We start from the raw sequence: 1,153,433 nt of genomic DNA, 5'->3' as shown, positions 1-1,153,433 counted from the left end.
GCAAATTCCATATACTATACCAGTAATTTTCAGATAATGAGATTTATCTGATTGAACAAAAAGGCAATTTTCAAAAATCTAAAGGAACAAAAGACCAAATCCTTATTAATAAAATGATTCTCTAATAATAAATTTAGTTTAATCCTTTATCCAAGTGTGAGCAAACAAAGGTTGCGCCTGAAAATATCTTCAGACTGGGGTAAGGTAGTACAACACCGGGAAACTCGTAGCAAAACTGGACCAAGCTAATATCACTCCTATCTCAGTATCTCCCATAATGCAAAACACATCTCCTTGCGGATATATATAATGCTATACATTAAGGGAAGGGCCACTACACAGACTAGTTTAGACCTTTATTTATGTCTCTTCAGTGGGAGCCAGGTCCAGAAGTGGAGATACCAGGCAGAAGCAATGGCAAGGTAATTTTTACCTATAGGAGTTGCCGAACGGTGTGCTACTTTTTTTTTTTTAATGATTCTCAAAAACTCAAAAAGACGAAAAACTAACTTAAACTTGGCACGGATAGACTACAAGAAAGCGTTCGATTTCCTCCCACACTCCTGGATCCTAAAATCACTAAACATATTTGGAATTGGCAAAAAGATATGTTCCTTTCTGGCTGCTGCTGTGAAATCATGGAAAACAACATTAATAGTGAATAATGAACGATTTGGCGATATCAGCATTAAACGTGGAATTTTCCAAGGTGATTCCTTGTCACAATTGCTCTTCAACATTTCTTTGATACTTTTGTATATGATTCTGAAGAAAACAAAACTTGGATATGAAATTCCTGAATGTAATATTAACATTTCCCATCTGTTGTATATGGGTGACTTGAATTTACATGGAAAATCGGCCCAGCAAATAGATTCTTTATTGAACACAGTTCGTATTTTCAGTCAGGACATCAAAATGAAATTTGGTTTAGATAAATGCGCAATTTTATCTATTAAACGAGGAAAGATTAATGACACTAGTAGTTTTAATTTTGATCAAGAGAAATATATAAAATCAATTTCAGATGACGAACACTATAAATACCTAGGAATATTGAAAGCCGATGATATTCTCCACTCGAAAGTTAAACCAACAGGCAGCATCACAGCGTCAAAAAAGTTAGAAATATTCTGAAAACAAAACTAAATGGATTACACACAATTATAGCAATGAATTCTTGGGGTATACCAATGATCCGATACACAGCTGGCATAATAGATTGGATAAAAGAAGACCTGGACAAACAGGACCGCAAAACTAGAAAACTAATGACTGTGCATCATGCATTACATCCACGAAATGATATTGACCGGTTGTACTACCTACCGAGGAGAATAGATGCACAGAGTCTGCTGCAATTGAGAAAGACTGTGGAAGAAGAAGAAATTGGTTTAAGAAATTACATCGAAAAAAGCTCTGAGCCAATGCTTTAAGCAAGTACACAAGAGGGCCTTCTAGAAGCAACAGGAAACAAATCCGATTACAAAAAGGAACAACAAAATATCCGATATGTGCGCTGGAAAAATAAACCCTTGCATAGCCACTTTCTTCGAGATACTGAGAACAAAATTGACGTGAACAAGACATGGCAATGGCTACAACACAGATACATTAAAAAAGAAACAGAAGGATTTATTCTAAGAGCTCAAGAACAGGCATTACAAACTAATGCAATCAAAGCAAAATTTTGAACATCAATAATAACAGCAAATGCAGATTTTGCGATCAGAAAGATGAAACTGTAGAACATCTAATCAGTGCGTGCAGCAAAATAGCTCAAACTGACTATAAATACCGCCATGATCAAGTGGCCAAAATAGTTCATTGGCATGTCTGCAAAAAATATGGCTTTCCTACTTTTGATAACTGGTGGCAGCATAAAATAGAGACTGTACTGGAAAACGAAACAGCCAAAATTCTCTGGGACTTTAGAATACAAACTGATTGGCATTTGGAACACAATAGACCTGACATCACAATTATCGAACATCGATAAGTTTGGATTATTGGTATCGCAGTACCCAGTGATAACAACATTAACAACAAAGAACTGGAAAAAATTACTAACTGTCGAGATCTGGTAATGATCTGGCAAATGTCGACTGTGGCTTAAACACACCAAAGTCATCCCAATAGTTATTGGTGCACTTGGTGCAACTTCAAAGAAGCTATCCAACTATTTACAGCAATTAAAAATCAATGAAGTGACCCCATATGACCTACAAAAAACAGCATTACTTGGAACAGTCCATATTTTACGCTTCCTGACGGACTATTCTTAGATTCTTGGGTAAAATTTGAATTGTTCTGTATCACTCACCAGTCAAATTTTTATTTATATGATATCTTGTTTTGACTGTGTATCAATTATGTGAATTAATAATAATAATAATAATAATAATAATAATAATAATAATAATAATAATAATAATAAGCTCGTTTTGACTGTGTATCAATTATGTGAATAAAATAATAATAATAATTAGTATTATTTATTTATTTATTTGTTTATGTAAATTAGAAACATATTTATCATTTTGTTACCTTACAATAGCTATTGTGGCGCTTTTTAAAATCTTTCTGTCGATTGAACGTTATGCTGTTCCATTATTGCAATGAAAATGACTTTGACACACATAAGCGAAAATTCTACCTTTGAAGATAATTATTCAGCGTAAGTCATTTCTTTCTTTCATATCTAATATTCATATTCTGGTTACTAAAATTATTCTATTCTAGTTTTAAAAGAGATAAATTGCTGGTCTTTTTTGATAGTCAGGTCCAAAGCCCTATTTTAACTCCGATCTAGTTCAGTTATCCCTGGTGTTGTTGGGCTAGTGAACCTTCAGTCTCATTTCTCAGTAACAGAACTCTGGGTAGATATGCATTTCCCTCTTCTATACTATACTATACACGTTATCCACATCTAATACCTGGTGCTTTGGTATAATATAATATGAATATCCTTCTGTATCACTTGTTGCATCTGTGATGTATAGAGGTGTACAATTGCCTGATATGCTAGGTTCATTGATGTGTTGGGACCGGCATGCGTGAGCCGGTTGAAAAAATTTTTCAAATTTAGCGAGCCGGTTGTTAATATTTTTAAGTCGACCGAGCCGGTTATTAAAATTCTTTATGAAAGGATAGATGATGAATGATAGAAAAATTGCTTGACAAAATTATTTATTTTTTGAATTTGCGACATTTACCGAGCGAAGCTAATAAAGATATCTTAGAACTATTCGATTTACTAGATGAATCCACATGGCCCTATGAAAAATTAACTTCACCTTGGATGGAAGGTGAAAGAAAATTAGATCAATTAATTGAAGTTTTAAAATACCAGATAAATAAAAATGATTTTCGAGATTTTGTGGATGACAACATAAAGGGAATAACTGAATCAGTTCTTGTAACAATTAACACAGCTAGAAAATTAATTAACAATATAGCAGTCAGTAGCGCAGAGACTGAAAGAGGTTTTAGTTTAATGAACGTGATATGTTCAAAACTTTCAGTTTAACGGTTGAACATATTTCTGATTTCGTGACGATTAATTTATTGGGCAAAGAATTAAAAGAATGGGACGCTACACCTTTCGTAAATTCGTGGATATGTAAAAATCACAGATTGGCCACAGATACGAGGGTGTGACAGAAAAAGGATAAAAGTTTTAGTGAAAATCAAATTTCTGTTTGGAAATTATTATAAAAATTTTGGAAAAATATTTTTCAATAAAAAGAAATATTGAATTATTGTTATTTATTTATATATGTTATATATAAATATTGAATTATTTAGTAAGTTGTGCTTTACATTATGGGAAAATACTAAGAATAGTGATCAGAGCTTTACCCACCTTTACAAGGAGTTGCTCTGGTGTTGTACCATCTTTAGACTTGAACTATGTTTCAGGTGCAAACTTAATTGTTTGCATACTTGGGATTAGGAGTTAAATAACCAAGCTTATAAAATTACTTGGTAACCCTAATATACAGTATCCCCAACTTAAAAATTAATTACATCTATATCTCCTCCAGAAATTCTTATTAAAAATAAAAACACCTTGCAGCAACTTCTATAGGTAAAGTTGATAAGGCTCTGTATTACTAAAACCTTGGTATTTAGAGTCTAGCTACTCACTGAGGAGACCTCAAAAAAGGTTGAAACCGGTCTGGGTAGTGACCCCACCCATAATATATTGCAGTATACATCTTTTAGTGAGACGTGCTTTACATTATTGGAAAATACTAAGAATAGTGATCAGATCTTTACCCACCTTTACAAGGAGTTGCCTGGGTGTTGTACCATCTTTAGGCTTGAACTATGTTTCAGGTGCAAACTTAATTGTTTGCATACTTGGGATTAGGAGTTAAATAACCAAGCTTATAAAATTACTTGGTAACCCTAATATACTAATATACATTCTATCAAGTACTTTATAACTAATATTTAAGGAATTGACAGCGTATACTAGAAATATAGATTAAATAAACTTTAATATATACCTTCCGATATTTTGGCGAACGTCACGTTGCCATCTTCTTGGGAACTTAATACACAGACGCCACTGTGGTACTCAATCTTAAAGATTACACAGGTAAGCTCAAGGCTTTATTATTAGATCGTTCCACTTACCTCCCCATTAATTACAATCCCACCAACTCACTAATTAGAAAACTCCATAGGCTCCTTAAGAAGGTCACTTCTTGGCCTGAGGAGATTACCAACAGACTAAAACCCTATAACTCTAGACCCCCCCCGCATATATGGGCTCCCTAAAATACACAAAGAAAATGTGCCATTACATCCCATAGTGGATGGCATTGATTCCCCCACTTACAAACTAGCCAAGCATTTAGCCAAAGCGCTCTCACATTATACTGGCAATACACCATCACACATAAAAAACTCAGCCCACTTCAAAGCCAGTATAGAAAACCTTACACTCCAACATAATGACATAATGGTCAGTTTTGATGTCTCCTCCCTATTCACGAATGTCCCCCTCAAAGAAACCTTAGAGCTAATCCAAGCTAAATTTCCTCCCGATATCTCAGCCCTATTTCAGTTTACAATGAACTCAGGCTATTTCGTTTGGCAGGAAAAATTCTACAAACAGATAGAGGGGACAGCCATGGGTTCACCACTTTCCCCACCCTTGGCCAACTTCTTCATGGAGATGTTTGAAGAGAAAGCCTTAAACTCAGCCCCACAAAAACCTACCATATGGCTTCGCTACGTTGATGATGTTTTCGCTATTTGGCCACATGGCCCGGATTCACTCCTCTCCTTCCTAACACACTTGAACAACCAACACCCTAGAATCAAATTCACCCTGGAAAAAGAGGAAAACAATAACCTCCCCTTCCTAGACACACTAGTCACCCGCCAACCTGATGGAACCTTGGTTTTCTCAGTTTATAGAAAACCCACCCATACAGGCAGATACATTCACCAACAATCCCACCCCCCCCTCACAACAATATGGAGTGATTAAAACATTATTCAACAGGGCAAAAATAATCTGTTCTAATGATCAAGCCCTAACCACTGAACTAAATCACATCCGTGACACTTTCTCAGCCAACGGCTACCCCCTCCAAAAAATCCAAAAAATACTTAACCCAGTTATCCACAACCCACCACCCCCTCCCCTTCACAAAAAAGATTACTCTAAATCTATCACTATTCCCTACATCAGAGGCACCTCGGAAAAAATCAATAAAATCCTAAAAAAACACGACTTGACCACCTGTTACAGACCACATAGAAAACTGGCAACCCTTATCCGCTCCACCAAAGACCAACCACTTCCCCTAGACCTACCTGGTGTATACCAGGTCCCTTGCAGCTGTAAACTGTCCTACTTTGGCCAAACAGGCAGGACAGCAAATATCAGAATCTCAGAACACAAGGATTACATCCGATTTTACCAGTACAGCCACTCTGGGCTTGCAGACCACGCTCTGGATACTCGCCACAGAATAAGATGGAAGAAAGCCACAGTAATACACCGCAGCAAGTTCAAGTATGAAAGACTATTCATGGAATCAGCCTCGGCCCTTAGGAACATGCCAAACCTCAACAAATTTGGATGCATGAAACTGCCCCAAATTTGGGAAACTGTTATCAGAAGAACTTCCGCCCAAAGGCCAAGAACTACCAATATAGCCCACCAGGGGAACCATCAGGACTTTAGGAAACGCTAGCTTCCTAGCTTCAGTCTCATTTGCTGTTATTAGTACTTGTGTGCACGTGTCTGTGTATTAAGTTCCCAAGAAGATGGCAACGTGACGTTCGCCGAAATATCGGAAGGTATATATTAAAGTTTATTTAATCTATATTTCTAGTATACGCTGTCAATTCCTTAAATATTAGTTATCATGTTTAACCAGCGTATAAGCCTCTCAACAAGAATATCAAGTACTTTGTATATACAGGGTGTTCGGGATAAATTTGACAGTTTCGTAAGGAAAAAGAAAATCTTCTTTGTATCTATTAAATTTAATGAATTGACAAAAAAACATTACAGGCAGAGTTAATTACAATACTATCAACAAGATTTACTCAAAATAACCACCATTAGCATCGATCACAGCTTCAATTCTGCTTCGGAACCTCGAACAAGCTGATGCTACAGTCTCCCTGGGAAGGGCCGCAAAATCTGTTTTAATTTTATCCATTAACTGGGCTTTTGTATTACTGGAAGTGCGATTGGTGTCTTTTTCAACTGCGCCCCATACAAAATAATCCATGGGGTTAAGGTCTGGGGAGTTTGGAGGCCAAACATTTGGACTGGTGAAGTCGTAGAAATTTTCAGACAACCATTTTTGACTTTTCCCAGAGGTGTGGCAAGGGGCCGAATCCTGCTGCCATACATACGGCCTACCATTGGCTACCCTTGTTATCCAGGGCTTGACTACAGTTAGCAACTCCACGAACAAAGCCCGAATTCCAATGCCAGGGTTCTTCAACACCTGTTCCTGCAGATTTGCGAGGAATTCTGCTGTACGAACGCAATCAGATCGTCTGCTAGGGATCTTTCTTCTTGCTACATCCTCGTAGTCACCATTGCAAGTCTCTAGTTCATGCCTGATTGTTTTTACTGTATTCAGGGAGCATTGGGCAGCAGTCGTAATATCCTTATTTTGATGGCGGGCACGAATCATCATGATACAAGTTATTCTCTTCCATGATTCAGGTGGGTTCCAGCTATCCATCCTTTCTGACATCTTGTATATGAATGAAGAAGGGTCCAAACTTTTAAATGAAGAGAAGTGTGTGTTAATACATGTAACTTACGGAAAAATATAATTAATTATAAATATGTCAAATTTATCCCGAACACCCTGTATATATATATATATATATATATATATATATATATATATATATATATATATATATATATATATATCGGCAACACTATCGGCAAAATTTTTTTTCTAAGTTGATACATCTGTCATAAGCATCCACATTTGAAATTGCAAGTCATTCTATCAAGTACTTTGTTTTATACTGCTGTCTCTGAGCAAAAGTGTTGTCTGTATCCCTTGAAATGGATAAAATTCAGTTTCGTGCGGTTATAAAATTCTTTGTAAAAGAAGGTTTAACGCCAAAAGAAATTCATTTGAAGTTCATAAAAGTTTATGGGCACTCTTTCCCTTCGTTTTCGACAATTAAGAAATGGGTGCCGTGTTTAAACGTGGCCGTACCAGCCTCGAAGATGATCCACGAGAAGGACGTCCAAAAAGTGTAACACTACCAGAAATCATTGATTAAGCGCACGATATGGTACTGGATGACCGGCAAATCAATGTAAGCGAAATTGCTGAGACTACAGGCATTTCAAAAAAACATGTGGGATATATTTTGCATGAAGAATTGCAAATGAAAAACCTTTGCGCAAGATGAGTGCTACGCTCGCTCACAGCAGATCAAAAACGCACTCGCATGAAAATCTCTGAGCAGTGCTTGGAGCGTTTTAACAAGAATAAAACTGATTTTGTGCGTCGATTTATTACTATGAATGAGACTTGGATTCACCTTTGCACATCAAGATCCAAACAGCAGTCTAAACAGTAGACAGAAACCGGTTGTTCAGGGCCAATCACAAAGTCGGTTCCATCAGCAAGAAAGGTCATGGCATCAGTGTTTTGGAATGCTAAAGACATTTTGTTTATTAATATCTTGATAAGGGTAAAACAATAACCGCTGTTGCATTCTTACCCATGAATCTCTCTCTCTCTCTCTCACGCACATATGCATTCCAGTAAGCATCAAGTGAGAAGTTTAGTTACGGCATGGTTGGTGCGAAATGAAAACATCTTACGACGAGCTGGTGTACAGTTAACGTATTTCATAAACTAAATGATAACTATTGAAATTATTACAAATATCAGATGTCTGGTGAGTATACAATTGACTCTAAAATATATTTTCCTTTTTAAACATAAATATCATATGGCATTGCTTATGGTATGAATTTATGGAAGCGAAACTAATTATAACATCGAGTTTTATTCATAAACAACCGTAAAAATACTCAGAATGTATAGTTATAACTATTTTTACACATACTTCACATCGAAATAGCAGTTCCATGATAATACAGTATGGCGAAAAAAAAAAAAAAAAAAAAAAAAACTACTGAATAACTTCAATGATATGCAGTCGGTGATCGGTTAACGAACAGTTCAAACTGCGAACAAATCGGACAATGAACACTTTCGCGAAAGATTTCTATGTTCGGACAACAAACACATGTTCGGATAACGAACATTTCACAGAACAAACACAATAAGAAGCGATGCTGTGTATACGATTTGTAGAACTGTATTTTACTGCCATCTATGAACAGTTTCTGGAACGAGACTTTGACAGTTGTATACATAATCTTTTTGTGCGTTAGTTGATTTCTGAATTTTTGTAAGTGCTTTTCTGAACTTTTTATTAAAAAAAAAAAACCGATAACATTATGGGGCCTAAAAAGAGTGGAGTGTCAAGAACTGTGCTCACCATAGAAACCAAGCAAGAGATAATAGCCAAGGTAGAGAGTGGGCAGAAGATGTCTGATGTTGCTAGGCAGTATGGCTTGAACAGGTCTACAGTAGGCACAATCTTAGCTAAGAAAGATATAATCAAGAAGACTCAAGCAGCTAAAGGAGTAACGAAAATCACATCTGAGAAACAAAGATGTGCCATCCATGAAAAAATGGAGAGATTGCTTTTAGTTTGGATAAAAGAAAGGGAAATGATAAGAGATGTAACTAGTATGACTATCATTCAAGAGAAGGCTAGAGAAATTTTTGAAGAACTGAAGAAACAAACTCGCCATTCGTCACATAAGGAGATAGAATTCAAGGCTACCACTGGATGGTTTGCCAAGTTTAGAAGGAGATCTGGCATTAAACATGTGGTAATGCACGGTGAGTCTGCTAGTGCAGATAAAAAAGAAGCTGAGAAGTTCTGTCTCAAATTTCAAGAATTCATTAAAAAAGAAGGATATTGTCCAATGCCAACATCTGCTATTATAGATCTTCTGAAGAAGTGGGAGGATGTCAGAACAATGGTCTTAGAATGGCACCCAAACCAGGTTGAGGTCAATAGGCTTGGGGATCTCTACAACGACAATGCTATTAATCACTTCCGAAAAATCCTGAAGAAGAGAGAAAAGCAATTGACAACATCTGCTATTAAAGATCTTCTGAAGAAGTGGGAGGATGTCAGAACAACGGTCTTAGAATGGCACCCAAACCAGGTTGAAGTCAATAGGCTTGGGGATCTCTACAACGACAATGCTATTAATCACTTCCGAAAAATCCTGAAGAAGAGAGAAAAAGCAATTGACATTGGACAGATTCTTTAATGCCCCACAAATGGGAAAAAAAACATGACTGATGAAAATGCAAGACTGTGTATGTATGTATTATTGTTATTATAAATAAATGTACTAAGAAATTATATAATTATTTATTTTTTTTTTTGGGTCCCTAGAACCGATGCAGATTTATATAAATCTGCATCGGTTCTAGGGACCTTATGGAAATACTTAGAGAGCTTACGGAAATACTCTCGCCGGAATTCACGAGTTGCCCTAGTGCGGACCACTTAGAAGACATGAGCACTTGCCCAAGCGTCCATATATTCGCCTTCTATTTTGATAAGGTTTCACTGGCCTGACAGCTGTTTCGAACTTGTTGGTTCTTCTCTAAGACCAGGCACTGTTTAAGTAAAGCACCTCTCTAAAATTAGATGATCACCCAGACCACTCCCAGTGATTGACCGAAGGATCATCCAACTCAGTGGTGGTTCCACTCACTGACAGGCTTGCCCTACCACTGAGCAGAACTGCTCATATTCCAGGGGAAAAGCATTCACCGACACGGTCCTGACAGAGGTCCAGAAACCTGCCCCCCCCCCAGAGACTCGAATCACTCTCTCAAGGCAAAATCGTGATCTTAAGCCTCTCCCCCCCTTCCTCAGTGAGAGCCGATTTATAAATGAAGGCCTCTCAAAAAATTAGGTAATCCCCCAGGCCACTTCCTCTGAGTGACTGAAGGAAGTGGCCTGTCACTGAGTGTGGTTTCACTCAGTGACTGGCTCACCCTTTCACCAAGCAGAACTGCTCATATTCAAGGGGAAAAGCATTCACTGACATAGCCCCAACAGAGGTCATGGCAGAGAAAACCTACCCCTGGAGGCTGAAATTGCTTTCTCAAGGCAAAACCTCTCGAAATCTTAAGCTCCTCTCAGCAGGAGCCTATTTAAGTAAGGGTCCTCTCTAAAAATTAGGCAAACTCCCCTTCCCCCACATCACTCTAAACGAGTGACCGAAGGATCGTCCATCTCAGCATTGGTTCCACTCAGTGACAGGCCCATCCTACCACTGGGCAGAACCGCTCATATTCCAGGGAAAAGCAACCCCACCACCAACAAGGACCCCACATGGACTATGCTGGAAAACACTTTCCCTGGAGACTCAAATTGCTCTCTCAAGACAAAACTTCCTTGAAAACTTAAGCCCCCTCAGTGGTAGCCAGATCTGGAAAAAACTTAAGGGAGCAAAAACTTTCATTCAGTACTAAGGAACTTGAAATGTCGGAGAGGTGTATTCGTAAGCAAACTCTTGATTGGTGCATAAAGTATTTATTAAAATAAAGAGCCAGAAGGCATCATTTTGGCAATGCAAATGTATATAAATCAGGTGGCTATTAAATCCAACATTATTTCAAAACCATTTCATGTAGAAACCATGAAAATTTCATAAAAAAGTTGACCAGAGAGCTTATAGGCATATACTCACTGGCATTCACACTAGAACAACTTATGAAAGCCGGTGAGTGTATTCCCTTAAACTCTATGATGAACTTTTTTTTTTTACGAAACTTTCAAAATTTCTACATTTGGCTTTGAAATAATGTTGGATTTAATATCCACTTGATTTATATAAATTCAACGATATATGTTATGGAGTAAATGGGTTTATTAACAAAGAAATGCATGTTTACACATGATATGTACATCCATAACTATCGATGGAATCTTGGTCAAATAAAGCATTAATGATGGTAGATTATGTGCTCAAAATGGGCACCTTGTTTTTCAAGACAAGTTCTGTAGCTCACGCGAAAGTTATCTGGCATCTTGGAGAACGAGTTGGGACAACTGCTGGACATATCATGTAATTTTATCCATTCAGGTTTGAAGGCGAGTCATGGTGGAATATCCATTCTTTCAACTTTTCCCAAATGAAGGCATCAAGTGAGGTGCGATCAGGAGAACCTGAAGGGTATGGGAAAGTGGAAGATAAATAGGCTCTAGAACCATGTGATGTGTGATAGGTTGCTCTGTCCTATTGGAATACCTGTGCATGAAATGGAAATTTTTTTGTTGTTGTTGTTGTAGGCTTGACCATTTGCTCTACCAACTCCTTATGAACAAAAATAATGCTCAACAATAAATGTATTTTCTTCCGACGTCAACACCATTGCTCTGTACATGCTCTTCTGTTAATGTGCATAAAGTAAAGCACATGTACTGAATGGGGGGGGGTCGAGGTTCAGTACTTTTTTTTTTCTGCTCGATATCCCAGCGGACAAATATTTACAAAACTGACTAGGTATTGTACAAAGTGGAGGTTAAAATTCGCTTCATGGAAAATGTGGAGCATGCAGTTAATTCCGTATGTTCGAGGTAAATGCAGCTAGAGAATGCAGTCCCTCCATTTTTTTTTTTTTTTTACAAGGATGTAAGGGTAGGAATTTTGAGGTGAATGTAACTTATAAGCCTCCCAGAGAACTATTATGATTACATAGGAAGAAGTGAATGTCTCTCAAGAGCATTTGGAAGGAATAATCTGATTGTAAGGCAAAGGAAACAGTGTTGGAATTTCATAATTCATAGGTTTTGGTCTCCATTCCATTGACTAGATTGAGGCAAAGTACATAGAGAACTATACTAGCTCTCATCTATTTATTGACATCTGGCCACACTATTTAATCTTCATTATTTGGGGAGAAAATGGAAGAAAGGAGTCAGACTTTATAAGGACTGAGTTGCAGACAGTGAATGGAGAAATTAGGAGACTTGGGAGAGGTTGGCTGATGGAAAAAAAAAAAAAAAAAAAAAAAAAAACGAGAGTAGGAGTGTGAGAACATAAGGAAAATGAGGGAGCAAGGGAAAGACTGACAGGTAGTCAAGAGTATGAAAGTGTGGGGGATTTGAAAAATCAGGTAAGGAGAGGTTTCAGAGGAGATTCAGGAGAGTATGAAAAAGTGTGAAAGGCATAGTGGAGGATCATTATTATACGGTAATTCCATGATTAGGAATGATCATGATAAAAAGATGATGATACTTGTTTTGTTGGAGTGGTATTATTAGAATGCAAAGGAGAAATGTGATTGTGTTAATGGTTTTAGCAGGTATAGATGATTTGAAAGGTGTAAAATATGGAATGAGAGAAATAGAGAATATAAAGGTATTTCTGGAAGAAGTGAAAAATGACAGAATGAGAGATTGAAGATTGTAAGTTTATTCCTATGTGATAGGAACACATCTTAAAGAAGGGCCTTGACAGCATAATCAGTTCATATGTTGTGAAGAAGGAATGGTATGCAGTTAATGGATCTATGAGGTGGATATGATAGATGAAAAACATTATAAATGATTGATATATATATATATATATATATATATATATATACATTTAAATATACTACAAAAGGGATTTCTTCCTGGTTGGAGGAAATGTCATATAGATTCACCAGGTAGTAGATGATGTTCATAGCCCAGTGAAATACCACCACCACCAGGTTTATTGGATGCCTGAAGTGGTGAATATGTGTTTGGTCTTCAGAGCAGGGGGTTCTGATTTCTGTCTACTCCCTTCTCTTCTCCATGCTGTGGGAGGAAGGAAGATGCCCTTCAAGGGCATGCCAGACATAACATTAGAGATACATAACCTCCTCCATTTCGAAGTTACTTCACTGAGAAGCCTTCTGACTCAGTGCTGACAGGCCCATGTGCTGTTTGGTGGCCAATCTACAGCACCACCATTTTTAATGATGTAACCTCGAAATCGAAGAGGTTATGTATCTCTAATGTCATGTCTGGCATGCCCTTGAAGGGCATCAGGCCCACAGCATGGAGAAGAGAAGTGTGTGATAATGGAATTATGTGTTATCTCCTTTTGTTGCATGTCCCCATTTTGTCCTTCATATAACCATAAATGAACAATAATAAAAGACAGAACATTGATAGTGACATTGCAACTAAAATAAATCTTCCTCTAGTGACATTGCAACTAAAATAAATCTTCCTCTAAAACCAATCCCAACAAAAAAGATAGGTCAAGCACAATATACAAATCATTCCAGAATCAAAATCACTTTCAAATCCATCTACCAACATACATGGGATAAACACCAGTATAAATGATGTTCATCATCAGTTATAGTCATCCAGACCAGACCCCCTACTCTTGACAGAAACCTAAATTGCAGATACATCAACTACTGTCCACCTTCAATTTCCAAATTACGTTTCATTATTGCTTTTATCACGAGGATGGCATGTATGCCTTTGTGAGGTCATCTGACATTGCTTACCAGAGAATGGCTAATTTAGAATCCCTTGCTTTTGACCTCCTCTAGCTCAGAGTTTCCTTGCCCCATTTAGTAATATTCATCTGCTGCATTTACTGGTTTCCAAACTCCAAAAAACCACTCCCTCTCTCTTCCTCTCCACAAAGACCATCTGCAATTCAGCAATCCAAATAGGGTGGTCATCTTCCTAGGTAAAGTGATCTTAATATCTACAAGTCCAGCTGACTTCCCTTTTCCAACATCATTGACTTTCCAATAATCTTGATCTCTTTTTAACTAGTTCTCCTTCCAGCTACACTGTAAAGGTCACCTCCCTCTTGGTTACTCAGATCACAATCTTGTGCAGGTCTCCTCTGTCACAGAACTTTTCTCCAGTCACTCCCAACCCCTTGTCCTTTTGCACTATAGAAATATCAAGTGGGATGACCTCCTGAATTTTTATTCTACATTTCTGTGGTTTGACTAGTTTGACTATTGCTTCCACTCTTCTGACTCAAACACCTGTCTCGAGTGAGTCACAGAAATAATCCTCATTAGTATGAAGGTCTTCATGTCTTTATTCTCTATTCTACCCCAAATTCTTTTCCACTTTACAAGTAAAGTGGAAAACTTTTTTTGTTTCAACAGAAAGTGTACCGAAGCAGTTTGAAGAAAAAACTCAGCTTATTGCAGGTGACACTAAGCTTAGTGAAGAACCCAAGCTTCATACTTATCCTATGCTGAAGCACCAAATGAATGCAAAACAGTCATCAGGAAATCTAAATATGACTTAATAACAATAATAGGAATCTTTCCTCCTACCCAAATGGGAAGCTGTAATCTTCTGGTCCCTTGCTAAGACCACCAGATGCAACTTCTGCTCACCACTGCTTCCACCTCCTCCAGGTGTCACCAGTTACAATAGTGACCCTGGCATCACTCTTTTCCTCTAACTTCTTCATAGATGATCAAGACAAATCACCTCTCTCCATACCAGAATCTGAGCATGTGGTGTTTTTTTGACAAAAAGAGAGAAGAATACTAAACAATTTGGATCCTAAAAAAAAAGTCTTCTGGTCCTGATGGCATCTCCCCAGTTATACTCAAACATTATGTTCCACTCTAACACCTGTCATGTATTACCTCTGCAGTCTTCTATGCTTAGCTGGCACTTATCCCAACATGCAGAAGAATTACACATCCAGCCTATTACATGGCACTGATGTACTTAAAGGGAAACAGACATTACAGACATTATTACCTTCAAGCTGCTGACCAATCACCATCACCTCTCCAAAATAATAGAGAATATCATTAATAGTCAACTTCTCCACTACCTAGAGGTCCACTAGATAATCAGAGACCATCAGTATCGATTTAGTCTTGGTCCGTGACTGACCTTTTAGCCTGCATCACCAACTACTAGACACATGTCTTGGAAAGATTTGTAGTATTTTGTGCTGCTGTCTTGACATCCCCCCAGAGATTTTGATTACATGTGACACTGAGGACTTCTAAGAAGATTGTCATTCTTTGCCTACCTGACACCCTCTGTAATTGGCAGCATAACTGAAAATATCAGCAATATGAATGTGTCATTTACATGGGATAAAATCAAGTAGCATGGTCTAAATTGCTAGTCTTAATGATGCTTTATATATATATATATATATATATATATATATATATATATATATATATATATATATATATATATATATATATATATATATATATATATACACAGTATATATACACTGCTGTCCAAAAAATTCAGACCAAGGGATCATGTGGTAGCACTCAACAGGATAAATGGCAAAAGGCTGTGCTTAGTGAATTGTGTTTGAAGGAAACTCTTTTCCTGAAGGAATAAAGCTCCAAACTTGGATGTCCTGTAATGTCTCAAAGACAACATCTAGATGATTTCATGCTAGGAACAATTATTGGAAAACTTGAAGATGGCTACAGAATTACTGATATTGACTCTCACATAGTGTTTTATCCAGGCTCTGGGAAGCATTTCAGACCAGTGGAATGTGTTCCAAATGTTTGCTAAGAGGTTGCCCCTCACTCTATATATAACAGCAAAATGTAATTGATGCACCAAGGCAGGTCAGCTTTCAAGTTGGCTCCATTGCCAACTTGCAAGCTACTACTTGGATAGCTTAACAAACTGTGGCAACATGTCTGCGACAAGTAGGCGTATACACCTGATGGGTTGTAGTCTGTGTCCCTTTATCCACAGCTCATCATAGACCACTGGAAACGTGCTCTAAATGTGTCATCTAAAAATTTGACAACACATCATTGGGCTAATGTACTCTTTACAGATGAGAGGAGTTGTTTTAGTCTTTCCTCCAATTCTAGATGACACTTGATCTGGCATGTGAGTGATACTGCTTATCATTGCAAGAATGTTCTCGAATGAGACAGATATGATGGTGCTGTGGTCATGGTGTGGGGGAAGCATTATGCTTAATGGATGCACTGAGCTAGCTACAAGTGCTGGGGAAAAAAAAAAAATGACTGGTTGGTGAACAATATTGCCACAAACTTCAATGTCATGTTTGATTGTTCTGTGGTGCTGTAGGCGAAGAATTCGTTTTTATGAAGAACAGTGGCACACCACATCATACACGAGCTGTAGAGATACTTCTGGAGACAGAGGATATTAATCAAATCGAGTAACCAGTGCACTTCCCAGATCTCAACCCCATAGAACATGTTTGAGACTTAATAGTGAGATACATTGCTACTCTAAATTATCCCCCAGAAAACAAACAAGGCTGGTTGTAGCCAATCACACAAGAACTTCTGCAGAGAAAGGAAATGTGTGGAACTACTGGTGATTATGAAAATCTTTCACAACAACTGTTAGTTATAGCTTGGAAAGAGGAGTTAAGTGGAAATAGACAGATCCTGCTTGGGCATTGATCAAGAGCTATTTAACAGCAGAAATGTCTGAGTGTATCCCAAAGGTGAAAACACCAAATTAGTTGGAGTAAAATGGATGAATGAAGAGATTAAGTGTGGAATCTGGAAGAAGGAACTGTGGAAGCAATACAAGATTAACGTTTGTAATAATAAATTATTAATAAGTTACAAATGTGATACAATTTTTTTTTTTCAATTATTACATACATTTTTAGCTATCTGGATGCAATATACTTACAGTAGATTTAGCAAGAGATTTAATGAAATTTTATGGTTTGAACAGCTGCATGGTTTGAACTGTTTGCTAAGAGACACAATTTGTTTTAAACTTCCTTGAGATTTTTTAGTTACTGAAAAATTAATTATAGTAAGACTCACATTTATTTGCTACAATATGGCAACAAAATTGTAAAAGTTAAAAAAAAAAAAAGTAATCAAAATTTAAAAAAAAAGTCTCATATATCCCTAGTGACCTATTCCATATCCCCTCCCCTAAGATATGGAATAGGGGAAACTTGAGGAAACACTGCCTAACGGTATCATATTACACTCATTCTTGAATTTTGACCTTAAACATCTTTTCCAATACCTTAACTTTCACCCTAGAGATACCGGCCAGTCTGTTATTTCCTACCTCTGCCTTGGATCCTCCTTATGTCACTGAGCTACCTTTTCCTCTTTCCATTTTCCTGGGACTTAGCCAGTTTTATGAATATCTTGCCCTTCTCCAGTTCATCTACTTCTGTTATCACATCCTTATCATACATTTGGAAAAAAAAAAAAAGATCATTAAGTAATTAAGCTACTTCTGCTACCATCAGCTTCTTATCATCTGCATTCATTGAATTTATTATTCCATGATCATTAATTTTTTTTTTCTTTTTACAAACTGAAGTTTCAGAAATTCTTTTGACTTGGTTCCTTCCTTATCATGCTGTTCATTCTTCTGACATGCTTTGTACTGTTGCTGAACTTGTCCATTACATTTCCCTTTATATTCTTTCTAAACATTTTCATTTTTATGCAGTAATTCCTGTAGTTCATTTATTTAACTCCTGTGCCCTCCTCTCTTTCATCCATCTAACCTTGGAAATGTAGTTTGTATTCCTTTCCTGAAATGCCTCTTTGACACTCATTTAAGCACTGCTGATGTTTTTCTTTGCAGTGTTTGATGCAGTGTACTACTGCCCCAATTTCTAACTCTGTCATAATTATTCTTCTGTAGTTTCACATAACATCATCATCAGACTACCATAAAGTCAAAGACTCATCATGAGCGGCATCTATGCAGTTGTTTGAAGATGTAAAGTTCAGAACTCTGAGGAGCAGAGAAGTTGTGGCCTTGCATAAGGATCTCAATAGACTGTGTGAGTGCACAAGTGATAGAGCTATCAGTTTAATGTTGCAAAGTGTGAGGTTTTGAAATTTGGTAGGCAAGGTTTTGATGCAGAGTATACAGCTAATGGGTAAATTTTGAACTGGGCAGAAGAGACAAGAGATATGGCAGTGATGGTGGATAGAGACTTGAAGTTTAGAGGTTACATTGGTAAAATTCTAACAACATCACAATGGATTATGGCAATACTGAGTAGGACCTTGATCAAATCTGCAAACAGTAGTCCACATATGGACTACTCTTTGTAGATTTGGTCCCCTGGTTTTCAAGTGAATGTGGATATATTGAGGAAGGTCCGGAGTGGATTCACTTATTCATTGTTAAGTTTGTGGGATGTGGGATATGTGTACATATTGAGAGAATGCAACTTGCAGAGGATTGTGAATAGAAGGAAGAAGGATTATGATTGAGACATTTAAGTTGGTGAGGGGTTACCAGATTAATGTGGAGGGAATTTTTCATACAGGAGATGGAGACAGAGCTAGAACAGGGCATAAAGAGTGGAATGCATTGCTAGAAAGTGTTGCAGATGCATAAACTGTGAGTGGGTTTAAGGCACAGTTCAGTGATCCTTTTGAATCAAGTGTGTGTGGAACTCCCTTGATGAGCCTTTTGACTCCATGGAAGTCTGATGGTAATAATAATAATAATAATAACCTTCCATAGTGGGTGTTTTGACTGTATGGAGGTTTGCTGACAATAATAAGGAAAATAGTATGAATAATAATGACATATAGTAGAATATTTTAAAATTCTTTGAAAGCGTATTATTATTTATTATCCTCTATCTGGCTATTCATTAAATAACTTTAAGAAATGAAGAAAATTGCACAATTTAGTAGTAGTAGTAGACAAGTATATCAGATTTAACTTTTGAGCCACTTGTAGCAGATTCATTAAGTGAAACCAGTTATAATAAATTTAGTTTAATCCTTTATCCAATTGTAAGCAAACAAAGTTTGCACCTGAAGTATCTTCAGGACTGATGCAACTCGTGGTAAAGGTGGACCAAGCTCTCATCACTGTTTGTCTTAGTATCTCCCATAATGCAAAGCACATCTCCTTGCGGACATGTATAATACTATGCATTAAGGGAAGGGCCACCACCCAGACCAGTTTTGACCTTTATTGAGGTCTTGTCAGTGGGTGCCAGATCCCAGAGTGGTGATACCAAGGTGGAAGCAATGGAGAAGTCATATTTACCTATACGAGTTGCCCTGAAGATACTTAAATCTGGTAACCCTCACCAACTTTTTCCAGAGTAATTTAATAATAAGGTGAGACACCTTTTGGCAACTCATATAGGTAAATATGACTTCTCCATTGCTTCCACCTTGGTATCATCACCTCTGGGTCTGGCTCCCACTGACGAGACCTCAATAAAGGGTGAAACCGGTCTGGGTAGTGGCCCTTCCCTTAATGTATAGCATTATACATGTCTGCAAGGAGATGTGCTTTGCATTATGGGAGATACTAAGACAAACAGTGATGAGAGCTTGGTCCATCTTTACCACGAGTTGCATCAGTCCTGAAGATACTTCAGGTGCAAACTTTGTTTGCTTACACTTGGATAAAGGATTAAACTAAATTTATTATAGTCTAACCAAGTGAGAAAAAACCTGAAACCAGTTAGTATGTATACTCTGGCTTTAATTAATGCCTTGTGGATAGTTTATTATTATTATTTTCCAATATGTTTTAAAAATTAAAAACACAATTAAAAATGAAATTTAGTCAAAATAGATGTAAATGAGATTTTTTTTTTTTTTTTACATGGGTGTCTACTTGTGTATGGCTGCAGACAGACAAATTCTTTTTGCAGAATAACACAGTAATAAAGGATAACAAAAAAATAATAATAATAAATATTATTATTACTACATTACATCTTCATGGAATCCAAGGAATCATCGTGGTAGGACACTCCACTCTGCTTTACGCAACTCATCATCTCCCATAGTTAATCTTCCAGCTACACACACAATGACAGTACCGTCACCACACAATGCTGTCTGCTGCCTATCACTACCACCAACAGTATTTTTTGTTTGTAAAATGCATGTATTCTCATGGTCATTCATTCCCTTGGCCATGCATTATCATGACCATGTTTCTAGGATGATGGCTACTAGCTGCCTCTGTATTGAAATTCTCAAATTGTGAATGTGAACAATTCCAGTGAGATTTTATGAGAACGTTTTTGTGTGCAGATTTTTCAAATTTGATTTGATATTTGGATAGTTTATTATTATTATTTTCCAATATGTTTTAAAAATTAAAAACACAATTAAAAATGAAATTTAGTCAAAATAGATGTAAATGAGATTTTTTTTTTTTTTTTACATGGGTGTCTACTTGTGTATGGCTGCAGACAGACAAATTCTTTTTGCAGAATAACACAGTAATAAAGGATAACAAAAAAATAATAATAATAAATATTATTATTACTACATTACATCTTCATGGAATCCAAGGAATCATCGTGGTAGGACACTCCACTCTGCTTTACGCAACTCATCATCTCCCATAGTTAATCTTCCAGCTACACACACAATGACAGTACCGTCACCACACAATGCTGTCTGCTGCCTATCACTACCACCAACAGTATTTTTTGTTTGTAAAATGCATGTATTCTCATGGTCATTCATTCCCTTGGCCATGCATTATCATGACCATGTTTCTAGGATGATGGCTACTAGCTGCCTCTGTATTGAAATTCTCAAATTGTGAATGTGAACAATTCCAGTGAGATTTTATGAGAACGTTTTTGTGTGCAGATTTTTCAAATTTGATTTGATAATGGCACTGTATTTAAGTACTTCTGTTGTGCATTGCTAGTGTTATTTTATTATGTTTTTTTATTTATTATTTTAACGTTTTAATGAAGCTTATCAATTTTTTAGTTTTAATTTCAGCATAACTAAACAGTAATGGAAAAGAGCCATCATAAAAAGAAAAATATTTATATTCGACATACTCATATGTTAGATATATCATTCATTGAAAATTTAATTACTCCTGAGATTGTCTGCACCTATGGATACACTGATATTCATCGTTTAATGTAAGTTATTGCATAATTATATTCATATATATTGTATATTTGTATATTTATGTTTGCTAATACTCTTGGACTTTGTGAAGGCATTTGATAGATTGCCACATGGTAAGTTAGGGATAAGCAGAGGGTAGATAGAGATGGATAATAGATTTGTCAGATAATTCAAAATTTAGTTGGGTAAATAATAATTAACCAGAAAGTTGCATATGCAGATTTTTGTGGAGCATTATCTCATAAAAAAAAAGAAAGTAACTAGTGGTATTCTTCAGAGTTATTCTTGCTTCACTACTGTTCAACTTATTTGTTAACTATATTTCATGTGGATTGACGGGGAGTATTCATTTATTTGTAATGATGCAGAATTGGGGGGAGCATTATAAGAAGTGTGTTTAGACTTAAGCACTAGTTAGAACTCATGTTAGATATTTAAAGAAATGAAAACAACATGTGATGCGAATTAAACAACAGTTTAATGCTTCCAATATTTTGTCTTATCACACAGACATCTTTTATACAATATAAAATGTAACAAACACATAAGTGACAAACTTCCCATATATTAGTATTACTATTATACGGTATCTCCATGGAGTCCAGAGACTCATCTTGGGAGACCCATTAAGGCTTAAATGCTCGGAGGACATCATGTTGGAGGTTTAATGGAGTATCAACAGCGCTAAGAAAGGATTAAAAACTATTTTAATTTTTCCGATATTTCATCTCAGTCATCAAGACATCTTCAGGGAGTACACACGAACATTTCTAACACATGTACACATAGAAAAGTAACATAATAATAAATGAAACACAAAGATTTGACCCTGAAGTCCTATCTAGGTGGGTTGCCCTCTGGGTGTTAGTAGGAGGTTTAGGTTGTAACTTGGGATCTCTTAGGATTAATGTTTCCCATATTTTGGGAAGTTGTTGCTTGCATTCCTATTTATTTAAATTCGGTTAATTTCTGAGTACAGTTGCAGATTCCAAAAACAGTCTTTCTTTTTTTTGAATTTTATACCACTCACAGGATCTTCTAAAAAAAACAACCTTACACTATGATACTACTGGCCATTACAAAATTCAGTAGTGTCATGGTGCAGCCATTTCCTTTATCCGTTTCCACTGTCACTTTATTATAAAATGTGAATAAATTACTAAGACAGTGCCTACCTTTATGAAACCATGCTGCTCATTATGCAGTATCATATCATATCTCTATCTATCCACTGTTCAATTTTATCTTTAACCAAAACTTTTCCAGTACTTTAACAATCACTCTTGATAGGTCTGTAGTCTGCTGCATCTTTCTTGGAGCTACATTTATGTAATGGAACTATCTTACTCTCTTTTCACTTCCTTAGAATCTTGCCAGAGCTGAGACTTAGATTGAACAACTTCATCAGAGGCAGTGCCATTTCTCTTGCACATTCACATAGTACATAAGCTAGCATGCCATCCAGTCCCACTGCTGTATTCACATTGATATTTTTCAGTATGCTGAACACCTCCTGTTAATCTGCCTCAATTTTGACATGCAACTCTGTCAGATCAGTAACTACAAAATCTCCACCGGGATGTCACATCTTTGCAAAATGATCACTCAGCAACTCAACTATTTCTTTTGCGTTTGTCAACTTCTTGTCATCAGAAATGATTCGAGTGTCATCCTACCATAGTTATTTTTCCTCTTACTTGCTATGGAAAAGATTCTTTTGGATTTACTTTGGCCATCTTAGCTAATTTTCTCTTATAATCTGATTTGGTCTTTGTTACCATATTAGTCACCCTTCTTGCTTGCACTTTGTATTGCTGATCGCTTTTCTTTATATTCCCTCCATAGTGTTTTTTTTTTTTTTTTTTTTGCAGATCTTGCTTTATATCTCTGTTCATCCACTTAATCTCAACTTGGTTTATCCTCCTGAAATTGGGCATGCAGTCTGATACTGCTTCTCTCAAACAATCTCTGACACTTTCCATGCACTACCAACATTCTTTCCTTGTAGCTCCTCCAAGATGCTTCCTAAGGCTGTCATAATTACCAGCTTTTATAGTTCAACATAAACCCTTTCTTGACAGAGAATTCCTCATGTTTAGGCAACTTCCCAGAGTATATATAAACTTTTCCATATCTTGGAGAGTTTATATATACTCTGGGAAGTTTAGATATCCTAAGTGACAACCTAGGTTTCCTACTAGTGTTTATAGAGGGGCTTCAAGTAAGACTAAGTTTCACTTTATGTTGTTTGTGTGGTTGTTAGATTTTATAGTATATTTTATGCCTAAAGATGTCTCTGTGGCAGAAATGAAAGGAAGCATTAAACTATTTCTTAATTCATTCTTGGTGCTATTTCATTACAGTAAACATGTAACATAGGTGATAAGGAGTGATGCTGATATAAAATCAATTCAGGAACTGAATGAACAAGTGGTGTTGCAGTTTTAATTTTAGTAAGTGGAAGATGTTACACTTTTATTATTATTATTATTATTATTAATATCAGATCTTCATATAGTCAAAGGACTCATGACAAGAGATCCATACTCTCTCATATGAAAAGATCATTGAACCATGCCTTAAACTCATTTACAGTTTCTGCATTCACCACACTTTCAAGCATCACATTTCACTCACAATTATTCTCCATGTAAAGAACCTGCTTCTCACTTCCTTGCTCACGCCCTCCTTATACAGCTTCCAGGGATGGCCTCTAGTTCTACCATTGCCTCTCTCTGCTCTGTGAAAATATTCCTCCACATTAATTGGTAACAACTTCTCACCAACTTATATGTCTCAATCATATCCTCTCTTCTACTTCTTACAGAGCCGTATGAATAGAATTGGGAGAATTCTATTCATAATGGTAGAATTGATGATAGAATTGAGAGATTGAGGGAATGCAATCTCTCCTATACTGACATTCCATAGACCTGACAATGACTTATTGAACTTTCTCTGGATCCTCTCCAATACATCATCATCCCCTTGAAAACCAGACAACCAAATCTGCACACAGTAGCCCATTTGTGGCCTGATCAAAGCCTTATTCAAGAGGACCAACCTCTTTGGTTCTGCATGTCAATGTCCTCTTCATTATTGCAATAATCCATTGTGATATTCTTACAATTTTAGCAATGTGTTCCCGCACTTCAACTCTCTGCCCACTGCTACTCTCAGATCTCTCATCTTTTCCCCCCATCCTTCTTCATTAATTGTATATTCTGCATTCCAAACTTTTCTTCCAAATTTAAAGACCTTTCGCTTTGCAACATTAACTGATAGTTCCACTCACATAGTCTCTTGAGATTCCTGTGCAAGGATACAACATCTGTTCTACTTCTCATAGTTCTTCCCATCTTTGCATCATTAACTACAAATGGCTGCACATCTCCAGTTAAGCCAGTACCAATGTCATTAACATACAAATTAAACAGTAACGATTCCAAAACATATCCCAGTAGCACTCAACTAGTGACCTTCCTCTTTTGGGAAGAAGTTTGTTATCTAGTCTCTTATCTAATCCTATCTGTTTCAGTTTAGCTATTAGCTTGTCATATGGCAGTCTATCTTCTTCTTTCTGGCATTTTAGTTCCAGACAGTACTGGAGTCTGCTGCTTGGACAATTTTCTTCCACATATTTCTATCTTGGGCATCCCTCCTTTCCATTCCAACTTCTTCCATATCCCTTTTGATGTTTTTCCACCATCTTTTCCTTGGTCTTCCTTTTCTTCTCTTACCTTTTACTTCCATTGTTGTAACTCTCTAAATTGGGCGGTCTACTGGTCTTCCCCATACATGGTCGGTCCACTTCAATCTACCTTCTCTCACTTTGTCTCTAATTTTTCTAACTACATCTCCTTCCTTATATCTTCATTCTTCCTATGCTCTTTCCTTGATGTCCCATTTTTCTATCTTAGCATCCTCATCCCTGTTCTTTCCAATTGTTCCTCCTGAATTCTCTTTGTTGCCCATTCCTCTGCTCTGTACAACAAGGCCAGTCTAATGACTGATTTATATATAATTGTTTTTACTTTTTTTCAGTCTATCAAAGTCTTTTAGATAAATCCAAGTACAACATTGTATATGCATCTTCTTTATTGAGTGAATTTGTCAGCTTGTTGTAATACATAAGCAGATATCTAAAACATGACCTACCCCTAACAAATCCGTGCTGACCATTGTAAAGAATTTGCTATTAACAACCCACTGAATCCTTAGCAACTTCTCTGTCACCTTAACAATGCCACACACACACACACACACACACACTGGCATATAATTTGTAGCTCCAATTATATCCCCTCCTCCTTTGTAAATTGGAACAATTTTTCCCACCTTCCATTCCTTTGTGCCTCACCATGCTGAAGACTCATATTAAACAGGCATGCCATTTAATTCCATAAAGCATTCCTTCAAGGCACATTGTGATATATTGTCAGGTCTTACTGCTTTATTAACATCAAATACACTTAATTCCTCATATACCTTCTACTCATTCACCATTGATCCCTCCTCCACTATATCCTCTCTACTCTCCAGCTTCTTATGATTTAGCTTTCACAAGGATGAAATACACTGTTAAACTGCTCTTTGAATACTTCAACTCTGCATCAATTACTAATCTGCCAGTGTCATCAACTAACCCTCATTCTCCCATAGTCATTCTTTCTTCTACTTGCCACATATTAAAAGAACTCACTAGCATTTTACTTAGTTTGATTGGATAATTTCTGCTCATACTGTCTTTTCCTATCTTTACCAACTGAGTCACTGTCCTGGCCTGCTCTTTATAATCTTCGTGCAGCTAACTACTAACATTCATCTTTTGTTGTCTCCACAATGTCTTCTTCCAAATTTCATGCTTAATCTCTTCATTCATCCATTTTACAAGGATTGTTTGATAAGTTTGGTAAAAAAAAATAAGTTAAACACCTTTTTTTGGAAAAAATTACCTTTATTTCGGTGGATGTGGAACCAATTTGAAACTCAATTCATGCAATTTTGCCATTGCAACGGCTGATGTGTGGGACGGTGCATTGGCTTGATGAAAGAGCATTTTTTTGGCCGTTTTTTCTTCAGTTCTTCTTTTAAACGGTCCAACAATGATGCAAAATAGACTCCTGTTATTGTCTTACCCTTTTCCAAATAGTCTATCATGATAATTCCTTGGGAATCCTAAAAAACGGTGGCTATCACCTTCCCAGTTGACAAAATGCTCTTCGTTTTTTTTTGGTACTTTTCACCGGGAATTGTCCACTATTTTGACTGCTGCTTGAATTCAGGTGTGTAATAGTGATCCAAGTTTCGTTTACAGTTACGAATCGGTGCAAAAAATCCTGCAAATTGCGATTAAACATCGCCAAACACTGCATTGAAATGTCTTTTTGTATGTGTTTTTGATCAACAGTCAATAATTGCGGCACACAGCTTTTTCATGTGCAATTTTTCGTGCAGGATATTATACACCCATTCAGTTGAGATGCCTATAATCTCAGGATGCACTTTCACTCACTGGGCTTCCATAATGATACCATGAATTTTGTCAATCATTTGCTTTGTAGTGACCTCAGTCGAGCATCTGGAGTATGCTTCATCTTCAATAGACTTATGACCACATTTAAACTCATTTATACAAAAATTAATAGTCTCTGATGCTGGTGCAGAGTCCCCATGAACTGCATCTAACTCGGCTTTGATCTGCACGGCCGTCCACTTCTTCAAATAAAAGTGTTTTATCACTTCACAAAACTTGTTTCTCTCCATTTTTATGAAAAATGCAAACACGCTCATTTTAAATGTTTGCCAAATGAGAACTACACGTTGCATGTGGCTAAAATTATGCCAGGGGTCATGAAAAAAAGATGATACATGCTGACACTGGTATGAATGATCATATTGTGTCGCCATCTATTGGAAATTTACCATACTTTTCAAACAACCCTCATACCTTGTTTAGCCTTTTCACTTTTGGAATTCACTGCAGAAACATTTCTGCAGTTCAGTAGTTCTTGAACAATGCCCTAGCACAGTGTTGGTGAACCTTTTTATGTGTACATGCCAAAAATTTACAAATCGAGTTGCTGACGTGCCGGGTAGTTTTTAATAGGGGAAAAATTAATAGAAAATTAATCTAACTTAATTAATTCATTTATATATTCATAATATATAACTTAATATATTCATTTATTTATAAATTTATAATATATATATATTTATTTATAATATTTTATAAATATTTATAATTTTATAAATAATATTTTATTTTATTTATATTTATTTATATATAAATTTATAATATACATATATTTATTTATAATATTTATAATATTATTCAGTGTAAAATTGATTATTGTATTATTACATTGATTTTAATAATGTTGGTTTGAGAAAAAAAACAGTAGTGAGAAAAATATTTATGCATTGTAACTCACCATAGAAGTCAGCTGAGCAGGGGAAGGATGTCAACTTGTCGGCAAAATGCTTACCGTATTTACTCGAATATAACTTGCCCTCATGTATAATTCGCACCACTGATTTTACTTTACAAATAAAGACATTAAAAAGTTTTGCATATACCTCGCACACAAAAAACGTTTGAACATATTCACGTCGAGGTGATAGTAACTCGCTCCCCGCTGTTAACAACATGGCCTCCCTGACAGCCATTATACTGCAGATGCAAGAAAAACAAGTAGTTTTATTGTATCCCCTGAATAAGGTACAGAGGCTTTTGCAGTTTGTGTAATATATTTCTCAACAACTAGTGCAATTACAGACAGCTGGAATAAAAACGGCACTAACTAATGAATCACATGTCCCCCCCTCTCACAGAAACTATGCTGTATGTATAGACTCGAGCAAAACCATATGTTGGACTGGAAACATAGTATCTAACTAAAAAGTATTGTACAATTTTTCAATTACATGAAATAAGTGTTTGTTCTATTGCATTTGAAATTCTCACTGTCATTATGACAGATCACAAAGGCTAACTTGAAATAAAATTCTACTACGAATTGAAACATGCCATATAATGCATGTGTGAGTTTCCCTGCCAGCTCAAACGCAAGCACGCAGCAATAAAATTCAACCAAGGGTTTAAACTTTGTGTGAGTTGAGCCCGCCGGTAATGAGAAGTTCCGTCAGAACGATAAACGACAGTCCGTCGTGAATGTGTTAAAACTAAGAAATATATAGTGAATGATGTTATGACAGTTTCAGATGTTATGGAATTCGGTTGAAGAGAATTAGCATTTCAACTCAATAATTGTCGGTTGCCTTTGGGTCGTGTGAGCTTTTGTTAATACTGCACCAATCATATGCACATCTTCATAACTGCTCTCTGGTGTAAAACAAAATATAACTTGTACATATTGTATCAATTAAAAAAAAAAGTTGAATAATTTATAAGCATATAAAAGGATGTCACCTGTAAAACTTTGACGTGCAGCAAAATTCTCGGACGTGCCACAGGTTTGCCATCCATGCCCTAGCAGCATCTCTCTCTCTCCTCCCACTCAACTCCTATTTTTGTGCTATAGTTGTCATTGTCACCTAAGGTTTTTGTAATTACCAGCCTTGTAATTATACATATTTTCCTTCTTTATAGTTTTTATATGATTGGCTTCATTCTAGGTGATGACTGCATGGTCCCTCTCACCAACTTGGGGGATGGTTAGATATTTCCTTTGCAATCACATCCTCTAATGATATAATCAGATCTATGGCTCTTAACCCTTATGTGCCCTCTGTTATGTATTACCTAAGGTTGTTGTTTCTTGAGAACTCAAGAAATTCATTCTTCTTATTTCCTGATACTATCTCTTCATTTTAATTAATATTGCCATAATTGAAATTCCTATAAGGATCACTCATCACTTGTTTACTGAGCCTAGTTGCCTGTACATTTCTTTGTCTCCACCCTCTACATTCTCTGGCCTGTAGCAACACCCAAACAAATATACTTCCTTCTGTCAATAACCACATCACAGCATACTGCTTCAAAGCCACTCCCACTTTTTTCTCCTTATATCTCAACCTTGAGCAGACATAATTCCCCTACTATCATCCACAGCACTGCCCCCCCCTTCTCATCTTGCTTTTCCTATCTACAGGAATAACATTATATCCCTCCATATTTCTATTCCTGTCAAGATGTCATTATCATTCGGCCGTGTTTCACTTATTCCTACTTTTTTTTTTTTGGCAAATTAACTCAATCAATTCAATAATTTCATCTCCCTTATTTCGGTTACTGCTATCATTTATAAATAAGCATTAATTTCTTTGTCTGTAACCAGTCCTACTCATGCTCTGCACTTGGTACTGTATGCTTCCTGTAGGACCTTTTGTCTCACATCCCCCACTCAGACTCAACCTCCAATGTATTCCAGGCCATTCCATTCCTATGCTGACTCCCCCCCCCCCTTGCATTCATTACTGCTTTTAGAATCCATTCTCCTTTGTGTTTTTTTTTATTCTGTTTTTTAACATTCTCATTTCCATTGATAGTCACATCATTCTCATCTGTTCCACTCTCCTGCTCATTTAGATCATCTCTGACTTCCACTGATACCTTGTGTCCATCACTCATTGCACTTCCGTCAAGTAGCAACCTTTCTAAATGATTCACTTCAAATCCATTCAGATGTAGTCCATCACTCTTATACAGTTCCATTTATCTCTGAAATTCATCCCACACATTCACAAAGTGCACTCTTTCTTTTCACACATTTCTGTTAACATTCCATTCACGATCTTTGCTCTCTGCTGCAACTCATCATCATCATACCCGGGCAAACAAACTAATCTTCCTACCACACTGTTGTATTTCACTCTCCTCAGTAATCTCCTGGTACTCATCCTCATATTCTGACTATGACTCCTAAATCCCTCATGCACTTACTTCTCATATCCAGTATCTCAATTATCATGTTCATTCTTCCTCCTGGAAAACATACCTTGTGCACCCTCCATATAGTACTACTCTTGAGTCACTTGCTATCACAACCCTGATTTTTCTTTGCTATTTCATTTTATTCTTTTGCACTCATCATCATCATAAAATTCCTGACATGCACTCTCAAGGGTTATTATTATTATTATTATTATTATTCAGGCCTCCAAGGAGTCAAAAGACTCATCGAGGGAGGTCCTTCCTAAGACATAAAGTCTGTCGAGACTCATCGAGGGGAGGTCCCCCCCTGAGAAACACAAAGTCTATCATACCACTCTTTAAACTCACTGACCATTCTCGCTCCCACCACTCCATCAGGCAATGCATTCCACGGCTCAACCACCCTCCACACAAAGAAACCACTCCTTACCCTCTTGCTCACAGTTTCCTTTTGTAACTTCCAGGGATGGCCTCTTGTCATCACTCCTTCCCGGTGTTCAACCAAGCGAAAGAACTCCCCAGTGTCAACCCTGTAACCACCTCTCAACAGCTTAAAAGTCTCAACCATATCACCTCTCCTTCTTCTATCCACCAAACTCTGCAGTCCACATTCTCTCAGCCGATCCTCATAACTATCCTTGTACAGTCCTGAAACCATCTTTGTCATCCGTCTTTGTATCCTTTCCACAGTTAATTTATCCCCTTCAAATCCTGGGGACCAAATCTGAGAACAGTAGTCCAAGTGTGGTCTGATCAGAGACTTATACAATGGAATGATAACCTTCTTATCTCTGCAGGTCAGTGTCCTTCTCATAATAGCAGCAATCCTCTGTGTTACCTTCAGGCCTCCAAGACCACCTTTGCAATATGTCCCCTAAACTTCAGGTTTCTATCAATCATCAACCCCAGATCTCTTGTCTCCCCTACTTCCTCCAGTATAACTCCTCCCATAGAGTATGCAGCATCCCATCGATGTATCCCAAACCTCAAGACCTTACATTTTGCTGCATTAAACTGACATCCCCATTCATTTGCCCATCTATCTAGCTTATTTAAATCTTCTTGCAGGGCTACCACATCTGCACTATTACTAATAATCCTTCCCAGATTTGCATCATCCGCAAACAACTGAATATCCCCCTGCAATCCACTGGCTATGTCATTGATATAAAGGTTAAACAATATAGGTCCTAGTACTGAGCCCTGTGGGACCCCACTTGTAACCCTCTGCTTCCTGGAAACTGCTCCACCATTCACAACTCTCTGATACCTATCAGACAGCCAATCCTGAATCCAGTTGACAAATCTGACATCCAGACCCATGCGCTGCAACTTAAATATCAGCTTATCATGTGGCACCCTGTCAAATGCCTTCGCCAAGTCTAAGAAAATTGCAGTATATGTTTTTCCCTCATCTAATGTTCTTGAAACTTTATTATAAAAGGCTAGCATATTGCTAAAACAAGAGCATCCTTTCAAAAATCCATGTTGATTCTCACAGATAACATTACCCTCATCTGCCCAATGCTGTATACGGTCCCTCACTACTTTCTCCAAGATCTTAACAACTACTGATGACACACAGACTGGCCTATAATTAGACACTTCCAGTCTTTTACCACCCTTATGCAATGGCACTATCTTACCTTCCTTCCATTCCCTGGGCACCTTTGCCGAAGCCAGACTTTCATTGAAAAGCCACGTTAAAGGCACTGTCAATTCCCTAGCACATTCTCTCAAAACTCGTGGTGAAATACCATCCAGTCCCACAGCTTTACTGACATCCAGAGTACTCAGTATCTGAAACACACTCTCCTCCTGTACCTCCAGACCTCGAACCAGTCCTATCCCTCTAGCATTAAAACTGACTCCTCTAGGATGAAATACTCCATTAAAGTGGTCATTGAACAATTCCACTATGTCCTCTGCATCAGTCACTCTATTCCCATTTTTATCCCACAATATCATTCTTCCACAGTCATTTCTCCTCCTACTGGCCACATAGCTAAAAAATTCCCTAGGATTTTCTTTGGATCTTAGGGCCAATCTCCTCTCATATTCCAGTTTCGCTTTCCTTACCACACTAGTCACTCTTCTGGCCTGTGTCTTATATTCCTCATGCATCTCTTCACCTCTCTCCTTATATCTCTTCCATAGCCTCTTTTTTGCATGCAATTCCTGTTTAATATTGTTTGTCATCCACATTACTCCAAATTGCGTCCTCTTCTTTACTCGTGGTATAGTTGACGTCTAAGACTATTATAATCACCTGCCTTATAATTCCACATAAGTTCCTGTCTCTTTGATACTCCTGCATGTCTATTCATTTTCCAAGTCAACACCATATGGTCACTCTCTCCAACTGGTGGGAGAGATGTCATCTCAGTTATTATCAACTCTTCTGATGCTATAACCAAATCCAAAACTCTTGAACCTCTTGTTCCCTCTATTACATGTTGCCTAAGACATTTGTCCCTCAAGAATTCTAGAAATTCCATTCCCCTATTGCTACATGCATCTTCCTCTCTCCAATTTATACTACTGAAGTTAAAATCTCCCATAACAATCATTCTTCTTGCACTTGCCAAACTTAGCTGTCTAAACATCTCCTGGTCCCCATCCTCTGTGCTCCTGGGTCTGTAGCAACACCCCACTAAATATCCTGTCTTGCCTACCTCTACCTCACACCATACGCTCTCAAAATCATTTGTCTCACTTCCTTCCAAATTCTCCACTCTTAGAGGACATAGGTCATCACTTATCATAAGCAGTACCCCACCACCACGCTTTCCCCCCCTATCCTGACGAAAAATGCTATACCCAGCGACTTCTATTCCTGTTGTTATATCCCCTTACAGGATATTATTATAGTACTACATGAAGAACTTACATCATTACTAACTTCTTATCAACAATTTTTCTTCAAATCAATCTGTTATCTGTCAAGACTCCAACATTATCAGAACTTATATTTCTGTCTTCTAAGGCACTTTTTACTATATTAATCCATCTATATCTTGGCCTTCCTCTGAGTCATTTCCTGCCAACCTAGAGAACACTCGTTTTGCTAATTTTCCCTCTCCCATTCTGTTTAAGTAACCATACCACCTGAGATTAGCTCTGCTAACATATTCCTGGATGCTAACAATTCTTTCCTAATATCCTCATTTTTAATACGATATTGCCATGATGCCATCTGTTCACAACCTTAATCTTTCTCAGGACTCTTATATATGTGCTCTCTAGTCTTTGGTCAAGTGTTTTATTTCTAATCCAGCTCTCAGATCCAAAAGTTAAAATTGGTTTTAACTTTTTTAACTAATTTAGTGTTTTGACTAATTTTGCTCTTATTCCATAGAAATTTATTCAGTTTGACTTCCTACCATACTTTTGTTGATTCTGTTGCCTGATACCACCTTCACTAAAAATCGTGCCTAAGTAGCTGAAATGTTTTACTTGTTCTATAGGTTCTCCATTCACGATGCAGTTGATATTTTCAATGTTTCTGCCTATTTTCATTGTCTTTGTCTTGTTATTGCTGACCTTCATACCATATCTATTACAACAGTTATTCAATTTATTATTATTATTATACGTAACACCTTCAGGGAGTCCAAAGAATCATCTAGGGAGGGCACCTACTCAACAACTCTTCACCAACTACAACTAACTGCAACTACACCAATTGTATCTACCTCCTACCACCACTACCAGTATTTCTACAGACAATCACAACCATCCATGCCCAAAGTGGGATTCGAACTTGCAGCCTTTTGGCTGGAGAGCGGATATGCTAACTACTCGGCCAGCCAGGCCGGCCATTTAGGCAGGGAATCTTGCAGACTTGTACTGGATTTATTTAGAAGTATAACATCATCTGCATAAAGTAAAGAGATTGAGCACTTTCTTTCATAATGTGATCCATAGATAATGAATAACAGAGGGGATAATGTACATCCTTATCTGACACCAGATTTAATATTAAACCATCTTTCTGTACTTCCTACAATTCTAACTGCTGACTTTCAACACTCTTGATATAATGCCCCAGTGATACCATATAACTGTAACATTTTGAATAGCTTTTCTCTTGGCACCTTGTTATGTGTCTTTTGCAGTTCTACAAATCATAAATACAGATCTTTGTTATATTCTCATGATTTCTGAACTATTTGTTGTAAAGTGAAAATCTAATCTTGACAGCTTCTATTTGGCCTGAATCCAGCTTGCTCTTCAAGCTTTCTTTCCACAATTCTTCTCAACTTTCTCAAGTATATTTGCATAAATTTTACCAGGAACACTCAGTAGGAAATACTTCTCTAATTCTCACATTCAGTTTTATTTCCCTTTTTATATATGGATACTATGAGAGCTCTATTCCAATCATCTGGAATTCATCACTCTGTTAAGGCCCTCTGAACTATACAGTGCAGCCACTGTAAGACGTTTATACCTCCATACTTGATCATTTCTGGTCGAATATCATCTACTCCATCTGCCTTTCCACATTTTAGACTTTTGATGGCTTTTTCTACTTCAAGTATGGATGTGTATTCCTTATTGCATCTTTGGTCAGTGTTTTTTACCACTGTACTGTCACTGATTGTTTAATTTAATAATTTTTTAAAGTAATTACTCTATACCCTTTCCTTTAGTGTTAAACAGTGACCATCATTCATTTTACACAAATTATGGACTCTACAACCATGTTATAAATGACTATTTTAATTTCCCAACATTTCAACTTTCATATTAAGGTCATCGTCTGGAGTATACACATACATATATAGAGAAAAGCTAAATTACATTTCACATAGTATGCTGAAGAGACAATGATTTGATCAACAGTTATTCTGTTCGCCTGACCTCCAGTGAAAATAAAATAAAATTACAATAAATAAATTAAATAAAATAAATTAACTACATCAAAGCTATATTTTATTTAAGACAACATCAGAGAAACATTCTTTCCTACAGATAGTTTTATTACAGTGAAAACGATGTCCTAATTTAACATGACAATTGTTATATTAAATTTAGAATCCTGGATTACCTATGGTTCTATTTAAAATTAACTCTTAGGAAGAAAGGTTAAGTGGGTGGAATATGTGCCTTCCATATGCTTGGGATTTTTAGACTGTCATTATTGTTAAGATTAGGGTGATTGTTAAGAATCTCACAGGCCTCCTTAAATTTACGTTCATATCATGTTTTGATGTGATGTAACAACAGGTGCTTCTCCAGTCAATTCTATGTAAAGTGCTCAGGGCATGATCAGAAAGATCAACTTGACCACAGTTATTATATTTAATGTGTCATTTATGTTTCTTTTTTCTGATAGGAATTGTGTGTCCTGTTTCTCATATATAGGGCAAATTACAGGCGCAATGAATGCAGTATACCCAGTGGTGAGCTATGGAAATTTTAACAAAGGGCTCGCATCGTCAAGCAAAAAAAAGCTGTATTTCACACAAAAACTTTTATTAATACAGCTTGTGTACTCAATCAAAAAGTCTGAGGGGACAATCAGCCTGTAAAGGCTATAATTTTTAAACAAATATTTCATGATCTAAACATGAAACATTTGCACACAATCATCTGTGTTAATTTATCTTACATAAGAAAAACATTTTTTAACTATCAAAATATAATAAGAATAAAATCTAAATTATACATATTTGGCCATAAAATACTTAAAAATTGAGACTTTTTTGAGGTTATGAGACCATAGGTTTTTTTAATTAATACATAGATTAGTATAATCCCACCTACTAGTTTCACTAGCAACTGTCTAGCTTTGTCAAGGCTCGAACTGTACATACAAAAAAATATGAGAGAATACAGAAATGTTGCTAACTGTTAGGCAGTTAAGTTTTAAACATATGCGTGACAATGCGTGGATGTGTTGAGAAGCTTCAGCCAGTATCATGGATATGTGTTGTATGCACATGCATTACATGATTTTTCACGTATTGTAGTTCCGTTAAACTGAGTGAGTTGATTAAGTTTTTCCATATATCTTTCAGTATGGCACCCTGATTTCTGTTGAGGTTGTGACCTGTTCTTAATACCACTGCCGCTTCTTTGAAGATTCTGTAACTGTAATCATAATCATCATCTAAATACATCATAGAGCTATTCCCAGTTAACTGCATGGTTTGAAGTAGAAAAGTGATGTGCTAAGCCTGAGGAGACTATCCTGTTGTGATTGATATCCCCAACATGCTACTTCTGTCTGATTTCCAGGCTTCTTGAAGTTTGCCCAATATATGAAAGACCACACGTACATGGAATTCTATAAACGCCTGGATATTTGAAATATGGTACACTGTCTTTAGGAGATCTTAATACTTGTCTGATGGTAGTAGTTGGCTTAAATACCACTCTGATGATGTGAGATTTTAACATTCTCGCTAATCTTGAAGAGACTGAATCAACATAAGGGATGACTACTGTTGAAGTGTACTGGGCGACTGTTCCTTGTTGTTGGAGGTTGTCTTTATAAAGGAATTTGTTGATAATGTTTGCAGGAAAACCATTCTGCGATAGTGTTATAGCAATTTGAGAAAGTTCTGTCTGTACCTCTTCTTCATCTGAAATAAACTTTTTGGCTCTGTTCCGTAACCTGTGAATGATGCTATGTTTTTGTGATCTATGATGGTTAGAAGAATAATGTAAATAATGTCCAGTATCTGCAGGTTTTCTGTATATGGAAAGTTTAAAATTATTCTCCTGCCTTTTCACCAGTATGTCTAGGAAGGGGAGTTGTCTGTTTTTTTCAACTTCTAGAGTAAATTTAATTTTGTTATGAAGTGAGTTTATTCTTTCTAAAAACACCTGTAGGTTATCCATGCTTTCATTCCAAATGATGAAAATATCATCAACGTATCTCCACCATATCGATGGTTTAGGTTTAATTTTGGTGAAAATTTCATTTTCCAACTTTTCCATGAATAGGTCTGCACAAGGTGGTGACAGTGGGCAACCCATTGCTAGGCCTTCTAATTGTTGGTAAACTGTGTTGTTTACTTTGAAGAATTTTGATTTCAGGTAGTGACTGAACAACTGTGTAATGATGACATTGATTGGAGGAAATGGCATAAAGACAGCCATTGCAGAATGTGTGGTGGAGATACTTAATGAGCAGTTCATAACGATCTTTCAATCTTGTAAATGTGACTTCATGGAGAGATTAAGAGCAGTTGATGATGGGGAGGAGAGACTGACTGTAAGTGAGCAAGAGGTGTTTGGGGAGTTGAGTAAACTAGATGTAAATAAGGCTGTGGGACTTGATAATATATCACCGCGTATTCTGAAGGAATGTGCCAGAGAGTTGACACCTGCCTTGACATATTTTTTTAATACGAGTCTTGCACTTGGTCAAGTTCCTAAAGAGTGGAAGGAGGGCAAGATTGTGCCACTTCATAAAGGAGGTGATCGAACTCAAGCATCAAACTATAGGCCTATCTGTGTGTCAGGTGTTGTGGTTAAGTTGTTGGAGAAGCTTGTGAGAACTAGGATCCAGAGTTGGGTTGACAACAATGGTATAATCTTTGATGGACAGCATGGATTTGCTAAAGGGAGGTCATGTTTTAGTAATCTACTTACTTATTACAATAAAGTGACTGCTTCCTTGGACAGAGGAGAAGGATACACAGTAATATACTTGGATTTCGCAAAAGCTTTTGATAGAGTACCTCATGATAAGTTGACAGTCAAACTAGAGCAGATGGGGTTGGATATTAGATTAGTGCATTGGATTGGAGACTGGCTATCTGATAGGTATCAACAAGTTGTGTATGGGGGGTGCAATATCCAGGAAAAGGAAAGTCACTAGTGGAGTGCCTCAGGGGTCTGTTTTAGGGCCATTACTATTTAACTTGTATATTAATGATATTGGCGAAGATTTGGATGGAGATATTCAGTTGTTTGCAGATGATGCAAAGTTGGGATGAACCATAAAGAGTAGTGAAGATATTGTGGCCTTGCAAGAAGACTTGAATAAATTGAGTGATTGGGCAAGCAAATGGGGATGTGAGTTCAATGTTGCAAAATGTAAGGTTTTAAAATTTGGAAAACAAAGATGGGATGCAGAATTTATGCTTGGTGAGAATATATTGTTGGAAGTAGAGGAAATAAGAGATCTGGGGGTGATAGTGGATAAGGATCTAAAATTTAGGGGACACATCGCCAAAATTGTGAAGACAACACAACGACTTCTGGGAATGATGCGGAGGACACTGACGTGTAGAAGTAGGGAGATTGTTGTTCCATTGTATAAGGCTTTGATTAGGCCATACATGGACTATTGTGCCCAGATTTGGTCACCTGGTTTTCAGAAGGATGAAGAGATGTTGGAAAGGGTCCAAAGGGACTGACTAAGGTAGTTTCTGACCTCTGGAATGTCGAGTGTGAGGAAAGATTGAAAAGATGTAATTTGCAGAGTCTCGTGGAGAGAAGGAAGAGGGGAGATATGATAGAGACCTACAAGTTGGTAAGGGGTTGTTATAGGATCAATGGTGGAGAAGTTCTACAGAGAATAGTGGGAGATCAGAGGAGAACCAGAGGTCATCCCTGGAAACTGTATAAAGAGGGTATGAGTAGGGGAGTGAGAGGCAGGTTTTTTTCATGCAGAGTTGTGAATGATTGGAATGCCTTGCCTGAGAGTGTGGTGACTACTCCTTCACTCTAAAACCTACAGTGTGGCTTAGATACATTGACGATGTTTTCGTTATCTGGCCACACAGGCGACAAACATTAGACACATTCCTTAGCCACCTGAACAAACAACATGAATGCATACAATTTACTATCGAAATTGAAAATCACAACTCACTCCCATTCCTTGATACACTGGTCACATGTCTTCCCTCACGCAATCTATCCTTCATGGTCTACTGCATACCGACACATACTGACCAATACATACATGCTAAATCATACCACCACCCATCACAAAAATATGGAGTCATTAAACACCATTAAAAACAGAGCTACAACAATTTGCTCTAATCAGCAAGCTCTTAAACAAGAATTAAAAATTATTATCAACACATTTATAAATAATGGCTACAACAAAAATACTATTAATAAAGTTCTTCATAAAACTTCATCAAAACAGAATTTAGATTACAGTAAAACCATAGCCGTCCCATACATTAAAGGGTTATCAGAAAAAATCAACAGAATCCTACACCATTATAATCTCAATGCCACCTTTAATCCACCTACAAAATTAAAAAACATATTCAACTCCTCTAAGGATCCTCTCCTCCCATTGGCACATCCTCGAGTTTACTGCATCTACTGCACCTGTAACTTACCTTATATTGGTGAAACTAGACATACAATCCCTATAAAGAAAAAAGAATACAAAAGACACATCATTAAATATAACAATTTTGGTGAAGCAGGCCTCTCAACCATGCTCTGAACACCTTACACCAAATTGATTGGAAAAGTACCTGCTCTCTCTATACCATACAAAAACCTGGTATGAAAGAAAATTTAAAGAAGCTTGCGAAATTCTGATTAACCACTCTAATATCAACAATAATGACGGAATGAAAATTCCAAGAATCTGGATGGCACATATTCCGCCTACTTAATACTTAGTACTTAGCATACTTTAGGGACCTTAAGCAACCTTCAGCTAGTATTGGAAACCATTCGATACCAACTGGTTGAAACTTATATGTATAATCATGTTTTTAAGATAGATAGATATATAAACATGTTGCTCTCCAGCCCAATGTAATTGTGTAACCAACAGATAATAATAGGACTCAAGTTAATTTTTTTTTTTCACCAGAGGCCAGGCCAACAATTGTTGTAACGGTTGGTCAGTAACTTTAGCAAACCATGTAGATTGTAGTGCAGCTTGTTTCATTGTATATAGTGTATATGTTCCAGAAGATGATCTTGATATAAAGATCGAAACGTTGATCTTTATATCAAGATCACAAGAGTGTTGATTTTGGTTTATATTAAACTGAAGTTTTACTCAAACACGGTAGTTGTCTTGATAATTTTCCAAAATGTATTCTGATCACCGTGTAAGCCTAAAAGAAAGTTTTCTTGAAAAATGTTTGTGTATTTTAGTCTTCGTGGACCAAAGGATGCAGCAATGGAGTGGCTAGCCGGCTGCATTATTCTGCCATTCATCCCTATGAATCAGGAGTCTCTGTGTCAAGAGAATATTACTGCGTCCAAGGAAACCGACGCGACTGATCCTAGATCGCAGGGAGCAGCTGAGAAGTTTAGTATGTGGTCAGCCAATAGAGTTTCGCATCTCTTAACCTTAAATATAAGGGCACTGTTAAAACCTGGGAAAATAAATTTGATGGAAAAAGAACTTGCTAGGATTACATGGGACTTGGCTGTAACCCATTGGACAGGAGAAGGAGTTATAAACCTAAATTCAGGAAAACTATTCTACTTGGGCAGAGAGGACAATATATATAGAGAAGGAGTCACCATTTTAGTGAACAATAGGCTAAAAAATGCAGTCATGGCCATAGAACCACATGGCCCAAAAATGATCACTATCAGATTAAAAGGTAAAGAAAAAAATGTTCACTTTACAATAATTCAAATCTACGCCCCTGACCAGTCACATGAAGATGAAGAAATCGATACCTTCTATGATAAGTTGTAAGATCTAATAGACAAGCCAATAAGAAAGATATATTAATAGTGATGGGTGATTTTAATGCCAAAATTGGGAAGTTTACCCCAGGCATGGAGGATGTGATGGGAAGGTTCGGAGTTGATAACAGAAAAGAAAGAGGAGAAAGAATCTTAGAATTTTGTAAAGCTTACAATCTATTTATCTGCAATACCCTTTTTTTCCATAGACCTTCCCACAAATATACATGGACTTCACCAGATAGTACAATAAAGAACTGTATTAATTACATTCTAATCAAACGCAATTGGAAATCATCAGTGCAGAATGTTAGAACTTTAAAAACTCCAGACTTCGACACTGACCATATTAGAATTTTGTAAAGCTTACAATCTATTTATCTGCAATACCCTTTTTTCCATAGACCTTCCCACAAATATACATGTACCTCACCAGATAGTACAATAAAGAACTGTATTAATTACATTCTAATCAAACGCAATTGGAAATCATCAGTGCAGAATGTTAGAACTTTAAAAACTCCAGACTTCGACACTGACCATGAACTGCTTGCAGCAAAAATTAAACTAAAATTCAAGTATCGTAAATCACGAGCTCCTATCAACAAAGTGGACCTGTCAAAACTGAAAGAGAAATCTATGCAAGATAACTATCAGACACTAATAGGAAATGAGTTTAGAAAATTTTTCTATGACAATATAGAAAATTCATGGAATCAAGGTAAAAAAATTGTTACAAGTACTGCAAGAAACTACTTGTTGTAATGTTGTAACTACTTGTTACAACATCAAGACCAAATCATGAATGGATAACCACTGAAATTCTAAATACTTTACAAGAAAAAAGAACAGCAAAGCATATATTAAATATAAAAAAAATACAGAAGAAAATAAACAACATTATAAGAATCTTAAAAACAAAATTGATAAAATGTGCACATCTGCCAAAAATAACTGGTTGGAGGAAAAAGCAAAACTGTGCAAAGAAGCTAATAAAAGAAATGATAATAAAACGGTATACAAAATTATCAAAGAATTAACTAAGATCTATAAAGATAAACCATTAACAATGAAAGATAAAAACAATCTAGAAACTGGGTCAATACAAAATATTAAAATAATTTGGAAGGACTACTATCAAACTTTATTCAAAAAGAACAGGAGGAGGAAAGTATAACAGAAAAGATGATATATGAAAAGGCACCACCCATAAATTATCGAAGAATTAACTAAGATCTATAAAGATAAACCATTAACAATGAAAGATAAAAACAATCTAGAAACTGGGTCAATACAAAATATTAAAATAATTTGGAAGGACTACTATCAAACTTTATTCAAAAAGAACAGGAGGAGGAAAGTATAACAGAAAAGATGATATATGAAAAGGCACCACCCATAACTCCAGCAGAAATTATAAATGCAATAAACCAAATGAAACTTTCAAAAGCTACAGGTAAAGATGAAATATCTATAGAATTATGGAAATATGGTGGCAAGGAAGCTATTAATTTCTTAATGAATTTATTTAATCAAATTCTCTATACTGGAGTAATCCCAACTGACTGGAAAACAGGAATTATTATACCAATTCACAAAAAAGGAGACAAAAGAATATGTGAAAATTATAGACTCTTAAGTCATAGTTATAAACTGTGTAAACAAGCCTCTACACACGAATAGTTATAAACTATTCATTTGAATCATACAAAAGGGAACATAGGTGCTTACAGAAAAAAACATAGAGGAAAACCAAGCAGGATTCAGGCCACATAGATCCACCATAGACCATATCTTCACCATTAATAATATAGCAGAAAAATATTGGGAATACAACTTGCCCATATACTCTTGTTTTATAGATTTTAAGCAAGCCTTTGATTCAGTTAATAGAAACAAATTGATCACTATCCTAAAAAAACATAAAAACGGATTCGGATATTTTAACATTTATTACAAATTATTATGGAGACACCAAAGCTTTTGTTAAAACAAACAACATTAAAACCAAGGATTTCAGAGTCAAGAAAGGTGTAATGCAGGGATGCCCTCTCTCACCTCAACTCTTTATCATCTTATTATTATTATTATTATTACCACGGGCTACTCCAGGAGTCCTTAGACTCATCGAGGGAGGCCCTAAACATCATGTTCACGCAGCTGTTCAACATTCTCACAGTATCCATCATACCTTGCCTTGAACTCGCTCACTGTCATAGCACCCACAACAGACTCTGGCAGCTTATTCCACTCATTTACCACTCTAAAAGTAAAGAACCCAGCTCTAACACCCCTGCTAACCACGCTCTTGCCCAGCTTCCATGGGTGTCCCCTAGTTCTCCCACCACCAGTCCTGATCTCAAAAATATCATCTGAATCAATCCTATAGAACCCTTTTAGCAATTTGAATGTCTCAATCATGTCTCCCCTTTTCCGCCTATCAACTAGTTTCTGCAACCCACAAATCTTCAACCTGTTCTCATATGGTTCATTCCATAGACCTGCTATCATCTTAGTCACTTGCCTCTGGATCCTCTCCACCTCCTCCCCATCGAGAAGGAACCGAGGTGACCAAATCTGGGCACAGTAGTCGAGATGAGGTCTTATCAGGGCTCGGTACAGAGGTACAATAACTTGTTTTTCTCTGCTCGTCAAGGTATTTTTCAACAACCAAGTGAGTTGATGAGCTGATTTAGCTACTTTCGCAATGTGCCCCCTAAACTTCATCTCCCTATCCACCAACACTCCCAAGTCCCTGGCCTCATCAATCTCTTGGAGTACAGTTCCACCAATGTGGTATACTGCTGCTAATCTTTTCACTCCGAAATGCATAACCTTACATTTTGTCACATTAAATTGACATCCATTCTCCTTAGTCCAGAACTCCAATCTATCTAAGTCATCTTGCAAGACTTTGACATCTTCTGCATTCACTATCGCCCTACCCAACTTTGCATCATCAGCAAACAAATGAACTGTCCCACTTAGACCATTCCCTATATCGTTAATGAACAGATTAAACAGCAGTGGTCCAAGAACAGAACCCTGTGGCACACCACTAGTCACAGGCCGTTTTTTGGACTCTACTCCTGAATAAACTACTCTTTGATATCTCTCCATCAACCACCCAGCTATCCATCTCACCAACCCTATATCCATTCCCATATGTTGTAGTTTACGGATTAGAATTCCATGTGGTATCCTGTCAAACGCCTTTGCCAGGTCCAGCAGTATCACTGTAAACCCATTTCCCTTATCCAGTTCAGCTGTCACCTTGTTATAAAACTTGAGCAAGTTACTGAGGCATGATCTACCCTTCACAAAGCCATGCTGTCCTCTGTACAGTATCTCATTTTCATCAATCCATTCCTGTATTTTTTCCTTGACTACTTTCTCCAAGACCTTGACAACGACTCCTGATATGCTGATCGGTCGGTAATTTGCAACCATAGTCTTGGATCCTCCTTTATGCAGTGAAACTATTTTCCCCTCTTTCCACACCTTCGGGACTAAGCCAGACCTGAGACTCAGATTAAACAACATGGTCAAGGGCACTGATAATTCATTAGCCGCTTCATGCAAGACCCGTGCCAGTATACCATCCAATCCCACAGATGTATTCACATTAAGGTTCTGTAATAAACTATTCACCTCCACTTCATTCATCACAATTCCCATATAAACTAATGGTTCCTTCATTTTTTCAACGTCACCACCTGGATGATATACTTTTGCAAAGTGCGCGCTCAGTAACTCCACTATATCGACTGGTTCAGTGAACTCTTTACCATCGTCATTCTTTAAAATCATTTTGCCATGTACAGTTTTTTTCTTGCTTGCAGCATATTGAAAGAACTGTTTGGGATTCTCTTTTGCTTGCATAGCTAGTTTCCTTTCATAATCGGCTTTTGCTGTTTTTACCACACTCGTTACCCTTCTGGCCTGTACTTTATACCGTTCGTGTGCCTGCAGGTCACCCCTTTCTTTAAATTCCCTCCATAGTTGTTTCTTTTTTTGCAGCTCAAGCTTAATGGTGTTATTCATCCATTTAACCCTTCCTTGTTTCACTATTCGGACCTTAGGTATACAATCAGCCATAACCTCCTGTAAATGCTCTTTGATCACTTCCCATGCTCTATCGACGTCCAGCCCTTGCAGTTGTACATGCCATGGCACTGATCCAAGCAATCTCCTAAGCTTGTCATACTTGCCAGCACGGTAATTCCACATATACCCTGTCTTAATCACAAATTTCACACCTTTAGCCACCTCCCAGGTCAAGACCTTATGATCACTCTCACCAATAGGTGGCAACATGGTCATATTCATTACAGTCAAATTCTCAGATACTATTACCAGGTCAAGCACTCTCACACCCCTAGTATTTTCAATTACATGCTGTTTCAGATAGTTATCCCTTAATAATTGAATAAAATCCATTTCCTTCCTCACATGTGTCCTCTCCTCCTTCCAATCAATGTTACCATAGTTGAAATCCCCCATAATAATTACCCTCCTTCCACTCATTTCATCAATTTGTTTATGCATACCATCTCCACCATCTATTCCATCACCTGGTCTATAGCAGCACCCAACTGTATATTTTTTTCTGCCAGTATCAATCTCACACCAAATAGCCTCAAATGAGCTCCTTTCACTATCCTGCAATACTTCAATTCTCCTTGGCTGCAGTTCATCAGCTATCATCAATAACACCCCTCCCCCAATTTTATTCTCTCTGTCCCTCCTAAACATACTATAACCTACACATTCTATCCCACTAACTATATCATCTTCCGTCAGCCATGTTTCACTAATGCCAATAACCTGTGGCCAGGAAGAGCCAATCAAGGCCAAAAATTCTTCCTTCTTGTTCCTAATACTCCTGGCATTAGTATACATGAATTGCAGTGTTCCCTTTGTCCCACCCCTATCTTGATGCGTTATTCTAAATATCCCATTCCCATTTTTTGTCCTTATTGCTGGCTCAGGTACATTATATACATTTTTACATTCAACTTCCTAGAAGAAGTCTGTAAAACCATAGCTGATGAACCAGGTGTAAAAATCAATGGTACCAACATTAATCACATAAAATACACGGATGATATCATTATTTTAGCAGATTCTAAACCACAGCTAGAAAAAACTATTAATATTTTAAATGACTCTTGTAAAACTTATGGTATGAAAATAAATCTTCATAAAACAAAAATAATGAAGTTAGGTAGAGAAGAAGAAAATATTTCTAGAAATCTCGAAAATCACCTGTTGGAACAAGTTAATAAATATGTTTATCTTGGCAGTCTTATATCTAGTAACCTCAACAATATGGAAACAGTAAAACACAGGCTAAACCTAGGTTGAACCGACATGAATAAACTAAACAAAATATTGAAAAATAAAAAAATCCCAATGAGTCTAAAATTAAAATTATATAAAACAATTATTATCCTAACAGCTACTTATGCTTCAGAAGCTTGGAGATTAACTCAACAACCAATCAAGAAACTTCAAGCATTTGAAATGAAATGCCTCAGAAAAATTAATAACACCCACTGGATGGAACACAAGACTAATGATCAAGTCAGAACAGATTTAAATTTCCCAGATAATATAATAGATACAATCATTAAGCATCAACTGAGATGGTTTGGTCATATTCAGAGAATGGCCCCTCATAGACTCCCATATTTAGCTCTGAATGGATATATAGGAAGAAAAAGACCTAGAGGCAGGCCAAGGAAGGAGAAGTACCTGAATAAAGTTGCTGAAAGAACATTCCCATCTACCCAGCTATAGAGTCATGATTGAGATGGCTAAAGATCGCGATAAGTGGAGAACCTTTCTTCTTAGTGGACTCAACCCATTATCAAGTGGATGAGATGATGATGATTTTAGTCTAAAGTTCACATCTGAGAGCTGCTTAACTTTTATTCGCTTTAAAACTTTCTTACATGTTATTCTTTTCAATATGAAATTCACTTGTATCCTGTTCAAGAATAAATGGTGATCACTTCCAGTTTCAAATCCTCTGTACACTCTGGTGTCCTGCCCCAGGGAGAAGACATCACCATCGACAATATCATAGTCAATGAGACTTTTCTTATTCCTTGCCTCTTCTCTCCACATGAATTTGTACACATTTTTATGTTGGAATATGGTGTTAGTAATAACTAATCCTTGTCCTGAGCAGAAATTCAACAAATACATGCCATATTATTAGCCTGGCTCTATTCTCCAAATTTTCCTCAATTTCTTTTTTATTTGCTTTCTCTAAAGCCTCAAAAAATTACTTCACTTCTACCTTAGTAGAACCTTCTGTGGGACCATATGCACAAATAAATCTTATTGTCCTATAATAAATTTAGTTTAATCCTTTATCCAAGTGTGTGCAAACAAAGTTTGCACCTGAAAGTATCTTCAGGACTGGAGTAAAGTGGTATAACACCAGGCAACTCCTTGCAAAGGTGGAGCAAGCTACCAACAATACTATCTCAGTATCTCCATTAATGCAAAACACATCTCCTTGCAGATATGTATAATGTTATGCATTAAGGGAAGGGCCACTACCCACTACTAGTTTCGACCTTTATTGAGGTCTCTTCAGTGGGAGCCAGGCCCAAATGGAGATACCAAGGCAGAAGCATTAGCAAGGTCATCTCCTCCTATAGGAGCTGCCAAACGGTGTGCCACCTTTTTATTAAATTACTCTGGATTTAGAGAAAGATGTTGAAAGTTTATTTTTCACTTGGTTAGACTATAATAAATTTAGTTTAATCCTTTATCCAAGTGTGTGTGCAAACAAAGTTTGCACCTGAAAGTATCTTCAGGACTGGGGTAAAGTGGTACAACACCGGGCATTAAGGGAAGGGCTCCCACTGCAGAGACCTCAATAAAGGTCAAAACTAGTAGTGGGTAGTGGCCCTTCCCTTAATGCATAACATTATACATATCCGCAAGGAGATGTGTTTTGCATGAATGGAGATACTGAGATAGGAGTGTTGGTATCTTGCTCCACCTTTGCAAGGAGTTGCCCGGTGTTATACCACTTTACCCCAGTCCTGAAGATACTTTCAAGTGCAAACTTTGTTTCCACACACTTGGATAAAGGATTAAACTAAATTTTTTATAATCTGATCAAGTGAAAAATAAACTTTCAAGTAACAGACTGATTTGGAGAAAAATTGTAGATAGGAAGTTAGCAATGATGTAAATTTTTCATGTAGTACTTTCATATCCTGTACACCCTTTGAGGGTACATGGCAGGAATTTGATGATGATGATGATGATTTATTGCTTAGAAAGATCTCACTAGTTTTTGTCTTTTTTGTTTCAGTCATCCCAGTTATATCAATCTAGTACTTATCCAGTTCCTTAGCCAACTCCATTTCTCTGCCACAGGATTCTTATGTTGATAGTACCGATCTTGATCTCTGGTGATGTTGAGTTGGCATGACTTTCAGGATTTGTTTTGATATACTTTCTTCTTTTCCTTCACTGCCTCTTTAACTTCTTGTGTCCACCATGGAGTTCTGATTTTTCTATCCCTGCAGAGAATTTCACCACATGCCTCACTGTCTAAACAAATCAGTGTTTTCTTCAGAGTTTGCCACTGAATCTCCAAGGTTTGGTTCCCGTAGTACCCTACTTTCCTATCCACCATATGTGTATTTTCATTTTGTACATATCTCATTTGTCATCCTAATTGTTTTAATCTTCAATTCTTACATTCTAGCACATTTTCTAGGCTCACATTTGCTACTGCAATTATGCTTGTGTTTCCTTTTTGCTGCCTTTATGTCTCTATGGACATAACTTTAAACAGTTATGTCCATGCAAGAGGGAAATAGTGCCAGTGGTTTTGAGGCAGTATGGTGTGAGATAGAGGTGAATGGAATGAAATACTTGGGTGGATGTTGTAATAGACCAGGAAATGTGGATGTAGTGAATATGAAATGTATATCAAATTAGCCAAGCAAGTAAGAAAAGAGTGATCATCATGGGCGATTTTAATTATGGCAATATAGACTGGAATTATGAGATAGCAACTGGAAGTAAAGAAAATGAGTTTCTTGTGTTTTTTGAGGGATAACTACCTCAGACAGTATGTAACAGAGGCACACGGGGATTAAGAGTCTTGGATTTGGTGATCACATCAGGGGATGTAATTATAAATGAAGTTTATTATGTTGGAGGTTTAATGGATTTTTTACAACACTCAAAAAGAATTAAATTAGAATTTAATACTCCTATATTTCGTCCTAGTCACTAGGACATCTACGGGGATTACAAAGACAATTAATGTATTTACTATTATTTTGACATTTGACATATCAATTTGACAATTAATATACTTTGTAATCCCCGTAGATGTCCTAGTGACTAGGACGAAATATAGGAGTATTAAATTCTAATTTAATTCTTTTTGAGTGTTGTAAAAAATCCATTAAACCTCCAACATAATGTCCTCACAGCACTTAAGCCTCTACACAAGAATATAAATGAAGTGTCAAATCACCCACCAATTGGTGAGAGTGACCATGAGGTGATTACCTGGGTGGTTGCCAGCAGTGTGAGGACCTCTGTAAGAAAAGGGTATATGTGGAACTACAGGGGGGGGGGGATGATTATGAAGAGCTCAGAAGACAGCCTGCAGGTGTAGCATGGAATGTGGAGTTAGCTGGAATAGAGGTAAATGCATCTTGGGGGATTTTCAAAAACTATCTTGTAGATGCAATATCTAAATGTATTCTAAGGGTGAGAAGGTTAAATAAGGTAGGTGTGAAATGGATGAATAAAGAGATTAAGTATGCGATACAGAGAAAAAAAGGTGTTATGGAGGAAGCATAAGAGAAGTGAAAATAAGCAATGTGAACCAGGCAAGGTGGGTGACTTGGTTGGTGAGGGTATCTAAAGAGAGGTATGAACAGTAGTTAGCTAATGAAGCCAAAAAGAATCCTAAGGAGTTCTTTCGATATGTAGCCAGCAAAAGAAAGAATTTATTTATTTATTTATTTGTATCGAGTTTTCTCCCTTTTTCTCCCCCATCCCTATTGGGGCTAATTGAGCCCTGGCTGTAGATCCATGTGTGTTCCAGGGCTGGTTTGCTTGCTTGCAGGATGAATAACACCAGATAAACTGGCAGAAAAAATCCTACTGCCTGTGCCCAAGACTGGCTAACTTGGCTATGGCTCAGGAAGATCCTCAAATTCCTCATGTCTTCAACGGGAATCGAACCTGGGACACTCCTTCCCCAGTTATATGGTTGTGAAGCACACAGCCACTAGGCTAACCATGCGGACAAAGAAAGAATGATTATGGAAGATGACATTCATTAAAGAAAATGGTATAGAGACAGCTGTTGCAGAAGGTGTGGTGGAGATACTTAATGAGCAGTTCATAAAAGTCTTTCAATCTTGTGACTGTGACTTCATGGAGAGATTGAGAGCAGTTGATGATGGGGAAGAGAGACTGACTGTAAGTGAGCAAGAGGTGTATGGGGGAGTTGAGAAAACTGGATGTTAATAAAGCTGTGGGACTTGATTATATATCACCACGTATTCTGAAGGAATGTTCCAGGGAGTTGATGCCGGCTTGACATATTTTTTTAATACGAGTCTTACACTGGGTCAAGTTCCTAAGGAGTGGAAGGAGAACAAGATTGTGCCACTACATAAAGGAGGTAATAGAACTCTAGTATCAAACTATAGGCCTACTGTGTGTCAGGTGTTGTAGTTAAGTTGTTGGAGAAGCTTGTGGGAACTAGGATCCAGAATTGGGTTGACAATAATTGTATTATCTTTCATGAACAGCATGGATTTACTAAAGGGAGGTCATGTTTTAGTAATGTATTTGCTTATTACAATAAGGTGACTGCTTCCATGGACAGAAGAGAAGGATACACAATAATATTTACTTAGATTTTGCGAAAGCTTTTAATAGATTACCACATGATAAGTTGATAGTCAAAATAGAGTGGATGGGGTTGGATATTAGATTGGTGCATTGGATTGGAGACTGGCTATCTGATAGGTATCAACAAAATGGAGGAGCGATATCCAGGAAAAGGAAAGTCAATAGTGGCGTGCCTCAGGGGGTCTGTTTTATTGTCATTGCTGTTTAACTTGTATATTAATGATATAGGTGAAGATTTGGATGGAGATATTCATTTGTTTGTAGATGATGAAAAGTTGGGACGAACCATGAAGAGTAGAGAAGATGTTGTGGCCTTACAAGAAGACTTGAATAAATTGAGTGATTGGGCACGGGAATGGGGATGTGAGGTTAAATGTTGCAAAATGTAAGGTTTTAAAATTTGGAAAACAAAAATGGGATGCACAATTTATGCTTGGTGAGGATATATTGTCAGAGGTGGAAGAAATGAGAGATCTGGGGGTGATAATGGAGAAGGATCTGAAAGCTAGGGGACACATAACCAAAAGTGTGAAGACAACACAAAGGCTAGTGGGAATGATTTGGAGGACACTGACTTGTAGAATTAGGAATGTTGGAAAGGTTCCAGAGGCGACTGATTAAGTTAGTTTCTAACCTCTATAATGTCTAGTATGCGGAAAGATTGAGAAGATGCAACTTGCAGAGTCTGGTGGACAGGAGGAAGAGGGGAGATATGATAGAGACCTACAAGTTATTAAGGGGTGTTATAGGATCAATGCTGGAGAGGTTCTACAGAAAATAATGGGAGATCAGGGAAGAACCAGAAGTCATCCATGGAAACTGTATAAAGAGGGTGTGAGTAGGGGAGTGAGAAGCAGGTTTGTTTTCATGCAGAGTTGTGAATGATTGGAATGCCTTGCCTGAGAATGTGGTGTCAGCAGAGAATTTGAGTGTGTTTAAAGCACAGTATGATGAGCTGTGTGTTTGATAAAAGGATCTCCTTGATGAGTCTTTGATTCCATGGTGTCTTGGGTAGTAATAATAACAATAATAATATCACACTTCCAACAGACACACTCTCTCTCCCTCTCTCACTTCTCTTGTTTAATCTCTCAGCAAACATATTGGTCTTATTTTGCTACTCATACATATGAACACTCCCAACAACAAAGCATCTTAGTAAAATCCACACTACTGATTACACTCTATTTTCATTCTGTATATCTGGTTGTCTTATGTTTTACCTCCATTTTGCCTGTGTTAAATGTTATACACAAAGTTAACTACAAACCTACTGACAACCTCAGTAATTAATACACATTCAGTCTCAGTATCACTAATTAAATAAATTTTCTGTGAAATGTAAAATTCTTTTAAAATACTCTATAAAAACAACTTATCTTTGCTACAGCCACTGACTTTTCTTGCACCATTTCACCTTTTAAGTGCACAGGTGTAGGACTTGGAAATGTATTGGTGGAAATGTTTGCCAAAAGGTAGATGAGATTCATGTGCTAATTAAAACAAAAGTAGATGTATTGAAAATTAATTGAAATGAATAACTTATATGAAAGATGTAATTATGATAATCAAATTCCTGACATGTACCCTCAGGAGGTATACAGGATATTATGATAGTACTGCATAAAAAAGTTAGATCTTTACTGACTTCCTATTGACAATTTTCCTCCAAATTAAATTCAGTTATTTTGGGAATTTATCAGACTTTATGCCATGTCTGTGCAATTCATCACAGGAAAATTCTTCGCAGACAATTCATCCTGGAGAAAACTCATCATGGGAAAATTCTTTACAAAAAAATTTGAAATCCTATTGTCATGTCATTCCCATATATGAAAAAAAGAAATATTTTATTATTATTATTAGTAGTAGTAGTAGTAGTACAGGCAACTCCAAGGAGTCCTTAGACTCATCGAGGGAGGCCCTAACATCATGTCAAGAACAACTATTCAACATTCACACAGTATCTATCATACTTCGCCTTGAACTCATTTACAGTCATGGCACCCACAACAGACTGGCAGCTTATTCCACTCATTTACCACTCTAAACCCGGCTCTAACACCCTTGCTAACCACACTCTTGCCCAGCTTCCATAGATGTCCCCTAGTTCTCCCACCACCTGTCCTGATCTCAGAAATATCCTCTGAATTAATCCTCTGAAGAAACCCTTCAGCAATTTGAATGTCTCAATCATATCTCCCCTCTTCCTCCTATCAACCAATTTCTGCAACCTACAAATCTTCAACCTGTTCTCATAAGGTTCATTCCATAGACCTGTTATCATCTTGGTCACTCGTCTCTGGATCCTCTCCACCTCCTCCCTATCAAGAAGAAACCATGGAGCCCAAATCTGGGCACAGTAGTCTAAGTGGGGTCTTATCAAGGCTCGATACAGAGGAACAATAACTTGTTTGTCTCTGCTTGTCAAAGTATTTTTTAGCAACCAAGTGATTTGATGAGCTGATTTAGCCACTTTTGCGATGTGCCCCCTAAACTTTAACTCCCTATCCACCAACACTCCCAAATCCCTTCCTGCGTCAATCTCCTGGGGTACGGTTCCACCAATGTGATATACTGCTGCTAATCTTTTCACTCCAAAATGCATAACCTTACATTTTGCTACATTAAATTGACATCCATTTTTGTTAAAAAAACGTTTAATTTTCTTGACCAAAAAGCTCAGGAATGACTTTTAATGGGATTATACTGATCAAGTGCATATAATAATCAACTATGTTATACCAACTAGTTTCACCAACTAAGGCTGTTGGCATCTTCAGGGTACATAACTGATGTAAGGCACTAGAAAGTAAAAAACTGTTACAAACTATAATCAACTGATTCCAATTATTTTAAACAAAGAACAGAGTGCGTACAATACATGCGTAGAGCATGTATGATCTCACTTGTTATTTAGGAATGTACTATAGTTGGCACTGTAATTCTGTTCTGGTGTGTTGAGAGATCTAATAAGGGTCTTCCAGATCACGGGTAAGATTAGTCCTTGGTTCCTGTTAAGGTTTTGTATACAGCAGGCAACTGTTGTGGCCTCTTTAAAAATTCGGGAGTGGAAATCCTCCTCTATGTAAGAAATTGTGCTTCTATCCCACTCTGTGGTATGGTTTGTTCTTGAGAAATGAAAAGCTAACCCCGATTTTTCTTCTCTGTTATTATTAATGTCACCTATGTGTTCTTTTTGCCTAATTTCAAGGCTCCTTGAAGTTTGGCCGATGTAATTCAAGCCGCACAAGCAGGGTATGTTATAAACTCCAGCATATTTGGAGAAAGAATGGCTGTCTTTTGGAGAAGAATTGTCTAATTGTTTCTGTAAGGTTAATGGCCATTCTTATTTTATGTGGTCTAAGAAGTCTTGCAATCTTATTGGAAACTGTTCCTAAGTATGGAATGATGATGGTAGAAATATAACGTATATCATCTCGTTGTCTTTGTTGAGGGTTCAGAGAAAAGTATCTTGTGGACAAGTCTTCGAGGAAATCCATTCATGGTAAGGATGGTAGATATCAGGGATAGTTCTTCCTGAAGGTTTTGTTGATCTGTTGTAAGGAGAGAGGCACGGTTCTTCAGCATGTGTACAATACTAAGTTTCTGAGAAATGTGGTGGCAGGAAGTGAAATGTAAATAACATCCTGTATTGGTAGGTTTGTGGTAAACTGAGAGGTTTATACCACCATTCGGAAGCTTCCTAATTAAAGTGTCCAGAAATGATAATTGGTTACCTTTTTCAAGTTCTAGAGTGAATTTGATTGTGTGGTGTAGAGAGTTGATTTTGTTAAGAAACTCGAACAGGTCCTTTTTTTGTGTGGTTCCAAACAATAAAGTTATCGTCTACGTATCTCCACCATACTGTGGGTTTAGGGTCGTCTGTTTGAGATAAGATTTTACTTTCAAAATCCTCCATAAAGAGATCAGCACAAGATGGAGAGTGGGGGCTACCCTTTGCAAGGCCAATCAATTGCTGATATATGGTTTTATTCCATAAGAAAAAGTTTGATGTTAAACAATGATGGAACAGAGAAGTAATGTCTTGTGGGAGCAAATTTCCTAAAATGTTGATGACTTCCTCCATAGGGATGTTATTGAATAGAGATGTAACATCCAGTTAATCCGTATTGGAGATAGAGATGTTGTTCAGTTTCTCAACGAAATGTTGCGAATTTCATATATAAGTAGCCGAATTATGGATGTGTGGTTTGAGGTCTGCCAGGTGTTTAGATAACAGATAAGTTGGCAAATTGATTCCATCTACAATCGGGCATAGTGGTATTCCATTTTTGTGTACCTTAGGAGCACCAACGTTTTAAGACCAGTTCACCATGTGACATATTAAATCGTTGATGTCATTGTGATTCTTTAGTGTTCGATCTGTGACTAGGACACGGTAGGTTGATGCATCCGACAGTAGGCTGTTAATCTTATCTTCGTAATCACTGGGATTTAAAATTTTGTTAGGATTTCTGGAAGATGAGAGGATGATACTACTTTTAATCTAACATCATTAGCTATGGGTTCAGGTAATGACGAGACTGCCTTTTCTATATTACAAATGATATCCACTTTTGGGACATGATCAGCTGTTATCCCAAAACTGAAATATTTTTTAAGTATATTGATCTTATGGAATAAAACCATATATATTTGGAACCACGCAAAAAAAGTCATTCCTGATATCCATTCTCCTTAGCCCAGCCCTCCAAACTATCCAAATCATCCTACAAAATTTTGACACCCTGTGCATTCACTATTGCTCCACCCAACTTTGCATCATTAGCAAACAAATGAACAGTTCCTCTCAGATTCTTTCCTATATCGTTAATGAACAAATTAAACAGTAGTGGTCCAAGCACAGAACCCTGCGGCATACCTCTAGTCACAGGACGTCCTTTGGACTCTACTCCTGAATAAACCGCTCTCTGATATCTCTCCATCAACCACCCTCCTATCCATCTCACCAACCCTATATCCATCCCCATATGCTGCAGTTTACTGATTACAATTCCATGTGGTATCCTGTCAAAGGCCTTAGCAAGGTCCAGTAGGATCACTGTAAACTCATGACCCTTATCCAGTTCAGCCGTCACCGTGTTATGAAACGTGAGCAAGTTACTGACGCATGATCTACCCTTCACAAAACCATGTTGTCCTCCATACAGTATCCCATTTTCATCTATCCATTCCTGTATTCTCCTCTTGACTATTTTCTCCAACAACAACAACAATGCTGTTGTAAATTACCGACTGATCAGCATATCAGTCGGTAATTTACAACAGCAGTCTTGGAACCTCCTTTATGCAGTGGAACTATTTTCCCCTCTTCCATCCCCTCGGGATTAACCCAGACCCGAGACTCAAATTAAACAAAATGGTCAAGGGCACTGACAATTCTTTAGCCGCTTCACGTATGACAAGAGCTGGTATACCATCCAATCCCACAGATGTATTGACATTGAGATTTTTGTAATAGACTATTCACCTCCACTTCATTCACCACCATTCCTGTATAAGCTGTTGGTTTGTTCATTCCTGCAAAGTCACCACCTGGATCATATACTCTTGCAAAGTGCTTGCTCAGTAATTCCACTATATCAACTGATTTGGTTACCTCCCTACCATCGGCATTCTTCTGCCGTATACATTTTTTCTTTTATTTGCAACATATTGAAAAAACTGTTTGGGATTCTCTTTAGCCTGCATGGCTAATTTTCTTTCATAATCCACTTTTGCTTTTCTTACCACACTCGTTACCCTTCTGGCCTGTGCTTTATACCGTTTATGTGCCTGCAGGTCACCTTTCTCCTTAAATTCCCTCCATAGTTGTTTCTTTTCTTGCAGCTCAAGCTTAATGGTGTTATTCAGTTATTCATCCATTTAACGCCTACTTGATTTACTATTCAGACTTTAGGTGTACAGTCAGCCATTGCCTCCTGCAAACACTCCTTAACCACCTCCCATGCACTATCAACATCCAGCCCTTTCAGTTTTTACATGCCATGGCACTGAACCAAACAAACTCCTAAACTTGTCATACTTACCAGCTCGGTAATTCCACATGTACCCTGATCTTGATTGAAAATTCCACACATTTAGCTATCTCCCAAATCAAGATCCTATGATCACTCTCACCAATTGGTGGCAACGTGGTCATATTCGTTACAGGTAAATTCTCAGATGCAATTACTAGGTCAAGCACTCTCTGACCCTAGTATTTTCCAATACATGCTGTTGCAGATAGTTATCCCTTAATAACTGCATAAAATCCAATTCCTTCCTCCCATGTGTCCTTTCCTCCTTCCAATCAATGTTACCATTGTTGAAATCCCCCATAATAATTACCCTCCTTCCACTCATTGCTTCTATTTCCTTATGCATACTATCTCCACCATATATTCCATCACCTGGTCTATAGCAGCACCCTATTGTATACTTTGTTCTGCTAGCCTCAAATGTGTTCTTTCTCTATCCTGCAGTTCAATTTCTATTCTCCTTGGCTGCAGTTCATCAGCTATCATTGATAACATTCCTCCCCTCCCCCCATTTTATTCTCTCTGTCCCTACTGAACACACTATACCCCTCACATTCAATCCCACTAGCTATATCATCTTCTGTCAGTCATGTTTCACTAATGCCAGTAACCTGTGGCCAGGAAGAGCCAACCAAGGCTAAAATTCTTCCTTCTTATTCCTAATACTCCTGGTATACATGAAATGCAGAAGCCCATTAGTCCCATCCCTATTGTGATGCCTTATACTAACTATCCCATTCTGATTTGTATTTTATGTATTATATATTATTTCGATTATATATATTCATCTGAAATTGTTTATTCCATATAAAGTTATTAATAAGAAAGAATACTAATAGCTTTATATGGAATATTTATCCTTCTAACCATTCACTATTTTTCTGTTTTGCACATTTAGACACCCATCCATGTGTGATATATTTTTTATTTAAAGTAATTCAAAAGGTGAGGTGTGTCAGTTATTGAATATATGTGTATTTTGAAAATCATTGCACTTTTTCTGCATAGTAAAGACATCTTGTACGCTGCTGTTCATTGCAGAGCTAGTTTAAGATCATAGGTGCACTTTTGAGTAATTATATTATTATTATTATTATTATTATTATTCAGGCCTCCAAGGAGTCAAAAGACTCATCGAGGGAGTTCCTTCCTAAGACATAGTCTGTCAAGACTCATCGGGGGAGGTCCTCCCCCTGAGAAACACAAAGTCTATCATACCACTCTTTAAACTCACTGACCGTTCTCGCTCCCACCACTCCATCAGGCAATGCATTCCACGGCTCAACCACCCTCCACACAAAGAAACCCCTCCTTACCCTCTTGCTCACAGTTTCCTTTCGTAATTCCAGGGATGGCCTCTTGTCATCACTCCTTCCCGCTGTTCAACCAAGCGAAAGAACTCCCCAGTGTCAACCCTGTAACCACCTCTCAACAGTTTAAAAGTCTCAATCATATCACCTCTCCTTCTTCTATCCACCAAACTCTGCAGTCCACATTCTCTCAGCCGATCCTCATAACTATCCTTGTACAGTCCTGAAACCATCTTTGTCATCCGTCTTTGTATCCTTTCCACAGTTAATTTATCCCCTTCAAATCCTGGGGACCAAATCTGTGAACAATAGTCCAAGTGTGGTCTGATCAGAGACTTATACAACGGAATAATAACCCTCTTATCTCTGCAGGTCAGTGTCCTTCTCATAATAGCAGCAATCCTCTGTGTTACCTTCACCACCTTTGCAATATGTCCCCTAAACTTCAGGTTTCTATCAATCATCAACCCCAGATCTCTTGTCTCCCCAACTTCCTCCAGTATAACTCCTCCCATAGAGTATGCAGCATCCCATCGATGTTTCCCAAACCTCAAGACATTACATTTTGCTGCATTAAACTGACATCCCCATTCATTTGCCCATCTATCTAGCTTATTCAAATCCTCTTGCAGGGCTACCACATTTGCACTATTACTAATAATCCTTCCCAGCTTCGCATCATCTGCAAACAACTGAATATCCCCTTGCAATCCACTGGCAATGTCATTGATATAAAGGTTAAACAATATAGGTCCTAGTACTGAGCCCTGTGGGACCCCACTTGTACTGAGCCCTGTGGGACCCCACTTTCAAGGAGACCTTGAAACTGCTCCACCATACACAACTCTCTGATACCTATCAGACAGCCAATCCTGAATCCAGTTGACCAATCTGACATCCAGACCCATGTGTTGCAACTTAAATATCAGCTTATCATGTGGCACCCTGTCAAATGTCTTTGCTAAGTCTAAGAAAATTGCAGTATATGCCTTTCCCTCATCTAATGTTCTTGTAACTTTATTATAAACGGCTAGCATATTGCTAAAACAAGAGCGCCCTTTCACAAATCCATGTTGACTCTCACAGATAACATTACCCTCATCTGCCCAGTGCTGTATACGGTCCCTCACTACTTTCTCCAAGATCTTAACAACTACTGATGACACACAGACTGGTCTATAATTAGACACTTCCAGTCTGTTACCACCCTTATGCAATGGCACTATCTTACTTTCCTTCCATTCCCTGGGCACCTTTGCCAAAGCTAGACTTTCATTGAAAAGCCATGGTAAAGGCACTGTCAATTCCCTAGCACATTCTCTCAAAACTCGTGGTGAAATACCATCCAGTCCCACAGCTTTACTGACATCCAGAGTACTCAGTATCTGAAACACACTCTCCTCCTGTACCTCCAGACCTCGAACCAATCCTATCCCTCTAGCATTAAAACTGACTCCTCTAGGATGAAATACTCCATTAAAGTGGTCATTGAACAATTCCACTATGTCCTCTGCATCAGTCACTCTATTCCCATTTTTATCCCACAATGTCATTCTTCCACAGTCATTTCTTCTCCTACTGGCCACATAGCTAAAAAATTCCCTAGGATTTTCTTTGGATCTTAGGGCCAATCTCCTCTCATATTCCAGTTTTGCTTTCCTTACCACACTAGTCACTCTTCTGGCCTGTGTCTTATATTCCTCATGCATCTCTTCACCTGTATCCTTATATCTCTTCCATAGCCTCTTTTTCGCATGCAATTCCTGTTTAATATTGTTTGTCATCCACTTTACTCCAAATTGCGTCCTCTTCTTCACTCGTGGTATACAACTTACCATTGCTGATAACAAATATTCTTTCACAATTTCCCACGCACTAGTGATATCCTGGCCTTCCAATTCCTGCCTCCATGAAACTTCCTGAAGTCGACGTCTAAGACTATTATAATCACCTGCCTTATAATTCCACATAAGTTCCCATCTCTTTGATACTCCTGCATGTCTATTCATTTTCCAAGTAAACACCATATGGTCACTCTCTCCAACTGGTGGGAAAGACGTCAACTTAGTTATTATCAACTCTTCTGATGCTATAACCAAATCCAAAACTTTTGAACCTCTTGTTCCCTCTGTTACATGTTGCCTAAGACATTTGTCCCTCAAGAATTCTAGAAATTCCATTCCCCTATTGCTACATGCATCTTCCTCTCTCCAATTTATACTACTGAAGTTAAAATCTCCCATAACAATCGTTCTTCTTGCACTTGCCAAACTTAACTGTCTAAACATCTCCTGGTCCCCATCCTCTGTTGTCCTGGGTTTGTAGCAACACCCCACTAAATATCCTGTCTTGCCTACCTCTACCTCACACCATACACTCTCAAAATCATTTGTCTCACTTCCTTCCAAATTCTCCACTCTTAGAGGACATAGGTCATCACTTATCATAAGCAGTACCCCACCACCACGCTTTCCCCTCCTATCCTGTCGAAAAATGCTATACCCAGCGACTTCTATTCCTGTTGTTATATCCCCTTCTGTCAACCACGTCTCAGTGATCGCAATAATTTTTGGCCAGGCTGATGCTATCTGCGCCACCAATTCCTCTCCCTTATTCCGGATACTCCTGGCATTAGTATAAAATTTCTCCAAGATCTTAACAACTACTGATGACACACAGACTGGTCTATAATTAGACACTTCCAGTCTGTTACCACCCTTATGCAATGGCACTATCTTACCTTCCTTCCAAAGTTACATAAATCCTATCATGATTATGTAAATCATCATAAGTTAAATTGCCATCTGCAGCTCAATACTAGTCTTTACCTTTTCCTCCAATACTAGTATTTTATGATACTAAGAAATTTAAAATTTTATATTTAATCTTCTTTACTGAAAAAAAAAATGTATATATATATAGATGCATGCTCTCAAAGTGAAATACATAATTAATGTGACCTGTTCTCTTGTGAACCATTCGAAAATAAACTGTAATCAGAAATATCATGTCATTACCAACCGACTAAATAGTATACCCTCTCCCACCAATGAGCTGTGGACTCAAAACTAGCAATGGGGATGGTTGTTTTGCAAAATTTATTTTGCACTGCATTTACTTTTCATATATCTGTATCAATGCAGTATCATTTCAATTTTCTAGAGAATGACATTTTCAGTTAATTTTTTTCATGATAGGTTTTCCTCACAAATAATTGTCAGTGAACCCTTATGCATCTGTGGTTTATCCTGCTTTGACTGCTGTGGAGGATGTGCTGCTGTTTGTATTGAAGAAATTATGTAAAGCACTTTAAACCAGGATGGTTCTGATTTTCAGACCATTCTATTTCTTTTGAGCAGAAAGCCTTTAAAAATCTATGCATTAGAACTTCCTTACTGAAAGATATTGTTAAAAAGAGAACTGTGAGGTGGTGGCTAAATTAGCCTAATGTTAATAGCTCTGATGAATAATGTTTATTCTTTTTATGGGAATTGTGATCCTTGATTTTACTCACCTTAATTAATTTTTCTTTTGCACTTACCAGCACATATGTATTATCTGCCACTGCTATATGGAATGTTACGATGTTTTACACCATTGTTGAATTTTTGTGTTGTTGTTTATGTATGTTTGCATTCCTATCATTTAATGGAGATGGCTACGATTCAAAATATTATTATTGTTTTCAACCTTCAAACAGGAGACATTAACTCCACAAATTACCCCATTGTATTTGTACCTGGATATTAATATAACTGCCACCAAATGTGTTCAGGGTTTGTTTTATGTTTGTAATAAGAAAACTACAGCATCCAGAGGGGGAACTTAATCTGCAGCCACATTCTGATCCCAGATAACTGAATTCTGGAATAGAAACACTGCACTAACAGAAGGCGAGCCATATATTGTTTAATCATCATTGTGGCCAAACCAATATGCCTACAATGAAATTCACCACTTGTGTATATTACTTAGCATATCTTCTCATTCATCTTATTATTATTATTACATAACACCTCCAGGAAGTCCAAAGACTCATCGAGGGAGGGCACCTACTATGCAACTCTCCATCTCCACCAACTACAACTACCTTCATCATCTACACCAATGCCATCTACCACCGACCACTACCACTTTCACAGACAATCACAAACATCCATGCCCATGGCGGGATTCGAACCCACAGCCTTTTGGTTGGAGAGCGTATACGCTAACCACTCGGCCAACCTTATCTTCTCACTTTTTTATTTTATTTTTTAAAATAAATAAAACAACATTGACAAATCAGCAATCATTATATATAAATTTAATTAACCTATCCTCTAGCCATCACAACTGTCTAATTCCATCTTAAAATTACATAATTCACCACTTCTATAATGTAAAGCACTTTAAATCAGAATGGTTGTGATTTTCAGAACCATTCTGGTACTTAATCATTCTGTGTGTCCATCTAAGCACCCCTGTTCCTGTTGTTGAAGGCTATTCCACATATTTTCTATTCAAATAAGAAAAAAAATAAACTTAATATATTTGTTCTGACTCTTCTCCTCATTAATCTTTTTATTATGCCCTCTGTTAGAGCTTAATTAAATCAAATAAACAAACTTGTTAGTGTAACTAAACTTGTAAACTTCAATTAAATCTCTATCTCCTGTGATCTCAATCATCTCCAAATGGCCTTGATTTTGTTATCCATTTAAAACCTTGACAAGTCAAACTGGGAGTCATAATTCCATTGGTCTGATTAAAGACTATCATAACTTCCTTTCCCTTACAAGTTATAGTTTAAATCTCACAACATGCTAAGTTACACTAGTTGTTTTACTAGTATGATTGATTAACTTAAATTCCCTATTAACCAAAATACTCCAGTATAAGCATAATTAACAGGCTTTTTCTAAAGCCTGTTCATTCTGTTTATATCCATCTAGGAGTATCTTCTTACCAAATGAAATGTACTTGCTTTTGTCCCAATTAAATTTTAAACCAGATTTTCTTGTCCATCCAGTATTTTAAGATCATTCTGTATACAGTATTTCACAATTTGCATATGCTAGTTAGTTACCAGAAACTCAAGAAATTCACTCTCATTATTTCCATACGCTATTTCCTCCTTCAGTCCATATTCCCATAATTAAAGTTGACTATTAAGATTAATCATCCTCTTTTTACTTACCCAACAAATGTTGAAGCATTTTTCAATCTTTGCTTTTCTACATTGCCAGATATATTACATCACACCAGACAGCCTTAAAGCCATCATATTATTATTATTTTGAGTATGCACACTTCCTGCTCTATTATTGAGAGTACTCCTCCTCTTTTATTCTTCTTATCATTCTCATCTTGCGAGATTCTCTATGTTTCCATTTGTACTTCTGCCCATTTGTTATCTCTAGTTAATCAAATTTTGTTTATATTCAGTTATTCTTGGAATACATTGATGCAGTCAATACTGCAAACTCCTTATTTGTGATACCTTTTGCATTGGCATAGAAACATAATAGTTCATGTTGTTAAATTGTGAATGAAGCTTAATTTGATTATGAATTTTGATTATGAAGCTTAATATTCTAATAATAACGACTTAATTTTGATAATGAAGCTTAATATTTGTCGTGACGTTCTATTTTCATGTTATGTTCTACATCCGCCATCTTGCTAAAAGTCACTTTCATAAAATTAAAGGAAAACTAATTGCAAATTAATCACTGATCTAAGGGTAGAGAAATTTCTATTATACTGCGCCACTCTATCCTTAGATAAGTCTATATGAATTAGTAAGATTAATTCAAAATTAGTTAGCAGTCTTTTCACTCATTCAGGCCGATGGTATTTATTTTCTTTCCTTCTGGGATTCCCGCTAGATCCGAATTTTTGTGAACGGTGCAGTAAAAAGAAATTCAGGCAAACACAATATTTAAATTAACAAACAAAACATTTAATATATGATTATATAACAAAATACATGTATTCCACTTTTAAATATGATAACTCAGTCAAGCTAGTACATCAGGTCAAGTCATTCACAATAAATCAATCTTTCAAACTTTCACATACAATTTCACAGTTTCAGAATCACAAAGTTCCTATACTCAACTTATTACAATAGAAATTCTTATTTAAACAGTTTCCTTGTGTCTCTCAGCTACACTCTACGATCAACTCATAACAGGCACTAACCACGGTAGATATCAATTCAATGTCTATAGTTTCAACTCTCAGCCTCGATGGTAAGCTACAGTTAAATTTTAGAAACAGTGCAACGGAACTAATACTTAAATCTGCATACACTGAAATAAACTAATAGGACTGTCCTTACCAGAAATAATCTTCAGTACTTCCAATTTTTTGTGAGCACACTTTCAAATTGTATTTATCACACTTGCGAAATACTAAATAACTAAAACATTACTAATCGCGCTTCAAAAACTCCAGATAGCAACTATAAGGTACATTAATTATTCTTATTTTTCATTCATCAACTAGTTTAACTCCGTACAATTCCCTTTTATGGTAGTACAGAAATAAGTCGTAATTGTAGACTGACTGGATTTTTTCAGTATTCTTCTTTGAATGTCCAGTTCTCTAATTATCCGATTACGGCAATAATTTCTTTTTATTACTACGGCTGGTTTTGCTTTCAGCCAACTATAAGATTCACTTATATAAAAAAATATCTACTCAACTCCTATCCTTAGGAATCTTCTAATTACTTCTACTTCTTTAGTTTACTTCCTTGCTACCTTATAGTTCCAAAGTTCCGTTCCGACTTTCACTTACAACTACCTATCTAATTTCTCCCTTCTCCACAAACGCCCCCTTCACACGCGCCCGTTTATTTTCACGCGTCTCCATGACAACCGATAGACGTAAACATTCTCGCGAATGTTACATTACGCTATACAACTACATTGAGTTATTACATAACATTAAGCTTTCACAAAAGGAATAAATAGAATGATCGCATTTCAATAAATGCGCAGTTAAACTACAAATCAATAAATAAAACAGCTTAATAACATTTAATACAGAATCTATTTACCATTAACACATTTCTTTGATTAAGCAATTAAATATTTGACATAATTAAGGTAGTTATATAATATCAATTATAATTTATGTTATTTACATTAAATAATATCTACAAATATAGTTCTTATGACGGAAAATCATGTTGGATTCTGAATCAAACAACATTTATTCTATTTTCTACATAATTAGAATCCAACAAAGGCTTACTCTTCCTCTGAAAAATTTTTCCTTAAAGAAAAATTTTTCACTCTAAACCTTTAGGTGGTGGAATCAGATTTCTACTACTCTCCTTTTTTTGGGGGGGGGGGGGTCTTAGGTTATACCTTGTTTGGATGAAACTCCGTCCTGTGTTTTCTACAACGCATGTACTATCTTCTACAACTTCTCGGTCTTTACTTAGATTCTTACTGTCATTACATTTGACTGTAGTATAACTTCTATTTTGGTGACTGATTCTTCTGGTTTTCCTTCTGTAATTATTTAAGTCCTTATAATTGTCTCCTCTTCTCATATTCTTAGTTCTGATATGCAAAGCTGATATCTCAGTAAAATTAATCTCAGCTGGTAATTGATTCTCAGTACAAATCTCTTGCTCAGAATCAGATACTTGAAGTTTTGATGTCAAGTCAGTGTCAAGTTGAATAACAGGCTGATCAAGTATAGTAGAGCTTAAATCAGTATTTTTCACAGCTTGTTTGTCTATAGATGATTGCATCTTATCAGGTTGTTCTTCTTGATTAGGCACACAAAATCTTCTTGTTAGTTGCCTTGTTCCTGTGCACTCAGAGTTATTGTTTTTTTTAACACGTATTCTTCTATTCAATATGGATATTTGACCTGTGGAAAAGTCACAAGAGAAGTGATGCTTCTCCATAAAATTTGTTCCTAATATTATGTGAGCATTTAAGCTAGGAGAGAAAGGGACTATCAATAGATCTTGATATACACAGAGGTTGATGTCAGGTATATAAATTTGTGCACGAACTTTTTCATATGCTGTAGATCTCGAATTAGAAAGAGTGGAAATTCTTACAGATCTCCATAAATTGGTGACATCCTTCCATAATCTATCTTTTAACTTTAGGAAATAATGCTTACTGATGATTGAGGCATTACAACCTGTGTCAAATAGAATGTTACAATTATGACCTTTGACACATCCTGTAACCTTCATCATTAACTCTCTTGATCTAGGGAAATTTTGAGCTTTATTATATGTTCTGTTAGAAATATGTCCAAAATTAGAGTTTCTTCTGCTGTTAGAGTAGTTTCTTTTATTAAAGTAGCAATTCCTAGCGATGTGACCAATCTTGTTGCAATTAAAACATTTGGGAGGATCTCCATCATCTCTGAGAAATTTTCTCCTTGTCTGAGCTTGAGGATCAATGAGAATTTGCTGTCGAACATTCTCCAGGGCTTCCACTACTCTATCCAATTTAGCCAATATTGGTTTATTTTGCTTCTCAACCTCCAGTTTGACAACTTTACTAATATGTTCTGCTGTGGGATTGAAATTTTCTTGAATTCCTACAGTCATTTCTGTCAATTTTTTCATTACTTCATCTAATTTATTCTTCATTGGCTGTTGCAATTTTTCTACTTCCTGGTGAACAATGTCTTTTACTTCCTTGAATAATTTCTTGTTGGTTTGTTCTTTTGTGTCGGACATACAGTTTTGATCAATAGGATTCTCTCTAATGATTTTCCTTTCATCTTCTTTCTTTCTGCTCTCTTTTGAGGATTTATTTACTCCTATGGAACAATCAGTTGTTTCTACTATGTTTACAAGGCCAATATTGGATGAAAGGCAAAGGTCTCCAATCATCTGTTCCTTTTCCTTGACAGCTATAAGACATTCCTCTAGTGAGGTTATCTTCTTCTTATAGGCTGTCTCCCTCAGTTCTTGTCTGACACCTTGTCTAAATTGTTGATAAACTGCCCAATCCAAATGAGGTTTGTCTTCATTGGATACATTTAAACCTTCAGAGAGAGTTAGTAATCGATTGTAGAAGTCACCAACACATTCTTTGTCCTTTTGTATAATCCTCTGTAGTTTCCACAAATTTGGTCCAACACTCCTCCGTTTACAAAATTGAGATAGCAAGACTTCCTTAAACTTCTTGTATTCAAATGTTTCCTTAAGTACAGGAGATGAAAAAAAATATGTTTTAGCTTTACCAATTAGTTTGTTTCTAAGTAATACCAACAATTGAAAGTCTGTCCAACCTGCTGTTTCTCTGAGTTTCTCAACATAAGTAAAAAAAGATAATACATCATCAGTCTTCTCCTGAAAATTGGGGAATTACTTGTTGGGGATTCATACTTCTAAAAAATTCACTGTTTTCCATCTCTGAATTGGAAGTAACAGCCATTGTGATAATTGGAGCGTCAATTCAAATAATATAATCCTTTAATTTCAAAAAAAAACTTTATCTTTGCCTGATTTCTGATTACAACCAGTTCATTGTGATCTATTCAATTTACCTTTTAAATTTTCAGGGAGCAATTTCACAATTATTATTACCAAGTTAAATTAAATCTGTTAATCTACAGCTGTTAAATTACTTTTTATCAATTAAATCACATCCTGTCGACTGCGCCATTTGTCGCGACGTTCTATTTTCACATTATGTTCTAAATCCGCCATCTTGGTTCAAGTCACTTTTATAAATAAAATAACTAATTACGAAATGATCACCGATCGAAAAGTAGGGAAATTTATATTTATACTGCGCCACCCTATTCTTAGATTAGTCTATATAAATAGTAGGATCAATTCTAAATTAAGTTAGCAGTCTTCTCATTAGTTTAGGCCGAATTATTTACTATTCCACTTGGGATTCCCGCAAGATTCGAATATTTATGAACGGTGCAATAATAAGGAATTCAGGCAAACACAATATTTAGATTAACAAAATAAAACATTTAATATATGATATATAACAAGTACAATAATTCTACTTTTAAATGAAACAATACAATAAACTCAATACAACTCGCTAAGTCTCTCATTCCAGTTCGATGTTCTAAATTCTCAAAAAACAATTTGCAACTTCAAAAACACATATTTTCTTAACTCAGATTAAAATAACAAACTTCACAATCAGTCAGTCTCTACAAATCTGTCAGTTCAATGCTTAAGTTTACAGCAGGCACTAATCTAGGTAGACAATATTCCAAGCAAGCTTATTCCGGACTTTGAGCATCGGAGATCTATTACAGTTAATGCTAGAATAGACAAACATATACAACTACTCTTACCAGACAAATTCTTCAATACATCAAATTATTGAGAGAGCACTTATGAATTAACTTAATTAACGTTAGCGGAACACACATAATAAAAATTCTCCACGGTTTAAACTGTATTACTGTAAGTCGCACTTCACCACTATTCCAAACAACAGTAATTAGGTACTAATATCTTTTCTTGTTCGCTTTTCTCCAAGTAATCAATATAACCTTTTCCTAGGGCAACATAGAATTAAAATCGTAATTCAGATTAACTGGAACTAATCAGAATTTTCGCATTGACTGTCCAGTTTCCTTTTTATCTGATTACGACATTAACCTTTCTTCATAACGACAGCTGATTTCACTTATAATATTAAACTTTATGATTCACTACTTATTGGTTCACTTCCGAACACTATTTTCATAAATTTCTGCCCTATGGATTCTATAATCTTGGTTCCGCAAAACCCTCTCCTCCCTCGCTTAATAATAATTCTTCTCTACCTCTCTGTCTTATCTCTGACTTTCCTTCTCTCTCTGCTCTATCTATGACCTTCACTCCCACCTTACTTTCGAACGCCACGCTCTCTTCACTCGTGGTTGTTTACGCGTGCGTCTCCATGACAACAGACTAAGCGTAAACATTTCGCTAATGTAATGTATGCTCTTTTACTACTACTACAGTGATTACATAACATTGAATATTTCACAAATAAGAACAACAAAATATTTAAGCTACTTCATCAACTTTTTGATTGCGTATACAGTTAAATATAAAATAACACTTTACGATACATCATATATATTTGGTTATACAAAATTCTATACATTTTATTATTTTATAAATTAATAATAGGTCAGGTTTTAAATAAATATTTAATTAGTAATTCTTAATTAAGGAATAATAAATAATTTTATATAAGCCATGATTAATATATAATAAACAATGTTAAATGTGAATGAAAAAAAATAAATTACATAACATAGCTTCATTCACAATTTAACAATGTGAAGTTCTCATAGTTGCAATATCTTTAAGCACCTCTGTTTCTGCCACAGCCTCATAATCATCATCAGTATTATTATTCTTCAGGACCTCTGTGGAGTCACAAAACTCATTGTGAGAAGCCCAACCTTGATAACAACAAAGTCTGTGATACCACTGCTTAAATTCATTCGCTGTTTATGCTCTTATGATCCCATCAGGCAGTGCATTCCACAATCCAACCACCCTCCATGCAAAAAAGCTGCTTGCACCCTTTTACTCACCACTGGAAGTTACTTACCAGTAGAACTTCCATCAATGGACCTTCTTCCTCACTCCTTCCCTTTGTTCTATCCTGTGAAAAGATCTCCTCATTGTCAACCCTGTCTACAGTTTAGATGTCTTAATCATATCACTTCTCTTTATCAAACTCTGCAGCTCACATGCCCTCAGTGTATCCTCATAGCTAACATTGTACAGTCCTGATACTGTATATATATCTGCTTATCGGCATCCTTCTCAGTATTGTAGCAGTTCACTGGGTTACACTCATGACCTTTGCAATATGTCCCCTAAACTTCAAATTTTCATCAGTCATCATTCCAAGGTCCCTTGTGTCTTCCACTTTCTCTAGTATAGGTACACCAACAGTGTCTCCCATCGATGTATCCAAACTTCATGACATAACATTTAGTTGCATTAAACTAATATCTCCATTCATTTTCCTGTGTGTCCATCTTATTCAAATACTCCTGAAGAGCTACCACATCAGTATTATTACTAATAACCCAGCTTCACGTCATCTTCAGGCAACTGAATATCCCCCCCCCCCCTGCAATTGGCAATGTCATTGATATAAACAATACAGGTCCCAGTACTGAGCATTGTGGAATCCCATTTGCAATCTTCTGCTCCCTTGTTATCGCTCCCTGCTATACAACTCTCTGATATCTGTGAGCCAATCCACTCACTAACCTAATATCTAAATCCATATACTGTAACTTGAATATCAGCATATCATGTGGCACCCTATCAGATTCCTTTATAAAATCAAAAAAAAAACAAAACAAAGGCAGCATATGCCTTTCCTTCACCAACCACTCCTCGTGTCTGCATGGTTAGCCTAGTGGCTATAAGCTTCGCAACCATATACCTGGGGAAGGAGTGTCCTAGGTTCAATTCCGCCGTTGACTTAAGGAGCTTAGGGATCTTCCTCAGCCATAGCCAGGTTAGCTGGTCTTGGCCGTGGACAGCAGGGTTTTTCCCCAGTTTATCTGGGGTTTTTCAACCCTGCAAACCGACCCCGTGAACACACACACACACACACACACGGATACAATCAGGAATACTTAAGACAATCCCTCCAGCTATAGGTCTGAATTGTCAGCTGTGCCAGTCCCGAGCCCAGATAAAAATAGGGGAGATTGAGGTGGTGCCGTACCTCCCCATAAAAGGGGTTCACGTCCGTTGAATCACCATACGAAATGAAATGAATGAACTGCTCCTTGTTACTTTTATTATAAAAGGCAATCAGATTATTAAAACAAGAGTGTCCCTTAAAAAATGCATGCTGACCCTCATAGATAACATTATTCTCATCTGCCCAATGTTGTATATATGATCTTGCACTAATATCTCCAAAATCTTAACATCTGCAGAAGAAATGCAAACTGGTCTATAATCTGACACTTCTATTCTACTATCACCATTATGTCATGTTATTTCTTCATGGTGTATCATGTGTGTCATATTATGTCATATTGCTGAATGATGATGATGATGTTCTATTATTTCTACATGGATGGTGTGCATTGGCAAAATGATCCCTAATTTATCTTTTGGCCTGCTCAGTTTGATTATACCTTCCTTACTAGTGTATTTCACGTGTGCTTGTTCAGTGTATGGATGCAGTTGATTCTCATAATAATGAATATGTAGACCCATTTAATTCAAAATCTATTATTTTATTTTGTATTTTAAATATCTATCTATAAAATGATGTCACACATGAAAGGTCATAAGACTGATAACAGTGCAGTGTGTGGGTAATGTACCTAATTTGGGCAATGCAGCCATATTATACTAACATCAAGTGGCTCTCAACTGTTTTTCCATACATCACTGACTTTTTTCCCTGCAGTTTCTCATATTAAGGCACTGTTTTGAACTTTCTCCTATACCATAATTTCCTTCTCTGGAATTCAACACATACCAATTCCCACTTCTTAATCAAAACTTATTTCCACATGTCCCTGGCCAAATCAGTAATTGTAATGCATTATAGTTAGATTTTACTTTTTTACCTTTATTGTTGCAGTCCTGTCTGCTTAAATTGGAGCCATACGGACTCTCTCCATTTAGGGACAAGTCGGCCACCTCATTCATGGATATGTTCTTTGATGCTAGCTAATAATCACATGCTCTCTAAAGCTCTCTTTCTAAGTACCCATCTTCTCTTAATTCCCTTTCTTTGTTTCCATGTGCTTTATATTTTAGTCTTTGTTCTCTCTGAACTTATTTCTCTAATGATTTCATAATCACATTCTTTTAATGGCATTAATGACTTTTATATTCCCACGTGCCTGTAACAATACATTTTTCTAAATGTATATTTCATTGTTTTCCTTTATCTCATAAGATCATCATAATTAAATCTCAATATGCATACGGGATACTAGTGGCACCTGAAAAGTTTATTTTATATGTAACTTCCTATAGACAACTTTTCCTCCAAATTAGTCTGTTATCTTGTAGTGACTCCAGTACAGTCATATATTATATTTTGGTCTTTTAAGGCACTTTTAACTGCATCATTCTACCTACATCATGGTATTTCTCTTAGTCTTTTTTTCTACCATCCTGGCATTAAGTATCTGTTTTGCTGATATTTCCTCTCCTATTTAATGGCCATACTACCTGAAATTAGCTCAGCTCATATTCCAAAATGCTAATAATGTCAAGTCAATTCATATCTCATTCAAACTAGATAGATGGGCAAATGAATGGGGTTATCAGTTTAATGCAGCAAATTGTAAGATCTTGAGGTTTGGGATACATCGATGGGACGCTGCATACTCTATGGGAGGAGTTAAACTGGAGGAAGAAGGGGAGACAAGAGATCTGGGGTTGATGATTGATAAAAACCTGAAATTTAGGGGCCATATTACCAAGGTAGTGAAGGTAACACAGAGGATTGCTGCAATAATGAGAAGGACACTGACCTGCAGAGATAAAAATGGTTATCATTCCATTGTATAAGACTCTGATCAGACCACACTTAGACTATTGTTCTCAGATTTGGTCCCCAGGATTTGAAGGGGATAAATTAACTGTCGAAAGGATACAAAGACGGATGACAAAGATGGTTTCAGGACTGTACAATTTTGGTTATGAGGATCAGCTGAGGGAATGTGACTGCAGAGTTTGGTAGATAGAAGAAGGAGAGGTGATATGATGAGTCTTTTAAACTGTTGAGAGGTGGTTACAGGGTTGACACTGGGGAGTTCTTTCGCTTGGTTGAATAGCGGGAAGGAGTGATGACAAGAGGCCATCCCTGGGAGTTATGAAAGGAAACTGTGAGCAAGAGAGCGAGGAGTGGTTTCTTTGCATGGAGGGTGGTTGAACCATGGAATGAATTGCCTGATGGAGTGGTGAGAGTGAGAACGGTCAATGCGTTTAAGGAGTGGTATAATAGACTTTGTGTCTCCTAGGAGGGACCTCCCTTGATGAGTCTTGATAGACTTGTGTTTCTTAGAAAGGACCTCTCGCGATGAGTCTTTTGACTCCACGGAGGCCTGAATAATAATAATAATAATCTTCATTTTTAATATTATCCTGCCATTAATGCCATCAATTCACTCCAGTAATTTTTCTCAGAATCCTCATCTGCAGTCTTTTGCCTTTAATGAACTGTTTTATTTCTAAACCAGATCTCAGATACCTAAGTTAAAATTAGTTTAAATTTAACTTTTGCTACACTGTCTTGTATACAGCTGGTTTAGTGTTTTCACTAACTTCTCTTTTCCATGTAAATTTATTCACTTACTCCCTACCATACAAGCTTTGCATATTCTGTTTGTCTATTTCCATATTTAATGTGCTATCTTTACTAAAAAAAAATTATAAAACTAGATGGTGGGACTTACACTCTTATCTTACACTCAAGATGCAAGAATTAGTGTGAGATAAAAGAAGAGAGAAGAAAGCTACTTATACACCAATGCAAGGAGTATTAGGAATAAGGATGCAGAATTTGTGGCCTTAACACAGTCAGTTTAAAAATCATTGGTGTCAGTGAGATGTAGTTAATGGAGGATGTTGTACTCACAGGAATAGAATGTGATGGTTAGCATTTTTCCAAAAGACAGAAAGGACATAGGAGAAGGTGGGGTATTATTGATGATGTTTTCAGAAGAGTTGTATCCTCTCAGTGTGGAAATAGAAGAAAACAGTAATGATAATGGTTTTGAGATCATTTGTTATGAGCATCAAATTTAGATATTTAATGGGTGTTGCTAAAGGTAAGGTAATGTATAGAGGGATGATTCTGAAATGTCCAGGTAGATGAGAGTGGTTAGTGACAGGAGGGTGATAATAATGGGTGACTAAGTATGGAAACACTGACTGAAAAGAAACTTCTTTTCAGTCAGTGTTTTTGCTTTTTAGTCAAATAACGTGCTAGTAAGGAGATTGAATTCCTTGTACTACTTAGGGACAACTGTCTAATTCAGACAGTTGTCCCTAAGTAGTGTGTCTCGATTAATAATATTGTCTTATACAGTGATCATAGAAGATGCTACCACAATGTCAACAACTGGGGCATGTGATCATGTGGTTTTGACTTTGAAGTAGCTAGGCAGGTACAAACTTCATGAAACAAGAGATGTGTGGAATTAAGAGCAGTGGACTATGATAAATTAAAGAAACAGATGAATAAGGAGCGGTGGCCTGGGAGGAGAAAAATCACCATTGTCTGGAATGTGATCCAGAATTAGTTATGGCAATATCAGATTATATTCCTAAGTTTAGGCAGAAAAATAATGTAGGGGTGAAATGGATGAAATAGCATGGATAGGGGTTGACTGACAAGACAGACACTAGAGGGTAGTTTATGGTGTAGTGGAATTTAGGATAATGAGGGTGATGAGTGGAGTACCTCAGGGTTCTGTACTAGGACCACTACTCTACTTTGTATATTAATGATATAAGGAAAGATTTAAGGGAAGTGATTTCAGTTATTTGCCGATAATACAAAACTGGGTAGGGCAATAGGTGATAAAGGTGATACAGATATCCTTGAGAATGACTTGAATAAATTATCATTGTGGAAAAAGGGTAATGGTTGTCAATTTAATGCAAAATGTAAAGTTATGCACTTTATGTTGAAAAGGTTACATACTGTGTGTCACATAGAGGGTACTGGATTTCTGGAAATTGATGAGACTAGAGACTTGGAGATAGTGGTGGACAGGGCAGAGAGTTGAAGTTCAGGGCATATTGTAAAAGTTGATGAAGTAGCTCAATGGATTACTTGGATGCTAAAAAACAAACTAACAAGCAAAGATAAGGAGGTTATTAACTCTCTTTATAAGGCTATGATTCACTGCATATTGACTACTATGCCACTGTGCCCAGATTTGGTCACCTGGGTTTTTTTGGGATTGGGTGTGGTGGAGAGGATTCAGAGATGAGTGATCAAATTGGTAATAGGTTTGTGGAATACTGTCTGCGAGAATAGATTGAGATGTGTAGTTGCAAAGTTGAGTTGATAGGCAGAAAATAGGGGGAAATAGAAACTTATAAGTTATTAAAGAGGTTCTGTAAGATTGACATAAAGGGAATTTTTCAGTACACAATGATTAGAGAGAGAACTAAGTGTCAACCTTGGAAGTTGTGTAAGAGTGTGGTTAGAGTTATGTATGAGTGTGTGTGTGTGTAGTGTGGACTAGATTTTTTGCTTGGAGAGTGGTGAACAAGGGGAATGGATTTGCCAGAATTGGTTGTGAATGCCCTGACAGTGAATGAGTTTATGGAGAGGTATGATAGGTATTGTATGTATGAAGGTTAGTGTGTGTGTGTCTCCTATGATGAGTCTGCTGACTACGTGGAGATACTTGTATAATAATAAGAATAATGTAATATGCTTGCCTACATTTGCAGAATGATCATGCAGTATTGGACAGTAAAGCCGTTGGCAATTGAACAATATCCCTCACATCCACATTCACTGAATTCGCAAGTAGAAAATTGCAAATTTCTCATTTCTTTTGTAACAGTTGAAATATTAGAATTAGAGTATTTGTAACGACCATTTTTCTAACTTTAGTTTTAAGAAACTGAAGTTTTCTAACTTCAGTTTCTTAAATTATGAAGTGTTAGCAATTAATTAATCTCTGTAATGAAGTAATTTTTTTTTCTCACTCAGAGAAATCTCTAACCTCAGTTTGAGTGTAATATCAGAAAATGAAGAGGTAATCGCTCATGCAGCCTTTCTGGATAATCCTAATTTGCCCTCTGATATTGTAGATAGTGAAGACTGGACTGAATGGTTGCAAGTTTATGATATTGATGATCCCTTTACTCCATTAAATACTCTATTTCTTCATTTGTATATATGCACTCAAGGTGAACAATACCTTGGAGAGATGTTACAAGAAGTATTTTACATTCTACCACACCTCCAGTTTATATTATTTTTTTCTCATAAAGATAAAATATTAGGTAAGGATATATTCATTTCAGTTACATAATAAAAAAATCCTTTTAATTATTTTATATATTTATTACTGTCATTATTATCATCAGTCCTCCATGAAGTCAAAAGACTTATTGCTGGAGATGCAACTTGTCATACACATATTTCATCAAGTTATGCTTTAAATACATTATATCATCATACAAAAAGCCTACTCCTCCCCACCCCTCCCATATCAACTTATACAGTTTACAGAGATGGCTTCATGTTGGAAGTTTAATGGAATATTGAAAGCACTAGGAAAGGATTAAAACCTAATTTTAATGCTTCCACTATTTCGTCTCAGTCACTGAGACTCATGTCCTCTCATGTCCTATCATATCACTCCTCTTTCTTTTGTTTGTTAGTGTATCCACAGTCCACAATCAAAATATCTTCATGATCTACATCCCACAGTATATTATTATTATTATTATTATTATTATTATTGTTCCGGGAAACTCCAAGGAGTCGACAGACTCATCGAGGGAGGCCCTAACATCATGTCAAGAACAACTATTCAACATTCACACAGTATCTATCATACCTTGCCTTGAACTCATTCACGGTCGTAGCACCCACAACAGACTCTGGAAGCTTATTCCACTCATTTACCACTCTCCAAGTAAAGAACCTAGCTCTAACACCCTTGTCAACCACGCTCTTGCCCAGCTTCCATGCATGGCCCCTAGTCCTCCCACCACCAGTCATATTTTCAAAAATATCTTCTGGATCAATCTTATAAAAACCCTTCAGTAATTTGAATGTCTCAATCATATCACCCCTCCTTCGCCTATCGTCCAATTTCTGCAACCCACAAATCTTCAACCTATTCTCATAAGGTTCATTCCACAGACCTGCTATCATCTTGGTCACTCGTCTCTGGACCCTCTCCACTTCCTCCCCATCACGAAGAAACCCTGGTGCCCATAGCTGGGCACAGAAGTCCAGATGGGGTCTTATCAAGGCTCGATACAGAGGAACAACAACTTGTTCGTCTCTGCATGTTAAAGTATTTTTCAGAAGCCAAGTGATTTGGTGAGCTGTTTTAGTTACTTTTGCAATGTGCCCCCTAAACTTCAACTCCCTATCCACCAACACTCCCAAATCCCTGGCCTCATCAATCTCCTGGAGTATGGTTCCACCAATGCGATATACTGCTGCTATTCTTTTCACACCAAAGTGCATAACCTTACACTTTGCCACATTAAATTGACATCCATTTTTCCTAGCCCAGTCCTCCAAACTATCCAAATCATCCTGTAAAATTTTGACATCCTGTGCACTCACAATTGCTCTACCCAACTTTGCATCATCAGCAAACAAGTGAACACTTCCTCTCAGATCCTTTCCTATATCATTGATGAACAAATTGAAAAGCAGTGGTCCAAGAACAGAGCCCTGTGGCACTCCACTAGTCACAAGACGTCTTTTAGACTCCACTCCTGAATAAACCACTCTTTGATATCTCTCCTTCAACCACCCTCTTATCCATCTCACCAACCCTATATCTATACCCATCTGCTCCAGTTTACTGATTAGGGTTCCATGTGGTATCCTATCAAAGGCCTTGGCAAGGTCCAGTAGTATCACTGTAAACCCATTACCCCTATCCAGTTCAGCCATCACTGTGTTATAAAACGTGAGCAAGTTACTGAGACATGATCTACCCTTCACAAAACCATGTTGTCCCCCATTCAATATCCCATTTTCATCTATCCAATCCTGTATTCTTTTCTTGACTAATTTCTCTAAGACCTTGACAATGATTCCTGATATGCTAATCGGTCGGTAATCTACAACAGCAGTCTTGGAACCACCTTTATGCAGTGGAACTATTTTCCCCTCTTTCCACGCGCTCGGGACTAACCCAGACCCGAGACTCAAATTAAACAAAATGGTCAAGGGTACTGACAATTCTTTAGCTGCTTCTCGTACAACACGAGCTGGTATACCATCCAATCCCACAGATGTATTGACATTGAGGTTATGCAATAGACTACTCACCTCCACTTCATTAACCACAATTCCCGTATAATCTACTGGTTTATTCGTTTCTGCAATGTTACCACCTGGATGATATACTTTTGCAAAGTGCTCACTCAGTAACTCAACTATCTCAACTGATTCAGTTACCTCCCTACCATTGGCATTCTTTAAAATCAATCTGCCATGTACATTTTTCCTTTTACTTGCTACATAAGTTTAGGATTCTGTTTAGCCTTCATGGCCAATGTTCTTTCCTAATCCTTTTTTGCTTTTCTTACCACACTCGTCACCCTTCTGGCCTGCGCTTTATACCGTTCATGTGCCTGCCGGTAACCCTTCTTCTTAAATTCCCTCCATAGTTGTTTCTTTTTTTGCAACTCAAGCTTAATGGTGTTATTCATCCATTTAACCCCTACTTGATTTATTATTCAGACTCTAGGTATACAGTCAACCATTGCTTCATGCAAGCACTTCTTAACTACCTCCCATGCACTATCAACTTCTAGTCCTTGCAGTTGTACATGCCATGGCACTGAACCAATCAAACTCCTAAGCTTGTCATACTTTCCAGCCCGATAATTCCACATGTACCCTGTCTTAATTGAAAATTCTACACCTTTAGCCACCTCCCAAGTTAAGACCCTATGATCACTCTCACCGATTGGTGGCAATGTGGTCATATTTGTTACAGCCAAATCCTCAGATGTAATTACTAGGTCAAGCACTCTCTGACCCCTAGTATTTTCCATTACATGCTGTCGCAGATAGTTATCCCTTAATAACCGCATAAAATCCAGTTCCTTCCTCCCGTGTGTCCTCTCCTCACTCCAATCAATGCGACCATAGTTGAAATCTCCCATAATAATCACCCTCCTTCCACCCATTTCTTCTATTTGCTTGTGCATACTGTCTCCACCATCTTTTCCATCACCTGGTCTATAGCAGCACCCAATTGTATATTTAGTTCTGCTAGCCACAATCTCACACCAAATGGCCTCAAATGTGCTCTTTTCTCTATCCTGCAATTCAACTTCTATTCTCCTTGGCTGGAGCTCATCAGCTATCATCAACAATACTCCTCCCCCCATTTTATTCTCTCTGTCATTCCTGAACACACTATACCCATCACATTCAATCCCACTAGTTATATCATCTACAGTAAGCCATGTTTCACTAATACCTATAACCTGTGGTCTGGAAGTGCCAACCATGGCCAAAAACTCTTCCTTCTTGTTCCTAATACTCCTAGTATTAGTGTACATGAATTTAAGACCTCCATTAGCCCCAACCCTACCTTGATGCCTTATATTAACTATCCCACTCAGATTTGTTGTCCTTATTTGCTCTGGCATATTATATTCATTCTTACATTCAACTGCCTCCATAAGGACTGTATCTCTACCCCCCCCCCTTAACAAATCTAGTTTCCCTGAATTTGCACATCCACTACATTCAGCAACACTTTCTCAAGTCTTCTTACACTGTAACCATTCAAATGCAAGCCATCCATCTTATATAGATCCTTTCGCCCATCAAACTCACTCCACACATCCACAAATTCCACACCACTCGTCATACATAACCCATGCATAAAGTCATTCGCAATTATAGCCCTCCTTTTAAACATTTCACTGTCATACCGTGGCAAAAGACTAATCATTCTAACTCTCTCACTCTTTTCTTTTGCTACCTCAAACAATTCATTCAGGTCTTCTATCATTTCCATTTTATCTCCTTTGAAATCATTCGTACCTGCCACAACAATCATTTCTTTCACCCTTTCCTTTTGCTCTCTAATAGACTCAGTTATGTCCTTTATGGTCGCACCAGGTTGGTACGATTTTGTCAAATTCTCTATTAACACACCTCGTACTAACGAGTCTCCATACAGCACTCTATCCTTCATTTTGTTCATGTTCACATTCATACGTCTATTTTTCCTGTCATACCTTTTATTATTGGTTGGTTCATTCAGTCTACTTTTGTTCATGCACTCTAGCTGCTGTTTTGCTCTTTCTATCGCACTATTCAACAACGCGATCTCACTCAATGCATCTATCTCATCTTTTTTGTTCTCTGAGAAACCATTTATACTATCATTTACACTCTCACAATTTTCATGTACAACCTTGCCGTTTCTTGTCATATCCCTATTTCCTTCATTCTGAAGGTTGACAAAAATATCACACTCACGATCCGAAATACACTTCAATTCCTCATTCTCCCTACATTTTCTACACACATTCAATCCTTTACTATCATCTAACCACACTCCGACCGCACTCTGCAAAGCGTACATTTCACAGCTAGTACACTGACTCATTTCTTTTATGCTACCGTTCTTTGATAACGATGGCGAACCTTCATTACTGGCCGCCATTTTCCTTCGCACAGGTGCCATACTTATTTGCAACGTGTTTTGTCAAATTATACGTTATAACACACCAAAAATAGAACCACTAAAATACGCAAGGCAAACAAAACAAAACTACACAATATTAAGTAATTTGTATCGATAACTGAAAATGATACTTATCTTATCTGGAGCTTGCACGAACACTACACATTACGAATTCATCTAGCGACGACTTCCCGACATAGATTATGTTATAAAACACTTTAGTACACTAACCACGCTAATAAAGCTCCAATAATATACCAAAATTACACACTTAAGTCCATTAAATTGAATCCAAAACATCAATAAATCAACAAAAAACACAAATCTCTCAGGAGCTCCCCGATAGCACGTCCGTTCACCAGCTAGCCTCGACACCGAAAAAAAAAATTAAAAAAAAATCATGTTTAAAAAAAAAAAATATATCATATTTAACACTCTCCTTTGTGTTATAGTGACACACCACTATATCTACATAACTTCCAAAACTAGGAGACCAGATCTGAGTACAGCAGTCCAAGTGAGATTGTATCAAGGCCTTGTAAAGAGGGAAAATTACTTCCTTATCATTATATGTAAATGTTTGTTTCAACATTGCAGTTATCTTGTGAGTTGTACTTGCAGTTCACTAAACTTCAACTGGTATCTACTAAAATTCCAGATCCCTAGATTGATCATTTTTTCTAGTATAATCCCACCAGTATAATATATTATTGGATACCTCATCATACTAAAGTGCATAACTTTACCTTTACTAACATTGAACTTATATCCATTTTCACATGCCCATAATTCCAGCCTATTTAAATCATTCCACAAATGTTGCATATAAGTCATATTCCTGATTACCATGCTTATCTTTGCATCAGCAAACATCTGTAAGTTGCCTGTCAAATGTTCCATTCTAATTAATGTAAAGAGTGAATAACAAAGGACCAAGAACTGATCCCTAAGGTACACATTGGTCACCTTAAATCTTTAGATTCCCCCCCCCCATACTACTTTTTGATATTTGTGAGTAAGCTCTCCTTTTATCCAAGCTAATAGTTTATAATCCAGTCCCAAATCCTGCAACAACCCTCCATACTGTAGCCTGTCAAAAGCTTTAGCAAAGTCAAAAAGTATCATGGTGTATTCATTCCCTTGTCTAACTCAACCATAATATGATTGAACATGAGCAACTATTATTATTATCATTAACAGAGACATCCAGGGAGTCAGGGACTCGTTGAGGGAAGAAACATGGTACATTCACCTACTATCATACTAGATCCCGAATTCATTCACGCTGCTTCTACACACACAACATCCATTGGCAATCCATTACAATCATGGACCACTCTATGAGAGAAAAATGTAGTCCTTAGCCTCTTCTTAGCAGCCTTCATTCTCAGCTTCCAAGGATGGCATCTTGTCCTTTCCCCACCCTTCATAAAATAAAAAATTCCATCAACTGAAATCCAGGATGATCTTTGCAGAAGTTTGTAAGTCTCAATCATATCACCCCTCTTTCATCTTTCATCTTTTTGCTAGTGTCTGCAGTTTACAAATTCTCAATTTGTCTTCATGTTCAGTATTCCACAATCCTCATATAATTTTTAACACTCTCCTTTGCACTCTATCCACTGTATCAGAAAGAAATATAGCAGAAACCAGGAAACCAGATCTGTGCAAAATATTCTAGGCAAAGTTAAAGAGGCAAAATGACATCCTTATTTTTATATGTCAAATTTCATTGCAGCATTGTAACTATCTCTTAAGTTGTGTTTGCAATCTTTGCCTCATGACCCCTGAACTTTGACTTCTTATCTACTAACACTCTAAGATCCCTAGCCTGATCAGTTTCTTTTAGCATAATCCCAATAATATAATATGACATTGGATATCTAATCACACCAAACCGCATGACTTTACATTGCACTGACATCCATTTTCCCATGCCCACAATTCCAGCCTATTCAAATCATTCTGCTAGTATTCAATATCAGTAGCATTCCTAATTATAGTCCGACCACATAAGTGAGAGCTGTCGTTGGCAGACTGCCAAGAAGAGTTAATTCATGTTGAAGGGAAGAAAGAAATAAGGCAATGTACGAATTGGTCACCAACACGTGAAATCACGTGCTTTATACGTAAAATTTTCCAACTGTTATACAAGCAAAATAGTTACCACTTTAAAACTACAATGAAGATAAAAGAGAAGTTAATTTTCCGATGTGATAATAAACACTCATCCCACAATGCAGATTGATTACCCTATTATCGGAATGGATTCTCCTTCTTTTGACATGCACAGGAGTGTCGAAGGATCTTGTATCTGTGGGCGTACTATACCCTATCTATCTTTGCATAATCAACAAATAGTTGTATGTCGCCTGTCAAATCCTTCCCAATGTCATTAATTTACAGATTGAAAAACAGTGGACCAAGGACTGATTCTTGTGGTACAATACTGGTTACCTTAAATCCAGCAGACTCACATCTCCTGCATACCACTTCTTGATATCTGTCAGTCAGCCATCCTCTTATGCACACTAATATTTTATAATCCAATCCGATATTCTCCAATTTATGCAGAAGTCTTCCATGTTATATTCTGTCAAAAGCCTTAGCAAAATCCAAAAGTATCATGGTGTATCCATTCCCCTTGTCGAGTTCAATGTTAACATTGTTATGGAATGTGAGCAAGTTGCTAAACCATGACCTTCCCTTAATAAACCAATGCTGTTCATTGCAAAATAGAGATTCACTGTCAATCCATTTCTGAATGCGAGCCCTAATCAATTTTTCCAAAATCTTCACCAATCCTGAGATACTGATTGGTCGATAGTTGGATACATCGATCTTTGCACCACCCTGTGCAATGGGATTACCATGCATTCTTTCCACTTCTACGGAATCTTCCCTGCTCTGAAACTCAAATTATATAGCCTTATCAAAGGAATAGCCAGTTCAGCTGAACACTTTTTTTTATCACCAGTGTTGATATCCCATCAGTCCGTGTTTGTTGCTAATTCTTATTCAGTTTGTGCAACAACTTTAATACCTCCCCTTCATACACCAGAGTTTTTCATCCACTGAAGTGGTAGCAGTGAACTCAATGTTTCATACAACAGGTTGATAGTTTTTAGCAAAATGGGCACTCATTAGTTGAACAACTGCTTCTGTATCTGTCACCCTCACACTATCTGAATTCAGTAGAGCTATCCTTTCATATTCATTCTTTCTTTTACTTGGAGCATAATGACAGAATTATTTTGTGTTGCCTTTAACTTGCAGAGTCAGTTTCTTTTCATACTCAGACTAAGTTTTCCGTAGAACAGTTGTGACTCTTCTGGCCTGCTGCTTATAATTTTCATAACAGACATCATCCTTATGCACACGGTATTCCTTCCACATCATCCTTTTCTTATGAATTCTCTTGCTTAATAAGATTACACATCCATTTGATTCTTACATTATTTATTCTTCGAACTCTCAGGACACATTCTGATATTGCATCATATGAGTATTTTTTGTTTCTCTGCACTGTTGATATTCTTCTCATCCAGCAGTTGATACTGTTGCACTGAACTCAGTATACTCCTCAGTTGATCATAATTTCCTGCTTTGTTGTTCAGTATTTAACCTTTTCTGAATGGAACATTCATAAAGGTAGCCACTTCTCAAGTGAGTACCGAATGATCACTGTCACCAACTGGAGGCAGAAAAAGAGTTACGTCTTTAATTGAAATGCCCTCTGATACTATAATCAATCTAACAATCTTTGATCCTGAGTTCCTTCTGTTACATGATTTTTGAAGAAATTGTTTTGCAGCAGCTCAATGAATTCATTTTCATTCTTTTCATGAGATTTTACTGCTACCTGATCAATGTTTGGATAATTAAAGTCTACCATTATGATTACTCTTTTTGTGCGCATTGTCTCTATTTTCTGATGCATTTCTTCATCACTAGCAACCTATCCACCAAGTCTGTAACAACACCTCTCTATCTATTTGATCTTGTTAGATTCCACCTCACACCAGATGGCTAACTCACTGCCACATGAATCAAAATCAGGGGACGCTAGTGGGTCAAGCGCTACGAACGTGTTTTGAAGAGCTCCTGATTCAGATAAGTTTTACTAGGAATAATTAAGTATATATGCGTAATTGTTTAAGTAAGAGCGGCTGTAAACGTTGTACGCTACCGATATTATTAGTGTGGGTTTTTTATTCTTGCTTAAACTAAATACGAAAACGTTAATATTAGACCTAGTAACCTGCAGAGAAAAAAAAAAAAAAAAAATGGCGGCGGCATTGTCATTCCATGATTTTAATTTGGATTTCAGTCGGTTCGTTAAGTGTGAGGTCTGTTATATGTATTCCTTCAATTACATAAATGATTTGTGGATGTTTAGTGCGGATGGAAGAAGGGTGTGTGCGAAATGTGACCTGAACGAAGAATTGATGAATGCGAATATGAAGTTGATGACAGAAAGTGCTAGTACCGATTGTGTCGCGAGTGCACGTTTGAAAGAGAAGGATGGCGAGAAAGACAGGCGAAAAAATGTTAAAAAATCAGGAAAAAAGAAAAAGAGTGATTTGACAACTGCAACGGATGTTAAAAGGGACGAAAGTGAGGCGGAAAGAAACGAAATTGAGAGAACGAATGAAAGTAGAAATGGCGTGGTGCAGAAATCGCAAGTAAAAAAAATCGAAAGAATGAATGATAGCGAAAAAAGAATGACTGATGGCGAAAGTTGGACGCATGTTGGAACGAAAGTACTGAACCAAAGAAAGATGAATGACAGTAAAAGTGAGAAGAATGATAGCGAAAGTTGGACACATGTTATTTCCGAAATTACGGAAACAAAGAAAGATATGTGAGAGTGAAAGTGAGAAGAATGATAGTGAAAGTTGGACGTATGTTGGACCGAAAGTACAGAAACAAAGAAGGATGAATGAGAGGGAAAGTGAGAAGAGGGGGTCGAGAGTTAGAAAGTTAGAAAGATTTAATGATAGAGTGAATGTGTTGCGAGGTTCAGAAGGTGAATTGGATTGGATGAAGCAAGAAATGAAATGGATGCGGAATGAAATTAAGAGAATTCAGGTCAAAACTATTAAAATAAATCATGATGGCATGAAAGAGTTAACAAAAGATGAGCGAGTGGCATTGTATGGCGACTCCATTATTAAAGGTGTGCTAGAGGATAAAATGCACAAGGTATGTTTTCCAGGCGGTAAAATGAGTAGAGTGATTGAGACATTGAATATGAGGCGGGAACGGGCAAAAGAGTTAATTGTATTAATTGGTACGAATGATTTAAGAGAGAACAAAGAGCATGTCAAAATGAATGTCAGGAGACTGCTTGGAAAGATAAAGGAGAATAGTGTGACAGGAAGGGTGGTCAGTGTGTTGCCTAGGTATGATTGTGGTGAAATGAGGCGGAGAGCAAGGATTATGAATGATATTCTGGCTGAAATGTGTGAGGAGATGGGAGTACAGTTTGTTAATGTGTGGAATGAGTTTGAGGGACGAACTGAGCTGTATGGGAGCGATGGACTGCATTTGAGTGGTTATGGTGTGAGTCGCTTGGAGAGACTGCTGCTGTAAGGTAGAGAAGTGAATAGAGAGAATGAATCAGATCGAAAGGGGAGTGATGTGGAAGAGCAGGAGAGTAAGACAGGAGAGATTGAAGGAGTGGAAATGAATGTGGAAGTGAGTGGTATGAGTATAGAAAATGAGAGAATGGGTGTGCAAGAGGAGCAGGGAAACAGGGTGGACAGGGATACACAGCGTGAGAAAGGTGGATGCTCCAAGAGGAGGTGAGAGAATGTGTAGGCAGGAAAGTAATGGGATGATCAGGTATCAAAAGGAAACAGATGGAATTGCAAAGGGTTCTAAAATGAAGAAGCAGAAAGGGAAATGGCCCCAGTCCAGCATGGGGAGATCACATCGAGTGAGTGGTATCAGTGGAACTAGCTCTAGATCCAGAAATGAGTTGTTGTGTTTGTATACCAATGCTAGAAGTATAAGAAACAAGGCGGATGAAATGGTTGCACTAATTGCGTCTGTGCACCCAGAGATTGTCGGAATAAGTGAGACATGGTTAGATGAGGATGACATCCTGACAGGAATAGAGATGGAAAGGTATGATGTGTTTCGTGAGGATAGAAGGGGTAAAAAGGGAGGGGGAGTGCTATTGATGATAGAGAAAGAGTTATGTCCATACAAGGTAGAGATGCAAGAGGGAAATGGGGCCAGTGGTTTTGAGGCAGTATGGTGTGAGATAGAGGTGAAAAGAATCAAATACTTGGTGGGATGTTGTTATAGACCTGGTAATGTGGATGGTGGTGATAGTGAAATGTATAGTCAAATAAGCCAAGCAAATAAGAAAAGGGTGATCATTATGGGTGATTTTAATTATGGCAGTATAGACTAGAATGAAGAAAGAGCAACTGGAAGTAAAGAAAATGAGTTTCTTGAGTTTTTCAGGGATAACTACCTCAGACAGTATGTAACAGAGGGCACAAGAGGATTAAGGGTCTTGGATTTGGTCATCTCATTGGAGGATGTAATTATCAATGAGGTATCAAATCATCCACCAATTGGTGAAAGTGACCATGAGGTGATTACTTGGGTGGTTGCCAGCAGTGCAAGGACCCCTGTGAAAAAAGGGTATGTGGAACTACAAGGGGGGTGATTATGAAGAGCTCAGGAGACAGCTTGCAGGTGTAGCATGGAATGAGGAGTTAGCTGGAAAAGAGATCAATGCAGCTTGGGGGATTTTCAAAAAATATTTAGTGGATGCAATGTCTAAATGTATACCACGGGTGAGAAGGTTAAATAAGTTAGGTGTGAGATGGATGAATAAAGAGATTAAGCATGCAATACAGAGAAAAAGGGCATTGTGGAGGCAGCATAAGAGAAGTGGAAGTAACCAATTTCATGAGTTCTACAAAGACCAGGCAAGGAGAGTGACTTGGTTGGTGAGAGTAGCTAAAGAGAGGTATGAACAGCAGTTAGCTAATGAAGCTAAAAAGAATCCTAGGGAGTTCTTTCGATATGTAGCCAGCAAAAGAAAGAATGATTATGGAAGGATGACATTGATTGGAGGAAATGGTATAAAGACAGCTGTTGCAGAATGTGTGGTGGAGATACTTAATGAGCAGTTCATAAAGATCTTTCAATCTTGTGAATGTGACTTCATGGAGAGATTAAGAGCAGTTGATGATGGGGAGGAGAGACTGACTGTAAGTGAGCAAGAGGTGTTTGGGGAGTTGAGTAAACTAGATGTAAATAAGGCTGTGGGACTTGATAATATATCACCGCGTATTCTGAAGGAATGTGCCAGAGAGTTGACACCTGCCTTGACATATTTTTTTAATACAAGTCTTGCACTTGGTCAAGTCCCTAAAGAGTGGAAGGAGGGCAAGATTGTGCCACTTCATAAAGGAGGTGATCGAACTCAAGCATCAAACTATAGGCCTATCTGTGTGTCAGGTGTTGTGGTTAAGTTGTTGGAGAAGCTTGTGAGAACTAGGATCCAGAGTTGGGTTGACAACAATGGTATAATCTTTGATGGACAGCATGGATTTGCTAAAGGGAGGTCGTGTTTTAGTAATCTACTTACTTATTACAATAAAGTGACTGCTTCCTTGGACAGAGGAGAAGGATACACAGTAATATACTTGGATTTTGCAAAAGCTTTTGATAGAGTACCTCATGATAAGTTGACAGTCAAACTAGAGCAGATGGGGTTGGATATTAGATTAGTGCATTGGATTGGAGACTGGCTCTCTGATAGGTATCAACAAGTTGTGTATGGGGGTGCAGTATCCAGGAAAAGGAAAGTCACTAGTGGAGTGCCTCAGGGATCTGTTTTAGGGCCATTACTATTTAACTTGTATATTAATGATATTGGCGAAGATTTGGATGGAGATATTCAGTTGTTTGCAGATGATGCAAAGTTGGGACGAACCATAAAGAGTAGTGAAGATGTTGTGGCCTTGCAAGAAGACTTGAATAAATTGAGTGATTGGGCAAGCAAATGGGGATGTGAGTTCAATGTTGCAAAATGTAAGGTTTTAAAATTTGGAAAACAAAGATGGGATGCAGAATTTATGCTTGGTGAGAATATATTGTTGGAAGTAGAGGAAATAAGAGATCTGGGAGTGATAGTGGATAAGGATCTAAAATTTAGGGGACACATCGCCAAAATTGTGAAGACAACACAAAGACTTCTGGGAATGATGAGGAGGACAATGACGTGTAGAAGTAGGGAGATTCTTGTTCCATTGTATAAGGCTTTGATTAGGCCACACATGGACTATTGTGCCCAGATTTGGTCACCTGGTTTTCAGAAGGATGAAGAGATGTTGGAAAGGGTCCAAAGGCAACTGACTAAGGTAGTTTCTGACCTCTGGAATGTCGAGTATGAGGAAAGATTGAAAAGATGTAATTTGCAGAGTCTAGTGGAGAGAAGGAAGAGGGGAGATATGATAGAGACCTACAAGTTGGTAAGGGGTTGTTATAGGATCAGTGGTGGAGAAGTTCTACAGCGAATAGTGGGAGATCAGGGGAGAACCAGAGGTCATCCCTGGAAACTGTATAAAGAGATTGTGAGTAGGGGAGTGAGAGGCAGGTTTTTTTCGTGCAGAGTTGTGAATGATTGGAATGCCTTGCCTGAGAGTGTGGTGTCTGCAAGGAGTTTGAATGTGTTTAAGACCCGGTATGATGAGATGTGTGTGAGATAAAAGGACCTCCTAGATGAGTCTTTGACTCCATGAGGTCTTGTTTAATAATAATAATAATGAAATACTGTTCCTATTACTGTAATTATGTCTCAACACTAAATGGATTCAAGTCATCTGATATCATTAGCAGCATGCCCCCCCCCCCCTTATAAAATACTGTACCTTTTACACTTAATACCAGTTAGTATGTCTATAATATGAAGTCCCAACATATTGACCAAAGCAACAAACTCTACCTCTTTGTTCTTTGTTTATGATACTGCTGGCGTTCATGTACAGACATAATAATCTCTACATGAATTGTTTCAAAAAGTTGATAAATATCAACTTTTTGAAAATATTCACCACTACCTCCAGGATACTGATTGATCTAAAGTTACCGCATCAGTCTTTGCACCATTGTTATATACTCATCTCTGTACACTCGATGCCATTTACTATGTTTGTCTGTCTCTGAAAGTTAGGTCTCACTAATGCCTATAATCTGAGGCCACAATATATTACCAAGGCAACAAACTCTATTCCTTTGTTCCTGATATTCCTGGTATTTGTGTACATACAAAAAAAAAAAAATAAACATAAATGGATGGAACGCGTTCAAAGAATGAAAATAGAAAGATTACCAAAACAAGCCTTAAAGTACAAGCCATTAGGAAAAAGAAAACCAGGATGTTCTCTTAAAAGATTCGATGATGACTTCTAAGGCTGGAACATGACCCATTTAGGAACATGACCCATTTAGGAAACTTACAGATCTCTATTCATATTTATTGCTTCATTTATGCAGATATCCTTTCACATACAAAATAAATCTGAACTGGATAAGCACATGGTCATTCTTTCACCATAATCAACTCTATTATTAAGCACATTCCTATCATATCTTAGTCACGCTTACACACAGCTTTTCATTGTTATCTAGTTTCTCTGAATCTCTGTATTAGGTCTCATACCAGTAAATAATTTCTCCAGACATTGAATTCATTTAGTATCAGGAGATACCAAATTCATTCCATTACATGCTGTCCCTTGTATATAAATACATTCTTTCTTCGTAGTCACTTGAACATTCAAAAACTCTCAAGAGGAGAGAATAGAAACAGTAGAAGAGAGGGGAATGAGAGAGAGAGAGAGAGAGAGAGGTATAGAAATGATAGAAGAGTAGAGAATAGAAGCAGTTGAAGAGAGGGAGTGAGAAAGAGGTATGGGAATGATAGAAGAGTAGAGAATAAAAACAGTAGAAGAGAGGGAATTAAAGAGAGTTATGGGAATGATAGAAGATGAGAGAATGGAAACAGTCAGAGAGAGAGAGAGAGAGAGATAGGGGTAGGAAACGAGGAGAATGCGAGGGAGTTCTGGAACCAGAGATAGAGTGATGCCAGGACAGCAGGTAAGTAGGGGAATACAGAGCGAAAGAGTTTGAGGAGAAAGAGAGAGGGATGCTGGTGAGCAAGCAAGAAACAGAATGGTAAGAGCTGTGGTGTATGGAGACTCGATGATCTGTAGCTTGCAAGATAGGATGCCAGAGGAGTGTTTGCCTGGAGGAACGATAGAGAGTGCGGCTATGGCAATTAAGTGGGGTAAAAGGATGGATGAGATGATTGTGAGCACAAATGACTTGAGAGGCAATGTAAATCGGGTGGTGAGAGATCTGAGATTCTTGCTTGAGGTTGTACAAAAGAAAACGCAGAGAGGAAAGATTGTGTGTGTGTGTGTGTGTTGGCCAGGTATGAAAGTGACGAGCTGAGCAGAAGAGCAGTAATAATGAATAGCATAATAGTCAGAAGAGAGAATTGGAATATGTGGATGCTTGGAAGGCATTTGAGGACAGAAAGGAATGTATGCAAGAGACAGCTTGCATTTGAATGAGGAGGGATATAGGCATCTGGAGAGATGGCTGTTTTCTGAACAAGTCGTTGTGTCAGTGCAAGGAAACTAGAATTCCCAGGGTGGATGATAGCAGGGGTGGTCTCTTGTGGGAATCGGTGCTTGGGGAGAAGAGGGACGACATCAGGTAACATTGAGTCCAGTGGGGGGGGGGGATCTGGAGAGATAATGATAGGTATAGAAGCAGTGCCATTTTTATACCACTGCTTCTATATATGAATTGGTGGTGCTGACAGCATCAGCTTGGCCAAAGATTATTGGAATATCTTAGATGTAGTTGACGGAAGATGATATAATAACAGGAATTGAAGTAGCAGAAGGGTACAGTATTTTTCGGCAGGATAGGAAGGGAAAACGTGGTGATTGAGTACTGCTTATGATAAGTCATGATTTATGTCCTTTAAGAGTGGAGGCTTTGGAAGGCAGTGACACTAATGGTTTTGAAAGCATATGGTGTGAGGTAGAGGTGGGCAAGAAGGGATATTTAGTGGGGGCAGAGGGTGGGGGAGCAGGAGATGTTTAGGCAGTTGAGCTTGGCAAGTGCAAGAAGAATGATTGTTATGGGAGATTTTAACTACAGCAGTATAGGCTGGGAAGAGGAAAATGCATATATTAATAAAGGAATGGAATTTCTAGAATTCTTGAGGGACATATGTCTTAGGCAACATGTAATAGAGGGAACAAGAGATTCAAGAGTTTTGGATTTGGTCATAGCATCAGATGAACTGATAATAACTGAGATAGCATCTCCCCCTTCCAGTTGGAGAGAGAGAGAGAGAGAGAGAGACCATGTGATTTTGACTTGAAAGATCAATAGACATGCAGGAGTATCAAAAAAAAAAAAAAAAGGGGAATGTATGTGGAATCATAAGGCAGCTGATTATAATAATCTTAGATATCAACTTGGGGAAGTTCCATGGAGGGCAGAATTGGAAGGCCAGGATATCATTAGCGCTTGGGAAATTGTGAAGGAATATTTGTTAGCAGCAAGAGTCAGCTGTATTCCATCAGTGAAGAAGAGGACACAATTTGGTGTAAAGTGGGTGACAAACAATATCAAACAGGAACTGCAGGTGAAAAAGAGATTATGGAAGAGATATAAGGAGAGGGGTGGAGAGCAGATACATGAAGAATATGACTCAGGCTAGGAGACTGACTAGTATGGTGAGGAAGGCAAAACTGGAATATAAGAAAAGATTGGCACTACAACCTAAAGAAAATCCTAGGAAATTTTTTAGCTATGTGGCCAGTAATAGGAGAAATGATTGTGGAAGAATGACATTGTGGGATAAAAATGGGAATAGAGTGACTAATGCAGAGGATATAGCACAGTTGTTCAGTCAACACTTTATTGGAGTATTTCATCCTGGAGAAGTAGGTTTTAATACTAGAGGGATAGGGCAGCTTCGAGGTTTAGAGGTGCAAGAGGAGAGAGAGTGTGTTCCAAATACTGAGTACTCTGGATGTCAGTAAAGCTGTTGGATGGTATTTCACCATGGCTTTTGAGAGAACGTGCTAAAGAACTGCCAGCTCTGTTGACCTGGCTTTTCAATAAAATTCTGACTGCAGGAAAGGTACCCAGGGAATGGAAGGAAGGTAAGATAGTGCCGCTGCATATGGGCGGTAGCAGACTGGAAGTGTCTAATTATAGGCCTGTTTGTGTGTCATCAGTAGTTGTTAAGGTCTTGGAGAAATTAGTGAGGGACCATATATACAGAGTTGGGCAGATGAGGGTAATGTTATATGTCAGAATCAACATGGATTTGTTAAGGGGGTGCTCTTGCTTTAGTAATATGATTGCCTTTTATAATAAAGTGACAAGAGCAGTTGATGAGGGAAAGGCATATACTGCCATTATTTTGGATTTTGCGAAAGCATTTGACAGGGTGCCACATGATAAGCTGATATTTAAGTTGCAACACATGGGTTTAGATGTCAGGTTAGTCAACTGGATTCAGGATTGGCTGTCTGATAAGTGTCGGATAGAGAGTTGTGTGTGTGTGTGTGTGTGGTGGGGCAATATCAAGGAGGCAGAAGGTTACAAGTGGGGTTCCACAGTGTTCAGTGCTGGGACCCGTATTGTTTATCCTTTATATCAATGAGATTGTCAATGGATTGCAAGGGGATATTCAGTTGTATGCAGATGATATGAAGCTGGGAAGGGTTATTAGTAATAGTGCAGATGTGGTAGCCCTGCAAGAGGATTTGAATAAACTAGACAGATGGGCAAACGAATGGGGGGTGTCGATTTAATGCAGCAAAATGTAAATAAAGTCTTGAAATTTTGGATACATCGATGGGAGGCTGCATACTCGATTGGAGGAGCTGTACTGCAGGAAGTAGGGGGAGACAAGATCTGGGGTGGTGATTGATAGAAAACTGAAATTCAGGGAGCATATTGCAAAGGTGGCGAATGTAACCCAGAGGGTTGCTGCAATACTGAGAAGAATGCTGACCTGCAGAGATAAGAGTTATCATTCTGCTATATAAGACCCTGGATTTGAAGGGGATAAATTAACTGTGGAAAGGGTACAGAGGTGGGCAACAAAGATAGTTTCAGGACTGTACAATGTCAGTTATGATGGTCAACTGAGGGAATGTGAACTGCAGAGTTTGGTGAATAGAAGGAGAGGTGATATCATTGAGACTTTTAAACTGTTGAGAGGCAGTTAATGGGTTGACACTAGTGAGTTTCACTTGGTGGAACAGCAGGAAGGAGCAATGCCGTGGGGCCATCCCTGGAAGTTACGAAAGGAAGCTGTGAGCAAGAGGGTGAGGGGCGGTTTTTTTGCGTGGAGGGTTGAACCGTGGAATGCATTGCCTTATAGAGTGGTGAAAGCAAGAATGGTCAATGAGTTTAAGCAGTGGTATGATAGACTTTGTTTTTCCCCATAAGTACCTCCCATGATGAGTCTCTTTACTCCACGGTGGCCTGAATAATAATAATAATAATAATAATTCCTTCTACACAGTCTGCACATCACATTTGCTTGGCATCATATCCCTTCTTTGTAATTCACTACTGTTCTAACTCAGTAACAGACTAACACTTTTTAGTCTTCACTCTCACTTCATCTGTCAATTCGTTTCATATTCTCTCTCATACTCTACTTATTGCTAGTTAAATCATTTGTACCTGTCAGAACTACCATCTCTTTTACTTTTCTTGTTTTGTTTTTCAGTTGCATTCATTATATTTTTAATTTTTTACTCTCAGAAAATTCAAAGTAGTAACTAAGCCATCAGCAGTATGTTTTATAAGTAAATCACCATAGCCTATTATATTTTTTTAATATGCTACTTTAATCATCATCATCATTATTATTATAGCACTTGAATGGATTTGGCATCATGTGCCTAGAGAATTTATTAGATTGAGACGTAATGTAGACAGTCTGGGAAACTAGATCATCTTGGGAGGAGCACCAAGGATGCATATGTAAGTTCATTTATGTCAATAAAGCATGATTATGAATCTGCTGAAGGGATGCACTGCACTTTAGGGTGTTTTGACATTTTAAGTAGGGAAAAGAGAAAGTTGCTCATCTGAGCCAAGCAGACGTGTAGATTTAAATATAAGAAAAAGCGAGTAGGTAACTTGTTATGCCTGTACATAAATGCCAGGAGCATGAGAAACAAATTGGTTGAGTTTGTTGCTTTGGTGAGTATGTCATGACCTAAAATTGTTGGCATTAGTGAAACCTGGCTCTCAGAATCAGATGTAGTAACTGGAATCGAGTATAAAAGATATAGTATTTTTAAAAATGATAGGAGAGGAGAGGGGAGTACAAGTACTGATATCAAATGACTTGAGTTCAGTTAGGCTAGAAATACATGAAAGCAATAATGATAAAAAAAATATCCCATGCAGCAGTGATTTGAGGCTATCTGATGTGGAGTGGAGGTTAACAGGGTGAAATATATGATTGATGATACTACAGACCTTGCAGTTCATTGAGATGCAGAAATGCATTGCCAAATTATCCTGATGGATACTAAAAAGTTATTATTTTGGGTGACTCAAGTTATCCAAATATTGATTGGGTCACAGAGAAATCTCATGATAAGAATGATGGAGAATTTATTGAGCTGTTACAAGACAATGTTCTTAAGCAGTACATGAAAGAAGCAACTCAGTGACAGAGTGTTAGATTTTTATCATAGCGACAGAAGATGATTCAGGTAAGAAGTCACTGTTTTGCCATCATTTGGGATGATCATGCCGTACTTGGCTTGGGAAGTAGCCAGCCATTTCAATTAGTTACATGCTGGACTACAAATTTGTAAATTATGACAAACTCAGGAGGATACTATCTTTGATTCAGTGGTGTCTATTACTGAATTGGAAGGATATCAGCAATGCATGGGAAGCTTTGAAAATATGCTTAGATGATGCAGTATGTGCCTCTAGAGTTCTAAGAATAAAGAGGATGATGCAGAAGCAATATCATAAGAATAAAGGTGAATATAAAGGTGAAAGCTAAGTCAGAACATGAAAAGAAATTAAATGTGTAGGCTGAAGACAACCAAAAAAATTTTATGTGCTGCAAATAAAAGAAAGAATGAATGCAGAAGAATAAGTTTAAACTTGACTGAGAAGACAGTAGGTGTATGCAACATAGGACATGGTGCTACCATTACATTGGATAAAGACATAGAGGTGTGTTGCACCTCTATGTCTTTAGCTGTTGCATAACCTGGATTAATTCAATAATAGGATAATTCAGTAATAGGATCAGATAGGATATCAGCACATATGTTGAAAGAATGTTCAGCCGAACTGGCTATGCCCTTGACATATTTGTATAATTTGAGTTTTAGCTCAGGAGAGATTCCACAGGAGTGGAAAGAATGCATGATAATACCATTGCATACGTGTAGTGCAAAGACTGATGTTTCTAACCATCGACCTATCACTATCTCTGTAGTGGTTGTGAAGATTTTAGAGAAGTTAGTGAGAACTTACATACAGAAATGGGTTGACAAACAAGCTATGCTTTGCCAGGAAAAGCATGGGTTTACTAAAGGGAGGCATGTCTAAGCAATTTTCTCGTATTTTATGATAATGTTACAGCTGCGTTGGATGAAGAGAATAGATACCCTATAGTATTGTTGCACTTTGCTAAGGCATTTGATAGGAGACTACATGAAAGGCTGTTGCACAAACTGGAGAACATGGGATTGGAATATAAACTATTGGCTTGGATAAGTGGATTGCTGACAGACAAGTATCAGAAAGTGGTATATGGGGTGTGTGAATCTGCCTGATTTAAGATGATAGTGGTGTGTCCCAGGGATCAGTCTTAGGGCCATTATTGTTTAATCTGAATATTACATGATATTGGAAAGGACTTGACTTGTTTGCTGATGATGCAAGGATAGGAAAGGCAATCAGAGTAGCTTCTTAGTGCAAAGTTATGCATTTTGGCTTGATGAGATATTCATTAGCATATTATATTGGTGGAATTATTCTTGGAGAAATGATGAGCTAGTGAGCTTGGAGTTATGGATAGGAATTTACAGTTCAAAGATCATATAACAAAAACTGGAAATAGAACTCAGAGCATAATTGTGCTGCTGAAATGAACATTGACATGTATGAATAACAAAGTCCTCTTCACAAGACATTGACATCACTTCATATGGGCTACTGTGCACATATTTGGTCTCCTGGGTTCCAATGAGATAAAGAAGTTATGGAAAGGCTGCAAAGATGATATCAGAATTATGAAATGTGGGTTATGAGGATAGATCTTTCTCCTGTCTGTGAAAGAGTGATATAGGATATCAACTGATGAAATTTTTCATTATACAGATGGTGGAGAGAGGACAAGGGGGCATCTGTGAAGGTTAAGTTTGCATGCAGTTAAGAAAAGAATGAGAGCTAGATTTTTCTCTCGCAGAACCATGAGTAAGTGATACCGTGATTCGTATGGCAACTTTTACCTTTATTTTCCTTCATATGCTTCTCAACTTTTTGTAATTCTTGCATCATCTGCATAATAATTTGTTTCCATCTTGAAACAAATCTGCTTTGTTTTAGTACCATCATGTTTTAATTCAGTGAAATAAACCTTCTTGTTCTCAAGTTCACTATTCAGGTTATTTCTTTTTTGTTCATTATTCTTGTGTGGCACTACTTTTGTATTGCAGTGTCTCAGTAAATAGATTATGATATATTATTATACAGGTATCTCCATGGAATCAAAAAACATTGTGGGAGACCCATACTAACCATTACCCACACAGCACCTATCATAACTCTCCTTAAATATACCAAATACAATAAAACACAAAAATCAGCAGTAATATATTATAAAAAAGTTATTATTTTATGAAAAAATACAATAAAATAGATACAAATCATCTATTTTATGAGAACATCAAACAAAGTGCAATAACATTTTATTTATTTATTTTGTGACACCTGCACCTTCTTAAAGTTAGAAACTGGATAGCATATGACTTCTCTGAGCGAGTCATGTTAGATAATTGGGTAATACTTCCATATAGACAAAAAAAAAAAAAATTAAAAATTTTGGTGTCATTTTATGCCTTTAATTAGCAGGTATAGTGCAGTGTCTGTGAAATTCTGTTCATTACATAGAGTTAGTCAACTTTGATTTGAAAGTGAGACTGGTGAGAAAGTGTGCAGGAGTGTTTGAAGGTGAGTGCTAGGAAGTGTGGGTCAAGTCTAAAGAATGAGAACAAAGCAGTAGAATGGTATTCCATATTACCCAAAGTTCCTCTACACTAATGCCAGAAGTATTTAGAATGGGGGGGGGGATTTTTGTCATTGTTAATGAGATATACAAAGCAAAAACTGGAACACATAAACACAAAACGTTTAATAACACTTTAGTGGGATAGAATGTGAAGGGCATAGTATTTTCAGCATGATAGAGAGAATAGGATGGGGGAAGGAAATTGCTGATGATAGCAGGTGAACTATAGCCAAAAAAGAATAGGATTTCACAGGAGGTCATTTGTTATGAGATGGAGAAAAATAGGACAAAATAAATAGCCCATTACTGCTGTAAGTGAAGGAATAGAAAGAATGATGTGGATGGTTTGCATCAGCAAATTAGTTCAGTGAGTGGAAGGCAAGTTATTATTATGGGGAGGGACTTCAACCGTGGGAACTTGAGTAAAGGAAATGTAATTCATAAAGCTAGTAAGGGATAATTGTCTCAGGTAGTATGTTATGAAAGTTAGTAGGGATTTGAGAGTGCTGCATCTAGTAATTGCATCTGAGAATTTATCTGTAAAAAATGTGACCACATTACCATTATCTGGTGAAAGTGATCTTGGAAGTATCTAACCTGTAGAATGTTCTGTTAGAAAAGGATACCTTTAAAATTACAGAGATGGTATGAGACACTCTGGAGACTGATGTGAATGCAGCTGTGGAATTAGATGGTATATCAACTCGTGTATTTTGAGATTGAACTAAGGAACTGACAATGCCTTTGACCTGATTGTTGAATTTAAGTTTGAGGATACTAGCAGAGGGGAAAATAGTTACATTGCATAAAGGAGGATCTGAGACAGGTAGAAAATTGCCTACCAGTCAGCATCACAGTACTGTTCACTGGCAAAGGTAGTGAAGGATAGTATGTCATGCCTCAGTAATTTCCTCACTTTTTATAATAAAGGGACTAAACAATGATGACGCTAGACTTTGCCAATGTGTTTGGTAAAATACTGCATGGAACTAACTCTGTTGCTTAAATTGGAGCAAATGAGGATGACCTTAATAAGGCCATTTGACCTTAATTAAAGTCAAACACCTTTTGTCTACTTGTATATATATATTTTTTTATTTTTATGTTGGGCCCATATATGAGAGGTTGGCTGGTCAGCCTATGGTACTTTAGTACCGTATATGGGTAGTGGGATGGAAAAGGAGAAACTTGTTGACATTTGATTTAAAAGCCTGTATATTGTATTCCTTGGGAAATACATCGGTGGGGGGAGACTGTTCCACAGGACAGCAGTAGCAGGGATGAAGGAGGAGAAAAAGAAACTTGTTCTGTGGGTTTCAAGGTGTACTGTGAAGGGATGTTGGACAGTGGCTGTATGTGTTCCAATTGGTTTAGTACAGAGTGGGGGAATTATTGATGCTGTTTCAGATGAGCATTTTCCATTAAAATATTTGTAGAATATACAAATTGCAGAGACTAAATGTCTATGTGAAAGTGGGGGGAGTGAGTTGGTAAGAGATGGATAATTTATCAGTCTAATTGCTCTCCTCTGTATTGAGTCAAGCATTTTGAGGGAGCTTTTAGGAGTCTCACTCCAAATGTGAGAACAGTATTCGATAACTGGGCAGATATGTAATTTGTATAAGGTTTGAAGTGAAGTAACATCTTGAGCGAAAGAGAAAGCTTAGTTTTTTGGCAGCTGAGGATGCAATGGTTGTGATGTGTTTATGCCAGGAGAGGCCTGATGTCATGGTAATTCTGAGAAAAGAAATTTCATCTTGTCTGGGAATTTGAGTGTTATCAAAAATAATACTGGGGGAAAATGGTTCTTTTTTGTGGGAAATAAGACAGAACTGGGTTTTACTAGCATTGAAGTTGACGAGGTTATCTGAGCCCCATCGGAGAATGTCTTGGAGGTCCGAATTAAGGGAAGTTGTGGTTGATGTTCTGTGGGTTGAAGTGAGTTGTGTAGGGTAAGGTTTATCAAATGAAAGGGAGGAGTGCAATGTGCTGTCATCTGCAAAACTGTGTATTGGGATGGCAATGCATCTGCAGACGTCCTGAGACAGTCCAAATGATAGAAGTTTGCTTAGTAAGCCTTTGTGCCAGACCTGGTCAAAGGCTTTAGAGATATCAAGTGTGCAACTACTTGGGTTTCACGAACTTTTTCCATGTCATATGTCCAGAGATGGGTGATATATAAGAGCAGGTCACTTCACCTATTGATCGACATCGACGGAATCTGTACCGGTGTTCGCTTAATAGCTGTGTACCTTCAAGATAGACTAGGAGTTGAGAATTGATGGTTTTCTCCATCACTTTAGAGAACCTTGGTATATCTCCCGGATCTGGCTCCCACTGATGAGACCTCAATAAAGGTTGAAACCGGTCTGGGTAGTGTGCTCCCATTATGCATTGCATTATACATGCCTGAAAGGGTGTGTGCTTTGCATTATGGGATATATACTAAAGCAAGTGATACGAAGTCATTAGCTTTTATATACAAGTAGCTTAGACGTGAATATATTTCACGAGCAAAACATTTGCTCATGAAATATATTCATGATTAATGATAAAACCATTAATCCCTAATGTCATGGTAATTCTTCTCGGAATTACCATGACGTCAGGCCTCTCCTGGCATAAACACATCACAACCATTGGTTTTATCATACATCCAGATTTGTATTTATTATTATTATTACATGGAGTTGGAAGGTTCATTGCAGGAGGGCTATCCATTATTCACACAATATGTATTCGCACACACACCTCTTCTAATCCACTGTCTGAGCACTCACAACTATCTTTGATAATCCAATCTAGTCATCCATTCAATTCCCCAAACAAAAAAAATCCACTCTTCACACCCTTACTAACTGCACTCTTACACATTTTTCACAGGTGACCCCTTGTTTTCTCCGTACTCATCATGTAAATTTCCTTTTGTATAAGTCATAGAACCCATTCTTATAACCTTATAAGAATTAGTTATATAACTTATTGACTTATGCAACTTAGAAACTTATAAGATTATAAGTTTCTACCATGTCCTCTATTTTCTATGTATCTATGTAATATGTTAGCTAAACTTTGTAACCTGCACATCTTCAGTCTGTCCCCAAATGGAGCATTCCACAAATCAGTTGCTATCTTGGTAATGCCTCAGTAATTTCCAGGTTTTACAGGTTTTTTTTAACTCGTATCTGGATCCTCTCCACTACACCCTTATCCTCAACAATCCTTGAGATTTAATATTTCTCTTTAGAGAGCTCTTAATAAATTTAAAGAACCTGTATATTAACAAACTACACTCATTTTTCCTCACATCCTTACCCACATGCTATTCACAAACTTTGTTCTTCATCTGAGTTCATCATTATTATTTCTGGACCATAATATGACCAATGTTATTTCTTTTCTATCTTCAGTTATCTCCTGATATCCATTCTCACAACATTCTCTTTCTGCCTAACAAAATCTTGTATTTCTATAACCAAGACTCAACAGATATGCTCACCCACTCGCCTGTGATGAGTAGATTTTGCTAACTGGAAAGTAGCTGCAGAATGATCAAAATATAATATTTTTTTATTTAATAAAATATACACAAATAAATGACTTCTCCACCATAATACAGCACTATTAATCATTTTGTGAAACTCCTATTGACTGATTAGGACATGTCATTAAAATACTGAGTGATCCTGATGAGTCAGTTGTTTGCATGATGAGTAGGGTTATGCATAATTTGTCGAACCCCTGCCTAGAACCATCACTCACTAGTGGTCCTGCTTGTTTACTCTTCATGTACAAAGTCAGTCATCCTCCTTATCCTTCCACATGTAAAACAACGCATTGTGTATTCTCTCATTCACCATACTTCTAATAATGAAATTTCCAAATGGCACCACTCTTGAATTATTCATTATCTCTTTCTTTCAATTCTTTCATACCCTTCCATTTATATTCACCAATCATCAGTCCACCCACTATGTTATTCTCTTCAAAACTTTTTTTATGTCATACCTATTCATTTATCTTTGAATTGTTAAGAACAGTGCTGGTTATATTGGTATTAGTTATTAGTAATTCATATAATTGTAATATAAATGATAATTAGGTGATTTCAAAATAAAGTGTAGAATGTGATTGTTAATCTGTTTCACCATCACTATGGAAATAAGAATTTGGCACATACTTATTCTTTCAAGAACAAGCCAAATATTGAGATTATATCATATCACCCCAGGAGAAAGAGGGGTGATATGATTGAGATGTACTAACTTCTGAAAGAATCATACAAATTTCAGTTGATGGAATTTTTCATTTTATGGAGAGTGGGGAAAGGACAAGAGGGCATCCTTGGAAGCTGAGATGAATTCTGCTAAGAAAGGGGGGGGGGATGAGGGCTAGATTTTTCTCTCATAGGATGGTGCATGATTGGAATGGATTGTTATTGGAAGTGGTATGTACAAGCAGTGTGAATAATTTAACAATAAGTATGATAGCTGGTGCGTGTAGTATGTGCCCCCCCCCCCCCCAATGAGTACCTAACTTCCTGGAGGTCTTTCTTAATAATAATAATAATATGAGAAATTTGTTGAGTTACAGCATTAATGTAAATAAATTAAAACAGATGAAAAAAATACAGCACAAAACAATTCTGTGCAGTTCTTTTATGACTAGAATACTGATGCCTAATACAGATTACTAATACAGTCTAGTATTAGTAATCACCAGGATTCTTGGATCTGTTTTTGGCTAAATACCAAACGAAGCATTGAGTATAATATAACCTGTTTAATGAGATGTTTGAGTACATTTTTTATTGCTGAGATTCAAAGAGATTTAAGATGTAGCTTTATTTTTAGATGAAAATAAAAGTGTTGAAAGGAGATTAAATTATACAAAAGTTGAACTAGTGGCCCTACCAAGAGATTAGATACATGAATATCATGTGGAAATGAGAACTAGTTGCGATACACCTCGTTCTTCTTATTTGTCAGAATAAGAAGAATTTGTTGCATACATTTGTTGAAAATTATGTTTAAAGTATAGAATATCAGAGTGCATGAATAATAGTACCATTTCTTTATTTTTATTTTTTATTTTATTCACTTATTTTTTTTTTAAATATCAGTCCTACATGAGAGGTTGTAAAACCAATAGTACATCAATGCTGTGTGTGTGTGTGGTGGGGAGGGGGGAACGAGTGGTCAAGGGAAAAAAATGAATCTGTTGATTTGTTTTTTTTGACCAACTGGAGACTTCATCCTTAAAGAAACTGTGTGTGTGTGTGGGGGGGGGGGAGACTATTCCAAAGTGCAGAGATAGAAGGATTGAAAGTGTATGAACAGTTGGTTTGGTATGTTTGGAGCTGGAGGTGAAAGAGTGTCAAGAAGCAATTGCTTGTATATTAATGAATTTGAGGGAAAGTGAAGGAATAGTGTTACTGAGTTCAGTGACAGAATATGCCATTAGATAGTGAAAGTGAGTTGTGAGAGTACAAGCATTGAACATTTTTACAGGAATTTTTGGTGCATTGCCTGGGGTATTTTAATACTTTGTGAAATGAAAATGAGTAACGGAGGATATTATCATCAGCAAAACAATGAATCTAATTTCAAATTATATTCATTGTTTTGCTGATGATAATATCCTCCGTTACTCATTTTCATTTCACAAAGTATTAAAATACCCCAGGCAATGCACCAAAAATTCCTGTTTTTGGTGCATTGCATTCCTGTTTAACAGAACATCTCTCAGAGTCCCCTGAGAGATACTCCAGCTTTGATTGAGAAATCTGAAAAAAAAAAGGATGCCATTCAGCATGATGCATAATTAATGACGAGAGAGGAAATGTGGTAATCCAGTTGCAAAGGATGGATGGTAGATGGATTAAAAGTTGTGTAAATTTTATAATTATTTCTGTGATGTATCAGGCCATGCATTAGGAAACGATTGGACAGTTATCTAACCAAGGAAAGGAAGAAAGAGAAAAAAGAAAATTCACTTTTGTTTACCATAATGCAAACACAATTCTGAGAATAATGGTGGGAGAAATTCACCATGTTAAGCAGTTCAGCACCAACTTGTTTTCCTAGTTATCTCAGGGAACTAACTTTGTAGGTTACTTAGGATTGTTGGAGAGACAGTATTATTATTATTATTATTAAACAAGACCTCATGGAGTCAAAGACTCATCTAGGAGGTCCTTTTATCTTACACACACATCTCATCATACCGTGTCTTAAACACATTCAAACTACTTGCAGACACCACGCTCTCAGGCAAGGCATTCCAATCACTCACAACTCTGCACGAAAAAAACCTGCCTCTCACTCCCTTACTCACACCCTCCTTATACAGTTTCCAGGGATGACCTCTGGTTCTCCCCTGATCTCCCACTATTCTCTGTAGAACTTCTCCACCATTGATCCTATAACAACCCCTTACCAACTTGTAGGTCTCTATCATATCTCCCCTCTTCCTTCTCTCCACGAGACTCTGCAAATTACATCTTTTCAATCTTTCCTCATACTCAACATTCCAGAGGTCAGAAACTACCTTAGTCAGTCACCTTTGGACCCTTTCCAACATCTCTTCATCCTTCTGAAAACCCGGTGACCAAATCTGGGCACAATAGTCCAAGTGTGGCCTAATCAAAGCCTTATACATTGGAACAAGTATCTCCCTACTTCTACATGTCAGTGTCCTCCGCATCATTCCCAGAAGTCTTTGTGTTGTCTTCACAATTTTGGCGATGTGTCTCCTAAATTTTAGATCCTTATCCACTATCACCCCCAGATCTCTTATTTCCTCTACTTCCAACAATATATTCTCACCAAGCATAAATTCTGCATCCCATCTTTGTTTTCCAAATTTTAAAACTTTACATTTTGCAACATTGAACTCACATCCCCATTTGCTTGCCCAATCACTCAATTTATTCAAGTCTTCTTGCAAGGCCACAACATCTTCACTACTCTTTATGGTTCATCCCAACTTTGCATCATCTGCAAACAACTGAATATCTCCATCCAAATCTTCGCCAATATCATTAATATACAAGTTAAATAGTAATGGCCCTAAAACCAACCCCTGAGGCACTCCAGTAGTGACTTTCCTTTTCCTGGATATTGCACCCCCATACACAACTTGTTGATACCTATCAGATAGCCAGTCTCCAATCCAATGCACTAATCTAATATGCAACCCCATCTGCTCTAGTTTGACTGTCAACTTATCATGAGGTACTCTATCAAAAGCCTTTGCGAAATCCATTATTATGGGTGTTCAAATATTTGATAAGGATTGTGTAATATTCTTACAGTTCAAGTGAGCAATTTATATTAGTTCCATAGTGATAAAGAAATGAAACATTTCAAATAAGGATATGAATGGTAATATTAACAGGGTGAACAGCAACATTTAATCCCGTTGAAGGTACTATTTTGTCAGTGGCAATGATATATATTAGTTTATTTTTATTATAGTTGTATACAGAAGATATGAAAGAGTTTCTGGTGATAGGATCACAGAGCTTATGAATAACAAAGATAGTTTCCTTTGGTTGAGGAGATTGATCATGTAGTCTTAACTTGAGAGATTATATTATCAGACATGCAGAATTTTCAGATAAGGGGTATGTGGAATTACAGATCATGAAATTACAAAGTAAGAGTAGTGCCTTTGCATAAAAATCTAGAAGGTAAAAATATTAGTGCCTAGAAGATTATTAAGGACTGAAGAAAGCAGTATCAAACTATAAATCGATGGTCAGGAGGATTAATCATATAGGAGTTGGGTGGATGAGTAGCAGAAAAAAAAAAGTTGAGCATTAAAAAGCATAAGCAAGATAGGTGAATAGGTGAGCAGCATGGTAAGGAAGACAGAATCAGATTATGAGAGAACCAAAGCAGACAAGATATCTGAATTATTGGAGGACACTGCAACTGGAAATGTTGCAGTGTCAGATGTGAACAGAAGGTAATGAACAGTGCTTGGAATGCTGCAGGACCTTAATGCAAATGAAGGGTGCAGGGGAAAAACAACTTCAGTCCATGATATTGACTTCCGAAATAAACGTAATTAAATTTTCTTTGTTGTCAAAATGCAAGTAAACATAGCCTAACAAAATAAAAAAATAATAGATGTGGTACATTCATGTATATTAAGCATAATTAATTTAAATAGTACTTAAAAATTAAAAAAAAAAAAAGTCAAATAATGGCCTTTTTGTCGAAATGGCCGGACTGAAGTGGTTTTTCCCCGGTAAATCCTATATAAAAAATGGTTGTTATGCACATTTTTTTTATTAATCGGATTGGTAATATCTGATTTTTTAATTAATTAATTATTTAATTTATAAATAATGATCAGATCGCATCCCTTGTTTTAAAGATAATAGGTACTAAGGGAATTATTATACTAACAAAGGTTGGTAAGTGCTTCTTTATTAAGTAAGCAATAATACACATATCATAATTTTTATCATAATGAAATATGATAAAAAGTAATAAAAATTTAAATAGTTAAAATATTGTAGTTTTAAAATAATCATTTATTTCAATCATCTATTGGATGGTCATCAACGTTGTCGTCATCACTTTTAATAAAACTTTTAACTTTGTTCTTAGTCTCTTCTGAAATTTTGTGGGGTCTGTTTAGGTGTTTACCACGCCCATCTTTAGGTGACTGACCAGTATTTATCAAACAGTTTTTAATCCTTTTCACTTGTTCTTCAGATATACCATGCAAAGAAATAAATGCTTTACGGCAAATTCTGACATCTTCGCTATTCCCTTCATCGCCGCCTTGCAGTAATCTGACACGAAAAGCAAATGAAGCCGTGTTCACCTTCGCATCAACTCCTTTTCTAGGACACTTTCTCATTACGGGAAAGATTGTAATTAGTCCACTTAAATAAGAGTTTTGGTCATTATAGTTCCCTAATAAGTTAAAATCATGAATAATTCTTTTTTTTCGGCATCAGGAATGGTTTCGAAACAACGATACCTTTTGCATAAACAGTCAGGACCAACTTCGTGCGTTGTTGCACAAAGAATTTTCATTACATCTCTAGTCCTACCTGTCTTTTTTCGTTTCTTTGTGAGTTTTTCTTTAGTATCAGCTTCACTTTCATTAGAACTATTAGAATAATCACTTATCATTTTCACACTACTTTTTATTATTAAAAAACAATTAACATACTCATAAAACCAAAACAGTAAAACTATAATCAAAACTAGTAGTGATTCAACAAACCACTGATAACAAAGTAATGGCTGATGCAATAGTGATAATAGTTGATGTGATTGGACCGAAATTGTTTTTCCATACAACTGCTTGGACTGAGGGTGTTCTTCCCGAGTTTAAGAAATATTCTCTGTTCATTTGTCTGGACCGAGGTTGTTTATGCAGAAAGTCGTATTTATGAGATGAAACCTTCCTTTAATCCCCAACAGATGGCAGCATTAGGTGGAATTCACAAAAATTGGACTGAAGTTGTTTTTCCCCTGTACTCTTCAAATATTGCTTGGACATGATGGGATATCAGACAATTAATTATAGTAATGTTCAAGGAATTGACAACTCCTCTAATTGAGTTGCTTAACTTACATCTCAGGTCTGGAATGTGCCAAGGGAGTAGAAAGAGGACAAAATAGTTTCAGAAGGAAATAGACCAGTTCAGAAATGTTGAGTAAGGTATTGTAGAAGTTGGTAAAAGGTAAAATTGAAGAATAGGTGGAGAGGAATATGCTATTCTGTTGGGTAGCATTTTTTTTTTGAATAGTAAATTACTCACTTTTTTATAATGAATACTTTGCTCTTATAAAAAGTGAGCGAATTATTTCTCTTAATAATTTACTTACCTTTTATAAAAAAGTGACAATTGAATTAGATGAAGGAAACTACTGTAATGATATATTGCTGAACTTTGCAAAGGCATTTGACAGGATATCACATGACTGTTACATAAACTGGAGCAAATGGGAGATGGATATGATGCTGGTGATATGGATAAGATAGTGACTGATGGATAGACATCAAAGAGTAGTATATGGGGGGGGGGGGGTTAATTCTGAAGGTAAGTGACTAGTGGCATATCCAAGGCTCTTTACTTGGGTACCCCACTGTGTTTGTACATAGGTGATATAGGAAATGGTTTAAGGGGAAATATCCATTTGTTTGCTGATGATGTAAAACTGTGTGGAGTGATGGTCGATTAAGATGATTTATAGATACTGCAAGATGATTTAAAAAGACTAGCAGTATAAGCAAAGGATAATGGGTGCCATTTTAATGAGAGAGAGAGGGTAAAGTTATACATTTTGGGAAGGCAAGATCACAAGCTGAATTTCGTAATTGGACTACTAGAAATTTATGAATCTAGGGATTAGGTGGTGATTGTTAATAAGTGACCAAGGTTGTTACAAGTTTATGAAATGCTTCCTATGCCTGTGAAGAGAGAGAGTGGTGTTATAAATGCTGCTTATTAGATAAGGAAAGGAAGGATATAATAGAACATGTAAGTTATTAAAACGATTCTATGCCACCTCTTAGCTGTGACATCTCCAAAAGTGACCTTGGTCACTTCTCTTTATTATTACTTTATAAAAAGCATTACACACACACAAATAGATGCGTGCTTTGCATTATGGGATACTAAGGCAATTGATATGAAGTTATTAGCCTCTATATACAAAATGTAGTCCAGTTGTGAAGATACTTAATGCAGAAACTTTGTTTGTTTATACTTGAATAAAGGATTAAACCAAGAATACAATTTCTTGTCATGTTTAATTTATCTTATCCCATAGTTTCTCCAGACTTAACTACTCCCTTTGCATTCCATGTAGTAAGAGTTTTTCAATACATGGCAAGAAGGGAGAGAAATTTTGTAAGGGGTTTTGTTAACTAACATGTGGGAAGACCAGTGGTGTGTTGGGACCGGCTCGTGCGAGCCGGTTGTTAAAATTTTTCAAATTTAGTTAGCCGGTTGTTAATGTTTTTAAGTTGGGTGAGCCGGTTATTAAAATTCTTTATGAAAGGATAGATGATGAATGGTGGCATATACTTTTTCTCGTAAATATTTTGAAATTGTATAATAAACACTTACATATATTATTATTATTATTATTATTATTATCAAAAATAAATGCATAAAGGAGAATTCACAAAACACAAACTCAATTTACGAACGGGAATTTGGAAACAATTTTATTTACTAAACAATGTCTGTATTCATTAAAACACAAACATGTTATCAAAACTCCTGAACTGGGTATTTGAATAAACAATAATGCCTTATTTTTTGGTGAATTTCCAAGAACTTGCAACATTAAGTTCTTGGAAATGCAACATTGTTGCACTATCGATAAATACAAAAATTTGTTGCAACAGCTACAGTCTCTGGTCATTTGATCGACTACGAGTGGTAATATTAGTGTTACATTTTTTTTGTTCAGGATTTCATTTGATAATAGGTAAGTTGTAGGTAATATAGGAAAATTTTCTTTAATATATGCTTTTATTTCGGTTTTTTTCTTTCTTTTTTTTTAATAATTAAAATAATTTTAATCAGGGTGAGAGTTTTGCGATCGAAAAAGCAGATAGCCATTAGTTGAAAAAATGAAATAGAACGAAACTTCTTAAACATTAAGAGGACAAAATTTGAAGAAGCAGAAACAAAGACATCTGAAGATACAATAGAACTTTGTGAAGAATCAAATTTTTCATAAAGCGAGCCGGTTGTTAAAAATTTACCAACACACCACTGGTGAAGACCATATTTTTACCTTTGTGAATAGGTGGAGTGGGTTGCCAGAAGTGGTCGTGAATGCTTCATTGATAAATGAGTTCAGGGAGAAGATGATAGGTACTGTGTGAATAATGGTGTGGACCTCCCATGATAAATTTTGACTCCATAGAGATTCTCAAAAAAAAAAAATAATAATAATATTGTTAATTGGTTGATTTGTTTTTATGGTAGAATGGTTTGTTTTAGTGAATAATTGAATGCATTTTTAGTAGTGAGTGGACTTTCTCATGTATGTAAATTTAAACATGTTACTAAATTTCTGGTTTTAACTATTTAAGCATTATTTTCATTGTTTTCAATTTTTTATTTATTTATTTTTTTTCAGATACTGTTATACAAAATGAAATGACAACAAAAATTAGTGAATTGGAGTCTTTGCAAAGCAACTTTATAATATGGATGGCAAATAGAGCAAAGTATGCTCCAAAACTTTCTGTGAGAACAGCAGAGTAAGCCTTGTAAAGTTTGCTGTTTACTTTGCTTTGTTATTCTTACTGAAAAGCATAAAAAAAGAACTCTTAATATATAATAATTATATTTTAACAGTGTGCTAAAAATGCTTATGTGTTTTGGGATAGTAAGTGCCTCAATGCATTTGGAAGAATGATAGGATAATGCATTTTGATTGTGAAAGATATGAGTTCAATTCTGTTATGACAAGAAGAATCTTAATGTGGATTTTATTTTATTTTATTTTTTTCAATGGAATGTGAGTTAAGCCAATCTCATACAGAGGTGGTAGTATTTTTTTTTTCCTCACAACAGGTTTTTTATTCTGCATATAGAGACATCAGCTAGAAAACACTCTCAGTTAAAAGAGAAAAATACTATTAGTGGGTAGTAAATGTAGTGTGAATGATGAATTTATTTGCATAGATGGTGCAATTAAATGTGGTTGGTGGATTAGGTGGTGTAGGATGCCCTCGTCACAATGAGTTGGATGCTATGGAGGTGTCACATTATAATTATTATTATTATTTTGTGACATCTCCAAGGAGTCCGAAGACTCATCAAGGGAGGACACCTACACTACAGCTGTCCATCTCCACCACTGCATCAAACCTCACTACCATCATCATCTACATCATGGGTGTCCAACCTTTTGGTTTGCCTGGGCCACATCGAGTGAAGAGGAATTGTCTTGGGCCACATATAAAATGTATAATATAGTTAATATATATATAAGTAACAAAACTTCATTTATTTTTCCAAATTTTTTATTATAACATTAAAAAAAAAGAGGGCAGCATAAACACAAAACTATTGAGATATTTGGCCTTGTTTATGTGAAACCAATACATCAATGTCTGGTCCGATGAAGGTGGTTGCAATTCGTAGTGAGCTCTCAAGGTTCTTGTCAGAAATTTTTGATCTAACTTTACTCTTCATATGCTTCATTCTTGAAAATAGTTGTTCACAAATGTACATACTAAAAAGTGATGACACGAATAAAGCGTGATTGTGAAGCGAAGGATATTTTTCTCTGGGAAGATAGGTCTTATAAAAATCTAGCAAAGAGACATGATCAAATTTTTCTTTGAATTGAATATCTGATTGCAACTCTATACATTCCATTTGAAATTTCGAACTTAATGTATTTATGTCGACTGAAAATGGAGTTGCAAATTTACAAAAAAAAAATTGATAATTTTTGCTGAAATCTTGAAACCTATTCTCAAATTCCTGTATCAAAATGGAAAGAAAGACCGCATATTTTTTGCATCACATAATGATGTTAAAGGTTTAAGATCTTATTTACGAATAGTCCAGGACCACTGGTTGGACACCCCTGATCTACATCAATGCCATCTACTGTCCACCACCACCACCACAACCAGTATTTTTGTCTGTAAATTGCTTGTTTTCTGAAGGATCGATTTGTCTGTATGTAGGATGAAAAACTCAAGTTTCCAGGAGAAAAAAACACTGCTACCTCCATATGAGATCGGCTAACTCACCTTTAGTTGAAAATATCCATTTAAAGATTCCTCCCATCACGATGAAAATCGAACCTAGGCCTTTTCCAATCGAAGGGTGCAACGTACCATCGTTCTTCCAATTGTGCTGTGGAGGCACTATGGTGATAACAGGATAAAACAGAACATTCTAACTTTAATAATACTTTTTACATTTTATCAGTGTGACATTGACATTTTTAAAGAGAAATTATTACACAAATGGAAACTAATGACGAAGCTTAGTAGAATACAAAAGTAAGATAGGGTTACTTTAATTTGATCTTGGCCATAACCTCTATTTAATCACCTTTACAAAGAAGAATTTTTCTTTTCCACTTATATTTGCTTTTAATTCTTGTAATAGCTCTTTCAGAAAAGAGAGAATTGTTTATATATACAATTATGGATAATTATTATTAGCATTAAATTTCCAAGAAGTCATAAATTATTACCATTAAGCTTCCAAGAAGAATAACATTAAGTAGTATGGGTCCACACTTCTTAATTTTACCTTTGTGAATTATTTGATGTGTTGAAGTGGTACAGAAAACAGAGACTTGATTTTCTGATTTTTCCAAATTTAATATAATAATAATAATTAATATGACTTCTTTGCCAGGAAATCTAAGAAGGTCCTTTAGTCACTCATGCTTAAATTTCTATCATATTTATCTTTGAGTACATTAACTATAAACATACTCATCCCATGACATGAGGAGGACTTGGACCAGACCTCACATGATTCATAACCACACCCTTGATGACTACACAGCTTCCAGGGATGACCCTAAATTCATCCCCCCTGTGATCCATAAGTTGCAAAATCTGATCTGTTAGCATTATATCTTACTTTAATGATTATGATACAAGATTACAAGTGAATATAATGTTTTCTTATTTTCAAGTTTGAGTAGAAGTAGAATCTTCTACCCAAAAGTAGAAGATTCTACTTCTACCCAAAAGTAGAATCTTAAAGTAGAATCTTAAAAACAAGGTGATAGTGATGCACTAAGAAATGAAGTTGTTTATTTTATTATTATTATCAGATATTCATGCAGTCATAGACTTATTATGGACATCTCTGTCAACATAGTATTCATCAACCTGTGTTGCAAAATGTTTCACTGGGGTTTGGGTCATGGACTGCATCTAAATACCAAAGTCTCATTGTCCATGTGAATGCACAACGGAGGTGTATGCCAAGGGATTAAAAAAAAAAAAAATTAAGGTATGAAGATTTTGCATTTTACTCACTAGCAACTCTTCATTCAGAAAACCTGGTTTCTTCATGAAGAGTTGTTAGAAACCCTTATACAGCTTCCTAGAATGGTCTCTGTATCTGCAAAATATGTTCCACATTAATCTAGTAAAACCTTCATCTTATTTTCAGGCTTATCCTCCTTCTCCTATTCACTAGGTCCTGCAAATGTTGTTTCCTTAATCTCTTCTAAATTCCTTGAAAAACAGGTGACCAAATATGCATATAGTAATAACCCATATATGTGGTTTTCATAAACAAGGTCTTATATAACGGAACCATAACCTCTTTACTTCTACATGTCAGTGTCTTTACTTCTACATTATTACTGTAAACTCCTATGTCTTCACATTTCTAGCATTGTATCCCTCCCACCCCAATTTCTGGTTGTTGTCTGCTATATAACTACCATAATCCCTTATTACCTCTACTCCTTTTTAAATATTCCTGCCATATACTCTGCATTTTGTCTGTGCCTACCAAATTTCAAACCTTACAGTTTGCAATATTGCTTCTGTGAATGTCTTATTCAGATCATTCTATAAAACCACAATATAGTCTGCCATAGTGAATGCATAGCATTATACCTATGGGCTTTGGTTTGTATTTCTATTAGTTTGTTATAGAGGTGTGTTACAGTGAAAGTTGAGTGTATCTACTTTAATCCTCATGGCTCTCTCCAACTTTGCATTATCTGCAGCCAACTGCAGATCCCCAGTTAACGATCTTTTCCGATATTGTTAAGATATAAGTTAAACAGTAACAGCCCCCAAAAAGACTCCTCCAGACTCTACCTGGTGACTCCTCTTCTGACACACCATTTCCACAATACACAACTTCCTGATACCTATCAGATTCACAGTCTCCTATCTAATTCACTAATTTATTTGATTTGATCTGTATTAATTTAAATACCAACCTGTCATGTAGCACTTTATCAAGGGCCAAATTTAAATACAGGAATTCCTCACTTGACATGGTTTCAGATTGGCACAGTTGATAACAAATTAACAAATTGATACCATGATTTATTTTACACGGGTTAAAACATTCACTTAACGCTGTTCTAGATTAAACTTCTCAGACCGTCCTTGACCCTGAGGCAAGGTGTAGCTTTATCATGTCACTAAATACAGTACAGAGACAATATTAGATTCTATGTACTATATTTAGATACAATTAATGTAATTAGACACAACCAAAATGAAATGACAAATTAAGGTCATATATAGAGGCTAATGACTTCACATCAATTGCCTTAGTATCTCATAATTCAACACACATATCCTTACAGACATGTATAATGCTATGCATTATGGGAAAGGCCACTACTCAAACCAGAGAGCCAGACCCAGAAGTGATACCAAGGTTGAAGTAATGCAGACATCATATTTCTATATACAAGTAGCCAAAAGGTGTCACACCTTCTTATTAAAATACTCTGGATTAGAGATAATATATTTAGTTAGATACTGTAGTATCTAACTAAATATATTATCCTAACATCCTTCAGATTTTCATTTTTGAAATTATAGATTCTACAACCGTGTTAGAATAACTCTTTTTATTATCCTGACGTTTCGATCTTCATATCAATATCATCATCTGGAGCATACGTAAATATACCAGACAAGCTGCGTTATATTTCAAACTGAAAGCTAGAGAAACAATGATTTGATCACATGCTACTCACTGGCATGACTTCTAGTGGGGAAAAAAAAAAATTACATCAAGCTAGATTTAATTTATGATTTCATGAATAAACAGTCTTGCTTACAGATAGTTTTCCTTCCAGTAATAGTGATGTCCTATTTCTATTATTACAATTGTTATTTTTGATTTAAAAAATTATTCATAAATTACAACATGAATAAACATTCTTTCTTACAGCTTTTTTCTTTAACAGTGATGTCCTATTTTTTAGTATTAACGTTGTTATTTTAGATTTAGGATCCTAGATTTTCTATGGTCCTATTTATAGTTATTCTTAGAGAGGAAGGATTCGTGGGACGAATATATGTCTTCCATATGTATGGGATTTTTAGACCATCATTATTGTTTAGATTGAGGTGGTTGATAATGATCTCACAGGCTTCCTTAAATTTACGTTCATACCATGTTTTGGTATGATGTAGACCAGTGCTTCCCAAACTTCTGGATGTCAGGGCCCCCTTTGCAAAAATTAAAATATTTCACGCCCTCCCCCCCTCGAAAAAAAATCGTAATAGTGAGATATATTATTATAATATTTATTGTATTTATATTCAATACAAAACATACACAGCGAATATTGCAAAAATCAAATGCATATATTACATTTTTTGCCTCTTACCGTTTGGTTCTGAACACGATGCAGGCTGTTCTGGTAAAATATGAAATACTGTCCTTTTTTTTGAGTCTGTTTCTGCTTCTTCTGATTGTTCACGGGAATTTTTTTTTATTTTTTATCAGCCACTTATCCATCTCAGGGTTAAATTTTTTAACGTAGAATAGATCAAATAATATCACCACTTACCGATACTGGCACACTGCAGACTGATAACATGAAATTAGTGAATATTACCTGAATAAGGGAATCCCAGGACCAGGAACATTTTTCTCTTTTGTGACTTTTCTCCCTTTAAGGTAATTAAGCCTAACACGAAACAGACAGCAAAGGCAGGTTATTAAAACGTGCGTATGATTGGTGCGGTATTAACAAAAGATTGCGCAACTGAAAGATAAAAGCATAGCTGACAATTGAGTTGAAATGCTAACTCTCTTCAACTGAATTCCATATGTGAAACTGCCATAACATTCATTATATATATATATATATATATATATATATATATATATATATATTACTTAGTTTTAACACTTTTACGAATTTTAACTCATTCGGTTGAGTTTTATTGCTGGCTTGGGAAATCGAACTCACACACATCTAATTAATAACAATAGCTTTTAGTTAGATACTGTGTTTGCCCATGCAACATATGGTTTTGTTTCAGTCTATACAGCATAGTTTCTGTATGAGGGGGGATATGTGATTCATTAATTAGTGTGTTTTTATCCCAGTCAAAGTACTTCTTGTTTTTATTGCCTCTGCAGTATAGTGTCTGTTAGGGAGGGCGTGTTGTTTACCACTGCAAGCGAGTCACTATCTCCCCACATGAACTTGTTTAAGCTTTTTTTCATGTGTGAAGTATATGCGAAACTTTTATTGGTAACAGAAAACTAGTTCGGATGACAGTGATAATATAAAACGAGTTTTGATATGTATATAAAGTCGATATCAACAGTCCCTGATTACGAACGCGTGATGAAAGGGACAGGAAGATTTGGAGCTTCCCTGGAGAGCATGCGAAGTAAATACCATTAACCACTGCTTTGAAATGAAACATATACGCAGGAAGGAAATTTGTTAACCAACACCAATGTGGGAATTTTTGCATTAAAATATAAAAAGTAACAAAAAAGAAATAATAAATAATAAAAGTTAAATACGTTTCTTTTAAAATAAAAAAAATCTACTTAGTCTTAAAACATTTTAAATTTGTTTTCATTATTTCACGCCCCCCCCCCCTTAACAAAACCTACGGCCCACAGTTTGGGAAGCGCTGATGTAGACAACTAGTGCTTTTCCAGTCAGTTCTATGTAAGGTGTTCAGGGCATGATCAGAAAGGCCAGCTTCATCATAATTATTATGTTTGATGTGTTGTTTATGTTCTTTTTGTCTGATCAGAATTGTGCGTCCTGTTTATCCTATGTATGGTAGGTTGCAGGTGCAGTAAATACGGTATACTCCAGGATGGGCCAGCGGAGGGAGTGGGTCTTTGGATGAGTTGAGTAAGCTTTTTAATTTTGCAGGAGGTTGTTTAAAGGTGGCTTTGAGATTGTATTTTTGTAGTACTCTGTTTATTTTGTCTGAGGTCCTTTTAATGTAGGGAATGGTTATAGTTTTATTGTAGTCTGGTTTGTCTTTGTTTTTTATTGAGGTCTTGTAGAGTATTTTGTTAATAGTGTTTTGGCTGTATCCATTTTTTTTTTAAAGTTTTCTAACACTAAAAGAAAGGATACTTTAGATTTTCAATTGCAGAAACTTCATAGTAACACATATCTATAAAGCAGTCATTAGGTGCAGAACGCAAACAATTTATTTAAAGCAAATTTTCAAAAACAAATTAAAATTTATTTGCATATAACTTGAAATCAGAATTGCATTTGAGACTTTGTGTATCATTAAGACAATTCATAAATAATAATTTTGCAAATAAAATGTTAACTGTGTTTCAGTTAACTATGTGGAATGGACATAATATACCAACAATCAAATTCCTGCTTAAAGCAAAGAATGCAGAGGTAACACCCATCATGAACTAATTCACTTAATTCACTGTGAATTAGTTCACAGCATTTTAGCTGAAAGTTGCTTTATACTTTCAGATGACACATGTGACATAAGACCGTCATCATGTGCCTCATATAAACATTTTTATATTAAAAAAATCATTTAATACTGGCTATGGATAAAAAGAAGAGTGAATTAGAGAATACTAATGATAAAATGAAGCAAAAAGTTATCACTTTAGAGGAAAAATTCTTGAATTAACTAGAAGATATGAGTGTGGTGATAAGAAAGCAAAAATCACATGTGATTTTGAACTGAATGAGGCAACAGTGCATACTAATTTGAAATAAGCCAACAAATATAGAAAAAAAAGGGACAAGTTACATCAATTTCAGTGTCTTTGCAAGCCAGTGATAACCGAAGATTGAAATGGAGTGACTTTTATCAATTTGGATAGAAGACTATAATCAAATAAAATAATTCTCCTTAGTATTTATACCATTACAATGAAAAACTTTAAGTCTATTTTCCACATTGAAAGGCAACGATAAAAATGAAAAAGATTTTGTTGATAGATCTTGTTAGGTTGAGCAATTTAAAGAAAACGAACTAGATTGCATAATGTTACATTTCAAGGTGAATCTGCAATTTCAGATCAAGATGTTGCGCTAAAGTTTCCAGAATTTTTTAAAAAAAATAATAGACATTATTTTGACAAGCCAATTTTCATTGTGTTAATTGGAGAAGATTTCAAACTAAAGTCCTTGCTTGTGTATCATATGCAAAACCCTATGATGCTTAGAAGCTACACCCAACAATCATTTCCTGGTATTTGGTGTGCTAATAAAAAAACTCTGGATGATCAGAATCTCTTTGAAGACTAGTTCAATAATTGAACTAGTTGAGAGGTATTGTGAAGGAAACAATCTTAGTTGTAAAGCTTTGTTGCTTTTATATCCTGTTTTGTTAAATGATTTAAATGAAAATGTGGAGGTGATATATATATATACACTATCTACCAATAATTATCTGGGCACTTTAGAAATTTACATTTGATACCAGCAGGCGAACCCTAATATAGATTATGTCCACTTTTGGCTTTGATCACTCCTGCACCCTTTGAGGTGGCTTTCCACCAATGTGCAGTAGACATTAGATGGAATTTGTCTCCATTTCTCCATCAAAGCAGCACTGAATTCAGTGACAGATTGAGGATGTGCTGCTCTGGACCTCAATCGCTGCTCAAATTCGTCCCACAGGTGTTCAATGGGGTTGAGCATAGGACTCTGTGCTGGCCAGGGCAGTTATTTAACACCATCTCTTCATACCATTCCATAACAGCTGCAACTTTGTGGCATGGGGCATTGACGTCTTGATAGTAACACAAGTCCATTCCATAAAAACTCCACAGTGTAGGCAGCACCTGATTATCCAGAATATCAAGGTACTGAGCTGCATTCATGGAACCACGGACAATGACCAGTGGTCCAACTCCAAACCAGTTGGATGCATCCCCACACCATTACTCCTCCACCACTAAACTTTACTGTAGGTGAAACGCACTATGGTAACAAGCGCTCACCAGGCTGCCTCCACATCCATACTCTGCCATCAGACTGGAAACAGGTGAACCTTGATTAATTGCTCCAGAATACCATTTTTCCACTGGTCATTTTTCCAGTTCATGTGCTCTTTGCACAAGGCCAGACAAGCTACCTTGTTCATTGTTGTGATGTTCAGCTTGTATGCTACTACTCTTCTTTGGAAACACAGTAAATGGAGTTCTTTTCATAGAGTATTAGTGCTCACCATACTGTTACTGGTGCTCTGGAACTCATCATGGATGCTCTGCTGATTGTTGCCAGTTTTTGCATGCCACCCATTTTAACACCCTGCTGTCCCTGTCAATTATTTTCAGTGGCCGTCCTGGGTGTTTTCCTGCACTAGTGATGCCAGAACATTTCCATTTGTTGATCACATTGCCAGCCACTGATTTTGAATGCTCTAGTTAAGCAGCAATGGCACTCTCAACTGGAGCATGCCATATGGACATACTGCCAATGTGACAGCCCATGATGACACCTTTCTTGAAGTCACCGAGTTCACATCGTGTTGCCATACCACCTGTATTCAATTGCTATGATGAAATACTGTTTGTACTTTCTGTACAGCAGTTTTTATGTTATTAACAAACCTGGAATGTTCCATAACTTCAAATAACAGGGGTGTCCAGACAATTATTGATAGATAGTGTGTATATATGAGGTGTGGCTATTAACTCAAGTCATCAGATAATACCTGATGACTTGCAGCACTGCTTCCAACAATGGAAAATTTGTATGCAACGGTGTATAGATAGCGGAGGGAGTATGTTGAAGGGGGATAACAATTAAGTTGTACAATTGTAATAATAAACCATATTTTTGCAACCAGTCTTGTTATTTTAATAGCCACACCTTGTACACCACCAAATGCAATGTCAATTTTAAAGCCTATAGATCAAGGAACAATTGCAACTTTTAAGGCTTATTACGTGAAAAAGAACTTTGAACAGGCATTTCAAACAGCATGCAGAAAGTTGATTACACTGGTGGAGTACTTGAAAAATTATAATATAAAAATGCTATTGAAAATATTGACAAAGTATGGCAACAAGTGGCATCAAGTAACATGAGAGGTGTATGACAAGAACTTCTGCCACACTTTGCAAATGATTTTATAGGTTTTACCAAACAGATAGACTCCATTGTTGTAGAAATAGCTAACATTAAGAAAGAACTAGACTTAAATGAAATGGAAACTGCAAAGGCTTGGGAATTATTGCCTTCATAGTATAATTAGAATAATAACGGGACATTGTGCCATTTGATTGGAAAAGACAAGAGTTTGATCCTCATCATGACAAGAGAGGAGAAACTCTATGGGCTTTCTCATTTGAAGGTGAGTTAGCCGATCTCATATGGAGGTAGTAGGTTTTTTTATCCAGGAAACTCAGATTTTTTATCCTGCACACATGCAAATTGGCCAACCGGACACATGAAATTTACAGACATAAAATGCTTTGGCAGTGGTGGTGGATGGTAGATAGCATTGTGTGTTAATGGTAGTGTGTAGTAGAAGGATTAAGTAGAGGAGACTGTGATTTATGTATTGGAATAGTGTGCCCTCTCATAATTAGTCTAAAGACTCCTTGGAGGTTATGTAATAGTAATTATTAAACTCACTTTCAGAAAAATTTAGTGATATGACCTCATTAACATTAATGAACAAGATGACTTCAATAAAGGACATAACTTTAAAAGAATTCGAGTCATCATTTCGAGTCATCCCTGGAAATTAAAGAAGAGTGTGGTTAACAAGGGTGTGAGAACAAGGTTTTTTGCCTGGAGGGTGGTGAATGAGTGGAATTCATTGCCTGACTTAGTTGTGAACTCTTCGTCTGTAAATGAATTCAAGAAGAGATATGACAGATATTGTTTTGCTAGTTTGGGTCTCCCGCGATGAGCCTACTGACTCCATGGAGATACCCGTAATAATAATAATAGCTATTTAAAATTTAAAACAACAATTTATGGATATTGACCTTAATCTTGATCACAAATGCCATGCAGATGAAGCTATGAACTGTTATCACACTATATATGTACAGAAAAAGAAACAAGACCCAGTGCAAACTACCTTGTTCAAATATTGCTTATAATTTTTCTTACATATAATTATCATTACATAGTATGCAGTGTTTAATAAACTACGTTTGATTATTTGAAATATTTTATTATCCTTTATAGTTACATTATCAGTAAAAACAAATATATTTGAAAAAAAATTTAGTAACAATTTTGAAGGCACATGTGCGAATTATGTTTTTTTTTTTAATTGCTTATTTTATGGCGTTTTTACAGGATATATTAACTGTGTAAAGTGAGAGATTCCTGTAAGCTACTTTATATGCATTATCTTATTCAACACATTTGTCTCCTTTTGTAAGATGTAGATTAATAAAACATGATCTCCCCCTTAACAAACCTATGCCAACACCATACAGAATTTTGCTGTTATCAATGTACTTCTATATCCTAGATCTCAACAACCTCTCTGAATATCCACCAATTGGTGAAAGTGACCATGAGGTGATTACGTGGGTGGTTGCCAGCAGTGTAAGGACCCCTGTGAAAAAAGGGTATATGTGGAACTACAAGGGGGGTGATTATGAAGAGCTCAGGAGACAGCTTGCAGGTGTAGCATGGAATGAGGAGTTAGCTGGAAAAGATATCAATGCAGCTTGGGGGATTTTCAAATAATATTTAGTGGATGCAATGTCTAAATGTATACCATGGGTGAGAAGGTTAAATAAGTTAGGTGTGAGATGGATGAATAAAGAGATTAAGCATGCAATACAGAGAAAAAGGGCATTGTGGAGGCAGCATAAGAGAAGTGGAAGTAACCAATTTCATGAGTTCTACAAAGACCAGGCAAGGAGAGTGACTTGGTTGGTGAGAGTAGCTAAAGAGAGGTATGAACAGCAGTTAGCTAATGAAGCTAAAAAGAATCCTAGGGAGTTCTTTCGATATGTAGCCAGCAAAAGAAAGAATGATTATGGAAGGATGACATTGATTGGAGGAAATGGTATAAAGACAGCTGTTGCAGAATGTGTGGTGGAGATACTTAATGAGCAGTTCATAAAGATCTTTCAATCTTGTGAATGTGACTTCATGGAGAGATTAAGAGCAGTTGATGATGGGGAGGAGAGACTGACTGTAAGTGAGCAAGAGGTGTTTGGGGAGTTGAGTAAACTAGATGTAAATAAGGCTGTGGGACTTGATAATATATCACCGCGTATTCTGAAGGAATGTGCCAGAGTGTTGACACCTGCCTTGACATATTTTTTTAATACGAGTCTTGCACTTGGTCAAGTCCCTAAAGAGTGGAAGGAGGGCAAGATTGTGCCACTTCATAAAGGAGGTGATCGAACTCAAGCATCAAACTATAGGCCTATCAGGGTGTTGTGGTTAAGTTGTTGGAGAAGCTTGTGAGAACTAGGATCCAGAGTTGGGTTGACAACAATGGTATAATCTTTGATGGACAGCATGGATTTGCTAAAGGGAGGTCGTGTTTTAGTAATCTACTTACTTATTACAATAAAGTGACTGCATCCTTGGACAGAGGAGAAGGATACACAGTAATATACTTGGATTTTGCAAAAGCTTTTGATAAAGTACCTCATAATAAGTTGACAGTCAGACTAGAGCAGATGGGGTTGGATATTAGATTAGTGCATTGGATTGGAGACTGGCTATCTGATAGGTATCAACAAGTTGTGTATAGGGGTGCAATATCCAGGAAAAGGAAAGTCACTAGTGGAGTGCCTCAGGGATCTGTTTTAGGGCCATTACTATTTAACTTGTATATTAATGATATTGGCGAAGATTTGGATGGAGATATTCAGTTGTTTGCAGATGATGCAAAGTTGGGACAAACCATAAAGAGTAGTGAAGATGTTGTGGCCTTGCAAGAAGACTTGAATAAATTGAGTGATTGGGCAAGCAAATGGGGATGCGAGTTCAATGTTGCAAAATGTAAGGTTTTAAAATTTGGAAAACAAAGATGGGATGCAGAATTTATGCTTGGTGAGAATATATTGTTGGAAGTAGAGGAAATAAGAGATCTGGGAGTGATAGTGGATAAGGATCTAAAATTTAGGGGACACATCGCCAAAATTGTGAAGACAACACAAAGACTTCTGGGAATGATGAGGAAGACACTGACGTGTAGAAGTAGGGAGATTCTTGTTCCATTGTATAAGGCTTTGATTAGGCCACACATGGACTATTGTGCCCAGATTTGGTCACCTGGTTTTCAGAAGGATGAAGAGATGTTGGAAAGGGTGCAAAGGCGACTGACTAAGGTAGTTTCTGACCTCTGGAATGTCGAGTATGAGGAAAGATTGAAAAGATGTAATTTGCAGAGTCTAGTGGAGAGAAGGAAGAGGGGAGATATGATAGAGACCTACAAGTTGGTAAGGGGTTGTTATAGGATCAATGGTGGAGAAGTTCTATAGAGAATAGTGGGAGATCAGGGGAGAACCAGAGGTCATACCTGGAAACTGTATAAAGAGGGTGTGAGTAGGGGAGTGAGAGGCAGGTTTTTTTCGTGCAGAGTTTGAATGTGTTTAAGACCCGGTATGATGAGATGTGTGTGAGATAAAAGGACCTCCTAGATGAGTCTTTGACTCCATGAGGTCTTGTTTTAATAATAATAATAATAATAATAATAATATATTCAGAAAAGTATTTCTTTCTTGTTAGGTTCAGTTTGGTTAGTTAACTGTTTAGTTAGTTTTCTACAATTTGGTTAGCTAAATATTCTGCAATGACAATGGTAGATTGGTATCCAATCTACCATTTTCATCATCAAACATGTGGAAAGATGTCTGCATATATAATGCACTAGAGAAGAACAGAGATCTGCAAGTTGTTCAGCTGTGTCATGTAGACTATTGACAAGAGTATACAAAAGAACATGCAGGTAGCTAATTATGTCTATGCATGGATGCTAGGAGTTTCAAAAACAAAGGGGTAGAGCTTGTTGTCTTGGTCAGTATAAGGATATTCAGTTGTTTACAAACAAAGTTTGGACAGAGTATGAAGAGTAGAGTTGTGGCCTTACAAGAAGACTTGAATAGATTGGGTGCGAATGGACATGAGAATGGGGTTGCCAGTTCAGTTTTGCAAAATGTAAGGTTTTAAAATTTGCGAAACAAAGATGGGATGTACAATTTATGTTTGGTGTGGATGTATTGTTGGAGGTGGAGAAAATAAGAGATAGTGGATAAGGATCTGAAATTTAGGAGATGCATTGCCAAAATTATGAGGACAACACAAAGACTTCTTGCAATGATGCAGAGGACACTGATTTGTAGAAGTAAGGAGATTCTTGTTCCATTGTATAAGGCTTTGATTAGGCCACACATGGACCGCTGTGCACAGATTTGGTTACCTGGTTTTATAAAGGACAAAGAGATGTTGGAAAGGGTCCAGAGGCACTGACTAAGGTAGTTTCTGATATCTGGAATGTTGAATATGAGGAAAGGTTGAGAAGATGCAATTTACAGAGTCTAGTGAATAGGAGGAAGAGGGGTGATATGATAGAGACTTACAAGTTAGTAAGGGGTTGTTATAGAATCAATGTTGTAGAGGTTTTACAGAAATGGTGGGAGATCAGGGGAGAACCAGAGGTCATCCCTAGAAGCTGTATAAAGAGGGTGTGAACAAGAAAGTGAGAAGCAGATTTTTTGCATGCAGAGTTGTGAATGCCTTACCTGAGAGGCTGGTGTCTGCAGAGAGTTTGAGTGTGTTTAAGGTGCAGTATAATTATTACTATTATTATTATTATTATTATTATTTAGAGCAACTCCAAGGAGTCAACAGACTCATCAAGGGAAGCCCTAACATCATGTCAAGAACAACTATTCGACATTCACACAGTATCTATCATACCTCGCCTTGAACTCATTCACGGTCATATCACCCACAACAGACTCTGGCAGCTTATTCCACTTATTTACCACTCTCCAAGTTAAAAATCTAGCTCTAACACCCCTGCTAACCACATTCTTGCCCAGCTTCCATGTATGGCCCCTAGTCCTCCCACCACCAGTCCTGTTATCAAAAATATATTCTGGATTAATCTTATAGAAACCCTTCAGTAATTTGAATGTCTCAATCATATCACCCCCTTCTCCGTCTATTGACCAAATTTTGCAACCCACAAATCTTCAACCTGTTCTCATTAGGTTCATTCCACAGACCTGCCACCATCTTGGTCACTCGCCTCTGGATCCTCTCCACCTCCTCCCATTAAGAAGAAACCCTGGTGCCCATATCTGGGCACAGTAGTCCAGATGGGGTCTTATCAGGGCTCGATATAGAGGAACAATAACTTGTTTGTCTCTGCTTGTTAAAGTATTTTTCAGTAACCAAGTGATTTGATGAGTTGATTTAGCCACTTTTGCAATGTGCCCCCTAAACTTCAACTCCCTATCCACCAACACTCCCAAATCCCTGGCCTCATCAATCTCCTGGAGTACGGTTCCACCAATGTGATATACTGCTGCTAATCTTTTCACTCCAAAATGCATAACCTTACACTTTGCCACATTAAATTGACATCCATTTTCCCAAGCCCAGTCCTCCAAACCATCCAAATCATCCTGCAAAATTTTGACATCCTGTGCACTCACAATTGCTCTACCTAACTTTGCATCACCATCAAACAGGTGAACACTTCCTCTCAGATCCTTTCCTATATCATTGATGAACAAATTGAAAAGTAGTGGTCCAAGAACAGAACCCTATGGCACACCACTAATCACAGGCCATCTTTGGGACTCTAATCCTGAATAAACTACTCTCTGATATCTCTTCATCAACCACCCTCCTATCCATCTCACCAACCATATATCCATCCCCATCTGCTCCAGTTTACTGATTAGAGTTCCATGTGGTATCCTGTCAAAGGCCTTGGCAAGGTCCAGTAGAATCACTGTAACCCATTACCCTTATCCAGTTCAGCCGTCACTGTCTTATAAAACGTGAGCAAGTTACTGAGGCATGATCTACCCTTCACAAAACCATGCTATCCCCCAAGAGTATCCCATTTTCATCTATCCAATCTTGTATTCTTCTCTAGACTAGTTTCTCCAAGACCTTGACAATGATTCCTGATATGCTAATCAGTTGGTAATTTACAACAGTAGTCTTGGAACCTCATTTATGCAGTGGAACTATTTTCCCTTCTTTCCACCCCCCTCGGGACTAACCCAGACCCGAGACTCAGATTAAACAAAATTGTCAAGGGTACTGACAATTCTTTAGCCCCTTCATGTACAACATGAGCTGGTATACCATCCAATCCCACAGATGTATTGACATTGAGATTTTGCAATAGACTACTCATCTCCACCTCATTCACCACAGTTCCTGTATAATCTATTGGTTCATTCATTTCTGCAATGTCACCACCTGGATGATATACTCTTGCAAAGTGCTCACTCAGTAATTCAACTATATCAACTGATTCAGTTACCTCCCTACCATTGGCATTCTTTAAAATCATTCTGCCATATACATTTTTTCTTTTACTTGCAACATATTGAAAAAACTGTTTAGGATTCTCTTTAGCCTGCATGGCCAATGTTCTTTCCTAATCCTTTTTTGCTTTTCTTACCACACTCGTTACCCTTCTGGCCTGGGCTTTATACTGTTCATGTACCTGCCGGTCATCTTTCTCCTTAAATTCTCTCCATAGTTGTTTCTTTTTTTGCAGCTCAAGCTTAATGGTGTTATTCATCCATTTAACTCCTACTTGATTTATTATTCAGACTCTAGGTATACAGTCAACCATTGCTTCATGCAAACACTTTTTAACCGCCTCCCATGCACTTTTTAACCGCCTCCAATCAATCTCCTAAGCTTGTCATACTTACCAGCCCAATAATTCCACGTGTACCCTGTCTTAATTGTAAATTCCAAACCTTTAGCCACCTCCCAAGTCAAGACCCCATGATCACTCTCACCAATTGGTGGCAATGTGGTCATATTCGTTACAGCCAAATTCTCAGATGCAGTTACCAGGTCAAGCACCCTCTGACCCCTAGTATTTTCCATTACATGCTGTCGCAGATAGTTATCCCTTAATAACCGCATAAAATCCAGTTCCTTCCTCCCGTGTGTCCTCTCCTCACTCCAATCAATGCGACCATAGTTGAAATATCCCATAATAATTACCTTCCTTCCACTCATTTCTTCTATTTGCTTATGCATACTATCACCACCATCTATTTCATCACCTGTTCTATAGCAGCATCCAACTGTATATTTTGTTCTGCTAGTTTCAATCTCACACCAAATAGTCTCAAATGTGCTCTTTTCTCTATCCTGCAGTTCCACTTCTATTCTCCTTGGCTGTAGCTCATCTGCTATCATCAATAACACACCTCCTCCCATTTTATTCTCCCTGTCTCTCCTGAACACACCATTCCCCTCACATTCAATCCCACTAGCTGTATCATCTTCTGTCAGCCATGTTTCACTAATGGCAATAACCTTTGGTCTGGAAGTGCCAACCAAGGCTAAAAATTCTTCCCACTTCTTCCTAATACTTCTGGCATTTGTATACATGAATTGCAGAAACCGACTTGTCCCATCCCTATTTTGATGCCTTATACTAACTATCCCATTCTGATTTTCATGGTCTTTCCTACTCGCTTGGGCATATTACACACATTCACTCACTCAACTGTCTCCCTAAAATCTGCATAACTACTCCCCCCCCCCCCAATAACTCTAGATTCCCTGGTTCTGTACATTCACTTCCACTACATTCGACAACACCTTTTCAAGTCTCCATACACCAAATCCATTCACATGTAAACCATCCATTTTATATAACTCCTTTCACCCATCGAACTCATTCCACATATCCACAAATTCCACACCACTCATCAAACATTATTTGCGCATAAAGTCATTGGCAATTATGGCCCCCCCCTTCTATACTCTTCACTGTCATGCCGCAGCAACAGACTCACCATCCTAACTCTCTCACTCTTTTCTTTTGCTACCTCAAGCAATTCCTTCACATCCTCACTCACAGCTTTTTTGTTTCCTTTCAAATCATTTGTACCCATTACCACTATCAATTCCTTCACCCGCTGTTTTTGCATTCTAATTGACTCGCTTACATTCTTTACATTCGCACCGGGTTGGTACGATTTTGTTAAACTCTCAACCAACACACCTCTTACTAAGAAATCCCCATACAACACATGCTCTTTCATTTGGTTTACACTCACTTTCATACTCTTATTTTTTTTATCATACTTTTGCCTGTTATTAGCCGTACGCTTGTTAAAGATTTTTTGCCAACTCTTTAGCTGCTGATTTACTCTATGTATCGCTCCGTGTAATAGTGCTATTTCACTCATTGCGTCAATGTCATCATTTTTATTCCCCGATGATTCATTCAATCGTTCTGTATGCTTAGCTTCATTCTCTCTTTCAATGCCACTCTTACAGCTATCAGGTACTATCTCGCAAATATCATCATTCATACCTCAAATATCGCTTTTATCTAGATTCTCACTTTCAACAATGATATTACTCACATGACCTGAAACACTCTTTAAATCCTCACATTCTTTACACTTTTTGCACACATTCACCCCACCTCATTGTTTAACCAGACTCCAACTGCTCTCTCCGCAATGCATACATTTCGCAAACGGTACACTGAGTCAAGTCTTTTAAGTTAAGATTTTCAGACAAATAGTGTGACTTGGACGCCATCTTTGTATTCCTCTTTATGGGAGCCATGTGCACAGATAATCGTATCTACCGATTTACTATTAAAATACTTGAAAAACGCACAAAAATCACCTAGACACGTTAAAATACTAAAAGTAAACAATACTATTGCAAATTCATCAATTTTTACTCAAAATATCACTTATCTGGTCAGGAGCTATCCTCAGACACCACATACCATATAGCCCTCTAATGGGATATAATGAGTCGTGTGTGTGTGACAAAAGGACCTCCTAGATGAGTCTTTGACTCCATAGGGTCTTTGAATAATCTTCTTCTTCTTCTCTTCCGTCTAAGACGGGTTGAGTCTTCTCTTGACTCTTGAGCAGGATCTTCCAGTCTTCTCTATTCCTTGCTGTTCGAAAAAAGTTCCTTGTATGTTCTGCATTCCCGAGATGTTCTTTATTAATTTCAGCCAGGTAATTCTTGGTCTTCCGGGTCTTCTTTTTTCAGTTGGAAAAGTATTGATTAGGATGTTAGGAAGTCTGTCTGCGTCCATGTGTACAGTGTGTCCAAACTATCTCAGTTGTTGTTTTCTAATTTTTTCTATTATTGTCTTTTTATACAATAGTTCTTGTCTGACTGTGATGTTTGTTTTCTTTTCTATCCAACTTGTTCTATTTATTTTTCTTAAGCATTTCATTTCCAATGTCAGCAGTTTTTTCTCCTCTCTTTTTTTAACTATCCACGCTTCTGCTCCATAGATGACTGTTGGTATAATTATTGCTTCATATAATTTGATTTTGGCTTGCTTAGATATCTTGTTTGTTTTCCAGATTTTCTGTAATTTTCCCATGGTGGTCCATCCTATCGCTATTCTGTGTTTGTTTTGATTCATCTATTGTTTCTGTTAGTTTTGATCTAAGGTAGTTCTGTTCCTCCCTATTTTTATCTCTTTTGTCTTTTGTATATTTATTGTCATGTCATATGTTTCACAGGTTTCGTTTAGCTTGTTGATCAACTTGTGTAGTTCATTTGGGGTTCTTGCAAGAAGGATGAGATCATCTGCATATTTGATATTATTTATGTTTAAACCATTGACATTGATTCCAGTCTCATTGTCTATTGCCTTCTTTACAATTTCTTCTAGATATATGTTGAATAGGCATGGGGATAATGGGCATATTTGCATTACTCCTTTTTTGATCTCTATGGATTCTGTTGTGAGTGTGTCCTTTTTAATTATTGCATTTGTCTTAGAGTAATATTTTATCAGAAACTGTATTATATATTTGTCTGTTTCTTTTTCTAGTAGAATTTTAAGAAGGATTTCTCTGTTGATGTTATCGAAAGCTTGTTTAAAGTCCACAAAACAACAATATAGTTCTTTATGGTCTTCCCAGCTGAGCTCTGCTAGTTGGTGCAATGTGAAAATTTGTTCTATTGTTGAATAGTTTCCTTGGAAACTAGCTTGTTCTATGCCTATCGTTTCTTCATAGGTGTTTTTTAATCTATTTTGTATAATTCTTATGAATATTTTATAGGTGTGAGGGATTGGTCTGTAATTTCTGCATTTGTAAATGGATTGGTCTGTAATTTCTGCAGTCTCTTTTGTCTCCTTTCTTGTATATTGGGATGATCTTTCCAGTTCTCCAGTCATCTGGGATCTCTCCTGTTTGTAGTATTTTATTGAATGGGGTTGTTAAATATTCTATTGATATGCTCCATATGACACCTCAGTTCAGTAGGGATAGTATCAATGCCTGGTGCTTTATTGTTTTTCATCTGTTTTATTGCGTATCTAACTTCTTCTTGTAAAATTTTTGGATGATCATTATTTTCTTCTATTGCAGGCATTGTAGTTTTGTTTCCTTGGTGGAAGATAGTCTTAAAATGGTTTGACCAGATTTTTCTTATATATTCAATATTCCCAGTTTCAGTCATCTTGTTGTTTATCATTGTTACTGCTTTTGCTGAGAATTCCTTTGTAATTTCTCTTACAATTCTCTTTGAATAATAATAATAATAATATTTTGCGACCTCAGAGATTGTAGGCATTAGTGAGCCTGGCTGTCAGATTCAGACATACTAACTAGTATGGAGTAAAGGGTACAGTATTTTTAGGAATAGAAGCGGGGGGGAGGGATGATACTAATGATATCGAATGACTTGAATTCCAGTTAATTTTGAGACCTATGATTGTAACACTATTAACAGTTTTTTTCATGTGGCAGTGAGTTTGAAGCCATCTAGTGTGAGGTGGAGTCTATCAAGACCAAATACATAGTGGGATGCTGTTACAGACCTGGTGAATTGGTTGCAGTGATGAAGAAATGCATCATCAAATAAAGACCAAGAAGTGAAAATATAGACCAAGAAGGAGAGACAGCTGTCTCTCTTTCTCAGTCTACCACAAACCTACACACACACACACACACACACACACACACACACACACACACACACACACAGGCCAGTACATACACAAAACTCTTATCACCACCAACACAAAAACTAGGGATAATAAGCTCCTTCTCAGTCTACCGCAAACCTACACACACACACACAGGCCAGTATATACACAAAACATCTTATCACTACCCAACACAAAAACTAGGGGTCATAAGCACCCTTAAACATAGAGCTCAAACTATCTGTTCAAATAAACAAGCTCTTAACCAGGAATATGAGATCATCAACCATACCTTTATATAAAATGGATACAGTAAAAAAACCATCCACAAGATCCTCCACAGAGACACCACTAAAAACAAAAAAGATTTCAAGAATGCTATTATCATACCATATGTTAGAGGCATTTCTGAAAAAATAGACAGAACACTACACAAATACAACATCAAAACCACCTTTAAACCCCCGACAAAATTAAGACACCTACTCAGTTCTTCCAAGGATCCGATGCCACACCTAGCCCACCCAGGGGTTTACAAAATACGATGCACATGTAACATACCATACCATACATAGGGGGAACAGGGCAGACCATTCCAATCAGGAAGGATGAACACAAACGACACATTAAATACTTCCATTTTGGAAAAACTGGCCTTTCTGACCACGCATTCCAAACACACCACAGAATTGGTATGTTTTGGTGTAAACTGATTGGAAAAATGCCAAGTCCCTACACCGAGCCAAAACCTGGTTCGAGAGGAAATTCAAAGAAGCATGTGAAATGCTCAAACATAACCCAAATCTGAACAAAAATGATGGCTTAACCATTCCAAGAATGTGGAGGACCCATCTGCAACATTTATAGCAACCAGAACAAGCCAAAGAAAAATCCAAATACAAGAAGACTTGGTGAAGTTTTTTTTCCCCCTTAACATTCCATAGCAACTTAAACTGTACAAGGCCTGAAGAAAAGTATACAATCTAAACTGTACAAATCCAGAAGAATCTTAGTACATGAAGACTTTAGCAGAGTTTATTGTAGTTTTTTATTTATTTTATTTATTAATTATACTTTTTTTTTATTTATTTCTAATTAAAAATTTTTTTTATATATATATATATATATTTTTATTTATTTATTATTTTATTTTATTTTTTTCAACTTTTATTTTATTTTATTTTATTTAATTATCGCCAGAGGTCAGGCTAAGAAAAAGATTAATTAACAGCATAGATTTAATTTACCAGTACAGAGTGCAAGTACATGTAGCTTGGTTCCCTATACACATGTGTCCTGATGATGATGACCTCAATACAGTGGTCGAAATGTCAAATTGTTATTTTATTAATAATAAGTAAAATAATCATTTCAACACATGTATTTTGTGTCTTCAGAAATATGAATGCAGATCACCGTGTAACCTTAAAAGAAAGGGAAGGTCATGTTTTCACAATTTCTCACATTCTATAATAATGTTGCCATTGAGCTAGATAAAGGGAATCTATATCCCATGATACTTTTGGGTTTTGCTAAGGCTTTTGACAGAATACAGCATGGAACACTGTTGCATAAATTGGAGAATATGGATTTGGATTATATATTAAATATTAGTGCGGATGTCTCATTGACAGATATCAAAGAGTGGTATACAGGGGATGTGAGCATGCAAGATTTATGGTAACCAGTGGTGTACCACAAGGATTAGTCCTTGGTCTACTGTTTTTCAATCTGTACATTATTATTATTATTAAGAGAGACCTCCAGGGAGTCAGAGACTCATTGAGGGAGGCCACATACTACACACACCAGCTATCATACTTATTCTTGAATTCATTCACAGTGCTTGCACTCACAACATCCAATGGCAATCCATTCCAATCATGCACCACCCTCTGAGAGAAAGATCTAGCCCTCACACCTTTCTTGGCGACCTTCATTCTCAGCTTCCAAGAATGCCCTCTCATACTTTCCCCACCCTTCATAAATTGAAAAATTCCATGAATTGAAATCCCGTATGACTCTTTCAGAAGTTTGTAAGTCTGAATCATATCACCTCTATTTCTCCTGTTTGCTAGTGTCTGCAGTCTACAAATTCTCAATCTTTCTTCATAATCAGTATTCCACAATCCTGATATCATTTTTAACACTCTTCATTGTACTCTCTCCAATATATCAGAATCACAATGGAAACCAGGAAACCAGAGCTGCACACAATAGTCCAAGTGAGGTCTTATCAAGGCCTTGTAAAGAGGCAAAATAACATTCATTTCAACATTGCAATTATTTTGAGTTGTATTTGCAATCTTTGCCGCATGGTCCCTAAACTTCAACTACCTATCTATTAACACTCCAAGATCCCTAGCCTCATCAGTTTCTTCTAGCCTAATCCCATCAATATAATACGACATTGGATATCTAATCATGCCGAAGTGATTGACTTTACATTTACTCACACTGAAGTGACACACACATTTTCCCATGCCCACAGTTTCAGCCTATTCAAATCATTCTGCAAGTACTGCATATCAGTAGCATTCTTGATTACCCTACCTATCTTTACATAATCAGCAAATAGCTGTTTGTCGCTTGTCAAATCCTTCCCAATATCATTAATGTACAGGTTGAATAACAGTTGACCAAGCACTGATTCTTGTGGTACACCACTTGTCACTTTAAACCTTGCAGACTCAGATCTCCCCATATGCCACTTTTTGATATCTGTTAGTCAGCCATCCTTTTATCCATGCTAATATTGTATAACCCAAACCCATTTTCTCCAATTTACACAAAAGTTTATCCTGCTGTATTCTGTCAAAAGCCTTAGCAAAATCCAAAAGTATCATGGTGTATCCATTCCCCTTGTCTAGTTTATTGGTATAGAATGTACTAAGTTGCTAAAACATTACCTTCCCTTAGTAAACCCATGTTGTTCATTGTAAAGTAGAGACTCACTGTCAACTCATTTCTGAATGTGAGCCCTAACGAATTTTTCCGAAATCTTCACCACCACTCCTGAGATACTAATCAGTCGATAGTTGGATACATCGGTCTTTGCACCACCCTTGTGCAATGGAATTACCATACATTCCTTCCATTCCTGTGGAATCTTTGCTGTTCTGAGACTCATATTAAACAGCCTAGTCAAAGGAATGGCCAGTTCAGCTGAACACTCTTTTAGCACACGTGCTGATATTCCATCAGTCCCTATTGTTGAGTTCTTATTCAGTTTGTGCAACAACTCTAAAACCTCGGCCTCACACACCAGCATTTCTTCATCTAGTGAAAAGGTAAGTAACAGTGAACTCTATGTTGATAGCTTTTAACAAAATGGGCACTCATTAACTGAACAACCTCTTCTGTATCTGTAACCCTCACGCCATCTGGATTTATAAGAGTTATTCTTTCATATTCATTCTTTCTTTTACTTGCAGCATATCGATAGAATTCTTGTGTATTGTCTTTAGTACACAGAGTCGATTTCTTTTCATAATCTGACTTTGCTTTACGTACAACAGTTGTGACTCTAGCCTGCTGCTTATAACGTTCATAACAGACATCATCCTTATGCAAACGGTATTCCTTCCACATCGTCCTTTTCTTACGAATCTCTTGCTTGATAAGATTACACATCCATTTGACTCCTACTCTATTTATTCTTAGAACTCTTGTGACACATTCTGATATTGCATCACTTAAGTATTGTTTAAATGCTTCCCATGCACTATTGATATTCTTTCCATTCAGTAACCGTCCCATTCCACTGAGCTCATTATACCCCTCAGTTGGTCATAATTTCATTATTTTATTAATGAAATATTTAACAGGCAACATACAGCTATTTGCTGATGATGCAAAGATAGGTAGTATAATCCAAAATGTGGCTGATATGCAGTACTTTGCAGATTGATTTGAATAGTCTGGGATTGCAGCCATGGGAAAATGGATGTAGTAAATGTAAAGTCATGCACCTTGGATTATTAGATATTCATTGTCGTATTATATTGGTGGGATTATGCTAGAAGAAACTGATCAGGCTAGGAATCTTAGAGTGTTAGTAGATAGAAAGTTGATGTTCAGGGACCATGTAGCAAAGATTGCAAATACAACTCAAAAGATAATTGCAATACTGCAATGTACTTTGACATGTAAAGAGAAGGATGTCATTTTGCCTCTGTACAAGGCCTTGATTAAACCTCACTTGCACTATTGTGTGTAGATTTGGTCTCCTGGTTTCCATTGATACAGCAAATAGAGTGCAAAGAAGAGTGTTAACAATTATATGAGGATTGTGGAATACTGATTATGAAGACAGATTGAGAATTTGTAATTTGCAGACCTAGCAAACAAGAGAAAGAGGGGATGATATGATTGAGACCTACAAAATTCTGCAAGGATCATCCTGGATTTCAGTTGATGGAATTTTTTATTTTATGGAGGATGGGGAAAGGACAAGATGGCATCCTTGGAAGCTGAGAATAAATGCCACTAAGAAGGGAGTTAGATCTAGAATTTTCTCTCATAGTTTGGTGTGTGTGATTGGAATGGATTGTCGTTGGATGCTATATGTACAAGCAGTGTGAATGAATTCAAGAATAAGTATAATAGCTGGTGCATGTAGTATGTGGTCTTCCTCGATGAGTTCCTGACTCCTTGGAAGCGTCTCTTAATAATAATAATAATAATATCATCCTCCCATAATCATCTTTCCTTTCATTGTCATCGGTTGTTGGATCTAATGTGGTTTTCACTATTTTCTGTCCACTGCCAGGTGGTATTTATACAGTCTAAAGGAGTTGCATTGTAATGAAATGGAAAGTTTTTCCACTTTATTATAATGTATGTTATACTTGAAAACAAATTATATTTTTGTTTTAATCCTAAAGCGAAGCGTAGTGTGAAGTAGCCTCACAACTAGTCTACTTGTATATAGAGGTTGTTGACTTCACATCAATTTCCTTAGTATTCCATTCCGAAAACATTATGAGAAGACTCGCTACCCAGTCATTCACTATCCATTCTGCTAGACACCAAATTTTGATCTTCTTGTTGTCAGTGAAAAAAAAATTTGTGCAAGGGAATGATGTGCAAGTGTATGGGTAATAACCCTTCCCTTAATGTTTTCTGCACTATGGGATACTAAGGCAATTGATGGGAAATCAACAGCCTCTATATTCAAATAGACAAGTGATAAAGTTACTTAACACTTATACTTAGGTATAGGATTAAAACAAGCATATAATTTCTTGTCAAGTATACTCTGCGGGAGTTGCACTATAACTATTCTATTCCAAGCCATCCATCCTACCAAACTCCAAGGTAATAATTATGAGAAAATTGTACAGAAGGAATGGTGTGTAGCTATAGATATATGGGGATTGTTTGATGGATGAAAGGACTTTACTTGTATTTGTTTGACAGAGTACATTTGAATCCTTTTGGAGGAAGTGTTGTTCTTTGAGAGGTTGGAAGTGCAAAACTGCGAAATTAAAGGTATCAAGCTGGGTGAGGGATGCAGTCAAGCTTGTCTAGCCACTCCATGGACAAATGAGTATGAGTGCAGAATCACGGAATTCTAAGCATAGTTTCTCAAGTTTTAAAAGCACAACAGATAAACTGGGCTCCCTCCTGAAACACAGAATCAGAACAGTATACAAACTGCTAAACAAAGTATCTACTTCCCAAGATAAAGCAGGGATCACTAGGACCTTCTTTCCTTCCCAGGTGTCTGCAGCATCCCCTGCCAGTGTGAAACTCAGTATTTTGGACAGACTACCTTGGTCAGGAAAAAAGAATATAAAAAATATATCCAGAACAGACAACCAAAAAGCAGACTCTCGCTATGCCTTGAAAGATCACTTCATCAGATGAAAGAAACCAGACTACTTCACAAATCTCAGTTTAAGTCAGAGAGACTGTTTCTGGAAATTGTACAAGTTCTATAGAATCCAGAATAGATATTGTGCATTGTCTTGCCTACCCATCATCATTAATAACAGGAATCACTACAAAGAGTGCTACTTTCACCCTCCATGCATGTGACTGTGTTTGTTATCCATTTTGTCATTTTGTTTTGTGTGTTCACTGTTTGTAATGTTAAAGGTGAGGCAAGAGAAGTAGTTGTGTGTAAAGAGAACTCTGGTTTCAGATAAGTTTTATGAAATAATTAATTGTGTATAAGTGTGTGTTCATGAGTAAGAGTTGATATAAAGGTTGTACGCTTGTAGTGTTATTAATGTGTGGATATTTTGTTTAAATTTATTTACAAATTTGTTGATATTAGAGCTTAGCATAGTAACTGGCAAAAGAAAGATGGTGGCTGCTTTGTTTAATTTAACTTTTACTTTAGTCGTTTCGTGAAATGTGAGGTGTGCTACATGTACTCATTTGATTACATTGATAAATTGTGGATATTTAAGGCAGATTGAAGGAGGGTGCGTGTGCGAAGTGTGAGCTGAATGAGGATTTGATGAGTGCAAATATGTTGATGACAGAAAGCATTAGTAGCAAGAATGCTGCAAGGAGAATGAGTGCTCTTCTTATAGAGAAGGATGGTGTGTGAAAGAACAGCGAAAAAATGTTAAAAAATTACTGAAAAAGAAAACGAGTGATCTAAAAAACTTAATGGATGGTAAGAAGGACGAAAGTGATGTGAATGTGGTGGAAGGCAACGAAATTGAGAGAATGAATAAAAGCGGAAATAGTGTGGCACAGGGCTTGAAAATTTTGAAGTATGAATGTTTCATGCAAGGATCAAAAGTACGACTTGAAAGGATGAATGAGAGTAAAAGTGTGACACAGGATTCGAGAGTTCGAAAATTCACAAGCATGATTGACAGAGACAATGTGATGCAAGATTCAAATGTTGAGTTGGTTAGGATGAGGCAAGAGATGAAATGGATGTGGAATGAAGTTAAGAAATTTCGTGAAATGTATGGGAGAGCAAAAATAATGGAAACAAATCATTTTGGTATAAAAGAGGTAACGAAAGACTCGCGAGTGGCGTTGTATGGTGACTCAATTATTAAAGGTGTGCTGGATGAGAGGATGCACTAGGCATGTTTTACTGGAGGTAGAACGAGTGGAGTGATTGAGGCATTGGATATGAGAAGGAAGCAAGCAAAAGAGTTGGTAGTTTTAATAGGCACAAATGATTTGACTGAGAACAAAGAGCTCGTCAGATTGGATATCAGAAGGTTGCTTAGACAGATAAAAGAGAATAGTGTGATAGGAAAGGTAGTAAGCGTGTTGCCTAGATATGACAGTGGTGAGGTGAGGGGGAGAGCAAGGATTATGAATGATACGTTAGCTGAAAATGTGTGAGGAGAAAGGAGTGCAGTTTGTTAATTTGTGGAATGAGTTTGAAGGACGAAGTGAACTATATAAGAGTGATGGACTGTGGGTTTTTTTGGTGTGATCACTTGGAGAGGCTGCTGCTGTAAGGTAGAGAAGTGAGTACAGAGAATGAATCAGATCAAGTGGGAAGCGATGTGCAAGAGCAGAAGAGATTGAAGAGGTGGTTATGAATGAGGAAGTGAGTGGCATGAGTATAGAAAATGAGAGAATGGGTGTGCAAGATGGACAGGGAAACGGGGAGGCTCAGGGTGGACAGAGAAACACAGCATGAGAAAGGTGGATGCTCCAAGAGGATGTGAATGCATGCGTAGACAGAAAAGGAATAGGATGACCTGAAATTAAGAGGAAACAGTTGGATTTGAAGAGGGTTGTAAAATGAATAAACGGAAAGGGAAATGGCTTCAATTGAGCAAGGAGAAATCACATCGAATAAGTGGTATCAGTGGAACTAGCTGTAGATCCAGGAATGAGCTGCTGTACTTGTATACAAATGCTAGAAACAAGGCAGGTGAAATTATTGCATTAATTGAGTCTGTTCACCCAAAAATTGTTGGAATAAGTGAGACATGGTTGGATGAGGATGACATCCTGACAGGAATAGAGATGGAAGGGTATGATGTTTCGTGAGGATAGAAAGGGTAAAAATAGAAGGGGGGGGGAGTGATATTGATGATAGAGAAAAAGTTATGTCCATACAAAGTAGAGATGCAAGAGGGGAAATAGTGCCAGTGGTTTTGAGGCAGCATGGTGTGAGATTGAGGTGAATAGAATGAAATACTTGGTTGGATGTTGATATAGACCTGGTAATGTGGACTGTAGGGACTATGAAATATATAATCAAATTACCCAAGCAAATAAGAAAAGGGTGATCATTATGTGCGATTTTAATTATGGCAATATAGACTGTGATGATAAGATAGTAACTGGAAGTAAAGAAAACGAGTTTCTTGAGTTTAACTACCTCAGACAGTATGTAGCATAGGGCACACAAGGATTGAGAGTCTTGGATTTGATCATCTCATCAGAGGATATAATTATAAATGGATTGTGAAATAAATGAGTGACCATGAAGGGGTTACCTGGGTGGTTGTCAGCAGTGTGAGGACCTCTGTGAGAAAAGGGTATATGTGAAACTATAAGGCGGGGGGGATTATGAAAAGCTCAGGAGACAGCTTGCAGGTGTAGCATGGAATGAGGAGTTAGCTGGAAAAGAGATCAGTGCAGCTTGGGGGATTTTCAAGAACTATCTTGTAGAAGCAGTGTCTAAATGTATTCCAAGGCTCAAGAAGGTTAAATAAGGTAAGTGTGAAATGGATGAATAAAGAGATTAAGCATGCAGTACAGAGAAAAAGGGCATTATTGAGGCAGCATAAGAGAAGTGGATTACCATGAGGATTACCATGACCAGGCAAGGCAGGTGACTTGGTCGGTAAGGGTAGCAAAAGTGAGGTATGAGCAGCAGTTAGCTAATGAAGACAAAAAGAATCCTATGGCCAGCAATAAATATGTAACCAGCAAAAAAAAGAATGATTATGGAAGGATGACATTGATGGGAGAAAATAGTATAAAGACAGCTGTTGCAGAAGATATAGTGGAGATACTTAATGAACAGTTCATAAAGATCTTTCAATCTTGTGAATGCGACTTCATGGAGAGATTGAGAGCAGTTGATGGGGATGAGAGACTGACTGCAAGTGAGCAAGAGGTGTATGGGGAGTTGAGCAAGCATGATGTTAATAAGGCTGTAGGACTTGATAATATATCACCACATATTCTGAAGGAATATGCCAGGAAGTTGACATCTGCCTTGACATAGTTTTTTAATATGAGTCTTGCAGTGGGTCAAGTTCCTAAGGAGTGGAAGGAGGGCAAGATTTTGCTGCTTCATAAGGGAGGTGATAGAACTTAATCATCAAATTATAGGCCTATCTGTGTGTGGCAGGTGTTGTGGTTAAGTTGTTGGAGAAACTTGTGAGAACTAGAATCCAGAAGGGTTGACAACAATGGTATTAACTTTGATGGACAGCATGGATTTATCTACTTACTTACTTATTACAATAAGGTGACGACTTCCTTGGACAGAGGAGAGGAATACACAGTAATATACTTAGATTTTGCAAAGGCTTTTTGATAGATTACCGCATGATAAGTTGACAAACTAGAGCGGATGGGGGTTAGATATTAGATTAGTGCAATGGATCAGAGACTGGCTATCTGATAGGTATCAGCAAGTTGTGTATGGGGAGCAATATCCTGGAAAAGGAAGGTCACTAGTGGTGTGCCTCAGGGGTCTGTTTTAGGTCTATTACTATTTAACCTGTATATTACTGATATTGGCAAAGATTTGGATGGAGATATTCATTTGTTTGCAGATGATGCAAAGTTGGGAAGAACTATGAAGAGTAGAGAAGATGTTGTGGCCTTACAAGAACACTTGAGTAAATTGAGTGATTGGACACAGGAATGGGGATGCAAGTTCAATGTTGCAAAATGTAAGGTTTTAAAATTTGGGAAACAAAGATGGGATGCAGAATTTATGCTTGGTGGGGATATATTTCAGAGGTAGAGGAAATAAGAGATCTTGGGGGTGATAGTGGATAAGGATCTGAAATTTAGGGGAATGTTGCCAAAATTGTGAAGACAACACAAAGACTTTTGGGAATGATGTGGAGAACACTGACTTGTAGAAGTAGGGAGATTCTTGTTCCATTGCATAATGCTTTGATTAGACCACACGTGGACTACTGTGCCCAGATTTGGTCATCTGGTTTTCAAAAGGATGAAGAGATGTTGGAAAGGGTCCAGAGGTGATTGACTAAGGTCATTTCTGACCTCTGTAATGTCGGACATAACTAAAGATTGAGAAGATGCAATTTACAGAGTCTAGTGGATAGGAGGAAGAAGGGAGATATGATAGAGACCTACAAGTTATTAAAGATTAAGAATCAATGTTGGAGAGGTTCTACAGAAAACATTGGGGATCATGGGAGAACCAGAGGTCATCCCTGGAAACTGTATAAAGAGGTTGTGAGCAGGGGAGTGAGAAGCAGGTTTTTTGAATGCAGAGTTTTAAGTGATTGGAATGCCTTGCCTGAGAGTGTGGTATCTGCAGAGAATTTGAGTGTGTTTAAAGCGTGGTATGATGAGATGTGTGTGTATATGATAAAAGACCTCCTAGATGAGTCTTTGACTCCATGGGATCTTGGGTGATGACAATAATAATAATAATAATAATAATAAAGTGCCTCAGATAATGCTAGTTTGAGTTAATGACATTTTGGTTTGTAAATAATTAATTTTTATGATTAAATTATTTATTTGCATTCCAGTGTCTATATAGTTTTCTGTTCTAGAAACTTTGCCATGAATCAGCTACAGAAATTTGAACATAGAAATAGCAGAGAGCAGTATATGGTGGAGTGGAATCTAGGTGAATCAGGGTGACTTGTTAAGTGCTCCAAGGCTCTGTACAGTGGCCACTACTATTTAATTTGTATATTAATAATATAGGAAATGATTTGGGGAGGGGTGTATTCAGTTGTTTACTGATAATTCCAATTGGGGAATAAGGAAATAGTTAATAATAGCATATAGACATCCTGCAGGATGATTTAAATATGGCAATATAGGAGAGCAATATTGGTTGTCAGTTTAATATGGCAAAATTGTAAGGTGGGACGAAAATATTACATATTGTGTATTGTTATATTGATGGTACTGTATTGCAGAAAATTGATGAGGCTGAGGTGATGATCGTGGATAGAAAATTTAAGTTCTGAGGGCATGTTGTAAGGGGTGACCAAGTTTCTTTAGCCCATATGCCACATAGGATGTTTTTCAGATGTTGCAAGCTGCAAGATATTTTCTTAAAAAAGTTATTTAAAATAATTAAATATAAATATAAAATCTACATTTATAAGACTATTACACTTTTTTATATAATGTTCGTTAAGTAGCTTTATTTTATTATCCTACATGTTTCGCCAATATTTTTCTATCGGCATCTTCAGGGAATACAAACTGGTAAGCTATATATGAAGGTAACAGACTAGGTTATAACTGATGATTCTAATTCATACAAAAAATTAGTATTGAACGAGGCAATGCGCATGTCTCGGGAACGTGATTTATTCGTTATGGTTCATGATGTAATTGTTATGAAAGTTCATTTCGTTGATGTTTAATGATCTGATTAAAGCTTTCCAAATTTCTGGTAAGGTTAGACCTTGATTCTTGTTTAGGTTTTCAGTTTTACGGATGACTGTAGCTGCTTCCTTGAAGGTTCTTGAATGGTAGTTATCTTCTATATAGGGCATAATGCTCTTATCCCACTCAGTGTGATGGTTAGTAGAGGCAAAGTGGCAAGAAAGGCCTGAAATGTCTTGTCTGTTGTTTCTGACATATCCTATGTGTTCTTTCTTTCTCATTTCAAAGCTTCTAGAGGTCTGACCTACATAACTAATACCACATGAGCAAGGTATATTATATACTCCAGAGTACTTGTAGACCGGATGAGGATCTTTCGCAGCATTTCCAAAAAATTAGCTAACCTTCTAAAACCACATAATATCAGAGTACCATTCAAGCCAATCAACACTATTCGGAAATTTTTAAGATCACCGAAAGATCCTCATCCATTCTACAAGTACTCTGGAGTATATAATATACCTTGCTCATGTGTTATTAGTTATGTAGGTCAGACCTCTAGAAGCTTTGAAATGAGAAAGAAAGAACACATAGGATATGTCAGAAACAACAGACAAGACATTTCAGGCCTTTCTTGCCACTTTACCTCTACTAACCATCACATTGAGTGGGATAAGAGCCTTATGCCCTATATAGAAGATAACTACCATTCAAGAACCTTCAAGGAAGCAGCTACAGTCGCCCGTAAAACTGAAAACCTAAACAAGAATGAAGGTCTAACCTTACCAGAAATTTGGAAAGCTTTAATCAGATCATTAAACATCAAAGAAACGAACTTTCATAGCAATTACATCATGAACCATAACGAATAAATCACATTCCCGAGACACGCGCATTGCCTCGTTCAAGACTAATTTTTTGTATGAATTAGAACCATCAGTTATAACCTAGTCTGTTACCTTCATATATAGCTTACTAGTTTGTATTTCCTGAAGATGCTGATAGAAAAATATTGGCGAAACATGTAGGATAATAAAATAAAGCTACTTGACGAACATTATATAAAAAAGTGTAATAGTCTTATAAATAATAGTCAAGAAAAAATTCAACACAATCTACATTTATATTTAAATATCAAATATAAATATAAAGATAATAATTTATAGAATAGAATAGTATAATATGCAGAATAATATAACATTAAATCTAAATATAAACATGTACAGTAAATACATGTAATATATATTACAAATGTTTATCTTTTATGATAAACACAGTAAAAACCAAAATTGCCTGAAGAGTCACAGCAAACAACTTATGTACTGCATGTGGCTCACTAACTCGGATTTTGCCACATCTGCCATATTGCAAATGTTAGCATAATAGTTCCAAGGATTACTTGAATGTTGAAGAACATATGAACAAGATGAAATAGGGAGGTTGTTACCCATTTTTATAAGGCTGTAATACAGCTCCATCTTGACTACTGAGTGGCATAGATTTGTCACCTATGTTTCTTGTGGATGAGGAGGAGGTAGAGAGAACCAGGAGACAAATGACCAAGTTAGTGAAGGTTGATTTGACTATGTGTGGGTTGCAAAGTTTAGTTGACAGGTGAAAGGAGGGAATGTGATAGAAATTTATAATTTAGTAATGAGGTTCTCTAAGATTGAGACAAAAGAAAATTTTCATACAAACAAGTAGAGAGAGAGAGAGAGAGAGAAAAAACTTAGGGGTCGTGCATGGAAGTTGTGTAAGAATGTTAGTTAGGGTGTGCAGATATTTTTCTTGGAGAGAATGGTGAATGACTGGAATGGATTTCCAGAGGTAGCTATGAGTGCCCTCACAATGAATGAGTTTAAGGAGAGCTGTGATAGTTATCGTCTGAATAATGTTAGTGCACATCTCCTGCGTTGAGTCTGACTCCATGGAGATATCCATATAATAATATGTCTAAATAACTATAATAAGTTTAGTTTAATCCTTTATCCAAGTGTGAGCAAACAAAGTTTGCACCTGAAAGTATCTTCAGGACTGGAGTAAGGTAGTACAACACCGGGCAACTCATTGCAAAGGTGGAGAAAGCTCTCATCACTCCTATCTCAGTATCTCCCATAATGCAAAGCAATGAGTTGCCCAGTGTTGTACTACCTTACCCCAGTCCTGAAGATACTTTTAGGCTCAGACTTTGTTTGCTCACACTTGGATAATGGATTCAACTAAACTTATTATAGTCTAACCAAGTGAAAAATAAAGTCTAAATAACTAGTTTCTGGTTGGAAAATTAAGTCTCCATTATTAGATAAGAAGTATTAAAAGTCAGGAATGATTTTCATTTAAATTTAAATGCATTAAAAATCTTTTTTGAAAATGGTAAAAATTATTTTCATATTTTTATATAAGGATCAGTATTCTCAAATAAGTTTTCTTTATTCATTGAGAGGAATTTCTTTTTAATTTAGTTAACATTTTACAGATTGGAGGATAATGATTCAATTCTTGATATGCATACTGGTGCATTATATGAAAATTATGGAGAATATCATATAGCTGACCTAATACAATCAAGAGATAAAGATGCTTATAATTTAGTAGCACAGGTGAGATATAAAAGGGCTTTTGATCTCAACTTTTTTTTTTTATTTATGATTTCTTACTACATTTATTTAGGCATGTTTTACTAGTGTAGCTGATATAGTGATACAGTCAACTCTCACTTACTTAATTATAATTATTTGTTGGAACCAAATACATGGATTGCTTTAGTGGAAAATACTTTAATGAATATCATTTGTAATGTACTAGTTTTGCTATGGTAGCAGAGTGGTTATTGACAAATCTTCAGTACCCAACATGTTGGGTTGGTTTAATTATTATTTTTTTTTTTTTGAGAATTAATAATACTTCAAAAGAAATCATAAAATAAAATAAGAATAAATAATATTAAAATGTATTATGTAGCTCTTAAATTTGTTTAACCTCCCAACCAGCCAAAGTGAACTAAATACTCAGACCACCTTAGGATTTTTCATGGATCAAAACACAGTCGGCATTCTGCCTTTTCTTATGTAATTACCCTCCTTCATCGTTAATTCCTTAATGGCAACTTTAGAGACATTGGCAGATTAACTGTAATGGAGCAGCTTTTGTGTCACTTGTGTCCTTCATCGTTAATTCCTTAATGGCAACTTTAGAGACATTGGCAGATTAACTGTAATGGAGCAACTTTTCTGTCGTATGATGTTTTCCTTGGAATTTCCTTCATCATCATTCAACATTTTAACTTTCTGTTTAATTTTTTTATTGTGTCTGTTCCCAAAGATAAAAAACCAATGTCACAATTGTGAAAATAAATAATATATTCTGAAATGTGACAAGAGTTTAGTCAGCCTCAGAAATCAATTTATTTAGTAATGGTAAATTTGGTGTCTTTTGTTTTTCAGATCATTGCAGTGGAAAAAGACAATTTATGTTCTTTCATTGTACTGACAATTTTGTTAAAATAATTATTTTTGCAATTTTATCAAATGCTTGTATTGAAAATCATCATGTTAAATATTTATAAATATCAACTCTTTTTTAAAACTGAAGCATGATGATCCCTTTCTTTGTAAAATACCATTATATTGACCATCATGCTTCAGTTTTAGAAATGAGTGATGATAATGCTGATTTGAAATTCAGCAAAATATAAGCAAGTTAATAAAACATCTTTTATAAAATAGTTTGTTTGGTGTTGTTATACTGCTTCTTTCTTCTTGCTGTCTCATTCTTTTGCTTTGCTCTTTCTTTCACTTTCTATCTCGCTCTTTAATTCCATTGATTTCTTCTCGCCACCATTTTCTTTGTTCCATGCAGAATTTCTTTTTCCTCCCACTATTGCTATTGTTTTCCTGACATCACCTAACCTTGTCTCAAGCTTCCTAATCTATTCATTTACATTCCTCAACTCAGTCCTCACATGTTACATTTCCACTCTCACAACCTCTCTTTCTCTTATCCTTTTTCAAGTATCCTTCTCTCATCTGATATTCATCTGCACAATCAAAGCTATTCATTACATCTACTGCATTTTATATAGCACACTGTCCATCATTAAATCCCTAGACAGTTTTTATATGTTCTTATCCCTCTCAACAGTGATGCCACTCATATATCTCTGCTTGCACTCACTCATTTCCAACATATCGCTTCCACTATTGCTAAAATCTGACTTACTAACATTGTTTCCTATTGCCTGTATTACACACACACACACACACACACACACACACACACACACACACACACACACACACACACACACACACACACACACACACACACACATCTGTGACATTTTTAATTAATGGAAAGCACTGCATTCTACAAATCTTTTACTATGTTATCCAGAATATAATCTTTAAATGATGGTAGTATACTGCACAACTGTGAGCTAATCATTGGACAAAGGGTACCTGCCATGATATGGAAAAGAAGGTACACCAATAATGAAAACACCATGAAACAGTCATCCTGTGCATTCAGCCTCAATCTTTAAAAGCTACATTTATTATTATTATTATTATTTTCTTGGGCATCTCTGTGGAGTCAAAGGCTCATTTATGGAGACCCACTATAGCCATTGTTTGCACAGTACCTATCATACCTCTCCATGAACTCATTCTGAAAGCATTCACAACTACCTCTGTCAACCCATTCACCAATCTCCAAGCAAAAAATCTAGTCTTAACACTTTTCCTAGCCATATTCTTACACAATTTCCAGGGATGGCATCTTGTTTCATCCCTTCAGGCTATGTATTGAAAAAAAAAGTCTTCATTGTCAATCCTATAAAAATCCCTTTAATAACCTATAATTTCTATCATGTCCCCTCTTTTTTTTCATCTCAGCTAGTTTTCGAAGTTGTTCAGTCTCTTCATACAGGAAGTATTCCATGGTCTTGCCATAATGTTAATCACTTGCCTCTGGATCCTCTCTACCGCTTCTTCATCCCTATGGAATCCAGGCAATCAGATCCATAGACAGTTGTCTGAATGTTGCCTTATTAAAGCCTTATAAAGAGAATAATAATGTTCCTATCCCTGCTCTTCAGCAACCATATAATCTAATGTGTTGTTTGGTAACTTTTGCAAATATCCTCTGAATTTCCACTCCCTGTCCACAGTAACTCCCAAATCCCCGACATTATCAATTTCTTACAATTTGTTTCCATCAATATAGTACACAGCTTGTGATCACTTCATCCCAGAGTGCAAGACCTTATACTTGGAAACATTAACCTGGCAGCCATTTATCTTTGCAAAAACACTGTCTATTTAAGTCATCCTACAGACCTCTACACCGTATTCAGTTTTTTAAGTTTTTCAGTTTTTGAAACAGGTGATCATCAATTCCATGAGCAGTTCAAGATGCATGCAAGAAGGGCCACCTGTATGGTAAAGAAGGTGAAAGCTAATTATGAAAGGAAGATTTTAGCATCATCGACTGGCTGATGAGGCTAAAAGAAATCCAAAAGGGTTATTTGGCTATGTGTTGAGTAAAAGGAAGAATAACCGTGGAGGGATAATTTTAATGAGTGCTGATGGTAGGGAGGTAACAGAAGTATGTGAAATAGTTGAGTTTCTGAGTAATTAATTTGAAGGGGGGGGTGTACTATTCAAGTGCAAGACACCACAATGTAAGATGTGACATTGACTGATGGGAGAATAGAAGTTGATGAGTTTCTGTAGCTCAGTTGGTATAGACGAAGCTGTTTGGTTGAAAAGACCTGGGTTCGATTCCTGTCTATGATGTGAGGAACCTTTATCTGGTCTTTTTTGACTAAAGGTGAGTTAGCTGTTCTTATTTGGAGGTAGAGGGGTTTTTCCCACCTAGAAAATTCGGGTTTTTAGTCCCGAATTTACCAGTTTGCCTGTTCTTTCAGAACAGGCAAACTGGCCCCGTGAAGTACAAATAAACAGCAGAATACCAAGTACTGAGCTCTGCAGTACACCACTAGTCACATGCATCCCCCTCAGGTTCAGCACCACAGTACACTGTTTGATACTTGTCCATCAGGCATGCTCTGTTGTCCAAATCACTAGCTTCATATCCATCCCCATTTCTTCAAACTTATGCAACACTTCCTTGTGGAATCCTGTCAAATGCCTTTTGCAAAGTCAAACAGTATCACTGAGTAGTCACTTGCTTTATCCAACTCAATTATCACTCTATTATTAAAAGTAAGCAGATTATCAAGGCAAGGTCTACCCTCCACAAAACTATGTTGTCCCTATTCTTTCCCAAATTCTTTCTTTTAGGAACTTCTCCAATACCCTAACCACCATTACAGAGATACCAGTTGCCTGTAATTTACTACAAAGTTTTTGAGCTTCCTTTATGCAGTGGAACTATTATGTGCTCTTTCCACTAGCTTGTCACCATACCAGAACTGAGGCCTCATTTAAACATGTTGGTCAAAGGAAGTGCCCCTTCCTTTGCACATTATCATAATACACAGGCTGATATTCCATCTAATTTCATGACTGTGTTTACATTAAGGTTCAGAAAATATTCCAAGCACCTCTAATTCATCAACTTCTATAATAATAATAATAATAATAATATTTGTATACAGTTACCCCTTTCTCCCCCATCCAAAGGGATGGGGGAGAAAGGGGTAGGTGAAAGCGCAGGGACAGGTGGAGCCATCCTGATGAGGAATTAAGTGTGTATATTTTTTATGACTGTAGATCCGTGTATAATGACAGGACCGGTTTGCCTGTTCTGAGGGATGAAAAACCCGAGTTTCTGGGAGGGGGGGGAATTCTCCACCTCTGAATGAGCTAACTCACCTTTAGTCGAAAGAGACCAGAAAAAGGTTCCTTCCTCACGTCATAGACTGGAATCGAATCCAGGTTTTTCCAACCAAAGGGCTTCTTCTATGCCAACTGAGCTACGGAGGCTCATCAACTTTTATTCTCCCATCAGTCAATGTCACATCTGACACTGCAGTGTCTTGCACCTGGATAGTATACCACTTCAAATTGATTACTCGGTAACTCAACTATTTCACATGCTTCTGTTACCTCCTTACCATCAGCACTCATTAAAGTCATCCTCCATAGTTATTCTTCCTTTTACTCACCACATAGTCAAAGAACCCTTTTGGATTTCTTCTAGCCTCATCAGCTATCTTCCTCTCATAATTAGCTTTCACCTACCTTACCATACAGGTGGCCTTTCTTGCATGTATCTTGTACTGCTCATAGAATTGATGATAACCTGTTTCTCTATATTCTTTCCACATGTTTTTATTTTTTATTTCTTCCATTCCACAACTCTTAGTGTTGTTGTTTTTTTTTTGTTGTTGTTGTTTCTACTTAATGATTCTATTCATCCATCTAACTCTAGCCTGATTTATACTTTGTACTCTGTGAGAATTTTCTTTGTAATTCCACATATATATCTCTTAAGAAAATTCTGTATGTCTGGCAGTCTCCCAGCTGAGGAGATATACCAGCACTTTTCAGAACTTGTGTCCCTTACATGTTGTCTCTGGTAATTTTTTTTTTTTTTTTTTTGGAGCTTTATAAATTCTACTTTCTTCTCTCCCTGTAACTGTTCCCTCTTTCAATCTGCATCTCCATAATTGAAGTCCCCAATAATAATTACTTGACTTGCACTGATGGTAATTTGCCAATACATGTCATTTATTATTATTATTATTATTATATTTTTATTATATAATATTATTATTATATTCTATATGATAAATATGTTGTCATTCAACTGACAACATATTTATCATATAGAATCTTAAAATCCTTAACACTCCTTGCATTAATAACAATACATTCTGCTAATGTGTTTTATTTACTGACAATTCTCCATATAAAAAATCTACTCCCCCCCCCTCATCTCCCTTTTACATAACTTCCAGGTTATGTAAAAGGTTCTTCTGGTTCTTCCCCTCTCAACTTCTTCTCTTTTTATAATCCCATCTGGATTAATCTGATAAAATCCTCTCACTAACTTAAATGTCTCTATCATATCACCTCTCTTCCTCCTATCCACCAAACTCTGCAATCCACATTTCTTCAACCTCTCTCTCTCTCTCTCTCTCCATAGCCAGCATTCCAAAGTAAGTCCTGACATTGTCTTAGTCACTCACTTTTGCACCCTCTCCAATGTTGCCGCATCACATTGAAAACCAGGTGACTCTGAGCACAATAATCCAAGTGTGGTCTGACCAGTGCCTTATACACTGGCACAACCACTTCCTTATCCTTACATGTTAGAGTACTTCTTATCATAGCGGCACTGCAATGTGTAGCCTTTGCAAGACTAGCAATATGCCATCTAAACTTCAGTCTACTGTCAACCACCACCACTCCCGAATCTCTAATTTCATCCACTTCCTGCAGTACGGCATCATCGATATATTACACAGCTTTATATTTCTGCACTCCAAAATGCAACACCTTGCACTTATTGATATTAAAACTACAATCCCACTCTTTTGTCAAGTAAAAGTCTATTCAAATCTTCCTGAAGGGAATTAGCATCAGCAGTGCTACTTATAATTCTTCCTAACCTCATCATCAGCAAATAACTGAAAATCCCCAGTCGGTCCATATGATATATCGTTTACAAACAAGTAAACAAAAGGGGCCCAAGAACAGAACCCTCGGGGCACGCCACTGGTTATCCTCCTTTTTGGAGACACTGCTCCATCATACACAACCTGCTGGTATTGTTCAGAGAGCCAATCTCTGATCCATCTCACCACATACTATCTATTCCCATCCTCTGCAGCTTGTACACCAACTTATCATGTGGTAATGGTTGGCTGAGTGGTTAGCGTATCCACTCCCCAGCGAAGAGGCTGTGGGTTCAAATTCTGCATAGGCATGGATGTTTGTAACTGTTCTCTCCCAATATGGACTGGGTTACCATGGGAGTAGTAGACCCAAAACCTCCTGCAATGGGAGAGGCCTTCACCCTGCAGCGGGTAGAAAAATAGGCTGTCAATCTTTCAAATGTTTTTGCAAAGTCTAAGAATATCACTGTATATGATTCTCCCTTATCTAACACACTTGTCACCTTATCATAAAATGCAAGTAAATTACTAAAACAGGACCTACCCTTTACAAATCCATGCTGACGATCATAAAGAATGCTATGTCCATCAACCCAATCCTGTATTCTATTTTTTACCAATCTCTCCAGTACCCTGACCACAACTTCAGTTATACAGACTGGTCTATAGTTGGAGATTTCTGTCTTAGAACCATGCTTATGGAGTGGTACTATTTTGCCTTCTTTCCACTCCTTAGGAACTCTGTTCACTGTAAGACTTTCATTAAATAACCGGGTCAAGGGCATTGCCAACTGTGGTGCACATTCCTTAAGAATACAGGGTGGTATATCATCCATTCTCACAGCCTTATTCACATTTAACCCAGCCAACATCTGATACATCTCTGTTTCTTTCACTTCCAATTCTCCTAATACTTGCCTCCCTCTCTTCTATATATTGTACCAGATCATTTACACCAGTATGATATACGCTAATAAAGTGCTTGTTCAGTAATTCCACTATATCCTTTGCAGCTGTTAGTCTGCCATGACTGTTCACCATTGTTAATCTGCCATAATTATTCTTCCTCTTGCTTTCCATGTTGCTGAAAAATTCCCTTGAGTTAACCTTGGCCTGACCAGCCAATCTCCTCTCATACTGCACATTTTCTTTCTTTACCATGCTTGTCACCTTTCTAGCCTGCACTTTATACTCTTCATGAAATGAAGAGTATAAAGTGTAGGCTAATCACCACTAACTCCTCCTTAACATATTTTCTTTTTCAGCACATCTTGCTTGATTTCACTGTTCATCCATTTCACTCCTACTCTATTTACTTGCTTAACCCTTGATATGCAGTCATATGTTGCTTTTGTCAGATACTTCTTTGTGAGTTTCCATGCATTGTCAACATCTTTTCCGCTCAGCTCATCTACCCAACGTACTGGTGCTAAATGACTACAGAGCTTCCTATAATCACCTGCTTTATACTACTACATGTATCCATTTTGGGCAGTGACCTTTTCTTGTTTCATCATTTTCCAAACAAGTACCTCATTCTCACTTTCACCAACCAGTGGCAGTGTGAACACTTCATTAACAACTACAACTTGTGAAGTTATTACCAAAACATTAAAGCATGTAGTTGCTTCATTCAAATGCTGTTTAAGATACTTATCTCTCAGAAATTCCACATACTCGCTCTCTTTGTTCCCACACACTATCTCCTCCTTCCAGTCTATATTCCTGTAATTAAAGCCTCCCATCAGGATCACCTTCTTTTTACATGCCCAACTAATTTGTCTAAACATTTCACAATCAGTATTCTCTGTATTCCCTGACCTATAACAGCATCCTATCAGATATACTAACCTGTTTAGTTCAACTTCACACCACACAGATTCAGAATCTGTGCATGCACTATCAACTTCCATACTTTGCATACACAATTCCTCTGCAATCATTAACAGCACTTCCCCCCCTCCTCTTTTTACATTTCTATTCTTCTGGAAAATTATATATCCTTCTAATTCTATTCCGGACATCACATTCCCTCAGGCAACCAAGTTTCACTTATTCCAATTATTTTGGGCCATACCGTCTCAATCAGTGCAACAAACTCAGCTCTCTTGTTTCGAATACCCCTTACATTTGTGTATAAACATAACAATCGTCGTGTGTTTGAAGCTGTTCTACTATGGTCCCGATGTTTGCTCCCATTTCTAATCGCTCTAATCTATCCAGACACTTTTCACATATGTTAATGCTTTCCTTCTTCTCGTTTACCCAAACATTCCACAGATCTTTCACATTTTTCGGTGCATACATATAGCAGTTTTCGCAGAGCATCCACTGCGAAAAATCCAAGACAGAGCCAGAGACTTTCATACAGAAGCCTTTTGTGTCACTGATGTACATTTCTTTATGGATGCCATCTTCAGAAGTTGAAGCAGTACAACAAACAAGTAGCATAACACAATATAAACAACAAAAAATTTCAACACCACCACCATTCAAGGACACCTGTATCCAAACTGTAAAAAATGCAGATAATTTGTGACAAAAAGCCATACTATCACTAATTAAAAACACTTTTTTTTTTTATTTTTAGCACAGTTCAAATCTACTGCTGCATTCACTCGTGCCATTATTTATTTATTTATATTGTCCGTTATACCCTCTGAACTATAGCAGAGGGTATAAAGGAGAATATAGAGAATAACAAATATCTTAGTTTCCCTGATTCTGTGCTTCCTAACTCTCACTGAAAAAGACTTTTTCAATAAACCTAGCTTCGAATCCATTCAAATTGAAACCATCTGCCTCATGTAAGTCCTATCCATCGAACTCACTCCACAAATTCACAAAATCTACACTATTCCTTTTGCAAAACATGCGCACTATCTCAATCACAATCATAGCTCTTTTTTGTCTCATACCCACCTCTATCATACAATGGCAGCAGTGTATACATTATCACTTTTCTTATTTGTATGTACCAGCAACTCTTTGATATTTTTTCATATACCTCACTTGGCACCAGCTAGATCATTAGTACCAGCCAAATTAATCATGTCTTTTACTTTCCCTCTGTGCATCCTTTCGGCATCACTAACATCCTTAATCTTTGACCCAATGAAACATGATTACATCATGCTCTCATCAAGCACTCCTTTATCATGTAATTGCCATACGTTCAATCCTTATTCTTCCTCTTTGCTACTTACATACTCTGCTTTCTCTCTCCCCCCCCTCACAGTTCTCCATTTCTTTTACTTCTCTATATCACATAAGCATTTCTCTGACCGTTCTATCTCAGCTAATATGCATATCTGCAGTATTTACTATTATATTTAAACACAGTAAAAACTTTTATTTTCTGAAGCTTTCATTATTCATTTATTTGGTTTTAATTTTAGACTGAAAATGAAGTTGTTGGCTTCATGCATATATCAAGAAATATGAATATTGAACTATTAAACCAATGCTTTGAATTAGAACCCTTTTATGGACTTAGAAAAGTTCATCCACAGGATGATTCTCCATATAGTGAGTTACTACTTTAATAATTTTCAAAGTTATTAATTAGAAGTTATAAGTTTATTCTGTAATTGCTTATGTTTTAAGTTTCATTTGTTTAAGTTGCATTGTGCTTATATTTGCATATATTTCACCTAAAGAAGACATGAAATTCAGTATAGTACAAATTATTGCAAGTATGTAAAGGTCAAGATAAAAAAGTCATTTTTGTTATCCTTTCCTGTCTTTATTTAGTTAAATAAGTTTAAATGCAAATGAAGCTTTTTTTTTTATTTATTATTTTTTAAACCCTGTCTTAATGATTTCAAACCATTTGATTGTTTGTATGAATATATAGTTCAATATGTGGAACTACAAGGGGATGATTATGAAGAGTTCAGGAGACAGCTTGCGGGTGTAGTGTGGAATGAGGAGTTAGCTGGAAAAGAGATCAATGCAGCTTGGGGGATTTTCAAAAACTATCTAGTAGATGCAGTGTCTAAATGTATTCCAAGGGTGAGAAGGTTAAATAAGGTAGGTGTGAGATGGATGAATAAAGAGATTAAGCATGTGATACAGAGAAAAAGGGCATTGTGGAGGCAGCATAAGAGAAGTGGAAATAACCAATTTCATGAAGTCTACAAAGACAGGCAAGGAGAGTGACTTGGTTGGTGAGAGTAGCTAAAGAGAGGTATGGCCAGCAATAAATATGTAATCAGCAAAAAAAAGAATGATTACAGAAGGATGACATTGATAGGAGAAAATGGTATAAAGACAGCTGTTGCAGAATGTGTGGTGGAGATACTTAATGAGCAGTTCATAAAGATCTTTTAATCTTGTGAATGTGACTTCATGGAGAGATTGAGAGCAGTTGATGATGGGGAGGAGAGAGACTGACTGTAAGTGAGCAAGAAGTGTTTGGGGAGTTGAGTAAACTAGATGTAAATAAGGCTGTGGGACTTGATAATATATCACCGCGTATTCTGAAGGAATGTGCCAGAGAGTTGACACCTGCCTTGACATATTTTTTTAATACTAGTCTTGCACTTGGTCAAGTTCCTAAAGAGTGGAAGGAGGGCAAGATTGTGCCACTTCATAAAGGAGGTGATCGAACTCAAGCATCAAACTATAGGCCTATCTCTGTGTCAGGTGTTGTGGTTAAGTTGTTGGAGAAGCTTGTGAGAACTAGGATCCAGAGTTGGATTGACAACAATGGTATAATCTTTGATGAACAGCATGGATTTGCTCAAGGGAGGTCATGTTTTAGTAATCTACTTACTTATTACAATAAAATGATTGCTTCCTTTGACAGAGTTGAAGGATACACAGTAATATACTTGGATTTCGCAGAAGATTTGATAGAGTACCTCATGATAAGTTGACAGTCAAACTAGAGCAGATGGGGGTGGATATTAGATTAGTGCATTGGATTGGAGACTGGCTATCTGATAGGTATCAACAAGTTGTGTATGGGGGTACGATATCCAGGAAAAGGAAAGTCACTAGTGGAGTGCCTCAGGGGTTGGTTTTAGGGCCATTACTATTTAACTTGTATATTAATGATATTGGCGAAGATTTGGATGGAGATATTCAGTTGTTTGCAGATGATGCAAAGTTGGGATGAACCATAAAACTAGTGAAGATGTTCTAGCCTTACAAGAAGACTTGAATAAATTGAGTGATTGGGCATGGAAATGGGGATGCGAGTTCAGTGTTGCAAAATGTAAGATTTTAAAATTTGGAAAATAAAGATGGGATGCAGAATTTATGCTTGGTGAGAATATATTGTTGGAAGTAGAGGAAATAAGAGATTTGGGGGTGATAGTGGATAAGGATCTAAAATTTAGGGGACACATCGCCAAAATTGTGAAGATAACACAAAAGCTTCTGGGAATGATGTGGAGGACACTGACGTGTAGAAGTAGGGAGATTCTTTTTTCGTTATATAAGGCTTTGATTAGGCCACATATGGACTATTGTGCCCAGATTTGGTCACCGGGTTATCAGAAGGATGAAGAGATGTTGGAAAGAAGCCAAAGGTGACTGACTAAGGTAGTTTCTGACCTCTGGAATGTTGAGTATGAGGAAAGATTGAGAAGATGTAATTTTCAGAGTCTGGTGGAGAGGAGGAAGAGGGGAGATATGATAGAGACCTACAAGTTGGTAAGGGGTTGTTATAAGATCAATGGTGGAAAAGTTCTACAGAGAATAGTGTGAGATCAGGGGAGAACCAGAGGTCATCCCTGGAAACTATATAAAGAGGGTGTGAGTAGGGGAGTGAGAGGTAGGTTTTTTTCGTGCAGAGTTGTGAATGATTGGAATGCCTTGCCTGAGGGTGTGGTGTCTGCAAGAAGTTTGAGTGTGTTTAAGACATGGTATGATGAGATGTGTGTGTGTGTGATAAAAGGACCTCCCATATGAGTCTTTGACTCCATGAGGTCTTGGGGTAATAATAATAATAACTTTCAGACAGTTAGCTTCCTTAGGTCTTCTGCTTCTATGCTGGTTCTTTGAGGAGTGCCTGTGTGCAGAAATGGAAATATCAAGTTTGTTAAACACTTCAAAGGAGCAATAAAATGCAAACAAAGCATACCAAAATTTGTTGTTTAGGAAGTTTAACAGATGGAAACAAAGTAATGAAAGAGTACCAGAAGTGTGTGTTAAATCTTGCCACAATCCATTATTTGTATTATTTGGTATTTTACTTCCATCTGTTAAACTTCCTAAACAACGACATCTTGGCTGGCATTACTGTGTTATTATGTTTTAAGAAAATCTTAGTTTCCAAACATAATTTTCAAGTTACTCACATCCACTTGAGTGAAAAACAAACTCTAATGACAAAATAAATAACAAAGAAAACTACATAAAACTAATTTTTAATTATCCCATGTAGTTTCTTACATATTTTCAAATTTTGTATGCTGGAAGGATTGTTTCTAGTAGCATAAAATTGAATGGATCAGAACTGAAAATAATGGAAATGGAATGTAAGTATTCATAATTATTAATGAATAAAAGATAGAGGACTATTATAGAGGAAAATAAAACCTATGTAAAATAAATTGATTATTTTAGTAATGATGATGCCTGTTATATCTATCTATCACAGGCATTGTCATTAAAAAAAAGACAAACAGCTTAATAGCAGAACTTCAACAAAGTGCTGCTGCAGATTTAGTAAGGTAAAAATAGTAAATAAATTTATAGAGTTAAAAAAAAAACTAGAAAAAATTAATAGATTGAAGAAGTTGTGTTTCCCACAAGGGAGATAAATGTAGGCCATTGGACCTATTCAAGTTAGAACGATGTAGTAATGTTTCACAGTTTTCTTTATAAAGCCCCTCCATGAGGAATATTTGTCCTCATATAGAATTTTTCTGTTTTTACAAAGGATCCTGTGTTATTTTGGATAATCTGGAAGATCTGCCTCCATTTTCTGCAAGAAACATAAAAATATACATCAAATATGAGGAGCCTGAACAATCTGACCTTGTGAAACATCCCTTCTCTACTATACACATAAGGTCATTTGAAAAAAACAAAAAATTCTGCATGAGAGTAGATTTCTTCTTCTTATTATTATTAAGACTGTATGTGGCCTCCCTCGATCAAGGGAGGCCATATACTACACACACACCAGCTATCATACATATTCTTGAATTCATTCACAGTGCTTGCACTCGCAACATCCAATGGCAATCCATTCCAAGCACGCACTGCCCTCTGAGAGAGAGAGAGAGAGAGATCTAGCCCTCACACCCTTCTTGGTGGCCTTCATTCTCAGCTTCCAAGGATGTCCTCTCATCCTTTCCCCGCCCTCCATAAATTGAAAAATTCCACAAATTTAAATCCTGTATGACCCTTTCAGAAGTTTGTAAGTCTCAATCATATCACATCTCTTTCTCCTGTTTGCTAGTGGCTGCATCTACAAATTCTCAATCTGTCTTCATAATCAGTATTCCACAATCCTGATATCATTTTTAACACTCTCCTTTGTACTCTCTCCAATATATCAGAATCACAACAGAAACCAGAAGACCAGAGCTGCGCACAATAGTCCAAGTGAGGTCTCAGCAAGGCCTTGTAAAGAGGCAAAATAACATCCTTATCTTTACATGTGAATGTTTGTTTCAGCATTGCAATCATCTTTTGAGTTGTATTTGCAGTCTTTGACACATGTCCCCTAAACGTCAACTTCCTATCTATTAACACTCCAAGATCCCTAGCCTCATCAGTTTCTTCTAGCCTAATCCCACCAATATAATACGACATTGGATATCTAATCATGACGAATTGAATGACTTTGGCAAAGATAGGTAGGGTAATCAAGTATGCTGCTGATATGCAGTCTTTGCAGAGTGATTTGAATAGGCTGGAATTGTGGGCATGGGAAAATGGGTGTCAGTACATTTAATGACATTGAACTGACACCCATTTTCTCATGCCCACAATTCCAGCCTATTCAAATCATTCTGCAAAGACTGCATATCAGCAGCATTCTTGATTACCCTACCTATCTTTGCATCATCAGCAAATAACTGTATGTCACTTGTCAAATCCTTCCCAATATCATTAATGTACAGATTGAATAACAGTGGACCAAGCACTGATCCTTGTGGTATACCACTTGTTACCTTAAACCTTGCAAACTCAGATCCTCCTTATACCACTTTTTGGTAGCTGTCAGTCAGCCATCCTTTTATCCATGCTAATATTGTATAACCCAAACCCATTTTTTCCAATTTATGCAGCAGTCTGCCATGCTGTATACTGTCAAAAGCCTTATCAAAATCCAAATCATGGTGTATCCATTCCCCTTGTCTAGTTCAATGGTAACATTGTTATAGAATGTGAGCAAGTTGCTAAAACATCACATTCCCTTAGTAAACCCATGTTGTTCATTGCAAATATTCACTGTCATCCCATTTCTGAATGGCTTTTTTGGAAAGGCTTTATTAAGAAAGCTGTGAAACATTATTACATCATCCTAAATTGAACTGGTTCTGTTAACCTATGTTTATCTCTTTTATGGAAACAGTACAGGCAACCCTCTGTTTACGCCGGTTCAATTTACGCTGATTCACAATAATGGCGGTTGCCTGTGCGTACTTTCTTACTGTAGCGTGGTTGACTGAGAACGATGCTAGTAGGCACTCTAATGTTTCAGTGTTTACCGAGCTACTATGACGTATATGTATCAAACCTAGTTTTAATGTTGAATCTACCTAATTGTTCTCTTTAATTTTTTTTATGTACATATGTATTTAAATTGATAAAGTATGTAATTACATACCATGTCTGATAATAGAAGTGCAGAAAAATTAGCAGAACTTGGTGTTAAGAAGGCGTGGAAATCAATCACACTTGAAAAGAAGACGGAGGTGATTCGAAGAATGGAAGATGGGCAGATACGTGCTAATGTCTGTAGAAGTATAAACTTACCTCCATTGACTGTTACTACAATTATGAAAAATGCAGATAGAATAAAACAGTCTGCACAACAATCTACGGCAGCACTAAATGCAAAACATGTACGTTATAGCAGGGGTAAACTTCATGAAAAAATGGAAAAATTATTATCATTATGGATGGATGACTTGAATTAGAAAAACATTCCTCTGATGCAAGCTGTTATAACTGAGAAAGCAAAAACAATTTTTGAGGATCTTAAAAAGACAGATGGAGGCGAAGAAACATTTTTAGGTAGCAAAGGTTGGTTTATGAGATTTAAGTCTCGAAGTAAGTGCCACAGTGTCAAATTATGTGGTGAGGCGGCAAGTGCAGATGTTGCGGCGGCAGCTGCTTTTCCTAAAGAATTTCAAGACTGTGTAGAACAAGGAAGTTATCCTCCTGATCTCATTTTTAATGTTGATGAGACTGGCTATACTGGAAAAAATTGCCATCACGCACCTTCATTTCCTGTGAAGAACGTTCCGCTCCAGGTTTTAAAGCTGCAAAAGATAGACACGCTTTTGTTGGGTGCAAATGTCTCCAGAACTTTGAAGCTTAAACATGTTGGTGTGCCATTCACAGACACCATGTGCCTTCAACAGTCTAAAAGCCATGCTGCCAGTCTATTGGAAATGGAACAAGAAAGCTTGGGTTACACAAGATGTTTTTATAGATTAGTACACAAATTATTTTTGTCCTACTGTGCTTCGCTTCTGTAAAGAAAATGATTTACCAGCCAAGGCATTGCTTCTCTTGAATAATGCCCCTGGACATCCTCAAAACTTTGCTGAAGTAAGAACACCATTGGATGTCACGGTTGGTTTACATGCCCGCAAACACAACATCGCTTTTGCAATCGATGGATCAGGGGATTATATCAATCTTCAAAGCCTATTACCTCCGTATAACATTTATGGAAATGGTAAGAGTTAGACACTTCAGGAAAATCTATTAAAGACGATTGGCGGTCATTCGGTATTTTGAAGGGCATTAACAACATCGAGGCAGCTTGGAACGATGTGTCATCAAAGTGTTTAAAAGGAGCATGGTGAAAACTTCTTCCAGTATGTATGCATGACTTCGAGGAATTAGAGCAAGAGGAGAATGTTATTGAAGATGTTACCAAGCTTGCACGAGAGGTGAGATTGTACGATATTACAGCTGAAGATATGACAGAAGTCTTAGCGAGCCATGATAAACTGCTTTCCCATGAAGACTTAAAAGAATTAGCCAAACAATTAAATCAACATCAAAAGGAGGAGAAAGAAAATGAAGAAGGTCCTCTGAAAGATATGAAAATGGCCGATTTACAGCGTATCCTTGCAAGCATAGAGACGTTGATTGATGAACTCTGCGAAATGGGCCGCGATTGGGAACGGAGTGCAAACGTAAAAAAGAATGTAATCGCATCTGTTCGACCTTACACTGAACTCCTTAAAGAAAGAAAAAGAAAATCTAGGTAGTTAACACTGTATACTTTTTTTTTTAAAAAATGCAGGTGATTCGAAACCAGGAATTTCAACATAGAAATATGTAATATCTTTTTGAAGTTTCATATTTTTTGTATATAATTTTATTTTGTTTTCGTTATTAATAATTTTATTTTAACAAATATATATGTATGTATTATACAAGCTTTAAATATAATAATGTTATACATACTTCATGTGCATATTTTTTGACTGCGTGGAACATAACTTCATACCTCCCATTAAAATTGGGTTGTTTTACGCTGATTCAGTTTATGCCCATTTTTTCAGGAATGGAACTGTGGCGTAAGCCGAGGGCTGCCTGTACTTGTTCATTCTCTTTTCTATTTCTTTTTTTTTTTTTTACCACTCTTTTTCTAACTCTAGGAATTTATTGACCATTTGTTACTTTGCTCAAACTATCATGGCAATTTTATATAGGCAAAAATTGAAACATTATTGAAACAAAAACAACAAAAAAAAAAAATTGAAACAATATTAAAACTGGAACAGTTCAAGATATTAAAAAAATTTATAAAGAATATTACCAGATACTTTTCTAGAGAGAAGAAGACTGGAAAAACACAAACGAAGAGACAGAAAGAGAAAAAGCACCATTCATAATAAAAGAAGAAATTATGAATGCAATAAACCAAATGAACTTATTTAAGTCACCTGGTTATGATGAACTTCCTACTGAACTGTAAATATAGTGGCATTGCAGCCATCAGTTTCCTGCTTGAACTTTTTAACCAAATACTATATACTGGCAAAATGCTATTTAACTAGAAGACAGCCATCATAATACCAGTTCTCATAAAGGGAGATAAACGAAGATGAGAAAATTATAGACCCCCCCCCATAACATTGCTAAGTGATAACTATAAAATCTTTGCACGCATTATTCAAAATAGAATCCAGACTTTAATGAATGAGACAATAGGAAAAGATCATGCAGGATTCAGACCTGGAAGGTGATGCTAGTGTCGAAAGTGAATGTAGTGATAGATTTGAGCAGTGCTACAAAAAGTGTTTTTAAATTAGTGTATAGTGTACCTTTTTTATTGCAAATTGTGCTGCATTTTTTCAGTTTGGATACAAGTGTCCTTCAGTAGTATTGTTGTTAGAATTTTTTGTTTATATTGTATTTTGCTACTTGTTTGTTCATCTGCCTCTGCTTCTGAAAATGGCGTCTGTAAAGAAATAGATGTCAGTGGCATGGAAGGCTTTGGTATGAAGATCTAGCTCTGCCTCGGATTTTTTGCAGTGGATGTGTCGTGAAAATTGCCATATATATGCATCGAAAAATGAAAGATTTGTGGACTGTTTGGGTAAACAAGAAAAAGGAAAGCATTAACATATATGAATAGTGTCTTGGTAGATTAGAGCGATTAGAAATGGGATCAAGAGTCAGGACCATAGTATAGAAGAGCTTAAACAAGAGTCAGTGAAAATGAAAAGTGAAATGAAACATCTAAAGAAGAGATTAGTTGATGAGAAGAAGGAAGTTAGAAGATAGTCTGAGCCAACTGCATGATTGTTGGCTCAGAGGATTTGTTATTGAATTTTTTTAAATCTTGCCCTGAATGGAACACAATAGTGGTAGGAACAAGATCTACACACCACTATGATGATCAAATGCTGTTAATGACATAGATTTGCAAAAATGGTTTAATGTCATGCGTGCAACATGTACACATGGCAAAATGTGAAAGATATGTTTGTGGGGAGACAGACCAGGAGATTAGAGAAGGTATGGATTTGTAGAAAGTGCAATATTTCACTGACTATGAATTATCAGTGAATGCTGGTAACTGATTAATGTCATGAGAGCAACATGTATGCCTGGCAAAATGTGAAAGATGTATTTGTGGAAAGACAAGAGGAGACAAGAGAAGGTTTGAATTTGTAGAAAGTGAGATATTTTGTTGGACTATGAATTATCAGTGAATTCTGATAACTTGCTAAAGACTGAAGGAATGAAAGTGTAAATAAAAGAAATGTAAACGCAATCACAGTTAGTGAGACTGATCGAGTGAAAGAATGCAAGAATGAAGAAATGAAAGTAAATGATATGGAAGTGAAAGGAAGTAGGAATGAGGAAACAGAAGAAATGTATGGTAGAACAAGAAGTAGCAAAACTGCGTGATTAATAGAGAGAGAAATTACCAGAATGCAAGATTTGAAGAAAGAGTTGTTTAAAATGAGAAATGATATGAGGAATTTGCAAAGTGATGTTGGACATTTAAAAATAAAAATTATTTTTATTTTTCAACATAATCTCCCTTAAGGCTAATACATTTATTCCAGCATTGCTCCAGTGCCATTATTCCGTCTCTGTAGTTGTTCTCAGTAAGATCTGCAAAATACCCCTCTACAGCTGCAATCACCTCTTGATTCGAAGAAAAACACTGACCAGCGAGGAAGAGTTTTAGTTTTGGGAAGAGATAGAAGTCAGAGGGAGCCAAATCTGAGGAATAGGGTGGATGTTCAACAATTCATAGTGCAAATCCCTTAATTTTCCCATTGCCAAAATACCTTTGTGGGCAGGTGCATTGTCCTGATGAAAGATGTTTTTTTTCTTCTGTAAACCGGGTCTTTTCTCACGAATTTTTTCATCTAGTCTGGTTAAAAGATCAGAATAATATTCCCCAGTTATTGTTTTACCCTTTTCAAAATAATTAATAAACAAAATGTCTTTAGCATCCCAAAACACTGATACCATGACCTTTCCTGCTGATGGAACCAACTTTGTCTTCTTTGGTGCTGAACAACCGGCTTCTGTCCACTGTTTAGACTGCTGTTTGGATTCTGATGTGTAATGGTGAATCCAAGTCTCATCTATAGTCATAAATTGACGCACGAAATCAGTTTTATTCTTGTTAAATGTTCCAAGCACTGTTCAGAGATATTCATGCGAGTGCATTTTTGATCTGGTGTGAGCAAGCATGGTACCCATTCTTATGCAAAGCTTTTTCATTTGCAATTCTTCATGCAAAATATATCCTGACTTGCTGGTCATCCAATACCATATCGTGCACTTGATCAATGATTTCTGGTGTTGTTACAATTTTTGGACATTATTCATGTGGATCATCTTCAAGGCTGTACGACCATGTTTAAACTCAGCAGCCCATTTCTTAATTGTTGAAAACGAAGGAGAAGAGTGCCCATAAACTTTTATGAACTTCGAATGAATTTCTTTGGGCGTTAAACCTTCTTTTACAAAGAATTTTATAATCGCGCGATACTCAATTTTATCCATTTCAAGAGATACAGACAACACTTTTGCTTCAGGCAGCTGTATAAAACAAACTACTTGATGGAATCACTTGCAATTTCACATGGATGCTTATGACAGATGTACCAACCAAACTTAGAAAAAACAAAATCGTGCCAATAGTGTTGCTATCTATGGTTGAGGCCGAGAACTTTTCAGACCCCCCCCCCCCCCTCATAGATGTATGGCATGCATTTGAGAGAAAAATAGATTTGTGCAAAAGCAATGGGCTGCATTTCAATGGCTTTGGAGTGAATGAACTGGAGAAACTGTTGTTAGGGAAAAAAGTGCATTGTGTGATCCAATCAAGACATGAGGAAAGTGGAATAGATGAGAGAGAGAGAGGAACTTGGTCATGGTAATAGTAGTAGTGTGAGAGATGAATAGAGAATGCAACAAGAGGAAAAGGGAAACAGAGGGGAGTTAGGGTGGACAGGAGGGCATGGCTTAGAGAGAGAGTGTGATATTTTGTTAGACTATGAATTATCAGTGAATTCTGATAACTTGAAGTAGTAGGGAATGTGTGTATGAGGATGATCAGCTTAGAAATGAAATGGACCAGGATATAAGGGAGTTAGTAGAGTATAGGGTAAGAGGTGATAAAGTTGGTTGAGCAAGAGGAGGTGTGGTGTGGAATTTGCAACCAACAGATGGCTTGGTTGCAAATTCCTGTGTAGAACCTAAAATTTCCGTGTTTATTTAATTTATAAGGGGGATGAAAATGTTTCCATGATGAAGTTTATTCACCCCAAAACATGGTAATTCATTTCATTCATTCACTGTTTTTTCATTATTGTTTTCAAGCAAAAGAAGAAGAAGAAGAAAAAAAACCTCATTCCCACTAACCACATTTGCAGACTTTTATGGTGTCTCCCCCCCCCCCCCCCCTTGTAATCACTCCTCTTCTCAAGTAGCAAAAAATTTTTCTACACCTGCCGATAAAACACTTTTAGACTTATCTGTTTCTGTATCTCTTATCTTGTATCCACAAGATTTTGTAACCCATAAATCTTTCATTTATCATTGTAACATTTTTCTCTCCATCTCGGTTGCCTGCCTTTGGATCCTCTTCAAAACATCCCCATCTCCAAGAAACTCAGGCTGTCAAATCTGTGCACAATCCAGATATGTGTATGTATGGTGCTGATGTGTTCATATCAAAGATTTATGAAGAGGGATAATAATTTCTTTATTTTGACTTTCAGTGTTCTTTTCACCAAACAAGTGATCCTATGAGCTGTTTTATTTACTTCTGCAATAAGTCCTCTAACTTAACCTCCTTGTTCAGTGATATCTCTAAGTCTCGGGTGTCATCACTTCCTTGCAGTCCAGTTACACAATGTAATATATAGCCACATTCAGCTGGTAACAGTTGTCTTCGCCCACACTACCAGTCATCCCTTTTATTAATTATTGCCCTGCCCAATTTAGTATCAGCAAACAACTGAATATTTTCCTGCAAATCATTTTCAGTATCATTAAAGTACAAATTAAACAATGGTAGCCCAAGTACAAATCCATGTGGCAATTATATCACCCCTCCACCTCTTCCTTACTTGTCTTCTTCCTTACTTGTCTCAATCATATACTATTTGATGTTTGTCCATCAGCCATCATTTCAGCAGATCACTATTTTCATATTTATTCCTTTGCTTCAGTTTGTATAATAGAGTTCTATTTCTTTGAAAACGACAGCAGTATCATGATGTAGCCGTTTCCTGTGTCTTTGTCAGCTGTCACTGTATTATAAAAGATGAATAAATTACTAAGACACATCCTTCATAAAGCTATGCTGTCTCCATAGACTATTCTCCCAATTTCTGAATCAATACTCATCTTCTGTTCCAAATGGACCACTTGGTCCATATGGAAAGATCCATTAGAGATTCATTTCTGAAACACAAACACTTAGTATTGATTTTCTTTGACATGGAAAAAGCTTATTTCACAGCCTAGAAATGGGAGATATTAAAAGACCTTCATAACATCAGTCTGAGAGGATACCTCACTCTTTTTATTAAAAATTCTCTCTCTCTCTCTCTCTCTCTGGCTGTCTGTCTGTCTCTTTCTCTTTGTAGCAAAACTTTCCAAGTCTTTGTTGGAACTACTAGTCTTGGATTTATTGCCAAGAGGGAGGGCCCCAAGTGTCTGTATTAAATGTAACACGTTTATGCTATCAAAGTTTAGTAATAATAGAACAACTTCCTCTCCTTGTTGCATTGCACTCTATGTTAATAACATACAATTTTCTGTCATTCTTGTAATGTGAGAGTTATTGAAAGGCAACTGCAGCTGTCAAATCACCTAAATTTCACACTTGGATACTTAATAATGAATTCAGGTTTTCAGCAGAAAAAAAAGTGCCTGTATATACTTTTTTTTCATACATGCCATCTTCACTGAGAGTTAGGGCTGAGAAAAACTATTATCCTAGTAGCAAGAGAAGCCAAGTTCCTTGGACTCATATTTGACAAGAAGCCCTTCTTTGCAATGTTTATCAACTAAGATAAAAATACAGGTGGTTGCCATCAGTCCCTGTCATAAGCCACATCTGCTTAAAGTATTCATCCAGCTGTCATAATTCTTTCATTACTACATCCATCCATTGTGTTTTGGGTCTTCTTGTGGATCTTTTCATGTCAAATTTATTTGTAAGTACTTGTTTGATTAACTGGTCATCTGATCTCCTAAAGGGGACAAGCCACTTAATTCTCTTACTTGTTATAAATGATAGGATGTTGGATCTTTAAAACAGGTTTTGCAGCTTCTCATTATGTCTTCATTCATACAGCCCAGTATTTGGATTGTAAGATGTTCCAAAAATTTCTCTCAATATCACCGACATTATATTTTTGCATTTATTCCTGTTATAAAGACTCCCATAATTGTTTCCTGGCTTCACGTGATTCTTAAAATGAAATGCAATATACTAATGCTTCATGAAGAGGACGCCTTTCGATGTGTAAACATTGCATCACATTCACGTTAATATCCTGGGTGTGCGGTCACAAATACATTTACATTTGAGCCCTTGGAACAGATGTGGAGATGACACAATGGATCAAATTCATAGCATTCCAGTGGTTTTAAACTACCCAGAAGGTGAGGCAGGGTGAGCGTTGAGACAATAGCACCTAGAAATCAGTGGCCATGATTAGTTATTCTATCAACCAATCCAATTGAACGTTGTCATTTGTCATGAGCTGCTGTTTTTGTTTTCTGAGTTTCATCTATTCTGTGTGCATGAAGTGTGAACTAACATGTTTAGGACACCGATATAGACAAGTATCGGTGTCTTAAACACTATTTTTTGCCATATTTACTATGTGAAACAGTGTTGACAATGTACTGAATGTCCCGATTTCTTCCAGAGCTTTTGTGGATTGTATGATTATAATTGAAAGGAATTAGAACTTGTGTATAAATAAACCTTCAAGGGAGGAATGGAAAAAAATGTGTTGAAAGTTCAGCCATGGTACAAATATGATAAAGATATGAATTGCTTCAAAGATGGTCATGTATTTGGCAAAGAGATGGAAAAATATGCATTGGGTTCAGACCTTTTGAGTATGTCTGGGGTGAGAAAAGAGAAAGTTCTACAACAAGAGATTGCCAAATAGATTGCATATCAAATTATAGGAATAGGCTAGGTGGTAATTTGTTATTTCTATACACAAATGCTAGGAGTATCAGAAACAAAGAGGTTGAGTTTGTTGCATTATTGAATATGATGTGGCCTAAAATTGTTAGCATTAGATATCGGATAACTTAAGTCTGGTTAGGACTTAAGTTAGGACTAATGATATCGGATAACTTAAGTCCGGTTAGGGTAAAAATGCTGGAAAACAGTGATGGTAATTAATAAAACAGTAATTGAGACTAACAAAATGAAATATATGATAGGTTGTTGCTACAGACCTGGCTGCTAAGTTGCAAGGGATGAAGAAATGCATTGTCAATTTAGCCTTATGGGTACTAAACGAGTGATCATTATGGGTGATTTTAATTATCCAAACATTGATTAAGTAGAAGAGAAATCTCATGATTAAAAAGAACAGAAGTTTATTGAATTGTCAGACAACTTTCTCAAGCAACATGTGAAAGAAGAAACTCAAGGTCACAGACTGTTAGACTTGTTCATAGCATCAGAAGGGGTCTCTGTTAAGAATATAACTGTTTTTACCACCAGTTGGTGGCAGTGATCATGCTGTGCTTTCTTGGGAAGTATCTAATTATATTGATGTTCCCCATCAGAACAGATTACATTGTGAACTACAGAATTTATAAGAGTTTATATTCTGGAATAAATAAGAGTTTAGATTTTGGAATGTAAACTCTTCACTTGGATCAGTGGATGGTTGACAGACAGATATCAAAAGTTCAGTTCTTGGGCCATTGTTGTTCAATCTATACATTAATGACATTGATAAGGTTCTAACAGGTTCAATTGTTTGCTGATGATACGAAGATAGGCAGGGCAATCAGGAATGGTACTGATATCCAGCACTTACAAATAATTTGAATAATCTAGAAATTTGGGCAAACGAAAATGGTTGTCAGTTTAATGTTAGTAAGTGTAAAGTTATGCGATGAGATTTCCAGTGGGATATTATATTAGTGGGGTTATACTACAAGAAACTGATGAGGCTAGAGTCTTGGAGTAATGGTGGATAGCAATTTGATGTTGAAAGGACATATAGCAAAAGTTTCAAATACAACTCAGAGGATAATTGCGATATTAATGTGAACCTTGACATGAAAGGATAAAGAAGTAATTTTGTCTCTTTATAAGGCCTTGATAAGACTACACCTGGATTATTGTGGACCAATTTGGTCTCCCAGATTCCAAGGGGATAAAGAATCTGTGGAAAGGGTACAAAGAAGACTTACAAATAGTATATTGGGATTATGGAATTCAGAATATGAAGACAGTATGTAGATTACAGACTCTGGTTAACAGGAGAAAGAGGGGTGATATGATAAAAGTCTGAAAACTTTTGAATGGGTGTTATAGGATATCGTCTGATGAAATTTTTTGTTATATGGAAGGGGAAGAGAACATGGGACATCCATGGAAGTTAAATTTGTTCATAGTCAAGAAAAAGGTAGGAGCTAGGTTTTTTTTCTCACAAAGCAGTGAGTAAGTGGAATACTTTGCCTTTAGGAGTGGTGAGTGCATCATATTCAGAATATGAAGACAGTATGTAGATTACAGACTCTGGTTAACAGGAGAAAGAGAGGTGATATGATAAAAGTCTGAAAACTTTTGAATGGGTGTTATAGGATATCGTCTGATGAAATTTTTTGTTATATGGAAGGTGGGGAAGAGAACATGGGACATCCATGGAAGTTAAATTTGTTCATAGTCAAGAAAAAGGTAGGAGCTAGGTTTTTTTTCTCACAAAGCAGTGAGTGAGTGGAATACTTTGCCTTTAGGAGTGGTGAGTGCATCTAGTGCAAATGAATTTAAGAGAAGGTATGACAGCTGGTTTTGATGATTTATAGTCTCCCTCAATGAGTTCTTGATTCCCTGAGGTCTCAGATAATAATAATGAATTCAGCCTTTCTTTGGTTTAATCCAAAAAAATAATAATTTCCCAAGTGGTAATTACTTTTTTCTGATTTCTGTGCGTATTATATGGCGGTATTTAAAAATCATATCGAAATTCAAATTATCTGTGTCTCACTCTAATAATTGGCAGTGATAAACTGATCTCACCACGCAGCGTAAACCCCCTTGTGCTTCAAAAATAAACGTTGTGTGTGAAGCATAGCTATTGTTCATTTGACCTTTATGCTTTATGATATTAATTATATCAATTAATATAATTTAAAATTATATTAATTGATAAATTAAAGCATTCAAAGTTATCCTACAATTAATTGCATTGAACCAATTAAGATGAGCGCTGATGTGCTATGCACTCTCAAAACTTTCATACATCAATAAAAATATAATCATACTGTGAAATTGAAATATTGATGTGAATGTTATACTGCAGGTTGCATAAGCCACATGACAACACACAACCGAAATGGGCATGTGATGCCACTGTTAAATTGAATTTTTCTTTGGATTTTCTTGATAATATTTTAGATATCAGGCGTTGTAAAATTGCAAACTATTTACAATTGGCCTTCTCAATTCTCTCTCTCTCTCTCTCTCTCCCCTCTCTCTCTTGATGCATATCATTGTAACTGTTAATGTTGATTCCTAGATAGTTAAAATTATCCACTTGCTCCAAGATATAATTATTAACAACCAATTTCAATCAGTCTTGATGGATCCTTGAAACACACATATATTTAGTCCTTTCCTGGTTTATGACAAGACTCATAGGCTTACTTGCCTAGATTAAATTAGATGCAATATGTATAACATTATCAAAGATAATAATGTCATTGGCATAAGCCAATAGGATGTTGTTCCCATTTGTTTCCATCCTTCTTTGTTCAAAAAGTCATTCATGATGACTTTTTTTCCCCAGTGCTAGATTGAACAGGGCTGGTGTGAGAACATCCCCTTGGCACAGTTCAGATTTCATTTCAAAACTTGACGAATGTTTCTGGAGGAACTTTGCAGAGCGGATAATGATTACAAAGTTTTATCATATTTATGTGCTTTTGTGGTATTCTAAAAAGTCTCATTTTATCCCATAGTGCATTTCAATGTATACTGTAATGAGCTTGTTTTTATAGTCCACAATTACTAGATGTAATTCTTTATCAAATTCATAATGTTTTTCTAGCAATTGTTGGAGAGTGAAATTATGGTGAGTCGTCGACCTTTTCAGCAGAAGCTATGCTGATGCTCTCCTATAATGTTTGAAGCATATATATTAATTGTTTCTAGATCAGTTTAGACAGTATTTTGTAGCAAGTGTCCAAGAGAGAGAGAGAGAGAGATACACACTTGCTGTAGTTATTAGGTATCATAGGGACTATTTTTTTTAAAAATATGACATGGTATATCTGTATTCCAATCAGCTGGAATTTCTTCTTTTTGCATATCAGCTTGATGAGTTCATAAATCTCAATTAAGGGTTCCTCTAATTTTTAGAAGTTCTGTTGTAATTTTATTTTCACCAGCTGCTTTATTATTTTTAGTGCTTTAATAACATTCTCAACTTTGACGGATGAAACAATTCGAAAAATTAAAAAAGAACCTCTACCGTCAATCCAAACCTTCCTACCAACACTGTAATCAACCTTTCTTCAGTCACCCTGAAGCACTTAACGTGCTTTCACCACAACTTTGCCATTGCTCCCAGAAAAATACCTAGTGAGGATATTATGATCCAGATCGAATGGAATCCGCCACCTTCCACATCAAATCGCCAACAGTGTAAGACTGGATGTAGCTTGTGTCCCCTCCAAAGCAAGACCACCAAAATCCAACATATCCAACAAGGAATATAAAGCTCTGCAGGAAATGAGGAATAATAAAGAATTAGTTATCACCAAAGCAGATAAGGGAAATGCAACTGTAGTACTTAACCAAAAGGACTACACAGGTAAGCTTAATGCTCTTCTATTAGATCGGGCTACTTACCTCCCTATTGAATACAATCCCACCAACTCACAAATTAGAAAACTTCACAGGCTCCTTAAGAAAGTTGCTTCTTGGCCTGTAGAAGTTACCAACAGATTAAGCCGTTTAACTCTATACCCCCCCCCCCCCCATATTTATGGACTCCCAAAAATACATAAAGAAAATGTGCCATTACGTCCCATAGTGGATGGCATTGATTCCCCCACATACAAATTAGCTAAACATTTGGCCAAAGAGCTCACACTATACTGGCAAACACACCATCACACATAAAAAAGCTCAGCCCACTTCAAAACCAACATAGAAACCTTACACTCCAACATGCTGACATAATGGTCAGCTTTGACGTCTCCTTATTCACAAATGTCCCACTCAAGGAAACTTTAGAGTTAATCCAAGCTAAATTTTCTCCTGATATCTCAGCCCTATTTCAGTTCACAATGAACTCAAGCTATTTTGTTTGGAAGGGAAAATTCTACAAACAAATAGAGGGGACAGCCATGGGTTCACCACTCTTCCCACCCTCGGCCAATTTCTTTATGGAGACCTTTGAAGAAAAAGCCTTAGCCTCTGCCACACAAAAACCAACCATATGGCTTCGCCTCGTTGATAATGTGTTCGCTATTTGGCCAAATGGCTCTGAAACACTCCTCTCCTTCTTAACACACTTAAACAACCAACACCCCAGAATCAAGTTCAGTTCACCCTGGAAAAAGAGAAAAACAATAGCCTCCCTTTCCTAGACACACTAGTCACCTGCCAGCCTGATGGAACCTTGGTTTTCTCAGTTTATAGAAAACCCAGCCATACAAGCAGATACATTCACCAACAATCTCCCCCCCCCCCCCACAAGAATATGGAGTGGTGAAAACACTATACAACAGGGCTAAACTAATCTGTTCTAATGACATGGCCCTACACACTGAAATAAATCACATCCTCAACACTTTCTCAGCCAATGGCAACCCCCCCCCCCCCCAAAAAAAAAAAATCCAAAAAAATATTAAAACCTACAAATCACAGTTCCCCCCCCCCTCCACAACAAGGATTACTCTAAATCCATCACCATTCCCTACATCCGAGGCACCTCGGAAAAAATTACCAAAATCTTAAAAAAACATGATCTGATCTCCTGTTACCATACAGAAAATTGGCATCCCTTATCCACTCCACTAAAGACCAACCACTTCCTCTAGCCCTACCTGGTGTATACCAGGTCCCTTGCAGCTGTAAACTGTCTTACTTTGGCCAAACAGGCAGGACAGCGAATATCAGAATTTCTGAACACAAGGACTACATCCGTTTTCACAAGTACAGCCATTCTGGTCTTATAGACCATGCTCTGGATACATGCCATAGAATATGGTGGAAGAAAGCTACAGTAATACATCATAGCAAATACAAATTTGAAAGACTATGTATGGAATCAGCCTCAGCCCTAAGAAACTCTCCAAACTTCAACAAATTTGGTTGTATGCGACTGCGCCAAATTTGGGAGGCTTACATTAGCAGCTCAATGGCCACGAACACCTACTTAGCTTGCTAGAGGGCACCATCAGGGCTTTTAGGAGAACAATAGCTTCATCTCTTCATTCTCAGTTACTGTGTTGTAGTGCCTACGTGCATGTGCCTGTTTTGTAAGTTCCTTTTGAAGATGGCAACATGATGTTGTCGAAATATCGGAAATATTTATTGAAGTGTAATTTAATTTATATTCTTATCTACATTGTTCAATTCCTTAAGTGATTTAATAATGCATAACCAATGTATAAACCTGTCTACGAGAATTCTCAACTTCAGTCAGACATAGCTCTTAAATTGTGGGTTCTTCAACATTATTCTGAACATCGTACCTGTAATGTAAGGTTTTCATTGGGTGGCAGTGATGACTTTTGTAGTATCTTAAAATATTGTCTGAATTCCTCAACAATTACTAAATTTCTTGAGTAATTAACTCTCCTTGGTTGTTAGTCAGTATTTGAGTTTGAGGCTTATAACCTCTTTTAAGTATCCCACTACATCTGAAGTGGGATACGTAACCTCTAACCTCTTTGAGTTTTTTGTATATTTTTTCAATTTCTTCATTTATTTTTTTCTCTGTCAGCCTTTTCTCAGTTAAAATATTTTGGACACATAGAAAGGATGGAAGGGGGACTTCTCAGAACAGTAATAGAAAGTAAAGTTCCTGGAAAAAGAGGAAGGGGTAGACCATCAATGAGATGGATGGATGGTGTGTGTGGAGTGATTGATCTTCAGAGAGTTGAGGTCGCCAGAAAAGCGCAACAGGACTACATGGCGAGGCCTGGTGTGGCACATCACTGAGCATCGGAGTGACCGTACAGCATTTGTAGATACCCAGTGAACTATAAATAAATAGCCTTTTCTCTGAACACATTATTTTACCAGTTAAATTTCTGCAGTTCCTATAATTCTCAGTATTTTGTGGTGATGGTTCCTTCAATGTTTTTAACGTCATCTTATTACATTTCCTTATAACTTCTTTATATACATTAATGAACCATTTGTTTTTCTTTCTGTTGTTCATGAATTTGAAGGATTTCTTCTGCACAATGAGCAATAATATTTTTAAGTTCATTTATTTTCTGTTTCTGTCAGGTAGGAGAGGGTTTGAATACTGTATTTCCTGCTTTATCTTTTCTGCATATTGTTCATACGTTTACATCCTCATGGTTTTCAATATTATATTGATTAGTATTTCTGTTTTGGTTAACATTTTTCCATATAACAGAGGGTTTATTTTAGCATAAAATGTGCTATTACCAGATCAGTATCTGCATCAGCTCCTCTGTAGGTATAGTCATTTTTTATGCATGTCCTTTCCCTATTGTTTATCAATACATGATCTATTTAGTTGCTTACTGTTCCATCTAGGAAGAGTCAAGTTTGTTTATAGATATTTCTTCTGGGAAAGTATGTGCTACTAACTGGATCAAATGTTGTTATTATTATTATTATTATTATTGTTCCGGGAAACTCCAAGGAGTCGACAGACTCATCGAGGGAGGCCCTAACATCATGTCTGGAAAAACTATTCAACATTCACACAGTATCTATCATATCTTGCCTTGAACTCATTCACAGTTGTAGCACCCACAACAGACTCTGGAAGCTTATTCCACTCATTCACCACTCTCCAAGTAAAAAACCCAGCACTAACACCCTTGTCAACCACGCTCTTGCCCAGCTTCCATGCATGGCCCCTAGTTCTCCCACCACCAGTCATATTTTCAAAAATATCTTCTGGATCAATCTTATAAAAACCCTTCAGTAATTTGAATGTCTCAATCATATCACCCCTCCTTCGCCTATCGTCCAATTTCTGCAACCCACAAATCTTCAACCTATTCTCATAAGGTTCATTCCATAGACCTGCTATCATCTTGGTCACTCGTCTCTGGACCCAAATGTTGGTTTGTATTGTGTTTCGTTTCTTATTTTAGCATTGAAATCATCTATTTTATACAGTGACCAGATAAAGACCATATATCCTTGCTAGTTCGCCATAAAATTTATCTTTGACATCATCATCCTTATTTTCTGATGGTGTATAAATGTTGATAATTGCAGCATCACACAGATACCCAGAAACATAGATATAACATACTTGATCATCTACTGGCATGAAAGTTTTTTACACATGGCAAGATGTTATTGAGTACCACAAAACTTTACACCATTTTTGTGTCTGTCATTAGGTGTTCTACTGTAGAATATTATTCTGTTATTTGTAGAATAATATTCTACAAATAATACAAATTATTCTACAAATTATCGAAGAGATCCATGTTTAAACAGAGTTTTTATATTCCATATTCTAACTCGAAATCTGTTAGTCACTTCCACTTTGCCATTTTGAACACTCTGGTTTTTAAACCTAGTGCCTGGTTTCATGACTTGTGGATTTTTTGCATTAGACGTGTAATCAGCCCATCATATTCTTGCATGTCCAGTTGTTGGACATGCAAGCCTTCCATCACAACAAGGTGGAGATGCCTTCAGAGGGCAATTTGGGACTCCAACCAAACTGTATTTCTGTATTATTGGCTTAAATCAAAAACAAATATGATGTTACAACACGATGGAATTTCATGCTCAAGAATCATCCAGAAAACAATGCCCCTGTTTACACCAGGATAAACATTGAAAAGACTACTGGAATAAACTCAGAAGAGTTCAAGATATACGCACCATCAACATAAGCAGCATCAATGGAAAAGAAGTTGAACAGGCAAAAGAACTAAAAGTAACATTATTATTATTATTATTATTATTCAGGCCTCCACGGAGTCAAAAGACTCATCCTGGGTGGTCCTTCCTAAGAACATAAAGTGTGTCAAGATTTATCGAGGGGGAGGCCCCCCCTTAAGAAACACAAAGTCTATCATACCATTCCTTAAACTCATGGACTGTTCTCGCTCTCACCACTCCATCAGGCAATGCATTCCACGGTTCAACCACCCTCCACGCAAAGAAACCACTCCTCACCCTCTTGCTCACATTTTCCTTTCATAACTTCCAGGAATGGCCTATTGTCATCACTCCTTCCCGGTGTTCAACTAAGCGAAAGAACTCCCCAGTGTCAACCCTGTAACCACCTCTCAACAGTTTAAAAGTCTCAATCATATCACCTCTCCTTCTTCTATCCACCAAACTCTGCAGTCCACATTCCCTCAGCCGATCCTCATAACTATCCTTGCACAGTCCTGATCCCATCTTTGTATTCTGTTTTCGTATCCTTTCCACAGTTAATTTATCCCCTTCAAATCCTGGTGGCCATATCTGAGAACAATAGTCTAAGTGTGGTCTGATCAGAGACTTATACAGCAGAATGATAACCCTTTTATCTCTGCAGGTCAGTGTCCCTTCTCATAATTGCAGCAATCCTCTGTGTTACCTTCACCACCTTTGCAATATGTCCCCTAAATTTCAGGTTTCTATCTGTCATCAACCCCAGATCTCTTGTCTCCCCTACTTCCTCCAGTATAACTCCTCCCATAGAGTATGCAGCTTCCCATCGATGTTTCCAAAACCTCAAGACCTTACATTTTGCTGCATTAAACTGACACCCTCATTCATTTGCCCATCTATCTAGCTTAGTCAAATCCTCTTGCAGGGCTACCACATCTGCACTATTACTAATAATCCTTCCCAGCTTCGCATCATCCACAAACAACTGAATATCCCCTTGCAATCCACTGGCAATGTCATTGATATAAAGGTTAAACAATATAGTTCCTAGTACTGAGCCCTGTGGGACCCCACTTGTAACCCTCTGCCTCCTTGAAACTGCTCCACCATACACAACTCTCTGATACCTGTCAGACAGCCAATCCTGAATCCAGTTGACCAATCTGACATCCAGACCCATGTGCTGCAACTTAAATATCAGCTTATCTTGTGGCACCCTGTCAAATGCCTTCGCTAAGTAGGAAAATTGCAGTATATGCCTTTCCCTCATCTAATGTTCTTGTAACTTTATTATAAAAGGCTAGCATATTACTAAAACAAGAGCACCCTTTCACAAATCCATGTTGATTCTCACAGATAACATTACCCTCATCTGCCCAATGCTGTATACGGTCCATCACTACTTTCTCCAAGATCTTAACAACTACTGATGACACACAGACTGGCCTATAATTAGACACTTCCAGTCTTTTACCACCCTTATGCAATGGCACTATCTTACCTTCCTTCCATTCCCTGAGCACCTTTTCCACAACCAGACTTTCATTGAAAAGGCAGGTTAAAGGCACTGTCAGTTCCCTAGCACATTCTCTCAAAACTCGTGGTGAAATACCATCCAGTCCCAAAGCTTTACTGACATCCAGAGTACTCAGTATCTGAAACACACTCTCCTCCTGTAACTCTAAACCTTGAACCAGCCCTATCCTTCTAGCATTAAAACTGACTCCTCCAGGATGAAATACTCCAATAAAGTGTTCATTGAACAATTCCGCTATATCCTCTGCATCAGTCACTCTATTCCTATTTTTATCCCACAATATCATTTTTTCACAGTCATTTCTCCTCCTACTGGCCACATAGCTAAAAAATTCTCTAGGATTTTCTTTGGATCTTAGGGCCAATCTCCTCTCATATTTCAGTTTCGCTTTCCTTACCACACTAGTCACCCTCCAGCCTGTGTCTTATATTCTTCATGCATCTTCTCTTTGCCTGTCTCCTTATATCTCTTCCATAGCCTATTTTTCGCATGCAATTGCTGTTTAATATTGTTTGTCATCCACTTTACTCCAGATTGTCCTGTTCTTCACTCGTGGTATACAACTTACCATTACTGCTAACAAATATTCTTTCACAATTTCCCACGCACTAATGATATCTCTGCCTTCCAATTCCTCCCTCCATGAAACTTCTCGAAGTTGACATCTAAGACTATTATAATCACCTGTTTTATAATTCCACATAAGTTCCCGTCTCTTTGATACTCCTGCATGTCTATTCATTTTCCAAGTCAAAACCATATGGTCACTCTCTCCAACTGGTGGGAGAGATGTCATCTCAGTTATTATCAACTCTTCTGATGCTATAACCAAATCCAAAACTCTTGAACCTCTTGTTCCCTCTGTTACATGTTGCATAAGACATTTGTCCTTCAAGAATTCTAGAAATTCCATTCCCCTATTGCTACATGCATCTTCCCCTCTCCAATTTATACTACTGTATTTAAAATCTCCCATAACAATCGTTCTTCTTGCACTTGCCAAACTTAACTGTCTAAACATCTCCTAGTCCCCATCCTCTGTTGTCCTGGGTTTGTAGCAACACCCCACTAAATATCCTGTCTTGCCTACCTCTACCTCACACCATATGCTCTCAAAATCATTTGTCTCACTTCCTTCCAAAGCCTCCACTCTTCGAGGACATAGGTCATCACTTATCATAAGCAGTACATAAGTACGTAAGCAGTAGCATAAGCAACATGTTGAACTTAATTGGTGTTACCAAGATGAAGGTACAAGAAATCCTACGGGAATAATAAATATAAGACATCATATATGAGAAATAGTGAACAAAGAGGGGGCAGAGATAGCATTCATCACCAAACAAGAAGATTATTTCTTGATTAGTAGGCAATTTCAAGTGGAGTTATGTGAACATATTTCAAAATAGGGGTTAGATAGTGAAACTTATTTGTGGTTGTTGTCCCACAGAAGATTTTCCTAAGGTGAAGAGAAAAAAGTGGAGAGATTTTTGAGTGGTTAGAAAAGCAGCTGGCAGAAGGAAAATGGATAAGCTGGTTTTCTTGTTGGAGATCTAAATAGTAGGATAGGAAATGTTGTGGAAAATTTTGGAGATAAGGCAAACTAATAGTAATGATTAATGCCTACTCAATAGATGTGCAGTATATGGACTAGTCATGACCTAACGTCATGTTTTAACATGAAGAGGAAGACACAAGAAAAAAGAAAAGTCTTCTTATGATTTCATTACCATTGATAGTCTATTGATAGTGATATTTTCACACTAGTTCAGAATATAACAATATACAGGGGATTTAAAATTGAAAGTGATCATCACTTAATTTTAAGCAGGATAAAAATAAACATCATATTAAAAAGGAAAATATGTAAAAACATTTTAAAAAGAATTAAAATGGAGCAGCATTTACATGGGAACTGTAGATTCAAATATCCAGATATTGTTCAAGAAAAAAAATGAAAGAATTCACAAACAAGACCCAAACCTTAGCATCTCACCTGAAAACTGAAGAAAACATTGATTGATTTAGCTAGGGGAGACATATGATTATGATGATAGAAAAATCAAAATTTCATGTTAGATAAAAGAAGTTAAAGATGCAGACCTGGAAAAAGCAGAAAGTATATTGAAAGTTCCTAGCAAGTAAGTCGGTAATGTCCTAAGAAAATTGTTATTATTATTGTATGGACACCTCCATGGAGTCCAAAGACTCATCGTGGGAGGCCCAGACTATTACATGATATCTGTCATAAATCATGTCTCTAATCATGGTAATTGATACCTAATTACAAAATCATGTAATATAGTTTGCTCACCGATTAGAGATCCTTCGACACTTCTGCTCATCTCAGAAAAAGAAGAATCCATTCCGATAATAGGGTAATCAGTTCTTATTGTGGGATGAGTTGTTTATTATTACCGGTCGGAAAATTAACTTCTCTTTTATGATTATTGTAGTTAACTATGTTGCTTGTATAACTTGAAAATTTTACCTCTAAAGCACGTGATTTCGTGTGTTGGCGACCAATTCGGACGTTCTTCATTTCTTTCTCCCCTTCAGCATGAATCGACTATTCTTGGAAAGACGCAAATCAGGGATCTACAAACGGTGGCCAAACTATACCTACTTCCTGTTACCCACTGTCTGCACTAGTCTCATTTGGACGGATTGCTAATCATTTGTTACTTTGTTAATAAATGTGATTCATGAAATTTTAAAAATATTTTGCATATCAAAATTCAGTTGTATGCTGAATTTCTATAAAGATAAATAAAAATGGATTTTTATTTATCTTTATAGAAAAAAATTACTTATTAAGAAGTGACATAAATGCCTATTAGTCATATTATTTCCTGCTAAGTTATAATTATTACAATGAAGACTTCTTTTATGACCCAAATCTTGCTGCCAACATGTTCTATGTAATTAATAACATGATAACTAAATACGTAAGGAATTGACAGCGTACATTAGAAATATAAATTAAATCAACTTTAATATATACTTTCCAATATTTCGGCCACGTCACGTTGCCATCTTCATGGGAACTTAAGATAAAGACACGTGCATGCAAGTACTACGTAATAGCAAATGAGAAACGAAGCGAGGAAGCAACCATTTTCCTAAAGTCCTGATGGTGCACCCTGGCGGGCTATATTAGGTGTTCTTGGCCTTTGAGCTGAAGGTTCTTCTGATATATGTTTCCCAAATTTGGGGCAGTCTCATGCATCCAAATTTGTTGAAGTTTGGCATGTTCCTAAGGGCTGAGGCTGATTCTATGAATAGTCTTTCATATTTGAACTTGCTGCGGTGTATTACTCTGGCTTTCTTCCACCTTATTCTATGGCGAGTATCCAGAACATAGGCTGCAAGCCCAGAGTGGCTGTACTGGTGAAATCGGATGTAATCCTTGTGTTCTGAGAGTCTGATATTTACTGTCCTGCCTGTTTGGCCAAAGTAAGACAATTTACAGCTGCAGGGGACTTGGTATACACTAGATAGGTCTAGGGGAAGTATTTGGTCTTTAGTGGAGCGGATAAAGGATGCCAATTTTCTATATGGTCTGTAACAAGAGGTTAAGTCATGTTTTCTTAGGATTCTGTTGATTTTTTCCGAGGTGACTCGGATATAGGGAATGGTTGATGGATTTAGAGTAATCTTTTTTGTGAAGGAAGAGAAGTGGGTTGTAGATAACTGGTTTTAGTATTTTTTTGGGAGGTAGCCATTGGCTGAGAAAGTGTTAAGGATGTGATTTAGTTCAGTAGTTAGGGCTTGGTCATTTGAACAGATTAGTTTTGCCCTGTTGAATAGTGTCTTAATAACTCCATATTGTCGTGAGGAGGCAGGGGATTGTTGGTGAATGTATCTGCCTGTATGGGTGGATTTTCTATAAACTGAGAAAACCAAGGTTTCATCAGGTTGGCAGGTGACTAGTGTGTCTAGGAAGGGGGAGGCTATTGTTTTTCTCTTTTTCCAGGGTGAACTTAATTCTAGGGTGTTGGTTGTTTAAGTGTGTTAAGAAGGAGAGGAGTGTATACAGGCCATGTGGCCAAATAGCGAACACATCATCAACGTAGCGAAGCCATATGGTAGGTTTTTGTGGGGCAGAGTTTAAGGCTTTCTCTTCAAAAGTCTCCATAAAATAGTTGGCCAAGGGTGGGGAAAGTGGTGAACCCATGGCTGTCCCCTCTATCTGTTTGTAGAATTTTTCCTGCCAAACGAAATAGCCTGAGTTCATTGTGAACTGAAGTAGGGCTGAGAATAAGGAGGAGACGTCAAAACTGACCATTATGTCATTATGTTGGAGTGTAAGGTTTTCTATACTGGCTTTGAAGTGGGCTGAGTTTTTTATGTGTGATGGTGTGTTGCCAATATAGTGTGAGAGTGCTTTGGCTAAATATTTAGCTAGTTTGTCCCACCAACTCACAAATTAGAAAACTCCATAGGCTCCTTAAGAAGGTCACTTCTTGGCCTGTTGAGATTACTAATAGACTAAAACCATATAACTCTAGACCCCCCCCCCCCCCGTATATATGGGCTCCCAAAAATACATAAAGAAAATATGCCGTTACGTCCCATAGTGAATGGCATTGATTCCCCCACTTGCAAACTAGCTAAATATTTAGCCAAAACGCACTCACACTATACTGGCAACACACCATCACACATAAAAAACTCAGCCCACTTCAAAGCCATATTAGAAAACCTTACACTCCAACATAATGACATAATGGTCAGTTTTGACATCTCCTCCTTATTCACAAATGTCCCCCTCAAAGAAACCTTAGAGCTAATTTAAGCCAAATTTCCTCCCGATATCTCACCCCTATTTCAGTTTACAATGAACTCAGGCTATTTCGTTTGGCAGGAAAAATTCTACAAACAGATAGAGGGGACAGCCATGGGGGTCACCACTTTCCCCACCCTTGGCCAACTATTTTATGGAGACTTTTGAAGAGAAAGCCTTAAACTCTGCCCCACAAAAACCTACCATATGACTTCGCTATGTTGATGATGTGTTCGCTATTTGGCCACATGGCCTGTATACACTCCTCTCCTTCTTAACACACTTAAACAACCAACACCCTAGAATTAAGTTCACCCTGGAAAAAGAGAAAAACAATAGCCTCCCCTTCCTAGACACACTAGTTACCTGCCAACCTGATGGAACCTTGGTTTTTCTCAGTTTATAGGAAATCCACCCATACAGGCAGATACATTCACCAACAATTCTCCGCCCCCCCCTCACAATAATATGGAGTTATTAAGACACTATTCAACAGGGCAAAACTAATCTGTTCAAATGACCAAGCCCTAACTACTGAACTAAATCACATCCTTAACACTTTTTCAGCCAATGGCTACCCCCCAAAAAAATACTAAAACCAGTTATCCACAACCCACTTCTCTTCCTTCACAAAAAAGATTACTCTGAATCCATCACCATTCCCTATATCCGAGGCACCTCGGAAAAAATCAACAGAATCCTAAAAAAACATGACTTAACCTCTTGTTACAGACCATATAGAAAATTGGCATCCCTTATCTGCTCCACTAAAGACCAACCACTTTCCCTAGACCTATCTGGTGTATACCAAGTCCCTCGCAGCTGTAAATTGTCCTACTTTGGCCAAACAGGCAAAGATAGCAAATATCAGAATCTCAGAACGCAAGGACTACATCTGATTTCACCAGTACAGCCACTCTGGGCTTGCAGACCATGTTCTGGATACTTGCCACAGAATAAGGTGGAAAAAAGCCACAGTAATACACTGCAGCAAGTTCAAATATGAAAGACTATTCATAGAATCAGCCCTCAGCCCTTAGGAACATGCCAAACTTCAACAGATTTGGATGCATGAGACTGCCCCAAATTTGGGAAACATATATTAGAAGAACTTCAGCCCAAATGCCAAGAACACCTAATATAGCCCGCCAGGGTGCACCATCAGGACTTTAGGAAAACGGTTGCTTCCTCGCTTCGTTTCTCATTTGCTGTTATGTAGTACTTGCGTGCACGTGTCTTTACCTTAAGTTCCTATGAAGGTGGCAACGTGATGCGGCCGAAATATCGGAAAGTATATATTAAAGTTGATTTAATTTATATGTCTAGTGTACGCTGTCAATTTCTTAGTTATCATGTCTAACCAGCATATAAGCCTCTCTACAAGAATATGTAATTAATGTATTGCAACAACAAAAAAAATTCATGTTTCTACTTGAGAAAAATCCCATATCTGTACATGTAGTATTATCATTTTGGGAACTTTACAAATTAACATGTAGGAGACCACTTATTATTGATAGTAGCAAGTAATTATCATTATTAGACCATGTCAACCACTCTGAAAAGTTTCCAGAGATTCAGGTATTGCATGTAGACCTTACCCACAAGCATTATATTTGGACCATACTTAGCCACAAATGCTATCAAGGTATATATATTCAGAGGCTTGAAAAATGTATTCATTTGTGATGAGTGAGAATTTTTAGTTTGATAAGAGGACAGAATATGGAAGCATTATAAAAATATATAACGAGTGCTCAGGCATAACACAAAGTAACCAGCTATTCGCAATGCCATAACATATTTTATTTAATTAAGATTAATACATTGTGCAGCTTTCTCAAAAAATATTCACTGAAAATCTGGGACATTATCCAACTCTTCTTATTCGCTTTCGAAACAACTGACAATCTTGTGTTTGCATATCTCTTTATTTTGAATTAACCTCCCAAACAGCTTGGACGTCTATAGACGTCCAACTTAATCTGGATATGTTTCAGCCCACCTGTTTAAAGAACCTGGATGAGAAGTGCAATTTGACTGTCATGTCCATTAGAAAGTGTGATAAACCCTCACGCTGAAGAGAACGGTTAATCGGATTATCTCGCTTTCGTAGCTGCCTCTCAGTTGCCTATAACGAGAAACGCACTTCCTTGTTCCATGCTGGTCAACTGGATTTTATTTATATAGGATAGACTAAAAATAGAGAAATTATTTATATTTTTGTTTTCTCTTTTTATTGTGCAATACAATTTTAATGTCTGGACAAAATAAAGATCTTGTATAATTTGTTCGCCTAAAAATATTTAAGTGAACAAAGCCTTACCTTAGAGAACCAATTTAATTTTTTATTTTTTTGTGCTAATTTTTTTCTAATCGCTTACTAGACAAAAGATTTTTCTTTGTTCTCGAAGAAATTAATTCACGATAATTATTTGAGAAATTCTTTTAAAAAAAGAAAAGAAAACCGTCTGCCGACGTTCCAGATTATATTATTTTTATTTTTGTACAAAACCATCGAAATCGAATAATATTTCAGAGATTTCCTTTAGGACCCGCTTAAGCAACTTTGCTTTATAGAGAATAACATGAAATTCTTTAATCATATTACTAAATTTTTTCTTCATGTTGTATAGTAATCTTCTGGTCTTTGTACTTTCGCTTTCTTGGTTTCCTTGTATAATTGGTCATTACAAAATGAAATTAACAGTAATGATTTAAATTTATATTTTCTGCATAATTCAGATATTTTATTCTCCAATTTTTAAAGTAAGCAATACATTTGCTTATTTTTATCATTCAAAATATGTATATCAAAATTTCATTTCCTATCACAATAGAATTGAACTTTATTTTGCCTCTGATAGTTTAACCCCCCCCCCCGTTGCATTACTATCACACACACCCGAAAACTGTTATGAAACATACGTACAGTTTTTATTTAATTCGTTATTTTTCTCTAGTAATTGTTCCACACAACTTTAATTCTTCGATACTGAAACTATGTGGTGATTATTATAAATCAGACAATATACATATTATTTATGTATATTGTCTGATATTGAGAGACCCTTTACTGGGGAAAGGTTACTGCATTACAATATGTGTCCTGAACTTGCTGATTTGCTTTTACAGCATTGTACAGATAGTTATGGTACTGTAAATGCAAAAAGGCGAGATATGCCTCCAGATCTGGCTTCAGGAAAGCTATCGAAGGGGGAAATCCGAGCTTATCAGCGAGGGAAAGTCTTTGCACTACTTTGGAAAGACAAAAAAGATGTTTTTCTGCTGTCTTCCTTGCACAATCCATCAACGGAATCCATGGAGAAGCATGATTTGAAGAAAGAAAAACCCATTGCTGTGTGTGCATACAACGACACTATGGGTGGAGTCGACAGGTGTGATCAGCAGCTATCATTCTACTCGGTAATGAGGAAACAGCATAAAAAATATTACAAAAAAGTGTTTGGACATGTATTAGATTTTGTTATTTGGAACAGTTTCCTCCTGCACAAGAAAAAATGTTTGTCTACCATAACATATCTAGAATACAGAATAGAAATTGCGAAAGCATTGCTGCATGCACATGTGCCTTCTTCAGCAAGCAGAAAAAACAGGAAATCCTGCCAGACATCTGAGGTTGAACGCTGCTAACTCCAACCATTTTCCCGAAAATCTACCACCAACGGCTAATAAAAAAAAACCTGCACGCAAATGTTATGTATGTAATAAAAAAAATATCAGAAAGGAAACAAAAGTCTGGTGCCCTGAGTATAAAACTGCTTTGTGTGTTTACCCTTGCTTCAAGGTGTTCCACACTGTTCAAGAATTTTAAATTCTGAACCGTATGAAATAAAAAATGTTTGTTTTCAAGGCCATCAAAACAGTCCTTTTTAGGACTACAAATATTGATAGACGGATACCTGAATGAACTGTTTCCTTTTCATCTTGAAGGCGAATTTTTAAGTTCTTTTTATGACACAGAATGATATTTTCGAAGGAATAAAATATAAGAAGAACTGGAATACTCTTTCCAGTGCCTCTGGAACTGGAAAGAGTATTCCAGGTAAAGTATTTCACCAAAACAATAAAAAATAATGAAATAAAATCTACCCTATATATATATAAAATGATAAGCCTTTTTATGTCATGGTTTTCAAAACGTTTTGAAACTCAGGGGCTCCCCTGAGTGTCGAGTCTTCAAAATTCGAGTCATCAGAATTCAGGGGCGGAACCCCCTTTCAAGTTATCATAATTGAAGGAGAACTGGCCTACCAGACCGGAACACTGGGGGTTGGGCATAGCCCCCCCCCCTAGTTAATAAATGAAATATATAAATAATAACGGGAATATTTTTACCTTGCCAACACTCAACATTGATGTGATATGGGTTCCAAATTTCTTGTTTCGGAGATATATATATATTACAAAGTTTGGTAATAAAAATTTCTGCTACAATGAAGTTTGACGTAATCAACAATATTATTACTACCTTATTTCTGTTTCTCGTGTGGGAGAAAAACGGTAAAATGTCATTCTTATAATTATATGAGATGTTATAATGGCAAAAATAGTAAGAAAAAAGTCATTTGCACTTTCTCTTCAAAACACAAAGAAAGAACATTGTAAATTCAGCCAGTGGAAAAGAAAATACTACATATTTTTCTTCTGTTATTGGATTTTTTTTTCTTGTAGTAAAAAGAAGAAATCACTGCATATAGCATGGAGTCTGCATGAGGGAAAAAATCTGGAAATTGGTTACATTATAACGAATAGAGAAATCATGTCAGAAAAATTATTCACGTAAGGTTTTAATCTCAGCAGACATAACATTTTCTTCTAGATTACATATCTAAAGTAACTGGACCTTTGTTACTATTTTACACTAAAATGAATGGGTATGTTCCCCAAGTGATTTACGTTTGTAACAGCTGTCTTGCGAATGATTTATGAAATAAATTATCTGAAATATCCACAGATTGATTAGGTCTATACCCTCCCCCCCCAAAAAAAGAAGATTATGAAATGCATATGCAGCTTTTCTTTGAAAATAATTCAAATCCTCTTTTTCAAGATAATTGTATGATTTAATTTCTAATTTTTGATAATAAAAGTGAAACTGATCATTATAAATTAAGCAGTTATTTTGGCATAAATAATGTATAAGCATGTAAACGAAATGTCAGTATTTCTGTTAGGATATAGGTAATCAACAATCGAAATGGAAACAAGACATTCTTGGCATATTCTGCACTACAGCCTGGGGCACTTTAGTGCGACTTTAGTGTTCTCCCCTTTCTTCTCAATAGCACTGAGTAAGCCTTCAACTTTTCCTCCAGCTAAGAGGATATTACCAAGTATTTATAAGACATAGATTTTTTTAAAGAAAAACAAACTAAAATAATACTACTGAACTTTTGTGTGGTCTGCATATAAACAATTTTGCACGGTGAAAATATAGCATATTATTTCTAAAATTTCACATAATTTCAGCAGACAGTAGAACAGCTGGTTTTAGATTGCAAATAAATAGAACAGAATTAGAAACTTCACGGTACAATCTGATTGCCGTATATCTTTTGTCAAAATGGTAAAATGAAGTAATTGATTTTGAATGATCTCTAGAAAAGCTTTCAAACCTGTATAGAAATTTAGAGTAGTTATGCAATTCAGTTCCAGGAGAGGATAAGGAGGTGGGGGGGGGGAGAGCATTAGAAAATTGAGTAATCTTCAAAATGAGCAAAAATTTGGAATCATTCCGTATATGATGTTTTTCACATATTTTCAACATATCTATATGAAGATATGCATTAGATATTATCGTAATATGCATAATACAAATAAATAAATAAATAAAAGACCAAGGCGAAGAATCACTGCTAAAATATCATTGGATATAAATTTTTGATACCAAAAAGACACAATCGGAAACCGAGTAATGCAATTTAGCATTTTAACATTTTTTTTTTATTTTGTCTTTATGAATAACAAAAAATTGTTTCTAAAACTGAAATGTGATGATCCATATAATGCTATTTGGCTAGAAACGAAAGCAAAATGACATATTTATTTCAATAAATATTATTTTAAAATATAAATATTTGACATAATATTTTCAAAGCAAACATTTGAAAATTCTGAAATTCGAAAAAAAATTATTCAATTATTCAGCTTTAACACTCCTACTGGCCGAGGTGGATAAATAGTGAGACTGAATTGCACTTCTTATCCATGTTATTCAATAGGTGTTACAGAATCATATCCAGATTTAGCTGGATGTCTATAGACGTCCTGGCCAGTTGGGGGTTAAATAGGTGCTATCTTCTCTTTGATGGATATCTAGGTACAACTTGGTATATTTTTTCCCAAAACAGGCCAGTTCCATCTAAGTTAAACACCTGCTTTGGTGTGTAACCTCCTTCTGCTGTCTTTGCTTTGAAGATATCATGAGATCATGATTTGCAGCTGGAGCCTCACCAGTCATGTTGAGATTGTGGAATACATAGCAACTCATAGTGGCCGAACAACACAACTTGCAACAAAGGTGTCAGCAGTTTTTCATCGTTCATCATGTCTTTATCTGTAAATATGAAGATATGATTCATATACCAATAAGGAAGTAGTAACACAAAATGGATGCTTAGCTACTAAGCACAGCAGATGGAAGTAGGAAACAAGGCATGTGTGCAGAAGTTTCCATTACCTTAGATAGGAAACAGTGATAGTCCATATGTACTGAAATGAAACTGCATATTTGCAAAAATACGTATAATGAAAGCACATATAACTAGAGTTACCTATAATAATAACATACTGCTACTTACCTCCCATTTGGTTTATCATCTTCCAATGTACTACTGACATTCTTTCCTTGTAGCATCTTATGCCATGGCATAAGATGCTCCTGGCTACCTCCTAACTTTGTCATAATCACCAGCTTTGCAGTTCCACATAACCTGTTCCTGATTGAGAATTCCATATTTTTAGTAACCTCCCAGAAGAAGACTGCATAGTCCCTTTCCCCTGATCAGAAGTGAAGTGGCTGGCTAACTTTGTTATGGATATATTTTCTGATGCTATTACCAGATCCAGTATTCTTAAATCCATTATTCCCTCTCTCTTGCATGCAGTTTCAGGTAATTGTCTCTTAATAACTGTATAAATTCCATTTCCTTGCCATGTGCCCTTTCCTCCCTTCAATCTATGTGTTCACAGTTGAAATCACCCATAATAATTGCTTGGCCTGCATTTATTGTGCTAATCTGCCAGTGCATGGAACCCACATCTTTCTGTGAACTCCATGGTAAATGTAGAATTCTTGGTCCTCTCTTGACTAAGAATTCCATGTTCTTAGCAACCTCCCAGAACAAGAACTGCATGGTCATTTTCCCCCAATCAGTGGTCGAGTGGCTACCATGGTTATGGATATATCTTCAAAGTCAAATAGAGTGGCAGTTGCTGGAAGAGAATAATGGGGAAGTGGGAAGAGAGCTGAAGAAGCAAAAATATGATGTGAAAGAAGAGGTAGAATAGCAAACATCAAGAAATGAGCAGACAGAGAGAGAGAGAGAGAGAGGGGGAGTGGGAGTGAAGAATGGAATGAAAGGTGAGAATGAATGAGTATTCTGAAGAGCATTTGTCATATGGTCATAAAGTGAAATTTGTTTTGTTTTTCTCCACAATTTTTCTTAGCCTCTTCTCAGATATGGTTGCGTAGATCTTACTTGGATAACTTAGTAGAAAAATTCCTCTGTTATTCTCATTCAGCTTTATGGTACCCTTTATTGATCACTGTCAGGTGGTGTATGGTGGTAGGACTGTCTTTGAAAAGCTCCAAAAGCTAAGTTGTTTACTCTTTACCATTTGTTTTACCAGTTGTTTACCATTACTCTTCCCAGTTTTGCATCATCTGCAAACAACTGATTACTTCCTATCAAATAATTTTCTATAACATTGATTTAAACAAAAGAGGACCAAGTATTGAACTCTGTGCTACACCACTAGTCATCTGTCTTCTGCTGGATTCATCTCCTCCATAAACCACTCTTTGATATCTCTCCATCAATACCCTCTAATCCAAATCATCAAATTCATATCTATCCCCCAAGCTCCAGTTTATTCATGAAATTTCAGTATGGAATAATGTCAAATGCCTTTGCAAAGTCCAGCACTGAGTAGCCATTTTCCTTATCCAGCTCCATTGTTACGTTATTATAAAACGTAAGCAGATTACTAAGGTAAGACCTGCCCTTCACAAAACCATGCCCCCCCCATAAACCTATCCCATTCCTATTCATCGAGTCTTGAATTATGTTTTTTTCCCAATTTTTCCAATCCCTTAACCACCACTCCTGAGATACTGTTGTCTTATAATTTGTCACTTCTTCTCTCTTGGAACTTCTTTTATGCAGAGGGACTATTTTGACCTCTTTCCTTGATGCCTTCCCAGTACTGAGTCTTAAATTAAACAGCTTGGTCAAAGGAACTGATAATTCCCTTGCATATTCTCATTAATATACAGGTGATATGCCATCTAATGCCTTGGCCATGTTCGCATTGAAATTCTGCAATATTCTAAGCACCTCCATTTCTTCAACTTCTGTTCTCCATCAGTCAATGTCACATCTGGCATTGCAAAATGACTACCTATGGCACACCCTTGCAAAATGATCACTCAGTAATTCACTGTTTGGTTTGCTTTTGTTACTTCTCTACAATCAGCACTTTTTAAAGTCTTTTTTTTTTTTTTTTTAATAGTTCACTAAGAGTAGATTTGCATGATTAATAATAATCAGGTTTTTAACTCATATGGAATTGTTTATTTATACTAGATGTATTTCCTCTACATGTTTTGCTTTCTCTATGACTAACAGCATCCACGGGAGTTACGTAACATAAATACAAAACAGCCAAAAATTAAATGTTTGCCAACAGCACTTAAGGTCTATAGTTGAAATGACTGGAATGTTAGTCTAATCATGAATATCATTAGGCATATTACATGCAGTCTCTCCATTGTTATGTCAACTCTGTATGTGATTGTTGACATAGGAAAGGTCTTTAATTTTATACATATTAATTAATGATTTCCAGATCTAATGAAGGATCATTCCTTGATTTTTTAAAGTCTTTTTTTTTTTGCAGTTCACTAAGAGTAGATTTGCATGATCGATAATAACCTGGTTATTGATAATAACTAGGTTTAGTGTGTCTTTTGAGTGAATGACCTTGTAGGTGAACAAGCTGTTGAATTAATTGTCTTCTAAGTATGGCATGGACAATCAGGAAAACGAAGGAGTAGCTATAGTATTCAACATAAAATATGTGAGGCTAATCTTATTCAATGACAGGCAATATCAAGTAGAGTAATGTGGGCAAATATCAGAATGAAAACTGGACAATGAGACTTACTTGTGCCTATGGTCCCACAGAAGGTTGTACAAAGGTAGAAGTAGAGGAATTTTTTGAGACTTTAGAGAAACCAACTGACACAATGAAAAATGAAAAGTTGGTCCTTGTTGACGATCTAAATAGCAGAGTAGGAAATGATTGTCAGACACCCAAAAAATATATTGGGAAATATGGAGAAAAGCGCAAAGCTAATAATAATGGCAAATACTTGTTGGATTTCTTTTCAGGACATGGAATGGTTGTTACTAATGCTATGTTCCAACATAAAAATGTGCACAAAATCACATAGAGTGAAGAGGCAAGGAATAAGAAAAGCCTCATTGACTATGTTATTGTTGATAGTGATGTTTACTCCCTGGTGCAGGACACTAGAGTGTACAGAGGATTTGAAATTGGAAGTGATCACCATTTAGTTTATCAGGATAAAATTGAATTTCATATTGAAGAGAAGTACATGTAAGAAAGTTTAAAGAGAATAAAAGTTCAGCAGCTCTGGGATGTGCTGCTCTGGGATAAGCAGCTTCAAGAGAAAATCAAAGAGTTTGAGAACAGGAACCAAGCCTTCGAGATTCAGTAGCAAGCCCTAAAGAAACAAGAAACACATTGGTTGATTCAGCCAGAGAGGCATGTGGTGAAGTTGTGTGCAAGGATATAAAAATTAGAACTCCATGGTGGACACAGGAAGTTAAAGAGACAGTGAAGGAAAAGAAGAAAGCATATCAAAAGTTCCTGGCAAATAAGTCAGCTTGTGCTCTTAGAGAATACAGAGACAAATGTAAGAAAGGCAAACACTGTGTGAAACTAGCTAAATAAAAGTCATGGGAAGACTGTCAAGAACATAGAAAATAAATATCAGGAAGGTGACAAAATATTCTGGAGGCTGTTGAAATAGCTCAGAAATGGAGGAAAGAGTACTGTAAAAGGAATTAGAGATGATAAAAGTGACATGAAAACTGGTGAAAAAGATATCCTTGATGTATGGAGTAATTACTTCAAAAAATTGCTAAACGAAACAATCAGTGACAAACACTCTACAGGCATGCAATCAGGAATATGTATCCATACTTGAAGTAGAAAAAGCCATCAAAAGCCTGAAATGTGGAAAGGCAGCAGGAGTAGATGATATTCGACCAGAAATGCTGAAGTACAGAAGTACAAAAGTCTTACAGTGGCTGCAATGCATTGTTCAGAAGGTCTGGACAGAAGGACGAATTCCTGATGATTGGAATAGAGCTCTCATAGTACCCATATATGAAAAGGGAAATAAAACTGAATGTGAGAATTACAGAGGTATTTCCCTACTGAGTGTTCCAGGTAAGATTTATACAAGTATACTTGAGAAATGGTTGAGAAGGATTGTAGAAGGGAAGCTTTGTGAAGAAAAAGCTGAATTCAGACCAAATAGATGCTGTCAGGATCACACTTTCATTTTACAACACATAGTTGAGAAATCATGGGAATATAACAAAGATATGTATTTAAGTTTTGTAGAATTGCAAAAGGCATATGACATGGTGCCAATAGAAAAGCTATTCAAAATGCTACAATTATATGATGTCACTGGGGCATTATATCAAGCAATATTTAATCTTTATTTGAGTTGTAAGTCAGCAGTTAGAATTGTAGGAAGTACAGGAAGATGGTTTGATATTACATCTGGTGTCTGATAAGGATGTACATTATTTCTGGTTTTTCCTTTCAGTTGTTTCCGACCATAGGTGACTTTGTAGGCATTGCCACAAAGTACTCCTGGTGAGATTTTTACAGGGTAGTTCAACGTTGCTCCCCCCCTCCAATTTTATCCAGGCTCTGGACCGGCATATGGCTGTGATGTATTCATGACTGTAATCCATGTGTGTTCACAGGACCGGTTTGCCTGTTCTGAGGGACAAAAACCCCTAGTTTCCAGGTGAAAAAAACTCTCTACAACTGTATGAGAATGGCTAACTCACCTTTAGTTGAAAGAGACCAAATAAAGGTTCCTCACATCACTGATGGGAATCGAACCCAGTTCTTTCCGACCGAAGGGCTTTGTCTATACTGACTGAGCTATGGAGGCTCTTTGTACATTATCCCCTCTGTTATTCGTTATCTATATGGATCACATTATGAAGGAAAGTGGTATTAAACCTGATATCAAAATTGGAGATATTAATCTCTGCTCTTTACTTTATGCAGATGTTATACTTCTAAATAAATCCAGTACAAATCTACAAGATTCCCTGACTAAATTGAATAACTGTTGTAATAGATACGGTATGAATGTCAGCAATAATATGACAAAGACAATGAAAATAAGCAGAAACATTGAAAATGTCAACTGCATTGTGAATGGAGAACCTATAGAACAAGTAAAACATTTCAACTATTTAGGCACGATTTCTAGTGAAGATGGTAAATTAAATATAGAAATAGACAACAGAATGAACAAAGCTGGTATGGTAGGAAGTCAAACTGAATAAATCTATATGGAATAAGAGAGAAATTAGTAAAAACACTAAATTAGTTCTATACAAGACAACGTTGAAATCAGTTTTAACTTATGGATCTGAGAGTTGGGTTAGAAATAAAATACTTGACCAAAGACTAGAGACCATAGATATGAGAATCCTGAGAAAGATTAGGGGAGTGAACAGATGGCATCAATGGCAATATCATATTAAAAATGAGGATATTAGGAAAGAACTTGATATTGTTAGCATCCAGGAATGTATTAGCAGTGCTAATCTAAGGTGGTATGATCACTTAAACAGAATGTGAGAGGAAAGATTAGCAAAACAAGTGTTCTCTGCTAGGTTGGCAGGAAACTACCCAGAGGAAGACCAAGATATAGGCAGACTAATACAGTAAAAAGTCCCTTCGAAGACAGAAATATAAGATCTGATAATGTTGGCAGATTACAGATTGATTTTGAGGAAAATTGTTGATAGGAAGTTAGTAGTGATGTAAGTTCTTCATGTACTATCATAATATCCTGTACACCTCAGGAGGATACATGTCAGGAATTTGATGATGTATGGCATGAAGGATGATTGTAATTTCCAGTGTGGTGTTCTTTGAGGATGTGTGCTATGAGTCTGCTTGTTTCTTCCCACTTATTTTCGATGATGCCTATATGTTCTTTATTGTGGATTTTGAAATTTCTCCCGGTCTGACCTATGCATATCTTCCCACAAGAGCACATAATTTTGTATACACCTGAATGTTTATAAATTGGAAATTTGTCTTTAGGGGAGCATAAAAAGATTCTTAATTTGAATGCTATTCTGATGTTGACTGCCTTTAATATTTTGACTGTTTTTCTTGATGCATTGACAACATATGGAACTGATACTGTGCCTTTATGATTAATTTCTGTGTTATCACAAGATGGTTTGTCAGAAAACAGAAGTTTCTTTAGTGCCTTTTTTTGTTTGGAGGAACTGAAATAGGATTTGAAGTTTCTGTTTTTGTTTGATGTCATCATTTTTTTAGTATGTTTATTATTATTATTATTATTATTATTATTATTATTATTATTATTAAAACAAGACCTCATGGAGTCAAAGACTCATCTATGAGGTCCTTTTATCTCACACACATCTCATCATACCGGGTCTTAAACACATTCAAACTCCTTGCAGACACCACACTCTCAGGCAAGGCATTCCAATCATTCACAACTCTGCACGAAAAAAACCTGCCTCTCACTCTCCTACTCACACCCTCTTTATACAGTTTCCAGGTATGACCTCTGGTTCTCCCCTGATCTCCCACTATTCTATGTAGAACTTCTCCACCATTGATCCTATAACAACCCCTCACCAACTTGTAGGTCTCTATCATATCTCCCCTCTTCCTTCTCTCCACTAGACTCTGCAAATTACATCTTTTCAATCTTTCCTCATACTCGACATTCCAGAGGTCAGAAACTACCTTAGTCAGTCGCCTTTGCACCCTTTCCAACATCTCTTCATCCTTCTGAAAACCAGGTGACCAAATCTGGGCATAATAGTCCATGTGTGGCCTAATCAAAGCCTTATACAATGGAACAAGAATCTCCCTACTTCTACACGTCAGTGTCTTCCTCATCATTCCCAGAAGTCTTTGTGTTGTCTTCACAATTTTGGCGATGTGTCCCCTAAATTTTAGATCCTTATCGACTATCACTCCCAGATCTCTTATTTCCTCTACTTCCAACAATATATTCTCACCAAGCATAAATTCTGCATCCCATCTTTGTTTTCCAAATTTTAAAACCTTACATTTTGCAACATTGAACTCGCATCCCCATTTTTTTGCCCAATCACTCAATTTATTCAAGTCTTCTTGCAAGGCCACAACATCTTCACTACTCTTTATGGTTCGTCCCAACTTTGCATCATCTGCAAACAACTGAATATCTCCATCCAAATCTTCGCCAATATCATTAACATACAAGTTAAATAGTAATGGCCCTAAAACAGATCCCTGAGACACTCCACTAGTGACTTTCCTTTTCCTGGATATTGCACCCCCATACACAACTTGTTGATACCTATCAGATAGCCAGTCTCCAATCCAATGCACTAATCTAATATCCAACCCCATCTGCTCTAGTTTGACTGTCAACTTATCATGAGGTACTCTATCAAAAGCTTTTGCAAAATCCAAGTATATTACAGTGTATCCTTCTCCTCTGTCCAAGGAAGCAGTCACTTTATTGTAATAAGTAAGTAGATTACTAAAACACGACCTCCCTTTAGCAAATCCATGCTGTCCATCAAAGATTATGCCATTGTTGTCAACCCAACTCTGGATCCTAGTTCTCACAAGCTTCTCCAACAACTTAACCACAACACCTGACACACAGATAGGCCTATAGTTTGATGCTTGAGTTCGATCACCTCCTTTATGAAGTGGCACAATCTTGCCCTCCTTCCACTCTTTAGGGACTTGACCAAGTGCAAGACTCGTATTAAAAAAATATGTCAAGGCAGGTGTCAACACTCTGGCACATTCCTTCAGAATACGCGGTGATATATTATCAAGTCCCACAGCCTTATTTACATCTAGTTTACTCAACTCCCCAAACACCTCTTGCTCACTTACAGTCAGTCTCTCCTCCCCATCATCAACTGCTCTTAATCTCTCCATGAAGTCACATTCACAAGATTGAAAGATCTTTATGAACTGCTCATTAAGTATCTCCACCACACATTCTGCAACAGCTGTCTTTATACCATTTCCTCCAATCAATGTCATCCTTCCATAATCATTCTTTCTTTTGCTGGCTACATATCGAAAGAACTCCCTAGGATTCTTTTTAGCTTCATTAGCTAACTGCTGTTCATACCTCTCTTTAGCTACTCTCACCAACCAAGTCACTCTCCTTGCCTGGTCTTTGTAGAACTCATGAAATTGGTTACTTCCATTTCTCTTATGCTGCCTCCACAATGCCCTTTTTCTCTGTATTGCATGCTTAATCTCTTTATTCATCCATCTCACACCTAACTTATTTAACCTTCTCACCCGTGGTATACATTTAGACATTGCATCCACTAAATATTTTTTGAAAATCCCCCAAGCTGCATTGATCTCTTTTCCAGCTAACTCCTCATTCCATGCTACACCTGCAAGCTGTCTCCTGAGCTCTTCATAATCACCCCCCTTGTAGTTCCACATATACCCTTTTTTCACAGGGGTCCTTGCACTGCTGGCAACCACCCAAGTAATCACCTCATGGTCACTTTCACCAATTGGTGGATGATTTGATACCTCATTGATAATTACATCCTCTGATGAGATGACCAAATCCAAGACCCTTAATCCTCTTGTGCCCTCTGTTACATACTGTCTGAGGTAGTTATCAATCAAAAACTCAAGAAACTCATTTTCTTTACTTCCAGTTGCTATCTCTTCATTCCAGTCTATATTGCCATAATTAAAATCACCCATAATGATCACCCTTTTCTTATTTGCTTGGCTTATTTAACTATACATTTCACTATCACCACCATCCACATTACCAGGTCTATAACAACATCCCACCAAGTATTTGATTCTATTCACATCTATCTCACACCATACTGCCTCAAAACCACTGGCCCCATTTCCCTCTTGCATTTCTACCTTGTATGGACATAACTCTTTCTCTATCATCAATAGCACTCCCCCTCCCTTTTTACCCCTTCTATCCTCACAAAACACATCATACCTTTCCATCTCTATTCCTGTCAGGATGTCATCCTCATCTAACCATGTCTCACTTATTCCGACAATCTCTGGGTGCACAGACGCAATTAGTGCAACCATTTCATCCGCCTTGTTTCTTATACTTCTAGCATTGGTATACAAACAAAACAACTCATTTCTGGATCTACAGCTAGTTCCACTGATACCACTCACTCGATGTGATCTCTCCATGCTGGACTGGGGCCATTTCCCTTTCTGCTTCTTCATTTTAGAACCCTTTGCAATTCCATCTGTTTCCTTTTGATCCCTGATCATCCCATTACTTTCCTGCCTACACATTCTCTCACCTCCTCTTGGAGCATCCACCTTTCTCACGCTGTGTATCCCTGTCTACCCTGAGCCTCGCCGTTTCCCTGCTCCTCTTGCACACCCATTCTCTCATTTTCTATACTCATACCACTCACTTCCACATTCATTTCCACTCCTTCAATCTCTCCTGTCTTACTCTCCTGCTTTTCCACATCACTCCCCTCTCGATCTGATTCATTCTCTCTATTCACTTCTCTACCTTCCAGCAGCAGTCTCTCCAAGCGACTCACACCATAACCACTCAAATGCAGTCCATCGCTCCCATACAGCTCACTTCGTCCCTCAAACTCATTCCACACATTAACAAACTGTACTCCCATCTCCTCACACATTTCAGCCAGAATATCATTCATAATCCTTGTTCTCCGCCTCATTTCACCACAATCATACCTAGCAACACACTGACCACCCTTCCTGTCACACTATTCTCCTTTATCTTTCGAAGCAGTCTCCTGACATTCATTTTGACATGCTCTTTGTTCTCTCTCAAATCATTCGTACCAATTAATACAATTAACTCTTTTGCTCGTTCCCGCCTCATATTCAATGCCTCAATCACTCTACTCATTTTACCGCCTGGAAAACATACCTTGTGCATTTTATCCTCTAGCACACCTTTAATAATGGAGTCGCCATACAATGCCACTCGCTCATCTTTTGTTATCTCTTTCATGCCATCATGATTTATTTTAATAGTTTTGACCTGAATTCTCTTAATTTCATTCCGCATCCATTTCATTTCTTGCTTCATCCAATCCAATTCACCTTCTGAACCTCGCGACACATTCACTCTATCATTAAATCTTTCTAACTTTCTAACTCTCGACCCCCTCTTCTCACTTTCCCTCTCATTCATCCTTCTTTGTTTCCGTACTTTCGGTCCAACATACGTCCAACTTTCACTATCATTCTTCTCACTTTCACTCTCACATATCTTTCTTTGTTTCCGTACTTTCGGACTAACATGCATCCAACTTTCGCTATAATTCTTCTCACTTTTACTGTCATTCATCATTCTTTGGTTCAGTACTTTCGTTCCAACATGCGTCCAACTTTCGCCATCAGTCATTCTTTTTTCACTATCATTCATTCTTTCGATTTTTTTTTACTTGTGATTTCTGCACCACGCCATTTCTACTTTCATTCGTTCTCTCAATTTCGTTTCTTTCTGCCTCACTTTCGTCCCTTTTAACATCCGTTACGGTTGTCAAATCGCTCTTTTTCTTTTCTCCTGATTTTTTAACATTTTTTCGCCTGTCTTTCTCGCCATCCTCTTTCAAACGTGCACTCGCGACACAATCCGTACTAGCACTTTCTGTCATCAACTTCATATTCGCATTCATCAATTCCTCGTTCAGGTCACATTTCGCACACACCCTTTTTCCATCCGCACTAAACATCCACAAATCATTTATGTAGTCGAAGGAATACATATAACAGACCTCACACTTAACGAACCGACTGAAATCCAAATTAAAATCCTGGAATGACAATGCCGCCGCCATTTTTTTTTTTTTTTTTTTCTCTGCAGGTTACTAGGTCTAATATTAACGTTTTCGTATTTAGTTTAAGCAAGAAAAAACCCCACACTAATAATATTGGTAGCGTACAACATTTACAGCCGCTCTTACTTAAACAATTACGCATATATACTTAATTATTCCTAGTAAAACTTATCTGAATCAGGAGCTCTTCAAAACACGTTCGTAGCGCTTGACCCACTAGCGCCCCCCTCCAATGTTTAAAGCTCTATTTTTCAAGATTTTAATTATACCTATTTTTTGTTAAGGATGATGGAATGAGCTTGCTTATAAGTACCGGCTTGTATGAGTTTCTTTCCTGTAGGCTTCTAATGATAACCTTCAACTTTTTATAGTCATTCCTCCATTTACTTGTAACATAGCAAAAGAACTGTTTACTATGATTTCTTCCGGGCTCATCGACTAGCTATCTCTCATAATTTGGCCTTCCTTATCATATTGATCAACCTTCTTGTATGTGGCTTGTACTACTCATGAGCATGCTGATCACCTTTTTCCTTATGCTCTCCTGATGACTTTTTCTTTGTCTGAAACTCCTGCTTAATGAGGCTCTTCATCTATTTACCTGATTTATCCTTCTGACTTTTGGTATACAGTCTGATATTTCTTTCTTCAAACACCCCTTGACCATTTTACATGTACTACCAACATGTTTCCCCCAATTACTTATTCCATGGGACTACTGAAAGGTGAATCCTCAGTTTTGATAAATACCTGCTTTGTAATTCCAAACAGGGTCGGCGGAAGCGGGCATGCAGAGCATGTGGGCGCTGCTACAAAGGGGGCATCGCCACCGGGTAACGGTTCACAAGTTCATTTTTAAGAAACAAAATTTTTATCATAAAAACAAAAAATTCTTAGAATGATCAATATTAAATTAAATAAGGCCAGATACACCGAATAAAAATTAAAAAAAAATTGTATATTGCCACCTCTTTGATCAGCCGGCTGTTTACAATTTTGCAGCGAGAGCATGCTAAACTTGCCTGCAGAATGGTGTGTCTACTGCAGTCTATCTAAAGTGAAACGGTGAATGGTTTTTATGCACAGAAACGAATTTTCGTACAAAATATTTGTTGCTGGTTAGCCAGTCATATGGTACACATCTCAGTAGGCTACTGACAGCAGCGCAGGCAGTGCGGACTATTATTTCGTCTCTGTGTCATGTTGTGTAATAATTTCTTGTGGGTATAAAATAGAAATGAAACCAAAAAATTAAAAAAAAGTTATCCGGTGCACAGAATCGTAAGCGTTATGCTGTGAAAGAAGCAGTTATTAAGAAACAAACTGGGGCTCTTAATAAATTTGTTAAAATATTAAAATATTGTGATGCAGATTGTAACCAACTCGATACATCAGAAATCAGAGTTGAAGAACCGTGATATCATCCAGTTCGCATGAAAGTACTATTGCAACTATTGAACAAGATAACAAGACGCATGATTTAAGTGAAAAACAGTTAGGAGAAGATTTAGTTGTAGTTGACCACGAAACTAACACATTAGTCTCTGTAAATTTAGAAGATCCAAGTGAATGGGGAATTGATGAAAAATTACGAGTTGTTTTAATTGAAATGGGGCCTGTTCAAAAGAAAAATATAATATATCCCAGAGATACATATGGTCGTAAATTTGGCAACACGTGTTATAATAGAAAAATGGAATACGGGGAGCTCATGCTGCCAAGAACATGGCTCATTTATTCCAAAACTTTAAATTCTGTTTTTTGCTTTTGTTGCAAACTTTTTGCACCTACTGAATCAAGTAGTCTTGTAGAAGGTTATAACGATTGGAGAAATGTCAGTACAACTTTTGCATAGACATGAGACTAGTTTAACTCACATGAAAAATTTCTTAAAATGAAAGGAACTTGATAAAAATTTAATAATCAAAACCACTATTGATTGCCAGACTCAAAGCATGTATGAAATGGAAAAGAAACATTGGACGAGTGTTTTAGAACGCTTGATTGAAATTATAAAATTTCTTGGTAGCCATAATTTTGCTTTTCGGGGATCATCTGATGAATTATATGAAAGGAATAATGACAATTTTTTAAAAATTAGTCGAACTGTTTGCGAAGTTTGATCCTGTTATGGAAAACTCATGTTGAAAGGTCCCTACATCGAAATAATAGAGTACACTATTTGAGTAAAGACAGACAAAATGAAATGTTGGTCCGAAAGTACTGAAACAAAGAAGGATAAATGAGAGTGAAAGTGAGAAGAATGATAGTGAAAGTTGGACGTATGTTGGACCGAAAGTACAGAAACAAAGAAGGATGAATGATAGTGAAAGTGAGAAGAATGATAGTGAAAGTTGGACGTATGTTGGACCGAAAGTACGGAAACAAAGAAGGATGAATGAGAGGGAAAGTGAGAAGAGGGGGTCGAGAGTTAGAAAGATTTAATGATAGAGAGAATGTGTCGCGAGGTTCGGAAGGCGAATTGGATTAGATGAAGCAAGAAATGAAATGGATGTGGAATGAAATTAAGAGAATTCAGATCTAAACTATTAAAATAAATCATGATGGCATGAAAGAGTTAACGAAAGATGAGCGAGTGGCATTGTATGGCGACTCCATTATTAAAGGTGTGCTAGAGGATAAAATGCACAAGGTATGTTTTCCAGGCGGTAAAATGAGTAGAGTGATTGAGGCATTGAATATGAGGCGGGAGGAGAGAGAAAGAGTTATGTCCATACAAGGTAGAGATGCAAGAGGGAAATAGGGCCAGTGGTTTTGAGGCAGTATGGTGTGAGATAGAGGTGAATAGAATCAATTAATTATGGAAATATAGTCTGGAATGAAGAGTGTGTTGCCCAGGTATGATTGTGGTGAAATGAGGCAGAGAGCAAGGATTATGAATGATATTCTGGCTGAAATGTGTGAGGAGATGGGAGTACAGTTTGTTAATGTGTGGAATGAGTTTGAGGGACGAAGTGAGCTGTATGGGAGCGATGGACTGCATTTGAGTGGTTATGGTGTGAGTCGCTTGGAGAGACTGCTGCTTGAAAGTAGAGAAGTGAATAGAGAGAATGAATCAGATCGAGAGGGGAGTGACGTGGAAGAGCAGGAGATTAAGACAGGAGAGATTGAAAAAGTGGAAATGAATGGTATGAGTATAGAAAATGAGAGAATGGGTGTGCAAGAGGAGCAGGGAAACGGGGAGGCTCAGGGTGGACAGGGGCACACAGCGTGAGAAAGGTGGATGCTCCAAGAGGAGGTGAGGGCATGTGTAGGCAGGAAAGTAATGGGATGACCAGGGATCAAGAGAAAACAGATGGAATTGCAAAGGGTTCTAAAATGAAGAAGCAGAAAAGGAAATGGCCCCAGTCCAGCATGGAGAGATCACATCGAGTGAGTGGTATCAGTGGAACTAGCTGTAGATCCAGAAATGAGTTGTTGTGTTTGTATACCAATGCTAGAAGTATAAGAAACAAGGCGGATGAAATGGTTGCACTAATTGCATCTGTGCACCCAGAGATTGTCAGAATAAGTGAGACATGGATAGATGTGGACGACATCCTGACAGGAATAGAGATGGAAAGGTATGATGTGTTTCGTGAGGATAGAAGGGGTAAAAAGGAAGGGGGAGTGCTATTGATGATAGAGAAAGAGTTATGTCCATACAAGGTAGAGATGCAAGAGGGAAATAGGGCCAGTGGTTTTGAGGCAGTATGGTGTGAGATAGAGGTGAATAGAATCAAATACTTGGTGGGATGTTGTTATAGACCTGGTAATGTGGATGGTGGTGATAGTGAAATGTATAGTCAAATAAGCCAAGCAAATAAGAAAAAGGTGATCATTATGGGTGATTTTAATTATGGAAATATAGTCTGGAATGAAGAGATAGCAACTGGAAGTAAAAAAAATGAGTATCTTGAGTTTTTGAGGGATAACTACCTCAGACAGTATGTAACAGAGGGCACACGAGGATTAAGGGTCTTGGATTTGATCATCTCATCAGAGGATGTAATTATAAATGAGGTGTCAAATCATCCACCAATTGGTGAAAATGACCATGAGGTGATTACCTGGGTGGTTGCTAGCAGTGCAAGGACCTCTGTGAAAAAAAGGTATATGTGGAACTACAAGGGGGGGGGGTGATTATGAAGAGCTCAGGAGACAGCTTGCGGGTGTAGCATGGAATGAGGAGTTAGCTGGAAAAGAGATCAATGCAGCTTGGGGGATTTTCAAAAACTATTTAGTAGATGCGATGTCTAAATGTATTCGAAGGGTGAGAAGGTTAAATAAGGTAGGTGTGAGATGGATGAATAAAGAGATTAACCATGCAATATAGAGAAAAAGGGCATTGTGGAGGCAGCATAAGAGAAGTGGAAGTAACCAATTTCATGAGGTGACTTGGTGGGTGAGAGTAGCTAAAGAGAGGTATGAACAACAGTTAGCTAATGAAGCCAAAAAGAATCCTAGGGAATTCTTTCGATATGTAGCCAGCAAAAGAAAGAATGATTATGGTAGGATGACATTGATTGGAGAAAATGGTATAAAGACAGCTGTTGCAGAATGTGTGGTGGAGATACTTAATGAGCAGTTCATAAAGTTCTTTCAATCTTGTGAATGTGACTTCATGGAGAGATTAAGAGCAGTTGATGATGGGGGGAGAGACAGACTGTAAGTGAGCAAGAGGTGTACGGAGAGTTGAGTAAACTAGATGTAAATAAGGCTGCGGGACTTGATAATATATCACCGCATATTCTTAAGGAATGTGCCAGGGAGTTGACACCTGCCTTGACATATTTTTCTAATACGAGTCTTGCACTTGATGAAGTTCCTAAGGAGTGGAAGGAGGGCAAGATTGTGCCACTTCATAAAGGAGGTGATCGAACTCAAGCATCAAACTATAGGATTATCTGTGTGTCAGGTGTTGTGTTTAAGTTGTTGGAGAAGCTTGTGAGAACTAGGATCCAGAGTTGGGTTGACAACAGTGGTATAATCTTTGATGGACAGCATGGATTTGCTAAAGGGAGGTCATGTTTTATTTAGTAATCTACTTACTTATTACAATAAAGTGACTGCTTCCTTGGACAGAGGAGAAGGACACACTGTAATATACTTGGATTTTGCAAAAGGTTTTGATAGAGTACCTCATGATAAGTTGACCGTCAAACTAGAGTGGATGGGTTTAGATGTTAGATTAGTGCATTGGATTGGAGACTGGCTATCTGATAGGTATCAACAAGTTGTATATGGGGGTGCAATATCCAGGAAAAGGAAAGTCACTAGTGGAGTGCCTCAGGGGTCTGTTTTAGGGCCATTACTATTTAACTTGTATATTAATGATATGGGCGAAGATTTGCATGGAGATATTCAGTTGTTTACAGATGATGCAAAGTTGGGACGAACCTAAAGAGTAGTGAAGATGTTGTGGCCTTGCAAGAAGACTTGAATAAATTGAGTGATTGGGCATGGAAATGGTGATGCGAGTTCAATCTTGCAAAATGTAAGGTTTTAAAATTTGGAAAACAAAGATGGGATGCAGAATTTATGCTTGGTGAGAATATATTGTTGGAAGTAGAGGAAATAAGAGATCTGGAGGTGATAGTTGATAAGGATCTAAAATTTAGGGGACACATTGCCAAAATTGTGAAGACAACACAAAGACTTCTGGGAATGATGCGGAGGACACTGACGTGTAGAAGTTGGGAGATTCTTGTTCCATTGTATAAGGCTTTGATTAAGCCTCACATGGACTATTGTGCCTAGATTTGGTCACCTGGTTTTCAGAAGGATGAAGAGATGTTGGAAAGAGGCCAAAGGCGACTGACTAAGGTAGTTTCTGACTTCTGGAATGTCGAGTGTGAGGAAAGCTTGAAAAGATGTAATTTGCAGAGTCTGGTGGACAGGAGGAAGAGGGGAGATATGATAGAGACCTACAAGTTGGTAAGGGATTGTTATAGGATCAATGCTGGAGAAGTTCTACAGAAAATAGTGGGAGAACCAGAGGTCATCCCTGGAAACTGTATAAAGAGGGTGTGAGTAGGGGAGTGAGAGGCAAGTTTTTTTTGTGCAGAGTTGTGAGTGATTGGAATGCCTTGCCTGAGAGTGTGGTGTCTGCAAGGAGTTTGAATGTGTTTATTACACGGTATGATGAGATGTGTGTGAGATAAAAGGACCTCCTAGATGAGTCTTTGACTCCATTAGGTCTAGTTTAATAATAATAATTATAATAATATCTTTAAGTAACGCAATCAGGGATACACGTTTATTATCATTTCGAAAATCTAAATATTCCATAGTTTTAGACTGCACACCTGATGCAAGTAAATCAGAACAATTGACCATTATTATTCGCTTTGTTTCCTGTGACAATGGAATTGTCAAGATCAGGGAAAACGTTTTTGGTTTTGCAGATATATCAGATTCAACAGGACGTGGTTTATGTGCAACAATAATGGAACAACTGGAAAAATGGAATATTCCCATTGAAGACATGCGAGGTCAAGGGTATGACAATGCAAATATGAAAGGGAAAAAAATATGGATTCCAAAATTTCCTTTTGAACAAAAATCCTCGAGCTTTCGTGTCATGTGCTGCTCATACTCTAAATTTAATCATTAACGATGCAGCCAAAGTGAATGCAGATACAATTAGTTTCTTTGCAATTATTCAAGAAATATACAATTTCCTTTCATTCTCTTACAAACATTGGGCAATCCTTTTAAAGTTCTTAAAATTTTTAACATTGAAACAGCCGTCAAAAACACTATGGTAAAGTAAAATTAATGTAATCCGCCCTCTACAGCAGATTGCATTAATTTTACTTTACCATAGTGTTTTTGATGGCTGTTTCAATGTTAAAAGTTTTACGAACTTTAAAAGGATGCAATCTGCCATAGAGGATTGCATTATTTTAAATTTAAATAATGGAAATTTTCATAAAGAAACTTAGCATAAAGCACAAACATAATGTGCTAAAATAAAGGACTACAAATTTATTTGCTCTCTTATAACTTGGCATGATTTACTTAACAGAATAAACCTGTGAGTAAAATGCTTCAAGACAAAAATATGAACATTACACTTGCTTTAAATCTATCGAAAACTTAAAAAAATATTCTTACAAGAGTATCGATCAGATACAAATTTTAAAGAAGTTCTAAAAACGGCAAAAGAACTGAGTGAAGAGATGGATGGAGAACAAAAATTTAAAACTGGTACGGAAGTTCGACTATGAAAGAAGACACGAAATTTGACTACGAGCATCATGACGAAATGCCACAATCGCCAGAAGATAAATTTAGAGTGAATGTGTTTTATACACTTCTAGAAGTTTGAAGTTGCAATGCGTTCATTAATAGAATGTTTTGAACAACTATAAACATATTATGATAATTTCGATTTCTTGTATAGCTTACTACAAATTAATAACGAAGATTTACGAAAAGATTGTGACGATTTAGAGATTCTCTTGAAGGACGGTGACAATAAAGAGGTAAATGCAATAGAACTATATGATGAGTTATGTGCTTTCCGGGATATTTTTTGGAAGGATAATTTAAATATTCAAAACCCTTTCGATATTCTTAATTTTATTGTGTCCAATAATATATCTTTCCCTACCTTTTCAATTGCTTTAAGAATACTATTAACCTTACCTGTTAGTGTAGCGAGCGGTGAACGTTCCTTTTCCAAGTTGACATTGATTAAAACCTACTTAAGAACAAGTATGTTACAAAAAAGGCCTGTTAGTTTGGCGTTAATAGCTATTGAAAATGATATATGTGCAGAATTAGATGTTAAGAACATTTTTTCTTAACATCTTTTTTTTTATCCTCATTATATCTTAACATTTTTGATTTAATATTTGTGAATATTAAATCAAAAACCCTAAAATTTTAATTAAAAAAAATTCAAGTATATTTATGTAATTTAATTTATTTTCTGTTATTCTGTAAAGATGTAATTTTTTGAATACTTATATTAAATGTTCTAATTATTTCTGAATTCTTTTCTTATTTTCTCATCTATCTTGAGTTTCTTTTATTTTCCTAAAAGATAGTTCCACTTATAAAAATTATTAAAAAATTTTTACAAGTTACTAAGAATTTACTAACTTGTAAAATGAAAGAATTTTTAAACTTTAGTTCATATAAATTTTAACTTTAATTAAAATTCATTTTAATTTTGTTAGCGATTCGGATCGGTGAGAAGGCTATAATCCCTGTATCATTATATTGAACGATTAAAGTGAAGTGGCGTTGTCAAAATTTGCTTTAACTTTTAAGAATTTTTTGAATATTCGGGTTTTTAACGATTATCCTGCCTAGTCAACACCCCCGGTTTGTTACATTTAGCGAACCAACGTGTGGCTGTTCTGTCAAAATTTATTTAAGAAATTTCAAATAATTTAAATTTTATTATCGTAAAAGAACCACACACGCCTGGATCGTTACAGGGGTGCTTAGATAGAAATTACATACGGGCGCCAAAGACCCTAGCGCCGGTTCTGATTCCAAATATATCCCTTATCAGAAACTCTGCATGTCTGACACTCTTCCAGGTCAATTATCACCAGACAAATCATTTATGCCTGTCAAGATCACCCCCTATTTTATTTTTCTTTTCTGCTTTTCAATTGTATTCATTAAATTTTTAATTTTAGTAGTTGGAAAACTAGAAGTAAACACTCGGTTATCAGTTGCATGTTTTATGATTGGTCTCAATCTCCATATCACATAATATCCTTCTTTTTATAATCAATTTTACCTACCTGACTCCGCATTGAGCCTTCAAACTCCATGAAAAAATACTGATACTTGGAAGTAATACTGTCCTTATGAGAAATTCTACTTGACTTAGATGATGTATACAATATTAACTGTACCTGAAATATACTATCTCTTTAATACTAATTTCCTGTTAGTTGTTTTTCAAATGAGTCTTCATTCAAAATAATAGTAATTTTTAACATGAGTTGCAAGTTTTATTATAACATAGCTTAATTTGCATTTCTCTATGCATTTTTTTGTTATATGCAATCTGTGGAGTATTTTTAATTGTATAAATTTGTTTACTTTTTTTTTCATTACCTAAGAACCTGGAAAATTACTAATAGAGAAGGATAAAAGGTAAGACAAAATATGTTTTATTTATTTGTTAGTTAAATTTCAGTATTTGAATGTATAATTAGGCAATATTCATTAATTTGCTGGCTTTTATATGCTGTACATTCAAAAAATGGAAGATCAGAAGAGTTATCCAGAGTTGTTATTATTACTATTATATAGTGAGAGACCTCCAAGGAGTCAGGGTCTCATTGAAGGAGGCCACATATTACATGCAACAACTGTCATACTTGTTCTTGAATTCATTCACACTACTTACAGACACAACATCCAATGGCAATCCATTCCAATCACACACACACTACTCTATGAGAAAAAAATCTAACTCTCACCCCCCCCCCCTTTCTTGACCGCATTCATTTCAGCTTCCAAGAATGCCATCTCATCACCCCCCCCTTCCCCATAAAATGAAAAATTCCATTAATGTAAATCCTGTATGACCCCTTCAGAAGTTTGTAAGTCTCAATCATATCACCCCTCTTACTCCTGTTTGCTAGAGTCTGCAGCCTACATAACAGCCAGGGATACATAATCAGTATCCCACAATCCTGATATCATTTGTAACACTTTCCTTTTCACTCTCTCTCTCTCTCCATGGTAACAGAAACAATATGGAAAACAAGGAGACCAGACCTCTGCACAATAGTTCAAATGAGGTCTTATCAAGGCCTTGTATAGAGGCAAAATGACATCCTTATCATAACATGTCAAAGTTCATTTCAGCATTGCAATTATCCTCTGAGTTGTGTTTGTGATCTTTGCTATATGGGCCATATAGCAAAGATCACAAACCCAACTCAGAGGATAATTGCAATGCTGAAATGAACTTTGACATGTTATGATAAGGATGTCATTTTGCCTCTATACAAGGCCTTGATAAGACCTCATTTGAACTATTGTGCAGAGGTCTGGTCTCCTTGTTTTCCATATTGTTTCTGTTACCATGGAGAGAGAGAGAGAGTGAAAAGGACTTCAACTTCAACTTTCTATCTACCAAAAGTCAAAGATACTGAGCCTGATCAGTTTCTTCTAACATAATCCCAACAATATAATATGACACTGGATATCTAATCTGACTGAAGCACACAACTTTACATTTACTAACATTGAACTGACAGTCATTTGCCCACAATTGCAGCATATTCAAAGTATTCTACAAGTATTGCATGTCAGCCACATTCCTGATTACCCTACCTATCAAATCCTTCTCAATGTCATTAATGTACAGATTGAATAACAGTGGACCAAGAACTAATCCTTGTGGTACAAAACTAGTTACCATAAATTTTGCAGACTCACATCCCCCCATATACCACTTTTTGATGTCTATCAATCAGTCCTCCTCCTATCCATACTAATATTTTATAATCCAAACCCATATTCTCCAATTTATGCAACCGTCTTCCATGCATTCTGTCAAAAGCTTAGCAAAATCCAAAGGTATCATAGTGTATCCATTTCTTTTGTCTAACTCAGTGATAACATTATTATAGAATATGAGCAAGTGTAGATAAAACATGGCCTTCCATAGTAAATCCATGCTGCTCATTGTAAAGTAGAGATTCTCTGTCAACCCATTTCTGAATGCAAACCCTAAACAACTTTTCAAAAATCTTCACAACCACTTCACAGATACTAATAAGCCAATAGTTGACATCAGACGTTGCACCACCCTCGATGCCGTGGGATTGCCATACATTCTTTCCACTCCTGTGGAATCTTCCTTGCTCTGAGACTCAAATTATATAACCTGGTCAAAGGAATAGCTGGTTCACCTGAACATTCTTTTAGCATCTATGCTGATATCCCAGTCCCTATTGCTGAATTCTTATTCAGTTTGGGTAATAGCTGTGATACCTCTTCCTCATACACCCAAGCTTCTTCATTCAGTGAAGAGGTAACAGCTCTGATACCTCTTCCTCATAGGTAGCAATGAGCACAATGTTGATAGGTTGATAGCTTTTAGCAAAATGGGCACTCTGTTGAACAGTCTCTTTTCCATCTGTCACCCTCGCACCATCTGCATTAGTAGAGTTATTCTTTCATATTCATTATTTCTTTTACTTCCAGCATAACGATGTAATTCTTTGGGATTGTCTTTAGCTAGCAGAGCCCAGTTTTTTTTCATACTCAGACTTAGCTTTCTGTAGAACAATTCTGACTCTTCTGACCTTCTGTTTATTATTTTCATAGCAGACATGCACACAGTATTCCTTCCAGATCATCCTTTTCTTATAAATCTCTTGATGAGATTACACATCCATTTCACTGTTATTCTATTTATTCTTTGAACTCTAGGGACGCATTCTGATATTGCATCATTTAAGTATTTTTTAAACACCACCATGCACTATCAATATCCTTCCAATCCGACAACTAATACCATGGTGCAGAATCCAGCATACTCCTCAGTTGGGGAGAAAAGGTTACATGTTAGTTTAGCATGTAACCGTTTCTGAATCCACTTGCAAAAGTGAGTATCACATGATCACCAACTAGAGACAGTTTAGTTACATCTTTAACTGAAATGCCCTCTGACACTATAATCAAATCTAATACTTTTGACCTTCTGAGCTCCTTTTATCACATGCTTCTCAAGGAAGTTGTCTTGCAACAGCTCAATAAATTCAGTTTTTTCATTCTTCTTATAAGATTTTACTGCTACCCAATCAGTTTTTGGATAATTAAAAGTTCCCATTTCTTTGTCTCTAGCAGCAATCCACTAGGTATGTAACAACATCACAATATATATTAGATATTGTTAGATTTTCATGTGGCATTGAGTTTGAAACTATCACACCAGATGGCTTCAAACTCACTGCCTCTTGAAAAACTGTTACTAGTTATTACAATCATAGATCTCAACATTAACTGGATTTAAATCATCCAATATCATTAGCATGCCCCCTCCTGTCCTATCCTGTCTATCCTTCCTAAAAATACTGTACCCCTGTACATTCGATGCCAGTTAGATTCAACCACACACTAGATGACTTCAAACTCATTCCTTAAATTAAAGAAAGTTATCCCTTAAATTATTTTTGGTCATCACAAACAAAACCGATTACCACAACAAAATAACAGCTATCTTAAACCACCAACACACAACTACCAAAAAATCCAAACTCAAACCACCCCCAACCTCATAAAACAAATCAACAACACCCTACATGCCTTAAAAAATCAAAACAAGATAGACAAAACCACAATGAAAAACACAACACCATGCACCACACGTACTCCTTGTATGTTCGGACAAATCAAAACCCACAAAGACGACTACCCGATACATCCAATAGTCTTCTACAAAAACACCACCACAGCAGCTTTATCAAAATTCATAGGCAAACTACTAAAACCATTAATTACAACGTCAAACTCGATGATAAAAAATACCAACGACCTTTTTCAAAAAATAAATAGCATAACCCTATCCCATGAAGACATCCTCACTTTGTTGGATGCTGCTTCATTATACACTAATGTGAACGTTCCCAGAACATTAGACATGGTACATACGCTACTCACAGAAGACCACACCATATACTCTCGAACAAAATTAACACCTAATGATATTATAAACGTAATCAAGCTAATAATCTCGGCAAACTTCTTCAAGTTCAACAACGACATGTATATTCAAATTTTCGGTCTCCCCATGGGCCAAAACATCAGCAGACAACTAGTGGAATTATTCCTAGCACACATAGAATCACTCCTACTCCCCCCCCCCCCCCCCATCACCTTTTATGGCAGATACGTGGACGATATTCTATGCATCGGAGACCAACACACATCACCACCCTACAAGCGTCTCTTAACAGTTACAGCAACAGACTAAAATTCACTATAGAAACCAAACTGAACAAATCCATCAATTCCATAAACTTGACATTAATCAGAAAAAACAACAAAATAGCCACGAAAATATACCACAAACCCACGCATATCAGAAACTACCTCCATTTCTACTGATACCATCCATATTCGGTTAAAAAATCAGTCATCCTATCGCAATTCATAAATGCTTACAAGTTTTCAGCTAATCATAATTATCTCAACACAGAAATGAAAAAACTAATACAGATTTTTAAAAAATACAACTATCCCACACAACTAATAAATTATGCAAACAGGACAGCAAAAACCCGTCAAAACAACCCAACAACCGAAACAAACTTCCCAACACAAAAAGTTATCAAAACTGCCATACATCCAGAACACATACAAAGCCTACAAATACATTTTCAAACATACAGACTACAAACTGCTATTCACCACAAACCAAAAATTGGCAAACCTTCTAAAACCCACTAAATCTCACACACACACACACATGCACACAAAGAAATATTAGAACACCACAATGTAGTCTACAAATTTCCCTACCAAAAAGACTGTGATATTACTTACCCAGGTTCTGCCATCAGGCTTTATGGGCAAGACTACAAGGACACTTCCGTGACTGTAGCATCCCTATTCCAGAACATTTAAACACTAAAAAACTCAACATCAATAAGAAAAATAGAATACAAAGTACAGGGAAAACAGAAATAACAGTTCACCCCCTTGAACAGAAACACACCCCGCAAATTGACAAGGCCATCATAACAGACAGACAAGACAATGAAATAATGCTTAGAATATTGGAAACGATAGGTATAAAATGTGACAATAACTCAATCAACGTCCACTGACCCTACATAATCTCCGTGTTGGAAGCTCCACAACATAAAAATTAGGTCACAACTCCGACCAATAGGCGATAACATGAACACTTCAAAGGCAGAAACACCAAGCCGACATGACATAGCATCCACAGCACCAAGAGTTCAGACGATGACCCACACTGTTGAAGCAGCTCACACCCCATCAACCCTATGTCTGGCCCCCTTTTCTGATAAACCCTTCCCCTTCCTCTAAAAAACAGTTTCTAATTTCATCCCCCTTTTTCATCTTTTCCCACCCTTAAATATAATATATGTATGTATGTATTATATATAAAAAAACTGGGTTTTTTTTCAAATTAATTCTTCCACATTGCCAACCCCCCCCCCCCCCCCAACTCCCTCCCCTTTCAACACCATAACAGCAGAAGTATGCACACCACAGAAAAAAGACAGGCAACAACATCCAAGCGAATGACATTAAAAAAAGAGGCACTCCTAAACAGATGCAGGCAAAATAGCTGTAAAAATAATAGTTTTTAAGAGGAGTAACAAGGGAGTTTTCCCAGAAAAAATACCTACCATTTTTGTGCTATTCTTCTTCATTCAAAATGGCATAAATGTTACGTGCTCTCTCTCTCTGTCTCTCTCTCCCTCCCTGATAGCCTTCAGCTGTTTGCAGAAAAAATTCTCTTTCTTATATTGCACATACTCTACTTTGAAAGAGTTATTCCTCTTATATTTTAGTTGGTGAATGTTTTCTTTCCAACCAGAGGTTCTTAAACTTTTTTTTTTGTACATAATTCTTATTCATCCGCATTGCATTGCCTTATTATTATTATTATTATCCAGGCCTCCATGGAGTCAAAAGACTCTTCGTGAGAGGTCGTTTTTAGGAAACACAAAGTTAATCATACCACTCCTTGAATCCATTGACTGTTCCCACTTCAACCACTCTCTCAGGCAATGCATTCCAAGGTTCAACCACCCTCCACGCAAAGAAACTACTCCTCACCCTCTTGCGCACAGCCTCCTTTCATAACTTCCAGGGATGCCCCCCCCCCCCCGTCATCGCTCCTTCCCACTGTTCCACCAAGTGAAAGAACTCTCCAATGTCTACCCTGTAACTCTCTCAACAGTTTAAAAGTCTCAATCATATCACCTCTCCTTCTTCTTTGGTCTATCCACCAAACCTCAGTCGATCCTCATAACTCATGTTGTACAGTCCTGAAACCATCTTTGTTATGTGCCTCTGTAACCTTTCCACTTTGTCAATTTATCCAACAAATCCTGAGTACCAAATCTGAGAACAATAGTCTTAGTGTGGTCTGATCAGAGTCTTATACAATGGAATGATAATGCTTTTATCTCTGCAGGTCAGCGTCCTCGTTAGTATTGCAGCAATCCTCTGAGTTACACTCACCACCTTTGCAATATGCTCCCTGAATTTCAGTTTTCTATCAATCATCACCTCCATATTTCTTGTCTCCCCTACCTCCTCCAGTACAGCTCCACGAAGCGAGTATGCAGCTTCCCATCGATGTGTCCCAAACATCAAGACCTTACATTTTGCTGCATTAAACTGAGACCCCCATTCGTTTGCCTATCTGTTTAGTTTATTCAAATCCTCTTGCAGGGCTGCCACATCTGTACTATTTCTGATAACCCTTCACAGCTTCACATCATCCCCAATCAACTGAGTGTCCCCTTGCAATCCATTGACAATATCATTGATATAAAGGTTGAACAATACAGGTCCCAGTACTGAGCCCTGTGGAACCCCACTTGTAACCTTCTGCTTCCTTGATATTGCCCCGCCATACACAACTCTCTGATACCTATCAGTCAGCCAATCTTGAATCTGTTTGACTAACCCGACATTTAACCCCATTTGCTGCAACTTAAATATTAGCTTATCATGTGGCTCCCTGTCAAACGGCTTCGCAAAATCCCAAAAAAAATGGCAGTATATGCCTTTCCCTCATTAACTGCTGTTGTCACTTTATTGTAAAAGGCAATCATATTACTAAAGCAAGAGTGTCCCTTAACAAATCCATGTTGATTCTCACAGATAACATTACTCTCATCTGTCCAGTGCTGTATATAGTCCCTCACTAATTTCTCCAAGACCTTAACAACTACTGATGACACACAAACAGGCCTATAATTAGACACTTCCAGTCTGCTACTGCCCTTATGCAGCAGCAGCAGCAGCTGCAGCACTATCTTGCCTTTCTTCCAATCCCTGGATACCTTTCCTGCAGCTAGACTTTTATTGAAATGCGAGGTCAACAGAGCTGTCAGTTCTTTAGCACATTCTCTCAAAACCTGTGGTGAAATACCATCCAGTCCAACAGCTTTACTGGTATCCAGAGTACTCAGTATTTGGAACACACTCTTCTCTTGTACCTCTAAACTCTGAACCTTCCCTATCCGTCTAGTATTAAAATCTCCTCCAGGATGAATTACTCCAATAAAATGCTCATTGAACAACTCCACTATGTCCTCTGCATCAATCACTCTATTCCCATTTTTATATCGCAATGTCATTCTTCCACAATCGTTTCTCCGCTTACTGGCCACATAGCTAAAAAATTCACTAGGATTTTCTTTGGATCTTAGTGCCAATCTCTTCTCATATTCCAGTTTTGCCTTCCTCAATATTCTGGTCACTCCAGGGCCTGCGTCTTATATTCTTCATGTATCTGTCCTCCACCCCTCTCCTTATATCTTTTCCATAATCTCTTTTTCAACTGCAGTCCCTGTTTGATATCGTTTGTCATCCACTTTACACCAAATTGATTTAGCTTTTTCACCCGTGGAATACAGCTTACTATTGCTGCTAACAAATATTCTTTCACAATTTCCAAAGCATTAATGATATCCTGGCCTTCCAATTCTTCCCGCCATGGAACTGCCCCTAGTTGATACCTAAGACTATTATAATCACCCGCCTTATAATTCCACATATGTTCCCTTTTCTTTGATACACCTGCTTGTTCATCTTCCAAGTCAAAACCAGATGGTCACTCTCTCCAACCGGTGGGAGAGATGTCATCTCACTTATTATCAGCTCTTCTGAATGCTATGACCAAATTTAAAACTCTCGAACCTCTTGTTCCCTCTATTACATGCTGCGAACGACATTTGTCCCTCAAGAATTCCAGAAATTGTATCCCCTTCTTACTACTAGCATTTTCCTCTTCCCAGCTTATGCTACTATAGTTAAAATCTCCCATAACAATCATTCTTCTTGCACTTGCCAAGCTCAACTGCCTAAACATCACCCTCTGTGCTCCCTGGTTTATAGCAACACCCCCACGAAATATCCTGTCTTGGCCACTTCTACTTCACACCATATGCTTTCAAAACCATTTTGTCACCACCCCTGTCATCACTACCTTCACAGGTCTCCACTCTTAGAGGACATGTCATCACTTATCATAAGCAGTACTCCACCACCACGTTTTCCTATCCTGCCGAAAAATGCTGTACCCTGCCACTTTATTTCTGGTTATTATATCATCTTCCGTCAACCACGTCTCAGAGATCCCAATAATCTTTGGCCAGGTCGATGCTATCAGCACCACCAATTCATCTCCTTTATTTTGGATACACCTGGCATTAGCATAGAGCATTAAAATGTCACTGCTTCTATACCTATCATTTTCCCCTCTCGACCCCCCTGGGCTCAATGTTACCTGATGTCGTCCCCCTTCCCCCAAGCACCCATTCCCACAAGAGACCACCCCCTGCTACCATCCACCCTGGGAATTCTAGTTTTCCCATTGACACACTGACTCGTTCAGAAAACAGCAATCCTTCCAGATGCCTTCATCCTTCCTCATTCAAATGCAAGTGGTCTCTAGCATACCATTCCCTTTTTTCCTCAAACACCCTCCAAGCATCCACGTATTCCAATCCTCTATTCTCACACATTCTTGCTATTATTCGATTCAGTATTGCTGCTCTTCTGCTCAGCTTGTCACTATCATACCTGGGGAATACAAACTTTTAAATAATCATGTAATCAGTGATATCATCAAGATGACCAATCAACATCATCATCATCATCATGCCTATCAAGGATTTAGGCCTAGGGTGGCCTGTTCCAGCCTTAGAATTCATTGTTGAATCTTTTAAGAGGACGTCCTAGTTTTCTTTTTCCTAATGGCTTGTTTTGGTAATCTTTCTGTTTTCATTCTTTGGACGTGTTCCATCCATTTGTTTATATTTTTAAATTTTTTCTATTATTGATTCCTGGTTTAATTCATGATTTATTCATTTTTTTTGTGATCAAATTGAGTATGCTTTGCAGTTTTTCTCATAAACTTCATTTCAGCTGTTATTTAATCTTTGTTTGTCTTTTTGTTTTATTGTCCAGAATTCACTTCAATACAATAGGACTGGTAGGGCTAATGTATTATATACTTTTAGTCTGGTTTGTTTTTGAACTAGGTTTGGGTTTAAATGTAGAGTTAATTACACCTGTTATTTTTAAATATTTTGCAATTTTTAGGTTTATATCTTTTTCATTTTCATTTTTCATTTAACTTTAATTTTCATTTATTCTAGGTAGTTAAATGAATTCACCTGTTCTAAAATCTTGTTATCTATTACAATTTTAGTTCTTATTGGATCTTGTCCTTTAAAGGCCATTGTTTTTGATTTTTCTGTTGATATTATCATTCCATAATCTTAGGCTATTTCATTTAAATTTAAAATATCTTTCTGTAAGAAAGGAGAGTGTTTATGTTCACAGTAGGGGAAAGTTTAATTCCTTGATGGAAATTTTTATTCCATTTTATTATTATTTCATTTAGGTAAATATTAAAAAGAGTTGCTCAGGGGGGGGGCATCCCTGTCAGACTCCTTGGTTTATCTCTCTCATATATGATAGCTCATGATTTAATCTTATTTGTATTTGATTATTTTCATATATACTTATGATAGCTTTTAGGATATTATTTGGTATTTGTCTTTCTTTTAATATGTTAAATAAAATGCTTCTTTTAACTTTGTTGAATTCTTTTCCAAAGTCAATAAATGTAATATGTGTTTCCAAATAGTATTCTCTTATTTTCTCTATTATTAATTTTAGGCAAAAGACCAGGTCTATACATAATCGTCCTCTGTACTTCCAAAATAAAGTTTTCAGAATATTTTATTAGTTTGTTATTTAAAAGTCTGCTATATATTTTGTAACAGGAATTTAGTATACTTATACCGCTATAGTTTTTAGGGTCATCTCTACTACCTTTTTTTTAAAATTAGGAATCACATATGTTTTTTTCCATTTTATTGGGAGTACCAGTTGAATAGATTTTATTTTAAAATAATAGGAGTCTTTCTTTGAACCTTGTTCCTGCATATTTATTTCGTTCTGAACCTAGCTTATCTTCTCCAGATGATTTTCTGTTTCTTGTTTCTTTCAGGCTGATTTCTAATTCTTGTTTTGTTATTTCCTTTTCATTTACATTAAGTGTTTTCCAGTTATCTTTTTTAAAATATTTATCTGTCCACAATTCTGTATAGAAATTTAGAAATTCTTCTAATTTCAATTCGGTGTTTAATTTTAAGTTTTCTTTAGTATCTGTATTTAAGTGTTTCAAAATCTTATATACATTGGGTCTTATTTTATATAAATCATGTTCTAAATTAGAAACAAACTTGTTCCATGATTCTCTGTCTTTTTCTGACTTCTCTTTTAGCTATGCACTTATTCTTTTATTTTTCTTCTTCTTCTTCTTATTATTATTTGACACCTCCAGGGAGTCTAAAGACTCATCAAAAGAGGGCACCTGCTCTACAGCTCTGTCTCCACCACTCATTCCACCAACTGACTGCAATGCCATCTACTGCTGATCACCACCACCACCACTAGTTTTTCCACAGACAATCAGAAACATCCATACCCATGGAAACATCCATTATTTGATGCCTCCAGGGAGTCCAAAGACTCATCAAGGGAGGGCACCTGCTCTACAGCTCTGTCTCCAGCACTCAATCCACCAACTGACTGCAACACCATCTACTGCTGACTACCACCACTAGTTTTTACCACAGGCAATCAGAAACATCGATGCCCATGGTGGAATTCGAACCTGCAGCCTTTTGGCTGGAGAGCGGATACGATAACCACTCAGCCAGTCAGGCTGACAAAGCCTGGAGCATGGAGGGTAGTTGAACCATGAAATGCATTGCCTGATCGAGTGGTGAGAGCAAGAACGGTCAATGCATTTAAGGAGTGGTATGATAGACTTTGTGTTTCCTAGGAGGGACCTCCCATGATGAGTCTTTTGACTCCATGGAGGCCTGAATAATATTAATAATAATAATACTTATGTTTATGTTGCTATCTTAAATTATGCTGGACCAGGAGATGTTGAGACAGTTGAGTGTGGCAAGTGCAAGAAGAACGATTGTTATGGGAGATTTTAACTGCAGCAGTATAGATCGAGGAAAGGAAGATGCATGTAGCAATAAGCAAATGGAATTCCTAGAATTCTTGAAGGACAAATGTCTTAGGCAACATGTAACAGAGGGAACGAGAGGTTCAAGAGTTTTGGATTTGGTTATAGCATCAGAAGGGCTGATAATAACTGAGATGACATCTCACCCACCAGTTGGAGAGAGTGACCATATGGTTTTGACTTGGAAAATGAATAGACATGCAGGAGTATCAAAGAGATGGGAACGTATGTGGAATTATAAGGCAGGTGATTATAATAGTCTTGACGTCAAATTGGGGAAGGTTCATGGAGGGAGGAATTGGAAGGCCGAGATATCATTAGTGCTTGGGAAATTGTGAAGGAATATTTGTTAGCAGTAATGGTAAGCTGTATTCCACGAGTGAAGAAGAGGACACAATTTGGAGTAAAGTGGATGACAAACAATATTAAACAGGCGCTACATGCGAAAAAGAGGCCATGGAAGAGATATAAGGAGACAGGTGAAGAGAAGATGCACGAAAAATATAAGACACAGGCCAGAAGAGTGACTAGTATGGTAAGGAAGGCGAAACTGGAATATGAGAAAAGATTGGCCCTTCGATCCAAGGAAAATCCTAGGGAATTTTTTAGCTATGCGGCCAGTAGGAGGAGAAATGACTGTGGAAGAATGACATTGTAGGTTAGAAATGGAAATAGAGTGACTGATGCAGAGGACATAGTGGAATTGTGAACACTTTATTGGAGTATTTCATCCTGGAGGAGTCAGTTTTAATGCTAGAAGGATAGGGCTGGTTCAAGGTTTAGAGGTACAGGAGGAGAGTGTGTTTCATATACTGAGTACTCTGGATATCAGTAAAGCTTTGGGACTGGATGGTATTTCACCACAAGTTTGAGAGAATGTGCTAGGGAACTGACAGTGCCTTTAACCTGCCTTTTCAATGAAAGTCTGGCTGTGGGAAAGGTGCTCAGGGAATGGAAGGAAGGTAAGATAGTGCCATTGCATAAGGGTGGTAACAGACTGGAGGTGTCTAATTATAGGCCAGTCTGTGTGTCATCAGTAGTTGTTAAGATCTTGGAGAAAGTAGTGATGGACTGTATACAGCATTGGGCAGATGAGGGTAATGTTATCAGTGAGAGTCAACATGGATTTGTGAAGAGGCACTCTTGTTTTAGCAATATGCCAGCCTTTTATGATAAAGTTACAAGAGCATTAGATGGGGGAAAGGCATATACTGCCATTTTCCTAGACTTAGCAAAGGCATTTTACAGTGTGCTATATGATAAGCTGATATGTAAGTTGCAGCACATGGGTCTGGATGTCAGATTGGTGAACTGCATTCAGGATTGGCTGTTTGATAGGTATCAGAGAGTTGTGTATGGTGGAGCAATATCAAAGAGGCAGAAGGTTACAAGTGGAGTTTCACAGGACTCAGTACTGAGACCTATATTATTTAGCCTTTATATCAATGACATTGTCCATGGATTGCAAGGGGATATTCAGTTGTTTGTGGATCATGTGAAGCTGGGAAGGATTATTAGTAATAGTGCAGATGTGGTAGCCCTGCAAGAGTATTTGAATAAGCTAGATAGATGGGCAAATGAATCGGGTTATCAGTTTAATGCAGCAAAATAAAAGGTCTTGTGGTTTGGGAAACATCGATGGGACGCTGCATACTCTATGGGAGGAGTTAAACTGGAGGAGTAGGAGAGACAAGAGATCTGGATAGAAACCTGAAATTTAGGGGACATATTGCAAAGGTAGTGAAGGTAACACAGAGGATTGCTGCAATAATGAGAAGGACACTGACCTGCAGAGATAAAATGGTTATCATTCCGTTGTATAAGACTCTGATCAGACCACACTTAGACTATTGTTCTCAGATCTGGTCCCCAGGATTTGAAGGGGATAAATTTAACTGTGAAAAGGTTACAAAGGCGGATAACAAAGATGGTGTCTGGACTGTACAATGTTAGTTATGAGGATCGGCTAAGGGAGTGTGGACTGCAGAGTTTGGAGGATAGAAGAAGGAGGGGGGTGATATGATTGAGACTTTTAAACTGTTGAGAAATGGTTACAGGGTTGACACTGTGGAGTCTTTCTCTTGGTTGAACAACGGGAAGGAGTGATGACAAGGGGGGCCATCCCTGGAAGTTACGAAAGGAAACTGTGAGAAAGAGGGTGAGGAGTGGTTTTGTTGCATGGAGGGTGGTTGAACCATGGAATGCATTGCCTAAGCTTTCATTTGCTGCTGCATTTAGTATCGTTTTTATATTAAGCCATTCTATTTCTATTTTTTCATTTTGTTTTATTTTATCTAAATATTGGTTAATTCTTTGTTCCTAGAATTAGCCATTGTATATTTGTGTCATTTAGTAATCTAGTTATATAAAGAAATGTTTTAAATTCTTTCTGTTCTTGTTATTTGTAGCCATTTAGGTGGTAATCTTAATTTTATTTTAACGAGGAAGTGGTCACTACTTATTTCATATCCTCTGTGAACTCTGACATCAAAAGAGAAATTTGTCTTTCCATTCAAGATAAAATAATCTAATATTGATTTCCATCCTCTTGCTGCCCAAGTATATTTATGTTTATAGAAAGAATCCATTATTTTTAGGTTATTATAAACCGTAAAGCCGATCAATTTTTTACCATTCCTGTTTAAAGTATGTTCTCCATATATTCCTATATTATTATTAATTTTCATCTTTCCAAGACATTATTCTACTTTTAAGCCAACAAAAAAAGATGACCAGCAAGCTAAACAAATATAGAATGAAAGGTTGTAGTGGATAACAATTTCAATAGTTCTGTAAGAATTATTTTATTTACTTACGTTTATCAATGTTTGTTGCTGCCTCCAGAATCTTTTTTTCACACTTACAGGAATTGTGATCCACAGTTTAAGAATTACTGCTTTAAAAACTTTTATTATGCCATCAATGTTTAATGAAATTATTTTAAAAAATATTTTATTGTTTATATTTCACAGTAAACTACTTTTATGTTATTAGTATTGTGAGTATTGCTGTTGCGTTACCTTTTGTTATAATGTTTTTAAATCCAGATATAAGAATAATTGTGTAGTGTTCTATGCTAATTTGTTGTAAGTTTAATATTTTTTCTATATAATTGTATTATTAGCTTTTAGAAGTTTTAAAAATGTAATCTGTAAGTCAGCATGAGTAAGCAGCTCAAAAAATTTCAGCTTAAAATAAAGTTTTATGTCATCTCATCTCACCTTATTAATCTCATCTTATTTTATCTCATCTCACATTATTAATTAAACATTCACACATGTGGTAATAAAAAAGAATACAGGTATCCCTCGATTAACGCAGTTAATTAATCCCTCGATGTTACCATGTATATCAAAATCGCGTTAATCAAATCTAATAATCAATGGTTAAAATTACAATTCGTCCATGATTGATTACTGTATTAATAATTCATTTTATATGGTACTCTTTTAGGAAAGATAAAAAATGAAGGCAAAGTAAATGTTTAATAAATACTTGTACCTACATTATTTACTGCAATTTTTTTATCAAAAGAAGTTATCAAGAGTCATTTGAACAGTTTTAGTTTTTTTCTTATCAGTATAAATTCTACGATAACAAGCAAAATGTCTCTCCAGACCTCGGCAAACAAGCAATAAAACATAAAGAAAAAAACACTGCAAATATAATACATGATGGTACAAATTAAGTGGATATTGAATCCAACATTATTTCATAGCTGAATAGAGAAACTACACGAGTTTCGTGCTGAATATATAGAAACCATAAAAGTTTCGGCAGATGCAGGTGTAAGTAAAGCTTTTGTAAAGGTGGAGTAAGCTCCAGATCGCTTTCCTTAGTATTTTCCATAATGTAAAGCACATCTCCTAGAGGACATGTATGATAAATAAGCCTTTGGCTCTCTATTTCAGTAATACATGATGGTTTATTTATTTTCAGTTACAATCTAGAAATGATTGAACAAAGAATTAAACCATACTATACTGACATCAGAAGTCATGGTATGTCTCTCAGAATTAATTTACTGTTCAAATATCACAAACCTTTACATAACACGTGTTAAACCAAACTGACAGCAAAAAACAGTGCGGAATGTCACTTGTAACATATGAATGCACAGCTAGTCATGACCTCCAAGCTATATACTGAATTGTGTAAGAATATTTATATTAAACCTTTTGCATGTATCTGTCAGATTACCGGTGAGCTCCGCAGGATTAAAGGTGCATTAATCAAAACACTTACCGCGTATATCAAGGGATTGCCACAATTAATTTTGGCTCGTTAATCAAATCCCATGTTAAGCAAAACCGCATTAAGCAAGGGATACCTGTATTTATTTTACAAATATTTCATCTTATATATTGTATGATATCATCACTGGGAATGAAGAACCACCGATAAGGAATTTGAGCAATAAAATAGTACAGTGCATGTACAAAATTTGAATCTCTCTCTGTACAAGTAGTTGTGCATTTGTTAAGTTAAAACTACTGGGCTGAAATGATAATTAATTAAATGAATTATTATAATACAATCTATTTAACACAATTGAGTATACCAATTTTCCAAACTTTTGGGATGTTAAGGCAGTCATTATAATTAAGGTTTGGTCTATGAAGTACAGCTTCAGTACTTTGTTTGAATAGCCTTTCATATCTGTACATTGATCTGTACAGATACGAAATTGGATTCTATGGTTTGCATTTTCAGTTCCATGCTGTGCTAGGCCTGATTTATATAGTTTGATGAGCTGGATGTGGACAGGACTTGGTATACTCTAGGTAGCAGCATTGTTGAGAGTGTGTCTTTTGGAGAAGGTAACATATTATGAATTTGGTTAATGGGTTTGAAAGTAGCAATAAGTTGGGTTTTTTTAATAATCTGCGCTACTTGTTCAGAGTTATTTAATCCAATAATTTTCTGATGCTATATTTTTCAGATGGGTAGTGTGCTGATGTATTGTGAATACACTGTCCTGTAAAGGTTGGTTTTTAGTAGGTGGAAATAGAAAGCGATCCATCAGGGTTACGTTGGATATGAAAGTCCAGAAAGGAAATTCCACTTGGGGCTACCCATGGATTCCATAGGCAGCTCTACCTACAAGGTCTCAAGATTCCTTTCAAACCTTTTCTGTCTGGTCATTGGCTACTCAGCTTCTGCAATAAAAAAAATTCCAAAGAATTTTGCACAAGAATGCAAGACAGATACGATGTTATCTGTGTTGCATTCACATTCTTATACTCCCCATGTGGTTTGCTCTTTCACCATGTTTTGCTGACCTTCATTCACTTCTCGAACTCAAAAAAATTATTAGCCACCCTCCAACATGGCAACCAAGACAAGAAGCAGCTCACAGGACTCCTATACCATATATTAAAGGCATCTCTGAACATTTATCAAAATTTTGAAGAAATACAAACTCGCTGCTACCTATAAACCAAATTCACAATTTGTTACCTTCTCCAAAAGACGAATTATCACCAGTGATGCTACCTGGTGTATACGAAGTGCCATGTTCTTGTAACTTGTCTTAATATGGACAAACAGGTAGATCTGTAAATAAACGCATCTCTGAACTTCAAGACCACATCCATCTTATTGAACCTCACAAATCTGGTCTCGCACAACATGGAATTGAAAATGCCTCTTTGTGAGCAGTTCTTGGGTTTTAAACAGTTATCATCCTCCCCTAAAATGAATGTGGATAGTAAAAAAAAAAGAAAATATGTAATTATCAGTCTGAATGGGAAGAAGATTACTGCTTTGTTAAATTAAAAGACAAATGTGTGTTTGGTAAGTAGCAATTCTGTTGCAGTTATGAAGAAACATAATGTGGAGCAGATTTTCAAACTAATCGCTCCTCATTTGACCTCAACTATCCTGTTAATTCTTAACTGAGCAAGAAAAAAGTATGTGAACTAAAGTCAAAACTTACATCTCAACAGCTAATTTTTATTAGACCAATATTAAAGCATAAAAATTCCACCATTACTTCTTATAAAATTACTCACTTAATAGCAAAAAGGAAAAAAAACCATATCAGGTGGTGAATTGATAAAAGAGCCATTTCTTGCAGGAGTAGATTCTTTATTTGAGGACTTTAAAAACAAACAAGAAATTATGACAGCAATATCAGATGTGCAGCTTTCAAATAAAACAATCACAAGGCGATTGAGCTTAATTTCCCTTGACATGCAAGCCTGACTGAAAAATGATTTAGGAAAATGTGATGTATCCGATAGAGCAGAATTGGCTGTTTTAGTTCATTCATTCATTTCATTTCATATGGTGATTCAATGGCCATGAGCTCCTTTTATGGGGAGGTATGGCACCACCTCAATCCCTCCCTATTTTTATCTGGGCTTGGGACTGGCATAACTGACAGTTCAGACCTATGGCTGGAGAGATTGTCTTGGCTGGAAGTATTCCTGACTGTATCCATGTGTATTCACGGGGCCGGTTTGCCTTTTTGGGGGAATGAAAAACCCCAGATAAACTGGAGGGAAAAACCCTGCTGTCCATGCCCAAGACCGGCTAACTTGGCTATGGATGAGGAAGATCCCTTAAGCTCCTCACGTCATCGACGGGAATCGAACCTAGGACACTCCTTCCCCGGGCATATGATTGCGAAGCGCATAGCCACTAGGCTAACCGCACAGACAGCTGTTTTAGTAAGAATGGTATTTGAAGAATTTTCTGTTAGGGAGGAGCTGTTAAAATTATTGCCATGTATGGTTAAATAACATAAATGGAAATTTACCATACATTTAAACAATACATTGAGACAATAGATTTCCCTCTAAGCAAGTTGGCAGCGATCACCACTGATGGAGCCCCAGCAATGGTGGGTACTTCCAAAGGATTTTTGCTCTTTGCAGGGAGGACAAATCATTTTTGATCTTCACGTCATGCCATTGCATTATTCATCAATAAGTATTGTGCGGTAGAGTTCTTTCCTTCAGTCACATTATGAAAACAGTTCTAAAAATAATAAACTTGATTAGAGCTCTCTTCTTCAGCACTGCCTCTTTTTGTCTTTCATTGAGAGTACTGATGATGTAACAAAAAAAATTATTATTCTTCATTCCAAAGTTCACTGGCTAAGCCAAGGAGAGGTTCTACTACTACTACTTATTATTAATAACATTTGACCTCCATGGAGTCACAGAGTCATCGTGTGAGGTACACACTATTGCACACAGTGCTCGTCCAACCATGCTTTAAACTGATTCAGTGTGTCTACACCCACAACACACTCAGGCAATGCATTCCACTCACCAACCACTCTCCATGCAAAGAACCTACGCCTTACTCCTCTGTTCATACCCTCCTTATACTAGAGGCCATTGCTGGAAACTATAAGGAGGGTGTGAACCTACTCCTCACTCCTCTGTTCACACCCTCCTTATACAGTTTCCAGCGGTGGCCTCTTGTTCTTCTCCCCTCTCTCGTTCTATGAAAAATCTCTTCCATGTCGACCTGATAACTCCTGACTAACTTATATGTTTCAATCATACCTCCTCCTATTCACGAGGCTCAGCAACTTACATTCTCTCAATCTGTCCTCATACTCCACATTCCAAAAACCACAGACTACCTGTGTGAATCTTCTCTGGACCATTTTCCTATCCTCATCACCATGAAAACCTGGCAACCAAATCTGTGCACAATAATCCATATAAGGCCTTATCAAGACTTAATACAATGGAATCATAACCTCTCTATTTCTGCATGTCAGGGTCCTCTACATCATTGCCATTATCCGATGTGATGTCTTCACAACTTGTGCAATGTAGCCCCTGAATTTCAGGTTCTTGTCCACCATCACTCCTAGATCTTTCATCTTCTCTACTTCCATGAAAGTTTCCCCCAGTGTATACTTTGCATCCCATCGTTGGTTACCAAATCTCAAAACCTTACACTTTGCAACATTGAACTGATAGTTCCACTTACCTGCCCATTCATGCAATCTATTCGGGTCCTCTTGTAAGGCAATAAAATCTGCTTGACTCTGCATTGCTCTCCCCAGTTTTGTATCATCTGCAAACAGTTGGATATCACTAGTTAAACCCAACCCAATATCATTAACATACAAATTGAACAACAATGGCCCCAAAACTGACCCCTGTGGCACACCGCTAGTGACCTTTCTCTTTCGAGATAACGCACTCCCATATACAACTTTCTGATACCTATATGACAGCCAGTCACTTATCCAACTCAGAAGTCTGTTACCCAATTTCATCTGTTTCAATTTATTTAAGAGCTTGTTTTGTGGCAGTTTATTAAAAGCCTTTGCAAAATCTAAGTACACGACTATTTAGGCATCTTCCCTGTCCAAGGTACTTGTCACCTTGTTATAGTACATAAGTAAATTAGTGAAACATGATCTCTCCTTAACAAACCCATGCTGATAACTACAGAGAATACTGCTATTATCAACCCATTTCTGTATCACTTCTCACTAATCTCTCCAGGAGCTTCACCATTACTATAGATAGACAGACTGGCCTATAATTTGAAGCTACAGCCTTATCACTACCTTTATGCAGTGAAACAATTTTACCCTCCTTCCACTCCCTTGCAACCTGTGCTGTTGTAAGACTCACTCTTGTTAAATAGGCATGCCAATGCTACTGCCAAATTCCCTGGAACATTCTGTTAAGATGTGTGGTGGTATGTCATCAAATCTTATTGGCATCAAGGTTATTTATTTACTTAAACACCTCCTGCTCACTCACAATTAAGCCATCCTCTCCTATCTCCTCTACACTTAATTTCTTCATGATTCCATCCTGATCAGGATGAAACACCCTCATAAATTGATCACTGAATACCTCAACAATATCTTCTGCAGCAGTTACCATTCTGCCACTTTCATCCCTTAACTTCGTCTTACCATCATCATTCTTCCTTCTACTTGCAATATATCTAAAAAACTCTCTAGGGTTGTTCTTTGCCTGATTTGGCAATTTCTGCTCATATTCTACCTTTGTTTTCTTTACTAACTGAGTCACTCTCATGCTTAAGCTCCACATTCATCCATTTTACACCTACTTTATTCAGCCTTTTGGCCTTTGGAATATATATGTACATTGATGGTGTTATGTATTTCTTTGTCAGTTCCCATGCAGCATTTATTTCCTTACCGCTCAACTCCTTGTACCATGTTATAGCTCCAAGCTGTCTCCTAAGCTTGTCATAATCACCAGCCTTATAATTCCACATATATATCCTTTCCTCACAAAAGTCTGCATATGAATAGCCACAACACAGATGATTACTTCATGATCACTTTTACCAACTGGAGGAAAGTGTGAAACTCCTCTCAATTACATCCTCTGATGGAATGATGGGATAGAACTCTTTATCCTCGTGCACCCTTCTTTCCGTGCTGCCTGAGGTAGTTATCTCTCAAGAACTTGAAATTCATTTTCCTTATTCCCAAATGCTATCTCTTCATTCCGATCTACCACCATAATTAAAATCACCCATTAAATTACCCTCCCTTTGTTCACTAATCCAAGTTGTTTATACATTTCTTTATCACCACCTTCCACATTCTCAGGCCTTTAGCAACATCCAACTAAATACGTCTTCCTCTCAACCTCCTCGTTACAACACACTGCATCATAACTAGTGCCACAATTTCCCTCTTTCATATCTACCTTATGTGGACTTAATTCCCCTGCTATCATCAGCAGCACTTCCCCCCTCCCTTCTTGCCCTTTCTATCTTCGTGAAAAATACCGTACTCGTCCATTTTTATTCCTGTTACAATATCATCTTCATTCAGCCGTGTTTCACTTATTCCAGTGATTTTGGGGTGAATAAACTCAATCACTGAAACCATTTCATCCCCCTTTATTTCTTATACTTCTGGCATTTGTAAACAAACACAGCAGTTTATTTTTAGGTCTGTAGCAAGTCCTATCCAAGCCATGTGTTGGTTGTGATTTCCCCACTACATCTGCCCAATCACCTTCATCACTTCTCGCCACATACATCTGCTTAGTCTCAACTTCTTCACCCACATCTCAATATACTCCATTTTCATACACACATTTGTTGCCACTTTCAACATCCACTCTACCCCCCCATGCCATGTCTCCCTGTTCACCCAAGCTCCCCCCCCCTTTCCCTGTTCCTCTTGTATTCCCATTCTCTCTTCATCTCTCACACTACTACTGTTTCCACTGCTAAACACTTCTGTCTCTTCAGTACCACTCTCCTGATTTTTCCCTTCATCTCTTTCTTCTAATCTCTGGCATGTGTCATCACACACTGTACTTCCACTCACTATACTTTCATCCAGCAACACTTTCTCCAAAGTCATTTGATTGCAACCCATCACAACTGTATAATTTCATTTTTCCCTCAAACACATGCCATACATCCATGCCATACATCCACAAACTCCACTCCCTTCGCCTCATACAGTTCCGCTAGCATACCATTCATAATTTAGGCTCCTGTCACAGGTCATCATTGTTATACCTGGGCAACACCCCGATAACCTTTCCTACTACGCTGTTATCTTTCACTCTTCTCAAAGTACTTTCAAGATTTGTGAGTTCGACTAAAGAAATAAAAGAATTTCTCAGTTCCAAAGGACAGAACTATGAGCAGTTAAGTGATCCTTTTTGGTTAATGGATTTGGTTTTTCTTATGGGATATCATAGAAAAATTAAATTCTCTAAACTTGGAACTCCAAGGAAAGGATAAACACATTGCAATGATAAGTTCAATCAGATCATTCAAAGAGAAGCTGACTTTGTGGATATATCATTTGGAGTGGAAATCTCTCAGTCATTTCCCAAATCTGAAGAAAATGATTGACATCAGAAAGTTTGTTCTGGAATTGTTTGTTAAATCACTTAAAGTGCTTCAGGAAGAATTTCACAAGAGGTTTCAGCAGTTCAACACCATTGAGCCAGTGTTATCATTTTTTTAAAGCCCTTTTACAGACTTAAGTGTAATCGAAATTGCTGAACTCATTACAAACTTTAACAATGCAACAACAGAAGAAGTAGAACTGAAAATTTTAGATCTCAGGATTGATATCATATTAAAGTCATATAAAGGTGATGAAAACGTTTGAAGATTAGTGGATAGAGAAAGATTTCCTGTTTTAAAAAGTTGTGCATACAAGATAACATCTTTTTTGGATCAACATACTTGTGTGAGTCATTTTTTTCCACCATGAACATAATAAAATCTAACTACAGATTGCAACTAAAGGATCAACATCTTGACGATTGTTTATGAGCTGCAACATCATCTTATATTCCCAACTACGAAGGATTTGTGAATGATATGCAACTCCAAGGATCCCATTTTTAAAATCCATTTTTCTTCACATTTATTTAATTTGTTTAAAATATTTTTGTTCCTTTCCACTAAGACAAAATTACAATGATCCTTTTGTTTATTTATCCACAACATAAATTTAACTTGATTGTTTGATTGCCTTAAGAAAGATGGTGGGGTAGGGGGGGGGGGGTACCTTCAGTACTGCATCCTCATTTGAAAGTGCTCCAGAGCTCAAAAAGGTTGCTAACCTCTGCATTAGATAATTACATTCAGTTTTAATTCTTTAATTTTCTCAAGATGAAGTGGAGTATTTTTTGTTGTACGAGGGGTGCTCAAAAAGCTTCAGGTCTTAATTTATTAAAAATAAATGCATCTATAGCAGATGTCGCCAACTTCATTCTATATGAGGGTCAATGTATGATGAGTGGTAGTGTCACGGGCCACACACTTTTAGACAGAACTTAAATAAAAATAAATTCTGAATTTTTTCAAGGCAATAGTTATATGTATTGAATTACTTTATTTGTTAAATCATTTTACTACTGGGAGAACAATATAAAATACTTGATTGATTTAAATATAAGTTGTTAAATTAAATTTAATTACATATTTCTGGTTTTTTACATGTTACACAACTTAACGAGAACACTCTGGGCATTCATGTGCGGCAACAAGCTCATCAAAGTCAATTTTCAACAATGATGGTGATATTCGTAACAAATCCTGAGGGTGGTCATCAGTCAGTCAGTCGGCTTCTTTGTGATAATTTAACCGCTCTCGTAGTTGAGAAAGTGCATTCCCACATGTATGTACTACCAAACATAGATGCAATTCTCAAGCTTTTTATATTATTATTATTATTATGTGACACCTCCAGTGAGTCCAAAGACTCATCGAGGGAGAATGTACCAACACCATCCAACGGTTATCCTCTTCTAACTACTAACCACGCTCAAACATGCTTAACTTTTTGCAAGCCATTAGTAGCAGAGGCTCTACCAATCGACCAACCTTCACTGGCAGAAATCACTCAATGCAGGATTTTTTCCCTTGGTACCAGTTTCCAAAAGTCAGTGCCTATCTCCACCCTTGACTGGAAAAATGGGTCACTTTTGAAGGTCACACAACTCCAATTGAATAGTGTCATGCTACTCTGAAATGTCGCATTTCATTGGATTGTTAAATAATGTCAGTTGTGGCTGCATGTCACCGAAGTCAGAAAATCGCTTACTGAATTGCCTCAAAGTTGGTCTAATATTGGCACAAAAAACTTGAAGTCAATGTCATGGCTCTCCTCCATCAACTCCCTGCAGAAAGGGAAATGTACCAAGTTTCCTCTGACTAGGGTGAATTTAAAAACCTTGAGTCAACTTATGAATCCATCTGGGTGTCCAACTAAATCTGAGATTGTTTGGTTACTATTATTATTATTACAGGTATCTCCATGGAGTCAGTAGACTCATCATGGGAGACCCAAACTAGCAAAACAATATCTGTCATATCTCTTCTTGAATTCATTTACAGACGAAGAGCTCACAACTAAGTCAGGCAATGAATTCCACTCATTCACCACCCTCCAGGCAAAAAACCTTGTTCTGACACCTTTGTTAACCACACTCTTCTTTAATTTCCAGAGATGACCTCTTGTTCTTCCATCACTATCACACAGCTGAAACATTTCCCCTGCATCAGTCCTATAAAAACGTTTCAGTAATTTAAATGTTTCTATCATATCCACCTCTTTTCCACCTATCAACCAACCTCTGCAATCCACAAGCTCTCAATCTATCGATGTAGGAAGTTTTTTACATCACTCACCAACTTAGTCACTCTTCTCTGAATCCTCTCCACAGCCTCCTCATCTCCAAGGAATCCAGGTGACGGGGCCTGAGCACGGTAATCCAAATGTGGAAGTATCAACACTTTATAAAGGGGGAATAATAACCTCTTTATCTCTGGATGTTAGTGTGTTCCTCAACAATCAAGTAATCCTATGTGCAATCTTGGACACCTTAGCAATGTGTCCCTTGAACTTCATCTCCCTATCTACCAACACCCCTAAGTCCCTAGCCTCATCAATCTCTTGGAGTACTGTTCCATCAATGTAGTACATAGCTGGTAATCTTTTAATCCCAAAATGCACCACTTTACACTTTTCCACATTGAACTGACATCCATTACCTTTTGCCCATTCTACCAGCTTATTTAAATTATGCTGCAAACTTTCAACATCAGCTTGATTTTTTATTGCACTACCCAACTTTGCATCATCAGCAAACAACTGAATATCTCCCTTTAAGCCATTTCCTATGTCATTTATATACAAATTAAACAACAATGGCCCAAGCATAGAGCCCTGAGGCACACCACTGGTCACCTGTCGCATCCTGGACTCGGCTCCTCCATACCCACCTTCAGGTATCTTTCCCTGAGCCATTCTCCTATCCATATCACCAATTTAGTATCCATTCCCATCTGCTCCAATTTGCATAACAGTGTTCCATGGGGTATCCTATCAAAAGCCTTAGCAAATCCAGAAGTACCACTGTGTAGTTCCTTTGGCCAACTCAGATGTCATTCTATTATGAAAAGTTAATAGATTGCTAAGGCAGGATCTACCTTTAACAAAACCATGTTGGCCTCTATAGAGTATCATATCCTGATCCACCCATTTTTGAATTTTGTCTTTAACCAACTTTTCCAATACTTTTATCACCACTCCTGAGATGGTGATTGGTCTGTAATTAACTACCACAGTTTTAGAGCCACCCTTATGCAAAAGAACCACTTTGTCTAACTTCCACTCCCTAAGGACCATACCAGAGTTCAAACTTAAGTTAAATATCCAAGTGAGAGGGGTTGACAATTCCTTTGCACATTCACGCAACACCCGAGCTGATATTCCATCTAAACCTACAGCAGTGTTTGCATTTTAATTTTGCAATATATTAAATACCTCTGATTTCTTAGCTTCAATTCTCACATTAGTTATTGCTACAGGTACAGAGATATCCTCACTTGGGTGATAGACTTTTGAAAAGTGATCACTCAGTACTCAACTATTACATCTGATTTTGTCACCTCAATACCATCAGCACCCACTAAAGTTATCTTTCTGAAATCATTCTTCCTTTTACTTGCCACATAGCAGAAGAACTGCTTGGGATTACCCTTGATCTCATTGGCTAAGGTCTTCTCATAATCTGATTTAGCTTTTCTTACTATGCTGGTAACCTTCCTAGCTTGAGTCTTGTACTGCTCATGCATGTACTGATCGCATTTCTCCATAACATTTTCTTTTTTTTGCAGATCAAGCTTGATACTACTGCTTATCTGTCTAATGTCTAACGCCTGCCTTGTTTGTCTTCCTGACCATGGGGGACACAATCTGATATTACTTTCCTCAGATACCCGCTGATTTTATCCCATTCACTGCTAACATCTTTCCCCTGCAATGTGTTCTGCCATGGGATGGCTGCAAGCTCACTCCGAAGCTTGTTATAATTGCCTAATCTGTAGTTCTGTATATACCCCTTCTTAACAGAAAAGTTGACAGATTTTGCAACCTCCGAAGTCAATACCACATGATCGCTTTCACCAATTGGAGGTAACGAGGACACCTTACTTATGCATATATCTTCTGAACCAATAACCAGGTCTAACACTCACACCATGTGTCCCTTCAGTTATGTGCTGTTTCAAGTAATTATCTCGTAGAAGATGTATGAACTCCATTTCCTTTTTGCTACATGATATTTCCTCCTTCCAATTGATATCACCATAATTAAAGTCCCCCATAATAATCACTAAACCTGCACTCATTGCATGAATTCAATATCTCCCCCTGTTCCCCCCCTGGCCTATAGCAGCATCCAACTGTATATTTGGTTGCATTGGTCACTATTTCACACCAGACCACCTCAAATGAACTCTCATTCACATGTCTATCATCTTGATATAACTTTCTTTGGCTGCAACACATCAACTATCATCAACAGTACTCCTCCCACTGTTCTATCTTCTCTATCCTCCCTGAAAATACTGTACCCATCACATTCAATTCCAGTCACTACATCTTCTACTGACAGCCAAGTCTCACTAATGGCTACAACTTTTGGTGAGATTGCACTGACTAATGCCAAAAATTCTTCTCTCTTATTTTGAATGCTTGCATTGGTATACAAAAATTGCAGATTCCCTCTAGTTCTTGTACCGGCTTTAGAACTGATATACAAGTCACTAATTTCAGTAGTCCCATGCTGATTTTTATCCCCTCTCTTCTTCACCAGCCAAGCACTCCTCAGGTATACCACTCTCCATACCCTTAATCATAGAATCACCATATATCTTACCACTCTTAACTTCATTAAAGTCCACACAAGCGTCACTCATGGACTCGTTTTCTACGCTATTCAGCATGACTCTCCCAGTTTCATTACTCAACGCTTTTTTACTTATGCCCCCACTCTCATGACATCTCGTTTCTTCTAGACCTCTTGTGGTTTTATTTTGTTGACTCCCTATCACTCCCATACTATTTATTACTGTATCATTCACCAAAGACTCACCCATACATAATCCTGTTCTAGTTACTTCAGCTAAAGTAATCTCTATAGTCCTAATTTCTCTGTTTAACACATTAAACTCAGTTTTAACTTCCAGTATCTCCTTACTGAGCACTTCCAATTCCTCATTCAGAAAATGAAGGTCATTTTTCATTTTCATGAACTCCTGCCGAAGTTCTTCTGCTACGGTCCCGATGTCAGCTTCCATTCCAAAATGCTCCAGCCTATCCCGACACTTCTCACATACGCCGACATTTTCGTTCTTCTCATTAGCCAGACCAACCACAGATCTTTCACATTTTTCAGTGCATACATGTAGCAGTTTCCTCAATGCATCCATTGCGAAAAATCTAACGCTGAGCCGGCCTTTCATGTAGCAGTAGAAGTCCTGTGTACCGCTGACGTACATCCTTGTAGTTCATTCAAGTGGTGTGTGATGTCTGTTAGAAAGGCGAGTAAGCTGTTAAAATGAGGATCACATAGTTTTGTGATTACTTCTTTGTCTTCTCGTGTTCCTCTAAAAACTGTTTTATTTCTTTTCTCAAAGCAAAAAATCGTTTCAAACAGTTCCCAATGCTTAGCCAACGTATTTCTGTGTACAACACTACCCTCCATTTCTGTTAGAAAAGAAAGAAAGTTGCGGTGTGTCAAGGCCTGCTTTCCGCCTTTAATTAGATTCACACACTTCATTACAGTTTTCATAACATCCTCTATCTCCAGAATTTTACCACACAAAGACTCCTGATGTATAATGCAGTGCAATACAGGGCAATCGATTCCAGCCTTCCTTAGTAAGCCAGCTAAGCCTGTTTGAGTACCATGCATTGATTTGGCACCATCTGTCACAATAGCTGTGGGATCGTTGATGTCACCAGTGCCATTTACAACCTTCATAACTGTGTCATCAATGTCTTGACCTTTGGCTGTGTTATGCAATGACTCTAATGCTAGTAGCTCTTCATTAAGAACAGTCTTTGGAAACAGTTCAAATGAAAATTAGAAGTTGAGCTGTATCTGTTATGTCAGTTGATTCATCCAGAGCCAATGAGAAGTAAGCTGAATCTGTATTAATACTTTTTAATTTATTTAATATGTGAGAACCTATTTCCTTGACTCTTTTTGTTACAGTTTGTTTTGATAGTGGGATGCTTTCAAACTCACTGGCAATTTTATCTTCACCAAATGCACGTTCCATTTTCACAGAACAGTGTTTTACAAATTCACCATCAGATAATGATTTTTTTGCTTTTGCTATCTCTGCACTTACAAAAAACGATGCCAAGAGTTAGCTTTTTTGTAATGATGTTGGTTTAGTAAAAATAGATTTCTGAGCACTAACCTCTTTCTCTTCAAATTACTTACAATTTTAGTACATACTTGTCCAACGTATTCTTGGTATTTAGTGGCATGGTGCTGTATGTAGTGGCATTTGAGGTTATATTCCTTGTGCACAGACAATACTTGCAAACACACAAGGCACTGTGGTTTGTTGTCGTTACTGTTTGTAAACTGAAATTCATTTTTCCATTTCTCCTGAAATGACCTGTTTTCTTTACAGATCTTACGTTTCTCACTCATAGTACACAAAGGTTGAAATAACTGACCAGCTGACACAAACTGCAACAATAACACTGTTAACTGTGAAACTCAGGCTCTGAAACTGATCACTGTAATCAGAGCAGAGCAAGTGACTTTCAATGATGCGTTACTCTGGAGTGCATAGAAATCTACCACTCCTACTACTACTACAACTTGCACAGAGAAGCAGTAGATTTTATAAATTGAGTAATCTTTTTAAAGCAAATTTGATTCCGTCTAAGAATATAAATTGTTTCCGTCATCAGAAATAATGAATATAACTAGTATATCAATCAGAAAATCTGCAGTTGAAGCTAATAGCTAAATTGATAATACGTATAATTTAATATAGTTTTTATCCTGCTGTGGGCCGCACAAAATCATGTTACGGGTTGCATGTGGCCTGTGGTTGGCCACCAATGATCTATAGGAATGGCATTGAATTGCTCTGTTCAATTTCATTTACATCTTGTAACCTTCATACTTTTAGTATAGATTTTAGCTTTGGGAATAAAAATAAGTCACAGTGAGCCAAATCTAATGAATAGGGTGGATGAGGTATGACTGTGATGTTCTTCTGAGACAGAAACTCACAAGCTGAAAGAGCTGAAGTCTTGGCACAAACTTTTCAGCAGTCCGCCTTATTTCCAAATCTTCCATCAGAATTTGGTGGCAGGATCCAGCTGAGAATCTTGTTCCACAGGCCAGCTAACACTAATTTTCCAATTGTTGAACCTTTTCAAGAACACGAGCTGCCAAATTGTGAGTGAGAGATATTAGTGGTCATCCAGAACAAGGATCATCTCCAATCAGTGTTCTACCATTTTAAAATTTTTTGAACCACTCAAATGTTTCTGAACAGTTTAAGGCACTTAAAGCCGTTTCTAGCTAAGTCATAGAAACTTTATTTAATAAGTTTCTATGACTTTTTTCAAGTTTAACGTAAAATTTCATGCACAAACATTGTTCGTTAATTCCTGACATTGGGACACTCAAAAAGAAAAAGAAAAAAACTTGCGTTCATTTATCAAAGCATTGCAGGTGACTGGAGTGATGCAATAACTCAAGGATTCTTTCATCATGTTACAACATGTCTATATCTATATATCGATATATGCTTAGAAAACAATGCACTAGTGGGCCCATTTTTTTTTTTTCATAATATTTTTCCTGGAACTTTTGGAACAGATCTAGTAAAAGAAAGGAATGGCCGAAAAGTCAAGTCAGAAGGCTGAAAAAAAATTTTACACTTAAATAAGTTTAATTTAAGTTGGTTGATAGGCAGAGAAGAGGGGATATGATAGAAACATTTAAATTACTGAAAGGTTTTTATAGGATTGATGCAGGGGAAATGTTTCAGCTGTGTGATAGTGATGGAAGAACAAGAGGTCATCCCTTGAAATTAAAGAAGAGTGTGGTTAACAAGGGTGTGAGAACAAGGTGTTTTGCCTGGAGGGTGGTGAATGAGTGGAATTCATTGCCTGACTTAGTTGTGAGTTCTTCGTCTGTAAATGAATTCAAGAAGAGATATGACGTATTGTTTTGCTAGTTTGAGTCTTCCACGATGAGTCACTGACTCCATGGAGATACCCGTAATAATAATAATTAAAGAAACTTTGATTAAATCTCTTTAATATGAATATGTGTTCTTACTCTGATAATCCAAATATTAGTTATATAGAGTGACCAATTATTAGATTTAGGCCAGGTTTTAAAAGTTTGAAAACTAGAAGATCTAATATTAGGAGGTGTCAGTTATCACGTAATTCACTGTACATTTGAAAATAACACAATAAAATTCAATGACATACTGTGTATCCAAGAAAGGCAGTGAGTTCTTGAACATAATTTTAACTCTGAATATGGTGCACATTCACAGTTAAAACATATCGAGTCCAGATTCATAAAAAGACTAACTCTCAAAAACATTATCAAAATATCTAAACCACTAACTGCGATACGGATTGATAGTAGAAGAGTGTTGTTCCAGGTTCTTCATATAAAAAGTAGCCAAGATTGACAGTTATTACCATACTTCTATGTTAGCTAACTAGTGGTTATAAAGCTAACTGTATAAGAATGTAGGATTTTATGTCAATTTTCAGTAATTAATAATGATGATAACATTATGACACACACACACACACACATACCTGGTAGGGCAACCCTAGAAAGTACAAAGGTAGTTGTTCCACTTTGTCCAGTTGAAACTTACAGACAAAGAAAGGAGAAGAGTTTGGTACCACACAATGATGAATTCAGAATTCAGGACCTCACAGAATGCCTTTGTGACTTGGCTGTCATCTAGCACAAGAACTGTGCCATCTCTTGAAGACACAAGAATAGGTGAAAACATTCTACTAGTGAGAGTGATTTATCAGAGAGTATAAAGATATTTAAATGTGAATTTAGGTTGAGAAAGAGGTTTATGATAAGAAAAAAGAATGTTAGATCATTATATGAAAGTGGCAACAGGAACTTCTAGAGCCTCTGTAGCTCAGTCGGTATAGACGAAGTCTTTGTGTGGAAAGACCTGGGCTCGATTCCCATGCATGATGTGAGGAACCTTTATTTAGTTTCTTTCAAACTAAAGGTGAGTTAACCAGTCTCATACAGAAGTAGAGGGTTTTCATCCCTCAGAACAGGAAAACTTGTCCATGAATACACATGGATCTACAGTCAAAAAATACATACTTCAAATCCCTCATTGGAAGGCTCAAGTAGTCCTAAGGGATGGATGAGGAAAATTGGGGGAATCCCGCATGACAACCACAGGAACTTCTTCACTATGAACTGATATATGTGAGACAAGGCCAGAATTTGTAATACTAACAACGGATGAAGGAAATATCTTTCTTTATCAAGTACCCCTCAAGGAGGGCAAGAAGAGGTTGGTTTCCTGATCCAGAAAAAAATTAACACTGTGCCACACACTTTAACCTGTGAAGAGTAGACTTGCAGTAATAAGACTATAGAATAAACCACTAAATATACAAGGGTTGTTTGAAAAGTTTGGTAAATTTCCAATAGACGGTGACAATTCATTCATTCATACCAATTTTGGCATGTATGATCTTTTTTTCATGACCCCTGGCAAAATTTTAGCCATGTGCAATGCATAGTTTTTGGCAAACATTTAAAATGACCGTGTTTGCATTTTTCATAAAAATGGAGAAAAACGAGTTTCGTGCAGTGATAAAACACTTTTATTTGAAGACGTGGAGGCTGCACAGAATAAAGCAAAGTTAGATGCAGTTCACGGAGACTCTGAACCAGCATTAAAGACTATTTATTTTTGGATAAATGAAAGTGTGGACAGACTTATGTGTTCGTCGAGCATGTTGTTTATTATTTTAACGGTATAATAGAACACAGAAACTAAGTAAATAATTAATTTATTAACTTGATGCTGATATTTCGCTGGTGTTATAACCAGCATCTTCAGAGCACAAAAACACTGTTTGTCACAATACGCGAGACTAAAACAACATGGTGTACTTAAACAAAATTGTAGCAGCAACACAAAGACTAGAGTCCTGATTTTGGCACCCTCTATCTGAAAAAAAAAAAAAAAAAAAGCTATCATATATTACTAGAGTCCTAGAAAAGTGCTAGTTTTTTCTTAATATGACTGTCTCCCAGATCTTCGGCAAGTTAATACAGCCATATTTGTTGAGATATCTCAACAAATATGGCTGTATTTTTTTTTTTTTTTTTTCAGATAGAGGGTGCCAAAATCAGGACTCTAGTCTTTGTGTTGCTGCTACAATTTTGTTTAAGTACACCATGTTGTTTTAGTCTCACGTATTGTGACAAACAGTGTTTTTGTGCTCTGAAGATGCTGGTTATAACACCAGCGAAATATTAGCATCAAGTTAATAAATTAATTATTTACTTAGTTTCTGTGTTCTATTATACCGTTAAAATAATAAACAACATTTGGATAAATGAGTTTAAACGTGGTTGTAAGTCCATCGAAGATTAAGCATGCTCCAGACACCTGACTGAGGTCACTACGAAGGAAATGATTGACAAAATCCATGATATTGTTATGGAAGACTGCGGAGTGCATGAGATTGCTGAGATTGTAGGCATCTCAACTGAAAAGGTGAAAAATGTTTTTAACTTATTTTTTAATTAATTAAATTTGGTAATTTTAATTAAATTACCAAAATCTTAAAAAAAACATGACTTGACTTCTTGTTACAGACCATATAGAAAATTGGCATCCCTTATCCACTCCACTAAAGACCAACCACTTCCCAAAGTAGGACAACGAATATCAGAATTTCAGAACAAGGACTACATCCGTTTTCACCAGTATAGCCACTCTGGTCTTGCAGACCATGCTCTGGATACATGCCACAGAATACAGTGGAAGAAAGCCACAGTAATACACTGTTGTAAGTTCTAATTTGAAAGACTTTTCATGAAATCAGCCTCAGCTATAAGAAACATGCCAAACCTCAACAAATTTGGCTGCATGAGACTGCCCCAAATTTGGGAGACGTACATCAGGAGACCTTCAGCCCAACAGCCAAGAATATCTACATAGCCTGGTAGGGGCACCATCAGGACTTTTAGGAGAAACAATAGCTTCCTTGCTTCATCCTCATTTACTGTGTTTAGTGCCTGCCTGCACATGTCTTTATTTTAAGTTCCTTTGAAGATGGCAACGTGACGTTGATGAAATATTGGAAATATATATTAAAGTTTAATTTAATTTATATTCTTGTGTATGTTGTGAATTCCTTAAGTTAATTAATAAACATGTATAACCAACGTATAAGCCTTTCTATGAGAATTATTGGTTTATAGGTAGCAGCGAGTTTGTATTCAAAATTTTGACAGATGATCAGAGATGTCTTTGATATATGGTATAGGAGTCCTGTGGGCTTCTTCTTGTCTAGGTTGCTGTTTTGGAGGGTGGCTAATAATTTTTTGAGTTGTTATTGGATAAAATATTAAAGATATAGCCTCACTAAATCCATTTAGTGTGGCTGAATCTTTAATAATTTTAAATTCTTGTTTTGAAGATTTTTCAGAGGAACAAAATTTGTGTGCTCTGGATGCTAAAGATTTTGTGATGCAGTATTTATATACATCAGCTATGTATTGTGGATATAACGACCTGAAAAAGTTGGTTTTCGATAGACCGAAGTGGAAATGGAACCATCTTGATTACATTGGATGTGTACATTGAGGAATTTAACAACTCAAAAAATTATTAACCACTCTCCAAAATAGCAATCTAGACAAGAAGGAACCCACAGGACTCCTATACCATATATCAAAGCCATCTCTGAACATTTGAAGAAAAACAAACTCGCTGCCACCTATAAACAAATTCTGAAAACAGTAATATACGCATGCATGTATGGAGACTGTCAGTATAGGAATGAGATGGCCATGGATGCATAGGGAGTAGTTGAGTTATAGAGATAAATTATTTACGAATGTTGGGTGTATCAGAATTAAGGGAGATGAAATTGTTGCATTAACTGAGTTTTTCATCTGCAAATGGGAATAGGACAGATATTTTTTCCTCTAAATATCTGAAAAAAAAACTTTTAATTAGAACATTTTATTTACAATAACTTCAACTCTGGCCAATGCTAGAGTTGGAGATGGTGGAGAGCCCATCAGAGCTCTCTCTGTTTGTCTAGAACAGCAGTTTCCAACCTTTTTTGACACATGGAGCCCTTTTTTAGAATCAGTTTCTATGGTAGAGCCCCCTTAGACCTGCCCTATGTCTTACAAGTTAATGGTGTTTAGGAGTAGTGTTATTCTATATATGTGAAACATATCTTTGTTCTGTCTGAGCGGTTGGCCTAGTGGCTATGCGCTTCGCAACCATATGCCTGGGGAAGGAGTGTCCTAGGTTTGATTCCTGTTACGCAAGGAGCTTAAGAATCTTCCTCAGCAATAGCCAAGTTAGCCGGTCTTGGGCATGGACAGCAGGGTTTTTTCCACCAGTTTGTCTGGGGTTTTTCATCCCACACGTAGGCAAACCGGTCCAGTGAACACACACGGATTACAGTCAGGAATACTGACCCAGCCATAGGTCTGATTCATCAGCTATGCCAGTTCCAGAGCCCGGATAAAATTTGGGGGTACTGAGATGGTGCCATACCTCTCCATAAAGGGGACTCACAGCCGTGTATTATCATACGATTATTATTATTATTATTATATCTTTGTTCCGGTGATCTTACTTACCTACTACTGGCATTGCTAGAGCTTTTGCTGCCCGGGGCAGTCCCTGAATTTGCTACCCCTCTCGTTACACATCAAAAATGCTACAAAAAGTCTAAACGACATATAGGGTAAGGTTCAAAGTGCCGCCCGGGGTGGACCCCCCCCCCCAGCTACGCCACTGTTACCTGCCTTTTACTGATGACACACAGCACCACTGTCCAATCTACACTGACATCAATGGTTGAATAAGTTCTGATTTGCAGAATATGTAATTGATAGCACTAGCCATATGATTGTTTGGGATAATGCTAAGCTTCTGCATAGGAGCACCTACAAATTTGAATATCTTTTCATAGACAGTTTTTAATGACATCAGATTGTCATTAAAAACTGTATTTCTTAATTTCATTTTAATATATGTATTTGTGTATAAGACTCTGATCAGACCACACTTAGACTATTGTTCTCAGATTTGGTCCCCAGGATTTGAAGGGGATAAATTACCTGTGGAAAGGGTACAAAGGCAGATAACAAAGATGGTTTCAGGACTGTACAATGATAGTTATGAGGATCGGCTGAGGTAATATGGACTGCAGAGTTTGGTGGATAGAAGAAGAAGGAGAGCTGATATGATTTGGACTTTTAAACTGTTGAGTGGTGGTTACAGGGTTGACACTGGGGAGTTCTTTTGCTTGGTTGAACAGCAGTAAGGAGTGATGACAAGAGGCCATCCCTGGAAGTTATGAAAGGAAACCATGAGCAAGAGGGTGAGGAGTGGTTTCTTTGCATGGAGGGTGGTTGAACCATGGAATGCATTGCCTGATGGAGTGGTGAGAGTGAGAATGGTCAATGAGTTTAAGGAGTGGTATGATAGACTTTGTGTTTCTTGGGGGGGGGTGGAACCTCCCCTCATTGAGTCTCAATAGACTTTGTGTTTTTTAGGAAGGACCTCCCACAATGTGTCTTTTGACTCCATGGAGGCCTAGATAATAATAATAATAATGTGTGTATACAGGATCCTAATAATGCAGTTGTTTTTAATCCTGCACTCTTGCAACTACACAGAAAAAAAGATCTTGGTGTATGTACACTAGTTGTTTTTGAATTTTCAGTTTTTCATTTGTTAACACTAGTGATGGTTTATGAAATTTAAACCAAAATATTTGTATCACTTCTTATTTTATTTTTTACTGTCAACATATGCTATTATTCTAATAGATTTAAACTCTGACCTAATACATAAAAGGTCCAAAAATCATCATCTGGTGTCAGTTATTTGGACATTTTATATATTATTCAAATATCAGACCCTTGACTAACATATAAAAAGTTACTTCAGGATTTGATACTGGGATAATAATTTTGCCTTATTTGAAGTTTTAGTTATTATCCAAATATCAGTTCTTCATTCTAAGAGCTGAAAATTCCAAACATTCAACCTCCCTCAGATATGTCTCTTTTTTTTTCAGTATATATTTTCACTAATGGCCCCATACTCTAATTATACAAAATAGTTATGTTAATTTAGACTCATATAAAACTGTTGTTTATTTAGTCTTTATGTGATTTTTGTAATATGCAAATAAAGCACTAATGTCTTATTTATATAGTGCAAGAATACTGAGAAATAGCATACTATTAGATCCCAAAGGAGTGCAAAGATGGTAAAATTTTTCTAGTTCACAAAGAGGAAGGGAGTGGGAACTGTGTGTTTGGGGTTGTGGTTAAGGTGTTAGACAGGTGTGAGAATTAGTATTCAGAATTGGGTTGATAATATTCTCTGTGATTTTCAGCATGGGTTTGTTAAGGACCGGTGGTAATGCTTTAGCAATCTGTTTACTACTACAAAAGTGAATTCACTAGATAAGGGAATGCATATGCAGTGGTATACTCAGACTTTTCAAAAGGCCTTTGATAGATTATCATGTGACAAGCTGGTAACTAAACTGAAATTTGTGGGATTGGTTAAAAGAACAATGATTTGGATAGCTGATTGGCTTTCAGATAGGTATCAGAAGGTTTGTGTATAGGGAGGAGGGTATCCCAAAAGCGAAAGTTCACTAGCAGAATACTGCAGGGGTCTGTTTTGCAGTCATCATTGCTTAACTTGTATGTTAATTATATTGATACAGATTTAACTGGATATATACAGCTGTTTGCATATAATACAAAGTTGGAAAGAACTATAACAAGCAAATATTGTGGCCTAAGTATTACAGTTTTGCAAACTGTAAGGTCTTTAAATTTGGCAGGCAAGGATGGGATGCAGAGTATACAATTAATGAGAAAATTTTGGAAGGAAGCGAAACAGATTAGAGATCTGTGAATGATGGTGTACAAAGACGAAGTTTAGGGATCACATTGCTAAAATTGTGAGAACATTACAATGGATTATGAATGATGAACATTAGCTTGACAACACAAGCAGAAGAGCAAAGAAGTTATAATTTTCTTGTGTAAGGTCTTGATCAGACCACAGATGGACTACTGTGTACAGATCTGGTCTCATGTTTTCAAGGGGGATATCATAAAGGTTCCACAGAAGATTCATTAAGTTAGCATTAGGTCTGTAGAGGTCGGAATAGGAAGACAAATTGAGGGAATGCAGTTTGCAGAGTTTATGAGTAGAAGAAGCAGAAGTTATATGATTAAGATGTACAAGTTGGTAAGTGATTGTTACCAGATAAATGTGAAGGAGGTTTTTTCCAAGAGCAGAGGAAGATAAGGGTAGAACAGTAAGGGTGTGAGGAGTAAGTTCTTTGTTTGGGGAGTGTTTGGTAAGTGAAATACATTGTGATAGATGTAAAATGCATAGAGTTTGATGAGTGCGGAAACTGTGAATGGGCATTTGTTGATTTTTTTTTTTTTTTTTTTCATGAAGGTGTGAACCTCCCATGATGAGTCTTTTGACTCATTTGAAGTCTGATGATAAAAATTGATTATTTTTTATTAATATTATTGTATTATTTTTACATATAGCAGGTCAATAGTTTGAAGGTTATCCAATAAAATATAACTTCGGAAATACATACTTGTATTTAATAACTATATTTACATAATTGTTTATGATAATCTAGCTGTTTCAAATTGAAATTACAACTGAAAAATGTTGCAAGCTGAAATGTTGGCAATTATGTAATACAGCTTTTACTGCATTTTCTTACATAAATGAGGTTATAAAATTTATAATATCTCATTTTAATGAAATATTATAAATTTTATAACCTCATTTATGTAAGAAAATGCAGTAAAAGCTGTATTACATAATTGCCAACATTTCAGCTTGCAACATTTTTATTTTTTATTTTTTGGATTACTTTTTTGTTCTAGGAAAGATTCACAAGATTTTAATGCAAGACGAGTATTAGGAAGATTGTCATCCAGAGGTAGAAGAATATAATATTAAAATTGTTTGGAATGTATGGTTATTTTTATTTTGCACATATACAAGGAGGGTGTGGAAAGTTCTGATAAACGCCTAGAACAAAAATGATATTAAAGCAACTGATATAACCAAAATATCTTAAAACCCTTTAACTCCCATCTTTCATCAAATTGTAATAATTTGTTCTTTTTCTTTTAGGATACATCATAAAATTGGTTAATTTTTGTTCTAGCTGTTTATCAGAACTTTCCCCCCCCCCCCTCCTCGTATAAGCTAGATGCTTAAAAGTATTCATGCATCAGTAATATTAAACAAGACTGTAATCAGTTAGCATAGCTCTGGTATATAGAATTTATTTCTTCTTCACTGTATGCTGATCAGGCCAATATCGATTGGATTGATTCCTGTCTTTCCCCTTCTGGGTGAACATGCGAAGACCAGAATCCTTGCCTACATATGTGGGTAGGCAAGGGAGCCCTTATTTTAATTATTAATTAAAATGAGGTTTAAGGTTCTTTATTCTCAAATTGCTTAGAGTACTAGAATATGGGATTGCTATAGACCTGGAATTGTAATTTTTGATCTGTTTGAAACAGAAGTTACATGGGTTAAATGTTTTCCATCCATATTGAGGTTTTTAAGCTATCATTAGGGCATTTTATCAGAAGAATTGGTGGTGAGAGTAGCTAAAGAGAGGTATGAACAGCAGTTGGCTAAAGAAGCCAAAAAGAATCCTAAGGAATTCTTTTGATATGTAGCCAGCAAAAGAAAGAATGAAAGGATGACATTGATTGGAGAAAATGGTATAAAGACAGCTGTTGCAGAATGTGTGGTGGAGATACTAAATGAATAGTTCATAAAGATCTTTCATTCTTGTGAATGTGACTTCATGGAAATATTGAGAGCAGTTGATGATGGAGAGGAGAGAGACTGACTGTAAGTGAGCAAGAGGTATTTGGGGAGTTGAGTAAACTAGATGTAAATAAGGCTGTGGGACTTGATAATATATCACCGCGTATTCTGAAGGAATGTGCCAGGGAGTTGACACCTGCCTTGACATATTTTTTTAATACGAGTCTTGCACTTGGTGAAGTTCCTAAGGAGTGGAAGGAGGGCAAGATTGTGCCACTTCATAAAGGAGGTGATCGAACTCAAGCATCAAACTGTAGGCCTATCAGGTGTTGTGGTTAAGTTGTTGGAGAAGCTTGTGAGAACTAGGATCCAGAGTTGGGTTGATAACAATGGTATTATCTTTGATGGACAGCATGGATTTGCTAAAGGGAGGTCATGTTTTAGTAATCTACTTACTTATTACAATAAAGTGACTACTTTCTTGGACAGAGGAAAATGATACACAGTAATATACTTGGATTTCACAAAGGCTTTTGATAGATACCTCATGATAGGTTGACAGTCAGACTAGAGCAGATGGGGTTGGATATTAAATTGGTGCATTGGATTGGAGACTAGCTATCTGATAGGTATCAACAAGTTGTGTATGGGGGAGCGATATCCAGGAAAAGGAAAGTCACTAGTGGTGTGCCTCAGGGGTCTGTTTTATTGCCATTGCTGATTAACTTTTATATTAATGATATAGGTGAAGATTTGGATGGAGATATTCAGTTGTTTGCAGATGATGCAAAGTTTGGACGAACCACGAAGAGTAGTGTAGATGTTGTGGCCTTACAGGAAGACTTAAATAGATTGAGTGATTGGGCACGGAAATGGGGATGTGAATTCAATGTTGCAAAATGTAAGGTTTTAAAATTTAGAAAATAAAGATGGGATGCAGAATTTATGCTTACTGAGAATATATGCTTAATGAGAATTGGAGGTAGAGGAAATAAGTGATCTGGGTGATAGTGGATAAGGATCTAAAATTTAGGGGACACATCGCCAAAATTGTGAAGACAACACAAAGGCTTCTGGGAATGATGCGGAGGACACTGACGTGTAGAAGTAGGGAGATTCTTCTTCCATTGTATAAGGCTTTGATTAGGCCACACATGGATTATTGTGCCCAGATTTGGTCACCGGGTTTTCAGAAGGATGAAGAGATGTTGGAAAGGTCCAAAGGAGACTGACTAAGGTAGTTTCTGACCTCTGGAATGTTGAGTATGAGGAAAGATTGAGAAGATGTAATTTGCAGAGTCTGGTGGACAGGAGGAATAGAGACCTACAAGTTGGTAAGGGGGTTGTTATAGTATCAGTGCTGGAGAAGTTTTACAGAGAATAGTGGGAGATCAGGGGAGAACCAGAGGTCATCCCTGGAAACTATATAAAGAGAGTGTGAGTAGGGGAGTGAGAGGCAGGTTTTTTCCGTGCAGAGTTGTGAATGATTGGAATGCCTTGCCTGAGAATGTGGTGTCTGGAAAGAGTTTGAATGTGTTTAAAACACGGTATGATGAGCTGTGTGTGTGTGTGTGATAAAAGGACCTCCCAGATGAGTCTTTGACTCCATGAGGTCTTGGGGTGGTAATAATAATAATTATTATTATTATTGATTAGGCTACCACATGCTACTAGCATTTACTATTATTTTCTAGTAAATGTCATCCTAGTACTAATAGATACTAGCACTAGGATGATATAACTGAAATTGGTCTTTAGCCATATAAAAACAGGACTTCATTAGTGGTAAACCATTAATATGAATACTTAAGCACACTATATGGATTGTAATTATTATTATTATTATTATCAGACTTGCATGGAGTCAGATCATGGGAAGTACACACTGTCACATACAAAGCTCACCCAACTCTGCTTGAATCTGACTCAATGTATCTACATTCACAGCATGCTCAAGCAATGCATTTCACTCATCAGCTGCACTCCATGCAAAAAAACCTTCTCCTCACTAATTTTCTCAAACTATCCATTGAAAAATATTTCCATGTTAACATGGTAACAACTCCTGACCGACATAGTAGATGAACTGCGGTCAACATTCTGAGTCAATCATGCAATGGCAGTTTTTTTTTTTGAGCCAATCTGGTGTGAGATTGAGGCCAGTAGGACAAAATATAAAATTGATTGATGCTATAGCCTGGATGCCAGGGATGATGTGGCAGACATGCATTAGCAGATTAGTATGAGTGCAACTTGAGTAATTATTATGGGGGATTTCAACTTTGGAGACATAGACTGGAAGGAGGAAAGATCATATCGAGAAGAAAATAAAATTTATACACTTACTGATAGATAATTACTTGAAGCAGAGGTGACTGCTTTGGATTGGTCTGGGAAACACTGCCATGTATATCTTTGTTGGCTTGTACGGTTGGATAGCCTGCATTAATCTTGAGCATCAATGTGGTGCAGGTGCCCACCTTTGGTCTGGCAGCTTCTTTTCTGCTTAGTATCCCTCCGCTGTTGGAACATCTTAACTGTACTCCTCAAACAACTTCCTGGATCCTGCCATCCTTTAACATGTTTGGTACCATTAACACTTTACAGTGTCAAACCAGTATTTGTGCAAGTGCCACTTGCTTCTAAGCATTGTATGACTCACATGTTTCTATGCTGCATAACTCAGTCTGGCCTGCACAGTTAAATCTTGTGGATGTGTGGGCGCTGCAGCATTTTATTATGTGTGGTTCAGGTTTTTTTTTTTTTTTTTTTTGCAATTAGCTGATTGAAAATGGCTGACAGTGAGCTTGTGGTTGGTCCCTATAAGCCACAAAAAAAAAAAAAAAAAAAAAAATTGGTATGTGAAAAATACTATACTACTGATGAATTATTAATCATATTAGAGAACTCTGACAGCAATTTAGACTTTGTGCCAGATTATGAGAACAATGGGTGGGCAAGTAGTGACTTAGAAGATGAATTTCAAAATGACACAGTTTTAGTAAAAGATACATTGAATATAAATGAAGATGACATTGAAATGCCAACTACAAAGGAAAATGAAGTTTATTGGCAAACTGATCCAGTTGGCATGCATTTTTTTCCATTGACTAAAAATGAAAGTCTGCTAATTCTACCAAATGGTAACAGTCTAGCCGACTATTTTCATCTTCTGTTGACAGATGAATTTCTACAGGAAGTTGTGGACAAAACAAGTTACAACACCACTCAAATATTTTTGTCTAAAGAAACAAAGAGCAGTTCCAAACTCGTCTAAGGAAAGATGTAACTGTAGAAGAATTGGTAGTATTTTTGGGCATGGTTTTGCACATCACATGAGCAGTGCAAAAATGAACACGACAAGATTACTGGAAGAAAGATACTTTGTTTTATAATAAAGGTGTTGCAATGAGTATGATTCAAAATGGGTTTCTTCTAATATTGTGCTCACTTCAATTTTCAAAATATCCTGATTGAGGTGAAACCGGTGGCGCACCCAGAGAGGGGGGGGGGCAAGGGGCCCGGGCACCCCCCCAAAGAAAAGGAAAAAAACACTAGAAAAATTTCCAAAAATCTTTTCCTAATTAAAATTCATTTTTTTTATTTATGTTGTGTGCTACTTATGAATTAGCGATCACTGCAGATGCTCAGTTATAGGTCATATGCGATGTGTAGTGTGTATTTGCAAAACGTCTACTCAACTCGGCCCCCCCCCCCCCCCTCAAAGGTTAAATCCTGAGCGCTCGGCCCCCTCCAAGATTAAATCCTGAGTGCTCCACTGGGTGAACCTAAACTGGCAGACCAGTTGTCAATTATTTCAATGAAAGGATGTCAAAGGTATACTATGCAGGTTGAGAACTTTTCTTAGATGAATCCACAGTTCTCTTGCAAGGTTGATTAGCATTTCAATACATCAAAGATAAAAAAAGCATGAATATGGAATTAAACTTTATATGTTGACAACTCCCAAAGAACTAACTGAAAATTTGCAGTTTATGCTAGTATGTTGGATGATTTTGGAGATAGAGAGCATATGCAAAAAGATGGTTTTACATTTATTAGATGGAAATCTAAATGCTGGTCACTATATTTACATGGGCAACTATTAGAATAGTTTTGATTTGGCTAAGACATTCTTGGAAAAAGAAACTCAATGTACCGGAACATCAAGAATGGATAGAAAAAATACTCCAAAAGAAGTTACAGATGAAAAACTTATGCTAATGGAGGATGATAGGCAAGTGGAAGGATAAAAGAGTTGTAATTTACATCTGAACAGAATTGGAAAATGGAATTGTAGACGTAGAAAACAAAAGAAAGGAAAAAAAATAAGTAGACTGCTACCACTTGTGAATTATAAAAAGTTTATGCCATGAATTGATTGACAAGACCAAATGTTATCATATTATCTGTCAGAAGGAAAATGATTCTCTTGAACAAACATTGTTTATCCAATAAATATTCTGGTGGTATTATGACACTATTTGATTATATAATTAGCATAATAATAAGTCTGCATGGTTAGCCTAGTGGCTGTGCTCTTCGCAACCATATGCCTGGGGAAGGAGTGTCCTAGGTTCGCTTCCCGTCGGAGACGTGAGGAGCTCAAGGATCTTCCTAAGCCATAGCCAAGTTAGTCGGTTTTGGGCGTGGACAGTAGGGTTTTTTTTTCCCCAGTTTATTCTGGGGTTTTTCATCCTGAAAAGCAGGCAAACCGGCCTTGAGAACTCAACACTACGGACATAGGATACACCGGGGCGTAGGGCTGACCAATTTATTCTGTCAACAGTTTGATGTCCGATGATTAATAAACCCTCGACACTGCAAGGTAAAAGAGGGTAAAAGGAAGATGAGATGAGATTAGCATAATAAAACACCTTCTACCTCCTATGAGTGAAGAATATCCTGGATGAAATCAAGTAACACAACAGCACATTCTTTTAAAACATGAAGCAACACTAAGAAATAAACAAATTATGAGAAAGAGATGTAAACTTTGCTAAAAAGGAAAGATGCATGGACACTATATGAATACCAAAGTTGTCTTTGGTATTCATATTGTGTCCATGATTCGTTGGCCAAATTATTATTATTTAGCCAACTATATGTGAATATTTTTTCTGCCAGTTTGTATCTAGGCTTTTGTTCGTTTGTTCAATAAAAGTGAGTCTTTGCAAGAACTTGTTTCTGAATTTATCCTTATAAAATTTAACATCAAAGTCACTAATACGAAGAAAAATATTGTTTAATGCTTGAAGCGTCAGGTGTTACTCTGTGTCACTGATGCTTTAAAGTGTCCATTAAGGAAAGGTGTTCCAGGTGAATAAAATTTATTTTATTAGCTCTATAGACTTGCTTAAAGTAATTTTAAAACACCAACTCTCAGATTTTCTTAAAAAAAAAAAAAAATATTGCCACCTGAGGATATTCTGTTATAAATTAGGTGAATCTGTTAACCATCGTCCTGCTACCATGCCTTTTTCACTGTACTTCTTCCATATGTCTACGGATATGACCTTTTCCACTCTGTTTGAGGCTGTCTCATTTATACCATCTCCCCATTCTGTGTTCTACCCATTCCTGTTTCCCTGTTTCTTCCTCCCATCCACTGTCTCCACTATAAACACACTCCCATCCTTCTCTCTACTTGTCAAAACCTGCTTTCATGTTTCTCACTCTCTTTTTCTCTTTCCAGCTGTTATTCATACTTGCTTTATGCTATCTGTTCTCTCTCTCTTTTCTCATTGAATAGCAGTTGCTCCAATTGTCTAACACTAGATCCATTATAATTCAACACATCTGTCTTGAACTTTTCTAACTACCTTTCACATTCACTCTGTGCATTGATGAATTGTATACCTTTGGTCTCCCACAACTCAATCAACATGTCATTCATTATGTTTGCCTTTCAACTCACTTATTCATACTTGGACAATTCACTACCACTAACTACTTTCTCAGCTACACTGTTATCATTCTCCTTTAAAGATCTTCTTCAGTTTGTCACGCTGGTTTTCCAGGTGAATAATGTGATAGGTCAGCTATGGATTCAAGTCCCACCATGAATATGGATGTTTGTGAATGTCTCTAGGGCAGTCGATGAATATTGCATATTCCTACTTGGAGGTCTTGAAAAATTTTCGCATTTGGTTTTCTAGTGCAGAAGTTTCCAGACAGTCTAATCATTAACACACAGTACTACTGATGTGCCTTAGGGCCACAACCTTACACAGGACGAGTCACATGAATTAAAAATCTCTTTTTCTTTTTCTCACATTGCAAGTATTATCACTCCCTATTATTATCAGATTTATAAGTACCACCAACTTGGAAGCCCACTTATTTCTTTCATGCAGAGTTGCATGAAAAAATGCTTTATACACTTTCTTATTACCACACCATCATACATCCTTTCAAGTGTTCACTCATTCTCTGCATGCTTCTTTCACTCTTTATTATCACCAACTTTCGGCTAAGATCGTAGGTGTTTCTTTGGTTTTTTTCACCATCGCATTTCTGTGTTTTAGTTATCTGGCATAGTTGATCTCAAATTCTTAATTATTCTAATTACACGAACTGACTGACTGCTGATTAATATACAGTCTGTGATAGCATTTTGCTGAAAAGCAGTTAAATCTAAACCATACTCCATTTCTGTATTGTACACAATTACAGTTATTTAGGATGCATTTCCTTTTCTTTATACCTTATTGGACCAGATGATTCAGATATACAAAATTCAAGAAGAATAAGAGTTTTCTTAATAATTTTTGCCACCTGGTATTTTTGGATGGTGTACACACATTATAGATTATCCTGTTGACATTTGGAGGTTTGATCTCTTAGGCTGTTTCCTAGATGGTATTATTATTATTATTATTATTATTACGTGACACCTCCAAGGGGGTACAAAGACTCATCGAGGGAGGGAACCTACTCTACAACTCTCCGTCTCTACCACTCGATCCACCAACTACAGCAAACTGCCACTACCATCATCTACACTGTCACCTACTGCCAACCACCACCAACAACGCTAGTGTTTTTTGCCTGTAAATTGCATGTGTTCTCAAGGCTGATTTATTTTATAGTTACTTTCTCTTTGTCAGCAGATTTAGCTTTCTTTACTTACACAATTTGATATTGCATTAACCCGTAATTCTCCAGTTAAAACAAACTATTTGAGTCTTTAGGTTCCAATAATTTGTTTTGATATTTAGTGACATATCACTGATATGGTCAATAGTAGTCAAAACTCTTTGCAACTCTGTAAATATGCTTTTTACTATATTAGCTGTTGCTGATATCTTTTTTATTTACTACACACCTTTTCTTCTTCTTTTTGTTATTATGATGGCTTTTTCAGAGAGTCAATCTTACTGAAAGAGGATCTTTTTTTAGTAATACATGCCTAAATACTATTGTATCTCTCTCTTGAATACTTTAACCTGTTGTCATGAGCTCTTAGCCAACTTTCTGGGATGACTTCTAATCCCACCTACCACACAGTAGTCCAGATGTGGTATTATAAAATGCCTTGCAAAAAAAAAGAAAGTGAGAGAATGACTTCCTTTTTTTAAAAAAAAATAACTTTGTATTTTCTTCAATGTTGCAGATATCTGATGTAATGCCACACCTACCTTAGTGATATGGCCACTAAACTTTAATTCACTGTCCATTATAACTTTCAAGTCTCCAGCTTCATTGACCACTTGCAGCAAATTATCATTAATATAATGCTCTGCCTATAATGTTCTTTATCATAATGCATAACCTTACATTTTGAAACATTAGACTTACACTTATTAATGTTTGCTTATTGAATTACTCTGTTCAAGTCAGCCTGTATACATTCTGTGTCAGCTATCTCCCTTATCACTCTCTCCAACTTACATCGACAAATTACTGGATATCATCCTCTAGGCCAGTGGTCGCCAAAGTGGTCGATATAACATTGTTAGGGGTCAATTCGGGCTCAGAGGTCGATAGAAAAATATAAGACCTCATTGTACGGGTAATATTTAATTCGGTTAACTTGGATTACCTCCATCCTGAACAACAATGCAATTAAGAGTGAATCGTGGGAACAGTGACATGAATAGGACCTGTAAGATGGAGCAAGGTCATGAAAATAGTTACGGAGGCCAATCAAGTAGGCCAAAATGACATATTTGCCAATAAACGGATGTCAGTGGTTCCCGCCCGACCGGCGCGTACATGGTTGAAGCTGGTTTCAGCCATGTTATTTCTATTTTAACAAAACAAAGAAATAAGCTAGATATAGAATTCTGTGGCGATTTAAGGCTGAAACTTACTAATTTTGAACCCAACATTGCTAATCTTGTCAAGAGTCACGAAGCACACCCTTCACATTAACAACATTAGTAAATTGTATACTAAGTTAATAAAAGTCTTATTTTCATTATTTAAATGAAGGGGATATTAAATCCCACATTATTTCAAAGCCGAATAAGAAACTTAAAGATTGGAATCAAAGAGTTTCATGCCGAATGTGGGATTTAATATCCCATTCATTTAAATAATGTTACATCGCCGAAGTGAAGACTATTGGCTCTTTTATTCAAGTCTTATTTTCATATATATAAGGAAGATTGTATTATTGTTATTTTGTTATCTAAATTAAATTTATATTTTATATATTATTTATCCCTCATATCAAATATGTAATGTTAAGAAGGACTTCAAAAACATATCCGTTTGACGTTAAGCCAATATAATAATATATACTATATTATACATACAATAAACACTGTAACTATAAAATAAATAATCTAAAAACTCACATGAGCATTATAATCCTATTATAATTACGTAATAGTAAAATAGAGGGGTCGATAAACAGTCAAGAAACTCTTGAAGGGGTCGATGGTCAAAGAAGTTTGGCGCCCCCTGCATTAATGTTTGTTTATTGAATTACTCTGTTCAAGTCAGCTTGTATACATTATGTGTCAGCTATCTCCCTTATCACTCTCTCCAACTTACATTGACAAATTACTGGATATCATCCTCTAGGCCATCCCCAGTATCATTCGTGCAGAAATAATACAACAGTAGCTCAAGTACAGGTCACCTTCCCTCTCTTAGACAGCACCTCTATACATCACTTTGTGATACCTGTCAGTCAGCCACTGTCTCAACACAATGTTACAAGTCTATTTTGCATACCCATACTTTTCATTTGTATCATAACCTCACATAGGAAATCCTGTAAATGGCTTGGAAACATCCAGGCATATTGTGGTATGTATCCTTATCTAGTTCTGCTGGCACTACATTATAGAATTTGAGCATATTTGCTAAAACAAGATCTACCCTTAACAAACCATGCTGCCTATATCATAATATATCATAATAACTGTCTACCCACCTTTGGATGTAATTCCTAACCAGCTTTTCTTTTGTCATCCAGTACCTTAATGATAACTGGAGATATTGATTGGTTCATAATTCTTTGTGTGGTTCTCTCTCTCTCCACCCTTGTGTAATGGAATTATCTTGCTCTTCTTTCATTCATTAGGACTCATGCATATGTTTACTCAAATTGAACAAACAGGTCGGGGACAGTGGTAATTCTCATTCACTTACCTTCAGCACCCAAGCTGATATCCATCCAGTCCCACTGTGGTGTTTAAATCAAACATATGGAATAGCTTTAATATATCTATTTCATCTATATTTTATGAAGTGGTGTTCATTTCAGATAAAGTGATATTCAGTTTATATCATCATTGTAAGGGTGTATCATCCAGGTTGAGATTTTGTAGTTACTGATGTGACAAAGGCTGATGTGAGAATTAAGGTAGACAAAGTGGAGGTGATCAGCATACTGATAAATATCAGTGTGAATATGGCAGTGGGACTGGATGGCATGTTGGTCTGTGTGTTACAAGAATGTACAAGAGAACTGGTAGTGCCTCTGACAAAATTGTTTAATCTAAGTCTTAGCTCTGGAAATGTTCCAAGGAAGCGGAAAGAGGGTAAGAAAGTTCCATTACATAAAGGTGGCTCCAAGACTGAAGTAGTAAATTACAGACAAATTAACATCCCATGAGTGGTGGTGGTGGTTAAAGTATCAGAAAAGTTACTTAAAGGCAAAATTCAGGATGGGTGAATATAATATAATATAATACTGTATGGTGGGAAGCACAGCTTTGTAAATTGTAGGTCCTGCCTTAGTAATTGATTCTTATTTTATAATAAAGTAATAGTGGAATTGGGCAAAGGAAATGTTTATACTATGATAATGCAAACTTTGCAAAGGTATTTCACAGAATACCACATGGAAAAACTATTACATAAGCTGGAGCAAATGGGAATAGATATAAATGTTGTAGCATGAATACTATGGTGTGGCTGACTGATTGACTTCAGAGAGTAGTGTATAGTGGAGTGGAATCAAGGCAAATGAGGATAACTAACAGAGTGCATCAGGGCCGTGTATAGGACCTACTCTATAATTTGTATATTAATGATTTAGTGAAGATCTAAGGAAGAGAGATATTCAGTTATTTGCTGAGGATGCAAAACTGGGAAGGACAATAATTGATAATGGTGATGTAGATATCCTGCAGGATGATTAAAATAAATTGGCAGTGTGGGCAAGGAACAACGGTTGTCAATTTAATGTTGCAAAAAGTAAAGTATGCACTTCAAGTTGAAAAGGTTATATACTGTGTATCACACCAATGGGGCTGGATGGTAGGAAATTGATTAGGCTAGCATTTTGGGAGTGATGGGGGATATGAATGTATATGAAATTCAGGAGGCATATTTGAAAAGTTGGCAAAATAACCCAAAGGATTATTTTGATGTTGAGGATACATTGAGAGGTAAATCAGAAAGGTTATTAACTCTCTTTATAAGGCTATGATTCGGCCACATCTTGATTTATAAATCTGTGGGTAGTAGTAGAATAGTAGTATCTCCCATAATGCAAAATTTATGGGAGATACTGAGATAGGAGTGTTGCTAGCTTGCTCCACCTTTGCAAGGAGTTGCCCGGTGTTGTACCACTTTACCCCATTCCTGAAGGTACTTTCAGGCGCAAACTTTGTTTGCACACACACTTGGATAAAGGATTAAACTAAATTTATTATAATATGTTTTTTTAGTTTTATAGATGGTTTAAAAGTGGCATTAAAATTATAATAGTGTAGAATTCTATTAATTTTTTCTGATAACCTTTAATGTATGGGATAGCTATAGTTTTACTGTAATTTATATTATTTTTTTGATGAAGTTTTATGAAGAATTTTATTAATAGTATTTTTGCTATAGCCATTATTTATAAATGTATTGCTAATAGTTAGTAATTCTTGTTTAAGAGCTTGTTCATTAGAGCAAATTGTTATAACTCTGTTTATGAGAGTGTTAATGACTTCAAGTTTTTGCAAAGGGTGGTGATATGAGTTAGCATGTATATTGGCCAGTAAACAGTAAAGAAAAGACTCCCTGAGGGAAGATTTCTGATTTTCAATTTCTGTAGTAAATTGTATGTGCTCATGTTGTCTGTTCAGGAGGGTAAGGAATGTGTTCGATGTTCGGCTGCTGTGTGGCCAGATAACGAAAACATCGTCAACGTATCTAAGCCAAACTGTAGGTTTTAAAGTAAATTAATCTAGAGCACATTGCTCAAAAGCTTCCATTTAAAAGTTAGCAGTTGGGGGGAATAGTGGTGAGCTGATGGGCATACCTTCTTTTTGTAGGTAAAAATTATTTTGCCATATGAAGTTACCAGAACGTAGTACTTGAGCAAAGAGAGCCATAATGTTGTGCAGAAATTTGTTCTGTAAGAGAAGAATTCTGTCACTGATTGGGACATTTGTGAAAAAGGCAGAAACATCAAAACTAACTAACTAATAAATCATATTTGGCAAGTGTTATGCTTTTAATTTTGTTATGAGGTGCTGTGTGTTCTTTATATAGGAGGGGGAAATGACCTACCAACTCCTTGAGTGCTGATGCTAATTTCTTGGCTACGTGATAATTAGGACTGTCTATACCCTCAGTTATCAGCTGAAGCAGAATGTTATGTTTGTGTATCTTGGGAACACCATATATTCTGGGAGAATGAGCCTAATGGGGTATTAGTTTTTTAACAGTGGCCAACAGTCAAAAAGTGACAGACTTAAGTAATTTCACAGTTGGTTTATTTCTTAATCCTGTTAGTCAAATGATAGTTTACAAGTTGATATGTGCTGGTATCGGAGACTAGTTGATTCATCTGATTGATGTAAGTTGATCTATCAAGGATGACTGTGGCATTTCCTTTGTCTGCTTTTGTTATGATTATATCTTGATTAGCTTTTAATGACTTGACTGCTGCTAGGTCTGTTTTTGTAAGATTGCTGCATATGGTTTTCTTTTGTATTAAAAACATTGTTGGTTTCTAAACAAATTTTATTAGCCATGTTTCTCGGAAGACTTCATGCCTCTTTCTGTGGTATATAACATCCAGTTTATTAACAGTTCTAGGTGCTACTGTGAAGTTTATGCCTTTATTAAGTAATATAAGTTCGCACTATTCGGGTATGGCTAGGTAGGTTGATCACATAAACGTTGCATGCATGTGGTTGGTTGCTCCTCGTCTCACTTGTTTGTTGTTCAATGTTAGAGTTATTTGCTGGGGAAGAGATATCCTGATTGGTTAGATTCATATGGTTGGCATTCAGATTTCACCATTGTTTTAAAATATGAAATTTAGCCTTAAGTTTTTCATTATTACTTTCCAGAATATATTTAGCTGAATTATCAGTGATTCTCTCAAGCACATTCACAATATCTGGATTCATATAAAATATTCATATAAGAGAGTTCAGATTGTAAATTTACAACTTGATTTTGGGTCATTGCTAGGTTATTATTATTATTATTATTTCGGGCGACTCCAGGAGTCCTTAGACTCATCGAGGGAGGCCCTAAACATCATGTCCACACAACTATGCGATTACATTCTCACAGTATCTATCATACCTTGTCTTGAACTCGTTCACCGTCATAGCACCCACAACAGACTCTGGCAGCTTATTCCACTCATTTACCACTCTAAAAGTAAAGAACCCAGCTCTAACACCCCTGCTAACCACACTCTTGCCCAGCTTCCATAGGTGTCCCCTAGTTCTCCCACCACCAGTCCTGATCTCAAAAATATCCTCTGAATTAATCCTATAGAATCCCTTTAGCAATTTGAATGTCTCAATCATATCTCCCCTCCTCTGCCTATCAACTAGTTTCTGCAACCCACAAATCTTCAACCTGTTCTCATATGGTTCATTCCATAGACCTGTTATCATCTTAGTCACTTGCCTCTGGATCCTCTCCACCTCCTCCCCATCAAGAAGGAACCGAGGTGACCAAATCTGGGCACAGTAGTCGAGATGAGGTCTTATCAAGGCTCAGTACAGAGGTACAATAACTTGCTTGTCTCTGCTCATCAAGGTATTTTTCAACAACCAAGTGAGTTGATGAGCTGATTTAGCTACTTTTGCAATGTGCCCCCTAAACTTCATCTCCCTATCCACCAACACTCCCAAGAGTCTGGCCTCATCAATCTCTTGGAGTACAGTTCCACCAATGTGGTATACTGCTGCTAATCTTTTCACCCCAAAATGCATAACCTTACATTTTGTCACATTAAATTGACATCCATTCTCCTTAGCCCAGAACTCCAATCTATCTAAGTCATCCTGCAAGACTTTGACATCTTCTGCATTCACTATTGCCCTACCCAACTTTGCATCATCAGCGAACAAATGAATTGTTCCACTTAGATCCTTCCCTATATCGTTAATGAACAGATTAAACAGCAGTGGTCCAAGAACAGAACCCTGCGGCACACCACTAGTCACAAGCCGTCTTTTGGACTCTACTCCTGAATAAACTACTCTTTGATATCTCTCTCCATCAACCAACCACCTATCCACCTCACCAACCCTATATCCATTCCCATATGTTGTAGTTTACGGATTAGTATTCCATGTGGTATCCTGTCAAACGCCTTTACCAGGTCCAGCAGTATCACTGTAAACCCATTTCCCTTATCCAGTTCAGCCGTCACCTTGTTATAAAACTTGAGCAAGTTACTGAAGCATGATCTACCCTTCACAAAGCCATGCTGTCCCCTGTACAGTATCTCGTTTTCATCAATCCATTCCTGTATTTTTCTCTTGACTACTTTCTCTAAGACCTTGACAACAACTCCTGATATGCTGATCGGTCGGTAATTTGCAACCATAGTCTTGGATCCTCCTTTACGCAGTGAAACTATTTTCCCCTCTTTCCACACCTTCGGGACTAAGCCAGACCTGAGACTCAGATTAAATAACATGGTCAAGGGCACTGATAATTCTTTAGCCGCTTCACGCAAGACCCGTGCCGGTATACCATCCAATCCCACAGATGTGTTCACATTAAGGTTCTGTAATAGACTAGTCACCTCCACTTCATTCATCACTATTCCCGTATAAACTAATGGTTCCTTCATTTTTTCAATGTCACCACCTTAATGATATGCTTTTGCAAAGTGCGTGCTCAGTAACTCCACTATATCGACTGATTCAGTGACCTCCTTACCATCGTCATTCCTTAAAATCATTTTACTGTGTACAGTTTTTTTCTTGCTTGCAGCGTATTGAAAGAACTGTTTTGGATTCTCTTTTGCTTGCAAAGCTAGTTTCCTTTCATAATCCGTTTTTGCTTTTTTTATCACACTCGTTACCTTTCTGGCCTGCACTTTATACCGTTCGTGTGCCTGCAGGTCACCCCTTTCTTTAAATTCCCTCCACAGTTGTTTCTTTTTTTGCAGCTCAAGCTTAATGGTGTTATTCATCCATTTAACCCCTACTTGTTTTACTATTCGGACCCTAGGTATACAATCAGCCATTACCTCCTGTAAATGCTCCTTGACCACTTCCCATGCTCTATCGACGTCCAGCCCTTGCAGTTGTACATGCCATGGCACTGATCCAAGCAATCTCCTAAGCTTGTCATACTTGCCAGCACGGTAATTCCACATATACCCTGTCTTAATCGAAAATTCCACACCTCAAGACCTTATGATCACTCTCACCAATAGGTGGCAACATGGTCATATTCATTACAGTCAAATTCTCAGATGCTATTACCAGGTCAAGCACTCTCACACCCCTAGTATTTTCAATTACATGCTGTCTCAGATAGTTATCCCTTAATAATTGAATAAAATCCTTTTCCTTCCTCACATGTGTCCTGTGTCCTCTCCTCCTTCCAATCAATGTTACCATAGTTGAAATCCCCCATAATAATTACCCTCCTTCCACTCATTTAATCAATTTCCCTATGCATACTATCTCCACCATCTATTCCATCACCTGGTCTATAGCAGCACCCAACTGTATATTTTTTTCTGCCAGTCTCAATCTCACACCAAATAGTCTCAAATGAGCTCCTTTCATTATCCTGCGATACAACTTCAATTCTCCTTGGCTGCAGTTCATCAGCTATCATCAATAATACCCCTCCCCCCATTTTATTCTCTCTGTCCCTCCTAAACACACTATAACCTACACATTCTATCCCACTAACTATATCTTCTTCCGTCAGCCATGTTTCACTAATGCCAATAACCTGTGGCCAGGAAGAGCCAATCAAGGCCAAAAATTCTTCCTTCTTGTTCCTAATACTCCTGGCATTAGTATACATGAAATGCAGTGATCCCTTAGTCCCACCCCTATATTGATACGTTATTCTAAATGACCCATTCCCATTTTTTGTCCTTAGTGCTGGCTTGGGTACATTATATACATTCTTACACTCATCTGTCTCACTGATGTCTGCATATCCATTCCCCCCCCCCCCTCCTTGGTAGTTCTAGTTTCCCTGGTTTTGCACATCCATTTTCACTTCATTCAGCAACGCTCTTTCTAGTGATGAGCAACCAATGGTCTGTGGGCAGCATACGGCCCTCTCAGATTTTTTGTGCAGTTCACGGTGTTTGTTTGGTATGGCAGAATTAGTATATTTTAATTAAAAATCTATTTTATGAATGTTGATATTTACATTGTGGATTTATTTGTGCAGGTTAAAAAATTAAAATATACCAAAATAATGGAAAATAAATTAATACTTTATCAAAGAAAAGAAAATATTCTTTATGCGGTTCGGACCGAGTATTTGATTTACTATTTAATTGCTCATCACTTCTTTAAATTTAGAAACTACGTTAAAAAAAAAATACGATTAAATTATTTATTCTTTTTTTTTTTATTCTTTTTTTTTTATTTTATTTTTTTACAGTAACACGTTATCATACTTGTAAAACACAGGGGTTTCAGTACAAAGAGCGCACGGAAACATCTAAGACTCTTCAAAGGACAAGACAACAACAACAAAACACAGGGGTGGCATGTCGCATGAAATTATATGATATTTTTAAATATTAAATAATAAAACGAACATCTCCTCCTTACAAAAACATATGTATAAAATCCAATAACATGCCTATTTCTTTAATATTTTTAAATTTAAAACATCTTCTTAGTGCGATTTTGCTGTTGAACTTCTTGGGATAGTTTCACGATATGCAGCAAATATACCGTAATTTTCATTTTCAAACATGACGAAAGACTCGCGTTGTTTAGTTGGTTTCTCAACTTACTTTTAACAAAATTCATATTAGAAAGTAATGTGCACACAGAAATATGTCGATCCAAAAATCGATTGAAGTCCAAATGCGTATGTTTGAAATCACTGAATGTAAGTGTCCTGTAAAAAATTCCAACTGTCAAATACAATGTGATCTTGCTTTTTAAGATCTTCTATTTCAGACCATTTGTGTTATATTGCAAGGGTAGATTTTTGTCTTTCCAACTCCTCCATGTCAGCTTTCTTCTTCTCTTTCGTCTAAGACGGGTTGAGTCTTCTCTTGACTCTTGAGCAGGATCTTCCAGTCTTCTCTATTCCTTGCTGTTTGAAAAAGTTCCTTATATGTTCTGCATCCCGAGATGTTCTTTATTAATTTCAGCCAGGTAATTCTTGGTCTTCCAGGTCTTCTTTTTTCAGTTGGAAAAGTATTGATTAGGATGTTAGGAAGTCTGTCTGCATCCATGCGTACAGTGTGTCCAAACCATCTCAGTTGTTGTTTTCTAATTTTTTCTATTATTGTCTTTTTATACAATAGTTCTTGTCTGACTGTGATATTTGTTTTCTTTTCTATCCAACTTGTTCTATTTATTTTTCTTAAGCATTTCATTTCAAATACCAGCAGTTTTTTCTCCTCTCCTTTTTTTAACTGTCCACGCTTCTGCTCCATAGATTACTGTTGGTATAATTATTGCTTCATATAATTTGATTTTGGCTTGTTTAGATATCTTGTTTGTTTTCCATATTTTCTGTAATTTTCCCATGGTGGTCCATCCTATCGCTATTCTGCGTTTGATTGTTTTGAGTTCATCTATTGTTTCTGTTAGTTTTGATCCAAGGCATATGAAGTTGTCTACTTGTTCTATTTGTTCTCCGTTTAGGGTGGCTGAGATGGTAGTTCTGTTCCTCCATATTTTCATCACTTTTGTCTTTTGTATATTTATTGTCATGTCATATGTTTTACAGGTTTTGTTTAGCTTGTTGATCAACTTGTGTAGTTCATTTGGGGTTCTTGCAAGAAGGACGAGATCATCTGCATATTTGATATTATTTATGTTTAAACCGTTGACATTGATTCCAGGCTCATTGTCTATTGCTTTCTTTACAACAACTTCTAGATATATGTTGAATAGCCATGGGGATAATGGGCATATTTGCATTACTCCTTTTTGGATCTCTATGGGTTCTGTTGTGAGTGTGTCCTTTTTAATTATTGCATTTGTCTTAGAGTAATATTTTATCAGAAACTGTATTATATATTTGTCTGTTGCTTTTTCTAGTAGAATTTTAAGGATTTCTCTGTTGATGTTATCGAAAGCTTGTTTAAAGTCCACAAAACAACAATATAGTTCTTTATGGTCTTCCCAGCTGAGCTCTGCTAGTTAGTGCATGTGAAAATTTGGTCTATTGTTGAATAGTTTCTTTGGAAACCAGCTTGTTCTATGCCTATCGTTTCTTCATAGGTGTTTTTAATCTATTTTGTATAATTCTTATGAATATTTTATAGGTGTGAGGGAGTAAATGGATTGGTCTGTAATTTCTGCAGTCTCTTTTGTCTCCTTTCTTGTATATTGGGATGATCTTTCCAGTTCTCCAGTCATCTGGGATCTCTCCTGTTTGTAGTATTTTATTGAATAGGATTGTTAAATATTCTATTGATATGCTGCCTCCATATGACCACAATTCAGTAGGGATAGTATCAATGCCTGGTGCTTTATTGTTTTTCATCTGTTTTATTGCGTATCTAACTTCTTTTTGTAAAATTTTTGGGTGATCATTATTTTCTTCTATTGTTGGCATTGTAGTTTTGTTTCTTTGGTGGAAGATAATCTTAAAATGGTTTGACCAGATTTTTCTTATATATTCAATATTCCCGGTTTCAGTCATCTTGTTGTTTATCATTGTTAATGCTTTTGCTGAGAATTCCTTTGTAATTTCTCTTACAGTATCATGGAAGACTTTTAGGTTGTTTTGTTGGTATGCTTCTTGGCATTTCTTAGATTTTTCTTCTAACCATTTTTCTTTGGCTTTTTTTTTGCATAAGTTATGAACTTTATTTTTTAGTGCTCTGTATTTTTCTCTATTCTCTTCATTGTTTTGTTGGTTTACAAGTATCTTGGCCTCTCTTTTCTCTTCTATGGTAGCTATGATTTCTTGGGTTATCCACTGTTTGTTTATTTTGAGTTTGGAACCTAGAGTGTCTTTTGCAATTGATAACACTGTTTCTTTTCCTTCTTCCCAGTATTTTCCGCTGTTCTGTAAGATGGAGGGTTTTAATTTCAAGCATATCTGTTCTAAAAATCGACTTCTGCTTGAGCTATCTTTTAGTTTTGATAGGTTGATGTTTTCTTCTTTTCTGATATTATTTTTCCTGTTGAATTTTATCTTCACTTTGGCAGTTAATATTTCGTGGTCAGTGTCAAAATCAAAACTTCTTAATGTTCATACATTATTTTCTGATCTTTTCCATTTTGTTTATGATGATATAGTCTATGCAGTTCTTTATATTACCATTTGGGGATGTCCATGTATATTTATTATTAGGGCGTTGATAGAACAATGTGTTTGTAATCATTAGATCGTTTGCTTTACAGAAGTGGAGTAATTGTTCTCCTCTGTCGTTAAGCTCTCCGTATTCAAATTTCCCCATCACATCTTTTTTGTCTGCTGTGAACTGTCCTCTTTAGCATTAAAATCTCCCATCACTATCATGAGTTCTCTATTTTTGGGATTATCTATTTCCTGTTGTAGTTCTTCATAGAAATTTTCTATTTCTTCCTCTGAATGGTTACTGTCTGGTGCATATATTTGGATTATTTTAATTGTTTGACCTTTTTCTTTTGCTTGAAGTTTGGCTGTTATTATTCTAGGAGACACTGGGTTTATTTCAATTACTGAGTGTGTAAGTTTCTTTTCAATTAGTAATGCAACTCCTTCTCTGTGTATGTTATTTTTTCTTCCTGAGAAGTACGGTCTTCCTTCTGGTAAATCCATGAATCCATCTCTGCACCAATGTGTCTCTGATAAACCTAAAACACTCCATTTCAGTCTTTTTAAATTTTCCTGGACTAATTGTAATTTTCCAGGTCGGTATAGTGATCTTATGTTGAGGGTGGCTACATGTTTCACATCCTTGGCTGATCACATTGCTGATTTCTCACCTACTCTATGTGGTCTTTGAGTAGGTCAGCTTTAAGATTTCTAAATTTTGAATTCCACAAATCCTGAGTTTTCAAGTCCTCTAACTCAAGTTGAAATGCAGCCTCATCAATTCCAGCAAAAGGTGAACAATTTAATTCGGCAGGATTAATTTTAAGTAGTCGCAATAAAAATGACATAGTTGCCTTGTTCTTACTAAATTCTTCAAATCTCCCTTTAAATTCAGATCGCATATTTACCACAGTTTCTTTGAAAAAGGTTAAACGTCCTTAATTTATGGAGTTATTATCAGCTTGTTCTTGTTGATATTTCTTCAACGTAGGAAAATGTAATAATGTGCCTTTCTCTAAGTCTGTCGCAAACAAATAATTTTTATTCAAACGAAATCATTTCTTCTAAAAGCAAAACTGCTTTTAGAAGAAAATGACTTCCCATTTAGTGTGTTTAAATGGGAAGTCATATCCACCATAAAGTAGAATTTTTGTAAAATGTAAATAGAATGTAAAGAAGGATTATCGTGTATGATTTCAAAGAGTTCAAACATGAAAGTATTAAATTTTTCAGCATCTCATGTACTATTTTCAATTGTAAAATATCCTTGACTTAATGCAAAATGTCCTGAATTTATTGCAAATGCTATATTTAGGGCCGCAATTATTCATTCAACGAGCCACAGGTTGCCGACCCCTGGTGTAGATGATGATGGTAGTGGCAGTTCGGTGTAGTTGGTGGATATGGAGAGTTGTAGTTAGGTGCTCTCCCTCGATGAGTCTTTGGACTCTTTGGAGGTGTCACAAAATGATAATAAAAATGATAATTACCTAGAGTCCTATTTATAACTAACTCTTAGTGAGAAAGGTTGTGTTGGTAGAATATGTGCCTTCCATATTCTTGGGATTTTTAGGCCATCATTATTGTTAAGATTAGGGTGGTTGATACGAATTTCACAGGCCTCCTTAAATTTACGTTCATACCATGTTTTGGTGTGATGTAAACAACGTGCTTTTCAAGTCAATCTATGTAAACTATTTAGGGCATGATCAGAAAGGCCAGCTTGACCATAGTTATTAAATTTAATGTGCCATTTATGTTCCTTTTTTCTTATAGGAATTGTTTTCATCCTGTTTCCCTTATATAGGGTAAATTACAGGTGCACTCAATATGGTATACCAGCGGGTGGGCCAGAGAGGAAGTGGATCCTTAAATGAGTTGAGTTCTTTAATTTTGCAGGAGGTTTAAAGGTGGCTTTAAGGTTGTATTTCTGTAGTATTCTGTTTATTTTGTCTGATATCCCTATAATGTATGGAATGGTTACAGTTTTATTATAGTCTAGTTTATTTTTGTTTTTAAGTGAGGGCTTGTGAAGAATTTTGGTGATAGTATTTTGGCTATAGCCATTTCTTAGGATGGCATTGCTGATAACTTTTAATTTATCCAAAAGTGCTTGTTCATTGGAGCAAATATTCAAAGCCCTGTTTTTAGTGTGATAATGACACCTAGTTTTTTGTGTTGGGTGGTGGTAGGAGTTTATGTGTATGTATTGGCCAGTATGTGTGTAGGTTTCTGGTAAGCAGTGAAGGAAAGACTGCCAGAAGGAAGACATGTGACTGACTAAGGTAGTTTCTGACCTCTGGAATGTCGAGTATGAGGAAAGATTGAAAAGATGTAATTTGCAGAGTCTAGTGGAGAGAAGGAGAAGTCTAGAGGGGAGATATGATAGAGACCTACAAGTTGGTAAGGGGTTGTTATAGGATCAATGGTGGAGAAGTTCTACAGAGAATAGTGGGAGATCAGGGAAGAACCAGAGGTCATCCCTGGAAACTGTATAAAGAGGGTGTGAGTAGGGGAGTGAGAGGCAGGTTTTTTTCGTGCAGAGTTGTGAATGATTGGAATGCCTTGCCTGAGAGTGTGGTGTCTGCAAGGAGTTTGAATGTGTTTAAGACGCGGTATGATGAGATGTGTGTGAGATGAAAGGACCTCCTAGATGAGTCTTTGACTCCATGAGGTCTTGTTTAATAATAATAATAATAATAATAATGTGACAAGTGTTTCTATAAAAGGAAGTGTGTTCTGCTTTTCAATCTCAAATGTGAATTGTTGGAAATTGTATGCATTTGTGTTTGTTTAGGTGGTTAAAGAAAATGTCTAATGTCTAATGTCTGGCAGCCATAAAGTTAGCAATTTGGATGTGTGTGGGGGGGATAATGGTGAGCCCATGGCTGTGACTTCTTTTTGTAGGTAGAAAGTGTTTTGCCACACAAAATAACCAGAGCATAATACATCTGCAAAGAATGCTGTGATATCTGGCAGAAATTTGTCCTGTAATAGGATTGTGCCTTTGATTGGGACATTTGTGAAGAGGACAGAGATGTCAAAACTGACTAATAAATCACCTTTATCCAGTGTGATGTCTTTGGTTTTGTTTACAAAGTGGTGTTACTCCATTCACTTGTTCTCTCACACATCTCTCTCTCCTTTTACATCAGCTGCAAACAATTGCATATCCTCAATATGTTCTGGAGCTGTTGCTATATAGCATTTAACTTATGTTGGTAACTAACTTAGTTGCTAACTTGGCATATTAATGATTTTCCTCTTCATGATATATGGCTCTCTGTTAGAGTTCAATCATATGACTAAAACCACCCATAAGACTGAATTCTCACAAGAAGAATATTTTGCAGATCATGTGGTTCAATATCAAATTCATCACAGGATCCAAGGCCTACAATATATAAAAAAGGAAGTAATAAATCTTCTGAAGGAGAGGGCAGAAGGCAAAGAGAGCAGAAAAGCAGAAACTGGGACATGCAAGAGCAATATAGGAGACAAGAGTATACATTAGAGCAGGGGTTCCCAACCCTATGCCCGCGGGCACCATGGCGCCTGTCGACCAATTTGTGTATTCCCGCCGCTGTTCAGCCGTGTGCCGTATAGTTTGAAATAATCACGCAACAATTCATGGCATGCTATATGATGCATGCATTAATGACACATGACAAGTATTAAATGCATACAATGTAAAGTAGACGCGCATTCGAAGTTGTTCACTCTAGTTTAAGAACTGGAATATCATCATATTCTCCTAATTATGAAGCACTGGCCAATGAAATGCAATGCCAAAGATCACACTAACTTACATATATATATTTAAATTTTTATATAATGTAATCTTTTAAGTAATAAAACATTTGATTATAATGTAAACTTTGTATGTATTCATTTAACAAAAGAATTCAAAAAATTTGCTTGGAAAAATTTATGGTGCCCGTCGCCCTATCGGTATTTTAGAATGTGCTCTAGGAAACAAAAAAGTTGGGAACCCCCTGCATTAGAGAGTACCAGTAAAATGAGTATATCTTAATGAAGCCTAGTCCTAGATGACTAGTCCAAGAAGTGACATGTTGTACAGCCATAATATGTCAAGAATACTTAGAAAAGGTCGTAAGCATTTCTTGTCTGAATTTGGAATTGAAAATTTGAAGACAGACAAGTAATCTAGGACAGCCAGCCAAAATATGATGAGTACATTGGAAAGATTATTAATTTCATTCTGTTATTTCTTGCATGTTATTTCTTAATTTCATTCTGTTATTTTTCACACTAGATATTTCTATTTGGTGTGAATCCTCCACTTCACACATATAGCCTGAAACTCACCACTACATGGTACATTGTTACCATCATTATTTTCTTGCATTTCTACCCTGACTGGATTTAAGTTGTCTATCGCTAGTAGTACTCCCTTTCCTCTAGTATCTCTTCTGTCATTGCTAAAAATAATATATCCATTACACTCGATCCCAGTTACCATATCGGATTCTAATGGCCAAGTTTCACTAATGCCACCAATCTTAGGCCACTTCATATTCAATAAAGCAACAAACTCAACCCCCTTTGTTTCTGAAGCTCCTGACATCTGTATATAGATATAACAAATTACCACCTAGCATATTCTTATGATTGGATATGGAATCTATTTGACCTTGTAGAATTTTCTTTTTTCCTTCCCCAGACATACTCAAAAGGTCCGAATGCAAAGGGTATATATCTCCACCCCTTCGCCATAAGCATAATCATGGTCAAAGCCATTCACATCTTTATCATGTTTTACAAAAATAGCTACTTTCACACACATCTTTCCCATTCCTCCCTCGATGATCTAGTTCCCCTGACTCTCTTGCATCTTGATGCCAAATGAATTCAAGTACAGGCCATCCCTCTTATACAAGACTTTTCTGCCATCAAACACACTCCAGACATCTAAAATTTGCAACAATTTCCTACTTAGTCTGCACGTGGAATCGTTTGCTAACATTATTATTCAGGCCTCCATGGAGTTAAAAGACTCATCGTGGGAGGTCCTTCCTAAGAAACACAAAGTCTATTAAGACTCATCGAGGGGAGGTCCCCTCTAAGAAACACAAAGTATATCATACCACTCCTTAAACTCATTGACCGTTCTCACTTTCTCACCACTCCATCAGGCAATGCATTCCGTGTTTGTTTCAACCACCCTCCATGCAAAGAAACCACTTCTCACCCTCTTGCTCACAGTTTCCTTTCGTAACTTCCAGGAATGGCCTCTTGTCATCACTCCTTCCTGCTGTTCAACCAAGTGAAAGAACTCCCCAATGTCAATCCTGTAACCACCTCTCAACAGTTTAAAAGTCTCAATCATATCATCTCTCCTTCTTCTATCCACCAAACTCTGCAGTCCAAATTCTCTCAACCGATCCTCATAACTATCATTGTACAATCCTGAAACCATCTTTCTTATCCACCCTTGTACCCTTTCCACAGTTAATTTATCCCCTTGAAATCCTTGGGACCAAATCTGAGAGCAATACTTCAAGTGTGGTCTGATCAAGGTCTTATACAATGGAATGATAACTGTTTTATCTCTGCAGGTTATCAAGGTCTTATACAATGGAATGATAACTGTTTTATCTCTGCAGGTCAGTGTCCTTCTCATAATTGCAGCAATCCTCTGTGTTACCTTCACCTCCTTTGCAATATGTCCCCTAAATTTCAGGTTTCTATAAATCATCAACCCCAGATCTCTTGTCTCCCCTACTTCCTCCAGTATAACTCCTCCCATAGAGTATGCAGTGTTCCATAGATGTTTCCCAAACCTCAAGACCTTACATTTTGCTGCATTAAACCGACACCCCCATTTATTTCCCCATATATCTAGCTTATTCAAATCCTCTTGCAAGGCTGCTGCATCTGCACTATTACTAATAATCCTTCCCAGCTTCGCATCATCTGCAAACAACTGAATATCCACTTGCAATCCATTGACAATGTCATTGATATGAAGGTCAAACAATATATGTCCCAGTACTGAACCCTGTTGGACCCCACTTGTAACCCTTGGCTTCCTTGAAACTGCCCCACCATACACAACTCACTGATACCTATCGCACAGCCAATCCTGAATTCAGTTGACCAATCTGACATCCAGACCCATGTGCTGCAACTTAAATATCAGCTTATCATGTGGCACCCTGTCAAATGCCTTCGCTAAGTCTTAGAAAATGGCAGTATATGCCTTTCTCTCATCTAATGCTCTTATAACTTCATCATAAAAGGCTAACATATTGCTAAAAAATGAGCACTCCTTCACAAATCCACGTTGACTCTCACAGATAACATTACCCTCATCTGCCCAATGCTGTATACTATACGGTCCTTCACTACTTTCTCCAAGATCTTACTAACTACTGATGAAACACAAACTGGCCTATAATTAGACACTTCCAGTCTGCTACCGCCCTTATGCACTATCACTATCTTACCTTCCTTCCATTCCGTGGGCACCTTTCCCGCAGCCAGACCTTCATTGAAAAGCCAGATCAAAAGACACTGTCAGTTCCCTAGCACTTTCTCTCAAAATTCATGGTGAAATACCATCCAGTCCCACAGTTTTACTGACACCCAGAGTACTCGGTATTTGAAACACACTCTCCTCCTGTATCTCTAAACCTCGAACCTGCCCAAGCCCTCTAGCATTAAAAGTGACTCCTCCAGGATAAAATACTCCAATAAAGTGTTCATTGAAGAATTCTACTGTGTCCTCTGCATCAGTCACTCTATTCCAATTTTTATCCCACAATATCATTCTTCCACAGTCGTTTTTCCTTCTACTGGTTACGTATCTAAAAAATTCCCTAAGATTTTCTTTTGATCTTAGGGCCAATCTCCTCTCATTTTCCAGTTTCATCTTCCTTACCATACTAGTCACTCTTCTGGCATGTGTTTTATACTCTTCATGCATCTTCTCTTCATTTGTCTCCTTATATCTCTTCCATAGCCTCTTTTTCGCATGCAATTCCTGTTTATTATTGTTTGTCATCCACTTTACTCTAAATCGTGTCCTCTTGTTCAGTCGTGGTATACAACTTACTATTGCTGCTAACAAATATTCTTTCATAATTTCCCATGCACTAATGATATCCTTGGGGAAGTTCCATGGAGTGAGGAATTTCCAATTCCTTCCTCCATGGAACTTCCCCAAGTTGATGTCTTAGACTATTATAATCACCTGCCTTATAATTTTACATACGTTCCCATCTCTTTGATACTACTGCATGTCTATTCATTTTCCAAGTCAAAACCATATGGTCACTCTCTCCAACTGGTGGGAGAGATGTCATCTCAGTTATTATCAACTCTTCTGATGCTATAACCAAATCCAAAACTCTTGAACCTCTTGTTCCCTCTATTACATGTTGTCTAAGACATTTGGCCCTTAAGAATTCTAGAAATTCCCTTCCCTTATTGCTACATGCATCTTCCTCTCCCCAATTTATGCTACTGTAGTTAAAATCTCCCATAACAATCATTCTTCTTGCACTTGCCAAACTCAACTGTCTAAACATTTCCTGGTCCCTACCCTCTGTGCTCCTAGGTCTGTAGCAACACCCCACTAAATATCCTGTCTTTCCCACCTCTACCTCACAACACATGCTTTCAAAATCATTAGCGCCTCTGCCTTCCAAAGTCTCCACTCTTAGAGGACATAGGTCATCACTTATCATAAGCAGTACTCCACCACCACGCTTTCCCTTCCTATCCTGCGGAAAAATGCTGTACCCAGCGACTTCTATTCCTGTTATTGTATCCTCTTCTGTCAACCATGTCTCAGTGATCCCAATAATTTTTGGCCAGGCTGATGCTATCTGCGCCACAAAAGAGACACACCAGCACTCTGGAGCTTTCTAATTATTCACAGCTCTGGTGCTCGGTTTTGCAACATCCATGCCTACATGAGATTTGAACTCGCAGCCTATCATGTTGTATTGAGAAACCAGGAGGCCATTGTTAGAATCATTCACTCTCGCAGATCATTTGTCCTACCAATTACACCACATAAGCTAGCAATTTCCTCCTTAACTGAGCACCATTATATCTTGATAGTCAACCTACCCAGATAATTTTGATTAGAGAAACATCTCAGATAATGAATTTAATCTAAATATTCTTGGCTAAGTGCTGTAAACACAAGAAATTAGTATTTGTTATTTAAAATTGAATCATTGTTTATCTTCCTTTTTAAGTGATCTGGCAAAAACTAGTCTATTATGTAATTTTGTGCAATTGCTTCTTGTTGTTATTAAATTGTTAATGTTACTTAAAACTGAATCATTTCTGAAATCTGCAGTTGCAGTACGTGTTATTTAGAGATGGAGAACCCCTCTTTCACTCTACTCAAGAGATGAACTTGTGTTTCCTACTCACTCAAGCCGCTGTGTTTGCTGATATCTGACAGCCAGTCTCCTATCCAATTTGCTAATCTGTTTTCTAATCCCATATTTGCTATTTAGTTTATCAAATCCATACTAATTATCAAAAAGAATGAGATAAAACTGTGGCCTCAGTTTTATTATCTGCTGTATGAAAAGGACCAATTTTGCTCTCCTTCTCTTCCTTTCAGGCTTTCTTTGTTGTCTTATTAACATCAAGTATACTTATATTTCATATACTTCATGCACACTCATCATCAGTCTTTTTTTCTCTATTCCTTCCACAATAAACTTTGCATAATGTCACACTTGCAATAAGAATGAAATGCCTTGAATTGTTTATTAAATTCCTGAAGAATATCCTCCATAGTGGCTACTAATTTACTAGTTTCATCAGTTATCATCATTCTGTAATATTTTTACTGTCCACATATCAAAAAAACTTGCTGTGATTTTTCTTGCCATGATTGGCTAATCTAATCCCCTTCCTATATACAGTAGACCCTTGAATGAAGCAGGAGTTAGGGGTGCTTACACCTTGCGTTGTTCGAAAATCTGCATATAACTTTTGATGACTCTCCAAAAACTTAACTATTGGTGACTGGAAGCCTTATCAATAACATAAACAGTCGATTAACACATATTTTTATGTACACACGTTAATATACACACATTTTGTATGTATGTATGTATGTATGTATTATATGCTGTATTCTTACAATACAGTAAAATCTCGATATAACGGACTAATTCGGGCGAGGGGGTGTCCATTAAATCTGAAAGTCCATTATATAATAAATTAGATTTTCCAAATGCGTATGTTAAAAAATTGACAATTTAGCTAATTTACATGTTTTTACTTATATAGAAACATTTATGCAATTAAAATTAAGTACTGTATCTATGAAAAGTTTAATTTCACAGAAACGTTTTCTATATGTATTATTGCTTTTTCCAACATATGATGGCCTATTCATCAAAATTTGTTAAAAATAACAGGAAATTAATAACAAAAAATAACCTGTTAATTTAATTATAAGCAAATCTTGGTTAAAAGCATTTTAAAATTAACAGGGTGTTAATTTTGATATGTAACATATGGACCGGAAATTTTGTCCTTTAAATCCAAAGTCCATTAAGTCGAGGTCCGTAAAATGGAGGGTTTATTGTAAAGTAAACTGGAGAAAAGAAGATGTTATTAAAGAAAATCATAAGGAAGTGAAAATACATTTACAGTACTGTACTGTATTTATCGATACCGTAAGTTTACGAAGTCTGTTTACAAGATGAATCATATCAGTACCTACATCAATAGTGTCTTATATAATTGCAAAATACTATAGATGTTATATATATTACTAACACTAGACATCAAGAGTCCTTGCAGTTAGCCGTGGCTATGCGCTTCGCAACCATATGCCCGGGAAAGGTGTGTCCTAGGTTCGATTCCCATCAACGATGTGAGGAGCTCAAGGATCTTCCTCAGTCATAGCTAAGTTAGCCAGTCTTGGGCATGGACAGCAGGGTTTTCCTCTCCAGTTTATCTGGGGTTTTTCATCCTGCAAGCAGGCAAACCAGCTTTGTGAACACACACGGATTTCAATTATGAATATCACCCTTAAGGGATGCAGCAGAGGAGTGGCGAAGCGGCTGTGTTAATACGCCAGTAATCTCTCATTAGGAGGGGACTCAACCCATCCTAGGATTGACGAGAGGGATAGGATAGAAAACATCAAAAATGAAAAGATAATCTGAAAAAGAAATTCATATTTATTTACAGGTATAATGATTCGTGCATTGATAACGAGGAAGCAGCAATATGATTGCATAATTGATTGCTTTGTGGTGGCTTGCCTACACTAATGAATGAATTGTTATAATTTTTATTAATTAATTAATAACAGTTAATTTTACGCAGTTATGATTTACTACTGCATATTTACGTTTGCTTACTTTTCTCTCGACAGCAAATGGCTATATACGGTCTGTAAGTGTGTGCATAAGTTTTGATAAATTTTAACTTTTTATGATTGACTTGTGTATACTTAATGGTAGTAAATGATAAAATAGACTAGTATCTACATATATTTTATGCATTCATGACATACCTAACTTTTTCTTAATTTTTTTGATATTTCTATAATACGCAGTTTGTTTGCGAGTTTTCTTAAATTGTTTCAAATCTCCAAAAAATTTTCCAATATATTTATTAATAAAAAAACCATGTATAAGTAAATCCATGCTATTTAAACTTGCGTTTTTCAAGGGTCAACTTATATATATATATGTATATATATATATATATATATATATATATATATGCGCGCGCGCGCGCGCACACACCCACCCACCCACACACACACACACACACACAGCCTACTTTATGTGGTAATAATTGTTTCATCATGGAACTGCTTGTTATCATTCACCATATACCATATAATGATATTACCATGTCATTCACCACAAAGGGGGGAGGGAAGTGCTATTGATGATAGAGAAATTAAGTTCCTACAAAGTAGAGATGCAAGAGGGAAATAGTGCCAGTGGTTTTGAGGCAGTATGGTGTGAGATAGAAGTGAATAGAATGAAATACTTAATTGGATGTTGTTATAGACCAGGTAATGTGGATGGTAGTGATAATGAAATGTATGATCAAATTAGTCAAGCAAATAAGAAAGAGTGATCATTATGCGTGATTTTATTTATGGCAATATAGACTGGAATGATAAGATAGCAACTGGAAGTAAAGAAAATGAGTTTTTGAGGGACAACTACCTCAGCTAGGTAGTTGTTCTTCAGTATGTAACAGAGGGCACACGAGGATTGAGAGTCTTGGATTTGATCTTCTCAATAGAAGATGTAATTATAAATGAGGCATCAAATTATCCTCCAGTTTGTGAGAGTGACCATGAAGTGATTACCTGGATGATTGCTGGCAGTGTGAGGACCTGTGTGAGAAAAGGGTATATGTGGAACTACAAGGCTGGTGATTATGAAGAGCTCAGGAGATAGCTTGCAGGTGTAGCATGGAATGAGGAGTTAGCTGGAAAAGAGATCAATGCAGCTTGTAGGATATTCAAGAACTATCTAGTAGAAGATAGGTGTGAAATAGAGAATAAAGAGATTAAGCACGCAATACAGAGAAAAAAGGCATTATGGAGACAGCTTATGAGAAGTGGTAATAATCAATTCCATGAGGTTTACAAAGATCAGGCAAGGAGGGTGACTTGGCTGGTAAGGGTAGCAAAAATAAAGTATGAGCAGCAGTTAACTAATGAAGTCAAAATGAATCCTAGGGAATTCTTTCGATATGCAGCCAGCAAAAAAAAAAAAAAAAAAGATTATGAAAAGATGGCATTGATTGGAGAAAAATGGTATAATGACAATTACTGCCCAGTGGAGATACTTAATGAGCAGTACATAAAGGTCTTTCATTCTTGTGAATGTGACTTCATGGAGAGATTGAGAGCAATTGATGATGGGGATGAGAGACTAACTGTAAGTGAGCAAGAAGTGTATGGGGAGTTGAGCAAACTTGATGTTAATAAGGCTGTAGGACTTGATAATATATCACCACGTGTTCTGAAGGAATGTGCTGAGCAGTTGACATCTGTCTTGACATATTTTTTTAAAAATATGTCAAGTTGTAAAGGAGTGGAAGGAGGGCAAAATTATGCTCTTCATAAGAGAAGTGATAGAACTCAGGCATCAAATTTTAGGCCTATCTGTGTGTCTGGTGTTGTTGTGGTTAAGTTATTGAAGAAGTTTGTGAGAACTAGGATCCATAATTGGGTTGACAACAATGGTATTATCTTTGATGGACAGCATGGGTTTGCTGAAGGGAGGTCATGTGATGGTTTCCTTGAACAGAAGAGTTGGATACACAGTAGTATACTTAGATTTCACAAAGGCTTTTGATAGATTAATCTTCTATTCATCTGCTTTCTACTTATTTAACCACTTGACCTGTGATTCATTCAGATATTGCTGCTGTTGCTGTTAAACAACCCTTTTAATCTAATTCTTCATTCCATACTATAGCTGAAAGCTGTCTCTTAAGCTTTTTTTTTTTTTATATAATCACTGGCCATATATGTCTGACATAATCCGACAGAGTGGATTATGGGAATGATGCAGAGAACACTGACATGAAGTAAGGTTGTTTTGATTCCATTGTCCAAGTCTCTGTCCAAGTCACAGATTTTATCGCCAGGGTTTTGAAAAGGATGATTAGATGTTGGAAAGGGTCCACAGATGATTGACAAAGTTGGTTTCTGGCTTCTGGAATGTGGAATATGGGAACATATTGAGAGAATGCTATTTACAGAGTCTAGTGGATAGAAAGAAGAGGGGAGACATGATCGAGATGTATAAGTTGGTCTTATACAAGGGGAATTTGACCTGTATATGAAAGGCCATGTGAGCAAGGGATTCTGTAAACTTTAGGATGTTTGTAGGAAGGGGTTGTGGTTTTTGGAGGGTAGAGCAGATTCCATGTAGTAAGGATAGATTTATGAGACAGCCTAATATCACAGTGTTTGAGGAAACTAGCAAAGGATATAAGGAATGGAAACCGAGTCTCTGTAGTAAATATCATGATTTTGCTGTGGAGTGGGATTGGAGAAAGTAATTTTTAACGAGGTTTTTTTTTTTTTTTTGATTACCCATTGTGAGTTAGTTGCTTTTGCTAGAATTTATAGTTATTATTATTATTATTATTACATAACACCTCCATGGAGTCCAAAGACTCGTCGAGGGAGGGCACCTGCTCTACAGCTCTCTGTCTCCACCACTGCAACTGCTTTCATCGTCTACACCAGTGCCATCTACTGCCAACCACCACCACTATTTTCACAGACACATAGTTCTTTATTAATTTTCTCCTCATTTCTTAAGTAACATGATTTTTAAATGTTTGAATGATGTCCAATTTCTGTGAAATGTGGTTTAGAGGAAATGAACAGAGATAATGACCATTATCGGTTCTCTTTTGCAGTATGCATCAAGTTTGAAACCATTATCAACAAAGTAAATAAAGCATCTAGAAGGGGTAGTTTTCCTTCACTTTATAGTTCCAAAGGGAATAATTTTCTGTTGGAAATAACTGATGGAGGTAAAAAAATTGTTTAAATCAGCAGTGTTATCCAGATAATGATGTTGTCCATTTATCTCCACCTGACTGAAGGTTTAAGGTTGGCTGACATTATAAATAATTTTCCATGGAAAGATCAGCATGTAGTGAAGACAGGGAACTTCCCATGGCTAGAACAAAAGGCTGTATGAAAATTTAGCCATTCCATTAAAAGTAATTTGAGTAGAGGCAGTGTTTGAATTTGTTAGAGATATCAGGAGGTAACAAATCATCAATAAGCCCTAGAACTTTATCTACAGGGACAATGTTGAACAAAGAAAGGATGTCTAGACTGAAAAGGATGTCTGATGGTGTAATGGAAATCTCATATAGTTTCTGGACAAAATGTGAGGTGTTCTTCGAGAAGAAGTCTGCTCTCCTAATGACCACAATCTTATTATGACGTGCAACTCCAAGAAGTCCTTAGACTCATCGAGGGAGGCAGGCCCAAAACATCATGCCAAGAACTATTCAGCATTCGCACAGTATCTATCATACTTTGCTTTGGGCTCATTCACAGTCATGGCACCCACAACAGACTCGGGCATCTTATTCCACTCATTCACCACTCTATTTTACCAAGTAAAATACCTAGTTCTCACACCCTTGCTAACTACACTCTTGCTCAGTTTCCATGGATGGCCCCTAGTTCTCCCACCACCAGACCTCTTCTGAAAAATTTCCTCTGAATTAATCTTGTAAAAATCCCTCAGTAATTTGAATGCTCAATCATACACCTCTTTTCCACATATCAACCAATTTCTGTAACCCACAGATCTTCAACCTGTTCTCATAAGGTTCATTCCATAGACCAGCTTCATTCCACAGATCTTGGTCACTTGCTTCTGGATCCTCTCTACCTCCTCCCCATCAAGAAGAAACCCTGGCACCCATATCTGGGCACAGTAGTCAAGATGGGGGTCTTATCAAAACTCGATAAAGAGGACCAATAACCTGCTTGTCTCTGCTCGTCAAAGTATTCTTCAGTAACCAAGTGATATGATGTGCTGATTTAGTCACTTTTGCTATGTGCCCCCTAAACTTCAACTCTCTATCCACCAACACTCCCAAATCTCTGGCTCTTCAATTTTCTGGAGTAAAAAGTTTTGAAAGAACATCTTGGAGACGTTGCTCCCAACTGAGAAGACAACTCTGGCATAACTTAATTTTTCCTACACATGAAAACACACACCATGACATTGTTTCTAATAAAATTCCAAACCCTACATAGAAGACAACTTCATCTCTTGTAAGATAAAGAATTCAATCATTGTCATCTTTACACATAGCATGCTTAATAAGAACGAAGGATCATTTCTAAATAAGAACCAATTCTAAATCTTAGTTCAGACTACTCTTTCTAACACTTTAACCACAACTCCAGACACACAGATTGGCTTGTAATTCAAAGCGTTAATCTTATCACCTCCCTTATGAAGGAAAACAATTTTGTCCTGTTTCCATTCCTTTGGAATTCGGCTGATCTAAATCCCCTGTTTAAAAAGGTATGTCAGTGCTGTCTTAAACTCCCTGGAACATTCCTCAAAAAAAAAAAAAGATTTATGTCATCAGTCCTAAATCCTTATTCACATCAAGTTCGCTACTCGTTTCATTATATTTTACTTGCCATTAGTACCACCTCTCCCCTTCCCTGTGCATTTAAGTTCTGCATGATTTCAAATTCACTAGGGGAAAATACCTTTGTGATTTGTCCATTTAATATCTCAGCTATATCTTCTGCAGTGGTTATCGTTCTACCATTTTCACCAATCACCATCATCCCTCACAATCATTCTTTCTTCTACTGCTGTGTATGGAAAGAACTCACTGGGGTTTCTTTTTATCTCGTTAGCTAACTGCTGATCATGCTACAGTTTTTGCTGATCTAGCTAAGCATAGCAAAGATAAAGTCACCTTTCTCACCTGCACTTTGTATTCTTTTTGCATCTAATACCAAACCTGCAATATCAACAGTTCAAAATGCATACCTTTGCACGTGTTATTATTTATTAAGAGAATCAGTCTTTCAAATCAACTTGCAGGTCCTTTATCACATATAGTCCTTATTACTTATAACTGAATATTACTCACCATTTCCGGTATCATTAATATACATATTTATATGTAAAAAGATATTACTGTAAGGATTAATGACACATTATCCCAGATGACAGTAGAATGGCATAAATTGATTAATTATATATATTCATGGTTAGCACTCTATACTTAAGTTAAAATTGTCATTAAAATGAGTAGAGTAATATTTTGATATTCTTTAATTAAATTTCCAGGCAGTATATTTTCAAGAAGAAAACTTAGTTCATTAACAGCTGAAGATCCTGCAAAGTATATTGATATATATTTAAAATATTTGAATTATCTTATTTATTTTTACCTCATTACTAAAATTCTAATTGATCAGTTAAATGTTTTTTTAGTTCTATTTGGAAGCGGAATGTAAAAAAAAAAAAAATTCATTGGAAATGAAAATGCCATTGTAAAAAATGTACTGGGATGTTTGTCCAAGTGGTTAGCATATCTGCTTTCTAACTATCAGGCTGTGGGATGTTTTTTTGATTGTCTTTAGTTGGGGGATGAATTTCATCTACCAGTCACAGAACAAAAGTGAGCAAGATAGTGGAAGTGAAAGAAAGCAGCTGATGAAATGAGTGCAAGTGACACTGTGGAAGCAAAGGAAAGTAGGAATGAGGAAACAAAAGAAATGAATGAGAGACCAACAGATAGTGTAATTGCAGGATACTTGACTTCAAAAATTAGTTGATCCAAATAATTGAGATAAAAAATATGTATGGTGAAATTAGAAGTTTTGTGCATAGGAATGAAAGAGTGTAAATGGATAGAGTACAAGAGGTGATGACTGACTCAAGAGTAGTAATATGTGGAGATTCCATTATTAGAGGTGTGAAAAATCAGAGGGTACATAAGGTCTGTTTCAGGAGGAAATATTAGCAGGTTAATTCGTGCATTAAATATGATAATTAGATGAGCAGGAGCTTTAGTCATGGTTATTGAAAAACAGATGGTCCGGTTGTACATAACGAGAATGTAAGGATGGATATCAGAAGATTATTGTGTGGTAGGAAAGAAGAACAATGTGGTAGGAAAGGTAGTCAATATGTTACCAAGGTATGACAATGATGAATTTAAACAGAGAGCAAGAATTATGAATAGCATGTTAGCAGAGCTGTGTGAGGAGAAGGGAGTGGAGTTTGTAAATGTGAGGAATGGATTTGAGTGGAAAATTCATAAACTTGGCCATTTCTCAGGTGAATGCTGCATAACCAGTGTCTCCAACTGGAGGCAGAATAGTTGCGTCTTTAACTATTCTGCTTCTGGTTGGAGACACTGGATGCAGAATAGTTGTGTCTTTAACGGAAACCTTCTCGGACACATAATCAGATCTAACACTCTTTGATCATCGGTTCCTTATGTCACATGGTGCTTGAGGAAGCTGTCTCAGAACAGCTGAGTAAATTCAGTTTCATTCTTCTCATGTGATTTCACAGCTACCCAATCAATGTTCGGATAATTATGGTAACCCATTATGATTATTCTTTTCACAACCATCATCTTTATTTGGTGGTGCATTTCTTCAGCACTAGCAACTGATCCACCAGGTCTATAACAATATCCCACTATGTATTTGATTTTGTTAGACTCCATATCACACTAGATGGCTTCAAATCCATTGCCAAATTAAAAACAGTTACTAGTATTTCTGTGATGGTTCTGAACTCGAACTGAATTCAAGTCATCTGATATCATTAGCAGCAACACCCTCCCCCTTCTCCTATCCTTTTTCTCCTTTCTAAAAAGGCTATACCTTGAACTCGATACCATTTAGTACATCTGCTTCTCATAGTCACGTCTCATTAATGCCTACAATATGAAGTCGCAATATATTAATCAAGGCAACAAACTATACTTCTTTGTTTCTGATACTCCTAGCACTGGTATACAGACATAATAAATTACCTGCATGTCTTATCTAGTTCCTTACTTATGAAGACATCTTTACACATGCTTGATAACTCTGAACTGGATGAATACAGAATTGTTCTCTCTTCATAATCATTTCCATAATAATAATCATTCCCATCATTAACACAATTACCTAACATTGTTTCTCTTAATCCCAGATTCTCACCATTCCTCCCATCATAATTCATTTTCCCTGACTCTGTGTTAGGACTCATTTCGGTTAACAATTTTTCAAGACTCCTGATGCATACGCATTCAAGTGTAGACTGTCCCTCTTATACAAATCCATTCTTCCCTGAAACTCACTCCACATATCCAAAAACTCACATCCATTCCTTCTACACAGCTGAGAAATCAAATCATTTGCCAAATTAGCCTTTTTTTTATTTCCATCATATCTAGGTAATATTCTAATAATTTTTACTTTGTCACTCTTCATCATCATCATCAAATTCCTGACATGTACCCTCAATGGGTGTACAGGATATGATAGTACTACATGAAAAATTTATATCATTACTAACTTCCTATCTACAATTTTCCTCCAAATCAGTCTGTTACTTGTCAAGACTCCAACATTATCAGATCTTATATTTCTATCGTCTAAGGTACTTTGTACCGTATCAATCCACCTATATCTTCGTCTTAATCTATGTCGTTTGCCTGACAACCTGGCAGAGAACACTTGTTTTGCTAATCTTTCTTCGCCCATTCTGTTTAATTGACCATACCGCCTGAGATTAGCTCTGCTGACACATTGCTGGATGCTGACAATGTCAAGTTCTTTCCGAATATCCTCGTTTTTAATATAATATTGCCATTGATGCCATCTGTTCATGCCTCTAATCTTTCTCGGGACTCTCATATCTGCGGTCTCTAGTCTTTGGTCAAGTGTTTTACTTCTGGCGCAGCTCTCAGATCCATAAGTTAAAACTGGTTTGAACACTGTCTTGTATACAACTAATATAGTTTTCTGACTAATTTCTCTCTTATTCCATATGAATTTATTCAATTGACTTCCTACCATACCAGCTATGTTGATTCTGTTGTCTATTTCCATATTTAATTTACCATCTTCATGAAAAATTGTGCCTAAGTAGTTGAAAAGTTTTACTTGTTCCACAGGTTTACCATTCACAACGCAGTTGACATTTTCAACAATTCTACCTATTTTCATTGTCTTTGTCTTTTCATTGCTGACCTTCATGCCATATCTATTACAACAGTTATTCAATTTAGTCAGGGAATCTTGCAAACTTGTAGCGGATTTGTTTAGAAGTATAACATTGTCTGCATAAAGCAAAGAACTGACATTAACATCTCCAATTTTGATATCATGTTTAATATCACTTTCCTTCATAATGTGATCCATATAGATAATGAATAACAGAGCAGATAATGTACATCCAGATTTAACATTAAACCATCTTCCTGTACTTCCTTCAATTCTAACTGCTGACTTACAACTCAAATAAAGACTAAGTATTGCTTGATATAATGCCCCATCAACACCATATAACTGTAGCATATTGAATAGCTTCTCTCTTGGCACCTTGTCATATGCCTTTTCCAGATCGACAAAACTTAAATACAGATCTTTGTTATATTTCCATGCTTTCTCAACTATTTTTTGTAAAGTGAAGATCTGATCCTGACAGCCTCTATTTGGCCTGAATCCAGCTTGTTCTTCACCAAGCTTTTCTTCCACAGTTCTTCTCAATCTTTTCTCAAGTATACTTGCATAGATCTTACCAGGAACACTCAGTAAGGAAATACCTCTGTAATTCTCACATTCAGTTTTATTTCCCTTTTTTATATTTGGGTACTATTAGAGCTCTACTCCAATCATCGGGAATTCGTCCCTCTGTCCAGGCTTTCTGAACTACGCAGTGCAGCCACTGTAAAACTTTTATACCACCATACTTCAGCATTTCTGGACGAATATCATCTACTCCTGCTGCCTTTCCACATTTCAAGCCTTTGATGGCTTTTTCTACTTCAAGTATGGATATGTATTCCTGACCGTATGCCTGTTGAGTGTTTTTCACCACTGTGCTATCACTGATTGTTTCATTTAGAAATTTTTCAAAGTAATTACTCCATACTTCAAGGATATCTTTTTCTTCCATTTTCATGTCACCTTTATCATCTCTAACTCCTTTTACAGCACTCTTTTCTCCATTTCTAAGCTTCTTCAATAACCTCCAGAATATCTTGCCACCTTCTTGATATTTATTTTCTATATTCTTGCCAAAGTCCTCCCATAACTTTTGTTTAGCTAGTTTAACACAGTGTTTTGCTTTCTTACATTTGTCTCTGTATGCATAAGGGTGGTAACAGACTGGAAGTGTCTAATTATAGGCCAGTCTGTGTGTCATCAGTAGTTGTTAAGATCTTGGAGAAAGTAGTGAGGGACCGTATACAGCATTGGGCAGATGAGGGTAATGTTATTTGTGAGAATCAACATGGATTTGTGAAAGGACGCTCTTGTTTTAGCAATATGTAGCCTTTTATAATAAAGTTACAAGAACATTAGATGAGGGAAAGGCATATACTGCAATTTTCTTAGACTTGGCAAAGGCATTTGACAGGGTGCCACATGATAAGCTGATATTTAAGTTGAATCACATGGGTCTGGATGTCAGATTGGTCAACTGGATTCAGGATTGGCTGTCTGATAGGTATCAGAGAGTTGTGTATGGTGGAGCAGTTTCCAGGAGGCAGAGGGTTACAAGTGGGGTCCCACAGGGCTCAGTACTAGGACCTATATTGTTTAACCTTTATATCAATGACATAGCCAGTGAATTGCAGGGGGATATTCAGTTGTTTGCAGATGATGTGAAGCTGGGAAGGATTATTAGTAATAATGCAGATGTGGTAGCCCTGCAAGAGGATTTAAATAAGCTAGATAGATGGGCAGATGAATGGGGGAGTCAGTTTAATGCAGCAAAATGTAAGGTCTTGAGGTTTGGGAAACATCGATGGGATGCTGCATACTCTATGGGAGGAGTGATACTGGAGGAAGTAGGGGAGACGAGATCTCGGGTTGATGATTGATAGAAACCTGAAGTTTAGGGAACATATTGCAAAGGTGGTGAAGGTAACACAGAGGATTGCTGCTATTATGAGAAGGACACTGACCTGCAGAGATAAGAGGATTATCATTCCGTTGTATAAGTCTCTGATCAGACCACACTTGGACTATTGTTCTCAGATTTGGTCCCCAGGATTTGAAGGGGATAAATTAACTGTGGAAAGGATTCAAAGACGGATGACAAAGATGGTTTCAGGACTGTACAAGGATAGTTATGAGGATCGGCTGAGAGAATGTGGACTGCAGAGTTTGGTGGATAGAAGAAGGAGAGGTGATATGATTGAGACTTTTAAACTGTTGAGAGGTGGTTACAGGGTTGACACTGGGGAGGTCTTTCGCTTGGTTGAACAGCGGGAAGGAGTGATGACAAGAAGTCATCCCTGGAAGTTACGAAAGGAAACTGTGAGCAAGAGGGTAAGGAGTGGTTTCTTTGTGTGGAGGGTGGTTGAGCCATGGAATGCATTGCCTGATGGAGTGGTGGGAGCGAGAACGGTCAGTGAGTTTAAAGAGTGGTATGATAGACTTTGTGTTTCTCAGGGGGGGGGACCTCCCCTCGATGAGTCTTGACAGACTTTATGTCTTAGGAAGGACCTCCCTCGATGAGTCTTTCGACTCCTTGGAGGCCTGAATAATAATAATAATAATAATAATAATAATAATTCTCTAAGAGCAAAAGCTGACTTATTTGCCAGGAACTTTTGATATGCTTTCTTCTTTTCCTTCACTGCCTCTTTAACTTCCTGTGTCCACCATGGAGTTCTGATTTTTCTATCCTTGCAGACAACCTCACCACATGCCTCTCTAGCTGAATCAATCAGGGTTTTCTTCAAGGATTGCCACTGAATCTCCAAGGTTTGAGTCCTGTTCTCAAACTCTTTCTTTTTTTTTTCAATAATCTTTGTGTATTTTAGTATACAGTTCACATCTGAGAGCTGCTCAACTTTTATTCGCTTTAAAACTTTCTTACATGTTATTCTTTTCAATATGAAATTCAATTTTATCCTGCGCAAGACTAAATAGTGATCACTTCCAATTTCAAATGCTCTGTACACTCTGGTGTCCTGCACCAGGGAGAAAACATGACTATCAACAATAACGTAGTCAATGAGACTTATTCCTTGCCTCTTCTCTGCATGTGAATTTGTGCACATTTTTATGTTAGAACATGGTGTTAGTAATAACCAGTCCATGTTCTGAGCAGAAATCCAACAGGTATTTGGCATTATTATTGGCAAATACTTGTAACTGTTTACTGTTGCTTATTCCAACAACCTTTTCATATCCTCTCTTATACTGAGTTTATTGTTAGTTATGTCATAGGTATATACCATAATTAGGACCTGTTTTGCTTTTCTTTTCTGTTTTTCAGTTACTTGCGCTATATTTTTAATTTTTGCTCTGGACAAACTTGATGTTATAACCTTCTCGCTAATGGCATGTTTTATTATAGAATCACCATACCAAATAACATCCTTAATTTTACAATCAACTTTACTATCTGATTTTTGTTATAATGCACTAACTTACCTGATTCCCTGTTTTGTTGTTTTCCATTTTGCTGCTGAACTTTTTTATTCTGCATGTGCTTCCCTAAATGCTGCCTTACTTTTTATAATTCCCTCATCGTCTGTCTAATAATCTGCTTTAACCTAGCAATTTTGGAGGTTAAAATATTTTCAATATTATGTGTAGTGCAGAAAACCTTTCTTGTTAACTACTTCGGTGCTCTTGTTAGCAATCCGATTCTTATGTGTTTTTGGCTCCATTTTAGTGCTATATTTAATATTACAATATCGCAATAAAAACATGTTATAAAGACACTAAAGATCTAAAAACACGGAAATCTACTCCAATATATATATATATGTGTATATATATATATATATATATATATATATACACTATAAAACACTAATTTTTCTAAAAAAAAGGAAACAGAATAAAGCAGTAAAAACCCATCAATTTTACATGAGTGCCCAGTCCACCAACCCCTCACAATATGGTAAGGGAATGTTAATTAATGTGGAAGAGGTTTTTCTTAGAATGGGTGGAGATAGAGGTAGTGTAAAAATATCGCGTAACTGTATACTTGTTATGTTTGTTTTTTAGTTTTGTATATATACACAGTGAAAAGTTTCATTACTGAGATATGTTTTTGTAATATGATTATATAATCTAAAAGTATATATGTAATCTGTTTGCATTTAGTATTGCAATTATATGCTTAGTATTATTGGTGCCACCATGTGGTTAAGTAGTAACAATATTAAAATAGACTTAAATGTAATTAAGTAGTAAGCTGGCTTACTATATATTATAATCCTTAGGAAATAATACAGCAATGTTTTATGTATATTATTTGTTGGTTTGTGTTACAGTAGTGTTTGTATGTCACTGTGGCTGTACAACATGCAAGTACTGTAGCACTGGCAGCCATTTTTTACTTGAATTTTGCTTTGAATCTTGGTAATGGGCATGCGTGTTAGTTGTTGTTTTAGAACATCTGACGTTGGGTAACAGGAATGCTAGGATGAAATGAGTGGTCAAGGAAGGAAAGCCCAAAGAGGTCTAATGAACTACTGAGTTAAGTTCACTAATCTTGGAGATTTCTTATGCATCATTAATTATTCTTCAAGGAAACGGAGGAACTCTGTTGATAAGTGAAGTACCATATAATACATCAAGTTTTTGTATGTGAGAATATTTTGTGCTTAATGAAAGGCAAGTAATATATGTTCCAAGGAGCATTATGGAATCTGCAGAAAAGTATTGGAAACTGCTCAATTAATGTATCCCTATAGTTTCACCGATTATTCTTCATGCCTACTTCAAAAAAATTGAAAGAACCATTAAGGAAACTAGAAGACATATTCAAGTAGATTGGTCAAGTGAGATCTTTAGCTATTGATTTGAGGAATTTAAGAGATAGACTGAATGAATGAATAACAAAAAAATTAAATAAAGGAAGATGTATTGAACAGCCTGGAGGAGACCTGACTCCTACCAGGCGTGTCCCTCGGGTGGCAGATGAGGGAAACCTCAACGGGTTGCTCCGAATAAAGAATAAGGAGTCGTGGACCACAGGATGTAGCAGAGGAGTGGCAAGCCGGCTGCATTATTCTGCCATTCACCCCTATGAATCGGGAGTCTCCACTGTGTCAAGAGAATGTTACTGCGTCCAAGGAAACTGATGCAAGATTCTAGATCACAGGGAGCAGTCGAGAAGTTTAGTATGTGGTCAGCCAATAGAGTTTCGTATCTCTTAACCTTAAATATAAGGACACTGTTAAAACCAGGGAAAATAAATTTGATGGAAAAAGAAATTGCTAGGATTAAATGGGACATTGTAGGTTTGGCTGAAATCCATTGGACAGGAGAAAGAGTTATAATTTAAATTCAGGAAAACTATTCTACTCGGGCAGAGGACAATATATATAGAGAAGGAGTCGCCATTTTAGTGAATAATAGTCTACAAAATGCAGTCATGGCCATAGAACCACATGGCCCAAGAATGATCGCTATCAGATTAAAAGGTAAAGAAAAAAATGTTCACTTTACAATAATTAAAATCTACGCTCCCGACCAGTCACATGAAGATGAAGAAATTGATACCTTTTATGATAAGTTGCAAGATCTAATAGACAAGACCAATAAGAAAGATATATTAATAGTGTAGGGAGATTTTAATGCCAAAATTGGGAAGTTCACCCCAGGCATGGAGGATGTAATGGGCAGGTTCGGAGTTGATAACAGAAATGAAAGAGGAGAAAGAATATTAGAATTTTGTAAAGCAAATAATCTATTTATCTGTAATACCCTTTTTTTCCATAGACCTTCCCACAAATATACATGGACCTCACCAGATGGTACAATAAAGAACTGTATATCCACTTGCAATCCACTGACAATGTCATTGATATAAAGGTTAAACAATATAGATCCCAGTACTGAACCCTGTGGAAACCTCCCCCCCCCCCACTTGTAACCCTCTGCTTCCTTGAAACTACCCCACCATGCACAACTCTCTGATACCTATCGGATAGCCAATCCTGAATCCAGTTGACCAATCTGACATCCAGACCCATGTGCTGCAACTTAAATATCAGTTTATCATGTGGTACCCTGTCAAATGCCTTCGCTAAGTCTAAGAAAATTGCAGTATATGCCTTTCCCTCATCTAATGTTCTTGTAACTTTATCATAAAAGGCTTGCATATTGCTAAAACAAGTGTGCCCGTTCACAGATCTATGTTGACTCTCACAGATAACGTTATCCTCATCTACCCAATGCTGTATAACATCCTTCACTACTTCACCAAGATCTTACTAACTACTGATGACACACAAACCGGCCTGTAATTAGACACTTCCAGTCTGCTACCGCCCTTATGCAATGCCACTATCTTACCTTCCTTCCATTTCATGGGCACCCCACAGCCAGACTTATTGAAAAGCCAGGTCAAAGGCACTGTCAGTTCCCTAGCACATTCTCTCAAAACTCGTCATGAAATACCATCCAGTCCCACAGCTTTACTGACATCCAGAGTACTCAGTATTTGAAACACACTCTCCTCGTGTACATTTAAGCCTCGAACATGCCCTATCCTTCTAGCATTAAAACTGACTCCTCCAGGATGAAATACTCCAGTAAAGTGTTCATTGAACAATTCTACTATGTCCTCTGCATCAGTCACTCTATTCCCATTTTTATCCCACAATATCATTCTCCCACAGTCATTTCTCCTCCTACCAGCCACATATCTAAAAAATTCCCTAGGATTTTCTTTAGATCTTAGGGCTAATCTCCTCTGATATTCCAGTTTCGTCTTCCTTACCATACTAGTTACTCTTCGGGCCTGTGTCTTATACTCTTCATGCATCTTATCTTCACCTGTCTCTTTATATCTCTTCACAGCCTCTTTTTCACATGCAATTCCTGTTTAACATTGTTTGTCATCCACTTTACTCCAAATTGTGTCCTCTTGTTCACTCGTGATATAAAACTTACCATTGCTGCTAACAAATATTCTTTCATAATTTCCCACACACTAATGATATCCCGGTCTTCCAATTCCTCCTTCCATGAAACTTCCCCAAGTTGATGTCTTAGACTATTATAATCACCTGCCTTATAATTCCACATATGTTCCCGTCTCTTTGATACTCCTGCATGTCTATTCGTTTTCCAACTCAAAACCATATGGTCACTCTCTCCAACTGGTGGGAGAGATGTCATCTCAGTTATTATCAACTCTTCTGATGCTATAACCAAATCCAAAACTCTTGAACCTCTTGTTCCCTCTATTACATGTTGCATAAGGCATTTGTCCCTCAAGAATTCTAGAAATTCCATTCTCTTATTGTTACATGCATCTTCCTCTCCCCAGTTGATAGTACTGTAGTTAAAATCTCCCATAACAATCATTCTTCTTGCACTTGCCAAACTCAACTGTCTAAACATTTCCTGGTCCCCACCCTCTGTACTCCTGGGTCTGTAGCAACACCCCACTAAATATCCTGTCTATCCCACCTCTACCTCACACCACATGCTTTCAAAATCATTAGCGCCCCTGCCTTCCAAAGTCTCCACTCTTAGAGGACATAGGTCGTCACTTATCATAAGCAGTACTCCACCACTACACTTTCCCTTCCTATCCTGCCGAAAAATGCTGTACCCAGCAACTTTTTTTCCTGTTATTATATCCTCTTCCTCTTCTGCCAACCACGTCTCAGTGATCCCAATAATTTTTGGGCAGGCTGATGCTATCTGCGCCACCAATTCCTCTCCCTTATTCCGGATACTCCTGGCATTAGTATATAGCATATGAATGCCGTTGTTTCTATACCCAGCATTATCCCCCTCTAGACTCCACTGCACTCAGTGTTACCTGATGTCGTCCCCCTTCTCCCAAGTACCCATTCCCACAAGAAGCCACCCCTGCTACCATCCTCCCTGGGACACACCAACTTTTTCAGAACAGCAGTCTCTCCAGATGCCTACTTCCTTCCTCATTCAAATGCATTTATACTGGAGTAATTCCAACTGATTAGAAAACAGGAATTATTATACCAATTCACAAAAAAGGAGACAAAAGAATATGTGAAAATTATATACCCATAACACTCTTAAGGCATAGTTATAAACTATTCATTCGAATTATTCAAAAGAGAACACAGGTGCTTACAGAAAAAATCATAGAGGAAAACCAAGCAGGATTCAGGCCACATAGATCCACTATAGACCATATCTTCACCATTAATAATATAGAGAAAAATATTGGGAATACAACCTGCCCATATACTGTTGTTTTATACATTTTAAGCAAGCCTTTGATTCAGTTAATAGAAACAAATTGATCACTATTCTAAAAAACATAAAATTGGATTCTGATATTTTAACTTTTATTACCAATTATTATGGAGACACCAAAGCTTTTGTTAAAACAAACAACATTAAAACCAAGAATTTCAGAGTCGAGAAAGGTGTAATGCAGGGATGCCCTCTCTCACCTCAACTCTTTATCATCTTCCTAGAAGTCTGTAAAACCATAGCTGATGAACCAGGTGTAAAAATCAATGGTACCAACATTAATCACATAAAATATGCGGATGATATCATTATTTTAGCAGATTCTAAACCACAGCTAGAAAAAACTATTAATATTTTAAATGATGCTTGTAAAACTTATGGTATGAAAATAAATCTTCATAAAACAAAAATAATGAAGATAGGTAGAGAAGAAGAAAATATTTCTATAAATCTCAAAAATCACCTGTTGGAACAAGTTAATAAATATGTTTATCTTGGCAGTCTTATATCTAGTAACCTCAACAATATGCAAACAGTAAAACACAGGCTAAACCCAAGTTGGACCAACATGGAACAAAATATGGAAAAATAAAAAATCTCAACAAGTCTAAAATTAAAATTATATAAAAATTATTATCTCAACGTCTACTTATGCTTCAGAATTTCATTTGAAATGAAATGCCTCAGAAAAATGAATAACACCCACTGGATGCGACACATGACTAATGATCAAGTCAGAACAGATTTAAACTTCCCAGATAATATAATAGACACAATCATTAAGTATCAGCTTAGGTGGTTTTGTCATATTCAGAGAATGGCCCCTCATAGACTCCCATATTTAGCTCTGAATGGATATATAGAAAGAAAAAGACCTAGAGGCAGACCAAGAAGTACTTGGATAAAGTTGCTGAAAGAACATTCACATTTACCCAGCTATAGAGTCATGATTGAGATGGCTAAAGATCACGATAAATGGAGAACCTTTCTTCTTAGTGGACTCAACCCATTACCAATCGGATGAGATGAGAAGAAGAATATTGAACAGTGATAAAATAGATGCTATAAAAAATTTCCATTGTCAAGAGAGACTACAGAACTTTTAGCTGAGTGCTATGTTCATTTTGTTTTGTGAAGTATTTTTTATTATCTCTCAGTATCGAATTTAACTGTGGAAGTCAGAGTTTCAGAGAATATTATTGGACTCAGTTATGTTATTCTTAAAATGGCCATTTAATTATTCTTTGTTTGTAATTATCTGTTCTATATGATTTTAAGTTTACAGTAAATATTTTGATTTTTTAATTATTGAGCTTCATTCTTTAGAATGCGACATGTTGATCCTGAAGTCAGTGTACCATCACAGACGAATCTGAAACATTCTAACCAACAAAAATAAATTTAAATATATTGTTATCTTACTCCATGACTGTCTTTAATATAACAAATTTGGATATAGGTGGGAGATAACATACTTGGAGCCAATCAAGCTCATTAAACTATAATAGCAGATTATAAGGCTATCCCCAGAAGTTATATAAGGAGGGTATAAGTGGGGAAGGGTTGCGAGCAAGATTTTTGCATGGAGTGTAATTCATTCCCTAAGACTGTAGTGAGCATAGAAATAGCAAAATGAATTAATCATGTTTTGATAAGTTATGTATGCATAGAAACGGTGAAATGATTTAGTCAGGGTTTGATAAGTTATGTGTGATGCTGGGCCTCTCACAGTGAGTCTTTTTAACAGCATTTCATGTTGATAATAATAAAATTATAGCCAAAGGGCTGCAGATGTGATCTTTTAGAGAAAAATGGGGGAGGGGGGGGGCAGCAAAGAGTTTAGCATCAATGATGGTATCATATGAAAATGGAAGTTATTATGAAGGAACTTGATATTGTTATCCTTCAAGAATGTGTCAGCAGAGCTAATCTAAGGTGGCATAGTCACTAAAACAGAAGAAGAGTGGAAAGGTTAGCAGAATGGGTGTTTTATGGTAGGAAAAAGATCCAGAAGAAGAAGAAGATTGATGTGTATTGATACAGTGATAAGTGTTTTAGATGGCCAAAATATAAGATCTGACAATCTCAGAGTCCTGCAAATAAAAACTGGCATGGAGAGTCACACTGGCTGTGGTCTCATCCATTAAACAAAGCCCCTGCCTTGTGCTGTTTTCAACTGAGAACTAGGGAGAACAGTGAAAAGTCAGCTACTGGAATAAACTCAACCTCAACATCAGCATAATTTAATATAGCAACATAAACATAAGAAGTATTATTATTATTATTTCGGGCAACTCCAAGGAGTCGAAAGACTCATCAAAGGAGGCCCTAACATCATGTCAAGAACAACTGTTCGACATTCACACAGTATCTATCATACCTCGTCTTGAGTTCATTCACAGTCATAACACCCAAAACAAACTCTGGCAGCTTATTCCCTCATTCACCACTTTCCAAGTAAAAAACCTAGCTCTAACACCCCTGCTAACCACATTTTTTGCCCAGCTTCCATATATATGGCCCCTAGTCCTCCCACCACCAGTCCTATTCTCAAAAATATCTTCTGGATTAATCTTATAGAAACCCTTCGGTAATTTGAATGTCTCAATTATATCACTCCTTTTCCACCTATCAACCAATTTTTGCAACCCACAAATCTTCAACCTGTTCTCATAAGGGTCATTCCACAGACCTGCTATCATCTTGGTCTCTTGTCTCTGGAACCTCTCCACCTCCTCCCCATCAAGAAGAAACTCTGGTGCCCATATCTGAGCACAGTAGTCTAGATGGGGTCTTATTAAGGCTCGATATAGAGGAACAAAAATTTGTTTGTCTCTGCTTGTTAAAGTATTTTTCAGCAACCAAGTGATTTGATGAGCTGATTTAGCCACTTTTGCAATGTTCCCCGTAAACTTCAACTCCCTATCTACCAACACTCCCAAATCCCTGGCCTCATCAATCTCCTGGAGTACTGTTCCACCAATGTGATATACTGCTGCTAATCTTTTCACTCCAAAATGCATAACCTTACACTTTGCTACATGAAATTGACATCCATTTTCCTTAGCCCAGTCCTCCAAACTATCCAAATCATCCTGCAAAATTTCGACATCCTGTGCACTCACAATTGCCCTACCCAACTTTGCATCATCAGCAAACCAGTGAACACTTCCTCTCAGATCCTTTCCTATATCGTTAATGAACAAATTGAAAAGTAGTGGTCCAAGAACAGAATCCTGCAGCACACCACTAGTTACAAGCCGTCTTTTGGACTCCACTCCTGAATAAATCACTCTCTGGTATCTCTCCCTCAAACACTCTCCTATCCATCTCACCAACCCAATATCCATCCCCATCTGCTCCAGTTTACTGATTAAAGTTCCATGTGGTATCCTGTCAAAGGCCTTGGTTCTAGTGATTCTACTGGACCTGCCTAGGTCCAGTAGAATCACTGTAAACCCATTACCCTTATCCAGTTCAGCCGTCTCTGTGTTATAAAATGTGAGCAAGTTACTGAGGCATGATCTACCCCTTCACAAAACCATGTTGTCCCCCATACAGTATCCCATTTTCATCTATCCGATCCTGTATTCTTCTCTTGATTAATTTCTCCAAGACCTTGACAACGATACCTGATATGCTAATCGGTCGGTAATTTACAACAGCAGTCTTGGGACCTCGGCCGCGCGGTTAGCCTAGTGGCTTTGCGCTTCCCAACCATATGCCTGGGGAAGGAGTGTCCTAGATTCAATTCCCGTCGGAGACGTGAGGAGCTGAAGGATCTTCCTCAGCCATAGCCAAGTTAGCCGGTCTTGGGCGCGGGCAGTAGGGTTTTTTCCGCCAGTTTATCTGGTGTTTTTCATCCCGCAAGCAGGCAAACCGGACCCTTGAACACACAGTGATACAGTCAAGAATACCTTGAGGCATAGGAGTGACCATTCTATCCTCGTATTTCGGTTACGAAATCCAAGCATGCTTGGAAGGTTGTGGGCCTTAAAGGCCTGTTAAAGCCATTGGGATAGATAGATAGTCTTGGGACCTCCTTTATGCAGTGGAACTATTTTCCCCTCTTTCCACCCCCTCGGGACTAACCCAGACCCCAGACTCAAATTAAACAAAATGGTCAAGGGTACTGACAATTCTTTAGCCACTTCACGTATGACACGAGTTGGTATACCATCCAATCCCACAGATGTATTGACATTGAGGTTTTGCAATAGACTACTCACCTCCACTTCATTCACCACAATTCCGGTATAATCTATTGGTTCATTCATTTCTCCAATGTCATCACCTGGAAGATATATTCTTGCAAAGTGCTCGCTCAGTAATTCAAGTATATCAACTGATTCAGTTACCTCCCTGCCATCGGCATTCTTTAAAATCATTCTGCCATATACATTTTTTCTTTTACTTGCAACATATTGAAAAAACTGTTTAGGATTCTCTTTAGCTTGCATGCCTAATGTTCTTTCATAATCCGCTTTTGCTTTTCTTACCACACTCGTTACCCTTCTGGCCTGTGCTTTATACCATTCATGTGCCTGCCGGTCACCTTTTTCCTTAAATTCCCTCCATAGTTGTTTCTTTTTTTGTGGCTCAAGCTTAATGGTGTTATTCATCCATTTAACTCCTACTTGATTTATTATTCAGACTCTAGGTATACAGTCAGCCATTGCTTCATGCAAACACTTTTTAACCGCCTCCCACGCACTGTCAACTTCTAGCCCTTGCAGTTGTACATGCCATGGCACTGAACCAATCAATCTCCTAAGCTTGTCATACTTACCAGCCCGATAATTCCACATGTACCCTGTCTTAATTGTAAATTCCACACCTTTAGCCATCTCCCAGGTCAAGACCCTATGATCACTCTCACCAATTGGTGGCAACGTGGTCATATTCGTTACAGCTAAATTCTCAGATGCAATTACTAGGTCAAGCACTCTCTGACCCCTAGTATTTTCCATTACATGCTGTCGCAGATAGTTATCCCTTAATAACTGCATAAAATCCAATTCCTTCCTCCCATGTGTCCTCTCCTCCTTCCAATCAATGTTACCATAGTTGAAATCTCCCATAATAATTACCCTCCTTCCACTCATTTCTTCTATTTGCTTATGCATACTATCACCACCATCTATTTCATCACCTGTTCTATAGCAGCAACCAACTGTATATTTTGTTCTGCTAGTTTCAATCTCACACCAAATAGCCTCATATGTGCTCTTTTCTCTATCCTGCAGTTCCACCTTTATTCTTCTTGGCTGTAGCTCATCAGCTATCATCAGTAACACTCCTCCCCCCATTTTATTCTCCCTGTCACTCCTGAACACACCATACCCCTCACATTCAATCCCAATAGCTGTGTCATCTTCTGTCAGCCATGTTTCACTAATACCTATAACCTGTGGTCTGGAAGTGCCAACCAAGGCCAAAAATTTCTTCCTTCTTGTTCTTAATACTTCTGGCATTTGTATACATGAATTGCAGAAGCCGATTTGTCCTATCTGTATTTTGATGCCTTATACTAACTATCCCATTCTGATTCGTGATCTTTCCTACTCGCTTGGGCATATTACACGCATTCACATACTCAACTATCTCCCTAAAATCTGCATATCTACTTCCCCCCCCCCCTTATTAACTCTAGTTTCCCTGATTCTGCACATTCACTTCCACTACATTCAACAACACCTTTTCAAGTCTCCGTACACCAAATCCATTCAAATGTAAAATGCCATTCAAATGCAAATTCCATTTTATATAAATCCTTTCGCCCATCGAACTCATTCCACACATTCACAAATTCCACACCACTTATCAAACATAATTCACGCTTAAAGGCATTAGCAATTATGGCCCTCCTTCTATACTCTTCACTGTAATACCGCGGCAACAGACTCACCATCCTAACTCTCTCACTCTTCTCTTTTGCTACGTCAAACAATTCCTTCACATCCTCACTCATAGCCTTTTTGTTTCCTTTGAAATCATTTGTACCTGCTATCACTATTAATTCTTTCACCCACTGCTTTTGCATTCTAATTGACTTGCTTACATTCTTAATGTTCTAACCGGGTTGGTACGATTTTGTTAAACTCTCAACTAACACACCTCTTACTAAGGAATCTCCATACAACACACGCTCTTTCATTTTGTTTACACTCACTATCATACCCTTATTTTTTTCTATCATTCTCACTCATTGCGTCAGTGTCATCATTTTTATTCTCCGATGATTCATTCAATCGTTATGTTTATCTTCATTCTCACTTTCAACCCCACTCTCACAGATATCAAGTACTACCATTCTCACTTTCAATGCCACTCTCACAGATATCAAGTACTACCTCGCAAATATCACCATTCATACCTCGAATATCACAGTTATCTAGATTCTCACTTTCATCAACGATATCACTCACATGACCTGAATCTTTACACTTTTTGCACACATTCACTCCACTATCGTTGTTTAACCAGACTCCAACTGCTCTCCTCAATGCATACATTTTTCAAATGGTACACTGAATCAAATTCTTTAAGTTAAGATTTTTAGACAAATATGGCGACCTGGACGCCATCTTTGTATTCCTCTTTATGGGAGCCATGTGCACAGATAATCGTATCTATCAATTTACTATTAAAATACTCATAAAACACACACAAATCACCCAGACTCGCTAAAATACTAAAAGTAAACAATACTTTGTAAATACTATACAAATTCATCAATTTTTACTCAAAATATCACTTATCTGTTCAGGAGCTATCCACAAACACAACATACCATATAGTGGCTATCAATATAAAAGAAGTAGAACTTGCTGAAGAATTATAGAAGTAGACATATTTGCTGTTACTGAAATAAAGAAAACAAAAACAGATTCTTCTAAATAGCAACTGCAAGATGTTATTATTATTATTATTATTATTATTATTATTATCCAGGCCTCCATGGAGTCAGAAGACTCATCATGGGAGGTCATTTTTAGGAAATACAAAGTCTATCATACCACTCCTTGATCCCATTAACCATCCCCACTCCAACCACTCTCTCAGGCAATGCATTCCAAGGTTCAGCCATCCTCCATGCAAAGAAACCACTACTCACCCTCTTTCGCACAGCCTTCTTTTGTAACTTCCAGGGATGGCCCCTTGTCATCACTCCTTCCCGCCGTTCCACCAAGTGAAAGAACTCTCCAATGTCTACCCTGTAACTGCCTCTCAACAGTTTAAAAGTCTCGATCATATCACCTCTCCTTCTTCTATCCACCAAACTCTGCAGTCCACTGCATATTCAGGTAGTGATGATCAAGGAAAGGAAGAAGTAGCTGTAGTCTGCATAAACAAATACAAAGATAGTTATTTTAAGTGGTAGGTGATATTGAGTGAAATGAAGTTGGCAAACATCAAAATAAAGAATTGGGCAATGAGTGTTATTTATGTCAATGGTCCAACAGAAGGTTCTGCTATGACAGAAGCAAGGGAACTTTTTGTCATCATTAGAGAAGGCAGCTAATATAAAGAAAAAAGAAAAGTTGGTCCTTGTCGGAGACTTCAACAGCAGAGTAGGAAGTGAATACTAGACATAGAGAAGTGTGTGTGGAATATTTGGAGAAAATGAAAAAAGCAAATAATAATAATGGAATAATAAGAATAAAGTATATGCTGGATTTCTGTTCAGGTCAATGGTCTAGTCATCACCAACACCATGTTCCAATATAGATGTGCACAATTTATTTTCATAGAGAGAAGATATAATCGATAAGAAAAGTCTCATTATTGCAGATAATAATATTTCCATATTAGTTCAGGCCACTATAATATAAAAGATTGAAATAGGAAGTGATCACCATTTAGTTATGAGCAGGATAATATTGAAAAGAAAAGTGTGTAAGAAAGTTTTAAAAAAGAATCCAAGTTGAGGTGAAACATAGAATTAGTGATCAGAAATATGTCCCACTCACCTTCTCACATCTCAAGCCATGCCATCATTAAATTGGAGCTCTCACTATTCTCCAAAACATTCAAACCACGAAGTACCTATTTGATCTTCAGTAATGCCCTTCTGCAAGATTGGGGATATATTGAAGATTGAAGCTTTTTTAAGCAATCTTACTCAATCGAAAGAAGCAACATAACCTATGAAAACATAGTTGCCCAACTTGCAATAACAACTCAGAACACTCATGCAAATTTGCATTCATCAGAAAAGTCAATAGAGGAACACAAGCATCATACAACTCAAAAGCAGCTCCAGCACCCTCCTGATGAAAGTCATCAGTCAGGCCCTCTAAGCCATACAAGCACAACAATTAGAATTGTTTGTTAAAGTTGCACTACTTAGATCATGGCTCACTGGCTAACAAATATTAAACTGTCAAATGAAATGCATCGGTGAAGTACTTCTTCTCTCTCTTTCTCTCTCAAAAAAAAAAAAAAAAACAGGTAGCAACTTGAATCTTAGCCATCAAACATGGCAGCATTATAGAAAATCCAAACAAAATTGCCTCAGAAATAGTGAAATACTAAAAGACAGCATATACTTCCATAAGAAGCCATCCATGAAAACCTCAGAAGAAGAAACAATTTCTTCCCCAGCAGTTCAGCTTTAGAGAAGCTATTACTTTGGAAGAACTAAAAACAGCATACAAATCTCTACCCAAGAACAAATCCTTAGGCTTAGACTCATGTCAGGATTCTTCCAAGTTTTCTTTAATCATTCTATGCCACTCCTCTTTAAAATGCTGCAAAAACTTACTTAAATGGGTTTCCACAATCCATCACAACTTCACTAATCCACTCGTTCCTAAGAAGGGAGACCATACGTACCTTCAAAACTGGCATCCAGGCCAATCTCACTAATTATCACAGACTGCAAAATCATTTCCAAAGTAATTGTTCCAAAGAAATATGTTTTTTTGACAGTTCGATTTGAAGAAAGTTCTGAGATGAATAAGGAGAAAAAGAAATGGCTCAAGGAAAGTATGGGGAAGTCGCATCTAATAAATGGTACATGGCTTCCACAACCTGAAGTGGGCCCCCAGGCCAGGATTTTTGGCAGGCCCCTACCTATCGCTCAGATTAAGGACAACGCATTGCTATACAATCTCCATGGTTTAGGATCAATTAGTTTAAATGATAACACAAAAGCAATGTTTATTTAAAAAACTACCAACATCTACATAATACAAACTAATAATAATATTCAAAATTACTTCAAAGTATATTTTCTAGCTTTTGTTGATGCAAATTTATCAATAGTCGTTTACATCAACTTGCTTAGCCAAATCCTTTTTGATGCACAACATTGCTTAGGTGATTAAGTCGTTCTTGGCTACTTGTGCTTCTTTGCCATGTTTTCAATGAATTGGCCAGTCTGCTGAATGATCTTTCAGCTGAAGAAACAATAACTGGTATTGTGCAAAATAGTTTAATGGCGAGGCAGATATTGGCAAATATGCCTTGCAGGTTTTTGTCATAAATTGTGTTCAGAAGTCTCACCAGATTTGTTTCTGGGCAGAACTATCTTATGAATACTTTTAAGGTGAAGAATTTTATTCAGTAACTCTTCTGACAGATATTTTTCACAAGTTTTGCTTCTTTTGCGATAAGTTGACCATTGTCCAAGTTGTGGAAATTTAAAATAGCTGAGAATAATTCTCATACATTATCTGCTGCTTCAAACCTTGTTTTTAAATCATTCATAATGAAATCCAATACTGAATAAATTACGAAAATTTTGAAATCTTGTTCGGGTTCTAGAGTAGTTTCTCGATTTTTGCGAAATTGAGGGGTTATACATCGATTGCTTCAGCAACTACTTTTGTTTCTTGGACAACACTTTCCCATGAGTCAGATAAGTGTTGTATCTCTTGCACTAATTCTCTTATAAGTGTGGACTCAACCTCAAGAGATATTCCTTTACTTTGTAATAATTAATTTCATGAGGAATACGAAGAACAAGCAAGGAGGGTGACTTGGATAATGGTAGAAAAAATGAAGTATGAGCAGCAGCAGTTAGATAATTAGATAAAGTTAGATAATGAAGCAAAAAAAAAAAAAAAAATCCTTGGTAGTTCTTTCAGTATGTAGCCAGCCAAAAAAAAAAAAGAACGATCATGGAAGAATGATCTTGATTGGAGAAAATGGTATAATACTCTGTGGAGGAAACAGTTGAGATATTTAATGAGCATTTCATAAAGATCTTTCATTCTTGTGAATGTGGCATCATAAAGAGTTTGAGCGCAATGGATGATGAGGAGGAGAGACTGACTGTAAGTGAACAAGAGGTATATATGGGGAATTGAGCAAACTCATCTCATCTCATCTTCATTATACCCTCTTTTACCTTGCGGTGTCAAGGGTTTATTAATCATTGGACCTCAAACCATTCACAGGATAAGGTGGTCAGCCCTACGCTCCAGTGTATCCTATGTCCTGTAGTGTTAATTTCTCAAGGCCGGTTTGCCTGCTTTGCAGGATGAAAAACCCCATGATAAACTGGGGGAAAAAACCCTACTGTCCACGCCCAAGACCGGCTAACTTGGCTATGGCTGAGGAAGATCCTTCAGCTCCTCACGTCACCGACGGGAATCGAATCTAGGACACTCCTTCCCCAGGCATATGGTTGCGAAGCGCACAACAACTAGGCTAACCTCGCGGACTAATTTGAGCAAACTTAATGTTAATAAAGACTGTGGGACTCGGCCGTTGACATCTGCCTTGACATATGTGTTTAATATGAGTCTTATATTGGATCAAGTTCCAAAGAAATTAGAGGAAGGTAAAATTGAGCTGGTTCATAAGAGAGGTGATAGCACTCAAGCATCAAATTATAGGCCTATCTGTGTGTCAATTGCATGGCTCCCTTTAGCAAATCCATGCTAATGGATTTGCTAAAGGGAGGTCATGTTTTAGTAATCTGCTTAGTTATTACAATAAGGTGATGGCTTTAGTGGACAAAGGAGATGGATACACAGGAGTATACTTAGAATTTTCAAAGGCTTTTGATAGATTACTGCATGATAAGTTGATTGTCAAACTAGAGCAGATGGGGTTGGATGTTAGACTAGTGCATTGGATTGGATATTGTCTATCTGATAGGTATGAGCAAGTTGTGTATGGGGGAGCAACATCCCAGAAGAGGACAGTCACTATTGGTGTGCCTCAGCCATCTGTTTTAGGGCCATTGCTGCTTAACCTGCATGTTAATGATATCGAGGAAGATTTGGATGGAGATATTCAGTTGTGTGCAGATGATGCGAAGTTGTGACAAACTATGAGTAGTAGAGCAGATGTTCTGGCCTTACAAGAAGACTTTAATAGATTGAATGGGCTAGGGAGTGGGGGTTGCCAGTTGAATATTGCAAAATGTAAGATTTTAAAATTTGAAACACAAAGGTGATATATATTGTTGGAGATGAAGGAAATGAAAGATCTTGGGGTGATGATGGATAAGGATCTAAAATTTAGAGGACACATTGCCAAAATTGTGAGGACAGCACAACGACTTCTGGAAATGATGTGGAGGACACTGGCTTGTAGATGTAAGGAGATTTCTGTTCCATTGTATAAGGCTTTGATTAGTCCACACATTGGACTGTGCCCAAATTTGGTCACCTGGTTTTCAGAAGGATGAAGAGATGTTGGAAAGGGTCCAGAGGCAACTGACTAAGATAGTTTCTGATCTCTGGAATGTTGAATATGAGAAAGGGAAAGTTTTATGGAAAACGGTGGGAGATCATGGGAGAACAAGAGTCATCCCTGGAAGCTGTATAAGGAGGGCTTAAAAATGGGAGTGAGAAGCAGGTTTTTTATATGCAGAGTTGTGAATGATTGGAATGCCTATCCTGAGAGTGTGGTGTGTGCAGAGAATTTGGATATGTTTAAGGTGCTGTATAATGAGTTGTGTGTATAACAAAGGGGCCTTCTAGATGAGTCTAAGACTCCATGGGGGGGGGACAAGGGGAGAACACTCACAACAGCTGTTTCAAACAGCTATTAGGGAAATAGAATAATATATGAGCAACTTCTTCACTGAAGAGAAGAGTTATCATATCTGGCATATCTGCAAAGTACTGACTTCTCCTCTGCCCTCCCAGTAGACATTTCTCCATCATGTGTATTCTCTCTTTGGAACAGTAATCACATAATTTCAGATTACTTTTTTCCTCAAGACAATTCCTATCACCCAGTCCTATAAAACAAAAACTGTTGCACATATCCTGAAAACATCCATCAGAGGATTCACACTATCCACGGTTCTCTATATGCTTAGTGCTCCATTACCTTCTGAACTAACTTCATTCCAGAGACTCTACAATGCTGGAAAAGTGCAGTAGTTCATTATGCAGTGACTGGATCGTCTTAAACAGCTATACTCATTGAGCTTCTGTTTTCAAACAGAAACATGATAATTCCAAAAACCAGCCAACTCTTTCTGTTTCCTATGTGGAACTCGGCAGGAATAAGAACCATAGAAAAACCTGATCAATGACCTGAAATAGAAAACATTCAGCAGCCTAACGATGAAAATCCTAATAGCAAGAATGCAATACAAACATCAATTATAAAAGCCCTTCCAGACATCACCTCACCTCAAGGAATCCAATTTACTACTAAAAATTCACACCAACCCACATTTCAGTTGATATCTTCTGAATCTTTCCGACTACTGCTTCTGCCCTCAAGGAAATATGCCATTTTTTTCAGTTCTCATCCAGCTTTATGCCTCTGCATATGCAAGAATATCTGCATTGACATCTGTAGACCTACCCAGTCTACCCAACTTTCAGTTAGATCTTCCTACATGACAAATTGACCAAACTAGATGCAGACACACAGTGCAGGCTTTGACATAACATTTTACCCAAAGCTTCATAAATTTTGACTCAGATAATCCAATCTTTGGCTCTTCTGCAACACCCTAGGCATACCTTGAAACACACATATCTGACCTCTCCTGCAAATAGTCATAATCTCATTTGCCATTAGATCTGCCTCTATACACAACCATGGAGACTACTGGCAACAATTCTATACAGACCAGAAAATGCATAGGGTATGTAACTTCCTCTTTATTGCTACTAACAATAATTGTTATCTACAATTTTTAATTAAAAAACACAAGGAAAAACAAGCACCCATCCATCACACAGTCCAAGTAGCACCTCAAGCAAAACTTAAGTAGGAATTGAAAACTTAAGTATTAATTGAATACTACTACAACACAGAACAATACACCACAGCCCAATTCTGCACAGAGCAGCTCTACAATGCTCTCCTCTAGATTGGAGGAGATAAAATGAACTTTTATAGACAAGAAACAGAACGCAGTTTCTCTATATCAAGAGAGACTTATCGTATCCCTTCTTACTTTTTGTTATCATATACATTACAAATGATCGTAATCCTTCTATATGTAAAATGTCAATAATTTGTTATTTTTACTGTTTAATAAATACTATATGCTCACAGATGCAAGACCTTCGACATTTGTGTGCATGTCAGAAGAAGGAGAATCCATTCCGATAATAAACTAATCAAATCCGTCTTGTGGGATGAGTTGTTTTTTATTATTATTACAATTTGGAAAATTAATTTCTATTTTATGAACATTGTAGTTTTTAAAGTGGTAACTATTTTGCTTATATAACAGTTCGAAAATTTTGCATTTAAAGCACATGATTTCACATGTTGGTGACCAATTTGTACATCCTTTATTTTTTTCTCCCCTTCAGCATGAATTGACTATTCTTGCCAATCTGCCATAGAGCCAGGCTCTATGAACTTGTGGAAGTACAATGTGTGTGTGTAAACAATTTTACTCAGTTTATAGCCTTCCTGCCTGCATCATCATTATATATATATATATATATATATAGAGAGAGAGAGAGAGAGAGAGAGAGATAAACAGTTCTACTCTGTTTATAGCCTTCCCAACTGCATCATTTCACTTCACTCTAGTTTCTTCATCACCTTCCTCCCTGATGTAATCACTCACCTTTCCATATTCCTTACTCTCATCCTTTTCCTTACTGTCATACATTCATTCATTCACTCTGCACTACCATAATCACTATCTTTACTTATATCCTTCCATACCTTGCCTCTCGGTCTCCGTCTCTCCAATATTTATGATATAATATGCTATGCTATGTTTATTTGCATATAGTTCCATCACTTCATTGCAGATTTGTCATATTCAGTATCAGGCATCATCTCATAGCAAGAATGCAATTCTTGCTATTAGGTGATGGTATATAAGTTTGTGTGTATGTATGGGGGGGGGGTTAGTATATAAGTTTGTGGGGGAGTAAAATGTTATGCCTTGATTGGTATATAAGTTTGTGGGGGGGGTTAGTCAGGTGGGGTTGTTAGAAATTCACTGTTATGCAAGTGTTGTTTGTCAGATATGGGTAAGAGCATTTCTAAATACCTCAACTAGATTATCACCAAGCGCTGTCTATTTTTAATGCAAATTATGGAACATTTGTGCTTTCTGCCAGCAGTGGAATGTCTTATTTAAATTGAACACTCAAGAACATTTGTAGGTTCTTTCATTATGTCATAATTTCAGTTTTTACATAACATATTTTTATGCAAATTATTTGAATTTTAGAAAAAAAACTGCTTCCCACTATCACTAGAAATGCATGCTTTAAAATGGATTGTGAAATACCACATTTTAATTTAGGTCATGATGTCCATCACCAGAACATTGTTTACAAAATCATATACGTAAATTTTTTACTCTGTTAATCTTCTTAAAATGATAAGATAATTTTCTATCTTGCTAAAAGTTTTATTTGAACTACTTTATTTTTCCTGTATAGAATTGAAACTTTAAAAAAAGGTTCAGAATCAATTTCTTCAGCTGAAACTTCAACCATTGAGGTTGGTTTAAATGATTATCTCTTAACCTTTAGTCTTTTCATAAGTCAGTAATTTATATATATATATATATATATATATATATATTTTTTGTTTGTTTGTTTGTTTTCATAGTGTCCACTGAGAAATTCATTTTTATTCCAGACTCCTTCAATATAAGAATCGCAACTTTCTATAGCTCAGTCGGTATAGACAAAGCCCTTTGGTCGGAAAGACCTGGGTTCGATTCCTGTCTATGATGTGAGGAACCTTTATTTGGTCTCGCTTTCAACTAAAAGTGAGTTAGCCGGTCTCATACAGAGATAGGGGGGTGTTTTCACCTAGAAACTCAGATTTTTCGTCCCTCAGAACAGGCAAACTGGCCCCCTGAATATACGCGGATTACAGTGATGAATACTTACGACCGTATGTGGAAGAGATAGGGTCCTCGCCACATGTCGTTATGCTCATAGTTAACCATGAGTCACATCATGGTTGTCAACCTCTTATTAAGAGAAAATTAAGAATTATATAGTCATAGGAATTACTATTATTATTATGTGACGCTTCCAAGGAGTCTGAGGATTATTCACGGGAAAGCACTCTACTCCACTCTACTACACACATCTAATCATCTTCCTTACTACACAGCTAATATCAAAACCATCTACTGCTTATCATCACCACCAACCGTATTTTTTTTTTGTCTGTAAATTGAGTGTTTCTGAAAGCCAATTTGCATGTACATGGGATGAAAAACTTGAGTTTCCAGGAGGAAAAAACTCTGCCTCCTCCATATGAGATTGACTAACTCGTGTTCAAATAAAAAAAGCCCATATAAAGATTCCTCTCATAATGATGTGAATCAAACTTAGGCCTTTTTCAATCGAAGAATGCAATATATATACCATCAGTCTTCCAATTCTGCTATCGATGCGCTTAGCAATAAGGTGCTTAATAATGCAAAGGATGTCGTATCTTCAGAGAGGAAAAAAGGAACAGGATAGGGGAGGAGTTTTTATAATGATACCAAAGGAGGTATTTGAAGAAATCAGTATCCGACTGTACTCAGAATCAGTAGGATGTACAGCATGATGTATCCAGAAAACTAACAAAAATCCTAAGAAAATATGACTTCACAACTAGTTACAAACCACATAAAAAATTGGCATATCTTATTTACTCCACCAAAGACCACCACTTTCAAAAACAATAGGTAGAACAATACTTAAATACAACATTAAGACTACCTTCAAGCTCCTGACAAAATTAAGAAATTTACCTAGCTCTTCCAAAGATCCTCTTCTATACCTGGCCCACCCAGGAGTTTACAAAATTCAGTGTACCCTATAACCTACCTTACATAGGGGAAACAGGATACACCATCCCAATCAGAAAATATGAACACAAACGACACATTAAATACCTCCACTGTGGCAAAACAGGCTTATCAGACCACACACACACTCAAAACATGCCACAGAATTGACTGGAAAGGCACCAAGTCCCTACACCGCACCACAACCTGGTTTGAAAAAAAATTCAAAGAAGCTGGTGGAATACAGAAACATTATCCAATCCTGAACAAAAATGATGGATTAATCATTCCAAGAATATGAAGGACTCATCTGCAATCTGTATAGCAACAAGAAAAAACCCAACCAGAAGAAGATCTCAATACAAGAGGACTTTAAGAAATGTTTAATGTATTATAGTTCCGTTTATATTTTGGTTTTAATTTATTTTATTTAATTTTTAATGTATTTTTATTTATTTTATTTAAAATTTTTATTTAATTATATATTTTTTAATTTTTTTTTCCACAAGAGGTCAGGCTAGGTTAAATAATTAACAAGCATTTAGATTCATCTTGCTTTTATATTAATTTGACTCTGTATTTCCTCGGACCATTTATATATTATTATTATTATTATTATTATTATTCCTGATACCTCCAAGGAGTCCGAAGACTCATCGTGGGAGGACATCTACAACTGTCTCTGCACCTAACCTCTACTACGAATCATCATCTCTATCAACGCCATCTGCCGCCCACCTCCAACACCACCACAACTAGTAATTTTTGTCTGTAAATTGCGTGTGTTCTGAAGGGCCGATTTGTATGTATGCGGGATGAAAAACCCGAGTTTCCGGGAGAAAAAACCCTGCTACCTCCGTATGAGATCGGCTAACTCACCTTCGATTGAAATCGACCAGATAAAGATTCCTCCCGTCGCGACGAGAATCGAACTTAGGCCTATTCCAATCGAAGGGCGCAATGTACCGTCGTTCTTCCAATTGCGCTACGGAGGCGCTAGTGCAGTGTCATGTAGCTTGTATCTTATATGTATGTTTTTTTTCCTGATGACCTCAATACGGGTTTAAAACATTGAATGTTACTTTTCTAAAGTTTAAGTAAAGTAATTATTCTAACATGTGTGTTGTTGTCTCCATAAATTCACTATGAATATAGTACACTAAATTTCTCATGTCTTACCTGTAAGTGATGATTTCATTACAAACTAAGCAGTATGAAATTAGGCAGCTGAGCTCTTGCATAACTAAGTTACTGGTATAAAAGTAAAATGTTGTACTTGTTTAATGTTTTATTCTACTTTTACATTAATGTTGGTGATACATAAAAACTCTCAACATGCAGTTTGCTTGCTTTCACAAGGAAGTGCCTTATAAAATTGTATCGATAAGTGGATGTACTAATATGCTGAAACGCGTGGATAGGCTTATGTGTTGGTCACCCATGTTGAATTGGATTTAAACGGTATTGAATCTGACACAGATTGATAAGAAAATAACTATTTATTAACTTAAAAGCTAATATTTCGCTGGTATTATATCCAGCATCTTCAGAGCACACAAACAAAATTTGTTACAAATGCGAGACAACCACAATTTGGTGTAACAGTGGGGATAGTATGCAACACAAGACTAAAGTCCTAATATGGTGCCATCTAAGTTAAAAAAAAAAAAAAAAAAAATAGTCCAAAGTTTTGAAAAAAATATAGTAGTCCAACTAGTAGTCCTTGAAAGTTTTGAAAAAAAAAAAATTAAAATAAATAAATATTAATTTGGTCTTAGGATGACAGTCTTCCAAATCTTTGGTAGATTTATACAATCATACTTGTTAAGGTTTGGAGTATGTTTTAAGGCTTCTGTTGATTCCAGGAACAACCTCTCTGACTTGTAGAAGCTTCTCTACAGTACTTTTGCTTTTTTCCAATTGATCCTGTGTGCCGGGGTATCCAAAGCATGGTCTGCCAGACCCAACTTGCCATAGTGAAAGTGCCAGATATATTTTTTGTGTTCACTGAGGTAGATGTCCAGAGTTCTTCCTGTTTGTCCATAGTAGGCTCAATGACAAGAACAGGGCACTTCATAGACTCCTGGATGTGATAAAGGAGCGAATCTGTCCTTAGGTGAATGGATGAGAGTTGCCAATTTCACATTTCCATTTTTAACAAAAGAGGGCGAATTGTTTGTGCAAGCGGCTAGTAGTTTGGCTAATAGCTATAGCCTAGATGAATGTTGATGTAGCTAAATACTAGCCACTTGCACAAACAGTTCTCCCTCTTTTGTTAAAAATTCTACCCACCTAAAAAGTATTTTAGAAAACCACACCTTAAATAGTTCAGACCTAATGGTGAGTTTTGATATCACCTCATTATTCACTAATGTACCATTGACTGAAACACTTAACTTACTAAATTCATAATTTCCCCCTGATATATTTTAGTTATTTAAATTCACAGTACAGGCAGGTTATTTTACATGGAAAGAGAAAATATACAAACAATTCGATGGGACAGCTATTGGACCCCCCCCCCCCCTTAGCCAACTTCTACATAGAACATGTGGAAAAGCTAGCTATCAACACAGCCACTCTCAAACCTAGTCTCTGGCTACACTATGTTGATGATGTGTTTGCTATTTGGCCACATGGCCCAGACACGTTGAATACATTTTTAGTGCATCTAAATAGCCAGCACCCTAAAATCCACTTTAAAATGGAACTAGAAGCCAATGACTGCCTGCCTTTCCTGGACACACTGATCACACGTCTTCCAGACGGTTCCTTGTCATTTTTGGTTTATAGAAAACCCACACGCACAGGGAGATATTTACACAAACAATCACACCATCACCCTTCTCAACAATATGGTATCTTAAAAAAACTAACCCATAGAGCTAGAGCAATCTGTTCCAATGACATTGCTCTCTCACTGCTGAACTTTCTCACCTGCATCACACCTTCCTAACCAATGGCTATAATCCCCATAAGATAGATAAAATACTAAATGCTACCCAGAAATCCCACCCACTATCTATCACAGAAGACTATAACAAAACTATCATTTATAACAATTATGGAATTATAACAAGTATGGATGTATAAATCTAGCAAAGATTTGGGAGACTGTCATCCTAAGACCAAATTAATATTTATTTATTTTAATTTTATTTTTTTTCAAAACTTTGTACTACTATTTTTCAAAACTTTCAAGGCTACTATTTGGACTACTATATTTTTTTCAAAACTTTGGACTATTTTTTTTTTAACTTAGATGGCGCCATATTAGGACTTTAGTCTTGTGTTGCACGTTGCAATTACTTATATTAGCCCCACTGTTACACCGAATTGTGGTTGTCTCGCATTTGTAACAAACTTTGTTGCTCTGAAGATGCTGGACAGGGCCTCATTTACCATGAGGTGCAAGATGGGCCTCACTCTCTAGGGGGGCCTCATTTTAAAACCTTATTCCTCACAAAGAACAATAAAAAAACAGCATAGTTATAGTTGCAAAATAAAATACTTATTTTTAAATATTAAATTCATAATATAAAAACTAGAGGCCTCTGAAAAATTTGTGATGCTTCCCATTTCCATTTGAAATACATTGTTCTTTCCTTAGAATATAAAACTAACAGGAACTCTGTATTTGATAAAATTCATGTATGTAAGCGTACCATTTCTTTGCTGGACATATATACACATCCAGCAAACCTGGATAATATTCTGTCCACCTGCTGAAAGAACATGGATAAGAAGTGTAGTTTGACCGTCATGTCCATTAGAAAGGTGCGATAATCCTTCATGCTGAAAAGAACACTTAACTACATTACATGGCATACGTAGTAGCTATTCTGTGGCCTACAGCAAGAAACGCAGTTGCTTGTCATTTGCTCGGTAACTGGAATCTAAGTTATATCACACTAAATACCTATGAGTTATATTCATTTTGCTGCTTGTTTTTATCGTATAATTATAGTTTTTAATGCCAGCATAAAATAAGAAATCCTTTCATACTTTCTTCACTTCATATTGTATCACTTTGGAAGATCAATGTCACTGTCAATTTTTTTGCTAATTATTTTAATCGTCAATACATTTAAAAATTTTCCAAGAACTTGATTGACGATAATTTTTTTGTCAAACAATTATTTTATAAATTCATGAAAATCCGAATCTGAAAATGAATACAGCCTCCATCTGTTCCAAATTAAGTTTCCTATTTTATTCATAATCTTAGTTGGAAGGCTAGTTATCATACGTAAATCTTATATCATATCATGTCATGCATAAATTTTATAACGTAATCTGTAAGTTTTTGTTTCAACTTTCTTGGTTCCCCCCTAATCACTCACTACAAATCAAAATAAACGGCAGTTATGAAGTCAACTGTTATGTACATATTTTCGGCTAATTTCGATATTATGAGGCAGTTTTGAAGTAGCGATATTTTCTCTACAGTTTATCTTTTGAAACATGTGTAGGTACATGCGTCAAAATGAAATTTTATTTCCAAAATTTTCATAACAGAATTAATTTGCCTTTAATGGCTAACTCCCCTCTCCCAAAATTATCACCACACACACACACACACACACACACACACACACACAAATACTGCTAGATAAGATGTGCACACTTTCTTTTTGTTTGAATTCGTTATTTTTCCTAAGTAATTGTATTGTTGCAGTTTTAAGCAAAAGACAAAGGCGTAGAATCTCTGATAAAATACCATTGGATATAAATTAAAAAGACAAACAAAATTAACCCTGAGTAATGCAGTTTAACACCATTTGTTGTTCATAAAAAAAAAATAAAAAAATCGTTCCTAAAATTGAAATGTGCGACCCATATAATCTTATTTTGCAAAGAAAGGAAGCAAAATGTCATATTTATTTCAATAAATGTTATTTAAAAAATATAAATATTTGACATAATATTTCCATTGCAAACAAACATTTTGATTATTTATTTTCGCACATGTGAAATTCGTTTTTATATGGGAAGAGACACGATAAGTAAATTGTGCAGCAAAAAGGGTCAATTCAAAAATACAGTGCACATAACTACAATAATCCGTTAATGGTGGTGTGGGGGGGGTAATTGCATTTTAATAGATAGAATGCTGATGAAGTTTCATCATCATTCTGCCTTTTTATTATATTTGCGAACAGATATATTCAACATAACTTAGCCAGTTTTGTTGTAAAAAGTGATGCATTTGAAGAAATAGGGGCATAATAATAAAATAGCAAAATTCATAATACTTCAGAATAACTTCATAATTTTGATAATACCAAAACAAGATGAGACACATCTGTAGAAATCTATTATTATTATTATTAGAGTCCTTTTAATTATGAACTCTATAAAGATATGCTTAATAAATTTGTATTTTTGTGTTTTTAGATAAATAAAATAGTTTTATTTCGTCACATATGGTTTTCGCTGGACTTGTAGACTATTGTTCTTATCAATATTGTAAAAACTCGATTGTAGCTTAAATATTCCAAAACACATTACATCGATTTTTTAGTTAGGTCAAGTCCCATAAGAATGTTGTAAAAAATAACCTTGTTTGTCTCTGTATATTTCGTATTAGATATTTTTGTAAATAGCCCTTTGGAAATTAACTGTATATACTTCTTTAATAAGAATATGTTAGAGTGTTAAAAACAAAGGCAGTGTTTTTTGCTGGAGTTGTATGTAATAGATCTACATGTTGGCATTAGAAAGGTTGTGTATTAAATTTTGTGTGTATGAGAAAGGCTTACAAGCTCTGCACGTAAACACCTCCAAAGTCAGTCAGAATGGTTCAAACACTTTCCGATGGTCGGCAACTTACAATCAAAAGAAGGCACAGAACAGAACAAAGAGCGGGCCAAACTTGAAACTTAAGATGAAAGAATCATGCCGAATTCTTCGGGGTTACAAACTTCGTGTGAGGTCTCAGAGAAGGCATAATAAAAGGGGACAGAGCCAAGCATATAGGGCTTCTCGGATCAAGAAGTCGCTAGAGAGAGAGGAGGGGCTTTCCGTTTCCCAGACGTTGCCAGAGAGGAACTTCCCAGTTCCAGTCTTAAGAGAAGACTTCGAGTTGCCGAAAGGAGATGTTCCAATTGCCAGAGAAAAGCTTCCAGCCCAGAGAGGAATCCTGGTTGGAAGTTGGTGGCAATTCAAGTTAGTGGAGGCGGCAGAAAAAGGAGGCAGTCGCATTTTTGGTGAGCCCAAGCAGAGGAGAAAAGACGAGACAAATTACCCGAAGCACCTTCGCGCGGAAATTTTTCTTTTTGCCATGAGAGAATAACCTTTTGCGGAGCTGTATATGAGTACCGCAGGGCACAGTTCACAGTCCACTATTTTCCCGCTTATATATTTCTGAAGCCAGATTTCCTGAAGGAAGCTCAAGATCTGAGATGAGAGAATTGCCTTAGAACTTTTTGTGCAAGACCTTTGACTGAATGAGTGATACAGAGCTTTTGTAAGTTATATACCTTTGTACAATTCCTCTTATAATGTGTTTTAGTTGGACAACAATTAAGATTTAGATTAACAGTAACAAGTTAAGAGAATCTATTGGCATATTCGAAGTTGATATACAGTTTGTAAAAGTAACTTAATAGAGAGTTAGCTAATCTCTTTGCAAGTATACTAGAAGTTTAATAAGTGGAAATTGTAAACAGAGTAAATAAATTTTTGAGTTAAAGAAAGTTTTTGCGATCATTTTGAAGCATGTTCCAGAGACAAGAGAAGTTTTTTGTGTGCTGCTGCTATTTGTATTAATTAGTTGGGTAAGAGCAGTCTCTATATCACATAAATAGAGCATTTGAATTTCAAGTTTATATATTATTATTTATAAATTAAATTGATTTTTGAGTTCATTTTTTGTGCATCAAGATTCTAGTCATTTTAGGGTAAAATGTCGAGTAAAAAAAGTGGATGTTAGCGAGCATAGCAAGTTATTGTTACTATTTATTGCCTCTACTTTTTAACTAAAGCTGGAATTCTTATGCTTATTACTGCAACTTAAAAAAATCAAAGCTGGAGTTGAATAAATCTTGTAATAAATAAATGTTGTAATTCCATAAATATGATGATTTTTGCTATAATTTTTATTACCGTAAATTCAAAATTTTTATTTTTAGTGAGAATGTCTGGACTTGACAGTTCATGAAGTTCCAATTTTTACCTTGAGTAGCAAGCTAATTTGAATGTATTTAAATTTTTTTTTTTTTTTTTTTTTAAAAAACTTTATCCTTATACTAAATTATTACCATACCTTTTAATATTTTTTCGATATTCAGAATTTTTGTAGCAACTATGATGCTTGTCAAATAAAATCAATGTTCTCAAAATCAATAATCAACACTGCAATTGAAATCTTTCACAGAAACAATTTAATTACATCTTTCTTTAAATTAATTATGATTCAATTACATGGAATATTTAAAAGTGTAAATAATATATATATATATTTAGAATTACATTAAAAGATTTTAAACTATTTAGAAAATTTAATATTAAATATAAAGTATTGTAGAAGTTGCATAATTATTTATAATCCATTGATATAAGTTAGTCATTTATTTATATAAAATGGCTTTACAAGGTTGCTAGTTTAATATTACCAAGATTTTTTTAATATTAATATTTATTGTATACATGTGAAATTCGTTTATATTTTTGGGAAGAGACACAATAAATAAATTGTGCACCAAAAATGGTCAAATATCGTAGAACAGTAAAGGAAATTCCAAAAAACGGTAATTAAACTGATAGTTTAGTTACCGTTATTTAGCTAGTACTTGTTAAGCAGTATACCGTATACAAGTGTGTATACCTAATTATATGGTTAAAGTAGTTATCGCAGTCAGTAAGAATATATTATTCAATTAATTATTATTCTTATTTTACTGTTACTCGTTTATTTTAACAAAACCAAGATACTGCATTTTCTATTTTTATATTTTTTAAGCTTTTAATGTAATTGTTTATTTTATTTATATGTTTATTTTGGATTTAATAAATATTTATTTCGCTTTTGATAGATTAATGCACATAATGATGCCAAGAAAATTTGAATCCGGAGCTAGTAAAAGGAAACGACTTAGCGAAAATGAAAAACAGCTAAATAGTCAAAAGGGGGCAATTTTGTCTTTCTTGCGTTCTGAAAATGAAGAATTTCGTAGAATTGAAGTTGTACTTCACAGTTCTCAGAATGAAAAACGATTGGTATCATTATCAGGAGGAGATGAAAGTGAAAATGAAGAACATCAAAATGAAATAAATCAAGGATTCTGAAGAAAATTTTCAATCAGTCTGTACTTACCAGCAAGCAAGCTATCTCTTATCCTACCAATATAGCACTGTGGGCACTTACTATTAATGAACAATTTATTGAGCATATTTTAATAAATATGCCTCAGAATGTTGGTAAAATCGAAAATTTAAAAAAAGAATACACAGAGCACAATAGAATATATGTCAGAAATGTAAATATATCACATTTTTACTGTAAAAAAGCGAATGGAACAATGGAGAAACGAGAGTGGCTAATTTTTTCAGAAATCGGCAAAACAATTTACTGCTTTGTTTGTAAGTTTGTTTCTAAGTCAAATAATAGCTTAATGAAGGATTTTAATGACTGGGGAAATATAACACGAACCTTATGTGATCACGAGCATTCTACTGAGCATATATGAGCGATGTGCACATATCGCAAAAGAAAATCAAGTTCTGTAAATAGTCGAATTGATTCTGAATTGATCAAACAAATACAATCTGAAGAAAATTATTGGAGAGAGTTCAAATAAAACCTAGGCAGAGTGATGACCACCCTTAACTTTGTAGTAGTGTGGAGCTCTGTTTTTGCCACTCCCGAAAGTTTGATCGGGCGGGCTAGTTCAGTGACTTGGTTGAGAATTAGATTCCTTATTTTAGAAAATAACAGCCAAGAGATATAACAGAGACATGGGCTCTTGTGTCTAGGAGAACCTCACAGGGCGTATCTCTTATTAGGCCATGCACGGTTGTTAATAACTCTTCCTGCCCCTGAGTCATTTTATTCACACTAAGTATTCTATGTTGCCTATGTTTTTCTGTGCAGGTTCTCCTTGTTTTATTATTGACATTTAAATTAGTAATTTTGCACTTTCCTTTTAAATTAGTACCAACTCCTTTTTTTATTTGGCTCCTTTGTTCCTCTCTTTTATATACCCTCAAGTTCTCTGCTGTCTGTTCCAAATTCTTTTTTATTTTCTCCTCATGGGGTTTCAGTTCCATTTTAATGAGGTCTTGTACCTGTTCTATGGTGAGTCGTTCTTGTGATTTTTGCACTGAATTTTGTGCAGTGAGGCGTGAAACTTCGAAACCTTCATATTTCCGGTTTCTGTTTGTGCATTTGCGTCTACCATCTTCAAGCCGTTGAATGAATTTTTAGTTGAATCAGGTCTTTCTTGTCTAAGGTTAAGGGAGTGACTAATTTCTCTTAGTTTATCTTCCCTTTCCTTTACTGTAATGTAGCATTCTTGTAAGTTGTTTATTCTTTTTTTGTATGCTGCTTTCCTGAACTCTCTTACTCCCATTCTAAACTGAATGAAGACTACCCATTCAAGATGGCTTTTTTCCTCTCTGGACATGCTGAGGCTATTAGCTAAAGCGAACAACCTGTTGTAATAATCAGTGATAGATTCTTTTTTCTGTTGTCTACATTTTTGCAGCCTCCACAGGTTCGGACCCATGCTTCTAACTTTGGAAAACTGAGATATCAGTGTATCCTTGAATTTATTGTATTCCAAAGCGTCTCTCGGTATGAGAGAGGAATATAAAAAATTCTTGGCCCTTCCAATCAGTTTATTCCTTAATGTTATTAGAAGCTGGAAATCCAACCAGTTTCTGACGTTCCTTAGCTCCTCTACAAACTTGAAGAAGGACAACACATCATCGTGGTCCTCTTCAGAGAATTGTGGGATTATGAGGTGAGGATTTACTGTCCTAAAGAATTCTACATCCCCCATTGTGTTAGTACTAGTGGCTTCCAAGTTACTGCTGTTCACATTCATGGTTCTAAAAATTTATTTCTATTTATTTGCTTGTTCTTTATTTACAAAACTGTTCCAATCCACTTTTTCTTATTTTAACTACTGTGGATTTTACCCTGTTGCCATTGTAAACTGTGTTACTATTACTTGTTATTTATAAAGCCTGCTTGGTTACTGCGTATTTTAAATACCGTTATTGTAATTAGCAATTAAAAGGCTTCCAAGTTACCGCTGTTCACATTCATGGTTCTAAAAATTTATTTCTATTTATTTGCTTGTTCTTTATTTACAACTGTTCCAATCCACTTTTTCTTATTTTAACTACTGTGGATTTTACCCTGTCGCCATTGTAAACTGTGTTGCTATTACTTGTTATTTATAAAGCCTGCTTGGTTACTGCGTATTTTAAATACCGTTATTGTAATTAGCAGTGTGTGTGTGTGCTTTCTCTCTTGTTACCTTTCCTGCTTGTATGCCGCTACTGTAGATAAACAGAGTAGTATTGCGTACTGTGTTTATCTACCTTTCACACTACGAGTTTTATGCCTATGGATATTAGAAAATTTATTTCATTGAGACTGCGCCACTAATATCTTTTAATTGGCATAAAACTCCATAATATGGCCGGTTCATTTCTCTCTCTCTTTCTCTAATGCAAATTCCTTTAGTAAAACTTTACACAAACAGTCGTGGTCTATTTGCACTTAACTATACGCTTCGGCTATCTCACTTGGTTTCCCGCTCACAAGTGAGATATTTTTTTAGGAATAGTGTATTGTAAAATAAACAATCAGGCAGCACTCTATAGACATGTAATTAAAACACATTTATTTACATTTAAAATAAAGTACATTAAATAAGCAATAGGGAGGTTACTTCTCTCTCTCTCTACCTATCCTTTTGGTATAAAGAAACAAACTTTCTCTTTTCAATATTAAATGATTATACAATATATATAATTACTCTGTTACTTCTCTGCTTAAAAAAATCAAATTGCTGAAACTAAATTAGTCATAAAGAGTTTAGCTAGCTATAACAAGTTATCTTACAATTTATATTCCAGTTAACAACAACTCAGAGGACTCTCTTATAGATATTTCTTATTACTATTTCTTATCAGTCCATCTAAGACATATCGCCTAAATTACAAGAAGAATGTACATTAAAGGAAGTAATACACTTACAAAGGCTCTTTGTCACGACACCTTCCAGAAGTCCTGCATCAAAGTCTCTCTATGGTTTTTCTCTCATCTCAGGCCTTAGGTTTCCGTCCAGAGAGTCTTGTTTCAGGGGGTGCTTTGTCGAAAAATCAGCGGGTCTTGGACTGCAATCTTCCTGGTGCTCAAAAGTTCAGGCAAGAAGTTTCAGCATTCAGGCTTGAAGATCATTCTGTGGCTTTTGGCTTCAGTTGACTTCTTGCAGCACTAGGACATTCAACCAGCACTTGGCATCGCATCGGCTGTTCTCCCAATTTAGTCCTGGTTCTGGTTCTCCGCCAACTGCCTATGGATCTCTTCAGTAACAGCGCTTCGCCTCTGCTCTCTCGGCAACTGGATCTCGGCTCTCCTCTTTCAACAACTGGACCTCGCCTGTTCTCTTTCGGTAATTGAACCTGGACTCTCCTCACGATGTTCTGCTCAGTCCACTTTTATTTTTGCCTTCTCGGGACCTTGCACCAAGGGTTGTAAACCCTGAAGAAATCTGCAGTTCTCCTTGATCTTTTTGTTAAGGCCGACCCGTTCTTTCTTCTCCTGCGTGTGCTCTTTTTTCTTTGTCTTGTCGGCCAGCGGAAACTTCTCTGAAACTAGCGGACCTCTTTGATACTAGCTTTGAAGGTGTTCATGTGCATAGCTCGCAAACAACTTTCTCACACACTTCATCGTAAACAACTTTCTTGTCCTTTTATACATAGCTATTATATAAAACTTCCGATGGCAAAGCATTGCCTTCGTTTTTGACATTCTATAAACTTTAGTTAAAACAGTAAATACAATCAATTCCCATAGGGTTATTTACATTAATCTTTAACATAAAAATACATAGAGATAAACAAGGTTATTTTTGTAACAGTTCTCATGAGACTTGACCTTAGTAAAAATCGATGTAAAACGCTCTAGTATTTCTAAGCTACATCGAGTTTTACAACAGGCCTTCTTTTGGATTCTACTCCTGAATAAACCACCCTCTGATATCTATCCATCAACCATCCTCCTATCCATCCCCATGTGGTATCTGTAATTTACAAAGGCCTGGCAAAGGTCTTTGCAGAGTCCAGTAGTATCATTGTAAACCCATTACCTTTATCCAACTCAGTTTTTACTGTATTATAAAATGTGAGCAAGTTACTGAGGCATGACCTACCCTTCACAAAACTATGCTGCTCCCCCATACAGTATCCCATTTCCATCTATCCATTCCTGTATTTTGCTCTTGACCAACTTCTAAAATACTTTGATAATAACTCCTGATATGCTGATAGGTCAGTAATTTGCTACATCGTCTTGGAGCCGCCTGTATGCAACAGAACTATTTTCCCCTCTTCCAAACCCACAGCTGTATTCACATTAAGGTTCTATAATATGCTATCCACCTCCATTTCATTTACCTCAGTTCCCCCCATTTAACTCCCACTTGATTTACTCTCCTGACTCTAGGTATGCAGTCTTTCTTTACCTCCCTCAAACACTCCTTTACCACTTTGCATGCATTATCAACATCCAGCCCTTGCAGTTTTACATGCCATGGCACCGATCCAAGCAATGTCCTACGCTTTCCATACTTACCTGCCCCATACTTCCACATACATCCCGTCTTAACTGAAAATTCCACACATTTAGCCACCTCCCAGGTCAAGACTATATGATCACTCTCATCAATTGGTGACACTGTATTCATATTCATTATAGACAAATTCTCAGATGCAATCTCAGGTAATTATCCCTTAGTAACAGTATAAATTCCATGCTTTCCTCTCATGTATGTCTTCTCCTCCTTTCAATCTATGTTCCCATAGTTGAAATCCCCCATCCTCCATTGTAATCATGTAAGAGTATCGTTAGATTCTTTTCCTTGAAAGATGAAACAGATCAAATCCTGACACTCTTGTTAACCATATCCTTTCTTTCTTTTTTTTTTTTAAATATTTTTTACCGTGAGCATTTTATCAATGAATAAGTTCAAGGAGATGTATGATATGATGTGTATCATTGAGTCTTTTTGCTGATGCATATCTCCATCATCTTTTCCATCCCCCAGTCTATAGCAGCATCCAACTGCATATTTTGTTCTGCTAGCCTCAATCTCACACCAGATATTCTCAAATGTGCTATTTTTACTGGCCTGTAGTTGAACTTCTACTCTCTTTGGTTGCAGTTCATCAGCTGTCATGAATAATACTCCTCCCCCATTCTTTTCTCTCTGTCCTCCCTGAACCATTCTATCCCACTAACTATATCATCTTCTATTAGGCGTCTCACTAATGCCAGTAACCTTTGGCCACGGTGAACCAACCAATGGCAAAAATTCCTCCTACTTGTTCTGAATGCTCCTAGCATTAGTGTACATCAAGTGCAAAAGCCCCTTAGTCCCACCACTATCCTGATGCTTTATACTAACTATCCCATTCTGGTTTGTTACCAGTGGTAATAACATAGGCATATTATACACATTCTTACACTCAGCTGTCTCATTGATGTTTGCATATCTACTCAGCAGCTTACCCCACTAAAAGCTCCCCCCCCCCCCCCGATTCTGCGCATCCACTTTCACTTCATTCAACAACACTTTTTGCTAGTCTCCAAACACCAAATCTATTCAGATGCAAATCATCCTTCTTGTATAAGTCCTTTCACCCATCAAACTCACTCCACACATCCACAAACTCTACACCACTCCTCCTGCATAACCTATGCATTGAGTCATTCACTATTATGGCCCTCCTTCTCACTCTACTCTGTCATACCACAGCAACAGACTCACTATCTTAACTCTCGCTCTTTTCTTCTTTTGCTACTTCCAATAATTCTTTCATGTCTATATGATTTATATATTTAGATATATATATATAAATGATGGATAGATAGATATATATGATAAATGTAGTATATAGTAGATAATTAAACAAGAATATAAATATAATTTCTTGTCAAATATAATTTCCTTTGTAATCAAGTGAAAAAATTTCCTATAACTTGTGACAGAGTGTAGTGTCATGCACTTTGGGATAAAGAGTTGGGAGTGATTGTGGACAGGGAGTTGAAGTTTAGAGGGCATATTACAAAGGTGGTCAAAACATCTAATCAGATTGCATGTATGCTTAAGAATGAATCAGGAATAGGGAAGTTATTATTCCTCTTTATAAGGCTTTAATAATGCCATATCTAGACTACTGTACGCAGTTCTGGTCTCCTGGATTCCTTGGGAATGAGAAAGTGGTGGAGAGTATACAGAAGTGCATTACCAAGATTGTGATACGCTTTCTTTTAAGCTTACACAGTCATCAACATTCATATTTATGAATTTAGGGACATAAAACACGTGTTGAAAAGATTATTTTACTAATTATTAATAAAATAAAAACTTGACATTTCGACCCTTGCATTGAGGTCATCATCAGAAGGATACATGTGTATAGGAACCAAGCTACATGCTGTTGCACTCTATAAAGTAAATTAAATCTACGTTGTTAACTAATCTTTTTCTTAGCCTGACCTCTAGTGATAAAAAAATAATAAAATAAAAATAAATAAATAAAAATTACAATAAACTCTGCTAAAGTCCTCGCATACTTTAGCAGATTTGTACAGTTCATATTGTTATATTACAATTATCTTCTGGATTTGTACAGTTCAGGTTGCTATTGAATGTTCAGGGAAAAAAACACTTCACCAAGTCTTCTTGTATTGAGATTTTTCTTTGTGGTTGCTATGAAGGTTGCAGATGGTTCCGCCACATTCTTGGAATGGTTAGAACATCATTTTTATTCAGATTTGTCGTGGTTATTTTTTAGGGATTCGAGGGCCAGTTTTTCTGCTTTGTTTAGGTTGCTGCTTAAATTTTTATTGAATTTAGTAAACAAGTAGTTTCCATCCGTATTTTGTCAGCTAAATTGACAGGGAGGGATCTTAAACCTCTCTTAATATGATAAATTATATCAAGTTTATTTACTGACCTCGGCACAATGCTGTAATTTGAACCGCATAATTTAAGATCCCTCGCCGCCAATTTAGCTGACAAAATATGAATGGAAACTGCTTGTTTACTAAATTCAAACAAAAAATTAAGCAGCAACCTAAACAAAACAGAAAAACTGGCCCCCAAATCCCTAAAAAAATAACCAGACATTATTATCACAAAAGCAGATAAAGGGAATTCCACTGTTGTTTTAGATTGGACAACCTGCATAGAAAAATAACCATTTGGTATCGGACCACAATATCTACCAAATGGTGAATTACAACCCCACACAACGCAACAAAAAGAAAACAACTGAATTACTTAAATCAGTTAACACATGGCTGGAAGAAACAATTAAAAAATTAATACCTCAGTATGCCCCCACGCCCAGAATTTATGGCCTGCCAAAAGTACACAAAACAGACACACCATTACGTCCAATTGTGGAAGGAATTGACAGCCCGAATTACCACTTAGCCAAAAAATTAGCGCCCACACTCAATGAATTGGTAGGTCATTCCCCTTCCTACATAAAAAATAAACAACATTTCATAAACAAAATTAAAAACATTACACTCAACGACCAAGATCTATTAGTCAGCTTTGACATAACTTCCATTTTCACCAATGTCCCAATCAATGATACTATCTTGCTCTTACAGAACATATTTCCACACGACATTACGGCCCTCTTTGTCCACGTACTCCGCTCCAGGTATTTCGTGTGGCAAAACAATTTTTACCTTCAAAAATAGGGTACAGCCGTGGGCTCACCACTCCCCCCCCCCTCCCAATGGCAAACTTTTATATGGAAGGCTTTGAGCAACGAGCTCTAGAGTTGGCGTGCCTAAAGCCCAAAATTTTGCTCAGACACATCAATGATATTTTCACCATTTGGCCCCATGGCTGCGAAGCACTGAATACATTCCTTAGCCACCTGAACAAACAACACAAACACATCCAATTCACCATTGAAATAGAAAAAAGATCTCTCTTCCATTCCTAGACACACTCGTCACATGTCTTCCTTCAGGCTGTCTCTCCTTCTCAGTCTACTGCAAACCTACACACACAGGCCAGCACATACACAAAACTTCTTATCACCACCCAACACAAAAACTAGGGGTCATAAGCACCCTTAAACACACATCTCAAACTATTTGTTCAAATGAACAAACTCTTAACCATGAATATGAGATCATCAAACATACATTTATAAAAAATGGATAGAGTATAAAAACCATTCACAAGATCCTCCACAGAGATACCACTAATAACAAAAAAGATTTCAAGAATGCTCTTGCCATACCATATGTTAGAGGCATTTCTGAAAAAATAGACAGAACACTTCACAAATACAACATCAAAACCACCTTTAAACCCCCGACAAAATTAAGACTCCTACTCAGTTCTTCCAAGGATCCTCTGCCACACTAGCCCACCCAGGGGTTTACAAAATACAATGCACATGTAACATACCAAACATAGGGAAAACAGGGTGAACCATCCCAATCAGGAAGGATGAACACAAATGACACATTAAATTCCTCCATTTTGGAAAAACCGGCCTTTCTGACCACGCACTCCAAACATACTACAGAATTGATTGGAAAGGTACCAAGTCCCTACACCGCACCAAAACCTGGTTCAAGCGGAAATTCAAAGAATCATGTGAAATGCTCAAACATAATCCGTATCTGAATAAAAATGATGGTCTAACCATTCCAAGAATGTGGAGGATCCATCTGCCAGCCTTCATAGCAACCACAAAAAAAAAAATCTCAATACAAGAAGACTTGATGGAGTGTTTTTTTTTTTTTTCCCTGAACATTCATTAGCAACCTGAACTGTACAAATCCAGAAGATAATCTTAATATATCAATATGAACTGTACAATTCCAGAAGAATCTTAGTACATGAGGACTTTAGCAGAGTTTATTGTAGTTTTTATTTATTTTATTTTATTTTATTCTTTTTTTTTATCACTAGAGGTCAGGCTAAGAAAAAGATTAGTTAACAACATAGATTTAATTTACCTTTATAGAGTGCAACAGCATGTAGCTTGGTTCCTATACACATGTATCCTTCTGATGATGACCTCAATACAGGATTCGAAACGTCAAGTTTTTATTTTATTAATAATTAGTAAAATAATCTTTTCAACACGTGTGTTTTGTGTCCCTAAATTCATAAATATGAAAGCAAGATTGTGATAGTTCTATGGAATGCTATGGGGATAGATAGTGGGTTGCAAAGTCTAGACAGAAAGGAGGATATATATGATAGAAACAGATAGATTATTAAAGGAATTTTATAGGATTTGCACAGAAGACTTTTTTTTTCAGTTCTTGGCAGGAATGGAGATAAAAAAGGTTTACTCCTGGTAATCATGTAAGAGTATGGTTAGATTCTTTTCCTTGAAAGATGAAACAGATCTAACACTCTTGCTAGCGTTATATTCTTTCTTTCTTTTTTTTTTATTTTTTACCATGAGCACTTTATCAACGATATCTTCAGTGCCTGTGTGCACCTGCCTTTTTGTAAGTTCCTTTAGAAAATGGCAATGTGACATTGCCGAAATATCTATTAAAGTATAATTTAATTTATATTCGGATCTACGTTGTTTCAATTCCCTAAGTGATTTAGAAATGCATAACCAACGTATAAGCCTGTCTACGAGAACTTTATCAATGAATAAGTTCAAGAAGATGTATGGCATGATATGTATTGTGTGAAGAGTGTTAATACAAGCCTCCCACAATGAGTTTGACTCCATAGGAATCGTTAAGAAAATAATAACAATTATATTCCTGTATTGTGAATAGAATGTAAAGAAATATGCTATTATTTTTGTTGATGATGCAAAGCTGAGTAGTTATTAGAAGTGATGCTCATGTAGTGGCTCTTTGGAAAAATTTTAATAGCCTTTAAGGTAAAAAAAAATGACTTGAAATTATTTAATGTCACAGCAATGTGTCAAGTATTGAATTCACTACCTTCAGGTTGACAGGACACATTTTCCACAGCATACAGCTGTGTTGGTGAGAAGAACAGTTGACCAATAGAGATAAGGATGCAATTGTTTGGCATAGTGCCTTGATCAGAATACATATGGATTAGTATGTAGAGATAAGGATACTTTGAAATAGCATTGATTTCTAGGAATCTTTTCAATTCAGGAAATTGGAAAGATTGCAAAAGAGGATAACAAAATTAATATCAGAATGTCAGAGTTTTTTGTTTATGAAGACCAACTAAAGAAGTGTAATTCTTTACACTTCTTTAGTTTGTACAGGATTTTATATAAAAAAAAAAAAAAAAAAAAGTAGGAATTGGAATGACATGACTGAGAATCTAAGTTGTTTAGTGGTATTTTCCAAATAGACACTGGCAAGATTTTCCAAAGATAAGGGGAAAGGATGAGGGACCATCTCTGAAGTTCTGCAAAAGGTAGGAATTAGGTTTTTGCATAGAGAGTGGCAGTAAGAGTATGGAATGTAGTGCCTGAGAGAGTAGGAAGTGATTGTTCAGATAATGAATGGGTTTATGCTGTACTGTAATTAACTTTATTGGACTTAAAGTGGAGCTTCTCAATCAATAAGTCTCTTGACACCATGGAAATCCATTAATGATGAAAATAATTAAAGACTAGAGTAAAGATTATTTTCATTATATTTGTTATTTCATTATTTTAATTAAATGAATTGCATAAATTAATCATAATATTTTTACATATCTCAGAACATAGCATTAGATATTACCCAGTATTCTATTTAGTTTTTTAGAAATATACAGAGTTTTTGTTTTTAATATGTTTCCTTTTTATTTTAGAAATTAGTCAAATATCCAATTCCATCATTACCTTCGTATGTTGAACCTGAAATACCACAGTATTATGGACAGCCAAATGCTTTTTGTATCCATTTGTTTTCCATCAAGAGTCAGTATGAAAGAAGGTAAAGCTATGACTAATTTCAAATAGTATTGTAATTGGCATTAGTGACTGATAGATTTTGAATCAATGAGCTAAAAACTGATACTTTGCATAAGATAAATATCTATATCTTTATCAAACTGCTTTTTTCATATGTTTAGATTACTAATATGTTTTTTACTTGATCACTTTTTGGAAGCAAATCATTATTAATATTTCATTTCATTCGTAATACTGGCTAATATACTATAGCATTACTTTTGTATTATTGTTGTTATCCTTTTTATGTAGCAATTAAGAGAGGGCACCTCAGAATCAAAAATTGGTTTTAGGTCACTCTGTTGGTAGTCAAAATAAAGTTAATAGCATAACAAGTCATCCACATAGAGCATTGCCCTCTGTGTGGATAATTTTACCATCTTTTTTCGTTCCTGCAATATGAGGTGTCATAGAAAAGCAACTGCAATCCGTTGGCTACTTTTCACCCAGATGCGTGCAAATGAATTCAGGTTTTCACTGCAGAAAACATGTTTATGTGCAAATATCATCTCCATCCTGACTCAAAGTTAAGACTAGGACAAACAGTAATCCCATTTGCAAGAATATTTTTGGACTCATAAGAATAAAGCTGACATTCATGTCTTATGTATTGTGTCTTGAAAGATAAATGCCAGAAAGCAACAAACATCCTTCACACCCTCCCTTCCATTTCTTTGGGTGCAGACCCATATTCTTTGTTCTGCTTTTATCACGCACTTATCATATCAAGACTCAGTTATGGGTTTCATGTCTATACTTCTGTCCAAAGTATGTTTTGGTTGTTGGATCCTATCCACTGTCAAGCCATTAGAACTTGAACTACAACACCCTAAAAATCATTTGTTCCTTGCCTTCATGTTGAAGTGATCAAACCATCACACTTATTCCCGTGGAACGGCTCTTGTACCTAAGTTCTCGAAAATGGCAGTGTGACGTTGCCGAAATATAGAAATATATTAAAATTTATTTTAATGTATATCCTAGTACGTTGTAATTTCCTGAAATAATATAGTGAAAAAAACATCACATTTATTGCAATGACATTACTGTCTTTGTAGTACATAATTAAAATCAAATCCCTTTCGGATCATTCCACACGAGCAAATATTTTTTGTCCATGCAGAGAACATTTATGTAACACCCATCAGCCTGTTATATGCCCTTTGGATTGCATATAAAATAATTGAATACAAGTTCTATAAACAATAAATTATATGATAACCACAGTAATTAACTTTAATGAAATGAAAGTACACATATTTCGTACTGAAAATAACAGTACATCATCAGTGTGTAGAAACAAGCAAATCAAAAGAACGGGAATACAAGGTACATACAGCAGTCGGTGGTAGTATACCAATTAAAAACTGTTGCCACATGCTAGAAATGAATATTAATAAATAATATTATTAAAATTATTATTAAAAACTATTTTTTGATGGTTACATAATGTAAGAGTCTCCAAAACTTTTTGAGAGAGAGAGAGAGAGAGACAATCATTCTGATTCAGATTTGGCCAATGTAAAAGGGCTTCTCAACTTTCTTTGAAAAGGCATTCATATTAAAATTGATATCAAAATTGGAGATGTTTATCTCAGCTCTTTACTTTATGCAGATGATGTTATACCTCTAAATAAATCTAGTACAAGTCTGCAATCCATGACTAATTGAATAACTGCTGTAATAAATGCTGTAATAAATTTGGTATGAAAATCAACAATAACAAGACAAAGACAATGAAAACAGGCAGAAACATTGAAAATATTAACTGTATCATGAATGGAGAATCTATAGAACAAGTAAAATATTTCAGCTACTTAGGCACAATTTTTAGTAAAGTTGGTAAATTAAATATGGAGGAAAACAGAATTAACAAAGCTGGTATAGTTGGAAGTCAACTGAATAAATTTATATGGAAGAGAGAAATTAGTCAGAACACTAAATTAGCTATGATAAATTTAGTTTAATCCTTTATCCCAGTGAGAGCAAACAAAGTTTGCACCTGAAAATATCTTCAGGACTGAATATAGTGTTGTACTATCTTACCTGGGTAAGTAGTAAACTTTCAACTAAATTATTATTATTATTAAACAAGACCTCATGGAGTCAAAGACTCATCTAGGAGGTCCTTTTATCTCACACACACATCTCATCATACCGGGTCTTAAACACATTCAAACTCCTTGCAGACACCACACTCTCAGGCAAGGCATTCCAATCATTCACAACTCTGCACGAATAAAACCTGCCTCTCACTCCCCTACTCACACCCTCTTTATACAGTTTCCAGGGATGACCTCTGGTTCTCCCCTGATCTCCCACTATTCTCTGTAGAACTTCTCCACCATTGATCCTATAACAACCCCTTACCAACTTGTAGGTCTCTATCATATCTCCCCTCTAGACTTCTCCTTCTCTCCACTAGACTCTGCAAATTACATCTTTTCAATCTTTTCTCATACTCGACATTCCAGAGGTCAGAAACTACCTTAGTCAGTCGCCTTTGGACCCTTTCCGACATCTCTTCATCCTTCTGAAAACCAGGTGACCAAATCTGGGCACAATAGTCCATGTGCGGCCTAATCAAAGCCTTATACAATGGAAGAAGAATCTCCCTACTTCTACACGTCAGTGTCCTCCTCATCATTCCCAGAAGTCTTTGTGTTGTCTTCACAATTTTGGCGATGTGTCTCCTAAATTTTAGATCCTTATCCATTTTATTAGCTGTGTACAAGACCATGTTCAAGCCAATTTTAACTTATGGATCTGAGAGCTGGGTTAGAAATAAAACACTTGACCAAAGACTAGAGACTTCAGATATCAGAGTCCTGAAGAAGATTAGGGGCATGAACAAACTGCATCATTGGTAATATCATATTAAAAAATGAGGATGTTAGGGAAAAAACTTGACATTGTTAGCATCCAGGAATGTGTTAGCATAGCTAATCTCTGGTGGTATGTTCACTTGAACAGAATGGGAGAGGAAAGATTAGCAAAACAAGTGTTCTCTGCCAGGTTGGCAGGAAAAAGACCCAGAGGAAGACCAACACATAGGTGGATTGATACGGTAAAAACTGCCTTAGAAGAAAGAAATATAAGATCTAACAATGTTGGAATCTTGACAGGTAACATATTGATTTGGAGGAAAATTATTGATAGAAAGTTAGTAATGATGTAAGTTTTTCATCTAGTGCTATCAAAATATCTTGTATACCCCCTTGAGGGTACATGTTCAGGAATTTGATGATTATGATGATAATAATTTCAGGTGCTAACAGTAATGATGTTAGTGAAGCTATTATGATGCAAAGAGGAAGTGATGTTCATTTTGGCAGGTAGAATAATTTGAAGGGGAGTGCTTAAGGGTCAAAGCTGTATAACTGAGAGGAGACCTCCACATAGCCTTTAAAGGAATATGGAGAACTGACCAGAGCTCCTGACCTAATGTCCAATCCTCACCTTCTAGTGGTGCACCCTGTTGGGTATCTACCTAGATACTGAACGAACAACATGACAAAATTTCATGCCGGCTGGGGCGTTGCCAGGTTAAACAAGGCCCCTGTTGTTTTCGCCAGGGAACCACGGCGAACAGCGAAAAGTCAGCTACTGGAACAAATCTGAAAGCACACACCCCAACTCAACATCACCAGAGTTAAAGATCGGTACTATCAACATAAGAAGCCTGAATGGCAAAGAAATGGAGCTAGCTGAAGAATTAGATAAGTACCAGATCGACATAATAAGGGTGACTGAAACAAAAAATACAAAAACTGGTGAGATCTTTCTGAGCAAAAAATACAAAATATTATATTCAGGAAATGACAATCAAGGAAAAGAAAGAGTAGCCACAGTATTCAACACAAAATACAAGGCTAATCTTCTTAAGTGGCGAGCAGTCTCAAGTAGAGTGATGTGGGCAAATATCGGAATGGGGAATTGGACAATGAGACTTATTGGTGCCTATGGTTCCACAGAAGGTTCTACTAAGGTAGAAGTGGAGGAATTTTTTGATGCTTTAGAAAAAGCAACTGACACAATGAAAAAGGAAAAGTTGGTCCTTATTGGGGATCTAAATAGCAGAGTAGGAAATGATTGTCAGACATACAAAAATATTTTAGGCAAATTTGGAGAAAAGAGCAAAGCTAATAATAATGGCAAATACCTGTTGGATTTCTGCTCAGGACATGGACTGGTTATTACTAACACCATGTTCCAACATAAAAATGTGCATAAACACACATGGAGAGAAGAGGCAAGGAATAAGAAAAGTGTCATTGACTATGTTATTGTTGATAGTGATGTTTTCTCCCTGGTGCAGGACACCAGAGTGTACAGAGAATTTGAAATTGGAAGCGATTACTATTTAGTCTTGAGCAGGATAAAATTGAATTTCATATTGAAAAGAATAACATGTAAGAAAGTTTTAAAGCGAATAAAAGTTGAGCAGCTCTCAGATGTGAACTGTAGACTAAACACAAAGATTATTGAAAAAAAAATTCCTTACAAAAAAAAGAATTTGAGAACAGGTACCAAACCTTGGAGATTCAGAGGCCTTGAAGAAAACCCTGATTGATTCAGCCCAGAGATGCATGTAGTGAGGTTGTCTGCAAGGATAGAAAAATCAGAACTCCATGGTGGTGTTGGATCCTACTTCGTCTTAATTTATACCTTGGATCCGACATGTTATTTACTATGATGTTCTTAAACAAAATAGAAGGTTGCTAGTTGATTTCTAATTCAAATATAAAGAAAATTTATATTTAAAGACTGCGCCACTTTATATCTGAATTAGTTCAAGAATTGAAGATAAACCAACTCACAACTACCCTTCCTTTATATATTTGTTATTATATATACTGGCCGAGTATATTTAACTTACTTATTTTACCTGCTTTGGTTCGAATATTTTATGAATGGTGCAGTAAAAGAGATTCAGGCAACATACAACTTTTGATTAACAAAACAAACATTTAATTTTAAAAATCACAAATTTTACACTTAAGATCAAATCACTAATTAAGATATTATAAACACTTCAGCCTTTCTGATAATACTGTCATACAAACTCAGACAATGGTAAATTTGTTATCTCTAACAAATTTACCATTGTCTTCTCACAGTTCCTTAAGTTCCAAATACAATAAAATCACAGTAACACCTCCTTACAAACAAACACTTTTAATTTTACACTTCAATTAATTCTCACCAATAGTTACTGTTAATATAAGGATATTCTAGGTTGAAACTCACACACTTCTCTGTATAGAAATATTAATGTTTGGAATATTCTTACCGATAATCTTCTATCTTCATCTACTTATACATATATACTTTTTATAACTGTTAACACTTTAAACAGTAAACGGCACTCATTAAAATAATTCTTCTAAGCAATAACTGATATTAATCATCGGTCACAATACACATAAACAAACGTTGTTGCATAAAGTACTACTGATCACTCATGAAATAGGGCAACACAATAATTCCTTAACTTTAGGTTTTATATGCACAGTTGTTCACTCTTCCGGCATTCAATTAATTCTTAGACACTACAATTCTAAACACAGCTATCAGTATACTTCAACTTTACAGCTCTACTATTCTTTAGTAACTTTGTGCTTTGCTTCAAGGTTCTGTGTGTCCTTGAAAGGTCGGCCCTGAAATTAAATCTCAATTCAAGTATTGCTAGTCTATTTAGTAGTCTTCCGTAGCTATAATTGTTATTCCGAAACTTATAAGCTAACCGCTTCTCGACTAGTAGACTTTATTTAGCTGCTTGAGTGACTTGCCGACTCGCTATTATCGCATTGTGATTTTCGAATGCTCGATTCCAACCTAATGCCAATCCTTCTCTAATAAATCTCTAATGCTCCCTCCTTTTTATCAGCGTTCCTCGCTTTTTATATCCGTTTTTCCTGCCTAAATTGTTCTCGAGATCTCTTTAACTCTTTTCAATAAACCATCTCCTCACGTTGTGTTCCAATTCTCGCGCTCGCTTACTTCATGCGTTTCCATGACAACAAAACAAAATATAATAAAATTGAGCTATTACATAACGTTGAACTTTACAAACAGGAATAAATAGAGAATATTTACATTTCAAATAATGCGCAGTTAAAATATTGAATACCGATTCTTATAACATCATCATAGTAATAATTAAAATAGCTTAATAATATTTAATACAGTCTTTTCATTATTAACACATATATCTTTGATTAAATAATTAAATATTAGACAAAATTAAAGTAGTTATATGAATATTAAATTATAAAATAAGTTATTTACATTAAAAAATTTTTACAAGTCTAGCCTTTGTGATGGAAGATCATGTTGGATTCTGAAGCAAATAATAATTACTCTAATCTCTACATAATCAGAATCCAACAGTGGACACAGGAAGTTAAAGAGGCGGTGAAGGAAAAGAAGAAAGCATATCAAAAGTTCCTGGCAAATAAGTCAGCTTTTGCTCTTAGAGAATACAGAGACAAATGTAAGAAAGCGAAACACTGTGTAAAACTAGCTAAACAAAAGTCATGGGAGGACTTTGGCAAGAACATAGAAAATAAATATCAAGAAGGTGGTAATATTCTGGAGGTTGTTGAAGAAGCTTAGAAATGGAGGAAAGAGTGCTGTAAAAGGAGTTAGAGATGATAAAGATGACATGAAAACAGGAGAAAAAGATATCCTTGGAGTATGGAGTAAATACTTCGAAAAATTGCTAAATGAAACAAGCAGTGATGACAGCACAGTGGTAAAAAACACTGACCAGGCATGCAGTCAGGAATACATATCCATACTTGAAGTATAAAAAGCCATCAAAAGCTTGAAATGTGGAAAGGCAACAGGAGTAGATGATATTCGTCCAGAAATGCTAAAGTATGGTGGTTTAACAGTCTTACAGTGGCTGCACTGCACAGTTCAGAAAGTCTAGACAGAAGGACGAATTCCCAATGATTAGAGTAGAGCTCTCATAGTATCCATATATAAAAAGGGAAATAAAACAATGTGAGAATTACAGTGGTATTTCCCTGCTGAGTGTTCCTGACAAGATCTATGCAAGTATACCTGAGAAAGGATTGAAAAGAATTGTGGAAGAAAAGCTTGGTGAAGAACAAGCTGGATTCAGGCCAAATAGAGGCTGTCAGGATCAGATTTTCACTTTATGACAAATAGTTGAGAAAGCATGGGAATATAACAAAGATCTGTATTTAAGTTTTGTCGATCTGGAAAAGGTATATGACAAGGTGCCAAGAGAGAAGCTATTCAATACGCTACAGTTTTATGGTGTTGATGGGGCATTATATCAAGCAATACTTAGTCTTTATTTGAGTTGTAAGTCAGCAGTTAGAATTGAAGGAAGTACAGGAAGATGGTTTAATGTTAAATCTGGTGTGAGACAAGAATGTACATTATCCCCTCTGTTTTTCATTATCTATATGGATCACATTATGAAGGAAAGTGGTATTAAACATGATATCAGAATTGGAGATGTTAATGTCAGCTCTTTGCTTTATGCAGACGATGTTATACTTCTAAATAAATCCGCTACAAGTTTGCAAGATTCTCTGATTAAATTGAATAACCGTTGTAATAGATATGGTATGAAGGTCAGCATTAAAAAGACAAAGACAATGAAAATAGGTAGAATTGTTGAAATTGTCAACTGTGTTGTGAACATGGAACCTGTGGAACAAGTAAAACATTTCAGCTACTTAGGCACGATTTTTAGTGAAGATGGTAAATTAAACATAGAAATAGACAACAGAATCAACAAAGATGGTATGGTAGGCAGTCAATTGAATAAATTCATATGGAATAAGAGAGAAATTAGTCGGAACACTAAATTAGCTGTATACAAGACGGTGTTCAAACCAGTTTTAACTTATGGATCTGAGAGCTGGTTCAGAAGTAAAACACTTGACCAAAGACTAGAGACCCCAGATGTGAGAGTCCTGAGAATAATTTGAAAAGTGACGTATGGTATCAAGGAAATTTATTTGCTACAGAAAATGCTACAAAAGAGCTACTGCAAAAATCAGAGTGTGTGTGTGTGTGTGTGTGTGCGCGCGCGGAGTGAGTTGGATGAGTAAAATGCTGAGAGTTTAAATTAGAAAAGATTTGGAGGCAGATGTGTGGAAAAAAGTACTTCTTTTGGTAGAGACTCTTCTACTAATGGCTCACGAAAAAAGTTAAGCAAGTTTGAGTGTGGTTAGTAGTTGGAAGGGATCAATCGTTCTATGCTGTTGGCACACTCTCCCTCGATGAGTCTTTGGACTCCCTGGAGGTGTCTAATAATAAATAAAATAAATAAGAATGTGAGGTTGGAAGTGCAAAATCGGGAAACTGACTGATGAGAGGTGGGGATGCATATGTGCAGGCAATTGAAGTGAGCAAATGTGAAAATGGACAAAATTGCTAAATATACATCTTCATGCAATGAATCTGATGGAATAATCATTACAAAACATAAGTAGTTATGGACCCAAGAGCTGCTGCACTTTATGTATACTAATGCCAGAACATATAGAACAAAGGGGAAGAGTCATGACTTATAGAAGATGATATAATTGATGGGATAGAATGTGATGACTGCAGTATTTTCAGGGAGGATAGAAGACGATGTGTGTTTGTGTGTGTGTGTGTGTGTGTGTGTGTGTGGTGTGTAAGGAGTGGGGGGTCTTGACAGTAATACTACTGTATTGCAGCCAAAATGAATAGGAGCTCAATAGGAGAAGCAGAAAGTAGTACTGCAGTTGAGGATATCTAGTGTGAGATAAATTCCAGTAGAACAAAATATTGTTAATTACTGTTATAGGCCAGACGATACAGTGGGAAATGTATAAGGTATGCATCAGCAAATAAGCTCAGTTGGAGAAGTGAGAGAAAGTATTATGGAGGACCTTAACTCAACAAATTGGAAGAAGGAAAGGAGACATGGACAGAAAAAGATAGAATTTATGCAGCTGCCAAGAGAAATGCACCGTGGACAGAATCTGATGGAAAGTATTAAGGGTTTACAAGTACTGGATGTGGTGATTTCATCACCACATCCAGTACTTTTAAACTCCTAGAAGATTTGTCTATTATTAAGGACACATTACTACCATTTGGGGTGAGGATAATTATCATGTCATATTGACTTAGAAATTAATTGTGTGGAATTTTCAGTTAAGGATATATGTTGAAGAAAAGATGTTGCAAGTTTATTTTTCACTTGGTTAGACTATAATAAATTTAGTTTAATCCTTTATCCAAGTGTGAGCAAACAAAGTTTGCACCTCAAAGTATCTTCAGGACTGGGGTAAGGTAGTACAACACCAGGAAACTCGTTGCAAAGGTGGAGCAAGTTAACATCACTCCTATCTCAGTATCTCCCATAATGCAAAACACATCTCCTTGCAGATATGTATAATGTTATGCATTAAGGGAAGGGCCACTACCCAGACTAGTTTCGACCTTTATTGGGGTCTCTTCAGTAGGAGCCAGGCCCAAGTGGAGATACCAGGCAGAAGCATTAGCAAGGTCATCTCTACCTATAGGAATTTCCAAAGGGTGTGCCACCTTTTTATTAAATTATTCTGGATTTAGAGAAAGATGTTGAAAGTTTATTTTTCACTTGGTTAGACTATAATAAATTTAGTTTAATCCTTTATCCAAGTGTGAGCAAACAAAGTTTGTGCCTGAAAGAATCTTCAGGAATGGGGTAAGGTAGTACAACCAGGCAACTCGTTGCAAAGGTGGAGCAAGCTAAAATCACTCCTATCTCAGTATCTCCCATAATGCAAAACACATCTCCTTGCAGATATGTATAATGTTATACATATCAGCAGTTTTTTTTTTCTTTTCTGCCAGTTTATCTGCTGTTTTTCATCCTGCAAGCAGGCAAACTGGTCCCGTGAACACACAGTGATATAGCCAGGAATACTTCGAGGCATAGAGGTGACCATTCTAATCTGCGTATTTTGGTTACGAAATCCATGCGTGCTTGGAGGGTTGTGGGCCTTAATGGCCTGTTAAAGCCATTGAAATAAATTGATAGAAGATAACTTAGATGAATTGCAATGGAGAAAGGTGACAATCAGACAAAATACTTGGATTACTGAGTTATCAGTTTGTAAGAATGCATCATCTAGTTGGAGATATTGCAGTTATAACTGTCACAGCAACTGATGTGGAAATGGAGGTAGGTGAATTCAAGGTGCTTAGAATATTACAGAATCTTGATATGAATACAGCTGCGGACAGAGTTAATGGGGTCAGAGGCTACATTGTAATTGGTTAATGAATTTCGTGCTCTTGTAAAATTGGTTACTTTTATCTATTTTATTGTGTTTTTCTCTTATAAAATTTATGTTTTATAGTACATTAGTATACATTTTAGTGTTTTATAACACATTTTTGGGAAGATATCAGAATATCTTCCTAAAATGGTGTCAAAAATGCTCAAGAAATGTAACACTATGAAGAGTAGCGAAGTTCAGAATAAGAAGGCTTACCCCATTAAGAAAGATATTGAAGATATTGAGGAGGTTATTGAAAATGAATTAACCTCCAAAATAGTGAAGTTAAAGCAGATTATTAGAGAGAGACAATGTAGGAATTACAGAAAGTCAAGTGGCATTTGAATAACTTATGGACTAAAAGAAAATTAAGCAAGAAGCAATAAGGCATGGAATCAGGTAAGTTAGTAAGTAACGAAAATCAGGTAAGTAATATTAATTGTAAAAAAAAAAGAATATTATTTGGTATGGTGACTCTATCATAAAACATGCTGTTGATGAGCAGGTAATAACTTCAAGTTTTCCCAGAACAAAAATTCAACACATAGCATATTCCATTGAAAAACAGACAAGAAAGGTGATCAAGATCATAATTGTAGTAGATACTAATAACTTAACTAGTGATAGGTTCAATATGAGAGAGGATATGAAAGGGTTGTTGGAAGAAGCAATAGTGAAGAGTGAGAAATTACCAAATAAAGACAATGGATGCAAAAACTGTAATCATAATTGGGAACTTTATTTATTCAAACACTGATTGGGTAGTAAAATCTTATGAGAAGAATGAAAAAAAAACTGAATTTATTGAGCTGTTGCAAGACAACTTCCTCAAGTCGGATGTGACAAAAGGAACTCAAGGTCAAAGAGTTTTAGATTTGATTAGAGCACCAGAGAGTGTTTCAGTTAAAGACATAACTATTCTGCCTCCGGTCAGTGACAGTGATCATGCAGTACTCACTTCGCAAGTGGCTATGTTTATGAATGTTCTATTCAGAAAAGGTTACGTGCTGAACTACAAAGCAGGAAATTATGACCAACTGAGGAGTATATTGAGTTCAGTACATTGTATCAGATGCTGGATGGGAAGCATATCAACAGTGCATGGGAAGCATTAAAAAATATTTACATGATATGATATCAGAATGTGTTCCGAGAGTTCTAAGAATAAATAGGGTAGGAGTCAAAGGGATGTTTAATCTTATCAAACAAGAGATTCATAAGAAAAGGATAATGTGAAAGGCATATCGTGTACATAAGGACGATATCCATTATGAAAATGATAAGCAGCAGGCCAGAAGAGTCTCAGCTATTGTATGGAAAGCTAAGTCTGAGTGTGAAAAGAAACTGGCTCTGCAAGCTAAAGATAACCCCCAAAGAATTCTATATGCAAATAAAAGAAAAAATGAATATGAAAGAATAACTCTACTGAATGAATGCAGATGGTGTGAAGAGGTGATTCATCTAATGAGTGCCCATTTTGCTAAAAGCTATCAATCTGATATATGCAACATTAAGTTCACTGCTACCTCTTCACTGGAGAAAGAAACTCAAGTGTATTAAGAGGTGGTATTAGAGCTATTGCACAAAATGAACAAGAATTCAGTAATAGGGACTGATGGGATATCAGCACAGGTGCTAAAAGAGTGTTCAGCTGAACTGGCTATTCCTTTGACAAGGCTGTATAATTTGAGTCTCAGAGCAGGGAAGATTCCATAGGAAAGGAAAGAATGCATGGTAATCCCATTGCATAGGGCTTTGCAAAGACTGATGTATCCAACTATTGACCAATCAGTATCTCAGGATTGGTGAAGATTTTGGAAAAATTGGTTAAGGCTCGTATTCAGAAATGGATTGACAGTGAATCTCTATTTTGAAATGAACAGCACATGGGTTTACTAAGGGAAGGTCATGGTTTAGCAACTTTCTCACATTCTATAATAATGTTACTATTGAGCTAGACAGCAGAGAATGAATACACCATGATACTTTTGGATTTTGCTAAGGCTTTTGACAGAATACAGCATGGAAGACTGTATAAATTGGAGAATATGGGCTTGGGTTATAAAATATTAGCATGGATAAGAAGATGGCTGACTGACAGATATGAAAAAGTGGTATACAGGGAGATGTGAATCTGTAAGATTTAAGGTAACCAGTGGTGTACTATGAGGCACAGTCTGGTTCACTGTTATTCAATCTGTACATTAATAACATTAGGAAGGATTTGACAGGAAATATGCAGCTATTTGCTGATGATGTAAAAATAGGTAGGATAATCAGAAACATGATTGATATGCAGTACTTGAAGAATGATATGAATATGATGAAATTGTGGGCACAGGAAAATGGATGTCAGTTCAATGTAAGGCAACGTAAAATCACTCACTTTAGTGTGATTAGATATTCTATGTCATATTATATTGGTAGGATAATGCTAGTAGATACTGATCAGACTCGGGTGCTTTGTTAGCAGCTTAAGATGAATAATGGTAATAATCACTTTCATAAAGAGTATAAAGAGCAGGCCAGGAATGTGACTCAGTTGATAAAGACAGCAGAAGTGCAGTATAAGCAGAAATTAGCAAATCAGGTGAAGAAAACCCTAGGGAGAATTTTTGATATGTACTAAGCAGATACAAGAATGATTATGGCAAGATGATGTTAATGGATGAAATTGCTAACTGCTGAAGAGGACTTAGTTGAGGTATTCAGTGAGCAGTTTAACAGGATGTTTCATCATTAGTGGGAAATCAGAAGCTTAAGTGTAGAGAATGAAATGAGAGAAGACTTACTGTTGAGCGAGCGAACAAGTTGAATATAAGGAGTTAAGTAAAATATCATTAAGACAATAGGACTTGATGATATATCATCTCATGTCTTAAGGGAATGTTTCAGGGAGTTAGCATCAACATTTGCTTAGCTGTTTAACAAGAGTCTTGCAACAGCACAAGTCTCCAAAAGAGTGGAAAGAAGCAAAAACTGTTGTACTTCACAAAGGTAGTGATTAGGTTAAGGCTAAATTATAGGCTTTATATCTAGAGCTGTTATTAAGGTAGTGGAGAGTTTGGTGAGAGGTAGGTTATAGAAGTGGGTCGATAAGAGTGGTATTAACTGTGCATGTCAGCATAGTTTGTTAAAGTGATTTTGTGTTTTACCAACATGCTTATGTACTATAACAAGGGGACAAATTCATTAGATTTAACAAAGGCTTTGATAGGTTGCCACATCACGAGTTAGTAACTAAAGTGGAACAGGTTTGATTGGATAGTAGATTGGTGAGTTACATAGGCCATTGACTGTCAAATAGGTATCAACAATTTGTGTATAAGAGAGGAAACTCACCAGTGGTGTGTCCACAGGGGGCATGTTTTGGGCCATTGTTATGTAACTTGTATATTAATGATATTGGGATGGGTTTAACTAGAGATATACAATTGTTTGCAGATGATGCCAAAATATGAAAGTGATGAGAAATCAAGCAGATGTTGCAGCCTTACAGGAGGATTTGAATAGGTTGTATGGGTAGGCGATAGTTTGGAACCATTTCATCATTTATACTTCCTTTCGCTCCCTTATCACTTACTTTCACTTCTACATTCTTGCATTTTTTCACTCTATGGTTTTGTCATTTATGTTATCTCACTAGTTTTCTTTCTATTTCCATTTCTCTCATTTATGCTATTTTCATTTCTTTAGTCTGTTTCACATTCATTAAATCATAGTCTAATAAAATATTGTACTTCCTACAAATCCATTCATTCTCTTCAAAAACACATCACTCACATTTTTCCATGCATACATAATACACTCATGATATCAAACCATTTTTGTCATTAATGGCACTTGATTGAGGTGCTTAAAGGTCAAAGCTATATAACTGAGAGGAGACTTCTACATAGCCTTCAAAGGAATGCGAAGAACCGACCAGAGCTTCTGACCTAATGTCTTATCCTCACCTCGTGTTGCACCCTGTTAGGTATCTACCTGGATGCTGAATGGGCGAGGATGGGCTAGCAATTTGGGATTTTGCTGACCTTTGTAAGATATATGCAAGTATACTTGAGAAACGGTTGAGAAGGATGATGGAACTTGGTGAAGAACAAGCTGGATTCAAGCCAAAAAGAGGCTGCCAGGATCAGATTTTCACTTTACGACAAATAGTTGAGAAAGCATGGGAATATAACAAAGATCTGTATTTAAGTTTTGTAGATCTGCAAAAGGCATATGACAAGGTGACAAGAGAGAAGCTATTCAAAACACTACAGTTATATGGTGTTAATGAGGCATTATATCAAGCAATACTTAGTCTTTATTTGAGTTGTAAGTCAGCAGTTAGAATTGAAGGAAGTACAGGAAGGTAGTTTAATGTTAAACCTGGTGTCAGACAAGGATGTATATTATCCTCTCTGTTATTCATTATCTATATGGATCACATTATGAAGGAAACTGGTATTAAACCTGATATCAAAATTGGAGATGTTAATATCAGCTCTTTGCTTTATGTGGATGATGTTATACTTCTAAATGAATCTGCTACAAGTCTGCAAGATTCCCTGACTAAATTGAATAACCATTGTAATAGATGTGGTATGTAGGTCAGCATTAAAAAGACAAAGACAATGAAAATAGGCAGAAACATTGGAAATATCAACTGCATTGTGAATGAAGAACCTATAGAACAAGTAAAAATTTCAGCTACTTAGGCACAATTTTTAGTGAAGATGGTAACTTAAATATGGAAATAGACAACAGAATCAACAAAGCTGATATAGTAGGAAGTCAACTGAATAAATTTATATGGAATAACAGAAAAATTAGCCAAAACATTATATTAGCTGTATACAAGACAGTGTTCAAACCAATTTTAACTTATGGATCTGAGAGCTGGGTTAGAAGTAAAACTTGACCAAAGACTAGAGACTGCAGATATGAGAGTCTTGAGAAAGATTAGGGGTATGAACAGATGGCATCAATGGCAGTATCATATTAAAAACAAGGATATTAGGAAAGAACTTTATATTGCCAGGAATGCATTAGTAGAGCTAATCTCAGGTGGTATGGTCACTTAAGCAGAATGGGAGAGGAAAGATTAGCAAAACAAGTGTTTTCTGCCAGGTTGGCAGGAAAAAGACCCAGAGGAACACCAAGATATAGGTGGATTGATACAGTAAAAAGTACCTTAGAAGGCAGAAATATAAGACCTGATAATATTGGAGTCTTGACAGGTAACAGACTGATTTTGAGGAAAGTTGTAGATAGGAAGTTAGTAATGGTGTAAATTTTTCATGTCGTACCATCGTATCCTGTATACCCCTTGACGGTATATATCAAGAATTTGATGATGATGATGGCACTTGATTTCGAGTCACTGGTTGGCCTCATGAGTACCATCATTATATTCTGTTCAAAATTATTCAAGATTCAAAATTTCTATTAATAAAGTCAGTAACAATTAATCAAAGCCAAAATCAAGCAAACACACTAAATTATCAAAAATAAACAATACTGTACTAAAAATCAAGCAATATCACCAATTATTATGCAAAATAGCACTTATCTTTTCCGTAGCTCTTTTTCTAACACTACCAATGTTTCAGCTCTGTAGTGGCCAAATTATTCTTTTCAGTCATTCTTCAGTTATGTTATCAATATCACTGATGCAATGTTTGTGCCCAGTGAGTCAAAGGTGCTTCTCACTGGCGACTATGCTTTAGATACTGCTTAGGATGAGTTTTTGGCTCCATTTTTAAGACTGTCAAAAAACTGTCAATGTTTGTATGGTTATGTTACTGAATACACTAATCTAAGAGAACACTATAAATAAATAAAAAAATAATAAAATAAAATAAATAATAATAAAATAACTGATCTTACAGTAGCTTTGTAACAGCATGTCTACACACTATTTATTACTGTATCTGTTGGCCTACACCAATTATTTTTGCTATAGGTTAGGAGATGCTAGTTATAGAAAACAGCAGTGTAATCAAACTAAATGCTATAATACAGATATTGCTTTTAGAAACACTTTTAAACTGCAGCTGATTCTGATTCAAGGTCTGAAGTGACTTGGAAAAAATGCCCCTTGCTTGATCTCTAGAGTAGGAGAACCAGGTTATCAAATCCTTAGTCCAATACACAATGCTAATACAAGTACTAGAGGCTAACACACACACACACACACACACACACACACACACACATACACTTGCACACTCCCTCCCTCCCTCCCTCTCTCTTTCTCTCTCTGTTCAGAAATAGTTCATCAGGATAATGGATATCTCAAAACATCACTGGTGCTAGCGATTACTGTTTGTGATTGTGGCTTTAAGGTTATAGTGTGACTTCTCTTGAGATTTGTGCTAAGTTGTTTTTCTGTAATACAAGTGTCCATTAGTGGTTGTTTTTGGAGTTAGTTGTTGTCGCTATATTGTATATTTTGCTTACCGAGAAGACAGGGTTGGAATCGGATGCATAACGGTGGAAGAGAAGACGAAGATAACATAAGTTTTCATTAAAATTTAAGATTTATTATTGTTTATATGACCATGGGTTTTTTAATTACTATATATGTTCATATAATAACGCCTACCAGTTTCGCTAAGCAATTGTCTAGCTTTCTCAAGGCTTGAACAATAAACACAAAAAAATGATAAATGCACAAAGTATAAAGAATACAAAATCGTTAGTAACTGTAAGGTAGCTAGGTTGATACGTTCGTGTGACAATGTCAGCGTGTATTGCGAATCTTTAGTCCGTGTCCTGAACATGCGTTGCATGAGCATGTGTTATATGATTATTGACATGCTGTAGTTCCGTCAAGCTGAGTGAATTGATTAAATTTTTCCAAGTCTCATTCAATATGGTACCTTGATTTCTGTTTAGGTTGCTGCCTGTTCGTAGGACTACTGTTGATTCTTTGAATAATCGAGATCTGAAATCATTGTCTATGTAGGTCATAGAACTATTTTCCCAGTCTATTGAATGGTTAGAAGTTGAAAAGTGATGCGCTAAACCAGAGGTGATTGTCCTGTTTATGATTGACATCTCCAAGATGTTCTTTCTGTCTGATTTCGAGGCTTCTTGAAGTTTGTCCAATGTAGGAGAGGCCACACGTACATGGAATATTATACATACCTGGATATTTGTAAAATGGAACAATATCCTTAGGAGATATCTTAACACCTGTCTAAAGCTAGCAGTTGGTTTAAATACACCTCTGATGTTATGAGCTTTTAACAATCTCGCTATATTGGTGGAAACCGAACCCATAATGGGAATGACGACCGTTGAAACCTGCTGGGAAAATGTTTCTTGTTGTCGGTGGTTATCTTTATACAGGAATTTGTTGATAATGTTTAGAGGATATCCATATTGAGATAGTGTTATAACAATTTGTGACAGTTTTGTCTGAACTTCGCCGAGACAAATTTGCGGACTCAATTTCCCAACATGTGGATGATGCTATATTTATGTGACCTATGATGGTTTGAAGAATAATGTAGATATCGTCCAGTATCTGTAGGCTTTTTGTAAATGGACAGTTTGAAATTGTTATCTTGTCTCTTGATCAGTATGTCTAAGAAGTGCAGTTGTTTGTTATTTTCCACTTCTAGGGTAAATTTGATTTTGTTGTGGAATGAGTTGATTCTATCAACAAACATATGTAGGTTTTCTATGCTTTCTTGCCATATGATGAAGATATCATCTACATATCTCCACCATATTGACGGTTTAGGAGTAATATTGGCGAAGATTTCATTTTCAAATTTCTCCATGAAAAGGTCTGCACATGTTGGTGACAGAGTGCTGCCCATGGCTAGGCCTTCTAATTGTTGGTACACCTTGTTCTTTACCTTAAAGAAATTTGATTTTAGGTAGTGCTTGAACATCTGTGTAATATCTACAGGAAAGAGATCTTTGATAATGTTGATGACTTCTTCTATTGGTACATTTGTAAATAAGGATACTACATCCAGACTGGCCATTATGTCTGTTTCTGTTGGTTTCACATTCTTCAGTTTTTCAACAAATTGTTGAGAATTTTTAATAGAGGATTCTGTTTGTCTGATTTTTCCTTTAAGTAAGTTTGTAAGATGTTTAGCTAAAAGGTATGTTGGGGAGGACCTACCATCAACAATCAGACGAAGTAGGACTTCTTTATGTACTTTAGGTGCACCATAAAGTCTAGGAGTAATGGGATGTAAGGATTTAATTTTTCTTTTCAATTCCTCAGGCCAAGTACTCATATTGCAGATCAGACGGTTTGTCTCATTATGATTCGTCATGGTAAGATCTTTGTTGAGAATTTTATACGTGGAACTGTCTGATAATAAATTGTTTATCTTCTTGAAATAGTCCTTTGAGTTGAGAATGACTGTGGAGTTCCCCTTATCAGCTTTAGTGATTATAATCTCTTTGTTATTTCTCAAGTTACGAATCGCTTTCCTGTCATAAGGAGTGGTGTTAAGTTTGGGTTGTTTAGCTGTGGCCAGGATGATTGAGCTTTGAAATCTAATATTGTTAGCTATAGCCTCTGGGAGAGGGTTAAGATCTTTTTCAATTCCACAAATAAAGTCCATTTTTGGGATGTGATTGGGAGTGATTGAAAAGTTGAAACTTTTCTTTAGGATATCGGATTCATGTTTTGAAAGGCAGTAATCCGACATGTTGAAAATCACTTTATCCTCTGGGATGCTGTTGTGTGTATGGTATTTTTTTTTAATAAGAAAAAATACCATACATACACATACAGACAACAACCTCCCAGAGGATAAAGTGAGTTTCAATTTGTCGTGTGTATAATATTCCATGTACGTGTGGCCTCTCCTACATTGGACAAACTTCAAGAAGCCTCGAAATCAGACAGAAAGAACATCTTGGAGATGCCAATCATAAACAGGATGATCACCTCTGGTTTAGCGCATCACTTTTCAACTTCTAACCATTCTATAGACTGGGAAAATAGTTCTATGCCCTACATAGACGATGATTTCAGACCCCGATTATTCAAAGAAGCAACAGTAGTCCTATGAACAGGCAGCAACTTAAACAGAAATCAAGGTACCATATTGAATGAGACTTGGAAAAATTTAATCAATTCAATCAGTTTGATGGAACTACAGTATGCCAACAATCATATAATGCGTGCTCATGCAACGCGTGTTCAGGACACAGACTAAAGATTCGCAATACATGCTGACATTGTCATGCAAATGTATCAACCTAGCTACCTTATAGTTACTAACGGTTTTGTATTCTTTATACTTTGTGCATTTATCATTTTTTTGTGTTTACCATTCAAGCCTTGAGAAAGCTAGACAGTTGCTAGCGAAACTGGTAGGCGTTATTATATGAACATATATAGTAATTAAAAAAACCTATGGTCACATAAACAATAATAAGTCTTATATTTTAACACTTCATGACCAAATATGAATGCTTTAAATAAGTTTTCATTATTTAGTTTTATTTTATTTATATTTAGTATACTTAAATGTTTTGTTTGTATTTTGTCTGTACTTTTACTTATATACCTTATACCTATAGTTATACTCCCTTATACTTATTTAGCGTTTAGTTGTAATAGTTCCTCGACACTATTTTGAATAATGGCGGCAGCTAAAATTTCAAATGGGGGAGAACTTGCGTATCAGCAAGTTCTCCCCCATTTAAGGGCTTCATTTTGCATGATATATGGGATTTAGTAGCATTCAGGACTTGTGGAATGCATGTGTCCTGGAGGTTGTATATGTTGCAGGTGAGAGAAGGGGAAATACGTATATTCGCAAAATGCAGGCAATGGGAGGAATTTGGGGTGTTAGAGATGACTATAACTGACCTCGTTGAGTCAGAGGGCTGGGAGATTCTCCACCTAGAGAGATGAGTGGTATGATTGAGGGCGAGAATAGCGAGAAAAATATGAATAAAATAATTCCCTAGATATTCCACCTGCTGAAAGAGCAGGTGGAATATCTAGGGAATGAGATGAGGTGTGAAAGATGAGATTAGGTGAATGGAAGAGGCGAATCAGAGTAGGAGTGTGGGAGAGAGAATTATGGGAATGGTAGAAGAGAGGGAATGATAGAGAGAGTTATGGGAATGATAGAAGAGGAGAGAATAGGAACAGTAGAAGAGAGGGAATGAGAGAGAGTTATGGGAGTGATAGAAGAGGAGAGAAACAGTAAGAGAGAGGGATTGAGAAGAATGCGAGTGAGCACCGGAACCAGGGATAGAATGATGTCAGGAAGGCAAGCAGGTAAGTAGGGGAACACAGAGAGAAAGTGGTAGAGGAGAGAGAGAGTGGTAGAGGAGAGAGAGAGTGAGGGATGCATGTGAGCAATCAAGGAACGGTGGTAAGAGGTGTAATGTATGTGTGCTCAATTATCTGTGGTGTGCAAGATAGGATGCATGAGGAGTGTCTGGAGGAATGATAGAAAGTGTGGCTATGGCAATTAAGAGGGGTGAAAGGGTGGATGAGATGATTGTGATGGTAGGAACAAATGACTTAAGAGGTAATGTAAATTGGGCAGCGAGAGATATGAGATTGAGGTTGTACGAAAGAAGACGCTGAGAGGAGGGTGTGCATGTTGCCTAGGTATGATAGTGACGAGCTGAGCAGAAGAGCAGTAATATTGAATAACATAAACGTGTGGACAGACTTATGTGTTCGTCGAACATGTTGTTTATTATTTTAACGGTATAATAGAACACAGAAACTAAGTAAATAATTAATTTATTAACTTGATGCTGATATTTCGTTGGTATTATAACCAGCATCTTCAGAGCACAAAAACACTGTTTGTCACAATACGCGAAACTAAAACAACATGGTGTACTTAAACAAAATTGTAGCAGCAACACAAAGACTAGAGTCCTGATTTTGGCACCCTCTATCTGAAAAAAAAAAAAAAAAAACGCTATCATATATTACTAGAGTCCTAGAAAAGTGCTAGTTTTTTCTTAATATGACTGTCTCCCAGATCTTCGGCAAGTTAATACAGCCATATTTGTTGAGATTTGGAGTGTGTTTTAGGGCTTCTGTTGCCTCTAAGAACAATCTCTCTGATTTATATGGGTTTCTGTGTAGTACTTTTGTGTTTTTCCAGTTGATCCTGTGTGCAGGGGTATCCAAGAGCATGGTCTGCTAGGCCCGACTTCCCATAATGATAATTCCGGACGTATCGTTTATGTTCGCTGATGCGGATATTCACAGTTCTTCCTGTTTGACCGTAGTAGGCTTGATTGCATGAGCAGCGTACTTGGTAGACTCCTGGATGTGATAAAGGAGGAATGCTGTCCTTGGGTGAGCGGATGAGGGTGGCTAATTTGCTACATGGTCTGAATGTAGTGCGTAGTTTATGTTTATTGAGAATTCTTGAGATCTTTTCGGATGTGCCTTTAATGTAAGGGATGGTGACTGTTTTGTTGTAGTTCTCTGTGGTGGATGGTGGGAGGGGTTTCTTAGGAGTGTTTAGTATTTTGTTTATTTTTTGTGGATTGTAGCCGTTGGCCAAGAAGGTGTGGCGTAAGTGAGTCAGTTCAGCAGTAAGAGCTTTGTCAGCAATCTGTTCAAATGACAAGGCTCTTACTGCTGAACTGACTCACTTACGCCACACCTTCTTGGCCAACGGCTACAATCCACAAAAAATAAACAAAATACTAAGCACTCCTAAGAAACCCCTCCCACCATCCACCACAGAGAACTACAACAAAACAGTCACCATCCCTTACATTAAAGGTACATCCGAAAAGATCTCAAGAATTCTCAATAAACATAAACTATGCACTACATTCAGACCATGCAGCAAATTAGCCACCCTCATCCGCTCACCCAGGACAGCATTCCTTCTTTATCACATCCAGGAGTCTACCAAGTACCCTGCTCATGCAATCAAGCCTACTACGGTCAAACAGGAAGAACTGTGAATATCCGCATCAGCGAACATAAACGATACTTCCGGAATTATCATTATGGGAAGTCGGGCCTAGCAGACCATGCTCTGGATACCCCTGCACACAGGATCAACTGGAAAAACAAAAGTACTACACAGAAACCCATATAAATCAGAGAGATTGTTCTTAGAGGCAACAGAAGCCCTAAAACACACTCCAAATCTCAACAAATATGGCTGTATTAACTTGCCGAAGATCTGGGAGACAGTCATATTAAGAAAAAACTAGCACTTTTCTAGGACTCTAGTAATATATGATAGCGTTTTTTTTTTTTTTTTTTTTTTCAGATAGAGGGCGCCAAAATCAGGACTCTAGTCTTTGTGTTGCTGCTACAATTTTGTTTAAGTACACCATGTTGTTTTAGTCTCGCGTATTGTGACAAACAGTGTTTTTGTGCTCTGAAGATGCTGGTTATAATACCAGCAAAATATCAGCATCAAGTTAATAAATTAATTGTTTACTTAGTTTCTGTGTTCTATTATACCATTAAAATAATAAACAACATTGAATAACATAATAGCTAGAATGTGTCAGAATAGAGGATTGGAATATGTAAATGTTTGGAGAGTGTTTGAGGACAGAGAGGAATTGTATGTGAGAGACCACTTGCATTTGAATGAGGAAGGATGTAGGCATCTGGAGAGAGATTGCTGTTCTGAACGAGTTAGTTTGTTAATGCAGGGAAACTAGAATGCCCAAGGTGGATGGTAGCAGGGGTGGCCTCTTGTGAGAAGTGGGACGACATCAGGTAATGCTGAGTCCAGTGGAATCTAGAGGGGGTAATGCTGGGTATAGAAACAGTGGCATTTTTATGCTTTATAATGCAAGGAGTATCATAAATAAAGGAGATGAATTGATGCTGCTGATATCATCAATCTGGCCAAAGATTATTGGGATCACTGAGACGTTGTTGACAGAAGTGGATATAATAACAGGAATAGAAGTAGCAGGGTACAGCATTTTTCTGCAGGATAGAAAGAGAAAGCGTGGTGGTGGAGTACTGCTTATGATAAGTCACGACTTATGTCCTCTAAGAGTGGAGGCTTTGGAAGGCATTGACACTAATGATTTTGAAAGCATATGGTGTGAGGTAGAGGTGGGCAAGACAGGATATTTAGTGGAGCTGTAGCTACAAACAAAAGAGCACAGAGGGTGGGGGACCAGTATATTTTAGACAGTTGAGATTGGCAAGTGCAAGAAGAATGATTGTTATGGCAGATTTTAACTACAGTAGTATAAATTGTGGAGAGGAAGATGCATGTAGCAATAAGGGAATGGAATTTCTAGAATTCTTGAGGGACAAATATCTTAGGCAACATGTAATAGAGGGAACAAGAGGTTCAAGAGTTTTGGATTTGGCCATAGCATCAGAAGAGTTGATAATAATTGAGATGACATCTCTCCCACCAGTTGGAGAGATTGACCATGTGGTTTTGACTTGGAAGATGAATAGACATGCAGGAGTGTCAAAGAGACGGGAAGGAATGTGGAATTATAAGGCAGGTAATTATAATAGTCTTAAACATCAGCTTGGGGAAATTGTGAAGGAATATTTGTTAGCAGCAATAGTAAGCTGTAAATAGGAACTGTATGTGAAAAAGAGGCTATGGAAGAGATATAAAGAGACAGGTGAAGAGCAGATGCATGAAGAATATAAGACGCAGGCCAGGAGAGTAAGGAAGGAAAGCGAAGGCGAGACTGGAATATGAGAAGAGTTGGCCCTAAGATCCAAAGAAAATCCTAGGGAATTTTTTAGCTGTGTGGCCAATAGGAGGAGAAATGATTGTGGAAGGATGACATTGTGGGATAAAAATGGTAATAGAGTGACTGATGCAGAGGACATAGTGGAATTGTTCAATGTAGTTCCTAGGAGTGACTTCACACGATGAGTCTTGATAGACTTTGTGTTTCGTAGAAGGATCTCCCGTGATGAGTCTTTTGACTCCATGGAGGCCTAAATAATAATAATAATAACATTTACTCTATTCTACTGATAATGATATTCATATGGGTTCCCCCCCCCCTTTGTCCTCCATCCCTTTAGAGAAAGATTGAGTCCTATGAGGTATTAAGTATATATATTTTTTATGACCATAAATCTGTGTGTGTGTGTGTGTGTGTGTGTGTGTGTGTGTGTGTGTGTGTGTGTGTGTGTGTGTGTGTGTGTGTGTGTGTGTGTTCACACAGCTGGCTTGCTTTTTCTGAGGGACAAAAAACCTGAGTTTCCAGGTGGAAGAACCCTCTACTTCCATATGAGACTGGCTAACTCACCTTTAGTCAAAAGAGACCAGATAAAGGTTCCTCACGTCATAGATGGAAATCGAACCTAGGTCCTTCCAACCAAAGGGCTTTGTCTATACTGACTGAGCTACAGAAGCTCTATTCAACCGATAATTCTCCATCATACTGTCAGCTGTTGATATCGCTTTTGCTGTAAAGAGTGTTTCTTACATGCAAAATACTGGCTTCATTTCAAGTAGGATCAGCATAAGCAACAACACTAGACTGAGTGTGCTGATATACTGAGGCACAATGCTGAAAAATAACAGATATCCATTCAGTTCACTGTAGTGCTTTATACTTAAGTTACAAACTTTTCATTCATTCCTCATAGCATATATGGTTACGTTTAAAAAGTAATATTGTGGAAAGCAGTTTTAAAGTACATTCACTATTTTTCAATTAAGAAATATAATAACAGAATGATAATTTTTTATCTTTACATTAATACACATTACAGAGGAATAGATTTTCTTCAGACAGCCTTTCAAAAGTTTCCTGATATGGAATACTGTGTAATTACCATTCCTTTTACAGCACCAGAATTTCCATTGCTGAAGAATTTTATGGTAAGTTCCACTGTTTATTTCTTTATTATTAGTATTGTTATTATCAGAATCCTTACTGGACAACCATGACTTCAAAAGATGCTCTAAATGCAGCAAGTTTATCACACTACATGTTAAATTCTTGTAAGTTACTAATCATGGGGAGAGTGAAAACTTACAAAAAAAGTAGTATTATTGTATTTCTTTTATATTTACATTCCCAATAAAGTTGACCACTAAGTATATATCCTGGTATGCAATTTGTTGTTAGTGGATTTGCATACACACCTACATTGTCACGTTTATACATCGCATCAGCCTACTGAAATGAATATCATGGTTATGAGAAATAAGTAATGCACTAGCAGTTACACTTGGAAAAATGGCTAAGTTTCATTTTTAAAGTATTCCACTGTTTTGTTGCCATCATGACAACATCTTCTATGAAAACATTAATGAGTAATTCATCATTTGAAGTACAATTAGATTTAGTAAAGAAAGAGAGAAGAGAAAGACACGCATGCATGCACGGACACACACTAAAGTCATTAGTGAAGTTTCCCTTGTAAGATGATCTTTGAAAATAAATGGATCAAAGAACTGGTCATAGAGGATACCATATATTGAAACTGAAACAGTATTGAAAATGACATTTTCAAAATTATGGAAACAACTACCATGTTAGAGTAAAACTTCAGTTTAATATAAACCAAAATAATCACTCAACGTATTTACCTTCCCATCAAAGTCATCATCTGGAGTATACACATACATACAAAGAAACAACTGCACTACAATCTACATGGCATGCTGAAGTTACATTGATGTAGTTAACCTTTAAAACTACTGGCCTGACCTCTGGTGCAAAAAAAAAACCTTACTACATCAAAGAAAGCTGTAGTCCTGTTATTATGTTAACATTTACTATGTTACAAAATTAAATTAAATCAAGCTAGAGAGCAACATGTTCACACAAAAAATTGTTACTTATATAACTATATGTATAAATTAGAACAAACCAGTATGGATGGTGGCCAATAAAAGCTGAAAAATTGCTTAGAGTCTGGTTTTGCTGGAAAACTTGAACTAAGTTGGCTGAATGTGTGCAATCCAAATTCTTGGGATTTTTAAGCCATCATTATTATTAAGATTAGGTTGGTTAATCAAAATTTTACAGGCTTCTTTAAATTTCCATTCATACCAGGTTTTGTATGATGTAAGGAACAAGTACTTTTCCAATTGATTTGGTGTAGGGTGTTAAAATCATGATCTGAGAGGCCTACTTCACCAAAATTATTAAATTTAATGTGTTGTTTGTGTACTTTTTTGCAGATAGGGATTGTACATAGAGTTTTCCCAACATAAGGTAAGTTACAAGTGCATTAGCTACAATAAACTCCAGGTTGAGCCAGTTGGGGGAAGAGGATCCTTAGAGGAATTGAATATGTTTTTTAGTTTTATAGATGGTTTAAAAGTAGCATTAAAATTATATAGTGTACAATTCTACTAATTTTTTTCTGATAACCCCTTAATACCATAGTGTCGTGACGTTCTATTTTCATGTTGTGTTCTAATTTACCATCTTGTTTCAAGTCATTCTTATAAATAAAACAACTAATTGCGAATTGATCACCGATCCAAAAGTAGGGAAATTTATAATTATACTGCACCACCCTATTTTTAGATTAGTCTATATAAAATAGTAGGATCAATTCTTAATTAAGTTAGCAGTCTTCTCATTAGGCCGAATCATTTATTATTATTCTACTTGGGGCACCCGCAAGATTCGAATTTTTTATGAACGGTGCAATAAAAGGGAGTTCAGGCAAACACAATATTTAGATTAACAAAATAAAACATTTAATATACGATATATAGCAAATACATGAATTCTACTTTTAAATGAAACAATACAAATAACTTAATACATCTTGCTAAGTCACTCATTCCAATTCAATGTTCTAAACCTTAACATACAATTCACAGCTTCAAAATTACAAGTTTTCTTAACTCAAGATAATAAAATAAAACTTCTCATTTGATCAGTCTGCACACATGTATCAGTTGTACTTAATGTTTAAATTCACAGCAGGCACTAATCAAGGTAGACAATATTCCAAGCAAACTTATTCCGGACCTTCAACTTCGAAGATACGCTATAGTTAATGTTAGAATAAATAAACATGTATGACTACTCTTACCAGATACAATCTTCAATACATCAATCTATTGCGAGCACACTTATAAATTAACTTATTTGAGCTAGCGGAACACATTAAATAAAAATTCTCCAACGATTTAACTGAACTACTGTCAATTGCGCTTCACTACTCAAAAAAAAAACACATCAATAAGGCACTGATATCTTTTCTTGTTTACTTTTCTCAAACTAGTTAATTTCAATATAATTCTTCTCAGGGCAACATAGAATTAAGACGTAATCCTAGACTAACTGGAACTAATCAGAATTTTTCATTGAATGTTCAGTTCTTTATTTATCCGGATATGGCATTAATTTTCTTATACAACACAGCTGACTTCACTTGCAGCTAAGTATATAATTCACTATGTTTTGGCTCACTTCTAAACACTATTTTCATGAATCTATGCCCTAGAGAACTTATAATTTTTTTCCACTTCCTTTGCTTGTATCCTACCTTCCTTCCTGCTCCACAAAAACATCCCCTCTCCACTCTAATTCAAAATCTTCTATCTAATTATTAAAATATCTTTCCTCTCCTTTCTGTCTGAAGGTCACGCACTCTTCGACTCGTGCTTGTTTATTTCATGCGTCTCCATGACAACGCATGAACGAAAACATTTCGCTAATGTAATACAACGCTCTCATAAGTGATTATATAACGTTAAATTTTCACAAATAAGAATAAACAGAATATTTGAGCTACTTAATCAGCTCTTTCATTACGTATACAATTATTTATAATAACACTTTTCGTTACTTTACATATATATTTCAGTTATCATAAATTTCTACACACATTATTATTTAATAAATTAATAGTAGGTTAAGTTTAGAATAAATATTTAAATAGTAATCCTTAATTAAGGAACAATAAATAATTTTTTATACAAATTATGATTAATATATAATAAGCAATGTTAAATGTGAATGAAAAAAATAAATGACACAACATAGTTTCATTCACAATTTAACATAGGCTCACCCTTCCTTTTAAAAAAAAAATGTTTGTTATAAGAAAATTTTTTTTTTTTTTTATACTAGGCTCCTTCACGGAAGGACTGGATTACATATTTCCTTTCTGATTCCTCAAGTAGTACCTAATTTGACTGAAACTTGGTTCCTTATTATGTTTAATGTATTTATTCTCTTTTACATTCTCATTAAATTTCTCATTACTATCATTATCAATTTTTTTGTGTCTCGTATGTCTGTAGTATGGGATTTTCTTTTCTGAATTAAATTCACGTTTTCTATCACCAGAATCAAGTTTTAGCTGTTTCACAACTTAGTGATTTGTTCCATTCTACAGATTGTTTATTTTACCAAAATTAACTTCAACTGTTATCTCACTATTAGTGGTAATTTCTGCTTTAGGCTTTGTCACTACCACTTGTTGTTCATCCATGACAAGTGGTGTGTCAGACTGAACGTGCACATGTGAGTTAGCATCACTATCTCTTTTAGATGATTGATTCACAGTCGATCTTTCTTTAGTAGATGGTCCTGATTCAAGTGGCAATCTAAACTGTTTTGTTTGATACTTAGTCTTATCACAATCATGAATTTCATTTCTTCTAGTATATCTCCTCTTGTTCATCAGGGATATTTCCTTCTTAGAAAAGTCACAAGAAAATTGATATCTTGTTAAGAAGTTTGTTCCCAAGATAATGTGAGAACTTAGATTGGAAGTAGTGGGGGACAACAAGTAGGTCTTGCCACACGTACAGTCCAAATTCTGGTAGGTATATTCTTGCTCGAAGCTTTTCATATGCCACAGAGTTTGAGTCTTAGATAGAAGTAATTCTTACAGGTTGTCTCAGCTTGGCAGTGCTCTTCCACAGTTTGTTCTTCAAGGTTAGGAAATAATCCATTCTGATTGTAGAGGCATTGCATCCTGTATCCAATAAGATGTCGCATTTAGAGCCCAGGATATCACCTCTAATTCTCATCATTCTCTCATTAGATGCTTGATATTTCTGAATTCTGTTATTTCTCCTGTGAGTCATATATCCAAATTTTGAGTTCCATCTGTTGTTATAGTACTTTTCTTTGTTATGAAAACAGTTCCTAGCATAATGTCCAACTTTGTTGCAATTATAACACTTAACAGGATTTCTTTGTTTTATGTCTGTCTTGGTTTGAGGAATAACAGACATTTGTTGTCTAACATCATTTAATCCTCGGATTACCTTATCTAGACTACTTAAAATAGGTTGACTTTGTTTTTCAACTTCATGTTTGATCATCTCATTAATTTTATTTGTAGTGGGGTATTGATTTTCTTGAGATTTCAAGGTAATAGTCGACAATTGCTTTATAACTTCATCAAGACTACTTAATATTCGCTGATTCAATTTATTCACCTCCTGGTGAATTAAAGTTTTTACTTCTGTCATCAGTTTCTTGTCCAATTGCTCTTTGTTTTCAGTCATGCAGTTCACACTACTTAAATTGTCTCCAATATTCTTTGCTTTTCCTTTTTCAACTTTACTTCTCTTTTCTATTTCTGATTGGTTGAAGGAAGTGTCAGTCTTATTCACAACATTAACAAGACTTACATTGGTTGAGGGATAAAGGTCTCCCAATATTTGTTCTCTTTCCTTGACAGTTTTGAGACACTCTTCTAAGGTGGAAATTTTCTTCTTATAGGCTGTTTCTCGCAATTCTTGCCTAAGACCTTGCCTAAATTGTTGGAATACTGCCCAATCTAAGTGAGGTTTATCTTCACCAGTAACATTCAAACTGTTGGCCAATGTTAATAAACGATTGTGGAAATCAGTAACAGTCTCCTTATCCTTTTGAATAATTTTCTGTAACTTCCATAAATTAGGACCTACACTTCTAAGTTTACAAAATTGGGACAAGAAAGTTTCCTTAAACTTAGAATACTCAAAGGTTTCCCGAAGTATTGGAGAAGAATATAAAAATGTTTTTGCTTTACCTATTAGTTTACTTCTAATCAAAACTAGCAATTGAAAATCAGTCCAACCTGCTATCTCTCTAAGTTTTTCAACATAGGTAAAGAAAAATAGTACATCATCTGATTCTTCACCTGAAAATTGGGGAAAAACTTGTTGCGGATTTACTGTATGAAAAAATTCAATATCATTCATTTCAGAGCTTGATGTAACAGCTATAGTGATTAATAAATTACTAATTCTAATAATACAATCTTTCTACTTTAAAATAAACTTTTATCTTTGCCTGACTCCAGATTATAACCAGTTCACTGTGATTTATTTATATCAATTTTTTTTTTTAATTTTCAGGGAGCATTTCTATGATTGTTATCACTAAAACTAAACTCAATTTCTTAACTTATAGTTGTTAAATTCAATTCCTATCGATTAAATCACATCCTGCCAACAGCGCCATTTGTCGTGACGTTCTATTTTCATGTTGTGTTCTAATTTACCATCTTGTTTCAAGTCACTCTTATAAATAAAACAACTAATTGCGAATTGATCACCGATCCAAAAGTAGGGAAATTTATAATTATACTGCGCCACCCTATTTTTAGATTAGTCTATATAAAATAGTAGGATCAATTCTTAATTAAATTAGCAGTCTTCTCATTAGGCCGAATCGTTTATTATTATTCTACTTGGGGCACCCGCAAGATTCGAATTTTTTATGAACGGTGCAATAAAAGGGAGTTCAGGCAAACACAATATTTAGATTAACAAAATAAAACATTTAATATACGATATATAGCAAATACATGAATTCTACTTTTAAATGAAACAATACAAATAACTTAATACATCTTGCTAAGTCACTCATTCCAATTCAATGTTCTAAACCTTAACATACAATTCACAGCTTCAAATTACAAGTTTTCTTAACTCAAGATAATAAAATAAAACTTCTCATTTGATCAGTCTGCACACATCTCTCAGTTGTACTTAATGTTTAAATTCACAGCAGACACTAATCAAGGTAGATAATATTCCAAGCAAACTTATTCCAGACCTTCAACTTCAAAGATACGCTATAGTTAATGTTAGAATAAACAAACAAGATGACTACTCTTACCAGATACAATCTTCAATACATCAATCTATTGCGAGCACACTTATAAATTAACTTATTTGAGCTAGCAGAACACATTAAATAAAAATTCTCCAACGATTTAACTGAACTACTGTCAATTGCGCTTCACTACTCAAAAAAAAAACACATCAATAAGGCACTGATATCTTTTCTTGTTTACTTTTCTCAAACTAGTTAATTTCAATATAATTCTTCTCAGGGCAACATAGAATTAAGACGTAATCCTAGACTAACTGGAACTAATCAGAATTTTTCATTGAATGTTCAGTTCTTTATTTATCCGGATACGGCATTAATTTTCTTATACAACACAGCTGACTTCACTTGCAGCTAAGTATTATCGTGACGTTCTATTTTCATGTAATGTTCTAAATCCGCCATCTTGGTTCAAGTCACTCTTATCAATATAACACTTAATCGCAAATTGATCACCGATCCAAAAAATAGAGAAATTTATAATTATACTGCGCCACCCTATTTTTAGATTAGTCTATATAAAATAGTAGGATCAATTCTTAATTAAGTTAGCAGTCTTCTCATTAGTTTAGGCCGAATTATTTACTATTCCACTTGGGGTTCCCGCAAGATTCGAATTTTTTATGAACGGTGCAATAAAAGGGAATTCAGGCAAACACAATATTTAGATTAACAAAATAAAACATTTAATATATGATATATAACAAATACAAGAATTCTACTTTTAAATGAAACAATACAAATAACTTAATACATCTTGCTAAGTCACTCATTCCAATTCAATGTTCTAAACTTTAATATACAATTCACTGCTTCAATAACACAAGCTTTCTTAACTCAAGTTAGTAAAACGAAACTTCTTATTTAAACAGTCTCCAAATATCTATCAGCTGTGTTTAATGTTTAAAATTCACAGGAAGCACTAATATTCCAAGGTAGACAATATTCCAAGCAATCTTATTTCGGACTTTAAACTTCGAAGATATGTTAATGTTAGAATAAACAAACAAGATGACTACTCTTACCAGATACAATCTTCAATACATCAATTAATTGTGAGCACACTTATGAATTAACTTATTTACGTTAGTGGAACACATTAATAAAGATTCTCCAACGATTTAACTGAACTATTGTTAATCGCGCTTCACTAATCTAAAAAAAGTACATCAATAAGGCACTGATATCTTTCCTTGTTTACTTTTCTGAAACTAGTTAAATTCATTATATTCTTCTCAGGGCAACACAGAATTAAGAGGTAATTCTAGACTAACTGGAACTAATCAGAATTTTTCATTGAATGTCCAGTTCTTTATTTATCCGATTACGACATCAATTTTCCTCTATAACAACAGCTGATTTCACTTGCAGCTAAGTATATGATTCACTATGTTTTGGCTCACTTCTAAACACTATTCTCATGAATTTCTGCCCTAGAGAACTTATAATTTTCTTCCACTTCTTTTGCTTGTATCCTACCTTCCTTTCCGCTCCGCAAAAACTTCCTCTCTTCTCTCTAATTAAAAATCTTCTCTTATTTCTTTTCCAACCCTTTCAGTCCGAAGGTCACGCTGTATTCGACTCGTGCTTGTTTATTTCATGCGTCTCCATGACAACGCATGAACGTAAACATTTCGCTAATGTAACACAACGCTTTACTCTTACATAAGTGATTACATAACGTTAAATTTTCACAAATAAGAATAAACAGAATATTTGAGCTACTTAATCAGCGCTCTTTCATTACGTATACAATTATTTATAATACACTTTTCGTTACTTTACATATATATTTAGTTATCATAAATTTCTACACATATTATTATTTAATAAATTAATAGTAGGTTAAGTTTAGAATAAATATTTAAATAGTAATCCTTAATTAAGGAACAATAAATAATCTTTATACAAATTATGATTAATACATAATATGCAATGTTAAATGTGAATGAAAAAAAAATAAATTACACAACATAGTTTCATTCACAATTTAACAGTATATAATTCACTATGTTTTGGCTCACTTCTAAACACTATTTTCATGAATCTATGCCCTAGAGAACTTATAATTTTCTTCCACTTCCTTTGCTTGTATCCTACCTTCCTTCCCGCTCCACAAAAACTTCCCCTCTCCACTCTAATTCAAAATCTTCTATCTAATTATAAAAATATCTTTCCTCTCCTTTCTGTCCGAAGGTCACGCACTCTTCGACTCGTGCTTGTTTATTTCATGCGTCTCCATGACAACACATGAACGAAAACATTTCGCTAATGTAATACAACGCTTTACTACTACATAAGTGATTATATAACGTTAAATTTTCACAAATAAGAATAAACAGAATATTTGAGCTACTTAATCAGCTCTTTCATTACGTATACAATTATTTATAATAACACTTTTCGTTACTTTACATATATATTTCAGTTATCAGAAATTTCTACATACATTATTATTTAATAAATTAATAGTAGGTTAAGTTTAGAATAAATATTTAAATAGTAATCCTTAACTAAGGAACAATAAATAATTTTTTATACAAATTATGATTAATATATAATAAGCAATGTTAAATGTGAATGAAAAAAAGAAATTACACAACATAGTTTCATTCACAATTTAACAATAGCATTAAAGGGTTATCAGAAAATAATAATGATGACTGTAATTTATATTATTTTTTGATGAAGTTTTATGAAGAATTTTATTAATAGTATTTTTGCTATAGCCATTATTTATAAATGTATTGCTAATAGTTAGTAATTCTTGTTTAAGAGAATATTCATTAGAACAAATTGTTATAGCTCTGTTTATGATGGTGTTAATGTTCCAAGTTTTTGCAAACGGTGGTGATATGAGTTAGCATGTATATATTGGCCAGTAAACAGTGAAGAAAAGACTGCCTGAGGGAAGATGTGTGACCAGTGTATCTAAGAAAGTAAGCAATTTCTGATTTTCATTTCTGTAGTAAACTTTATGCTCTCATGTTGTCTGTTCAGGTGGCTGAGGAACATGTTTGATGTTTGGCTGCTGTGTGGCCAGATAACGAAAACATTGTCAACGTATCTAAGCCAAACAGTAGGTTTTAAAGTAAATCAATCTAGAGCGCATTGCTCAAAAGCTTCCTCTAAAAATTAGCAGTTTGGGGGAATAGTGGTGAGCTGATGGGCGTACCTTCTTTTTGTAGGTAAAAATTATTTTGCCATATGAAGTAACCAGAACATGGTACTTGGGCAAAGAGAGCCATAATGTTGTGAGAAATTTGTTCTGTAAGAGAAGAATTGTGTCACTGATTGGGACATTCGTGAAAAAGGCAGAAACATCAAAACTAACTAACTAATAAATCATATTTGGTGAGTGTTATGCTTTTAATTTTGTTATGAGGTGCTGTGTGTTCTTTATATAGGAGAGGGAAATGACCTACCAACTCCTTGAGTGCTGATGCTAATTTCTTGGCTACATGATAAATAAGGCTGTCTATATCCTCAGTTATCAGCTAAAGCGGAATGTTATTTTTGTGTATCTTGGGAACACAATATATATTCTGGGAGAACGAGCCTAATGGGGTATTCGTTTTTTTTAACAGTGACCGACAGCCAAAATGTGACAGACTTAAGTAATTTCACAGTTTTTTCTTAATCCTGTTAGTCAAATTATAGTTTACAAGTTGATATGTGCTGGTATCGGGGACTAGTTGATTCATCTGATTGATTTAAGTTGATCTATCAAGGATGACTGTGGCATTTCCTTTGTCTCCTTTTGTTATAATTATATCTTGATTAGCTTTTAATGACTTGACTGCTGCTAGTTCTGTTTTTGTAAGATTGCTACATATGGTTTTCTTTTGTATTCATTACTGGTTTCTGAACAAATTTTATTAGCCATGTTACTTGGAAGACTTCATGCTTCTTTCTGTGGTATATAACATCCAGTTTATTAACAGTTCTAGGTGCTACTGTGAAGTTTAAGCCTTATTAAGTAATGTAAGTTCACCACTATTCGGGTATGGCTAGATAGGTTGATCACATAAACATTGCATGCATGTGGTTGGTTGGTTGCTCCTTGTCTCACTTGTTTGTTGTTCACTGTTAGAGTTATTTGCTAGGGAAGAGATATCCTGATTGGTTAGATTCATATGGTTGGCATTCAGATTTCACCATTGTTTTAAAATATGAAATTTAGCCTTAAGTTTTTCTTTATTACTTTCCAGAATATATTTAGCTGAATTATCAGTGATTCTCTCAAGCACATTCAAAATATCTGGATTCATATAAAATATTCATATAAGAGAGTTCAGATTGTAAACTTACAACTTGATTTTTGGTCATTGCTAGGTTAGGATCATCTTCCTTTTCTGAGACAGCTCCATCATACACAACTTGCTGGTATCGTTCAGAGAGGCAATCTCCGATCCATCTAACCAATACACTATCCATTCCTATCTTCTGCAGCTTGCACACCAACTTATCATGTGATAATCTGTTGAATGCCTTTGCAAAGTCCAAGAATATCACTGTATATGATTCTTCCTTATCCAACACATTTGTCACCTGATCTTAAAACATAAGCAGATTGCTAAAACAAGACCTTCACTTCGCAAATGCATGGTGATCATAGAGAATCTTATGTTCATCAACCCAATTCTGTATTCTATTTTTAACCAACTTTTCCAACACTTTGATCACAACTGCAGACACCCAAACCGGTCTATAATTGGAAACTTCTTTCCTTGAACCATGCTTGTGGAGAGGTATTATTTTGCCTGCTTTCCACACCTTAGGAACTTGATCCACTGCAAGACTCTTATTAAATAACCAGAGCAAGGGCATGGCTAACTCTTTTGCACATTCTTTAAAAATACATGGTGATATATCATCCATTCCCACAGCATCATTAATATCAATCCTGAGCAACACTTAATACACCTCCAATTCTTTCACCTTTAATTCTTCTAATTCTTGTCTTCCTTCTACATGTACAGCATCTTTCATGCCACTCTATGATATACACTGATGAAGTGTTCGTTAAATAATTCCGCTATGTCATTTGCTATGGTTACTTTGCTACCATAACTATTCAACAGCATCAATCTGCCATAATTATTTTTCCTCTTCCTTGCCACATAGCAGAAAAAATCCCTCGGATTAGCTTTGACCTGACTGGCCAATCTCCTCTCATATTCTACTTTTTATTTTCTAACCATGCTTGTCACTTTTCTGGCCTGCACTTTATATTCTTCATGCATCTGTTCACTGTGAACTGTCTTGTACTTCCCCCACGATAACTTCTTTTGTAACACAGCTTGTTTGATTTCACCATTCATCCATCTCACCCCTACTCTCTTTATTCACTTAACTCTTGGTATACAGTTATGCATTGCTTGTGTTAGATACTACCTTATCATTTCCCATGCACTGTTGGCATCTTTTCTACACAATTCATCAACCCAGTGTATTGATGCTAGTTGACTACAGAGCTTCTGATAATCACCAGCCTTATAGTTCCACATATAGACATTCTTGATAACAACTTTTCCTGTTTAGCTACCTTCCAAACCAATACCTCATGATCATTTTCACCAACAGGTCACAGTATTTATACTTTATTCACAGTCACATCCTGTGAGGATATCACTAAATCTAACACTGATAAACCTTGTGTTGTTTTCATCACACACACACACACACACACCAATCTACATTTCTATAATTAAAATATCTCATTAGGATCATCTTCCTCCTTTTACTTGCCCAACTAATTTGTTTAAACATTTCACAATCAGTACTCTCCACATTCCCTAGGCTATAACAGCATCCTATTAGATATACTATTCTATTGATCTCAACTTCAAACCAAACAGTCTTCAAAGTCTTCACACGTACTACTATTTTCCACTTTGACTCTTGAAAGACACAATTCCTCTGCTACCATTAACAATATTCCTCCCTCCTCTCTTCATCTTTCTATCCCTTCAGAAAATTCTGTATCCTACCATTTCAAGTCTCCTGACAGTCTATCATCCTCACTCAACCAAGTTTCGCTTATGCTAATTATTTTGGGGCATACTGATTCAATCACTGCAAAAACTCAGCCCTTGATTTTTGATATCCGATGTTGCACCCTTCAGTTGGAAAAGACTAAGTTCAATTCTCGTCATGTTGGAAGGAATCTTAATATGGGTTTTTTTTAGTAGAAGGCGAGTTAGCCAATATCATATGGAGGTAGCCAGGTTTTTTCTCCCAGAAACTCAGGTTTTTCATCCCACATACAGACAAATCGGCCATCAGAACACATGTAATTTACAGATAAAAAAATACTAGCAGTGGTGTTGGTGGGCAGTAGATGACATCGGTGTAGATGATGATGATGGTAGTGGCAGTTCGGTGTAGTTGGTGGATATGGAGAGTTGTTGTTAGGTGCTCTCCCTCAATTTGGACTCCTTGGAGGTGTCACAAAATGATAATAAAAATAATAATGATACTCCATACATCAGTATACAAGCATAACAGTTCTCTACTCTTTGAAGCCATCCCATCAACACAATTAACACTTTACTCTCTCTTGTATAGTGCACTTCTCTCTTCATTTTGATCATGTCTCTTCATTTCCCTGTCCTAACTCTGATTTTCATTTATATTATCATCTCCACCATTTTGCACTGCTAAAATTGCTTCCTCACCTTTGTATCATCCTCTTCCCATCCTTTGATATCCTGTTTCTCAACTTCTCAATGATTCTTAATTGTATACTGCTGAGCCTCCGTAGCTCACGGTATAGACGAAGCCCTTTGGGCAGAAAGATCTGGATTCAATTTCTGTCCATTATGTGAGGAACCATTATCTGGTTTCTTTTGACGAAAGGTGAGTTAGCCGGTCTCATATGGAGGTAGGGAGTTTTTTGTCCCCCAGAACAGGCAAACCGACCCCTCTACCGACAGTGCAAGACGTGCATTTGCACGGAGCGGCAAGTTTTTTTGGGGCTGCAAAGGTGGCATAAACTATACGAAAAATACGGGAGAAGGGGCGGCAAAATATGCTATTGCATGGGGAAACTATACGAAAAATAAGGGAGAGGGGTGGCAAAAAAAATATCCTCTAATATTTTGTGGCAAAATTCCCCTAGGAATTTTGCAGCCCCGTGCTACTGCACGGGGCGGCAAAATTCATAGGGGCGGCCCTGCACACACACACACACACACACACAGATTACAGTCAGGAATGCTTGATAACCAGACATAGGCCTGATTCGTCAGCGATGTTGGTCCCGAGCCCTGATAAAAATAAGGAGTAATTGGGATGGTTCTTTAACTTCCCATAAAGTGGGCTCATGGCCATTGTATCATCATGCAAAATAAAAAAGTCGTATTACCTCAGCTTCCTCATGTAATGTTCATATATTTGTTTGTGGAATACCAAGGTGACATGATGGCTCCCATTGTTGGCCATATGTTATTTAGCTGCATGCTCAGATGAAATACAAATGTTAGGAAATTTTTTACAGTTGCTGGAAAACTTTTCTAAGCACATTTTAATTTTGAATTCTTCAATATAGAATCTTCCAGAGGCATTCAGAATTAGTAACAGAACATCACAGAATACAAAGACATAAACCAGTTCAGCATATTTGGCATTCAAAATGTTGGAAGAATATTGAATTTAGTATATAAAACATCACCTGCATGTTGTGAGACATTAAAACCCCAACCGGCTATGACATCCATAGACGTCGAGCTAAATCTGGATATGAAGCTCTAAAACCCATTGAATAACATGGATAAAAAGTGCAATTTGGTGTCACTATTTCATTCACATTGGCTGGTAAGGAGGTTAATAAACTATATTTGCTGGTTGTATTGTATAGTGAAGTACTTTCAAGATTGGTGATACACATTACAGGTAATAGAAGTGATATGCATATGATTTATTACATTGTGTATATTACGATGCAGGTATGTTTGAAATCATTTGAAACATGAATTGTGAATTCTTGAATAAACAAATTACCAGGTATATGTCTGCTTGTTCTTATGTTTTGCCATTCTCATAGCCATCTCTGTCCTTTTGTGTTCTAAAATACATTGTTCACTGAAAATGTGGAAGTGTAAAGTCATTTGAACTAGAGCTTTTAGGGGAAATGTAAGTGAGTGTGTGTGTAGGCATTCATGAAGTGAGAAAGCATGAGAATAACCAAAAAATGACATTTGATATCTCTCTCTCTCTCTCTCTCTCAAGTGACAAAATTGAATAGAGTAGTAGTCAGTACAATGTGAAAAGGTAATCGTGGGCATGGGGATACTGCATTTTATGTATACTAAATGGCATTCGTATTGCAGAAATCCCTTCCCAAGAGTTATAGGCATTACTGAGATTTAAGACTTGGTTTACAGCAGATGATGTAATTACAAGGATAGCATGTCTATGTAGAATATATATTGAATGGCCACTTTATTAGGAACACCTCCACAATAATTATTAATTCCTAATAAAGTGACTACTCAAGTGATCACACTCATGACTGCTCAAAGTGATTTTGACTTGAGAAGTTGCAAAACATGTGGTGTATGTGGAGCTACAAGGCAGGTGATGATAACAAACTTATAAGAACGCTTGAGGTGCCATGGCATAAAAATCTGAAAAGAAAGGATGTTAGTAGTGCAAGGGAAATAGTCCAGGGGTATCTAGAGGAAGCAATTTTAGACAAATATGGAGTTAGATGGATGAGTAGTGTCATTAAGCAGGAGCTTAAAAAAATGTGTTAGGTATATAAGGAGAAAGGTGACTAGCAAGGTAAGAAAGGCAGAATCAGATTGTGAGAAGAAATTAGCTGAGTAGGCTAAAGGAAATTCCAAAGAATTCTTTCATTATGTGGTAATGAAAGAGGTAAAGTAAGAGGAAGAATAACTATGGAAGGATAACTTTAATGCGTGCTAAAGGTAGTAAGGTGACAGAAGCTGACAAAATAGTTGCGTTGCTGAGTGACCACATTGCAAGGGTATATCATCCAAGTGAGGTTACTGCTGTGACACATGTGAGAACAGAGGTTGATGAATTAAAGTACTTAGGAAATTTCAGAATCTCAGCGTAAATATGGCCATGGGTTTCAGCTTGAGTTTTATGAAAATGTCCAAGGGAATTGACAATGCCTCTGGTTGGGCTGTTAATTCAAGTTTCAGATCTGGACATATCACAAAGGAGTGGAAAGAGAGAAATATAATTCCTTTGCATGAAAGAGGCACTAAGACTGCAGTATCAAATTATATACCAACCATTATCTTTAGGAGTAATGGTAAAAGTATCAGAAAAGTTAGTCACAGAGAGAATATAGAAATGGATGGATAAGAATATGATACTCTGTAAGAAACAGCATGGTGCTTTGTGAACGGTCAGTCATGCCTTAGTAATTTACTAACTTTGTATAATAGTGACAGCTGAGATGGATAAAGAAATGGCTAAATGATGATACTGCTGGATTTTGCAAAGGCATTTGACAGGATATCACATGGAATGGGGATGGATATGAAACTGATGATATGTGTGTAATCTGTGTAAAATTTTTAGACCAAAAATTGGGGGTCATCTTATACACTGAGGAGGACCAGTGAAGACCCCCCATTTGCTGTGTCGCGAAACTGCCAGTACTTGTCTCCATGAACAGGCTTCCGCCAATCACTAGCCTTTGTTAACTCTGTCGATTGATGTCATTAATGGCTGATTCTGAATAAACCAATCAGAACTCTGAAAGCATTCATTCATTATGCAACTCGGTGGGGTAAGTTAATGCATTAACAATATTTTGAGCACTTGTCCATAAAAATGTTTGAAAATAAAAAACGATTGTTATAATTCTTCAAAATTTGAGTTAAAAGTCATCAATTACACAAAAGAACATGGAAATAAAGCTTCAGAGAGAGACATTTTGGATCTCCTCCTCCCACTGAGTGTATGATTAGACAGTGGAGAAAACAGGAAGAACAACTATTCAAGATACCAAAAAAGAAGAGGGTCTTAAGAGGAAAACTAGCAAAATGGCTAAACTTGGAGCAGAGGCTTAAAACTTGGATTATGGAGCAGTGCCAGAGTGGGATATGTGTGTCAACCAAGCTTATTCAATAAAAGGCAAAATGGTGCTTCAACTTCATGAGGAGAGAAGGGTTGGCCATGAGAACATGGACCAAGTTAGCCCAAAAAATGCATCTTAAATGCTTAGTATGTATCTTAAAAATATTACCTAATTACTAAATATATTTTGAATATTTAAAAAAATATCAAATATGTTCTGATTTATGTTTAAAATATTGATTTCTTACTTTTGGGTTTGAAAAAGTAGGGGACATCTTATACACGGAAAAATATGGTATGTTCATTAGAGTCAGTTCTTTATGGCCTTCCTCAAAATCTAAAACTTTTTAACTTCTATTGGACTGTGCGGTTTTTCCTTATTTAGCATATATTGTTCCAGTCATCCTCACTGTTACATTGAGTTTAAATATTCTTACCTCAGGTGCATAGTTACAAGACACACAAATCACCAATTCTTTACCAGAGAAAAAAGTTTCTTTTACTACTTTATAAACCACACTGTATCAAATAGAGCTTTTTCATTAAAGTCACTTGACAGTTTCAGATTTCACTAATTCTGCAACTTGTTCCAGAAATTATTTGATATCACCAGTGTCCTTGAGACAGAAGACAAAGCTTTCCATTTTGCATTTCTTTGAACAAGTGACATTGAAATAGAATGTCTGTTCAATATTTCCTTTTATTTGCTATTCACTTGTTGACAGTCTCACTTTTCCAGTCTAAGGATTTACCTCATTAAGATTCCCTTTTCGGTATCCTCTATTAATATATTCCAACTGTCAAGGTTTCCAAAAACTTCTTCAAATAAAATTCTCTGGTCTGCTTTCTCAAACTTCCATTCTCTCTCTCTCTCTCTCCTTGTTTACTCTATTACCCAGGTATTGAATGATCTTTGTCAGCTGTCAATCACCTATAAAAAATCTCCTTGGTAAGCATGTGCACTTGTTCAACTAAGCAGCAAGTGAGAAATTAGCAATGACTGACACTTTATCATCATTAACCAAAAGAGAATGTCTCTACGATGAATGACAGACATTACAATACACTTAACAATTGTGAATTACAATAAAGAACATTGAAATTACAGTTATCACACTTCAGTAAATGCAATGAATCTCACATACATTTTATTTTAACATAAATAGCAGACACATCGCAAGTGTCAATTATAAGTGTTTGCAAAACCAAAACTAATAAAATTCTAATATAGAGAAAAACAATTGTAAAAAGATTCCTTATTATAAATTATGGCAATTTTTACAACTTCCCATGCCAGAAATGCATTATCACCCATACCAAATGGTACCATTATAGTGATATAACATCTTTTTCACCATATTTCAGATATTTGGTGAGGATGTTTGTCGATGACTAATTAGCCATGGAAGCGTTAATTGAAGCAGGAAACATTTGAATAAGGAGAACGAATTCTTTGAAGTTCAACTTGGAGGAGATGCAACCTTTTCTGATATCATCAATAATATTTAACTGCTCTTTTTTATCTTTCTTTCTTCACCTAAAATGCTATACCCATTATTACTGTTATTATTATTAACATATCTTCATGGAATCACTGTGGGAGGTCTGCACTCTCACACAAAATAAATCATGTTTTCAAGCATACATTCAACCCATTCACCATCTCACTTTCCGTGCAAATAACCTGCTCCTCACTCAGTTCCTCGTTATTCTTCTTATACTTATAAAGCTTCCAGGAATGTCTTCTGCTGTCATCCACTTCACATTGCATTGGTAACAGTCCCTCACCAACACATGTCTCGATCTTATTCTCTCTCATTCTTCCATTCACAATCTGAAAACTACATTCCTTAATCTGTGTTTATATTCCACATCCAAAGACTTCACATTATTATCATAGTGAATTTTCACTGAACCTGCTCTAAGATATCCTAATTTCAAAACATGATAACCAAATCTGCTCATATGTTGTCTGCACATGTGGCCTGATCAAAGCCTTATTTAATAAACACTTTGCTTCTAGATGTTCTCCTCATCATTGCATTAACCCATTGTGCTGCCCTTACAGTTTTAGTGATGTGAACTCCAAGTCCTTGTACACCACTGCCACTCCCAGATCTCTTATCTCTTCCACCTCCAAAATTTCTCCATTAATTGTATGCTCTGCATCCTGAATGACAGACATTCAGGATGCAGAGTGTACAATAATTTGCAACATTAAACTCATAGGTTTGTTCATTTGCCCATTCACAGCGTCTTCAGATCTCATTGTAAAGCCATAATGTCTACTTTACTTCTGATGCTGCATACAACTTCACCTTATCTACAGACAGTGCTACACATCTTGAGTCGAGTCTGTTCCACAAACATACAAGTTGAATAATGATCCCAAAACACACCTTTCTTTTTTGGATTACTGCTTTCTCTTACTCAGTTAGTGGTTAACTGACAGCCATTCACCTATTATTATTGTTATTATTTTTTCTCTTAAACATCTCAAAAAGAGTCAAAGACTTGCAGTAGGCCCATACAAACCATTATTCACATAATACCTAGCATACTAAACTCACGAAATACTCCCAGTCTCCTCTGGCAACTCATTCCAACCATTCCTATCACACTAAGCTCACAAAATACTCCCAGCCTACTTTGGTAACTCATTCCACCCATTCCTATCCGCAAAGCAAAAAAATTCAGTTCTGACACCCTTGCTAACCAAATTTATGCCTAATTTCCAGCAGTGACCCCTTGTTCTCTTCTTCCCTGCAATGTATTAAAAAAAGTCTTCATTGTCAAATATAAAATCCCTTTAATAACTTCTATGTTTTTATCATGTCTCTTTTCTTGTTTGCCTATTACTTAATCTTTATAATCCATATCTTCATAGGAAGCATTCCATCACAATCTTGATCACTTGCCACTGGATTTTCTCTTACTCTGTCACTTCCTCAACCTCAAGGAATCTAGGTGACCACATCTGCACGGAGTAGTCCACATGATGCCTTATTATTATCTCCTCCCTTTTCCATTATTGTCAGTGTGTTGTTCAGTATCCAAGCAGTCTGATGACCTTACTTGTTTTAGATATAGCCAGCAGTGAGCTATGGAAATTTTAACAAAGGGCTCGCATCATCAAGAAAAAAAAAAAAAAAAAAAAAAAAGCCTAACTTAGCCCTTATAATACTTATATTGCACCTTTGTAGAACTTCTAACAGGTATGATAATTCCTGTAGGATATCAATCATTAATGCTAGATCTTTTAAAAATTCCAAATTGAGAAGTCAGTTTAAAAAACCCTTATATTTATCGCTCAATGTAAAATGCTTGCATAAAGCTGGGTAATTTCTCCACACAACAAGAGCCATTTGTAAACTGCAAGCTGCCCATCGTGGTTCAAACACACGGCCGATCTTTAAAATTTCAATACCGTTGCAATCGTATTTAATTTTCGTTATTTTGGTGATTGATGATAAAAAGCATATAATTTATCCATAAATATTTCAAAATGATTTATTTCTTTAATGTTTTTTATCGAATCGTCTAATGCTAAGGGTAAACGATGAGCACAATGCCAAATCACAACACTGGGAAATTTTTGTAGAAGTTTGATTGCAACACCTGATTTGTTTCCTAACATTACACTAACTCCATCAGAACAAAATGCAATGAAATGATTTTTTATATAGTTATCAGAAAATCCATATGAATTTAAATTAGCAATTATAGTAGCATGTATACATTCCACGGTGGTATTTTCTAGTTCTACAAGCTTATTAAACAAGAAGAATAAGGGGCTTGCAAATTTGAGAAAAATTTAACAAAGGGCTCGAGCCCCTTATAGCTCACCACTGGATATAGCTACTTCGTTACTGCCAAGATCTCTGATGCTGTCATTAGATCTAGCATTTTTGAGCTCTCAGGTCCCCTCCATTACACATATTGTTTCATATAGCTATTACTTAGGAGATTCATAAATCCATTTTGCTACCTCCCTCTGACCATTTCTAATTCCATTCTATTTCTCCATAATTGAGGTTCCCCATAATAATTCCTCTTCTTGACTCATTGTGCTAATCTGCCAATGCATACCATTCACATTGTTCTTGTATCCCCTGGCTAGTAGCAGAAACCAACTATATATTTCACACTATTGATCTTTATTTCACACCGATAGCCTCAAATGCAGTGCTGCATCTCTGTCTTCTTGATGCACTCCTGATATTTTTTAGCTTCAATTCTTTCAAAATCCCCTCCTGCCATGTTTCTATCCTCTCTCTGAAAATATTATACTTCTTGCATTCTGTCCCTATGACTGTATTATTCTCTGTCAATTATATCTCACTAATGCCTGTAACTTTTGGCCAAGTTGAACTAGCTAATGCCGAAAACTCTCCCCATTCCATTCTGAATACTTCCTGAAGTAGTATATATAAATTATAATACTACCCCCCCCCCTCCATCCCACAATCTCCATTACACCTTATTCACAATCCCATTCAGTTTCAGAACATGATGAGCTACCTTCAGCATCATATGATCATTCTCCCACTCAAAACTGCTAGGATGCCTCCATCCTCACCAATTATCTCATAAATTCTTTCATAACACACATATACACACACACACACTGGTTACCTAATGTACCTCTTCTTGCACAATAATGAAATGAGCTGTTGTGTTTGTATACAAGTGCTAGAAGTATAAGAAACAAGGCAGATGAAATGGTTGCACTAATTTGGCCGTTTACCCAAAGATTAACGGAATAAGTGAGACATGGTTGGAAGAGGATGACATCCTGACAAGAATGGAGATGGAAGGGTATGATGTGTTTCGTGAAGATAGAAGGGGTAAAAAGGGAGGGGGAGTGCTATTGATGATAGAGAAATTATGTCCATACAGGATAGAGATGCAAGAGGGAAATAGTGCCAGTGGTTTTGAGGCAGTATGGTGTGAGATAGAGGTGAATGGAATCAAATACTTGGTGGGATGTTGTTATATACCAGGTAATGTGGATGGTGGTAATAATGAAATGTATAATCAAATTGGCCAAGCAAACAAGAAAAGGGTGATCATTATGGCAATATAGATTGGAATGATGAGATAGCAACTGGAAGTAAAGAAAATGAGTTTCTTGAGTTTTTGAGGGATAACTACCTCAGACAGTATGTAACAGAGAGCACACAAGGATTAAGGGTCTTGGATTTGGTCATCTCATCAGAGGATGTAATTATAAATGAGGTGTCAAATCATCCACCAATTGGTGAGAGTGACCACGAGGTGATTACCTGGGTGGTTACCAGCAGTGTGAGGACCTCTGTGAGAAAAGGGTATATATGGAACTACAAGGGGGGGGGGGGATTATGAAGAGCTCAGGAGACAGCTTGCGGGTATAGCATGGAATGAGGAGTTAGCTGGAAAAGAGATCAAGGCAGCTTGGGGGATTTTCAAAAATTGTCTAGTAGATGCAATGTCTAAATGTATTCCAAGGGTGAGAAGGTTGAATAAGGTGGGTGTGAGATGGATGAATAAAGAGATTAAGCATGCAATACAGAGAAAAAGGGCATTGTGGAGGCAGCATAAGAGAAGTGGAAATAACCAATTCCATGAAGTCAAGGAGGGTGACTTGGTTGGTGAGGGTAGCTAAAGAGAGGTATGAAGAGCAGTTAGCTAATGAAGCTAAAAAGAATCCTAAGACGTTCTTTTGATATGTAGCCAGCAAAAGAAAGAATGATTATGGAAGAATGATATTGATTGGAGAAAATGGTATGAAGACAGCTGTTGCAGAAGGTGTGGTGGAGATACTTAATGAGCAGTTCATAAAGGTTGTGAATGTGTCTTCATGGAGAGATTGAGAGCAGTTGATGATGGGGAGGAGAGACTGACTGTAAGTGAGCAAGAGGTGTATGGGGAGTTGAGTAAACTAGATGTTAATAAGACTGTGGAACTAGATAATATATCAACATGTATTTTGAAGGAATGTGCCAGGGAGTTAACACCTGCCTTGACATATATTTTTAATACGAGTCTTGCACTCGGTCAAGTTCCTAAGGAGGGGAAGGAGGACAAGATTGTGCCACTTCATAAAGGTGGTGATTGAACTCAAGCATCAAACTATAGGCCTATCTATGTGTTAGGTGTTGTGGTTAAGTTCTTGTAGTAGCTTGTGAGAACTAGGATCAAGAGTTGGGCCTACAACAATGGTATTATCTTTGATGGACAGCATGGATTTGCTAAAGGGAGGTCATGTTTTAGTAATCTACTTACTTATTACAATAAAGTGACTGCTTCCTTGAACTGACCGCTTCCTTGAACAGCAATATACTTGGATTTCGTGAATGCTTTTGATAGAGTACCTCATGATAAGTTGACAGTCAAACTAGAGCAGATGGGGTTGGATATTAGATTAGTGCATTGGATTGGAGACTGGCTATCTGATAGGTATCAACAAGTTGTGTATGGGAGAGCGATATCCAGGAAAAGGAAAGTCACTAGTGGAGTGCCTCAGAGGTCTGTTTTAGGGCCTTTACTGTTTAACTTGTAAATTAATGATATTGGTATAGATTTGGATGGAGATATTCCGTTGTTTGCAGATGATGCAAAGTTGGGACGAACCATGAAGAGTAGTGAAGATGTTGTGGCCTTACAAGAAGACTTGAATAAATTGAGTGATTGTGCATGGAAATGGGGATGTGAGTTCACTGTTGCAAAATGTAAGGTTTTAAAATTTGTAAAACAAAGATGGGATGCAGAATTTATGCTTGGTGAAGATATATTGTTGGAGGTGGAGGAAATAAGAGATCTGGGGGGGGGGGGGGTGATAGTGGATAAAGATCTAAAATTTAGGGGATACATAGCCAAAATTGTGAAAACATCACAAAGGCTTCTGGGAATGATGTGGTGGACACTAACGTGTAGAAGTAGGGAGATTCTTGTTCCATTGTATAACACTTTGATTAGGCCACACATGGACCATTGTGCCTAGATTTGGTCACCTGGTTTTCAGAAGAATGAAGAGATGTTGGAAAGGGTCCAAAGGTGACTGACTAAGGTAGTTTGTGACCTCTGGAATGTCAAGTATGAGGAAAGATTGAGAAGATGTAATTTGCAGAGTCTGGTGGACAGGAGGAGGAAGAGGGGGAGATATGATAGAGACTTAAAAATTGGTAAGGGGTTGTTATAGGATCAATGATGGAGAAGTTCTGCAGAAAATAGTGGGAGATCAGGGGAGAACCAGAGGTCATCCCTGGAAACTGTATAAAGAGGATGTGAGTAGTGGAGTGAGAGGCAGGTTTTTTTCGTGTAGAGTTGTAAATGTTTGGAATGCCTTGCCTGAGAATGTGGTGTCTGCAAGTTGTTTGAGTGTGTTTAAGACATGGTATGATGAGTTGTGTGTGTGTGTGTGTGTGTGATAAAAGGACCTCCCAGATGAGTCTTTGACTCCATGAGATCTTGGGGTAGTAATAGTAATAATATCACTTGTTTGCTTTTTTTTTGCAACTTTCTTCTTACTATTTTACATTACTGCTTCTTCACATTAACATTAACTTTCTTGCCTAAAAGGTTTGTCCTTCTGAAATCTTTATTAACTGCATTTACAACTGCATTCTAACAACCTTTACCCTCAGTCATTTGCACATTGTCACCCCCTGTCAACTCATCATTGAAATAATATTTTGCCCACAGTCTCGTTCTATACAGTTTAAACAATAGTTATTTCACATAACCTAAAGAAAACATATAGCACACTTCATGAAATAGCTAAACTCAAACATATTCAATAAAGATAAAGTGGTAACTATTTTGATTGCCATGCTATTCAGAAATTGTTGTTCTAGTCTTGAATAATTTATAATGAAACTAAAATAAACATACATTTTCAGTACACAGTCCTCACAACAATTCTCTTCTGCAAATAAAGACATCATCATCATCATCATCATCATCAAATTCCTGCCATGTACCCTCAAGGGGTGTACAGGATATGACAGTACTACATGAAAAAATTACATCATCACTAACTTCCTATCTACAATTTTCCTCCAAATCAGTCTGTTACTTGTCAAGACTCCAACATTATCAGATCTTATATTTCTATCGTCTAAGGCACTTTGTACCGTATCAATCCACCTATATGTTGGTCTTCCTCTGGGTCGTTTTCCTGCCAACCTGGCAGAGAACACTTGTTTTGCTAATCTTTCCTCTCCCATTCTATTTAAGTGACCATACCATCTGAGATTAGCTCTGCTAACGCATTCCTGGATGCTGACAATGTCAAGTTCTTTCCTAATATCCTCATTTTTAATATGATATTGCCATTGATGCCATCTGTTCACGCCTCTAATCTTTCTCAGGACTCTCATATCTGCGGTCTCTAGTCTTTGGTCAAGTGTTTTACTTCTGACCCAGCTCTCAGATCCATAAGTTAAAATTGGTTTGAACACAGTCTTGTATACAGCTAATTTAGTGTTCCGACTAATTTCTTTCTTATTCCATATGAATTTATTCAATTGACTTCCTACCTACCAGCTTTGCTGATTCTGTTGTCTATTTCTATATTTAGTTTACCATCTTCAGTAAAAATTGTGCCTAAGTAGCTGAAATGTTTTACTTGTTCCACCGGTTCTCCATTCACAACACAGTTGACATTTTCAATGATTCTGCCTATTTTCATTGTCTTTGTCTTTTTATTGCTGACCTTCATACCATATCTATTACAACAGCTATTCAATTTAGTCAGAGAATCTTGCAGACTTGTAGCGGATTTATTTAGAAGTATAACATCATCCGCATAAAGCAAAGAGCTGACATTAACATCTCCAATTTTGATATCAGGTTTAATACCACATTCCTTCATAATGTGATCCATATAGATAATGAATAACAGAGGGGATAATGTACATCCTTGTCTCACACCAGATTTAACATTAAACCATCTTCCTGTACTTCCTTCAATTCTAACTGCTGACTCACAACTCAAATAAAGACTAAGTATTGCTTGATATAATGCCCCATTGACACCATATAACTGCAGCGTATTGAATAGCTTCTCTCTTGGCACCTTGTCATATGCCTTTTCCAAATCGACAAAACTTAAATACAGATCTTTGTTATATTCCCATGCTTTCTCGACTATTTGTCGTAAAGTGAAGATCTGATCCTGACAGCCTCTATTTGGCCTGAATCCAGCTTGTTCTTCACCAAGCTTTTCTTCCACAATTCTTCTCAACCGTTTCTCAAGTATACTTGCATAGATCTTGCCAGGAACACTCAGTAGGAAAATACCTCTGTAATTCTCACATTCAGTTTTATTTCCCTTTTTATATATGGGTACTATGAGAGCTCTACTCCAATCATCGGGAATTCGTCCCTCTGTCCAGGCTTTCTGAACTATGCAGTGCAGCCACTGTAAGACTCTTATACCACCATACTTCAGCATTTCTGGTCGAATATCATCTACTCCTGCTGCCTTTCCACATTTCAAGCCTTTGATGGCTTTTTCTACTTCAAGTATGGATATGTATTCCTGACTGCATGCCTGGTCAGTGTTTTTTATCACTGTGCTGTCATCACTACTTGTTTCATTTAGCAGTTTTTCAAAGTAATTACTCCATACTTCAAGGATATCTTTTTTTCCTGTTTTCATTTCACCTTTATCATCTCTAATTCCTTTTACAGCACTCTTTCCTCCATTCCTAAGCTTCTTCAACAACCTCCAGAATATTTTGCCACCTTCTTGATATTTATTTTCTATATTCTTGCCAAAGTCCTCCCATGACTTTTGTTTAGCTAGTTTTACACACTGTTTAGCTTTCTTACATTTGTCTCTGTATTCTGTAAGAGTAAAACTGACTTATTTGCCAGGAACTTTTGATATGCTTTCTTCTTTTCCTTCACTGCCTCTTTAACTTCCTGTGTCCACCAGGGAGTTCTGATTTTTTTATCCTTGCACACAACCTCACCACATGCCTCTCTGGCAGAATCAATCAATGTTTCCTTCAGAGTTTGCCACTGAATCTCCAAGGCTTGATTCCTGTTCTCAAACTCTTTCATTTTCTTTTCAATAATATTTCTGTATTTTAGTCTACAGTTTACATCTGAGAGCTGCTCAACTTTTATTCGCTTTAAAACTTTCTTACATGTTATTCTTTTCAATATGAAATTCAATTTTATCCTGCTCAAGACTAAATAGTGATCACTTCCAATTTCAAATCCTCTGTACACTCTGGTGTCCTTGCACACAACCTCACCACATGCCTCTCTGGCAGAATCAATCAATGTTTCCTTCAGAGTTTGCCACTGAATCTCCAAGGCTTGATTCCTGTTCTCAAACTCTTTCATTTTCTTTTCAATAATATTGAAATATAATATTGATATTGAAATAATATTGAAATAATGAAGACATCACATTTCACAAATAATTAACTAAAAACTTATGTGAATGAGCAGCCTTCTACAGTATGTGAGAAATATGTAATAGAAACATCTTTCTACAGGGTGGTTCAAAATTCCACGTACAAACTTTGAGGGGAGGTAGAGAACATCAAAATCAACCATATTCACATAGAAAAGCATGACTGGAAATGCCACCTGAAAGTGATAGGTGGCATTGTTTGCCAGCACTCCAGGTGAGCAATTGGAGCTTCCTCATTCAAATTTTCGACTTTGTGCGAAGAACATACGTCGTTTTATGAACGCTGAGATGGCAGACATGCACCTCGTTTAAAATATTATGTATCCAACTACTATTGAACTGTTCAGTTATGCCTGATAAATTTTTTTACACTACTTACTACCTGCCATGTATTATTTCTGTATCTTGTGTTAGTACCTTTCAGTGGCGTTTCCAGTCATGCTTTTCTATGTGAATGTGATTGATTTTGATGTTCTTTACCCCCCCCCCCCTCTTCTGTGCTTGATGGAATAGGACAGTGAGAGAGAGAACAAGGAGTCATCCCTTGAAGTCGTGTTGTGTATGAATGGTTAACAAGAATTTGAGGACTAGATTCTTAACATGGACAGAGAAAACAATTAGTCACCCCTTAAAATTGTGTAAGAATAGTTAACAAGAATTTGAGGACTGGATTCTTAACATGGAGAGAGAGAAAGAGAACAAGGAGTCACCCCTTAAAGTTGTGTAAGAATGGTTACCAAGAATTTGAGGACTGAATTTTAATATGGAGAGAGAGAGAGAGACTGGTGAATGAGTGGCATGGGTTGCCAATAGTAGTTGGGTCTTTTTTATAAGTAGAGAGATAAGTATTTTGTGAAGAATGGTTAGTACAGGCCTTCCTTGATGAGTCTTCAGACTTCATAGACGTTCTAAGAATAATAAAAATAAGTTTAATCATGAATACTACATTATTCAGTGAATGTTCTCTGTCCATGGTGGGTCGCTACGAATGTGCTTTGAAGAGCTCCTGATTCAGATAAGTTTTACTAGGAATAATTAAGTATATATGCGTAATTGTTTAAGTAAGAGCGGCTGTAAACGTTGTACGCTACCGATATTATTAGTGTGGGGTTTTTTTTCTTGCTTAAACTAAATACGAAAACGTTAATATTAGACCTAGTAACCTGCAGAGAGAAAAAAATGGCGGCTGCATTGTCATTCCATGATTTTAATTTGGATTTCAGTAGGTTCGTTAAGTGTGAGGTCTGTTATATGTATTCCTTCGATTACATAAATGATTTGTGGATGTTTAGTGCGGATGGAAGAAGGGTGTGTGCGAAATGTGACCTGAACGAGGAATTGATGAATGCGAATATGAAGTTGATAACAGAAAGTGCTAGTACCGATTGTGTCGTGAGTGCACGTTTGAAAGAGGATGGCGGGAAAGACAGGCGAAAAAATGTTAAAAAATCAGGAAAAAAGAAAAAGAGCGATTTGACAACCGTAACGGATGTTAAAAGGGACGAAAGTGAGGCGGAAAGAAACGAAATTGAGAGAACGAATGAAAGTAGAAATGGCGTGGTGCAGAAATCGCAAGTAAAAAAAATCGAAAGAATGAATGATTGCGAAAAAAGAATGACTGATGGCGAAAGTTGGACGCATGTTGGAACGAAAGTACTGAACCAAGGAAAGATGAATGACAGTAAAAGTGAGAAGAATGATAGCGAAAGTTGGACGCATGTTAGTCCGAAAGTACGGAAACAAAGAAAGATATGTGAGAGTGAAAGTGAGAAGAATGACAGTGAAAGTTGGACGTATGTTGGACCGAAAGTACGGAAACAAAGAAGGATGAATGAGAGGGAAAGTGAGAAGAGAGGGTCGAGAGTTAGAAAGTTAGAAAGATTTAATGATAGAGTGAATGTGTCGCGAGGTTCAGAAGGTGAATTGGATTGGATGAAGCAAGAAATGAAATGGATGCGGAATGAAATTAAGAGAATGCAGGTCAAAACTATTAAAATAAATCATGATGGCATGAAAGAGTTAACAAAAGATGAGCGAGTGGCATTGTATGGTGACTCCATTATTAAAGGTGTGCTAGAGGATAAAATGCACAAGGTATGTTTTCCAGGCGGTAAAATGAGTAGAGTGATTGAGGCATTGAATATGAGGCGGGAACGAGCAAAAGAGTTAATTGTATTAATTGGTACGAATGATTTGAGAGAGAACAAGGAGCATGTCAGAATGAATGTCAGGAGACTGCTTGGAAAGATAAAGGAGAATAGTGTGACAGGAAGGGTGGTCAGTGTGTTGCCTAGGTATGATTGTGGTGAAATGAGGCGGAGAGCAAGGATTATGAATGATATTCTGGCTGAAATGTGTGAGGAGATGGGAGTACAGTTTGTTAATGTGTGGAATGAGTTTGAGGGACGAAGTGAGCTGTATGGGAGCGATGGACTGCATTTGAGTGGTTATGGTGTGAGTCGCTTGGAGAGACTGCTGCTGGAAGGTAGAGAAGTGAATAGAGAGAATGAATCAGATCGAGAGGGGAGTGATGTGGAAGAGCAGGAGAGTAAGACAGGAGAGATTGAAGGAGTGGAAATGAATGTGGAAGTGAGTGGTATGAGTATAGATAATGAGAGAATGGGTGTGCAAGAGGAACAGGGAAACGGGGAGGCTCAGGGTGGACAGGGATACACAGTGTGAGAAAGGTGGATGCTCCAAGAGGAGGTGAGAGAATGTGTAGGCAGGAAAGTAATGGGATGATCAGGGATGAAAAGGAAACAGATGGAATTGCAAAGGGTTCTAAAATGAAGAAGCAGAAAGGGAAATGGCCCCAGTCCAGCATGGAGAGATCACATCGAGTGAGTGGTATCAGTGGAACTAGCTGTAGATCCAGAAATGAGTTGTTGTGTTTGTATACCAATGCTAGAAGTATAAGAAACAAGGCAGATGAAATGGTTGCACTAATTGCGTCTGTGCACCCAGAGATTGTCGGAATAAGTGAGACATGGTTAGATGAGGATGACATCCTGACAGGAATAGAGATGGAAAGGTATGGTGTGTTTCGTGAGGATAGAAGGGGTAAAAAGGGAGGGGGAGTGCTATTGATGATAGAGAAAGAGTTATGTCCATACAAGGTAGAGATGCAAGGGGGAAATGGGGCCAGTGGTTTTGAGGCAGTATGGTGTGATATAGAGGTGAATAGATTCAAATACTTGGTGGGATGTTGTTATAGACCTGGTAATGTGGATGGTGGTGATAGTGAAATGTATAGTCAAATAAGCCAAGCAAATAAGAAAAGGATGATCATTATGGGTGATTTTAATTATGGCAATATAGACTGGAATGAAGAGATAGCAACTGGAAGTAAAGAAAATGAGTTTCTTGAGTTTTTGAGGGATAACTACCTCAGACAGTATGTAACAGAGGGCACAAGAGGATTAATGGTCTTGGATTTGGTCATCTCATCGGAGGATGTAATTATCAATGAGGTATCAAATCATCCACCAATTGGTGAAAGTGACCATGAGGTGATTACTTGGGTGGTTGCCAGCAGTGCAAGGACCCCTGTGAAAAAAGGGTATATGTGGAACTACAAGGGGGGTGATTATGAAGAGCTCAGGAGACAGCTTGCAGGTGTAGCATGGAATGAGGAGTTAGCTGGAAAAGAGATCAATGCAGCTTGGGGGATTTTCAAAAAATATTTAGTGGATGCAATGTCTAAATGTATACCACGGGTGAGAAGGTTAAATAAGTTAGGTGTGAGATGGATGAATAAAGAGATTAAGCATGCAATACAGAGAAAAAGGGCATTGTGGAGGCAGCATAAGAGAAGTGGAAGTAACCAATTTCATGAGTTCTACAAAGACCAGGCAAGGAGAGTGACTTGGTTGGTGAGAGTAGCTAAAGAGAGGTATGAACAGCAGTTAGCTAATGAAGCTAAAAAGAATCCTAGGGAGTTCTTTCGATATGTAGCCAGCAAAAGAAAGAATGATTATGGAAGGATGACATTGATTGGAGGAAATGGTATAAAGACAGCTGTTGCAGAATGTGTGGTGGAGATACTTAATGAGCAGTTCATAAAGATCTTTCAATCTTGTGAATGTGACTTCATGGAGAGATTAAGAGCAGTTGATGATGGGGAGGAGAGACTGACTGTAAGTGAGCAAGAGGTGTTTGGGGAGTTGAGTAAACTAGATGTAAATAAGGCTGTGGGACTTGATAATATATCACCGCGTATTCTGAAGGAATGTGCCAGAGAGTTGACACCTGCCTTGACATATTTTTTTAATACGAGTCTTGCACTTGGTCAAGTCCCTAAAGAGTGGAAGGAGGGCAAGATTGTGCCACTTCATAAAGGAGGTGATCGAACTCAAGCATCAAACTATAGGCCTATCTGTGTGTCAGGTGTTGTGGTTAAGTTGTTGGAGAAGCTTGTGAGAACTAGGATCCAGAGTTGGGTTGACAACAATGGTATAATCTTTGATGGACAGCATGGATTTGCTAAAGGGAGGTCGTGTTTTAGTAATCTACTTACTTATTACAATAAAGTGACTGCTTCCTTGGACAGAGGAGAAGGATACACAGTAATATACTTGGATTTCGCAAAAGCTTTTGATAGAGTGCCTCATGATAAGTTGACAGTCAAACTAGAGCAGATGGGGTTGGATATTAGATTAGTGCATTGGATTGGAGACTGGCTATCTGATAGGTATCAACAAGTTGTGTATGGGGGTGCAATATCCAGGAAAAGGAAAGTCACTAGTGGAGTGCCTCAGGGATCTGTTTTAGGGCCAATACTATTTAACTTGTATATTAATGATATTGGCGAAGATTTGGATGGAGATATTCAGTTGTTTGCAGATGATGCAAAGTTGGGACGAACCATAAAGAGTAGTGAAGATGTTGTGGCCTTGCAAGAAGACTTGAATAAATTGAGTGATTGGGCAAGCAAATGGGGATGTGAGTTCAATGTTGCAAAATGTAAGGTTTTAAAATTTGGAAAACAAAGATGGGATGCAGAATTTATGCTTGGTGAAAATATATTGTTGGAAGTAGAGGAAATAAGAGATCTGGGAGTGATAGTGGATAAGGATCTAAAATTTAGGGGTCACATCGCCAAAATTGTGAAGACAACACAAAGACTTCTGGGAATGATGAGGAGGACACTGACATGTAGAAGTAGGGAGATTCTTGTTCCATTGTATAAGGCTTTGATTAGGCCACACATGGACTATTGTGCCCAGATTTGGTCACCTGGTTTTCAGAAGGATGAAGAGATGTTGGAAAGGGTCCAAAGGCGACTGACTAAGGTAGTTTCTGACCTCTGGAATGTCGAGTATGAGGAAAGATTGTAAAGATGTAATTTGCAGAGACTAGTGGAGAGAAGGAAGAGGGGAGATATGATAGAGACCTACAAGTTGGTAAGGGGTTGCTATAGGATCAGTGGTGGAGAAGTTCTACAGCGAATAGTGGGAGATCAGGGGAGAACCAGAGGTCATCCCTGGAAACTGTATAAAGAGGGTGTGAGTAGGGGAGTGAGAGGCAGGTTTTTTTCGTGCAGAGTTGTGAATGATTGGAATGCCTTGCCTGAGAGTGTGGTGTCTGCAGGGAGTTTGAATGTGTTTAAGACCCGGTATGATGAGATGTGTGTGAGATAAAAGGACCTCCTAGATGAGTCTTTGACTCCATGAGGTCTTGTTTAATAATAATAAATAATAATGACCAATTTATAATTGATCTAAAATAAATACACTTCCAGATCTTGTTGGTGATTTGTGTATTATTGAGAGTAAAGGTAGGTGAGTTGGGATCTATCTCTTTTATGCAAGAAAAGGCGAGACTGTATATTTGTGGCAGTGAAAATAAAAAGTTATCCATGCCTCATTGGATGATAGTATGTAGATCAATGTTTTAGGTACTGGTTGTAGATGAACCTGTAACGTGGGATGTCAGAGTACTGCATGGTTTGTCAAATGAGTGGAGAGTCATATTGTCTTCAAAGCTATGAATAGGATTGGTGATTATTGTAGGTGTTGGACAGAACCTTGAGGTACTCCAGCATTGTTATAGAAGCTTGAGTCTGCGCGGTTAGCCTAGTGGCTTTGCACTTCGCAACCATATGCCTGGGGAAGGAGTGTCCTAGGTTCAATTCCCGTCAACGACGTGAGGAGCTCAAGGATCTTCCTCAGCTATGGCTGAGGAAGATACTTGAGTTAGCTGGTGAACAGCACCACCTATCACTTTCGGGTGGCATTTCTGGTGTTTTTCATCCCACAAGCAGGCAAACCGATCCGAGGACACACACGGATTAAAGTCAGGAATACTGACCCAGCCATAGGTCTGATTCATCAGCCTGTTCCGGTGCCCGGATGAAATGTGAGGAGACTAGATGGTACCGTGAACTCCTGTATAAAGGGGAACGCTGTATCATCACATGGAATTTATTTATTTATAGAAGCTTGAAGAGGGGAAGTCATTTACCGTGAATCACAGGGAATAACCAGAGAGAAAGCTGGCTACACAGTTACAGAGGGTGACTAAACGATGGCTTTTTGTTTAGTAGGCCTCGATGCTACACACAGTTGAAAGCTTTTGAAATGTCAAGGATGACAGCACAAGTTTCTCTGAACTTTTACATGGTACGTGTACAGTGGTGGGTGATGTAAGCTACAAGGTCAGCTGTGGATATTGAATGGCTAATTTTGTATTGGTGGTTGCTGATTAATTGGTGAGCGTCTAAGTAGTGAAGGAGTTAGCTATTGATGACTTTCTTCATTATTTTGGAGAAGACAGAGGTGATAGCAATTGGTAGACTTCTGTCACCCTTTTTTGGAATAGGGTGGATATGAGATTGCTTCCATGCATTGGGATAAGTATTAGATATGTATAATAAATTATAGAGATGATGTATTGGTTTTATTATCTAAGTTATTTAGTAGTTTTCTGATATCTTTTTGTCAAAAAAATGATAGGAGGCATAGGATGCTTGGATTCTGGTATGGTACGAGGTGATTTCCCTTGATAATCTATGCAGGAGTTCAAGGAAAAGAGTGTTGCCAGGTTAGCTTTGTATTTGGATAAAGTAACAGTAGTGCCATCAGGATGAGAGAGATAGGTGAAAGTGTAGGAGAGCAGAAAACTTTCCTCCCATCCAAATGGAAGCCATGCCTTCTGATCCCTTATTAAGAGACCAGAAGGCATGGCTTCCATTTTTACAGGAGACAAGCTTTCTGCTGTTGGTCTTTACGAAGTCTGATTTGGATCTGTTGATGACTGATCAGCATATATTGCACACTTTGGTATAGGCAGAGTATGAACCTGGACTTCTTGATGTGAGCCACATGCAGTAAGATGAATTTTTTTCTTTGAAAGCTTTGATACATTTTCAGTTGAACTAGTACTTGGAATGTGGATTCCAAGGTTTAGGTTCAGGATTATGGATTGAATTGTGAATGAAGGCCTTCATACAAGTGAGAATAATTTCTGTGACTTATTTGCAGCAGATGTTAGGGTCAGGTGAGTGGAAGCAATAGTCAAACCAAGGAAATCTATCAATCTATATGTTCATTGGGCATCCACAGATGCTGTATGGTCACTCCGATGCTCGGTGATGTGCCACACCAGGCCTTGCCATGCAGTCCTGTTGTTTGCTTTTCTGGAGGCCTCAACTCTCTGAAGATCAGTCACTCTACACACACCATCCATCCATCTCAATGATGATCTACCCCTTCCTCTTTTTTTTTCTAGAACTTTGCCTTCTATTACTGTTCTTATCAGTTCCCCTTATATCCTTTCAATGTGTCCAAAATATTTTAACTTTCTTCTGTCAATATCCTTTAAAGAGCCTTAAAGTTCTACTGATCTTGCACCCATTCATTTGTACGCCTTTCAGTATATGATATCTAAAGTCTCTGACTGTTGTTTTAGCTATTCCTAACCTCCTTCTGACATCTTCTGAACAGCAATTCTTCACATTAATAATGGATCCCAGGTACTCAAACTTGCCAACTTCCTCAATTCTTTCTCCATTAAGGTATGCTTGTTTCTCAAGCGCTTCCGTGTTTGTATTTCCTTTGAGAACCATAATCTTTGTCTTGTTAGGATTGAGTTGAGGTCCTCCGTTATTACTGATCTTGTTAACTTTGTCAAGAATTAGTCCCAGTCATTACAAAAGAGTACTCTATCATCAGCATACCTCAGATTACTGATCAATCTACCTCCTATCCTAATTCCTGTCCTGAGCTCATCCAGTGCTTCACGTATGATGTCCTCTGCATATATACTAAACAAGTGAGGAGAAAGTAAACACCCTTGCCTAACTCCTTTTCAAACTTGAAGCCAGTCAGTCAATCCAACACCTGTTCTTACCATGGCTTCTTGCTCCTACAAGTTGGCTATCAACCTGATAGGGTGTTTAGGAAAACCCATTATTTTCATTACTTCCCACAGTTTCACATGCTCAACACAGTCCAAAGCTTTAGAGTAGTCTAATAAACACATTACCAGAGGGACCAAGGAAAGAAAGAATAGAAATTCTGGATGTCATCATCCCAATTGGCTACTTTGTAGTGCCAGAGAATGCGAGTCGGGAGTGATTGGAGGAGGGGTATTTCACGAGACATGAAACATACACAATTGTGTTCTGAGTTGCTGAGTGAAGAAGTGATTGCTAAGGTTTATCTGGAAGGAGAACTTGTCAAAAAGAGGTCCAGAGTATTTGGAGAGTGAAAAGAGTTATCAAGAATTTGTGTGGGTAGATGTATGATTTGTGTTAGATCATTGCTTATAGCAAAGACTTCTGCTTCTTGTCCTGCTTGTATGGTGATGTTGGAGTAGACAAGCCAGTTAGAATTGTGGATATTCAGGCTTCCCAGAAAGATGACCTCACTATTTGGATAGCTGGATTGCAGATAGTCAAGTTTCATGGAAAAGAATGTGGAAAGACTTGAATGCTTATCAGTGTTTGGAGACTGGTAAATGCAGCAAATGAATGTTACTAAATGGGACATGGAACTGTTGAGGCCAGAGAAAGTCAAAAGCAGGGGATTCTAAATTAGCCATTCTTTGGCAGGCTATGTCAGATATCACAAAGGCACAGATGCCACCCTTGTGGTGAAAAGAATCATGAAGTATGTAGTTTGGTCACTGGAGGTAGACAGTAGTAGCTGCAATCTGGGTTTCTGTCAGGAATAAGATGTCTGGTATGGAAGACTGCAAGTGATGGTGAACATCATTTATGTTTGTGTTAATGCGACAGATGTTAGTAAAGTGGATGTGAAATGTTTTTTAGTGAAGAGATTTGGGCATGTAAAAGGGGGGAGGGGGCTGAAAAGTTCTTCTAAATGCCTAGAACAAAAATGATATTCAAGCAACTGATATAACCACAAGAAAGAACATATCTTAAAATCCTTTAACCCCCCCATGTTTCATCAAATTGTATAATTGTTCTTTTTCTTTTAGGATATATAAGAAGACATACAATTAATTAATTTTTGTTCTAGGTGTTTATCAGAACTTTCCAGTCTTCCCCCCCCTCATATGTTGTGACTGGTTGTGATGTGACTTTTTTGAATGAATTACTAAATGAGGGAGATTTGCTTTTGTCATACTGTCACTGTTATTGTTTGTGAGAGTCTTCATAGGTTTGATGGAAGAATATATTGGGGATGTACAGTGAGTGAAAATAGACTCTCAGACATGACATCTATACAGAGAGAACCAGTCCGTGCCATGACATGGCCTCAACAGTACCCTCACACATCACAACTCAGACTTAGGCACAACCTAGCAAAGTATGTGGCAGTGAAATTATGCACCAGTTGATCAGGAAGCCTCCTGACTCATTACTGACAGATTCGGGCCCATACATTAACTGGCAGCTAGCCTGTGGTACTACTGTTTTAATTGGTGTACCCTTGAAATGGAGGAGGTTATGGGTCTCTAAGTAATGTCTGGCATGGCCTTCAAGGGTATTACTTACAATGCACAGAGAAGAGAAGGGGGGGGGGAATAGAAACCAGAATCCCTGCTCAGGAGCAAACGTGGCATTTGCCACTTTATACCTCTACTAAGTCAGGTGGTAGTATTTCACCGAGTGATGAAGAACATCTACCACTTCCTCCAACTAGGAAGGTATCCCTTTGTATTCTATAAGGATATAAGGAATACTCACTTATTTTGCCAGAATCCCTTTTGTGGAAGCAGCCATGCCATAGGAAGGCATGGTTGATTTGACAGGGAGAGGCTGTATATTATGCATCCCTACCCATTAGTGGCCCAGTGGAAAGTAGAAGAAAATTACTATGGAAGGATGATGTTAGTTGATGGCACTGACATATTGGTAACTGATGCAAAGGATGTAGTTGAAGTATTCACTGAGCAGTTTACCAGCTTATTTCATCCTCATGAAGGCAACTTTTTGAGAAGCTGGAGTGTAGACGATATGATGGAGGAAGGACAGGTGGTGAATGAGTAGGAAATATATGAGGAATTAAGTACACTTGATTTAATAGGGCAGTAGGACTTGAAAATATATTGCTGCATGTTTAAGGAATGCTCTGGGGAATCAAGGGCACCTGTTAACATGAGTCTTACAACAGGGCGAGTTCTAAAAGAGTTAGGAAAATTTGTTTCTACTTCACAAAGGAAGGGAAAGATAAGACTGAGACAAAAATGATATGTCAATCTGTGTGTCAGGAGTTGTTATTAAGGTGTTATAAAGGTTAGTGAGAATCAGGAGTCAGAAATGGGTTGATAATGGCAGTATACTCTATGATGTCATAGAGATGTCTATTCTCTATGATAGTCAGCATGGATTTGTTGGGGGGGGGAGGATTAATACTTTAGCAGCCTGCTTACATATTACAACAAGAAGACAAATTACTGGATAAGGGAATACAGTAATATATACTTGGATTTTTCAAAGGCCTTTGACAGACTGCCACATGACAAGCTGGTAGCTAAATTGAGATGGGAGTTGATACTAGTAAGTTGGATAGCTGATTGACTATTGGATAATAATTATCAGCAGGTTATGGAGAGTGTTATCCCAAAAGATGAAGCTCACTAGTGGAATACTGCAGCAGTCCGTCTTGGAACCATTGTAGTTTAACATTGTATGTTAATGATATTGAGACAGGCTTAAATGGAGATATGCAGTTTTCTAATGATGCAAAGTTGGAAAGAACTATGATTAGCAGAGGAGATGGTGTGTCTTTACAGGAGGATCTCAATAGACTATGTGAGTGGGCAAGTGAGTGAAGCTATCAGTTTAATGTTCCACATTGAAAGGTCTTGCAGGCATGGTTGGGATGAAGAGTATACAGTTGGTGGAGAAATTTGAAGGAGGTGGAAGTGACAAGATATCTGGGAGTGGTAGTGGATAGAGACTTCAAGTTTAGGCATCATATTTCTAAAATTGTAATAACATCAGAATGGATTAATGCAATGATGAGTAGGACATTGATATGTAGAAGCAAAGAGATTATGGTTGACTTATATCAGGCTGCATAGGGACTGCTGTGTGCAGATTTGGTTGCCTTGATTTCAAGGAGATGAAGATAGATTAGAGAGGGTTTAGAGTAAGTTCACTAGTCAGTTTCAGATCTATGAAATGTGGAATATGAGGACAGATTGAGAGAATGCAACTTGCAGAGCCTTGCTAATTGAAGGAGAGGAGAGGAGATATTTATTATTGATGTGGAGTCAGTACCAGATTAATGTAAAGGGGATTTTTTTGTAGAGCAGAGGGAGACAAGATAGAACTAGAGGCCATCCCTGGAAGCTCTATAAGAGAATGTAAGTAAGGGAGCAAAGAGGAAGTTCTTTGCATGGAAAGTAATTGTTGACTGAAATGCATTGTCTGAAAGTGTAGTGGGTTCAGAAGCTGTGAATAAGTTTATGCATGGCTCAATAATCTTTTTTGCATGAGAGAATATGAATCTCCCATGATAGTTCTTTGACTCCATAGAGGTCAGATGATAAAAAAATAATAATAATGATATACCTGTGAATACAGCAAAGTATTCTATCCATTTATTCATTGGGCATCATTAGATATCATATGGTCACTTCTGTTCCTCAATAATGTGTCACACTAGTCTTCGCTGGGTAGTCCTGTTATATGAGGGTTGTCTGAAAAGTTCTTGGCCTCAACCATAGATGGCAACACTATCAGCAAGATTTTTTTTTCAAAGTTGGTACATCTGTCATTAGCATCCATGTGAAATTACAAGTCATTCTATCAAGTAGTTTGTTTTCTACAGCTGTCTGAAGCAAAAGTGTTGTATAATAAGTGTTGTATCCCTTGAAATGGATAAAATTGAGTATCGTGCAGTTATAAAATTCTTTGTAGAAGAAGTTTAATGCCAAAAGAAATTCATTCAAAGTTCATAAAAGTTTATGGGCTCTCTTCTCCTTCATTTTCAACAATTAAGAAATGGGCTGCCGAGTTTAAATATGGCTGTACCAGCCTTGAAGATGATCCACGTGAAGAACGTCCAAAAAGTGTAACAACACCAGAAATCATTGATCAAGTGCATGATATGGTATTGGATGACCATCGTGTCAAAGTGCGTGAAATTGCTGAGACTATAAACATTTCAAAAGAACGTGTAGGATATATTTTGCATGAAGAATTGCGAATGAAAAAGCTTTATGCAAGATGGGTGCCATGCTTGCTCACAGCAGATCAAAAACACATCTCTGAACAGGGCTTGGAGCATTTTAACAAGAATAAAACTGATTTTGTGCATCAATTTATTACTATGGATGAGAATTGGATTCACCATTACACACCAGAATCCAAATAGCAGTCAAAACAGTGGACAGAAGCTGGTTGTTCAGTGCCAAAGAAGACAAATTATATATTTGGTTTAATCATTTATCTAAGTATAAGCAGACAAAGTTTGCACCTGAAGTAATTTCAGGACTGGGGAAACTCGTGGCAAAGGTGGTATGACTTCACATCACTTGCCATAGTATCCCATAATGCAAAGCACATCTCCTTGCAGACATGTATAATGCTATGCATTAAGGGAAGGGTCACTACCCAGACTGGTTTAGACCTTTATTGAGGTCTCATCAGTGGGAGCCAGACCCAGAAGTGGTGATACTGAGGTGGAAGTAATGCATAAGTCATATTTCCATATACGAGTTGCCAAAAGGTGCCACACCTTATTATTAAAATTCTCTGGATTAGAGATAGTTGATTGAAGTGTTTTCCACTTTGGTTAAACTTATACTTTAATAAAGGATTAAACCAAATATGTAATTCGTAGCATAACCAAGTGGAAAACAACTTCCATCAATATATATTTCGTTTAATCCTTTATCCAAGTGTATTCAGGCACAAACTTTGTTTGCTTACACTTGGATAAAGGATTAAATCAAATATATATTGATGGAAGTTGTTTTCCACTTGGTTATGCTACGAATTACATATTTGGTTTAATCCTTTATTAAAGTATAAGTTTAACCAAAGTGGAAAACACTTCAATCAACTATCTCTAATCCAGAGAATTTTAATGATAAGGTGTGACACCTTTTGGTAACTCTTATATGGAAATATTACCTCTGCATTACTTCCACCTTGGTATCACCACTTCTGGATCTGGCTCCCACTGATGAGACCTCAACAAAGATCGCAACTGGTCTGGATTTACTTTAATGCATAGCATTATACATGTCTGCAAGGAGATGTGCTTTGTATTATGGGATACTAAGGCAAATGATGTGAAGTCATATACTACCTTTGCCATGAGTTGCCCCAGTGCTGAAATTACTTCAGGCGCAAACTTTGTTTGCTTACACTTGGATAAAGGATTAAACCAAATATATAATTTTTAGCATAACCAACTAGAAAACCACTTCCATCAAAGAAGACAAAGTCGGTTCCATCAGCATGAAAGGTCATGGCATCGTTTTGGGATGCTGCATTTTGTTTATTAATTATCTATGAAAGAGTAAAACAATAACCGAGGAATATTATTCCAATCTTTTAACCAGACTAGATGAAAAAATTCCTGAGAAAATATCTGGTTTGCAGAAGAAAAAAATCATCTTTCATCAGGACCTGCTCAGAAAGGTTTTGGCAATGAGAAAAATAAGGGATCCGGATGATGATTTGCCTATTCCCCAGATTTGCCTCCCTCTGACTTCTCTCTCTTCCCAAAACTAAAACTCTTCCTCGATGGTCAGCGTTTTACTTTGAATCAAGAGGTGATTGCAGCTGTAGAGGGATATTTTTCAGATTTTACTGAGAACCACTACAGGGATGGGATAATGGCGCTGGAGCATCGCCATTTGAAATAGGAAGTGATCACTATCTCATTTTGAGCACGAGAAAATTGAATTTAATATTGAAAACAAGAGTATGTCAGAAAATTTTAAAACAAATCAAAGTTGAGCAGTTTTCTGATGTGAACTGTATATTCAAATACACAAACATCATTAAAGAAATAATGAAAGTGTTTAAAAATAAGAACCAAACTTTGGAGTTTCACTGGTAAACCCTGAAGAAAACATTGATTGATTCAACCAGAGGCATGGTAAGATTGTCTGTAAAGATAGAAAAATCATAACTTCATTTTGGACTCAGGAAGTTAGAGGCAGTTAAGGATAAAAGCATATGAAAAGTTCCTGGAAAGCAAGTCACCTTGTGCTCTTAGAAAATACAGAGAAAAATATAAGAAAGTGAAGCACTGTAAAAAAAAAAAAAACTGTAAAAACTTACCAGAGTATTCCCATGACTTTCATCATGGGAAGACTTTTTTGTAAGAGCATAAAAAATAAATATCAGGAAGGTGGCAAAATATTTTGAGGTTATTGATAAAGCTTAGAAATGGAAGAAAAGTGCTGTAAATAACTGAGAGGATAATGTACATCCTTGTCTCACACCAGATTTAACATTAAACCATCTCCCTGTATTTCCTTCAATTCTAACTGCTAACTTACAACTCAAATAAAGACTAAGTATTCTTTGATATAATACCACATTGACACCATATAACTGTAGCATTTTTAATAGCTTCTCTCTTGGTACCTTGTCATATGCTTTTCCCAGATCGACAAAACTTAAATACAGATCTTTGTTATATTCCCATGATTTCTCAACTGTTCGTAAAGTGAAGATCTGATACTGACAGCCTCTATTTGGCCCAAATCCAATTTGTTCTTCACCAAGCTTTTCTTCCACAATTCTTCTCAGCCAGTTCTCAAGTATACTTGCATATATCTTACCAGGAACACCCAGTAGAGAAATACTTCTGTAATTCTCACATTCAGTTTTTTTTATTTTCATTTTTATATATGGGTACTATGAGAGCTCTACTCCAATCATCGGGAATTCGTCCCTCTGTAAGACTTTTATACCACCATAGTTCATTTCTGGTTGAATATTATCTACTCCTTTTGCCTTTCCACATTTCAAGCCTCTGATGGCTTTTTCTACTTCAAGTATGGATATGTATTCCTGACACTATGCCTGTTGAGTGTTTTTTACTGCTGTGCTATCACTGCTAGTTTCATTTAGCAATTTTTCGAAGTATTACTCCATACTTCAAGGATATCTTTTTCCCCCAGTTTTCATGTCACCTGTATCATCTCTAACTCCTTTTACAGCACTCTTTCCTCCATTTCTAAGCTTCTTCAACAAGAAACTCCAGAATATCTTACCACCTTCTTGATATTTATTTTCTATGTTCTTGCCAAAGTCCTCCCATGACTTTTGTTTAGCTAGTTGTAAACAGCATTTTTCTTTTTTACATTTGTCTCTGTATTCTCTAAGAGCACAAGCTGACTTATTTGCCAGGAACTTTTGATATGCTTTCTTCTTTTCCTTCACTGTCTCTTTAACTTCCTGTGTCCACCAGGGAGTTCTGATTTTTCTATCCTTGCTGACAACCTCACTAGATGCCTCTCTGGCAGAATCAATCAGGATTTTCTTCAAGGCTTACCACTGAATCTTCAAGGTTTGGTTCCTGTTCTCGAACTGTTTCATTTTTTCTTCAATATTCTTTGTGTAATTTAGTCTACAGTTCACATCTGAGAGCTGCTCAACTTTTATTCGCTTTAAAACTTTCTTACATGTTATTCTTTTCAATATGAAATTCAATTTTATCCTGCTCAAGACTAAATAGTGATCACTTCCAATTTCAAATCCTCTGTACAGTCTGGTGTCCTACACCAGGGAGAAAACATCACTATCAACAATAACATAGTCAATGAGACTTTACTTATTCCTTGCCTCTTCTTTGCATGTGAGTTTGTGCACATTTTTATGTTGGAACATGGTGTTAGTAATAATCAGTCCATGTCCTGAGCAGAAATCCGACAGGTATTTGCCATTATTATTAGCTTTGCTCTTTTCTCCAAATTTTCCCAAAATATTTTTGTATGTCTGACAATCATTTCCTACTCTGCTATTTATATCCCCAACAAGGACCATATTTTACTTTTTCATTGTGTCAGTTGCTTTCTCTAAAGCCTCAAAAAATTTCTCCACTTCTACCTTAGTAGAACCTTCTGTGGGACCATAAGCACAAATAAGTCTCATTAATCAGTTCCCATTCTCATATTTATACACATCACTCTACTTGAGACTGCCTGTCATTCAAGATGATTAGCCTCGTATTTTGTGTTGAATACTATGGCTACTCCTTCTTTTCCTTGATTGTCATTGCCTGAATATAACATTTTGTATTTATTGCTCAGAAAGATTTCACCAGTTTTTGACTTTTCTGTTTCAGTCAACCCTATTATGTCGATCTGGTACTTATCTAATTCCTCAGCTAGCTTCATTTCTTTGCCATTCAGGCTTCTTATGTTGATAGTACCGATCTTTAACTCTGGTGATGTTGAATTGGGGTGTGTTTTCAGATTTGTTTCAGTAGCTGACTTTTTGCTGTTCACCCTGGTTCCCTGGCGAAAACAAAAACAAAGGGGGGGGGCCTTGTTTAACCGGTCTACACCCCAGCCAGCATGAAATTTTGTCATGTTGTACCATCATTTTGTATTTTGGTTTAAGCCAATAAGAATACAATTTGGTCATATAAATCCCAAATTGCCAGCCCATCCTCATTCGTTCAGTATCCAGGTAGATACCCAACAGGGTGCACCACGAGAAAGTAAGGATTGGACATTAGGTCAGAAGCCCTGGTCAGTTATCCGCATTCCTTTAAAGGCTATGTGGAGGTGTCCTCTCAGTTATATAGCTTTGACCCTTAAACACCCATTCTAGAATTCTTGAGGATCAAATATCTTAGGCAACATGTAATAGAGGGAACAAGAAATTCAAGAGTTTGTTATTTGGTTATTGCATCAGAAGAGTTGATAATAACTGAGATGACATTTCTCTCACCAGTTGGAAAGAGTGACCATGTGGTTTTGACTTGGAAGATGAATAGACATGCAAGAGTATCAAAGAGACCTGAACATATGTGGAATTATAAGGTAGGTTATTATAATAGTTTTAGACATCAACATGGGGAAATTTCATGGAGGGAGGAATTGGAAGGCCAGGATATCATTAGTGCTTGGGAAATTGTTAAGGAATATTCGTTAGCAGCAATAGTAAGCTGTATTCCACAGGTGAAGAAGAGGACACAATTTGGTGTAAAATGGATGACAAGCAAGGCTATGGAAGAGTTATAAGGAGACAGGTGAAGAGCAGATGCATGAAGAATATAAGACACAGGCCAGGAAAGTGTCTAGTATGGTAAGGAAGGTGAAACTGGAATTTGAGAATAGATTGGCTCTAAGATCCAAAGAAAATCCTGTGGAATATTGTAGCTATGTAGGCAGTAGGAGGAGAAATGATTGTGGAAGAATGGCATTGTGGGATAAAAATGGGAATAGAGTGACTGATGCAGAGGACATAGTGGAATTGTTCAATGAACACTTTATTGGTGTATTTCATCCTGGAGGTGCAGGAGGAGAACGTGTTCCAAATACTCAGCACTCTGGATGTCAGTAAATCTGTGGGACTGGATGATATTTCACCACACGTTTTGAGAGAATGTGCTGAGGAACTGACAGCTCCTTTGATCTAGCTTTTCAATGAAAGTCTAGCTACAGGAAAGCTGCCCAGGGAATGGAAGGTAGGTAAGATAGTGCCATTGCATAAGGGCAGTAGCAGACTGGAAGTGTCTAATTATAGGCCAGTTTGTGTGTCATCAGTAGTTGTTAAGATCTTGGAGAAATTAGTGTTAGGGACCATATACAACATTGGGAAGATGAGGGTAATGTTATCTGTGAGAGTCAACATGGATTTGTGAAAGGGTGCTCTTGTTTTAGCAATATGCTAGCCTTTTATAATAAAGTTACAAGAGCAGTAGATGAGGGAAAGGCATATACTGCCATTTTCTTGGATTCAGCAAAGGCATTTGATAGGGTGCCACATGATAAGCTGATATTTAAGTTGCAGCACATAGGTTTAAATGTCAGGTTGGTCAACTGGATTCAGGATTGGCTGACCGATAGGTATCAGAGAGTTGTATATCGTGGGGCAGTTGCAAGGAAGGAGAGGGTTACAAGTGGGGTCCCACAGGGCTTAGTACTGGGACCTATATTGTTTAACCTTTATATCAATGACATTGTCAGTGGATTGCAAGGGGATATTCAGTTGTTTGCGGATGATGTGAAGCTGGGAAGGGTTATTAGTAATAGTGCAGATGTAGCAGTCATGCAAGAGGATTTTAATAAGCTAGATAGATGGGCAAATGAATGGTGGAATCGGTTAAATGCAGCAAAATGTAAGGTGTTTTGATGTTTGGGACACATCAATGGGATGCTGCATACTTTATTGGAGGAGATATACTGGTGGAGGAAGTAGGCGGGAGACAAGAGATCTGGGGTTGATGATTGATAGGAACCTGAAATTCAAGGGACATATTGCAAAGGTGGTGAAGATAACACATAGGATTGCTACAATAATGAGAAGGACGCTGACCTGCAGAGATAAAAGAGTTATCATTCCATTGTATAAGACCCTGATCAGACCACACTTAGACTATTGTTCTCAGATTTTGGTCCTCAGGATTTGAAGGGGGATAAATTAACTGTGGAAAGGGTACAGAGGCAGATAACAAAGACAGTTTGAGGACTGTACAGTGTTAGTTATGTGGATCGGCTGAGGGAATGCGGACTGCAGAGTTTGGTGGATAGAAGAAGGATAGGTGATATGATTGATATTATTGAACTGTTGAGAGGCAGTTATGGGGTGGACACTGGAGAGTTCTTTTGCTTGGTGGAACAACAGGAAGGAGCGATGACAAGGGGCTATCCCTGGAAGTTTGAAGCTGTGAACAAGAGGATGAGGAGTGGTTTCTTTGCGTGGAGTGTGGTTGACTGCTGAATGCATTGCCTGATAGAGTGGTGAGAGCAGGAATGGTCAATGAGTTCAAGGAGTGTGGTATAATAGACTGTGTTTCCTAAGAGAAGATCTCCCAAAATGAGTCTCTTCTCCATGAAGGCCTGAATAATATGAAATTGTGCCTAAATAGCTGAAATATTTTATTTTTTTCTATAAGTTCTGTATTGAGAATGCAGCTGATATTTTTGTTGCTTCCTATTTTCTTATGTTTGGTATTTTTATTGCTGATTTTCATGTCAAATGTTTTACACCCGTTATGTAATTTAGTTATAAAACCCTGGAGACTTGCGCCGGATATGGTTATGAACACAACATCACCTCGGCATCAGCCTTAGGTCATACTACTTAAAAAGACATGATCACTGCCCAAACATCCATATATTTGTCTTTTATTAGTGTACAGGTTCCCCTCGCTTTATGCAATTAATTGTTTCTATTAAATAATCACGTAACACAAAATTGCATAAAGTGAGTTGAATTTAGCATGGGTGAGATAGGAATAGGAGTTTCTTCAGTAGGATAAAAAAGGAAACTTTACACCTGTGAGCAAAAGTAATTTTAATGAATGAATTATTTAAACTTATGAACAAAACACACAAATTTCGTTGTTTCGTTGAGATTGAATCCTTGCTGAGGCAAATAACCATGTTCCTGAATTGCACTTTGAAATTTTGCTGGAAAGTTCTCAGCAGCAACAATATCAGCTCCCCAGCCTCATCAGTCAGCTTGGGATTATGGAATCCATGTCGCACCTTGAAACGTTCAAACCACCCAGCACTTGCAGCAAAATATTGCGCTTTAGGATCAGGATCTATAGTATTCAAATCATCAAACAAACTTTTTGCTTTAGCCTAGATAATCAAGGTGGATAACAGAACAGCATGTTGATTTTCATGTTCAATCCTTTCCAATTTCTCCATAATTGGTGCCCTTATCTGTGTTATCTTAGTTGTCAACCTTCTCGTTGCACGTTTACAACTTTCTTTCATTTTCTCTGCTTGATTTCTTATTGTTCTTCAAGTTGATTCTGAAATTCCTGTAGTTCTGACTATGGCGACTGTGTGCTCATTACGTTCATACCTCTTTTATAACTTCTAATTTTTTCCTCCAGTGTTATAGTTTTTTTTTCTTTTTTTTAGTCTTGGAAGTATTTTGATCAAAATTACCTCTTTTTTCCATAATGTTTATGTTGCAGAAGACTCCAACAATGGAGCTTACTAGTTCTACACCTTCTGTGAGACTGACATGTAGCACGATGCCACCTTGTTAAAACGGTGTGGCACAAAGTCATGTGACCATGCACAAGGTGACTGCGAAATTGCTACCAGTTGCGATTTTTAAAATTGACTTTTTAAAATCACGTTAAAGCAAAAACATGTAAAGTGATATCATGTATAACGAGGGATACCTGTATTTGATTTGATGCTGAATATTGTATTCTCATAAGCTCTCTTTGTTAAAATTACAAAATTTTGCAGTTTCTATATACATTTGGCTTTGAAATGATGTTGGATCTTTAATATCCACAATTTTATATAATTTACATCATCGAAATGAAGTCATATGGCTATTTCTTTTGATAATTACTATTATGCACTGACTGAGAGTTCACTCCTGAAAAATACAACCTCTGACATCGATCAGATTTCTTTAGTACTGAATAGAGTTTATGCTCTCTTAAGGTTTCTGCCCATTCTCTGAAGAGAACAAACCAACCAACCAACCATCCAGTTCAAAACAGCTATCAGGCCAGTGCAATATTTATCAAATTCCCTAATAAAAGGCAAATATATGGATGTTTGGGCAGTGCTCATATCTTTTAAGTATTGCAGCTAAGGCAACTCCGGTGTTGAGGATTGTATTTGCATAAGCTCTCTGGTCAAAATTTTGAAACTTTTGGAGTTTTTATATACATTTAGCTTTGAAATAATGTTGGAACTTTAATTTCCACTATTTTTGTATAATTTACATCTCCAAAGTGAAGCCTTATGGCTGTTTCTTTTCATAATTGGCAAAGCTGTATAATATTATTTAAGAATACTGTGAATACATATCTGTTTACCACCAACAGCATCTTGATTTAAAAAACTTAGAAACTTGTGCAGTAAAACAGTAATAAATACTAGGTTTGATGATCCTGTGAAATAATTTACAATAATAACACAGGTCTGTGATGGAAAAGTTGTCTGAGAAGTAATAATTGATTCTTATAGATTTTTAGGTGCTGATTTCAGAAAAAATAGTAAAAAAATTCCATCACCCATAAATTTTATCCAATTTCTAATTTTATTGTTTTTATTAGTAGTATTTGGATTTAAATTTAGCGCATTGGTATTTATTTCCATTCTCCTTTATTTACAGCTAATTAGTTGCATAAGTGCTTTTTTTTTTTTTTTGAAGTGCCTTTTTATAGTAAATGAAGAAATTTCCATGAAACTTCCCATTCTTAAGATAGGAGATGGAGGGAGGAATGCAGATAAAAGTGCAAGTGGCTACTTTGAATCTGATTTGCCGAGATAACGGATGACTTTCTTGTTGTCACAGACACATTTCCTTGTGTGATTCTTTAGTTGAACAAATCCTGCCGTGGGCATCTCCAGGGAGTCCGAGGACTCATCGAGGGAGGGTACCTGCTCTACAACTGTCTCCACTGCCCAACCAACTGACTGCAACTATACCAGCGCCATCTACCGCTGACCGCCACCACCACTAGTATTTCCACAGACATTCATAAACATCCATGCCCACGGTGGGATTTGAACCCGCAGCATTTTGGCTGGAGAGCAGATACACTAACCACTCAGCCAGCCAGACTGGTTTTAAATACATCTGTGCAAAATTTCCGGGATTATCTAAATGAAGGATAAACTGTTTCAAGAAAAAGTGACAACTGTTGAAAAAGAAGTGTGGAAAGCCTTGAAAGAAGTGGTGACCAAATTTTTAGAAAATCACAAGGACCCCTATAAAATGATTGTGGAAGACATGCTACAGAAATTCAAGAATTTGGGATGCTCCATGAGCTTAAAAATGCACTTTCTCAACTCTCGTTTAGATTACTTTCCTGAGAATCTGGGAACTGTTAGCGAATAGCAAGGAGAGCGATTCCACCAAGACATCAAAGAGATAGAAAGAAGGTATCAGGGCAGGTGGAATGTCAACATGATGGCAGACTATTGCCGGATGTTGCACAGAGGCGACCCTGGAAGAGAATTTCACAGAAAAAGTTCAAAAACAAGCTTTGATGGAAAAAGAAAAAGACACACAACAAAATATAAAGTATGTACTAAAGATTAATCTTTAATTACTTTAATTTAAAATTTTTTTGCCAATACTTTCATTCCAAAAATGTTTACAAAAAATTTTAAATACTGTTATTTTACTGTAATATTGAGATCCTTTGTGAAAAATCCTTATGTGATAGAGAAAAATGGAAGAGATATTTTGAAATCAGTGGTCAAAAATAAATCAGAAACAGTTAATAGTTTCCAGACAACTTTTCATGACTCGAATTTTTCAGGCTTGTGTAATAGTAAAAGGAGGGAGTACATGCATTCATATATGTGTGTGTGTTTTGTATATGATAATTTGCATTTTTCAGAGAATTCCTCCAAGAATTGGTTCTGCCTTTCCACAGATGCTGTTTTTGTTTCATCGGAATGGTCTACTGAGGCAAGTTGTTCATATACATTATACTTTATACAATTATATACAAAATAACTGCAAAAAAAGTTCTTAGGATTATTTCATGATAATGTAAAGTAATAATTTCTCCACTATCTGGGTACATTTGCCATCAGCTGGAAACACTTCAAGATGCCAGTTTGTCTGAATTTGAGTAACTCATCTATGTTGCACTGCAACTGTACTAATAATTTGCATTGATAAAACCCATTTGAGCCACTTTTTGACCATGGGAGCAGATAAAATCTTGTGGCACCAAATCAAGAGAAGTTGGATGTTCCGGTGTTGTGGCATCGTATTTAGTGAGGTCCTGTTTTACTCAAAAGAATAACCATGTGTTGGTTCATTATTATGAAAGAGAATTTAGATACTATTTGTACATTTCACAGGACCACTTTAGTGTATGGTACCTTAGTTACTGTTCACCCTTTAAGAATGAAATGAAATTGCTCTGGATGACAATGCTCTGGATATTGAAAAATACCTCTAACCTCACTTTTTTCCCTCCTTCCTGTCTTGTTAAAAATTCTTTCCCCTAGATGATATTCATGTAGAAGACAGCTGCTTTGTTTGTAGGTCATACAAAATGTACCATTTTCTTATCTCATCCTTATTTGCTATATCAGTGAAGTCTTCCACCAAAAACTAGATTGTTTCTCTCTAGCTGCTGTCAGCTTCTTGCCGCTGGATGATGTTAGTGATTTACATGTAGAAGAATGCTGCTTTGTTTATGAATCATACAAAATGTATCACTTACTATTCCCCCCATGATTGTGCTGTCTATAAAATTGCCATCCTTATTTGCTATATCAATGAAGTCTCTTACCAAAAGCTTGGGCATTTCTCTCTCTGGCTACTGTCAGCATTTGAGGGGATCACATGTCAAACATATTGCATATTCAAGTGATTTTGCAGAATACTGTGGCAAATCCTATCTGAAATCCTAACTGGGACAATTTCTTCAACTGTAAATACATGCTCAGTGTTTACATTATCACCGACTCCTTCATTTACCTTCTCCCTGTGAGTCACCTGATTACGGTTGGGGACCTCCCAGTAATGGTACTGGTTCTTTTCATTCTTCCTCTTTTTCTTTGCTTTTCTTCTCATATTCTTTGCCCTACTTCTTCTAAGTCTTTTTTACTATCCTTTCTTCCAGATTACCATTACTGGGATCCAGTGCCCTGCTGCCATGTTTGTTGTGTGGTATGACCTGGGGACATCTGGAAGGGGGAGGTCTTGGTAGTCTTGCACTACTTTGGCAAGATGGGTGGTCCTGGATGGTCCAGGCCTGACAATGATCAATCAGCTAGTGGGCTTGCCTGCAAGGGTCAATGGTATTGCAGTGTTTCTCATCCCATGGTCCGGTGTCGAGATCAATGGACTGATGTGATTGCTGGTATAGTGTCCAGGATAGACCTGGTATTCCTCTCCTGAGCACATTCGTTGCTTGCCAGTGAGTGGGTGTTCACATATGACTCCATGGTGAATGGGGAGCTCTGGTGCTGAGCCAAAAACCCCCTTGAGCATGAATTCTTCATCCTCAAATGTTTCAGGGGACATTTGAGGATAAAGTCCCAACCAATACTGATACTGTTTGGGAACAGAAGTATTTTTTATCATCCACACGACAGATCAAAAGCCAATAGGGAAAATGTCACCCTTCTTTATTCAGAAAGATTTAGGACTGCAAGATCTTCCAAAACTGTTAAGAAATTAAGTTCTGGTTAAACAGAAATTAAGTCCTGATATTCTTGTGGAAACATCATGCAAGAAACATTCCAAGAAACCACTGAGTTCAACATTAATGGGTGAAATACCAATCACAGTAACATCTTGTAAACATTCAGTTCTTGTAGAGGAGTGATATCAAAATGGGATCTCCTTGATGTTCCTGATGAGGAGATATGTTAAGTTTAAAGATCAGGGAGTGAAAGGTGTGAGTTGCATCCTAATACATAAGGATAATCACCTGTTCCAACCGTGAACATCATCTTTACTTTTGATAGACTTAAGTCACCAATATCTATAAAAGCAGGTTATCTCCACTGCCCTGTTAGAATGTACATCTCTAATTCACTAAGATGTTTTAAATGTCAGAAATGTGGGCATGCCCAAACTGCCTGTCCAGGCTCTTCAACCTGTGCCTGATGTGGTAATAAAGAGCATAATAGTAAATCTTGCTCTGCAAAAAAAAGTTAAATGTGCCAACTGTCAGTGAGATCATTCAGCTTATTCTTGTGCATGTCAGAAGTGGAAAGATGAAAAGGAAATATAAAATATTAAAACAGAACAAAATATATCATATCAGGATGCAAAAAGGAAGTTAACCACCACTACACCTGTTCTGAGATCGTCTTATGCTGAGAAGGTGGCAACTAAGAAAATGTCAACAGCATCTCCATGTATGTATATTCAACCATCTGATAATTTTATCATACCTGAACTTTATTATCACAAGCACTTCTCTGTTGAGTGCATCAAGTGCATAACCTATGATTCTTTCTCCAGAGACAACTCCAAAAATGGTTCCATTCAATGTGAACCACTTCTCAAAAAAATTATAACAAATATATCTAGTGAGCCAAGCACTGTGGATGTACCTAAGAAGAGCTCCTGATTCAGATAAGTTGTTCTAGGAATAATTAATTATATATGCGTAATTGTTTGAGTAAGAGCGGCTGTAAACGTTGTGCGCTACTGGTATTATTAGTGTGGGGGATTTTTCTTGCCTAAACTTAATTACAAAATCATTATTATTAGACCTAGTAACTGCAAGGGAAAAAAAAAAAATGCCGACGCCATTGTCATTCCATGATTTTAATTTGGATTTCAGTCATTTCGTTAAGTGTGAGGTCTGTTATATGTATTCCTTTGATTACATAAATGATTTGTGGATGTTTAGTGCGGATGGAAGAAGGGTGTGTGCGAAGTGTGACCTAAATGAGGAACTGATGAATGCAAATATGAAATTGATGACGGAAAGTGTAACGATTGTGTCGCGAGTGCACGTTTGAAAGAGAAGGATGGTGAGAAAGAGAGGCGAAAAAAATGTTAACAAATCAGGAAAAAAGAAAAAGAGCGATTTGAAAACTGACGGATGTTAAAAGGGATGAAAGTGAGGCGAGAGTGGCAGAAAGAAACGAAATTGAAAGAACGAATGAAAGTAGAAATGGCGTGATCAGAAATCGCAAGTGAAAAAAATCGAAAGAATAAATGATGGCAAAAGTTGGACACATGATGGACTGAAAGTACTGAAACAAAAAAAGAGGAATGAGAGTAAAAGTGAGAAGAATGATAGCGAAAGTTGGATGCATGTTAGTCGAAAAGTACGGAAACAAAGAAAGATAAATGAGAGTGAAAGTGAGAAGAATGATAGTGAAAGTTGGACATATGTTGGACCGAAAGTACGGAAAAAAAGAAGGATGAATGAGAGGGAAAGTGAGAAGAGAGGGTCGAGAGTTAGAAAGATTTAATAATAGAGAGAATGTGTCGGGAGATTCGGAAAGTGAATTGGATTGGATAAGGCAAGAAATTAAATGGATGCGGAATGAAATTAAGAGAATTCAGGTCAAAACTATTAAAATAAATCAGGATGGCATGAAAGAGTTAACAAAAGATGAGCAAGTGGCATTGTATGGTCACTCCATTATTAAAGGTGTGCTAGAGGATAAAGTGCACAACGTATGTTTTCCAGGTGGTAAAATGAGTAGAGTGATTGAGGCATTGGATATGAGGCGGGAGTGAGCAAAAGAGTTAATTGTATTAATTGGTAGAAATGATTTGAGAGAGAACAAAGAGCATGTCAGAATGAATTTCAGGAGGCTGCTTGGTAAGATAAAAGAGAATAGTGTGACAAGAAGGGTATTCAGTGTGTTGCCTAGGTATGATTGTGGTGAAATGAGGCAGAGAGCAAGGATTATGAATGATATTCTGGCTGAAATGTGTGAGGAGATGGGAGTACAGTTTGTTAATGTGTCGAATGAGTTTGAGGGACGAAGTGAGCTGTATGGGAGCGATGGACTGCATTTGAGTGGTTATGGTGTGAGTCGCTTGGAGAGACTGCTGCTGAAAGGTAGAGAAGTGAATAGACAGAATGAATCAGATTGAGAGGGGGAGTGATGTGGAAGAGCAGGACAAAAAGACAGGAGAGATTGAAGAAGTGAAAATGAATGGGGAAGTCAGTGGTATGAGTATAGAAAAATGAGAGAATGGGTGTGCAAGAGGAGCAGTGAAACTGGGAGGCTCAGGGTGGACAGGGGTACACAACGTGAGAAAAGTGGATGCTCCAAGAGGAGGTGAGAGCATGTGTAGGCAGGAAAGAAATGAGATGACCAGGGATCAAGAGGAAACAGATGAAATTGAAAAGGGTTCTAAAATGAATAAGCAGAAAGGGAAATGGTCCCAGTCCAGGATGGAGAGATCACATCAAGTGAGTGTTATCAGTGGAACTAGCTGTAGATCCAGAAATGATCTGTCATGTTTGTATACCAATGCTAGAAGTATAAGAATCAAGGCGGATGAAATGGTTGCACTAATTGCGTCTGTTCACCCAAAGATTGACGGAATAAGTGAGACATGGTTATATGAGGACGACATCCTGACAGGAATACAGATGGAAGGGTATGATATGTTTCGTGAGGATAGAAGGGGTAAAAAGGGAGGGGGAGTGCTATTGATGATAGAGAAAGAGTTATGTCCATACAAAGTAGAGATGAAAGACTGAAATAGTGCAGTGGTTTTGAGGCAGTATGGTGTGAGATAGAGGTGAATAGAATCAAATGCATGGTGGGAAGTTGTTATAGACCAGGTAATGTGGTTGGTGGTGATAGTGAAATGTATAGTCAAATTAGCCAAGCAAATAAGAAAAGGGTGATTTTAATTATGACAATATAGACTGCAATGATCAGATAGCAACTGGAAGTAAAGAAAATGAGTTTCTTGAGTTTTTGAGGGATAACTACCTCAGACAGGATGTAACAGATGGCACACAAGGATTAAGGGTCTTGGATTTGGTCATCTCATCAGAGGATGTAATTATAAATGAAGTGTCAAATCATCTGCAAATTGGTGAGAGTGAGCATGAGGTGATTACCTGGGTGATTGCCAGCAGTGCGAGGACCCTGTAAAAAAAGGGTATATGTGGAACTACAAGGGGGGGGGGGATTATGAAGAGCTCAGGAGACAGCTTGCGGGTGTAGCATGGAATGTGGAGTTAGCTGGAAAAGAGATCAATGCAGCTTGGGGGATTTTCAAAAACTATTTAGTAGATGCAATGTCTAAATGTATTCCAAGGGTGAGAAGGTTAAATAAGGTAGGTGTGAGATGGATGAATAAAGAGATTAAGCATGCAATATAGAGAAAAGGGGCATTGTGGAGGCAGCATAAGAGAAGAGGAAGTAACCAATTTCATGAAGTCTACAAATTTCACCAATTTCATGAGGTGACTTGGTGGGTGAGAGTAGCTAAAGAGAGGTATGAACAACAGTTAGCTAATGAAGCCAAAAAGGAATCCTAGGGAATTCTTTCGATATGTAGCCAGCAAAAGAAAGAATGATTATGGAAGGATGACATTGATTGGAGAAAATGGTATAAAGACAGCTGTTGCAGAATGTGTGGTGGAGATACTTAATGAGCAGTTCATAAATATCTTTCAATCTTGTGAATGTGACTTCATGGAGAGATTGAGAGCAGTTGATGATGGGGAGAAGAAACTGACTGTAAGTGAGCAAGAGGTGTTTGGGGAGTTGAGTAAACTAGATGTAAATAAGGCTGTGGGACTTGATAACATATCACCGCGTATTCTGAAGGAATGTGCCAGAGAGATGACACCTGCCTTGACATATTTTTTTAATACGAGTCTTGTACTTGGTCAAGTTCCTAAAGAGTGGAAAGAGGGCAAGATTGTGCCACTTCATAAAGGAGGTGATCGAACTCAAGCATCAAACTATAGGCCTATCTCTGTGGCTATCTCTGTGTTAGGTGTTGTGGTTAAGTTGTTGGAGAAGCTAGTGAGAACTAGGATCCAGAGTTAGGCTGACAATAATGGTATAATCTTTGATGGTCAGCATCGATTTTTCTAAAGGGAGGTCATGTTTTAGTAATCTACTTGACAATAAAGTGACTGCTTCCTTCGACAGAGGAGAAAGATACACAGTAATATACTTGGATTTCGCAAAGGCTTTTGATAGAGTACCTCATGATAAGTTGACAGTCAAACTAGAGCAGATGGGGTTGGATATTAGATTAGTGCATTGGATTGGAGACTGACTATCTGATAGGTATCAACAAGTTGTGTATGGGGGTGCGATATCCAGGAAAAGGAAAGTCACTAGTGGAGTGCCTCAGGGGTCTGTTTTACGCCCATTACTATTTAACTTATATATTAATGATATTGGCGAAGATTTGGATGGAAATATTCAGTTGTTTGCAGATGATGCAAAGTTGGGACGAACCATAAAGAGTAGTTGAGATGTTGTGGCCTTGCAAGAAGACTTGAATAAATTGAGTGATTGGGCAAGCAAATGGGGATGTGAGTTCAATGTTGCAAAATGTAAGGTTTTAAAATTTGGAAAACAAAGCTGGGATGCAGAATTTATGCTTGGTGAGAATATATTGTTGGAGGTAGAGGAAATTAAGAGATCTGGGGGTGATAGTGGATAAGGATCTAAAATTTAGGGGACACATCGCCAAAATTGTGAAGATAACACAAAGACTTCTGGGAATGATGCAGAGGACACTGATGTATAGAAGTAGGGAAATTCTTGTTCCTTTGTATAAGGCTTTGATTAGGCCACACATGGACTATTGTGCCCAGATTTGGTCACCGGGTTTTCAGAAGGATGAAGAAATGTTGGAAAGGGTCTAAAGGCGACTGACTAAGGTAGTTTCTGACCTCTGGAATGTTGAGTATGACGAAAGATTGAGAAGATGTAATTTGCAGAGTCTGGTGGAGAGAGAAGGAAGAGGGGAGATATGATAGAGACCTATAAGTTGGTAATGGGTTGTTATAAGATCAGTGGTGGAGAAGTTTTACAGAGAATAGTAGGAGATCAGGGGAAAACCAGAGGTCATCCCTGGAAATTGTATAAAGAGGGTGTGAGAAGCATTTTTTTTTCGTGCAGAGTTGTGAATGATTGGGATGCCTTGCCTGAGAGTGCGGTGTTTGCAAGGAGTTTGAGTGTGTTTAAGACACGGTATGATGAGTTTTGTGTGTGATAAAAGGACCTCCCAGATGAGTCTTTGACTCCATGAGGTCTTGGGAAATAATAATAATAATATTATTATATCACTTAAAGATAAACCACCAGACACCCCCACAGAAAAAAAAAATACTTCAGTATCCACTGAAAATAAATTAAGCTTGCCAACTGACATTGACACATCAGGTGATGTATTGAATATTATTCTAGAAAAAGGGATGGACACTCACCCTCCATTCTTCCTAAAAAGAATTGATAAATATAAACAAGACAAATGTGAGCCCTCAATCTCCCAAAAAACCAAACAAGTCTATAAAGCCAAAACAATAGGAAATTATGCAATGGCACTATCTTGCTTTCCAGAAACCTATCCCATTGCAAGACTTTCATTAAACAGCCAAGTTAATGGCACAGTCAGTTCCATAGCACATTCCATTAAAACACATGGTAACATTCCCTCTTGTTCTTCTCCCGTATTAACATTTAGCATACTCAGTATTCGGAATACATTTTCTTCATTCACTTTTAACACTTCACCAGTTATTATTCTTCCAGGAATAAAGCCTGTAGTACCAGTATAGAATTTGATTCTTGTTAATGAAGTGATCATTAGATAGCTCAACTATGTCATCTTTGGTCACCCAGTGCCCATCTCACCCAGAAATGTAATCTGCCCACTATCATTTTTCCTCATACTTGCCACATAACAAAAAAAAAAAAAAAAACTCTTTGGGATTCTCCTTGGATTGCAGTTCCAGTTTCCTGTCATATTCTAATTTTTCTCTCCTTACAATACTAGTTACTTTCCTAGTGTGAATCTTATATTTCTCATGCAACTTTTCTCCACCCTCTCTCTCTCTCTCTCTCTCTCGCTCTTTATTTGCCTTTCATAATCTTTTTCTTCTGTAGTTCCCCTTTTATTCCTCTTCTCATCCATTTGACTCCAGCTTTATCATCATCATCTTCTTCTTCTTCATTCAAGGTGTACAATCTGTCATTGCTGTTAACAGTTTTTTCTTAAGTATCTCCTGTACTAATAACCCCCTTCTTTCAAATTTTTTCATAATTTGTACTGCTGCAAGCTGGTTATAAGTCTACATTAGTCACCGTCCTTATAATTGCACATATATTCTTTCTATTTTGATACCTCCGCATGCATATTCATTCTCCAAGTCAAAACTACATGATCACTCTCACCAGTGGGGAGAGAGTATGTCCAAATTCAAATCTCTTGATTCTTGTGTTCACTTCACCACATGCTGCCTAAGACAGTTTTTCCCTCTAGAAATTCTAAATTTTCATTTCCTTATTACTGCATGCTGTCTCCTCTGCCCATTTTATGTCACTATAGTTGAAGCCCCCTGCCCTATAATGATCGCTCGGTTTGCACTCACCAAACTAATTTGTCCACTTTAAAAAGTGGTAAATTTTATAGGTAGTTTCCTATATAGAAACTAAGGTAGTTTCCAGTCTGTAAACAGGAATAGGAGGCAAAGATGCGATGAAGACGTATAAATTGATAACAGAGTTGTTACGAGGTTAATATGGAGGAGATCCTTCACACAATAACGGATGACAGAATAGAACATGACACCATCTCTGGAAACTATAAAGATTGTGTGGACAGGGAAGGATGAGGAGCAAGGGCTTTGCACGAAGAGGGATTGTTGAGTGAAATGCATTGTTTGTGAGTAAGTGAATGCATACATGTTGAATGATGAGTTCATGGTGTGATTTGATGATATTGGGGACTTCCTGTGATGAGTCATTTAACTCCATTGGTGTTAATGATAATAATAATAATAATAATCATATGCATAATAATGAGAATTTCAGACAAACAACATACTGTGTTAGGGTTAGGGATCACAAGATGGGGCACTTCTCTGCCTCTTCATCAGATTTCACTTATAATTAGTGATAGTCTTGGGCCAGCTATCTCTGATTGGCTATTGGTAGACATTGAACTGCCCCATCAGTCTCCAAAAGTCGGATAGGGATTAAAAACATTGCCTACTATTATTTTTTTAAATAATAATAATAATTTATTTATATAAACTTTTAAATGTCATCACTCAAGTTCTTACCTCATTTATGAACTACTCTTCATCCCTACTTGTCTTGTGTAAGTGTTATTCATACTTTTTGAAGAAACTAAGAAAAATTGCACAAGAGGAACTTTAAAATTAATTTGAGAAGCTGGGGTCAGGCCAAATAGGAGTTGTCAGATATTTACTTTAAGAGAAATAGTTGAGAAATCATGGGAATATCACAAGGATATGTGTTTAAGTTTCTTAGATTTGAAAATGAGATATGACAAGGTGCAAAGAGAAAAGCTGTTCAGAGTTCAACAAATTATATGAAGTAAATTGGACATATTATCATCTGTATATATGGATTATTTTTTAGTTGTTAGTAGTTAGAATTGAAGGTAGTATTTCAATGATAGTTTGAAGTAAAATCAGGAGTATGAAGACAAATATGCATTACCTTCATTGTTATTCATTGTACATCAAGGAAAGTGGCATTAAAATATGATTTATAAACTTCAGATATTCATCACTGCCTTTTATTAATATTATTGCATGGAGTCAAAGACTCATCATGGGAGATCTCTGTGTCATGCCCCACAGCTCATCATACTGTGCCTTAAGTGTATTCAGATTTTCTGTAGACAACACACTCTCATGCAATGCATTCCAATCATTCACCACTTTCCATGCAAAAAAACCTACTTCTCACTCCTTTACTCACATCTTCCTTATACAACTTCCTGGGATGATCTCTTCTACCACTCCCATTTCCCACCTTTCTATGAAAAACCTATTCAACGTTAATCTATGCCAACTTGTATGTCTCTATCATATCACCTCTCTTCCTCTTATCCACTAGACTGTAAATTGCAACTTCTGAACTGTTCTTCACAATTAATATTCCTGACACCAGAAACTATGTTAGTCAATTGCCTCTTGACACCTTCCAATATCTCTTCATTATTTTGAAGACACGGAGTGTTGACATATGTGCACAGTAGTCCATATGTGGCCTAATCAAAATGTTATACAATGAAACCAGAATCCTCTCACTTCTACAAGTCATCTCCACTGCATCATTTACCAGAATGCATTGCACTATCCTCACAATTTTAGCAATGTGTCTTGTAAATTTTAGACCCATATCACCAACCATCACCCTCATATCTCTCATTTCCTTTCCCTCCTCCAGTACATCCCCACCAAGTGTAAACTCTACATCCCATCTCTTTATGGGAAGGGTTACTACCCAGACCAGTTTCAACCTTTATTGAGGTCTCATCGGTGGGAGCCAGACCCAGAAGTGATACCAAGGTTGAAGTAATGCAGAAGTCATATTTCCATATACAAGTAGCCTAAAGGTGTCACAACTTACTATTAAAATACTCTGAATTAGAGATATATGTTATAAGTTGTTCCACTTGATTATACTATAAATTAAAGATGCCAAGAAATTATATTCTTGGTTTAATCTTTTATCCAAGTGTAAGCAAACAAAGTTTGCACCTGAAGTAATTTCAGGACTGAACAACTCGTATATAGAAGCTAATGACTTCACATCACTTACCTTAGTATCTCATAATGCAAAGCATATATCCTTACAGACATGTATAATGCTATGCATTATGGGAAGGGTCACTACCCAGACTGGGTTCGACCTTTGTTGAGGTCTCATCAGCGGAAGCCAGACCCAGAAGTGATACCAAGTAAGGCAAGTGACGTGTAGTCATTTACTTCTATATACGAGTTGCCCAGTCCTGAAATTAATTCAGGTGCAAACTTTGTTTGCTTACACTATAAAGGATTAAACCAAGAATATAAATTCTTGGCATCTTTAATTTATAGTATAACCAAGTGGAAAAACTTTTACCATCTCTTTGTTTTTCAAATTTTAAAACCTTACACTTTGCAACACTGAACTGGCATTGCCATTCCTGTTCCCATTCACTCAATCTATTCAAGTCCTCTTGTAAGACCACAACTTCTGCTCTGCTGCTCATAGCTCCTCTCAACTTTACTTCTTCTGCAAACAACTGAATGTCCCCATTCAAATCTAACCTAATATCATTATAATACAGGTTAAACAGCAACGACCCTTAAACAGAGACCATTGAGGCATGTGACTTTTCTTTTCCAATATGTTGCTCCCCCATACACAAATTGTTGATACCTATCAGACAGCTAGTCTCCAATCCCATGCATTTATCTAATATAAAATCCCATCTATTCTAGTTTATCTATCAACTTATCATGTGGTAATTTAATCAGAAGCCTTTGTGAATCTAAGTATACTACTGTGTTGTATCCATTTCTCTTGTCCAATACTTGTCACCTTATTATAATATTTCAGTAGATTACTGAAACATGACCCACCTTTAGCAAATCTGTGCTGTCCATCAAAGATAATACCACTGTTGTCAATGCAATTCTGGATCCTGGTTCTCACTAATTTCTCCATCATTTCAGCTACAACACCTGACACACAGAGTGGCCAATAAAATATGAAGCTTGAGTTCTGTCACCTTTATGGAGTGGTACAATCTTTCTTCTACTCCTTTGGAACTTGGCCCAATGTAAGATATATCAAGGCAGATGTCAACTCCCAGGCACATTCTTTCAAATATGTGTCGATTTATCATCAAGTCCTACAACCTTATTAACACTAAGTTTACCCAGTTCCACCACATATACCTATTGTTCACACTCACAGTGAGTCTCTCCTCCTTTCCTTCCACTGCTATGAAACTCTACATGCTGTCACATTTACAAGGATGAAATACTTTTATGAACTGCCTATTTAATATCTCAATTATATTCTCTGCAGCAGTTATCCTTATACATTTTTTTTTTTTTTTTACAAAAACTGTTATCTTATGATAATCATTTTTTTTTCTGCTATGTACATATCAAAAGAACTCCTTCAAGTTTTTTTTTTCTTCATTAGTGCTAACTGCTACCCATACTGCACTTTTGATATCCCTGAATACTTGTTCTTTGTATTCCCCATGGAACTGATTATTACCCATCATATTATGCTGCCTCAAATTATTCTTCTGTATTGCATGCTTAATTCTCTTCATTCATCCATTCCACACCCTCCTTATTTAACCTTCTGATCCTTGGAATACATGTAAACATTGCTTCTACTAGATAGTTCTTGAATAGCACCAAATTAGGATTGATCTCATTTTCACACAACTCCTCATTGCATGCTACAGCTGCAAGTCTCCTGAGCTTCATAATGATTAGCCTTGTAGTTATGCATATATCATTGCCTCAAAAAAAAAGGTAATCACTTTATAGTCACTATCTACTTCACAGTCACTCTTTTTATGAAAATGATGTTATACTCTTAAAAAAATCCACTAAAAGTCTTCATTCTTTAACTAACTGAATAATTCCTGTGCAAGTGTGGTATGAAAATCAACAATAAACAATAAAACATCAACTTCATTCTCAGTGGGAAACTGTAGAATAATAAAATACTTCAGCTATTTAGACCAATTTTAGTGAAGGTGGAAAATGAAATTTGCAAATTGATAACAGAATGAGCAAATCTGGTATTTTGAGTAGTCAACTAAAAACTGAACTAACAGTGTATTGGTATAACAGAAGGCAGTTTCAAATTACTTTTAACTATAGGAGTGGATTAGAAGTATAACAATTGATCAGATTAGATAGTAGATATGAGAATTGTGAGAAAAATTGGTATATGATAAGATAGTATGGTCAGTTAAACAGAATGAGTGAGGATAGATTAGCAAAACAGGTGTTTGATGCCAGAACTGGCTGAAAAAGACAAGAAGACCAGAATCTGGATTGTTTGCTTTAGAAATCTCCTCAAAAGGCTGAAATATATAAGATCTGGGAAGATTGGTATCTTGAGAAATAACAAACTAATTTGAAGAAGAATAATTTAAAGGAAGGTAATAATAATATGAACTTCTGTGTACATTTTGTAGTACACAATAGTATATGATACTATTATAGTACTGTGCAGCCCTTTGGTGCATGTTAGAAATTTAATGATGAAGTCCCAAATTTCCCAGCTCATTCTTGTTGTTTTAACCCTTGGATACTTGATAACTTAGCAATCATGAGAAGATAAGGAATGGGAATAAATCAGAAGACCTGGTCAGTTTATTGCATTCTTTACAGGTTGCGTGGTCTCCTCCTAGTTATTCACTTTTAAGCGATACAGAAGGTTCTCTAAATATGTGTGCGTGCCCGTGCACGTGTTTATATTTATAGTATATTTATTTGCTTATCTTAATATTGTTAATGATTTATTAACACTGTATTATTAGCATAAACATTGGAGGCCATAGATAATGAAAAGCCTTGGTATTCTGCTGATGAGAGGTATGTTTAATATGTATTAATCATCATTCTAAAGTGATGTATCATAATTATAATAGTGTGCTATAGATTAAATATATAAAGTAGAACTAACAAAATTATAATAATTGTACAGCTTTTTTTTTCAGTGATTTTCATGTAAGACTCATTAAAGAAAATGATATTCCCAAGATAAAAAATATTGTGCAGGTGCCGTTTTGGCGTGATTCACTTATGATGGATGTGACACAATACTGGGCACTGATAAAACAAAAGGTTGTTATTTAGCAATTGAAAATTAATTAAAATACATTGTATTTATGGAGTTTTATTTAAGTATAGTACTGAGTTTAGGTAAATGATTGCAACCACCCAGGTAATCACCTCATGGTCACTCTCACCAATTTGCAGATCATTTGACACCTCATTTATAATTACATCCTCTGATGAGATGACTAAATCGAAGACCCTTAATCCTCATGTGCCCTCTGTTACATACTGTCTGAGGTATTTATCCCTCAAAAACTCAAGAAACTCATTTTTTTTACTTCCAGTTGCTATCTCATCATTCCAGTATATATTGCCTTAATTAAAATCACCCATAATGATCACCCTTTTCTTAATTGCTTGGCTAATTTGACTATACATTTCACTATCACCACCATCCACATTACCTGGTCTATAAAAACATCCCACCAAGTAATTGATTCCATTCACCTCTATCTCATGCCATAATGCCTCAAAACCATTGGCACTATTTCCCTCTTGCATCTCTGCTTTATATGGATATAACTCTTTCTCTATCATCAGTAGCACTCCCCCCTCCCTTTTTATCCCTTCTATTCTCACGAAACACATCATACCCTTCCATCTCTATTCCTGTCAGGATGACATCCTGACAAGAATTGACTCAATGATCCGTGGTGTGCAAGATAGGATGCATGAGGTGTGCTTGCCTGGAGGAACAATAGAAAGTGTGGCTATGGCAATTAAGAGGGGTGAAAGGGTGGATGAGATGATTGTGATGGTAGGAACAAATGACTTGAGAGGTAATGTTAATTGGGCAGTGAGAGATATGAGATTCTTACTAGAGGTAGTATGAAAAAAGATGCAGAGAGGAAAGATAGTATATGTGTTGCCTAGGTATGATTGTGACGAGTTGAGCAGAAGAGCAGTAATATTGAATAACATAATAGCTAGAATGTGTCAGAAGAGATGATTGGAGGAATATGTGGATACTTGGAGAGCATTTGAGGACAGAGAGGACTTGTATGCGAGAGACAGCTTGCATTTGAATGAGGAAGGCATCTAGGTGAGATTGCTGTTCTGAACGAGTCAGTGTGTCAATGCAGGGAATCTAGAATGCCCAAGGTGGATGGTAGCAGGGGGTGGCCTCTTGTGGGAAAGGGTACTTCGGAGAAGTGGGACATCAGGTAGCACTGAGCCCAGTGTAGTCTAGAGCAGCGCTTCCCAAACTGTGGGCCATGGCCCCCTTGGGGCAGAAGGTTTTTTGAGGGGGGGGGGTGAAACAATGAAAACAAATTGAATATGTTTTAAGACTAAGTAGATTTTATATCTTAAATGAAACGCATTTAAATTTTATTAGTTATTATTTCTTTTTTGTTATTTTTTTATATTTTAATGGGAAGAATCACACATTGGTGCAGGTTCACAAATTTTGCTTCCTGCGTATTTCGCTGTTAGTGAATATTAGTAAATATATGCTTATTCATATAAGTTTCATTTCAAAGCAGAAATCAAAGAATTACAATTTCAAATATTTCACCTGATACTAACTTTTTTGTGTAGCATAGAAACACATCCATCACACACATTAAATTGTTAATAAACTTCTTTTATGTTTTTAATTTTTTCTTTATTACTAATCATTTTATGTTTCATGTGCTTGTGCTGCAAACGTACCATAACAATATATCTATCTATATAAAAATATGAGGTAATGTGCCATGTCAAATGCGTATGTAAGATGCTCAAAATGTCATATTTGCATTTGATTTTTACAATATTCGCTGTGCATGTTTTGTATTGAATATAAATACAATAAATATTATAATAATATATGTCTATATTACGAGTTTTGTTTCGAGGGGTGCCGTGAAATATTTAAATTTTTCCAAAGGGGGCCCCTGACATCCAGAAGTTTGGGAAGCACTGGTCTAGAGGGGATAATTCTGGGTATAGAAATAGTCGCATTTTTATGCTAATGCCAGTGGGTATCCTGAATAAAGGAGAGGAATTGGTGGCGCTGATACTATCAGCCTTGCCAAAGATTATTGGGATCACTGAGATGTGGTTGACAGAAGAGGATATAATAACAGAAATAGAAGTAGCAGGGTAGAGCATTTTTCTGCAGGATAGAAAGGGAAAGCGTAGTGGTGGAGTACTGCTTATGATAAGTGATGACTTATCATAAGCAGTACTCCACCACCACCAAAGGTGCCCAGGGAATGGAAGGAAGGTAAGATAGTGCCATTGCATATAAGGGCGGTAGCAGACTGGAAGTGTCTAATTATAGGCCAGTTTGTGTGTCATCAGCATTTGTTAAGATCTTGGAGAAATTAGTTAGGGACCGTATACTACATTGGGAAGATGAGGGTAATGTTATCTGTGAGAGTCAGCATGGATTTGTGAGGGGGGGCACTCTTGTTTTAGTAATATGCTAGCCTTTTATAATAAAGTTACAAGAGCAGTAGATGAGAGAAAAGTATATACTGCCATTTTCTTGGATTTAGCAAAGGCATTTGATAGGGTGCCACATGATAAGCTGATATTTAAGTTGCAGCACATGGGTTTGGATGTCAGGTTGGTCAACTGGATTCAGGATTGGCTGACCGATAGGTATCAGAGAGTTGTATATCGTGGGGCAGTTGCAAGGAAGGAGAGGGTTACAAGTGGGGTCCCACAGGGCTTAGTACTGGGACCTATATTGTTTAACCTTTATATCAATGACATTGTCAGTGGATTGCAAGGGGATATTCAGTTGTTTGCGGATGATGTGAAGCTGGGAAGGGTTATTAGTAATAGTGCAGATGTAGCAGTCATGCAAGAGGATTTTAATAAGCTAGATAGATGGGCAAATGAATGGTGGAATCGGTTAAATGCAGCAAAATGTAAGGTGTCTTGATGTTTGGGACACATCAATGGGATGCTGCATACTTTATTGGAGGAGATATACTGGTGGAGGAAGTAGTCGGGAGACCAGAGATCTGGGGTTGATGATTGATAGGAACCTGAAATTCAAGGGACATATTGCAAAGGTGGTGAAGATAACACAGAGGATTGCTACAATAATGAGAAGGACGCTGACCTGCAGAGATGAAAGAGTTATCATTCCATTGTATAAGACCCTGATCAGACCACACTTAGACTATTGTTCTCAGATTTTGGTCCTCAGGATTTGAAGGGGGATAAATTAACTGTGGAAAGGGTAGAGGCAGATAACAAAGACAGTTTGAGGACTGTACAATGTTAGTTTTGAGGATCGTCTGAGGGAATGTGAACTACAGAGTTTGGTGGATAGAAGAAGGAGAGGTGATATGATTGAGACTTTTAAACTGTTGAGGGGTGGTTATAGGGCTGACACTAGAGAGTTTTTTCGCTTAGTTGAACAGCAGGAATCAGTGATGACAAGGGGGCCATCCCTGGAAGTTACGAAAGGAAACTGTGAGCAAGAGGGCGAGGAATGGTTTCTTTGCATGGAGGGTGGTTGAACCATGGAATGCATTGCCTGATACAGTGGTGAGAGCGAGAATGGTCAATGAGTTTAAGGAGTGGTATGATAGACTTTGTCTTTCCTAGGAAGGAACCTCCCATGATGAGTCTTGATAGACTTGTGTTTCCTAGGAAGGATCTCCCGCGATTAGTCTTTTGACTCCTTGGAGGCCTAAATAATAATAATAATAAAATTTTACTTACCATCTCCATAATGCTGGTATCCTTTCCATTCAGAAAAAGAGCTGTCGAAAACTTTCCTTAAAAATAAATCGTTAATAAGAAAGCTTTATAAGCCATTTTCAAACAAACATGTACATGTAGAGGAAAAGTTTTCTTCCAGGGGATATTTGGTTTGTTCTTCCACAAGACAGAATATATCCAGATATCATATACATTAATAAACAATATAGATATGATTAAACATCCTGTCGAGTAACAATCAGGTTTATAAAAGCCAAGGTTGTGATCTTAATAGATTTTGTACATAAATGAAGATTGGATATTTATTGAAATTTGTCAGGCCATTCCATTGTAGTTAAAATTCATTCCAAATGTAGTTGCAAAACTACTAGGAAAGATATATTATATATTCAGTATTAACCACATCACAAAGATGTTCAGATAGAACTGAAAGAAAAAAAAATGGTATTAAGTGTGACTATCAGTTTTACTTCTAACAGATATCCAAATTTATGGACATCCTGGCTTTGTTTGGAAGAAATTTTGTCTTGGTAGCCTATTTACATTATATAATAAAGTGGCAAGTTCAAGTTGGATTACATGCTAATATTTCTTGGGAGGGTAGCTCACTGACATATCTGTCTAGTCAAAGAGTATAAAGTGCACAAGTGGGAAGTACTACGATAAGGTATTGAAGATATTCTCATTGGTTTGAAAGCAGAATATCCAGTTGTTTAGGAAGAGCCATGGATTAAGAAATGCATCTGATAGTTTCACTTCAGGATAACTTCAGGATAACTCAGGCAAGGAGAATGGATGCTAGTTTAATGTTATCACTAGGAAGATTTTGAATTTTTGAAATGAACAGAAAAGTATCATTTTGGGATTACACAACAGATAATGTAGAGGGGATATATGCCTATATGTGAGCCGATACTGTAGTTGAAGTACAGGAAACATAATGTAAAGACAATACAAAGGATAACTCTGACCAGTTATCCCTTGTTTCCTGCACTTTATATTACTACCTAAATCTGATCTTATCTGTAGTAGTTACGTTCCAACACAGGACGTTCTCCATATTTTAAAAAACAAGATTTCAAATAAAATGTTCTCTCTGTTATCTCACTGTGTAAACTCTGGCTATTTTGAATTCGAAGGTAAACTATACAAACAGGTCAGAGGATTAGCTATGGGAAGCCCCTCTCTCCTGTGTTAGCCAACATTTTTTTCGAGGAATTTGAACAAAAAGCAATCTCCTCTTTTACTTTAAAACCGAAAATTTGGCTCAGATACGTGGATGATATATTCCTCATATGGGAGCATGGTACTGAGAATCTTCACAAGTTTCTCGACCACTTAAACAACCGCCATCAAGATATAAAATTGACTATGGAGATTGAAGAAAATAGTTCCATCTGTTTCCTAGATGTTAAACTCACCAAGACGCCTGAATCAATTAAAGTCTCTATATTTAGAAAGCCAACTCATACAGACAGATATTTGCATGCGTCATCCCATCACCATCCAGCGCAAAAGTTGGGTATTATATCAACTCTAGCGAATCGTGCAAGATCTGTACTGTCAGATGAAGAAGAACTGAAAAAGGAACTACGACATCTTAAACGGACCTTTAAAAACAATGGCTATTCTCTAAAAAATATTAACAACCAATTATCCCACCGTCAACGTAGCAACGTAGAGACACAGGATGACCCCAAAGGTCATATCGTCTTGCCATATATCCAAAGCTCACTCTAAAGAAGTTTAACATAAAAACGTGCTTCTCGACTATGCCAAAAATAAGATCACGCTTCAACAACTATAAACAACCTCACAACCTTCTACAATTCCCAGGTGTATACAAGGTCACTTGTGAATGCGGAAAGCCTTACTATGGGCAGACAGAGAAATCTATCTTACTACGTCTCGAAGAGCACCAGCGTGACATTGCGTATAAAAGAACCAGAGCAACTGCTCTGTCAAGCCATGTCCTGTTTTCAATAAACACGAACAATGAAAGCCACCAACATGAAATAAACTGGACATCAACTTCAAACCTACACATCTGCCATGATGAAGTAGAGCGCCGCATTGTCGAGTCAAAAGAAATCACCTTGGACCCTTTTCACATGAATAACAATCTTAGCTATAATTTGCCTGACTCTTTCAACTCTACTATTAGATACTGGAGATTGCGTGATTCCACACACGCACAGGTGTACAACAATAGAACTTTAACTCGGACTGTAGTTCAAGCTCATAATAACTGTAATTTACAGTCGAATATTATGGCTTTATAATTGTATAGCTTTAGAGTGTGTAAATGTTAATTTCATGTCTTTTAATATCTTTTTATGTTCTTATCGCCTGATGAAGTCATTCTTGACGAAACATGTTGCGTTTTTTTTTCAAATAAATGTCATTGTGTTATAATTCTCGGGTTTAAGTCAGTTAATTTAGAAAAATGAACATATCCCAACCCCGAGTTAATAGTACTAATCATATATATATATATATTGTGTGTGTACATATATTTATTTATTACTTATATTTATTTTTTACATAACCCAGAAAATCCACTCTAGAAACCAAACCTGGAACTTTTTCAAGCTACTTCAGGTCCAGCAAGTGGAACAGTGATTTCACACTGGGTGATGAAATTCATCTCCTACCTTAAAATCTAACTAAAATATGAAGATTATGGAATGAAGAATGTGATAGTAGATTAAAGAAACACGGATTGCAGAGTCTGGTGAAGAGGCCAAAAAAAAAAAAAAGTATTTATAAATTTCATAATGGATTTTTATCAAAATATATACAAAAGAAGATTTTTCATTATTCTGTGGAGAAGAAAGAACTAGTGTACAGGATCAGATTTCAAAGTTAGGTATGTGGTTAGCAAAAGGAATGGATTCTTCTGAATAAGTTAATCGGGTAGGAGTTAGATCGATGAATAATATCATTAAGCATGAGCTGCAGAAGAAAAAATGCTGTGAAGGGAAATGCTGTAAAGAGAAAGGTGACCAGCAAACTCATGAACAGTACAAGGCTCAGGCAAGGAAGGTGACCAGCATGGCAAGGAAGGAAAAATCAGATTATCAGAATAATCTAGCTGAGCAGGCCAAAGGAAATCCCAAAGAGTTCTTAGTTCTGTGGCAAGTAAGAGGAAGAATGACTATGGAAGATTAACCTTAATGAGTGATGATGGTCACGAGGAGACAAAAGCAGATAAAATAGTTGAGATAATGACTGATCATTTTGCAAGGATATATCATCCTAGTGAGGTTACTGCTTTAACCTATGTGACAGACACTAATGTGGGAACAGAGGTGGATGAATTGGAGGTTTTCAGGATATTGCAGAATCTCAATGTAAATACAGCTGTGGGATTAGATGGGATATCAGCTAGGGTTTTGTGAGAATGTGTAAGGGATGTGTAAGGCAATGCCTCTGACTAGGCTCTTTGATTTAAGTGTCAGCTCTGGTAGAAATCCAAGTGAGTGGATTTCTACCAGAGCCTTTTCACAGTATCTCAGGCATGGTGGTAAAAGTACTAGAAAATTGTTTAAAAAGGGAATTCAAGAAAGCACCTCCATAGCACAATTGGAAGAACAAATATATGTTGCATCCTTTGATTGGAAAAGGCCTGAGTTCAATTCTCGTTGTGATGAGAGGAATCTTTCTATGAGCTTTTTTTTCAATTGAAGGTGAGTTACTGATCTCATACAGAGGTAGCAGGGTTTTTCCTCCTGAAAACTTGGGTTTTTCATCCTGTATACAGACAAATCAGCCTTCAGGACACAAGCAAAAAACAACAACAAAAAAAAATACTAGTGGTGGTGGGCAGTAGATGGCAGTGGTGTAGATGATGGTGATGGATGGAAGTGGTGGAGAGGAAGTGTTGTAGAGTAAGTGCCCTCTCTCGATGAGTCTTTCGACTCTTGAAAGTGTCCCAAAATGATAATAAAAAATAATAATATACAGAAGGTAGGAAATTTTAATATTATATTTAGGAATTTCATATCCAAGTTTTGCTTTCTTCAAAATCATAGACAAAGGTATCAAGGAAATGTTAAAGAGTAATGATGACAAGAAATCACCTTGGAAAATTTCATGTTTAATGCTAATATCTCCAAATCGTTCATTATTATAATCTATTAAAGTTGTTTTCCATGATTTCATAGTAGCAGCAGCAGCAAGAAACAAACATATGTTTTTGCTAATTATAAGTATTTCTAGTGATTTTAGGATCTAGGAGTGTGGGAGGGAATCGAATAATGCTTTCTTATACTCTCTCCATTCCATGTTTAATCTCATTTTTTGTCTTTTTGAATTTCTGAGGATCATTTTATCAATAAGGATCTGGTCTTTTATTTGTCTAGATTTTTTAAAATTGCCTTTTTGTTCAATCAGATAAATCTGATTATCTAATAAGTAGTGGTACATGGAATTTGCTATGATTGCAGTGAAGAGCTTAAGCTTAGTTGATAGGCATGTTATTAGATGGTAGTTACTTGGGTCTGCACCCTTATCTTTCATAAAGAGAAAAGTACACCAAGATATCATCCAGTCTTCCACTGAGCCATGATTGCAACAAATTGTTCTACCATTTGACCATGTAGACTGGTTAGATGCTTTAACAAAAATCCATGTAGTTCGTCTTTGCCCTAGATTTTTAATTTAGCTTGAGCACTGACCATTTCTTTAGTAATAATGACATTTTGCATTTGTTTTTGTTTCATTTCTGATTCTATTTCTTTAATCCATGAGGCATCTTTATTATGTTCAATAGGATTATCCCTGATTGACTTCCAAATTCGAGTGTTTCTTCTTTTCTGGTAAACAATAGTTTGCATATGTATTTCTGCAGAGATTGTAAGAAGTGATGTTGGTTCAGTCAAAATTCAATATTTTGCACATATTGGTTGATTCTTGCTTCATATCTTTTAATTTTCTGGGCAATCACAATAATTCTTTGCTTTAGTTCTTCAGTAATCTCATCAATTGTTTTGCTTGCCAAATTATATGTATTTATGAGTTTGATTTTGATGGTGTTATTTTTCAGCCATCTTTCTTTAAGACTCTTTAAGTTACTCAGATCAGTTCAAAGTTTGTTGACTTTTCTTTCCAACTGGATTTTCCATGGTACAGATTGCTTCAGCTTTTGCCCTTGCAGTTGCAAACATGCTTCATTGTAATGATAAGTTGTGCTGTATAAGAACTGATTTGTTTCCTTTAAACTTTTGGTTGTGATTGTTTTTTATCACAGCATTTGCAACTAAGAGGAGGTTTTAGCTTAGATTTACAAAGGACTTTTAATGTTGTTAGTCTTATACAGTCATTTGTGGAGTTCATGTTCTAATATGACCAACTTCATTTTACACTGTACTTCTGTCCAAACATTTTGAGGTGTGTCTTCAGCATGATGATCACTGAGTTGAATTTCAAAGTTTAATATGGCTACCGTGTGATAATTTGTTGTTACCTGTAGCTGTTGGTTTATTATTTAACTCTTACAGCTATGTTCAGTAAATATTTTGTTACAGAAAATGAAGTTCTTTTGGTCTATAAGTGTTTGTTCTGTTATTGCAGATTCTGGGAATTTTTGTTTGTAAATCATATGTATACACGTTCTAAAATCTCATTTTTCTGGTGTTGATCTGTAAAAACATTTCATAATTTCCCTGATTTCTTTTACAGTTCATTTTTTTATGTTTGGTTTCTTCCAGTCACTTTTCAGCTTCCTACTCTGGTTACCTAGCAAGGAGAGCTGGGTCCTGTAGCCTGCTTATCACCTGATGCCCAGGATCCCCAACGTCTGACGCAGTTCTTGATTAGATATGCATTGACTGATCCAGTACGAATTATTATTATTATTATTATTGATCTATTATTTGTTTATTTAGAGGACAAATTTATTTTTAAAATGCTCTTTTTCAGGAAACTAGAAATCTTGATGTGTATGTTGTAGAGGTTCAGAAGCAGATAATTGGTGTGGCAGTTTTAAGACTGGAGAACAACTTGAAATACCTAAGATCTCATTATGATATTGATAATTTTATTATATATCATATTCACCATTCTGAAGAACATGGTCAACTTCTGCATTGTTTCCTGAATCCTGCTTTCAGTTATCATTCAAAGTACTTTTTGAAGGTTAATATCTATATTATTGTTTCATAGTGTGTGTGTGTATATATATATATATATATATATATATATATATACATACATACATACATAGTTTTATGAAGAATTAAATGACTAGAACCGAGATTTAAGTAAAAAGGTTTTAATATAAACACACTACTAGTTTCGGCCTGTAACAGCCTTCTTCAGGTGACATTATAAAAGAAAAAACACTAAACATTGAGGGTTAAAAGACTATGAACAACACAGACAGTCTTTATACATAATTAGCATGAAAACGTTGTAGTTGTATTTGAAGCTGTTCTTTCGTTTGTTGCATTGTTGGGAGAGTGCGTGTTTGCTGCATCGCGTGAACGCCAGTACATGATTACAGCTGAATGACTATCTGGGAGGTTGTAGCTTAAGTTGTTATTTAGATGAACAGGATTGAAGATGATTTCTCTAGATTCCACAATTTTTCTCTCTATTTCGTCACTGCAATGGAAGATGTTAGTAGATTTTTTCCAGCAGACTTTGTGACTTTGGTTATCATCATTAGGATTAGCCGAGAAAAGGATATGACTTAATAATGCACTCGCTCGCTGTCTCTTGTAAGTAATGTCTCTCATGTGTTCTTCCATACGCATTTCGACAGATTTGTCTGTCTGCCCGAAATAAGGAATATCGCAGTCACATAATATTTTATATACACCAGGGTATTTGAGTTGATGATGACAAGGTTTTGGGTGGCTAATTAAGGAATGGATCTTTGGAAGTGGAGTGAACAAGGTTCTGATATTGTATTTTCTTAGAACTTTTGCTAATTTGTGTGAAACTGCGATATTCCTTATTTCGGGCAGACAGACAAATCTGTCGAAATGCGTATGGAAGAACACATGACTTGGGATTAAATGGATGAATAACACCATTAAGCTTGAGCTGAAAAAAAAGAAACAACTGTCGAGAAAATTTAAGGATTTCGAAAGGTGACCTGCAGGCACATGAACAGTATAAAGGGCAGGCCAGAAGGGTAACAAGTGTGGTAAGAAAAGCAAAAGCGGATTATGAAAGAACATTAGCCATGCAGGCTAAAGAGAATCCTAAACAGTTTTTTCGATATGTTGCAAGTAAAAGAAAAACTTTATACGGCAGATTGATATTAAAGAATGTTGATGGTAGGGAGGTAATCGAATCAGTTGATATAGTAGTATTACCGAGTGAGCACTTTACAAGAGTATATCATCCATGTGGTGACATTGCAGAAATGGAAGAACAAACAGCTTATATGGGAATTGTAATGAATGAAGTACAGGTGAAGTCTATTACAAAACCTCAATGTCAATGCATCTGCAGGATTGGATGGTATACCAGCTCGTGTCGTACGAGAAGCGGCTAAAGAATTGTCAGTGCCTTTGACCATTTTGTTTAATTTGAGTCTTGGCTCTAGGTTAGTCCCAAGGGGATGGAAAGAGGGGAAAATAGTTCCACTGCATAAAGGAGGTTCCAAGACTGCTGTTGAAAATTACTGGGCGATCAGGAACTATTGTCAAGGTCTTGGAGAAAATATTCAAGAGGAAAATACAAGATTGGATAGATTAAAATGGGATACTCTATGGGGGACAGCATGGTTTTGTGAAGGGTAGATCATGCCTCAGTAATAACTTGCTCAAGTTCTATAACACAGTGACGGCTGAACTGGATAAGGGTAACAGGTTTACAGTGATTCTACTGGACCTTGCTAAAGCCTTTGATAGGATACCACATCAATTTCTAATAAGTAAACTGCAGCATATGAGAATGGATATAGGGTTGGTGAGATGGATAGAAGGGTGGTTGATGGAGAGATATCAGAGAGTGGTTTATTCAGGAATAGAGTCCAAAAGATGGCCTGTAACTAGCGGTGTGCCGCAGGGTTCTATTCTTGGACCTACTGTTTAATTTGTTCATTAACGATATAGGAAAGGATCTGAGAGGAACCGTGCATCTGTTTGTGGATGATGCAAAGTGAGGTAGAGCAATAGTGAATGCTCATGATGTCAAAATTTTGCAGGATGATTTGGATAGTTTGGAGGACTGGGCTAAGCGGAATGGATGTCAATTTAATGTGGAAAAATGTAAGGTTTTGCATTTTGGGGTGAAAAGATTAGCAGCAGTATATCACATCGGTGGAACTGTACTCCAGGAGATTGATAAGGCCAGGGATTTGGGAGTGTTGGTGGATAGGGAGATGGAGTTTAGGGGAAACATCGCAAAAGTGGCAAAATCAGCTCATCAAATCACTTGGTTGCTGAAAAACACTTTAACAAGCAGAGACAAACAGGTTATTGTTCCTCTGTATCGAGCCCTGATAAGACCCCATCTGGACTACTGGGCACCAGGGTTTCTTCTCGACGGGGAGGAGGTGGAGAGGATCCAGAGACAAGTGACCAAGATAATAGCAGGACTATGGAATGAACCTTATGAGAACAGGTTAAAGATTTGTAGACTCCAGAAATTGGTTGACAGATGGTTGATGGCTCCAGAAAAGAGGTGATATGATTGAGACATTCAAATTACTGAAGGGTTTCTATAAGATTAATTCAGAAGATATTTTTGAGAATAGGACTGGTAGTGGGAGGACTAGGGGCCATCCATGGAAGCTTGGTAAGAGTGTGGTTAGCAAGGGTGTTATAGCTAGGTTTTTTACTTGGAGAGTAGTAAATGATTGGAATAAGCTACCAGAGTCTGTTGTGAGTGCCATGACTGTAAATGAGTTCAAGGAGAAGTATGATAGATACTGTGTGAATGTTGAATAGTTGTTCTTGACATGATGTTGGGCCTCCCTCACTGAGTCTAAGGACTTCTTGGAGCTGCCCGTAATAATAATAATTAAGGATTTTGAAGCCAGAATGAAAATTTGTGAGCTAGCAAAGAAGTTCGATCTACAGGAATCCACAGTAAGAACAATCATAAAAGATAAAGAAAGAATTCTCGCTGCTGTGAAAATGCCCAATCATTGAATTCAAGCATAATTTGTAAAGGTCATGGGATTATTGGTGAGATGTAAACGATGCTTAAATTATCGTGTGATAATTAAGTGAGAGTAAAAAATTGTCCAGTTGATCAAACGACAATATGTAACCAAGCCAAGCTGATTTTTGAGAGGCTAAAAGTAGAAGCTGAAGAAGTGGCCAAAGAAGAAAATTTCGTGGCCAGTAACGGTTGGTTCAACCGATTTAAAAATCACTTTAACTGGCACAGCATCGCGGAGAGTGGAGAGGCGGCAAGCGCTAATAAAGAGGCTACGTCTTCTTTTCCTGAGACACTTAAGGCTATCATCAAGGAAGGTAGCTATAGCAGTCAAACCATATTTAATGTAGATGAGACTGGCTTGTTCTGGAAAAAGATGCCTAAGAGAACTTTCATCGCACGTGAAGAAAAATCGTTTCCTGGCTTCCAAAGACCGGTTGACAGTAATGCTTGGTGGAAATGCAGCTGGTGATTGCAAGTTAAAACCTCTCTTAATTTATCACTCTGAAAATTCAAGAGCTCTGAAAAATAAATCTAAAGCTGGCTTGCCAGTGATTTGGAATTCAAATTCTAAAGCTTGGGTGACAGCTTCTATATTTGAAGACTGGATTGGTCACCACTTCATATCTGAAGTTGAACGTTATTGCCAGTTTAAAAAAATTCCGTTTAAAGGTATGCTCATTATTGATAATGCACCTGGTAACCCTCCTGCAACTTTAATTGATTTTGTCCATATTTAAGAATTTAGGGACACAAAACACACATGTTGAAATGATTATTTTACTAATTATTAATAATAAAATAACACTTGGCATTTCGACTTATGTATCGAGGTTATCATCAGAAGGATACATGTGTATATGAACCAAACTACATGCTGTTGCACTCTATAAAGGTAAATTATTAAATCTACGTTGTTAACTAATCTTTTTCTTAGCCTGACCTCTAGTGATAAAAAAAATTCTTCTTCTTCTTCTTCCTGTCATGGAATATAGGCCATGTGGCCTGTTCCGGTCTCATGCCATCTCTTTCTTGGTCTTCCGATTCTTCTTTTTCCACTTATTTTGTATCTGTATAATATTTTTGGTAGTCTGCTGTTGTCCATTCGATTTAAATGTTCTAGCCATTTTTGTTTATACTGTCTTATGTAGTAATTAATTGGTTTGATTTTTAGTGATTGTAAGATTTCTTCATTTGTTTTGTGGTCCCACTTGGTATATCCAGCTGTTTTTCTGAGGAACTTCATTTCTGCTGTTTGAATTCGTTTTTCATCTTTCCTTTTCATGGTCCATGTTTTGCTTCCGTATAGTAGAGTTGGTTTTGACAAGACATTATATAGTCTGATTCTAGTGTGTTTTTGTACCAGGGATGGCTTAAATATACTATTTATTATGCCATTTACTTGGACAAAGTATGATATTTTAGTGTCTATGTCTTTTTCTTCTTCGTATGATAGATCACATCCCAAGTATCTGAAAGTGTTTACTTGTTCTAGTATTGTATTATCTATCACTATTTTACTTCTTATTGGATTTTCTCCTTTGAATGCCATTATTTTTGTTTTTTATTTGGATATTGTCATATTATATTGCTTTGAGATATCATTTAATGATTTTAATGATCTTTGTAAGTCATCTTCTGATGTAGCTAATACTATTTGATCATCTGCAAATAGTAGTGTATCTATCCTCATTTGTGGGATCATTTGTATACCAAATGGGTTATGCTGTTTCCAGATTGTTAATATTTCATTTATATATATATCGAAAAGCAGAGGTGAGAGGGTACATCCTTGTCGTACTCCTCTTGATATATCTTTCCATTCTGAGGTGTGTTCTAATTTAACTGCTATTTTATTTCCTGTATATATTTCTTGAATAGATTGTAAAAGTTGGTTTGGTATGTTTAAATTGATTAATATTTTAAACAATTTTTGTCGACTAATTTTGTCAAATGCTTTTTCATAATCAATAAATGCCACATGTGTTTCTTTTTGAAATTCTCTTCTCTTTTCTATTAATAATTTTAAAGTAAAAATTGGATCTATGCAGGATCGGCCTTTTCGGAAGCCATTTTGTTCTTCTAGTAATTTGTTTTCTACAATGCTGCTTAGTTTCTCTTTTAATATTCCTGCATATATTTTATATCCTGTATTCAGCAGGTTAATTCCCCTATAATTATTGCAATTGTCTTTATTTCCTTTTTTATAGATTGGGATGACCAGTGCTTTTTTCCAAGAGTTAGGGGTTTTTCCGGACATCCAAACCATATTAAAAAATTTCAAAAGTCTTTCATTAAATTTTTCACCTGCATTTTTGTATAGTTCTATATTTATATTGTCTTCTCCTGGCGTTTTCCTATTATTCATCTTCTTTATTATATTTTTCAGTTCTAACATTGTGATATTTTCTATTAGGTCATTCTTTGTCTTATAAAATTTTAATTCATTGTTCTCATCTGTCCAGAGATTTTGGAAATAGGTCACCCATTTTTCTAAATCTATTGTTTGTATTTTTATCTTTTCTTTTATTTCTTTATTCATGTATTTTATTACTTTATAGGTTTTGGGTTGTGGCTTAAATAAATCCTTTTCTAGTTCTGTTACGAAATGGTTCCATCTTTCTCTATGTTTTTTCCTTACTTCTCTTTTTGCAATTGCACTATTTCTTTTATACTCTATTTCTGCTTCTATTGTTTTGGAATTTAGCTATTTCTGGTAACTGTCCTTTTTGGTTTTTATTATATTTTCTATTTCTTTGTTCCAGTCTCGTAGTCCTCTTTTTCTAATCCATTTGTGCTTTATTCCTAAGGTTTCTGTTGCTGCTTTTGTGAGAATTTGTTTCAAATTTTCCCATTCATCTTCTATGTCACTTGATTCATGTGTGGTTTCTGTTTTTAAGTTTGTACATTTTTGATATTGTAGTCTAACTTGAGGATCCTGTAATGAAGAAATTTTGTAGCTCGGCTGGTAAGAATTTTCAATTCTTTGTGTTTTTAGCCACTTTGGTTTAAAACGAATTTTTGCTGATACCATATAATGATCAGAGTTTAATTCAAAGCCTCGATATGCTCTTACGTCTAATTTAAAATTTGTGATAACATAGTCAATTATTGATTTGTATCCTCTGGCTGACCAAGTATATTTATGTATTTCCTTGTGTTTAAACATTGAATTCATTATTCTCATATTATTATAAATGACAAAATCGCGCAATCTGCGACCATTTTGATTACATGTATCTTCGCCAAATTTACCTATGTTTGTTTTGTATTTTTTGTTTCCTATTCTGGCATTTAAATCTCCTGCTAGCAGTAAATAGTCAGTTTTGTTTGTTTTATCTATGGCATTCTGTAATTCTTTATAAAATTAATAATATAAATAAAAAAAATTAAAATAAATAAATGAAAACTACAATAAACTCTGCTAAAGTCCTTGTGTACTAAGATTCTTCTGGAATTGTATAGTTCATATTGTTATACTAAGATTTTCTTCTGGATTTTGTACAGTTCAGGTTGCTTTTGAATATTCCAAAAGAAAAATAAAAAAAAAAACCACTTCCCCAAGTCTTCTTGTATTGAGATTTTTCTTTGTGGTTGCTATGAAGGTTGCAGATTGGTCCTCCACCTTCTTGGAATGGTTAGACCATTATTTTTATTCAGATTTGGACTATGTTTGAGCATTTCACATGCCTCTTTGAATTTCCTCTCGAACCAGGTTTTGGTACGGTGTAGGGACTTGGTACCTTTCCAATCAATTCTGTGGTATGTTTGGAGTGCATGGTCAGAAAGGCCAGTTTTACCAAAATTGGAGGTACAATATTTAATAAGTCGTTTGAGTTCATCCTTCCTGGTTTGGATGGTTTGCCCTGTTTCCCCTATGTATGGTATGTTACATGTGCATTGTATTTTGTAAACTGCCTGGGTGGGCTAGGTGTGGCAGAGGATCCTTGGAAGAACTGAGTAGGTGTCTTAATTTTGTCGAGGATTTAAAGGTGGTTTTGATGTTGTATTTGTGTAGTGTTCTGTCTATTTTTTCGGAAATGCCTCTAACATATGGTATGGCAATAGCATTCTTGAAATCTTTTTTGTTTTTAGTGTTATCTCTGTGGAGGATCATGTGGATAGTTTTTTTACTGTATATTTTTTATAAAAGTATGGTCGATGATCTCTTGTTCCTGATTAAGAGCTTGTTTATTTGAACAGATAGTTTGAGCTCTGTGTTTAAGGGTGCTTATGACCACTAGTTTTTGTGTTGGGTGGTGATGAAAAGTTTTGTGTATGTACTAGCCTGTGTGTGTGTAGGTTTGTGGTAGACTGAGAAGGAGAGACAGCCTGAGCGAAGACGTGTGACGAATGTGTCTAGGAACAGAAGAGAGTTGTTTTTTTCACTTTTCAATGGTGAATTGGAGACGTTTGTGTTGTTTGTTCAGGTGGCTAAGGAATGATATTAGTAAAAACAAAAAAGATTTCAAGAATGCTATTACCATACCTTATGTTAGAGGCATTTCCAAAAAAATAGACATTCATCGAATGTATAACGAAGGTAATGTATAACCTTCCTTGATGAGTCCTGAATTAAATGGAGATCTACTACTATGACTACTACTACTACTAATAATAATAATATTTTCCCCCTTGTATATTTTATGTTGATGTGTGTTTCAAGTTCTTCTTCTTCTCCTTTTTTTTTTTTTTTTTTTTTGAAATGTTCATTTTAATCTGTATGTGTATACTGTATATTTTACATAATATTGAAAAAAATTATGTAAAAAATAATAATTACTCAAGACTAAACATGGAACTTTTTCTAGTTACTTACTTTACACCTAACCTCTATGACTATAGTCCATGGTACATTAATGAAATTACATGTACACTTGCAGAATAATATTCTAAAATAAAACAAAATAATTATTACAGATCTTGATGATCATATACATATGTTTCTGCATCTTATTATTATTATTACCCCAAGACCTCATGGAGTCAAAGACTCATCTGGGATGTCCTTTTATCACACACACACATCTCATCATACCATTTCTTAAACACACTCAAACTCCTTGCAGACACCACACTCTCCGGCAAGGCATTCCAATCATTCACAACTCTGCATGAAAAAAACCTGCCTCTCACTCCCCTACTCACACCCTCTTTATACAGTTTCCAGGGATGACCTCTGGTTCTCCCTTGATCTCCCACTATTCTCTGTAGAACTTCTCCACCATTGATCCTTTAACAACCCCTTACCAATTTTTAGGTCTCTATCATATCTCCCCTCTTCCTCCTGTCTACCAGACTCTGCAAATTACATCTTCTCAATCTTTCCTCATACTTGACATTCCAGAGGTCACAAACTACCTTAGTGAGTCACCTTTGGACCCTTTCCAACATCTCTTCATCCTTCTGAAAACCCGGTGACCAAATCTGGGCACAATAGTCCATGTGTGGCCTAATCAAAGCCTTATACAACGGAACAAGAATCTCCCTACTTCTACACGTCAGTATCCTCCGCATCATTCCCAGAAGCCTTTGTGTTGTCTTCACAATTTTGGCGATGTGTCCCCTAAATTTTAGATCCTTATCCACTATCACCCCCAAATCTCTTATTTCCTCTAACTCCAACAATATATTCTCACCAAGCATAAATTCTGCATCCCATCTTTGCTTTCCAAATTTTAAAACCTTACATTTTGCAACATTGCACTCATATCCCCATTTCTGTACCCAATCATTCAATTTATTCAAGTCGTATTGTACGGAAACAACATCTTACTACTCTTTATGGTTCATTCCAACTTTGCATCATCTGCAAACAACTGAATATCTCCATCCAAATCTTCACCAATATCATTAATATACAGGTTAAACAGTAATGTCCCTAAAACAAACCCCTGAGGCACTCCACTAGTGACTTTCCTTTCCTGGATATCGCACCCCCATACACAACTTGTTGATACCTATCAGATAGCCAGTCTCCAATCCAATGTACTAATCTAATGTCCAACCCCATCTGCTCTAGTTTGACTGTCAACTTATCATGAGGTACTGTATCAAAAGCCTTTGCGAAATCCAAGTATATTACTGTGTATCCTTCTCCTCTGTCCAAGGAAGCAGTCACTTTATTGTAATAAGTAAATAGATTACTAAACCATGACCTCCCTTTAGCAAATCCATGCTGTCCATCAAAGATAATACCATCGTTATCAACCCAACTCTGGATCCTAGTTCTAACAAGCTTCTCCAAGAACTTAACCACAACACCTGACACACAGATAGGCCTATAGTTTGATGCTTGAGTTCGATCACCTCCTTTATGAAGTGGCACAATCTTGTCTTCCTTCCACTCCTTAGGAACTTCACCAAGTGCAAGACTCGTATTAAAAAAAATATGTCAAGGCAGGTGTCAACTCTCTGCACATTCCTTCAAAATATGCGGTGATATATTATCAAGTCCCACAGCCTTATTTACATCTAGTTTACTCAACTCCCCAAACACCTCTTGCTCATTTACAGTCAGTCTCTCCTCCCCATCATCAACTGCTCTCAATCTCTCCATGAAGTCACATTCACAAGATTGAAAGATCTTTATGAACTACTCATTTAGTTTCTCCACCACACATTCTGCAACGGCTGTCTTTATACCATTTTCTCCAATCAATGTCATCCTTCCATAAGCATTCTTTCTTTTGTTGGCTACATATCGAAAGAACTCCCTATGATTCTTTTTGGCTTCATTAGCTAACTGTTGTTCATACCTCTCTTTAGCTACTCTGACCAACCAAGTCACCTCATGAAATTGGTGAAATTTGTAGACCTCATGAAATTGGATATTTCCACTTCTCTTATGCTGCCTCCACAGTGCCCTTTTTCTCTGTATCACATGCTTAATCTCTTTATTCATCCATCTCACACCTACCTTATTTAACCTTCTCACGCTTGGAATACATTTAGACATTGCATCTACTAGATAGTTTTTGAAAAATCCCTAAGCTGCATTGATCTCTTTTCCAGCTAACTCCTCATTCCATGCTACACCCGCAAGCTGTCTCCTGAGCTCTTCATAATACTCCCCCCCCCCCTTGTAGTTCCACATATACCCTTTTTTCACTGGGGTCCTCGCACTGCTGGCAATCACCCAGGTAATCACCTCATGCTCACTCTCACCAATTTGCAGATGATTTGACACTTCATTTATAATTACATCCTCTGATGAGATGACCAAATCCAAGACCCTTAATCCTTGTGTGCCATCTGTTACATCCTGTCTGAGGTAGTTATCCCTCAAAAACTCAAGAAACTCATTTTCTTTACTTCCAGTTGCTATCTGATCATTGCAGTCTATATTGTCATAATTAAAATCACCCTTTTCTTATTTGCTTGGCTAATTTGACTATACATTTCACTATCACCACCAACCACATTACCTGGTCTATAACAACTTCCCACCATGCATTTGATTCTATTCACCTCTATCTCACACCATACTGCCTCAAAACCACTGCACTATTTCAGTCTTTCATCTCTACTTTGTATGGACATAACTCTTTCTCTATCATCGATAGCACCACCCCCCTCCCTTTTTACCCATTCTATCCCCACAAAACACATCATACCCCCCCCCTCCATCTCCATTTCTGTAAGGATGTCATCCTCTTCCAACCATGTCTCACTTACTCCGACAATCTTTGGGTGAACAAACGCAATGCAATTAGTGCAACCATTTCATCTGCCTTATTTCTTATACTTCTAGCATTTGTATATAAACACAACAGATCATTTCTGGATCTGCAGCTAGTTCCACTGATACCACTCACTCGATGTGATCTCTCCATGCTGGACTGACGCCATTTCCCTTTCTGCTTCTTTATTTTAGAACCCTTTTCAATTCCAACTGTTTCTTCTTGATCCCAGGTAATCCCATTTCTTTCCTGTCTACACATGCTCTCACCACCTCTCGTAGCATCCACCTTTCTCATGCTGTGTACCCCTGTCCGCTCTGAGCCTCCCTGTTTCCCTGCTCCTCTTGCACAGCCATTCTCTCATTTTCTATACTCATACCACTCACTTCTCCATTCATATCCATCTGTTCAATCTCTCCTGTTTTACTCTCCCGCTCTTCCACGTCATTCCCCCTCTCGATCTGATTCATTCTCTGTATTCACTTCTCTACCTTCCAGCAGCAGTCTCTCCAAGCGAATCACACCATAACCACTCAAATGCAGTTAATCTCTCACATACAGCTCACTTCATCCCTCAAACTCATTCCACACATTAACAAACTGTATTCCCATCTCTTCACGCATTTCAGCCAGCATATCATTCATAATCCTTGCTCTCTGCCTCATTTCACCACAGTCATACCTAGGCAACACACTGACTACCCTTCCTGTTGCACTATTCTCTTTTATCCTTCCAAGTAGCCTCCTGATATCCATTCTGACATGCTCTTTGTCCTCTCTCAAATCATTTGTACCAATCAATACTATTAACTGTTTTGCTTGCTCCTGCCTCATATCCAATGCCTCAATCACTCTACTCATTTTACCACCTGGAAAAATACCTTGTGCATTCTATCCTCTAGCACACCTTTATTAATGTAGTCGCCATACAACGACACTCGCTCATCTTTTGTTAACTTTCTCATGCCATCATGATTTATTTTAATAGTTTTGACCTGAATTCTCTTAATTTCATTCCTCGTCCATTTCATTTCTTGCCTCATCCAATCCAATTCAACTTCCAAATCTCGCAACACATTCACTCTATCATTCAATCTTTCTAACTTTCTAACTCTCGACCTCCTCTTCTCACTTTCACTCTCATTCATCCTTCTTTGTTTCCGTACTTTCAATTCAACATACGTCCAACTTTTGCTATCATTCTTCTCACTTTCACTCTCATTCATCTTTGTTTGTTTCCATACTTTCAGTCCAACTTTTGCCATCGTTCATTCTTTTTTTTCATTATCCTTCATTCTTTTGATTTCTGTGTCACGCCATTTCTAGTTTCATTCGTTCTCTCAATTTCATTTCTTTCTGCCACTCTCGCCTCACTTTCGTCCCTTTTAACATCCGTTATGGTTTTCAAATCGCTCTTTTTCTTTTCGATATCACCCTTTTTCTTTCTTTCTGTGAAAGAAATGTTGATTTTTTTAACTTTTTTTCACCTCTCTTCCTCATCATCCTTCTCTTTCAAACGTGCACTCATTTTCCCCGCAACATACTTGCTACTAACACTTTCTGTCATCAATTTCATATTTGCATTCATCAGTTCCTCGTTCAGGTCACACTTTGCACACACCCTTCTTCCATCCGCTCTAAACATCCACAAATCATTTATGTAATCGAAAGAATACATATATTCTTGAGTAATGAATTATGAAAGGAATTCATTGAAAAATTATCAGTGAATTTGCCTTTGTGTTGAGTTGTCATACAATGAATTGGTGCTCTGTTAATTGCTTATTCATTTAAATGCCTTTTCAATTAATTGCCATCTGTTAACCTGTGGTTTGATTAATTGCTTTTTTCAGTGAATTACCATTTGACAAATGGCCATTTGGCAAACTCTCTTTTGATTAACTGTTTTCAATGAATTTTCATGGAACTATAGAAAAAACTTTAAAATCATAGCAAGAGAAAAGAGAACAAAGGTTCTCTTAAAGTTTTGGATTAAAAAAGTAAAAACTTTTCACTGGAAATATTTCTTTTGATTTCTTCCATAACTTAAACATATATGAATTATTTATTATCACAGGACTACATCCAGGGAGTTTAAGCATCAAGTGAGCGTGATCATCTAAATTCTTTTTATACCTTTTCTTAAATTCATTCATAGATGATACTTGCCAGTGGAAAAATGCAGCTCTCGTATCTTTTCTAACAACGCTCCCATTTAAATTCCAAGGATACTTCTACTTTTTGTATTGTTCATTGCCACCATATTCCAGAAGATTTAATTGATCTCTATTCTGAATTCCTTTTGGAATCCTGTATGTCTCTGCTTATTCTCAAAGGCTTCTAGCCCCCAAATTCTTTAATGTATTGCCATGCACAGTTTTAACTTTCCTAATATCATTTTGGTTGCTCACCACTGTTTCCTCATTCTCATTGAATACTGAAGTCCAGATCACTAAAATGCCTTCTAAACAGGAATAACGACTTTTTTATTTTATCATATTGGTCTTTAGCACTGCTGTTGTCTTCACTTATTTTGTCACCGAGTCTCCTGGATTTCATTGTCTCCCAGCATTCAGAATTTCTTTGCATCATTAATTTGTTATGTGGAGTAATGTCCCATCAATATAATGCACACTGTTTGATATTGCTTCATCTCAAGCTACATAACTTTGCATTTGGTAGCATAAAATGAGCTTTTGTTACTATAATGCTAGTCTATTCAGATCTTCTTGCAAACAATCCATGTCAGAATTATTCCTTATCATCATACTCAGCTTTCCATCATCACTAAACAACTATATCTCTTATCATATCATTTATATATATAACCAATGATCAAATAACAGCAGTCCAGGGACAGCACTAAGGGGAGCTCTGCATGTAGTGGTGATATTTTCGTACTATAAATTTTTGTACCAAATAAGCATTTATGGTGTTTTATATATATAGGGAGAGAGCAATTTGAAGTTATAATTTATTTAAAATTATGCTAGTTTAATTAGTATTTATTTTTTTAATCTCTTAATCTTACTATTCAAGACTATTTTCCATGCAGCTAGACCAAGCACCGATTACCAAATTTTAATTTTACTTTGAGTTTTGATGAATGAATTGGCTGATGACTTTGAATCACTATAAGCATTACAGAGGTAAAGAGTTTATTTGTAGTGAAAGAATATTGGTGAAAGAAATAAGTTGTTGATATTGTTATAACGAAGTATAGGCCGAGTTATGATAAAATGGAAAAAGAAGAGTTTTTTTTTTTTTATCTTGTGTTCTTTTCAGGTTATGCCAGAGATCGCAAGATGTTTGAAAAAATATATATTCATGAACTATTATTGTTGTATTAGCTTGAAGGGAGGATTAGATTTTGCAAAGCAGATTTTTAGTGTTCTATATGGCAGAAATGATATATAACTGCTTGTTATTTATAGACTGATCTTTATTTTAAAAATCTTTGAAGATTCTTGAAAGATGATATGAACCAGGTGGAACCTGTTTCCTACTACTTTCCTTCAACTCTGATACAGGCTATAAGGAATTTGTGATCAATAACTCTTTTATCTTTGATTTCACCCATGGTTTAATGAATCAAAAGAGTAACAAAGGAAATATTCCGCTTAAACTGTCCCTTCTTCCACAAAGCATTCTGCTTGATATTCCTCTCCTATATCTTCCTTTCTCATCTTTGTTACAATCTCAACTATGTCCAGTTTCTTTTCTTTATTCTTTGGGTACTGAGTTCTATGCAAGATTTAAATTCTATCATGCATCTCCTGTACCCTGTCAAAACCAAGGTAAGATACTTATTTCTTTACTATCACTTGCTAACCAAAGATTAGCATTTTCAGTATAATTTGACTTATATAAAGAATATCCGTCGAATGTAATTTCTTATACATTCCCTTTTTTGTAGGAAATATTACGACTAGCAAATAAAACTTCTCTGTGTTATTTAATGTACCCACTTTGGACAAGCTTTCAGGTATGTAACTTGTCTTAAAAAAGTTTTTTTTAAGCCAACAGGGCTAAATTTTTTGATGAGTATATTGATTTTTTTTTTTTTTACCGAAAAATGAATGTAACAAAAGATAGATATTTAATTAAACCAACTAGTTTCACTACATGTGCTGGCTTCTTCTGGGTTAGGAAGAACAAACCAATATACAATAAGTGGTAAACATGAACCATTCCATAACTAAAAACTGAATATGTAGGAACCATTACATAAAAATAAAAAACAGAAACATGTGAAGCATGAAAGCTAACACGGGTCATTGTTCAGTAGGTGTGCGTGATAGTTGGCAGGAAAGTTAAAGTCTGACATGTTGATATATCTAATAAGTGACTTCCAAATGTCACATAAAATCATTCCTTGGTTTCTGGTTGAAAGTGCCTTGTGAGTGGATAACCATCATAACCTCTTTAATGTTGCAAGTTCTGAAGTTGTCTTCTTTGTACTCCTGTCCCATTCAATATTGTGGTGAGTGTGAGCAAAATGTAATGCCAGGCCTGAGCTGTCTCTCTGTTGTTGTCGTTGACATCTCCAATATACTCTTTTTGCCTAATTTCCAAATGTCTAGGTGTTTGTCCTATGTAAGCAAGGCCAGAAGAACACATGGACTATTGTAAACTCCAGGATGTTTGTTAAAAGGATTGTGGTCTTTAGGTGAATGAACATAATAGAGCTCATATAGTTACATATAGTTATAATGGGCTTGAAAGCCACTCTTATGTCATGAGATTTCTGGAGATTGGTGATTTTGAGAAAAGGTTTGTCAATATAAGGGATGGAAGCCAAGGCTGTGTAGCAAATGTCATGGATCTGTTGTTGAGAAGGAGTAGAGAATAGTATTCTTTGTACCATTTTCTTAGAATATCCATTTCTCACCAAAGGTTGGAGAAGATACCATAATTCTTCTTTTACTTTCTTCACCTGTTGTAATAGAGATCACCCTTTCTTTCAGTGTATCTATAATACCTATAATACCACCCTGATGGATCCCCTGGCATTCTCTGTTTACAGAAAACCTCCAACACACCAGTTTGGAGGTTTTCTGTGGCTGTTTGTGAACGTATCAAATACGTTCACAAACAGCCACACCACCCCTGCTCCCAACAATATGGAATTGTTAAAAACTTTATAACAGGGCTAAATTAATTAGTTTAGACACAATGCCCTCTCAACTGAACTTGACCATCTTCGCAAAACCTTCTTAGCCAATGATTATAATTCCTGTCATATTCAAAAAAATATTAAAACCATAATCCCACACACCCTCTCCCCCTCTTCAGAACAGAGACTATATCAAAGCTATCACTATTCCATATATCCAAGACACATCAGAGAAACTAACAAAAATCTAAAAAAATACCTTTCAACCACTTATAGACTATATAAAAATTAACATCTCTTCTCTGTTCCACCAAAGTTCTTTCATATTTATATTTGCTGTGATGCAGTAGATTGGCTTTTTTTCCACAATGGCCAGACAGACAGGACAGCCAACATTAAAATTGCTGAACTATATCGATTTTCATCACTACAGCTACTCAGGACTTGCTGACCATGCTTAGACACCCACCATAGAAAATGCTGGAGAAAAAGCCACTCTACTCCATCACAGCAAATATAAATATGAAAGACTTTTCCATGAATCTGCTTCTGCTTTATGAAACTATCCTAACCTCAACAATTTGATTGCATGAAACTGCCTCAAATTTGGCAAGTTCTCATCCTCTGCACTTCAGCCTAACTGCCAAGGATGCCTGATTCATCTTCATTACTTGGTGTAGTGCCTTCATGCACGTATCACATGTTTCTTATTCCCTGATGATGACAGTTTGACTTTTCCAAAAGATTGGAATTATTAATTAAATTTATTTAGTTAATATAGTAGTTATGCTGCAATTTCCTTAAAAAAAATACAGCTATGCAATGTGACTATCAAGTTGGATAAAGGAAAGGGCTACACTGTGATACAGTATTCTACAAGGGCCTTTGACAAGATATCACTTGAAAGTCTTTTTCTTAAATTGGAACAAATTGGGATGGATAAGAAAATAGTTGATGGGACATGAAAGAGTAGTATATGGGGGAAAACTGAAGCCAGGAGAAGTTGGGTGACTTGTGGTATATCACAGAATTCAAGACTGTTCTTGGCCTGCTACTGTTTAATATATACATCATTGATATAGAAGATAATTTAAGGTGAAATATTCAATTGCTTGCTGATAATGTAGATCATGTAGGATGACTTAAATAAACTTGAGTATGCACAAAGGATAATGGCTGCTAATTTATCATGGCCCAAGTGTATGGCCATTCACTTTGGGATCAAGAGATCACAATCTGTGTACTTCATTGATTGAAATGGACTGCAGAAAACTGTTGAGGGACCAGGAAGGGATGATTACATAGAGAGAGAGAGAGTTGAGGTTTAGAGAGCATATTGCAAAGGTGGTCAGATTAGCACATCTGATTGATTGTTGAAGAATTCACTGACAAGCATGAATAGAGAAGCTATTCTCCTTTATATGGCTTTAATAAGGGTACATCTGGACTACTGCACACAGATCTTGTTGTGTGATTCTATGGAAATGAGGAGGTGATGGAGAGGATAATCAAGAGGCAAGTGATCAAGATTGTGGCTGGTCTATGGAATGCTCCATGTGAGGATAAATTGAAAATCTGTGAACTACAAGAATATTTGATAGAGAAAAAAAGGGAGCCATGATAGAAACATAATTTGTTGAAACGGTTTTATAGGATTCATGCCAAAGATTTTTTCAGTACATGCAGGAAGGGAAAGAATGAAGAGTCACCTCTGAAAATTATTTAAGAGTGTGGTTAGCAAGGGTGTTATGACTAGATTTTTTTCTTGACTGATAGTAAATAGCTGGAATTTGGTATCAAAGATTCTCTGTAGTTATTGTTATCAGGATTGATAAGAACTGTGAACTAATTTTAATAAATAAATATCCACTAAATAGCCTACTTAGCCAGAACCAATTCAGGTGCATTCCAGTTGAGCTGTATCAAATAATTTTATTGCTATTCTTCTTTTGCCAGAATTGGGGCCACAAGGAGTCTAATTAGTAGGATATTTCTGAAGAATGCTTTATAGAATGAGTAGAAAGGCTTATGTGTTGGCAGTGCATGTTAGTTTATTTTAATGATATTGATCACAACACAGAATGATAAGAAAATAATTAATATTTATTAACTTAATTAGCTGATATTTCACTTGTATAATATCCGTCATCTTCAGAGCACAAGAACAATTTGTCACAGTACACAAAACAACAACAATTTGGCATAATAGTGGACCAGTTTAAAAAAAATATGTAATGGACAACATAAGGAACTAAAGTCCTAATTGGCACCATCTATTGTTAGAAAAAAAGAGAGAAGACACGTATTAATTAGATCTTAAAATGACCATCTCCCAGCTTTATAGAATAAATTTTTTCTGTGTTATGGCTCCAGAAAAGAATTCATCATGACATAAGTTCTGTGCTCCTAATTTCATCTCAACTTAAACAACTATGAAAAAGTCAAACTAAGAAAAATATATTACATGTAAAAATAAGAAAAGAAAATAAGCAAAGCATGCTAAATTTTTCAGCTCCATTTTATAAATATAATTTCAACTTTCAGTCTTCTAACAGAAACTCAGCTATCTGTTTCTATTGAAACAAAGGATAATAAGTATCCAATATTGTTTTATAGCGAGATATCAAAACGTGTTTCATGTGAAATTTGAAGTTGCAAAAGAAGACTGAAAGATTATGAAAATACAACTTTAGCATGAGATATTATTTTTGCATTTAAAATTCAAATGAACTCTCTTCAGGTGCTTGTATATTCAACTTTTATTATTCACTTTTGTTAGTGTTTTTGACACTATTAAGTTTGTTGTCTCTAAACCTCAACAGTCTTCGAAAAAACTCTTTTGTGTTCATGTACCAAATGGTTTTTTTATTAACTAGTTTCTTCTTCATCTAGTTAATACAACTTAGTATCCACAGCATTTCTTTTCCTCAAAACATTATATATATATATATATATATATATTTTTTTTAAATCATAATTTTACTGACTAGGAACATCGAGATAAGGTAAAATAAAAGCGTTAATTAAACACAACTATCTTCAGGTGTATAAATTATCAAAAACAGGAAAAAATAGCAAGATAAAACATAGACTTCTCATAAAAACAAGTTAGGAACAACAACAGTTAAATTTTAACTGGCATCTGCATGGCAGGTCTAGCGTGAGGCGTTAGTGGGTGGCAACTAACTCGAGAGCACCAGAACTGAATCACTGTGCTGTGTGAGTTAGGTAAGCTATAGCTTAGATTACTGTTCATGTATGAGGGCTCCAGAATCTAAGGGAATATGAATATTTTATTAGTTTTCTGGGGTGCAATCCTAGCTTGCTTCCTCGTGGTGCACCCTGGATAACACTAAAAAACTAGAGCAACTTGGCAACCAGACTATCTTCTCGATCTCCTGGTTACAGCACACACACATGAACTCAAACACACGAATTAGCTCTCTTAAGGGCAAGACTAGGAATATTGGACCTGTTGTTCGAAGTTGCCAAATTAACATTGAGGGTATATGTGGAGCAAAATTTGAATACCTCTCAAAGATATGATAACAATGTCGACGTTGTTCTTATTCAAGAGACTCACTGTAAGGATGAGGATCAGCTCCACTGCAGAGGCCGAATTCCTGGTTATATTATCATTGGAGCCACTTACCATCATGCACATGGCCTTGCCACCAATGTACGTAGTACCCTAAAAGATTCCAACCTCATTACAACCAACATTGTCGGCAGCGTGTATCTGATAACAACTATGATAGGGAACATAACCATTACCAACGTGTATAAACCCTCTGCCCTCTTGTGGCTTCCACAAGTTCTACCAGTGCACAACTACCCTGCGATTCCTATAGGTGACTTTAACGGCTACCACACACTATGGAAATATGCTTCCAACAATGAATGCAGAGAGACTCTGACTGAATGGGCAGAAATTCACAACATGCACCTAATTTACCAAGCAAAAGATAGATCTTCCTTCAGGTCAGCAGCTTGGAACAGGTAGTACAACCACGACCTCTGCTTTGTCACTCAAAACAACAATGGATGACCATTACCTACATCGAGAAGAGTTCTCTCCAACTTTCCCCGAAGCCAACATAGACCGATTATATTAGAGGTAGGTCTGCAGGTACCCCTTGTCAGATCCATCCAACTTCCCCGCTGGAACTTCCAGAAAGCTGAATGGGATACATTTGCTGCCTGTATTGACAAATATGTCCGTTGGATCCCTCTAACAAGCAGTAATTACAAGAGATTCGTGGGAGCTGTCTTAGCTGTAGGTAAGAAGACTATACCAAGAGGCTTCCAGAAGGAGTGTATCCATGGATGGGACGATGATAGTAATAAACTGTATCAAGAATATCTAGAGTGTGGCGATCCTGACATTGCAGATGAACTCATTCACAGCCTTGACACCAGCCGACAGAAGAAATGGACTGAAACAGTAGAAATACTCGATTTTCGGCACTCCAGTAGAAAAGCATGAAGCCTTCTAAGAAAACTAGGTAGTGGCACCCTGACTGCCCGGGAACAATCAGCTATTTCTCCTAACCAATATGCATCACATATTGTCAACACGTCAAGATATACCACCAAGGACAAACAACACACTCTTCAAATAAAAAGAGAACTTACATATTTGAAAAATAACAGACCATCACACCCTCTATATTCATAACTCTTCATCCCACCCCTAGAAATAAACAGGCTAAAGTCAAGGGCCCTCCCCCTCCAATCTTAACAGCAAAAAATCTTGCAGAGACAAGTTTCAACATGAAGGAGAAGTGGAAAGATTCCTGGTGTAACATTTCAACAGCAATCTTCCATGAATTAGTGGACCCAACACAGATACCTTCAAGTTTTGACCTACCTCGGAAAACTTGGTCTGCCTTTAACTGAATCCGCACCCACCATGGCAGATGTGCAGACCACCTTTACAAATGGGGCATGATTGCCTCACCTAGGTGCGACTGTGGATCACCCCGCCAGACAATTAATCATATTACAGCAGGATGTGTTCAACATGCATACAGTGGAAACCTGTCAGACCAGGCTTCATCCATGCTACACCAAGTGCAGTTGACTGGATAATCAACCTAGACATTCAGTTGTAGCCTATTCTTGAGTGTCTCTTTTATGACTGTATCATGTCTTATTATTGTACATATGTCTATTACTATGTCCATATATATTAAGGATTAATGTAATGTAACTTTCATGTGTGAGCCATATGCTAAATAAATAAATAAATATCAGTTTTCTGAAACAATTTTCCATTGCCGTACACATCTTGAAAACCTTTCTTATGAAACTGGAATCCTAAATAATAAAAAGCAATAATTGGTTCAAAAATGTTATTATTTATTATTGTTGGTGGTAGTGCAGTAGTACAAACACAGGGAAACTAGAGATATTAGGTAGGATGAAATCAAAGATATGTCTGGCCACCCCTTTGATAAATGAGCATGGGTACTATAATGATTATGCAATGCTGAATGGGATGTCACAGGTCTCAATTTAAATGGATTGGTAATGACATTACACAAGGGTAACTATTGTACAAAAGGACATTGAAATCTATGTACATGAATGCAAGAAGTATCAGGAATGATGGTGAGAAGTTTTTGCCTATAATTTTTGGCCAAGTTGAGCATATTAATGTCAATAACTTCTCACCATTATTCTTGATACTTCTTGCATTCATGTACATACATTTCAATGTCCTTTTGTACAATAGTTACCCTTGTGTAATGTCATTACCAATCCATTTAAATTGGAGACCTGTGACATCCCATTCAGCATTGCATAATCATTATAGTATCCATGCTCATGGCAGTCGTGTTTAGCTAGTCTAGAAAACGTGTATTTAAAGTTAAATATAATGTGACTTTTTTGTCACAAATTGTGCTGCAGTTGTGCATCGGTTAGATACAAGTGTCCTTCAGTGGTGTTATTGTTTGGAACTGTATTGTACTATTGTGTTTTCACTGCCGTTTGTTTCACTATTTCAACGTGTAAAGATGGCGTCCAACAAGAAACGTACGTCAGTGGCGTGCAGGACTTCTACTTCTACACGAAAGGCTGGCTCAGTGTTAGATTTTTCGCAATGGATGCGTTGCGGAAACTGCTACATATGCGCCGAAGAATGTGAAGGATCTGTGGTCGGTCTGGCTAAATGAAAAAAACGAAAATGTCGACATATGTGAAAAGTGTCGGGATAGGCTGGAGCATTTAGGAATGGAAGTTGACATTGTGACCGTAGCGGAAGAACTTCGGCGGGAGTTTATGAAAATGAAAAATGACCTTCATCTTCTTCATGAGGAAGTGGAAGTGCTTGGTAAGGAGATACTGGAAGTTAAAGCTGAGTTTAATGTGTTAACCAGAGAAATTAGGACTATAGAGATTACTTTAGCTGAAGTAACTAGAACAGGATTACATATGGGTGAGTCTTTGGTGAATGATGCAGTAATAAATAGTATGGGAGTGATTGGGAGTCAACAAAATAAAACCACATGGCCTAGAAGAAATGAGATGTCATGAGAGTGGGGGGGCAAGTAATAGAGCGTTAAGTAATGAAGCTGGGAGAGTCATGCTGAATAGCGTAGAGAATGAGTCCATGAGTGTGGACTTGAATGAAGTTAAGAGCGGTAAGATATATGGTGATTCTATGATTAAGGGTATGGAGAGTGGTATGCATGATCAGTGCTTGGCTGATGTGACAATAGAAAGAGTGGCTTTAGCAATAAAGAGAGGGCATGAAGCAGAAAAGATGATAGTTATGGTGGGTACAAATGACCTGAGAGGTAGTATAAATCGGGTAGGAAAAGATTTAAGAACATTATTAGATATTGTGAAGAGGAAAAGTGTCAATGGGAGGATAGTGTGTATGCTGCCTCATTTTGACAATTACGAGTTAAGTAGACGAGCAATGATAATGAATGATATGATTGCAAGAATGTGCAAAAAAAAAAGGTCTGGAATTTGTTGATGTTTGGAGTGTGTTTGAAGGAAAAAAGCAGTTGTATGCTAGAGATGGACTGCATCTTAACATGGAAGGACATAAGCGATTGAAGAAGTTATTGTTTTCTGAACAAGTTGAAGTAATTGGGCAGGGAAACATATTGAAAAAGTTGAATGTAAGAGAGAGAAACTTTAGCACTGATTGTATATTTATTGATCCTTATATGCAGAATAAATTGCAGAAGAGAGGGGATAAAAATCGGCATGGGACTACGGAAGTTAGTGACTTATATATCAGTTCTAAAGCCAGTACAAGATCTAGAGGGAATCTGCAATTTTTGTATACCAATGCTAGAAGCATTCGCAATGAGAGAGAAGAATTTTTGGCATTAGTCAGTGCAATCTCACCAAAAGTTGTAGGCATTAGTGAAAACTTGGCTGTCAGCAGAAGATGTGGTCACCGGAATTGAATGTGATGGGTACAGTATTTTCAGGGAGGATAGAGAAGATAGAACAGGGGGAGGAGTACTGTTGATGATAGCTGATGTGTTACAACCAAAGAAAGTAGTATATCAAGATGATAGACATGTGAATGAGAGTTCATTTGAGGCAGTCTGGTGCGAAATAGTGACCAATGCAACCAAATATACAGTTGGATGCTGCTATAGGCCAGGGAGTACAGGGGGAGATATTGAATTCATGCATCAGCAAATTAGTGCAATGAGTGAAGGCTTAGTGATTATTATGGGGGATTTTAATTATGGTGATATCAATTGGAAGGAGGAAATATCATGTAGCAAAAAGGAAAATGAGTTCATACATCTTCTACAAGATAATTACTTGAAACAGCACATAACTGAAGGGACACGTGGTGTGAGAGTGTTGGACCTGGTTATTGGTTCAGAGGTTATATGCATAAGTAAGGTGTCCTCGTTACCTCCAATTGGTGAAAGCAATCATGTGGTATTGACTTGGGAGGTTGCAAAATCTGTGGATTTTTCTGTTAAGAAGGGGTATATACAGAACTACAGGTTAGGCAATTACAACAAGCTTCGGAGTGAGCTTGCAGCCATCCCATGGCAGAACATATTGCAAGGGAAAGATGTTAGCAGTGCATGGGATAAAATCAGCGGGTATCTGAGGAAAGCAATATCAGATTGTGTCCCCATGGTCAGGAGGTCAAACAAGGCAGGCGTTAGATGGATGAGCAGTAGTATCAAGCTTGATCTGCAAAAAAAGAAAATGTTATGGAGAATTTACAAGGAGAAAGGCGACCAGTACACCCATGAGCAGTACAAGGCTCAAGCTAGGAAGGTTACCAGCATAGTAAGAAAAGCTAAATCAGATTATGAGAAGACCTTAGCCAAAGAGATCAAGGGTAATCCCAAAGAGCGCTATGTGGCAAGTAAGAGGAAGAATGACTTCGGAAGGATAACTTTAGTGGGTGCTGATGGTATTGAGGTGACAAAATCAGATGTAATAGTTGAGTACTGAGTGATCACTTTTCAAAAGTCTATCACCCAAGCGAGGATATCTCTATACCTGTAACAATACCTAATGTGAGAATTGAAGCTAAGGAATCAGAGGTATTAAATATATTGCAAAATTTAAATGCAAACACTGCCGTAGGCTTAGATGGAATATCAGCTCGGGTGTTGCGTGAATGTGCAAATGAATTGTCAACCCCCTCTTACTTGGATATTTAATTTAAGTTTGAACTCTGGTATGGTCCCTAGGGAGTAGAAATTAGGCAAAGCCTTTGCATAAGGGTGGCTCTAAAACTCCGGTAGTTAATTACAGACCAATCACCATCTCAGGAGTAGTGGTAAAAGTATTGGAAAAGTTGGTTAAAGACAAAATTCAAAAATGGGTGGATCAGGATATGATACTCTATAGAGAGGCCAACATGGTTTTGTTGAAGGTAGATCCTGCCTTAGCAATCTGTTAACTATTCGTAATAGAATAACATCTGAGTTGGACAAAGAAACAGGCTACACAGTGGTACTTCTGGATTTTGCTAAGGCTTTTGACAGGATACCACATAGAACACTGTTACACAAATTGGAGCAGATGGGAATGGATATTAAATTGGTGATATGGATAGGAGAATGGCTCAGGGAGGGAGAGATACCATAAGGTGGTGTCTGGAGGAGCCGAGTCCAGAATGAGGCAGGTGACCAGTGGTGTGCCTCAGAGCTCTTTGCTTGGGCCAATGTTGTTTAATTTGTATATAAATGATATAGAAAATGGCTTAAAGGGAGATATTCAGTTGTTTACTGATGATGCAAAGTTGTGTAGCGCAATAAAAAATCAAGCTGGTGTTGAAAGTTTGCAGGATGATTTAAATAAGCTGGTAAAATGGGCAAAAGATAATGGATGTCAGTTCAATGTGGAAAAGTGTAAAGTCATGCATTTTGGGATTAAAAGATTGCCAGCTGTGTACTACATTGATGGAAAGGTACTCCAAGAGATTGATGAGGCTAGGGACTTAGGGGTATTGGTGGATAGGGAGATGAAGTTCAGAGGACACATTGCTGAGGTGTCCAAGATTGCACATAGGATTACTTGGTTGTTTAGGAACACACTGACATCCAGAGATAAAGAGGTTATTATTCCCCCTTTATAAAGCATTGATACTTCCACATTTGGATTACTGTGCTCAGGTCTGGTCACCTGGATTCCTTGGAGATGAGAAGGCTGTGGAGAGGGCTCAGAGAAAAGTGACCAAGTTGGTGAGTGATATAAAAAATGCCCCCTACATTGCTAGATTGAGAGCTTGTGGATTGCAGAGATTGGTTGATAGGTGAAGAAGAGGGGATATGATAGAAACATTTAAATTACTGAAAGGTTTTTATAGGATTGATGCAGGGGAAATGTTTCAGCTGTGTGATAGTGATGGAAGAACAAGAGGTCATCTCTGGAAATTAAAGAAGAGTGTGGTTAACAAAGGTGTCAGAACAAGGTTTTTTGCCTGGAGGGTGGTGAATGAGTGGAATTCATTGCCTGACTTAGTTGTGAGCTCTTCATCTGTAAATGAATTCAAGAAGAGATATGACAGATATTGTTTTGCTAGTTTGGGTCTCCCGCGATGAGTCTACTGACTCCATGGAGATACCCGTAATAATAATAATAATAATCATAGGGGTGGCCAGACACATCTTTGATTTCATCCTACCTAATATCTCTAGTTTCCCTGTGTTTGCACTACTGCACTACTACCAATAATAAACCAGTGAGACCTGGTTGACTAAAAATGATATAGTTATAGGGATAGAATGTAAAGGATATTGCATTTTCAGGGAGGATAGAAGGAACAGGACAGGAGGTGGGATATTGCTGATGATAGCTGCAGAATTACAACCAATGAAATTAGAAGTTAAAGAGGATATTAGGTCTGTTGGCGATGGTTCATTTGAGGTTGTCTGGTGTGAGATATGGAAATATGACAAAATATGTTCTTGGGTGCTGCTATAGACCAGGGGATCCACAGGAAGATGTAGGTGCCATGTATTGACAGATTAGCACAACGAGTGTAGGCTGAACAATCAGTATGGGAGACTTCAATTATGGAGACATTGATTGGAGGGAGGAAAGCAAGCACAGAAAAATGGAAGTGGGATTTATACAGTTGCTAAGGGATAATTATGTGAAACAACATGTTATAGAGGTGACAATGGGTTTAAGGGTGTTGGATCTGATAATAGCATCAGAAAATGTATTAATTACTATGGTAGACACTCTGCCTCCATTTGGGGAAGAGTGACCATGCAGTTTTGTTCTGGGAAGTTGCCAACCATGTGGAGTTTTCTGTCAAGAACGGGTTTATGTTCAACTATAAGGGATTATGAGAGACTCAGGAGTCATCTTGGAATAGTAACATGGCTTGAAAAGCTACAAGGAAAGAATGTTAGTAGTGCATGGCAAGTGGTCAGGGATTGCTAAGCCTTCTGCAATGAGTGTTTAGATTTCATGGATATGCCTTTATAATAAAATGAAATTGTCATAAATTATGTAACTAATCTAATAGCTGTAATTAAAAAAAAAAAAAAAAATTTTTTTTTTTTTTTTTTTTTTTTTTAATTTGATGGTTGGTAGACATGAAAGTGTTTTGTCTGTTTAATGATTAACATTCAGGGAATTATTTCACATAAATAAAGCAAAAAGAAATTTTAAAAATGATCATCTCTTTTACAGGAATCAGTATGGCAGTCTGTTATTACAGTGCTTGAAGATTTAGTTCCACTTCAACCTAGAAAGCAAATTGTTTATCCAGTTCATAATTTGCCCATGTTTTGTCCATCAGAAGATGTCCTTAAGAAAGATCAACCATTTAGTGTTTACCATATCAGTAGAAAACTTCTGTTCACTGAAAAGGTTTGATATCAGTTACAAATGACTGCTCTGTTGACTTGAGATTGCAAATTCATTTTGCTAATGTAATAATTATTCATTCACTTTACTCATTATAAATTATCTCCATAAATTAATTACTTCATATTAGTCATTTAAATGACAGTAATATATTTAGAAAGACTGTTTTTTCTTGTTGGTTTGCTCCGAAACTCGGATTTTAATAATACATACTTTTTTTGAATTCCTGATAAACTTTACTATGTACACCATGTTAGCGGGGGTGGCCTCTTGTGGGAATGGGTGCTTGGAGGAAGAGGGACAACAGTAGGTAACACTGAGTCCAGTGGAGTTGAGAGGAGACAACGATAAGTATGGAAGCAGTGACATTTTTATGCTCTATACTAATGCCAGGAGTATCCAAAATAAAGGAAATTAATTAGTGGTGCTGATAGTATCAGCCTGGCCAAAGATTATTGGGATCTCTGAGATGTGGCTGATGGAGCATGATATAATAACAGGAATTGAAGTGGCAGGGTACAGCATTTTTTCGGCAGGATAGGAAAGGAAAATGGTGGTGGAGTACTGCTTATGGTAAGTGATGACTTATGTTCTCTAAGAGTAGAGGCTTTGGAAGGCAGTGACACGAATGATTTTGAAAGCATATGGTATGAGGTAGAAGTGGCCAAGACAGGTTATTTAGTGGAGTGTTGTTACAAACCAGGGAGCACAGAGGGTGGGGGACCAGTATATTTTAGACAGTTGAGATTGGCAAGTGCAAGAAGAATGATTGTTATGGGAGATTTTAACTACAGCAGTATAAGCTGGGAAGAGGAAAATGCATGTAGTAATAAGGGGATGGAATTTCTAGAATTCTTGAGGGACAAATGTCTTATGCAACATGTAATAAACGGAACAAGAAGTTCAAGAGTTTTTGATTTGGTCATAGCATCAGAAGAGCTGATAATAAATAAGATGACATCTCTCCCACCAGTTGGAGAGAGAGTGACCATGTGATTTTGACTTGGAAGATGAATAGACATGCAGGTGTTGTATCAAAGAAAAGGGAACGTATGTGGAATTATAAGGCAGGTGATTATAATAGTCTTAGGTATCAACCAGAGACAATTCCATGGAGGGCAGAATTGGAAGGCCATTCCAATTCATTAGTGATTGGGAAATTGCGAAGGAATATTTGTTAGCAGTGATAGTAAGCTGTATTCTATGACTGAAGAAGCGGACACAATTTGGTGTAAAGTGGATGACAAACACCATCAAACAGGAACTGCAGTTGAAAATGGTTATGGAAGAGATATAAGGAGAGGAGTGGAGGGCAGCTACACAAAGAATATAAGATGGAAGCCAGGAGAGTGACGAGTATGGTGAGGAAGACAAAACTGGAATATGAGAAGAGATTGCCATTAAGATCCAAAGAAAATCCTAAGGAATTTTTTAGCTACGTGGCCAATAGGAGGAGAAATGATTGTGTAAGAATGACATTGTAGGATAAAAATCGCAATAGAGTGACTGATGCAGAGGACATAGTGGAGTTGTTCAATGAGCAATTCATCGAACTTCAATGAGCTTTATTGGAGTATTTCATCCTGGAGAAGAAGGTTTTAATACTAGAGGGATAAACCAGGTTCAGGGTTTAGAGGCGCAACAGAAGAGTGTGTTCCAAATACTGAGTACTCTGGATGTCAGTAAAGCTGTGGGACTGGTTGGTATTTCACCATGGGTTTTGAGAGAATGTGCTAAAGAACTGACAGTTTTGTTGACCTGGTTCTTCAATAAAAGTCTGGTTGGAGGGGAAAGGTACCCAAGGAATGGAAGGATGGTAAGATAGTGACGCTGCACAAGGGCAATTGCAGACTGCAAGTGTTTAATTATAGGCCGGTTTGTGTGTCATCAGTAGTTGTTAAGGTCTTGGAGAAATTAGTGAGGAAGTATATACACCGTTGGGCAGATGAGAGTAATGTTATCTGTGAGAATCAACATGGATTTGTTATGGGGCACTCTTGCTTTAGTAATATGATTGCCTTTTATAATAAAGTGAGGAAGAGCAGTTGATGAGGGGAAAGGCATATACTGACATTTTTTTGGATTTTGCAAAGGCGTTTGACAGGGTGCCACATGATATGCAGATATTTAAGTTGCAGGACATAGGTTTAAATGTCGGGTTAGTCAACTTGATTCAGGATTGGCTGTCTGATAGGTATCAGACAGTTGTGTGTATGGTGGGGCAATATCAAGGAAGCAAAAGGTTACAAGTGGGGTTCCACATGCCTCAGTACTGAGACCTGTATTATTCAACCTTTATATCAATCACATTGTCAGTGGATTGCAATAGGATATTCAGTTGTATGCAGATGATGTGAAGCTGGGAACAGTTATCGGTAATAGTGCAGATGTGGCTGCCCTGCCAGAGGATTTGAATAAACTGGACAGATGGGCAAATGAATGGGGTGTCGATTTAATGCAGCGAAATGTAAAGTCTTAAAGGTTGGGATCCATCGATGGGAGGATGCATACTCGATTGGAGGAGCTATACTGCAGGAAGTAGGGGAGACGAAATGTGGGGTAATGATTGATAGAAAACTGAAAATCAGGGAGCAGATTGCAAAGGTGGTGAAGGTAACCCAGAGGATTACCTTCACCACCTTTGCTGCAAACTGAGGAGGACACTGACCTGCAAAGATAAAAGAGTTATCATTCTGTTATATAAGATCCTGATCAGACCACACTTAGAGTATTGTTCTCAGATTTGGTCCCGGATTTGAAGGGGATAAATTAACTGTGAAAAGGTGTACAGAGGTGGATAACAAAAATGATTTCAGGACTGTACAATGTTAGTTATGAGGATCGACTGAGGGTATGTGAACTGCAGAGTTTGGTGAATAGAAGGAGAGGTGATATGATCGAGAATTTAAACTGTTGAGAATCAGCTACAGGGTAGACATTGGGGAATTCTTTCATTTGGTGGAATGGTGGGAAGGAGTGATGACAAGGGGGGCCATCCCTGGAAGTTTCGAAAGGAAGCTGTGAGCAAGAGGGGTGAGGAGTGGTTTCTTTGCATGGAGGGTGGTTGAGCCATGTGGAATGCATTGCCTGAGAGAGTGGTTAGAGCAAGAATGGTCAGTGAGTTCAAGGAGTGGTGTGATAAATTTTGTGTTTCCTAAAAGTGGCCTCAATGAGTCTTTTGATTCCATGGAGGCATGGATAATAATAATAATACACCATGTTAGTTTTCATGGTCATTGGTTATGGACTCTACAACCGTGTTATAAATAATTATTTTAATTTCCCAACATTTCGACCTTCATATTAAGGTCATCATCTGGAGTATACACATATATATACAAAGACAAGCTAAATTACATTTCACACAGTATGCTGAAGAAACAATGATTTGATCAACCGTTATTCCATTTGTCTGCCTCTAGTGAAAATCAAATAAAATGAAATAAAATAAATTAACTACATCAAAGCTATGTTCTATTTAAGACAACATCAGAGAAGCATTCTTTCATATAGATAGTTTTGTTACAGTAATGGTGAGCCCATGGCTGTGCCTTCTTTTAGTGAGCCCATTGCCTGCCCCCTATTGCTAACTTTTAGATGGAACATTTGTACAACGTGCTCTAGATTCCTCTCCTTTAAAACTCAAAGTCTGGCTTAGATATGTCGACGATGGTTTCACTATCTGTCCTCCATGACTGCCTGACATTAGATGCTTTCCTCAGCCACTTAAACATCTTCCTTCTGGCAGTCTTTCCTTCACTGTTTACCGAAAACTGACACATACTGGCCAATATATACACATAAACTCCTCCCACCACCCAACACAAAAACTAGGGGTCATTAATACACTAAAAAACAGGGATTTGAAGATTTTCTCCAATGAACAAGCACTTAAGATGAATTGAAAGTCAGCAATACCTTCATAAAAATGCTTACAGCCTAAATACTATCAACAAAATTCTGTACAAAACCTCACTTAAAAATAAAAATAAACAAGACTACAATAAAACTGTAACCATTCTATACATTAAAGGGGTATCAGACAAAATAAACAGAATACTACAAAAATACAACCTTAAAGCCACCTTTAAACCACTGCAAAATTAAAGAACTTACTCAACTCATCCAAGGATCCACACCCTTCGCTAGCTCACCCTGGAGTATACTGTATTCATTGCACCTGTAATTTGCCCTATATAGGAGAAATAGGACGCACAATTCCTATCAGAAAAAAGGAACATAAACGACACATTAAATATAATAACTATAGTAAAGCTGGTCTTTTCGATCATGCCCTGAACACTTTACATAGAATTGACTGGAAAAGCACCTGTTGTTTACATCCCACCAAAACACGGTATGAACATAAATTTAAGGAGGCCTGTGAGATTCTTATCAATCATCCTATTGATAACAATAAGAATCACCCTATTCTCAGCAATAATGATGATCTAAAAATTCCACGCATAGGGCCGGTGCATATTCTACCCACTTTATCTTTCTTCCTCAGAGTTAATTATAAATAGGACCATTGGTAATCCAGGATCCTAAATCTAATATATCAAGTGATGTTAAATTAGGACATCATTTTTACTGTAACAAAACTATCTATATGAAAGAATGTTTCTCTGATGTTGTCTTAAATAGAATATGGCTTTGATGTAGTTACTACATTTGTTGTAATTTTATTTTATTTTCACTAGAGGGCAGGCTAGTAGAATAACCATTGATCAAATCAATGTCTCTTCAGCATACTGTGTGAAACGTAATTTAGCTAGTCTCTCTCTGTATATATGTGTGTGTGTGTTTATACTCCAGTTGATGACCTTAATATGAAGATCGAAATGTTCAGGAAATTAAAATAAGTATTCATAATATGGTTGTAGAGTCCATAATTTGGGTAAAATGAATGCTGATCACCGTGTAACACTAAAGGAAAGGTCACTTGTATTGTCTTGCATTATGCAATGTTATTTAAATATCTTTTTTTTTTCTTTATGCTATAGTTTTCCATTTCAGAAGGTTTTCATATTCAAGAAAGTAATGTTGCTCTACTTTTAACATTTGTTAAAACTGTCAAAATTCCTATTACAGTTAATATATATATATATATATATATATATATATATATATATATATATATATATATATATATATATATATATATATATGTATATATAGTTTTATGATGAATTGAATGACTAGAACCGAGATTTAATATAAAAACACTACTAGTTTCGGCCTGTAACTGTAGTTGTATTTGAATTCAAATACAACTACAACGTTTTCATGCTAATTATGTATAGAGACTGTCTATGTTGTTCATAGTCTTTTAACTTTCAATGTTTAGTGTTTTTTTCTTTCTTTTATAATGTCACCTGAAGAAGGCTGTTACAGGCCGAAACTAGTAGTGTTTTTATATTAAAACCTTTTTACTTAAATCTCGGTTCTAGTCATTCAATTCTTCATAAAACTATGTATGTTAACCGAGTCGATGATCATTCTGTCATATATATATATATATATATATATATATATATATATATATATATATATATATATATATATATATATATATATATATGTATATCATGTGTGTGTGTGTGTATATTAACTGTATTAATTCACATTAAATTAATTCATATTAATATATTAATTAATTTTAAAATTAATATAAATTCATTATATGATTAATTAGTAGCATGCTGAAAATGGTTCACTATTGGTATTGGAGATATAGGTATCGGAAAGTTCATAGAAAAATAAAATGAAAAAATAGATGACATTGGTAACTGTATCAGTAATACTCAATATTTTTTATTATGCTGTTAATTTTTTTTTTTTCTCATTCAATGATAAATAACAAAATTTCTTACTGCAGAAAGCAGAACTGAATACAGTTGTCCATTGGCTGATCAATGTCTTAGTCTGTGTTCTCATCTATACCATTAATTTTAATGGTATAGATGAGAACACAGACTGATAAGAAAATAATCATTTATTAATTTATTGCTGATATTTTGCTGGTATTTCTATCCAGCATCTAAAGATGGGACTAGTTTGAACACAAACTAGTACATACAACACAAAGGCTAAAGTCCCTATTAGGCACCATATTTGTTGGAAAAAAAAGAAAACAGAGAAAAATAGGTATTAACTAGGTCTTAAGATGATTCTCTCCCAAATCTTTGGCAAATTTATGCAGCCATACTTGTTTGGAGTATGTTTCAAGGCTTCTGTTGATTCCAAGGACAATCTCTATCTCTCTGACTTATAACAACTTCTGTGCACTAATTATATTCCCAATTGATCCTGTGTGCAGGGGTATCCAATGGATGGTCTGCTAAACCTGACTTGCCATAGCAATAGTGCGAGATGTATTTTTCTATAATTTGCACACCTTATTCTTTTGCCAGTTGGTGGGTTCCTGATCTATAATTTTGTACGTTGAGTGATCTTGTAGAAGTGTGCATTTTGCTTTCATATTCTGTTGAATTCATCACCACAGTTGCGTTCCATTTGTCTGCTTTGGTTATAACAATATGGTTATTATTGTGTAGCTCTTTTAGAGCAATGATTTCCTTATGTGAGATATTATTTTTGGGAGGCTTAGAATGAATTAGGATGTTGGCCACATCTAAACGAATGTTATTGGCTCTTGCTGGAGGCAGGTCGTATATTCCCCATTCAGCAGAAGCCATTATTTTGGCTTTTGGAACTTGCTTGGAAGGAACAGCAAAATTGTGTCCTCGACTTAATGCACTAATGTACTTTTTTGGTTAAGGTTAATGATGATAAATTCACCACAACACAATCTTTTTATGGCCCAGACACATTGAATTCATTCTTAGCGCATTTAAGTAGCCAACACACAAGAAATAGTATAAAAAGTCTCACATACAAACTTTCTAGACATTTAGCTAAGCTACTAGCCATTCTCACAAACAATTCTCCGTCCTTTGTTAAAAATTCTGCCCACCTAAAAAGTATTTTAGAAAACCATACCTTAAAAAGTTCACAGATAATGGTGAGTTTTGATACCACCTCAATATTCACAAATGTACCGCTAATTGAAACCTTTGATTTACTAAAGTCGCACTTTCCCCCTGATATATTTGAACTTTTTAAATTCACAGCACATGCAGGTTAGTTTACATGGAAAGGGAAAATATACAAACAATTAGATGGGACAGCAACAGGCTCTCCCCATTAGCCAACTTCTACATAGAACACTTGGAAATGCTAGCTATCAACAATGAATATCTGCATTATTCACAGCTTCTCTCAAATCAGTGCTTTGGCTACACTATGTTGATGATGTGCTGGCCATCTGGCCACATGGCCCAGACACATTGAATACATTATTAGCGCATTTAAATAGTCAACACCCAAAAATTCACTTTACAATGGAACTGGAAGCTAATGATTGCTGTCCTTCCTGGATACACTTATCACGTCTTCCAGATGGTTCCTTATAATTTTTGGTTTATAGAAAACCCACATATACAGGGAGATATTTACACAAACAATTACACCATCACCCATCTCAACAATATGGTATCCTAAAAACACTAACCCACAGAGCTAGAGCAATTTGTTCCAATAACAATGCTCTCACTACTGAACTCACTCACTTATGTCACACCTTCTTAGGCAATGGCTATAATTCCCATAAAATAGATAAAATACTAAATGCTCCCCAGAAATCCCCCTCACTGTCTATCACAGAAGACTATGGCAAAACTGTCACCATCCCACACATTCAAGGCACATCTGAAAAGATATCTAGAGCTAAGAAACATCAGCTACGCACCATGTTTAAACTGTACATCAAATTGGCAACTCTCATCCATTCACCCACGGACAGAATCTCTTCTTTACCACATCCAGGAATCTATGGGTGGATATCCACAGTAGAAGTTGGCTAATGGGGAGAGCCTGTTGCTGTCCCATCTAATTGTTTGTATATTTTCCCTTTCCATGTAAACTAACCTGCATGTGCTGTGAATTTAAAAAGTTCAAATATATCAGGGGGAAAGTGTGACTTTAGTAAATCAAAGGTTTCAATTAGCAGTACATTTGTACAACCAATGATTGAGCCCACCTTAGACATCCGCCTCAGTGAACATAAAAAATATATCCGGCACTATCAGTATGGCAAGTCAGGTATAGCAGACCCTTGGATACCCTTGCATACAGGATCAATTGGAAAAAAATAAAGTACTGCACAGAAGTTGTTATAAGTCAGAGAGAGAGAGATTGTTCTTGGAATCAACAGAAGCGCTGAAACATACTCCAAACCTCAAAGAGTATGGCTGTATAAATTGCCAAAGATTTGGGAGATGGTCATCTTAAGACCTAATTAATACTTGCTTTCTCTCTCTGTTTTTTTTTTTTTTTTCTCAACATAGATGGTGCCTAATGAGAACGTCAGTCTTTGTGTTGTACATTACAATTGTTCAAAATAGTCCCATTGTTATACTGGATTGTTGTTGTTTTGCATACTGTAACAAACTGTTTCTGTGCTCTGAAGATGCTGGATAAAATACCAGCAATAGGTAATAATTAGTTATTTTATTATCAGTCTGTGTTCTCATCTATATCGTTAAAATTATTCAACATGTATGATGAACACATAAGCCTTTTTTTTTTGTGCTCTGAAGATGCTGGATAAAATACCAGCAAAATATCAGCAATAAGGTAATAATTAGTTATTTTATTATCAGTCTGTGTTCTCATCTATACTGTTAAAATTATTCAACATGTACGATGAACACATAAGCCTTTCTACACATCTGTCCTTAGTAGCCGTATATGTGCTAGGAACTGAAAGAGGGTGGGGGTTCATCCTTAGAGGAATGGATGAATCTTACTAATAGTGCCATGAAATACTTCAATAATAATAATAATAATAATAATAATAATTTTATTAATTTTCTAGCATCCATATTTACATAATCCATTTGAATTAAAAAATTAGCAAAACTAACCAGAATAAATATCGTTTGTGTCAATCATGACAAATGATTGACATAAGTAATAATCAGTCAGTCAGTCAGTCATTTCTCATGAGCAGCTTCTGAACAAGTGATGTAGCAAATTGTCTCACAGCAGAGGTTTGCAGCTATATTTTCAGCATATTAAAATCCCCCCCCCCCATTTTAAACTGGAAGAGGGGCTCTTCTTCAGCAACTATACTCTGTCTTCCTTGATCTTCTTTCTCCCTAACTCTTCCGGTTACTTATCAATACTGTGTGTCCATCTCGATCTTGGTCATTTGCAATATCATTTAGATTCAGTTTTGCCTTGTATCATTGAAATCATGACTGTGCCTATAGATGCATTTTTTTTTAGGTTCTTCATAGTGGATGTAGGCTGATCTTCCAATCTGCCCATAGTAGGCCAGCTTGAAAGAATGAGGAACCCTATGTGCACCAGTAACTGAGAGATGATAAGAATTGATCCTCAGGGGAAACGGATAACTCTTACTTATGTTAACTTACGGATAACATCTTTAATATAATTTATTACCAATTGAAAAAAAACTTTCAACAATTAAATCATGTACACTCTATATTCTTATCTAATGACTATGGATTCAACAGAATTAACAAAATACTTAATCTCACCTCTACTCCTTGGCCTCTTCATACAGATTATAGTAACATATAATATATCATTCCCTATCTTGTACATCTGAAAAAATAGCCAGAATTTTTTTGGGGAAAAATCCCTTGTTGCAGCTGGCTGCCCTTATCTGTTTGCCTAAGGACAAACCATATATTTTTTTCTCTGTTCCTGGTGTGTGTAAAGTTTCTTGTTCCTTCAAATTGGTGTAGTTTTGGCAGATTGGAAGATCAGCTAACATCCACTTGGAAAATCATAAAAAATGTGTTGCTCTGTTGTAATATCCCATTTACATTATATAATTGTAGTATTTTGAGCAACTTTTCTTGATCTGTAATCCTGCCCATTCCAGGTAAGGTCTAGAATACCATGCCTTGGATAATGCACATAGAATCAAATGGAAAAAAATTACTGTGCTTCATAGCAGCAAGTTCAGAAATGAGGGGGGAACTTCTTTAATGCAATCTGCAACTGCCCTTGAACACCAACCTAATTGAAATAAGCACAGATGTGTTCAACTTCCCAAAATATGGGAAACAGTAAATTTTAGACATTCTGAGTTAGAATCTAGCCCTCTTACTAGTAGCTAGGACTCTAGTTTTTAGTCTGTTAAGTTTCACTTTGTGTTAGAGACAAAATATTGGAATCATTAAACTTTTGTTTAATTCATTCCTCGGGTTGATTTTATTCTATTAAACATTCAGAATATGTTACTAAGGGCAGCAAAAAGGCATTATGAGAAGCAAATAGCAAATCACTCACTCACTCACTCTCTCTCTCTCTCTCTCTCTCTCTCACACACACACACACACACACACACACACACCAGAGCATTCTTTCAATATGTAGCTAGTAGAAGAAAGAATAATTATAGGAAAATGGTAGATAGATTGCCACAGCTGAGGAATATGGATGACACATTTAAAACTGTTCTTCAAGATATATCATTCCCATAAGTGTGACATCATGTGGTGCGTGAATGTAGAGGGAAATGTACAGGGGACTAGCCATGAGTGTGCTGAAAGCATATAAGGAATTAAGTAAGCTGCATGTTAATAGCAATTAATGACATGACACACTGTGATGTAAGGCAATATCCAGTGAGTTTCCACATTTTTTACATATTTGTTTAACATGAACTTGCTCTCTTTCCAAAGGAATAGACACAGGTTAAAATTGTTTTATTTCACAAGGGGAATGATAAGACTGGGACTTTGAAGTATATGTTTATCTCTGGAGTTGTGGATAAAGTGTGGGAGAGATTGATGAGAGCTAAGATTAGCATGATACTAACATGATTGTCTGAGATGGTAAGCATGTATTTGTTAAAGAGTGATCATTTGTTAGCAATCTCCTTTCATTTTACAAAGCGGATGCAGAATGATTGCAGATTATATACATGTTTGTGAAATAGATTACACAAGGGACATGCATATACACAGTATATTTTGATTTTACAAATTCTTTCTGATCAACATACACATGACTAGTCTATTTATGTTGACATAAATGAGGGTAGATAACAGATGAGTGATTGGATAGGGGTTTAGTTATCTGATACATACGAGGGTGGTCTTAAAAGTTCTCAGCCACGACCATAGATGGCAAAACTATTGGCATGATTTTTTTTCTAAGTTGGTACATCTGTCATAAGCATCCATGTGAAGTTGCAAGTCATTCTATCAAGTAGTTTGTTTTCTACAGCTATCTAAAGCAAAAATGTTGTCTGTATCCCTTGTAATGGATAAAATTGAGTATCATGCAGTTATTAAATTCTTTGTAAAAGAAGATTTAGCACCAAAAGAAATTCATTCAAAGTTCATAACAGTTTATGGGCTCTCTTCTCCTCCGTTTTTGACAATTAAGAAATGGGCTGCCGAGTTTAAACATGGCCGTACCAGCCTTGAAGATGATCCACGTGAAGGATGTCCAAAAAGTGTAACAACACCAGAAATCATTGATGAAGTGCATGATATGGTATTGGATGACTGGCGAGTCAAAGTGCGTGAAATTGCTGAGACTATAGGCATTTTAAAAGAATGTGTAGGATATATTTTGCATGAAGACTTGTAAATGAGAAAGCTCTGCACAAGATGGGTGCTGTGCTTGCTCAAAGCAGGTCAAAACTGCACTCACATGAAAATCTCTGAACAGTGCTTGGAGCGTTTTAACAAGGATAAAACTGATTTTGTGCGTTGATTTATTACTATGGATGAGACTTGGACCACCATTACACACCAGAATCCAAACAGCAGTCAAAACATTGGCGAAGCGAACAGCCGGCTTCAGTGGACAGAAGCCGGTTATTCAGTGCCAAAGAAGACAGAGTCGGTTCCATCAGCAGGAAAGGTCATAGGATTGGTGTTTGGGGATGCTAAAATCATTTTGCTTATTAATTATCTTGAAAAGGCTAAAACAATAACTGGGAAATATTATTCCGATCTTTTAACCAGACTAGACGAAAAAATTCGTGAGAAAAGACCCAGGTTTGCAGAAGGAAAAAAATCATTTTCATCAGGACAACTGCCCACAAAGGTGTTTTGGCAATGGAAAAATTAAGGAATCTGCACTATGAATTGTTGGAACATCCACCATATTCTCCAGATTTGGCTCCCTCTGAATTCTGTCTCTTCCTAAAACTAAAACTCTTCCTCGCTGGTCAGCGTTTTTCTTCAAATCAAGAGGTGATTGCAGCTGTAGAGGGGTATTTTGCAGATTTTACTGAGCACCAATACAGGGATGGGATAATGGCACTGCAGCATCACTGAAATAAATGTATTAGTCTTAAGGGAGATTATGTTGAAAAATAAAAATAATTTTGAAATTATAAATTTGTTTTTCATTGTTAGGCCGAGAACTTTTCAGTCCATCCTCATATCTACAATTTGTGTTTGGGGAAGTGGCATCCCCAACATGAAATTCACAAGATATTTATCATAGTGAATCTTAAAATCCTTAGTACTCCTTGCATTAACAACACATAATGCATTCCATTCACTGCCAATTAAATCACTGAATGTAAAAAATCTACTCTCACACCCCCTCTTCACCATACTTTTATATAACTTCCAGGGATGACCTCTGGTTTTTCCCCCTCTCACCTTCTGCTTGTTTTATAATCTTATGAATTAATATGATAAAATGCTCTCACTAATTTAAATGTCTATCATATCACCTTTTTTCCTCCTATCCAAAAAACTCTGCAAACCACATTTCTTCAACCATCCTTCATAGCTAGCATTCCAAAGTCCTGATATTGTCTTTGTCTGTCACTCATTTCTGGATCCTCTCCAGTGTTTCCATAACATTGAAAACCAGGGGTGCTTAAGGGTCAAAGCTGTATAACTGAGAGGAGACCTCCATATAACCTTTAAAAAATGCGGAGAACCGACCCGGACTTCTGACCTAATGTCCAATCCTTACCTTCTTGTGGTGCACCCTGTTGGGTATCTACCTGGATACTGAACGAATGATGATGGGTTGGCAATTTGGGATTTAGCCAACCAAATTGTATTCTTATTGGCTTAAACTAAAATACAAAATGATGGTACAACATGACAAAATTTCATGCTGGCTGGGGCGTCAGCCAATTAAACAAGGCCCCTGTTGTTTTTGCCAGAGAACCAGGGTGAACAGCAAAAAGTCAGCTACTGGAACAAATCTGAAAACACACCCAAACTCAGCATCACCAGAGTTAAAGATCGGTACTATCAACATAAGAAGCCTGAATGGCAAAGATATGGAACTAGCTGAGGAATTAGATAAGTACCAGATCGACATAATAGGGGTGACTGAAACAAAAAATACAAAAACTGGGATCTTTCTAAGCAATAAATACAAAATGTTATATTCAGACAATGACAATCAAGGAAAAGAAGGAGTAGTCATAGTATTCAACACAAAATATGGGGCTAATCTTCTTGAATGGCAGTCAGTCTCAAGTAGAGTAATGTGGGCAAATATGAGAATGGGGAACTGGACAATGAGACTTATTTGTGCTTATGGTCCCACAGAAGGTTCTACTAAGGTAGAAGTGGAGGAATTTTTTGATGCTTTAGAAAAAGCAACTGACACAACGAAAAAGGAAAAGTTGGTCCTTGTTGGGGATCTGAATAGCAGAGTAGGAAATGATTGTCGGACATACAAAAATATTTTGAGAAAATGTGTAGAAAAGAGCAAAGCTAATAATAATGGCAAATACCTGTTGGATTTCTGCTCAGGACGTGGACTGGTTATTACAACACCATGTTCTAACATAAAAATGTGCACAAATTCACATGGCGAGAAGAGGCAAGGAATAAGAAAAGTCTCATTGACTATGTTATTGTTGATGGTGATGTTTTCTCCCTGGTGCAGGACACCAGAGTGTATAGAGATTTGAAATTGGAAGTGGTCACTATTTAGTCTTGAGCAGCATAAAATTCAATTTCATTGTGAAAATGATAACATGTAAGAAAGTTTTAAAGCGAATAAAAGTTGAGCAGTTCTCAGATGTAAACTGCAGACTAAAATACACAAAGATTATTGAAGAAAAAGTGAAAGCGTTTGAGAACAGGAACCAAACCTTGGAGATTCAATGGCAAGCCTTGAAGAAAACCCTGATTGATTCAGCTAGAGAGGCATGTGGTGAAGTTGTCTGCAAGGATAGAAAAATTAGAACTATATGGTGGACACAGGAAATTAAAGAAGAAGTGAAGGAAAAGAAGAAAGCATATCAAAAGTTCCTGTCAAATAAGTCAGCTTGTGCTCTTAGAGAATGCAGAGACAAGTGTAAGAAAGCTAAACACTGTAAAATTAGCTAAACAAAAGTCATGGGAGGACTTTGGCAAGACCATAGAAAATAAATATCAAGAAGGTGGCAAAATATTCTGGAAGTTGTTGAAGAAGCTTAGAAATAGAGGAAAGAGTGCTGTAAAAGGAATTAGAGATGATAGATGATAGAGGTGACATGAAAATGGGAGAAAAAGATATCCTTTAAGTTTGGAATAATTACTTCAAAAAATTGCTAAATGAAACAATCAGTGCTAGCACAGTGGTACAAAACACTCAACAGGCATACAGTCAGGAATACATATCCATACTTGAAGTAGAAAAAGCCATCAAAGGCTTGAAATGTGGAAAGGCACCAGGAGTAGATGATATTCGACCAGAAATGTTGAAGTATGGTGGTATAAAAGTCTTACAGTGGCTGCACTGCATAGTTCAGAATGCCTGGACAGAGGGACCAATTCCCGATGATTGGAGTAGAGCTCTCATAGTACCCATATATAAAAAGTGAATTAAAACTGAATGTGAGAATTACAGAGGTATTTCCCTACTGAGTGTTCCTGGTAAGATTTATGCAAGTATACTTGAAAGGTTGAGAAGAATTGTGGAAGTAAAGCTTGATGAAGAACAAGCTGGATTCAGGTCAAATAGAGGCTATCAGGATCAGATTTTCACTTTATGACAAATAGTGGAGAAATCATGGGAATAAAGTAGAGATCTGTATTTAAGTTTTGTCAATTTGGAAAAGGCATGTGACAAGGTGCCAAGAGAGAAGCTATTCAATACGCAACAGTTATATGGTGTCAATGGGGCATTATATCAAGCAGGACTTAGTCTTTATTTGAGTTGTAAGTCAGCAGTTAGAAATGAAGGAAGTACAGGAAGATGGTTTAATGTTAAGTTTGGCTTGCAAGACAAAGATGTACATTATCTCCTCTGTTATTCATTATCTATATCAACATAATGTGATCTATATGGATCACATGTAGGGTATTTAAAAATGATCTTACATTTTTAAAAATGCCATCACCATACCCTACATCCGTGGCACATCCGAAAAAATAGCCAAGATACTAAAAAAGTACAACCTACACACAGCATATAAGCCCCACCGCAAACTTGCTACCTTTATCCGTTCTACGAAAATCAGCTCCCTCCTCTCTCTCTGCCTGGAGTTTACAAAGTACCCTGTTCCCTCTAAGCTGGCGTACTTTGGACAGACAGGCAGATCAGCATCCATCTGCCTGGAGGAACACAAGTCTTACATCTGTAAACACAACTATGGCCATTCAGGCTTGGCTGACCATGTTTTGGACACCACCCACAGGGTATCATGGAAGAAACCACCATGCTTCACCACAGAAAATTCAAGAAAGAGAGACTTTTCTTAGAAGCAGCAGCAGCTCTCAGAAACCAACCAAATCTTAATAAATACGGTTGCATTAAACTTCCAAAGATTTGGGAAACACTCATCACCAGAGGTCCCACCTTATATTCCAGGCCACCTACTACCGCCCTTAGATGGCGCTCCACCTAGATAGGACTTTAGTGTCACTCACATGGTTGGGCTTAGTATTGTATGATATTTGCGTGCATGTTACATTAATTGTTTTTGTAATCCCCGTAGATGTCCTAGTGACTAGGACAAAATATAGGAAGTATTAAATTCTATTTTAATTCTTTTTGAGTGTTGTAAAAAATCCATTAAGCCTCCAACATGATGTCCTCATAGCACTTAAGCCTCTACACACGTATACTAACTACTCTAAGCATATGATGCACAACCATTTACTTTTTCACCTCAATAAAGGTCAAAGCCAGTCTGAGTGGTAACCCTTCCCATAATGCACAGCCTTATACATGTCTGCAAGGAGATGTGCTTTGCATTAAAGGATACTAAGGCAAGTGATGTGAAGTCATTAGCTTCTTTGTATGAGTTGCCCCAGTCCTGAAAATAGTTCAGGTGCAAACTTGTTTGCTTACACTTGGATAAAAGATTAAACAAAGAATATAATTTCTTGGTATCTTTAATTTATAATTATCTGGGACAGCATGTGATGGAATATTCCAAGAGTATGATAGTGCTAGATTTAGTAACTGCACCACAGGATTAGTCTGCAACCAAGACTGGTGAGATGGAACATGTGGTCTTGATGTGGAAAGTGGCTAAATGCGTGGAATTTTCAATTATGAGAGGTATATGCGGAATTACAAAATTGCTGGTAAGTATGACAACTCAGGAGACTGCTTGGAACAATGCAGTGGCATGGGAAACTGCAAGGGTTGGATTATGATAGTGCATGGGAAGTGGTAAAGGAGTGTTTGAGGAAAGTGACAGCAAACTGCATACCTAGAGTCATGAGGATAAATCAAGTGGGAGTTAAATGATGAATAGCATCATTAAGTAGGAGCTATATAAAAAAAAAAAAATTGTGAAGGGTATTCAAATAGAAAGATAACTAGCAGGCACATGAAGAGCATGGACCAGAAAGGTGACAAGTATAGTAAAAACGGCAAAATCGGAGCATAAGAAGAAATTAGCAGTGCAGGCCAAAGGTAATCCCGAAGTGTTCTTTCAGTAAGTAGCCAAGTAAAAGGAAGTATGATTATGAAATATTAATTTTGATGAATGTCAGTGGACAGGAAGTAACTGAAGCAGATGAAAGAGTCGAATTTCGATGTGAACAGTTCATAAGGATATATCATCCAAGTGGAGATAGAGGCAAATATGGAACTAATATGGGGTAAATGAACTGGAAGCATAGCATATTACAGAACCTTGAATAGAGCTATGGATCTTGTGTTTTATCAGAAGGTGCTAGAGAATTGGCAGCACCTTTGACTGCGTTGTTTAATTTAATTATCAACACTGGGTTAGTCTAAAGGGATGGAAAGTGGGGAAAATAGTTCCATTGAATAAAGAAAGCTCCAAGAATGAGGAGAGCAAATTACTGACAGATCAGCATCTCAGGAGTTTGTGGCGAAGATATTGAAGAAGTTGGTAAAGGAAAAATCCAGGAATGGGATACAATATGGGAGCAATGAATACTGAATCATGCCTCGTTAACTCACCTTTTATAACACAGTGAGAGCTGGGTTGGATAAAAGTAATGGGTATACAGTGATACTGATGGACATTTCAAAGTCTTTTGATATGATACCACATGGAACTCTGATAAATAAATTGCAGTACATAGGAATGGATATGAAGATGGTGAAGTGGATAGGAGGGTGGTTGATGAAGAGGTACCAGACAGTAGTTTATTCAGGAGAAGAATCCAGTAGAAGACTTGTGATTGGTAGCATGCTGCAGGGCTCTTACCTGGGCTACTACTATTTAATTTGTACGTTAATAATATAGCAAATGATCTGGGAGAAAATTTTCAGTTGTTTGCTGATAATGCAAAACTGGGTAGAGCAATAGTCAAAAAGATTCTGCTAAATTTTTCCAGGATGATGTAAATAGACTGGTAGTATGGGCAAAGGAGAATAGATATTAATTTAAAGTGGCAAAGTGTAAGGTTATGAATTTTGGGTCAAAAAATTATTACCAGTTGTGTGTCATTATGGAACTGTACTCCAGGAAACTGATGAAGCAAGGGACTTAGGGGTATTAGTGGACAGAGTTGAAGTTTAGAGGGCATATTGCAAAAGAGCTAAAACAGCTCATCAGATTACTATGTTACTGAAGAACACTCTGGCAAGCAGAAATAAGCAGGTTGTTATTATACATGTTTATAGGGCTTTGATAAGACCCCATCCCGACCATTGTGTACAGATCTGGTTACCTGGGTTTCTTTGGGATGAGGAGGAGGTGGCGATGATCCAGAGGCAAATGATTAAAATGGTAGCAAGTCTACGGAATGCAAACATATAACTTACAAATCTTCTATTGAGGATTTGTGGGTTACAGAAAGTGATTAATAAGTGAAAAAGGAGTGATATTATTGAGACATACAAATTACTTTAAAGATTTTTTATTATTATTATGTGACACCTCCAGGGAGTCTAAAGACTCATCAAGGGAGAGTACCCACTCGAGAACTCTTCGTCTCCACCACTCAATCCACCAACTTCAACTAATTCATTCTGCAGCATCATATTTATAATTTCAGCATCTGATTTGATTCCGAATTCATTTTCAGTTCTACCTATAATCCATTCCGTAACATCTGTTTGTGAAATTTCAACATCTAGATTTATATTTTAACCAAATTATGTACGTTTTGAATTTCCACTTTTTGTGTATCACCGTAGTTATACTGTATTGTAATAATAATAGAATAAATATTAATAGTTAAAATAATAATTATTAAATAAAAATAATAGTACACAAATTAAGAAATAATACGTAACAAATAAAACTTTTTTCTTTCAAACCGCAATTCGGATTACTGGATGGTTCGGACTAAAGAGGTTCAGATTAGCGAGATACCACTGTATTTAAATTGCTTTAACAACTGTTTAAATTTTGTATACAAGTTACATTAAGAGATATCAGATTAAATAATTAGCTGTTTGCTGATTACGCAAATATACAATGCTTCTGTGTACTTATTACTAAAATAATCGTATGGGAACACATGAAGCAAAAGTAATTCTTCAAAGTTGTTGCTTTAATAATTGGCTAATTTGTCAGAAGAGGAAAGAGAAGCTAGGTCATCAACAACAAATTCTTCAAATTCAGTAATGGCAACAAAACATTCTGAGGATGGTTCACCAGATGCATAAACTGTGGAAAGTCTAGGCTTACCTTCAGAGGATGACATGACAACAGGAATTGGCTTCTTTAAAACCTTGCACATTAGGTCTTACTCAAATTGCAGAGGTTTCCTGTTCTTCCTTTCTGCATAAATTTCTTTGTAGCAAGCAACTGCTGCTTGCACCATTCTTCTACTTGGCTAAATCTCTTCATGTTAGAATCCATTTCCTCAAAACAACCAAAATATATTTATGCCTTTGGCAATTTTTTCACTGCAAACATTTTTTTGCAGTGAAAAAAAAAGGGGGGGAGACCTTGGCTTCTGTTTCTTGTTCTTCTGTTTTTGTTTTTTCTTAATCCCTTCTCTAATTCTTCTGCAACTTTCTGTGCTTCTGGCTCTAAAAGGTCTCTGTGAGGTTTTTCCTCCATAGATTTTTTTCCACACACACACCAGCCCCACTGAATTAGAAATCTTCTACATGAACATCACTTATGCAGTGTATATGCAGAATACTTAGTCATATGCAACAGCATGTGTTCTAGGCAATTATTTCTTAATGCTGCAGTTCAGTAGTCATCATTAAGTGTTAATCACAACTAGAAAAACAAAGGATTTTTAGGCATTCCATAAAGGGCTTCATTTTGGTCACCACATGATAAGTTGATTTACAAGCTGCAGAGGATGGGAACAAATAGTATATTGGTTAGATGGATTGGAGAGTGGCTCTCTGAATGACCAGCAAGATGTGTATGATAGAGCAGTGTCTCAAAAAAGGAGAATAACCAGTGGCATGCCTCAGGGTTCTGTTCTTGGGCCCTTGTTGTTTAACTTGTTTTTAAATGATATATCATGTGGACTGAGTGGGGATCTTCAGTTGTTTGCTGATGATGCAGAGTTGACGAGAATTATACATAGAATTGCTGATGCTAATTCCCTTGAGGAAGATTTGAATAAAGTTTTGACTTGGACAAAGGACTGAGGTTGTAGCTTTAATATTAATAAATGCAAGGTGTCACATTTTGGAATGCAGAAATATAAGGAAATATAAGAAAAATAAAATACTATACTGATGGTCCTGTACTGCAGGAAGTGGATGGGATTCGAGATGTGGGAGTATGGTTGAAAATAGGCTGGAGTACAGAGGGCACATATTGCAAGTGTTGCAAACACTGCACATCGTAGCACTGCTATGATAAGAAATACTCTGATATATATGGATAAAGAAGTGGTTGTGCCACAGTATAAAGCAGTGGTCAAACCACACTTGGACTATTGTGCTCATATTTGGACACATGGTTTTCATCATCATCATCAAATTCCTGCCATGTAGCCTCAAGGGGTGCAGGATATGATAGTACTACATGAAAAATTACATCATTACTAACTTCCTATCTACAATTTTCCTCCAAATCAGTCTGTTACTTGTCAAGACTCCAACATTATCAGATCTTATATTTCTATCGTCTAAAGCACTTTGTACCATATCAATCCACCTATATCTTGGTCTTCCTCTGGGTCGTTTTGCTACCAACCTGGCAGAGAACACTTGTTTTGCTAATCTTTCCTCTTCCATTCTGTTTAAGTGACCATACCACCTGAGATTAGCTCTGTTAACACATTCCTGGATGCTGACAACGTCAAGTTCTTTCCTAATATCCTCGTTTTTTAATATGATATTGCCATTGATGCCATCTGTTCACACCTATAATCTTTCTCAGGACTCTCAGAAGTTAGTAATGATGTAATTTTTTTCATGTAGTACTATCATATTCTGTACATCCCTTGAGGGTATATGTCAGGAATTTGATAATGATGTCTATATTACAATTTTTTTCAATGGGGGGGGTGAAATATTTTAATTTTTCCAAAGGGGGCCCTGAAATCCAGAAGTTTGGGAAGAACTGGTCTATACCATCTAGTCATAAATTTGATATCTCCTAGAATGCTTCTTTTTAAATACAAAAATCATCTGACTGAACAATAAAATTTCCACAATGCAATATTATAAAGCATTTGGATGTCATATTTTGCTGGTTTTCAAATCCATGTTTCTTTCAACCTTTATTGAAGTCTCATTCAGTGGAAGTCAAATCCATGTTTCTTTCAACCTTTAATGAAGTTTCATTCAGTGGAAGCCAGACCCAGAAGTGATACTAAAGTTGAAGTAAAGCAGAAGTCATATTTTCATATACGGGTAGCTGAAAGGTGTCACACCTTATTATTAAAATACTCTGGATTAAAGAAAGCATTTGGAAGTTTTTCTACTTGGTTATACTATAAATTAAAGATACCAAGAAATTATTAATTAAAAAAATCAAATATACTCTTTTCACTGACTTCCAGTTTAACTACTCTTTTTCATCTCAGTTCATCAGCTATCAACAATACTCTTCCTCCCATTCTTTTCTTTCTGTCCTCACTGAAAATACCATACTCTTCACATTCTATCCAAGTAACTATATCATCTTCTGTCAATCATGTCTTACTAATGCCAGTAACCTTTGCTATTAGTAAACTTTGATGAATTAAACAATGCTAAAATCTCGTTTCCCTTGTTCTGAATTGAATTCTCCTGGCATTAGTGTACATGAAGTATAATCTGCCCCTTCCATGCTACCACTATCCTCACACTTCATGCTAACTATTCCATTCTGGTTTGTTACCAGCAACACTAACTTTGGCATTTTTTTGACATTATCACAATAATTTATTTCACTGGTATCTGTGGAATCACTCAACAGCTTCCTCCTCCTAATATCTTCAGCATTCCTGAAGACCAGACTCCGAACACCAAATCTATTTCAGTGCAAGCATCCACCTTGTTGGAACAGAACCTGATCATAAATCGAGGACTGACTGTGCAGCCATTTTCTTTATCTAATTCAAGCATTTTCTTATATAGTGAAACTTGTGGAGTATCCATAACTATAGAATAACATATCTGCCATAGTAAATAACTTTTTCATTATGTAAATATTTTGTCTTGTATTTCAGTAGCGTACATTCTTAAATTGGAATCCCTCTACTTTATTATGAAAAAGTGAGTGAGTAAATTACTTATAGTAATATCTGTCCTTCATAAAGCTGTTCTTCCATCTATAAAATATCCTATTCCCATTCCCTATTTTTGAATTTTGCCTTTTACCATCTTCTCCAGTACCTTATTCAATACACCTGAGATTGTGATTGAGCTATAATTTGCTATTTGTCTTGGAGTGTCCTTTATGCAACAGACTATTTTGTCCTCTTTTCACTCCTTAGCTTTTCACAACTGACGCTTAAATGACTTGGTCAGAGGATCTGCTGATTTTTTTGCAGGTTCTCATAATACATGAGAACCTGCAAAAAACCCTTTCTCACTGTTTCAGTCACAGTAAGATCTTAAGCAATATCTTCCAGTTCATCTACCTCTATTCTCACATAAGGCACCTGTGGCCAGTGCCACGCTGTTGGTTGGAGGCACCCTTGTGCAAAATTTTTTCAGTGCCCCCATAAAATAAGTTTCCATGAAAAATTTTTGCAAAAAAATTTTACTTTGTTATAAAAGTACAAAACAATTTATACGCATACATAAAAATAAATTTTATTTAACAATAGTAGAACATTGCAATCACTGAAATCCATTAATAAGGAATTTTTAATAATAAAAATTTTCAAAAATGTTTATTTCGTTAATATATAAATAAAACAGAATATATATATATATATATATATATATATATATATATATATATATATATATATATAAACAAAAATTACTTTTATTTTATGCTCTGTTATAGTTTCTTACCTTCCAAATTTGCAGAACAATGTCACTGTTTCAGTCACAATCACACACATCCATAAAGGGCAAAGCACAGCGTAAGAATGAATTCCCAGTCTGTCTTAAACTAATAATTTCTACTAAAAATATAATAAACAATTGAGAATATTTATACAATTTTCGCTGAGTCAATGCTTATTCTGTAATATTGATAATGTTTCACTTCAAACAAATTATAACAAAACTGGTGATGTATTAAGTTAAAAATATTGTTAGATTATTAAGAATTCATAATAATTTGACTGATTTTAGATTTCATTTTTTATTGCATTAACTATAATTTGTAATTGTGTGATTTATATAGTACGATCTATCAAGAATAAGAAAATTTATATATATTTTTTATTATTTCCCCGTGATGAAATGGCACCCCTCATCTTCAAGCGCCCTTGTGCGGGGCACAACCGCACGGCGTGGCTCTGCCTGTGGCACTGTGATATCTCCACCTGGATGGTACATCCTTGCAAAATGATGCAGTAACTTAGCAGTAACTGAACTATTTCATTTTCTTCTTCTTCTTTTAACCCCCCCCCTCTCCTTTCCATCCATACTCGTTAAAATTATTCTTCTGTACTCATTCTTTATTTGTCACATACTGACAAAACTCTAGGATTATCTTTGGCCTCTTAGCTAGCTTCCGCTTATAATTAGCTTTTGCTTTCTTTTCCATATTGATCACATCACTCATCTTTTTTTTTTTGTTCTTTATATTGCTCATGAGCTTGCAGATCACCTTTACCTTTACATACCTTCCACAACTTTGTCTGCAACTCCTGCTTAATAATGCATCCATCTAACTTCTTTCTAATTTAAACTATTGACTCTGAGTATACAGGATGATACTACTTTTTTCAAATATGGGAACATCCACATTCTCAGTAGCAAATTATAAAACAAGTAAAACATTTTTGCTATTTAGACACAACTTTTAGTGAACAGACAAATTAAATGTGGAAACAGATAATATAATAAGCCAAGTCTATTATGATGGTCATTTAGCTGATAACTTTGTATGGAATAGGAGAGAAATTAGCAAAAAATGTATATACTGTTTATTTAATATGTGTAATCTCAGTGACCAGAGATTACACATATTAAAGCTTTTAGGAAAATTGGAATGATGAACACACAGCATATGGGGCTCACTTATATTAAAAATGAAAGTATTAGAAAAGAACTTGACATTGTTAATATTCAGGAATGTGTGAATAAAACGAATCTGAACATGTTTGGTCATTTAAACAGCACTTGAGAAGAAATAGTTAGAAAATCAGGTATGGGATCTCCAGGTGATAGAAAAAAGGCCCAAAGGAAGATCAGATTTTGCTGTATATTTATTTATTTATTTACTTCTTATGAGAATATTACCTATGGTAATATTCTCATAAGAAGTAAATTCTAAGCTGTGCAATTGAGGTGCTTGGTGAAACATCTGGAAAGATTAGAGAGCAGAAAGAAGGTTGGTGGTGGAATAATAATGTATAATAAGCAGCAACGGCTAAGAGGAAGACAAAGCAGAAGTGGAACAAGTCAAGAGTGGAAGAGGACAGAGAGGAGTATAGAGAGAAAAAGCGAGAAGCCAAGAGAGTTGTTGTGCAGCCAAAGGCCATGACATATAAAGATCTTTATGATCAATCAGAAACAAAGGCAGGACAGAGAAAAATTTATCGATTGGCAAAATGTAGAAATAAGGCATCAAAGGACATCTTACGTGTGAGGTAGATCAAAGACTCTGGAGGAAAGGTATTGCTGTATATTTATTTATTTATTTACTTCTTATGAGAATATTACCATAGGTAATATTCTCATAAGAAGTAAATTCTAAGCTGTGCAATTGAGGTGCTTGGTGAAACATCTGGAAAGATTAGAGAGCAGAAAGAAGGTTGGTGGTGGAATAATAATGTATAATAAGCAGCAACGGCTAAGAGGAAGACAAAGCAGAAGTGGAACAAGTCAAGAGTGGAAGAGGACAGAGAGGAGTATAGAGAGAAAAAGCGAGAAGCCAAGAGAGTTGTTGTGCAGCCAAAGGCCATGACATATAAAGATCTTTATGATCAATCAGAAACAAAGGAAGGACAGAGAAAAATTTATCGATTGGCAAAATGTAGAAATAAGGCATCAAAGGACATCTTACGTGTGAGGTAGATCAAAGACTCTGGAGGAAAGGTATTAAGGAGGGATGTGGATATAAGAAACAGACAGAGAATATACTTTGAAGGGCTTTTGAATGAAGAAAATGCAAGGACTCACAGAGAAGATGGGCAGCCTTATGAGGGGAGGTGCAGAACATTAGTAGAGAGGAAGTGAAGGAGGCCATAAAGAGGATGAAGAATGGAAAATTGGTGGCCTCTGATAGGATCCCAGAGGAGGCATGGAAGGCACTAGGGGAAGAGGGAATTCACCTGCTGTGGGACCTGTTAATAAAAGTTTGTCAACAGGAAAATATACCTGAGGAATGGAGGGAAAGTACTCTTGTCCCCATCTACAAGAGTAAAGGGGATGCAGAAGACTGTAAGAATTACAGAGGATTAAAGTTGATGTCCCACACAAAGAAAATCCTAGAAAGGATTCTTGATGGAAGATTGAGGAAGGAGGTGGAGATTGCATAGGAGCAATTTGGCTTCATGTCTGGTCGATTGACGACAGATGGTATCTTTGGGTTATAGCAGATGATGGAAAAGTTTTGAGAGAAGCAACTGGAACTACATCTGGTATTTATTGATCTGGAGAAAGCGTATGATAGAGTGCCAAGGCAAGAAGTCTTGAGGTGTCTGAGGGAGAAGAAGGTACCAGAGAAATATGTCATGTTGGTGGAGGAGATGTACAGAAATGCGAATATAAGAGTTCAGACCTGCCTGGGAGAGACAGAAAGTTTTCAAGTGACAGTTGGCTTGCATCAAGGGTCAGCATTAAGTCCTTTCCTGTTCAATATTGTGATGGAGATGGTTATGGAGGAGGTGAGAGAAAATGTGCCTTGGATTATGTTGTGTGCAGAATCAAGAGAAGAAGTGGCAGCTAAACTGGAAAGTTAGAGGAAAGTACTGGAAGAGAGAGAGAGGTATGAGACTGAGCAGAAATAAGACAGAGTATATGTGTTGCAAAGTGATAGATCAGCCAGGAGATAGATCTGGAGCTGGAAAAAAATGTCATTAAGAAGGTCAGTGACCTTAGATACTTAGGTTCAACAGTGAAAGAGGATGGAGAGGCTGAGAAGGAAGTGGGATGCAGGATACAAGCAGGATGGAGGAACTGGAGAGAGATGGCTGGAGTGCTATGTGATAAGAGGGTGCTGATCAATCTAAAAGGCAAAATCTACAGGACAGTAGGGAGACCAGCTATGACGTATGCTATGGAAACTGTGGGCCTGAGAAAAAATTAACATCAGCAAGATGGAGATAGCTTAGGATGAGAATGCTTAGGTGGATGTGCAGTGTGACCAGAAAGGATCGTCTGAGAAATGACTATGTAAGGGGAACAGTGAAAGTTACAAACTTAGGAGCAAAGATACAGGAGGCAAGGTTGAGATGGTTTGGTCATGTGATGACCAAACCATGCAGATGGATGGTCAGGGGAGGAGGAAGCACGAGTGGCCAAAGAAGAGATGGAGGGAGATGGTGGAGAAGGACTTGAGGATGAAGAACTTGGATGTGGTTACAGCCCAAGACAGGAGGATGTGGAGGAGACTCACTACAAACAGCGACCCTACTTAAGTGAGACAAGCTGCAGAAGAAGAAGATTACGAAGGTTGTCTATTATGCATTTAGTCCTGTGGGTGCCTGAACTAAAGGTTAAGTAATCCAGAAATCCTGTTCTTGAAATGAAAAGTGGATATTTTCAAGTTGCTTTAGCTTTTGCTATGGGCAGTGAAATTTATCTGTCCGTACTACGCACTTCAGTAGATATTGTTTTAGAACCATGATTTTCAAAGTGTGGTATGCATACCCTACCCCAGGAGTATGCGAAAGGTCTTTAGTGTGTACAAGCCACATTTTTTTTTTTTTACTTTTATATTTTTTGTTACCATATTGTCACAGGTAATTGCTGGTCTATTCTACAATTAATTTTTTAATAACTAAAAAAAATGAAAGGACAATTTAAATAAAATATATATGTCTCTTAGCAGGTATCTATTGGCCACATCTGGTTGACAGCACAATTGCATGGTCAGAACTCCTGGATCAATTCAGAATCATTTATATCTTAAACTGTAATCATCCTAGTGATTGTTTCACTACCCTTATATACCTCTGTACATGTTTAATCATGTTTGTATGCGCAGGGTATACATGCAAGGATAATATTCTTACTTTTTTTTTTTTACAAGTTTTGGTGTTAGTCATTAACAAATCTTAGTGCTGTCTGATAAGGATTAATATTTAAATATCTAAGTAATATTAATTTCTCAGTTTGTATTTCTTAAACCCTTTAATATGGATCAATGGTTAAAAAAAAGATGCTTGAAACACACAATAGAAAATATTGAAAGAAATTAAAATGATTGCAGTAACTGTGAGAAAGAACATGGTGATGCATTAGGATCAAATACTTGTACTGAAAATAATGAATAAGCCATTATAAAGAGAAATAGATTGGGTTTATTTAGCCAAAATTTATTTTAACTTAACAACATTGAGTTATAATTTATTAATTTATTACAAATCAAATGAAAAAATAAATGCTTTTATAATTATTCATGTTTGAATAATGAATAAAATATAACTTCTCTCAAATTACCTTTGCCTTTATGCAAGTAATGAATGTTTGGGAAACATTGTCTTAGAATGACAGTATTACAGATCTTATAAATTAGAAATTAAGAAGTTTAAAGTTTATTTTTCACTTGGTTAGACTATAATAAATTTAGTTTAATCCTTTATCCAAGTGTCAGCAAACAAAGTTTGTGCCTGAAAGTGTCTTCAGGACTGGGATAAGGTGGTACAACACCGGGCAACTCGTTGCAAAGGTGGAGCAAGCTAACATCACTCCTATCTCAGTATCTCCGAAAATGCAAAATGCATCTCCTTTCGGATATGTATAATGTTATGCATTAATGCAACTCCTATAGGTAAAGATGACCTTGCTAATGCTTCTGCCTGGTATCTCCAATTGGGGCCTGGCTCCCACTGAAGAGACCTCAATAAAGGTCAAAACTAGTCTGGGTAGTGGCCCTTCCCTTAATACATAACATTATACATATCTGCAAGGAGATGTGTTTGCATTTTGGGAGATACTGAGATAGGAGTGATGTTAGCTTGCTCCACCTTTGCAATGAGTTGCCCGGTGTTGTACCACCTTACCCCAGTCCTGAAGATACTTTCAGGCACAAACTTTGTTTGCTCACACTTGGATAAAGGATTAAACTAAATTTATTAAAATTAGAGATTAATTTGGAATTAAATTGTTGGTGGGAAAATAGTAGTAATATAAAGTTAATTGTGTAGTAATGTCATAGTAGATATTATACCCTGTGAAGGCATATATCAGGAAATGTTGATGACAATAATGGCATAACACTCCATGTGAAGTCCAATAAGAATTCTTGTTTAATTACTCATTTGTGCTACCTAATAACTCAGTGGGGTTCCCAGTCATCTCTTCCCATCAGTTTCATGCATTACTCAGATTAGTCAAATTCAGGCAGAATAGCCATTCTGTTCATGGCTATTCTGCCTGAATTCCAAAGTGCATTATTTCTCTCTCCACTTTTGTTGCTGCACATTCTATGCTAGACCTCTGTATAACCAATCATTTTCATTTCTCTGTTTTTTTCATTAATCTCATTCATTATTTCAATTTCTCTCTCTCTCTCTCTCTCTCGTTGATCTATATTCACACTAATTTTATTATGCTATGTGCATTCCTCTCCCTCTCTCTCTCTCTCTCATTGATCTATATTAAGAGCAATTAAGGCAATTACGAGAGGTGAAAGGGTGGATGAGATGATTGTGATGGTAGGAACGAATGACTTGAGTGGTAATGTAAGTCGGGCAGCAAGAGATATGAGATTTTTGCTTGAGACTGTACGGAAGAAGACAGAGAGAGGAAAAATAGTGTGCGTGTTGCCTAGGTATGATAATGATGAGCTGAGCAGAAGAGCGTTGATATTGAATGGCATAATAGCGAGAATGTGTGACAAGAGAGGACTGGTATATGTGGATGCTTGGAGTGCGTTTGAGGAAAGAGAGGAGTTGTATGCGAGAGACCGTTTACATTTGAATGAGGAAGGACGTAGGCATCTGGAGAGATTGCTGTTCTGAACGAGTCAGTGTGTCCCAGGGAGGATGATAGCAGGGGTGGCCTCTTGTGGGAATGGATACTTGGGAGAAGGGAGACAATGTCATGTAACACTGAGCCCAGTGGAGTCTAGAAGGGATAAGGCTGGGTATAGAAACAATGGCATTTATATGCTGTATACTAATGCCAGGAGTATCCGGAATAAGGGAGAGGAATTGGTGGCGCAGATAGCATCAGCCTGGCCAAAAATTATTGCGATCACTGAGACGTGGTTGACAGAAGGGGATATAAAAACAGGAATAGAAGTCGCTGGGTATAGCATTTTTCGTCAGGATAGGAGGGGAAAGCGTGGTGGTGGGGTGCTGCTTATGATAAGTGATGACCTATGTCCTCTAAGAGTGGAGAATTTGGAAGGAAGTGAGACAAATGATTTTGAGAGCGTATGGTGTGAGCTAGAGGTAGGCAAGACAGGATATTTAGTGGGGTGTTGCTACAGACCCAGGAGCACAGAGGATGGGGACCAGGAGATGTTTAGACAGCTAAGTTTGGCAAGTGCAATAAGAATGATTGTTATGGGAGATTTTAACTTCAGTAGTATAAATTGGAGAGAGGAACATGCATGTAACAATAGGGGAATGGAATTTCTAGAATTCTTGAGGGACAAATGTCTTAGGCAACATGTAACAGAGGGAACAAGAGGTTCAAAAATTTTGGATTTGGTTATAGCATCAGAAGAGTTGATAATAACTGAGTTGACGTCTCTCCCACCAGTTGGAGAGAGTGACCATATAGTGTTGACATGGAAAATGAATAGACATGCAGGAGTATCAAAGAGACGGGAACTTATGTGGAATTATAAGGCAGGTGATTATAATAGTCTTAGACGTCAACTTCGGAAAGTTTCATGGAGGGAGGAATTGGACGGCCGGGATATCACCAGTGCGTGGGAAATTGTGAAAGAATATTTGTTATCAGCAATGGTAAGTTGTATACCACGAGTGAAGAAGAGGGCGCAATTTGGAGTAAAGTGGATGACAAACAACATTAAACAGGAACTGCATGCGAAAAAGAGGCTATGGAAGAGATATAAGGAGACAGGTGAAGAGAGAATGGGTGAAGAATATAAGACACAGGCCAGAAGAGTGACTCGTGTGGTAAGGAAAGCGAAACTGGAATATGAGAGGAGATTGGCCCTAAGATCCAAAGAAAATCCTAGGGAATTTTTTAGCTATGTGGCCAGTAGGAGGAGAAATGACTGTGGAAGAATGATATTGTGGGATAAAAATGGGAATAGAGTGACTGATGCAGAGGACATAGTGGAATTGTTCAATGAACACTTTATTGGAGTATTTCATCCTAGAGGAGTCAGTTTTAATGCTAGAGGGATAGGACTGGTTCGAGGTCTGGAGGTACAGGAGGAGAGTGTGTTTCAGATACTGAGTACTCTGGATGTCAGTAAAGCTGTGGGACTGGATGGTATTTCACCACGAGTTTTGAGAGAATGTGCTAGCGAATTGACAATACCTTTAACGTGGCTTTACAATGAAAGTCTGGCTTTGGCAAAGGTGCCCAGGGAATGGAAGGAAGGTAAGATAGTGCCATTGCATAAGGGTGGTAACAGACTGGAAGTGTCTAATTATAGGCCAGTCTGTGTGTCATCAGTAGTTGTTAAGATCTTGGAGAAAGTAGTGAGGGACCGTGTACAGCATTGGGCAGATGAGGGTAATGTTATCTGTGAGAATCAACATGGATTTGTGAAAGGACGCTCTTATTTTAGCAATATGCTAGCCTTTTATAATAAAGTTACAAGAGCATTAGATGAGGGAAAGGCATATACTGCAATTTTCTTAGACTTGGCGAAGGCATTTGACAGGGTGCCACATGATAAGCTGATATTTAAGTTGCAGCACATGGGTCTGGATGTCAGGTTGGTCAACTGGATTCAGGATTGGCTGTCTGATAGGTATCAGAGAGTTGTGTATGGTGGAGCAGTTTCCAGGAGGCAGAGGGTTACAAGTGGGGGTCCCACAGGGCTCAGTACTAGGACCTATATTGTTTAACCTTTATATCAATGACATAGCCAGTGGATTGCAGGGGGATATTCAGTTGTTTGCGGATGATGCGAAGCTGGGAAGGATTATTAGTAATAGCGCAGATGTGGTAGCCCTGCAAGAGGATTTAAATAAGCTAGATAGATGGGCAAATGAATGGGGGTCTCAGTTTAATGCAGCAAAATGTAAGGTCTTGAGGTTTGGGAAACATCGATGGGATGCTGCATACTCTATGGGAGGAGTTATACTGGAGGAAGTAGGGGAGACAAGAGATCTGGGGTTGATGATTGATAGAAACCTGAAGTTTAGGGGACATATTGCAAAGGTAGTGAAGGTAACACAGAGGATTGCTGCTATTATGAGAAGGACACTGACCTGCAGAGATAAGAGGGTTATCATTCCGTTGTATAAGTCTCTGATCAGACCACACTTGGACTATTGTTCTCAGATTTGGTCCCCAGGATTTGAAGGGGATAAATTAACTGTGGAAAGGATACAAAGATGGTTTCAGGACTGTACAAGGATAGTTATGAGGATCGGCTGAGAGAATGTGGACTGCAGAGTTTGGCGGATAGAAGAAGGAGAGGTGATATGATTGAGACTTTTAAACTGTTGAGAGGTGGTTACAGGGTTGACACTGATGAGTTCTTTCGCTTGGTTGATCAGCGGGAAGGAGTGATGACAAGAGGCCATCCCTGGAAGTTACGAAAGGAAACTGTGAGCAAGAGGGTAAGGAGTGGTTTCTTTGTGTGGAGGGTGGTTGAGCCGTGGAATGCATTGCCTGATGGAGTGGTGGGTGCGAGAACGGTCAGTGACTTTAAAGAGTGGTATGATAAACTTTGTGTTTCTCAGGGGGGGGATCTCCCCTCGATGAGTCTTGACAGACTTTATGTCTTAGGAAGGACCTCCCTCGAGAGTCTTTTGACTCCTTGGAGGCCTGAATAATAATAATAATAATATTCACACTAATTTTATTATGCTATGTGCATTCCTCTCCCTCTCTCTCTCTCTCAGCAACAGTTTCTGTAAATGTCCCCCACGAAAATCCTATTCAAATGCAGCTCCATTTCTTAAAAACATACCAGTTTCTCTTCATGTTTGCTCTCTGAATTTTCAAATTGTTCACATTTTGGATCACACAGCCTCATCATCATGCCTTTCATCATATCTTTTCTTGCCAACTCACTGCACTGTTGTCATGCTTTAGCCATATACTAACCATTTCTTCAGCTATGTTGCCTTTTACACCTTTTTTTATTTTTTTATTTTATCTGACTCCTGTTCACTAAAGGTTGTAAACTTATGGTGCATTAGTGCTGCCAGTGGACTAAGCATTTCTAATGAATTATATATATATATTATTTTTTGTAATTTTATTTATTTTTACATAATCCAGAAACCTTGCTCTAGACACCAAACATCTCACATATCGGAAGCTACTTCAAGCCTCTGATAAGCTGGGTGAATTTCAATGCATAGTGTGAGACCACTATGCATTGAAATTCATTTTATTCTTAAGGACAATAACAAACATCCATGCCCACAGTGGGAATTGAACCTACAGCCTGGTTATTGGAAAGCAGATATGCTTTCCAATAACCAATAACCTTTCCTAGCCAACCAGTCCAGCAAAGTGGTAAGAATTTTTTGAAATTCTTACCACTGTTTAAAAAAAAAAAAAAAATCTTTAATTTGCAATATATCAGCACAAAACATCAGAAAACTGTTTTTAATAGTAAAATTAAAAATTCAAGAACAACAAGAAAAACACTCCATGACTACAGAATGTCTCTGCAATGTTGTTGGAAGAATGACAGAACATGTGCTCTTGAAATGGAAAAGACTTGGGTTCATATCTCATCATGATGCGAAGAATGTGTACACTTTTTTCATTCAATTTGAGTTAGCCAGTCTCAATAGGGTGTATCAGCATTTTTTATCTCAGAAACTCTGGCATTTCTTTCTATAAAAGAAGCATACAAGCCAAAGAACATGTGTGCATGTTCTTTGGCTTGTATGTTAATGTGTGCATGCGTGCAAAATCCACCACATAAACCAAATCCTGCACGCGTTCAGGATTTGGTTTATGTGGTGGATTTTGCAGTATAGATGGTGAATTGTGTAATGCATAGTGATTGAAAGATCTTTATGAACTGCTCATTAAGTATCTCCACCACACATTCTGCAACAGCTGTCTTTATACCATTTCCTCCAATCAATGTCATCCTTCCATAATCATTCTTTCTTTTGCTGGCTGCATATCGAAAGAACTCCAGATTCTTTTTGGCTTTATTAGCTAACTGCTGTTCATACCTCTCTTTAGCTACTCTCACCAACCAAGTCATCCTCCTTGCCTGGTCTTTGTAGACCTCATAAAATTGGTTACTTCCACTTCTCTTATGCTGCCTCCACAATGCCCTTTTTCTCTGTATTGCATGCTTAATCTCTTTATTTATCCATCTCACACCTACCTTATTTAACCTTCTCACCCATGGTATACATTTAGACATTGCATCTACTAAATAGTTTTTGAAAATCCCCCAAGCTGCATTGATCTCTTTTCCAGCTAACTCCTCATTCCATGCTACACCTGCAAGCTGTCTCCTGAGCTCTTCATAATCACCTCCCTTGTAGTTCCACATATACCCTTTTTTCACAGGGGTCCTTGCACTGCTGGCAACCACCCAGATAATCACCTCATGGTCACTTTCACCAATTGGTGGATGATTTGACACCTCATTGATAATTACATCCTCCAATGAGATGACCAAATTCAAGACCCTTAATCCTCGTGTGCCCTCTGTTACATACTGTCTGAGGTAGTTATCCCTCAAAAACTCAAGAAACTCATTTTCTTTACTTCCAGTTGCTATCTCTTCATTCCAGTCTATATTGCCATAATTAAAATCACCCATAATGATCACCCTTTTCTTATATGCTTGGCTTATTTGACTATACATTTCACTATCAACACCATCCACATTACCTGGTCTATAACAACATCCCACCAAGTATTTGATTCTATTCACCTCTATCTCACACCATATTGCCTCAAAACCACTAGCCCTATTTCCAGCTTGCATCTCTACCTTGTATGGACATAACTCTTTCTCTATCATCAATAGCACTCTCCCTCCCTTTTTACCCCCTCTATCCTCACGAAACACATCATACCTTTCCATCTCTATTCCTGTCAGGAAGTCGTCCTCATCTAACCATGTCTCACTTATTCCGACAATCTCTGGGTGAACAGATGCAATTAGTGCAACTATTTCATCCGCTTTGTTTTTTATACTTCTAGCATTGGTATACAAACACAACAACTCATTTCTGGATCTACAGCTAGTTCCACTGATACCACTTACTTGATGTGATCTCTCCATAATGGACTGGGGCCATTTCCCTTTCTGCTTCTTCATTTTAGAACCCTTTGCAATTCCATCTGTTTCCTCTTGATCCCTGGTCATCCCATTACTTTCCTGCCTACACATGCTCTAACCTCATGCTTCATCTTTTATGAAAAATTTTCAATAATTTCAAATCTTTAATTATTATTATTACCCAAGACCCCATGGAGTCAAAGACTCATCTGGGAGGCCCTTTTTATCACCCACACACACACACACACACAGCTCATCATTCCGTGCATTAAACACACTCATATTGTCCGCAGACACCACATTCACAACTCTGCATGGAAAAAAAGGCTTCTCACTCCTTTACTCACACCCTCTTTATACAGTTTCCAGGGATGACCTCTGCTTCTCTCTTGATCACCCACTATTTTCTGTAGAACCTCTCCAGCATTGATCCTATAACAACCCTTTACTAACTTGTAGGTCTCTATCATATCTCCCCTCTTCCTCCTGTCCACCAGACTCTGCAAGTTGCATCTTCTCAATCTTTCCTCATACTTGACATTCCAGAGGTTAGAAACTACCTTAGTCAGTTGCCTCTGGACCCTTTCCAACATTTCTTTATCCTTCTGAAAACCAGGTGATGAAATTCAGGCACAATAGTTTGTGTGGCCTAATCAAAGCCTTATACAATGGAACAAGAATCTCCCTATTTCTACAAGTCAGTGTCCTCCACATCATTCCCAGAAGCCTTTGAGTTGTCTTCACAATTTTGGCTATGCATCCCCAAAATTTCAGATCCTTATCCACTATCACCCCCCAGATCTCTTATTCTTTCACCTCCGACAATATATCCCCACTATAAATATTTTATAGTAGAAATATTCTGAGGAGAATAATATTCATGAATATGTCGAAAAGCTTAGACCCAGAACCCCTAATAACATCTGTGTATCGTTAATTTTCACACATCGAAACCTTTCAACATTTGGGAAAGGGAATACCGCTGTTTATGCCTGCAAGCAGATTATAACAATGGTGGCATATCCTCTGTTCTCAAAACTGAAGGAAATGACATCTATGTCATTTCCTTCAGTTTTGTTCCTTGGTCACTGACATTTGTCAGTGACCAAGCGGCATATTTTTAAACATGGAAATATTCATGAATTGTTGTTAATTTTCACAGATCGAAATCTTTCAACAATCGGGAAAGAGAATACCGCCGTTTATGACCGATCATAAAAATTGCCTGCAACCGGATTATAACAATGGGTGGCGTGTTCTCAAAACTGAACGAAATAACATCTATGTTGCAAATGTCAGTGACCAATCAGCAAGGAAGTATAAAGAAAATTTTTCCACTAAAATTGAAGATCAAGGTAGTCTGTATCTATTTCTCAGATCTAATAATACTGAATACTTTCTTCGCAAGTTCGTATTGCAGTATGTAAGTGCTTGTTCTGAAACCGGAGTGCTATGATTTTTTAAAAGTAATAGGCCTACAGATTTAAATTCTAATATGAATAAGAGACAAGGCACTTTGTTTAATTTTGGTATAAAGAAATCTCTTATTAAAGGTGTTTGTGATGGAACAGATAGTGAATCATCCACCTCAAGATTACAAAGATCTCCAGGATGTACAAAAGGGGGGGAAAAGGGTGATCAGAATAGGATATGTCAATGAAAATCAGCACAAATTAATTTAATGATGGTTTATTGCCCTTTTAATTAAATTAATTAAAACATTAATTAAATTAAACTTTAATTGATGTTTAGTTAATTAATAATTATCAATTGTTAATTAATAATACAAAAATCTGCTAAATTACCAATTAATTATTAATTAATACATTACAAAATAACGAAGGTGTTCCGTGAAATTTTCAGGATTTGTGAAGTATTCCGTCATAGAAAAAATTTGAGAAACCCTGATCTACACCAACCCCCATCTACCACTGACCACCACCACTAGTATTTTCACAGACAATTACAAACATCCATGCCCACGACGGAATTTTCAAACCTGCAGTCTTTTGGCTGGAGAACGGATACGCTAACTATTCGGTCAACAAGGCAGGCAATATATCAATAATGCATTCTCTCTTTTTTTTTTTTTCCACTTGGTTAGACTATAATAAATTTAGTTTAATCCTTTATCCAATGGTCCTTGACCACTTCCCATGCTTTATCTGAAGTATCTTCAGGACTGAGGCAACTCATCGTAAAGGTGGACCAAACTTTCATCGCTCCTTGTCTTAGTATCTCCCATAATGCAAAGCACATCTCCTTGCAGATGCAGACATGTATAATTTTATTATTATTATTATTATGGGCGACTCCAGGGAGTCATTAGACTCATCGAGGGAGGCACTAAACATCATGTCCACACAACTATACGACATTCTCACAGTATCTATCATACCTTGCCTTGAACTCACTCAAAGTCATAGCACCCACAACAGACTCTGGCAGCTTATTCCACTCATTTACTACTCTAAAAGTAAAGAACCCAGCTCTAACACCCCTGCTAACCACACTCTTGCCCAGCTTCCATAGGTGTACCCTAGTTCTCCCACCACCAGTCCTGATCTCAAAAATATCATCTGAATTAATCCTATAGAAACCCTTTAGCAATTTGAATGTCTCAATCATATCTCCCCTCTTCCGCCTATCAACCAATTTCTGCAACTCACAAATCTTCAACCTGTTCTCATATGGTTCATTCCATAGACCCACTATCATCTTAGCCACTTGCCTCTGGATCCTCTCCACCTCCTCCCCATCGAGAAGGAACCTAGGTGACCAAATCTGGGCACAGTAGTCTAGATGAGGTCTTATCAATGCTTGGTACAGAAGTACGATAACTTGCTTGTCTCTGCTCGTCAAGGTATTTTTCAACAACCAAGTGAGTTGATGAGCCGATTTAGCTACTTTTGCAATGTGCCCCCTAAACTTCATCTCCCTATCCACCAACACTCCCAAGTCCCTGGCCTCATTAATCTCCTGGAGTACAGTTCCACCAATGTGATATACTGCTGCTAATCTTTTCACCCCAAAATGCATAACCTTACATTTTGTCACATTAAATTGACATCCATTCTCCTCAGCCCAGAACTCCAATCTATCCAAGTCATCCTGCAAGATTATGATATCTTCTGCATTCACTATCGCCCTACCCAACTTTGCATCATCAGCGAACAAATGAACTGTTCCTCTTAGATCCTTCCCTATATCGTTAATAAACAGATTAAACAGCAGTGGTCCAAGAACAGAACCCTGTGGCACACCACTAGTCACAGGCCGTCTTTTGGACTCTACTCCTGAATAAACTATTCTTTGATATCTGTTCATCAACCACCCACCTATCCATCTCACCAACCCTATATCCATTCCCATATGTTGTAGTTTACGGATTAGAATTCCATGTGGTATCCTATCAAAGGCTTTAGCAAGGTCCAGTAGAATCACTGTAAACCCATTTCCCTTATCCAGTTCAGCCGTCACCTTGTTATAAAACTTGAGCAAGTTACTGAAGCATGATCTACCCTTCACAAAGCCATGCTGTCCCCTGTACAGTATCTCGTTTTCATCAATCCATTCCTGTATTTTTCCCTTGACTACTTTCTCTAAGACCTTGACAACGACTCCTGATATGCTGATCGGTCGGTAAATTGCAACTGTAGTCTTGGATCCTCCTTTATGCAGTGAAACTATTTTCCCCTCTTTCCACACCTATGGGACTAAACCAGACCCGAGACTCAGATTAAACAACATGGTCAAGGGCACTGATAATTCCTTAGCTGCTTCACGCAAGATCCGTGCCGGTATACCATCCAATCCCACAGATGTATTCATATTAAGGTTCTGTAATAGATTATTCACCTCCGCTTCATTCATCACAATTCCCGTATAAACTAATGGTTCCTTCATTTTTTTAATGTCACCACCTGGATGATATACTTTTGCAAAGTGCTCGCTCAGTAACTCCACTATATCGACTGATTCGGTGACCTCCTTACCATCGTCATTCCTTAAAATGATTTTGCCTTGTGCAGTTTTTTCTTGCTTGCAACATATTGAAAGAACTGTTTGGGATTCTCTTTAGCTTGCATAGCTAGTTTCCTTTCATAATCCACTTTTGCATTTTTTACCACACTCGTTACCCTTCTGGCCTGCACTCTATACTGTTCATGTGCCTGCAGGTCACCCCTTTCTTTAAATTCCCTCCACAGTTGTTTCTTTTTTTTTTTGCAGCTCAAGCTTAATGGTGTTATTCTTCCATTTAACCCCTACTTGTTTTATTATTCAGACCCTAGGTATACAATCAGCCATAACCTCCTCTAAATGGTCCTTGACCACTTCCCATGCTCTATCGACATCCAGCCCTTGCAGTTGTACATGCCATGGCACTGATCCAAGCAATCTCCTAAGCTTGTCATACTTGCCAGCACGGTAATTCCACATATACCCTGTCTTAATCGAAAATTCCACACCTTTAGCCACCTCCCAGGTCAAGACCTTATGATCGCTCTCACCAATTGGTGGCAACATGGTCATATTCATTACAGTCAAATTCTCAGATGCTATTACCAGGTCAAGCACTCTCACACCCCTAGTAATTTCAATTACATGCTGTCTCAGATAGTTATCCCTTAATTATTGAATAAAATCCATTTCCCTCTTCCCATGTGTCCTCTCCTCCTTCCAATCAATGTTACCATAGTTGAAATCCCCCATAATAATTATCCTCCTTCCACTCATTTCATCAATTTGTTTATGCATACTATCTCCGCTATCTATTCCATCACCTGGTTTATAGCAGCACCCAACTGTATATTTTATTCTGCCAGTATCAATCTCACACCAAATAGCCTCAAATGAGCTCCTTTCACTATCCTGCAATACTTCAATTTTCCTTGGCTGCAGTTCATCAGCTGTCATCAAAAATATCCCTTCCCCCATTTTATTCTCTCTGTCCTTCCTAAACACACTATAACCTACACATTCTATCCCACTAACTATATCATCTTCTGTCAGCCATGTTTCACTAATGCTAATTACCTGTGGCCAGGAAGAGCCAATCAAGGCCAAACATTCTTCCTTCTTGTTCCTAATATTCCTGGCATTAGTATACATGAAATGCAGTGATCCCTTTGTCCCACCCCTATCTTGATGCGTTATTCTAAATATCCCATTCCCATTTTTTGTTCTTAGTATTGGCTCGGGTACATTATATACATTCTTACACTCAACTGTCTCACTGATGTCCGCATATCCACTCCCCCCACACACACACCCTCCTTGGTAGTTCTAGTTTCCCTGGTTCTGCACATCCATTTTCACTTCATTCATCAACACTTTTTCCAGTCTCCGCACACTAAATCCATTCAAATGCAGGCCATCCATCTTGTACAAATCCTTTCGCCCATCAAACTCATTCCACACATCCACAAATTCCACACCACACCGTCTGCATAACCTGTGCATAATGTCATTTGTGATTATGGCCCTCCTTCTAAACTCTTCTCTGTCATACCGCGGCAACAGACTCACCATTCTAACTCTGTCACTCTTTTCTTTCGCTTCCTTTAACAATACTTTCAAGTCCTCTCTCATAAAAAATTTATCTTCTTTCAATTCATTCATACCCACCACAACTATCAATTCTTTTACCCTCTGTTTATGCGCTCTAATACTCTCACTTACATCCTTAAATTTCGCACCCGGTAAGTACGATTTAGTTAAACTCCCATCTATCACTCCTCTTAATAACAAGTCACCATACAACACTCTTTCCTTCATTTCAGAAACTCTCCCACTCTTACGTTTATTTTTCCTTTCAAACACCTGTTTATTTACGTTAGCCAAATCACTGTGGAAAGAGTTTTGCAGGTGTTCTAATTGCCGCTGTGCATTTTGGTATCGCTGTGCGCAACCTAGCGATCTCACTTCCTATAAATAATTCCTCATTTTTTTTATCATTTAAACCATTTTCTCTCTCTGTATAGTTGCTTTCACTCTTTCTTTGATCACCGCTCTCATTGCCATCTTGTACATTGCAATTCCCTATCAAGCCACTATTTTCTTGCAATTCCCTATCAAGCCACTATTTTCACTCACATTCTGGCATTCTTCAACCATAACTGTCTCACAACCTGACACATACTTCAACTCCTCACTTTGCTTACACCTTCTGCACATTCTCCGACCACTATTACTTTCAATCCAAACTCCAGTCTCATTCGGGAATGCATACATCCCACACACATCTCATTGGACAAACTCTCTCACATTATAATTTTTGAAAATGGCGTCGTATTTTTGGACACCATTATCTTACGTTGCATTGCCGCCATATTCAAATCTATGAAATGTATTGTTAAATACTAAATTAAATAATGGAATTTACACCAAATTCACACAGACACAACAAGCTACCAAAATTAGACAATATTACGTTATGATTTAAACCTATATTCAAATTTTCACTCAAAATTATACTTAGCTTTTGGGAGCTCTCTGAAAACACTACCGACCGTGTAGCCCTCTAACGGGACTGATGCTATGCATTAAGGGAACGGCCACTACCCATATTGGTTTCAACCTTTATTGAGATCTTTTCAGTGGTAGCCAGACCCAGAAAGGAGATGTGCTTTGTATTATAGGAGATACTAAGACAAGGAGTGATGAGAGCTTGGTTCACCTTTACCACGAGTTGCCTCAGTCCTGAAGATACCTCAGGTGCAAACGTTGTTTGCTTATACTTGGATAAAGGATTAAACTAAATTTATTATAATCTGACTAAGTGGGGGAAAAAAATAAATAAAAATTTCCAACATCTCTCTCTAAATCCAGAGTAATTTAATAATAATGTGAGATACCTTTTTGGCAACTTGTATAGGTAAATATGACTTCTCCATTGCTTCCATCTTAGTATCACCACCTCTGTTCTGGCTCCTACTGACAAAACATTACAATGCTGAGTTTTTGGAGTTTGACCTGTACTTACCACGAGTTGTCTCAGTCCTGAAGATACTTCAGGTGCAAACTTTGTTTGCTTACACTTGGATTAAGGATTAAACTAAATTTATTATAGTCTAACTAAGTGAGGAAAAAAGAAACTTCCAACATCTTTCTCTAAATCCAGAGTAATTTAATAATAAAGTGAGACACCTTTTGGCAACTCATATAGGTAAATATGACTTTTCCATTGCTTTCATGTTAGTATCACCACCTCTGATTCTGGCTCTGGCTCCCACTGATGAGACCTCAATAAAGGTCAAAACTGTTGGAAGCTTGGGTGATGAATGGTAATGCTGTAGCCCATGAAGTTTTAACTGAGGCTCAGCTGTTGCTGTCACCCAGGTCCTGGGTGGGGTGGGATAATGAATAGCAATGCTGTAGCCCATGAAGTTAACTGAGGCATGGCTGTTGCTGTTACCCCTCAGATGAGATATGAGCAAATGAGCGTCTGTACTTGGTAGTGAGTTGAGCCTGCCATGGTGTAGAGCCAACCGGTTCTGAGAGTTCTCAGTGGCAGGGTGAGCCTCTTACTGAGGTGAAGGGAACAACTCTGAGTTTTTGGAGTTTGACCTGTACTTGAACATTCAATAAAGATTGAAACCGGTCTGGATAGTGGCCCTTCCCTTAATGCATAGCATTATACATGTCTGCAAGGAGATGTGCTTTGCATTATGGGAGATACTAAGACAAGGAGTGGTGAGAGCTTAGTCCACCTTTACCACGAGTTGCCTCAGTTCTGAAGATACTTCAGGCACAAACTTTGTTTGCTTACACTTGGATAAAGGATTAAACTAAATTTATTATAATGCATTCTCTATTTAGCCACATAGCTTTCATCCATTAGACTACTTCCACCTCAACAGCCAGCATCCCAGAATCCAGTTCACTGTAGAAAAAGAAAATAATAATAGCACCATCCTTTTTTAGATACTGTAATTATGCATATTCCAAATGGCATCTTTTCTTTCCTTCTCAGTTTACAGAAAAACCATCTACGCAGGTAGAGATATGCATAAACCTTCTCATCATTCCCTTCCCCTTCTTAATAATATAGTGTTATCAAAACCCTTGTAAACTGAGCCACCAACCATTGTTCTATCCAGTCTTCCCTTACAAGCTGAATTCTCCCTTATTCATCAGACCACCTGTCCAGTGGTCATGATGTCAAAATGATTAACAAATAAGTTTTCCTCCCATACCTCTCAACATACAGACTGCAGTAATGCATTACTGCAGTCTGTATTATTGCATGGGTACTCATGGAGGTGCCTCTGCAATAATAATATATTTGGGATGCCTTAGAAAAATAGCCAGAACACTAAAGAAATATAATCTCTATACTGCTTTCAAACCTCATCTGAAGGTAGCTGCCTTAGCCGCTCTCTAAGGATCCACTTTTTCCCCTCTCCATTCCAGGTGTTTACAAGGTTCCTTGTTTTTGAAAATTATTTTATTATGGTCAGACTGAGAGATATGCCAACTTCTACCTAGAAGAATACAAGAAATACCTCCACTGCCAGAACTGTGGTCAGTCGGGTCTTAGCTGACCATGCCTTGGATATCTCGCACAGAATGAAATGTATACAAATAAAATAAAATAAAAAACACTATGCTTCACAGCAAGTAATATAAACTTGAAGACTTTTCTTAGAATCAGCAACAGATTTGATTTTTTCTTCTTTAATTCTTAGGTCTCCAGCTGTTGGCTAAGACTAGCCAACAATGCCTAAAGAGGACATACCCTCTTAGAACTTGAGGCTTTTACTCTAATTTTTTCCACTTATTTATTTATTTTTTTAGTGTTGTGTGTGTGTGTGTTTACAATTTTAAGAATCGTATCCCTGATTATGTCTCTGTGACTGAGACGAAATATAGGATCCATTAAACTTGTGTTTAATTGTTTCTCTGCGTTGTGTTATTCATTCCATTAAACCTATAATAAGTATATGTTTCTATCATGTTTCCACATATTTCCACATATCGACTAATTTTTGTAACCTACTAACCTTTACTTTTGTCATATGGAGCATTCCACAAACCTGATAATGTCTTGGTTAACTGGTAAACTTCAGCATTTGCTATAAATCCAGGCAATGGAATCTGAGCATTTTTGCACCGATATGGTCATATCCAAGCTTTTTTTTTTTTTTTTTTTTTTTTTTTTTATCATCATCATGATACTGTTCTACTCAGATATCGAAGTTTGTTATGATGAATGGTCAGTTATGGAAATATCAAAACAGTTATTCTGCAATAGTTCATGACACCTCTATTCACTATTACATTACTGGAAAGAAAGCCAAAAAATAATAATAAATACATGGAAAGAATATTCAAGCAGATTAAGGGAGCTGTGAATGGTCATTCAGTCTCTGCATCTGATACTTTCCAGGATTTTTAACTTACTAATTACTACATGTAATATGTAGAGCAACTTTCATCTGCTGTTATTCAACATAGTCTTTAGATAAGTGTATATATTATAGATTTGTTATCTAGTGTCTAATAAGTCTTTGGTCTATCTTGATATGCTGGTCACTTGAGAACTGAATGGCAATTTTTTAAATTTTAGTCTGCTGGAAATCCATTTTGTTTAGAAGCAAAATTTACTCATCTATCTTATACGTCTGTTTCTCATGTAAGAATTTATCTCATTAAAGTTAGTATAATCACTCAGTATTTCATTCAAGTGGACTCATTCAGAAGAATGGGCACACTTGGTTGGAAAGACCTCAGATACCATCTGGGATGCATTCTTTATAAGGAGAATCTTTATAAGCAAAATAATCTTTTTAAGAAGCTTTGACTTGTTGGAGGTGTACAGTGTTTTCTTCATAGAAATTTTGATTTGTACCTTTGCAAAAACAGAAAAACCAGTTAGATAAGTCACAACCTGCTTGTCTCATGAGCCTAATTTCTTTGACATAACCATAAACAACAATCTTCAATTTAACTGCTGATGATGCAATCAGAATATCAATCCTTTAAAAAAGTTCAACTTTTTTTTGACAATCCTTAATTATGTAGCCAGGATGTATGAAGTATATCAGTCATCTTACACTCCTTATCTATATTATTTCAACATCATTGTACATTTTGCATCTATGCTTTGGTTTTTCAGATACAAATGTTATTGCTGATGGATAGGTTAAACTAGTTCAAATAGCGAGTCCCCCTCCCCCATGTTCTGCTCACGTATTCTCCCCTGACAAGCTTTTATTATTTTATTTTTTATTTATTTTTCTCACAAACATACATGCTAGAAGTTGGTTTGAATTCCACCTTGAACATGTCTGTTTGCAAATGCTTTAAGTGGTACATGATTTTCATTACTCAGTATAAACCACCCATTAACCACCATCCAGTTTATTGGAGGGCTGAAGTAGCTTTACAGAGTGCCTTGTGATCTTTACAGCAGAGTTTCTAAATTATCTAATGCTTAGTTTACTCACAATACTGAGATATTATAGATTTACAATCTTTTATGGGTGAGGTTTAAATTTAAATAAATGTTTATAATATAATATAATACAGTCATACCCCGAAGTTATGCAAAAAGGACCAACACAAAAAGCACGTAAGTCGAATTCGCGTAACTCGGGGTATAATTTTGCATGTAATTTATATATACAAACATACAAAATATTAATTAATTGTGACCAAAGGTTTACAAAAACACTTCTTTTTTTAGGAAATATAATCATAATTGTAGTTTTTCGTACATAAAAAAAAAAGAAAGTTATTTCGATGTCGATGGTTTCATAAAATCTAATAGATTCATCTGACAGTATAATGTCTTTTTCTTGTCATGCAAAATTTCTTCATAGCAAGCGTTAGAATCTATGTCCTCCAAAATCTGTAAACCTTTCTTTTATGATTGTTCTTACTGTGGATTCCTGTAGATTGAACTTCTTTGCTAGCTCACAAATTTTCATTCCTCAAAATCCTTAATAATGTTGAGTTTTGTTTTTTCCAAAGTCAATGTTTTTCTTTTCTTGCTAGCTGTAGAAGCATCGGACTTGCTTCTTTTAGACGACATTATTTTTTATGTGATAACATTTTTATCAAGAACATAACATTAAACAATCGCAAGGTTTGTAGACTATAAAAATCATGTATGAATGAAGACCGCGCGAAACACATCAGTGTTTGTTCACAGCATGTGCGACACTGGCGAATGTGGCCGGCGCCCGAAAGATACGACTAGTGGTGAGGCGTGAAGCAGGACAGGAATATGTACATATAAAGAACTGCGTAATTCTGGATTCGCAAATATATAATATGATATACAGTAATATGATATTATATATTTCGAATATGATATATTCGAAATATATAATATAATATACAGTCATACCCCGACTTCCGTCAGCGTATGACTATATATTATATTATATTTTAGTGCGTCTATTTTTGGTGTGTTATAACGTATAATTTGACGAAACACATTGAAATAAGTATGGCACCTGTGCGAAGGAAAATGGCGGCCAGTAATGAAGGTTCGCCATCATTATCAAAGAACGGTAGCATAAAAGAAATGAGTCAGTGTACTAGCTGTGAAATGTACGCTTTGCGGAGTGCGGTCGGAGTGTGGTTAGATGATAATAAAGAATTGAATGTGTGTAGAAAATGTAGGGAGAATGAGGAATTGAAGTGTATTTCGGATCGTGAGTGTGATATTTTTGTCAACCTTCAGAATGAAGGAAATAGGGATATGACAAGAAACGGCAAGGTTGTACATGAAAATTGTGAGAGTGTAAATGATAGTATAAATGGTTTCTCAGAGAACAAAAAAGATGAGATAGATGCATTGAGTGAGATCGCGTTGTTGAATAGTGCGATAGAAAGAGCAAAACAGCAGCTAGAGTGCATGAACAAAAGTAGACTGAATGAACCAACCAATAATAAAAGGTATGACAGGAAAAATAGACGTATGAATGTGAACATGAACAAAATGAAGGATAGAGTGCTGTATGGAGACTCGTTAGTACGAGGTGTGTTAGTAGAGGATTTGACAAAATCGTACCAACCTGGTGCGACCATAAAGGACGTAACTGAGTCTATTAGAGAGCAAAAGGAAAGGGTGAAAGAAATGATTGTTGTGGCAGGTACAAATGATTTGAAAGGAGATAAAATGGAAATGATAGAAGACTGAATGAATTGTTTGAGGTAGCAAAAGAAAAGAGTGAGAGAGTTAGAATGATTAGTCTTTTGCCACGGTATGACAGTGAAATGTTTAAAAGGAGGGCTATAATTGCGAATGACTTTATGCGTGGGTTATGTATGACGCGTGGTGTGGAATTTGTGGATGTGTGGAGTGAGTTTGATGGGCGAAAGGATCTATATAAGATGGATGGCTTGCATTTGAATGGTTACGGTGTAAGAAGACTTGAGAAAGTGTTGCTGAATGTAGTGGATGTGCAAATTCAGGGAAACTAGATTTGTTAAGGGGGGGGGAGTAGAGATACAGTCCTTATGGAGGCAGTTGAATGTAAGAATGAATATAATATGCCAGAGCAAATAAGGACAACAAATCTGAGTGGGATAGTTAATATAAGGTATCAAGGTAGGGTTGGGGCTAATGGGGATCTTAAATTCATGTACACTAATACTAGGAGTATTAGGAACAAGAAGGAAGAGTTTTTGGCCATGGTTGGCACTTCCAGACCACAGGTTATAGGTATTAGTGAAACATGGCTGACTGTAGATGATATAACTAGTGGGATTGAATGTGATGGGTATAGTGTGTTCAGGAATGACAGAGAGAATAAAATGGGGGGAGGAGTATTGTTGATGATAGCTGATGAGCTTCAGCCAAGGAGAATAGAAGTTGAATTGCAGGATAGAGAAAAGAGCACATTTGAGGCCATTTGGTGTGAGATTGTGGCTAGCAGAACTAAATATACAATTGGGTGCTGCTATAGACCAGGTGATGGAAAAGATGGTGGAGACAGTATGCACAAGCAAATAGAAGAAATGGGTGGAAGGAGGGTGATTATTATGGGAGATTTCAACTATGGTCGCATTGATTGGAGTGAGGAGAGGACACACGGGAGGAAGGAACTGGATTTTATGCGGTTATTAAGGGATAACTATCTGCGACAGCATGTAATGGAAAATACTAGGGGTCAGAGAGTGCTTGACCTAGTAATTACATCTGAGGATTTGGCTGTAACAAATATGACCACATTGCCACCAATCGGTGAGAGTGATCATAGGGTCTTAACTTGGGAGGTGGCTAAAGGTGTAGAATTTTCTATTAAGACAGGGTACATGTGGAATTATCGGGCTGGAAAGTATGACAAACTTAGGAGTTTGATTGGTTCAGTGCCATGGCATGTACAACTGCAAGGACTAGAAGTTGATAGTGCATGGGAGGTAGTTAAGAAGTGCTTGCATGAAGCAATGGCTGACTGTATACCTAGAGTCCGAATAATAAATCAAGTAGTGGTTAAATGGATGAATAACACCATTAAGCTTGAGTTGCAAAAAAAGAAACAACTATGGAGGGAATTTAAGGAGAAGGGTGACCGGCAGGCACATGAACGGTATAAAGCGCAGGCCAGAAGGGTGACGAGTGTGGTAAGAAAAGCAAAAAAGGATTACGAAAGAACATTGGCCATGCAGGCTAAAGAGAATCCTAAACAGTTTTTAGATATGTAGCAAGTAAAAGGAAAAATGTACATGGCAGATTGATTTTAAAGAATGCCGATGGTAGGGAGGTAACTGAATCAGTTGAGATAGTTGAGTTACTGAGTGAGCACTTTGCAAAAGTATATCATCCAGGTGGTGACATTGCAGAAACGAATAAACCAGTAGATTATACGGGAATTGTGGTTAATGAAGTGGAGGTGAGTAGTCTATTGCATAACCTCAATGTCAATACATCTGTGGGATTGGATGGTATACCAGCTCGTGTTGTACGAGAAGCAGCTAAAGAATTGTCAGGACCCTTGACCATTTTGTTTAATTTGAGTCTCGGGTCTGGGTTAGTCCCGAGCGGGTGGAAAGAGGGGAAAATAGTTCCACTGCATAAAGGTGGTTCCAAGACTGCTGTTGTAAATTACCGACCGATTAGCATATCAGGAATCATTGTCAAGGTCTTAGAGAAATTAGTCAAGAAAAGAATACAGGATTGGATAGATGAAAATGGGATATTGTATGGGGGACAACATGGTTTTGTGAAGGGTAGATCATGCCTCAGTAACTTGCTCACGTTTTATAACACAGTGACGGCTGAACTGAATAGGGGTAATGGGTTTACAGTGATACTACTGGACCTTGCCAAGGCCTTTGATAGGATACCACATGGAACCCTAATCAGTAAACTGGAGCAGATGGGTATAGATATAGGGTTGGTGAGATGGATAAGAGGGTGGTTGAAGGAGAGATATCAAAGAGTGGTTTATTCAGGAGTGGAGTCTAAAAGACGTCTTGTGACTAGTGGAGTGCCACAGGGCTCTGTTCTTGGACCACTGCTTTTCAATTTGTTCATCAATGATATTGGAAAGGATCTGAGAGGAAGTGTTCACTTGTTTGCTGATGATGCAAAGTTGGGTAGAGCAATTGTGAGTGCACAGGATGTCAAAATTTTACAGGATGATTTGGATAGTTTGGAGGACTGGGCTAGGAAAAATGGATGTCAATTTAATGTGGCAAAGTGTAAGGTTATGCACTTTGGGGTGAAAAGAATAGCAGCAGTATATCGCATTGGTGGAACCATACTCCAGGAGATTGATGAGGCCAGGGATTTGGGAGTGTTGGTGGATAGGGAATTGAAGTTTAGGGGGCACATTGCAAAAGTAACTAAAACAGCTCACCAAATCACTTGGCTTCTGAAAAATACTTTAACATGCAGAGACGAACTAGTTGTTGTTCCTCTGTATCGAGCCTTGATAAGACCCCATCTGGACTTCTGTGCCCAGCTATGGGCACCAGGGTTTCTTCGTGATGGGGAAGAAGTGGAGAGGGTCCAGAGACGAGTGACCAAGATGATAGCAGGTCTGTGGAATGAACCTTATGAGAATAGGTTGAAGATTTGTGGGTTGCAGAAATTGGACGATAGGCGAAGGAGGGGTGATATGATTGAGACATTCAAATTACTGAAGGGTTTTTATAAGATTGATCCAGAAGATATTTTTGAAAATATGACTGGTGGTGGGAGGACTAGGGGCCATGCATGGAAGCTGGGCAAGAGCGTGGTTGACAAGGGTGTTAGAGCTAGGTTCTTTACTTGGAGAGTGGTAAATGAGTGGAATAAGCTTCCAGAGTCTGTTGTGGGTGCTACGACCGTGAATGAGTTCAAGGCAAGGTATGATAGATACTGTGTGAATGTTGAATAGTTGTTCTTGACATGATGTTAAGGCCTCCCTCGATGAGTCTGTCGACTCCTTGGAGTTTCCCGGAACAATAATAATAATATATTTCACCGGCCTGGTTGGCCGAGTGGTTAGTGTATCTGCTCTCCAGCCAAAAGGCTGTGGGTTCAAATCCCACCGTGGGCATGGATGTTTTTGATTGCCTGTGAAAGGACTAGTGGTGGTAGTCAGCAGTAGATGGCTTTGGTGTTAGTTGTAGAGTAGATGCCCTCCCTCAATGAGTCTTTGGACTCCCTGGAGGTGTGATGTAATAATAATAATATTCCTGATTTGTGTTAACACATTCATGTTGGAGCAAATGTAGCTCTCTCGCCACAAACCTAACTGTCTAATGAAATGAGCAGAATTACTAGCAATTTTGTCTGTGTCATCTGATGCACCACACTTTTCATGATGATTTCTTCAATCGTAGCTAATCCCGCATAATGGGGGGATGAAAAGGGATGTTCTTATCAGAATATATTGAAACAATAATTAAAGAGAATGACATTAGATTATTAGTTGCTATACTTGATTTATTAAAAGATGTAAAGAATAGCAAGTATAAGGAAGAGAAAGAATAGGCATGAATAAAAATACTTTTAGTACTGTAAAATGAATTATGAATAATTTACATCTGTAATATTATATGTGTGCTTGTGTTATAAGTATCTTGGGAGGGAGTGAAGAATACATGATCCTATAAACTCTAGACTTTCATATTTGCATTTATGATGGGCATAATTTAAAAAAAAAAAAACAACTTGTAAATAGATGGTAAGAGATTTGTTTGCGAAATATAAATCACTAACCAATAAGAAACAGCAACTGTATACATTCTCTAGCTCAGTAAATAACTAAATAATTATAGGGAGGGACTTATCCTATGATCTAATAATGCTGATCAAGTGATTCTTGTGGGTGTGGCAGGAATACTTGTGGATTAATGTAGGAGCATATCATCTTGTTCAGTTTATTGTGCTTGTTATGTGTATTTCTTTCTTTTTTTATATATATATTTCACTTTATTTTCTGATAATTTATTTTGTTTACTAATGATCATTGTTTTTTTTTTTTACATAGTGGTATAATATATACATAAACAGTTTTGTTCTTAATAAGTTTAATTCTTGGAATTCACTTCTCTACCTGGAGTTTCACAATTCTGAGTTGTAAATAGGTACTGCATATCTGTTAGTTTTTCTTACCATAAATTCTATTAGGTCATCACTTAGAAACACAAAGTACACTGCAGATAGATTTTCCGCATTAAGTGGTAAAAGTAGTTCATCTTCTTTACTGTACTCTTGAACCAGTACTGCCACATTACTTACCAGATTCCATTCATTTGAAACTAAATATTCAGAAACCTTACTTTTTGAAACATCTTTCTCGTCAGATGAGAACTGCTCTGTAAATACACTACCCGATTGAGGTCATCTAAATTATTCGCTACATCCTTGAAAATTCAAACTTCATCAGATGATGCATTTTTTTCTTTTTGACAGCAGCTCAGGAAACGCATCACTACAACATGTGGATTTCCCACATTTCCAGTTTGTTGGTTTTCATCAGACGCATTCTTCTTATAGAATATAAAAGGATTCATTTTCAGTTAGGAATAGATACATTTTTACTCCCTCCTTATGTGTATACTGTCCAAACACTGGAAGCAACTATCCCTATTTAGTGAACAACATGCCCTCCCCAACAGCCACTGTACTGCAGATGCAAGAAAAACAAGTAGTTTTATTGTGTCACTTGAATAAAGTACAGAAACATTTGCAGTCTGTATAATATATTTGTCAATAAATAGTGCAATTAGAGACAACTGGGATAAAAATGGCACTACCTAATGAAATGCATGTCCCTTTCCACGGAATCTATGCTGCATAGACGCATGCAAAACCATTTATTGTACTGCCAAATACAGTATCTAACTAAAAACAGGTGCTCTAATATTTATCCAAATCTTCAATACATTAAATAAATGTTTGTTTGATTGCATTTGAAATTTTCAATGTCATTAGGACAAATCACAAATGCTAACTTCAAAGAAAATTCTACCATAAAATTGTAACTAACATGCCATATAAACGTTGTGTCAGTGAACCCTCCCACCCAATACAGATACAACACACAAATGGTAATAAGAAATCTCATGGGTACAGTAAATGTGCAAGACAATTCCTGAGGTGACTGCATTAAATGAAAAATGGCAAGAAATTATATTCTTCTTTAATTCTTTATATAAGTGTACACAAAGTTTGCACACGAAGTTTCTTCCTGATTACTAAATAACTTAAGGAATTCACATTGTATACTAGAATATAAATTAAATTAACTGTAATATGTATTTCCAATATTTTGGAAACGTAATGGTGCCATCTTTGTGGGAACTTTAAGATAAAGACACATGCACACAGACACTACAAACAGCAAATGAGGACGAAGTGAGGAAGCTGCTGTTTTTCCTAAAGTCCTGATGGTGCCCCACACCCCTTGGAGGATATATTAGGTATACTTAGCCATTGGGCTGAAGTTCTCCTGATGTACGTTCCCCAAATTTGGGGTAGTCTCATGCATCCAAATTTGTTGAGGCTTGGCATATTTCTTAGGGCTGAGGCTGATTCCATGAATAGTCTTTCAAATTTGAACTTGCTTCAGTGTATTATTGTGGCTTTCTTCCACCGTATTCTGTGGCTAGTATCCACAGCATGGTCTGCAAGCCCAGAGTGGCTGTACTTGTGAAACTTCCTGACTAGGCTACTTGTATATAGAAGTTAATGACTTCACATTAATTTTCTTAGTATCCCATGATGTAACACACACATTCTTTTGGGTGGTTGTAATGCTATGTATTATGGGAAGGACCCATGATGAATTACCCAGACTAGTTCCACCTTTTTTCAACCTTTATTGAGGTACTGTTAAAATGTAGGGTGTACCTCTCCAAAAACTCTGATTGATCTATCATATCACCCTAAATCTTACTGAGCAATTCTAAATGATCACTACTGAACTCATGACTTTTAACCTGAATCACTCTGTGACAAAAAAAGCTCATCATGGCCTTTCTTGGTGACAGGCAAAACTTACCCCTCAACAGAACTGCTCTGCTTCCCAGGAAACAAGTCCCATCAGTGGGAGCCAGATCTAGAAGAGATGTGAAGGTTGGAATAATGCAAAAATCATATATATCCTATATACAAGTAGTGAAGAGGTGTACCACCTTATTATTAAAATACTCTGGAATAGAACAAGTTGCAGAAAGTCTTTTCACTAGGTTAAATTTAATTTAAATTAAAAATGCAAAGAAATGTATTCTTCTGTTAATCCTCAATCCAAGTGTCAGCAGACAAAATTTGCATATGAAGTCTCTTCACAGTTATTCGGGATTTGTGTTGTTTTTTGCTCTTTTGTACACATCATATTTTGTTACTCAATTTTTATGTATAATAATACATTTATCTTGATAAGGTTTGTGTTAATCATTAACTTGATGTTCTGTAATATATAGATGTAATTTTTATCTTAAAGATACCAATCAATGCAAGAATTGTTGTGGTTGGAGCTTCAGAAGTGGCTCTTGGATTTTTTGAACATCTTATTTTCATGTAAGTTTATTTCTCCATCTAGTTGGCTACCTTTTTGTTTATGAGTACATCAAAGAATTTTATGAACAGTAGAATTTTGAGGCATAGGCAATCTGTATTGTTATTTAAATATAAAGAGCCAATAGGCTTCATTTCGGCGATATAAACATTACTCAAATTAAGGGGATATTAAATCCCACATTATGTGGGATGATGTGGGATTTAATATCCCCTTAATTTGAATAATGTTTATATCGCCGAAATGAAGCCTATTGGCTTTTTATATTTAAATAACTTAATGGTTGCACGTGGTTGGCAACTCGCATAGCAAAGTATATAAGTTCTTTTCGCTATACCCTTTGGTATCCTTTGGTCTAGCTACTCACTGATGAAGCCTCAAAAAAGGCTGAAACCAGTCTGGGTAGTGACCTCCCACCATAATGTAATAACAGCATACATTTCCTAGGAAATGTGTTTTTACATTATGGAAAATTCCTAAGAATAGCGATCTGAACTTTCCCCACCTTTGCAACGAGTTGCCCGAGATTGTACTACGTACTAGGACTACTTGCATTAGCTCACGCCAGTAATTCGCCGATACTTTATAGTTTACTATATTCGGCATGAAACTCTCCGATTCCAGTCTTTGAGTTTCTTATTCGGTTTTAAAACAATGTGGGATTTAATATCCCCTTAATTTGAATAATCTGTATTGTATTTGTTAATTCATTGTTTTTTCCAGGAAATCTTTTTGTATTGCCAGGGAGTGGGGAAAAGGGCATGATTTTCTCAAAGGTAAAATGCTGCCATCTCCACACGAAATCAGCTTACTCACTTTCGTTTTTTGAGAAACTATAATATAAGCAATAATATATATATATATATATTGTGTGTGTTTGTGTGTTGTGTTGCATAAACAATGTTTATAAATAGTATGTTGACAAATTACTTACTTCTAATCTTAATTGAAATGTGTCATTTGTTACTTTTCTTTGCCTTTGCAGTCAAGCTGACAATTTTATGCTTACAATTAGCTACATACCATATACTGTGCAGGAAGATCCAACAGAATAGGCTGATTAATCCTTATTCTTGTTCTTATTCTGTACATAAAGTGTGTGTTCTGCCAGTTTGTCTGTTTTGCAGGATGAAAAACCTGAGTTACTAGGAGAAGAAACAATCCTGTTACCTCTGTATGAAACTAGCTAACTCACCTTCAGATAAAAGGCCAATAAAAGTTCTTCATGTCCTAGACAGGATTTTGAACCCAGGTTTCAGCCAAAGGGCATCATCAAATTGACCAAGCTATAGAATCCTCTGTGTATTTACGTCCTCATTTTTTCCTTCTTAAATCAAACTATAAGTACTCAATACATAGAATGAGCATAATACTGATTTTTTTTTATTATTAGTAGTATTATCTGAGACCTCCAGGGAGTCAAGGACTCATTGAGGGAGGCCGTAAATTACCCAACCCACCTATCATACCTTCCCTTAAATTCATTTACACTAGATGCTCTCTACCCATAAGGCCCATAAGGTATCTACCATATCACTACCCATAAGGTATCTACCATATCACTACCCATAAGGTATTCCACTCACTCACTGCTCTCTGGGAGAAAAACCTACCTCTTAATACGCTAACCACTCGCCAACCTGGCTGGCCGAGTGGTTAGCATGTCCGCTCTCCAGCCAAAAGTCTGCAAGTTCGAATCCTGCCACAGGCATGGATGTGTGCGATTGTCCTTGGAAATACTAGTAGTGGTGGGTGGTGGTAGATGGCGTTGGTGTAGTTGCAGTCAGTTAGTGGATTGAGTGGCAGTAACAGAGTTGTAGAGCTGGTGCCCTCCCTTGATGAGTCTTTGGACTCCCTGGAGGTGTCTAATAATAATAATAATAATAATAATTAACCCTTTCTTGACTGAGAACAACCTTAACTTCCATGGATGCCTCCATGTTCTCTCCCCACCTTCCATATAACGAAAAATTGCATCATTTGAAATGCTATAACCCCCATTCAAAAGTTTATAGACCTCTATCATACACCCCCTCTTTCTCCTGTTATCATGAGTCTGTAATCCACATACTCGCAAGCTGTCCTCATAATCTAAATCCCATAATCTGGATATAATCTTTGTAACTCTTCTTTGCACCCTTTCCACAGCTTCTTTATCCCCTTGGAATCCCGGAGACCAAATCTGCGCACAGTAATCCAAGTGTGGTCTTATCAAAGCCTTATAAAGAGGCAAAATTACTGCCTTATCCTTACATGTTAAGGTTCACTTCAACATAGCAATTATCTTCTGAGTTGTATTTGTAACTTTTGCTATGTGACCTTTGAACTTGAAATTCTTATCCACCAGTACACCAACATCCCTTGCTTCTTCAGTTTCTTGTAGCATAACCCTGCTAATATAATATGCTGCTGGAACTCTAATCACTCTGAAGTGCATAACTTTACACTTACTAACATTAAACTGAAAGCCATTTTCGTTTGCCCAGATTTCCAGTCTATTCAAATCATTTTGTAATTGCTGAATAGCAGTAGCATCCCTGATTGCCCTGCCTATCTTCGCATCATCAGCAAACAATTGTGCATCTGATGATAGACCCTGCTTGATGTCATTAATGTATAGATTGAACAATAATGGCCCAAGGACTGAACCTTGAGGTACACCACTGGTTACCTTAAATCTGGCAGATTCACACCCACTGTATACCACTTTTTGATATCTGTCTGTCAACCATCCCCTGATCCAAGTCAATAGATTATGTTCCAATCCCATATTCTCCAGTTTACACAGCAGCCTATTGTGTGGTATCCTATTAAATGCCTTAGAAAAATCCAACATTATCATAGTGTATCCAACTCGGCTCAATTTTTCCATTATTATTATTATTAACACCATATTATTAACATCATACCTATCATGGGGGGGGGGGGTAAACACTGCTACAGATAAAGCAGATCAAACTGTACTTTGAATTCATTTATTGTATCTGGATTCACCACAATGTCAGGCAATGCATTCCACTCACCAATCACTCTCCATGCAAAGAACCTGCTCCTTATGCTCTCGCTCACGCATCTTCTTTGTACAGTTTCCAGGGATACTCCCTTGTTCCATGCCTCTCTCTTCCATTCTTCCATTCTATGAAAAATCTCTATGATATTAACCCAGTAACATCGCTTAATCAACTTAAATGATCTCAGTCATATCTTATCTGTTCCTCCTATTCACATGGGCACATCACTAGTGAGTTTTTTTCTCTTCTGGGATGCTGCACGCTCATGCTTAATTTGCTGATGTTTACCTGAGAACCAGTCTACTCCACTTTAGTTACTAACTGGTGATGTGGCAACCTATCAAAAGCCTTTGAAAATCTCAAGTATACCACTGTATATGCATCTCCCTTGTCCGATACATTTGTCACCTTGTTATAGTACATAAGCAAGTAAAACACAACTTCCCTTTAACAAACTTATTTGCTGACAAGCACAGAGAGTACCACTGCTATAAACTCACTTTTGTATCCTAGCTCTTGCCAACCTCTTCAATACCTTAACTATAACTGTAGATCAGTCTGTAATTTGTGGCATTAGCGTTATCACCACCTTTGTGAAGTTGAACAATATTACTCTCCTTCCACTCCTTTGGAACTTGTGCTGTTGCAAGACTCTTGCTAAACAGGGAGGACAAGGCTGACACTAACTCCCTGGAACATTCCCTTAAGACACATGGTGATATGTCATCATGTGCTATTGCCTTATTGACATCTAGCATGCTTAACTCTTCATATACCCCTTGCTTGCTGACCAGTAAGTTTTCTCTCATTTTATTCTCTGCACCTGATCTTCTGATTTCATCCAATGAGGCTGAAACACTCTGATGAACTGCTCACTGAATACCTTGAGTATATAAAGAGAAAATGACCAGAAAGCTCATGAGCAACACAACCCAGGTGGGTGAAAATTACGATAAGGAGGGCAAAAACTAATTATGAAAGGAGACTAGCTGAGAAGGCTAAAGAAAATCCTAAAGAGTTCTTTTACTGTGTGCTGAGTAAAAGGAAGACAAACTATGGAAGGATCAGTTTAGCAAGTTTTGATCGTAGAGAGTTAACAGAAGCAAATGAGGTAGATGAATTATTGTGTGATCATTTTGCAAGTGTGCAATTCAAGTGGAGAAACTGCATTGCTATATGTGATATTCACTGATGCAAGAATAGAGGTAGATGACTTGGTGGTGCTTGCGATATTGCAGAATCTTAATGCAAATACATCCATGGGATTCAATGGAATATCAGCTCATGTATTATATGGATGTGCAAGGGAATTGGTAGCTCCATTGACTGAACTGTTTAATTTAAGCCTCAGCTCTGGGAAAAAGCAAAATAGTTTATTGCATAAAGAAGTCTCCAAGAGAGAGAGAGAGCACAATAGCATATAGACCATTTGGCACCTTGTGAGTGTTAAGATATCAGAGAAGTTTGTAAAAGGCAGAATTCAGCAATGGGTTGATAGGAATATGATATTCTGTGATGGGCAGCAAAGTTTTGTAAAAGGTAAGTCTTCCTTAATAATTTGCTCACTTTTATAATAAAGTGACATTTGAGTTAGATAAAGGAAATGGCTAAGTAGCTACTGCTGGATTTGGTTAAGGCTTTTGGCAGGATACCACATTTAACTCTGTTACATAATTTGTTATAAATGGGATTGGGAATGAAGCTAGTGATATGGATAAGAGAGTGGCTTATTGAGACATCAAAGAGTAGTACTTGAGGGAATTGAATCCAGGAAAAGATGTGTGTGTGTGTGTGTGTGTGAGAGAGAGAGAGAGAGAGAGAGATGTGGTGCACCGAGTGGCATACCACAAGGCTCTGTACTTGGGCTGCTGCTATTTAATGTATATATCAGAGATAAAGGAAATAATTTAAAGAGGAAGTGACTGCCAATTTAATGTTGCAGTGTGCAAGGTAATGCATTTTGGGAAAAAGAGATCACAAAGTGTATACTATCTTGATGGAACTAGACTACAGGACATTGATGATGCTAGGAATTTGAATGTGACTATAGACAGGAAGTGAAGTTTAAGGGGCATACTGCAAAGATGTCCGAAACAGTTCATCAAGTGTTAAAGAATACACTGAGAAGTATATATATAAGAAGGCTTTTAGTTTTCTCTATAAGGCCTTAATCACTGAACTTAATGAGGTCATTTAAATTATTGTTTGGTCCCCTGGTTTTCATTAGATGTGTGGAGATGGTGGAAAGTATCCAGAGATGCATGACTATGATTGTGATAGGTCTATGGAATGTTTCCTTTGAAGAAAGGTGGAATATGAGGAATATGATAGAAACATATATGTTATTAAAAGGGTTCTATGATATTGACACAGAAGACTTTTTTTCAGTACATGGCAAGAAGTCACCTCTGAAAATTATGTAAGAATGCAGTTAGAGATGCATGACTATGATTGTGATGGGTCTATGGTGGAATGTTTCCTATGAAAATAGGTGGAATATGAAGAATATGATAGAAACATATATGTTATTAAAAGGTTTTTATGATATTGACACAGAAGACTTTTTTTCAGTACATGGCAAGAAGTCACCTCTGAAAATTAATGTAAGAATGCAGTTAGGAATGATGTAAGGACTTGATTTTTTGATTGGTGAATAGGTCCCCAGAGGCAGTTGTGAATGCACTGCCAGTGAATGAGTTCAAGGAGAAGTACAATGAGTATTGTGTGAATGATGATAATAGTGCAGGCTTCCCATGATGAGTCTTTGACTCCCTGGAGAGAGAGATGCCTGAGAAAATAATATTTCCTTGAGTATCCATTGAGAATGTATTGGTTGAGTAGAACTTCTAATTTTTTATTTATTATTATTATTTTTTTTTTTTTGTCTTTAAGAATAGAGATGTCACATTTTTTTTGAGCATATGAATGATTCCTATTGTTTAAGGGATGGCAAAGGGATATATGTATGACATCTTTACTCCTCTCATATACATCATAACATCAATTGGAAAAAGACATCCAAGACTTAACAGAAGAAAACTTCCTCTCTCATCAGATAAAAGAATCCTCAACTGTCATTTTTTCATATCTCACTCAACAAGAATCAAGGGATGATCCTTCATGATATTTGGAAATCTTTCATTAGATCTCTTCATATGCCAGATTTCAACTTTTCAGCTAATCATCTCTAAACAATTCTAGAAAACAGATGACTTGTGCCATCATTCACTGTCTCCTAATGTTTCCTTTATTTATACTACAACAGTTCTTATCAGCTTCACTTGTTAATTTATATTGGGCATTGCCAACCATACATTTCTATTTGTATTACCCTGAAGAAGCCACAAGTAATCTGTGGTGAAACTCGTTAGTACTTTTAACTTTTATACATTTTTAATTTTCAGCAACCAAGTAAGAACCAGTTTTTTTCTTTATTAACAAATTATTGGTTGAAAGTTCTCCTTCTGACATGTTTAGCACTTTATGTCTGTTATTTGTATTTTGTTATCTTTGTAATTTTATTAATATAATTTAACTTCTCTTAATAAATTATTTATAAATATGATTTTGAAAATCTTATATTTATTTTTTTTGATATCTACATAAGCAAAGATTGTTATGTTGCACTTTGTAAATTGTTTTGTTTTATTTATACTTGTCAGAGTTGTTATCACATGACATAGACTCAAAAAACAGCCAAGAAATTCAGGTCAGAATTGGTATAAAGAAATATTTGGGGAAAAATGAATTTTTTTTCTCACTTTTTAAGTTTTATTATCCACTATTAATGGTCAGATTTTTCATATTCATCATTGGTAAGATGTAAGCTAATTAAACTGCCCATTGCATATCTATTTTAGGTTGCCACATCACAAATAATTTGTTACCTCATGGTACAACCACTCTCTAAAGATAAAATTACATGCATATTCTGTCATCATATTGATTGCATTCCATTATACAAAATCAGTGATAATTGAAAAAACAGGCAGTTGTAATCACCACCATTTCCTAAGAGATGTGATAAGCAAGCTAAATATACAAACATCTATTTCTGACATAAAGCAAAACATGAAAGAGATTGGCATTATGTAAATAAAACTGTTGCTTTAACTGCAACTCCTCTTCTGATTTTTTTACTCATTAACAAAAGATTTTCACTCATCAGCAGGCAAGCACATTTTTTCAAGCCTTGTATATAGTGCTGTATTATTATTATTATCAAACCCTCCATCTAGTCATAGACTCTTCATGGGAAGTTCATTCAACTGACAACATATTTATCATATTGAACCTTATAATCCTTAACACTCCCTGCATTCACATCAAGTTCTAGTGACATGTTACATTCACTCACAATTCTCCATGTAAATCATCTATTTCCCCCCTTCCCCACTTCTTTACCACACTCTTCCAGTGTTGGTTGGTTCTTCTTCTCATACATTGCACTCTGTTTATCATTCTCTCTGTATTAATGCAGTAAAATCTCCTCACTAATTTGAATGTCTCTATCATGTCATCTCCTTTCTACTTATCCACTAAACTCTATAATTTACATTTCTTTAACCTTTCTTCATAGCCAACATTCCAGAGTTCCTGATATTGTTTTAGTCAGTTGTCTCTCGGCATTCTCCAGTGTTTCCACATTACAATGAAAATCAGCTGACTGAATTTGAGAACAGTAGTCCAAGTATGGGCTTACTAGTGGCACAACCACCTCTTTATCTACATATCAGTGTACTGCTTATTATAGCTGCAATACGATGCACAGTCTTTGCAAAACTTGCAATGTGCTCTCTAAACTTCAGCCTACTGTCAACTATTACCACCAGATCTCAAATCTCATCCACTTCCTGCAACATACATAGCTTCATCACTATAGCACACAACCTTATATCTGTGCACTCCAAAATGCAAAAGTCATTTGACACACTAATCCATATGACAGTTGGTTTTAATAATCAATTTAACCATTGTTTTTTACAAACCAGTTGTTGTTGATTACAAAGTAAAATATACTTGACAAAAAAGTATATACTGGTTTTAATCTTTTATGAGCAACATTTGCACTGAAGTATACACTGCAGTGCAAATGTTACAAATGTTAACTAGATAAACATAAATCTGCTTTGTGTATGGAGGCAGATGATTTCACATCAAATTGTCTTCATATCCTATAATGCACAGCACACTTCCTTTTAGAAGTTATATTACTGTACATTATGGAAAACTGCTCAAACTAATTTCAATCATTACTGAAGTGTCATCAGTGGAAAATACGATTTCTGTATTGATTTAGCTCTTAGTATCTCCATGGGTCTAGCTCCTGCTGGTGGGACCTCAGTAAAAAGAAAAACCAGTCTTTGTAGTGATGTTTCTCATAATGTGTAGCCATACATCTGTCCAAAATTCAATGTTCTGTACATATGGGATACTAGGGCAGTTTGATGTGAAGACATGTATGCATGTGTGGTCTCCATATAAAAGTAGCCTAGTTATGAAGATACTTCACATGCAAACTTTTTTTTGCTAGCAGTTTGGGAAAGGATTAAAACAGCGATTTAATTTCTTGTTTCATGTACTTTGCATAGTAATATACTGTATAATACTTTATTATTTAGGGTGTTGTTAATGACAGCAGTTGTTCAGATCAATATACATTTTGTGAATATCTGACAGCACAAGTATATTAAAATATGATTGTTATCATAAAATTGTTTGATATCTGATGTTTAAAACCATATTCACATTTTGTAATCTTGCGTATTTTTTAATTCAAGTTCTGATCTTCAATTCAACAATCTTACCTTAGTATCCCCTCAAGGAATACCTGGAGAACAACCGCCTGATCATTTAAATAAAGCTTTTTTGCCACGAAGGTATGTTAAAATATTTATTTTATTTTGATTTATTATTAGTGTTTCATGGTGATCAGCATTCATTTTAGAAATTATGGACTTTACAACCATGTTATAAATAACTATTTTAATTTCCCAACATTTCGACCTTCATATCAAGGTCATCATCTGGAGTATATACAAATACACAAGGACAAGCTGAGTTACATTTTACACAGTAAGCTAAAGAAACAATGATTTGATCACTGGTTATTCTACTAGCATGAACTCTAGTGAAAAAAAATATATAGATAAAATTACAAATTAATTAATTATTTAGAAACTACATCAAAGCTAAATTCTATTTAAGATAACATGAGAAAAACATTCTTTCTTATAGATAGTTTTCTTACAGTAACAGTGATGTCCTATTTTTAACATTACAATTGTTATATTAGATTTAGGATTCTGGATTATCTACAGTCCTATTTATAGTTAATTCTTAGGGGGAAAGGTTCCGTGGTTAGAATATTTGCCTTCGATATGCTTGGAATTTTTAGACCATCATTATTGTTCAGATTGGGGTGGTTGATAAGAATCTCACAGGCTTCCTTAAATTTGCATTCATACAATCTGTATGAATGTGTTTACATCACACCAAAACAATGTTTTGGTGTGATGTAAACAACTGGTGCTTTTCCTGGTACTTTACATAGAAATGACCTTTTCAACTGGTCATTTCTATGTAAAGTGTTCAGGGCATGATCAGAAAGGCCAGCTTCACCATAGTTATTATATTTAATGTGTCGTTTATGTTCCTTTTGTCTGATAGGAATTGTGCGTCCTGTTTCCTCTATATATGGTAGATTACGGGTGCAATAAATATGGTATACTCCAGGATGAGCCAGTGGAGGGAGTGGATCTTTGGATGAGTTGAACAAGCTTTTTAATTTTGCAGGAGGTTTAAAGGTGGCTTTGAGGTTGTAGTTCTGTAGTATTCTGTTATTTTTATCTGAAATCCCTTTAATGTAAGGAATGGTTGTAGTTTTACTATAGTCTGGTTTATCTTTGTTTTTTATTGAGGTCTTGTAGAGAATTTTGTTAATAGTGTTTTGGCTACGCCATTTTTTAGAAAAGTATTGCTGATAACTTTAAATTCATCTTTCAGCACTTGTTCATTGGAGCAGATCTTCAAAATCCTGTTTTTTAGAGTATTAATGACACCTATTTTTTGTTTTGGGTGGTGTAGGAGTTTATGTGTATATATTGGCCAGTATGTGTAAATTTCTGGTAAACAGTGAAGGAAAGACTGCCAGAAAGAAGACGTGTGACAAGTGTATATAGAAACTGAAGTGTGTTCTGTTTTGGACACACTTGGACTATTGTGCTCAAATCTGGTCACCTAGTTTTCAATGTGATGTGGAGACATTGGAGAGGGTCCAGAGGTGAGTGACTAAGACAATGTCAGGATTTTGGAATGATGGCTATGGATAGGTTGAAGAAATGTGGATTACAGAGAAGGAAAAGAGGTGATATGATAGAGACATTTAAATTAGTGAGAGGATTTTATTAGATTAATCCAGACAGGATTATAAAAAAGAGCAGAAGGTGAGAGGGGAAGAAACAGAGGTCATCCCTGGAAGTTATATAAAAGTGTGGTGAAGGGGTGTGAGCAGTAGAATTTTTACATGGTGTTATATCGTGTGGCTTTTGTTATTTATCTTTGTTATATCTTCATCTTTGTTTTATCTTAAACTTTATCTCTTGTTATTAATTTAGATATTATTAATTTTGTATCTTACTTATTATCAGTTAATTCGCTTGCCAACAAATTTGTATTATTTAATGACTGTGCCAGCCGGCAACTGAATTCTGATACACTATCCAAGATTATTCAGAAAGAATATGCAGGGATCATGAAGTATGCAGTTGTGGTCCCGTTTCTTATATTATTAGTGGATTCCCCTTTTATGTACGGTTCGTACCTTTCCAAGCAGTAATTCAATCCACAGAAAGCATGACAAACTCATTTGATTTACACATAAAGAAATATGTTTATTTTAGCACAAAACATAAAGATACATGTTAGTTAAACCTTTAATTAAATTAGAGTCTGAGTTCTCTCCCTTTTCTTAATTTTAACACATCCAAAATTTCTACACTGTAATCCTTTATATTAACACAAATCCTTCACTTCTATATATAACTATCCTCAGACTCTGACAACATATACTAAATTACCTATTTACTATCACACATGCAAACTACACATATATATATATAAGTCAATTCTATAACTCATAGATTTTCTTGAGGCAATGCTCCTTCTTATATTTTAGACTTAATCCTCCCCCAAAATTTTAGTTAGCATTCAATTAGATTTTAACAACATAACATTATTGTCCTTTAGACACAAACAGTTCGTAGCCTCGGTCTCCTACTCGGCTCAAGCCTAAGATGCCTTCTCTTAGATACAGACAGATTGTCCAAAGTGCAGACAGTTCTTGTAACACTTCACAGAAATGGGCTGTGTTCTTAAAGATCAGTTCTCCTTACTCCACGGTTACTCCGATATTAATATGAAAAGATTTCTGCTTATCGTTCTTGCTTTATCTGGATATTCGGATCTCCTTACTGTACTTTCTTTAATGGCGGCTTCACCATTCCTTTGTTCCACACAAAACGAAACACTCTTACACTGAATTATATACTGACGTTAACTCATCAGTGGCCCTTTCTTCTTAGGAATCTGGACGCATTATAGCTGCAGCTTTGTTCCACGGAGCACACATAGCAAGGGAAGACTCTCGCTACGCATGGCGGCAAGCTCTTCACAACTATACAGCCTTCCGCACAGGAAAACCAGGTACCGATGAAACGAGAAGAAAAGAGGACGATTCAAATCCCCGCCAAAACCTATATACTACAAAACAGCGCCCTCACTCGGTGGTGTTGTCATACGTACGGTGGCTGCCGATTGGATACCGTAGTCACGAACTGCCTTTGACATGGCCTAAAACTATTATTAACTTGTACACATCTTTTTAGAATTTATACATGATTTTCTACCTTAATAAATTTACAATCATTCTCCATTTAATTTGTGGGCTACTTTAACATTGCTTAGAATTCACAAATCTGGATATACACATGTTTCTTGGGTCATTAATAAGCACATTTTCTATTTGGAGGCATAAGTATGTCCTTATCCACTCCTTCTGAGGTAACCTTATGTTGGGTTGGAAAAGGGGATGACTCATCACATTTTCTCGACACAACAGTGGAGAATTGTCAGTGAATGGAATGCATTACCAGAATGTGTTGTTAATGCAAGGAGTGTTAAAGATTTTAATATTCTATATGATAAACATGTTGTCAGTTGAATGAATCTCCCATGATGAGTCTGTTGACTCCATGGAGGATGTAATAATAATAATAATAATAACAATGTGTTATATTTAACCTTAAGCTCATTTATATTCATAGAAGGCACAGCACTTTCCAGCAATGCATCCCAGTTGCTCACCACTTTCCACTGAAAATCCATTTTTTGCTTCTCTTTACCACATTTTTATATTACTTCTAAGTGTTAATCTTATTGTCGTGACGTTCTCTTCTTCATGTTCGAATCCGCCATCTTGTTATAAGTCACTTTCATAAAAAAAAATACAACTAATTGTAAATTGATCACCAATCCAAGGGTAGAGAAATTTCTATTATACTGTGCCACTCTATCCTTAGATTAGTCTATATAAAATAGCAGGATCAATTCATAGTTAGTTAGCAGTCTCTTCATTCATACTGGCCGAAGTATTTATTTTCCACTTGGGACTCCCGCAAGATTCGAATTTTTATGAACGGTGCAATAAAAAGGAATTCAGGCAGACACAATAATTAGATTAACAAAATAAACATTTAATATAAGCTATATGACACATACATAAATTCAACTTCTAATTTTAAACAATAGAATCAAGTTGAACATTAGGTCAAATCAATTACACAAGTTCAATCTTCCAAACCTTCGCATACACTTTCTCAGTTTCTGATTCACAAAGTTCCTACACTTAATTAAATATAATAAACTTCCTTTCTAATCAGTTTCCACACATTTTTCAGTCATGCTATACACTTAAAAAACACTGCAGGCACTAATAGCTGCAAATATCTCTCAAGCAAATTTTATTTTTTCAATTCTCAATCTTGAAGAATTTCCACAGTTAAGGTTAGGTTAAACATAGTGTAATTAACACTCAATTCTTCATGCATTGAAATAAATCAATATGACAGCCCTTACCAGAAATAGTTCCTAGTACATCAATTACGTTTTGAGTATACTTTTAAAATATATTTATTACACTTAAGAACACATCTATAAGACTTCTCCACAGTTATAACTAAAACACTATCAATCATGCTTCACAACTCTAGACATCAATTTTAGGGTACTTTAATTATCCTTGTTACCACTCAATAACTAATTAAACACCATGCAGTTCTCCTTAGGGCAAAATTAGAAATAAGTCGCAATTCTAGACTAACTGGATTTATTCATAATTCTTCACTGAAAGTCCAGTTTTTTATATTATCCGATTACGGCATTGATTTCCTTTTATTATTACTGCTGACTTCGCTTTCAGCTAACTATAAGATTCACTTCGTCATTGCTCGCTTATAAATATTATCCTTTTTAACTTCTGCCCTTGAGAACCTTTCATTTACTTCCACCTCTCTAGTTTATACCCTTGCTTCCATTCGCTTCAAAATTTTCGTTCCAACTCTCTCTCTCGTTACCTTTTATTTTTTTTTTTTATTATCCTTCTCCCAGCTCACGCTCTGTTCCACTCGTGCTCGTTTACTTCATGCGTTTCCATGACAACAAATAAACGTAAACATTTTCGTTAATGTTACATAAGGCTATACCACTACATTGAGTTAATAAAAATACAATAAATAGAACATTAGAGCTACTTAATCAACTCTTTCATTTCGTATACAGATAACTATAATAATATTCGCGTTACAATATTTATATAAGTTACAATAATTTATACATATATTATTGTTTAATTAATTAATAGCTGATAAAATTCAGAATAAACACTTAAATAATAATTCTTAAATAAGGATTAATAAATAACTTTTATACACGTCATGATTAATATATAATAAACAATGTTAAATGTGAATGAAAAAGACAAAATACACAACATAGTTTCATTCACAGTTTAACATTATAAAATTTCCTCACAAACTTAAACAACTCAACTACATTTTGTTAGATTGCGAGTTAGCGGAAGTGAAACAGACTGAAGGAATGAAAGATAGCATAAATGAAAGAAAAGGAAATGGAATTAAAGCTAGTGTGGCTGGAGGAGTGAAAGATGCAGAGTTGTAGAAGTGAAAGTAAGTGATAATGGAACAATAAGAAGCATAAATGAGGAAATGGATTTAAGATGTGGCAGAACAAGAGGTAATGACACTATGGTAGTGACAGAGAGTGAAGTTGTCAGAATGCAAGATTTGATGAAACAGTTATTCAAAATTAAAACTGAAATGAGGAATGCGCAGCATGATATTGGATGTTTAGTGGAAACAAACAAATGCATGCAAAAGAATAGAAAGAAAGAAAAAAAGTTAAAAGAAGTGACAAGTTATTTGAGAATAGCAGTATATTGAATTTTATAATCAATTATAAAATATATATAATAAAATTTAAAAAAATTATTATGTAATATTAGCAGGACACTTAAATGCAAGAATTGGAAACACAAAAATCAGTAATAATATAGGAATATATGGAGAACATTATTATTAAAGACATAGTAACCTTTAAATAATAAATTCTTTCTATAAACATAAAGACATACATAAGTATACTTATGCAGCAAGAGGGTGGAAATCAGTATTAGATTACTTTATCTTAAATGAAAAGACATCAAAGTTTTCTTTATTTATTAGAGTTGACAGAGGATATAAAATAAGTCGTGAGCACTTCCTCATTAAAATAAAATTAAGATTACCACCTAAATGGCTACAAGAACAGAAAGAAAATTTAAAACATTTTTTTTTTATTTTATAAAACTAGATTATTAAATGTCACAAATATACAATGGCTATATGAACAAAGAATTGATCAATATTTAGATAATATAAAATGAAATGAAGAAATAGAAACAGAATGGCTTAATATAAAAACTTTACTAAATACAGCAGGAAATGAAAGCTTAGGAGAGACCAAAAAATTCAATAAAAAGAAAAAACTGAAGATATGGGATGATACAATCAAAGAAATAATCAAAATGAAAAAGAAGCATATCATAAATGGTAAAGAAGGAAAAGATTAAGGAGATGAAATAGAATATAAAAGAATAAGAGCAATAACTAAACGAGAAGTCAGAGAGAATCATAGAACAAATTTGTTTCTAATTTAAAACATGATTTATATAAAATAAGACCCAATGCATATAAGATTTTGAAACACTTAAATACAGATACTAAAGAAAACATAAAATTAAACGCTGAATTGAAATTACAAGAATTTCTATACAGAATTATGGACAGATAAATATTTTAAAAAACATAACTGGCAAACATTTCATGAAAATGAAAAAGAAATAACTAAAGAAGAATTAGAAATCAGCCTCAAATAAACAAGAAATGGAAAATCACCTGGAGAAGATAAGTTAAGTTCAGAATTATATAAACATGCAGGAATAAGGTTTGAAGAAAGACTCTTATTATTTTTAAATTAAGTCTATTCAACAAGTAACCCACCAATAGAATGGAAAAAAGCAATATTGACCCTAAAAATGATAGAGGTATAAGTATTCTAAATTTCTGTTATAAAATATATAGCAGAATTTTAAATAACAATCTAATAAAATATTCTGAAGGATTTGTTTTAGAAGTACAAAATGGATTTAGAAATATTATTATTATTACCCCAAGACCTCAAGGAGTCAAAGACTCATCTGGGAAAATGGATGATCATGTATAGACCTGGTCTTTTGCCTAAAATTAATAATAGAGAAAAGAAGAGAATACGATTTAGAAACATATATTACATTTATTGACTTTGAAAAAGTATTTGATAAAGTTAAAAGAAGTATTTTATTCAACATATTAAAAAAAAGACAAATACCAAATAATATTCTAAAAGCTAACATAAGTATATATGAAAATAAACAAATAAATAAGATTAAATTATGGACTATCATATCTGAGAGAGATAAACAAAGAGTACAACAGAAATGTCTCCTTTCAGCAATTCTTTTTAATCTCATCTCATCTCATCTTCCATTTCCCTCTTTTACCTTGCAGTGTCGAGGGTTTATTAATTATCGGACCTCTAAACCATTCACAGGATAAGGTGGTCAGCCCTACACCCCCAGTGTATCCAATTCCATAGACATAGAGAATCATGGAACAATTTATATAAATTGGAATGATTTACATAAAATAAGACCCAATGTATATAACATTTTGAAACATTTAAATACAGATACTAAAGAAAACATAAAATTAAACACCGAATTGAAATTAGAAGAATTTCTAAATTTCTATACAGAATTGTGGACAGATAAATACTTTAAAAAGGATAACTGGAAAACATTAAATGAAAATGAAAAGGAAATAACTAATTAAGGAAATAAAACTAATAAAGGAAATAACTTTTCCCTCAATGAGCCTTTTGGCTCCGTGGAGGTATCATGTAATAATAATAACTAAAGAAGAATTAGAAATCAGCCTCAAAGAAACAAGAAATGGAAAATCACCTGGAGAAGATAAGTTCAGAATTATATAAATATGCAGGAATAAGGTTTGAAGAAAGACTTATTATTTATATTTATATTTATATTTATGTATTCTTTTTAATATTTATCTAAATGAAATAATAATAAAATAGAATAAAAATTCCATCAAGGTATTAAACTTTCTCCTACTGTGAACTTAAACACTGTCCTTTTTGCTGATGATCATATATTAATTACAAATTCTGAAGATAACTTACAGAAAGATATTTTAAATTTAAATGAAATATCCAAAGATTATGGAATGATAATATTAACAGAAAAATCAATGGCCTTTAAATGACAAAATCCAATAAGAACTAAAATACTAATAGATAACAAGATTTTAGAACAGGTGGATTCTTTTAACTACCTTGATGTATGATTACATACGAAAAAGATATAAACCAAGGGCTGATCCTTGTGGTACACCACTGGTTACCTTAAATTTTGCAGACTTACATCTCCCATAAACCACTCTTTGATGTGTGTGTGTGTGTGTGTGTGTGTGTGTGTGTGTGTGTCAGTCAGTCAGCCAGCCAGCCAGCCAGCCATCTTCTTATCCATGCCAGTATTTTATAATCCAAACCCATATTCTTCAATTTATGCAACAGTCTTCCATGCTGTATTTTGTGAGAAGCCTTTTGCAAAATCCAAAAGTATCATCATATATCCAATCCCCTTTTCTTGCTCACTGGTAACATTATTATAGAATGTGATCAAGTTTCTAAAACATGACCTTCCCTTAGTTAACTCATGTTGTTCATTGCAAAGTAGAGATTCTCTGTCAACCCGTTTCTGTATGCAATCTCTTGTCACCTTTTCTAAAATTTTCACTACCACCACTTCAGAGAAACTAATGGGGTGATAGATACATCAGTTTTTGTTCCAACCTTGTGTAATGAGATTGCTGTACATTCTTTCTATTACTGTTGAATCTTCCCTGTTCTGATACTCAAATTATACAGCCAAGTCCAAGGCACAGACAGTTCAGCTGAAACACTCTTTTAACATCTGTGCTGATATCCCATGAGCCTTTATTGTTTAATTCTTATTCAGTTTATGCAATACCTCCATTACTCCTCCTTTCTATATACCTGAGTTTTTTTATGTTTTGTAGAGGTAGCACTGAGCTCATTCACCATATTCTCCAATTGATAGCTTTTACTGAAATGGATTCTCAGTTGAACAATCACTTCTACATCTCTTACCCATATGCCATCTGAATTCAAGAGAGTTAATTTTTCACGTTCATTCTTTCTTTTGCTTGTACATAACAGTTGCATTTTTTTAATCTTGTTTTTAGCTTGCTGAGGCAGTTTTTTCATACTACCACTTAGCTCTCCATACAGTAGTTCGGTGGTGAATTCTCCATGCTTGCTGCGCAAGCTCATTAATTGAGAAAGAAGTAATATTTATTTGTTAGTAAATGCATGCATTTATAAGCATTCCATTTAGGCTTTTATTTTTGTAGACAGAAGAAGTCTTAAGCTTGCGTGGCAATAATTGAGCTTTGCATTGTGTATCGAAGGCCGATGCTTACTTGTCTAGTCAAAGCTACCTTGGCTTGCTTGGTTGTAGGAGGTTCTAGGGCCTCGCAGCAGCACTGTGATTTCATGCACACGCGTATAGCCATTTCACGTCGTCTCACTCTGTTGCTTAAACACAGACCATATGCAGTTAAAGTAGCTCTAGCCAGTAGGCTTCAGCCAGTCTTTACAAGTGTGCATGTTGCTTGGGAAAATTAAGTTACAACCAACTTTTTATGACGATGTTATTGACCAGTTCATAAAGAAGAACCATAGGGTAGAATTTGTATTCAAGTGGCTAAATTGAAAAAGATAGAATATCATTTGTAAAATAAATGTTGCATTTGTATGATTAAATGTACATAATTTCTAAATATATAGTTTTAAATGGTCAGTAATTCATTATTCCACTAATCAGACTTCAATCACACCTCTCACTCGCTGAATGATAACAAGAGCAATCGTGAATTTCAAGACCAGCATTCTTCCCTGCAGAAGAGTTACAACTACTGTATGGAGAGCTAAGTATACTTTACGGAGAGCTAATTATACCTTATAATTTTCATAACTGATACTGTATTTTATTATTATTATTATTATTATTCGTGACACCTATAAGGAGTCCAAAGACTCTTCGCGGGAGGACACCTACTATACAACTGTCTCAACCACTGCACCGAACCTCTACTACCAATCATCTCCATCAACGGCATCTACCACCCACCACCACAACTAGTATTTTTTGTCTGTAAATTGCGTGTGTTCTGAATGGCTGATTTGTCTGTATGTTGGATGAAAAACCCGAGTTTCCGGGAGAAAAAAACCCTGCCACCTCCATATGAGATCGGATAACTCACCTTTGATTGAAAAAGTCCACATAAAGATTCCTCCCGTCATGACGAGAATCGAACTTAGGCCTATTCCAATCGAAGGGCGCAATGTACCATCTTTCTTCCAATTGCGCTATGGAGACGCTCGTATGGAGAGCTAATTATACCTTATAATTTTCAAAACTGATATTATAATTCTTATGGACAGTATTCCTTCCACATCATCTTTTTCTTAAGAATCTTTTGATTAATTGAGATTGCACATCTTTACTTCACTCTCATACTGTTATTCATCAAACTCTAGAGACACATTCCAAAATTGTATCATTGATGTATTTTTAATACTGCTCATACTTTGCCAATCATTCTCATCTGGCAACCAGTACCATCAAACCTAGTTTACTCCTCATTTGGTCATAATTTTCTACTTGGTAGTTTAGCATGTAATCTTTTCTGAATGAAATACTCTTTGACCTTGAGTTCCTTCTACCACATCACATGCTGCTTAAGGAAGTTATGCAATAGCTCAATAACATTGTTCAATTAATCATCATGGGTGACATTAATTATGTGAATTTGCTGTTACCTAATTAGTGTTCAGATAATTAATGTCACCAATGATGATTAATCATTTAATTCCCATTAGGTTTATTTGGTGATGCATTTCATCATCAATAGCAGCCAGTTCACTAGGTCTGCTGCAACATCCCCACCATGAATTTGATCTTGTTAGACTTCTCTTTTTAGACTTCTCTTCACACAGTATAGCCTCACTGCTAAATAGAAAAACTGTTACTATTCTATCCTAAATAGACTTTAATCATGTGATATCATTAGTATAATATCCCTTCCTCTTCCATCTTTTCTATTCTTCTTCTTCTTCTTAAGTTTCATGAACCCTTAAGGTTCTTAGCTACAAGCACCACAATTCTCCATTTGTTCCTATCCTTAGCCAACTCCTTCCAGTTTTGCATGTTCAGCTGTTTCATGTCCATTTCAAATTCATCCATCTTCTGCAGGATCTTCCTCTAGGACGTCTTCCATTTGAGTGATGTAAAAAGGTTCTCCTCACTAGCCTGTTATCCTCCATGCGACTAGCTCTGATTTCATTTATTATTAATGGCTTCTTATAAAATTCATAGAGTTCTTTATTTGTTCGGTTCTCCATTCATCTGTCACAGGATTTTTAATTGGGCCAAATATTTTTCTTAAGATTTTGTAATGTAACCATATAATACAACTGGTCTCTAATTAGCATTCTGTAAGTATTTATTTTAGATTCATATGACAGATTTTTAGATGAGAGGAGGTGCTGAAGTGAAAAATATGATTTATTACCTTCTTGGATTCTCTTCTTTATTTCTCTTTGGATCTTATTATCTTTAGTTATAGAGTCTAGATATTAAAATTGTATTGAGTTTTTCAATATCATGTCAGCAAACTGAATAGTCGATGGCTCTTATTGAGATCATTTTCTCTAGATACTTTTAAATATTCTGTTTTACTTTGGTTAATATTAAGACCTATTTTTTTGAAAGAGGTTTTAAGGTTTATAAATGTTTCAGTTATATATTCTGCACTTTTTCCTATAATATCAGTATCGTCTGCATACACCAGGAATCATGCGAAGCACGATACAATACTTTTAATTGTTTCTCGAATTACTTTTTCTAAAGCTATGTTGAATGGTATAGGTGATATCGCATCTCATTGTTTTAATGTGGAGATGTTGAATGGCTCTGACAACATGTTGTTAGTGAGGACTCTACATTGATTTTCCTGTACACACATTTTGACCAGTCTGATTAATTTTTCTGATATTCCAAATTCCTTTAAGATTTTCCATAGACTTTCTCGATGCATGCTATCATATGCTTTTTGGAAGTCAGTGAAGAGATTATGACTTTCTTTATTGTATTCCCAATTTTTCTCTAGAATTTGTCTCAAGGTAAAAAAGTGATCAATGGTTGATCAACTTTTTCTGAATCCTGCCTAATGTTCTCTGAGAATCTCTTCTGCATATGGAATAATTCTTTTTAGAATAATATAAGACAGGATTTTGTTGTAACTAGTATTTAAAAGTGAAATGCCTCTATAGTTTTCAATTTTCTTTTTATCTCTTTTTTTTTCGTGGATGGAGTTTATTATTGGTTCTTTCCAGTCTTTTGGCAGTTTTTTATTTTTCCTATGAGTTTAATTAGTTTGAACAGTTTGTTAGTTAATTCTTTTCCTCCTTATTTAATTTGTTCAGATGTGATTTTATCAAATCCTGCAGCTTTATTATTTTTAAGAGTTTTAATGCTTGTTTCTATTTCAGCTATTTTCTATGCCAGAATATTTGAAATATTCCCTCTGCCTTTCAGCCATCTGTTTGTTATTTACAGTAATTTGTCCTTTATTATCATTAATTATTGCAGTTCTTGATTGATAACCTGTCTTTAGTTTATTTATACCTTGGGAAAAGTTCCTTGCATTTTTTTATATGTATTCTCTTTTTCAGATTTATCAATTAATTCTTTTAGATATCCTCTTTTTTTTCTTGCCTAATAATTTTGTTTGATTCTCTCTGCTAGCAAATCTGTAGTTTTGATAGTTATCGTTATCCTGTTTGTTCCGAAGCCATTTAATTATTGCAGTTCTTGATTGATAACCTGTCTTTAGTTTATTTATACCTTGGGAAAAGTTCCTTGCATTGTTTTATATGTATTCTCTTTTTCAGTTTTATCAATTAATTCTTTTAGATATCCTCTTTTTTTTCTTGCCTAATAATTTTGTTTGATTCTCTCTGCTAGCAAATCTGTAGTTTTGATAGTGAACGTTATCCTGTTTGTTCTGAAGCCATTTAAGCTTAGCTTCTTTTTTTATTTCTATTGCTTCTTTGCATCTATTATTAAATCATTTATTATAGTATGAAATATTTTGGAATCCTAAAACTTTTTCAGATGCTCTGTTTATACAACATTTAATTCCATTCCATAGAGTACAATATTTTCAGTTTCTTCAATAATATTTTTAAACTTTGCTTTTATTCCATTAGAGTAATTTAATCTTATGTTATTGTTTTTCAGATTATCAATATTGAGTTTAGGATGTTTTTTTATTTTTATTGAAATAGTTTTTGTTAAGTTTTATTTTCATTACTGATCCTATCAAATAATGATCTGAATCACAGTCAGAACCTCTATAGCTTCTAACAGTTTGAATGCTCTTCTAAATCTTTCTATTAAAATATGATCAATTTGGTTGTCAGTTATTCCATCAGGTGAGTCCATGTTTGCTTATATATGTCTTTCCTCATAAATGTTGTACTACTTATTATGAGGTTCTTGGATATTGCTAAATTTATTAACCTTATACCATTATCACTTGAGATTTCATGTAGGCTATTATTTCTGATTGTTTGTCTATAGATTTCTTCTCTTCCTATTTTTGCATTAAGATCTCCTGAAAGTATAATTATGTCATTATTTGGTATTTTATCATTTATTCCTTCCAGAGCATCATAGGATTCATCCTTGGTATCTTGATCAGTTTCCTCTGTGGGTGCATGTGCATTAATTAAGTTTATTTTGAACTTTTTTTGTTTGCAGTCTTATTTTACTGAGTCTTTCATTAATGGCCTCAAAACTTATGAGTTTTGAGGCCATCAATCCCACATCCTTCTTTGTATCATAAATCCTGTTCCTAGTTCATGTCCTCCTGTGATATTTCCACCATATAATAACAAATAATCTCCTGATTTATGTTCACCACTATCAATCCATCTAGTTTCCTAAGTTGCCATTATATCCATTTTATATTTTTTAAGTTCATCACTCAGAGTTTCCGATACATCTGCTCTGTATAAGTCTGACATTCCACGTTCCAAATCATAATCCTTTATTCCAAGCCACAGGTCAAGTTCCATCTTGTACAGTCTGATATTGAGGCTTATTTGGTACTTGGTTCCTAACAAATAAGATTTTTACAAGATGAGGGTTGTCTGCCTCATGCTTAACCCCAACCTGGAGGACTAGGGTTTCTCACTTAGTCTGGACCCTCACTTTTGACCAGTCTGGCTTGGGAGGCCCTACTGATAGTATAGCTGCCACTGGCATTGCTCTCAAGGTCATTGGGACACACAAGCCCCCCCACCACCACCACCACTACCACGATGACAAGGTGAAGACACCATTGGGAGATCCATCCATCTTTTCTATCTATCCTTCTGAAAAATACTGTAATCTTTGGACTTTAGTACCACTTAGTACATCTGGTCTCACTCATACTAATAATGTGAGGCCACAATATATTCACTAAAGCAACAAACTCAATCCTTTGGTTCCTTGTTCATTAGGAGATAATTGTGCCATAAAGTTTCTTCAGTTCACATGATAATGCAGGGAAAAAAGTGAATAATATTTATTCAGAGTCTATATATTTCAGCCTAAAAATTACAGGCCAGCATCAGAGCAGATCATGCAACAACTTTTTGATTCCAATAATCCTAGCTCAAGTAACAAGGAAACAGTATATATAGAGTCTCTATCCCATACATTTCTGGCATTTCAGGCCCAATTTCTAGAATTCTTAAGAATTATAATCTAGTGGCTACATTTATTCCTATCAACAAACTATCATCATGGTTTCCATCTTCTAAGGATAAACATTTCCTCATGCTCTTCCTAGTGTTTACCAAGTTTCTGATGACTATCACCTTTTTAACTTTGGACAAACTGGATGTTCAGTGGAAAATAGAATACAAGCACACCGGTCTTATATCATCAACAGGAAATCTGAGAAATCTGGCCTTTCACAACACAGAATAGACGTGGAACAATATCCTATGGTCTGAAACATGCTTACTCCATCTTTGTTGCTATAAATTTGAATATTTGAATGTTTATTTAAAGAAAGTGCTGAAACCTTACTTCACCATCTGAACTTGAATCAAAATAACTACTTTTCACTAGCTAAGATACCAGAGAGTCTTATTTTAATCACATATCATTAAAAATTTTAACTGATAATACAGTTAATTAATAACTAATAATATAATGTTTCCTTAGTGTGTTGTATTTATGTATAACATCACACAGCTTTCATTGTTTCAAATTAACCCATTGTTCGCATTATACTTTGTAATTAATTAATGTTTCCAATGATGATGACCTGCAATTTTCTGGCTGAAATGGCCTTTGAATAAATATTATTCACTTCTTTAAGTGTATTATCATGTGAATTGAAGAAACTACTTGTTCCTTGTACTCCTGCCATTTGTGTACAGACATAATAAGTTACATCCAGGATTATTTTGTGTACTCCCTTCATTTGCTTCATGATCCAGTTGAATAACTCCCAGGTCCCTGATCATATCTAATGCTTCACTTAAACAAACATTCTTGCACACAGTTAATAAGTCCAAGCTGGAAAAGCAAACAATCATATTTTCATCATATCACCTCAATTAATTAAGTACCATCATATCATTAGTATAGGTACCTAAATTAGTCACTCTTACATATAGATTCTTACAATTGCTCCTATCATAATTTACTTTCCTTGACTTTCCAACTTAGGTGTTGAAAGTTTTTCCACTTAGTTATACTATAAATTAAAGATGACAAGAAATTATATTCTTGGTAAATAAATTATATTTCAGAAGTCATATATATGCATGTGAAGTTACTTCATGCACATACAGTACTTTGTTTGCTTACACTTGAATAAAGGATCAAACCAAGAATATTATTTCTTGAAAACTTTAATTTATAGTATAACCAAGTAGAAAAACTTTCACCATCCAGATTATTTTAGTAATAAGGTGTGACACCTTTTACCTAATCAAGTTCTTTTGGCTACCAGTCCAAAAACTTATATACAAGAACTTTGAAACCTTAGAAGATTGGAAAAAGGGGCACTTTCCTTTTCTTCTAAAGCCATAATCCTTCTTGCTCAGTTGTACATAATAAATATTACAGACATCACAGAAACTGAAGCAAAGCAGTTATATAGTAAGCTTGTGTAATTTTTTGGTACAGCTGATATCAAGAAGTTAAAAACGAATTTCTTCATCTATCAAAGAAATATAAAGGATTTGGGCTTCCAGTTTTAAAATTCTGCTATGTAAGCAATACAGCTTCAGAAATCCATAAAATATTGCAGACCAATCACACATTTGCAGACCTTCTCCTGTACTACCTGGGTTTTCATTTTCCTCTGTTTGGAGTAAACGATTATACAAGGGTGGTTTGAAAAGTTCTTGAATTTAAAAGTTCAATTTTAAATTCTCAGGATATGATTTTCACTTTAAGACAAATAGTTGAGAAATTATTATTATTATTACCCAAGACCCCATGGAGTCAGACTCATCTAGGAGGTCGTCCTTTTATCATACACACACAGCTCATCATACCATGCATTAAACACATTCAAATTCTCTGCAGACACCACACTTTCAGGCAAGGTATTCCAATCATTCACAATTCTGCATGAAAAAAACCTGCTTCTCACTTCACTACTCACACCCTCTTTATACAATGTCCAGGGATAACCTCTGATCTCCCACCTCTCCAGCATTGATCCTATAACAACCCATTATAGGTCTCTATCATATCTCTCCTCTTCCTCCTGTCCACCAGACTCTGCAAGTTGCATCTTCTCAATCTTTCCTCATACTCGACATTCCAGAGGTTAGAAACTACCTTAGTCAGTTGCCTCTGGACTCTTTCCAACATTTCTTCATCCTTCTGAAAACCAGGTGACCAAATCTGAGCAGAGTAGTCCATGTGTGGCCTAATCAAAGCCTTATACAATGGAACAAGAATCTCCCTACTTCTACAAGTCAGTGTCCTCTGCATCATTCCCAGAAGCCTTTGTGTTGTCTTCACAATTTTGGCGATGTTTCCCCTAAATTTTAGATCCTTATCCACTATTACCCCCAGATCTCTTATTTCCTCTACCTCCAACAATATATTCTCGCCAAGCATAAATTCTGCATCCCATGTTTGTTTTCCAAATTTTAAAACCTTACATTTTGCAACATTGAACTCACATCCCCATTTGCTTGCCCAATCACTCAATTTATTCAAGTCTTCTTGCAAGGCTACAACATCTTCACTACGCTTTATGGTTCGTCCCAACTTTGCATCATCTGCAAACAACAGACCCCTTAGGCACACCACTAGTAACTTTGATCCTATAACAACCCACTACCAACTTGTAGGTCTCTATCGTATCCCCCCCCCTTCTTCCTCCTATCCACCAGACTCTGCAAATTACATCTTCTCAATCTTTCCTCATACTCGACATTCAACCTTCAGTTGACCAAATCTGGGTACTATAGTTCATGTGTGAATCACTCAATTTATTCAAGTCTTCTTGTAAGGCCACAACATCTCTACTCTTTATGGTTTGTCCCAACTTTGCATCATCTGCAAACAACAGACCCCCCCCTTAGGCACACCACTAGTAACTTTCCTTTTCCTGGATATCGCTCCCCCCATACACAACTTGTTGATACCTATCAGATAGCCAGTCTCCATTCCAATGCACCAATCTAATATCCAATCCCATCCACTCTAGTTTGACTACCAACTTATGATGTGGTAATCTATCAAAAGCCTTTGCGAAATCTAAGTATGTTACTGTGTATCCTTCTCCTCTGTCCATGGAAACAGTCACCTTATTGTAATAAGTAAGTAGATTACCAAAACATGACTTCCCTTTAGTAAATCCATGCTGTCCATCAAAGATAATACCATTGTTGTCAACCCAATTCTGGATTCTAGTTCTCACAAGCTTCTCCAACAACTTAACTACAACACCTGACACACAGATAGGCCTATAGTTTAATGCTTGAGTTCTATCGCCTCCTTTATGAAGTGGCACAATCTTGCCCTCCTTCCACTCCTTAGGAACTTGACCAAATTTGAACACAATAAGGCTTCATAAAATAGTACCATAGCCTCTTTATTATTACGACACTTCCAGGGAGTCCAAAGACTCATCAAGGGAGGACACATACTCTACAACTCTCTGTCTCCATCACTCAAAATCCACCAACTACAACGAACTGCAATTATACCAATGCCACCTACTGCCCCACCACCACCACCACTAGTATTTTAACAGACAATCACAAACATCCATTTCCATGGTGGGATTTGAACACGCAGCTTTTTGACTGAAAAAGTGGATACACTAACGACTCAGCTAACTATGCCACCATAGGAATATAATGAGGATCTGTAAATAAGTTTTGTAAAGCTGGAAAAGGAATATGACAAGAGATGAGATAAAAGTTGTTCAAAACATTTCAATACAATTCAGGTGTAAGATTATTCATCATAATATTCACTATGTTATATCTTAGTTGTAAGACAGTAGTTAGAATTCAAGGTAATACGAGGAAGATGATTTAATGTTAATTTAGGAGTGAGACAAAGATGCACATTATCTATGCTGTTATTCATCATCTATATGGATTACATTATGAAGGAAAGCGCCATTAAACCTGATATCAAAAAACTCTTTACTTTATGCAAGTGATGTTCCTATTATTCTTTTAACACCAGACCTCCATGCAATCAGAAGACTCATCGAGGGAGATGCTCTGTTAGACAGAGAGCTCATCTAGCCTCCGTAGCGCAATTGGAAGAATGACGGTACATTGTGCCCTTCGATTGGAATAGGCCTAAGTTCGATTCTCGTCGCGACGGGAGGAATCTTTATCTGGTGGATTTCAATCGATGGTGAGTTAGCCGATCTCATACGGAGGTAGCAGGGTTTTTTCTCCCGGAAACTCAGGTTTTTCATCCCGCATACATACAAATCGGCCCTTCAGAACACACGCAATTTACAGACAAAAATTACTAGTTGTGGTGGTGTTGGAGGTGGGAGGTAGATGGCGTTGATTCGTAGTAGAGGTAAGGTGTAGAGACAGTTGAAGATATCCTCCCGCGATGAGTCTTCGGACTCCTTGGAGATATCAGGAATAATAATAATAATAAACTCATTCAGTATGTCCCTCAAACTCCACACCATCAGGCAAAGCATTACACTCACCAGTCATTCCTAATGTAAAGAACCTTCTCCTTGCTCACACCCCCCTTATACAAATTGAATTCCTTCAATCTGTTCTTCTTACCTCACATTCCAAAGACCAGTTACTACTTCAGTTAATCCTCTCTGGAGCTTTTCTAATATATCCTCATAACCAGGAAAACCATGTGACCAAATTTATACACGTTAAGGCCTTATAAAATAGTACCATAGCTTCTTTATTTCAGTATGTTGAAGTCCACTGCATCATTGCCATCATCGGATATGATGACTTCAGGGCTTGTGCAGTGTGACCACCAAAAGTCAAGTCCTTGTCCACTACCACTCCCAAATCTCTTGTTTTCTTCAAAATTTACCCACCAAGTGTTTACTTCACATCCCATTATTGTCCATTAAATTTCAGGTTACTTGTTGCAACATTGAACTGATAGGTTCACTTAACTTGCCCACTCATGCAATTTATTCAAGTCCTAATTTAGAGCCACACCATCTGCTTAATTCCTCATCATTCTCCCCAGTTTTGAATCATCTGCAAACAGTTTTATATCTCCAGTTAAACCCATCCCAATGTCATTAATATATAAGTCAAACAACAATGACCCCAAAACAGATCTCTATGGGCACCATAGTCACCTTCACTGGTGCACTTCCATACATACTTGCTCTAATACCTGTCTGACAGCCAGTCAGACAGGTATTAGACAGGTATCACCTTTCCAACTAGCCAATGGAGCATGCAATCCAATCTTTTTCAGTTTGGTTATTGATATGGTGTGTCAGTGTGGCAGTCTAACAAAAGTCTATCGCTTTAATAAATCTAAGTATACCAGTGTATATGCATCTCCCTTGTCCAGTGCATCTGTCACTTTGTTGTAGCACATATATGAATTGGCAAAACATGACCTCTCTTTAACAAACTCATGTTGCTGTATTGTAGCTCTCACCAACCTCTCCGACACCTTAACTACAACTTCAGATATAAGGATCAGCGTATAATTTTCAGTCTTTAGCCTTTTCATCACTTTTGTGATTTGGAAGAATTTAACTTCCTTTCACTCCTTTAGGACCTGTGCTGTTGCAAGACTACTGTTAAAGAGATAAGCGTAGACTGAGGCTAATCCCCTGGAAAATTTCCTAAGGACTCTGGTAATATGTTATCAATCTTACTTAACTCCTAATATATGTGGCTTGCTCATCAGTAAGCCATCTTCTACACTTGTGATGCTCATAATTTCACATTGATAAAGATGAAACACCCTGACGAATTGATCACTGAATACCACGACTATGCCGCTTCAGTAGTTACCAATCTACCATCTTCATCCATTAACATCTTTTTACTATAACCATTCTTCCTTCTTTTACTATTATTATTTACAGCATCTCCATGGAGTCTGGAAACTCATTGCAAGAAACCCAAATCAACCATCATATGCATGACTATCATACCTCTCCCTGAGTCTATTCACCATCAGGGAACTCACAGCCAATTCTGGCAACTCATTCCACTCACTCACCACTCTCCATGCAAAAAGTCATTTTTTATCTTATTTGCTACATAACGAAAATAATCTTTTGAATTTACTTTGGGCTCTTTAGCTATTTCTCTCTCATAGTCTTAATTGGCCTTCTTTACCATACTAGTCTTACATACTGCACTTAGTACTGCTCATGAGTATGCTGATCACTTTTTCTTTATATTTCCTCTACAATGTTTTCTTTTTTTTCTCTGGCTCTTGCTTTATATCCCTACTCATCCACTTAATTCCAACTTTATTTATCCTCCTGACCTTGGGTAGTGCTAGTCTGATAGTGCTACTCTCAAGCAATCTCTAATCACTTGCCTTGCACTACTGACATTCTTTCCTTGTAGCTTCTCAAGCCATGACACTGTTCCAAGATGACTCCTGAGTCTCTCATAATCACCAGCCTTATAGTTGAATTCCACATGTTTGGCATCTTCCCAGAACAGGACTGCATGGTCATTCTCCCCATTTGGAGCAGACTGTCTACCTTGGTTATGGATATATCTTCAGATGCTGTTATCAGATCCAAATCTCAAACACCTTGTCCCCTTCTATAACATGTTGTTTCATGTAAGTATTCCTTAGCAACTGTATAAATCTGACTTCCATCTTGTGCCATGTCCCTTTCCTCCTTCCAATTGATGTCCATATAGTTAGTCTCTCATAATAATTGTTTTTCCTACACTCATACTAACGACTCATACATACTACACTCATACTAACAACTCATACCCAACAATGTATTTTGTCCTATTTGCCTCTTTCTCACACAAGAGAGCCTCAAATAAACCATCTGCCTCAGACCTAAAATCCTATTTAAATTCTAATTTTGTCATTTGTAATGCTGAAACTGTCATCAGCAATACCCCACCTCCTGTCCTGTTCCTGAAAGTACAATATCCTTTACATTCTATTCCCGTAACTATATCATTTTCATTCAACCAGATATCATTGATGCCCATAATTTTTGGCCAAGTTGAGCTTATCATTGCCAAAATCTCCTACCCTTATTTCTGATACTTCTTGCATTTGTGTACATGCATTTCAATATCCTTTTGTAAAAAAAAATTCTGCCGAGGCAGATTTGAACCACCAACCTATTGATTACTGTGTTTCTTACTTCCTCTACAGTCCACCGCCTGCCAACTGAGGTACTGCCAGAACTAATTACTTGCCATAGCAGAAAAACTCTATAGATTTTTCTTGGCCTGATTTGCTAATTTTGGCTCATACTGCAGTTTTGCTGTCCTTATCAATTGAGTCACTTTCTGGCCTGCTCTTTATACTCTTTGTGCAACTATTACCATTATTTTTGTGCCACATCCACAATGCCTTCTTCATCCAGATTTCATTTTTAATCCCTTTGTTCATCAATTTGACACCTTATTCAGCCTTTTCACCTTCAGAATAAATTCACACATTGATGTCATTAAATATCTCTTTGTCAGTGACCAAGCATTGGTTTATCTCCTTCCCATTGGACTCCTCATTCAATGCTATAACTCCAGGCTGTTTCCTAAGCTTTTCATAGTCACTTGTTCACTGATCCAAGTTGCCCTGTATTTCCGCATATGTCCTTTCCTCACAGAAGTCCTCATATGGCTAGCAATCATCTAGGTGTCACTTCATGATCACTCTCTCCCCAACTGGGGGAAAATATGGCATCTCTACTCACAATCACATCCTCTGATGAAGTGATAGGGCTCTCAAACTCATGTGCCCTTCTTAACATACTGAATAAGATAGTTGTCACTAAAAAAATTAATTTTCCTTATTCCCAAATTCTGTCTCTTCATTCCAGTCCATATCACTATAAAAGTGCCCATAGCAGTCCTCTTTTGCTTGTTCACTGATCTAAGTTGCTTATATATTTCGTTATGATCACCATCCTCCACATTCCCTGGTCAATAGCAACACCCAGCTAAATATCTCTTCTTGTCAACCTCCACCTCACATCATCCTGTCTCCAAACCATTGCCAATGTTTCCATCTGACATTGCTACCTTGTTTTCCCCCACTATCATCAGTCACCAGACTTCTTGTCCTTTCTATCCTCATGAAAAACATCATACCTTCCATTTCTATTTCCCAGGATATATAATCCTCTTCAACCACGTTTCACTTATTCCAACAATTTTGTGGTGAATAAACCCAATTAGTGAAGCAATTTCATTTATCTTATTTCTGATTCTCCTGGCATTTGTAAATAAATAGAGCAGTTCACTTTTAGGTCTGTAACCAGTCCTACTCATGCCACCTATTAGTTGTGATTTCTCCACATGTGCCTATATCCAGTTCCCTTTAGCTCCACATACACTTCAGGCTCAACTACTCCCCCTTATATTCCAAACCATCCCATTCCTGTGCTGATTGCTATACCCTTCTTTATTGCTTCTGACACACTCTCCTTATGCTTTATGTCCCTATCCACCCTGCTTCCCTCCATTTTTCTGTTCCTCTTCTATTCCCTTTCTCACATACTCTTAAATAAATCTAGTACATGTCTATACGATTCCGTAACTAAATTGAATAATAGCTGAAATAAATTTGATATGAAATTTAACAATAACAACAAAAAAACTATGAAAATGACAGGTAAATAGAGAGGAACATACATCATCTGCTGGTATGATAGAAGAAGGAAGTCAAAAGACTTTCTTTCTCTACCATACCAGCTTTGTTATTTATAAATTTATAAGGAATAAGAGTGAAATTAGTCAAAATACTAAACTAGCTATATATAAGACAGTAATCAGACTGACTTTAAATTATGGACTGAGAGATGGGTTACAAATAAATCACGTGATCAGAGACTGGAGACTGTGATATGAGATTAGTTCATTAAACAGAATCATGTGAAAAATGATGATATTATGAAGGAATTTAATATTGTTAGCATTCAGGAATGCCTGCGCAGAGTTAACTTCAGGTGGTATGGTAACTTAAACAGAATGTGAGAGGAAAAGTTAACAAAAGAGCTTTTTTTTTGCTGGGATGGCAGAAAAAGACCCATAGGAAGACCACGTTATAGTGTCACTGTAAGAAGCACCTTAGAAGATTGAAATGTAAGATCTGATGATATTGGAGTCTTGAAAGATAACTAATTAATTTAGAGGACATTGTCAACAGGAAGTTAGTAATGATTTTCCTGATTTTTCTCAGAACTTTCATATGTGGTCTTTGATATGTTTTAATTTCTAACTCAATTCTCAGACCCATGATTTAAAATTGGTCTGAACACTGTCTTGTATACAGCTAGTTTGACTAATTTTTTTTTTCTTATTCCATATAAATTTATTCAGTCCACTCTCCCATGATACCAGCTTTACATATTATGTTTTCTATTTCCATATTTAATCTTCTCTGAAAACTGTGCTAATAGCATTTCACTTCTTCTATACAATCTCTTTTTAGAATTTTGCTGATGTTTCAATGTTAATGCCTATTTTTGCAGTTTTTGTCTTTTTATTACTCATTTTTATGCTAAATTTGTTACAGCCATTACACAATTTAATTAAGTAATCCTGCAAACTTGTAGTGAATTTATTTAATAGTATATCTACGTGGGCTGTATATATCTACTTGGTATAATCAATAAGTAATAAGACTAATTTTACTGTGGCGAAACCACTCATCACAATATTAATTTCTGTGGAATAAAGAAATGTTGCTGTCTGTATTAACAAAAGAGGTTGATAGATGGCATATATGGGCTGATGTGCCAGAGTGTCACGTGACTAAACGCAAGTGCTCATCGGCGTGCCTATGAGGCATGACCAGTCTTCGAAATGGAAGCATCCTTGGAATAGCGTTGTGCACTTAAATTTGTGTGCATTTGCAAAAATCGGCATCGGACATTTTTAACATGATATGCGAAGCTTTCCACGATGAAGCAACATCGAGGGCAAGTGTTTTTCGCTGGCATAAAACTTTTAAGGAAGGAAGGCAAAATGTGGACGATCTTGAATGTGGGGGAAGATCTTCAACGTCCATCACAGAGACAATGATCAACACAACAGCGATTATCATCATGCACGTCAAAAGGAAGCATCCATTGCTGAAGAATGGCTTCTTATCGCACCACGATAATGCAAGGCCACATATTGCTGGGTTGTGTAGTGGACGTTTTGCAGAAGAACAACACAGATATCCTACCACACCCTCCATACAGTCCTGATCTTGCACCGTGCGATTTCTGGCTGTTTCCTCAGCTCAAGAAACCACTAAGAGGCCGCCATTTTGAAAGCAACAAAGCATGTGTAAAAGCTGCGGAGGCGATTTTGAAAGAACTCTCAAAAAATGAACTCTCACATGTGTTTAAGAAGTGGACGCAACGTTGGGATAAATGCATCAAGTCTCATGGTAGTTACTTTGAAAAAGACCATGTAAATGATGACGATTAAAGGTAATCTTTTTTTTTTGTATAAATATAGTCTTATTACTTATTGAACAGCCTACGTACATTAAGTAAAGAGCTGAGATTAACATCTCCAGTTCTGATATTGAGTTTAATTCTGCTTTCCTTTATAATGTGTTCTATATATATTGAAAGTTTTTCAAATTAGTTATACTGTAAATTAAAGATGCCAAGAAATTTTATTCTTGGTTTAATCCTTTATCCAAGCATAAGCAAACAAAGTTTGGATGTGAAGTAACTTCACAACTTGGCATCTTTTATATAGAGGCTAATGACTTCACATCATTTGCCTTAGTATCCCATAATGCATAGCACATATCCTTGCAGACATGTATAATACTATTCATAATGGGAAGGGTCACCCAGACTGGTTTCAATCTTTATTGAGGTCTCATCAGTGGAAAGTGACCCTTTCAACTTTCAACATTAGAGATAGACGTTGAAGGTTTTTCAATATCTATCTGTAACCCAGAGTATTTTAGTAATAAGGTGTGACACCTTTTTGGCTACTTGTATATAAAATATGACTTCTGCATTACTTCAACCTGGTATCACTTCTGGGTCTTGCTCTCCCTGATGAGACCTCAATAAAGGTCAAACCAGTCTTGGTAGTCACCCCTTCCATAATGCATAGCATTATACATGTCTACAAGGATATGTACCTTGCATTATGGAATACTAAGGCAAGTGATGTGAAGTTATTAGCCTCTTTGTACTAATTGTCCAGTCGTGAAGTTATTTCACATTCAAACTTTGTTGCTTACACTTGGATAAAGGATTAAACCAAGAATATAATTTCTTGGCATCTTTAATTTATTATTATTATTATTAAGTGATCCCTCCAGGGAGTCAAAAGACTCATCGAGGGAGGGCACCTACTCTACAGCTCTCTGTCTCTACCACAACGCCATCCACTGCCCACAGCAGGATTTGAACATGCAGCCTTTTGGCTGGAGAGCAGATACACTAACCGCTCGGCCAACCAGGCCAGCATTTTAGTAATTTTGAATTACAAAAATTAATTAATGAATCTATATAGATGACAAATAATAGTGGACACAGTGTTCATCCTAATTCGATGCCTGATTTTACATCAAACCATCTTTCTACACCTCCTTCAATTCTAAATTCTGAATTACAACTTATTATATCATATTATCATATTAATGTTATCATACAGATGGGTACTCTTGAGATTGTCTGTAAAGAGATGGATAGGTATAAAATTAACATCTTGGGAATTATAGAGACCAGATGGAATGGAGAAGGTCACTTCAAAAGACAGGATGGTAAGCTAGTTATTTACTCAGATGGTGACTCAAAACATCATGGGGTAGCTGTGATACTGAAGACAACTCAGGCAAGAAGCTTTCTTGGTTATAACCCCATTAATGATAGGATACTCTCCATTAGACTTAAGGCTCAACCTACCAATGTATCAATTGTGGTAGTTTATGCACCCCACACAGATAGGCCTGAAGAAGAGAGTGAAGAATTCTATGAAAACTTGCAAACTGTTTTGGACTGCCTACCAAGGAGAGACATACTGTACATCTTAGGAGACTTAAATGCAAAAGTGGGAAAGAGTATGAGAGTCAGGCCGGAGTGTGGCATGTTTGGTCTGGGTGAACGTAACACCCATGGTGAAAGACTGTTGGAATTTACCAGTGCTAACAGATTAGTTATTACCAATACCTGCTTCCAGAAACATCTACGATTGACCTATACTTGGACATCCAACATTGATAGGTCAAGGCACCGGATTGATTACATCCTGGCTCTCCAGCGGCGGAAGACAAACATCTCTGATGTGCATACTTGTCCTGGAGCAAATTGTGGTATAGACCATCAGCTGGTAAGAGCCAAAGTAAGACTAAGACTCTGAAGACTTCCAGGTCAGGCACATTCCACTAGATTGGATGGTAGAGTAATTCCTAGTGGATTCACAGAAGAAACATCAACACGGCTGGATGATTTTTTGGAGACCAATGAGGAAATCTCACCAGAAATGCTTTGGGAAGGAGTCAAGATGATAATACAACGAGGCGGATACAGCGAAGACATATCTCGGCCCATTAAGAAAACCAAGAGACCCGTGGATATCAGATTCAACATGGGAACTAATCAAAAGAAGGCGGTTGGAAAAACAAAGAGACACAGGGACCGAAGAAGACAAGAGATTACATAGAGAAGTCAGAAGAGCCATCAAGCAGGATAAGGAAAAGTTCTATACTAATAAATGTGAAGAAATAGAGTTCCAGATGAGAAGGCATATTTATAAAAGGATGTTTTATTTAGTTCGTGACTTAAAGCACAAGTTCAAGCCTAAATTGAATGTCATCAAAGACAGGAATGGATCATTACTAACAGAAGAGTTGGAAATCAAAAACTGATGGAAAGAATACTGTGAGGAACTGTACAGTAGAGTGGATAAAGAAAATGTGGAGTCCTCCCACCAATAGAATTTTGATTTGGAACCTTCTCCACTTTGAAAGAGCAGTGAAGCAGCTCAACAGCAATAAGATCCCAGGTGCAGATGAAATCCCAGCAGAGTTAATTAAGGCCACAGGAGATGGAGGGATAAGAGTGTTTCATAGATTGATTACAAGGATATAGGAGACAGGATCATGGTCTAGAGACTGGAAGAAGTCAGTTTTCATACCACTACACAAGAAAGGTGATATGAAGGCATGCAAGAATTATAGAACTATTAGTTTGATATCTCATGCAAGCAAAATTTTATTAAAGATCATGCTAAATAGGATTGAGGCCAAAGTTGAGGCAGAGATGCCCGAGGAACAAGCAGGTTTTAGGAAAGGTAGGGGCACCAGAGATCAGATCCTTTGCCTTAGACAGATCATAGAAAAATATAAAGAATTCAGACTCCCTCTGGTAATGTGTTTCTTAGACTACCCTAAAGCGTTTGACTGTGTTGAACATGTGAAACTGTGGGAAGTAACCAAAAGAATGGGTTTTCCTCAACACACTATCAGGTTGATAGCCAACTTGTATATGGAGCAAGAAGCCACAGTAAGAACAGGTGTTGGATTGCCTGACTGGCTTCAAGTTGGAAAAGGAGTTAGGCAAGGATGTTTACTTTCTCCTCACTTGTTTAGTATATATGCAGAGGACATCATGCGTGAAGCATTGGATGAGCTCAGGATAGGAATTACGATAGGAGGTAGATTGATCAGTAATCTGAGGTATGCTGATGATACAGTACTCCTTTGTAATGACATGGAAGAATTAGGACTAATTCTTAACAAAGTTAACAAGATCAGTAATAACAGAGGACTTCAACTCAATTCTAGCAAGACAAAGATCATGGTTCTCAAAGGAAAAACAAACAGAGAAGCTCTTGAGAAATAACTGTACCTTAATGGAGAAAGAATTGAGGAAGTCAGAAAGTTTGAGTACCTGGGATCCATTATTAATGTGAAGAATTGCTGTTCAGAAGATGTCAGAAAAAGGTTAGGAATGGCTAAAACAGCAGTCAGAGACCTGTCTAAAATCTGGAAGGATGGATCTATCTCCATGGGAACAAAGTTGAGGATTTTAGATACAGTTGTTTTTCCAACAGCAACTCATGGATGCGAGACTTGGAACCTAAAGAAACGGATATCTGCTTTTGAGATGTGGGTATGAAGGATGGACCTAAAGAAACGGATATCTGCTTTTGAGATGTGGGTATGAAGGATGGATCTATCTCCATGGGAACAAAGTTGAGGATTTTAGATACAGTTGTTTTTCCAACAGCAACTTATAGATGCGAGACTTGGAACCTGAAGAAACGGATATCTGCTTTTGAGATGTCAGATAAGAAACGGATATCTGCTTTTGAGATGTGGGTATGAAGGCTGTTGAGGATATCATACACTGAAAGGCGTACAAATGAATAGGTGTTAGAAAAGATTAGTAGAACTTTAAGGCTCCTTAAGGATATTGACAGAAGAAAATTAAAATATTTTGGACACATAGAAAGGATGGAAGGAGGACTTCTCAGAACAGTAATAGAAGGTAAAGTTCCTGGAAAAAGAGGCAGGGGTAGCCCATCAATGAGATGGATGGATGGCATGTGTGGAGTGACTGATCTTCAGACAGTTGAGGCTGCCAGAAGGGCAAACAACAGGACTACATGGCGAGGCCTAGTGTGGAACATCATCGAGCATCGGAGTGACCATACGGTGTCTGTAGATGCCCAGTGAACACAGACAGACATATCATATTATTATTAACATTATTGTTGTTATTATTAGTGCAGGAAGAACCGTGGAGGCAGAAGATTCACTGAGGGAGGCCTATTATTCAGTAACCATTATTCACACGATATCTCTCATTAAATTCATCCATTGTTAGTACACTCACAGCCTCCGATATAATCCATTCCAGTCATTCACCACTTTCAATGCAAAAAATTTAATACTCCTACTGTTTACTAACCACGCTCTTGCACAACTTCTGGTAGACCACCTAGTTCTATCCCTACTCATCATGCATTGAAATGTTTCTTTTGTATCAGTTTTATAGAAACCCTTTATTAACTTATAAGTTTCTATCATATTTCCTCCTTTTCACCTGTTGACTAAACTTTGCAACACATTCACACGCACACACCTTCAATGTATTATCATAGATAACATTCCACAAACATTGCACCATCTTGGTTACTTGTCTCTCTGAATCCTCTCTGCCACACCTTCATACCCAAGAAGCTCAATCAACCAAATCTGCCATACAAGTCAAGATGCCCATATCATAGGTTTCCTTTTCTCTATCTGTCAGTGTGTTCTTCAACATTCAAGTAATTCTTTCAGGTATTCTGCTAACTTTTGTCAAATACTCTTTGTCCACCAACCCATAATCCCTAGCATCATCTATTTCCTGCTATTCAGTACTGTCAATATGATACACTGTATGTAATCTTTTCATGCCAAAGTGTATAAACTTACATTCTGCCATATTAAATTGACAACCATTATCCACTAGCCTACACTGCCAATTTATTTAAATCATTTTTCAGGATATTTACATCAACTGTATTAACTACAGCACTCCTCAGTTTTGCATTGCATCATTATCAAACAACAGAAAAAACTCCCTTAAATCTTTTCCTATATTTTTGATATGCAAATTAAAGAGTAGCGGCCCTAGTACAGAACCCTGAGGTAATTCACTAGTTACTCTCATTCTACTAGATTCCACTTCACCATATTCTGCTCTGTTAGCTTCCCCTCCAAATTCCATGTCATCAGCTTCATCATATCCATTTGCTTCATCTTATGTAATAGGTTCCCATCCAGTATTCTGTCAAATACCTTTTGAAAATCAAGCAACATCATGATGTAGCCATTTCCCTTGTCTAATTCTGCTCTCACTTTATTATAAAACATTAATAAATTGCTAAAGCAGAACCCTTCTTTTAAAAAATCATGCTGTTCACCCATCATGAATACTTCCATTAACCAACTTTTCACTACCTTAACCACTACTCATGGATACTTGACTGATCTGTAATTTACTTCCTCTGCCTCAAAGCCTCCTTTAATAAATGTAATGGAAGTATCCTATCCTTTTTCCACTCCCTTGGAACCTAGCCAGAGCTGAGACTTAAAGAGCTTGGTCAGAGGCACTGCTAGTTCTCTTGTACATTCTCCTGACACACGATCTAACTTTCTATCCAATCCCACTGCTGAATTCAACTCCCATTGATATTTCCCAATTCACTTAGCACCTCCAGTTCATCTACCTCACTTCTCAGATTAGTCTGTCTCCTCGGCAACCATAATATCTCCACTTGGATGATACACTTTTGCAAAATGATCACTTAGTATTTCAACTATTTCTTCTGCTTTTATCACTTTCCTACCATCGGCAACGACTAACGTTGACCTTTCATAAAACCCTTCTTCTTACTTGCTACATAGCAAAAACACTCTTTAGGATTTCCGTTGGATAGCTTAGCTCATTTTTTTCTCATAATCTCATTTATCCCTTCTTATCTTTCTAGTCACCTTTCTTACAGCTGTGCTTTGTATTACACATGGACCATCTGTTCACTTTATTCTTTATATTTCCCTCCACAATATTTTTTTTTTAGCTCCTGCTAAATTTCTTATGCTACTCATCTATTTAAATACTACTTGGTTTATTCTCCTGCATTTGGGTATGTAGTTTGTTACTACTTCCCTCAAACAATTACTGACAATCTTCCCTTGTAACTTCTTATACCATGGCATAGCTCTGCAGGCTACCTCCAAAGTTTATGGTAATTGCTGGCTTTTACAGTTACACATATATCCCTTCTTAACTGAGGAGTCCATGTATTTAACAACCCTCTAAGACTAGACTGCAATGTCATTTTCCACAATTGTAGGCTGATTAATTATGGATATGTCTTCTAATACTTTTGCCAGATACAAAATCTTCAAACCCCCTGGTCTTTTAGATAATTATCCCTTTTTAACTGTATAAGTAACTGCATACAGACAAATCGGCCCTTCAGAACACACGCAATTTACAGACAAAAAATACTTGTTGTGGTAGTGGTGATGGGCGGTAGATGGTGCTGATGTAGTTGATTGGTAGTGGAGGTTCGGTAGTGGTGGAGATGGAGAGTTGTACAGTAGATGTCCTCCCACGATGAATCTTTGGACTCTTTGGAGGTGTCACGAATAATAATAATAATAAAGTAGCATTTGCATCCTGCCATGCATCCTTTTCTCCCATCATTTTCCAGTTTGTGCATGTGTGGTGTTCACATTTTCCTGTGCACTTCCCCTCCCCAGCCTCTAGCACCAATGACATATTTTGTGTTGTTGGCATTTATATCACATCAGATAGCCTCAAATGAACTGTTACTCTTGGTATCAAATTCCTTCTTACCTTCCAATTTTGCAGGTTGTTATTCTTCAGCTGTCATTAGTAACACACTCCTCCTGACCTTCTTCCTCTATCTTCCTTGAAAGTACTCCCTTTTATATTCTATCTGTATAACTAAATGATCTTCTGTCAACCAAGTCTCACTGATGCTGATAATTTTTGGTCAAATCAAGTTGACAATGCTGAGACTCTCTCTCTCCCTTTATTTCTGATGCCTGTAAAGGGATACTGAATACCATTCATATACAGTATTCAGTATCCCTTTACAGTCACAATTAATCTTTACATGATGTCATTACCAATCAATTCATTCACATTTGAAACATGCAGAACTGCACTCAGTATTGCATGATCATTTCTGTACTGACATCATTTGTTCCAGAGATGTGACTGTAAAGGGATACTGAATACCATTCATATACAGTATTCGGTATCCCTTTACAGTCACAATTAATCTTTACATGATGTCATTACCAATCAATTCATTCACATTTGAAACATGCAGAACTGTACTCAGTATTGCATGATCATTTCTGTACTGACACTCATTTGTTCCAGAGATGGTTGAACTCACACTTGACTCCAGCTCCCCCCCCCAGTTTCCCTGATTCTTGCACTTCCATCCTCTCACTGAACAACACTGCCTCCAAACATCTAACTCCAAACCCGTTGAAATGCAAACCATCAATCACAAACAAGTCCTTTCTTCTGTCAAATTCACTCCAGCCATCTATGAACTGCACACCATTCCTCCTGCACTATCTTCTCAATGACACATTCTTAATCATGGTCCTTCTTAATTCATTCCTATCATACTGTGGCAACAGACATAAATCTCTCACTCTTCTTTTTTACTTCTTCCAGAAACACTTTCATATCTTCTCTCATTTGACATCTCTCAACTTTTTAATCATTTGTGCCTGCCAAAACAATCAACTGTTTCACTTCCCCTATCAGCATACTAACAGCTTCACTGACATTCTTGATCTTTGCACCTGAGAAACATGCTTTTGTTACCTTCTCATTAAGCACACCTAGTATCACAGAATCCCAATTCATTACTCTATTCCTACTTTCTTGCTTTTTTCATATATTCTTCCCACTTACTTTTCCTTTCATTTTTTCCCTGCTCATCTTTTGTCCTATGCTGGGTAAGTGCATTATTTTTCTCCCTGTTGCTACCTTGCCATTCACATTACCTTCAATACGTCATTTATACTCTCATTCTTATTTCATCTACTGTTAATTACTCCTTCAAGTACATTCTCTACAACACCCTTGATTTAATGTCTTTTATCATTAGCATTCATCACTTCATTTTCCCGCTTTCAGCACATCTTTCATTTTTGGCACTTGCTCACAGAACATTTCCAACACACCTTCAATCACTTAGCCAGAGAGTTTGGAATCTCTCATAGCATTGTATTCAGGCTCTGTGTAACGTTTCAAACCAGTGGAATGTGTTCCAGACATTTGCTAACAGGTTACCCTTGCTCTACCATGGAGCTCACCTCTGGTTTTCATATCATAAGTCATTTGCCCTTGTTAAGGTGAACATTGATCACACACTACATCACATGAAATCATGTTTAACTCTTTGAACAGGGAAATCTAGGCTGCATTGTTCTTGTTCACATTGCTGCCAGAACAGACATAAAAAAAGGAAAGTAGCACCACTGATAATGATAAGCAATATATCATGAAATATTTACTAAAACAAAATCACTTAATATTGTTAATATTTAGTGGAGTGGAACCAATGGAACCTGTATGCGAATGCACTACTTGCAACACTTCATGAAATACCCTATTATGCACTTAAATATCTTGAATAAAAGACTGTATTGCTCAACATACTATTTACACCATATAATGTAATGTTTAAACAGCTTTTCTCTAAACACCTTGTTGTCTGCCTTTCCATAGTGTTATACAATGTTTGAAGGGCATGAAGTAACCTTGGAGAGGGTGCAGAGACAGATAATAAAAATGATATCAGGACTGTACAATGTTGATTATGAGGATAGACCCAGGGCATTCAGACTTAAGAGTTTGGTGGATAGAAGGCAAAGGGGGAATATAATCGAGACATTTAAGCTGTTGAAGGGTTATTATTATACACTGATGTTCAAAACCTAAGGACAAACACTATTTCTGAAGATGACAACTGCAAATTCAGTTGAATCAGCTTGTGGTAATTTGTATAACTGAATATCACAAGTCGAAAGAGGGTACACATTCAAATTTTCAAATTACACACAAAGGAATCACATCACATAGTAGCACTCAACAAGATAAAAAGCAAAAGAATGCATTAAGTAAATTATGTTTGAAGGAAGCTCTTTCATGAAGGAATAAAGTTGTACACGTGAATGTCTTGTAATGTCTCAAAGACATCATCTAGATGATTTCATGCAGGGGAAGAATTATTGGAAAGCTTGAAAAAGGCCACAGAATTACCAATGTTGCCAGAGAGTTTGGAATCTCACATAGCATTGCATTCAGGTTCTGGGTAACGTTTCAAACCAGTGGAATATGTTCCAGACATTTGCTAACAGGTTACCCTTGCTCTACCATGGAGCACACATAGTCTTTTGGTTATAACAGCAAAACGTAATCAATGAACTATGGCAGGTCAGCTTGTAAGTCAGCTCCATTCAAGCATAGGTACACGGATATCTCGACAAACTGTGGCAAGGCATCTGCAACAAGTAGGCCTATATGCCTGAAAGCCTGTAATCTGCATCACTTTATTCACAGTTCATCATAAGAGCACATTTTTAGTGATGTTATATCCATAAAAATTGGACAAGTACCAATACAGTAATGTACTCTTTACAGGTGATAGTCATTTTAGTCTTTCCTCTGATTCTATATGACACTTGATCTCATGTGAAAGTGGTACTGCTTACCATTGTGAGAATGTTCTTGAAAAGGATAGATGTGGTGGTGCTTGCGGTCATGGTGTGGGGAGGTTATGCTTAATGGACACACTGAGCTACAAGTGCTGCAAAAATGGAAAAAAGGACAATGGCTGATGAACGATATTGAAACGAAGTTCCTCATTGTCATGTTCAATTGTTCCATGGTGCTGTAGGCAAGGAAATTCTTTGTGTAGATGACAGTTCCAGTGGAGATATTTCTGGAGACTGAGGATATTATTCAAATTGAGTTGCCAGCATTCTTCCTACATCTCAACCAAATATAACACATTTAGGATGGAATAGGGAGAAGAATTGCTGCTTGAAATTTCCCTCCAGAAACAAAAAGGCCTTATCCTTGCTATGAAGGAGGAGTGGGCCAGTTTTCCTCAAGAACTCCTGAATCACTTGATGCTAAGCATGGTATGATGTTGTGAGAGTTGCATTTGCAGTTTTGAGTAGACATATTCCATACTGAAATGTCTCACCATATAGTTTTCTATAACCACTGTACATCAATCCTTTAACTACAAAAGTTACAAATTTCCTTCGAAATTTGTAACTTTTGAAATGAAAACTCATGAAATTTTTTTTATATAATTGTAAAAATGTAGTTCATTCTTAGCTTTTGTATATCAGTGTATATACAGTATATGTATATATATATATATATATTTTTTTTTTTGTCTTTACTAGTTATCACTACTCTCAGAATGTTTTAGATAATCTTTGTCTTCATGTCTGGATTAATGTGGTATACGGGATGATGACTGATGTTGACAGGTACTTAATTATTTCAAAATTTTCAGTAATATTTATATTGTACATTATTAGAGTACTTATTTCATTATTATTATTATTATTATATTTATTATATTATTATTAATGTTCATATTATTATCCAGAAAATATTCCATATAAAAATACAAAATAAAATAAAATAAAATATTGGTATTCTAATAGCTCTTTTCATGGAGAGTGGTTGGTGAGTGGAATGCATTTCCTGAGTGTGTGTGTTGTGAATGTAGACACATTGAATCAGTTTAAAGCACAGGTGGATGATCATTGCGTGCAATAGTGTGTACCTCCCATGATGAGTCTCTGACTCCATGGAGGTCAGATTTTAATAATAATAGTAATAAATAAAATCATTGATGTTCTTTTATTTCAACTAAATTAATTATTTGCAGTCAGCATTTTGCCAGCTCAAGCTAGCATTATCAAATGCACTTTAAAGATACAAACTCAGCAAAGAATGAAATGACCTTGAGAACAAAGACAGTCATGTATATGGAGGTTGACGGTGCCACTCTTCATAGTGATCTTCTGTGGTTATGGGTTCTTGCTTTTAGGTTTCCCATGCTAAATATACATATACTTTTTATGTTCTTTTTTCTTACTAAGGTGGTCTATTCTGCCTATCCAAATTATTGGAGCCTGCCCAACCTATCTGTTGTATTGTTAATGTAAGGTAGGGATGTGGTGTATGTGTAGTTGGAGGGAAGGGTGCTATTCTTTATAAAGAGTTTAGCAATTATTTAGTTCATAATAGTCTCATAATGGCACTAATAGTTCAGAAAATGGATGTGGACAGGACAAGATATTTACTGGAATGTTACTATAGGCTAGGAGCACAGATGGTGAAGCATTTATGGAATTTATGGCAAGGCAACTATAATAATCTTAGAATATCTTCAAATAATAATCTTGAAATAAATGTAGAATAATCAGCTTATGTTGGTTCCATGGGTGGGAAAATTTCAAGGGACAGATGTTAGCAATGCATGGGGGGGGGGGGGAGCTAGTGAAGAAATATTTATCAGCAGCAATGCTAAATTACATTCCTCAAGTGAAAAAGATAAAATGATTTGGTGAAAAGTGGATGACTAATGAAATCAAACAGGAAATGCAGGTGAAAAAGAGGTTACAGAAAAGTATAAAGAGGTATAGAGCAGTTGTATGAGGAATATAAGACTCAGGCTAGGAGTATGAGTAGTATGGCAAGAAAGACAAAAAAAAGAATACCAGGAGACATTAACTCTACAGTCCAAGGAATTCTTTCATTATGTGGCCAGTAGAAAAAGTAATTATTGTGGATGAATGATCCTATTAGATGGAAAAAAGAGGTAAGGTGACCAGTACAGATGATACAGTGGAGATGTTTAATAAGCAGTTTATTGGACACTTCATCCTGGAAAAGCAGATACAGTGGAGATGTTTAATAAGCAGTTTATTGGACACTTCATCCTGGAAAAGCAGATTTTATTATTGGTTCAATGGGAAGAACTGAAGGCTTAGAAGTGCATGAGGAGAAAATGTGTTTTGGATACTAAATTCTGTAGGATCAATAAGGTAATCAGACTGGATAGGATTTCTCTGCATGTTTTGAGAGAATATGCTACAAAACTGACAGCTCCATTTATCTTGCCTGAGATACAGATTGGTCTGTAATTTGCTACTTCTGTCTTGGAGCCACCTTTGTAATGAAACTGTCTATCCTTTTTTCACTTCTTTGGAAGCTTGCCAGAGCTGAGATTTAGATTAAATGACTTCATCAGAGGTACTGCCAGTTCTCTTGCACATTTTCATAGTACATGGGCAAACATACCATTAAATTGCACTTCTGTGTTCACATTGCTATTTTTCAATATGCCGAGCACATCCAGTTCATCTACTCCAATTCTAATATTTGCCTCTGTCTAACATCAGTAACTTCAAAGTCTTCACCTGGAAGTTATCCCCTTGCAAAGTGATTGCTCAACTATATCTTCTGTTTTTGTCACTTTCTTACCATTGGCGCTCAGTAAAGTTATCTTTCCATAATCATTCTTTCTCTTACTTACTGCATAGAAACAAATCTTTTGGTTTTTACTGTGGCCTGCTTAGCTAATTTTCCTCTCATATTCTGATTGAGCCTTTCTTACTATGTTAGTCACCTTTCTTACTTGCACTTTGTACTGATCATGAATATGCTAATCACTTTTTGCTTTATATTCCCTCCACAGTGTTTTTTTTTTTTTTTAGCAGCTCTTTCTTTTTATATCTCTGCTTATCCACTTAACTCCCACTTGGTTTATCCTGCTGACTGGATATGCAGTTCAATTCTTCTGCTCTCAAGCAATCCCTGACCACTTTCCATGCACTACTTACATTCTTTCCTTGTGGCTTCTTATGCCATGGCATTTCTCCAGTCCATTACCTAAGTTTGCCGTAATCATCAGCTTTGTAGTTCGACATAAACTCTTTCTTGACTGGATGGTTACTTTCCCTGATTGGAGGTAGGGTTGCTGTAATTAGGATAAATATTTTGATGCTATTACCAGCCCTAATACTCTGAAATCCCTGGTTCTTCCATCATATTCTGTTTTAGGTAATTATCCTTTAGTTTCTTATTCCTTCCCTCCTCTTTTACCTTGCAGTGTCAAGAATTTCTATTAACTTAACCTCTACCCTATTGAGGATAAGTTAGTTAGCCCTATGCCTCCCAGTGTGTCCTATGTTTATAGATGCATGTGTTCATGGGCCGGTTTTGGGGGACAAAAACACCTGAGTTTCTGGGTTAAAAAACTCCCTACCTTCGTATGAGACTGGCTAACTCACCTTAACAATTACTGACTGAGCTTCTTCCATAGCTCAGTCATTAATTGCATAAATTATCCTTTAGTAATTGTATAAATTCCATTCCATTTCCATCTTGCCCTCTTGACAGAGAATGTCTAATCTATATCCTCATAGTTAAAGACTTCTCCTTCCCCCCACCCCATGATAATTATTTGGCCTGGACTCATTATGCTAATCTGCCAATACATATCATCCACTTCTTCCTTTCAGGGAGAGGGAACAAGTTTATCAGCAACTAACAATATATTTTATCCTCTTTCCCTCTATCTCACACAAGATAAGATTGAACCAGTTTCCTCATATCTATAATCCTCATTAACTTCTATTTTTGTTGGTTAAAGTTCTTCAGCCATCATTAATAATAGCCCTCCTGGCATGTTCCTTCTATCCTTTCTGACAATACAATATCCCCTTACGCTTGATCCCTGTAACTACATCATTCTCTGTCAACCATGTTTCACTGATGCTGTTAATTTTTGGCCAAGTTAAAGGACCAATACCAAAAACTCCTCTCTTTTATTTCTGATACTTCTGGCATTTGTTCATGCAATTCAGCATCCCATCTTGGGTTCATAGTTACACTTGCATAATGTTATTACTAACTCATTCAGATTTCAAGCTGCATCCAGCTTTTCCCAGTCATTTCTGCAATCACACTCATTCATCCTAGGGATGGTCTGACACATGCTTGATTTCATTCCTCCCTAATATCTGTGGTTTCCTTAATTTTGCACTTTTCACCTCTCACTGAACAACACTTTCTCGAAACAACATCTAACTCCAAAACCATTCAAGTGCAGTCTATCAGCATATACAAGTCCCTTTGTCTATCAAATACACCCTGTCCATCTGTGAACTGTACACCAAACTGAACTGAAGGCTGTCCCATGCATGAATTTGCCAGTCCACGTTTTGATTTATAAATATATAATTTATAAATATATACTTGGATTTCACAAAAGCTTTTGATAGAGTACCTCATGATAAGTTGACAGTCAAACTAGAGCAGATGGAGTTGGATATTAGATTAGTGCATTGGATTGGAGACTGGCTATCTGATAGGTATCAACAAGTTGTGTATGGGGGAGTGCAATATCCAGGAAAAGGAAAGTCACTAGTGGAGTGCCTCAGGGGTCTGTTTTAGGGCCATTACTATTTAACTTGTATATTAATGATATTGGCGAGGATTTGGATGGAGATATTCAGTTGTTTGCAGATGATGCAAAGTTGGGACGAACCATAAAGAGTAGTGAAGATGTTGTGGCCTTGCAAGAAGACTTGAATAAATTGAGTGATTGGGCAAGCAAATGGGGATGTGCGTTCAATGTTGCAAAATGTAAGGTTTTAAAATTTGGAAAACAAAGCTGGGATGCAGAATTTATGCTTGGTGAGAATATATTGTTGGAAGTAGAGGAAATAAGAGATCTGGGGGTGATAGTGGATAAGGATCTAAAATTTAGAGGACACATCACCAAAATTGTGAAGACAACACAAAGACTTCTGGGAATGATGCAGAGGACACTGACGTGTAGAAGTAGGGAGATTCTTGTTCCATTGTATAAGGCTTTGATTAGGCCACACATGGACTATTGTGCCCAGATTTGGTCACCTGGTTTTCAGAAGGATGAAGAGATGTTGGAAAGGGTCCAAAGGCGAATGACTAAAGTAGTTTCTGACCTCTGGAATGTCGAGTATGAGGAAAGATTGAAAAGATGTAATTTGCAGAGTCTAGTGGAGAGAAGGAAGAGGGGAGATATGATAGAGACCTACAACTTGGTAAGGGGTTGTTATAGGATCAATGGTGGAGAAGTTCTACAGAAAATAGGGAGATCGGGGAAGAACCAGAGGTCATCCCCGGAAACTGTATAAAGAGGGTGTGAGTAGGGGAGTGAGAGGCAAGTTTTTTTCATGCAGAGTTGTGAATGACTAGAATGCCTTGCCTGAGAGTGTGGTGTCTGCAAGGAGTTTCAGTGTGTTTAAGACACGGTATGATGAGATGTGTGTGAGATAAAAGGACCTCCTAGATGAGTCTTTGACTCCATGAGGTCTTGTTTAATAATAATAATAATAATAATAATATATAATTTTGTTGTTTTTCTTTTTATTTGGTAGTAGATCCCCCAGAGTGTCCATAATAGGCGAGTTTATATTGACAGCTTATCCTGTACACTCCTAGTACTGATAATGGACAGATTTCTTTAGGAAAGCTAGCAGTATTTTTTTCCAATTTTTTAAAAATTAATATTTGGATTTTTTCTAGATGAGTAAATTTCAAAGTATTAATCTTCAAAAATATTATTTATTATTCAGAACTGTCATATACCAATTATAAATTAAAGATACCAAGAAATTATATACTTCGTTTAATCCTTTATCCAAGTGTAAGCAAATAAAGTTTGCGCCTGAAGTATTTTCAGGACTGGGGCATACAACTCTTATATATCATTATGCTATAAAAAATATTATTCATACATTTTTCCAACAGTGGTTAGTTGGATGCAAAAGTGAATAAAATCTTAGTTCACTTTTGCACTTTTTTAGTAAATTGTTACTGATTTGAAGTGATCTAAATAAATTAAAGATGCCAAGAAATTATATTCTTGGTTTCATCCTTTATCCAAGTGAAAGCAAACAAAGTTTGCACATGAAGTCACTTCATGACTGGGCTACTTGTACGAGGGTGGTCTGAAAAGTTCTCGGCGTAACAATGAAAAAACGAATTTATAATTTCAAAATTCTTTTTATTTTTCACCATAATCCCTTAAGACTAATACATTTATTCCAGCAATGCTCCAGTGCCATTATCCCATCCCTGTTGTTGTGTCGTACATCCTGGCTTTGAATCCGCCATCTTGTTGGAACGTTATTTTTATTTAAATTATCCGTTTTTTTTTTATTAATTGTTGTTTGATTACTGATCCAAATATAGAGAAATTTATATTATCCTGCGCCACCCTATATTCAGATTAGTTTATATAATATAGTGGAATCAGTCATCAACTAACTTTTGCAATCTCACTTTTCTACAGGCCGAGGTTAATATTATCATTTAAGGCTTCTGCAAGGTCTGATAAACTTTATGAGCGGTGCAATGAAAGAGAATCAGCCTGACACCAAATTGGAATCAATAAAACAAAACATTTAATGCAGGGTTACATAACATGTACATTAGGTATAACTTTGAAAACAAGATAATGCAAATCAACTTAGTTCAAATACTCATAACAAACATAAAACATTAGGCATCAGACATCCAGCTGTCAATTTTACATTCTTCCGAATAATTAAAAATGGTTCACACAGTTCAATGTTACAGAATCTTACAGCAAATATCCTTAAAGTAGAATTTTCTAATTTTCTCTTAGTCAACAAACACTTAATTCAATTATGAGGCAGTTATCACTTCAAGGGGGGGAAAAACTTTAAAGCTCCGTACTTCAGCTAATTTTAGTAGAAAGCCACAGTAAATGTTAAGATATATTGGACGGAGCTAACTCTTATTTCTTGACGCTGAAATATAAAAAAATGGACTGCTCTTACCAGGTTACATCCTTTGCACATTGGATTCACTGTAGGCACACTTAAAACTGAAGTTAACTATCACTTTGATGTAACACTATTCTAAAGGAATCTTCACTATATAACTGAAATATTAAACATACAGCTTCACAAGTCTTGATGCACTCATTTCAGGTAATCTACTATTCCTTATTTTCTTCTACGCATTAATTTCAGCTTTGCACTATTCTTCCTCAAAACAATTGGAATTCGACGTAATTTTAGAATTCCGTAGAAATATTCCTAATTGCCTATTAATTTCCTGGTCCCTTCTTAATTTATTTATGGCATTTCCAAATTCCCTTTACTGCCGCCCGTTACTTCACTCCATGCTATCCTGAATGCTTTTCCCCTGTTTACTTTCGTTTTCCAATAAAATACCTTCATTCTTCCTGCCAAAATTCAGTTCTAGCCAGTCCAGCTCATATCAACTCCTTCTCCCTTCGAATACCATAGCTCACGCTCCACGCACGCGCTATCTAAAATTAACTCCATTTCCTTGACAGTGACCAATCAAATCTCATTAGCAGAATTTCTTAAATTTACTTTCACTTTCATTTATAATAAATTAAATGCATATATTACAGTCCACTTAGGATACATTTGTAAATGTATTTACAAATTATATAATGAATTTATACAGAATGAATAACTAAAAAAAATTACAATTATTATTTCAATAAAAAAAATAACAGTAAGTATTTAAATTAGAATTTACTTAGGAATAAAATTAGCTCAGGATATACAATTTATGTTTAAATCATGAATGAAGTATTAAAAATCATAAAATTCTTCCTTCACAAATTAACACTGTAGTGGTTCTCAGTAAGATTTGCAAAATACTCCTCTACAGCTGCAATCACCTCTTGATTCAAAGAAAAATTCTGACCAACGAGGAAGAGTTTTAGTTTTGGGAAGAGATAGAAGTCAGATGGAGCCAAATCTGGGGAATAGGGTGGATGTTCCAACAATTCATAGTGCAGATATCTTGATTTTCCCATTGCCAAAACACTTTTGTGGGCAGGTGCATTGTCCCGATGACAGATGATTTTTTCTTCTGCAAACCGGGTCTTTTCTCATGAATTTTTTCATTTAGTCTGGTTAAAAGATCGGAATAATATTCCCCAGTTATTGTTTTACCCTTTTCAAGTTAATAAACAAAATGCCTTTAGCATCCCAAAACACCAATGCTATGACCTTTCTGCTGATGGAACCAACTTTGTCTTCTTTGATGCTGAATAACCAACTTCTCTCCACTGTTTTGACAGAACTGGTTGCTCTCTTCTCTGACTAGAACTGGTCAGAGAGCAGATGGTATATTTGGGTATACTATTGTCTACTTATTTTTCCTCATGACAGGTGATACCATGCCAAAGTAGCAGTCATTTGCATGTTTGCTTGGCTCTCTCTCCAAACCATAGGAATATCAGATGGCATTATCAATTTACTTCCTTTCAGCCTGGTCCTGGTCCCCCAATCTTACATCAGAAATAAAACTGATACACCATTTTTTACTAGTGGAGTGATAACCTTTTTCTGGACTTGCAAAGATATCACTTCACCGCAAATGTAACACAAGTGATTTGCACTATTAACACAAGTATGAGCCATCACTACTTCTGGATTTGGATTTACGCTGCAGGGATCACTTCTGTAGTACTTATGAACCAGGAGTAAATGGGAGTGTAGCCAAGGAAGTCGCACAAACACTTGCTCACCCTACAAGACTTTATTGCATCATCTTACGATAGCGATATCATGACTCAACTGCATTGAATCAGCCAATGATGCAATAGTTTCTGGGGGGGGGGTTGTGTATGATTGGATCATGCAATATGTGACATTCAGGAGATTGATATACAGCATTGCCAATTGATACCTATGTATGCAATGTGGACTGGGTCTCTCCCAAACAAGAGCCATTCGACAGATTTTATTGTCATTTTCATAATCAGCATGTCGAAATTAGTAAAGAATTGCTATTTTCATTTCAGAAGCAAATTATGTAATAATCAGTTGCATGAAGAGAGCAAGCCAGAGGAGTGAGTTAGTAAGGACAACAAAAGTGGAGCAGTAGTAGAAATTGGCAAATCAGGCGAAGAGAAACCCTAGAGAGATTTTTTAGATATATAGCAAGTAGAAGAAAGAATAATTATGGTAAGATGATGTTAATGGATGAAAATGGTAGAATGGTAACTGCTGCAGAAGATATTGTTCAGGTATTCAGTGATCATATAATAAACTAAATTTATTATATTCTAACCAAGTGAAAAATAAACTTTCAACATCTTTCAATATTCAGTGATCAATTTATAAGGGTGATTCATCCTCATTAGGATGAAATCACGAGAAACGTAAATGTAGAGGACATAGGAGAGGATGGCTTAATTGTGGGCAAGCAGGAGGTATTTGAGGAAATGAATGACCTTGACATCAATAAGGTGATAGGATTTGATAACATATCACCATGCAACTTAAAGGAATGTTGCAGGGAATTGGCAGTAGCATTGGCATGCTTGTTTAATAAGCATCTTACAACAGCACATGTTCCAAGGGAGTGGAAGGAGGATAAAATTGTTCCACTGCATAAAGGTCATGATAAGGCTGTAGCTTCAAATAGGCTGGTCTGTGTATCTGGAGTTGTGCTGAAGGTCCTGGAGAGATTGGTGAGAAGTAGGATACAGAAATAGGGTTGATAACAGCGGTATTCTCTTTGGTTATCAGCATGGGTTTGTTCAAGGGAAATCAAGTTTTGATAACATGGTAAAAACTGTTTTACTAACTTAGTAAAGATATAACTAACTAAGATATGTTTTACTAATTTAAAAAATGTGCTATAACAAATTGACAAATGTCTTGGACAAGGAAGATGCATATACAGTGGTATATCAGATTTTGCAAAAGCTTTTGACCGCCACACAACAAGCTATAAAATAAATTGAAATGGATGTGATTAGATATTAGACTTCTGAGTTAAATCAGTGATTAGCTTTCAGATAGGTATCAGAAAGTTGTATATGGTCATGCAGTATCCCAAAGGAGGATGGTCACTAGTGGTGTGCTGAGTGACAGAGTTTGCAGATGATGCAAAATTGGGGAGAGCAATGCAGAGTAAAGCACATGTTATGTCCTTACAAGAGGACTTGAATAGATTGCATGAATGAGCAGATAAGGGGAACTATTAGTTCAATGTTGCAATGTGTAAGGTTTTAAAATTTGGTAAACAACGATGGGATGCAAAATATACACTTGGTGTGGAAACTTTAAAGGAGGTAGAGGAGATGTAAGATCAGGGAGTGGTGGCAGACAAGAACCTGAAATTCAGGGGCCACGTTGCACAAGTTGCAAAGATGTCACATCTGATAATGGCAGTGATGAGAAGGATCTCATCACTGCCATTATCGACCTCAAATGGATTCTTTTGCACAGAATTGGTCACTGTGTTTATATGGTAATGAGGATATGTTAGAAAGGATCCAGGGAAGATTCACAAAGGTGATTAGTGGTCTTTGGAATGTGGAGTACTATGACAGATTGAGAGAATGTAAATTGCAGAGCCTGATGAATAAGAGGAGATTGGGAGGATATGATTGAGATATATAAGCTAATCAGGGGTTGTAAGCAGGTTGACATGGAAGAGTGAAGAGCAGGTTCTTTACATGGAAAGTGGTTGGTGAGTGGTGTGTATTGCCTGAGTGTGTTATGAATGTGGGCACATTAAATCAATTTAAGGCACAGTTGGATGAGCTTTGTGTGATAGCATTGTACCTCCTACAATGAGTCTCTGAACTCTATGGAGGTCAAATGTTAATAATAATAACAATATATTGAACTACAAACAGGTGGTTATGACAAACAGTGGAAGTTGCTTCAAGCACTATTATAGCCAAAAAACTGAAAGAGAAGAATGAATGTCAGCAGCGTACATGTCCAAGGAGTGATTGATGGATGTATTATTACACTGCATATTCAGAGTCACATCATGAATCAGGTGGTAGTAAAATGAATGAGTAGCATTACAAACAAGGAGATCTACCAGCATGATAAGGAAGACAAAATTAGATTATGAGATAAAATTAGTTGACCACTCAAGTAAATCTGTGTTCTTTCACTACATAGAGAGTAAAAGAACAATTATTGTGAAAGGATAACTCTAATGATGAATGCAGTGGGGGGGGGGGGGGAAAGATGATGACAGAAAAGAAGAAATGATCAAAAATAGTTGAATGATCACTTTATGGGGATGTATGCATGTCACATCCAAGCAAAGATAATACAGTGGTAGATGAAATAGGAAGCATTGAGAATAAAGACTTGAAATGGAAGTACTGAGGATATTGCAAAATGTCAATTTGAATTAACATGAGATATTGGCCTGTATGCTATAAAAAAAGTATAAGAGAATTGGCAGTATCTCTATGGCTGCTTTTAAATTCTGGCAAGGTCCAATGGAGATGGAAACAGGTTAGGCAAGTCCTGTGTCATAAAGATGACTCCAAAACAGAGTTAGAAAATTACACACCAATCAGTATCTCAAGATAAGGTTGTTAAAGTATTGCTGGCAAAATTTGATTCAGACCAGAATTAAGAATGAGTGGAGAGGAATATCATAGTGAAGAGAGAAGCTTTACTTTAGTAATTTCTTACTTTTCTATACTATATTATTATTGTTAAGATAAAGCACTCACAACTGACTCTGGCAACCCATTCCACTCATTCACAACTCTCCAAGCAAAAAAAAAAAAAAAAAACACCTAGTCCTCACATCCCTACTAACCACACATTTATTCAACTTTCAGAGTTGATCCTTTATTCTGGCCTCTCCAGCCAAGTGCTGAAACATTTCCCATCCATCCATCCTATAAAACCCTTAAAGCAACGTAAATGTTTTTATCGCATCCTCTCTTTTTCTCCTATCAGCCAACTTCTGCAATCCACACACTCTCAAACTATCTGTCTTCATAGCAAACATTCCACAGACCACTCACCAACTTTGTCACTCATCACTTCCTCATCCCCAAGAAACTCAGGAGACCAGACTTGAGCACAGTAATCCTGATGTGGATGTATCAAGGCCTTATAACAACTTCCTTTCTTGTTAATGTGTTCTTCAATAGCCAAGTAATGTTATGGGCTACCCTAGCAACCTTAGCAATATGTCCTCTAAACTTTCTACCACCACCACCACCACCCCTAAATCTCTAGTTTCATCTATTTCATGAATTGCAGTGTCATCAATGTGATACACAGCTGGTAATCTGTTTATCCCAAAATGTTTAACTTTACATTTCTCCACATTAAACTGACACCCATTACCTTTTTCCCTTATTGACATCCTATTTAAATGATCCACTTTGCCCTGAATAACTATTATCTACCTAATTTCATCATCGGCAAACAACTGAATATTTTCCTTCAGGTCATTTCCTATATCATTTATGTACAAGTTAAACTGCAATGATCCCAGCACTGAACCTTGCTGCACACACCACTAGTCACCTGTTCATTTTGATTCTGCTCCTCTATATTCCACTTTTTTGATATCTGTCCAATTGTCACCCTCTTATCCAGTTAACCAGTGTCGTATCCACTCCATTTTGTTCTAATTTGTGTAACAGAGTTATATGTGGTAGTTTGTCAAATGTCTTTGCAAAACCCAGCAGAGTAATTGTGTAATTGTTTAATTTATCCACCTCTGCTGTTACTCTATTATAAAAAGATAGTAAATTACTAAGGCATGATGAACCTTCAAAAAAAAGCCATGCTGCCCCTCATACAGTATCATATTTTTATCCACCCATTCTTGAATTCTCTTTCTGACCAATTTTTCCAGTACTCTACCACTACACCTGAGATACTGATTGGTCTATAATTTGCTACTGCAAATTATAGACCATCTTAGAACCTTCCTTATGCTAGGGAATTATTTTGCCCTCTTTCCACTCCCATCAGAATGTACCAGAGCTGAAACTTAAATTAAAGAGCCTAGTCAGTGGCATTGCCAGTTCCTTTGCACATCTTCAAAACCAGAGCTGATATCCCATCTAATCCCACAGCTGTATTTCCATGAAAATTCGGCAGTATCCTAAGAACCTCCAATTCATCCGTCTATTTTCTCACATTAGTGGGGTCACTGTTTGTAATGAGTCTCCTCCACATCTTCCTGTCTTAGGCTGTCACCACATCCAAGTTCTTCATCTTCAAGTCCTCTTCTACCAGCTCCCTCCATCTCTTCTTTGGCCGCCCACGCTTCCGCCTTCCTTGCACATCCATCTGCATGACCCTTCTTCCCACATATTCATCCTCCCTCCTCATCACATGACCAAATCATCTCAACCTTGCCTCCTGTATTTTCGCTCCTAAGTTCGTAACTTTCACTGTTCCCCTGACATAGTCATTTCTCAGACGATCCTTTCTGGTCACACTGCACATCCACCTAAGCATTCTCATCTCTGCTACTTCCATCCTGCTGATGTTATTTTTCCTCAGGGCCACAGTTTCTGTAGCATATGTCATAGCTGGCCTCACTACTGTCCTATAAATTTTGCCTTTCAGATTGATCGGCACCCTCTTATCGCATAACACTCCAGCTATCTCCCTCCAGTTCCTCCAACCCGCTTGTATCCTGCATCCCACTTCCTTCTCAGCTCCTCCATCTTCTTCCACTGTTGAACCTAAGTATCTAAAGTCTCTCACCTTCCTGATGACATTTCCTTCCAGCTCCAGATCTGTCTCCTGGCCGCCACCGCCCACTACGCAACACATATACTCTGTCTTACTTCTGCTCAGTCTCATACCTCTCTCTTCCAGTACTTTTCTCCATCTTTCCAGTTTAGTTCCCGCTTCTTCTCTTGAATCTACACACAGCAAGATGTCATCTGCATACAACATTGTCCAAGGCACATCTTCTCTCACCTCCTCTGTTACCACCTCCATCACAATATTAAACAGAAACGAACTTAATGCTGACTCTTGATGCAAGCCAACACATGGTTTAAGCTACCACCTCGAAGATTGTATACTTGGCGATCACCACAGGATAATAATGGGAATATAGTCAGAAACCAAATTGATTACTTGCTAATTAATCAACGATTTCGAAGTTCTATAAAGAGTACAAAAACCTATCCTGGTGCAGATATTGCTTCTGATCATAACCTACTGGTGGCAGAGTTACAACTTAGACTGAAAGCTATGCTTAAGAAACATCAACAAAAAAGGTTTGATTTGGGAAAATTAAAAAACACAGAGATAAGAAGCAAATTGAGTCAAGATCTGAATCAAGAGGTAGCACTTAGCAAGAATGATGACATCATGAGAGTTGATGAATTGTGGGACAAATTGAAATCTGAAATGTACCAATACCTTATGTCCTAATAGAGCAGTAAAAAAGAAAGATTGGATGACTGATGAAATTCTTTCTCTCATGGATTAATGCAGATCATATAAAAATCATAATCCAACAAAATATAAAGAGGTTCAGAAAATTATTAAACACAAGATCAAAAAAGCAAAAGAAATCTGGATGAATGAAAATTGTAAAGAAATAGAAATTCTACAGGAAAAACATGACAATTTTAATCTACACAAAAATATGAAAGAGACCTCAGGTATATGTAAGAAAAAACAATTCTGTATCCTTCGAAACAAAAAGGGAGAAATTATATCCAAAAAGGATGACAAAATACAAGAATGGGTGAAATATATAGAAGAACTCTTTACTGATAACAGACAGAACCCAGAAAATACTTATGAACATATGGAAGGTCCATGCATTCTAAAATCAGAGGTAGAATGTGCACTAAACTCAGCTAAAAATGATAAAGCCCTAGGACCAGATAGAATACCAACAGAAATAGTAAAGTTATTAGAAGGTGACAACATTAACATATTAGTAAAGCTATTTAATAAGATCTACGATACAGGCATAATCCCTCAAGACTGGTTACAGTCGACCTTCATCATGCTACCTAAAAAAGTAAATGAGAAAACTTGTAATGACTATAGAATGATCAGCCTAATGAGTCACGTTCTCAAAATGTTTCTGAAAATAATTCAAAAAAGAATATACAGAAAATGTGAAGACACCATCAGTGATACCCAATTCGGCTTTAGAAACGGCTTGGGAACAAGAAAGGCCCTTTTCTGTTCTCAGATCTTATTTCAAAAATGTATTGACCAAAACAAGGTAATATTCATTTGCTTCATCGACTTCGAGAAAGCATTTGACAAAGTCCAACATGCTAAAATGATTGTACTATTAAAAAGAATTGGATTAGATGGTAAAGACATCAGGATCATTGAAAACTTATATTGGAACCAAAAGGCATCTGTTCAAGTTGATGACATCATTACAGACTCCATTAACATCAAACTAGGATTAAGGCAAGGATGTGTGCTATCACCTCTTCTTTTTAACATCTACTCAGAAGCCATATTTCAAAAAGTCTTGGAAGGAAGAAAGGAAGGGATTAGTGTAAATGGTGAAATCATCAGTAACATCCGATATGCTGATGATACAGCTCTTCTGGCTGACAATATTCAGGATCTTCAAAATCTTTTGGAACTAATAAATGAAGAGAGTGAAAAAATGGGATTAAAAATAAATATCACCAAAACTAAATTCATGCTCATAAGTAAGAAACCAATTCTTAATTTAGCATTTTCTTTAAATAGGAAACAAATAGAAAGAGTGGCAAAGTTTAAATATCTCGGATGCTGGTTAAATGAAGATTGCAATCCAGAAATGGAAATAAAAGTTAGAATTGAAATGACAAGAAAAAATTTTCTCTTGATGAAATCAACATTGTGTAACCGCAGTTTAAACTTAGAGCTTAGAGTACGCATGGTTAAATGCTATGTATGGTCTGTACTGCTGTACGGTGCAGAAACTTGGACCTTGAAGACAACATCAATAAAAAGACTTGAAGCCTTTGAGATGTGGTTATACAGACGAATGTTAAAAATCCCATGGACAGTAAAAACGTCCAATCAGGAAGTACTGGAACAAATGGGGAAATCACATGAACTTTTAGATACCATAAAAAGAAGGAAAACTGCATATCTTGGTCACCTACTTCGTAATGAAAAATATAAGATACTTCAACTGATTATAAAAGGGAAAATAAATGGAAGAAGAGGACAAGGAAGACGAAGAAAATCTTGGCTGGCAGATATCAGACAGTGGACTGGTATGAACTCTGAGAGACTGCTCAGAATAGCTGAGAATCGCTCAAAATTTGCCAAGGTGGTCGCCAACCTCCGATAGGAGATGGCACTCAAAGAAGAAGAAGTCTGGTTTGGTTGTGATTGAATGTAGCATGTTTTTTAGTAGGATATTAGGTTTATTATTATTATTATGTGACACCTCCAGGAAGTCCAAAGACTCATCGAGGGAGAGTGTACCAACAGCACGAACGATTGTTCCCCATCAAACTACTAACCATAGTTTTGTAGGAGATTTTGTGTATAACAGTTAACAGAGGCAAAAAATGGCAGTAAGAACCAGGTTAACCAGAGATGCACATTGCGAAATTCAAGTATGTTGAGTGGTGTGAATTTTACTAAGATGGTTCATTGTTGAGAGTTTAATATTTATGCATGGACAAATGTGGCGGATGTGTTTATTGTGAGATTAAGCAAGAGAAGGGATATGAAGAAGGTCTGTAGAAAGTATATGTTAATAGATTGTAGTGATTTGAATGAAAGTTGGGAAACAGAAGAAATGGAGTTGTGTAAGAAAGAGGTAGATGCTTGAGCATTAAACAAGACCTATTTACCTGCAACAATGTCTGAGTGTACCAAAGTTGACAAGGCTAAACAAGGTAGTTGTAAAATGGATGAATGAAGAGATTAAGTGTGAAATCTGAAAGAAGAAGGCACTATGGAGACAACACAAGATGAATGTTAGTAATGATTAGTTGCACGAAGAGTACAAAGAGCAGGCCATGAAGGTGGCATCTCTATATGTAAGACAGGCTATATGATAAAGGCCAATCTGTGTGTCGGGGTTGTTGTTGTTGTTAAGGTGTTAGCAAATTTTAGTGAAGACTAGGAGCATTCTTAGTGTACTTATATCAGTATACTTTATGATGGTCAGCATGGGGTTTGTTGTGGGGGGAGGGATCATGTTTCAGCAATCTGATTATATATTACAACAAGGTGACCAATTTGCTCAACAAAGAAGATGCATGTACAGTGGTGTACTTAGATTTCTCAAGGGTCTGTGAAAAATTGCTACATGACAAGCTAGTAGCTAAAGTGAAACAAATGGGATTAGATAACAGACAGAGTAGTAGGTTAGATAGCTGATGGAGGCACTAGTGGAGATTTGCAGGGATATGTTTTGGGACCATTATTGTTTAACTTTTATGTTAATGACATGGGACCAGCTTAACTGGAGATGTGCAGCTGTTTGCCAATGATGCTAAGTTGGGAAGAGTTATGAGAAGCAGAGCAGATGTTGTGGTCCTGAAAGAGGATCTGAATGGGATATTTGAGTGAGAAAATGAGTAGCCCTATCAATTTGATGTTGCGAAGTGCAAGGTCTTGAAATTTGGTAGGCAAGGTTGGGATACAGAGTATACAATTGATGGAGAAATTTTGGGGGAAGTGAAGGAGATGCGAGCAGAGACTTGAAGTTTAGGGGTCACATTGCTGAAATTGTAAGAACATCCCACTGGCAATAATGAGAAGTACATTGACATCCAGAAACAGAGAGGTTGTAGTTCCCTTTTATAAGGCTACCATCAGTACACATATGGACTACTGTGCATAGATTTGATCACCTGGTTTGGTCATCAGGGGGATGAGAATGTATTGGAGAAGGTTTACCAAGTTAGTGTTAAGTTTATGGAATGTCAGATATGAGGAGAGATTGAGGGAATACAATTTGCAGAGCCTTGTGAATAAAAAAAAGGGATAAGATTAAGACATAAGTTGGTGAGGGGCTGTTACCAGATTAACATGGTGAAGATATTCATAGAGTAGAGGAAGGCAAGGGTAGAACTAGAGGTCATCATGGAAGCTGTATAAGGAGGGTGTGAGAAGTGAGTTCTCTGCTTGGAGAGTGATTGGTGAGTGGAATGCATTGCTTGAAATTGTGTTGTGTGTGGAAACTGTGAATGGATTTAAAGCAATTCGATGATCTTTTTGCATTAGAGAGTGTAGACCTCCTGTGATGAGTCCCTTGACATTATGAGGATCAGATGTTAATATTAATAGTAATAATAACAATTTCTCTCCTATATAGCTCCATTTCTCTCATGTTCATATTGTGCTGCATGAAAGAGAACTAAAGAAAACACTGACTACCTACTTAAAAAAAAATAGATTTTTTTATTTGTAGTATTGTAACTTGTAGTTTTTCAGAAAAAAAAAAAAAATCAAGAAGGAAAGCTACTGCAAAGATTTAATCTAAATGAGATCTAAGAGCAAAAGGGCATTTAACTAGACAGTTATTAAGTATCTTCACATGCAGAGATGGTTATAGAAAAACATAAACAGAATATCAATATGCCAGAGAGCAAGTTGGTAGAAGATTTCCATTGTCCACTTTTGGATAGATGGATTTTTTGGAAGGCTTTTGACTTCCCTAAATGATGAAAGTATTGTTATAAAGGTTTTCTTACTTGCCTTTTTGTTTGCTGTCTGCGCCATTGTAATATCTCTTATATATTGTGACGTCCTTTACTTCTCCTTTCTTATAAAGTTACTGCACCTGAAACTTGGTTCCTGACAAATTTATTTAAGATTGACTGCGCCAGTCAGAAACCAGTTTCTGATACTAAAACTTAAACTACTAATTATATCAACAATTTGTCTTGGGTTAGAGATCACGTGGTATGCAGTCGTGGCTTCCCTTTTCCCGTACTTATACAGTATTCCCCTATTAATACGGTTTCCCCTTACTTATACAGGTTTGAACTTTTCTAAGCGATAGTTCAGTCTCAAACACAAGAACTCACAACTTTTAGATTAAAAGAATACATTTATTTGAACTAATGGCATTTACATTAAAATCATATCTCATAAATATAAAGATAAACTCATGCATAATTATTCACACTACTGAAATAAAATCACTCAAATGTTTTAATTGTTAAGATCTCTCTCTCTCTCTCTCTCTCTCTCTCTCTCTCTCTCTCTCTCTCTCTCTCTCTCTCTCTTATGTATCACTTATCACACAGGCTCATATAATTCTATGTCAAGAGCATTAGTTAATCATCCCTTTTTCTGTTTCTCGCATTAGGATTAAGTGATGCTCTCGTGGTTTTACAATTTTTGAATATTACAACTTTAGCTAAATGCACTCAATTAATAGTCATTATCATATTCAGAGGATTAAAACTACTTCTTGTAAATTTCACACAAGTTATAGGCTCAATATAAAGAACAGGGCCTTCACACATTATCATAAATACTGAATCATCTCACAACTGTTCTACTATAATGTCTCTCTTAAACAAAAGATTAAACTACCATAGGAAGGTCTTATCACAGACGATTAGTCTAAACGGATCACTTAAATGGCACGAGCATGGCTATGCTCAAAGTTCTCTCTCCTTCTGTTTCCTCTCTTTCTATATGACTTAAGATATATGAAAATAAAAGTTCTGCACCTTACTGGCTACTTCCTTAGTGAAGCAGGTTCCTTAACTTCAATCCCGGGTTTTCATCGGACGTAGCAAGATTCTCTTGTCACTCTGCTGTCTGTTGCTTTCTTTTCTCCTCGAAAGATCCCTTTCGCCATCCTCACATTGGTAACAGATTTACCAATTGCTCTGTCTACTAGTCTGCCAGTGTTCTGTCGGGTGTCTTGTACATATCGGATCCCACAGCAACGTGGAAGGTTGCTAGATACCGGGGACAAGCTTCCTCAGCCTTCATGCCTTCGAACCGGAACACAAGAGAACGAGAGAGTGTTGAAAGTGCGCACTGCTCCTTATATTTCATCCACAAGTGCCCTCTCTCTCTGCTTTCGTCACCTACTTAGCTATCTCTGATTCGTCAGGTATTGATGATGTCACATTCTTTTCTCCGTGCCTCTCTTGACGAAACTGTTATGGTTGAGGTTACCGGATGACTATATGGTTTTTCTGCTGTGTCACTGTGGACTCTTACATAGTGATTTGACCTTCCGTTGATTGGGTGATATATGATTTTGATTTCCTTAACATAATTTTCCCACACTGGGCATGATTTTAGAATACAATTTGAACTATTTTGTAACAATCTTATTAATTAAATGATATACCCGCTTTGATTACAATTCATTTATTATTCTTTATCCCTGCTGTTGAGAGTATAAGCATGTTTTTATCGTAAGTCAATGTCTTCTCATGTTGGGTCTGAAATAAATGGCTGACTGATAGTGGGTCGGTTATTTCCGACACAACAGTATGTTTTAATGTAGTGCAGTTTTCAAATTTGTGCAGAAATGTGAGTGATTGTTCAGAAAAGAAATAATGTGTAGAATTATGGTTCATGATTCATGAACCATAATTCTACGCATCATTCATGTTTTGGAAGATGAGATGGGAATCCTGTTGTAAATACTAAGATTGGATATTTGATCCTACATGTTATCAACAATGGTAGCTTTTAAGGTAGAAGCTTTTATTTTTTTTTTGCAACAAGAAAAGACTTCTGAACTGACAAGGATATTAGTAATTCTCTACTGAAAAATTACTTTGGGCAGAGAAAGGTTAAGAGTTAATACATTATGTGGAGCCTGTATCTTGTGCATGTTGTAGATCAGCACTTCCCAAAGTGTGGGCCGCGGCCCCCTTGGGGGCCATAGGTTTTGTTGAGGGGTGGTGGTGAAATAATGAAAGCAAATTTAAATGAAAATGTTTTAAGACTAAGTAGATTTTTTTTATTTTAAAAGAAACGTATTTAACTTTTATTATTTATTATTTCTTTTTTGTTATTTTTTATATTTTAATGGAAAAATTCACACATTGGTGTTGGTTCACAAACTTTGCTTCCTGCGTATTTCGGCACTTAATGAATATTAGTAAATATTGCTTATTCATATGTTTCATTTCAAAGCAGTGGTTAATTGTATTTACTTCGAATGCTCTCCAGGGAAGCTCCAAATCTTCCTGTCCCTTTCATCACGCGTTCGTAATCAGGGACTGTTGATATTGACTTTATATACATATCAAAACTCGTTTTATATTATCACTGTCATCTGAGCTAGTTTTCTGTTACCAATAAAAGTTTCGCATATACTTCACACATGAAAAAAAGCTTAAACAAGTTCATGTGGGGAGATAGTAACTCGCTTGCAGTGGTAAACAACACGCTCTCCTTAACAGCCACTATTCTGCAGAGGCAATAAAAACAAGTACTTTTATTATGCCAGTGAATAAGATGTGAGGAGTCTGTGTAATATATTTCTTAACAAATAGTGCAATTAGAGACAACTGGGATAAAAACACACTAATTAATGAATCACATGTCCCCTCATATAGAAACTATGCTGTATAGACTGAAACAAAAACATATGTTGCATGGGCAAACACAGTATCTAACTAAAAACTATTGTTATTAATTAGATGTGTGTGAGTTCAATTTCCCAAGGCAGCAATAAAATTCAACCGAACGTGGTAAAATTCGTAAAAGTGTTAAAACTAAGTAATATATATATAATGAATGTTATGGCAGTTTCACATATGGAATTCGGTTGAAGAGAGTTAGCATTTCAACTCAATTGTCAGCTATGCTTTTATCTTTCGGTTGTGTGATCTTTTGTTAATACTGCACCAATCATATGCACGTTTTAATAACCTGCCTTTGCTGTCTGTTTTGCATTAGGCTTAATTACCTTAAAGGGAGAAAAATCACAAAAGAGAAAAATGTTCCTCTCCCGGGATTCCCTTATTCAGGTAATATTCACTAATTTCATGTTATCAGTCTGTGGTGTGCCAGTATCGGTAACTGGTGATATTATTTGATCTATTCTACGTTAAAAAATTTAACCCTGAGATGGATAAGTGGCTGATAAAAAATTTAAAAAAATTCCCGCAAACAATCAGAAGAAGCAGAAACAGGCTCAAAAAAAAGGACAGTATTTCATATTTTACCAGAACAGCCCGCATCGTCTTCAGAACCAAACGGTAAAAGGCAAAAAATGTAATATATGCATTTGATTTTTGCAATATTCACTGTGTATGTTTTGTATTGAATATAAATACAATAAATATTATAATAATATATCTCTCTTACGATTTTTTTTTTCGAGGGGAGGGCCGTGAAATATTTTAATTTTTGCAAAGGGGGCTCTGACATCCAAAAGTTTGGGAAGCCCTGTTATAGATCAAGCAGGAGCACTTGCTTTACCTTTTTGCATCAAGTGTGCTCATTTTTGCAAATTTATCAAATTTATATATAAGGGATGGCCTGCACTTGAGTGCATTTGGTTACAGATCCAGAGAAATTATTTATTAGTGTTAAATCTAATATGTAGAACCAAGGAAACTAAATAATGATATATAAATTAAAGATGCCAAGAAATTATATTGACCTCAATAAAGGTCGAAACCAGTCTAGATAGTGGCACTTCCCATAATGCATAGCATTATACATGCTATGCATTATGGGATACTAAGGCAACTGATGTGAAATCATTATCCTCTATATATAAGTAGCACAGTCGTGAAGTTACTTCACGCACAAACTTTGTTTGCTTACACTTGGATAAAGGAAGAAACCAAGAATATAATTTCTTGGCATCTTTAATTTTTAGTATAACCAAGTGAAAAAAACTACAAAAATCATGATCTAGTTTTACTAGATCTACACACTTCAGAATGCCAGATAATTCTCACCATCCTTCCAACCTATTTAACCATTTCTTAAGCAGGGTTCCTTCTCAAATAAACACCCTCTGTCTAAAAAGAAACCGAACTTTTGATAGAAAATAAAACACAGGCCAATTATAATTATTCAAATCATTTATTTCAATCAATATACTCTTCCTCACCTTTGATACAGCATTTGGCATGATCAATTAATTCGCTAAATGAGTTTTTTAAATCAGTTTTTGGGATACTGTTGAGAGTCGTGGTTACTGCCACTTGAACGTTTTTCAGTGGTCGCGTATCGCTTTCCTTTCATCAACAAATGAAGTCTGGGGAAGAGAATGAAGTCACAGGGTGCTAAATCAGGTGAATACGGCACGTGATCCAACACACAAACTTGGCTTTTGCTCAAAAACTGTCTCACAATGTTCAAACGATGAGATGGTGCATTATCATGCAAAAGTGACCAGCTGCCTGCATCACGATATTCATGCCATACACAATGAATTCTCGCTATCAATCGCTTTAAAACTTCGAGATAAAACTCACCATTGACCGTTTGGCCAGGTGGAAAATTCTTTGTGGATAATGCCCTTGGAATTGTAGAAACAAATCAACATTGTCTTTGCTTTTGACTTCTCCAAGCAATTTTTTTTTTGGATGCCCCCTCTTCTGGTGTTCTCCACTCAGCACTCTGGTGCTTTGTTTCAGGCTCATACTCAAAACACCACATTTCGTCACCAGTATCGATCGTTTGAAGGAAGTTTGAGTCCTTGCGAGCGGTTTTAATGAGGTCCTTGCAGTGTTCAATTCAATATTCAATACATTTTTTGGTCATCGTTCAACTTGTGAGGAACAAATTGCGAATTCAATTTAGGTCCAAACTCTTAGTCAAAATGTTGTGCACAGTTGATTTTGGATTCCCCAATTCATCTTCAATCAATCTCATGGACGATTTAGGGTTTTCTTTGATGAAATCATGCACTTTTCGGATGTTAAGTTCACTCAGTCCAGTTTTTGGATGGCCCGGCTTTTCATCATCCTCAAGCGTCTTGTGACCACTTTGAAATCACTTAAACCATTCATAAAGTTGTGTACAGGATAAGCATTCATCAGCATATGTTTTTTGAAGCATTTGATGCATTTCGGTAAATGTTTACCAAGTTTAACACAAAAGACAATCACTGCTCTTTGTTTGAAACTCATTTTCTGACAGTTCGTCAAAACACACTGTCACTCTTGACACTATAACTCGGCTTCTAATGAAAGAAATGTCAAACAGTTGACACAACACTAATGAAGGTTGCTGCTTTCGGCAACAAAAAGATACAACAGGTGGCATCACTAGTTTCCTCTATTTTCAAAAGGTTCGGTTTCTTTTTGGACAGAGGGTGTACTGTAGATGAGAATTCTCTTGTCAACTCAGACCCTCACCTTGTCCAAGTTTCTTTTACTCTGAAGCATCCTTCACCCAGCTATTCCCAATCTCATATCCGGTGATGATTTCCACTCCTTTTTATACATGGTCTGGTGGTCTGATTACTGTTTCTGTTCAGGAGAACATAAAGAGCACCCAAACCTGTTCCCACTGAATAGTGCAAATAAATTATAACCAGAATGATGATCTCATTCTACATTCCAACCAGAATCCCTGACCAATATCCAAGCTTTGATTCTCCAACAAATATGTGCATTAAGACAGTCAAAGTTAGCATTAAAAAAGTTAGCATACAAGTGACTAAGACTAAAATTCCACCTTGCACTCAGCTGGCAATGCAGCATGCAACAGCTGCAATAAAATCGTCACCGACTCCAAATCTGATTTTGAAAGATAGAAATGCATGAAACTTGCATACTATTCAAATGGCTGTTAAGCTATCTGTTATCTGTTAAGCTATCTGTTCCCTTGCACCACCATTAAATGTAGTCTCTATGCCTTCCATATTCCACTTTTTCCCAGTGGATGATAATAACATCACCCAAAGATAAGACAGAGACCCTGTTATAATTCTTTTCCTCGAACTTCAGCATAGATGACTGTAGCGAAGTACTTCCCACATTGCCAAGAACAGCTCATTCCATGTCTTCACTAGGCTTTCATCAGAAAGAAATCAAATTCTGAATAGTTTTGCAATGTATTTCTGTCCTAGAAGAATTGTACCACTGGCAAGCTATTCAGAAAAATTGATGAAAACTTGTGCTCCAGAATTAAAATTTATAATAAATTTAGTTTAATCCTTTATCCAAGTGTAAAGCAAACAAAGTTTGCGCCTGAAGTATCTTCAGGACTGGGGCATCTCATGGAAAAAGTGGACAAAGCTGTCATTACTCCTTGTCTTAGTATCTCCCATAATGCAAAGCACATCTCCTTGCAGATATGTATAATGCTATGCATTAAGGGAAGGGCCACTACCCAGACCGGCTTCAACCTTTATTGAGGTCTCGTCAGTGGGAGCCACACCCAGAGATGGTTATACTAAGGTGGAAGAAATGGATAAGTCATATTTACCTATAAGAGTTGCCAAAAGGTGTCTCACCTTATTAAATTACTCCAGATTTAGAGAAAAATGTTGGAAGTTTTCTTCCACTTGGTTGTCTGCAAGGAGATGTGTGCTTTGCATTATGGGAGATACTAAGACAAGGAGTGATGAGAGCTTGGTCCACCTTTACCATGAGTTGCCTCAGTCCTGAAGATACTTCAGGCGTAAACTTTATTTGCTTACACTTGGATAAAGGATTAAATTAAATTTATTATAGTCTTACCAAGTGGGGAAAAAACATCTTTCTCTAAATCCAGAGTAATTTAATAATAAGGTGAGACATTTTTTGACAACTTGTATAGGTAAATGACTTCTCCATTGCTTCCGCCTTAGTATCACCATCTGGCTTGCACTGATGAGTCCTCAACAAAGGTCGAAACCAGTTGGAAGCTTGGGTGATGAATGGCAATGCTGTAGCCCATGAAGTTTTAACTGACACTTGGCTGTTGCTGTCACCCAGGTCCTGGATGGGGGGAAATGAATGGCAATGCTGTAGCCCATGAAGTTAACTGAGGCACAGCTGTTGCTGTTACTCCTCAGATGAGATAGGAGCAAATAAGTGGCTCTGCTCAGTGGTGGGGTGAGCCTGCCACGGCATAGAGCCAACCAGTTCTGAGAGTTCTTCTCAGTGGCAGGGTGAGCCTGTTACTGAGGGGAACAACCCTGAGTTTTTGGAGTTTGACCCGTACTCTAACATTCAATAAAGGCCGAAACTGGTCTGGGTAGTGGCCCTTCCCTTAATTCATAGCATTATAGATTTCTGCAAGGAGATGTGCTTTGCATTATGGGAGATACTAAAACAAGGAGCAATGAGAGCTTGGTCCACCTTTACCACGAGTTTCCTCAGTCCTGAAGATACTTAAGGTGCAAACTTTGTTTGCTTACACTTGGATAAAGGCTTAAACTAAATTTATTTAGTCTAACCAAGTGGGAAAAAAACTTCCAACAATTAAAATTTATCTTATGTAATCTTTTCAGTCTTTCCCACTTTTCCTATATCTACTCTAAAACATGAACCTATTTCAAATAAAAAAGGAAACAGCTATCAAACTAGTCCAGTTGTTCTCATTTAGTTGTCTCTGAAATTATGGAAATGGTATGAATAACCAACTTTTTTCACCTCAGTCAGCTTCTTCATCTTATTCCATAGTCAATCTTCAAGATCACCACCCATCGTCCTTTGGGTAAAGTCATGAGATTGGTTCAATTGATATGGTTGCTTTCAACATTTTGAATACATCCGATTAGGTCCAGCACAGAGACCTTACTAAATGACCAAAGTGCCATAAGATTGTAGTTTGGTCATTTCACCTCTGAACATTCACTATATGTCAGATTCTCTTCTCAGATTTCTCTACTATAGAAAGGCTATACTCTTTTATGTACACACACACACACACACTATGTAAGTGACCTTATCTCGCTAACCTCAAATCATATTCAAAGCATTGCTGATGAAAGTATGTGCTATTTCTCTTCTTTATTTGAGAAATCTTTTAGTATATAATTCGATTGAAGCTTCAAATGAAATGAAAAGGAGAAATTCATATTTCAAATCTTCCGTAACCAGTACCTTAAACTCTAATTTTCTTGCTGTTCTTCGGTTTGAGTGAAGATAACATTGTGACCTTCAGTGCTATTAAAACACAGTCCTGTCTTATTTTCCACTATTCAGAAACTACAAATAAGATGAGATTTCTGTTATTGGATTGCTAGACTTTTCTGCCAAAAACACATCTCCTCTTCGGCTTCCAAAGAACGAATAATCCCTTTCTGCTCAAGACACTACTTCTCACATGTACTACTGCTAACTGAATAAATTCCACCTTTGCTGCTCACATATTTGGAGTCATCTGCCAAAAAACATCCCTAGGGAGTTTCTGCTATCCAGAAGAAGACAATCTGATTTATTGATGACTTCCCTTTCCTTTCCTTCACAGATTCACTCCAGTCATTTTTGTATAGGCATTCTGTTTCTGCCTTATGGTGTTATGACTTTTCTACTAGAGAGAGAGAGAGAGCCTCTGTGGTCAGAAAAAGCTGAGTTCAAATCTCATCCAGGATTTAAATAACCATTATAATTTTTTTTTTCATCTGAAAGTGAGTTAGCCAATCTTATATGGAAGTGGAAGAGTTTCATCCCACTAAACAAACAAACCAGCAAGAAAATGCACACAATTTACAAACAATTACACTGGCCTCATCTTTCTTCTGTTATTGTAAGAACTTGTGCTATTGATGTAGTGAACATCTATTCACTTTCCAACTTCAGACCTATAACAAACTTCTCTTCCTCCTTTGGAATGGTCCTCTGTCTTTCCTATATAAACTGATTCCTTCTTTCCTCTGTTCATTTTACCTCTCACCAAGCCCAAATGTGGTATACATTTTGCAGCCTTTTGTGTATTTGGGAGGGGAGGGGCAGGTTAATATAAATATAAAATAAAAATTTAAATCATTAAAAATGCAAAATAGCATTTTGCACTTTTAAGTATCATATAACTAGTAAGAACTATGCTTTTTTAAGTTGCTCACAAATAATAAACTCATTTCTAAACGTTTTAGTTATAGCATGTATTTTTTATTTGATAGAGAAATGCAAGTTATTAAGGTGAATGATATTACAGAAATCCCCTATGATTTCCTAATACTGTGCTGTGGAAGTCAGTTTCAAAAATTTAGATTCATCCCTCTCACATCTTCTGGATCTAAAGAAAATGTACGCAGATTGTCAATGATTGATAGAAGAAGTAACTTGCTAACAATAAATAATTACGTGGATGCAGCTGTAGCTCTGAGATGGATCGGTGAACATTTTTCAACATCTAAAGGCAAGCACTGTATCTATTTCAGTAAATATACAATAATGTTTTTCAAACAGTAAACACTAAAAGGAATCTCTGCAAAAATTATCTAAAAAATTGTTCATAGGAAATGAACAATTTTTATATTTATATTTATTTATAATATATATATAATATTATAAATTATATATATTATATTTTATATTTATATTAACCTGCCATCTCTCCCCCATATACACAAAAGGCTGCAAAATGTATATCACATTTGTGCCTGGTGAGAGGGAAAATGTACAAAGAAAAGAAGGAATCTTTCTTTTTACAATTTTCCTCCAGATTGGTCTATTACTTGTAACCACTCCTTTATTGTTATATCTAACATTTCATTCTTCTAAGAGAGATCTAACTGAATCAATCCACCTAGACCTTGATCTTCCTCTCGGTCTCTTTCCTGCCATCTTGGCAACAAATGCCTGTTTTGCTAACCTTTCCTCACTCATTCTATTTAAGTGGCCATACCACATTAGATTAGCTCTGCTGATACATTCTTGAATGCTGATAATGTCAAGTTCCTTTCTAATATCTTCATTTTTAATATGATTCTGCCATGATGCCATCAGCTCACTCCCAAAATTTTCTCAGACTCCTCACTGTGGTCTCTAGTCTTTGATCAAGTGCTTTATTTCTAACCCAGCTCTCAGATCCATAACTTAAAACTGGTTTGAACATGGTCTTGTATACTGCTAGTTTGGTGTTTTGCCTAATTTCTCTCTTATTCTATATAAATTTATTCAGCTGGCTACCCACCATACCATCATTGCTTATTCTGTTGATTATTTCCATATTTTACCTGCTATCTTCACTAAAAACTGTGCCTAAATAGCTGAAATATTTTAACTTTTTGTTCTATAAGATCACAATTCAGATTGCAGCTGAAGTTTTCTATGTTCCTGCCTATTTTCATTGTTTGGGTCTTTTTATTATTATTATTATTATTTGACACCTCCAGGGAGTCCAAAGACTCATCGAGGGAGAGTGTGCCAACAACATTGAATGATTGTCCCCTTCCAACTACTAACCACACTCAAACTTACTTAACTGAGCCATTATTAGCAGAGGCTCTACCAATCGACCAACCTTTTGCATTTTCATGCCAAATTTGTTGCAGCTGTTATTCAATTTAGTTAAAGAATTCGGGAGACTTGCACTAGATGTGTTTAGGAGTCAAGTATCATCTGCATAAAGCCTTTTCATATGCCTTTTCCAGATCTACAAAACTTAAGGACAGATACCTGTCATATTCCCACAATTTCCCAACTATTTGTCTTAAAGTGAAAATCTGATCTTGATAACCTCTATTTGGCCTGAACCTTGCTTGTTCTTCTCCAAGTTTCTCTTCCACAATTTTTTTCAATCTCTTTTCAAGTATGCTTTCATAAATCTTACCTGCAACACTCAGTAGAGAAATTCCTCTGTAATTCTCACATTCAGCTTGATTCCCTTTTTTTTTTATAAATGGGTACTGTGAGAGCTCTACTCCAATCATTGGGAATTTGGCCTTCTGTCCAGGGCCTCTGAATTATGCAGCATAGACACTGCAAAACTTTTATACCTCCATATGTAAGCATTTCTGGTCAAATATCATCTACTCCTGCTGCTTTTCCACATTTAAGTTTTTGATGGCTTTTTCTACCTCAAGTATTAATATGTACACCTCTTTGCATTCCTCTTGAAAATTTTCTAGTATGGTTCTGTCACTGCTTGGTTCATTTAATAGTCTTTCAAAGTAATTACTCCAGACATCTAGGATTTCTTTATCTTCAGTTTTCATGTCACCTTTATCATCTTTGATTCCTTTTACAGTACTCTGTCCTCTGTTTCTAATCTTCTTCAATAGCCTGCAGAACATTTTGCCACCTTCCTGATATTTATTTTTCATACTCTTACCAAAGTCTTCCCATGATTTTTGTTTAGCTACTTTTACATATAGCTTAGCTCACTTACATTTTTCTCTGTATTCTTTTAGGGCATCTGTTGGCTTATTTGCTAGAAACATTTAGTATGCTTTCTTCTTTTCTCAGACTTCTTTAAATTCCTGTGTCTGCCACGGTGTTCTTATTTTTCTCTCCTTACATACAACTTCACCACATCCTGCCAAGCTGAATCAGTCAATGCCTTCTTCAGAGTTTCCCACTGAGACTCCAAGGTTTGGTTCTTGTATACCTGTAAGAGCTGCTTAACTTTAATTATTTTTAAAACTTTCTTACATACTGTTCTTTTCAATGTGATATTCATCAGTAGTTGTTAAGATCTTGGAGAAAGTAGTGAGGGACCGTATACAGCATTGGGCAGATGAGGGTAATGTTATCTGTGAGAGTCAACATGGATTTGTGAAGGGGCGCTCTTGTTTTAGCAATATGCTAGCCTTTTATAATAAAGTTACAAGAACATTAGATGAGGAAAAGGCATATACTGCAATTTTCTTAGACTTAGCAAAGGCATTTGACAGGGTGCCACATGATAAGCTGATATTTAAGTTGCAACACATGGGTCTGGATGTCAGATTGGTCAACTGGATTCAGGATTGGCTGTCTGATAGGTATCAGAGAGTTGTGTATGGTGGAGCAGTTTCAAGGAGACAGAGGGTTACAAGTGGGGTCCCACAGGGCTCAGTACTAGGACCTATATTGTTTAACCTTTATATCAATGACATTGCCAGTGGACTGCATGGGAATATTCAGTTGTTTGCGGATGATGCGAAGCTGGGAAGGATTATTAGTAATAGTACAGATGTGGTAGCCCTGCAAGAGGATTTGAATAAGCTAGATAGACGGGCAAATGAATGGGGGTGTCAGTTTAATGCAGCAAAATGTAAGGTCTTGAGGTTTGGGAAACATCGATGGGATGCTGCATACTTTATGGGAGGAGTTATACTGGAGGAAGTGGAGGAGACAAGAGATCTGGGGTTGATGATTGATAGAAACCTGAAGTTTAGGGGACATATTGCAAAGGTGGTGAAGGTAACACAGAGGATTGCTGCAATTATGAGAAGGACACTGACCTGCAGAGATAAAAGAGTTTTCATTCCGTTGTATAAGTCTCTGATCAGACCACACTTGGATTATTGTTCTCAGATTTGGTCCCCAGGATTTGAAGGGGATAAATTAACTGTGGAAAGGATACAAAGACGGATGACAAAGAGGGTTTCAGGACTGTACAAGGATAGTTATGAGGATCGGCTGAGGGAATGTGGACTGCAGAGTTTGGCGGATAGAAGAAGGAGAGGTGATATCATTGAGACTTTTAAACTGTTGAGAGGTGGTTACAGGGTTGACACTGGGAAGTTCTTTCACTTGGTTGAACAGCGGGAAGGGGTGATGACAAGTGGCCATCCCTGGAAGTTACGAAAGGAAACTGTGAGCAAGAGGGTGAGGAGTGGTTTCTTTGCATGGAGGGTGGTTGAGCCGTGGAATGCATTGCCTGATAGAGTGGTGAGGGCGAGAACGGTCAATGAGTTTAAGGAGTGGTATGATAGACTTTGTGTTTCTTAATGGGGACCTCCCCTCGATGAGTCTTGACAGACTTTATGTTCTTAGGAAGGACCTCCCACGATGAGTCTTTTGACTCCATGGAGGCCTGAATAATAATAATAATAATATCCATTTTTATCCTGCTTAGTACTAAGTAATGGTCACTTCCAATCTCGAATCCTCTGTATGCTCTTGTATCCTGAACCAGCTTCATTATATCACTATCAGTGATGACATAGTCAATGAAGTTTTTCTTATTTATTGTGTCTTCTCTCCATGTGAATTTGTGCACATCTTTATGTTAAAACATGGTGTTAGTAATGACTAGTCCATGTCCTGAACAGAAGTCTAGTGAATATCTACCATTATGATTAACTTTGCCTTTTTCTCCAAATTTTCCCAACATGTTTCTATATGCCTGAGATTCATTTCCCACTCTCCTGTTCAGGTCCCCTACAAGAACCACTTTTTCAATTTTCCTTATGCCAGCTGCCTGTGCCAATGACTCAAAAAACTCTTCCACTTCTTCCTTGGAAGAACCTTCTGTGAGACTATAGGCACAAATAAGTTTCATTGTCCCTTTCCCCATTTTGAAGTTTGATCACATGACTACTTGAAACTGCTTTCCAAGCCAGTTGAATGCTATTGCTACTCCTTCCTCTCCCTGATCAATATTACATGAAAATAGCCTCCTATACTTATTATTTAGTAATATCTCACCTGTTTTTGTTTCATTTGTCTCACTAATGCTAATTATGTCCACGTGGTACTCCTCCAGTTCTTCTGCAAGTTCGATTTCCTTTCCATTAATACTCCTTATAATGATGGTTCCTATCTCCAGTTCTTCTTATGTTAGTTTTATTCTTCTTTTTCTAAATGTTGATTTGGAGCTTGTTCCAGTAGCTTTTTCACTGTTTCCGCTGGTTCCCTGATGAAAACAGCAGAGGCCTTGCTTAACCAGGCGACACCCCAGCCAGCATGAAATCTCATAATTTTGTACCATCATAAGCATTTGTAGTTTAAGCCAGTAAATGTACAATTTGGTCAGCTGTCCTAAATTGATAGCCCATCCTCGTTCGTTCAGTACCCAGTAGATACCTACTAACGGGACACACCATGTGAAGATGAAGATTGGACATTAGGTCAGTAGCCCCAGTTGGTTCTCTGCATTCCTGAAAGCTGATGTGGAGGTCTCCCTCCAGTTATTTGGCTTTGACCCTTAAGAAACAATAAATTTAGTTTAATCCTTTATCCAAGGGTAAGCAAACAAAGTTTGTGCCTGAAGTATCTTCAGGACTGAGGCAACTCATAGTAAAGGTGGACCAAGCTCTCATCACTCCTTGTCTTAGTATCTCCCATAATGAAACACACATCTCCTTACAGACATGTTTAATGCTATGCATTAAGGGGAAGGGCCACTACCCAGACCGGTTTCGACCTTTATTGAGGTCTGTCAGTGGGAGCCAGACGCAGAGGTGCTGATACTAAAGGTGAAGCAATGGAGAAGTCATATTTACCTATACAAGTTGCCAAAAGGTGTCTCACCTTTTTTATTAAATTACTCTGGATTGAGAGAAAGATGTTGGAAGTTTTTTCCTACTTGGTTAGATTATAATAAATTTAGTTTAATCCTTTATCCAAGTGTAAGCAAACAAAGTTTGTACCTGAAGTATCTTCAGGACTGAGGCAACTCGTGGTAAAGGTGGACCAAGCTCTCATCACTACTTGTCTTAGTAGCACCCATAATGCAAAGCACATCTCCTTGCAGACATGTATAATGCTATTCATTAAGGGAAGGGCCACTACCCAGACCAGTTTTGACTTTTATTGAACACCTTTTAATAAACTCATATAGGTAAATATGACTTCTCCATTGCTTCCACCTTAGTATCACCACCTCTGGGTCTGGCTCCCACTGACGAGACCTCAGTAAAAGTCGAAACTGGTCTGGGTAGTGGCCTTTCCCTTAATGCATAGCATTATACATGTCTGCAAGGAGATGTGCTTTGCATTATGGGAGATACTAAGACAGGTAGTGATGAGAGCTGGTCCACCTTTACCACGAGTTGCCTCAGTCCTGAAGATACTTCAGGCTCAAACTTTGTTGCTTACACTTGGATAAAGGATTAAATTAAATTTATTATAGTCTTACCAAGGTAGGGGGAAAAAAAAACTTCCAAAAACCCTCAAGGAACTTACAGGAAATTAATAATGATGTAAACTTAATCGTGTAGTAGAGCCCCCGTAGCTCAGTCGGTATAGATGAAGCCCTTTTTCTCATATCATGGATGGGAATCGAACCCAGGTCAGAATGACCTGGGTTCGATTCCCATCCATGACACGAGGAACCTTTATCTAGTCTCTTTCAAGTAAAGGTGAGCTAGTTGGTCTCATGTGGAGGTAGAGAGTTTTTTTCACCTGGAAACTCAGGTTTTTCATCCCTCAGAACAGGCAAACCAGCCCCATGAACACAGATGGATTTTCAGCCATGAATACTTATGATCCAGCCATAGGCCTGATTTGTCAGTTATATTATTATTATTATTATTATTATTATTATTATTATTACCCCAAGACTTCATGGAGTGAAAGACTCATCTGGGAAGTCCTTTTATCACACACAAATCTCATCATACCGTGTCTTAAACACACTGAAACTCCTTGCAGACACCACACTCTCAGGCAAGGCATTCCAGTCATTCACAACTCTGCATGAAAAAAACTTGCCTCTCACTCCCCTACTCACACCCTCTTTATACAGTTTCCGGGGATGACCTCTGGTTCTTCCCCGATCTCCCTATTTTCTGTAGAACTTCTCCAGCATTGATCCTATAACAACCCGTTACCAACTTGTCGGTCTCCATAATATCTCCCCTCTTCCTCCTGTCCACCAGCCTCTGCAAATTACATCTTCTCAATCTTTCCTCATACTCGACATTCCAGAGGTTAGAAACTACCTTAGTCAATTGCCTTTGGACCCTTTCCAACATCTCTTCATCCTTCTGAAAAACAGGTGACCAAATCTGGGCAATAGTCTATGTGTGGCCTAATCAAAGCCTTATACAACAGAACAAGAATCTCCCTACTTCTACACGTCAGTGTCCTCCACATCATTCCCAGAAGCCTTTGGGTTGTCTTCACAATTTTGGCTTTGTTTCCCCTAAATTTCAGATCCTTATCCACCATCACCCCCAGATCCCTTATTTCTTCCACCTCCAACAATATATCCTCACCAAGCATAAATTCTGCATCCCATCTTTGTTTTCCAAATTTTAAAACCGTACCTTAATTATGCTAATTACCTTACATTACCTTACCATACTTAATTACCTTACATTTTGCAGCATTGTACTCGTATCTCCATTTCCATACCCACTCACTCAATTTATTCAAGTCTTCTTGTAAGGCCACAACATCTTCACTACTCTTCATGATTCGTCCCAACTTTGCATCATCTGCAAACAACTGAATACCTCCATCCAAATCTTTACCTATATCGTTAATATACAAATAAAACAGTAATGGTCCCAAAAAGACTCCTGAGGCACTCCACTAGTGACTTTCCTTTTCCTGGATATCACTCCCCCATTCACAACTTGTTGATACCTATCAGATAGCCAGTCTCCAATACAATGTACTAATCTAATATCCAACTTCTGTTATATGCCGGTCCCAAGGCCAGATAAAATGGGGCGGGATGAAAGCAGTGGTGAACTACCCTGTAAAAATCTCATCAGAAATGCTTTGTGGCAAGAACACTTGCCTACCAAGAGTCAGTCATGACTGAAGGGTTAAATTGTCAACATCAATCATGTAGTCTGAACACCTTCTTGTAGGTACATATCAGGAAATTGATTATGATAATGAAATCTCTGCAAAATTTGTATAATGATATTGTGAAAGAAATTAACTTTTTGCTGTGCATAATATGGTATAGCTTGTACTTCTCCTTGACATTGTGTTATTTCAGGTAATCACTCTGAAAAATACCATTATTATGACATGATGATAGCTAGCAAAGATAACGTTACTGAATGCCAACTTAGGTCTGTTTAATTTAAATGGAGATTCAAGATTTTCAAATATTAAGATAAGCCATTATATGAAGGACAAGGATATTAAATGTTTTAAATGCAACATATTTCTTTTTATAAATCTAGCTTTTTATTGCTTTTTATAGTCTAAATGGGGTTACATCACAAACTGGATGCAGGTCTTCATTTTGTTATTTGCACATTGCTGTTGTAATAACAACCTGCTTAAAGCAGCATAATTAAAATGCCTTAAGCCTGTTAGCTTTCTTAAAGTGAACTAAAAGGATCATATTCACTTTAGTGTGGATGTGATAAAAGAGTTGTAGGAGATAGGTGAACTTGGGTGATGCTGGATAAGGACATAAATTGAGAGGATACATTGGGAATATACAATGATATACATTAGGGACTACGTCAGCATGCAGAAAGAAAGAAAGAAGATGCTATAGTGCCTTTTTCAAAATTTCGATAAGCTGACTTTAGTTACTCTGTGCAGATTTGGTTAGTTGAGTATCCAGGAAGTAGAGATTTTAGAAGGAATCCAAAGAATAATGATGAAGAAATTGGAATGTTGGATATCATGAGAATGCTCTCTGTGCAGACTGGTGGAGAGAAGGAGGAATGATATCATTAAGACATATAAGTTCATGAGGGGGTGTGTATCAGATTAATGCAGAAGAGATTTTTATAGAGTGAAGGAAGACAGAGATAGAACATAGTTGATGGAAGTTTTTTCACTTGGCTATTCTACCAATTATATATTTTGTTAATCCTTTATCCAAGTGTAAGCAAACAAAGTTTGCACCTGAAGTATTTTCAGGACTGGTACAACTTGTGGTAAAGGTGGTATAAGTTCTGATAACTTGCCTTAGTATCCCATAATGCAAAGCACATCTCCTTGTGACCCTTCCCTTAATGCATAGCAGTATACATTAAGGGAAGGGGGTCACTACCCAGACCGGTTTCGACCTTTATTGAGGTCTTGTCAGTGGGAACCAGACCCAGAGGTGGTGATACTAAGGTGGAAGTAATGCAGAAGTCATATCACCATATACCAGTTGCCAAAAGGTGTCAACACCTTATTATCAAAATTCTCTGGATTAGAGACAGTTAATGGAAGTTTTTTTGCTTGTCTATGCTACCAATTATATATTTGGTTTAATCCTTTATCCAGGTGTAAGCAAACAAAGTTTGTGCCTGAAGTATTTTCAGGACTGGGGCAACTTGTGATAAAGGTGGTACCTTTATTGAGGTCTCATCAGTGGGAGCCAGACCCAGAGGTGGTGATACTAAGGTGGATACCACTCTTACCACGAGTTGCCCCAGTCCTGAAAATACTTCTGGTGCAAACTTTATTTGCTTACACCTGGATAAAAGATTAAACCAAATATATAATTGGTAACATAGCCAAGTGAAAAGACTTCCATCAACTATCTCTAATCCAAGGAATTTTAATAATAAGGTGTTGGCAACTGGTATATGGTGATATGACTCCTGCATTACTTCCACCTTAGTATCACCACCTCTGGGTAGTGAGTCTTCCCTTAATGCATAGCAGTATACATTAAGGGAAGTTAATGGTTAGTTGAGTGGAGTTCATTACTTTTGTAGTGTGAGGACAGAAACGGTAATGATATAGTTACAAACACTGTACACCATTCAGTTCATTGCAAAATATAGATTGTCTGTCAACCCATTTCTGTATGCAAGTACTTACCAAATTTCCAAAATCTTCACCACCACTCCACAGATACTGCTAAGCCAGTAGTTAAATACATCAGTCTTTACGCCATCCTTATGCAATTGGATTATCTTATGTTCTTTCCTCTCCTGTTATGAGACTTAAATTATTCAGCCAGGTCAAAGGCACTGCCAGTTAAGCTGAAACTCTTTCTTTTAGCATCTGTACTGGTATCCCATCAGCCCCTATTGCAAAATTCTTATGATGCTTATGCAACAACTCTGATACCTCCTCTTCACACACACACACACACACACACACACACACACACTCCTGAGTTTCTTCATGCAGTGTAGAGGTAGCATTAAGCTCCACGTTGCATACGCCAGGTTGAGAGCTCTTAGTAAAATGGACATTCGTTGCTTCAGCAATCCTGCTGCATTTGCTGCCTACATAACATCCTCATTTAGTAGAGTTGTTTTTTCAAATTCTTATATATATCTCTTACACTATTATTACTATCATCATCCCATTCCTGATAGATATACTCTCAAGAAGGGTGTAAAGGATACTGTGATAGAACAGCATGAACACTTTACATTCTTACTGACTTCATACTGAAATTTTCCTCCAAAGGATTCTTTTAAGTGTCAGCACTCCAATGTTGTCTGGTTTTATATTTACGTCTTCTAAAGCACTGTTAACCAGAGGTTGAAATAAATATACGAAGAACGAATCCTCTTTGATCGTTAGATTCCCGAGTGGAACAAAATATTTTTTCGTAAATATATTTCTATCCTACTGAAACAATTGATCTTTAGTTTCTGGAATATCTGTCTTTGAAGTTTATCTATCAGAGCAAAAAATTTCACTCTCAGAAAATAATGCTCCATCTGAAAAAACAAAACGTGTGTGTGTTTTAAGATATATATATTTATTTATTTTTTATTTTTTTATTTTTTGCTTCAGTAAATCATTTCAGTTCAGAACAACAAATTTCACTCTCAGAAAATAATGCTCTATCTGAAAAAACAAAACGTGTGTATGTTTTAAGATATATGTATTTATTTTATTTTTTAAATCCATGACAAAACAAACACACACATATTATAATAAATTTAGTTTAATCCTTTATCCAAGTGTGAGCAAACAAAGTTTGCGCCTGAAAGTATCTTCAGGACTGGGGTAAGGTGGTACAACACCAGGGCAACTCGTTGCAAAGGTGGAGCAAGCTACCAACACTCCTGTCTCAGTATCTCCTATAATGCAAAACACATCTCCTTGCGGATATGTCTAATGTTATGCATTAAGGGAAGGGCCACTACCCAGACTAGTTTCGACCTTTATTGAGGTAGAATGGGAGTTCATGTCTCTCATCATTGGCCTTTGGAGAATAAAGCATGCTGAGGATCAGCAGACAGTAAAAGAGGAGTATGATATAAGATAGAGTAGGATAGTAGGAGGTAAAAAGAGGCCTCAGTCAACCTGTTTAGCCTTATTGGCTAATTGGTCTGTGACATATAATCTCAATTTACCTGTTCAGAAAAAGGTTAAACATAGACTTTTGTCTATAGTTCACATATTATTTTATCTAAAGTAATGATTTACTCCAGTATTAATGGAGGTTCTTTTTATGTTACTAGATATAATATCCTTATTTTTATTCCAGGTAAATAATTTTTTTTTTTTTTTAAAGACAAGATGTAAATAATAGGACTTATTTAAATATTTATTTTAAATCTAAAATAACAGGACTTAAGGTCCGGTAAGTAGGAATGAAGAGGAACTTACTGAGGAACGTGTATACCTGGTACCATTGGGACTTAGAATGGGGAAGAGACTGGCCCGGGAGATGCCGCTCACGAGGAGCGGCACCGCCTCGCAGTAAGCCTTCGCCGCCCGGGTTCTCAGCTCTCCCCCCCCCTTGTTTGGAGTAAAGAAACCGTGCCAGCGAAAGCTTTGTGGCTAGGGGAGACAGAGTGGTTATTCTTTTTCCTGGGGTGGGGGGAATGGTGGGTTTTTTTGGGTTCTAAAGAGATATACAGGGCCTGATGTGTCCCTGTATAAGAAAGCATATTGTCGGTGGTTTGCAGTATTGATTCACAAATTTAAAGTCTCCTAGTAAGTGTCTTTCTTGTGCAAGAAATTTGGGTAAGTAGAAAAAGAAACCTTTTCTTATTCTTGCATACATTAAATTTGCGTCTCGTACCTGGGATTTTTTCCGTACTTTCCAGATGTGATATTTTAGTACATTGATTAGGAAGATAGCGAACTTTTGGGTTTTTTTGACTGGTGGCGGGAATTGTAGTCATATGACCTCTTCTACTGTTAGCATGGGGATTCCCAATGCTGTGCTGAGTCTCCGCCAGATGCGTTGGGCTGGTGGGCAAAAATAAAAGAAGTGGTCCACCGTTTCCACGTCCTGGCAGACATCGCAGAATGGGTCGCACGGGTTAGGTGCATACCAGGATTTCACCTGTTTCACTGGGAGCCGCCCGTAGGCTATTCTCCAGGCTAGATCCCGATGAAAAGGCTGTCCCCAGCTATTTTTGATGTTTCTGAAGAGAATTTCATTATTTGTACTAAGATTGGGTGTATCACGCCTGGAAAGCTGGAAGAAATAACAGTATACTGCTTTGGGTTTGTGCGTGAGGATTGCTATTCCTCTGTCTCTGAGTGTTGTGATCGATTTCACTACTGTACGGTACCACTTGGGCACCCCCCTTGCGCGGGGTCCAGCATAGTCCGTGATCCCAAAGAGGGGGAGGAAAAGTCCTATAAAATATCTAATTAGTAGGCCAGAAATGTGGTTGGAGTTTAAGGCCTTCTGTACGGTTTTGAACGTGTTTGCTTGTAGCAAGCTTTTGTGATCGGGCAGAGCATAACCCCCTTCTTCCTGTTTGAGTTGTAGGTATTCTTTCCTTACTTCTCGTTTTCTCCCATTCCAGAAGAAATCCAGGAGTTCTTTTGATAACTTATTTTCTTGTGCCAGTGTGATGCCTGTGATATTGACAGTGTGCATCAGCATTGGGGTGACGATTGTTTTTATTACTGTCGCTCTGCCATAAAAGGAGAAGAAGGTTGGTTTGAACAGCCTTATCCTTTCCCTGCTTGTCTCCTGCAAATTTTGGATTGGTAGTGCTAGGGTGTCTGAAAAGGGCACGCCTAGTATAGTTAGGGGCTGTGTCTGTAGTGTTAAACCGTAGGGAAGTCCAGTGCTATGGAAATTTCTGAAACTTTTGATTTTGGTTTTTTGTGCGTTAACGCGAAGACCACTGACTATGCTGAATTTTTGCAGCGTGTGCAGATAGATGTAGATGGACTCAGAGTCTCTGAGTGTAGCCACTACATCGTCCGCATATGCCACTATTTTGCATTGTCTGGAGCCTTGGGGCAGTGGAATACCGTTAATTGCGGGGGTGTTATCAATTCTTTTGATTAGGGGTTCTAATACTAGGGAGAAGAGGAGAGGGCTTAGCGGGCAGCCCTGCCTAACCCCTCTCTTTATGCGGATTGGTTCTGTCAGAAACCCATTAATAGATAGTTGGGTCGTGGCTTCCGCGTACATGTTTTTAATTGTACGCTGAAGTCTCGGGCCCACGCCTGTTTTTTGTAGGATGTTCTGCAAGTACCTGTGGTTGATGCTGTCAAACGCTTTCTCCAGGTCGGTGGAGAGAAGTGCCAGGGGGTATTTTTTTTCCTTAGCCAGTCTGATCAAGTCTCTTAACAAGAAGAGATTGAGTTCCATAGATCTACCGGGGATCCCGTAGACCTGTGAGCTTGTTATTATATTTTCGATACCGCCCTTAAGGCGCGTGCAGATAATTTTTGCAAAAATCTTGTAGTCTACGTTGGTTAGGGAGATTGGACGCCACTTATTCGACAAAGTCCGATCTCGGTCTTTCTTGGGGATAAAGATGGTGTGGCTCTTAACGAATTCCTCGAGGATGTTTCCCGAAGTGAGGAATTCGTTAAAGATGTTTATTAACGCTGCCAATGCAAATTCCCAGATAGATCTATAGAATTCTATCCCCAGTCCGTCTGGCCCTGGGGTCTTCTTTGTTTTCATCATTCTGCACGTGGCCTTTAATTCAGCTGCAGTTATCGGCCTGTCCTGCAGGGCACTAAGATGATCGGGAAAACGTGTTGCGTCCCACTCACTGAAGTCATCAGTGCCCTGCCAGTCAGAGAAGATACCGATATACTGCTGATGAAAGTGACTGAGTATTTCGTTGGTTGAGCATAAAATTTGGCCCTTCTCCTCGATCTGGTGAATCGTTTTCTCATCATTAGCCGCCACCCGTTGTTGGTTGTAGAATGCGGCGGAAGGTGTTTCCAAATTTCTGAGATAGAGTCTCGTTCGAAAATCTCGTTCGAAGATGATCGGGAAAACGTGTTGCGTCCCACTCACTGAAGTCATCAGTGCCCTGCCAGTCAGAGAAGATACCGATATACTGCTGATGAAAGTGACTGAGTATTTCGTTGGTTGAGCATAAAATTTGGCCCTTCTCCTCGATCTGGTGAATCGTTTTCTCATCATTAGCCGCCACCCGTTGTTGGTTGTAGAATGCGGCGGAAGGTGTTTCCAAATTTCTGAGATAGAGTCTCGTTCGAAAATCGAGGTCTTCGACTCTACTCTGCCGCTCTTGCTGCAGCTCTATTTCTACTTGCCTGATAAGATGTCCGCAGGGAACTCCGCTCCGTTCGTTTGTCCGGTACCAGCCGAGTTCCCTGTAGAGATCCCTCAGCCGTTTGCGTTGTTGGAAGGCCCTTTCGTGCCCGCATTTTTGGAACAGTTCCCTAGCCTGCCACTTGAAGCTCAGCCAGTTTTCCCAGTCCCAGTTGGTGTTTGTCCATCTCTCACAGAGGTTCTGTAGCTGGTCGCTAAAAAGACTGGGAAAGGTGGGAGGAAGCCTCCAAGGCCCTCTGGCTTTTTCCATAACCTCTGGGAGCGTGATTTTGAGTATGACCATTTTGTGGTCGGTTGTCATGTTGTGCACTGCAGTGTGACGTATCCTCTGAACATATTGTTCCAAGTTTTGGGACACGTACACCCTGTCTAGTCTTGTCGCTATCTGGCCGCGGCACCACGTAGTTTCTACTTTGGAGGGGTTATTCCGCCTCCAGATATCGACGAGTTCAAAATTAATACAGCATCGTTTTAAAGCATCAATGCCGCCAGTTCCGTTGTTTGGATTCCCACCGATTTTGTCTACATGTGTGTCTTCCACACAGTTCCAGTCTCCTGCAACTATTAGGTGTTCTGCTCCCAGGAGATAGTTTTCAAGGGCAGAGAAGAGACCAGTTCTGTGGTATGGATTGTTCGGGGCATAAACTGCAGCCAGTCGGGTGGTACGGCCACCGTACTTCCAGTCCACCGTTACTAGGCGTCCTGTGGCGTCTTTTTGGACGTTGAAGAACCCCCCCGCGATTGGGGGGAGAATTAGTATCCCCACCCCTCGCGAGTAAGCATCCCCGAAGCACCAGTAGCTGGTGACCGGATAGCTTCTCGAGAAGCTCTCCACGTCCTAGTGCTTATAGAAATGGGTTTCTTGTATCAGGAGGATATTAATTTTGTGTGTTAACATTAGCCTCCAGACAACGCTTTGCGCAAAGGAGTTGCGTAGTCCGTTAGTGTTTAAAGTTGCGATTTTAACTTCCATGGTGGTGGTGTTAGAATGAGGGGGGGGGATGTTATCTGGTGTTTGTTTTATGAAGGCCGGTTCTGGTTCCTCGTCGGAGCTGGTTGCACTTTGAGCATCCGAGACAATGACGAGCCTGTCTGTAGAGTCCCTGTCTTCGTCAGAGTCCATTTCGTGGACTTGGGGTTGTGCCAATTGATCATTACTGGGGGTAGGCTCTCTAACATTGCAACGTCATTGTCGAAGGGCGTTGCGCCTATTGTTCGACGTTGACCTGTGGTCTCTGTTTCGTCCTCCGATGACATTATGCTGCTTTGTTTCGCTTTTTTCTTTTCCTGTGATTCCGTTTCTCTTGCACGCTTTGTTGGGGCGCTGGGTGTGACCTCTTCCTCTTTCCTGCAAGCTTCATGGTTTGCCACATTGATGTTCTGTGTGTGGCGGCTTGCCTTGGGTATCTTTGGGGTTTTCGTTTCCGTTGCTGCTTCCTTTTCAGCCTGCTGGCCGAGCTCTGGAAAATCGCCCCTTGATATTTTCTCAGGGTTCCCGATGGGCGTTGCCCTAATCGGTGTTATGGTCCCTCCTATTGCTTCTGAGTGTGACTTGTTCGGACATGTGTCCAATTTGTGGGTCAGAGCCCCACACTTAATACAGGGTTCTGTACAGCTTTCTATTTTATGCTTTGACGATTTGCAATTTCTGCATTGTATTCGAGGGCAATCTGCCCCAAGGTGTTCCTCCGAATTACATCTAAAGCACCTTTTTTTCACACCTGGGTAGTTCACCATTACCCTCGTTCCCCCCAAAAAAACAAAATTGGGGACTTCTTTTTTCATGTCAATCTGGATTTCAACGTCTCCTGTTTTCCATCCTTTATAGTCGGCGTGCTCAAGTGCTTTAATCTCATGGATTTCCCCCCATTGACTGAAGAATTTCTTGACTTCAGGTTCATTCTCTAGGTATTCTAGTGGAAACCTGGTTATTTTTAGCGTTTTGCGTAGGCTCCCTACTAGAAACGGTCTGATTGTTTGCCCACAACAAATGAAACCCTCTAATAATTTCTTTTTTGTTTGTTCGCTTTTGACCACTATTTGGAATCTGTTGTTCCCATAAGGTATAAAACCGTATATATTTTCAGCCCCTACTGTTTCGATTAGAGCTCTCGCTAACGCCCGCTGATCTACGGGCTTCGTGAGCTCGATACCGAGCGTTCTAGTTCTAGGCAAAAAATGCGACATGGTTACCGAAATTCCTGACTACTGGGTGTAGAAAGGGGATGTAAGGGAGGGCAAAATCGAGGAACGTTGGGCGTTCCTCGCCGCAAACAAAGCGATACCAGAATAGACGGATAAAACAGGCAATAAAAAGAAAAAAAGGTCTTGCCAAAGCTGGGGTACTACTGTGGAATCTGAGCATGGAGCTCTCTTTTCGGGCCGTTGAAACTGGATCTTCTTGAGAGGTAGACGTCTGCCTTCGGCCGGAGCTTTCTCGGGGGTCCTCGGGAACTGTCTCTGGAATCCGCTGCATTCTGTCGATGTCCATATTGAGGTCTCTTCAGTGGGAGCCAAGCCCAAGCTGAGATACCAGGCAGAAGCATTCGTAGGTCATCTCTACCTATAGGAGTTGCCCAATGGTGTGCCACCCTTTTTTAATAAATTACTCTGTATTTAGAGAAAGATGTTGAAAGTTTATTTTTCACTTGGTTAGAGTATAATAAATTTAGTTAATCCTTTATCCAAGTGTGAGCAAACAAAGTTTGCGCCTGAAAGTATCTTCAGGACTGGGGTAAGGTGGTACAACACCAAGGCAACTCATTGCAAAGGTGGAGCAAGCTACCAACACTCTTGTCTCAGTATCTCCTATAATACAAAACACATCTCCTTGCGGATATGTCTAATTTTATGCATTAAGGGAAGGGCCACTACCCAGACTAGTTTCGACCTTTATTGAGGTCTCTTCAGTGGGAGCCAGGCCCTATAGGTAGAGATGACCTACGAATGCTTCTGCCTGGTATCTCAGCTTGGGCCTGGCTCCCACTGAAGAGACCTCAATAAAGGTCGAAACTAGTCTGGGTAGTGGCCCTTCCCTTAATGCATAGCATTAAACATATCCGCAAGGAGATGTGTTTTGCATTATAGGAGATACTGAGACAGGAGTGTTGGTAGCTTGCTCCACCTTTGCAACGAGTTGTCCTGGTGTTGTACCACCTTACCCCAGTCCTGAAGATACTTTCAGGCGTAAACTTTGTTTGCTCACACTTGGATAAAGGATTAAACTAAATTTATTATACTCTAACCAAGTGAAAAATAAACTTTCAACACACATATTATGAATGTTCTTTTTGCTTATTAATAGTAACAATCAATCAAGACATACTATTTTTACGTCATATTCTTTTTCAACTATCATAATTCTAAAATTAAATCCTGAATAGTCAAGAAATAAATTAATGTGTACACACACACACACACACACACACACACACACACACACACACACACACACACAGAATGATCAAAATTAAAGTATCCCTGTAAAGATGTATAATTTTTCCGTGTGTGTGTGTAAGAAGAAAAAGCAACACAAGCATAAAAACACATTTGTATTCACTTCCATTATGCATTCAGAGGCTGTACTGTTCAGTGTGCTACCTTTCCCAGTGATGCCACAAACTGCATCCTTTGCACAGTATGTTTAACAACAGAATGCAGCTGGTCGGGACTGATATTGTGCAGTGCACATGCTGTATTATGCTATCTTTTGGAGCACTGGCCCCAATAAACCCTGCTTTGAGAAATTCCCAGAACCAGAAGCCATGTGGTGGGGGGGTCAGATCAGATGAATGAGGCAGCCATGTAATGCAAAATGCACAGGTGATCATTCTAACTTCTGTGAAATAACCTCGAAGAACCTCCTACAGATTGACTGATGTGTTCAGGGCCCCATTCTGCATGAAAATGACTGAATCCATGCACAGGCACTGCTGTAGCTGTGGCACAACAAAATTGTTTATCATATGACGATACCTCTCGGCACTAACTGAGAAGGTCATATGACTCAACTGATGTCAGATCAGATGAATGAGGCAACCATGTAGTGCAAAATGCACAGGTGATCACTCTAACATCCATGAAATGTCCTCGAAGAACCTCCTGTACAGATTGACTGATGCGTTAAGGCTATCCTGCATAAAAATGACTGAATCCATGCATAGCCGCTGCTATAGCTGTGGCACAACAAAATTGTTTATCATATGACGATACCTCTCGGCACTAACTGAGAAGGTCACAGGACCCAACTGAGGAATGTCCTCAGAGAAGAATCCAATGATAAACAAAGCTGTAAATCCATATTGGATAGTAACTTTGGGTGAATGCAAAGGAATTTGTTGGATTGCATGTGGGTTTTGTGTGGCCCGTACCCAGCAATTATGGGTATTCACAGCTCCATTAAGGTGAAAGTGAGCCTCATCTCCTCAAAAAATCATCCACCCATGCAGCATCCAACTCCACTCAAACAAGGAATGCTAAAGTGAATGTCAGTCGACTTTCAAAGTCCTGCAGGTGCAACTCCTGTGTCAGAGTTATCTTGAATGGGTAGAAATGAAGAATCATCCACAGAATTTTCTATACAGTTGTGTAAGGCACATCCATGTGTTGTGATACAGCACATGGACCGCAGGAACCAATACTGTTATTCATTGCCCTCTCCACAATAACAGTAGCAACTTCATCACTTCTTGTGAACTGATTGGTTTGCCAGCTCTCCAGGTCTAACTCCCAACAATCCCATTGCTTCAAAACACCTAATCATTCATTGCAGAGCACATAGATATAGTGGACCTCATCAACATCTGTTGAGGCAATGAAATTTATGGAGTGCAGCAACAGCATTGCAATATGTTTAGGTAATACAGCTTCATGAGCAAAGCACATTGGGACAAGGTTAGTTCTATCACTGTGGATAGTATTAACAACCGGAATGAAGGGAAAAATCCCATGTCCATCTTTTTAAACCCTCCTGGGGTGTGCCGAGTTGTGAGATATGCAAATTCTATGTTTGGTGTTTACAATACCCCTGGTGGTGAATTTGGGAACTACTTTATTTTCTCAGATATTGTTTCCACATATCACACAATGTATTCCTGCAAAGTTTGAAAGCATTTGTATCACTAGATAGCACTCTACAAGGCCTTAAACAGGGATGCTTTAACTTTGATCACCCTGTGTGTGTGTGTGTGTGTGTGTGTGTGTGTGTGTGTGTGTGTGTGTGTGTGTGTGTGTGTGTGTGTGTTATTTAAAAGAAATTAGCATTCTTAAAGCTTCTAAAATACAGAATTTAAATAAAATCAACCTCATTAGAAAATATGATTCTCTTAAATATATACAGGATAGTAAAACTTCTCATTTTGACTCTACCTATTTAAAAAAAGTTGTTATCAATAAGTCTTCCCATCAACTATCTTTGGAAGAAGAAAGCATACTTGCTAAAGGTCTCAACTTTGTCACTGCTCCTACTTCCATTCCTAAAGAACATCTCTTAACAAAGATAGAAAAGGCAGCTTCTTTATTACCTAACAAAGAAGCTAACCTCCTCCGTATGGAAGCCATTTTAACCATAAATACATTTCTACCATACATTTTCTAAATACATTTTAACCATAAATACATTTCTACCATACATTTTCGAAATACATTTTAACCATAAATACAAACCTCCACCAGACAACATTTCTTACTCTGAAAGATCAGCTATTAAGTCTTTAAAATTAATAATGACGTCGTTATTTTTCTGGCTGACAAAGGGAATGCGACTGTCATCTTAGACAAGTCTGATTACCATAATAAAATCTTGGAACTTTTAAACAGTGATACTTACTCAGAAAATAATAGTGACCCTACGATTGAACTACACAATAGAACTGATAATTTATTAAAAAACACCTTGGAGTTACAAAGAAATATTCATCTTTCTCATAGGTCACTTCATCCCTTGATCCCTCGACTGTATGGTCTCCCCAAGATTCACAAAACAAACTGCCCACTCAGACCTATAGTTGAGGGCATAAACTCTCCTACCTATAACTTCTCCAGATATCTCATGAGTTTTCTAAGAAATCTTTCTGGATTTTCCTCTTCACATATTAAAAACTCTGCAGATTTTGTTTCTAAAATCAAGGATATCAAACTTAAAAAAACAGATTTAATGCCAGTTTCGATATTGTTTCTCTCTTTACAAATGTACCTACTCAAGAAGTCCTTGATCTTCTCAAGAACAAATTCTCAAAAAAACTCTTTGCTCAACTCTCCCATTGCATAAAGTCAGGATACTTCAAATATGACAATAAGATCTACTTACAAAACTCAGGTCTGGCCATGGGCAGCCTGCTCTCTCCAATTCTCGCAGATATATTTCTCAACGATTTTGAAGAAAAAGCTATTAACTCCTTCCACTTTAAACCAAAATTCTGGTATCGCTATATTGATGATATTTTCCTCATCTGGGAAGATGGTGTCAACAACCTCAATTTATTTTTAGACCACCTAAACAAGTGTCATGAAAAAATCTCTTTTACCTTCAAACTGGAATCCGATAACTGCCTCCTATTTTTAGACCTGAAACTTACCAGATGTGCTGAGAGTATTAAAATCTAAATTTTTAGAAAGCCTACTCATACTGATAGATACCTTCATGCTTCCTCCCATCACTATCCCCCTCAGAAATTTGGTATTGTTTCCAACTTAGCTCACTGAGCAAAATCTTTACTTACAGAAGAAACAGAAATTGAAAATGAACTCCTTTTTCTTAAAAAAACTTTTATTAATAATGGTTTCTCTCCTAAGAAAATTGACAAATTTCTTTCCCCCAGTCACTCAACTACTGAAGATCCCTCTTCTCTCAGAGCCTTCATCTCTTTGCCTTACATCAGCTCTCTTTCACCAAAACTGACAAAAATTCTCAAGAAGTTTAACTTCAGAACTTGCTTCACTATGCTCCCAAAACTTCGTTCAATACTTAGTAAACCTAAAGAGAAACATCTTCCAACTCAGTTTCCAGGAGTGAACAAGATTTTATGTGATCGTGGAAAGCCATACTATGGCCAGTCTGCTAAATCCATCCTTCTATGTTTGGAAGAACACCGTAGAGATATTTCCTATAACAGGACTAGAGCCAGCACTCCCTAGCCATGTTCTCTTTTCAGTTTACTCAGACGAAGGTCGGCAACACATTGTGAACTGGACTTAAACTTCTAACATCCATGTGTACTATGATGAACTTGAGAGAAAGATTGTCGAATGTAGAGAAATTTCTCTAGATTCTTCTCATATCAATAACAGCCTAAGTTTCAATCTCTCTGATGCACACGTTGCCTCTGTTCAGTATTGGTGCACTCACGACAGCACCTAGTATACTTTTGTTTGGAACTCAAGCTCGCTTTCTTGTTTACAAACACGCTACTGTCTTTTTTGTGCTTGTTCTGTTATTACAATTTTAAGTCTCTGTAATTCTTTATATATTTCTTTGATTGTGATACCTGAAGATGTTGATCTATTCAACAAAACTAGTAAACTAGTAGTATCTTTTCAAATATACCATGTCATCTTTTTTTCTCTCGGTGTCAGTCATTAAAGCTTTTTCATCATATATATATATATATAATATATATATATATATATATATATATATATATATATATATATATATATGTATGTATGTATGTATGTATGTATATATTTTGAGTCCATGCATGAGAGGTAGGTTGATCAACCTACAGTACATTAGTACCATATATGAGTAGTGGGTTGGGAAAGGAAGAACTTGTTCACATTTGATTTAAAAGATTGTATATTGTATTCCTTGGGAAATACATTGGGGAAGACTGCTGCACAATACTGCAGTGGGGGGTGAAGGAGGAGGAAAAGAAACTTGTTCTGTGGATTTCTAGGTACACTGAAAGGATGTTGAGCAGCAGCTGCACGTGTTCCAACAAGCTCAGTACTAAGTGAAGGAATTATTGATGCTATTTCAGATGAGCATTTCTCATGAAAATATTTATAGAATACACATATTGCAGAAATCAAATGTCTGTGTGAAAGTGGGAGGAGTGATTTGGTAAGAGATGGGTCATTAATAAGTTCTAATTGCTCTCCTCTGTATTGATTCAATCGTTTTTTAGGGAACTTTTAGGGATCCCACTCCAAATGTGAGAGCAGTATTCAATAGCTGGGCAGATTTGTGATTGTGATGTGTTTATACCAGAAAAGGGTTGATGTTAGGGTAATTCCAAGAAGAGAAATCTTATCTTGTCTGGAAATTTGGGTGTTGTCAAAACTTTTACTGGGAGAAAACGGTTGTTTTTTTTGTGAAAAATAAGACAGAACTAGGTTTTATTAGCATTGAATTTGACGAAGTTATCTGAGCCCCATGGGAAGGATGGCTTGGAGATCAGAATTGAGGGTACTGGTGGTTAATATTTTGTAGATTGAAGTGAGTTGTGTAGAGTAAGTTTTATCAAATGAAAGAGAGGAGTGCAATGTATTGTGTTAGAAGTCAACTGAATTAGGTCATTGATATATAACAGGAAGACCATTGATGAGAGAACAGAACCTTGTGGAACCCCCAGCATAGGTTGAATGGTGAGAGGATAAGGAACCATCCACCATCACACACTGTATGTCCAGACAGAAAACTGGGAATCCAACTACAGAACTCCTCTGAGGCAGACCAAACGATGGTAGTTTGCTTAGTAAGTGTTTGTGCCAGACCTGGTCAAATGCTTTCAAAATATCAAATGTAACCACTTGAGATTCACCATACTTCTCCATGCCATTTTTCAAGAGATAGGTGACACATGTGAGCAATCTGTTGACAACTGTGACAGAATCCATGCTGGAGGTCATTTATTAGGTGGGTGCCTTCAAGGTAGTGTAGGAGTTGGGAATTGATGATTTTTTCCATTCCTTTAGACAGCAGTGATTTGTCACCCTTTTTGGGAATGGGTTGAATATAGGCCAATTTCCAGGCTGTGGGATAGATAGCATATACAGGTGACATAGGATAGGAGTTAGTTCTAGTGCACAAACTTTCAGGACAATTGGAGAAATGCTATCAGGGCCAGGAGGCTTTTATGTGTCTAATTTGGACAGTATTTTTCTGATCTCTTTATGTCAAAAGGATATGGGATCATTGTATGTTGAACATTTGGAATGGTTGGGCAGCATTTACCATTGCCAGTTGTGCATGCATTGGAAGCAGTGAGACCTGGAGATTGGCTTTTTCTGTGGGTGATGATGCAATAGAGCCATCTGGGTATGATAGGGATGAGGATAGTGCTGAGGAGAAGTTTCGACCAATTGCTTTGGCAAAAGACCAAAAGGCTTGGCCTTTTGGTCTTTTGGAAGGGCTGTTGGAAGGGCTATCATTCTAAATAGCCCTTCCAAATGATAGCCCTTTTGGAAGGGCTATCATTTGGAAAGGCTGCTAGCTTCCTTCTGTTTGCTCTTTTGAACTCTGTTTTGAAAACATTGATAGTTTTTTTTGCATCTATTTTGGCTTGAGTAAAAGCTCTAAAAGAGGATTGAGTTCTTGATTTGAGCCAGTTATGGTATGCTTGATTTTTCATTTGTACAGCCTTGACACATCTTTTGGAGAACCAGGGTTTAGTTGGGTAACAGTAGTTCAGAGTAGTGTGGGGAATGTATGTTTCCATGCCAGTGAGGATTACTTTGGTGATAGGTTCAGTGTATGTGTTTGGGTTGGAAGGCCAGAAGCTAAGTCTAATCATGGGAATGAGGCATAGAAATCACGGGAGCTTGGCACTGTTATAATGCCCAACTACTTATGTGGGAGTGACTGTGTAAGCGTTGCATGGGGGGGGGGGGGGATAAGTACTAGATTGTGGTCATAATTACCCGGGGGGGGGGGGGGGGCTCACTACATTCACTTCGTATTTGGAAGGGTCCCACTTGGCACTGTTATAATGCCAAACTACTCTTGTGTGGGAGGGACTGTGTAAGTGTTGCATGGAAAAGGAGATAAGCACTAGTCTAACTATGAGAATGAGGCATAGAGGTCACAGAGGCTGTCCCATTTGGCACTTATAATGCCAGACTACTCTTGTGTGGGAGTGACTGTGTAAGCGTTGCATTGGGGAGGAGATAAACACTAGATTGTGGTCAGAATTACCCAGGGGGCTCACTACATTCACTGTGTATTTATAAGGGTCATTGGTGATAAAGGAGATACACCTTTATCCAGTGAATTCACCTTTTTTTTTTTGTAATACATAAGGAGATTGCTAAAATTATCTTCTCTTAACAAACCCATTCTGACCATTATAAAGAATACTGCTGTTATCAACTCAATTCTGAATCATGGTCCTCACCCATTTCTCTAATGCCTTAACCGCAATCCCAGACACACACAGATCAACCTATAATTTGTGGTCTCTGTCTTAAACCTCCCCCCTGCTCTTAGTGAAGTGGAACAATTTCTCCCACTTCCACTCCTGTGGGACTGACCAGCCACATTGCAAGAGTGGTGTTAAACATGTCTGCTAATAATACCATTGATTCCAAGGAGCATTCCTTCCAGACACGTGGTGTTATGTTGCTGAGGCCTGCTGCTGTATTAACATCTAGTTTACTTAATTCCCCGTATATGTTCTGCTTATTCATTATCAGTCTCTTCTTTACCATACCCTTTACACTCCAGCTTCCATAATGTTACATTCATGAAGATGAAATACACTGATAAACTGTTCATTGATACTTCAGCAGTATCTTCTTCATTAGTTCATGATGTAGTATTGTCAAGAACAAACATCACATTGTAGTCATTCTTTCTTAAGCAACTGTTACTTTCCACAACTGTTGTTGTTCTGATTCCTGCCTATTTTCAGTCTTTATCTTTTTAATTCTGATTTGCATGCCAAATTTGTTACAGCAATCATTCAGTAGTTGAGGAATCCTTTAGATTTGTACTTGATTTATTTAGGTCATCTGCATAAAGTATAGAGCTATGTTTAACATCTTCATTGTTGATATCACGTTTAATGCATCTTTCTTTCATAATGTGCTCTCTCTCTCTATATATATATATATAATGAAAAAAAAACTATAAATATTGTATCCCCCCCCCACTCCTTGTATCACACCTGATTTTACATCAAACCATTTTCCTGTACCTTCTTCAATTATAAGGAACTTAGAACTGAAGGAGGTGTATAACTAATTTACAACTCAAATATAGAGCATATATTTCTTGATATCAAGTTCCATTTCCATCCATCCAATTCACATTTGTTCAAGATGAGTTGAGTCCCATAATTAGGGACTTTAGGGAATTAATGTGGCTGACTTGCCATCCTCTGCAGTATCCTCAAGAACAAGTATTCATGCTGATTTGGATAAGGTGCTGATTTGCTTGTCTTGAAGGATGAAAAACTCGAGTTTCTGGGAGAAAAACTCGAGTTTCTGGGAGAAAAACTCCATTTCTGTAAGAGACCAGCTAACTCATCATTTGATTGAAAACTCCTGATAAAGATTTCTCACATCATAGATGGGATTCGAACCTGAGTCTTTCCAACCAAAGGACTCATATGTACTAAGTGAGTTATGGATTGATTCTAAGTCCCATTTATACAATATAATTGCAACATTTTGAAAGCTTTTTCCTTGGCACATTGTTGTATGCATTTTCCAAATCTACAAAGTGAAATACAGGTTGTTGTTTATATTCATGTGATTTCTTAGCCTCAACTAAGATTTATGCAATCATAAATCTTACCTAGAACACTCGATAAGGAAATTCCACTGTAATTCCCAACATTCATTTTTATACATGCAAAAGGAATAGCTGAGTTATCACTTTCAGAAGTGCATCATCCAGGTGAAGATTTTACAGTTGCTGATTTGATAGACTTTGATGTTGTAATTGAGGAAGATGAACAAGAGGTACTCAGCATATTGAAACTTATCAATGTGAAACAGTAGTGGGATTGGATGGTATATCATCCCATATACTATTTACTTGAATGCAAGAGAACTGACAGTTCCACTGATGAAATTATTCAATCTATGTGTCGGTTCTGGCAAGGTTACAAGGGAGTCTAAAAAGCATAACATAGTTCCATTATGTAAAGGTGGCTGCAAGACAGAAGTAGCAAATTACAGACAAATTAATATCTCAGGAGAAATAGATAAAGTATTGGAAAAGTTGGATAATGGTAAAATACAGCAATGGGTGAATGGAAGTGCAATACTCCATGGCGATCAGCATGGCTTTTTGAAAGCAAGGTGCTGCCTTAGTAATTTACTAATGTTTCATAATATAACGTGAGAGCAGAATGATAAGGGAAATGTCTACACCATGATATCATACTGCTAGACCTTGCAAAGGCATTTGACAGAATATCAAGGAAAACTATCACAAAAGTTGGAGTAAATGGGAACAAATATGAAGCTGATAGCATCGATAGGTAGAGGGCTGACAAATAGATGCCATATAGTGCTCTCTCTCTCTCTCTCTCTGGCATCTGTTTGTGGAATTTAGTAGAATGAAGGTTACTAGGAAAGTATCTTAGGGCTCTGTACTAGGGCCACTGCTATTTAATTTGTAGATCAACGATATAGGGAAAGCTTTGGGGGAGAGGGGGGAGGGTATTCAGTTGTTTGTTGATGCAAAACTGGGCAGGGCAATAGATGATAATGGTGATGTTGATGTCCTGCAGGATGACTTAAATAAATTGGCATTGTTTGCAAAGGATAATGATTTTCAATTTAATATTACATATTATTTATCACATTGATGGTACTGGATTGCTGGAAACTGATGAGGCTAGCGACTTTGGGATAATGATAGATAAATAGTGTAAGTTCAGAGGGTTCTGAACTTACACTATTTATCTGGTTTCAGTCAATCACTCAAAGTTTGTAACCCCCCCCCCCCCCCGCAATAGAGTAAGAATAAGTTTCAATACTGAAATACTGTGAGTTAGCATATTTAAAACGAATTATAGCACAGGAGGCAAACTCATGTCAAATCCATTTTTGGCAGTCCATTCTTATAGATTCATAACCTTTTCTTGTTTCAGTACTTCCCAAACAAGTATCTCGTGATCACTCTCACGAACCGGCAGCAGTGTCAACACCTCATTACAACTACATTTTGTGAAGTTATCACCAAATCCAAAACATCGAAGCTTGTAGTTACTTCAGTCACATGCTGCTTAAGATATTTATCTCCCAGAAATTCCACAAACTCCCTCTCCTTGTTCCCATACACTATTTTCTCCTGTCACTCTATATTTCTGTAATTAAAATTTTCATTCAGAATCACCATGAACGAGTTTAAAGCACAGTTTGATGAACTTTGTGTGTGAGGAAAACTCATGTAAAATACCTTATTTTCATAGAATTTGAGCCTAAGTATCATAGGCAGTGTCAGTATAAGATCATAAAATGGCAATTAAACATTAACAGACAATTCTAATTCTGATTTCAATTTACTTGACCTTTGTAGTTATCTTACATTAGTTGCTTAGGTAGCAATTTTTTAGAATTGTCTGTTAATATTTAATTGCCATTTTGTGATCTTGCTGATAATGTCTGTGATACTTGGGTGAAAATTCTATGCTAATGAAGTATTTTACATGAGTTTTCCTCACACACAAAGTTCATCAAACTGTGCTTTAAACTCGTTCATGGTGATTCTGAATGAAAATTTTAATTACAGAAATATAGAGTGACAGGAGAAAATAGTGTATGGGAACAAGGAGAGGGAGTTTGTGGAATTTCTGGGAGATAAATATCTTAAGAAGCATGTGACTGAAGTAACTACAAGCTTCGATGTTTTGGATTTGGTGATAACTTCACAAAATGTAGTTGTAATGAGGTGTTGACACTGCTGCCGGTTCGTGAGAGTGATCACGAGATACTTGTTTGGGAAGTACTGAAACAAGAAAAGGTTATGAATCTATAAGAATGGACTGCCAAAAATGGATATACATAGAAGTGCAAATTGATTGATTATAGAAAGCTCTGTAATCAGTCAGCATCAATATGTTGGGTAGATGAACGGAACTGAAAAGGTGTTGACAATGCATGGAAACTCACAAGGCAGTATCTAACCAAAGCAATATATAACTGCATACCAAGGGTTAAGTGAATGAATACAATAGGACTGAAATGAATGAACAGTGAAATCAACCAAGCTGTGCTGGAAAATAAAATGTTATGGAAGAAGTACAAGACAGTTGGCGGTGATTGGATCCATTAAGAGTATAAAGTGCAGGCCAGAAAGATGATGAGAATATTAAAGAAAGAAAAGGTGCAGTATGAGAGGAGATTGGCTGGTCAGGCCAAGATTAACTCAAGGAAATTTTTCTGCTATATGGCAAGCAAGAGAAAGAATAATTATGGAAGGTTGACACTGGTGGATAGTCTTGGCAGCAGAATAACAGTTGCAAAGGATATAGTGGAATTATTGAATGAGCACTTTATCAGCATATATCATACAGATGTAAATGATGTGGTACAATATATATAAGGGAAACAAGTATTAGGAGAATACATTAGGAGAATCAGAGGTGTATCAGGTGTTGGTTGGGTTAGATGTTAATAAGGCCGTGAGAATGGATGACATATCACCATGTATTCATAAGTAATGCACATCAGTTGGCATGGTTATTTAATGAAATTCTTGCAATGGGTAGGGCTCCTAAGGAGTGGAAAGAAGGCAAAATAGTACCATCCCCACAACCATGGTTCTAAGACAGAAGTTTCCAATTATAGACCTGTCTGTATAACTGTGGATGTGGTCAAGGTGCTGGAGAGATTGGTTAGGAACAGAATACAGGATTGGGTTGATGGACATAGCATTCTTTATGATGGTCAGCATGGATTTGTAAAGTGTAGGCCCTGTTTTAACAGTATACTGTACTTACATTTTATGATAGAGTAATGGGTGAATTAGATAAGGGAGAATCATATACAGTGATATTCTTGGACTGTGCAAAAGAGTTTGATAGATTACCATTTGATAAGTTGGTGTACAAGGTGCAGAGGATGGTATTTTTAGAATGATCGAAGATTAGTTGTCTGAATGATACATTCAAGTATCCAGGGTTGTTTGCTGATGATGCAAAGTTGGGAAGAATTATAAGTAGCACTGCTGATGTTAATTTCCTTAATATCAATGAGTGCAAAGTGTTGCATTTTGGAGTTCAGAATATAAGGCTGTGTGCTTTTTCGACGGTGCCGTACTGCAGGAAGTGGATGAGATTAGAGATTTGGGAGTGATGGTTGTCTGTAGACTGAAGTTCAGAGTGCATATTGCTAGTGTTACAAAGGCTGCACGTCGTAGTGCTGTAAAAACTTGATGTAGCTTAAAAATTATCAAAGCGCTTTACATCAATTTTTACATAGGTCAAGTCCCATGAGAATGTTGTAAAAATAACTTGTTTGTCTCTGTATATTTTGCACTAGATATTTTTGTAAATAACTCTTGAAATTAACTCTATATATTCCTTTAATAAGAATATTTTAGAGTGTTAAAAACAAGGGCAATGTTTTGCCGGTGGAACTTTGAATGACGGCATAAGAAAGGTTGTTTTTGAAATTTTGTGTGTATGTGAAAGGCTTACAAGCTGTGCACGTAAACACCTCCGAAGTCAGTCAGAAAGGTTCAAACAACTTTCGGATAGCCGGCAACTTACAATCAAAACAAATCGGAGGAGAACAGAAAGTGGGCCGAACTTGAAACTTAAGAAAAAAGAAAGAATCACGCCGAATTCTTCGGGGGTTACAAACTTCGTGCGAGGTCTCAGAGGAGGCATAATAAAAAGGGACAGAGCCAAGCATACAGAGCTTCCTGGTTTGAAACATCGCTAGAGAGAGAGAGAGAGATGACTTTCAGGCCAGAGAGAGAGAGATGACTTTCAGGCCAGAGAGAGAGAGGACTTCCAGACGTTGCCAAAGAAGGAAAGGTTTCCAGTCATCGCCAGACAGACGGAACAGATTCAGGAATCCATAAGTCAGTTGGCAGCAATTACGGTCATTGGAGGCAGCTGTTCGAGCTGTTGGAGACGGCAGTTGTCCAGGCATTTTCGGCGAGCCAAAGCAGAGGAGAATAGGCGATGTAAATTACCCAAAGCAACTTCATTCGGAAGATTTTCTTTTTCGCCGTGGGAGAACAACCTTTTGCCGGTTGCAGTCCACAGACCACTATTTTCCCATTGAGATTATTATTATTATTATTATTATTATTATTACAGGCAACTCCAGGGAGTCCTTAGACTCATCGAGGGAAGCCCTAAACATCATGTCCACACAACTATACGACATTTTCACAGTATCTATCATACCTTGCCTTGAACTCACTCACTATCATAGCACCTGGCAGTGTATGCAGACTCTGGCAGCTTATTCCACTCATTTATCACTCTAAAAGTAAAGAACCCAGCTCTAACACCCCTGCTAACCACACTCTTGCCCATCTTCCATTGCTTTCCCCTTCTCCCACCACCAGTCCTGATCTCAAAAATATCCTCTGAATTAATCCTATAGAAACCCTTTAGCAATTTGAATGTCTCAATCATATCTCCCCTTTTCCGCCTATCAACTAATTTCTGCAATCCACAAATCTTCAACCTGTTCTCATATGGTTCATTCCATAGACCTGCTATCATCTTAGTCACTCGCCTCTGGTTCCTCTTCACTTCCTCCCCATCAAGAAAGAACCTAGGTGACCAAATCTGGGCACAGTAGTCGAGATGAGGTCTTATTAGAGCTCAGTACAGAGGTACAATAACTTGCTTGTCTCTGCTCATCAAGGTATTTTTCAACAACCAAGTGAGTTGATGAGCTGATTTTGCTACTTTTGCAATAAGTCCCCTAAACTTCATCTCCCTATCCACCAACACTCCCAAGTCCCTGGCCTCATCAATCTCCTGGAGTACAGTTCCACCAGTGTGGTATACTGCTCCTAATCTTTTCACCCCAAAATGCATAACCTTACATTTTGTCACATTAAATTGACATCCATTCTCCTTAGCCCAGAACTCCAATCTATCCAAGTCGTCCTGCAATATTTTGACAATTTCTGCATTCACTATTGCCCTACCTAACTTTGCATCATCAGCGAACAAATGAACTATTCCTCTTAGATCCTTCCCTAAATCGTTATTGAACAAATTAAACAGCAGTGGTCCAAGAATAGAACCCTGCGCCACACCCCTATGTATTACTGAATTGTATGTACTTACTTGTATTTAATTACTTAATTGTATGTAATTACTGAAGCCAGGCATTTCTGAGGAAGCTCAAGATCTGAGATGAAAGAAATGCCATGAGACTGTAGTGAAAGTCTTTTGACTGAATGTGCTTTTTGTAAATTAAAACCTTTTTTAACTTACAAAAAAGTTTTTGACTGAGTTATATACAAAACTGGAAATATACAAAAAACCTTTTGTATATTTCCTCTCATAGTAGGTTGTAGATGGACTTTTAAGAGACTTTTAAGAGATTGTTCAATAGTAGTAAGAATTGTCATTAAGAGAATCGGTTGGCATATTGGAAGTTGATATAAAATTTATAAAGATAACTTAACAGAGAGTTAGCTAATATCTTTGCAAGTAAACTAGTAGTTTAATAAGTTGAATTTGTAAGCGGAGAGTAAATAAGATTGTGAGTCAAAGAAGTTAATTAGTGTTAAAGTAAATAGGTTATAATTTATGCTAAAGATTTTATAAATGGATAGAGAAAGCAATCTCCCTAATGTTTAAATTCATGTATATTTCATAGTAATGTAAAAAAATTGTTTTGTTCTTTTTGTTAAAAGAGTGTTGCCTGTTTGTTTATTTCTACACCTGCACTGTTCCTAAATAAAACGGACTTGTGAGCGGGAAACTAAGTGATATAGCCGAAGCGTAAAGTTAAGTAAAAGAATATACCACGACTGTTTGTGTAAAGTTTTATTGAAGGAATTTGTGTTAGAGAGAGAAATCTGTCGGCCGTATTATTGAGTTTTATGCTTATTAAATGATATTAGTGGCGCAGTCTAAATCAAATAAATTTTCTAGTATCTCAGGCATAATACTTGTAGTGTGAAGGGTAGATAAACATAGTACGTAATCATAAAAGGAAGAAAGATTCAGAGAGAGAAAGTGCGCACAGCTAAATTAGAATAATGGCATATAAAGATATAGATTATATATAAGGTATAGAGAAAAAATAAAGACACTTAAATTAAAGAGAAATTAACAGCATATGATTACAATGGCACAGCAGCGACAGAATAAAATCCACAGTAGTTAAAATAAGTAATAGTGGATTGGAACAGTTTTGGAAATAAAGAACAGGCAAATATATAGAAAGTGTATGTATATATATATATATATATATATATATATATATATATATTTAGTGTAAGAAATTTTTTTAAGTACCATGAATGAAACAGCAGTAACTCAGAAGCCAGTAGTACTAACAAGATGGGGGATGTAGAATTTTTTAGAACTGTAAATCCTCACCTCATAATCCCTCAATTCTCTGGAGAGGACCACGATGATGTGTTGTCTGTCTTCAAGTTTGCAGAAGAGCTAAGGAACACCGGAAACTGGTTGGACTTCCAATTTCTAATAATACTTAGGAATAAACTGATTGGAAGGGCCAAGAATTTTTTGTATTCCTCTCCCATCTTGAGAGACACTTTGGAATACAATAAATGCAAGGTTACCCTAATATCTCAGTTTTCCAAAGTTAAAAGCGTGGATTCAAACCTGTGGAGGCTCCAAAAATGTAAACAAGAGAAGAAAGAATCCATCACTGATTATTACAACAGGCTGCTCACCTTAGCTAATATCATTATCGTGTCCAGTGATGAAAAGAGTCACTTTGATTGGGCAGTCTTCAACCAGTTCAGGTTAGGAGTCAGAGAAGAATATAAAGAGACAGCATATAAAAGGAAGATAAATAATTTAGAAGAATGCTATCAGGCCATAAAAGAAAAAGCAGAAAGGCTGGGCGATTTTCATCCTGACTCTAGTGCCAGCCAGATACACATTACAGAGGTGACAGACCAAAAAACTGAGATTAAGAAAGAGTAAAATAAAGGCAATCCTAAAGAAAAAAGTAAACAGAAAGAAGCAAAAGAGGAAAATAAGGCCACAGAAATAAATAACATAGACCACAACAAATTGAATGCTGCAGAGTCTATTAATATGGAGGAAGTACGCACTTTCATTAGACAAGAAGTTGAACGGCTACAATAGCCTATTATGGACTGTCTTGAAGCTGTACTAAGCAGCTAGCGGCAGTAACAGAAGGGACCTCTGAATCAACTATACCTCAATTAGAGAGGATGGAATAAAAGACAGGAGGGAACCTCCCAGATGTTTTAGTTGCAATAAGATTGGACACATGGCTCGCAACTGCTTTAAAGATAAAAGACCCTCCAACAGAAATAAGAGACGCGAGTCAAATTTCGGGCACCCTCATCATAATTATGCAAACCAACCATGGAGAGGAGAGAACACCCATGGAAGTGTAAAATGATCATATTGGGAAGGTACAAGGATCGTATGGTGACGTATTATTAGATACTGGTTCCCACGTCTCAATCATAACTGAAGATTTTTTTTTAGAGGAATAAAATCCAAGATAGGAGAGGTATTACTAAGCTAAAGCGACCAATCCGATTATCGGGACTTTCATCTTCTGTGTTTCACGTAACCAAGAAAGTTAGGGTAAAAATTAACTTGCCAGAATTTAATTTATGTATTTAAAAAGAGTTGTTGGTCCTTCCCTGGACACCTCACACAAGAGCACAGATTATCCTAGGAACTAACTTTCTAGAGAAATACAGGTTCTCATGCGACTTCTCTAGAAATGAAATATGCCTAATGGGTAGAAAGCGGTATAGTAAAGGGAATTGTAAATTTAAAAATAGAGTTGAGAAATCTCATGAAATGAGAAAGCAGAATAAAAAAAATGTCCAGTTGACTGAAAGAGGTAACGAAATGTCTCGAAAAATCATACTGATCCTTCAATAGCTTCAACATCCGAAAGTAACAGTCAGTCTGAGACTTACTTCATCTTGAACGTAAAATTAGGTAATGATCAGAACGTAAAAAAAAAAAAGAAATTAAGGGAGGGTAATTAAAAGGTTGTGAAAGTAAACATTATAGAGAAAAGTAGTAATGAAATTTACTGCCCAGACAGAAATTTTAGTGAAAATAACACACGGGGCAACTGCTCCCAGTTAGAAAAGGGGGGGAGAAAAGGAAAATTGAAATTTTGATCAGAGAGACAGGGAAAATTCTTTACCTGATCCCCCAACTGTTAGGGGTACTGAACAAGTAAAAGGGGGGGGGGGAGAGACCTTTCACATCTCGAGTGTCAAGGTGGCGGCAAATGAGACGGAAGTTTTAGAGGCCACAAATAAAAATATAAAGAATGTGATAGAAGTGAACACATTAGAAAAAAATGATAGTGAATGTCACCGACCAGGCAACTGGGAAATTAGGAGGAGAGCAGGTTGTCATAAAGAGGTAAATTGCCCGAGGGATAGTAAAGATCACGAATCACAGCATCAGTCATACCCAAAAGAGCCCACAGGTCAGGCTGATTGCGTTCCCTGCTCAAAGTTAAATAACAAACCTGAGTATAGTCCAACCCAGAGAATATATGACCCATGACACAGAAACATTGTATTTCAAAATTTTTATCCATTTTCATGGCTTAAAAATTTTTCATCAACGTTGGCCTTTGTAAAAACTTGGTGTAGCTTAAAAATTATCAAAGCGCTTTACATCAATTTTTACATAGGTCAAGTCCCATGAGAATGTTGTAAAAATAACTTGTTTGTCTCTGTATATTTTGTACTAGATATTTTTGTAAATAATTTGGTATTTTTGTATATTTTGTACTAGATATTTTTGTAAATTTGTCTCTGTATATTTTGTACTAGATATTTTTGAAAATTATTAAAGGAGTATAACTGTATATACTCCTTTAATAAGAATATCACACATAAAAAATTCAGCCCATTTCAAAGCCAGCATAGAAAACCTTACATTCCAACATACTGACATAAATGGTCAGTTTTGACGTCTCCTCCTAATTCATAAATGTCCCACTCAAAGAAACCTTTAAGTGGGACATTTATGAATTCGAGCTAATTCATAAATTTTAGCTTGGATTCGAGCTAATCCAAGCTAAATTTCCTCCCGATATCTCAGCCCTATTTCAGTTCACTATGAACTCAGGCTATTTCGTTTGTCAAGGAAAATTCTACAAACAAATACAGGGGAGAGCCATGGGTTCACCACTTTCCCCACCCTTGGCCAACTTTTTTATGGAGACTTTTGAAGAGAAGGCCTTAAACTCTGCCCCACAGATACCAGCCATATGGCTTCACTACATTGATGATGTGTTCGCTATCACATGGCTCTGATGCACTCCTCTCCTTCCTAACACACTTAAACCACCAACACCCCAGAATCAAGTTCACCCTGGAAAAGGAGAAAAACAACAGCCTTTATTACAACAACATTTCTAAGACACACTAACAGCATAACATTTCTTAGACACACTAGTCACCCACCAGCCTGATGAAATTCTGGTTTTCTCAGTTTACAGAAAACACACCCATACAGGCAGATATATTCACCAACAACCCCCCCCCCACACACACACACAAAACAATATGGAGTTATTATGACACTACACAACAGGGCTAAACTTATCTGTTCAAATGACAATGCTCTAACTACTGAACTAAACCACATCCTCAACACTTTCTCAGCCAATGGCTACCCCCCCCCCCAAAAAAATCCAAAAAATACTTACACCAGTTAACCACAACCCCCCCCCCATCCTTCACAACAAGGATTATTCTAAATCCATCACCATTCCCTACATCCGAGGCACCTTGGAAAAATTTACCAAAATCCTAAAAAAACATAACCTGACCTCTTGTTACAGACCATATAAAAAATTAGCATCCCTTATCCGCTCCACTCTAGACCAACCACCTCCATTAGACCTACCTGGTGTATACCAGGTCCCTTGCAGCTGTAAGCTGCCCTATTTTGGCCAAAACAGGCAGGACAACGAATATCAGAATTTCAGAACACAAAGACTACATCCAATTTCACGAGTGCAGCCACTCTGGTCTTGCAGACCATGCTCTGGATACTCGCCACAGAATACGGTGGAAGAAAGCCATGGTTATACACCGTAGTAAATTCAAATTCGAAAGGCTATTCGTGGAATCAGCCTCAGCCCTAAGAAACATGCCAAACCTCAACAAATTTGGTTGCAAGAGACTGCCCCAAATTTGAGAGACTTACATCAGAAGACCTTCAGCCCCGCCAGCCGAGAATACTTACATAGCCCCGCTGGGGGGGGGGGGCACCATTAGAACATTTAGGAGAAACAACAATTTCCTGCTTCGTCCTCAGTTACTGTGTGTAGTGCCTGCATGCACGTCTTTATTTTAAGTTCCTGTGAAAATGGCAATATGATGTTGCTGAAATATTGGAATATAGATTAAAGTTTAATTTTAATTTATATCATTTGTACATTGTAAATTCCTGAAGTAATTTAATAAGCATGTAACGTGTAACCAACGTCTAAGCCTTTCTACAAGAATAACCAGTTCTGGCACCTGCTTGATCTGCCTCTTGGTTGAAGAGTTTAACCCAATAAAAATTTGTTAATAGGGACAGATGGAATATCCACACGTTTCCCATAGGAATGTTTAGCTGAAGGGCTAAACCTTTCATACGTTTGTATGACTTCAGTCTCAGCTCAGGAATACTTCCATTCCTGTGGTGTAAGTTTTGCAAGTTTTTTCACTCACTCACAAGGCAGTGAATGAGTGGAATAGTTTGCCTTTAGAGATAGTGAGTGCATCTAGTTTGAATGAATTTAAGGGAAAGTATGACACCTGATTTAAGAGATGTATAGCCTCCAGGGCCTCCTTATCCATCAGGCTAAATGGACTATAGCCCAGGGGTGGCATTGAACCAAGGGTGCTTAAGAACTGAGTATGTTGAAATTTTTTTTAAAAAAATTTAAATTAGAATTTTTTTAAGCTTTTTTCTGTTGTGTGTATTTTTATAAATACAAGTAAACTACATTTGTTATATTATAAATATTGTTGAATTAAATAAAAATGTGCAATGTCGATATATTTTAAAATAAAATTTTTTGCAATGAAAATTATTTGATTAATTATATGTATTATTTAATTATTTCTCAATCCAATGTGATTAAGGTGCCAAATGTTTTTAGCCCAGGGCACTCAAACTTTAAGATGGTCCTGATAGCCTCCCTCATTGAGTACTTGACTCCCTGTAACTCTCAGATAATAATAATATAAGATTCCATGTACTTGTAGCAACACTTACATTGGACAGGCTAGAAGAAGTTTTGTCATCCATAAAAAAGAACTGTTGGGTGAAACTGATTATAACAGGAAAGAAAAACATTACCTCAATTCACACACACATTTTCTCAGAACATCATGAAATGGATTGGCCTTCTGCCTTGACACCTTATCAAGAAAACAGTCTCTTTTTCATGGACATAGGTAATATGATCATATGGAACCTTAAACAGGAACCAGGGCCTTATTCTTCATGACATTTATAATTTTTATTATTATTATTATTATTCCTGACACCTCCAAGGAGTCCGAAGACTCATCGTGGGAGGACACCTACAGCTGTCTCAACCACTACACTGAACCTCTACTACGAATCATCTCCATCAACGCCATCTACCGGCCACCATTTGGAAGTCTCTCATATGTCTTTATAACTTATCAGATCTCACTTATGTCAGCAACAATCTAAAGACCTTATGCAACAATGAACATTTCATACCATATGCCAAATAATGTGTGTGACTAATCTGTGTTATTATTAGTTATCTATTTGAATACAACTGCTGTTAGAGGTATTCAGATTTTTTGTATATTCTCTAGCATGTTTATCTTCCTGATGAAGTATTACATATGATATACAGAAAAACATGTTGACGTTTTGTTTCTTACTATAATAAATCTACAAGTAAAATCCTCAAACATAGTTTCTACCTGTTGTCCTCATGGTTTCACTTCAAATCCATTTATAAGTATTGCTATTATGATGGTGTGCTAATTATATACTGCGATACTTAATATGCTCATATTTTTATCAAGTCATTATATGTTATATTTCTAATGTTTATTAATGCTTCACTTTTTTTTTTTTCATTTGATAGGGTTTATTATTGTTTATGGAAACACAATTGAAGCTTATTGCTGTATTTTTGGTCTGTTAAATATTGGAGTTCCAGGACTACGGATAGCATTTGTAAAATCTGTACCAGGACCTTGGGTATGTATGTTCTTATATGTATGGATGGATGAATTTGTTATGAGTATAGGTTCTTAACCAGTATATGATTAATGCAATGTAATAGTGAATGCAGAAAAATCAACTAAAAGTTGATATATATACTTAAAAATACTTTATGGTATATTTAAGTAGCCAACATTAGTTGTTATATCTTATCCCTTTATGTTGAAAAAAACCTTCTTGTGTGGAGGTAATCAAGTCTACCCTCTCAGAATAGTGGGTTTATCAGCCTTCATAAAAGAGAAGGGAGAAAACCAGAGGCCATCCCCGGAAGTTATGTAAGATTGTTGGTGAGGAGTAGATTTTTTACAAGGAGAATTGTCATGGAATGCATTACCAGAATGTGTTGTTAATGCAAGGAATGTCAAGATTTTAAGATTCTATAAGATAAATATGTTATCAGTAATGAACCTCCCAGGATGAGTCTGCTAACTCCATGGATGGTGCAATAATACTAATAAATAACATGCACATGAACTGAGAACATGTGCAGTTTTCAGATATAATGTATACATCTTTGCTATAATCTAACAGTGAATTAACTTCCTCCTCTTTCCTTAAACAAATCTTTGATATCTGTCAGATGCATTCTGGTATGGTGAAATACAATAAATACATATTACAGTAAAACATTGTTATGGTAAAATAATGCATTCATATCAGAGAACTAGATTACCATAGAGACCAAAGTGAAAGAAGATCAGTAATTATTCTAACTATTACTGTTTAGGTAGAATCTAAAAGAATCTGCTTTCATTATGGTAAATGAAAATTACGATTATTATTATTATTACGGGCAGCTCCAAGGAGTCCTTAGACTCATCGAGGGAGGCCCAACATCATGTCAAGAACAACTATTCAACATTCACACAATATCTATCATACTTCACCTTGAACTCATTTACAGTCATGGCACCCACAACAAACTCTGGCAGCTTATTCCACTCATTTACCACTCTCCAAGTAAAAAACCTAGCTCTAACACCCTTGCTAACCACACTCTTACCAAGCTTCCATGGATGGCCCTAGTCCTCCCACTACCAATCCTATTCTCAAAAATATCTTCTGAATTAATCTTATAGAAACCCTTCAGTAATTTGAATGTCTCAATCATATCACCCATTTTTCGACTATCAACCAATTTCTGCAGCCCACAAATCTTCAACCTGTTCTCGTAAAGTTCATTCCATAGTCCTGCTATTATCTTGGTCACTCGTCTCTGGATCCTCTCCACCTCCTCCCCATCGAGAAGAAACCCTGGTGCCCATATCTGGGTAGTCTAGATGGGGTCTTATCAAGGCTCGATACAGAGGAACAATAACCTGTTTGTCTCTGCTTGTATCAAGATTAGCAGCAGTATTTTTCAGCAACCAAGTGATTTGATGAGCTGATTTAGCCACTTTTGCAATGTGCCCCCTAAACTTCAACTCCCTTCACCAACACTCCAATCCCTAGCCTCATCAATCTCCTGAAGTACAGTTCCACCAATGTGATATACTGCTGCTAATCTTTTCACTCCAAAATGCATAACCTTAAACTTTGCCACATTAAATTGACATCCATTTTCCTTAGCCCAGTCTTCCAAACTATCCAAATCATCTTGCAAAATTTTGACTTCCTCTGCACTCATTGTTGCTCTACCCCAACTTTGCATCATCAGCAAAAAAAGTGAACACTTCCTCTCAGATCCTCTATATTGTTAATGAACAAAATTGAAAAGTAGTGGTTCAAGAACAGAACCCTGCAACACACCACTAGTCACAGGCCGTCTTTTGGACTCTACTCCTGAATAAACCACTCTCTGACATCTCTCCATTAACCTCCCTCCTATTCATCTCACCAACACTATATTCATCTCCATATGCTGCAGTTTACTAATTAGAATTCCATGTGGTATCCTGTCAAAGGCCTTAGCAAGGTCCAGTATGATCACTTTAAACCCATCACCCTTATCCAGTTCAGCAGTCACTGAAAACGTGAGCAAGTTCCTGAGGCATGATCTACCCTTCACAAAACCATGTTATCCCCCATACAGTATCCCATTTTCATCTATCCAATCCTGTATTTTTTTTTTTTTTGACTATTTTCTCCAAGACCTTGACACAATTCCTGATATGCTGATCGGCCAGTAATTTTCAACAGCAGTCTTGGAACCTCCTTTATGCAGTGGAACTATTTTCCCCTCTTTCCATCCCCTTGGGACTTACCCAGACCCAAGACTCAAATTAAGCAAAATGGTCAAAGGCACTGACAATTCTTTAGCCGCTTCTCGTACGACACGAGCTGGTATACTGTCTCCAATCCTGCAGATGAATTGACATTGAGGTTTTGTAATAGACTATTCACCTGCACTTCATTCACCACAATTCCCATATAAGCTGTTTGTTCTTCCATTTCTGCAATGTCACCACACGGATGATATACTCTTGCAAAGTGCTCACTCGGTAATACTACTATATCAACTGATTCGATTACCTCCCTACCATCGGCATTCTTTAATATCAATCTGCCGTATAAAGTTTTTCTTTTACTTGCAACATATCAAAAAAAACTGTTTAGGATTCTCTTTAGCCTGCATGGCTAATGTTCTTTCATAATCCACTTTTGCTTTTCTTACCACACTTGTTACTCTTCTGGCCTGCCCTTTACCGCACTTAATGTGCCTGCAGGTCACCTTTCTCCTTAAATTTTCTCCACAGTTGTTTCTTTTTTTTCAGCTCAAGCTTAATGGTGTTATTTATCCATTTAATCCCTACTTGATTTATTATTCGGATTCTAGGTATACAGTCAGCCATGCCTCCTGCAAACACTTCTTAACTGCCTCCCATGCACTATCAACATCCAGCCCTTGCAGTTTTACATGCCATGGCACTGAAACAATCAAACTCCTAAGCTTGTCATACTTACCAGCCCGATAATTCCGATAATTTAAGACCCTATGATCACTCTCACCAATTGGTGGCAATGTTGGTCATATTCGTTACAGTCAGATCCTCAGATGCAATTACTAGGTCAAGCACTCTCTGACCCCTAGTATTTTCCATTACATGCTGTCGCAGATAGTTATCCCTTAATAACCGCATAAAATCCAATTCCTCCCTTCAATCAATGCTACCATAGTTGAAATCTCCCATAATAATTACCCTCCTTCCACTAATTTCTTCTATTTGCTTATGCATACTATCTCCACATCTTTTCCATCACATGGTCGATAGCAGCACCCAATTGTATATTTTGTTCTGCTAGCCTCAGTCTCACACCAAATGGCCTCAAATGTGCTCTTTTCTCTATCCTGCAATTCAGCTTCTATTCTCCTTGGCTGCAGCTCATCAGCTATCATCATTAATACTCCTCCTCCCATTTTATTTTCCCTGTCATTCCTGAACACAATCCCACTACCTATATCATCTTCAGTCAGCCATGTTTCACTAATGCCAATAACCTGTGGTCTGGAAGTGCCAACCAAGACCAAAAATTCTTCTTTCTTGTTCCTAATACTCCTAGCATGAATACATGAATTGCAGACCTCCATTGGCCCCATTCCTACCTTGATGCCTTATACTAACTATCCCATTCTGATTTGTTGGCCTCCTTATTCGCTCGGGAATATTATACTCATTCATACACTCAACTGTCTCCCTAAGGTCTACATATCTACTCCCCCCCCCCTCAATAAATCTAGTGTCCCTGATTTTGCACATCCACATAATTTCAACAACACTTTTTCAAGTCTCCTTACACTGAATCCATTGAAATGCAAACCATCCATCTTATATAGATCCTTTCGCCCATCGAACTCACACCACACGTCGACAAATTCTGCACCACTCGTCATGTATAACCCATGCATAAAGTCATTTGCAATTATGGCCCTCCTTCTAAACACTTCACTGTCATACCGCGGTATGATTTTGTCAAAATTCTCTACTATCGCACCTCGTACTAACAAATCTCCATACAGTACTCGCTCCTTCATTTTGTTTACGTTCACAATCATACTCTTATTTTTCCTATCATACTTTTTTTTTTTTTTATTGGCTGGTACAGACATTTGTGCATACGCTCCAGCTGCCGCTTTGCTCTATGTATCGCTCTGCTCAACAGCACGATCTCACTCATTGCATCTATCTCATCTTTTTTATTATCTGTTAAACCATTAATTTGCTCTGTATTAATGCCTTCATTCACACTTTCTACATTCACGCTCTCACAGCTCTCTGGTACAACCTCGCAATTTCTTATCATATCACTATTTTCTACATTCTGAAATTTGACAAAAATATCACACACACGACCTGAAACACACTTTAATTCCTCATTTTCCTTACATTTTCTGCATACATTCACTCCACTGTCATCATCTAACCATACTCCAACAGCTCTCCGCAACCCATACATTTCACAGATAGTACACTGAATAATCGCCTTTATGTTACCATTATTGAACAAAGATGGCTAACCATTATTACTAGCCACCATTTTTCTTCTTACTGGAGCCATGTGCTATCGTATCTTATCGAATTAATAATTGAAACAACACCAAATTACACATTAAGATACGAAGAGCAAACAAAACTACGTAATATTCAAGCAAAATTGTCAATGATAACTTGAGAACTAAGAACATGTGCAGTTTTCGGATATAATGTATACATCTTTGCTATAATCTAACAGTGAATTAACTTCCTTCTCTTTCCTTAAACAAATCTTTGATATCTGTCAAATGCATTCTGGTATGGTGAAATACAATAAATACATATTACAGTAAAACATTGTTATGGTATGCATTTTTGATTGCATTTTTGAAAATTACGGAGACAATTACCGTGTTTGAATAAAAACTTTAGTTTAATATAACTAAAATCTACATTCGACATTTCGACCTTTATGTGAAGGTCATCTTCTGGAGCATACAACTATACACAGAGAACAAGCTACACTACAATCAAACTGGTTTGTTAAAGATGCTGACCAACTGCTGAAACAATTTGAAAGTTTATTTTTCACTTGGTTAGAGTATAATAAAATTAGTTTAATCCTTTATCCAAGTGTGAGCAAACAAAGTTTGCGCCTGAAGTATCTTCAGGACTAGGGTAAGGTGATACAACACCAGGGCAACTCATTGCAAAGGTGGAGAAAGCTACCAACACTCCTATCTCAGTATCTCCTATAATGCAAAACACATCTCCATGCGGATATGTCTAATGTTACGCATTAAGGGAAGGGCCACTACCCAGACTAGTTTCGACCTTTATTGAGGTCTCTTCAGTGGGAGCCAGGCCCTAGTGGAGATACCAGGCAGAAGCATTAGCAGATCATCTCCACCTATAGGAGTTGCCAAATGGTGTGCCACCCTTTTTTAATAAATTACTCTGGATTTAGAGAAAGATGTTGAAAGTTTATTTTTCACTTGGTTAGAGTATAATAAAATTAGTTTAATCCTTTATCCAAGTGTGAGCAAACAAAGTTTGCGCCTGAAGTATCTTCAGGACTAGGGTAAGGTGATCACCTTAAAGGAAATTTAAGTAAGCCTGTGAAATCCTGATAAACTACCCAAATATCAACACCAAAGATGGCATGAAAATTACAAGGATCTGGATTGCACATATTCAGCCTACCTAATATATAAGATCCAGCATAAGTCAGGACTCTAGCCACTTCAGCTTGTATTAGAAACCATTCCATACCAACTGGCTGGAATGTACAAGTATAATCATGATGTTAATATATGTATATAGATAGATACTTGTTGTTATGCCCAATGTAGTTCTACAACCAACAGATAGCACTAATAATAGGACTCTAGCGTTGATGTATAATTTTTTTATTATTTTTTTTCCACCAGAGGTCAGGCCAACAATTGTTGCAGCGGTTGGTCAGCATCTTTAACAAACCAGTTTGATTGTAGTGTAGTTTGTTCTCAGTGCATATAGTTGTATGCTCCAGAAGATGACCTTGACACAAAGGTCGAAATGTCGAATGTAGATTTTAGTTATATTAAAATAAAGTTTTTATTCAAACACGGTAGTTGTCTCCATAATTTGCAAAAGTGCATTCGGATCACCATGTAAGCTTAAAAGAAAGGATTGTTATGGTAAAATAATGCATTCATATCAGTGAACTAGATTACCGTAGAGACCGAACTGAAAGAAGATCAGTAATCTTTCTAACTATTACTGTTTAATTAACTAGGCATCTCTTAGAAGCCAAGACTCATTGTGGGAGGTACACATTAACATTATTCACACAGTACCAGTCATACTTCTTCATATACTCATTCGCTCACAGCACCAACAGCTACCCTAAAAACTCAATTCTACTCACTCATCACTCTCAAAAAAAAAAACTAGTCCTAAATCTGTGCAAACTCTACTTTTATTTGACTTCCAGGGGTGGCTTTGTTGTTCTTTTCCATCCAGTAAAGTATTAAAAAATTTTACCTTCATCTATTCTATAAAACCTCTTTATAAACTTATATGTTTCTATTTATTTTCCTCAATTCTGCTGTCCAACAAATTTTTTTGTAACCCACAACTTTCAGTCTAAGTTCATGGGAAGTCTTCCATAGGCACCATCTTGATTTCCTTCCTCTTGATCATCTGTATCACTTCATTTTCAAAGAAGTCCAAGTGATGAAATCTGAGAGCTGTAGACCAGCTGTAGTCATCTATCAAACCTATGTGGAACTTTAATGAAAATAAACAATTTACTACCTAAATTCATTATTTACATAGCAACGTTTCACCAGCTCAAGTTAACATTATCAAAGGCATTTTAATGACACACTCAGAAGACCAAGAATGAAGTGACCTTCAGAAAAAGGATATTCATTTTGTGGAGACTGACAGTAGTGCTCTCCAGTGATCAGTGATTACTGCTATTGAGAAGTTAGAGTTGTGTGCCAAAAATTGTATAGTATTCCAATTGCAGTTCACTGGCGTTCTGTAGAACACGAGCCTTTCCAGGAACAGTCTCAATTTGAAATAGGATCTCGATGGTAGCTTGGCTTCCTTCCACCTGATGAGATAGTCTCTATACATTGGCTACAGACCATTCCTGACATTCTGTGAGACAGTGGCTGGAGAGAAAATCTTTGACTGAGGGGTTCATCATTTGGCTGAAATGTCCATTTGGGACAATGTCAAGAATTTAGAGGTGTTTTTGTTACACTACCCTAAATATAAGAGTATTATTTTATTCTAAGGTTGGACAGACTGAGGATTTTATTGATTTAGTTGCTGAGAAGATGTAAAGTAATGTCTTGAGGGAAGGCTTCAGATAAATATAAGTACAAGAAGGGATTTCTGGTCATGATTGTCAAAGGTATGGCTGATAAATATAAAATGTGAGCAAGTTACTGAGACACAACCTACCGTTCACAAAACCATGTTGCCCCCCCCCCATATAGTATCACATTTCGGTTTATCCATCCCTGTATTTTTCCCTTGATTAACTTCTCCAGTATCTTGACTATGACTCTTCATATGCTGATAAGTTGGTAATTTGCTAATCTTGGAGTCGCCTTTATGCGGTGGAACTATTTTCTCCTCTTTCTATCCTCTTGAGACTAACTCAGAGTGGATACTTAGATTAAACAAAGTGATCAAAGACACTGCCAATTCTCTAGCACCTTCTCATAAAACTTGAGGCGAGAGTGATGGAAGGAAACGATGAGAGAATGAATGAAACTGGAAATGGCATAATGCAGGAATCGAAAGTGGAAAAAATCGAAAGAATAAATGATAGCGAAAGTCGTACACATGTTGGACCGAAAGTACGGAAGCACAGAAGGATGAATGAGAGTGAAAATGAGAAGAGGGTGTCGAGAGTTAGAAAATTAGAAAGAATGAATGATAGAGAAAATGTGATGCAAGATTCGGATGTTGAATTGGATTGGATGAGGAAAGAGATGAAATGAATGCAGAATGAAATTAAGAAAATTCGGGTACAAACTATTAAAACTAATCATGATGGCACAAAAGAGTTAACGAAAGATGAGCGAGTGGCATTATATGATGACTCCATTATTAAAGGTGTGCTGAATGATAGGATGCACATGGTATGTTTTACAGGCAGTAAAATGAGTAGAGTGATTGAGGCATTGGATATGAGGATGGAATGAGTAAAAGAGTTGATGGTTTTAATCAGCACAAATGATTTGACAGAGGACAAAGAGCAAATCAGAATGGATGTCAGGAGGCTGCTTAGAACGATAAAAGAGAATGGTGTGACAGGAAAGGTCAGCATGTTGCCTACCTATGAGTGTGGTGAGATGAGGCGAAGAGCAAGGATTATGAATGATATGCTGGCTGAAATGTGTGAGGAGTTTGGAGTGCAGTTTGTTAATGTGTGGAATGAGTTTGAAGGAAGAAGTTAACTGTATGGGGGCGATGGACTGCATTTGAGTGGTTATGGTGTGAGTCGCTTGGAGAGACTGCTGCTGGAAGGTAGAGAAGTGAGTAGAGTGAGAGAGAATGAATCAGATCAAGTGGGAAGTGATGTGGAAGAGCAGGAGAGTAAGACAGGAGAGATTGAAGAGGTGGTGATGAATGAGGAAGTCAGTGGTATGAGTATAGAAAATGAGAGAATGGGTGTGCAAGAGGAGCACGGAAACAGAGAGGCTCAGTGTGGACAAGGGTACACAGCATGAGAAAGGTGGATGCTACGAGAGGAGGTGAGAGCATGTATAAACAGGAAAGAAATGGGATGACCTGGGATCAAGAGGAAACAGTTGGAATTGAAAAGGGTTTTAAAATGAATAAGCAGAAAGGGAAATGGCCCCAGTCGAGCATGGAGAGATCCCATTGAGTGAGTGGTATCAGTGAAACTAGCTGTAGATCCAGAAATGAGCTGTTGTGTTTGTATACCAATGCTAGAAGTATAAGAAACAAGGCAGATGAAATGGTTACATCAATTGCATCTGTTCACGCAAACATTGTCGGAATAAGTGAGACATGGTTGGAAGAGGACGACATCCTGACAGGAATAGGGATGGAAGGGAATGATGTGTTTCGTGAGGATAGAAGGGGTAAAAAGGGAGAGGGAGTGCTATTGATGATAGAGAAAGAGTTATGTCCATACAAAGTAGAGATAATGCAAGAGGGAAATAGTACCAGTGGTTTTGAGGCAGTATGGTGTGAGATAGAGATGAATGGAATCAAATACTTGGTTGGATGTTGTTATAGACTAGGTAATGTGGATGGTGGCGATAATGAAATGTATAATCAAATTAGTCAAGCAAATAAGAAAAGGGTGATCATTATGGGTGATTTTAATTATGGCAATATAGACTGGAATGATGAAATAGCAACTGGAAGTAAATAAAATTAGTTTCTTGAGTTTTTGAGGGATAAGTACCTCAGACAGCATGTAACAGATGGCATGCGGGATTGATGGTCTTGGATTTGGTCATCTCATCAGAGGATGTAATTATAAATGAGGTGTCAAATCATCCAACAATTGGTGAGAGTGACCATGAGGTGATTACCTGGGTGGTTGACAGCAGTGTAAGGACCTCTATGAGAAAAGGGTATATGTGGAACTACGGGGGGGGGGGGGGGGGGGGGGGGGGGTAATTATGAAGAACTCAGGAGACAACTTGCGGGTGTAGCATGAATGAAGAGCTAGCTGGAAAAGAGATGATCAATGCAGCTTGGGGGATTTTCAAAAATTATCTAGTAGATGCAGTGTCTAAGTGTATTCCAAGGGTGAGAAGGTTAAATAAGGTAGGTGTGAGATGGATGAATAATGAGATTAAGCATGCAATACAGAGATAGAGGGCATTGTGCAGACAGCATAAGAGAAGTGGAAATAACCAATTCTATGAGGTCTACAAAGACCAGGCAAGGACGGTGACTTGAGGGTAGTTAAAGAGAGGTAGAACAGAAGTTAGCTAATGAAGCCAAAAAATATCCTAAGGAGTTCTTTCGATATGTAGCCAGGAAGGTGACTTGGTTGGTGAGGGTAGCTAAAGAGAAGTAGAACAGAAGTTAGCTAATGAAGCCAAAAAGAATCCTATGGAGTTCTTTCGATATGTAGCCAGCAAAAGAAAGAATGATTATGGAAGGATGACATTGATAGGAGAAAATCTTTTAATGCCAGCTGTTGCAGAATGTGTGGCGGAGATACTTAATGACCAGTTCATAAAAGTCTTTCAATCTTGTGAATGTGACTTCATGGAGAGATTGGGAGCAGTAGATGACGGGGAGGAAAGACTGACCATAAGTGAGCAAGAGGTATATGGGGAGTTGAGTAAACTAGATATTAATAAGGCTGTGGGATTTGATAATATATTGCCACTTATTCTGAAGGAATCTTCCAGGGAGTTGACACCTGTCTTGACATATTTTTTTCAATACTAGTCTTGCACTTGGTCAGGTCCCTAAGGAGTGGAAGGAGGGCAAGATTGTGCCACTTCATAAAGGAGGTGATAGAACTCAAGCATCAAACTATAGGCCTGTCTGTGTGTCGGTTGTTGTGGTTGTTGTTGGAGACGCTTGTGAGAACTAGGATCCAGAATTGGGTTGACAGCAATGCTATTATCTTTGATGGACAGCATGGATTTGCTGAAGGGAGGTGATGTTTTAGTAATCTATCCTTTCTTTTAAACTTATACGGTGATCCGAATGCATTTTTGAAAATTATTGAGACAACTACCGTGTTTGAATAAAAACTTTAGTTTAATATAACTAAAACCTACATTCGGCTTTTCGAACTTTATGGCAAGGTCATCTTCTGGAGCATACAACTATGCACGGAAAACAAGCTACACCACAATCAAACTGGTTTGTTAAAGATACTGACCAACTGCTGCAACAATTGTTGGCCTGACCTCTGGTGGAAAAAAAATAATAAAATTATACATCAACACTAGAGTCTTATTATTAGTGTTATCTGTTGGTTGTAGAAATACATTTGGCGAAACAACAAGTATCTATCTATATACATATATTAACATCATGATTATACTTGTACATTTCAGCCAGTTGGTATGGAATGGTTTCCAATACTAGCTGAAGATTGGCTAGAGTCCTGACTTATGCTGGATCTTATATATTAGGTAGGCTGAATGTGTGCAATCCAGATCCTTGGAATTTTCATGCCATTTTTGTTGTTGATATTTGGGTGGTTTATCAGGATTTCGCAGGCTTCCTTAAATTTCCTTTCATAGCAGGTTTTTGTGTGGTGTAAAGAGCTGGTGATTTTCCAGTTGATTTGGTGTAAGGCATTGAGCGCGTGGTCTGAGAGGCCTACTTCACCATAATGGTTATATTTAATGTTTCTAATGTGTTCTTTCTTGCGTCTAGGGATTGTCCGTCCTGTTTTCACCAATGTACAGTAAGTTACAGGTGCAGTGGATGCAATTGACTCCAGGATGTGCTAATGGAAGGAGAGGATCCTTAGAGGAGTTGAATATGATTTTAAGTTTAGTGGGTAGTTTAAAGGTGGCATTGAGGTTGTAATGTTGTAGGATTCTGTTGATTTTTTCTGATAACCCTTTAATGTATGGGATGGCTATGGTTTTACTGTAATCTAGATTCATTTTGTTGTTGTTTTATGGAGTATTTTATTAATAGTATTTTTGTTATAGCCATTATTTATGAATGTGTTGCCTATGATTTTTAGTTCTTGTTTCAGGGTTTGCTGGTTAGAGCAAATTGCTGTAACTCTGTTTTTAAGGGTGTTAATGACTCCATATTTTTGTGATGGGTGGTTGTATGAATTAGCATGCATGTATTGGCCAGTGTGTGTTAGTTTTCAGTAGACCGTGAAAGGTAGACTACCTGAAGGAAGACGTGTGACTAGTGTGTCTAGGAACGGGAGCGATTTTCGATTTCGATGGTGAATTGTATGCGTTCGTGTTGTTTGTTCAGGTGGCTAAGGAATGTGCTTGGCGTTTGTTGCCCGTTTTATTTTCGGGATCCCATTTATTCTGGGGGTGCGGGTGTAGTGGGGTTTGAGTTTTTTAACCGTGTCTGTTGGCCAAGAAGTGACGAACTTTAGTAATTTCTCTGTTTTATCCTTTATCCTTTTTGTTGGGTTATAATTTACCAGCTTATATGTGTTGTTATCAGCTACTAGTTGATTCATTTGAAGTATGTATGTTGAGCAAATTGTGTAGCTCTGTTTTTAAGGGTTTTAATGACTCCATATTTTTATGATGGATGGTGGTATGAATTAGCATGTATTATCAATATACGTACTTCAAATGAATCAACTAGTAGTTGATAACAGCACATATAAGCTGGTAAATTATAACCCAACAAAAAGGATAAATGATAAAACAGAGAAACTACTCAAGTCGTCACTTCTTGGCCACCAGACACGGTTAAAAATCTCAAACCGCACTATGCCTTTCCCTCCCCCCAGAATATATGGGGTCTCGAAAATACACAAACAAAATGTGCCCCCTTCGACCAATCGTAGAAGGAATAGACAGTCTCAATTACCACTTAGCCAAGATATTAGCGGCAACACTCAAGGATGTGGTAGGCCATTCCCCTGCCTACATAAAAAACACACAACACTTTATTATTATTATTATTATTATTTGACACCTCCAGGGAGCACAAAGACTCATCAAGATAGAGTGTGCCAACAGCATCGAACGATTGGACCCCTTCCAACTGCTAACCGCGCTCAAAATTACTTAACTGAACCATTAGTAGCAGAGGCTCTACCAATCGACCAACCTTTGCCGGCATAAACAAAATGAAAAACATAACACTGAACAAAAATGACTTATTAGTCAGTTTCGAATTTTCTGCCCTTTTCACTAATGTCCCCATCAATGACACAATTCTCCTACTACAGAACAAATTTCCGCCCAACATTACGGCCCTCTTTGCCCACGTACTACAGTCCAGTTACTTTGTGTGGCAAAACAAATTTTACCTACAGAAAGAAGTTACAGCCATGGCTCACCACTATCTCCCCCCAATTGCTAACTTCTACATGGAAACCTTTGAGCAAAGGGCTCTTGATTCTGCCACGCTACGACTGACTGTCTAGCTTAGATATGTTGACGACGTGTTCGCGATCTGGCCGCACGGGCAACAAACGCTAAACACATTCCTTAGCCACCTGAACAAACAACACGAACACATACAATTCACCATCTAAATCGAAAATCAAAATTCGCTCCCGTTCCTAGACACACTAGTCACATGTCTTCCTTCAGGCAGTCTATCCTTCATGGTCTACCGAAAACTGACACACATTGGCCAATACATACATGCTAATTCATACCACCACCCATCACAAAAATATGGAGTCATTAACACCCTTAAAAACAGAGCTACAACAATTTGCTCTAACCAGCAAGCCCTGAAACAAGAACTAAAAATCATAGGCAACACATTCATAAATAATGGCTATAACAAAAATACTATTAATAAAATACTCCATAAAACAACAACAAAAACGAATCTAGATTACAGTAAAACCATAGCAATCCCATACATTAAAGGGTTATCAGAAAAAATCAACAGAATCCTACAACATTACAACCTCAATGCCACCTTTAAACTACCCACTAAACTTAAAATCATATTCAACTCCTCTAAGGATCCTCTCCTTCCATTAGCACATCCTGGAGTCAATTGCATCCGCTGCACCTGTAACTTACTGTACATTGGTGAAAACAGGACGGACAATCCTAGACGCAAGAAAGAACACATTAGAAACATTAAATATAACCATTATGGTGAAGTAGGCCTCTCAGACCACGCGCTCAACGCCTTACACCAAATCAACTGGAAAAGCACCAGCTCTTTACACCACACAAAAACCTGCTATGAAAGGAAATTTAAGGAAGCCTGCGAAATCCTGATAAACCACCCAAATATCAACAACAAAAATGGCATGAAAATTCCAAGGATCTGGATTGCACACATTCAGCCTTACCTAATATATAAGATCCAGCATAAGTCAGGACTCTAGCCAATCTTCAGCTAGTATTAGAAACCATTCCATACCAACTGGCTGGAATGTACAAGTATAATCATGATGTTAATATATGTATATAGATAGATACTTGTTGTTATGCCAATGTAGTTCTACAACCAACAGATAACACTAATAATAGGACTCTAACGTTGATGTATAATGTTTTTATTATTTTTTTCCACCAGAGGTCAGGCCAACAATCGTTGCAGCGGTTGGTCAGTATCTTTAATAAACCAGTTTGATTGTAATGTAGTGTAGCTTGTTTTCTGTGTATAGTTGTATGCTCCAGAAGATGACCTTGACATAAAGGTCGAAACGTCGAATGTAGCTTTTAGTTATATTAAACTAAAGTTTTTATTCAAACACAGTAGTTGTCTGCATAATTTTCAAAAATGCTTTTAGTAATCTACTTACTTATTACAATAAAGTGACTGCTTCCTTGGACAGAGGAGAAGGATACACAGTAATATACTTAGATTTCACAAAGGATTTTGATAGAATACCTCATGATAAAATGATAGTCAAACTAGAGCAGATGGGGTTGGATATTAGATTAATGCATTGGATTGGAGACTGGCTGTCTGATAGGTATCGACAAGTTGTGTATGGGGGAGCGATAATCCAGGAAAAGAAAAGTCACTAGTGGAGTGCCTCAGGGGTCTCTTTTGGGGCCATTACATGTTTATCTTGTAAAGTAAATATATAGGTGAAGCTTTGGATTGAGATATTCAGTTATTTGCAGATGATGCAAAGTTGGGACGAACCATGTTGAGTAGTGAAGATGTTGTGGCCTTAAAAGAAGACTTGAATAAATTGAATGATTGGGCACGGAAATTGAGATGTGAGTTCAATGTTGCAAAATGTAAGGTTTTAAAATTTGGAGAACAAAGATGGAATACAGAATTTATTGCTTTATGCTTGGTGAGGAGGATATATTGTTGGAGGTGGAAGAAATAAGAGATCTTGGGGTGATAATGGATAAGGATCTGAAATTTAGGGGACACATTGCCAAACTTGTGAAGACAACACAGAGGCTTCTGATGCTGAGGACATTGATGTCTAGAAGTAGGAGATTCTTGTTCCGTTGTATAAGACTTTGATTAGGTTACACATGAACTATTGTGCCCAGATTTGGTACTGAAGGTTGAATGTCGAGCATGAGGAAAGATTGAAAAGATGTAATTTGCAGAGTCTGGTGGACAGGAGGAAGAAGGGGGGAGATATGAAAGAGACCTACAAGTTGGTAATGGGTTGTTATAGGATCAATGCTGGAGAAGTTAGAAAATAGTGGGAGATCGGGGGAGAACCAGAGGTCATCCCTGGAAACTGTATAAAGAGGGTGTGAGTAGGGGAGTGAGGGAGCAGGTTTTTTTCGTGCAGAGTTGTGAATGATTGGAATGCCTTGTCTGAGAGTGTGATTTCTGTAAGGAGTTTGAATGTGTTCAAGGCACGGTATGATGAGCTGTGTGTGTGTGTGTGTGATAAAAGGACCTCCCAGATGAGTCCATGACTCCATGAGGTCTTGGAGTAATAATAATAATAATAACTTGAACTTGTATACCATCTAATCCCATAACTGTATTCACATCAAAGTTTGTTAATATATTATGCACCTCCAGTTCATTTATCTCAATTTCTATATAAGCATTTCTTCTCTTTTTACTGCAATATCTCCACCTGGATGATATGCTCTTGCAAAGTGTTCACTTAGTAATGTTTTCTGATTCAGTTACCTCCCTATCATTGATATTCATTAAAATTAGTCTTTCATAATTATTCTTCCTTTTACTTGCAACATTCTCGAAGAACTCTTTAGGATTATTTCTGGTCTGTACTGCTAGCATGCTTGCTGCTCATCTTTCTGCTCGAATTCCCTTTACAATTTTTTCTTTTTTGGTAGCTCCTGCTTAATGATAGTATTCATCTATTTAACTCCCACTTGATTTATTCTTCCTACTCTAAGTATACAGTCTGCTATTCCTTTGCTCAAATGCTCCTTTATGACTTCCTATGAAGTATCAACATCCAGCCCTTACAGTTTCACATGTCATGGGCACTAATATATAGCCATCTTCTCCCAGGTCAAGGGCATATGATCAGGCTCACCAGTTTTTGCAATGTAGTCAGATTGGATATAGAAAAATCTCTGATGCAAGTACTAGATCTAGCACATAGGTTCCCAAAGTGGGCGGTACCGCTCCCCCCCCCCAGTGGGCGCTGAAGCCTTCTAGGGGTGCTATAGTGGGATCAGAAGCATTTGGGGGCATTCAGGTGGTCTAGGGTTCAGTGGCTCTTTATAGAAGAAATTAATAATACATATTTAAAAATTAATTATTTTCGTGATTTTGCAATTAGATAATCGTTTAAAATTTAAATATTGAATTTTAATTCATCTTATGCCCATCTTACACGATAAATTTTTTATCAATTTTCTGTTTCAATTATTTAATCATTTGAAAATTTACCATGTCAGATAGAAATAGATGTCAATTTTCTGGCAATGAGAAAATTGAACGTGTCATACAGGATATTTTAACTTCTATTTTTTATATACTTAAAAAATTTATTCATTTTTTGCTATTGTAAAAATTGATTGTGCCATACAATCTTTAGTCTATCCATGCAGCAGACGAGTCTTAACTAGTAGTATGTTGGTCAACTATTACATAGGTAATTCACTCAATTCAGCATGTTTTGACAGGAATATGGGTGCTTTCAGTGACTTGTTCAAAGCACGAGTACGATGGTATCGCAAACAAGTCAATGCATGCAAGTCGATTCAGGCTAGATTTCAAATCTATAAATACCAGTGGTTTAGGAATAAGTTTCATTATTTTTTGTGTGCTTTGCCAACAATCATCAGTCGAAAGTGTGATAGATAAGTGGAGTCATACAAAGTGTAAATTAAATCTTTTATTTTGTGAATATTTTTGCAAATTTTTTACTTCATTATGTCCGAATATAAGAAGAAATGTCGACAGTACAGTATTGAGTATTTGAAATATGGTTTTATTCAGTCTCAAATATTTGAATATGGTTTTATTCAAACTGTTATAATGGGCGCGTTACAAAATTTATGTCTTGCAACGTGGGCGGTGGCCCGAAAAAGTTTGGCAACCTATGCATCTTCAATCCCCTAGTACATTCCATCACATGCTACTTCAGATAATTATGCCTTAGTAATTGCATAAATTCCATTTCTTTTCATCTTCCAATTTATGTTCCCATAGTTGAAGTTCCAATAATTACCCACTCTTCATTCATTGAGCTTATTTGCCAATGCATTCTATCCCCATCATCTTTTCCAGCCTCTGGTCTATAGAAGCATCCAATTGTATATTTTGTTCTGCTGGCTGTGTGGTGTCATGAGGCTATCTGACACCAGATAACTTTAAATGTGCCCTTTTCATTGGCCTGCAGTTGCCCTTCTACTCTCTTACTCTCTTTAGTTGCAGTTCACCAGCTGTCATCAATAATACTCCTCCCCCGCTCCATTTTTTTCTCTCTATCTTCCCTGAACACACTATATCCTTCACATTCTATCCCACTAACTATATCATCTTCTTTCAGCCATGTCTCACTAATACCAATAATCTTTTTTGAGGATGAACTGACCAATGCCCACGACACTTCCCTCTTGTTCCGAATGCTCCTGGCATTAGCAGACATAATGTGCAAAAATCCCTTAGGCCCACTGCTGTCCTGATGTTTTATACTAACTATGCCATTCTGGTTTGTTACCAGTGATATTAACTTAGGCATTTTATGCACGTTCTAACATTCAACTGCCTCACTGGTATCTGTGTACCTGCTCAACAGCCCCCCTCCCCTCTCTAAAAGCATGGTTTCATGATTTTGCACCTCCAATCTCGCTTCATTCAGTACTAATTTTTCTTGACTCTGAACATCAAATCCATTCAGATGTGAACTACGTCCATCATATATAACTCCTTTCATCCATCAAACTCTCTCCACACATCCACAAAATCCACGTCATTCCTTCTGTATTGCCTATGCATTGATTCATTCACTATCCTGGCCCTTCTTTTCAGCTCAGATCTGTCATATCTCAGCACCAGATTCATTGTCTTTATTTTATCATTCTTTTCTTCTGTCAATTTCAATAATTTTTGCATCCTCCCTCATACCATACTTTCCTCCTTTCAAATCATTTGTCCCAGCAAAACAATCAACTCTTTCACTATAAAGTGAAAGAGTTAATTGTAAAGTCATTCTATTTGGACCCAGGAAGCATTTTTCCTTCACTCTCTCTCTTGCCAAGTATGCCTCTTATAATAAAATCACTGTACAAAACTCTCTCCTTAATTTTTCCTTCTCTCCTAGTGAAATCATTTATTATTATTATTATTATTCAGGCCTCCATGGAGTCAAAAGACTCATCGTGGGAGGTCCACCCCCCCAAGAAACACATAGTCTATCATACCACTCCTTAAACTCATTGACCGTTCTCGCTCTCACCACTCCATCAGGCAATGCATTCCATGGTTCAACCACCTTCCATGCAAAGAAACCACTCTTCACCCTCTTGCTCACAGTTTCCTTTCATAACTTCCAGGGGTGGCCTCTTGTCATCACTAGTTATAATTATGTGACACCTCCAGGGAGTCCGAAGACCCATCGAGGGAGAGTGTGCCAACAGCATCAAACGATTGAACTCCTTCCAACTACTAACCGCGCTCAAACTTGCTTAACTCTTTGCAAGCCATTAGTAGCAGAGGTGCTGCCAATTGAGCAACCTTTGCTGGCATTCCTAAATTTTTCTATTTATTTCCTCTTGCTTTTTTTTTCTTCTTCACCAAAGAGCCGAATATGATGGGCTTACTTCCAAGTTACTGGTTAGATGAGTACAGATACTTAAGGATTAGTTGAGGAATACATCTCTTGTATACAATTAGTGAGGATATCTTTGAGACCAAAAACCATTTTGATATTTAAGTTGTTCAAGATTTTTCTGATGTCTCTCTGATAGAAGGCTACAGGATTACATAATGTAGCACACTGTTTCTGGTACAGTCAAAGATGGTTGGATAGGAGTTGAAAGGGAAGAATTATACTTGGAAGTCAGTTTTGCCCTTAGGTGTTGCTGATGAGACCTCAATAAGATCAAAACCAGTCTAGGTAGTGGCCCTTCCCATAATGTATAGCATTATATATATATGTCTGTAAGGATATGTGAATTGTATTATGGTATACTAAGGTAAGTGATGCGAAGTCAGTAGCCTCTATATACGAGTTGTCCTATCATGAAGTTACTTCATGCAAACTTTGTTTGCTTATACTTGGATAAAGGATGAAACTTAGAATATAATTTCTTGGCATCTTTAATTTATAATATAACCAAGTGGAAAAACTTTTAACATCAGATCCATTATTCCTCTTTATAAGATTCTGATATGTCCATATCTGAACTGTTGTACGCAGATTTGGTCACCGTAGTTTCTTGGAGATGTGAAGGTGGTTGAGAGGATTCAAGAGGGTGAGTAACCAAGATGGTTGTGGACCTGTGAAAAGTTCCTTACAAGTATAGATTGAAAATTTGTGGGTTTACAAAAATTGGCAGATAGAAGGAAAAGAAGCGACATGATAGAAACATTCAAGCTGCCAAAAAGGATTTTATAGACTGGAGGTAGCAGAACATTTTCAGTGTATGGCACAGGTGGTGACAGAACAAGAGGTCATTATTGGAAGTTGAATAAAGTTACAGATAGCATGAAAGTGAGATCTAGATTTGTTCTACAAGGGTGATGAAAGAGTGGAATGGGTTGCCTGTGGTGGCTGTCAGTTCTTTGTCAGTGAATCAGTTTAAGGAGAGGTATGATAGGCACTATACTTCCATAGTGAAATTTTGGTTAAGTCATGGGAGGTGTGATAATGGTATATTGTGAATGATGTTTCTTGGCCTCCTGTGATGAATCTTTGGACTCCATGGAGATACCTGTTAACAGTAATAATAATAATGCTAACTGACATGATAAGAAGTTCAGTAATGGAAGAACATCTTGTAACCATAGATTTAAATATTACATTAGAACTAATATCTAAAAACCAAAGAATGAACATAATATCATGTTGGAGGCTTAATGGATTGTATACAGCACTCAGAAAGAATTAAAACAGAATTTAATACTTCCTATATTTTGTCTCAGTCACTGAGACATCTTCCGGGATTACAAAAAAAACGAATGTAATATATACACAAATACCGCACAATACTAAGCCAACCACGTGGGTGACTCTAAAGTCCTATCTACACGGAGCGCCCTCTATGGGCAGATGTAGGTGGAAATGTAAGGTGGGATCTCTGATGATTAGTGTTTCCCAAATCTTAGGAAGCTTCATGCAACCATATTTATTTAGATTTGGTTGATTTCTGAGAGCTGCTGCAGATTCTAAAAATAGTCTCTTTTTTTTGGAATTTACTGTGGTGGAGCATGGTGTTTTTTTTCCAGGAGATCCTGTGGGTTGTATCCAAACCATGGTCAGCCAGGCCTGACTAACCATAGTCAGATGTATGACTTGTATTCCTCTAGGCAGATGATTGCTGATCAGCCTGTCTGTTCAAAGTAGGCCTACTTTCAGGAACAGGGTACTTTATAAACTCCAGGCACTGAGAGAGGACGGAGTTGATCTTTTGTAGAACGGATAAGGGTAACAAATTTGCAGTGCGGCTTAAATGCTATGTGTAGGTTGTACTTTTTTAAAATCTTGGCTATTTTTTTCCGATGTGCCATGGATGTAGGGTATGGTGATGGCATTTCTAAACTCTTTCTGAAGAGATGACTGGGGTATAGGGGAGGAACTGATTATTTTTTAATACTATGATCACTGTAGCCATTAGAGAGGAAGCTTCGAAGAAATGCCCTTGCAACCGAGCTCAACCACATACACAACATACTATGTAGTATGTTGTGTATGTGTGGTTGAGCTCGGTTGCAAGGGCAGTTCTTCACTGCTCCACTGGAACAATGAAGAAAAGTGCACCATTAGCAAAGCATGTAACTAAGGTGTCTAGGGAGGGTAAACTATTGTTCTTTTCCTTTTTAATCATAAACTGGATTCTTGGATGTAGGCTGTTGAGGTGACTTAGGAAGGAGTCTAATGTGTCTGGGCCATGAACACATCATCCACATATCTTAGCCAGACAGAAGGTTTGAGAGGGGCTGAGTCTATGGCTCGTTTTTCAAAATTTTCCATATAAAAATTAGCAAAAGGAGGTGAGAGGGGGGGGTGACCAATGGTGGTTCCCTCTATCTGCTTGTATATTTTGCTCTTCCAAGAAAAATAACCCGAATTGATGGCAATGGAAAAGAGATCTAAGATGTCAGAAGGAAAAACATTTTCTAAGAATGTTAAGGTAACAATTAAAGTATATTGAAAGTTTATTTTTCACTTGGTTAGAGTATAATAAAATTAGTTTAATCCTTTATCCAAGTGTGAGCAAACAAAGTTTGCGCCTGAAAGTATCTTCAGGACTGGGGTAAGGTGGTACAACACCAGGGCAACTCGTTGCAAAGGTGGAGCAAGCTACCAACTCTCCTATCTCAGTATCTCCTATAATGCAAAACACATCTCCCTGCGGATATGTCTAATGTTATGCATTAAGGGAAGGCCACTACCCAGACTAGTTTCAACCTTTATTGAGGTCTCTTCAGTGGGAGCCAGGCCCAAGTGGAGATACCAGGCAGAAGCATTAGCAGGTCACCTCTACCTATAGGTGTAAGGTGTACCACCTTACACCACCTTACCCCAGTCCTGAAGATACTTTCAGGCACAAACTTTGTTTGCTCACACTTGGATAAAGGATTAAACTAATTTTATTATACTCCAACCGAGTGAAAAATAAACTTTCAACATCTTTCTCTAAATCCAGAGTAATTTATTAAAAAAGGGTGGCACACCATTTGGCAACTCCTATAGGTAGAGATGACCTGCTAATGCTTCTGCCTGGTATCTCCACTTGGGCCTGGCTCCCACTGAAGAGACCTCAATAAAGGTTGAAACTAGTCTGGAGAGTGGCCTTCCCTTAATGCATAACATTAGACATATCCGCAGGGAGATGTGTTTTGCATTATAGGAGATACTGAGATAGGAGAGTTGGTATCTTGCTCCACCTTTGCAACGAGTTGCCCTGGTGTTGTGCCACCTTACCCCAGTCTTGAAGATACTTTCAGGCACAAACTTTGTTTGCTCACACTTGGATAAAGGATTAAACTAATTTTATTATTAAACAATTAAAGTAATATTGGTAAACAGTGAGGAGATGTCAAAGCTTATCGATATGTTTGTGTTATTTAAGGTTAGATTTTCTATTAGAGTTTTAAAATGGGTAGAATTTTTTATATAGGATGTGGAAAGTCCAGTGAGGGGGATGGGCAGAAGGTTAGCCAGCTGTTTTGACAGTTTGTAGCAAGGTGCGTTAGTGGCATCTACTATAGGTCTTAGTCGGGAATTAGGTTTATGGATTTTTGGTAAACTGTATATTCAGGAGAATGGGAACTGAAAGGTTTGAGTTTTTTCGTAATGTACAGAGGCCAGGAAGATACTTTTTTAAGTAAGTTTTTTAATTTTTTTAATTTGTGTTTTTGTGGGATCGTGCTCTACCTACATCCCACTAGAACACGGAATACAATCGAAAAATGGAGTATAATCTCCATTTTTCGATTGTATTCCGTGGCATTAAGGACAACTGTGGCATTACTGTGGTTCTACAAAAGATCAGTTCCCTCATCTCTCAGTGCCTGGAGTTTATAAAGTACCCTGTTCCTGTAAGCTGGCATACTTTGGATAGACAGGTAGATCAGCAACCATCTGCCTACAGGAACACAAGTCATACATCTGCAACCATGACTATGGTCAGTCAGGCCTGGCTGACCATGTCTTGGATACAACCCACAGGATCTCTTCGAAAAAACCACCATACTCCACCACAGTAAATTCAAAAAATATAGGCTATTTTTAGAATCTGCAGCAGCTCTCAGAAATCATCATCAAATTCCTGAAATATACCCCTCAAGGGATTTACAGTGATATGATAGCATTAAAAATTTACATGATTACTAACTTCCTATCTATAATTTTCCTCCAAATCAATCTGTTACCTATCAAGACTCCAACATTATCATTATCAGATCTTATATTTCTATCTTCTAAGGCACTTTTTACTGTATCAATCCACCTATATCTTGGTCTTCCTCTGGGTCTTTTTCCTGCCAACCTAGCAGAGTAGCAGAGAACACTTGTTTTCCTAATCTTTCCTCTTCCATTCTGTTTAAGTGACCATACCACCTGAGATTAGCTCTGCTAATGCATTCCTGGATGCTAACAATGTCAAGTTCTTTCCTAATATTCTTTCCTAGATGAGGTGAGAGCATGTGTAGGTAGGAAATAAATGGGATGACCAGGGATCAAGAGGAAACCGATGAAATTGAAAAGGGTTCTAAAATGAAGAAGCAGAAAGGGAAATGGCCCCAGTCCAGCATGGAGAGATCACATCGAGTGAGTGGTATCAGTGGAACTAGCTGTAGATCCAGAAATGAGCTGTCGTGTTTGTATATCAATGCTAGAAGTATAAGAAACAAGGCAGATGAAATGGTTGCACTAATTGCGTCTGTTCACCCAAAGATTGTCGGAATAAGTGAGACATGGTTAGATGAGGATGACATCCTGACAGGAATAGAAATGGAAGGGTATGATATGTTTCATGAGGATAGAAGGGGTAATAAGGGAGGGGGAGTGCTATTGATGATAGAGAAAGAATTATGTCCATACAAGGTAGAGATGCAAGACAGAAATAGTACCAGTGGTTTTGAGGCAGTATGGTGTGAGATAGAGGTGAATAGAATCAAATACTTGGTGGGATGTTGTTATAGACCTGGTAATGTGGATGGTGGTGGTGATAGTGAAATGTATAGTCAAATAAGCCAAGCAAATAAGAAAAGGGTGATCATTATGGGTGATTTTAATTATGGCAATACAGACTGGAATGAAGAGATAGCAACTGGAAGTAAATAAAATGAGTTTTTGAGGGATAACTACCTCAGACAGAGGGCACACGAGGATTAAGGGTCTTGGATTTGGTCATCTCATCAGAGGATGTAATTATAAATGAGGTGTCAAATCATCCACCAATTGGTGAAAGTGACCATGAGGTGATTACCTGGGTAATCACCTCATGGTCACTTAGCCAGCAGTGCAAGGAATGTAAACCATGGGTGAGAAGGTTAAATAAGATAGGTGTGAGATGGATGAATAAAGAGATTAAGCATGCGATACAGAGAAAAAGGGCATTGTGGAGGCAGCATAAGAGAAGTGGAAGTAACCAATTTCATGAGGTCTACAAAGACCATGCAAGGAGGGTGACTTGGTTGGTGAGAGTAGCTAAAGAGAGGTATGAACAACAGTTAGCTAATGAAGCCAAAAAGAATCCTAGGGAGTTCTTTCGATATGTAGCCAGCAAAAGAAGGAATGATTATGGAAGGAGGATGACATTGATTGGAGAAAATGTTATAAAGACAGCTGTTGCAGAATGTGTGGTGGAGATACTTAATGAGCAGTTCATAAAGATCTTTCAATCTTGTGCATGTGACTTCATGGAGAGATTGAGAGCAGTTGATGATGGGGAGGAGAGACTGACTGTAAGTGAGCAAGAGGTGTTTGGGGAGTTGAGTAAACTAGATGTTAATAAGGCTGTGGGACTTGATAATATATCACCGTGTATTCTGAAGGAATGTGCCAGAGAGTTGACACCTGCATTGACATATTTTTTTAATACCAGTCTTGCACTTGGTCAAGTTCCTAAAGTGTGGAAGGAACGCAAGATTGTGCCACTTCATAAAGGAGGTGATCGAACTTGAGCATCAAACAATAGGCCTATCTCTGTGTCAGGTGTTGTGGTTAAGTTGTTGGAGAAGCTTGTGAGAACTAGGATCCAGAGTTGGGTTGACAACAATGGTATTATCTTTGATGGACAGCTTGGATTTGCTAAAGATTGGTCATGTTTTAGTAATCTACTTACTTATTACAATAAAGTGACTGCTTCCTTGGACAGAGGAGAAGGATACACAGTAATATACTTGGATTTCGCAAAGGCTTTTGATAGAGTACCTCATGATAAGTTGACAGTCAAACTGGAGCAGATGGGGTTGGATATTAGATTAGTGCATTGGATTGGAGACTGGCTATCTGATAGGTATCAACAAGTTGTGTATGGGGGTGCGATATCCAGGAAAAGGAAAGTCACTAGTCGAGTGCTTCATTGGTCTCTTTTAGGGCCATTACTGTTTAACTTGTATATTAATGATATTGGTAAAGATTTGGATGGAGATATTCAGTTGTTTGCAGATGATGCAAAGTTGGGACGAACCATAAAGAGTAGTGAAGATGTTGTGGCCTTGCAATAAGACTTGAATAAATGGAGTGATTGGACAAGCAAATGGGGATTTGAGTTCAATGTTGCAAAATGTAAGGTTTTAAAATTTGGAAAACAAAGATGGGATGCAGAATTTATGCTTGGTGAGAGTATATTGTTAGAGGTAGAGGAAATAAGAGATCTGGGGGTGATAGTGGATAAGGATCTAAAATTTAGGCAAATGGGGATGTGAGTTCAATGTTGCAAAATGTAAGGTTTTAAAATTTGGAAAACAAAGATGGGATGCAGAATTTATGCTTGGTGAGAGTATATTGTTAGAGGTAGAGGAAATAAGAGATCTGGGGGTGATAGTGGATAAGGATCTAAAATTTAGGGGACACATCGCCAAAATTGTGAAGACAATACAAAGACTTTTGGATATAATGCGGAGGACGCTGACGTGTAGAAGTAGGGAAATTCTTGTTCCATTGTATAAGGCTTTGATTAGGCCACACATGGACTATTGTGCCCAGATTTGGTCAACGGGTTTTCAGAAGGATGAAGAGATGTTGGAAAGGTTCAAAGGTGACTGACTAAGTTAGTTTCTGAACTCTGGAATGTTGAGTATGAGGAAAGATCGAGAAGATGTAATTTGCAGAGTCTGGTGGAGAGGAGGAAGAGGGGAGATATGATAGAGACCTACAAGTTGGTAAGGGGTTGTTATAAGATCAATGGTGGAGAAGTTCTACAGAGAATAGTGGGAGATCAGGGAAGAACCAGAGGTCATCCCTGGAAACTGTATAAAGCGAGTGTGAGCAGGGGAGTGAGATGCAGGTTTTTTTCGTGCAGAGTTGTGAATGATTGGAATGCCTTGCATGGGAGTGTGGTGTCTGCAAGGAGTTTGAGTGTGTTTAAGGCTCGGTATGATGAGATGTGTGTGATAAAAGGACCTCCCAGATGAGTCTTTGACTCCATGAGGTCTTGGGAAATAATAATAATAATAATATCCTCATTTTTAATATGATATTGCCAATGATGCCATCTGTTCATGCCCTTAAACTTTCTAAGGACTCTGATATCTGCAGTCTCTAGTCTTTGGTTAAGTGTTTTAATTCTGACCCTATCTCAGATTCATAATTGAAAATTGGTTTGAACAGTGATTTGTATAAAGCTAATTTTGTGTTTTGGCTAATTTCTGTCTTATTCCATATAAATTTATTCAGTTGACTTCCTACCATACCAGCTTTTTTGATTCTGTTGTCTATTTCCATATTTAATTTACTATCTTCACTAAAAATTGTGCCTAGGTATCTGAAATGTTTCTCTTGTTCTATAGGTTCTCCATTCATAATTCAGTTGATATTTTCAGTGCTTCTGCTTATTTTCAGTGTCCTTGTCTTGTTATTGCTGACCTTCATACTATATCTATTATAACAGTTATTCAATTTAGTAAGGGACTCTTGTAGACTTGTAGCGGATTTATTTTGAAGTATAACAACTTCTGCATAAGAACTGAGATTAACATCTCCAATTTTGATATCAAATTTAATACCACTTTCCTTCATAATCTGATCTATATAGATAATGAATAACAGAGTGGATAATGTATTTACTTGTCTGACACCAAATTTAACATTAAACCACCTTCCTGTACTTCCTTCATTTCTAACTGCTGACTTACAACTCAAATAAAGTATTGCAACTTATTTACAATTTATTTACAACAATACTTACAACTAAGTATTGCTTGATATAACACCCAATTAACACCATATAACTGTAGCTTTTGAATAGCTTCTCTCTTGGCACCTTGTCATAAGCCTTTTCCAGATCTACAAAACTTAAATACAGATCTTTGTTATATTCCCATGATTTCTCAACTATCTGTCGTAAAGTGAAAATCTGATCCTGGCAACCTCTTTTTGGGTTGAATCCAGCTTGTTCTACACCAAGATTCATAATCCTTCTCAACCATTTCTCAAATATACTTGCATATATCTTACCAGGAACACTCACTAATGAAATATCTCTATAATTCTCATATTCAGTTTTATTTCCCTTTTTTATATATGGGTATTATGAGAGCTCTACTCCAATCATCTGAAATTTGTCTCTCTGTCCAGGCCTTTTGAATTATGCAGTTCTGCCACTGTAAGACTTTTATACCTTCATACTTGAGCATTTCTGGTCGAATATCATCTACTCCAGCTGCCGTTTCAAATTTCAAGCCTTGAGGGCTTTTTCTACTCCAAGTATTGATATGAATTCCTGACTGTATGCCTGTTGAGTGTTTTTTACCCATGTGCTATCACTGCTTGTTTTATTTAGCAGCTTTTCAAAGTAATTACTCCATACTTCAAGGATATCTTTTTCTCCAGTTTTCATGTCACCTTATCATCTCTAATTCATTTACAATATTCTTTCGTCCATTTCTGAGCTTCTGTAATAACCTCCAGAATATCTTGCCACTTTTTTGATATTTATTTTCTATTTTCTTACGAAATTCTTTCCATGACTTTTGTTTAGCTAGTTTTACTCAGTATTTGGCTTTCTTACATTTGTCTCTGTATTCTCTAAGAGCACAAGCTCACTTATTTGCCAGGAACTTTTGATATGCCTTCACTGCCTCTTTAACTTCCTCTGTCGACCATGGAATTCTGATTTTTCTATCCTTGCAGACAACCTCACCACATGCCTCTCTGGCTGAATTATCCATGGTTTCTTCAAGGCTTGCCACTGAATCTCCAAGGTTTGGTTCCTGTTCTCAAACTCTTTCATTTTTTTCTTCAATAATCTTTGTATATTTTAGTCTACAGTTCGCATGAGAACTGCTGAACTTTTATTATTAATATTATTATTATTATTATTATTCCTAATACCTCCAAGGAGTCCGAAGACTCATCGCGGGAGGACACCAACAACTATCTCTACACCTAACCTCTACTACGAATCATCTCCATCAACGCCATCTACCGCCCACCTCCAACACCACCACAACAGTAATTTTTGTCTGTAAATTGCGTGTGTTCTGAAGGGCCGATTTGTATGTATGCGGGATGAAAAACCCGAGTTTCCGGGAGAAAAAACCCTGCTACCTCCGTATGAGATCGGCTAACTCACCTTCGATTGAAATCTACCAGATAAAGATTCCTCCCGTCGCGACGAGAATCGAACTTAGGCCTATTCCAATCGAAGGGCGCAATGTACCATCGTTCTTCCAATTGCGCTACGGAGGCATAAACTTTATTCACTTTAAAACTTTCTTACATGTTCTTCTTTTTAAAAATGAAATTCAATTTTATCCTGCTGAAAACTAAATAGTGATCACTTCCAATTTCAAATCCTTTGTACACTCTGGTGACCTGCACTAGGGAAAAAACATCGCTGTCAACAATAACATAGTCAGTGAGACTTTTCTTGTTCCTAGCCTCTTCTCTCCATGTGAATTTGTGCACATTTTTATGTTGGAACATGGTATTAGTAATAACCAGTCCATGTCCTGAGCAGAAATCCTACAGATATTTGCCATTATTATTAGCTTTGCTCTTTTTTTTCCAAATTTTCCCAAAATATTTTTGTATGTCTGACAGTCATTTCCTACTCTGCTATTTAGATCCCCAACAATGACAAACTTTTCCTTTTTAATTGTGTCAGTTCCTTTCTCTAAAGCCTCAAAAACTTCCTCCACTTCTACCTTAGTAGAACCTTCTGTGGGACCATAGGCACAAATAAGTCTCATTGTCCAGTTCCCCATTCTCATATTTGCCCACGTCACTCTACTTGAGAATGCCTGCTATTCAAGAAGATTAGCCTCATATTTTATTATTATTATTATTATTATTTGTCACCTCCAGGGAGTCCAGAGACTCATCGAGGGAGGGCATTTACTCTACAGCTCTACTCAACCACTCACAATCCACCAGCTGACTGCAACTACACCGCCATCTACCGCTGAGCACCACCACTAGTATTTTCACAGACAATCACAAACATCCATGCCCACTGCAGGATTTGAACCTGCAGTCTCTTGACTGGAGAATTTTTTTTTTTGTGTTGAATACTATAGCACTCCTTCTTTTCCTTGATTGTCATTGCCTGAATATAACATTTTGTATTTATTGCTCAGAAAGATCTCACCAGTTTTTGTCTTTTTTGTTTCAGTCATCCCTATTATGTCAATTTGGTACTTATCTAATTCCTCAGCTAGCTCCATTTCTTTGCCATTCAGGCTTCTTATGTTGATAGTACTGATCTTTAACTCTGGTGATGTTGAGTTGGGGTATGTTTTAAGATTTGTTCCAGTAGCTGAATTTTCGCTGTTCGCCCTGGTTCCCTGGCAAAAACAATGGGACCTTGTTTAATCAGGCGACACCCCAGCTGGCATGAAATTCTGTCACGCCGTACCATCATTTTTTATTTTGGTTTCAGCCAATAAGAATACAATTTGGTCGGCTAAATCCCAAATTGCCAGCCCATCCTCGTTCGTTCAGTATCCAGGTAGATGTGTAACATGTGCACCACAAGAAGGTGAGGATTGGACGTTAGGTCAGAAGGCCTGATCGGTTCTCTGCATTCCTTTGACCCTTAAGCAATCCTCTCAGAAATCAACCAAATCTAAATAAATATGGTTGCATTAAACTTCATAAGATTTGGGAAACACTAATCCTCAGAGATCCCACCTTATTCCAGGTTGTAGGATCCCACCTACAACCTCCCATAGAGGGCACTTCACCTAGATAGTACTTTAGAGTCACCCACGTGGTTTGCTTAGTATTGTGCAGTATCTGTCTATATGTTACATTAGTTTTTTGTAATCCCTGAAGATGTCTCAGTGACTGAGATGAAATATAGGAAGTATTAAATTCTGTTTTAATCCTTTCTGAGTGCTGTATGCAATTCATTAAGCCTCCAACATGATGTTCTCACGGCACTTAAACCTCAACACATGAGTGAACATACTAGATAAGAGGAAAAGTGGAAAGGCGTCTGACAGTGACAAAATATTAAAGAAATGCTTAGGACAACTAAAGAAACTGATGCTGGTGTTGCAAATGATCTTTAATAATGTACTAAACTGAAAACATACCTAGATAGTGGAAAGAGGCATTATATCTATAACAATAATAATAATAATAATAATTATTATTATTATTATTAAAACTGATATTCTGGGAACAAAGAGAACAGCCCACAATTATACATGCAGCAAGTACAGACCATAAAATATTTAAGGTGAAACACTTATGCCACTACACTGTCATGCTTGCACATTGCTTCAGTCCAACCTACAGAGTAACCAGAACAACATATCAGATAAAACAAGACCACAGTCAACAAACTACATAACATATAAGTATAATAATCACTATGGAAAAACCATTCCAAATCTTCTACATAATGATCAACAAACTGCCGTTCGATGATGAAACCTAGGGATCTATAGAGAGAGCTGAAACAGGCACTATGTAGATATTATAGCAAGATTGAAAATTAGAGGGAAATTACACATGCTCACACAAACACACACAAACCTTTTACAAAAATCCTCTCAAACATTATTACACGGACACAAAAATGTCCTATCCAAATCCTCTCTTTCAAAAAGGTTAAACCATGGTCATGCAGTTATAGTCAGTGGGCATGTGCATGTGCCATGTGCCTCTATATGTTAACTGGAAAAAAAAAGCATGCACACACATACACACACATGCAGATATATATATATATATCTTCATATACATGTTTCCAAGCACATACATATAAACAGATAATTCAACATCTGGCTCACAATGGGTACTGAAACAGAACCACTGCCTGAAAAGAACATACGCAGTAACTTGTATACTGAATTTTTGTAGAGAAGTAAAATATCTGTATTAAATACAGAATTTATAAAAAAAAATTGAAAGAAAAAGACAAAATGCATAAAAATTATGTATATTAATATAAAATCATTCCATTATTATTATTATTACTGTTGAACTGTGTGTTGTATTACTGCATCCCTTTACCTGAATAGAATGTCTTTGTTTGTAGTAGTAAAATATTTTCTACCACTGTTCTATCACTTCTTGTTTTGTTTAGCAACCATTCAAAGTAATAATTCCTGACACCTTGTGAATATGTTCAGTTTTAATATCACCTTTCTCCTCTCTGATGATTCCTTTCACAGCAATTTTTCCTCCATTTCAAAGTCTCTTCAATACCCTCCAGATATTTTGCCATCTATATGAAATTTATTTTCTATATTCTTATGAAAGTCTGCATGACTTTCATTTAGTTAATTTTACACCTCACTTAGCTCTTGTATTTTTCTCTGTACTTTCTCAAGACATTTTCTACAACTGCTTCTTCTTGTGTCCACCATGACATTATGAGTTTTCTACCCAGGACACATGCCTCTCTACTTGAATCAAGCAATCAACATTTTCTTCTGATTTGCCCACTGAGACTTCAAGGTTTAGTTCTTGTTTTTAAACACACTCATTTTTTCTTGAATAATCTTTGTATATTTGGGTCTTCAGTTCACTTCTAAAAGTTACTCAACTTTTGTTTTAAAGCTTCCTTGCCTATTTTACTTTTTGATACATTATTTTTATCATACTTAAAACTAAGTGATCATTTCCTATTTCAAATCCTTTATGTCCTCTTTTATCCTGAACCAGTGGGAAGACTGCAGCTATATAATTTCATGATGTGCATAAAGTAGTTGCAGTATGGCTGGCTGCCACCCAAGTGATCACTGTATGGTAATTCCCACCAGTTTGAGAAAATGCCTCATAACAATTTTCTAATTGGATGATCAAATCCAAAACCTTTGATTCTTGTATGCTCACTGATATGAAATGACTCATATAATTGTCTCTCAAAATCTTGAGAAATTCATTTATTTATTTTACCTCCAAATGTTATCTCCTCATTCCAGTCTATTTTACCGCAATTAACATCATTCATATAAATTAACCCCTTTTCCTATTTCCTAAAATAATTTTGCTGTACATTTTCTGGTTACAATCCTCCACACTACAAGGTCTATAGGACATTTTACGAAATATTTCATCCTGCTCTACCTCAAGAGTCTCTGTAGCTCAGTCAGTATAGACAAAGTCCTTTGATCGGAAAGACCTGGGTTCGATTCCCGTCAGTGATGTGGGGAACCTTTATCTGGTCTTTTTCGACGAAAGGTGAGTTAGCTGGTCTCGTATGGAGGTAGGGGGTTTTTTCACCTGGAAACTCGGGTTTTTCATCCTCCAGAATAAGGAGTAACCAACCTATTCTCTAGGATTTCGGTTCCAAATGTCTACGCTGTAAAAAGTGTAGGTCTATGCATGAGCGTAAATTAGGATAGGATAGGATAGGCTCTACTTTGAAACTGTACTCCCCCCCCCGCATCTCTGCTTCGTATGGTATAACTCCTCTACTAACAGCACTTTCCCTCCCTTTCTGCCCTATTTATCTTCATGAAAAACATCAAGCTCTCCATATCTCACGTATTCTAACCATATTTAGGCAAATAAACTTAGATCAATGCAACAATTTTATTATTGTAAAAACAGTCATAATTTATGATTATGAATCTTTTTATAGTTGCACCTCTAGGTTAGTTAATTTCAATGTGTGATTGGCACTTGCAGTGTGCTCAATAACAAATTGATATTTATGTTAAAGAAATGTAAAGTCTTTCAGAATAATTGTATTTCTAGAAAGCTGATAGCTGTAATAATTTCCATGGTTTTTTATGTAATTCATAATTGTTAAGTAAGAAATTGATATTTATGTTAAAATAACATGTAAAATATGTGAGATGTAATGTACTTACCAGATACCTGATAGTTGTAATAATTTCAATGTTCTTTATTGTAATTCACAATGTTAAGTGTTATGATATCTGTTGTTCATTGTAAAGACATTCTCTTTTCACTAATGATGGCAACTTGTCAGCCATTACTAACTTCTCGCTCACTGAGGAGGTTAATTTGTGATCAGAGAGGGCATTTGGTACTGGGGGTAACAAAGGAAACAAGAGAGAGAGAGAGAGAGAGAGAATGGAAGTTTGAGGACACAAACCAAGGAATTTCATTTTAGAAAGTTTTTAGAAACTTGACATTCAGAATGTATTAACAGAGGATTCTGAAATGGAAATTTTAACAAGGTCAATTGTTTCACTGAAAAAGTTGATGCTGCCAACAAGTAAATAGTAATGAAACAAGATATTGAGTAGACATTCTTTTTAAATGTTTGAAGAAATGCAAAAAGGAAACTTTTGTCTTCTGCCTCAAGGACACTGCTATGTCAATTATTTTTTAGGAAACAAATGATGGAATTAGTGAAATCTGAAACTTTAAAGTCACTTTAATGAAGAGCAATACTTCTAAGGTAAGAATTGCATTCCTTTCTTCCTTGCTCAGCCACATTCACTTCTGTATCCAGCATACACACTCTTCAAGCTACATCTCTTCTAAAAGAAATTGTTTTTTGCTGGTAAAGAATTTGTGATTTGTGCTTCTTGATATTTATGTAATTAAATTGCCTGAGGTAAGAATATTTAAACTCAGTGTGAGAATGATTGGAACAATATATGCTAAATAAGTACTAGATAAGGAAACACTGCATAGTCCAGTGGAAGTTTTATATTTTGAGAAAGGCCTGATAAAGAACTGACCATAATAAACATTGTTTGAAGGAATTTGTTGAAAAACAAAATGTTCAGTCTAGTCGACTGATTAAGTGCATGTTAAATAAACTAATAATGGAATGAGTCAATGAGAGAATGACTTTATCCTTAGATAAGGAGATCTCAAAAGTATATTTTTATTTAGAAGGTCTTGGAATGAAATCGTTTTATAGTTATTAATTCTGATTAAATTTTATTTATAAAGTACATAGTTTTTACTTTCATTAAATATATATATATTTTAATTGTCTTGAGTCAATTATTTCCTGAATTCTAAAAGGAATATAGCTAAAAGTCATTACACCAATCAGATTGAACTCTTGTAAATTTACTTAACACTCGGAGTAAAAATGCTATGATGCATCTGTAAGGATACAGCAAGTGTATGTACAACACACACAAACAAATTGGTTTCTTTATAGAGACAGATAACAATATTTCTGGGTCTGAAACAAGTTTACTAATACCACTTCTTGGATATGATTTTATGATATCCCCAGCTTGGCCATTCCTGTCTATCATCACTCATCCAACAATGCTCCCTAGATCCAAAGGTTCCCCCCCGCCTCTGCAGTTCATTGCAATCTTTTCATCTTTGCTCACCCACATTCACTATTCACTTCTGTATCTAGCATCCACACTCCTCAGCTTCATCTCCTGTTCACCCTGACTTCTCTCTTATTTTCCTTTCTATCTGTCTCTTGTTCCTGCTCTCTCATTCCCTTCTCTCATGCTACTCACTTCTCCATTTCACAAGATCTTCTATCCTACTTTTCTACTATTCAACATAACCTCTTACTTCCTGAGATCTTCCAATCACTGAAGTAATTACTCTTCCTTTCAGCAATCATCCCTCCAGCTGGAAGATCAGAACCACTTAACTGTGGTCCAACTCTTTTATACAGTTCCATCTGTCCCTTAATTCTTCCACACATTCACAAAATGCACTCCATTTTCCACAGCTTAGCTACCATACTATTTTTATGATTATTATGATTTTTATGATTAAGGACTCCATGGAGTCCTTAGACTCACTGAGAGAGGCCCTAAACATCATGCCAAAGACTTCAACACACTCACAGTATCTATCATACTTTGCTTTGAACTCATTCAGTCATGGCACCCACAGCAGATTCTGGCAACCTGTTCCACTCATTCACCACTCTAAGCAAAAAAATCTAGTCCTGACACCCCTGCTGACTACACTCTTGCTCATTTTCCCAAGGATGCCCCCCTAGTTCTCCCACCTTCAGTAATTTGTATGTCTCAATCATATCATCCCTTTCTGCCTGTCAACCAATTTCTGTAACCCACAAATCTTCAATCTCTCTTCATAAGATTCATTCCATAGACCTGATACCATCTTGGTCACTTTCCTCTGGATCCTCTCCACCTCTTTCTCATCCCCAAGAAACCCAAATAGCCATATCTAAATGAATCAGTCAAAATAAGGAAATACCAAGGCTCTATAGAAAGGCATAATAACCTGCATGTTTCTAATCATCAGGGTATTCTTCCAAGTAATCCAAAGAAACCAAGTAATCCAATGAGCTGCTTGAGCTACTTTTGCAATATACCATCCAAAACTTTAATTCCCTATCCACTAACACCCTCAAATTCCTTGCTTCATCAATTTCCTGGAGTACAGTTCCATCAAAGTGGTACACAGCTGGTAATCTCTTCACCCCAAAATGCATAACCTTTCATTTTGCTATATTAAACTGATATCCATTGTTCTTTGCCCAGACCACCAGTCTATCTAAATCATCCTGCAAAATTTTAACATCATCTGTATTAACTATTTCACTACTCAATTTTGTATCATCAGCATAACTGAATAGTTCCTCTCAGATACAGATGCTTGCATATATTGTTAATAAACAAATTAAGTAGTAGCAGTCCAAGAAAAGAGCCCTGCAGCACACCAATAGTCACTGGCCTTCTACTGGAATCTACTCTTGAATAAACTTCTCTCTCTCTCTCTCTCTCTCATATCTCCCTCAACCACTCCCTCCCTCAACCACAATTAATAACTGCAACACACATGTGCTGCAGTTATTAATTGGAATTCTGTGTGGTATCCTGACAAAATCCTTTGCAAAGTCTTATCACTCTAAACCCATTACTTTTATCCAACTTGTCTGTCACTGTATTATAAAATATGTGCAAGTTACTGAAGCATGACCTACCCCCTTCACAAAACCATGTTGTCCCCTTATAGTATCCCATTTCTGTCTATCCATTACTGTATTTTGCTCTTGACCAACTTCTCCAGTGCCTTAACTATGTTTCCTAATATGGTGATTAGTCAGTAATTTGCTACCTTAGTCTTGGAGCCTACTTTGTGAAATTATATTATTATTACATAGCACCTCCAGGGAGTCCAAAGACTCTTGGAGGGAGGGCACATACTCCACAACTCTCCATCTCCACCACTCAAATCCACCAACTACAACTACGTTCAACATCTGCAGCAACGCCATCTACCACTGACCACCACCACCACTAGTATTTTCACAGACAATCACAAACATCCATGCCTACAGTGGGATTTGAACCCACAGCCTTTTGGTTGGAGAGCGGATACACTAACCACTTGGCTAACCAAGCCAGAACTATTTTCTCCCCCTTTCCACCCCATGGGTCTAACCCAGAGCTGAGACTTAGATTAAACAACATGGTCAGAAGTACTTCCAATTCACTAGAATCTTCTCATAAAACATGAACTTGTGTACCATCTAATTCCATAGCTGTATTCATATCAAAGTTCTGTAATATGCTATGCACCTCCAGTTCATTTACCTCAGTTTCCATATGTGCCTTTTCCTCTCTTGATACTGCAATATCTCTACCTGGATGATATACTTTTACAAAGTGTTCACTTAGTAATCAAATATTTCACCTGATTCAGTTAATGAATTTAATGATTGCCCTGCTATCAGCATTTCATTAAACTCATTCTGCTAAGAACATCCTTCGTTTTACTTGTAACATACTGAAAATATTCTTTGGAATTGTCTCTGCCCTGCACTGCTAATTCCCTTTCATAGTCAACTTTTGTCATTCTTAACATACTGACTACCCTTCTGGCCTGTGCTTTGTACTGCCTACTAGTCACCTCTCTCTCCCACCTTGGATTCTCTTCATAGATTTTTCTTTTTTTGTAGCTCCAGCTTAATGATGCTTTTCATCTATTTAACTTCCACTTGATTTATTCCCCTGACTCTAGGTATGCAGTCTACTATTACTTCACTCAAATACTCCTTTACCGTTTCCCATGCCATGGCACTAATCCAATCATTATCTTAAGCTAATCATAATTAACAGCCTTGTAATTCCACATATATCTTGTAACTGAAAATTTCATACATTTAGCTTCCCAGTAGATGAAGAAATCAATAAATCAGTAATAAATTGGATTCCATTTTCTGAAAGGATAATGCTCTTACAACTTCAGGGAAACCCCGTTAACATAAATATCATCCAAGCTTATGCACCCACAGCTGACAAAAGTGAAGATGATGTTGAAAAGTTTTATGAACACCTAAAAGAGATTAAAAACCTAACAAAGAAACATAATATAAACATAGTGATGGGTGACTTCAATGCAAAAGTGGGAAGAGGGGGTGATGGAGAAATTGTTGGCGAACATGGCTTAGGCACCAGAAATGACAGAGGAGATCGCCTAGTCCAGTTCTGTCAGGAAGAAGATCTAACAATAGCAAATACCTGGTTTAAACTTCCACCCAGAAGACTGTACACTTGGAAATCGCCTCAAGATAACCAACATAACGTTGTCAGAAATCAAATTGATTATATACTGATAAATAAAAGATTCCACAGTAGTATAAAGAGTGCAAAGACTTATCCTGGAGCAGATATCTCATCAGACCACAATCCCATAGTTGCAGAAGTACATCTTAGATTAAAATCAGCTAAAAAATCACAAAAGAAGAAAAAGAAAATCGATGTAGAAAAACTGAAAGACCTGAACATAAATAAAAGTGCCAAGACACAGCTTAACCTGCGATTACAACAGATTAACATAGAAGAAAATAAAAGTATGGAATCTCTTTAGAATAGCTTAAAGAATGCCATCGTAACAACAAGTATTGAAGAAGTAGGTTATGTGAATAATATTAAACAACAGGAATGGATGATAGATGAGATTCTTTCTCTTATTGATACAAGAAGAATGTACAAAAACAAAGACCTAGCCAGGTATACAGAAACACATAACATCATCAAGGAAAAAATAAAAGAAGCCAAGGAAAATTGGATGAAAAATTTATGTACTGAAATTGAACTGCTTCAGAAGAAACATGACAATTTCAATATGTATAAGAAAATCAACGAAATTTACGGAAAACTGAGGAAAAAGCAAATAGTGTCTCTAAGAGACGAAAATGGAAAAATAGTTCTAGAAGAAGAGAATAAAGCACAGATTTGGATAAAATATGTAACAGAACTTTTCAATGATACTAGACAGAAGCCTATAAATATAAAAGATAACATTCAAGGACCAGCAATCATGAAATGTGAAATAGAGAATGCTATACAAACAAGTAAAACAGGAAAAGCCAGTGGACCAGATGGTGTGCAAACAGAATTTTTAAAATTAATAGAACCAGATAACATCAAACTTCTTGAAAAACTATTTAATAAAATATATGAAAGTGATGAATTTCCATCAGATTGGCTCAAATCTACATTTATCACTGTCCCAAAGAAACCCAAAGCGAATTCTTGTGGTGACTTCTGACTTATTAGTCTATTGAGCCAAACATTCAAAATATTTTTGAAAGTAATTCAGAATCGCATTTATAGAAAAAGTGAAGAAACTCTAAGTGAAACACAATTCGGCTTTCGGAATGGTTTTGGTACTAGAGAGGCCCTTTTCTGTACCCAAATATTGATACAAAAATGCATAGAAAAACAGCAATCTGTCTTTATGTGTTTCATAGATTTTGAAAAAGCATTCGACAAAGTCACACACACTAACTTAATAGAAGTCCTTCAACAAATAAGGCTAGACGAACAAGACATAAGACTAATAACAAATCTGTATTGGAATCAGTCAGCTACCGTTCAATTAAACAACATTGCCACCAGTGATATTAACATCAAAAAAGGAGTGAGACAAGGATGTGTGCTCTCACCACTCCTGTTCAACATATATGCAGAGGTACTCTTTAAAAAAGCATTGGAAGAATGTCCAGAGGGAATCACAATAAATGGAAAGATTGTTAACAACCTACGATATGCAGATGACACCGTGCTAATTGCAGATAATATTATGGATCTCCAAAAACTCATTGACAGAGTATACATAAAAAGCCAAAGAATGGGAATAAATATAAACATCAACAAGACAAAATACATAATCATCAGCAAACATCCAGCCTCATCGATGAAACTGACACTCAATGGGAAAAATATTGATCAATTGTCAAGATATTAATATCTTGGTTGCTGGCTTAATGAACGGTGGGATCCAGAAATAGATATAAAGACAAGGATTGAAGTTGCACGGCAGTCCTTCATGAAAATGAGAACACTATTCTGCAATAAAGAACTAAACATGGAAGTCAGATGCCGAATGCTGAAATGCTACGTGTGGTTTATTCTGATCTATGGAATTGAAACATGGACATTGAAGGCAACAACCATCAAGAAAATCGAAGCCTTTGAGATGTGGCTATACAGAAGAATGCTAAAGATATCATGGACAGAAAAAATTACCAATGAAGATGTCTTAAAATCCATTGGCAAAGCTAAACATCTTGTACAAATAATCAAGAAACGAAAAACATCATATCTTGGCCACATCATGAGAAACAGCAAATACCAACTTCTACAAACTATTTTGGTAGGAAGAATTGATGGCAAAGGAACTAGAGGCAGAAAAAGAATATCATGGTTTGACAACATCAAGACGTGGACAGGAAAGAGCAGGCAGTGCACAACTGCTCAGATTAGCACAAGAGCACAGTTTGTTCACCAAGATGGTCGCTGACCTTCGATAGAAGATAGCACAATAAGAAAGAAGCTTCCCACTGCAAGACCATATGATCACTCACATCAGCTGGTGGCGATGGGGGTCATATTGGTTATAGATAAATTCTGATGCAGTTACTAGATTTATTCCTCACATAATTATTCCTTAATAACTGCATAAGTTCCATTTTCTATCTTTCATGTATCCTTTCTTTCTTTCAGTCTATGTTCCTATAGTTAAAGTCCCCCATAATAATTTCCTGCCCTCCACTCACTTATTTGCCAATGCATACTATTCCCAACATCTTCTGGTCTACTCTCTCCTCAATTTTTCCTTTTCTCTTAGTCAAGCATTCCTTTATCTTTTCTTGCAAACAGTAGGGAATACTCATTATACTATTGATGATCTTTGCTCACCATCCCAACTTATTACTAATATACCTGTGCAGTACACTGACTTAGCACACACTGTTATCTTTTAATGTCAACCTTCACAACCTCAGTTACCTTCTTGCCATCCATTTTCACATTCTTGTTATTCCCAATGGAATCATTTGTTCTTACTATCACTAAAAAACTCTTTTCCTCATTTACTCCTCATATCCAATGTATCAGTCACCCTGTGTATTCTTTCTTTCTTCAGGAAAACAAACCTTCGTGCGCCTTTTCATTATCCACACTTCTAATAATGAAATCTCCAACAGCAGCACTCTCAAATCATTCATTACCTTTTTTCATTTCCTTCTTCCCTACTCTCCCACACATACCTATATTTCTCCTCATTTCACTCTGCATACATTTCATCTTTTGCCTCCTCATCAACAGCTCTGCTTTCAGATCTTCAATCTCTTTCTTGCTGCCATTCCTCTTGTTATCTTACTGTCAGTCTCATTCTTTTCACCAGTCACACTTTCTTGCAGTCAGTCTTGTCTGCTTCTGTTGCTACACTCATAGTCTCTCATTCTCCCTTTTGTCTGCTCATGCTCGCATTCAAAGAAGCTTTGTATCCATGAGCATGTTGCACGTTATTTTCAACAATTCATTATTGACTAGTATGTAAACATTATTCTCTCAGTATTACTTATGGCCACAGTTATTTTTAACAAAATAAGGATTCATTTTAAAAGAATGACAAAAATATTTGTTTCTTCTTGTTACAAAATGCAGAATAAGTATGTTAGATTTGAAAATCAAGATGTAAGTGGAAGACATTATAATACTAAATACGTAAGTGACTCTGTTATTCTTTAGTGTTATAATAAATATGTTAAAAATTCATTATGCAATCCATTACATTATCCATTCACTAGTATTTCTAAGAGTCAGGATATGCATTGACTTATGGTAGTTTGGTTCATATACTGCAAATTTAGTAAAGAAAGGAAAATAAATTAGAAAAGTTATAATTAGTACAAAAATAAAAGTAACTGAACTGTAGGAATTCTGTATGAGTATAAAAGTTTACTGTGTTATTATTCATATATTACTGTGATGCTTAGCTATGTAGTTTTCCTTCTTAAATAATAGAATGAACATTGAATAAAAATCCTAAAACTTTTTTCAAATTATTTCATAGGGCTCTTGTATCCCCAATGAAGAAGTCGAAACAATTTTGACTTCAAAAATGGAATCGTTAAGCATTTCAATTTATGAAAATTACGAATTGGAAAACATTCATCAAAAACTATTGGTCCCATCATTTACATCAGTCATTATTCACAGTGCTTCAGAACAAAGAACTATTGCATGCAGTGTGAGTGCCATTTATCTCTATCTACACTATGAATATTATTTATTAATTTTAAAAGTACTATTAATTTTTTCTAAAGATAAATTATTATCATGATAATCAAATAATAGTTATTATTAATAAGAATAATAATTTAAAAAAAAATATTTTAAAAATTGCATTATTATCAGCAGTGGTTCTACCTAGTATATAAAAAATTATTCAACTAAACTGTAGGCCAGTCTGTATATCTTGAATTGTGGTTAAGGTGTTGGAAAGACTGCCGAGTGCTAGAATACAGAGTGTGTGTTGATAACAGAAGTTTGATGAGCTTTGTGTGTGTGTGTAACATATTGTACCTCCCACAATGAGTCTTTCTCCATGGAGGTCTGGTGGTGATAATAATTTCTGACTGTCTTCTTCTTCTTCCTAGCATTATGTCTTGCTTGGTGCAGGATCTGCTGTTTTGCATTATTTGGCCCTCCATTTCATTCAGTTTGCAGCATCGGTAGGCAGACACTCATGGCCCACATGTCTTCTTCTTTTAGGCTGTCCATCCAATTGCTTTTTTGGGTGTCCTTTAGGTCATTGGCTATCTGAGCTAAGTGTAAGGGCCTATCCTGCAACAGATTCCTTGTCAGCCCTGGCCACATGCCCATACCATCATATGGACATGGTATGGACATGTAGGCAACTGCAGTCACAGAGAACATCTTCTCTGTGACTGGGGCAACAAGAGTTTTCCAGATGTCATCATTTGTAATATGTTCTAGTCATGTGTATCCCAGTGTTCATTGGAGCATCTCCATGAAGTGTAGTGCCTGTTTATGCTGTTTTGTTACAGGCCAGCACTCTGCTCCATAAAGTGCAACAGGTTGAATGACTGTGCAATAGATCTTGGATTTGAGACACTGGGGTATATTCTTGTCATACAGGACTTGATCTGGTGCCATTTCAGCCAGGCAGCATTAATGTGTATTTTGGCATCTGGGAGGGTGCTATTAGACATCACATTGGGATCTAAGGTACTGAAAGTTAGAGCTCTTAGTAAGTTCAGTACCACTGACTAGAATTGTGCCATCTGTTTGGGTGCTGCATTCCAAATATTCAGTTTTTGTCAGGTTAAGTCACAAACCGAAGTCGTCAAGTCGTGTTTTCCACTGGTAGTAATTCAAGTTCTGCTCTGGTCTTATGAATCAGCAGGACATCATTGGTATACAGTAGGGTCCATGGATGAGTTTGTTGCAGGTGTGCAGTCACTGTGTCCATGCACAGGATAAGCAGAAGTGGTGATAGGGCAGATCTTTGGTGGATGCCTACCTGAATGTTAAATGGTTTAGTGACACCAGCAGCACAGTGCTAGCATAGAGGAACTGGAGTACCAAATCAGTTCATTTGGGACCTGAATGAATGGTCAGGTCCCACATCTACAGGTCCAGGAAGGCCATATGGCTGTCTTACTTTTCTCCCTGTGTCTTTCCAGTAGGTGGATGGCACGGATTGCATCTGTCGTCCCACAACCTTTTACAAAGCAACTTTGATTTGGTGATATAGTAACAATGTCTCTTAAATGGGCATCGATTATGCATTCAAAAATCTTCATGGTGTGGCAGAGAAGGCAAATGGTCAGTAGTTAGTGCAGACAGTGACATCACCTTTGCCTTTCCAAATGGGTACTGTAATGCTAATCTGCTAGTCAGATGAGATCTCATTTTCCTTAATGCATTTGTTGAATAGTCCTGTCAAAAAACTCCACCCTCGTTGTCCTAATGTTTCCCAGGCTTCTATGGGGGGATACATCACGTGCGGTTTTCATAGCATGGATGGCCTTTGCAACCTCTGTGGGTGTGATAAGTGGTACAGCTCCAAGAACAGAGTCAGCAGTGGAATCGGTGGATGTGGGTACTCTTCATTGCATATTGCATTAAAATAATCATGCCATCATTGGAGGATGTCTGTTGGATTTTGCAGTAGCTGTCCTTCTGCATCTTTGAAATGTATAATATGGCTGATGTCTGAATTTGGATAGTCCGTATATACCATGTTGGCAGTATTGAATGAGGTTGTCATTAGTTCTAGATTGTATCCAGTTCTTGTATGCATCTTTCTTGGCCTTCAGTATGTGCTGGACATTTTGATTCCACCACCAAACTTGCTTGTCTATGAATTAGCAGCCTGGTTAGTTGCACCTAGAATTGTCTGGGTGCTTGCCCGAATTTTTATGATAGTCTCATTCCTTATTTCTCTGGCTGCGTGGCCAGTTTCTATTTTGAAGGGATCGACAGCATCTATAATTTGTTGTGAATGGTTAGCAAGTTTCCACCACTCAATTCATTCAGTAGATGTTACTAGTCACTTGAGTGGTCGAAGGTGGAGATGGAAATCAAGGACCAGGAGTCAGTGTTGAGGAGCAATGTTGTCAGATGGAATGACCTTGGAGGCTATCATTAGTTTGAGGTCTCTTCTCTGTATCATCCAGTAATCAATTTGTGTTTCATGACCACCATGTAATAAGTGATGAGGTGGGGTGGGTGTTTCCTGAAAAATGTGTTTGCCAGTGCCAGATCACAAGCTTTAGTGCATTCCAAGACATGTTCGCCTCCATCATTGCTTCTACCATATCCACAACCACCATGTATATGGCCAAAACCATTTTGGGAATGGTCAACATGGTCATTTAAGTCTCCACCAATAATTAGTGGTTCATTAGATTTGGCATTGATGGAATGAATGTTTCCAAGTCTGTCCAAAATTTGTCATGCTCTTTAGCCAGGCATCCTGATTGAGGTGCATAGCATGAGATAATGTACTCTGGTGTGGTCTCTGTGACAGTATGGATACTCATCAGAGAGAGTCAGAGATATGGTCAACCTCATTAATGCAGTCCTGTAGGCACTCACAAATGGCTGTGGCTACTCCATTTCAGTCAATTGTTCCATAGCATAAGATCTTATATCCTTCACCAATGTCATGGGCCTTTGTCCCTTTCCATTTTGTTTCTTGGATGCAAATGATGTCAGCATGTTTGTGCTTCAGTATATCAGCCAGTTTGCAGCTTCATCCAGTCAGTGTTCCAACTTTAATTGTTGCAAATCGAGAGAGAGAGAGAGATATGGCCTACCTTCTTTGTCCTGTGCTGGCCTTAAGTAGGTAGCTCTTGTCCACTTGTCGCACCTATCAGGTGAGGTTGGGGGGCTTGTCGCTTGTGGGGGTTGTCTTGTTGGGTTTCATTAATGATGATGCAAGGGAGGGATGTCTACAGGTAATATAACAGATGGCACATAATGAGGTATGTGATCCTGGATCATGCCTTACATGAAGTGAGGCATGATCCAGCATCAGATACCTTGAGTTTGCCACTTTCATACTCACTAATTTCTGACTGTGAAAGGAATAAATGTAGAAAATTTGCTACAGGTATCAATGGCAGTTATGCCTTTGATACAGGTAGCAAATGCCACAAGTATTTTAGTAATAAGGTGTTACACCTTTTTCTACTTGTATATGGGAAATATATGACTTCTGCATTAATTCAACCTTGGGATCTTTTCTGTCTGGCTCCTACTATTCAGGCCTCAATGAAGGTTAAAAGTGGTCTCAGTAGTGGTCCTTCCCATAATGCATAGCATTATACAGTACATGTCTGAAGGTTGTGTACTTTGCCTTATTGGATACAGAGGCAATTAATGAGAAGTCATTGGCTTCTATATGCAAGTAGTCTGCTCTGGAGATATTTCATGTGCAAACTTTGTTTGCTTACACTTGGATAAAGGACAAAACAAAATATAATTTCTTGGCAAGTTTAATCTACTGTATTTTTCACCTTATAAGATGCATTTTTTTGTATCTAAAATTTATCTGAAAATTAGGATGCATGTTATACACCAAAGTATTTTTTATGTGTGTGCAGTTACAGTTTGTCACCACTTGTTGGTAATGTGTGATCAGTTTGAATAGTTGTAAGGTCATTAACAGGCATGCATTTAAACTAGTAATGAATAAATTATTATATTAATTTTTTTTTAAATCTGTGGATTCTATGAAGCATAGACATAGCTATACGACTACATAAAAAAGTAGGGCAGCAGAGCAGCATTTTGGGCCTCTGCCTACAGAAAAAATGGTATGAACTTGGAGAGCACAATAGGAGCAAATAAAAGAAGCAATTAATTCTAATTTTTAGAGAAATTAATTCTAAAAAACACAATCTCCACAGAAAACCTAATGCAAAATGACCAGAAATTGAAAATGAATTAAAAACTTGGATAATGGATCAAAGAAAATCAGGTTACTGCGTATCTATAAAAATGATTATTCAATGAGCAAAATTATTGGCAACAGAAAGAAACATCGATTTTACAGGGTCTCCATCATGGTGATTAATGTTCATAAATGGTGCTTTAAATTTATGAAGAGAAATGATTTATGCATGCGTGAAAAAATGAAAATATCACAGAAAATAAATGGATAATAAATGTATTAATTTTTAAAATAAAAAATATTACATGAAAAATTTGATGCATAATTCATGCGTCTTATACTGCAAACAATATTTTATTTCCAAAAATTCGATATGAAAAACGTGATGCGTCCAATACAATGGTGCATCTTATAAGGCAAAAAAATATGGTAATTTGCAACCAAGCTAAAAACTTTCTACATCTATCTCTAATCCAGAGAATTTTAATAAGTTTGGAACCTTTTTTTGGGGTGCTTAAGGGTCAAAGCTGTATAACTGAGAGGAGACCTCTACATAGCCTTTAAAGGAATGCGGGGAACCGACCAGGGCTTCTGACCTAATGTCCAATCCTCACCTTCTCGTGGTGCACCCTGTTGGGTATCTGAACGAACGAGGATGGGCTGGCAATTTGGGATCTAGCCGACCAAATTGTATTCTTATTGGTTAAACCAAAATTAAAAATGATGGTACAACATGACAAAATTTCATGCCGGCTGGGGCGTCGCCCGGTTAAACAAGGCCCCTATTGTTTTCGCCAGGGAACCAGGGCGAACAGCGAAAAGTCAGCTACTGGAACAAATCTGAAAACAAACCCCAACTCAACATCACCAGAGTTAAAGATCGGTACTATCAACGTAAGAAGCCTGAATGGCAAAGAAATGGAGCTAGCTGAGGAATTAGATAAGTACCAGATCGACATAATCGGGGTGACTGAAACAAAAAAGACCAAAACTGGTGAAATCTTACTGAGCAATAAATACAAAATATTATATTCAGGCAATGACAATCAAGGAAAAGAAGGAGTAGCCATAGTATTCAACACAAAATACAAGGCTAATCTTCTTGAATGGCAGTCAGTCTCAAGTAGAATAATGTGGGCAAATATGAGAATGGGGAACTGGACAATGAGACTTATTTGTGCCTATGGTCCCACAGAAGGTTCTACTAAGGTAGAAGTGGAGGAATTTTTTGATGCTTTAGAAAAAGCCACTGACACAAGGAAAAATGAAAAGTTGGTCCTTGTTGGGGATCTAAATAGCAGAGTAGGAAATGATTGTGAGACATACAAAAATATTTTGGGAAAATTTGGAGAAAAGAGCAAAGCTAATAATAATGGCAAATATCTGTAGGATTTCTGCTCAGGACATGGACTGGTTATTACTATCACCATGTTCCAAAATAAAAATGTGCACAAATTCACATGGAGAGAAGAGGCAGGAATAAGATAAGTCTCATTGACTATGTTATTGTTGATAGTGATGTTTTTCTCCCTGGTGCAGGACACCAGGGTGTACAGAGGATTTGAAATTGGAAATCACTATCTAGTCTTGAGCAAGATAAAATTGAATTTCATATTGAAAAGAATAACATGTAAGAAAGTTTTAAAGCGAATAAAATTTGAACAGCTCTCAGATATGAACTGTAGACTAAAATACACAAAGATTATTGAAGAAAAAATGAAAGAGTTTGAGAATAGGAATCAAACCTTGGAGATTCAGTGGCAAACTCTGAAGAAAACATTGATTGATTCTGCCAGAGAGGCATGTGGTGAGGTTGTCTGTAAGGATAAAAAAATCAGAACTCCCTGGTGGACACAGGAAGTTAAAGAGGCAGTGAAGGAAAAGAAGAAAGCATATCAAAAGTTCCTGTCAAATAAGTCAGCTTGTGCTCTTAGAGAATATAGAGACAAATGCAAGAATGCTAAACACTGTGTAAAACTATCTAAACAAAAGTCATGGGAGGACTTTGGCAAGAATATAGAAAATAAATATCAAGAAGGTGGTAGAATATTCTGGAGGTTGTTGAAGAAGCTTAGGAATGGAGGAAAGAGTGCTGTAAAAGGAGTTAGAGATGATAAAGGTGACATGAAAATGGGAGAAAAGATATCCTTGAAGTATGGAGTAATTACTTTGAAAAACTTCTAAATGAAACAAGCAGTGATGACAGCACAGTGCTAAAGAACACTGACCAGGCATGCAGTCAGGAATACATATCCATACTTGAAGTAGAAAAAGCCATCAAAGGCTTGAAATGTGGAAAGGCAGCAGGAGTAGATGATATTCGACCAGAAATGCTGAAGTATGGTGGTATAAGAGTCTTACAGTGGCTCCACTGCATAGTCCAGAAGGCCTGGACAGAGGGACGAATTCCCGATGATTGGAGTAGAACTCTGATAGTACCCATATATAAAAAGGGAAATAAAACTGCATGTGAGAATTACAGAGGTATTTCCCTACTGAGTGTTCATGGCAAGATCTATGCAAGTATACTTGAGAAATGGTTGAGAAGAATTGTGGAAGAAAAGTTTGGTGAAGAATAAGCTGGATTCAGGCCAAATAGAGGCTGTCAGGATCAGATCTTCACTTTACAACAAATAGTCGAGAAAACATGGGAATATAACAAAGATCTGTATTTAAGTTTTGTCGATTTGGAAAAGGCATATGACAAGGTGCCAAGAGAGAAGCTATTCAATACGCTGCAGTTATATGGTGTCAATGGGGCATTATATCAAGCAATACTTAGTCTTTATTTGAGTTGTAAGTCAGCAGTTAGAATTGAAGGAAGTACAGGAAGATGGTTTAATGTTAAATCTGGTGTGAGACAAGGATGTACATTATCCCCTCTGTTATTCATTATGTATATGGATCACATTATGAAGGAAAGTGGTATTAAACATGATATCAAAATTGGAGATGTTAATATCAGCTCTTTGTTTTATGCGGATGATGTTATACTTCTAAATAAATCCACTACAAGGCTGCAAAATTCTCTGACTAAATTGAATAGCTGTTGTAATAGATATGGTATGAAGGTCAGCAATAAAAAGACAAAGACAATGAAAATAGGCAGAATCATTAAAAATGTCAACTGTGTTGTGAATGGAGAACCTGTGGAACAAGTAAAATATTTCAGCTATTTAGGCACGATTTTTACGGAAGATGGTAAATTAAATCTAGAAATAGACAACAGAATCAGCAAAGCTGGTATGGTGGGAAGTCAATTGAATAAATTCATATGAAATAAGAGAGAAATTAGTCGGAACTCTAAATTAGCTGTATTCAAGACAGTGTTCAAACCAGTTTTAACTTATGAATCTGAGAGCTGGGTCAGAAGGAAAACACTTGACCAAAGACTAGAGACCACAGATATGAGAGTCCTGAGAAAGATTATAGGCGTGAACAGATGGCATCAATGGCAATATCATATTAAAAATGAGGATATTAGGAAAGAACTTGACATTGTCAGCATCCAGGAATGCGTTAGCAGAGCTAATCTCAGGTGGTATGGTCACTTAAACAGAATGGGCGAGGAAGGATTAGCAAAACAAGTGTTGTCTGCCAGGTTGGCAGCGAAACGACCGAGAGGAAGACCAAGATATAGGTGGATTGATATGGTACAAAGTGCCTTAGACGATAGAAATATAAGATCTGATAATGTTAGCGTCTTGACAAGTAACAGACTGATTTGGAGGAAAATTGTAGATAGGAAATTAATAATGATGTAAATTTTTCATGTTGTACTATCATATCCTGTACACCCCTTGAGGGTACATAGCAGGAATTTGATGATGATGATGATGATGATGATAGAACCTTTTTTTACAACTTTTATATGTGAAATATATGAGGGTGGTCTGAAAAGTTCTTGACCTCGACCATAGATCAACACTATCGGCAAGATTTTTTTTTCCAAGCTATTCTATCAAGTAGTTTGTTTTATACAGCTATCTGAGGCAAAAGTGTTGTCTGTATCCCTTGAAATGAATAAAGTTGAGTAGCGTGTGGGTATAAAATTCTTTGTAAAAGAAGGTTTAACACCAAAAGAAATTCATTCGAAGTTCAGAAAAATTTATGGGCACTCTTCTCCTTCATTTTCAACAATTAAGAAATGGGCTGAGTTTAAACGTGGTCGTACCAGCCTTGAAGATGATCTGTGAAGAATGTCCAAAAAGTGTAACAACACCAGAAATCATTGATCAAGTGGACAATATGGTATTGGATGACCGGCGAGTCAAAGTGCTTGAAATTGCTAGACTATAGGCATTTCTTTTGAAATGCCTATAGTCTCAGCTTGAAGATAGATAGGACAGAAAGGAGGGGAAGTAATGTTAGTAGAGGAGTTATGCCATACAAAGCAGAGATGCAAGGGGAAGTGCAGTTGCAGTGGTTTTGTGGTAGAGCCTATCCTATCTTAATTTACGCTCATGCATAGACCTGTATTTACCGTGTAGGCATTTGGAACCGAAATCCTAGGGTATAGGTTGGTTACTCCTTATTCTGGAGGTCTCTCTCCATTGCATGAAGAATTGCAAATGAAAAAGCTTTGTGCAAGATGGGTGCCACACTTGCTCACAGCAGATCAAAAACTCTCACATTGAAATCTCTGAACAGTGCTTGGAGCATTTTAACAAGAATAAAGCTGATTTTGTGCATGATTTATTACTATGGATGAGACTTGGATTCACCATTACACACCAGAATCCAAACAGCAGTCAAAACTGTGGACAGAAGATGGTTGTTCATCATGGCATCGGTGTTTTGGGATGCTTAAGGCATTTTGTTTGTTAATTATCTTGAAAAGCGTAAAACAATAACCGGGGAATATTATTCTGATCTTTTAACCAGATTAGACGAAAAAATTCGTGAGAAAAGACTGGTTTGCAGAAGGAAAAAAATTATCTTTCATCAGGACAGTGCACCTACCCCCAAAGGTGTTTTGGCAATGGGAAAATTAAAGGATCTGCACTATGGATTGTTGGAACATCCACCCTATTCCCCAGATTTGGTTCCCTCTGACTTCTATCTCTTCCCAAAACTAAAACTCTTCCTTGCTGGTCAGTGTTTTTCTTCGAATCAAGAGGTGATTGCAGCTCTAGAGGGATATTTTGTAGATCTTACTGAGAACCACTACAGGGAAGGGATAATGGTGCTGGAGCATCGCTGGAATAAATGCATTAGTCTTAAGGGAGATTATGTTGAAATTATAAATTCATTTTTTCATTGTTAGGCCAAGAACTTTTCAGACCACCCTCGTATGACCTCTTCATTAATTCAACCTTTGAATTAATGAAGAGGTCATTCATTAATTCAACCTTAGACTTCTGGGTGTAGCTCCCACTGATTGTGGCTTGTTTCTTGAGGAGTAAAGTGGTTCTGCTCCTATTATACTGTTTGAAGGTGGTGTGATTGTTTATGTAAATAAACAATCACACCACCCTTCAAACAGTATAATAGGTAATTATACTGTTACACAATTAGTAAGCCATATCATAGTATATCTAAAAAATGGGGGGAGATTATTATTGCTATCTTTTTCTATGGTGAAGTTTATTTTATGCTATGGGTTCCCCCTCTTTCCCCCACTTTAGCAAACTTCTATATGAAGCATTTTTAAAACCAAACACTCAACACAGCCACACTAAAATCATCAGTTTGGCTGCACTGTGGTGATGATGTGTTTGATGTATGGCCTCTTGGTCCAGATATATTAGATACAATTTTGGCACATCTTAACAGCCAACATGCTAAAATAAACTTCACCATAGAAAAAGAAAGTTTTATTGTGCTCTGATGATCCTGGATAGAAAAACAGCAAAATATTAGTGAGTTTAATAAGTGAGTTTTTTTTCTACTTCTTCTTGGCATTGTTTATACTACTAAGCATTATTTTGAACAGCTAATAATAATAGTATGGTTTCAACTGATGATCTAATCAATCTAATCACTTATGTCACCCATATCAGCACAAGTATCATGAAAAAGTTTAAGGAGTTCCAAGTGATTGATTGCCCTTCACATCTGCAAGGCTTTTGTCTGAGTGTTGCATAAAGGCCTGTTAAGTTAACTCCCATTATTTGTTCTGTCCCCTGACTTCTGCAGTTGGACTGGACTGCCAGCTTTCTGACTGGATGCTCAATTCAGGTGATGGAGGATGGTTCCTTATCTTCTAAGTATTCATCCATTGCAAAGTTCCCACAAGGCTCTGTTCTCTCACCCATCCTATTCCTTCTATATATGAATGACTTACTTCAGCAGACTACTAACTCAATACATAGTTTTGTTGATGACATCACATCGCATTCCTCCTTTTCATTTGACAAATCCAGCAACACACAAATCACCAAAATCTCAAGAGCCTTAACCATTACCACCTTAAATACAGATCTCCAAAACATTCATCAGTAGAGTAGAGGTGATCTTGTCAGTTTGAATGCTAACAAAATACAGCTCTACCTTATTTCACACAAAAAAGAATCCTTCTTCTCCAGCATTACTTTTGACAATATCTAAATTCTCATGCACAATGAGATTTATCGTCTTAGGATTACACTGACCTTAAATCTCTCTCTCTCTCTCTGTCCACAGAGAGAGAGAGAGAGAGATACATATGGGATCCTTATCTGCCTTATGCCTATTAGTATTATTATTCAGGCCTCCGTGAAGTCAAAAGACTCATCGTGGGAGGTCCTTTCTAAGAAACACAAGTCTATCAAGACTCATCAAGGGAGGTCCCTCCTAGGAAACACAAAGTCTATCACACCACTCCCCAAATGCACTGACTGCTCTCACTCTCGCCACTCCATCAGACAATGCATTCCATGGTTCAACCACCTTCCACGCAAAGAAACCATTCCCCACCCTCCCTCTCATAACACCAATGTAGGGAATAAGAAAAAGTTTGCAAGACAAACAGGGAAACCAGGGTGGACAGAGGAACACATTGTGAGAAAGGTTAATACTCAAAGAAGAAGTGAATATGTGTGTAGACAAGAACAGAATGTGATAGTCTGGAATATAAAGAGAATAGTGGATTTCAAGAAACTTCTGGGATGGATATGGAGAAATAGAAATGGCTTGAGGAAAGTATGGAGAAATCACATCTCATAAGTGGTATCAGTGACACTTGTTATAGAACCAATAATGAGCTGTTATGTTTGTATATGAATGCTAGAAATATCAGAAACAAAGAAATGAAATGGTTGCATTGATTGAGTACTTTTACCCAAAAATTGTTGGAATAAGTGAAACACGGTTGGATGAGGATGACATCTTGATAAGATACAGATGTAAGGATATGATGTTTTTTGTGAAAATAGAAAGGATAAAAATGAGAAGTGAAGAGCTATTCATAATAATAAAAAAAAAAAGAGATGTCCATACAAGGTAGGTATGCAAGGGAGAAATATTGGCAGTGGTATCGAGGCAGTATGGCGTGAGATAGAGGTGAATAGAATGAAATAGTCATATGTTGCTATAGAATTGGTAATATGGATGGTAGTGGCCATGAAAAATATAAATTAGCCAAGTAAATAGGAAAATGGTAATTATTATGGGTGATTTTAATTATGGCAATATAGATTGGGATGACAAGATAGCAACCAGAAGTAAAGTAAAATGAATTTCTTGAGGGACAACTACCTCAAGCAATATGCAAAATAGAGAGCATGTGAGGATTCAGGGTCTTGGATTTGATCATTTCATCAGTGGATGTCATAAACAAGGTGTCAAAATCTCCCTGCAGTTGGTGAAGGTGACCATGAAGTGGTTGCCAGCTGTGTGAGGACTTCTGAAAGAAAAGGATATACTTCTGGAAGGAAAGAATATATGTGGAACTACAGGGCTGATGATTATGAGAAGCTTAGGACACAGGTTGCAGGTGTAGCATGGAATGAGGAGTTAGGTGGAAAGGAGATCAATGCTGGTTGGATGCTATTCAATAACTGTCTAGTATAAACAATGTCTAAGTGTATTCCAAAGGTCAGAAAGTTAAATAAGGTAGGTGTGGAATGGATAAATGAAGAGATTAAGCATGTAGAGTAAAAAAAGTATTATAGAGGCAACATAAGAGGAGAGGTAATAATCAATTTCATGAGGCGTATCAAAGAACGGGAAAACACGGAATGACTTAGTAGAGAAGGGTAACAAATGTTCATTATGAACAGCATTTAGCTAATGAAGCAAAAAAAAAAAACCTAGGGAGTTTTTTCATCATATAAACAGAAAAATAAAATGATTATGGTAGGATGACATTGATTAGAGAAAATGGCATAAGGACAACTGCTTCAGAGGATATAGTGGAGATATTTAATGAGCAGTTCATAAAGATCCTTCATCCTTGTGAATGTGGCATCATGGAAAGTTTGAGAGCAGTGGATGATAAAAAGAAGAGAATGACCATGAGTGAGCAATAGGTATGCAGCGCATTAAGCAAACTTGACGTTAATAAAGCTGTGGGACTTAATGATATATCACCATGTATTTTGAAGGAATGTTCCAGGGAATTGACATCTTCCTTAACATATTTGTTTAATATGAGTCTTACACCAGGGCAAGTTCCAAAGGAATGGAAGGAAGACAAGATTGTACCACCACATATGGGAGGTGACAGAACTCAAGCATCAAATTATAGTCCAATCTGTGTGTCGTGTGTTGTGGTTAAAGTGCTGCAGAGATTATTGAGACCCAAGACCAGAAATGGTTTGACAACAGTGGTCTTCTCTTTGAGAAGACCACTGTTGTTTGCTGTTTGGTTGGTAAATACTTTGGTTTGCTATTTGGTTAGTAAATACTTGAGTGGTAAGTTCATACCACAAAAGTGCAGTAGGAGAAAAACAGTTATCTCATAAAACCAAAAAAAAAAAAAAAAAAAAAAAATGGAGAAAATGGTATAAGGATGACTGCTGTTAACCTTATACCATTTTGATAATTGAGATATTTAATCAGCAGTTCATAAAGGTCTTTCATCTTTATGAATATAACGTCACAGAAAGTTTGAGAGCAATGGATGAGGAGGAGGAGGACACACTCACTGACTGTGAGTGTGCAAGAGGTATATATGGCTTTGAGTAAACTAGTTGTAAATAAGGCTGTGGGATTTCATGATATATCATCACATATTCCTTCAGAATACATGGTGATATGAGTTGCATTGGGTCAATTTCCAAAGGATTGGAAGGAAGATGACTGAACTCAAGCATCAAATTATAGTCCAATCTGTATGTCAGAAGTTGTGGCTAAAATGCTGCACAGGTTAGTGAGAACTAGGATCCAGAATTGGATTGACAGTAATGGATTTGCTAAAGGGAGGTCATGTTTTAGTAATCTACTTACTTATTATAATAATGTGACAGTTGCATTGGATGAGCATGATGGATACACAGTAGCATACTTAGATTTTGCAAAGGCTTCTGATAGATTATTACATGATGAGTTGATAGCCAAACTAGAGCCGATGGGATTGGATATTAGATTGGTGCTTTGGATTGGAGATTGGCTTTTTGATAGATGGCAGCAAGTTGTGTATATGGGAGCAATATCCCAGAAGAGAAAAGTCACTAGTGGTGTGCCTCAGGGGTCTCTTTTGGGGCCATTTCTGTTTAATCTATATATTAATGATATTGATAATGGAGATATTCAGTTGTTTGCAGATGATGCAAAAGTAGGGAAGAACTGTGAGGAGTAGAGCAGATTTTGTGGCATTACAAGAAGACTTGAATAGATCTTCAAGTTCTACCATGACTGAATGATCATGGTAGTGATGATACCATTTCGATGTGAAATGTAATTTTCAAAAACCAAGTTGGAATTTACTATTGATGGGGATATATTGTGGGAAGTGGAGGAAATAAGAGATATTGGGATGATGATGATAAATAAGTATCTTAAATTTAGAGGACAAGGACGTGGAGGACATTCACTTGTAGAAGTAAGGAGATTCTGGTTCCTTGACTAGATTCTGTGGCCTTCATTAGGTTACATATGAGCTATTGCACACAGATTTCCTTACCTGGTTTTCAAAAGGATGAAGGGATATTGGAAAGAGTCCAGAAGTGATTGACTAAGGTAGTTTTGGTATCTGGAATGTTGAATATGAAGAAAGGTTGTTAAGATGCAGTTTACAGAGTCTAACGGATAGGAGGAAGGGGGATGACATGATAGAGGCATACAATTTGGTAAAGGATTGTTATAGGGTTAACGTTGAAGAAGTTTTTCATAAAATGGGGAGAGAACAAGAGGTGATCTCTGGAAGCTATATAAGGAGGAAGTGAGAAGCTGGTTTTTTGCATGGAGAGTTAGGAATTATTAGAATGCATTGCCTGAGGGTGTGATTTCTGAAGACAATTTGAATTTAAATTAGGGAATGGTATGATAGGTTCTTGGGATAATAATAATAATATTATTATTACAATATTGCCTCCTCTGCCTCCAAAAAATTAGATTTTCTTTTTTGCTTGAAACATTACTTTAACTCCAAGCAACTTCTAACTTTATACAAATCATAAATCTGTCTGACTATTGAATAGTGCTTCCATATCTCTGGTAGTGCCTCTAAGAGATATGGAAGCACTATATCTCTGGTAGTGCCTCTAAGAGCCCCTTAAAAATACCAGACTGTTCAGAAAAGGACAGTCCAACTGATCAATGACTTCTCACTCACTAATACACTTCACTCACTGTCACACTGGTGCTCAGAGACCTCTGCTTGCATCTTCTACAGCTGCTGTTCATCAGAATTTGCATCAGTAATACCCTACACTCTGTGAAATCAGTCCAAATGCATGTAGCAACTAATCAACACTTCCTCACGGTGCATCTCCTAACTCACAGAAAAAATTTATCCTCCTCTTCATTCATCTTTTGCATTGCTGCCCTCTGCTGCACATGTGTTTCCCCAAGGAATACAATCCACAGCTTTTCAAGATAAATGTAAAGAAGTTTCTTCTTGCTCATCCATGGTACTAGTGTACTATAGGTTGATGAACCTCTCGTGGATCAGTTCCCCATAAAAAATATGCTGCTGTTTAATTTAGAAAAAAATTGTGAGAGGTCATTTTAAGAAAAATTCCAACATAAACAGTAAACTTAGTTTGATCATGTTGGAAAGTGCTAAAATAGGATATTGTTCTTTTGACCTCTCACTATCTGACATCCAACCTCCTATACACAAAGCACTGATCCTAAAACCACAACCATCACACAGGTGAAAACAATTTGTTGTCTCGGATTTCACTTCAATGCTGATCAAATTTGGAATAACCATACAGACTACCTATACAACATACTCAGGATAATGGCAAGCAAACTATATTGATTAAAAGACATAGCAATGACACACATAAAAATGCTAATTTATAAAGCATTACGTGAAAACATTTTAGGATATGCAATTACATCGTATGCATTCTGTCCAGACTACAAACTTAGCTGATTACAATTGTTGCAAAATAAAATGGTAAAACTAATATTCTGGGAACAAAGAGAACAGCCCACACTTATACAGGCAGCAAGGGCAGAACACAAAATGTTTAAGTTGAAACACAGATAACAAGACCATAGTCAACAAGCTGGTTGGTCGATTGGTAGAGCCTCTGCTACTAATGGCTCAGTTAAGTAAGTTTGAGCGTGGTTAGTAGTTGGAAGGGAACCAATCGTTCGATGCTGTTGGCACACTCTTCCTCGATGAGTCTTTGGACTCCCTGGAGGTGTAAAATAATAATAATGATAATAAGTATAATAATCACTACGGAAAAGCCGCCCAAAACTTCTACATATCTGACATGATAAACAAACTGCCATTCGATGACAGAAACCTAGAAACCTACAGAGAGCTGAAACAGGCACCATATAAATATTATAGCAAGACTGAAAATTAGAGGGAAATTTCTCTCTCTCTCTCTCTCTCTCTCTCTCTCACACACACACACACAAACCTATAACAAACCCCTCTCAAACATGACATATCCAATCCATTCCCCCACCTTGCAAAAAAATTAAACCATGCTCAAGCAGTGGTAGTCCATGAATGTTAACCGGAAAAAGCATTCACATATATATGTGTGTGAATTTTCCCAGTCATTTAATCCTATAAAACATATATACGAGGGACGTCCAAAAAGTAAGTTCCGTTTTTAAATATTTTCACTGCAGCACTGTGATTGCAATGGTGTGCATGCCTGCTGAGTTTGTTGATTCCTTAGCAAGCCGTTGGTACCATTTTCAGACATTCTTGCAGTGCGTATGCTTCTTGGTGTGTGTGTGTTTATAATGTCTAAGAAAATTGAATCTCCCGCATTTAAAATTGAATAGCACACCGCATGTGAGATTAGATCAGTTATCTGTTTCTTGAATATGGGGAATGTTAAAACAGCTGAAATTCATCAGCAAATTATTGAGGTTTATGGAGAACATGCAATGAGTGATTCATGAGTAGGTAAGAAGATGGGTAACACAACAACTTCTCACCACCTTTGGCTGGGAACAATTCCATCATCCCCCATATAGTCCTGATCTTGCACCAAGTGACTTTCACCAGTTCAAACATCTGAAATCTTTCCTTGGTGGCGGGTGGTTTCAAGACAATGATGACGAGGTCAAAGAAGCAGTCAATATGTGGTTTGCGTCACAGGTGGCAACCTTCTACGATGAAGGTATACAACTCTTGGTGCCCTGTTATGATAAGTGCCTGAACAATGGCAAAAATTATGTAGAAAAGTAGTGAAGGATGTCTACTTTAATTTCCAATAGTTTTTTTTTTCAAGTATATTTTTGTTTCTCTGACAGCCCATTGGAACTTATTTTCCAGATGTCCCTCATATACACACACACACATACATCTTCATATGTAAGATTCCAAGCACATACATATAAACAGTTAAATCTACACCTAGCTCGTGATGGGTATTGAAACAAAACCACTACCATCTATTATCTTCCTCAGATAATCTCTGCAGAAGCTTCGAAGAAAGCAGAAATGCCACTCAAACAAACAAGTATATCAAAAAGGATGTATTCAGTAACTTGGATACTGAATTTTTGTAGAGAAGTAAAATATCTGTATTAAATACAGAATCTATTAAAAATATATATATATTGAAAAAAAAAACACAAAAGACAAAATGCAGAAAAATTATGCATATTAAGATAAAATCATTCCATTATATGCATATTAATATAAAATCATTCCATTATATGCATATTAGTATAAAATCATTCCATTTTTATTAATCATTCCATTATTTTATTACTATTGAACTGTGAGTTGTATTACTGCATTGCATAGTGAATTGTCTGCACATTCATGCCAGTCCATATGTAAATACGGTGTTTACATATGTAGCACCGTATTTACACATGGATTGGTTTAATTAGTTTTTAAAAAATGTATAATTATATTTATAAAGAATTAAGTACTCTGCATTTTGTACTGAATCCTTGTACTGTACAGAAAATATGTCTCATGTATATATATGTAAATACTCTGTATGATAGTAAACCTGGTCATTTAAAAATAAAATAAATAAATTAAGAAACCTCCAGGGACTCATCAAGGGATGCTACATACTACACACACACACACACACACACACACACACACACCAGCCATCATACTTATTCTTGAATTTATTCACACTGCTTGCACTCACAACATCCAATGGCAATCCATTCCAATCATGCACCGCCCTATGAGAAAAAAATCTAGCTCTCCATAAATTTAAAACATTCCATCGACAAAATCCTGTATGACACTTTAAGAAATTTGTAAGTCTCAATCATATCACTCCTCTTTCTCCAGTTTGCTAGTGCATGCAGTCTAGAAATTCTCAATCTGTCTTCATAATCAGTATTCCACAATCCTGATATTTTTAACACTCTCCTTTGTACTCTCTTCAATATATCAGAATCCCAGCTGAGACTATTGTACTCTCTTCAATATATCAGAATCCCAGCTGAGACTAGGAGACCAGACCTGTGCACAATAGTCCAAATGAGGTCTTATCAAGGCCTTGTAAAGAGGCAGAATGACATTCTTATCTTTACATGTGAACATTCATTTCAGAATTGCTATTGTGTTTTGAGTTGTATTTGCAGTCTTTGCTACATGGCCTCTGAACTTCAGCTTCCTGTATACTAACACTCCCAAGATCCCTAGCCTCATCAGTTTCTTCTAGCATAATCCCACCAATATAACACGACATTGGATATCTAATCACGCCAAAGTGAGTGACTTTATATTTACTGACATTGAACTGATATTCATTTTCCCATGGCCACAATTCCAGCCTATTCAAATCATTCTGTAAAGTACTGCATAACAGCAGCATTCCTGATTACCCTGCCTATCTCTTTTCATCATCAGCAAATAGCTGTATGTCACTTGTCAAATTCTTCCCAATTTCATTAATGTACAGATTGAATAATAGTGGAAAAAGCACTGATCTTTGTGGTACACCACTGGTTACATTAAATCTTGCAGACTCAGATCCTCCATTGACCACTTTTTGATATCTGTCAGTTAGCCATCCTCTTATCCATGCTAATATTCTGTAACCCAAACCCATATTCTCCAATTTATGCAACAGTCTTCCATGCTGTATTCTGTCAAAAGCCTTAGCAAAATTCAAAAGTATCATGGTGTATCCAATCCCCTTTATCCAATCCCCTTGTCTAGTTCAATGGTAACATTGTTATAGAATGTGAGCAAGTTGCTAAAACATGACCTTCCTTTAGTAAACCCATGTTGCTTGAAAGTAGAGATTCACTGTCAACCCATTTCTCAATGCGAGTCCTAACCAATTTTTCCAAAATCTTCACCACCACTCCTGAGATACTAATTAGTCAATAGTTGGATACATCGGTCTTTACACCACCCTTATGCAATGGAATTACCATACGTTCTTTCCATTCCTGCAGAATCTTCCCTGTTCTGAGACTCATATTAAACATCCTGGTCAAAGGAATGGCCAGTTCAGCTGAACACTCTTTTAGCACACGTGCAGATATCCCATCAGTGCCTATTTAGTTTTTGTAGAGAAGAAAAAAGTCTCATTCAATTTGTGAAACAGACTGAATAATATGTCGAACTCCGGTGTATGAGGACGACATATTATACCTGTTGCACAAACTGAATAAGAATTCAGCATCAGTCCCTATTGCTGCATTCTTATTTTCATCCAGTGAAGAGGTAGCAGTGAACTCAATGTTGCATACACCAGTTATGGTGTATGCAGCATTGAGCTCACGCTCATCTATTCTATTTAACAGATTGGGCACTCATTAGTGGAACAACCTCTTTTGCAACTGTAACTTTCACGCTGTCTGCATTTAGAAGAATTATTCTTTCTGTATGCGAGAGACCACTTACATTTGAATGAGGAAGGACGTAGCCCTCTGGAGAGATTGCTGTTCTGAACGAGTCAGTGTGTCCCAGGGAGGATGATAGTAGGGGTGGCCTCTAGTGGGAATGGATACTTGGGAGAAGGGAAACGATGTCAGGTAGCACTGAGCCCAGTGCAGTCTAGAAGGGATAATGCTGGGTATAGAAACAATGACATTTATATGTTTTATACTAATGCCAGGAGTATCCGGAATAAGGGAGAGGGATTGGTAGCACAGATAGCATCAACCTGGCCAAAAATTATTGGGATCACTGAGACGTGGTTGACAGAAGGGGATATAATAACAGGAATAGAAGTCGCTGGGTATAGCATTTTTCGTCAGGATAGGAGGGGAAAGCTTAGTGGTGGGGTACTGCTTATGATAAGTGATGAGGCTTTGGAAGGAAGTGAGACAAATGATTTTGAGAGCATATGGAGTGAGGTAGAGGTAGGCAAGACAGGATATTTAGTGGGGTGTTGCTACAGACCCAGGAGCACAGAGGATGGGGACCAGGAGATGTTTAGACAGCTAAGTTTGGCATGTGCAAGAAGAATGATTGTTATGGGGGATTTTAACCACAGTAGTATAAATTTGAGAGAGGAAGATGCATGTAGCAATAGGGGAATGGAATTTCTAGAATTCTTGAAGGACAAATGTCTTAGGCAACATGTAACAGAGGGAACAAGAGGTTCAAGAGTTTTGGATTTGGTTATAGCATCAGAAGAGTTGATAATAACTGAGATGACATCTCTCCCACCAGTTGGAGAGAGTGACCATATGGTTTTGACTGGGAAAATGAATAGACATGCAGGAGTATCAAAGAGACGGGAACTTATGTGGAATTATAAAGCAGGTGATTATAATAGTCTTAGACGTCAACTTCAGGAAGTTTCATGGAGGGAGGAATTGGAAGGCCGGGATATCATTAGTGCGTGGGAAATTGTGAAAGAATATTTGTTAGCAGCAATGGTAAGTTGTATACCACGAGTGAAGAAGAGGACACAATTTGGAGTAAAGTGGATAACAAACAATATTAAACAGGAATTGCATGCGAAAAAGAGGCTATGGAAGAGATATAAGGAGACAGGTGAAGAGAGGATGCATGAAGAATATAAGACACAGGCCAGAAGAGTGACTAGTGTGGTAAGGAAAGCGAAACTGGAATATGAGAGGAGGTTGGCCCTAAGATCCAAAGAAAATCCTAGGGAATTTTTTAGCTATGTGGCCAGTAGGAGGAGAAATGACTGTGGAAGAATGATATTGTGGGATAAAAATGGGAATAGAGTGACTGATGCAGAGGACATAGTGGAATTGTTCAATGAACACTTTATTGGAGTACTTCATCTTAGAGGAGTCAGTTTTAATGCTAGAGGGATAGAGCTGGTTCGAGGTTTAGAGGTACAGGAGGAGAGTGTGTTTCAGATACTGAGTACTCTGGATGTCAGTAAAGATATGGGACTGGATGGTATTTCACCACGAGTTTTGAGAGAATGTGCCAGGGAACTGACAGTACCTTTAACCTGGCTTTTCAATGAAAGTGTAGCTTCGGCAAAGCTGCCCAGGGAATGGAAGGAAAGTAAGATAGTGCCATTGCATAAGGGTGGTAACAGACTGGAAGTGTCTAATTATAGGCCAGTCTGTGTGTCATAGTTGTTGTTAAGATCTTGGAGAAAGTAGTGAGGGACTGTACACAACATTGGGCAGATGTGGGTAATGTTATCTGTGGGAGTCAACAAGTATTTGTAAAAGGGCGCTCTTGTTTTAGCAATATGCTAGCCTTTTATAATAAAGTTACAAGAACATTAGATGAGGGAAAGGCATATACTGCAATTTTCTTAGACTTAGCAAAAACATTTGACAGGGTGCCACATGATAAGCTGATATTTAAGTTGCAGCACATGGGTCTGGATATCAGATTGGTCAACTGGATTCACGATTGGCTGTCTGATAGGTATCAGAGAGTTGTGTATGGTGGAGCAGTTTCAAGGAGGCAGAGGGTTACAAGTGGGGTCCCACAGGGCTCAGTACTAGGACCTATATTGTTTAACCTTTATATCAGTGACATTGCCAGTGGATTGCAAGGGAATATTCAGTTGTTTGCGGATGATATGAAGCTAGGAAGGATTATTAGTAATAGTGCAGATGTGGTAGCCCTGCAAGAGGATTTGAATAAGCTAGATAGATGGGCAAATGAATGGGGGTTTCAGTTTAATGCAGCAAAATGTAAGGTCTTGAGGTTTGGGAAACATCGATGGGATGCTGCATACTCTATGGGAGGAGTTATACTGGAGGAAGTGGGGGAGACAAGAGATCTGGGGTTGATGATTGATAGAAACCTGTAGTTTAGGGGACATATTGCAAAGGTAGTGAAGGTAACACAGAGGATTGCTGCAATTATGAGAAGGACACTGACCTGCAGAGATAAGAGGGTTATCATTCCGTTGTATAAGTCTCTGATCAGACTACACTTGGATTATTGTTCTCAGATTTGGTCCCCAGGATTTGAAGGGGATAAATTAACTGTGGAAAGGATACAAAGACGGTTTCACGACTGTACAAGGATAGTTACGAGAATCGGCTGAGGGAATGTGGACTGCAGAGTTTGGTGGATAGAAGAAGGAGAGGTGATATGATTGAGATTTTTAAACTGTTGAGAGGTGGTTACAGGGTTGACACTGGGGAGTTCTTTTGCTTGCTTGAACAGCAGGAAGGAGTGATGACAAGAGGTCATCCCTGGAAGTTACGAAAGGAAACTGTGAGCAAGAGGATGAGGAGTGGTTTCTTTGCATGGAGGGTGGTTGAGCCGTGGAATGCATTGCCTGATGGAGTGGTGAGAGCGAGAACTGTCAATGAGTTTAAGGAGTGGTATGATAGACTTTGTGTTTCTTAATGGGGACCTCCCCTCGATGAGTCTTGACAGACTTTATGATCTTAGGAAGGACCTCCCACGATGAGTCTTTCGACTCCATGGAGGCCTGAATAATAATAAAAATAATAATAGTATTCATTCTTTCTCTTACTTGCAGCATATCGACAGAATTCTTTTGAGTCGTCTTTAGCATGCAGAGCCAGTTTCTTTTCATACTCAGACATTGCTTTCCGTGCAGCAATTGTGACTATTCTAACCTGCTGCTTATAATTGTCATAAAGGACATCATTCTTATGCGTGCTGTATTCTTTCCACATCATCCTTTTTTTACGAATCTCTTACTTAATAATATTACACATCCATTTTACTCCTACCCTATTTATTTTTCGAACTCTTGGGACACATTCTAATATCACATCATTTAAATATTGTTTAAATGGTTCCCATGCACTGTCGCTATTCTTTCCATTCAGCAACCGATCGCATTCCAATGAACTCGGTATACTCCTCAGTTGGTCATAATTTCCTGCTTTGTAGTTCAGCATTATTGTAACCTTTTCTGAATGGAACATATATAAATTTAGTCACTTCCCAAGTGAGTACCACATGATCTCTGTCACCAACTGGAGGAATAGCTACGTCTTTAACTGAAACTCCCTCTGACACTATAATCAAATCTAATAGTCTTTGACCTCGAGTTCCTTCTAACACATGCTGCTTGAGGAAGTTGTCCCGCTACAGCTGAATAAATTCATTTTCATTCTTCTTATGAGATTCTAGTGCTACCCAATCAGTATTTGGATAATTAAAGTCTCCCATTATGATTACTCTTTTCGAGCTCATGCTCATCTGTTCTATTTGGTGATGCATTACTTTATACTAGCAACTGATCCACCAGGTCTGTAACAACACCTCACTATGTAATTTGTCTTGTTAGATTCCACCTCACACCAGATGGCTTCATACTCACTGACACATGAAATATTGTTAGTAGTATTACTAGTAAATTACTAGCAAATTACATAGTATTACTACAGAAAAAGATACTCGGATTGAATCTATGGGAAATGACCCTGGAATGGAAAAGGTAAAACAAAAATGGAAACGACAAAATATAAGACACATAGCAAACTGGAATGTAAGAGGAATAGCATATAAAGAAATAGAATTAGACCAGTTATTAAATGAAAGAAATTTTAAAATAGCAGTAATCACTGAAACAAAAAAGAAATTAAAAGGAACTATGACAACTGAAAATTTTAATGTGATATACAGTGGAGTCGACAGAGACCAAAGAGCACAAGCAGGAGTCATGATTTGGATTCATAACTCCCTTTCAAAACAGTTAAAACATTATAAATTATGGAATGAAAGAATAATAGAAGCTAGAATAAAAATAGATAGAGGCTATTTAACAATAATTGGTTTATATGCACGAGAAGAAGGAAGCGAACAGGATAGTATTGATTTTTATAATCATCTACAAAACATATATAATAAAATAAATAAAAATGATTACATAATTTTAGCAGGAGACTTAAATGCAAGAATTCGATACATGAAAATTAATAATAATATAGGAATACATGGAGAAGACACTCTAAACAGAAATGGTAAAAAATTGATCGACTTTGTAGTTTATAATAACCTAAAAATAATGAATCCCTTCTATAAACATAAAGACATACATAAATATACTTGGGCAGCAAGAGAATGGAAATCAATATTAGATTACTTCATATTAAATGAAAAGACATCAAAATTTTCACTAGATGTTAGAGTTCACAGAGGATATGAAATAAGCAGTGCCCACTTCCTTGTTAAAATAAAATTAAGATTACCACTTAATGGCTACAAGTAACAAGAACAGAAAGAAAAATTGACACATTTGTTTATAAAACTAGACTACTGAATGACACAAATGTACAATGGCTATATGAACAAAGAATTAACCAATCTCTAGATAAAATAAAACAAAACGAAGAAATAGAAATAGAATGGCTTAATATAAAAACGATACTAAATGCAGCAGCAAATGAAAGCTTAGGAAAGACCAAAAAATTCAATGAAAGAAAAAAACTGAAGATCTGGGATGATACAATCAAAGAAATAATCAAAAAGAAAAAAGAAGCCTATCACAAATGGTTAAGCAGTAAAAGATTAGAATATGAAATAGAATATAAAAGAATAAGAGCATAGCTAAAGAGAAGTCAGAAAAAGACATAGAGAATCATGGAATAAATTTGTTTCTAATTTAGAACATGATTTATATAAAATAAGATCCAATGTATATAAGATTTTGAAACACCTAAATGCAGATACCAAAGAAAACATAAAATTAAACACTGAATTGAAATTAGAAGAATTTCTAAATTACTACACAGAACTGTGGACAGACAAATATTTTAAAAAAGACAACTGGCAAACAATTAACGAAAATAACTGAAGAAGGAAATAACTGAAGAAGAATTAGAAATCAGCCTGAAAGAAACAAGAAACAGAAAATCACTGGAGAAGATAAGCTAGGTTCAGAACTATATAAATACGCAGGAACAAGATTCAAAGAAAGACTCTTATTATTTTTAAATAAAATTTACTCAACTGGTATCCCCCCCCCCCCCCAATAGAATGGAAAAAAGCAATTGTGATTCCTATCTTTAAGAAAGCTAATGGAGATGACCCTAAAAACTATAGAGGTATCAGTATACTAAATTCCTGTTACAAAATATATAGCAGAATCTTAAATAACAAACTAATGAAATATTCCAAAAACTTTATTCTAGAGGTACAAAATGGATTTAGAAAAGGACAATCATGTATAGACCTGGCCTTTTGCCTAAAATTAATAATAGAGAAAAGAAGAGAATACAATTTAGAAACACATATTGCATTTATTGACTTTGAAAAAGCATTTGACAAAGTTAAAAGAAACATATTATTTAACATATTAAAAGAAAGACAAATACCAAATAATATCCTAAAAGCTATCACAAGTATATATGAAAATAATCAAATACAAATAAGATTAAATCACGAGCTATCATATATGAGAGAGATAAACCAAGGGGTCCAACAGGGATGTCCCCTTTCAGCAACTCTTTTTAATACCTACTTAAATGAAATAATAATAAAATGGAATAAAAATTTACATCAAGAAATTAAACTTTCTCCTACAGTAAACTTAAACACTCTCCTCTTTGCCGATGACCAAATAATAATTACAAATTCTGAAGATAACTTACAGAAAGCTATTTTAGATCTAAATGAGATATCCAAAGATTATGGTATGATAATATCAACAGAAAAATCAAAAACTATGGCCTTTAAAGGACAAGATCCAGCAAGAACTAAAATTGTAATAGATAACAAGATCTTAGAACAAGTGAATTCATTTAACTACCTAGGATGTACGATGACATATGAAAATGAAAAAGATATTAACGTAAAAATTGCAAAATATTTAAAAACAACAGGTTAACTCTATATTTAAACCAAACCTAGTTCAAAACAAAACCAGACTAAAAGTATACAATACGTTAGCTACATATTGACCAAGACAACAAACTCTACCCCTTTGTTTCTGATACTCCTAGCATTCGTTTACAGATAATAATCTACCTGTATGTTGTTTTGTATATGCTTGTCTGCAGTTTTCATGACACAGTTGGACAACTTGCAGATCTCTATTCTTCTCTAATGCCTTATGCATGTAGGCATCTTTGCACATGTTTGATGGGTCTGAACCAAATGAACAAAGTTGAAAATCATTCTCTTATCAAGATTTCCAAGAAAAAGGCCATTCCAATCATTAACAGAGTTATATAACATTTTTGCTCTTACACTCACATTCTCATCATTCCTCGCTTTAGAATTTAGTTTCCCTGACTCTCTGTGTTAGGTCTCATACCAGTTATTAGTTTTTCTAGAACTCTGATACCAAACGCATTCAGGTGTAGGCCATCCGTCTTATACAAATCCAATCTTCCCTCAAACACATTATTAGTAATTATTATTATTACCTACTACAATTATGATCTCGTTTACTTTTCTTTTCTGTTTTTGAATTGCTTCCTTTATATTCTTAATTTTCGATCTGGGAAAACTCAAAATTATAACTCGCTCATCAATAGTATGTTTTATTATTGAGTCACTATACCAAATAACATCCTTCTTTTTACAAACAACGTCACTTACCTGATTACCATTACTTCCTGACTTACCTGTTTCCATGCTTTGTTGTTTCTTATTTTGCTGCTTAATTTTCTTTTCTCCCTATGTTCATTTAAACACCTCTTGACTTTTTGCAATTCCTGCTTTGTCTCTCTGATGATCTGCTTTAATTTTGCTATTTAGGTAGTTAATTCATTTTCATTAACTTCCTCCATATCTCCAATAGCTTGGTCAGTGGGGCTAGCCTTCTTGTTCTCATTTGCGGTGCTCTTAGCATTATGTTTCTTGTGCATTTTTGGTGCTATTTTAAACTCATACTTTAAAATCTACTAAAATCTACACTAATAATCTGTACAAAAATCTACACTAATATACTAGAAAACACTAATTTTCTAAAGGAAAATTAGTGTTGTCTAATGAAAACATTAATAAAGCATGCAATAAAAATAAGAGAAACATGAATAAAATGAAACAGCTCTCGGAAGACCCTGTAACCTCTAAAAAGCGCATCCCCTGGATGCGCTTTTTAGAGGTTACAGGGTCTCCCCTATCTGGGTGGCAGATAGGGGAGCCCACCAGATATGGTGGGATGGTTCAAATATGTTGAATAAGGACTCGTGGACCAACAGGGCCACAGGGGGGGTATCATCTTAATAGCAAGAGAAGTGGCTTTCACATGGTCCCCTAGCTGGGTCTATTCTCTCTCTTCTCTCTTCTTTGAGGTAGGCCCCCTTGCTCTTTAATTTTTCCTATATGGCATTCCTCGCCCAACTCTTATAACTCATGACCCTGATGCTATTAGAGTAATCGAGGTCTATGGGTCATTCTATTTCTATCTCTACTCTATCTCTATGTCTTCTTTTTAAAATTCTCTTCCTACCACTTAAGGCAAGCTTGAAGGCCTCAAGATGGCAGCCCCATCACCAAACTAGACTGCAGATGGCCAGTAACCCTCTCAGTCAAAATTTTAACCCACTAAAAAGACTCATGAAGATAGTAAACGGACAGACTTTATTTGGTAATGAACCAGTTTAGAATAAGAATTCGAGAAGAAAATTATCGAAAACAAAAAAAAAAAAGCAGAAATGCACCTATTGGAATGTGAGAGGTATCCACCACAAAATCATAGAACTGGACCAAGCACTAAAAGAAAGAAATGTAAAAATAGCAGTAATTACAGAATCTAAAAAAAAGCAGAGAGGAACAGATGAAACTGAAAATTACATCTATATACACAGTGGGGTAAAAGCAGAAGAGAGAGCTAAATCTGGTATAATGATCATCATCATCACGCGTATCAAGGATTTAGGCCTAGCATGGCCTGTTCACAGCCTTAGAATTCATCGTTGAATCATTTAAGAAGATGTCCTGGTTTTCTTTTTCCTAATGGCTTGTACTTGAAGGTTTGTTTTGGTAATCTTTCTGTTTTCATTCTTTGAACGTGTTCCATCCATTTATGTTTATATTTTTTAATTTTTTCTATTACTGGTTCTTGGTTTAAGTCTTTCATAATATCTTTGTTTCTTTTGTGATCTACCTAAGGTATACTTTGCAGTTTTTCATATAAACTTCATTTCTGCTGGTTGTTAATCTTTGTTTGTCTTTTTGTTTTATTGTCCAGATTTCACTTCCATACATTAAGACAGGTAGGGCTAATGTATTGTATACTTTTAGTCTGGTTTGTTTTTGAACTAGGTTTGGTTTAAATATAGAGTTAATTACACCTGTTGTTTTTAAATATTTTGCAATTTTTACATTAATATCTTTTTCATTTTCATATGTGATCGTACATCCTAGGTAGTTAAATGAATTCACCTGTTTTAAGATCTTGTTATCTATTACAATTTTAGTTCTTGCTGGATCTTGTCCTTTAAAGGCCATAGTTTTTGATTTTTCTGTTGATATTATCATACCATAATCTTTGGATATCTCATTTAGGTCTAAAATAGCTTTCTGTAGTTTATCTTCAGAATTTGTAATTATTATTTGGTCGTCGGCAAAGAGGAGAGTGTTTAAGTTTACTGTAGGAGAAAGTTTAATTTCTTGATGTAAATTTTTATTCCATTTTATTATTATTTCATTTAAGTAGGTATTAAAAAGAGTTGCTGAAAGGGGACATCCCTGTTGGACCCCTTGGTTTATCTCTCTCGTATATGATAGCTCGTGATTTAATCTTATTTGTATTTGATTATTTTCATATATACTTGTGATAGCTTTTAGGATATTATTTGGTATTTGTCTTTCTTTTAATATGTTAAATAATATGTTTCTTTGAACTTTGTCAAATGCTTTTTCAAAGTCATATAAATGCAATATGTGTTTCTAAATTGTATTCTCTTCTTTTCTCTATTATTAATTTTAGGCAAAAGGCCAGGTCTATACATGATCATCCTTTTCTAAGTCCATTCTGTACTTCTAGAATAAAGTTTTCGGAATATTTCATTAGTTTGTTATTTAAGATTCTGCTATATATTTTGTAACAGGAATTTAGTATACTGATACCTCTATAGTTTTTAGGGTCATCTCCATTAGCTTTCTTAAAGATAGGAATCACAATTGCTTTTTTCCATTCTATTGGGGTGGGGAGGATACCAGTTGAGTAAATTTTATTTAAAAATAATAAGAGTCTTTCTTTGAATCTTGTTCCTGCGTATTTATATAGTTCTGAACCTAGCTTATCTTCTCCAGGTGATTTTCTGTTTCTTGTTTCTTTCAGGCTGATTTCTAATTCTTCAGTTATTTTCGTTAATTGTTTGCCAGTTGTCTTTTTTAAAATATTTGTCTGTCCACAGTTCTGTAGTAATTTAGAAATTCTTCTCATTTCAATTCAGTGTTTAATTTTATGTTTTCTTTGGTATCTGCATTTAGGTGTTTCAAAATTTTATATACATTGGATCTTATTTTATATAAATCATGTTCTAAATTAGAAACAAATTTATTCCATGATTCTCTATGTCTTTTTCTGACTTCTCTTTTAGCTATGGCTCTTATTCTTTTATATTCTATTATATTCTATTTCATCTTCTAATCTTTTACTGCTTAACCATTTGTGATATGCTTCTTTTTTCTTTTTGATTATTTCTTTGATTCTATCATCCCAGATCTTCAGTTTTTTCCTTTTATTGAATTTTTTGATCTTTCTTAAGCTTTCATTTGCTGCTGCATTTAGTATCGTTTTTATATTAAGCCATTCTATTTCTATTTCTTCATTTTGTTTTATTTTATCTAGAGATTGGTTAATTCTTTGTTCATATAGCCATTGTACTTCGTGTCATTCAATAGTCTGGTTTTATAAACAAATGTTTCAATTTTTCTTTCTGTTCTTGTTACTTTTAGCCTAATTGGTGTAATGATCTTTCTACCTAAATCTCTTAGAAACAATATAATCCATTACAATTTTGGAGCAATAGAATAATAGAAATGAGAATTAAAATAGACAGAGGCTACATGACAGTAATTGGAACTTATTCACCTGAAGAAGGAAAAGAGGAGGACTCAGAAAACTTCTACATCCAACTGCAGAACATATTAAATAAGACCAATCCTAAGGATCACATTCTGGTAATAGGAGATCTCAACACAAGAATTGGCGATAAACCTTATAAACCAAACATAGGACCTAACGGAGATCTATTATCGGAGATAATAGAAATGGATTAAGAGATTTTACTATAAGCAATAACCTTAAAATAATGAACACCTTCTTCAAACATAAAGACATCCACAGATACACCTGGGAAGCAAGAGACACAAGAAGCATTATTGATTACATAATCAGCAATATCAAAATGTCAGAAATGATAATAGATACAAGAGTATACAGAGGATCTGAAATAGAATCAGATCATTACCTTTTAATTGGAAAAATAAAATGGGAACCAAGATGGAAAAGAACAAAAAAGCACAAGGAAAATGGAAATTTTGAATCTTTCAAAGTTAGACTTTTGGACAACAGTATTATTAAAGACTTGTACCAAAAAAGAATAAAGAACTGGATGACAAGTATAAAACAAAATCAGAACATAGAAGGAAAATGGTCAAACCTAAAAACCATAATGACAAAAGCTGCAAAAGAAAGTTTATTATTATTATTATTATTATTATTGTTCCGGGAAACTCCAAGGAGTCGACAGACTCATCGAGGGAGGCCCTAACATCATGTCAAGAACAACTATTCAACATTCACACAGTATCTATCATACCTTGCCTTGATCTCATTCACGGTCATAGCACCCACAACAGACGCTAGAAGCTTATTCCACTCATTTACCACTCTCCAAGTAAAGAACCTAGCTCTAACACCCTTGTCAACCACGCTCTTGCCCAGCTTCCATGCATGGCCCCTAGTCCTCCCACCACCAGTCATATTTTCAAAAATATCTTCTGGATCAATCTTATAAAAACCCTTCAGTAATTTGAATGTCTCAATCATATCACCCCTTTTCTGCCTATCAACCAATTTCTGCAACCCACGAATTTCAACCTGTTCTCATAAGGTTCATTCCATAGACCTGCTATCATCTTGGTCACTTGTCTCTGGATCCTCTCCACCTCCTCCCCATCAAGAAGAAACCCTGGTGCCCATAGCTGGGCACAGAAGTCCAGATAGGGTCTTATCAAGGCTCGATACAGAGGAACAACAACTTGTTCGTCTCTGCATGTTAAAGTATTTTTCAGAAGCCAAGTGATTTGGTGAGCTGTTTTAGTTACTTTTGCAATGTGCCCCCTAAACTTCAACTCCCTATCCACCAACACTCCCAAATCCCTGGCCTCATCAATCTCCTGGAGTTTGGTTCCACCAATGCGATATACTGCTCCTATTCTTTTCACCCCAAAGTGCATAACCTTACACTTTGCCACATTAAATTGACATCCATTTTTCCTAGCCCAGTCCTCCAAACTATCCAAATCATCCTGTAAAATTTTGACATCCTGTGCACTCACAATTGCTCTACCCAACTTTGCATCATCAGCAAACAAGTGAACACTTCCTCTCAGATCCTTTCCAATATCATTAATGAACAAATTGAAAAGCAGTGGTCCAAGAACAGAGCCCTGTGGCACTCCACTAGTCACAAGACGTCTTTTAGACTCCACTCCTGAATAAACCACTCTTTGATATCTCTCCTTCAACAACCCTCCTATCCATCTCACCAACCCTATATCTATACCCATCTGCTCCAGTTTACTGATTAGGGTTCCATGTGGTATCCTATCAAAGGCCTTGGCAAGGTCCAGTAGTATCATTGTAAACCCATTACCCATATCCAGTTCAGCCGTCACTGTGTTATAAAACGTGAGCAAGTTACTGAGGCATGATCTACCCTTCACAAAACCATGTTGTCCCCCATTCAATATCCCATTTTCATCTATCCAATACTGTATTCTTTTCTTGACTAATTTCTCTAAGACCTTGACAATGATTCCTGATATGCTAATCGGTCGGTAATTTACAACAGCAGTCTTGGAACCACCTTTATGCAGTGGAACTATTTTCCCCTCTTTCCACCCGCTCGGGACTAACCCAGACCTGAGACTCAAATTAAACAAAATGGTCAAGGGTCCTGACAATTCTTTAGCTGCTTCTCGTACAACACGAGCTGGTATACCATCCAATCCCACAGATGTATTGACATTGAGGTTATGCAATAGACTACTCACCTCCACTTCATTAACCACAATTCCCGTATAATCTACTGGTTTATTCGTTTCTGCAATGTCACCACCTGGATGATATACTTTTGCAAAGTGCTCACTCAGTAACTCAACTATCTCAACTGATTCAGTTACCTCCCTACCATCCGCATTCTTTAAAATCAATCTGCCATGTACATTTTTCCTTTTACTTGCTACATATCTAAAAAACTGTTTAGGATTCTCTTTAGCCTGCATGGCCAATGTTCTTTCGTAATCCTTTTTTGCTTTTCTTACCACACTCGTCACCCTTCTGGCCTGCGCTTTATACTGTTCACGTGCCTGCCGGTCACCCTTCTCCTTAAATTCCCTCCTTAGTTTCTTTTTTTGCAGCTCAAGCTTAATGGTGTTATTCATCCATTTAACCCCTACTTGATTTATTATTCGGACTCTAGGTATACAGTCAGCCATTGCTTCATGCAAGCACTTCTTAACTACCTCCCATGCACTATCAACTTCTAGTCCTTGTAGTTGTACATGCCATGGCACTGAACCAATCAAACTCCTAAGCTTGTCATACTTTCCAGCCCGATAATTCCACATGTACCCTGTCTTAATTGAAAATTCTACACCTTTAGCCACCTCCCAAGTTAAGACCCTATGATCACTCTCACCGATTGGTGGCAATGTGGTCATATTTGTTACAGCCAAATCCTCAGATGTAATTACTAGGTCAAGCACTCTCTGACCCCTAGTATTTTCCATTACATGCTGTCGCAGATAGTTATCCCTTAATAACCGCATAAAATCCAGTTCCTTCCTCCCGTGTGTCCTCTCCTCACCCCAATCAATGCGACCATAGTTGAAATCTCCTATAATAATCACCCTCCTTCCACCCATTTCTTCTATTTGCTTGTGCATACTGTCACCACCATCTTTTCCATCACCTGGTCTATAGCAGCACCCAATTGTATATTTAGTTCTGCTAGCCACAATCTCACACCAAATGGCCTCAAATGTGCTCTTTTCTCTATCCTGCAATTCAACTTCTATTCTCCTTGGCTGGAGCTCATCAGCTATCATCAACAATACTCCTCCTCCCATTTTATTCTCTCTGTCATTCCTGAACACACTATACCCATCACATTCAATCCCACTAGTTATATCATCTACAGTCAGCCATGTTTCACTAATACCTATAACCTGTGGTCTGGAAGTGCCAACCATGGCCAGTTTAGTAACAAAGAAAAAGCGGAAAAGAAAAAGAGGCCTTAGGGACTGGGATGATGAAATTAAATGCATTATTGAGAAAAAGGATATAAAAACTGGCTCAACCTAAAAACAATAGAATCAAAAATCGAATACAGCAGAAAAAAAAGCAATAGCAAAAGCAGCATGCAGGAGAATTAACAGAAACAGATGGAACAATTTTGAGCATACAGTCTCTCTCTAACAAAATTAGAGAGAGACTGTATGCTCAAAAGACCTAATGCATATAAAATCAACAAAGATCTAAGCAATGAAACTAGAGAAAAAGCAGATATTTATACCATTAAAATAGAAACATGGCAAAATTACTACCAAGATCTATGGTATGATGAAAACATTCAAAACAGAAAACTACCTTTGTAAACACCTCTGATAGCTTGGAAAAAATCACTCTAAAAGAATTAACAGAAGCATTAACCCAAAGCAAAACAGGAAAGGCTCCAGGAGAAGACAATATAAACTTGGAACTTATCAAATATGCAGGACTTGAATTCTCACTCAGGTTACATAACTTTTAGAATATGATCTGGAAAGAAAGAAAATGCCCACAAGATTGGACCAAAGCAATAGTTATTCCCATCTACAAAAAAGGACAAATCTGATTGTAACAATTATCATGGAATCAGCTTACTTAGTAGCTGTTATAAAGTATATGCAAAAATCTTAACATATAAACTTAAATGTATAGTAGACCCAAAACTAATAAAGAACAAAATGGATTCAGAAAAGGCAGGTCTTGCATATACGTTAAAATTATTAATTGAAAATCACAGAGAAATGAACATAGAAACACACATAGCTTTTAAAGATTATACCAAAGCATTTGATAAAATTATCAGAGGAAAACTATGGGAAATCCTAGAAGAATATTAAATACCAAACCAACTCTTTAGAGCCTTATATAATATATATCAAGATAATAAAATATCTGTGAAGTACAATAATTCAACATCAAGCTGGAAACCAATAAATCGAGGAGTACGGCAGGGTTGCCCTCTCTCACCAGTTTTATTTAATATATACATCGATAAAATCATAAAAGAATGGAAGATAACTAATGAAGCAGAATTCAAGATAAACCGTAACACCAGATTAGCTACTCTTCTTTTTGCTGATGACCAAATAATCCTTGGAAATAATGAAGATGAACTACAAAAATCATTATGCAGTCTAAATAATCTGATAAAAACATATGGGATGGAAATATCAACAGACAAAACAAAAGTCATGACCTTCAAAAGTGCTAATCCAATAAGAAGCAAAATAGTAATAAACAACAAAATAATAGAGCAAGTAAATACATTCAGATATTTAGGTTGCACAATGTCATATGAAAATGAAGCTGATATAGAACCAAAGATATCAAACTTTTTAAAAGTAACAGGCATTATAAATAAAATTTTTAAACCCAATTATGTACAAAAACACACACGAATAAGAATCTACAATACAGTAGCTAAACCAACCTTACTTTATGGCAGTGAGATATGGACAATAAAAAAAGCAGATGAAAGAAGAATCGAATCATCTGAAATGAAATTTCTGTGCAGAACTGGAGTCACAATAATGGACAAAATGAAAAGCAGCGAAATCAGAAAAAAAATTGGAATTACAACCTCCCTAAATGAAACAGTTATTTGCTATAGAGAAAAATGGAAAGAAAACATACTAAGAATGAATAGAAGCAGAATACCTAAACAAATTCTAAATTACCACCCAAAAGGTATGCAAAGGAAGACCCTTAAAAAGATGGAATTGAGTCCGGAACAGGCTACTTGGCCTATAAACCTGGAAAGGAAGAAGAAGAAAATGAAACAGACAAAAATCACCAATTTTGCACAAGGCCTAAATTCACCAACAGACCACAATGTATCCTTGAAACAATTCTCAAGTATTGTTGTCTCTCCCCTTTTGCTACTTAACTTTAGGAGATGAAATTGTTGTGTTGATTAAGTTTATTTTCCCCAAAAAAGCTGAAATAAGTGAAACATGGTTGGATGGGAATAGAAATGAAAAAATATATTTTCTGTGAGGATAGGAAGGGCAAAAAGAGACTGCTGCTAATGAATGATAGCAGGGGAAGTCTGCACAACATTGAGATAGAAGTAGGAAAAAAAATTATAATGGTTTTGAAGCAGTATGGTGTAGGGTGGGGGTTGATATAATGAGATATTTCATTGGGTGTTGCTACATGCCAGAGAATGTGGAAGATGGAGATGAAGGAAGATATTAGCAACTTGGCTTAGTCAGCAAGCAAAGGATGATCATTACAGGTAATTTTAAAGTAATATTGAGAATAAGGAGAATGTATGAGAACTTGAGAATGAATTTCTCAAGTTTTTAAGGGAAAACAATCTTAGGCAGTGTGTCATGGAGAACATACAAGAGTAATAGCCATAGCTCTTGTTATATCATTAGTGGATATGATTGTGAATGGAGTGTCTAATCTTCCCCTGGTTGGTGAGGGTGACCACGAAGTGATTACCTGGGTTGAATCCAGTCATAGAACTTCTTTGAAGAAAGAATATATGTGGAACTACAAGGCCTAGTGATTATGGAAAGATAGACTGGAAGCTTAAGCATGGAAAGAGAAGCTGAGTGGAAAGGACATGTATTATGCTTATGCTTGGGCATTGATCAAGAGCTATTTAACAGCAGCGGTGTCTGGATTTAACCACGAAATCTGGAAGAAGAAGAAGACACTGTGGAGGCAACACAAGATGAACGTTGATAATAATCAGTTGCATGAAGAGTATAAAAAGCAGGCCAAGATGACGTGGTTGGTAAATACAGCAGAAGTGCAGAAATTAGGCAATCATTCTAAGAAAAATCCTGGTGAATACTTTTCATATGTGGCAAGAATGACTGTGGGAGGATGATGTTAGTTTATGGCAATGGCAGATTGGATAACAGATACAGAGGATATAGTTGAAGGATTCAGTGTGCAGTATATCAGTGTATTTCATGCTCATGAAAGCAACAACATGAGAAGCTGGAGTGCAGAGGATAATGTTGAGGAGAAGCTGATGGTGAATTAGCAGGAGGTATATGAGGAACTAATTGAACTTGTTAATAAGGCAGTATGACCTGGCAACATAACAGCATGTGTCTTGAAGAAAATCTTGATGGAATTAATGGTACTCTTAGCAAACATGTTAAACATGAGTATTTGCAACAGACTAGTCCCAAAGAAGTGAAGGTGGGAAAAATGGTTCCACTTCACAAGGGGTGAGGATAAAAATGAGACTACAATTAAAGACCAATCTGTTGTTAAGGTGTTAGAGAGGTTGGTGAGGATTGGAATTCAGAACTAGATTAATAATAGCAGTATTCTTTATGATGGTCAGCATGGGTTTGTTAAGGGGTGGTTATGCTTTAGTAATCTACTTACATATTACAAAGTGACAAATTCACTGGATAAAGGAGATGCATATCCATCCATCCATTTCTCATCTAAGACAAATTTAGTTCACTGATTAGGGGCTTTAGGCAGTTTAATGCAGCCAGCTTGCCATTCCTCTGCTGCATCCCTTGAGAATAAGTATTTCATGTCTGTAGAACAGTGTGTTCATGGGCCCATTTGCCTGTCCTTAACTTGCATACAGTCCTTAACTGTATACAACAGTTCAAGAAGGCTGGAAGAGTTTGAATCAATTGCAAACTGCATTACTTCACTGATGCAATGAACAGCCTGTTCATGTGTACGAATTTTCATTGAAATATCCTGACCTCCGGCAACTGCTCTCCTTCCTCTTCCTCATCCTCCACATCTTCATTTTGTGTATTTCTTACCTCTAGTAGTTCTTTCTCTGTATCACAGGAAAGTTCTTTTCCTAAACAGAGATTGAATATTGCAGCAATGTTTTCACTCGCCTCCACCAAATTATCTGCCACATCACTTTCCCCGAACCCAACTTTAGCAAAACACTTTTGTACTGTTTCTGCTTTAATTTTCTTCACTTCCAACCCGATCCAGTTCACAGCATCCAGAGCTGAGATAGATCTTGCTAATGTGTAAGAGCTATTGACTTCTTCTTCTACGTTCGAAATCAAAGATTGCATCAGAAATCGTCTATAGTGCAATTTGAATGTGTAAATAACACCCATATTCATGGGCTATAATATACTTGTTGCATTTTCTGGGAACCAGGCAATTTTCACATTTACCTTTGGGTGGCAGGTAGCATTGTCAAGCAAAAGGATGACATTTCTATTTTCCTTCTTCATTTTTGCATTAAACATGTTTAACCACTCTTCCATTGTAGCTGCAGTCATCCTCCAAGCTTTTTTATTGTTTCTCCAAATCACTGGTAAATTAATAATTTTCAGGTTCTTGAAAAATCTTGGTTCAATCACGAAAGGCTTTTCAATTTCTCCCACCATATTCCCACACAATAACACACTGTAAGTCTTTCCTTGGACATTTTGCCCCTGGTACGCTTTTCTCCCTTAACCACAAGTGATTTTGTTGTTAATACCGGAAAAAACAATATTGTTTCATCCGCATTGTAAATTGTGAATGTTTTTAGGTTCATATGGTGGTGAAATCAATTCTAGCAGTTTTGGTTCCCACTCACTCACTACACTTTCTTCCACATCTTTAGATTCCCCACAGACTTAGTTCCACACAATATTGTGCCGCTTCTATCCAACCATCCTTTAGATGCCTTAAACTGATCATTTCCAAGAGATTTGACTACTGTGAGAGCTTCACTTTGGACCGTTGGACCGGATATGCGAATGTTTTTTGGTCTTGCATTCGTGAACCACTCCCCCCCCCCCAACACACACACACTACCTCATTGATTTCCTCGTTGCCGGTTACCTTTGCCTTCCTCTTTATTCGACTGTTTCCTTGAAGCCACTCATTCATTATTTTATCCTTTTAATTAAGCGTGTTGTATACTTGCATTTTACCACACTTAAACCACATCATTATTTCCCGTTCCGAGACTTTATCCTTTTCTTTAGTTTCAGTGACTTTGACTTTTTCGTTTAGGCACAATGCCACGTACAATTTAGCCATGATGCAAAAAATGAACTGATCGGTTTGTTGAAATTTGGGTTACTGAAATGTTTGGACTTACCAGAAACTGACCAACATTAATTCTCAAACGAAACAGTAAAAGTAACACAAGTGCCAAAATTGAATAAATATATGTGTCTTTTTAAAACACTTTCTGCTTTATACAAGTAATTTTTAATAAATTCTTCAAATATTGCTTTCCGTTTCTGCATTGGGCAGATTGGAACTGATCGGTTTGTTGAAATTTGGGTTACTGAAATGTTTGGACTCTCCAGAAACTGACCAACATTAATTCTCAAACGAAACAGTAAAAGCAACACAAGTGCCAAAATCGAATAAATATGTCTTTTTAAAACACTTTCTGCTTTATAATTTTTAATAAATTCTTCAAATATTGCTTTCCGTTTCTGCGTTGGGCAGATTCCGCATTATACAAAATAAATAACACTGTAATTACTATTCTTCTGGCCAGGACTGTATAATTTGTTCACATTGAGCAAATTTCCACCTTATTCACATTCTGCTTTGGACAAGTTTTACTGTATTTTGTATTGTTTTTTTGTTTTGTTTCATTTTGTTTTAATTCATTGAATGCGTGCACTTAAACAGTTAGATACTTTACAAGTGCCTCCCTTTTTAGTATGATTTACAGTACATCCTATTTGTATCCTAATTTTCCTCTGACTTCATTTTCCAGTGAAAAATATTAAGGTTTTGTACATTATTTATGTTATGATAACTATTCCACAATTTTGGCACTTGGGATCCGCATATGAAAGCTCCTCTTTGGTGGTAAAATATGACCTATCAGTAAAGGTCGGATATGGAGGACTAATGAGCAACTGAGTTTTATGCTTTGTTCTAGTGGATCATAACCATAAAAGTTTGAGAGACACTGCTCTAGAAGATGTCTATTATAACAAAGGCAAAAATATCAGTAGTAAGTAAATTCAGCTTAATTATGATCTAGATGCTTATTTTCTTCAATGAAACAATAGTGAATGTCACCATATTATTTTTCTGTCTGTTATAATATAAATGTTTCTTTCAGGTTATATTTTACTGTAATAAAAAAGATATTCCTTATGTAACTTTCAGAGGTATGTTCATTTTATAAATTAGAATAATAATTATTATTATTATTATTATTAAAGTTCTCTCCTCCACAGAGAGAGTTTGACTCATTGAGAGAAAGAAAGAAAGAGAGAGGCTCCCTTTATGTTACACAATAACTATATACCTATCACATCACTCCTTGATCACATTCACTGAAGATACACTCCCATCCCACACTGACTCACAACATGCCATGAGAACAACTCTGAGGCAACCTCTACCTTTAAGGAATGTGGAGAACTAACTAGGGCTTCTGACCTTATGTCTAGTCCTTACCTTCATCTTCATGTGGTGGACCACATTAGTAGGTATCGACTGGATACTGAATGAATGGGGATGGGTCAGCAATTTGGAACTAAGTTGTCTAAATTGTGTTCTCTCTTGGTTTAAACAAGAAACAAACATGATGATCGCTTTCTCTCCTGCTGTTGTCATCAGAAAACCAGGATGACATTGATTTTGTCCAAGCAGTTGACTTTGTCAGCTTGTTGGACAAAATCAGATACAGCAGAATTCAAGATAAGCACCATCACTTTAAAGAAATATCAATGAAAAAAAAGATGAACTGCCTGAAGAACTACAGAAGTACCATGCTAACATAATTTGTGTTACTGAGACAAAGAAGATTGAAACACATGATTAAAACAGATTAGTAAAACAAATTTCAAAATGGAGAATTGGATAATGAAACTTTGTGTGCCTGTGGTCCCACAGAAGGCTCTCATAAAGAAGTGGAGAGATTTTTTTTAAGTCATTTGAATCAGAGAAGGAAGCTGACATATAGAGAACAGAAAAGCTGGCCCTTGTTGGATATATAAGCAGCAGAATAGAAAATAAATCTAGTTTAGGAAAATTTGGAGAAAAGGACAAAGCATATAACAATAGAAAATATCTGTTAGATTTCTCTACAACACATGGACTATTAATCACTGATACCATGTTTCAACACCTAAAGATGTGCACAAATTCACGTGGAGGGGGGGAGGGGGAAATGAAACGTCGTTGTCTGTATTACTATTGATAAGTGATATCTTCACACTTCTTCATAATACAACAGTATACAGGGCATTTCAAATTGGAAGTGATCATCACTTAATTTGAAAGCAGGATAAAAATGAATATCATACTGAAAAGAAAAATATTTTAAGCAAGTTTTAAAAAGAATTAAAGTTGAACAGCTTTTATAAGGTGAACTGTAGACTCAAATATATAAATATTTTAAGCAAAAATGAAAGAGTTTGAAACAAGAACCAAATCTTGGAGTTCAAGTGGAAAACTCAGAAGAAAACACTGATTGATTCATCTAGAGGAACTTACAATGAAGTTGAATGGGGAAAAAAAAATGCATGAAAGGATAGAAAAATCAGAACTCAGTGTTGAATGTAAGAAGTTAAGAAAGCATAGCTGAAGTTCCTAGCAAGTAAGTCAGCAGATTTTCTAGCAGAACAGACAAAAATGTAAGATTGCTAATCTTTAAATGTAGCTAAATAAAAGTCATGGAAACATGACTTTTATTTAGCTACATGTAAATATGTAGATACTTCTACAGTTACTTCTGTAGATTAAATGTAGATACTTCTATATTCTTACGAAAGAATATTACATATTCTTTCATAAGAATATAGAAGGTAAATATCAGGAAGGTGGCAAGATGTTCTGGAGGCTATTGAAAAAAAAAAAAGCTTAGAAATCAAAGAAAGAGTACTGTCGAAGGAATCAGAGGTAGTAATAAAAGAATCCGTGACATGCATACTGAAACTGAAGATGTTCTAAAAAGACTGTTAAATGAAACAAACAATTACAGAAAATATCCAAGAAGAATTCAGTCAGGAGTATATATCAATACTTGAGATAGACAAACTTATCAAAAGCCTGAAATGTGGAAAGGTAGTAGTTTGAGTTGATGATATTTAACCAGTAATGTGTAAATATGGAATTATAAAGGTTTTACAGCAGCTGCTCTGCATATTTGAGAAGATCAGAAGGTCAAATTCTGGATAAGTGGAACAGAGCTCATGGTTCCCACCTATAAAAATGGAAATAAAACTGAATGTGAGAATTGCAGAGCAATACTAAGTTCCAGGTAAGATTTATGCAAGCATGTTCAAAAAGTGGCTAAGATAAACTGTAGAAGAGATACTTGTAGAATAAGGCTTGGCTCTCTTGGCACCTTGTCATGTGTTTTTTTCCAAAAACTATACGACAAGGTGCCAAGAGGAAAGCTGTCCAGAATACTACAACTATATTATGTATGTGAAACATTGTACAGAACAAGTCTACATCTAAATTAGACTTGTAAGTCAGTAGTTATAACTGAAGGAAGAAGAGGATAGCAGTTCAATGTAAAATCAGGTATAAGAGAAGGGTGCACTTGTTCTTGAGTTTTATGGATTACATTATGAAAGAAAGTAGCATTAAACCTTAAACCTGATAAGAGAATCAGAGATATCAGACTCTTCTTTGCTTCATGCAGATGATCTTGTACATCTAAACCAGTGCTCCTGGTTTAGATGTACAAGACTTATGGATGTAAAGGCCCCTTTGGAAAACTTTAAATATTTCATGGCCCCATCGAGAAAAAAAAAAAATCGTAATACAGACGTAATAAATTTGTGAACTAATACCAATGTGTGATTTTTTCCATTAAAATATAAAAAATAACAAAAAAGAAATAATGAATAATAAAAATTACATACGTTTCTTTTAAGATATAAAAATATCTACTTAGTTTTAAAACATTTTAAATTTCTTTTCATTATTTCACGGCCATCTCAACAAAACTAACAGCCCCCAGTTTGGGAAGCGCTGATCTAAATAAATCCAGTCTAAGTCTCTTAGATTTTTTAACTAAATTGAATAACAGCCAGAACAAATTTGGCATGAAAATTAGCAATAAAGAGATCCAAACTAGGAAAATAGGAATTAACATAAAAAACTTCAACTGCATTCTCAGTGGAAATCCTATAGAACAGGGGTGTTCAACCTGTCGATCGCGATCCACCGGTCGATCGCGGAGCAATTTTTGGTCAGTCTCGTGTATTCCTCCTTACTTACAAATTTAATTAAAACTGAAAACATAATATTTTATTTATCATTATTTTGTATTATTTTTAATTCGCTTTAAGTGTATTGCTATTATTTATTTATTTATTTTTCGTTAAAATTGTCAAATCAGTAATTTTCTTATAATTCCGAGTAAATGAATTAATTTGGATCAGTGGAAGTCAAACAGTGAGCCAAATGAATACGATTATAAGCAAAGTGTAAAAACTCAATTGTAGCTTAAATATTATATATTCCAAAGCACATTACATTGATTTTTTACTTAGGTTAAGTCCCATGTGAATATTGTAAAAAAATAAACTTTGTTTGTCTCGGTATAGTTTGTATTAGATGTTTTTGTAAATAACTCTTTTGAAGCTAACTGTATATACTGCTTTAATAAGAATATGTTAGAGTGTTAAAAACGAAGGCAATGTTTTTGTCGCCGAAGCTGTACATGGCGGCATTAGAAAGATTGTTATTGAAACTTGTATGTATAAGAAAGGCTTGCAGGCTCCAAGTGTAAACATCTCCAAAGTCAGTCAGAAAGAGTTCAAACAACTTTCCGATGGCCGGCAACTTACAATCAAGAGAAAATGGAGGAGAACCAAAGACATGCCAAACCTGAAACTTAAGATGAAAGACTCATACCGATTCTTTGGGGGGTTGCCAAACTTCATGCGAGGTCTCAGAGGAGGCCTAATAAAAAGGGACTGAAGCAAGCAGAAGGGGTCCCGGTTCCAGAATTGCTGTCAGAGAGGAGGCCACCCAGTCCAGAGTCACCGACAGAGAGGCTGCCCGGATCCACGTTGCTTGAGAGAGGAGCTTCTCGGTTCGAGACATCGCTAGAGAGAGACTACTTCTAGGCCACAGACAAGGTTTCAAATTGCCAAAAGGAAGAGTTCCAATTGCCAGAGAAAAGTTTCCAGGCCAGGGTTAATGTCAGACATTCACCAGTGTGTTGCGTTTTCATTACAATTTGATGAATCAAACGACTTCACTGATATTGCTCGGTTAATGGTATTTATTCGCATGGTATTTAAAAATTATTCAAGTAAAGAAAAACTTTTGAAAATTATACCATTATTGGGAAGGACCAGGGGAGAAGACATTTTTTCAGCATTTGATGAATTTGTGAAATAACACAAACTTCCACTTTTTAAACTTGTGTCTATTACTAATTACTACTGATGGTGCTCCTGCAATAATAGGTAATAAATCAGGCTTCATTTCATTATGTAAAAACGATGACAAATATCCAGATTTTTTTAACATACCACTGTATTATTCACCAGCAAGTACTGTGTATTAAGAGATGTTTTGGAAATTAGATTTAAAATTGTAAATTCTGTTCGAGGAAAAGCCCTGCAATGGCAGTTATTTAAATTACAGGCAGATGATGATAGGGAACTTCTGTTGTACAATAATGTTCACTGGTTCAGCAGAAATCAATTTTTAGAAAGATTTCTTGTGTTAATTAACGATATAAAAAATTTTCTTGATGAAAAAGGAGATATTTATCCACAATTGAGTGATAAAAGATGGTTGTTATACTTATCAGTTTCAGTAGATTTCTGTACGAAATTAAGCAATTTAAATTTAGAGTTACAAGGTAGAGATAAAAATTTAATTGACATGTTAATTTCAATAAAAACTTTGCAACAATTTTTCTTTTATTAAAGAAAAATATAAATGACCGCGAATTTAGACATCTCCAATGTTTATTAAAATTTTTTGAACAAAATCAAGAAATGCTTTGCTATGATTTAAAAGAATTTATTCATGATATAGAATTAGTTGAGGAAGAAATAAATTCAAGATTTAAAGATTTTAATAAAACTGAAATGATTGTATCTTTTATCAATAATCCATTTCAAGAAAACTTGAACATCACAGATATTTCAAATAAAATTAGTGGGCTGTTTGATATAAACCAAGTTGAAGTAGAACTTGAGATAATAAACATTCAGAATAGTTTACATTTAAAATCAATAAACAAAATGAAGTCATTTGGAAGTATGCACATGAAAAATTCCCAATATTAACTGATTTGCACAAAAAATTCTGTCGTGTTTTGGATCGACATACTTGTCAGAATCCACTTTTTCAAATATGACCGTCATAAAAAATCAATTAAGAAATCAAATTACAAATGATTATTTGGATGATTGTCTGCAATTGGCCACTTCTTCATATCAATTTGACTATGAAAATATTGCGAGGTCCAAACAATGTCAAATTTCACATTAACTTTTTGTTTTTTTTTTAATCAACCAGCATTAACCTGGCTTTTCAATGAAAGTCTGGCTTCGGCAAAGGTGCCCAGGAAATGGAAGGAAGGTAAGGTAGTGCCATTGCATAAGGGTGGTAACAGACTGGAAGTGTGTAATTATAGACCAGTCTGTGTGTCATCAGTAGTTGTTAAGATCTTGGAGAAAGTAGTGAGGGACCATATACAGCACTGGGCAGATGAGGGTAATGTTATCTGTGAGAGTCAACATGGATTTGTGAAAGGGCGCTCTTGTTTTAGCAATATGCTAGCCTTTTATAATAAAGTTACAAGAACATTAGATGAGGGAAAGGCATATACTGCAATTTTCTTAGACTTAGCAAAGGCATTTGACAGGGTGCCACATGATAAACTGATATTTAATTTGCAACACATGGGTCTGGATGTCAGATTGGTCAACTGGATTCACGATTGGCTGTCTGATAGGTATCAGAGAGTTGTGTATGGTGGAGCAGTTTCAAGGAGACAGAAGGTTACAAGTGGGGTCCCACAGGCCTCAGTACTAGGACCTATATTGTTTAACCTTTATATCAATGACATTGCCAGTGGATTGCAAGGGGATATTCAGTTGTTTGCGGATGATGCGAAGCTGGGAAGGATTATTAGTAATAGTGCAGATGTGGTAGCCCTGCAAGAGGATTTGAATAAGCTAGATAGATGGGCAAATGAATGGGGGTTTCAGTTTAATGCAGCAAAATGTAAGGTCTTGAGGTTTGGGAAACATCGATGGGAAGCTGCATACTCTATGGGAGGAGTTATACTGGAGGAAGTGGGGGAGACAATAGATCTGGGGTTGATGATTGATAGAAACCTGAAGTTTAGGGGACATATTGCAAAGGTAGTGAAGGTAACACAGAGGATTGCTGCAATTATGAGAAGGACACTGACCTGCAGAGATAAGAGGGTTATCATTCCGTTGTATAAGTCTCTGATCAGACCACACTTGGATTATTGTTCTCAGATTTGGTCCCCAGGATTTGAAGGGGATAAATTAACTGTGGAAAAGATACAAAGATGGATGACAAAGATGGTCTCAGGACTGTACAAGGATAGTTATGAGAATCGGCTGAGGGAATGTGGACTGCAGAGTTTGGTGGATAGAAGAAGGAGAGGTGATATGATTGATACTTTTAAACTGTTGAGAGATGGTTATAGGGTTGACACTGGGGAGGTTTTTCACTTGGTTGAACAGCGGGAAGGAGTGATGACAAGAGGCCATCCTTGGAAGTTACGAAAGGAAACTGTGAGCAAGAGGGTGAGGAGTGGTTTCTTTGCATGGAGGGTGGTTGAGCCGTGGAATGCATTGCCTGATAGAGTGGTGATGGCGAGAACGGTCAATGAGTTTAAGGAGTGGTATGATAGACTTTGTTTCTTAGGGGGAACCTACCCTCGATGAGTCTTGACAGACTTTATGTTCTTAGGAAGGACCTCCCATGACTGGTCTTTTGACTCCATGGAGGCCTGAATAATAATAATAATAAAAATTTCCTGTAACTTGTGAGTTTGTAATCAATCTGTTGTTTTTTCTAACTTTGGTTTTCCAAAATAGAGAAATAAATATTTTATTCCAATATTTTTGTTGTTGTTGTTGTTGTATTAAAATAATTAAAAGTGATAAATAAATTTTTAAATACACAAAGTTTTTAGTTGTGTTTTTTTTTTAAAGTTGTTTATTTGTGCGTAATCAGATATCAGGTTTGTGTAACATGATCTATATAAGAGAGTTGATCGCCGAATAACTTATATATAAGAGAGTAGATCGCCAAATAACTTTTTATGGAAAAGTAGCTCACATAGTAAAAAAGGTTGCACACCACTGCTATAGAACAAACAAAATTTTCAGCTATTTAGACACAATTTTTAGTGAAAATGGCAAATTAAATATGGAAATAGAAAACAGAATAAGCAAAGCTGTTATGGTGGGGAGCTAGCTGAATAAATTTATATGGAATAAGAGAGAGTTCAGCCAAAACACTAAACTAGCCGTATGCATGTCAGTGTTCCAACCACTTTTAACTTAATCAGCTGAGAACGGGATTAGAAATAAAACAGTTGATCAAACTCTGGGATTACAGATATGAGAGTTCTGAGAAAAAATACGGGAGTAAACGGATGATATGAATTACTGAACTGTATTAAAAATGAAGATATTAGGCTGGATCTTGGCATTCAACAATGTATGCTCAGGACTAATCTGAGGTAGGATAGTCACTTAAGCAGAAAGGAAGAGGAAAATTAGCATTGTGTTGATGCTAAAATGGAAGGGAAAAAACCTGAGAAAGACTCAGATCTATTGAGTGTTGTAGTCAGAAGTGCTCTATAAGACAGAAATATAAGATATGATAATACAGAAGTGCTGACAGGAGATTAGTCAACTTAATCAGTCAGAACTCTCATAGTATCTCAATAGTATCTGAGACTATATAGCAGGAAATTGATGTTGATGACGATTGTCAATGGAAATCACTTAAAAAAAAACAAAAAAACTGTGGTTTTTGTTTGTGGTTGCAAACATATGGTTCCAACCACAAACTGTAGTTTTTCAAAGACTTATAAAGTGGGAGAATAACTTTCTTATTCATACATGTTAGTAGTCTCTTCACTAACTGAAGTTATCCATTGTGTAGATTAAACCATCTATCAATGTCTCTCCCTAAGCTTTACTTCTTTCTTTCTACCATTAATTAGAACTCTAGCTTCATTAACTGTGTGCAGCAAATTTCCATTAATGTAATACTTGACTGCAGCATCCTCATTCCATTGCCCATAGAAAGTGATATGATAGGCTGTTTTTTTCAAATCAGCTTGCTTTATCACCCTCCTCATTTTTCTGTCATCATCATCAATATTGCCTTATTAAACATTCCCAATATCATTAATGTACAAGTAAACATCAATGGCCCAAGTACAGAACACTATGTTTAGACTCAGATGTTCTATTAGTAGAACATCATTTTTTAATACCTGTCAAATAATCACTGACCTATACATTTCACAAACACAGTCTTTAATACTCATTCCTTTGAGTTGGTATAACATCCTCCCATGTTTAATCCTATCAAATTCCTTGAGTAAAACTTAAGTGTTATGGTTTTTCCATATACCTTATCCAACTCTACTGTCACTGTGCTATAGAATGTTAGTGTGTTGATAGTGAAAATCATAAACATGATTTTGTAAAAACCTGCCTTTAACAAAATCATGTTTCTTCTAAATCGATCAAATTGCTGCCTTACCCACCTTTTGGATGATCAGGATGATACCCTAACTGCCTCTCTAATACTTTAATGACCTCCAGAGATAATGTTTGATTTGTAACTAATCCTAGAATCGGCATCTGTCCAAACTCTGCCGATGGAAAATTTTACACTCTCTTTCACTCTTTTGGGTCCTTTCCTTAAGCAAGGATCTTGTTCATTAAGCACATCATGGCTGCTCATGCAGACATTTTCTTTAAATGTGCTATGCCATCAATTCATTTGATTTATTAGCACCATGTTTACTTCTTCATATACCTCCTCTTGCTCACTAGATCCTCCTCCACTATTCTCTCTTCACTGAAATGTGATATGACACTCATCGAGATGAAATATTGATAAATTGCTCATTAATTATTTCAGCTATATCCTGTGCAATGGTGATTGTCTACAGTTTCCATCAACTGATGTCATCCTCTGATAATCATTCTTTCTTCTACTAGTCTTCTTCTTTTTCCAAACATGGATTTTAGGCCAAGTGGCCTGTTCCGGTCTCATGCCATCTCTTTCTTAGGTTTCCGATTCTTCTTTTTCCACTTATTTTGTATCTATATAATATTTTGTCTGCTGTTGTCCATTCGATTTAAATGTTCTAGCCATTTATGTGTATACTGTCTGATCTCATCTTCCTTTTACCCTCTTTTACCTTGTGGTGTCAAGGGTTTATTAATCATCGGACCTCAAGCCGTTCACAGGATAACGTGGTCAGCCCTATGCCTGGGTGTATAGTATGTCCAGTGTTGAGTTCTCGAGGCCGGTTTGCCTGCTTTGTGGGATGAAAAATTCCAGGATAAACTGTGGGAAAAACCCTACTGTCCATGTCCAAGACTGGCTAACTTGGCTATGGCTGAGGAAGATCACGTCTCCGACGGGAATCGAACCTAGGACACTCCTTCCCCAGGCATATGGTTGCAAAGCACACAGCCACTAGGCTAACTGCATGGGCGTTTATACTGTCTTATGTAGTAATTAATTGGTTTTATTTTCAGGGATTGTAAGATTTCTTCATTTGTTTTATGGTCCAACTTGGTATATCCAGGTGTTTTTCTGAGAAACTTCATTTCTGCTGTTTGAATTCATTTTTCATTCTTCCTTTTTATGGTCCATGTTTCACTTCTGTATAGTAGAGCTGGTTTTGACAAGACATTATATAGTCTGATTCTAGTGTGTTTTTGTACTAGGGATGGCTTAAATATATTATTTATTATGCCATTTTATTTACTTTGACAAAGTTTGATATTTTGGTGTCTATGTCTTTTTCTTCTTTCTATGATAAATCACATCCCAAGTATCCGAAAGTATTTACTTGTTCTAATATTTTATTATCTATCACTATTTTACTTCTTATTGGGTTATCTCCTTTGAATGCCATTAATTTTGTTTTTTCTTTAGATATTGTCATATTATATTGTTTTAAGATATCATTTAATGATTTTAATGATCTTTGTAAATCATCTTCTAATGTAGCTAATACTATCTGATCATCTGCAAATAGTAGTGTATCTATCTTCATTTGTGAGGTTATTTGTATATCATATTGGTTATACTGTTTCAAGATAGTTATAATTTTATTTATATATATATATTGAAAAGCAGAGGTGAGAGGGTACATCCTTGTTGTACTCCTCTTGATATATCTTTCCATTCTGAGATGTATTTTAATTTAACTGCTATTTTATTTCCTCTATATATTTCTTGAATGGATTGTAAAAGTTGGTTTAGTATATTTAAATCAGTTAATATTTTAAATAGATTTTGTCAAAGGCTTTTTAATAATCAATAAAGGCCACGTATGTTTCTTTCTGAAATTTTCTTCTCTTTTCTATTAATAATTTTAAAGTAAAAATTGGATATATGTAGGATTGGCCAAAATATATGCAACCATTTTGTTCTTCTAGTAGTTTGTCCTCTACAATACTACTTGGCTTCTCTTTTAATACTTCTGCATATATTTTATATCCTGTATTCAACTGACTAATTCCCCTATAGTTATTGCAATCTTCCTTATTTCATTTTTTATAGATTGGGATAAGTAGTGCTTTTTTTCAAGAGTTAGGAGTTTTTCCAGACATCCAAACCATATCAAAAAATTTCAGAAGTCTTTCATTAAATTTTTTACCTGCATTTTTGTATAGTTCTATATTTATATTGTCTTCCTCTGGTGTTTTCCTATTTTTCATCTATATTGTATTTTTTATTTCTAACATTGTGATATTTTTTATTAGGTCATTCTTTGTTTTTTGTAAAATTTTATTTCATTGTTCTCATCTGTTCAGAGATTTTGGAAATAGGTCACCCATTTTTCTAAATCTGTTGTTTGTATTTTTATATTTTCTTTTATTTCTTTATTCGTGTATTTTATTACTTTATAGGTTTTGGGTTGTGGCTTAAATAAATCCTTTTCTAGTTCTGTTACAAAATTGTTCCATCTGTCTGTGTTTTTTCCTTATATCTCGTTTTGCAATTGCATTATTTCTTTTATACTCTATTTCTGCTTATATTGTTTTGGAATTTAGCCATTTCTGGTAACTGTCCTTTTTTGTTTTTATTATATTTTCTATTTCTTCATTCCAGTCTTGTAGTCCTCTTTTTCTAATCCATTTGCACTTTATTCCTAAGGTTTCTGTTGCTGCTTTTGTGAGAATTTTCCTATTCATCTTCTGTGTCACTTGATACATGTATGGTTTCTGTTTTTAAGTTTATGCATTTTTGATATTGTTGTCTAACTGGGGTATCCTGTAATGAAGAAATTTTGTAGCTTGGCTGGTAAAAATTTTCAGTTTTATGTGTTTTTAGCCACTTTGGTTTAAATCGAATTTTTGCTGATACCATATAATGATCAGAGTTTAATTCGAAGATTCAATATGCTCTTATGTCTAAAATTAACTCTGCTAATTTAAATAACTTAGTCAATTACTGATCTGTATCCTCTGGCTGACCAAATATATTTATGTATTTCCTTGTGTTTAAACACTGAATTCATTATTCTCATATTATTATAAATGACAAAATTATGCAGTCTGTGACCATTTTGATTACATGTATTTTTGCCAAATTTACCTATGTTTGTTTTGCATTTCTTCTTTCCTATTCTGGCATTTAAATCTCCTGCTAGTAGTAAATAATCAGTTTTGTTGGTTTTATCTTTGGCATTCTGTAATTCTTTATAAAATATATTACTGTCTTATTCTTTTCCCTCTTCTAGTGCATATGCACCAAATAGTGTGGGGACCTCTTTAAGAAAAGGGTATATGCGGAACTACAAGGTGGGGGGGGGGTGATAATTATGAAGAGCTGAGGAGACAGCTTGCGGGTGTAACATGTTATGAGGAGTTAACCGGAAAAGAGATCAATGCAACTTGGGGGATTTTCAAAAACTATCTAGTAGATGCAATGTCTAAATGTACTCCAAGGATGAGAAGGTTAAATAAGGTAGATATGAAATGGATGAATAAAGAGATTAAGCATGTAATACAGAGAAAAAGGCCATTATGGAGGCAGCATAAGAGAAGTGGAAATAACCAATTCCATGAGGACTACAGAGACCAAGAGGCAGGTGACTTGGTTGGTGAGGGTAGCTAAAGTGAGGTATGAACAGCAGTTAACTAATGACGCCAAAAAGAATCCTAAGGAGTTCTTTCGATATGTAGCCAGCAAAAGAAAGAATGATTAAGGAAGGATGACATTGATTGTAGAAAATGGTATAAAGACAGCTGTTGTGGAAGGTGTAGTGGAGATACTTAATGAGCAGTTCATAAAGATCTTTCAATCTTGTGAATGTGACTTCATGAAGAGATTGAGAGCAGTAGATGATAGGGAGGAGAGACTGACTGTAAGTGAGCAAGAGGTGTATGGGGAGTTGAGCAAACTAGATGTAAATAAGGCTGTGGGACTTGATAATATATCACCATATATTCCGAAAGAATGTGCCAGGGAGTTGACACTGGGCTCGACATATTTTTTTAATACGAGTCTTGCACTGAGTCAAGTTCCTAAGGAGTGAAAGGAGGGCAAGATTGTGCCACTTCATAAAGGAAGTGATAGAACCCGAGCATCAAAACTATAGGCCTATCTGTGTGTCAGGTGTTGTGGTTAAGTTGTTGGAGAAGCTTGTGAGAACTAGGATCCAGAATTGGGTTGACAACAATGGTATTATCTTTGATGGACAGCATGGATTTGTTAAAGGGTGGTCATGTTTTAGTAATCTACTTACTTATTACAATAAGGTGACTACTTCCTTGGACAGAGGAGTAGAATACACAGTAATATACTTAGATTTTGTAAAGGCTTTTGATAGATTATCACATGATAAGTTGATAGGCAAATTATAGTGGATGGGGTTGGATATTTGATTGGTGCATTGGATTGAAGACTGACTATCTGATAGGTATCAACAAGTTGTGTATGGGAGAGCGATATCCAGGAAAAGGAAAATCGCTAGTGGTATGCCTCAGGGTTCTGTTTTAGGGCCATTACTGTTTAACTTGTATATTAATGATATTGGTAAAAATTTGGTTGGAGATATTCAGTTGTTTGCAGATGATGCAAAGTTGGGACGAACCATAAAGAGTAGTGAAGATGTTTTGGCCTTACAGGAAGACTTGAATAGATTGAGTGATTAGGCACGGGAATGGGAATGTGAGTTCATTGTTGCAAAATGTAAGGTTTTAAAATTTGGAAAACAAAGATGGGATGCAGAATTTATTCTTGGTGAGAATATGTTGTTGAAGGTGGAGGAAATAAGCGATCTGGGGGTGATAGTGGATAAGGACCTGAAATTTAGGGGACACATAGCCAAAATTGAGAAGACAACGCAAAGGCTTCTGGGAATGATGCGGAGGACACTGACTTGAAAAAGTAGAAAATTCTTGTTTCATTGTATAAGGCTTTGATTAGACCACACATGGACTATTGTACCCAGATTTGGTCACCTGGTTTTCAGAAGGACAAAGAGATGTTGGAAAGGATCCAGATGCAACCGGCTAAGGTAGTGTCTAACCTCTGGAATGTCGAGTATGAGGAAGGATTGAGAAGATACAACTTGCAGAGTCTGGTGGACAGGAGGAAAAGGGGGAGATATGATAGAGACCTACAAGTTAGTAATGGGTTGTTATAGGATCAATGCTGGAGAGGTTCTGCAGAAAATAGTCAGAGATCAGAAGAAAACCAGTGATCATTCCTGATAACTGTATCAAGAGGGTGTGAATAGGGGAGTGAGAAGCAGGTTTTTTTTTCATGCAGAGTTGTGAATGATTTGAATGTCTTCCCTGAGAGTGTGGTGTATGCAGAGAATTTGAGTGTGTTTAAAGCACGGTATGATGAGCTGTGTATGATAAAGGACCTTCCAGATGAGCCTTTGTCTCCATGGGGTCTTGGGTAATAATAATAATTATTATTGTTATGTGGCCTCTTAATGTCTTGAGTCTAATTTCTATTAGTTTTTTGTTCAAATTGTTATAATATACAATATTGTTCTTTAGGGATTTATATACCATAATCATTATTCCTGCTTTTACTCTTTCTTCTTTTTTTACCCCACTGTAGATTTGTATATAGTTGTTTGTTTCTTTTGTACCTTTTTGTTTTTTCTTTGTTTCTGTTACTATACATATCTTTATGTTCGCTTGGTTTAGTTGTTTATGAAGTTGTTCTTCTTCTTTGTGTGCAATGCTTCTCACATTCAATGTTGCCATCTTCATTATGTGTTCCTTTTTCCAATTTTGTTTACCGTTTCTTGAATTGTGGTCTTTTCCCTGATAGTCCGACCTGCTTTTCTTTGGATGAGACTTGAAAGTATTTTGAATTTCCTCAGGGCAGGTTACTAACCTGTCACTGGGTAAGTCCAGTGGTAGGGCTGCTACCTAACGCCTCTGAACAGGCATATCTAACAGCATTAACTCTGTTAGGGTGTTAGGGTTATACTGCCCATACTCGGACGCCAGTGCCTCATTTGTACTTTTAGAACAAGATGGACCGTGAGAAGGTGAGGTTGACATATGTATTGCGCTTGACCACCCATTCCACTCCTTCTTCTACTAGTAACACACACACACACACAAAAAAATTTCCCCCTTTAAAGGAATATGTTATACTTGCAGTGTGTTATTGCAAGAATGCTGTCACTTCAGATTGTGTTCTGTTAACTCCAGGCCTCTGTCAATGATCACCCTTTGAATACAAATATATTCCTCCTGGAGCATAGTTCCATCATTATAGTTCACAGCCTTGCATCATTCTACTCTTAAAGATAGGTAGTATATGGTATAAGTACATAAGTTATTTGTTTAAAAATAAAAAATACAAAAACTTGCAATATAATTAACATCAAACTTTTTTGGTTGCTGTTGTTATACATTGTAATGATTTTCGAATAACCATAGTATAATTATGAAAGTAAAAAATTATGTATTCATTCAAGTTCATTCATTCATTATGTATTCATTCAATCCATTCAAGGAAACTCCTGGTTTCCTTTGTGCTTTTTCATATGTCAGGAATAAAGTTGCTCTTTGCTATGAAAGTATATAGTAACAAAATAAGTTATAATACATAAACTGTTGTTAATGAAATCATTATTGAACTTATCGGGTATGGCAAGTTGAGATGTGACACACACAATCTGTTGTTGATCTATGCTATGTAACATCTGTCATAATCTAGTTCCATGAATTTTAGATCTTTAATGTATGCTGATTACAATTTATTTAGGATAAGGCCTTAATTTTTATTTCACTGTGTTCAATATTGTTGTCATTTCGCAGGCTTTAAACTTGTGAATGTATTTGTTGTATTGATATGTTCTGTAATGCAAATTTTTCCTAAATGTCCCATTTGTCTGATGTAACAGCACAATAAAAATCCAGGCATTTATAATAAACCAACTATGGTTGGCCTAATAAAAGTCCTAAAATTCATGGACCCAGAGTATGACAGATGTTACACAGTTATACAGGACAGTTTAACAATGAAAGAATGTGCATGACATGTAGAGTAGGGCACCTACTCTACAACTCTCTGTGTCCACCACATAATCCACCAACTACACCAAATTTCCACCAATGCCATCTACTGCTCACTGCCACCACCAGTTTTTTATCTATAAATTACATGTGTTCTGAAGGCCGATTTGTCTGTTTGAGGGATGAAAAACCTGAATTTCCAGGAGAAAAAAAACCATGCTATCTCTGTATGAGATCTTGCTAACTCATCTTCAGTTGAAAAAAATTATATTAAGATTCCTCCCATCACAATGAGAATCGAACTGAGGCCTTTTCCATTCGAAGGGTGCAACGTATCATCATTCTTCCCATTACATTACAGATATATCAAAAAATCATTCTACTAGTATATATTTTCAGATTGAAAAGTAACTTTATTCTGATGAAGTACATTGTAGTGTGTAGGAAACTAGTTGAATGAATAAACAATTTTTACTTTCATAGTTGTATTGTGGTTATACCATAATCATCACAATGGATAACAGAAACCATATAAGTTCTAAAGAGACCATATTTCCTTAAACTGGGCAGAAACAATGGGATTATATGACAGAGTTCTCAGAGTGAGAATCCATTTTTTGACAAAAAAAAGAAAGGCCAATTTTATATACAAAAAGATTGTTTGCCTTAGGAAAGAAAATAATTGCCAATACCAAATTACAATTATCTGAAATAGATAAAGCTTTTTGAAATAGAGTTAGCAAGATCTCATCTGAAATGATGAGATAGCTGGAACTGAAGAAAATTAGTTTCTTGAGTGTTTGAGGGACAACTACCTCAGGCAGTATGTAAAAGTGGATTCGATCATCTCATTAGAGGATGTTATTATAAATGAGGTGTCAAATCACCCTCCAGTTGGTGAGAGTGACCATGAAGTGATTACGTGTTGGAAGTATATTTTACACTTGGTTAGACTATAATAAATTTAGTTTAATCCTTTATCCAAGAATATGTTAAAGATGCCATCATCATCATCAAATTCCTGCCATGTACCCTCAAGGGGTGTACAGGATATGACAGTACTATGGGATATGACAAAAATTACATCATTACTAACTTCCTATCTACAATTTTCCTCCAAATAAGTCTGTTACTTGTCAAGACTCCAACATTACCAGATCTTATATTTCTATCGTTTAAGGCACTTTGTATCGCATCAATCCACCTATATCTTGGTCTTCCTCTGGATCGTTTTGCTGCCAACCTGGCAGAGAACACTTGTTTTGCTAATCTTTCCTCGCTCATTCTGTTTAAGTGACCATACCACCTGAGATTAGCTCTGCTAATGCATTCCTGGATGCTGACAATGTCAAGTTCTTTCCTAATATCCTCGTTTTTAATATGATATTGCCATTTATGCTATTGTTCATGCCTCTAATCTTTCTCAGGACTCTCATATCTGCGGTCTCTAGTCTTTGGGCAAGTGTTTTACTTCTGACCCTGCTCTCAGATCCATAAGTTATAATTGGCTTGAACACTGTCTTGTATACAGCTAATTTAGTGTTCCGACTAATTTCTCTCTTATTTCATATGAATTTATTCATTTGACTTCCCACCATACCAGCTTTTCTGATTCTGTTGTCTATTTCTATATTTAATTTATCATCTTCACTAAAAATCGTGCCTAAGTAGCTGAAATGTTTTACTTGTTCCACAGGTTCTCCATTCACAACACAGTTGACATTTTCAATGATTCTGCCTATTTTCATTGTCTTTGTCTTTTTATTGCTGATCTTCATACAATATCTATTACAACAGCTATTCAATTTAGTCAGAGAATTTTGCAGCCTTGTAGCGGATTTATTTAGAAGTATAACGTCATCCGCATAAAACAAAGAGCTGATATTAACATCTCCAATTTTGATATCATGTTTAATACCACTTTCCTTCATAATGTGATCCATATAGATAATGAATAACAGAGAGGATAATGTACATCCTTGTCTCACACCAGATTTAACATTAAACTATCTTCCTGTACTTCCTTCAATTCTAACTGCTGACTTACAACTCAAATAAAGACTAAGTATTGCTTGATATAATGCCCAATTGACACCATATAACTGCAGCGTATTGAATAGCTTCTCTCTTGGCACCTTGTCATATGCCTTTTCCAAATCGACAAAACTTTGATACAGATCTTTGTTATATTCCCATGCTTTCTTGACTATTTGTCATAAAGTGAAGATCTGATCCTGACAGCCTCTATTTGGCCTGAATCCAGCTTGTTCTTCACCAAGCTTTTCTTCCACAATTCTTCTCAACCATTTCTCAAGTATACTTGCATAGATCTTGCCAGGAACCCTCAGTAGGGAAATACCTCTGTAATTCTCATATTCAGTTAAAGATGCCAAGCTATTTTAAACCTGGTTTTACTCCATTTCCCAAGTAAGCAAACAGACAAATAAGTCAAGTTTGTGCCTGTACGTATTGCAAGTCTAGGTGATCTGCAAGGTAGTGCAAGTCTAGGCAACTCGTGGTAAAGGTGGAATAAGCTCTGATGACTATTCTTAATATTTACCCTTAATGTAAAGTCCATCTTCTTGAGGAGATGTATGATACTATGTATTAAAGGCAAGGGACCACTACTCAGACCAGTTTCGACCTTTATTGAGGTCTCATCAGTGGGAGCCAGGCTTAGAAATACCAAGGTTAAGTAATACAGAGCTTATAAGTATTTTACCAAAACAAGTTACCATAAGATGCTTTGACCTTATTAAATAAAAATCTCAGGATGAGAGATAGATGTAGAAAGTTTTTTTACCTTGGGTATAATATATGTTAAAGATGTCAAGCTCTTTTAAACCTGGTTTTACTCCATTTTCCAAGTAAGCAAACAGAAAAATAAGTCAAGTTTGTGCCTGCACGTATTGCAAGTCTAGGTGACCCGCAAAGTAGTGCAACTCGTGGTAAAGGTGGAATAAGCTCTGATTGCTATCCAGAATGTCTGAACACCAGGCAACTCTGAGCAAAGATGGACCAATTTCTCATCACACATTGTCTCAGTATCTCCCATGAGACAAGGAGTAATGAGAGCTTGGTCCACCTTTGCTCGGAGTTGCACTACCTTACCTCAGTCCTGAAGATATTTTCAGGCACAAACTTTGTTTGCTTACACTTATTACTATTATTATTATTATTACTATTATTACGGGCAACTCCAGGGAGTCATTAGACTCATCGAGGGAGGCCCCAAATCATATTCATCACAACTATTCGACATTCATACAGTATCTATCATACCTCGCCTTAAACTCATTCACTGTCATAGCATCCACCACAGACTCAGGGAGCGCATTCCACTCATTCACTACTCTAAAAGTAAAGAACCCAGCTCTAACACCTTTACTAACCACACTTTTGCCCAGTTTCCATGGATGTCCCCTAGTCCTCCCACAATCAGCCCTGTTCTCAAAAATATCTTCTGAATTAATTTTATAGAAACCCTTCAGTAATTTGAATGTCTCAATCATATCTCCCCTCCTCCACCTATCAACCAATTTTTGTAACCCACAAATCCTCAACCTGTTCTCATACGGTTCATTCCACAGACCTGCTATCATCTTGGTCACTCGCCTCTGGATCCTCTCCACCTCCTCCCCATCAAGAAGAGACCTAGGTGACCAAATCTGAGCACAATAGTCGAGATGGGGTCTTATCAAGACTCGATACAGAGGAACAATAACCTGCTTGTCTCTGCTTGTCAACGTATTCTTCAGCAACCAAGTGATTTGATGAGCTGATTTGGCCACTTTTGCAATGTGTCACCTAAATTTCAATTCCTTATCCACCAACACTCCTAAATCTCGTGCCTCATCAATTTCCTGGAGCACGGTTCCACCAATGCAGTAAACTGCCGCCAATCTTTTCACCCCCAAAATGCATAACCTTACATTTTGCCATATTAAATTGACATCCATTCTCCTTAGCCCAGACCTCCGATCTATCCAAATCATCCTGCAAAATTTTGACGTCATCTGCATTCACTATTTCCCTACCCAACTTCGCATCATCCACAAACAAATGAACTGTTCCTCTCAGATCCTTTCCTATATCATTTATGAACAAATTAAACAGCAGTGGTCCAAGAACAGATCCTTTTGGCACATCACTAGTCACAGGCCGTCTTGTGGACTCTACTCCTGAGTAAACCACTCTCTGATATCTCTCCGTCAACCACCCTCCTATCCATCTCACCAACCCTATGTCCATTCCCATATGCTGCAATTTACTGATTAGAATTCCATGTGGTATCCTGTCAAAGGCCTTAGCAAGGTCCAGTAGAATCACTGTAAACCCATTACCCTTATCCAGTTCAGCAGTCACTGTGTTATAATACGTGAGCAAGTTACTGAGGCATGACCTACCCTTCACAAAACCATGCTGTCCCCGATACAGTATCCCATTTTCTTCTATCCAATCTTGTATTTTCCTCTTGACTATTTTCTCTAAGACCTTGATAATGATTCCTGTTATGCTGATTGGCCGGTAATTTTCAACAGCAGCCTTGGAACCACCTTTGTGCAGTGGAACTATTTTCCCCTCTTTCCACCCCCTTGCGACTGACCTAGTCCTGAGGCTCAAATTAAACAAAATGGTCAAGGGCACTGACAATTCTTCGGCTGCTTCACGTACGACACGAGCTGGTATACCATCCAATCCCACAGATGTATTGACATTGAGGTTCTGTAATAGACTAGTTACCTCTACTTCATTCATCACAATTCCAGTATAAGCTGTTGGTTCTTCTATTCCTGCAAAGTCACCACCTGGATGATATACTCTTGCAAAGTGCTCGCTCAGTAATTCCACAATATCGACTGATTCGGTTACCTCCCTACCCTCAGCATTTTTTAAGATCATTCTACCATGAGCATTTTTCCTTTTACTTGCAACATATTGAAAAAACTGTTTGGGATTCTCTTTAGCCTGCGTGGCCAATTTCCTTTCGTAATCTGCTTTTGCTTTTCTTACCACCGTTGTTACCATCCTGGCCTGAGCTTTATACTGTTCCTGCGCCTGATGGTCACCCTTCTCCTTAAATTCCCTCCACAATTGTTTCTTTTTTTGCAGCTCAAGCTTAATAGTGTTATTCACCCATTTAATCCCTACTTGATTTATTATTTGGACTCTTGGTATACAGTCAACCATTGCCTCCTGCAAACAGTTCTTAACCACCTCCCATGCACTATCAACATCCAGCCCTTGCAGTTTTACATGCCATGGCATTGAGCCAAGCACACACCTAAGCTTGTCATACTTACCAGCCTGGTAATTCCACATGTACCCTGTCTTAATTGTCAATTCCACTCCTTTAGCCACCTCCCAAGTCATGATCTTATGGTCACTCTCACCAATTGGTGGCAACATGGTCATGTTCGTTACAGCCACATTCTCAGTTGCAATTACTAGGTCCAGCACTCTCTGCCCCCTGGTATTTTCCAATACATGTTGCAGTAGATAGTTGTCCCTTAATAACCGCATAAAATCCAATTCCTTCCTCCCATGTGCCCTCTCCTCTTTCCAGTCAATGTTACCATAATTGAAATCACCCATAATAATTACCCTCCTTCCACTCATTTCTTCTATTTGCTTATGCATACTATCCCCACCATCCACTCCATCACCCGGTCTATAGCAGCACCCAATTGTATATTTTGTTCTGCTAGATTCTATCTCGCACCAAATAGCCTCAAATGTGCTTTTTTCCCCATCCTGCAGTTCAACTTCTATACTCCTTGGCTGAAGCTCATCAGCTATCATCAATAACACTCCTCCCCCTTTTTATTCACCCTGTCACTCCTGAACACGCTATACCCGTCGCATTCAATCCCACTAGCTTTATCATCTTCTGTCAGCCATGTTTCACTAATACCGACAACCTGTGGCCTGGAAGTGCCAACCATGGCCAGGATTTGGTGCCTGTGGATAAAACACTTGGATAAAGGATTAAACTAAATTTATTATAGTCTAACCAAGTGCAAAATAAACTTCCAATATCTTTCTCTAAATCCAGAGTAATTCAATAATAAGGTGGTACACCTGGTATTAATATCAGTAGTATTACTACTAACCCTGCTGAACTCTTCAACATAGAGAAGTTTAGTTCGTGGATGGATAACAATTGGATTATAATATGTATGCTGATGAATTTTAGAACATTAATGCTCACTTGTATGTCGATGCGCAAAAATGAGACTGGGATCAACACGTGCGCGGTTCTTATTTACTTATACTTACACGTATTCAATCTCGTTCCCGCTGCACTGGCTGGGCGGGAACCATAAACATCCGTTTATTGGTAAATACGTCATTCTAGCCCACTTGATTGGCTTCCATAACTATTTTCATAACCTTGCTCCATCTTACAGGTCCTATTCATGTCACTGTTCCCACGATTCACTCTTAATTGTGTTGTCATTCTGGATGGAGGTAATCCAAGTTAACTCAATTAAATATTACCCGTACAATGATTTCTTATATTTTTCAGTCGACCCCTGAGCCCTAATCGACCCCTAACAATGTTATATCGACCCCTGATCTAGTCGAAGCAATGTCTAAATGTATTTCCAAGTGTTAGAAAGTTAAATAAGGTAGGTGTGGAATGGATAAATGAAGTGATTAAGCATGCAATACAGAGGAAAATGGCATTATGGAGGCAACATAAGATAATAATCTTATGTTGCTAATCAACTAATAATCAATTCCATGAGGATTACAAAGAACAGACAAAGATGGTGACTTAGTTGGTAAGGGTAGCAGAAGTGGAGTATGAGCAGCAGTTAACCGTTGGCAAATGGTTAACTGCTGATGAGCTAATGAAGCCAAAAAGAATCCTAGGGAGTTCTTTCGATATATAACCAGCAAGAAAAAAGAATAGTTATGGAAGGATGATATTAATTTGAGAAAATGGTATAAGAATAACTGTGGCAGAGGATATAATTGAGATATTTAATAATCAGTTCATAAAGGTCTTTCATTCTTATGAATGTGACATCATGGAGAGTTTGAAAGCAATTGATGATGAGGAAGAGAGACTGACTGTAAGTGAGCAAGAGGTATATTGGGAATTGAGCGAACTTCGTGTTAATAAGGCTGTGGGACTTGATAATATATCTAGGGAGTTGGCATCTACCTTGACATATTTCTTTAATATAAGTCTTGCGCTGGGTCAAGTTCCAAAGGTGTGTAAGGAAGACAAGATTGTGCTGCTTCATAAGGGAGCATGTCTAGGTGATAGAACTCAAGCATCAAATTATAGGCCTATCTGTGTAGCAGTTGTTTGTTTGAATATTGTAGAGGCTGGTGAGAACCAAGATCCAGAATTGGGTTGACAACAATGGTATTAACTTTGTTGGACAGCAGGAATTTGCTGAAGAGAGACCAGTAATCCACTTACTTATTAAAATAAGATGGCGGCTTCATTCGACAAAGCAGTTGGATATACAGTAATTTACTTAGATTTTGCAAAGAGTTTTGATAGATAATGGCATGATAAGTTGATAACCAAACTAGAGCTGATAGGGTACAATATTAGACTAGTGCATTGGATTGGAGATTGGCTATCTGATAGGTATCAGCAAGTTGTGTGTGTGGGAGCAATATCCCGGAGGAATGTCACTAGTGGTATAACTGAGAGTCTATTTTATGACCATTTCTGTTTAACCTGTATGTTAATGATATTGGGGTAGATTTGGATGGGGATATTCATGAAGAACTATGAAGAGTGGAGCAGGGTTTTGGACTTACAAGAAGACTTGAATCAATTGAGTGAATGGGCACAAGATTGAGGATACCAGTTCACTGTTGCAAAATGTATTGTTTGAAATTTTGGGAACCAAAGATGGGATAGAATTTATTCTTGGTGGGGATATATTTTTGGAAGTGGAGGAAATAAGAGATCTTGGGGTGATGGTGGATAAGGATCTGATAATTAGATTACATATTGCCAAAATTTTGAGAACAACACAACAAATTCTAATGCAGAGGACACTGTTCTTGTAGAAGTAAGTTGATTCTTGTTCCATTGTATAAGGCTCTGATTAGGCCACACATGGACTACTGTGCACAGATTTGGTCACTTGCTTTTCAAAAGGATGAAGGGATGTTGGAAAGGGGCCAAAGCTGACTGACTAAGGTAGTTTCTGATTCTGGAATTTTGAATATGAGGAAAGGTTGGGAAGATGCAGTTTACTGAATCTAGTGGATAAGAGGAAGAAGGGGTGATATGATAGAGACGTATACAAGTCAGTAAGGGATTGTTATGGGATCGATGTTGGAGAGGTTTTTCATAAAATGGTGGGAGATCAGGGTAGAACAAGAGGTCATCCCTGGAAGCTGTATAAGGAGGGTGTGAACAAGGGAGTTAGAAGCAGTTTTTTAATGCAGAGTTGTGAATGATTGGAATGCCTTACCTGAGAGTGTGGTGTCTGTAGAAAATGTGAATGTGTTTAAGGTATGATGAGCTGTATGTATAACAAAGGAACCTCCTAGGTGAGTCTTTGACTCCATGGGGAGGGGAGTCAAAGACTCATCCAGGAGGTTCCTTTGTTATACATACAGCTCATCATACCTTAAACACATTCAAATTTTCTACAGACACCTATTTTTTATTTTCTATATTATATTTTTAGACACCTATATTATATTTTCTACTACAAAAAAATTATTTATTAATAATAATAAATAATTTTATTATTATTATTATTAATTTTATTATTATTATTAATAATAATAAAAGGCTTTGACATCTTGCCTAAAGAAATTAAAAATTTAATTTCTTTAGACAAGGATACTGTCTTTAACCTTTTAAAGCACTTAAACTGCTTAAAGACAGTATCCTTCTATTAAGACTAATTCTGAAATTGAGACATTATCGAACATATAACTTTGCTAAATACCTAACAAAACCTTTAACTCCTCATGTTAGGAAAACAACTTCCTACATGAAGAACTCAAAAGATTTTATCAGCAAGATAAAGGACATCATTTTGGATCCTACAGATATATTAGTCAGTTTAGATGGAATAGAGAATGGGAATACAAGAGGGAACAGGGAAACGGTGGGGTGGGGGGCCTCGGTGGACAGGGAGACATGGCATAGAGAGGGGGAGTGAATGTTGAAAGTCGCAGTGAATTTGTGCATGAAGATGAAGTGTATTGTAATGTGGGTGGAGAAGTTGAGACTGAGCATATATATGTGGTAAGCAGTGATAAAGGTGATTGGGCTGGTGTAGTGGGAAAATCACAACTAACATATGGCTTGGATAGGACTGGCTATATACCTAAAAATGAACTGCTGTGTTTGTTTACAAATGCCAGAAGTATCAGAAATGAAGGGGATGAAATGGTTTCAGTGATTGAGTTTATTTGCCCCAAAATCATTGGAATAAGTGAAACATGGTTGAATTACGATGATATCATAATGGGAATAGAAATGGAAGGATACAGTATTTTTTGTGAGGATAGAAAGGGCAAGTAGGGAGTTTATTTATTTTGATTGAGTTTATTTGCCCCAAAATGATTGGAATAAGTGAAACATGGTTGAATTAAGATGATATCATAATGGGAATAGAAATGGAGGGATACAGTATTTTTTGTGAGGATAGAAAGGGCAAGTAGGGAGGGGGAGTGCTGCTGATGATAGCAGGGGAATTAAGTCCACATAAGTTAGACATGAAAGAGGGAAATTGTGGCACTGGTTATGAGGCAGTGTGGTGTAGCAGGGAAGTTGACATGGATGTTGCTATAAGCCAGGGTATGTAAAGGGTGGTGATGAAGAAATGTATAAACAACTTGGATTAGTGAACAAAGGGAGGGTAATTATTATGGGTGATTTTAATTATGCTGGTATCGTTTGGAATGAAGAGATAGCATTTGGGAATAAGGAAAATGAATTTCTATAGTTCTTGAGAGATAACTATCCCACGCAGCACATAAAGAAGGGCTTGGAGCTATGCTGCATGGGAACTTACAAAGAAATATATAACAGCATCATTGTAAAAAATGTATTCTGAAGGCCAAAAGGCTGAATTAAGTAGGTGTGAAATGGATCAATGTGGAGCTTAAGCATGAAATCTGGAAAAAGAAAGTACTTTGGAGGAAGTACAAGAAGAATAATGGTTATAATCAGTCACATGAAGAATATAAAGAACAAGCCAGGAGAGTGACTCAGTAAGGAAAACAAAACTAGAGTATGAGCAGAAATTGGCAAATTAGGCAAAGAAAAACCCTAGAGAGTTTTTTAGTAGATATGTGGTAAAATGAAGTTAAGGAATGAAAGTGGTAAAATGGTAACTGCTGCAGAAGACATAGTTGAGGTATTCACTGATCAATTTATAAGGGTGTTTCATCCTGATCAGGATGGAATCATGAGGAACTTAAGTGTAGAGGACATAGGAGAGGATGACTTAATTGTGAGTGAGCAGGAGGTAATTGAGGAAATAGAATATCTTGATTATGTATGCTATCTGTTATTACCTGTTTTTTAGTTCATTCATGTAATGAATAAACTCTATTTTCCTAATGATGATTAGAAGATTGACAAAAGATTTTCATGAACCTAGTCAAGAAATCAATAAAAATAGTGCATTTCTAGTATATCCTCTCTCCATAGAAGCCTATGCAACGAATCTCTTCTGCATCTGTCACATTCGGTAGAGTTATTCTTTCATACTTATTCTTTCTTTTACTCGCACAGGCAGTTTCTTTTCTTGTACAGACTTTGCTTTCATCCAATAGCTGCAACTATTCTACCATGCTCCTTATAATTTTCATAAGTAACATTCTTATGCACAAGTTATTCCTTCCATATCATCTTTTTCTTAATAATCTCTGGCTTAATAAGATTACACATCCATTTTTCTTTTACCCTATTTATTCTTCGAACTCTACAACACATTCTAATATTCCCTTGCACTGCTGATATACTTCCTATTAATTATTATTATTCCTTCATTTTTCTTCCATTCTTCCCTCAAGCAAACAGGCAAAATTCCCCCAAATATCATCATTGCTACAACCCATGGACATGGGCATCATTGCAACTTTCAAAGCCTATTTTCTTAAAAATACATTGTCAAAGGCAGTAGAAATAACAGGAGGAAATGCGATTAGGCTCCAAGAATTTTGGAAAAATTTTAACATTAAACACACAATTGAAAACATTCATGATTTGTGGGAGAAAGTGTCTTCTAGCTGCATGAGAGCTGTTTGGAAAAACTTTTGCCAGAATGTGCTAATGACTTAGGTGGTTTTCAAAATCCTGTGAACAACGTGGTTGAAGAAATCATTGCATTTGGTAAGGATTTTGGTTTTGATGGTGTTGATGCAGAAGATGTTAAAGAATTATTGTATTCAAATTCAAAAGATTTCAATGAAACAATCTTCTTGAAATTGAAATATGTTGTTATTCAAGACAATGAACATATGGAATGTGAAGATGAGGTTCCAAAGGAGATAACAATCAAAGATCTGGATGGAATATTTCACAGTTTCGAATCTCTTAAGCAGCAAGTAATGGATATGGATCCAGATGTTAATCAAAGAATGCTTGTTTGCCGAGTCTAGAGAGTCATTTTGCTTGTTATCATAGAATTTATGCTGATAGGAAAAAAACTAAAACTGATCAAACGACTCTTGATAACTTTTTTGATAAAAAATTGCAGTAACTAATGTAGGTACAAGCATTTATTAGACATTTACTTGGCATTCATTTTTTATATTTCCTAAAAGAGTACCATATAAAATGAATTATTAATACAGTAATCAATCATGGACGAATTGTAATTTTTACAATTGATTATTATATTTGATTAACACAATTTTGATATAGCAGTAACATTGAGGGATTAATTAATCACGTTAATCAAGGGATACCTATACACAGTTATTAGTTGCATGTTTTATGATTGAATCTCCATACCTGATAATATCCTTTTTATAATAGATCTTACCTACCTGATTATCTTTATATGAAATTTTACCTGATGTTTTTTTTTTTGTTGTTGTTTTGTTTTGTTTCTCCTTTTGCTGCTTACCCTTCTTGTCTTTCTGTTGCCTCTCTAATTACTTTTAAACTTTTTTTACAATTGCCTCATCATCAATCTAAGAATTTGGTTTCGTCTAGATATTTCCAAAGTTAATTCGTACCTGATATCCTTGTTAGTTTCCAGAATGGCATGATTTTATTCACTGGGGAAAGCCACTTTGTTAACATTTTCGGTAATGTTCCCCCTTTGTTACTGTCCTGTTGTTCTTGCAATGTTTTGACACCATTTTACAGTACTACTTTAATATTAACAGCATTCTAACTATTATATCAAATACTATAAACCCATGAAAATTAGCAGTTTTATAAAAACTATTAAAAAAAAACAACAACTAAGTGTTATAAAAACTAGTTTAAGAAAATAAAACAATAAAACAAATAAAAATCACTAATTTCTCAGGAGCATTAAATACCACAACCTTTCACTCCATGATCTTGTTATCAATTTTATTAGCAATTTCTACAGGTTTAGACATGAGAATTTTAGAGTTATTTTTATAATTTCTATACATATCATACTACTTAACCAAGGAAAGAGTTATTATTTCATGATTATGATTATAAATTATTTTCATGTCTAATTTTAAAATCAGACAGGGACCACAAAATCCTTAATGACCATGTTATCTTATTCTTCTGGTTCCCATCTGCCATACGGCCGGGGGAGGGTAGCTATATGCTACCATTCTAGGGAGAGATGATTATGAGCAAGGTGGTTTCCCGTTGCCTTCCTTGCCGTAAGTATTTATGACTGTAACCTGTGTGTTCACGGGGCCAGTTTGCCTGCTTGCGGGATGAAAAACCCCAGATAAACTGGCGGAAAAAACCCTGCTGCCCACGCCCAAGACCGGCTAACTTGGCTATGGCTGAGGAAGATCCTTAAGCTCCTCACGTCGTGGACGGGAATCGAACCTAGGACACTCCTTCCCCAGGCATATGGTTGCGAAGCGCAAAGCCACTAGGCTAACCGCACGGACTTATTACTTTATCTTATTACTTTAGTTATAAAAATGCTATTCTTTATTAAAAATGAAATGGAGGAGTGAATTGTAAAAAAAAAAGAAATTATATTACTCTTTAAATTTGAGTCTTCCATTAAACATTTGATGCTTTACGTAGCTGTATGAATGTTTTTTTTTTAATTTTTTAATTCTGTAAGCATTTATTCATTTATTTTTTACTCTCACATTGGCTATTTTCACATGTGCAACTCATAATCCTAAAAAATTGTCCTCACAGGCATATGTACTAAATAAGCTGAGGGATGCAATAAAAAAAAAAAAAGATGGGTTTCTTCGTGAGGAGGATAAAACTAACAGAATAGGACTAGTTTTGCTTTTTAAACAGCTGTCAAGAATATCTCTCATAAAAGCTTCAAATTTTTATTTGGTCTCACAACTTTTTTGGGCTTGAAAATAAGTTAGTTTTAATTTTTAAATTTTGAGGCATTTTCTCTTTATTTTTCATACATACAGCCATCTGCATAAAACAAAAAAATTAGGCTTGTGGATTCAGCATGAAAATTTGGGGAAAGAGCACTTCAAACACTTAAAGCAGATGGGACGGCTCTGGCTGACTTTTTGAAAAAGAAATAATAATAAATAAATTTTTCTAAACATGCAAATAAGTAATCAAAAAATACACACCTTAAGAATTAAAATGCTAGTTAAAACTCAGAAATTGGAGAATCTGGGAATAAATTGTGATTAATTTTGTATTAATAAGTCTGGATTGGTGCAACACAGAATAGAGACAGACCACAACATTCTCTTGTCTAAAACTCACCTTCTACACAGATGTTGGTATAAATTCAAACGCCTGTTCAAAGAGAGTACTGAGGCCTTACTTCAGTAAGGCCTCAGTACTAACTTGCCCTAACTTGAATTGGAATGACTGCCTGTCGTTGTCAAAAATATGGGAAAGTTTGATCCAAATAACACATTATTTTATTGTTATTTATTTTTATTTTTTTATTATCATTATCATTACTCCAAGACCTCATGGAGTCAAAGACTCATCTGGGAGGTCCCCCTATCACACACACACACACGCAGCTCATCACACCGTGCCCCGAACACATTCAAACTCCCCGCAGACACCACACTCCCAGACAAGGCACCCCAATCACTCACAACTCCACACGAAAAATTAGCGGCTCATACTATTTTGAATAACTCAGTTATTTGCAATCTGCCTTGTAAAAAATGTTGTCCAGGCCACTGATGACAGTTTATTAGTTTCGAACTGAAATACTTGGCAGTATAATTAATAAATATTACTTCTTGTGTTTACGTGTAAATAAATTATTTTTATTATTATTATTTTTATTATTCAGGCCTCCATGGAGTCAAAAGACTCATCATGGGAGGCCCTTCCTAAGAACATAAAGTCTGTCAAGACTCATCGAGGGGAGGTTCCCCCCCCCCTCCCCTAAGAAACACAAAGTCTATCATACCACTCTTTAAACTCATTGACTGTTCTCGCTCTCGCCACTCCATCAGGCAATGCATTCCACGGTTCAACCACCCTCCACGCAAAGAAACCACTCCTCACCCTCTTGCTCACAGTTTCCTTTTGTAACTTCAAGGGTTGGCCTCTTGTCATCACTCCTTCCTGCTGTTCAACCAAGCAAAAGAACTCCCCAGTGTCAACCCTGTAGCCACCTCTCAACAGTTTAAAAGTCTCAATCATATCACCTCTCCTTCTTCTATCCACCAAACTCTGCAGTCCACATTCCATCAGCCGATGATCCTCATAACCAAAATTGTACAGTCCTGAAACCATCTTTGTCATCCGTCTTTGTATCCTTTCCACAGTTAATTTATCCCCTTCAAATCCTGGGGACCAAATCTGAGAACAATAGTCTAAGTGTCTATTGTCCTCTCTTAGAGGACATAAACAGTACCCCATCACCATGCTTTCCCCTCCTATCCTGCCAAAAAATGTACTCAGCGACTTCTATTCCTGTTATTATATCCTCTTCTGTCAACCATGCCAGGCTGATGCTATCTGCATCACAAATTTTTCTCCCTTATTCCGGATACTCCTGGCATTAGTATAAAGCATATAAATGCCATTGTTTCTATACCCAGCATTATCCCCTGTAGACTCCACTGGGCTCAGTGTTACCTGATGTCATCTCTCTTCTCCCAAGTATCCATTCCCACAAGAGACCACCCCTGCTATCATCCTCCCTGGGACACACTGACTCGTTCAGAACAGCAATCTCTCCAGATGCCTACATCCTTCCTCATTCAAATGTAAACGGTCTCTCACATACAATTCCTCTTTCCTCAAACGCACTGCAAGCATCCACATATACCAGTCCTGTCTTGTCACACATTCTAGCTATTATGTCATTCAATATTACTGCTCTTCTCAGCTCGTCATTATCATACCTAGGCAACAAGCACACTATTTTTCCTCTCTCTGTCTTCTTCCGTACAACCTCAAGCAAAAATCTCATATCTCTCGCTGCCCGCTGTCATTTGTTCCTACCAACACAATCATCTCATCCACCCTAGCATTCCTAGCACTGTTAGCATTCCACCCTAGCACTGTTAGCATTCCTATACCCCTCTCTCATTCCATCTCTCCTACCATTTCCATTCTCTCCTCTTCTAGCACTTTCATATCTCTCTCTCATTCCGTCTCTCCTACTGTTTCCATCCTCTCGTCTGCTAGCATTCCCATACCTCTCTCTCATTCCCTCTCTTCTACTGTTTCACCTCTCTTAATTGCCATAGCCACCCCTTCTATTGTTCCTCCTGGCAAACACTCCTCACGCATCCTATCTTGAACACCACAGATCATTGAGTTGCCATACATTATACCTCTTACCATTTCCTCTCTCCTATTGTTTCCATTCTCTCCTCATCTTTCATTCCTATAGGTCTCTCTCATTCCCTCTCCTCTACTGCTATTCTCTCTTCTAGCATTCCCATACCTCTCTTTCTCCTACTACTATTTCCATTCTCTCCTCTTCTAGCACTCCCATACGTCTCTCTCTCTCTCCTACTGTTTCCATTTTCTCCACTTCTAGCACTTCCATATCCCTCTCTCATTCCGTCTCTCCTACTGTTTCCATCCTCTCATCTTCTAGCATTCCTATACCCCTCTCTCATTCCATCTCTCCTACCATTTCCATTCTCTCCTCTTCTAGCACTTTCATATCTCTCTCTCATTCCGTCTCTCCTACTGTTTCCATCCTCTCGTCTGCTAGCATTCCCATACCTCTCTCTCATTCCCTCTCTTCTACTGTTTCCATCTCTGATTCACCTTGCATTTATCTCTTCCATTCTCCTAATCTTATCTTTCATACTTCTGCTCTCATTCACAAGACATTCCACCTCCTCTTTCAGCTCATCTATCTCCCTCTGCAGGTCAGTCACTCTTAATCTAAATTCACAGTCACTCACACCTTCCACACTATCAACTATTATTTTCTCATTCATATATATATTTTTTTCATTCTCTCCTATCACACTACTTGTCTTCCTACATTCATTTCCTGTTCCTGAAGCAACAAGGTCGGATATTGATATTTCTAATCACTTATTTCCTCCGACTGCCTGCATTTTGCGCACATACGCTCTCTGCTCTCTTTCACAATCCACATATCCAATTCCCGAGACTCATACTTGCCGCAAGTACTGCATGCCACAAAGTCCCTTATGATATTGCTTATAAACATTAGAAACTTGTGCCATGATAAAATCATGGCACAAGTTTCACTCAAAACTATAATTTTAAAATCCTCTCAAACTCTAAATATTCTATACAACCACCGAAAATCTAAAAAAATATTTTCTTCCGTATAAGGGATAGGGTAACCAAATAACTCACTTTCATCAAAATACATAATTATGCAGCTTCAATGTAATTTTTAGTTTAATGATTTAATAAAGAATGACCCATGATAAAAATTATGGGTCAATAAAAAAACGACTGCTTCCCTTAAAACATACCAAAAATGATTCTGCTACATAAAAATCCTGTAGTAAGAAAACTAATTGAAAGAGCATCTCAAAGAATCAAGGAAAGTCTCCAAATCCATTAATAGATAATAATAATAATAATAATATATTTATTAATGGATTTGGAGACATTTCCTTGATTCTTTGAAGTAATAAAGATAATGTCTTACATATTTTTCCTGAGGATGAAGAGATGGACACTGGCTGTTTATATGTTTCCAACATATATAAACATATATTTCAATCTGAAAATTACAGATTATCCTCAGTGACTTTTTTAATTTTAATTTAATTTATTTTTTTATTTAAATTTTATTCATTATTTTTTTCTGTTATCATGTGAATTTTAAGAAACATACCACCTAGGTCACAATGGAAAACAGATTAAGCTCAGTGAAATGTCTTTTCATCATCTCATGTTACAGTTGCTACCCTCTATAATTATAATGGGAAGATTTAGATGGCTGCAGTGCTCTGTGTGGTGGTGTACAAATTAACATCAGTAGAAAGATTGCTAAGCACATGTTAAGCACATCAACAACATTAATCCTTTCCCTTCTAAATAATGGAAGGAGCCCTTTCTTTCATATGCCTACCTGATCATTCATTGCTATTAACCTAACAATTGGCTCACCATTTTCCTCTTCATAATGCATATGGGAAGTAGAATATAGCATCTATGGGAGCGATCACTTTCCAGTGTTATCTATTCTTTTATGTGAATAGTCAAGTGCCATATATGTTGTTTTCAGGATATTTGTGCCATAACGTTTCTTAAAATTCACATGATAACACAAGAAAAGATTTAATTAAAATTTAATAAAAAAGCCTATGTGTATGTATGTATATATATATATATATATGTGTGTGTGTGTGTTAAAGATACCAAGCAATTTTATAAGCTAGGTTTTTAATCCTTTTTTCAAAGTAAGCAAACAGACAAGTAAGTCAAGTTTGCAGCTGCACGGAGTGCAACACTAGGCAACTCATTGTAAAGGTAGAGTAAGCCTTGATCACTTTCCTTAGAATTTCCCCTAATGCAAAGCACATTTCCTTGTGGAGATGTATGAGGCTATGCATTAAGGTAATGGTCACTACCCATACCGGTTTCGACCTTTATTGAAGTCTCGTTAGTGGGAGCCAGACCTAAAAAATGTCAAGGGTGAAGTAATGTAGAGCTTATAAATATTTTACCTAAACAAGTTGCCATAAGGTGCTTTGATCTCATTAAATAAAAATCTCAGGATGAGAGTAAGATAAAGTAAGTTTTTTATCTTGGGTATATATTATGTTAAAGATACCAAGCAATTTTATAAGCTAGGTTTTTAATCCTTTTTCCCAAGTAAGCAAACAGACAAGTAAGTCAAGTTTGCGGCTGCATGTAGTGCAACTCGTTGTAATGGTGGCGTAAGCTCTGATCACGTTCCTTAGAATTTTCCCCTAATGCAAAGCACATTTCCTTGTGGAGATGTATGATGCTATGCATTAAGGTAATGGTCACTACCCGAGTTGCCTAGTGTTGCGCTACGTGCAGCCGCAAACTTGACTTACTTGTCTGTTTGCTTACTTGGGAAAAAGGATTAAAAACCTAGCTTATAAAATTGCTTGGTATCTTTAACATAATATATACCCAAGGTAAAAAACTTTCTACATCTTACTCTCATCCTGAGATTTTTATTTAATGAGATCAAAGCACCTTAGGGCAACTTGTTTAGGTAAAATATTTATAAGCTCTGCATTACTTCACCCTTTGCATTTTTTAGGTCTGGCTCCCACTGACAAGATCTCAATAAAGGTCGAAACAGTATGGAGAGTGACCATTACCTTAATGCATAGCATCATACATCTCCACAAGGAAATGTGCTTTGCATTAGGGGAAAATTCTAAGGAAAGTGATCAGAGCTTATTCCACCTTTACAACGAGTTGCCTAGTATTGCACTACGTGCAGCTGCAAACTTGACTTACTTGTCTGTTTGCTTACTTGGGAAAAAGGATTAAAAACCCATCTTATAAAATTGCTTGGTATCTTTAACATAATATATGTACCCAAGGTAAAAATCTTTCTACATATACATATATGTTAAAGATATCAAGCTATTTTAAACCTGGTTTTGCTCCATTTCCCAAGTAAGCACACAGACAAACACGTCAAGTTTGCGCCTGCACGTATTGGAAGTCTAGCTGATCCTCAAAGTAGTGCAAGTCAAGGCAACTCATGGTAAAATTAGAATAAGCTCTGATCACTATTCTTAATATTTACCCTTAATGCACAGCCCATCTCCTTGAGGAGATGTATGATGCTATGTATTAAAGGCAAGGGGCCGATACCCAGACCGGTTTCGACCTTTATTGAGGTCTCATCAGTGGAAGCCAGGCTAAAAATACCAAGATTGAGTGTCAGCTAGACTTCCAATACGTGCAGGAGCAAACTTGACTCGTTTGTCTGTTTGCTTATTTGGGAAATGGAGTAAAACCAGGTTTAAAATAGCTTGGTATCTTTAACATTTATTATACCCAAGGTAAAATATTTTCTACATTTATATCTCATCCAGAGATTTTTATTTAATAAAGTTAAAACACCTTATGGTAACTTGTTCTGGTAAAATACTTATAATCTCTGTATTACTAAAATCTTGGTATTTCTAGCCTGACTCCCACTGATGAGACCTCAATATGGGTTGGAACTGGTGGGGGCTGGCTTTGAGAGGCTTTGCTTGGGGATAGGTTTTTGCCTGTCTCTGAGTAGGGACACCGCTGAGATTATTGCTCTGGCTGGTGGTGGGGTGAGCCTGCCACTGGGTAGAGCCAACGCTGAGAAGTTCTTCTCGGTGATGGAGTGAACCTGTCACTAAGTGGAACAACGCTGAGTTGGACGGTCTTTCGGCCACTATGGAGTGGTCTAGGGATCGTCCTAATTTTTAGAGAAGGCTTTACTTAAAATACACCTCAATAAAGGTCGAAACTGGTCTGGGTAGTGGCCCCTTGCCTTTAATAGATAGCATCATACATCTCCTCAAGGAGATGGGCTGTGCATTGAGGGTAAATATTAAGAATAGTGATCAGAGCTTATTCTAATTTTACCATGGGTTGCCTTGACTTGCACTACTTTGACGGTCAGCTAGACTTCTAATATGTGCAGGTGCAAACTTGACTTGTTTGTCTGTGTGCTTACTTGAGAAATGGAGTAAAACCAGGTTTAAAATTGCTTGGTATCTTTAACATTTATTATACCCAAGGTAAAATATTTTCTACATTTATATCTCATCCAGAGATTTTTATTTAATAAGGTTAAATTACAAAAAACACCTTATGGTAACTTGTTCTGGTAAAATACTTATAAGCTCTGTATTACTAAAATCTTGGTGTTTCTAGCCTGGCTCCCACTGATGAGACCTCAATAAAGGTCGAAACCGGTCTGGTTGTGGCCCCTTGCCTTTAATACATAGCATCATACATATCCTCAAGGAGATGGGCTGTGCATTAAGGGTAAATATTAAGAATAGTGATCAGAGCTTATTCTAATTTTACCATGAGTTGCCTTGACTTGCACTACTTTGAGGGTCAGCTAGACTTCCAATACGTGCAGGTGCAAACTTAACTTGTTTGTCAGTTTGCCTACTTGGGAAATGGAGTAAAACCAGGTTTAAAATAGCTTGGTATCTTTAACATTTATTATACCCATGGTGAAATATTTTCTACACACACACACACACACACACACACACACACACACACACACACACACATATATATATATATATATATATATATATATATATATATATATATATATTTCGAAAAGTAATATATTTTGACTTGAAAATTACCAGTCATCTTCAGTGGCTTTTTATTAAATTTTATTAATTCTTTTCTTGTGTTATCATGTGAATTTTAAGAAACATACTGTATAGATCACAATGGAAAACAGATTAAGCTCACTGAAATGTATTTCGTCATTGGCATGAAGCATTGAATCACATGAGAAAAGATAAAATTTTAAGAGTGTATAATACTAGCTGCCACATCTGCACTTACCAAATCATCAACATCAATACACTCCTTTCATGAAACCATAGTGGAATTCAGAATGTGCAGCAATCAAGAAAACAAATAAAGAGGTTTGTGACAAAATCTGGGAAATGAATGACAAATATACTCCACACCCATATTTGATCAAGGAAGAGATTGGATGCACAGTTTGCTTCCAAAGGCAATTACAAATACTCTTGTGAGAGTTTTGCCAATATCTAAGCAACATCTTCTTATTCTTCTGAATTCCTGGCCTTGAAAAACAGAACAAAAGAAAAAAACATGAAATTATGTTCATTTCAAACCATCCAGAAGATTATAATAGGCTGTTTTCTAGAAAACTGTTTTGCTTCATTGTCACCCACTCCAAGACCCCATAACTTCCATTATGAGAAGGTTAATCATCTTTCAGCAGCTTTTTTGGATCAAGTGTTCTACCTTATTGTCTGTGAGCATAAATTTCCATATTCCTGGCAAAGGACACTTATTATTGCCTTTCCAAGCTAGACAGGGATCCAAAAACTACAATAAATTATCATCCAATAGCTCCAACTAGCTGTCTGTGCAGGATCTTAGAAAAAATGGTTGACTCTCATTTTTATTGGTTCTGGAAAGCATTAACCTTTCTTTCCATGACACAATCTGGTTTCCAAAAATATCACTTGACATTAGATCACTTAACTGGAAATATTCATTTTCTTCCTGAAAAATTTAATGTACAGCTTGCAGATTTGATATACTGAAAAATCTATACAACTTTCATGTTAGATGAATCTCCTGTTTCATCAGATTCAAGTGGGAAATCTCTCTCATCCAGCCCTTTCTCCAAAAGGAGGAAGTCACACATTGCTCTGTTTTAAGTATCATGCTCTTTATATGTACAGCTTTGTCATCTTTTTTTGTATTTCTCTTGCATGAGTAATAAAAGATGATTTTATCATCTCTTGTTATTCTTGCACGAGAAATATAATGAAATCATATTCCTCTTGAAATATAATGATGATAGAAAGACAGTTGCAGCAAGTCACTATCTATTCATCTGAAACTTGCAAATGGGTTTAGATTTTCACATCAGAAAACTGTATGTGCAATCAGGCTTGGTGAAAATGTCATCTTCAGTGTGACCCAGGATTAAGATTAGGATAATTTATAATCCCATTTACAACAGAGGCCAAAAATAGAAGCTTTCTTGGGATTTCATGACTTCTTTTAACTCATATTTGATTAAAAACTGACATTCATACATGTGTTTATTAGGAGATAAATGCTATAGAGCAATGAACATTCTCTGTGCTGTCTTCCACCTCTTTGGATGCAAATAGTTGTTCCTCTCTGTCTCTGATGAGCACTCATCCAATCAAGACCTAATTATGGATTTCTGTCCATAATTAGGTCTTGATTGAATGCTGTCCACCATCAAGGCAGTTACATATCCGTCAGATGTATTGCCTCTCATAATCCTGCTGTATCCATCCTTCTGTTCTTGTTGGTTTCAATGCTGCATTTAATGAGCAATAAACCTTCACCCATCCTTCACTCTCCGTTCATCCATTCCTCTCTAAAAATACACTATCCCTCATTTTATTCATGTACTATCCACTGCCATAAATGAAGCTTGATCTCTAGAATTTTTGACCATTTATAACTATTGCCTCTCTTGCTTCATTCCTGATACTTGTGGAATTAGTATACATAAATTGCATTACAGTATTTCCTTGTTGTCACAGGTAACTTTCATCTTTTTATTAACTACTTCCTATTCATACTTGAGATCTGAGAAACTGTATTCTTTGATCATAGCCATCCTCGCATTTACTCATCTGAAGTTTGCCAGTATGTATGCTGGCAAACAAAACAAACACTTGTTTTGATAATCTTTCCTCTCCCTTTCTCTTTAAGTGGCATACCACCTGAGATCAGCTCTGCTAACACATTCCTGGATGCTAACAAAGCCAAGTTCTTTCCTAATACCCTTGTTTTTAATATGATATTGCCATTGATATCATCAGTTCACTCCCGTAATCTTTCTCAGGACTCTCATATCTGTGGTCTCTAGTCGTTGGTCAAGTGTTTTATTTATAACCCAGCTCTCAGATCCATAAGTTAAAATTGACTTGAACACTGTGTTGTATACAGCTAATTTAGTGTGTTGACTAGTTGCTCTCTTATTCCATATAACATTTCATTCCAAATGACATTTCCAATTTTGATATCAGGTTTAATACCACTTTCCTTCATAATGTGATCCATATAGACAATGAATAACAGAGGGGATAATGTACATCCTTGTCTGACACCAGATTTAATATTAAACCATCTTCCTGTACTTCCTTCAATCCTAACTGCTGACTTACAACTCAAATAAAGACTAGTTGCTTGACATAATAACCCATTGACACCATACAAATGTAGCGTATTGAATAGCTTCTCTCTTGGCACCTTGTCATATGTGTTTTTCCAGATCTACAAAACTTAATATATCTTTGTTATATTCCCACGATTTCTCAACTATTTGTCTTACCCCTGCAGAGATCACACTCGAAAAAATTGCAGCATGGGTTGCTTGTATCTGAGAGATACATTCATTACTATTGTAGTATGTGCTAAAATGCGATAAAACTTAAAGAAAAAACACTGCAAATATAATACATGATGGTTTATTTAGTTTCAGTTACAATCTAGAAATTATTGAACAAAGAAAGAAAGAAAAAAAACTAAACGAATACTATACTGACATCGGAGTTCGCAGTATCTCTCGGATACAATTTACTATCAAATATCACTTTCACTTTCGGACTCGAGTAACATTCGCTGAATCTCTTCAACATCTGATGGATTATCCAATCGATATATTTTGCCAGTCATTTTCAACGGTAAATAATAATAATAAAAAAAAAACTGAACCAACACCATACTGATACCAAAGGTCGCGGTATCTCTCAGATGCAATTTACTATGAAATATCACAAACCTTTACGTAACATGTGTTAAACCAAAACTGACTGCATAAACAGTGTGGAATATCACTCATAATATATTCATGACCTCCAAGCTATACACTGGATATGTGTAAGAATATTTATATAAACAATTTGCCAGTATCTGTCAGATCAGCTGCGACCTCTGCAGGGTTAAAGTGAAAATCTGATCCTGACAGCCTCTATTTGGCCTGAATCCAGCTTGTTCTTCACCAAGCTTTTCTTCCACAATTCTTCTCAACCGTTTCTCAAGTATACTGGGATAAATCTTGCCCAGAACACTCAGTAGGGAAATACCTCTGTAATTCTCACATTTAGTTTTATTTCCCTTTTTATATATGGGTACTATTACAGCTCTACTCCAATCATCAGGAATGCGTCTGTCTGGCCACGGCATTCTGAACTATGTAGTGCAGCCACTGTAAGACTCTTATACCACCATATTTCAGCATTTCTGGTCGAATATCATCTACTTCAGCTGCCTTTCCACATTTTCATCTTTTGATGACTTTTCTACTTCAAGTATGGATATGTATTCCTGATTCCATGCTTGTTGGGTATTTTTTTACCACTGTGTTGTCATAACTGCTTGTTTCATTTAGTAATTTTTTAAAGTAATTGCTCCATACATCGAGGATATCTTTTTTTCCAGTTTTCTTGTCACCTTTATTATCTCTAATTCCATTTACAGCACTCTTTCCTCCATTTCTGAGCTTTTTCAACAACTTCCAGAATATCTTGCCATCCTCTTCATATTTACTTTCTGTGTTCTTCCCAAATTCTTCCCATGACTTTTGTTTAGCTAGTTTTACACAGTGTGTAGCTTTCTTATATTTGTTCCTGTATTCTCTAGGACCACAAGCTGACTTATTTGCCGGGAACTTTTGATAAGCTTTCTCATTTTCTTCATGGCCTCTTTAACTTCCTGTGTCTGATTTTTCTATCCTTGCAGAATCTCACCACCTTCCTCTCTGGCTGACTCAATCTATGTTTTCTTCAGAATTTGCCACTGAATCTGCAAGGTTTCGTTCCTGTTCTCAAACTCTTTCATTTTCTCTTGAATAATATTTGCGTATGTTAATATACAGTTCACATTCCAGAGCTGCTCAACTTTTATTCGCTTTAAAACTTTCTTACATGTTCTTCTTTTCAATATGAAATTCAATTTTATCCTGCTCAAGACTAAATGGTGATCACTTCCAATTTCAAATCCTCTGTACACTCTAGTGTCCTGCACCAGAGAGAAAACATCACTATCAACAATAACATAGTCAATGAGACTTTTCTTATTCCTTGCCTCTTCACTCCATGTGAATTTGTGCACATTTTTATGTTGGAATATGGTGTTAGTAACAACCATTCCATGTCCTGAGCAGAAATCCAAGTATTTGCCATTATTGTTAACTTTGCTCTTTTCTCCAGTTTATCAAAATATTTTTGTATGTCCGACAATCATTTCCTACTCTGCTATTTAGACCCCCAAAAAGGACCAACTTTTCCTTTTTCATTGTGTCAGTTGCTTTCTCTAAAACCTCAAAAAATTCCTCCACTTCTACCTTAGTAGAACCTTCTACGGGACTATAAGCACAAATAAGTCTCATTGTCCAGTTTCCCCATTCTGATATTTGCCCACATCACTCTACTTAATATTGCCTGCCATTCAAAAAAGATGAGCCTCATATTTATTGTTCAGTACTATAGCTACACCTTCTTTTCCCTGATTGTCATTGCCTGAATATAACATCCAATTCCTCAATTAACCCCACTTCTTTACCATTCAGGCTTCTTATGTTGATAGTACCGATCTTGAACTCTGGTGATGTTGAGTTGGGGTGTGTTTCAGTATCTATTCCAATAACTGACTTTTCACTGGTTGCCATGGTTCTTCCATTGGGGTTCTTGTTTAACGATGCAATGCCCAGCCGTCATGAAATTCTGTCATGTTCTACCATCATTTAACATTGTAGTTTAAGCCAGTAAGAATACAATTTGGTCAGTTAAATCCCAAATTGCCAGCTCATCCTCATTCATTCAGTATCCAAGTAGATACCTAACAGGGTGCATGACAAGAAGGCGAGGTTTGGACATTAGGTCAGAAGCCCTGGTCAGTTCTTCACATTCCTTTAAGAGCTATATGGAGGTCTTCTCTCAGTTATACAGCTTTGACCCTTAAGCACCCCCCTCCCATTGACTAACTTATATGTATAAATCATATTTCTCTTCCTATTTATGAGGCTTTACAAATTACATTCTTTCAACCTGTCTTCATATTCCACATTCCAAAGACCAGTCACTACCTTGAATCTTCTCTGGACCCTTTTTAACATATCCTCATCACCTGAGAACCAGGTGACCAATGTTACATGATAATTCATATGAGGCCTGATCAAGGCCTTATACAATGGAATCATATTTTGACTTTCAGAATACAGCATATCGATGTTGTGAAATATCTTTTGCCTTCCTGCTTATCCTGAGTCCTTGCTATTGCTCCAAGCCATCTCCTAAGCTTTTCATAATCACCAGCCTTGTAATTCCACACATCTTTTTCTCGCAGAAGTCTTCATATGGCTAGCCATGAATCAGGTGATCCCTTCATGATCACTTACCACCTGGAGGGAAGTGCAAAACCCCACTCACAATCACATCTACTAATGAAATGATCAGATCTAAAACTCTCAATCCTCATGTGCCCTCCTTTACATACTGCCTAAGATAGTTGTCTTTCAGGAACTCAAAAAATTGATTTTCCTTATTCCCAAATGCTATCTCTTCATTCCAGATTATACTGCCATAATTAAAATCAATCATAATAATAATCACTATTCCCTTGTTCATTAACCCAAGTTGCTTATACTTTTCTTCATTACCATCCTCCACTTTGCTTGGCCTATAACACCATCTGGCTAAATATCTCTTCCTATCAACCTCCACCTCACACTATACTGACTCAGAACCGTTGCCACTATTGACATCTTGGTGTAAATCATGTGGCAATGGCAAATTATGTCTTCACTTTGTGCAGACATAATTTGCACTAAACTTAACTACACCCCGAACTTCCCAGGCTATCCCATTGTATTTCATTATATTGCATCCCATTATATTCTACTACCACCCTCGCATATTGGATCTTTATTCAAGAAAAACACAGTTTTGTTTTGTCTTAACCTCATCAAGTGTGCTCCTGATCATGATCAGGGGTGTACTTGAATACTATTTACTTTTGCTCACTCCTAGTTGTATTCATATTCTTCACACTTTCTCTGATACTTGCAGTTTCTTGGACTTTGTTATTATCATTCATAGCTATGATATGTCACCTTTCACACAATCTTCACTTCTGACATACTCTCTCTTTTTTATTTTGAAAATAGTTTTGGAATACTAATAATAAAAATTAAAAATGAAATTATACTTATGTAAGGAAAAAATAATATTTATTTATTGTAGAATTTTCAGCTAGGTTTGTAAGCACTCCTCATTCCTGTGTTTTTGAATTAATAATTATTTATTCTTTGAATTCTAATAGTTGTAGATGGAGCTATCTCCTCCTGCAGTTAGTAGCATATATTGTCACATGGTCACATTTTAAGTGTTGTTCCATTTTGCTTATCTCATGTGATCTCTGTGCATTGATAGTGACTAGGAAACCTAAAAGAAAATTCTGTAAGTAATAAATATCTTTTCCTTACGTAAGTGTCATTTTATATACCATATTGCCCAAAAAATTGCAATATTCAAAACTTTAGCTTCCAGGGCAAAACAAATTTCATCTTCAGGATAGCAAATGCATCTGGAACAAGATACTCTACTTACACTTTTTGAATAGGATGGTTACAGCAACAAAAAAAAAAAACCTCACTAAACTTCTGAAGAAAAGAACCCCCCCCCCTCATGACTATATATATATATATACCATATCCTTACCATATATCAACAGTGGGTTAAACAGATAAACCGGGCCTCACTCTTGAAACAACACAAAATCAGAACAGTTTACAAACCTCGGGAAAAAGTCTCCACTTTCTCAGACAAATTAAGGACCACCAGGATTCTCTCTCCTTCCCAGATGTCTACGGTATCCCTTATCAGTGTGGGATCCAGTATTTTGGACAAACAAGATGGATCACCATTACCGGAAGAAAATAATATAAAAAATATATTCAGTATGGAAAACCAAAAAGTGCACTAGCCCAACATGCCATAGATGAAGACCATTTCATGTTATTATTATTATTATATGATACCTCCAGGGAGTCCAAAGACTCATCGAGGGAAGGCACCTACTCTACAACTCTGTCTCCACCAACCACAACTACCTTCATCATCTACACCAATGGCATCTACTGCCGACCACCACCACTAGTATTTTCAAGACAATCACAAACATGCATGCCCACGGCAGGATTCAAACCCACAGCCTTTTGGCTGGAGAGCGAATATGCTAACCACTCAGCCAACCAGGCCGGCAAAAATCAGGTGGAAAAAAGTAAAGATACTACATAGATCCCTATTTAAATCACAGAGACTGTTCCTAGAAGTGACCCATGTGCTACAAAACCCATTGAACTGTAACAGAAATTATGGTGTAATTATGCATAAATTTTGCTGCACTCCCCTATCTGCCCTATCTACTGTAGAGAATGCCAACTGTTGCCTTCAGTGCATATGACTGTCCTTGTTCTGGAAGTCATTGTAATTCTAGTATTCATTAAGTGTGTATCCTAACACATGCCTTTGATAATGCTAGCTTGAACATTATTTTGTTCAAGTTGCAAGTACTTAATTTAGTTATTTAATTCCTGTGTCTACGTAGTTTATTCTAAAAATTTTCAACACGAAGTATCATTCCACTGAATTTTATTTGAATTGAATGAATGATATTTTCAATTGAATGATATTTTTTATTATTATGCCATCTGCTTACATTTCTATGTTTAGTTAAACTTTTGGAATACTGTTTCATGATTTGTGCTTTCCATCCACAAACTTCTGTCTCTTTCTCTCTCTCTCTCTCTCTCTCTTCTAATAAATATATTTCACATTCATTCCATCTAACAAAGCTATCATGCATGTCGAACCCTTTGGACATTGATGTCTTGGTGACCATTGCCATGATATGCTTCACTAATTATCAGCTACACACTATTATTTGTTCATAGATATAGCATAATGTGTATTACCCATCTACACAATTTTACATTTTCTTACATGTAGACTCAGCTGAGGATTAACAAAATTTTTATTATTTTTTTTTATTATTATTTCGTGGCATCTCCAAGGAGTCCAAAGACTCATTGAGGGAGAGCATCTACTCTACAACTCTGTCTCTACCACTTAATCCACCAACTACACCAGACCTCCACTACCATCATCATCATCCACACCAGCACCATCCAGTGTTCACCACCACCACTAGTATTTTTTGTCTATCAATTGTGTCTGTGCTGAAAGTTGATTTGTCTGTATGGGATGAAAAACCCAAGTTTCTGAGAGAAAAAAACCCTTCTACCTCCATATGAGATTGGCTAACTCGCCTTCAATTGAAAAAACCCATATAAAATTTCATCTTGTCATTACAAGAATCGAATTTAGGCCTTTTCCAATTGAAAGGTGCAACATACCGTCGTTCTTCCAGTTGCACTACAGAGGTGCAATTTCATCAGTGAATGAGTTCAAGAAAAAGGTATGATATGTATTGAATGGTTAATGTAGGCCTTCTGCAATCAACCTTTGAATCCATGGAGATGCCTGAGAAAATAATGATAATAATTAACCAGTTTCGACTTTGACCTTTAGCATTCTGCAAAGAGGAGACTTTAAAGTAGATTATTAATTTTTCATTATTTTTCTTTATGTTTGTTTAGATATATATAATTATTATTATTATTATTATTATTCAGGCCTCCATGGAGTCAAAAGATTCATCGTGGGAGATCGTTTTTATCTCTGCATGTCAGCGTCCTTCTCAGTATTGCAGCAATCCTCTGAGTTACCCTCACCACCTTTGCAATATGCTCCCTGAATTTCAGTTTTGAGATAATTAATATAACATTTCCATAATAATATTATTATTTTAGATTAATTATCTTCACATTTTATCCCAAAATTATTTATAAATAAATGCCATTTTTAATTAATGAAGTGATATGTTGTTATTTTTATATTCTAATAAAGATTATTTCTGATAACCTCCTTTGTTATTTTATACAGCTTTTTCTAATGCTGGCCTTGTATTTGATGGAAAATTAGTTATTAATAATCATTTTCAAACCAACGATAAGTATATTTATGCAGCAGGATCGTTCACCAAACCTCAAAGACGATATTATCCTAACCATTGGAATTATGGCCTCTGTAGTTCCAAAGAGATTGGCTCTCTGGTATGCACTTAATGAACTTTTATAATATAATAATAATCAAAATATGGTGTTTTCTGCTATTTATATATTTACATCAAAGAAGAAAATGATTCACCACAAAATGTGGTCAACTTATACCTATAGTGCTAGAGAACTAGATAATTTCTTTTAATATTGCATTGTTGCCAAGGGATTTTTCAGCAGTTTTTCATAGTAAGGTTCACTATAATATTTGTGACAGTTGACTGTGTGCTCTTTAATATTATTATATTCAGTAAGTTAATTTTAGCACTTACATGTTATAATTTGCTAATTTTTGATTGTCACTGCATGTCAAATAATTAACTATGTTGACAAATAATTGTGTTCACAATTTACCGTTCCCCTCTCCCTTTATTGTGCATGTGGTAAACAATATTAAATTCTCTTCTATATTCCCTTACTTGCTTTTATGACTTGTTGTGATAATTTTATTATCATCATCATCAGACCTCCATGTAATTGCAAGACTCACCATGGGAAGCTGTCACTGTTTAGCAGTATTGCACACAAAGAGTTTTGTGTGCAATATTGCAGATACCATTTCTTTAATGTATCCTTGTGCTTAACATTCCTATTTAAAATAATTATAATACCAGAGTAAAACTAATGTAAAATACTTTATTTGCATAGAATTTTCAACTAAGAATCATAAGTATTGTCAGTACAAGAACACAAAATAACAATTGAGCGTTAACAGACAATTATAAAAAGCACCACCTAAATATCTAATGTAAAGTAACTAAAAAGGTCAGTAAATTTCCTAACACTTATTTTTATTTTTATTTTTTTTAAGTTTTATATATTTAGACAAAATAAAATTAGGAAAGATTAGCTGATTTAAAAAGTACTATTTTCCCACAAAGGAGATACATGTGACCATCGGATCTGTTTAAGTTAGGAGAGTGAAGTCAAATTTTACTTTTCTTTATAAAGCTGTTCCAATAACTAGACATAGAGTTCCAATGAACTCTATGTCTAGTGTTAAGATAATTAGTGTTGATACTTACTTGCATTACAAGTCCAGACTGTTCAGACTTAAGGTATTTAATACAAGACTTGTGTGCTTCTATCTGAATAAAAGCAGATCTTCTTGTTTATCCGAAATAACCCACAAGAGCAAGGCATCTGGTACACCTGATAATTGAGAGGTGGAAGCTTATCCTTAGGAGAAGCAAGAAAGGTGATGATTTTTCTGATGAGGCAACGGGCAACAAAAATATTCAGTGGTTTTAAAACTTTCACTATGCATTCACTAATGCCTTGTAGATAAGGGATAGGAATGCGAGTTATTTCTTCTGTATTTGAAGTGGTAGAGAACCATAACTATTAAAAGATCTTTGGATGAAAGAATCCTTAAAACCATTAGATAAAAAGGTGGAATTAATATGTTGTAGGTCTTTCTGTAATAGTTCTTCATCATGTTTCTGTAAAATTTCTTTCTGTAATAGTTCTTCATCATGGGTTCATCATGCCCACTCCTGATAAGGAGTGGGCATGATGAACCCATGTTTTAATAGTTCCAGCTGTTTTGACTAGGATGGTGATGAGATTCAGCATGGATATAATGGCCTGTATGAGTCTTCTTCCAAAAAACTGAGAAATGTAGGCTACCATCTGGTTGATGAAGAATTAAAAGATCTAAAAAGGCTAACTGCTTATTTACCTCTTCTTCTAGGATGAATTGGATCCTGGGATGAAGTTTGTTTTCATTATTGAAACTCAACATTCCTAAATACTCAGTTTTAATTTACTCTTTTCTGGACTCATTTCAAAATTTTACATAGCAATTAATTATGTGCTCATGATTTCTGCTATGTATAGTAGAACAATAACCTCTTCAATCTCTACTTATCTGTGTTTGACTCCCATCTAGGACATGAGGAACCTTTATAATAACTTTATAACTGAAGATGAATTAGCTGCAGATAGCACAGCTTCCCCTCTCTCAGAAACTCGGATTTTTTATTTGCAAAATGAGCAAACCAGCTCCAGGTTTGATGTTCTTCTTCTCCCAGAAGAAGAACATCACATGCAATTAACAGATATAACACATTGGCCTCACAGCTTACTTGCTTCAGTTGTAATTCAAAATAACCCAAAATATTAGTGCCCTCCTCATTATGAAAAATCTGTTATGTTGTTCTCTTCTTGTTCATATGTGCAAAGTGCAACTTGTGTGCAAAGTGCAACTTAAATACAGAGTTGATAAGCAGTGATGTATCATTGACTGAGTGTGATAGTAGTGAAAATGTAACAAGAAGAATTAGTGCTCATCTGATAGCAAAGAGAGATACTGTGAGAGAACAATGAGTAGTAAGAAAGTTATAAAAAAGCAGGCAAGTGATCTGGTGAAAGATCTGGTGGCATGAAATATTCATTTAATATATCAAATATATCTTCTACAGGAGTTACCTGATTGTTATTTCCATCAATTAACATTGTTTTCCTGTAATAATTCTTATTACTGCTAGCTACAACTGAAAAGAACTCTGTGGAATTTTCCTCCTATTGATTGACTATATGCTTCTCACACTGTGCTATCTCTTTCCTAATCAAATGTTTCACATTTACTCTAAACTCATGTAGCTGATTACTGCCTCCTTACTACCTTCTTACATATATCTTGCTTACTTAATTTCACCCTTCACCCATTTGTGCACATTCCTATTTTATCTTCTTAATACCATAAGAATGAGAAATAAGGAAAGGAGATTTGGGCATTGACCAACAACTATAGTAATTAGTTCATTGACTTTGACAGAGTAGGTTATAGTTACTGAAATGAAATGTAAGGGTCACTGTATTTTGTAGACAGACAGAACTGCATGAAGTATTGATTATTGATGATAGCAGAAGAATTTGTTCTGCAACTAACGAGCTGGATTCAAATCCTACTGTGGGCATGGATGTTTGTGATTGTTTTTAGGCAGGAGATGAATTTCATTATCTGGTGTGAGACTACTTCTCCACTTATTGGAGACCTGAAGTGGCTTGTAAAAGGTCTGTGTTTAGATTCTAGAGCAGGATTTCTGGGCTGTATAAAAATTTTAAAAAATATGTAAAATAAGAATACAAAAAAAAAAGAAAAGTAAAATCAATAAAAACAGAGAAAAAAACTCCTTAGCCTACTCACAGTACAATTGTACTATAGGTTTACAAATAAATCTTTTTGTAGTTTATTTTTTTGTTATTCCAAAACCTTAATAGTGTCCACTATCATCATCTGCAGTCCACCAAACCCCACCTACTCTTTTTAACAGAAACTCAAATCTCACCTTCTCCCAGCACTATCCATTTCAAACTTCCAAACTATGCACTATTTAACTCCTTTCGACCCAAAGGTAGCATCTGCGCATATATCTGCACTGACTTACCCTACCAGAGAGCATCTAACCTAGAATCGCCCAACTTTTACCTTCTTTGGTTGAAAATATCCCTCCTCCACTCAGTCAAATTCATCTGCTGTCTCTATTGCTCTCCTAATACCAACAACCACTCCGAGCTCTTTAATTTCCTCTTCTTAAAAGTTGATTTTCTCCAACCACACTCTCCTAATAGTGAAATCATCCTCCTAGGTGATTTTAATGTCCAACTCCAACTGGCTTTCCCCCTTCCTGTTGTACAGATCCTGCAAGCAGAGATGCTGAAACATTTGCCATCACTAATTACCTTAAACAAATTGTTCACAAGCTGACCAGAATACCAGATAACCTGAATCACTCCCCAAATACCCTAGATCTCTTCCTTACCAATGACCCTTTAAAATATACAATGAATGTAGTGAGCCCACTGGGTAATTCTGACCACAACCTAGTGCTCATCTCCTCTCCCATGCAACAATGCTTACACAGGAATAGTTGGGCATTATAACAGTGCCAAATGGGACAACCTCCGAGACTACTATGCTTCATTTCCATGGTTGAACTATTGTTTCCAGTCTTCCAATCCAAACATATGCACCGAACATATCACCCAAGTAATCCTCACTGGCATGAAGACATACATTCCCCACACTTCCCTGAACTGCCATCCCCTATCTAAACTCTGGTTCTCCAAAAGATGTGCCAAGGCAGTACGAATGAAAAATCAAGCATACCACAACTGTCTCAAATCAAGAACTCCATCCTCCTTCAGTGCCTATAATGAAGCCTGAAACAGATGCAAGAAAATTATCAATGATTCCAAAACAGAATTTGAACAGGCAAAAAGCAGGAAACTTGCAGCCTGTTCAACTGGCAGTCATGCCTTTTGGTCTCTTGCCAAAACAATTGGTCACAACTTTTGCCTTACGCTACCTCCCATCCCTATCATACCCAGCTGGCTCAATTGCAACATCACCCACAGAAGAAACTAATTTCCTAGCTTCACACTTTGCCTCCAATGAACACATAACTGACAATGGCAAATGCCCCCCCCCCCCCAGTCATTATTCCATCTGCTACATACAATGCTCTGTATCCTTTTGCCAGAAAGAGAAAAAAAACTTCAAAGAAAGCTCCTGGCCCTGATGGCATTCCTCCACAATTGGAGGAATAGGATAGGAGTCAGTTCTGCTGCACAGACCTTCAGGTCTGTGCAGCAGAACTGACTCCTATCCTATGCCGTCTGTAAATACTCTCTTACTCCACTGGTATATATCCCAAAACCTGGAAATTGTCCTATATTGAACCCATTCCTAAAAAGGGTGACAAATGGCTTCCATCAAACTACCGCCCTATCTCACTCACCTCAGGCTTATCTAAAGTGATGGATAAAACCATCAATTCTCAACTGCTACTCTACCTTGAAGGTATCCAGCTATTAAGCAACTACCAGTACGGATTCTGTCGATGCCAATCAACCGGTGGCCTGCTCTCATATATCACCCATCTCTGGACAAATGCTATGAAGAAATTTGGCAAATCCCAAGTAGTTGTACTTGATATCTCTAAAGCCTTTGACTGGGTCTGGCACAAAGGCTTATTAAGCAAACTTCCATCATTTGGACTGTCTCAGGACTTCTGCAGATGGATTGCAAGCTTTCTGTCTGGATACACACTATGTGTGATGGTAGACGGCTCCCTATCCTCTCACTTCCAACTAATGCTGGGGTCCCACAAGGTACAGTCCTCTCACCGACCCTCATCCTTCTTAACTGGTAATTAGTTTACGGAATTAGCAACGTAAATGAAGTATATTAATTAAAGGTAACTTTAATGAATCACTTCTATATTTCGGCAACGTCACGTTGCCATCTTCAGGAACATAAAGATATGGTATGTGCACGCAGGCACTAACACAAAGCAAATGAGGAAGAAAGCAAGAAACTAATATTGTTCCTAAAGTCCTAATGGTGCCCTCTTGCAGGCTAATTTGGTAGTCTTGGCTGTTGGGCTGAAGTTCTCATAATGTAAGTCTCCCAAATTTGGGGTAGTTTCATGCACCCAAATTTGTTGAGGTTAGGAATGTTTTTTAGAGCTGCTGAAGATTCTTTGAATAATCTTTCGTATTTAAACTTGCTGCGATGAATTATTTTTGTTTTTTTCCAACGAATTTTATGGTGGGTATCTAAGGCATGGTCTGCCAGCCCAGAGCGGCTGTACTGGTGAAACCGGATGTAGTCTTTGTGTTCTGAAATTCTGATATTAGTTGTTCTGCCCGTTTGGCCAAAGTAGGACAATTTGCAGCTGCAAGGGACCTGGTATACACCAGGTAGGTCTAGGGGAAGTGGTTGGTCTTTGGTAGAGCGGATAAGGGATGCCAACTTTTTATATTGTCTGTAACAGGAAGTAAGGTCATATTTTTTGAGGATATTGGTTATTTTCTCAGAGGTGCCCTGGATGTAGGGGATGGCGATCGACTTGGTGTAATCTTTATTGTGGAGGGGGGGGAGGGGTGTTGTGGTTTACTGGTTTTAGTATTTTTTGGATTTTTTTGAGGTTATAGCCATTGGCTAAGAAAGTGTTGAGGATGTGGTTTAGTTCAGTAGTCAGGGCCTTGTCATCTGAGCAGATTAATTTTGCCCTGTTATATAGTGTTTTTATAACCCCATATTGTTGTGAGGGGGGGGGGATTGCTGGTGAATGTATCGGCCAGTATGGGTGGGTTTTCTGTAAACAGAGAAAACCAAAGATCCATTAAGCTGGCGGGTGATTAAAGTGTCTAGGAAGGGGAGGGTGTTGTTTTCCTCTTTTTCTAAGGTGAAATGGACTCTGGGGTGTTGGTTGTTTAAGTGTGTTAGGAAGGAGTGGAGTGTGTCTGAGCCATGCGGCCAAATAGCAAACACATCATCCACATAACGAAGCCAAATAGTGGGTTTTTGTGGGGCGGAGTTTAAGGCTTTCTCTTCAAATGTCTCCATAAAGAAATTGGCCAAGGGTGGGGAAAGTGGTGAACCCATGGCTGTCCCCTCTATCTGTTTGTAGAACTTTCCTTGCCAAACGAAATAGCCTGAGTTCATTGTGAACTGAAATAGGGCTGAGATATCGGGAGGAAACTTGGCTTGGATGAGCTCAAGGGTTTCTTTGAGTGGGACATTAGTGAATAGGGAGGAGACATCAAAACTGACCATTATGTCAGTGTGTTGGAGTGTGAGGTTTTCTATACTGGCTTTAAAGTAGGCTGAGTTTTTTATGTGTGATGGTGTGTTGCCAGTGTAGTGTGTGAGCGTTTTGGCTAATTTATATGTGGGGGAATCAATGCCATCCACTATGGGACGCAATGGTACATTTTGTTTATGTATTTTTGGGAGTCCATATAATCGGGGGGGTCTAGAGTTATAAGGTTTAAGTTTGTTGGTGACTTCCACAGGCCAAGAAGTGACTTTCTTAAGGAGTCTGTGGAGAGTTCTAATCTGAGAGCTGGTCGGATTGTATTCAATGGGGAGGTAAGTAGTACGGTCTAGTACTAAAGCATTTAGCTTACCTTTGTAGTCTTTTTGATTGAGCACCACAGTGCCTTAAACTCCGCCCCACAAAAACCCACTATTTGGCTTCGTTATGTGGATGATGTGTTTGCTATTTGGCCACATGGCTCAGACACACTCCACTCCTTCCTAACACACTTAAACAACCAACACCCCAGAGTCCATTTCACCTTAGAAAAAGAGGAAAACAACACCCTTCCCTTCCTAGACACTTTAATCACCCGCCAGCTTAATGGATCTTTGGTTTTCTCTGTTTACAGAAAACCCACCCATACTGGCCGATACATTCACCAGCAATCTCCCCCCTCACAACAATATGGGGTTATAATAACACTATATAATAGGGCAAAATTAATCTGCTCATGATGACAAGGCCCTGACTACTGAACTAAACCATATCCTCAACACTTTCTTAGCCAATGGTTATAACCCCAAAAAAATCCAAAAAATACTAAAACCAGTAAACCACAACCCCCCTCCACAATTAAGATTACATCAAGTCGATCACCATCCCCTACATCCAGGGCACCTCTGAGAAAATAACCAATATCCTCAAAAAATATGACCTTACTTCCTGTTACAGACCATATAAAAAGTTGGCATCCCTTATCCGCTCTACTAAAGACCAACCACCTCCCCTAGACCTACCTGGTGTATACCAGGTCCCTTGCAGCTGCAAATTGTCCTACTTTGGCCAGACAGGCAGAACAACTATTATCAGAATTTCAGAACACAAAGACTACATCCGGTTTCACCAGTACAGCCGCTCTGGGCTGGCAGACCATGCCTTAGTTTCTTGCTTTCTTCCTCATTTGCTTTGTGTTAGTGCCTGAGTGCACATACCATATCTTTATGTTCCTGAAGATGGCAATGTGACGTTGCCGAAATAAATATAGAAGTGATTCATTAAAGTTAACCTTTAATTAATATACTTCATTTGCATTGTTAATTCCATGAACTAATTACCAGTTATGTCTAACCAACGTATAAGCCTTGCTACTACTCTTCCTTCTGTATATCAATGACCTACTTCAGTTGACCTCCAACCCAATACACAATTTTGCAGATGACAGCACATTGCACTCCAACCTTTCATTTGATAAATCTTACGCTACACAACTCATTTCAACCCACAGAACATCACCACAACTTCCCTTAATTCGGACCTCCAAGCCATCCTTCAACACTAGTAAAACCCAGTTCTCTCTTATTTCCCACAAAAAGGGACAATTTTCCACCAGTATTATTTTTGATAACACTCAAATTCACAGACAAGATGAGATTTCTCAGAATTACTTTGACATCAGGCCTCTCCTAGCATAAACACGTCACAACCATTGCATCCTCGGCTTTCAAAAAACTAGGATTTTTCTCTCTTGCTCAAGATGTTACATCACCTCTAAACAGCTATAAACCTTATACAAATCACAAATCTGCCCCGCTATCAAATACTGTTCTCATATTTGGAGTGGAGCTCCTGAAAGCTCCCTGAAAATGCTTGACTCAATACAGAGGAGAGCAATTACATTGATAAATGACCCATCTCTTACCAACTCACTCCCCTCACTTTCACATCGATGCTTAGTCTCTGCAATTTGCATATTCTATAAATATTTCCCTGGAAAAGGTTCATCTGAAACAGCATCAATAATTCCCCCAATCTGTACTAAGCCCATTGGAACACGTGCAGCTGCTGCCCAACATCCTTTCACAGTACGCTTGAAACCCACAGAACAAGTTTCTTTTCCTCCTCCTTCATCCCTGCTACTGCTGTACTGTGGAACAGCCTTCCCTCTGATGTATTTCCCAAGGAATACAATATACTGGGATTTTAAATTGAATTTCGCTACACAACTCATTTCAACCCACAGAACATCACCACAACTTCCCTTAATTCGGACCTCCAAGCCATCCTTCAACACTAGTAAAACCCAGTTCTCTCTTATTTCCCACAAAAAGGAACAATTTTCCACCAGTATTATTTTTGATAACACTCAAATTCACAGACAAGATGAGATTTCTCAGAATTACTTTGACATCAGGCCTCTCCTAGCATAAACACGTCACAACCATTGCATCCTCGGCTTTCAAAAAACTAGGATTTTTCTCTCTTGCTCAAGATGTTACATCACCTCTAAACAGCTATAAACCTTATACAAATCACAAATCTGCCCCGCTATCAAATACTGTTCTCATATTTGGAGTGGAGCTCCTGAAAGCTCCCTGAAAATGCTTGACTCAATACAGAGGAGAGCAATTACATTGATAAATGACCCATCTCTTACCAACTCACTCCCCTCACTTTCACATCGATGCTTAGTCTCTGCAATTTGCATATTCTATAAATATTTCCCTGGAAAAGGTTCATCTGAAACAGCATCAATAATTCCCCCAATCTGTACTAAGCCCATTGGAACACGTGCAGCTGCTGCCCAACATCCTTTCACAGTACGCTTGAAACCCACAGAACAAGTTTCTTTTCCTCCTCCTTCATCCCTGCTACTGCTGTACTGTGGAACAGCCTTCCCTCTGATGTATTTCCCAAGGAATACAATATACTGGGATTTTAAATTGAATTTCAACAAGTTTCTCCTTTCCCAACCCACTACCCACATACGGTACTAAAGTACTATAGGTTGACCAGCCACCCTCTCATATATGTGCCCAACATAAAAAAATAAATAAAAATAAAATAAAAAATATTTTTAAAAAATTCAACTAATAGGAGCCAAAGATCAGCACAAAAGCAGGAGCAATTTTTGTGGGTGCAAGAGATCAGCAGGAAAAAATGAATTGTTAGTTGTTGCAGTAGACCTAGTATTGTAAAGGATAATTTAGATGACATGCATCAACATAGGCTCGGTAAGTACAGGGCAAGTAATTATTGTGAGGGACTTCAGGTAGGGATTCATGGATTGGAAAGAGGAAAGAATTCAAGCAGAGAAGAAATGTAATTTGTGCAACTACTAAGAGATAATTTATTATTATTATTGTTATTATTATTATTATGTGACACCTCCAGGGAGTCCAAGACTCATCAAGGGAGGGCTTACTCCACAATTCTCTGTCTCTACCACTCAATCCTCCAACTACAACGAACTGTAACTACACCGATGCCATCTAACACCCACCACCGCTAGTATTTCCACAGAAAATCACAAACATCCACGCCCACGGCAGGATTCGAACCTGCAGCCTTTTGGCTGGAGAGCGGATACGCTAACCACTAGACCAGCTAGGCCAGCCGCTGAGATAGATTACTGTAAACAGCATGTGAGAAGGGACCTGAAGTTTGAGTTCATCCTGGTGACATTAGAGGATTTGCCCATAACCAAGATCGTTAATCGTGAACATATAAAAATAGTGGATATTAAAGTTCCAACATTATTTCAAAGCTGAATGTATGTAGAAACTATGAAAGTTTCGTAATTTGACCAGAGAGCTTATGAGGATACAATCCTTGTCATAGGAGTTACCTGTTTCTTGCACTGCTTAACAGGCAAAAACTTTAAGAGAGCAAAACTCTCATTCAATACCAAAGCAATCCAATTACATAGAGAATTGTATTTTTCATAGGTGAACTCTCAGTTAGTGTGTAAAAGTTATTAATCAACAAAGAGCCATATGGCTTCATTTTGGTGATTAATGTTGGATTCTTAATATCCACTATTTCTATATTATTTATGTTGCCAAAATGAATCTATATAGCTCTTTCTTGATTAATTACTTTTAATCAAGAAATTTTAATTGCACCGACCGAAAATTCGCTTATGAAAATTTAGTTCCCTGATATTGGATTGCTTTAATATTGAATGAAAGTTTTTGCTCTCTTAAGGTTTCTGTGTAGTTTCTAAAGAGAACCAACCAATCAAAACAGCTGTCAGGCCAGTGAAACATTTATCAAATGCACTAATAAAAGGCAAATATATGGATGATGCTTGGGCAGTGGCTGTGTTCTTTTAAGTAGTGCAAGCTAAAACAACTCCGATGCTGAGGATTGCATTCTATAAGTTCTGATCAAATTATGAAACTTTCATAATTTCTACAAACTTTCCGCTTTGAAATAATATTGTATCTTAAATATCAATTATTTCTATATAATTTACATCGCCAAAATGGAGGAAGTGGGAGAGACAAGAGATCTGGGGGTGATGACTAATAGAAACCTGAAATTCAGCAAACATATTACAAAGGTGGTGAAGGTAACCCAGAGGATTGCTGCAATACTGAGATAGACACTGACCTCCAGAGATAAAAGAGTTGTCATTCTGTTGTATAAAGCCCTGATCAAACCACACTTGGACTATTGTTCTCCAATTTTGTCCCCAGGATTTGAAGGGGATAAATTAACTGTGGAAAGGGTACAGAGGTGGATAACAAAGATGGTTTCAGGACTATACAATGTCGGTTATGAGGATCGGCTGAGGGAATGCAGACTTCGGAGTTTGGTAGATAGGAGAGGTGATATGATCGAGACTTTCAAACTGCTGAGAAGTATTTAAACACGTGGATAGGCTTATGTGTTTGTCACACATGATGAATTGGATTTAAATGGTATTGATGCGAACACAGATTGATAAGAAAATAACTATTCATTAACTTAAAAGCTAATATTTCGCTGGTATTATATCCAGCATCTTCAGAGCACACAAACAAAGTTTGTTACAAATGCGAGACAACCACAATTCGTTGTAAAGGTGGGCTAGTATAAGTAATTGCAGTGTATAACACAAGACTAAAGTCCTAATACAACGCCATCTAAGTTATAAAAAAAAAAAAAAACGGTAGTCCAAAGTTTTGAAAAAATATAGTAGTCCAAATAGTAGTCCTTGAAACTTTTGAAAAATAGTAGTCCAAAGTTTGAAAAAAAATAAAGGAACAACTTCTCTGACTTGTGGAAGCTTCTGTACAGTACTTTTTTTTTTTTCCAATTGATCCTGTCTGCTGGGGTATCCAAAGCATGGTCTGCCAGACCTGAGTTGCCATAACGAAAGTGACGGATATATTTTTTGTGTTCACTGAGACGGATGTCCACAGTTCTTCCTGTCTGTCTATAGTAAGCTCGACGACAAGAACAGGGCACTTCATAGACTCCTGGATGTGATAAAGGAGTGAATCTGTCCTTAGGTGAATGGATGAGAGTTGCCAATTTCACATAAGGTTTAAATACAGTGCGCAGTTAGTGTTTATTAAGCACCCTAGATATCTTTTCAGATGTGCTTTTAATGTACGGGATGGTGATAGTTTTGTTGAAGTCTAGTCTACCACAGAAGACTATAACAAAATTATCATCGTCAAAATTAAAAATTAAAAAATAATAAAAAAAAATTATTTTTTCCTAATCAGTAACCAATTTATTAATAAATAAATTTACATATTAAAAAATTGCTTTATTAAAAATATTTCACCTTCACCACGAACAAACACCAATAATAAAAGTTTCATATCTCACAGAAATAACGCACGCAAGCACATGATACACTGCCCTAACGAGCAGTGTCTTAATCACTGGTAACGTGCAATGAGAAGCGCAAACGAATATCGGCTGTTGTTTAGCGCGTGATCTGAGAGGCCTGCTTCACCATAATGGTTATATTTAATGTGTCTAATGTGTTCCTTCTTTTCTTTCTTGTTCATCCTGTTTCATCAATGTACGGTAAGTTACAGGTGCAGCGGATGCAATAGACTCCAGGATGTGCCAATGGGAGAAGAGGATCCTTAGAGGAGCTGAATATGGTTTTAAGTTTAGTGGGTGGTTTAAAGGTGGCATTGAGATTATAATGTTGTAGGATTCTGTTGATTTTTTCTGATAACCCTTTAATGTATGGATGGCTATGGTTTTACTGTAATCTAGATTCGTTTTTGTTGTTGTTTTATGGAGTATTTTATTAATAGTGTTTTTGTTATAGCCATTATTTATGAATGTGTCACTGATGATTTTTAGTTCTTGTTTCAGGGCTTGCTGGTTAGAGCAAATTGTTGTAGCTCTGTTTTTAAAGGTGTTAATGACTCCATATTTTCGTGATGGGTGGTGGTATGAATTAGCATGTATGTATTGGCCAGTGTGTGTCGGTTTTCGGTAGACTGTGAAGGATAGACTGCCTGAAGGAAGACGTGTGACTAGTGTATCTAGGAACGGGAGCGAATTTTGATTTTCGATTTTGATGGTAAATTGTATGCATTCATGTTGTTTGTTCAGGTGGCTAAGGAATCTGTTTAGCGTTTGTCACCCGTGCAGCCAGATCGTGAACACGTCGTCAACGTATCTAAGCCAGACGGTCAGTCTTCGCGTGGCAGAATCAAGAGCCCTTTGCTCAAAGGTTTCCATGTAGAAGTTAGCGATTTGAGGGGGGGGGATAGTGGTGAGCCCATGGCTGTACCTTCTTTTTCTAGGTAAAATTTGTTTTGCCACACGAAGTAACCGGACTGTAGTACGTGAGCAAAGAGGGCCATAATGTCGGGCGGAAATTTATTCTGTAGTGGGAGAATTGTGTCATTGATGGGGACATTAGTGAAAAGGGCAGAAACGGCGAAACTGATAAGTCATCTTTGTCGAGTGTTATGTTTTTAATTTTGTTTATAAAGTGTTGTGTGTTCTTTATGTAGGAGGGGGAATGACCTACCAACTCCTTGAGTGTTGATGCTAATTTCTTGGCTAAGTGGTAATTGGGAGATTGTCTATTCCTTTCACAATTGGTCGAAGGGGAACATTTTGTTTGTGTATTTTCGGGACCCTATATATTCTGGGGGAGGGGGGGGTTGAGTTTTTTAACCGTGTCCGGTTATTTCTCTGTTTTATCCTTTATCCTGTTTGTCGGGTTATAATTTATCAGTTTATGTGTTGTTATCAGCTACTAGTTGATTCATCTGAAGTATGTATGTATGTTGACCTGTTAAGGATGACAGTGGCATTGCCTTTATCCGATTTCGTTATTATTATGTCTTGGTTGGCTTTTAATGACTTAATTGCTGCTAGTTCTGTTTTTGTGAGATTGTTCTGTATGGTTTTCTTAATGTTTAGGACATTACTAGTTTCTAATCATATTTTATCCACTATATTGTTAGGTAGGGACCTGATACCTCTTTCTGAGTGGTAGATAAAATTAAATTTGTTTACCTTTTAGGTGCTATTGCATAGTTAAGTCCTTTATTCAGTAGCATAAGTCCGCCACTGTTCAGGGTGTGGCTTGATAGATTGATCACATGGTTCTTGCTTACCGGTGGTTGGTCGCTCCTTGTCTCCCTTGTTTGCTGTTCGTTGTTGGTGTTTATCGGGGAGGAGGTCTCCTGATTGGATGGATTCCTGTGATTGGCCGCCATATTTCGGCGTTGTTTCAAACTGTGGAATTTGGTCTTTAGTTTTTCTTTATTCTTTTCCAGGGTATGTTTGGCTAAATTGTCAGTAATTCTTTCAAGTACTTGTAGATTGTCTGGATTAATATAGTTCGATAGTTCAGATTGCAATTTTGAAACCAGATTTTGTGTTATTGCTAGGTTTTGGCGGTGCGTTCGATCACCTCCTAAGCATTGCTTTTTCTGTGCGGTCATAAATACGGAGAGCTTTAGCGGATGTAAATTTCTTTTTTAGCCTGATGCAGATAGGAATAAGGTTATTGTCTCTGCATCTCTTTAAAAATTCCATAATTTTGAAAAATGCATTCGGATCACTAACCAAACGGCCAATGTAAGCTTAAAAGAAAGGACTATGATCTAACTGTTTATGACCTAATTGACTCAATATCAGTCAGATGATAACTAGTTAGAACTTTAAATCTCCAGCATTTCATAACACTTAGAGTTTGGTTGGATTATAAGCATTAAATAATCAAACCTTAGTCCTTATTCTAAATAAAAATACCTTACTATGATATATTTTAGGCCATCACTAATGCTGCTATACACACACACACACACATAAAAAATATATTTATTTATTTATACAATATTATTATTATTATTATTACGTAATACCTCCAGGAAGTCTAAAGGCTCATCAAGAGAGGACACCCACTCTGCAACTCTCCGCCTCACCACTCAATCCACCTACTACAGTGAACCTCGCCATCTACTAACCACCACAAACACTAGTATTTTCATAATCAAAAACATCCATGCCCATGTCAGGATTCAAACCCACAGCCTTTTGACTGGAGAGTGGATACACTAACCAAACAGCCAACCAAGCCGACAATATATAAAAACACACACACAAAATATTTTTTTTTTCTGAAAATTAATCTGAACAAGCAGAATTTTCATTTGGTTTTTGTTTACTGTTTTTGATTTTTGCTTTAGTTAACTTTTTTAGTTGAGTGTCATGTGTTTTAACTGTCTCTATGATGTTTATTAATAGTGTAAATAAGTTGACATTCATAGTATTTCATTCATTTTGTCTAGCTATAAAATGGATACATCTCTCAAAAATATGTACTCTTTCTCAGCACACATCCATGACTTAAAGACAAATTGCCAGTGAGTGTGGTGTTAGTTTGGGTACTGTTAATATGATTTTAAAGAGGTTTAGATAGACAGGTACCTTTTCTCCTGACAGAAAAGAAAATGTGGACAAAAAAGGAAAACTACACTTACTCAAGATCGTTCACTAGTGACAAAAAGCAAAATGAATCCAAGATTGTCTTCTGTAGACGTAAATAGAGACATGGCAACTAGTGGGATTAATGTTTCTGATATTATTATTATTATTATTACCCCAAGACCTCATAGAGTCAAAGACTCATCTGGGAGGTCCTTTTATCACACACATCTCATCATACCGAGCCTTAAACACACTCAAACTCCTTGCAGACACCACACTCCCATGCAAGGCATTCCAATCATTCACAACTCTGCACGAAAAAAACCTGCATCTCACTCCCCTGCTCACACTCGCTTTATACAGTTTCCAGGGATGACCTCTGGTTCTTCCCTGATCTCCCACTATTCTCTGTAGAACTTCTCCACCATTGATCTTATAACAACCCCTTACCAACTTGTAGGTCTCTATCATATCTCCCCTCTTCCTCCTCTCCACCAGACTCTGCAAATTACATCTTCTCGATCTTTCCTCATACTCAACATTCCAGAGTTCAGAAACTAACTTAGTCAGTCACCTTTGAACCTTTCCAACATCTCTTCATCCTTCTGAAAACCCGTTGACCAAATCTGGGCACAATAGTCCATGTGTGGCCTAATCAAAGCCTTATACAACGGAACAATTCCAAGAAGCTCTACATCATTCCCAGAAGCCTTTGTGTTGTCTTCACAAGTTTGGCGATGTGTCCCCTAAATTTTAGATCCTTATCCACTATCACCCCCAGATCTCTTATTTCCTCTACCTCCAACAATATATTCTCACCAAGCATATTCTGCATCCCATCTTTGTTTTCCAAATTTTAAAACCTTACAATTTGCAACATTGAACTCACATCCCCATTTCCTTGCCCAATCACTCAATTTATTCGAGTCTTCTTGCAAGGCCACAACATCTTCACTACTCTTTATGGTTCGTCCCAACTTTTCATCATTTGCAAACAACCAATTATCTCCATCCAAATCTTCGCCAATATCATTAATATACAAGTTAAATAGTAATGGCCCGAAAACACACCCCTGAGGCACTCCACTAGTTACTTTCCTTTTCCTGGATATCACACCCCCATACACAACTTGTTGATACCTATCAGATAGCCAGTCTCCAATCCAATGCACTAATCTAATATCCAACCCCATCTGCTCTAGTTTCACTGTCAACTTATCATGAGGTACTCTATCAAAAGCTTTTGCGAAATCCAAGTATATTACTGTATATCCTTCTCCTCTGTCCAAGGAAGCAGTCACTTTATTGTAATAAGTAAGTAGATTACTAAAACATGACCTATCTTTAGCATATCCATGCTGTCCATCAAAGATTATACCATTGTTGTCTACCCAACTCTGGATCCTAGTAGTTCTCACAAGCTTCTCCAACAACTTAACCACAACACCTGACACACAGATAGACCTATAGTTTGATGCTTGAGTTCGATCGCCTCCTTTATGAAGTGGCACAATCTTGCCCTCCTTCCACTCCTTAGGAACTTGACCAAGTGCAAGACTCATATTAAAAAAATATGTCAAGGCAGGTGTCAACTCTCTGGCACTTTCCTTCAGAATATGCGGTGATATATTATCAAGTCCCACAGCCTTATTTACATCTAGTTTACTCAACTCCCCAAACACCTCTTGCTCACTTACAGTCAGTCTCTCCTCCCCATCATCAACTGCTCTCAATCTCTCCATGAAGTCACATGCACAAGATTGAAAGATCTTTATGAACTGCTCATTAAGTATCTCCACCACACATTCTGCAACAGCTGTCTTTATAACATTTTCTCCAATCAATGTCATCCTCCTTCCATAATCATTCCTTCTTTTGCTGGCTACATATCGAAAGAACTCCCTAGGATTCTTTTTGGCTTCATTAGCTAACTGCTGTTCATACCTCTCTTTAGCTGCTCTCACCAACCAAGCCACCCTCCTTGCTTGGTCTTTGTAGACTCTCAATTTCGTTTCCTTCCGCCACTCTCACCCCACTTTCATCCCTTTTAACGTCTGTTACGGTTTTGAAATCGCTCTTTTTCTTTTTTACAGATTTGTTAACATTTTTTTGCCTCTCTTTCTCACCATCCTTCTCTTTCAAGCATGCATCCATGCTTCCCACAACATTCTCATTACTATCACTTTCTGTCATCAATTTCATATTTGCATTCATCAGTTCCTCGTTGAGGTCACACTTCGCACACACACCCTTCTTCCATCTGTGCTAAACATCCACAAATCATTTATGTAATCGAATCAATACATATAACAGACCTCACACTTAACGAAATGACTGAAATCTAAATTAAAATCATGGAATGACAATGCTGCCGCCATTTTTTTTTTTTTTTTTTCTGTGTGGGGAAAACGGACGAAGGCCATGCAGAAAAGGAGTCCTCAGTTGGCAAAAGTGTACAAAAATTGGTCTGTTGAGAAGTGAAAAAAGGTCATATTCACAGATGATAGCCGTTTCTTTGTCCAAGAAGGGTGAGTCCGCAAATCAGCGGCTGAGATGATTTCTCCCACCCACCTTCAACAAGCTCCTTAACACCAAACTAAAAAGATGTTCTGGGGTTGTTTTACACATGATGGGCAGGATCACTTGTGCTTGTTGATGGTCTGACATAAAAATATTGTAGAAAAAAAGTGATCCCACAGATCCAAAAAGAAAAATAACTCATCTTCCAACAGGATATTGCTCCATGCCACACTTCAAAAAAAGTGAAAGAGTTCCTCAAAAATCATGGCATCCAATTGCTTCAGTGGCCAGGTAACTTTAACTTGACATTAACCTAATAGAAAATTTGTGGGCCAAAGTGAAAAACAGACTTGGAAAATTAAATTGTGATACAAAGGATAATTTAATACAATTTATTATAAAAGTATGGTTACGTGATGCAGAAATGAGAAAAATGTGTTCTACATTGGTAGTGTCCATGCCTAAACAAATTAATGAACTTATTAGGAACAAAGGAGCACATATAAAAAAGTTAGAGTTTTATTTTTGTACAGTTACACCCCGAGTTACATAAGCAATGCGTTCCATAAATCTTTACGTAACTCGAATTTTACGTAAATCCAATTTGTAAATTACATACATACAATAAAATGTTCAATGACTATTCATACGCTGTCTTGCATTAATGTTTTTGCCATTAATCAGATATTTTCCATTTTTAATTTTTTTGTGATCATGAATGCTTCTGTGTCGGTTCATTGATCCAGTGAGACAACAATTTCTCAATCTCTGATATCTAGCCCAGCCTCTTCTTGGTAATAATTGTGCCCTTCAATGCTACCGCACCTTTCGTGCTTTCAACAATGCAAACTTTATCCTTCATTATTGTATTCACTGTCGAAATCCTTCGATTTATTTCCCGAGCTGTTGTTGATAGAAGTTTCCTGCCTTTGTACATCAAATTATTTTCAACTTTTCTTCTAAAGTAATTGCAGACTTTGCTTTTTAGATTTATTACCAGCGCATTTGATTTTGCATATATAATAAAACTTTGCACATTTTCATTCCATTTTAAGGGTTAAAAAAAAAAAAAAAAAAAAAAAATGGCAGTGATAACAAGTGACTGAGCTAACTGCGCAAGGCATCTTCTGTACTGCAACAAGACCATCAAAGATGCACCTGCAGAAAGCCGCAAACCGGTTCATATGCACTAGTAGATTTATTACGTAACGGCGAATTTACATAAGTCACATGTTACTTAACTCGGGGTGTAACTGTACTTATTTTATATAAATATATGAGGGCAAGTTGAATAATTAATATGGGGGATTTCACTTATGGGGATATACATATATACATTGGAAGGAGAAATGGTCACAAGGAGGGAAGGCAATGGAATTTTTCTGCTAAGAAAGAATTACCTGAAAAGGCATGCAAAATAGAGAGGACTTGAGGTTTGAAAGGGCTGGATGTAGTCATGGCATCAGAGAAATTAGCAGTAACCAATCTAGTGACACTGCTTCTATTTGGGAAAAATTCTGCTTGCCAGCAATCTCCCAGACATGCAGAATTTTCTGTTAAGAAGAGGTATATTTGAAATTACAAAGCAGGTGTTGGATTTTGAATATATAGAGAAGATTTGAATAATTAATATTTGCTTCAGAATCCAACATGATCTTCCATCACATAAGCTAGACTTGTAATTATTAATTAATGTAAATCACTTGTTTATAAATTAATATTCATATAACTACCTTTAACTTTATTTGATATTTAATTATTTAATCAAGGATATGTATTAATAGTGAAAAGACTCTGTATTAAAATATTATTAAGTTTATTTTATTTATTGCTATGTTGATATTATAAGAATTTGTATTTAACATTTTAACTGCGTATTAATTGAAGTGTAAATATTCTTTATTTATTCCTATATGTATAGGTATAATGTTATGCAATGCCTCAGTTTTATTATATTTTGTTTTGGTTGTCATTGAGATGTATGTAAGAGAGCGAGCGCGAGTTTAGAACAGTGCGTGAGAGAGAGAATGGAAGGGCTGGAAAGGATTTTAGTTGAAGAGAGCACGAGAACAATTTCGGCAGGATATATAAGCTAAGAACGTGAAAAATTGATTCTTTCGGATGGAATCGGAGGAGAAGCATTCATTCGGGGAATCTGAGTGTGATAGTAGCAAGTTGGCGAGTCACTCAAGTAGCTAATTAAAGTCTGCTAGTCGAGGAGTGGGTTAGCTAGTAAGTTGCAGAACAACAAATAAAGCAACGGAAGATAGCATAGTAACAACCGGATGACTAGCGATAATTTTGTTGAGATTTAATTCCAGGCCGACCTTTCAGGGACACACGGAAACTTGAAGCATAGCACAGAGTAATTAAGAGAATAAGTAGAGGCAGTAAAGTTGAATTTAAACGATACCTGTGTTAAGAAATATAGCGTCTAAAGGATTAATTAAATGCCAGAAGTATAGGCATCTGTGCGTAAAAACTTCAAGTTAAAGAATTACTGTGTGTTACCTTAGTTCAAGAGTTATTAGTAGAATACTGAATTGGTCAAGTGATATCAAAGATAGTACAAGCGTTTTGATCTGAGCAAGAACGTTTAACTATGTGAATTGCAACCGTTAATTTATTCAGTTATTACTAAGAAGATTTGTTTTAATGAGTGCTGTTAATTGTTTTTGTGTGTATACAGTTATAAGAAATGTTCGTATATAAGTAGATGAACAAGGAAGATTACCAGTAAGAATTATCCATCTATTGATATTCCTATGCGGAGATATGTATGTGTTTCTTCCTAGAATATCCCTATTTTAACAGTAACTATTGCAGAGATTAGTTGGAGTGTGGAATTAAGAATGTTTACTTGTGAAGAAGTGTTACTGCACTTTTTTTGTATTTGAAACTTAAGTAACTGTGAGATATTAGTATAATTGATCACTAAGGAACTTTATGACATTGAACTTTATTAAATAGTTGAATGAACCTTGTGAAGACTGTATTTCAGACAGCAGATTAACCATTGCCTGAGATTGTATGACTGTGTAACCAGATGAGTTAAAATGTTTATAATACCTTACTCAGTGATTTAAATTAATGTGTATAATTTATAAGACTAAATTAAATATTTGTTTGTTGATTTAAAGTTGTATTTTGCCTGAATCTCTTTTACTGCACTATTCATAAAATATTTGAACCAAAGCGGGTGAATTAAATAAGTTAAATAAACTCGGCCAGTATATTTAATAATAACACATAAAGGAGAAATAGTTTTGAGTTGATTTTACTTTAATTCTTGGATAATTTAGATATAGAGTGGCGCAGTCAATAAATATAAATTTTCTCTATATATGGATTAGAAATCAACTAGCAACTAATTTTTTTGTTTGAGAACATCGTAGTGACAAACATGTCGGATCCAAAGTATAGGTTAAGACGAAGTAGGATCCAACACAGGTGATTATGACAAACTGAGAAGTTAGCTTAGATCAGTGCCATGGCATAAAAATATGGAGGAAAGCAATGTTGACAGTACATGGGACATGGACAAGGGATGTTTGAAGAAGCAGTATTAATCTATACCTAGAATCAGAAGGATAAATCAGGTAATAATTAAATTAATGAATAGCAAGAGGAAACTAGCTGATGAGGCCAAAAGAAATCCTGAAGAGTTCTTTTGTGTTCTTCCACTGTGTCATGAATAAAAAGAAGAATGACTGTGGAGTGAAGACTAACAAGTGCTAATGGTAGAAAAATAACAGAAACAAACCATAGTTGAGCTACTAAATGTCCACCTGGAGGGAACACCCATGCAAAGTGATCACTCAGTAACTCAGTTATTTGGTTATGTTGCAGTGATATTGCAGCCAGATGTGACATTGGCTGATGTTACATCTGGCACTGCATGGAGGTACTTCAGGCATTGCAGAACCTTAATGTAACTTGGGATTAGATGGCATGTCAGCTCTTTTTTAAAGCCTTAGTTCTGGGAAGATGCCAGTGAAGTGAAAAAGAGCATAATAGTTCCACTACATAAAGGAGGCTCTAAGACAGAGGCAGTTATTTATATACCAGTTTTATACCAAATTTATATACCAAATCTCAGGAGTCGTGGTAAATGCATTGGAGAAGTTTGTAAAATTCATAATTCAAGACTGGTTGGACAGGAATAGGATATACTTTATAGGGGACAAAATGATTTTGTGAAGGGTAGGTCTTGCCTTAGTAATCTGCATATATTTTAAAATATAATTGTTCAGATGGGTACAGAAAATGGCTACTGGGTGATACTGTTAGACCTTTGTGAAGACACGAACAGAATTCCACACATAAGTCTGTTGTATAAATTGTAGCAAATTAGATTACTAGTAGGTAGTGTCTTGTAGTAGTTCTTGTGTTTTGAGAGCTCTGAAAGCTGAGTTGTTTATTTTAGAAAAACTAGCAATATTAGCTAGAAATTCTATTATAACTAAATTATATTATGGTGTTAAATAGACTTGTGTCAAATTTTTATTTAAATGTAAATTAATATAAGTTATTTTGTACACTAAGTTACACAAAATGGCACTGATGCAGAGCAGAACAGTGGTGTCCTAAGCATCATTGTTCAAGGATTCAACCAGAAGGACTTTGTTCAATGCAATATCTGTGAAATGTACTTATTACCAAAAGTGAAAGTGGTGGGAGAGTGTGCCAAAAGTGTTACGAAAGTGAGTGTCAGAAATGCTGGCAGGGTTGAGAGATTGTAGTAGACATAACAGGTAATAAATCTGAAAATGTGTTCAACAGTTATAGAGGAAGATAGGATTGAGAGAGGAAGTAAAAGTGACTCGATTAAGAGAGATAATAAATGTGAAGAATGAAGAGTTAGTTGTAATGAGGGAGATAGTGTAGTTATGCAGAGTGCTACACAGGACAATATGTGAGCTAGAGCAAATCCAGAGACACCTTCCCAGTGATTCAGCTGTGAACAGAAAGAAAGAAAGAGGTGTAAGAAAACAGAAAGTAATGCTTGATCAAGAGAGAAAGAAAAATTAAAGAGAAAATTTTGTATTCCAGTTCTTTTGAAAGAGGTGTGCTTGACAAGAGAGAGAGAGAGAGAGAGAGAGAGTGTGATGAAATCGTGCCTCCCAGATGCAGGGATTAATGATTTAGTGAGACTACTTAGAATGCAAAAAAGGTAAAGTGAAAGAGGTGATTGTTTTTGCTGGAATAAATGATTTGAAAGAAGAAACATATGGTATGAGGGAGGACATAAAGGAGTTACTTGAAGTAGCAAAAGAAAAGAGTGAGAGAGTTAAGATTGTGAGTCAATTGCGTGGTATGACAGAGTTGAGTTGAGAAGGTAGGCCATGATAGCAAATGAGTCATTGGATAGGTTATGTGAAAGGAATGATGTGGAATTTGTGAATTTGAGAAGTGAGTTTGATGGACAAAAGGACTTATACAAGGCAAATGGTTTACATTTAAATGGATTTGTTGTTCAGTGTTTTTTGAAAAAAGTGTTGAATGAAGTGAGATTGAAGGTGTAAAATTGGAGAACTAGAACTTTTAGGGAGAAAGCTGTTGAACTAGTACACAGAAACCAATGAGTCAGTTGAGTGTAAGAATGTGCAAAAAATGCCTAAGTTAGTACTGCTGGTAACAAACTAGAATAGCATAGTTATTATAAAACATAAGGTCATAAGTGGGCCTAAGGGATTTTTGCACTTTATGTCAGCCAGTGGCACACCCAGGATTTAATCTTGGAGGGGGCCGAGTACTCAAGAATTAATCTTGGGGGGGGGGGGGGCGATGTGAGTAGATGATTTGAGAATATACACACTATGGATTGCATACGACCTATGCCTGATCATCTCCAGTGATCGCCAATAATACATGATACCTATGATCTCTGGCTCGGCTCGAGCAAACAAAGTATCGCCCGAGCACTACTTCGTTCACCTTGCGTTCACAACAACCGTGATTCCCGAGAGCTAGAGGGTATTCCCACCTTATGTGACCACTAATTCATAAGTTGTATAGAAATAGAAGACACTACACAACATAAATTTAAAAAAAATTAAATTAGGAAAAGATTTTGGAAATTTTTCTAGTTTTTTTTTTTGCCCTTTTTCTTTTGGGGGGAAGCCAGGGCCCCTTGGTCCCCTCCCTGGGTGCGCCAGTGATGTCAGCTAATGCCAGAAGCATTCAGAACAAGTGGGAAGAGTCATGGACATTGGTTAGTTCATCCTGAAAAAAGGTTATTGGCATTAGTGAGACATGGCTGACAGAAGATAATATAGTTAGTGGGATGGAATGCAAAGGGTAGAGTGTGTTCGAGGAGCATAGAGAGAAAAGAATGGAGGGGGTATATTATTGATAACAGCCAATGAACTGCAACCAATAAAATAGCACATTTGAGGCTATCTAGTGTCAGATAGTGACCAACAGAACAAAATATACTGTTGGTCGCTGCTATAGACCAGAGGATGTGAAGGATGATGTGAATAATATGCAATCAGCAAATAAGCTTAGTGAGTGGAGGACTTCAACTATGAGAACAGAGATTGAAGGAGGAAAGAACAAATGGGAGGATGGAAATGGAATTTATGCATTTACGAAGGAATAGGTATCTGAAGCAGCCATGTGATGAGAGTGCTAGATCTAGTAACAGCATCAGAGTATTTCTCTGTAACCAAGATGACCAGATTACTACCAATGGTAGTAATGTTGGTCTTGACCTGGAAAATGACTAAATGTGTAGAATTTTCATTTAAGAGGAGGTGGGGAATATGTGGAATTACAGGGCTGGTAAATGATTGTTTGGAGCAGTGTCATGGCATGAGAAGCTGTGCAAGAGAAGGATGTTGATAGTGCATGGGAGGTATGCAAGGAGTATATGTGGAAAATAATGGCAGACTACATACTTAGAGTTAGGAGTATAAATCAAGCTGGAGTTAAATTGGATGAATACCATCATCAAGCAGAAGCTACAAAATATGAAAAATTTGTACAGGGAATTCAGAGGGAAAGATAACCAGCAAGTGCAGCATACAAAGCTCATTTAAAAATGGTGACCAATATGGTAAGGCAAAAATCAGAGAATGAGAGAAAATTAGCAGTACATGCAAAAGGTAACCCTAAGGAGTTCTTTGGGTGTTCAAATAAAAGGAAGAATGTTTATGGCAGAATTATTTTATTGAATGCCTATAGTAAAGAGGTAACTGAATCTGACAAAATAGTAGAATTACTAAGTGAACACTTTGCAATTGGAGTAACAGGAGAGGCAAGAACTTATATAGAAGTAGAATTAAATGAACTGGAGGTGCGTAGGATATTGCAGAACATTGATGTGAATACAGCTATGGGATTTATTATTATTATCCCCCTCCCCATGAAGTCAAAGACTCATTACAGGTGGTCCTTTGTCAAACACCCCCCCCCCCCCCATCACATGCCCTAAATGCATTCAAAGTCTCTACAGACACCACTCTCTCAAGCAGTGATGTCAATGCAAAAAACCTACTTATCACTGTCTTGCTCACACCCTGCTTCCAGGGATGAACTCTGTTTTCCCCCCCATCTCCCACCAATTTATGAAAAACTTCTTTAATGTTAATCCTATTACCAACTTGTACATTTCTATCATATCACTCTTCCTCCTATCCACTAGACTCTGTAAATTGCATCTTCTCAACCTTTCTTCATACTCACCATTCCAGAGATCAGGAACGACCTTAGTCATTCACCTCTGGAACCCTTGCCAATATCTCTTCATCCTTTTGAAAGCCAAGTGGCCAAATGGGCGCACAGTAATCCATATATTGCCTAATCAAGGCATTATATAATAGAACCAGAATCCCTTTATTTCTACAAGTCAGTGTCCTCTAAATTTTAGGTCCTTATCTGCCATCACCCCCCAAGATATTGTGTTTCCTTCACTTCCAACAATATATCTCCAGCCAGCATAAAATGCACATCCCATCTTTGTTTTCTAAATTTTAAAACCCTTCTTTTTTTTGCAACATTGAACTGGAATACACACTCTCTTGCCCATTCACTCAGTCTGTTCAAATCTTCTTATAAGGCCACACTATCCCCATATCTGCTCTATTTCTCATAGTCCTTCCCAACTTTGCATCATCTGCAAACAACTGAATATCTCCATTCAGATCTAACCCAATATCATTAACATATGAGTTACACAGCAGTGGCCCAAAAACAGACCCTTGAGGTACACTACTAGTAACTTTCTTCTTCCAGGATATTGCTTCCCCATACACAACTTACTGCCATCTATCAGATAACTGAACTCCAATCCAAAGCACTAGTCTAATATCCAACCCCTTCTGCTCTAGTTTGACTATCAACTAATCATGTAATAATCTATCAGATTATTACAAGAAGCCTTTGCAAAATCAAAGTATACTACTGTGTATTCATTGACTTTGCCCACTGCAGTCGTTACCTTATTGTAATAAGTTATTAGATTACTAAAACATGACCTCCCTTTAGTAAATCCGTTCCGTCCATCAAAGAGAAGACCATTGTTGTCAACCTATTTCTGGATCCTGGTTCTCACTAACCTCTACTGCACCTTACATCTGACACACAGATTGGACTATAATTTGATGCTTGAGTTCAATCACCTCCCTTATGAAGCAGTACACTCTTGCCTTCCCTTCACTCCTTTGGAACTTGAACCAATGTATGACTCATATCATTTATAAATGATATAAGTCATATATCATCAAGCCCCACAGCTATATTCACATCTAGTTTACTCAATTCCATATATACCTCTTGCTCATTCACAGTCAGTCTCCCCCCCCCCTCCCCAATCATCCATTGCACTCAAACTTTCCATTATGTCACATTCACAAGGATGAAAGACCTTTACGAACTGTTGATTAAATATTTCAACTATATCCTCTGCAGCAGTTATTGTTATACCCAGTACAGTAATGAGGGTAGGAAGCGCCTGTGGCAAGTGTCTAACTTGCACCCCCTAACCCAAAAACGACAAAAAGTTTGAAAAATTTAAATGTAACAAGTTAAATTTTACTAAATGCAATATGTTAAATACTTACTATTAACCCCATCAAAATGAGTTGCAGTGTGTTGCAGAATTTGTGTGTCTAAAGCGGCATATTGCTGAAATTTAAAAATACAATATAAAATAGCAGACTTTTATATCTATTTATTTATTTTAATTTTTTACATTTTTTATGTTTTGCACCCCGAACCTAGTTGCGCCCGTGGCGGGTGCCTCTTTCGTCATGCCCTCGTTACGGCACTGGTTATACCATTTTCTACAATCAATTTCATCCTACCATAATCATTTTTTTTTTGCTTCATTAGCTAACTGGTACTCATACTGCACCTTTGTAGTATGAACCTACAAACTGAGCTGCCCTCCTTGCTTGTTCCACATACTCCTCATGAAATTCATTCTTACCAGTCAGCTTATATTGTCTCCATAATTCCTTCTTAATCTCTTCATTCATCCATTTTCACACCTACTTTATTTAACCTTCTGACCTTTAAAATTCATTTATATATTGCTTATCTTGGATAGTTCTTGAATAGACACCCAAGCTGCATTGATCTGCTTTCCACCCAACTCCTCATTCCATGCTACACCTGCAAGCTGCCTTCTGAGCTTCTCATAATCGCCAGACTTGTAGTTCCATATATATACACTTTCCTCACAGAAGTCCTCACATGACTGGCAATCACCCATATAATCATGTAATCACTCAGGTGACTTTCACCAACTTGAGTAAGATTTGACATCTCATTTATGATGATATCCTCTGATGAGATGATCAATCCTAATATGCTCTCTGTTACATACTGTCTGAAGTTGTCTCTTAAAAAGTTGAGAAATTAATTTTCTTTACCTCCATTTACTATTTCATCATCCCAGTCTGTATAGCCCTAACTAAAATCACCCATTATGATTACCCTTTTCTTATTTGCTTAGCTGATTTGTTTATACATTTTATGGTCACTACTTTCCACATTACTAGCTCTATAGCAATATCCAACTAAGTATTTCATTCTCTTCCCCTCGATCTCACACCATATCTTCTCATAACCACTGCCACTATTTTCCTCTTGCACGTATCCCTTGTATCTACATAACTCCTTTTCTGTCATCAATAGCATTCTGCCTTCCTTTTTACCTTATCTATTTTCACGAAAAACATCATAACCGTCCATCTTTATTCCTGTGAGGATATCATCCTCATCCACCCATGTCTCACGTATTCCAATAATTTTTGAATGAACGAACGCAATCAAACCAACCATTTAATTTCCCTTGTTTCTGATACTTCTAGCATTTTTATACAAACTTAACAGCTAATTTCTGGATCTATAACAAGTTTCATTGATACCACTTAGATGTGACTTTTCCAATCTCACAATCTGAGCATGTGAGAATTTATGAGAAATGGAATTGGCAATGGTTTTGACCCCATTTTTTTAATTTAAGTCTCTTCTCTTGATTAGTCTCAAGGGGATGGAAAGAGAGGGAAATAGTCCCATTGCATAAAGGTGGCTCCAGGACTGAGGTAGCAAATTACCATCTGATCAGCATCTCAGCAGTTGTCAAGTTATACAAGAATGTGATACTATATGGGGGTGCAACATGTTTTTGTGATGAGCGAGACATTCCACAGTAACTTGCTCACATTTTATAATACAGCGACAGCTGAGTTGGATAAAGCCAATGGGTTTACAGTGATACTGCTGAACTTCGCAAAGGCTTTTGACAAGATATTGCATGGAATTCTAATCAGTAATATTGCAGCACATGAGGATGAAAATAAAGTTGATAAAGTGGATAAGAGAGTGTGATTAACAGAAAGATACTAGACAGTAGTTTATTTACAAGTAGAGTCCAGTAGAAGGCCTGCAACTAGTGATGTATCACAGAACTCTGTTTTTAGGCCACTGTTTAATTGGTACATCTGAGAGAAACGATTCAGTTGTTTGCATGATTAAAAATTGGGTAGAGTAATGGTCAATAAAGGTAATATTAAAATTTTTCAGGTTCATTTTAATGTGGCAAAGTATAAGTTTATGCATTTTGGAGTGAAAAGATTACCAGATGTGTACCACATTGATGAAAATGTACTACAGCAAATAGATGAAGCCAGGATTTTGTGGTGGTAGATAGGAAGGTAAAGTGTAGAAGCATATTGCAAAAGTTGCTGAAACAGTTAATTTGATTACTTGGTTATTGAACAGCACCCTGATGAGCTGAGATAAGCAAGCTGTTATACCACTTTATAGGACTTAGTAAGACTCCATCTTTACTACTGCAACAGATCTAGTCACTTAAGTTTCTTGAGGATGAGGAAGATGTGGAAAGGATTCAGAGGCCAGTGACCAATATTTTAACAGATCTATGGAATGCACCTTATGAAGATAGGTTGAAGGTCTGTGGGTACAGAAATTACTTAACAGGCAGAAAAGGAATGATTGAGAAAATGATATGATTGAGACATAGAAATTACTGAAAGGTGTTTACAAGATTAAAAGTGAGGAAATGTTTCATAATGGGTCTGGTGGTGGGAGTACTAGGGACCATTCTGGAAATTGAGCCCAGAGTGTATTTAACATGCGTGTATGAGGGCACTAGATTTTTTTTTTTTTTTTGCTTGGAGAGTGGTGAATGAGTGGAATAGGTTGCAGAAGCTGTTGTGGGTGCTGTGACAGTGAATGAGTTCGAAGCAAAGTATGATAGATATTGCACAAATGTTAGATAGCTTGGCATAAGTTTAGGGCCTCCCTTAATTAGGACTCCATGGAGCTGTCCATGTGGTATTAATATGGAGATGGATGTGAAACTGGTGATTTGGATAAAAGTTTGGTTGATGGATAGAATCTAATCATTCCTTTTCTGCCTGTAAACAATATCTAAGAATGGTGTATGAGAAGAGTTGAATTTGAGGAGAAAGCAAATAACCAGTGGTGTACCACAGGGCTCAGTACATGGTCCTTTGCTGGTTAATTTATACATCAGTGATATTGGAAATGATATGAGGGGAAATACTCAGTTATTTTCTGATGATGCAAAGCTGTGAAGAGTGATAGTCAATGAACATGATGTAGAGATCCTGCAAGATGACCTAGACTGACTGTATGGGCAAAAGTGAAGGGCTGCCAGTTTAACCTGGCCAAGGGTAAGGTGATGCACTTTAGGAAGAAAAGATCACAAGTTGATGGAACTGAACTGCAGAAAATTAATGAGGCTGGGATTGGGGGCAGGGGAATGATTGTGGACAGGGAATTGAAGTTCAGAGGGCAATATTAGGTTGCCAAAACAGCACATCAGATTGCATCCCTTTTGAAAAATACATGAACAGGAAGGGATAGGAAAGTTAATATTCCCCTTTATAAGGTTTTGATGAGATCACATCTGGACTACTGTTCATAGATCTAATTATTTAAATTCCATAGACATGAATTGGTGTTGAGGATCCAGAAGTGAGTGACAAGATTATGGCAGATCTGTGGAATGCTCCCTAGGAGAATAGATTGAAGGTCTACAAGCTTCAAAAACTAGCTAACATGCAAAAAAGAGAGATTATGATATAAGTATTTAAGTTATTAAATGGATTTTATAGAATTGACACTGAAGACTTTTTTTCAGTACATGGCAGGAAGAGAGAGAGAGAGAACCAGGGGTCACTCCTGGCAGTTATATAACAGTGTGATTATAAGGATGTTTAGACTAGACTTTTTGGTTGTGGTAGACTGTGATATAAAAGGGGAAAAGAAGAATAGACAGAAGTGGTGAATACAGAGGAGAATAAAGTGGTGGAAATTGGATGAGGAAGGCCCAAGGAATAAGTTTAAAGAAAAGGTATTGAAAGAAATGAAGTTACCAGAGGATGTGGAAGAATAGTGGGACGTTAATAGTCGGAATATTAGAAAAATTGGAGAAGAGGTGATTGGTATAACATCAGGAAAGGGACCGCCTGAGGATAAGGAGGCATGGTGGTGGAATGAGGAGGCGCAGTTGGAGATCAAGGAAAAGAAAGAGGCAAAGAAAAAATGGGACATGACTGGAACTAGATCCGACAAGGAGGCATATAGATTAGTGAAGAAAAATGCAAAGAGAGCTGTGGCAAGGGCGAAAGCGAGGGCAGTTGATGAGGTTTATGAAGAACTGGAGAGAAACAGTGAAGCTCAGTTGTTGAGAATAGCGAAAGCCAGAGATAAGGCCTCGAAAGACATAACATCAGTCAAGCAGATAAAGGATGCCTCAGGAGTAGTATTACAAGAGGAGGACAAAATCAGAGGAAGATGGAAAGAATATTTCCGTAAACTACTAAATGAGGAGAATCTGAGAGAGAGGTGTGAGGATGGAGAGGCAAACGAGAGACCGGTGCAAGACATAAGTAGAGAGGAAGTGGATTGGGTACTAAGAAAAATGAAGAATAGAAAGGCTGTGTGGGCAGACCAGATACCTGGGGAAATGTGGAAAAGTTTGGGCAGTGAGTACGTGGATATGTTATGGAATCTAATGAGGAAAATCGCCCAACAGGAAAAGATACCAGAGGAATGGAGGAAAAGTATTCTCATCCCAATCTACAAAAGAAGAGGAGATGTTCAAGACTGTGGCAACTATAGAGGGATCAAGCTGATGTCACACACATTGAAGCTATGGGAAAGAGTAATTGAAGGAAGGATACAGCAGGAAACGAAAATTGGTGAGGAGCAGTTTGGATTTATGCCAGGAAGAGGGACAACAGATGCGATATTTGCACTAAGGCAATTGATGGAGAAATATAGAGAGATGCAAGTGGATCTGTACATGGTGTTTATAGACCTGGAAAAGGCATATGACAGAGTGGCCAGGCAGGAGGTATGGAGATGTATGGGGAAGAAGGAATGTGTCGGAGAAGTACGTGAGGTTGGTGAAGGAGATGTATGAGGGAACAGAAACTCAGGTCAGGTCTAGTGTCGGTATGACAGAAGGGTTCTCCATTGTCGTAGGGCTACACCAAGGGTCAGCTCTGAGCCCCTACCTCTTTGACCTGGTCATGGATGTACTAGTGGAGGATGTCAAGAAGGAGGCACCATGGAGCATGCTGTTTGCCGATGACATTGTTCTATGCGAATCATCCTGAGAGAAGCTTGAAAATACCCTGGAAGAGTGGAGAAAGGCATTGGAGGAGAGAGGCATGAGAATTAACCAGGTGAAGACTGAATATATGTCAATGGGGAGTGACGAAGATATGGTCATACGACTCCAGGGTGAAAGGCTAATTTCAGGGAAGAAATTCAAGTACCTTGGTTCGGTTGTCGAGAGAAATGGTGACTTGGATGAGGAAATACAGCACCGAATAACATGCGGTTGGATGAATTGGAGGAAGATGAGCGGGATCCTTTGCAACAAGAGAGTGAGTTGTAAGAGGAAAGGAAAGCTGTATAAGATGGTGGTGAGGCTGGCGATGCTCCATGGTGTGGAGACGTGGCCTATAACCAAGGTACAGGAGAGGAATATGGAGGTAGCGGAGATGCAGATGTTGAGATGGATGAGTGGTGTGACAAAAAAGGACAGGATAAGGAATGACTACATCAGAGGGACGGTTAAGGTGGGACCAATTGGCAAGAAGATACAAGAACGTAGGCTGAGGTGGTTTGGACATGTAGAGAGGAAGGGTGAGGAGTATGTTGATAAATGAGTGGAGTATATGGAGTTGGAGGGAAGGAGGAAAAGAGGCAGGCCCAAGCTCAGGTGGAGGGATAAGGTGACAGAGGATCTTAGGGAGAAAGGATGGAGTCCGAAGGACGCCCTGGACCGGAGAACTTGGAAGACGAAGGTTAAAGATCGGTGCGCTGACCCACGTTTAACATGGGATAAGGCATAGTGAAAGAAGAAGAAGAAGACTAGACTTTTTGCTTTAAGGGTAGTGAATGGGCAGAATAGGTTGCCAGAGGTGGTTGAGAGTGAGTGCTTCATCAGTGAACAAGTTCAAGGAATGGTAAGATATATATACTATGTGAAAAATGGGTCTATCACAGTGAGTCTTCTGATTTCATGAAGATACCCATATAGTAATAATACTAATAATACTCTATGAGACCATAAGCTAAATAACTTTCATTATCCAGTTTCACATTTCAAAATTTATTAATTAATGAATTTTCAAAAATAAATTTAATAAATTAAAAGTTAATTAATTTATTTATTAATAATGTTGCTACTTCTTTTTCTGATTTCTGTTGTCTAAATATAACATCTTATAGTATCTGTAAGTATTTATGTTCAAGTATCTTGCTCCTATTTAAATCTTCTTCGTCTTGGTTACACCATTTGTCTCAAGTTATATCTGTAATTGCTTCACTGATATTATCTCTTTTCAGTTGATGTTTCTAATATTGTTTGTGGTTATCTTCAACTCTGGAGTTTGATTCTGTTCCATTAACTGACTATTCAATGCTTGCCCTAGTTTCCTGACAGAAGTAGTGAAGAAATGTGTATAACTGTAACACCCTATCTATCATGGTATTTATAAATTATTAGTCCATCTCATTCATTCAGTATCCAAACAGATGTCAAAGGATATAAAAAATAACCATGATTATCAAATAAATAGTCAGAGTTACTTAAAAAAATTGAACTCTGGTTGGTTCTCCATATTCCTTATAGACTATGTAGATATTTCCTTCTGTTTATGTAGCTTACATTCTTAAGCAACTCTGTTCTCCATTCTCAATAAAAAAAAAAACATAATAAATAAAATAAAAATCTAGTTCTCACTTCCTTAATATTAAACCTCGCTTTTACCAAACTTCCAAGAGCAACTGCTTGTTCTTTTCTCTCTTGTCAGTGTCAAAAAATTTGTTCTTTATTTGTTTTATAATCCCTTATATGTCTGTCATAATCTCCTCTCTTCTGCCTAGAACCCAGTTTTTTGGAACCCAGAGACCTTCAGTCTATTGGCATAGATATATTGCACAGCCCTAATAGTATAAAGAACTTGTCAGATCACACTTGAACTATTGTATTCAAATCTGGTCACCTGGTTTTCAGTGTGATATGGAGACATTGGAGAGGATCAGAAGCGAGTTACTAAGACAATATCAGGACTTCTGCTAGCTATGGAGGGAAGTTGAAAAATGTAGATTGCAGAATTTAGTGGATAGGAGGAAAAGAGGCGATATGATAGAGACATATCACATATTAAGTTTGTGAGAGGATTTATTGGATTAATCCATATGAGATTATAAAAAAAGTAGAAGGCGATAGCAGAAAAACCAGAGGTCATCCCTGGAAGTTATGTACGAGTGTGGTAAAGAGGAGTGTGAGGAGTAGATTTTTTACATGGAGAATTGTCAGTGAATGGAACACATTACCAGAATGTGTTGTTAATGCATGGAGTGTTAAGGATTTTAAGATTTGGTATAATAAATATGTTGTCAGTTGAATGAACCTTCCATGATGAGTCTGCCAACTCCATGAAGGATGCAATAATAATAATAATAATAATAGCATCTTAGTTATATGACCCTATATCCTCTCCATCACTTTGATGTAAACAAAAACTGAAGCAATCAAAACTGAGTGCAGTTTGGTTGCCTTGGTTTGACAGAATTGTTTGAGTAAGCAAAGGGATTGAGCTGCAGAGTAGGAAGAGATCAGAGATATGGAATCAATGTGCATCAGCAAGTAGGAGTGGGGGGCCCCTAGTAATTAAATAGTTTATAAATAAAGGTATCCTGCCCTCATCATAATGCAAAAACATACATATCACCTTACATTCTGATGAATTGATAGGCTTCCTCTACATGCTTTCCAGTAAGGAATTTACTGGAAAGTGTGGCATTCAAAAATCTTCCTTTTCTTGAGGGTAAGTTAACTGCTATTGCAATGATTAACACTGACAGGCCTTCATGGAATCAAAACTCATTATTACATTGTTTTAGATTTTCACACTAGAAGGTTTCTCAACTCTCAAGAACTGTGTGTCTTGAAATTTTATAAATTGTTTTATGTATGGTCTTTTTTTTTTTTTTACAAGTTGTCAAATAAGAAAAAAAATTAGATAGTCAAAGATCACTTTTGTTATTTTTAACAGCTAGCAAAGAAATTACTAGAAGCCATTGATCCATGTCTATTTAATGAGGACAGTAGTGATGCTGAGCAATTTGATCTGCCACCTGTTCCAAAGTGTCCAAAAATTGTGCTTGCAAAATTGCCTGGTAAGTTTACCTAATGTAACAGTTTGGAAATCATAATCATCAAACCATATCTTACAGTAGAGATCATTATAATGATTTTAAAATATGATGATTATACTGACACCTAATGTTATGTAGTACTCATTATATATACAGTAATACATGCATATATCAGTAACACACACACACTTTTTTTTTATTTTATGTGATATTTACCCAAAAGGATGTAAACCCATAGTATATTTAGTATTATTTGGATTAGTATTAAGTTAAGACAACAGTATTAAGACAATTAATATTACGACAACAGTGCTATTCCCCCTTGTCGACTTTGATGATAACTGTGTTTTTATTTCATGTTAAGGAGTTCAGGGCTTTTAATTCTGATGGCAGAATATTCAAGTCTGGAGGTTTGGCATCATAGATTACTTTGGCTATTTTGAAACATAGTCTATTGTCTTCAATATTAGACAGATGGCTGGTGTTTCTTTCAAAGGGAATACCAGTGGTGCCGTGTCTTACATACAATTCATAAGACCAGAAAATGAATCTGTTGTTTCAAGATTGAAATACATACTCACAGCTAGATTATGATCCTACAAAAAACAGCTCAAGAAACTCAACAAGTTACTGAATGAAACAACATCAACAGATCAGGAAACCATCAAAAGACTCAGAACATACGATGCCAGGCCTCCTAGAATATATGGTTCATCTAAATTATACAAAAACAACTATCCACTTAGACCTATTGTGGATTTTATAAGCAGCTTCACTTACAAAATATCAAGATTTTTGTCTAACCTTCTCTGTCCTCTCATAGGCCACTCAGCTTCATCAATTAAAAATTCCACAGAATTTCACACAAAAATAAAAGACATTCAGCTGTCAGAAACAGACATTCTAATAAGCTTCGACATTGTCTCGCTCTTCACTAATATTCCTCACAAGGAGACAATAGAATTGTTAACTCAAAAATTTCCATCCAATATTATGGAATTCTTCGAATTTGCTATCACATCTGGACTCTTCACATGGAAAGAAAAAATTTATAAACAAGAGGAAGGAACAGCAATGGGCTCTCTCTTATCACCAAACTTAGCCAACCTTTTTCTAGAACACCTACTCTTTTTCTGGAATTTTCACTCTTGAACCAAAACCAAAAATATGACTGCGATATGTGATGTCGCAGGACTATCTCATATCTGAACAAGATATGAGATAGTCCTTTAAAAGCCATTGTTTATCTTTTATCTGTTAATATTTATATTTCAAATTTTTTGGTAATTATACACATCTCTGAAGTTCATCTTCCCTTTTTGCTAATTATTTGATCATTGCACATAAAATGGTATTAAGTGTAATTCCATGATTCAGTTTAGATGCTGAATTTATATTTTTCATTCATTTCTTTGCTATTTCATCTATATAAATATTAAATAAGAGTAGTGACAATGGGAATACCTGATGGGGCCCCTCTGTTTATGAGTTTTTGTTCTGTATATCTTCTTCACTGCTTCATTGTCATCATTTGATTATTTGGTATATGTTAGTTTCTGAATGAAGCAGATTTGGAATGTTTAACATCTTCAGTATAATTCATAACTTGTTCCTTATGACTTTGTCAAAGATTTTGTGGCAATCTACAGATGTTATGTTTATTTCTATGTTAAATTCAGGACTTTTCCATCAGGATTTTTAATGAAAATGCTGAGACAATAAATGATCGTCTCTTTTTTTTAATCCATTTTGTTTTTCTCAGAACTCTCTTTTACATAAGATTTGAATTGCAAATTTAATACTTGTGTATATAGCTTAAAACCACAGGTGAAAAAAAAAAGAAGATACGTTTATTTTCAGAACATCTCTGAACATCAAGACCACATCCATCTTATTAAATCTCACAAATCGGGTCTTGCACAATATGGAGTTGAAAATGCCAACCACAGGATCCAATGGCAGTGCACCAAGTTACTACATCAATCCGTATATAAACATGAGTGTTTGTATAAAGAAAGTGCTGAAGCCTTACGGCACAGACCCAATCTTAACTGGAACGACTGTCTCACTATCCCAAAAGTCTGGGAAATTTTATCCTCAACTGTATAAAATAAAATTATCAGTTTTAATTTAATTACAGCCCAATAGTATTTAGTCATTAAACAGGCTACTGTATACATAGAGGGATTCTGATATAAGCATGCACACTAATGTGTTTTTTTTTAATGTAATTCCCATTGTTGTTTAATAACTGTGCTGATGATGCTTATGATACTTAAGATGAAATATTTACATATTATTAAAAAGTTAATTACTCTGGCATATGTGTGAATTTATAGTTATGAATACGTTACATGTTTCTCTATATAAGAAAACACAAGAGCTCTATACTCCATCTATATGCAGTGTTATCTGCTACCCATTATTAGTATTTTTGCTTGTAAGTTGTGTGAGTTCTCTGGTTGATTGCAGGATGAAAAATCCATATTTCTGGGAGAAAAAAATCCCTACTACCTGTGTATGAGACTTGTCTTCAATTGAAAATCTCCATATAAAGATTCCTTTTATCGTATTGAGAATTGAATTCAAGTCTTTTCCAGTTGAAGGGTGTGATGTCCTTTTATTTTTCCAATTGCACTGTGGAAGTGCTTAATTATAGAGCAGGCAATGCAGAGAGTGGTGGCAAAGGAATATATAGGCAAGCTGGATTTGTTAGACTATAAGACACACATATTCACAAGAATAAAGATTAATCATTTTTATTATTGCAAATATTTCAGCCAGAAATTAATGGGCCATCATCAGTGCATCTGCATAACCACAAAGTGATGCTAGAACAAAGAAAGTTAATCCTATTTACGGAGCAGAGCCTCATGTCAGAATGCCACCATAGGGGCAATTATACAATCAAATGAGATTACAATTAAGCCAAAAATAACATTAAAATTATTTGAAATACAAAAATCAACAAAATGTAGATAAACCAAATGATCGAATGACACATGATATTTAAAAGAAAAAGGTGGGGGGGAAGCACACTATTGCCTGCTATTGCCATTTATGAGTCTGAGACTCTTCCAAATCTTGGCAATGGATAGACACTCATTCTGATTTAAGTTTGATGTGTAGAAATGCTTCAGCACTCTCTTTAAATGACTGCTCAAACCTGAAATGGAACTGATATAAAAGGTGATTATTGTATCATAGGATATTGTGGTCACTGTCCCCTCCATGCTGAGCAAGGGCAGATTTGTCAGGTTTATTGCTATTGATATAAGACAAGTGTTCTTCTAGTTGTTTTTTCAACTAAATGTCCTGTTTGTCCAAAATATGAGTGGAAGCACCCCTGCTGAACCTGGTAAATACCAGGAAGTGATAGTTGTTTATCTTATGCGAATGGTAACCAGGAGGAGATTTTGTTAATCAGGAAAAATTAGGGACTAAACTGGATTAGTGAACAAAACAGTAGTGATCACTATGGGTGATTTCAATTATGGTAAATATAAACAAAATAAGGAAAATTAATTTCTTGAATTCTTGAGGCACAGCTATCTTAGGCAGTATGTAATTGATCTCTCCATTTGGTAAGACTGACTGCTAAGTTATCAATGGTTAGACAAATGTAGACTTTTGTGATATAAACATAAACAGAATCTGGTGAATTGAGGCAGCTGTGTATTTGGGGCAGATTTTAAAGAACCAAACCAAATCAAGAAAATTGCCAGTTTTCTTTTCTTATTTGGGACAGGAGATGCAGCACTCATGATTATCCCTCTGAGGTAATTTCTTGTAAATGGCTAGTTGGTTTAAGGCTTATTGGCACAAGGAGTGCAAAGGTGATACTGCACCAAACCACACCTTATAAATGATTCATCAGCTTTGTTCCTCCACATGTTTTAAGTGAAGTGTGTAAATGACTCATCACGATTCTCACTGACTTGGCTTCTACAGTTATTACCTTTTTTTTCTTTCTTTTTTTTTTTTTTTTTGGAGGAGGGATGACAGTTGTTTTTAAGTAACATTACTTGTGTCATCTTTCATTCTGAACCAATTCCTAATCAGAAAAATGGAAAGTTTTTCAGTACTTTGTTTTTTGATAATGTTTTTAATTTTAGTTTTATAAAATTTGGAACTCTTACAAGATGCCATGTAAAGATTAGTCACAAGCCAAAAAAATTGCCTGTCTGTTGATATTAACAATGAGGAAAATTTAAATACGTACATATTTTGCTATTGTAATTAATTTGAATAAATGATTTTTGTTGCTCGGTGAAATTTTAGTTTGTCTTTTATATGTTTTTAACTATTATCTTGAAACTTCACATAATTGGGGTAACCACTTAATTGGGCCAAAATGATCAAAATATCCCAATTAACCGAAATCTACTATATGTAGAACTACAAGGCTAGTGATTATGAAGAGCACAGGAAACAGCAAGGAATGCTGTTTCCCTATGCTGTTCATGCAGCATAGCATGAAATGAGGCATATACAGAAAGGAGGGCAGTATTGCTTGGGCATTAATTAAAAACATCGACAGCTATTTTACATTGGCAATGTCTGAATGTTGGAGGTAAATGAGATAGGTGTAAAATTGATGAATGAAGAGATTAAGCTGCAAGCTGGAAGAAGAAGGAATAATTGTGCCAGCATGAATCAAATGATAATAATTTCCATGAAAAATATAAAGAGCAAAATAGGAAAGGTGATTTGATTGATAAGGATAGTCAAAGTATGAGCAGCAATTGCTAGTCAGTTCAAGAAATTTATATGGCAAGCAGAAGAAAGAATTATTATGGTAAGATGAACTCAATGGATGAAACTTCTGCAGAAGATATAATTGGGATATTTAATGAGCAGGTCATCAAGATATTTCATCTTCAGAAGTGTGAACTGTGAAGATCTTGAGCACATAAGGTTAGAATGAAATATAAAAATGGAGGAAAACTCACTTGAAAACTTATGCCAACTCACGGTATTCCATTATTGAAACAAGGGTAGAATGGTGGGAGAGGGACATATAGCAAATGAGGAAGATATATGATGAATATACCTTCATGCTAATCATGTTAATAAGGTGATAGGAATCAATGACATATCACCACTTTGATTTAAGGAAATGTTCCAAGGATTTATCAACAACTTTCACATAACTGTTTAAGAAGGGTCTTATGACAGGGCAAGTCCCAAAGGAGTCTAAAGAGAGTAAAAGTGTTCCACTTCACTAAGATGCTGACAAGATTGAAGCTACAAATTAGAGTCCAATCTGTGTATTTGGAGTTGCAAAGTTCCATGGAGAATTTAGTAAGAGCTAGGATACAGAGCTGCAGTGAAAAAAAAACAGGTGTTTTCTGTGATGGTTGTTAAGGTTTGTTAAAGAAAGGCCATGTTTCACCAGTTTCATATGTACTGTAGCAAGTTGAGGAATGCATATAAAATGGCATACAGTAGACTCTCGACTATCCGGCCTAATGTGGTGGAAGGGCAGGCCGGATAACACAAAAGCCGGATGGGCCGGAGTTCTAGGCCTACCTTTTCACACAAATGTGAAAAGGTAGGCCTAAGATGAAAGAGTCAAAACTTACAGTTTTTAATTTTTGAAAAAATCCTTGATAGATAACTGCTTCACCCTTTTAGCCCTCTTCCATGATTCAATGTCCCTCCACTTACGCAAGCAGATGATATCAGCTGGCGTCACTTCCTCCTGCTCACTAATATACTGCAGCGCTGCCTCAATTGTCTTGAACCCTTCCGAATGTGGGATGAGATTTTTCCTGTCATCTAAGGATGCCTCCTCCTCCTCTTCTTCTTCCCCCTGTGTCACCATTTCCACAATATCGTTGTCAGTTATTTCATCAACTTCGTCATTTGACATCCATTCTTTAATGTCCTCTGCATTGACATCGTCACAGCTCGGTACATTTTTGAGCAATGAAACATGTTTATCGTTTTCATCTTCCGCTTCGGTTTCACACACGGGTTCAAGGTTGAAATGTCCACCTTCATGGTCCAAAAGAATTTTCCAAGACTTTACAAGTGATATATTTCGAATCTCTTCCCATGCTTCGGCCAACTACCTTATGGCATCTAGCAAGTCAATCTTTTTCAGAGTGGTTATGCAGTCTTCATTATTATCAATCACTGATATCAACGAACTGAGAAGACACCGATGATACTTTTTTTTTTAGCATTTCAAGGATGCCCTGGTCCATCGGCTAACAAACAGCAGTTACATTGGGTGGTAAAAATAAAACTTTGATGTCTCCATCTATGAGTTCGTCATTGGCAGGATGCGAAGGTGCATTGTCAAGAAGTAGCAGCTTTTCTCGGCAAATTTTTGTCTTTCAAATGTTTTTCTACAGTCGGTATGAATTCATTTTGAAACCAGGTTTTAAAGATTTTTGAATTCATGCATGCTTTCTTTTGATGTGTGTAATATAGGGGTAGTGATTCCTGATTTTTTAGTTTTTTAAAAGCTCTAGGTTTCTTTGATTTTTCTATTAATGTAAGCCTAAGCTTGTGGATGCTGGTTGAATTACTGCAAGCCAAGATGGTGACTCGTTCCTTGCTTTTCTTATATCCTGGTGCAGCGGCTTCTTTTTTTGATGCAAGCGTTTTTGTAGGGAGCATCTTATAATTTAAACCGGTCTCATCGCAGTTGTACAACTGCTCCCCAGAAATTCCCTCCATTTCAATAAGCTTAAAAAGATAGTCTTTGAACAAAGGTACAGCTTCTTTATCAGTGGATAAAGCCTCCCCACTTATGGTAATCTGGCGAATACTGAATCGTTTTTTCCACCAATCTAACCATCCATAACTGGCATCAAATTCTGAATCTTCCCCTTCTACATGTATTTGTCGCTTGAATTGCAATGCTTTTTCCTGCAATATCGGCCCAGTAACAAGCAAGCCTTTTCCTCTTAAGTGTTCATGCCACATAAATAAAGCTTCCTCAACTTCTTTATGCTTACCTTTCAGCATCATATATCTTACTTTCATTCTACTTCCACTAGCTTAGGCAGCACACCACTTTTCAATTTCTGCTCGATTTTTCTTCCAGTCCCCAACTATACTTTTCCCGACTCCTACCTCCGAAGCAATAGTTTTTGCCGTTACCCCAGAGTCTAGTCGCTTTATAGTGCATATTTTCTCCTTCATAATCACTACAACCTTTTTTGTTTATCACCTTTCGTAATCTTTAATAAAAAAACAACGAAATACACCAACAATTTACTAATGTAACCAGGAACAGTGGCAAATGTATTCCGCCCTTGTGGACATCCAATGCACAACCGATGAAGCGGGGAAATCCACACTTTGCATGTCTCAACCTGTGTATTCACATGGCACGTAGGAGGATTGTAGCAGACGCCCACTTGCAATGCCTTGGCAAAGTAAATTACAGCATGTATTCCTCATTTTATCATGGAGAATTACTGTATTATTATAATTCTCAGTGATAAAATCCGGGCTCCGGATAGTACGGAGGCCAGATAGTCGAGAGTCTACTGTACTTATTTTTTGCAAAGGCTTTTAATAGATTTCCACATTATAAATGGTGAATAAAGGAAGAATGACTTTGATTGCTAATGGTAGGGAGTTAACAAAACCAAACAAAATAGTTTTTAACAGACTGATCATTTTACAAGTGTGTTCCATGCAAGTTTAGATATTGCATTGCTGAATGTGAGAATGACTCATTTGAGAATATAGGTAGATCAACTGGAGGCATTTACAGTATTGCATAACCTTAATGCAAATATGGCTGTGGGATTAGGTGAGCTATCAGCCTGTATATTGTGAGAATGGGCAAAGGAATCTGCAACTCTTTTGACCAAGCAGTTTAATTTAAGTCTCAATTCTGGAAAGATACCTAGGTAGTGGAAAGAAGATGGAATAGTTCATATAAAGGAGGATTCAAGACAAAGGTAGTTAATAATATGCCAATCAGTGTCTCAGGAGTAGTGGTTAAGACATTGGAGAAGTTGGTATTATAAGAACGAGAATTCTGACATAGGTGGACAAGAATATGATACTCAAAACGGTCATCATGGTTTTGTGAAAGATAAGTCTTGCCTTAATAATTTGTTAATTTTTATAATAAAGTAATAGTTGAGTTACTTAAAGGAAATGACAACACAGTGATATATAGCTAGATGTTGCTAAGGCATTTGAATGGATACCTCATGGAACCTCATTGCATAAATTGGACCATATGAAATGGATATGAATGTGGTGATTTGGATGAGAGTGTGGTATGGCTGATGGACAGATATCAAGGAGTAGGAGTAGTATATGGGGGAAATTGAATCCACCAGGTGGTGGATTCAATTCAGAAAAGAAGCAAATAGTGACAGTGATTTTGAAGCAGTATGGTGTGAAGTGGAGATGGATTGGATGAAATGCCTAGTAGAGCATTGCTATAGACTTGGTAATGTGGAAAGCAGTGAGAGAGAAATGTTTAGGCTATTTGGTCTGGCTAATAAGAAACAGGTGATCTTTATGGGTGATTTCAATTATGGATGAATTTCCTGAATTTTTGAGGAACAACTATCTTAGGAAGTACATAACAGAGGATCGAGAGTCTTGGATTTGATTATCTCATCTATCCATCCATCCATCTGTTCATTGGACATCAATAGATGCTGTATAGTCGCTAAGATACTGAGCGATGTGCCACTCCTGTCCTTGCAATGTGTTCCCGTTATATGCTTTTCTGGAGGCTTCAACTCTGTGAAAATGAGTCACTCCAGACACACCATCCACCCATCTCATTGACAGTCTATCCCCCTTTCCTCTTTTTCCAGGAACTTTACCTTCTATTACTTTTTGAGAAGTCCTCCTTCCATCCTTTCAATGTGTCCAAAGTATTTCAGCTTTCTTCTGTCAGTATCCTTAAGGAGCCTTAAAGTTCTATTGACCCTATCTAGCACCCATCCATTTGACTGCCTTTCAGTATATGATATCCTCGATAGCATTCTGTAACACCATCTATATATCTATAAAGCAGCTATTCTTTTCCTATTATGCTTCTTTAGGTTCCAAGTCTCACATCTCTAAGTTTCTCTTAGAAAAACAGCTGCATCCAAAATCCTCAACTTTATTTCCATGGAGATAGATCCATCCTTCCAGATTTTAGACAAGTCTCTGTTGTTTTAGCCATTCTTAATCTTCTTCTGATGTCTTCTGAACAGCAGTTCTTCACATTAATAATGAATCCCAGGTACTCCAACTTGCTGACTTCTTCACTTCTCCGTTAAGATACACTCATTTCTCAGGAACTTCCCTGTCTGTATTTCCTTTGAGAACTATAATTTTTGTTTTGCTAGGATTGAACCGAAGTCCTCTGTTCTTACTGATCTCTGTAACTTTGTCAAGAATTTGTCCTAGTTCTTCCTTGTCATTACAAAGGAGTACTGTATCATCAGCATACTTCAGATTCCTGTCGATTTACCACTTATCCTAATTCCTGTCTTGAGCTCATGTAATGCTACATGCAGCCTCAGCACAGAAGCTAAACAAGTGAGGCTAAAGTAGGCATCCTTGCCTAACTCTCTTTCCAACCTGAAGCCAATCAGTTAACCCATCGCCTGTTCTTGCCATGACTTCTTGCTCACTGTACAAGTTGGCTATCAACCTGATAGTGTTGAGGAAAACCAATTCTTTTTATTACTTTCCACGGTTTCATATGCTGAACACAGTCAAAAGCTTTAGAATAGTATATGAAACACATTACCATAGAAAGTATAATCATACTTTTTTATGATCTGTCTGAGGCAAAGGATCTGATCACATCTCTGACCCGACTAGCCTCAATCCTATTAAGAACGATCTTGAATAAAATCTTACTTGCATGAGAGATTAAACCAGTGGTTCTCAAACTTTTTGAAGTCGCGGTGCATTTAAAATCTTACAAATAATTGTAGGCCCACTATATACAAATTTCTGAGAAATATGTTATAATAATTAAGTCAAATATTACAGAAAAAAAATAATGCGATAAAAAATAAATAAAATGAAACATACCTTAAGTTTATTCATTCTTGTGTTTATGAGAAACATGAGCCTGATGTGTCCTAGCAATTGCTTCAATGTTTGGGCATATATTTGAAATGCAAACTCTCATTTCCTTGTCAATACATTGAAAAGTTCCTCTCTTTTTACACTTAATTGTGGTGAGGGTAGAAAATCCTGATTCACATAAATATGATGTTGAAAATTGTAGTAAAATGTTCAACGCTTTTTTGGATATTGACACATATTCTTCTTTTATAGAAATCCAAAAGGCTTCAAGAGACAATTCCTTATGTTTATTCATCAATCCACGATCAGTGGATATAGCTTCCAGTTCTTCTTCTTCTGTTAATGTTAAACCAAAATCACTTGAAGTTTCCATAAATGGGTTTCTAATCCAATTGTATTGTTTAGTGTTAAGTGGTGGAAAATAAGAACTCAATTTTTCTTCTAAACTTGTTAAATGTTCAACTATTATTGGAAGTGTTTCATTTATGCAAGTATTACTTACCATTGGAAACATTTCCAAATTACCTTCAACAGCTTTTCTTTTTGAAATCTGTAGTTTTCTCTGAAACGCTTTCATTTTGTCAGTGAATGTGAGAATATTTTCTTCTTTCTCTTGCATGCTAGTATTCAAAATATTGAGCTGCTGAAATATATCGGCCAAATACTGTAACCTGGCAATTCAAAATTTGCACCAAAGGAGGTTACAAAAATGTAATTGTTTCATCTCTTCAAAAAACGCAAGAAGTTCTTGTCGTCGCTCGTGTACACGGGTAAGTACTTTCCCCCTTGACAGCCACCTCACCTCAGGGTGTAAAAGCAGCCGTCTGTGTTGTGAATCCATATCGATACAAAGCTTTTCGAATGAATGCGATTTGATAGGTCTTGTTTTAATAAAGTTTACCATCTGAACAACTTGATCTAAAACTTCTCTTAATTTTTCTCCCAATGTTTTTGCCATCAAGGCTTCCCTATGAAGAAAGTAGTGAGTTACGATAACATTCTCATTTTGTTTTTTTTACAAAAGATGTAAGGCCCTTAACACAGCCTACCATGGAAGGGGCTCCATCTGTACAAATGCCTACACACGACTTCCATGTTAACTGCCATTTATCAATCCCCTGTAGCCTTAATTAACTCTGCTGGTATTCCATCAGCATCTAGGGTGTTATTGTTAGTAAGCTAATTGCTCTTTCAACCTCATGCCTAAATGGAGGAGGCTCCAAATCAAAATTTTCCTGGTGAGAGGACATCTCCAAATTTTCTTTATCCTCTCTATTGTACAGTTCCTCACAGTATTCTTTCCATCTGTTTTTGATTTCCACTCTTCTGTTAGTACTGCTCCATTCCTGTCTTTGATAACATTCAGTTTGGTCTTAAACTTGTGCTTTAGGTCACAAACTAAACAGAACACCCATTTATACGAAGGTGGTCTGAAATGTTCTCAGCTTAACAATGAAAAAACGAATTTATAATTTCAAAATTATTTTTATTTATCAATAGAATCTCACTTAAGACTAATACATTTATTCCAGCGATGCTCCTGCACCATTATCTCGTCCCTGTAGTGGTTCTCAGTAAGATCTGCAAAATACCCCTCTACAGCTGTAATCACCTCTTGATTCGAATTATTCCAATCTTTTAACCAGACTAGACAAAAAAATTCATTAGAAAAAACCCGGTTTGTAGAAGAAAAAAACCATCTTTCATCAGGACAATGCAACTGCCTATGAAGGTGCTTTGGCAATGGGAAAATTAAGGGATCTGCACTATGAATTTTTGGAACATCCACCCTATTTCCCATATTTGGCTCCCTCTGACTTCTATCTTTTCCCAAAACTAAAACTCCTTCTCGCTGACCAGCGAGAAGGAGTTTTAGTTCAGAGGGAGCCAAATCTGAATTTCCCATATTTGGCTCCCTCTGACTTCTATCTTTTCCCAAAACTAAAACTCCTTCTCGCTGACCAGCGAGAAGGAGTTTTAGTTCAGAGGGAGCCAAATCTGGGAAATAGGGTGGATGTTCCAAAAATTCATAGTGCAGATCCCTTAATTTTCCCATTGCCAAAGCACCTTCATAGGCAGTTGCATTGTCCTGATGAAAGATGGTTTTTTTCTTCTACAAACCGGGTTTTTTCTTATGAATTTTTTTGTCTAGTCTGGTTAAAAGATTGGAATAATATTCCCCAGTTATTGTTTTACCCTTTTCAAAATATTAATAAACAAAATGCCTTTAGCATCCCAAAACACTGATGCCCTGACCTTTCCTGCTGATTGAACCGACTTTGTTTTCTTTGGTGCTGAACAACATGCTTGTCTGTCTGTTTTGACTGCTGTTTGGATTCTGGTGTGTAATGATGAATCCAAGTCTCATTCATAGTAATAAATTGATGAACAAAATCAGTTTTATTCTTGTTAAACTCCAAGCACTGTTTAGAGATTTTCATGTGAGTGCATTTTTGATCTGTTGTGAGCAAGCGCAGCACCCATCTTGCACAAAGCTTTTTCGTTTGCAATTCTTCATGCAAAATATATCCTACACATTCTTTTGAAATGCCTATAGTCTCAGCAATTTCATGCACTTTGATTCGCTGCTCATCTAATACTATATCGTGCACTTGATCAATGATTTCGTGTTGTTACACTTTTTGGACATCCTTCACATGGATCACCTTGAAAGCTGGTATGCCCACATTTAAACTTGGCAGCTCATTTCTTTATTGTCAAAAATGAAGGAGGAGAGTGCCCATAAACTTGTATGAACTTCGAATGAATTTCTTTTGGCATTAAACCTTCTTTTACAAAGAATTTTATAACCGCACAATACTCAACTTTATCCATTTCAAGGGATACAGACAACATTTTGCTTCAGACAGCTCTATAAAACAAATTACTTGATAGAATGACTTGCAATTTCACATGGTTGCTTATGACAGATGTACCAACTTAGAAAAAAAAAATCTTACCAATAGCAGTCGAGAACTTTTCAGACCTCCCTTGTATGCCTGCTCAACTGGAATTCTGTCTCTTCGCATTTACTAGTATAAAACTTTTCCTTTTCCTGCCTGATGGCTTTTCTGACTTCCCTATGTAATCTCTTATATTCTTCAGTCTCTTTGTTTCTTTAACCACCTTCTTTCGATTAGATCTTATGTTGATTTTGATATCCGTGGGTCTCATGGTCTTCTTATTTGGCTGAGATACATCTTGGCTGTATCCTGTATTATAACCTTGACTCTTTCCCAAAGCATTTCCAGTGAGTTCTCCTCACTAGTCTTGAAAAATCTTCCAAATAAGTTGATCTTTCTTCTGTGAATCCACTAGGAATTACTCTGACATCCAGTCTAGTGAGACATGCCTGGCTTGGAAGGTTTTGGAGTCTTAGTTTTACTTTGGCTCTTACTGGCTGATGATCTGTACCACAGTCTGCTCATTGGCAGGTATGCACATCAAAGATGCTTGTTTTTCACCATTGAAGCCAGGATGTAATCAGTCTGGTGCCTTAACCTATCAATATTAGATGTCCAAGTATAGGCCTGTCATGGGTGTTTCCAGAAGCAGGTATTGTTAATAACCAATCTGTTAGCATGGGCAAATTCCAAAATTCAATCTTTCACTACAACACCAAGACCAAACATGCTACACTCAGGCTTAACTCTCATACTCTTTCCAGTTTTTGCATTAAAGTTCCATATTATCTCATCAGAAAATATTATTATAGATGAAGTGCATGTCTTCTTCCACTTGGTGAAAGTGACCAAGAAGTGATCAGCCCTTGGGTAGTGGTTAGCCATATCAGGACTGTTATGAGAAAGGGTTATTTGTGGAACCATAATGCAGATGATTATGATAAACTCATAAGATGGCTTGCAGCGAAATCATGAAATGAGGAATTGGATGGGAAGGAAATCAATGCTACTTGGTCCCTACTCAGGAACTATCCGACAGAGGCAATTACTGAGTATTCTAAAGGTAAGGAGAATAAATAAGGTAACTAAACAAACACACGCGATAACCACAGTAATATGTTTAGTCATGAATTTTCGACAGGTTTCATTGTACAATAAATAAGGTAGGCATAAAATGAATGACTGAAGAGGTGAAGCATGCAATCTGGAAAAAAAAAAGTTGTTGTGGAGGAGTACAAAGAGGAAACTTGCTTCTAAGCAAAAGTGGCATGAGCAGCAAGTAGAAAATGAGGCTAAAGAAATCCTAGGGAGTTTTTTTGGTATGTGGCCAGTAGAAGAAAGAATGATTATGGGAGGATGATGTTGGTTACTGATAATAGGAGAATGATAAACACTGAGGAGGATATAGTCGAGGTATTAAATGAGCACTTCATTAAAGTATTCCATCCTTGTGATTGTAACATAATGCAAAACTTGAGAGCACTGCAGATGGTGAGTGAGCAAAGGGTATGAAGAATTGAAGAAACGATGATAACAAGGCCATGGGACTTGACGGTATATCACTGTTAACTCCTTAGAACATTCATGTCTTGACAGAATGTTCTAAGGAGTTAACAACAGTCTTAACTTACCTTTTTAACATAAGTCTTAGATTGGCCCAAGTTCCAAAGGAATACAAAGAGGGCAGAATTGTTCTGCTTCATAAAGGGGATGATAAGACTAAGGCTTCTGCTTGTCTGGAGTTGGGATCAAGGTGTTAGAGAAGCTAGTGTAGACAAGGATTCAGAACAGGGTTGACATCAGCAGAATTCTCTTTAATGGACAGAATGGGTTTACTAAAGGAAGATGTGTTTTAGCATTCTAAAGTAACGAATACATTTGACAAGGGGAAATGCATATATAGTAGTATACTTGGATTTTGCAAAGGCCTTTGATAGATTTGATAGAACTTCTGGTTTTTCAAAATAAGATAGCCCACAAGAGCAAGGAATCTGGCAGATGCATGGAAAATCTAGAAGTGAAATCTTCTTCTTAGGAGAGCAATAAAAGGTGGAGCTTTTTCTGATGGAGCAAAAGGCAACATAAATATTCAGTAGTTTTAAAATTGACCATTTTGAAGCCTCTTTAATTTCATCTCTACAACTTCAAACATCATTTTGGTTAAACTATATGGATGATGTTTTCTCCATTTGGCCACATCCTGAAGCTGCTTTATGTTCATTCCCAACAAAATCAAAAGCAGCCTACACCCGCATATCATTTTCACCGCAGAGAAAGAAAAGGATGGAAATTTAGCTTTCCTGACATCCTTTTCACCTAGTTTCCATTTAGTGTACTAATAACTTCAGTTTATTGTAAACCTACATTCAAATCCCATTACATACACCATTACATTACGTACAAAATTCTGCATCATCCATCTCAAAAAGCAGGCATCGTTAAAGCTCTTCTTAATAGTGCGCACATAATGCCAGCCTGGTTGGCCAAGTGGTTAGCGTATCTGCTCTCCAGCCAAAAGGCTGCAGGTTTGAATCCCACTGCAGGCATGGATGTTTGTGATTGTCTATGAAAATAGTAGTGGCAGTAATGGTTGGCTTCAAACTGATGCCAACATCTCTAGTCTTTCTCAAACTGTACTTATTTATATTGATTTCATATGAGATGCAGGAATGCTTAATTGCCAGCCTGGTTGGCCGACAATTTTTTTATGCCAGCCTGGTTGGCCGAGTGGTTAGCGTATCTGCTCTCCAGCCAAAAGGCGATGGGTTCGAATCCTGCCATGGGCATGGATGTTTGTGAGTGTCTGTGAAAATACTAGTGGTTTAGATGATGTTGTTTGCTGTAGTTATTATTATTATTTATTATTTGACACCTCCAGGGAGTCCAAGACTCATCGAGAGACGGCACCTACTCTACAACTCTCTGTCTCCATCACTCAACATCATCCACCCACCACATCATCTACAACAACGCCATCTAGACAGAGAGTTGTAGAGTAGGTGCCCTCACTCGATGAGTCTTTGGACTCCCTGGAGGTGTCAAGTAATAATAATAATAATAATCGGCTTTACCCTTATGATCTTAAACTAGACCTTGACATCATCCAAGCATTATATAGCAGATTGGCTTCATCCCAAAGAAGATCTTTAACTTACATGGTAGTGAATAAATTGATCTGAACACTCGCATTTTAAAGAAAAATTTTAATTTTGCAAGAAAATAAGTACAAAAATCAATCTCCGACTTTTTTATATGTGCTCCTAATAAGTTCATTAATTCACTTAGGCATGGACTCTACCAGCATTGAACAGGTATTTCTTATTTCTGCATCTCAAAACCATACTTGTATAATGGATTGTATTAAGTTATCCTTTGGATTACAATTTAATTTTCCAAGTCTCTTTTTCGCTATGGCCCACAAATTTTTTATTGGGTTAATGTTAAGAGTGTTACTTAGTCACTGAAGCAATTGGATGTTGTAATTTTTGAGGAATTCTTTCACTTTTTTTGAAGTGTGGCATGGAGCAAGATCCTGTTGGAAGATGAGTTCTTTGTCTTTCTGGATCTGTGGGACCACTCTTTTCTCCAGTATTTTTATGTATTGGTCACTTTTCATCATACCATCGACAGGCACAAGTGATCCTGGACCGTTTTGTGTAAAATAACACCTATCTTTTTAGTTGGGTGTTTAGGAAGTCTTCTCAGCCACTGATTTGCAAACATAAGTTACTCACTCTCCTTGGACACGCTCATCTGAGAATATGACCTTTTTCCACCTTTGAACAGACCAATCTTTGTACACTGTTGCCAACTAGAGCTTTCTTTTCTGCATAGCCTTCATCAACAGTTGTTTCTTGTTTGGTCTGTGGGCAGTCCTTCCTGCTTCCAATAATTTTTGATGGACTGTCATTCAGAAACATTAATCCTGCTGGCTGCCAAGCCTCTGTTTAAGTCCACAGCAGATAATCTTGGATTCATTTTGCTTTTTGTAACTAGTGAACGATCTTGAGTAAGTGTAGTTTTTCCTTTTTTGCCCACATTTTCTCTTTCTGTCAGGAGAAAAGGTAGCTGTCTCCCTAAACCTCTTTAAAATCATATTAACAGTAACCAGACCAACATCACACTCATTGGTCATTTGTCTTTGAGCATGGATGTGTGATGAGATAGAGTACATATTTTTTTAATGCTTTCTTGGAGATGTATCCATTTTATAGCTACACAAAATGAATAAAGCACTATGAATATCAACTTGTACACTATTAAAAATGCATGACACTATTAATAAACATTGTAGAGACAGTTAAAACATGCGTCACTCAACCAAAATAGTGAACTAAAACTAAAACTGAAAATAGGAAACCAAAACTAAAACTGAAAATAGGAAACCAAAACTAAAATTATTGTGAACTGAATCAAAAACCAAAACCAAACACTTGAAAATTTGACTTGTTCAGATTAATTTGTTCACTATTGTACAAGAATATTCCTAAGAACTTGGAATCTGCACATAAAATTCCAATTTTATACATTGCTGGAATCTCAGAACCAATTTCAAGGAAACTTAAAAAAATTATAGATTGAATAATATAAGCACATAAACACAAGAAAGATATTTAATTAGCCAAATATTTTGGTCTGAAAATATTTAAATAAATAAAATTAAAGAAAAAAAATAAACTGTTCTTGTTGTGCCACTGAAGATGGTCTGCAGACCATCTTCAGTGGCACTACAAGAACAGTTTTAAAAAATACAAAGTGGAATATTAACAATAGATCATTAAAAATAGAACAAGCCACGTGATGTTATATCACTAAGTATTAAAGGGAATATTATTAAGCAGAGACATGATTGAAATAAAGATATTAATTAATAATGTTAAATAACATAAAATTAATATGAATTAATGAGTTATCCTGATTAGAAATATTAATTAAAAATATTAATTAATAATTTCAATAATTTTAAATAACATAAAATTAATATAAATTAATGAGTTATCCTGATTAGACTTTCCCAGATTTTTGATACAGATATACAGTCATTCCGATTCAGGTTAGGATGATGGAGTAATGCTTCTATGCTTTCTTTGAATAAACGTTCAAATTTATAGTGGGATCTATGTAAGAGGTGAGTTTTTGACCAAAGGATGTTGTGGTTAGTTTCAATCCCGTGCTGAGCCAATCCAGATTTTTCAGGTTTGTTGTGATAAATGGAGGATTGATGTTCTTGGATTCTTTTTTCAAGAGAGAGAGAGAGAGAGAGAGAGCGTCCAGTTTGTCCAAAATATGAGAGATCACAGTTGCAGGGAATTTGATAAACTCCAGGAAGAGACATAGTTGAGCGTTTGTCTTTAGGAGAAGGAAAATGGGAAGATAATTTGTTAATAGGTGAATACATAGCTGTTAACTCATATTTCTTCAGAATTCTTGAGATAGGTTCTGAAATCCCAGAGATGTATGGAATTGGAACTCGATGTATTGAATCTTTGTTGTTTAGTGGTGGATTATAAGAATCGAGAAGAAGTTGTGTACTCTTTTCGGAAAAGCCATTGAGTTTCATGTGTTGTTGGATATTAGAAAGTTCTTTCTGTAGAAAATTAGAAGTAAAATAATTAGTTTGGGTTCTTCTGATTAGACATTTTATGATTCCTGTTTTTTGACAAGGATGACGGGCTGATTCTTTAAGAATATACCGACCTGTGAACGTTGGTTTCCTGTAAACTGTAGTTGTAAGAGTATTTGAAGGTGATGGGATTGAAACTAACCACAACATCCTTGGGTCAAAAATTTGCCTCTTACATAGATCCCGCTATAAATTTGAACGTTTATTCAAAGAAAGCGTAGAGGCATTACTCCATCGTCCTAACCTGAATCGGAATGACTGTATATCTGTATCAAAAATCTGGGAAAGTCTAATCAGGATAACTCATTAATTCATATTAATTTTATGTTATTTAATATTATTACTTAATATCTTTATTTCAATCATGTCTCTGCTTAATAATATTCCCTTTAATACTTAGTGATATAACATCACGTGGCTTGTTTTATTTTTAATTATCTGTTGTTAGTATTCCACCTTGTATTTTTTAAAAACTGTTCTTGTAGTGCCACTGAAGATGGTCTGCAATTTTCAGACCGAAATATTTGGTTAATTAAATATCTTTCTTGCGTTTACGTGCTTATATTATTCAATCTTATGTCACAAGTATCCTTAAAATATCAAACTTAAAAAATTATAATTTAGTGCCTACTTTTTCTTTTCATATCAATAAATTCTTCTCCATGGTATCTTTCACCAAGAATAAACAGTCTCCGTATTTCTCACCCAGGTGTTTACAACTTCATTGTGATTGATCAGTTGAAAAGAAACTACAGCAACATTAATTAAACATTAGCAATTAAAAGTGTGAATGTCTCTCATACATCACTTTAACCTCATTCACCAACACAGCACTCATGACTATGACTGCCTCTGGCATATCTTTCTATTTGTTATCCACTCTGCAGGGAAAATATATATATATACTTCTCACACACCTTGCTCTCTTGTTAACTACAGCAAGGGTGTAAGGAGTAGTTTTTTTTTTGTTTCCAAGATGACTGCTTGTTCTCTCTTGTCTGTCCATGTATTAAAATATTTTTTTCAGTGTTTCTCATATCACTATAAAATAACACCTTTAGTAACTTATATAATTACTATCATATTCCCTAATTTTTGCTATCGGTTACACTTTATATTCTCCAAACCTTCATCTTTCCTCATTGGGCGCACTCCACTGACCACTCACAATTTTGATCAGTTATCTCCGAATCCTTTTCATCACATCCCTACTGCTTACCTAAATTTAGGTAAGCAGTAGTCTCCAGATGTTGTTATCAAAGTCTTATAAAAAAGAATAATAACTCCATTATTCCTATTCTAATTCTTTGCTTAGTATGTTTTTTAACATGCAGGTAATCCTTTGAGATATTTTTGCATTGTGGCTTATGAACTTTACCTCTCTATTCCATCATCATACATAGCATGTAATTTTTGCATTCCACACATTGCTTAATATACTTGGCAAAAAATGAATATTTTCCCTCAAATCATTCCTAGCATCATTAATTAAAATTGAATAGCAGCTGCAGCCCAAGTATACAGAGCCCTGTAGCATACACTGATCACTTGCCTTCTCTTTCACTCATCCCTGCCATAGGAGATGAATGAAAAAGAAGGCAGGTGATTGCTGTTCATTATCTGCTGTTTTATCCAGCTAACTAAGTTAATTTCCATCCCAATTTCCTCCAACCTGCATAATACAGTAACTTGATTATCAGAAGCCTTTGCAAAATCTAACAATATTGTGGTCTAACTGTTCTCTTTATCAAAGAATTTTGTAAATTCCCATCACAGAGCTACAATGTTCCAGTATTCATATTCACACATTCCTGATTTCTGTCAATGGATATAATGGAATTTTCTTGCCCATCTTTCACATAGTGTTAAACAATTAAAGTTGCTGTGTTTTTTTTAGAACTGAAGAGGATGTGGGATGTTGTGTATATATTTCATAAATAGCCAGAAAAGGCTATTTATGAAAGTAAATCCATGAAAAGAAAGAGCAAGGTAGTGAAATAAGCTCTTTTGGTAGTATTGAAATTCACCAATTTATCTTCATCCCACTGGTAAGGAGTTCAGTATTTATGACATAGATTACTTCATAAATAGGAGACAAGCGTAGTGGCAGCATGTAAGAAGAGCTCTGGATTCAGATAAGTTATTCTTGAAATAATTAATTGTATATCAGTGTTTGTTTGAGTAAAAGCTGCTATAAAAGTTGTGTGCTACTAGTATTATTAGTTTGTGGGATATTTTGCCTAAACTTAATTACAAATTCATTGTTATTAGACCTTAGAGTAGTAACCGGCAGAGGAAAGATGGCGGTGACTTTGTCATTGCATGTCTTTAACTTAGACTTCAGTCATTTCGTGAAGTGCGAGGTGTGCTACATGTATTCTTTTGATTATATAGATGATTTGTGGATATTTAGGGCAGATGGAAGTTGGGGGGGGGTGCAAAGTGTGAGCTAAACAAGGATTTGATGAGTGCTAATATGAATTTGATGACAGGAAGTGTTAGTAGCAAGAATGTTGCAGGGAGAATGAATGCTTGTTCGAAAGAGAAGGATGGTGTGAAGGAAAGCCAAAAAATTGTTAAGAAATCATTGAAAAAGAAAACGAGTGATTTGAAAACCATAATGGATGGTAAAAAGGATGAAAGTGAGGCAAATGTGGTAGAAGGCAATGAAATTGAGAGAATGAATGAAACTGGAAATACCATTATGCAAGATTCGAAAGTTGAAAAAATCGAATGAATGAATGAATGATACCAGAAATAGTGTGACGCAAGGTTTGAAAGTGAGAAAAATCAAAAGAATGAATGATAGCGAAAGTTGGATGCATGGACTGAAAGTGCAGAAACTCAAAAGTATGAATGAGAGTGAAAGTGTGAAGCTTGAATGATGATTGAATGATAGAGAGAATATGATGCAAGATTCGAAAGTTGAATGGGTTGGATGAGGCAAGAGATGAAATGGATGCAGAATGAAATTAAGAACATTCAGGTAAAAACAATTAAAACACATCATGTTGGTATGAAAAAATTAACGAAAGATGAGTGAGTGGCATTGTATGGCGACTTCATTATTAAAGGTGTGCTGGATGAGAGGATGCACAAGGTATGTTTTCCATGCGGTAAAATGAGTAGAGTGATTGAGGCATTGGATATGAGGAGGGAGCGAGCAAAGGAGTTGATGGTTTTAATAGGTATGAATGACTTGAAAGAGGACAAAGAGCACATGCTTAGATGAATAAAAGAGAATAGTGTGACAGGAAGGGTAGTAAGCGTGCTGCCTAGGTATGACTGTGGTGAGATAAGGCAGAGAGCAAGGATTATGAATAATATGTTAGCTTAAATGTGTGAGGAGAAAGGAGTACAGGTTGTTAATGTGTGGAATGAGAATGAAGGACAAAATGAACTATATAAGAGATGGACTGCATTTGAGTGGTTATGGTGTGAGTCGTTTGGAGAGACTACTGCTGGAAGATAGAGAAGTGAGTACAGAGAATGAATCAGATCAAGTGGGAAATGATGAAGAAGAGCAGGAGAGTAAGACAGGAGAGATTGAAGAGGCAGTTATGAATGAGGAGGTGAGTGTCATGAGTATGGAAAATTAGAGAATGGGTGTGCAAGAGGAACACAGAAACGGGGAGGCTCAGGGTGGACATGGGGTACACAGTGTGAGAAAGGTGGATGCTCCAAGAGGATGTGAGAGCATGTGTAGACAGGAAAGGAATGGGATGACCTGGGATCAAGAGGGAAAAAACAGTTGGAATTGAAGAGAGTTCTAAAATGAATAAGCAGAAAGGGAAATGGCCCCAGTTGAGCATAGAGAGATCACATTGAATGAATGGTATCAGTGGAACTAGCTGTAAATCCAGGAATGAGCTGTTGTATTTGTATACAAAGTAGAGATGCAAGAGGAAATAGTTCCAGTGGTTTTGAGGCAGTATAGTACGAGATAGAGGTGAATGGAAAATGAATGGTTGCATGTTGTTAAAGACCAGGTAATGTGGATGGTAGTGATAATGAAATGTATGATCAAATTAGCCAAGCAAATAAGAAAGCATGATCATTATGTGTGATTTTATTTATGGAAATATAGACTGGAATGATGAGATAGCAACTGGAAGTAAAGAAAATGAGTTTCTTGAGTTTTTTGAGGGATAACTACCTCAGATAGTATGTAACAGAGGGCACTCGAGGATTCAGTGTCTTGGATTTGGTCATCTCATCAGAGGATGTAATTATAAATGAGAGTGACCCACTCTCATTTATAATTAATGAGAGTGGGTCACTCACCAATTGTTGAGAGTGACCATGAGGTGATTACCTGAGTGGTTGCCAGCAGTATGAAGACCTCTGTGAGAAAAGGGAATATGTGGAACTACAAGGTGGGGGGGAGTGATTATGAAGAGCTCAGGAGACAGCTTGCGGGTGTAGCATGGAATGAGGAGTTAGCTAGAAAAGAGATCAATGCAGCTTGGGGGATTTTCAAAAACTATCTAGCAGATGCAACATCTAAATGTATTCCAAGAGTGAGAAGGTGAAATAGATGAATAAAGAGATTAAATAAACAATACAGAGAAAAATAGCATTATGGAGGCAACATAAGAGAAGTGGAAATAACCAATTACATGAGGATTACAAAGACCAGGAAATGCAGATGACTTGGTTGGTGAGGGTAGCAAAATTGAGGTATGAACAGCAGTTAGCTAATGAAGCCAAAAAGAATCCTAAGGAGTTTTTTTCGATACGTAGCCAGCAAAAGAAAGAATGATTATGGAAGGATGACATTGATTGGAGAAAATAGTATAAAGACAGCTGTTGCAGAAGGTGTGGTGGAGTTACTTAATGAGCAGTTCATAAAGATCTTTCAATCTTGTGAATGTGACTTCATGGAGAGATTGAGAGCAGTTGATGATGGGGAGGAGAGACTGACTCTAAGTGATAAAGAGGCCTATGGGGAGTTGAGCAAACTAGATGTAAATAAGGCTGTGGGACTTGATAATATATCATCACGTATTCTGAAGGAATGTGCCAGGGAGTTGATGCCAACCTTGAAATATTTTTGTAATACGAGTCTTGCATTGGGTCAAGTTCCTAAGGAGTGAAACATTGTGCCACTTCATAAAGGAGGTGATAGAACTCAAACATCAAATTATAGGCCTATCTGTGTCTTAGGTGTTGTGGTTAAGTTGCTGGAGAAGCTTGTGAGAGCTAGGATCCAGAATTGGGTTGACAACAATGGTATTATCTTTGATGGACAGCATGAATTTGCTAAAGGGAAGTCATGTTTTAGTAATCTAATTACTTTTTACAATAAGGTGACCCCTTCCTTGGACAGAGGAGAAGGATACACAGTAATATACTTGGATTTCACAAAGGCTTTTGATACATTACCGCATGATAAGTTGATAGTCAAACTAGAGCTGATGCGGTTGGATATTAGATTAGTGCATTGGATTGGAGACTGGCTATCTGATAATTATCAACAAGTTGTGTATGGGGGAGCGATATCCAGGAAAAGGAAAGTCACTAGTGGTGTGCCTCAGGGATGTGTTGGGCCCTTACTGTTTAACTTATGTATTAATGATATTTTTGAAGATTTGGATGGAGATATTCAGTTGTTTGCAGATAATGCAAAGTTGGGACGAACCATGAGGAGTAGAGAAGATGTTGTGGCCTTACAAGAAGACTTGAATAAATTGTGTGATTGGGGATGTGAGTTCAATGTTGCACAAAGTAAGGTTTTAAAATTTGGGAAACAAAGATGGGATGCAGAATTTATGCTTGGTGAGGATATATTGTCAGAGATGGAGGAAATAAGAGATCTGGGGGGGGGGGGGGGTGATAGTGAATAAGGATCTGAAATTTAGGGGACACACAGCCAAAATTGTGAAGATAACACACAAAGGCTTCTGGGAATGATGTGGAAGACACTGACTTGTAAAAGTAGGGAGATTCTTGTTCCATTGTATAAGGCTTTGATTAGGCCACACATGGACTGTTGTGCCCAGATTTGGTTATCTGGTTTTCAGAAGGATGAAGAGATGTTGGAAAGAGTCTAGATGTGACCGACTAAGGTAGTTTCTAACCTCTGGAATGTCAAGTATCAGGAAAGATTGAGAAGATGCAACTTGCAGAGTCTGGTGGACAGGTGGAAGAGGGGAGATATGATAATATGATAGAGACCTACGAATTAGTAAGGAGTAGTTATAAGATCAATGCTGGAGAGGTTCTGCATAAAATAGTGGGAGATCAGAAGAGAACCATAGGTCATCCCTGGAAACTCTATAAAGACGATGTGAGTAGGGGAGTGAGAAGCAGGTTTTTTTCAGAGTTGAATGATTGGAATGCCTTGCCTGAGAGTGTGGTGTCTGCAGAGAATTTGAGTGTGTTTAAAGCATGGTATGATGAGCTGTGTATGATAAAAGGACCTCCCAGATGAGGCTTTGACTCCTTGGGGTTTTGAGTAATAATAATAATAATAATATGCAATGAACAGCAAGAGAGGAAATTGATGACCCATTTGCCAAGAACAGAAAGACAGACGGAATCTAGTACTTGAAAATATCAACAGTGACGACATAAGCTTTACTGAACCTTTTCATGCAGGTCCAAAAGTGGTAAGGTTTGTTAAATGATTTCCTGTGAAATGAGAATGACAGAACCTATATTGTTAATCTCCTGGTGTGGATAGTATACTCCCAATTGTGCTAATAACTTGGACTCCAGAATTAATACCTATCCTGTATTAATTGTGGCAAGCTTTCAATGCACGTCTGCCATTCTCCATGGAGTTGAATCATCAGATTCAGTCATCAAATTGTTGTCTCATTGCTCTTTCTTTTTTCATTCCTTTGAAAATCGTGTAGAATATCGTTAAGTGCCAACTTGTTCACTGACTTGAGTAATTGGATTTGAAAATTATTATTATTATTATCAGATCTCCAAGGAGTCAAAAGACTCATCAAGATCAATACTCTCACACCTATTCATAGTTTTCACACTTACCACACACTCAGGCAATGCTTTCCACTCGCTAACCACTCTTCGTGAAAATAATCTTTTCCTCACTCCTTTGCTCACACCCTCCTTACACAGCTTCCAGGGATGGTTTCTTATTTTCCATCCCTGTCTCCAATCTACAAAAAATCTCTTCCACATTAATCTGGTAGCAAGCCCTTTGTCATCGTATATGCCTAAATCATATCCTCTCTCCTTCAATTTACAAAGCTTTGTACATTGCATTTCCTCTGTCTATCTTCATATCCCAGTTCCAAAGATCCAACACTGACTTTGTGAATCTTCTCTGAACTCTCTTTAAGATAAACTCATTCCATTTGAAAACTAGGTGACCAGTTCTGTGCATAGTTATCCATATGTGGTCTGATCATGCTTTATACAATGGAGCCATAACTCCTTTCTTTTTTGAATATCAAGGTCCTTTGCATCATTGCCATAATCCAGTATAAAGCATGATAAAACAATGCACAAGTTGTGACCCCCAAAACTTCAATTCTCTGTCCACCATCACTCCATCTCTTCTCCTAATCCTTCAAAATTTCACCATCGATTATATATTCATAGGATTCTAGCACTTCTAATGTCACTTTCTGGTCGATGCTGTCAAATGCCTTCTGAAAATCAACAAAGCAAATATATATGTTTTTGTTTTTTCTCCTACCTTTCTCTTCTATTAATTACATTGTTGAAGGTTTTTTTTTGCCAAAACCTTTTGAAAGAGCATTGTAATCAGAAGTTGTCTCCTTTTTAACTCAAAGCATTGCTGAAGTGGTTGTAATCCTTTGGTGATCATACCAGTATTAAAATCACAGATTAACATCAGTGATATTAACAATGCTGCATTCCATCCGAGGACCATATTCCATAATTTTATCCTTTGATGTCTGTGCAATTCAAAACACTTTAGCAAATTTCGGTAATGTCCACATTGCTGGCTCTGCTTTAGTTTCTTCTTCATCTTCCTCTTCCTCTGTTAACAGTGTTAACATTTATTAATACTTCTCGATGGCCTTCAATATGTTCTTCCACTTCTTCATCAAGCATGTCAGCATATCCTTCTCCACCAACTTGTTGTGCTACGTAAATGATTTTCCTAATTTCTCCATTGATTCCTGGGAAGCCTTTAAAAATCATTCGTTACTTCACTCCATAAGTTCGTCCAGCAGCCATTTACAGTTTCTGGTTTTAATCTAGCCATTGCAGCTTCGATGAATGCTATTGCAGCAATAGTGAATGATTTCAAGCACTGCATTATGTCCAGATTAGGATCTGCATCAATTTCTGATTGAATGCAATCAAATACCAGGCAGGTATATGTGGCCTTGACAAATCAAATGATGCCCTGGTCAAGAGGCTAATGCAATGAGGTTTTATTTGGAAGTAAAAATACAACCTCAACATTTCCATTTTCATAGCAAACAGATTCAGGATAGCCAGTTATTATTATCATTGTCTATTATTAATAGTACTTTAAATTCCAATCCTTCTTCTTTCAAGTATTTTATCACTTCTTGGATGAAGCATTGGTGGAACCATTCCATGAACAAGATGGCTGTCACCTATGCTTTCTGATTATGTTGCCAGAACACAGGCAGATATTTTTTGTTTTTGAGTCCTGGTTTTATGCCCTGGTGCCTCCTTTGAACTTTTATGAATATAGGTTCTATTGGGCAATGAATTGTTTATTTCTGCAATTTTCCATTTTATATTTTCAGACTGGGATTCACTGTGGATAAGGGGGGGGGGGGGATCTACTGTACTATGATCAGTAATGTATCTTTTTAATGTAATGTGTCCTAGAATTCCCTTAAGGAATTTGTATTTCGTAGTAAAATTTTGTATCACAATATATGTATATAGAACTTGATAAATTTCTATTTTCTTTTTAGGTAACTTAAACTATTTAAATGTTTCAAAACCACCTAAAGTTTTCGATAGCAGCATTGAGAAGAAATTACAGGTAACAAATTGTTTATTTACTGCATGTCATTTAATTCTTTGTCCCTTTCAAACAAAAGAATACTTCTGATAGGCTTAAAGTATATTGTTTACAGTTAAATTTAATTAAGTATTAATGAACTATCAGCAACATTAATATTACTATTATTATCTCCAGACCTCCATGTAGTCTAAGCCTCGTTTTGGGTTGATCCAACTATCATATATACACATAGCTTGTCATACTGTGCCTTAAATATGTTCATATTTTCTGCAGACATGCACTCCAGTCATTCACCATTCACTTTCTATGCAAAAGACCTGCTTCCCACATCTTTGCTCACATCTTCCTTATTCAGCTTTCCTTGATGACCTCTTGTTCTCTTACCATTCTAGAAAATACCTCTTCAACACTAAGAACCCCTTACCAAGTTATACATCTCTATCATATTACCCTCCACCTCCTCCTCCTATCCACTAGACTGTAAATTGCATGTTCTCATGTTCCTTCATACTCAACATTCCAGAGACCAGAACTGAACCAGAAAAGAATTCAAATCCAGGTAACCAAATCTGTGTACAGTAGTCCATATGTGGCTTAATCAAGGCCTTATACAATGGAACTAGAATCTCCTTACTTCTGCATTACAAAAATTTGTTCTGTTGTCCTCATCATAACTATTATTACATGACACCTCCAGGGAGTCCGAAGACTCATCATGTGAGGGCACCTACTCTACAACTCTCTATCTCCACCACTCAATCCACCAACCACAAAAAACCGCAACTACCATCATCTACACCAATGCCATCTACCATCCATCACCACCACTAGTATTTTCACAGAAAATCATAAAAATCTATGCCCACGGCAAAATTCGAACCTGCAGCTGTTTGGCTGGAGAGCAGATATGCTAAGCACTCAGCCAATCATTTTAGAGATGTGTCCTCTAAATTTTTGATCCTTATCCACCACCATCCCAAGATCTCTTATTTCCTTCACTTCCAACAATATATCCCCACCAAGTGTAAAATCTACATCCCATCATCGTTTTCCAAATTTGAAAACCTTTCCTTCCACAACACTGAACTGTTATCCCCACCCATGTGCCCATTCACTCAAGTCTTTTTGTAAGGCCACAACATCTGCTCTACTTCTGATAGTTCTTCCCAACTTTGCATCATCTGCAAACAACTGAATATCCCCATTTAAATCTAACCAAATATCATTAACATACAGGTTAAACAGCAATAGTCCTAAAACAGACTCCTGAGGCACACCATGAGTGACTTTCCTGTTCTGGAATATTGCTCCTTCATACACAACTTGCTGATATCTGTCAGAGAACCAATCTCCAATTCATTGCACTAATCTAATATCCATCTCATTCATTTTAGTTTAACTATCAACTTATCATTTGGCAGTTTAAAAGCCTTTATAAAATCTAGGTATACTTTTGTGTATCCATCTCCTTTGTTGTATGAATCTGTCAGATTATTGGAATAAGTAAGCAGATTACTAAAAACATAAACTTCCATTAGCAAATCCATGCTGTCCATCCAAGAGAAGACCACTGTTATCAACCTAGTATTGGATCCTGATTCTCACTAACATCTCCAACACTTTAACCAAAATATCTGACACACAGTTTGGCCTATTATTTAAAGTTCGAGTTCTCTGATCTCCCTTATAAAGTAGCATAATCTAGCCTTTCTTTCACTCGTGTGTTTTCTCTCTGACATCTCAGAAGCTTCCTCTCAGAAAGAATTCCAAATAATAAAAAATAAGCACATCAAAAAATTTATTAACCTGTGTAAATCTAAACTGCTACCTGAAGTTCAACCACTTCATACAGTAGTCAACCTATCTTCCAAAAGACTCAGCGAAGATGCCGTTAGTGCCCTAAGCCTCGGACACAATTTTGCCATCACACCTAAAGAAGTTCCGGTATTGGATATTATGTACAACATCAAATGCAGAATTTGCCACTTAGCTCCAGAAACAGCCAATAACATCAGACTTGACGTAGCTAACATCCTCTCCCGATCGTCACCTCCAAAAATTATTTATCTTCCAGACAACTCTCTGCCCTCAGAAAATTAAAGGAAAGAAAAAAGTATTGTCATCACCAGAGCTGATAAGGGTAATGCTAGTCATTCTTAATGCCTCAGAATATAATCGGAAAATGAATATTATTCTTCATGTTCACGCTACCTACATACCACTTGAACATGATCTCACAAAAACTCAAGTTAAAAATTTAAAATACCTACTTAAAAAAGTGTTCTCTTGGCCTCCTAACATTACAAAAAAACTCAAACCATTTGGTTCTCATCCCCCCCTCCCCGTATATATGGTTTACCGAAAATCCACAAACCTAATTCTCCCCTAAGACCTATAGTAGATGTCACCAATGTTCCTTGCTATAAATTGTCAAAGCAGCTAGCTAACTCTTTGACCCCCCCCCCCTCACTGGTCTTACCACATCTCATGTAAAAAACTCTACCCACTTTAAAAACTTAATTGAAAATCTGACTTTAAATAATACAGACATATTGGTCAGCTTTGACATCATCTCATTGTTTACCAATATTCCCCTAATTGACACCTTAAACTCTTAGAAAACATTTTTCCTTTGCTATCTACTCTGATTATTTTTCTTGGAAGAACAAAATCTACAAACAGATAGAGGGACCTGCCATGGGTTTCCTCCCTCTTACCCCCTTTGCCAATTTTTACATGGAGAATTTTGAAAAACAAGCCTTAGACTCTTCCCCTCTAAAACCTTCTATCTGGCTAAGATATATAGATGATGTGTTCTCTATTTGATCTCATGGCCCAGACACATTAGATTCCTTCCTCAGTCACCTCAATAGTCTACATCCAAGAATCCAGTTTACGATGGAAAAGGAAAATAACAATTGTTTACCCTTCCTAGACACCTTAGTAACACGCCTTCCTAATGGTAACCTTTCTTTCTCTGTATATAGAAAACTTACTCATACAGGCAGATACATTCACAAACTCTCCCATCACCACCCCTCTCAGCAATATTGCATTATTAAAACTCTCACCAATAGAGCCCATAATCTTTGTTCCAGTGAAACTGCCCTTTCAACCGAACTCAAACACATACACAACACCTTCCTTTCCAATGGCTACAGTGACTACAGAATTAAAAAAATAATCAATTTCTTCCCTATTCCCCAACCATCTCTTCAGAAGGACTTCAGAAATGCCATGACCATACCTTACCCCCGTGGTACTTCAGAAAAAATAGCCAGATCGTTAAAAGAGTTCAACCTCCATACAGCTTTTAAGCCCCACCGTAAACTTGCTACCCTTATCCGTTCTACCAAAGACCAGCTCCCTCCTCTCTCAGTGCCTGGAGTATATAGAGTACCTTGTGCCTGTAAACTGGCTTACTTCAGACAGACTGGCAGATTAGCAACTATCCGGTTAGAAGAACACAAGTCATACATCTGCAATCACGATTATGGTTTCTGGCCTTGCAGACCATGTTTTGGATACAACCCACAAAATCTCCTGGAAAAAAACCACCATGCTCCACCATAGTAAATTCAAAAAAGAAAGATTATTCTTTGAATCTGCATCTGCACTTAGGAATCAACCGAATTTAAACAAATACGGTTGCATTGAACTTCCCAAAATTTGGGAAACATTAATTATCAGAGATCCCTCTTTACATCCTTGGCCACCTGCTGATGCCCATAGAGGGCGCACCACCTAGATAGGACTTTAGTTTAACTTACTGTTGTATTATATTTGTGTGTATGTTGTTACAGAAAGTTTTTTTGTAATCTCTGAAGATGTCTCTGTGACAGAGATGAAATATTGAAAGTATTAAATTGTTTTTAATCCTTTCTCAGTGCTGATAATATTCCATTAAACCTCCCACATGCTTTCTTTCACTCCTTTGGAACTTGACCCAATGAAAGACATATTAAACAATTATGCCAAGGCAGATGTCAACTTCCTAGCACATTTCCTTCAAAACCTGTGGTGATATATCAAGTTTGTTCAATTCTTCATATATCTCTTGTTCACTCACAGTCAGTCTCACCTTCTCCCTTTCCATTTTTCTCAAACTCTCTATGATGTCACATTTTTTGTTTTTTCATTAGATAAGCTTATACCTTACCTTTTCTACCCTTACCGAGTTCCTGCTTTTTGCCTGCTCTTTGGACTTCATTCATTGATTTCACACCTGCCTTATTTAACCTTCTAACCCTTGGAATACATTCAAATATTGCTTTTGCTAGATAGTTCTTGAACTGCACCCAAGCAGCAATGATCTCCTTTCCATTCAACTCCTCATTCCATGTTACAGCTGCAAGCTGTCTTCAGAGCTTTTTGTAATCACTAGCCTTGTAGTTCCACATATATCCTTTCCTCACAACTCCTCACATTGCTGGTAACCACTAATCACTTTGTCATCACTCTTACTAACTGGAGAGTGAGATATAATACCTCATTTATAATGGCATCCTCTGTTGAATTGATCAAATCCAAGGCCCCTGATCTTCAAATGTCCTCTGTTATATACTGCCCCAAAACTTGAGAAATTGATTTTCTTTACATCCAGATGGTTCTCTTCATTCCAATCTATATTTTCATAATTAAAATCACTCATAATGATCACCATTTTCCAATTTACTTGAATGATTTCTTTATATATTTCATAGTTACTACTCTCCAAATTATGTAGCATCATCTATGTATTTCATACTATTGACCTGCTTCGCACCATTTGCTGCTTCAAAACCACTGCCCCTTTTTTACACCTGAACTCTCTACCTTGCATGGGCATAACTCATTTTTTGTCATCAACAGTGCTTCAACCTCATTTTTTACCATTTCTGTCTTCATAAAAAATATCATACCCCTCCATCTCTATTCTGCCAGAATGCCATCCTCATCTAACTACATCTCACCCATTCCAACAAGTTTGGCTGAATGAACTTAATCAATGCAATATTCCCCTTGTTTCTGAAACTTCTAATATTTGTATACAAATATAGCAGTTCATTTCTGGATCTATAACAAGTTTCACTGATACCACCTGTTACGTGTGACATCATGCCTCTCTCTCTCATGGCCCATGCCAATATCCTTTTCAAAACTGAATGGTTCTTCCCACATTCCAGATCATCCCATTCCTTTCTTGTCTACTCACACTTTTACTTCCTCTTTGAGTATCAATCTTTCTCATGCTATGTTCCTCTGTCTGCCTTCCCTGATCCCACTGGTCTGTCTTGCACAGTTATACTATTATTCTCTACACTCATGCTACTACTTCTCCATTCATTAGTACCACTTAAGTCTCTCTCTCCTTACTTCTGCTCCTGTACATCACTTTTTATTTGCTCAGATCCATTCTCTTCACTCATTTCTCTCTCTTCCAGCAGCAGCCTCTCCAAATGATTGCATGGAGAGGTTTTCTTTTCATACATTTCTGCTAACCTATCATTCATAATCTTTGCTCACTGCCTCATCTCATTACTCCCATATCTGGGCAACACGCTGTGACTACTAGCTGACCTTTCCTGTCCCATTATTATCTTTTATTCTTCTTAACAACCTCCTGCTCGTCACTCTTACATTATCCTTATTTCCAATCAATTCATGTTTTCCTACTACTATCAACTCTTTGGCTCACTTACTAATAGGAAGAGGTAATTTAATATGCTTATTAGTAAGATTTGCAACTTGCTATGGACTTGTAGATGGTGCTTATCCTTTACTCATTAAGTATCATTAAGTGAGACGGTCTCCCTTCATCAAAGCTAGCTGATAAAATCCAGTGTGTTTTTTTATCAGGAGTGATATCTTGAAATAGAAAAGCAACAAGTAGCGTAACTCAGAACTTAGCTCTGCAATTACTTTTGTTTATTTTTGAAATTGATGTTGAAGGTGTAAGAGGACACATTCAGCTGTTTGCAGATGATGCAAACTTAGGGACATTAATGGTAGAGAGGTCTGATGAGCTTTTGCTACAAGAAGATTTGAATATGTATGTTTGTGTTTAAAAGGTAATTGTCAGAACATAAAGTGCATGAATTTACACTCTGCCAAGTAAAGTCATGCACTTTGGTGCATGATTTTAACCCAGTCTCCTTTCATATATGAGAGAAGATTGGGTATGTTATATTTGTAGAGAGTGAGTTGCTTAAGAAAATAGATAAGGTGAAGGATGTCATTGAACAGAGAGTTAAATTTGTGGAATGCATTACAAAAGTAGTAAAGGATACTCAGGAAATTGTGATTCAGAAAATGAGAAGGACACTGTTAGGATAAGGAGATAATTGTACTACTGTATAATGCAGTTATTTGACAACATCTGGATTTCTGTACACGGATTCATTCACCTGGATGTTTGGGCTTTCTCTTTTGTTTCCTTATCAAAGGAAGCATTATTATTATTATTATTATTATTATTATTTGACACCTCCAGGGAGTCCAAAGACTCATCAAGGGAGAGTGTGCCAACAGCATCGAACGATTGGTCCCCTTCCAACTACTAACCGTGCTCAAACTTACTTAACTGAGCCATTAGTAGCAGAGGCTCTACCAATCGACCAACCTTTGCCGGCAAATATATATATATAAGCTAGTGAGAGGAGCCTATTCAAATAAATATAGGAAATTTATTTCACAGGTAATAGATGTTAGTAGAGTAAGAGATCATCACTGGAAGCTCTATAAGGAAATGAGAAATATCTTTTTTGTGTGGATACAATACGAGGGTGGTCTGCAAAGTTCTCGGCCTCAACCATAGACGACAACACTATTGGCAAGATTTTTTTTTTCTAAGTTGGTACATATCTGTCATAAGCATCCATATGAAATTACAAGTCATTCTATCAAGTAGTTTGTTTTATACGGCTGCCTGAAGCAAAAGTGTTGTCTGTATCCCTTGATATGGATAAAATTGAGTATCTTGCGATTATAAAATTCTTTGTAAAATAAGCTTTAATGCCAAAAGAAATTCATTCGAAGTTCATAAAAGTTTATAGACACTCTTCTTCTTCGTTTTCAACAATTAAGAAATGGGCTGCCAAGTTTAAGCGTGACCGTACCAGCCTTGAAGATGATTCACGTGAAAGATGTCTAAAAAGTGTAACAACACCAGAAATCATCGATCAAGTGCATTATTATGGTATTGGATGACCGGCAAGTCAAAGTGCATGAAATTGCTGAGACTATAGGCATTTCAAAAGAATGTGTAGGATATGTTTTGCATGAAGAATTGCAAATGAAAAAGCTTTGTGCAAGATGCATGCCATGCTTGCTCACAGCAGATCAAAAACTTACTTGCAGGAAAATCTCTGAACAGTGCTTAGAGTGCTTTAACAAGAATAAAAATGATTTTGTGCATCAATTCATTACTATGGATGAGACTTGGATTCACCATTACACATCAGAATCAAAACAGCAGTGAAAACAGTGGACAGAAGGCGGTTGTTCAGTGCCAAAGAAGACATATTCGGTTCCATCAGAACCAAATATGGGAAGTTCATGGCATCAGTGTTTTGGGATGCTAAAGGCATCTTGTTTATTAATATCTTGAAAATGGTAAAACAATAACCATGGGGAGTGATTATGAAGAGCTCAGGAGACAGCTTGAAGGTGTAGCATGAAATGAGGAGTTAGCTGGAAAAGAGATCAATGCAGCTTGGGGGATTTTCAAGAATTATCTAGTATGTCTAAATGTATTCCAAGGGTGAGAAGGATAAAAAAGGTAGGAGTGAAATGGGTGAATAAAGAGATTAAGCATGCGATACAAAAAAAAAGGCATTACGGAAGCAGAATAAGAGAATTGTAAATAACCAATTCCATGAGGATTACAAAGACCAGGCAAGGCAGGTGATTTGGTTGGTAAGGGTAGCAAAAGTAAGGTATGAGCAACAGTTAGTTAATGAAGGCGAAAAGAATCCTAAGGAGTTCTTTCGATATGTAGCCAGCAAAAGAAAGAATGATTATGGAAGGATGACATTGATTGGAGAAAATGATATAAAGACAGCTGTTGTGGAAGATGTGGTGGAGATACTTAATGAGCAGCTCATAAAGGTCTTTCAATCTTGTGAATGTGACTTCATAGAGAGATTGAGAGCAGTTAATGATGGGGAGGAGAGACTGACTGTAAGTGAGCAAGAAGCGTATGGGGAATTGAGTTAAGACTTGATAATATATCACCACGTATTCTGAAGGAATGTGCCAAGGAGTTGAAGCCGGCTTTGACATATTTTTTTAATATAAGTCTTGCACCGGGTCAAGTTCCTAAGGAATGGAAGAAGGGCAAGATTGTGCCACTGCATAAAGGGGGATGATACTCAAGCATCAAACCATAGGCATATCTGCGTGTCAAGTGTTGTTGTTAATTTTTGTTGGAGAAGCTTGTGATAACTAGGATCCAGAATTGGGTTGACAACAGTGGTATTATCTTTGATGGACAGTATGAATTTGCTAAAGGGAAGTCATGTTTTAGTAAAATGCTTGCATATTACAATAAGGCGACTCCTTCCTTGGACAGAGGAGAAGATACACAGTAATATACTTGGATTTCACAAAGGCTTTTGATACATTACCGCATGATAAGTTGATAGTCAAACTAGAGCTGATGCGGTTGGATATTAGATTAGTGCATTGGATTGGAGACTGGCTATCTGATAGGTATCAACAAGTTGTGTATGGAGGAGCGATATCCAGGAAAAGGAAAATCACTAGTGGTGTGCCTCAGGAATGTGTTTTAGGGCCCTTACTGTTTAACTTATGTATTAATGATATTGGTGAAGATTTGGATGGAGATATTCAGTTGTTTGCAGATGATGCAAAGTTGGAATGAACCATGATGAGTAGAGAAGGTGTTGTGGACTTACAAGAAGACTTGAATAAATTGAGTGATTGGGGATGTGAGTTCAATGTTGCACAATGTAAGGTTTTAAAATTTGGAAAACAAAGATGGGATGCAGAACTTATGCTTGGTGAGGATATATTGTCGGAGATGGAGGAAATAAGAAATCTGGGAGTGATAGTGGATAAGGATGTGAAATTTAAGGAACACATAGCCAAAATTGTTAACAACACAAAGGCTTCTCGGAATGATGCAGAGGACACTGACTTGTAGAAGTAGGGAGATTCTTGTTCCATTCTATAAGGTTTTGATAAGGCAACACATGGACTATTGTGCCCAGATTTGGTCACCTGGTTTTGAGAAGGATGAACAGATGTTGGAAAGGGTCCAGAGGTGACTGACTAAGGTAGTTTCTAACCTCTGGATGTCAAATATGAGGAAAGATTGGGAAGATTCAATTTGCAGAGTCTGGTAGACAGGAGGAAGAGGGGTAGACCTACAAGTTAGTAAGAGGTTGTTATAGGATCAGTATTGGAGAGGTTCATCAGAAAATAGTGGGAGATCAGGGGAAAACCAAAGGGCATCCTTGGAAACTGTATAAAGAGGGTTATTTCATGCAATCTCCCAGAATTATTACCCATTGGGTTTTGGGTAATAATATTTTTTTGTTTGTTTACATTTTATTATTTCTCAGATAAATTACATACATACATACAGTAATATTTTTTAATTAAAATTTTGATTACATATCATGATTACATATTTAAATTACATATGATACTTACATTCAATTCATTACATATGATACATACATTACATGCATTTGGTTACATATGATACATACATTTCATTGCATATGATACATACATTTGGTTAAATATAATACATACATTGATTTAATTTTTTTTAAAATTCAATCCTTATTTTATTATTAAAATTATGATTACATATTGTGATTACAATACAATTACAAAAAAAAACATATTTACAACAGAGCGAAACCTGTTGTAAATATGTTTTTTTTTTTTGTGACAATGAAATTCATACAGATTTTTTTCTGCATAATGTATTAACAATAGTTACTGTAGTTGGTAATTTATTGTTTTTGCGGTTCAACAATATTGCTTTTTTTAAAGCATTTATACATTTATCAATGAGTTATATATATTCACAATTTTAATTTAATGTAATTAAGCACTGCAACTACTGCACATAAATGTAATATATGGATATATATATATATATATATATATATATATATATATTTTTTTTTTTTTTTTTTTGTTGTTGTTGTTGTTGTTGATCTTGGTTGAGATGTAATTTCTCAGCTTTCATCCTCGAAGCTTATTTCTTAAGCTTATCTGAGGATGACAGCAGTAAGTTATTATTTATTGGTTTGTTTGCTGTGATGGAAAGTAGGCTGACATTTGTTAGGTCTGATTTCCACTATATTTCTCAACCTACAACCATAGGTTGAGAAGTTCACACACACACACACACACAATAATTTGGAATTTATCCCCTCCAAATCCTGGGGACCAAATCTGAGAACAGTAGTCTAAGTGTGATCTGATCAGAGACTTATACAACGGAATGATAACCCTTTTATCTCTGCAGTTCAGTGTCCTTCTCATAATTGCAGCAATCCTCTGTCTTACCTTCACCACCTTTGCAATATGTCCCCTAAATTTCAGGTTTCTATCAGTCATCAACCCCAGATCGCTTGTCTCCGCTACTTCCTCCAGTATAACTCCTCCCATTGAGTATGCAGCTTCCTATTGATGTTTCCCAAACCTCAAAACCTTACATTTTGCTGCATTAAACCGACACCCCCCATTCATTTGCCCATCTATCCAGCTTATTCAAATCCTCTTGCAGGGCTACCACATCTGCATTATTACTAATAATCCTTCCCAGCTTCGCATCATCCGCAAACAACTGAATATCCCCTTGCAATCCACTGGCAATGTCATTGATATAAAAGTTAAACAATATAGATCCTAGTACTGAGCCCTGTGGAACCCCACTTGTAACCCTCTGCCTCCTTGATGCTCCACCATACACAACTCTCTGATACCTATCAGACAGCCAATCCTGAATCCAGTTGACCAATCTGACATCTAGACCCATGTGCTGCAACTTAAACATCAGCTTATCATGTGGCACCCTGTCAAATGCCTTCGCTAAGTCTAAGAAAATTGCAGTATATGCCTTTCCCTCATCTAATGTTCTTGTAACTTTATTATAAAAGATAACGTTACCCACATCTGCCCAATGCTGTATACGGTCCCTCACTACTTTCTCCAAGATCTTACTAACTGCTGATGACACACAAACTGGCCTATAATTAGACCCTTCCAGTCTGCTACCCCCCCCCCCATGCAATGGCACTATTTTACCTTCCTTCCATTCCATGGGCAACTTTCCCGTAGCCAGACTTTCAATGAAAAGCCAGGTCAAAGGAGCTGTCAGTTCCCTAGCACATTCTCTCAAAACTCGTGGTGAAATACCATTCAGTCCCAAAGCTTTACTGACATCCAGAGTACCCAGTATCTGAAACACACTCTCCTCCTGTACCTCTAAACCTTGAACCTGCCCTATCCCTCTAGTATTAAAACTGACTCCTCTAGGATGAAATACTCCAATAAAGTGTTCATTGAACAATTCCACTATGTCCTCTGCATCAGTCACTCTATTCCCATTTTTATCCCACAATATCATTCTTCCACAGTCATTTCTCCTCTTGCTGGCCACATAGCTAAAAAATTCCCTAGGATTTTCTTTGGATCTTAGGGCCAATCTCCTTTCATATTCCAGTTTCGCTTTCCTTACCACACTAGTTTCTCTTCTGGCCTGTGTCTTATATTCTTCATGCATCTTCTCTTCACCTGTCTCCTTATATCTCTTCCATAGCCTCTTTTTCACATGCAATTCCTGTTTAACATTGTTTGTCATCCACTTTACTCCAAATTGTGTCCTCTTCTTAACTCGTGGTATACAACTTACCATTGCTGCTAACAAATATTCTTTAACAATTTCCCACGCACTAATGATATCCCGGGCTCCCAATTCCTCCCTCCATAAAACTTCCCGAAGTTGACATCTAAGACTATTATAATCACCTGCTTTATAATTCCACATAAGTTCCTGTCTCTTTGATACTCCTGCATGTCTATTCATTTTCCCAGTCAAAACCACATGGTCACTCTCTTCAACTGGTGGGAGAGATGTCATCTCGGTTATTTTCAACTCTTCTGATGCTATAACCAAATCCAAAACTCTTGAACCTCTTGTTCCATCTGTTACATGTTGCCTAAGACATTTTTCCTTAAGAATTCTAGAAATTCCATTCCCTCTATTGCTACATGCATCTTCCTCTCTCCAATTTATACTGCTGTAGTTAAAATCTCGCATAACAATCATGCTTCTTTGCACTTGCCAAACTTAACTGTCTAAACATCTCCTGGTCCCCATCCTCTGTGCTCCTGGGTCTGTAGCAACACCCCACTAAATATCCTGTCTTGCCTATCTCTACCTCACACCACATGCTCTCAAAATCATTTGTCTCACTTCCTTCCAAAGCCTCCACTCTTAGAAGACATAGGTCGTCACTTATCATAAGCAGTACCCCACCACCACGCTTTCCCCTCCTATCCTGCCAAAAAATGCTGTACCCAGCGACTTCTGTTCCTGTTATTATATCCTCTTCTGTCTGTTATCAATTGGTCGAGTCAGTGGATTTCTGAATATCATTAATTTTGTCTTATTTGAGTTTAGGTGTATGGAGCTTTTGGTGAGCCATTCTATGATTTATGTCATGCTGTATATTTGTTTGGGCTATGCCTGCATTATTATGGATGGATGTTATAGCTGTATCGTCTGCGTATTGGAAGATATTGTCTTTGAGATGTAGCTGATTAATATTGTGCATATAAATGTTGAATAGAGTTGGGGTGAGTAGAGCTTCGTGTGGCGCTACCAGTTACCTGTGGCACTCCACAGGTAACTGGTAGCTCTCTACTTTGGTTTGATCCGATACATGTGATATGGTTTCTATTTTGAAGGTAGTTTGTAAACCACCTGTGCAGAGGCCTATCTATTCCAACATGTCTCAGCTTTTCTAATAAGGTTCGATGTGTGTGTGTGTGTGTGTGTGTGTGTGTGTGTGTGTGTGTGTGTGTGTGTGTCAAATACTTTAGTTAAATCGATAAAGACTAGTATGTTTTTGTCTAAGGCAGTATTAATTACATCCGTAAAGTCTTCCAAGAGAGATGTTGTTCCCTTATTTTTCTGAAAACCATATTGTGTTTTGGGGATAATATGAAAGTTCTCTGTGTATGCTGTGAGTTTTTTTAGTACGATCTCCATAATTTGATATCCTTAAGTTATACCATTATGTTATACCATCAGTTCCTGGCCTTTGTTTGGTTTGTTTTAATGTATTATAGAAAGAAGTTCTGCTTCTTTTATGGTTGGGAACCATAATGTCTGTTTTGATTGTTGTCCAAGTGGAGGATCACGTTTTGTGATTGAAGGAATATTTCTGTGCAGTTCTTGGATGGAGTCTGCAAAGTATTGGTTAAAGTCATTTACTAGTTGTTAGATAGATTTTGCGTCTTTCATGAAGCTGTGTTTTATGGTTTGAGAGACGGTGGTATTGGGAGCATAATCTAGCATCTTGTTGATCAGATGCCAGGTTTTTTTCATGTTGTTTTGTGCGGAGGTTAATTTGTCTCTGTAGTAGTTTCTTTTTTTTTTTCTTATTTGTGTTGTAAGGCAATTCCTTGTTATCTTATATTCAGTTTTTAAGCTTTGTTATTTGTATATCGCTTTAGTTATTTCCATAGAGCGCCCTTTCTGTGTATTTCTAGGATTAAGTTTTGTGTTATCCAAGGATTTTGGGTTGTTCTTGAACGAATTCTGACTTTCTTTGCAGCTTTCTTATATATTTCCTCCAGTGTGAGTTTAATGTTGTTGTATAGGATATCTGTTGAATCTGGTGATGGCATGTGTTCCCAGTCGGTTTTTTTTTATTTTGTGGTTGACTATTTCTTCATCTATTATTGTTTTGTGTTGCTTTTCATATGTGAAGCATTGCATGGATATTGATTTAGTGTGCAGGTTTAGAGCCGTGAAGTAATGGTCTGCTACTTTGCACTTTACGACTGATGCAGTGTAACTGTTTGGTGGTGCTTAGATGTTTATATGATCTAGGCAGGAAGCAGTGATATAATTTCGGAATATTTCTTCTCTGGTGCACAATGTTATTGTTGGTATTAGGTTATACATGGATAGTGTGTCTATGTGTTGTACAGTGTTGTTTTTGTTTGCAATATTTATGTTTATGTCGCCCATTATAATTAAGTATTCAGTTGAGCATATTTCTTGGCGTGAAAGCCAACAATTAAGTTCATGAAAGAATTTTATTGCGTTTAAGTTTGGTGGCCTGTAAATAGCATAGTATTATGGGATGCTGTCGATTGGTGGTATTAATGATTTTGATGCAATTGGTTTCAGCATGTTCAAACTGATAAACATCTTCTTTTGCTATTAATTTATGTTCGATAAATATTAATATTCCACCCCCTTTTTTTGTTTGGCAGCATGATCTCGGAAGTTCTTCCGAACTTTTTATTTCTATCAACTTTGATGTTTGTGACTTTCTCAAGAATATCTTGCCATCTCTGATCCACAAAAATTGATAATTTTTTTCTGTTTTTGTTTTTCTTGCTTGGTACAACAGATTCTGATTGAACGGTGTTAAATACTCAGATAGAAAGATTGACGTATTGTCTTGCGATGCATCTATGTCCTTGGCAACTGTTTTTTTTCTGTCTGCTGGCTTTTATGAGATTGTCTCTTGTGTTGTGGACTTGCTTGTCTGTTGAACTATTACTAGTGTGGGTCGTGGCAAGCCTTGTTTCTTGTTCTTCCTGGGAATCTGATTTACAGCCGAATGTTATTATTCTGTAGGGGGATGTCAATTGCATGGCCTAACTTTAAAACTACGTCTTTAAGGTTTTCTAGATACAGTTTCAGGAAGACCGTTTATGACAAGATCTTCTTTATGTTGTTGCTGATTTAAAAGTTCATGTTGTAGTTTTAGGGAATTAAGTTCTTGACGGAGTTTGGTTGTCTCTTTCATCAATTTGTGTTGCCTGTCAGTTAGTATGTTAATGCTGATTTTAATGTCTTTTACTGTTTGCAAAACTTCTTTGACTTGAATTATTATATTCAACAAAATCCTCATATTCAGTAATTTTTTTTGTTATTTGTTCATTCTGTTTATCAAAGAGTTCTTGGACAAGATCTGCTAAGCTGGCTTTTATATTATCTAAACCTTTTTCTAGTAATAAATTTACAGAATTCAAATTCCATAAATTAAAATGCATCTGGACTGTTGTGCACAGATCTTGTCGCTTGCTTCATTTGTGATAAGGAAGTTCTGGAAAGGTTCTGAAATGAATAACAAAGAGATTATCAAGATTCTGGAGTGTTGGTTATAGGGAGAAATTGAGGAAATATAAATAATATAAATAATAATAATAGCCGGAGAATATTATTATGATCTTTTAGCGAGACTAGACAAAAATTTCATGAGAAAAGACCCAGTTTGCAGAAGATAAAAATCATCATCAGGACAATGCACCTGCCCACAAAGGCGTTTTGACAATGGGAAAATTAAGGGATCTGCACTATGAATTTTTGGAACATCCACCCTATTCCCCAGATTTGGCTCCCTCTGACTTCTATCTCTTCCCAAAACTAAAACTCTTCTTTGCTGGTCAGCATTTTCTTCGAATCAAGAGGTGATTGCAGCTGTAGAGGGATATTTTGCAGATCTTACTGAGAACCACTACAGGGAGAGGATAATTGTGCTGGAGCATTGCTGGAATAAATGTATTAGTCGTAAGGGAGATTATGTTGAAAAATAAAAATAATTTTGAAATTATAAATTCATTTTTTCACTGCTAGGCCGAGAACTTTACAGACTACCCTTGTAGTAGGGAAAGAATGGATGGCACGGATGCAGAGTGCATGAGCTTACAATACTAAATATGTTCAAGGCACAATATGATATACATTCTGGGAGTTTAAAATTCCAACCAGTATAAACATCTTGATTTCATCACTTCCTTTTTGCCTTTCAACTCTACGCTGCAATTTATACTTCCTCAATTTCTCCCTATAATAACCAACACTCAGAATCTTGATCATATCTTTGTTATTCATTTTGAAACCTCTCCAGAACTTCCTTATCACAAATGAAAGCAAGTGACAAGATCTGTGCACAATAGTCGAGGTGTGTTTTAATTAAAAGCTTTGTACATACTACAAATTTCTGCTTATCAGTGTTCTCTGTAACATAGCAGCAAAGAGAAGACTACTAGTGGAAATGTGTAGTCTTCTCAATGTTTGCAGTGTTCTCTCACTTCAGTCCTCTGCAGACCATAATTCTGGATCCTAAAGTACACAACTCTACACCACTGTACTACAAATCACTTATTAAAATCATACACCAGGGACATTTACTGATGTATATCAGACATATACTGTAGTATATTTGAATTTTGCAAAGAACTTTCATAGATTATTACATGACATGTTGGTACTTACATTGAAAGACAATGTTAGGTCTTAGATTAATGAGATGAGGTTCAGATGATAGATCAGGAAGATGAATTGGATATTTGACTCTTTGATAGGTATCAGCAGCATGTTATTTTTAACTCGTGTGTTAATTTTATTGAGATAATTTTAAATGAAAATATGCAGTTTTCAGATAGTGCAAAGTTCGGAAGAGTAGAGTAGATGATGTTTTTTATTTACAGGAAGATGTGAATAGGTAATCTTGACAAAAAGTTGTAAACCGGTGCATTAGTACTGTGAATATACTAAAGGTTAGATAATACAGTAATCTGCTCTAGAGACCAAACATTGAACTTTTTCAGGCCATTTATTTTTGGTAAGCGGGATACTGGTCTTGCATAGATTGGGAAAATCTTGTAACCACAAGATGTTTTATAAACATCCAAGCCACAGTGTGATAATCCATGTCTCTTGCTTCCAGAGCAGAAAACACTATCTGCTTAGCCAGCCAACAAGGCAGTCTTTTGTGCTGTTTATGTGAGCATATAAAGGGGCTACCAATTCACTGGATGAAATGGAAAATTTTCAAACTGGAAGGCATGAGTGAGATGCAATTTATACAATTGGTGGAAATGTTTTGAAAGAGATGAAGGAGATAGGAGATCTGTGGGGTACACTTCAAATTTAAGATCATATTGCTAAAATTGTGAAGACAACCCAACAGATTATGGCGATGATGAGGAGGAGATTTTCATATAGAAGTAAAGATGTTGCAATATTAGTCTTGATACGAGGATTAGAATGCACAGTTTTAGTCATGTGGTTTTCAAGAGGATGAAGAAAATTTGGGAAGGATTGAGAGACATAATTCCACAAACAATAACTTATTTTGCACTAGTCTAAACATCATCAAACCTTTCTTTTGTAAATCTTACGGTCCATTATAAATATAACATTTCAAATCTTCTTTGTTACATATATAATGTAATGCTTTGAAACTAAAGCAATGTCATGTTGGGTTTAATGCAATCAAGAGTGTGCTCTTTACACAATTTATAGCATCCCCATTTTCCAACCAACAGCCATCCAGTTCAGTTCACACTGTGACATAGATGGATTTTATCATCTAGTGCAGTGGTTTCCAATCTTTTTTCACTTGCTTAAACCCATTTAAACCCATTTCTATAAATTGTACCCCTTGTTTTTAAAATAGCTGTTTTTAAATACTGACACTTTTTTCAATGCCTATTCAGTGCATTTTGTTTACTTTACTTGTTTTTTTCGCCATTACTGATTATTTTTCGTGTACCTCTGAATGGCCCAGCACATACCTCTGGAGATACATGTACCATCGGTTGGGAACCGATGATCTAGTGTGAGACAAGAGCCTCTGCAGCTCAGTCGGTATAGATGAGCTCTTTGGTTGGAAAGACCGAAGTTCAAACCCTGCCTATGACATGAGAAACCTTTATCAGATGTTTTCATTCATATGGTGAGTTAGCCAGTCTCATAAGGAAGTAAAGGGTTTTTCCTCCTGAAAACTTCGAGTTTTTCATTTCTCAAAACAGGCAAACTGGCCTTGTGAACACACACATATCTACAGACAGTAGGATACTATCTGTGAGTGGAAGAGATTAGAGCCTCACCATCTTATTTTTCTACTGCACATTATGGATTTCTGCTAGAGATCCATAATAGTCATCCTCCTGGATGGAGATGACATTTGACAAGATGGAACAGTGTGAGACAGCCATCCTGCTTATTAATGACTAGTAACATGTTTCTCTACTTGGTCAGAAAATAAATTAAACTTGACCTGAAATATATTCTTGTTTTAATCATTTATCCAGACATATGAAAACAAAAGCTTACAAGCAAGATATATTTTTATATCTTCATGACTAGGCTACTTGTGTGTAGAGACTATTTACTACACATCAAATTGTCTCAGTGTTCCATAATGCCTAGCACATTCCCTTTTGATCATGTATATTGTCAGGCATTATGAGAAAGGTCATTTCCCACTATGGTTTTAACCTTTCATTAAGTGTCTATCACTCATGAACAATCTAAAAAATTTCTTTCTTAATTGTTTCAAAATTTGGTCTCCTCTAAATCTCTTGACTCTGTCCAAAAAACTATGCCAAACCTTAGCATAGCGCAAGAAAGTTTGCCACCATGTGCCAGTGCGCAAAAAACCTGCCGCAATGCTAAGCCTCAGCTGTACACAGCAGCGTGCAAAAACCTACCATGTACTGAACATTAGCTCAGTTCATCAGCATACAGCAGACCTAATGTTCTGGTCAGAGACTAGGAGTAACATCCAGAGTAGTTCCCATATCATTGAAACCTCATCAGTGGACACTAGACAGACTTGTGAAGATATTGAGAAATGTCAATGTTGACGTCACAGTTTTCATATACAAATAAGTAACAGAATTGTGTATCACCTTATTAAAGCACTCTGGATGAGAGAGAGCTGTAGTAAGTTTTTCACTTGTTCAAAAAGTAAATTATACTTGACTAGAAATTATATTTTTGTTATAATCCTTTACCCAAGCATAAGCAAAAAAATGTGCATGGTCATGTGTGTGTGTATACATATACATACAGGGTGGCCTATTAGTCATGAAACATTCCATAGAAAGGGCACTTCTTTATGAAGCTGAAGGAGGGCATTTACGTGATGTGGTTTTTCATAACTAATAAAAAACATCTGATGATGTTAAAATACTTATGCAGTTGCTTCACAAAGACAGGCCTTTTCTACAGTATGTTCCATGATTTGTGGGCTGCCCTATATATATATATATATATATATATAAGGTCTTCCTCTGGGTCTATACCCTGCCAACCTGGCAAAGAACACTAGTTTTGCTAATCTTTACTCTTTCATTCATTCTGTTTCAGTGACCATGCCACCTGAGATTAGCTCTACTAACAAATTCCTTAATGCTAACAATGGCAATTTCTTATCTCATTTTTAATATGATTCTGCCTTTAATGTCATCTGTCATCACTCCACTCCACTAATCTTTCTCAGAACTCTCATATCAGAAGTCTCCAGTCTTTGATCAAATGTTTTATTTCTAAACCCAGCTCTCAGATCCATGAGTTAAAATTGGTTTAAACACCATCTTATATACAGCTAATTTAGTGTTTTGCATAATTTTTTGCTTATTCCATATAAATTTATTCATTTGACCTCCTACCATACATCTTTACTAATTTTGTTGTCTATTTCCATATTTATTTATTTATTTATCTTCACTAAAAAGTGAAAGAAAAGAAGAAAGTATATCAAAAGTTCCTGGCAAATAAATCAGCTTGTGCTCTTAGAGAATACAGAGACCAATGTAAGAAAGCTAAACACTGTGTAAAACTAGCTAAACAAAAGTCATGGGAAGACTTTAGTAAGAACATAGAAAATAAATATCAAGAAGGTGGCAAGATATTCTGGAGGTTGTTGAAGAAGCTCAGATATGGAGGAAAGAATGCTGTAAAAGAAAATAGAGATGATAAAGGTGACATGAAAACAGGAGAAAGAGATATCCTTGAAGTATGGAGTAATTACTTCTAAAAATTGCTAAATGAAAGAAGCAGTGATGACAACACAGTGGTAAAAAAAATACTCAACAAGCATGGAATCAGGAATACATATCCATACTTGAAGTAGAAAAAGCCATCAAAATCCTGAAATCTGGAAAGATAGCAGGGGTAGATGATATTCTACCAGAAATGCTCAGGTATGGAGGTATAAAAGTCTTACAGTGGCTTCACTGTATAGTTCAGAAGGCCTGGACAGAGGATCGAATTCCAGATGTTTGGAGTAAAGCTCTCATAGTACTCATATATTAAAAACAAAATAAAACAATGTCAGAATTACAGAGGTATTTCTCTACTGAGTGCTTCTGGTAAGATATATGGAAGTATACTTGAGAAACGATAGAGAAGGATTGTGGAATAGAAGCTTCGTGAAGAATAAGCTGGATTCACACCAAATAGAGGCTGTCAGGATCAGATTTTCACTTTACGACAGATAGTTGAGAAATCATGGGAGTATAACAAGGATCTGTATTTAAGTTTTGTAGATCTGGAAAAGGCTTATGACAAGGTGCCAAGAGAGAAGCTATTCAATATGCTACAGTTATATGGTGTTAATTGGGTGTTATATCAAGCAATACTTAGTTGTAAGTAATGTTGTAAATAAATTGTAAATAAGTCGAAAAAACAAGTCTTCTCTGCCAGATTAGCAGGAAAAAGACATAGAGGAAGACCAAGTTATAGGTGGATTGATACAGTAAAAAGTGCCTTAGAAGATAGAAATATAAGATCTGATAATGTTGGAGACTGGTAACAGACTGATTTGGAGGAAAACAGTAGATAGGAAGTTAGTGATGATGTAATTTTTCATGTAGTACTATCATATCCTGTACCCCCCCCCCCCCAATGAGTATATATCAGAAATTTCATGATGATGATCTTCACAAACAGTTTAGTCAGGGAATCTTGAAGACTTGTGCTGGATTTATTCAGAAGCATAAAGTAAAGAGCTAAGATTAGCATTTCCAATTTTGATATCAGATTTAATACCACTTTCCTTCATAATGTGATCCATATAAATAATAATAGTTGAGGTGATGTGCACCTTTGTTGCACATCTCATTTTACCACAAACCATCCTGTACCTCCTTCATTTCCAACTGTTGACTTACAATTTAAATACCGACCATGCATTCATTGATATAATGTCCCATTTACAATGTGACATTATATCAATCAAATTATATCAAGCATATTATATTATATTATATTATATATTATATCAATTATATATATATTATATAATATATATATTATATTATATATTATATCAAGCATATTATATTATATATATTATATTATATTATATTATATACTCTCAGGGGACCCTGTAACCCCTAGAGAGCACGTCCCCTGGGTGGCAGATAGGGGAGCCCACCATGTGTGTGTCTGTGTACATGCGCGTGCGTGTGTGTGTGTGTATATATACAGGGTGTTCGGGATAAATTTGACAGTTTCGTAAGGAAAAAGAAAATCTTCTTTGTATCTATTAAATTTAATGAATTGACAAAAAAATATTACAGGCAGAGTTAATTACAATACTATCAACAAGATTTACTCAAAATAACCACCATTAGCATCGATCACAGCTTCAATTCTGCTTCGGAACCTCGAACAAGCTGATGCTACAGTCTCCCTGGGAAGGGCCGCAAAAACTGTTTTAATTTTATCCATTAACTGGGCTTTTGTATTACTGGAAGTGCGATTGGTGTCTTTTTCAACTGCGCCCCATACAAAATAATCCATGGGGTTAAGGTCTGGGGAGTTTGGAGGCCAAACATTTGGACTGGTGAAGTCGTAGAAATTTTCAGACAACCATTTTTGACTTTTCCCAGAGGTGTGGCAAGGGGCCGAATCCTGCTGCCATACATACGGCCTACCATTGGCTACCCTTGTTATCCAGGGCTTGACTACAGTTAGCAACTCCACGAACAAAGCCCGAATTCCAATGCCAGGGTTCTTCAACACCTGTTCCTGCAGATTTGCGAGGAATTCTGCTGTACGAACGCAATCAGATCGTCTGCTAGGGATCTTTCTTCTTGCTACATCCTCGTAGTCACCATTGCAAGTCTCTAGTTCATGCCTGATTGTTTTTACTGTATTCAGGGAGCATTGGGCAGCAGTCGTAATATCCTTATTTTGATGGCGGGCACGAATCATCATGATACAAGTTATTCTCTTCCATGATTCAGGTGGGTTCCAGCTATCCATCCTTTCTGAAATCTTGTATATGAATGAAGAAGGGTCCAAACTTTTAAATGAAGAGAAGTGTGTGTTAATACATGTAACTTACGGAAAAATATAATTAATTATAAATATGTCAAATTTATCCCGAACACCCTGTATATGGTGGGGTGGTCTGAATATACTGAATAAGGACTCGTGGACCAACAGGGCCTTAAGGGGCAATCATCTTGATTGTAAGGGAAGCGGCACTCCCATGGACCCCTAGCTGGATCTATCCTCTCCTTCTTCTACTTTGAGGAAGACCCACTTACTTTAATCTTTCTTATAAGGCCTTATCAGCCAACTCTTCTTACTTTATGACCCTTGTGCTATTAGAGTACTCGAGGGTCATGGGTTCTTTTCATTTCTGGCCTTACAACTATGTCCTCTCTATAAACCTTACTATATTTCTTCTATAATCTACCCTTTCCCCTTCAGTATACCCTATTCCTCCTATGGGTTTAAATTCGGAAGAAGGCGAGTTCAGAAGCCTTAAGGTAGCAGCCCTACCACTGAACTATTCCATCGTCAGGCTAGTCCCCTGACATAGAGAACATAACCATACTTGTAAGCTGACAGAAAAAGCTAATCGGATTGAATCTATGGGAAACGACCCTGGAATGGAAAAGGGAAAACGAAAATGGAAACGACAAAATATAATACACACAGCAAACTGGAATGTAAGAGGAATAGCATATAAAGAAATAGAATTAGACCAGTTCTAATGAAAGAAATTTTAAAATAGCAGTAATCACTGAAACAAAAAAGAAATTAAAAGGAACTATGACAACTGAAAATTTTAATGTGATATACAGTGGAGTCGACAGAGACCAAAGAGCACAAGCAGGAGTCATGATTTGGATTCATAACTCCCTTTCAAAACAGTTAAAACATTATAAATTATGGAATGAAAGAATAATAGAAGCTAGAATAAAAATAGATAGAGGCTATTTAACAATAATTGGTTTATATGCCCCAGAAGAAGGAAGAGAACAGGATAATATTGATTTTTATAATCAGCTACAAAACATATATAATAAAATAAATAAAAATGATTACATAATTTTAGCAGGAGACTTAAATGCAAGAATTGGAAACACGAAAATTAATAATAATATAGGAATACATGGAGAACACACTCTAAACAGAAATGGTAAAAAATTGATCGACTTTGTAGTTTATAATAACCTAAAAATAATGAATTCCTTCTATAAACATAAAGACATACATAAATATACTTGGGCAGCAAGAGAATGGAAATCAATATTAGATTACTTCATATTAAATGAAAAGACATCAAAATGTTCACTAGATGTTAGAGTTCACAGAGGATATGAAATAAGCAGTGACCACTTCCTTGTTAAAATAAAATTAAGATTACCACCTAAATGGCTACAAGTAACAAGAACAGAAAGAAAAATTGAAACATTTGTTTATAAAACTAGACTATTGAATGACACAAATGTACAATGGCTATATGAACAAAGAATTAACCAGTATCTAGATAAAATAAAACAAAATGAAGAAATAGAAATAGAATGGCTTAATATAAAAACGATACTAAATGCAGCAGCAAATGAAAGCTTAGGAAAGACCAAAAAATTCAATAAAAGAAAAAAACTGAAGATCTGGGATGATACAATCAAAGAAATAATCAAAAAGAAAAAAGAAGCCTATCACAAATGGTTAAGCAGTAAAAGATTAGAATATGAAATAGAATATAAAAGAATAAGAGCATAGCTAAAGAGAAGTCAGAAAAAGACATAGAGAATCATGGAATAAATTTGTTTCTAATTTAGAACATGATTTATATAAAATAAGACCCAATGTATATAAGATTTTGAAACACCTAAATGCAGATACCAAAGAAAACATAAAATTAAACACTGAATTGAAATTAGAAGAATTTCTAAATTACTACACAGAACTGTGGACAGACAAATATTTTAAAAAAGACAACTGGCAAACAATTAACGAAAATGAAAAGGAAATAACTGAAGAAGAATTAGAAATCAGCCTGAAAGAAACAAGAAACGGAAAATCACCTGGAGAAGATAAGCTAGGTTCAGAACTATATAAATACGCAGGAACAAGATTCAAAGGAAGACTTATTATTTTTAAATAAAATTTACTCAACTGGTATCTCCCCAATAGAATGGAAAAAAGCAATTGTGATTCCTATCTTTAAGAAAGGTAATAGAGATGACCCTAAAAACTATAGAGGTATCAGTATACTAAATTCATGTTACAAAATATACAGCAGAATCTTAAATAACAAACTAATGAAATATTCCAAAAATTTTATTCTAGAGGTACAAAATGGATTTAGAAAAGGACGATCATGTATAGACCCAAAATTAATAATTCTGCCTAAAATTAATAATAGAGAAAAGAAGAGAATATAATTTAGAAACACATATTGCATTTATTGACTTTGAAAAAGCATTTGACAAAGTTAAAAGAAACATATTATTTAACATATTAAAAGAAAGACAAATACCAAATAATATCCTAAAAGCTGTCACAAGTATATATGTAAATAATCAAATACAAATAAGATTAAATCATGAGCTATCATATACAAGAGAGATAAACCAAGGGGTCCGACAGGGTTGTCCCCTCTCAGCAACTCTTTTTAATATATACTTAAATGAAATAATAATAAAATGGAGTAAAAATTTACAACAAGGAATTAAACTTTCACCTACAGTTAACTTAAACACTCTCCTCTTTGCAGACGACCAAATAATAATTACAAATTCTGAAGATAACTTACAGAAAGCTATTTTAAATCTAAATGAGATATCCAAAGATTATGGTATGATAATATCAACGGAAAAATCAAAAACTATGGCCTTTAAAGGACAAGATCCAGCAAGAACTAAAATAGTATTAGATAACAAGATCTTAGAACAGGTGAATTCATTTAACTACCTAGGATGTATGATCACTTATGAAAATGAAAAAGATATAAACATAAAAATTGCAAAATATTTAAAAATAACAGGAGTAATTAACTCTATATTTAAACCAAACCTAGTTCAAAAACAAACCAGGCTAAAAGTATACAATACATTAACCCTACTGGTCTTAATGTATGGAAGCGAAATCTGGACAATAAAACAAAAAGACAAACAAAGATTAACAACAGCAGAAATGAAGTTTATGAGAAAAACTGCAAAGTATTCCCTCCTTGATCACAAAAGAAACAAAGATATTATGAAAGAATTAAACCAAGAACCAGTAATTGAAAAAATTAAAAAATATAAACATAGATGGATGGAACACGTTCAAAGAATGAAAACAGAAAGATTACCAAAACAAGCCTTAAATTACAAGCCAATAGGAAAAAGAAAACCAGGACGTCCTCTTAAACGATTCAACGATGACTTCTAAGGCCGGAACAGGCCATACTAGGCCTAAATCCTTAATACGTATGATGATGATGATGATGATGAATATATTATATTATATCTATGGGACAATATAATATAATGGCACATTCTATTATATTGCTTGATACAATGTCCCACTTAACTGTAGTGTTTTGAAGAGCTTTCCAAGAGGAAATCTCTTCAAAAATCTTTTCCATATCAACAAAACTTAAATACAAATCGCTGTTACAAGGGTGGTCTGAAATGTTCTCAGCCTAAAAATGAAAAAACGAATTTATAATTTCAAAATTATTTTTATTTTTCAACATCATCTCCCTTAAGACTTATACATTTATTCCAGCGATGCTCCATCGCCATTATCCTGTCCCTGTAGTGGTTCTCGGTAAGATCTGCAAAATACCCCTCTACAGCAGAATCACCACTTGATTCGAAGAAAAACGCCGACCAGCAAGGAAGAGTTTTAGTTTTGGAAAGAGATAAAAGTCAGAGGGAGCTAAATCTGGGGAATAGGGTGGATGTTCCAACAATTCATAGTGCAGATCCCTTAATTTTTCCATTGCCAAAACACCTTTGTGGCCAGGAGCATTTTTGTGATGAAAGATGATTTTTTTCTTCTACAATCCGGTCTTTTCTCACGAATTTTTTCATCTAGTCTGGTTAAAAGATCAGAATAATATTCCCCAGTTATTGTTTTACTCTTTTCAAGATAATTAATATGCAAAATGTCTTTATCATTCCAAAACACTGATGTCATGACTTTTGCCATGACAGCAGCAAAGCTGATGGAACCGACTTTGGCACTAAACAACTGGCTTTCGTCCACTGTTTTGACTGCTGTTTGGATTCTGGTGTGTAATGGTGAATCCAAGTCTCATCCATTGTAATAAATCGATGCACAAAATCAGTTTTATTCTTGTTAAAACGCTCCAAGCTCTGTTCAAAGATCTGCTTTTTGATCTGCTGTGAGCAAGAGGGTGCATCCATCTTGCATAAAGCTTTTTCATTTGCAATTCTTCATGCAAACTATATCTTACATGTTCTTTTGAAATGCCTATAGTCTCAGCAAGTTCATGCACTTTTGACTTGCTGGTCATCCAATACCATATCATGCACTTGATCAGTGATTTCTGGTGTTGTTACACTTTTTTGGACGTCCTTCACGTGGATCATCTTCAAGGCTGATATAGCCATGTTTAAAATTGGCAGCCCATTTCTTAATTGTCGAAAATGAAGGAGAAGAGTGCCCATAAGCTTTTATGAACTTCGGATGTTCGAACCTTCTTTTACAAAGAATTTTATAGCCGCACAAATGGATACTCAGTTTTATCCATTTCAAGGGATACAGACAACACTTTTGCTTCAGACAGCTGTATCAAACAAACTACTTGATAAAATGACTTGCAATTTCACATGGTTGCTTATGACAGATGTACCAACTTAGAATAAAAAACATCTTGCCGATAGTGTTGCCATCTATGGGCGAGGCCGAGAACTTTTCAGACCACACTCATATATTCCCAAGATTTCTCGACTATTTGTCTCTTAAAGTGAAAATCTGATCCTGACAACCTTAATTTGGCCTGAATCCAACTTGTTCTTCACCAAGCTTCTCTTCCATATTTTTTCTTAGCTGTTTCTCAAGTATATTTGCATAAATCTTACCAGGAACTCCCTTTTGGGAAATACCTCTGTGATCACACATTCAGTTTTATTTCCCTTATTTTCAGCTTATCCATCTAAATATTATATTAATCTATCCCTATCCCCAACTTTTATATCAAGTTATCATGCAGCATGCTATCAAATTATCACTGTGTATGTGTTTTCTTTATCTACCATATTCTTCACTTATTCATAAGATGCAAGTAAATTACTAAAACAAAACCTGCCCTTTACAAACCCGTGCTAAACATTAGAAAATGCAAATCTTATCAACTCATTTGCCTGTTTTACTCCTGACCATCTTTCAGATATCAGCTACAGATATACAGAATGGTCTAAAACTGGAATTTTTGCGATCATTGCCATTATTCAACTACATAAAGAGCACAGGCAACTGTTTTGCACATTCCCTAAAACTGCATAGAAAAATGCAAGCTTTGTTAATATCTAACTTACTTAACACTTTGATTCCATTCACTTCTAATCCTTTGTAGTATTTGTGTTCCTCCTGGATATTGCATAGCATTATTGTTATTATGAATATTATCATCTGACCTCCATGAAGTCAGAGACTCATCATAGGAGGTACACACTATTGCACACAATGCTCATCTAATTGTCCCTTAAACTAATCCAGTGTGTCTATATTTCCAACGCACTCAGGCAGCACATTCCACTCATAATGCAAAGAACCTTCTCCTTGCATCTCTGCTCACACCCTCCTTAAAAAGTTTCCAGTGATAGCCTCTTGTTCTAACTCCCCCCCCCCTCTCCCATTCCATGAATCTCTTCCATGTTGTTGTCTTGTCCTTTGAAGAGTCTTAGATGTTTCCGTGTGCTCCTTGTACTGCTTTGGCTATGTCTGTGATTTTGTTTGTATAGAGCTGTTGTTCAGGATTAGGATCTATTTCTTGCAAGGCTGCTGTAATTGCTGGACAGCTAAAGATGTGAGTGGGTGTCAGTTCAGTATTGGGGCAGTTGTTGCAGTTTCTATATGTTCTCGTATCATCTGTATTGATCTTCATTCCTCTATAATGTCCTGTTCGTAGTCTTGCTATCGTGGTGGAGGTCCTTCTGTCAGCATTGATCTCGGGAATTTGATGTTGTATCACTGATTTCAATGGAATTAGTTTAGCTTTTGCTAGTGCATTGGCATCAGCAAGAGTTATCATATGAGTTTCTTGGTTGAGTTCTCTGGCCTCTTTTGCTAATTTATCAGCTGCTTCGTTGTGATCAATGCCTACATGAGCAGGAATCCATTGTAAAATGCAACTTTTACCTAAACACTTTAGTTGATTTAAGAGTTTATGGATGTCTTGTGTGAGCTTGGTATTGCCATTTTTGATTGCCTCCATAGCTGATCTTGAGTCACTGTAAATTATAATTCCTTCAGATTGTTGAGATGATGATAAATTTAAGTAGGCTTCTAGTGCATTATTTATTGCGTAGAGTTCGCTGGTAAAATTGGAAGCGATTCTCCCAGATCCAACTTTTATTGAAAGTTTTTCACCTTTCGGGAGTAGAAGGAGAACACCAGCGCCTCCATTAATCATATTGGTGTCTGATGATCCATCGGTATAACAAATAACCTGTTTGGAAGATGAAAGAAGGTTGATAGTATTTAGGCCTTTTTCTTTAAGCATTTCTTTTGGTTCTTTTTTTGTACAGAGTTTGGTAAGGTTTAGATTTATGGAGGTATTTGAAGGTAAAGGACTGGAAAATAGAGGTTCTTTGTTTATGTGGGCATTTAGCTGATCAAGACCTATTTCTTTCCTGATAGTGTCATCATATTGTAAAGTTGATGATCTGTGAAGTCTGCAATTTTGGTTCCAATGTTCATAAGTTTTTAGGGAGATATGATCACTTTGGTAGCTTCTGATATTATTTATGAATTTTATGGTGGCAAATTTTCGTCCATGAATCTCTTCCATGTCAACCTGATAACAACCTCTGGCTAGCTTATATGTCTTAATCATATCCCTCATCTTCCTCCTAGTCACAAGTATTTGCAACTTATATTCCCTCAATCTGTCCTCGTACTCCACATTCTAAAGATCACTGGCCACCTTTGTGAATCTTCTCTGGACCCTTTCCAACATATCCTCATCATTATGAAAACCAGCAGCCAAATATGTGCACAGTAATCCACATGAGGCCTGATCAAGGCCTTATGTAATGGCATCATAATCTCTCTGTTTCTGCATGTCAGGATCCTCTACATCATTGTAATTATCTGATGTGACATCTTCACAACTTGTGCAATGTCACCCCTGAATTTCAGCTCCTTGTCCACCATCACTCCTCTCTCTCTCTCTCTCTCTCTCATCTCCTCTACTTCCTTTAAAGTTTCCCCACCAAGTGTGTGCATTACATCCCATCGTTGCTTACCAAATCTCAAAACCTTACACTTTGCAATATTGAATTCACAGTTCCACTTACCTACCCATTCATGCAATCTATTCACGTTCTCCCATAAGGCCGTAACATCCACTTGATTCTGCATTGCATTCCCCAATATTGATTAATATACAAATAGCTGCATATCACTAGTTAAACCCATCCCAATATCATTAACTTACAAATTGAACAACAATAGTTCCAAAACTCACTCCTGTGATATACCACTAGTGACCTTCCTCTTTTGGGATACTGCACAGCAAGATACAACTTTCTGATACCTATCCATCAGCCAGTCGCTAATCCAACTCAGAAGTCTGTTATCCAATCCCACATCTGTTTCAATTTATTTAAGAGCTTGTCATATAGCAGTCTATCAAAAGCCTTTGCAAAATCCAAATACACCACTGTATATGCATCTCCCCTGTCCAAGGTATTTGTCACCTTGTTATAGCACATAAGTAAGTTAGTAAAACATGATCTCCCTTTAACAAACCCATGCTGATAACCACAGAGAATACAGCTATTATCAGCCCATTTCTTTATCATACTTTTCACTAATCTCTCCAGTACCTTCAGCACAACCCAGATATACAGATTGGCCTATAATTTGAAGCCACAGCCTTATCACCACCTTTTTGCAGTGGAACAATTTTACCCTATTTCCACTCTCTTGGAAATTGTGCTGTTGTAAGATTTATTAAACAGCATGCCAGTGCTACTGCCATTTCCCTGGAACACTCACTTAAGATGCATGCTGTGATATGTCATCATATCCTATGCCTTATTGACATTAAGGTTATTTATATCCTCAAATACTTCCTGCTCACTCACAATTAAACCATTCTCTCCTATGCCTTCTACACTTGTATTTCTCATGATTCCACCCTGATCACTGAACACCAGTGGTGTCGTGTGCCCATTTCGGTTGGGTGTGCTGTCACGTGGGTTATGTAACCCGCACTATAAATTTCACATCAATTTGACCGTATACATGAGCATCCACAGAAAATTTTCCGGCCGGGGGGGTGGAGGACAAAGCTTGGAGACAACTACATCAATAAATTTTTATAATTATTAATGTAATTAAATAATGTAATTGTTTGTTGATGTAAACTATAAATACATTATTTTCATTTTACATTGATTTTAATGATTTTTAATCCTTGGAAAAAAAAAGTATTCGGAATTAATACAGTTTCATATGTAAAAAAAATTGACCAGCACATTTTATTAAAAATCAACTAATTAATTAATCTCCAAATCCTAAATTAAATTTTCAGTTTAAAAGCAAAAAAAATCACAAAACTATCAAGTAAAATAATATTAAATTACATACACTTATCTTCTAAAAATGTATTTTTCTGTTTAAATTTGTTTCACTATAAATGTATAATTCACTCTTCACTCAGTGACTCACTAGACACAGAGGGCAAACGAACTGGTCGCTGTTCAGAACAGTAATGAACATTTTTTTCACAAATCAGAAAAAGATGAACAAAAAATAGGAAAGTGTGTTTTATTGCTGCAAAGAAACACGTGTTCTATGGCTACCCTGCCATGGGCCGAAACAGGCCAACCCGTAATAAAATTTTAAGATAGCGTCCCATGGTCAAGGGTGTAAGGTTATATATCTCAATCAGTTTTACGATTATAATTTGTGAAATCTGAAATTTTTTTTACTCGATCCCAGGGTAAGTGGTCCGTTCCCCCCCCCCTTGCTTATTCCTCATGATCATATGATTGTGCGTTTTTATTGATGTATGAAAGTTTTGAGAGGTCATGGCGCATCAGCACTCATCTTAATTGGTCCAACAACCTTGCATTAATTGCAGGGTTATTGAATTGTAGGATTATAATATTAATCTTAATTGGGATAACTTTGAATACTTCTGCATAGAGTGGGGGAACAATCTGTTTGCTTTATGATTTATTAGAAAACAGCAATGAAGGAAAATGATATATTTTAAATACTCAAAGAAAATATGTGAACCATCATTTATAAGACATGCGAGAAAAGGAAATGAAAGGAAAGAATGAGTGTGAGTAGAAATACTTTCATTAATGGCAAACGAATTATTAATGATTAGCATTTGTGATATGTGTTTCCTATAAGTTGCTGGGTAGAGCGAATAGCACAAATCCATAAAGTCTAGACATGAATAAGTGAATTTATGATGGTATAATTAAAAAAAAAAAAATTTATGAGGAGACAGAGAGTATGGCAGTAATAAATATGGTTTGATGGAGCAGCAAATCATCTCATAAAATTTGTTGCACATGTTATGTGTATTTCTCTGGTTTGTGTATATTTCGTTCTGTTTTCCAAGAAATTTCTTTTGTTTACTGAGACTCAGTATACATAACATCTGATCATTATCAGAATTATCCATGCTTTCGGGAATCCTACATTCATTAGTTTTTTTTTGTTTTTTTTTTTAGTATCAGTGGTTCTTCTGTCTTATCAATCTCACATATGCTGGTATTTTGTTGTAGATCAACAACATCTTATAATATACAGAAGTATTCATTTTTATTCAAGAATAGATAATTTTTTACTGTCTGTTGTTTCCAAAGACTAGAATAAAAATGTCTCTATACCATTAAAAAAACTTTGCAACCTCAACAGATACTATACTACACAAGCAAAAGAAAAAACAAATAGCTTTTTTTTGTCTCCTAACACCCACTTTCAAATTTTCAGTTCCAGAAAACATGTGCAACAGCTGTTTGTAATACAGCCATTGGATACAGAAAGTGCTCAACTCATGATAAGCGACAACGTTCAATTGGATTGGTTGACACAATAACCAATCACAGCTTCTAGGTGCTATTGTCTCTGAGCTCACCCTACCTTGCCTTCTGAGCAGTTTAAAAATATTAGAACGCTAAGAATTTGATCCATTGCATCCTCTTTACATTTTTTCAAAGGGCTCAAAGCTGTATTTATTTTGAAAGCACACCCGGGCTTTTAACGCGAATGTGATGCAATGTTTACATGTCGAAAAGTGCATCTTAATGAAGCACTAATGCTTCATTATCCTCATGAAAAAGGTAATGAAGCATTAGTATATTGTGTTTAATTTTAGGAATCATGCAAATTCTGCAAACAATTAGGGGAGTCTTTAATGGGAATAAATGCAAAAATATAATATTGGTGATGCTAATATTTTGTGGATGAGCACCACACACCTAGCACACCTGGAATATTCGCTCCTGCTGAATACCTCAGCAATGTCTTCTGCAGCAGTCACCATTCTACCATTTTCATCCATTAACATCATCTTACTGTGATCATTCTTTCTTCTACTTGTTACATTTCTAAAAACTCTCTAGGTTTTTCTTTGTCTGATTTGCGAATTTCTGCTCGTACTGCACTTTTGTTTCCCGTACTGAGTCGCTCTCCTGGCTAGTTCTTTATACTTTTGATGTAATTGAATTTTACCATCTTATACTGCCTCCAAAGTACCTTCTTCTTCTTCCAGATTTCATGCTTAAGCTCCTTATTCATCCATTTTACATCTACCTTATTCAGCCTTTTGGCCATCGAAATACATTCTCACATTGATGCTGTTATGTATTTCTTTGTCAGTTCCTAAGCAGCATTTATTTCCTTACCAATCAGCTCCTCATTCCATGCTATATGTCATAATCACTAGCCTTATAATTCCACATATATCCTTTCCTCACAGAAGACTGCATATGGCTAGCCACAACCCAGATGATCACTTCATGACCCACTCTCACCTGGAGGAAAATGTGAAACCCCCACTCACAATTACATCCTTTGATGAAACGATCAGATATAAAACTCTCGATCCTCATGTTCCCTCTTTTATGTGCTGCCTGAGTTAGTTATCTGTCAAGAAATTCATTTTCCTTATTTTCAAATGCTATCTTTTCACTCCACTCTATACTGCCATAATTAAAATAGTTCATAATTAATTACTTTCCTTTGTTCACTAATCCAAGTTGTTTATACATTTCTTCATCATCACCCTTTACCATATTTAGGTTGACAGGAAGACTTATTTAGCTGGATGTTGCTATAGGCAACATCCAGCTAAATATGTCTTCCTGTCAACTTCCCTGCTACACCACACTGCCTCATAATCAGTGCCACTATTTCCCTCTTTCATGTCTACCTTATGTAGACAACTCCCCTGCTATCATCAGCAGCACTCTCCCTCCCTACTTGCCCTTTCTATCCTCACAAAACATGCTGTATCCTATTTCTATTCCCATTATGATATCATCTTCATTCAACCATGTTTCATTTATTCCAGTGATTTTGGAGCGAATGAACTATCACCGAAACCATTTCATCCCCCTTATTTCTGATACTTCTGGTATTTGTAAACAAACACAGCAGTTTCATTTTTAAGTCTATAACCAGTCCTATCCAATCCACTGGTTCATTCGATGAATTGTTAGTTTTCAACAAATTGTTCCGATTGATGAAACGATCAGATATAAAACTCTCGATCCTCGTGTTCCCTCTTTTATGTGCTGCAAGAAAACAAATCGATGAATTGTTTTCCGATTAATTGATTTTTGATTAACTGTTGTTCAGTAAACTGTTTTTTGTTTAATTGATTTTTTATATTTTTAGAAATTGTCTTTTACGCTAATTTGTCATTCGATAAATTTTCTTTTGATCTGGATACTGCATTAGATCATACTTTTGTAAGTTAGTTTCTTATCTAATATTTCATCTTCTCCACTGTTATCTAACTGCTTTTAGGAATTCCCTGTAACAGTTCTTTCTGTTACATAGGAAAACTCTGCTCTTGGCTATCTTTCACACTTCACTCTTACTCATTATTTAATGTTGATATTCCTTGTCCTTTCCTCTTTGAATTCAAAATATTTCCTTCTGCATGTATCATATAAGATCCCTTTTTTTTACATATTTTTCATATATATATATATTTGTGTGTGTGTGTGTGTGTTTTTCAGACATCGTGACAGTGCATACAGAATATATCTAGTAAGTAATATTTTGTTTGTCTCTTTTTTCCTCATCACCCAGTATATCTGTCATAAAATACCACATTATTACATCACCTTTTATACCTGTTTATTGTATATGTAAGGTGTGTATGTATGTGTGTGTGTGTGTGTGTGTGTATATATATATATATATATATATATATATATATATATATATATATATATATATATATATATATCATATAAGGTCCCTTTACCCACTATATATCAGGGGTGTATGTATATTCATTGTGTGTGGTGTTCTCCCACGGAATAGCAATCATTGAGATATTATATTTTTTGCATTTATTCCCGTTAAAGATTCCCCTAATTATTTCCTGGCTTCACCTGATTACTGAAATTAAACACAGTATACTAATGCTTCATGAAGAGGACACTTTTCGATGTGTGAACATTGCATCACATTCGTATTAATAGCTTGGATGCTGTGGTCACAAATACGTACACCTTTGAGTCATTTGAACAGACATGCAGATGGCACAGTGGGTTGAATTGTTAGCATTCCAGTGGTTTTATACTATCCAGAAGGTGAAGAAGAATGTCTGCTGAGACAGTAGCACCCCAGAAATCAGCGGCTGTGATTGGTTATTGTGTCAACCAGTCCAGTTGAATGTTGTCGTTTGTCATGAGTTGCTGTCTTTGTTTTCTGAGTTGCATGTGTGAATGTAAAGTAACATTTAGGACACTGATATAGACAAATTTTTAATATATTATTTTCTATAAATAATTTATAACTTTTTTGACCATATTTACAATGGGAAACACTGTTGATGATCTACTGAATGTCCTGTTTTCTGCCAGAGCTGTTGCAGATTGTATGATTGTAATTGAAGGAGGTAAGCCTCGTCCTCTTCCAAATTTACTATGATATTTACACTTTTATTGAAATATACCAACCAAATATAGCATTTTCCTTCCTTATTGTTTTCTGATATATCTTAAAACAAACACATTGTCCTCTCTCTATGCAGATTTGTTTAAAATTAATTGATAAATTAATGTATTCAAAGTTATCCTACAATTAATTGCATTAATTCACAATTAATTTACATGTATTGCGAAATGGAGAAGTGTCTCATGTACTCAGTTTTTGCATCTTTGTGCTTGCTCAGTAAATTTGGAAGAGGAGGAGGCTTACCTCCTTCAACTACAATCATACAATCTGCAATAGCTCTGGCAGAAAATCGGACATTCAGTAGATCATCAACAGTTTTCCATTGTAAATGTGGGCAAGAAAGTTATAATTTATTTATAGAAAATTGTATATTAAAAACTTGTCTATATCGGTGTCCTAAATACATCAGTTGACACTTCTCACATGCAAAACAGATGAAACTGAGAAAACAAAGATAGCAACTCATGACAAATGACAACACTCAGTTGGATTAGTTGACACAATAACCAATCACAGCCACTGATTCTGGGTGCTATTGTCTCAGCACACACCCTGCCTCGCTTTCTGGGTTGTTTTAGCCACTGGAACACTTAAAATTTGACCTATGTACCATCTGTACATCTGTTCAAAGTGCTCAGAGGTGTCCGTATTTGTGACCACACACCCAAGCTGTTAACACAAACATGATGCAATGTTTGTGCATCAAAAAGTGTCCTCTTCATGATGTATTAGTATGTCATGTTTAATTTTAGGAATCACACAAAGCCAGGAAACAATTAGTGGAGTCTTTAACAGGAATAAATACAAAAATATAATATTGGTGATGTGGCTATTCCATGGCTGTGCATCCACACAATGAATATGCACCCCTGATATACAAGGTGTTTCAAAAAGAATGTCCTGATTTGAAAATTGTATATCTCTGCAACCACGAACCACAAATGAATTATGATGAGTGAAATGTTAGGCCTTACTTCATACTTGGTAATTTATTTTGTAACTGTACCACATTTTCATTATTAAATATAATTATTTGAAATTGGGTCATTCTTTTCGAAACACCCTATATATATATATATATATATATATCAGTATCGTCACTTGCCCATTTCTGTTAGGTGTGCTGTCATGGCTTATGCTACCTGCACTACAAAATTCATGTCAGTTTGACTGTATGATTGCATTTTTATCGATGTATGAAAGTTTTATGAGCGTATAGCACATCAGTGCTCATCTTAATTGGTCTAATGTATTAATTGTAGATACCCTTGAATACTTTATCAATGAATTGTAACCAAATCTGTGCAAAGTGGGGGACAATGTGTTTGTTTTAAGTTACTGTATATTAGAAAACAATAATGAAGGAGAATGTTATATTTGGTTGGTATATTTTTTATTATTATTATTATTCAGGCCTCCAAGGAGTCAAAAGACTCATCGAGGGAGGTCCTTCCTAAGACATAAAGTCTGTCAAGACTCATCGAGGGGAGGTCCCCCCCTGAGAAACACAAAGTTTTTCATACCACTCTTTAAAGTCACTGACCGTTCTCGCTCCCACCACTCCATCAGGCAATGCATTCCACGGCTCAACCACCCTCCACACAAAGAAACCACTCCTTACCCTCTTGCTCACAGTTTCCTTTCGTAACTTCCATGGATGGCCTCTTGTCATCACTCCTTCCCGCTGATCAACCAAGCGAAAGAACTCCCCAGTGTCAACCCTGTAACCACCTCTCAACAGTTTAAAAGTCTCAATCATATCACCTCTCCTTCTTCTATCCGCCAAACTCTGCAGTCCACATTCTCTCAGCCGATCCTCATAACTATCCTTGTACAGTCCTGAAACCATCTTTGTATCCTTTCCACAGTTAATTTATCCCCTTCAAATCCTGGGGACCAAATCTGAGAACAATAGTCCAAGTGTGGTCTGATCAGAGACTTATACAACGGAATGATAACCCTCTTATCTCTGCAGGTCAGTGTCCTTCTCATAATAGCAGCAATCCTCTGTGTTACCTTCACCACCTTTGCAATATGTCCCCTAAACTTCAGGTTTCTATCAATCATCAACCCCAGATCTCTTGTCTCCCCTACTTCCTCCAGTATAACTCCTCCCATAGAGTATGCAGCATCCCATCGATGTTTCCCAAACCTCAAGACCTTACATTTTGCTGCATTAAACTGAAACCCCCATTCATTTGCCCATCTATCTAGCTTATTTAAATCCTCTTGCAGGGCTACCACATCTGCGCTATTACTAATAATCCTTCCCAGCTTCGCATCATCCGCAAACAACTGAATATCCCCCTGCAATCCACTGGCTATGTCATTGATATAAAGGTTAAACAATATAGGTCCTAGTACTGAGCCCTGTGGGACCCCACTTGTAACCCTCTGCCTCCTGGAAACTGCTCCACCATACACAACTCTCTGATACCTATCAGACAGCCAATCCTGAATCCAGTTGACCAATCTGACATCCAGACCCATGTGCTGCAACTTAAATATCAGCTTATCATGTGGCACCCTGTCAAATGCCTTCGCCAAGTCTAAGAAAATTGCAGTATATGCCTTTCCCTCATCTAATGCTCTTGTAACTTTATTATAAAAGGCTAGCATATTGCTAAAACAAGAGCGTCCTTTCACAAATCCATGTTGATTCTCACAGATAACATTACCTATTTGAATTACTAAAAGTTGTAAAATTTGGACGAGGAGGATGAGGCTTGCCTCCTTTGACTACAGTACTGTTTCCCATTGTAAATATGGGCAAAAAAGTTATAAATGTACCAAAAATTATATATTAAAAACTTGTGTATATTGTATATAATACTTGCCTGCCACATCAGTTCACTCTTCACACACGCAAAAAAGACAGCAATATATAACAAATGACAACATTCAATTGGATTGGTTGATATAATAACCAATCACAGCCTCTAGGTGCTATTGTCTCAGAGCTCATCCTGCCTCACCTTCTGAGCGGTTTAAAACTACTAGAATGCTAAGAATTTGACCTGCTGCACCATCTGTACATCTTTTCAAATGCCTCAAAGGTATTTTCAATGTACACCCGGGCTATTAACGCAAATGTAATGCAGTGTTTATGTGTCGAAAAGTGTCTCTTCATGAAACATTAATATATTGTGTTTACTTTTAGGAATCACGTGAAGTCTAGAAACAATTATGGGAGTCTTTAATGGGAATAAATGCAATATATAATATCATTGATATTGATATTTGGTTGATGAACACAGCATGCCTGGCTCACCCTGAATATTCGCCCCTGATATATATCACATCCCCTTTTATACCTATTTATCAAACATTGAAACCCAGAGTATTTTCATAGACAGCATTCCATAGGCCTGATATCATCTTGGCTATTTGCATCTATTTCCAAATTGCCTCAAAACTTTCAATGATTAAAACTGCTGTAACTTTTTGCTATGCTATTTCAAAACACATCCCTAAAATATAAAGTTATATATTATATATAATTACTATAAAATTATATACACTTACAATTTTCTATATTTATTAAAATATTACAGCAGCATTCAAACTATAATCCTTTTTATTCTCTTAGAAGAGGAAAACTTAAATATGGAGAAAAGGAATCTGAGATTATACACATAACATAAAAGCTGAACATAAATGAATTCTGGATATCTGAGGTACAATGAACACCTCCATTTAATTATACTCTGAATGTTGCTTTAATATTTATTATATGTATAAAATTGTAAACGTATATAATTTTATAATAATTATATATAATATATATATTAAGCGCCTCTGTAGCGCAATTGGAAGAACGACGGTACATTGCGCCCTTCGATTAGAATAGGCCTAAGTTTGATTCTCGTTGCGACGGAAGGAATCTTTATCTGGATGATTTCAATCGAAGGTGAGTTAGCCGATCTCATACGGAGGTAGCAGGGTTTTTTTTTCTCCTGGAAACTGAGGTTTTTCATCCTGCATACAGACAAATCGGCTCTTCAGAATACACACAATTTACTGACAAAAATACTAGTTGTGATGGTGGTGGAGGTGGGTGGTAGATGACATTGATGGAGATGATTCGTAGTAAAGGTTTGGTGCAGTGGTTGAGACAGTTGTAGCTGTTCTCCCGCAATGAGTCTTCAGACTCCTTGGAGGTGTCAGGAATAATAATAATAATATTATATAATATATATTATACTAAGCTCCAAAGAAAATCCTAGGAAATTTTTTAGCTATATGGCCAGTAGGAGGAGAAATGACTGTGGAAGAATCACATTGTGGGATAAAAATGGGAATAGAGTGACTGATGCAGAGGACATAGTGGAGTTGTTCAATGAGCACTTTATTTGGAGTATTTCATCCTGGAGAAGAAGGTTTTAATACTAAAGGGATAAGACAGGTTCTGGGTTTAGAGGTGAGTATGTTCCAAATACTGAGTACTCAGTGTGGGCCTGAATGGTATTTCACCACCGGTTTTGAGAGAATGTGCTAAAGAACTGACATCTCCATTGACCTGGCTCTTCAATAAAAGTCTTTCTGTGGGAAAGCTACCCAAGGAATGGAAGGAAGGTAAGATAGTGCTGTTGCATTAGGGCTGTAGCAGACTGGAAGTATTTCCTTATAAGTCAGTTTGTGTGTCATCAGTAGTTGTTAAGGTCTTGGAGAAATGAAATTAGTGAGACTCTATACAGCATTGAGCAGATGATGGTAATGTTATCTGTGAGAATCAACATGGATTTCTTAAGGGGCACTCTTGCTTTAGTAATATGATTGCCTTTTATAATAAAGTGACAAGAGCAGTTAATGAGGGAAAGGCATATACTGCCATTTTTTTTTTGGATTTTGCAAAGGCATTTGACAGGGTGCCACATGATAAGCTGATATTAAAGTTGCAGCACATGGGTTTAAATGTCTTTTAAACATTGAAATGTTTATATGTTTAAAAGACTACACTTAGACTATTGTTCTCAAATTTGGTCCCCAGGATTTGAAGGGAATAAATTAGCTGTGGAAAGGGTACAGAGGCAGATAACAAAGATGGTTTCAGGACTGTACAATGTTAGTTATGAGGATCGGCTGAGGGAGTGTGGGCTGCAGAGTTTGGTGGATAGAAGAATGAGGGGAGATATGATTGAGAGGTGGTTGCAAGGTTGATACTGGGGAGTTCTTTCGCTTGGTGGAACAGCGGGAAGGAGTGATGACAAGGAGCCATCTCTGGAAGTTACGAAAGGAAGCTGTGAGCAAGATGGGTGAGGAGTGGTTTCTTTGCATGGAGGGTGGTTAAACCGTTCAGTGCATTGCCTGAGAGAGCAACAACGGTCAATGAGTTCAAGGAGTGGTATGATAGATTTTGTGTTTCCTAAGAAGGACCTCCCATGATGAGTCTCTTGACTCCATGAAGGCCTGAATAATAATAATAATAATATTTTATGTAATGCTTAATGCATAATTGCAGTAAATAGTTTGTAAAGAAATTCCATTTTAATTATCAGTAGTAAAAAAAATTATATCATTAATTTCTTTATAACACTTTGGATTAATATTTCATGCACAGCTACATACATTAATTTTGTTTACTAATTTCAAGAAAATAATAATCTTTGCAGGAAAACAAATGCTTAATCACAAGAAGTAATGAACAAACTGATGTATCATATTTCTGCTTAGCATTTGATAGCTTTCAACAAGTAGATACAATAACATGTCTTACAAAAGAGGTAATTTTCATTTAGAAAGTAAAACAAATCTTAAAGTAATAGTTTCTATATCTGTAGTCAAGTGTGGTTTGTTTCCATGCCTCAAGAATAATTGCTGTTTTTCCACAAACTTTTTTGTTGTTGTTTTTTTGATTTATTCACTTATTTCATTAGTTTTTCAAACATTTTGATTCACAAAAATAGACTTAAAAATGTTAAATATAATGATCCATATAATTTGAAATGTAAAGTCTATTATAAGTAGATTTCAGTAAAATAAAAAAATTAACATTGTCAAATACTTAAATACTTAAGCCTTGGTTTATATTGCACTATATAGTTATGGAGATTGTTTCATTCTTCTGCTTTCAACTTTCTGATGCAACAATTAGATAAGTCATCTTAGTCTGATGCCATATGGTCACTGGACTAGTTGGCCAAATGGCATATCCACTCCCCAACTAGTAGGCTGTGGGCATGGATGTTTGCAGTTGTCTTTAGGTGGATGATAAATTTCACTCCCTCTTATTTGGAGGCCTAATAAAGTGTCTTTTAATAAGATGGCAGGTGAAATTCATCTCCCACCTAAATAAGGGAGAATGAAATTTTTATTTTGGAGGGTATGAAAAGCTTAAATATGGAGAAAAGGAATTGGAGATTATACATGCAATATAAAAGCTAAACATTAAAATATTCTGGATATCTGTGGTGCTACAAGCACCTCCATTTCATCTATCTCTATTCCCAAATCAGTCTCTGTCACATTTGTCATTGCAGTATCTCAACTTGGATGATACATCCTTGCAAAGTGATCACTAACTCAGCAGTTTCTTCTTGTTGTTTCTGTGTGTTATTACAATATTTATATTGCATCTCACATGATATCTCTTTGATAGAGATGAAATATTAGATGTATTAACTCTGTGTTTTTTCTTTGTACGGTATTCATTTTGTTAAAACTAATTGTGAACTTAAACCAGCATCTAAGCCTTAATGCTCATTTCTCCAGCCTCTATCAAATGTCTGCTACCAGCATTAAAATTATCTTTCCATAATCATTCCTCATGAAGCAAAAGAACTCTAAGTTTCCTTTAGCCTGTACTTGGATTTTTTTATAATAGATTTCACGGTTTGATATGAACACAGATGGATAAGAAAATAACAATTTATTAACTTAAAAGCTAATATTTCGCTGGTATTATATCCAACATCTTCAGAGCACACAACACAAAGTTTGTTACAAATGCAAAACAACACAATTTGGTGTAACAGTGAGGCTAGTAAAAGTAATTGCAGCGTGCAACACAAGACTAAAGTCCTAATATGGCGCCATCTAGGTTTAAAAAAAAAAAATTCAAAGTTTTGAAATAGTAGTCCAAATAGTAGTTTGAAATAGTAGTCTTAGAAAGTTTGAAAAAATGAAATAAAATAAAAGTAATAAATATTAATTTGGTCTTAAGATGACTGTCTCCCAAATCTTTGGTAGATTTATACAGCCATACTTGTTAAGGTTTGGAGTATGTTTTAAGGCTTCTATTGATTCCAGGAACAACCTCTCTGACTTGTAGAAGCTTCTATGCATTACTTTTGTTTCTTTCCAATTGATCCTGTGTGCAGGGGTATCCAAAACATGGTCTGCCAGACCTGACTTGCCATAGCAAAAGTGTCGGATATATTTTTTGTGTTCACTGAGGCGAATGTCCACAGTTCTTCCTGTCTGTCCATAGTAGGCTTGATGGCAAGAACAGGGCACTTCATTGACTCCTGGATGTGATAAAGGGGTGCATTTGTCCTTAGGTGAATGGGTGAGAGTTGCTAATTTTACATAAAGTTTAAATACTGTGCGTAGTTGGTGTTTGTTAAGCACCCTAGATATCTTTTCAGATGTGCCTTAATGTATGGGATGGTGATAGTTTTGTTATAGTCTTCTGTGGTAGATAGAGGGGATTTCTGGGGTATTTAGTATGTTATCTATTTTATGGGGATTATAACCATTGGTAAAGAAGGTGTGCCGTAGGTGAGAAAGTTCAGCAGTGAGAGTAATGTCATTGGAACAGATTGCTCTAGCTCTATGGGTTAGTATTTTTAAGATACCATATTGTTGAGAAGGGTGATGGTGTGATTGTTTGTGTAAGTATCTCCCTGTATGTGTGGGTTTTCTATAAACCGAAAATGATAAGGAACCTTCTGGAAGACGTGTGATCAGTGTGTCCAGAAAAGGTAGGCAGTCATTGGCTTCTAGTTCCATTGTAAAGTGGATTTTAGGGTGCTGGCTATTTAGATGCGCTAAAAATGTATTCAATGTGTCTAGGCCATGTGGCCAAATAGCAAACACATCATCAACATAGCGTAGCCAGAGACTATGTTTGAGAGTGGCTGTGTTGATAGCTAATTTTTCCAAATGTTCTATGTAGAAATTGGCTAATGGGGGAGAAAGGGGCAAACCCATAGCTGTCCCATCTAATTGTTTGTATATTTTCCCTTTCCAAGTAAAATAACTTGCCTGTACTGCGAATTTAAATAGCTGAAATATATCTGGGGGAAATTGTGAATGTAGTAAGTTAAGTGTTTCAATCAGTGGTACATTAGTGAATAATGAGGTGATATCAAAACTCACCATTAGGTCTGAACTATTTAAGGTGTGGTTTTCTAAAATACTTTTTAGGTGGGTAGAATTTTTAACAAAAGAGGAAGAATTGTTTGTGTAAGTGGTTAGTAATTTGGCTAAATGTTTAGCTAGTTTATATGTATGACTGTTTATATTATCTACAATAGGACGTAAAGGTGTATCTTGTTTGTGTATTTTAGGAGCACCATATATTCTGGGTGTTTTAACGTGCAAGGGTTTGAGTTTTTTGACAATTTCTTTTGGCCAGGAAGTGACTTTGTTCAATAACTTGCTCACCTTATTCTTTTGTGAGTTGGTGGGATCTCGATTTATGATTTGATATGTAGACCGGTCTTGGAGCAGTGTATGCATTTTGCTTTCATATTCTGTTGTATCCATTACTACAGTGGTGTTACCTTTGTCTGATTTTGTTATTGTAATGTGGTTATTATTTCATAGTTCTTTTAGAGCTATTATTTCTTTATGGGATATTATTTTTGGGAGGCTTAAAATGGATAAGGATATTGGCCACGTCTAACCTAATATTATTGGCTATAGCTGGAGGCAAGTGGTAAACCCCTCGTTCAACGGAAGCCATTATTTTGGTTTTAGACACAATTTTAGGAGTAATGGCAAAATTGTGTCCAAGACTTAATGCACTCGTGGTCTCTTTGGATAAGGTTGTCGATGATAGGTTCACAAAAATTCCTTTAGCCTGGTTCAACTAATTTCCCCTCTAAAGTTTATTTTGCCATCCTTTCTATGCATCTTTCCTATGCTTTATACTGCTCATGATTTCTGACCACTTTCATCTTATATTCTCACCACAACATCGTCTTCTTTTGCAGCTACTGATTAATAATGCTACTCATCCACTTAACTCTTACTTCATTTACAAGAGGTGATATAAAGGTAATACCTCCTATTTTTCTCTTTCAATTCAATTCAGTGGACAGTAGTCTTTATTTCTGCTGAAGTGAGTAGTGCCACGATCACATGAGCACAGCACATGCATGGTTCAAAATTATAGCTGCTATAGATGTATGTACAAAACAGAGAGCAATGATTGGTTTATTTTCTGTTAATATGAGTCCAACAGAAATTTCTACTTGTCTGAAAAATGCACATGATGTGAGTAAAGTTAGACACTGAATCTCATAGTTTTAAGAGTGGTGAAATTGAGGTCAGAGACAAGCTTCAAAGCTACCAGCCAGCAAAGGCAGTGAATTATACTTTTTTGAGAAATATAGTAAGAGGTATTACTTTTGTACTGCTCCTCGTATCTCTCTTATCATGGATATGTAGTCAGATACTGCTTCCCATAAACTTCCAAATAGAAATGTAGCAAGTGTAATTCATTTCACTAAGGAGATGTCTAAGAAAATGTTAGTCTTATCCATATTTTGGTTTATTTGAATTTTATCTCATTACTCTTTGCCACGATATGTATACTTAAGTGTAAAGCAGCAATTAAAATTCTGTACTTGGATCAAGTACAGGGCACTGTACTTGATCCAAGTACAGAATTCTAATTGTTGGTTGTTGGTTGTGATTGTCCCACCATACCTACTCTTGTCCAGTTACCTTTATCACTGCTTACCTCATATTTCCTCTCAGTCTCAACTACCGCACTCACATACTGATCCTTTCCATTCCTATGCTGATCATCCTCAACATGCATTCACTACTTCCAACAACCACTCGCCCTGTGCCATGTCTACTTCGATCTCTTGCTTATCATACACTTCCATCTAGCAACAGTTTCACCAGTTCAGTCCCTCCAAAGCCATTCAAATACAATCCATCACTTTGGTATAATTCCATTCTTCCTTCAAATACATGCCACACATCCACGAACCGCACTTCTTTCTACTCACACAGTTCTTCCAACATATCCAAAGCATGAATTATCTTGATCGTTCTCCCTCTTGGATAGCGCCAGACCATATGTACTCTTTCTCATTAACCAATCTTCTAACTATGGAATCTCCATACTGATATTCTCAATTCATTCGTCACCTCTTTTTCTCTTTTTTTCTTTCATCCAACATTTTGCACTCTTTTATTTGTTTCCACTAAATGTCTAATATCACTCCACATATTCTCATTTCATTTTTTATTTTGAGTCTTGCTCATTCTCAGTCCTCTCATTCTGCTATTCCTGTTTTCTGTTTCCTCAATCCTACTTCATTTTGCTTCCATATCACTTACTTTTGTTTCTCCATTCTTGCATTCTTTCACCACCCCTGCTTAGTTTCACTAGTTTTCATTTCATTTATACAACGTGAGGAGCTCAAGGATCTTCCTCAGCCATAGTCAAGTTAGCCGGTCTTGGGCGTGGACAACAGGGTTTTTTCTGCCAGTTTATCTGGTGTTTTTCATCCCGTAAGCAGGCAAACCGGTCCAAGGACACACACACATGGATTACAGTCAGGAATACTGACCCAGCCATAGGTCTGATTCATCAGCCTATGCTGGTTCCGGAGCCTGGATATAATTTTGGGGGACTAGACGGTACCGTTAACTCCCGTAAAAAGGGGGAACACTGTATCATCACATAGAATTTATTTATTTATTTCATTCATGTCATTTACATTAACTTTTATTCCTTTAGTCTGTTTCACATTTGCTGATAACTCGTAGTCTAACAAAATATCATACTTTTTACAAATCCATACTTTCTCTCATCTCCTGTTCAATCTCTCTACAAACACATCTTTCACATTTTCCCACACATACATGTTGCGCTCATGACATTGAAACATTTACGAAAAGTCTATATTGTTAATAAAATAAAATGTTGTGCATGGTGAGTAAATCTTGTGCATACTGCTGTTGTTCCAGTCAAAGCAAGATTCGAAATTCAATAAAAAAAAAGTCAAGTAACAAATGCCCAAATCCAACAATCAATCACGCGGGTACAATAAGCTATAAAAATAAGCAATATTATATTAAAACAAGCAGAATTATTAGACAAAATTGCATTATCTTTTTTGGAGCCTTTTATGAACTGATATTTTTTGATTGTGGCATTGCACAGTGAGTAGATTTCGTGTGCACTGCTGTTGTGTTCCGGTCAAAGTAAGGTTCGAAAATTCAATAAAAAAAAGGCAAGTAACAAATGCCCAAAGCCAACAATCAATCCATTTATGTAGTGTCTGATTTCTAACAAGACACTACATAAAAATTAGAGATAAAGTGTATAAAATGTTTAAAAACTACCTGCACAATGAATATTATGAACACAGTTTCAAGTACTATAGAAATCTAATACAGCATAAATTAAAAGAAAGCAAAAAGTATGCTACACAAATGAATTCCTAAAATGCCAAGGAAACCCCAGAAAACAATGGAAGTTTGTGAATAAATTAATCAGCAAAGATATACACAAACAAACCCTCCCCCATACTTAAAGATATTGATAGGAATAGAGAAAATGGAGAAGGTGACTGGAAAATCTTGAAGGAGGAGGGTGACTAGTAGTGTCTCTCTGGGGTCTGTATTGGGGCCATTGTTGTTCAATTTGTATATTAATGATATTGGGATGGGTTTAACTGGTGATATGCAGATGATGCAAAATTGAGGAGATCAGTGCAGAGTCAAACAGATGGTATGGCCTTACAGGAGGACTTGAATAGATTGTATGAATAGCAGGTAATTGGAACTGTCAATTCATTGTTGCAAAAGTGTAAGGTTTTGAGATTTGGTAAGCAACGATGGAATGTAATGTACACACTTGATGGGGAAACTTTAAAGGAAGTAGAGGAGCTGGGAGTGGTAGTAGACAAGGATATGAAATTCAAGGGCCACATTTCACAAGTTGTGAAGTTGTCACATCACATAACGGCAATGATATGGAGGACCCTGATTTGCAGAAATAAAGAGGTTATGATTCCATTGTATAAGGGTTATTATGCACAGATTGCATCACTGGGTTTTATAGTGAGGAGAATATGTTAGAAAAGTTCCAGTGAAGGTTCACAAAGGTGGTCAGTCATCTTTGAAATGTGGAGTATGAAAATCCCTGACTATGTTAGTCAGGGATTTTTATCATGTTGACATGGAAGACATTTTTCATAGAATAAAAGAAGGGAGTAGAACAAGGGACCATCACTGGAAACCGTATAAGGAGGGTGTGGACAGAGAAGTGAGGAAAAGGTTCTTTGCATGGAGAGTAGTTTGTGAATGGAATGCATTGCCCGAGTGTGTTGTGAATGTAGACACATTGAATAATTTTAAGACATAGCTGGATGAGCTTTGTGTGTGTGTGTGATAGTGTGAACCCTCCCACAATGAGTCTCTGACTCCATGGCGGTTAGATGTTAATAATAATAATAATAAAACTGTCTGCAACTTGGCTATAAAATCGAAACCATTATGACAGAAGGCATCAACTGGACAGTGCCACCATTGTCTAAAATCCAGCCACTCACAATGTTGCTATAGGCCAATTTCCACTATGTTAAATGTGAAGAAAACCATGCAAAAAATCAAAAACAGAGCCAGCCAAATGTGGTGGAACACATCACACCAACTACAGAGGATGCAGGCAATACTTGACCACCCAAAAAATCACCAAAAGAAAACCAAGAACCTTATCAACAACTTCACGCACACAGCAAATGCCTATATCCCCCCCCTCCCATGGCACAACAAACCACCCAAGCCTCTACATGCCTTGTATGCAGAGGCATGTGCTTAGCAATGACTTCAAAACCTGAAGGAAAAACTGAACCCCAATGTCCAACCAAATCTAGCAAATCTGCAGTCATTACAGCCACTCTCAGTGAAATGTTAATTGAGTTCAGCAAAGTAAATCCCAGCCAGGATTCTTAAACAGGTTTGTGAAAAATACACAAACAATCCTTACTGTACTAGTCAATGGTTAACAAAGCTAGAAGGCCAAACTCTACTGATTGTGTTCTGGAATGCCAATGGTCTAGGATACAAAATGTACAGACGACAAGAATTTATGACATGCTATAGTGTTGAGGTAATCCTTGTAAACAAAACATGCCTTCTACCAGCCAACAACCCTTAAACCTGGAACTATGCTCTACCAAGCAATGACACACCCAATGCCTGGGGGAAGGGGGCACAGCATAGCATAGAAATCATGGGAATGGAGGTCCAAGCCAGAAATGCAGGTCACCTGAAAATATACTCTGTATATAACTTTCCAAATAAATGATCAGTGGTTGAACCCTCAATGACTTTACTGTAGCCAGGAACACAGTGATTATAGGACCTCCAGGACTATAATATTACAAAATATTGTGCATCAATACCAAATAAGTGTGATGGATGACCTCATCTCTAACACCAGCCTTGTTTTACTCCAACTGGACTTACAACATGAAATTATCCCAGATTGGGTCCCAATTGTCAACTGGACAAAACAATCTTCCTGGACATTGCCAAAGCTTTTGACAAAATTTGGCACGAAGGACTTCTTTTCAAACTCCTGCATGCCAAATTCTCATTAGAACTGGTCAAACTACCAAATCATACCTAAGCAATTGCAAACTCTTAGTGAAGCTACAGGGAATTAGATTGCCTGAACAACATCACAGCAGGTATTCCCCCTTCCCCGAGCTCCCTGATAGCAGGGAGCTCTGAGGGAGATGCCTGCTCTTTTATATCTATGTGACTGACATCCCATACACAGTTGCCCCTATATGCAGATGACACTACAAATAATGGTCCACTCTTTGCAACCTAGACTGGCCACCAAAAATCTGCAAAAATGCAGTCTTAGAAACTAGATCATTAGTTCAAAGAAATGTGCCTGAAAGCAAAGTTGTCATGTTTGGCACTCCCATTCCATGGTAGCCAAATACTTAGGGGGTACAACTAGATAAAGGGCTTCACTTTACAGTTCATATCTATCATCTAGGTTCAAAAGCCATTACTGAATCATGTATCTAAATCATGTATTTTCTAACCTATTAATGATTCGTCATAAGCTAAGCACGGACCTTAAACTGCTGCTATACAAAATGCTAATCAGGCTAGTCCTGATGTATGGGTCACCCACATAGACTCCCACCCAGAGTCAAACATTAGCAAACTATAGATAATCCTAAACAAATGTTTACAAATAGCACTTAATGCACCATTCGGTTCATAAGAAACATATAGCTTCATCAAGAAGCTATTATCTCTGAGATCAAAATTTTCCTATATGCCCTATGCAAAAAGGCTGCAAAGTTCTTTGCAAATGCTGCTTTCCATCCTAACTCACTAATCCACCAAGTGATAGACTACATTAAGCATGATCCTATAAAACACAGACATCCTGAAACCATTCTGAACAGGTAAATTTTTTAAAACCCACTTCAGTGCCCTTTCAGTGAATGCCTTGCCCTGGAGATGAGCAGTTCTGGATTGCAACTTGTAGCTGTTGATGCTCAGCTTGGTGGTGGGTTTGTGCCTACCACCTGATACAGAAGAGGCTGAGTTTAATGGAGCACAGTGAATTAGAAAGATCCTTTTGGGTCACTCATTGGGATCACTTCAGAATAAGAATTTTTGCCATTGGTAACTTCAACTTGGCCAAAAAGTTCTTTGCAAATGCTGCTATCCATCCTAACTCACTAATCCACCAAGTAATAGACTACATTAAGCATGACCCTACAAAACACAAACATCCTGAAACCATGCTGAACAGGTAAGTTTTTTAAAACCCACTTCCAGTATCCAAAATGAGCAAGCCAAATGCTCAATAATATTCCAAGTCCATTTTTTTTTATTAAAAAAAAACTAATTTCATTGCAAATCCGATAAGTGATAAAGGATCACAGATCCAATCACTCCATCTTGCCAGAACAGTTAACATTAGTATCTCTTCTTGGTCTGGCTCTTAATAATGAGAAAGTGGGCTTGTTTTCTGGGGGAGCAGTGTGGTTTTCCATGGGTGGGATCTGCTGAAGATCACTGCATTCCATTAGATGCTTGTCTGTGATAGTATAGTATAGATTCTACTGATGTGGCCTTTATCGGTGCCCTTCAGTGGATACCTTGCCCTGGGAGATGAGCAGTTCTGGATTGCAACTTGTGGCTGTTGATGCTTGGCTTGGTGGTGGGTTTGTGCATACCACCTGGTAGAGAAGATGCTGAGTTTAATGGAGCACAGTGAATTAGAAAGATCCTTTTGGGTCACTTCAGAATAAGAATTTTTGCCATTGATAACTTCAACTTGGCCAAAAATTATAGGCACTAGTGAGACTTTGATAACAGAAGAGGGTTATAGTTACAAGGATAGTGTATTTTCCAAGAAAAGAGAGATGGAGGATGAGGAGTATTGCTGATGATAGCAGAAGAATTTGAGGCTGTCTTCATGTAAGACAAACAGCACAAATATAAATTGATTGTTGCTATAATTCATGGGATGCAAAAGAAAATTATAGATGGCAAAATCAGATTAGGAAAGGAAATCCATAAGAGTTCGTTTGCTGTGTGGCAGCTAAAAGGAGGAATGATTATGGCAGGATAACTTTAATTAATGCAAATGATAAGAAGGTTGCAGAAACATTAAAATAACATCTCTCTCTCTCTCTCTCTCTCTCTTTCTCTCTGAATTATTTGATCATTTTTGTTAAATCAGTTTGCTTATTCTGTCAATATGATGATTAAATCAATCTGCAGCTCTGATTTGAGAGTGTGATTCAGTCAGTGTGCTGTTACATAGCTCTTTGGATGACATGCCAACCCATTCAAGGATTGGTTAACTGAGGGTTTCATTTCAGCAATTTCATTTCAATTCAGCAATTCAACTACTGTGGTTTCTCAATTATTTGAAGGTCAAATAATTGAGAAACCATTGTAGGTAAATTGCTGAGGGATAACTGCATGAATGTGTGCCATCCAGATGAAATAATGCAGTGACAGATGTTGATAGTAACTGATGGTACAACAGAAGTTATTGAACTTGGTGATTGGATAATATATCAATGTACATTTATAGGTAAATAGCTAATTGGCAGTGCCCCTGATTAGGCTGTTTAATATAAGTCTCATTGCAGGTTGGATCCCAAGGGAGCAAACTAAGGCAAAATGGTGTCATTATATAAGGGTGGAATCAAAATAGTGATAGTAAATTATAGAACAGTAAACATGCTAGGAGTGATTAAGAGCAGATTTCAGAAATGGGTAAATGTGATTATGAAACTATGCGGTGGTGGTGGCGGCAGGGGAGGTGGGGAGAGCAGCACAACTTTGTAAAGAATAGGTTGTGCCATAGTACTTGATTCACTTTCAGTAATGAGATGATTATTGAAAAGGAAATAACAAAGTTATGATACTGCTTGACTTTGCAAAACATTGAACAGGATATCTCCTTGAACCCATTATGTCAAATGAAGTAAATGGAATATATGTGAAGCCGGTGCCATGGATAAGAAGGTGGCTGAGGGATTGACATCAAAGAATATGTAGAGTAGAATGAAGCAAAGATTGTGGCATTCTGTAGCATGACATATGACCAGTATCATACCACAGGACTCTATATTTAAGCTGCTGCTTGAATATAGATGCTGCTGGATGATATTGAAAATGATATGAAGAGAATATTCAGTTATGTGATGATGATACCTACCTGTTGGTATCATCATCACATAACTATATACACACTGTGTGTATATATATATATATATATATATTTCATTCATGCAGAACATTCAATCTGATATATATATCAGATTGAATGTTCTGCAACTGCCTATTCATTTTTTGACTCTGTATGGACAAGATTTAGATATTCCTCTTCTGTGTGAAGACAACTGCAAGCTAAGGCTGTTGTTTTCCAATATATATATATATATATATACAATGTGTGTGTGTGTGTATATATATATATATATATGGTAAGCACGAAAATCTTTCTTCTCCCTTTCTTTGGGAGGGAGCAATGATGCCACTTCTATGTTGAAAAGTGGACCGTTATGTAGTCACCCTGCTCAGCCAGGAGTTGATTTCGTGGATTCCAGTCTTGGTGGAAAAGGTCTAGGGTGTTGTTCTGCCTGTGATGATGATGCTCATGTAGGATATGACTTCTCACATTTTGTTTGAAGGCTGCAAGGAGACGATCAGCTGCCTCTCTCTCTGTGAAACTGTTGTGCTGTCTGGTCTTGTGTGTCAAAGTAGAAACTGTATATTACTGCTTTAGCAGTGATCAATAGGTAGTTTCAGATTGAATGTTCTGCAACTGCCTATTCATTTTTTGACTCTGTATGGACAAGATTTAGATATTCCTCTTCTGTGTGAAGACAACTGCAAGTTAAGGCTGTTGTTTTCCAAGATGAACGTATTAACTGGATGTTGATGGGGCATTTTAAGTTGATATGACGGACTGTTCCTGCTGGGTCACAGAACAGGCAGTTATCTGAAACATCTGGGTTGAATTTCTGTAATATAGTTGGAGTGGGTGACACATTCTCCACTGAATATCTGTGTCACGTTGGGTGGCTCTTGTGTGATATGGTACATCCCAGTGAATTAGTGTTTGGTGGGATGATGTAGGATTTTCCACTGAAGTGCTTTAATTGGAGTGTTATATTAGAGTGCTGTAGAATTTGTTTATATTGCAGGGTATAAGTCTCTCCCATGCAGTGTAGTTTTTGTATAATATAAGCACGTATTCACAAGAAAGATATTTAATTAACCAAATATTTTCAGTCTGGAAATTGCAGACCATCTTCAGTGGCATTACAAGAACAGTTTTAAAAAAATACAAGGTGGAATACTAACAATAGATCATTTATAAACAGAACAAGCCGCGTGATGTTATATGACTAAGCATTAAAGGGAAATATTTTTAAGCAGAGACATGATTGAATTAAAAATATTAATTAATAATTTCAATAATTTTAAATAACATAAAATTAATATAAATTAATGAGTTATCCTGATTAGACTTTCCCAGATTTTTGATACAGATATACAGTCATTCCGATTTAGGTTAGGACGATGGAGTAAGGACTCTATGCTTTCTTTGAACAAACGCTCAAATTTATAGCGGGATCTATGTAAGAGGCAAGTTTTTGACCAAAGGATGTTGTGGTTAGTTTCTATCCCATGCTGAGCCAATCCAGATTTTTCAGGTTTGTTGTGATGAATGGAGGATTGATGTGCTTGGATTCTTTTTTCTAGAGAGTGTCCAGTTTGTCTGAAATAGGAGAGATCACAGTTGCAAGGAATTTGATAAACTCCAGGAAGAGACATAGTTGAGCATTTCTCTTTAGAATAAGGAAAATGGGAAGATAATTTATTAACAGGTGAATAAGTAGCTGTTAACTCATATTTCTTCAGAATTCTTGAAATAGGTTCTGAAATCCCAGAGATGTATGGAATTGGAACTCGACGTACTGAATCTTTGTTGTTTCGAGGAGGATCATAAGAATCGAGAAGATGTTGTGTACTCTTTTCGGAAAAGCCATTAAGTTTCATGTGCTGTTGGATAGTAGAAAGTTCTTTCTGCAGAAAATTAGAAGTAGAACAATGAGTTTTGGCTCTTCTGATTAGACATTTTATGATTCCTGTTTTTTGACAAGGATGATGGGCAGATTCTTTAAGAATATAATGACCTGTGAAAGTTGGTTTCCTGTAACCTGTAGTTGTAAGAGTATTTGAAGGTGATCGGATGAGGAGAACATCTAAAAACAATAACTGGTTGTTTTTTTCTATTTTCATAGTAAACTTTATGTGATGATGTAAGGAATTGATACTGTTTAAAAAAGAAGATAAGGAGTCTTTGTTGTGAGGCCATACGGTAAAGATGTCATCTATATATCTTACCCAAAAGGATGGTTGAGGGAATATAGATGAGAAGAGGACTTTTTCTAGATGTTCTAAATAAAAGTTGGCTAAAGCAGCATAGAGAGGACTTCCCATGGCCGTTCCTTCTACTTAGCTATAAAATTTGTTTTGACATAAGAAATATCTAGAGTGTATTACGAAATTAATAGTTTAATAATCTCTTCTGGAAAGATGTCAGCCAGTAATTTTAAAGTCTCCTTGAGAGGTACATTTGTATACAAGGATTCTATATCAAAGCTCACCATAAGATCTGTGGGTTGCAACGAGATATTTTTCAATTTTTCTAAGAAATCTGAGGAGTTTTTAAGAAAGGAACTAGAGTTGCCTATGTGAGATTTCAATAATTTAGCTAGATATTTGGCTATACGGTAAGCAGGAGAATCAATACAATCTACTATTGGATGAAGAGGAAAGTCAATCTTATGTATTTTAGGAAGACCATAAAATCTAGGAGGTCTTGCAAAAGGAGTTTTAAGTCTTTCAATTGTGTCTCCATCTAAACTGACGACTTCATCTAGGAGAGAATTTAATTTCTTTAGTTGTCTATTGGTTGGATCATAATCAATTTCTTGATATGTGGAGCGATCTTGAAGTAATAGAGAAAGTTTTCTTCTGTAATTTGCGGAGTCCATAACTACTGTTGCTTTCCCCTTGTCAGCTTTGGTGATAATGAGGTGATTGTTTTTTCAAAGACTGTAAAGATTTCATTTCAGAGAGAGAGAGGTATATTGGAAGGAGGAAGTTTGACCTTAAGTTGGGAAGAAGAAGCGACTTCTAGGCGAAGAGCATTAGTTTTATCACTAGTTAGATGACTGAGGTTCCATTCAATGTTAACTAGGAAACCTAGATATGGTATCTTATTAGGAACAATAGAAAAATCGTGTCCTTTTGAGAGAATGAGGGTTTCGCTATTAGTTAGAGGACATCCAGATATATTGACAATCCAATTATCTGGAGCTTTGAAAGGCTTGAATTGCTTAGAAGAAAGAGCTTCATATTTGCAGTTTAGATGTTGACTTAGTTTATTATATGCTCGTTGAGTAGAACATTTAGCCACATAGGCAACTCTAGTTCCTTTCTTAAAAACTCCTCAGATTTCTTAGAAAAATTGAAAAATATCTCATTGCAACCTACATATCTTATGGTGAGCTTTGATATAGAATCCTTGTATATAAATGTACCCCTCAAGGAGACTTTAAAATTACTGGCTGACATCTTTCCAGAAGACATTATTAAACTATTCGATTTTGTAATACACTCTGGATATTTCTTATGTCAAAACAAATTTTATAGCCAAGTAGAAGGAACGACCATGGGAAGTCCTCTCTCTTCTGCTTTAGCCAACTTTTATTTAGAACATCTAGAAAAAGTCCTCTTCTCATCTATATTCCCTCAACTATCCTTTTGGGTAAGATATATAAATGACATCTTTACTGTATGGCCTCACAACAAAGACTCCTTACCTTCTTTTTTAAACAGTATCAATTCCTTACATCATCGCATAAAGTTTACTATGAAAATAGAAAAAAATAACCAGTTATCATTTTTAGATGTTCTCCTCATCCGATCACCTTCAAATACTCTTACAGCTACAGTTTACAGGAAACCAACTTTCACAGGTCATTATATTCTTAAAGAATCTGCCCATCATCCTTGTCAGGAACCCTAGAATGTCTAATCAGAAGAGCCAAAACTGATTGTTCTACTTCTAATTTTCTACAGAAAGAACTTTCTACTATCCAACAGCACATGAAACTTAATGGCTTTTCCGAAAAGAGTATACACAACATCTTCTCGATTCTTATGATCCTCCTCGAAACAACAAAGATTCAGTACGTCGAGTTCCAATTCCATACATCTCTGGGATTTCAGAACCTATTTCAAGAATTCTGAAGAAATATGAGTTAACAGCTACTTATTCACCTGTTAATAAATTATCTTCCCATTTTCCTTCTTCTAAAGACACACGCTCAACTATGTCTCTTCCTGGAGTTTATTAAATTCTTTGCAACTGTGATCTCTCCTATTTCAGACAAACTGGACGCTCTCTAGAAAAAAGAATCCAAGAACATCAATCCTCCATTCATCACAACAAACCCGAAAAATCTGGATTGGCTCAGCATGGGATAGAAACTAACCACAATATCCTTTGGTCAAAAACTCGCCTCATCCTGCTATAAATTTAAACATTTGTTCAAAGAAAGTGTAGAGGCCTTATTCCATCGTCCTAACCTAATCGGAATGACTGTATATCTGTATCAAAAATCTGGGAAAGTCTAATCAGGATAACTCATTAATTCATATTAATTTTGTTATTTAAAATTATTGAAATTATTAATAATATTTTTAATTCAATCATGTCTCTGCTTAAAAATATTTTCCTTTAATACTTAGTGATATAACATCATGCGGCTTGTTCTGTTTATAAATGATCTATTGTTAGTATTCCACCTTGTATTTTTTTAAAACTGTTCTTGTAATGCCACTGAAGATGATCTGCAATTTCCAGACCGAAATATTTGGTTAATTAAATATATTTCTTGTGAATACTCACTTATATTATACAATCTTTATGTCACAAGTTTTCTTAAAACATCAAATTGTTGGTTTTTATCAAAAAGAGAGGCACTGGATCTTCTGCGTCAGTAGGACTGAGCCCTTTTCTGTTATGCTATCAGGCATGGCAACTTGAAAAGTAGATTTCATAACATGTATCTGCTTGGCCTGATTCTTGTATTCCAAGTTTGTAACTGATTTTGAAAAGTGTCAGCTAAAGGCTTGGAGGAAGAATATCACCCAAGACCCTCATGTCTCGCCAGCTTCATGGAGGAAATAAAATCTCTCTCTCTAAGTGTTGGGGTTCCTTACCATCGTGTTGTGGAAGATGGGTTCCATGAGGATTTCAGGAAGGGATGCTGTTTTCACTGTGTGCTGGAGGTTTAACTTCTTCCATCTTCAAAGGGCATCTTTGTAGAAATTTGTTAGTCTCACTGGTATGTGTGCTCTTGTCATTCTTAAGGTTGTGGATAAGAAGAGACCTCTAGTGGCAGAACAACGGAAAATATATTTGGTGCTGCGTTTGTGTGCCATATCCTGTTGTAGGGTTTTAAGGAAAAAGTGAGTATGGAATGTTGTTATCCTGTGGTCACTGGCAGTCAGGCTTTGTCCTTCTTTAAGAGAAGTACTTAACTTTGAGTAGGAAAGACAGTTTGTTTGGTTCCATATGAATCGATAGTTGGTTGACTGTATTTTTTTGATAAATTTGCACTTGTGGCATGAGAATCTTTAGTGTATGCCAAAGGACACTGGTAGCTACGTATTTGTCGACGTATAAGACGCACTTTTTTTCTTAGAAAATAGATCTGAAAAACAGGATGCGTCTTATACACCGATACTCAGCTGTTTATTACTTTCATTTCTGGAAATTTTCTTTGTTCTGAGTTACACGATTTCTTTCTTGCTTCCTTGCGGTGTGTGAGAGCATTCCGGTTATGTAGAAAAGTGGGACTTTCTATGTCTACAAAAATGATTATTCATCAAGCGAAAGCCACTAACAGAGGGATCGCCAACTTTACTGGATCAACATTCATGGTGTTCAAGATTCATGAATAGAAACCAGCTATGTATGTAGACTAAAACAAAAAAAAAAAAAAATCACATAAAATGCCAGAATATGAAGAAAAAATTATTGAATTTCATCGATTCGTGATTAATGCAAGGAAATGAGAAACTTTTGAACTTGCACAAATAGGAAACATGGACGAGGTCCCACTGACTTTTGATGTGCCCTCAAACAAAGCTGTATATTCCAAGGGCACAAAAACCGTTACTGTTAAAACTTTGGGGCACGAAAAAACTCACTACACGGTTAGATTAGGTATTTGTTGAAAGTAGACCTACTTATTACTGTATATTTGAAATACTGTAAATTGATTATAATATTCAATGATAAAGTTTTTTTCCTAAAAAATTTGTACAAAAAAAAAGGGGTGCATCTTATACACCGGCAAATACGGTATTTGGTTAACAATTATTGCTCTCTCTCTCTCTCTCTCTCTTATGGAGCAAGACGCTCGTATTACTGCCCTTTTCCTAGTACTTGCTTGAAATCTTTAATGACTGTATCCCAGCTCTTATCCATGTAAGAGGGCATGTTTCCTAGGTAAATTCCAAGGTATTTGTTTCCCTCTGAGGACCAGTGATCAGACACTGGGGAATCGGTTCAGTTTTTCCATGTGCTACACCACAGTCCTGTGGTTTTGTGTGCATTTAGTTTAGCTCCTGAGGCCACTTGGTATGCTCTTTGTATGTTATAGAAAACCTCTTCTTTGTGGTCAACTGTAACATCATCAGCATATGCTGTCAGGGTTATGGCTTGGTAAGAAAGTTTAAGACAGGATGCCCTAAGCAGCATGCTTACTTTACACAAAAAGAGCTCTATGGCAATTGTGTAAAGAGAACCAGAAAGTGGACAGCCTTGTTTAATACCTCTACTGTATGGTACAGATATGGTGAGCTTGTTGTTTATTTTCTTGCAAAAGTGTGCTTTAGCATATAACATGCTAAATAATGATGAGCCAAAATCGAAGGCTTTCAAGCAGTTGAGTAGGTAGTGATGTTCAATGCGGTCGAAGGCTTTTTTCTTGGTCTAGTGTTACAAGACCCATTGTTTCACTGTTGTTGTTAGCTATGTTTATCAGATTCCTTATGAGGTGTAGGTTTTCGTTAATAGGTCATCCAGGGATAGAATCGTTTTATTACCTATCTATTATTTTGTCCAGCACAGGTTTAAGTTTGGTAATGGCTTTTGATATTATTTTACAATCAGTTTTAATGATGGCAATGAGTCGCCAATTTCCAGATTTTGTAGCATTTCCTTTCTTTGGGATAAGCTTAATGACAGATGTCATAGTGGGTGGGAAGCCATTGCTATTGGCTTCGACATATATTCTGTAGATGATAGGTTCAAGTTGTTCCCAGGACTGGTAATATTCAGTGGTGAGCTTTCTATGCCAAGAGATTTAGCTTTTGGTAAAGAGGTGCAGTCAGTTGTCAAATCTTATGCCACATTGCTGGTGAGAGTCTTTTCATATCAGAAAAAATTATATCAGTGGCATCCATGGATGTTGGGTTTGCTTGGTATAGGTTTTTGTAATACTGCAAGTCATATAAGTGAATTTTGTCATGATCTTTTATTATATTTCCACTATCTGTTGTTATAGCAGAAATAGTGGTGCATTCTTGTTGGCATTTTTCCAGTGGAAAGAAGTACTTTGTGGGTGCATCTGTGAAGTTGTGCCTGTGTCGTGCTCTTATTAGTGCTCCTCTTGCAGAGTGTTCTAAATGTGAGTGTATGTTGGCTTCTAGGGATTGGTATTCCTCAGATTCCTGATGCAATTGTTGTTGTTGTTGCAGATTATTTAAGACTGAATTCTTATTCAAATTCCTCTGATGATCATACTTTTGAGTAAATACTCTGACTTTAACCTTAAAGAATGACATCAATCAGAAATTGATTGGGAAGTATGCATGTCTCTGATGAGAGTTGTGATATAGTTTTGGGAGGTTCTGAGATATTCTGTGTCCTGTAGTAGACTGTTATTAAAGATCTAATATGCTCCTCCTTTGTGTCAGGTGTGTCCAGGGATGCAGATACTCAGAAGGACGGAATCATGGTCTGATGCATGAGATGGGTGATATGTGACACTCCTTATGAAGGGTATTATGTCATTGATACATAGTATCTATCGAACCATACCTGTTATAGGGCTTTGGTAGGATCACCTTTGGCCCTCCAGGAAAACACTTTTTTTTTTCATATGGGTGGTGCGGGTGTCTGAAGATATCAGTCAGCTCATAGTCATTGATTATATCCTGGAGAAGCTGAGCTAGTGAGATTCAATGTTCCTGGCATTGATGTCTATCCATTGCAGGATCCTAAATGCAGTTGAAATCCCCTGCCAGTATGAGGTGGTTCTTATTGGCTTTGCTGAGGTGGTTTTGGACAAACTCTAGTACCTGCATTTGTTTTGTGGTATGTATACATTAATTATATGTATTTTCTTTCCTGTTTGAGTTCTAATGAGCACATATATTGCACACCCAGGAAAGGTATCGATGATCCCTAATTTTAGGGTACTTTTTTTTTGTGGATCCCAATACTGACTCCTGATCAACTAAGTTGTATGGCAGGACAGTGGTGCATAGTATATGGCCAGTTCTTCCAGTGATGATCTGAAACATTACTGGTGGAATGGATCCAAGTTAGTTTCCTGCAGCATAACTATTTCTGGCTGGTGGGCAAGGACAAGCTGCAGGACAAGTCTGTTTCCCAGGGGTGTGGCACATTCTCTAGCATTTAGTGAGAGAAAGTTTACTGAAGTGTTCATTATACCCTCTCCTCTTCATCCTATTCATGAGGCTCTGCAACTTGCGTTCTCTCAATCTGTCCTTGTACCCAACATTCCTAAGACCACTGACCACCTTTGTGAATCTTCTCTAGACCATTTGCAACATATCCTTGTCACCATGAAAATCCAGTGACCAAATCTGTGCACAATAATCCATAGGAGGCCGATCAACTCATACAGCGGCATCATAACCTCTCTATTTTTGCACATCAGGATCCTCTGCATCATTGCCATTATCTGATATGATGTCTTCAGAACTTATGCAATGTGGCCCCTGAATTTAGGTCCCTGTCCACCATCACCATCCCTAGATCTGTCATCTCCTCTACTTCCATTAAAGTTTCCCCACTAAGTGTATACTTTACTAAGTTTACTAAGTGTAAACTACTGATGATACACAAACTGGTCTATAATTAGACACTTCCAGTCTGCTACTGCCTTTATGCAATGGCACTATCTTACCTTCCTTCCATTCCATAGGCACCTTTCCAGCAGCCAGACTTTCATTGAAAAGCCAGGTCAAAGGCACTGTCAGTTCCCTAGCACATTCTCTCAAAACTCGTGGTGAAATACCATCCAGTCTCACAGCTTTACTGACATCCAGAGTACTCAGTATTTGAAACACACTCTCCTCCTGTACCTCGAAAACTTGTGTTGGAATGGCTCTATGGTTCACCATCTTGTTGTAATGTTGTTCTTAATAAAATCAATTAATTGCTGGTTGATTACTAATCAAAATATAGAGAAATTTATATTTATACTGCGCCACCCTATATTTAGATTAGTCTATGTAAAATAGTAGAATCAATCTTCAATTAACTTAGCAGTCTCCTTATTCATACAGGCCAAATTTAACATTTTTCGCTTAGGGCTCCCGCAAGGTTTGAACTTTTTATGAACGGTGCAATGAAAAAGAATCAGGCACACACAATATTGAAATCAATAAAACAAAACATTTAATACAAGGTTATATGACAAATACATAAATTTAACTCCAAAAATAAGAATATACAATTAATTCTTCAGGTCAAACATTCATATTAAATTAGACTTCAAATCTTTAGATGCAAAATTCACAGTTCTCTCAATAACAAAGATTGTTCACGCTGATCAATACTACAGAATTTCTTGCTAAATAAATTTGCTGGTATCACTCAGTTACACTCTATATTTAACACTTAGCAAGCACTTATAACATTATTAATCAAGGCAGTTATTACTTCAAGGGGAATTACTTTCAAATTCTAACTTCGACCTAAATTCAGTGAAATGCCACAGTAAATGTTAGGATATTCGAGACGAAACTATCACTTAAACCTTCACACTGAAATAAAATAAAATAGGACTGTTCTTACCGAGATTAATCCTTAGCACATCAGATTCAATGTGAGCACATTTCAAACTATATTCACTTGTTACTCCGATGGAACACTATTCAAAAGAATTCTTCAAGGAGATAACTGAATTATTATTTATCGCGTTACACAATTCTTGGCGGGCTTACTATAGGGCAGAATAATTATTCCATGTTTACTACTTATAACAAATTGAGCTTTGTACAATCCTTCTTTAAAGTGATATAGGAATACGTGGTAATTTTAAAACTTAGTGGATTTATTCTGAAACTTCTATTAATCTTTCGGTCTTTTAGTTATCATATTATGACACTAAATTCCTATTACTGCCACCGCTGATTTTACTCTCAGCTGTCTATAAGTTTTCTCCTCGTCTCCATACACTTCTGAATACTATTCCCTTGAATTTCCTGCCCCTCAACCTTTTTGTTTACTTTTTCCTCTCACTTATATGCCTTCCTTCTTCCCGCCTAAAACTTGTTCACTCTGTCCAACTCATTAATTTTCTCTTCTCCCCATTATCGAAGCTCACGCCCTACGCTCACGCGTTCTATTTTATTTCTATCTCCATAGTAATGATCAAAACAGAACATAAACATAAGCATTAGCGTTACATAATGTTATACCTTTACACTGAGTAATGAAAAATAATAATAAAAATATTGTAGTTACTTAATTTCTCTTTCATTTCATTTACAAATAATAATAATAAAATATATGTTACAGTTTATATAAGCCACATAAAAGTTACATAGATAGAATTCCTCTTAATATTATTGAAGGAATAAAGTAATAAGATAAATGTTATTTATTACAGAGTCCTTTCACTAGTATAATATATATTAAAATTATATAATTAAATAATAGCTGATAAAATTCAGGGATAATACATGAATAATAAATCTTAAGCAAGGGACTAACAAATAATATTTAAACAAGTCTTGTTTAGTATATGGTAGATTATGTTAAATGTGAATGAAGAATAAAAACATACAAAACAATTTCATTCACAGTTTAACACTTGAACCTGCCCTATCCCTCTAGCATTAAAACCGACTCCTCCAGGATGAAATACTCCAATAAAGTGTTCATTGAACAATTCTACTATGTCCTCTGCATCAGTCACTCTATTCCCATTTTTATCCCATAATATCATTCTTCCACAGTCATTTCTCCTCCTACTGGCCACATATCTAAAAAATTCCCTAGGATTTTCTTTGGATCTTAGGGCTAATCTCCTCTCATATTCCAGTTTCGTCTTCTTTACCATACTAGTCACTCTTCTGGCCTGTGTCTTATACTCTTCATGCATCTTCTCTTCTCCTGTCTCCATATATCTCTTCCACAGCCTCTTTTGGGTAATATTTTTCGATGAGACATGCTGCCACTGTGTCTATGTATTTTTCTAATGGAGTATTTTCGCTTGTGAAAATTACTATTTGGGAAACATGGTTAGTTAGTTAGTTATACATTTGTATACACGGTGGTCATCCCAGTAGTAGTAATTCACTCTGCAGTGCTAGATACAGCATTGGCCTAAGAGAGAGAGAGAGTACCGATCTTTTTCCATTGTTTTTGGCAGGGCTGAGACTGATGTCTTTCCTTTCTCTGTAACTGTAACTGTGGCTAAGGCTCTGGCCGGCACCTCTTCCTTGGTTATCGGAATCCTGCAACCTTTGATTGACTCCTGCTGAGCCAGGGCGTGGGACCACTGGTGGTGGTGGTGAAATATCACTGCTGGTTGATCTTTTGCTGGCCATTGCTTCAGTTAGATTCTGCATGATGGCTTAAATAGACTCGTTTGCATAAGCAGTAATGATTGAAAGTTGAGTGCAGCAAAGTGTCAAGTGTGGGATAAAAAGATAACATTCACATTATATTTATGGATCTGGACTGCGAAAAAATTGATTAGTTTGTGGATTTAAATTAGAAGTTGAAGTTCAGGGAACATATTGCAAAAATAGACAGTAGCTTAAAGGATCATTTGAATGTGATGAAACATATTTCAACTAATAAAAATAAAGAAGTTAATATCTCCTCTTTTTTTATATATATAATGCTTTGATTCAACCATCTTGACTGTGCACAGATTTGATTGGCTCAGCATCCATTTAGATAAGCAAGTGATGAAGAAAATTCAGAGGTGAGACCAAGATGAAACAGGTATGTGAAATGCTTCTTGTGAGGACAGATTGATGATTTGTGGGTTATTACAACATTAGATTGATTGGCATAAAAGAAGGAGGGGGGGGATATGTGTTAGGAACGTATTAATTACTATGAGGTTTTTATTGGATAGATGCATAACTGAAAGCTGTATAAGAATGTGGTTAGCTAATGCAGGAGAACTAGATTTCTTGCTTCCTGAGAGCAAGGTGAATGATTGCAGTGGGTTAATAGAAGTCATGTTAATAGAAAGAGTTTAAAAAAGGTATGATAGGCATCATGTAAATAATGGTTATATGGGCCTCCTGCAATAACTTTGCTGACTCCATGAAGCTGCCAATAATAATATTATTATATAAATTGTATTTTACTTAAACTGAAGCTTGGTGTCATTTGTTTTAGGAAATAGATGCTGAAAATCTTGTCTCACTTTATGGACTTCATTACAGTTATTTGAATATAATATTCCATCGTTTTAAGGAAAAGCATATTACAGATATCTTTAAGTAAGTAACAAAAAAAATATGTATTGATAACATTTAATTGTATTGAACATTACATGTTCTAGTGGTTTTCTATATAACATAAACGAAGTCTGACTTCAGTTTTTCACAAACTACTCAGCAAAGCTATGGCTAATCAAGAAGCTTTATATATATATATATATATATATATATATATATATATGTAGAAAGTATTTTACCTTGGGTATAATAAATGTTAAAGATACTAAGCTATTTTAAACCTGGTTTTACTCCATTTCCCAAGTAAGCAAACAGACAAACAAGTCAAGTTTGCACCTGCAAGTGTAGCTGACCCTGCACGTAGTGCAAGACCAAGGCAACTCATGGTAAAAGTAGAATAAGCTCTGATCACTAATCTTAATATTTACCCATATCACCAAACTTATCATATATTTTGGTATATGATAAGTTATTCCAGGTGAAATTTTCAGGGAGAAGTAACTCCATAACTTTGGATTTTGATGAAAATGAGTTAGTTTGTCACACTACCTTGGAAGAAAAAATCTTTTTTACATTTTTCATGGCATCCTTTAATTATTGCATGACCATTTTTATTTGATATATCCACAGGATTTATACAGTTAGAGAGGATTTTAAAATTAATTACAGCTTATTTCCAGATTGCCTGGTTGTTTCTGATTTTTTACTGCCATTTTAATGCTCAAGGGGTGAACTTTTTGATTTCTTATTTGCATTTTCAGACAAATTAATTTTTTTCAAGCTGACAGACACCTACTTTATGTAAATTATATTTTGCAAGAAATTATATTCTTGTTTAATCCTTTACCCAAGTGTAAGTAAATCAAGTTTGCACATGAATTATTTTCATGGCTCAGGTATCTATATATAGAATCTGTTGACTTCACATCAATTGCCTCAATATCCTGTAATGCAAAGCACACACACTTTCTTTTCTTGTATATCGCTAGGCATTATAGGAAGAGCACCAAAGTCAAATTAATGTAGAAGTCATATATTTTCCATATACAAGCAGCAGAAAAGGTATAGTACTTTATCATTAAAATACTCTGGATCAGAGATTGTTTTTTTTTTTGGTTGCAACATCATACCTTCTTGTTTAATCCTTTACCCAAGTGAACGTGAAAGAGTTTGCACATGAAGTATCTACTTTCTAAAACTATCTCTGATCCAGAATTTTTTAATAATAACATGATACACTTTTTTGTATGTGGAAAATAGATGACTAATACATTAATTCAACCTTACTATCTTTCTGGTTCTGGCTCTCATTGATGAAACCTCATTAAAGGTCAAAACTAGTCTGGGTAATGACTATTTCCATAATGAATAACAATATTCACATCTGAAAGGAAATATGCTTTGCCTTACAGGATGCTAAAATGATTAATGTGAATTCAACAGTCTTCATATACAAGTAGCCTAGTCACGAAGATACTTCATGTGGAAACCTTTTTGCTTACACATAGGTGAAGGATTAAACAATAATCTAATTTCTTGGCAACTATTTATTTGTAACAAAGTGGAAAAAACTTTCCAAAGCCTGATTTAAGTGTTCTAATTGCTCTTTTTCCCCATTTTGTTCTCTATCCTGTGGGTCCTAGATTGAATCCACAAGTATGATTTTTTGTGTTTTATTTATATTCATTGATGCGACTGCTGAGCAGGAAGTTGCATCAAAATATTTGGTGGCTGGATGGAATTGGTCCCCACTGCTCATGCGATTCTCACTTTTGTCTCCAAGTAGCTGGTAGAGTGCACCAGCGGCCACACCCTGGGACCATGCCTCGACTGGCATGCAAAACTAAGTGAGGGTATCAGCATTTTATGCTGTAGTGAAGGAGAGTGTCTCCTCCTTGTTGCACTTGAAGACTGGAATGGCTGAGTTTCAGATGACTAAAATTTAATTTGACAATGGTGATGAAGGCATGACAGCAAACTATGTGACATAGTCCAGACACACTCCGAGACAAAACAGAGATGTGGCCAGTCACCGTGGAAGAGATAGGAACCTCACCATGTAACCTTCCATAGTAAAACATGAAACAGAGAACCATGTCAGATTTAAGCAATAGAGACAAGGTTGGACCCTCTGCAACTTTTGTTTCTTCGAAACATTACAGGGAAGAAGAGAAAGAAACTCAGGAACGTAAGACGGATACTATGAAAATAGCATATGACGAAGATACCTTAAACCCTCCAGGGAGAGTATCCCCTGATACTTCAAGTTTAAAAACCAAGAATCTTCTCTTAAGGCTTGCAACTTGGAATGTGGACCTTATATGAAGCTGGGAAGTTAGATAACCTTATACAAGAACTTGAAGCAATGAAAATTGACATTGCTGGTATCAGTGAAGTCAAATGGACTAATAGTAGAAAAATAAACAGAAAGAGTCATTCAATTTTATACTCATGGGGAGACATTCATAGGTACTAAAAGACAGTCAGACATACTAAAAAATAAGATTGTGCAATCCTTACTTGGATTTTGGCCTACAAGTGACAGGATAATTGCAGCTCAATCTTTTAATATTTTTATTGTCCAAATATATGCACCTACTTCTGATTACCCAGATGAATATGCAGAATGTTTCTATGAAGGCATTCAAAATGCACTTAGCAAAGCTAAAATCAGATGACATAACTATCAGTATGGAAGATCTAAATGCTAAAGTAGGGTTAGAAAACATCTCTTCCTGCATGGGAAACCAGGGCCTGGGACATAGAAATCCAAGAGGAGAAAGATAAATAAATAAATTCCATGTGATGATACAGCATTCCCCCTTTAGCCCCCCCCCCCCCCAAAAAAAAAAAATTTATTCAGGCTCCGGAACCGGCATAAGCTGATGAATCAGACCTATGACTGGGTCAGTATTCCTGGCTGTAATCCGTGTGTGTCCTCTGACCGGTTTGCCTGCTTGCGGAATGAAAAACACCAGATAAACCGGTGGAAAAAACCCTGCTGTCCACACCAAAGACTGGCTAACTTGGCTATGGCTGAAGAAGATCCTTGAGCTTCTCACGTCATTGACAGGAATCGAACCTAGGAACCTCCATCCCCAGGCATATGGTTGCGAAGCACAAAGCCACTAGGCTAACCACGTGGACAGGAGAAAGATTAATACAGTTCTGTGAAGAAAACAATCTGGTAATAGCAAGTACTTTATTTAGCCACCCTCCTAGAAGACTTTACACATGGAAAAGTCCCGGAGACAGCTGTAGGAACCAGATTGACTATATAATGATTAAAAAAAGATTCTGAAATAACATCTTACAAGCCAAAACATACCTAGGGGCTGATATTGGATCAGACCACAACCCTGTGGTTATTAAAGCAGCAATAAAATTAAAGAAAACAATGAAACCTATAAACATAGAAAAATATGATCTTGGCTCCCTTAAAAATCAAGAGATACAAGATAAATTTTTAAAGGAACTGGCACAATCCACTGCTGTTAATGTTCCTGATTCCACTAAGTATCCTTACCCTAAAGATGAGATTGAGGATAGATGGCAGAAATTTAAAGAGGGCATAAAAAATGCAGTAAAACAAACAATTCCCAAATTTGATAAGAAGATGAGTAAACCCTGGATGAATGACAAGATACTGAAAATGATGGAGGAAAGAATGAAACATAAAAATCGTCCTGAATACAAGAACTTAAACAAGGAGATCAGGAAAGAATGTAGGATTGCAAAAGAACTGTGGCTCAACAACAAATGCAAGGAAATTGAACTTATGGACAAAAAGCACAAAACCAGAGAACTTCATGAAAAAGTTAGGGAGCTAACTAGCAAATCTTGCAAAAGGGTAGGCTCTCATTGCATTGAAGATACCAGTGGAAACATCCTAATAGAGAAAGACAAAATAAAGGATAGATGGGTAAAGTATTCAAAGGAACTCTGCAATCATGATAGAATAGATAAGCCAATGCAAGAAGATTTGGAGGGCCTATTATTCTTCCTTGGGAAGTAACAAATGTCATTAGGAAACTGAAACCAGGAAAAGCTCCAGAAATGGATGGAATTATGGCATAATATCTAAAGGCTTTAGATGATAAGGCTATAAGATCACTGACTGACGTATGTAACAAAATATTTGAAACTGGATACCTGCCAAAGATTTTAAGCACTCAACGTTCCTACCAATACCTAAAAAATAGAAGACAATCAAATGTGAAGAGTACAGAACAATCAGTCTGATCAGTAAGATAGCAAACGTTATGTTATATATCATCCTAGAAAGAAATAAACATAAAATCAAAATGAAAATTAATGAAACATAATCTGGTTTTCAAGAAAATAAAGCAACTAGAGAAGGACTCTTCAACATTAGAACTATTATAGAAAGATATCTGGAGAAGCAGAAAGAAGCCTACTTATATTTTATTGACTACACAAAAGCATTTGATAATATATAAGATGAACAACTAATCAAATGCATCAGAAATTTAGGAGTAGATGGTAAAGATACCAGATTATGATAAATCTATATTGTGAGCAAACTGCCTTAATAAAAATATCAGGAGAAATCTTGGAGGAATTCCCATTAAAGAAGGTGTCAGACAAGACTGTGTTCTTTCTCCTATATTGTTTAACTGCTATACTGAAAATATCTTCCAGCAATTAGAAGAATTTAAAGGAGTCAGCATAGGAGGCAGGAATATAAACAACTTAAGAGATGCAGATGATACACTACTGCTAGCTAAAAATAAAAAATCCTTTCTTTTAGGGTTACACGGTGATCAGCATTCATTTTAAAAATTTTATGGAATTTATAACCGTGTTAAAAAATCATCATCAACATCATAAACATCATCAACATCATAAACATCATCAAAGACATTACATTAGAAAAAGATGATTTATTAGTCAGTTTTGACGTCTCTGCCCTCTTTACGAATGTCCCTATCAGTGACACAATCCTTCTCCTACAAAACAAATTCCCTCCAGATATCACGATGCTTTTTGCGCATGTATTACAGTCGGGTTATTTTGTATGGCAAAACGCCTTCTATTTACAAAAAGAAGGCACAGCTATGGGCTTGCCATTATCCCCCCCCCCCCATTGCTAACTTTTACATGGAACATTTTGAGCAACTTGCCCTAGATTCCTCCCCTCTAAAACCCAAAGTCTGGCTTAGATACGTTGACGATGTTTTCGCGATCTGGTCCCATGGCCGCCAGACATTAGACACCTAAACAAACAACACAAACGCATACAGTTCACAATTGAAATTGAAAAACACAACACACTTCCGTTTCTAGATACACTTGTCACACGTCTTCCCTCAGGCAATCTCTCCTTCACTGATTATCGAAAACCGACACATACGGGACAATATATACACATAAACTCCTACCACCACCAACACAAAAACTAGGTGTCATCAACACGCTAAAAAACAGAGCTCAGACGATTTGTTCCAGTGAACAGGCACTGAAAGACGAGTTTAAAATTATCATCAATTACCACAATAAAAAACAAAGACAAACCAGACTACAGTAAAACTATAACCATTCCCTACATTAAAGGAATATCAGACAAAATAAACAGAGTACTACAAAAGTACAACCTCAAAGCCACCTTTAAACCTCCTGCAAAATTAAAAAACTTACTCAACTCATCCAAAGACCCACTCCCTCCACTAGCTCACCCTGGAGTATACTGGATTTATTGTACTTGCAACATACCATATATAGGAGAAACAGGACGCACTATTCCTATTAAACAAAAAGAACATAAACGACACATTAAATATAATAATTATGGTGAAGCTGGCCTTTCTGATCATGCCCTGAATACCTTACACAGAATTGACTGGAAAACCACCAGCTGTCTACATCACACTAGAACATGGTGTGAACGGAAATTCAAGGAAGCCTGCGAGATTATCAACAACCACCCCAATCTGAACAACAATGATGGTTTAAAAATCCCAAACATATGGAAGGTATATATTCGACCTTCCTCACCAAGAACAACTATAAACAGGACTGTAGAAAATCCAGTATTGTAAATCAAAAATAGGAATTGTAATACTAAAAATAGGACACCAATTGTTTCTGAAAGAAAACCATCTAAAAGAATGTTTATTCCTGTCATTGTAAAAATAGAATTTAGCTTGATGTAAAAATCTTTTTTTTAATTTTATTTTTATTTATTTATTTTATTTATTTATTTTTTTTTTTTTCACCAGAGGTCACGCCAGTAGAATAACATGTGATCAAATCATTGTTTCTCTAGCTTACAGTTAATGATGTAACTCGGCTTGTTCTATATACTTATGTATGCTCCAGATGATGATCTTGACCCAAATATATATATATATTTATATATTTATATATATATTTATTCCTGTCATTGTAAAAATAGAATTTAGCTTGATGTAAAAATCTTTTTTTAAATTTTATTTTTATTTATTTATTTTATTATTTTTTTTTCACCAGAGGTCATCACGCCAGTAGAATAACATGTGATCAAATCATTGTTTCTCTAGCTTACAGTTAATGATGTAACTCGGCTTGTTCTGTATACTTTATGTATGCTCCAGATGATCTTGACCCAAATATATATATATATTTATATATTTATTTATTATATATATATTTATATATTTATTTATTCCTGTCATTGTAAAAATAGAATTTAGCTTGATGTAAAAATCTTTTTTTTTAATTTTATTTTTATTTATTTATTCTATTTATTTATTTTTTTTTTTTTTTCACCAGAGGTCACGCCAGTAGAATAACATGTGATCAAATCATTGTTTCTCTAGCTTACAGTTAATGATGTAATTCGGCTTGTTCTGTATACTTATGTATGCTCCAGATGATGATCTTGATGTGAAGATCGAAACGTCGGGATAATAAAAAAGTTTTTTAACATGGTTGTAAATTCCATAAAATTTTTAAAATGAAAAAAAAAAAGATCTTCAAAACCTACTAGAAGAGACGCTGAAGCTAAGCTAAAAATATGGACTTAATTTCAACTTCAAAAAAACCAAAACCATGCTGGTAACGAGAAAAAGGGAAAATACCCGATATAAATATTAAGATCAGAGGAAATACTTTAGATCAAGTAGAGAATTATATATATATTTGGGTCAACTAATTACAGAGAATGGAAAGTGGGATAAGGAAATATTAAGAAGAATAGAAATTGCTAGATCAACCTTCATTAGCATGAAAAACATTCTGACCTCAAGGGAAATTCACACAAAAACAAGAATTAGGCTGTCCAAATGCTATGTATGGTCAACACTGCTATATGGAGCAGTGTTGACCATATATCATCCTAGAAAGAAAAAAACATAAAATCAAAACATTTTGATTTTACAAATCAAAATATCAAAATCAAAGGACAGTATCAAAATATTGTGAAAATAAACTAAAAACCTTTGAGATGTGGATCCTCAGAATAATTCTTAGAGTCCCATGGACTGCCAAAAAAAAAACTAATTTATAAATATTAGAAATGATTGGAGAAGATAGGAATCTGTTGAAAACTATTAAGAAAAGGAAAACCACTTACCTTGGTCGCATACTAAGGCATGAATCTCTTCAAAAAACACTTCTAGCAGGAATTATACAAGGAAAAAGGAGAAGAGGAAGACAAAGAACAGATTGGATGGGAAATATTAAGGACTGGACCTTTTTGTCCTATGAAGAATGCAAAAGAGAAGCACAAAACCGTAGATGGTGGAAGCTCATGGTAGTCAACCTCCTGGAAGGAGATGACATCCGACAAGACATTTATATTCATTTTTATGTGTGGAATATGTATCCCCACAAAATCACCCTGATTAAAGCTTTTTTTTGTGAAAACAATACCTCAAATTTGAAAAAATTAAAAACAGACAAATTTGAGCCTAAACATGTTATTCAGGGACCAAATAAAAATTTCAAATTCTTATGACGGATACTCTTGCTAGTTGACTATAAAGCAAAATTGGTCCCATTCTGTTATTTTCAATCCTACAGCTGAGACAGCCTTTTGAAAATGAAGAAGCTGCAATTACTTTGTTGCATCTTCCTATGTATTTAAATCCTCTTATCAAGACTTTCTATATATTTAAAATACTCTTATCAAGACAATTTTTTTATAATAATCTCCTGAGTAGTCTGAAGTAAACCAATTATGTTATTATTATTATTATTATTATTATACAGCAGGGTGCTTAAGGGTCAAAGCTGTATAACTGAGAGGAGACCTCCACATAGCCTTTAAAGGAATGCGGAGAACCGACCAGGGCTTCTGACCTAATGTCCAATTCTCACCTTCTCGTGGTGCACCCTGTTGGGTATCTACTTGGATACTGAACCGACGAGGATGGGCTGGCAATTTGGGATTTAGCCGACCAAATTGTATTCTTATTGGTTAAACCAAAATATAGAATGATGGTACAACATGACAAAATTTCATGCAGGCTGGCGTCGCCCGGTTAAACAAGGCCCCCGTTGTTTTCGCCAGGAAACCAGGGTGAACAGCGAAAAGTCAGCTACTGAAACAAATCTGAAAATAAACTCCAACTCAACATCACCAGAGTTAAAGATCAGTACTATCAACGTAAGAAGCCTGAATGGCAAAGAAATGGAGCTAGCTGAGGAATTAGATAAGTACCAGATCGACATAATAGGGGTGACTGAAACAAAAAAGACCAAAACTGGTGAGATCTTTCTGAGCAATAAATACAAAATGTTATATTCAGGCAATGACAATCAAGGAAAAGAAGGAGTAGCCATAGTATTCAACACAAAATACGAGGCTAATCTTCTTGAATGGCAGTCAGTCTCAAGTAGAGTAATGTGGGCAAATATGTGAATGGGGAACTGGACAATGAGACTTATTTGTGCCTATGGTCCCACAGAAGGTTCTACTAAGGTAGAAGTGGAGGAATTTTTTCAGGCTTTAGAAAAAGCAACTGACACAATGAAAAATGAAAAGTTGGTCCTTGTTGGGGATCTAAATAGCAGAGTAGGAAATGATTGTGAGACATACAAAAATATTTTGGGAAAATTTGGAGAAAAGAGCAAAGCTAATAATAATGGCAAATATCTGTTGGATTTCTGCTCAGGACATGGATTGGTTATTACTAACACCATGTTCCAACATAAAAATGTGCACAAATTCACATGGAGAGAAGAGGCTAGGAATAAGAAAAGTCTCATTGACTATGTTATTGTTGATAGTGATGTTTTCTCCCTGGTGCAGGATACCGGAGTGTACAGAGGATTTGAAATTGGAAGTGATCACTATTTAGTCTTGAGCAGGATAAAATTGAATTTCATATTGAAAAGAATAACATGTAAGAAAGTTTTAAAGCGAATAAAAGTTGAGCAGCTCTCAGATGTGAGCTGTAGACTAAAATACACAAAGATTATTGAAGAAAAAATGAAAGAGTTTGAGAACAGGAATCAAACCTTGGAGATTCAGTTGCAAACTCTGAAGAAAACATTGATTGATTGATTGATTCTGCCAGAGAGGCATGTGGTGAGGTTGTCTGTAAGGATAAAAAAATCAGAACTCCCTGGTGGACACAGGAAGTTAAAGAGGCAGTGAAGGGAAAAGAAGAAAGCATACCAAAAGTTCCTGTCAAATAAGTCAGCTTGTGCTCTTAGAGAATATAGAGACAAATGCAAGAATGCTAAACACTGTGTAATACTAGCTAAACAAAAGTCATGGGAGGACTTTGGCAAGAATATAGAAAATAAATATCAAGAAGGTGGCAAAATATTCTGGAGGTTGTTGAAGAAGCTTAAGAATGGAGGAAAGAGTGCTGTAAAAGGAATTAGAGATGATAAAGGTGACATGAAAACGGGAGAAAAAGATATCCTTGAAGTATGGAGTAATTACTTTGAAAAACTGCTAAATGAAACAAGCAGTGATGACAGCACAGTGGTAAAAAACACTGACCAGGCATGCAGTCAGGAATACATATCCATACTTGAAGTAGAAAAAGCCATCAAAGACTTGAAATGTGGAAAGGCAACTGGAGTAGATGATATTCGACCAGAAATGCTGAAGTATGGTGGTATAAGAGTCTTACAGTGGCTGCACTGCATAGTTCAGAAAGCCTGGACAGAGGGACGAATTCCCGATGATTGGAGTAGAGCTCTCATAGTACCCATATATAAAAAGGGAAATAAAACTGCATGTGAGAATTACAGAGGTATTTCCCTACTGAGTGTTCCTGGCAAGATCTATGCAAGTATACTTGAGGAACAGTTGAGAAGAATTGTGGAAGAAAAGCTTGGTGAAGAACAAGCTGGATTCAGGCCAAATAGAGGCTGTCAGGATCAGATCTTCACTTTACGACAAATAGTTGAGAAAGCATGGGAATATAACAAAGATCTGTATTTAAGTTTTGTCGATCTGGAAAAGGCATATGACAAGGTGCCAAGAGAGAAGCTATTCAATACGCTGCAGTTATATGGTGTCAATGGGGCATTATATCAAGCAATACTTAGTCTTTATTTGAGTTGTAAGTCAGCAGTTAGAATTGAAGGAAGTACAGGAAGATGGTTTAATGTTAAATCTGGTGTGAGACAAGGATGTACATTATCCCCTCTGTTATTCATTATGTATATGGATCACATTATGAAGGAAAGTGGTATTAAACATGATATCAAAATTGGAGATGTTAATGTCAGCTCTTTGCTTTATGCGGATGATGTTATACTTCTAAATAAATCTGCTACAAGTCTGCAAGATTCTCTGACTAAATTGAATAGCTGTTGTAATAGATATGGTATGAAGGTCAGCAATAAAAAGACAAAGACAATGAAAATAGGCAGAATCATTGAAAATGTCAACTGTGTTGTGAATGGAGAACCTATGGCACAAGTAAAATATTTCAACTATTTAGGCACGATTTTTACTGAAGATGGTAAATTAATTATAGAAATAGACAACAGAATCAGCAAAGCTGGTATGGTGGGAAGTCAATTGAATAAATTTATATGGAATAAGAGAGAAATTAGTCAGAACACTAAATTAGCTGTATACAAGACAGTGTTCAAACCAGTTTTAACTTATGGATCTGAGAGCTGGGTCAGAAGTAAAACACTTGACCAAAGACTAGAGACCACAGATATGAGAGTCCTGAGAAAGATTATAGGCGTGAATAGATGGCATCAATGGCAATATCATATTAAAAACGAGGATATTAGGAAAGAACTTGACATTGTCAGCATCCAGGAATGCGTTAGCAGAGCTAATCTCAAGTGGTATGGTCACTTAAACAGAATGGGCGAGGAAAGATTAGCAAAACAAGTGTTCTCTGCCAGGTTGGTAGCAAAACGACCCAGAGGAAGACCAAGATATAGGTGGATTGATATGGTACAAAGTGCTTTAGACGATAGAAATATAAGATCTAATAATGTTGGAGTCTTGACAAGTAACTGACTGATTTGGAGGAAAATTGTAGATAGGAAATTAATAATGATGTAATTTTTTTCATGTAGTACTATCAAATCCTGTACACCCCTTGAGGGTACATTGCAGAAATTTGATGATGATGATGATGATTATTATACAGCAATCTCCATGAAGTCAGAAGACTCATTGTGAATGCGACATTATTTGTACACCATTCACACACACAATGCATGATAGGTATTGCATTATTCACACAATACCTATCGTACCTTTCCTTAAACTCATTCACTCACAACTACTTCTGGCACCCAATTCCACTCATTCCGTGCCTCCTTCCAAAATATCTAACCATTGAGAACCACATTCATACACAATTGCCATGGGTGACCCGTTGTTCTTGACCTGCCATGTACTGGGAAAAAAAAAGTCTTCAGTATCTATCCTATAAAACCCCTTTAATAACTTATATGCTTCTATCTTATGTCCTCTTTTTTGCTTATCAGCTGGTTTTTGAAGCCCACTGACATTCAATCTATTCTCATAGGGAGCATTCTATAGACCTGCCAAAATCTTTGTCACTTCTATGGATCGTCTCCACCACTTCTTCATCCAGAGGAATCCAGGTGACCAAATCTGCTAACAGCAATCCATGTGTGGCCTTATTAAAGCCTTTAAATTAAAGATGCCAAGAAATTATATTCTTGGTTTAATCCTTTATCCAAGTGTAAGCAAACAAAATTTGTGCCTGAAGTATTTTCAGGACAGAGCAACTCGTATATAGAAGCTAATGACTTCACATCACTAGCCTTAGTATCCCATAATGAAGCACATCTCCTTACAGACATATATAATGCTATGCATTATGGGAAGGGTCACTGGGAGCGAGGTGGGAGCAAGACCAAGTGATGAAACCAAGGTTGAAGTATCATCCAAAGGCCAAAGGTTGAATAAAGTAGGTGTAAAATGGATGAATGTGGAGTTTAAACATGAAATCTGGTAAAAGAAGGTACTTTGAAGGAAGTACAAGATGAATAATGGTAATAATCAATCACATGAATAGTATAAAGAACAAGCCAGGAGAGTGACTCAGTTTGTAAGGAAATCAAAAGTAGAGTATGAGCAGAAATTGGTAAATCAGGCAAAGAAAAATCCTAGAGAGCTTTTTAGATATGTGGCAAGTAGAAGGAAGAATGATCATCGTAAGATGAAGTTAAAAGATGAAAGTGGTAGAATGGTAACTGCTGCAGAAGACATTGTTGAGGTATTCAGTGATCAATTTATAAGGTTATTTCATCCTAATCAAGGTGGAATCATGAGGAACTTAAGTGTAGAGGACATAGGAGAGGATTGCTTAATTGTGAGTGAGCAACAGGTATTTGAGGAAATAAATAAACTTGATGTTAATAAGGCAATAGGATTTGATGACATATCACCATGCATCTTAAGGGAATGTTCCAGGGAATTGGCAGTAGCATTGGCATGCCTGTTTAATAAAAGTATTACAACAGCACAAGTTCCAAAGGAGTGGTAGGAGGGTAAAATTGTTCCACTGCATAAAGGTGATAAGGCTACCAATTATATATTTGGTTTAATCCTTTATCCAAGCGTAAGCAAACAAAGTTTGCACCTGAAGTATTTTCAGGACTGGGACAACTCATGGCAAAGGTGGTATAAGTGCTCATCACTTGCCTTAGTATCCCATAATGCAAAGCACATCTCCTTGAGGACATGTATAATGCTATGCATTAAGGGAAGGGTCACCACCCAGACTGGTTTCAACCTTTATTGAGGTCTCATCAGTGGGAGTCAGACCCACAGGTGGCGATACTAAGATGGAAGTAATGGAGAAGTCATATTTCCCTATATAAGGTGTGACACTAAAAGGTGTCAGACCTTATTATTAAAACTCTCTGGAATTTTCTGGTGATTAGGCTGGAATTCTCTGGTGATAAGGCTGTAGCTTCAAATTATAGGCTGGTCTGTATATCTGGAGTTGTGGTGAAGGTCCTGGAGAGATTGGTGAGAAGTAACATACAGAAATGGGTTGATAACAGTAGTATTCTCTGTGGTTATAGCATGGGTTTGTTAAGGGGGAGATCATATTTCACTAGCTTACGTACTATAACAAAGTGACAAATACCTTGGATAAGGGAGATGCATATACAGTGGTGTACTTAGATTTTGCAAAGGCTTTTGATAGACTGCCACACGATAAGCTCTTAAATAAATTGAAACAGATGGATTGGATAACAGACTTCTGAGTTGGATCGGTGACTGGCTGACGGATAGGTATCAGAAAGTTGTATATGGGGGTGCAGTATCCCGAAAGAAAAAGGTAACTAGCGGTTTGTCACAGGGGTCAGTTTTGGGGCCATTGTTGTTCAATTTGTACTAGTTAAACCCGTTCTTGAGTTTTAACTAGTGATATCCAGCTTTTGCAGATGATAGAAAACTGGGGAGAGCAATTCAGTGTCAAGCTGATGTTATTTCCTTACAAGAGGACTTGAATAGATTGCATGATTGGGCAGGTAAGTGGAACTGTCAGTTCACTGTTGCAAAGTGTAAGGTTTTGAGATTTGGTAAGCAACAATGGGATGCAAAGTATACACTCAGTAGGGAAACTTTAATGGAAGTAGAGGAGATGAAAGATCTGGGAATGATGGTGGACAAGCTGCTGAAATTCATGGGCCACATTGCACAAGTTGTGAAGATATCACATCGGATAATGGCAATGATGCGGATGATCCCGACATACAGAAATAGAAAGATTATGATTCCATTATATAAGGCCTTGATCAGGCCTCATATGGATTATTGTGCTCAGATTTGTCACCAGGTTTTCATGGTGAAGAGGATATGTTGGAAAGGGTCCAGAGAAGATTCACAAAGGTAGTCAGTTGTCTTTGGAATGTGGAGTAGGAGGACAGATTGAGAGAATGTAAGCTGCAGAGCCTCTCGAATTGGAGGAAGAAGGGAGGGGGGTTATGATTGAAACATATAAGCTAGTCAGGGGTTGTTATCAGGTCGACATGAAAGAAATTGTTCATAGAATGGGAGAAGGGAGTAGAACAAGGGGCCATCATTGGAAACTGTATAAGGAGGGTGTGATCAGAGTAGTAGGTTCTTTGCGTGGAGGATGATTGGTGAATGGGATGCATTGTTGCCTGAGTGTGTAGACACATTGAATCAGTTTAAAGCACGGCTGGATGAGCATTGTGTGCAATAGTGTGACCTCCCATGATGAGTCTCTGACTCTATGGAGGTCAAATGTTAATAATAATAATAAATGGCTACTAGATTTAATAATGTGATCAAGTGTAAGGTGATACACTGAACAAAAGATCGCAAGCTGTGTACTATATTAATTGAACTACTTCAGGAAACTCATTAGGCTATGGACTTGAACTTGATAGGGCATATTGCAAAGGTAGCCAAAACACTGTATTAGATTAAGTGGTTTAAGAAAACATTAACCTGCAGTGATAGAGAAGTTCAAGTCATCCTGGAGAAGCTCTGCATCACCTTCGTTTACTATCACTCCTCACAATTTTGCATCTTCTTAAACAACTGTATGTTTCCCATCAAAATCATTTTCTATATCATTGATGTACATATTAATCAACAGAGGACCAAGTACTGAGCCCTGTGGTATACCCAGGTCATCGAGAAAGGGGAAAAAGGGTGGTAAGATTTCCCGGGGCCATAATTTCTAATTTTGGAGTGCCTGCTAAGAATTTTCTCCCCAGGGGCATTGACTCTCAATGCCCCTGGGTATACCACTAGTTCACCTGCCTTCTTCTGGACTCCCTCCTCCATAAACCACTTTTTGATATTTGTCCATCAGCCTCCATCTAATTCAAATCACCAGATTCATATCCATTTGCTCCAGTTTATACAACAGAGTTCTATGTGGAATCCTGTCAAATGTCTTTGCTGAGTCCAGCAATATCACTGCATAGTCATTTTTTCCTTTATCCAACTTCACTGTTAGTTTATTAAAAAAGTAATCAAACTACTAAGGCATGACCTACCCTTCACAAAACCATTCCTATCCACTCAGTCCTGAATTCTCTCTGTTACCAGTTTTTTCTCCAATACCTTAACCACCACATAGAATAAAAGGTTAAAAAAATAACAGGTCACCTCTTAATCTAATTTATGTTTCCAAAGGATAACTTATCTTAGCATTCTATAGTAAGTCGATTTTAATGCTTGAGTGACTGCAACAACTTTGAAGCATCCTGAAGCAGAATAGTGGATGGTGATAATTTTCTCATTGACTGGAACATAGCTGTGATACATTCTTATGTTGTCAATTTCCGTGCTCTTTCAAGTCTTTCTTTTAGCAGCATGCCTTCATTTATAGTATCTTCACTTGATAAAAAAAATGCGAAGAATCTGTTAGAACAGAAGTAAAACATAGTTTGCAGTGGCAGTTTTTTTTAATGGCACGTGACATAGTAAATATAGTTGACAGTATGTCTCTTTGAATAGACCTTAACTTATTTGTTAATGATATTTCATATGGATTGACTGTGAATCTTCAAATGTTTGCTGATGATACAAAGTAAGGTAGAATTATCATGTGTATTGCTGATGTTAATTCTTCACAGAAAGATTTAAATAGACTTTTAGCTTGGACAAATGAGTGGGATTGGTTTTAATATTAATAAATGCAAAATGCTACTCTTTTTGATGCAGAGATATAAGGCTATGTACTGTATTGGTGGATCTTGAGTGATGATAGACAGTGGACTAAAGTCTAAGGGCATATTGCAAGTGTTACAAAGGCTTATTATTATTATTTGACACCTCCAGGGAGTCCAAGGACTCATCGAGGGAGGGCACCTGCTCTACAACTCTGTCTCCACCATTCAATCACAAACTTACTGCAACCACACCAATGCCATCTACCACCAACCACTACTGATATTTCCACAGACCATCACAAACATTCATGCCCACGGCGAGATTCGAACCCACAGCCTTTTGGCTGGAGAGAGGATACGCTATCTACTCAGCCAAGCAGACTGGCATATTGCTGATGTGAAAAGAAGTACATTGTCATGTAGGGATAAGGTGGTGGTGGGTAGCACCTCTGTACATGGCATTTGTTAGACCACACGTAGACTGTTGTGCTCAGATTTGGTCACCTAGTTTTCATTTTGATGTAGAAACACTAGAGAGGATCCCAAGATGAATGACAAGTGATATAGGACTCTGGAGTGTTGGTTATACACAGAGTTGAGTGAATGTTGATTGTAGAGTTTGGTGGATAGGAGGAAAAGATGTGATATGATAGAGACCTTCAAGCTGCTTAAAGATGGGTAAGATGGAAGTTGTGTAATGATGTGGTGAAAAAAGGGTGTGAGGAATAGATTTTTTTTATACAGAGAGTGATTTCAAGGTTTAATATGAGAGATGTGTTGCTGGTTGAATAGGCCTTCCACAGTGAATCTACTGACTCCATGGAGGTTACTGTAATTATAATGATAATATCAGAATTATAAGTCCCAACTTATTAGATATCATTAGCGCTGGTAAGTGTTTAATTTTTGTTCTGTTGGTAACAATGCATTGGTTACTTAATCTGATCCATGTATTGAGTAATCAATATGCGGATGGTTGTGAAACCTGGTGAACTACCACCACCATGCTTGCTGAGCATCTGAAGTGGCAGTTGCTATGTTTGGTTCCCCAGAGCAGAGGTTCCATTTGTATTACTCTATCTTCTAACATTCATTTGTGGGTGATACCCTTCAAAAGCATGTAACATACCATGGAGATCCAGAACCTCTTGAAGATGCAGGAGTTTCTGGATCTCCACAGTCATCTTCCTTGATGACTTGAACATCCACAACTCCAACAGGCTCTCATCTTCCAATTCCATTGACCATAAAGTAAATTGTTCATCTCTTAACCAGAATAACCAATAATCCTTTCTCACTCACTCAACACACTGGGTCTTTTCTTAACGAGTTCTCCTTCCAGGTACACTGTTGGATTGACTACTTCTTTTTAGTAATACAGATCACATCTTCTCCAGGCTCCATCTATAGTGGAATCATCTCCTCATCCATTCATGACATTGTATTCTTTGACACTACAACAATGTAAATGATGATGTGCACTTACATTACAATTTTTAATTAATGTTAGTGTTCCATTGTATTAATTTTTAAGTTTATTTATTTCTTCATAAGGAACATGAAATTGGTATCATTCTTTATAACTTTCTTTGGCTTTTGCATCATTAGCAGACAGCTGAATGTTCCTTGGGAAACCACATACAATATTATTAGTGAATAAGATGAACACTAGGTATCTAATACAGATCATTGAAAATACACTTATTACTTTTCTGAATTATTGCTTTCTCGTCACAACATCACTTGTTAGTATCTATCAGATAGTCATTCTCCTATCTATCTCCAACACACACAGATTTGGTATGCCAACTTGTCATCATTTAGTGCTCTATTGAAATACTTTAAGAATTAAAGCAAAATGGTTAAGCAGTAGCACTGTCTTGCCCTCCTCCTAGTCCTTAGAACTTGCCTTTTTGCAAGACTTTATTGAACAGCTAGGCCATTTGTATGATCAGTTTGTTAGCACACTCCATTAAACACATAGTGAAATCCCATCTAGTCCTACTGCCTGCTGATATCTAGAGTTCTGAGGATTTGGAATACATTCATTCACTTCTAATCCTTCAATCCTTCCCTATCCCTCTTGAAATAAACTTGGTTCGCTACAATGAAACACTCCAATAAAGTAATCATTAAACAGCTCTAATCAATTATAATGCACTGGCCACCTGACTGTGGTCTCTGTCCAGCAAGATCATTCACTCATTATATTTCTCTCTTCTTACTGATTGCACTATGAAAGTGAAATACTAAGGCAAGTGATATGAAGTCATTAGTTTCTATATACAATTAGCTCAGACGTGAATATATTTCATACACAAGACATTTTTTTGCTTCCTTGGGAAAAAGGATTAAAACCAAGTACATATATAATTTCTTGGTATCTTTAATATATATATAGTCACAATTTAACCCATAATATATATATATATATATATATATTATGGGTTAAACTTGGTTTTTTTTTTTACTCTTTCTCCCAAGTAAGCAAAACAGTTAAGTTTGCACCTGAACCTAGTTCAAGTCTAAAGGTAGTGCAACACCAGGGCAACTCGTAGTAAATGTATGTAAAGCTCTGATCACTATTGTTAGTATTTCCCATAATGTAAAACACATCTCACTAAGAGATGTATACTGCAGTACATTATGGGTGGAGTCACTACCCAGACCGGTTTCAACCTTTTTTGAGGTCTCCTCAGTGAGTAGCTAGATCCTAAATACCAAGGTTTTAGTAATACAGAGCCTTATCAACTTTACCTATACAAGTTGCTACAAGGTGTTTTTATTTTGAATAAGAATCTCTGGAGGTGATATAGATGTAAATAAGTTTTTTTTACCTTGGGAATAATGTATATTAGGGTTACCAAGTATTACTAAAACCTTGGTATGTAGGGTCTAGCTACTCACTGAGGAGACCTCAAAAAAGGTTGAAACTGATCTGGGTAGTGTCCCCCACCCATAATGTATAACAGTATACATCTCTTAGTGAGATGCGGTTTACATTATGGGAAATACTAAGAATAGTGATCAGAGCTTTACACACCTTTACAATGAGTTGCCCTGGTGTTGCACTACCTTTAGACTTGAACTACGTTCAGGTGCAAACTTAACTGTTTTGCTTACTTGGGAGAAAGAGTAAAAAATAAAACCAAGTTTATAAAATTACTTGGTATCCTTAATATATATTATCCCCAAAGTAAAAAACTTTTGACACACATGTACAGGGTGTCCCAAAATTCACGCAAGAAGTAATTTTGATAGAAAACACAGGTTTTTAATTAAAAATTGTAATTTCTTATTGATTTATAAAGTATACAGTATAGGGTTATGCATGGAATAGCATATCAGGTAAATGGCCTCCACGGCTTTGCTGGCACATATACACTCTTTTGTCGAAATTTTCCATGACCGTTTTGCATAAATGTGGCTGAATTTCATTGATACAGTGCTCAATTTCCTCCTTCAAGGTGTGGGCTTGTTGGCATAAACCTTAGACTTCAAAAAACCCCAAAGAAAAAAGTTCAACGGCATTAAGTCACATGATCTGGGCGGCTAATTCTGATCACCAAAATGGGAAATTACACGACCAGGAAATGACTCATGCAGTAATTGAATTGTTTCTCGGGCTGTATGGCATGTGGCACCATCTTGTTGAAACCACATGTCGTCCACATCCATATCTTGCAATTTAGGCACAAAAAACTGGATTATCATGCCGCGATAGCGAGCACCATTAACTGTTATTGCCTTACCAGCCGCATTTTCGAAGAAGAATGGACCGATGATGCCTCCAGCCCTGACACGTTGTGAATGCATTTGTTTCTCAACAATCACTTGTGGATTTTCTAAACCCCAAATGCAACAATTTTGTCAATTAACAAAGCCATCAAGATGAAAATGAGCCTCATCTCTGAAGATGATTTTGTTCGAAAAATAAGCATCCACTTGTTGTTGTTACATAATCCATTCAACGAACTCTCTTCACTGTGTGTGGTCAGTAGGCTTCAGTTCTTGAGTCAATTGAACTTTGTAAGCATAAAGATGCAAATCTTTCGTGAGAATACACTGTAGAGAACTTCTTGAAATGCCCACTTCAAGACCACGGTGCCGAATTGATGTTCCTGGACTCTCAGCAACACTCTCATGAACTGCTTCGAAGTTTTCTGTTGAACGACTTGTTGAATGACGGCCAGAGTGTATAAGATCACTAATTGATCCAGTTTCCTTGAATTTTTTAATTAATCTTTTCATAGTTGATGAAGTTAAATCACTATTCCGACCATATTTTGTACGAAAATTGCGAACTGTAGCTGCCAAACCTATATTATTTTTAAAATATTGCTCAACAATGAAAATGCGTTGTTCTTTCGTGTAGCGCTCCATTTTTAATAACCCTGAACTGTCAGCTGTCACGCTGTCTTTTTTTTCTCGTTGGCAACACTTTACCACACAAATGGTGCTAAATTTAAATCTTGTGTGAATTTTGGGACGTATGTATGTATATGTATATATATATATATATATAATGGGTTAAATTTTGACTATATATATATTAAAGATACCAAGAAATTATATATGTACTTGGTTTTAATCCTTTTTCCCAAGGAAACAAAACAATGTCTTGCGTATTAAATATATTCATGTCTGAGCTAATTGTATATAGAAACTAATGACTTCATATCACTTGCCTTAGTATGTATCCTATAATGCAAAGCACCTCCCCCCCCCCCCCCCCCCGTTTCAGATGTGTATGATGCTATGTATAATAGGAAGGGCCACTACCAGTGGTGTGTTGGGACCGGCTCGTGCGAGCCAGTTGTTAATGTTTTTAATGCAGGCGAGCCGGTTATTAAAATTCTTTATGAAAGGATAGATGGTGAATGGTGGTATATACTTTTTCTCGTATATATTTTGAAATTGTATAATAAACACTTACATATATTATTATTATTATTATTATTATCAAAAATAAATGCATAAAGGAGAATTCAGAAAACACAAACTCAATTTACAAACGGGAATTTGGAAACGATTTTATTTACTAAACAATGTCTGTATTCATTAAAACACAAACACGTTATCAAAACTCCCGAACTGGGTATTTGAATAAACAATAATGCCTTATTTTTCGACAAATTTCCAAGAACTTGCAACATTAAGTTCTTGGAAATGCAACATTGCTGTACTATCGATATATACAAATTTCGTCACAACGGCTACAGTCTCTGGTCATTTGATCGACTACGAGTGGTAATATTAGTGTTACATTTTTTTTTGTTCAGGATTTCATTTGATAATAGGTAAGTTGTAGGTAATTTAGGAAAATTTTTCTTTAATATATGTTTTTATTTCGGTTTTTTCTTTTTTTTTTTTTTTAATAATTAAAATAATTTTAATCAGGGTTAGAGTTTTGCAGTCGAAAAAGTGGATAGCCGTTAGTTGAAAAAATGAAATAGAACGAAACTTCTTAAACATTAAAAGGACAAAATTTGAAGAAGCAGAAACAAAGACATCAGAAGATACAATAGAACTTTGTGAAGAATCAAATTTTTCATAAAGCGAGCCGGTTGTTAAAAATTTACCAACACCACTGGCCACTACCCAGACTGGTTTTGACCTTTATTGAGGTCTCATCAGTGGGAGCCAGACCTGGGAAAGATACCAAGGTTGAGGTAATGCAGAAGACGTTATATCTCAACCTTATTAATTAAAAAATCTCTTGATGAGAGAAAGATGCAGAAAGTTTTTTACCTTGTGTTTATAATATATTAAAGATACCAAGAAATTATATACATGGTTTTAATAATTTTTCCCAAGAAAGCTAAACAGTGTTTTGCACATGAAATATATTCACGTGAATATATTTCAGGATCTTGGAATTTTAGTGAAGAGGGAGTTGAAGTTCAAGGGCCATATAGCAAGGATTGCAAATACAACTCAGAAGATAATTGCACTGCTGAAATGAGCTTTGACATGTAAAGATAAGGATGTCATTTAGCCTCTATATAATGCCTTGATAGTACCTCACTTGCAAGTCTGGTCTTATTTCTCTGGTGATCCTGATACAGTGGAGAGAGAGAGAGAGAGAGAGAGAGAGCAAAGGAGAGTGTCAAAATTATATCAGGATTGTAGGAAACTGATTATGAAGACAGATTGAGAATTTATAGACTCCAGACACTAGCCATCAAGAGAAAGAGGAGTGATATGATTGAAACTTAGACTTCTGAAGGAGTCATACAGGATTTCTGTTGTTGGAATTTTTCATTTTATTGACAGTGGGGAAAGGACAAAAGGACATTCTTGGAAGCTGAGAATGAATGCTGTCAAGAAGGGCGTGGATCTAGATTTTTCTCTCATAGAGTGGTGCGTGATTGGAATGGATGTTGTGTATGCAAACAGTGTGAATCAATTCAAGAATAAGTATGACAGCTTGTGTGTGTGTGTAGTATGTAACCTTCCTTGATGAGCCTGTGACTCTCTTGAGGTCTCTCTTAATAATAATAATGATAATAATAATAATAATCTCTATTCTTTCTTTAGATTTTTTAAAGAAACTTGGAGTCTTGGTTTGTTCCATGATCATTTTGGAGAACTAAGATCAGAAATTAGAAATACTATGTTCCAAAGAAAGGTATAATGATATTTTCTTTTTTAATTCCATGAAAATTGAATTATGAGCTAAAATGAATGGTCATGACATATGAAATCCCTGAATTTTTGAAAGTCAGATTACATACAAATATCTTTTTTTTTTTTTTGAAAAATATTGCTAATTACATTTTTATACTGAGTTTTTCTATACTCTTCTAATAACTTCCTGTTTTTAAATGACAAAATATCAAAAATTCATCCATCTTGTTTATCATAATTATTTTAACATTGTTATAAACATTTGGTTGCTGAAATTGCAATATTGAAAAAATATATCATGATTTCCATGTTCAAGTTTCTGTAGCAGTTGGTATGATTCGTGTCAATGCTTTTAGAACAGAAAACTATGTAGAAACTGGAATGCATGTAAATAATGTTAATTATTTATATGCATTCCGAATTTGTTACAATCACCCAGGTTCCATAGAAGTAGTCTTTCTCCAAGACATATTGTGCCAGTCCATCCTTTTCATGACCATCATTTTCAGTTTACCACAAGCCCTCCCCTTTTCTCCACCACACAGGCAGATATATACCACACTATATACCTACATACCACTTCATATCACCTGCCCAGAAACCTGGAATTTTCAAAACTTTAGCCTCAAATGCAGAGCGAACTTTGGCTTCAGGACCAGCACTGCACCTGGAACAACAGGCTTTATTTACATCATTCCAACAAAATAGATATTTTTTTGTTATATATATAACAAAAAAATCCTCACAAACTCCTTAAAAAGAACACCCCCCCCCGAAAAAAATAAAAAAAACAAGGCTATGCATACACCATATCTTTACCCTACATCTAAGGTACAACATATAAACTAGGCTTCCTCCTGAAACAACACAGAATAAGAATAGTCATGATCAGAAGCACTTTGAATGCGATGTATGAAATGAAATTACCTCAAGCACAGGAACATTTGTGTGTATGGTGGGTGACAGTGATGCTCTTCGTGGTGATTCTTGTTATTAAGTCCCTCCCTTCCATTTCCATGTGTCTACAGCAGCCTTTGCCAGTATGGAACTCAGTATTTCAGACAGACAGGATGAACCACCTTAGTCAGGAAAAAGGAACACAAAAGATACATCTGGAATGGACAACCAAAAAGCTGATTAACACAACATGCCTTGGAGAAAGACCCCATTAGATGGAAGAAAACCAAACTAATTCACAAATCCAAGTTTAAATTGAAGAGACTCTTCCTGGAAGCAGCACAAGTTCTACAGAACCTGGGTAATGTTTCAGAACTGATGTTATCATCTTACATAGATTTTGGCACACTGCCCTATCTACCATTCAGCATTAATAACAAGAATCACCATGAAGAGTACCACTGTCACCCACCATACACACAACTGTCCCTGTTCTTGAGGTAATTTCATTTCATTTCATACATTGTATTCAAAGTGCTTCTGATCATGATAACCTGACTAGCAAAGTATTGGCTTGGAAATAATTTTAGTTAGTAAATTATATATTTTCATACCAGTTTCTATTAGTTTTCTGTTCCAGAAACTTCGATATGGATAAGCAGGATGGCTGTGATAGACAGATATCAAATAGTAGTAAACGAGGGAATTGAATTGAGGAGAAGATGGTGAATAGCAGCATGCTGCACAGTTCTTTGTACTCGAGCTGCTCTTACTTAATTTATACACAGTGATACATAGGAAATGTGGGAATAATGGTGAGTGATGCAAGTCTCCCACAATGAGTCTTACTCCATATAGATGTTCAAAAAAATAATATGCCAAGGGTGATATAAGAACAAAGATCTGGTTGTTTGCTGAAGTGCAATACTGTAAGGAATGATGAGCAATGAAGATTATATATAGATTCTGCAGGAATCTTTCTGCAGGATATCAGATATGGGCAAAGGATAATAGCTACCAGTTTAATGTGGAAGGGCATAAGAAGAATTGTGAGAAGTGGATGATTTGAGGGTAAATGTGAACAGAGGGAGAGAGTTAGAATTTAGACGGCATATCAAAAAGGGAACCGAAACAGCTCATTGTGTTACTTGGATATTAAAAAACACCAATAAGCAGAGATGCAAGTACTTATTTCTGTTTATAATGCTTTATTAATGTCACAACTAAGCTCTGTAGCTTAGTTGGTATAGACAAGCCCTTTAGTTGGAAAGACCCAGGTTATACACTAGGAACCTTTATCAGGTCTTTTCAATCAAGTGGTGAGTTAGCTAGTTCTCATATGGTGGTGGAGGGTTTTTTTCACTTGAAACTTAGTTGTTTTTTTTTTTCATCTCTCAAAATAAGCAAACTGGCCTTTAGGTGGTGATGCAGCAGAGGAGTGACATGCCAGCTGCATTAATTTATTTTGATCTCTAATCAGGAGATTCTACTCTATTAAGGTATGGAAGGGTTCTATTAAGGTATGAAGAATGCTACATCTGGATTACCACACACAGATCTGGTCACCTGGGTTCTCTTAGGCAAGGAGATGGTGGAGATGATCCAAATACAAGTGACTAAGATTGTGATGGGTCTCTGTGGAATGTTCCAATCTTGTCACCTCTCTCTGAAGGACTATGGATTTCAAAGGGTCATCTGGAAAGATAGAAAAAAAGAGGGGATGCAATAGAAACATAAAGGTGGAAAGTCATCTATGTTAAACAGGATTAACATAGATGACTTTTTTTTTTTCCCAATGCATGGCAGGAAGTGAGAGAACAAGGGGAATACCCCCCCCTGGAAATTATGTAAGGATGCTGAGCAAAGATATGAGGACCTAGTTATTTGCTTAGAGTTTGGCAAATGGGTTGCTAGAGGTCCCATTCACCACACTTTGTGTATGGTCTGCTTTGTTTGTGGAAGTTTCAAGGAGATGTATGATAAGTATTGTGTGAATAATAGTGAATAATGCAGGCCTCCTACAATGAGTATTTTACTTCATGGAGATGCTTAAGAAAATAATAATATGCCAGTGGTACTGATTGGATTACATCATTATTCTCCAGTGAACCGGGTGCTATAGTCAATTCGCACTGTGTGAATGGATGTTCATGAATGCTATTAGGTGATAGATGAATTTTATCAGCGAGAGTGAAGTGACAATCCTGAAATGACCTGAAAAAGTACCATATTTGGTATTCTAGAGCAGGGATAATGGATTATTTAATTTCACTCTGCCCATGGTACTAAATATACACTTTCATTGGTAAGATTCACATTAAAAATGTGTGTGTGTGTTTATTTATTTTTGTTGTTGTTTCATTTATCTGAATTGTGAAATCAGTTTGTTATTTGGATAATGGAAAAATCGGTACAGTTACATGATGCTGTACCAGAAGTTGATAAACTAATTGGTTGCAAGGGGTGAGTTAAATGGTCATGTGTAGGACAGATAACTGATAGATTATTCTATATGAGTGGATAATGATCTTGCATTTATCTTATATGCACTGAGAAACTGATTTACAAACCAGTTAATGGAATGTATAGTATGCTAAATGTGCTAAATTTTTAATACAGGAATTTGCTTCCAGAAGTCAGCTGATATGATATGATATAATAAGACAGTAAACTGAGATTCAGCTTGAAAGATAAAAAACTCTACTAATATTAATAATATTAATATAATTAACGGCTATTTTAGCCTGTTTTTGTTTAGGAGTGTCCCTTATATTTAATACATTGGCTAACATAACTCAAAAGGAGTATATACAGGGTGTTCGGGATAAATTTGACAGTTTCGTAAGGAAAAAGAAAATCTTCTTTGTATCTATTAAATTTAATGAATTGACAAAAAACATTACAGGCAGAGTTAATTACAATACTATCAACAAGATTTACTCAAAATAACCACCATTAGCATCGATCACAGCTTCAATCCTGCTTCGGAACCTCGAACAAGCTGATGCTACAGTCTCCCTGGGAAGGGCCGCAAAAACTGTTTTAATTTTATCCATTAACTGGGCTTTTGTATTACTGGAAGTGCGATTGGTGTCTTTTTCAACTGCGCCCCATACAAAATAATCCATGGGGTTAAGGTCTGGGGAGTTTGGAGGCCAAACATTTGGACTGGTGAAGTCGTAGAAATTTTCAGACAACCATTTTTGACTTTTCCCAGAGGTGTGGCAAGGGGCCGAATCCTGCTGCCATACATACGGCCTACCATTGGCTACCCTTGTTATCCAGGGCTTGACTACAGTTAGCAACTCCACGAACAAAGCCCGAATTCCAATGCCAGGGTTCTTCAACACCTGTTCCTGCAGATTTGCGAGGAATTCTGCTGTACGAACGCAATCAGATCGCCTGCTAGGGATCTTTCTTCTTGCTACATCCTCGTAGTCACCATTGCAAGTCTCTAGTTCATGCCTGATTGTTTTTACTGTATTCAGGGAGCATTGGGCAGCAGTCGTAATATCCTTATTTTGATGGCGGGCACGAATCATCATGATACAAGTTATTCTCTTCCATGATTCAGGTGGGTTCCAGCTATCCATCCTTTCTGACATCTTGTATATGAATGAAGAAGGGTCCAAACTTTTAAATGAAGAGAAGTGTGTGTTAATACATGTAACTTACGGAAAAATATAATTAATTATAAATATGTCAAATTTATCCCGAACACCCTGTATATATATTTTAGGGCATTATGGGTGAGTATAGAAGGCAATTATGGTAGAATAAAAAATGTGGAAAAATTATGTACATACCTTGTTTTTGGTTTAAGGACATTCCCACAAAGTTCCGACGATGGTCAGACGATGACCGAAACGGTCCACATAAATCCTTGCCCCAGTTTCCACATAAAGATATCCTTCCCCTTCTTCCCCCCCCTCTCCCCACAACAAAATAATATATATATTTATATATATATTATTAAAAGTAACCCGGGTTCCCAAACTTATTTCCCGTGTCTCAAGCACATCCCCATGTTCTTTCCCCCCCCCCCATTCACATACAACCTTTCAACAAGAGCTTGGATTTAGAAGGCATCTTTAAACCAAAAACAAGGTATGTACATAATTTTTCCACATTTTTTATTCTGCCATAATTGCCTTCTATTCTCGCCCATAATGCCCTAAAATATATATGTACTCCTTTTGAGTTATGTTAGCCAATGTATTAAATATAAGGGACACTCCTAAACAATAATAGGCTAAAATAGCCGTTAATTATATTAATAGTGTTTAAGAGGAGTAGCATGGGAATTTCCCAGAAATTATACTTAAAAAACCCTACTTCTCTGAGAAATAAATAAACAGTAGGCCACTTTATATTCTTTCACACATATGCAGTGAAGAACTACACAACATCTAACCTTCTGTTAACTGACCTTCCAACTTTCAGAAGGGAGTCAAGCTCCATCTTTGATCTTTGGCTGTGATTTTCTACCTTCCACAATTTTTTGCCATCTTCTGCTGCTATTTTCTACTTTTGATATTTGGCATAGTACAACAGTTATGTCATTAGTATGTTTCCAAGGTGTTCAAAAAAATTAGCAATTGACTTTACATATTCCCTTTTAAAAATAGTTTATTTTATGGATATTATTTCTGGGAAAACTCCCATGTTACTCCTCTTAATAAACTATTATATTTACGGATATTTTGCCTGCTTCTGTTTAGGAGTGCCACTGTTTAAATATCATTGGCTTTTTATTCACGGATTCTTAGGGCATTGTAGATGTATATTTACCAATAAATATATGTAGCATAAAGGAAGAGAAATTTACACATACCTTTTTTTTCAGGGTGTTGTGGCTTTTCTTCTTTCTGCAATGTGCAAGCTACTGCAGTTAGGGTGTTTTGGAAGGAATTGTGTGTGTGTGGGGGGGGGGGGGGTATGCAATGTGGGAGAATTAAAACAGAAAATGGAAAAAATCTGGATTTTTTTTGTATAATATATATACATACATATATATTATATTATTAGGGATGGGCAGAGCGTTTTTTTATATAGGGTGGGAAAGGGTGAAAGGGGTTGAAAACAGCAACTAATTTTTTGAAGGGGCGGGGTTGACAGGGTGCGGTCTGTTTCGACTATGCTTGGTCGTCGTCTGAACACTGGAGAAAGTGATTGCTATGTCAGGTCAGTTAGGTGTTTTTGCTTTTGAAGTATTTGTGTTATCGCCTATTGGTTGGGGTTGTGAATCTTCCAAACCTCAGAGATTATGTAGGGCCTGTGGACGTTGATAGAGTTCGCGTCACATTTTATGGCTATTGTTTTCGATATTCTATGCATTGTTTCATTGTCTTGTCTGTCTACTATGATGGCCTTGTCGATCTGCGGGGTATGTTTTTGTTCAAGGGCGTGAACAGCTATTTCTGTTTTCCCTGTGCTTTGTATTCAATTTTTCTTTTTGATGTTGCGTTTTTTAGTCTTTAAATGTTCTGGAATAGGGATGTTACAATTGCAGAAGTGTTCTTGTAGTCTTGCCCATGAAGACCTGATGGTGGAACCTGTGTAGGTGATATCACAGTCTTTTTGGCAGGGAAATTTATAGACTACATTGTGGTGTTCAAATCTTTCTTTTTGTGTGTGAGATTTAGTGGGTTTTAGGAGATTTGCCAATTTTTGGTTTGTGGTGAATACCAGTTTGTAGTCAGTATGTTTGAAGATGTATTTATAGGCTTTTTATGTGTTTGGGTGTATGGTAGTTTGATAATTTTTTGTGTTGGGAAGTTTGTTTTGGTACTTGGATTGTTTTGGCCATCCTGTTTGCGTAATTTATTAGTTGTGTAGGATAGTTGCGATTTTTGAAGACCTGTGTTAGTTTTTTAATTTCTGCGTTTAGATTACTATGATTGGTTGAAAATTTGTACGCATTTATGAATTGTGATAAGATGACCGATTTTTTAATGGAATATGGATGGTATGAGTGGAAATGGAGGTAGTTTCCGATATGCGAGGGTTTGTGGCATATTTTCATGGCTATTTTGTTGTATGTTCTGATTAATGTCAAGTTTAAGAAATTGATGGATTTGTTCTGTTCGGTTTCTATGGTGAATTTTAGTCTGTTGCTGTAACTGTTTAGGGATGCTTTTAAGGTGGTGATGTGTGCAGGATTTCCAATGCACAGAATTATCGTCCACATATCTGCCATAAAAGGTGATGCCAGGGGAGAGGAGTAGGAGTGATTCTATGTGTGCTAGGAATAATTCCGCTAGTTGTCCGCTGATTTTTTGGCCCATAAGGAGTCTGAAGATTTGAATATACATGTTGTTGAACTTGTTGCCGAGATTATTAGTTTGATTAAGTTTATAATGTCATTAGGCGTTAGTTTAGTACGAGAGTGTAGTGTGTGATCTTCTGTGAGTAATGTTGCACGATGTCTAAAGTTCTGGGGGACGTCCACGTTGGTGTATAAAGAGGCCGCATCCAATGAAGTGAGGATGTCTTCCTGTGATAGGGTTAGGTTTTTTATTTTTTTGAAAAAGTCATCCGTGTTTTTTATCATGAAGTTAGACGTTGTAATTAATGGTTTGAGAAGTTTCGCTACGAATTTTGATAAAGGTGCTGTGGTGGTGTTTTTGTAGGAGACTATTGGCCTCATCAGGTACCTGTCTTTGTGGGTTTTCATTTGTCCGACCATACAAGGGGTGCATGTGGTGCGGGGAGTTGTGTTTTTCATTGTGGTTTTGTCTATTTTGTTTTCATTTTTAGGGTGTGTAGGGTACTGTTGATTTGTTTAATGAGGTCGGGGGTGGGGTCAAGTTGGATTTTTTGGTAGGTGTGTTGGTCGTTTAAGATAGCTGTTATTTTGTTGTGGTAATCAGTTTGGTTTGTGATGACTACTGTATCCCCTTTGTCGCTTTATTGATCATAATGTTCTGGTTCCTTTTTAGGGATAATAGGGATTTTTGTAAGTTGGGGGTGATGTTTGGTTTTATTATTATTTTACTATTTATGATGTTGTTAATTTTGTGGAATATTGTTTCTTTGTTAGGGTCATTCTCTAATTTCGCTTGGATTTCGATAATGATGTCTCTGTTTTGTATGTATTTTGGGGATACACCAAAGTTTAGTCCATTGTTCAGGATGGTGATTTCGTCGGGTGTGAGGTTGTGATGCGATAGATTGATGATGGAATTGTTTTGTGTGGGTTTTAAGGTGGTAATATCCGAAGGGTTGGAAGCAGCGTGATTGTTGTATTGGGTGTTTGTTAGTGCATACCATTTCTTTGCGTGTCGAGCTTCTATTAATAGCGTGTAGTCGTTGATGTGGGATTGGGTATTATCCCAAAGACTGCCCATTCGTTTGGGGTAGCATTTTCAATCTGTTTTTTTGTTTTGTGAGCGTATGAAAATGCTTGTTGCTTCTTTTTAAATCTGTTGTTTATGGCTTGTTTTACGAGAGCACGGGATGCCCAGTAGCAAATTTTTTTGTTTCCGCGAATCGTGCTGTTGTTGCGTACTGCCACAAATTTTGGTGTGATGTTGTGATCGAGGCATTTTTTGAGGAAAGTTATGTGTATTTTTTGTGCGATGTATGTTAGGATGGATTTTTGGTATGTACCATTTGTAAAGTTTATGCACTCATTCAATGTGTGACGTGCAACCATGACATATGCTTGTGTCGGTATGTGCGTTAAGTGAATGCTATTTTGAAAGATGTTTTTGTGATCGAGTAGTTCCACCATCAGGTCTTTATGGGCAAGACTACAAGAACACTTCCGCGATTGTAACATCCCTATTCCAGAACATTTAAACACTGAAAAATGCAACATCAAAAAGAAAAATCGAATACAGAGCACAGCGAAAATGGAAATACCCCGCAGATCAACAAGGCCTCATAGTAGACAGACAAGACAATGAAACAATGCTTAGAATATCGGAAACAATAGTCATAAAATGTGACGCGAACTCTATCAACATCCACAACCCCTACATAATCTCCGTGGTTTGGAAGCTTCACAACGTAAAATTGAAGTCACAATCCCAACCAATAGGCAATAACACAAACACTTCAAAAGCAGAAACACCTAACCGACCTGGCATAGCATCCATTTCCTCCATGTGTTTAGACAACGACCAAGCATAGTCGAAAAGGACAGCACCCCATCATCCTCCTTTTCCCACAACCTCCCTCAAAAAATCAGTTGCCGTTTTCAACTCCTTTCACCTTTTCCCACCTTATATAAAAAAATGCTTTGCCCATCCCTAATAATATAATATATATGTATATATATATATATTATACAAAAAAACCCGGGTTTTTTCCATATTCTATTTTAATTCTCCCACATTGCCTACCCCCCCCACACACACACACACACATCCTTCCAAAACACCCTAACTGCAGTAGCTTGCACATTGCAGAAAGAAGAAAAGCCACAACACCCTGAAAAAGGTATGTGTAAATTTCTCTTCCTTTATGCTACATATATTAATTGGTAAATATACATCTACAATACCCTAAGAATCCGTGAGTAAAAAGCCAATGACATTTAAACAGGGGCACTCCTAAAGCAGGCAAAATAGCTGTAAATATAATAGTTTATTTTATTTTATTTTATATTTATTTCTTTATATTTTTGTAACTTTTTACATATCAGATATTACCACCAGATATTAGTACATATGCAAACATTTCAGATGGAATTCCTTCCCTCCTCATACACCATGATCATCATTCATCATCATCATTATCAATTTTCTGATAGTACTGTCATAATACTATTATTATTATTCAGGCCCCCATGGAGTCAAAAGACTCATCGTGGGAGGTCCTTCCTAAGAACATAAAGTCTGTCAAGACTTATCGAGGGGAGGTCCCCCCTAAGAAACACAAAGTCTATCATACCACTCCTAAACTCATTGACCGTTCTTGCTCTCACCACTCCATCAGGCAATGCATTCCATGGTTCAACCACCCTCCATGCAAAGAAACCACTCCTCACCCTCTTGCTCACAGTTTCCTTTCGTAACTTCCAGGGATGGCCCCTTGTCATCACTTCTTCAAGCTGTTCAACCAAGCGAAAGAACTCCCCAGTGTCAACCCTGTAACCACCTCTCAACAGTTTAAAAAGTCTCACCTCTCCTCCTTCTATCCACCAAAATCTGCAGTCCACATTCCCTCAGCCGATCCTCATAACCAAAATTGTACAGTCCTGAAACCATCTTTGTCATCTGTCTTTGTACCGTTTTCACATTTAATTTATCCCCTTCAAATCCTGGGGACCAAATCTGAGAACAATAGTCTAAGTGTGGTCTGATCAGAGACTTATATAACGGAATGATAACCCTTTTATCTCTGCAGGTCAGTGTCCTTCTCATAATTGCAGCAATCCTCTGTGTTACCTTCACCACCTTTGCAATATGTCCCCTAAATTTCAGGTTTCTATCAATCATCAACCCCAGATCTCTTGTCTCCCCTACTTCCTCCAGTATAACTCCTCCCATAGAATATGCAGCATCCTATCGATGTTTCCTAAACCTCAAGACCTTACATTTTGCTGCATTAAACCGACACCCCTCCCCCCATTCATTTGCCCATCTATCTAGCTTACTCAAATCCTCTTGCTGGGATACCACATCTGCATTATTACTAATAATCCTTCCCAGCTTCGCATCATCTGCAAACAACTGAATATCCCCTTGCAATGTCATTGATATAAAGGTTAAACAATATAGATCCTAGTACTGAGCCCTGTGGAACCCCACTTGTAACCCTCTGCCTCCTTGATGCTCCACCATACACAACTCTCTGATACCTATCAGACAGCCAATCCTGAATCCAGTTGACCAATCTGACATCTAGACCCATGTGCTGCAACTTAAACATCAGCTTATCATGTGGCACCCTGTCAAATGCCTTCGCTAAGTCTAAGAAAATTGCAGTATATGCCTTTCCCTCATCTAATGTTCTTGTAACTTTATTATAAAAGGCTAGCATATTGTTAAAACAAGAGCGCCCTTTCACAAATCCATGTTGACTCTCACAGATAACATTACCCTCATCTGCCCAATGCTGTATACAGTCCCTCACTACTTTCTCCAAGATCTCAACAACTATATGTAGGATATTATGACAGTACTACATAATTAAGTTTATATTATTACTAATCTTCTATCAACAGTTTCCCTCAAAATTAGTGTATTGCTTTTCAGAACTTCAGTATTGTCACAGCTTATATTTCTGTGTTCTGGGACTATTCTTACTGCACCACTTCACCTTCCCTTTTTTTGCTAACCTTTCTTTTCCCATTCTGTTTCAGTTACAGTACCACCTTAGATTAGCTCCCCTACAATCCTGAATGCTACCAATATCAAGTTCCTTCCTAATAATTTCACTTTTAATATGATTCTGCCATTGATGCCATCTGCTCACTCTCATATCTGTGGTCTCCAGTCTTTGATCAACAGTTTTATTCCTAATCCAACTCTCAGATCCATAAGGTAAAACTGATAAGTGTTTTGTCTCTCTTATTCCATTTAAATTCAACTGGCTTCCCACCTTACAAGCTTTGCTTATTTTGTTGGCTATTTCCAAATTTAATTTTGCATCTTCACTAAAAACAGTGCCTAAATAGCTAAAATATTTTACTTGTTTTACAGGTTCTCCATCAAGAATGCAGTTGAAGTTTTCCATATTCCTGCTATTTTCTTAGTTTTTGGTCTTTTTATTACTGCTTTTCATGCCAAATTTGTTACATCTCTTATTCAATTTAGTTAAAGAATCTTGGAAATCCACACACAGGATTTTTTAATAGTATGACATCATATGCCTAAAACAAAAAGTTAAGTTTGATAATTTGATATATGTCTGATTCTGATAGCAGATTTAATACCAATTTCTTTGCTAATATGATCCATGATGATGATGAATAAGAGTGGAGATAGATTGCACCTTTGCCTCACACCTGATTTTACATCACACCTTCTTCCTGTATTTCCTTTAATTCTAATTGCCAACTTACAACTTAACATAGACTGTATTGTCCATATAACTTATAACTTACCCCACATTAACTGCAACATTTTAAACCGCTCTTTGTGTTATCAACTTATTGTATGTTTTTTTTTTTTTTTCAAAATCTACAAAAGTTAAATGCAAATCCTTGTTATATTTCCATAGTTTTTAAGTATTTATCTTAAATAGAAAATCTGATCTTGACAATTGCTGAACCCAGCATATTCTTCTTCAAGTTTCTCATTTACAATTTTGCTTACCCTCTGTTCAAATGTGTTTGCATAAATCTTACCTAGAGCATGTAGAGAAATTCAGTTTTATTTCCCTTTTTATAGAGAAATTATGCAATGAGAACTGTATCATCTGGAATTTAATCTTCTGGACATGGAATTCATGCCTTCTGAATTATGCAGTGCATCACTGTAAACCTTTTTTTACCTCTGTATTTGAGCATTTCTGGTCAAGTATCATCTACTCCTTGTGTCTTTATTATCATTATTATTATTACATAGGTATCTCCATGGTGTCAGAAGACTCATCCTGGGAGACCCATTTTTCACACAATACTTATCATACTTTCCTTAAATTCATTCACTGACAAAGCACTCACAACCACCTCTGGCAACCCATTCCACCCACTCACCACACTCCAAGCAAAAAAAAAATCTAGTTCTAATACTCTTGCTAACCACACTCTTATGCAATTTCTATTAGTGATCCCTTGTTCTTTCCATTCCTACCATGTACTGAAAAAGTCTTCAGTGTCTATTCTATAAACCCCTTTAATAGCTTATATTCTTCTATCATATATCCTCTTATGGTCAAAGACAGAATTCCTGATTGAGTAGTTAGGAATATGATATTCTATGGGGACAGCTTTCAGAACTTATTAACTTTCTATAATAATAATACTAATTATTTTTATTATTATTATTGCATCCTCCATGGCGTTGGCAGGCTCATCGTGGGAGGTTCATTCAACTGACTACATATTTATCATACTGAATCTTAAAATCTTTAACACTCCTTGCATTAATAACACATTCTAGTAATGCGTTCCATTCACTGACAATTCTCCATGTAAAAAATCTACTCCTCACACCGCTCTTCACCACACTCTTACATAACTTCCAGGGATGGCCTCTAGTTTAGAGTAACATAATAGAGTCATATTGGAGTAAAATGAAGGCATTTCATTGCTTATTCATGGACTCTACATTAATATAGAGGACTCTGTTTTCAAAAAACTCTGTTCTTTCAACTGCACACTTCCTTCTGTATCTGCAAATCTAATGCACAGTTTCTAATCACAGCACACTGCACTCTGCTCTCATTTGACAAGCTTTGCATTACACAAGTCACGAAGACTTCCAGAATATCAACCTCAGCAGTCCTAAATTTTGATCTTCAAACTATTTTCAATATATTCAGCTTAAAATAAAATTCATACAAATCATACCTCTGATAACCTTGTTAATTTCAATACTAGTAAAATTCATTTTGACAACACAACACTCAAATCTCTAGATTTGTCTTCTTGGAATTACTCTAACCTCGAATCTCTCTCTCTCTCTCTTGGTATAAACAAATAATATATATATATATATTTAATGTCGAAAGTTTTTTACCTTGGTGCTATCATACATTAAGGATAATCCAAAAAATTATATACTTGATTTTAATCCTTTACCTAAGGAAACTAAAACAATGTTTTGCATGTGAAATATATTCACGTCTGAGCTAATTGTATATCGAGGCTGATGACATAATTGGCCTTTGTATGTATACTCTTTCAGATGTGTAAAATGCTATGCATAATGGGAATGGTCACTTCCCAAACCGGTTTCAACCTTTATTGAGGTCTCATCAGTGGGAGCAATACCTGGGAAAGATATACCCAGGTTGAAGTAATGCAGAAGTCATATATATCTCATATACAAGCAGCCAAAAGGTTCTAGACTGTATTAATAAAAAATCTCTGGATGAGAGAAAGATGTTGAAAGTTTTTTTATCTTAGTTCTATTATACATTAAAGATACCAAGAAATTATATAATTGGTTTTAATCCTTTACCCAAGGAAGCAAATCAGTGTTTTGCACGTGAAATATATCCACATCTGAGCTAATAATACCTCCTCAGAATCAAAAATAAAAAATCAGATTTTCTCTTTCACTCAGGTATTACTTTACCTCTGAACAACTATTAACCCTATACAAACTATAAGTTTCTTCTAAAATAAAATTCATACAAATCATACCTCTGTTAATCTTTGATGCCAAGAGAACTGTCAACTATAACAATGACCACCAATATGGATTTTGTCAATCATGATATACATTATCCACATCTGGACACATGTCATGGAAAGACTTCTGGATTTACAGAAGCCTGCTACTGTTGCACTTGACATTTCCAAGGCATTTGATAGAGTTTGACACTAAGAGCTTCTCAGCAAATTGCTATCTTATGCTCTCTTTCCTTTCTTTGTAAATCGATTGCCTATTTTCTCTCAGGTCATTCTTTTCTTGTAATGGTGAAAGGTCTCTCTTCACATTTTCTTATAATGCAGGTGTTTCTCAGATCTCTGTTATTTCACTCACTCTCTTCCTCATATACATAAATGACTAACTCCCACTAACCTCACACCTTTTTTCACATTTTTGCTAATGATACCACTTTCCACTTATCCTACGCATGCTAACCCCCCCCTCCCCATTCCTGTTAAGCTTACACCAGCATGAGCAACAGCTTTTATATTGATCCCATACACAGGTAGTCAAAGGACCTATATGAACATACATGGTGCCCTGTGTGGGATGCAGGTGAGGATTGTGATAAACGTTTATTGACTTTTTCTTGACGATTTGCAGGTTTGTAGTAGTTTGGGAATACTTTATGAGAAAGGATGTTCCAGATAATAGAGGTAGATAGAATAAAAGAGGAAGAGGAGAAGCAGGTTTGTTGTGTTTGAAGTTGCACTGAAAAGGGATGCTGGGCAGCTGCTGCTCTTGTTTTAACAGGCCCACCAGAAAGTAGAGGAATGATGGTTGCCAGTTCAGTTGAGCACTGTTGAAGTGAATCTGTTGGATAGGAATCATCTGTGAACCAAACTGCTTTCCTCTTGACACATCAAGAATTTTTAGGAAGGTTTTAGATGTACCACCCAAACATGTAAGCGGTATTCTAATGATAGGCAAATTTGGGATTTGTATACAGTTAGTAGCTAGGTACGTGTAAAATAGCATCTTGAGCAGCATTTTTGGATGATGTGGAAACTATTAATGAATATGTTTATGCCAGGAAAGGCTGGAGGTAAAGTTTAGTCCATGCAGAGGTAATTCATATATAACAGAAGGGAAGGGTAGCTGAGCTGAAATCCCCTTTTGTGAGAGAAAAGGCAAGACTTTATTTTAGTGGCATTGAAGGTGACCAGATTGTCCTTGCCCCATTGAAAGATAGTATGCAGATCATTGTTTAAGGCACTGGTTATAGATGAACATGAAGCTCGGGCTGTCTGAGCACGGCATGGTTTATCAAATAAGTAGAATGAATGGAGGGTACCATTGTCCACAAAGCTGTGAATAGGATCATTGGTGATTTGAGAGTAGGTCGTTTATGTACAGGAGAAAGAGAGCAGGTGATAGAACATTCCTGAGACATACCTGCATCAGACAAAGCTTGAAAAGAGAGAGCCATCCATCATGACATGCACACAGTGAATGACCAGAGAGAAAACTCCCTACCCAGTTGCAGAAGGGACTAAACCTATTACAAAGGCAACCAAAGAATGGCAATTTGTTCAGCAGGCCTCAGTGCTAGACATGGTCAAAAGCTCTGAAATGTCAAGAGTAACAGCACAGGTTTCTCTGAACCTTTTCCATGACATTTGTCTAGTGGTGGTTGTTTTAGGCTAAGAGGTTAGCCATGGATCTTGAATGGCAGAATCCATACTGATGGTTGCTCATGGACCTCTATGCAGTGCGTAAGTTAGCTATTGATGACTTTCTCCATTATTTTGGAGAGCTGCAGGTGATGGTGATTGGTTAGTATTTTGACAGTCTCCCTCTTTTGGAATAGGCTGGATATATGATTGCTTCTACACATTGGAATAAGTACCACCTAAGTATAAAAGGTTATAGAGCCAAATACAGAACAGGTGTTAGCTTTGGAGTACATGTTTGAACACAGTTGGGGAGGTGCCACCAGCACCAGAAGACTGTTTAGTGTCCAAGTTATTTAGTAATTTTCTGATGTCTTTTTGCCTAACTACTACAGAAGATATACAGCTCATCTGCTCAGCATCATTTTATAGTTGAACTGCTGGCTCACCAAACCAGCTACTCACAGTCATCTTTCATTCCCTCAACCAGAGTTCTGTTGAACAGCGTTCCTCATGAATTATTCTCACAAGGACTATAATAACAACTCTTTAAGAGGAATATTAACCTATCACTTTGCTCTTCACTCCACCCCACACATAGCATTTATTTGCTATAGATCTAGAAGCCTTTCATGTGTGGGAGGAATATAAAAAGAAATAAAAAGCTATTGAATACTGTTCTTAAATTTAGGATGTGGCTCTAAAGAGCTTAAAAAAAAAAAAGAGCCTAAAGATACTCAATTTGATTCAAGAGAGAGCAGGTGGGTTGAATAATTACCTATCTCTAAACAATTCACTCTACTCCCTTTCACAGTGATATTATATTCAACTTCTGTTGTTTGCATTTTCTAGAAATTCCATGGACATTGTTCATCAGAATCGGCATTCATAATTCCCTGCTTTCTTCTAAAGCTGTCAAAACTCATTCAGCAGCCATTCAATATATATATATATATATATATATATATATATATATATATATATATATATATATATATATATATATATATATATTAGGATAACCAAGCAATTTTTTGGTTGGTTATCTAATCCCAAGTATGCAAACAACCTAATTGTTTGCATACTTGGGATTAGGTGCTAAAATAACCAAGCATATAAAATTGCTTGGTTATCCTAATATACAATATACCCAAGTTAAAAATTTATTCCCATCAATATCTCCTCCAGAGATTTTTATTAAAACTTAATACACCTTGTTGCAACTTATATAGGTAAAGTTGATAAGGCTTTGTATTACTAAAACCTTGGTATTTAGGGTCTAGCTACTCACTGAGGAGACCTCAAAAAAGGTTGAAACCGGTCTGGGTAGTGACCCCACCCATAATGCATTGCAGTATACATCTTCTAGTGAGATGTGCTTTACATTATGGGAAAATACTAAGAATAGTGATCAAAGCTTTACCCACCTTTACAATGAGTTGCCCTGGTGTTGTACCATCTTTAGACTTGAACTTTGTTTCAGGCGCAAACTTAATTGTTTGCATACTTGGGATTAGGTGCTAAAATAACCAAGCATATAAAATTGCTTGGTTATCCTAATATACAATATACCCAAGTTAAAAATTTATTCCCACCCATATATATATATATAATCGTTCATATTTACTTGGTAGATAATGTTATAAAAAATTAGTTTGAATGACTATACTGAGAATGAAAAAGAATAAGGTTTAATGTTAAGATACAAGTAGTTTCATTGAATAAATCGACTTCTTCAGGTATCACAGGCAAAGAATTATATAAAATAACAGAGACATGATAAAATGACATCAACAGATCTAGTATGAAAAACAATAGTACATTTTAAAACAGGAATGCGTGCTGGAGTTCCAATTGAAGTTGACTACGTGTGTGAGCTGTCAAGAGTGCGTCAATACTGGACAGTGGCAATGTGTGCATCAGAAAGATTGTAGCTAAGGCTGTTGTTAATATGTTAACAACAGCCTTATCTACAATGTTAAGTTTGCGGCAAGTCTATGAGGTGTTGGCAGCCTTTATCCGAGTTAATAGAGAAGAGAACGTGGCTAGAGAGAGTGCTGGCACTGGTCCTATTGTAGGATATGTCTCTTTGGTGTTCTTCCATATGTAAAAGGATGGATTTAGCTGTCTAGCCGTAATGTGGTTTGCCACATTCACACAAAATCTTGTAGACTCCTGGATACTGAATAGGGAGATGTTTCACTTTAGGTCTACTTAGTATGGAGCGAAGTTTTGGAAACGTAGTGAAGCAAGTTCTAATGTTGAATTTCTTAAGAATTTTTGCTAATTTTGGGTAGAGAGAGCTGATGTATGGCAACGATATAAAAGCTCTTGGGGGAAAAGAATCTTCAATAGAAGTTGAGCGATGGAAATAGAAAAATTTATCAATCTTTTTAAGAGAGAAACCATTGTTGACAAGTCCTTTTCAGTCAATGGAGTTCATTTTCAATTTCTGTTTCATCTGTTAGTAAAGATCTGGCTCAATGTGCAAGGGTTGAAATAATACCAAATTTTTGATACAAAATTAATAACGGAAAAAACTCACGTACAAAGATTATTTAATAGTATTTAATTATTATTATTATTTAATTATTTTTCCATTATTAATTTTGTATCGATATGTCTACTCACGGTATACCTCTTTTAAAACTTATACCAAATTTTTGCAGAGAGTAGTGATGGGAAGAAGCATGAAGGTATCTGTCTAAGCGTGTGTGGGTTTTTTAAAAATTGAGATTTTGATATTTTCAGCACATCTCGTAAGTTTTAAGTCCAGAAAGGGGAGACAGTCGTTGGATTCCAGTTCGTAGGTAAAATTGATTTTCTCATGAAACTTGTTGAGGTGGTCTAGGAAAAAATTGAGGTTGTTGACACCGTGTTCCCAGATGAGGAATACATCATCTATATAACGATACCATATTTTGAGTTTAAGAGTTGAGGAATTAATTGCTTTTTCTTCAAAATCCTTAAGAAATATATCAGCAAGAATCAGAGAGAGAGAGAGCGGACTGCCCATGGCCAATCCTGAGTTCTGTTTGTAAATCTTGTTTTCGAATTTGAAATATCCTGAATTTATATATATATATATATAAATGACACATTCAGAAATGACTACATGTGCCATTTAGTCACTTCTGACTTTTGGTATCTTTGTGTACATAGGCTATTCTTTCATATTGGTAAGTTTCTCTATGATGTCCATCCAACTCTTGCCATATTCCTCTCCTTCCTATTCCTTCAATCTTTCCTAACATAATTGATTTTTTTTTCAAGTGAGTCATTTGCTCACATAATATGTTCAAAGTACATTGTATCGTGATTGCAGTGATGATTTTAGGATACAAACAATAAGATGTTTTCAAAAATAATTGCCAATATTTGACTCATTTCTACTGGATTACTATTTTAATGAGTGTTTGTTTCTTTGCAAGTCATTTGCTGATTGCTTTGTTCTGAAAGCTGTTATATGTAATTGTTTGCCATAACACTGGTGTGAAAACAGATCAACGATGGGCAGTTTTGTTACATGGGATTTTGTTTTCCACAATGTATTTGCTTTGCAGGTTGAAAGATTATTATAATAATACAGGGATCTCCATGGAGTCAGAAGACTCATCACCTGTCATACAATAACTATCACTTAAACTCATTCACTGATAAAGCACCCATTACCCTCCAAGCAAAAAATTAGTCTTAATGCTCTTACATAAAATCAGAGGATGACTCATTGTTATTGACCTTCTTACCATGTAAAATCATAAAGAATGCTATGTCCATCAATGCTTAGCAGTAGATTTCAGCTGTGCTAAAAAGTGTTTTTAATTAGTGTATAGTGTGGCTTTTTACTGCAAATTGGGCTAATGAGAAGGACACTGACCTGCAGAGATAAAATGGTTATCATTCCGTTGTATAAGACTCTGATCAGACCACACTTAGACTATTGTTCTCAGATCTGGTCCCCAGGATTTGAAGGGGATAAATTAACTGTGGAAAGGGTACAAAGGCAGATAACAAAGATGGTGTCTGGACTGTACAATGTTAGTTATGAGGATCGGCTGAGAGAGTGTGGACTGCAGAGTTTGGTGGATAGAAGAAGGAGATGCGATATGATAGAGACTTTTAAACTGTTGAGAGGTGGTTACAGGGTTGACACTGGGGAGTTCTTTCGCTTGGTTGGACAGTGGGAAGGAGTCATGACAAGGGGCCATCCCTGGAAGTTATGAAAGGAAACTGTGAGAAAGCGGGTGAGGAGTGGTTTCTTTGCATGGAGGGTGGTTGAACCATGGAATGCATTGCCTGATGGAGCGGTGAGATCGAGAACGGTCAATGCGTTTAAGGAGTGGTATGATAGACTTTGTGTTTCCTAGGAGGGACCGCCCTCGATGAGTCTTGATAGACTTGTGTTTCTTAGAAAGGACCTCCCACGATGAGTCTTTGACTCCATGGAGGCCTGAATAATAATAATAATAATTTTTCGGTCTGGATACAAGTGTCCTTCAGTAGTGTTCTTGGAATTTATGTTGTTTATAGTGTGCTTTTCTATTTGTTTATTCTTTCTGCTTCTAAAAATGGCATTCATAAAGAAATGCATGTCGGCGAAAACTTCAGTACGAAGATTAATTTCTGCCTTGGATCTTTTTCACAGTGGATGCATTGCAAAAATTGCTATATGTATGCACAGAAAAATGTTAAAGATTTGTAGGCTGTTTGGTTAAATGAAAAGAAGTAAAGCATAGATTAGAGCAATTAGAAATAATAATTATGGCCTTCATCCATTACAGAATTCTCTAGTAGAGAATTCTGCAATTTCCATTCCATATGTAGAAGGAGTATTGGAAAGAATTGCAAGGCTGCTTATTCAACCTCGAAAGTTTCTTTCCATCGAGTTCAGAAGTCATATTCCTTCCTAGACTTTCCAAAAAATAAACATCCATCACAGAAGCTGCACAACCACAGAATTCAGCTTCTGTTATTATGAGCTGACTGGTCATTCTGCTCAGCTTTGTCTAGAAGAGCACTAAGATTATCCTGCTTTATGAGTCTGGTCTGGACAGCTATGTTTTATCTACTAGGCATAGAATGCATTGGAATAGAACTAATGTTTTACACAGAAGTTATTTTTTACTTAAAAGATTGTCTAAAGTTGTGAAGCCCATAGACTTAACTTAACAAGAGTGGTTTAAACCTTCCCAATTTTGGGAAGTCATCCTAAGCAATACTTCTTCTTGTACTTAATGATTTATTATTTTTTAAAATTTATTTCTTTGAATTCTAATAATTATAGATGGAGTTAATCTCCTGAAATTAATATCATATGTTGTCACATGCACTTAGATTTCAAGTTTTAATCTAATTTATCTCTTTTTATATGTATGCATTGACAACTACAAAATGTAGCTTAAAATTCTGTATATAATAAACAAAATATTTTCCTTACGTAAGTGCTCTTGTTCCATAATTAATCTTATTATTATGTCTTCCTCTTGCATCTATTTTTTTCGTAATAACCACACAAAGATTATCACAAATGATGAGAACACAGAGTTGTTGTGATAAAGAAATTTTTCTCTTTGTAAAGCACTGATATATACCAACCACACCTGCATTGCCATGCTCAGATATGGTTGCTCAATTTCCCATATTCAACTCCTTCACTGAAGGGTGTTGATTATGCAAGATAGTTTAAATAAAGAAGGTGTAATGACAGAGGAAATTTTTCAGTACCTGGCAGGAAAAAAGCATACTTCAATCATTTCTAGAAGGTGATTAGAAGTATGGTAAGCCAAAGCAAAAAGTTAGTTTTTGACTCAAATAGCGAGTGAATGGAATGAACTGCCATTTGATGAATGCATCACTGGCCATATTTAAGAACCATGATGGATATCATAAGTTTGAGTGGACCTTCTTCATTGACTCCTTGTTCTCCTTGGAGGTGCTATACAATTATAATAATAGCAATAGTAATTTAAAAAAGAAACTATTCAGTAATACTAAATGTTATTCTTTGTAGCATCCATCTATATACAGTATAGCTGAAAAGGTTAAAATGGAGTTGGATGAATACAAAAAGGTACTGTTCTTGTATATTTTCTTTTTTGAATTATTAGCTAATTCTTATATATTCTAATTCTTGAATTTGTGTGTGTGTGTGTGTGTGTGTGTGTGTGTGTGTGTGTGTGTGTGTGTGTGTGTGTGTGTGTGTGTGTGTGTGTGTGTGTTTTCTTAGCTCAGAGAGCCTGCAAATGCCACTTACACTGTAGCTCAGTGAAAGTGGCATTTGCACTCCACAGCATTAGGCCATCCAAAGAATGATCTAGGTTTGATTCAGGTTGCTGATTGGAGGAACATTTTCTAAGCCTTTCTTAGACCATTTCCCAAGTTAGTTGATCTCTGGCATGGGCAAGCAGGTTTATTGTCCCATAAATTCAAGAAAATCAACCATGGGCTCTACAGTCAATTTTCTTGAACCCACACTATTTCAAACAATTAATATTAGTGTTAGGATTAGGGACCACAAAATGGCAACTGTCAACCATCTTTTCACTGGATACTGTTTACAATTAGTGATAGTCTTGGGCCAGCTATCTCTGATTTGGTTACTGGTGGAGATTGAACTTCCCCCCTTCAGTCTCCCAAAAGTTAGATAAGGCTAAAGCAGCCTCACCTACTCCCTATAGGGTAAAATGCAGATTTTTTTATTTTCTTTGTTTTAATGATGTCAATAAACAACAATATCCATTTTCAAAATCAAATTCATTTCTATATTGAAATGATCACCTTATTAGATGGAAAAACTTCTACAGCATCTGCAAACAACTGTATATCTTTAAACCTTTCCTGGTAACTTTAATATATAAGTTATGTTATGTTATATGTCTTTCCTTTAGTGAATTTGCTTTATGTATTGGGGGGAGGGGGTTATATTGATGAATTTTGTATGGACTCTCCATTTGGCTACTGACTTCTCATGATTGTTTGTACCCAAAATGCTTATCCTCTGGAAATCCCCTCCCCCATTAAATTTTTAGGTAATTTTTTTTTCATTTGACAGAAGATAATAAAAGTTAAAAAAAAAAAAAAAAAAAAAAAAAGTCACTTGCTATGGGACATTATCTTAAGCAGCTTTGTAGCACTTGATGAATGACACAACATATAGCCTCTGAATGGAAAACACCTGAGTCCAGTTCTTGCTCTTCTTGATATGCGGAATATTTGATAGAACAATAAAAGAGCCTTTTACTCTGAAAATGCAGCAGCCAGTCTCTTGTGAAGGTGGCAGGAGTTTTTCCTTTACTCATTGTTTTGATTCCTGTGCACTGGCAACTAGCTTAAGAACACATACTGTGAAATCAGTCAAGAATATTAGTATGCATAATAAACCTAGAATAAGTGGCATAAATGCACATAGGTGGGTGAATAGTAGTAGTCAAATATATGGATTGGTTGGAGGAAAACGACCTAAATTAGATTGGCCAGTTAAGACCTGGAATTAGAAACCAAGAATATCAAAAATAAATTTGATAAATATCTCTCTATTCAGAAAATCTTCTGTCATTTTTTACCTGCTTTCTACATTGTTCATGCCTATCCACTCTTCTAGGTTTGCGAAGTATGTGTAGTGCTATCTTCCCCTACTCCCATTCTTCCCTGTAATAAATCTTTTATGAGGCTTTTATGTCTCATGTATCTTTTTCTTTTTTTTTTTTATGTAACCATTCTTTGCATCTATTTTTTACTCATTAGCTTAAAACTCCAAAATTTCTCTTCTTTTGTGCCTATGAGATTTTCATTGCACTTCTATACATCCTCATTTCAAAATCTTCAGCCTTCTAATATCATCCTTATTCATTATCTCTGTTAATACACCATTGAGAAGTAAAGAAAATATCACATAAAATATTTAATCATTCTTTTTGCTTGGTTCTATTAATGTTAATATGTTTTTCATTCTGTTAAAAGTTAATTTTGCAATTTCTGTTTATCTCCTAATCACATCTGTCTTTTGCATCTTTATTCCTTAGATAAGTACAGGAGTTTACTTGGTCAGTAATGTCTTTTTATACTTCAATTATTATCTGTGGAGTGTGTTTGTCTTTGTTTTATAGGGCTCTCCTTTGGGAAATTCAAATTTTATCCTAGAAAACAGTCAGAGAACATATGCATTTAACAAATGTAATGCACTAATTTCATAGCCTGTTTTTTATTAGAAATTTTAACCAACCCAATTCCTGATTTTACTCCATCCAGTTTTTTGATACATTTCTTCAATGTAGACATTGAATAGAAAGGAGAGAAACTATGGAGAATTGTCTTCCCTATAACACACCTTTCTCTATTTTTGCCGAGTGGTTAGCGTGTTTATCCAAGTGTAAGCAAATTAGTTTGCGAATAAACTACTTTCAGGACTGGGAGAACTTGTATAAAGAAGCTAATGCCTTTACATCACTTGCCTTATTATCCCATAATGCAAAACACATATCCTTACAGACATGTATAATGCTATGTATTATAGGAAGGGTCACCACCCAGACCAGTTTCAACATTTATTGAGGTATCATCAGTAGGAGCCAGACCCAAAGGATGGTAAGATTGAAGTAATGCAGAAGTCATATTTTCATATACGAGAAGCCAAATGGTGTCACACCTTATTATTAAAATACTCTGGATCAGAGATAGTTGATGTAAGTTTCTCCACTTGGTTATACTATACATTAAAGATACCAAGAAATTATATTCTTGGTTTTATCCTTTATCCGAGTAAGCAAACAAGTTTGTGCCTGAACTATTTTCAGGACTGGGGAAACTTGTATAAAGAATCTAATGACTTCACATCATTTGCATTAGTAGTTTCCCCAGTCCTGAAAATAGTTCAGGTGCAAACTTGTTCACTTACACTTGGATAAAGGATTAAACCAAGAATATAGACAGCCTGGTTGGCCAAGTGGATAGCATATCCGCTCCCCAGCCAAAAGGCTGCAGGTTTGAATCTTGCCATGGGCATGGATTGTGATTGTCTATGGAAATACCAGTAGCAGTTGGCAGTAGATGGCGTTAGTGTAGTTGCGGTCAGTTGGTGATTGAATGGTGGAGGGAACCTGCTCTACAACAGAGTTGTAGAGCAGGTTCCCTCCCTCGATAAGTCCTTGGACTCCCTGGAGATGTCAAATAATAATAATAATAATAATTTCTTGGTATCTTTAATTTATAGTATAACCAAGTGGAAAAACTTACAACAATCACCATTTGCATTTCACCATTCTCTCAGGTACTGCATTCAGTGCTCCTACTACTACCACTCTCCATGAAAAACACTGACTTCTTAGCCTCTTAGTTATTCATTATGCATTCTTTTTGCATTATGGCTCTTTGTTCTTATTCTTGTTCCTTCCCCACATTCTACCATATGAAAAATTTCCCCAGTGTCAATCCAGTAAATACCTATCAACAGCTAAAATGTCTCAGTCATATCATATACTCTGTACTTTATATTATTTCAGTATGTCTTCATAACCAAAATCATATAGTCCTGATGTAATTTTCATTATGAATGAATACAAAAAGGTACTGTTCTTATATATTTTCTTTTTTTGAATTATTAGCTAATTCTTATATATTCTTGAATTATATGTGTGTGTTTTTTCTTAGCTCAGAGATATTGTGGCTCAGTGAAAGTGGCATATACACTCCACAGCATTGTTACTACAAATTAAACAGCATTGCTATTTAATTTGTACATAAATGATATAGGAAATAACCTGAAAGGAGATATTCAGTTGTTTGCTGATGATGCAAAATTATATAGAGTAATAGTTAATCAAGGTGATGTGGAATACTTGCAGAATGATTGAAATAGGCTGTCAGTATGGGCAAAAGATAATGGGTGTCAGTTTAATGGAAAGAAATGTAAAGTTATGCATTTTGGGAAAAATAGATTACAAGCTGTGTATCACATTTATGGTACTGTACTCCAGGAAATAGATGAAGCTAGAGATTTAGGAACAGTGGTAGATAGAGAGTTAAAGTTTAGAGGACATATTGCTATGGTATCCCATAAGATTATTTGGCTATTGAAGAACACATTAAAATGTAGAGATAAGGAAGTTGTTATTCCTCTTTATAAGGCCTTGATACACTTGATACATCTTGATTACTGTGCTCAAGTCTGTTCCCCTGGGTTTCTTGGGGATGAGGAAGTTGTAGAGAGGATTCAGAGAAGAGTGGCCTGTGGAATGTTCCCTATGAGAATACGTTAATGGTGTGTGGACTGCAGAAGTTGGTTGATAAGAGAAAAGAAGCTGGAGATATGATGGAAAAATTTAAGTTGCTTGAAGAGTTTTGTAGGATTGATGCACGGGAAATGTTTCGGCACTTGGCTAGAGGGACCAGAACAAGAGGTTATCCCTGGAAGTTAAATAAAGGTATGGTTAGTAGAAGTGTGAGGACTAGATTTTTTGCTTGGAGAGTTGTGAATGAGCAGAATGGGTTGCCAGAGTTATTTGTAAGTGTTCTGTCAGTTAATGGGTTCATTATATGTCTCTTTCCTCTCTAAGGTTATTTCATTCCCCTCAAATCCCAGTTACCAGATCTGATCACAGTAATCCAGCTGTGGTCTCAGAGCTTTATATAATGGAACCACCACTCTTTCTCTGCCAGTCAGTATCCTTCTCAATATTGCAGCGATTCTCTGGGTTGTCTTCACAAACAACCTTTGCAGTACATCCTCTAAACTTCAAATTTCTGTCTAATCATTCCAAGATCTCTTATTTTCTCCACTTCTTCTAGTATATTCCCATGAAATGAGTATAAATCATCCTAAATTTCAAAACCTTTACCTACATTAAACTGGATCCCCAGTTCATTTTCTCACCTTTGCAGCTTATTAAAATCCTCATGAACAGCCAAAACATTACCACTGTTACTAATAACCTTCCCAAACTTCACATCATCTGCAGAAATATTCTGCTGCATCATCATCTACAGCTGAATATCTCTCTGTAGTCCAGTGACAATACCATTGATAAAGATGGAACATTGTGATAAGTCTCATAACCTAAGTGGAACTCCACTTGTAACCTTCCTACTCCATCATACCTTTTCTCCCCCCTCCCTACCTTATACAACTCTCTGATATCTAATCAGAAAGCAAATTACCAATCCAATCAACTAACCTGATATCCAAACCTATATGTTTCAACTTAAATGCCAGCTTGTCATGTGGCACTCTGTTAAATGACTTTGTAACCTTCCTACTCCATCATACCTTTTCTCCCCCCTCCCTACCTTATACAACTCTCTGATATCTAATCAGAAAGCAAATTACCAATCCAATCAACTAACCTGATATCCAAACCTATATGTTTCAACTTAAATGCCAGCTTGTCATGTGGCACTCTGTTAAATGACTTTGAAAAATAAAAAAATAATGATATTCATCCTCCTCGAGAAATGCCAGTCTACATTAATGATATTGTTCTCATCTGCCCAATTCTTTATACAAGTTCTTACTGATTTTTTTCAAAATCTTACCAACCACAGAAGAAATATAAACTAGTATATAGTTTGATACCTCCATTTTCTACTACTACTACTCTTATATAATGTCGCTCTGTTTCCCTTCTTCCACTTCACAGTAATTTTCTCTGTCAGAAGTCTTTCACGGAACAAAGAGTGAGAAGGTTTTTGTTTGGAGAATGGTAAGTGCATTATCTGAGAGAGTGGACAGAATACAGATAGTGAATGAGTTCAAGGAGTGGTACAGTACAGAAAAGCACAGTGTTTAAATCAAACCTTCCATGATCAGAGTCATGACTGGTGAAGATCTTGTAATAATAATAATATTCAGAGAGAGAGAGAGAGAGTACAGAGTGGAAGGAAGGCAAGATTGTGCCACTCTATAAGGGAAGTAACAGAACTAAAGCATCAAATTATAGGACTATCTGTGTGTCATTTGTTGTGGTTAAAGTATTGGACAGGCTTGTGAGAACCAGGATCCAGAATTGGGTTGACAACAGTGGTATTATCTTTGATGGACAACATGGATTTGCTAAAGGGAAGTCACGTTTTAATAATCTACTTACTTATTAAAGGTGACAGCTTCATTGGATAAAGGAGATGGATACACAGTAGTATACAGTATACTACTTAGATTTTGCAAAGGCTTTTGATAGATTACCGCATGATAAGTTGATAGTCAAACTAGAGTGAATGAGATTGGATATTAAAGTAGTGTATCGGATTGGAGATTGGCTATCTGATAGGTAGCAGCATGTTGCAAGTAGGAGAAGGCAAACCACTAGTGACTTTCCCAGAAGAGGAAAGTCACTAGTGGTGTGCCTCAGGTGTGTCTGTTGTAGGGCCATTGCTGTTTAACCTGTATCTTAAAATTTGGGGAGGATTTGGATGGGGATATTCAAAGTTGAGATTAACTATGAGGAGTAGAGCAGATCCTCTGGCCTTACAAGAAGACTTGAATAGATTGAGCGAATGGATATGGGAGTGGGGATGCCAGTTCAATATTACAAAATATAAGGTTTTAAAATTTGGGAAACAAAGATGGGATGTAGAATTTATGCATGGTGGGGATACATTGTTAGAGGTTGAGGAAACAAGATATATTGGGGTAATGGTGAATAAGGATCTAAAATTATGAAAACAACACAACAAATTCTGGGAATGATGCAGACACTGACTTGTAGAAGTAAGGAGATTCTTGTTCCTTTGATTAGATTAGGCCACATATGGACTGCTGCACACAGATTTGGTCACCTGGTTTTCAAAAGGATGAGGAGATGTTAGAAAGAGTTCAGAGGTGATTCACAAATGTAGTTTCTGATCTAGAATGTTGAATATGAGGAAAGGTCGAGAAGATGAAATTTACAGAATCTAGTGGATAGGAGGAACAGGAGTGATATGATAGAGACATACAAGTTGGTAAGGGGTTGCTATAGGATCAATGTTGAAGAAGTTTTTCATAAAATGGTGGGAGATCAGAGGAGAACAAGAGGTCATTCCTGGAAGCTGTATAAGGAGGGTGTGAACAAGGGAGTGCAAAGCAGGTTTTTTGCTTTGAGTGATTCGAATGCCTTGCCTGAGAGTGTGTTGTCTTCAGAGAATTTGAATGTGTCTATGTCAAGGTATGATGAGCTATGTGTGATAAAGTGACCTCCTAGTCTTTGACTCCATGGGGGTCTTAGGATGATGAAAATACTAATAATTATTATTATTATAATTATATATATATATTAATTACATATTGGGTTTTAATCTTTATCCAAGTGTCAGCAAACAAAGTTTGTGCCTAAAATTCTTTCAGGACTAGGGAAACTCATGGTACAGGTGATATAAGTTCTCATCACTTGCCTTAGTATCTCCCATAAATGCAAAGCACATCTCCTTGCAGACATATATACTGTTGTGCATTAAGGGAAGGGCCACTACCTAGACCAGTTTCGACCTTTATTGAGGTCTCATCAGTGGGAACCAGACCCAGAGGTGGTGATACTAATGTGGAAGTAATGGAGAGGTCACATTTACCTATACGAGTTGCCAAAGAGTGTCATACCCTATTATTAAAATTCTCTGGATTAGCGATAAGTTTATGGAAGATTTTTCACTTGGCTATGCTACTAATTATATATTGGGTTTTATCCTTTATCCAAGTGTGAGCAAACAAAGTTTGTGCCTGAAGTTCTTTCAGAACTGGGGCAACTCGTGGTAAAGGTGGTATAAGTTCTCATCATTTGCCTTAGTACTGATGAGACCTCAATAAAGGTCGAAACCTGTCTGGGTAGTGGCCCTTTCCTTAATGCATAGCAGTATACATGTCCACAAGGAGATGTGCTTTGCATTATGGGAGATACTAAGAAAGTACTTCAGGTGCAAACTTTGTTTGCTTACACTCGGATAAAGGATAAAACCCAATATATAATTAGTAGCATGGCCAAGTGAAAAATCTTCCACGTATATATATATATATATATATAAGACTTATTCTAACTATGTATCTGTGTCAATAATTCGAGCAAAATCAACCGCTTGATAAGATAGTGAAGAATAATTGTTATTTTTTATTTTTATTTATTATATATTCATATTCTTATATCTATTTCTTATTATCATTCCAGTTTACTCCTCAAAGCAAGGAAGAGATGAAAAACTATTTTGAAGATCTTGAATATAAGAATGACATTGAAATCCTGGTGAGAAACTATTTAGCATATCATAATTACCACTTACCAATGTATCCACAGCCTGGTCTCAGAGCACAATTCTCAGAGAGAATGTCAGAATCTTCATAGTCTGTTTTGTTATTGTTGTTAGTTTTAAAGTTTTGGTTATATAATTAAATAACTGATGTAATTATAATTTAATTTATTGACACTAAGCAGAGTGTAATAGGCTATTGTATTATTTTGTAATAATTTTGGGTTTAGAAATGCATATCCAATATTTATTTGAACAAACGGAAATGTTTCGCTAATGTACTCAACTAGAAATTAAAGTTGTTGTTTTTTTATTATTATTTTATCATAATCCAAAAGGTGGTAAAAATGAATACATTGGAAAGAACACCCAACATTTTCCTCAAAGGAAGAAAGACCCAAAATAATTGGCAAATAATTGGACAAAGTGCAAGTAAATTATTGTTTGCATTTTATCTAATTTACTTTTCTCATTTACTGTTTCTGCACTTAGCACATTTTCATGCATTGCAACTTTCAAGCAAAAAACTTACATTTCACTCTTGCTTTCTTCTTCTTTATATAATATCAAGGTCTAGGGCGATTCCTGTTCTGTCCATCTCTCTCTCTCTTCCTCCCCATTCTATGAATAAAAAAATGTCTGCATTAATCTGGTACAAACTCCTCACCCAGTCATACATCTCAATCATATCACCCAACTCCTGCTATTCACCATGCCCTGTCAGATGGCATTTTGCCATCTATTCTTATTAGAGGGACAGTATACTACACTGTCACTGTAGTCATTCTTCACTAGTGTTTTCAAAATCTAATTACCTCAAAATGCAAGAGACCAAATCTGTGCACGGTAGTTCAAATATGGCTTGATCAAGGCACAGTGAAACTATAACCTGTTGTGGAGCTAGGCTTGGTGTTGGTTATTGTTGTTATTATTATTTGTTTTTTAATGGCATTTACTCGCATGACCATATATGGGCAAAATTAGCTATGAATTTAATAAATCTGATGTTTTCTGGGTTTAAAATATATCCTCAAAGAACAAAAGTATCAGAAATCATCAAGCACTACAAACAAGAATTTTGTGGAAACAACTCAGCCAAAATAATGAGAAGTAGGTGAATATTCTCTGAGTTGATGTTTAGGTAGCTCATGGTCATTTCATTGAAGGTAGTCTTAAAATAATAGTTCTCTAAAGGTTGAGTAAATAAATGTAGCTATAATTATTGAGATCTTGAGAGTCTCTGCTGATGCTGACAGCTGAAATAGCTTCTCCAATTTGTAATGGTATTTTTGTGTAATATTATTCTTTTTATTTATTTATTTTTGTTGCCCAAAATATTTTCTGCTAGTCCTGATATACAATGACAGTACATGCATTTCTAATATTCTTCAAGGCTCATCCAAACAGGTTTTTTTTTTCGTCTGTCATTGAAATAAGTTAACTTACAGACTCATGACATTTATACACTTCTGGATGTGTTCCTTAAGAAGATGAATATATTATGAATTAATCACTAATAATAATACCAAAACTTTAGATTTTCACTTAATTGTCATTTTGTTATTATTGTAACTCTTCAGTCATGTAGCTGTAGTTTCAAAACAAATAGAGTAGAGCAGGGTTTCCCAAACTGTGTTCTGCGGAAAGTGAATAAGCGTTCCGCGAAATATTATCAAAATTAATATGAGCCTGGAATGGTTTTAAATGCTGCAACAAATTTAAACATGTTTGAAAATCAGCGCTCCTCACTTTGCATTTGAATTGTGCTATGGCCAGCGCATGCTGACCTTGACTCAGTCGCCCGGGGTTGTTGACACCTCCGAGCGCGAGTGAAGTACGGAGGCATCTATTCTATGAAACATGCTGTCATAAGCAAGGTCAATGTGATGTGCTCAGGCCCAGCACCTGTAGCATTTTTGTGATGCGATACAGCCTGCTTCGGCGATAGTGTGCGCTTAGCTATACGTTGAATTTGAGACCAATGATATTCGACTCTAACTGAGATGTTCCGTTAACATTTCAAGATTTGTGAAGTGTTCCATAGTTAGAAAAGTTTGGGAAACACTGGAGTAGAGGCATGAAACAAACATGTTCAAGATATCACACATGCTCGGATATTTGTTTTTAGCAATCTGCTTATGTGCTTAATCTGCTACAACAAGGTGAAAAAATTTGCTGGATCAGAGAGATGCATATACTATGTGCTGCTTGGATTTTTCAATTCATAAATTACATAATCACTTAAATTACAATAAAATAATTTAATTAATAAATTATTTTTAAATATGAACAATTTTTTTAAAATTACAATTAAGGAACACATAAATGGTGACTATTACTCAGTATAACTTCCCAAAATTGAGAAAGTTTTAGGCAGTCACTTTTGTTCAGGTGTGCATCACAGCTTTCTTTGTACGGTCTTTCCAGAAGATAATAACTTTTGTGTAACACTTTGGTTTTGTTCTACTGAATCCTGTGTTTTGTAGACAATGCATGGCTTGCTAAACCGGACTTGTTGGATTCTTTAAGTGAAATGTATTCTGATGTTCTTCAAGAAAAATTTGTGCAGAACAACCAGTTTGTTCATAATAACATAGGTCACAAGAGCAGAGCATTCTGTAAATTCCAGGATAAAAAAGAGGAGGATATTTGTCCTTAGTTAAGATAAGGAAGGTATTAAGTTTGCGAACTAGATGGAAAGCAACTTGTAGTTGTTTTCCATCTAGTTCGCAAACTTAATTTGTCAAAGTAATCTTGCTATTTTTTCTGAAAGTCCTTTAACATATGGAATACAAATTCTGGTAATTTCTTCTTGAGGCAGGTTCCGATGATGGCCATAATTATTGATTATTTTTTTGATAGTTTTTGCATTATAATTATTAGTGATAAAGGTAGTTCTGATAATAAACAGTTGTTTGTTTCGAAGAGAATCTATGGAACATATTTTATGAACTTTGTCAAAAGATTTGATTACACAATATTTCTGACAAGGGTGATGATGTGAGTTAGAATCAATGTATTTACCAGTATGAGTTGGTTTTTTATATACTGAGAATTGTAGACCACCATTTGGTTGATCTAGAATGAGAACATCCAAAAAAGGAAGACAGTTGTTATCTTCTACTCCCAGGGTAAATTTGATTCTTTGGTTTATTGAATTAATTTTTTAAAGGAAATTCATAAAGATCAGACAGGGAGGAGTTCCATACAGCAAACTCATCATCAGTGTATCTGGTTTAGCAAGCCGTGCATTATCTACAAAACACAAGATTCAGTGGAACTAAAGCAATTGCCTAAAACTTTCTCAATTTTGGGAAGTTATACTGACTAATACTCACCATTCATGTGTTCCTTAATTTGCAATTTAAAAAAATTTGTCATATTTAAAAATAATTTATTAACAAAATTATTTTATTGTAATTTATGTTGAATATCTATTAATGGATATGGAGCTATTCTCCTGTAAGCCATATTTTTTTATTTAAAAATTTTTGTTTATCACTTATGTAATCACTTATGTTTAATTTAAATATCTTTATTTAAAAATTTTTAAATAAAGATATTTAAATTAAACATAAGTGATTCTGGTAAAATAATTTTATTGAATTCTTCCTCTTATGTCTCAATTTAAAAATAAATATAGAAAGTATTTTTAACTTGGGGATAGTTATGTTAAAGATACCAAGCAATTTTAAACCTGGTTTTACTCCATTTTTTCCCAAGTAAGCAAACAGACAAAATGTCAAGTTTGCGCCTGCAATTTATGCAAGACTAGCTGATCCCACAGGTAGTGCAAGACCAAGGCAACTCGTGGTAAAAGTGGAGCAAGCTCTGATCACTAATCTTAATATTTACCCTTAATGCCAAAACACATCTCCAAGAAGGGGATGTATGATGTTTTGTATTAAAGGCAAGGGGGCCACTACCCAGACTGGTTTCGACCTTTATTGAGGTCTCATCAGTGGGAGCTGGGCTAGAAATACCAAGATTTAGTAATGCAGAGCTTGTAAGTATTTTACCAAAACAAGTTACCATAAGGTGTTATAACCTTATTAAATAAAAATCTCGGAGGAGATATAGATGTAGAAAGTATTTTTAACTTGGGTATAGTTATGTTAAAGATACCAAGCAATTTTAAACCTGGTTTTACTCCATTTTTTCCCAAGTAAGCAAACAGACAAAATGTCAAGTTTGCGCCTGCAATTTATGCGAGACTAGCTGATCCCACAGGTAGTGCAAGACCAAGGCAACTCGTGGTAAAAGTGGAGCAAGCTCTGATCACTAATCTTAATATTTACCTTTAATGCCAAAACACATCTCCAAGAAGGGGATGTATGATGTTTTGTATTAAAGGCAGGGGGCCACTACCCGGACCGGTTTCGACCTTTATTGAGGTCGAATGGGAGTTCGTGCCTTTCATCACTGGCCTCTTTAGATTTAAAAAAGTTGTGCTGAGAGTCAGCTTGATAGTGAGAGAGGAGGAGAAAGATAGAGTGGATAGCAGTAGATAGTTAAAAGAGGCCTCAGTCGATCTACTTGGCCTGACTTAAATGTTAGCACCAAGCAGATCTCTGACATTATCTCCCTCCATCCGTTCTTTTCAGCTTTCCCCGGTCAGTCACCTCTTCAGGTGTCTGCCCGAGGAAAGTGGGGAAAAACAAATGAAAGAAGCACCACATGAAAAAGAGGAACTGGTAAATAACCTTTAAAATTACATATAACACTTTGTAAGAAACTAGGAAAATTCTGAAATTTCAACCGGAATGACCAGTTTAATACTGAGAAGAGCGGAGGCAGAGCCTGGCCTGGGTGATGCAGCCCACAAGGAGCTGCACCGCCTCGGTGTAAGCCTTCGCAGCCCAGGTTCTCAGGATACCCCCCTCCTGTGTGGAATAGACATAGACCTTTTTTACAACAAAAATTCTAATCTGAAAGAGGACAAAAAGAAGAAAAAACAAACCAGTTTTTTTTTTTTTTTTCCCCCCCTCTGGCAGATCGATACTAGGAGTCGACTAACTTGTTAGGCGAGGTTTAAGTCCTCCTGCTGTCTATTGTTGTGGGTTTTAATGATGAGATCTGCTAATTTGTCTCCACGGACATGGTTTAGCATGTAGAGGCCTCTGTGCAGTGCTAGTCCCACGTCGTCCTCTGCATCGATAAGACCAATGATCTTTTCAGGAGTGATTTCATCTATATTATCAACAAACACGTCGTTCCATTCTGCACTGACGACTCTTGGCCCGTTTTGTCCTGTGAGTATCAGTTGAATGTCTCCGAATGTTTCTATTGCTTTTCGTAGTCTCGCCTCCTCTTCGGGGAAATCTTTTAAGAGATGCAATATAGGTGCATTGGCCTTTGCGTGAGGGAACTTTGTGGGTTCTGAAGTTGACTTTATTTTTCCAACTTCAGCTGGTTTTGGTTTTTTTATATTTACTTCTTCAGGGCTGGCTGGCCTCTTTTGTGTGCTTTCTGCATTGTTGATTTCCATATCTACTGCCTCCGTGTCTTCGTCTATTGTGACTGCAGTGATAGTTCCTTTTTGTTGGTGCTGCTGGTTATTTTCGGTTGCTACATTTGTAGTGGCGGTTTGCTCAGTGGCTGGTTCTGTCTGCCTTTTGTCTTTCCTGCTTGTAGGTTTCTCTATTGGTGTATTCGGCAGTGTTTCAGACGTGGCGGCATGATTCTTTCTTGTTGTTCCCTCATGCGCGGCCTTCAGGGTAGGGAACTCATTCTGTTCTGTGCCAATGACATTTTTGGCTGTTGCTTCCGTGTTGGGCATAATACTGCCTCCCAATTTTTCGGCCAGGTTTCTGTCCAGACAGGTGTCCACCTTATGGCCGTTAGTGCCGCATTTTAGGCATGCTGACTGGCACTGTGCTACTGTATGGCCCGCTGTTCGGTAGTTCTTACACTTTAACTTCGGGCACTGGGCCCCTAGATGAGTGAGGGTGCCGCATCTAAAGCATTGCCTCTTTACTCCCGGGTAACTCACCATTACCCTGGCCGATCCGATCATTACAAAATTCGGAACTTCTGTTTTCATTGTTAACGAGAACATGACTTCCCCCGACATCCATTCAGGGTAGTCAGCGTCTTTGCCTACTTGGACATCTCGTACGGTTCCCCATTTCGAAAAGACTTGATTAATTATGTCGTTCCCTCCTTCTAGGTATTCCAAAGGGAATCGCTCTATTCTCATCTTTTTAGAGATGCTACCAACGACAAAAGGATGGCAAAGTTTCCCTTCACACTCAACCCCTTTGAGTAGTTTCTCCCTTGTTGTTGTATTTTTACAAACTACTTGATATCTGCCACCCCGCATAACGTTACTGGCTGGATGGGTGAAGCAAAAATGCTTTTCTTTTTCCCCTTTATCTCTGTAAGTGATACTGTGAATGAGGCGTTATTGAGCTACCTGCTCGCCCTCTTGGGGCCTGAAGTTAGTGATGTTCGGTGTGTAGTAGAATAGATTTTGGTCTTCTGTATTTGCAGTGTATTGCTTCACTGTAGTTGTTGGCTTGTTTGATCAGTGGATTTGAGTGCAGGGTTGCCTTGGAAAAGAATTTCTCAGCTAAGTCGTGGAGATGCGAGCGGATGTAAGGGATGTTTACTTCTCGGTGGATCTGGGAGTTTCTTATGTACCATGGGGCATCTAGGATCATTCTTAGGCACTTGTTCTGGATTCTTTGTAGTTTTTGTATGTTGGTTTCTGAGGTATGACTCCATGCTGGAGAGGCGTAGGTGATAACTGGGCGAATTACAGTTTTGTACAGCATTAGCTTGTTTCTTACATCTAGTTTGCTTTTGCGGTTGATCAGGGGGTAGAATTGTGCAATTACTCTGGATGTCTTCACTCCTGTTAGTTTGATGTGATTACTAAATAGCAGTTTGCTATCCAGTTTCACACCAAGATACGTTGCTTCTGTTACCCATGGGATCTTGAGTCCGTGGAGCTGGATGTCATCCTTGCTGGTGACTTTTCTTCTGGAGAACAGCACAGCAGAACTTTTCAGGGGGTTTACCTGGATCCTCCAATCTGTTAGCTAAGTTTCTAGTGTGTTGATGCTGCCTTGCAGCCTTCTAATTGCTAGCTGAGGGCTGCGAGATCTTGAAAGTATCGCAGTGTCATCCGCATATAATGCTGTAATGATATTTCTCGGGTTTGGGGGGGATATCAGCTGTATAGATCGAGTACAGTAGAGGTGCTAAGAGGGAACCCTGTGGCATGCCTGCACGGATCTTGCGTTTGGATGACACTGTTACATTTAGTTGGATTTGCATGTGTCTGTCACTTAGGTATGCTTTAATTAGTTTGACTAGTTTTATTGGGAAGTTAAATTGTATAAGTTTGTAGAGAAGTCCCTGATGCCATACCTTATCAAAGGCCTTCGCTATGTCGATGAAGACTGCAGCCGTCTGGAGATTCCAGTTAAAGCCTCCTGCTATGTATTCTACCAGACGGTGTATTTGTTGTGCTGTGGAGTGTTCTCTGCGGAATCCGAATTGCTCGTTTGGGATGATTCCGAGCTTGTCAGTGATTGCTTGTAGCCTTGTTAGTATAACCTTTTCAGTGACTTTTCCAAGACTTGATAAGAGGCTAATGGGTCTGTAGCTTTCTGGAAGTTGAGGATTCTTACCTGCCTTTTTTATAGGTATGATATCTGCTGTTTTCCAGGTTGTCGGGAAGTGCTGAAATCTGATGATCGCGTTTGTTATATTAACAATATGTATTATTGCTTTTCTTGGAAGCAACTTTAGTGTTCTGTTGGTGATGCCATCAGGGCCTGGAGCCTTTTTGTTGCTCAGTTGTGCTATGATTTTGGTTATTTCCCCTGGGGTAGTGGGGGAGATGGGTTCTGAGGTATCAGTGAGATTTAATGCTTTCCTGACATGGCGATGAACTTTATAGATGAGATTAATGTTAAGACTTTTGTATGATGGGCTGCACTGCTCCTCCAGGTTGTCTATGAGGGCTTCTGCCTTTTCTTTGTCTGTGTGTGTACTATTCCTTGTTTGGTTTGTATAGGAGGTAAGGGCTGCCTTTTGGTGAGTAGGATTTTTAAGAGTTTCCATATGGAGTGATCTTCTGGGTTGAGTGTGGTTAATTTGGTTTCCCATTCTTGATTTCGGTGGTTTTGTAGAGCTTCTCTGACTTTTCTGTTGAGTTTGTTTAGTGTTGTTTTGTCCTGTGGTGCTCTAGTGTTGTGATATCTCTTTCTTGCTTTGTTCTTGGTTCTAATCAGGTCCATGATTTCTTCTGGGATCCTGTTGGTGGTGTGGTGGAGAGTGGTTTGCTTTACTGAGGCTATTGCTTTCTGCATTTGGCTTGTTAGATTGAGTATGGCTATATCTATCTCTTCTTTTTTCTGTATGATGGGTGGTGGACCAATGTATTCTGGTAGAGTTTTTGCGAGTTTGTTCCAAGCTATAAAGGAGTGCTGGGGTGAGAACTGTTCTTGATTGCCTAGCCTGAGCTGAATGGGGTTGTGGTCTGATGAAAGTTCTTCTATTGTTTCTAGTTGGTATTGGTATGGGATGTTTTTAAGTATTACAATGTCCAAAACATCTGATCTTCCTGTTGGGCTGTGGTGAGTGGGTTCAGTAGGTCCAACCACAATGGCAGAGTTGTGCATTGCATAGTTGTATAAAATGTGTCCTTTGGTGTTAATGGATGAGCTAAACCAGGCTGTTTGCTTGGAGTTGAGATCTCCTGCTAAGATTATGGAGTCTTTGGATCCGAGGATAGAGTCTAAGTCAGATATCAGTAGTGGGATTCCAGGTGGGTTGTACGCTGCGTAAATCTTCAGACTGCCTGCGTTGCTGGTGTGTACCTCCACTCCGGTTACCTCTAGGTTCATAGTTGGGAGGTCAGTTACTGTGTTATGGTTTAAGTAGCTTTTATGTAGACAGCAGTGCCTCCTCCTCTTGCACCAGGTCGATCCTTTCTGTACATGATAAAGCCTCGGAATCATGGGTCTGAGGTGTGTTTAGTTGACTAGAATGATGTCAGGTTTGTATCTGGATGCAAATTCTTAGAGTTCCAGGATTTTATTTGTTATTCCATTTGCATTCCAAGCTACAATCTTTAGTGAGTTCGGTTTGTGTTTTCTATTCATGACAGAGGGCTGTTAGGATGGTTTGTGTTCCTTGTAGGAATCTCTTTCTGGAGGAAGGTGAGGGGATTGTCATGCTAAATTCTTGCAGCATGGTGGCAAGCGAGGCAGTTAAGATTTTTTCTAAGTTGGAGCCTCGCTGTTCGTAGGATGTGGGGTTCTTAGGTCGTGCAGCCTCAGCATACGTTTTTGTCATGTTGGTTGGCTGTGTTGTTGGTGTGAACTGAGACGAGGGGTGAGTTGCCTGCTTGGTAGTGGAGTTGTTACCGGAAGGGGTCTGAGGCTAGTTTTTGTTATCCCACGATTTCTTGGGTGGGACATGCACTCCTTGTAATTGGCAGGGTGAGGTCCTCCACAGTTAGCACAGCATGCCGGTGTTGTTTTTGGCTTGGTGCAGGTGCTAGTCGGATGTTCTTTGCCGCATTTTAAGCATCTGTAGGGTGCTTTGCAGAGCTTTTGGGCATGCCCAAACGTTTGGCATCTGTGGCATTGTCCTGCCGATGCCTTCTTTCTTAGTGGCTCAGTTGTGATTTTGAGCCCACATATATTTTTTAATTCGTATATTCTTTTTTGCGTGTTTCATATCTCTACCAGAACTAGTGGCATAGGTTTTTTATCCGATCTTATTCTGCTCACTTTAACTGGGATCAGGCCTTGGTTGATGAGATCGGTATTGACCTCGTCGGCCGTGATTCCCTCGGCAACCCCCCTGAGCACCACTTTAAGGTTCTTTTCACTGGCCAGTGCAAATGTGTGAAAAGGCAGCATGGAGTTGTCCAGCATTTTTGTAATCATGCGGTAGTCTGCGACTGATTCAGGTTGTATCTTTACCCCTTCGTCTGTGTTTCTGGCCCAGGAGTAGTTGATGTTCTGTTCTCTGAGCGATTTCGAGACTGAGGTCCACTTATGTTTGTCTCGGAGGATTACCGGGGGTACCTTTTCTTTATTTCCTGATTCTGCTTGTGTGGGCGCATTTTCTTCCGTGGGATCGTCCGCGGTCCTTCGCCTTTTGTTTGTGTGTTCATCTGCTGTTGGTTCTGTCTGTCTATTGTCCTCGGGTGTGGGGAGGGTAATGTTTTGTTCTGTGATATCGTCCTCTTCCCCTTCGGGTTCCTCTGCCTGTGTATACAGTTTAAGGTAGCCTGGCCATTCCGTTTCGAACTTTTGAAGGAGTACCTTAAATAGTTCTAAGGCTTTGTGTCTGTTTATGTGTTGAAGAAAATCTTTAACGTTGTCCATTTCTAGTGTGTGTGTGTAGGGGTTCAAAAACGATGGTAAATTCGCATGGAACTTTCGTAAAAATCTTAAAGCTTACCTTTACCTGGGTGGGTGCTGGTAAGGACATAGGTATTGTAGTCTTCAGAGTCTCTTCGCTATCTCGCTGGTAACAGTTCTTTTGGTAAAGAGAAGCAGAATAATCCAAATTCGAAAGATCAGTTCGTAGTTCACGATCAGTTGAAGGCATCACATTCAATCAATTCATTAAAAACAAAACTTAATCACTGCTGTAATAATACAAGGAGTGCTGATAAACACGTCTGTACTCACTCTGCATCAATGCTCCTCGTCATCAATGCCACCCCCATAGGGGGTAAAGCCAGAAATATTATCTGCCCCTACGCAGTCAATTAGCACTTTTGCAAACGTCCTCTTGTGTACACTTGCGTCGATTTCGAACCCGAGGGTTCTTACTCTCGGTAGAGCCGAAGACATACTTCAAAAAAAAAAAGGGAAGAGTAGACCCTTGTACGATCCAAGTCCACAAAAAGACAGACCTGTAGAAAGGCCAAGCTTTCCCTGTTTGCAGATAAGAAAACCCTGTTAAACTTAGGTACAGGGGGAACACAAAGAACCAAAGAAGAAGGGAGAAAAAAAAAAGACAAAGGGTTCTTACCAAGGCAGCAGGACTGTAATAGGAGCTCTCTCTCAGGGTCTGGAAACTGGAATCCAAGGCTGGAATACTTTCACTGCAGAGCTGGAACATGGAGCTTTCTCTCGGGGTCTCATCAGTGGGAGCCAGGCTAGAAATACCAAGATTTGACCATTGACCATTGACGTTACTGACAGGATGGGTGAAGCACAAGTGCTTTTCATATTCCCCTTTATCTGTAATGAGAGTTATTTGGGAATGGGAGATTTGTGAGCAATTAAGCTCGCCCTCTGAGGGCAGTAGTGTTAGCTATGATCAGTTGAGAGAAGAATAGCCTTCGGTCTTTTGTGTTTGTAGTAATCAGTCTCATTGTAATTGACAGCTTGCACGATTAGTGGGTTTGAATGTGAACTTGACTTCACGAAGAACTTTTCTGCAAGATCACGAAGAAGGGAGGAGATGTATGGAATGCCGGTTTCTCGGTGAATCTGTGAATTTCTGACGAACCACGGTGCATCCAGGATCATCCTAAGGCATTTATTTTGGATTCTCTGCAATTTTGAAATGTTTGATCTTGAAGTGTGACTCCATGCTGGTGAGGCGTAGGTGATGACTGGACGTATTACCATCCGGTAAAGAAGCAATTTATTATGTAGGTTCAATTTGCTCTTGCGGTTGATCAATGGGTAGAGCTGAGCTATGACTTTGGAAGATTTGGAACAAACGAGATTGATGTGTTTGTTGAAAAGGAGTTTCTTATCCATCAATACCTCAAGATATTTGGTCTCTGAATGCCATGGGATCTTTTGACCAGAGAGCAGGATGTCTTCTTTGTTGCAGATCTTTCTTCTTGAAAACATCATGGCTGAGCTTTTGAGGGGGTTTACTTGAATTCTCCAGTTGGTGAACCAGTTTGCTAGCTCATTGATACTTCCTTGGAGTCTAGTGATTGCTAGGTGAGGGCTGAGCGATCTGGCTAGAATAGCGGTATCGTCGGCATAAAGAGCCGTAGTTGTTTTTGGGTTGAGAGGAACATCTGCCATGTAAGTTGTGAAAAGTATTGGGGCCAGAAGAGAACCTTGAGGTACTCCCGCCTGGATTCTGCGCCTTGAAGAAACAATTCCGTTGAGTTTTACTTGCATGTATCTTTCATTGATATATGAATATATGAGTTTCACTAGTTTAATTGGGATATTGTTCTCAATTAGTTTGAAGATAAGGCCTTGATGCCAGACCTTATCAAAAGCCTTGGCAACATCCAAAAATACAGCAGCAGTATGAAGGTGCCAGTTAAAACCATGAGTGATATGTTCTGTTAGTCGGTGAATTTGTTGCACCGTGTTGTGAGCTTTGCGAAACCCAAATTGTTCATTTGGGATTATTTTCTGTTGGTCCACTGCTGTTTGTAGTCTTGATAGGATGACCTTTTCTGTTACTTTGCCAAGACAGGAAAGAAGACTGATGGGCCTGTAGCTTTGGGGAAGTTGTGGGTTATTACCAGGTTTTTTCAGAGGTATAATGTCCGCGACTTTCCAATCAGAGGGAAAGTATTGGAATCTTAAGATGGAATTGGTAATATTAACTAGATGAATTATGGCTTTCCGTGGGAGTAGCTTTATTATTCTATTGGTAATGCCGTCAGGGCCGGGGGCCTTTTTATTCTTCAGATGGGAAATGATATTTATTATTTCTGTTGGAGATGTGGGGATGATGGTTTCTGAATCATCCTTAAGCTGACTTAGTGCATTTCTAACTTTACAATGGACTTTGTAAATAAGATTGATATTTAAGTTTGCATAAGATGGGCTGCATTGATTTTCCAGATTGTCAATTAGGGCTTCTGCTTTTTCTTCATCTGTGTGTGCAACTCTAAGATTGGTCTTTAAAGGGGGAAGTGGTTGTCTTTTGGTACGAAGAGATTTTACAAACTTCCACATGGAGTTATCTTCTGGGTTGATTTCTTTCAGTTTGGTTTCCCATTTGGAGTTTCTGTGGACCTGGAGGGCTTCTCGAACCTGTCTGTTCAAAGTGTTTAAGGTTGCTTTGTCCTGCGGGGCTCTGGTGTTGTGATATCGCTTTCTGGCCTTGTTTTTGGCTCTAATCAGGTCCATTATCTCTTCTGGGATCTTGGAAGCGTGGAAGACAGTGGTTTGAGTGACTGATGCTATTGCTGTGTTGATTTGCCTAGTTAAGTTGTTTACAGCTTGATCTATTTCTTCTTTTTTACGAATGACAGGGGGAGGACCGATGTGGATTGGAAGAACCTTAGAGAGCTTGTCCCATGGTATGAAAGAATGATGGGGAGAGAGTTGGTCTTGAAGTCCTAACCTGAGTAGGATGGGATTATGATCTGAGTTAAGCTCTTCTACTGTCTCCAGCTGGTATTGATATTTGATGTTTCTGAGGATAACTATGTCTAATACATCAGAACTTCCTGATGGGCTGTAGTGGGTGGGCTCAGTGGGTCCAGCTACTATTGATGAGTTGAGTAATGTGTAGTTGTATAAGGTACGGCCTTTGGTGTTGATTGACGAACTGAACCAAGCCGTATGCTTAGAGTTAAGGTCTCCAGCTATGATTATGGAATCTGTGGAGCCGAGGATGGAGTCTAAGTCTGCTGTCAACCAAGATTTAGTAATGCAGAGCTTGTAAGTATTTTACCAAAACAAGTTACCATAAGGTGTTATAACCTTATTAAATAAAAATCTCGGAGGAGATATAGATGTAGAAAGTATTTTTAACTTGGGTATAGTTATGTTAAAGATACCAAGCAATTTTAAACCTGGTTTTACTCCATTTTTTCCCAAGTAAGCAAACAGACAAAATGTCAAGTTTGCGCCTGCAATTTATGCAAGACTAGCTGATCCCACAGGTAGTGCAAGACCAAGGCAACTCGTGGTAAAAGTGGAGCAAGCTCTGATCACTAATCTTAATATTTACCCTTAATGCCAAAACACATCTCCAAGAAGGGGATGTATGATGTTTTGTATTTGCACTACCTGTGGGATCAGCTAGTCTTGCATAAATTGCAGGCGCAAACTTGACATTTTGTCTGTTTGCTTACTTGGGAAAAAATGGAGTAAAACCAGGTTTAATATTGCTTGGTATCTTTAACATAACTATACCCAAGTTAAAAATACTTTCTACATCTATATCTCCTCCGAGATTTTTATTTAATAAGGTTATAACACCTTATGGTAACTTGTTTTGGTAAAATACTTACAAGCTCTGCATTACTAAATCTTGGTATTTCTAGCCTAGCTCCCGCTGAAGAGACCTTATTCGCCAAGACGTGAAAGTGGGCTCCAGTTCGAAGAAGAAAGAACCTGTGCCTACCAGTCCAAAAGAGGATCCATTTCCCGCGGCCCGAAGAGAGAGCTCCATGCTCACTTTCTACAGAAGTACCTCGGCATTGGTAAGACCTTTTTTCTTATTATTGGTTCTTTTACCCATTCCTTCTGGTATCTCTTCGCTTGTTGTGAGGGACACCGGGCGTTCTCCGACTTCGCCCTCCTTTATCTCCCCCCATTCTACAGCCAGTAGTTAGGTCTTCCCCCAACAATGCCATTATTCTTACCCAGAACTAGAACGCTTGGCATCGAAGTCAAGCGGCTCCCAGATGAGTGGACATTAGTGAAAGCTCTGATTGATACAGTAGGGGGCAGAAAACATATATGGTTTCACACCTTACTCAAAAGAAAGATTCCAAATTGTAGTTAAAAATGACCAAACAAGAAGCAAATTATTAGAGGGTTCCCCCTGTGCGGGACAAACGATCAAACCTTATTTAATAGGGAGTTTACGGAAAACATTAAGAATAACTAGATTTCCCTTGGAATACCTGGAGAATGAAGACAACTTCAAGAAATTTTTTAGCCAGTGGGGCGATATTATTAGTATCAAAGCATTTGAACATGCTGATTACAAAGGCTGGAAAACAGGCAACGTTGAAATACAGATGGATATGAAAAAGGAAGTTCCTAACTTCATTTTAGTGGGTCAAACAAGAGTCATGGTTAACTACCCGGGTGTTAAAAGATTGTGTTTCCGATGTAACTCTGAGGGTCACCTAGGGGCAGAATGCCCAAAACTACAGTGCAGAAATTGCAAATCAACAGAGCACAAAATAGTAAACTGCACAGAAGCTTGTCTTAAATGTGGGGACTTGACCCATAAAGTGGACACGTGCTTGCACAGAACACTCTCAGAAGCAGCTGGAGGGACCATAATACCGATCAGGGCTATACCCCTCGATAAACCTGAGGTATCATCAGGGAGCAATTTTCCAGAGCTCCCGCAACAGACCGAAAAAGAAACACTAGCAGAAAACACAACTTCCATGAAACCCGTAACGGGTAAGACCCCCAGGGCAACCTGCCACATCAAGGAAATAACAGCCAACTTTGAAACCCGCAGCAAAGAGGAAGAAGTCGTAACAACCAGCGCCCCAATAAAACGCACAAGAGAGGCAGAAACAGAAGAGGCAAAAAAGGCTAAACAAAGCAGCCTACTCTCGTCAGAAGATGAAATGGACAACATCCAAACTACAAGCCAACGCGAAGGCACCCAGCCCCTTGAGGAGGCGGTAACAAAGACAGGAAACCTATCCCCAGTAGCAGACCAACCTGCAGAACCCCATTCACATATCTGCAGCATGGACATTTATAGCATCACAGAAATGGAATTTCAAAACGACCTCGTTATGGATATTCCAAACAGCTGCGATAGTAAATCACAGGTGGAACATGTAGAGCAACAAACAGACAACACCCCCCCCTTCCTCCAAATACCAACATGGATTTTAAAATTGCCACTTTAAACACCAACGGTTTACGCAACCCCTTCGCACAAAGCACTGTCTGGAAGCTAATGTTAAGATACAAAATTAATATCCTCCTGATTCAAGAAACCCATTTTTATAAGCATTGGGACGTGGAGAACTTCTCGAGAAGCTACCCAGTCACCAGCTACCGGTGCTTTGGGGATGCTCACTCGCGAGGGGTGGGGATACTAATTCGTCCCCCAATCGCGGGGGGTTCTTCAACGTCCAGGACACCATGGGATGTCTAATAACGGTAGACTGGAAGTACGGTGGCCGTACCATCCAGCTTGTTGCAGTATATGCCCCGAACAGCCCATACCACAGAAGCGGTTTCTTCTCTGCCCTTGAAAACTACCTCTTGGGAGCAGAACACCTAATAGTAGCCGGGGACTGGAATTGTGTGGAAGACACATGTTTGGACAAAGTAGGCAGGAACGCAAACTCCGGAACCGGCGGAACCGCCGCTCTAAAAAGATGCTGTGTAAATTTTGATCTCGTCGATGTCTGGAGGAGGAATAACCCATCGAAGGTAGAAACATCGTGGTGCCGCGGCCAGATATCGACGAGACTAGATAGGGTGTACGTGTCCCAAAACTTGGAACAGTATGTTCAAAGGACACGTCACACCACAGCACACAACATGTCAACAGGCCACAAATTGGTCATTTTAAAAATTACACTCCCAGAGGATGGAAACAGCCAGAGGTCCTTGGAGGCTTCCTCCTACCTTTCCCAGTCTTTTTAGCGACCAGCTACAGAAACTCTGTGATGAATGGACAAACATCAACTGGGACTGGGAAAACTGGCTGCACTTTAAGTGGCAGGCTAAGGAACTGTTTCAAAAATGTGGGCGCGAAAGGGTCTACCAACAACGTAAACGGCTGAGGGATCTCTACAGGGAACTCGGCTGGTACCGGTCAAGCGAACGGAGCGGAGTTCCCTGCGGACATCTTATCAGACAGGTAGAAATAGAGCTGCAGCAAGAGCGGCAGAGTAGAGTCGATGACCTCGACTTTCGCACGAGACTCTATCTCAGAAATTTGGAAACACCCTCCGCCGCATTCTACAATCAACAACGGGTGGCAGCAAACGATGAAAGAACGATTTACCAGATCGAGGAGAAAGGCCAGATTCTAAATTCAACCCATGAAATACTCCGTCACTTTCACCAGCAGTATCTCGGCATCTTCGCTGACCAGCAGGGCACGGATGACTTCAGTGAGTGGGACGTCAAACGTTTTCCCGAGCATCTTAGCGCCCTGCATGATAGGCCGATAACTGCAGCTGAAATAAAAGTCACGTGCAAAACGATGAAGACAAAAAAGACCCCAGGGCCAGACGGACTGGGGATAGAATTCTATAGATCTATCTGGGACCTTGTACTGCCAGCACTAGTAAAGATCTTTAACGAATTCCTCACTTCGGGAAACATCCCCGAGGAATTCGCTAAGAGCTATACAATCTTTATCCCCAAAAAAGACTGAGATCGCACCTTGTCAAATAACTGGCATCCCATCTCCTTAACTAACCTAGACTATAAACTTTTCGCAAAAATTATCTGTACACGCATTAAGGGCGGAATAGAAAACATAATAACAAGTTCACAGGTCTCTGGAATCCCAGGTAGATCTATGGAATTTAATCTCTTCCTGCTAAGAGACCTAATCAGACTGGCCAAGGAAAAATAATACCCCCTGGCACTTCTCTCCACCGACCTGGAAAAAGCGTTCGACAGCGTCAGCCACACGTACTTACAGGACACCCTAAAAAAAGTAGGCATAGGCACGAGACTTCGGCGTACAATTAAACACATGTACGCGAGGGCCTCGACACAACTGTCTATTAATGGGTTTCTGACAGAACCAATCCGTATAAAGAGAGGGGTTAGGCAAGGCTGCCCACTAAGCCCCCTTCTCTTTTCCCTAGCATTAGAACCCCTCATCAAAAGAATAGAGAACACCCCTGCAATTAATGGTATTCCACTGCCCCAAGTTTCCAAACAGTGCAAAATAGTAGCATATGCAGATGATGTAATGGCCACACTCAGAGACTCTGAGTCTATCTGCATCTATCTTGATATACTGCAAAACTTCAGCATAGTCAGTGGTCTCCGAGTTAATGCACAAAAAACCAAAATCAAAAATTTTGGAAATTTCCATAACACCGGACTTCCCTACGGTTTAGCGCTGCATACGCAGCCGCTAACAATACTAGGAGTTCCCTTTTCTGAGTCGCTAGCTTTACCAGTTAAAAAATTACAGGAAATAAGTACGGAAAAGATAAGTCTATTCAAACCGACCTTTTTCTCCTTTTATGGCAGAGCCACAGTGATAAAAACAATCATTACCCCAATGCTGATGCACACAATCAATATCACAGGCATCACACTGCTACAAGAAAACCAATTATCCAAAAAACTCATAGATTTCTTCTGGAATGAAAAAAAACATGAGGTTAAAAAACAATACCTGCAACTAAAACATGAAGAAGGGGGGTACGCTCTGCCTGATCTCAAAAGCTTGCTTTATGCAAATACATTCAAAACCGTACGGAAGGCCTTAAACTCAAACCATATTTCAGGCCTCCTAATTAGATACTTTATAGGACTTTTCCTCCCCCTCTTTGGAACCACGGACTATGCTGGACCCCGTGCAAGGGTTGTGCCCAAGTGGTACCGCACACTAGTAAAATCACTCACAGTACTTAGAGACAAAGGAACAGAAATCCTCACACACAAACCGAAAGCAGTATACTGGGATTTCTTCTAACTCTCCAGGCGTGATACACCAAACCTCGGGACAAACAATGAAATTCTCTTTAAAAACATCAAGAATAGCTGGGGACAGTCTTTTCATCGGGATCTGGCCTGGTAAATAGCTTATGGGCGGCTCCCGGTGAAACAGGTTAAATCTAGGTACGTACCCAGTCCGTGCGATCCCTTTTGTGATGTCTGCTGGGGCATGGAAACAGTGGAGCATTTCTTTTATTTTTGCCCACCAGCCCAATGCGTTTGGCAAAGACTGAGCACAGCACTGGGAATCCCGATGCTATCACTAGAAGAGGTCATACACCTGCAATTCCCGCCACCAGTCAACAAGACCCAAAAATTCGCCATTTTTTTAATTAACGTCTTAAAGTATCACATCTGGAAGGTACGGAAAAAATCCCAGGTACGGGACACAAATTTAATGTACGCAGGAATAAGGAAAGGTTTCTTTTTTTACCTTCCTAAATTTCTTGTGCAAGAGAGACATCTACTAGGCGACTTTAAATTTGTGAACAAATACTGCAAACCACCGAAAATATGCTTTCTTATACAGGGACGCATCAAGCCCTGTATATTTCTTTAGTATCTCCAAAACTCCACCTAACTCTCCCTAGAAAAAGTAACAACCACTCTGTTCTTCCTCGCCACAAAGCTTTCGCTGGCACGGTTTCCTTTACTCCAAATAAGGGGGGGTAGATCTGAGAACCCGGGCTGCGAGGCGGTGCTGCTCCTTGTGAGCGGCATCTCCCGGGCCAGTCTTCTACCCCGTTCTAAGTCCCAGTGGTACCAGATCTGCAAGTTCGTTATTTTGTTCCCTTTCAGTTCAACTGACCGGACCTTAAGTCATTTGATTTTTATGTAATTTATAATAAAAAAAAAAAGTTCTAACTGAAATTATTGTTTTCAAAACAGGTCAGTGGATCTCCTTCATAGATAACTGACGAAATTATTAAGGATAAATTTATAAGTGAACTATTAGTCAAAATTTATATGGTTAAATTTTCTTTTTTTTTTAACAGATAAATTGAGAATATGTGTCACAGACCAATTAGCCATATAAGGCTAAACAGGTTGACTGAGGCCTCTTTTACCTCCTACTATCCTACTCTATCTTTCATTATTCTCCTCTCTTACTGTTTGCTGACCCTCAGCATGCTTTATTCTCCAAAGGCCGATGATGAGAGACATGAACTCCCATTCGACCTCAATAAAGGTCGAAACCGGTCTGGGTAGTGGCCCCTTGCCTTTAATACAAAACATCATACATCCCCTTCTTGGAGATGTGTTTTGGCATTAAGGGTAAATATTAAGATTAGTGATCAGAGCTTGATCCACTTTTACCACGAGTTGCCTTGGTCTTGCACTACCTGTGGAATCAGCTAGTCTTGCATAAATTGCAGGCGCAAACTTGACATTTTGTCTGTTTGCTTACTTGGGAAAAAATGGAGTAAAACCAGGTTTAAAATTGCTTGGTATCTTTAACATTAAAAATAAATAAATAATACTATATTAAAATACAAGCAACATTATATGTGGCTAATAACTTTTTTTGTTTTATTTAAGTACATGGTTCTTAAAAACTTCAAAATTAATAAGAAAATGGCCTGCCATATATATTCTTAAAATTTAACAATGAAATCTCAAATCTTTAAAGGTACCTGTGGCATAACTATAAACAACAAATTACAAGATAACCACAGCAATTAACTGTAAAGAAAGAACAGATATTTTGTGCTGAAAATAATAGTATCAGAAAAGTTGGGGTGATTCTTATTTTATGTAAACATGAAAAATAGTTTTAATATTATTTATGAATATTAAGTTCTAGCTCACGGCAACCATTTTTAATTGATACATATAACAATTAGTAAACTGATTGTTATATGTACTTTGTATTCCTGTTCTTTGATTTGCTTTTCTACACACACTGATGATGATGTACTATTATTTTCAGTATGAAAGATCTGTACTTTCATTAAAGTTAATTACTGGGGTTATCATGTAATTTTTTGTTTAATCAAATTTTTCGTGCAGAGTTGTGAATGATCGGAATGCCTTGCCTGAGAGTGTAGTGTCTGCAAGGAGTTTGAGTGTGTTTAAGACATGGTATGATGAGACGTGTGTGTGTGTGTGTGTGATAAAAGGACTTCCCAGATGAGTCTTTGACTCCTTGAGATCTTGGGGTAATAATAATAATGAATAAATCTCTAACACTAATGAAAACCAGTCTTAGGTTACACTAGTGGCCAAAATTGTGGAAACCTTTTAGAAAGTGTATTTTTGAGGTTTGATGGCTCATAACACCACTTTTTTTGGTGTAATACCATAAAATTATATATCAATGGCAAGATAATTTAATCAAGAATGTAATGCAATAACTTTTATGAAGGATTTTTTATTAGAACAGCAGTTATAAATAAGAAAAGTGAAACACATAGAAAAAATGAGATATACAAAGATTCTCACAATGTGAGTTAATACTTAGTTGGGTAACCTTTAGCATTAATTACGGCCTTACAACGCCTTCCCATGGAGTGAACCAAGTTTTTTAGTTCTGCAGTTATAATGTGAAACCAAGATTAAATTATTGCTTCTATTAATTGGGTTTTATTGGTGGGTTGCTTCTGACTAACAAGTTTCTTTAGTCAGCTCCATAGATTTTTGATTGGGTTAAGGTCTGGGCTATACCCAGGCCATTCCAGCAGTGGAATATGATTATCTTGAAACCACTTTTTGCACACAAACAACATAACATGGAGCTAAATCCTGTTGAAATATAAATGCTTCATTATCTTGGAAAAGATCACGTGCAGAAGGCTTCAGTTTGGGCTCAAGTATTTCATTTATGTATTTTGGGGCATTTATATTCCCATTAATCACGCAAATTCTGCCTAAACCTTTTGATGTCATATAACCCCAGATCATAACACTAACTGGGTGTTTCACAGTAGGTGTAAATGCCCAACTCAGGCTGAGCATGTAGCTCATAAATTTTTCCCTACACAGTAACCTTATCAGATAGCAGGGATTAAAAGCATTATGCTTCACCCTTATAGACAGTAATGTTCTGCATTCTGTGGTAGGTGTAATGCAATCAGGATGCAAATCCTCTCCGATTCTTCTCCTTACGTATTTTATGCCATCACTACCAAACAGGAAGATTTTGGTCTCATCACTCCAAATAACACTGTTCCATTGTTCCGCTGTCCAGTTAACATGGGTTTTAGCCCAGTTTAATCTTTTCAACCTTTATTTGAGAGATAAAAATGGCTTTTTTTGTGGAATTCTAGCATTTAGACCAAATTCCTGCAGTCTGCGCCGAACAGTCCTTCTCAACTTCACATTGTATTGCGCCATTTCATCTTGTATACACCCAGATGATTTTCTTCTGTCACATAGGCACAGTCTCTCAATTCTTCTAGTTGCTTGCTGTTATGCACCTTTTCCTGCCTTTACCAGTCTGGTTTTGTAGTGACTGAGTCTCCTTATACCTCTTCAAAAATTTAGAAATGCCACCTTTGGTTAAGTTTCCACCAATTTTTCTTCTAATTTCTTCATAACTGTAGCCTTGTTCACTTAATAGTACTATTTTACATTGCTTTCTGGGTGACCAGTCAACTCTTTGCATAATTTCTTTAATTTTATTATGTTTTACAAGCTCACTAAATGAAAGAACACAAAAAAAAAAAACCAACCAACTTGATAGCAATCACATAACACACTGACAAATGTCCTCCTCTCAGCTACATGACATCAATAGCTGAATCCTACCGTGACCTTATTGGCTCATTGCCAAAGAAGATGACACCTGATTGGCTCTCTAAACACTCATGCTCATTGGCTATATTCAAAATGAAGGAAAGCTACTTCATACCAACCTAAGCAAGTTGTGCTTCTTTTTTTTGGTTATTTGGCTATAACGTTTCATAGAATACAGATAATTGAACAAACTTTATTGCATTACATTCTTGATTAAATTATCTTTCCATTGATATATAATTTTATGGTATTACACAAAAAAAAAAGTGGTGTTATGAGCCATCAAACCTCAAAAATACACTTTTTCCAAAAGGTTTCCACAATTTTGGCCACTAATGTATTTCTGTGTATAAACTACAGCAACACAATTACTTTAACAATATTGTTGAACAGTATTGTATTTGCCTATGATGCTATATCCATGGTAGCTCACTTTGGAGTCACTTTAAACATTTTTCTATGAAGAGTTCCCTTGAGTAAAACAAGAAGAAACACCCTGTCAAATGATACTGTTTCCTGAGAGAGAGAGAGAGTGTGTTACAAATCTTTTAGTGTCTGATATAACTGAACAATACAAGGAGAGAATTTGCTGACCTGAAATGTTTGTGAATTTGTCACCCAATGTGAAACCACAACTCTGAAAAAGCTCAATTTAGTATTTAGAACAGGGTTTCTGGGTTATTTATCCCTTAATCCACCCAGTATACAAAGGTTGATTTTTTTTCTTTTTTAATGTTGGGCCCATATGAGAGGTTGGCTGGTCAACCTATAGTACTTTAGTACCATATATGGGTAGTGGGATGGCAAAGGAGAAACTTATTGACATTCGATTTAAAAGCCTGTATATTGTATCCCTTGGGAAATACATCAGGGGGAAGAATGTTCCACAGTACAGCAGTAGCAGGGTTGAAGGAGGAGGAAAAGAAACTTGTTCTGTGGGTTTCAAGGTGTACTGTGAAAGGATGTTGGGCGGCAGCTGTACATGTTCCAAATGGGCTTAGCACAGAGTGGGGGAATTATTGATTCTGTTTCAGATGAACATTTTCCATGGAAATATTTATAGAATATACAAATTGCAGAGATTTAACGTCTATGTGAAAGTGGGGAGGGGGAGTGAGTTGGTAAGAAATGGATCATTTATAAGTCTAATTGCTCTCCTCTGTATTGAGTCAAGCATTTTGAGGGCATTTAGGAGCCCCACTCCAAATGTGAGAACAGTATTCGATAGCCGGGTGGATTTGTGATTTGTATAAGGTTAACAGCTGTTTTGAGGTGAAGTAATAACGTCTTGAGCGAAAGAGAAAGCCTAGTTTTTTTTGGAAGCTGAGGATGCAATGATTGTGATGTGTAATTCCAAGAAGAGAAATTTCAACTTGTTTGGGAATTTGAGTGTTATCAAAAATAATATTGAGGGAAAATGGTTCTTTTTTGTGGGAAATAAGACAGAACTGGGTTTTACTTGTGTTGAAGTTGACGAGGTTATCTGAGCCCCATTGGAGGATGGCTGGGAGGTCCGAATTAAGGGAAGTTGTGGTTAATGTTCTGTGGGTTGAAGTGAGTTGTGTAGGGTAAGGTTTATCAACTGAAAGGGAGGAGTGCAGTGTGCTGTCATCTGCAAAATTGTGTATTGGGTTGGAGGTCAACTGAAGTAGGTCATTGATATACAGAAGGAAGAGGGTCGGTGAGAGGACTGTACCTTGTGGGACCCCAGCATTAGTTGGAAGTGAGAGGATAGGGAGCCGTCTACCATCACACATAGTGTGTATCCAGACAGAAAGCTGGCAATTCATCTGCAGAGGTCCTGAGACAGTCCAAATGATGGAAGTTTGCTTAGTAAGCCTTTGTGCCAGACCCAGTCAAAGGCTTTAGAGATATCGAGTACAACTACTTGGGATTCACCAAATTTTTCTATGGCATATGTTTAGAGATGGGTGAGATATGATAGCATGTCACTTGTTGATCGGTATTGATGGAATCCATACTGGTGGTCGCTTAATAGCTGGGTAGCTTCAAGAGAAGCATTTGAGAATTGATGGTTTTCCCCATCACTTTAGATAGGATTGAGGTGAGTGAGATAGGATGGTGGTTAGATGGGCGATTTGTCACCCTTTTTAGGGATGGATTGAATATAGACCAATTTCCAGGCTTTGGGATATACTGTATATATATATTGAGAGTAAGAGTGTATGTACAGATGACATAGGAGTCAGTTCTGCTTCACAAAATTCAGGACAATTGGAGGAATGCTATCAGAGCCAGGAGCTTTTTTTGTGTCTAATTTTGACAACAGGTTTATGATCTCTTTCCGGCAAAATGATACAGAGGGCATTGTATGTTGGGCAGTTGGAATGACTGGGGGGGGGGAGGCATTTGCCATTGTCAGTTATGCATTCATTGAATGCATAACTGACAATGGCATGAAGCTAGGAGATTAGCTTTTTCTGTGGGTGATGTTGTAATTGAGCCAGCTGGGTATGATAGGGATGGGAGTAGTGTAAGGCAAAAGTTGTGACCAATTGCTTTGGCAAGAGACCAAAAAAAAGAGCATGGCTGCTGCTGATAGGACAGGCTCCAAGTTTCCTGCTTTTTGCCCGTTCAAATTCTGTTTTTTGGAATCATTGATAATGTTTTTGCATCTGTTTTTGGCTTCAGTATAGGACTGAAGGAGAATGGGGTTCTTAATTTGAGCCAGTTGTGGTATGCCTGATTTTTCATTTGTACAGCCTTGACACATCTTTTGGAGAACCAGGGTTTGGATAAGGGATGGCAGTTCAGAGAAGTGTGGGGAATGTATGTTTTCATGCCAGTGAAGATTACTTTGGTGATACGTTTGGTGCATATGTTTGGATTGGAAGACTGCAAACAATAGTCCAAACATGGAAATGAAGCATAGTAGTTTCGGAGGCTGTCCCATTTAGCACTGTTATAATGCCAAACTACTCATGTGGGTGTGACTGTGTAAGTGTTGTTGCATGGGCAGGAGATGACCTCTAGGTTGTGATCAGAATTACCCAGGGGCCTACATTTACTGCATATTTGGAAGGGAACTATACATTTCTAGTCTTTCCTGCATGGGACTCATATTAAAAATAAAAAAAAAAAGTAAAAATGTTCATATAATTGCACAATGATGACTATATAGAAGAGACCTACAAACTACTCCCATTTTCAACCCAACAGAACACCACCCATTGTCATCCATTGACTTCTGTCAATGGACGCCATAATGTGAGGAACAAACAGCCATGATGTTTACCTTCCTTAATAAGATGTAGAATCTCCTTTCACTGTGATGAGCAAAGCATATGATAGTAATCAATGACTATTTTCCTGTAGGCATATAATGAGGTCCTGGATTGTTGTAGGGTAGATGTCCCTTGATCTCACCTGACGTTCCAGTTCATCCCAGAGGTGTTCAATAGGGTTTGAGAATAGGGCTCTGTGGAGGCCAGTCAAGTGTAATGATATTCGTGTCTGCAAAACAACGCAGTTATAGCAGCAGCCTTATGACACCATGCATTGACTTGCTGAAAGAGAATGGTCAGTTCCATAGAAATGCCACAAAGTAGGAAGTATTGCATTGTCCAGAATGTTCAGTTACCTCTTGAAGTTCAATGTTTGTTACGCCACAAACAGTAGTCCAAAGCCAAACAGGACATACCTCCGAATTTCATAGTTGGGGTTACGCACTCTGGTAAGAGACGTTTGTCTGGCACCTGCCACACCCAAACCCATCCATCTTCTCAGTAGAGAGTATAGTGCGATTCATCACTCCATAACACAGCTTTACAAGCTGTCACATCCCATGTATACATGTTATGTGCATCAATAAAGATGACACTACATGTTGGACTTGCATATTGTAGTCCTGTCATGGGAACCCATGTTGTGAGTCTCAGTTCTGAATGTTTTTGCATAGGTTCATGTTCCAGTAATGCCCAGGACTCCACATTTAATGTGTTGGCTGACAAATGGTTGTTTTTGCATATTATCCTTGGTGTTATGTTCAGTGAGTGTGAGGGGTTGTGCATTGTGAGTAGCACTTTCAGTTAACTCTCTTCACTTCCGTCTCAGTGTGGTATCATTGATTGTTTACCTGAGATGACCCAATTTGTCAACAATTTTTTAAACAGATAGGCTTGCAACATGGCATCCTATTACAACGCCTCTTTCAAACTCCATCAATTCTCTTCTCATGGCCATTTCACCCAGACACAGTTGCACTGACTTGGGAGAATCATATTCCTCTAATTTATACCAGCTACAAACATGCGACTTGTTCCATCACATGATGCACCTTGTCTGTGGGGGTGTCCACTGACTTCTTTCCAACCAGTGTAGTTTAGATGGTTGAAGGGGACATTAGTTGAACTTCCAGCTGAGGTTTTATGACAGATAACATATCATTTCTTGTTGCATGTAAGTGGTGATGTGCACATAAATTGAGGTCATGAATATTAGTAAAGTTGATGTGAAAGTGATTTTTTTTTTTTTGTATAGAGATTTTGTCATCTTTGTTTGTTTTACATTTTTTTTCTCTTTTAAATATATTTTATTTATTTCATAGCAAATCAAAAATAAATAAATAAAAATAGATAATTTTTTTAAAAAATGGCATTTACGCAAATGTTCTCATTATGGGATTTAATGGAATAAATACAGCACATAAATAATTAAATAGCACATTTAATCATTCCTATATTTTATCTCAGTCACCGAGACATTGTCAGGGAAACAATATTGAAATTGCAAAAACACACAAATTTGTATGCACACTAAGTGGGAAAGATTAGACTAAAAGCTTCAAGTCCTAAGAGGGACTTGAGGCTTTCAAGTCTAACACAGCTAAGGCTAGCCAATGCTATTGGCTAGCCTTAGCTGTGTTGGGCAGGAGGCCTAAGAATTAAAGCAGTGGTTCTTAACCTTTTCGAAGTCAACACTTTTGATTATAAGAAAAATTTGGGGAACACCAAGAGCATTAGAGTCATAAAACTAACAATAAAAATATGCATGGACTTGCTTTTTATAAAAATGGAACTTATTTTAATGCTATACTTGAGCTTGTCAGCTTTCAGCAATATCAGGTCTAATATGTGATATAGCTACCCTCATCTCCTTGTCTATATTATTAAGTCTTTCACACTTTTTAGATTTTATATTGGTTAATATTGAGAAACCGAGCTCTCACAGATATGATGTTGAAAAGAGTGGCAAAATTTTCAGTGCCCTTGTGGAGAGAGCCTGGGTATTCGGCTTCGACAAAAATCCAAAATTCCTCAAGAGTTATTTCAGAGAAGTTCATTTTTAGAGTACGATCCATTGACAAGGTAACTAATTTTTCTTCTTCTTGTAACGAAAATTCACAACTCGATGTATTAACTGTGCCAAATGAATTTTGTATCCAGTCATATAATTGCGTATATTTAAGGAAGGAAAGTAACTTGAAATCTTTTCTTCCAATATTGTTAATTGTTCTAACGGAAATAATTCCCTCGACATTTTTATTCAGATTTTTATTATTTAGCCAATTATACTCATGTAACATCTTTCACCGGCAGAACACCTGTTAGGTTAAGAACCACCGAATTAAAGTTTCCGAAATCTTGGGAAGTTTAATACAACCATATTTTTTAAATTCTGCTGCTGATTCTAAAAAAAAAAGTCTTTCAAATTGGTATTTTTTTTTGTGTTGAAGCATAGTAGTTTTATTCTATTTAATTCTGTGCAAAGTATCTGAGGCATGGTCAGCAAGCCCTGACTGACCATACTTATTGCAACAGATGTATTTTTTTATGTTCATCTAGGCAGATATTTAAATTTAAAGTCCCTCTTAGGACCTGAGACTTTCAGTCTAATCTTTTCCACTTAGTGTTTGTGCAATTTTAATATTGTTTCCCTGAATTACTGCCAAATTTTTATCACAGTGACTGAGATAAAATATAGGAATGATTAAACATGTTGTTTAATTATTTATATACGTGCTGTATTTATTCCATTAAACTCCATGATGAGTTCAAACCAGCAGGTAAATCTAAATATTCGATGATGTTATTGTAACTAATCTTCCATATCTGACATTAGTGCCATCAAGGAAAAAAAAAAATGATGCACAATCACTCTTGAGAATGCATCTGTTATATAACCCAAGGAATAGTTGTGTAGAAATATAGAAGAAAGGCAATTTTGGATGGAAAGACAAATTGTCTTTCTTCTATCAGAAAGGTATGAAAATTAGTATACTAATGATTATCTAGTTCAAGAAAAACACAATGTATAGGTAAAATGTTTTTATTTCTTTCATATCATTAGTAGAAGTGATGAAAAGGGCCACAACTCTAGATACTACTACTACACAAGAAAGATACAAACAGGAAATATATCTTGGAACACTGATGTCACAATTAGCTTCTAAAGTGTGAGAATATTATGATACACTATGATCTGTACAGATGACTTAAAGAAGAATGGAATCAATATACAAAGTATGAAAATAGATTTAAAATGCTAATTGCTCATTACTCATTCGTTCTAGAGTTTTGGCAGTAATTTTGGCTGTGAAAGATGATATACTAACAGTATGGTTTACAAAGCTAAAGTCACAATTTACAAATGCTGGATAACCTGTGCCTTTCAATATGTTCAAAAATGCATTAGGTATATTCAGTAAAATACAAAAGGTAAAGTGATCTCAAAAATGGTCATGCACCAGAATTTCCTGAGAGAAAAATCAAACTTATTCCATTATTATCTGTGAATAATTTAAAATATTTTAAATTAAAGGAACCTTTATCCAGTGCATTCAAAGAGCACAACAGAAATTATAAAAGATGCTTTTGTTTTCTTAGTTCGGTAATACAAGCAATAACATTGTTTTCATTTTAGTACTCAATAACTTAGCTGACATTCAATAAATACAGACAAAATAAAAAGATAGCAGCATAAAGTAATGCCACTTTCTATTTCAGATAATTAATTTAGGTAAACTATTATTATGATGACGATGCTTCTAGAATCACTATCTTACAAAATTCTACTCAAAATAATATATACTAAATTTTATGCAATCTCAAGCTTTAATTTCATATATGTTATTGTGTATGTGTATACACACATGCACATAATATACACACAACATCCATGCATATGTCCAGAGTTGGTCACAATTCATTACATGTTTAATTTCAGCAATTTGAGCCCACTCACAAACAGATTATGTACACATTTAAAAAATGCTTTATTCTTGTGTAATACTAAATGCAAATTATATCTAAGACTAAACATCCTCTAATTAGAGTGGTTTGGTTACTGCTCTCAGAGAAAATTTGTTCTTAGTTGATATCTGATTATCCCACTGTATTTCATTCACTAGTATCTCATCCAAAAGCATGCTTGCAGTATTATCACTACAGAATCTCTCTTAATGAGGAAAGTTGCATTTTTTAAATTTTATTTTTAGAATTAGTCAAAAACTAAACGGCAAACGCTTAATCATTATTATAAGGAACTATTTTTAGCTAAGGTAGGATAAAGTCATTTAATTAATATACAGCAGAAGTCAGTGTTCACTGAAATAAGTTTCCTACACTGGTTTTCATATACCAAGGTAACGTCAAACCTCATAAATTGCCCTTGTCTCACGCTATAAATAAACAGTGAAACATATTCTGCCTCTTTATACTAAATCTTACCACTATGCATTCGTTTCACATTTATTTCATAGATCTTTGTTCGTTGCCAACAGTTTCATTATTTTATGTTTCAAGTTCATTTTAACAAGCTGATATTCAAGTGTAAGCCAGAGCGGAGGAGTTCTCTTAAAAGCAAAATAAAGTATGTCCTCCATTTATAATATGACATCAAGGCATGCAGTTGTGAAATCAAGCTTGTATAGTCTGGTAATCAATAAATGGATTTTTTTTGTTTTAGTATGTAAACTTCTGTTTGCTTTGATTATTTTTTAAATGATTAAAGACAAACAGAATATAAAAGAGAAAACAAATCTTATATAAAAATAAGGATTTTATCCAACTTAGCCAAAAAAAAAAAAGTTCAAGCTGTAAATTTCAACTTCAGGATCACTTTTTAAGATAGAGGGCATTATAAGTTTACGAGCTTGCTCTTTTGTTGTCTATGAAGAAACCCAATTAATAATAATGTCATAAGTGACGAGGCATTAGTGAATAACTCAATCATGTATAGGCTGAAATGGTGGACACTTTAAGTTGTTAAAAGTTTTTCTCTAAGGATGCTATTATCTAAACTGTTATAATTGTATATAATGAGCTTTGGAATTCTATTTCAGTAATTTTTTTGTGTGTTGTTCTATTTTTAGTTGATATGAGTAAATGACTTTTAGCCTAATGTTTAAATGTCTTTAATTTTCCATGTCATTTCAATTTTGCATACCTATGGTCTAAAGCACAGCAGTATATTTCTTGTGTATCATAACATAGGTTACAAGAAAATATGTTTTTTTATTAATAATTTGCTTCTCTGCCTTGGTTTTAAAGTCGTATTAATAAAAAATATTAATTTCTAAACATAACAGATTATTTACTCTAAATCTAACAAATAAGCTTAGGTATTGACAGTTAGTTATTCATGACATATTTTAATGGTATTAACAACACCAAACGGACTATTTTATAAAAAGATGTTTTATCAACTTGCTTATATTTTGCTGAATTTCAAATCAGCATCAGAGCACAACACAGCATGTATACATGACTGTAAGTGAAACAATTGTAATGAACAAAAAATCTAGAGTCCTATTTTGGCACCATCTAATGTTGTAAAAAAAAAATTACAGCTGCTATGTGGGAGTTGCTCTTAAGATAGCAGTCTCCCCAATTTTTTGGCAAATTAATGCAACCATATTTGTTCAGATTAGGAGAATTCTTCATAGCCATGGCTGACTCAAAAAATCTTTCAGATCTGTAATGACTTCTAAATAGCACATTAGTTTTCTTCCATCTAATCCTGTGTGAAGGGGGTATCCAAAGTATGGTCTGCCAGTCCTAACACTATGGCAAGTCAGGACTGGCAGACCACACTTTAGACACCCCCTTGCACAGGATTAGATGGAAGAAAACTAATGTGCTATTTAGAAGTCGTTACAGATCTGAAAGATTATTTTTTGAGTCAGCCATGGCTATGAAGAATTCTTCTAACCTGAACAAATATGGTTGCATTAATTTGCCAAAAAATTTGGGAGACTTATCTTAAGAGCAGCTCCCACATAGTTTTTTTTTTTACATTACAGGGCCAAAATAAGGCTTTAGATCTTTTGTCCATTACAATTATATTGTTTCATTTACTCACTGTTGTGTGTATATATGCTGTGTTATGCTCTGATGATGCCAATTTGAAATTCAGTGAAATATAAGCAAGTTAATAAAACATATTTTTATAAAATAGTCCATTTGGTGTTGTTAATACCATTAAAAATAAGTCATGTATTTACTCTAAAGACTGAATCCAATGAATATGATGTTGCTGCTCAGAAAATAAATAAAGTAAAGTTCAAAGTATATTATAGGTCAGCTATAAAAAATTGTAAATATCTCAAAACATCATGTTAATTATGTTAGAGGAAGACCTTTTCTAGTACTTTAACGTGTGCTCTCAGTAAATTCTTTCAAAATAGTAAGGCTAATGATTTCATGGTTCCTGCCCAAACATTATACTTTAAATTTAGAAGCAGTCCATTACAATAGGTTTGCTTCTTGAAGTATCCAGCTATCCATTTAAAACATATTAAAAATGTGGAATGAGAAGTGGGAGAGAACAGAAAATTGTAGAAGGTGAAGAGGAGAAGATTAGTAAGAAAGAGTAATGTAAATGATCTTTCCTATTTGCCTTCCCTTCCTTCTACCACCCACCTCCTACTCCCCCACTTTTAACATGATCTTAAATAGCTATCAACTAAAATAAGCCTTCTTTCATTCAATATGTTCTACTTCTAAATTTAAAGCATAGTGTTGAAGCAGATTCCATGTAAACCTTAGCCATGCTATGATTAAAAATTATACCTGGGATGTAACCTAATGAAAAGCACATCTAAAGAAAGAAGCACGTCAATCTTTCCTTAGGTTACATTAATTATTTCATGTTCTGAACTAATTCCAGCATGTACATTACCATTATTAACTTGAAGACTGCTGTGCAGTTGCTATATAAACTGCAAACAAAATCCAATGGTTTTATTCACAAAGCTACAGAAGTGTAAAACATATTCTGTGAATAAAACAAGTTTTATAGTTAAGTTTTAAGCTAGTATTCAGAAAACTAAGCATCCAGTTTGCAAAAATTAAATGTGAAACTATGTGTAGTTGATAAACCTCTACAATTATTTTTTTTTATTTATTTTATTGCTTCAGTATAAGCACTAAATATGAGGGGAGGGGAGGCTGGAAAGTTCTAGAACAAAAATTCGTTAATTTTATGTCTTATTATATAAGATATAAAATTAACGAAATAAAAAATCAAAAGAACAAATTATTATAATTTGATGAAACATGGGGGTTAAATGGTTTTAGATATGTTCCTTTTCTTGTGGTTATATCAGAAGCTTTAATATAATTTTTGTTCTAGGTGTTTATCAAAACTTTCCAGATTCCCCTCATACAATAACAGGATTAAGCTACATATTCAGTTTTAAAGTTGCTAATAATGGTAAACACATTATAAAGATTTTGAATATGTCAAAACATTCATTTTCATTAGAAAGCACTCAAAGATTAATAACAAAAATCCCTCTATCTATAATTTAGAAATTTGTCAAAAATAAATAAATAAATAAAATAAAACTGGCATGAGTTCATCGCTGTGCTATTTTTGGATAAATTTAACTGCAAAGAGGAAAGAAATTCCTAGTCTTTGTTCACCACTACAAACTGACAACGTAACACACCTGCAGTGTTTGGTATTTACCTTTAATGGTGATATTGAAAATTAGTTACAGTGTGCTTAATTCTGTTATCTTATTTACAGACCATTAAGACAGATACCTCAACACTTATTAGAGTATTTTTTTTATATTAAATTAACTCCTATTCTTAGTTATCTATTTAATATAATACAAAAAAAAAGCTTTGCATTTTTTTTCCCTCAAGAGTACACAAGTACCATGAATAATAAAAAAAAAAATAAAATAAAAATAAAAAATTGTGACTTTACACTATATTGATTCTATCAAAGAGTGTGTAGATTGCATTAAACTTGCATTCTGCAGTTTTAATGAAAAATAAAGAAATATTGATTTTTCATACTTGAAATACAATTATTTAAAACAATTGGCTAAGAAATTATTAGCACTTATTTCACCAATGCATTTGATTTGTATACAAGAAAAGAAATAAAAAAAATTACAAAAGAAAGATGTAAGAAAATATAAAAATGTGAGTGAAACTCTGGTTATGGTATATAGCAATCACTATCAATCATTGTGAATTTTATAAAAAACTAAGTACTATTTTCAGTATATATCACATTTTTTAAAACGGAATAATAAAGGGATTAGCTTTAATGTATGTCGATTTATTTTATGGTTGTTGTTTTTTTTATTTCTGAAAAACTATAAACATTTGTATTGGTCCTGCTGCACTTTATCACAAAATCAGAGACAACAGAAAAAATTTTATGTTATACTAAAATGTTAAATTTTGACCTATTTCATCCAAATTCATTTCACAACCATTAAAAGATATTTAAAAGTATAGATAATTTAATTTGGTCATATTTCACAAAACTTGTGTGCTAATTTTTCCCCTTTCCCATAATGAAAAGCAAAACATAAATTAATGTACTGCCATTTGTACATTCTTCATAAATTAAATTAATGATCAAATATACAAGAACATAAACATATATACATATTTACAGATTATGTCCAGAACTACAAACTTATCCAGTACTAATAAAATAAAATAGAGAGAGGAGAGAGATAAGACAATTAAAAAAAAAATAAGTACAAAAATTTAAGATTGCACATGGACATTCTGAGACAACTCTGAAATGAAGGTTAGAAGTACATATTTTTCAATTTTTGAGGGTTATGAATTATTTTTAACTAAAAAAAAATTGGCATTCATTATGGTGAGCTATAACACTATGTTATCTTTACCTGAACTTTAGTTCATGTTTAAGTCTGAAATTTAAAAAAAAAAAAAAAAAATCATGGTATGTATATCTTTGTTATAGCATGGCAACCTTTTTTTTTTTCACTTAATGGAATGGCTGTTTCTATAGATGGCTAAATTGTCATTATTATACAACAATGTTGAGTTATAGTTGACAGGCACTATTTTTCTATAAAACCACATTTATCTTAATCTGTCTTCACAAGTTTTTTTTTTTATTATTATTATTTCCTCGTAGGAAGTTGTGAACTATCTTCCAATTTTTGCAAATCACTGGGTAACTTCACATTTCAAAATATGTTGTTACAGTTCTAGTTTTTTTGTTTTTTTTTAATCCCCGTTTTCCCCCTTAATAGCGAAAAGATATATCCCCTGGAAACTCAGAGGAATAATGACAAATAAATAAAGTGACTACCTCCCAAAGGGAGAAAATGGTGTACACTGTAGTGACTGCTACTATACAATCATTTCTCTGTCTGAAAGCCTCCTCTGGTTAGCTTTTAAGTTATTGTCCTTTTCAAAGTCTTTTTCACTAGCTGCTGAAGGGGTTGTGTTTTTCTTTGCTTCTGGTGACTGGGCTTTATATATTCTACTTGGAATACTTGACCGATCAGGATCGAAGTCAATTTCAATCATCTCTGTGGAATCACTAGAAGCAAGAGAACAAAGTTTTTCATTGGCACTGCTAGTGTGAAGTGGATTACGATACCTTCTCAAGTTCTCTTCATTTTGGTTATTAGACTTTTCATCCACTTCAAGCTGTTCCAGTTTGCTACTAATAGAATGAGGAAGGGATTGACAGTTACTAAGAGAAGACTGTTGTCTACAATGGTTTCTATAGTACCAGATTCCAACAGCTAAAGTTGCTGCCAATAGCAACAGAGCTAAGAGGGATACCAACAATGGAACCAAAAAACTTTGACCTGTGTGGGAAAAAAAAAAAAAGGGAGGGAAAAAAATACAATTATATTTGGTATTAAAATTAAGTTTTATATTTAACATATAGAATATTTCAATGTTAGTGCTTTAACACTAATCATTATAGATGCAATAGAGATAAAATTTATTTAGTTATTTATAACACAGAATATAAGTGAGAAATTAAAATTTTTTCTTTGAAATAAAATGTCATCTCCCTCACCCTATCTTTCTCGCTTAATTATCATTATGATATCCACACACACACACACAGATTAATTCTCATCACTATTCCAGTATTAGTAACACCACCATTAAATCATATTTCAAAGTGTTGTTTAATTTCCATTCTGTGTTACTCAAGGCATTAGCAGGATAGCAATGCTATTCATATTGAGAAAGCCAAGACACATAGAATGGAATCTTTATAGAGTATGGAGGATTCTACAAATCAGCTGCTAGCTATTATACTAGACCAAACATAACAAATAACATTTTATTTGCAACTATAATTAATCCTGCCTCCATTATTCTGCTAATATACTGGAGGATACTGCCAAACCCATGATTTACAGAGGTGGGGGTTTAATGAAATTCTCTATGTGTATATGTCTTAGAAAAAGAATTCATTGCTATATATTCCATAATCCCCACAATTTCAGATGAATCTTAAATGACAGCAGTGAAAAGTCAAGCAAAGCTATTATACTAGACCAAACATAACAAATAACATTTTATTTGCAACTATAATTAATCCTGCCTCCATTATTCTGCTAATATACTGGAGGATACTGCCAAACCCATGATTTACAGAGGTGGGGGTTTAATGAAATTCTCTATGTGTATATGTCTTAGAAAAAGAATTCATTGCTATATATTCCATAATCCCCACAATTTCAGATGAATCTTAAATGACAGCAGTGAAAAGTCAAGCAAAAAGAAATAGGTTATATGATGGAAAATGTTAAACCTCTGGAAATCTTGCAGTTTCTAGGCTTGTTTTACCATAGTGGAGATATTTAATGTGGCGTATTAATTCCGCTATGGCAAAACAGGCCTATCAGACTACACATTCCAAACATGCCACAGAATTGACTGGAAAGGCACTAAGTCCCTATGCCACACCAAAACCTGGTATGAAAAAAAATTCAAAGAAGCTTGTGAAAGCTAAAACATCATCCAAGTCTGAATAAAAATGATGGAATAATTATTCCAAGAATGTGTAAGACCCATCTTCAACACATAGAGCAACCAGAACAACCCCAGATAGAAGAAAATTTCAACATGAAAGGACTGTAGAAATTGCTTAATGTAGTTGTTTATTTTTTCCCTCACCAGAGGTCAGGGTATTATAAATGATTACCAGAACAGACCACTATAGTCTATATCCGTAATTAGCATTATGATGATGATACAATACAGTACTGTATAATTTTATGTTAAAATTGGTACACTGTATAACAAAACACAATTCTTGTAGATAAGCTTATACATTGGTGGTTATAAATAACTTTTAATTTTTCAGGAAATTACAACATACTAGAATAATAATTAAAAACTTTAATCAATACCCTCATATATTTTGGCAATGTTACATTGCCATCTTCAGGGATCACAAAACAATGATATGTGCATGCAAGCACTCAGACTAAGCAAATCTCATTTGCTTAGTGACATTGCCAAAAATATAGGAAAGTACTGATTAAAGTTTTTAATTAATATTCTAATATACGTTGTCATTTCCTGAAAAATTAAAAGCAACAAAACAAAAATTTTAGCATTCAGGCATATGCATTGTTAATATATCCTTATAGTTGAGATAGTGATTTCTGATTTACGATCTTCTCAACTTAATGATGGGATCATCAGAATGAAACTCCATAAGTCGAGGACTGACTGTATTGTCTTAACCAGGTATCTGTATAATGATTTGTCTTCTTTACCAATTGCCTTAAGTCATTCCATAAATATAACTTCACACATTTAGCCATCTTAAGGTCAAACTGATCTCATATGTAATAATAATTCATGCATTATGGAAAACAAAAAGCAGATTGATGTGAAGTCAACTGTTCCAGACTGCTTAGTCATCAAAATATTTTCACATGGGTAAAATAAGAATGAAGACAAGAATATAATATCTTGTTAATACTTCATGCAAACTTTGATTAGTTGCATGTACTGGAGTAAAAGGCAAACGAAAACAAAAATATAAATGTCAGTATCACACTATCCAACCCAGTAGAAAATCTGCTAAAACCATCTCAACTGCAGAGTACAGTGAAAAATATTGTTATATACTATTTTGTAACTTATACAGTTATCACCAAATTATCTGACCTTCATATGAATGAACTGCCACAATTAACTAACTGTCAAATGGGTTAGTGTGTAAACTGACTTCTGGTATACAGCACCATGTAATTGCATGGTGCTGTATACCTAGAGTTATCCAAGACTTCAAATATCTGACTGGCAAACTGTTCCTCCACTCTGGTTCGATAATTGAGGGAGTACTTTATATGAAAAATACACTATCTACCAATAATTGTCCAGATACCCCTGTTATTTGAAGTTATGGAACATTCCAGGTTTCTTAATAACATAAAAACCAGTGTACAGATAGTAGGAAGCAGTATTTCATCATAGCAGTCGAATACAGGTGGAATGGCAACACAACATGAACTCAGTGACTTCGAGAGAGGTGTCATCATGGGCTGTCACATTAGTGACATGTTCATATGTGCCATTGTCAATCAACTGGAGCATCCAAAATCAACGGCGCTGATGTTCTGGCATCACTAGTGCAGGAGGGGTGTTAAAAAGGGTAGCATGCAAAAACCGGCTAAAATTGCCACAGACCATCCATGACGAGTTCCGGAGTACTAATAATATACGAAAAGAACTCCATTTACTGGGTTTCCATGGAAGAGCAGCGGCACACAAGTCGAACATCACAACAAACAAGGCAGCTCATCTGGTATGGCGCAAAGAGCATATGAACTGAACAAGTGGCCAGTGGAAAACTACTCTGGAGCGATGAATCAAGGTTCACCTGTTTCCAGTTTGATAGCAGGGAGTGGAGGCAGCTGGTGAACATTTGTTACAATAGTGTGTTGTACCCACAGTAAAGTTTGGTGGTGTAGATGTAATGGTGTTGGGTGCATCCAGCTGGTTTGATGTGGGACCATTGGTCGTTGTCCATGGTTCCATGAAGGCAGCTCAGTACCTTGATATTCTGGATAATCATGTGCTGCCTACACTGTGGATTTTTTATGGAATGGACTCGTGTTACTATCAAGACAACAATGCCCCATACCATAAAGCTGCAGCTGTTATGGAATGGTATGAAGAGATGAGTGTCAATTGACTGCCCTGAACCTGTGCAGAGTCCCGCTCTCAACCCTACTGAACACCTGTGGAACGAATTGGTGTGACAATTGAGGTCCAGAGCAGCATGCCCTCAATCTGCCGCTGAACTCAATGCTGCTTTGATGGAGGAATGGAGACAAATTCCACCTGATGTTTGTCACACACATCGGTGGAAAGCCTCTCTCAAAGGGTGCAGGAGGTGATTAGAGCCAAAGGTGGATATACCCGATATTATCGATTGTAAATTGCTAAAGTATCCGGACAATTATTGGTAGATATGTGTATAATCTGCTATCAAATTAACAATTAATATTGCAACGAGTCTACTTAATTTACTCAGCATGAAGATAAATTTTGCAAGGAGTATATTCCTACAACCCCTCAAATCACAATAACTTTTACAAAGTATTAATTTTCTGAACACATTATTTATACTGTTATGTTTCATTTTCAAGTTTTGGAAAACTTTTTCAGGGTTATCAAACACAATTATAAATGATACTAACACTAGTCAATAAGGATTTTGTAACTAGGATCAGATGGAGTCTATGTATTTTAAGGTGTGAAATTTAAAAGTGGAACTTCCTTTAATAACATTAGGATTCTTTGTTACAATTATGCCAAAACAGAAGCTTGGCTAAGTAATGTTCAATGATGGGGGGGGGGGGGGCACTATTGAAGGAGGATTGCATATTTTATTTTACTACACATTTCTATCAACTAGGACATATGACAGGATACTACATAGAATTCTGATAAATAAATTGCAGCAAATGAGATAACAGACAGTAATTTACTCAGGAGCCCAGCAGAAGGTTTGTTCCTAGTGGTGTGCCACAGGGCTCTGTACTTGGGCCACTACTATTTAATTTGTACATTAGTGATATTGGAAATAATCTGAGAGAGAATATTCAGTTGTTTGCTGATGATGCAAAATTGGGTAGAGCAATCATTGTTAAAATTTTGTGGGATGATTTAAACAGATTGGCAATATGGACAAGGAAGAATGGATATCAGTTTAATGTAGCAAAATGTAAGCTTATAAGGAATAAAATGATTACCAGCTGTGTGCTATATTGAAGAAACTCTACTTCAGGAAATTGATGAAGCCATGAATTTGGAAGAAGTGGTATGTTGGTGAATTGGCAGTTAAAGATTATAAGGCATATTGCAAAAGTGACTAAAACAGCTCATCAGATTACTTGGTTACTGAAGAACGTCCTGATGAAAACAGAGATAAGCTTGTTATTATACCTCTTTATAAGACCCCATCTTGACTACTGTGCACAGATCTAGTCACCTGGATTTCTTGGAGAAGGAGAGGATCCAGAGGCAAGTGACCAAAATGGTAGCAGATCTATAGAATGCACCACAGGTCAAAGATTTGTGGATTACAGAGGTTGGTTGATAATGGGAAAAGGGTAATATGTTTAAAACACACAAATTACTGAAAGGAAAGGATTTTACAAGATTGATACAGAAGAATTTTTTCAGAACAGGTCTGGTAGTGGGAGAACTAGGGGTCATTCTTGGAAATTGAGTAAGAGTGTGAAAACTAATTTTTTGCTTGGAGAGTGATGAATGCATGGAATATGTTGCCAGTGTCTATCCAATATAGGTTCCACAAATATTGTTTAGTGCTAGCACTAGAGCTACCCTTGATGATATGAACCCATGTGATAATAATAATATTTTCAAAAGTCTCCTCATACTTATTGTGTGTGCAAGAGGTTCAGAAGGCTTCTCACTATTATAATGCAACAAAACTTCTAGTAAGTTTGGAGATGTCCACAAATAATTGCCAGCTTTTTTTGGCTTATGAACTTCATTAATTTTTGTAAAAGACCATCTACTCATCAGAGTAGTAACAAATTCCATTTTTTGTTTTAACATATGAAGATAGGATTTTGTTCCTCTTTAAAAAAATTGACATTTTTATAATGAATATTTTGACATCCACCAACATTCTCGAGCTGATAAACTGCACGGCTGAAGATATAGTCCGAGCAAATTCAAATCTCTGAAAAGATCGTTTAACTCCTGTTCAGTCAGGTACCTTACCTGACAACTTCACGGATGCTATCATCTGTTTATGATTTGCTATCCATACTGGATAGTAGTAGAAGATTCATAACTCATCAGTACCACCAATATGTTACAGTGTTTGTGGAGTAAGGATGCCAACAAAAGATCTAAAGATGCTGCACTAGTCTTATGGCGGATTTTAAGTTTATGGGGATGATATCAAATGGCTGGCTTTCATAAAAAATCTATACATTAGTTAAACAAAAGTAACAATCTGGTTCTCTCCAGAAGTCATGGTTTTCCTTGACTCTGCTGAGTTAACTTTACAAGACATGCCATAACAATGAGGCATCTTTGTCCCCTATTTTTACTTCCTTACCATGAGTTAGGATGTGTTTCTGCTTAACACTTGTTTTATAGCCTCAAACTTTTTCATGTAGCATAAAAATAAATGTAGAAATGAGAAATCCAAAGATGTCTAAGAATAAGTGAGAATGATAATAGATGGAGTGTGTTAGAGTCTTCTTTCAGGTAAAACAGGTTCAAATTCAACTTGTTCATTCTATTTATTTTCAGGTTACTGCCACATGCCTTGAGAGTTGGAGCAATTTTTTTTTATAAGAAATTTTTCACAAAAAATTTGTGGTGAACAACTCACTCCTATGTCAAAGATAATATATATATCAATTCATATTGTGATTCTTGGAAGAGCAATTAATTTGTGCATAATGACTGAGGTCGAATATGTAGCTTTTCTGATATTCTCCATCTTTGTGATTTCCACTAGTCAATCCTATATACATTTAGTCATGAAAATTCAAGATTTTTTATGACTATGGAAATAGGATTAAAAACCAAGTTTATATATAAAGTTTTTTTACTTGGATATATTATGTATTCAAGATACCAAGTAATTTTATATAAACTTGGTTTTTAATCCTTTTTCCCAAGTGAGCAAACAGACAAGTAAGTCAAGTTTGCGCCTGCACATAGTGCAAGTTTGAGGCAACTCATGGTAGTGCAACTCGTGGTAATGGTGGATTAAGCTCTGATCACTTTCCTTAGTATTTTTCCCTTAATGTAAAGCACATTCCCTTGTGGAGATGTATGATGCTATGCATTAAAGGCAATGGTCACTACCCATACTGGTTTCCCTTTGTTTAAGTGTGGGAATACCTTTCCAAAAACTTGTAAAATCCCCCGGATCACCCAATAATGAGCGACCCACAGGGTCAGAAACTCAGTTGGCTCTACACTGTGGCAGGCTCCCCCACCACCGAGCACAGCTGCTCATTTGCTCATCTGGAAGGGTAACAACAACAGCCATGTCTCAGTTAACTTCACAGACTACAGCATTGCTATTCATTACCCCACCATGCAGGCCCTGGGTGATAGCAACAGCTGAGCTTCAGTTAAAACTTCACGGGCTACAACATTGCCAATCATCATCCAAGCTTCCAACTGGTTTCGACCTTTATTGAGGTCTTGTCAGTGGGAGCCAGACCAGACAATGCTAAGGTTGAAGTAATACAGAGCTTATATGAATTTTACCTAAACAAGCTGCCACAAGGTGCTTTGACCTTATTAAATAAAATCTCAGGATGATAGATGTAGAAAGTTTTTTTTAACTTGGGTATATTATGTATTCAAGATACCAAGTAATTTTATATAAACTTGGTTTTTAATCCTATTTTCCAAGTGAGCAAACAGACAAGTAAATCAAGTTTGCACTTGCACGTAGTGCAAGTCTGAGGCAACTCATGGTAGTGCCACTCTAAATACATAATACATAATATACCCAAGTTAAAAAACTTTCTACATCTATCTCTCATCCTGAGATTTTATTTAATAAGGTCAAAGCACCTTGTGTACCTCAACCTTAGCATTGTCTGGTCTGGCTCTTACTGACGAGACCTCAATAAAGGTCGAAACCAGTATGGGTAGTGATCATTGCCTTTAATGCTTAGCATCATACATCTCCGCAAGGGATGTGCTTTACATTAAGGGAAAAATACTAAGGAAAGTGATCGGAGATTAATCCACCTTTACCACGAGTTGCCTCAGACTTGCACTACGTGCAGGCGCAAACTTGACTTACTTGTCTGTTTGCTTACTTGGGAAATAGGATTAAAAACCAAGTTTATATATAATTACTTGATATCTTGAATATATACATATATATATTAGGGTTACCAAGTAATTTTATAAACTTGGTTATTTTACTCCTAATCCCAAGTAAGCAAACACTTAAGTTTGCGCCTGAACGTAGTTCAAGTCTAAGGGTGGTGCAACACCAGGGCAACTCATTGTAAAGGTGGGTAAAGCTGTGATCACTATTCTTAGTATTTTCCATAATGTAAAGCACATCTCACTAAGAGATGTATACTGCAATACATTATGGGTGGTGTCACTACCCAGACCGGTTTCAACCTTTTTTGAGGTCTCCTTAGTGAGTAGCTAGACCCTACATACCAAGGTTTTAGTAATACTTGGTAACCCTAATATACATTATTCCCAAGGTAAAAAAAACTTATTTACATCTATATGTCCTGCAGAGATTCTTATTCAAAATAAAAACACCTTGTAGCAACTTGTATAGGTAAAGTTGATAAGGCTCTGTATTACTTAAACCTTGGTATTTAGGGTCTAGCTACTCACTGAGGAGACCTCAAAAAAAGGTTGAAACCGGTCTGGGCAGTGACTCCACCCATAATGTATTGCAGTATACATCTCTTAGTGAGATATGCTTTACATTATGGAAAATACTAAGAATAGTGATCAGAGCTTTACCCACCTTTACAATGAGTTGCCTGGTGTTGCACCACCTTTAGACTTGAACTAAGTTCAGGCGCAAACTGAAGTTTGCTTACTTGGGATTAGGAGTAAAATAATCAAGTTTATAAAATTACTTGGTAACCCTAATATACATTATTCCCAAGATAAAAAAAAATTATTTACTTATATATATGTATGTAGAGAATACTCTGGAAATTTCTACATAGAAAAGAGTGAAACTATGACTCATATAACTGTATTTAATGTGGTACCTAATAGTATGAAAAGTCTGATTCAAGGATCTTTTGTCCCATTCAGGAATAATGAACTAGATAAGGTGTTTCTCACTCTAGAATGGATTCATCCTTATCAGCATCTGCTTTCCTTTTTCTATGGTGTATATAATCCTTTTCTTTCACTGAGAGAGAGCTATGGCAAGATAAGACATGTATCATAAAGTATGAGAAAGATGAGGAATCATATGATCTGCAAGTCAGGAAACAATACATAAACAATGTGGAACCTCAAACTGGTCCTTAGACATATTCCTGTATATGTTTTCTATCCTGTAATCAATCATTCTAATAGTCATTTGAAAAAGATTATTGGGATTATGAATACCGATGTTTTACTAGGTTAATACTGAATGACATTCCTACCCACAGTTGTAAAAGTGTTACATCCTGAGTTAACTATGCTTAACTGTGAAAGATGCTGTCATTAGTATTTGATAACCCAGAAAATGTTTCCCAAAACTGGTAATGAAAGATAAGTGTGTAAAGAATATCAGTTGAATGATGTAACACTATTATTTCATTATGTTTGTTTATAGTGGAAGTACTCACTTATATTTTCTGGACTCACTAAAGATGTTTCTACTTTTACTTCAATTACACCAGCCAAAGCAGAGCTATTAGCAAGTTTGCGACTGATTAAATCTGCCATTTTTTTGGCTACAGCACTGACTACTGCATATGTTCCCAATGATGGTTCTCCAACTGTTGACTATAATAAAAAAAAGAAAGAAAGAAATCTAAATTTCATCATACATGTATATTATAGAAATGAAACTTCAATATTTGAAATTGCCTTTTTTTAATATTTAAAAATATATAAAAATTATTTTTAAAAAATATTTTACCAGAAATGAAATGTAACATCATATTTCTCATGTAAAATTTCCTTAGTGTCAATCTTATAGAATCCTGTTAATGCACGTCCCCTCTTTCACAAAACTAAACTTTGCAACTCACACCAACTTGGTCACTTGTCTCTGAATCCTCTCCACTACCTCCTGATCCCCAAGAAACCCAAATGACCAAATCTGTACAAAGCAGTCAAGATGCAGCTGAATCATAGCCTTATAAAGAGAAAATTCAACATTGCTAAGTAATCCTTTGAACTGTTTTACCAACTTTTGTAATATGCCCTCTGAATTTCAACACCAGTGCCTCCAAGTCCCTAGCCTCATCAGAATTCTTTTCAACATTAAATTGATAATCATTATCTTTTGCCCACAATACCAATTTATTTAAATCTTCCTGCAGGATATCTACATCATCTTTATCAACTATTGTCCTTCCCAGTTTTGCATCATCAGCAAACAATTGAATATCAACTCCACCTTTTAAACATTTACTTGCATAATTAATTACCTAGATAGGACTTTAGTGTCACCCACGTGGTTGGGCTTAGTATTGTTTGTTATTTGTGCATATGTTACATTAATTTTTTTGTAATCCCCGTAGATGTCCTAGTGACTAGGACGAAATATAGGAAGTATTAAAGTCTATTTTAATTCTTTTTGAGTGTTGTTAAAAAATCCATTAAGCCTCCAACATGATGTCCTCACAGCACTTAAGCCTCTTCACACGTATAGTAGAATAATAATTTCATTAGCCCTCAATTTTTTTTTTTTTTTTTTTTTTTTTTTTTATCATACTAGTATAACTGATGCACATAATATAAAATCATCACCACTTCAACTGTAATGTTAGCTTATATAGGTTTTTTTTTTCCTTGCAATTTTACCATATGTTTTTCCTTTGTGATATGAAAGGCTAAGCTAGATTTGTGAATCCCCTTTTATTCTTTTTTTTAAATATCTTTATATGTATATATATATGTTTAGGTAGTAAAAAAAGCTTTCCTGGAAATCACTGCATATCATGAAAATATGCTAAGATATGAAGTATATAACACATAATAACAGACTTTATGCAAAAATAGAAGTAGCTACTAACCATCACAGGCTATAATAAATTTAGTTTAATCCTTTATCCAAGTGAGAGCAAACAAAGTTTGCACCTGAAAATATCTTCAGGACTGAATATGGTATTGTACTATCTTACTTGGGTAAGTAGTACAACACCAGACAACTCGTAGCAAAGGTAGAGCAAGCTACCAACACTCTTATCCCAGTATCTCCCATAATGCAAAACACATCTCCTTGCGGATATGTATAATGTTATGCATTAATGGATTGGCCACTACCCAGACTAGTTTCGACCTTTATTGAGGTCTCTTCAGTGGGAGCCAGGCCACTTTCAACATTTTTCACCATCACAGGCTGTTCATCCCTGTTGACATTAGATATTGAAAATCAAGATTGCTTTTTACACAGAGCATTGGACATTCTCCACACTTCATCTTTTGATTGTAAACCTAAAGAGATTTACAATCAAAAGATGAAAGTCTTCATTCTTTCTGACTGTAAAGCATTTTTGGATATTTTAATTTCCCTTTGCATCTCAGTTATGTTCATTAGAGAGAAGTTGAGTTGATAACATGTTGATCATGATAATCTGTTGCCACCATGCAGAGCCAGAAGATAATTTTTAGTGATGTCTGTTATATTTATAGTCTCCGAGCATAGTTTCTTCCACATATCATTTATACACTTCATTTTAAATATCATAAATCATTTCAGTCCTGATGGTAAACTTACACAAAAAATCTTAATAGTAAATTTATCTGCAGTGGATTCTTTTACAAAGAATGAAGAATTAATACAGATATGGCAGAGGCTTCCAGAGATGTACATAACCAAAAAAAAAAAAAAACTGAAAGTAGACGCCAATACTGTTTTCTGGACTATTTCCAAAATACTTTAATCTCCTTGAAAACAAGGTGACCAACCTGTGTACACTAACTCATATGTGGTCTGATCGAGGCCTTGTACATTGGAAAACTATAATCTATTTACTTCTACATGCCAATGCCCACTTTATCACTGATATAGTCTATTGCCTTTACAATTCTGTGTTCACTAGCAATATCAAGTCCTTGATTTCATCCTTTCCCTACATTTCAAGTCCTTGTCTAGCAAATGTACATACTATTTCCATTTCAAAACCATACTCTTTGCAACAGTAATTGAACCAGGACCCAGTGATAACCCACACAGCCAGTTTATTCCAACCCTCCTATAAAGCCACAACATCTCCACTCCTCACAGTGCCAAACAACTGCATATTTCATTTAAATATCAATCACTCAAAATTTCATTTCATTCATTTCATTCAAATATCAAAACATACCTATGCAGCACACCACTGGTGACTTTCATCTTCTAGCACAAAACTGTATCAGACAGTCAATCATCTATCCAACTCAGTAATCTGTTATCTTGTTTCCATCCATCTCAATTTAGTTACCAACTTGTCATATTAGTATTATTACTATATAGGCACCATGGAGTGTGGAGGCTCATTGCTGAAGATCTACAATGACTTACATATTTAAAGAGGGATGGGGTATCCTTCCTTAACCTCATTCACTAACAGGGTACTCTTGACTACCTGTAGTAATTCACTCCCCAAGCAAAAAATACAGTCTCCCTTGTTAAATATGCACACGACTTCCAGGAGTGATCCCTTTGTATCGTGTATTGAAAAATTTCTTCCATAAACCCTATATGCTTAACCCTGGATAAGGGTTAAGCATATAGTTCAATAAACCCTGGATTTATGCATAAGCTAGCTTATGCATAAATCCAGCACTGGCTAAAAAGTAACTTATGTGTTTCTTAAGTAACTTATTAGTAACTTATGTGTTTCTTTCATATAGTCTCTTTACTGCTATCAATTAAAGTTTGTAACTCACACATTTATCTTCATAGGGAGCATTTTGCAGCCCTCTCATCGTCTTGGTCACTTGCCTCACAATACTCCCCATCATTTCCTCATCTCTAAGAAACCCATGTGACAAAATCTATGCACAACTGAAAAAATACTGGAAATTCCCAAACTTTGTTGCAACCAATCAAAGGCAGTTACAAAATATAAATAAGCATCTTTCTTGACCAATACATTTTCACCCTACTGTAATAAAGTAAGTGGACTGGTAAAGCATGAATTCCTCATTATGGGTTGTGTTTGGTTAGTTATTATAGAGAATCTTGATATTATGGACCCAACTGTCAGCCTCTCTAACATCCTTAACAACTCCACATACATAGATTGGCCTCTAATTTGAAGCCAGAATCTTTCACTCTCCTTTATAAGGTGGAATGATTTTACCTTCTTTCTATTCCTTGAGGACTTTCCCCAAAGTGTGTGCAAGGCTCTTGTTAAACAAGTGTCAAGGCTGCTGTTTAATCCAAATAACTATTGCCATTTTCACATCATATGCAAATTTTAAAAAATGAGCACAGTGTTTACACATCAAGAATATAGTTTTACTTGATATTTATTTTTGACTGTATAAGTAAGCTTCTTTACAACCTGTTAAAATAAAACATACTTAAACAAGAAATAGATAATTGTAGAGACATCATATGTCATTGTTTGGTAGACTACTATAACGAAGAAGATACACCAGTCAAGCAAAGTGTGCATATATATATATATTTGATGCAATGGATTTACTCAGCTATATGACATGATTAAATAGATTTAATGATTTAAATAGATTTAAGAAGCCAAGAGACAGAAAAAGTAGAGAGATAGCAAAAAAAATAGAAAAAATACTATTTATTATATGATCACTAACTTGTGCAATAAAATAATAAATAGCATTGTTTTTTTCTATTTTTGTATCTCTTGGCTTCTAGTCATTAAATTTATTTAATCACATATATTAAGTGCTTTTACTGAGAAAAGCTATCATAATCAGAATCGTTATTGCGGTCCCTAAGCTATAATTTTTAAGACCCCCCCCCCCCCACATCTAAAGTAAATTTTAAGTTATCTATACTAAGGCAGAGGCCTCTTGGTAATATGAGACCCTAAGCTGTAGCTTGTCTAGCTTATGCATAAATCCAGCACTGGCTAAAAAGTATTAATGTTGAATATTTAGAGCAAAAGCATACCACAGTGACTTCTATGCTGTCATCTTCACCATCTTTAATATCACAAAGAACAAAGACTGCTTGAAGCTGAGTGTAGTTGCGCAATACAGGAAATTTTCGAAGTTTGATACATAATCCTTCTACCGTCAATCCCTATAGGAAAACAACATTTAATATACACTGTCTTATTTGACATTATCATATTCAAATAATAATAAAAAAAAGACTGAATTCACAATATAAACCTTCTGCTATAAAACAAACTCACTATGTTAAAATAAGTGTTAGGAAATCCATTTTAGGATGAAATATGCTGATATGTATATTTTTGCCATCACATGGCCTGTAGGTTATGACATAAGACAAAACAGAGACACCTCTAGAATTTACCATACATCAATACACTCAGCACCATATCATGGATTTCGAATGAGATGCTATCACAAGGAGAGCTGTTTAAAGGACAAAGCTAGATAGCTAGGAGGCATTTTAAGGACTGCAGAGAAATGAGTGAGACTTCTGACCTAAAGTCCAATCCTCACCTTCTAGTGAAGGTGAAGTTTTATGCCAACAGCGATATGTCAAAATTAGCAGATTATAAAAAAAAAATTAAATAAAATACTGAAAACAGCAGTCTCCATTTTGTTAATTACTAGTTTCATACAGCACTATTGTGCAGTACCTCAGATTGGGATAGAACACACACAAAAAAAAAATGATATTTACAGAGAAATTTCTGAATTAACAACTGTCATTTTTTTTAATTCATTCAACATGAGACTGATGCTAAAAGTAGGAACGACATCAAACAAGCAGTTCACTGTTACAAGATAAGCACAGCATGTCTCGTGGCCTAATTCCTTAATATGTAGAACCTTCATGTATGCTGACGACAGTTGATTTAAGATTACACCGTAGTTTTTATTACATTGGGTCAGACGTATTGTTTTGCTTGCCTCTTTAAATTTACTTACATAATTATCAACTCCATGTATGGCATTTTAATGAGTTATGTTGCCAATTAACAAGGTGAGAAATTCTAGTTTTATGTGCCTGTTCTTTCTCTACACCTCTGGCATGTTTTTTTTTAATGGATTTCTCCAGGAGTATACAAAATCTTTTGTATACTCCTGGTCTCTTCATATGCAAGCAAGGTTGTTTTGGTGATCTTAACATCATGGATACTTTTTGTAGTAGTTGAAAGGCAACCTTTAAGTTATATTGTTGTCAGATTTTTGCTATTTTATCTGTAACATTGCTGATGTAAGATAAGGAAACAATGCCTTTGTTGGTTGTTGTCTTGGAGCATGAGCTGGTTCATTCAAGATACCATTGATAGTTGTGATGTTGTAACCATATAGTTGTTCAAACCTTTCCATATATAAATTAGGTAAGCATGGAAAACTGGGATACCCATGACCAAGGTAATTTATACATGGAAATGTTTGAACAAACAGCTATTAAGAGATATCATACCAAACCAAGATTATAGGTACGATATGTATGCAATGTTTTCATCATTTTGCCAGGCTCAGAAGAAACCCTTCATAACTTCACTGACTTCTTTATCAGTTTAAACTACAAAATCCAATTCACATCATAAGTAGAAAAAGATAGATCCATTTCTTTCCTAGATGTTGTTATCGCAGCTGAAAATCCTAGCAATCTTACTTTTGAAGTACACAGAAAGAAGTTCAATACAGGCCAGTATCTACATACTAGTTCCCACCACCAGTGATGATGATAATAATAAAAAAGAAAGAACTTATATTAAAGACATTCTTCTAAAAAATGGTTACAACATCACAACTATCAATAGCACCTTAAATGAACCATCTCATGCTCCAATATAACACCCAAATGACCACAAAGGCACAGTTTCCCAACCTTACATCAGAAATGTTACAGACAAAATAGCAAAAAATCCTACAACAATATAAATTAAAGCTTACCTTTTGACTGCAATGAAAAGTATCCATGATGTTAAGATCACCAAAACAATCTCATCTGCCTATGAAGAGACCAGGAGTATACAAAATCTTTTATACTTGCAGAATATGTTATTCTAGACAGATGGGATGGTTTTGAGAAACCCATCAAAAAGAACATGTCAGGGATGTAGAGAAAAAACAGACACATAAATCTGGACTAGCTTTTCACACCACCAATGAAAAATGTCACATTAATCAGCAACTCACTAAAATGCCATACATAAAATTTAATAATTATGTATGTAAATTTAAGGAGGCAAGCAAGATTACACACTGTCTGACCCAACATACTAAAAACTAAGGTCTAATCTTAAATCAACTTTGGGCAGCATGCATAAAGGATCTACATATTAATAAATTAGGCTGTGAGACTAGCTATGCTATATCTAGTAACAATGAACCATGCATCTGATATCTCATTCCTACATTCAACATCCGTCTCATGTTGAATAAATTTTAAAAATAACAGTTGTTAATTCAGAAATCTCTTTGTAAATACCAATTTTTTATTTGTATTTTCTCCCAATCTGAGGTACACAACAGTGATGTACATAACTAGTAATTTATTAAAATGTGTTATTTTTATTTGGCTTTTGCCAGTAATTAACAAAAAGATACAACAAGCCACAGAAATTTTAACTCTATTAGCCTCTGTTGCCTGTGTAGCTCAGTGGATGTGGCGTTTGCCAACCACGGTGCTTGGCCACACGAAGGAAGACTTGGTTTCGAGTCTAGTCGGCGACTAGAGGAAATTTTTCTAAGCCTTTTTTCGACCGGTTCCCGAGTTAGTCGATCTCTGGCACGGGCAAGCAGGTTTTTCCTCCCGGAAACTCGGGTTTTTCGTCCTGTAAACTCAAGAAAATCGACCGTAGAACCCACATTATTTCAGACATTAAATATATTGTGTTAGGGTTAGGGACCACGAGATGGCGGCACATTTGAGCCGCCTCTCTTCACTGAGTACCGCTTAATTAGTGATAGCCTTGGGCCATCTATCTCTGATTGGTACCAGTGGAGATTGAACTGCCCACTCAGTCTCCAAAAGTTAGATAGGGCTAAAATGGCCTCGCCTACTCCCCGTATACGGGAATAAAAAGGCGTTAGCCGATTTTTTTTTTTTTTTTTTTTTTTTTTTTTTTTTTTTTTTAAGCCTCTGTTGTCACAGAGGAAATTCAATACTATATTATCATAACGATAGCTAGAGATCATTAAGATCTGACATTTATGGCTACTTACTAGGACTATTTTTCAAATTCTGGCACTAAACATACAAAAAGAAAGTGTACAACATACCTGTATATACAGATACATCATTACAGTTTTTGTGTTATTATAGCAAAATTTTTATAATAACAAGCTCACTATATTACCAAAAAGTCCCAACCACAGTCACAATCCTATGCTAAAATAATTCACTGTAGCAAACTGTACATTATAACAAACTGTTGCAGTGGTCCATATGAATTAATTGGGTTTCATTCTCATAATATTAACAGAGTACAAAATGTTAACAGAATGATTTTGTTTATAAGCATAAAAATTGTCCATCATTATGATGTTATTTATTTATTTTTTAATGTGATGGCCGATTCCAGTTTTCAATCACTCATTGCAAAAATAAACTCCAAATATAACATGTATAAGACTGCATTAACATTAGAATATATTTAATACGGGTTTAATTCCATTTTACCATGCAACTGAAGAATCTCTGAGAATATTACTGAAAGCAACATAGATACCATATAGCACAGCTGTTCAACATTTTTTTTCTCTTTCTTTTTTTTTTGGGGGGGGGGGTGAAGAATTAACAAAAATATATATGAAAAATTATTAAGATAATTTCTTGGAGGGAGATGGTGTTATTCATTTCCTAATGAATCAATCAATAGATCTTTAGAAAAATCCATATATCCACAAAAAACATGTATATCAGAAATCAGGGAGATGTCTGTATAGGGTATTGCTTATAAAAATACCATATGAACAAATTAAATTGTATAATTAAATTTAACAAATATCTCATTACTAACCATTACACAAATTTCTTATTTAAAAAATGTATTCTCCTGTGCTATCAAAATTATGTTACACTACCAACTACTATTACTTATCTTTTAAATACAGCAATCCCTCAATCATCTGACCACAGTTAGACAGAAATTTGCCAGTCAGGTAATTGAAAGATATTTGCCAGTCAGGTAACTGAAGATACAACCCCATGGTGATGTACCAGAAATCAACTGAAGGGTTGGGTTAATTGACAATTTGTTCATGAAAGTAAGATAATTGAAAGATAGTAAACTAATAACTACATTTATACTAATTACACATTTCAAGTGGATACTTACTGGTGGAGTAACAGTCTTATCAAACAGCAGAGTAATTTTAGCACAATTGTTGCTTGGATTGGCATAGTTAGGATAGCATGTCACTGGGACAGATGACTGTGATAGTGACTCTGTTGCATTGCCATCAGGTCTGCATTCTCCTCTTGGTGGACAGGGAGGTGTAAAACAAGTTTTCTGCTGGATTGGAACACATACTTTTCCTGTTGGACATTCAATGACATCTTCTGTAGAATTTGGATGGCTCAAACAATTTGGATTTCCACACCATACCTATACCAATTCAAATTCAGTAGTTACAAAAATATCATAAAATATAGTTCATCACACATCTAAAAAAATATGAAGCCCATTTAGTTTTTTCTTCTAGATTAAACAATAAAGTCAGAATTAAGTAAAATGCTACAACCTCCATAGCTCGGTCAGTATAGATGATGTATTTTGGAAAGGCCCAAGTTTAAACCCCCTAAGCTGTTATGAACCTTTATCAGAGATTTTCAACTGAAGGTGAGTTTAGCCAGTCTCATACAGAGTTGTCAGAATTTTTCCTCCAAGAAACTCTTTTTTTTTTTTTGTTTTTTTTTAATTCTGCAAAACAGACAATTTACAGATAAAATTAACTGCCATATCACAAGCATTAAGCAGGTTTCTAAAAAGCCAAGTTGTTGGCTCTGACAGGCCACTAAGTCTAACACATAAGGGAAGATGGAATGAGAAATAAAGTGCTATTTTGCTTTGCTCAAAATCAGCTACAGATTATTATAAAGAGACATATCAAAATCTTTTCTTATTATCATCAGAATTTTTAGTTTGTATCTCAATGTTCGTAAAATACAACTTAAGTATAATATACCCTATCCCACCAGACGTCATTACACACATGCAGAAATGAAATACTTTTCCTGCTTTTAACCATAATAACTGCTTCAATGAACAATGGAAGTTTTTTTATTATTATTATTTCTGGTAATAAGTTAGCAATATTATACTCCACTCCTCCTCCTTTAAAGCATTACTAAATTTTATCAACGAAGATGGCCATCTTCATATCCTAAATAACACATCCCAGTTTTTATTTCAAAGATATTCTGCTAAATTGGAATGGTTGACCATATTCTGATATTATTCTGTTCAAACCATGATAATTATTATTTATACATAATGATTAAAATCATTAATTTATAAATAATCATGATCATAAATTTATAATCATTTATAAATTTATAATTTATTTTAATGGTAGTTACAGAATATGAAATTATAAAAGGACATTTATTAACTGGCTTATATTTCACTGGATTTTAAACTGGCATCAACAGCAAAACATGTTACACTTTGCACGATAATGAGTAAGCGAAACAATTCAAATGGACAAGTCCTAATTTGGCACCCTCTAATATTGTATAAAAAGAAGTTATTACAATTGTGTAGAAGATGATTGTAAGATGACCATCTTCCAAATTTTTGGCATATTAATGTAGCAATACTTGTTAAGGTTAGGAAAATGCTTTATAGCCATTACTAATTCTAAAAATAGTCTCTCTCTCTCTGACCTGTAACAACTTCAATATAGCACTCTGGTTTTCTTCCATCTAATGCTGTGTGAAGGGGTCTCATCCAAGTGTGGTCTGCTAGTCCTGACTTCCCATAAGTAGAAAATGTATATCTTAAGTTCTCCAAGAAAGATGTTAATGGATCTTCCTGTCTGTCCGTAGTTGGGCAAGTCACAGGGAACTTCATACACTCCAGAACGTACTAGAGCAGGGATCAGCAAACTTTTTCTGAGAAGGGCCAAATAGTAAATATTGTCTTTGCAGACCAACAAATAAACTAAGGGTAACATGTATTTATATAAAACATAGAAAACAAAACTTATATAGTTTTTTATATGTAGTGGGACCGCATAACAGAAGGTCCTACTCTAATGGAACCATGGTACTTCACAGTAAATTAAAATGCTTGGTCAGAGGAGCTGATAATTCCCTTGCACATTCTTGTAATTATTTTCTGTTAAAATAGTGGCCTTTTTTATTACTTCAGTAATTGTGTTCCGGGGTGTATGGAGAGGTAGCACCTTAGTATCAATGTCAGCCGCTGATCTCAGGGTCAGGATGTTGGGTTCTGGTCCTCACATACACTCAACTCTCACTTATGGCTCCAAGAAGTTGGTAGTGCACACCAGCGGCCACACCCCGGTAAACTGTCTCGGCTGGCGGACTAAACTAAGTGAGGGTATCAGCAATATAGAATGTTATAAATAGGGAATGTCACCCCTTATGTGCACGAAGTCTGGAATGGCCAAGATGGCAGAAGAATCAACACTGACTGATCAAGGGCATGACAGCAAGATGTGTGGCACATCGAGGGCACACTCCTGACATCTAAGGGACTTGTGACCAGCCGTCGTGGAAGAGATTGGAGCCTCACCACGTATTTATCCATTGTCAACCATGAAACACACCATGTCACAATATGAAGTTAGAGATGTCGTTGAGACCCCTGCAACCATCAGCTCTTATAGCTACAGGGAAGAAGAGCTTGAAACTGGGAATTGTAAGACAAGAACTACTAAGGTAGTGTATGAAGATAATATCCCAAACCCGCCAGGGAGGATATTCTCAGATATCCCTTGTCTGAAAACCAGGAGCAATCTCTTGAAATAGTAATATGGAACATCAGAACACTCTACGAGGCAGGCAAATTAGATAACCTACTCCAGGAATTAGAAGTGATGAAGGCTGATATTGCAGGTATCAGTGAAGCGAGGTGGACAGATACAGGCATAATAAGAAGAAAAAATCACACTATAATCTACTCTGGCAGTGACTTATACCTTAATGGAGTAGCACTTGTCCTAAGTAATAGAATTGCAAAATCTCTACAGGGATATTGGCCCATAAATGACAGAATCATAACAGCCAAAATAACTGCACAAGCATTCAACCTATATATTATCCAAGCATATGCACCAATCCAAGATCACCCAGATGAAGAGTTGGAACAATTTTATGAAGACATCCAAACTGCAATCTCCAATGCTAAGTTCAGATGATGTTATCATACTGATGGACAAACTAAATGCAAAAGTGGGCTCAGAAAAAATCTCATTTTGCATGGGAAACCAAGGGCTTGGAATCAGAAATGAAAGAGGTGAAAGATTAATTCGATTCTGTGAAACCAATGACCTAATAATTGCCAACACACTGTTTAAACATCCTCCCAGAAGACTATATACCTGGACAAGCCCTGGGGACATCTATAGAAACCAAATTTACTATATAATAATAAGCAAAAGATTCCGAAATGCAATAACACAAACAAAAACATATCCTGGAGCAGACATAGGATCGGACCACAACCCAGTGATTGCAAAAATCAAAATGAAACTTAAGATACCAAGCCAACCATTCATAAGAGAAACTTATAATTCAGACTCACTTAACAACCAAGAAGTTAAAGACTGCTTTATAAAAGAATTCACAAAATCTCTTAACAAGTCTGACACCACAACTCACACAGAAAATATAATGCCAATTGATGAAATTAACATGAACTGGCAAACATTCAAGAATAGCATCAATGAAGCAGCCAAAAATACACTCCCACAATTAAAAAGGAAAAGGAATAAACCTTTAAACCTTAGAGGAATGAAAAAATACTGACGTTGATGGAACAAAGAAAAAAGTTAAAGAACAAACCTGAATAAAGAAATAAAAAAGAATGCAAGAAAGCCAAAGAGGAATGGATTAAATATAAATGTATAAATATAGAAAACCTTGATAGAAAACACAGAAGCAGAGAAATGCATGAAAAGATCAGAGAAATTACAAGCAGGACAAATACAGCAAACCATGCAAGTGTCATTAGAGACCATATTCTAATGGATAAAAAAGAAATCATGGAAAGATGGATTGATTAACAAGGAAATTATATGAACAACAAAGAAATGATATTCCTGAACAGACTGATTTAGAGGGACCATCCATTTTACTCTGTGAAGTTGAAAATGCCATCAGAAAACTAAAACCACATAAAGCTGCAGGAATAGATAACATCTTGGCAGAATGGTTGAGGGCTCTCGATGAAGGAGGACTGAAATTTCTAACAAAATTATGCAATAAAATATACGAGACTGGATTTCTACCCAAAGATATTAATCACTCAATTTTCGTTCCAATTCCCAAAAAAACAAAAGCTACAAGATGTGAAGAGTTGCCGAAATATCAGAAATATTTATTAAAGTATAATTTAATTTATATTCTTATGTACGTTGTCAATTCCTTAAGTGATTTAGTAAGGGGTATACCATATTTAAATATTTGTGACTAAATGGTCCTCACTTGATGAATCCTTGGACTCCCAGGATGAGCATTTATAATAATCATCGTTATATTTAGTGGCATGCTGCTTACTTTAAAATATCCTATCAATGACTAGTTAAGGAAGGAATACAAGCTTTAAATGAGTTCCAACATGGTTGGTGTAAATTTGTTTTTTCTTTGTTTAAATACATTCTTATTATGTTAGTTAAAAATGGAATATGATTACTATGATAGAGGATGTGAATTAAATATGATCATAACTGGTCCAGATTAAGTTTTTCCCACTGAAATTGAGTCATTCATTAGTCATGATTACCTTGATGAACCTGTGTTTCACTCAGGATTTCTCCATGAGTGCAGGTCACAAAGATGCCTCTAACGATCTCGATCTTGAGCCTCTCTCTTCCATGTTATACCCATAGATTTCACTAGTGAGTCTTCCCATCTTGTAGGTGGTCTTCCTGGTTTTGTCTTTATTCTTGGTTGCCAGTTGAGTATTCTATATGTCCATCTGTTATCCTTGAGTCTGGCTATGTGACCTGCCCATCTCATCTTGCTTTCATATACTGCAGTTACCACATCTTTTATGTCTGATCTCTTTCTTAATTCCGTGTTTCTAGCATGTTCCATTTTGCTGATGTTACAATTCCTGCGTTCTATTGCACGGCGAGTTATTTTGAGTCTCTTCTTTTCTTGTCGTGTTCCATGTTTCTGATCCATATGTGAGTGAGGGAAGAATATCACTATTAAATAGTTTTGCCTTCGCAGAGATGTCAAGATTTGGATCAGTAAGTGTTTCTTTTAGTCTGTTGAATGATAGCCATGCAGCTCTCTTTCTTTTTGCTAGTTCTTCAGATAAATCATTATTCATTTTTATTGTTTGTCCTAAGTAATTGTAGGAGTCAACTTGTTCTATAGGGATGTTATCAATACATAGGTGACTGTCACTTGTGTCGATGTTTTTGATCCATTTTGATTTTTCTACATTCATTTCTAAGCCTATCTTACTGCTGTTTGTGTATACTTTTTCACCCATTTCTTCTAGGTCTTTTGGGTTGTGGGATATCAGTATCAAATTTGGTGAAACATATTTGAAATAGAACAGATTTTAGTAGCTGTACTATACGATATTATGTTCCATTACCATGTGCACTAAGAACAGAACCTTTATTTTACATACATGAATAGTTTCGATATTAATAACAGGGTACATTCATTTATCACAGTAGACTGATTTCTATATTACAAAATTAAAATGTTAAGCTGCAAACATTTTACCCATTAATGAATGAGTATAATGCATACAATTTTAATTCACAATTTCATCACCATTTCAATTATAACTGTATATTTTACCTGTGAACAGAAAACTTCACCATCTTTGCATTTACAAGAATTACAGTCATGCTCCCAACTACTACCATGGGTACGTAGTTTTCCTTGCCATTCACAAGATTTATGTATGGTATCAGCTGCCAAAACTAAAATAGAAAAATTAAATAAGTAATTATAAAAACATTTTATTTTAAAAATGTGAAATCTTATGCATTTATAAGAATTTTAGAAATTATATATATTTTTATAAATGCTTATAAAAAAAAAAAAAAAAAAAATATATATATATATATATATAAGAAAAAAAATCTTATAAAATTCATAAATTACCTGTGTTGCACTGCTTTCCAGTGTAACCAGTGACACATAGGCAGTGAAAATCACCAATACCATCAATGCAAGTACTACCATATGCACAAGGAGAAGAAGCACATTCATTGATATTAATTCTACAGTCTGGACCAGTAAATCCTGAGGCACATTCACATAAGAACCAGTTAATGCCATCAATGCATTTACCACCATTGTAGCAGGGATTGGGATCACAATCATCAATATCTAAAAAAAATAAAATCTTTGGTAATTTTCTTCATTTATTTTGTGTATGCATTCCAAAAGAAAGACTGAATTTTTGGATTCACAGTTAAATAAAGGCTTGCAATAGTATGCAAATTTTACAATTGCAGAAATAAATGAGAAAAGGTGGCTCTTGCAAATATACTTTTAGAGACATTAAAAACTATTTACTATTAATTAAATAAATGATGAGATCAACAACTACACTAAAATGAGCCTAAAAAAGAAATAATAAATTTTTATATAAGGTCACTATATCTAAGAAAAAAGTGACAATTTAACCATCAACTACTGAAAGCCATACTTATTAAAAAAAAAAAAAAAAAAAGCACAAAAATGTTCTGTTGTTCTTAAAAATAAAAGATATACAGCAATACCTCACATAGCATGGTTTTAACTATAGCAGTTTATAATTTTTTTAACAATTTAACAGTAGTGATTTAACATACTATAGTAACAGCTGTATAGATGCATGCTTCAGTATTATTTCAGCTTTAGTGCAACAAAGTCATGGTCACTCTACATTTTTTATTATATATTAGTACCCTTTTATATGCAATTATGAATTAGAAGAGAAAAAGCAATGAAGCTTGTAAACATAAACACATTTAAATGGTTAATACTAGAACAAAAACCTGAAATTTAAAGTGTAATGAAGAAGGAGCATTGTATGCTAAAATAGCATATACAAAGGAATGAACAAGTCATTAACCAATGCTAATTAAGAAGAAAGATCATATCAAATAAAAAAAACATGAAAAAATGACAATTATTCAAGCTAAAACAACAAGTCAATGTGGTAAAAGAAAATGGAGATGAAGGGGGAAACTTCTTTTTCAGCAAGTCATAGGGCAGTTTTTATAACTTTAAGAAGCATATCAGGCTCCACAACATTGTAGGTGAGAGTGACAGCATTGATAATGATGCTGCTGCTGCAAAATTTCCCAATGAGTTAAAAGAAGTGACTGAAAAAGTAAGCTATAAGGATGAACAAATTTTTAATGTCGACAAAACAGGTTTGTTTTAGAAGATGCTTTCATATACTTATTTAGCAGAAAAGAAAATATTGCAAACAGGATATAAAGACTATGTGACATTTGCGACTTTAAATTAATTTAAATCTGCCTTGTTTACGAAGCTGAAAATCCATGGGCTCTTAAGGACTATGCTAAAAGAGCTGAAATATGGTGATCGCATGTGTCACCATTGAGGTCAAATAAGAAAGCATGAGTGACACAACAAATATGAAGAATGGTTTGCAATTTAGTTTTGCCCCACAGTTGTTGAAGTTTTTCCACTTGGTTATACTATAAATTAAAGATAACAAGAAATTATATACTTGGTTTAATCCTTTATCTAAGTGTAAGCAAACAAAGTTTGTGTCTGAAGTATTTTCAGGACTGGGTTATAAACCAAGTATATAATTTCTTGGTATCTTTAATTTATAGTATAACCAAATGGAAAAAACTTCCAACAACTATCTGTAATCCAGAGCATTTTAATAATAAGGTGTGACACCTTTTGGCTACTCGTATATGAAAATATGACTTCTTTATTACTTCAACCTTAGTATCACCTCTGGGTCTGGCTCCCACTAATGAGACTACAATAAAGTTTGAAACCAGTCTGGTAAGTGACCCTTCACATAATGTGCATAATGTGGTTTGCATTATGGGATACTAAGGCAAGTGAAGTCATTAGCTTCTTTATACGAGTTGCCACAGTCTTGAAAATACTTCAGGCATAAACTTTGTTTGCTTACACTTGTATAAAGGATTAAACCAAGTATATAATATCTTGTATCTTTAATTTATATTTTTTGTCCCACACTTGAGCATTACTGCTAAGATAATGATATGAATTAATTTTATTATTATTACTATTAATAATAATAATAGGCAATGCATTAGGTCATCCTACTGCTATTTTTGTCACCTAAAACAACATCATTATTGCAATCAATGGATCAGGGCATCATTGATACATTTATGGCTTATTATTTGAGATGAACTTTTTCTCAAGCCATAAAAGCAAAACAGCAGGAGATGGGACCATACCTCTGACAGATTTTTGGAAATATTTTAATATCAGAAATGCTGCTGAAAACATCGGTGAATCTTGTCTTGAAGCAACCACTAACAATGTGTTTTACCTGGACAAACAGACAGAATAGTATATCAGAGCACCAAGATTACATCCAATTCCACCACTGCAGCTGCTCAGGATCGGCAGACCATGCTCTAGATACCTGGAACAGGATCCGTTGGAAAAAAAAGCCGCCTTACTCCACCAAAGCAAAATCAAGTTCGAGAGGCTCTTCCTCAAATCAGCTGCAGCTCTCAACAACTATCCCAACCTAAACAAATATGGGTGTATCAGACTCCCTCTCATATGGGATACCCTCATCTGTTGACAATCAGCCCAAAGCCAATAGGTGGTGTAATTGTAGAACTTTAGGTCACCCTGCACCTCTCTGGTTTTTCTTCGTTATTACTGAAGTGTGCCTGCATGCATATATCTAATATAAGTGTATTAATCCCTGATGATGCCAATTTAACTTCAGCAAAATATAGGATAACAAGTAAACAAGTTTATTTATTAAGAAATACGTTGTCAATTTCCTTAAACAATATGCATGAGATCTGCTGTCCAGCAGCAGACCTTATGCATTGGCAAAACAAGACTCCTATATTAATAAAAACTTGAGAGTTTAATAGGAAAATGAATCCTATGGTTTTGAAATCCATGGATATAACCACCAATCTGTATGTGGCAAGTTTATTATTATATTGGTAAATATAAAATTATGTGTTTACCAAGATTCCTAGAAAAATTTAGTAAACAATGATTATTTCAAGATCACTTTCCACCTGATCTAGATTTTTTGAAAATTGTTTTACAAAACACTTTCTTTCTATTTAAAGGCTGAATATATTATCAAAACATAACTTAAGTGATGTGTTTGTCCCAAAGTGCCAATTTATATTTGAAGCCTTGAACAGAAAGCCATGAAATCAAAGAGATGAACTGGATACATTAATGATATTTTCAGAGCCTGACCTAGCACAAGAGAATTACATTCATTTGTGCAACGAAATATCTAAAGAGGTGCTTTACCCTGGAACTGGGTAAAGACAGATCTCTTCTTTATTTAGATGTCCTGGTTTCAATTTGCCATCATAATTTATTCACCTATAAAAAGAAGACTGACACTGGAGAGGTTTATGCAACATTGCATCACCATTCATCTAAATATAAAACGAAAAAAATTGGGATATTAACCAGAATTCTCAGTGACAGATCTTGTGCCATCTCAAGTGCTACAAACAGAAAGAGCACATACTTTAATATACAGAGAACATTATGATAAAAAATTAGTACAATCTAAGACTAGTACACAAGATATTGAGACAGAAGTCAATTCATGAAAATAATGAATAAGAGAAATGTAGCTATAAAGATGCAATCCCTCTCCTATATATAAAGATTTCAAGACAGAATAAGACACTATAAAAGCTAACATCAAAGTGTCTTCAATTCATTACAAAGAAAGAAGATGGATGCTTTACCTCTCCTTCCCTTTGAGTGCACAAGTTAAAACTTGTGCAAGTGTCATTGGATATTTTAAACAAATAGGCAATCAGGAAAAATCAGACAACATAAACATATAAAAAAATATCTAGACGAGATGAATGTAAGGAAGCTACTAAGAAGGCATGCAATCACATCCAATACAACAAAAACCAATATTAATATACTGGTTTCAATTCTTAACTCTCTATGCAATTGGCTTTAACTAAACATTTTAGCCAAAAAAATATATGGAATGTCAGGCATATCATATTAAGAGCATTTAATATAATGTTCATCATGTTAATAAAGAAGCTGCAGCTGATAACAAATATTCGTGATACATATTGACATTTTGTTTCCAATTAGTATTTTCAATACTAATTATAAAAGGTTGCTCTTGGTTTGTCTATAACCACTGGTTTATTGTCACTGAATCTGAAGTGACAGTAATAATTTCAACATTTGATTCTGAAGAAGCCAATCACAGTATCAACAAAATAAGTAGTATAATAATAATAAACAACATTATTATTATTACATGGCACCTCCAAGGAGCCCAAAGACTAATTGAGGGAGGGCACCTACTCTACAACTCTCCATCACTCATCCACTAACTACACCAATACCATCTGCTGCCAACCTCACCACCACTAATATTTTCACAGACAATCAAACATCCATGCCCATGGCAGGATTCAAATCTGCAGAATTTTGGCTGAAGAGTGGATATGCTAACCACTCAGCCAACCAGGCTGGTGTTAACTCTAAGATAGCAAAATATTACTTTCAGATTCTACAGGTATGCTTATCCAAAGAATGTCTTCCACTAAGTTTATATTAGTAGCATATATTTTTAAAAAAAATCATTCAATAAAAATGGATTAATTGTTTATATTGACTGTACTGTTTCTTTTTCAACTAAATCTGTAAATATTGTCAGTTTTCATGACAGTAAAACTGAAGATGAAGCAGTCATATAGGCACAAAGGCTAATTCATATAAAAATTCCTTCAAATTAGTATTTCTAAATAAGAAAATTTAATTTATTAACTTACTGTATTGGCAGTATGGCCCATTAAACCCTTCTCTACACATACAAGAAAAACTAGTCCCAGTATTGATGCATGTTGCTCCATTCTGACATGGATTGGATTGACAACTAGGATTTTTAGCTGTAAATGCAAATTATAAGTATGAGAAAAGTCACTTAGTAATATTCAAAACTATCAAATGATTTATGTCTGAACACTATTATTATTTTTATGTCGATCCTACTCAATGTATATATATACATTAATGTATATAATATTATATGTAATGTACATAATACATATAATGTATATATATATACATTAATGTATATAATATTATATGTAATATATATAATACATACAATATTATATACATTATATAATACTTATATGTGGAGAAGATAAAGATTTTTTTTTACATTTTTTATTAATTTATTTATTAAAAATATTTATATTTATATTTATAAATTAATATTTATTAATTTTTGTTATAAGTAACATTTAATTAAACTATTAATCCAATAAGCAAGAAAACAAGCATAAGAATCCATAACTCAATAGCAAGACATTCTAACATATGGTTCAGAAGCCCGGATCATAACTCAAGCAGATAGAAAAATACTGATAAACTCTGAAATGCGTAATGTGTTTCACATGTTTAATGAGATTCTAAAAAAAAAAAAAAATTAATTATTTAACACAATTTTGTATGACAATTTCCCATACTTTCGGAATAATTGCGGTTTAAGTTTGGTCTGTGTAGTAGGTAGTAGGGCTTCAGAACTTTCTTTGTATAAATGTTCATGTTTATATAAAGATCTATGTAAAAGTCTAGACTTTTCCCAATGGATCCTATGGTTTGGATTTTCAATTATGTGTTGAGAGAGGCCAGATTTTTGCAGTTTAAAAAGACGAATGTGGTCTCTTGATGTTCCGAGATGCGTTTCTGAACAGACCTACCTGTCTGTCCAAAGTAAGACAATTTGCATGAGCATGGAATTTCATAAATGCCAGGCAACATCAAAGTTACCTTCTCCTAAGGACAAACTCTCACCTTTGATGTTGCCTGGCATTTATGAAATTCCATGCTCATGCAAATTGTCTTACTTTGGACAGACAGGTAGGTCTATTCAGAAACACATCTCGGAACATCAAGACCACATTCATCTTTTTAAACTGCAAAAATCTGGCCTCTCTCAACACAGAATTGAAAATCCAAACCATAGGATCCATTGGGAAAAGTCTAAACTTTTACACAGATCTTTATATAAACATGAACGTTTATACAAAGAAAGTTCTGAAGCCCTACTACACAGACCAAACTTAAACCGCAATGATGTTCTTACTATTCCTAAAGTATGGGAAATTGTCATACAAAATCGTGTTAAACAATTAATTTTTTTTTTTTTGTAACACATTACGCACATTTAATGAGATTCTATTGTAATCATGCGCCCTAACTGTATGTTATTCCTATTATTGTTTTAAACTACTGTATTGATGTGTGGACACTTTTTAAACTGCAAAAATCTGTGTGGACCCTAATAAACAACATACTGTACTGATGATGTCCTAAGATACTTAAGATGAAATATTTACAATTAAATAATTTTCACTGTGGTTAATACATGTGTTTCTTTTAATTATGATCGCACCACAGGTTTCATTATTTAAAAAATAATTAGACTAGACTTCAAAAGAAATAGCGATATCTTAAAAGAACTTGAGATCTGTTTTAGACTACATCGATCTTTACAGAGAGATACAGAGATATTGACCTCAAGGAAGAAGGAATAGAATAGAGAACAGTCTTTGAAAAGATGGGAAGAGACCAAAACAGGCCACTAGGCCTATTACTAGAAAAGAAGATGAAGAAAAAGAAGACCATACCCAACATGGGATTTGAACTCAGTCTGTTGGTTGGAGAGCAGATAGACTAACCACTCAGCTAGCCAAGCCTGCAAATTTATATTCATATTGAGAAGAAATTTTTATTCATTGAGAAACTGTAGTTTTCAAAATAAAATTGTTGATATAACAAAAATGTAAGTTTCATTCCAAATGAGTGACTGTGTCCAAAAATATAAGCCACATGTTCTGTTTGTCCATTAAATATTTTAAAATTGTTTTCCCATTGTCAATCTTATTAAAAATTTAGGTAGGCTCAAACTTAGCAACTAGTCATTTATCATCATCATCATCAAATTCCTGCCATGTACCCTCAAGGGGTGTACAGGATATGACAGTACTACATGAAAAATTTACATCATTACTAACTTCCTATCTACAATTTTACTCCAAATCAGTCTATTGCTTGTCAAGACTCCAACATTATCAGATCTTATATTTCTATCTTCAAAGGCACTTTGTACCGTATCAATCCACCTATATCTTGGTCTTCCTCTGGGTCGTTTTCCTCCCAACCTGGCAGAGAACACTTGTTTTGCTAATCTTTCCTCTCCCATTCTATTTAAGTGACCATACCACCTGAGATTAGCTCTGCTAACGCATTCCTGGATGCTGACAATGTCAAGTTCTTTCCTAATATCCATATTTTTAATATGATATTGCCATTGATGCCATCTGTTCACGCCTCTAATCTTTCTCAGGACTCTCATATCTGCAGTCTCTAGTCTTTGGTCGAGTGTTTTACTTCTGACCCAGCTCTCAGATCCATAAGTTAAAACTGGTTTGAACACTGTCTTGTATACAGCTAATTTAGTGTTCCGACTAATTTCTCTCTTATTCCATATGAATTTATTCAACTGACTTCCCACCATACCAGCTTTGCTGATTCTGTTGTCTATTTCTATATTTAATTTACCATCTTCAGTAAAAATCGTACCTAAGTAGGTGAAATGTTTTACTTGTTCCACAGGTTCTCCATTCACAACACAGTTGACATTTTCAATGATTCTGCCTATTTTCATTGTCTTTGTCTTTTTATTGCTGACCTTCACACCATATCTATTACAACAGCTATTCAATTTATTCAGAGAATCTTGCAGACTTGTAGCGGATTTATTTAGAAGTATAACATCATCCGCATAAAGCAAAGAGCTGACATTAACATCTCCAATTTTGATATCAGGTTTAATACCACTTTCCTTCATAATGTGATCCATATAGATAATGAATAACATAGGGGATAATGTACATCCTTGTCTCACACCAGATTTAACATTGAACCATCTTCCTGTACTTCTTTCAATTCTAACTGCTGACTTACAACTCAAATAAAGACTAAGTATTGCTTGATATAATGCCCCATTGACACCATATAACTGCAGCATTTTGAATAGCTTCTCTCTTGGCACCTTGTCATATGCCTTTTCCAAATCGACAAAACTTAAATACAGATCTTTCTTATATTCCCATGCTTTCTCGACTATTTGTCGTAAAGTGAAGATCTGATCCTGACAGCCTCTATTTGGCCTGAATCCAGCTTGTTCTTCCACAATTCTTCTCAACCGTTTCTCAAGTATACTTGCATAGATCTTGCCAGGAACACTCAGTAGGGAAATATCTCTGTAATTCTCACATGCAGTTTTATATATGGGTACTATGAGAGCTCTACTCCCATCATCGGGAATTCGTCCCTCTGTCCAGGCCTTCTGAACTATGCAGTGCAGCCACTGTAAGACTTTTATACCACCATACTTCAGCATTTCTGGTCGAATATCATCTACTCCTGCTGCCTTTCCACATTTCAAGCCTTTGATGGCTTTTTCTACTTCGAGTATGGATATGTATTCCTGACTGCATGCCTGGTCAGTGTTTTTTTATCACTGTGCTGTCATCACTGCTTGTTTCATTTAGCAGTTTTTCAAAGTAATTACTGCATACTTCAAGGATTTCTTTTTCTCCTGTTTTCATGTCACCTTTATCATCTCTAACTCCTTTTACAGAACTCTTTCCTCCATTCCTAAGCTTCTTCAATAACCTCCAGAATATTTTGCCACCTTCTTGATATTTATTTTCTATATTCTTGCCAAAGTCCTCCCATGACTTTTGTTTAGCTAGTTTTACACACTGTTTAGCTTTCTTACATTTGTCTCTGTATTCTGTAAGAGTAAAAGCCGACTTATTTGCCAGGAACTTTTGATATGCTTTCTTCTTTTCCCTCAGTGCCTCTTTAACTTTCTGTGTCCACCAGGGAGTTCTGATTTTTTTATCCTTGCAAACAACCTCACCACATGCCTCTCTGGCAGAATCAATCAATGTTTTCTTCAGAGTTTGCCACTGAATCTCCAAGGTTTGATTCCTGTTCTCAAACTCTTTCATTTTTTCTTCAATAATCTTTGTGTATTTTAGTCTACAGTTCACATCTGAGAGCTGCTCAATTTTTATTCGCTTTAAAACTTTCTTACATGTTATTCTTTTCAATATGAAATTCAATTTTATCCTGCTCAAGACTAAATAGTGATCACTTCCAATTTCAAATCCTCTGTACACTCTGGTGTCTTGCACCAGGGAGAAAACATCACTATCAACAATAACATAGTCAATGAGACTTTTCTTATTCCTAGCCTCTTCTCTCCATGTGGTTTTGTGCACATTTTTATGTTGGAACATGGTGTTAGTAATAACCAGTCCATGTCCTGAGCAGAAATCCAACAGATATTTGCCATTATTATTAGCTTTGCTCTTTTCTCCAAATTTTCCCAAAATATTTTTGTATGTCTCACAATCATTTCCTACTCTACTATTTAGATCCCCAACAAGGACCAACTTTTCCTTTTTCATTGTGTCAGTTGCTTTTTCTAAAGCGTCAAAAAATTCCTCCACTTCTACCTTAGTAGAACCTTCTGTGGGACCATAGGCACAAATAAGTCTCATTGTCCAGTTCCTCATTCACATATTTGCCCACATTACTCTACTTGAGACTGACTGCCATTCAAGAAGATTAGCCTCGTATTTTGTGTTGAATACTATGGCTACTCCTTCTTTTCCTTGATTGTCATTGCCTGAATATAACATTTTGTATTTATTGCTCAGAAAGATCTCACCAGTTTTGGTCTTTTTTGTTTCAGTCACCCCTATTATGTTGATCTGGTACTTATCTAATTCCTCAGCTAGCTCCATTTCTTTGCCATTCAGGCTTCTTACATTGATAGTACCGATCTTTAACTCTGGTGATGTTGAGTTGGGGTTTGTTTTCAGATTTGTTCCAGTAGCTGACTTTTCGCTGTTCGCCCTGGTTCCCTGGTGAAAACAACGGGGGCCTTGTTTAACCGGGCGATGCCCCAGCCGGCATGAAATTTTGTCATGTTGTACCATCATTTTTTATTTTGGTTTAACCAATAAGAATACAATTTGGTCGACTAAATCCCAAATTTCCAGCCCATCCTCGTTCGTTCAGTATCAAAGTAGATACCCAACAGGGTGCACCACGAGAAGGTGAGGATTGGACATTAGGTCAGAAGCCCTGGTCGGTTCTCTGCATTCCTTTAAAGGCTATGTGGAGGTCTCCTCTCAGTTATACAGCTTTGACCCTTAAGCACCCCAAACTAGTCATTTATTATATTAGTAATTATAAGATATGAGGGTCGTTTCAAAAGTTCTGCATACTGTAATGTGTGGCCCATGGGATGATGCAAGAGTTTCCACCTTAACGTTGTTGCAAGCCAGATTGAGTATGTCTTCCATTTGTTTCTCTTATTCTATGACACAAGACTGAAATATGAGAGAAAGTATTTGACTCGGGTAGAATATTCCACACAATGTCCAGCCCCATTTCACACAAAGGAACTGATATTATAGAAAAGCGTAAATGACAAAAGCTTCCTCACCTCCTACATTTTCCTGATATGAGCCCTCCAGACATTTATCTTTCCTTATTGAAAGAACCACTCAATGAGAAATACCTCACACCATCAATGAAAAGATTTCTACTGAAGTAATCCAAGTGATGAACTGGATGGTGATCAGCATTCATTAAAATTATGGAAGCAACTACTGTGTTATAGTAAAACTTCAGTTTAATATAAACCAAAATATTCATTCTACATTTAGACCTTCATATTAAGGTCATCATCTAGAGTACACACTTATACAAAGAAACAAAAAGAAACAAGCTACATTATAATCTAGATGGTGTGCTAAAGTTACATTAATTTGGTCAACTGTTAAAACTACTGGCCTGACCTCTGATTAGGGAAAAAAAAAACATTACTACATCAAAGCTAGAGTCCTGTTATTATTATCTATTTGGTTAAAAATCATTAAGAGATATATTAAGCTAGAGAGCAACATGCTCTTACATAATTACTCATATAAGTATATACATAAAATTAGAATAAAATTAGGATGGTAGCCAATAAGAGCTGAAATTATTGCTTATAGTCCTAAAGTAAGGGTGCTGAAGAACTTAAGTGGAATCAATGTGTGCCATCAAAATTCTTGGGATTTTTATACCACCATTATTGTTAAGATTAGGATGATTGATCAAAATCTTACTGGCTTCTTTTAATTTGCATTCATACCAGGTTTCTGTACAATGTAAACAACAGGTACTTTTCCAAAAATCAGTTTGGTTTAGAGTGTTAAGAGCATGATCTGAGAGGCCTGCTTCACCAAAATGGTTAAATTTAGTGTCTTTTTTTATGGAGAGGAATTGTACGTTCAGTTTCACCAACATAAAGTTACAAGTACAATGGATACCATATATTCCAGAGTGGACCACTGGAGTGATAACCCTTTAATGTATGGGATAGCTATGGTTTTATTGTAATCTATATTATATGCACTTTGTGATGAAGTTTTATGAAGAACTTTATTGATAGTTTTTTTGCTATAGCCATTATTTATAAATGTATTGCTAATAATTTGTAATTCTTGTTTAAGAGCTTGTTCATTACTGTTATAGCTTTGTTTTTAAGAGTGTTAATGACTCCAAGTTTGTGATAAGTCTCATCTTTTTTCAATAATTTGTTTTAGCACATAAATATTGTCTATACATGATCTTCCATGTCTGAAACCATTTTGTTCTTCTGAGAGTAAACTGTATGCAATATTTCTAAGTCATTTATTCAGGATTTTACTGTAAAATTTGTAATTTGTATTTAATAAACTATAATATCCACAATCATTATTATTATTACGTAACACCTCCAGAGGTTCCAAAGACTCATTGAGGGAGAGCACCTACTCTACAACTCTACATCTCCACCATTCCACCAATCGCAACTACCTTCATCTACACCAATGCCATCTACTGCCAACCACCACCACTAGTATTTTCACAGACAATTACAAACATCCATGCCCACGGGATATAACCAATCTGATGGAACCTCATATTTCCTCCCATAGTTATTTATTAATTTTAAGAATCTGTAAGTATTCTCTGCCATATTTCCAAATCTCTGGATTTATGCCATCTAATCTGGTTCACTGTCTATTTTTTAATGCATTTATTGCTTCTTTTAGTTCTTCCAATTTTATTGGTTCTATATCAACGCTGATTTCTTCATTATTATTTTCTGTTATTAAATTTGGGTCATACCATAAATTCTTATAATATTCTATCCATTGTTTCTCTTATATTATGCTGATTTGTGCTGTATCTCTTTCTTCGTTGTTCAATTTTCTTAACGTTTTGTAGGCTATATCTTGTCTTCCACATATGTCTTCTTGTATTTTATTAATAAAATTAGTTTTATTATTTTTAAAAATCAGCAATGTAAATATTCTCTGTCATGTTTCCAAACCTCAGAATTTATGCTATCTAATCTGGTTGATTTTCTATTTTTTTGATACCTTTATGTGGGCTTTCTGTAGTATGATTTTAGTACAGAAAGAATTTTAGTACTTGATGTTTTTGAAGGGGGAATTGTATGCCATTCATTTTTATTTTGTTGCATTTTCCTATATCTGTGTTCCAGATTTTTAATATTTGATTTTTCTTTCCAAGTACTTCAGAGACTGCTTTATGGTTTGCCTTTATCAAATTAACTTAGGTTAATGTACTTTAACCTCTCTACTGGCCATGGTGGTTGAATTAGTGATACCAAATTACATTTCTTATCCATAAATTAATTAACGTGTTACAGAATCATATCCAGATTTTGCTGAATGTCTATAGACATCATGGCCGGTTGGGGTGTTAATACACATTTCATAAAGTCTGTTTGTAATTATTCTTTAAGACCCAACACTCAATCTATCCTATAATATTTCATTTTTTTTCCAACTATTTTTAATTACATGATATTTGATAATATCAATATTAATAGACTTGGAATATTATACATTTATTAAATGAAATGAGTATCTTTCCCATTTGGAATAATATTCTATCAAAAAAAAATAGCATGTTTTGGAAGAAATATTATTTCTTTTGAAATGTGTTCATCATAACCTGCTCCGATCATATTGTTAAAATAAATTATTCTTATGAGAAACTGATTCCTTATTTCACTTTCAGGATGCACCTACACTTTGTGTATAGAATAACTGTTTAGCAAATAGAGAACTATAATTTGAAACCATTTGGCTTAATGCTGTTAGTTACTCAGGATAAGAATATTATAGCTAGCTTATGTCAAAATCCCCAGCTTTCTTTTCTGTTTATACTAATGCTTTCAAAATCACTGCAAGCATTAAATTGCAATCAGTGAATACTTGAAATAGCCAATGAGACATGATATATTACATGCCAATCGCAATTTTTAGCTGAAACAAATTATTTCACTGCATAAAAAATTTTAAATCGTTACTCCCTACTCTTTGCGCATTCACCTATAAATGAGAATAGCAATGGGGCTATTTTAAAGGAAATTCACAAGAGCAAAGTTGCTAATGTATGTATGTATGTTATTTACTGAATACTGCTACTACTACTACTAATAATAATCTGTGGGTACTTATAGACCTTTAAGGCACACTACATATCCAGATTGTCTTAACCATAATTTTAAGATAAGGTAGTTAAGTCTTATGTCTAACTATATATTCTTGTGTGTAAATTTGATGTGTTCTCTTGACCAGTCTACCTTGTAATAGGATGAAAAATCTGAGCTTCTGAGAGGAAAATCCTGCCACCTCTATATGAGACTGGCTAACCCATCTTGAAATGAAGTCTTGATCTTTATAACCCTACAAAATTTGAACCCAAGTCTTTCCAACCAAATGGCCTCATTAAAACTGACTGAGCTAAGGAGGGTCCTAGTTATTACTGTATGCTACTTCAAAGAAATGCAAAAATAATTATTAACATTTTATATTCTAAGTTGCTAAACAAGAACTAGGTTTTGGCTTACTCCATTATCATAAAAAATAACAATAAAAATGTGTATTAGGCATCACCAGACAGTCACTTACGAATATGACAAGTATGACCTTCCCAGCCTTCCCTGCAGTGACATACAAAGGTTTCTCCATGGTCAATACAGGTACCACCATTCAGACATGTGTTAACATCACAATGGCTATTGCCTAAAAGGGAAGAAAAATCCATTTTAAGGAGTTAAAAAAGGATTGAAATTACTGATTATCATTAACTTTTTATTAAAAAAGAACAGAAAAAAGTCATTAATGAATATTTTTTTTATTCCTTGATCTACATGTTTTTATGGGAATCTCACCCACAAAATATAAATTTAAAAATAATTGGTATTAGTACTGTGGGTTGGCTACAAGTTAAATAATATGGGAATATTGCTCTAGAAACCAAACATGAAATTTCAAGCCACTTCAGGATTCTGATAAGTAGAGTGGTAGTTCGACACCAGGCAATGAAATTCACCTTCCACCTAAAGACATTAACAAAGATATGTGCCCATTGTAGGATTTGAACTCCATAGCCTCTCTGATTGGAATGTGGGTATGCTATCCACTCAGCTAAAATCACAGGCTGGCAGTGATTATTTATATACTAATTATAGACTAATTGCATAAAATAATTATAATGTATTAGAACCTACTACTATAAATAATTATAATCATTAACTTTCCAGTATCCAAACATTCAAGATAGTTAGTTACCTTCAATATTATCAAAACACAATTCAACTTTCTTTCGAGAAAAAAACACTTCGCCTCTCCTACCTTTGATAATATCTTGATCTCTATAGAAGATCACATCTATCTGCTCAGCTACTAACCTTATGCAAATCCCATCCATTAAACATCAGAATGCTGTTCTCAAAGTACTGTTTGAGATGGTGCACCAACACCAGTATATTTTTAGTAAAATATACTTAACTGTAGTCATATGTCGTTTTCTTTATTTGAATGAATTTCCAATAGTTATCTCTCCATAGAAATAAAAATAATAATAAAATGCAGTGGGCTCTCCAGTTTGCAGCTAGAAATTCATAAATTAATTAACACTGCAAACTGCAAACTCATCAAACAGGCAAATGGAATGAAAGTAGAAGAGGAAATAGGTTTGATGAGTTTCCAGCTGGACTGTAAAAGTCCAGCTGCAAACTGGAGAGCCTACTGCATTTTTTTATTATTTTTATGGAGAGATAACTATTGCTATGGGGGTGCTTAAGGGTCAAAGCTAAGCTATATAACTGAGAGAAGATCTCCACATAGCCTTTAAAGGAATGCAGAGAACCAATCAGGGCTTCTGACCTAATGTCCAATCCTCACCTTCTTGTGGTGCACCATGTTACACATCTACCTGGATACTGAACGAACGAGGATGGGCTGGCAATTTGGGATTTAGCCGACCAAATTGTATTCTTATTGGCTGAAACCAAAATAAAAAATGATGGTACGGCGTGACAGAATTTCATGCCAGCTGGGGTATCGCCCGGTTAAACAAGGCCCCCATTGTTTTTGCCAGGGAACTAGGGAAAACAGCAAAGTCAGCTACTGGAACAAATCCTGAAACCCACCCCAACTCAACATCATCAGAGTTCAAGATCAGTACTATCAACATAAGAAGCCTGAATGGTAAAGAAGTGGAGCTAACTGAGGAACTGGATAAGTACCAGATCAACATAATAGGGGTGACTGAAACAAAAAAGGCAAAAACTGGCGAGATCTTTCTGAGCAATAAATACAAAATGTTATATTCAGGCAATGACAATCAAGGAAAAGAAGGGGTAGCCATAGCATTCAGCACTAAATATGAGGCTAATCTTCTTGAATGGCAGGCAGTCTCAAGTAGAATGATGTGGGCAATTATCAGAACGGGGAACTGGACAAAGAGACTTATTTGTGCCTATGGTCCCACAGAGGGTTCTGCTAAAGGTAGAAGTGGAGGAATTTTTTAAGGCTTTAGAGAAAGCAACTGACACAATGAAAAAGGAAAAGTTGGTCCTTGTTGGGGATCTAAATAGCAGAGTAAGAAATGATTGTCAGACATACAAAAATATATTGGGAAAATTTGGAGAAAAGAGCAAAGCTAATAATAATAACAAATACCTGTTGGATTTCTGCTTGGGACATGACCTGGTTATTACTAACACCATGTTCCAACATAAAAATGTGCACAAATACACATGGAGAGAAGAGGCAAGGAATAAGAAAAGTTCCATTGACTACGTTATTGTTGATAGTGATGTTTTCTTCCTGGTGCAGGACACCAGAGTGTACAGAGGATTTGAAATTGGAAGTGATTACCATTTAGTCTTGAGCAGGATAAAATTGAATTTCATATTGAAAAGAATAACATGTAAGAAAGTTTTAAAGTGAATAAAAGTTGAGCAGCTCTCAAATGTGACCTGTAGACTAAAATACACAAGCATGATTGAAGAAAAAATGAAAGAGTTTGAGAACAGGAACCATACCTTGGAGATTCAGTGGCAAGCACTGAAGAAAACACTGATTGATTCAGCCAGAGAGGCATGTGGTGGGGTTGTCTGTAAGGATAGAAAAATCAGAACTCCATGGTGGACACAGGAAGTTAAAGAGGCAGTGAAAGAAAAGAAGAAAGCATATCAAAAGTTCCTGGCAAATAAGTCAGCTTGTGTTCTTAGAGAATACAGAGACAAATGTAAGAAAGCTAAACACTGTGTAAAACTAGCTAAACAAAAGCCATGGGAAGACTTTGGTAAGAACATAGAAAATAAATATGAAGAAGGTGGCAAGATATTCTGGTGGTTGTTGAAGAAGCTCAGAAATCATGAGGACAGACTGCTGTAAAAGAAATTAGAGATGATAAAGGTGACATGAAAACAGAGAAAAAGATATCCTTGAAGTATGGAGTAATTACTTCGAAAAATTGCTAAATGAAACAAGCAGTGATGACAGCACAATGGCAAAAAACACTGACCAGGCATGCAGTCAGGAATACATATCCATACTTGAAGTATAAAAAGCCATTAAAAGCCTGAAATGTGGAAAGGCAGCAGGAGTAGATGATATTCAACCAGAAATGCTCAAGTATGGAGGTATAAGTTTACAGTGGCTGCACTGCATAGTTCAGAAGGCCTGGACAGAGGGACGAATTCCAGATGATTGGAGTAGAGAGCTCACAGTACCCATATATAAAAAGGGAAATAAAACTGAATGCGAGAGAAGCTTATTGAAGAACAAGCTGGATTCAGACCAAATAGGGCTATCAGGATCAGATTTTCACTTTACATCAGAGAGTTGAGAAATCATGAGAATATAACAAAGATCTGTATTTAAGTTTTGTAGATCTGGAAAAAGCATATGACAAAGTGCAGACAGAGAGAAGCTATTCAATACGCTACAGTTATATGGTGTCAATGGGGCAATACTTAGTCTTTATTTGAGTTGTAAGTCAGCAGTTGGAATTGAAAGTAGTGCAGGAAGGTGGTTTAATGTTAAATTTGGTATCAGACCAAGATGTACGTTATCTATATGAATCACATTACAAAGAAAAGTGGTATTAAACCTGATATCAAAATTGAAGATGTTAATCTCAGCTCTTTGCTTTATGCAGATGATGTTGTACTTCTAAATAAATCTGCTACAACTGCAAGATTCCTGGCTAAATTGAATAACTGTTGTAATAGATATGGTATGAAGGTTAGCATTAAAAAGACAAAGACAATGCAGAAACATTGAAAATATCAACTGCATTGTGAATGGAGAACCTATAGAACAGGTAAAACATTTCAGCTACTTAGGCACGATTTTTAGTGACGATGGTAAATTAAATATGGAAATAGACAACAGAATTAACAAGGCTGGTATGGTAGGAAGTAAACTGAATAAATTTATATGGAATAAGAGAGAAATTAGCGAAAACACTAAATTAGCTATATACAAGACAGTATTCAAGCCAATTTTGAATTATGGATCTGAGAGCTGGGTCAGAAGTAGAACACTTGACCAAAGACTAGAGACCACAGATATGAGAGTCTTGAGAAAGATTAGGGGCATGAACAGATGACATCAATGGCAATATCATATTAAAAATGAGGATATTAGGAAAGAACTTGACATTGTCGGCATCCAGGAATGCGTTACCAGAGCTAATCTCAGGTGGTATGGTCTCTTAAACAGAATGTGCAAGGAAAGATTATCAAAACAATTGTTCTCTGCCAGGTTGGCAGGAAAAAGACCCAGAGGAAGACCAAGATTTAGGTGGATTGATACAGTAAAAAATGCCTTCCTGACTAACTGTTTCTTTCTCAACAACCAAAACATCAACTATAAAAGAAAAATATCAATCTCTTCCTTCTCTCCTAACCTCTTACATACACATGACATTAATGTGCTAATCTACAATCTCTCATGTGTGGGAGTGATATAAAAAGAGGCTCATATGAAACATTTCTTCTGTCCTGAAACAAATTCTGCTTAGCAGATCAATCTTTACCATGAAGCTTTTTCACTAAAACTGTGATCATCTCTGTATTAAAATTGTTCAATTTAATAGAAACAGTTTTACTCCAATATCAATACAGTTTTTTTTTTTTTTTTTGGAAACATGCTAGATAAAAATATAACATATTCATAATGAATGTGACAAAATCCATAAAAATATGTAGAAGTATGCAAAATATGTTATGCAATGTAATGCAATTAATTTTCTGAGCCTTGATTTCAGTGATTTCCAATCATACTTATATAAATAAAGTATATATAAATGAAAACTCAAAAACACTTACGAAGATTACAGGTTTTTCCTTTCCATCCATATTTACATTCACAAATAAAATCTGCTACAGCATCAATACATGTCCCATTATTGCGACAAGGGTTTGGATCACATTCATTCTTATCTAAAAAAAATGAGAAAGAAAATAAAATACACATATAAATTAAAGATGTTTTATATACTATAAAATAGACAATAGAAGAAGCAAAAATTGTTGTGCCAAATTAATAATTTTATATGGAATAAGTTTAGCCAAAATTTTAAACTAGTAGTATACATGATAGTATTCAAACCAATTTTAATTTATGGATCTGAGAGTTCTGATAAAAATTAGGAGAGTAAACAGATGGCTTTAATGGCAGAATCATATTAAAAAGGAAGGAACTTAACATTGACAGCATTTGAGAACATGTTATCAGGTAAGGTGGTATGTCACTTTAACAGAATGGAAAAGTTAACAAAATAGGTGTTTGATGCCAGGATGGGAAGGAAAAGATCCAGAGGAAGACCAAGATCTAGGGGGATTAATGCAGTTAGAAGTGTCTTAAAGAGCTAAATATAAGATCTTACAATACTGATGTCCTGACAAATAATAGATTAATTTGAAAGGAAACTGTTGATAGGAAGTTATTAAATAAGGTAAACTTAAAATCATGTGGCACAGGATATACATGCTTTAAAGATACATATTAGGAATTTTATGATTATTTTGTAGACACTGCAGAATGCCTTCTCTCTAGTAAATAAAGTATTATCCTTACTTTTAATATTCCTTGTGTGTGTGTGTGTGTGTGTGTGTTGCACACACACACACACACACACACACACACACACAGAAGAAAAGAGGACAATAATAATTATAAAGGTTTTCTAACAAGCCGGCCTGGTTGGCCAAGTGGACGTATCTGCTCTCCAGCCAAAAGGCTGTGGGTCTGAATCCTGGCATGGGCATGGATGCTTGTAATTGTCTGTGAAAATACAGTGGTGTTCGGCAGTAGATGGTGTTGGTGTAGGCAGTCAGTTGGTGACTGAATGGTGGAGATGGATTTGTAGAGCAGGTGCCCTCCCCTCAATGAGTCCTTGGACTCCCTGGAGGTGTCAAATAATAATAATAAAAAGAAATATATCTAATTCAAACTAGGAAGAAAAGTGAAATTATTCAACAAGCTTCAGTAATCCTAAAATCAGATGAATCTTATAAGTGAGCAGATACTGTGCATAACCGAGTGATAAATGAAAGAAATAACAAATAATAAAGGGGTTTCAATTTCCATGCCAGAATCCATTCCAAAAATAGCACTGCACACAAGAAAAAAAGAAAGAGAGGGGAAAGGCATAAAACCATAGTTTTTATGGCTTTCCTCTCTCCCCCTTGATTTTTTAGGTTAGTAATGTGTTTTCTGTAAATTCAACTGTTTCTATTGTGTAGTTTGAAGTGCAATTAGAATGTACCTCTTCAGTAAAAAAAAAGGATATGAATCTGATCACAACATGAGAATTATTAATGTTTTTTCAGTTAAAGACAAATTGACTAGTTTCTTACACAAACATCAGTTTTTAGCTTCATTTTTCCTTTTCAGAACAGAAATAAATTAAAGATGCCAAGAATATAATTTCTTAGCATCTTTAGTGATGACCTGGCTGAATATATTTATATGTAATAAGAAAGAAATTAGTTAAAACAAAAGCATGACTGTTTATTTCTAACAGTATTTCCTGAGAAAAATCAGGGGAGTAAACAGATGGTATCAATGGCAGAATCTCATGACAAATGAAGATTATGAGGGGAACTTGACACTGTTAACATTCAAGGATGTGTGTGTGTGTGTGTGTGTGTGTGTGTGTGTGTGTGTGTGTGTGTGCGCGCGCGCGCATGCAGAGCTAATCTCAAATGGTATACTATCTTAAACACAATGGAAGAAGAAAGATAAGCAAAACAGGTATATTGATGCCAAGATTGTTGAAAAAAGACCCAATGGAAGATCGAAGACCCAATGTCTTCTAATTCACTTCTGAATTGATACAGTCAGAAGTGAATTAGAAGACAAACATATACATATATCAGAAGTATATACAACATCCTGGAATACGAATCTGTGTGTAACAGGTATCCCAGCATATTCATAATACACCAACATGATCAAGTTAAGACAGGATATTTAAACTGCAAAAAGAATAAATGCAAAACTTATACCAAGGTAAAGAGAAAACAAGAGCAAATTTCTTCCCTCATAGTCATTCCTTCTAAACTCTTTCTTTGACTTTAAATAAGTTATAACAACACTGATGCAATACATACTGATGTTGCACAATGCTCCTTCCCAGCCTTCTCGGCATAAGCACTGAAATGAATTAACTCCATCTAAACATGTTCCTCCATTTTTGCAGGGAACAGATGCACAATCATTAATATCTGGAAAAAAAAGAAAAAAAGTACAGATAATCATTAATTAAATACATAAAATATTAATTCCAGAGTGAATAAGGATGACTAGATTAAATTAATTTATTTACTGGATTGTTAAATGACAAACATTTAAAGTGTTAATATATATTAACTATTCATGACTTATTTTTCACGGTATTAACAACACCACAAACACTTTTATCAACAAAGATGTTTTATTAACGCTAATATTTCGCTGATTTTCAACTCAGCATCATCAGAGCACAACACACATGTAAACGCGACAGTGAGTGAGTGAAACAATATAATTGCAAAACACAAAAGATCTAATGTCCTATTTTTGGCGCCCTCTAACGAAAAAAAAAAAAAAAAAAACAGTTATCCAGGAGTTTTTCTTAGGATAACCGTCTCCCAGATTTTTGGCAAATTAATGCAACCATATTTGTTAAGGTTGGGAGAATTCTTCAAAGCCATTGCTGATTCAAAAAATAATCTTTCAGATCTATAACAACTCCTAAATAGCAAATTCGTTTTCTTCCATCTAATCCTGTGTGAAGGAGTGTCCAACGTGAAAGTGTCCAATGAGTGAAATATGGACTATCCTACAGCAGATCTCTGAAGTTGCAGCAAAAAAAGAATCCACAAAAGTTAAAAGCAAGCACCTAAAGAAATTTGAACTACTACAACAGCGCCAACATTAGAAGTCCCGACCGCAACTTCGACGAGACCACGTGGTCGTAAACCTATCGTCGGAAACACTCACTGAAGAAGCCAAGAACGCTCTCAGTTTAGGACATAACTTTGCCGTCGCGCCCAAACAAATTCCTAAACTCGAAATTATGATGAAAGTAGAACAGGGTATCCACAATCTTCCACCAGCAATGGCCAATAACGTGCGACTAGACATAGCAAGTATTATAAACAAGGCTAAGCCTCCAAAAAGCAATATGCCATGTAAGCAAATAACTGCCCTAAAAAAGTTATATAATAATAAAAATATTATTATTACAAAAGCCGATAAAGGAAATGCAACAGTTATCATGAATAAAGAAGAGTATAACAGAAAAATGCAAGATCTCATATGTGACAGTTCCACGTATCAAATTATACATCGAGACCGTATGATGTCGCAAAAGAAAAAAGTCCGAAAATTACTGAAAAAAGTGACATCGTAGCCCAAAGAAATCATCAGGAAAATAAAACCAATTCATGTTAAAACACCCCGTATTTATGGATTACCAAAAATCCACAAAACTAATATTCCCCTATGCCCCATAGTTGATAGCATAGATAGTCCCACATATAAACTGGCCCGGCATTTAGCTAAGTCGCTTGCCCCTCTTACTGGCAACTCCTCTACATCCATTTCAAAACACTGGTTAAAAATCTAATCCTAAAAAATTCAGACATAATGGTTAGTTTCGATGTCACCTCCCTATTTACCAATGTACCACTTATAGACACTCTTGATTTAATCAAGTCTAAATTTCCCCCAGATATTTTTGAATTATTTCAATTTACCACGAATGCAGGTTACTTTACGGGGGTGTGGGGATTCTACAAACAGATTAATGGTGCTGCTATGGGTTCCCCCCTCTCTCTCCCGTTAGCAAATTTTTACATGGAACACTTTGAAAACAAAGTACTTACCACAGCTACATACAAGCCACAAGTGTGGTTGCACTATGTAGATGATGTGTATGCCATCTGGCCCCATGGACAAGACACTTTGGATGCCTTTGTCACCTACCTAAACAGCCAACACCCCAAAATTCACTTCACAGTAGAAAAAGAATCAAATAACTGTTTACCATTTCTTGACACATTAGTCACCCGCCTTTCAGATGGATCACTATCTTTTTCTATTTACAGGAAGCCTACACACACAGGAAGATACCTACATAAACAATCACATCATCATCCAGTCCAACAGTACGGCATTTTAAAAACACTTACACACAGAGCCAGAGCCATTTGTTCTAACGATACAGCTCTGACCACTGAACTCCAGTACCTGCGCCATATGTTCTTAGCCAACGGCTACAATCCCTACAAAATAGATAAAATACTACATAGGCCCATTACTCTGCCCTCCCCTAATACACAAGAATACAACATGACCATTTCTATTCCCTATATCAGAGGTACATTGGTAAAGATAGCCAAAGTATTGTTGAAACATGGCCTTTGCACCACCTTCAAACCTCATGTCAAGCTGGCACCTCTGATCTGCTTGCCAAAGGATAAACTTCACCCTTTAGCACACCCAGGAGTGTATGAAGTTCCATGTGACTTGGCCTATTATGGGCAAACAGGAAGATCAGTGAACATCCGTCTGGAAGAACATGAAAGATACATTCGCTACTATTACTATGGCAAGTCGGGACTGGCAGACCACGCTTTGGACACTCCTTCACACAGGATTAGATGGAGGAAAACGAATTTGCTATTTAGGAGTCGTTATAGATCTGAAAGATTATTTTTTGAATCAGCAATGGCTTTGAAGAATTCTCCCAACCTTAACAAATATGGTTGCATTAATTTGCCAAAAATCTGGGAGACGGTTATCCTAAGAAAAACTCCTGGATAACTGCTGTTTTTTTTTTGTTTTTTTTTTCGTTAGAGGGCGCCAAAAATAGGACTTTAGATCTTTTGTCTTTTGCAATTATATTGTTTCACTCACTCACTGTCGCGTTTACATGTGTGTTGTGCTCTGATAATGCTGAGTTGAAAATCAGCGAAATATTAGCGTTAATAAAACATCTTTGTTGATAAAAGTGTTTGTGGTGTTGTTAATACCGTGAAAAATAAGTCATGAATAACCATCAACGCCTAAGCTTATCTGTTATATATTAACTAATCAAACTTTTTGTGGAAGAAGGAGAAAACACTGGAACATCTCTCACATAGCCTGAGAAAGAGAAAATTACTGCTAAATGCATCTTCAATAATTAAATGAAGTATTGTTATTCATCAAAAAATTTTGTCTAATAATTTTTCTGTATGCAAAAAGCACATGGGTTAAATTTAATTCACCACTCTTTTTGGAAATAGATATATACAAAACAAGGCACAAAAATGCATACAAAATGTTCTCAACAGCAAACCAGTCATTACCCAAATGGTTATCTAAAATCAGCCACTGCACAACAGCAAATCAAGCACACCTTATCTGACAACAGTTTTGTGCTAACCTAAACAAGACATCAATGCCATCCCATACCCATTCACTCAATGGCAAAATGCCAACATATGCCTAAAAGCTTTCTTTCTTTAATGAACTAATAATAGGGTTCATCTAATATCTAAAACTAGGACTACAACTGGAAGATGGGTCACTGTTAGTTTAGTATTATTGTTAAGACACGGAAATGTCCTTAGAGTCCAAAGGCTCATTATTACAACCATCATTCATAATACCCATCATACTTCTCAAATGCATTAACTTACAAAGCATGCATGCATGACTGTCTGTGACAGTCCATTTCATCTATTCACTATTCTTCAAGCAAAAAAAAAAGTTACAGAATTTCTTCTAATTTTTTTTTCTACATTAATCCCATAAAACTCTTTAAGTATTGTATATGATTCTATCACATCCCCTATTTTCTACCTATCAACAAACTTCATAATCCACAAACCTTGAAAATCATAGTCACTTGGCTTTGGATCTTTTCAACATTCTTAAGAAATGTAGGTAACCAAATCTCTACTCATAACAAAACCTTATGAAGAAAGATAATAACTTCCTTATCTCTACTTTTCTGTATGTTTTTTTAACAATGAAGTGATCCTTAGAGATATTTTACCCACTTTTTCACTATATCCTCTGAAATTATCCACCATCATCCCAAAATCCCTAGTCACACCAACCTTACACTTTGCACAGATTGAACTGGTTACCATTATCATCTGCCTAAATTGTGAGTCTATTTAAATCATCCTATCAGACTACTACATTACCTTTATTTTACTACTATCCATCCCACTTTAGCATCATTAGCAAGTGATGGCTATTCTATCTGAGATTATTTCTAAATGTACAAAAAAAAAACAGCAACGGCCCAAGTACAGAGCTCAGTACATGGCATACCAATGATCACCAGCCTTCTGTTTGATTTGATTCCACTAATCAATGTCTGCCCATCATTCACTCTCTTATTCATATCACAAGCTGATCTATATTTCATATGTTTTGCTTTTTGTATACTTTTGTTTGCAAAATAAAAAAAAAAAAAAAAAAAAATATATATATATATATATATATATATATATATCCAAAAGGGTTGAACACTGCTATAGTAGTAAGATATTAAAGATTTTTACTATAGATTTTTCAGGAGTGAATTACTGATACTCAACTGCACTATCTTGATTACAGTAAAGCGGTCATTATATCTTACAGTATCAGATTTGTTTATTTAAAACTTCAGAGAAATTCAAGTAACTGAAACATAAAAGATAAAGATGAGTGCAATAATAAACATGAAAATAAAAGTAATAATTTAATGAAAATTTAGGTAGTCAGCAGATGAATAAATGTCACATACTGCTTGCTGCTCAGTCAAAAAAAAAAAAAAAAAAAAATGGAGAAAGTTAACAATATTAACAATACCATAACTGGTCATAAATAAAATATATCATCCTCAAACTGATAATTAAAAATCCACATAAGGCTTATAGATCATATTGCATAAAGAGAACAAAAACATAGCCTTGATGTCGTAGTTTCAGCAATTAATCAGGCAAAGAAAGTAAATATAGGGCCTATGGTACTTAGCAATAAACCAGAGATGGTGCTATATCTTGCCTTTGAGGGAATTCTTGACTAGCCACTCCGCATACCCAACTCTATGCCAGTTAACTCAGAAATCTGATCCAAATGAAAAAAATATACTGGCATAATTCAGATTCCAATTCATAACAGTTATTACCGTGAACACAGAAAACTATTCTTTCATTTATCCTGTACACCCCCTGAGGGTACATGACAGGAATTTGATGATGATGATTATATTAAGTTTATATTTCATCTTAGGACTGTTTTTTAATTTCTGTATAAAATAGCATACATCATAGCTGAAAAAGAAAAATTATTCAGTGTGATTTCATATATCATACAGAACATTAAAATAAGAATAATATGAGCTCTATATTATATAACTTACTTTCTCTGCAATAACGACCTGTATAGCCTGGATCACATACACACGTAAATCTACCAGAAACTTCACTGATACATTTGCCATGACTGCCACAAACGTTAGATTCCATAAAGTGTACTTCAGATGTAGTATTGGAAAACACAGGAATTGTGCAACTGTCAACTGCTATAAGAGAAACAACACCATCAATGAAAAGATTCCTTGTTCTTTCATTTTAAATTGTAATGTGAAAAAAAAAAAAAAGTGAAAATAAAGACAGCCAACAAAGTTCTGGATATCCAAAACCTGCTTACTTTCACAAGATGGAGAAGTACATGGTGGTCGAGGTACAGAACAATTTTTTCCCTGAAACTTCTCAGGACAATGGCAATAATAATCACGTTGCATGTTGAAACAAAGTGCTCCATTTTCACATGGATTGGGATTACATAAATCGTCATCAATCTAAAAGCAGGAAACATTATTTAAAAAGCTTTTTGTATATCATAATAATGTATCATAATCTGCTGTAAAATAACAAAAATAATAGCAATAATAATTTATTTATTTATTTGTTCGTATGGAGTTCCCTCCTTTTTCTCCCTGTCCCTATTGGGGCGAGTTGAATCCCCTCATGGGGGGGGGGGGGGGTAAGTATTTATGGCTGTAGATCCGTGTGTGTTCATGGGGCTGGTTTGCCTGCTTGCAGGATGAAAAATGCCAGATAAACTGGCAGAAAAAACCCTACTGCCCAAGACCGGCTAACTTGACTATGGCTGAGGAGGATCCTCAAATTCCTCACGTCTTCGACAGGAATCGAGCCTGGGAAACTCCTTCCCCAGTCATATGGTTGCGAAGCGCATAGCCACCAGGCTAACCGCGCGGACAGCAATAATAATGATAATACAGTATACAATGCAATGACCAGATAATGGATATGCTCATTTTCTTTTTATAATTCACTATCAACATTTACCTATGGATGGAATTGGGATGGTACAGAAAAATTTCTATCCTAATGCTAATTAAAGAAAAAATAATTAAATAATTGAGAAAAAAATTAAAATACAAAAAAAGAGTAGATTTTGTTTGTTTTTTTTTAACAGAAAACTAGAACATTACTTCATAATCATACCTAAAAAAGAAAACTACTACCATATTTGATACCAACGAATTGAAAAAGAGCAAGAAATTTCTATATCTTTCAAAGAATGAGGAAGTGAAGAGGTAATTCTCTTTTTCTCTCTCTCTCTCCCTATCTATCATGACAGACTTTTACTGGACAAATTTTTCCTTGCTCCAAAAAAATTAACATTGAAATTTCTAGTACAAAATATCTAACCAGCAATGCCTTTTATAATACGAATTATGTAAAACTAAAATTGAAAACTTTAACAAAATTAAACAAGCTTTATATGCAAATGTTTATTTTAACTGAGAAGTACCTACTGGTGGCCTTCCCCCCCCCCCCTCTCTTTCTATGTATATAACACTCACACTGGCTGAATGGATTTTGGTGAAATCCATACTCAGAATCTTTACTAAAATTTGTCAGCATGTGCAGAAGTAAAATTCTATTTTACAAAGTTATGCGAACAACCCCCCCCCCCCCTCCAAGCAAAATTAGCCAAGTTTTTTGGCTGTCTTTGCTGCTGGTGATTGTGTGCATGTGTGTTTTAATGCAGGAGAACTTGGCTAAAACTACATCAGCATCTAGCTGGAATAATAATTAGTAAATATAATTAAAAATAAACAATTCTGTGTGGTATTTAATAAGATTTCTGGAACTGGAAGAGTTTTTTTACATCTTGAAAGTTTTTTCACTTGGTTATACTATAAATTAAAGATGCCAAGAAACATGACTTCTGCATTACTTCAACCTTGGTATCACTTCTGGGTCTAGCTTCCACTGATGAGACTGCAATAGAAGTCGAAACCAGTCTGGGTAGTGACCCTTCCCATAATGCATAGCATTATACATGTCTGTAAGGGCGTGTGTTGCATTATGGGATACTAAAGTAATTGATTTGAAGTCATTAGCCTCTATATACAAGTACCCCAGTCGTGAAGTGACTTCACATGCAAAGTTTGTTTGCTTACACTTGGATAAAGGTGAAACCAAGAATATAATTTCTTGACATCTTTAATTTATAGTTTTATACATCAATACTTATTTACTTCAGCTTATGCAAAAGAGCTTAACAGATTCTTGATCATCTGAGTCACCAACGAGAGATTAAGAAGAGACACATGGTATTTGAGGGGGGGGAGGGCAAATGAGGATTTTAGTGGGTAGATGATCAAGTTTATGAAAGACCTGGTGAAGCTTTAACTTTGTTCTGATGAACCACATGAAGTGGGGGGGGGAATCACACAATGAACCACAATCTGAGATTTCAAAGTCCTAGTATATTATACAATCTTGATGTTCTTCAAAATATGCATATGTTGACCTTCCCTGCTTGATCATTTTATACATCACACACACACACACACACACACACACACACACACACACACTGCATATTTTGTAAAAATATAGGTGCTAGAAATCATTTGTTGCTAGCAGGAAAAATTGAAGATTTAAATTATATGAAAATAAAGCTAAAAGAGTATTTACCTATATTGTTATTTCATAGTGTGATCATGTTTTCTTTCTTAAAGACAGTATCTGTTACTGTCTACTTTTGCCAAAATAGGCAACTTCACTGTTGCTCATTCCTTCAAAATCTTCATGTCAATCTTCTTTTCCACTTGTTTATGTATTGTACATCCAAGCAGGACATTCATAACCTGCTAAGCAACTAAGACAATGCATAGGAGCAGACTTGGAGGGTGGCAAAATTGTATTGCCATCACTGAAAAACAACTTAAAAAAAATACATATTTTCTTGAATTTAGGGATGACATACACTGTGACAACAGTCCTGCATTCAAGTTTCTTATTTTGATAATTTAGCCAGTTATACTTTGCACAGGAGTCTTTTTTTTTTTTTAAATCAACAGTCCAGCAACTTGGCCAATCATTAATGTTAGTCATTCCTTGCTGTTGGACACTGATACCATCCTGAATGAAAAGTCTTTGACACAGCTTCTATAGTTAACTCTTCACTCATTTTCTCACTTGTTTTTAATTTCTCAACTGTGGAAAGGAAAAAGAAACTAGTAATCATTTTCATTTTTTATTTAACAGGTCAAGATAATACAAAAAAAAAATGCATTTTTTTTTTGTATTACTTCTCAGATGAACAGAACATCTGATAACATTGGATAAAACCAAGTAAAATTATTTATTTAAAATGTTCGCAAGGGGAAGAGACAAATTGACTCATGTTGTATTTGACCTTCCAGCAGGACAACAGAAATTCTAACAGTGCTTTCTATTTGTGTATCTGGTATATATATTGGTAATTTAGTACTAGAATGAAAATGATACTATATAGTGAAACACATCTCCCTCTACAAACATCATAGTGCATAGATGAAAGAAAAAAAAAGTAGTTTTATTGTAGCACTAAAAACAGCACACAGACACCAGAAGGCGGGGGGGGGGGGGGGGGGATAGTGATATCCATGAATAGAGGCATGCTGGATGAATAAGCAATAAATGTGTTTTCTGGAAGAAAATATCTGTGATCTGACCAAAGTAACATGCAAGCAAGCAGAACAAGCGGACAATATTATTGTGCTGAACAGAATGAGTGATTTGAACTAATACAATAACACAAGGACAAAGAGTGAATAATATATTTAATATCCATATATTTCAACCTGAAAATTAGAGGCCATCATCAGTGGCACCAGGAAGTTGAATACAAAGTAGAACACATAGTGAAATATTTAAAACATTAAGAGCTGCATGATGTTATACACAGAACAATGCAAAGGAATAACTGAAGAAACATAGCATTATTTTTTAAAAAATTAATTATGTATGATTAGAATAAGACTCTCCCATATCTTTGATAGTGAGAGGCAGTCATTAATCTTTACTCTGAGTTTAAAAAAAAAAAAAATTCTAGAAAATTTCTAGTTAAAAAAAATTCAAAAATATTTCTAGAAATTCCACCTTTATACGATTGCAATGATACAATGACAATACATCCAATTTGGTATTGTTCTCATTGTATTACTATCATGAATACTGTACTCTGTTGAAAAACTGAAACCTTTTGACAAAGGAAACATAGGGTAAGTATTTATTCATTAACTGATGACTGTGGATTATGAATCATAATATGTATTCTACTTCAGCAATTTGACAAAATGCTGAAGACCTAATGTTTAAATATAATTTCAACAAAGGTGATCAGCAAGCATACAAGCCATACAAGGTTCAGCCAAGAAAGCTGACCAGCATAATAAGGAAGGCAAAATAAGATTATAAGAAAAAAATCAGCAGAGCAGGCCAAAGGAAAGAGTTCTTTCACTATGTGGCAAGTAAAAGGGAAAATAATATGGAAAGATAACTTTAACAAGTGCCAATAGTAGCAAGATGACAAAATAGTTGAGTACTGAGTGACTGCTTTATAAGGATCTATCACCCAAGTAATGACACTTCTATGAGAGATGTGACAGAAACTGATGTGAGAATAGAAGTTAATGAATTGGATGTACTTAGGATATTGCAGAATCTCAATGGAAATGTGGCCGTGAGATTAGATGGGATATCAGCTCGCATATTATGAGAATGTGCAAAGAATTGGTATTGCCTCTGATTAGGCCATTTAATATTCATGTCTCAGTTCTGGTAAAGTCCCAGGGAGTGGAAGACTAACAAAATAGTTATCTTGCATAAAGAAAGCTTCAAGACTGCAATAACAAATTACAGCCTAATTAGTATCTCAGGAGTGGTGATAAAAGGTATTGGAAAAGTTGGTCAAAGACAGAATTCTCAAATGGGTGGATAAGAATATGATACTCTATGGGGCAACATTGCTTTGTGAAGGATAAGTCATGCCCTAGAAATTTACTGACTTTTTATGATAGAGTAATGGGACAGCTAAATGGAATGACCACATGATGATACTGCTGGATGTTGTGAAGGTTTTTGATGGGATATCACATAGAATTCTGTTATATGGGGAGATGGATATAAGGATGGCTGATGGACAGATATCAAAGAGTAGTATATGGAGCAGCAGAAACTATAAAAAAAAAAAAGTGATTAATGGTATGTTGCAAGGCTATGTGTTTGGACTCATTAAGGTTTAATATGTACATAAATTATATAGGAAATGATCTGAAGGGAAATATTCAGTTGTTTGCTGTTAATGCAAAATTGGGTAGCATAATAGTCAATCAAGACAATTTAGAGAGCTTGCAAGATGATTAAAATAGGCCTGAAAATATGGTGAAAAGATAATGGATGATTTAATGCAGAAAAGTGTAAAGTCACGCATTTTAGGAAGAAAAGATTATCATACTGATGGAATCGTACTCCATAAAACTGATAAAGATAGGAATTTGAGGATGCTTGTGAATAGGGAGTTGAAGGTCAGAGGGCATATTTGCAAAGGTGGCAAATGTAGTTCATAGGATTACCTGGTTATTGAAAAATACATTAACAAATCAGAGATAAGGAGTTTTCATTGCTCTTTATAAGACATTGATACTGCCACATCTAGATTACTGTGCTCTGGTCACTGAATTTCTTGGGGATGAGGAAGTGGTAGAGAGGACCAGGGTGGTGAGTGGTTTGTGGAATGTTCCCTATAAGACTGATGGTTTGTGGGTTGCAAAAGTTGGTTGATAGGCAGAATATAATAGAAACATTTAAGTTACTAAAAATGGTTTTATAGGACTGATGCAAAAGAAATATTTCGGCACTTTGCTAGAGAGGGCAGAACAAGGAATCATCCCTGGAACTGACTAAAAGTGTAGTTAGCAAGGGTGCGAGATTTTTCAGTTTTGAAAAGAGATGACTGAGTGGAACAGGCTGTTTGAGTCTGTTGTGTGAGCTTTGTTGGTCAGTGCAAGAAGAGGTATAATGGATATTGTGTAAGTCTCCCATAATGAGTTTTGGACTCCATGTAGGTTATCATGCAATAATAATAATAATAATAACATACATCAAACAGAGGAGCTGTTTTTTTTAGTTCTATGTTATTTAATACACAAAAGGAAGATTTTCTGCTAATCATTAAATGGTAAATTTTGGATAAAACTTTAAAATGAACAGTGTAAAAAATTAAGCAACCTACCTCGCACCGCAGACCTTTATAACCAACAGGACAGATACAGCGATAACTAGCTACTAAGTCAACACATTCACCGCTATTTAAACATGGATTACTGGCACACTCATTTATATTTGTTTGGCATTCCCGACCTGTAAATCCTGGCATGCAAGCACAGTGGTAGTCATTAACAAGATCAATGCATGTGGCACCATTCCTGCACTGTCCAACACAGTCATCAATATTGTGACTGCAATTTTTTCCTGTCCAACCATCCTGACAGTCACAAACATAATCACCAACCATATTATGACAAGCAAGAGCATTGACACAAGGACTACCTTGGCATTCATCAGCATCTAAAAAAGAGAATAGATAATTTAAATACACATTATATGTATAACATTTTATGTTATCTTTAATAACAGTTGTCACATTTTCTTTTAATCAAAACTCTACTTAAAATTTTCTTTATAACTTACACAGAAACAGAAAAATGAAAATTTACATTAACAGTATCATGAAGCCAGTAAACTGCACATGCATGCCATTTATTTGCTATAGGCTCTGAAGCCTTTCCTATGTGGGAGAAATATTTTTAAAAAAATATTCAATATATCAATTAAGGAAATTTGGTATTTAGAATGGATATCTAAAAGCTGCCTAGTCATCTTTAGTTTCAGTTGGACACCCTTTCTAGCAATAATAGACAAAATTATTCAAACACAATATAAAATTTTATGTTACAAATAAATAAACTGTCTACATGGGCTATTTTAAAAAATAAACAACTTTAAATTACTCAGGGTATTGGTAAAGAACCAGCAATTAATTTAATTATGAACCCAGAACTCAGAACCAAATAAAAATAATGTTAAAAAAAATAAATATATATATTATATTAGCTGAACAGGTAAATCTTGATAAATATATTTACCAACACCAATATAAATAAATTTACACAAACGTCATTATAAATATTTCAACTCACCCAACTGACACCTATTCCCTTCCCATCCTGTTTTGCAAAGGCAGCGATAACCATTAACAAGATCCAAACATTGCCCGCCATTCAAACATGGATTTGACTGACATTCATTAACATCTGGAATAAACATAACTAGTTAACTATGAAGATGTGTTACTATTCTGAAGATGACTATAAAATAAGGTAATTGTTTATATTTAGGAATATAAACAACAATATAAACAAAAGGAATATAATAATAGGAATATTTAGGAGAAAGTTGTGGATTATCCATAAACAAATATCATTCCTGTTTGGTATGTATATCACCAGCACAGACTGCTGCTGATTAGAAAAGTGATCAGCAACACCAGCCTGCAGTGTTTTGCCATATGCTATATTATGTAAAATTACTTTGATTACCAACACCTTAAAGATAACAATGAAAGGTGGTGACAACTTTTAGCTTTCACTAATTAGAGAGATACATTTTTAAAGGACTTATCTGGTACAAAGAATACTCTAGTCGAAAACAGCAGAATGAGTAACAGGTTCCAATTCCTTTAAGTAAATTCTTAAATTATCCAGATTCAGCAAGATTGATGGAATGGATAACATTTCTATTCTATTAAAGGGATAAAAATCCTATGTTGTTATATAGCCAGTAAGTGAAACTCAAGATCGATTTATTTATTCTTTTCACTAAGCTTTGATATCTTCCAGGTCTACCTACTCACTGATGAGACCTCAAAAAAGGTTGAAACCGGTCTGGGTAGTGATCTCTCCTCATAATGTAAAGACAGTATTACATCTCCTAGGAGCTGTGTTTTACATTATGAGAGAATATCAAGAATAGTGAGGGAGCTTGCTCCACCTTTACTTCGAATTGCCTTCGCTGATAGTTTTTCGGCATTGAAACTCATAGATCGTAGTTCTCGATCTTGAGTTTCACTTACTGGCTATATAACAACATAGGATTTTTATCCCTTTAATATCTATTAAATTGCCAGAAAACTAGCCGTTTGGCTTTTCATTTTAATTATTTCTATTCTCTGTCAAGAAGCTGTAGGTTTGAATCGTGCTGTGCCATGATGAAAATCATCTGCCACATTTAGGTGGCAGATGATCTTCACCACCTGGCATGAATCCATCACCTTTCTTATTGGAGGCTCAAAGTAGCTTGGACTAGTACCAAGTTTGGTCTCTAAAACAGGGATCCCGAATAATCTAACTCCTCCATCTAAACTATGGTATTAAACACATGATAGATACACAATCTTTCATATGCTGAATTTATATTAAAAAATAATAACAATAACAACACCCACATACTTATCCAAAAAAAAAACTTGTTTGGTTCATTTTTTACCTGACCGTTTGCTACATGTATTACCTGAAAATTTTATTAAATGTATTTAACTTTATTATATTTACAACGGTTCCAGGAATAATAAATGAGGTACAAACTATAAGTTATCACACAAGATTAAATGTAATCCTGTGTAATACAGGATTAGATGGAAAAAACCCATTGTGCTATTTAGAAGTCACTGCAGATCAGGAAGATTATTTTTAGAGTCTCACATGGTTATGAAGAATTCTCCTAACTTGAACAAGTATGGTTGCATTAATTTGCCAAAAATTTGGGAGATCAACTTCTACATAGCTGTAATACTTCTTTTTTTTTTTTTACAACATTAGAAGGCACAAATTAGGACTTTAGATCTTTTGTCCATTACAATTTGACTTGTTTCACTTACTCATTGTATCATGTAAACTATAACATGCTGCTTTGTGCTCTGAAGATGCAGGCTTGAAATCCAGCAAAATATAAGCCAGTTAATAAACATCTCTTTTTATAAAATAATTTGTTTGGTGTTGTTAATACTGTTAAAATAAGTTATGAAGACTTGATTTTATGCAGCGGTTCTGATTAGTAGGACTTCACATGGCAAATTGTCAATGTAAGTTATCTTCTTCCTGCATTCTTCTAAAGACAATTTGGATCACTATCATCTTATACAAGAGTATAACAGAGATCTTGGTTTTGTGGCATCTCTTACTTGAATAAACATGAAGATTAGCATTCTATCATTTTTTTTTAAATATATATACTAACCTCACATTTAAAAGGCTGCAGAATTCATGACATAATAATGTAATGTGTAGAGAGTGATTAAAAGAGAAAAAACATTCTTGAATAGCTGGAGGTGCTGTAGTCATTAGGAATGGTTTGCGAGAAAGGCTGTTCCAGAAGGTGGTTTGGTAGGTTTGCAAGTGAAACAGTTAAAACATATACAAGTGTCAGCTTACATTTGTTTTAATAACTATAGTGGAAAGTGGATCAATGTTGGATGCCAGTTTGGTAAGCATCACCTATGTCGATAGAAAAGACATAAGGCAAAAACAGATTGTCTGTGAGTTAGCAAATGAAGTTAGTAAGATGGCTTAATTTTAACTAGCTGCATTGCCCTCTTCAGAACAGCATCAAGTATTTTAAAGTTTCTGGTGCACTATCCCAAATCTGCCCAACCTCATTTTAAGGTTGGGCAGATTTGGCATTTGTAGGTCTGGCTGAAAGATGAAAAATACCATTTTAAGGTTAAATAGATGCCAGGTTTTTATAGGATAAGGAAGTAAATGATCAAGGGTGTGCCGCCCATATGTGCAATGTGTGCGATGCGCATAGGCCCCATGATAGTAAAGGCGCCAAAGATATGGTGCCTTTACTATCCTGTGAAGGCGCCAAATAAAGTGAATTTTGTCAGCAAAATACTGCAGTCTTCATCTATGAATCTCCAACTTACTTTAGATGCATTGAATGATCTAAATCAATTTTTAAATGATTATAGATCTGATGAAACTTTCAAAGAAATTGTAGAAAACAAAATTAATTGCAACCAAATTTGAAGCAGAATCTGTATTTTGTAGTAGTAGACCACTAAGGTGACGTAAAAAGACAACACAATTTGATTACGAACATGAAAATGAAAATATAGTAGATCCTGAAATTTCATTTAAAGTAATTTTTTTTCTCTACATAATAGATCAAATATTACAATCTTTGAAGGAAAGATCTACTTTATTAAAAGAACATATGAATTCATTTCAGTTTTTGTATTTGTTAAGTACTTCACGAAATAAAGAATATTTATTATCTTGTAAAAAGTTACGACAAAAATTAACACATGAGAATCGTTCAGACATTGACACAGATGATTTATGCATAGAAATTTTACACTGTCAACCATTTATTTCTAATTTTAAAAATGATATATATCAGATAATTCAGTATATTTATTCAAACGACTTAATCACAGTTTATCCAAACTTTACAATTGCTCTTCGGATTCTTTTGTATCTGTAGCATTTGCAGAATGGTCCTTTTCTAAACTTAAAATTATTAAAAAATACTTGTGCTCCACAATGGTACAAGACAGACTTTCAAATCTTGCCATTATATCAATAGAGTCAGATATTTTGGATCAACTTAATATTATTTCAGAATTTTCATTAATGAAAACTAGAAAAGTTCAATTCACTAAGTGATTTTTCTTTCCATTTAAATATTTATTTAACTATTTCTTTACACAATAATGTTTAATATGTTCCTATTTTATATACTTGTAAGTTACTATTATTTATTTATCTTATTATTTATTTACTTTATTTTTTTTTTCAAATTATTTTTGTTGTTTTTGTACCCTTCTTGTATGTTTATTGTTTTTAATACATTTTTTTATAATTTCTGCTTTTTGTTCAATAAACTTATAATTAATATTTCATATTAACTCATTGATACATTTTTATAAAGTGATTTTTTATTGTGGGGAGGGGTACAGGGGCACCAACTCAAGTTTTGCACACAGGCGCCGGACACTACTGACGCACCCCTGTAAATGATAATGCATTTCTGCTAGAAAGGCTAAATGTCAGTCCAAGAAAGGAGATCTGGGATAATTTGAGAAAATTGGAATATTTTCAAAAGTTAGAGAAGATGAATTATTTTTAGAGAAAGTATGTAGGATTATGTTTTGGAAGCTGATGGTGACTTTGTTATCCTCACTCCATTGAAACACAGTATGAAGATTCGTTGATTAAGATGACAGTTGAGAATCTTGAAACTGGAATGTTTGAGCATTGCAAGGCTTGTCAAATCACAAGCAAACTATGATAGGGTTAATTACCAATTAGAAGTTCATGCATAGAAGATAGATAACAGAACAGTACCCTGGGATGAAATTCTTGCTGGAATGAAGGTCTTCATTACAGTAAGAGAAAAATTTTATAAAATTCACTCAGAATAGGCATTTAAATCAGGAGAGTAGAAACAGTAGTCTACACAAAAAAAATCTGAGATGGAATAAGTTGAGAAAAGGTCAACAGTGTTATCTAGTTTTTGTTGGTAGATGGGCAATTTTCTTACAGCAAATACTTCTGTATCTGTTCTGGCTTGGTGGTGAAACTGGAAAAAGTAAGCCTTAAACTTGGGAACATTATGTCACCTAGTAAGATAACTTCAATATTTTGCCAAAATGCAGAAAATCAATGAGGATGGGGCCCAATGAAAGCACACCTGTGGATAAAAATTGTAAAGTGAGCAGCAGAGACCAACTAAACATATCAAGTTACACATTTAAATCTGCAAGTGAGAAAGAAAGGGGAGAGGAAATATAGTTATGCCAGTTGTTGCCAACAGCAGCTGTTTCAAATAAACTGCATTTGAATGGTTGATTATATAAAGATTATACAACTTTATCTTCCTATCAAATCTGCATACCATTCTTGTCTGCATTTAATACAAACTAACATGCATAATTAAATTGCAAAATGTAACAATTCATATGACTTATTAAGGTGCTTTATCAATTTAAATTAGAATTTAAGTCAGTTTGCTCTTCTCCCAGTTTCTCTTCCACAATTTTTCTTTGCCTCTTTTTGAAACCTTGGAGTCTCAGTGGTAAACTAAAATGAATCAATCTTGAAAAAATATGTTCAGGCATATGGGATAGGTATAGTAAGTCATTTACAGTAACTAAAATTTAAAATATAAAAGCAAAACATAGGTTACTGTAATTTTTGTCACTATTTACACATAAATCACTTTTTTTATTTAAATTTAGTTATTATGTTTAGTATATACAACCAGGGCCGCCGAGAGAAATTTTTGGGTCCTGTGACAAGTCTGTGGTCCGGGCCCACTTAAAAAAAGTGCATCACTTTTGTTTAATAAAAAAAGTTCATATAAAACATTAAACATTTATTTTAAAAAAAAATGTACAATAAATTCAAAATTCGATACATTACATACCATACAAAATACAAACATTAAATAAAAAGAGAATTTTTAAATTTTCATCTGCCTCATCCACTTCCTCACTTTATGGTTAGCGAAATCTTTAATCACCTCATCATAGCAAAGCTAGGCTGTTTAATCTTTCCTGGAGTATTGATGATCTACTGAAGCTTTTTATTGCTGAAAGTTTACTAAATGCTCTTTCACCTTCAGCAACTGTTACCGGTATTGTGCAAAAAATTCTGATTGAAGTACATATTTCGGGAAAAACATCGTGAAGTTGAAATTTATAAATGGTATTTAATAAATCTAGTCCTGGTGTAACATCTTAAACATGGCGTTATAAATCTTTTTATGTGATAGATTTCATCTTTCAGAGATAATGTAAAGTCTTTTGAATATTTATTTATTAAATTATTGCACGAGTCAGAAATTTCTTGATGATTCATTGTTTGAAAATTTAATATTGGTGAAAATAAATTCTGTATGTTTTTTAAAGATGTGAAGTTGGGAAATAATTATATCCAGTATAACAAAATATACAGTTCTTTTAAAATGTCCTTGTATATCATCCCCCATCTGCACTTTCTTCATCTGCTAGCTTTATTCTCTTCACTTTCAACCGTTTTTCGACATTTGGGGTTATACTCAATTCAAGTGCAACAAGTGTAGCTTCAGAGAGAACATCTTGCCACCTATTTCTAAAATGTTCAAGTTCTTTCAGAAGAGACTCAACATTTGCTGTTGCAATATCAATCGATATGGTACTAGATTGCAATATTTTATTTTGTTCGTCAATGGAAGCTAAAATTTTAAACCAAATTGTTGCAAAAAGTATTGCTTTGAAACAAGAACAATATCGTTTTGGAGCAACAGCTTCAGAATGACCTTTATTTGATAATTTCCCAGTAAAAATTACATCCTCTAAAGCTTTTAAAATACTTGGAAGCTTCTGAGCAACCAGTCAAATTGCATCGATTCTACAACTCCAGTGAGTTTGAGATAGACCATGAAGAGAGCAGCCAGTTTTTTCTAATAAAATTTGCCATCTCATTGGGCTTGAGCTAAAAAATGCAAATAAACTCTCCAAGTTTCCAAAATATATTGTACTTTCTGAACAACATTTAGCTGCATTTACACCCAATACATTCAGCAACTATTAACTGTCGATTTACATCACTAAAGAAATCTAGCCAAGTACCTGGATCTTCGTAATTTATAACTTCGGTAGCTTCTAAGTTGGTAGTCGCTTCAGCTTCACCTCCAGTTGAAGTAAATTCTTCATATATTAAATCGTTGTTACCAACAGCATCGGTTGTAGTGCTGATTGTTGCTTCAATTTCAGGGCCAAGAAATTTTTTTTTTTTTTATCTTCAAGGTTTAAATTGTCCCTAGTGTCTACTTCAGTGTTCACTTCAGAGTTAGCTGCTGCAGGTCCAGGTGAAGAAGATTCTTTATTACTTTTGTCAGCAGTTAAACTATTAGCACATTGTTTACTTGAAATTTCAATATCTTGGTGTTCTTCTGTCTTCAAATATTTCAGTAGTAAATGCTTGTTTTTTTGTCTTCTTTTGCCTTCTCACGATCCCTTTTCTCCTTTCATTTTTGATTTCCAGATTTATGATGATACATTTCTGTTGGTCAAATTTTTATTATTAAAAATATAATTTTAATAATAATATTAATAATGTTTAATAAATTTTAATTAGTGCTATTATCAATTTATTATAATAATATTCTCAACTATTGAGAAATTAGAAAATTCATAAGCATAAACAGCAGCACCTTAGTTAGGATAAGAAAAATTTTGGCTTACTGGGTTAGTGTAAAATGGAAAAGATTTCAGCCCAAAAAATATATCAAAATAGCATTCATAAGCACAGAATATTCTGCAAATGACCATCTAGAAACACCTTTTTTTTTTTTTTTCAATATGTCATCTATCTATCTTAAATTGTTTCAACTCATTTAAGATGATTTACAAAGTCCTCTGTAATAAAATAAAACTTTGATTATTAAAGCTAATCTTGCTGCATGTGATTAAAGAAGGACAATAACAACAATAAAAAGTCCAATGGGGACTTATTGTTGAGGAATTTTTATTTTTTTTATGGGGACTATAATTTAAGTATAACAAAATGAGTAAGATGTTCAAAAGTATATATGAAAAAAAGTTCACAAAAATGTAAAAATAAAAAAATTAGCATTTTTCATGCACTTAAGAATATCTAATTATTCTATAATATACAACTAATAACTGAGTGACAACTCTTTAAAAGCAATATAGAATAAAAAATTTGGGGGAAGAGGGAAGCATAATTGAAGAGAAAGGAAACAAAGAAAATAAAACAAACAAACAAACAAAAAAAGCTTACTATGTTGGCATTGTTCTCCCATCCAGCCTGGTAAGCATGTGCAGCTATATGTGGAATTAATTTCAGAACATGTCCCTCCATTCTGACATGGAGATGTTGCACATGGATTATCCACTAGCAGTAACATAAAAGAGAGAAAAAAATGAAAATTTTAGCACAATATTATTTTTTTAATGTGCAGTGACATAACTACCATAAAGTGAAACTTGAGAGCTTTTGCTAGAAAAACAAAAACCTCTCAAAGTACCCGCTGAAAACATACTGCATGGAGTAAGGAGGGGAGGTAGAAAAAAAATCATAGTTACGCCACTGTTAATATAGTATGCCAATATTTTAGCTGTTTGCTATTAACTAATTCTCGAGGAACGGCTTAGACGTTGGTTATGCATTTTTACTAAATAGTTTAAGGAAATTACAACGTAAACTAGGATATATATTAAAATAAATTTTAATACACTTCGGCAATGTCACGTTGCCATTTTCACAGGAACTTAAGAACAAGACACGTGCACGCAGGCACAACAAATAGTAAATGAGGAAGAAGCAGGAAGCTATTCTTTCTCCTAAAGTCCTGATGGTGCCCCCCTAGTGAGCAATGTTGGCATTCTTGGGCGATTTGGCTGAAGGTCTTCTGATGTAGGTTTCCCAAATTTGAGGCAGTCTCATGCAGCCGAATTTGTTGAGGTTTGGATTGTTTCTTAGGGATAAGGCTGATTCCATGAAAAGCCTTTCATATTTGTATTTACTATGGTGTATTATCGTGGCTTTCTTCCACCATATTCTATGGCGGTGGAAGAAAGCAGATAAGGGATGCCAATTTTTTGTATGGTCTGCAAGAAGTTAAGTCATGTTTTTTTAGGATTTTTTTTAATTTTTTCCAAGGTGCCTCGGATATAGGGTATGGTGATGGATTCAGAGTAATCCATATTGTGTGTGTGGGGGAGGTATTGGTTTCAATATTTTTTGGATTTTCTGGGGGGGGGGGTAGCCATTGGCTGAGAAAGTGTTGAGAATGTGGTTTAGTTCTGTGGTTAGGGCATTGTCATTTGAACAGATAAGTTTAGCCCTGTTGTGTAGTGTCTTAATGACTCCATATTGTTGCAAAAAGGGGTGGTGTATTAAAATTTATTTTAATGTATATCCCAGTTTACGTTGTAATTTCCTTAAACTATTTAGTAAAAATTGCTATTAACTAGTTCTGTAAATCTCTCAAAACAATATGAAGGTCATTTTTAAATGCTTCAAATTATGTTATTCCATAAATTTCATTTCTCCAAAGTAACTTGATTACAAAAATTCAATTTATTTTTATAACTCATTTATTGATAGCCCATTAATATAATTCTTGTATAAAAGCCATGCCTAATAAAGTTATTACCAAATATTCATTAAAAGATTATTTGCTAATCAATAAAAAAGAAATTTACCTATATCACATTTTACTCCAGAAAATCCTTCAGGGCAATTACACATGTACTCATCAGGAGCAGTATTTTCACAAGTGCCTCCATTTAAACATGGTTCATGAGTACCACAGTAGTTCAAATCTGTTTAAGGAAATATTAATTTATATTACCCATGCATCACATGTGTGTGTGTGTGTGTGCATGTACACACACTCATTCATCTATATATGAAATCATAACTAAGTTTATATGGCATCTAAAAAGACACTAATATTTATAATTCTGTTCATCATTCTCAAAAAACCCTACTTGAGGGATTTCCCTATAAGGATAAAACCAGAATTCTAAACACAGTCAGACTACCCCGAAAAATTATAAGAATCCAGAGAGTTCCCATTGAACTGGAAGATAGCTGGATTAAGGAAAGTTTAGCCAAGTACGACCGAATCACCTGTTCCAAGAATATAGGATTTTCAGTATTTTCATTTTGATATGTATAAATCTTTGAAGCTGGTTCATCTACAGACCTAGTTTTTTGGCACATTATTATGAATTAAGAGTTAGCACACAAAAATATATAGATTTTATTACCTGCTCTATATTTCTTCCTTCTTACAGACATTGTCAGGGAAGAGAATAAGAGATCAGTTAAAATATTCAAAACTTATATGTCATGTAGTATGTGTTTATTTAATAATGTCTTCATCATGGTTGATTAAACAAGAGAATACACTATTCGAATTCAGAGAAACAATAATTAGTTTTCATAATTCAATACAAGATTACATAAATCATTCATTAAATGAACTATGAACACTTAATTGTAATTAATTTCCATGGGATGAGCCTGCAATCAGAGCAACTGAGATTCGTCTAGTGTAGTATTTCCATGTTTCAAGGAACAGATGATCAAATCTAAATCTATTTGAGTACAGAAGCTTGGCTTCAATCCAAAGAACTCTCTGGCTAGTGTTAATGGCAAGGTAAATAAGGCCTGACTTATCCAATTCCAAGATTTTGATGTAGTGCCTGGATTCTAATCTCAGCAGAATAGCCTGTCTATCCAAAATAACAAAGAACACCAATAGTCAGTAAACACAAGAGGGGGGGGGGGGGGAAGAGAAGTATCAATTTATCCTTGGTGGATGGCAAAAAAGAGGAAAAGTTTCCAAATGAACCCATGCTCTGATGTTCCTTTAAAGTGATGGCAAATCTTTCTACATCCAATTGCGGCCCTGGTCAAGGAATGATATTTATTGATAATTTTCTGGATGAACGCCTAGATAATCTATTTGCAGGCATAGTGATTTAAAAAAAAAAAAAAATTATTTCTGCTGGCCTGGTTGGCCGAGTGGTTAGCATATCTGCTCTCCAGCCTACTAAAGGCTATGGGTTCGAAACCCACAGTGGACATGGCTGTTTGTGATTGTCTGTGGAAGTGGTGGTGGTCGCCGGTAGATGGCATTGGTGTATTTTCAGTCAGTTGGTGGATTGAGTGGTGGAGACAGAGAGCTGTAGAGTAAGTGCCCTCCCTCAATGAGTCTTTGGACTCCCTGAAGGTGTCAAATAATAATAATTTCTTCCAACAAAAGGGAATCAGCAGGACAGATGGAATGAGTCCAGTATTATTCCTGACAAGAAATTCTATGCTTATTTTAATCTTACACCTAAGCATAAGCATTAAGTAACTTCAAGACTAGTCTACTTGTATACAGAGGATGTTGACTTTGCATCAACTGCCACAGTATTTCATAAGGCAAAAACATTATAGGAAGGGTCCCTACCCAAACCATTTGAACTTTAATGAGATCTCACTGGTCACCAGTGGTAGTCGTACCTATGAGGATACCAAGGTTAAGTTAATGCTGAAGTCATCTTTTTCACATACAGGTAGAAAAAAAAAAGTGTGTTGCCTTATAATTAAATACTATGGATGAAAGATAGTTGTGGAAAGTTTTTCTACTTGGTTACAATGTATATTATACTTGGCTGCTGCGCTGATTTAACCTTGGTACCTGTTCCCACTGATGAGATCTCAATAAAGGTCAAAACGTATCTGGGTAGTGATCCCTCCCATAATGTTTTTGCATTATAAGATACTAAAGCAACTGATGTGAAGTCAACAGCCTCTTTGTACAAGACTAATCATGAAGTTACTTCACACTTATGCTTACACCTGGGTATAGGATTCAAACAAGAATATAATTTCTCATGCAGTATAATATACATTGTAACCCAAGCTGAAAAACTTTCCACAGCCATCATCTAGTGCAAGGGGTGTTCAACCCGTCGATCACGGAGCGATTTTTGGTCGACCTCTTGTGTATTCCTCCTTACTTACAAATTTAATTAAAACTAAAAACATATTTTATTTATCATTATTTTTAATTCGCTTTAAGTATATTGCTATTGTTTATTTATTTTTCGTTAAAATTGTGAAATTAGTAATTTTCTTATAAGTCGGGTAAATTTGGATCAGTGGAAGTCAAACAGTGAGCCAAGTGAATACGATTATAAGCAAAGTGTAAAAACTCGATTGTAGCTTAAATATTAAATATTCTAAAGCACATTACATCGATTTTTTACTTAGGTTAAGTCCCATGTGAATATTGTAAAATAATAAACTTTGTTTGTCTTGGTATAGTTTGTATTAAACGTTTTTGTAAATAACTCTTTTGAAGCTAACTGTATATACTGCTTTAATAAGAATATGTTAGAGTGTTAAAAACAAAGGCAATGTTTTTGTTGCCGAAGCTGTACATGGCGGCATTAGAAAGATTGTTATTGAAACTTGTATGTATGAGAAAGGCTTGCAGGCTCTAAGTGTAAACGTCTCCGAAGTCAGTCAGAAAGAGTTCAAACAATTTTCCGATGGCCGGCAACTTACAATCAAAAGAAAGCGGAGGAGAACAAAAGGCGTGCCGAACTTGAAACTTAAGATGAAAGACTCATACCGATTCTTTGGGGGTTGCCAAACTTCATGCGATGTCTCAGAGGAGGCCTAATAAAAAGGGACTGAAGCAAGCAGAAGGGGTCCCGGTTCCAGAATTGCTGTCAAAGAGGAGGCCACCCGGTACAGAGTCGCTGTCAGAGAGACTGCCCAGATCCACGGTGCTTGAGAGAGGAGTTTCCCGCTTCCAGAAAGGAACTTCTTGGTTCGAGACGTCGCTGGAGAGAGACTACTTCTAGGTACCGCAGACAAGGTTTCAAATTGCCGAAAGGAAGAGTTTCAATTTTCGGAGAAAAGTTTCCAGGCCAGGTTAATGTCAGACATTCACCAGTGTGTTGAGTTTTCATTACAATTTGATGAATCAAACGACTTCACTGATATTGACCATTAATGGTATTTATTCGCATGGTATTTCAAGATTATTCAAGTAAAGAAGAACTTTTGAAAATTATACCATTATCGGGAAGGTCTAGGGGAGAAGCCATTTTTTCGGCATTTGATGAATTTGTGAAACAACAAAAACTTCCGTTTTTTAAACTTGTGTCTATTACTACTGATGGTGCTCCTGCAATGATAGGTGATAAATCAGGCTTCATTTCATTGTGTAAAAACGACGACAAATATCCAGATTTTTTTAACGTACCACTGTATTATTCACCAACAAGTACTGTGTAGTAAAAGATTAAACACAAAAGATGTTTTGGATATTACATTTAAAATTGTAAATTCTGTTCGAGGAAAAGCCCTGCAACGGCGGTTATTTAAATTACAGGCAGATGATGATAGAGGTTGTACAATAATGTTCGCCGGCTCAGCAGAAGTCAATTTTTAGAAAGATTTCTTGCATTAATTAACGATATAAAAATTTTTCTTGATGATAAAGGAGATATTTATCCACAATTGAGTGATAAAAGATGGTTGTTACACATATCATTTTTAGTAGATTTCTGTACGAAATTAAGCAATTTAAATTTAGAGTTACAAGGTAGAGATAAAAATTTAATTGACATGTTAAGTTGAATAAAATTTTTCCAACAATACTTACTTTTATTAAAGAAAAATATAAATGACCACGATTTTAGACATCTCTCATATATATTAAAATTTTTTGAACAAAATCAAGAAATGCTTCGCTATGATTTAAAAGAATTTATTCGTGAAATAGAATTAGTTGAGGAAGAAATAAATTCGAGATTTAAGGATTTCAATAAAACTGAAATGATTGTATCTTTAATCAATAATCCATTTCAAGAAAACTTGAACATCACAGAAATTTCAAATAAAATTAGTGGGCTGTTTGATATAAACCAAGCTGAAGTAGAACTTGAGATAATAAACATTCAGAATAGTTTACATTTAAAATCAATAAACAATAAAGTCATTTGGAAGTATGCACATGAAAAATTCCCAATATTAACTGATATGCGCGAAAAATTCTGTCGTGTTTCGGATAGATATACTTGTGAGAATCCGCTTTTTCAAATATGACCATCATAAAAAATCAATTAAGAAACAAAATTACAAATTATCATTTGGATGATTGTCTGCAATTGGCCACTTCTTCATATCAACTTGACTATGAAAATATTGTGAGGTCCAAACAATGCCAAATTTCACATTAACTTTCTTTTTTAATCAACCAGCATTTTCTGTAACTTGTGAGTTTGTAATCAATCTGTTGTTTTTTCTAACTTTGGTTTTCCAAAATAGAGAAATAAATATTTTATTCCAATATATTTGGTTTTTTTTTTGTTGTATTAAAATATTTGTTGTATTAAAATAATTAAAAGTGATAAATAAATTTTTAAATACACAAAGTTTTTAGTTGTGTATTTTTTTTAGTTGTTTATTTGTGCGTAATCAGATATCAGGTTGGGGGAACGTGATCTATATAAGAGAGTAGATCATGGAATAACTTTTTATAGAAAAGTAGCTCACGTAGTATAAAAGGTTGAACACCACTGATCTAGTGTATCAGTTCTGATAATACCTGTCTTCTGTAATGGATGTATCTGCCAATAAAGAAATGTTTTAATAAATCAAAAACTGAATATTGCCTGTAGAAGAGTATGGATTATTCCTGCATCAAGAAATGGAAGGCTGTTGTTAGTTTTCCATTCAACAGTGAACTTGATATGGGAGGAGTACATAGTTTATTTTATATAGAAATTGTAGTAATTCCATCTGAAATGTGACCAAACTGCAAAAGCCTCATATACAAAGTGAAGACAAATATGAGGTTGAGAAAAAATGGTACTGAAGAGTTGGACTTTCCAAATGTTCCATAAACAGTCCACCAAAAATGGTGAGATAGGCCTACCCACTATTGTTCACTCAATTTGTTTGTAAAACTTATTTTTCCAGGTGAAATAGCCTGTACTGATGATAAACTGGAATATGTTAACAATATCCTCGAGGAAACTGGAATGTAGGAACTGAAGAGTTTTTTGAAATGGTATGTTGGTGAACAGGGAAACTTACATGAAATAAAATCACTGTTTCATTGCCTAGTAAACACATTTTTAATTTTATCTCTGTAATCAATGCTGTTTTTAATTTAAGAACTGGTAAGGTTTCAAAGGAAACTAATAAGATATTTAGCTAGAGGATACCTGAGAAAGAGTCAATACACTCAACTATAGAATGCAATGGATAACTTTCTTTGTGCACTCTAGGAAGACCACAGATATGTGAAGGATGAGCAATCAGAATCCATAGTTTATTAACTGCAGATGTATCCCAATATTGCATTTGGTCTATTAATTTATTTTATTTCTTTAATTGGTTTTGAGTCAGATTTCTGATTACATAATATATTACACTCAGGGAAAGATCTAATTATTAAGTTTATTATTATACACCATGGTATTTATCAGAACAGTGGCTGAGACACAAGTAAGTAAATACAACTACAACCTCCAGTTCTTCAGAAAAAAATCACCAAGTTCCTTTCTCTCTTAACTCTTGTCTACACACAACACCAGTGTGCCACAAATTTCTACAATATCTTATGTCTGGGATATAGAAACAAAAAAAAAAAAAGTTATGGAAACATGTATTCATGGTAACAAGTGTGAAAATGATTTACTATTGTTTTCACACTTGCATTACTATTATTAAATACTGGATATCAAGAAATAGCCTATAACAATAATAATATTTCGCATGAATGTCACCTTGATCACAGAGAATTCCGCCCCAGTTGAGATCACACACACAATGCCATGGAATTCCATTACAATAGCCATGTTTGCAGCCAGGATAAGGTATACATTGGTCGCAAAGTTCAGACTTCCAACCATGACGACATCTGAAAAGTGTTAAGAATATTATTTGGGAGAGCCTTTACATATATGTGTGTGTGTATATATATAAATATATACACACACAATAAAAAATTACATTTTATTTAATGGTTTTGAATTCCTAAACCAGTAACTAATGATTATTAAGATACTATAGGCATTATCTTTTAATCTTTCCCTATTCATCAAGCATGTATCTGCAGAAGTACAGTTCAGCAATCATTATTATTATTATTACAAGCATTACCAAGGGCTAATCTCAGAAGGGCACTTCATGCCACACAGCCCACCATCTACCACCCACTAATACACTACATAATCCACCACTCATACACTATGCCATTTAGCACCCACTAATATTTCTCTGTTAATTACATGTTCTCAGACCAGTTTGTTCTATGTGGGGTGAAAAACTCAAAGGGTGCAGACTGTTCAGTCATTCTACTCAGTGGGGGATTACCCATTAAAGCAATGAGGCACGTGCCTAGGAGTCCCAGGCTTTGTGGGGCCCCAAGCCAAGACATTTTCCTAAAATAGATTAATGTTTTCATTAAACATCATAAAAATCTTGATTATTTTAAGCGAAAATTTTTTCAAAACAATTATTACATTTTAATACGTATTTTGAACAGTGCACACTATCTACGCTTTAAATAATGCCTTAATACCAATGTCAGCACTAGTTGACAAGCTTCGTATTTTGAACAGCATACGCTATCTACGCTTTAAATTAAACCGCATTACCAATGTCGGTGCAAGGCGCTGTTGACAGCTTGGAGGTCACTAAAACTGATTGCATTGCCGAGATGGAAAGTTTCGCCTGGTTGCTCCTTAACTTCATTTGTTATTGAATCGTGTAAGAGTGAGATGTTTGTTTCAAAAATAACTTTTTAGTGTAACTTTTCGTGTTTTCATTATTTAAGTGTAGTGCAAGTAAAAAAAAAAAAAAAAAACTTTGTAAAATTGTAAAAAAAAACTGATAAACAATCAGGTTAAAGATTTTTTGGGATCCCCCAAATATAATTCGCCTAGGGCTCCAGTTATCCTTAATCTGTCACTGATTCTACTAATTATTTCTTCCAATTATTTTGAGTATTTTTAAAAAAATTCACATAGTACCATTCTGATAATTCTGATAACAATTCAGGGTGTATATTTTACTCTTGGGAAAATATTCTGATTTTGTTTTATACTGAAATTGTACTTTGTCACAATCATAACTATTAGATACTGTATGTCTCCACCACTAACTTCCTGCTCAGTTAAAGCCAAAATATAAATAAATACCTTCCATGATTACAAACTGTTGTCAGAATGCCCATAAATACTGCTTGTTCTCAATGTTTTTAAAGACATCCATTTAACAATATGAAATAAATTATGGGATAACCTAATGCACTGAGACCCATTAACTAAGCAAAATAGTGTTTTTTTTTGTGTGTGTGTGTGTGGATTAAATATTTTACATTCAATGTAATAACATAGTTTTGAAAAAATAAGAATATTTTTTCCCCACTTCAAACAAGAGCTATTGCACCCTTAAAATGCATTATCGCTGCTGGCAAAAAAAAAAAAAAAATCTTTCATTGTAGTAATATATATGCTAAATACATTTTCAGGTGCAAATTATTCTAATGTCATTTCTGCTTACCAGATACAAATTCTTCCCTACACCCAAACCCTTTAAGTGGACACTAAATGCACCAATAGCAGAGCAGCAGGAATCGTGTCGTTTCTAGGATGACAACCGGTATTTTAACACGGCTAGCCTGATGAGGCGCCGGCTCGTGACATGGCGAACTAGCTAGGCCATGCCATGTGCCCGGGCGGCAGACGCCACGAGCAGACCGATAACAACGCGCGCGACTGGACCCACTTTCTCACGGGAAACCCGCGGTTCATACATACCAGACCCCAGTTCTGGCACGTGTACTGTGGCCCGACTCTTTTGCTGAACTGCCCGCCAAGCCCGAAGGCAGTGAAGCAATGAGCTTTATCATCATTCCCCCACACGCTCGTCGGCTGCCGAGACAATTATGTGCAGTGCACGAAGGAAAAGAAAAATAAAATAAATAAAATAAAACAACAGCAAGAACTGAAGGATCTTCATTAGAAGCCGCAGGCATTTGGCCATAGTTAAATCGTACCTGTAGGCCTTAGTGACCACACGGGGGCAAATGCGCCTCCGTTCTTAGCAGGCTACCTTGACCTACAGCGCGACCTCATGCCACACCCAGCAGGTCTAAAAAGGGAACAGTTACCTGTATGATAATCATTTATCTATATATTCAGGTGGACAAACAGTTGCTAAGCGCATTCAGAACGCGCTTAGTAACGTCATTCACAGAAAATAAATTGTTATGCATGTCATTAAAAATGACACGCTTTCTTGGAAAAAAAAAAAAAAAAAAAAAAAAAAAAAAAAAAAATATATATATATATATATATATATATATATTCGAGAAGTTTAAATGTAAACAAATTAAACGTTTTGTCGAAAATGTTTTCCAAGATGCATGCAAACAATCTTTTGTGCTGTCCCAGAGGTGGCACAACAAGAGCAATTATAATATTATAATTTTAAATATAATTATAAATGAATATATTTGAAATAAAAATTATTGTAAGGCGTTTCTTTAAACCTCGTAAGCAGCCGATTTTTTGCTAAGATTTCCCAATTAATAACGTCATTTTAACAATGCTGTATATTTATACCGACCAGACTGGAAAATTTGAAAGTGGAACGTTTGAATCCCCCCCCCCCTCCTTCTAACGGGTATGAAGTAAATACAAACACGTGGCTATATGTTAGGGGAAATAACATTCTTATACATGTTATTTAAATCGAGCGTTCTCAGAGGCAAAGAAAAATGGCAAGAAAGAACCGATTTTGAATTATAAAAAACTTTAAAAGAAAGAAAAAACAAACAGGAAATCTGCGTAGTATCATAATTAACAGGATAAATACGAATAGCATACAAGTCTGTCTCCCCGTGATCAGTAATAGACATAATAAGAAAGGATGAAACTAGCAACAGATTTTTTTTAAAAAAAAAGGCATAACTTCACTTGCATCTCTCTCCCTCTCTCCAACGCGAAAAGAAAATATAACGAGAAGTGAGATTATCATACAGCTATTTAATTTTAGATCTACAACCGTGGTGTAGCTACTATTTTGCGAAACCAGGTCTGGATCCTGCTGAAAGGGGGAGGGGAAATCACTTTTCTCATCGGTACCTCTCCCGCATTTGCTTTTATTTCTCTACAATAGCAAATGCATAAACTTTTGTATTTGTTTCTGTACTCATTAAAGTACACTATTAAGAACGCAAAAAACATCCACTACTTTCGCAACTTCTAATACGGAACAGTGGTGTGTGTGTGTGTGTACACACACACATACTGGTATAAAACATAAATTATAGTGTAAAAAAAGTGAAACAGTTAGTATCATAAAACTATATAGTGGAGAACAAGATTAATGCAAAAAACACCAACGCGGGACTAAGCAGTTATGCCACAATTTAATATATGCCACAAAAAGCACTTTCACATTATACCATCCTCCACACTGAGATAAAAAGTTCTTCAGATATCATTGATGTTCAAATATGTCCATCAGATTAAACTGCAGGAGTATGTAGCATGACTTGTCACTCTACGGATCCGATTTCAATGACTCCACGATCCAGATTCTATGTGTTCCTTCTTGTCTCATGCCATAAATGATGTGTGTTTGCTGTTGCAAAAGGTTTGCGAACTACGGTTCTTCTGTGAGAATTCGTGACATGCAGCTCTCTCCACATGTGATGGAAATATAGAATTGCACGTGACTGTTCTCATCTCCAACCACGGATTCTCCAGGATCTTACGGTGAGATAACGTAACTGGCCTTCTCGTGAAGCATTAGCTCTTATCGATAATTCAGTAGTTTAAGCCCTGGTCGCATCTCGTGTTCAGTGTCACTTGTGAAGTTCCCTTTCTACTGCGTGTTGGCAACTGTGGACTTGGGAATGCTTAATTACACGCGTTCAGATATTTTTAAAAAATGGTCTCCGACTGTCATTCCTCTTGAAATGGCTGTTACTTGCCACGCATTCATCGTTCGGTATATAAAACCAAAATGACTTCAAGTGGATCGCTGTTCCCTTTCACCAAGTTATAAACAGTGAGAGACGTTATTCGCGTTCATGTGCCAGAAATGAAGAGCAAAACTCTTGAACTAACTGAATTCGAACGCGGTTTTTATGGTAGGAGCCAAACAGACCAATTAAAGTGCATGGAATCTGTCGCTCTGATAACAGAATGATGTCGGGAGGAAAATGTTAAGTGTGTGTCATAATATGAAGACACAGAGGGCAAGAAAATATTTGTCCTGAAAAATACAACAAACATGCTTCAATTTGTTAAATGGCTGCAAGGTACAAACCAGGAATGTAATTACGCTTGCACTGGACAATATCTGTCTAGAATGGAGCATAATGCTGACAACCACTAAGGCCACCATACCTAACCAACAAAACAAGCGAATACTACTGAGTTTGGTGAGCGAACATTAGATTGGACACACCAGAAATAAATTACGTATGGGTGGGTTGGGATGACTGCAACTGCAAAGGTGATTAAGGACATGATATCATTATGTCTATAATAAATTTAGTTTAATCCTTTATCCAAGTGTGAGCAAACAAAGTTTGCTCACACTTGGATAAAGGATTAAACTAATTTTATTATAGTCTAACCAAGTGAAAAATAAACTTTCAACATCATTATGTCTGTTAATTGCGTCAAGACATAATACTGCTGTAATATATCTGGCATCTTTTTTCCGTTTCTCGATTCTGTGGTAATAAAAATCAAAGGAAAAAGTCTGCCGCCTTCGTATGAAACCAACTTAATCTCACTTTCGATTACAAGATATAATCCTGAAAAATAAATGCGATTCACAAACTATTCCTGTTTTATTGCACAGCAGAGAAATGTGTAAAAAGGAGACTCAAATATGAAAACATTCCTTATTATTTATATGATAATGGATATTTTTCTTTTTTTCAAGTATGGTTAAGCTCCACATGGCTTCATAGGTAGCATTCTGTACCTGATCAATCTATAGTTGGTCATGTCTCTTTAAGGCAACTTGTCTACTGTCATACGCTTTCTATAGCAATATTTTAATAGGCTTCTTTTTTTTGCTTAGCCTGGGGCGTCCAAATTCAGGACCCCTTATAAATTAAAGAATACGTATTTTTAAAAGAATGTAAGTACTTTATCCATATGCTTGAAGTAGTTTTGTTCTTAGTTGAGAGTTTCATTCCTCCACCCTCCTCACACGCCCGGCAGAAAAGGTCGCGGAGGATATCTGGAGTTGCCTTCTATCGGAAACAGGTTTCCAGTCTTTGTGTATAATACAATAGTGTTTATTGACAGTTCTTCCGAGGTTTTGTATACCATTTTTATGTATGATCCCTCAGTCTATCAAAATACCCCCCACACACACCTCCATTCGCCGGAATTTTACGGATATCCCAGTAATTTGGATATGTAGACAAAACTGGAAGCAATTTTCCAAGTTATGCATTAGAACCAGACCTAAACACGTGGATTATGGATTTCGATGCAGTTTAATTTTTTTTGTTAAAAAATTGCTTAAAAATTAAAAAAAAATAGCTGTTTATAAAGGGAGAAAATAGCCCTACTATAAATAAAATAAACACATTTCTATGTCCAACTTCCTTAAAATGTTTCGATATTGTCTCCATCCCACCCCACTATGTCTTCGCATTCTTCAATGCCACCCGCTCTTATATCTTTTTAGCGAATTTCACCTTGTGAATTTTATCCCATTATGTCATCTATCAACTCTCATTAAATTAAAAAATTTCTCTCTACACACTCACTCTTTGACTTTTGTAATATAAAATATTATTTATGCCGTGCAATTCTGAAGAAAACTGATACTGCACAGACAGCCAGACCTATCAAAAGCTATATTTTTAAATACGGTCAAAATATACTTATGATTTTGATAACAAAAAACAAGCATTATTTATATTATTATTATTATGTGATACACCAAGGACTCACCGTGGGAGATCACTTTACACCACATAATCCATCGTCTACACCAGTGATGGCGAACCTATGACACGCGTGTCAGCACTGACACACTTGAGGGTTTCAGGTGACACACCTTGGATGTTGAAAAATATTGGTATTCTGATGAAAAAACTGCGATAAATCGTGTAAGATCGCTCTCAGTTAAGGCGAAGGTAGGTTTGTTCATTGAAAGAACTTTCTACCAGTAGTCAGCAACAGAAAAGTCATTAAATGTAATGTAAGTTTGTAATTTCAGTTTATTAAATTAACTGTATAATATGAATTCATAGATTTTATATCAATGTCCTATTAAATAAATAGCCTAATATGATATGTATAAGTCACCATCTATGATTATGTAGTTACATTTATAATGCATGTATGCAAGTGGCACATCAACAACGTCAATATTTAAAAAAAAAAAAAAAAGTTTGACACACCTGGGTAAAAAGGTTCGCCATCACTGGTGTACACCAATTAATCCTCCGTGCACTCTACGCTATTATCTACCTACCATCTACTAATAGTATTTTTGCTTATTTGCGTATGTTCTCTGGCCGATTTGTCTATATGCGGGATGAAAAATCCAAGTTTCGGGCAGAGAAAAACCCTTCTTATGAAATTTGCAACTTAACCTTTAAAAAAAGCCTATATAAAGATTCCTCTAGTCGTGAAGAGAATTGAATTCGTGTCTTCTCAAATTGAAGGGTGGTATGCCAAGTCGTTCTAACTGTGCCATGGAAGCGATGAAAAATTAAAAAGAAAAAACATGGTATTTAAAAAGGAGCGCACACAAGGGAAGGAATGCTTTGTTTTGTCAATCCCCCCACAACAATTAAAATAACTCAGACGATACTATTCAATCCTCGAACAAATCGGTCCACGAATGACTGTTTTGGTTCGGTTATCCAAAGTGTCCCCCCCCCACCAACCCCGTGGAAATAGCAATCAAGATAATCAAGAAAAAACACACAAAATAAAAAAAAAGAAAAGAAAATACATCCAAAAACCTCAGTTGTACCCAGTTGCTGCAATACCCAAATGTCACATGTAAAAACATCAGCATGTACCTCAATAATCAATAAATCCCTAGTACACAATCTTTTACTAAAGAATTCTTCTGAAATTGTAACATAAATGAAGTAATAATAATTGTTGCGCATAAGAAGTACTAAAAGTAAATCGAGTACACAGCAGGCGTTTACAAACCGAGGTTTGTAAACGCCTGCTGTGGTATAGCTGATTGCTTTATAAAACTTATTTTAGAATAATAAAAATAAATAAATTATGTTTCTTTAAGTTAATTTTTTATTTAAGTTCATTTTCTCTAGGGTTAGTAGTCAAGTTTATTTTGACATACGGTTTAGGATGAAAGATTTTAACTTACATGCAAGTCAAGTATAATTATTTAGTAAATGAACGTACAATGGTTTTTATACGACAATCTTATCCACGAAAGGACTGTAAACATATATATATATATATAATTTTCCTTTAATTTTTCCAAGTAAAAAGTTATAAAAAATTTTACATTTGGGAGGGTATCCCAACATATATTGCATGTGGGAGGCCACTAAAAATAAATAAATAAATAACACTTCGTGAGTGACCCCAAATTTCCTGTTATTTACATCAAGTATGTGATCGCTACCGAACGTGAAGCAGCATTTCGCTATTAAAACGAACTGAAATTTGCTCTTAATGCACCTAGGGTTCAGATTTACTATGGATTTGTCACTATGAAAATGTGTTATAAATTATTTAATGACACAAATAATAATTAAAGCAAGAAAGATGAACCTATAATGAGAGAGAGAGAGAGAATGATCAAGTACTAATTCTAGTAACTTTAGACTTTCTCCAATTTCGAATTAGTTCAAGTTCATTTCCACTAATGGGAATGCATTACTGGGTTGTAAATCAAACTAGAACACAACATTCACTATTAAAGATCCTTTCAGCTCTATAGTCAATAATAATAATTACTAACGACTCTGTCATTAAATTTTTACCCATAATTTACCTTTTGTCACGCATATGAGAACTTAACAGTTTAACTCCTAGATCAAATATAATTTCATACGCTATACAGAATAATGGAGCACATATAATATATATATATACGCGCGCGCGCGCTCACACACACACACTAGACGAATTAAATATTAATACAGCACTATCACAGAAACCTAAACTACACACATCTGCGTTGGTGCTGATCACACGTCGCAACCTTCCAGATAATACTTCCACTAGTTTGTGATAATATCGTTTCCATATCGGAATGTCAGCATATCCGCATTCTTCATTTGGTCTCTTTGGTCCTGGCGCATCCTGTGCATTTCTTGGTTTAAAAGGCACTTTCACATTTCCTGCAGCTAATGGTGTTACCGACAGATGATTCTGGGTGATGCAATTTTTTACTAATGTCATCAATGTGTGTGTGTGTGTGTGTGTGTGTGTATGTATGTATATATATACGTGTGTGTGTGTGTGTGTGTGTGTGTGTGTGTGTGTGTGTGTGTGTGTGTGTGTGTGTGTGTGTGTGTGTGTGTGTGTGTGTGTGTGTGTGTGTGTGTGTGTGTGTGTGTGTGTAGACACACAGCATATATAAAATGAAATTATTCGCAATGATACGGCGCACAGAACCTTTATTAACAGTTATACACGGATGCGGTTTTATTCAACGTTTCCTGCTAGCAAAGAATCCATACCCTTTTTTTTTTTTCAAAAAAAAAAAAAGGCGCTGTATATATATTTAAGCGTGATTAAATGTATATATTTAAGCCATTTAAATGAATAATTCTGTGGCATTTCTATGACTTAATATCTGCAGGAGAAAGTCCATTACTGGTTTAATTCCTATCGACTAAAAAATTCCAGGATGAGTCAATTTTTGTAGCAGACAAGCATCGCATAAAGGGTGCAATTTTAATCTATGCATAAATTCCCAACAAGAGTTTTCTTTTAGTTATTCATGCTCAGTTTTCACATCAGATTATTTCTAACTTAACAAATTCTTAATCACTGAAAAGTAAGAGATAAGGAAATAATTCCAATCAGCAAACAATGTTAATTCATACCTTAATTAAATAAAGTTCTAAAATGCTAAAATCATGCAAAAAAAAAAAAAAAAGAAGACGAAGAAAGAAAGAAAGAAAGAAACTATCAAGTAAATACTATTGCAAAATGAACAGCTTTTGAGAACGATGTAAATGCTTACGTGCATTCTCCAGGCTTATCACAGTATCCATGAATCGGGTGGCAACCAGGCTTGCAAATTGCTGTTGGAAGAACAAATTATTTTATATATTATATAAATTAATACCAATTATCAATTTCAAAATATATAATGCGAAGCTCTGTATAGACAGCGGATTTTCCCTCTTCAGCGAAGAGGGAAAATCGCTCCTTCCCCCAGAAATCAAAACAAAAACCTATTGTTAATTGTCAGACAAATAAGAACAAACGAAACCTATATTTTTAATTATAATGCAAATTAAAATTAAAACAATTAAAACATGTCATTTGTGAAAAAGGCCAAATAACTGCCAGCCTGTCCTGCCAAATGGGTAGCGTATCCACTCTCCAACCACATCCTCCATGGCACCGTGAGTCTGAATCCTATTGTGGCACAGATGGTTGAAAGTGTTTAGGTAGTAGACGATTTTCTTTACCCTTTGGGTCTCTAAATCATAAAATAAGATAATCTAACCTTTAGCCACACAGGATAGTAAATATGCCATAGGTTTACAGCATGGTGGGATTTACATAAAAAATTACATTAATGAAACTTGAAATCTTAAAAACAGAATAAACATTTGACAAGCTTTTTCCCTTATCTCTCAAATAATAATAAGAAGAATGATCATTAAAGACTGGATCCGCCCCTGACTACAGAGTGTTCACTTTATCGCTAAGCATACTAGCAACTATTGCAGATCAAGTCGCAATCTACATCGCCAATATCGGTTACGAAAACTTGCGGTTCGACTATCGCTTCCTACAAAAATATGAAGGCTTTCGCGAGCTACTGAAATATAGCATGTGTGTTTCCTTTATTCATGAGAAAGAGTTCCTATATTTTTATCATGTAGACAGTTTCAATGATATAATGTTAAAATTTTCAGCTTTGGGAAACGGTTTTTCTTTGTAACACATAGCCAAAATCCAGTAACGTGTTTACTGGATTCTGAAAACCAAGTATGAGGATTAGGAGTGGGTAATCTGGGCTTGAACGTAACTATGTGGACACAAAAAAAACTACCTTTAAATTTTGCCAAATAAAAGGCGGGGAAGAGAAATTAACGTTACCAGAAAAAAAAAAAAACTTTGCTACGACACTGCTACTAATTACTATTCGAAACGTTGCTAGATTTTAGAGAACTCCTTTAGAATGTCACAAAGAAAACTGTTTACAAAGCATGAGCACATGAAATATCAGAAATAAAACACAAATATTACACATTCGATTTGGGTTACTCAATTAAAAAAAAGTAATAAATGATCGGAAAGCATATATTCTATATGATGAAACAAACTTTCGCGAAGAAGCAAAATGTATGCTTTCCACGAGGTAACAATCGCTAAAAATACTTTCGTTAATAAATAAGCGTCCTCTATTATAACGAACCCCTAATATATAAAAGCACAAAAAGACTTTATGTGCGTAATAAAAAATAAAAAAAAAAAGAAAGAACGAAAAGAAAAGAAAAATCTTTACTTTAAGAATAACCATATGACCGCTAATTCCTGATAACGATTTATTTTGAAGATAACCCTAGTTGACATTTAACAGAAGTTTTATTATTGTCATTTTTATGTCCAAGTTTGGAAACATCTATTACAGTACATCCTTGTGATTATTATCATAGCATCTGGTCAAAATATCTGGACCATGTTCTTGTTGGCCTTTAGATCTGCAGATATCTGAAATAAACAGTCTTAACACTGAAGTTATTTTCTTCTGTTTACAAATTTCAAAATATTTTCCGGTTACCGGAATCAATAGCTACTTGTTGTTAATAATTGTTTTTTTTATAGCAAAAAAACGTCGATCAATCGACTTTTTATTAACAATTAAGCATTGTGAGACTTGCAAACTGCAGACGACGACTTTTTATGGCTTTAGGTTTACACATATTCCAATGCTATTTCATGTTTATCATGTTAAGTAGTATCGGATGAAATAATAGATGAAATAAAATTTCGACAAAATACTGTACATAACGGAGTCGGATCAAAGCGCAAAAAAAAAAAAAAAAATGAGAGCATGAACGTAGGCATGTAAAAGAAAATTAATCATACCAAGAAAAGAAATTGGGAGTTAGTAATAAAAAAAAAATTAATTTCTCTCCTCCTTAGTTCTTGCAAGCCCTTCAATAAATAGTAATCCAAATACTTAATAGCTATTTATTAAGTCTGTAAAAAAAGATTAAAAAAAAAGAACCCTATACATATTAGCAATCGAGTTCGTCATATATAAGAAAGTATGAATGAAATAGCAATAAAAATTTTGATCAGATCGGAAAATTATTTAGTTGAACTACCTAGTCTAAATATTTTTTTTACAATTTTAGATGCAAGCTCCACGTAACACCGATTGCACAAATAAACGCCAAGGAACAGATATTAGCTTTTACCCCTTGCTATGCCACTGCAGCAGTGGCTAATTGTTTCGTCTCGAAACGAAATTAGGTAAGAATGATTCATTAATTTTGACGTATGGTGAATTCGAATTCGAACATGGGCTTAAAACGACTCGATAATCCTCCAGATTTTATTTTCAAATCTAATTATGTGACATAAAAAAAAAAATAGCCATCATCGCTTACATAACATGCAAGTCCCACAATCAATACATAAGCTAACATTTCACACATCGATATTAACAAGAGCATTTGATGCATGCTCTGATTTGTCATGTCCTTCTCGGTATAACAGCATTAAAAAGATAAATCATGATAGTAGAACTGCAAGAAACAGACCATTTCTATATATGTTATGTGCAGAATGATGGATCTAATTATCCACAGATATTATAATGGAATTTCCTATCAAGAGTTTTAAGAGAAAAAGAGCAAACAAGCCAGTAAAGGGGGGGGGGGGGGGTCCTATAAGGCATTCTGTTACGATCGTTTTCATTAGTTAAAAAAAAAATGCCTGAAAAACGAGTTCGACTAGTTACTAAAGTTTACTGGTGTTATAATTTTTTGAAGAATGTGTTTGTAAATGATATATAAATAAAACATATTACTTTTAAAATAACAACAGAATCAACTGTTAAACTGGTTTAACTCGCAAGGGTAACGACCTAGAGGATTTATTTTGAGAAAAAATGAAGCAATATTGCATTCCTTAATTTCTGTGATATACGATTTTTTTATTACTTGAAGCTTCTGTTCATTTTTGAACCTTTAAAAAAAAATAATGAATTGTTATAGCATCCCCCCAAAGAAGAAACGAATTCGGATATGTCTCCAGTTGAATCATAAGCCTATATGGTAACTTTCAAATCCAAGTCTATCTACGCAGAAATGTTTTATTAAACTATTAGTTCATACTTGGAAGGAACCATAAAAATCAAGGGACAAGCTCGTTGCCTCCTTTTCAAGTTGTTTTTGTTAGGCAGCATGAAAAGTATTTCCTACTCACATGCACGTGAATTAGCTGGTTGCCACTTAATACGATGAATGACAAAAAAAAAAAAAAAAAAAAGCGATGTCAAAGCTAATACCGTATTTCGCACATATTCAGAGCAAAAAATTGAAACGAAATTCCCCAGAAAAAGCTTACGTCAAACAATCTTATTACCTGTCTCGCAATTCGGTCCCTTCCATCCAGGCAAACAAACTTTATCACCCTTTTCGTTGCATGTGTAGTGGCCAAAACGGTCGTTTCGAGGACGGCACAGTTTAGCACACGTGGTGTTATAATAAAAAGGATTACACATCACTCGTATCCTGTAACTGATGTTGGCAGCTGGACCAGTATGTCGTAGGGCGTGCCATTCTGCGCTCGGAAAGATAATACCGGAGTGGACGTCACGTTCAATTATCTCGTCAGGATCTGTAACACAATACATACAATTTTCATTTTTCGAATACAGGATATTGCATAATACATATATAAATTAATCAACAATCTCTATTGATGACAATATGCAGTATACTGTGTGTGTGTGTGTGTGTAATATATATATAATATATATATAATATATATATATAATATAATATATATATATAATATAATATATATATATATATATATATATAATATATATATAATATATATATATATTATATATATTTATAATATAAATTAGCGAATTTTCGTTAATATAAATTAACGAAAACCAGTTAAAGACGACAATTGGTCGTCTTTAACTGGTTTTCGTTGTCATTTTGCAGGCATGACACCACCATAATATAATATATATATAATATATATATACACACACACACATAAAACATGGTCGCACCGATTTCATACGATCATTGAAGAAATGAAAAACAACAACAAAAAAAAAGTAATTCTATTTACACTTATCTTGGATATATATATATATATATATATATATATATATAAAGCGAAATTATTTATAAACGTTGTAACATAAATTTGATCATTACAATAATGTCGTCTGCAAAAAATAAGAACTTTATGAATTCAGTATACATTCAATAGCTCTTAACTCCTTTTTCGTGCTACAAACAAGGGTATACAAATAACAAAATGTTATTAATGACACATAAAACATGGTCGCACCGATTTCATACGACCATTGAAGAAATGAAAAACAACAACAAAAAAAAGTAATTCTATTTACACTTATTTTGGACAACTGGTCGTCTTTAACTGGTTTTCGTTGTCATTTTGCAGGCATGACACCACCAGAGTCGAAAGCTGTAAAAGTGTTATGACAACGAGCCGGAAAATAGCCTACTAAAAATAGCTGACACCCCTGCAAGCTATGCACGAAGAATGATGAATAACATCTCTTTTTTTGCGAACTACAAACCATCAGAAACTAGTGAAAAGAGAATTGTGGTGCGATGACAGGTTAAAGCTAAAGCCGTCCTCATAACAACACCTGTGCTGAACACTCCACACTGTAGGGCACAGAGGAAAATGAAGATTCTCCATCCTTTTCTCCTCTCCCTTTTTTCCTGCAAAAGCCGTTAACATAAGGTCAACAACAACTGATATTGAGTAAAAGAAGAGCTGCTTTCGGCCGTCACTTGGCTTGCGTTCTGGCGAGAGAGAGAGAAAGAGTATAGAATATAACATTCATAATTATTATAATCCAAACGTTAATTATTAATGACACAGAGATCGTTAATGACATTACGAAAAAAACACACGTGTTTTTTTCGTAATGTCATTTCGTAATGTAAAAAAACACACACGTGTGCTTCTATATCATCAAAAATTACTACTATTCGAAGCAGTCCTAGTAAATACTACTTGCAACAACTTTAGAAAACAGTATTCAAAACACCACACCTCAATCGAAAAAAAAAAGGCAACTTACTCGGTTGAAGAGATTCCCCATCGAGAACGTGAGAATATTTTTAGTTCTTTTCGACAGGGATTGGAGTTAACTGATCAATGTAGAGTTTTTTTGTGTTTTTTTTTTACTCCCAGAGAACAATCAAATTAGTCTGAGAACACGCAGTTGGCAGACGTAACATATATTGACAATCACAAAGACCTCTGAGCACCAAAATCATGGATAGAAAAAAACATTTTACAATTATTTTAATTTTGAGCTTTAAATATAAATCCCTCAAACGCTGATTTTTTTTTTCCCGTCCATTTCTTCCAAGACAGTTTCGGTCAATAATGTTCAATGTCTCACATGCTTGTTGGAAACTTGGGGCCTTTTATCCTTTACATTTCTTAAAAAAAAAAAAAAAAAAAAAAAAAACTGTAGCTAAAAATCAGAATAAGAACTGACTAAATGATCCAACTAATCTTCGAGAGGATCGGACAGTGAATACGCAAGCTAACAGATTCCAAAAGAGATTTTTTTCCTTCTTCCAGATGATGCCAGCTGGTCATTCTAAGTGTCTGGACATTCTGCAGCTCGTGTTTAAGGAGAGAGCTAAAGAATACAAAGTCCAACTGTAAACAGCGGCGATGACATGTTGTTGGCAGAGTAGGAGTTTAGTGGAAGACTATGAACAAATGCACAGCATGTCTATGCAGTTTGAGGGGGGGGTAGAATTAAAGACACTGCAACCGGAAGGCATAATGCACTGGATAGTCTCAGGTTAGTGAAGAATATAAAATTATATATAATAATCCGTAAATATGGAACAATTCTCTGTCAGCAGATACGTTTTGATTGAGTTTTCGTTTAACAGTACCCCCATCATTTTTACATTTTATTAAATAATACCATCTCTCTCTCTCTCTCAATATATATATATATGTGTGTGTGTGTGTGTGACGTTAGTATTTGCAAATTGCGAGCGATTGTGAAAATACTGTAATATATCCACAATGGAAATTATTTCCTCGGGGACTAGTTTCAAAGAATTTTCAATGAAAATGCCGCTTTTAATTCCAAGTCATCGCTAGCCTTATCTGGTATTTGAGACAGGATGTCAAAAACTTCTGCATGTTGTTTGTTAAAAAATAAAAAATAATAAATTTATTACAGTAATCGTCTTGGTTCGGGAATTATATTGAAAAATAAAATTTCTCTATCACTAAAAAACACACGTACTAACCACAGTGATAAGTTTGAATACGTAAATATTTCATCCCAAGTATCTTTGGACAAGATACTTGGGATGAAATATTTACGTATTAAAACTTATCACTGTGGTTAATACGTGTGTTTTTTAATGATGAATTCACCACAGGTTTCACTATAAAAAAATTTCTGTATAAACGAATACTACACAGATAATATCAGGTAATCAAATGTTCTGCACCTTTTCTTTTTGAATTAAAAGGAGTTCGGGTCTCACAGATCGACCATTTTTTTTGTGTGCATTTTAACTATCAAAAATATAATTATATGCCATGGTTTGCATCATATAACCTAATTAATATGGACGATTCTATACTTTGCATCTGGTCATTATACAAAAATACCAAACTAGTTTAAAAATTAATGTTCGCTATCATTTTTTTTCAGAAAATAATCTGAAGAAATACTTCTTTTATATTGTAATATAAAATAAAAGAGAGCAAAAAATGAACGAGCCAATTAATAAAATGTAAAATCAGTTAAGTTGAATAAATACATTACATTACTTTTATCTTCCTCCCTCTACCCACCCATGATAGATTTACACATGAATCAATCGCAAAAAAAAAAAAAAAAAAAAAAGGAAGGAAGATTCGATTCTTACACATCACAGCTGAGTGAACGAACAAATGCTGATGTCAACTTTTTTTGTCTTTCTCGGTAAACAGCCACAGAAATTGATTAACTTTTAACATACATGATTCTGCTCTACCAAGGTCAACAGTTTTTCAGAGTCATAAAAAAAGGTTTACGGACGGAAGAACTAGCAAAAAAGACGATCTCATACTGGAGTCCCTTCCACATCAATCATAGATGTCAGAATTACGACAGCTAATGCAATCCTTTTTTCAGGATAGACAAATAACTGTCAGAAAGCTTACTGAACATTGATACATAAGTCAAGTAACCTGGGGGGGGGGGGGGAATTAAAATCATCAGGATAGCTGTTGTACAAAGATGCTTGAGTGCACACAGTTTTGGTACCGAGAAATGAATACTGTAAAGACTTAAAAAAAAAAATCAAACGTTGCCAAATGTACATTATACTTCAACCACACTTCTTAACACTTTTACTTTATTTTATTTCTAGAATCGTAAATGAATCTGGATGTCATTTTCCACTTAAGAGAACTGATTAATGTCTGTTGGTGTAACTGCCTTACGGCATAATAATATCTAACCTGGGAAATAGAAAAAAAAAATAACATAAAACAAGTCCTTATTTTAACTATATCTGTGCATATAATTAAAATAAGATATACTTTATAATCATTTGTTGTTGTTGTTGTTTGTGGGGGCACATCATAGCGTTTGATAGAGAGTAATGACGACGAATGAGAGAATCCCAGTGCTAAAACTAAAGAAGAAATAGCTTATGAGAAGGGGTGAAAATAAATGTATCTTAGTTTTGATGCAGTAAGAAATAGATAGAGGAATTAAGAAGTAATATTTGTTTCGAGCGACAAGACTCTGCGGCTGCCCTGAAGAAAAAAAAAAAAAAAGCCATTTTGCTTTCCTTTGCATCTCTGTAAACCATTCTATTATCATCAATACTGCTGGACCGTCACAGAACTAGAATCACCGCAGGTCCACTCTAGATTTTAATAATACCACTCATAGTGAAATCTAGAGTAGAGCATTTCTTCTTTTCTTAAATTCCTTCAATTCCTTTTTACTAGTAATCCATTCCTCAGTGACTAACGGGGAAACAATTCATGGGCTCCTCACAACAAGCTTTCCACGGATTCCTTTTAGTTTTCTTTGTGTTTAATGAGTTCTTCGTTTTCTTTATCCACATTACATGGTTACGTGGTGAGAAAGCCGTACCACTGCATTCCACACATCAAGAAAGATGGATGATTTTTAAATTGTATTTTTCGGCACATCCACATTAATCTTCCAAGGATACCAGCCCCATAAATCTACAATCAAAACTGTTCTATATCTATCAATAAGATTCTGCCATTGCGTCTAGTCCGGATAAATGTTTAGTCGTTGGCAATCTTGGATGATAACCCTACTGAAAGAGCTCGGTAATCCTGCTAAATTTTAATAGAGGGCGTGCAGGCATACCTACAATTTCTTACTCCCCCCCCCCCCCCAGGGGAGAGGAAGAGAAGAGGATTAAAAGATGAATCCAGATATTGTTTCAGTCCCATTGATTAAAATCGATAACACGCATGTTTGTTACAGAGAAGGCAAAAGATATAATTAGTTATTATAAGAAAAAAAATCGTTTTATAAAAGTGAAGAAAGATTTATATAAACTGGTTTTGCATTTGTAGTACAATTAGTATTCCTTTCGAATTTGATGGCACGCCGGTATTCTACAATAAAGATGAGAAAGAATCAATCATTAATTTTCATTTAAAAGGTCAATTTAAGAAACGCTTTTTTGTTTAACTTCTAGTTTCTTGTTTCGATAGACAAATGAAGTGGTTCGAAATACACCGTTCTAGATATGCATGCTAAGCAAGGAAAAAATATTATTCAACTTATATAAAATATAAGTTATAGATATTAAAAAAAAAAAAATATATATATATATATATAGTACGCGTCCTAAGCAGTGACAATAAGTGGGCGAACCAAATTGTCTTTGTAATTATAAGTAATTATAACCATAATTTTGCGAGTTGATTGGGAAATAAAAAAATGGAGAAAGGGAAATAAGACTTAAAGATACAAATAGCACCGCATATAAAATGAAAATCATTATATGAACTTCGGTAAAGAGAATGAACTATTTATGATATGGAATCTTAAATGACACGCACACAGAAGAAATTCGAACCAATGTATTTGGATATGTGCATAAAATTCTTGTTATCTGTCCCGTCTCACATAACCTTTTTCATCAATATTTATATGAGAACTATTAATAATATCTCAAAATGTGAAGAGAAGTTTTGTAATTACAGTATTTATGGATAAAATAGTAAATCATTTGTTTTCACAATCGTATGATGTTATTAATATGAAAAGGATTAACAACAATAAAATGTAACTATCGGTTCACTCTACTCTCAACAGAACAAAATTCCCACGACGTTTCTTTTGAAGACTAGAGAACGACAGAACAAACAAGAATTTCAAGACAATTTAACTCTTTTTTTTTTCCCCTCTTGAACACGGATGATAGCAATGACTTCATCAACTCATTACAACTGATGAGCAGGTTTCTACTACTCCGAAAGATCATTAGTTCTAAAGAAGTAAGACAGATAATGAGGTGTGATACTCACATGGCCCGCTGTTGTTTCGGTTCATGGCATCCAAGATGAGCGTGAACGACCTCTGGTGAGAAAATAGAGAAGACATACGTTAAGTTACAAACAATGATTGGATAACGATTATCAATCTTACTTGCACAGTAAACACAGTTAAAAATATGCAAATATTTAGCACCATACATTAATTAATGTTACGTCATACAAAACGAATAGAATTCATAATTAAAACAAGTCAATTTTCTGAACAAGAAGTGTATTTAGTTCTATACAATTATATAGTAAGCTTAATTATTTATGGCTCAATCCTTAAACAATCTTCCTTAAGGCTTTCAAATAGACATGATTAAGACATAAGTTTAAATGAGAGCATTTGAGACTGCAGTGGTTGAATGACCGATATATATATATATATATCAAAGAGAAGAAAGGACCTGTCTTCAGAGATTGTTTAAGTGATTATGATCAATGGCTGTATTGTTTCTGTTTAGAGTTCAATAGTAATAGACCATTCCCATATAACTGTTCAGTTTACATAATTGCACGGTTCTCTATCGAACTTTAAAACAGAATAAGCAATAAGGTTAATGATCATACTCACTACTACAATCTCTGAATGCAGGTTCTTCCTTTTGTTATCCTTTGATATATATTCAATGATTCAAATCCAATTTCAAATGCTCATTAATACTCAGTTCTAACTTATACCTTAATCATGCCTATCTGGAAATAGACTGTAAAGAATGGACGTCAATTAAAAAAAAAAAATTGGTGTATATTCAAAAATTTATTTATAAAGTACTTTCATTTTTTCTTTTTTTTTCTCCACAAGTTCGATAACATTGCTTTATGAACGTAATGTAAAAGTTTGCACAATGACACAAAAATAATATTAAAATTAAATTTATGCAACACAAGTCCATAAAGATTCTCACAAAGAGCTAAACCATTTTAACTAGATGGAGATGGAAAAATCCAGTATCCAAAAATACAAAATAATAAATACGAACTTACTTAGCACTCTTCTACAATACTGAATATTGCAAATTATATTCATTTTATGTTAATTCTTATGTCGTTTTTGGAGAGACTTGAAGGAATAAATTAATAAAGAAAAAGCAAATAAATATCCGTGGATGGAGAATACTTTTCGGGATTCGGTATAAATATTTATATATCAAATAAATTAATTATAAATGTGCAATTAAAATATATGAAACTTCAAAAATATAAATAAAACTCAAAAATATACATAGTTTGTAGAAATTGTATCTGCTGATGGGAAAACAAAAGAAAGGCAAAGATTCATGCACGAACGGGTACTGATCGTTACATTCGTTCGATTATAAGAAAGCGTTTCCGAAAGACAGAGAAATAAAAAGATTTCACAATGGCTAAAAACTACCGACCAAATTCTTATTAATGTGGACATAAATGATTAATAGATCACTTAATAACAGTACCAAGAAATGAATAGTAACAGTAGCAGAAGGATATCAAGACTCAATATTAAAAATGGATTTGTATAGAGGCACAAATCATTTAGAACTGAATAAGGACGATATAAGTCGCTGTATGCAAGTGGTTGAAAATAAAGGAATTACTTTCCTCAATACAACGTCAATCAATCGATGGACTGAATGATTCTGTAAAACTTTTAATCTTGTTGCAGGTCTGCAAATTGCTGCTCGGTATCATTAATTTACACATGTTCATTGTCAGCTTTCTTCAACGAACTTTGACCTAGGTCTATTAGTAATATGGAAGGCTGTCCAGGTTGACGTTTAACTATGCATATACAGCAATCCCTCGATTAATGCGCATAATGCGTTCTTTAAAACAGGCGCATTAATTGAAAACGCACTAATCGAATATAATAACCAATGGGAAAAAGTATAATTCGTTCCTCAGATTTCTTTTTTGACCCTGAAGTTTTTTTTTTTTTATAAAAGAATTCGGGTATGTCTCAGGGCCTAGTTAAAGGAAAACCATGAAGCTGAAAGACAATAAAACAAATTCAGAATATAAATTGATTATTCTGCTTCTTAACAAAGAATTGAGCTAACGTAGTTTGGCGGGTTCTATTTCTTCTTTTTGTACAACAGACGGTATGGCCCTATTGTCTCTTCTGCAAATTTTACTGGTTCTCGCTTCATCAGGGCCAGCCTCTAAGCATTGCTGCTTAAAAACTTCGATTATACGAAAATTATTTTCAAATTGTTTCTGTGAAACCTCTTTGGGCTTGTCAGTGATTAAATTTTCTTCATATTCTTCAGGATCTTCCTGCTGTGCATCTAAATTTAGCAGGTCGGATTCACTCAACTTCTCAGAATGAGATTTAATTAACCTAGATTCATTTGAAAAGACTCTAAAATCATTTGCAGAATGTGGAAAGAATGAGCTTCCAAACGGCTCGCATATTTCTAGCAGTAATTTCATTCGACATTGCGACTTTATAACCAGGCTGAGATTTCTCTGATTTGGCTAGAAAAGTCTTGGAAGGCATTCACTTCCAAAAAAAGACCGGTTTCATCGACATTAAATATTTGTTGATCACAATAGTCCCCTTCTTACACAATTTTCTTCAAAATCTCTGGATATCTCCTTATCTGCACTTGCAGCTTTGCCTGTGCTTAGAACATTATGTAGGCTATTTCTCCTTTTGAAACTCTCAAATCACACTAACGTGGAATTCTTCTTTTTCATCACTGAGAGCCCTTTCTTTCCAGGTTATTACAAAAAGACAATGCTTTTGATTTAATAAGGCTGGTGTTTAGCGGGATCCGTTTTTAGTTACAATCTTCGATCCATGTAAAAAGAAGTCTCTCTAATTCAATCATTATAATACTTTGATTTTCAGTGCATGCATGATGAACTTCAAGCAGCCTTACCTTTTTCTTTGTATTCAGCAGTTGATGCACCCATTTTTGTGTTCTTGTCCTATCTTTGCTCTGGGCCGCCTTGTTCATTTTTCTTTCTTTATTATTTCAAGTTTTTCTTCCAATCAGATTACTTTTCGAATCATTTTCGCACTTCTGTTTTTTGCTCATGATTAAAGATTAGGAAAATAATTTAAAATAAAAAAGTAAGGAAAACAACTGCACGAGATATGATCAGCAAAATGCTATGTAAAGAAGACGACATAAATTTTGGCGGTAAATTTGGAACACAGCGTACATGGAAATAGTGTAGTATGCCATTAAAAAATAACTGTAAAATGTTTCAAATCGGTAACTAATTTATTTCATCCTGGTGAGTGATTTTTTAAAATAGTTAGCCATAAAAAATGTATAGATCGAAATTTTTTTAAGTCTGTAACATTTATTTTTAAGATGTATATAGGCGCACTAATCGAATTTGGGTATCGAAAACGCACTAATCGAAAACGCACTAATCGGAGGCGCATTAATCGAGGGATTACTGTACAACCTCTCAACGTAAATAACATACCTGAAATGCATACAAGTGTAAACAGTGGTTCCATATTAAATCCTCTTTGAAACCATCTCTGAATCGCAGATCTATATTCACGAAAACAACGTACTTCCTACGACTATTTATTATGTATTGATCATTACTACGTACACCTCAGCGGTGGCGAGAGTTGGAATTATGTCAACTCTTCAGTGATGCGTTAAAAAAGCTGAGAATTTTTCTTCTCATATCTGTAAGTGCAAGGCTCTTTTTTTTTTTTTTTGCAAAACGTTTCACACTCAGAATCATTTGCAATAACTAATAATCAGGTAGCATTAAATTATGATACATAAAGCTTCAAAATATCTTTTTTGCCAAATTCACATGCATTCCAAAATCGTTTTAGTTTCAAATAACCCACATAGTTTGGCATCATTACAAACGATGCATCTTCGAAACTTTGAAATACACTAAGTCTAGTCATTCAGGTATAAAGCAATCGAAGTAAAAAATGTTCTAAAAATGCATACTTTGACACTTTAAGCATCAATAAATTAATCGCTTTTAACTGGCTTCCATGCTTGGGTTTTCATAGCCTATAAAAACATTCCCATTTTAATAATTCAGAAATTTTAATGAAGACCGAAACTTTATGGATTTTAAAGAAGAAAATTTTAATTTATACTTTAATTATATTCAAGTAAGACCAGAGTATATGCTAACGGGCGATAGCAGAAATATCCGAAATTTCCTAGAAAAGTAAATTAATTTAGGTATTTTTTAGGATATTTGTTATTTATATTTATTTCGATATAAAATCACAAATATTTTTAGAAAAGGAAATGAACAGTAGATAAAACGCTCCACATTTCTTACGCAGATTCAAGTTAAAAAGCGTCTCTCTTTCGAATAGAAATTCCTTTGCGCTAAGCTTAAAATCTTTTGTTTCGAAGAAACCATTACATCACTTAATAACGGAGAGAACTCCAAAGCAGCATTTTCTTCCGTAAGAATTGCGATGGGGGGATGGGGGGTTAGTAGTTGGTTGTGGTGACAGGGATTTCCATCCCGCCCTCGGTCTATCTCCGGAAGAAACGGGCCACGTTCTGCAGTCCACAACATTTATGGCGAGACAAATATAGTAACGATCTGTACTCCGTCCCCCTTGTCAGGGTATGAGGTCCTAGTTCCCACAGGTATCAAATATCAGCATCCTGCCGCCCCCATTCCATCCCGCTCAGTCCGAGTTGACAACTGGCGGACTTCTGTCATGATACCAGGACAGATGGGTGGACAGATGCATCGAACTTAGGCAAATGACTCGAGCATTCCCTGCATTACTCCAAAATGCAGCATGCTGTGCATGCGACCATCCTTCATTCTGCGGCACCTCACTTAAGCGTAGATTACACAGAATTAGAATAAACGAATAAGAGTTAATTTTTGTTGCTATATTTCAAGTTGGTTTTAAAAAACGGTTTTGGTACCGTGCAATGGAAATAATCACTGCCAGTTTTGTTGCATTTCTTAAAATACATATTTCCCCATCGCATTCCGAAAATTTAATTTGTTGTTTGTTGAGTGTAATGTATTTCATATGTTCGGAGCAGAGAAAAAAAAGGGAAATTATCGAAATGAAGTCATACGAAAAGAATTTGTCCAGCATATTTGAAGCCAAGTATTTAACACAAAATCCTAGGCGATCGACTAGAGCAGTAGCATCCAACCCACAGTACGTGAACAGGATGCAACCTGCTGAATGCTGATAGTTTTAATACGGCCTAAGATGAGAGAAATTGATTTTAAAAACATCTATACAAAGTCACCATCAAAGATACGAGCACTCGCACTCGCATTCAAGCACCTATAAATGCGAATTATACATAACTGTTGGACACTCATAGACGGATGTTAAACATTCAAATCGCCCAGACGCTGAATTTTGTTTATGGCTTCTATTTTAGTTTTAATTTCTATCGCATCATTGATATTCGCTTGCGAGTAAATTTCTTTAAGAAAGTTAAGTAGAATAGAATAACAACAGACAACCATCTTCGCTGTTTAACGCAAAATGTGGAATCACACTTACAAAAATCGCAAATATACAACCTCAGATATCTCACTGATGTGTGTGTGTGTGTGTACATTTTAATACCAGTAGCAAACAAGCAGTTAAAAAGAAGCTGGATTTTTAAATTAATGAATTCCAAACTATGCTGTTACTTTTAAAATTTGTACGCATGAATTTTCTTGCGTTTTCTTTGGGTATGCCCTCCCCCCTCCATGATCACTTTTCACCGGGCGCCCCACATATCTAAATAGGCCAGAGAGCCTCTTGGGGGGGGGGGGGGGGGAATCCAGCCTACAAGTGCGATTTAGTTGTATACAATGAATGTGAGGCTTCAACATATATCATTAAAGACAAGTTCTTATGAGATAATGAACGAAATAATTTCAGTTGGTGGATATATTTATAACTATTTTATAATTTTTACAAAGTTAATTAAGTTTTATGTAAGAGAAGGAAAGACGTGTTGAACTGGTAATACGTTAAGTCTCGACATGAGAAAGCTGTATTCAATGACTATTAGTTCGAAGCGTCCGTGACTAATGGGTGTCGTCGCTTGTAATTTGATATTATTTGTGTCCGCTCATAATCATCACTGTCATTCTGAACCTGTGATTTTAGATTCCATCATATTTATATAAAAATAATATTATTACAGCATTATTACTGTATATTTAAATGAAAAAGTGCAGATCATCCCCCCCCCCCAAAAAAAAAAAGTTTGAATCAGTAGCGTTAACGTAACAGTACACGATATTTCCAAAGAATTAAGACGAGTGTCAAAAATATCTGAAGGTATATTTGAAAAGAATAATATCAGCAAAGAGTGTTCATACCAAAGAGCTTTTTGTGTTTGGAAGTTTAAGTATGCATGGGATTCTTAAAATTAAGAATCTGACAGCCTCTTTCTTTCTCGAGACACTTTAAAAGAAATTTTTAATCTACAGACCATTACAAAAAAAAAAAAAAAAAAAAAAAATGACGATGAAAGTAGGAATTAGATGAATGAAGAGCCCAAATCTATATTTAATTATAGATTTTGACTTATCGGTTAGTGAGTTTTCTATTGTATGTAGTATAGAAAACGCTATAATCAACCTCTACAACAACGCTGACTGTTGTTTTTGTAGTAACCCCCCGCCTCCCAGAGTTCGATAGATCTTTACGGTCAGTTGCAAGAGTATGAAAAAATAAAATAAAATAAAATAAATAATAAAATAAAAACAGGATTATAGTTCTGCATCAAGGAAAGAAAGAAAAAAAAACGGAAGAAAAATGAAGGTACAATTCACTGTGTAAGAAAATATTCGCCAAGTCTACAGAAAGTATTCACCAAGTGGTAATAGTGGAGAGCAGTAATAGGATTTCTGTTCTGTGTACATACTCATATTATGTGACAGGTAAATGAGGTACATAATGGTATATCAAACCAAAAGACTCCAGTTCATCATACATAATACTTTTTGCTGGAGCGGTAAGGAGGACGAGAGGCTTCGTCACCAATATAACACATAAAACCTTCAAAGTGGCATCATCGGCGTGTATGTAATTCTGAAGTGACGAATAACGTAACACAATATAAGAGGTACGCTGGGTAGAAAGCTCGTTTTAACTATTTGCTACGGTTAACTGAATTTTGAACTCTTTCTTGAAACTGTCGAAAATATCTTGTTCAACATATTGTTCGACGCCTTCGTTATCTTGGAATTAAATTCTGAGAACTGCTAAACCTTTACGATAACTATTTGAAAATATAGAAAAATAAATGTTGTATTTCTCTATAAGACAAAGCGCAAAACTTTTTCGTTGAAGAAGTTAAATTAATCTTGTATAGAATTTACAAACTTTAATTCACAGGAAATAAACACTGGATATATTACAGCGACCTAATTTTTTCAATAACAGCCCTATCAACACCGATTTTTGACAGTAAATGAACATTATACATGACAACAGACGATAGCAATGATTAATGACACCTATATTGCACGCTACTACCATAACATTTCACATTACCGACACAGTAATAATCTGTCCCGCCGTGTTACACGACAGCCATAACAGCTCAATCACCCTAATTAATTTTACTTTTATTATGTGATCGTACGCTAAGTTAGCCGTAGAATGTGTGGCTTCGAAGTCTTTTCATCATATGTAGTTTATGGTTATAAATATGGTTTGTTATATAAGATCTTAGAGAAACAAACCACACACATTAAAATGCTACTGCACAAATAGTCCTGATTTTTTTTTTTTCTATTTAAGGTGGGGGAGACAATAATAAACAGTATTATTAAAACTAAGATGCTACTAATGCAAAAATGACGATCTTCAAAACATACTTCAAGTAAAAAGTTCAAACAAAAAAAAATACTGATAATGAATTTAAGTGTTAATTTAAAAATCCCCATCAGTGTGCACAATTTCGAATTATATAACTTGAAAATAATAACTTTTCGATGACTGAATCGGAACTTCGAAAAACAGTCATTGTTGCCAAGGGGCGAACTGCATTAACACAGTTAGATATAATGCAGAATAGAATAACGTTCAAGATAAAAATGTAAATGCAAAATACAAAATTCTAAGGATTAAACTACAGATTTCGATTCTTTTTACAAATCTTTACATGTGGATATAAATAAGAATATGATGGAATGGTATTTGCAAATTGTTATTATTGCTAGAAGAACACATACAGCATTCCGAATTAAATTGCAAACATTCAGGAAGTTTTGCGTTGAAAGAATTCAAGAACTTAACGAAGAAAAAAAACCCTGAAAGAGTATTGAATTCCCAGAGAAATAGAATGTAAATCGTCAAGAATTAGACTGGTTCTATTGGGTATGTTACGTTATAAATGTTAAAGGTGGTTATTTTTGAGGATGCTGACCTCAAATTAAGCAATTATACTGGCAGTATCAATAGAATGGACAATGAACTGGCTAATTACATGAAATATTGACTGGAATTAAAGAATTTCAAAAGGGAAACGATGCTTCTCCTAATGTCCAGAGGATCATTTAACAGTTCCTGAAAAAGTATAATAACCCAAAATGTTGGGGGAAAAAAAAAAAAGAGGAAAGATGGAATGAGGGATTACATTTGCATGATTAATTTGTTGTGAGAGTTAAAACAACTTTTTAAACGTGATTTCCACCTACGAACGGTGGTAAATCTATAGTACATTAGCACTGTGGATGGACTAAGAATTTTTTTATTACTTCTTAATTTTCTTTATGTTTTATCTAAATCCACTCTAGAGACCAAACATAGAACATTTTCAAGACACTTCACGCCTCCAATTAATGGGGAAGCGGTTCTTCTCATAAGTGAGAATTCCGATTCGCACCACACACACACACAAATTTCTTTCTTTCTTTTTTTTTTTTTCACTTAAACAACGGCGTGTTGTAATTTCAGAGAAATGTCAATAAAGAAAGTTCCCTCCCTTCCCTCCCCCCCAAGAATAGGGAATGAAAATTTATTTCGGTAATTTTAAAGTAGAAAATACGAATTGATTATGGCAAATTATTTATGCTAATTCAGAAGCACGTGCTTCAGTGAGAGAGTGGGGGTAATTGCGTAAGTGCTAACGGGAGTAAACTGAAATGATACCGTTAACATTTTAAGTGGTTGTTTCATTCGTTTTTCCTCTTTCTGAAGAGCGCATAAATTCTTGAACCTTTCTAGTGACAGGTAAGCCAAGACACTTGAAGGATCTCAAATTCTATTTCGAGAGATTATATCTTTCCATTTTAACCCTTGCCTTTCCACTTAACCATATCAATAATAGTCAGACTCATATTTCTTTAAAGTGGAAGCCAATCCGATTGTAAATCTTTCCCTTTCGTGTAATACGATGTTAGTGAATACCATCATTAAGGTCCAGTTATCTCTCAATCAAGTCCCATCAACAGGTTGCCTTTGTAACAAAATCAGAAGGGCTATTCAGTGTACAACTTGAACTCTGTTCAACGTTACTAATTTCTGCGTGGAAATATCAAGTTTCCCGGAAGTTCGGAACCGTGTGATGTGCATTCTTTTATCTAAGGGACTTTTTTTTTTTTATATTTGATTACTCTATTATTTTATAGTTTTTTTTTTTTAATTTTTTTAAGGAGCTTGGTCACAGACCGTTGCTGGAATGCTCGCTAATTGAAGCTGTTTTTTTATTACTTTTTTCCCTGTGAAATGTTCGATTTTTTGTTTAACTAAGAAAAGGATTATACAGATAGAATATATATAGCGTCTTCATTAATCCAAATATGTCACCTCCCCGCTTTCCCAAGCGAAATCTCAATGATGCAATTAAGAAGAGTTCGTTCACACAAGCGAGCATTTTAACACTAGTGGCCATATCTAGAATCCCCCTTCCGTCAACTCAAATCGTTATTCAACAATTAAGAAAACATTTAAAATGTAAGCAGTTAAATAAGCTGTGTAAAAATGATAAAAGTATTTCATGTGTATTATTGTGATTGCATAATAAGAATGAATGAGACGTCCACAGTAATTAATCTTTTGAGTTGTGTTGAAATTGTTGATTTAAATTCCAAATAAGAACAAATCTATTAATGCCGAATGTTCTATTCAACTTATCTCTAGACATTGGTGTATGTTAATTAGGTTCGTTTCCGTAAGCTTGGGAACAAGCCCTAGCAATAAGTATGCAATTACCAAGTAACAATAAGCAATTAACACGCGAGAGCGTCTAGGGATAAATAATATGCAAATCTGGAACCACTACATCTAACTGACTGACTCCAATGAGAAGCAAACAATTATCTTCGACAATGGAGAAAATCTTCGCAGTACTGAAAATTTTCCCACTCACTTGCTGCAAAATTTGGGAATTAACAATGTCTCTAAAATCTCTTTAATTCGCGAAAGCCAAACTGCTATTGGACACAGAAGGAAATAATTCTCCAAACTTAACAAGCAAACAAAAATAGACTGCTGAAAATTCCACACACTCTATATTTAGTGGTTAGATCTTCATTAATGTACAAACAGAGGATTTGCAGACAGGAATGAAACTGCTTCTTTAATGAAGAGGGTTCCGCATAATTAATGGAGACGCTAGTCTGATAATATGTGATTAGGTCATCCTCTTATCAGAAGGTCAAATTAATTGAGTTCGTTCGATGGGAGAGAGAGAAGAGAGTGAAGCTCTTCTAGAGGTTTTTCACCTAGTAGAGAATTAAGTGAATGTCTTACGGATTTTCCACGGGGAAATCCCGGTTTCTCATCCTGCAAAACAGAAAACTGACACGCAATTTAGATATCTGACAACGGAGACACAGCAACCTCAGTTCGGTTGCTTTGTGGTAGTCTAAAAATACAAAGTAAAATAAGTTCTTTAGCCCAATATATATGGCAGAAAAAGAATGCCTATTCTGAAACACAATTTAAAATTACAGAATTACAGCTTCGGTGACAGCACGATTTAATTTATTTATTTGTAATTTAGGGTATTTCATGTCGTGAGATCCTATTTTTAAAGATTAATGGTGAGTCTGGCAATGGCCACTTACTTTTAGCGTTTTATTCATACACGAGTCAATTGATCACGATTAAACATCCAAGGCAATTTACACTATTTTGTTTTAGTTGGAAATGCACGAATGAATGCAATTCTCAAAAAAGACTTTTGGGAGCTTTCAATATGTTATGTTAGAGGCTCATAGATACTACCACATTGGCATGCATGAATTTTTAACTCCTCTTTAATTAGCACAAGTCACACAAGTTCCGCGTCACTATTCAAAACAGGTAGTATAAATATAAGGCCTAAGATAAACACGTCCTTTTATTCGTTGAGAAACATTTCAAAACTGGAAAGAAAAAAAAAAGATTTTGAATTTTCTCAATTTACTGGAGTCAGTTCTACACCATAAAAATATGTCAATAAAATATAAATTATTTTGTTTATTTATTGTTATTAACAAGGACCGGAACGATTTGTTGGAGATTAGATCATCAAAGTAAAACATCCTTGAACCTAAACATCAATTTTCTTCAAGAAACATATTTACAAAAAAAAAATAAATAAATACTTTGTTCCACTCCGGAATAATTGTCTAGGATCAGAAAAGATTCGTTCTTATGCTGTTTATTTCAACCCCTGGTACAAATACACTGAGGTCAAATTGACAACCCGGTTCCTTGAACGATTATAAATTATAAATCGTTACTTAGTGGAAATACTGCAGATTTTTCAGAGAAGTCTTTAAGCTACGAACTTTACTGTTGAAATCAAACAGTTTTATGTCATTTCAGACTTTCAATAAGCAAGGTTTCACACCAGATAATGAAAATCATCTATCACTTGCTTTTAAACTCTAAAATAAAATTTCTAAGTTATCAGCCCATCTGAAAAGAGTTTTACAAAGACTAATGCTATGATATGAATCCACTGGTACTCAATCATAAAATAATATGCTGTATGTTAATAAAATAAAGGTAATTAAGTAATAATAAATACCAAGAAAAATTTAACTATCAAGATGACGAATATTACAAAACAACTCAAAAATTGATATTAATTTCATTTAAATAATTAATAAGTAAAACCTTCATGCAGCTGCCATAAGATTAACCAACAAGCTACTATTGTAATCAGACAATACATATGCACTTCATTTCCAGTATTTGATGAGGTAATGAAATAATATTTCTATGAATCAAGCACATTACTGTTGGACACAGTATGATAGGACGTGGCAATCTTAGCTTTCAAATCGATTGTAGAATATGTCGGAAAAAAAAAAAAAAATATATATATATATATATATCCTTTCCCGTCCCAATATTCTCATTTTCAAGCACAACAGGTTTCAATTAACTCTTCGAAACAAGTGACCTAGAGGCCTTTTTGAAATATCTATGTAATGCACGAACTGCAACAACATGACGTTGATTTATGTGAAGGTCAGGTGCCTCTTAGTACGCCAATGCAAAACAAGGACTCAGATTGATCTCGCTAACACTGAACTGGACGAGCAGGCGTGTCATGAGATGTCTTGTGTAGTTATTTCATTCAGTGTAAGATGACCGAAGTATACAACATATCCATATAGTTCCTCGTTAAAAGAAAGACAATAAATATCAAATATCCATTATGCTTTATGGTCAAGTAGCAAAACAATGTTTGCCTTTGAAATTTCGAAAGAACGTTGGAGAATATAACCTTGAGAGATGCTGCTTTGGTTGGGTTTTAGTTGTTATATGAAGGGAGAAGGCAAATGTGCAGTCCTCAAGTCGTCCTCCCTAGTTCCAGGAATTTCCAGGTCTTTCTTATTCGAGATTTAATATTTTAAGGCCTCTAATTTAAATTCCCAACATTTTAACTCTTCAGTTTAATAATCAGGTTCCCACTATTTTCTCATCCTTCAAATCCTATCTTAACAATCCCTACATAAGGGCTTTCCAATCCCTTAAGACTACTTTTCAACTAGTATTCAGTACTCAAGCAATTTTAAGATCCAATGAACATTGAAGTGGCTTGGTATTACACTATTTAAATAATAATAATAAAATAAAAAAAAAACGAGAATACAGCATCCAAGAATCAGTTATATTCGTCCTTTATTAATGCTTTTAAGTTTTTGTATTTTTCATAAGAATAATCAATATAAGTACAGCTTTTTTTCTTCTTCTGTATTTAATTAGGCGTTATGGTTGACGAGAACCAAGTTCAAAAACATAACTATTAAAATCTCAATAAAGAACATTAATTACAGAATATGCGGTCTCCTGTGAAGAGATCATTCGACCTTCAAAAAATGCAGTATCAAGGCAACTAATTATATACTTCTACACTGATTCTTGCAAACTTTGGAAACTTAGTTTTAAAAACAAACACTCTTTTGCTAATTTGGCTGCAGAACAATAATTACTTATGATTCGTTTGATAGTTTTCAATCCAAAAGAAAGCTTTCAGTCTATTTTATTTTAGGTATAGTTCGATTACACACACACATATTATCCTTTCAGTATTTTTATATACGGTAGTAAATATCTTGGAAATAAATGGAAGCAGAGACAGGTAGAAGAGAAGGAACATGCAGTTTTCAAGTGAATGTATTTAAGATTAAAACACAAAATAAATTTTATCCATTTTAAGTCAAATCGAACAAATAATTTTTTATTTTAATTTAAACTAAAGTTAATTTTCGCGTGTATTCATGAATAACAAAAAAAAAAAAAAAAATTGTACCGGTTTAACATCTTTAAGTGTACTATGTGTATGATATGAATGCAAATCTTCATGATTTTAAAATAACGTAATTTGTTCTTATTGTTTATTTAAAAGGAAACTTAAGATGGCATTGATGCCATGAGTTTTTCTTTATAATATTTTTAGATAACTTTGAAAGCCAGTTCAAATATGCCACATATCTCGCGGCCGCAACTTCTGCATCCATGACAGGAAGCTGGGAGGGGGGGGGGGAGTTCCTGGAGTAATGACCCTTTGAAAAAGGACACTTGCAGGGTTTGAAAATTAGTCACAGTTAAAGTATATTAACCTATTAAGTGCAGCATAAGAAAACACGTGAATCCAACCCCTGTAGAAAACTTTCTCCATCAGAATCCATGTTTTTATGCAAGATTTCATCTTCAGAAAGAACGACAGAAGAGAGAAAACTGAGAGACTGCAGGTAGCCATCACGACACATACTGCGTCATTTAGCGCGAAGAGCCAGCCACTTTGTTTCTCCCCCCCAATCTCTGCAACTTGTTCGGCGTCACAGCTGTACTCCGACAGGTAGGAAGAAGTGAGTCTGAAGTACGAGGCCTGCCTACCACCGTCTGGACCGCGCATGCCGACACGGCTATTTTTCCCACGGTACAATAAGGCCAGTGGGGTTTCCTCTAATGCCGTTCCTATTAATTTCCTGCTAGCATCTGGTCAGGAATGTCTGAGCATGTTGCGTCTGGTTTAAGCCAGCTAGTGCGTGTGTCTGCTTGTATACATTATGTGCAGTCTGAACAGAGTGATGCACCGACTGCGGTGTATTTACAATGTTAGATGCGTAGTAAATGCACGAGCTGTACTCCTGGAATCTGTATTAGAATGTAAGTCATTTTTGGACCGGATCAATGGGCACATGCCATTCCTAACATATATAAAACAAACGGTACGATTACATTCTTAACAATACACATAAACAAGTATTACGAACGTGTATACAATATTGGGATAGTCTATTATTCAGTACAGTACCATAGAGAAAGAGATAAAATATACTCACGTGTATATTATGTAAAATACAATGATGCATAGGTGGTTTAAAGAAACTAATTAAAATTAATAACAAATATTGAAATACCGATCAGTAATTAAGTCAGTCGTTTAACGGATTTAACAAATGATTAGCTCGCATTGTTTAAACTCCGAATAACATACAATTGGGTACGTGTCATTCTTCGTTCTTTTTCTGAATGCGACTCCATCTCCTCGTGTTCTTTGCTATAAGGTACCTGAGGCAAATAAGGCCCAGTGTCTAATAAAGCCCGTTTAAAAAAAAATCACATTTACGGTAAGTTGTGCCAGTTTGGTTTCTTACACACACAGAGAGGACGCAATAAGCAAAGGCAAATCAATGGCGGCATATTGTCTAGCGACTGTATTGTGTCAGTTTGACCTAGACCAGTGTTTCTCAACACTGGTCTAGGTGGGGCATGATCCAACGTTTTTTGGATCATGCCCCACCTCAATGTCTCAAAGATTTTGATGCCCCCCCTAGCATAATCGTCAGCCAAGTTCTGAAAAAGTATAATATAAATATGTACATGTACATTTTCAAATTGTCCCCAAAAATATTCAAATTGCCCCACGTTGAGAAACACTGACCTAGACCTTTGTGGGAGGTGGTTGTGTCTTCCCGTTTAATAATATTACGCCACAATAATTCGTAAGTTTTAATTAAAAATATTGTTCTTTTCGCATTGTTTTTATATTTAAATGTTCTTTCAACATTCAGTTTTATGATAAAAAATGTTTTAATTGATTTGAATTCATATTTTACGTGAAAATAGATATGATCTAATCTAGTTCGCGGCGGTTAATAAGGCCCAGTAAATTTGTTGATGGGCCTTATTAAACTGCTATAATTTATGATTTCATTTTTTGATGATTGCTCATAATAGTTACTTATTTTATTGCTAAAGGCCTCTGAAAATGTCAGAAGTTAAGAAGAAAGACTAGAAGCAGCTATGAAAGCTGTGCAAAGAGGACAACTACCTCAACGTGCATCATCAGAACGCTATGAAGTACCTAGAAGAACATTGAGGAAGCATTTAAAGACAGAGAAGAAGAAGACGAAAAGATTAGGAAGAAAATACTGTGGTAACAAAAGAACAAGAGAAGAATAGTAAAGTTTGCTTCAATTTGTGTCCCTTTAACTCCAAAAGCTATACGCAGGCAAACTTTTATATTTTGCGAACAAAATGAAATTAGGAATAACTTCAATAAAGAAAGTGGCCTCGCAGGAAAAGATTGGTTGAAGTTATTTTTAAAGAGAAACCCAACAATTTCTAAATGTAAAGCTCAATTTTTGAATCCTGCTCGAGCTGTAAGAACATGTCCTAATCCTCCATCTTGTGATTCAGATAACTCCGATGATGAGATTCCACTGGCAAACCTAAAGTTGATGTCATCGTTTCAGGAGTTAATGACAACGCCAAATTATGCCACGAAGAAAAGCGTTAAATTATAAGGGCTAGAGAGTGATCAAAGATCTTTTCAAAGAAAAGGACAGTAAGAAAGAGAAGGCTGCCATTAAAAAACAGGAAGAACCAAAAAAAAAATAAATAAATAAATAAAGGAACAAACAGAGTGTCAAAAGAGGGGGGGGTATTGCCATGGATGCAGAGAAGAAAAGGTTTCTGATATGAGGCAATGCACATGGTGTCTTAAATGGTACCATGAAGAGTGTGTTGGTCTCACCAAAGAAGAATGTGGCATATTTGTATGCCCTTATGACTGTTCTTAAGCTAATAATTATGATTAAAATTAATAATAATTAAAAATAATTGTTATATTCTTATTTAAATATTTAATTTTGTTCAAGGGCTTTATTAAACTACTATGGTTTAATAAGGCCCACACAAGGTGTTTTTTAAAGACTTGGTTAAAATATAAATTACTGCAAGAATTGTTCTTATTTGTGTTTTTTTTAATTGGTGATAATACAAACTTTAATAAGAACGCTGTTGTTTCAATTAATCTAAACAATTGTCTAATTTATTCAAATTTTAAATAAGGTAGGCCTTATTTGCCTCAGGTACCTTAGTAACTGAAAGCAACCTCCTCTCCCCTTCCCCACAAAAATGAAAAATAATTATAGGTTCTCTACTATTTCTGCCATAGTTTTGAAAATTTTGAAAATTACCTGTGTGGGTGTAGTGTATGTGTGTTGTGGGAGAGAGGGGATGTCCAATCTTCCTAGGAGGAGTTTTACGGCTCTGACTTTCCAAGGCAGTAACTATATTTAAATTATCTTATTCTAATAGAATAGATCAATATGTTTATCAACCAGTAAGAAAAATTGAATATCGCGATGAAATAAATCAAAACGACAATGCTAAATCTTTATCGGGAAAAAAGCAATATCCTCGATCAAGAAGTACTTTTGACAGATGGGAGGATCCAAATGCGCCCTGGATCCCCCCCCCCCCCACACACACACGCAAATAAAAGGGTTAAAGAAAAACAAACCAATTATCCTACTCAATGAAAATAGTGTGCACTTGTTATAATATAAGGAATGCAAAATAGCACTAAAATACGACAGAAGAGATGGAATAGGAACCAAAATATACAAACAATACAGTAAACAATACACAAAATCTATAAACACTTGTGATGACTAAATTTTTACAATATTTCAAACCTGTAAGAAATAATTTATGTTGTTAACTAACACTTCGTTTCAGTACTTACTAAATTGTAGCGCAGAAACAATAAGGCTTTAATAGGGCCAAAGCCGCTAGACATATAGTAAATTGTGAAATTGTTTATTATTTTTATTTTTTTTGAAATGAAATAGTTTCGTTTTTTATTTTTTTTTTTATTTTGATGATACTGTAGGTATTTCAAATCAAAAGAAAGAAAAAAAAAAAGGAAGGATTCTGGGATGATCCCAGAATCTCTGATTTGCTGTAAAGTTGCCTCTATCCTTCTTGGCCGTTCTTAAACGAGATTCAGAAATTAGAAACACTGCAAAAAAATATATTATTTTTATAGGCATCCGCACTAATGACAGGGAGTAGCTAAAACGAAGTCTGCAATGCATGAAGTGATCCATCTGATGAACGAATTAAGAGAATATTTATTTATTCCAAGTCTGCTTAAAAGAAACAAGTCTTGTAAACTCAAGGAGATATATAAGCTTGCCCAGAAGAGGCTTTTACGAAATAGTCCCTCGTGCCCCAATTTTTGCAGTAAATAAGCATTGACTTTTAACATCCATTAAAACTACTGAGACAGTCGACTCAAATTATTGAAACTTCAGTTACGACAAGGCACAAGACCATATTCTAAGAAAATGGACAAATATTCAAAAGAAATCAGTCATAAAGCGGTGGCAGAAAAAGTATTCAGTAATGCAATTCACATATGAATAAATGCTTTTTTTTTTTTTTTGGCATTCTTTTTCAGATGATCTGACTGAACTGTTTGTTTTATCAACTGGTGAAAACTTGGCTATGACACCTAAAAGATCTGAACTGAGAATTTCTTTATAATGTGATATATTTGTAAGACAAGTCAATTCTGGGTAATGGACACAACACATAATCGATAAATGCATTAAATGAAACAGATGTTCAACAAAGCAAGTCATGAAGACCACAAAAATTGAGAATTAACTCATTTAATGCAAGCTGAGAAAATATGTCCCTATAATTTGTATCCATTAGTCACATAGTTTCCATCTTTTATACTAACACCACACATGAAAAGCTGTTAGCTTATGGCGCCTCGATTAATAATATGGATAAGCTAAGGGGTCAATAATCCAGACACCTTGTTTTAGAGACCAAACGTATGGAACTTTGTCAAAACACCTCAAGCCACCAATAAGCAGAGTGATAGCCTCACATGGTGTAACGAAATTCGTCTACTACCTCAAGATATTCATAAAACGTCCATACTCATAGTGAAATTAGTACCCATACCTTGGTGGTCGGGGAACAAGTACGCTGACTACGCAGCCAACTGGGCTTGTTCTTGTTTGGAACAAGCAGTTCCAAACAAGAACCGAGAACACACATACGAGCAATTTACATTGTATGTAAATTGCTCATATGTGTGTTCTTCTGGCCGGTTTGTCTATTTTGGGAGATGAAAATCCTGCCACCACCACGGTATAAGACCGGCTAAACTTACCTTCAAATGGAAAAAAAAAAAAAAAAAAAAAATCCTTATAAAGGTTCTTCGCGTCCTACATGGGATTTAAACCCAAGACTTTTTAACCAAAAAGCATCCGACTGAGTTAATTAACCAAGCCGGCTCTATGGAGGCAAAATATGAAATCTCATTTCAATTAAGGGAATATTAAATCCCACATTGTTTTAAAACCGAATAAGAAACTCAGAGAGTGGAATCAGAGAGTTTCATGCCGAATATAGTAAACTATAAAAATATCGGCGAATACTAGCGTGAGCTAATACAAGTAGTCCTAGTACGTAGTACAATACCGGGCAACTCGTTGCAAAGGTGAGTAAAGTTCTGATCGCTATTCTTTGGTATTTTTCATAATGTAAAAACACACTTCCTAGGAAATGTATGCTGTTATTACATTATGGTAGGAGGTCACTACCCAGAGCCGTTTCAGCCTTTTTTGAGGCTTCATCAGTGAGTAGCTAGACCAAATTAATACCAAAGGGTATAGCGAAAAGAACTTATATACTCTGCTATACGAGTTGTCCAAAAGGTGCACCCATTAAGTTGCTTAAATATAAAGAGCCAACAGGCTTCATTTCGGCGATATAAACACTACTTCAATTAAGGGGATATTAAATCCCACAATGAAATGAAAACAATGAAATCTCATTGTTATTTAGATGAAGTTTGACACTGACTAATTAGATGTATTTCGGAATTATCGTAGTAAACATGACCACTTCGCTGACTGCATATCCCAAAGAACACGATGCGGTGATCGACTTTTGGGGGCTGAAACGAAGGTATGAAAAAAAATGCATCGAACTTGCAGGCATAGTACGGTGATAGTGTTTTGCTGCAGCGAAGCGTATATGAATAGATTCAACTGTTTAAAACTCGCCAAAATGACGAGGAACGATTGGAATTCCTATCCATACCAACGACTAATAAAATACTCACTCACGTATGCTGGTGGAGCAAGATTCTACACACAGTTTATGATAAAATAATGCACCATATATATATATATATATATATATATATATATATATATATATATATATATATATATATATATATAAAAGGTGCGTCAGCTTGTGGCTCACTGAAGCCAACGTCAGAATTTGGAGAATGATTTCGCTGAAGATTCTGAAACTAATTCGAAAACAATTGTCACTGGAGAATTAAAGAGCAAATTCTTAGTATGTAGACAGTCAGATTACTCGCCACATTATTTGAAACCAAAATGGCAGAACAGATTGATTAACTGGATGAACTTTCATCCCATTTCTAACAAAGTCACATGTTCAGTTTAGTTCTTCAAGTTTAACTGAAATATGAACCTCATTTATCAGTTTATTAGGTTCACTTTCTGCAAATCAAAAAAAAAAGTGAAGAACCATTGAACAAGCAGGAGCTATCCCTTGGATTCCTCTCTCTCTCTTAACATAAACCTATACCTATTAAGGTGTGTCTATTGTGGACAAGTATTGTGCGTCATAAGTCCGTGCTTCACCGCGCCCTCTGCATTGCCAACAGGCACGATGGGCGATAAAGCCGCGAAACCCGATAGATCCTAAGCAAGGGTGGACTTCGAAAGACCCAGCCCAATTCTTTGGCCACTAACACAGTTATCATCCGCCTTTAAATATAAACACCTAAGTTCAGTGAACGAAGCGAGCCCCTCCCGCTACGTCGGCTACCCCTTGTGTCTACCGGATATGTAACATGTGACGCTGAGAGAACTGACAGAGAATAATTTGCTTTTTTTTTTTTTTTTCCCTCGTATAGCCGCTTCTTGCTGGTTGTAGGAGAAAACTGCTAAGACTGACAGCGAAAATTAAAATTATAATGTGTGCGTCTCATATGGAAATACGGTCTCTCCCGAGGAAACTTTGTGATGCCAAGAAGCGATTTTTACAGGAGAAAATATTTTATTGGGTGCCGCTTTATTTAAGAGCTATCTTTATAATATTGTTGAGACCATCTAAAAGTACTGCGGTGCAGTCAACGTCCGTGACTGACTCATGACGGCACTTAAAGGAGCTTTAATGTATACAATGAAGAGCATGCTTGGTAGCTTTGCCGCATACTTCCACTTAAAATTCCACTTCAGTTATGATGCATGTTGCCTGACTTTTTTCACTCCTTGGAACAGAAGATAGCATTTGCTAATAATCCTATTTCGGAGTCTTGAACAAACATCCCATCGTTGTTAAGCATCTCAGAAAATGTTTCCAACAGATGATAAAAATACCACGTTCTCCGGAATGATATATTAGCAGCACTTTCACAACTTAATTTTAGCCCGAAGTTTTTGACGTTACGTGTTCTTTTTATTGCAATTTGCAGTTTTTTGTTTGTTTCTTCAATTCATTTTGTTTTTTCTTCTTCATCTCAACCTAATTTTTGGGGTAACAATGCCTTCCTTCCTTTCTCAACAATATTTGCTGTATATCGATAGTTATGTGCCGATGAGACCAGTTTGTGAAATAAACATCCCGGATATCTGAGCTAAAAAAAAAAAAAAAATTCTCCCGCCATAAAAGACAGGCTAATTCAATTTTAATTGAAAAACCTTGATAAAGGTCTTTTGCGTCCTAGGTGGGATTTGAACCCAAGTCTTTCCAATGAAAGGGCTTCGTCTATACTGACTGAACTACAGTCTTTCATTTCGCTATCATAAAGAAAACATTAAAATCTATGTAGAGGGGGAATACTGCTAATAAGCAGATAATCATTCGATTATCAATAATGATGAAGGAAATTTTTTATTACTTTTTTAGGAATGTCACGCTCATTACTGATATAGTCATCCCTTCACAGTGGCTCATCTTCAGAACTTCAGCTTTTCCTCTCATAGGCTGATAATATCCATTCCAGAAATGCAAATTGGATGGCTAAAGCAAATATTCAATGCAAACATCAGGACTGAAAAAATTAAGATTTCGATTATCAGTAGGCTGATAACCTATTTACAATGATTGCTACATAACAGAGCCTTCCCATACTATAAATGAAACATATACTGGTACTTGATATAAAAGGCATAGAAACGGTCTTCTTTTTTATGCATTAGACTAACCGATTATTTCAACCTTGATAATACCCTAGAAACCCAATAATTATCTTATAAAAAATAAAGACCGATGTAAGTGTATTACTGTCTGTTAGCTACTTCACAATCCTGAGAGAATGCAGGAAAATCCGGAGAAACTGTGATTAGGTATGTTGCAAGCCTCTCACATGTGCAACTCAAATCCGGTACAATTTAGTAAGGAGGATTACATATTCTCTTTCCCCCAATCCCACGCACACGTATTCAGTGCCATCGTTCTACTTGAGGGTTGACTCAGAAATATATTTCTTAGTTGAGATAAATCTTTTCTCAGCAAGATACTGTCGTTTCTTATGCTCACCACGCATATCGTATCTTAACCACTCGTATTCCAAAATCTACTTTGTATTGCATGAAGAAAAATCAAAACTTGCTGTTAAAATGAGAAAGTGACCTTGTTGAAGAGTCCTAGAAAGTTCTTTTTCCTTCTTGGGATTTAAATCTGTCTTTTCGATACACAAATACATGCGTTTTATCGACTAAAGCAGTGGAATTTAACGACGGAGGATCGACTTCAGAGAGGTTGAATCTAGAAAGTGTCAACATAAAATCGAATGAAAACACTTCTTGCCTTTGAAGCGTGGAATAATTATGATTCCCCCCCCCCCTAAAACCAGTTTTGAATAAAGTTTTCATTGGGCCCACTTTAGATATCTCTTCTTCCAGCACCACGAAGTTTAGTAGTATGGGGATTATGATTCTTCATTTCGGTCTCTCATTGAATTTAAAATTTTGAAACTTTTAACTTCCATTACATAGAGAGAGAGATACCATGATGCTTCTGCGAGTCGTAATCAGACTTATTCGGAGGAAAGAGATATTTCTTAAGTCTGTGCTTTGTTTAAATAAAAAAATGATGTAAGAGACATAAATGAAGCTCATGCCCATACGTTCAAGTACATTTCAAGCTAAATACTTAAGAATTCAAAGGAATACTTGAACAATAATGTACACAAACACCCGAGTCACCGTAATGAAATATTTATTGTTAAAATTTCAACTCGTTTTACTAATCCACTCCAGATCATGTTCATAAAGTAACAAGTGAAATTTTTTGATATGATAAATCTTCTTACTTAGACCAGCTGGGAAATTATGTAATATAAATCAAAGTATGTAAAATAAATCTGGATAGCGATTGCATCGCTTGCTGATCGGAAAGAGGGGGGAAAAAAGAAGAGGAACAGAGGAGAAACAAATATCTCACTTTTAATCATGAAACTGCCTGCTTTAGTAGACAAACATAAAATTTAACATCGGATTTATGATCACAATAATAACAATAAAATACAGGCTGCTTATGCAAATAACTTGACAATCCTGTAGCAAAGTTAGTATTTTGTAAGGTAAAAAGACAGAAAATCTAGATTTGTTTGATTGAACATCATCTCGAACTTGTAGCATAAACTTGATCGGTGATTACAGTCAGAAGTAGGGGGACATTATAAAACTGACTACTCAAATTTCATTATTCCGTGGTGGGTGTTACGGACTGACTAGTTTTCTTATGAAATCTGTGAAGAACAATTCGAGTTAACTCTTGGTTAACTCGAATTGTTAATTGGCTGAGCCCTTCTTGCAATCTCAAGTCTTGCAAATTTTATTAGTTCGTCAGTTTATTAGATCTTTTAAGTAAATCGTTTTAAGCGAACAAAGCTCTGTGAAAAGATTCAATGGTTTTCCATTGACTTATTTGCTGTTAGTATACATATACGCCAACGCGGGAATCAAAGATATTAATATTATTTATTATCATAAAAGTTACAATGATACATGTTTAGGAAAAGTGATTTGTTCTTCTATTATTTGTCACTAAGTCGCCAGCCTCGTTTAAGTTGTGAACTGGTTTAGTAATGGTTTATTCAAAGATACTGATCGACAACTACTCCCTTCATCAATAACGCTTCCCACGACTGAGTTTCAAAAGATCCACCTACAACACAAATAGGATTCCCCTCCCTCAGGAAGTCATGTGGATAATGTAAACAAGCTCATGCAAGTTAAAGGGTGCTAGAGTGCGACGCATGTGGCCAAGCTTGGTGTCTATTAGATCTGCCGCCTTGTACTTGCTCGGCAGGTGTCCGAATAGATGAGAAGTATCACGCATTATAGCTAGCTCTACGTAAACATGGGAAGCATCCTTTGGTCATAAGTGACCTCCGAAACCTCTTCCTCCCCCACGGAGGACAGAAGTAGCCATCTGCCAGTGTATTGCATAACATATCATAATAAACTGAACAAACATGTCATACCACAAAGAAATAATTGCGTCTGCTGAATCATTTCTCCCTTTTTCTCTCTCAAGTAGAGGGGAGGGCCATGTTATGTTACGTAGTTTTCCATTAAGTGTTATGCATGTTCAGGATAGGCACAAAAATGGCAATAATAAGCGTGCAATCAGGATGAGAAGTTTATGTATGCTAAACACTGGGCTACTGTCAACAATCTAAAAATAGCTAATTCTTTATTTGTTATTTCAACTCCTGAGATTTATTATTGAATCTGAGAGAATAAGATAGTTTAGCTGTTACTTCGACTATGTCAGGGTGCGCGTGCATGTTTGACTGTTTTGTAAAAGACAAAACAGGTTTAAAAAAAAATATTAAAAAAAAAAATATATATATATATATATATATATATATAGTTCTCAGCATTGAAACGTAATTTTAATCACAACGGGCTCTTGAAGAAAAGAGCCATTAATGTCCCAAGGTTACTTCGTTTAGTTTTTTTTTAGTTGTAACAATCTTTCCAGTTTCTTGTGCCTCAAGGGAACCAATTGCAATTACAGCTTCTCATCAGCTATCAGTTTCCCCTGAACACTAACGGAAGCACAACAAGGTGAGACGATAATGCGCTCTGAGGTCGATATTTACAGCTTACCAACACTCATCCTTCACCAAGGCTTTAGCTTTCAAGCCTCGAGGAAAGATTTCGGGATAAGAGGAAATAGTCAAGAGGTTTCTTTTACTAGATTAACTTCACGAGGCTTTTATGCCTCTGTTGTTTTTGTATAGACTGATACTGAGGTGATATTCCTAGGTTAGTGAAAGCTTTACAGATTTGTTTCCCCTGTGTCAGCAACACAAGGACTTATCCAATCTGAGTTATCGCCTCAAATTCGCAATCTCGTGAAGACTTTACCCACATACAATGAAAAGTCGAGAAACTTAATAATTGAAAGTACAGAAGTGAAAATCTGTTCAGAAGGCAATCAGTACACCTATTATTTCTCAGCTCTGGATTCCCAAGGAACAAACTGAGTTCTTAAATGAAAAGATGGGTTTTTTATTGCTTTTCTATTACTCTAACAATATATCTCTCATCATATTTTAAGCATTTATAAAGCTGTAGCACCATAAGTGTTTCCCTTCCTCTAATAAGCGATAAACCGCAAACAAGTATTTCTTTCTTTTCCCATGTGTGTGTGTATTTATATATATATATATATATATATATATATATATATATATATATATATATATATATATAGTTTTTATATGGAATTTTTTTATGGAATATTTAACGACTAATTTAATTATAAATAGACATATCCCATATTCAGATTTCTCAGCATCAAATAACTAAGTTTATTTTTGTTTCTGCGTATCCTGCACAAATTCCAGTCTATCATTCCACTATAAAAATTCATTCCCACATACTGGTTATGATATCTTTAAATCCTCCTTAAGAAATCTCGATTCTGTTCAAAAGAAAACAGTTCTCTCTTTGTTACTCATTTTCACTATCTCACGAGATGTTGTTTCTTTCTTTCTTTCTGCAATGGAGTATTATTGCATTTATTCAAATTTATTCACCATCCAATTTCAATCCAAGTCCAAAAATCAATGAATTAATATATTTCTCTTAATCCCCCCCCCCCGATGTCCTCACCTGAAAATTGAAATCATCAGCAATTCCAGTGCAATGTTAATATATTTCTTCTTTGCTACCAGCAAAAAGAAAATTTCGTCGCCCAGTATGAGATTACCACCCTGTTTATTATAGGTCTGGTGGAGGTAAAAAAATAATAATAATAATAATAATAACAAAATAAATAAAAATAAATAAAAGTATTTTTAACAAACTAATGCATCCCTAAGTTCCGATTTCCGCTTAACAAGCCTTTCACTAATTTAGTGGATACGAAAAGTGTTAACAAGTTTATCTTTCTGTTAATTTAATTATTATGAAATGTAATAAAAGGCAAAACACATAATAATACAGTACTGTAATTTGGCTTTTTTTTTATCAGAGGAATTAGATTTATATATAAAAATTTCAGATTACATGATAAATGGTTCGTACTTCTTCCTCAGAAATGAGTCCTAATCTACATGTGAAGAGTTTTATCTTAGTTTGAACTTACAATTACGAAGAGCACACAGCGATACAACTGCGAATATTACGTTAAACCTTTCCAAACGTACTTATGGTACAGAATAGTAACTAAACAAACTAATAAAGCGACTCTTAATTCCGAAATAAGATCATGAAAAATAAATTAACTCACTTTTAATAACATAAATAGCAATCATTGGTCGATAAAAGCGCACTCAGAGATAGAAAAGTCAATACAGCTGATAGTTAAACTTCTCATTTATCACAATTGGATTTATTTTTATTGATGGTCATAGAAGCATTTAAACAAACAAATGACGAGACTAATAGGCAACTACCGGCCATCAATTCGGGACATACTGCCATTTGTTAGTATCATTTGCTAACAAAAAACAAACCGACTTATGTTTACTTTAATACGACTCCTTCGGAGTTCGATCTCTCCATGAATTCACAAAGGCAATATATGTTTATTTATATAGATCGGTCCTACTTTTTTTAAAACTACAGGATTGTATGGTATTTTGATATATAACAAGGGTAAAGATCGCAGCGCTTTATATTATATGCACACTGTTTCAGTTCTGGTATTCAAACCACACTTGCACCCGAACACGAAGCCCAAGAGGCCTGTCAAATGCCTCTTTAAGTTTCAGATATTTATAGGTCGCGAATATGTAACATAACGCGAAGCACGTGCCTCTTACAGCGGAAATATAAGCAAGAACTGGAACGCCACTTCCATTTAGTAGTTCGCATCTCTCCTTCACTACTCACGTATTTGTGACGTCACACTTTTCCGAAAATCTATACTTGCGATATTACATTTCAACGCAGTTACGATTTCCGACTGGTCTAAGATGCTCTCTTCTGAGTAGATTGAAATATAAATCACAGTTAAGATAAGTGACTCGTTTCGCTATAAAGAAAACTGACCAATCGGAAGAACTAGCAATTCAGTTCACGAACAGAAAATTAATACATTAAATTACAAACTATAATAAGTTTTTCAAAGATCGGTATTTAAGAATAATTTTAAAAAACCTAATTCCCCAACGGTGATAATGGAGAAATGAACTGATTGCAGCTAAATTTATTTATTTATTTTATTTTATTTTTATTTTTTTAATTTATTTTTTTTGAATTTATTTTTTTTAACACATTAGGGAATCTTGAGGTGATAACCGGACAGGCCATTATTACTAATTCAGTAATAGAATTAGTTTAATTATTGTATTTCTCAGTTAGTTGTCTAGCCTAATTATAAAATATATAAGGAACGACACCTATGACAGTACTGCAGTCGGTAATGTGACAAGGATACTCTGATTACAAGAAATCTGGATTCGATTCCCACTTAAAAATGCGAAGATCATCTTATTGGCTTTTGTAACTCAGGTTGAGTTTATTCAATCTCAGATGGAAGCGGAAGGACATATTCTCCCGGAAATGCTGATTTAACCTCCTGCAAATTAGACAAACTGCATTGTGCACGGCAAATGACAGACAACATACTTGCTTAATGTTCTCAACCTCTGCGCGGTTAGCCTAGTGGCTTTGCGCTTCGTAACCATATGCCTGGGGAAGGAGTGTCCTGGGTTCGATTCCTGCCGCCGACGTGAGGAGCTTAAGGATCTTCCTCAGCCATAGTCAAGTTAGTCGGTCTTGGGCGTGGACAGCAGGGTTTTTCCCCCCAGTTTATCTGAGGTTTTTCATCCCGCAAGCAGGCAAACCGGCCCCGTGAACACACGCGGATCTATAGCCATAAATACTTAACCCCCATGAGGAGGCTCAACTCGCCCCAATAGGGACGGGAGTGAAAAGGGAGGTAACTCCATATGAATAAATAAATGTTCTCAACGTCTCGATTAATTATTCTGAACAGCCCAAATGACTAACAGTCAATATTAGTTGGCATATTCGTTAACCAATATTTAAATCGTTTTAGGATCAAAACGATTTTGATAATATATTTTGAGACAATTCTTCCGGAATAAAATCCATGTTATATTTTATGGTATGATATATATAACACGTAGTAGGAAATCTCCTACTACGTGTTATTAATATTATAGTATTCGTTTTACATTTCATTCTCAGTTATAACATTAATCTGGATGAATTCCATCCAAGAGAGGGCAGAAAAGCTATGGCAAATCAGTGGCGTGTGTGTGGGAAAGTGGAAAGAAAGAGAAACAAGTTAATGTTTCTTGAATTGGGTTTGGACTGCATTTCTTACAGAAAATATCACATGATCCGATATGAGTCAAAACTGACTTTGATCGGTCAGTTTTAATAAGGATCCCAATACCACATTTTCATCCAAATTTGATCAGCTATGGTGAGAAATGTACAAAAAACAAATGAATAGACACGGATAAAGAGATGGGAAATCATTAGCTCAGAAATGTGTACATTGTGTATACATTTTTATATGAATTGTTAATCGTATAAACAATTATTATAAATATCAAATCAATGAACAATGGTATCATGAACGTGAAGGGAAAAAGTAGCGCGAATGATATATATAAAGCAACATATATCAAAAATACAACTAACTAAAAAAAAAAAAATTATACCCTATTAATTAGCTGCAGTCTTGATATTGAAATGCGGCATATCTGGATATTTTACGTATGGAGTAGTTATTTACTTGCAAGACAGTACAAACAACCAGATATAGAACAACGCAGGACAAAAGGGATTGGTACATAGTATCGCATACAAGAGTTGAATCTCAAAATGTTCCCACAGTCGAGTTCACGAAAACCATTCTAAATTGAGAGCAGTTCAAAAATCAGCTAACAATAAGAAATCGGAAAGAAAAAGGATAAAAAAAATAGGCTGAACATTATCTCTGGCAAATGGTTTTACCTAGTAGCCACTAAGCCTTGTGGTACAATTATAGATTGGCTGATAAGCACAATATGTGTCACAGGTGGACAAATTATACATTACAAGAACTTAATTTTCAGTTGAATTCGTGTATTAATAAAACTTCCTGTTTTCTACTTTTTGATGATAATGTTACGTTAACTGAATAGCAGATTACTAACAAGTGATGAACTATTGAACTTTTTTTTTTTTTACAAATGAGGAAAGTACAAACTGTAACCAATTAGTTTACTAAAAAAAGAAAGAAAGAAAGAAAGAAAGAAAGGGGGGAGAAGAAAAGTAGAGAACCTTTCGTTTCCAATGCGCTAGGCAGAATAGGAATGCGGATAACAGCAGTATAGGAAATTATTAAAATAGTGAGACAGGTTGAATTAAGGGGGAGGGGGTAATGCAAGGCATACTCTAAAGACACAGCATACCTTTTCATGTTCATTGTTCACTGTCGCTACTATTTCCTGCACGCTCTAAATTACAGAAATTACTGGAAAATAAAAGAATCTTTGTTGACCACTTAATTAGTGGTGTGATGGATATTGCAATATTTATGCTTTTAATTATGTTTCTTTTATTCCTTACAAGATAAGATATTTTTTCCAAAGAAAGAATGTAGATTCATGACCTCAGTGAGGGAAAAAAACAAACAAAAAAACTCGACAATTTATCATAAAATTAGTTGAAACTGGTATTTCGAACTGACTAACTAATAATATCCAAGAAGTTGAGATCCGTGACCTTGAAAGAGTCCCACTTCCGGCTACATGTCAAAAGAATGTTGGTTACAGTTTTATATATCATAATACCGGGATGAAATTTGGTATATGGGTGTTATTTCAGAATTTGAGATATAATTATTATTTACAGAGTTTAACAGTAACAAATTCGATTTCTCATATATTACCTTCATTTATTCTCTTGAATGGTGTAAATTTATACAAATATTGTTGAAGAAATATGAATAATGTATTCTCTTATCCAAGCGCTTAATTGGATTACCCGATTTTTTGAAACACTGTATAAACAAATATCATCGAGAGAAATGCAGTGATAAAACAGTTAATAGTTATCTGAATTTTGTAATAGAACGATTAATTATTTTTTTAAAAAAATTAATTCTTAAAATATTTTAAAAAATTAGAAAAGTAATAGTGTTAATGCTGATCTGATGGATAGATAATAAAATGAATATATATACTTATATGTAATTTACACAGTTGAGACCCTTATCTTGCTTAGTGGAGGCCTGAGGTGACTTGTGAAAATATAGTGTTCCTTGTGGAACAGGAGAAGCGAATTACATAACTTTTAGCCCCTGAATGTACGACAGGTTTACAAAAATTGTGGGCAGATTCAAGTAAAATGTTTTGCTGTAAAAAAACAAGCGACATTATCATCTTAAAAAAGTGAGGCAAATATTTTTCTGGCTCTTTTTTAGTAATCAAGCTAAGACAATATTTTTGCCAATGAAACCTTTACCATAAGTAAAGGTTTCATAAATTTATATGAAAGAAATTTATGAAATTTATTTATTTCCGATAAAAAAGAGCTATATTTTTCATTAACGAATCCATTTATCAAACGACGTCTAATAAAACACTGCAGAATTCTTTCTCTAATGGGTTGGTTTCTTCTCTTCATATACTGAAAAACTCCAATTTTCGGCTCTATCAGCTACCTTCCTGTCAACTACAATATGTTACTTATTGTCAGATTAGGAAGAAACAGTAGCTGGTAGCCTCTGGCGACTAGGTCACCTGTCATCGGTAGAATGATGGCCAGTGTTGATATCGTGAAGATAAGATACATTTAAACAGAGAGGTGGGGGAGAGAAAATACTAAGTCTCATTTTTATTTTAGCAACTCTTAATGGGAACGACCCGATTTCTTTATTGGGGATTACCTTGTCAAAATAGAATGTAGTTATCTCCAGTGTCCACTCTCCCCCTCATCAACCAGTCCCGGATGCTGTTACGGAATGTCGTTATTACAGACACATGACCCGCTTTTTATGGGCCTTTGTATGCGGGGCCTTATTATTTTTTTTTTTTAACTACATGAACAACTCCATAGCTCTCTCAATCGAGAAAGGTAGTTCGCACAAGGCGGTTCGTGCAGGTGCGTCCTCCTTACTGATGCTTACGTCACGACAAGGTGCCTCTTTTCCTTAACCATGTCCTTAAAGAATGTGCATGGAAAAAAAAAATGGAGGACAGTTATCGTAGCTAAATACTTTCTTGTAATAACATCAGTCAATGGAACATTAAATACTCTCGTGATAGCATAACACCACGAGCGCGTTTAATACACAATTAAGTAGTAAATAAATAAATGAAAAACTTTCAAAAGAATCTACAGAAAAAAATGTTACATATAAAAACAAACACATAACAAGTATCTCCACAGAGAGCCTAAAAAGCTAAAACTATTATCAGTGTTATCTTAAAACATTTAAATAAAATGCATATGTTGGTTTCTTTAAAAATTTAAAAATAATAATAATAATAATAATTTGACAATTTCAAGTCAATAGATGACGTGCCATAGGGTCATGAATCCAAATCTCAACAGTGATTAATTACCACTTTAAAACTATAGGAGTACTGATGTATTATTATGATGAGCAAATAAGATCACGTGATAGTATATTCAATCTGTCGACTGTGTTCTTCGGACAGTTTATATAAGATACTAAGTTTATATGAGGTCACATACAAAGCACAAGAAATCCTGATTTTTATCAGGTCTTTTAAAGTTTATGAAAAGTCCTTATAAAGATCCATCACATCAAAGATGCGATTTGAAACAAGGTCTTTCTTAACATTCGTCCAATTGCGATACATTACCTACTATAGCTTGTCAGGCTTTGATACGCAAACACAAACACAAAGAAGCAAATACATATGGCCTGCGTTAAATCGGCTTTCACTGCTGTATTACAGGAATCAGCGAAAAAATAACTGCTGAACATATGATGCGTACCTTTTACATTCGAATATTTATGTATCCGAATCTAAGATCGGTTACTGTGTGTGTGTTGACGGGAAACTAATCTTCCCCGTGAGAAAACTGCCATGACGTCTCCCTAAGACCAACTAATTCTACAAATAAAAAAATAAAAAATAAATCCGTCAAAAGTAAAATTCCAACCTAGACCTTAAATCATTTATAAGCCCAACCGCAGAGAACAGCGAAACTGCAAATATAACTTATTTTATAATAATAAAATTTAACAGGCATAAAACAATAATATTTTTGACATAAAGTGGTTCACCACGTCACTTTTTTTTTTTTTGATAAAAGTTCTATCTAGAAATCTAGAATTAAGTAAAGCAAAAAGATTTGCGAAATCATCTGATCGATATCTAGTACGGGTCAGAGAAAGAGTCACAAATCATCAACCTTCAAAGAGCACATTGCCTGTTTTAAAATAATATTCTCTCTCTATAATATATATATATATATATATATATATATATATATATATATATATATAATAGAGAGAGAGAGAGAGAGAGAATATTTGTTTTGAGGGACGAAAAACAAGAATTTCGGAAGAAAAAAAAACGGCTTCACCTCCGTATGAAATCTTTAATCATAAGACAGTGAAAACCAAGAGCATATTGTTATAAAACCTAGACCTAAAATTGCTTAAATGTTAAACAAAATAAATTTAGGTATAATATGTAATAATAAATTTTAATTCTATACCTTAACCTATAATATATATATATATATATATATATTTGCTACTGACTGAAAAAAGAGCAGAAACCATGACCGAGGACTGCTAGCCTCACCTTTAATTGCAACTCTTTTTGCATAGTTTAGTCACAATAATTACCTCACGCCTTTTAATAAACCACTGGAGAGGAAGATACTCGGTCACTCAACTTTTAAGTGAAACGAGCTTGCACACACGTTAATTACATAGTGTATCAACGTTCGGTGATTGTAATCAACTACACAGATGATCCGACAGCTGACACTACCAGAAATTAATCCTCAGACGATAGCAACTTGAGAACAATTAAAACTGTTTAATACGACCCAAATCTCTATAGCTTGCAGCTATTCACACAGATTTCTCAAGTCACAATAAACTATTCGATTTACTGTTCACTAATTGCACGAAAGATATGCAAACGCATACATATTCGACGGTGCCACATAAAATTACAACAAAATAAATAACGAACACATAAACTTTACGTCGAGTGGACCTTTCCGCATCAGAGATGATTAGCAACTTTTGCAAGGTCAAACCACATAGTATCCTCATTAGATGGTGAAGCACCTCATTTAAGGTCGCCGGCTCAAGGGGCATGAAGACGTAACTCTATAATGTAGCATACACCCTATGGAAGAGAGAGTCTTATGCATATTCCATAGTCACTGAAGGTGGAGTAACGAAGGTCTCGTTCTTTCAACCGATTCCGAAATAAACTACATTAAAAATCATATTAATCTATTGGAAATGAGATGAGAGAGAGTGACATAGTAGTAATTATTTACGGAATATTTAAACTGACTTCTTTGATTTTGCTGGAATTACGGCAAAGTGAGATTATGAATCTATTAGATTAGTTAACTGACTGCGTGTTCTCCAGCTGGTATGCCTACTGGAATGAAAAATCATGCCACTTCAGGATGAAATCAGTTAACTCGTCTTCAGCTTAAAAGTTTTTCGCGCCCTAGATGTGATTGGCACACTCGTCTTTTCGACGAAAGGGCATTGTCGATAGCGAACAAGCTAAGAGAGCCTCGATAAATTGACTGTGAGGGCGCTGAACTAATGAAAGGTGATTTTACAGTATCTGCTGTATTCAATTGTACTCAATGAACTTTATTAAAATATAGGGGATGGAAACTGTGTGTGTGTGTGTGTGTGTGTGTGTGTGTGTGTGTGTGTGTGTGTGTGTGTGTGTGTGTGTGTGTGTGTGTGTGTGTGTGTGAGAGAGAGAGAGAGAGAGAGCAAACATCATCTACATTTGACAAAATTAGGATGCAAGAAACAATATCCATATTTGCATAATTAACTGACAAATGTTTTCACTTTCAAAATATGTCACAGAATATTTGGTCTATGGTAAATCAACAACAGGTTTAAATGCATCTGATCAAGTTCTAATCCATCAGAAATGCAGAAGATGGAGCGCTTTCGCAGTCGCTAAGACCGCGACATCTGCGCTTCGGCTGAAAAGACCTCATCTGGGTTCGCATCCCGTCCAAGACACGAGGAACCTTTATAAGGGGTTTCAACTGGAAGGTGACCTAGCTAGCTTCAAAAGGAGGTATCATGGGTTTTTCAACCGAAAAACAAATAAATCATCTAGAGAACAAACAAGGTATAATACACTGACTTCATCTTAGTTGCTTCTGTCATAATCCAACCAATCAACGCAGTAAAGGGTCGACATGGACATACTTCTCAAGAAGGGCAATGTCATGAACAGGTTAAGGATTAAGTAATTCAGGAAACTCCTCCCTCCCCACCCTAGAAACCAAACTTTATACCCTCTAGGTGTAAATAGGGTAGCGGTCTGACAAATGCTGATGTAAATTGTCTACCTCTTTTTTTTAAGAGGCAGGCGATATGGTAGGACCTTCATAAGCAGCCATGCCATAGTTAGGGTTTGAACCCAAACTGTTCGTTGGAGCGCGAAGATGGTATTCACTCGGCCAACGAACTTGCACATAACACACCGTATACAAATCTGCTGAAAGATAAGTATACAAACAATAAAGATTTTCTTACAAGTTGATGATATACTGATACGTAATAGTATAAGAAAAGTTAATTTCAAAAGAAATTGGACCCTCATAGAAAAATCAAGCCTGGATCATTATTACAATCTTATATATGAAAAACAAAATCCTTCAAAAATCAATTTTATTCAATAATATCACAGTTCCTAAAGTTCAACTTGTTTGCATGTCATTAATTTGTTCACACAGTAATAATCTATCCTTGTAAGGTTGAAGGATTTTTTTTTAAATATCTGAAGAACAGATCAATGAACCGCTGAGTCCTTTAGTGTTGTATGCATAATTAGCACCACTTAGACTAAGGAAGGTCGCTAGTTAAATAAATGCCTATCTTTAACATGGAGCCAACCAATATCGCACAACCGATGAAAATTTGAATGCCCTCGATTGTTTCAGCTACATACACTCATTATACGACTACCATTAATAACAACCGAGATTAGCTATTAATTACGACATTCATTTAATTAGCCCTGTGCTTGTAATTATAGTGATGTCAGGTCGTAAATATGACGGTTATTAATGGCTAATGGAAGCACATGCCGGGGTTCAATGAAACTAAAGTGACAACGGTGAAATGTTTACTACCATTTTATATATCAGAGAACGTAGAATGAGTTCAAGACCGGTAAGAAACAAAATTCAATTCTCAATTTTCACTGATTAACAATAGATTTCTGGTGTTCTTTAGACCAGTTTCCTCAATAATTTTAATGATATGCCTTATTATATAAATGTAAATTTCTTAGTGGCCTAAATCTTTTTTTTTTTAATTTTTTAATTTTTTTAATAACAATCTCACCCGTGTAAGGTTATAAATCTACACAGCATTAGTAAGATTGGTGGAATAAGGACTGAATAATTTGAAAACCTGCCCTACGGACTGCAAATGGTACCTTTGTCGTCTCAGGTTTTCGATCATCATGCTTTCTAAGGATTTAGGCCTAGAATAGCCTGTTCCTGCCTTAGAAATTATTGTTGAATTTCTTTAGAGGACGTCCTGATTTTCCTCCGGTTTTCGATAAGCAGGAAAAAAAAAAAAAAAAAAAAAGCGAAGACGTTAGCCATTTGCGAAGTAAACTGGCAATGTATCTTTTAGATAAGTGCCAACTTAAAATTATACGTTCAGGATTCGGAGTTTATTTCCCATCAAAATAAATTCCTTCTGCGGCATCAGACTTTGTTCATCTAGGAACCCCGAAACTCCATTTTTAGGATGTCCAAAAGTGTCTTCGTCGCCTTTTTCTTTAATGGTCTTGATGTCATCAAATCTATGGCCTTTCTCTTCATAACTGGCGAATGTGGATATTACAACAACTGCGGAGTTCCATTTTTGGTTTAATAATGTTGTTCAGCTATTAAAAGAAATGGTACGAACTTTTCTGGAATGTGATTCATGTGTGGATCTTTGGTTACATTCAGTCGGCTCGCTTTTTGAGAGTTCAACCACTTTTGCTATCTCGCATATACAGTAATTACTGATCGTTTCGAACAAAACTGCTCATTTCTCTCCGTCGATGATCATCCACAGTGAGAACCACTTTCGACTGAAGTTTGCTCTTATTTGGATCGGTTGGTTTAGTTGAAATTAAGAAAGTGATGAAAAATCCAAGAACTTAGAATTCGTCCTTTTAGTAAAAAAAGCGACAACATGACAAGGAATTCTATAATTCTTTGAAAGCAACACAGACAAAATAGTTTAAAAACTATGCATAAAAATCATGCAGAGCAATGTGTGCAAGTCTGGAAATAAAACAGTGTAGACGGCATTGAAATTTTTTTATCTACAACAGCAAGGGCATAAAGAATGCTACAGTGACAATTTTCACATTTATTTCTCTGTTAGTTTGTAAAAGAGAATTAAATGTGAAAATTGGGAGGAGGAGGATAAAAAAGAATGTAGGCAAAAGGGAAAGTGGAAATAGAATGAGGAGGAGGAGAAAGCATCTCAATGCATATATCCGTAAAGTATGCATATGAACACTGAGATGCTTTCTCACTGATTGGGAGCAAAATATTGCCTATTTTCTGACTCATCAAAATAATAGTATATCACATTACATCATCCTCTAAACAACTGCCCATCAGCTGCGTTAAATGAGGCACATTAATGGCAAACATCACGCCAAAAGTAATCACAAACATGAACCGATACCTAATAATCCAATATTTTGCTCCCCTCTGCTCTTTCGCAGTTTACCGATACGGGGGGATAAGTTAAGATCCGTGGGTACGCTTTCTGAGGGAGGGGATATCGATATGCGTTCACTCTACGCCAAAACAGTAACATAAGCACACCGCACCCAGCAATAAAAATTTCAATTTCGCACCACAAATTCCTAATTAACGAAAGTCGAATGCACCTGCATTCACCATGTAACAACGTGCTTGCATGTATGAATTATTTTCGGGCATATATCTTGTTTGGGAGGGAAGCCTGATCAGTGCAATTATATACACGGAATATAAAGGTGACGTCCATAAAAAATGTAGCGGGATGATATATGTATGGGTGTTCGATAGGTGGGAGAAACAGAAAGGTGCGGTTGAGTCAGGTACTGTCCCATAAAAGCATCTCCCACCGCGGCTAGCATGATCAACAACAGAACCAACAGTTCGATCAGTGGAAATTCTAGTCTCCAAATCAAAGCTATAATAGTAACTGCACTGACAAATGAATGTCATCTGTCATCCGAGATAGGTTAGAATCTCAGAATAACAAAGAAACACACACACAAATGGGATGCGACAGATGTGCTAATCGTATTCCATGAAAAATACAGTACTGAGAGAGTGTATTTTATATGATTAAGCTGTCACAGTGGATAAACATCAAAGAACTAATCGTCCTTTCAGCACTGTACTCCGGCTACGAGATAACGGATGGAGAAAGCCATCGTACTAATCTGATGTATTTTCCGGTTGATGGTTACGAGTCCTATCATTCGCCTCAGTAAGTCTGTCATGCGCCGTCTCTGATCACATACAGGCGCAAAAACAAATGATCACCAACGGTAACTACAGTAACGCAGAGACGGCCTTAAACCTTGAAATTGTGAATCTGTTTGCAAGATTAAAACAGTTTTAGTATTTTCTTCGAAGACGATATAATTATTTTGAATATTTTGTTGATTGCAAAATGGAAATTTGACCGGCATAAATGGATGGAAAGTCATTACAAGACGTAACTGAAGCCGATTAACTCGATACATTAACTGTCGCGAAGCAGTGAAGAAAACAGTGCCATACAGTTAAGTGCAGACTAGAAACCGCATAAGATAAATGACACACGCGTAGGCGAAGGATATGAACCTGACGCAATTAGCAGAAACGGAGAAAACCGTGTCACGCCAGAAAGATGTAAATCATCACTAGGAGTAGGTGCCAGAGCAAATGTCATGCATCAATTGAAGAACACACAACACGTGAAAGGAGAGAGAGAGAGAGAGAGAGAGAGAGAGAGGAAGAGAAAGCTTATGAGAGAAACAAATCAAATGCGTAGTACGACATACGCAACCTGTAAACAATGCACCCAGTCGAGTTAAAAAATACTGGCTCCACCCATCAGTGGGCGGCAAAATAAGTAGGTATTGAATGCTCCCGACGATTCTTATTTAAAGCGGTTGCTCGACTTTTTCAGGTGTACTCACAAGGGAGCGGCATAATCATTATTACGTCAACAGCGACTTCCGGTCGCATAATAGCAATTCCCTTCTTCTCTGCTGCTCAGAATAATACAAGTACGAATGTTGGCTTTGTATGTTAAGGGGTGTGAAGAAAATCATCAGTTTCCAACTCACAGTGGCGATTATTCGATAAAATTCGGAGTAAAGCGTGTGGGCCACCGCACATGTCACCACAACACGACCGGTAGGCGGGTCTATCGCCAAGAGTAATGATTCCGTCTATGGAATCGGAGGCCATGCCATACGGAAAAGACAACGAAAACAAGTCCCCCCCCCTTTCCGGGTGAGAGAGAGAGAGAGAAGTAATGCTACGGATGATAATAAATGGAAAGCATGATAGTGGTAAATAAGAAGTAGGTGATGGTTAGTTTATAGAAAACAGAATAAAGTAAATAATATTCGAAATTTTAATACAGTCTCATTAATTCATGTACAGTAATCCAAAACTTAATTTTACTTGAATTAAAACTCCATTTTCAAGTGAAAGGAAATCAAAATCTCCAAATAGATGTTAATGAATGATGCGGTATGGGAACGAAATAACTGCAAAGTAAGTGACAGCGTGCTAGCTACAAGCGTTAAACTTTTTTTTTTCTTGTCTATAATTCCACCAAATGTAAAGCGGTTTGTCATAGTTATAATGATTATAAAATGTCAGCAACAAATATGTACGCACCAAAGACCCTGTCAAAAAAGGTGCGATTTTTTAGGGGGTAGGACTTAAACATTTTTGGAATATTAGTATTTTGTCTCGAATTTTCTGCTATTAGATCACAACACGATACTCTTTGAACTTTTAAGGGGAAAGATATAACATCTCCATTATTATCCGTATGTACGTACTTAATACTAAGTGATAATGCATATCCTGTTATAAATCCTAATATCCTGATTAGTATGGTTTTTGTGTAAAAAATTATCGCCAATCGGATTCTATCATTTCTCATATCGTGGTGAGTAATGAACCTCAAATGAATATCTAAAATAAATTAACTGCCATCCCAATGATTTAAATCTAGCCAGAATGAGAATACTTAATTTAAATACTTACATATTGATAATGCAGATCTGAACAGTAATGTATATTCTACTTTAAAATCGCGTCATTCGTTTCTTCATAACTAATAATCAGTATGATAAAAACAAAGATATAACTGCTTTCTAGAAGCATCCGCTTACTGTAAGTGATATCCAGATGATTAATAATTTTCAAATAAATATAATTTGGCAACCATTCATTAAATCCTGATAAAATAGCATCCGCTCTGAATGACAATTAATTTTGAGAACACCTTAATAAAATCCTTCTGAATTTACACGTTTAAAGCTGCAATGAATGAAACAAGATGTAAATGATGATACACAATCATAAATTCTATAGTGACATAATTCATCATAGCGATACAGTTGTTTTACGCTTATATATTGCAGATAGCTTGTTGTTATCTGGAACATATAATTTCGTAGTATTTGTCTAAATTTTGCCATTGAAAATGGTTCAATTTGAACATTCAGATGACTGACAAATCTTTGTAATGCTCCAGTTTCAATAAAATTCGCCCAGTAAGAGTGGAGATTTTATATGTACAGAACGACAGATAAAACGAATCTAATAAGTGCTTACGCATTAGAAAAACGCACCTGAAAAAGAAATAATTTAAAATCACATGAAGACGTATTTTTTATGGAAGGTATTTAGAACAATGTCTTCAGTCTGAGAAACAACTCATCTACGAAGACATTATGATACTGTTCCAAATTCTCACGTTCAGACTGAAACCCGATCTCAACAACGTCAATGCAACCTATTTAACATCCAATATTTTAAATACTTTTTTTTTTCTACTCCTCCCACGATATCTAAAGGTCTCAGTTTACCAGGCCAGCACTTTCACAATGGAAGCTTCCCAAAATAATTACTAATTATGTGTGTTTGTAAGTCGACAGTCAGACATACAGCACACAGAGATATACACAGAACGAAAATAAACAGGCGCCAAAAGAGCACAGTGTTTATTTTTGTGTTATTCAATAAGGAGTAGCTAACTTCCGCCTATGCAATGATAATATTCAAATACGCAACATCCAACACCCCCAACCTGACCACAACACTCTCACTGTTCCTTCTGATATTTCGTGGAGCAATTCTGACTTCGCCTTTGTCAACTGATGATAAAGAGAAAGACGAAACTGGCAAGCGAGCAACAAAGCTGAAATGGTAGCTTAATGGTAACTCTATACATTGCCTTTAAATTACCCGTTATGTTATTTAACAGGAAGTCTAGAAATAGCCACACACTGTAACTGATTGTCATTATTATTGATTTTATGAGTGGTGAGAGAGGTCAACGGCATATTTTTTGAGGGGAAAACAATTTGATAAGTATGATGAAGGGCGTCTTTTGATCAGCAAGCTATTTCTTTGAATAAGTATTTCATGATTCGAAATCGCACATGGCACTTTAGTTTATTGGTATTAGGGAGTTTGTGTGTGTTTGTAAGTCGACAGTCAGACATGACATTTCAATAATAAATTATTGAAAATTAAAAGTTTATTGGTATTAGGGAGGGAAAGAGAGATGAATTGTAAAACTATCTTAAGTTGAACATGGTTTTAATTTTCAATAATTTAAAAAAAAAAAAAAAAGACATCCAGTTCCACATTCCGATTAAGAGACAGTTCCTGAATATTAGATTTGAATGGGTTTATGCATCTGGTCAGTGGCAAATACACTGTCGCAGCATTTAAGAACAGAATTTATCTGGTAAAGATTCAATAAATTATCCATTTGTAAAAATAGCCAGAAATCAGCTGGATTAATATAGCTGATTATACATTTTAGTGAGTTGGAAAGACCTGAGTTCAAATCCCGTCTAGGATGCGAAGAACTTCATCGGTGTTTCTCATATGAATGTCAGTCAGCCAGAGGTGGTGGGGTTTTTCCTCTCTGAAATTCGTTTTTTTTTTTTCATTCTACAGCGGAAAAACTAGCCAGAACACACAAAAATATATATTTAAACATAAAACAAATCACCTCATCCTAAAATTCTGGTTATGAAAGCCAATCTGGGAAGGTCTTGGACATTAAAAGCCTTTATTCCAGCGGATTATTATCATTATATAATTTAGAGAATTTAGAAGTTTTTTTTCTCTCCTCTAATAACCAAAGAGGGACATAACTAACTATATTAGGAGTCAATGAGTATGCTTGAGCTTGAGTATAAAGACAATTTTTTTTTTCTCCGAGCAATTTCATAAACAAAAAAAAAAAAAAAGTACTCCACTACTTTGCACAAGGGAGATAAAGTAGAGAGAAAGAAAGTAATGAGAGAGAGAGAGAATCTGGGCGGGCACTATATAATCTTTCCATCTCATTCCATTTTAGTTTCCGGTAGCCTAATTCATGTTTCTTTCGCAGTGACAAAGAAGTCATTACATGATAAAACAGCCCACGTTACTTTCTGAGAATCTTGCGCAGACAACCAAATCTCGTGATAAAAAACATCGCAGCCAAAAATGATAATTACGACTGAGACTGTACAGCATCTTTTATTCCTACTCACTGTTCACTCGCCTTTCTCCTTCCTGGCTCCACGAAACACGATACATACATTGTGAACAGCTTATTTACTGGCCGCCATTATACAGCCACAATAACTCAAGCAAGATGCAGGTTAAAGAGCGGCGGGAAAATAGTTTAAGGTAGACCGCAGATTCTTTCCGGAACCTCTGATCCGACTCGTACGTCACTCTGGACAGTAAATAAACAGTGCTGGCTAAAAACAAAGACTGTCGCTTCCTTTTAAATACAAGACTGTGAAGTTTTAAAAAATTAAGGGAAAAAAAGTTGAAGTTACAAGAGCGGGACGAAACGACGTCCACCAGTCTTTGTATATGTTAACCCTAGGGGCCAATAAAATCAGCGACGCGACGTCTACCACCTGAAAAACACGTGACCCAAGCGCTGGGAGTGTGATACAAAAGACCGCACATGTGCACGAACGCTCAGCGATGGCCACGCACGTGCAAGAGATAGCGAAACTAACTACGTTGTGCTCGCCATGCTCTTGGCAACAGTCCAAGTAAGTCAGCAAATACATGAGTTCCAGCTCGTTCTGTAAACTGTTATATCAGCGTTCCGTTAGAGTCCGAGAGAGAGAGAGAGAGGGAAAAAAAAAAAAAAAGACGGGCGAACACGCACTTTTTAATAAGCAACAGCAAGAAATCGTTTATAGATTGCGCATCTAGTTTCAGATTTACATATGATGAATCAGAAATCAAGAGTGACAACGCTTGTAACAGTAGAAAATTAATATTGGTTTTGGCCTAATTTGCATTTAAGTACTTGCCATGCGTGTAATTATAACGGAACAGCATATGACTAAGTTTTTTTTTTTTTTTTAATATGTAGTAAATCTGTTGAAACATTTTAAATCATGAGAGAAAACGATGAGATTTGAACAAAATTACTTCTTATCATGTACAAAATACTTGACTATTTTATATACAGCAACTCTTCCGTAGTGCAATGGAGAAATGAACTACTGTTAGGGAAGGCCTGCATTCGAAATCATGCGACTGATCTTTTATGATTTACCTTTCAGTATTTTCACTATATAAAAAAATTCTTTTGGTCGTGTTTCAATATCGCGTATTTGCAAAACGACTCTGATACTTTATCGCCTAAAAAATTACATTTAGCGACATGATTTGGTCGCAGCTATTATTCTAGGACAGCCGTGTTCCACTGGAAACAGAATGTTATTGCATATAGACACTATCATGGCCGTTAGTGTTTCATCCAATTTCAGATACTGTACAAGGGAAATAACCGAAAGGTTTATACACATCCATGGCGACGTGCTAAGTTAGGTGGCGCGAATTGTATATATGGATGGATGGTTAACAAGCAAAGTTGGTCGAAAAGACCCGGATTAAGAACTTTTAAAGCCTTTCGACTGAAGATACGCTAGCTAGTACCACATGATAGTGGATGGGTTTGTTCTCTCGGAAACTCGAGATTTTCATCCCCAACCAAGAAACCGGTCGAGAGAACACACTGAATTTACTGACAAAATCATTTAGGAATAAAACTAAGCACCTTATTCTAAATTGGTTACGAAAGGGGAAGTTCCAAAGCGATTTACGATCGTGGGTCTATTTGGAAGACTCACGACCTTAAATCAATCGTTTATTTGGCTTTACTCTTTCATTTATTCATCCTACACTGCTGAATTAATGTTAGATGGTACATTCTCCACGATGGATTGATGTTCCATTCCCCTCTAAATGGGGAACGCAAAAATTTCTCTATAGGAAAATAATGATGAATTTCAACTTTACTGTGATTTTCTTTATTACAAAATACATGACTATAATTGATACGAAGTGCACTTGACGACAAGAAATGTATTTCTTTTTTACTTATTTGCAATTTTCTTTCACTAAATACTTCTTTTTCTGTGCAACAGTCCGCTTTCAAATGTTGCTGCTTTGCGACCTTAATACAATTATGCTGCTGCTCTGTATTTGAAAGTCAAAGTATTTTGTACTTGGCGTGAGGAAACTAAAGTTTTTGGCTAAATACGTGATTAGAATTTTAAATTGAATATGAACTGTAGGAGCCAAAAGAATGTCACTACAGATCTCATTAGATGAAAATTAAAATTACAAAGAGGGAGAGATGTGTACTAAAGAAGAACGCACTATGTTTCCATTTCCTCTGGGAAAAGCAGGAGAGAACGCACATTATAACTGTGGGAGGATGACAGGTGTATCTAATAACCGATGCAGGTTCGAACAGAACAATGCCGCAAATGGAAGAAGTCAAACTGCCCCTTTCGAACAATTTATGCTAAATTCAATTTGCTATCGGATGGCAGCCATCGTGATCAATACACCTTTCTGTCAAAAGCAATAAAAAGAAGGGAAAGAGAAAAAAAAAAGGATTGAAAATTTCTATTAAAGGCGAACATTTGGTTCAAATTTCTTCTCTCCACTCAGGCCAATTTTTGTTCGACCACGGTGTAATAAATCCCGTATCAAGTGCAACAAAACCCGATTGTGACTTGGTTAACGAGCACGGCACGCAAGTTGCAACATTATACGACCTATTGTTAGAAACAGCAGCGCATTGCTGTGGGAAAGTCAGGAACTTACAGGAAAGGAACAAAAGAGAGTTGGAGCACACTTGACCATCTAATACCGTGGTTAATAAGAGTCTTTGATGCTTTTTCTGGAAAGTAGTCCCTTGGTGAACACACTCTGTCAGTTCTGTGAGAGTCACTGCACTGGCTACCGAGAATAGCGACATCTGGGCATGGGCTATAACTGCGAGACGGGCGACATTAACGCCTCCGTGGGTTACATGATAATATATATACCATTAGACCTACCACATTAAAGGGCAATGTTCGTTGCTCCTGTAACATGGATGTTGTACTGTGGGCCGACAAGTGTTCTCCCTCTTCACGTTCTCTTGATGATCTCTTTTGTCGCGTATCCTGGTTCATTTCACACTTTATTACGGCTCCATTATGAGCCCCTTGCATCCCTTTTCCGGACAGGACAGACCCACAATTCAAGTGGGGCAGTAACTCCTTGTCAAATTTTTAAAAGTTTTTTTTTCGCTCTTTATGCTGTTTCCTATTGTCAGAATTCTATAAAAAATGAATGCATATTCATTAACATGCTATCCATATACAACATATTAAAGTGCTTTCGAATTCGTTCTCTCCTTGAATGAATATTCATTAAAGAATTAAGTTAAAGGGATACTAAACTTATGGATTCATGACAGTAAACACGAGATCATAAAAAAAAAAAAAAAAAAACTGCTATACAATGAAGATATCTATTCCAGACTGTATTTTAATTTGCACTGCTTGGGTCCCTCCAGTTTTATACGAAAAATCTTTTTTTTTTTTTTTTTTTTTTAATCTCTGGAATTTCAAATGGTTTCCTCTAGAAATATACTCCGATTACTTTAACTTGGTTTTTATATTATATATAGTTTTTATTTACTTTTGAATTTAGGATCAGTTTCATAGTTTTATGAGAAAGCAAATACTGACAAATACTGTAGTAGTAACAACCACGAAACAAATATCATGCCTTCGTTACTAAGTTAAAGGAAATCTTTCTTTTTCATTTTTAAATGGTGTTTAGGATTCAAGAATACGTTTGGAATGTGCGAACTACTTAACAGTGGCAATCTGTATGCAAGATAGTAATCTAGTAGGATAGGTCAGGTAATCCAATATCTTTGGCAAACAATCAAAAATTTGAATAATACAGCCTCGAACTAACGAGCTCAGATACAACAAAGTCATGAAAGATTAAAAACATTGGAAGAACTAACTTCCTTGCACTTAATACAGTATTAGAGAAAGAGAGAGAGAGGGGGGGGTTCTCTCTTAAATTAGACAACTGAAAATAGAAAGCAACGGAGAGTTATCGTGAATATGCAGTAAAAACGCTTTCTAAAAAGTATTTTTAGCTGCCACCAATAGTGTTTCATAAGGAATTTAACGCTCTTAACAAGCGATAATTTTCAGTTATTCGCGAACTTGATGTATTTACGGAATATTCTACGTATTTGACCATTGGGAAAAATAAAAGAGAGAGAATTTACGTGGATAAAGGGTCTACGAATAAAAATGTTTGAATACGATAAATATAATTCTGATCGGTATCTCATTTTTAATTTTCTTCGAATATACTTCTAAAATTCTGCGCACATTCATCCGTTATCCTTTCGAAACTAAATCTAAATCCGACAAAATGGGAAGGTTAACCATTATTCTCGTAGTCTGCATGTCTATTAACCGTGTGTATATTCTGGTCAGATTGTCTGTCTTTTGGAATGAAACCCGAGTTTCGGTACGCGAAGAACTTTCCTTCAAAGAACAACGCTTCCGGAACTCCGTTAATGAAAATAATTATTATTTTTATTTATATTTTTTGAACCAACCTTAATAAATTTCAAGAACTAGGGACAATTACGGGATTAAAATTCACGACCTGTTGGTGGCCAAACCGCTAAACCAAGACTTTACCTACTCAGTCATCAAAGCTGGCTTAAATGCGATGTGAAATTTCTTGTGGCGCAACCTAGCAAATGTTCACAATATGGACTGATTGTATAATTCTTATTATTATATAAGCTGCTTGGAATGATAATTTGCAGCACTGTGTCTGTAGTAATAGTCTACAGACTATTACTAGTAATAGTCTGTTACTAGTAATATTATGTAGTAATACTAGTAATGTTACTAGTAATAGACTATTACTAGTAGTAATAGTCTACAGACTATTACTACAGGCACGTCACCCAGCTACTGAAAAACGTTAGTTTTTCAGTAGCTGGGTGACGCGCCCAGCGAATGTTGTCGTTTACGCAGAGTGACGGCTCGTGGCTTGAAATCGTGGAGGTGCTGCAACTTTCGAAATATACATACACACTGTAAGTACAGTGTATACGTGTTTGGATAAAATATCAAAATTATGGTAAAAATTTTAAAAAATATTAAACATGAAACAACACTGATTATTATCGATAAAAGTATACATATTTTGGTATAATTCAAAATTGCTTAAAAATAAAATCCATTATCATAACCTCAATAATGTTCTAAAATAAAGACTATAACAAATGTTATGTCTTTAATTGTAATGTCTAAATATTTAAAGAGACGGAGTAAACACGATAGGCACTACGAACACTCTACTACTGGCACAAACTGCATATAAACAACAGTGGAACTGCGTGACGGACAGTGCCGCATTACGCTAATAGCTCGCATCTCACTATGATGTGCATAGCTTGCGCGCGTAGCAATATGACCTCTAAACACAGTGCTGCTAGCGTTCTTCGCCCTCCTAAGTGCTACAAAATGGATTTTATTATTTTTTATACAAAATAAGAGAATTGTATAGGAATGTTGATGATAAAATTAAATATTAAAAGCAAATATAAATAAATTAATAAATATATTTATATATCGAGAAAAATTGGAGATGCTGCAGTTCCGCAGTGCCTATGCGGAACCGCTCCTGCAGATGACATTAACCGAGCACAATGAACGTAATCGCGCACCCATATCATTACATTTTGTTTGACAGAGATGCTGTACTATCACTTATGTTAGAGTTGTCTTGTGTGATGCAGTTTTTCTATGTGCGCAGCGCTCCAGGTGGCTCTATTATTATTTTATTTATTTATTTGCAAATATGATGCTTCATTTGTTTTAAATTACTTGCATTTTAACTATTTTCTAAACCTTTAAGCTTCCCAAGGAATATAAATATGTCCAAGGCCACCGGAAAGGTCTGAGATGGATTCGTTATACATGAACGCACACTCTATCTCGTCTAGTCCGAAAAATAAACTAAATAATGACACCTCTTCTGACTGTAAATGGTACTGCTAAAATTTCTCATCTTGCGCATAAGTTAATTCGTTTAGCAAATACGAAATTGATAAACGTCAAATTTCTCCATTAACAACCAGATTCTTCATCTTCAGGAATCTGATCTGTCAGCAAATATTCCTGAAACATATTTACATTGTGTTAAATATTATCTTCTTCTGTTCTTGTAATCATCATCAAGTCTCCCAGAGACTTGATGACCATTGTTTTTAATAATGCGTAACGCGTTCCCTAGCTGAATACAGAATTTCATTTCTTATTTGAGACGTGATCACTCTCAAGATGTTTGCATTTTATGTGGAATTTTACTACTAATGAATCCAGGGAAATCGAATGACATCTTTGCAATTACATCATATAACCTACTTTAAGGATTTTTTTACAACAGTTGTAGCCGAGAAAAACTATAAAAACTGTCTTAAAACATAAGGAACTAAAATGCAAGGAAATTAAAATTTAAACACTGAGCGCATTTCGTTTTAACAGACAAAAAAAGCTAACCAGCCTTTAAACATATTTGCATTTCCAATTTAAACTCTGATACCTTAACATCAGATATAATCAGAAAGATATCATAGGCTGCAAGTAAAGCATCCTCCCTAACCTAACTCAAACTCATTACAGTCAATATTAAATAGAAGATTGAGAAGCGTGTAGATTTTGCTAGAAGTGCTTCTACATATCATAGTGGTCCAAAACACAAAAGAGACATTATTATTATAGATAATGCGCCAATTAAGCATACAGCAACTATGCATAGGCATAAGAGATCAATGTTGTAAAATAAAAAGCTTAATTCTCAATATTGCAACAAACATTTATCGTGCGTGTCTAATTTTTCTTTCTCGCTATCTTCGTAGTAAGTGTTTCTAAATCTGCAATTCTGCATCTCGAGTGCAAATTTTTACTTTATAAAAGCCTCCTAAATGTATGAAAGGTATTACGCAGCAAAGTATAAATACCGAATTAATTTTCAAAAAAAAAAAAAAAAAACGGACGCCTTAATTGAGACGAAACAACATAACGAATGATCGTAGGACACTTCAGTTGTAGAATATTTCCTAAGAATAAAGAGTTTCATTCACTGCGCAGCACTTGTAGAACGCTGCACTCTATTAACATGATACTCTATAAGTTTCCATTAAGTGAGAAATATGGTCTCTAATAAAATTACCTGGTAAGGGAATAGACACGAGCCAATAAAATAGCTGTTTCTTCAGTGATTACATGAGTTTAAGGTTTACGATTGAAAGTAAAGTTGTACAAGTTTATCCGTTTCTTCATTTGGGGAGGAAATGCCGGGCTTGTTAACCGTGAAGAGAGGAATAAAAGATGTTTATGGCGTCTTTAGAACCGTTCTCCGAACAGCAATAAAAGAGAGGGAGGAATAACCTAGCTTTTATCGTTGAACATTTCTAAAAATGTTTTTCTTATGTACTTTAAATAGTATAAATTATACAGTTCTGAAACTCCATAAATAAAAAAAGGAAATGAAATTAAAAAAAAAAAACGATCGGAAAATCACATCAGCACAGTTATGCAAATGATTTCCAAACCGTTATTTAAAAACTACGTTTGCTATTATTCTGGAGTTACTGGAGAAAAGATTATTGAAAATCCGCTGCAATCTACTCTCTATCATACAGAACAGGAATAGCAGTTCTTCACTCTGATCTTGCAAAATGTTTATAAAAATTATTTTGCCAATTTGCAAAAAAAAAATAAATAAAAAATTATGCCAAAAGCAAGAAAAATGCATCTCCATTAATATTACTTTGTAAATAAGAGGTGTATATCCAAGTGTTCTGTCAATATCGCTATTCTCATTTCACTTTAGCAAATGAAAACTGAAAATGCTTTCCGCATACTCTACTGATAACGCGTATTTCTCAGATAACTTGAGAGTGTAGGAGTGACCTCTTCCCACGTCGGAGCAAACGGGAAATGCCTTCTTCTTCTTTTTTTTTTTCTTTTTTTTTTTCCCTCGTAAAGTAGCAGTAGTCCCGAGTTAGAAACAATGTCCCTAAGCAATTTCGGCTGTCATTATAGGGAAATGCGAGAGATAAGATCAGACTACAATCGCGCCTGCTGATCCAAATAAGGAGTCATTTCTTCACATCTTCGAAGCACAAACGTGACAATGAAGAGACGATAGTTGAGTGGGGGAAAAGACCCACAACTCCTAGCGTTTTGTCGGCAACAACAGAGTTTAGTTGATGGAGGTAACGGGAATGGGCGGTACTGTAAAGAGAGGGAGGTCTCCAAAGAGGATTTATCACAGACCTCATTAAGAGAAAGTTGGCATTTACCGAATAGCTGTAAGACTGGCTTCCCTATACGGTCCTGAACACCACCATAAAGCTTTTCAAACTTATTGTGACTGTTACTTATCGGGAGAGGGAGACGCGATTTTACCTTAGGGGGTTTCCTACTGTATGGGTAACTGATGACCTTGCTTTCAAATGTTTTGCAGATGCTGAACAGGGAAGGCGTTAAAGATACAGTTCTTGTAATATACAATATAACCAGTGCAATTTATAAACTGAGGTAAAAGCCTTTTTCTTTTTCTTTTTGCATGTTGTTGTTGTTAACAGCAGCGAAATGCTCTAATAACCTCACATCAGTAGTAGCTAATCCGTAAGCATCACAATTCTACTGTATATATCTGCTGACAAACTGTTACAATTACTTCTATGCATCTTCAGGTGTCTTCATCAGGTTGTCTACGATAAATCATACTGACTATCTTCAAGATTTAGATTCTTTCGTACAACTTCCCAAACGCCATTCGCAAATATTCACTTTGATGATGTCTTGTTTTCTTCTGTATACCGAGATCTATTCTAGAATACTTCGTAAACTCTCTCTCTGTGTGTGTGTGTGTGTGTGTGTGTGTGTGTGTGTGTGTGTGTGTGTGTGTGTGTGTGTGTGTGTGTGTGTGTGTGTGATATTATCATTCATGACTTAACCTATTCACAATTCCTGAGCACTTCTATACCATATACCACAAAGTATCAACTATTTTGTCGGATAGCCTGGATGGTCGAGTGGATAGCATCTCCGCTCTCCAAAAGGCTACGGGACCAACATCACTTTGCTTATTGGATCCTGGAGTTACTTGCGATATTCTTCTCTAGAGATCTGGAATGCGTAATGTGTAGTGAATCACTATAAAATTAGCATTTGATATCCAAAATGGTTTAAAAGAGTTGTTCTTCCATAGCACAGTCAGATCCAATTTAACAAGCATGGAACATTTACAACGTTAACTGGCCCAATAATGATGAGATGGCGAACATTTTTCCATCACTGCTCCCCTACACAAAAATAGATACTGAATAACAAAATTACTCGCAAAACGCAAATGAACATATAAACTATGTACAGGTAAAATGAATGACAAACAACTACACTTACATTTCTCCAATGCCTTAGCTGCCTCTATGTAATTTATAAACAACCACTTTAAAACAGTTGCTTTCATATTTCAACCTAAACATTTTAATGTACCGAAGAGGAAAACAAGCAACTTTTATGTTTTAGTTAAACTTATTTCATGTATCAAGAGCGATAAGTGAAAAGCATTAATATAACTTTTAAAGACCATAAAATGCATTTAGAGAGGTTAGATGTTTAATGAGTTGCATTGTGCTTTTTAGAATAAATAATAAAAATATAATTTTTATTATTTATTAATGTTTTTATAATAATATTTTTGTATGGAATTAGAAAGGCATATTTTTAAGAAGCAGTTCTAGTCGATGTTTATATGCAAAGTACTCAATTATATATGTAACGATTCACTTTTGGGAAGTATCTACAAATATTTTTAAAATCTTTTCTTCCAAGAGAAATTATTGCAAGTTGGATAACACTAAAGTAAAGACCTACGGTATAGTTAACACACTTCGAAACCGAGAATCTGGTTCCTGAATCGAACAATAATCCTGATATTAATGTTAAAAGACGAAGAATTTTAAAGGACTGGACACCAGACAACATAAAGAGTACCGAATCAGACACTATCGTAGAGGGTGTTAGGTGATTTAGTTTACTCTGTGATTCAAATTACATAACAAATTACATAACATTGAGTTTAATATTAATATAATAACAAAAAAAATCAATTCTTTCTCCAGTGCAGTAGAACTGAAAATAGTTTAATAATAATCTTACATATACTACAACATGCTAACTTCTTTGGGAAAAAGAACACGGACATCCTGTCCACGTATTCGGCTCGTGACCGTCGTGTTAAAACTCGGCACAAAAGACAATAGCTACACCGTCAGCCACGGTCGCCAACCAGACAAAACACCAGCAATCACTGTGGCCTTCAAGAATATACCAGTAAGAAAAAGGGGATAGCTCCGGCACGTGCACGCGATAACGACGGGTTCCTGAATGTCCGCACGGAGGCAGCTACTACACATCACCGGTGTGAAGGCGGACTCAGGTTATTGATGAGCGATCTGGACGACTGCAGGGAGCCCTCAACTTTCTTCAACCGTGAGTTTTGGGATGATTCACAGAACCGGATCTCTCACTCATTGGTCGTGAATATTAATAATTCAGGTGCATCAAACAATCTAATCTGTGGCATGCGCGGGGGGAATGGGGGTCGATGGGTAAGCGGAGCTATCTCTCTGCGATTTAACTGGCGATGATTGAAGGATTGATCAATGTTTTAAATATCGATAATCGCAGAATTGTGTTAGCAAGATTGTCAACTCTCAAGAAAGCTATTTTCAGCTCGTTACACTTCGATTATATAAGAGCGGATTCAAACTTTTCTATTCTTTTCTTTGAGTCACAAGTAAATTCAAGTTCTCAGAATAACATAAACCACAGCACTGCACATTAATATTGTTTTCTATTCCTTCAACGATGTTAAGCACTCATACCATTGCCGTAACTGCATCGTTTGGACACTACTGCAATAAGCTTTACCGGAACCCTTAAAGGCTTTCTCTTTGCAAATTTGTAAACTTTCAAACTTTCTTGTTTGAAAACTTTCATGTGAAAATTAGCTCACAAACTCCAGCAATTTGGAGTTTAGCAGTTATCACTGACTCCAACGAGACTTCAGTTTTAAATAAAATTCAAGGGGTTACATTCAATTATCAACTACTAGCTGTTACCGGGAAATACTTCATTAGTGAACTCCGACCAAATGAAACAATGTCAAAGCACCAATAACTTGCCGTCTCTTTTTTTTGCTTGAGATGTCAAACAGCAAAGTCTTCGACAACGAATTGAAGGTCATTTACAGCTACAACGTGCAAAGATATTCAACTCACGTATACAACGGATTACGTGCAACTCTTGATCCGGTTTGCAATAGAATAATATATTTATGAAACGTGTAGAGAAAGGTGAGAAAATCATGGCATTCTAAATAATACATAAGTATTTAAGTTCAATATTTCATTAATCGTCGCGTTTTTCCACTCAGTCATATTCGACTTTATAGCGTAAAAATACATAAATAAAAAATACTGAATAAGACAATCACCTAAATGTACACAAATTTTTGTCGGCGTTCAGAGAAAACATTTATTCGCATTTCATTTTCTTTGAGATGCCTTCTTCAAGTGAAATAATTTGCAAAGGATATATACAGGATATGATTTCTTTTACAAGGTAAGCAAATGCAAATAAGGACGATTGTATCTTTTTTTTTTTTTTTTTTATGTTAGGCCCATATACGAGAGGTTGGCTGATCCACCTATAGTACTTTAGTACCGTATATGGGTAGTGCGATGTGAAAGGAGAAATTTGTTGACATTCGATTTAAAAGCCTGTATATTGTATTCCTTGGGAAATACATCAGGGAGAAGACTGTTCTTCCACAGTCTTCCCCCTGATGCAGTAGCAGCAGGAATGAAGGAAAGGGAAAAGAAACTTGTTCTGTGGGTTTCAAGGTGTACGTTGAAAGTGTCCGAACAGCAACTGTTTGTCTTTCGTCGCTACAGCGTTGCTGTCAATTCGAGGTCGGGCCTCCTTTCATTGCTATCTATTACAGCCATTTCTCTTCGGGATAGACTTCACAAAGTTCTGGTAAATTGCCGTTGGAATTCGTTTCCATTCCTGTTGTAGTATGGTGAACCGCTGACGAGTTTTATTCGGCGAGTAGGTCTGGCACGCAACCTTTGTTCCAGGTCATCCCAAAGATGCTGAATAAGATTGAGGTCGGGGCTTTGGGCTGGCCAGTTCTTCCACCTCCATGTCTTCAAATCACGGAATTAACTAGGGCCCTTGCTTTTCAAGCAGGTGCGTTATCGTGCTGATACAGGAAAGGACCTATTCCAAACTGCTGTCACAATATGGAAAGAACGGACTTATCCAAAGTGGCATGGCAGGCATCAGCGTTGAAAGATATAAATGCCATATATATATATATATGTGGCATAAACTGATTTCCAATGGAAAACGCTTCGAAGCGGTGAGTATATTTCTTGACGTGCTTTTTGCCATGTCATCTAGTGGATATAAATACATTCTACTATTGCGATGGTAACACAAAAACAAAACACCATATCTTTCTTATTACATCGTCTATTTTATTATATTATATAATAAATTAAATCTAGAATATGACGAGTTCACATAGCTGCAGTTTATAAGCACAAGTTTAATGCCCGCATTTAAAATTTGTATATTATTGATGGTCCAGGATGCAACTAAATTAAGATGTTAATTTAACTTCATCCACTTTCCTTTTTTTATTGGCCCTGCAAAAACGAATGCAGCTGCTAGTCATAACCCATTGATATCCCAACTTCAAAACTTACGACAAATTCGTAGGTTTAAATATGGACTGTCAGTCCTCTGGAATAGTGTTTCTTGCATTATTTTCCCGAAAGGACTATAATCTCTAGCTAAGAAATACAATCAGGATGTAGGTTTTCAAATCTCTTGTACGGGTGTGGCACGCGTAGCAGTTTAATTACTTAAAAATTATTTTTTAAAGTAATTTTTGGTATTTGAAAAATTAATTTTAAAAGTAACTTAAAGCTGAAACATTTATAAATAAAAAGCACTTGTAAAAACTCTTTATTAAGACGATGCAAAAAAGATTTCAAAACAATAATATACTTAAAAGTAATGGCGATAAAACTAAAATGAGGAGAATATGAAAACTATCTGTTCTCCTGAGCAGAATATGATTCGCGAGTGCTTAAAACATAACTCACGTGTTCCTAGTTGAAAAATATTAGCCTATACTGCATATTACTGGTTTTGCTTTACAGGACATATCTGTTTTCGGTGCTGTAACGAGTAGTCGATACTTCGTTTTGATTTGTCTGTGCAAATAAAAACGTTAAACTGAATCTAAACGGTTGAAGTTGAATGACTTTCACATAATCAGTACGATAGAGTACATAGAAAATTCATGATCATCCAATTCAGAGAAGTCATAAAAATGCAGAGACATGTTCTCAAAATTCTTTAACACCTTTCCTAAGGAAGTATCATTAAAGTGTGGGCAGAAACAGCTTAAACGAAAAACAATGATAAAGACTATGAGTGAAGATGTCAGGTTCCATTTATCATCCCCAGCCAAGACAAGGCGGGGTGGGGCGGAGACACGTGATCTAGTAGTCACCCAGCAATCAAGCTACTTTCCCCCTCTTTTCCTTCGCGTACACACACACACACGAAAAACGACCATCAGTTCTGCGCTAGAAATTAAAGTCTTGACGAACCCTACCGGCCGACCATTTTTCACTTCGTGTCAAGTGAGTAGTCTAACTGTGATCCCGACCGCTATTCGGCAGCGAGCGTTTTACCTTATCTGTTGGTTATGTCAGCTCGTTTATTACCTAGCCTGAAGAGGGCGCTTTTCTGTACAATTACTTTTTCTTCTGTATTAGTTCTCTAGGGATTTCCACTAATTGGGTGAAATGATGTTTTCGAAGGAGCCGTGTCACCTTAAGGGAACGATTTAGCGGAGAGGCAGAACCCTTATTATAGAGGATAAAATGCTGTAAATGGGAATGGAAGCTAGTGGGCTTCAGTTTAAATGAAATATTACCGTAAATGATGTTTTTGTTCCTTTGCACATTTTATAAGGAATAATTATATAATAAACGCTACCGCAAGATAGAAGGAAAGGGAACACAAGCTGCTTGTATGATATACAATAAAATAAAGACTTAAAAAACATTTAGGTGACAGCAACAGGAGCAAACTCTAAATCATCATGAATTTCTGATCAACAGAAAACCGCAAATTAAAAGAGCACTTAATGACAAAGTAATTTTACGTGTTACTGCTTTGGTGATATTTTACACTTAGCTGGTACTTCTACATCCTGTCTTGGATATTTGTTATTCAGTTTCTAGTTGTTCTGAGTGCATTTTGGTAAGCACGTCTGACCTCATTTAAATGTCGTCTAACCTTAGTAAAACCTAGTTTGCCAACCGCACCTCCCTTACCTTGAAACAGTTTACGTCCAGCGGTACGTAAGATCAAGATTTTTTTTTTCACTGAAATCCTTGCACTCCATTGTGAATAACTGACAGTGTATTTTTATTTTATAGATTTTGCGACACCTTCTGCATGTATATAACAGCGAGTCCTAGAAGCAAACTAGTTGCAACATCATTAATCACCTGTGGCATGCAGAATGGAGTTTATATAAATCTGCTATAGTTTAGAAACAGACTCCACCACAGCAGTCAGAACTTAGTTGCGTTATCTTAGTCAGTGCTATTTTATTTGCGTTATACCTAATGTTTTCCCGTCCTAAAAATTATTTAAAGCTCCTATTCAAATATCTTCTGAGACAGTATGTGATATATAAGGTCTTTAGACTGAACCAGACTAAAATTCACAATACGAAATAACCCAATCTGTAAATACGAACCATAATAAAAGAAGCAAAAAGGGAATTGTAAAGCAATTTATAACTACTGTCCGTAATACTTATTGGGAGGGAGGGAGGAAAAACTGGAATCCGTGTATAAGAAAGATTCAAGGTCATAGTTTAGCGGTACTATTTTCGTTATAGGAAGCGCCAAATAGTTAAGTTTCTTTAATTAGTGCATACTTTTCATATATATACAGTATAAGAATTTAATTATTTTAAGCATGTAATAACAATGAAATAACTTTAATAAATATTACAATATTTACAAATAAAAAGATGCACCGAAAATAAGAGATTGTTGATAATTCAGTATGATAAATATTGAATTATCAAATTGATACTGATATTGTAACTTCCCTGTTGCAAACAGCGAAGCTAATTTAATTTCCGTCTGGTCAGATTGAAAATCTCGCACTCCAACCCTCTTGCTTTTGTTTCTACAAAAAAAGTGAAACCCCGCTTAAATAGTAAAAATAATAAATCAGTAAATTAATACTAGTTTTATTAATGATTGGCCGTTTTGGCGCTTCCCAATACCTGATGTTCTTGCAAAATTATTATTATTACTATTATAACGTGACACCTCCAAGGACTCACCGTGGGAAGGCGCACCACCCCACTACAACTCACCGTCTCCTTTAATTAATCCTCCAACTACTACCATCAACATGCAGCAAAAACGAGTTCCTGGTGAATTCGCAACTTGGTCGAGCCCAACTAAAAATGCAATTATTTCTTTGAAAAATCCATGTCCAATATGTCTACCCTACAATATTTACTCCACTATAGGAATTCAACAATCCGTCAGTCAGTGAGATACATGTTACATCTAGCTGTTAAAAAGTAGTGGCTGAGAAAAAGGATGTAAAATTAATATCAGTGTGCTAGGTTTTGCGACTAATGTCAAAAAGTTTTAACGTCTTCGTTTATAAGATATTCTTCGAGAAATTATATTTTTAGCAATTTAAAAGGAAAGGATCTAAAACGAACCGTTATTAATTTAAGAACAGCGGAGCTGTTTTGAATCACGAGAAACGTCTCCCATGACATGTTGTTTGTAAGATGTTTATAATAGGAGATATATTAATTAATAGCAATACAGGCAGCAGTATTCATAAACTGTGGGAATATGCGCAAATGTTCTCAGCGATAGCTATATGGTCATCATTATTAAAAAAATTTAAAAAAAAACTCTTTAAATATGCATGAACTATATGAAACCAACAAAGCTATCCTTACATTCTGGAGCAACTATTTAAAAGTGGTAAACAGTTGTCACTTCATCTCTTGCCTTAGTTTGGTTTCTACTTATGTTAAAAAGAAACAAAATATCTTGCTGAAGAAAGGATACCTTTCTTCAGAAAGTTATTTTGGATCTCCAACTGCAATTTATTTCTGCATATATTTTTGTTCTAAGTTTAGAATATCAAACTGTTTATCTTGTTTGTTTGTTTTTTTAAGCAAAAGAATTTCACTTTCTCGCAGACAAAGGTCTTTCTTTGTATCAAATTATTTGGAGGTCCCTGTTAAGAGAGTTGGCAAGGCTCATGGACCTTCACCTATAGCCACCTACACACAACACTAAGATCACTTTTATCGTAAAGAACTAGGTGACCCACTTCAGCTAACCCCACCAAGAAAAGAAAAACGAAACTTCTCTACATGACAATATGGTATTTCCACAATAGGCAGTATGACCTTAGAGAAATAATGATCAAGTTACAAGTAAAAAAAAAAAAAGTTCTCTAATGTCGTACTTAACTAAGGTGCAGCATTAAAAAATGTCTATTAAAAATAAACAGGAAATTGTTAGCTATTCTACACTTTGCTTTTCAGATAAATATCGGTAAAATTACAAAATATAACTGAGATATCCATTGTTATAGCTTGAACTATAGTAGTACAATTTGAGATATAATATAAAATAAAATAGTTCGCGGAATGAAATATTGTTGACCACTGCAATATTTTAAGGCATTTTAGGATAAAAAAAAAAAAACGGTGCTATTTACATTAAGATCATTTAGTACACCTATATGATTTTTGTTGGCGAGAGACAGTAGCTCATTTACAGGATACAAATTAGCATCATATACATTCCAAGCGTTCTTACAACAGCAAAAAAATAAAAATAATAATAAGAAATCCATGTTTTTATTCAATATCTATGGGGCTGTAAGAATAGATCCGTGGAAATTAATTTATAAATGAAATATATATATATATATATATATATATATATTTCTTTTTATTTATTTTTTCATTTTCAGAATTCCGCTATGCATATAATACATGTGGAATTCTTATCATCTCTGATGATATGAAACGTATTAGGTTTAAACATAGTAGCCAGCCAGGAAGAATATTCAACAAAACAGTTACTTTGGCTAAGGACTAAATACAGTGTGGCTTTTTGTTGTTATTGCTGTTGTTTGGTTGGTTGGTTTTATTTTTAGTTTCTTTATTGCCCACGATCCGAATTAGTGAGCTGGGGAGGAGATGTGTCATCAAATGATCATATAGCATTTCATTTTTTTCCAAAGTACTTCGCTGAGTGAAGGTAATTTATTTTGCTAAGAGGCCTCAGGTCCGATCTTGGTGAGACATCAACAACTCAGCAGGAACGGCGATGGATTTTTTTTATTTTTATTTTTATTTTTAATACTCACTCGAGAGCGTTGGGAAGTCATTATTAGACCATCGTGACTACAAGAATATGTCAGATAATATAGTGGCAGAGCGTGACTCATATGTTCAGTTCACAAGCTCATTCAAATTTAGTTCTTAGATATTTTTGCCATTGCTAAGTACAATTCCCATAACGAGTATTTTACATATCCGAATATCATTTACCTTAAATAAAGTCAATATATAATATCAAAATATCTAGCTGAAATGATGGATTTTTTTAAGTGCATTTATCACGAATCAGTAGCCTACACTTAAATGGTACCTCGAGTGCTAATAACTTGAGAATAATTAATTTTTTACTAGATATATTTTTATTTTATTTTATTTATCGTTTATTAGTTATATATTTACATTTTTCGCAACGTTTATGGACATCAACCTTCTGATTTTATTATATTTCCCAAAACTATATCACTGTATTACTGTATGTGTAATTATGAACGAAAATTGCATTGTGATTTATATAATGCAGTTAATATAAAAATCAGAAACTTATTTGTAAATAAAACTTAGGAAGACAAGCAAATATCTTTCGATGATTCGGATTTCAGAAGACAGCAATATTTAAAAGCCCAGGGCAATTACAACAAAAAATAAGACGAATCACGTCTTCTTTTTTTTTTTCTTTTTCATATATATATATATATATATATATATATATATATGCCGAGCTGGCTAGTCGAGTGGCGCTTCCACTCATCATCTATTAACAGAACGTGGGTATGGATGCCTATAAATATCTTTAGGATTTTTTTTTGGGGGGGGGGGGGTTGTTACAGCAGAGTTTCTGGATATCCAACTTTTAAACCTACGTAATCTTGCATGATTGACATACATGCAGGCACGCAAAACAAACGAAATGCGTGTGTGTGTGTGTGTGTGTGTGATTAAGATAAAAAATTAATTTATTTCACCAAGTAAGCTTAATAAACATTATAAAAATGACAAATATAGAGACATGGTTTCAAAGAGGCGCTCGCCACTGCTAATCTCTATCTATGGGTACATATGTTGGGGAAAGCAAACCGCATTTTCTTTTTGTTGCTGTCACCTTGGATGTGCACAGCAAACAGACCGTGGTTAATCCAAAGAGGGTAAAGTGTTTACTGTGTTTCGAACACTGAGACAAAAATTATTATCCATTTTATTTCTCCAACAGAGAAAAACACTGATACAATATCATATCTTTGTTCTTTCTGTGACCACCGTCTAAATCCAAAATAGTTCACTTAGCATTACTATATGCCTGCACGTCGCACTAGAAAACTAACCCTTTCCAGTCAACAAACACCCACGCACTACGAACAAAGTTATGAATCGCAGTGTAGTTCGTACTATGATTGTATCGACCTGACACCAGCGTCACACTATTCGGAAGCAGCAGCTGTTCGTGGCATGACAAAATTACAGCGACCGTTTACAACACCGCAACGACAAGCAAGATTCATAAGTGGTACATTTAAAAATAAACACAGCCGGGTAAAGCAAATTCCAGAGGCAGGGGTTAACGGTATAACAAAACTCAAATCCTGAGAATGCGTTCGGTCGGTGTATCCCAGACAGTGAAGGTGACGTGGGCCGCGATCCCTGAACTATGCACTGTCGAAGTTTTGGTCCAACGATAGTAGTCATGTGACATACCCGCCTCCATCAATAATCACGTGCAGTACCAGGTTCTTTTTACAACTGAATCGGGTGAGAAAAACAGGTGTTTAAATGATGACGCAGCGCTCTCCATGATGTTTCACAAAACACGGATTGCACTGTAATTAAAAAGAATTAGGCTGCAAAACGATTGTTTTGCTTTGCTGAATGAAATCACGATTAAGTCAGCTCGACATCTTATTTTTTCGACAATGCTTACTCTGCGCAAGAATCTGTAACATTCAAAAGATTTAATTTTGTGTCCGCTGCTAAACTCTAGTACTTAACGTTTCGGTTATACTAATATGCCCATTCTCAAAGATCGTTCCGTGTTTATATATGTTTTACACATAACGCCCATTCATAAATTAACGCTTTTTTGGGGGGGGTCAAGGGAATAATTGCGGTTTTGTTACTTACTACGCATGACAATATGAGAAAGTCTGAAACTCGTTATAAAAGAATTTTTTTTTCGCTTTTCAAAATTATTTTACACTTGTTTTTCTAAAACTATCCACGAATCCGAGTGGAATCGATAATCTACGAATAGATCTTAAATTTGCTTTCGTTAGGTAAACAAAAATGCACTACTTTCTGTTAGCGCCGACCAGAGTTTAATGTGGTGTAAATTTTCAAGTGTAGGGTTTTAGATCATTATCCAAAGGGCAGGTTATAACCAAATAAGCAGAAATAGTATTCTGACACATATACTTCTTAAAAGTTATATGTTCGTTTTATGACCCTCTACTTTATGCTCGCTCATTTGTAAGAAAGGACATATATATTTGTTTACAAATATATATGTCGTTTATGTATTGAACTTATATTCTTAGTTTTATTTGTTGTCAGAACGCACTGTTTTAGATTAAGAACATCAATTTGTCAATCGAATATAATAATTTATCATAAAAATTATGACAAATGAAACTCAATTAGATGTCAACAACTTATCATTCTAAAATCAACAATCCAACAAGGAGACATAAAAAAAAAATGATAATTATTGCCCAAGAAGAAGATGAATGGCAGAAAGGCGTCACCAGAACAACTTTCAGTTATGCAATAACTAATGTTATTTCCCGGTTTATCACAACAGTTTGTCAAATCGTTTATTTTTCGAATACCGAAAGGGAATAGGTTGCACGTTTTGAAAATTGGATGGGCAGCTCATCTCTATCTCTTATTATTAATGAAGTTGCTACTATTATTATTGAAAGAAAGGGAACAATATACAAGAGGCCAACTTCTAAATCGTACACAGCACACCGTATTTCTAAATCGTACACAGTATATTTGTATGCATCCATGTATGCTCTACTGTATATCATTTTGCGGTATTAAAAAATTTCTTCCAGAGGAAAACCTTACTTGTCTCCGGCAAGAAATTACTATATTAAGAAATAATCATAAAAGCCTCCCAGGTTATTATGAATGAGTCCGGGACAAAGGGGATCAAGATCTGAAAATCCGAAAAATAATGTTAGATAATTTATGGACGATCCCATACAAGTATGAATCATAACTCAAGAATGTCGAACTGCGTGTTCTTGAAAGTAAATCAAATGATGCCTTCAGCATGGCTATCTCTGCTGAAAGAAATCAAAAATATTTCGGACCATTAAATGAAAGTCGGCAGACATGTTCCAGGAAAGTATGATATGTCGCTCTTCACCTCCCTCCCCACATACTTTTTGTTTTGGTTTAGTTCAGAAAGATAGGGAAGAAAACAATTTTCTTTCACAGATTGTCTTTGTGAAAGAAAATTGTTTTCTTCCCTATCTCAAAAAACTTGCGGTCAGTTTAAATTTGTACTTTCTGACACGCATAATGTCATAATAATAAAGAAAAGGAAGACATATGTGAGGTCACACAGCTTTCATATAACTCTAACCGTATTACCAGAATAGTATGCTTAGCTTAGAGGAGAAAATCCATCAAATCATATCCAATTCGTTAGGAAGAAGAAACCTAAATAAATAAATAAAATAAAATAAACTTGCTTATCCCATTATAACTCAAACTGTTTCGAATTCTTCAATTCGCACTATAACTTTCAGATTTTAAACCAAAATATTTCCTTATAAGCAATATAGATGAGACAGCACTACTACCTCTTACAGATCCAGATCTAAAACAAAAATAATAATAATAATTCAAAGAAAATTAGAAATGTACAAATAGCATACGGAGCCGTTAGACCAAATCCCACCCCCTACCGCCCCCGAAAAGCAGTATCTCGTGCCCAAAGCAGTATCTCTGCCTTTCAAGATTCTTATAGCTGCCTCAACTTTTCTTTCCTCATCGGTGACCGAATAATGATCAGCAAGACAATTGGGAATACTTTTAATGTATGATTTCTATCGATGCATGTGTGTCTAATGCCTCGGGAGGCCGCCTGGGGGGGAACCTGACCCCAAGATCAGTACTGATGACATACTGTACAGCGCTCTAATTATGTTTCTGTTAAACACGGTCTACCTACAGCGCATGAGAGGCGAGCTTGCTGAACTGGATTTCATGCCATCAGCTACAAGAAAACAGACACTTCTCCGCTGAATTATCAAATGCCCTAGAATCGCGTATCAAATCGCTCCGATGTTTCCTGTGTGCGGTTTTATTTTATTTTACTTTATTTACTTTTTTTATTTATTTGCATTCCTTGTGAACGTCAACGAGCTGCTAGTATGATATAAATCTTTAATGTGAAGTTCCGATTTCATGTATCATTAGAGTTTTATTAATTCAATCGAGTCCACAAAGCATTGTGAACTCGATTAATCTTGTGAGAAGCAATGCAATTAACAACATAAGGTTTCATGTAATGGGCATTCTAAAGCGATAAATTAAATTGTAACAGCCCTATGCTGACTTCTTATCAAAATCCATTAAGTTTCAAGAGATGAAACGTGACAGGCAGACTGAACGTCGTGTCCATAAACCATATGCGTTCTTCTGACTCAGTCGGAAGAAACGAAACTTTTAGTTTTCGTTTCGTTCGTAGAAGCTGGGCAGCTCGTTCGCCAGTGTTTATCCTGCTATAATATGGTTCCTAATGTACCCGCACTTAAAATATATGATACGCTCATCACTCCCCCCATCTCTCACAATACAAAACACAACACACAAAAAAATTCCTGCCACACAAGCCTAACTAGGAACAAAAAAGTAGTCCCAGGAAATAGTCGGAAATCGGTCCATACAATAAGTATTAGCACGAACAGCCATACTGACGCCATGGCTGTACCGTCTTAAAGCTGTATAATATAGCAAGAGGCATCCGTCACCTGTCAATTTACTGGTTACTCTTATTAGCCAGTTCGTTTCCAATCGTAGTGTAATGACACTTTAATAATCATTTCACGCGTTTTCGTTTTCAAAACAATCCATACTAAGGAAAAGATCCCTTCTCCTGAATAGCAAGGATTTCTTAGAAGTCAAAATGCAATATACAAAATTCCAAATAATTATTCATTTCAATCAATAATCGGACATCTCTTTCTTTCTCTCTCTCTGTAGATTTGACCCTGTGTGTAAAAACAAATTAATAATATTGTTTTAGCAACTTGCTTACATTCTATAATAATATTACCATTGAACTAGACAAGAGGAATGGATACACCAAGATAATTTTGGATTTTGCTAAGGCTTTTGACAGAGTACAGCATGGAAGACTGTTGCATAAATTGGAGAATAATAGGATTTGATTATAAAATATTAGCGGGGATAAGAGGATGGCTGGCAGACAGACATTAAGAAGTGGTATATGGGGATGTGAGTCTGCAAGATTTAAAGTAACCAGTGGTGTACCACAAGGACAAGTCCTTGGTCCACTGTCATTCAAAAATTTAATGATACTTGCAATTCTGAAACGAACTTTGACCTGTAAAGATAAGGATGTCATTTTGCCTCTTTATAAGGCCTTGATAAGACCTCACTTGGACTACTGTGCGCAGGTCTAGTCCTGGTTTCCGTTTGATTCTTATACAGTGGAGGGAGTGCAAAGGAGAGTGTTAAAAATGATATCAGGATTGTGTAATACTGATTATGAAGACAGATGGAGAATTTGTAGACTGGAGACACTAGCAAACAGGAGAAAGAAGGGTCATATGATTGAGACGTACAAACTTCTGGAAGGATCACACAGGGTTTCAGTTGATGGAATGTTTCATTTTATGGAGGCTGGGGAAAGGATAAGAGGGATCCTTGGAAGTTGAGAATGAATGAATGCCGCCAAGAAAGAGGTGAGATCTAGATTTTTCTCTGATAGGGCAGTGCATGATTGGAATGGATTCCCATCGGTTTTTGTGTGTGTGCAAGCAGTGTGAATGAATTCAAGAACAAGTATGATAGCTGGTGCGTGTAATATGTGGCCTCCCTCGATAAGTCCCCGACTCCCTGGAGGTCTCTCTTAATAATAATATTATTATTATTATTTGTACCTGCAACATGATTTTTATACTACAGCATATTTCGTTTCAGTTTCATATAAATCTAAATTTCATATTTATTGTTTTTATTTATTTATTTATTTATGTATTTATTCATATAAATATAACTAAAATAATTAAAAACTAAGTTTGGGGTATGTGAAATCTGAAAAAAAAAAAAAACATCTAAACGGCAACAGAAAGTATAGTTCTCAAGAACTGTGTGTATAAAACTAAGTTGAGAGAGCACTACTACCTCTTACAGATCCAGATCTAAAACAAAAAAAAAAAAATAATAATAATAATAATAATTCAAAGAAAATTAGAAATGTACAAATAACATACGGAGCCGTTAGACCAAATGTAGATGTGGTTTCAACACTGGAAGCTATCTACAGAACTACTAAACCCTAGAAACTTAAGTATTAACTTGAGCTTTATTATTTCGAATGAATACGAATAAAAACAGTAACTTTCACTTCATAGTAACTGTTCACTGTCGGAAGTGCAACACACCGAATGTCGGAAAGATGATAAACTGCTACAGAATCGGAGACGTTGAAGTGTCGCCCCATATAATCTAAGTAAATACCTATTTGCAGCTACTGGTTAAAAGCATGCAAGAGCCAATTTCGGAGTTTTCCTTTAGGTGAAGGTAAAAAAAAAAAAAAAGACCACACCTTGTGGAGATACATCGTGACGAATGTAGATAATTAAGTCTACCTGCGGGCACACTTCAAACGCTGCAGTAAATATGACATCGATCATTGTCCTCGTTTTTTAGCTATTATATTGGTGAGAGCGTCTCCCGATCCAGTTATTGGCTAAAGCTGTCATTAAAGGGCTCTAATTACTTGTCTAAAACCCTGTAGTTCATCGCCATTTAAAATAAGCAGTGAGCACGAATTTAAGGTGAAGCTAAATTAATTGCATTCAGTGAAGAAACTCTGACATTGAGAACCTGAGTTGAAAGTCACGTTCAATAGCCTGTTGCGTGCATATAATTATCTTTTAAGTGGAATTTAGCAATAACGTTACTAAGGTAGGGAAATATCGAATTCTGATATAACTCTAAGACCACAAAGAATATGTTGAAAACAGGATGCATGAAACTGAAAAATATACGAAAAAATATTCTTACAACTCAAATAAGTAGGTAGGTTTTGTCTGAAACAAATGGCATAATAAAAATTCTCTCTTTCTCCATAGTAATATCATAATACTTTATATAGGGCAGAATAAGTTTCATGTAAAAAAAATGCATAAAATCAGCATTTAAATTAATAACAAGTGAACTCAATTATTATATTTTAGTCATAATTATTAAAACTGCTTGTGAATACTTCCGACTGCTAACAGACAGTCGTTATTTTCCAACAAGACATGAGACAATTATCTACTTCCCAATTCATATCGCTAATTTTAGGCTTAGTTATGATTATATGTAATTATAATGAAAGCAATCGGTAGCTCAGTCGGTATCAACGGTGCCCTCTGGTTAGAAAGAACTAACTTTGAATCCCGTCTAGGAAATGAATAGCCTTTATAAGAAAAAGGTTTTTCAAATGAAAGTGAGTTAGTCGGGCTCAAACTGGGGTGGAAGAGTTTTCCTCCCAGAAACTCGGTTTTTCATCTTGCAAAACAGGCAAACCCGCCAGAACTCAAAGAACACACGCAATTTACAGATATAATATACTAGCCTCACCGCCTTAGATGCAACGGCCGTAAGTCGAAAACAACCAACCATAACATAAATTATAACTTCAGTAAATGTCTTAACGCCTTTGTTATGTTAAAACATAATGAAATAAATATAATTAAATAACTTTGTAACAATATGGTTCTGGAGAACAAAATTCCCTGCTATGAACAAATTAGATTTAATATTTCAGAGTATACGCGTTATATTAGGTTAAAAGAAATTGCCAAAATCTCAGTTAAAATATCAACTTATTTTGCTCAAATATGTGAATAAAATTTAGTATTTAGAGCGCAAACTTTTCTGACACTGACAACCCAACACCAATTAGCTCTATATTTTAGAATTGTTGCAATTACTGTGTAGCTAGCAAAACATAAAACGTCCTTTAATAAATGCGAGTTCCTTGAACTAAACCAATGAGTCACTTCTATTTATCGCTGATATTGGAGAATACTTCATCTTCGGACTACCTAACCGTGAAATGTAGAACTGCCACGCTATTTACTAGGATAATATTAATTCAATTAAATTCCGATTTCATTCTATTTCAATAATATGAATGCTTTAATGTAAATAACAAAATGTTTTATTGATAATGTTGTCATCCTATGACCAACTCATATGTGCATCTTGATAAAAAATTATATGCCTGGGAGCGTGCGCGCGCGCGCGCGCACACACACACACACACACACACACACACACACACACACGCCATGTCGTATAAACGAACGGAGCCTGTCGACTGGTATCAATATTGCAGACGATTGCGTGCTAATTGGGTAATACCCACAGCCAAACAGTTGCTTTTTTTATAAATGCCTGTCCGTTCCCGTTATCGAACCTGTTTATAACCAGGTCATTGGTTTGAATGATGGCCATCATTACTAACCACAGCGATCTGATATATAAATAATTTTCGATTTTTTTAATAAAAATATTGCATGTGGACATCACCCTGTAAACGGACTAGAGATACAAGTTTATAGTTTTACTAGCAGATTTAAATTATTAATTATTTAAATTAACTTATTAAATGATTATCTACTTGATTAATTATCCGGTTTATCATTTATTATTTTAAAAAAAAATCCGAACCATAATTTGCATATGTTATAAAAACTGTGTTTGCATACTTTCGCTGGAAGACATTATTTTCTGCGTATAATTGATAATATATTATATCATATTTAATTGATTAGGCCAACTATTATTAATTACTGTACTTTCATGGAATCAATGGCATGCTAAAAAAACTTCGAGTAAGGTTCGGTTTGAATTATGCAGAAGCAGCTTATAAAGTTATAATGGCAGTACATTTGTCTGTTTAATTGAGCATGTTCTTTGACTATGATTGTTATGCTAGAAAGAAAACTGGTACTTCCGTATGATGTTCTCGTTCGGAAAAGATTCACACTAAAATTATGAAAACTGCTGTATATTGTTATATAACTGTAATAATAGGGAAAAGACCACTGATAACATTATTGGTCTTTGAGAATATCACTGAATATAATTAATTAATGCTAGTTACATAATTTAATTAATACACTACATACCATTAATCACGTGAGTTTACCAAACACAGTAGCAGCTAGTCCATAAATCTGAGATTTGGAATCACTGTTAGATCATTAATTTTCGAACTAAGCCACGAGTCCGCCAATTTAAAGGAGCAGGGTGATTGACTAGTGAGAGAGAGAGAGAGAGAGAGAGAGAGAGAGAGAGAGGTGAATCTTTCTAAAATATATTTATTTATTTATTTACGTACTGTGTCATTTTTGTGTTGTATGCCTGTTCGGCTGTGAGTCTCAGTTTATAAACCCATTAACACCCGAAACCAAAATCATAAATTCGGCACTGATCAATAATTTACAAGAAATATTAATGTTGTCACCAGCTGATGCTCACAACAGTTGATGTTCAAAAAAATTAAGCGACGCATACAGTATTTCCCACACATCATTTACCAAGTCTCTGAACACATACACTTAGATTAGTAAGCATCTTTCGCTCTTAGAAATCCCAAATTATTATTATTTGATCATTTAGGAAATTCAAGATGTCAAAGAGTGTAATTCAACAATTTAGAATAGCATTTTAATTACGTCATATTTCTTTTTTTTTTTTTCATTATGCAATTGTGATTTTTAAAATTTCGCAAAATTATATACTTAAGTCCAACTACTTTTCGTCTGAATTTATTGAGACAAAATAAATAAATAAATAAATAAAAATGAGAGAGAAACTTTTCTATCTTTAAAATGCATTTTAGTAGTAGGCTAATATTTAATAGTTTCTGGACTGTCCATTTGTAAAATGTATATCGTTTCGAAATCACTGTTTGAACGACGGGACAGCCGTTATGTTTAAAATCTGATTCACACTGGTGTTTCGCAACAGTAGCGACACCAAGTAGAGACATGATGAAACATGTCTAGCAGGTAAAACCAGAACATCCAGATAAAACGTATATATTACGTTTTATATGTTTTTGTTACTATATGTACATCAGGCGGGCAAAAATGTTTTCAATGCGTCATTATTAAATATTTAAATAATAAATCGATGTTCAAATACTTAACCGGTAAAAAGTGTTCTCCCTAACCACAGAATTCTCAAAACGCTTGGTGTGCAAATATTTATGGCGTACACTTATATAACTACAAGAATGAACAAGACATCATAATTCCTAAATAATACATTATCGTAATGAATCTCCGAAAATTTATTTTGTATTATATAGTTCCGTGAAATATTAGCATCTCATATGCGTTCTTCAGTTTTCTCCCGCTTTCAATTACATAGCTTAAAGGAGATGGAGAAAAAAAACTCACTCTTTAATTCATAACTATAGCGTCAAGTAAGTGGACTCCTTGTTGAAACATAATCTTATACTGATGACAGCTTACATATGGAAGGTTTAAAATTAACAGTTTCATTTCTTATATATCTTTGCAGACTTGCTATTATTACACAGCATGGAATGCTAATTTTAATACCGGATATAGACATGCTGTAGTTTCTACATTGCTAGGTTTTTGCAATAGCATCATTGATGAAAGGGCTATTCAGGGCTCGTACAATACTTCTATTGTTGAAACTACTCAGAACTACAGATTGAGAATGAAAGGATAAAATCTCAAAAGGGTCAAATAACCTATTGAATTACACATTACATTCAACTGTACTCATAGAGAAGATTTTTATGACCTAACCAAACAAATATTTGTTAAGTTCTGCGTTAAGAGGTGTTTTTTTTTTTTCGGTATACTACGATTTTCGTTTAACAAGCAAATTTTGCCAAATAGTAAATACATATTTTCAGCTTGGTTCAAATGAAATATGGAGCAGCAAATCTTAAGTACACAAATAAAAAAATAGACTAATCCGTAAAAACCTTATTTATCAAATCAATTCAATGTAAACAAAAATTATTTTTTACAGGAAATAATGCGATGTCATGAACCACCGATATAAAAAAAAATTCACAATGTTTTTAAAATCCCTTTTTCCCGGTGCACACGTTTAAAAATGGGAAACTGGCGAAATGGAACTCAATATTCCATGCAAGTGCAACATCGCGAAATGAGTAACACATGCGGGACTCATCTACACATCTAAATGAAGGTTTAAATAAAATCCTGATGGGATCATATTAGAATCAGAATCTAAACATGAAAAAATTCTTCTATCAACTTCGAATCAGAAGTGAGGGCTAAGTTTACATTTAAGCAGTTGAAACACATAACAATAAGCTGAATCCATGGATCTTACATGAAACCTATATTGTAGATAGCGTCCCCACTTTTCACACCAAATTTGAACCCCACTGTGGCATGGATGTTTTGCGAAAAGTGTTTAGTTAGTGGATGTTTTTCATCCTACTGTAGGACCACTACCTAGCTTGAAACGGTTCCAAGTTTAGTTTCTAAAGCAGAGTTTTCGGAGTCCATCCAAAAGCCTGCTCACTGGAAGACTGAAAGGGCTCAAAAAAATTCTATGTTTAGTCTCCAGAACAGGAATCCCGAATTATCTAACGCAGAACCTACGGTACTATTATATGACTGGCCTTTTCCTGATTGAGATTATCATAAAAGTCATTTTTTAAATCGACATTGTTTCTTTAAAATGTCACGGAATAAGACATTAAATTTAGATTTGTAACAATAGCTTTATTTTTTATTATATTTTTATTTCCGTAAATATTCGTTCTGAGAGTCCTTTAAAAGCAGAAATATTTCCCTTTGTGAAATTCTCTTTTTTCTCTTTGAAGATTTCTAATTCGCCTAAAACAAAGATATGTGCAGTAGGCGCCACAAAAAGGGAATGTCGTCCACTTGTTACTGCCACATCTAGACGATCCAGCTAATGAACTGATAAGATCGCCTCTTGGCCAAAGCTTTTAGAATTGAGAGTAGGGTGTTCATCGTAAATCAGCGAATGCCCAATCCAAAAACGTCTGCCACAGAACGCTGAGTAGGGAGGCAGGAAACAGGCAGTGGGGTAGCCCGTGCACCTGCTGTAGCTCCAGGCAGTGCACGGAAGCGTTCAGACTCCAAAAAGAGGGGATACGGATTTCCAGCAGACGGGATGAGCACTCGACAGGTTTCCCAAATAGGTCCAGTTCGGCCATTGGAGAGTGACTTTCCTTTAATATTCATGTGTTGTTCAGCTGCCAAATTTAAACGGCACACGATACGAGAAGTCGTCCAGGAGACGTGCAACGCTCTCACCTTCACGTGTGACAAACCTGGCGCTGACAGATGCGAGGGTTTCGCCACGCACGAGATATGCGACACCTGTCTCTCTTGACAACACGCGGTTATCACTGCGGTTAGACGGAAGTGGGTGTCAGTTTTTACATGACATTTAATAGTTTTAACGAGCAGGCTTTGAATATTTCAACTATAACATCCCCAATGGAGGGGGGGGTGAAAAAATAAACTTATGTAAGGAATAAGCAAACAAACAAACAGGCTGTTTTCAAATATGACAATATAACAGGAAAATGATCACAAATCGCCTTGATTTCATTCGTGTACGTATGTGCATCCAAAGAAATGAAAATGCTCTCTCCGAAACGTTTTTCCTGCCCATTTGGAAGTAGATCCAGTGCGAGGCAATTCGTGATCTCACACAAAAACTATTTTTGGCAGCCTCCTCAAAAAAAAAAAAAAAAAAAAAAAAAAAAAAAAAAAATTAAGAGTGAGGGAGAGCTATACTGCATTACATACAGACTGTTAATCTTCAGCATATTTCATTACGGAAACCGTGTGTATATTGAATACAAATCAACTGCTTTGATTATATAATGTTATTACATATGTACTGTGATATTAAAAACTGTAAGAATTAGGAGCCCGTGCGACAACACTGCATCTGCAACGAACTCGATTTCTGAGGATTAATGCTAAAACACTAATATTACTACTACTACACATACCAGCCACTGAATTAGGAACCTTTCTGTAGATATAGTAAACGTTATTGACGCAGCGTATATACAAAATACTTGGTCACGGCATCACCACGTGTTCTAGGCAAGTCTTTAAGAATGCTGCTGGTCAGTAATCGTCAGTGTTGATCACAATGAGAAAAAGTAAAGATATTTCGGACTTCAAGAAAGGGCATATATTAAGACGTATTTTTATATCCCCGTCATTCTGATAAACATATTATTACAACCCAGCGTTCTTTCAAGGGAGAGCATGTGCAATACAGATTTCATCAATATAGAGGATACCTGACGTCATTTCGCCTATCGGTAGCAATTCCGAAAAAAATCACAGAATTATCTAAAAACTTTGATCGAAATAAGTTTTATGCAGAAACAGATGGATAAAATACTTGCACGCTGGATATACATATAACATTGCTCTGGTTACTTTATTCTCTATTAAATGCATGGCATAACTAGATAAAATTCAATAATAAAATTAGAATATTAAAACTCTATGCACTATAAAATAAAAAAAAATTACAAGTCGTTTTTTTCTTGTAAAATATACTAAAACAGAGTTAAATTTCTTTCTATGCATATTCCTATATTACAATAGAATTCTTCACACATATACATATATATGAAGATTATTCCATAACCATCAAAATGAACTAACGAAATGAAGAAAGAATTTTTTATTTATTCTGTAACCCAGATGTACTAGATGTAATACTGTCCTTCCATTTCTATGCTACTTTTGCTAACATATGCTCTTCAGTAAAGTGTTACTGAACCATCAAATAATGACATAAAGAAATTCGGGTATTCATTATATGAATATAAGTATTATTTAATACTGTTATTTAAAATATAATTAAATTTGAGCTTTCAAATTATATGGGGTTTTTAATATCAACTGTCTAGGAAAGCCTAAAGAAACACAAAAGTCTGCGTTTAGTAAAATATTTCAATTATTGGATGACCTTCCGTAAGATGATTAGATCCAAGATTAAATCATCCTAAGTTTCTTAATATAAGACATTATATGATAGGTTTTTTAAACAAATCGCTTTTTCTACAGATCTATCTTTACTATATTCGTGTGTTTGACCATGTTTTTTTTTTAATATACAAATAAAGTTCAGACTGTTTTTAAATACTGATATAAAATAAAATTTGATGCTTTTATTGTATGCAAACTACACATTTCGTGAAATTTGCTACATGCATGTGCAGAAATATATGACATGGACATGTTTTTTGAATATTCTATATTTCCTTGAACAAAAATGAATTTCTACACTTAGTATCTACATCTCAATTGTGACTTTATTTCCTTATGTATATTTTCTCTACATAATAATAAAATATTAAAAAATACAGATATACATTCACCAACTATAAACCAATTCAAACGTTTTTAAAAGGTCGAAGACAGATTCTAAACATATGTCTCATTTTCCTCGTCTTAATATTCTCTCCCCCCCCCCCCCGAGAAAGTGTACAATAACAGCACAATTGCAGGCTAACTTATAGCTCGGGTATTATGTAGAAATTATAGTTTGCCTATACCTTGTAAAAAATGCAGTTTATTATCAGTAAAATAAAATTATTTTATTTTTATAAAATATTTTCAGTTAAATTTAAATTTTATGTTAGAAAAACAAGATATTTCTCTCAAAACTTGATGTATGCTTCCCCTCGTTCGTAAGTAGATATACGCCTGCATTTTCCCAACATTACATTCACAAAAGTAGTATATATAATAATAGGACTAATAGGACAACTTGCATAAGAGAAAGATAAACACAAGTCAAGTTTTTTTGTTTGTGTCTTAACCTGCCAATTTGCATCTGACTGGCTCACTGACATCTACTGCCTTCTAGGAACGAGCTCTTGAGAGAGTGGCAAATGCTTCTGTATACGGGCAGCCACGTCATTCTTAGTTATTCGTCTGCTGTAAAACGTAGTGGCATGCCTTGCTCTCCAATAATACATCTTCACCAAGGCGAGCCCCTCAGGAGTGCTGTTGCCTGCCTGCATGGTTACCTGTTCGGCACGCGGAGGCCCAACACACCTCCGTTCCGCTCCCCGACTGGGACGTGCCCTTCCCATGTAGTACCCAGCTAAGTTAGAGTGTGAGAAAATACCGGATTTCCAAATGGCAATTAGGGAGCGGTGCGATGATTGATACTGCGACGGAGCTTCTGCCGCCAGTTACCGTCAGAGTGCGGCTTACTACCATCAATGAGACTTAAAGGAGGGCGTAGGTTTCGCGTTCAACATCTTTGGTAGTAGCTGCGAGGGAGGGAAAGCGACACACACACACACACACACACACACACACAGAGAGAGAGAGAGAGAGTGAGAGAGAGGAAATAGGTTTGCTTGCTTCCGTTGGTGACCTCACGTATTTACACCTCAGAGAGAAATCCCTTACGCACTACTTGCTTTGCTACTATATCAAACGCATTATAGATCTCCCACGTCCATTCGTTTGTCTCATTTCCTTCCAAAAAGTCATGGCAAATAAATGACAACACAAAACCAGTGCAAACGTACTTACTGCCCTTGTACAATTCTCTCACAAACAGTTCTATTCTACTATTCTTTATTGCTAATACAGATAAATAAAAATACTGAGAAGCTAACGAATTCAACATATTCACTCAACTTAAACGAAACAAACGCAGATAAAACGTCCTTTTAATATACAAGAAACATCTGACATAAGAACCGTTTCAAATATTACAGTCAGTGGTGTACAGGAAATCTCAGGCGTCCTGCAAGCTGTCGGGATATCTCAACATATGGCTGAGGAAAAGATAGACAATTCTTTATGTTACTTGAATTAAGAGCTTTTTTCTAATCTTTATCTGGAAAACATCAATATATTATGCATATAAAACATTTCTACATATATGATGACGAGAGGACTCTTTATATGGATTCTTTTAGCTGAAGATGAATTAGCCAATCTCACAGGGAGGTAGACGGATTTTTTGCCCCCCCCCCCCGGAAACTCGAGTTGTTCCTTCCGCATACAAGCAAATAAGCCAGAAAACAAGCAATTAACACAGAATAATACTATTAGTGGACCCTGGATGGCAGATAGTGGCGTAGTGTGTAGTTGGAAGATTAAGTAGTGTAGACGGACGTGGTCTGTGTGGAATATCCTCCGCGATGAGTTCTTGGACTGCTTGGAGGTATCGCATAGTAATAATAATCGCACCCACGAAGGGCTAGAAGTTACAGTACTACCATACAGTATTACCATACTACCATAACGGACAATGGATTAAATAATCTAGAAATTCTGCCCTAGAAATCAAACCTGAGACTAAGCCATTTCACGCCTCCAATAAGCAAAATGGTAGTATTAGATAGGACGATGAAAATCGTTTACCATTTAAAGGCATTCACAAACGCAGAAAAAAAAAAATTAAGGAAAATTTAAAATTAGGCTCTTGGATGCAAAAAAGAAAAAAAAAAAGCACAATGAAACCCACACATTTCCTGTAAATCCTTTATTTGCAACCTATATTTGTTTTCCTTCCTTGTAATGCGACGACATGAAGCACAAAAATATAGTTGGTGGGGGGGGGGGGATTATTACAACACATTTTTACAATACTTTTTGATCCCATATTCCATAAATTTTAATACTCTCTCTCTCTCTTTGAGCTCCCCAGTGAAGTGTGATTAAAATATTTTTTTTTGTAATACGCGTGTTTTTTAACGTTTACAAGCTAAAATGTTCTTATTAGATTCTTGTTATGATTATTCTTGAGTGGCACCTAAGTTTATCTTTGTTATCGTTTTCAATTTAAAAATTTCATCTAAATAAATTTGTTCAAACATTGCCTTTTCCAAGAGAAACTACAGATTTATTCATAAAAAATACAAATAAAAGTCAGATAACAATTATTATGTCTATAAATTATAAACAAAACACAAACAATGTTTCAGGTACCAGATTCCGTTGGTATTTACAAAGTCACAACGGAAGTGTCGGTATTTCTTCCTGATTCGGTCATGTGCATTCAAATGAAAAAAGCAACATTGCATCATATTTTACATTTCAGGCTTTGGTTCTATCACTTCACACCATTTAGACCTAATTATCAAGCCTGAGGAATTGGAAGAAAGTCATCATGCATCATGAGCGGTGTTTCTACCATCCCGGACACGTAACAAACGATGCATGTCCTAATTGTACTGCCAATTAATTTTGTGTAATCGTATTAGCCAATCGCAACGCTTTTTCTCATTCTTAACAGGAGATAACTATCTTTTTTTTTCTCGTGCGACATGGACCGTGGGATTTCTGAATGTACTGTATTAGCTGTTTTTTTTTTAATTAAAGGTACCAGTGTCAGAAAAAAAAAGTATTCGTCGAAGATCATGTGTGTGTTATCTAGAGGCGATTTGAGGCAATAAAGGCTTTTATTTGGCTTCAATTAAAATATTTCAATTATTATTGAGAATGAACCTGCCATTAAAAATGTACTGCTATGCTAAATCAATCAAAAGGCCGTATTAATATTAAAACGAAATTTTCAAGGTTGTGAGATACAGCAGTAACATATGACTTAGAACCAATAACACTTGTATAAAAATTCCGATGGGTTAACTCTGCTAAAAATTGAAATACTATGCACCGTGTATGCAGTTCCATCCTTAATTAAAATAATTTATTCGTATAAACAGGAATATATAAATAAATGCACATCGCATACGCTTATTTATATTTTACGATTTGACTAGACACAGTTCCCACATTCTTACATTGGCCACTAGATGGCATGACTGCATACTAATTTCGATGCCTTTAAATGGCAACTGGTATTTAAATAGCTGCAATGCAAAGACTGATCTCATCATAGTGTCTAGAATCAATACCTACTGCGTGCATATATACATATTACAGTGCACACGCGCGCACGAGAAAGGCAGAATCAAACAATTCTGGTGTTGTCTGACTGTTAAAGCCAGACAGTGAACACATCCATTAAGTGGGTAAATGCAATTAAACCTCCGCGACCGGTTTTGAAGCCTATGATGCGCACGACTTAAGCTGGCCCGGACAGACGACCAATAGAGCAGAGAGTGAAAGGAGGGGAATCACTGAGCCCACGGCCAAGGCCAGCCGGAGGGGTGGGGTTGATGAACTAGTAGCATGGTAGCTCTTGTCTGGATCGCCGCTTCTGAAGTTACCTTGTCCAAGGATACTACTGAGCCGTTGGAATTAAAAGAATATGCACCCACTTTCTTTATTCACAATGTACAAGGATAAAAAACAACAACAAAAGAAATGGAAAACTTAATTCAACATATATTGCAAGCGTCAGAGAAATTAGAATATGGCAAGAAGTTAATAGGCGCGTAACACTATAAGAAACCATGAAGAAAGAAAAAACGTATTATGCTTTTTACAGGAAATAGTCACACAAATGTGCCACAGTTGTCGAAATGCATTTAATTCATTTATGCAAACTACAGCAGGTGGATTTCTACTTTAAATATTTTTATGTTCAAATTTCAAGATGTGATATTTTGATTTTTTTTTATATTAAAAGAATACATTTCTGTTTTGATGAAAAATTTTAAAAAGCATATCCAATTAAAATATATATTATTTATTTATTGCTTTTATCTTGAATTCGTTCGATCTTCATTGATCCCTCATTGAAAGTTTTTTATTTTTTTATTTTTATTTATTTATTTTTTTTATGGTATAGGCCGTGTGACGGGAGAAAACTTCAATACTTGACGTTTTTAAATATATATATATATATATATATATTCCGTATTGGAATAAAAGGTCTGTACATTTATACCATAAAAACAGAAATGATAATTAAGTAAAACAGGACAATAAAAGCAACTAATATTTAGCATTTATTGTTACTGTTGTAATTCTATCGAATGATAAACATGCAATTCATATCATTTGGGTATATTATTAACAACAAATATTGAATTCAGCAGAAAGTTTATTAATCAAAATCAAACATTAAATTTATTAAAGTTTCATTATTTTAAAAAAGTAAACCTAACGATCAAGAGAGAAAGTGAAATTTTAAATTTTAGCATGACAAGTCTTGCCATGCGATATAAAAATGCTTTTATACCACGTTTTTGATGCACAGAGCTGAAGCTTACAATTCCCTCCACACACACACATACATACATACATACGACCTCTCTCGAATTAAGAATAACACTTTGCGCTGCAAAACTTTATACACTGCAAAGAAATAATTCTCATTCCAAAAAATGGCGCTATGGCAATATAGTGACCAGATAGTTACGTTCTTATACTCGCAAGTATAAGAACGTAATCAGGCAGAAATTAAATTTCTGCCTGATTCCTTGCGAGTATAAGAACGTAACTATTCAAAATTCTATGGCTATAGAAATTACTATCCAAACTCGCTCATTATGAAATAAAATTTTTTTTCACACATTCTTATTTACAGAAGTTATTATTACTAATATAAATACGAATAATAAATAATTATATGAAAATAATTATCACTAATTAAGAAATATATTAAAAATAAGATTACTTCCATAAATAAAGGCATGAAGTAATACAACTGTATACACACACTAATAAGCAAAATTTCTTATAGCGAATTTCAGTAATTATAAACATAGTGAAACATTGTTATATATCTTCCAATTTTATTTTTTACTTATTTTTTTTTTTACCATTTGACAGGTTAAAAGTAATTTATGAATGAAACTACTATCTAAAGTCCACCTAAACAACGGATACTGCAGTTCCACTGTTGGTTTTGGAGAAAGTCAGTGCATTTCGAAAACCAAACGATGGCGAAACAAAACCAATAATAGTTTTGATCAAGTATATTCTTTAGTTCTGACAATGATTTTCATAAACATGAAATTAATGCTACAAGTGTATAATATTTAATTAAATCATAAAATTAAAACATATGTTGTCAATGATAAACCAAACGACAATACCGAAATAATACCTCATCACCGACTCTACTCACCAGGTTCAGTTCAGGATAATATATCCTTACACTTTATTGAATTTTAATTCATAGTAAAGAATAAAGTTAAGTTTACTCACGCCGAAATTCAAGCTTTTCCTTTAAGCATGTTAATTAGTAGAGCCCTATAAAATAATGAGGCAGTTCTGAAATCTGTAAATTCTTAATCGTTAACATGCATCAGACAATCAAAATAATGAAAATGCGTCTTTTTCATACATTATATGACTCACTGCGATCGTATGTCGTGCCGAAACAAGGAGAATTATTTACAGGGTTGAAGCCTAATAACTACCACGGCTCGAAACCTAATATATAATATTACACACACACACAGGAATGGCGATTATGACACACCGATAGAATTTCAGGTTTTTTTTTTCCTCTCTCCTCTTTTTCTATAAGTGTTCTGCAACCACAAAACCGCACCGCCGCTATATATCTACGAACAGAAAACACTGGCGTGAAATACTGACACAACCAACGTCGGCTGAATTTCATTCAGTATTTAATTACGGCAATGACACAATATCAACGCGCATTTGATGTGCATACATTTATGAATGATTATGAATAAGAAACAGCTGCAGTGTCTGGCCAATGACTAATAATGTTTATAAAATAGAGTAATGGTAGAAAAACAAGTCGCTGCTTTTCTTTTCTACACTCGCAACGACGCTATATTCAATAACAAATTATATTATGGCCAAATAAATTTAGTAACTGAAAACTGATCACCCCTCATCAGTAATAACAGTCACGTGACAACCTCAGTCTTAGTATTGGTAATCACAGAGAGTGCTTAAAAAATTAGAAATAGCTTCCTAATTTCTTTTTCTTTATGTCAGCTACACACGACAGGTTGCAAAAAACTTATAATACAACAGTATCATGTGTGGACAAATTAAAAAAGGAATTCCGTTCATAACTACTCAGGATTCCATTTTAAAAATCATGGAAATTAATATAAATTAGCATTCTTGAATTACATATCTTTTTATTAAATATACTTTGTATTGCAAACATATTTGTCGTATACAAATTCTTAATTAACTCTGAATTAATTCTGAAGTAACTTTACTATTCAATTTCGGAATTCACTGCTCTTTTTATGCTGTCTCAATTCGGAAGAATATATGTCCTTTATGATTAATACAAAGAAAAAGAAATCACAACTAGCTTTTAAAATGCGAGTAGAAAACCGGTACTTAAATTATTTAATGGCAGTATTTCTTTCATTTCTTAAATTTACATTATAATTAAAAAGTAAACAAAATGCAGCAAGTCTTTTTATTATTATTTAAATAGAAGTGAGCAATATTGCTTTGTTATGATTTCTAGAAAGGGCAATACGATACTATGCAAATAGTAATCTATTATTATTATTATTTCTTATAGATATTTCAATGACAAACATCTTTCCGTGCAATCATCTTATTTCAGGTGCTCTGCCTAAACAGTTTCCCGAATCTCAAACAAATTCATTCCAAAATCAAATATCAGCCATCTTACATATCCATTTATTGTGATAAGATGGTTAATACGATATGACGTAATGTTTCCATTCTCAAAATTTAAGGGCAAAAAACAATAAATAATTGCACGCAGATAACGTAAATCTCGCTAAGAAAGGGCCAACGCATCATTACGCATGCGCGACAGTAGCTCCCCTAGCGTATTACGGTACTACACGGTTTTCAATCACTCTTTCGAAAACTTCTGTCATCTCCAGCAAATAGTTTGTTCGTTTTCCCTTCCCTTATTCTCCTCCTCCTTATCACTCACACTTACATTCCTACTCGTAACTCCAGTAGTCATGGAATGAAACTACAAAATGTAGCCCGTATGCTTGTTTATATACAAAAGAGAGAGAAAAAATCTGTTGAAAATATACGCGTTTTTAAAATGACGAATGCTCAGATATTGCGTTTATGACGCATTATCACATTTTTAAAAAGTCATCCGTCACTTGAAATATTACAGGAATGCCACAAGATTAAAATGCAGATTTATTTTTATAATTTCACACTTTGGGATAAAGCACTCTTCGTTTCAACCCATTTCTGGCCCCCCCCCCCCGCTCTTTTGAATTTGAATTTGGGTGTGAAAATTTTACTAGCACAAAAAAATGTATGCCTTCCTCTCTTTCAATAAATCTTTAATCCCTGAAGAGTTAATGTAATAATAATAATAAATACCAGAAGATAACTAGATAATATTTTGAAATGTTCTTCATATTTTTAGATATGTTTAAAAGCAGGAAGGAATCATAAAATGACAAAAAGACTGGAAGATGGGCTTGGAATTCAGCCACTCAAATAAGCATACAGAGAAAAGAGAAAGTTAACACTGATATGGGATATACAGCATGCTAATTAAAAAGAAGCAATATTTTTTAAGCATAAATAAATTCTTAGTTTCTTTTATATGGACTTTATGGATTTGCTCATCTCATATATTAAAAACATAATTATAAATGTGAAATTGTTTCTAAACAGTGCTATTATCAGTAGAGAATTTAATTAATTTTTAGCTTATTATTCTAGCATGTTTTAACCCAAGAAAATGAATGGCTGCCAAATCTTACTAATCGACAGCACCTTAAAAATATTATTATTATTTGATACCTCCAAAGAGTCCAAGGACTCATCATGGAAGGGTACTCCACTCCACACAATCAGCCACCTACATTACTAGAAAATGAAATATTTCTTCAAGAACATATATATCACATATAATTGTATATGATGATGTATAATTAATTGTAATTAAAGTTATCTATTCCCCAAGTGTGATTAATTGTCTTCAATTCTTATAATATCACATATTTAGTTTTAAATATTGGATATTTTTAATTTCATTGTCCAACTTCATTTTCATTTTTTTTAAAAGTTGCCTGGCTGGCTCTGTATTAATGTATACTTCTTATTTGTTAGTCTTATATAGCTTTATACTGTTATTTTATTCTTCAAAAATGACCAATAAGCATTACTATAAAACATTACAAAGTCATTTAACTGTGTGTCTGATGCTGAATTTCTTTTGGCACACCTTGGTGTGAAAATACACTTACAGCATTAGAAGCAAAATGACTGGACTCTATAAACATATGTTAAATAATTACTGAATTACATTCTTCACACAGCCTTTAAAATATTTCATTCTGCACTTTGACTGAAACTGCTGGAAATAAAACTAAAATTAAATTTACATTCTAACATAACTGGTACTTAGTGAATATAAAAAATGAAACATAATTAATTATGATTCTTGAAGTCCCTATGATTACTAAACATCAGTGAATATGAAATGTATAATCTTCTGACTTATATCATGTAATATTTTAATTATCTTTAAATTTATAATCTTATAGCTTTATTGGAATTCTTCTGATATATCACAAAACTTGGTCTTTTCATATTTTAAACTTCTGTAAAGTTACAACCATCTGAAATGCTTTGCTTCTTTCATTAACAATTCTCACTCAGTTAATGTAATACATGAAGATATAACGTTATAACTTCTACAACTAAAACAAGCATACAGTAGAGATAAACGCCAAAGCATTCAAATTTTCCTCTTCTAAAATTTATTCTAGATACCATTTCCTAGGGTTACTCAAATATCTCTACCATACCATTTGAACAATGGGAAGTTTTAATATACATTTCAAGTAATGAATATACTGTAGCCATATTTATAGAAATATGTGACAGCTGTTAGTATGTAGTAGTATGTAAGGTTACTCATATCTATATGCTATGCTTTTGCTTGTATAGTATTGTATACCAGTGTGTGCTTTTGTTAAAGTGAATATCACAAGATTGAAGGGTTCTTAATTTTAATAAATGAATGGTATATAAAATGAAATATAAGAACCATTCCAAAAACTAAAGACAATGTTTATAAGCTGATATCATTTCTGAATCAAAATTATAATATGAACCAATATTATACTGCAACACTATAATATTGGCTTTCATCCTAAAGCAATACAGAATATCAGATGAATGTTGAGATAAAATCCATAGAAAGTACTTAATATTTCTTAATCATTTTAGCATTCTGCATGTACTTTTTTCATGCAGATACAGAAGATAATTATTAAGGTTTCTGAAATCTCAGGACCAAAATTATAATAATTTGAGCTTAAGAACTTACTGCAATAATAATTAAATTAACAAAAACAATTGCTAGCTGATTTTCATTTTGCTCTTTAGTTATTTTTATAGGTTCTGTATGGCACAATATTTAAAATCACCATTGATGTAATTGGTGGTATCTACATATACAAGGCACTAATATGCAGATTTTGCAAGCTCTGATGTGTAGAGTTAATTATATATATAAGGTACACAGATATATTAAACATACATATTTTTGCCATTATGTATGCACTTTCATAATATATTCAGTAACCAAAAATAAGTAGTTTCTACCAAGAAAAATTCCCAGTGTAGTATTATTGTCATTTATACAACATACCACCATATTTATTATTATATTTATAATATAAAATATATAGGGGGGGTGCAATACCCATAATTGAAATATGAAAAAAAATTGGAATATTTATTTCATAAGACTTACACTGGCGTCTTACATTTAAAATATTACTCTAAAGATGAAAATAATCATTGCAATAGCATACAAAAGTAATTGCAAAATTACCATAAGATTATATTTCAGTGAAGTGTACACTCCTCCTTAATTTCCTTCAAAGTCTCATGGGATATTTTATCTAAGAAACAGCACAATAAATATCACGTAAAAATCGAGAGTTATGGACTATATTTCATGTTACTTTAATGCTACTTCGATTACCATTTCAACAGTTCTTTTGAGGGCACCTTCCACATTTCCCTTTTCGTTTAACTTTTCAACAAACTAAGCGGCAAGAAAGGTCCCGAGCAGCGTACGTAAGACACTGCATGGGCATAATCAGGCCTCTTCTGAAACTGTGGGAAACTGGAAAGCTGTGCATGTTCTGGTCTGACTGCAGGTTAAGGCGTCTGCTGACAGAGTCTATCCACATGGCTGGTAGGGACTAGCTGGGCCTGACAGGCGAATTACAACTCTGTTGCTGGTATTCTCAGTTTCCCCTCTTGACAGCTACTGCTTGTTTCTTTGGGCCTTCTGTAAGGCGTCTTGGCTCATGTGAAGATGGCAAGCTTTCAACGTGCCAAGTCAAGCATCAACAACAGAGATAAATAAACAGAGCAGCTTTCCTGAAACCGATGATTATTCAACAGGAAATTACGTGTGGCCAAACTGATTTCTTTTCGAGCGGGGGGAAGTTAGTTTTACGATGAAGCTGCTCTTAGAATTTGGGGGTGGGGGAGTCGCTCTATGCATATACTATATATCTAGACGCACATTCAACTCAACTGAGGTGCTCCCATCACGTGATATAAATGATCCAGTAGCTTAATTAATCTAATAACGTTATTAAACGTTACTGATTGTACATGTCAACTACATTACATATTATCAGACCGTTGGTCTATTTGAATTCGAAAACTTAAACTCAATATTTAATGAATTCCCTTCTAAGAAGCCGTACGCCGACAGTAGGGAAAAAGAAGAAGAAAAAAAAAAAGAAATACAGATTTTTCGTAACATAACTGCAGATGTCAACTTTATTCACCAAATAAATAAAAGGTTATATTAGGTTGCTTTGTTTTTTATGCGCGATTCTGTGATTACAGACAAGTCAACGAAGACTATAAGGCCCGAGGATGAGTGAAATAATACAAAACTAATAACGTTATTAGTTTCTAAAAAGAAACATGCTCACAGGAATACACATTGCAATCGTATTAATGATACCGCAGTTAATTCACCAAAGAATTTTCCTCCGATACCACATAAAAAAAGACACCTTGACGGTATGTAACTTGTATTATATCATTGACGGTATGTAACTTGTATTATATTATATTTTAAAACGATAAACCAAAATACGTAGTTCGTTTCTTGAAACGATGGAGTGGTGTAGACACAAGGCACCACGTGTTGATATGAGCTTTTATTTTATATATATATATTAAGGAAATGCAGTACTAATAAAGCCTGATAGAAAACTGAATAGTTATTTGGGATATATTCAAACTCTGGTAGCATATGACTATGCATGTGCATTTATGAAGTACCTTTAAAAACTAACAGTAAAGTTTGTCCTAGCTGTCACTTACTATAGACATCATATTAAAACGAACTTGTTCAAAAATCATACTGAAGATAAAATAATTTAAAAACTAGCATTACATTAAATCAATAAATGTGCATCCTACAGAGAAAGAATCAGGATTTCAATATAATAATAATAATAATAAAAGAAAAATATGACCGTGCCTTTCGAAAAGCCATTGTGAAATAATCTCATATAAAACATAAATGGTGTGAAGGACCACAACGACCTTCAAATATAACTTACCGTCCATCTGAAAGTAAATGGTAGTCTTAAAATCACTTCTTTGCCTGGTTCAGTGTGTATTGAAAACGAATTACCAGCAATAACGGGAGTTGAGGTATTCCCGAAACTGCAAGAACCTGCTGCCGTAACGTGAGACTGGTACTCCTTCAGACACAGACGAAAGTACGTGTTACACTGCTGGACACAGGAGCCGTCCGGGCCCCGGGCACCTCCTCCACAACACGAGCCATTCGACAGTTCACCACGATAGTTTTGAATCCCAAGAACCTGGAGTTCAAAGAACCCCGATGCTTTAAGTAATGTAAATAGAGAAAACAAAGACACTAGTCTTAGCATCTTTCTCTCAGGATAGATCCACACACAAAATGCTACGGGCATTACAGATGGCAACATACAACCAACGGTCACCCGGCATCCCTAACTGGGACGGCCGAGTAGACTGAAGCGCCGCTGATATGCCGAATAGGTTCAATTCACTCCCAATACGCAGAGACGCCGCTCTTCACGATGCTGCAACTGTAGAGCACATTATAAATGGTATAAGAATCATTATTAACATTTTTAATTCAACAGTTGTCCTTTATGCATATAAGAAGAAAATAACACTAGTCAGCAACATTTACTTTAACCCAGCCCATACTTGCTCTAACGCAGGTCTCACAGCAACTGAAAGTCGTCCGCATGTCCACGGCTGAGAATACTATGCGCATGCTCACTGGCATTCCGTGACTTCTAGCGAATCACTAGTCGAGTAACAGACCCTTAATTAGAGCTTAGCGAAGCTTTTTTAAAATTCATTTTCTTTAAGGACATTAAATGGATAAAGGTGTGTGTGTGTTTATTTATTTATTACGCAATAACTATACCAAACGAAATTATTACAAAAACCATTAAGTAAACTTTTATATTTAATGAACACAAAATACTTAAATTAATAATCACTAATTACTCGATTCATTTCATACATAAATCTGCAAATCATAAACATTTAAAACATGGCCTAATCAATTAAATACGTGGCTTAATCAGTTAAATATTTTTTCATAACCTGAAATATTCAAAACAAAATAAATGTTTAAATTTGCAAAATAATCATACATGAAAATATGTTTATATATATATATATATAGAGAGAGAGAGAGAGTTTTTTTTACCTTGGGTATATATTATGCTAAAGATACCAAGCAATTTTACTTGGGAAAAAGGATTAAAAACCTAGCTTATAAAATTGCTTGGTATCTTTAACATATATATATATATATATATATATATATATATATATATATATATATATATATATATATATATATATATATATATATATATATATATATCGTTTCTATTTTACTACAATACATAAAATATTTATTTTTAGTGATTAAATACGCATGTTCAGACCTGGATTGTCTTTGGTATGTAAGCGAATTCGTAGTTCTTAAGTAAACTTATAATAAATCTATAAATAACACATTCTAGGAAAGAACTTCCAATAATTTATTTTAATTAATTTTAATGAGCTAATACTCCACTCTTCTAGTTTAATAATACGTTCCATTTGTATTCTACGCCACCTTATCAAATACAGTTGTAATTTAACTTTAGTTGACAATCGGAAAATAATAAATAAAGAAAATAAATAAATTATATTATTATTTTCTTTTCCAATTTTAGTATATTATCTGTGCTTGATGTTTCTCTTTATAGTCATAATAATTACTTTGTATTTTAAAAAAATGTAATATCAATATCAGTGCAAGCCACTGGTGACTTGGACCACCAATCAAATAGTGACTTAGCCGATCTCATACGAAGGTAGAAGTTTTTTCTCGCGTAAACTTGGGTTTTTTCGTTCCTCAAAATAGGCAAACCGGCTCAGTGAACACACAGATTTACAGGCAAAAATACTTGCCCTTAAGTGATGCAGTTAGAAAAATGGCAAGCCCGCTGCATTAATTGCCTACAACTAGTAATTAGAGGACTCAAATCTCCTTGGACGGATGGAAACATATTAATACTAATAGGAACAGCCAGAAATTTCAATACAGAAGTCTGTAAATTCGTTCGATCAGATGGATGAGAAATATTAGATCGAACCTCATCTGATCTAGAAGTGGGACACTTGCACTTCAGCTAAAAGAAGATAACGCATTTGATTTGTATTTCCGACCAACAGACTGAGGGTTCCAATCTTATTGTGGTATGGATGTTTGGGGAAATGTTTACGTGATAAGCGATTTAAACGGGTTTTCAATATATGAAGTGGTGTAAAGCCCGCCGGCGCCACACTTATTGGATGCTTTAAGTGACTTCAAAAAATAGCATATTTGGTCTCCAGAGATGATTTCCGAAAACTTTAACCTTTCCTCTCCCACAGCACTAACTGTACTGCAAATTATCAACCATTCATATTTGGGATTGCCACAAAAAAAACAATGATCCATTCACACAAGATCCTGTTGTCACAATAAAGTTACTTGATGTCATATCGATCGGGATTGCTTTTAACAAATACGAGTATATTACATGTATATGGTATACCAGCTCGTGTCGTACGTGAAGCGGCTAAAGAATTGTCAGTGCCCTTGACCATTTTGTTTAATTTGAGCCTCGGGTCTGGTTCAGTCCCAAGGGGGTGGAAAGAGGGGGAAATAGTTCCGCTGCATAAAGGTGGTTCCAAGGCTGCTGTTGAAAATTACCGGCCAATCAGAATAACAGGAATCATTATCAAGGTCTTGGAGAAAATAGTCAAGAGGAAAATACAAAATGGGTAGATAAAAATGGGATACTGTATCGGGGACAGCATGGTTTTGTGAAGGGTAGGTCATGCCTCAGTAACTTGCTCACGTATTATAACACTGTGATGGCTGAACTGAATAAGGGTAATGGGTTTATAGTGATTCTACTGGACCTTGCTAAGGCCTTTGACAGGATACCACATGGAATTCTAAACAGTAAATTGCAGCATATGGGGATGGATATGGGGTTGGTGAGATGGATAGGAGGGTGGTTGACGGAGAGATATCAGAGAGTGGTTTATTCAGGAGTAGAGTCCACAAGACGGCCTGTGAGTAGAGGTGTGCCACAAGGATCTGTTTTTGGACCACTGCTGTTTAATTTGTTCATTAATGATATAGGAAAGGATCTGAGAGGAACAGTTCATTTGTTTGCGGCTGATGCAAAGTTGGGTAGGGCAATAGTGAATGCAGATAATGTCAAAATTTTGCAAAATGATTTGGATAGATTGGAGGTCTGGGCTAATGAGAATGGATGTCAATTTAATGTGGCAAAATGTAAGGTTCTACATTTTGGGGTGAAAAGATTAGCAGCAGTTTATTACATAGGTGGAACTGTACTCCAGGAAATTGATGAGGCACGAGATTTAGGAGTGTTGGTGGATAAGGAGTTGAAGTTTAGGGGGGGGGGACATTGCAAAAGTGGTCAAATCAGCTCATCAAAGGTTGCTGAAGAATACGTTGACAAACAGAGACAAGCAGGTTATTGTTCTTCTGTATCGAGCCTTGATACAGATTTGGTCACCTAGGTTTCTTCTTGATGGGGAGAAGGTTGAGAGGATCCTCCAAAGGCGAGTGACCAAGATGATAGCAGGTCTGTGGAATGAACCTTATGAGAACAGGTTGAGGATTTGTGGATTGCAAAAATTGGTTGATAGGCGGAGGAGGGGAGATATGATTGAGACATTCAAATTACTGAAGGTTTCTATAAAATTAATTCAGAAGATATTTTTGAGAACAGGGCTGGTTGTGGGAGGACTAGGGGACATCCATGGAAACTGGGCAAAAGTGTGTTTAGTAAGGGTGTTAGAGCTGGGTTCTTTACTTTTAGAGTGGTGAATGAGTGGAATGGGCTGCCAGAATCTGTGGTGGATGCTGTGACACTGAATGAGTTTAAGGCGAGGTATGATAGATACTGTATGAATGTCGAATAGTTGTGATGAATAATAATTATAATCATTATTATTATTATTATTATTATTATTATTATTATTATTATTATTATTATTATTATTATTATTATTATTATTATTTGGTTACCTGTATAGTTTTAAGTTACCACAGGACAATATAGATTTCCATAATTCCAGACTACCATCAGAAAGACTGTTATAAATTCGATCCTAAAAACTAACTACATCTTCGAAGTAGTTAGTTTTTAGCACAAGTAAGTTTTTTTTTTTCAAAAATTCGGATTTTTAACCACGCATCTCAGTAAAAAAAAGTGGCTGAAAAAGATTCTCAAGTACTGTATTTTAGAGAGTAATACAAGTTAGGATTAGAAGCAAGAGATGTTTGCCGTAATCTTGTTACCCGTAAAGTCTATAGATCTTCAGTAGTCATGAACTCAATTATCAGTGAAAATTCAGGTAATAACAAAAATAGGTTCCAACTATAGCACAGGTAAACAAACCGAACTCAGAGTCATTCGAGATGCAACATTATCACCCACCTTTTTTTTTTAACATCTACATAAAGATATTCACAATCTTCCCATATAAAGCCAAATATTTCGGTATGCAGACGACACTACACTACTAGCAATCTACAAAACATCAACCTAGCCCTCTATAAAGCAGAACAAGATCTGAATGAACGAGTGAAATATTTTCATAACAATTCAGTCATAAATCACAATACCAAACCCCTAATGTTAATTAATAATAACCCGAGAGTTTCATATCCAGTACCAATTATGCTGCATTGTTACACACATCATTGTATTATCAATGCTAACAATTTTGGCTTGTGGTGAAACCACACCAGTAACACAATCTAAAACCTGGGCCTTCAAATCGACAGTCACCTTAAATGGACCGGAGACATCGAATACCTTCAAAAGAAACTTCGCATTATTGCAACCAAATTTTTCCAAGTAAAGGATATGATACCAATCAACACAAAGAAAATTATCTACCACAGCATATGTGGGACAATACTTAGATACGGCATAACAGTCTACGCAGATACTTCAGTCACCTGTCCAAAATTGGAATTCTTGCACAACGGGATCATTTCTACGGTGCTTTGGAGAGCCAATATACACGAAACGCCGACAAACTCTTTAATGGCCTCATAAAATTGTAATTCTGAGTCACTACGTAACCATATTTAAAAAAAAAAATACTTCAATAATGATTATCACACATACCGTATAACGATGTCTACCAGGAATTTCAATAATAGACACAAAGGAACTATGAGAGAGCATCAGACACCTACTCCCTACTCTGATCAATAATCTTTATAATATTTATAATGCAATAACATGTTAATATGATTCATGTCAAAGTTTTGTGTTGGGGAAAGAAACCAACTATTTGAAAATAGAAATGAAATAGGTAAGTTGTTTTAAAATTAAATAGTTGAATTAAACTAGTTATTTAGACGCCGACATTTCACCAGTTCAAGCTAAGCACTTAAAACACAATCACTCAAAGGAAACAAACTGAAATAATCTTAAGAATAAAGCCACGCAGTTGTTATTGTATTTGAGAGTTATCATCTTTGTGTCAGTCTTCTGCAATTAGTACTTTTAGGCTAACAAGAAGATAATTCAAAGCACCAAAATTTGTTTTCAACTAATTCGTCAGTTCTGTTGCAGTTGAAGAGCATTTGCGTTTTGAAATTTCCTTTTTACAAACATTTTTTCTCTTCTATTTAGCGAAGGAATCTTTTTCAAAAGGAATTAAATACCAATTCGTTCTGGGATTATCCACACGTTTTTGTTTTTGTTTTTTTCTTTGCATTGTTGTAAACACCTATGATAGAAACGGTAGAGTTTTTAAGATCTTTAATCCGTCTTAGACACTCAGGAATTTTGTTCAAAAGTTCTAGTATTTCTAATCCTGTAATGTTTTGGAATATAGCCTAATTTCTTTTTTTTTTTTTTTTCTGTTATGACTTAAATATGAGGCAAGAAGCGGATAGGTGACCGTGCATAATATGGTTTGTGGGTTAAAGATTATTAAGATATTTCTTTTCTCATAACTGTTTTGCTCAAATGATTTTTTTCAAAATTCAGTGCTGTTTCTAACAACAAAACTCGAATTCTCTCTCTCTCTCTCTCTCTCTCTCTCTCTCTCTCTCTCTCTCTCTCTCTCTCTCTCTTCAATGCTTTAATGTACCTGGATACTAAAGCATTGAAAATATGAGACAGTGAAGGGTGAAATGAATATGAAATGAATACGTGTTTATCTTTAAGCGTAAGTTTACGATAAAGTAAACAGTCTTTAAAGAGAGTGTTAAAAACAAGTTAAACTCTCTTTTACTACCAAGTGAGAAGGAAAAAACATTATATATATGTCGTTGATGTTATGTGTCAACCAATCGTTTTCTACTCTTGGTGATCTTGTGAACAAAAGCTCGAAATCCCAAGCTAAATCGGCCACTTGTCCTTCCTTTCAGTAATTTTAAGTTCAAGTTTGTAAGTTTCTTTATGTTGCCCAACCAACTCTTTTGCGGTTTTCCTCTTCTTCTCATGTTTCCCAGCATAACTGCCTTTTTCAATGAATCATCTGTTCGCATAACATGTCAAAGTTACATTAACTTCTAATTAGCCATCACTGCCTCCAAAGAACATTCCGTCTTTACAGTATACTCCCTAAAACCTTTTTCTTATTCGTGGCTTTTGCAGTCAATAAGATTCTTAATAGTCTCCTTGACACACATAATTCAAATGAATCAATTCGTTTTTTTTTTTTTTAGTCTCTCTTCTTAATATTAATAATCCAGCTTTTACATGCATGTCTCTACTGGAAATCTCATCGCTTTGACAATTCAAACTTTCGTGGCCTTACTCACTCATACCCCAATCTTTCATAATTTTTTCCGCGACTATCCTTTTTTCATTTCGTCTTCACATTTACCATCACTTCTTATTCTTGACCCCAGTAAATGATAACTTTTAACAATGTCTATTTTAGCTCCGTCTATCTATTCGTCTAAATTTCCAGAAGCTAGCGCTTTTGTTTTGCTGAGGTTTTTTAGTTAAACCGGGGTTTGTTGCTTTCCCTCTTAGCCAACAGAATCAACATCTCCAGATCTTTCGTAGTTTCTGATATAAGGATTGTATCGTCTGTATATCATAAATTATTTATTTTTCTGACTCCAATTTTAATTCCAGTTGAGTATTTGTCTACTTTCCCTTTTGTTGCTTTCCCTCTTAACCCACAGAATCAACATCTCCAGATCTTAGTTTCTGATATAAGGATTGTATCGTCTGCATATATTAAATTATTTATTTTTCTTACTCCAATTTTAATTCCAGTTGAGTATTTGTCTAAGCTAGCCATTATCATAATATATTCACTATAAATATTAAAAAATATGGGCGACAGTATACAACCCTGCTGAACCACATTTTCCACTCGAAGACTGCTTATTTCTCCAAAGACTATTTTTACTGAAGCTTATTGATTGCCATACAGCTCTCTTATCAAGACAATTAGATGCTCAGGATGCCCATTGATTTGATTACAATCTATAGTATGTAGTGATCCACGCAATAAAAAGCTTTCTAATAATAATAATAATAATAATAATAATAATAATAATAATAATAATAATAATAATAATAAAACAGATGAATATTTCCTTCTGAAATCCTCTTATTCTATTCATAATCCACCGCATGTTTGTTATATGGTCGCTGGTTCCTCTACCTGCCCTAAACTGCCTGTTCTTGTGGCATTGTGGCATTTCTCTAGTCACATATGGCTCCAGCCTTTGTTGGATCACATTCACCATAAATTTACTTGCGTGAGAAATTACAGCGATAATTCTATAATTCTCACAATCTCTGGGATTTGAATTTTTTTGGAATGGATAATATTGATGTTTTCCAATCTCTAAATTAGTATATTTTCTTCCAAATCGGTTGACAAATTTCAGTCAATGTATTCACTACGTCATTCCCAGCTGTTCTCATTAATTCCAATGGCACTCCATCAGCTCCAAGAGCTTTTCCTTTTGGCTGCTGTTCCATTGCTGACATCGCTTCACTTTTCGTTATCATGGGTTCTTCAACAAATTCTCTCATTTCAAATTTTCCTCCTTCTTCTTCTTCTTCTGCTTCTGCTTTCATGAAATATTTTTCCGAATTACTTTTTTACAATTCCTAATCTATGGATTAACATAATTCCTTGTAACATAATTTATTTTTCTAAACAGATCTCTTGTTCTACCCGTAATGTTGCTTTCTTCAATTTCCTTACACCTTTTGGTTGTACATATACATAGCGGGATGTTGTTACAGATTCGGTGGATCGGATGCTAGCGACAAAGGAATGCATCACCAAATAAAGTCGATTGGTGTGAAAAGAATAATCATAAAGGGGGAACATTAATTGGGTAGCTGTGAAATCACATGAGAAGAGTGAAATTGAATTTATTGAGCTGTTGCAAGACAACTTCTTTAAACAGCATATGACAAAGAATCATAGTCAAAGAGTGTTAGATCAGATTACAGTGTCAGAGGAGGTTTCAGTTAAAGACATAATTTCTGCCCCCGGTTAATGGCAGTGATCATACGGTATTCACTTGGGAAGTGGCTAAATTTATGAATGTTCCATTCAGAAAAGGTTACATGCAGAAGTACAAAGCAGGACAGTATTATCACCTGAGGAGTATGCTGCTAGTTCTGCTCCATGGTATTATCAGTTGTTGGATGGGAAGTATATAGACGGTAGGTGGGAAGTGTTTAAAAATGATTTAAATGATGCTATATCAGAATAAGTCCCTAGAGTTCGAAGAATAAATATAGTAGGAATGATGGATGTGTAATCTAATTAAGCAAGAGATTCGTAAGAAAAAAATGATGTGGAAGGAATGCTGTGTGCATAAGGATGATGTCAGTTATGATAATTATAAGCAGCGGGCCAGAAAGGTAAAAAGTATTGTACTGAAAGTTGTCTGAGTATGAAAAGAAACTGGCTATGAAAGTTAAAGACAACCCAAAAGAATTCTATCGTTATACTGCAAATAAAAAAAATAATAGATTTTAAGGAATAACTCTAATGAATCCAAACAGTATGCGGGCAGAAGAGATCATTCAGCTAATGAATAGTCATTTTCCTAAAAAATAACAACCTAGTATACGCAACATTGAATTCACGCTATGTTTTCACTGTATGAAAAAACACGTGTATGAGGAGAAAGTACTATAGTTGTTGCACAAGTTGAATAAGAATTCTGCAATAGGGACTGAGGGTTATCATCATGGACATACTAAAGAGTGTTCAACTGAACTGGCTATGACCAGGCTATATAATTTGAGTCTTAGAACAGGAATGGTTCCACAGGAGTGTAAATAATGTATGACAATCCTGTTGCACAAGAGTGGTGCAAAGACCGATGTATCTAACTATTAACTAATCAGTATCTTAAGAGTGGTGATGAAGATTTTGAAAAAGTTGATCAAGGCTCACATTCAGAAATGGGTTGAGTGAGAATATTTACTTCCCAACGAACATCATAGGTTTATTAGGGGAAGGTCATGTGTTTAGTAACTTGCTCATATTCTATAATAATGTTACCACTGAATTAGACAAGGGGAATGAATATATCATGACACTTTTTAGATTTTGCTAAAGCTTTTGACAGAATACAGCATGGAAGCCTGTTGCATTAATTGGAGAATTATGGTATTGGATTATAAACTATTGTGATGAATAGGAGGATGACTGTTTGGCAGATGTCAAAAGGTCGTATATGGGGCGTGAATTTGGAGATTCAAGATAACTTGAGTTATGCTTAAAGGAGCATCCTTTGTTCATTGTTATTCAATCTGTACATTAGTGACATTGGGAAAGCTTTGACATGCGACATACAGGTATTTGATGATGATGCAAAGATAGGTAGCGTTATCAGCAGTGATGGTGATATGCAGTATTTGCACAATGATTTGAATAGGCTGCAATTGTGGGAATGGGAAAATGACTATCAGTTCAAAGTTAATAAATGTAAAGTCAGGCACTTTGGGGTGATTAGATATCCAATTTCCGTATTATGTTGGTGGGATTATGCTAGAAGAAACTGATCAGGCTGGGGATCTGGGAGTTTTAGTAGACAAGAAGCTGAAGTTTAAGAGTGATATAGCAAAGATTGTAAATATATTATATAGGTTGTATTATACTAGAAGAAAGTGATTGAGATAGGGATTTTGGAATTTTAGTAGATAGGAAGTTGAAATTCAAGGAACATATAGCAAAGATTGTAAATATAACTCAGAGAATAGCTGCAATGACGAAACGAACCTTGACATGTAAAGATAAGCAAGTCATTATTGCCCCTTTACAAAGCCATGATAAGACTTCATTTGGACTACTGTGTGTAGGTCTGGTCTCTTGGTTTCTGTGGTAATTCCGGTACAGTGGGGGGGGGGGGGGGGAGAGAGAGAGAGAGTGCCAAAGTGATATCAGGATTGTGGAATACAGATTATGAAGATAGATTGAGAATTTGTAGACTTTAGACACTAACAAAGAGAAGAAAGATAGATGATATGATTGAAAGTTACAAACTTTTGAAAGGGTTATCCAGCATCTCATTAAATGGAATTTTTCATTTTATGAATGGTGGGGAAAGGACGCGAAGACATTTTTGGAAGTTGAAAATGAATGCTGTCAAGAAGTTGGTGAGGGCTAGATTTTTCACTCGTAGAGTGGTGTTTGATTGGAATGGATTGCTGTTCGATGTTATATCTGTGAATGAATTCAAGAACTAGAATAACAGCTGGTGTGAATAATATGGTCTCCGTCGATGAGTTCCTAACTCCCTGGAGACGCTCTCTTCTCTTCTCTTCTCTTCTCTTCTCTTCTCTTCTCTTCTCTTCTCTTCTCTTCTCTTCTCTTCTCTTCTTACCTATAAGCCTGCTAACTGTATACACAACTTTTGAACATGATTCTTTCATCTGGAGATAGTTCATCCAAAGTCTCTCTAAAATGTTAGATTATATCTAAATATCAGCCTGGTTAATAAATGACCAGTTTCCATTTTACCAATTTATATCACTTTCTCATAGATATTTTGCTTCTGCTTATGACTTTCCCACAAGTATTTTCATAAACGCTATTCTACTGAACAGCTTACATCATTACTCTTTCCTGGGAGTTTAAAAAACTGTCCAAATTGCTGGTAAAGCGATTTAAGTCCAGCTTTAAACCAACCGAACCAACATCTAGTATTCCTGTTTTAATATTTCCTCTGGAATAATTCCCCTTATACTATTTTCTCCAAAGAACTTTAATCTACATCTGTTCAAGAAAACATCAAGAGATTCCTTTTTTGTCCTTCATCCACACATGCAATGATGGCCTATAGGTTTGCAACGATTTCTCATCTGTGAGATTATACATATCAATATTATATAATGTTCGACGACAGATGCGAGACCTCTCGACACTTCTGCGCATGGCAGAAATAGGAGAATATATTCAATAACAGGGTAATCAATCCGTCTTGTGGGATGAGTTGTTTATTATTATACATCAGAAAATTAGCTTTTCTTTTATGAACGTTGTAGTTTTTAAAGTTGTAGCTAGTTTGATTGTATAACAGTTGGAAATTTTTACGTATAAAGCACGCGATTTCGTGTGTTGGTGACAAATACTACATAGCCTTATTCCTTTCTTCTCTTCAGCACTTTCTTCTCTTCATATATATATATATATATATATATATATATATTTGGTAAAATAAAAAAAGTGTATACTTGTTAAATTTCATTTCATAAACACAAATCTTATTATTTTTTTATCCTTTCTGGGTACTCTAGAATGTATGGTATAGTTGAGGCCTCTCGTTTTCTTGTTTAAAATATTGAGAAGTGAAATCATTCCCGCTCACAACTAAGACGAATTGTCTTGAGCCAGTCCTAAGGATGAGGGGAAAGAAAAAGATGGCATTGAACCTGCATTATTTGAAGAAAATTCCTGGCTAAAATATCACATAATAAAATGTAATAAAAGTATTTCAGCACGGTGAGAATAATCAATGGATAACACTTTGCATCTGTTGTGAGTTGATGTTATCAATAAAAACCGTTATTTACATTTCATTTCTCTGTTAGCCAACCTTTAGTTAAAATGAAAGCTATTCTTCTTCGTCGATTCAACAAGATTAAAATTATTATCCAAATTATTTTTTTTTTTTAAATTATTACATATCAAAACAAAAATGATTTATCCCTTGTGTTTGTTGCTATTAAAGTACATTGAACGCTTTATTGTTCGATGAGACATCTGTAGTTGTAATCTATTTTGTTTGCTTATTTACTTCTTTTAGCACTTAACAGAGACAATTGCTTTGAATTCTCTTGAGAAACTTTTGAATAATTTACATTTTTCCATTAATCATTGAAATCGTTTTTGTTACGTTCGTAATTTGCTTCAATTTTGTTTAGATGCAAT

General features: G+C 36.3%; 4 protein-coding genes across 6 annotated transcripts; 3 read left to right on the top strand and 1 right to left on the bottom strand.

The window, feature by feature from the left end:
* Positions 1-8,308: 8,308 nt before the first annotated feature.
* LOC150102510 (cilia- and flagella-associated protein 61-like) lies at positions 8,309-404,793 on the top strand. 3 transcript variants are annotated; one of them, XM_090399647.1, is made up of 12 exons: positions 8,309-8,418; positions 21,330-21,490; positions 75,979-76,274; positions 110,159-110,282; positions 145,078-145,201; positions 154,584-154,713; positions 209,501-209,534; positions 247,659-247,714; positions 309,493-309,553; positions 329,882-330,006; positions 355,005-355,113; positions 404,744-404,793. In XM_090399647.1, the coding sequence occupies exons 2-9, from the start codon at positions 21,357-21,359 to the stop codon at positions 309,504-309,506; spliced, it is 912 nt and encodes a 303-aa protein (XP_090255773.1). In that variant the 5' UTR covers positions 8,309-8,418; positions 21,330-21,356; the 3' UTR covers positions 309,507-309,553; positions 329,882-330,006; positions 355,005-355,113; positions 404,744-404,793. The 3 variants fall into 3 exon arrangements, with proteins under 3 accessions (XP_090255773.1, XP_090255772.1, XP_090255774.1); XM_090399646.1 differs by lacking the exon at positions 404,744-404,793 and adding an exon at positions 356,425-356,448; XM_090399648.1 differs by lacking the exons at positions 8,309-8,418; positions 404,744-404,793 and adding exons at positions 9,816-9,926; positions 356,425-356,448.
* On the top strand, positions 8,987-14,887 carry LOC150102511 (putative CENPB DNA-binding domain-containing protein 1). The gene is made up of 2 exons (XM_090399609.1): positions 8,987-9,437; positions 14,742-14,887. The coding sequence occupies exons 1-2, from the start codon at positions 8,987-8,989 to the stop codon at positions 14,885-14,887; spliced, it is 597 nt and encodes a 198-aa protein (XP_090255735.1).
* A 13,799-nt stretch (positions 404,794-418,592) lies between the features above and the next one.
* LOC150102509 (cilia- and flagella-associated protein 61-like) lies at positions 418,593-927,798 on the top strand. The gene is made up of 19 exons (XM_090399377.1): positions 418,593-418,675; positions 428,258-428,473; positions 443,054-443,122; positions 455,408-455,587; positions 509,066-509,142; positions 517,932-518,030; positions 553,622-553,708; positions 581,043-581,281; positions 619,406-619,521; positions 661,105-661,281; positions 700,891-700,939; positions 746,792-746,961; positions 782,021-782,144; positions 809,573-809,643; positions 850,891-851,001; positions 874,737-874,840; positions 897,407-897,497; positions 919,291-919,350; positions 927,404-927,798. The coding sequence occupies exons 1-19, from the start codon at positions 418,634-418,636 to the stop codon at positions 927,575-927,577; spliced, it is 2,256 nt and encodes a 751-aa protein (XP_090255503.1). The 5' UTR covers positions 418,593-418,633; the 3' UTR covers positions 927,578-927,798.
* Positions 927,799-962,409: 34,611 nt separating this feature from the next.
* On the bottom strand, positions 962,410-1,149,112 carry LOC150102508 (protein jagged-1-like). Its single transcript, XM_090399608.1, has 23 exons — positions 1,148,936-1,149,112; positions 1,142,977-1,143,145; positions 1,141,016-1,141,305; positions 1,054,675-1,054,726; positions 1,048,480-1,048,734; positions 1,044,890-1,044,950; positions 1,035,442-1,035,575; positions 1,029,337-1,029,456; positions 1,027,910-1,028,023; positions 1,020,263-1,020,376; positions 1,019,296-1,019,630; positions 1,013,407-1,013,557; positions 1,013,117-1,013,278; positions 1,007,841-1,007,954; positions 1,005,552-1,005,665; positions 1,000,834-1,000,947; positions 991,534-991,650; positions 986,660-986,887; positions 986,351-986,475; positions 980,676-980,945; positions 976,355-976,486; positions 971,889-972,048; positions 962,410-962,876 (listed from the first exon to the last, which is right to left on the bottom strand). The coding sequence occupies exons 1-23, from the start codon at positions 1,149,110-1,149,112 to the stop codon at positions 962,410-962,412; spliced, it is 3,975 nt and encodes a 1,324-aa protein (XP_090255734.1).
* Between the last annotated feature and the right edge of the window lie 4,321 nt (positions 1,149,113-1,153,433).

Source organism: Typopeltis vanoorti, chromosome 10, assembly GCF_054136105.1.
Source record: "Typopeltis vanoorti isolate ZY-2024b chromosome 10, IOZ_Tvanoo_1.0, whole genome shotgun sequence".
Lineage (NCBI taxonomy): Eukaryota > Metazoa > Arthropoda > Arachnida > Uropygi > Thelyphonidae > Typopeltis > Typopeltis vanoorti.
Note: the sequence above shows the minus strand (reverse complement) of the source record. Positions and strands in the feature narration are given on the sequence as shown.

Excerpts from the sequence above, each read along its gene's own strand:
- LOC150102511 (XM_090399609.1), top strand. The coding sequence starts at position 8,987 with ATGGGGCCTAAAAAGAGTGGAGTGTCAAGAACTGTGCTCACCATAGAA. Across the intron at positions 9,438-14,741 it reads TAAACATGTGGTAATGCACG|AAAGTGTACCGAAGCAGTTT; the intron begins GTGAGTCTGCTA and ends TTGTTTCAACAG.
- LOC150102510 (XM_090399647.1), top strand. The coding sequence starts at position 21,357 with ATGGAAAAGAGCCATCATAAAAAGAAAAATATTTATATTCGACATACT. Across the intron at positions 21,491-75,978 it reads ACTGATATTCATCGTTTAAT|AGAAATCTCTAACCTCAGTT; the intron begins GTAAGTTATTGC and ends TTTCTCACTCAG. Across the intron at positions 145,202-154,583 it reads CTTATAATTTAGTAGCACAG|ACTGAAAATGAAGTTGTTGG; the intron begins GTGAGATATAAA and ends TTTTAATTTTAG.
- LOC150102509 (XM_090399377.1), top strand. The coding sequence starts at position 418,634 with ATGATGGATGTGACACAATACTGGGCACTGATAAAACAAAAG. Across the intron at positions 518,031-553,621 it reads AAAGCTTTTTTGCCACGAAG|TTATCACTACTCTCAGAATG; the intron begins GTATGTTAAAAT and ends TGTCTTTACTAG. Across the intron at positions 782,145-809,572 it reads TGTGCTTGCAAAATTGCCTG|GTAACTTAAACTATTTAAAT; the intron begins GTAAGTTTACCT and ends TTTTCTTTTTAG.
- LOC150102508 (XM_090399608.1), bottom strand. The coding sequence starts at position 1,149,112 with ATGAAAGCAGAAGCAGAAGAAGAAGAAGAAGGAGGAAAATTTGAAATG. Across the intron at positions 1,019,631-1,020,262 it reads AGGGAATAGGTGTCAGTTGG|ATGCTGATGAATGCCAAGGT; the intron begins GTGAGTTGAAAT and ends TCTCTTTTTTAG. Across the intron at positions 1,000,948-1,005,551 it reads AGGAAAAACCTGTAATCTTC|GCAATAGCCATTGTGATGTT; the intron begins GTAAGTGTTTTT and ends CTTCCCTTTTAG.